Source organism: Puma concolor, chromosome F2 (genome assembly GCF_028749965.1).
Source record: "Puma concolor isolate L17-30 chromosome F2, mPumCon1.1.hap2, whole genome shotgun sequence".
NCBI classification, from domain to species: Eukaryota; Metazoa; Chordata; class Mammalia; order Carnivora; family Felidae; genus Puma; species Puma concolor.
In genome coordinates this window covers 68,784,777-69,938,209 of record NC_141684.1, presented here as the reverse complement: position 1 = coordinate 69,938,209, position 1,153,433 = coordinate 68,784,777, and the positions used below count along the sequence as shown (strand labels likewise).

Genomic DNA, 1,153,433 nt, shown 5'->3' with positions numbered 1-1,153,433 from the left:
AATATTTCTAGAAGAAAACATAGAAGAATATGTCTTGATTTTTGCTTGAATAGGGAGAGATTTCTTAGGACACAAAAAGCACAAGTTGTAAAATAAAAAGATCGATAAATTGCATTAAAGTTAAAAACTTCTGCTCTTTAAAAGGCACTGTTAATACAATTAAAAGATAATCCAAGTGTTTGCAAAATACTGGATAAAAATAATTGCAACACACAGAAGTCCAAAAAGAGCTTGTCTCCAGCATTTACAAAAACTCTTCAAGCTCAATAATATGGAGACAACTTAATTGAAAAATGGGAGAAATATTTGAATAGACACTGTACCAAAGAAGGGCTACCAAATAAGTACATGAAAAGACAATATCATTCGTCATGGGAAATGAAAAGTTAAAATCATAAGATACTTCTCTAAAGTTATTAGCATGACTGAATTTAAAAAGATTGACAATACTAAGTGCTGACGAGGATGTGAAACAACTGGAACTCTCATATGTTATTGTGGAGGGATGCAAAATGGTAAAATAAGTTTAGAAAACAATTTGACAGTTTTTTATAAAGTTAATCACAAATTTAGCATATGTCTCTGCAATCTCATATATATATATATATATGAGATATATATACATATATATATATACATATATATACATATATATACATATATCCCAAATTTAGCATATGTCTCTGCAATCTCATATATATATATATATATATATATATATGAGATATATATACATATATATATATACATATATATACATATATATACATATATCCCCAAGAGAAATGAAAACATATATCCAACAAAAAACCCATATCCAAGTATTTATAGCAGCTTTATTAATAATTGACAAAAATCAACCCACCTGCCCATCACCTAGAATAGATAAATAAATTGTTACATATCTAAGTAATGAGATATTCAGCAACAAAAAGAGCAATTCATGATATATGCGATATCATGGATAAATCTCAAAAGGATTATGCTAAATAGAAAAAAACAAATACCAAAAGGCTGCATACTGAAGATTTCATTTCATATGAATTCTGAAAGGCAAAACTTTAGGGACAGAAATAAGACGACTGATTCCTAGAGCTGGGCCTGGGACTGGGGACGGGTCCACTCCTGGATATGATCAAAATATTCTATATCTTAATTGTGCTGGTAGCTGCATGACTATGTATTTGTCAAATTCATCAAATTTGATAGAAAAAGATGAGTTTTATTTTATATAAATTATACCACAATAAACATGACTTAAAACAACTTTATATATATTTTTCAAAAGGTTTACAGTGATCATGTATTTTTTATTTTTATGTTTTGGTCATTTTTTCCATTTTTATTATACAAGTAATTCCAACATATGGAAAAAATTACCTCAAGATATTCAAAAGGTTATCAATGGCAAGTAAAAATTTCTTATATTCTGTGTCTCCAGTTCTGCTCCCTGAATTTATTTTTTTAAATTATTTTTGTTTTTAGCTTTTCTAATGCTTACCTCTCTAACCCTACTTTCATCTCTAGAAGCTGATTTATTAATTTATACAGTACTCATGTTGTTCCCACCCTGAAAAATGAGGAATTAACTCAGTTTGTCCTTTATAACTCCATTTTTTATGATTTTTTTCATATTAGTTTTAATGCTCATTGATTACCTTTGCACATTTAATGAATAGTTGAGATACCATCTTTAGGCAGGTCCTCTTGAGTCCCACTGTATGAAGTGAGGAAGTCGGCATGTCTACAGGTCCCTAACGTGAGAACTGTCCCTTTTTTTCTTCAACCTCCCAGCTTCAGGGGTACATTGTTTTTCATATAGTCAAGGTTTGTAACACGTATATTCTGTCCCAACTTTCTTCCATGGAAATCAGTTTAAAATCATGAAAAATTTTAGACTTGGTGCTATAATACTCTTGTACAGCTATTTACCACCTTTTTTCCCATCCCACCCCCCACTGATGGCTACGGTTTTCTTATTGATATAGAAGTTTATACTGTATTTATCCATTGATTAAAATCTTCGAGATTTTCTTCATTATTGCAGTATTTTCTCTTTGTATTTGTTTGATTATCTCCCACCCTCATTTTACATATTCTCTGTTACTATATATGATTCAAACTTTCTGCAATAGGCCATGTCTTTAGTGTTTGTTTCTTTATCAAACTTTTATATTCAAGTTCTACATTTTGATAGATTTTGTCACCCAGTACTTGTATGAAACGTGTTTTCCAAATATCTAGTGATCCTCGGTTGTTTGTTTCTATTTATGAATGAAAGGTTAGGTGGATTATGATGGGTGTGGCTTTTCGCTGCTATTGAGTTTCTTGAGTGGGAATTCATGTTTGCTTGCTCATTTATTTATTTACTTATTAATTCAACAAATATGTAATGAATCCTTATTGATTGTTTTGGGAAATATTGAGACTATCATGGCGAGCAAAATAAATCATGATTCTTGTTCTCATGCCCCTTACTGTTTAAAGGAGAAGACACGGGGCGCCTGGGTGGCTCAGTCGGTTAAGCATCTGACTTCGGCTCAGGTCATGATCTCACGGTCCATGAGTTCCAGCCCCATGTTGGGTTCTGTGCTGACGGTTCAGAGCCTGCCTGGAGCCTACTTCTGATTCTGTGTCTCCCTCTCTCTCTGCCCCTCCCCTGCTCACACTCTGTCTCTGTCTCAAAAATAAATAAACATTAAAAAAAATCATAAAAAATAATAAAGGGGAAGACACAATCAAAATACATTCACATAAATGGATAATAACTCACTGATATATGAGGAAATGACCATAGTTATATGAAAACACAAACTAAAACAAACTGACATATTAGGACACTTTAAAAAAATTTTTAATGTTTATTTATTTTGAGAGACACAGAAACAGTATACACAGGGAGAGGCAGAGAGAGAGAGAGGGAGAGAAACAGAGAGAGAGAGAGAATCCCAAGCACTGCACTGGCAACACAAAGCTTGACATGGGGCTCGAACTCACAAAACCGTGAGATCATGACCTGAGTGGAAACCAACAGGCAGATGCTTTAACCGATTAAGCAACCCAGGTGCCCCTGTTTGGTTCAAAATTATATTTGTGAGATTCATCCATGTTGATACATGTAGCTCTAATTCACTGATTTCTACTTTTATGTAATATCCCAATATATGAATACATAGCAATTAATCCATTCTCTTCTGAATATTTGCATTCTTTATATTATTTTTCTATTAGAGATAAGATTGCTTTGAAAATTCTTATGCATGTCTCCATATAAATACACAAGAGTTTTCTCTAGGGCACTTATGTAGTAATGGAATTACTTGGTTTTAATGTGTGGATCTTTTCAGCTTCACTAGATTTTGTCAATTATTTTGGAGGTTGTTTTAATAATTTATACTCCCATGAGCAGTGCTGAAGGATTCCCATTGTTATTGAATATGGGTAGAGGAACTGATGAGACATTTTTCCAAAGAAGACATACAAATTACTAACAGGAAATGAAAAGTTGCTTGACATCAGTAATCACCAGGGAAATGAAAATCAAAAAAAGAGATATCACCTCATACCTCTTAGGATGGCTGTCATCAGACACAACTGATAACAAGTGTCAGTGAGAATGGGAAGAAAGGGAACCCCTGTGTACTGTTGGTGGGAATGTAAACTGGTGCAGCTACTATGAAAAAAAGCATGGAGGTTCCTCAAAAAATAAAAATAGAAGTACCGTATGATCCAGCAGTTCCATTCTGGGCATGTGTCTGAAGAAAAAGAAATCACTATCTTGAAGAGATATCTGCACCTCCATGTTCATGACAGCATTATTTACAACAGCCAAGCCATGGACACAACCTAAGTGTTCACTGATGGACGAATAAAGAAGATCTTTACACACACACACACTGGAATATTGTTCGGCCATAAAAAAGGAAATCCTGCCATTTGTGACAACACGGATGGACCTTGAAGGTGTTATGCTAAGTGTAATAAGTCATATAGAGAAAGACAAGTGCTGTATGATGTGGAGTCTATGCGTAGAGTCTAAAAAAACCAAACTCACAGAAACAGAGAATAGGCTATAGTGGCTGCTAGAGGCAGGGGGTTAGAGGAAATGGATGAAGGTGACCCAAAAGTACAAGCTTCCAGTTATAAGACATATAAGTTCTGGGGATGTAATGTATAGCACGATGACTGCAGTTAACAGTTTGGTATATTTAAAAGTTTCTAAAAGGTAGGTATTAAGAAGTCTCATCAGAAAAAAAATGCGTAACTGTTAAGTGATGGATGTTAACACGACTTATTGTGGTAATTGTATCACAATATATACATATATCAAGTCATTATGTTATACACCTTAAACAAATACAATATTATATGTCAATTATGTATCAATGAAACTGAAAAAATGTAATTCCCATTGTTCCTCATTATGTGAAAACATTTTTACCATTTTAGACTGCTGACAGAAGATAGAAGTGCCAAAAAAAAAAAATAAGATTGTACAATGAAATAAGTGTTTTCAATTTGTATAATGGGAACACAAAAGAAAAGTAATAAGAGATTCTCATTATCTAGAAGCATAAAAAAGTGAAAGGGAAGAAGAGACAATTGGAGCATCTTCGTTTTGAAATCAGGCAGGTGAAATCCCATAGGGTCAAGCTATTAAGTTGAGGCTTGGCAGGCCCTTGGGGTTTCTTCCACAATTCATAAATGCAAAAAGGGCACATTTCTCTCATAAGTTGTCCATTATGTGCCTACTTGGCAGATAAATCACTTTCACATAAATCTTTGTTCACAACACACAAATAAATCCCACCCTTTCCAATGACATGATTCTCTTTGGTATTCTGCATCTCTGCTAACTATGGAATATTATGCAGAGAGGAGAGTTTAAATTATACATTTGGGTATCAGCAACTTGTAATTTAACAGTATGTGATCACTTTTCTCATATACATATATATATGAGTATACACACACACACACATACACACACACATACATACATATACATATCATATAATGTGATTTTAGGACAGTCAAATTTCTTTAGCAGTCTTGGATTTTGACAATGAAGCCGAGACCTATGTTAATGGAAGATGACATGACCGAAACAGAAATTGTCAACCTCAATAAGTTTTAATATTACCCTAAGTCCAAAAAATTTCTTTATCATATTACAGCAGCTGGGAAAGAAATGAATGTTTACTTTTGCTTAAATGTAACTAAAACTGAAGGACAGAAAATGTGACACTAATACATGTTACTGGAGTACGCTTAAGTTCCCATATTTGAAGGAAAAGCCTAAATTAGGATCGCTTGGATATCAAATTAGCTTTTGAAGCAGTTCCCCCCCCCCCCCCCCCCCCCCCGGCTAGGGAGTTTAGGAGTGATTTCTCAAAGAAGCATAAAGAAACATTTGTGATTACTCTCATTAGAGATGTTGTTAGCAAGTTTCTAGAAGGAGACATAGTGAAAAACTGATTTTCCCATGTGACACTTTTCCTCAGTCTCTGAATTGAAATGATGTGCTATCTTACACTGGTACATCTTTTTGCAGTTGCGAAATGTTACATACTTATTTTGGTGATCTACTTCATGCCCCCCAACTCTGAAAAGCAAGTTGAATTTATTTCAAATGGAAAAACCATTTAAGATCAAAGTTGGCACCAAGAGGAACAGTTTGGGTGCAATGATAAGTAAATTGAATTGCAGGCACCGAGTAGTCCATATGGCTGTGTGTAATCTTCTAAGCAAATGACCCTAAAGACACTGTTTCCTATTTTCTAAGTCGGTACTAAGTGAGTTTAAGCTTGTTTGCAAAGTTGCAAGTAGGGAAGTTTAAGGATATATGACAAAAATGGTGTGGTAGGTCACCTGTGGTCAAAATCCTTATCAGGCAAATCAGCTGTCACAGCTGGATTGGAAAATCAATGAGGGGAAGTAGGAGGGAGGAAGAGATGGGAGTAAAGCAAATGGGAGACTGGTACTCATGAGTTGTACAAGTCAGAGAGAGAGAGAGAGAGAGAGAAAATGGGAGAGGGAGACCCTGGGAGAGGGAGGGAGAGAGGGAGGTAGAGGAAGTGAGACTAAGAATGGCAATGAGAACAGGACTGAATTTGCTTCTCTATTTGGGAGTGAATCCTCAGGTGGAGGCCAGGCTTAGCTGTGGAAGGGGAAATGGAAGGTGATGTTGCAGGACGGGAGGGGGGAAGAGCTACCTTAACTTGCTGGAATCCAAAGACACCCTCCTCCCTCCAGAGGAGAGAAAGAATTAGACTTTCCAGACCTCATTTAAGTGATAGTTGGGAAACAACTCTAGTCCTCAAACTGAAGCTCAATCACTGTGCCAGGCACCAAAGGTGGTGAGACAACCAGTTCACGGAGAGAAGCCACCTTCTTAGAGGGGATTTTCCGGATCTGGCCAGACTAGAAGAACTTGGATTCTTCAGGTTGCTGCCACAGCAGTAGCAATGTCAATGCGCTAAGGGAGTTAGGAGAACCCAAGTCAACCCCGCTGGGACGGACAGGGAGGTTCACCCAGTCGTTGTGCGGTTCACCCAATATGGGGTTCACCCAATCTTTGTGCGGCTCGAGGCAAGAGAACGAATAGCGACTTACATGACATTTGCCTAAATATTTAAAAGTTAAGTCAAGGGAAAACACTTTTGGAGTGCCTACGTGGCTCAGTAGGTTAAGAATCTGACTCAGAACCATCAGCTCTACACTGGTGGTTCAGAGCCTGCTTGGGACTCTCTCTCAAAACAAATAAGTAAACTGAAAACAATTAAAAAAAAGAGAAAACACTTTTATCTTCCCGCCATGATAAATATACATTCATAATGATCTAGAAAATCGAGCCTGACTTAGAATTCTTAGACTTCTCAGAGTTTCTTATCAGATCATGGTGGGATGGAGGGCGGACACAGCTCAAAATGCCCCTGTGGCTCGCCCTGCACCCCAGCCCTATCCAGCACCCACGCGCCTTTTCTGTGTGTAGGGGGACCTCTCAGCTTGCAAAACAAACTGTCCACGACCGTCTCCGCACGAATAGCCACCCCTCCCATGACCGTGCTGGGGGAAGCTTCCAGCACCGGCTTATTCTGGAAGTGTGGAGTGAGGTCTAGGGGTGGGCTCAGGCCCCGGGACCCCAGCCTGTCGTGAAGAGGCTTGGCTATGGGAGCCAGAGCACTACTGTGGATAGGAAAGCACTTTGTGAAAAAAGCGCAACACACATGGCAGGGCAGGAACTTGGATGCAGCTCCACTTTTTCCTCGGTTGGGGAACCAAGTGAAATGAGTCGCTACGGGCAGACATGGAGCACTAGCAGTCCCTTGCTCTTGTGACTTGGGGAAAAGACACCCAAATCTTATGGGTTCTCATGATGTTTCCACCATTTGTGTCACGGGTATAAGAGAAGTATTTTACTAAAGTGGAAAATCCTATCGACACCTGCATGCTCTAGTGATTCACCCTACTCCGATTCCTTCTCACATCACCCCGGTCCCCGCAAGCCCTCATTTCCACCTCTTGATTCACGTTCTTGGGAGACTTGTCCCCCACCTCCCTCCCCAGCAGCAGAGAATTTTCGCCTCTGTTTCACACAGAGCTTGAAGATCCCAGGGCCCCCTTCACATTCCCAGCAGCATCCCCACCGTGTACTACATCTTTACCTATTCTTTCCTTCTGTGCGGTGCAGTGAGAACCTCCCCTACCAAAGCTGATCCCAGCATGTAGGCACTGGAACCCCTCTCCTCCTGCCAACTCAGGGCCTCTGTTCTGTTCTTACCTCTCTCTTGTCTCGTCTGTCCCTCCCTTTGGCTCTTTCTTTTTTATTTATTTAGGTATTCATGTATGTATGTATGTACGTATTTAATATTTATTTTTGAGAGACAGAGACAGAGCTCAAGCAGGGGAGGGGCAGAGAGAGAGGGAGACACAGAATCTGAAGCAGGCTCCAGGCTCTGTGCTGTCAGCACAGAGCCCGATGTAGGGCTTGAACTCATGAACCGTGAGACTGTGACCTGAGCTGAAGTTGGACGCTTAACCAACTGAGCCACCCAGACGCCCCCCCCCGCCCCCCGCCACTCCTGTGGCTCTTTCTAGTAGCACTTTGAAGTTTTCACGTCTTCCCCACCATAGGTATCAGCCACTTCTCCTTACTGTCTTCTTCTCTGCTACCTCCTTGTTTTTCTCCTCTATCACAGCCAGACTTTGTCAGAGAACTCAGTTCCTACTCGTCACTCAACTTCCTGCAGTGTGGCTTCCCCATGCCAGCCAACTGAAAGGGCTTTCAATGATGTCGCCAGTCACCATCATTGGGTTACTAAATCCAATGTTTTCACTTCTTTATCTTACTTGAAGTCCCAGCAGCGGCTGATAGTGTTGACTCCATTCTCTGGCAGGAATGTCCTTTTCCCTGGCTTAGGATACAGCACTAAACTCTACTGATGTTAATCCTTTTCTCTCTGGTGGCATTTCCCCAAGCTCCTTTGTTGCCTCCCTCTTTCCTATACATCCCTTAAATAGTGGTTTCCTTTGGGGGTTGTGTTTGGGATTATTCTTTATTCTCACTGTAACTTCTCTTGCTAGGCAATCTTACTTTCTCTCATGATTTCAAGCAACTACATATACTAGAGATCCCCAAATCTGCATCCAGCCCTGACCTTACTCATGAAGTCCAAATCTACGTATCCCATTACCTTTTGGACACCAAGCTAGAATGTCACATGGATTCCTCAACTCATCACATCTAAAGCTGAATTTGCTATTTTTCTCTACACCCTCCTCTCCCTCCCCCATCTCACCACCACCTTGGCAGGTGTCAACTCTGAAATCTGGGCTCATTCTTGAACACTCCTTTTCCTTCAGTCCCAATATCTAATCAATCACCAGTTCCTGTTTTTGTTGTAAATACCTCTACGTTCTGTCCACTTGTCTCCATTTCAATGGTCAGTGCCTTCATCCAGATCAGCAATATCTCTCCTGCCCACTGCCTGGTGCCCTTGTCTCCATCCTTGGTCACCTCTAATCTATGCAGCCAGAGTCTGCTTTTAAACATGCAAATGAGATCATGCCATTCTCTGTTTCAAACCCTCAATGGCTTCCTCCCCTCTGAGGTTAAACACAAACTTCTTACGTGGTACACAAGGCCATAGGAGATCTCAGATCCCTCTCCAGGGTCAATTCTACCCACTCTTTCCTTTGTGCTTTATGTTGTGCCCATGCTAGACTTGTTTCAACTCATGAAGATACCCTGGTCTTTCTCACATCCTGTTCTCTGAACCTGTCCTCACCTTCCTCGTTCATCTAGCTGACAAAGGCTTATATGCCGGCACCTTATTTGGGAACATGTTCCCAGAGGGTAGGAGTGAGGGGCTGGGGAATGCATCAGAAAGAAAACTAATGTAGGGGTCTTCTATTGATTTGACTCCCACTGTGAGCAAATGGTCCCTGATCCTCCCAGGACTTTTGGAGGAACCTTATTTGCCTAGAGAATGAGAGAGGGAACATTTATTCATCTACTTCCATCCTCCTTTACTGCAAAACGTGGTCCCACACCCCCACATGTCCAGACAAGCTTATGTGTGTGTTGAGATGGTTCCCATGGATGTCCCACAACTAGGTGTCAGAGAAACCCCAATGCAGGAAGTGGGAGGCATGGGAAAAAGGGCACTAACAAATTAGACCCATGCCATGAAGAGTAAAATCTGCACTGAACTGGATGTTTTAGCAGTGGCCGGAGTAAGAGGTGTGCTCAGAAGATGTGAAGGGAAGCAAGAGCGTGTTCAGTTCATGGAACTACCTGCTGGTCCACCACATGTCAGGTTCTTCTGTTCTGTCTTCTCACCCGCCGCTCCCTCCCCCTGAAAACTTAACCACTTTTTGTCTATCTGCCAACTTGTTTATCTTTTCTTTAGGAAATGTAATACAGTGCAGTGGTGCTCAAGCTTTAGTGTGCCTTAGAATCACCTGTAGGGTTTGTTAAAACAAACAAAGTGGGGCTCTTTCCCACAATTTCTGATTCAAAAGGTGAAGGGTGGAACCTGAAAAATTTGCATTTGTAACACATTCTCAGATGCTGCTGATGCTGCTGGTCTGGGGACCGCACTTTGAGAACCACAGGTATAATGGTTAAAATACAGTCTGAGGTGGGACTGTCCGGCTTTGAATCCTGGCTTCACCGTCTACGGGGCACGTGACCTTGGGAAGTGAACTTAAACCTATGAGCCTCAGTTTCATCATCTGTAAAATGGGGATAATAGCAGTGCCTACTTCACACAGTTGCCAGAAATAAATGAGTCAATATCTGCAGTGTGTTTGAGGAGGGCCTGGCCTGTAGTAAGTGCTCTGTAATTGTTCACTGTTAGTCTCACTTTAGTAACGACATCTCCCTTACCTCCCCAGGCAGACCTGCTGTTCTTTGTCTGGGTTCATGTAACCACTTCTAGGCCAGCACATCATATTGTGCTGGAAAGTGCTGGCCCTACCTATCTAAAGAGGCTGGTAATGGTTAGATGGCAGAAACTACATTTGTTCAGCTTCTTACTTACAATTAAGCAGTGATTTGCACATAATGAAGTGCTTAATAAATGTACCTTGAACAAATAAATATTATTATTCACAAATATTTGTTGGTCTCTGTGATGGTTAATCTTATGTGCTGACCAGACTAAGGGATGCCTGGAGAGCTGATGCACCATGACCTATGGGTGCATCTGCGTGGGTGTTTCGGATCCATGGACTGAGTAAAAGAAGATGATCCTCACCGTGGTGAGTGGGCATCCTTCATCTGCTGAGGGCCCGAGTAGAACAAGAAAGGCAAAATAAGGGTGAATGTGCTTTCTCCGAGTTGGGACATCCATCTTATCCTGCCCTCAGACCTCGGTGCTCCTGGGTCTCAGGTTCTCAGACTCAGGCTGGGACTTACACCCTGGGCCCCGCTGGTTCTCAAGCTTTCGGGTTTGGACTGGGACCCCACCACCCACTGTGCTGGGCCTCCAGGTTGCAGACAGCGCAGCACGTCTTGGGACTTAGCTTCTGAAATTGTTTGGCCAGTCCCTCATAATGTATCTTGTTCTGCACATCTCTATACACTATTGGTTCTGTATTTCTGGAGGACCCTGACTAATATAGTCTCCATTTAGTACTTGCAAAAGCTCTCTCGGATGCTCTGAGTTATTCAAAGACATTAAAGGCAATGCCACCAATTTAAGACTCCCTTTACTTCCAATACTTCTCAGACCAGTTGTGGCCACTTTCTTAGTCTTCATTTACTCTTCAATCTACTCAGATCTTACTTCCGTCTCTAACCACTCGACTAAAACTTCCTGGGCCAAGGTCCTCGACAACATCCATCCTGCTGAATATGAAGGGCAGGTCTCAGGGTGTAGGTCAGTTGCATTTGATTCCATTACCTATTCCTTAAAATGCTCTCCTCTCCTGGCTTCCCTGACACTGCACTCCTGGTTTTCCTCCTGCTTAATTTCCTTTGTTGATCCCTCTTCCTTCTCATCTTCCACTACCTAGTCTCTAAATGACTCAGTACCCCAGGGCTTGCTCCTGGCCACTCTTTTCTTCTCCATCTACAGTCTGTCTCCAGGTATCTCATTTGCTCTCAAGGTTGGAAATACCACCTATTTGCTGATTACATTAGAACTGATATTTCCAGCCTAGTTTGGTCTCTTGAGCTATAACCTTGAAAATGTCACTGCTAACACCTCCACTTGGATGAGTAATAGGCATCTCAAATTGAACATGTTTTCACTGGAGCTCTCCAGCCTTGCAAGCCATACCCACCCCCAACCCCGTCCTGCTCTGCCCAGAGCCCTGCTCTGCTCGGTCTCAGTAAATGCTCAACCTCCAAGTCTAGGGACCAGCCCTGGGTCCTTATTATTTTTTTTTTTTTCACCATTCTCATTGAACCCTCAAACATATTTTTGAAAACACTCACTCTCCAATTCCACTGCCACAAGTTCTGTCTGAGCCACTAACATTGACACCTGTCCACCTGTGACTACTTCAGTATGGGTCCTGCCAGCTCAAACCCATTTACCACATGGGAACTAGGGGGGTTAAATAATATATAAACCAGGGTTGCCTGGGTGGCTCAGTTGGTTAAGCATCCAGCTTTTGATTTAGGCTCAGGTTGTGATCCCATAGGGTTGTGAGTTCAAGCCCACATAGGGCTCTGTGCTGACAGTGTGCTTGGGATTCTGTCTCCTTTTCTCTCTGTCCCTTCCTTGCTCTATCTTAAAATAAATAAATAAATAAATAAATACTAAAAAAATAAAGTAAATCAGTTTACATCATTTCTATACTTAAATCTAAAATCCCTTCCCTGCCTGTATACATGGTCCTGCAGGATGGGGCCTTTGCCCTCAAGGAGCTTATCTTATATTCACTCTCCTCCACCATCATGTACCAGGCACAGGGTGTCTTTTTCTGTTTCTTAGTCACTCAAACTCTTTTCCACAGAGAGTCCTTGTACTTACCCTTCCTTCTGCCTGGAATACTTTCTTCAGCTCTTTGGAAGTCAAATTCATTCACATTCTTCAGCTCTCAGGTCAAATATCCCCTGCTCAAAAAGGCCTTCTTTAATCACCTGATATAAGCTAAATTCTCAGTTCTTACATAACTGTGTTGATTTCCTTTCCAGCACTGACCACATGTATACTTATATTCTTCATTTGCTTATGTGGTTATTGTCTAGTTCTCCCACTACAGAGTAAGTCCTATCAGGGCAGGATTTTTTTTTTTTTTTTTTTTTTTTTTTTTTTTGCCTTATTCATCACTGTATTCCCGGTGCTTACTGTAGTTTCTGGAATGTAATAGGCATTTCACAAATATGAGATGAGTTTCAAATTTTTTTTAACATATCACTTTCTGAATACCTATTGTTCCTGGAAGGATGTTGTGAGTAGATAACAAAGTGTAATATAAGATTCTGTTACTGCTGCCATATCTGTATTTAGTCACATCAGGGTTAAATCTTTTAGAATGTAAATACTAGAATGTAAGACCCTTACTGTGTATATACACAGTGGTGAGCATAATTGTATCCTTAATGACTGTTTTTCAAGATGATAATAATGTTTTGTAGTTGGTTATTTTGGGTAGCTGTAAATACAAAGTGACCAATGAAACTTTTGAGGGAATTTTTAAGTATGCATGACTGGGATATCTATATCATTAATTTAGGGATTAGATTTACTCTTGAAACATTTCATAATTTGTTTCAAATGGTTGCACTAGTCTAACTCGAGGAAGATATGTGATTGACAGCCAATGGATCGATCATGAAGCATTTTTTGTGACAATTGGTTTTATGTTTGCTTCCTGCATGATCAAAGCTCTCTTAAATATATTGTCTAACCAGAATTAGCTATTTAGATTTCTCTTTTTAAAAATATTTTATTTTTAAGTAATTTCTATTGTGAACATGGGGCTCGAACTCACAATGCTGAGATGAAGAGTTGCATGCTACACTGACTGAGCCAGCCAGGTGCTCCAAGATATTTACGTTTCTAATCTGTAATGTTTCTAATAGATTTTATGGATTCAATTTATGGATTAATGTTATATTCTTAAAGGAAAATAGTGAGAAATGAAAAGCAAAGGCAATGTGGCAGGTAACTTCTGACAGGGTTTGCAATGACCCCACATCCTGGCATACCTGTCCTTGTGGGCAATCTTCCTCTTTGGTATGAGCTGGACTTACAGTAAGTAGAATATGGCAAGGGTTAGTAATGCACTTCCAAAATCAGGTTATAAAAGACTAGCTTCTGTCTTGTTTGCACTCCCTTTGGCTCCTCTCTTGTGCTTGCTCTGATGAAATCAGCTGGAAAGCCCCATGTGGGAAGGACCTGAGCAGACTCAAGCTAATCACCACTGTGGAGTTGAGACCCTCAGTCCAATAGTTCTCGATGAACTGAGTCTTGCCAATAACCATCTCAGTGAACTTGGAAGCAAATCCTTCCCCAGGTAAGCCTTCAGATGAGACTAAAGCCTTAGACGACACCCTGATTGAAATCTTGTGAGAGACTCTGACACAGAGTTCCTAGTAACACTGAGCCTGGATTCCTGATGCACAGAAACTATGAGAAAATAGGTACACATTGTTTTAAGCTGCTAAGTTTTGGCATTAATTTGACACATAGCAAGAGATAACTAATATAGCAAACTTTTATAACAATGTTAAGGAGACTGGGGAAAAATATTAATTGAAAGCATATTTTGTGCTACATCTTTACCTGTGTTGTCTCATTATTATTCAGATCAACCCCGCTGTTCACTTTTGACTGGCAGTGTCACGGACCTGAACAGAATTAGCATAAACAGTTTTGCACCCTGAAATTTCCACTTGGGCTTTGTGCCAGTTATCCATTTATTGCCTGCCAGTTCCAAATTCATCTTTCAATACCTACTATGCAATAATGGACAGGCTAACTGTAAACATTTTTTTCTTGACAGCGAGCATGATATTGAGCTTTCTCATAGAGGGCACCTGGAAGGATGCGGCGGAAGGAAAGGCTTTTCGTGTTGGTTCTGTGGCTGCAATGTCTATCAGTTGTGTGGGCGTGAGGACCTCAGTGGTGCTCTGCCCCAGCCATGAGTCCAGAGCGCAGGGTCCTTTGATGATCTTGCAGCCCGGGTGTGGACTGACGATCACAGACATTGTACCCGCTAGGTCCCTGTCCACCCTGGCACCCCAATCCTGTCTGCTTGGCTCAGGTTTTCTACTATAGCTCTCCCAGTGCAGACGTTGGGTTCCCCAGACTCCTTGCCTACACCTGTGCCCCCACATCCTCTGCACATGTGTACCTGCCCATGTGCCGTAGTTTGCCTGCACACAGAGGGTTGTTTTTTGCCTTCCCTATGACTGGGGGCCAATAAACTTCTCTGCCATCTAGTGGGTTGCAGCTATGCCTTTCCCACTGAGATCTGAACTCCAGCCATGGAAAGGGGACTGCCTCTTATGTTTGTCTTTCCTTGAGTACTCTCCCTTAGCTCCACGGTACCGTATAGACCTTTCTTACATATTAAAGTAACCTTTAAGCCACAGTGTGGTATTTCTTTCTATTAATCTTTCCCTGTTTAAATCGCTGTGTAGATTTTTTTCTCCTGACTGGACCCAGACTGACCTAGTCCACTTAAGAAGCACTGCCCTGTAACATCTTCTAAAAAAAATATTTATTTTTGGAAGAGCATAGGTTGGGAAGGAGCAGAGAGAGGAGGACTGAGGATCCAAAGCAGGCTCTGCACTAACAGACTGACAGCAGCAAGCCCGATGTGGGGCTTGAACTCAAGAACTGTGAGACCATGACATGAACCGGAGGAGGATGCTCGACCAGCTGAAACACCCAGGTGCCCCTGTTCTGTAGCGTCTCGACAGCACATTGTGACCCTCTTCCCAGTGATTCAGAGAAGCAGCATGAGAGAGAGAAAAGCGCCAAAGGCAGAAAATTAGGGGATCTGAGATCTATGGTCCTATGGCTAGTTGACTATAAAAACTCAGGCAGGCCATCCTCTTCTTCAGCACTCATGTCTGGAGAATCCATTTTGTCTTTGCTGTTGCACTAACCATAGGAACTTATACTGTGACTAAGACACCGTCCCTATTCGCCTTCAAGGAACTCAGGGCCCAGAAGGAAAGGGGAAAGATAGATAGTGTAGTGCAGAGTCTGACACAGGGCTCGAACTCATGAACCATGAGATCATGATCTGAGCCGAAATCATGAGTCAGACACTTGACTGTCTGAGCCATCCAGGTGTCCCTCTACAATTATTATATGTACAAAGAAAGCCTAGAGGAGAAGGAAGCCAGTTTCTGTTCCTACAAAAAAGAAGGGGAGGCTTTACAGAGAGATGATATCTTGAGTCTCGACAGTTGAATAAGCTGGGGAAGCAGATAGGGCAGTGTGTACCAAGGTGCAGAGGTGAGATAAGGAAGTAATAAAACTATCAACAGTTAATAAATTTATAGAGAATTTACTATTTAACCCTCACGAGGCTAAGAATTTTATGTAGAGTTTAAACCTCATTAATCAATTCTAATGAATTAACCATCATATAAACCCTATGAGTTTGGCAAGAAAGTTCTCAGTATGGTTGAATCTCAATAAAAAATATGTTGAAAAACTGAAAGTTGAACTGTCCCTATTTGGAAGTGAGGAAACAGAGATACAGCCACGTTAAGCAACTTGTCCATTGCACCTAGCTGCCCTGTGCTGAGTTGTGTGTTATACTGGGGAACATGGGTGATGGCAGAAGGGCATGAAATGAGGTTGAAAGGGGTAGGCAAGGGCTGCATCAGGAAGGACCCCGTGTCACCTCTTTGGGGCCAGTTTCCTCAGCTGTAAAGTTAAAGTGCCGGTCTAGAGACCCGTAGCTCACATAGTCTGGGAGTGCTTTAACCCACAATGTTCTCAGGGATAAGATTCTGAAGCCGTATTTCAATCACCCATTGGCCTTTAATATTCTTTTTCCCAAGAGGTTTTCTGAGCTTAGGAGGAGAAGATGTGTATGCTTCCAACGAAGAAGATGAGGTTTGGGTCATGACTGATTTCCTGAAGTCACTTGCTTATGAATCCCGGGAGTCTGGGATATTGATGGTGGCTGGGTGGGGGTGGGGTGTGCACTGATTGGGGCAGATGGCATGCGCGTCCTCCCACTAGATGAGTGTCTAGAGAGAGGAGCTGATGGGATGGGCAGCTGTGTCTTCTGATGTTGAGTTAACAACAACTATGGCCCAGTATGAATATAGGCACACCGTGACGGTATTGTGTGCTTGGTTCCAGACCATCACAATAAAGTGAATATCGCAATGAAACAAGTCAAATACATTTTTTTTGGTTTCCTCATGCATATAAAATTTATGTTTACACAACCCTGTAGTCTATCACATGTGCAATAGCATTATTTCTAAAAAAATAATGTACGTACTTGAATTAAAAATTATTTTATTGCTAGAAGATACTAACCATCTTCTGATCTTTCAGTGGGTCATAATCACTGATCACAGATCACCATAACAAATGTGGTAATAATAGAAAAGTTTGGAATGCTGTTAGACTTACCAGAATGTGACATAGAGACCTGAAGGGAACAAATACTGTTGAAAAAAATGGTGCCAATAGATTTGCTCGACGCAGGGTTGTCACAAACCTTCGAGTTTCCAAACACGGAATATCTGCAATGCGCAATAAAAGGAGGTATGCCTGTAATACTATCAGGGACTCCAAGCCAGATGGCTGTGGATATGGTGAGTTCTCCGTGTTGGGCTGTCTCCAGGACAGGATGGACTTAAACAGAGACCCATGGCAGTGGAGCAGAAAAAGCTCAGGCTGTGAAGTTAGCCGTGGCTGTGGATCCCTGCTCTGACACTTACTAGCTCCTTGACCTTGGTCATATTCATTGTACCTCTCCAAGCCTCTGTCTTCTCGTCTGAAGTGGTCAAATAAATACCAATTTCATAAAATTGCAATTATGCTTAAATGAGATATGATGGGAAGGGTGCTTCTTACAGAATAGGGGTTCAACAAAAAAGAGCTAGGATTATTATTAATTGAGGTATTTCAGGGTCAGTCCTCTATCCTTGCTAAAGCGGGGAAAAGATGAGGGAGGCTGGTTGAATGAATGACTAGATGAGGGTTGACTATAACATTTTAATGGATATAGATTATTTGAATGATACTAACCTCAATTCAAGTTTTATATTAATTTTACTCTGCAGATTCGATGTCTGTATTAAAACCTCTTTCCCTGGCATTTGTATTCCCCATCCATTGTTCTCTAAACCTATAATATCGTCATCATTCTTAATTCCTTGGTGACACCTTATGCTAACCCATAGCCTCAAAGTATGTCTGTTGTAATTACTTTCCCAAGATATTTGGTGACAAGTTTGATCTCATTATAAATTACTGAATGGTTGCTGAAACCAATTCTATTGACCTTGATCTTTTGAGAAATTGATATCCTTCTTTGCTTTCTGCTTGACTTCATGGTATTCTAACAATTACTGAGATTTATTAAGGTGTTGTAGAAATTGTTTCTTCTGTGTTGAAAATGTAGTCTCTATGGAAGCTCTTGTTTTGCAAAAGCAAGCTTTTCTTAGAATTGGACAGTTTTGCTTTTAGGAGAAGCCTCCCACCAACAGATGATCTGAGACTTCATACATGCTACAAAATGCTTAGAGAATCAGCCTGTAGGACACATCAGCTTAAAAGGTTTGCACACAGCAAGGTAAAATTTCTGAGCCATGTAGTAAATGACATTCAATATTGGCAGTAGGTTGTTCCTGTTTTTAAAAGGGGAAGATGTGGAAAAGGTAGGAAAAAGAAAAGAAAAATGACAAACACTAGAAATACTATCACATTTTGGATTGAAGTTAAAAATCTGATAGCGTTGAAAACTGTCAAGGTCACTAGCAAATGAAGTTGGTAGTTGATGTGACGTAACTGATTCATGACTGCTAATGCGAATTTCTTCTGTTTCTGTCTTTCCCTCTTCCTCTTTCCTCCTCTATCCCTCCACTCTTCTGTCTTCCTCCTTTCCTTTCTCTCTCTTTAAGTTTCTAAATTAAACTTTTTTCTTTATATGTATGCATGCATACACAAATGCTTAAGTGAAGAATAATTTTTTAGGGCTGTAATTTTTTTTCGCTTCTTTGCCTCTTTCCCCTCCCCTTACCTCCTCTTCAAATCAAGAAGAACTCACCCCTTACAGATGTGTTTTACTTCATGCTCTATAGTTATAAGCAAACTATATATATATAGATAGACACAGTCATATATGCAAAAGCATACAAACAGAAGGCAGTTTTCCAGTTGTTTTTAAAAATGGCATTATATTATGCATTATTCCTATTATTCTCCTGCTCTTTTGAAGTTGGCTTGCCTGCTTCTCCCTTCCCCCCTCCCTCCCTTACCCTTCTTCCTTCCTCCCTTCCTTCTTTCTTCCCTTCCTTCCTTCCTTCCTTCCTTCCTTCCTTCCTTCCTTGTTCTTTATTTCTTTATTTCAGATTTTGGATTTTCTCACTTGGTTAATAAATTTCTTCTACATCTAGATCATATATGCAATCTCTTACATTTTCTTCTAACATTTTTATTTATTTTATTTTATTTTACTTATTTATCCAGTTAACTTTCATCTATGCCTGGAGTTTGTTTTGTGTATAGTATAAATAGAGGCCCACCTAACTGTATTTTCACCTTATGGAGCACTGGCTATACCATTATGCTTTTGAAAATAGCCAATTCATTACTCATGAATTTAATGTACCCTTTATCACATATACATTAGGATCTATTTCTGAGTTATCCATTTTATTTCATTGATTTATTCTTTTTAATCTATTTTCATGTCAATACCATGCTGATTTTTATTATATTGGGTTTATAGTATATCTTTCATTGTCATTAGATTTTAAATATTTTTCTTGGCTATTTGGATATTTATCCTTCCACATAAAATTAAAGATAATCTTACTGAAATAAAAGATTCTTTTGGAATGTTAATCAGAATTACATTGATTTACATTATTCTTTCTGGGAGAATTGGCATTTTTTATTGTCTTCTCATCCAAAGAGGGTGCATTTTTGCATTTGTTACTCTTTTGTGTTTTGTCTTTCAGCAATGTTTGCAGTGTTCTTCATATATGTGCTGTGCTTGTATTATGGCTGTTTTATAGTTTTTGGCACTTCTGTGAAAGGAATATTTTTCCATTTGCATTTGTAAGTGCTATGACTACTGCAGAGAGAAGCGATTGATTTCAGAGTATTTACCTTGTACTCAGCAGATGGATTATTTCAGTGACTATTATTGATCATACTTACCATTTATTCAACAACTATTTATTGAGCGCTCTTTCAGCACTAGGGATATAGCACTTGACAAAACATGCAAAATCTCTCCCCTAATGGAATTTACATTCTCACGCTTACATTGATAGAAGGGGAAAATACGGTCCTCACCACTGAGAGTGAGCGGCATGGTAGTTGGAAGGAACAAACTTCACGCATTTACATGACTTCGTGGTGTCTTGCAGGGCATGGCAAAGTGACAGTCAACCAAGATAGTGATTCTTCTTCTCAATCAGAGGTTTCCACAATCTCTCAGCCCCCAAATCTATCTCCCTACATCCGTTCTTTTCTGCCTCCCATGCTTTCAGCCCTTATGTGCTCTGAGACAGATCTTTTAATTTATGAAGATGGAATGCATCAAAAATCTGTGTTGTCATTTGGAACTGAAGAGAAGAGGTAATAGGCAACGGTACTGTTATTTAACAAGCCTTTCTAAAAACCAATTAATTAGTTACTATGTCACCTTCAGCTTCTTTATCCACATATCTACAGACTTTCCATGGATTTTCATCACAAAACAGTGTTGAGTGCTTTGTTAAGTTGTAAATAGATTATCGTCACTAGTTGAGTTATGTCAAAAGACATGATGTGGTCTGATGTCGTTCAGGCTCTTACAAATGTGCACTGATTACTTGGCTACATATACTCCTTTCTGAGATAGACAGAATTAATTTCTTTGTTGTGTTTTCAAATACTTTTTGAGATACCCACATACAAGTCACTTTAGTGATTAACAATTGACTCTGTCTCTTCTGGAATTTGACTCACATCATTTCTATAGCTCTGGAATAATTCCTTTGATGACTATAATAAATCAAAGATATCTTTTCCAATAATTTGCTGCCTCATAATGCTGATAAGATTGTTAATCTTTATTATTGCCTGTCTAGACTCTTGCATCTAGGGGTTGATTATGACAAACTTGAATTGTACATTAATCCCTCTCCAGTTTGTTTTCAAGCGTATTAACTGAAATTTATAAACCAATTTCTGTTTATATGCTCCTAGAACAAGAACATTACACTGGACTGTTTCAGAGGCTCTCTGTACATGGTAATTGGTGACCAATAAAAGATTCTATAAGTAATTTAGCTATTAAGGTTTTTTTTTTTTTTTTTTTTTTTTTTTTTTTTTTTTTTTTGGCGGGGGGCAAGGTAGACTAATGATGAGCTATGTGGAAGAGAGAAGTGTACTGAGTGCATGATAATCAGGCTTACTGTGAGTGAGAGGCACTGAAAGATTAGAATCATGGCAGTGTGCCCTGATTTCTACCTTCTTCATGTTGCAAAGAACCATGTATTCCCTCTGCATTATATTAATTCAATTGCGTAGTATTTTTCTTGTTACCGTTGATATCTCCAAGCTAGACATTATGTTTCTTGAAAATAGGGATACTGTCTTATCCATTTTTTAAAAAGTTTAAAAAAATTCTTTAGTTTTGAGAGTGAGAGAGAATGCAAGCAGGGGAGGGGCAGAGAGAGAGAATCTCCAGGGGGCTCTGCGCTGTCAGTGCAAAGCCCAGTTCAGGGCTCGAGGTCACAAACTGAGAGATCACGACCTGAGCCGAAGTCAAGAGCTGGACGCTCAACCCGCTGAGCCACTCAGGTGCCCCTATTTATCCATTTTTGACTAATCTTCATCACCTAGTACAGTGATCCATGCAAGCACATATCTGACACTTAATGAATGTTACTGGCTTGCAGGTTGGGAGAGTTAAGTCTGGCCAGGCTGTTCTGAGTGGGGTTATGTAGTCACCGGAGCATGCCACGTCAATAAGATAAAACCTCTCATGCTGGTTTTCTGCCACAAAACATACTAATACAGACATAAGCACTTAAGGCTAAACATCTGAGTCAAATCCTTGGAAAAACCAGAGTGTATGAAACAACTCTTGGTGAGTCAGTGTTAACACACGGGTAGCAAATTACCTCTTTTAGGGCATAGTCGGAGGGGGGGGGGCAACTGGCTGTCCAGATGATACCCCCTTCTGTTTTGGAATGCCGAGACATATGGAGAGTGATCAGGATCAGAATTTCCCTCTTAACTCAGTCACTGGGAGGAATATTCTTGGGCTGAGAACTTTGCTCTTTAAGGAAGTTGTTTCAAGGTGTAGGTTAATTCAGTGGACGTTTTTCATTTTCCCCATGTTTTAGTGTGAATTCCTTATGTTCTTGGCTATTTTGAAAATACCAAAAAATATTTTGCCTTTCAAGAGGCAAAACTCATAGTATAAGGAGTAGTTGCAAAGAAACTCTTCCTAAATGTTTCCACGGGAAGGAGAGAAAGTGAGCGATTGATTTGCACTTTTGGTAAAAGCGGACTGAAAATTCAGGCTTACATTCCAAATAAGAACTGTACATTCTCCTTGAGTCTATTATATGTTGCTATTTAGGACAGAAACGATAGTAATTTCTACCATTAAACAACATATGCTTACTATGTGTCAGACACTTTACATACATCCACAGTCAATCCTCACGACAAGTCTGAGAGGTAAGTATAATTATCCCCATTTTTCAGATAAGGAAATAAGGTATAGAGCATATAGAGCAGTTGGGTTATTTACCAAAATTCACTTCACTAATAAGGAATAGTACCTTGTGTGGCCTGCATCGATGGCAATAGAACTGAAAAGCCCACGGATTGTTAAACTCTAAGTATGCTAAGAAAACAGCATGAAGTAGCCTTAGCAAAGACTATTCCTTATTGTTTTGGGGTTGTATTCACAGGCAGGGACCTTGCTCTATACAGTAATTAATAAATCATTATAGAACATGTTCAAGTGAAGAATTTCTTTAGGCATGTTAATATTATGAATGTGCATTTATAAATTCTCTATGTGCACTTACTTTATGGCAATACATTTAAATTTGCAGCAAAATACACATATTGGTAGAGTTCAAATTGTTTTATGTCTATATAGATTGCATTCTAAAATTATAGTAGAGAACCACATTTGGCCACCAGATGGCAGCAATGGAGGATTTTGAAAGCCTTTCACCTAGAATCTTTCCAGAGATTATATACTTAAATTTTATTAATTCAGCTTGTACCTTACTGAAATATACCTTTACATTATCTGGGAAGAAATGTATATTTCATTTTGGCACAAGGAAAATGAGCTTAAACTCTGAATTATTGGAAGCCTGGATTCATGAGGTTTTAATATATAGATATGTTTACAATAATTAACAGGATAAATTCTTTTCTAAGGAATCTAGTGCATTAATTACAGAATGTAAATGTGTAGTGTCAGCTACAGATTTTTTTTATCTTGAAGTAGAACAGATAAAGGCTGTTATTTGGTTGCATTGTGTTAGCAGTAGCTTTAAGGGAGACTATGGACTTCACTGTAGTAACACTACATTTTAATAACAGTGTATGATTTAGACTGTTCTCTCTCAGTTAGTCTGAATTAGTGTTTATTTTGTTACATATTTCAACCTCAAACTCAAATACGGCAATAGTACAAGTAGTGATGATAATGGTGATAACAATAGATCACATTAAAGGAGTTCTGAATAATGGACCAAGCATTTTCCTATATTCGATCTCATTTTGTGATTAATAGCCGTAGGCTGATTTACATATAAATTCAGAATGATGTCACAATATTAGTTCAGGGAATACTTTCCCAACTCTTTCTTACTCTCCTAGATGATTATTTGGGGAAAATGCCGTTGCATTCAATTAAGAAGTTGCTGATTTATGAAGGACAGCATTTTATTATTACTAAACCTGACAGGACAGCCGACAAGATGATGGATTGAGATAATTGTCTCAAGGGGGCTCTTGAATCACAAAGCTGTCCAGTGAGGAGCCAGAATGGGTCCTAAACCAAGATCCATAGGCCCGTGTTTCACCCTAGAGTTGCCACATGCCTATTTCCTTGCCTTTTAAACAAGGGTGTTGGGCTAATAAACTTCCTTTCTGTTTTCAAAAAGCCATGACCTTGCAGTATGACCCTCCTGACAAACAAACAGCTCAGTTTGAAGAACATGTGGGAAAATAGGTGCATAATTGCACGGAAGATCACGTTTGTCCCAAACTCTTAGAAGCCTGATTCTTGAGGGAATCCTTTTGGTAGGAGTTAACATGTCCCTCAAGTGTAACCATTAGTGAGGTTTTGTAAAATGACAGACAGCATTCTTGGATTATATTCAATTTAAAGTTACAATTAAAAAAAATTAAAAATCACTTAACTCCACATCTAGTGTCAAACCCAGGACTTAACAGGTTTCCAACACATCTGAGAATTCATTAGCGTTCTTTTTCCTTTGTTCTTTGACTTCTCTTGACTTCACGCTCGGTGTACTGATTCTTTCTCAGCCATGTAAGAAGATCTAAAACTATCTGTCTGCAATACTTAGTTTTTAATGCAGAACAATTCCTCTCCCCAGGCTAATGTTAATTATACTGTCAGGATGCAGTGGTAGAGTTAGCTCAGTTAAAAAGAAAGAAAGAAAGAAAACGCTATCGGTAACTTGAGGCAAAGTTCTGAGGTTGAGAACACAGCAGAAGCACTCGGTGGACAGGGAATTAAATTTCCATGCGACCCTCTGTATGGATGTGTAGATGTGCAGTGAGTTAAGGGTAATAATTCTTTATTTGCTTGGCTCCATATCTAAGGCTCTTCAACTGCTTTCGATCTCAGAAAAGGTCCCTGTTTGTCCTTAGAGGATAGATAGGGCAGACTTTCCCTTCACTCTCTGTTTGGGGCTCCTATATGCTGTGTCCTGGGATAATCATCAGTTCTCCTTCTCTAAACCCTGTTGCTAATCAGGACATCTTTCTTGTTCCCACTGCTGTGGGGTCCCCACACCACTTACAGTTAGGCCAAGTCCTGGCTGAGTTGTTTTGGGCAACTTCCTTAGGCTCTCTGAACCTGTTTCACCACCAGTAACATCAAGGTGATAACACCTACTGAAGATCTTGTATGCAAATGTATGCAAAGAGCCCTCGTGTATTGCCTGGGATGTTTCTAAACCCCTTTCCTCCTTTCTGTTCTTTTAAATCTCTCCTCAAATTCTTCCAAGACTGATAGCAATCAACCTTTTGCAGACTGATGGTCCCAATGCCTCCTTCCTGTGTTGTGTTTTCTCTGCATATTGTTTTCTTTTTAAAGTTTATTTCTTTGTTTTGAGAGAGAGAGACAGAGAGACAGAGGGGGAGATAGAGAGAGAGAGAGAGAGTGTGTGCGGGAGGGGCAGAGAGAGAAGGAAAGAGAGAGAATCCCAAGCAGGCTCCCTGCTGTCAACGTGGAGCTGATGTGGGGCTGCAAAGCACCAACCAAACTGTGAGATCGTGATTTGAGCCAAAATCGAGTTGGACGCTCAACCAACTGAGCCACATGGGCACCTCTGCATATTAAAAAAAATGTTTTTATTGAAGCATAACTGATATATAAAATTAGATTCAGGCACGCATATTGTCTTATTATAATGTTGCTGAGACTTTGGACTTAGTGGATTTGTAAAACTTAAAAGAAAAATTTTGAGGACTGAAATAAGGTCGCAAACATTTTATTTAGCCAAGTATGTTTTTAAAAAATCCACCACCGACTGTCACCATTGTTTCACAAAGGATGATATTTTAACACCCCAAAAGTAGGGAGAATGTGATTTTGAAATAAAGGACAGTCTGTAAAAGTAATACTTAGTATGACAGGAATGGAAGTAAAGTACCGTCATGGTTCTCTGAAGGACCCTGCGTCATAGGTAGTAAAGGCGACCTTGTGTCCCCTGCGTTGGGGGAGACTGGCAAAGTGTCTCTCCCCCAAAACACAAATATACACCCACAGGCCAGAGGAGCTCGTGAGGGTGTGGGGAGGTATATTGGAAAGGTTAATGGGCCACTGGCAAGAAGAAAGTCGACAGGGTGAAGGAAGAGGAGAGATCAGGAAGTGGGTTGAGTTTAAGAGGCCATGAGGCAGGGGCACCTGGATGGCTCGATGGGTTGAGGAGCCTACTCTTGACCTCAGCTTCAGGTCTTGATCTTAGGGTCATGAGTTCAAGCCTTGCATTGGGCTCCACACTGGGAGTGAACCCTACTTAAAAAAAAAAAAGGCTGTGGGGTAGAAAGATAAGGGAAGGGGAAAGAGGACCTTCCAAAGTTTTGTACTTTTCCCCCCAGAAACTGAAATAAAAAAAGTAAGTTATTTTTCAACTGATTAGAATAATGAGCTCATTATTTTTAAAGAATCTTTGAGTAGAAGCAAGTTTCCTCGCTTTGTGCAATTCACTTTCATCTGATGTAAGTTATTGCTGTATATTGGGGCTCTTCTCCTTTGCCATGGATGGATCTGGGCACCAGTGTGCAGGAAACCTGCCTGGTAGCCTGGCTACCGTAGGGGACACAGAAGTCAGCCCCTCCCCTCAAGCCCCAGCTCTCACCTGCTCTCCTTACTTTCCCAGGCAGACTCTTGGGTGGCTCTCTTGTTCTTGGTGGCTCTTAAGTGACTCTATTGTTGCCACCAGTGCCACTCTTGGGTCTACAGATTTGTGGCCCCACCTAGGTCCAGATGGGGACAGCCTCTGCTTCACTTTTCAGATTTTTCAGATTTTTTTTTTGAGATGTAATTGACATAAGGCATTATATTAGCTTCAGATATACAACATAATGATATATGTATGTATTATGAAATAATCACCACAATAAGCCTACTTAACTTCCATCACCATATATAGTTACAATTTTGTTTCTTGTGATGAGAACGTTTACTCTTTTAGGGGCACCTGAGTGGTTCAGTCGGTTAAACCTCCTATTCTTGATTTCGGCTCAGGTCATGATCTCACTCCACAATGAGATCAAGCCCCGCATTGGGCTCTATACTGACAGTGTGGAGACTGCTTGGGATTCTCTCTCTCCCTCGTTTTCTCTCTCTGCCCCTCCCCTGTTCACTCTCTCTCAAAATAAGTAAACATTAAACAAAAAAAAGATTTACTCCTTTAGCAACTTTCCAATGTAATAAGTGTTGTTAACTTACAGTCATCATGGTGTACATTGCATTCCTAGGCTTTATTTACTTCATTACAACTGCAACTTTGTACCTTTGACCACCTTCCTCCACACAAATTTTGTGTTCGGTTCTACAAAGGGCTGCTGGTTTTTGAGGTTTTAAGTCTCCAGAGGGTGGTCCAGGGTGCACTTGCAAAATGCCACTTGGAGGTTCTTCTTGGTGTTCCTAGATACTGGGGGACAGAGTAGAAGCTAACTCACTCCTAATGCTTGTCAGCCTACCCTTCCTTCTCATCTGCTGTAAACTATTCAAATATTTGGTCACTTCGTTGAGGTTTTCTCCAAAATAGGCTCTGGGTAGAGATTTGGGGTACAAGTGTCCTGGGTAGAACGGTCAGGATCAATCTATGTGGCGGAGTGAGGGCAGCAGGCCTGACCACGGGGCATGAAGTATGGTGCGGTCCCAGCCCGGGCTCCCATTACTGGGGGTCGGCACAGGGATGGCTCTTTAGCCTTTATAACCACCGGTCAGTCATTGAGAGCAGACTGCTGAGGGAGGGTGTGACGCAGGGTTCTCTTTGACTAAGGGCCATTTGGGAGGCTGTGATGGAGCTGAGTGCTAGTTGCCACCCAAGCTCTCAGCAATGGCATGGAAGTATTTCAGTCCTGAAGAGGGCGTCTGGCCAGCACACCCCACAGCACCCACTATAGCGGGAATCTACCCCTCCTTCCTTTCAGGGCTTTAGGGCAATTAGGATCGCTTAAGTTCCCAGAATTGACCACAGATCCCAAAGTCCTTGTCACTAGTTTTGTTTTTGTTTTTGTTTTTGTTTTTCCATAAGGAAGCACAGTTGGACTTAGGCAAAAAGGATTTTAGGAAATCTCAGAAGTCTTGAGAGGTTCCTGGGTGGGTTTACCATCCATCAGTCCATTTTAATACTATCAGGACCTCCACAGGAGGTGTGATATGCCTGTGGCTTGTCATTATAGACCGTCTTTTGTGTGTTTATAGATAAAAAGACTGAGGTCCAGTATCGTTAAACAACTTGCCCAAAGTTGCAGAACTATGTTAGAATCAGAATAATAACTTGGGGCACCTGGGTGGCTCAGTCAGTTAAGGGGCCGACTTTGGCTCAGGTCATGATCTCGCGGTCCGTGAGTTCGAGCCCCGCGTCGGGCTCTGGGCTGACAGCTCGGAGCCTGGAGCCTGTTTCGGATTCTGTGTCTCCCTCTCTCTCTGACCCTCCCCCGTTCATGCTTTGTCTCTCTCTGTCTCAAAAATAAATAAACGTTAAAAAAAATTAAAAAAAAAAAGAATCAGAATAATAACTCTAAAACCATGCTGATTTTTACCATCCTTTTCAGTGTCTTCTCCATCTGTCTTTTTCACCTCTGATGGGGTGAACATTGATTGTATGTCTCTGAAAGTGCTTCTATTCAAGGGAGTGGGAGTCTTAGTTTGACAAATCCAAGGGACAGTTTTCAGTATTGTTATTGTTTAATGTTTATTTATTTATTTTGAGAGAGAGAGAGAGAGAGAGAGAGCACATGTGTGCGCACACACATGTGGGAGCAGGGGAGGGACATAGTGAGAGGATCCCAAGCAGGCTCCACACTGTCAGTGCAGAGCCCCACGCAGGGCTCGATCTCACTATCTCACAAACCGTGAGATCATGTCAGTCTTATTCTTGATTTCTGTTCAGTATTTAACCACCGACCAGTTCCTTTAAAAGTATTTAATTCCTTTGACTTCTGTGATCTGATACTGTCTTGGTTTTTCTCCTTTCTGCTTCACTTCCTCATTTCCTTTCTAGCTCATCTTTCTCTGTCTGTCCATGAAATAGTTCTGACCCCTGAAATTCAGTTTTATGACATCTTATCTTTTCTCTGTATTTTCTTTCTCCAGACGATCTTATTTATGCTCATGGATTTAGTTACTTTTTATAGGCTGACGACTTTTCTAAACCTGTATTTCTAACCAATATTTAATTTTTGAACCTTGTATCCATCCAGTTGCCTGTGAATATCCCCACTTCTATGCCCTTCTGGGCCCATTGGTCAACAGCTACACTGCTTAGCACTTTTTGGTTGCAAATTCATATTGAACAGAAACAGCACTTGAACTTGCTTAGGCAAAAATGAGAAAACTATTAGATCATGTGATCAAGTCCTGGGCACCTGGAATCAGGGGCTCTTACCCCAATCACAGTCACTTGTCCTGGCTTCTCTTGGTTGTTCTATCTAGTATTTCCTGACCTTTTAACAGATAGGCTCCTATCTCAGAGCATCAGATCAGGAGAGGGAAAGCGTGCTTTTCTTCAGCTCCATTTCAGAAATACCTGGGAAGGGCGCTGCTGGCCCACACAAGCCCAACCTAAATCTTGATCACTGTGGCCTAATAATAATGATAATAATAATTATTATTATTCTTTTTAGGATAACACTATTGAATACATTTTATGTGGTAGGCACAGTGCTCAACGTTTTGCATGTATTATTTCCCATAATCCTTGCAATAGCTCCTTATACAGGTGCTATTATCTCCACTTTATAGATGAAGACTGAGTTAGAAATGTGAAGTAATGGGGCACCTGGGTGGCGCAGTCGGTTAAGCGTCCGACTTCAGCCAGGTCACGATCTCGCGGTGCGGGAGTTCGAGCCCCGCGTCGGGCTCTGGGCTGATGGCTCAGAGCCTGGAGCCTGTTTCCGATTCTGTGTCTCCCTCTCTCTCTGCCCCTCCCCCGTTCATGCTCTGTCTCTCTCTGTCCCAAAAATAAATAAAAACGTTGAAAAAAAAATTAAAAAAAAAAAAAAAGAAATGTGAAGTAATTGTGCAGAGTCACACATTAACTAGGGGAAGACGCAAGGATTCAAATCCAGGCAGTTGGACTCCAGAGCTTGTCTGAACCTAAGAGGGCCCCTACTCCCTTCAAAGGTGGGAATATTGCACTTCAAAGAGGGGAGACAATCTACCAGTATTTCACTCCTTTCTCTTCCTTTTTTTAAAAAAGTTGTGATAAATTACATATAAGATAGATTTGCCATTTCAAAGGGTACAATTCAGTGGCAGTAAGTACGTTCATAATATTGTGCTACCACTATAAAGTTCGAAAACTTTCTCATCGCCCCAAGCAGAAACTCTTTACCCATTAAGCAGTCACTCCCCACCCTCAACCCGGCTCTGGCAACCGCACATCTACTTTCTGTCTCTACAGATCAGTCTGTTTGGAGATTTCACATAAATAGAACCATACATGTTTTTTTGTGCCTGGCTTCTTCCACTTAGTGCAATGTTTTCCAGTTTCATCCAAGTTGGAGCATGCACAAGTTATTTCATTACTTTTCATGGCTGAACACTATTCCGTGGTATGGATAGCCCACACATTGTTTGGTCATTTATTAGATGGTGGGCCTGTGGGTCGTTTCCCCTTTTTGGCTATTATAAGCAATGCTGCTAGGAACATTTATGTAAGCCAGACACGGAAGGTCACATATTGGATGTGATTTCATGTATATGAAATATCCAGAATAGGCAAAATCCACAGATTCAGAAAGCGGATCAGTGCTGTCAGGGGCTGAGGGGAAGGGAGAATGGGGAACGCCTGCTGGATGGATAGGGGGTTTCTTTTTGGGATAATGAAAATGATCTGGAATTAGAAAGCGGTGATGGTGGCACAACGTTGTAAATATACTGAAAGCCATTGTCTCGGACAGTTTTAAATGGTTAAAAATGTTGCATGAAAAAGAAAACGGAAAGAGGGAACAGGGAAAAGCAACTGAGAAATGGTCGCTGCCCACCTTAAACAGAAACTGCCCCCCTCTAATAATTCAATGTCTTCTGTGACCCTTTAGCCAGTTCCTTTCCCCATGTCCCCGACATAGTGACTACAACTGTGCGTGTAGCTGCCCAAGTCGGAAAACCCATGTCATCCTCAATCTGTCCTGCTTTCTCATCTCTGATCGCTGACAATCAAGAGGTGGTATGTAGGTGATCATCTTCAATGCATCTCAATCCTTTCTTTCCAACCATTGCGTTACTGTGAGTGCTATTAGTGATATATAACCGTTTATCGACCATCTCCTATGAACCAGTGTGCCAAGGGCTTTAATTCAGACCACTTTTGTTTTCCACATAGATTTTTATGTTTGTCTCCTAACTGCAACAGATCTTCATTTTCACCTTCTTTCTATTCTATTCCATTCTATTCTATTCTATTCTATTCTATTCTATTCTATTCTATTCTTTCTATTCTATTCTATTCTTACTTGCAAAATGATATTTGTAAATCACTAGTCCACTTAGGTGACTCCTTAGAATCTTAGATCTTAGAATCTTAGATCACAACCTGAACTGAAATCAAGAGTCAGACGCTTAACCAACTGAGCCACCCAGGCACCCCAAGAGTTTATAAAAAAAAAAAAATGACTGCAGAGTCCTTGCTCAGTGATTATGGTCAGGCCTTTTTTATAGCCTATCTTTAGTTTTTCAAAAAAAGACATTTCGAAAATACTGCCTCTTCCCCCTCCTCCTCCTCCTCATCGTCCCCACTAATAACCCCACATTGCAGATCTCTATTATTTCCCCTTCACTGAAAGTAAGTCGGTCTGAAGGCATCCATTTCATGGACAATTATTACATATTATACTGATGCAGAGCACATTTAATGACAAGAAATAAAAAGGATTGACTGTTACTGCAGACTTGTCACATTTGATAGTCTAGAGAATTTTATTTCCCTGTTGTGTAGAAAAGACAGAGTAACATCTGAAACGTGAGCCACCACATTCATTATACATCCAATCCTTCCATCCATTAGCTTCCCCAGTTGAGTTTTGAGGGCACATCAAGGTAGAGAAGAGGTCTTTCCAGAAACAAAGACAGCCCACAACTGTTTATTTTTACTCTGGCCCTGGAAATAAAGAATGCTCTAATTGTTACAGATACTTAGGGAAATTTTCTGGCTGGAAGAAGGAGACATAGTGAAGGTTCAAGCCTGCGTATCTCCACAGGCCATCAGATGGAAGGCGAGATAAGACGTTGACAGTTTGCTGCTCATGGCTTCCTGTAGCCCAAGGAAGCAGAAGAGCTTTGATCTCATTAAAACGATAGGTTCTGCCTCATGGAGAGAGGCCACACTTGCCTAGATTATTACTGGTACTTTGCTTGTCCCGGTAACCTTTGAACACTGCAGTCGGAAGTGCCGTCCCACTTTCCAGTAAGGAAAGAGGAGTCTAGCGGGCGGGGCTGGCCAATGGCTACAGCTCCCGAGAATGAGAATTCTTGGGTCATTTCCTGAGGTGCAGTCTGGGATAGTGCAAAGATTCCAGACTTCAGAACCTACCAGACCCCGCCTTGCATTGCCAGCTTTCTCAGCTCTTTGTTGTGTCATAGTTACTAGAAATCTCTGAGTCTCAGTTTCATCACCTGTAAAATGGGCTCAATAACTCTGCCTTGAAGCTTTATTGGGAAGAATCAATAATAATAAAAACCAGCTAACACATACTGAGATCTTGCTCTGGGATAGCTCTGCGCTGGTCTGTTATAAACCCAGCTGACATACACAAATGCACTAGCATGCCAATCTCCCGGCGAACTATGACCCTTGTTATTTTCATGTCACGAGTGGAAAGACAGGTTTAGAGGGGTTGAGTAATTCACTTTACAGCAGTTGTAAGGGCCAGAGCCCAGGGGAACCCAGACTGTCCCAAAGTTGTGGCCATGACGTTGATGCAAGCTTTCCTCAAGTTTAGGGACTGTCTAACCCCTTTCACAGTCAGAGGTGGGGAGAGGGGATTCTTGGATCCCTATTGCAGATGTAAATTATTTTTATTGAGTGTTACTCAATTTCCATAAGCTTAAAAATAGGTATATGTTTGATAATATATAACATTGTTGCTTTGCTCTTTCTGGAGTGAATATGGGCTGATTACAAAAGGTGTGAGAGCTTTTGAAATCAGTGTAACTCTTCTACAGCCTGTCCTGCGATAGTTCAATCCTGCCAGTTTCTCCAGATGAACTGCCAGAAAGCCTTTTGTCTTCTAGCTTTTGATGTCTTTGGTCTTCATTTGGCTGAAAAGCAGGATTTCCATATTAAGTTCGCTTCTGTTGATTTTGCATTAGCCTTTGATGTGGAGCAACTTGGTGCCGACATTCATAAAAACATGCCAAGATAGGCACATTACCAATGTGCTCAAATTTTAGTAATGGACAACTTTTTAAAAGAAAAACGGTGTTTCTTGGCCCTGTTAGGTTATAAGTTTGTTATTCATATGATTCAAAATATTCTTTTGTTACCTTTTGAAAAACTCTTAATTTAATGGAGGTACAACATTGAAATATTTTGCCAGGAATCCTCATACTATCAAGAATACAGCTAAGCAAGGACGTGGGGGAAAGGGAGTCTTTGCGCGCTGTTGGTGGGAATGTAAACTGATTCAGCTTCCATGAAAAACAGTATGGAGGATCCTCGAAAAATTAAAAATAGAGCTACTGTATGTTCCAGCAATCCCACTTCCGGGAATATATCCTAAGGAAATGGAAACATTATCTGGAAGCGGTATTTGCACCCCCATGTTCATTGCAACATTATTCACAACAGCCAAGGTACGGAAACAACCTCAGTGTCAGCTGATATGGGAACGGATAAAGAAAATGTGGTATATTAAAAAAAAAAGAAGGAAATCCTGCCATTTGCAGCAACATGAATGGATCTTGAGGGCACTATGATAAGGAAATAAAATAAGTCAGACAGAGAGAGAGAGAAGGACAAATACTGTGTGATCTCACTTATAAGTGGAATCAAAAACGCAACAACAACAGACTAACGAACTTACAGAAACAGTAGAATGGAGGTTGTCAGGGGCTGTGGAGAGAGGGAGATGGGGGATGCTGGTCAGAGGGAACAAAACTCCAGTTAATGAGGTACATAAGTTCTGAGGATATAATGTACACCCTCGTGACTATAGTTAGCAAAACCCTATCGTATAAAGTTGCTAATAGAGTAAGTCTTAAGTGTCCTCACCACACACAAACAATGGCAACTGTGACGTGATGGATGTATGAATTAACTTGATTGTGGTAATCATCTCACAGTATACACATAAACGAAATCCTCATGTTGCACCCCTTAGCCTTAAATTTACACAATGCTATATGTCAGTTATATCTCAAAAAGGCTGGGGTAAGGGAGAAGAATACAAATGAGGACTACTCCCAGTGGCTTGTGGGCTCCATACTGGGGAACATGTTTTCTCACAACCTTGTCCCGACGGTGAAGGTGCAAAGAAAGTGTTTGCTCCAGCAAATGTGTGGCGAGTGTTGTAAAAACAATTATATATTTATTTCATTACATTTTTAACTAAGTTTTTTGACGAGGCAATATATGGCTCAAAGTTTTAAAAGTATATAAAGGAGATTCAATGTTTAAAGGCACATACTTATACACCATTGTGCAGGAATTGTTTAATATTATTATTTTTCATCTATCCGCCAACCAAGAAAATGAATGATCTTAGAAATGGTATGGAGAGCATACGGATGCCAGTGAAGCAAATTGTTAAAAGCATAGATAAATAGATTTAGTATAATATACACCTATGTGTACTTACCTGGATTCTCCCTTGAGAGCAGCGACTGAGTTTTGGGTAGAAGACTCCCAATATTGATGAGAAAACACATCATGTGTTGGAATGAATTGATCTTCAGTCAGTAATTGGCATATTGCTGTTGTATAGCATAACATTTCAAGATACTGAATCTAGGAGTTAGATTTGTGTTCCTGGGAAGGTCTGAGAGAACAGATGTGAAATGGTAAGCCAAATGAGTGTGTGAGTTTTTCACATCTGTCCCTTTAATTTTCTGTATTTTTGCTTCATTATCTGCATCGTTGGAATGCTGTATCTGTCATATGCCAACAGATGGCAATATTATAAGATCATTTTTTTTTTCAAGATGGTTAAAATGAACGACATTTTCTGCAGCTCCCAGATTAGTCAGATGGAAGAAACAAGATCTTTATTGGTTGTCTCTTTGGTAGTACAAAACCTTGTTTTTCTAAAATTTTCATAAAATATTAGCGAAGTTTTTTCACCTCACTGCTGTCTCTTCCTGACTGGTTTTCTTTTTTCTTTTTGCTTAACTTTTAACTTCATGTCTAAATCCATCATTGCTGTGTTTTATGTGCAAATCTTGATATATCTGCTAATAATGAGAGCAACGTATATAACTAGTTAATTAGGTAGATGAGGCATATAAAATATTTAATCCAAATGAAATTTCTTTGTCTTTTTTGAGAACAAAATATAAATAAACCACACTCACACCGTCCCTCCTTCCTTAATTGAACCAATTTTTAGACCGCCGGAAGTGTTTTTATTCAAGAACCATGTGTTTTTTAAATAACACCCCAAGAAAGTACATGCTGTATTGTGGACACTAACCTTCTCTTCTTAGTAGGTTAAGAATCTTATAAAATCTGACCCCTGTGATAGGAACTCTAAAGACATTTAAGGAACTCTGAGTTCTGGCTGTTGGGATGAACTTCGAACAAAAGGCTTAAGATGGGAGAGAAATGAGCTTGCAGGCATGGAATATGTATTGTTGCCTGGAGAAAGAGCATCATTCGGCATCAACTTTACGCAGACTGAAGCCCTATTATTTCATAACTCTTCTTTATTTGTTACTTTGCTGGTCCCTTTCCATCTGCTCAGTTATCCACCTGGTCCTGGGAGTATCTCACCTGACATCTCTTCTAGAGGATGTAATCCAGGTTTACCCACGGATTTTCAAACATAAACCGTAGGTCAGAGTTCAAAACACATCCCCACTCCTGCTGGCTCTCTCTGAATGCCATTCCTGCATTTCAGCTGCCTCCTGGACTCTGGGTGTCGGATGGATTCACCCACTGGCACCTCAAAGGCAGTATGCCCTAGAGAGTTATTTCCCTCCCCGACCAGTTCCAGTTTCACATAATCCGTTTCTCACAGTGTACCGATTAGAGAACTTTTCCAAAGCGAGTTGCTAAGTATCTGAGTCCTGAGAGATGCTCTACAAGAATAGGTGAGAATTTCTGGATCCTTTTCATCCCTTTGAAGATTCACAGTACTTACTAATGTAGTACAAACTCTGAGAAGACTTGCATATCAGCTTTAACTCAGTTTCGCCCAGAATTTTCCAAGCTTATTTGAACAAGGAGCCCCCTTTTAAATGTAACCTTCGTTAACATCCTGCGAAAGCAGTGTCTGCTGGAAATCTTGAGAAACACAGCCCAAGAGTGTCACTTTGTATTTTTCTCCACCCCCCCCGCTTTAAAACTTGAGGTAGAATGTGCATATAGCATGGCACACGAATATTAAACAAACGTGACTTTATGTATACGCTGACCTGTGTAACAACCACCCAGACACAAATAAAGATTCTACTGTATGGTTTCGCTTATATGAAATTTAAAAATAGGCAAAATGAATCCATGGTGATGACAAGTAGAATAACAGTTACTTTTGGGGACGGGTGCGAGGGGGTGGGGTGGGATGCAATACAGAGTGGGAAAGTGCCTGCCAGGAAGTTACGGGGTTCTGGAAATATTCTATGCCCTCTCACCTGTGCTCATACTCAGAGAATCTAGGATGCTGCCGGTTTTTAAAAAAGATTTACTTACTTATTTAAGTAATCGCTACACCCAATGTGGGGCTCGAACTCAAGACCCTGAGATTAAGAGTCGCACGCTCCACGGACTGAGCCAGCCAGCTGTCCCCTGTGGTGCTGTAGTGTGAATGGCCCTCAGAGCCTTCTGGCATTCTGTTCCCACTGCACATCCTTTCTCCCCTCTGGGACAGCGGCCCTGTTGTTCTAGTACTGTGCTCTTTCCTCTTCCTGGACCACCACGGGCACTGCGGCTGCTTTCTTATCTCTGCCACGTCTTAGGGAAGGTGTTGCTTGCAACTAGAACTGAGCCCAGAACCCCTTTTATTTGCACTCACCACATTCCAGGTCTTCTCCATTTATTGCATTTATTACGCTGTCCTGTGGCAGCCTGTTTACATGTCTGCCTCCCACTGGACTGTCATTTCCTTGGGAGGAAATACCTTGATCATTGCCGTAGCTCAAATGCATGAATGACAGACATATTTTTAAAAAATCAATTCAAAGCATTCTAATGCATTTTCCTGCTTCCTGTCTCATTCTCAACATTTTGTCTCATTTTCAAAACAAGTCCTTTCTAAAATCCATGCCTTACTCTGTTTCATCAATCTCCAGTGGCTCCCTGAGCACTTAGACTGGAGGCCAGAACTCTTCACCTGCTGTTCAAGGACCACGTGCACCTGCTTCTCTCCACCCCACCGGGTGTGTTTCCTCCGCTCTCTCTAAATCACCTCTGTCCAGGGATTCGGGCCCCTCACCACCTTCAAAAATGTCAGGGACTCTTATGCTTCCCAGCCTGTGTCTGTGCATTTTCCTCTGCCTTACATGCATCCACTCAGGTTGTTCAAGGCCCAGTGCAAAGATTCATTCATCCTATGAGTATATTTTCCTTTCTGCTAGTTTCGGGGGACTGAGATAGAGAGGTGAGCAAGACCTATAATCCCCACTCTCATGGAACCTACATTTTAGCAAATGAAAGCAACAGTAATGATTACGTAAGCAAGATAATGAACTATTTCTGAAGAATGTTGTGAAGTAAGTTGTTTTGTGTATTAAAGACTACCTTTGCAGAGTGTTCTTTTAAATGGTGCAGTCATGTCATCAGCACTTTTTTAGTGAAAGGAAACATTTTTTTCGTTACTTTTTAAAAAATTTTTATTTAAATCCAAGTTAGTTAACATATAGTGTAATAATGGTTTCAGGAGTAGAATTTAGTGATTCATCACTTACATATAACTTCCAGTGATAATTAGCACTTGTTTTCATTGAAATCATCTTACCGGCTTTATTGAACTTTTAAGTTAAATTCTGGGACCTTCCATATCAATATTTTTGTATGTTTTACATGTTGATTCTCTCAATGGTTTAGAAAATATCCCATGTACACCTGAAACTAATATCATATTGTATATCAACTATAAGTCAATCAAATATTTTTTAAAAATGTCTCACAGACTTTTTCTTAATAAAACTGTTACAGGGCACCTGGGTGACTCAGTCGGTTAAGCCTCTGACTCTTGATTCTGGCTCAGGTCATGTTCTTGTGGTTTGTGGGATTGAGCCCTACAACAGGCTCTGCACTGACAGTGTGGAGCCTGCTCGGGATTCTCTCTCTCTCTCTCTCTCTTTCTCTCTCTCTCTCTATGCCCCTCCCCTGCTCTTATTCTCTCTCTCTCAAAATAAATAAATAAACTTAAAAAAAACTTTTACAAATTCTTAAATATGAGAAAGCACAAATGAATTAGACTTCAGGTAAGAGTGGTTAATGGTTAATACTGCTATATAGCATTTAGGATTTTTAATCACCACCTTGAAGTAGGAAATCAAAGAAGTTGTGCATCACAGCAGAAAGAGCAGTAGGTCATGACATCTTTAGTCTCATTTTGATTCCTGAGTCCTCTACTAGCCAACTCTGTGACCTTGAGTTGGTTCATTGTGTTCATCTATAATGGAGACATTTGAAGTTGAAAATCCCTGAATTCTTTTCCAGTGTTAAAATATTATGATCAACTCTGGCAAGCAGGAAATACAAATAGTTATATCTTGCTTCAAGGAAACCTCATTTATGAAATTTTGACTATCTTCATTCAAGAAGTTAAGGTTTACATTTTTTTTTTTTGCCCTACTGTTTACATAGTGTTACTGTGGTAATAATCTCAACATTGCTATTTCTAATGACAAATTCTCAGACCTCATCTTATTTGACTTACCAATAGCCCTTGACCAGTTATAATTTCCTCTTCCTTGTTGAATCCTTTGTCATACAGTCCCCTTGTTCCCCTTCCTAGACTACTCAGTCTCCTTGCATTTTCCTCTTCATCTTGCTGACTTCTAAACAGTGGTGTGCCCAGGGCCATCCCCAGTTCTCTCTTCTATCTACATTCATTCTAATAATCTTGTATTAGCTATCTGCTGCTGCATAACAAATTGCCCCCCAAATTAGCGGCCTAAAACAATACACATTTATTATCTGATAGTTTCTGTGGGTCAGTAATCTGGGCACAGCATGGCTGGGTCTTCTAATTTAGGATTTCTCACAAGTCCGCAATAAAGATGTCAGTAGACATCAGGGTCTCATCTGAAGGCTTGACTGGGGAAGGATGGGTATCCAAGGTCACGTAGCCATCGGCAGGTTTCAGTTCCTTCGGACTGTTGTGATCAAGACCTCGGTTCTTAGCTGGCTGTTGGCAGGGGGGTCACGCACAGTTACTGCCACATGAACCTCTCCAACATGGAAGATAACTTACTGTAGTTAATCACAAAATTAATGATATGTAATAGCCACCTCAAATCTAACATGTCCAAAACTGAATTCCTGATTTGCAGTCCACTCTTCCACCCCAAATATGCTCCTTTTGCAGTTTTTGCCATCTCAGTAAATGGTAACTACACTTTTATAGTTTTACATGTCAAAAAACTTTACAGTAACCTATGGCTTCTTTCTCTCTCTCTCATACCCCACATCAAACCATCAGCAAATCCTACTGATTCTACCTTTAAAAACTTAGGTCCAGAAGGCAACCACTTTTTGCTGTGTTTCCTACTACCATCCTGGTCCAGGCCACCAACATCTCTTCCCTAGATTGTTGTCATAAATCCCCAGTCTATCTCCCTGCTTCTGCCATTGCTACCCTTCAGTCTGTTATGAACGGTCCTGTTGAAATATGAGTCCAATCGTGTAATTTTGTTCCAAATCTGTCAGTGGTTCTTTATTTCAGTCAGCAGAAGAGCTAACATTCTTGTCATTGTCCCTAAGGCTTAACAGAAGGTGGCCCTTTGTTTTCCTCTCTCATCTTATCTTCCCATCCTCATTTCCTTGTACCACCCCCATGCCCCCACCACTTGGCTCCAGCTACACTGGCCTTCTTACTGCCCCTTGAACTCACTAGGCATTTGTTTTAAAGTGTACTCTGGATATGTTTTAATCAGGTATAGTAAGACATGCACACACAGAAATGACAGTCATGGAGGAAGAAGTTTTAATTCACAGTTCTCTAGAAGCAGAAAGTTTGGCATGCCATGTGGAACCACACAAGGAAGCACCAGGGCCAGCTAGGAGGCAGAAGGAATTGAGGGGAAAGCATGGGCAAACGCCTTCACTGTGGCTTTTGCAGGAAAAGGCAAGACGAGACAGATTAAATAGGTTTAAGATTAGCTAGTTTAAAAAACTTCAGTGTATCTGGAGTATAGTGGCTCTCTCTAGTTGTCTGATACCTGCTCCTGGGGTAATTAATAAAGGGGAAATTGGCCCTGAGTATAAAATCCCAAGAAAGAAGGTGGCTGGGAGTATGGAATTTGGACTGGTTCATCTGCATGTGAGCTAGATGTGCTCCCGGGATGAATTGCAAGACAAGTTACGTGCTAGCTCTAGGAATTAGCCAATCCTGGGAGGGTCAGTGTCTCCAGGATCAGCCAGGCCATGTATGCCGGAGCATCAGGAATACAGAAAGCAAGAAATACAGTTAATAAGCATGCTCCACATCTAAGTAAAGTGACAGTTTTTGTTCCCTATATGTGTATTGTCATTTCCACAGATATTTGCCGAGATTGGTTCCCATAGAGTCTTTCTTTACTCAATATTACCCCATAGTACCGGCCTTCCCTAATGACTGCCCCATGTACTCTGGCTCTTCTTTGCCTCAGCCCGTCATCTCCTTTCTCCTATCCTGTTTGCTTACTATTTATTTATTTATTTACAAGGGGGGGGGGGTGGGGAGAAGGACGGAGGAAGAGAGAGAGAGTCCCAAGCAGCCTCCATGCTGAGCATGAAGCCTGACATGGGGCTTGATCCCACAACACTGGGATCATGACCTCAGCCAAAATCAAGAGTTGGATGCTCATCTGACTGAGCTACCCAGGTGCCACATTCCTGTCCTGCTTTTTGCTTTTCTGTTCTCTTTAGCACTTAACACTTTTTGACATATACTTACTTACTTCTTTATTGCCTATCTCCCCCAAACAGAATATAGAGACTTTATCTGATGTATATATATGTTATCTAATATATATAATATCTGATATATACAATATATAACACATAATATAATCATCTACCTACATATCTATCTACATAGAGGGATTTTGCTGTGCATATCTGTACCTATATTTATATTTATCTCCATATCTGTATCTATATCTATTGATACATACATATATATGTATATATATATATATATCCACCCTTAGGACCTGAAAAAATGAAATGCTTAGTTTAAGATACTGATTGTATTTTCTTTTGGAAAAAAGAAAGAACCAGAAATAATGTTATACTAGGTAGCATGACATGATTGTTAAACTGTTTTAATTCATACGGCATCTCCAGCAAGAAAAAGTAGTTGGCCTTTTGCCTACATACCATACTCTCATAAACACACACACATAAGAGAGATAAGCCCAGCTCCTGGGCTCTGGGGAGATGATCCAAAGGGGGGCCTCTGCTGCTCTGAAGGTGGGGAGCAAGGGGTGCTTCTGTACAAAGACTGAGTCTCCGTCAAGATGGAGGACTTGTTTGGCCCAGGCTTTCTATTTGGATAATGTCCTGAGGCCACTTCCATGTTTCTTGGAGAGGATCCTTGACAGAAATTCAGCTCAATAATCCAAGTTATGGTCAGAGAGGGACCAATAGTACCATAACTGCCATCACACACATCTGTCCCTGGAGGATGACCATGTGTGACCGGAGAGTATTCTACCCTGCAACCAAGAACGGGAGAACGGAGGAAGTGAATGGCCACACCTTTTTCTTTTTGTTTACTGAACACGAGAGAACCCTCTTTTTCTTTAATAAGAGGTGGAGGTAAGATCAGGTTGGTTAGTACAAGGAGTTGGGTGATATATGATTTAATTAACCTGGCTCATCCAGATGTCATTGTACAATACAATGTGTGCAGTTATAGGCCAAAAATCTGTCCTTGGGGAATTGTAAGAATCAGTTTTCAAATGCATTAAAAATTAAATAAAAAAACTACCTAACATTGTAATAGTGCTTTACATCTTGGAAAATTTCCAAGTGTTCTTACATGTGTAACTTCATTCATTCATTCAATGTATGTTTATTAAATATCAACTGTTTGCTAGGCTCTGCCCTGGCCACCACAAATAAAACGATGAACGAGCGAGAAGCACAGGCATGAGGCTTGTGATCTAGGGAGGAAGATGATAATAGACCGCTACCAACAGAAGGGAGTCTGATGACCTAGAACTGCAGTGGTTGAGGAGGAGAAGGGCATGTGAGAAGGTTGGAGAGAGAGTATGGGCCAGATCCTTCAAGGCCATAGTGAAGTCTGAATCTCAGCAGAAGATCAGTGAAAGGAAGTCATTGAAATGCTCTAAGTGAGAAAGTGACATGATCCCATTTGTGACTCATCCTTCCAGACAAGTCTGCAAGTCTGTCTTTTTTCTTTTTTTCTCTCTTTCTTTCTTTCTTTCTTTCTTTCTTTCTTTCTTTCTTTCTCTTCCTGTTTTTTATTTTTATTTTTTTAATGTTTATTTTTGAGATAGAGAGAGAGCACGAGTGGGGGAGGGGCAGGGAGAGAGGGAGAGAGGGAGACACAGAATCTGAAACAGGTTCTAGGCTCCGAGCTATCAGCACGGAGCCCGATGCGGGGTTCGAACTCACTAACTGCGAGATCATGACCTGAGCCAAATTCTGATGCTTAACTGACTGAGCCACCCAGGCCCCCGAGACAAGTATTCTTTAAAACAACTCCCTGATAATATTTGTTCTTATGATTGGTTTTTTATTTCTTCTTTTCTTTTTATATTTATTTAGCTAGATCATGGCTACCACAGCAAAAAGCAGTTGCTGGATTTAAGGAAAATAAATATTACCAATTCATACTTTCTACTCTTAGCATAATAGCAAAAGAATCCTAGTGTAAGAGATAGATTCGAGTTTGATCCTAGCTCTATCACTGATGATTTGTGAAAATTTGAAAGCAATCACATACCTTCTCTCTCTGTTTCCTTGTCTGTAAAGTAGGAAGAGTAAAGCAGAGTATCTACAAAACACTGCAAGTTTTGCAGCCGTTATCTGGGACACATTGGGATACTCCAAGCAAGTTCTTAACAAATGTTTAGACATTTGCTTAGAATGACACTCATTTTTACTTTATAGTGTCCATTATTGGGTCGGTCTATTCACATGAATTGATCTACGGACACACGTACTTGCACTCTTGACTTTTGCCATACCTCCAAACTACAAAATATTCCTGTGCTCATCCATGAGATTAGAAGCATAAGGGATTGCAAAAGATGTAAAGGAGCTCTTCTGTTACATGATCAAATTTCATATCAATAGAATTGGCTGTTGGCCAAGTCTTATAATTAATCGGCTTGTTGGTAATTAGGAGGAACGCAACAACATGTAATATTAAGTGGTGTCACGTTAGGCTTAATGGCTGCGAGACTGGGGTCACCTCTAAGTTCAATCCTTGCATCTTTGATACCCACAGTCATTACAAGGGTCTGACCTGAGGTAAGCCCAATCTCCTGCCTCTTTGGCTTTGCCTTGACTAGACCTTGAGTAAGAACGCCGACTACTTTCTCCTTGGTATGAAGTTCTTTAAGCAGTTTAGATTTTTGACATGCTGTCTGCTTTTCCTGCTTCTCTCTCCCCAAATAGATGATGTGGACCAATTCAGCTTGGTCATAAATCCATTTTCCTTTTTTAAAAAAAATTTGTGAAAGGTTCTTATGCAAGGTTAAAGCTGAGAATTGGCACTTGGGCACAGCAGGGGACACATTTGCTGCTTTGAATTTAGGTTTTCATTTTACCAAGTAACACACTCCCCCTCTCTCTCCCAAAGCCGTTTGGAAGATGTTCCCTAGAGTCTGTATTTATTGCAAAAATATAGAGCCATGGGCCAGATTTTAATTCTGTTAAACTTCCTGTGCGATGGATGCTCAAAAGAGAAATGTTGATTAAGTTTATATATAAAAGCTGGAAATTTGGAGGCAAATATTTTCTAAGATATAACTGCTTCTCTAGATGTCCTTTCTCTAGGGCTTTAACTATTAATTTAGATCCCAGGCCCACTTTGTATTTTCCATTTGCCCGTGTGGTTTGTTTATAAGCGGTTTGTTTATGGAAGCTAAATGTCTTGTTTTTAAATAAGATTGCGATATTATTACTGCTCATGGCAATCTCCAGCCTAATTTAATAATTCACATGGTACGGTTTCTCTAATTGAATTGTGTGAGTTATAGACGGTGATGGGGGACTCCGAGCCACCTGTTGTCCCAGAGCTCTGCTCCTTCCCTCTGAGCAGGAGTCTGAAGTTTACAGAGGGATCGGTTGGTAAACAAGAATTTACAGAAACACACGCTGAGACCAATGGGGACCGTTAAAAGCTTGGATAATGTAATAATGTCACCCATAGCTCTGGGTGTACAAACTGCAGATTTATGCAAGTAATTAATAGTGTCTTGCCAAGAGAGTCGGTAGGCTTTTCAAAAGGAATCTTTCTTTGTGCCTTTTGATATTTAAAGAGCTGTAATTACAATGGCAGAGCTTTGAATTCTTTTTTTTTTTCCGTTCTCTTATACACATTAATTTATGGACCAATCCAGTATTACAGACAAGCTAATGAAAGAACCACATACCCCCTTTATAATTTTTTTTTACAGTTTCACTTGTGTGGCTGAATGTAAAGTAGTTAATGCTATAAATAAGTATAATGATGTATCTCTTCTCTCAATTGCCAGTTGTTGATGCTGTTGTCTCACACAATAGAAGAAAAGAATTGAATTTAAATCTCTACCCATCTCATTTCTGCTTTTCTCTTGTGCACCAGTTAAGAAATTCAAATGTTTCTGCCATTATGAGGTGTTTAAAAAAAAGACTCAAACTGGATTCCCCGCCCCCCTCCTCTTTATTTTTAGAGTTATGGAAGACTCAAAAAAAAAATTACATAACTTGTGCAGTCAGCTTGGGCTTTGCCAGTTTCAAGGTTTAGCATCTAAGCTCCTTAGGAATCATTTCTTTTTCCTTCCTAGCTTTATGGAGTAGAACTGACAAAGATCGTATATTTTTAAGGTGTGTACATGTACATTGTGGAATGGTTACCACCATCGGGTTAGTTGGCACATGCATCACCTCACAGTTATCTTTTTTTTTTCTTCAGTGTGTGGAGGGAGAATGGTCAAGATCTACTCTCAGCAAATTTCAAGTATAAAACTCAGTATTATTAGCCATGGTTGCCATGCTGTACATGAACTCTCCAGAACTTAGTCATCTCGTAACTGAAAGTTTGTATTCTTTGATGAACATCTCTTTCTCTCCCCATTTCCTGGCCCCTGGTAACCACCATTCTACTCTCTGGTTCTAGGAGTTCGGCTTCTTTAGATTGCACACTTAAGTGAGACCACAGGGCCTTTATCTTTCTCTGCCAGCTTATTCACTTATCATAGTACCCTCTTTCACTCTGGTCAGGGTTGGGAAGGAGCCTCCTGTGCCTAGATCCCTGGTCTTCAGGTCATCTGTGGTACCACGGGGGCTACACTGACGGCGAAACTTCAGATGTTCACAGAAATAGTTTAGTTACGGGAGCACTTTGACCAGAAAATGTGCATGTATTCTCTGAGCTCTTTGAATTTCCCCTTTAAGAGTTTCAAATGATGGGGATGCCTGAGCGGCTCTGTGGGTTAAATGTCAGACTTCAGCTCAGGTCGTGATCTCATGGTTCATGAGTTTGAGCCCCGCGTCGGGCTCTGTACTGACAGTTCGGAGCCTGCAGCCTGCTTCAGGTTCTGTGTCTCCCTCTTTATCTGTTCCTCTCCCACTCGTGCTCTGTCTCTCAAAAATAAGTAAATCTGAAAAAAAAATAAGCATGTTTAAACAAAAAGTTTGAAATGACACTTCCTTTTCCCACAAATAGGACATTTTTGTATGTGACTTACCTAAAGGCATAAAGCTTCTTAGGACATTTTATCTAATTACACTTTTGAGTACAAAGCTAAGGCCAGTACTCACGGAATTCAAGTAACTGGGGACCAAAATATGGGCCCCAATCATATGGTTTTTACAGAAGCATGGGGACCAAGACACTTTGGATCATTTCTGCATGCAGCGTTTCACATGTATTTTCCAAATGAAATGTACATTGTGCTGCAGTCAGCTCTTGGGACTGAATAACGCGTTCCACAGCACCAATTTCGTGAGTGCTAATTCTCTTCATCTACTTATTGTACGTATTTCCTCCGTGAATTTAGACTTTGAAGAAGCCTCTGCATCTTCTAACCCAAACTTCATTTGTTTCATGGATGATAAAACTGAGATCCTGGAGATGGAAGTGTTGTGCTGGGGTCCAACAGATAGTTGATGGCAGAGCCAGGATTTAAGTGCCCATCATTCATGGATGGCATGTCCTTCTGTAGTGTGATCATTCGCTTTAATGACATCTGTCGGTTCAACAGGGTCAGAGGAGGAAGAGTCATTCTGCTGATTTTTCAATTTGTTGACCCTTTTAAACTGCAATTTCCTGGAGGGCAAAGTCCTTATGTGTTTAATTTGCTCCTTATGGTACCTGGGAGAACTTTATAAAAAATAATGAGAGCATATAATGTGCACTGCACTCCAGCGGTAGCACAGCATAATTTTTAAAACTAACTTTGGGTATCATAATCTCGATGCTGCAAATGTTTTGGTGAACCATCTCGTTCAGTTTCACAATTCCAGAAGGGAGTCATTAAATTTGAACCATATTAACAACGACGAGAAGACTTCTTGAGAAAAATAGAACCCACCTAACAGATACAATTTAATAAATATTTAAGCATAGTTTTGTAAACAACAAGTTACAAATAGTATATAGTGGATAGGCTAAGGGCATCAGTTCTGTGTTGGTCCTATAAAAACCATGTGTTTGGTTGTCTTTTGGGAGGTTGTTTACTGATCTGTGATGGTATTTCAAAGTTGCAGTAATTGGCTCTGGAAAGTTCCTCCCTTATAGCAAAACTTTTGTACTAATTGCAAAGAATTGCCAGACACTTTGTCTAGGTTTGTTTAGGGTGAAAACTCTAAGTACCGGGTGATTATTAACTGTATTTCCATAGTAATAGTCACTGCTATTTCTAATCTGCTACTGCACCCATCAGCATGGGGGAGAGAAGGTGGCCTATAATCTAGTTCTCTCCCTTTATGGGGAGATGAAGGTGTGTGCTATTAAAGTAAAAAAATCATTCATGATAGTTGTTAAAGACAGTAAGGATGACTTTATTTGTGGGGACTCCTACCGTGCGGGTTTGCAGAGGAGGAGAGAGATCAGGCTCAACTCTAAATACAAGGAAATGCAGGAATTTATAGCCAAGGAGGATAGAAAATTTATAGCCAAGGTCAGTGGATAGAAAATTGTTAAAAGGAAACATCAGGAGTAAGGAGAGATTCTTCTTAAACTGACCTCACGGGATTCTTGCTGAAAGCCAGTCAGAGTAATCACACATGGATGATGGAGAGGGCAGGGTATGTTTCTGGTTAAACTGACTTAGCAGGATTCTCGCTAAAACTGGACAATTCAGAGACAAATACAGAAGTCCAAAAATCAAGACCTGGTTGTAAAAAGAGCTCAGAAGAGCTGACTAGAATCAGTCAAGGAGAGACTTTGTCAAAACCCAAGAAAGAGAGAAGATGCGTGATGGGGGATATAATACCCCTGATAAGAATACTAAGCACTAACCTAATTAATGGTGTTTTATAGGAGAGGAGTCCTTATCCATGGAATATTTTAGCAAGATGTCTCTGATTTAGAATGCTTATGGCAAACAAACATAGAATCTATAGGTTTATGGGGCGTGCCTTCTTAGAAAATGTCACAGATCTGACTTTTTGAATATTATTCAGAGATATAATCTGGAATGCTCTCTGCCAGGAGGGAAAACAATACTTTACTTGGACAGTACGCTCATCGCATGAACCCAGAGGGTACAACTAGTGCAAAAAGTAAGAACCTAGAGAGTGTACTTGGAATATCAGAACTCACCTTGCTATGCCTGTGGCTATTGTGTTCGTGAAATTATCAGTAAAGCTAGACACTGGGTAAGATCCTTGATTCCTGTGAGTTGACTTGGCTGCCAGATTTTTGGGGTTAGCTCATCTATGATACAGGAAATAAGATTTGCTTTCCTTCAGTGTTCTTTCTCAATGATGCCTGTTTTTCTGAGAATCATTACTCTCTCTGTCTTGCGCCGGAGAAGTCTAGGCTATGTAAATTTCTTCTTTTTTCCAGGTGTACAGGAGACCACCTTCTAGATTGAACACTACCTGAAAAATTCTCTTCAACCCTGAAGAAAATATCAACTCCTTGGGATTCCCACTTTTGAGTTCTCTAAAAATTCTCTCCTGACTGAAGCCACCTGGATTTTTTATTGTTTTACAAATTTATGTCCACTGTGTTTGAGAGCTATGGGTAGATGGCAAACAATCATAGCAGGGTTGAGTTCTCTTTGGCATAACTGACATTAGTCATTCTTCTTAAAAGAACAATGCTTTTTCTAGTCATGGATTGAACAGTAGACTGAAAGTCAAACAGAGGTCTCATGCTACTTCTAATGACCTTTCTGAATTTGAATGGGTAAATTATTTTCTGGTCTTCACTCTCTTCAAAAATACAGTTAAAGGTTTTCCTCTTGTGGCAAAATTTCTTAATCTATTTGTGTTTATGCCTGTGTATACGTGCAAGTGTGTATGTGAGAGACAGTAAAATCTGTTGCTCTTGGTTCCATTATACCAGGCAGTAAATGTAATCAGCAAATATTTTATAACTGGTGTTTAGATAATAGCACAGCATAATTTGTGAGCTTTGATGATCAAATATTCAATACACATTCAATAAAATGACAATAATTCCATTGGACTGATTGGCAGACAGATTTCTGGAGCAAAATTTGTAAGTAAATGAAATCCATGTTAACTGTATCAATCTTTATGACGGTGTCTTATGAAATTATAGTTTTAGAGCAAGTGACTCTATATTTCCGCATCTTTTTGTGCAGTGGGAAATAAACTTTTTAAAGCTGGAAAACACTTGTAACTGATACGTGAAATTCTGTCCAAGGTCAGTAAAGAATCAATTCAGTGACCTCTATAGACATATAAAATTTAATCAAAACGAGTTAAAAATGTATTCACCCTTTATAACTCTAGTCTTTGTCTTTATTTATCTTTTTCTTTAGTGTGCAGCTGAAAGGAGAGTCTTTAGAATATATGTAAATGACAAAAATCAAGGATTTTAACTTTAAAAGTGTCTTCTTTTAAGAAAACAAAACTGCAAGAAAAGTTGTGTAGTATCTTGTCAGCTGCTTAAAGCACATGTTTGAATTCACTCAACAATCATTTACTGAGCACTTCCAAGTACTGTCTTTGGAACTACAGATATACTAGTAAGCAAAGCAGGTAATCCCTGTCCTGGTGGGGCTTGTGTTCTAGTGGGTAAGAAGGAACATAAACAAACTGAATATGCAACTTACAAAATATATTTCAAACTGATAAGTGATGAGAAGAAAAAAAAAGAAAGCATATTTTGAGCAGAGGAAGTGAGGGAGTGCATCTTGTCAATTTGGGGAAAGAGCAGAAGGAACAGTTAGTGAAAAGACTCATGTAAGAGGAGCAAGCTTGAATGTTTGAGACTCAGTCAAGCGGCCAGCAGAGATAAGAGTGGTATAAGAAAGAAGGAGAGCAGTAGGAGATAAGATCAGAGAAGTAATGGGGTGTGTGTATGAATGTGTGAGTGTGTGTGCATTTGTATGGGCATGTGTGCACACACACGTACAGGCAGATCATGTGAGGTCTTATGGACCATTGTAAGGTATAGCTTACTCTGAGTGAGCTGAGAAGTCACTGGCTTAATGATCTGACTTAAGTTTGCAGTATTCAGTCTTGGAGTAGGATAGGAACTTTACAGCTCGATACCCGAGACACAGATTAGCAGGACTGGATAAGATTAAAAGGAGCATTTGGCTTGCAGAGTTGAAAATAGGTAGGGGCAGAGAGACTAGTTTGGAAGATACTGCAATAGTACAGGCAGAAGGCTTGGTAGCTTGGACCAGGATGGGAGTGATGGATGTGGTGAAGCATGGTTGAATTCTGTGTTTATTGAGAAGGAGAACAGAATTTGCAGATGGATGTGGAGTATTAGAAAAAGAGAGGAGTTGGAGTCAATCCGAAGGTCTTTTCTTTTATCTGGAAGAATGGAATTGCCAATAATAGAGGTGGAGGATGATTCCAGAAGAGAAGGTTTTGAGGTCAGTTCTGTATATGTCAAATTTGAGATGTCTATCAGATACTCAAATGGAAATATCAAGTTGGTAGTTAGATTCGTGAGTCAGAGTTCAGGGTTACAGATATGAATGTGGAGTCCCCAATGAGTAGATGTCGTTCAAAGCCATGCGCTTGGATGGGATCACTGGGGGCACAAACGGAGATGAGAAGCAGCGCAGGAGAGTCCCGAGGAACTTCAGTGCTCAGAAGCTGAGAAGATGAAGAAGGATTAGTACAAATCTGTGTGATGGGCCCACCCCGGGGAGCAGGGACAAGTAGCGTCCGGAGGGCAAGTGAAGACATGCTTTTAGGGAAGAGGGTGACCAACTGTGTCCAAACTGTTAACGATTTTGGAATATGATCTCTTGAGATTCTCTCTTGAGCATTTAGAGCTCCTCTAATATTTGTCATTTAAAAGATTAAAAAGGGGAAAATTACTATAACACAAACATTTGAAATCCATCATTTCTCCTCTAAGAAAGGAGAGTGATATTCTTTTTTTTTTTTTTTCCTCCAGGTCCAGAAGATACTGGTTTTTTTTTTTGTTTGTTTGTTTTTGTTTTTTTTTTTAATTACTTTTTGGGAGAAATATCAGAGTGAACTCTCATCAATTTGTGTATTTCTTATGTTGGACTATATGGACTATAGGGTACTACTTGATACATTTGGGGGCAAACAGTACTTCTGTAAGAAACACTGATTTATTTGACTTGGGTCACAATGTGGTATTTAAAATTCAATAATCGACTGTGAACATGCCCTTTAAAATTGGACCAAAAAAAAAAAAACCCCACGTGGTTTCTTTCCATCTACATGCTAGATACAGAAAATACTTGCTATTCATACACATCCAATCACATACTTCTGGTTCTCTGAGGTTATTTTTTGTTCCAGTGGTACATTTGGAAAAAGAACTATTCATTTTCAAGTGCGCGAAATTCAGGAAGCAGATGAACATTGAACATTGTACTAGATGGATCTCTAAAGCCTCACCCAGTTCAAAGATTCTAAGAATAACACTTATACCAGTGGTTTGTATTAAGCCAACTTGGATGGGGGTTGGGAGCTGGCAACCTTGTTCAAATAAGCTGGATTAACCCCACTGCCATTTCTCTTGGGGAAAAGGCAGCTCAGCTTTTTAGAGCATATAGGTCATCGGTAAAAGTTAGATTATGAAAGTCTTCAAGTCACATTCATCTCAGAGAGTAATAGAATTGAATGTGATTTAGGCTTAAGAGTGAGGGAAATGAATTTTTAGTTAAGAGCCATGAAAATCAGCACTATTTCATATAGTTTAAATAGACTGCTATTCTTGGTTCAATATAGGCATTCACTCGGTTCAGTTTCGTGGAGTTCAGAGGTAATAAAAAGATACACATTTTTCTTCAAATTCAATCAGCTTCGGAAGGGCCTATAAGTTTTAAAGCTATTTTTTGTTTAAATTGCATAACTACTAATTTTTCACTGCCAATTTCAAAGAGAAACACTACAATCCAAATTTTTCCATAACTGTTTTAAGACTCCACAAAGAAAGCATGAGATGACATGACCCTGGAGAAATCTTTCACTTTTCAATTCTTTTCTAACGTTTCTAAGAGATCTGAAAATTGGACAGAATCTCCAAGAATTTTAGATCAGAAATTTCCTCCTCAACAACGACTCCTTTATTATTAGTATATTGTAAACTGCAATCGCTTTTGGGAATGTTCCAGAGGTTGCCTCATTAAAGGGGTTTTCTTCACTGTTGAAACTAATCATGGATTAAGGTTTATCAAAACTGTCTGAGAATAAAAGGTGATTTTATGGTTAAAATACAGTAGAGTGAATTTGAAGTGATCACTGTTGAGGAGAAAAGTAACTTTCCAAGTAGATACTTGAGACAGATTAGCAAGATCAGATTAGCTACCATCTGAGTTTCCAGAAGAGAATTTATAGGCTTATTTTCCACCTTTTCTCTACTTTAATAATCTCCACTTTTTCAAGTGGCTCAGGAAACTACGTCGTGTCTGGGCTTGGGCTTGTCTATGTGCATGTTATTATTGAAAAATCGGTTGTTAAATTTTCAGTTATTTGTTTTTGGAGCCTAGGATTTCTTCTGAGAAGGCCAGCCTGGAGGAAGGAGTCTAGGGTCAGGGGTCTGCACATCCCTGGAGGCAGCACAAGTTTCTGGTCTGAGCACAGAAGCCAACAGCCCTTCTCCTGAAAGGCTGCTTTGATATGTAGCCAGAGGCATTGTTCAGACTGGGGTGAGGCCCCAACCAACCAAATACTTCCAGTGGGTTTGTGGGTTTTCTTCCGAAGATCCTCTGCCCAGAATCCAGAGGTGGCCTGGAGCAGAAGTAGGCTCTGGAGCAGGGTGAAGGCCATACCTGTGTCCTCACCGGCCCTCTGGCTTCCAGGACCAGCTCCCTGTTCTAGGATGAGTTGGCAAGTTGGATGTGAAATGAGGGTCTGAGTGAGACCCGTGCCATCACTTTCACATGTCTGCTACATGTCTTTACCTGCCGTCAGGGCAATACTATTTAAAAACGTCAGGAATAGATTTCTTAGAGACCTTAGAAAATGTAGTACAAAGCAGCAATTAAAATACCCTTCAAGTCCACCTGTGTTAGCTATTCGATGTGTTTCTTTCAAATCTCCTTTTTTTAAAACATTTATTTATTTTTCAGGGAGAGAGACAGAGAGAGAGAGAGAGAGAGAGAGAGAAAGAGTGCATGAGAGCAGAGGGGCAGAAAGAGGGAGACAGAGGATCCATAGTGAGCTCCACGCGGAGCACGGAACATGGAGCTCATGTGAGCACAGAGCCTGAGGCGGGGCTCGAACTTACGGATTGTGAGATCATGACCTGCGCTGAAATCAAGAATCGACTGTTCAGCTGACTGAGCCACCCAGGCGCCCCTCAAATCTTTTCTAAATGTCTGTACGTAGGTAACTCTCCCCCTCCCACTCAACTCTCAGAAGATGCCCCTGTCACCGCACTCAGAACACATGATGCAATTAGGCGTTGATTTCTCCCACATCAACCTACATTTGTGTGCATGTCTCTTCCTCCAGTTTCAGCAGACTTAGCTCTTTTTTTCAAGGCTAAATTATTCACTGTACTCCTGATGCCACCCCTCCCCCCTTGGTGATTCCCATGTATTGCCCTGCCATTCCAACTCACCTTCATCTGGCTGTTTAGCCTCCATTGCAGCGTAGCCCTTCATTGTTGGTTAGAAATGTGGGCATCCGTCCTGATGGAGTCTCCTTCATGCTCTGCTCTGCGGTGCTTCCCATAAGCACCCTCTTCCCATCAGAGCAAATCCACGGAGAGTTGTTGACTCTATTTTCTCACCTCCCATTCACTCATGCTTTTTCCTTTTTCAGGGGCTAGTTTTATATATATTTTTTTTTTAAAAAATTTTTTTTTTCAACGTTTATTTATTTTTGGGACAGAGAGAGACAGAGCATGAATGGGGGAGGGGCAGAGAGAGAGGGAGACACAGAATCGGAAACAGGCTCCAGGCTCTGAGCCATCAGCCCAGAGCCTGACGCGGGGCTCGAACCCACGGACCGCGAGATCGTGACCTGGCTGAAGTCGGACGCTTAACCGACTGCGCCACCCAGGCGCCCCTAGTTTTATATTTTTAATTAAAAAAATTTATTTAGAGAGAGAGTGCAAACAGAGGAGAGGAGGAGGAAGAGAGAGAGAGAGAGAGAGAGAGAGAAAATCCCAAGCAGGCTCCACACTCAGTGGGGCCTGATCCTTGATCAAGAGTCCAACGCTCAACTGACTGAGCCACCCAGGTGCCCCACTAGTTTTATATTTATTGATAGATTTATATTTTAAGAATGTTCATTTATTTATTTTGAGAGAGTGGAAGAGAGAGCGCATGTGTGCCTGTACATGCACGAGAGGGGGTGGGGCAGAGAGAGAGGAGAGAGAGAACCCCAAGCAGGCTCCTCCCCGTCAGCGCAGAGTCTCATGCAGGGCTCGATCTCACAAACTGTGAAATCATCACCTGAGTGGTAATCAAGTCAGAAGCTTAACCGACTGGGCCACCCAGGTGCCCCTCTATTTTTTAATTAAAGAGGTTTTAACAACACGGGGGGATAAATAACAACTAATTTTTCCTCTCGTTCTATTTCTCTGGTCTCCTAGTCCCACCCACCAGAGGCAGCTATATTAGGAAGATCTCATTCTTCCAGAAATATTCTGTGTGTTGGCAAGCATATATGTCCCCTCTCCCTCCACCCCCATTATCCATCTGAAGAAAGAAAATAATAGAAACATGCTAAACCCACCCTTCTGCACCTTGTTGTGTCGGGGATTCGGAACCTGGGTTTAGGTGTGTTGCCTTCTCAGCCTTCCTGCCTCCTGGGGGGACTCGGGGCTGCACACTCCCCACCTCAGGCGTCCCCGGTCCTGCCTGGCCTCCACTCCAGTCCTCTGTCCCCAGAGGTTTGGTAAATGTTTCTTCTTGGCTGTGTCCTGTGTGGCCATGTCATGGCTGTCCTTGCCCTAGGCTAGCAGCGCCACAACGTATTTGGCAAGTGATTGGGTGGGTGTGAGCCTCCATCCAGGTACCAGGAACATTCTGAGTGGAGGCTGAACCTCTTGGAGGTCATCAGTCTGCAATAGGTCAGGATGGGCCTGTGGGAAGGGGTGTTGGTCTGGAGGCTGGTGAGAGGTCGTCGGTGGGTCACACACGCACGTGCCTCAAGTCATGGGATGGGGTGCCTGGGCCCCAAGAGATTCTGTACTCTTCCACGGAAGAGTATCCCTTGCCAAGTAATAAATAAGAACACCACGACTGGCCAAGAGGGAGACAGAGTGTGGAAGAAAGGAAATAAGTTGTCTTTAGTATCTTCGGTTGTTGTTTTCTAAGCTTTTTGAACAAAGGGCCTCTCGCTTTCATTTTGCTCTTGGCTCTGCAGACAATGTAGCTCACTTTGATTGCAACCACCATATATATTCATGGTTATCAACCCAGCTGCTTTTTCAACACAGCCAGCCAACCCTATCTGTTTCTCCAGCCAGCTGTCTCCCTTTTGTTCACAACGGCTAACCACTTTCTACTCTTCCCAAAGGTATAGGCTCCTGCCTCCGCTTTCCTCTCGGTAAACAGCATTATCTTTTACTTTAAAGAAAAAGGAATAGAAGTCATTAGATGAAAATTTCATGATCATAACCTGTGTTTTTCCCACCCCTTCTTTACCTCTTGTTACACGGGACAAGGGTGCCTCTTCTTAAATGCTTATCCCTCACCTGCACCCCTACCTGCCTCCCCAGAAGAGAGCCTGATTATTCCCATCTCTCTCAAGAAATGGCATGGAACAGTGGGAGGGCATGAGCTCTGGAGACATCGCCTGGCACTAGATCCCAGCATTGACACTTAGTACTTGTATGACCTTGGACAAACCTCTTACCTTCCTGTGCCTCGGTTTACCCAACTGGAAATTGGGATAATAATAGTACTTATCGCACTTTGTTGTTATGAGGGCTAAATAAGGTAATATTGGTAAAGTGATTACAGGAAGGGTGGCACATAATAAGTGTTATAGAAATGTTTATTTGATGAAATCAAAGAAAGAAGTCCTCTTTTTCATTCCCAAACTTTTCTCTCCCTGACTCCTTTCAGCAGACTTAGTTCTGCCCATCTTAAAAATCCCACTTTTTGACCCCCAAGTTCTTCCCAGCTGTAGCCCCGTTTCCTTCCTCCCTCCATAGCTAAATCTCCTTGGTATTATTATCTGCACACACAGCATCCGCCTCCTCACTTCCCACCTCCTCCTCAGCTCACAACAATATGCTGTCTAGCCTACTCTCCACTGAAATTGACCTTGTCGTGAAAATGCCTGCATTCATGTCGCCAAACCCAATATATACACATACACATGAATTTTCCTCTTATTTGATCTTTCTTTTGTACTTGTGATTTTTGGTCACTTTCTGAAAACCTCTTGTCCCTTGTTTTCCATGATGATGCCTTCTCATAATTCCTCCTTCTTCTGTAGAAGTTCCTTTTCAATCTCTTTTACAGGGTCCTCTTTCTCTGGCTATCACATAAGTGTAGGTTTTCCTCGAGGTGCGCTCCCACTTTCTGCCACTTGACATGTTCCTTAGATGATTCCATACACCCCTATGGCTTTGATGACCATTTATAGGTCGATGATGCTCACATATGTATTGATAACCCAGATTCCTCTCCCAAGTCCCAGATTATTTTGTCCACATTACCACTTGGATGTTCCGGAGATATCTCAAAGTCAGCATGTCTAAAATTGAACTTCTTGGGGCGCCTGGGTGGCGCAGTCGGTTAAGCGTCCGACTTCAGCCAGGTCACGATCTTCCGGTCCGTGAGTTCGAGCCCCGCGTCAGGCTCTGGGCTGATGGCTCAGAGAATGGAGCCTGTTTCTGATTCTGTGTCTCCTCTCTCTCTGCCCCTCCCCCGTTCATGCTCTGTCTCTCTCTGTTCCAAAAAAAAATAAATAAACGTTGAAAAAAAAATTTAAAATTGAACTTCTTATTTCTTCTCCATCTATGCCAGCTTGCTCAACATGCAGAGTTCTGTTCAATTATTTTCTTTGCCTGCAGGATAAACTCCACTGTGTAGCATATCCTCCACGATCAGGCTCTGGGCAGCCTCTCCAATTATTTTTTGAAATGTTTCTTCTGAGAGAGAGAACGCGAGCACGTGAGTGGGGGAGGGGCAGAGAGAGAGGGAGAGAGAGAATTCCAAGCAGGCTCTGTACTTCCCTATAAAGGACCTGATCCACAAACTGTGAGATCACGGCCTGAGCTGAAATTGAGACTTGGCTGCTTAACCAACTGGACCACCCAGGTGACCGGAAACTGGACATTTAAAGCCTTATGTAAAATTGCCAAGTTTGTTTATGTTGGCAACCAATTTTAAATTTATAAAAATATTGTTGGAACCAAACAAATTATGTTTGTAGGCGTTATACACCCCGTGGATCGCAGGTTTGTGATCTCAGTCCTTGAAGCTTAGGCTTTTGAATAACAGAGCCATAACGATTATGAGGTATTTCTTGAACGGGAAAAGGGTGCAAGGGAAATATTAGGGTGCAAAACATCCCCACATATTAATATTTGAAAATGTTATTTTGCCACGCCTTTCCTGACAATCTTTATCCTGACCACCCAAATAGAAGTGATTAACCAGATCCTCTGGGGCGACATACTTCTCTTGGCAGAAAACTACCAGAACATCCAGCAGTATTGCTCTGTGTTTTCATCCTATTTGTTTACATATCTCTCTCACCATGTGTCTTAGTCTATTCAAGCTCCTCCAACAAAAGTACCATGGATGGGTGGCTTGTAAACAACGGAAATTTATTTCTCGTGGCTCTGGAGGCTAGCAGTTCAGTATCAAGGCACCTGCTGATTTGGTGTCGATGAAGGATTAATTTCCTGGTTCACAGATGACCATCTTCTCCCTGTGCCCTCACATGGCAAAGGAGGCAAGGGAGCTCTCTGGAGACTCTTTTATAAGGGCACTAACCCCATTCACGAGGGCTCTACATGCATGACCTAATCACCTCTGAGAGGCCCTGCCTCCAAATACCATCACGTTGGGGATCAGGGTTTAACATTTGAATTTTGAGGGAGACACAAACATTTAATCTGCAACACATGCTAAATCCCTCGAGATGGGAGTTCCATTCATGGTTTTTATTTTTCTAGTGCGTAGCCCATGGATTGGCATGTAATATGTGCTCTGAGCAGGGATCCAAAGGCAGGAAAGGGAAGGACACCCCAGACAAGAGGGAAAAGCACACAGAAGCGCAGAAAGTCAGGCACACAAGTGTCGTGTGTTTTTCAGAAAAAGGCTTCAGAGCTTTAGTTTTCTAGAAATAGAAGTAATAGCAGGATGAATAGAGGGGAGGAAGATGAAGGCATACAAAGGGTTTATATGCTGTATTTTCAGCTTATACTTAATCTTTAGGTGAAGGGGAAACATGAGGTTATTTTTTAGAAAAGGAATAAAGTAATTATATTTCATATTAAAATATGGATTGCAAAGTAGTGTTTGGTGGTCCTTTGCTTCTGTGGCAGCCCCAATGGTTGAATGCTGTCTTAAGTTTTGGCAATTTCCCACATTGTACACTTTACCTTTCAAAATTTCAACTCTACTCCACCGTCCTAGGCTCTCCTGAAGCTACAGTACAGCCATGTGAACTTGGTTCCACTATTCAGAGGTGATTGCGAGATGCTCGGATTTGGATCTGAGCAATACTGAGTTGCTGGCTAAGTGTAGGGAAACCAGTCCTGTGACAGGTAAGGAAACAGACACAGCTGGCTCTTTGGAAGTAGCGATTGTAGAGTCCCTGGCCCTCGGCCTCGATCCTGCCAGGTGCCAGGTGGTGGCACTGGTGCTTTTACTAGAACAGCCCGGGTGTATGTTGGGTGTTGATCCTGGGTGCACAGCTCAGTCTGGATCTCTGGCCCTTCTGGAGATTCTGTGAGCTGCTCAGTAGATGGAGATTCGGTAACTTGGAACTAAGAACACTGATTGACGCAAGATGATACCGATCCATATATTGCCTTGGTTCCAATGAGAGCTGATGAGGGCTTGCAGCAGGGGGAAAGCTTAGAGGTGGATGCACAGCATTGATTTAAAAGATGTTAGCAACATTCTCTTGTAGATGTCATTGATTAGATCTGAAGGATCGAGTTCAGAGAATGAGGGGAACAAGTCAGAATAAACGCTGACGAGAAAAGAAAGGAAACTGAAGAGCTGAATACCGTATGGCTTCAAGTTTCCACAGAACTGTACGGGGTCATTCGCTGTGAACTGCTGGCATAGCAATGGGTTTGGGCGGGAGGGCCACCCAAAACATTGAGACAGTCACAGTGCTTAGTAGCCTGAAAGTGGGACCTGAGGAAGTAAATGACTGGCTGGTCTTGGCTTTCAGGGAGGCAAGTGAATCCAAAAGGGAGTTCGTAGACCGAAGGAATAAGGAGGAGTCCAGTCTTAGTATTCAAGCTCTTGTCTGTACCCCCAGACACTCAATAACTATTTGATAAAGGAATGAACGAATCAGATCTCATCAAGTACAGAACTTAAGATCTTGCATCTAATACTAGACCTTTGCTTTCTCTCATTCGCACACTAACTGTAGAGCTGCAGATGGCTTTGCCGTTATTACAGCTGCCGAATCGACTTACACTGGCTGCAGAATTCTATTGCCCTGGCCATAGAATATGGCCTTGAAGTACTGGAAAAATCTCTGGGCTTGTTTCAGAAGACAATAACAAAAGCAGGATTAATTCAAAGGATGGATTCTATATTTCAAGGTTTCAGATAATTCCAAGGGCAGCAAGAAGTCTTTTTTAAAAATCTGAATTTAGATGGAAAAGCTCAATAGGTCCCTTATTTTCACTTACATGTTGTCATTTTATTACCGAAGTGTTACCAGCTTATTTTCTAGTTTTGATTACGTTGCTCAACATTTTGTAGTCTTTTCTCCTCTGCTTTCCACACTTCCATTTTTAATAAAGAAAGATGAAAGAAAAGAGTGCATTTTCTACTCGTTAAAATAATTTTGCCTTTGCATCAGCATGTTTCGCACTTTTTATAATTTGTGAACATGTAACTATTATAACAGAAGTGCACAGCAGCATGTCTGGAAGTCTGTCTGAGATTACAGAATCCCTCTTCACGTCTAGAAGATCCCAAAAGACCAATGAAAAGTGCTGAATGAATTGAATGAGAGCTTGTGAGGAAAGGTTAAATGGATTGGGATTATTCATCCTGTATAATAAGGGAATTTGCTAAAAATAATATTAATTTGTCTCAGACAATGTGATCTGTTGAAAAGAGAAAAGTGTAACATATTTTAAAAACTTTCCTCTCTGTGAATCTTAAAGAGACATACCTATCTTAGCTGAGTGGAGGGAAGTTCTTCTGAAGTTGTCTGATCTTAGGGTTATATCAGGGTCCAATCAGGAGAGGGAAACCACATAGGAATTTGAACTGGATAAGTGTAAAGAATTAATCATAGATGTTAATTATAACAGGGAATTGGAGTTACAAAGGATTGGCTAATAAGAAAGAGAACTTCAAAGAATACAGAAATGGCAGGTGTAAGGAGCAGCCATGACTCCTAGGGCTGAGGTTGGGTGCCCAGGGAAGAGCCTTCTCCCTGACCCCCAGGTAGATATTTAGTCCTCACTGGAGAAAGCGTGGCTGTGGTTCGGTGATTGGCAGAAAACTCACCGTGGTGTTCCTCTAGTAGAAGTTGCTGGAAACACACCCTCTGGGTCTTGCTAGAAATCTATTCTCTATGATACCAGGGAAATGTTTTGATAGAGAAGTACATGATTGTAGGCACTTGGCTACAGAACCTTCTGCAGAAAGAGGGCCAAGGGGAGCTGCTCGCTGCTGGGTACTCAGGAGCCGGCCACAGGAAAAGCTGTGAGTTCTGTATGAGTTTTCTCTGAAGATGCTGCAGGCACCACAGGACTTGGGTGTGGGAGAAGTCACCTGGAGCCTTCTGAGAAAGCACATCTAAACTGGGAAAGAAAACCCCTTCTTCCTGTAATTGCCCCCAGTGCCATCTACTGGCAAAGCCTACATGCCACTTGGCAGAGAAAAACTACTTAAAGGATCTGTATCAATTTTTGCTAAGCAGGCAATGCAGGGTGATTTTGCAAATAAGGCAGGTAATACATTGATAGCTGGTACAGGGATATTTTTGAGACAGTGACAAGTAAGCTAAGGGAAGAATCCTGGCTTTGGTTCTAGCTGTGTGACCTCTCAGGATGCAGTGAGAAGGCTGGGTTATATCACACAGACCCCATCTAATTCCTAACAGTCTGTCTCTGTTCAGCCAGTTATTCTCTATTAGGCTTACATTGCTTTTGAAATAGCTTGTTAGCTCATTTGACTAGATATTCTTTTTGTTTAGTTTTGAGGTGTGTTGAAAAGGTCTGTTTATCATTGGTATGGTTGCTGATCTGAGAAAAAAACACTTCTTATGGTAGGTTAACTTATATTTTTTTATGATTAAACCACTTCTGAATCTTTTCTTGGGATTTATTGTGTAATAAAAGAAGTTTTGCTCTTTGCTACGTCTAGGTAGATTTTTGGTTATCTGGAGAGACCATTCCAATCTCTGGAACTTGGGTGCTTACATTTAAAAATATTGTTTACATAGTAAGACACAGCTGGGGGAATAAAACACATCTTTCTCCCCAAAATTATTTGTGCCAAAAGTCATTTCCATTATATTTATACATGAAAGAGTAATAGGCCTGGCCAAGTCATTCAATAAGTCTTGTAAATACTTTTTGGTGTAAGTCCCAGAAATTGAGAATAAGGATGATTGAGGAAAGAATCCTATTGCAAGACAGATGGTTTTCAATTCTCTGTTTCCGGCAGAATTGAAGGAGAGCCTCAGTGGCTTTTTGGTTGACGGATCATTAAAAAAAAAAAGGACTTCAAATGATATGTCACTTCATGATATTTTTGGAGAATAACTTAGGAGTTTAAAGAATTCAGTTACATTGCTATGACAAAATTCCTTCCATTTCCACTTACTTATTCATATGGACAAAGTTGCTTAGCACTTGCATATTTGAAAATGAAAAATAGAAATATAATTTTTGTCAAATGTATCTCATCCTACTGGCGAGTGATATTGATCCACAAACACATGGGCTAATTGACAAAGTACAACAGCCGCATGCATCTGGCTAGATGTTTGGCTAATGAGAAGTGACCGTGGTAGACGGTATTCTTAAAATGAGCCCCTAAGATTCCTGACCCCTGGTTAGTTAATCAGGCACTAACCTAGGTACTCTCTGAAGGGACTTTGAGGAATTAAATTTAGTAATCATAGACCTTAAAGTAAAAAAGATTCTCTTGGATTAGCTGGTGGACCCAATATAATCACATGAACCCTTAAAAGCAGAAGAGGAAGGTAGTATCAGAGAGATGTGGCAGAGGAGGAAGCAGAAGAGATGTGGGGAGAGAGAAGGATGTATTACACAGTTGCTATTTCTGAGACAGGTAGCTACCTGCCAGGACCAGAGAGAAGCCGCTAGAAGCTAGGGGTGGTTTTTAGCTGACAGCCAGAAAGGACGTAAGACCTCAACTCTACAGCTGGATAGACCTGAACTCTGCCAACACTCTGAATGAGCCTGGAAATGGATTCTCCCCGAGAGCTTCCAGAAGGGAATTGCTGATTCCTTAATTTCTACCCTGTGAGATTTTGAGCAGTGGGACCAACGGAGCCACACAATACCCGAAGTTTTGACCCACAGAGCAGTGAGATAGCTAACGTGTTGTTTTAAGCTGGTAAAGTTGTAGTAAGTTGTTATGGTGGCAACGGGAAATGGATAGAAGCTTGTTGTGCTTAATAATATTTCAACTGACATATTCAATGCATTTTATGTTTTGATTAATTATAATCAATAATATTTGGTTTTATTCTGTAAGAAAAATATCTTTAACACTTAGAACTATATAGTCACAGAAAATAATTAAGTTTAATTTCAGTTGACATACTTCTTTCACTATTCTTATGATAGAAGAATAAAAATATCATTAAGGGTAAAATATATTACGTTAGGATAAAATTCCATAAAGGCTGTGGAATGGAAATAAGCATATAAGGAGAAAACAATAGAAAATTTTCACTGTTAAAGACAAGCTTTCTCATGTATATTTTAGAAGTGGATGAGTATCAAAATCATATAGTTCCATTGGATATATTTTAAAAAATGATCCTATAGCTTTATTTAAAACAATCATTATTTACACTATGCTGGAAATAATATTTTGCACTCTTTAAATGATGATGAAAAATTTTTGATAATAACTTAAAAATAAGCAAGAGTCTGGGCACCTGGGTGGCTCAGTCGGTTGAGCGTCTGACTTTGGCTCAGGTCATGATCTCACCGTTCCTGAGTTCGAGCCTCACCTTGGGCTCTGTGCTGACAGCTCAGAGCCTGGAGCCTGTTTCGGATTCTGTGTCTCCCTCTCTGTCTCTGCCCCTCCCCAACTCGTGCTCTGTCTCTCTCAAAGATAAATAGACATTAAAAATATTAAAAAGAAATAAGCAAGCGAGCACGTAGCTTTTCAAAATTTGTCAAGGAAGTTTCCCTGGTGGTGTAGTGGTTAGGATACTGCACTCTCAAAATTCCTCCAAGGAGCAGGCAAACAAGAAACTCTGAAGCCCGTTGGCATGTAGGGCTCCATTTTCTCAGTTTACACACAGCATTCCCTTCCAATTGGGGCAAATTTGGGAAAGCAGTTGAAGCTTAGTTTGCCCATTAAAGACCAATTGGACCTCTATCGAGGACTCACATCGTATGTTTAACTTATGTGAATCCGACTGTACTCACCCAGCAAATTAAAAAAGGGAGAAATAGAGGAGAAAAATATCAACCTGAATGGACTGCACATTCTGCCTGCTTTTGGCTCAACGTGGGTACGCCCTGAGTGGGAGTGAGCTCGCGCCTTGTGTACTGGTATCTCTCATGCTATGAGTACTTCTCGACGTTGAATTTGATTCTAGTGTTAAAACATACACACTGTTCTCACATCATGTCCCTAAACACAAGCCACCTTGCTCGTCTGGTGCTCAAATGAAGAAACAGCACCTATTTGAGAACGTAGCACCCATATGGGATACTGGGGGCCAGGCACTGTGCCCAGGGACCAGGGCACAGTAGTCCTGCTCTGGAAAAGCACAGAGTCAGGTTATTTTGGTACGAATGCAACAACAAGTATGTTGGTCCAAGTTTTGGAGTGTTGCCCTATAGTATTTAGCTGGCTAAGTCTTCCCTCGACGGGCTTTGCATTCCTTGATAAAATTCTTCCTTTTCTGCTCACCTCGGAAACCCGGTTCTCCTTCTATCGTATCTCTGTTAACGGCTGGTCCATCTGCTTGGTCATCCATGCTAGCCACACGGGATCCTAGCCTTCTCTCCCTTTAATCTCCCTCAAGGCACAGTCAAATCCTATCAAGTCCGCTCCCCCCAATTTTATATTGTGTCCCTTCTCTCGATTTGTAAGCCCAGCTACAATTCAGGTGTTTACCATGCATATGCATTGTGCCTGGCCTTTGTAATCGTCTCTTCTGAGGCAACCCTTGGAACTCAATGCTCCAGGATAATATTTTTAAAGGTAAATCTGCCTATGTCTCTTCCACTTAAAAAAATTTTTTTTCAGGGTAATTCCAGCCTTTGCTACCTCCTCTCTTTCAGCCGTGTTACTCAAACAAGCCTCCTGTTCTGTGCCATCACAGGCCATATCTTCTGTAAAAATGACCCCTTGCTTGCCTCTTTCTTGTCGATCTGGGCAACTCACCTTACCTTTAAGAATCAGTGCATACACTGACGAGATGCCAACACTACCCCCCCATTAGCACGTTATGGTCATGCGCTAGGCACTTCCCACGTACAGACCTTAAACTACACAACAACCAATGAGGTAGTTATTATCACTTCTCTTTTCCAGATTAGGTAGCTAAACTCAGAGATAGTAAATAACCTGGAATCAAATGGGCCATCAGTTTGCTTCACAGTCCTGCTCCACATTTGTGACGGGGGTGGGGTGGGGAAAGGGGGCAGCTACTCAACCTCTCCACAATACCTCTTCTGTAAAATGAGGATATTAGTGCCTACCAGCACTTGTGAAAACTGGCAAAAATATTGAAATGAAACTGCTGCGTCCTTAATCAATGGCCCCTTCCTCCAAACTGGCCATGAAGGCAGATCTTCAAACTGAGGAAAAGTGCCTCGATTCTGTCACTCCAACTTTTGCCTCCAGGAACCCTCACCTTGGAAGCCCATTGCAGGCCTCCAGCAGGGGGTGCCACTCTCTTGGTTTTCACTAAGGCTCAAGCATCAGTGAGTTTTCCTTTACCACCCCACAATACAGTTACTCTAAGGCTGGAAATCTTCCCTAAAAGCTGAGAACAATGAAAAGAAAGCACACATGAAGAGGAGCACAAAAGTAGACAATCTGGGCTGGGAAATCCAGATTGCCTGGAGTTACACAGACACGTTCCGGGACCACCTACTAGTGTGTGATCAAGGCTGGCTTCTGAGGTTTGAGCTACTCTACTCATCTGTAGGCTTAGAAACTACGCAGAACTATTGTGAGAGTTGAATTTATCCCTTAAGCCTGAATTTATTGAACCCCAAGCTGGGCGTTCGTTGACGACTGATATTTAAACAGTTTTTGCTGTTTGCGTGCAGGCTTCAGAGTGCTCATGTACATTAGCTCGCTTGATCCTCACAGCAAAGGGTGGAGGGTTCTACTTGTATCCCCATCTTACTGATGGCAAGAGTAAGGCCCAGAGAGGTTTAGAAACGTGCCCGGTCACACAGCTGGCGACCAACATATCTAGGATGGAACCCAAGCTACCTGGGTCCAGGAGCTGGCGCTTAGCTCCTATGCCGCATGCCTCACGGTGTGAGAGGAGATTCCATCAGTACGGAGCTTGCAACTTGGTGGAGTCCACATCCAAAGAAACAAAGAGATTCGCAATTAAAATTCACCTAAGTGCTATGAAGGAAATGAATAGAGTCTGGCAGAGAACAATGGGGAAGGGGCTCTGGAGATCCTTCAGAGAGGGTGATCAGAGGAGTTTTCTTTGAGAAAGTGACATTTAAGCTTGGATTAAATGAGATAATGTGTTTGGTAAAAGGAATCTGGGCATCTTGCCAATATGTGTCCCCCTTCCCTTTCTTTTACGTATTAAAATAAAATTTAAAAAATTTTTATTGACCCTGCATGACCTGTTGGCCACCCCAAGGGGTAGACTTTCAGGGAGAGTGTACAGATCTCGTTAGGCAGGTGACTTCGTCTTTCTTGTTCAGGTGAAAGCTATAGAAAGTAACAGGAACTCTAACACTTGAACAATTGGCATATAGATGCTTAAACATTGCTTTGTTTGCACAGGAGCTCTTTTATTAGATAATTGAGAAAACCTAGCTATTTACAGCTGTTGTCACTTTCGTGCCTTTAACAATTTGTTCGATTTCAAAAGCACCAACTTTGTTCTGTTGTTCACAGTGGCTTTGAAAAGGTTTGAGGCTTCTGAAAATTCATGGAGGGTTAGCAGCATCTCTGCCTATGCTTTTTATTTCGAAATAATAGCTGATTTCTTTGGCAAACCCATCATTTCTAATTTAACGGGTAGTACTTCAGTAATTGAACTAGCTTTTTGAAAGCTACAATGGCAGCTAAGGAAATCATAATAGAGTACTAAAAGAAGATAAGTGGGGGAAAAGGACACATTGCCTCTTTTTGCTCATCGGGTTGTTATTATTGTTAATAATAATACTAATACAATTCAAAAAATTGATATAACTATCTTTTTTTATCATCGTTTAAAATATCCTTGGGACTGTCCTGTAAAATAGCGGTTGCAGCAGGGCAATGTAAATTACAGTACAGTAAAAAAAAAAAGAAAAGAAAGAAATTGGCAGTGGTGGGTTCTGCCTGACAATTGCTGCCTGATATTTTGAAAGCAAAATAGTCACTTAAATATTTTTAGGGGATTTCGTGAAAAACAAACAAACAAACAAACAAACAACAACAACAAGGGAAAGTCATGCTTTTAGGTGAGCTTTGCTCCTTGTCCTTTTCTGACAGTGGTTCATTTGTAGGTGGGGAATGATGGTCATAGGGCGGCGGACAGACTCTAACACGGCCCCAGTGATCTCTGCCCGCTGGTGTTCATGCCTTGTGTCAGCTTCTCTGAAGTGCAGGCTACATTTAGTGACTCACTTCTAACAGGATATGGCAGACATAACAGGATGCCACTTCTGTGATTAGGTTGTAAAAGCTTGTGATTTCCATCTTGGGTGCTTTCTCTTGCTCCCTTTTGGATCTCTCACAGGGGGCAAATCAGCTGCCATGTTGTGAACAGTTGTGTGGAGAACCCCAACGGGAGGAGGGACTGAGGCTTTCTAATGACCACATGAATGAACCAGAAGCAGATCGCCTGTGGACAGAGGCCAGACCCTAGGGATAGCAAAGAAAAAACAAACAAAACAAAACTGGAAAGAGCCCGTGTGCTTGTCACTATTGAACTGCCACTCAGGCCTGGGCCACCATTTTGAATGTATAAGTGAGAAATAACTTATATGTTATAGATGTTATGCAAGAAGTAACTTCTATGTTGTATAACTTCTGTTGTATAAGATGCAACCAAAGTGATATAAAGTAGAAACAAACTTCTATCTCGTTTAAACAAATTCTCACTGTAGCAGCTTAGTCTGTGTTCTGAGGCTACAGCCTTTTGGAGGAAAGATGCAGCCCTAAAAAGTAAGCCACCAGGATGGAGAAAGACAAGCTGGGTGTCCAAAATGGCCAATTCCCCCTACATCTAAGGCCACTGCATAGCTTATCAGGTATATACTATTTTGTGAATTAAAGGTTTAATTTTTGATGATGGCACTAATATATTGGCAAATTCCTACTTTGGACCTTTACCCTGGCAACAAGCTTCTAAATATGGACAGCTTTTTATGCAAAAGAACTCTGGCTCATGGGATGTTTGAGCTGTTAGGGACTTTAGTGAGTAAACAGCTAGTCCAGGCGATCGATCCCAAACCAGTCTGTCTTACACAGCCTCCAAAGAAGTTCCTTGAAAATATCAACTTCTGCTCTACCCCACCCATCACACCGGCTCTACTCACTCAGGGTAGTGGGAATTTCAGTATCAGTTGCTCTTTGTGGACACTTTCCAGCTCCTGGGAAGGTAAACAAGTGCTAGTTGCTCATACGTGCTTTGTAAAGGAGTCCTTTAGAGAAGAATGTGCCATTTTCCCTCAGAGTCAATGCTGCTGCTGCTCTCGGGTATTGACTATTTGCTATGTCTTCATATGGATCGTAAGAGCTTGTCATCCTATTTGCTCAGGCCAGTCTGATTCCTTTAGCAGCAAGGAACTCCTGGGGATGACACCACCCTGAGACTTTGTCTAGGCTGGTAAGGCCCTGAGGCTTCTTTGCAGGCTCCACGCCCAGCTGGGGGCTCCACAGAGGGCTCCATCTCACAACCTTGAGATCCTGACCAGATCCGAAATCTGGAGTTGGACGCTTAACCAACTGAGCCACCCAAGTGCACTGGCCCTGAGGCTTATTCTCCCTGATCCCCTAAGGAGGTTTGGGCATTTCGATAGGCTCCCCCAGAGCTGTCTGGATCTCGTAGCCCCGTGGAAGCTGTTCTCTCCCATTCTCCAGTGTTCTACATCTAACGATTGCCAGGGTGGGTTCCCATGCTTTGGTGTTTCCATACCCTCCCCATCCGAGGAGCTCCTTGTTGATTCCCTTTAAAGCCTAAACCACAAAAGCTGGTAGGTAAGGAGATCGGAAAGTACAAATTAGGGGCAACCGGGTGGCTCAGTTAAGCACCAGACTCTTGATTTCAACTCAGGTCGTGATCTCAGGGTTCATGAGTTCGAGCCCCGAGTTGCACTCTGCACTGACCGTGCAGAGCCTGCTTAGGATTCTCTCTCTCCCTCTCTCCTCCCCTGCTGTGCCTGCGCGTGTGCTCTCTCTCTCTCAATATAAATAAATAAACTTAAAAAAAGTGTTAATAAAAAAAGAAACTACAAATTAAAACGACCTCAGGGCCCAGTTAGGTGGTAACATAGAGGTGGACCAAGACAGGGAGTGGCCTGGAAAGCACACTCAGCCTAAAGGGGCAGTTGCTACAGATGTGTTGTTAATCTTGTTTGGACAAAAATGCCCACTTTTGCCCAAGAGAAGCCGAAAAGTCGGATTTTTTTTCAAATGTGAGATATCCCTATTTTAAAATATTGGCAACTAACTCTTATTTTTTATTGTTTCTTTAAAAAAATTTTTTATTTATTTTTGAGGGGGGGAGGGGAAGAGAGAGAGAGAGAGAGAGAGAGAGAGAGACAGAATCCGAAGCAGACTCCAGGCTCTGAGCTGTCAGCCCAGAGCCCGATGTGGGACTTGAACTCACAAATGTGAGATCATGCCCTGAGCCGAAGTCAGACGCTTAACCGACTGAGCCACCCAGGCGCCCCTGACTTTTATTTTTAAAGAGCACAAAATGGGTTTTACATTTGAAAGCCAGATTTGCCCCGTGGGTCACTGGTTTATAACTTCTGGCTAGAATTTAGCAATACAGGTCCTGCTAATTCTCCTGATGGAGAAAAGGGAAAACATTCTTTTGAATTTGTTCCAAAGAGTCTAAAGCAAGTAGAGAAAACAAGTAGCAAGACACCCATCAGTTTCTCGAGAAATCATCCTCTTCCACCAATTATCATGTTGCAGGGATTAAGTGATAAACTGAATAATGATGATCCACACAGCACAGTGCCTGGCACATGTTAAGTGACTAAACGATATTTAGCTTTTAGCTTATGTTCTTCAGTTTACTTCTATGCCTTCTGTTCTATTTTGTTTGCCCGTTTTTAGTGACACTCACACCAAACTCTTTACTACCGTGGCTTTATAAGATATTTGACAGGACAAATCTTAAAAATGGCCCAGGATATTATGGCAGTAAATTACTTTATTCTAAATAGCATATTTTTTTTTAGTCCATTGTCACTGGGTACTTTTGGGGGAATATATTATGTATATGTATATGTATATGTATATGTATATGTATATGTATATGTATGTGTATATGTATATGTATGTGTATATGTATAATATATTCCCCCAAAAGTATATATACACACATTTGTATATCACAATAATCGTATCATCACTATCATAAAATAATAGTTTACAAACTTAGGTGAGGAATAAGTATAAACTCATTTTCCTATGACTAAAACTAAATTTTAATGTTTTGTGCTAATCTTTTGGAGTTTGTTAAAACCTAGTTTCTGCCTATTTAAACTTCCCCTTTTCTCTCTGGTTCCATCATATTTCTTGGAAAGTTAAGTGATGCCAAGGAACTGGAAGGAGGAGAGACATCTGGTCCTCAGCCGTCATCTGTCCACATTTGTATCCACTGAGGCATCTGTTAAACTACCTGGTCCTGGCGGGTGGTTCATGAAGGTCACTGCTGAGTCATCTTTTGTTCTTGCCATATGGGCCTCTTCAAGGTCAGACTCTAGTCGTCACTGTTCCTTCAGCATCACTTTTTTTTTTTTTTTTCCAACGTTTATTTATTTTTGGGACAGAGAGAGACAGAGCATGAACGGGGGAGGGGCAGAGAGAGAGGGAGACACAGAATCGGAAACAGGCTCCAGGCTCTGAGCCATCAGCCCAGAGCCTGACGCGGGGCTCGAACTCACGGACCGCGAGATCGTGACCTGGCTGAAGTCGGACGCTTAACCGACTGCGCCACCCAGGCGCCCCTCAGCATCACTTTTGAGGGCACACAATCATCAACTGCCATGCCATTCAAGAGCTCAGGCAATCATAGTGAGACTAGTCCACCGAGACCCCACCAAATCATATGGGGTTCAAACACTTCCTTGCACACACATAGGAAAAGAGGGTTGCAGTCAGGGGTATGATGTTAACTTCTCTCTGCCTTCTTTGACTCCGGTAAGTCCTTCATCTCTATCATGAGAGACCCTCCTGCAGGAACTGGGAAGTGACACTTGTGAGAGGCCAATACAGAGACTGAGGCCTATCAAGTCAACTTTAGACACTCAAGGGCACATGGTACCTGTGTGCTGGATTAGAGTAACTTTCATTTGTTGGGATACGAAGGGATAAATGTGATAAACTTATATTTTTGAAATATTACTTAATGTCCCCACTTCTTCAATTATTCAGCAGACTATTTCAAAGGGAAATTGGAAAAAGTCAGAAGGAAAAATAGAAAGAAATCAGGTCTTAGTTTCTGAGTGGCCAGAGCTAGACTTGTCCTGTCCGATATGGTAGCCCCTACCTAGCCCATGGCCATGTACTGTTTAAATTTAAGTTAATTAAAATTAAATTAAATGAAAAAGCCTGTTTTTCATTTGCACACTTCAAGTGCTCAATAGTCAGATGTGGCTATGAAGGTTATTATATATACAGTTCAGAATTACAGATCATTTCTACCCTGGCTGAAAATGAATACATCTGGGCTAGCATGATGAGTAAAAGTGAAGCTTTCAGCCTCTGGGACTTGAAAGGTTTCCCTGGATGGAAAAATGGAAAAGGCTGGAGAAGACTTTAGAAAGGAGAGACAATGGTGGGTCATCTGAAAGAGGTGGAGTTCACATCTTGAGATACTCAGTATCCATTGGAGAATGCTGTCTACTGCTGGCATCTTGGAGCTGTGGAGGGGGCTGAGTCAGTGTTCAAAAACCATCTGGTCTCTGTTTAAGATTTCACCATACATAGCCTGCCTTGAGGGGTTGTGCCAGGTGTTTTTCCCTGTGGTATGCATCATAGGAGAATTGTTGGTCCATGTCTGGCTTTAAGGCACTGACAAGATTTGAAGTGTGACGCCGTGGGTCACAGATGATACAGAGGATAAGAGTGTAAATTAAGAGGATGGTAACACAATGCTTAAGGCTTTTCTTTTACTTTTTTAAAGAGCTGAACAAAACCATGCTCAACTCTAGAAGATTGAGCAATATCACCATTGGAGATTCTTCTTCAGCTCTTCCTGGAGAGCCTCATTTTAGTTGATTAACCATTATTGTTTGTGAGGGTTGTGGGAATAGAAAGTAAAGATGCCAAGCAGTAGATGGATGTAATGCTGTGAGGGTATTGTTCTGAAGCTCTGCCCCAGTCAATTTTCCTGAGTTGGAAAGCTCCTGGGTTTCAATATGGGGATTAAAATTTATCTCAGGTTATCCCTGGAAGACTTCTACTCTCCCTAGTTCACATTTATCTGTCTCCCTCTTCCTGTGTTCTAATAGGCTTTAAGATAATCCTCCCATTAAAATATATCTTCACACTCCCTCATGACCTAGATTTAATAAATGTTAGATTATAATCTCCATGAAGCCAGGGCCTGCTTTTTTCCCAGTTGTCCCACTTTCATTTAGTTCACAATATAAAAACATATAAACCTAACAATTTTAGGTTTAGCAATAACCTAAAATCTGAGGGGGAGGAGAAGTAAAATTGTAAACTTTATAAATTCTGTTGAAGCTAAGTTGTCAGTTTAAATAGGGTATTATAAGTTTAAGATATTTTATATCAGGCTCATGGTTATTACAAGGGAAAATACTGTAGTAATTACACAAAAGGACATGTTAAAGAAGTCAAAGCATACTGATACCAAAAGATATCAAAACACAAAAGAGGCAACAGGATAAGAAACAAAGAACAACAGGTCTACCAAACAACAAGAAAGCAATTAGAAAATGGCAATAGTAAGTCCTTACCTATTAATAATTACTTTAAATGTAAATGGATTAAATTCTCTATTTAAAAGACAAAGAATGGCTGAATAGATGAAAAAAATCACGAGATCCAATGATATGCTGCCCACAAGATACTCACTTTAGCTTTACAGACACACATAGACTACGAGGGAAGGGATAAAAAAAAAGACATGTAAAACAAATGATAACCAAAACAAAAAGCAGGGGTAGCGATATCTACATCAGACAAAATAGACATTAAACTAAAAATGGTAAAAAGAGATGAAAGAAGTTATTACATAATGATAAACAGGTCAATACAGTAAGAAGATATAACGATTGTAAATATTCATGCACCCAACATTGAAGCAACTAAATATATAACGCAAAAACAAACAGAGCTAAAAGGAGAAATAAACACTAATACTGTAACAGCTGGGGACGTTAATAACTCCTCCCAACTATGGATAGATAATCCAAACAGAGAATTAATAAGGAAACAGCAGATTTGAACAACACTGCAGACCAAATGGACCTAACAGACATATATAGAATATTCTATCCAACAATAGCAGAAAACATATTCTTCTCAAGTGCATATGGAATATTTTCTAGGATAGACCATATGTTAGACTATGAAACAAGTCTAACAAATTCAAGGAGATTGAAACCATACCAAGTATCTTTTCTGAGCACAAGGACATGAAACTAAAAATCAATAACAAGAGGGAAACTAGAAAATTTATAAACATGTGGCAATTAAACACTCTTATGAACAAGCAGTCGATCAAAGGAGAATTAAAACAAAAACAGAGTTTGTTGAGAGTAACAGAAATAGAAACACAAATATCAGAACTTATGGGGTGCAACAAAAACAGTGCTAAGAGGGAGGGAAGTTCATAGCAATAAACACCTATATTAAGAAGCAAGAAAGATCTACGTAACTCTATTCAATAGGGAACTAGAAGAAGAACAATATGAGCCCAAAATTAGCAGAAGAAAGAAAAGAAAATAGTAAAGATTAGGGCAGAAATAAATGAAATAGAGAAAGGAGAAACAATAGACAAGATAAATTAAACTAAGAGTTGATTCTTTAAAGAGACACACAAATGAAAAACCCTTAGACTAACCAAAGAAAGTTATAATCATCAAAACAGTATGGCATTGACATAAAAATAGACGGGGGCGCCTGGGTGGCGCAGTTGGTTGGGCGTCCGACGTCAGCCAGGTCACGATCTCGCGGTCCGTGAGTTCGAGCCCCGTGTCAGGCTCTGGGCTGATGGCTCAGAGCCTGGAGCCTGTTTCCGAGTCTGTGTCTCCCTCTCTCTCTGCCCCTCCCCCATTCATGCTCTGTCTCTCTCTGTCCCAAAAATAAATAAACGTTGAAAAAAAAAATTAAAAAAAAAAAATAGACAAATAGACCAGTGGAACAGAATTGGGAGTCCAGAAATAAATTGAAGTATGTATGGTCACCTATTATTTGACAAGGGAGTCACAAATACTCACTGAAGAAAATATAGTCTTTTCAATAAATGGTGCTTAGATACTTGGATTTCACATGTAAAAGAATGAAACTAGATCCATATGTTATACTACCTACAAAAATGAACTCAAAATGGAAATCATGAAAATCCTAGAAAAAAAATATAGGAATGAAAAGCCTTGACATGGGTTTTGGTAATGATACTTTGAATACTTTTGGACACTTCAAGAACAAGCAACAGAATAAAAAATAAGCAAGTGGGACTACACCAAACCAAAAAGCTTCTGCATGGCAAAAGAATAAAGTAAAAAGACAATCTATGGAATAGGAAAAAATATTTGCAAACCATATATCTGATAAGGGATTAATAACCAAGATATATAAAGAACTCATACAACTCAATAACAAAAAAATCCCAAATTAGCCAATTAAAAAATGGGCAAAGGACCTGAATAGATATTTCTCCAAAGAAAATATATGAAAGGCCAACTGATATAAATTTTTTTTTTTTTTCAACGTTTATTTATTTTTGGGACAGAGAGAGACAGAGCATGAACGGGGGAGGGGCAGAGAGAGAGGGAGACACAGAATCGGAAACAGGCTCCAGGCTCCGAGCCATCAGCCCAGAGCCTGACGCGGGGCTCGAACTCACGGACCGCGAGATCGTGACCTGGCTGAAGTCGGACGCTTAACCGACTGCGCCACCCAGGCGCCCCGAAAGGCCAACTGATATATGAGGAGAGGCTAAACATCACTAGTCATTAGAGAAATACAAATTAAAACCACAAAGAGATATTACCTCACACCTGGGAGAATGGCCATCACCAAGAAGAGAAGAAATAGGGATGCCTGGGTGGCTCAGTCAGTTAAGTGTCTGACTCTTGATTTCTACTCAGATTATGATTGGGATTCTCTCTCTGCCCTTACCCCCCGTCCCCCTCTCTCAAAAATAAATGAATACACGTTAAAAAAAAAAAAGGAAGAGGTAACAAATGCTGGCATGGATGCAGAGAAAAGGGAAGGAATCCTTGTGCACTGTTGGTGGGACTGACATATAGGAAGACTCTTCACAACCTTATTTGAGTACCTGAATCTGGAAATGCCTCATTAACCCCTTGGATTTGTAGTTGTACTGGTCAGTAAATCCTTTTTCCTGCTTCAGCCAGTTTGAGTTGGGCTTTCTATCATTTGCAGTGGAGAGAATTCTGACCAATATAAAAGGCTAGTAATGGTTACCTCCTTTGTTGAGAGTCTTCAGGGGAAACTTTTGGGGGTCTCAGACCTAGGAATGACTTTCCCCTTCTGAATAAACGTTTTGTTTTATGAACACTTTGTCACATAAGTATTTCTGCTTTGGGCAAAACTTCAGAACCATATTTCGGGTTCACTTCTGGCCGGTGGATAGAGTTTTATCGCAATTTTTAATCTTTTTTTAATGTCCCAAGACTACTCATGGCTCTGTCATATTTTTTCTACTTTTATTATTCCATTGCCCTGATTCTATCACCCATTTTTATGTTATTTTATCTTGTTTTATTTTATCTCTGTAAGCCTGTCTAATTTATTTTTTTGGCAAAGGCAGTATATAAATAAATAAATAGGCCAAATGAGGAGACAATTCTTTAAGTTTTTGTTTACATTTCTATTGTCAACTAAGGACATCTGCTTTTTTTGAGAAGATACATCCTTAGAATATACCAAACATCACTGCCTGCCTATAAGAGATAAATGTGCACAATCTTGCATTTCTTAGTAGGCCATAGCTTTACTTACTCTTTTTTCCAGAAAAAAAAAAATATTGTTTTGAGGGGAGAGAGAGCACAGGGTCTTATTTAGATGGCTATATAATTTCTCCTCACAACAAAAATGTAAATACCCATGGATGCACGGATTTGTTAGAAGTGGGCCACCCTAGAGGGGATGTCAGCCTATGTTACTGGTTTGGGACTTCTTTTCTGTAACATCATAAAGTCTTTTTTTGTTTTTTGTACATGTTTATTTATTTTTGAAAGAGAGAGAGAGAGCGCGCATGAACAGGGGAGGGGCAGAGAGAGAGGGAGACACAGAATCCAAAGCAGGCTCCAGGCTCTGAGCTGTTAGCACAAAGCCCCACGCGGGGCTCAAACTCACAAACCGTGATATCGTGACCTGAGCCAAAATTGGGCGCTTAATCAGCTGAGCCACGCAGGCACCCCTTAAAGTCTTTTTCATATGTTGTTTCATAAACGCGAGATTCTGTGGTCAAGGCATGTTTTCTCCACACTTCATAAGGTTTCTGTAATGCTAGTCCAGTCCAGTCTCTCACCGTCCTGTTCCTTGGTTTCTGTAAAGGTCCACTGAGTTTGCTGCTGTCACTCACTGCACCTTCTGCTCTACGCATTGTCACCAGAACAATATTCTTTAAGAACTTGGACAAGCATGCTGTGTCCGTGTCAGGTCCCCACTGTAGTTGTCTGGGGATGGTTTCAGAATCATCCTGGATGGTACCAGATCTCCATCTCAGTCACACCTGTCTCCTTGCTCTATTCAGAACAGAATTTTGCTCATGCTTTTCACCTCGAATGTCATCTCTAAAAACCCTCCTCTCTTTCCCTTTTTAATTTTTTAAATGTTTATTTATTTTTGAGACAGAAGCAGAGCATGAGTGGGGGAGGGGCAGAGATAGAGGGAGACACAGAATCCGAAGCAGGCTACAGCTGTCAGCACAGAGCACGATGCAGGGCCCGAACTCACAAACGTGAGATCATGACCTGAGCCGAGGTCAGACGCTCAACCGACTGAGCCACCCAGGCGCCCTCCTCCTCTCTTTGTCTAGTCATCAACATCTTACAGTTTTCTTTCTTTCTTTTTTTTTTGTTTTTTATTTAATGTTTTAATGTTTTTTTTCTTTTTTTAAAATGTTTATTTATTCTTGAGACAGAGACAGAGCGTGAGTGGGGAGGGACAGAGAGAGAGGGAGACACAGAATCCAAAACAGGCTCCAGGCTCCGAGCCGTCAGCACAGAGCCCGACAAGAGCCTCACCCACGAACTGCGAGATCATGACCTGAGCCGAAGTTGGACGCCCAACCGACTGAGCCACCCAGGCGCCCCTATCTTACAGTTTTCAAGCTAAAATTCAGTGCAATTCGTCTGAGGTGGTACACTTTGTTCAATTCTTTCTTGCCTACAAATTTTCCTGGAGTGTGGGTTCTGACCCTAGCATCACATTATGTGCAATTGCATACTTATTGTCCTAAATAACAATTACATCTATGTTTTTCTTTTGTGCATACAGTTTGTTTCTTAAGAATAAGTAAAAGCTTATTGAAGGGAAGTATTAGGACTTTAGTTTTTATTCCCCCGATATTTAACATAGTGCTACATTCACAGTACATGTCTAGACTATGAATTAGGAAACCTGAAATTCACTTACAAGTTTGTTCTTGGTTAGCAAACTCATCTCGCGCTAGTCAAGATGTTTCCTTTTGTGTCTTCTGATTTAAAATAGGGGAGGGGCTCCTGGGTGGCTCCAAGAGTAGAGAGGAGTGTGGAGCCACAAGATGGAAGTAGCCTAGATCCCAAGGAACATTATGAAACAGAGCACCCTCACCCCTCCCGCTGTGAGTAAACCAGGAACTGAGATTTCAGGGGTTATTTATTTATTGTAACAGCTAGCGTTATTTACCCTAAGTAATACGTGGTTTATGGGCTAACTGGTAGGATAAGTACCTTGGATAAGTTTCAGCCCCAGCTAGCAGAGACAGGTTTTTCCATCTACATGGTTACTTCCTTGAATTTTTGTTCAGTAATCAGCAGGTTTGGGTCACTCAAAATATGGAATACCACTAGCTGGAACCTTGCTGAATATATGGATGATACCTGTCTCCCTCCCTCCCGCTATATCCTTTGCACTCAGCAAAGTGCATGGCACACAGTAGGTGCTCAGTAAATACTTCTAGAATAAAGCAGTCACCTCAAGTGACTGTGAATTAGGTGTGAATTTTCCTGCTCCACTTTGCCTCTGATCAAATATACTTAGGGACTAAAAATTGACTTAAACACTTCGTTGTGACAAACTGGGAACTCTGTTGACTTCAAGTGAGAAATATTAATGTAAATGGAAAGTTATTTTTTTAATGTCAAATAATTTTGCCAATAATAGCACTCACAACTGCAGTAAGGATTTGTACTATTGCTTGGTTTCCTTGCAATAACCTAGCATGCAAAGGCAAAATACGGTCACACAGAAAGCTACAGCCATTACTTGTTTAGCTGTTGTAAATCCCTTGCTTTGGGGTGCATAGTAACAAACCCATAGGCAGCCATTCCTCAGTAGGGCAAGGGAGGCTGAATTTTATAAAATCTTTACCTACACCTTGGCCACTATATTGGTGATGGGTTTTTAAGTAGCCCTACGACCCTTATTTTGACCATCCAAGATTGAACTTGCAGCGCATTTTTGCTGAGAAGCTTTATAACTGGTTCTTGTTTTACTACGTTATATTACTGGTGGTTTCCATGGAAATGACAGTACAAATGGCTCTATGTGTCTGAGTTAGAGCTGCCAGCTGAGCTCTGAGATACCCTTGAAATTTCCCTCGATACCCAGAGCCAGTCATCAGCATGGAAAGCGCTGCAGGTTGCCACGAATTCTGACCAGGTCCCCCAAAGCTACAGTGACTCAGATGATCGAGGAAATCTGATATTTTGGCTAACAGCGTTGGTAATTCATTGAAAAAAACTTTTACAGAAACTAAATTACTTCGATTGGATATCTTCTTTGGTCTCCAGTCAACTGGATCAAATATTAACACTTCAATTTAATTTAGATTCATGTATCTTTTGTGGTAGTTGATGCGTGACTTTTACAAATATGAATTTGCCCAGATTATTAAAAATTTCGCAATCTTTTATTTAGGGAAAAAGAAAGCCCAAATACTATGTATCTTAAGAGTATTCAGTGGGAAATATGTTCTCAAGTAATTCATGATAAACTGGGAATACGTGTAAGTATTTTTATTAAAGTTTGTAATCACGTATAAACCCTGCTGATAACTTGCTGGAAGAATGGGCCAAGCTGCCTAATCTCCTGTTGCCTTTGTTTGCTAATTTATTATATAAAGTTTCAGTGAAGTGGGGGTAATGAAGACTCAAATCTACTCTGACAAAAATAGTTGTAAACTTCCTGACAGAGTGTATGTCACTGAAGTATATTAGCATGCAAATATAACTAATATTTAGTGAATGACTACTCTAAATGGCCACAAACTGGACTGTTCTGGAAAAATGAACCTTCTGCTTTATTCATGGTCGATATATAGTCCACATAAGGCATGGCAATTTTCAAACAATTTGATACAATACGATAGATTTTGGAGTTATTCGACACATTTTTAGTATTTGATGATTCAGAAGTCCCTAATTGTGCAATGTGCATAGTATATTATGAAAATCAATTTATAGAGTATGAGTGCCATAACGATTCAAAATGGGAGAGATTGGATAGACATCCCTCCTAAATCTTAAAAATTATTATTTTAAATTATTTTAATTTAATTAAAAATTATTATTTGACAACTTTATCTTTACCACAAAAATAGAGCTCAGGAAAATCATTCTGGTTATTTGGCTGCTCCACTGGCTTAGCCCAGGACTAAAATAGAAATTAATGAATTGTAAAAATTAATATGATTATATATAGGTAAATCTGATTAGTGAGAAAAAGACTAAAGACTTACCAGTGTACTTAGAGGGAAAACACTGATCGAATGGTTAAAATGTGTGTATGTGAATCAGAACTGGAAAGTACGTCATCTGTATTCACAGAGGAGTAAACATGTATGTTAATTGAAGCTGGGGAAATCACCTATGCCAGAATGTGATCATATTCATATTATCATCTTTAAAAACAGGAAACAAGGTTTTTGAGTGGATTTAAGGTTTATTATAGACTATAGAAATTCAGACCAGGAACACAGTAAAGTTCACTGATATTTCCAATGTCATCTGATTATCTTACCCTTCATGTGATGCCAGTTTTTTTTTCCCGTGTTAGCAATTATTTTTTATATTCAAGTCACAGTACTCAGGATATTACAGCTTTTGATATTTGAATTTAATATCCTTATAGGACAACTGCTGAATCTATTAGTTAGCCATCTGGTTTGGGGTAGCTTGCCTGCTATTTCTTAAGGCTTTCAAATTCTTGAAATGTTTTGTACTTGTGATCATTTGCATTTTAAATGTGTGCATGCATGTTCATGTATATACTGACATCTTGCTATAATATTTCTCTCTTTTAGAGCTGAATGAAATAAAAAAAATGACTTCCAAGAAGATTTAGTAATTAAAATGCCAAAGTGATCTCATTACAAAGTTTTATCCCCAAGCGTATCAGTTTCTCACGGCTGCTGTAACAAAGTGCCACAAACTTGGTGGCTTACAATTCTGGAGCTCAGAAGTTTGAAATCAGTTTCATTGGACTGAAACCAAGGTGTTGGCTGAGCTATGCTCCCTCTCCAGGCTCTAGGAAAGACTGCTTTTCCTTGCTTTGCTCCTTGAGTTCTTTGCATTACCTGTCTTGTGGCCCTTTCCTCTAACTCCGAAGCCAGTCCCTTAGCATCTTGCTTTAGCCTTCATATTTTCTTCTGTCTCACTGTAGTTAAATATGCCTCTGCTTCCATCTTATAAGGACCCTCATGGTTACATTTAAGACCCACTCAGCTTTCAAGGATATTATCTCCATCTCAAGATAACTTAATCATATCTGCAAAGTGCCTTTTGTCGTACAACATCCACAGATTCCAGGGACTGGGACATGAGTATATTTGGGGGCCGTTATTCAGCCATACAAGAAAGGGTTAACTCAGCAGTCCTGAGTCGTTTAAACCTTGTACATTCCCAAGGTCTTCATAACTGGTTATTGGCCTGGCCCCTGGAAGATGACCTTTGAGTCCTAGGAGTATCCTATTTGATAAATTTCCTCAACAAATGAATGAAAAAGTATTATTATTCTCACTTTACTGATGCTGAGATTCCAGATGGAAAAGCCTGATTTCACACCAAAGCGGGACTAATTTGAATTCTGTGTCCTTCCCAGTATGATAAACTACTCGAAAAACATAGACTTTCAATCAGTGATGACTTATGCTTAATACTCCACAGAATTTTCCACAGATTGCAGCGACCACTGCCTTCAAGGGAGCACTGCACTTTATCCATACTATCCTTTTGGCGTCTAGTCATAGACTTGCCCCATGGCTCCTCTTACACTGTTGCCTGAAGATTTATGTCTGTAGATTTTTCTCTTTAACAAAATAGTACTTTTGTAAAGGGTAGAAATCATGTCTTATGCATTGCCGTCAGTTACACAGTACCTAGCCCAATGTCATCTTCGCAGTGTTCTTACTAAATATTGAATTATTTTTTCTCTCATGGTGTGAGGTGAAACTGTCTCACCTTGTAAGAGATCTTGTTCTCCTGTAAGTTATATGTAGATAGCACACACTTAAAATTTGTATCTTGCATGTGATTTTTCCATTATTCCCTGGGGAGTACTAGCATGTGGTAAACATTTCTCTAATCAAAAGACAGCACATGGACACAAAGATGAAACCTCTGATGTTGGAACTTCCATATCTCTTTTGGTGATACAGTGTTTGGTAAAAGGAGGTAAGTAAAGATAGCAGTGGTTGGTTATTGTCAAGGGAAAACGTTATTTGATTGGCCCTTGAATTTCTAGCTTGTTAGATATCGACAGTCTCAAGGGTACAAGTGAAGGACTTCTAAAGAGAATTCGAGAGTGCTTCCACTGTGTTTGAGACACCATAGTAAAATCATTTGCTAACAGAATCCAATGACATTGAAGGGAAATTCACAGACAAGACGGGAGACTTTCGGCTTTAGCTACTCTTAGTCCTCCTGGCTTCTCAGTTAATAGCATTTACTTATTTTTCTTCTTTTTAAAATATTTTTAAATTTTATTTTTTTGAGACAGAGGGAGAAAAAGAGGAAGAGGAAGAGGGAGAGAGAATCTCAATCAGGCTTCACACCCAGTATAGAGCCCAATGTTGGGCTTGATCCCACGATCATGAGGCCATAACCTAGGCAGAAATCAAGAGTCAGACACTCAACCAACTGAGCCACCCAACACCCCTATTTTTTCTCTTCCTTTGAAAGTGCAATAGTTGGGGCACCTGGGTGGCGCAGTCAGTTAAGCGTCCAACTTCAGCCAGGTCACGATCTCGCGGTCCGTGGGTTCGAGCCCCGCGTCGGGCTCTGGGCTGATGGCTCAGAGCCTGGAGCCTGTTTCCGATTCTGTGTCTCCCTCTCTCTCTGCCCCTCCCCCGTTCATGCTCTGTCTCTCTCTGTCCCAAAAATAAATAAAAAACGTTGAAAAAAAATTAAAAAAAAAAAAAAAAAAAAAGAAAGTGCAATAGTTAACTCCGTCCATAGTTAATAAGTTGGAGGAATTTTCCCTCCTTCTTTTTATTAATTACACCAGGGGACGAGGACAAAAAAGAATGATAATTTTTATATATTAAATACAGCTTCCTTTTTATCATAAAGGAAAGTTGTTTACTTGAAAACATGGACATGAGTAAATGATTTTTCCTCCAACATCAAGTATTGATCATTCCCACTATGACAAATAGAGAACTAAAAAATTCTGCCTTTGAAAATATGTTTTTATGTATTTGACATGAAGGAAAATATTGATCTTGTTTAAACTTTCAGAAGAGTGTTTCACTTGAGAACATTAGTGAAATACTGTGGTAGAAAGGCAGAAGCAGAAAAACTGTGATATCTTTTTTTCTTCCTACCCATCATACTCTTAGCAATTTTATTTTTTTTTTTAACACAGCTCTACACATTTTCACTGTCTCTCATATGGTCCCTCCAGACTTCTTAACACTTACAGAACACTTGCAAGACTACAAATTTTTCTATCTAAACCATGCATTAAAAAATAAAAAAAGATTCTCACAGGTAAAAATAAAAGCATTCTCACTAATTTTAATGAGTTTTTAATATATCATAGAGTTTCGGAGAATATTTTTTCTTTTCAAACAAAGGCTCCTAATAATTGCTAGATGTCAGTCTTAGTATTTTCTCTGCTTTTCCTGGTTTCTTAGAACTGTTTTAGAGAGTGAGAGAAGTCAAACATGTTCTTTTTACCTCTTCATTTTCTAAAAATGGGATGACCAACAGATCAAATAAAAAGGAAATTAAAAAAAGAAAATCTGTGACTAGTCATGCTAAAAAGAAACCCACTAAACCAAATAAAATACCAAAAAAAACCAAAAACCCAACTTAGCAAATTTTGCACTTGCAAAACAAAGAGAGAGAGAAAAAGAATAAAGGAGTCGAAACCAGTAAGAAATGATTCACTTTGTTAAATAGCACCATTGGTCTTACTACCTGGCTTTCTCTTTGTTCCCGAGACTTTGGTTTTATTTTTATTTTATTTTTTAAAGTTTATTTATTCATTTTGAGAGGGAGTGTGAGTGGGGGAGGAGCACAGAGAGAGAGGGAGAGACAATCTTAAGCAGCCTCCATGCCCAGTGAGGAGCCCAATGTGGGGTTCAGTTTCACAACTGTGAGATCATGATCTGAGCTGAAATCAAGAGTTGGCTGCTTACCCAACAGAGCCACCCAGGCACCCCTATTTATTCCATGTTTTAGATTTATACAGCTTTATTACTCTTATGTTTTTAATTTTTTTCCCCAGTAAGGTGTAATTTACATACAATAAAATTCTTCATTGTTTAGGTAAATAATTTTATGAGATTTGACAAAGGTATACAGTCATGTGGCAACCACCAGAATCAGGATATAGAACATTCCATCACCCTAAAATTTATTTATGGCTATTTGTGGTCAGTTCCTTTCCTCTACCAAAGCCCAGGTAACCACTGAGTTTTTTCTTTCTGTTTTCATTTAAATGGAATTTATATGAACTTCATATAAATGGAATCACAAGCGAGGTATTATTTTGTGTTTGGCTTCTTTCACTTAGCATAATGCTTTCAAGAGTCATCCACGTTGTTGAACATATCAGTACTCTTTTACTTTTTCTTCTTTTTAAAAATTTTTTTTAACGTTTATTTATTTTTGAGAGAGAGAGCGGGAGTGGGGTCAGGGCAGAGAGAGAGGGAGACACAGAATCTGAAACAGGCTCCAGGCTCCAAGCTGTCAGCACAGATCCCGATGCGGGGCTCAAACTCATGAACCATGAGATCATGACCTGAGCCGAAGTCGGACGCTTAACCGACTGAGCCACCCGGGCGCCCCACTTTTTATTCTTGATTACTGTTCCATTGTATGATATACTACAGTTTTCCATTTTGTAGCTGAGGGACATTTTGGTCATTTCCAGGTTTTTAGCTATTCTGCATAAAGCTATTATGAACTTTCAGGTACTCATTTTTGTGTGGACAATTTTTCCCCCATTTCTCCAGGCTAACTACTTAGAAGTGAGATCTTGGGATAAATGGTAAGTGTGCATTTAAGTTTATTGAAAATTGTATACCATTTTGCATTCCCACCAGCCCCAAATGAGAGTTTCAGTTGTTCCACATCCTCACCAGTCCTTGATTATATCAATCTTTTAAATTTTAGATATTCTGGAGAGTGTGTTAGTGGTATCTTAATTTGTGGTTTGATGACATAATTAACATCTTTTCACATGCTTATTGTCATTTGTATACTATCATTTGTAAAGTATTTGTTTAAATTTTTGCTCATTAAAAAAATTGAGTTGTCTGACCTCTTACTATTGAGTTTTAAGGGTTCTTTATATAATTCCAGAGATATGTCCCTTATAAGATATGAATTTGGAAATATTTTCTCCCAATCTGTGGCCCATGTTTTCATATTCTTAACTGTGAATTTTGAAGAGCAGAAGTTTTAAATTATGATGAATTCCAAATTATTAATTTGTTTTTATAGTGGATGCTTTCTGATAATAAAGAAATTTTGGCGACAAGATCAGCAAGATTTTTCTCCTTTCATTTTCCATTTCACATTAAGTTATATATATGATATTAGATGAAGATCCAAGAGTTTTAAAAAATTTGCATATGATTATCAAATTGTTCTAGCACTGTTTGTTAAAAAAACATTGATTTATACAGTTATTTTGTTGTCTTTGTTAAAATCAATTCACTACCTGTACATGGGACTATTATGGACTCTCTATTGTGTTTCACTGATTTTTATGAGTGGCCTTTATTCCAGTACTACAATTGTGATTATTGTGGTTTTATAACAAATCTTGAAATAATGTGGAAGCCCTCGCTGTTGTTCTTCCTCTTCAAAATCATTTGGCTACTCTTAAAACAAAATAAATCAAAAACAAACAAACAAGCAGTATCACTTGGCAACTCTTGATCCTTTGCATTTCCATATACGTTTTTAGAATTGCCTGCTCAACTTCTACAAAAAAAAATCTGCTGGTATTTTGATTGGTATTGTGTTGATCAATTTGGATAGACTTGAGATGGTAATAATATTGAAAACTGTTATTCACCAACAGGTCTTCCTTTGAATTTACTTAGGGCTTTTTTAATCTTTTCTTTTGTAATGTTGAGTGGATAGGCATGGCACATACTTTGCTAAATTTATATTTAAATATATCTAAGGTGTATGTCTATATACTGTCAAGTATCCTCGACTTTCTCCTTGGCCTATCTCCTCTGTGGCTATGCTTTATAAGTGTCTGTCTTCTAAAAAAGTAGTCATTGTCATGCTGATAATTTACCATTTATTTGTTTATTTGACTACTGTAAATAGCTCCTGAATTAGAGACAATTAAAAATATCTATTTAGGGATGGAGTTACTAATATGGATTCTGTTGACCTAGTATTCATTTTGTGTTGAATTCCTGAATTACAGAAAGCGACATTTTTATATTATGCAGCTCAAGTCAGTTCCTATGTATTAGATTATATCAAGTTGATTAAATTTTCTTTTATATGTCTCAACGGGCAGTCATTTCCATGGGCAAAATAAAGACCTTTGAATTATCTTCTTACTTGATTAGGACATGCTGTATTTTTTTAACCTCTTTCTCTTTCTTTTCTAAATCAAGATTTAGTCATGTTAATTAGAACTGGTAGACCCTACAGCCAAATTTTAAATCAAGCCAACAGTCTCATTTTTTGAAATGGCAGTGGGCATTTGTATGGGGAAATCTTCCTTTATTACCATTCACTATGGTGGAAGGAAGCAGAGCAATTACTATTGCAGAGTAATTTAATACTGTTTTATTAACATGGTCTTTCATCTTCGTAAGGAGTTCTGGGATTCATGAGGATGTCCGTTTTCTGTGAAATACTATCCCATTTAAATAGATTAATTCACAATCTATAGTTATAAAAACATAAAAGAATAAAGATGAACTAAAATCTGAGTAGAGATTAAAATGTACGAATCAATTAACTTGCATCCTTTTTAAAAAAATTATTATACCATTACCTTTAATAATTAGATACACTTTTCCTATTTCCTACCTGAGCTCTTGTTCCTTTTTATGTCAGGTACTTGACATGTTAGACTAGAGAGGAGGAATTAAAGCTTGACTAATGGTCCCAAATAATTTAGAGTTTAAATCATTGAGATAAAATAAATGGTACAAATGGTTGCTTGTTTTTAAGAAGTGGATGGGTCTTTCAGCAGACATTATTTGGTGTTTAAATTACAGTATACTTTCTCTGTCCAGAAATGGTGTTGTAGGCATTTCAGAGAACTTATGTGAAAGGAATTTTTTTATGTAATGCTTTCTGTGTAAGAGCACCATAGAAATGTAAACTTTTCTCATAATGCTTCTTTTCATAGAAACAATTATTTCTCCCAAAGGGAAGTGAAAAAATTAAATCACACAGAAACGAAAGTATCGTCTTTTAAAATCAGATAGTCTTTAATTCCATTAAATATTTATTTTGTTCTTCATACCTGAGCAGTCCTTTATTCCTCCAGATCAGACATTTGTGTCATATTGTTTTCTGTATGCATTTTGCATGTTTTGTATGTCTGTATTTCCATATGTGTAAAATAAATTTGCTCCATGGAATTTAAGACATGGAAAAAGCCAGATCAATTTATTTACTTTTTGTTTTCAAATAAAATTTGGCCCAGGTCCCATTTAACAGTAATATTTTCAATCCTCAGAATGATATTCCTCTCCTCAGCCTGAGATTTCCACACTGAATCTCAGCTCAGTTTGAGAGTTCCGCTGTGATGTCTTCCTGGCTATCTGCGGTGGATTGTTGTGGTGAAACAATGGCTCTTATGACCATGGCCAATTCTACCTTGATCTGCTGTCCATTAGCAAATGGGCAGTTAGACATTTTTTCCTTTCTCTCCACTCAGGAGTCATAGCTATCTGCGGTAACAATGGAGATGGGTGTTAGGAGACCTTTTCTTGTTGAATCAGGAGAGCCACTTCTCCAGAGCCTTCTTCTCTTTTCAAGACACCCAAACTGTGTTTTAGATTCCACATTACTTCTGGTAGATTGTTTTCATGGATACTAGGATATTGGGACTTATAAGAAATATTATTTGGTCATTATTTTCATTTCTGGCCCAGTGTTCCTAAAATCCTCGGAATTTTCCTAAGTGATAAAAACAGAAAGGTGTCTTTTGCTCTGCTAATGAGGTAACTTTTGGATTGCACCTAAGGTTGGTGGCTGATTGCTGGGAAAGCCAACCACGTGATTAGAGGGTTTGAAATTCGGTCTCATCCCCACCAAATCTATGGAGGGGAGAAGCCCTAGATGTTGAGTTCGGTCACCCACATCCAATGATTTAATCAATTATGCTTATGTGATGAAGCCACCATAAAATCCCAAAAGGACAAGGTTTGGTGAACACACGGAGGTTTGGCGAGAACAGCATTCTCAGAGAGGACGTGGGAATCTGCGCCCTTTCCCATGCGTTGCTCTATGCATCTCTTCCATCTGGCCATTCCTGAATTATATCCTTTTATAATAAACCGGTGATTTAGCGAGTAAACAGGTTTCCTGAGTTCTGTGAGCCACTTTAGCAAATTCGTCAAACCCAAGGAGGGGTTCATGGGAACCTCAAGTTGGTAGCCCGTCAGTTAGAAGTAGAAGTTACAACTTGGACTTGGCAACTGGCATCCTGACTTGGAGGGAGTCACTGGAATCTCATCATTGGAAACATGAGTAGTGATCTGGGCTTGTGATTGGTATCTGAAGTGCAGGGTGGTCTTATGGGACTGAACCCTTTATCTGTGGAATCTGATGCTATTTCTGGGCAGATAGTGTCGGAATTGAATTGAATTGTAGGACACCAACTTGGTGTCCTGAAAAATTGCTCAGTGGTATATGGGGGAAGCCTCCCTGCATTGGAATTTGGTGTAGGATCCCTTTAGGTACCATGAAATGTCTGCCAAGACATGTTCATCTTTTTTACGGCAGAACAAGAAAGAATACTTCTGCTTCTTTAGAATTGGTTGATGTCTGAAATACACCCCTGCAATACCTGGGCAAAGCAAAAATCTTATTCACTTTTCTAGAGACTTCTACCCTTGCTGCCTGGTCATGGTGTCCGCAAGTTGTTGGCCTACCAAGGAACACTCCCAAGGGGCTGGATACAGACGGGGTCCAGTGTCTCCATTCAGTAGCCAGTTCAGAGTATTCTCCCAAGCTGCATAGTAACCGTGATCATTTTCTCAAAATCATTTTACTGCAACTGTAGAAGTTATAATGTTGGGGAAAATTATGCTTAGAAAGACTGTTGGCAATCTGGAGAAACATTCCCATCACACAATATAATACTTTTGCTTCAAATATGTCACACCTTTATTTTAAAAAAGTGCAAATTTGGCTTGATGTTTATTCATCAGGGTTGTCATGAAGTTCAATCTTGGTCATTTGGGGCCCTCTTTTTCCTATTCCTTCAGGATGATATAGGAACCACAGAATGTGCTTAGTCTAGAGCGCAGTTTCTCCATCTTGACACTATTGACATTTTGGAGCAGATACTTCTTTGTTGGCAGGGACTGTCCTGTACACGGTATGGTGTTTAACAGCATCCTCAACCTCCACCCCCCCCAGGTGCCAGATCTGGGTGCTTGTCTGAGAAAAGTGAAACTGTTCCCCAACCCTCCCCTCCCTGCTTCAACTGGGACATCTGAAATCCCTCTAGGCATTGACAAATATCCCACTGAGGGCTAACCACCCTTGATTAAGAACCAGAGGTCTGGAACAATTGGGAAGAAGCCTAGTTTCAGTTCTACTTTTCCTTACTGCTACTTACCTTTGTCTCTGACAAAATCTGCCTGTCATCGTCTGAAAGCTTGTGCATCCACTTCCCTTTTGCTGAATCATGAAGATCTTTGCCAAGTCTCCCAAACTTACCGCACAGGCTTTTTAGGCACACACACAATGACCCTCCTTAGTTATTATAAGACCCAGACGAGCTGTGTACACAGGGTACAGTCCTTCTTGGGAGACCCTGTCCTCCACTCTTTGGGGATTCAGCTATTTCTGAGTTCAGATTTTTTATTTCCTTCATTTCTACACTTCTCATCTTAAAGAATCTCATTCAAGTCAGTTGGAGAAAGACAAATGCCACGTGATTTCACTCATGTGGAATTTCAGAAACAAAACAAAGGAGCAAAGGAAAAAAAAAAAAGACAGAGACAAACCAAGCAACAGATTCTTTACAGAGAACAGATTGAAGGTGACGAGAGGGGAGGTGGGTGGGGGAATGGAAAAATAGGGGATGGGGATTAAGGCGTGCCCTTGTCGCGATGAACACCGGGCGACGTACGGAAGTGTTGAATCACTAGTGAACACCCGAAACTAATATAACACCGCATGTTAACAATACTCGAATTAAAATTAAAAATTTAATAAAAAAGTCTTGTTCAATACTGTTATGAAATTAGTTTTGAGAACAGTTCTTAATTATCTGGGAAATGTAAAAGCACACTTAACAAAAGACAAAGCCCTGGTTTTCTTGTCAGTGCCCAGTAGGGGAAGATGTAATCTACCTAGCCTCTTTCATTGATGTTACTATTCTGCAATAGGGACTTTCCTGTATGCTCTTTCTTTCGTGTTCCTTTTCTGTTTCTGCTCCAAAGAAGGCAATTTTGAGCACAGCAAATCCAGACATGTGAGACAGAATGGGAACCTTAGCTATCCTAGGTATCTGTGGATCCAGAGGAGGCAGAAACTGGGAGTTATGCCCAAGATGGGCAAGAGAAAAAAAAAAAAGTTGTATGTGCTTGGATGGGACCGCCAAACCAGTTACTGTAAAGTATAAAATGTAACATCAAAAAATTTACAATGCCAATACAATGATATGCTTCTTTCTTTCATCTTTTTTTCCTTCCAAATGCATTTTGTTTATATTCTTCAGCTTCTAGGCAAGCATGGCTCAACCCTTGAAGTAAATAAAACTTTGGCTTCTTTCCGTAGTTGAGGGAGCAGTCTGGGACGTAACACATACCTTAGTGGAAATACTTTGCCATGGGAGGGATAACTACTATAATTTCTTAGAACATTAAAAAAAATCTTCCTGAAGCAAAGTGAAGGCTGGGGCAGGATTGAGATTCATCTATAAATTGGGATGGAAAAATTCCTGGCAGGGTTTTCAAGGCTGGAAAATCACTGATTTTCCTTTTCCTTATCCACAAAAGGTCAGGAAGCTTGTTTACCCCTGGATAATATAGTGCCCATCCTCTCACCTGCTTCCCGAGTCTGACTGTCTTCCAGGCCACCCTTTCTGTGCTGGTCCCCCAGTGTCTGTCCCCTAGCTTCCAGGCCTCCAGAGAGTGTTGAGGTCACTCACGACTGCCTTTTGATTCTGTCCTCTCCTCTGTACGGTCATTGAAGGTGACTAAGGACAGTTTAATTTAAATCCCTGAGTATCATTCTCATAGTTGTCTAGACTCATCATAACTGATGCCCAACAGCTGCCAACACTGTAACCTGATTTGCACCCCAGTTCATAAGCCAATAGTATCCCAGATGATGTTGCTATATGTCATAGCATTTTTAACAATAGACTGAACTTTTCAGATCATTTTTAGGTTTATAGAAGAATTGAGTGGAAGGTAGAGATTTCCCTTATGTGCCCCGCTTCACACATGTATGGCCTCCTCCATTATCAACATCCCCACCAGAATGGTCCATTTGTTATAACTGATGAACTATGTTGAAACATCATTACCACCCAGGGTCTGCAATTTATATCAGTATAATAGCATGTCAGGTTAACTCACATTATACCTAGGTATTCAAAGAAAATACAGCTAGCTAACAATTTACAGCAAAGTGCTCCAGATCTATTAAAATAAAGGTATAAATGATTACATCATAAATATCACCAAACCTAAGAAATTCAAACTTCCCTTTTCTCTGGCTTATGTACTCAGCCCCATTGCACTGATCTCTCTGTTTTCACAGGTTAACACTTATTCTGAATTTTGGCTTTATTATTCCATGCATTTCTTTATATTTTTACTTCATATTTATAGAACATGAGAGGCAGTCAAGCATAGTGGTTAACAGCATACACTCTGGAATCAAACTACCTAGGTTTCAATCCAGGGGCCCCCGTTTACTAGCTAAGCAGTGTAAAAGTTATTTAACTTCTTTATATATACACCTTAGTTTTGCTATCTGTCAATGGGGATAAGAGTAACTCATTTAGTATGTGTAAAATCTTAGAACGGTACCTGGTGCCATGAAATGTTTGCAATTGTTATTATGTTAAACCAATAAATTTGCATGTTTTTAACCTTTATATAAATGATGTCTTATGTATATGTATCCTTTTGCAGCATTCATTACTTGCTTGATATTATGTTTGTGACCTAATATTCATCCATATTGATACACATAACTTTCTTTTATGGTATCTCATTGTGTGATTTTATCCCAATTTATTTATCTATTCTTCTCTTGAAAGATATTTGGGTCATTCTCAGGTTTTGTTTTTGTTTTCAATAACAAATAATTCTCCTATGAGTATTTTTGTTATGTGTCTCCCTATACTCTGGAGCAAGATTTTCTTACATACGATAATAGGATTCCTGGGTTTAGGTTTTGCTTGTTTATTAAATAATTGGATAAATGTATTCACAGTTTAGCTTCCCAATCCTTACCCTTCCCTAGAAATACATGAATCTCTCTACATAGTGAAGTTAAGCTTTTTTGATTAAGGGTAACCCTGTCTCTTTGGTTTAAGTGGTCTATCCTGGATGACTCATACTTTGAGTAGATGATAAATTTCCATATTTTGCCTGCTCCCCTTGTTCCTTGCCAAGGTGGCCTCTGGGTTTGTGATCCTGCAGAAGCGGGGGGAGGTGAGGCAGCCAGATCCTTTCGTTTTCCTAAGGAACCTTGCTGACTGCCAAACCTTCTCTCTGGCTGGCATTCACTGCTAGGGACTGTGATCCTGATTCTTTTTACCGGTCTTCAAATCACCACATAATGAAGCCGTTTCATCTTGTTCTCTGTCTTCTGCTGTTTCCCCAGCAGTTGCAGTAACTCTGCAGTACCCGCCCTCGGCGGAGACAAATGGAGACTTCTGGGCTCTTGCATGAACTGGACAGGCTGTGAGGAGGCAAGAGTGCTGCCCACAGCTCGTGGAACTCTCCTGCCTCTGTGCTGTGACATTGCTTCTGCTTTAGGCTAAGTGTGGCTGCACAGTCTCCTGGGCTCCACTCCCCACAACACACAGCTGTCCAGGTCGGTGTACTACCATCCTGCTTCATGTTCAGTGGCTTTCTCTAACCATCTGGATGCTTCTATTATGTCTCCTTTTGGGGTTCCACCTCAGGAGGGGGAAAGTGTGAACGCTTGCACTTGACTTCTCAACTTTATTCTTTTCTCTCATTCAAGATATTCAGGTGGGCAAGGAAGGCCATGATTTCCCATCCCTTTCATCTTTGGAAACTCAGCTGATCTTGATATGCACTGGTCCTGCCCTCTTCTCTGTGGCCGAAAGGGCTGGAAGGGTGTGGGGAGAGAGAGACCCATTGGAGCTTAAGTGCTCCGCAGAGAGGCAGTCACAGCACTGAAGCTGCTCCACAATGCCCGAGTACAACCTTGAACGGTGAAAGTGCTGCTGACACACAACAGGATAGGAAATTTAAATCCCGATTCGGGTGGGAAATCCGAATAGGTCACTGATGCAGTTCGTATTCCTTGTGAGGCAGACAAAAATGGTGTTTGAAGGGGAACTTGGTGGAGCCAGAAATCTGGCCTCGTTGAGTAATTACTATGTGCGACTAGGAGTATGTGCTGCCTAGCAGTGTCAGAGCCTTGCCACGGCAATGGATGAGGGTGCGTCGCCAGATGAGGGAAGCCTAACGCGTGGCAGAGCAGAGGGCACAGGTCCCGTCATCCATGTGGCCAGGGGAGAAGACGTGTCTTCACGATCCCCCCTGAAGCTCTGCCACCCCTCTGTGTGGACAGCCAGTGCTGCCTCGGTGTTGCTTTAGTCGGAACTCCGTTATGATCTCTCTACAAATGATTTATGTGCCTCTCAGAATAAGACCTATCATGTCTTTTGCCTCATAATAACAGGTTTAAAGAATTGAGGGACAGGGGAGAAGTCAAGGTGACCATTTCAGATCGTCATTACCTTGGTCATAAAAGAACCCTATAAACTTGCCAATATTATTACAGGCTAGTTAGTTCGAGCCATCACTGCGTTTCAGGGGTGCGCTGGGTGAAGGGCTCTATTCCCTCTGTCTCATACCCTTACATGGCTGCTCTCACAGGGCGCCAATGAATTAAGTCAGGTATGGTGAAGGGGAAGGACGTGCAAAGTATTCCACGGCAGAAGCAATTTCACTAAAAGAGAGCAGAGGGCTTAGTTAGGAAGCTCTTTGCTTTTGTGAAAATCCTCTCTTTAGCTATTAGTTATGGGAAGAGGGGCTAGAATCTAACATTCACGAATGAAAGAGTCTAGTTGCTTGCAGAAAAGGCGCAGGTTAATTAAAGATTCAACATTTTCACCCCTGAGTGTAGGATAATGTTAGCTAACCAAGTGGCAATTTCATAGCCTGGGCTTACTGATTTGATGATGAGCCATCCTGGGGTTTTACCAGTTATGAGATGACAGGAGAGGGGAAACAAAGTTAGCTGGCAAGGAAGAAAACAAAGGCTATCTCTGGAAGACATTTTAACTCATTTTCACTCTCTGGTAAGATTGTATGAATTTCTGGAAATGGGCAGATGCTGGTAAGAGTCAAAGGTCTTATCAAAGTTTTTATATGTGTGTATGTAAATTTGTGAAATACACAAAAATGCATGTTCACATAAAAGAGCAATAAAAGAAGGAAAGAGAAAAGAAATCATCTAGGATAAAAGGAAAAATAACAGAACAGGAGATCTAAATCTAAACATCTCTCTCTCTCCCTTTCTCTCTTTCTCTCTCTTTCACACACACACACACACACACACACACACACACACACACACACGTGTGCACGCACACCTTCATGCAGTGGTGTTTCTTGTATTAATTGGGCCATGTTTCTTTTTTTTTTCAATATGTGAAATTTATTGTCAAATTTGTTTCCATACAACACCCAGTGCTCATCCCAAAAGGTGCCCTCCTCAGTACCCATCACCCACCCTCCCCTCCCTCCCACCCCCCATCAACCCTCAGTTTGTTCTCAGTAATTGGGCCATGTTTCTTAACCTGTTAGTGTTTCATTTCCATATTTATAAAGCCAGGTTCCTATTGCTGGTTCTTTATCTCATTGTGGGCTAGGTAGGTTAATGGAATCTTGCAGTGGTTCTGAATATCAACCTTCCTCAGTGCAAAACCAAACTCCATTTCCCGTAGCAGACCATGAGAACCTCCTAAATGAAAGAGTGGGTAAGGACTACTGTCTTTTCCTTCTCCTGGACTCTCAGGCTCCACCCAGGACATTCAGCTCTGATCTCACAAGCCTTCTCTCCAGCCAGAACTCTCTTCTGATTGCTAAGATTAAATTGGGCTTTGGAATTGGGCCTGGGGTGTATTCTATTAGTTGGTGTTGACAGATTTTCGTAATATTGAGACCAGAGACTTGAGCGGCCAGCCTCTGAGAGCACAGGCAAGAAAGAGGAAGAAGAATGTGCTGAAGTGTGAGACGGGGACGTATTCCCTGGACTACACAATGTGCAGAAGCGAGATAGGACCCAGGAGTAATGTTGCACAGAAAAATACAAGTCTCCAGTAAGAAATCTGAATCCCTATGATTAGCATCAGTAGGAGTAAGGAAAATGACCTTTAGAAGGGAGGTGTAGCTTGCAATTTCCCATTGTTTTGCTATGAGTTCCCTGCTGGTCCTTTATCAGTTTTCTTTCTCTGGCTCTGGAAGGTTCAGTGCTGGCTGTTCTTAGTGGACAGCTCTCTTTTCTTGCTTTCGTCCCTGCAGTGGTGCTAAAGGGTTACAGTTATTAACAGCAGACTCTTTCTGGGAAGAGCTACATAATTTTCAAGGGGACCTAAAATAATTTAGTTCAGCAAAACACCATTATGATCGGCCGGCTCAAAAAAGTGCTGCTGAGCTGGCAATAATTCATCTGCCTCCTTCAACAGCTACCATTTAAATTGCATCTGAACACTGAAAACAAATATGCTTTCATTGTATGTCTGAAATCTTTAATACGGCTTCAAAGTTCCAGAGGAAAATACTGCATTGCAGCTCTCCTCTTTTTGCAGAGAATCTCTGTTGGCCTGTAGCTGGCGGAGGAGGGGCCACGGCAAAGGCAGCCTGTTTTCAGCTCAACTCAGCAGATCCCTTAGCTCCAGAATATAATGAGAAAAGTGTCCTCAGCTAGCTCAGGGGCAAAGGAGGGGGGTGGGTGGGGAAGAGAAGGTTAGATACACAGGTACTAATTAAATCAGGTTTGTTATTTTCATTTATTCATTTTAAAAAATTGCTGAGGGTTGGGCAGACAATACATTTTCTTCAAATACTCAGACACTTTGGTATTCTGGAGAACTTATGGAAGAGGTCCAAGATGCCAGATATACTTTGGCCATTCCCATAGACCCTGCATCACTACAGCAGATGGCCGCTCTGAGTCTTGGCCATCAGCAGACTGGTCAGAGAAAGGCTGATTGCAAGCTGAGCAAAATTTAGTGGAACCTTCATCAGATAATGGTGTTCATGCATGCACACATTCATGCATTGAATGATGATTTCCGCCATATTCCAGATACTGGAAATGCATATAAACAAGATCCAAAATCATCAACGGCAGCAGTCACATCGTAATCCTTACCAAATTGCAGTTCTCATGTGTGTCTGGAAGTCCCTGCTCCCCAGTACCCAAGGCTGCGTTCTAGCCTGGCCCGTGCTCTCTCGTGACGTTTGTCTTTGAGGTTTTGCTGCTAAATTCCATTTGCTAAGAAGTGGAGCACACACAAGACATACAAACATTTCTTTTGCAAAACCTGACTTGTGATTTAGGTACTATTATTATCCCCATTTGGCAGATGGGGACTTCGAGGTAAAGTGATGTGCCACAGGTCACTCGGCAAGTGAGTGGCAGGGCTGAGATCTGTGGCTTCCCACCAGAGTCCTTAACCACTGCGCCTCCGGTCCCCAGGCGGTCTTAGGATGAGCTGGCTTTGCCTTGGGGAGGGCAGAGCCCAACCAGCCACTGCCAGCACCCTTACAGGCACAGCAGACGCCCGTTGGAGGTGGCTTATTTTACATTTTGACTGTCCTTATGAAAAAAAAAAGGTCCTTCAGTTTTTTCCAGTAAGTTAGACACACAGGGTGTGTATCTTTACTAAAGAACTAGTCTGCCAAAGGTTTGCTTTCTCTTTCCCCTCCGTTCAGTGAATAGTGTTATCTAATACCTTATTAGAGTGTTGTCTACTTAAATCAGTTATGATAGTTTCATCCATCCAAAATTCTGCTTTAGCAACGCTGTGCATTTTCCCTTTAATGGTATAAAGAGAATCACGCACAAAAAAACCTACCGTATGAGACTAGTGCTTTTTCACAACAACATGCAGCTTCTAAAAATCATGTCTTGAGTTTAAACAGAGAAGCCTGGGCTATTACTCCAAAAGCAGGTTTGTCTGGGAAAAAAAAAAATGTCTTGCAGCTGAGAGCAGTTTGAAAGAGGCTTTGGGTGAGCTTTTGTTCTTGCCTGTTTAACAGCTTAAGGTTTAGAGAAGCCTATGTGAGTTCACCTTTTGCATTTGAGTCCAAAAACTGAATTCATTAAAGATCTCTCTTGAGCCTGCCATGAATTTCAGTGCTCCTGGGAGGACGCCCCAGGCTCACTTAACTGGTTTGAAATCGCATGGCCTCAGGCCCCACTGTCTTTATTTGGAGGAGGGTGGAAGCCTGGGAATTAGTTCAAAAGCTGCAACCGCTTTTTCTCTTTTCTCTCTAATTTCTGTTGTTCAGCCTTGGTTCCACACTATTTGCAATATTTTAAGAGCCATTTCAGAGGACGCAGGTCGTAGCAGTTAGAATTAATATCATTCTATCACCTTTTCTATTACTTTTCATGTTTGCTCCTATGTAGTCCACCTGTATGTGGTTTGGGCCTTGGAAATTTGGAGGATGAAAAAAGTACCGCAGACGTTCTCTTCTGCCCCAGATGGAATGTTTATTTGTTTTGGTTTGTGGTATTTGGTGTGTGTGTGTGTGTGTGTGTGTGTGTGTGTGTGTGTGTGTCTGTTGGGAGGTGGAAAGAGGGAAGAGAAGGAGAGAGAAAGAATATAGAAAATAGGGAGGACTTTGATCTCTGGCAGCCAGATGTGCAGAGGATATATGTATTCCCTGCAGGAGGGGTCCAGGAGGTAGGAAGATGGAAGCATCCATGGAAGATGATGTCTATGTTTTCCTAATTGCCCCGAAACCACTTTTTCCTTCAATTTAAATCACAGGCTATCTATCTATCTATCTATCTATCTATCTATCTATTATCTATCTATTATCTATCTGTCTATCATCTATCATACCTGTTCCACGAAGCAAAGCAGGACCAACCGAGTTTCTGAGCATTTAGTGAGGGGCTGTTTATACTAAAAACCTGTTATTGTCATTTGGTGTGAAACAAGGTCTAGCAATGTTCAGCTACATTGGTCAGTAAGAGCAAGAGCAGATGGAAAGAGGTGGCCCAGGAAGTGACGGACTCTGTAGTCATGGGACAGAAATGTGGAACTCTGTAGAGGAGGGCTGGAGCGCAGGTGGCTGAACAACTGGCTGTCTTGACTCTGGATGTAGAACATCACTCCAGAAACACTGTCTGGGCTCCAATCCCATCTTGGCTAATGGTGCGACTTTGGTTAGATTACTTGACTCTTAAGCCCCAGAATCTTCATTTATAAGATAGTAATAATAATGAAGCTTAGTTCTCAGGTATTTTGAGAGGATTAATGAAGTAATGAATTTAAAGTACTTGCTACAGTGACTGGTACAGGGTATGGGATCAATACATATTGAATAAGAATCGGGTTATCATTACTCTGTGGTGACTAGAGATGCCAAAGACTGACGACTGTTTTCCAATTCCGTTTTCCTTTCCTCCTGGGCACACAGCTACTGCATGTCCCAGCCTTCATTACATTAGCCGAGTCCATTCATTGGGCAGTTGGAAATGGCGTGTGGGCAAGAGGACACTGCTTCCATTTCTGTCCCACAGAAGCTTCATGTGCAACCCCCATGTTCTCTCTCTTTTTCCATCAGGTGGACTGAAAGACACAGCAGGAGACCTCAAGGCATCAGACGATTGTGGGGCAAGAAGTAGGAAGGAGCCTGAGTCCCTGGATGACCGTGTGGAGACGAGCACCCTTCCTCTCTACCTCTGTCATCAGCTGGACTGGAGTTAGAAATAAATTTGACTTTTTGAAGCCATTGAGAGTTTCGAGTTACTGTCTTAGTAACTCAGTATTAGTGGGTTTCACCTTATGACACAGAATCTCACCTACCTGTTGGAGCATGTGGTAATAATCTGAAAATCCATATGTGAAAAAGTTCTCACTTTCATTTTGACACAAAATTAGTTAGGCATTAAATAAATTACCACACGGTAAAGTGGATGGAAGAAAAATGATGTAGTATCAGCTGGAAATACCCAGAATCGGAACTAATCTAGGACTAAGACGGAGACACTTACGTAGCTACATTAAGAGTTTTAAAAAGAAATTAGTCCTGCAGTGGGTCAAACTGGTTCATGTTGGTGGTACAAACAGTTGTCATGCAGTTAATGCTCTAAAGGAGTGTGTGAGTTAATCTTTTACTGGCACCAAAAGTGGAAGATGTGGGTTCCCTTTTTTATGACTTCTGAATATAACTCCTCTTGGAAACTGGATCTAGCAAAAGAAAATAAAGCCCTTCCCCCCCAACCCCTTTCACAACGCTGGAGCTAATAGTTTTCCTGAATAGCCGAAGATTTGGCATAATATCTAAAAATCCCATGAATGGACTATCAGGAAAAAAATTAAGGAAGACATAAATAGGAAGCATAATTAGCACATGGAAGGCTTGGCCCCTAGGCTTAGCATGCTGCTGTCCACGGTGGAAGGGCATTATTCCTCCCTATTTTCCTTGCCCTTCAGTGCTTGATGCACGTTGTTAAAATGGAATTCACAGCACCTACTCTTCCAGGCAGGACATGGAACAGGTGAAAGACCAAGGTTTGAAAGTAGAAAGAGAGAAAGGATTCAATGTGAATCATGTGAAGGGTGAAAGGGGTGTTGGGGAAGAAGCAGCCTGTTCTCCTCTAATCTTCAGAGCACCTGCGCTCCAGTTAGGGATTTGAACGAGGCACTTGGAGGCTGCGCTTCCCAGTGCTCTCAGGTCACTTATGTAACTCAAGAGTTTTCAGATCCCAAAGTGCCCGATTTCTATATTGTTGCCAGCGTGACTCAAGCTCTTCACTGACTTTCATGGGCATTTTAAGCACCTTAATTTATTTCCAACCATCAGAATTGTTTTCACACCTCTTGTTTTGTTCAGAGATCACTCCCCCCCTTAAAATTTGCTTTAGATTGAAGGACAGAAAAGTAACAGTGGTTAGCTTGAATCTGATGCTTTGAGGGAGTGAGTCTGAGCTGTGATGGTGAAGAATCTGTGATGTGGCTTTGATGAGAATATTCTGGTTTATACCTCTCGAATCTGGAAAGCCAGTAAGGGCTCTATGCTAGTGGGTCAGACTTAGCAATTACTTCTGAAACCCGGGTGAAGTTGCAGGTTAGACCCAATGCACACAATTCAGCTTTAGAGAGGTGGTTTGTCAACTGATTATGCTGAGCTTTATAAGTTAACTGTAATGTCTATACTCAGGTTCCTTTCATATTTTCTTGCCTAAATTTCTTGGCTGCTTTATCTTTCATTCACTCATCCATCCATCCATCCATCCATCCATTTGCTCAGTGACTTGATTGAGCTTCTATTATGAGCCAGACACTGCCTAGATGCTGGAATATTCGGTATACTGTCATGGAGCCGGCAGCTCCTTGCAGCCATCTCCAGTTTGTGCTTCCTCCATCCTTTTCATTCACGTACCATCCCCTTTCTTGGCCAACTCCTGCACCATCCTCTGTAATTCTAGTCTCCCGGTATCATGTTAGCAATTCCTGTATAGATCCCATAACCACCTTAACATTTGTTATTGCTACATTCCATTCCACCAAGCACTAAACTTTTAGAATGGTGACAGAGTAGAGCTCAACCTGGAGCTCTACTGGGGATGGGGGCGGGGACATTGGGATAGTAGCAGATGATAGAACATAGTTACATATTTGAGGTGGGTGTCAGGGGACCTGAAGATGACTGATGACTTATTCCCATAAGACCTCATGGAATAGGTCTTCCTATTGGGAAGGTCTTCCAGTTGGGAAGAGCTTAACAGGTTATTTCATCCAATTTCCTGAGAATCAAAAATCTCTACTACATCTGCATCAGATCAAGGCCCAGCCCAGTCTCTTCTTTAATGCTTCCAGGGACAGAAAGTTTATTTAGCAATACACTTATGGATTCCTCTATTATAAAGTTCTTCCATGTATTTTCACTGATTGATCAACACATTGATCCTTGTTTTATCTCCATATGGAAACAGGAAGAATCTCATTTCTTTTCCATGTCACAACTGTATTAACGTGGACTTTTTATTTGTGGATAGCCAAAACCCTTAAGCAAAAAAGGGAATGTAAGTAGGATGCAGAGTTTACCTATGGGAACTAAGAACAGAAATGCATAAATGCACTAGGCTTCAAAAATGATCTGGAATCAGAGACTCAAAAACATCAAGATTCTTTCCATGCTCTCATCTATGCCTTAACCTGTGCTCCTCTTGTCCTTGCTCTCGCTCTTCCATAATTCCTGGAGAGCACAGTAATTGCTATGTTGGATCTAGTTCCACCCCTGAACAAATCTACTGTGTTTTGAGGGTTGTGTCACATAGGAACATGGCCTCACCTGCTGCAACCTTGTAGAAAAAAGGAGAAGAATAGGGCCCATTTCTAGAAAAAGAACATGGGGTAGGTAATTCTGTGCATTCTAGGAACACCACATATTTGCAAATATTTCTCCTAATTCTTATCGCCAGACTGTATACCTCTAATTTCTCCAATCTTTTCTCATAAAACTTGGTTTCCATGAAGATACCTTCTTCATCTGGTTTTCTTTACTCTTAAAAATTTTATCACGAAAATATGGCTTCTAGAACTCATTATAACAGATATATTTGATCAGTGTAGAAGTAAAGTCACCTCATGAAAAGTTGGAGGCCTCCTAAGAGATATATTCCCTTAGAATTTACTACTTAACCTGACCTGGAAGTTTCCATTATTGGTAGCAGTTGTGACCCCAAAGAAGTTTTTCTGTATAGTGAATTCAGAATGAAAGACTGAGTAATGACATTGGCCAAGGACGATCTGAATCCAAAGCAAAGTGAAATCCTATTAATAATATAACTGGAAAATTTTGCCCTGAGAACATTGGCCTATTACTTATACCAGGCTTTTAGAGACATATTGTCTCCTTTAGTAGTTAAAATTCATGAGCTACAAATAGTAAATGCATACAGGAAATATTTTGTCTTTGTATACGGTTTATCTCATCTATAATGGTACTTACATGGTACTTTAAAATTACTTTATGTTTTATAATTGGTTTAAGTTTTATTATTTCCTAAAATAACAAAATCATCTTCACCATTGCATTATATAATTAAATTTAATAAATCAGTCATTAAGAACCAACTAAAGGCATATTTAAGAGGTACAATTCTAGGTCCTGGGAATGTGGAAGTGAAAATGGCTCTTGAATATCAGGAGTTCATAATCTAATGATACACGTATATATGCACTCATACAAATGGTAATGAAAGCTGTATTTTAGGTTTACTTTGGGCAGCTACGAAAATCAAAAGACAACAAATACAAATAAAGGGCAAAATGGAGACATGGTGAGCTGTAGTGTTTTGGGGTTGGACAGACTTGCTTTCCAAGCCAGTCTCTGTCAATTATGTCTGTTACCTCCACAGGGTAAATAACCTCTGTGAGTCTTACTTTTTTCCTCCATGGAATAGGAAGAACAATTTACCTGACAGGGTTCTTGAGAGAATTAAATAATATCATAAAACTGTACAAAGTACTGTTTCATTGTTTCATCCCACAAACATTTAGAAGCTTTTAACATGTTAGAGGATTCAGATAAAGGAGCTGCCAGTGACAATGCTGTAGTAAGTGTTGCAAAGAAGACAAGATTTAAAAGTTTGGACTTTACTTTTTTGTTTGGGGATGAGAAGCCATTGACAAGTTTCAAGCAAAGTCCTACGCTTTCCAATGTCCATTTTAGAGAAATAACTCTGGTTGTAATATAATGGGTGGATTCAAGGAAGTGGATTGGAGGGCAAGAGACTTGTTCTCTTCTGCTACTGCAGAAGTCCTAGGTAAGCACTGAGGAACAAAGACAGTAAGATAGGACTAGAGAGGAGGGTCCAGGTGTAGACTTTTTGGCTTCCTGATGGACTGAATGTAGAAAAGGAGAGGAAGAGAGATGAAGCATGGCCCTGAGTCTTAAGTGCTAAAGGAGAAAATAAGTATGTTGGGGTAAAGGATAATCAACTATCTTTTGGACATGCTGAATTTGAGATGGCTGTGGGACATCTAGGTGGAGATTTTAAAATATTTGGATCTTTTTTTAATGTTTAATGTTTATTTCTTTTGAGAGCAAAATCTCATCAAGAATTCCAGGAAATCAAAAGCTTCTGGTAATGTGTGAGTCACAGGGAAGACAGAGAGAGAGAGAGAGTGTGTGTGTGTGCATGAGCTGGGGAGGGGCAGAGAGAGAGAGAATCTGTGGCAGAGAGAGAGAAGTCTGTGCCACCAGCGAGGACCCTGACGTGGGGCTTGATCTCACAAACCATGAGATCGTGACCTGAGCCCAAATTAAGTGCCAGACGTTTAACTGACTAAGTCACCCAGGCGCCCCTTTAAATATTTGGATCTTGAAGAGAATAGCTAAGGAGAGAAGTCTAACCCAGAGACATGGCTTTAGGCTGTGTGAATTAGCTAAGTAACCTCTCAGTGGCTATATGTCAAAATCTACTCCCAGAAGCCACAGTAAGAGGTATGTGCATGGATTGAGCATTGGAAAACCCGCAATTGACAGGATGAGGTGGCATAGCTTGCCTTTTTATTAGTGTGAATATATCCAGAAGTTTTCTTACTTATCAGAAAACCACTCATCCAACCATTCATTCATTGCCATATAGGACACAACGATTGGCAACAGATTGTCCTGAGGTAATAGACTTGCAGACTAATTAGTTACAAGTGGTCACACTGGGTCCATTTCACATCAGGAGTCGGAAAAGGAAGTCTCTGCTTCAAAAGCTATCATAGAGATACTATGACATGAACAAAATGGTAAAAACTGTGGTTTAAAAACTTATTCTTGAGAAGCTTAGAAATCTCATCAAGAATTCCAGGAAATCAAAAGCTTCTGGTAATGTGTGAGTCACAGGGAAGGAATACTTCATCTTCTGGCCAAAGGTTGACTGCCTAATGATGAAAAGTCATCTTTGTCTCCTCTCCACTGATTTCTCATATTCAGTCAATTGCCAAGCTTTAGCAATTTGACCTCACAGATGATTTTCATCTCTCTTTCTTCCTCTCAGTTCCTTGGTCTGGCACTAATTATCTCAACCTGAGCTTTCATTAGATTTCTTCCTACCTTCCAACCCATTACACACTATACCACATATATCTTCTTAAATCATTGGACATGGTCCAGTCTGGCATTCAATTTCCTCAACAATATACATTGAACTTGGCTTTATTCCCTCATTCATTCTACAAACATTACAAGTAGAGTTTGAGAAGCTAGAACTTTTCTAAACACATCTTACATTCTCATCTGTCTGCAATTTCCCCCCTTGCTGCTTCTTCTGCCATGCTATTTTTCCATCTTCGTTCTTATCCATCTACCTCCATCAATGAGTGCTTACCTACCTTCAACAACCAGCCTACATATCTCTTTTCTTCAGATGTACAATCTTATTATGCTAGTTGGAAATCCATCCTTTCCTTATACAGAATTTATCATATGCTACTTTTAGTGATTAAGTAAAAATGTTATTCTCTCCAATCAAAAATAAGCTCTCTTAGGACAGGGAAATGTTATTTTATTTTTGTATTTTGTACAATGCCTTCACACAATAGGTACTTATTAAATGACTCTTGAGTAAATAACTGAGGCCAGAGCTCATGAACCTTCCTTATTTTAAATATTCCCATTGTAGCATTCCTCAGAGCCATCCCTCTTCCTCTCAGAAAGAGTCAAAGTTTGGCCAGGGGATTGCTCTCACAAATGTTCTTACAAGTGTGTCTTAACCTTTGTTTAAGTCATTGAAATTCAGTCAGTCAAAGAACATTTATTGAGAGGCAATTAAATCTCAGAGAGTACTGCGCCAGGCTCTGAGGTTATAGAGCTAAACAAGACAGTCCTTGCCCCAGAGGACTCCATGATTAAAAGTTCTATAAAAGCATGTTTGTAATGCCGAGGGAATCCTGGGGAGGGAGCTCTAACCTTGCCTGGGGAAGTAGGAAAAGAACACCACTATGTAACATTTCATTTCTTTAACAATGCAGGTGTTTGCTTATCCTTCCATCAACAGAATTTATTGTGTGTCCAATGCTGTGTTTAAACACTCTGCCAGTAGTTGAAATACATTAATTTTTACCCAATAGACATTTCCACAAAATTCAAGAATCTTTAGCTTATTGAATTAGGCATTATTCTAAGCATTTCACAGATAATATCTCACTTAATCCTCTTGACAATTTTATGGAATATGTACTATTCTATATCAATATAGTAGGTTAAAAAACACCCGAGGCACAAGAAGCATGATTTAATTGTTTATATTAATTGGCAGGACTGGGATTTAATAGAGTTGCTCTGATTCCATAACCTGTTATCTTAACTATCGTATTACATGTTCAAATAATTTTGGGAGACCATAAATTTGGAAAAATTATAGGAAAATCAGCCAATTATTTGACGTTTTATGATTTAAGATTGATTAAATCAAGCTTAAAAAGACAGCTACTTTTTCTTTAGTATGAAAAATAGGTTCAATGCAGTAAAAAAAAAAAAAAAAGCATTTCAGGTACTATTTTAAAGTACAAACCAATCAGTAAACCAAACCCTCTCCACAAGAATTGTAAAGTTTGTGAAAACATGAGTTTCTTATAAATAAGAGAGATGAGAAGTGTCTTCTGTTTCCATTCTGAAAATGGTCATAATGCTTCACTTTTCTATTGCTATATTCACCTCTTGTATTGTCATTCTTAGTTTTTTAATGTTTATTTTTGAGAGAGAGAGACAGAGTGTGAGTGGGGGAGGGGGAGAGAGAGAGGGAGACTCAGAATCCTAAGCAGGCTCCAGGCACTGGGCTGTCAGCACAGAGCCCGACACGGGGCTCGAACCCACAAACCGTGAGATCACGACCTGGGCTGAAGTCGGACGCTTAACTGACTGAGCCACCCAGACACCCTTTAAAAAATTTTTTTTTTTATATTACAAGGAAAACTTTAAATATCTTCAATTTTTGTATGTCAATTAAACCTCAATAATGTTAAAAAAAACAAGTATGTAGGAGAAAGACTAAAAGTAAATAAAAGGGATTGCTTATACCTAAAAGGAAAGAAAACAAAACAAAACAGTTTCATAACCTACCTCGTATGTGGTTAGGTGTTCAACAAATATATCGAATGAATGACCACAAGGAGTAAACTGACGAACTTTCACGCATCCCTTTTAGCGGGATGCCAGTTATCACACCCATCTCATCATCTGAAAGGTTTAATGACATCAGTTGTTCATATATTTTTATAACTGTTTTTTATGTTTGGAGATACACATGTATTATAGTCTCCAACACTATATTCACTTAATGGAGGGCTGGTCTAGGTACGAATGCAGAAATTTATACACAAGAAGCTTAAGTTGTATGAGGGAGATATGTATGTATAGATGTATAAATGTATATGTCTCTGCCAAAAGCTCCTAAAATCCTTGTAAATTGTCAAGTGAGAAGAGCACTAGGAGCTTCCTTTGTTCCAATGAAGTGACTGAGTGGGCTCCTAGATGGGGGCTGGTCTCCAGAAAGACAAACCCAAGATTAAAACTTTGGGATTTTTAGCCCCATGGTAAACACGGTATCACGATGACATGGAAGGCCAAAGAGAGTAGCAGAGCTGCTAGGTAGAACTTTCTGGTGTTTCTGAGCTCTCTAGTCCACAGCCCAGAAATAAATCCACATGTATCTGGTCAACTGATCTTCAACGGATTGTGTGCCGAGAACACACAATGAGGAAAGGAGAGTCTTTTCAATCAATGGTGTTCAGAAATCTTGATATCACTTGCAACAGAATGAAATTGGATCCTTATCTTACATGCACCATATGCAAAAATCAACTCAAAATGGATTAGAGACTTAAGTGTAAGAGCTGATACTGTGAACCTACTAGAAGAAAACATAGGGTAAAATCTTCTCGACATTGTTCTGGGTACCAAGAATTTGGAAAAGGCACCAAAAGCACAGGCAAGAAAGGCAAAACGAAGTAGGATTGCATCATACTGAAAGCTTGTGCACAGCAAAGGAAAAATCAACAACTGAAAAGGCGGTTTACAAAATGGGAGAGATATTTGCAAACCATCCATCTGATAAGGAGAGAATATCCAAAATATATAAGGAGATCCTATAACTCAATAACAGAAGACAAATAACCTGATTTTAAAATGGACTAAACCTGAGTAGACATTTCTCAAAAGACGTTATACAAATGGCCAATATGAAAAAGTGCTCAGTATCACTAATCAAGGAAATGCAAATCAAAACCACCATAAGATATCACATCACATCTGTTAAAATGCATATGAAAAAAACAATGGATAACAAATGTTTGTGAGGTTACAGAGACAGAGAACACTTGCACCCTGTTAGAGGGAATATAAATTGGTATATTGATTATGGAAAACAGCATGCAAATTCCTCAAATATTACAAATGAACTGCCATACAATACAGCTATCCTATTTCTGGATATAGATCCAAAGGAAATGAAATCACTGTCTCAAAGAGATATCTGCCCCTGCCCCCCCACCCCTGACCCCCCAGCCCTGTTCATTGCAGGACTATTTACGGTAGCCAAGATATGGGAACAACCTAAGTGTTTGTTGATGAATGAATGAAATATGTATATATATATACATATATATATATACACACACACACACACACACACATATATGCACACACACATATACACACACATATACACACACACACAAACAATGTAATATGATTCAACCTTATAAAAGAAGGAAATCTTGCCATTTGTGACAGCATGGATGAACCTGAAGAACGTTGTACTAAGTGAAATAAGCCAGACACAGAAAGACAAATATTTGATGATCTTACTTACAGGTTGGATCCAAAATCAAAATTTTTAACTCCTATAAAGAAAGAGTAGAATGGTGGTTACCGGGGGCTAAGGAGAGGGGTCAATGAGGAGATATTGATCAATGGGTACAACAGATCAGTGATGTGGGATGAATAAGTTCTAGAGATTTAAAGTACAGCATGGTGACTGTTGTTAATAACATTGTATTATATACTTGAAATTGTTTAAGAGATTTGATCTTAAGTGTTCTCACCACTTACACCAAAGGACATAACTATGTGAGGTGACGGATGTGTTAAGTAGCTTGATTGTGGCAATCACGTCACAAGGTTCATACATATCAAAACTTCATGTTGTGTATCTTAGACGTATATAGTTTTATTTGTCAAGTTTGCCTCCGTAAAGCTGGGAAAAAAAGAAAAAGAAAAATGAAAATAAAAAACTTTCACGTGTTGACTGTGATGGGTTTCCTAGAACTTGGGATAGTAATAAAGAATGAACCCCTCCCACCAGGGAAGATGAAAGCATCATTCGAAGTGTGTCAGTAAAATTGAAACTAGAGGTGAGGTTGGAATTCATAAAAGAGGGAGAGGAAGCGGGGAAGGAGGGAGACATGATTACTCCTACCTCAGCGTCCAGAGAGAAGTGTGGCTAACATTTCGGTGTAAGCACAGACACACAAATACACACATGCATAGCAACTTCAGCACTTTTCCCAAAATTGGCAAGTGTGCATAACTGAGACGAGTCAGTCAGTGGTCAGCATGTCAGGTTTGTCATAGTCATGCAGGCTTTTGGAAGCTGTGTTCAAGACAGCAAAATTTAGTTCCCACTATGAAAGACGGGAAGGAAAGCAGATGGGTGAGTGGTATTTCTAGAAGTTGTCAATCTCTCAGGAGTCTTGAAATAGACATCATAGAGGGGAAGGAACTGCCTGAGAAGAGCTGAGAGCACCCATATGGAGAGAGGCAGGAATAAAAACGGCCTCATGAAAGGGAAGGTTGATAGGAGAGAACACTACCATGGGACAAAATAAAGTCAATTGAAACCAGAGGAAAGGAGCTTAAGGTTTTAAAATGCAGTCTGTCCTAACAATTAGGCAGTCTATGTGAAATGTATGCTATTTAGAATTTCTTTTTAATTTTTTAAAAACATTTATTTTTGAGAGAGAGAGAAAGAGAGACAGAGCATGAGCAGGGAAGGGGCAGAGACAGAGGGAGACACAGACTCCAAGGCAGGCTCCAGGCTCTGAGCTGTCAGCACAGAGCCCGACACGGGGCTGGAACTCACAAACTGTGAGATCATGACCTGAGCTGAAGTCAGATGCTTAACCGACTGAGCCACCCAGGTGCCCCTGGAATTTCCTTCTTGATGGCTGAATAATATTGTGTGTATCTCTCTCTCTCTCTATAACACATGTCCTTTATTCATTCGTCCGGTAACAGGCACTTAGGTTGTTTCCATGTCTTGGCTATAATGCTGCAATGAACATAGGGGTGCAGATATCTCTTCGATATCCTGCTTTGGTTTTCTTTGGAGAGATACCCAGAAACAGGATTGCTGGATCATACAGTTGTTCTATTTGTGTTTTTTTGAGAAACCTCCATACTATTTTCCACAGTGGCTGCATCAATTTACGTTCCCGCCAACAATGCACAGGGGTTCCCTTTTCTCCACATCCTCACCAACACTTGTTATCTTTTGTCTTCCTGATGACAGCCACTTTAACAAGTGTGAGGTGATAGCTCATTGTGGTTTTGATGTGCATTTCCCTGATGATTAGTGATGTCGAGAATCTTTTCATGTACCATTTGGCTGTCTTCTTTTTAAAAAAGGTCTATTGAAGCCCTCTGCCCATTTTGTAAGAGGATTGTTTGTTTGTGTTGCTATTGAATTGTACGAGTTCCTTATATATTTTGGATATTAACCCCTGAACAGATAGACGGTTTGCAAACATTTTCTCCATAGGTTGCATTTTGTACATTTCCACTGCCTTCTGTTTGCAAGCTGCATTCTCATTTTGCTCACTGTTTCTTTTGCTGTATACAAATACTATGACAGTATGATAGAATAATAACCACTGCTTATTGTACCCGTCAGGTTTTCTGTGTAATGATTTCAGACTCTTAGTGGTCTCCAAAATAAGCGTTCATTTCTCCCTCATTACATAAAGGCTGAGAGCTGGCTGCCATTCTGCTCAGCGTTGTAGGCCATCTGTAATTCCACTCCCAGTGTCTCCTCATTCCTGGATCCGGGCTGAAGGAGCAGCCCCTGTCTGGGACACGGTGTTCTTGTGGCAGAGGGCAAGGGCACAGAGGCTGTGATGGCATACTGAAAACTTCCTCACTCACTGACGTACGCAGGTCTACTGCTAAGGCAGAGACGCATTCTACCTCCTGCCAGGAGTCATCACAAGGGCAGAAGTGTATATTCTGTTACTATGGCAGGGAAAGAATAATTTGGACAATAGTAGGAAGCATCATGTTAATAATCAGTTAGCCCTTAGTTTTATCATACTGCTCTTTGGCGTCTCTGGGGGTATCGTGGGAAGGAAAAAAGCCTTTGATTGTAGTTGTGACAAAGAAAAGGGTCTGAAACTGTCCCATGTCCGTCCATTCCTAATTATATCATATCATTTTAGCCCTGCAATTAAAAATGAATTCAATACTTAAAATGCAAATATAATTAGAAATGCAAAGGCATGCAAATATAAATTACGTAATTTATCTTTTTGACATATCTTGTCTGCCGAGACTTGTGCTGACATAATTTCATCTTGTTTAGTTTGCAGATAAAAAGATAATCCCTGATACCATGTGAATTACACTGGAGAAAACTCCTCTAAGCCATAATATGGGGAAGGAAATAGCTTGGCTTCTTACTCACACTATCGGCTGGTATTAAAGGAAATGGAAAAAAAAAATACAGTTTGACCTGCCCGGGTCTTTCCTCTCGATTGAGTCGGCATTTTAACCCCCAACCTCTTTTTCCTTGGATTGCTTACTTAACCATTTTAAAGACGAAAGGCAGTGGTTGTACTGCCGGAGCATGCTATCAGTGGTCTCCTTCTTCACCGTAACTACTCTCTGTAACCAACTTCTTGGGATTGAAAAGCCTAAGATATTAAGGTCTGAAAATTGAGGTTTTGAACTGAAAGGAAAACACCTCAATTTTAACCATAGTGCAGGACTTTGGCTTTTTAACATAATTTTATCAGAATCTTTGCAGGGAACGTTTTCAAATTTGAGGCTATTTTTGCCTTAGTTCCGTCAGTAAATGAAATAAGAATACAAAGCTTCAAACGCCATCAGGTTTGATGTGAATAGGGATGCAGATTTTGGAAGTGTAAGAATTTTCATCGGATGTCTTCTACCCGCAATGTGAAATTGATGATACTGCGCTGTGCATTTGTTATTGGTTGCTGTGTACGGGAATTAAGTCACCAAGTGGCATTTTACCAAACTGGGTTGAGGACCAAATGCAAATCTTGCTCTCATTGTAGAGGACTTTTCCAATCATGCTGGTCCTCAATGAGCTCTCTAAACTCTGATATGATTTTTTTTTTACCTTTCTCACCAATTCGGTCACGTGTTCTCCCAGATAGTATGGTTCACCGGGACAGGGCCGGGCCCAACCTGTTTATCGTTTTTCCAGCAACGAGCACAGGTTTGGCAGACATTTGGTGCTTAATCCGTATTTGTTGATGGAATGAATGTGTTGATTTGCGTTATCATCTGATTGCATATGAGAATGAGTATCTTCAGAGCGTGGTAAGTTCCTTGCAGTCAGGGGTCACGCTGTATTCTTGTTTAGGCCCCGCAGTATTTCACAAAGTGCTGGCCGGGCACACAGGGCTATTTCTGTGATATTGTTTGAAATGATTATTATTATTTTTTTTTATGTTTATTTATTTTTGAGACAGAGAGACACAGAACATGAACGGGGGAGGGGCAGAGAGAGAGGGAGACACAGAATCGGAAACAGGCTCCAGGCTCTGAGCGGTCAGCACAGAGCCCTACGCGGGGCTCGAACTCACGGACCGCGAGATCGTGACCTGAGCCGAAGTCGGATGCTTAACCGACTGAGCCACCCAAGAGCCCCTGAAAGGATTCTTAAAGTTTAGTTATGTTTGAGACTTCAGTGGTGCCACCTTTAAAGATGCCAAGTTTAGTCTTTTAACACGACCAACTATGAATACTTTTAGCTGAGGGCTGTAGGGTCCTTATATACATTTGTCCCATGCCTCACACCATACACCTCACCCAGAAGGTAAATGGTAGAAATGAGCTGAACTCTTAATGTTAACCATGATTTAGAACTGCCCAGCTATGTTGACAAAATCTATAGCTACTTGTAACCCACGTGAAATACCAAAGAGTTAATGGGACAAAGGAAAAAATGAGACAATCGATTAGTTAAGTGAATGCAAATATCATTCAGTGATGAAAGAATATTATATTTGAGTCCTGGACTCTTCAAAGTAGAAAAGAGGCCTTTAAGGCCTTTCCAATACATCTCAGGCATCAATGGGAAGGTTCAAGCAGATTATGGACTCTGACACCAGATGACCCTGGTTCCAGCTCTGGCTCCTCCACGTGTGTGGCCATGTTCCGTTTATTTGACCTCTCTTTGCCTCAAATTCCTCTTCTCCGACAGGGTGGTAACAGCAAGTATCTCCCTCACAGGACTGGGGTGAGGATTACACGAGATAATGCAAGGAAAATACTAAGCTTGGTACCACGTGGAGTGAGTGCCTGATAAAATTAAGTTATCATATTGCTGTTGTTACTGTTATTTCTTGAATACCCATGGTATGCTAGGAGCTATGGGGAGGCTGCAATAAATAAGGCCTTGCTACAGGACTTCATGGATAACAATTCCCAATCATTTTTATAAAGGACCATTTACTGAGCACTTACCTAATAGCCGTTATGTAAAATATTGAATCCATTTTGTGAATACTTAACTCTTTTATAAGTCTGGAAATTGAGACTTAGGGAGGCTATGTAACTTACCCAAGGTCACCCAGCCGGCACTTAGAGGCTTCAGACGCAGAGCTCCCGGCTCATTTCTGTGATTTATGCTCTCTCGTAAGGAAACGCCTCCCAAAGTGATGTAACGTGTGCACAACAAGAGTACTAGGCACTGCAGAGCATGTATCTTGAGACAGGGGAGAGCATTTCAGGGCTGGGGTAATTGTGGAAAATTCCAGAAGGAAAATGACATAGGATGAGCTGAATTTTAAGAGAGAGAAATAGGGACAGAGGTCTAATTTAAACCGGTAAGAACTCACCATTTCCTTAGGTAAAAAAGTCAATATTGTAATTTTCATACAGTTCAACCTGGGACAATTTGTGACAGTGGTAGTGGTATGGGCAAAATTTAAAATATGGAGAATTTTAATCCTCTCCCAGTTTTCCAGTGAGGAGTCCTGAATGTCAGAGAGAAAGGGGAAAGTAAAAAATGTGTACAGATTCGTGTACAGGGATTCTGGAAAAAGGAGAAGTAATCTTCAATGGGATGTAGTTCATGAATAAGCTACTGATCCCACGATTGTTAATGTGTGGGAATTTTAAATCATTTTGAACATCTTTTTTATTTTTAGGCGATTTCTACAGGATAAAAGCAAATGATGTAATTAAAGCTGTAGGGAACAAGAAGGGCAATGAAGATACTTTCACTGAGTCGCTTAAGGTTTCCATGAAACATTAGAGGAGTCATCTGGAAACACCGCTTTCATTATTTCAAGAAGGGGCACATATAAGACACAAATAACATTGCAAACATTCCTTCTGCTTCAATTTTCCAAGAATGTTCCTTGGATACAAACGTGTAAGGATTTTCCTCCGCATGTTAAAAGGGCGATTTTGCACTTTGCTGATTGAAAAATAGAGACCAGAGTGGACATTTAAGGACTATAAATATTTCTGTTTCTGGAATGATTTTATGTGCTTTGCTGCCCTAGAGTGATTATTTATCTAGAGAGCTAACACATCTCACTGCACTTTGTTCTGAACTGGCAGAGCCTCTGTTGCAGGAATAATTCTTCAGAAGGAAGCCAGGGTGACATTATTCACAGAGAATCCCAACTATAGGGCTCTTTCCTCCCCACCCAGACTAGTCTCCCAGGACTCTTTTAAACTACTGCCCCAAAAGCTATCTTTTATTTCTAGAAACTTCTGGAGATGAGGAAAGAACACTATCTGCTGACATTGTTAGATACTAGACAATATATGAGAGCCTTTATATACTTTATTTCACCTAACCTCTCAACAATCTGTCATTATATGAATATTGTTGTTAACTTTACATATGTAAAAACTGAGGCTTAGGGGGAGAAAAGAGGCCTAAATTCACATCATCTGATCTGAGACTTGGTCTTACTAACTCCAAACATTTTCTCTATTGGCCTCTATGTGAGGCTCTGCCCCACAGCGCCCTACAGTCAGACATATTCTGTCTCATCTTTGTTCACCCATTGCGATAGTTAACAATTTCGTATGAACATCATCTTCATAAGCCAATGGTTCTCAAGTGGGGGTGGTTTTGCCATCAGAGGACATTCGGCAATGCCTGGGGACATTTTTTTGTTGTCATAAATTGGGGGAGGTGCCACTGGCATCTAGTGGATAAACTCCAGGAATGCTGTTGTGCATTCCACAGTGCACGGGATGCCCCTCCCCCACCACCAGGAGTCAATAACCAAGGTCGTGAAGCCCTGTCTTAAATCCTATGTGCTTCCTGATCCTCTCACTCACCCCTATGTTTCTGTGTTCTGGAAATTTTTGTCTAGCTTCTGAAAACCCATTTTTATTTCTAGACAATTAGAAAAACTGAATAATTAATGTAATCTCCCCCTGATCAAACTTGCATTAATATCTATTTGTGGAGGTGATTAGCTAGACATCGCAGAGTGCGTTAGATCTTGTTTTTCTATTGGGAGCTTATAACCTTTAGCAGATTTTTCTGTCTTAAATCTAGAAGGGGAACAGCAGGAATATAGTACTGCTAAACCTATATGCAGGAAAGGCTTTACATTCTCAGAGGTTAATGGGGCAGAAAGATGATTTTCAGGCGAAGGAGGGCTAAGGGAAGGGCGGTGCCCTATTTCCCAGGGGAGTTGAGGAAAGCTATCACCTCCTCCCTGCTCAAGGCAGCAGAGCCATGTGGAGGATGCTGGACTTCAGAAGCCTACCAACTGGAGGAAGGAATTTGTTCTGGGGCCTGTGCAGGACGCACACTACCTCTGTGTGTCAATACCCATGTACCTACATACATACCTATTTCTTTTATGGTTTGTTTTTGGCTTAACTGGTGAATAATCCTGCAAAGGATAGAAACTCTCTCTTGTACTTGGCTTTGCCCATGTAAACACAGCGACAAGCTGCACAGTTATCCTCTCTGTACTTGCAGCCTCCTTCCTTAACTGTTATACACTCTTTAAATAGAAGAGCTAGTATTCGTTAGCTATTCTCTGCAAAACGGCTTTAGTTGGGACATAGTATCACAATCCTTTCAGGAAGACTAGCTCCATAGATTTCCACAAAGCCCCAAACAAGCATAATTTAGGGTAAGACAAGCTTCCCAAATCCTGAATTCCTAGATTTCTGTCTCTAAGTGTGTCTTTAGTGCAGGAGCAGTCCAAAGCCTTACGGGATTGCATTATCTCAGAGTAGCCACAAGAGGGCGTGTGAAGAACACAATCCTCTGGAACTGGGATTGCAGAAGCCATTTCCTTGATTAGGCAGCCCCAGCGTCTGTAGTTTCCCGTATTCCGAGCAGGTGGAACATATCAGAACAGTCACTTACTCATCTTTTTAACATGCTGTCTACACAGAGGGGGAGAAAGGGAAGATTCTGATGGCGGTGTGAGATATTCAGTCCTGGGTTTCCAAACAATCTGGGAGGGGATCAGCAAAATCGCTCCCGCAGGCATTGTACTTCATTTGATTTAGTTGGAACTTTCCACATGGCAGAAATGGCCAAGGCCACTGGGATGACTTGGGGTTTGAGTAGTATAAATCACTCCAAGCTTGAAAGATTTTCCTACAGTGATTCATTTCTGTCAAAACAAACCAAAAACAACCCAACTTGAGGATTTTGTTTGCCTTTGGCATTTTCAGAAGAAGAGAAATCATCATTCTCTCTTCTTTAAAATAGTAAGAAAAAAGAATAGGAAGTCAGAATCCCAGGACTCGCCCCCACCCAGCCCACTCGGTTTCTGTGTTACTGTCCCAGGTGAGTGTCCCACAGAGTTAGGAGAGCTCTCATTGCTTCCAGGGATACCCAGAAAATAGCTGTCAGGTAAGGTGCTCTGGGGAGAAAGGGCAGGCATCGGATATGGGGGTCCCATAGGGTAGAAGTTCCCAAACTTTGGCATACATCATAATCACCCAGAATATTTGTTCAAACACAGACTTTGGGGCCCCACTATGAGATTCTTTCTGACTTAAGTCGTCCTGGATGGGGCCAGAGAATTTGCATTTCTAACAAATTCTCTGGTGATGCTGATGCCGGTTGGGGACCGCACCCTGCAAATCGCTGCTTTGGGGTGTCTTCTCAGATTCCGAAGATGTCTCGATTATTCCTGAGCTTGGGTCTGGGCATCTGCAGCACACTAGTCCCAGTAAATGGGTGGGGTTAGTTCCTGAGATTCCCAGCCTGGTTACTAAGGTCCTGAAACTATTCCCCACGCTGACCTCCCTGCAGACTCCAGGTCCTGGAAGTCTACTCTTCTGCAAAGGATGAAGGGTCGATTCAGGTTGCTCCCCCTCTTACCCAGAGTACCTCAGACCTCTGACCTCTGACCTGGAACAAATTCCACAGTCCCGCCGATAGCTGTGGCCGGTCTCTACTCTCAGATCCTAACACATGGGGAAAGTACTGTACTGAGTAGACACGGTTTACCAGAGTTTATAGATTGACTCCATGTCTGAGTCACCTCAACCAGTTGCCCACCCTCTGAATACATTCATTTGCTCATCTATGAAGTGGGAACAATAGCTGTGCCCACTTGACCGGGTGGCTGTATGGGTTAAGTGAGTTAATATCTGATCAGTGCTTAGAACGATGACTCACACGTTCTCCTCAGTGAAAATCAGCCACGTCATCTACCCTCATCTTTGCTTTTAGTATCCATTTCCTTATATGGAGAGCTGAACCAAGAAGCCCCCCAGGTCCTGGGAGTGTGCCCCCTGGCTGTGTTATTGGGAGGCCAGAAGATTTATGACGTTAACTTAAAAAAATTTGTTTAAATGTTTTATTTATTTTTGAGACAGAGACAGAGCATGTGCAGGGGAGGGGCAGAGAGAGAGGGAGACACAGAATCGGAAGCAGGCTCCAGGCTCCGAGCCGTCAGCACAGAGCCCGACGCGGGGCTCGAACTCACAGACCGCGAGATCATGACCTGAGCCAAAGTCGGACGGGCAACCGACTGAGCCACCCAGGCACGCCAATGATGTTAACTTTAAACCTCTCACCTGGCTGAATGACATGGCTTAGCCAGAATGTGGAGGCCAGAGGTCAGGTATGAAGGTCAATTAGAATTTCTAAGTGGGAAAGGTATCCAAAGCATATGACTGGTTTCAGGTTTATCAATTGTGAATGATCTGCTGCGCTAACTCGACTGCCTTTGTGATAAATTAGAACTTCCAGTGGCATGGCCATTTTTTGTGCCTTGCAATATGAAGAAGCAGCAAAACAGCAGGAAGAGAAAGAGGAAGCATCTTCCTGGTCAGATAGAAGAGTTCCTGGAACACTGCTGTGTGATTTAGGGCAAAGTACTTCATGTGCCTGTATCTGTCTGTTCCCTATGGAACACACTGTTCACTATGGGTGTAGTGATTCAAAGCTGCCTCAGGATCCCCAACCATGTTTTCCACATACGTCCATGTATGATATATGAGTAAGTACTGTGCAGTTTCTTGTAAACTTCAAATAAATATCATTGGTGTGGATATTTATTTTTACCTCGTTTTTGAAAGAAATTGCTCACTGAATATGTAATACGTTGTCATGATGCAAAATTCGAAAGGCTGAAAAGGATGAGCAAGGAAAGCTAAGCCTCCCTCCCATACCTGTCACCTATCTACACAGTGTCCATCCACCAGGATTTTTTAAAATTAAGAGACTATTTTCTTGGGTTTTGGTTTCACTGCAAAGCTGATATGCACCCATATGCCCCTTCCTCCATACAAGCACTGTCTCCCCACGGTCAACATCCTTCACCAGAGTTACCATTTGTTACAATCCATGAACCAGCACAGACACATCGTTATCATCCAAAGTCCACAGTGGACGTCAAGGTCCACCGCTGGCATTATAAGTTCTTTGAGGTACAACAAATATGTAAAGGCAAGTATACATCATTACAATAACATACAGAATAGTTTCACCACCTTAAAAATTGTGTAAGCTCCAATCTGTCCATCTCTGCCTTCCATCAAACCCCTGGCAACCACTTTTTATTGTCTTCACAGTTTTGCCCTTCTTATAATGTCATCTTCTTGCAGTCATACAGGATGTAGCCTTCTCAGATTCTGGCATCTTCCAGAGGCATCTAGGTGGCCCAGTCGACTGAGTGTCCCACTTAGGTTCAGGTCATGATCTCACCATTCGTGAGTTCGAGCCCCGCGTCAGGCTCTGTGCTGACAGCTAGGAGCCTGGAGCCTGCTTCGGATTCTGTGTCTCCCTCTCTCTCTCTTTGCCCCTCCCCTGCTCGCACTCTCTCTCTCTCTCAAAAATAAATACACATTTAAAAATATTCTGGCTTCTTCCTCTTAGTTATGGGCATCTAAGTTTCTTCCGCGTCTTCATCCACTCACCTTGATATTCATCTTCATCTATTGGTAGTTGTGTCTCGAAGGACATCTTGGCTGCTTCCAGGTTTGGGCAACTGCATATAAAGCTGTTATAAACATTCAAGTGTGTGTTTTTGCATGGACATAAGTTTCCAGGCTGCAAACTTTTAAAGCAGCAACTCTGAGATGTAAAGAAATCTTAACCACTTGAGACTAGGACTGTTTTGTATCTCTTACCTGCATCCTGTATGGATGCTGGTATCAGGCACTTAGAATGATCATGGTCATAGTGCTTCTAATAGAAACATTCCCTGAAATGTATGCCCCCCCCCAACCCCCAACATTGATCAAGCCGCTCTCCCCACCAGGGGGCTGGGGTGAAATTGAAATGTTTCCCTTTGATCACTCTTTTCTTTTGCCTCCATCTGGGCTTCTGTCCCGCCTCCAGATCCAGGCAAGACTTGCTACTGTTGATATGTAGTGTTGATCACTCCAGTGTTCCAATTTGAATCATCTCCAGTCTGGCTTTTTCCATCTCCAGCTCCCACATGGTATATACATTTGTGTCTCTATCCATCTACATCCATATCTGCTTCCTTTACTAGATAATAAGCTACCACCTTTTTTCCCTACCTCCGAAATGTTACATAATGGTTTACCTGTAAGAGATTTTTAGTCAACATTTATTGGTAGCATAAAACATTGTTGATGTGGCAGTTAAGAACTATATGACTGATCAGATTCTGTATCCTGTAGAATGAAAGGTGCAGACTCCTAAGAAGCACTGCTCTGAGAGTAACAATGCTAACATAATCCAATATTTAGTCTATATTAGGTACCGTGGTAAGCATTTTTACGTAAATTATCTCACTTATCCTCATGCAACTCCCCAATTGTTATTATTGGTCCCATTTTACGTATGAGAAAACTGAACCTTAGTGAAATTAAATAACTTGCTTGAGGGCTTATGTAAATGGATCACATACTACAGGAATTCCAAGATTGCATATCAGGGACTATGGCATACAAAACACGAAACAGGGGCACCTGGGTGGCTCTGTCGGTTAAGCATATGACTTTTGATTTTGGCTCAGGTCATGATCTCATGGTTTGTGAGTTCGAGCCCCGTGTCAGGCTCTGTGCTGCCAGTGCAGAGACTGCTTGGGATTCTCTCTCTCCCTCCACCACTCTCTCACTTTCCCTCTCGAAATAAATAAGCTTTAAAATATTAAAAAAAAATTTTTTTTTAATCTGTCACATTGAAGTGAATTATGTAATATGAGTCTTCATCAATATCAGTGGGTAGGTTTGTGTTTATATTAGTGTTTGTCTTCCCCCAAAGACTGTAAGCTCTATGATGATAGGAACCATTTTGTTCCTTCTATTTCCAGTCCCTAACAAATTTCCTGGTCCAATTTAGGTATACCAATCTATAAATGATCTCAGTCTTCTGGTGGGTCGACAAGTTCATCTCCTGATACATCAACTTTGCTGCAAGAACAAGGCATTTTGGAAGCTGAGTGTGAGTAGTCATCATGAGAAATGCATTACCATGTCCCAGAAAAATGGTGCCCATCCTATCTTCCATTCTTTAGATAGATTTCTGGCATAGATCTTTGATGGAGAAAAAGATGAATTACTATGCAAAAGAGGAGTTAACAGGGTCAAGGAAAGTACATTTTCTAAATAATTTGTATATTCCTATCAAGTATATAGTCTTGAAAGCCTAACCACATTCGATGCATGTTTTTTTGTCGGGGTCACATGACTGTGCCGGTCTGAGTTATCAGTTACAACTCAGAAAGGAGGAGTTTATGTCCTCACTGTCCCTCTCTACCCAAAGTGGCTATGAGAGACTTGGGTTCTGTCAGAAAGGACAGCAGAAAGAAAAACACAGGGTATTATCCCATGCTTCTCAAAATTGCTTTTGCTCTTGCTTTCCTATTGCTTAGAGGTTCAGGTTTTAACTTCTCAGCCTGGTGTTCAAGAAATTCCATTTTATGACCCTCACTTACACTTTTACCTTTATAGAATAGGCCTCAATAGGGACTCTGGTCCATGGAATGGATTCTGCTGTTCCTCTCCTATGTCAAGGTCACTTTAATCTTCATTCTGCTTAAACAGTGTGATACTCTTACTTTTCTCTTTATCCGTATTTTCTCGAATTCCTCAAAATCAGAGTTAAATGTGGCTTTCTGCTTTCTCCTGATGACTTCAATGTATACTATGACTGTGATCATAGTTTACTATTGTGGCTAAGGGTTCAGATTCTCAGGCCAGACTTAGGTCAACACAAGGCTTCCTCATTTGCAATCTACGTGATCTTGAAGGAATTATTGACTTCTTCAAGCCCAGTTTCCTCATCTACAAAGTGTGAATAGATGAAACTACCTCATAGAATTGTTGTGTGAATTAATGAACTTATGCATGTAAAATGTTTCATTTTGAAAAATCAAAATCTTAGATGCTTAAGTGCTTTAAACCTGATATAATTGGAGGACAACATGAAGTTAAAGGAAGAAATCACAGCTTTGGTATATGGTTCTTTAGTCAAGTCTGTGTGATGCTTCGAGTCATTGCCATAGTGAACACAAAAGAAAGACTTCCGTTAATGGTGGTGATGGAGTGAGGATTTTGTGTTCAAGTTCAGCAATGTGAAGTTGACAAAAGTTTAGGGCATTCAGGGAGAAGCAAGTGGACAGTGGGATTCACACTGAGTCTGGGAGGTAATTGAAGCCAGGAGTATGTATGGAATCACCTAGGAAAAGGGTACAGAGTGCAAAATAAAGAGGATTCATGATCAAGGATTACAGGCTTGCTTGGAGGCTGCATAGAAGATGATTAGTTTGCAAAGCAAATGGAAAAGTGAGTACAAAGACAAAACAAAACAAAACAAAACAAAACAAAACAAAACAATGGTAGTGCTAAGTTTCCAGTGGAGGAGAATATTTCAAGAAGGCAGGCATGTTTGGTGTTGACAAATGCTTCTGGGGGGCCAAATAAGCTGACGACTGAAATAACCACTGTGTTACCTACAGGAGGCCATTGCTGACCTTTGTGGGAGCTGTTGGAGGGTTTTGGAGTGGATCAAGGGTAGAATGGGAAATAGAGAAATAGAGACATCAGGTAAAGAAACATTTTTTTTTTAAAGTGACTGTTAAGACAAGAACAGATATGGGGGCAGAATATAGAATGAAATATAAGCTGTGTTGAATTTTTTTTAAGAGGAGAAATTTAAGAATATTTGAAAGCCAGTGGGCAGGATGCAAATCTGTTATGGGTTGAATTGGCCCCCGGACATTTCATATATTTAATTTATAACCCCCAGTATCTCAGAATGTGACCTCATTTGGAAATAGCTTCATTGCAAATGTAATTAGTTAAGCTGAGGTCATACTGGAGGAGGGTGTGTCCTAATCCGATATGACTGGTGTCCTTGTTAAAAGTGGAAATTTTGGATACAGAGACACACATAGGAGAATGCCGTATGAAGATGAAGACAGAAATTGGGGTGATGCCTCAACATGCCAAGGAGTGCCAGAGATTGCCAGCAAACCACCAGAAGCTAGGAGAGAGACATGGAACATAATCTACAGTCCTAAGAAGGAACCAACCCTGCTGACACCTTGACCTCAGACTTCTAGCCTCCAGACTGTGAGACAACAAATTTCAGTCGTTGAAGTCACCAGTCGGTAGGACTTTGTTATGGTGGCTTTAGAAAGCTCATATAAGATCATGGAAAGCAGATGAATATACAAAGGATAGTTGATAGTGTAAGTTCCTCAGAAAGTCAATGAGAATGATAGTTGTATGAGGCCTGTGTGTTTGCTATTGGAAAGATGATGAGTTTCCCATATGCTGGCTTCTATTGTCTCTGCACACTAGGAGGAGATATAATATGGTGAAGGTAGAGGAATAAAATGGGAGGTTCGAGGACCCATGTGAAGTTGGCGATGGAATTTAATCACATTAGCTAATTGGCTCGATTGTGTGGCTCTCTTCAGCAATGCTCAGCTGCACAGAGAAGTGGAGAGCTGGGCCACCCAGGGATGGGGCCCAGCAGGACAGGACAACCGAAATATAGAACAGCAAGAAATGTTATTGACCAATCTTCTATGGAAGCTGAGCTGACAGAAGTGAAGAGCTGGGTTTGAAGGATAGAGTTGGTGGTTTGAAGAAAGTAAAAGAGCCTTACTGAGTTTGAAGAGTGTTTGTGGTGGAAAATGTTGAATAAGCCAGGAGAGGAAGAGAGATGTGAGGTCGGGGCAGTTGATTATGGGTGATGACAAGGTTCCAGATGTGACTGTTGGAGTAGCTAGACTGAGACAAAGAACCGAGAGACTATTACACCACGGTGTGGAGTGGATTTGTTTGCTTATTTAACAAATAATAACCGAGTGCCTATTCTGTGCCTGGAACTACTCTAAGTTCTGAGAATAAAAGAGTGGACAAAATAAACACAAATTTCTGCCCTGAAGAGCTTTCAGCTAAAACAATCAATATATATATATATATATATATGTTTGATATGTCAGATTGTAAGGGTGCACTGGAAAAATTAAAGTAATGGCACAGGATGGGTACTATGTGGTCAGGGAAATACTTCTTGGTAAGGTGATATTTAAACAGAGACCCAAAGCCGTTGAGATGAGTTGAGATGTGTCTATCTCGAAGAATATTTCGGAAAAGGAGAACAGTTGAGTGAAAAGGCCCCAAATCCATGTAATTGCCATAAGATCTCCCAGTAATCCCCTTCATATAGATAGGTCTCCTTCAGAGTGTTTCCCAGTATTTCTATGGTTTCCTCTCAGGGGAGGCCACACAAGTGTCCTTACGGAAGTCCTCACAGGTGTCTTCACGAGTTCCCTGATGAATGTGCACCTGCTTCTGCTCTGGCCTTCACATCCTGCTGCAACACCCTCTGCTGCAGAGGACCCAGGTGGTCTGTGTTCTGTTGGGCACAGCTGGCTTTCCTGTGGTGGTATCAGATGTCCCACTGGCCCGCTGGGAGGGGACACTTCCCATCTTAGGTCCAAAGGGTCAGTGCCCTTGCTCTTGCCCTGCTCCTGTGCAAACTCCAGGACCTGATAACCGCCATCCGGTGGTGGCCTCCCCATTGGTGCCCATTTCTCTGCACTGTTGACAGTGCCATCTCTAACTCTGGAAAACAGTAGAAACTCCCATCCCCCCTCCAACTCCCCCCTCCCCCCTCCCCCCTCCAATGGAAGTTAGGGCAGGTGGTGCCCATCAAAGGAAACAAACTATCTTTCCAGAGAGAAGAGAAGCGCCCAGCCAAGTTTCATCTCATTTCCACTCTGGGAACAACCACTTGGCATATTGATTGTCATCACTTTTTCCAGGAGGAAACAGGCTGTGGTTTTGTTATGACTCCAAAGGAAAAAAAAATCAAGATAGTCTGACATCAGATCATTTCTCAAAGTCTAGGTTATTTGGTCATATTCACAGTTACTTTTTCACCTCTTGGTGGGGGGGAATCAAACTTGTTCAACTATTTTTAAAAAAGGACGATCAGTTACATAGGTAATTGAGGCTTCATTGTATATTCCACATCATAAAACGCTTGGTGCTGTGAAGTGGATGCAGTCGAAAGAGCAGTGACATGTTATGTAAATCAATGTTTATGAATTAATAATTTTATAAAAATGCATCAGAAAAACTCAGTATTTGAGGAGCTCCCATAATGGCTAACTTTATGAAATGATTAGACACACCTCAATTTATTCGCTAGGCGAATCTGTTCTTTTCCTATTTTTGCTTACAATAAATCACATCTTTCATGTATATTTCTGCGCACCTGAGCACTTATGTGGGTGCATTTGACTAAGCTTAGTGGGAAACTTGTAAAGAATAAACTGTAGTTACCTCAAATAGTATGAAATAGGGGAATGAATTGAAATTTTTTTCAACTAAAGAGAAAAAAAAATAGGAGCCCGTTTCATTCACTTTCTAGAAGATAAGTTTGAGACTTTATGTTTTTGAAAGGTTAAATATTCCAAAAATATTCTAACCACTATAATCTTTATACCTAAGGTGACATTTTCGAAAATAATCAGGAAAACAGACTAGTTCTATAGTGGCCAAAATGTAAAATGCACAGACTTACACAGTACAAACTGAAATTTCCTCCCAGGGAGGTAGCCGGTGAGGAATGAGGCCAGGCCCGTATTATGACATGGCACCATGGAAGGAGGTAGGGCAGGCTTCTCCCATTGAGGGCATTGATGTTTCTGGTCTAGATCTTTATGTCCTCAGGGCCCTCAGTGCTCAGCTGCACACAAAATACAGTTTTTTATATGCTCTGTTTATCTTGTGATCCATACTAATCTCTCCATGCTCTAGTGACTTACCTCTTACAGGATTTGGGGACCACACAGGCCAGTAAGTTCTTTCCCTTTATAACTTGCCATCCAAAGACATTTTTGATGCTCAGACAATTCCCTGCTGTTTACAACATCAGAGGTGTCCTCCAAATAATTTTCCCCTCTTAACTTCAATAGTACCATTTCTACTTTTCATCTGACTTGGTAGCTAATAAATTGGGACAGGAGAGAGAGGGAGAGAGGGAGAGAGAGAAAACCTCCTTTATTTTCGTCTCTTATTTTATTTTTTGTTTTTCAGGGGTTATTTGCTAAAATATGGTCTTCAATATGTTCTTACTTTCATATTTTCATATTTTTTTTACATTTTGTGAATTTCTTTCATCACTTATTTCTACTTTGAAAGTGAATCTATAATTCCATAGAAAACATTATTGAAAAGTATTTTAATTCTTTGATGGCTTCCTTCTCTCATTAAACTTAGTCACCTTGATTTATAAACTCTTGAGAGAATATACATGTGTCTCAAAAAATAGGTATATTCAGCATTAAAAAACACAGTGGAACCCACAAAAAGTTTTATTTTTTCATGGACTTGAGTGTACAATGATTTGATCATTTCCCCAAGTCATGGGACATGTATATTAGTAAAGACAGATTTAGCATCAGCAAGAGAAAGCCCTTCTCGAACTGGCTTAACAATGAGGAACTTCATTGTCCCATGTAACAGGAAGCTGAGGACTAGCACAGGATCCAGGGAAGGACGAGGGGCTCCTGCTTACCTTGAGTGCTTTCTACTGGATCTGCCTTCATCTGTGTTGGCTTCATTCTTAGGCTGTGAAGCTTTGCGCCGTGGCAGTATCGTAGCCAATGAGGTTTATCGGAGGCGCGATTATTGCTAATTGAAAACATTCTTAGGTTGTGAGCAAGATGCCTGCAGCAGCTCCCGATATGGCAGTGTCCAGGGGACCAAGAAAGGGCTGTCTCGCCTTGTGCCTCCTTCTTAGGACCAAGAAGCACTTTCCCAAAAGCCCTCAGTTTTTCCTTCACTGGAATTGACTAGGGCAGGATCACATGACCATCCCTGACCCAGTGATTGGTAAAGGGAATTTGTATGGCGTGATTGGGTAAGGCTAATCGTTTTGGGGGCCCTGGCCCTGCTTCCAGATTCCTCATTTCACTTATCCTCAGTCAGGCTAATCGTTTGGGGTGGCCACGTACCTCTGAAGACACACCCAAATTTCAGTGTCACATGGTGTTCTAAGATTCATTTCATTTCATGCTCTAATGTCAGGTTGGTTAAAGGTTCAATGGCATTATTAGGCAGCTCACACTAATACCAATAAAGTTCAGGCTGGTAGGAGGGGAGATGGAACTTCTTTGGGATACTATCAACTCTTGGGGTTACTTTGCCAGACACATTTAGTAACGGATGCCTACTATCCAGAGAAGCAAGTGATCCAGGGATGATAGCAATCCTCCCTTACATTTAATTTGGTGTGAGTCAGAGAACATAAAGCAGTCTTCTGGATTATTCATACGAAACTCTATTAGGACCTAACTACTACAAGGTAATTATTTACAAAAGAGTCTCCCTGTGCAAGGCCAAATTAAAAAAAAAAAATGGACAGTTTTTTTTTTTTTCTCACGAAACCAGTTCTTCTCAATCTTTCTCATTCCTGTCCACTTATATGCCTGAGCCACAGACATGGCCATCATCCTTGATTCTCCCCCATTCCTCATCCTGCTGTTCTAATTCATCAGTGACATCACACATTCTATTTGCAAATGAAGCAGAATTCCTCCACTTCTTTTCAACTGCGTTCTACCTTCCTCGTATTAGCTCTGTGGAGTGGGCAGTGGGATGGGCGGCCTGATGATCTCAGTGCACACCCTGGCTCCATCTGTGCTACTGTTCAACCCTCCATTCCTAAAACAGCCTCCAGTGGAAACTTAACACATGTAAATTGCACATCGCTTCTTAAAACCTTTTAATGACTTCGCGCTGCATTAAGAATAACATGCACTCTCTTGGCCATGGCTGGCAATGTTCTGCGGGTTGTGACCCTGTGTACCTCTGCAGTCTCATCTGGTGCCATGTTGCCTTCACTCCAGCCACACTGGGCCGCTTCTGTGGCTTGAACAGAGTTAAATTGTTTCCATCGTGGGGTCTTCACTTATACCGTTCCCTCCACTTTGACCATCGTTTCCTCTGTTCTGCTTACAGCAGCCTCCTGGGCTGGTCTCCTCCTAGTCATTGCTTTTTCATAGTGGCTTTCTCTTCTCACCTTGTTTACACAGAACTGCTCCTTTGGAGGAACAGAGAGGTTGTAATTTTAACCTATTCTTTGCCCACATATGCCTTTCCTCAGTTTGTAATTATGTGCCTTTTTGTTTCCCTATTTGTTATCCTTATCCCTCTTTAGACCTGAAGCTCCATGAAGGCAGAGGCTATGTTGATCCCATTCAGAACTCTACACCAGTCTCAAGAGCAGGGCCTGGGTCCCAGCAGGTATACTCTATGGATAGGAGCGCCATGAACAAATCCCCTGTAAAGCGGTGATTCCCTTGAGTAGAGGCAGTATCCCTGCATTCCTGGCTGCATCTACACCACATACTATGTCCTCAGTACCTGTTAACTGTTAAACAAATGGATATCTCTTATCAGAATAATAAAAGTTAGCGTTTGGCTCTAGATTCATGAAACGTAAGAATGGGTTTCTCATTATTTGAAGAAATTCAATTGTATCATTAGCAAACATTCAGCAGAGCTTGTGATATTTTCAGGTAAGTTTACGACTTACGACTCTGGCAAAATAGTGCAACACTATTTCTTTAATGAGGAAAGAGAACACTTGAAGAGTTAGGAAGTCAGAAGAAAATAATCACAAACAAAGAGAGTGGGAGAATCACTTCATCTAAATTTAACTTGATGTATGAAACATCCTAATAGATTCATGAAAGGTTAAAAGCAACTAGAGATAAACCTCTGGTGAATATAACCAAAGATAGGCCTTGTCTTTTTTAGGGTCCCATTTTGGACTACCTCACGGCTAGTGAACCTGTTTATCCATGCTGATACATGCTAACACATCGTATTTGCCATATGTCAAGCACTATCTTAGTACATTAACTCATTTAAGACTTCTACAGTCCTATCAGAGAGGTTCTATTATTATGCCTATTTTATTGACGCATAGAGAGATCAAGTGACTAACCAAAGATAACATAGCTAGCAAGTGGATTTCAAACACTGGCCTATAATTTTTGTAGAGCAGAAGACTCCCTTAGATCACCACAACCCAAGAAGCTAAATAAGAGTATGAAGGAGAGTTTATAAATGTTAATGATCACTGCCTTTTCTATGGTCCTTGTTCACTGGGTCTTACAGAAAGGAGCACTGTCAACAATTTAAAAATAAGTTTAGGCATGCGCAAAGTAATGTAAACACATGAGTGTACAAAACATAAAATGAAATGATGGTTTGCACAGTTCCTTAGAATAGAATTCTAGTAGTACTATTTGACCGCTGGTCACTAATTGATGAATAAAGTAGGGAGAGATGAAGAGACAGGAGCCTTCAGGGGAGCTGGCCCAAACTGAGGCCAGCTACGCCTGCTCTGCTTAGCTCTGTGACCTTTACTGCCTCGGATATCAGATTCTTCAGCAAATTAGGGCACCAGGTTGGATGACCTCTAAGTCTGGCCAACTATAGCCTTGAATGACTCTATACAAAGGTACCAGTGTGTTAATAGAAGAACAAAAGTTGTATTAACTCTCCTTTTATTTTAGACTGAAGTTTTCAGGAAGCCATCTTAATTCTATCAGTTCTAGCTCTGTAATGTGTCTTGCCTAGACAGTCGTCTTTAGTCTTAATTTCCCCTGAACCCACTTTTTACACTGTCCCCAGAGAGGCTTTTTGGAAATAAAATACTTGGCCTTATCATTCCCCTGCTTAAAAATCTTTAGTAGCTTCCCTCTTCCCAATACAAGATGTTCATGATGAGATAGGAGGAGGTGTTCCTACCTTAAACCCTGTACTCTTGTGCACCAAGCCATATGCATCCTTGGAGTGTTCCAAACGATTTCATATCCTCATGCGTTTTCTCTGGTTGTTCCTTCTGCCCTGAATGCTACCCCTCTATGCCCCTTGGTTGTATGATGAAGATTTTCAACACTTAGGAAAATGTCAGTTCCCCTATGAGACTTTCCTGTCTGGATCTCTCGTGTAACAGGTTCCCTTTCTACCTTACCACAGATAGAATGGACTATTCCTTCTTTGGGGTCTCCACTGCCCCCAGACCCTAATTGTCTATTTGAGACACTTCAATACTTGTCTGTTGACTCCTTCTAACATTGCTGACCGTAAAGAACAATGTTACATCCACTTTTACTTTTTGTTGTGTTTAGCATGGTGCCTGATAACATGGTAATAGCTGATTAATTATAAACGGATGAATAAAAGCATGAATAGAGTGGAATGAGTAAATATCAATTGTCTGAAAAGTCTATCTTGCTTTTAAATTTTAAAGGCTTTGGCTGAATGCATTCCGAGATGGAGACAGATAAGAAAAAAATGTGAGTAAACAGTGGAAAAATTTTGTAGGGAGGAGGTCTTTCATTGCATCGGCCATATTGTTTTCAGCTGCTTCTGCTACTATTATTCTTCTGGCTCTTGTAAATAAAAATTTTAGAATTTTCTGGTGCCTGATATGGCATAAAGGCTCCAATATGTCTTTTGAAAATATTCTTATTTCATTTGGACAGAGAACCTGAAATGCTGGATAAGAGGGCATATGCTACATTGGGAATTAACTGGAGAGAATAGTGGCTCAGAATTCAATAATTACTTTAGGCTGCCTTTTCAACTTCAAGAAACCCAGACACTTATATGATTTTGCAATATTGCAGCAAATGGACCAGAGCACAGATTCCAATATGTGAAAGATAGATTTTACACACATGCTTACATTTCTGATTAATTTATTCATTATTCAACTGACATTCATTGAACATCTTCTTCTGCCAAGCACTACACTAGATGCTTTGGATTAAAAAAGTGGATCAGAGGATAGCACTTTGATTATTCTGGACAAAGTCCTTGATGCTTGGAGAGGCATTATATTCAACGCTGGGCCCATGATTGCCCCTACCTAAACTCCCAGGAATCCCATTTCCTGTTGGACGTCTTGCTGGCTTTATCCCATTTACACAGCCCTCTGCTAATTCCTCAAATACCCCAAAATGCTCCCACACTTGGGCCTCAAAAAGGTCTGTTCCCTGCTTGTATCCTTCTTATCAGAGAACTCCACTCCTCTTTTAGGACTTAGTGTAGATGTCAGTTCCTTAGAGAAGCTTTTCCTGATCCCAGGATCAGCTCAGCCCTTCAGACTGTAGACACAAACCTTATTACAACCACGATTAGTTAATAATGCATGTAGTTGTTTAGCATCTGGTTTCCTGTCGGAATAGGAAGTATAGGAGGGGACCATCTGTGTGTCCCTTTTCCCTCATGTACTTCCAGAGTTCGGCACGGTGCTGGTATACTGGTATATACATTGATGCAAACAGTGGCCTTTGATAACTGTTTGCTGAATGAGTAAATGAAATAATAATGGTAGAATTACTAGCATGGACCGCTTCCACCCTGCCAGCTCACAGCTTGAACCCTGCTGTCCCTTTTTCATATAGAAATGCTTGGTGACGTAAGGACACCCACTCCGAGAGGCTCTCAGGGAACAATTCCTTGTCTTAAAGAGCCTTGTTACATATTTAAGCTTAGTGATAAGGCCCTGTGGCTGCTGGCAATACTCTGGCTCTCTCTGTCTGTGCTAGGTCCTTCTCCGATGAAAGGAATGGAGAGGAGGGAGTAATTGATCACCCTGCCAATCCAACATAATCTTAGAAGCATAGGAAAAGATCAGCTTTTAGTATAACAATAACAATCTCTTTCCCTGCATGGAAGATAGAATTGAGTTACTCATTTGTGGTTAAAACAGGACTTGTAAAATAACCAATCTAGCAAAGGCAGTGAGAATCAGAAGCAGAAACCAAAACATGTAACAATTTATTTTAGAAAAATGTCCTACAAAGCAATCTCACAGTCGAAACTCGAAAGGCCCCAGATATAATCACGTTCTGTAGAGGCCCTTGAAATTGACTCTGGCACTGAAGGGATTCTAAGCAATATTACCCATGGAGGAAGAGGAATGGGGTATCGATCACAGTGTCATGTTCCACCTTCTTCTCAAATTACAAAGTTGGAAGCAGTCCAGAGTTGAGGAATGGTGCCCTTATTCTGCTTGTATCCACCCTGCACGGGTTAGAAGGGTCGGCTAGGCGGTGTCTTCTTAGGGCTTGTTTTCAGACAGCCCATCTCTCATGATTATCTCAGCATCCCTACTCCTGGCCAGAAAGATGGATGCCCGAGAGATCTTTTCCTGGATGCCTTCTCATTTCTCTGTATCACGGTGGCTCTAAATATCAGGTTGCCCTAAAATCTCTAAAGTTTTCTTTTTAGAAGGGGTTTGTTTTGGGAAGTCTCGCCAAGCACAGAGGGCACAGCAGAACACAGCATCTCCTTCCTCCGCGGAGACGCACAAACTCAGTAGGACATAATTTCAGCTGAAGCTTTGTCTGCTTACATGACTTTCAGAAATCCTATTATGATAAATACCCGGGGATACTGTTTCCTATGATTCTAATCAAAATCAAAGTTGTACCCATTCTCTTAAGCCACTGTCTTGTACTCCCTAGTGATTCCAAGGGTCCATATGCTTTAGGTGGAGTTTTACCACCTCTTTGCAAGCTAAGCCCTTTTGGTTTATCTATACCAGCAGCCTCAGTGTCACCTAGGTGAAGTGAAAATTCTTGGATACCATCCCAGACCTACTGAATCATACTGTGGGAGTGGGGCCTGCAGTCTGTATTTTAACAGATGAGCTAGGTCAACTTGTCTGAAGTTTACCTTTGTGTGGACTGAAAGAAAAAAATGGGCTTCCTGATCAAATTAGTAGTTCAAAAAAGATTAGGAGGCAGTGGTTTAAGCTTCCCAGTACAAAACTGAAGAACACAGGTTAAAGCAACATTATTTACCTAATCATAATAAATGACTAATCATAAGTGGTTTTATTAAATGGGTTAATATGTGTAAAATCCTTAGAACAGTGCCTGACACAGGATAATGCCTGGTTCAGAAAACCGTCTACTCTTTCTTTCCAATGCCCCAGGCTAGAGGTTGGCACCTAAGGTGACTTTGCGGGATGTCAGCACCCCTGACAATTTGCAGCACCCTACACGCATGAGGATGACCTTCTTCTCGCCCATCCCCTGCACACTGCCCGTGGGAGTTGACCAGAATAAGACATGGATTTTTGCCAGAGTAAGCCAAAGAGAACTTGAGTTCCTTTACCACGTGATTGAATTCTGCATCTATTTAAATCTCCAGCATGAGTGTTAACAGGAGAGTGGGCTGCTTTAAAGTTTCACCCAAAGACATTTCTGTGGCAAGGGTCAAAGGTAACATGTAAGTAGATGAAAAATTCCATGCTTTTCCAGGGCATCATGAATATCTCCATTGCAGCTACTTCTCTCTGTTACAACTGGTGTAGTGGTTAAATGGATGGATTCTGTATTTGAACAGAGATGCACATAAATTCCACCATTTACTAGTTGCATTACCTCAGCAAAGCCACCGAACATTTCTTCATTAGGAAATGGGGATAGAGTCGTTGTGGAGATAAATGAGATAAATGTGTTGGAAAGTGCTTACCACAATGCCTAGCATGTAGTCAACACTATTGCTGTTACTTTAAATAGATTTGGAATGAAGAGGGGGGAAAAAGATTAACATCCTATTTCAGAAGTGCCTTCCCCCGCTCCCATCCCCAAGTTGGAGAGTCTGTGCCTCGTGCCAGAATCATCTTGCAGGATAGAGGTTATGTGCCAAGCATGAAGGGAGTGCGTTTGTAGGAGAAATAGAAAAAGACGAAGGGAAACTTTGTCTTTCCATATGCAGACACTTGCATAATATTTCCTTCTTGAGTTCTTGAATCCCAACGAGAGAACTGAGCGTGTGTTTGGGAAGAAGACTCATGAATTAATATTTTTCCCAATAGAGAAGCTCACAGAAACTTTGAAGTGTTTATTAAAGAGTTGATAATGAGGAGAAAACTTTTTGAAAATCATATTAAAAAGTACCTCCCAAACTGCTTCAATAATTTAACCTTGGAATCACAAGACTCTACTGGAATAGAAAGAATACATTTTTCTCTCTCCCCGCGGTCCCTGGTGTATCACATGCATGCTGAGAGCAATGATGGCCTCTTTCTAGGAGTTAGTGGTGAAATGATACTCTTTTTGTGACCAATCGAATAATTACTAAAGTTGAAATTTGTAATCCTGATATCGAATATTTCATAATGACATCAATTTCAACTTAATACTGCTCTTATCTTTTGACAAAAATAAGGTTTAATGTGCCTTTTCTCCTAGAGGGGGTGAAATAAGGAAAGACTTTATTATACAAGATAATTAAAATTCTTCCTGAGGTTAAAAGTGATTTAAAAAGAATCACAACATGAGATAATTAGGCCTTATTAGACACTTTATCTGCTTCACTGAAGTCACTTTTTCCAGGATGATAAAATGTGCCTTTGTCTTTTTTTAGAAAGCCGGATACCAAATTTGGGGAAAAAAATGATCTTTCCTCCTCCTCTTAGACTCAGCACATGACTGTGTGAATGGATTTGGGGAAATAATTTAATGACAGGGTTACAGTTTCCAAAAGCTAGACCTTTATAGAATGTGATGGTTTTCCAGTACTTATTCATTTTTCTAGTGGAATTACATTTTATCCTCTATTTTTAGTTGGTTAATAGAAAATGATATGAATTTGTGTTTTCTGACTTTTTTTTTTCCCTGACAGGCAGAATAATAACAGATTAGTTTTGGGATGTTTAACAAAATCCTTTTGTTACTTGACAGACTCGTTTATGCTTTCTTGTGCCATAACAGGTAAGGCAAAGAATGTCAGTGTTTGTATTTTTAATGTCTAATGAACATATAATATAGGTTATTACAATAACCGTGCAGTAGTGGATGGTATTTTTTAGATGAAAAGCGGTTCGGGCATTTAAAGCACATGATGTTTTTGTAAAAGGAAGCAGGTACCCTAGGAGCATGGGAGTTTTGCCAGAGTTCTAAACTGTATCCCTACATGAGGTCTGATATTGCTTTTCTGTTCTGCTTTTAGGCCCAATGACGGGAATGCTGTGACTGCCACCCTCGGCTAATGGCTCTTTGAGCCTCCAATGGATTTTAACAATGTTCAATGCAACTAGCAATAAGTGAGTCAAATAGTGCTTGTTTGTGCCATAAATATCCAACTTATTTTTATCTATTGATCCGTGAATGAAAAGAAATTGTTATACTTTGTCTTTAAGAGAACATCTCAGTTCTATTGACAATGACTAGCTACATAGGTTTATCAAATCGTTCTTTCCTTCTGAGTGACCCTTTCCTTTGGGGAAAGGCTAATGTCTGGATTAGTGCATGAAGTGCCAGGTAAAATATACCGATCATTTTGGTTAAAAGCGAGGTACATAGAATTGTTAAGTAAAAGTCCATTTTAAGGGAAAATATCTAAGGGAAAGTAGTATGCTTTGACGGATAAATAGCTTCTGTCATACTTTTACAGGGTCTATTGTAACTGATATAAAGGAAATTGTTGCTTTAAAAGAAAACTTAAACATTAAAAAAGAATGGGATTAATCCGAACTGTGAGCATCAAGGGTATCCATTAAGGAAGGTTTTAAATGTTTTCCTGTATGTGTGCCTGCTACTTTTCAGAGTACAAGTGTTATATACATTTTCCCTCTCTACTAAGTGGATAGATCCTATTGGGAAGAGTATGACATCTTTAAGGTCCTAGTAATGGGTAAGGGTTAATAAAAAGGTGAACAAAACTTGAATGTGCAGCTTGACAAATTATTACAAAGCAAATGAACATGTAGCAACTACCCAGGTAAAGAAATAGAACACTGCCAGCACAGCTGATTTTTGCGTATTGATTCTGAATTGGTTAAACTTGCTATATCTTTACGAGTCCTAATAATTGGTGGAAACTTTTGGAATTTTCTGTACACACTTACATCATCCGTGAATAATGCAAGTTTGGTTTCTTTCTAATCCTTTTGCCTTTTATTCTGTCTTTGCCATCCTGCACTGGCTAAAATCTCTAGCATAATGCTGATAGAGATGACAATAGCATCCGAATCCTTCCCCAATCTCAGAACAAAATGTTTAATGTTTCACCATTACGTATAATGCTTGATTTTTTTGTCACTTGCTAATATTTACCTTGACAAGATGTTGAATTTTAGCAGGTACCTTCTCTGCCTCTCTGCAAATCATCCTAATATTCAGTAAATACACTGAATTACATTGATTTTCTAATGTTAAAACAACTTTGGATTCCTGGGGCAAATCAAAGTTGGCCATATTGTATTATTTCTATGTATAGCTGGATTGGATTCAATTTGCTAATATTTTATTTAGAATATTTGAATCCCTGTTCATAAGCGAGATTGGCCTGCAATTTTTCTTTCTTGTCCAGTTTTGGGACCAAGGTTATCTTGACCTCCTAAAGTCATTTGAAAAGTGTATCCTCTTTTTCTGATCTCTAGAAGATTTCTTGTAAGATTAGAGTTATTTCTTTCCTAAATATTTAGAATAGCTTGCTGGTGAAACCACCTAGGCTTGAAGTTTTCTTTATGGGAATGTTTGAAATTCTATTTATTTTTATGTCAGCTTTCTAAGTTGTGTTTTTCTGATAATTGGTCAATTTCATCTAAATTTTCAATATTTTTGGTGTAAGTTTGTTTTTTCCTATTATCATTTTTAGTATCTATAGCTTCATCATCTTCTTTCCTGATATCTTTTGTGTTTTCCCCTTTCCCTCATGATCAGTCAGGCTCTCAAGGTGTTTATAAATTGGGCTTTTTTTTTTTGGTCCTTCTCATTTATTGATTTGCTTTCTGTTACAATCATTTATGGTCCTCCCTTCATTATTTCTTTCTTTTTACTTTTTTTGGGGTTTAATTTACGCTTCTTTTTCTACCTATGGATCTGAAACCTTAATTAATTTTCAGGCTTCTCTAATATAAGCATTTAAGCATATGTATTTTCCTTCTGAATCCTGTCATTTCTGAGTTCCATGAGTTTTGATATAGACTACTTGTGTTATCAATGAATTCAAAGATTTTCCAATTATCTTTTGAATTCTTCTTTGACTCATTGATTAAGTAAAAGTATATTTCTTCATTAAACCTTATGGAAGGATTTTTGGAGTGTCTTTTTCTTATTAATTTCTAACATAATTACAGTGTGCTCAGAGAATGTACTTTAAGATTTTGATTCTTTTAAATTTGTTGAGATGGTCTTTCTGGTCTAGTATATTCCAAAGCTGTTTCATACATTTTTTGAAAAGGAAGTGCATTCTGCAGTTACTGAGTTTGGGTTGTTCTGTAGTATCCACTAATTCAGGTATGATCATCTGTTCTTCAAATTTGCTATATTCTTCCTGATTTTTGTCTGCTTCTTCTTTCAAATCCTGAGTTAGGTATATTAAGATTCACTAATATGATTGTGAACTAACCAATATACTTGCATTTCTGCTGCCTTTTGTTTTATTTTGGGGTTATGTTATTAGATGTGTATGATTTAGAATTGTTCTACCTTCCTGCTGAATTGAACATTTTATCATTACAAAGAAACTTCCTTGTCTCTAGCAGTGTCTTTTCCCTTAAGTTTTACTTTGTGTGGTACTTATATGCTACACAAGCTTTCTTTTAGTTCATGTTTGCGTGGTATCTCTTGTTACATCTTTTACTTTAAGCATTTCTGTATCTTTATGCTTTAGATACCTCTTTTAAAAAGTGTAATTTTATATTTTCCTTAATCTAAACTAACAGGTGTTGTCTTTCAATAAAAGCTTTTTAATCCAGTTACATTTAATGCACTTACTTATATATTTGAGTTTAAATCTACCATCTGCCTATGCAGTTTTTTTTATCCTGCCTGTTCTCTCATTTTATTCTTTTTCTTTCACTTGAATATTTTTTAAAACATAATTCAGTTTCTCACCTTTACCTTATAAATTTGGAAGTCTATACTTGTTTTCTATTCTTTTAGTAATTACTCCTAGAAATTACAAGTCTTATTGACTTACCAAAGTCCAATGTTAGTCAAAACTGACTCTTCTCCTAGAAAATACAAGGATCTTAGATCACTTACACTCCATTTATCATGTATGTGACCTTTGTCATATTTTTTGTATACTTCATTCTCCTTCAAAATATACTTTAAATTCTACTAACATTGTGTGTTACTATTATTGTTTTACATCGTCAAAATTAATGCTAATTAAATATCCACATATGTATGTAGGTGTACACACACACACACACACACACACACACACACACACACAGAGAGCACACAGAGAGAGAGAGAGAGAGACAGACAGACAGACAGAAGGAAAGACTTATTTCAAGAAATTGGCTTATGCGGTTATGGGAGTTGTCATGTCTGAAGTCCACAGGGCAGTCTGGCAGGCTGGCAACTCTGAGGTAAGAATGGATAATACAGTCTTGAGACAATTTCTTCTTCAGGGAAGGCTTAGTTTTGATTTAAGGCCTCTCAAATGATTGGTTGATGTCCACCCACATTATTGACAATACTCTTTTTTACCTTCTGTCAACTGATTGAGAGGTCTACCATGTTTACAAAAGACATTCATGGCAATACCTACATTAGTGCTTGGTTGAATAACTGGATATGGTAGCCTAGACAGGTTGACACATAAAACTAATCACCGGAGACTGCAATTAAACATTTATTAGGCACCTTTCACTGTATTCAATGTCTTTTACCATCTCTTTTATAGTTTTTATCCTGTTGTTTTGAGATTAAATTATAGATTTTTTTCCCTGATATATCTTTAAATGTATTAATTCTCTTTTCAACTATGTCTAGTCTGCTATTAAATATATCTTCTGATGAAAATATTCTGTCACTTTTTATGGTTTCCCTTTTCCTGCCAAAAATTTCAAGCGTGTCTCTAACATTTCTTTTTATAATAGAAAACCTATTTATTTTATAGTATGTGCCTGTTATTTCCAATATCTCAATTTCTTTTCTGCCTTTTTGTTTTCTCTTTGTTTCTGTTAGTATTTTGTAGTTTGTCCTGTATCTTTGTATTTATGTTGTCCGTTTAGTTGTTTTTTTGTGCTGGACATTGTGTTTAAAAAATTACTTGTACAAATAATTTGAGGATTAAGATGACATTATCTTGGTTAACAGGTGATTTTATTTGCTTGTCAGGTGCCTGTGTGTGATGGCCTTTCAAGATCATTTTAACCCAAGCTTATGGAATAAAATATCCTGAGATATGCAGATGAAAAAAGACTTCCTGAAGACTTTTCCAATGCTGGTTTTAATACGGTTAACATTCACTATTTGGATATAGTCTTGAAGGGACTTGGCTCACAATGGGTTGGGATTATTTACCAAGTCTTTCCATCCTGGAAGACTAAAACCTTGGGTTTTTCCCTCTAGCCCTGCAAATCCACCCAAAATTCATTTTAATCTCTTGACTAAGAGATTTAATTAGCAAAAGGAGCCTTGAGCACTTTTCTCACCTTACTGTTCTCAATATTCTGGGTCACCAACTGATAACTGCTTAATATTATGTTAGCTTTTGGAAGATTTTTGTATTTTGTTGTAGGGAGGAGTTGTCCATGTCACCCAGTCCATTAGTAAAAACAGAAGTACTTTATTTACCCATTTTTTGATATAAACTATATCTTAGTTGCCTTCTTACCTGGAACTTTAAACAGATAGTGACTTGTTTATAGATAAATTACCTGGGGCGCCTGGGTGGCGCAGTCGGTTAAGCGTCCGACTTCAGCCAGGTCACGATCTCGCGGTCCGTGAGTTCGAGCCCCGCATCAGGCTCTGGGCTGATGGCCTGGAGCCTGTTTCCCATTCTGTGTCTCCCTCTCTCTCTGCCCCTCCCCCGTTCATGCTCTGTCTCTCTTTATCCCAAAAATAAATAAACGTTGAAAAAAAAAAAAGAAAAAAAATAGATAAATTACCTATGAGTAATTATTACAAATTTTATCAGTTTTCATATTTCTTTTAATTAAATCATATGAATGATGAGTTGAAGTAACCAAAAAAAAAAAAACTCATGTAAGAAAAACCTTATGATAAATCTTCACTAGTTACAGAATTTGGTCACTGGCTTAGTCTTAGGTCCTAATTTACTGTTTTTCTTTGACCCAATTTGTTCCTTTTCTGCTTTTTTAAAATTATCTTCAGACTCAGTTGATTCATCCTAACTTATTTTCATTCACTTTCATTTTACATTCTCAGTTTATACTGACCAAGTCTGAAGCAACTGTTGTATCACCGATAAGTAGAGTTCGCAAGCAGTCACTTTTCAGATTATCTTGTTGCTAGTGAACATGGAAGAAGAGCTCTATGAATGTATCTGGGTGTTTGTCTAATGCTGACATCTAGTTGCCCATTCCTTGACTCCTGTCTTATACTCCCTTTTGAAGCTGTTTTCCTGCTTTGAAAACAGGAAGCTCTTGAGTAGCCCTCTTTAGACAGGATTACACCCTGTCCCTTCAACTCTCGCTTGCTACTTGGGGTCACGCAGTAAGTGAACTTAATTCTTGCAACCAGACGTTGCTTCTGCTTGGAACCTGCTATTGCGTGGAATTGCCACAGAGAATGAATTTCTAGAGTCATTGGAGCTCTTCTGAACCAAGCTAAGGTGTACTATACCTCTTGGGACACTGTGGCTTGGAACACTGGATATTTGCCTCTCCCTCACTGGCACTGCATGTCTTGATTTGGTCTATTTCTTACTATCCCGGGCTATTACTATTACTATTAAGGGACCATTAAGATTGAAAAAGTATTATGTTTTCAGTTGTAAGTTACTATGGTTTGTTGTCCCTCCTTGATATTTTTGTACTCTTACATTTCTTTTTCTTTTTCTTCTCTTGCAACCTTTCTGTCTTCTGTGGTTACATTTCTTACCTTTCACTGCACTGTTGCTTTTGATGCTTTTCCTGGAATTTATTCATTGTGAGTTAGTTGTGTTTACATTATTTCTGTTCTTTGCACTTTGCTATTTTCTCTCGCTCTCTGTGCTTTGGCCACCTGTGAGATCAGGTAACTTGGATGACTAAGGTGTTCTACACGAGACACCTAATTACTGGGACTCATTATTTCCCTGTCATCTATTTGTCACTATGACTTTTTTGGGGGAAAAATTGACCACCAAGGGGATTCTCTTCTTTGAAAATGAACAATCCCCTTTATCTGGATATCACTATTGTTCTCCGTTTGAAACATCCACTGTCACTGCTACATCACAGGATTAAAGGAAACACTTGTCACGGGATTGTGAGTATAACAGAAAAGTTTTTTTGTCTTTTTCTTTTGAACATTGTTGAAGACAAGTATACAAATAACCCAAACATTTGTAGAACTCTACAATCACTTTGTGTTATATAAGCAATTATTGAGATAGAACATTTCGAGGTAACTTTTGGAAGGATATGAAGATGTTATGGCAAGAGATTATAATAAAAACATCATTCTGGATTATTAACATCTGCGAGGAGCTTGTGCAATGATGTTGTCACTCATAAAGCATATATCAAAATGGTAAGACAAAAATGAAGGATAGCTAAAAACAATGAAAATATTTTTTATTTAAAAATTTACTTTATTTATATTTTTATTTATATATTTTATTTTTCATAAATTTATATTTTTTATTTTTGTTTATATAGTTATTTGTATATTTTATTTATATTTTTATATTATATTTTATTTATATATTTTCTATTTTTTATTTATAAGTTATTTAAAAATTCCTGCTTCATCTGTGTAATGCAATTTGTCCTCTCAGAAATAGTTACTTCAAGCCATGAGGAGAATTGATTGTTTTCTCCCTCATTTAAATTTGTATGCTCTCTGTCAAACAAGTTGAACAATGATTTAGATGAGAATGATTTTTCTTAGCACTTTATAAACTCCATTCATTCTGACTCATTGAGCAATTGCCTGAAAAGAACACATTTAAACAGAAGTCTCAGCAACCTGTTAGAAAAGGCCCCTAAAAAGTGAAAATTGAGGGGAAAGAAAAGAAATGTCCCCAAAGAACTCTGTAAAATTTTGATATGATCAAGAATTACTGTTGTGGTATAGTTTTCTTCTTAGAAGAGGGAGGATTTGTTAGCAGTCAGAGAGAAAAGTAAATAAGAAAGTCATGATTGGCACTTATGATTATGAGTAGCTGCATACTATTGCATAGAGTAATAACATAACTAAAGATTTCACCACAAATTGATACACGTGTGCCCATAAGAATCAACAATACCATAAGCAGCAATGAAAGTGAAATTAAACATTTACAAGAGAAATACCTAATAGAAATGGCTGGAGAATATCATTGTCTCTCAAGAAGTTTCTTACGAAGAAAGTTAATAAACCTGATTTTGGGAACACAGCTGAGAACATCTGGTTAACGGTAAACTGGAAGGAAACAGATGTGATATCACTACTGTGGATGGCTGGGCAGTTAGAGGAAGGGAATGACGCATTCCTCATACAAATTATAAAACAGGTGCAGGAATATGATCTGGTTGTGATAAGAAACTTGAACTACCCAGACATCTGCTGAAAGCCTTATTCTGCTGAAAGCAGGGCTTTGATAAACTCTTCAATTGCCTTGATGAGACTTTGTTCTCCAAGAAGATGGAAGTTGTAACATGTAGAACTTTGGAACTAATTCTTAACAGGACGGAAGAACTCACTGTGATGCAGAAGTAGTAGAAGACATATTAGATTTCATAATAAGAAAAAATAAGATAATTCCTAGAATAATCTTACAAATAGATTAGCATTGAGGAAATCAAATTTAAAAAAATCAGAGGAAAGTGTAGTTCATTGGCAGGTATTATAAAGAACAATGTGACCTAAGATAGGTAGAAGTCCCCCAAAATGGAAATTCAGAAGACAAAATACATATAGTCTTAACGCACTATAAAAGGTAGCAGTATATAAATAGACTAGTGTGGCTGCATAATAATCTCTTTGCTGGGCCCCAATTTTATAAGCAATTCACTAATGTTGAAGGGAAGCTTACATAATAAAAGACATAAAGGATAAGAGAAAACTAAAATCCAGACTTTCAGAGGCTTCAGATGAACGCTATAGAGACAGAAAGTACCCTAACTGGGTTGAGTCTTTCTGGGGGTAGAAGGTGGTGGTCTCAAGTTGGCCCTGTTTAACATTACTCCCTAAATATAGATGGAAGAACATGTCCTTTGAATACCACTATTCACTAGACGTCAAGGTTCCACCCTCTTTTATTTGGGTTTACCAATATGTTGGAACATTGTAGGGGGTAATTTGGGCAAGGTAAAAAAAAATCCGATTATGGATAAATATTACATTGTACATTCACTGAATAACATGCCGGCTGCAAACCAAGGGGTGCCCTCATAGGCCACTGGTGGTTGTGACAGCTAGTATAGGCCACAGATGGGTTGTGAACACCTTAACGAAGGTTAAGTAGTCTGTGGACCATGGTTTACTTGCCATCTAACTTTTGGTTCCTCAAGCAATATCATTCCTTCTAAGAAAGACCTTTGTTGAAATATCTCTTATTCCTGTCCCAATTGTCTGGTGCTGTCTAAGGACTTTTTGATTTCTCCTTTGCTCTCTTTTCTTTTCTTTGTTCCCCAAATTTCCTCATCCTACTCTAGCTCAATGTGGTCAAATTATTCTTAGACTTGGGGGGGCACTCCTTTCTCCTTAAACCTGATTATTTCCAGGAGCTTGACATAAACCTTTCTTGAATCAAAGAAGCAAATGGAGGAAAGATAAGAATTTTTTTTTCCTAAAGTTATTTTGCCTTAATATTTTAAAAAATTAACTTTTTAAGGATGCCTGGGTGGCTCAGTCGGTTAAGTGTCCAACTTCAGCTCAGGTCATGATCTCACAGCTTGTGAGTTTTAGCTCCAATTTGGGCTCTGTGCTGACAGCTCAGAGCCTGGAGCCTGCTTCAGATTCTATGTCTCCCTCTCTCTCTACCCCTCCCCCACTCTTTCTCTCTCTCAAAAATAAGTAAACCTTAAAAAAATTAACCTTTTTATTTTGAGATAATTGCAGATTCACATGCAATGACAAGAAATGATACAGAGATCCCATATACCCTTTATCAAGTTTCCTGCAATAGTAACATCTTGAAAACTGTAGTACAATATCACAAGCACGATATTGACATTGGTCAATCTAGCAAGTCTTAATTTTAATTTCCCCCATTTCTAAAAAGTTTATTTACTTATTTTGAGGCGGGGGATGGAGGGGCAGAGAGAAAGGGAGGGAGAGAATCCCAAGCAGATGCTGCGCCATCAGTGCAGAGCCCGATACACAGAGCTCATTCCCATGAACAATGGGATCATGATCTGATCTGAAATCAAGAGTGGGACACTCAACCAACTGACCCACCCAGGTGCCCTTCTAATTTCTCCAGTTTTGTGTGTACTGACATGTGTATATGTTTGGTTATATACAATTTTATTGCAAGATACACAATAGTTCCATCACCATGGAACTCCCTCATGTTGCCTTTTTATAGTCACACCCCCTGCCCTCCAGTACCCCCTGCCCAACCCTTGGCAACAATTTATCTGTTCTCCTTCTCTAAAATTTTATCGTTTCTTTTTTTTTTTTCAAAAATGTGATAAAGATGAAATCATTTAGTATGTAATCTTTTGGGACTTTTTCATTCTTAGCAATTTGGTATATTGTAAGGAATTAAAAAAAGAGATAACCTGTATTTGGGAGATCAGAGAAAGAAATAAAGGCACATTATTCTTGGCATGTTTCCTTTATTGGAAGTAATATTCAAAGTGAAAAGGCTAGAATAGACCATATGCTGCCAAATGTATATGACCAGTTCCAATCTCTATTCTGAGCTCTAAACCCAGATTTATACTTCCTTCTGGAAAGTTCCACATGGATCACTTGAAGAAAACTCAAATGCACATGTTCAAAATTACATGTGTCAGATGCCATCCTTTCCTTACAGAAAAATCCTCTGTTCCACCTGTACTTCTTGCCTTAACTACAGGCACCATAGTCCCTAAAATGATCACTTCATGTCATAGCCTCCAACACTTCTGTCACTCATTCCACTCCACTGCATCATCTCATTGTCATCAGCACCTTAATTTTTACCTCCTACAAATACCTGTGGATTGTGCTTCTTTCCATTCCCATCACCTCTCTCTTAGTAAGACTCTCAATATCTTTCATCCAAACTATTGCAAAGCACCTGAACTGTCTCTTTTAGTCCCTTTTCCTTCAATATCCTATTAAATCCCTTGTCCAGAATATCTTTCAAAAACAATGATCTGATTATATTATTCCTCTGACATTGATCACATTTAGTACAATTTGCAAACAACACAGGTTATTTCATAATGTCATATTTCCCACAGAGAGAAATCCTGGAGTAGATGACTTTCAGGTCTCTTTCAGTGGTCATATTCTATAAGCCCACACATTTAAAGTCCTGACCTATATCACACTTTGAAACTGCAGCAACAAAAAAGAGAACGAGATCAATTCTAATGAGTGAGAAGTCCTACCCTAGTGGTAAAAAAATATGCACTCTATTCCTGTTAAGTGTTCCACAATATACTGGGCAGGTCAAAGCTGGGGGTCAAACCTGCTTGTTCTCAGTCTCCTTCAATGGAAAACTTCTATATTGTCCATTGCTGACGGAGAGCATCTTTCTCGGGATGTCTCTAGGCATAGGTGGCCATTTCCTGTACCTACAGTGTCCAATCTTTCTTATCCTCTTATTCTTAGTCACAGTTTATTGGACGGGAACTTTGCCAAGGGCAACAATCATAGGTAGCCAACAGCATTTGAGAAGGTCTGGCTCGAAGGCTCTACTCAAATATGATTTTTATCCTTCAGGAATTTGACCTAGGAATTTTATCCTTCAGGAATATGGGGAGGGAATACAAGAGTTAGTAGTAGAAGTATAAATGGAAAGATATACCCAGAAAAAGAAATGACAAAGAACTGAGCCATGTCAATTGACGAGAGCCAGAGTGAACATCAACAAACTCTAGCTGAAAAGCAATAAGATAAGTTGGGCTTTGGAGTTTCTTGGTTGCTAAATACCCATTTTGTCTTTCCAAGAGGCTTGACTGTATGTCTGTTTCTAGATTCTAAGAGACACTGTCTCCATTATTAGTTAGCATATGTATCATGTTAACTATGCATGAGTTAACTTGAATGAAACCCGTTGCTGTGGCAAACAAAAACATTTTCTTAAAAATTGCTTCTGTATAATTAATATTCCTTTCCAAAAGTGACTGGGTAAAGTTGTAAAGTTAAAAATAAGAATGTGTTAATAAAAGAAAAAAAGAATGTATTGGCTTTTCTGATGCAAAATCAATATAAAGAATTGGTTCAGGGTGTGGGTCTTAGAGCAGATAGAAGTCAATCTCAATGTGTTTTCTTCAGTTACTCACTGTGTGACCTTGAAAATGTACTTCCTATCTCTAAATTGGATTTTTCTTATTTGTAAAGTGAAGGTAAGGATGGTCATCGTCTTAGGGGTCAGTGGTGAGGTGTAAAGAAAACAAACAAAACATCTGGTACAGGGTTTGGTGCATGGGAAGCACTCATTGGATGTTGTGAGTTAGGGACAGGAAGACGTAGAAGATGACTTTCAGTTTTATGTCTTGGTACCAATCACCAAAAAAGAACAAAAAGGAAGATCTGAGATGACCTTCGGGATTGTCCCAAGTTGAAGCAAAGTGGCTGGGTCTTTATACCACCAACATCAATGAGTTATCGAATGCTGGCTACCCTGGGAAGCCCTAAGGCATGTGTGTCTTTTGATTGAGATAGTTCTCCAGTGAAGGCTGACATCTAGGAACTGTTAGCCAAGAACTTTTCCTGAAGCTAGGGTAATAAGTCACAGATGGCTTTCCTGAGAGCGTCTAGAATTAAGTTTCATTTGGTCTGATTCACTTGATTTTGGTGGTGTGGATACAAAATAAAATGGGCTATTTCCTAGGCCTAGACCGCATAATATATCCTGGCCATTGGGATAGTATCAGCAATTCAAGTGGAGGCATATAGGTTGAGAGTGCCTAAGGCTGATTCTCTGAAATCCAAAGTGGACTATATCTAACACAGGAAAATAAGTGATTTTTAAAACAAAACAAGGAAAAAAGTGTCATTTGTTGGCATACAAGTAAAATGCAATGTTAGTGAGCTATTTTTCAATACTGTAAAGAACAAAAGCATTCAATTATTCTCTATGGTCTCAGGAATGGTAGTTTGTAAGGCGCAACCATAAAGTAAGGGGACTGACTTTTTAAGAAACGTAAAACAATTTATATATTCAAGTGAGAATAGTATTTCAAGGTCATTACCTTGGGGATCTATGCACATAATGATAATAACTACCACTAATTGAATATCTGCTTTTCCAGGAATTTTAGGAATGTAGCTAAGAGAAAACAACATTACTTTAACTGCTGACCACCAAATTCTTCTCAGAATTGGCCTCTGTGGACATAACAAGAATGTCCCTGGGAGTGAGAAGAAAAGGTAATTACACTGATTTTCAAAAGAAATATAGCAGTAACTTTTGTGGTTGTGAGTAGAGAAGGAGGTATGAGGAAAATGTTGGGAATAAGTGGAAGAAATTTTAATAGAAAAGTTGGTTGGGAACAGAAAATAGCTCATGATATTTTTAATATTTATTTTTAAGTCTGTTATTATTCTGTTAATGTCTCCTAGGCACAAATGCCTTGTGTGAAGTGTGGTGTTCTGGAGAAATCAGAGGAAAGGGGCTGTGCTTCCCATGGGGTGGCATCGTTAGAGAAAAGACAATGGTACAGGAGGCAGGATGTGAAGGAGATAAAATGTTTAGTAGAAACAAGAATATAGGAGAGATGACCATGGAATTTCAACCTCAGTGAGACTCAGAGCAACTTGGAGACTTGAGTTTCCAGAGGTCAAAGCATAAAAAGGAAACATAACGTTGACTGACAGCTAGATTAGAAATATATCATTGTTAGCCTTCTCAATAATCCTGTGTTACTATCCACATTTGCTGATGAGGAAGCTAGGACTCTGAGGGATCAAGAGACCTGACGAAGGTCACACAGTTTATAAATTGAAACAGGTAGAATTTAACCTCAGTTCTGATTTTGAAGCCTATGCCCTGATTTTCCTTTGTACTACACTACTTGCCTTTATTTCACTTTTGTTCACAACTGTTTTGTGTGCTCACTATTTAGATTTGACCTAAGAATTATTTGCTATTTGTTATAAGACACATAATGCCACTGAACTAAAACATTTATATTTGCATGGTCAGTACCTTCCCTTCCTAAAAGAGGATCAATACAGAAAGCCAATTAAAAATCTAGTGGTCAAGAGTGACTTTAGCATCATGGCAACCTGAAATGTCTCACTTTTTTGTCTCCACCATCCCCTTAATAAAAATTCATGATCTATCTATGGACAAAAATATCTTTCAGAGAGCTGTGGGATGCAGCACCATATGCTAAGAGATCTAAGATGAGTCATGTATTGGGTAATAGGTAAACAGATTTCAGTCCCAGATGTGGAATGTGCAGTGGCCTATAAACTGCTCTAGCCCCTATTGACCATGGTCTGGGATCCCCTAGAGAACACTCTTAGACAGTCACTCACAGATGAGAGAACCTTTGTGTAAGTCCCAGTTTCCAGAGAGATTCCAGCACCCTACTGGAAAAAAAAAAAGATTGGAAGCATTGGAGTGGGTAAGAGGAACAGTTTGACTTTATCTGTGTATCCCTCTCCCAAGATGACACAGCTAAGGCAGACGATATCTCCCATGGGAAAGAGAAAGAGTGGGTGAGCACCAAGCTTTCCAGCTGTATGGAGCCTGCCAAAGGGGTTCATTTCTCTGTCATCCCATCCAGAGTGCTGGATCATGAGCTACATGGTTAGAAGGCAACAAGAGGCAAGGGGAGTGGCAAATAGAATGCTCAGAGGACACTAAAGGGACACACATCCTAACTGCATCAAGGTTCTCGTTAGAGAAACTTGTCCATGTGCCACTGAGAATGCCTCACTACAGATCCTCCCAACTGGCCCATAGGCACACCTAGTGCCCTGTGTGCCTCATCCACCCCTCAACCTCCTCTCCACCCTGTGATCAGTCAGAAGAGTAGAAAGAAAGAAAAAATGAAAAAGAGTGTAGAAAGTCCAGGTGACCTATGGGATACCATTGAAAGGACCAATTTATGAATAATTAGAGCTCCAGAAGGAGAAGAGAAAGAAAAAGGAGATAGAAACCTTATTTAAAGAAATAATTGTTGTACACCTGAAATTAATATAATATTATATGCCAGCTACAAAAAAAAAAGAAAGAAAAAGAAAAGAAAAATAATGGCTTAGAATTCTCCAATCTGGGAAGTGATTTGGATATCCAAGTTGATGAAGCTTAGAAGTCATCAAACAAAATCAACTTGAAGAGGTTCTCTGTAAGGCACGTTATAATAAAACTGATGAAAATCAAAGACGCAGTGAGAATCTGAAAAGCAGCAAAAAGCAAAACAAAAAACCCCCAAGAAAACCAAAACCAAAACCAAAATCAAACCCCCCCCCAAACAAAAAACACTTGTATGTTATAAGCAACCCCCCATACGGCTATCAGTGGATTTCTCAACAGAAATCTTATAGAACAGGACATGTGGAATAATATATTTAAAGTGCTGAAAGAAAATAATTGCCAATCAAGAATACTTTACCCAACAAAGTTGTTCTTCAGAAATGAAGGAGATATGAAGACTTTCCCAGGCAAACAAAAGCTGAAGAAATTGGTTACCATTAAACCTGCCTTACAAGAAATGCTGACGGGAGTCAAGCTGAAATGAAAGGATATTAATTAGTAACATGAAAACATAGAACATATGAAACATACTGGTGAAGGTAAGTATATAGGCAAATTCAGAATTCTTTGATTCTGTATAATATGAAATGTTAACCACTGTAGTATAAAGATGAAAGGACGAGAGTATTAAAAATAACTAGAGCTACAATAACTTGTTAATAAATTCACAATATAGAAAGAGGTAAATAGTGACATCAAAACATTAAATTAAAGGGAAAGATAGAAGGGCAAAGGTTTTGTATGGGATCGTTGTTAAACTGTTATCAGTGCAAAATAGACTACTGTATCTCCAAGATGTTTTATGTAAGCCTTATGGTCATCACAGAGCAAAAACCTACAGTAGATTCTCAAGAGACAAAGAGTAGGGAATCAAAGCATACCACTATGGAAAGTCATTAATTCACAAAGGAAAGCAGCAAGACATGAAGAAACAAGGAACCTACAAAACAACCAGAAAACAATAGGATGACATTAGTAAGTCCTTACCTATTAATATTTACTCTAAGTGTAAATGGATTGAAATCTCCAATCAAAAGACAGTGTGGCTAGATGAATAAAAAAAGATCCAACTATATGTTACCTCCAAGAGACTTGTTTTAGCTTTCAGGACAGACACAGTCTTAAAGTGAAGAAATGGAAGATATTCCATTCAAGTGGAAACAAAAAGAGAATAGGAGTAGTTGTATTTAGACCCAAATAAAATAGACTTTAAGCTAAAAGTGGTAACAAGAGACTTTTTATCATTATATAATGATAACAGGGTTAATTCTTCAAGAAGATATAAGAGCTGTAAATATATATGAACCCAACATCAGAACACTTAAATATAGTATGCAAATACTAACAGGTTAGGTGGGAGAGAAATAAACATCAATACAATAGTAGAAGGAGATTTTAATAACCCACTTCCAACAATAGACAGATCATCCAGACATTAAATTAACAAGGAAATATTGAACTTGAACCTACTTTAGACCAAATGGAACTATCAAATGTATATACAGTGAAACTTCCATCTAAAAGCAGGTAAATACACATTCTTCACATGCACACACAGAATATTCTCCAAGATAGGTCATATGTCAGGCCATAAGACAAGCCATAGCAAATTTGAAAAGATTGAAATAATACCAAGTATTTTTTCTGATCACAATGGTATGAACCTAGAAATCAATTACAGGATAAAAGTTGAAAAATTGACAAATATATGAAAAATTAAGCAGCACACTTTTGAACAAGCAATGAGCTAAAAAAGAAATAAAAAAATAAAAAAATATCTGGAAACAAATGAAAATGGAAATTAAATATAACAAAACCGATGGGATGCTGCAAAAGCAGTTTTTTAAATATTAAATATAATTTCTTGTCAAATTGGTTTCCATATAACACCCAGTGCTCATCCCAACAGGTGCCATCCTCAATGCCCAGCACCCACTTTTCCCTCTCCCCCACCCCCCATATCCCTCAGTTTGTTCTCAGTATTTAAGAGTCTCTTATGGTTTGCATCCCTCCCTCTCTGGAACTTTTTTTTTTTCCCCTTCTGCTCCCCCATGCTCTTCTGTTAAGTTTCTCAGGATCCACATATGTGTGAAAACATATGGTATCGTCTTTCTCTGCCTGACTTATTTCACTTAGCATAATACCCTCCAGTTCCACCCACGCTGCTGCAAATGGCCAGATTTCATTCTTTTTCATTGCCAAGTAGTATTCCATTGTATATATAAACCACATCTCCTTTTTTTTAAATATGAAATTTATTGTCAAATTGATTTACATACAACACCCAGTGCTCATCTCAACAGGTGCCCTCTTCAACACCCATCACCTACCCTCCTCTCCCTCCCACCCTCCATCAACCCTCAGTTTTTTCTCAGTCTTTAAGAGTCTCTTATGGTTTGGCTCCCTCCCTCTCTGTAACTTTTTCCCCCCTTCCCCTCCCTCATGGTCCTCTGTTAAGTTTCTCAGGATCCACATAAGAGTGAAAACATATGGTGTCTGTCTTTCTCTGTATGACTTATTTCACTTAGCATAACACTCTCCAGTTCCATCCACATTGCTACAAAAGGCCATATTTCATTCTTTCTCATTGTCATGGAGTATTCCATTGTGTATACAAACCACAGTTTCTTTATCCATTCATCAGTTGATGGACATTTAGGCTTTTTCCATAATTTGGCTATTGTTGAAAGTGCTGCTATAAACATTGGGGTACAAGTGCCCCTATGCATCAGCACTTCTGTATCCCTTGGGTAAAATAGCAGTGTTATTGCTGGGTCATAGGGTAGATCTATTTGCAATTTTTTGAGGAACCTCCATACTGTTTTCCAGAGTAGCTGCACCAGTTTGCATTCCCACCAACAGTGCAAGAGGGTTCCCGTTTCTCCACATCCTCTCCAGCATCTATAGTCTCCTGATGTGTTCATTTTGGCCACTCTGACTGGTGTGAGGTGATATCTGAGTGTGGTTTTGATTTGTATTTCCCTGATGAGGAGTGACATTGAGCATATTTTCATGTGTCTGTTGGCCATCTGGATGTCTTCTTTAGAAAAGTATCTATTCATGTCTTCTGCCCATTTCTTCATTGGATTATTTGTTTTTCGGGTGTGGAGTTTGGTGAGTTCTTTATAGATTTTGGATACTAGCCCTTTATCTGATATGTCATTTGTGGATATCTTTTTTCATTCCATCAGTTGCCTTTTAGTTTTGTTGATTGTTTCCTTTGCAGTGCAAAAGCTTTTTATCTTGATGAGGTCCCAGTAGTTCATTTTTGTGGAAAAGCATTTTTAAGAGGGAAGTCTGTAGTGATAAATGCCTGTATTAAGAAAAAAGAAAGATTTCAGACAAATAGCCTAGCAACGCCTTGAGAAATTAGAAAAAGAAGAACAAATTGAACTCAAAGTTAGCAGATAGAAATAAAGATCATAGCAGAAAAAATGAAATAGACACCAAGAAAACAATAGAAATAATTGATAAAACTAAGAGATTTTTTAAAATGATAAATAAAATTGACAAACCGTTAGTAAGATTAAGAAAAAAAGAGAGGAGACTCGAATAAAATCAGAAATAATGACACAGAAATACAAAAGATCTTGAGAGACTACTATAAACAATTATACACCAACAAATTGTGTAACAGAAGAAATGGATACTTTTTGAGAAACACACAACTTACCAAGACTGAATCATGAAGAGGTAGAAAATTTGAACAGACTAATAATGAGTAAAGAGAGTGAATTGGCAATCAAAAATCTCCCCAAAAGAAAAGCCCAGGATTAGAATTCACTGGTATATTTTATCAAATATTTAAAGAAGAATTAATTCCCATTTTCTCAAACTCTCTCAAAAAGTTGAAGAGGAATGAATACTCCCAAACTCCCAAATGAATACTACCAAACTCCCAAACTCCCATTTTATAAGGCCAGCATTACTTTGATACCAAAGTCAGATAAGGACACTATAAGAAAATAGATGCAATATGATGATGAATATAGATGCAATAAAATATTAGGAAACTAAAGTTAAAGCATATTAAAAGGATCATACACCAAAATCTAGTGAGATTCATCCCTAGGATGCAAGGATATTTCACTTATGCAAATGAATACATGTGATGTATCCTATTAAAAGAACTAATGATAAAAATCATATGATCATCTCAATAGATGCAAAAAAAAAGGCATTTGACAGAATATGCCCTTTCACAATAAAAAACACTCAACAAATTGAGTGTAGAAGGAACATACTACAACATAATAGAGGCCATATATGACACGTTAGCCCACAGCTAACATCATACTCAGTGGTGGGAAGCAAAAAGGTTCCTCTAAGATCAGGAACAAGGATGCCAACTTTCACCATTTTTATTCAACATAGTATTGGAAATCTTAGCTAGACCAATTCAGCAGGAAAAAGAAATAAAGGCATCCAAATGGGAAAAGAAGAGGTAAAACTGTCATGATTTGCAGATGATATGATGTCATATACAGAAAACCCTAAAGACTCCACCAAAAAACTTAGAACTAATAAATGAATTCAGTAAAGTTTGAGGATACAAAATCAATATACAAAAATCTGTTGCATTTCTATACACTAACAAGGAAAATTCTGAAAAAGAAATAAAGAATATAATTCCCATTTACAATAGCACCAAAACAATAAAATATTCAGAAATAAATTTATCCAAGGAGGAGAACCCCAGGTCTATGATCACTCTTTGTCTATCTGTCTCTCTCTCTTCATAACTTGGTTGTGTGGTTCCAAGTGTGCCCTGTATCCTCCGGGGCTTGTGAGAAATAAATCTTGTTTTTTCAAAGTTCCCTGCTGGTTGTCGCTGAGGTACATCTTGTGATTATGGTAAGAACTGTAGGCTTGGATCAGCCACAACACTAGTTGTGGTCAGGGAAATATCTGTGGGGCTTCTCTACAAGTAGTACAGGCCCAGCAGAACATACCAGGCATTCCCAACTGATAGCATCACTATGGATAGGCTGAGACCGAAACAAAACAGCTCGACTAGTCAGAGTACAGTACTGTTGTAAAAATAGACACAGAGACCAATGAAATAGATTCAGGAGCCCAGAAATGATACTTTACATATATGGTCAATTCATATTTGAGAAAGGAACCAAGAATGCTCAATGGGGAAATGCTAGTTTCCTCAGTAAGTGGTGTTGGGAAAACTGAATAAACATAAGAATAAAATTGGACTCACAGCACTCAAAAAAATTAACTCAAAATGGATTAAAGACTTAATCATAAGACTTGAAAGTATAAAACTCCTAGAAGACGTAGGGAAAAAGCTTCTTGATATTGGTCTTCACGACAACTTTTACTGCATATGACACCAAAAGCACAAACAATAAAAGCAAAATTAATCAGTAAGACTACATCAAACTAAATTAGTGTGAGTACATCATTTGCACAGCAAAAGAAAGAGTCAACAAATGAAGGGGCAATCCACAGGATGGGAGAAAATATTTGCAAATCACATAACTAATAAGTGATTAATATCAAAAATATATAAAGAACTCATACAAGTCAACAACAACAACAACAACAACAACAACAACAAAGCAATCTGATTTAAAAAAATGGGTAGAGGAACTGAATAGACATTTTCCCAAAGAAGACATAAAAATCACCAACAGGTACATGAAAGGTTGCTTGACATCAGTAATCACCAGGGAAATGCAAATGAAAACCACAATGAAATATCACCTCATATTTGTTAGAATGGCTAAAATCAAGAAGACAAGAGATAGCAAGTGTTGGTGAGGATGTGGAGGAAAGGAAACCCTTGTGGACTGTTGGTGGAAATGTAAACTGGTGCAGCCATCATGGAGATTCTTCAAAAAATTAAAAACAGAACTACCATATGACCCAGCAATCCTACTTCTGTGTAGGTATTTAAAGGAAATGAAAATGGGGATCTCCTAAAGAAACTGCACCCTCATGTCCGTTACAGCATTTTCCACAATAGCCAAGATATGGAAACAACCTAAGTTCTTCAACAGATAACTATATAAACAAGACGGGTTATAGATATAAAATGAAATATTATGCAGCCATTAGAAAAAGGAAATCCTACCATTTGCGACAACATGGTTGGACTTTGAGGGGCTAGCAAATAGGGGAAATGGTGAGATGCTGGTTAAAGGGTATGAATGTCCGGATATAAGATGGATAAGTCCTGAGGACCTAAAAGACAGCGTGGTGATTATAGTCAATAAAACTGTGTTTGATACTTGGAAGTTGCTAAGGAAGTTGACCTTAAATATTATTATTACTATAAATGGAATGGAATAAATAGATGAAAATTATGGGAAGATATGGAGATGTTAGCTAATACTATGGAGATGTTAGTAATTATTTCACAATATATAAACATGTTGTACACCTTAAACAATGTTATATGTCAATATCTCAAAGCTGGAAAAAAATCAAATGGGCCATTGGTAAACATAAAGTCATAATAAAAGAAATTAGGTAAAATAAATATTCATTTCTATGAGGTTAAGATAGCTTGACATATTCCTTTAATAATGGGAGACAGACTGGCCTTTAGAATTGGAAATACTGAAAGTCAATTGATATCTAATGTTTTGCATCTATCTATAAATGTAAGGGGCGACTGGGTGGTTCCGTCAGTTAAGCCTCTGACTTCAGCTCAGGTCATGATCTCATGGTTTGTGAGTTCGAGCCCCATGTTGGGCTCTGTGCTGACAGCTCAGAGCCTGGAGCCTGCTTCAGATTCTGTGTCTCCCTCTCTCTCTGTCCCTCCCCTGCTCATGTTCTGTCTCTCTCTCTCTCTCTCTCTCTCTCTCTCTAAAATATACATTAAAAAAATGTAAGATGCCTTTGTTAACTAGGGATAAAGATAATTTTTAAAGGTAAAATTCTGTCATACACATATCAAATGAAGATATATTAAAGAATTTATTGTACTTATACAATGAAACAGCCCAGCCAGTGTTATAACTGGTTTATAAGGAAAGTAAGAAGGTACCAATGTATTTGGAATAAAGGTATTGAATTGCAAATGGAGGCAAAACAGTTTCTCACTGTGGGGGGAAGAGTGAAAGGGGTGGGAGGGCGATGAAATCAATGGAAACTCTACTGGACACGACAGAATTGGAATGTTTATCAAAATACAAAGAGTTGCAAAGCAGCCCAAAGAAAGCGAATGGCTAGAATCTGAAAACGTGGAAGGATGTGCTCTATGTAGACATGTGTGCTTTCCATTTAAGCACAATTTCTGTTTGTATAGAAGTGAAGTACTTAAAACTTTGGCTAAAACTTCCTCCCTCCTGTTGTGTATGCTGGTTGCTCTGTATATCACTCTATGCTTTCATAGGTGACCAACCATCTTTTCATCTTAAGATTCTTAAAATATGTTCATATGGTAAATCAGATTTTAATCGACTCTTGCAGGCCCTGTGACCCATTTTGTTCTTTCCATGCTGCTCTACAATTTTGGTCCAATAAATGTCCCTTGACTCCTAATTTATTCGGTTCCTAGGTTTTGTATGGTAAGAACTCAGTGAAGTCTCATAGCTAGTCTGAATCTATTGTATTCTCAATAGAGAATTTGGATAATGAGCAGTAGTAATGAGAACTTAGGGAAGGTGCCAGCTTTCACTCCAAAATTTTATCTGGTGTATTCAAGATAGTACATGTTTAAAAAGAGAGAGGTGGCATGTTTATCTTTCAGTTTAGTATCAAAGAATAATCCTAATTCCCTTATTTTCAAGCTCTTATACCCTTAAGTAGTATCAGTAGAAGCTTCAGTTGATGGTATGTTGGTAATGGTATGATTAAAGTTAGGTATGGTTTCTGAGGGTCACTGGTAGAGAAAGCTAGGAGGGTTTTTATTTCAAAAATTTTTGTGTTTATTTTCTATTTTTGAGAGAGAGATAGAGATAGAGTACGATCCAGGGAGAGTGCAGAGAGAGAGAGGGAGACACAGAATCCAAAGCAGGCTCCAGGTTCTGAGCTGTCAGCACTGAGCCCAACGTGGGGCTTGAATCCACGAACTGCGAGATCATGACCTGAGGCAAAGTCAGGTGCTCAACCCGCTGAGCCACCTAGGTGCCCCGAAGGCTATGGAGTTTTCAGATTAAGGTGGTAAAATGACTTTGAGGACTGGCAGAAAGGCATACTTTCTGACATGGTTCCTGTAAACTAGAGGCTGAAAGAGTTTGAATTAACACCCTCTTGGTGAGATGGTATACAAAAGAAAAGACTATGTGACTATAGTGTAATGAGGATAATGGATCTGAGTTCTCAAAGACACTGGTGAGGTGTAGTCACGACTCCTACAGATTGTGAGGTAAAAGCACTGAAGTGTAATGAGCGGTCCGGATATGCTTGCTAGATAGAATTAGGATTAGATGAGCCAAAGGGAGGAAGAGGACAGAGCTCTTCTCATGGATTTGAGGGGGATTTAGGGCAATGAATTAAATCACATAGTAGGGGATGATCTTCAATTTAGTCTTTGGGGGAATTAGGTTCCCGGGCTCTGGGAGGCTATTTTGAAGGAATGAAGCCTTTGACATGCAAAAGCCATGGGAGGGGAACCTGTATCCCTACACTTGTGTGACATTGGCGAGTCCTGGTTTGCAGACCCAGGGCATCAGAAAGATTTGAGTTCCATTGGTCTTTGAGAAGCACAAGACTTTTGGCAAGTTGAGTTTGATTTCATTCAACTTAATGACTTTGTCTTGTTTCCAAAGCACAAATTCTATTTTCAAAGGTTAAGGATTTGTCATTATCAAGGACGTATATGCAGAGTACATTTTGAGCATTATTACAATAAGGGCATAGCTTTACAAGGTGACTCCTTTGAAGTGGCTAAAAATCATATATATGATTTGTCAAATTCAGCCATATTACTTTAATACTTTATATCTTTTTATGCTTTATCATTTCTTTATGCATAGTATACTGCATTCTATTTATAATGGTCTGCAGTAAAAATTGGATTATTACATCATTTTAAGATTTATTTGTCATAAAATCCTCTTTTGTCAAAAGGTACCTTTGTATAAATAGCACCTATCTTATTTTAATGTAGTATTAAAAGGTATTGTAACTAAAAGGAAACCCTTTCTCAAATCCCTCTTACCATTTTAAAACAAAGCTTTAAACATAAGCCATTGACCTGCTCTTGTAAAAATTGCCTTGGGGAATCAGGGTACCTGATTCATAGAATTGACTATAATAGCTTCTCCAATGCCATTGTATCCTGTCAGGCAAATTCTTCTTCAGGGACTTCTCCGAATGCACATGACAGATTCAATTGTTTAAATACGTGCTTAGTGAATTTCTCAGATGCCTTTGTTGGATGGAGATTGTGTGTACCTTGACATTAAATCCTGTGTAATATGTTATCAATCTCCTACAAGAATTTATCATGAAGTTACATGATATTCGGGGTATTCATGGTCTTCTGAGCCTGTGAGTTCCCAAACTGAGGAACAATGCTTTACATAGTGTGTTTGAAGATTCATCTGGCATAAGTAGAAGAATTTCTTTTGATCTTTTTCAATTCAATTAAATATACCAAATTTCTTATTCTTTAACAAAAAGTCTTAAAGTGTTGGTTCAGCAGCTCAGTGATACCATCAAAGACCTGACATTTTTCTCTTCTTTTGATCCACTGTTACCTCCGGTTGGTATAGCTCTAAGCATCACAACCTCGTATCAATATACTGAGCAGTAAAGCGACGGGGGTAAAATGTTTTGTCCTTATGAAGCTTTGCCATTTTATTCAGGAATGGAAGTCTCCCACCACCTCGCACAGCCATCCCTTTGCCCTTTTCATGACTTTCTCTTAGACTTCATTGGTCAGAACAGGGCCAAATGCCTACCCTTAGACCATTGGCTGGTATAGACCAATCCTGGAGCAGAAGAGACCCCAAAATCCAGGGCTCTACTAGCAGGAAAGAGATGGAAAGGTGATGAAATTTGTTGGATAGGCCATGGACAGCGTGTGCTGTGCAGCTGAGACAGGTATGTGAGGAGGTCAAGGCGAAAACTAAGCTGAGGGAAGATTTGTTGTTAACAAGTATAGGTGTGCACATTGTAGAGGGATAATTTAGAGGCAGTGAGTGGAATTAGGGTAAGTTTGGGTTTTTAAGGGCAATGCATTAAGTGTCTGTATTAGGCCGTGGTGGTCGGAATCAAGAAAAAGAAAGTCATCCAATCTTTTGAAGGAAGAATTGATAGCACCTCATGAGGAAATCAATAAAAGGATTAAGAGAAGGTGACAAAAGATGTCCCAAAGTTCTCATCCAAGGGTCTAGAAGATAAGTGCTGTCTCTTAACAGCCTGTGGTGGTTGATTTGGGGGAAAGGAGTGAATCCAGGCTTAACACTAAATTCAATACAGCCTCATTTATTGAGGACTTACCATGTGAAAGCACTGCAGACAGATTTCCAGGATATGAAAAAAAGGGTGAAGGTATCTAATTTTCCCACTGGAGAAGAGATCAATCAATCAATGCATGATATTTAAGAAAATTTTTAGCACTTGATTGTGCACTAAGGCAGACTGTAGGTGGGGGCAATCTGTGACTATGTGTTCTCTTAATAGAGTGAGATTTTAGGGGATCTGCAAAGGACTTTAGAGAAAAACAAAACAAAAATGTCTATCATTAAGGTTATATTCCTTTGTGATATGTACACTTTTATGTCTATTTTAGAATGAAAATACTCTATAGAGGGAAGACTATGGAAATCTGAAATAACTAACAACTTGGTGTAATGGGTAGTCAGGGAAGGAGAGGAAGAATTAGGAAGAGCTTGAACAGGAGATAATGAGAAATTTCTAACCATGCTGAGGGTAGCCCCATATTCAGGCCGATAATGCCCTGTGGTATCTTATTTACGTGCTTCAACTGTCTAAATTCAGCAAATTCACCAAATAATTTGCAGCTTTCCACTACATGATAGTGATCCAGCTCAGGGAGAAAGTGCTTGGACAATTTAATGGAAAAGAAGTCTTGATTTAAACGGATATTTTTAAAGACACAGAAAAACAAAAACAAAAACAAAAAACATTGTAATCGGATTTAGCAAAATGGGATTGGAACCTCAGGAGAAAACCAAAGACCGGTTTGGGATGAAAAAAGAAATAGCTTTTTTTTTTTTTTTTTTTTTTTTTTTTTATTGGTGTGGTAAATTTAGTCAACAACCTCTCTGCATCATTTTCAGGAAAATCTACACTAAAAGAAATCTGTTTTGATTTTAGACATTTTTTAGAAGGTTATTTTAATTTAATTAATGAGAAATCATAGGTTAATTGCCTCCAGCTTTAATGTGAGGATATTATGCATGCAGGCATATTTTATTTATATCTCGACTGTTTGATGTACACAATCAATTCAAAAAGGGATAATGAAGAGGTGTTCTGTCCTGTGTGGAATAATAATTAGGGACTCTAGTACAGAATATTTTTTATTAATTGTGCAGCTCAGTAAACATGTTTGACATAATACTGAGAAATACATTTGTCAAATTTTACTAATATTTTTCTTTGCTCTTTTTTTTCTAGCTTTTTTTCAGATTCTTTTGCATACTGATCCCATTTTCCTAAGCTAGGACCCCTCCCCACCCCCACCCCAAAGCCCTAACAGTTTGATTTAGAGACTTAGGACCACCTGCTAAGTTAGTTGCATTTTGAAATTCAGGAAATCATATTGGACATCTGGCTGCTGTTTCAACAAGGTTCATCTAAGTTGTTAGGGAAAGGAAGTCGGATTTTTTTTTACAGATTAGTCAACACTACCTCAGTCTATAATGCAGAATAAATACCATTAGTGAAATCTGTGTGGTCTTTTGATTTTTGTGTAATTTGCTAGGCAATTTACATATGACCCCTAGTTCCTCAGACAATGTATTTTCTTTACCAGGGATTTGGAGGTGTAATCTCAGGTCCATTCCTCCCCATGAAATAGAACCATAGATGGCTCTTTGTTCAAAGTAGAAACTGTTTTCAGAATTGTTAGCTAAGCTACTTTATAACCCTTCTGCCATGCTTGGGGCATCAGCCAATGTAACAGAACATTCCTCTCAGCTTGGGGAAGTGATTTAAACTCCGGAATGTTCTCTCAACCTCTTGGTGCACAGTTGTTGATAAATTTGTATTTGTACCATTGTGTGTGTGTGTGTGTGTGTGTGTGTGTGTGTGTGTGCAATAAGCCTGTCTAAAGTTTTTAAGATATTTTTTCCCCATAAGTATCTGTAGAGCCAGGAGCAATTTTCAAGGGCTTGGGATATGTAGCCAAAAATGTGCATGTCTTGGCTCCTCTTGCTGCTTTGGCACTTCCTCTTCTGATGACTATTTTTCACTTTTTTACCAGCCCTTAACTCCATCACCTCATTTGAGTCTTTTCCTGTAGTTGATTTTTCTACATCTTTCCTCTCCAAACTTTCCATAAGGGCATCTCAGCAGGTATAGTATATCTTGGTTAAGCCAATTTCTCCTAGTTGCCACATGATGTAGAACTTTTGCTGAGCCACCAAAGCCCAGGAATGATTCTTTGACTACATTGTTCTACAAATCAAATGTGGATTTTACAGCCCTGCCTCCTAATGTCCAGTTCAAATAGATCTGAGGTGAAAGCGACTATAGTAATAACATTCAAATGTTGTCACCATCTGTGCCTGTTTGGTGGCCTATGTTATATGAGCAGGTGGTCCTTGTGTATCTTTGAGTGGCCAGCTGTCCACGTCACAAAAGCCACTGTCACGTTCAGTGTTAATTGGCGTCTTGGTTGCAATGATATGTGGAGAGGGCAAAGCTTGAATAGACCTCAGTATATTGTTTCTCTTTGTCTTACGAGCTCTGGGTCAAGGCTGATAAGGATTTCTCTCCTCTTTTCCTTATTTCCTATATGAAAGTCTAAAAGAGTTCTAGAATAAGCAGTATAATTCAGTTTATTGAAAACCAAATGCACATATTGTTATGCTAGTTATTTTTAGCTGAGGTAAGAGATCCACCAAAGAATCTTCCAAGAACCTTCACGGAATTAAGGAAAGGTCAGTTATCTGTTTTAACTGTCCTGGAGACGATTTATCTACCTCTAATTTTAAATATTTTGATTTTAGAAAGAAAAGTAGCCTTTCCTTTATAAGTTTAGTTTGGGTGTGGGGGAACAAGTCTATAGGTAGTGGCTACCAGAAGAACCAGATGGAAAAGTCTCATGCTCTATGGTGAACCATATAAAATTACTCATATTCTGACCTATACAACTGGCAGTTTCTTATGGTTTAAATTAATATTTCTGCTTTTCAGTTTTCCAGGTTTTTAGGAATTATCTCTTTCCTTAAGTGAAATATTCCTGTATCATAAATTCTTGGCCATGGGATTTGTGTTTAAAAATGAACTTACCCAGACTGACTTGAGGTGATGTTTTCTCCATTGCATTAAGGTTGGTCATAAAATGGTATGAACACATCTTCTAAAATGATAATGCCCTTTGAGTTGAAGTTACTTGCAAAGAATAAATAATTTTACTCAACATGAATTTTAGTTAGAATGATAGCTTCTAATCTGGGCACCTGGATGGCTTCATCAGTTAAGCATCCAACTCTCGATATCAGCTCAGGTTAGGATCTGAGGGTCGTGCGATCGATCCCAGTGTCGGGATCCACGCTCAGTGCAGAGATTCTCTCTCTCTCTCTCTCTCTCTCTCTCTCTCTGTCTCTCTCTGTCCCTCTCCCTCGCTTGCACACTCTATTAAAAAAAAAAAGAGAGAGGCTCTATTCAAAGTCAAACACACACACATGTTGACATTCAGAGTCAACTTTCAAAAGCAAGCATTAATCTTTCCATCTTATTCCCATCACACAGAGAGAAAGAAAACATACCCAAGAAGTTAAATAATGTTCCAGATGTAGTAGAAAATTTTCTGTTGCACAGTCAACAAATTGGCTTGAAATGTTTGCGTCAAAATAATCCACAGGTAAACAATACAATCCCATCTCTGTTCATTAAGCCTTCCATGGGTTCTCCGATTCTCATTTCCCTTTTCTTCAGATGTCTTTAAATGCCACCCAGTTCTTTGTGCCACACAATGTAGCTCTTGATTGACCGTTTTGAATGCTTTTTTGTTTCATATTTACATTTCTTCTGTCTCTATCTATATTACCAGATACTCGGAGTGAGGTATTGGTCTTTAATTATTCTGATTCCCTCAAGAACCTAGCACTGTGCCAGGTAAATAGGAGGGAACTTTAAATACTAAACATTTGTTAAATATTCACTGAGCAAAAGTACAACACAGGACCATGAACAAATTAAACTTCCCAGGTCAGATTTTAAAAATGGAAATGAATAAAAGAAGCCATTTGCACATTAAATGACTTCAAGATACTTACCTCTGTGTAAAACGTTAGGATTTGATGTAAACTGAACCTTCATAAGAAATGTTAGACTGTCCATCTCTTACGCTTTCCACTAAGAATCAGCACGAATGGCATTAACAAATTATGTCTGCTGACTTAGTCACGTTACTCAAGTTCTACTCTTTTGCCTCTGCAGAATATTTGTCACACAGATATTTAAATAGAATCGGGGCTGTACATAACCATGACACAATGCTTCGTCAAGAAAAACGTTAATCGCGTTGTGAGTAATCATAGACCTCCTTCCCTACCCTATCTTATAGGCTCACAAGAATTAGACTCTAAAAGAATAGGTCATTATTAAGGAAACTGAATCAGAGCACCTTAGTAAAATATAGGAGAATCTTAGTCATTGGTCCATGGATGATATTTTTAATTCCTTTGACAAATAAGCATGCTTTGCTCTTAAAAAAAGAGATTCTATTTGGTGTCTGTCAAATAGTTCTTGAAAGAAAAATAAAGTGCAACATTTCAATATGACACGGAGTGAATCATAACGGGCATGAATTAAAAACACTAAATTAAAATCAACTTCCAAATTGCCTTATTTGAATCACCAGCTTGGGGAACTTCTCGAAAAGGCAGATTGCTACTCTGGAGGCATGCAAAAGAGGAGTGTGGAGGATGGTATTTAGACTTGTACTATTAATCCTTTTCCTCAAGATTCCCTTGTTGAGCTGAAGAGTGTCTCATTGTGGTTGCTGCAGGGATATGTTGGCCGAGAGCTTCTCCTCCAGTCAAAGGAGCCCTACAGTGGCGGGAATACAACCCAGGACAGCAAAGAAGGGGAAGTTAGGAAGATAATTGGGTTAGCAAGCCTCGACTGCCATACAAATGGCACTACAAATGGAATGCTCTGGGAAGGAAAAGACGGTGGGGAAATATGGCTTGATATTAGAGAGGAGAAATGAATATATTAGGGAAAATCCCGAAGTCTTAAAATTATGAAAACGTTAGATAATGGAAAGAAAATAAAAGAATAATTAGGACCTCTAGGAAAAGTAAAAAGCTATATAAGAAATAAAAGAATCATATTATACTATTATACTATTTGGGTATAGTGAACCATAGTTTTATGGTCATGATTACATACATATTGCCTTGTATTTTCAACATGTAAGATAAGCCTTTTTTTTTAATTTTTTATTTGTTTTTACATTTTTTTCATTTTTGAGAGACAGAGACAGAGCACGGCAGGGGAGGGGCTGAGAGAGAAGGAGACACAGAATCCGAAGCGGGCTCCAGGCTGTGAGCTGTCAGCACAGAGCCTGACACGGGGCTAGAACTCACAAACCGTGAGATCGTGACCTGAGTCCAAATTGGACGCGCTCAACTGACTTAGCCACACAGGTGCCCCAGGATAAGCCTTTTAGGATAAAATGTGACTTATGCATTTGTGATTAAAAATAGAATGTAAATATTATCACCTTGACAGATGACTGAGAGGACCAAAAGTGGAGAGAGAACTAAAATGCAGGGAAAAGACAAGAATGTTCTCATAATACAGAGTGACAAGTCAAGAGATAACTATCAGTTGATAGGATAAGAAATAAATGAAAAACGTATTATTTACAGTTATGAAAAGCCTAAAAAGTCGTGATAAAACTATTTTAAGTGGATGATAGGAGAAGGTTGGGGGTGAACCGTGAGCTTAATCTTCATCCATTATGGCAAGGAGTGTATGGTTAATGCATAAAACTGAATTTATAAATAGGTGTATAAACATGCTATTTGTCAGCATAGACATAATCACAGGAAAATTATTAAAAATGGTTTTTCCTGTGGATCCCTCCTAGGTGGACAGGTGGTGAATTGGGTACTATTTCTTTTTATCATGCTCTACTATATGAAGTGGTTTTAAAATCATGTTTATGTATAATCTTAATGAATATTTTTTAAAACGCTATCAGAAGAATGGAAGTCTCTCATTCACTGATGATACAATCATTGTGCATTTATTTGCTTCTGTGTGTAGATTTAAGCTATTCTAAGCTGGTCGAGGGAGTTCGGCAGCAAGTCTTTCCTGGAAAAGCTTTCTGTGTGTTTAGACCTGCATAAATTCTCCTTTCTTTCCATTCGGCTTCAAGAGGTCACCGGTTTTAGGAAGGGAATTAAAAAATTATTTAATAATAAGTAATGTATTTATCTGATTCAAATTCGAAAGACACAAAAGGAAATACAATGAAGTCTGAGCACTATTGAACTGTTGAACTAATGAGCATTATTTATGCTCCCCATTCTACTCAGTGGTAAAATTCGTACACTTCCAGAGGCATCCAGAATGATTTTATGCACATAGAAGCTAATACTCACACAGGCATGTGTACACATATGAATTCCTGAAAACCTGTGGGAATAAAAAGTTTTGGATAGTTGGAATTTATAATCCATTAGTTTTAAAAGAAAAAAAAAAAAAAAACAATATGTTCCCGGGCAAACAGACACTCAAGTTTATTTCTCCAGTTGTTTATATATTAATTCACCAAAGATAGCACAATAAAATACCAAGGAGCTTAATGGACACGTTAAAGAGTATATTTGTGTTGATAACAACATTTACTCAAAATATGATCCATGAGGTAGAGCATCAACATCAGCTGAGAGCTTATTTGAAATGCCACATTTCAGATCCAAACCCAAATCTTGTCAATTAGAATCTGTTTTGCTAGCGTCCTGTCTCTCAGTTTGCTTTATCAGTCTCTAATGTGTGGGCATTTCTCAGGCTCACCTATTTTCTCCTTTTCCAATTTTAGGAGATGGTTTCACTTAAAATATGGGGAAGATGATGATAATAATGCAGAACTTCTTTGGACATCAACAGAGACTCAGTTTTATCTAGAGAAAACCTGAGAAATGACGGAAGCTTACTCTGGTCTTGTCTGGAATCAGGCACTCTGTTTGTTGGTGTTTTCATGTGGCTTCATTAGAGGCGTTTCAATTTATTTTTTTAAAAATTGTAAAAGTGTTTTATGTATTTTTTAGAGAGAGAGAGTACAAGAGGGGGAGGGACAGAGAGAGAAGAGGACAGAGGACCCAAAGCAGGCTTCGTGACAGTAGTGAGCCTGACGTGGAGCTCGAACTCATGAACTGTGAGATCATGACCTGAGCCAAAGTCAGACGCTCAACCGACTGAATGATCCAGGAACCCCAAGGGGTTTCAGTTTAGATAGGGAATATTGGATAAACATTTTTGGCAGGCATTATAGTGACTTATGAGACTGAGAGATCAGCTAGCTAGAAAAACCAGTGGTCCCCACCCTTTGTTTAAAAAAAAAAATCAAATCGTACAATTATGCTCAGACAGTGCTGTACTTTCATTTGTTTCCTCAGATACCTACAAATGTCAGTACTGAAAGAAACTTCTAGGTCTTATTTTATGGCAACCAAGCACTCCAATGAGTGGATAATCCATAATTTAATAAAACAGACCCCTTTTGATAGACATTTGGGTTATTTTTAAGTGTTTTACTATAACAAACAATGTTGCAAAATAATTGAACATATGTCTCTTCATATGCATGAAAGTGTGTCTATAGAAAAGAAGAGGGCAGTTAGGTCAAATGACAGGACTGCTTGCAATTTTGATGACTTTGCTACTTTGTCCTCCACAGACATGTAATTTACACTCTCCATGAGTAAACAAGGTGGTTCTCCACACCTTGTTCAATAAGAGTGCATTATCAAACTTTGGGATTTTTTCCATTCTGAACTGTGAAAAGACATTTCAGTGTAGTTTTAATTTATGGGTTTTTTTTCTGAAAAATAAAAATATTCGTATGTTTTGTTTATGAGCCATTTCCTAGTCTTGTCCTGTAAGCTATGTATTCTTTTTTTAAAATGTTTATTTATTTTTTAGAGAAAGATACACAGAATTCAAGTTGGGGAGGAGCAGAGAGAGAGGGAGACAGAATCTGAGGCAGGCTCCCTCTGGACATGGGGCCCGAACTCACGAACCCCGAGAGCAAGACTTGAGCGGAAGTCAGGCGCTTAACTGACTGACCCACCCAAGCGCCCACATATATTCTTATTAATTTGTTGGAATACTTTACAGTTGGGAGACCAGATTTTTAGGTGTCATATAAATTAACCTTTTCCCTTCAGTTTGTCAGTTTGTTATCCTTTGACTTTCTTATTCTCTATATATCTATCATCTATCTCAACAGTTTTTATAACAATGTTTAAAATATTTTACATTGCTGAATCAATCTTTTCATAGGTTACAGCTGTTTCAATTCTTAGATGGTAGAGGAATTAGCGCAAAGTTCATTTCTTGTTCATTTGTGGTTATATGAAGACCATTTGACTTCATCCTGTTTCAGTATGTCAGGTATGGACTCAACTCACTTTTTTTCCCTTGGAGTTTCTCAGTTACCCAAATTCTATTTATTGAATGATACACTTACAAAAAGAAATTTTCAATTATACAGATTCCCAGAAGCCACACTCAGCTTTATTATTAATATTATTTAGTACATTTTGGTGGGACAGGCCATTTGGATGTGCAGCCATATTTGTAAGTCATAACAAGGAGGCTCAGTTTGGAGGTGAAGGTGAGAGAATTTTGTTTTTCTTAAGGAACATGATCCAAATAATTGGCTGGAAGCCTACCATTTATTTGGAGGAAGCAGCTGTTCTCCAGAAGAAGCTTAGTAATATATTTGCCTGGATTGGTTTCTATTGGTAAGATATAAAACCAGCAAATTTATGTGCTGACTAGGTACCTCTCAAATGGTTCTTTGAGCTTTCTATGGGTAATATGAGTAGTTTTATCTTTTCGTCTAAAACATTCAAGCATATTATTTTACAAGCTGAGTGATATTTTTGTTCTTTGAAAACAAAAGTGCTTTACTTTTAGGGAAGGAAGAAACTTACTAGACTCTTGTTTCCTAGTAAATTGGAAAAGGTCTAGACCTGTGAGATCATATTTGAGTTCAACTCTGAATACATTGAATGAATAGACCCCATGGCATTTGGATTATCTTTTACTGTCCCTTAGCCTCATTAACTGGCAACAAGAGGCAGTACAGGTGTTTTCTGAATTGGGACCAGTTGCTGGGTAGATGGAATAGCAGATCTGAGAATGTTTACGTGACTCACCAACATGTAGGGAGCTTTCCCAATGACCTGCCATGAAGCACTAACAGTCATCCTTGGGCCACTTATCCCTTAGACTGGGTAGCACAATGAACTTATATTATGGAAAGTAGGTGTTTATTTATTTGCTTGCTATCAGAAGTCCTACGGAGTATTACCACTATCAGTTAACATCAAGCTAATTTTCAACCCTAGCTGCATATCAACATGCTTGTAAAACATTAAAAAATTCTGATGCTTGCAGCCCATTCTTGGTCAAACCACCCAAACTCAGGACCTCTGATCTTAAGTCCAGGGCTTCTCCTCTTCCTCTGTATCATAAGCTCCTGTTGAACAGCAGAATGGGACAAAAGAAAATGTGGGCATGAGGAACATGAGAAAAAAAAGATCTGTTCATAGGGCACCAAAGTAGCTCTAGAGACTCAGAGGTTTCCAAGAGATGGCAGAAGGGTGATAAATGGGGCAGGGGAAGGATGCTGAGGATAAGCCTCATACCTAAGCACATATTCCCCTCTACCTGGAAGGGCAAGTGGAACACTTCTCCCCTGTATGTGATGAAGAAAATTGCTCCTTCACTGGGGAACAAAGTATAGAACATATATCAGACTTTTCAGAATAAATTGCTGTTGTTCTCTATGCCTTGTTCTTTTAAATGGTGTGCTTTCTCAAGGCCTTGACCTTTCTGTATATATAGCCCTAAAAATACTGACAGGCTTTTTAATACGACTGTTCTGAGGACTTGTTTAGGTTTTCTGTAGGACCTGATGCCTCTCATTTTCTTGCAGACAAATAATGAAATCTTGCTAATTCATAACTCACAGGCTGGAATATTTGCTAAGATTTTGGATGCTATAAACAAGGGCTTATCTTGGTTTTCCAGCTTATATTTATAAGGAAGTCTCTAAAACATCTTGTGAACAGTACTTGGGCCCAAGAAACAGTCATTCCTGGCAGGTCATTGGCTTGTCCTGAGGATCAATCCAATGTTGTGTGCTGAGTAAACATTTATATCACACAATTGTAAGCATTTAATGAGGCCGAAGTGCTTTTTGATTTTAAAAGATGGCTAGTCATTAGATCCGTCTCTCATTACAAACTCACTCAGAAAAGCACAGAGTTGAGATTGCAGTAGAACGTCTGGGCTAAGGCCTTAGTCTGGCTGCCACAGAGCTGGAGAAGTCATAGGTGAGATCTCTGACAGGCTCCTTAGACTGTGCTCCAGCCAAGGGGTGACTGACTTCAAACTGGGTTGTGGCTGCAGGGGTCTCTCAGTCCTCTCCTGTATTGACACAGCTAAGCCACTCCCAAATCTTGCCTTCCTAGTTTTGTTCCCTCAGGTATCCTAGTCAGTACTGTGTGTCCTCCACACTCCTGTAGGCTGGTTGAGAAAGTTAACCAAGTGCCCAGTCACTTCAGTGCCCAGTGTCTTTAGTCACTAAAGGGCCTTTAGTCAACAACCTTAGAAAGTAGGTCTTCTCCCTGTTTCACAGAGGATAAAACTGAGACCTAAGGAATAATAACTAAAGGTCATATGATTGTTAGGGGACAGAACCAGAATTCAAAGAAGTTTGAAGGAGAACCCCTGCTTGGCATTACTCCTGCACCTGAGGTTTTAGGAGTAGTCAAAGGCTGTTTTTGTTGTTGTTTGTTTCCCCCCTTGCCCGCCTTGGAGGCCAGGGAAAGGGGTGGGAAGGACCAGGAGAGCTGGGTGAGGGGCCCACAGCGCCCTCTGCTGATACCAGTCATCCCTCACATTGGCTCTTCCTAGCTGGTAGCTGTGACTTTGAGATACCGCTTAGTGAGAATATTTGAGATACTACTTGTAGGGTGATAATCTATAGGATGTGATGTTATTATGGCTCCCTGAAGGGCTGCCCTGAGAAGTGACAGGGCACTTTTGTGAAGCTGTTTGTGAAGGGGACTTGAACGCTATACCAGCTGCCTATCCCTGGCTTTCTCCCAAGAGCTCCTGATGGGATATTCTCCATGATTTCTAAGACCACCTGGAGTTATTAGTCCCTTGAGGATCCCCAGAAGACCCATTATTATCCTTTCCTTTGCTCCCCAGGTGCCTTAACTCAGAACCTTATTCATTGTGAAATGAGAAAATTATGCAGGTGCAGGTCTTGTCTTAGGTAGCAATAAAATGCTATTACTACTGATCCCTAAATGTAAATGACACAGGGAAGCTATTTGCTAAGGTCAGTAAACCTAATACCTGTGTAATCAAGAACCTGAAATCTGAACTCTACCTTTTGGCTAACTCAAAACTGTTGCTGTTGTGATAATTAGAACCTGGTTTTCACGCTTTGTCTTTTTATAGCAAATACTGTTAGTTGTTAAAAAATCTTCCATTCGTTTTTCTTTTTGGAGTTGAGTTTTGAGGCAACTTTAAAAGTTTGTTCCAAAGGAGACAAGAGTTGTGTTTCAAAGAACAACTGAAACTTTGAGTCACAGACCTTCTTTTCCATGTATCTTTTCCAACACTGGAGTATTAGAAATATTTTTGAAAATGTTTGTGTAATAAAAGTCTATTTCTAAAAAACATTGCACCGATGGGAAAGACATGAGGTTTATGTAGAAAGCATTTTCAAATAAATGTGTAAATTTATTTTATTTATTTTCACCAAGGGCACACAAAATAATTGGCTGAGAATGTGGTCATTTTCAGCAATATTACACTAATAATTTCTAACTTACTACACCATGTACGCTTTAAATTTTTTATTAACATGAATTGGTTATAAAACAAATTGCTGCACTTAAACATTAAAAGCCTTTTATTTATTTTTACCAGTTCTCCTTTTTCCATGGAAAATATGCTTGTGAACATAATGAATAAAACCAGAGGAGATTATGCTAATTTCGATGAAGTCTGGGAGTAAATGCCATTTTCAAAGCTGTGATACTTCCTCTCATGGGATAGAGGGCCAGAAGAAGGGGGGAAAGGGGAAGAAAACCATCTTTGCATTTCTACTATGTCTGTAGGCCATGGGCTTTGCATGTATGTCATCCGTAACGTTCCTCAGAGCCATATTTTAGGGCAGGTTTCCTATCTTCCTTTTGCGGGAAAGCTGGAATCCAGGCATCTGTTTGATGCTAAAGCCCATTTATCGTGTTATCCCTCTGTGTGTTTATAGGATGCTGTTCTAAAAAATTTGATGGAGAAAGGGGAGTGATAAGAATTCTAAACGAAAGTAACTGTTAAGTTGAAAATAATATAAATAAAAGAAACCTGAATTTTACGATGGGTTTGATAATAGTTTGCAGATCTATGTTTTAACTGAAAGTTAAAGAAAACAGGTGGTAGAAATATAATATTGCCACATAATGTAAAATGTTGGCAAGCACATAAAGATGAAGGGTTAGGTCTGAGCAAAGAAGAGAAATTAGACAATACCCGAATTAGGTTCTATTTGAATTCTAAGGTCAGTGGTATTTTGGGTCAAATGCAGGGGTTTATCATCTTTTGTGTCTCTCTTCAAATCTGGTGAGAGCCATGGAAGTTTTCTCCAAAGGGTCCATTGGGACGTAATCATTTTTGCAGAAACATTTTTGAGGGGGTCATTGATTCCCTAAAGTTCATCAATGACCCCCTTCTGTCACCTTTTCGTGGGGTCCAAGGGTCAGCATGGAAAACTTGTTTTTTTTAATTTTTTTTAAATTTTTTTTTTTTCAACGTTTATTTATTTTTGGGACAGAGAGAGACAGAGCATGAATGGGAGAGGGGCAGAGAGAGAGGGAGACACAGAATCTGAAGCAGGCTCCAGGCTCTGAACTGTCAGCACAGAGCCCGACGCGGGGCTCGAACTCACGGGCCGCGAGATCATGGCCTGAGCCAAAGTCAGACGCTTAACTGACTGAGCCACCCAGGCGCCCCGGAAAACTTGTTTCAGTGTCCTCACAGATGTCATTCTCTAAAACATTGGTTGAACTTTCTTTTCTGGAATTTTTCAAAGCCTGCGAACATAAACAGATCTTTCGCTAATAGCCCAACTATAGCAGGGTCCGTGTTTAGGGAAATATACAACTGGGGGAGTACAGACATGTGGCAATAGTAACAGCTCACACTCACTGTAGTGCTGGAGGAAGGTTTCTGTGTGTTACACATGTTTACTTGTTAATTATCACAACCTCACCATGTAGGAATGCTCAGAGATTAGTAAGCTGTCCATGGCTCTCTAGCCTGGGAAGGGGGAAGCTGGAATTTGCATCTAAGAAGTCTGGCCCTGGAGCCTATGTTCCTCGTTATACCTTTCAAGGCTGGTTCAAACATATGCTTTGATACACAATTCATGAATTTGCTAATTTATCCACTATGGATGGTTGGAATTTGGCCCTTAGCTGCGGTTCCCAAAAAATGTTGTAAGTGAAGAAAATTAAAATTCAGTTTTCACACCTGAAATTTCAAAATATCTAGATGTTTGGCTGCACATCTGACTGCTTGGATTTATTAGATTTCCATAAGGTGTTGGGTTTTGAGTGCCATAGGTGGTTATATATAATGGGTGTAAAATGCCCAGGTCAACCAACGTGTGGACCAGATGGTATTCTCTTTAACAGTCTCCATATGCTCCTTTATCCTTGCATAATAAACGCTGGAATGGCATTAATAAATTTTAAAATGACAGACAATTTTAATAGGACATTAACAGGTTTTTATTTTTTTATTTTTTATTTTTTTTAAGTTTATTTATTTTGAGAGAGAGAGAAACATGAGCAAGGGAGGGGCAGAAAGAGAGGGAGAGAGAGAACCCCAAGCAGGCTCCGTGCTGTCAGTGCAGAGCCTGATGTGGGTCTCCATCTCACGAACCGTGAGACCATGACCTGAGCTGAAATCATGACCTAGGTGCCTAACCAACTGAGCCACCCAGGCAACCCTGGACAGTAACAGATTTTTAAAGTTAAGTTCAGAATTATGTCCCTTAATAAAAAAAAAATCTTTCATAAATATTTCTACACTCATGACTAGAACCTGAAAGTAAAGCCTTCGCTTCAGCACTGAGAGGTGTACGAAACAATTTTCTGACCACACAGTTCCATGAGCTCATCACCAAGAATTGGTCTGCAAGGTCTTTAGAAGGGCAGGCCATTTGCAACCTTCTTTTGTCTTAGCTGGCAATATGCAAAAAGCCCTTTTCCATGGCTAAATGATATTTGAGAAAAGGAAAAATGCGGTAAATCTGGGTATATCTAGTTGAAATAGAAATGACTTCCTTAATTCTGCCTAAGCTCAATATACCACTTACAGGGGGAAAAAAAAGGAATTTACGAATAGACATGGAATCAGGTCATGGTGCGTTTCCTTATTCCCCACTGGGAGTTATTACTCAGGCACTGTGTTTTTACTTCTCTTATAATACCTGTCATTCTTCTTCATACTTTAGGTAGCAGTTCATCAACCTCTGCTATATTTTTAGCTTCTTTAGGGTGCTTATCACGTCTTTGTTTATCTTCAAACACTCTTCCTATGCCTGCCCCCTTTCCTGCACCAATTTCTGCTCCACTTGGGATTTTGTGCTCACAGGTGCACCATGAATATTTATGAGATTAAATTGAATGGTCCGATATCAACTTGGGAATTTTTTGACCCATTAGTACAAATTCTTCAAAACGTTTCCTTTCCCACTGAGGTGGTAAAGCTTCTAGATTACTGTTCATTTTTTCCGTCTAAGGATGTGAATGCCAAAGCTATTACCTCCTCATAATTCTGTGTGTCTGTCCTTGATTACCACTCTCATGGTGGTCTCTCTCAACTTATTCCTGTTGAACACACCCATTTGGGTGGTCTTTATCACATTTCCTGTGTTGATTCATGTTTTTCCTAAATAGGCATTCATCTAAATAAGAAAGCGTTCATTTCTCTAGTGAGCTAAAGAGACCCGGAATGTGGAGCCTTCTTGCTGGGGAGAGTGGTGATGAACCGATTCATGAGAAGGATGTCCCCACTGCGTTATGTCTTTTCAAACCTATTCTTCTTTCATGTCATGGTGCTTTGCTGTAGCTTGTTTTGCATGCCTCCCTCCTCTCCTTTCTCCCTTCTTTTTTCTCTCTCTCCCTTCCTTTCTCTTTCTTCCCCTTTTCTCTCCTTCTCTTCTTTCCTTCATGGAAAAAACCATTCAAAATCCCTCAAGTTGTGGTTCCATTTTAGAGTCTTTTATTGACGCACATTTTGGTGTGATAGGGGTTATATAAAATCTTTTTTTTTTAGTTTTAAAGTTGTCATATTATGTCCTTATTTCATATGATTTTTATATTAAAATAGTTCTAGATAACTCCAAAATAGAATGTAAATCTCACAGGAAACTTTAAAGAAATGTTTTCTGAAGTATCTTTGGACTGTAGACCAGAAGGACTAGAAGCACAAGACCTTTCTCCCCTCTTTTTCCTTTTCTGTCATTAGAGATACTTCTGTGATATATTTTTGAATGTTTATTTATTTTTGAGAGAGAGAAACCAGAGGGGGGCAGAGAGAGGGAGACAGAGGATCTGAAGCAGGTTCTGAGCTGACAGCGGTGAGCCCGATGAGGGGATCTAACTCACGAACCGTGAGATCATTAACCTGAACCAAAGTCAGACACTCAACCTGCTGAATTGCCCAGGTGCCCCTCTGTGACATTTTTGAGAAGTATTCAAAACCAGGACAAGCTTTTCTTCGCAATCTTACCACCTTTATTTTGTGCGTCTCAGTGGAATCCACTGGTCTCTCAAAGGCCAGCTGATGTCCAGAGACCCATGGGAGTTGGAGGTAGATGGGCTGTGCACACAGAAGCTGTGCTGTGCTGGAACACCATTGGGAGGGCTCTGGAGAACCAACTTCTAGCATTTCTCCTTGACTCCTCCATCAGTGAAATCAAATTGGGAGCTTGAAAGTGACTGTGGTCGGGTTACTTACACCACAGAAATTGGCAAGGGCTACAGATGGGTGGTTTGTTTTTTGCTTTTTGTTTTTCTGAGAGCTAGCTGTAAGTATGTAGCAGCACACGCTATAAGGTTGATGCTTGGCTTGGGCGTCTTTCTTATTATGCTTTGTATGTTACTGCCGCACCCTCAACAGCTATTATGCGTTGGCCTCTGGGGATAAGGGAAGCAATCAACCTTTGCCCCAGGTCTCACAAATGGCTTGGTTATTAATCAAGTGGTCATTTAGCCTCGTTGCCTTTGTTCAATGCCATGCTTGGGAGTATGGAAATGTTAGCTGTAGACAGAACCGTAGATAAGGGAGCTACAGCCCAGAATGATTAATGACTTACAAGGTTACAATTCTAGTTAGAAGTGAAACTGGGACAAGAAATCCAGGTTTTCTAAGTCTCAGGTAGGTTTCACTGCTGTTTCTTCACTCTGTCTCCCATAATTTAGAAAGTCCTAAGTCATAAATGTTCCATTGTAATTAGCTTCAGAAAACATTGCAGGCTACGGAATAAAATACTAGGTCTAATAGCATCAATCTTTGCTTCTTTTTCTAATCTGAAAAATAAGGTACATTCAGAAAAATAGACAATGTAAAAGTATTGGTAAAAAAAAAAACAACAACCCAAAGCTCTAATTAAATTAATGCATATTAAGAGACAGGTACTTTAAACAATGTGCCATCTTCATCTGTGAACATTTTAAAGGCATGTCTAAATCTGGTTCTCGTGCCTTTAAACCCAAATGATATAATTTCCCTTGTTATTTTAATAGTTTCTTGCAAATCACTTGTTTAGCAAGAGACAGAAAGATAGAGGGCAGCACGGGACCAGAGTGCTAGCTGCCCTTCAGGAGAACATGACTGCTTAACTTGCAGGTCTGAAGAGGTAGCCAAGACCGAGAGGGAAGTGGCGGGCATGCCCGCATCCTCTCCCCAACCTCTCCAGAAAGAGATGCAGCGCCTCTTTCTCATTGTTTAAGAAGAAAAGGGGGAACTTGGAGACGCAGCCAATGAAGGATAAATGAGCGCTCTGCTAGTTCAAAGGCAACGTGCAGATTGGACAGAGGAAGCATGCAGAGCTCAGAAGGTATTATTTTTAGAGGGTACAAACAAGAGAACTTGCCTGGCCGAAGGGGTTTCTGCAGGCCCTTGCAGCTCCAGTAATTGGATAGGTTTGGCAGCCTGAAAGAGGGGCTTGTGGTTCCTGATGAATGCTTCCCTTGCACACGGGCGTGATTTAGCGTGCTGCTGAATAAACACACGGCGGGACGGGAAGGTGATAACCACCAGCCTCAGCAGAAAGAGAGAGCCTATAAATATGCCAGGGGGTCAATAGGAGTGATTTCATCCTGCCTTCACAGGACTGCTGATGAGGTCTGACAGGGCAGCTCTCCTTCATTACTGTATCACCATGGTGAAGGGAGTCTGAAGGGCAGAAAGAGCAGTAGCAGCGGCCCCAGCAGCAGGCTGTCACCTGAGCTGCAGCTCCCAGGAAGGGCAGGCGAGAAGACGGGGCGACAATAGGCTGGGGCTTCCCGCATCGGTGCTGTTTTTCTTCCCCCCTCTCCTTCTCTCTGTCTCCAGTCTCTGTTTCTATCGCACTCTGTTCCCACTTCTCTCTCCCTCCATTTCTAGCCCGTTGCCATCCGGCGATTTCTAGAAAGGATGCTTTCTCCTGCTGGCAGAGCATTCGGAACAAAGGAAAGAGAGCAGACCTAGATGCTGGAGCGGAGAGTAGGGAGCTTTTAACTGCTGGAGGGTTAGGATGGGAATACTCCTGTCAGGAGAGAAATGAGAAAATCCTGGGGGGGTGTGTATGCTGAACTGTCCGGAGGGAAGGAAGATCTTTCTAGGGAAATCTCCCATAAAACAAGTCAGGAACGGAAATGAAGCTATTTTCCTACGACTAGTTTTCTCCTGACTTCAGGAAATAAGTAATAAATGTCCCCAGGCACCTCCTAGTCACCCCATTGTTCATGGCCTTTTCTCTGACTCAGGGTGCTTCTCTCTCTGTTTGCTCCCAGACATCCATTTGCCCCTGGATATATCTCCTTTGCCAAGGCCAGAGAGCACAACTCGTGCACCCTCTTCTGCCCTGCTCCTTCAGGCTCCATCCTTTCCTGGCTCAGTCTGACAAACGGAATGGCAGCCGCGCCACCCCGATTGTTCAGCCATCTTAACCACGGGTCCTGATTGCTGCCTTACCAATCTGCCTGTGGACTGTCTAGGAAAACGGAAAGGATGAATGATCGTGAAATAAATTTAGTAGTCCTGCTTGGCACCTTCCTCTTTGTCTATACTCAGTGCACACTACAGCTATTTATTTGGTCTGTGCAATTTTCAGGAACGTGAGGGAATCAAGAAGGGGTTTTAAGGCAAGATGTCCTAGCTTCCCCTGCAAGGTCGGCTTCCTAGCTATATCTGACTCAATACCACAGATTAGGTTGAGATTAATAGAGGCAAGAATTGTGATACTGTTAAAGACGACTGTTCTTTCAAATTATTGTAGAGATAGAAACACACAAGTGTTACCCGGGTTGCTGACAATCAGGTGTAGTTCCAGAATTAGAAACTTCTTGGCTGGGGGTTTGTTCATCTTTCTTGGCCTGCTGACTGATACCAGTTTTTTAAGGTTTGTAGGTTTCATGCAGTGCTAATGAAAGTTTAGTCCTTTGTCTGTGTTTTGGTGTACTATGTTTTTGGTGTATGGTCGCAGAGTTTATATGCAGCAGGGCTAGGTAAGGCTCAAACTCCAGAAACGCTGTCTGAGGACACAGCATACGTGCGTGATTTCAAGAGTCTGGGCCTGCATTCTGTTCCAACCAATGTGGGGTCGTTTTGAAACCAGGATTTTGGAACTTGCATGGCGTGTGTGTGTGTGTTTTGTATCTGAACAAACTATTCAGGATAGCCATTGACAATGAAAACACTTGTCGTTGTTTGCCTTGGATTTTGCTTAGTTTAATCTTGTCTCGTTGTCCCTGTTACAGCCCTCCTGAGGGAAGTGCCGATGTCATTCCTCTCTACACCCTTCAGCAGGCCTAGCTGGGTGTGTGTGTGTGTGAACGACAGGGTAGAGTGATTGTCAGCCGAATAAGATCTAAAACATATTTTCGGTATTTCAACTTCAGTAAAAATCATATTTGGAAGTTGTGGAGTGGGGCACGAAGACTTGTAAAAGTGTGCTCAGCTCAGTACTAAATCTAATTTCAGATTTTTACCAATAGTTCCTTTTATTTATTATCATCTAGAAGGGAACATATATGAAATTGCAAAACAGGCAAACTCAAGCTGGGAAGTTAAAAGACTCTTTAAGAAAAATAAATCAGACTACTCATCCAACAAATAATGAAAAAAAAATCAGCAATTTCAAGTGTTTGACTGGTAAGTGCTGAAGGAGTGCCTGGAGTTTCTACTTCATAAGCGTAAGAAGAGCGGGGTGGCTGGGTGACTCAGTCGGTGAAGCGTCTGACTCTTGATTTCAGTTCAGGCCATGATCTTGCCGTTTGTGAGTTCAAGCCCCATATCTGACAGTGCAGAGCCTGCTTGGGATTCTCTTTCTCTCTCTGCCCCTTCCCTGCTTGCACACACACTCTCTCAAAATAACTAAATAGGCATTAAAAATTGTATATTTATAAGCACAAAAAGAGCAAAAGGAAAGATAATTGATAAAACTTCTTGGTCTTATAAGCTTTGGAGATGATACATATCCCACTTCTCAAGCATTTTTTTTTTTTAGAACAGGAGAAAACCCAGTGCACAGATAAGCAAACAAACATAAAAATCCACGCTGAACGGGGCAGTACTCCCAAGAAGCAGAATACGAAGGCCTGAGAGGAAGAAGGTAGACTGAAGAAACAGGCAACGGAATAAGGAAATGAGAATGTAGACTGTAGCCCTCGGTCCCGGCTTCATACTCAGTGTGGTTGGTAGAGCTCATTGCCTGCAGAGGCGTGGTCTTGTTGACCTTGGCTTAGTGCATGAAGTGTTAATATACTTTTTAAAAGTTCTTTGGCAGCATCCCTACCTTCATGCCTAGGTGGTATTTTTCTTTTTGCTTTCACTTCTGATCTAGTCCTTACCAATCCATATCTATGACTTCCTTAAGATATGTATAAAGTCCACTCACTGTGAATGGACCCCATACTTGTTATATAACCAAGAAAACTAGGTAAATGCTCGGAGCTTTGGTCTCCTTATCATTAGCAATGTGACACTGATATGCCTTGATGAAATATTCTTCTTGTTTCCTCTGCTTGGGTTCCATGCAGTTTCTTGCAAAAGTGGGTGTATAATTTTCATCAAGTATAGAACAATGTTAAACATTATCTCTTCAAAGATATTTTTTCTGTCACCTACTCTCTTTCCTGTCCTTTGAAAGCTCCAATTACACATATAGTAGGCCATTTGAAGGTATTCCACAGCTCACTGGTGCTCTGTCCATATTTTTGTCAGTTTTTTTTCTCTTTGTTTCACTTCGAGTCGTTTCTATTGCCATGTCTTCAAATTCACTGGTGTTTTTCCCTGTGTTTTCAAATCTGTGTTAATCCCATCACTTACATCCTTCATCTCTGTCATTGTCGTTTTAATCTTTAGAACTTTGATTTGGAGCTTTTAATTTCACCCATCCCTCCATTCATCTAACTTTTTGAATTTATGGAATCAAATTGTAACCAAAGCAAGAGAAAAGAAAAACCTGGCAGAGGGAAGTGTCAGTGGGTTTGGAGAGGAGGCGGCAGTGGGGGATTTAGATGAGGAAGGAAAATCCATGACAGTCCCATGCTGACTAATACGCCCAGTGGAGTGGTGGAGAAGCCAAGGAAGGCTCTCAGGAGCCCGTACGAAAGATGGAGGACACTGTGTCACCTCCCATTCCCTTCTCGTCCAATCATGTTTATCTACCAACAACAACATATGCTTCCCAAGATGCACTTGTCTTTTTGTTCACTGTTGGGTCTCCGGTACCTAAAGCTCTCCTGACACATTCAATATATGCTGAATGAATGATTCTAGTTTTGCAAATGTCATCTCCAAGGATGATGGTATTGTCTGGACGCTCCTTACTTTGGTGAAATTCCACTGCTTTGTGTGTGGTCTCTATTCCAGTAGGGAGGACTTCTATGTCCAAAGTTTAATCAATTCTCTGTGTTTGTCCATTCTGCTTATGCTGGTGTTTTGTAGCAAGCTCAGGGGTTTGAAAGACATGTGCCGTAGTAGAAGGTTACAGAAGTAAGAAGTCCGATTATATATTCACAGTGGGGCTTCCATATTGCACTTGAATAGTCATAGAATGTCAGGACGGAAAGAGGCCTTTGATAATGATTTTAATAACTAACATTTATTGAGAGTCTAATACACATTGGAAACTGTGCTTAGCACTTTAGAAGGATTATTCATTTAATCGTCATAACAACTGTTTCATTTAATCTTTGCATCAACCAAATATTATCTTTATTTCTAGTTTACAAATGAGAAACCTGATACTCAGAAGTGTTGTACAACTTAAAAGGTTTCCACAGCTAGGAACCCACCTGCTGGGTTCTAATTACAACTAAGGAGCCGGAGCTAGGGCTGAACATGAGTGTAAAGACCTGATGGTCCAGGGGGCAGTCCAGGGGATGAAGATCTAAGAAAACCCCTTCTCCTGTGATGCTCTTCCCACTTCCATGCTTTTGCACCTGCCCAGTTGCTTGCTGGACACGCAGATGATAGCAGATCTCAGGGCACAGTCACACAGTGAGGTCCCTTCCTTTGATGTTCTAAACCCATCACCCAGAGAAGTATTTCAGTAACAACTCTGAGTGAAAAGTAGACAATGTCTGATCAGTCAGACAACTCATGTCCCTTGGCATGAGAAAGTCAATGTCCTACGACATTCTGGGTTCTCAGACATGAGCCCAAACCATGGATTCCAGATACGTGTGCTCCTAGCGGAGACCAAAATCATGTGTCCAGAGAACAGAAGGTCAGAGCACTAAAATGGATGTATTAGAATTAAGCTGGCTTCCATCATAAAGCTTCATATAAATATTACACCCAGCTCTATAAGACACTCAATGTTTGGTTTCTGAACCTATTAATATATAATGAGGATACGATGTAATTAATATCGTTTGTTTTGATTTTCCGTTAAATCCGCTTTAGTAATAAGAATGCAAGGTAATTATTCAGAAAGGCTTTTCAACAAATGTCAGTTTTCATTGATTAAAAATCAAGTCAGTGCTTTATTTGAAATGATATTTACAAGCATGCTTTAAGCTGAAATGAATACTTATCAGGTTGTTGAAGTCGTCTGCAAAGAATTGTCTACTTTTTTTTTTTTCATTTGGCACTAAGGCTTACTCTCAAATAATAATAGAGGACAAACCAGAGGGTGTGGAGAAGAAATGTCATGCCTTTGCTTTAAGGGATTTAATATTCTTTACATGGTGTTGACACCAATTTCCTTGCTCTGTTGGTCGTAGCATCTCCCAAACTGAAGGTTTGTTGCTTGGGAGGCACTTGAATCTGCCCATCACTCAGCAATCTAACGTTTCTGTTTTCCTGGGCTCCTGCTGGTCGGGCCAAGCCAACTCAGGCATTTCTTTTCACTCCAAAGTGGGTTTTTTTCTCCTACATATTTCTCTTTCATTATTTCACATAAAACAATGGGAACATAGTCTGTCATCTGTTACTCGGAGTTGCACTGAAGGTTATGTGAATTCACAGCCATTTGTTTTTTTAGTGACTGAAGAACGTGCACAGCAACAACCTCAACAATTTAGGCTGCAGTGTATTCATATTTACAAATAGACATGTACATATAAATCAAGTCACCAAAATGATGCACTGCATGGGTTTTAAAATAATGTTCTTTGTGTGACTAACTCTATTCGAAGCATTCCAACAAAATGACAAAAATCCATTACTATATGCTCTCTTCGTTTACTCACTCATTATCATTTGTTCCAAACACTCTTATAGGTACTTGAGATGTGGCAACGAGGAAGCCGCCCTAAGTCCTCACCTTGGGGACCTCACACTTGAGCTAGGGAGATTGACAGCAAAGGAGGAGTGTGTGAAGTATGGAGTGTGCCAGATGGTGGTAGACACCATCCCAGAAGATCAAGCAAAGAAGTAGATGGGGGTACTGGGCAGAGAAGGAGTTTCCGTTTGCAATTCGGTCATGAGAAAAGCCACGTTGCAAAGGTGATAGTTGAGCAAAGCCTTGAAGAATGAGAGGAAGTGAGCCATGTGGAATCTGGGGGAAGAGCATTATAGCATCTGAAAGCAGAAAGTGCAAAGGCCCTACGATGGTAAGTGACTGTGGAAGCAGGAAAAGGAAGCCAGTGTCACTGCCATAGGGTGCAAGGGGAGGATAATAGTAGGAGAGACAGCAGATGTACTTGGGGATGTATATAATGAAAATACCTAGCTCCTGATAGCTCACGTCTATCAAAAGAGAAAAGTGTTATAATAACTTGAGGCTAGGAGGCTGTTGATCTGATGGGCAACTCATCTTCCTTACAGGTTTTTTCTTTGCTATCACTAGGAACTGAGTGGTACTAATTTTGCATCTCTGGGTTCTGGGATCTGGTCAAAGTTTATCCCCACCAATGTCAACTAGGCCCACAAAGGTTGCCTTTTTTTGTTGAAGAAATAGGTTAATAGGGAGAAAAAACATCACAGCTGGGAAGAATGACCATTTTGTTATCATTAAGAGCAGTGTTGGATACAGGTATATGAGTTAGAGATGACTCTTTCAGAATTTATTCTGAGTTTGCTTCTAAATTAAGATATTTTCATAATCGTCTCTGTATGAAAAAATGAACTAAATTTTTAAATGCTATGTCCTTGATTCCTGACACTCTGAATGTTCTATCTCTTCTTTGGCTTTTATTGGGGTCTACTTAAATGGCAGGAGAAAGCCAAGTGACATGTTCAGTTGAATGGTTAGATTAAAGTGGTGGGCTGGGAGAGAATTTGTTTGGTACTCACTTTTGTGAGGCACTTACTAGAGCTCTGCACATCCCTTTCTTTGGTCGTCAGGACTCCGTGGTGGATAGAGAAACCGCTTAATGCTCTAAGAAGTACCCCCTGTGCTTCTGAGTCCATCACTCATCTATGGGAGTGGGATGTCATTCAGTGATAAGCTATAGCGTGTGAAGGTGTCAGAGTCAGGATCTACCTGTATTAATGGTGGCTAACGGGAAACAAAATATTCAAAATATTTCCTCATGTCATCAGAGAGAACACAGTCTCCAAGTTCCCTCAGGGATTGGTGCCATCATATATCTCCAGTGTCAGAGAGTATTGTTTTCTCACGTTACACCGTGTGGTCTGCCAGAAATACAAGTCTTGGAAATATCTAAGAACCCAACCAGTAAATGATCAAAAAGTTTGCGATCAGGGTATATGAAAACCAGGGAAACGTGAAGGCCCTTAGTAATTCTATGGCATCAGAATATTAAATTTCTGTAATAACAAATTATGGTATAATGAGGTCACATTAGTGGAATAAGAGGCCCAGATGCCTCAATGATTTAATCTCTCTCTCCACATAAGCTTGCATCGAATTTTAATGAGTATTTTGATTGATAACATATTTAGTTCAAAATAGGTCTTTGAAGACAGCTGTAAGAGTATTAACATTTAAAAGATGCTATGATACAAATTCATTTCATTAAGTAGCTGATAAGAAAAAAAAATTACTGTATAAACCTGCCAATGTCAGACCTACTGCTATGACCCAACAATTCCTATTGAGTAAAGGGACAGTGAAATATCTTGATTGGATTATTCTTTGAACACTATAGGAGCTCATTTGCCTTATTTAAGAAAAAGCCAAGTTTTAAGACCAACAGGGCTCATACACAAGAGACCCACAGGGCTGTGGCGAAATGAGGAATGTTTCTTAAAGGGCCTATGTGCTGACTCGCCTGCCCCAGGGCCCAGCACAGAAGCAACCCTTTGAAAAGTGCCCAGACTTTATGGGAAAGATACGCATTTCCTAATTTTAAAGCATTGGTCTAAGGGGTGGGGATACTCTTCCTGAAGGGAGCCTGGTGGGCGCCTTCTTCCTGCTCTCCCCTGCCTTGCTAACCCTGGTAGGCACCATCTTCTTTTTTTTTCTTTTATTTCCCTTTTTGCTTTTTCTTACTTTTCTCCCTATTTTCTTTGTTTCTTTTCTTTTTGTTCCGTGTGCGTGTGCGTGTGTGCGTGCGTGTGCACATGCGCCATCTTTCCACTCACCCTCTGCTTCACTCCATGGAGTGGGTGACATCTTCATGTTCTGTCCCTCTCAGTGCTCCTGAATGCCATTATCTCCTGAAGGGAATCCTTTACACACATTTGGGACCCCAGTTTGTATGTCTGGTGATACAGTTTTTGAGGCTGCCACCTAAGGAATGCCCCTTGATCCCCTGGCTCTGGAGGCCAAGAGGGTTTGTGTTCCTGGGTCCCATGGGACTGTAACAACTGGACAGACAGTTGTTAGGGACTATGCAGAGGCTTTCTGGAAGTGGGAGCTGATAATGCCATCTTTGCACTCTTCTCTGCCTCGGTCCAGTCCACCAGTATCTTATAGAGAGGAGCTTATGCTTTTCTCTGGTACCCTGCTTTTGGGGGCTGCTGTTTGGGGACATCTCTGTATCACCTGCCTCTGGTGGCCAGATAGACTTATGTTCATAGGTCCCTCAAGGCTGTAACCAATGGAAAAATAGTTCTTAAGCAGCAAGCTCTTCCTCCCTGCTTTGCCCCTGCCTGGGAGCAAGAGACAATAGACGCAGGAGCTCAATCTTTCTGGAAAAAAGCCTATTAGCTTATTATCATAGCTGCAGCCTGAGGGGCAGGCTTCCAATTAAACACACATCTAAGGGCTGACTGTAAACTCCTGAGACCCTAGAGAGCAGACACTATCTTAATAGATATATACAGAACATTCCATCCCAAAACAACAGAATACACATTCTTCTCAAGTGTACATGGCACATTCTCCAGGGTAGAATATAAATTAGGCCACAGAACAAGTCTTAAGAAATTTAAGATAACTGAAATTACACCAAGCGTCTTTTCACACCACAGTGGTATGAAACTCGAAATCAATTGCAGAAAGAAAACTGGAAAATTCACAAATACGTAGAGACTGAATAACATGCTACTGAAAAACCAACTGGTCAGTGAAGAAATTAAAAGTGAAAGCAAAATACCTTGAGACAAAATGGAAATGTAACATACCAAAATTTATGGGATACAGAAAAAGCAGTTCTCTAAGGGAAGTTCATGGCGATAAACGGTTACCTTGAGAAACAAGAAAAATTTCAAATGACCTAACTTTATACGTCAAGATAAAAAACAAAACAACAACAACAAAAAAAGTTAAAGTTAACAGAAGGACAGAAGGAAGGAAATAGCAAAAATTTAGCAGAAGTAAATAAAATAGAGACTAAAAAGACAATAAAAAAGATCAACAAAACCGAGATCTGGTTCTTTGAAAAGATAAACAAAATTGATAAACCTTTAGCTAGACTCATCAAGAAAAAAAGAGAGAAAACTCAAATAAGTAAAATCAGAAATGAAAGAGGAGACACTGCAATTGATAGCACAGAAATACAAAGGATCATAAGAGACTACTAGAATAATTACACACCAACAAATTGGACAACCTAGAAGAAACAGTTGAATTCCTAGAAACATACAACCTTCCAAGACTGAATCATGAAGAAATAGAAAATCTGCACAGACTGGTTATAAGAAAGGAGATTGAATCAGTAATTAAAACACTCCCTACAAACAGAAGTCCAGGGCTAGTCAGCTTTACTAGTGAATTCTACTAAACATTCAAAGAATTAATACCCATCCTCAAACACTTTCAAAAAATAGAGAGATGGGAGATGGGAACATTTTGAAAGTCATTTTATGAAACCAGAATTACCACAAGGATACCACAAGGAAAGGATATTCTACAAGGATACCACAAGAAAAGAAATTTACAGGCCAATATCTCTGATGAACATAGATGCAAAAATCCTCAAGAAAATAGTAACAAGCCAAATTCAACAATACATTCAAAAGATCATACACCAAGATCAAATGAAATTTATTCCAGGGATGCAAAGGTGATTCAACATCTGAAAATCAGTGTGATACATTACATTAACAAAATGAAGAATAATTATCATATGATCATCTCAATGGATGCAGAAAAAGCATGTGACAAAATTCAACATTTACTTATGATAAAAAAATCTCAACGAAGTGGGTATAGAGGGAATATGCTGCAACAAAATGGAGGCCAGAAATGACAAGTCCAACTTGAGTACGTTGAGAGCTAACGTACTCAATGATGAAAAGCTGAGATCAATGCCTCTAAGACATGGATGCCCACTTTTACCACTCACATTCAAAATAGTACTGGAAATCCTAACCAGAACAAATAGGCAAGAAGAAAAAATAAAAGGTATCTAAGTGAAAAGAAAGAAGTAAAATTGTCACTATTTGCAGATGACATGATAGTATATATTGAAAACTCTGAAGACTCCAAAAAACTCTTAGAACTAATAAACGAATTCAGTAAAGTTGCAGGATACAAAACCAATATACAGAAATTGGTTGTGTTTCTATACACTAACAATAGACTATCAGAAAGAGAAATTAGGAAAATAAATCGCATTTACAATTGCTTTGAAAATAATAAAATGCCGAGGAAAAAATTTAACCAAGGAAGTGAAAGACCTGTACTGGGTAAACTATAAGGCATTGATGAAAGAAATTGAAGACATGAATAAATGAAAAGATAGTCCATGCTCATGGATTGGAAGAATTCATATTTTTAAAATGTCCATGTTTCCCAAAGCAATCTAGAGGTTCAATGCAAACCCTACCAAACTTCCAATGGCATTTTTCACAGAAATAGAAGAAACAATCTTAAAATTTGTATGGGACCACAAAAGACCTTGAATAGCCAAGGCAATCTTGAGGAAGAAGAACAAAGCTTGAGGTATCATGCTCCCTGATTTCAAATTATGTCAGAAAGCTATGGTAATAAAAAACAATATGGTTTTAACATAAAAACAGACACATGGATCAATGGAATAGAACAGAGAGTCAAGAAATAAAACCATGCATATGTGGTTGGTTGGTTTATGACAAAAGATGCAAGAATCTACAAAGTGGAAGAGACAGTCTGTTTAATAAATGATGTTGGAGCAGCTGGACAGCCACCCACAAAAGAATAAAAGTAGACCAGTATCTTACACTGCACACCAAAATTACCTCAAAATGGATTAAAGACTTGAAGTAATATCTGAAAACATAAAACTCCTAGAAGAAAACCTAGGCAGTAAGCTCGTTGAAATAGGCCTTGGGGATGATTTTTTGGACTTGATAACAAAAGTGAAGACAGTAAAAGCAATAATAAACAAATGAAACTAAAAAGCTTCTAGACAACTTCAGTTTTTAGGAAACCATCAACAAAATGAAAAGGCAAACTACTGACTAAAAGAAAATATTTGCAAACCATTTATCTGATAAAGGGTTAATATCCACTATACATAAAGAACTCATGAAACTTGATAGCAAAAAAAAAATTCTAACCAAAAAAATGCCAGAGGATCTGAACGGACATTTTTCTAAAACAAAACAAAACAACTATACAGATAGTCAAGAGGAATATGAAAAGATGCTCAGCATCACTGATCATAAGGGAAATGCAAATCAAAACCTAGTAAGATAAATCTTCACACCTGTTAGTTGACTATTATAAAAATGATAAGAAATAGTAAGTGTTAGCACAGATGTGGAGAAAAGAGAACGCTTGTGCATTATTAGTGAGAATGTAAATTGGTGTAGCCATTGTGGAAAACAGTATGGAGGCTCCTTAAAAAATTAAAAATAGAACTACCACATGATCTAGCAATTCTGTCTGGGTATTCAAAGAAAACAAAGCCATAACTTGAAAATATGTACTCACCTTCATGTTCATTGCAGCATTATTTACAATAATCAAGGTATAGAAAACTTAGTTATCTGTCAGTGGATGAATGGATAAAGAAAATGTGGCATATATACACAATGGAATATTATTTGGCCATGAAAAATAAGGAAATCGTGGTATTTGCAACAACATGGATGGAACTGGAAGACACTATGCTAAGTGAAATAAGTCAGAGAGAGAAAGAGAGACAGAGATAGAGAAAGAGAAAGAGAGAGAAAGACAATTATCATCACATTTATATGTAGAATCTAAAACAAAAATGACAAAAATAAGCTCATAGATACAAAGAACAGATTGGTGGTTGCCCGAGGCAGAGGATGGGGCATGGACAAAATTGGTGAAGCCAGTCAAAATGTACAAACTTGCTGTTATAATATAAATTATTGGGATATAATGTACAGCATGGCTGTTATTAACTATAGTTAATAACACTGTATTGCATATCTGAAAGTTGCTAAGGGAGTAAATCTTAGAAGTCTCATCATAGGAAAAAATTCTATAACTATGTGTAGTGATGGATGTCAACTAGACTTACTGGGGTGATCATTTCACAATATACATAAACCATTATGTTGTACCTGAAAACAATGTAATGTGGTATGTCAGTTATACCTCAATAGAAAAAAAAAAAAAGCCAAGTGACACCAATAAAATGAGTAAATGGATTACATTTTAAAAAGAAGGATTTCAAATAAAAGGTACCTAAATATAGACAATGGTTTGGACGCCTCAGCTCTCGGTACAACTGCAATAGCTTTGAGTGCTTAGGTAGTCTCTTAGGTAGTGGGCTGAAACCTTAGACCGGTGCCAACCACCTGTAATATCTTGTAAGCCACAAATGCAAGCTGTATATATACTTTAAAAATTTCTAGTGGCCAAATCAAAGCAGTAAAAAAAATGTGAAATTAATCCATGTTATGTAACCTCAACTTATCCAAAATATTATCATTTCAACATGTAATCAACATAAACACTATTAATGGTCTATATTTTTTGGTGCTAAATTTTCAAGCCACTCCTAGTCTTTCTTCTGCCCCAAAGAATGTAGGGCAAGTTGAATTCCTCATCCATAGGACAATCCCTCCCACATTTTGCAAAAAGTCTTATTTCCTTCCTAAGTCATCTCTTTGATATTCTAAATACTCAAGTTCTAATAACTATTCTTCTCTTGAGTCTTCTGACTTTCTTGATCACGGTCCCCTAGACTTCCTCTAGTTTTGACAAATGGCCTCATAAAGTTTGATTCTCAAAACCGGTCTTATGACGGGAGTGTCTGCCTTCCTTATTCTGAATTTCTGCCTCTATTAAGTGAAACAGGATATTTGACAAAACTGACACTTTACTGGATGGGATGGTAGACTCAGTTAAAGGGCTCGGGATGAAATTGTCAGTTTCTTCTGCCTGAAAATGCTTTGAAGCCATTGTTTTTACTGTGAGGTAATGAAGCTTTAGCTTCAAGGCCTTCTCTCGCTTGGTCCCCTTCTAGGCGCTGGGAGGGCCTTAACCATACAAGCCCAATGCGGAGCTTGATTCCATGAATCTTGTGATCGTGACCCGAGCTGAAATCAAGAGTTGGATGCTTAACTGACCGAGTCACCCAGTTGCCCCTGTGAGAAGTTCTTTTAACCATCTGTGCACAATTGTAGTAAATGTACAAATATGGTAAGAACAATGTTATCCTTACTGACACAGTTAAAGCTTTCTCTTGGCAGATATATACGTGGTAATACAGTATATAAAATTATTACAATATATATCTATATTTTTCTTTTTTGATGGACTTACACAAAATAGAATTTGTGAGACTTCTTGTGCTTTTAGGATGCAAACTTGTAACAATACTATAGTAAGTAGGTCTTTTATAAGAAAACGACTTGGCAGATATTTCCCCAAATTTGACAATACTACTAAAAATTTATGTGACATTAAGTGTAATGAGTTATGAAATCAAAGGAACCCTCATATACTCCAAGTAATGAAAAACAAATTTTGGTCAGCCAAATCAATAAAAGATGGAAATATCTTTCGATTCTCTGTAGAAAATATTGCAAAATTAGTGTCATATAAATAAGTGATTTAAAGGGTATGTAGCCAAAAAATGTCAGGTAGTAAGTTAATAGAAATATATGTTATTTTTCTGGTTGTTGTGATGTTTTCGGTACTTACCAGTTCTTTAAAGTTCAGTAAGATTTCTTTTTTCATTCTCGTTAAATGATTGCTTAACGAATAATCATTATTATTTAATGAATGGTGAATAGTTAATTTTGTGTTGTCACTTTGCATTCTATAAGAGTCCCTCCTTCTGTCATTTTTACAGGTCTCAGGCCCCACAAAATCTGGATCCACCCTTGCTCTCAGCAATCCTGTTAATAAAAATTATTCATCATTCAAAACCAAGATCAAATGTCACTTCCTTTACAAATTATTTCCTGAATCCCTAATCAGGTAAGAGCTCCTTTAGAATTGTACCGTGATTTGTTTTAACACCTTAACATCATTACTAAAATATGCCTCTTTTTCTTTCTTTCTGAGTGTTCTGCATTATTTGTTTTATTGCCTATCTTGATTGTCAGAGAAATGTGAGTCTTAAGCAGAAAAGGTGGGCATGGAGGGCATGGGGACCTGGAGCGGATGTACCACATTCGGTTTCCAGGGACATGCCCAGGGGCATAGTTTCAGGTAGGAGATGGTCTAGAGGCTGCTGGTATCTAAGAGGTCTAGAAGGTACCCCAAGGCGTAGGTGAAACGCAGGGACACCGAATCTCTTCAGCCTATCGTTAGCAGCAAGGCAAGCAGATGGTCATTATCAAGGCAATTCTTAACACCATTCACGAAGGCTCCAGTAGAAGAATTCAAGTTTAGAGGCAAGAATCTATCTCCTAAAAGACAAAAGTACGCAAGGCCAAACATCAGCCTTGGAGAAATTGCATAACAGGCAGTAATCCTAGGGCCTTAGTTACTGTACCTGGAAGGACCCTAATTCTTAACAGAAGAGCAAAGAGTTCCAGCAGCAGCACCACGTGGGCCAACTTGATTGCCTTCTGGATGCATTGAGTTCTGTCTACACTAGAATGGGTAAGAGCAGAGCCCAGAGAGGCATTGAGTCAGCTAGTGGAGTTTGAGTGGGCAGAGCCCTGAGGAGAGCAGTATGCTTGAGGAATATGCCAGATAATTGTTCGCGATGTTCTTTGAAGGCAGAAACTATGGGTTCACTTGAATATTCCCAGAAAAGTGTTGGCCACAGGGTAGATACTGGTGTTTATAAAATTAAAAAAAGTTTTGTAGCCACGTCTTATCCCGTGGATACTCCAGAGTTTGGCATTGCCTTTCTTGAAATGTGGCTCCCAGAAATCGACAACTGGCATGTAACAGTGAAAATATTTACTTTTCTAGATCTTACTGCAATACTTTATAAGTGCTATGGAAGGTTATATCATTTATTTTATGGCAGATATGGGTTTTATTTGCTTAATGACCATTAGCACCTAATATGCTTGTAGTCAAGTAAGGTTTCTTTGTTTTCAGTGGGGTCTAATTTCAAGCTTATTTCCCCGATCTTAAACATGTAATTGGGTTCTTCAATAAAAATATTGAATTTTATATTTATAAATGTTAAATTTCATGTTAAAACCTTTTGTTTGAGCATTACAGAATATTGAAACACTTGTGAATGTCTTTTATTTATTATATTATATATCCCTTCCAGTTTTCTGCCATGCAAAAAAAAATTTTTACAATTTTTTTATTTTTAACAATGTATTACTTGAGTAAACCTAGATAGATTTTCTATATATGCACACCATCGTGTGTGTGTGTCTGTGCGTGTGTGTGTGTCTGTGCATGTGTGTGTGTGTGTGTGTGTGTTTGCATATCTGTATCCTATACATTTTTTAGACAAAGAACTTTGATCACTGTTAAATCAAGAACTTAGTTAACCAAGACGGTAAATAAAATTTTGAGAAAAAGAGCCAAGGAGAATCTCTCTAAGTTTGTTAGATCATTTGGGTGATGTTGTTGTGTGGATAGATATTTAAAGAATTTTTGGAATGTGAAGACCCTTGATTAATGTTAGTTTCCCCTACAACTATTATAGATTTTGTTTTGATTTTTAATTTTCAACATCCTTTATTTGGAAATAATTTGAAGCCCATGGAAAAGTTATAACAATAGAAATAGTACATAGAATGTCAATATACTCTTTAGTCATATTTACCTATTTTATTGTTTTACCTCATTTGCTTTCATTTGCTTTATCATTTATCATCAGTCTCCCTTTCTCTCTGATGCTGTTATCAACTTTAATAAAATTAACAATATCATCATTAGTTTATCTAAACTACTGTCTATAGTCCAATTTTGTTAAGAGTCTCAATGATGCCCTTTAATGATTTTTTTTCCCCTGTCATTAAAGAATCCAGTCTAGGATCAGGTATTACATTTAGTTGTTATATTTCTTTAATTTACTTTAATCTGAAATTTTTCCCATTGGTTTTATTTATTTTTTTATGACATTTTTGAAGAATTAGTATTTTTTCCTTAAAAATTTTTTTTAATGTTTATTTTTGAGACAGAGAGAGAGACAGAGACAGAGCATAAGCAGGGAGGGAGACACAGGATTGAAGCAGGCTCCAAGATCCAAGCTGTCAGCACAGAGCCCTATATAGGGCTCAAACTCACAAACCATGAGATCACAGTTTGAGCCAAAGTCAGACGCTTAACCGACTGAACCACCAAGGCACCGCATTTATTCCTTTTTTAAAATACAGCTTTCCTTGTTTTGGGAGTGACTGAGGTTTTCTCATGTTAAAATCAGGTTATACATTCCAGGCTGGACCAGAAGAGAGGTTTCAGCCTTCTGAGTGCATCATTTCTAGAGGAAGATTATGTCTATCTGCCCCACATTGGCATATTAATTTTGATTACTGGGTGAAAGTGTTATCCATTTTGTTACTGAATAGCTATTATTTTTTCTTTTGCAACTACTAGAAATCTATTAGGAGTTACTCTAAAGTTATGCAAATACTGTGGTCCTCATCACAAATTTTCTCTGTATTTAGCATCTGTAGATAATTCTTGCCTAAAACAATCTATATGCCAGTGGCGCTAAATGGTCCTTTTCTAACTCTGCCTTTCCCACCATATTTCCTGGTTGCTCTTGAAATTATACTGCGTACCAAAAGCGAGAGCTTTCTCTTCCTATTTATTTATTTATTAATTATCAATAATATGATGAATTCCTATTTTTGCAATATCTATAATTATTTACCATCCTTAATTATTTTGATATTTAAATTTATTCCTGATTTGGCCAGTGGGAGCTCCTTCATATCCTTGTGACAAATGCATACTGATTTGTTGTTGCTGCTAGTTGTTTTAACATTTACTCACTTGGGGGAATAATAGGATATCCAGCGTTCATTTTGTTCCCTCCATGCCGCAGTCTGGGTCCACCATTGCTCTGAAAAGAACTGTTTCCATGTGGTACAGAATGGTATTAGAGACCAAAATGTTACTGATTTTTGATAGAAATCAATATCACCTTTCTAAATGAATTATTCCTGGAATCTACCTTTTTTCCTTTCGAAAACAAGAATATCTCTCTTATTGAGGTCTTCTATAAGTTCTTTATAATCACTGTCATTCTCTTAGGGCTTGTGTTAAAAGGATCCTTTATTACTCTAAGACGTATTTCACTTAGATCCAGTGACTCGAACTCATTTTCCATTGTTGGATACTCTTTATTGGTTCTCTTTCTGAAATTCAATATCTTCATTACAATGTAGTTTTCTGTCTTTCCTGTTTTAAGTGCATTATGTTTAATAATGAGAGTAGAAACAAAGTATGATATGATTTGATTATTTTTGGCATCCTATAAAAATTGAATATAACATACATATAATAAAGAACCCAGATGTTAAGTGTACAGTTCAATGAAATTTTACAAATTAAATACTCTGGTGTAACAACCTTTGTTAATAAGGTATAAAAACTTACAAGCAGCCCAGAAGCTGCCCTAGTGCACTCTATCACTCATTATCTTCCTCAAAATAACCATTTCTTTCAACAGTGTTTTGTAGTTTTCATTGTATAAACCCTGGGCTTCTTTTGTTAAATTTGTTCCTAAGTATATTTTCAATATAATTATAAATGAAATTGTTTTCTTAAATATAATTTTAATGATTCAGTGCCAATGTATAGAAATATAATAGATTTTTTGTATCTTGATCTTGTATCATGAAACCTTGCTGAACTCATTTATTACTTCTGCTGTTTTTTTCCTATAGATTCCTTAGGTTATATATATGTATATATGTGTATATATATACATATATATATATATGTATATATATATATATATATATGCATATTCATGTGTCTGCTGAGATGATCCATCATTTTAGTCTGTTATTCTATTAATATAGTGTAATACATTGCTTGATTTTCATATGTTCAACCAACTTTGCATTCCTGGGATAAATCCCACTTAGTCATGGTGTATAATCCTATTTATGGGTTGCTGGATTTTGATTCTGTAGAGGATTTTTATATTTATATTCATAAAAGATGTTCTGTAGTTCTCTTTTCCTATGATGTCTTTGATTTGAGTGTCAAGGGCATACTGGCCTCACAATATGAGTTAAGAATTATTCGTTCATTTTCTATATTTTAGATTTGTTAAAGAATGGTATTAATGTGTGTGTGTGTGTGTGTGTGTGTGTGTGTGTGTGTGTGTGTGTGTTTGGTAGAATCCACAGGCAAAGACTTATTGCTGTGGGCTTTTCTTTGTGGATTTTTTTTTTTCATTACTGATTTAATGTCTTTACTTGTTATATAGGTCTATGCAGATTTTCTATCCTGTTTTCACTTTCAGAAGTTTGCATTTTTCTAAGGTTATTTACATTTCATCTAGATTATCTAATTTGTTGGCATGCAATTGTTTATAATAGTCCCTTATAGTCCTTTTTATTTCTGTGATTGGTAGTAATGTCCCCTCTTTCACTCCTGATTTAATTATTTTTATCTTCTGTTTTTCTCTTGATCAACATATTTAACGTTTTGTCAATTTTGTTAATCATTTTAATGCATCGACTTTTGGGGGCACCTGGGTGGCTCAGTCAGTTAAGCGTCTGACTCTTGTTGGTGGCTCAGGTTATGATCTCACTGATCCTGGGTTTGAGCCCTGCGTTGGGCTCTGTGCTGATGGAGTAAAGCCTGCTTGTGATTCTGTCTCCTTCTCTCTCTGTCCCTCTCTGGCTCTAAATAAATGCATACATACATACATACATAAACTTAAAAAAAATCAACTTTTGGTTTTCCTAATTATCTCAGTTGTTTTCATATTATTTATTATGTTTCATATTATTCTTTATTATATTTCATATTATTTATTATTTTCATAATATTATTTATTTATTATTATTATTTATTTCTTTATTCTTTGTTTTGCTTGATTTTAGTTTAATTTGCACTTCCTTTTCTAGTTTCTCTAGATGAAAATTAGGTTATTGATTTGAGATAATATTTTTTTATTTTAAAAAATGTTTTATTTATTTATTTTTGACAGAGAGAGAGAGAGAGAGAGAGAGAGAGAGAGAGAACACAAGTGGGGGAGGGACAGAGGGACTCACGGGGTGGAGCTCGAACCCATGAGATCATGGCCTGAACTGAAGTCAGATGCTTAACTGACTGAGCCACCCAGATGCCCTGAGATAATATTTTTTAAAAAATGTAAGCAATCACAGCTATAAATTTTCCTTTAACCACTACTTCACCCACATCCCATAAGTTTTAGCAGGTTGTTTTATTGTTTTCATTCACCTGCAAGTATTTTCTAGTTTTCCTGGTGATTTCTTCTTTGATCCATTGATTAAAGAGTGCACTGTTTAGTTTTGATATATTTGTGAATTTTCCAAATTTAATTTCATTCCATTGTGGTCAGAGACATATTTTGTATGATTTTAATCCTTAAATTTTTTTTTTAATATTAAAAAAGTTTATTTATTTACTTATTTGGAGAGAGTGTGAGGGTGTATGAGCAGGGCAGGGACTGAGAGAGAGGGAGGCTGGATCTCATGAACCATGAGATCATGACCTGAGCAGAAATCAAGAGTTGGATGTTGAAAAGAGTGAGCCACCTAGGCACCCCTTAATCCTTTTATAGTGATTTAAACTTATTGGCCTTATTATAAATCAAGTGACTATATATATGTGGATATAATTTTACATTTTATATTTTTTCTGTTGGTCTATAATATTTTACATACTGTAGTTTTATTTATAGTTATCTATTATTTTTTAAAATTTATTTATTTTTTTATTTTTAAAAGTTTTTTTTTTAACGTTTATTTATTTTTGAGACAGAGAGAGAGACAGAGCATGAACGGGGGAGGGGCAGAGAGAGAGGGAGACATAGAATCTGAAGCAGGCTCCAGGCTCTGAGCCATCAGCCCAGAGCCTGACGCGGGGCTCGAACTCACGGACCGCGAGATCGTGACCCGGGCTGAAGTCGGACGCTTAACCGACTAAGCCACCCAGGAGCCCCTATTTTTTAAAATTTAAATTCAAGTTAGTTAACATACAGTGTAATAATGACTTCAGCAGTAGAATTTAGTGATCCATCACTTACAACACCCAGTGCTCATCCCAACAAGTGCCCTCCTTAATGCCCTTCACCCATTTTTCCCTCTCCCCACCCGACATCCCTCTGGTAACCCTCAGTTTGTTCTCTGTATTTTTAAGAGTCTCTTATGGTTTGCCTCCCTCTCTGTTTTTATCTTATTTTTGCTTCCCTTCTCCTATGTTCATCTGTTTTGTTTCTTAATTTCCACATCTGAGTGAAATCATGTGATATTCATCTTTCTCTGACTGACTTAGCATAATACACTCTAGTTCCATCAGTTAATGTAGCTTTATAATGAGTCTTCATATATAGTAAGCCCTCCAACTTTGTTCTTGTGCAAGATTATTTTTGCTATTGTTAGCTGTTTTGGATTGTGTGGATGTACAGTTTGTCAATTTCCACACAAAGGATTTTTTTTTTGTTTTTTGGCTTTTGACAGATTGCATGATATCTATGGATCAGTTTGAGGAAACTAATAATTCTACCAAAGTGAACTTTTTAATCTATATATGTTCTGCCATTAAGTAGGTCTTTTTAAATTTATCTCAGTAAAGTTTATAGTTTCCTGGGAGGATGATTTACACATATTTTAATAAAATTATTGCTAGGTATTTGATGTTTTTGGTGCTTCTGTTAGTGATATCACTTTTAACATTTAATTTTCTATTATTAATTTTAGAAATACAGTTATGTTCTGTTTATCCAAAACAAACTTTCATCCAGTGACCTTGTTAAATTCACTTATTAATTCTTACAGTTTATCTGAATATTCTTTTGGATATTCCACATATATAATAACTTGTCTTTAAGCAACTAATGTTTTATTATTCCTTTTAAAATCATTATTTGTATATGTATTTTTTGTCATATTGCATTAGCTAATTCTTCCAGCAAATGATTGAAATGAAGTAATAGAAAGTGTCATTGTCTCATTCTTCATTTCATTTTTTGAGAGAGAGAGAGAGAGAGAGAGAGTACACAAGAGGGAGAGAGGCAGAGAGAGAGAGAGAGAGAGAGAGAGAGAGAGAGAATCTTAAGCAGGTTCCACGCCCATGCAGAGCCCAATGCAGTGCTCAGTCTCATGATGGTGACATCATGATCTGAGCCGAAATCAAGTCAGACACTTAACCGACTGAGCCACCTAGGTGCCCCAGCATTGTCTCATTCTTGATTGCATGGAAATGTTTTCAACATTTCATCATTATTATGATTTTTAATTTTTTGGAAATGTATATTCCATGTTATTACATGATCACTAGCTTCTGAGGCTTCTTTTGATTTACTTCAGTTCAATTTTTAAATTTAATACAATTATTGAGAAATTTAATTTTGCCAAATATTTTAATGCATATTTTTAAAGCAATTTTTCTTCTTTAGTCTGTTGAGATGGTCATTTTTACTGATTGATTAATTTTATGGTGTTAAAATAACCTTGCATTCTTGGTATAAACACCAGTTTGCCATGATATATTGTCTTTTTATACATATATAGCTTTGGTTTCTTTGCTAATATAAATGAGTTTTATACTTGTGTTCAGAAGAGAGATTGGTCTGTGGTATTCCTATTTCAAAATGTCTTTGGAAGATCATGGTATTAAATTTAATGCTGGCTTTATAAAATAAGCAGATAGTGCTGTTTCCTCATTTTTTATTTTCTGGATCAGTGTATGATTGGTGGTTTTTTACCTTAATGTTGAAGAATGTACCAATTAATCCATCTAGGCTTGAAATTTTTTTTTGTAGAAAGTTTGAAATTACAGATTTGATTTTTAAAATAAGAAGAGTACTCTTCAGATTTCCCCCATCCCCTTTTTGCTGATAATCTCAATAGGTTGTATTTTCAAGGAATTTGTCTATTTTTTCTTTGACTTGTTTTAATATTTTCAAAATTTTGAGGACTTTAAATTATATTTTACTACCGATTTCTAATATAATTATTTTTTTGTTAGAAGAAACATACTTTATGTCATTTCAATTCTTTAAATTGATACTTCCTAAACTTATTTCTCAAGCCCTTCACTTCCCCAGAGCTTTAGACTTTAACACACACACACACACACACACACACACACACTTTTAGATAAAATTATAGGGGAATAGAGCATAGAGTGAGAAGCCCACTTGTCCATGTCTGCAATCTTAGGAACACAAATGTTTGGGGAGAAGAAAAGGATCCAATTAAAAACACAATGACAACATATGGTATCTGTCTTTCTCTGTATGGCTTATTTCACTTAGCATCACACTCTCCAGTCCCATCCACGTTGCTACAAAGGGCCATATTTCGTTCTTTCTCATTGCCACGTAGTACTCCATTGTGTATATAAACCACAATTTCTTTATTCATTCATCAGTTGATGGACATTTAGGCTCTTTCCATAATTTGGCTATTGTTGAGAGTGCTGCTATAAACATTGGGGTACAAGTGCCCCTATGCATCAGCACTCCTGTATCCCTTGGGTAAATTCCTAGCAGTGCTATTGCTGGGTCATAGGGTAGATCTATTTTTAATTTTCTGAGGAACCTCCACACTGTTTTCCAGAGCGGCTGCTTAACAGAAACCCATGGGGGAGGGGAAGGAAAAAAAAAAGAGGTTAGAGTGGGAGAGAGCCAAAGCATAAGAGACTCTTAAAAACTGAGAACAAACTGAGGGTTGATGGGGGGTGGGAGGGAGGGGAGGGTGGGTGATGGGTATTGAGGAGGGCACCTTTTGGGATGAGCACTGGGTGTTGTATGGAAATCAATTTGACAATAAATTTCATATATTGAAAAAAACATAAAAACACAATGACAGATTACAAGAAAGAACTTTTTATTTCCAAAAAACTAAGAGATTAGGGCTTCAAAAAACAGTGTAGGCCTTTGGGCAAATAGATACTCATTAGCTGTTAGGTTTCACTCTTTCCCATCATAATAGTGATGAAGTTTTGGGGTGATGGGGGGGTTTGTGGGGGCCGGAGCTGATGGCCAAGAAAGAATTCTTGAAGACGTCTTTGGTGCAAAAGGTGATTTTATTTTTTTTATTAAAAAAATTTTTTTTTAAACATGTATTTATTTTTGAGAGACAGAGAGAGACAAAGAGTGAATGGGGGAGGGGCAGAGAGAGAGGGAGACACAGAATCCGAAGCAGGATCCAGGCTCTGAGCTGTCAGCACAGAGCCTGATGCCGGACTCAAACTCACAAAATGTGAGATCATGATCTGAGCCGAAGTCGGATGCTTAACCAACTGAGCCACCCAGGTGCCCCAAAAGGTGATTTTATTAAAACACAGGGACAGGACCCATGAGCAGAAAGAGCTGCACTGGGGTCTTGGCGGGTAACTCATTGTATACCCTCAGGTAGGGAGGGGGTTAGGGCTAGAGTAGGTCTCTAAGATATTTTGGAAACAAGGTTTCCAGGACCTTGAGGGGCTAGCTGTTGCTAGGGAAATGCCACTTATTGCCGTTTAATAAAACCTCAGTCATGAGACCCTACAGATGTATATCGGAGGGCCATACGCTTGGAGTATGATTGCCAATATATATCTTGCGAGAGCTGAGATAAAGGAAGTAGACTTCAGGATCCTTGAGGTTGGGATAATGTTAAGGTAAGATTCACTTTTGCCCCTAGCAAAGGGTCATCATTGAGGCAGCTGAGCTTCTAGAGCGAGGTCGCTCTTCCAGTTTCAAGGACTTGTCTATCGGTCATAGGCAGTAAGGCAACTTAATTTTTCATTTGCCTTAGTTTCCCACATTACCATGGCAAGTACTTAAACCCCTTTCCTTTGCTCCTGGGTAGCCAGGAGTGTCCAAGGAATATCACACATATTTCACCTGGGGGTGGACGGTGGAGCTGTCAGCCTGTATTTTCCCTCAGCTTGCCCTAAGCTCCCTCATCAATAAGATGTTAAAAAATGTGGCTGAAGTGGCAATCTCTCCCCTTATAGAAGCTTTTACAAAATCATATCTTATATCGTAGTTCTCCCCAATCCTAAAGGAGGAGTGCTAGAGTATAAGGGATTCAAGGTGACTATGGAGGTCAATTCTCTCTTTTTCAGAAGACAAAAACAAAATTAAAAAAAAAGCCCAGCAGGGAAGCAAAACAAAGCTTGGTTTACAGGAGAAAATAACAAATTGCAGGGAGAATTCCTGGAGCATATAAGAATAAGACATGGGCAGGGATAAGGAAGGATCTAGTTTTTAGGAAAGACCAAAATGAACTTCTTTCTTAGGCTAAAGGCTTAATGAGTCCCCCCCCCCCCCCCAAGTCTAGAAACTCACACGTTTCCCAGTTGGAAGTCATTAGCATATCACAGGCATGCACCCTTTCTCTTATGCTAAATTGTGATAACATTTCTGTAGAAGAAGGGGGAACCTGACCTGCCTGTTTTCACTTCTTGCCTCATTAACATATTTGAGGGTTCAGGAAATAAATTTAAGAAGCACATGGCTTCTTCATTTCCCTTCCTGGATTTCCAACCTTTTCTGGTAGCTTAGGTATACTTTCTTGTAGAAATTGCACTGGAATGTTTACATAAGATGCTTGTGGAGAATACGTCTCAAGCTTTTTACAAAGACCAACTCTCTCTTTGGTAGACTTTCTCTCCAAGACTACATTCTATTTTAGGGGACAGAATTTGATCTGGAACGAGCTGTATAACCACACAACTGTGGTGTACTGTAATGCTGAAAAGCTATATGTGATGGACATGTTATCTCTACCTTCTCTGCTGCTGAGAGATAGTTGGTCATGTTAGTGTTAGGCCTGGGTTCTGCTAAGAGCCTCCATGAGTCTGGCTAAGCGAGTTTGATAGAAGTTGAGCTCCACCCCTCCTTTCGTGTTAAGATTTCAGAAGAAAGGGAAAGCTACTCTGTCTGGAAGAACATAGAGGGCCAGGGCTGGGGTACAGCAAACGCTTCTGAGCGAGAAGGTAGGAAGCAAGGGCATGTAGGGAGGGGATGGCAGGAGGTTGTGACGTGGCCCGTCCCCACAACCATATGCAGCTTGAACGAATTCTTTTAAAACTTTTGAAGTGCTTGGAGATGAGGATGATGCTGGTAGGATCCCTGGAGATGGGCAGGAATTACGGGGTGATCATCAGACTTCCGGTAGCTGAGGAGTAAACTGGGGTTCAGGCCAAGTAAGCCTCCCTCTCCAAGGGACAAGGGGCTCCATCTGACGCCTCTATTACATTTATGTGGCATCCTCTCTTTCCCATCCCTCCGTGTCCTTTATCCTTTCCATCCTAGTCTTTAAAATGTACGGAAAAAACTCCAGGGCTCTCAAGGTTTGTGAACAATAAGTTATTTTGAGAGAAAGTCAAAGAGGGCAGAGAATTAAACGAGAAATTTTTGGAAATTTTGAAATAAAAAGATTATATACAGCAGGAGCGAGGGAACTATCTAAAGTGTCCTATGTGTTCTACATGATGCAGTAATCTGCATAGACAATTATAGCAGTTCACCTATGCTAAACCATGTTATTTTCCCTTATGTGTACCATGAATTGATCAAAATACAATAAAAAGAATTATTATTTTAGGGGTCATATGTTGGTATCTTAGTAAATCATTTTGAATAGTATAGAACATAATAGCAATAGCTATGATAATAACAGTCTTATTGATATAAAATTATATATTATTTAAATAGTTTTTTTCCTCGCTTATGTTTATTTATTTCCCATAGATATATATTTATGTTTGGTACCTAGGTATATGCCTTGCACCTGTCTTGTATGTATGTATGTATGTATGTATGTATGCATGTATTTTAAGCTGGCCATTTTAAAAAGTTTATTTATTTATTTTGAGAAAGAGAGAGAGAGAGGAAGCAGGGGAGGAGCAGAGAGAGAGAAAATCCCAAGCAGGTTCCGTGCTGACAGCATGGAGTCTGATGTGGGGCTCAAACTCACTAACTGTGAGATCAAGACCTTAACTGAAACCAAGAGTTGGATGCTTAACCAACTGAGCCACCCAGGCACCCCTTAAACTGGCACGAACAGGGGAAAGGGGCAAAGGGAGAGAGAGAGAGAGAGAGAGAGAGAGAGAGAGAGAGAGAGTCCCAAATAAGCTCCATGCTTAGTGTGGCTCTTGTGAGCTATTGTTTCAATTATTAGTAATCATATTCAATAAGGAGTCATCTACGGATATAATGAACACAAATCTAAACTTTATTTAGTCAAATAATACCAGCTGCAGGAGCCTTTTGGAGGACATCATTTTGTATGTCTGTAGATCAGCAGTGGCCTTTTAATTACCAAATTCAGTCATTTCTTTTCTGGTTAAACTATCACATTCCACATTGGTGATTAACTTCTTGAAACACTCTTTTCCTTTGAATTTCCAGATTTCATTTTTCTCATGTTCTCTTCTTTTTTTTTTTTTTAATTTTTTTTTTTTAACCTTTATTTATTTTTGAGACAGAGAGAGACACAGCATGAACGGGGAGGGGCAGAGAGAGAGGGAAACACAGAATCGGAAGCAGGCTCCAGGCTCCGAGCCATCAGCCCAGAGCCCGATGCGGGGCTCGAACTCGCGGACCGCGAGATCGTGACCTGAGCCGAAGTCGGACGCTTAACCGACTGAGCCACCCAGGCGCCCCACTCATGTTCTCTTCTAACTTATCTCATTGTCTTTGTCTATTGCCGTCCTCGCTCCATTTATATGTCCCTACTATGCCAGAACTGGAATTTTGATTTTGTTCTTTTGTCTCTCTACCTACTTGGTCTGGACCATGTTACATTCATATGGCTGTAGCAACCATTTTAAGCTGATTATTTTCAAATCCTGATCTGTAGCTACATTGTGGCCCCTGAATTCCAGGTTCATACCTACAGGAGGTGCATGATCAGATGGGCTGCAGGCGTCTTAAGCTCAAAACTTCAATAGTAAATTTGTCACTTCCGTAACTCTCAAGTTCCAGCTCCTTTCAGTACTCTGTTTTGTGTAGTGGTATCATGGCTGACCCATGATTTAGTGGGCGTACTGGCGTGGAGGATTCCATGCCCTCTGATTTCTGGTTGGATCTGACCAATGAGGGGAGGGCAGGAGAGAAAAGGGCAGGAAGAGAGAAAAGGTTGGGTTACCCTGCTACATCTGTGTCTTGGAACTGCTCTTCTGGCAGTGGCTTCTTCCACGGCTGTACGTCTTGTTGAGAGTGCTCTCTTCCACACCTCTAGCTCTCATCTGGTTTTTGTTAAAAGCGTTTCTTCAAAAGTTCTTTTTTCTTTTAAGAGAGGGAGAGAGAGAGAGAGAGAGAGAAAGTGAGCACAAGTTGGGGAGGGGGAGAGGGAGAGAGAGTATTAAGCTGGCTGTATGCCCAACATGGAGCCTGTCACAGGGCTCGATTCCACAACCAGGAGTTCATGGCTCCTTTGGTTTCACTGCATTTATGGGACAATGTAACGTTCTGTAGACAAAAGGAAAGTGCTCTTGTATTTCATTCTTAACACTTAAATTGATCCTATACTTCTATAAGGACAATAATCTTATTTAATTGGATATTCTCCACAGAAAGCCCTTTATATGTGTTTTAAATTTTAATGACTTCATAACAATGATAAACAGCAGCACAAGGCATGACATTTGATAGAATCATAAGGTAGAGTTTGAACAGTGAGACTAGAGGCGAGGCCAGGGAAAGGGCCAATTCATGTGAGGCCAGGGATGCTCTACTAAAGCCTTGGGCAGTCTTTGGTCGGCGGATGTCGCTGAAGGATTATAAACTAGAGGTAATATCCAGATTCATATCTTGGACGGTTCACTCAAGCAGGGATGTAGAGGCGAGACCTGTCCACACCAGAGTGGATCTTCTCTCTCACCAAATGAGGCACAGAGGACGTTTTTACCCACTATCCAATGTTTCTTTGCAAGGTTTTCACAAAGTAGAATGTGGACTGATGTTCCTCTGGTTCTGGGTCCGCCTGCATCAGAATTACTTAGGGGATGCTTATTTAAGAAGGTAATTGCTAGACCCTATATCATACTTACTGAATTAACATCCTTGTAGATTGTTAATATTAAAAAAATTTTTTTAGAGGGAGAGTGAGAACATGAACAGGGGAGAGGAGCAGAGAAAGAGAGAGAGAGAGAGGAAGAGAGAATCCTAAACAGGCTCCATGCTTAGCGTGGAGCCTAACTTCGGGCTCGATCCCATGACCCTGGGATCATGACCTGAGCTGAAATCGAGTCGGACGGTCAACTGACTGAGCCTCCAGGTATCCTAAAGGTAATTTTTTTTCCCTTTTAGTGAAAGAGTGAGGATAAAGTCAAACATTTTCTAACCACATGTATATTTAATATTAGTGCCTAGTGAGCTAAACTTTGTGAAGATTCAGAGACTAGTTTTTTAAAAATGCATTTGGATTTCAGGATGCTCACTGTGTACTGGGAGAAACAAATGTGTATGTATAAGTATAATGTGGAAGAAATAAAAATTAAATCTCCTAAGAGATACAAATAAAAAGAATCTGGTAGTTGAGGTGTGGAATTTCTCAAGATTTTGCTGTTATCTTGAAGTGCTCAATTCAAATACATTTATCCAAATAAAAAAAAAAAACCTCACCAAAAGGAAAACATTTCCTCTTTCTGTTGCTTCAGGGCTAGCTAAAATCTTCCTCCCATTGTGTGTCCTTGGGTATCTAAGTACCTCCTGTAGTTTCTTTTAAATTTGCCCCTATGACTATATGTGGTCTCTTCATTAATTCTCCCCAAATTCCCTCTGAGTTTGTTTTCTGTTTTCTACCAGACCTTAACTGATCAGTGGTCTCGGAGTCTTTCATACGGAAAACTGAGCCGGTCCCTCCAGCTTCTGCAAACTCTTCTGACTTCAATAGCAATTTGCTGTTCCAGTCCTAACCCCCTTGGAATGCAACTGTGACTTGAGTCCCTTGAGAGTATCCTGGCTTGAGTCTCCCACTTCCAATAAGGTATTCAGGCAGTTTAAAATTTATAAACCTTTAATTCTGAAGGGAGCCGAGAATTTGCAGCCATATCTCTGCAAGGACCTCCCTCCACGCCCCCCCCAACCCCCCCACAGCTGCCTATCACTTTTCTTTCTCTTGCTCCTTCATTTTCTCTTCATACATTCCGCAAGAGCAGGAACTGGTTCCTCCTTGTTGCCACCTCTATTTCCAGAACCAAATCAAGGGCTCGCTACATTGTAGGCTCTTGATATTTGTTAGATGGATGAATGAACGCATAGCTAAACAAAAAAATCTCTGACGACGACCGTGTGGATCTCAGGTTTCTGTTGGTGTGGTAAATTGTTTGCAAGGATGGCTCCAAAGCTTCCCTTATGTCTCGGGGCCTGCCCCCTTGCCAGGTGACTGTGCCCGTCCGCCTACCACAAGGTGGTATCTATTCCCCACCCGCCTCCATGTACCGGGGCTACCTCCTGACTTGCTTTGGCCAATAGAGCTTGGTGGAAGTGGCGGTGTGTGACTGCGGTAGGAGGCTGTCAGGGGCCTTGCGGTGTTGCTCTGAGGCACAGTGTAAGGGAGCAAGTCTAGCCAACCAGAGGACAAGGGGCCATGAGGAAGAGGACAAAGGAAACCCAGCTGACCCGGGGCGCTTCCTGCCAGACCTGTGAGTGAAGCCAGATACTGCCGGCCCCGCCAGCCATTCTAGATGAATGGGACGGCTTGAGTGAGTCCAGGTAGGGGCCGACAGGAACCACCCGCCAGCATGCAGAATCACAGGAAATAATAAATTGTTGCTTTTTCAGGCACAGGACTTAAAAGATGACATGACTTTAAAAATAAACACGTCAGTGTCATTCCCTTTGAGGAACTTATAATCCACTGGGAAAGACGTGTCACGTATACTAATAATTTCTGGCTCTTGTTTGAGTAGATTATGGATACAATTGTAGACTCTTCCTCCTGGAGTTGTGAATAATTCTTGGCAGCTGGGAAAAGGACCTCTCACAAAAATAAAATGAAGACAGAGCGACTTTGAAAAAACTCACATTTGGCCTAATACATGTGAAATATTGGAAATGGGGAGACACACACGCATAAAGCTGGGGAATTGGAGCCATTTATTTTATGCATTATTTGGGAAGGAGGTATGAATTTAGTATTGTCCTAACCATCTCAGCTTTTCTCTGTGGGAGCATGTGGGAAGAATATATTTACACTGGGTTCTATACAGATATTACATATATTTTACATACAAGCTCTGACAGACTCAATTCAGACCGAAGAGTAATCTTTCAGATACTTTTTACTGCATTTATATTATAAATTCCATTTGGTGGGCGAATATCACTGTAAGCCTCGGCATTCATATGCTAATGTTATAAGTTGGAGTTGTCAAGAGAATTATGCGCAGGCTTGAGTACATGTGTGTGTGAGTGAGTGATATTTGTGTTTGCCAAAGCAGCATGTGCTCCTGAAGGGAGAGTGTGTCTTATCTTACTAGCTGTCTGGTCTCAGTTTCTCTCTCTAATGTGCCAGGAAGAAAATGTCTTTATCACTGAATATTTTGGTGATGCACAGATTCCAGGATGCCCTCCAGTGGTATGAGACATCTGTGTGTATGTGTATGTGTGCACGCATATATGTGTGTGTGTGTGTGTACATACATTTGTTAGGATGGGGGATTAGAATACTTTTGGCGACTGTGTTCTTATTTCATGGGATACCTTTTAACCTTCTCTCAGAATTTTGAACTCCTTTGGTTTAACTGCATTTATGAGACAGTTTAACATTCCGTAGACAAAAGGAAAGTGCTCTGGTATTTAATTCTTAACACTTAAATTGATCCTATACTTCTATAAGGATAATAATCTTATTTAATTGGATATTCTCCACAGAAAGCCCTTTATATGTGTTTTAAATTTTAATGACTTCATAACAATGATAAACAACAGCACAAGGCATGACATTTGATAGAATCATAAGGTAGAGTTTGAGCAGTGAGACTAGAGGCGAGGCCAGGGAAAGGGCCAATTCATGTGAGGCCAGGGATGCTCTACTAAAGCCTTGGGCAGTCTTTGGTCGGCGGATGTCGCTGAAGGATTATAAACTAGAGGTAATATCCAGATTCATATCTTGGACGGTTCACTCAAGCAGGGATGTAGAGGCGAGACCTGTCCACACCAGAGTGGATCTTCTCTCTCACCAAATGAGGCACAGAGGACGTTTACCCACTATCAAATATTTCTTAGCAAGTTTTTCAAGAAGTAGGATGTGGACTGATGTTCCTCTGGGTCCATGTATGGTTCTGGGTCCGCCTGCATCAGAATTACCCAGGGGATGCTTGTTTAAGAAGGTAATTGCTAGACCCTATATCATACTTACTGAATTAACATCCTTACAGATTGTTAATATTTTTAAAAAGTTTTTTAGAGGGAGAGAGAAAACGTGAGTGGGACAGAGGGGAAGAGAAAGAAAGAGAGAGAATCTCATGCAGGCCCCATGCTTAGTGTGGAGCCTGACGTTGGGCTCGATCCTACGACCCTGGGATCATGACCTAGGCTGAAATCAAAAGTTGGATGCTCAACTAACTGAGCCAGGTGCCCCAATTGTTAATATTATATCCTGACTTTGTTCAAACTTCTCCCTTTATCCAGAACATTTTCCCTTTCTCCTTCTCCATCTTAGTCATTTTTTCAAAGTCCAGCTAAATCATCGCTTCAATTCCAAGTAAGGTTGGAACTGATCACTCTCTCCACTGTGCTTCTACTGTTCCCTTTAATCATTTCTACACAGAATGTGGCGGCACATTAATGCATTCTTTGTTCACATTTGTATTCTTCCCACTAGATCTTTAGGGAACAGTGATTATGACCTATGTGTGTTTGTTTTCCTGCTGCCTACCACAGGAGTTTAGGGACTTCATAAACATTTTTGGATATATATACGAATAAATGAAAATTTCTTGAGTGTGTCCACATTTCTAATTTTTCTATGGCCACTTGTGTTCAGTTTAAGTGTTTATTGCATGCTTGTTTTTTGCCTAAGTCTGTGCTTACTGTTTGGAGAAGGTCATAGGTTTCTAGTTGGGCAATGGGGCAATATAACACAAACTCATGTGTTGTGGTTCATGCTGTGATGCTATGGACAGTTCCTATGTGACGAGATCAACACTGGTTAGTATCTTAGACACCTAGGTGAAAAATCTGGGATTTGAAATAGACCTTGAGGGTCCAATACAGTTTAAAAAGGTGAGGAGAGACCATGCCATTCACAGTCAATGTTTAAGTAGGCATGTTTATGGAAGAGGCCAAGTTCACAGTAAGAATGGAGGGTGAACAACAACAAAAAAAGATGAGTGAATTGAAAAGAGTGGCTTTCTATAAGTATGGAAGAATACATAGATAATTTTTGGAGGAAACTAAATGAGACCCTTGACAACATCTAAGAAAATAATTTTGTCATATAAAATGGAAAAAATAGGGTGTAAGCAGTGGGAACTACAAAAAACAAACGAAAATATTCAAATTCATGAGTTTGTCTAAATGGTCTGAGAGCATCTTGTCTAAAGAAGGAAGCTATGTATGATGTGACATGTGTGCACAATGAATAAGACCACTTTGCCCATCTTAACTTTTCCCGTGCTTCATCATGATTTAAAAATGAATCTGGTACCTACCATATTCCCTACACTGGACATGTGGGGACTGTCCTTTGGGTTGAACCAGGGCTTCCAATCCCAGGAGTTTCTCCAGAAGAACAACTCTTTGAGGAAGCATGTCTTCAGGATGGGGAGCTGGTGGAGTCTATCTTACAATGTGAAGGGTCTCACTGGTGACACCAGAAACTATTCAAAGGGAGAGAGAGAGAATGATGCCTACCCTAGGTCCCAATCACAAACTATCAGGCATGGTAGAACTCTTGTTCTACCTCAGTTTCCTGACCAATATGCTACTTTTATTATTTGTATCTAGATTTCTCTGTCTGTGAGTAGCATTCTGTGTGGCCTTGGCTGATGAAGCCTTTGACACCAAGAATGAGGTATATGATTTTTTCCTTGGTAGGCTCACTGTAGCTTTGGTCTCTCCAGGCTTGGAGACAGAGCCACCCTATATGTGAAGAAGTCTGGGACTTTCTGCTTTAGGACTTCTGAAGAAGAAACATGAAGTCAATACATAGCAAAGGGCCAGGCGGATTGTGTCAGAAACAAACACTGAGGCGGGTGTGCTTGGCTAGCCAATGCATAAAATTCAGAGGAAGTTGAAGTGTGCATAACTAAGATATCACAAACAAACATGACATATATGAGCTTTGAGGAAGAAGCATTGTACAAACAGCGTTTATGGTTTGTGAATTATGGGGCTAGATAAATGTGAACTAAATCGTCAGGACAACTTGGGAGATTTCTGCCTCATGAGAGTTCCCAAAGATTCATTTATATTTCATTTCTCTGTGATGTATGGCTCCATAAATTTTGGGTAAAACAGAGGGAGAAAGACTTGTACCTGCAGTCTAGAAGTTCCTGCCCACCTTGAAGGGTGCTGATTCTGCCAGTTACAGCTTGGAAGCTCTCATCTGTTTTTGGAAGAGGAAGGGGATTCTTGTGGAGTGGCCACCCGCAGATTTGGGAGAATGGGGGTTCACCTGACACCGCACCTTTTACAGTGGGGACCTCTTCAGATGACCTTGGATAATATTCATTCTTCTCTAAAACTGGGATTTGGCTGACAAACTACATGAGTTACGGCATCTTTTTATTTGTGTGAAGTAGAGACTGGAAATTTATGGAACAGGAAGTGATAAATCAAAGAGATGGGAATGAATAAGAAATGGCTCCCTTAAACTTTTGTATTTGTTGATGCACCAGCAAAAAATAAACAGCCTGGAAAAGTGAAGACAGTAAAATACTTTTGAGTTCCTTCTAGAAATGCATGATATAAATGTGATGCATTATATTCATTTATGCTCCTAGAAGGCACAGTTTTTTTTTTTTTTTTTTTTTTTTTTTTTGGAGTGCTCAAAAGAAAGAATGATTTGATACATGGAGGAAAAGTGCTAAAAGAAACTTTTAAAACATTTGCCACTGGAACATCATTTCAAACCTGTCAGAAATGTGAGCAGGAAATAGAAAACTTCTGCCTTGACAATGTTTTGGGGAAAATGGGCCAACTAAACATCATTTGAAGGCAGCGAGGAGGAAAATGCTCAGAAACACAATTTTATTTCCTTTTACAAATTCTTCCTCCAGAGTTTTTAGTCACTCACAAAACAGATGTCATTTTTGAAAATGCAGAATTGCAAAACACAAAAAAATCAGCCTTCTTCAAGAATGCTGTTGTGCTTTCTCCTTATTTGCTGGTAGGAAACATGTGTGTCTTGAATTCCAATTATCTTTTCAGTTCAGTATTTTCTTCAGAGAACAAAAACTTTCTGGTACAGCTGCAGAAGCACAAACAAAATGGTATCACAGAAGAGCGACTAGCACCTTGGAACCAGCTGTTTATGCTATTTAGTCATCTTCTTTTTAACCCTCCGAGTCCTGAACAAGAGTGGGGAATATTCTGGAATATGATCAGCTCTGCGTGTGTGTGTGTGCGCGCGCGCATGTGTTTAATGCTTTCTCAGCTTGCACTGGAGGGCTGTATGAAGACAGACAGGCCTGTATCCTCGTCTCGGCATTGCCATGTATTAATCTTGTGACTTTAGGAAATTTATTTAGCTTTTCCAAGCTTCGTTTTCTCATCTACAGAATGGCTATAATAATATTTACCTCATAATGTTGCTGTGAGAATTAAGTAAGACAGTGCCTATGAAAATACCCAGCGCGTCACATGGCACATAATAGGTGCTTGATAGATGGTAGTTATCATGAGACTGCGACCTATTTGAAGTCAGTCTTGTGTGGCTATCCAGGTGATAGTTGCTCTGCAGCATTGCATAAATATCTGAGCGCCTACTGTGTGTAGTCGCTTTCACCTGTGCTGTGGTAATTCTTCCAGAAACCTGTATAATTGTGTCATTGTTGCTATTTTCTAGATAGGAGACGAACATGCAGAAAGGCTCAGGAGATTGTTGAAGTTCCAGGCAATTAGTGGTATTCCAGACAATTAGGGCTCAAATTCAAATTTGAAGTCAAGCATGCTTTCCGGAGAGACTTCCTAAAACAAGACAGAATGAAACAAAAACGGAACAACTACACAAAACTAAACCAATAGGGGTGAGGATATGTTGGCGTATCACAGTACGCGTTCAGTGGAAAAGTCAGTCTGCAAAAGCAGGGGAAGGCAGGCAGCCTCTGGGGCTCTGATTCAATCTAGAAGCCTCAGAGGTGCGAGTGTTCAAATGGGAGATTTACTATGATCTGGGGGTATGGAGCCGGAGGCTGCTTCCAATTGAAATTATAATTTCATCTTTCCAATCCACAGAAAGTGCATTAGCTATAATTTATGTTACCTTGAGCCACGATCATCCACACCTTTGGTGTTTTGCAGGCTCCCACTGACTTTCAGAAAAGGAAATTTAAAGGCATCTACATAGCATGGGCTGCACCTTTACTGACACATGGCCAGCAACTACAAACTTTTCTAAGAAAAGCAATTTTCATATAAAAGGCTTGATTCCATACCCAGTAGCTTCATGGAGGCTAAGTAAAAGAGTGTTTTTTTTTTTTTTTTAATGAAGTGAAAAGTAAGATATTGTGGTTTCTTCAGTGTGAATGGAATTGATTCAAAAGACATCCTTTTATTTCACAAGCTCCTTTGAAATGAAATCAAAGGGGACGAAGGGGCAAAGGAAAAACAACCTATCCATCTCCCCAGAGAAGGAAGGTTTTCCTATTAGAGTGTGAATCCAGGGGCAAGGACAACATGCTATTTCTCTTACTGTCTAGCTTCTCACTAGGCATTTCTTTTTCATAAAGTCAGGGCAGCTTAATCGGAAATTAAAATCCCCGATACCTTCCCCATGAAGGTTGGAGGTGGATGTTCAGATCCTTGGAGTTGTCCTGGGATGTGGCTGCCAGGACTGAATCTCTGATGGATGCAGTGACTTTGAGGAAGAGGAGGCTGGGCTGCCTGGGGACAGTGCCCGCCAGCATGACTCATGAGGAAGGACAGGGTCAAATCAAAGGTGACTGGCCTGAAAGACCTTTGGGATGGAAATCACAGTCTTTTGTTTGAAGGCATCTTGTTGCTGGGTTACACAGGACTTCTAGATGTTGCCTGTGTCTTTTCTTTTCTTTTTTTTTTTTTTTTTTAATGTTTATTTACTTTTGAGAGAGACAGAGACAGAATGCGAGTGGGTTAGGGACAGAGAGAGAGGGAGACACAGAATCCGAAGCAGGCTCCAGGCTCCGAGCTGTCAGCACAGAGCCCGATGCGGGGCTCAAATTCATGAGTTGCGAGATCATGACCTGAGCCGAAGTCGGATGCTCAACTGACTGAGCCACCCAGGCGCCCCTGCCTGTCTTTCCTCCCCAACGAAAACCCCAAATGACCTTGCAGTAGGCTCTCCATTTTGCTCCACGTGGAATGTTCAAGAGGGCTTGCTTTTTGCTTCTGGTGACTTTGGAGGGAAGCAGATAGCTTAATTTCTCTAAAGTCTGTATGTCTGTTTGCTTGATGCCGTTTAAGTCAAGTGAAACTGGCAGGTTTCAACTCCCACTCTTCGCCGACCTTCTGGAATATTTTTTAGATTTTAATTGGTGTTGGGAAAAGGAGACCCTCTGCAAATTTTACCAGTGATCTGCTACCCTTAATATAAGTGGGCAAAGGGATGGAGATGGGGTCTGGGTAGCATGACTTGGAACTGATGGTGGAACTGCCATCACAAGTGGGTTTTGGAAAATGAAAGGGTTCTTACTCTTCCCTTCCACTATGTTGACATAAAGACACCACTCCTCAATGTCAAGGCTACCCTTTATTCTGGAGTTGTTTTGCCCAGCCTCTTGGATGATGAATTTTTGCCAAGATGAACCATGAAAACTACTCTCAAAGATTAGGGAAATATGAATAATAACTCATATCTCCATTAGGGTGACTGACTCTCTTGTTTTGCTTGAGGCTGACGGTTTTTCTCCTAGGATATGAGATTTTCCATTTTAAAACTACAATAATCCCAGACAAATATCATCCTATCACAGGAGGACAGCGGAGCGTAGAGTGTTGAACTGAGAATCAGAAACCCTGATATGAAGATTGGGCTATTGAACTGACCAGCTGTGTGGCCTCGAATAACCTTTCTGAATGGCAGTTTCTTCAGCAGCAAAACGAAAGCTCTGGCTGTATGGTCCACGGGGTTCCTTCCTGCTTCAACAGCCCATGATTTCAAGACTGTTTGCAGTGTCTGGAATGGAAGCAAAATAAAAAAGAGTTCGTGGAATGTCTTTAAAAGGTTGTACTGCAGCTGGGATAGGGACTGCCCAGCCTAGAAATCTGGAAAGACCTCCATCTCTGTTGCAAGCAGCCTGTGTTCATGCATACCTTCCTGCAGCCTCCTGGAGTTCCAAGCGAGGACGCTCAGCCTCCTGTACCCTGTGCACCCTGTCCCGTTCACCGGAATTCTCCTCTGCACTCTCCTTCCTCCCACTGCCAGCACAAGGGGTGATGGTTCAGCCGGCCATCACCCCTTGCTGACACCCAGGTCGCTGCCGCTCTCACGTTTCTTGAAATAATACAACTACATTATTTATGTATTTTATGGTTTAAACTCTTCTTTCATTTTCATTGCATTAGCTTTTCTCCACAACTCCCAAATTAATTTGACCTATTGAGGCTTTACCATGCCTGACCATAAATCAAAAATTATAGTTACACGCTGAATTTGGGAAAATATTCTCATGGCGGTAGGAAAATTAGCATACTTCTTTTTTTTTTTTTTTTTTAATTTTTTTTTCAACGTTTATTTATTTTTGGGACAGAGAGAGACAGAGCATGAACGGGGGAGGGGCAGAGAGAGAGGGAGACACAGAATCGGAAACAGGCTCCAGGCTCTGAGCCATCAGCCCAGAGCCTGACGCGGGGCTCGAACTCACGGACCGCGAGATCGTGACCTGGCTGAAGTCGGACGCTTAACCGACTGCGCCACCCAGGCGCCCCGAAAATTAGCATACTTCTTGATCACAGTCTTATTTATACTTCTTTCGTCAGCCCTAATTTGTTAGTTTAAAATAACCCCTCTGCCATTATTGGAAACACAAATACTGTGTTAAAGTCCTACGTGTTTAAAAACCTTTAATTTGAACTTATACTTTTTCTATTTTAAGGTGGCTTATACAAATAACTAATACAAAAGAGGACCATTAAGAATAAAATTAAAAGACACCATCTAAAGCAACAGATCAGAGAGATGTCATTTGACACTTAAAACAAATTGTAATTATTAATAACAGCTAATAATAAGAGTTAGCTGTAACGGAGTGCTTACTGTGGCCAGCAGTGGCACTTTCCATGAAACATGTCTTTGTTTCCTAACAGTTGGGGAACACAGAGAAACACTTGAGGCACATAGCTCTGTTGTCTGATTAAAGAAAATATATACCTTGATGGGTAGAAAGCAACACTTTCTGAGCTAAATTAGAGGGACGGTTTGTTATGTTGTACTTTTCCGAAGCACTGTGATAAACATGCAGAAAACTTTTTTCAGTCATGATTTTGCAAAAGCCACAAACGCTTTTCAAAAGAATGCTTCTTGTTTTGACCTGTAAAAGCTTAACTGGTAACATAAAATTGTAACTTCGCAGAATACTGAATTCATCGTGAAGGGCTGAGTAATTTTTTTAAAAAAATAATCGGTCTTAATATAGGGATAGACTTTAGGGAATGTCGTGTGGAGAACTGGCATGCCCATTTAAGCATTCTCTTTAATACCAGACGTCTTGAGTAAGCCATCTAACTTATAGTGAGATCATGATCTGTTTCTTTAAATGTAGAGCAGGTGTTCTGTGCTTCTGTGGTTAACCCAGGGCCATATATTTTATGTACTAAATGTGTAGGCAGCCAAGTAGATATTCTCATTTGGTTAAAAACCCAATTCTTATTTTCTCCGAGGCAGAAGGCCTACCCACCTGAACACGGGCAGGGACTCCAGGGCCACATGCAGTATAGATAGTGGTTTTGTCAAAGAAGAGCTTTAAATCTTCTCAAGCGCTTGCACCACCACTTGGCAGAGATCCTAGACTTCTGCACCATATAGCATGAAGGAATTCATTTTAGCATGAAACGATTTTAAAGGCATTTGTTACCAGCAGACCATCTTGTCTGAGAAGGAACTACGTCTTGATGAACTAGACAGAATGAAATTAATTGTAAAAGACGTTTCCTTATAGTTGAAAGAATTGATGCATTGTGTGGAGTTACTTAAAATTGGTGCAGTTAATTGAAATGTAATTAATGTTGGGAAATGCCTTTCAATTCAGTGAGTTTGCTTTTATGCTTGATGCTTGATAGTGAGGTGCATTTCCTGAAAGTAGCTAGGAAGTGAATTGATTTCGTATGATAATTAAAACATACCACCAGAATTTTTTTAAAAGAAGTACAGTCTCTTGTGTGTGTGGCAGGGGAGAGGTATGCCATATATTGGGTGTATCTGTTAGCTATAGCAAGGTGTTTGGTGTAAATCAGTAAGACAAGGAGGGAATTAGGCCATAACCATGGTTAACATCATGTACATTGACATTTACATGTACTGTAAAAATATTTTTGTTTATTCTGACTTTCACTTTAAGATGAAGATTATAATAGAGTCTAATATCATGACTATCCTAGATTTGGTACCATTGGCATTATTGTTCACAATATATAATAATTAATATTAGGATAAATATAATATCCTAATATTATAGGATATATAATATCCTAATATTATAGGATATATAATATATTATAATATAAATATATTATATAATATATATATATTATTTATATATATTATATATAAATTTATATATATTATATATTACATATCCTATTATATGTCCTATTATATGTATATTATATTATATATAATATAATATATATAAGTTATATATATATAATATCTATAATCATATATATTATATATATTATATGTAATATATATTATAATATAAATGTATATATAATATAAATATATAAATATCCTAATATAAATTATTAGGATAATTTACTGTTATCCTCATTTTACAGGTGGGAAACTGAAGAACGGAGATATTAACACAGTTGGTAACCGAAGAATCCTGGATTCAAACCAGGGCAGTCTGACTTCCAAATCTCTGCTCATAACCACTAGATAATATTGCTGTAGTCATAGATTGGTGAATTTCATAAATGGTCTTAAATTGCTTTGATCTGATATTTCATGGAGATAAAACACTCTATAAAATTGATCACAGTAAGAAAATTATGGCTAACATTCTCTTATTCCTCATAAAGTCGTTCCGTTTGGAGACAAAAATGTGGTCCTAAAGTTTGTTTAGAATTAATCTGTCATGCTATTTGAAAAGAGTGTCTGGTAGCCCAATAAGCCTATTGTTTGGAACAGATAAAGCATTTTTCTTTTGGGAGACAAGGCAAACTCGATTTCATACTTTTCCTAAGGGGATTGTGCCCACAGAGCTAATTAGGGTACATAATTTTAAAAAATTGGGTTTACTTGAGATAAATTCTTAAGAGATTCCTTGATAAGAGACCTTCTCCTGGGGTCATCTTTTCTAATAGTGAGTGATTGATCAGATATTTTAGAGTAGATGGAGTTCCAGGCTCCCAGCTGGGCCAGTTCCTGGAACCTACGAAACTGAGAGACCATGTTGGCTGAGTGAAGTGACTTGCCCCGTCATCGACAGAGACAGGCATTTCCACGCTCTTTTCACAAAAGTCACGCAATGTCTCAGAACCTGCACTTAATTGCTACTTACAGCTGAGCCCAAAACCTCCCACTGGGGTCTATTGTAATTATTGCACTCCAGGATGCAATTTTTTTTTTTTAACTGAAAGAATTTATTGGTTAAAGGATCTTTTGGCTATACCAAATAAAATCTACATTGGTTAGGTTTTAGACAATCAATATTTATGAAGCCAAGACATACACTGGTAAATTCTCTTTTCCCATTTTCCAAGTAATGGTATAATAAAGCTGATTTAAGCCTATCTATGATCAAGATTATATAGAGAGAAGAAATTTCTCCCCAAAGACAGGATGAGTTAAGTACTATCAAATCAAGTAGAGTAGATTAATTAAAGAGTTGGAAAATTCTCACTTGACTCAGCCTTCATATTTTTGTAATAAATAATAAGATAATTTAAAATGAAAATTATTAGAAATGTATTATGCCATCAATAATTTCATTATCAAAAGCGTATTCTATGTGCCTTCAACTCCCAGATGATTAAACATGTTTGCAAGTTGCTGGAGGCAGGTAAAGGCATTCTGATAGTCCAAGGTGGTCCGGTTTGAGTGATATGTTTCAAACCAAAAGAAAAGTTGTCTCAAGTGTTGGTAACCAGAGACTATGGTATGGTACCATAAGGAAGTTGGACCCTTCTTTCCATTTTTTCTTGGAATGAAATTCACTCATTATTATTTCAACAATATATATTTGAGTCCCTACTGTGTGTGCTAGGCACTTCATATAAGACTCTGTTTCAAAAGTGCCGTGAGTAGAAGCAATTAATAGATAATAATGGTAAGATAACTAAAAATGTAAATTATTAGATCATCTTTCTGATATCAATAATTGATTTACATAATGCACTTTATTTCCTGTCTGTCTTCAGTCATAAAGAGAATAAAACATATTTGGCTACTTGGTTTTTTTTTTTTTTTTTTTTTAATAATTCTCAGAATACTTACTGATGGGAAAATCTAAGACATTAAAATTTTGTGACACAGTTTTTAAAATTCATAACTGAAGACGATAAGTAGCACACGTGAAGAGTTCATAGATGTCATTCTATTCTCTATTGTGAAAGTGCCCAGATACATATACAAATCTGGCCTTTTTTCCTATTTTGCCAAGATGATCTTTTGACCCATTTCCAAAGGTCTCTCAATTAGTAGGTAGCATTTTCTAAATGCTTCACAGAAAGATTAGGGCATATACAATATATTGCTGTTTTTACATTTATTCAATAAAAATGTATTGTCTGTTCATTTTATATTAGCATTGTTTTAGGCAGAGAGCATAACATGATAAAAAGATGCATTCTGATTTTCAAGGAATTCACCACTCATCCAGGCACAATCAAGGTGAGAATCAGACATGAAAATGAACGTGGTCTACAATGATGAAGTGCTGTGATAATAGAATAAATAGTGACATGTCATAGAATCACAGAGGAAGAAGGCATCTACATTTGAAATTATTGATACGGTATAGAAAACAACCCTCACTTTTCCAATTAAGTAGCCCGAACATTTGGAATAAATTATTTGTGCCATAGCACAAAGCAGTTTCATTTTTATTAATCCTGGACTTTTTGAATTTATAATCATCAAGTTTTACTTAGAGTAAGAAAAAAAAGCAATGAAGTAATCTGCTACTGGCTTTTCTATTTTGGTCTCTGACATCAAGGACTTTGTGAGGAGAATGTGTGAATGTGTAATGCAGTGTCCATGTATTATGCTTTTCAATTTTTGAAATCAAAGTACTCAATCAGCATTAATTAGGAGATATTGTGCTGTAATTTCCAAGTGCATGTACAATGGGTAGTCTTCTAAATTGTGTGCAATTTTCCTTTTCTTTCGAATTTCCACATGGAGCTTTCCCTATTATATATTAAATTGAGAGGCAGTTAGTTTCACATTCTGGGCATCCAAACATTATGTGTTTTGTTGTTGTTGTTGTTGTTGTTGTTGTTGTTGTTGTTGTTGTTTTTAAAATTTCTATGTCATGTGCAAAGTATGCCTACTTCTGGAAAACTTGATCTCTGTTGTTCTCCCCACAGCACAGACTTTATGGGCTTCTGGTAACAAACTTGGAACTGCTCCTTTTGGTTTTATAAATCATGTCTAAGGGATTCTAAACCACATTTAATTACACATGACAGAAAAGCTTCATGTGCTAATGTTCTTCTGGTTGACCCACCATGAATTCCTGCTAAAATTTTCATAAGCCTTGGAGACTATTCTCCAGAGTATCCCCCAGAGCATTTCCTGGACACCGATGATGCAAGGGTTTACCATCCCATTGATGGTTGTCCCAGGGCACCCCAGGATGAATGCTCCCATTCCCTGAAAGCTGCTCACGGACCACGATGCTACTATCAATGGCTGAAATGTGATGCAGCTTCCCCGGCAACTTCCTCCGACTCAGCCTAATGGAGATTAAGATCCATTAAGAGCTCTTTGCTGCATGTGCAATTTCTATTGATCAGATTGACTCATTTCATTTTAGCCAATGATCCTATTACAAAAGCTGCCTCATTCCAACGTTTTACTGGCACAGGGAAACCTGCAAATGGTCTGTACTGTAACAGGCAGTACAGAGAAGGGCATTGGCTTGAGTTGTGTTTTCCAGTCCCCACTAAACATCCTTTGCAGCATATAATTCTTGCATGTTTTGGGGAATTATTATCATCCATCCTCTTACTTAGGATGGTTTGGAGGTTAGAAGTCTGTGGGATTCGTTTTTAAACTAAGTGTTATGATCGTGAAACTGTGTTAGCCACACTATAGATGGAGACAAAGTTCAGTATGAGCAACACCGTGGCTTGACAGTGAGGTTTCCCTGAATTGGAAATGTATGAGGAAAGCAGCTAAGAGAAAGGAAATGTTTGCTTATAATGACCCACTCTATTCAATTAATAGTTATCTTTGTTTGCAAGAGGAGGTGTTAAGCTAGGAGGCGGACATTATTGTTTTAGTGGTCAATGCTGAGTGGAATCACGGATTTTTATAAGATGTAAGAAATAGACCTTCTAAAAAGAGTTTATGGGAAAAGATAAAAGTAGAAGCAGATGTAGGAGTACAGCTACCCTGAGTGATGTTCTTTGTCTAATTACATGAATATATGACATGGTATTAATGACTTGCATATAAAAGCCCTTCGTGTTTCCCAAACATTTTCACATAGATGCGTAATAAATTCAACACCATTTATTGAGCACCTATTATGTATTATATCCTTCATATGTATTGGGACATTTAACCACTTTGAGAACCCTCTAAACTTTAAACTACTACGAGCCCCGTTTTTCAGATGAGGAGGTAAAAAATACAGGGAAGTCAAAAGACTTGCCCAGGATCTTGAGCTGAGCTGGAGGTGTCACAGCCTGGTTTTGAACTCAACCAAATCTGACTGTTTCCAAGGGAAGATTTTGTTTTGTCTTTAAATCATCCCACACTTTCTCAACTGGCTGGATTCTCTCAACAGTTTTGCTCGGTGGGTAAGCTATTATTATTAACTCTAAAGCTCAGCAGAGATAAGCAATCTATCCGAGGTATTACAAGTGGTTGATAGTCGGGTCAGGATTAGAACCTGGCCCGACATACCATATCACCCTTTCACGCAATTTTACAATCGCTTTTACATAGAGTTATGGAATATTTATGTGTCTTTTTATGCTATTCAATAATTATGGGAGTGAATTTCTACAGTCGAAATTCATTACCAGTGACTGGAATTCTAGTTTCAATTCTATTACTTTTATCTCTGCCCTATAACCCCTATTCTAGCTGTTTGTCAAGTAAGAGGCTGTAATATTTATTGAGCTTCAGTAAGGTAGGAGAAGAGCATTGTATTAGGGCCCAAGTTAAAGAGAAAGGATGAGGATGGATAGAGCCTTTCAAAAAATAGTGTTTACTTGTTTTGAGGCAGCAGAAATGCCCTGAATTTTTTCATGACCAGATAACTCCCGATGTAGAGTCGGGGTGGGCTCCACAACGTGATAAAGTAGGTTTATCGCGTGTAGTTTGTTAAATCTGCCAAAATCACGCTTTGAGTTTAGGAATAACCGTTTTGTTTTGTTTTGTTTTTTTTAAATTTAATTGGACTGTTTTTGGAAGTCCAAATGGACTGCTTCTCATTGGAAAAGCAGTTATTTTAATTATGAAATTAGACAAACATATGCTATGTTTTGTACAAACGTGTCTTAGTTTGGAGGTGAATTAGCGCTACAATGGGTGCTTTTTGTTAAACATGACAAATAGCATTTGGTTTTTAATGAAAATCTTCTGAGAAACAGATGAAAAAAATGCAGTTCAGAATGTTCTTAAGCAGGAAATAATGCGGTAGGCAATCAGTTCCCAAGAAGATCTTCACTGCCTAAATCCTAGCTTCTCATAGCTTAATCCTTCAGGATACTACCTACACTATGTCACACATGGGCAGGAAAAGTGATTGTAAATCATAAGGAGGATATAAATCTTGCTCTGTATATTGAAAAGTTCAGATGTTTTCTGGCAGATGTGCATCTTCCAGGATTGCGAATAGAAACAAGTAATGATTTGGGCTGGGCAACAAGCCAATAGCAGCAAAGCATTTTCTTGAAAACAGTAGTTGACTGATCTGGACTATGCTAAGTTTCTTAGAGCTTCAAAAAAAAAAAAGAGGGTCTTTTTATATTTATTGACTATAAACAGAACATATTTTGCTTATTTCCTTATGTCTGCATAATATTTCAAATAGCCACTGAAGAATATATATTTTTAAAGACGCTATATTTGGGCTTCTGAGAGCTGCTCTAAATGATCATGTCTCTTTTCTCTGAAAGCGGCATTAAATTAACACATTCCCTCATCTGGTATGTGTTGAGAGGAAGCAAAATCTCAGAACTAAGAAATATGCTTTGGTGACCTGGGATGCATAGGTGTGTGCATGTACGTGGTATATTAAAAGACCGAAACTTTAAGGGTGCGACTTTAAAGCGGCTTGTTTTTCATTCCCATTGCCCAATCAAATGTGCCTTTCCTGCCCCTGGATGAAATTCAGTGAAGATCCATTAGTTTTTCTGGATTCTTTAAAACAATAGCAAGTCCTCTGGCACTTCTAATTATAAGAGAAGTCTTATTTTAGTAGCAAACTTATCTAGCCTATTGTAATCATGACAACTCAGTTTGACTGGAGGTTAAAGCCGTTTCCCCCTCCAGTTTGAGAAGCTGCAGTGAGGAAGAGTGGGTTGGGCGGGTCTTCTCAATTTCTCTGTCCGGCACTCCTCTTCTCTCTCCATGGTGACGAGCCCCTCTTGGGACTGACTCCGGTTCCTCTGGGGTTGGAGATGGTGGAGATGGGGCCCCCAAAGGCCTTCCTTGACTTGTACTGCCGTGATCTGGAGGTGACATTCTCTCATCTTGGTGAATACTTAAATGGGAGCAGTATGTGTATGCCTACCTTCTCACCTAGATTGCTTTGTGGCATCCTCAGAAATTGGATTCTTGATCTTTCAACTCAAGGCTGTTAACACCCTTAAGAAGGTTGATGTGCAGAGTCACCCTGGAAGAATTGCTTGGTCATCTTTACAAGTTATGTGTAGTTAATCCAGGATCCCCTTTTGCAACTGGGTCGGGGTGGGGGAGGCATAGTACTTGGCATTTATCACTCTGTGCTCAGTTTACTAGGCTCGAACCAAAACTGAGAGAGAAAGAACATCCTATTAAAAATATTCTGTTACACACAGACACTGAGGTCAGCATCTTGGTGCACTGGAGCTGTCTGAAATGATCTAGAAGTGGCCACGCTGGGTTCGGGGCTCTGTAACCCTCCCAGGCACGCTGTTAGGTACGGACTGTCTTTATCTCTATCTTACGGACAAGGAAACAAGGCTGAAAGAAGCGGTATAATTCTCACGGGGTCCACCAACTATGGAGTGGAGCTGGATGTGGAGCCATGACCCCAGTGGAGTGTGTGCACTTTTAAAAATACACAGTCTTGGGGCGCCTGGGTGGCGCAGTCGGTTAAGCGTCCGACTTCAGCCAGGTCACGATCTCGCGGTCCGTGAGTTCGAGCCCCGCGTCGGGCTCTGGGCTGATGGCTCGGAGCCTGGAGCCTGTTTCCGATTCTGTGTCTCCCTCTCTCTCTGCCCCTCCCCCGTTCATGCTCTGTCTCTCTCTGTCCCAAAAATAAATAAACGTTGAAAAAAAAAATTAAAAAAAAAATACACAGTCTTGAGTCCCATCCCACGCCTACTGTATCAGAAACCCCAGGGAGGAGGGACCCTACAATGTGAGTTTAACAAGCCTCCCATGTGACTCTACTAACAATCCTCCCCTTTGAGAACCACTGCAGTACAATATGGTCGGGAGAGTGGAGCTCTAATCTTTGCTATGGCATTGATTATATATACAAAGGCACAGCAGTTGTAACAAGCCTGTTTTTTTTGTTTTTTTTTTGTTTTTTGTTTTTTTTTTGTAGGTGCTATTGTTGAAAGATCTTTAGCTTTCTTAATGAGGAAAACTTAATAGAGTGCTACTATGAGGCAGAAACTGCTCTAAGTGGTTTACGTACCTTCATGTGCTGTTGTCTCCATCTTATAGCCTAGGAACAACCGGATGGGTCAGTGAAGATATCTGCTTCATGTGACAGTTCTAGTAAATAGCAGATGAGAGCCACTAAGCAAAACTGTCTTCTCGGAAGGATGAGTCACTGCAGTTCTGATGACCTGGCTGAATTTGGGTCTACACTGAAATAGCAACATAGACCCCAGGTTCTTTTTTGGAAGTAAAACTTTAAAACTCCTTTCTCTCAAGACTTCTGAAAGGTTGGATGAGAAAAAACATTTATGGAGGCTTTGCATAAAGACAGCCATTTATTCATTCTGTTAGATACTCTAAAATCTATTCTGGGGTTAAGCCAAAGCATCATGGGAATTTGCATGCCTGTAGATATACGTTTATAAACTGCATTTTAGCATTATGCCATTGACCTACATTGAAGAATGTTACAAGAAACGGTGTTATGAAATGCACTGTATTTACTGTAAGAATATTGTTAAAGAATTTTCTCACTTTGGTACTCAGTAACCTCTTTTTGAGAATCTGAATGAAGTATTCTTTTTCAGTCATTGGTAGCAGCAATAAGCTTGTTTTTCCTGAGCATCTGATTCATTTCTGTCATGTGGACATAGAGAACCATATAATCAATCATACTTCTGTTTTTGTGTTATGGGCTCAGCTGTGTCTTTCTCCCATCATGATTCATATGTTGAAGTCTTAACTCCCAGTACCTCAGGATGTGACTGTATTTGGAGATAGGGTCTTTAAAGAGATTATTAGGTTAAAATGAGATAATTAGCATGGGCCTTAATCCGTTGTGACTAGTGTCCTTATAAGAAGAGGAAATTAGGACATCGAAAAGCACAGAGGGAATACCATGTGAAGACAGAGAGAGAAGGCAGCCATTTATAAGCCGAAAAAGGAGGCCCCAGAAGAAACTAATCCTGTCGATACCTTGGATGAGACTTCTAGCCACCAAAGTAATGAGAAAATACATGTTAGTTATTTAAGCCACCCAATCTGTGGTACTTTGTTATGATAACCTTAGAAAAATAGTACATTTTGTACTGGTTGTTGCAAGGCTACATTCATGAAGCACGTCTAGCAAATGCAGAAGATCGAATATCATTCTTTTTATGTGTTGCCCTTTCTTCTGACTTTATCTACTGTCTGCTTTTCTAATTTGCTCTTACCTATTTCCTTACTTACTTCTTTTCGTCTCTCAGGCTGCTACCATCCTTGTTGGGTACCATATCGTGTTTGGCATTCCTACGGGCTACCTACTGGCTTTGTTGTACAGCCAGCTTGAAAGATGGGCTGGATCTCTTGTACTCTTCCCAGGACCTGGAGAGAGGCACTGGTTGTGCCTCCAGGCTTCTGATGATCTGGTCACATGTTTCCATTTCTTATGTGGCCATGCCACCCAAACTTTGCCCTGACGCTTGAACACGAGCTACAGCACTCACAGTTTCTTCTTGGAGACAGCCATTCTTGTTGTGGTATGCGTCCTGAAGTTGACTCACATGACTGTTTTCTCTAGAGCAATCCAACAAATCCTCGGTCTGGTACCCTTCCTGCTCTGAATTTTGACCTCTCCCCAAGTGCAGAATACTCTTAGGGTTGCTTCTGTCTCTTTGAAGTAGATTTTGTTTTGTTTTGTTTTGTTTTGTTTTGTTTTGTTTTGTTTGGTGGCATATCCTGGATGACAGCTTTCCTATATGGCCGTGCTTTTTTGCAGCTTTATTTCTTCCTGTTTTTCAAAATTCCTCCCAATTTCTTACTCAGTATCAGCTCCTCTTCTTGTTTCAAACACATAGATTTAATTTGCAAATTATTTAGATATATAAATAAATATATATTTAAGTTTTGGTGTACATAGTTCACTTTTGTTTTAAAATTTCTTCTACTACTTTGAGGGATTTGCCTGGGAGGGAGGGATTGTGGAGTGTAGTTAACCCACCATGATGAAATGGAAATGGACTTATCTTTTATATTGTGACTTCTACATCATTCTGTGAATTTCCTTACTTTCCTTTTGAAAGAAGGCTGTTTATGCATACATTCACATATTACTGATACAACAGACCATACACATGACTTGGATTGGTTTTTTTTTCACCTACCCATACTTGCTTCCTTAAATGTAAAACAGAGATTTCGAAGATCCTGCCAGAGGTAAGTGAAGTCCAGGGAGACCGTGGATTCTTGCATCTGTCTTAAGTCCCGTATCGCTGTGGTGACACACACAAAGGGCACATATTCCACCCTCACGATATGGAAGAACGTGGTAAATTTGTCCTTGAGGGGCTATGAGGTAAATTATACTTCTCAACACAATACGAAAGATTTTTCAATATTCTCTTTAGATGTCTCTACTGCTAAAAACTTGCTCACTGTGTTAATTGTTCTCCCCAAATGTCTCTTCTTCGTATCTCCCTCAAAGCTCTCGGTCACTTCCTGCACCTCCCCTCCTTCTGCTTTCCTCTCCTTCTACATCAGGCCCTTTCTGTTTTAGTGAATCAAATTTCTTTTGTGCCCCCCCCCCCCAACCTATTACACTTATCAGCATAGCAGCATGAACAGGATCTTCTTTTTTTTTTTTTTTTTTTCAACGTTTATTTATTTTTGGGACAGAGAGAGACAGAGCATGAACGGGGGAGGGGCAGAGAGAGAGGGAGACACAGAATCGGAAACAGGCTCCAGGCTCTGAGCCATCAGCCCAGAGCCCGACGCGGGGCTCGAACTCACGGACCGCGAGATCGTGACCTGGCTGAAGTCGGACGCTTAACCGACTGCGCCACCCAGGCGCCCCAGAACAGGATCTTCTTTAAAAGGTGGATAAGGGGAACGGCTTTGGAAGCTTTGCTTTTATATCTTTGTTCCTGTCAGGCAAGATGCTATGGCCCCTCATAGACACAGAATGCAACCCACGGGCTCTGTCAGAGATACCTTTTTCAGTGGGAAATGTACAAGGAGGCAGGAACAAATTGAGCTTCCTCTGCTTCCCTGGGACCCATTTGTACAAAGAGGCATTTAGAGTCTGTCTAACGATCTTGCTTTCAGAATCCAATTGGAAACAAGTGCACAACTAAGACTTACTGATTTATAACTGAAGACCTTAATTCTGGTTCTTGGTGGGATCGGAAATGATGTCCGTGCTGACATGTGAGGATAGTTAACTCACCTGCTTGCCATCACCTTGACATGAATTAAAAGTTTTGGAGTGGAAGTCTACAGTAATAGTTAAGGGCATGGACTTGGTGTCTCAAAGAACTGCATTCTAGTTCTGACTAGCTACTTACTTAATGAGAAAACTTGGACAAGGTAATTTATTTTTTATTTAAAAAATTTTTTTATGTTTATTTATTTTTTGAGAGAGAGAGAGAGAGAGAGAGACAGAGCGTGAGTGGGGGAGGGGCAGAGAGAGGGAGATACAGAATCTGAAGCAGGCTCCAGGCTCCGAGCTGTCAGCACAGAGCCCGATGCGGGGCTCGAACTCACAAACCATGAGATCATGACCTGAGCCGAAGCCGGACACTCAACTGACTGAGCCACCCAGGCGCCCCCAGACAAGGTAATTTTGATGAAGCTCAGCTTCTTCATTGATAACAAAGGGATAATGACGATACCCTCCTTAAAGTGTCACCAAAACATTAAACAAGATGTTGTATGTGAAGAACAGTTGAGATCATTTTCCTTGAGTCCACAAATGCCTTACTGAGCACAGCCTGTAGGGTCCCGCATGACCAGGTTCCCGGTGCAGGTCGACCTCTCATCTCCCATCCCCACCCCCAACTTCCAATATGTGTTCCACACACTAGTTACATTTAATAACCTGTTGTGCACGGGGCAGGTGCTGTTCTCTGGGGATAAGAGATGAAGACACACTGCTCCTGGTCTGGAGGCACTCACATTTTATCAGGGAGCAAAAGACTCACAAACCAATTAATAATCTGGGTTGTTAAGCATTAACCAAACTGTTAGAAAAGGGAAAAGGGGATAGCTGTTAATTTTGCTTAGATAGAAGGGGGATGGGAAGAAATACAGTTGACGTGGGCAACTCACTGTTTGTCACAAGGCCATGAAAACAGTTCCAAAATGAGACGTTTTATTTGGAAGAGGGTTCAGGAACATTGAGGAGTCCTAGAGTCGCAGCCCAGCTGGGAACCCAGGGCGGAGCCATTCCTCTTTCCCCCAGCAAATGAAATTCCCCATGTGTCCCAGGAAGGCAGGGCAGGTGGAAGACAGTCCCCACATCCCAGCTGGGTAATCTCAGCTTTATTTTGTTAAAAATCCAATACTATAGGCGACATAAAGTAGTTCTGTGCATTTAGATCGCGATGACTCAGCTCTGAGCAAGTGCTCTGCGTTCTTTTTATGCGCAATTATCTTGTCACCGTGTAGCCAGGCACCGGCACTAGGCACGGCGGGATGGTCTCAGATACAAGCCAGGTTCCTCTGTCACTGGAGATGGTGTAAGTCCTCACGGCCCATGGTTTGCAAACATGGCCCATCTTTCCTGCTCCTTCACACTCATTAGAGACTCCACAGTGTCAGCATAAACCCTCTAGAGCCTTAAATTCCCAGCTCCGGTGACAAGGATGCCTTCCACCTCTCTGGTGCAGAAAGGTACCCTCATGTGGGGGATGTAGTTCCTGCTCTTGGGGAGGGGGGACAAAGGAGAGTCAGAGTATTCTTGTACCAGTATTCTTGTTCCTTTAATTCAAAATAACCAACATGCCAAAGCGGCGTATTCTGGGGTGGCATACGCGGCTTTCCTTTACTTCAAATGCAGCAACACCTCAGCTAAAGATTCCAAATATTTACTCTGTTGCTAAACCATATTGTCTTTTTTGAATGTTCATAAAGAGTCGTGATTGTTCTAGGGCAGAGAATACGCTACAGTCATACTAATTTGGTATGAGAGAGTCCGGAAGCTTCTAAACAGTTCGGTGGTGACACAGGGATGGGAGATTGGAGGTTTACCTCTCTTCTCTATAGTTTGTAATGTGAGGAGATGGAGTGCAGAGAAGACAAAAATTGTTACGGGGCTGTAAAAAATGCAATGCGTAAAACGTGTACTTAAAATCATTTCAGTGAAGTCTCTGTAATGAGGAAAGGTTTTCGTTGTTTGTTTTTCTTTTTATCTGTACCTACAGTTTTAGTATTAAAACAAGATCAAAAAAGCATAAACCAAGTAAAGGGGGTTTATTCTCAAAAGCAAGTATAGTGTACATTATGGGATTGAAACAAAATCAACCCAAATTTATATTCATTCTGCTGCACAATAAAAGGCAAAAGATGACAGTTTTTAGGAACTGTAAGATTTTCAAACACAAAAGATCTCATTATATTTACAGCATAATTTCCTTAAAGAGATGAAAACAAAGAAAATAAACTAAAATTCAAACCAGGATTATCTCGATAAAGCTTGAAATTAACAGGTTTTGCTGTTTAATCATTGTTAGAAAGACCTTCTGGACACTGTGATATTCTATGCCATGAACGTTTCAGCTAATAGAAGTGCTTTTATTTCCAAGTACCACTAAGTACCAAATGATGATATAACTATACATAAAATGCATATGATGATATAAAAATGTACAAGTATACGTAACATTTATCAAACAAATTGGTGATCAGTGCTTTTCCTTTGGAGACCCTGAACTTCAGCAGACTTGAGATGAGATGTTACACATTCAACACACTTGAGAAATTCTGGTTATACAAATTACTTACTATGTGACCTTTGAAAACCCGTCAAAACCTCAGTTTCCAGACTTATAAAATGGAGGTGACATCTTCCGACTGCTGCATAGAATGAGGAATGTATCTGAAAGCCCTTTGCAAATAGCGACGCCCTATCTATCCACAACGGCGGTTTTTTTTATTAATGGAAGACCAAGTAAGAGGTGTTTTGTGCCTGCTGGCACCTGTTTGTGATTATTACTGTGTTGCATAACGGTGCTCGCAAAAAATGTTTGACTTGGAAGGTGGATATACCAACGGTACCAGTTCGAGAAATATTAATTAATTGATTTGGGAAAGTTTTATTGCCTCCTCTCTGCCAGACAGTGTTCTAGATTCTGGAGACACAACAGTGAACAAAAGACACTACAGTGAACTTGTAGTGTAGAGCATATGCATTCAGGTGTTTGATAAGCCTAACACGAATATTGCTACAGCAGAGGAAGCTAGTCAGGGTAGTGTTCAACCTCCCGAGCCTATACTCTGTTTCACATTTAGAGCCGAAAGTCTGTCTTGCAAAGCATGTGAAGAAACAAGGAGCAATGTTCATGCAGAGTGCGAAGAATGAGGATGTGGATAAATCATCACAACTAGCAATTTGCAGACACAAAACCCTTCCTAATGTTCTTTTTAAAAAGCCACAGCATGGTAACAATCGCGAATAGATGGCAACCGGCAAAAAGTACCTCTTACCATGAACTTCCGTTTATAATAAGACTGGAATTGTGGATAGTTAGGCCTTTACTGCTTACAAAGGGCGTTCAGATACATTCCTCATTCTGTGGAGCAGTTGGACGATGTGTCCTCCACTTTACAAATCTGGAAAGTGAAGTTTCAGTGGGTTTTCAAACGTCACAAAGTAAGTCAGTCATATAACTAAGACTAGGATTCAAATCTTCAAGCAATTAATCCACCTTGATTTCCTGAGCACCTCGATACTACACTCTTCATAGGTTTTGCTGGTGTAGCATGGGACTGTGATCCCTGGAGATTTTACTTTCTCAGATTACTACAGTTAAAGTGGCATGTGCTGATTTGATAGATATTCTCATGTCCTCATGGTGAGAATTCTAGAGGCACAATCCTGAGTAATAGTGTATAGAATATGCTGAGTTACTGGAAGTTGTGGCATTTGGATTTGAGCTAATGCTCAGGTTTTGACCTATTTCATTCATTAACAAAGCAGGTGTCAGATTTCATAAGAACAGGATGATGAATTGTGAAAACCGTTATCCTGGCCCAATTCCAAAGCAAGCATTCATATAATGGCAATTTTCAAATGGACAAAGTTAATTCCTTAGAAAATAAAATCAATACCTGGACAGTGCTTTCTTTGGATCTCCCAACACTTGGATGGAGAATGTCGTTCCCCTGGTGTGGGTTCTACTTCAGATGGTACAAATAGGGCAACGTAATTTTATACCTGAAAGTTCTGCAGAGGGAATTAACGTTCAACTAGAGTCTGCGGTCAACAGCATCAGTTTCTGAGAACATATGGCACAGGCATGCACACGAAGAGCCTTTGGAACACGCCACGGAAATGATCTAGACTGGATTTGCTTGACAATGACGTTTCTCATTCTAATAGGATCATCTGGAGTTGTGTGTGTGTGAAATTAACCCATGTTTAAAGAAGTACATGTACAGTACAGGTATAGACTGATTATTTGTGAAATTATTCTATCCTGTCACATGATTTTATGGGATGAAATTGGAAAACAGAAAGCCCTCAGGAAGTAAGATTGAACCACCCTCGATGGCTCTTCTTCTAAGGTGATGAGATCCATTTGAATCAAATGCCAATAGCCAGGCTAGTTGCACATCTGAAGACTGAAAGGGCAAGAGGCACCATAGCTTTTGGAGAATTGCTCCTGACACCATTTCTTGACTTTATAAAGGCTTCACAATTTCTAAAATGCTTTCACAATTTTTAATTTGTTTATTTTTCACAAAAATCCTCTGTATGAGGGAAGAGGATAATATAATTCTCATTTATTTATTTATTTTATTTATTTATTTAAATATATGAAATTTATTGTCAAATTGGTTTCCATACAACACCCAGTGCTCATCCCAAAAGGTGCCCTCCTCAATACCCATCCCCCACCCTCCCCTCCCTCCCACCCCCCATCAACCCTCAGTTTGTTCTCAGTTTTTAACAGTCTCTTAGGCTTTGGCTCTCTCCCACTCTAACCTTTTTTTTTTTTTTTCCTTCCCCTCCCCCATGGGTTTCTGTTAAGTTTCTCAAGATCCACATAAGAGTGAAACCATATGGTATCTGTCTTTCTCTGTATGGCTTATTTCACTTAGCATAACACTCTCCAGTTTCACCCACGTTGCTACAAAAGGCCATATTTCATTCTTTCTCATTGCCACGTAGTATTCCATTGTGTATATAAACCACAATTTCTTTATCCATTCATCAGTTGATGGACATTTAGGCTCTATAATTCTCATTTAAAGAGGAAACTTCAGGGGTGCCTGGTGGCTCAGTTGGTTAAGCGTCGACTCTTGGTTTTGGCTCAGGTCATGATCTCAGGGTTTGTGAGTTCAAGCCCCACATTGGGCTCTGTGCTGACAGTGCTTGGAATTCTCTCTTGCCTTCTCTCTCTGCCCCTGCCTTGCATGCTCTCTCTGTTTCTCTCTTAAAATAAATAAATAAACTTAAAAAAAAAAAAAGAAAACTTCAACTCGGGGAAAGATAACTATCAGACCCAAGTTCAAAATCAGCTGAAATTCAGGTCTTGGTGTTGTAAATTCAGCTCTTAACCTTCTAGGCCTATTTTCCTTAGAGACAGAAATCTCCCTTTCCCTCCAAATTAGGTACTACCACTTTGAGCTGGTGTAGTTTTAAACTTTCACTGGGAAAGCCAGTAACTGCAAAACAGGAAGTATGAGAACGTGACAAGTCTGACCTCAGCGTTAAATATGGGTTAGATGGTAAGACGCGAGTCAGTGGGAGAGGCGAAAGTATTTGTGTGAGATGCACCACTCACTGCCGTAGCTGACTTTGGGTCCTGGTGGCAACGTCCCCAACTAGAAATTATTTTTATGGGAATTTGGTTCTCAGTTTGACCTCCTCCAGGAAGATGGAAGGCTGTCTGTTTTCCAGAAGCTGACCTAAGATGTTGTGTAGTTCGATGATTCGTACTTAATTCTGGTAGAAGAAGCACAGGGGTCCAAAGGACGTAGGTGCTATCTAGTAATAAAAACACAAACGGATAAATTTGCCAACGATCTCTATGTAATGGCATTGGGACAGCCGCCATTTAAGCAAACTTATCCAATATACAGTTTCGTTTGTAAGCAATCCTGGTTGTAATTCAATATGCTTTTCCCTTTGAGTATAAATCAGGGCAAAAGTATTTCAAGTTGGGCTGTACAAGTAAACATTTATAAGATGTACTAAGTTCTATTAGCCCTAAAGTTTTTCCTCACTGTGATATTTGCCTATGCAGAACCAAAGAAGACATTAAGAAAAAGCAAAAACCAATCATTTGGGAAGATTTGTTTCAGTTTAGAAGATCATCCTCAACAGCAGAAACAAACATTTTGAACCAGAGATGAAGACCAAGATAAAGAAAAAATGATTCCCTGCGACTCATGAAAACACATGCTTAGTCTTTTAGACTAAATTTAAGGAGAGACGTTTTATATATATTTTTTCAACTTGCCAAGATATGCTAAACACATTAAACAAACCCAGTCCTCCTGCTCAAAATGTATGAAATTTCTATTCCATTTTTAGGGTATCTGCACACAGCTGACATATCTGTTTGAACTGAAAAATTGCTTCTTGTAATTTCTTTTTCTTCATGTATTTTATTCCGAGCCAACATGTCAATTTTGATTGTAAGTGTGGTGTGTCCAAACCACGTGTGGTACATACTATAAATGGAAAAAAAATGTTGATAAATTTAATTATGTTTATCTGAACATTTGATAAAACAAAACAAAACAAGAAACCTTCAAGATTATCTTTTAAGGATTTTCCAAACCGATTGGAGCTAAACCTCATTAATATTTTTCCTAATATGGGAATTACGTGATTTATACAATTTTGCCATTTTGAAACATATATTTCGATATCTGATACTTTAGGACAAAGCTACCAGTGGGTTGATTCTGGAATACTGATGCCCTGCATCTAATTATTTAACAGGTGCTATTAATTTTTCTCTAAATAATGACTTTTTAAAATTTTGTTTGGTTCTAAAGCTTATTCATTTGTTTTGGGAAAGAGAGGGCAAGTGGGGGAGGGGCAGAGAGAGGGAGACAGAGAGAATCCCAAGCAGGCTCCACACCATCAGTGCAGAGCCTGATGTGGGGCTGGAACTCACAAACTTGAGATCATGACCTGAGCCGAGTCAGATGCTTAACCAACTGAGCCACCCAGGTGCCCCTCTAGGTAATGACTTTTCAATCTGTTCGCCCACTTCTTAATGCCAAGGTTCGTTTTTCTTTCTCTTCTTTGCCCTGTTTCTCATAGCTCTCTTCTCTGGATCCTCTGTAGCCCTAAGATGAACTCATTTCAGAAACCTTCACATTGCTGTCCGGGGTATCTTTTAAAAAAAACAATTACAGTCATGTCGCATCTCAGCCAAAACCTCTACTGGATCTCTCCTGTCTTCAGAATAAGTCCAAATATAATACAAATAATAACAGAAGCTAAGTATTCCATATAATCATGTGACAAATTTGAATGACAGATATTTGCCATTCTAGTGGATATACAGAGATGTCGTATTTTGTATTAATTTGTATTTCCTTGATGGCTTGTGATGCTGATAATCTTTTTATGTGATTATTTGTCATTCACGTATCTTTGGTGAAATATTTATTCAAATCTTTTTTTTAATGTTTATTTAATTTTGAGAGAGGGAGAGAGAGAGAGACAGAGTGTGAGTGGGGGGAGGGGCAGAGAGAGAGAGAGAGAGAGAGAGAGAGAGAGAGAGACAGAGTCTGAGTTCTAAGGCTCTAAGTTGTCAGCACAGAGTCCGATGTGGGGCTCGAACTCACGGACCTCGCGATCATGACCTGAGCCAAAGTCAGATGCCTAACCCACTGAGCCACCCCGGCACCCCTCAAATCTTCTGTTTTTAAAAATTCTGCTGGCGGACATAGTTTTTGATGGTATGATACTAAAAGCATTCCCTTTAAGATCAGGAACGAGGCAAAGACACCCATTGTCACTGATTCTATTCAACAATGTACTGGAGGAGCTAGATAGGTATCTACATGGATCTTGGACATGTGACAAAAGCATAAATAAAGAAAAGATAGACCGTTTAATAAAGGGTGTGAGATGGTCAGTAATCCATGTGGAAAGAAAAGAACTTGTAGAGTAAGAATGTAATCTGAAAGGCGAAACTAAAACTTTTAGGAAAAAATGTTGGAGACTCTGTTTTGGGGACAAGGAAATATTTCAGAAGCAGACACAAATAGTACTAACCTCAAAAGGAAAGAATCAACTGATTAATTATATTAAAATATGAGACTGTTTACAAAGAGAGCATAAAGAAAGTGATCTGTTTAGGCAACAATTCTGGCAGAAATAGAGAAGTAAAGGAAAAGATACAAATCTCGCTTATAAATATTGATATAAAAGTCTAACATAACATATTAGCAAATAGAATCCAGGGACACAATAGGTCCATGCCCATGATTACTGCTTTTATTTAAAAATTTTCATGAAGTACCAACCAACACAGTTTGAAGTGAAAAACCAGAGGCATAGAAATTGTAAATGGAGACGAGTCACTGTATTTCTGGACAGCCTGGGTTAATCATCTAAAATTCAATTAGAAAAAAGGAGGGAGGGGCACCTGGGTGGCTTGGTCGGTTAAGTGTCCGACTTCGGCTCAGGTCATGATCTCACGGTCCGTGAGTTAGAGCCCGGCGTCGGGCTCTGTGCTGACAGCTCAGAGCCTGGAGCCTGTTTCAGATTCTGTGTCTCCCTCTCTCTCTGCCCCTCCTCTGTTCATGTTCTGTCTCTCTCTGTCTCAAAAATAAATAAACGTTGAAAAAAAAAAAAAAGAAAAAAGGAGGGAAATTGCTAATGTAACCAGTTACCTCTTTAACATAAAAACCAACAGCTTTCCAGAACCACGCCACCAAGTGAGATAATGTAAAGAAAACATTGCACTTATAATAACGTGCGCAAAGCTTAATAAGAAATATGCCGGACCTACATAATTTTTTAAAAAACTCTATTTAGGCATACAAGTGAGAACTTGAATAAACAAAAGCCTGTAATGGTTTCTTGAATAAGAAGATGCAGTATTATACAGATGCAAATTTTCTTGAAATGAATTTATAAATTTAGTAGAATCACATTAATAAAACTTATTAATTTCGGATTCTTTTCAGAGTTAGTAATGCTATTTCTAAGTTCCATTAAAGAAACAAAATAAACATATAGGATTTTCAAATGGAAAATCAAAATTTGTGGGGCTGCACAAAATCTGCTAAACACAAGAATGTATTAATACGTTATTTTTTGTACTGGTGTGCAGAACAATCCTGAAGTCCAGAATAGGTAAAAATAGACGAGGTAATTTCGTCTGAACCAACTGAAATTTCGATTAGTTGCCACTGAGAGGAAAAAAAAATCTGGAAGTTTACTTCATTCTTATTCTTAAAATGAGTTCTGGATTTGTCAACCATACAGATGTTAAAATTAAACCTTTTTTCCCCTCTGCACCCCCTAAGGCAATTCTGTAAAGATGCTAGAAGAAAATGGAGAAATGTTTTTATATTGATGGAATGGAAACGTTTCTCTTTATTTTTTAAGTTTATTTATTTATTTTGAAAGAGAGAGAGAGGGGTGGAAACAGGGGGGGTGGGGAGAGAGAGAGAGAGAGAGAATGAGCGAGAATCCCAAGCAAGCTCCAGGCTGTCAGCACAGAGCCTGACCCCAGGCTGGGTCTCACAACCTGTGAGATCATGACCTGAGCCAAAAGCAAGAGTCAGTTTTTAACCAACTGAGCCACCCAGGTGCCCCTGAAAGGTTTCTCTATTAGTTTAACAAATAAAATAAGAATTACATAAAATTAAAAACAAATTTATTGAACAAATACTGTGAACAAAGAGTAGAAAATATATTTGTAATACATGTGATATAAGATTCTTTTTTTAAAAAAATTGAGGAAATGTTTTATTTATTTTCACAGAGAGAGACAGCGTGAGCTGGGGAGGGGCAGAGAGAGAAGGAGTCAGGGCAGAACCTGCCATGGGGCTCAATCTCACAAACTGTGAGGTCATGACCTGAACCAAAATCAAGAGACAGTTGCTTAAGGGACTAAGCCACCCAGGTGCCCCGTGATATAAGATTCTTAAGCTTAACTTTCTTAATATATAATAATTCCTGCAAATCAATCATACAAATAATACAAGACCTAATTTTAAAATGGGCAGAAAACACCTCACTCATAATAACATAAATCTAGGAGATGCTTTTTGTGCAAAGCATTTTTGCTTTCTCATGCAAAGATCAAACTTGTTGGTACGGCACTGGGTAGACTAAAACTCTCACACAGTTTTAGTGGAATTGCAAACCGCTATAAGATATTTTGCGGGCGATTTGGTACTATGCAAATTTTAGAATGTATCTCTTTTTGACAAGAAAATCCCATTTCTAAGACTTTATTTTATGGGCATAGGTTCATGTGTTCCTAGGAATCTATGTGTAAGTGGCTGTAGTTTTGTAGTAATGAAAGAGTGGGTACAATGTAATGGTTGATCAATAGGCTACTAGTTAAGTATGATAAATGCAATGGAATATGGAGAATTAGAAGAATGGTGTAGATTTAAATATGGTGATGAAGAAAAATTCTCCAAGAAGTATTATCAAATGAGCAAAATAAGATGCGAGGTAATATATCAGTTATATCCTTTCTATAAATACTGGTATGTGCATTCAGATTTTTCTGAAAGGATGCACAAAGATCTATTACTAGTGAGAGATTCTATAGAAAGAGAAATTGGGTTGGAGATGGAAAACTGATTTCCTTTTTATAGAATCTTTAGTGCCTCTTAACCTTTTACACAGTCATATTTTTGTTTTACTCAATTTTCTAGATGAAAAATTAAGTATTTTGGAAGATATTGTGGAAAAACAAAAAGGGAAAGGATTTGAGCATCTGCTTGATGATAGAAGTCTGGAGTTGATTTTATGGGCTGTATACCTCCCTGAGGTTCTCTGGGTCTTTCCTTCAGTCATCAACTGGTAGAGATTTGGGAAGCTGTTCTTTGGTTTACTCATTTTTCTCCGGCCCATAGGACACTGTCCCACATCATCCACCTTCTTTTGCTCTCCAATTTTTGTGACCAAGGCTTCCTGCCTTGATCTTGTCTCTCTCCTGACCTCTTGCGTGGTTCTTGACCAAGTTTTCTTTCTCTTCAGTGGATTTATGGGAGAGTGGTTGCTAGTGTTTTCTTTCTGGCTCTCTCACTCTCCTATTCTCATCTTATTCCTAGGCATAGCATTCTTTATCCTAGGGTTGAACACAGAATTGGAATAATAAACGGAGGCTTCCTGTAAAGACAGCCGAACAGGAAAAGAAAGAGACTTTTAGCTGGTAATAGAAAGTGGAGGCAGAGGGAGTCAATCTATAGAGTATAAAAGTCTGATTGTCTTCCCTGACCCCAGGACCATGGGTTAGATGGGCTTTTCTTCGTTGTTCCCTGAACTTTGCTGGAAGGGTAGAAGTCATACTAGAGTCCCATGGGTGTGGATAGGACAAGGGCTTGTGCAGCAGAATGACTAAAAACCTAGGAAAGAGAGGATAAAAGAGGTGGGTTCTCAGGGAGGGAGGTGGGGGAGGAAGGCAAGACAAAGAGTCCCTGGAGAAGAGAGGTTTACTGAGAAGAAGGATAAGCTAAAGTTGACCTGTGGACAGCACAGAGTCGAGAAAGAAAGGCTACTTCCTGTCAGGAGGAGCAGCAGGAAGAAGACCCATGGATTCTGTCCTCTGCTTGGTTTGCATCAGGTGCTTGAGCTGGATATAAGTGGAACCTACTTTCTTGATTTCCTAGATTCTTCATGTTGGACTGCAATGGACCGTGTAACCCTGCTCTTTGAACAGTAAGTTTATAGTAAGGGATTGCAGATTCTCTGCTACATCTTTTTTCATGGTAAATAATAGTAGTTAAAATTGAGCATTATTTTTGATAATGCTGAACTTTACCTCCTCCCTTGCTCCTGGAAAGCAGTGATAGTTAAGAAGTCCCCATATCCCTTATGACACCAAAAGCACAGGCAATGAAAGTAAAAGTAGATACATTGGACTATCAAAAAAACTTCATGTATCAAAAGATACAATCCACATATTGAAAAGGAAGCCTATGGAATGGGGAGAAATTGCTTGCAAATCATACATCTGATATGGGGTCAATATCTACAATATGTAAAGAACTACAATTTATGAACAACAAAAATACAACCCAATTCAGGAATGGGCTAAGGACTGGAGTAGATATTTCTCCAAAGAAGATATGTAAATGACCAACAAGCACATGGAAATGTGCTCAACATCATTCAACATGAGCAGAATGGAAATCCAAACCACAGTGAGATACCACCTCACAACCATCAGGATGGCTGCTATCGAAAACCAGAACATAATAAGTGCCAGTGAAGATATGGAGAAATTGTGACTGATAGGGACTCTTTCCTTGACTAACCTTTGGTCAGACTCTTCTGAATCTTCAACTAAGCCCAGACCTTTGAGCTTCTGAGTTTGTCTTTGCATTGACCAGTTTTAGCAAGAATCCTGTTCGATCAGTTTAGCTAGAATTCCCCGTCCTTGATATCTGATCACCCTCAGTATCTGATCGAGTTTCTCATCCCTGATGATTCAGGTGACACCTGCTCACCAGTCCTGATTTTCGCAAGAATCTTGCCAAGTCCATTTAGTCAGAACCTCCCTTCGAGGTCTCTTTTCCCTACTGCAATAGTTCCCAAGTAAAACTTGTTTTTACCACTTTAACCACTATCAGGCTCTGGTTTTCTTTGACAGAACCCTTGTGCACACTGTTGGTAGGAATGTAAAATGGCGCAACTGTTGTGGAAAACACATGGCAGTTCCTCAAAAAATTAAAAATAGAATTACCATATGATCCAGGAATTTCACTTCTGGGTATCTAGCCAAAGGAACTGAAGGCAGGGTCTCAAAGAGATATTTGCAGACTCAGGTTCATAGCAGTATTATGCAACCCAAGAGTCCGTTGATGGATGAATGCATAAACAAAGATGGTATATACATGCAATGGAATATTATTTGACCTTACGTAGTAAGGGATTTCTGACACATGCTACAATATGACTAAACCTTGAGGATATTATGCTGAGTGAAATAAGCCGGTTACAAAGACAAATACTACATGATTCCACTTACTAAAGTACCTAGAGTAATCAAATTCCTAGACATAGAATGCAGAATGATGGCTGCCAGGGGCTTGGGGAAATAGGATAATGGAAATTGTTGTTTAATGGGTGTAAAGCTTTAATTTCGCCGGGTGAAAACGTTCTGGAGATTGGTTGTAAGACAATGTGAATATACTTAACACTACTGGACTGTGCACCAAAAATTGGTTAAGATGATAAGTTTTATGTTATGTGTATTTTACCATAATGAAAAATTAACAAAAAATTCTTTTTGTGGTCCTGGGCTATTTCAAAGAAGCCCCCTCCCTCCCCATACGACTTAGGTAAGCTAAGGGATGACACCCGTGTTTACCAATGACGAGGTCAGACATGGATCTTCCAAATTTCCATTCTTTGACCCATAATATATCAGCTAAGTGTTCATCCCCACTCATCAGTCTGGACAAAATACCTGCTAACTTGACTTGACAAAACTTTAGCCAGGCTTCTCCCTTTTCCACAGGTCCCTGACCTCGACTCACCCTTGAATTTAAACAAGCATTGGAAATGGGGAGCATTTAATGACCCTTGCCCCAAATTGACTGACCACAAAGATATTTGCTGCTCAGCTCTGCAATCATGCCACCTTCCCTGCATCCAAGTCTTTCTAGCCTTGTTCATTTCTCCTTTTATAATAAGAAAAACCCTTTTTGCTTTAGCTTTGAGAAACTTATAGATCCTGAGGTAGGAATGCTCTTTCTATTGCAATAGTTCCCCACCCCCTCCCCATCCCTAATTCTGAATTTGTTTTTATGTGACACTCTTGAAGTATGAGAATAACATTTGTCCCATTTAACATATGAAATACAGTGAAAAGATCTTTGATGTATGAATTGTTTCTATACCATAGGTAGTAGACATATAATTGGAATATGTGAGTCTAATTGTTTGGTACATATGTAGACATATTTAAGTGTGCCAGCTAAACTTCATTATAATGTTGTCCTAAGGCGTTATAATTTTTCTTTATAAATCTGTTACTTGGAAAACTGTTATTACTCTGTTTTATGGGCTGTCAGGTAATACTTTTAAATTGGCATTAAGTTCAGGAAAACATTAAATTGCGGACACTTAAACACTTGTATAAAGAATTAAGTTAGGCTTAGCTGCTTTGGTTTCCTATATGAGATTTTCTCTCTGTTCATTCTTCACATGATCTTAGCCAAAAGGCCGAGAAGCGATTCTCTGTTCATTCTTAAGGGGCACTTTTCTCTTTTGACTATTGGAAATTACAATCAAGAGTAGAAACAAGTGTCCTTTGTAGTAAAAATTAACATTTTTTTTTACTATAACTAGTACACATCAGAAGTGTTCTGATTTTAAATTCACAGTGTTTTGAGATGATTTCCTTTTGATTTTTAAATTGCAGTTTTATGTCAGGATTCCACATATAGGTATTATGATAAGTCAGTAACCATATTAATTACCGGAACCAAAGTTCTTACCAAGACACTACCACCAACCTACCTTCAGAAGATATTAACATAGTGTCAGACTTTTCAAGTCAAATCAAAATATTTTACTTTCTTGATGTAAAGATTGGCTCATTCAGGATTCTTCCTTCCTCTTGCGTCTTTTTTCAAACAGCTTCCTACTTTATTTATTTATTAAAAAAATTTTTTTTAACGTTTATTTATTTTTGAGACAGAGAGAGACAGAAAATGAACAGGGGAGGGTCAGAGAGAGAGAGGGAGACACAGAATCTGAAACAGGCTCCAGGCTCTGAGCGGTCAGCACAGAACCCGACGCGGGGCTTGAACTCACGAACCGCAAGATCATGACCTGAGCCGAAGTCAGACGCTTAACCGACTGAGCCACCCAGGCGCCCCAGACAGCTTCCTACTTTAAATGGTAGGTTTTAAGGAAGAGATGATTCTCTGGTATCAAAAATAGAAAAGCTGTGTTTTATATGGTCTTGTATTTTTTATACTAAAATTTTCATAATTCACTACTCATTTATTGAGTCCTATGTGGCAGATAATGAGGACTGCGAGATGGCTCCATGTAGGAATATCCTTTTTATATTAGCACCTCATCGATTTCTTCATTTTACTCCCACTCCAGTCCTATCTCAGCCAGGATGTGACACTTCTACAGCCATCCACTCCCATTGCCCGTGCGTTTGACTAACTCGCCCTGTTTATGAATTTTCAGGAGATTTTATGCTCTTAATGTCTGGTGCCCATGAATCTCAGGGGTGCTTGGCGTCTTTTATTCTTTCCAATATCTTTTGTTCCTAGACCACAAATCACCTAAACTCATTCATGTGTTGAGTTCATTATATGCAGAAGGAGTTGATGGCACTCTCCAGAAAACTAACAAAAACCTTTGTTTTTCTGCGAACTTGGAACTTTTTGGTCTAAATAGAACTAGGGACCTTTGACAGTATCAGATATAATGCTTTCACGCCACAGCTGAGGAAATTAGGCCAGGAGAAATTCAACACTTTCCTGGTATCCCATATGCGATTTAGTGACAGAGGCCTTGGTCACAGCCATAGGCCCCTTGGTCACAGCCATAGGCCCACATGATTGAGGTTCGGCCTCAGGTTTGAGCCAGATAAAAGTCAGGTACCTTGCATGTAAATTAGATCATCAATCTTTCTACTTTGCCCATGTGACAGAAGGGAGAGATTGAAATTTAGACCAAAATATTAAATATTTGGACTCTCCTGATAGTCACAGACTCAGAGACTGTTACAGGTTGGTATCATTCAGGCAGGTGGTACCTAAGTCCAAATAGATGTGGTTTAGAAGACCTTTTACCCAAACCAGATCTTTGTATTTTCTACTAAAAGTGTTCTTCTTCTTTTTTTAATGTTTATTTATTTATTTTTTTTTAATTTTTTTTAACGTTTATTTATTTTTGAGACAGAGAGAGACACAGCATGAATGGGGGAGGGGCAGAGAGAGAGGGAGGCACAGAATCGGAAGCAGGCTCCAGGCTCTGAGCCATCAGCCCAGAGCTCGATGGGGGGCTCGAACTAGCGGACCGCGAGATCGTGACCTGAGCCGAAGTCGGATGCTTAACTGACTGAGCCACCCAGGCGCCCCAATGTTTATTTATTTTTGAGAGAGAGAGAGAGAGAGAGAGAGAGAGAGAGAGAGAGAACAAGTGGGGGAGGGGCAGAGAGAGAGGGAGACACAGAATCTGAAGCAGGCTCCAGGCTCTGAGCTGTCAGCATAGAGCTCAACGCCAGGCTTGAACACTCAAACTGTGACATCATGACCTGAACTGAAGTCAGACACTTAACTGACTGAGCCACTCAGGCGCCCTGTAAAGGTTTTCTTCTTCCTGGCTTGGATTCCTTAACTTAAAGCATCCTATTGGCTGTTATCACTGTAGCGGCTCTGTGATGTCATGCAGACAGGATGCACCGAGGAGAAACATTTTGGGTGGCCAAATTATGCAGAACCAGCTTCAAAATTATGAAACTGCAAACTTGTGCTTACATACACATGCTTTCAAAGAAGTACCAGAGTTAAACAATTGAATGAGAAAAATCAATTTTTCTTTTAATAATAAAAACTGGAGGGGCGCCTGGGTGGCGCAGTCCGTTAAGCGTCCGACTTCAGCCAGGTCACGATCTCGCGCTCCGTGAGTTCGAGCCCCGCGTCGGGCTCTGGGCTGATGGCTCAGAGCCTGGAGCCTGTTTCCGATTCTGTGTCTCCCTCTCTCTCTGCCCCTCCCCCGTTCATGCTCTGTCTCTCTCTGTCCCAAAAATAAATAAACGTTGAAAAAAAAAAATTAAAAAAAAAACCAAAACAAAACAAAAAAAAAACTGGGGGGAGCCCGGGTGGCTCAGTTGGTTTAGGGTCTGACTTTGGCTCAGGTCATGATCTCACGGTTCATGAGTTCAAGCCCTGCATTGGGCTCTGCACTGACAGTGCGGAGCCTGCTTGGGATTCCCTCTCTCTCTCTCTCTCTCTCTCTCTCTCTTTCTCTCTTTATCTCCCCGCCAAATAAATAAACAGACAAATAAATAAAAACTTTAAAAGAAATAATAAAAGCTGAATACTCAAAGAAGCAGCTGGGAAAGGGGTGGCTTTGAAAAGCAGGAGAGAACCAGGGGACCGTGTGGTTATCTCTTCAGCTCCGGGCTTTGATGGCGAATGGAAGTACCTCAGCCTCTCATGATTTTGGTTGCTTCTTCTGGAAAATGAAACAAACGCATGGGCTGCTCCTTGGAATATTTCCAACAAGAAGTTCTATGAAATTAGATCCCCACGTGAAGTGGTTACCTGTCAAAATTATTACCTTAACTTGGCCCCACCCCCTAGGTTTGTCCATGGCCTAAAATAGGTATAGTAATGATGTATTCATATTCCCAAACAATCTTTTTCCTTGAAGTCTGATCAATGTCCAGCCAAAAATTCCAAGAAATATCATTCATTGGTAGGAGTTACCTTAAATATCCCAGAGTTCAGAAGGCTGATTTCAGGCCATTGCCAGGGTTCATGAAATCTGTTTGTTCATTTCTCCATGAGACCCTTTCTGTTCTTGCATCTAACTCAGTGTGTTGTGATAAATAATGCAGTGCCTTCCCAACAGTTGCCTTAGCCATACGAGGGGTACATTTTAAAAAGAGAACAAGCAGACACAGAAATGGAAATTAACCCCAGGCCTGCCAGCCTCCGTCAGGAATAATGGCGTCACATAATTCCGGGGTTAAATGAGAAGTAGGTGCCTTTTTACTGAGTTCGGCTCTTTGTCCTTGCTTTAGCGTGTCATTGTAGCAACTGTCATGTAAGGTTAATGACAGCCCCTCATTACCCTTGTCAAATATGTAATAATGTGGCCCAACAACGGGTCTGAATGGCTTCTGCTTGTCAGACCCCTATGTTTTGCCTAGCAGATGGTCACTGTGTTTGGAGGGGCCCTCGCTCAGATCCATCACACTGATATCCTGAACACGTGTGTGTGCGGGAAGCATTTTCCCCTGATGGGACAGTGTGTGGCTAGAATACTAATTGAGCACAGCAAGACGACTGCAGACTTCACCCTCCCTCCTCCCCCAAATCCCTGTTAGTTTTCTGTTAGGCTCCGGGGAGAAAGGGGGAAGATAGGACCTTTCTTGCCTCTCTCCTTTATTATTTCCGGTGACACACAACACTTTTCAGCTGTGATATGCACCCGTTTTCAAACCCTTTATTTGGATCACTTAGGATGCAGCACCCATGAAATTTAGACACATTCTATTCTCGGAGACATGGAAACAAAGGGGGAAAAAGGCTCAGTGAGGAAAGTGGCAGGGGGCAGGGTTTACTGGAAAAGAGCTACATTCCAGGTGGCAGGAAACTAGGAATCGAGCCTGTGACCTTGTGCAAAGTCACTGCTCCTTCCTCTGCTTACTCGTCCAGCAAGGTGGTCTGGCTGCAGGAAAGACGTGAGAAGGATCCTCTGACCAGCCGCAGGGCTTGTCCAATGGGCTCACATTTCTCACATTTCTCATCCTCAGTGTTTTTTTTTTAATTTTTTTTTACATTTATTTATCTTTTGAGAGACATAGAGAGACAGAGCACAAGTTGGGGAGGGGCAGAGAGAGAGCGAGACACAGAAGCTGAAGCAGGTTCCAGGCTCTTAGCTGTCAGCACAGAGCCCGACGCGGGGCTCGAACTCACAAACCGTGAGATCACGACAGGAGCCAAAGTCGGACGATTAACCAACTGAGCCACCCAGGCGCCCCATGTGTGTGTGTGGTTTTTTTTTTTTTTTACACAAAGTCACTTCCTTTTGCCAAAATGACCAGTGGCTCCCAATTGCTTGAAAAATCAACTTAAACTTTAAGACATCAGTGGAATTAATAATTTCTAGGTAAGTCGCTCTTTTTCTGTTACTACTCTGTCCCCATAATTTTGGAGGCCACATATACCTCTTCAGACACAGATCTTTCTACTTTTTTCTATACATTTTTTTTTTTTTTTTTTTTTTTTTTTTTGCCTCAAGTCTGCTCATGCCTTCTCTCCCACATGAAATTCTCTCGTGCTCTTTCTAATCGGTTCTTATTCTTGGAAATTATGAGTTGAAGATCTCCGCACGGCTTTGATATAACCCCCACTTCTCTAAATATTCCTGATAAGGAAGGAATTTCTCTTAATATATATTCAAAATAACAGAATTTTAGAGCCATAACATAACTTAGAAATCATTCCATGCAACGACTTCATTTTCAAGTCCACACTGGTCAGAACCAAGTTCAAAGAGCTTGTATGGTAGCAAGACCAGCACCCAGGTCTTTTGATTCTGGATTTTGTCTTGTTTTCCACTCTAGCAGATAGCCCACTCCCTTCAGTCTACTAGGTAAGAGCTTGTTGTCGTCATTTGCTCTCTTCCTTGGGGGCAGAGGCAGTACCTTTTGCCTTCAACGCTCTGCACGGGTCTGTGGGCACCAGGATGTGTGGCTGGAGGTTGTGGTGTTGACGCCAGTCCCTTTTGCAATCTCCACGACATTTATCCCTTTGCCAAATTATCAGTTGGCACCTATATTCCTGGTACTAAACAACAAGTGACATTTTCTTTTTCGTCTTTTGCATGATCCATCCCCGAGGCCACCGAGTCATTGTGAAGCAAGCGTCGTCAGCAATATGTTGTGTTAGGTCTTACGGGGCAGAAAAACCTATAGCCTAGCACAGGGAGGCGCTGGCCACATTATAGTCCATTGGGGGTTCAGAACACCCACCTCCACATAAGCCTTCCGAGGATCTGAGAAACGACGCTGACATAAACCAGAGGGAATTGCACCCAGCCTTTCCAGGATGGAAAAGGAAATAAATCCCCAGGTCTTTCCAACTCTGTCTTTTCAGAGGAAGATATGATTTCACTTGATTTTAGATCTGGCATTTGCTGAGTGTCTTTTCTCCCCCTTCTCATCAAATATGTGGAAATTTGAGCATAACTGTGGAATAACTTTGCTTCTGAAATTAGATCTAGATGACCAGACAATACTTCTGTTCTCTTTGATTCTAGATACTTCTTCCTCCCTCAAAAGTTTTTCTCATAATATTTTAGTTAGTTGCATCCTTACTTAAAATCATGCAGTACATGGGGGCGCCTGGGTAGCTCACTAGGTTGGGCATCCGACTTCGGCTCCGGTGATGATCTCATGATTTGTGGGTTTGAGCCCCGTATCGGGCCCTGTGCTGATAGCCCAGAATCTGGAGCCAGCTTCAGATTCTGTGTCTCCCCCTCTCTCCCCGCCCTTCCCCTGCTCACACTCTGTCTTGCTCTCTCTCAAAAAAACAAAGAACAAAAAAACAAAACACATTAAAAAAATCATGCAGTACATGTGTATGACCTCTTTAGCTTCTCTGAGCTATAGTGTGATGTCCCCTGAATAACCCTGAAGGTGTACTCTGTAACTTTTATTTAGTAATCGTTCCTTACTCTCTCAACTAACATTCGCTGAGCACCCAACAATGCAAGTATTGTTCTAAACATAGAAAGAAATAAGACAAGATCCTTGGTCTATAGACAGTCACTGTCTTGTGGGAAAGGACGTAGTATAAACAGATAAACCTTGACATTCAAGGGTATTCTCTGTCTACCCCAGTCTTCTCTTCTCTGTCTTCTCTGTCTTCCCCAGTCTTCTTCCTCTCTGCCTTTATCCCCAAATTTTACCACGTGCCCTTGGGAGTTCTTGTCTACACTCAGCACCTTCCCTATATTCCCAAACTCTTCTCCAAAAGCTGCCTCCACTCCCTGAATCCTTCTTTGATGCCCAGCTGGTCCATAAAGACATTGTTTTCTTAGCAAGTGTTCTTTGCTTATTTTCTCAAATCACGATAACTTACTGCTGAGGTTTGGATCCGTGTCCTTCTCGGTCCCCATTGCCAATTCTGGTTATGATTTATGCTCCACCTTATAAAAAAATCCAACTCCAGCCTACTCCTCTGAACCTTATACCATCTGGCAAAACCACCTGTCTCTCCTCATTGTGCAGCTTGCCAATAATCTCCTGGTAACCAGCTCCTTGTTTGTCGCAAGTTCTGGATCACACGGTGAGCCACAGACGTGACCTCTCCGTTCCTTCATCACTTATCTTTTGCAACTCTTTCATGCTTTCCATCTCAGCCAGCTTCTCCCATAGTCACATTCTGGATGTTGCCATATCAGGAATCACACTCCATTTAAAATCACAAAACAAAATGGCCCATCTCCCCCCATCAACCTCCTCCTAATTCGCTTGTTGAAGTCTATCCTGGTAGCATCATTCCATGCATATCTACCATCTATTTTCCCCTCATTCTCTCCCAGCTCCACTTACATTCTTATCCGGCGAGGACTCAGTGGCAAATCATTGTAATCACTTCCTTGCAAAAGCCCTCAACTGCCTTGCCCCTGTTTTCATCCACCATATTTTCCATCCACAATATTTCTTGGCAAAATCCCAAACCGGGATAAATCCAACCATCTGTCTCCCCCATGGCTACATCTGAGCAGCTGATTGTCACTGGTGAAAATTATAAACTGGGAACACAGGTTTTCCTTCAAATGTATCAATACCATTTCAAATGAGTACTTAGCGTGGCCCAGAAATCTATGTTAGTCTAGTAAGCTTGCCCTAAAAGGCCACTTCTCCCTCCTCCTCTCCCTCCAATCCTGTTTCCAGCTCCTTACCCTGAATATTTCTTGCCCAGGATTCCTGCTTCCCATCTGGACCCCTCCGATTCACTGTTTGTATAGCACTCACAGTGAGTTTTAAAAAAATACAAAATGGATTCCATTCGTGCCTACTGAAACCACCAAACGGTGTCCCATTGCACTGGAACGAAGCACAAACTCTTCAATGTGGTCTGACTCCAGTGAACGTGTCTAGCTGTTTCTCACTTCTCAGCCTGTCTCTGGCCAGGTCCACTGCGGCTGGTATCTCCCTGATCACATCCACCTTTTCCCCCTGCTTCATCTGGCTCACCCAGCCTCCCTTCGGGATCAGGCCAGATGCCACTTTCACAGAGGGTGTCCCCTGAACCCTCCATTCCAGACTGTGTCCCTCTTGGCTTCTCTTATAGCGTGCTCTCCTGTCTTGTTCCTTGGAGTGTCGTCGCAACTTATAAGCTACATTTACACGTGATTCTTCGCTTAATTTTTGTGTCTTCCGCCGGACTCCATGAAAAGAGAAATCCTGTCCGTTGTGTTCATCACTGTCTATTCAACATAAAATAGATTTATCGCCTCGTGGCAGAAGTGTGAGAAATAGTTGTTGACTGAATGAGAGATGGTAAGAATGGGCTACTGTTCAAAGTGGGCTTGCCGGATACCATTGGGGGAAGTTTTCATCGTGGAATTATCAGTTGCAGGGAACTTCGAGGTTGTTTAGGGGAGCTCTGAGGAAGAGGGAAATGGTATCTCAGAAGAGCCAACATCCCTGAATAGCAGCTGTGAAGAACCTAGTGTGTCAGCAGAGATGTCTCTTCGCTGTGGTACAAATGTGTGGGCACTAGGGCAAAGGGTGAATGGTTTTGGTAGGCGGAATGATCCCCCCTCCTCCCAAAAAAGGTTCACATTCTACTCCCTGGAACATTTGGATGGATATGTCAGTTTATGTTGGGAAGAATTCAGGTTGCAGAATTGAGAATTAAGGTTGCTAGTCAGCTGAGAGGCAGAGATCATCCGGGGCCTTCTGGGTGAATCTAATGTAATCTCAAAGGTCTCTGACTGTGGTAGAAGAAGACGGCAGTGTCAGCGTCAGAGTCATGTGATCTGAGACAGATTCGGCGGTTGTCTCTTGCTTTGATGATGGAAGGGGGCCGTGAGCTAAGGAATGCAGGCAGCTTCTAGAAGCTGGAAAAGTCAAGAAGATAGATTCTCCCCTAGAGCCCCCAGAAAAGAATGCAGCCCTGCTGACACCTCGGTTTTATCCCAGGGAGACCTACTGTGGACTTCTGCCCTCCAGAAAGAATGCTGACGTCAGGAGTTTGGGTTGGTTTACTTCACCGCGTATGCTAATTCGTTATGGTGGCAGTGGGAAACGGATGCAGAAATGAGGTTATGGATGTAAAATGAAATCAGAGTGAAGAACTCTATTACGAAGCGCAGAGGTCTGGCCTCCATTCTTCAGGAAGTAGGGGAAGGGCAGGTATTTTAAAGCATGAAAATAGCACGGCCCGATTTGTTTTACGGGATCACCCCTCTGCATCAGTGTGGAGGCATTACGCATCGGAGGCATACTGATGCAGAGGGACCACTGTGGAGACTTCCAAAGTATTGCATGCGAGTGATCAGAAAAGCACGAAAGAAGGCCCTACCGGTATTTTGGGGTTGCACGTTGTTTAGCATTTAAGTTTTCATAAATTTATGTAGTGTTTCCTAATCTAACATAGAAGTTTGTGAAATGCCGTGGCTTCTGCAAATGCTGGTTTGTGCCTTCCTGAATTCCTAATAGTAGCTGCTCAGCAAATATTTATTGATCTTGTAGCGGATTGTGACCAGGCCGATGTCTTCACTTCCCTGGATCTATGCCAGTTTCTTAGAATAAGAAAGGTGTAAGGACCACCAGTTGTCACCGTTCTTCTACTGACTGGCTCCGTCTTCCAGGACCCCAATTTTCTGGTCTGCAAAACAGGCATTAAAGCCATTTCTCCTCTCCAACTTTCAAAAATGAGTAAGATAAACTTGAAAACAACATCGATTATTGGGAGAGGCAGCCCTCATTCTGAGGCTCGAAATTCAAAGCAGAGTCCTCAAAACACATTGATCATGCAACATCTGCCTGTCTAACTCGGGCTCCACTGAAATCACGGGGACCTTAATTTTCGCCTGCTTTTGAAGAGCGTGTGACAGAGGATTATAAAAAGCTGTGGTGGTTTAGTTTGTAACTGCCTTCCTTTTCCCTCATCTAAACTACTTTAAAAAAATAGGACAGCTGTGGAATGAGCCAGTTCAGCAATCTGTTTCTTGCCTCGCATCTTGCCTCACTCTCTGTGTGTTCCTCTGGGAAGGAATCCTGGGGAATAGATGGCAGGAAATCACAGGCAAATTCTAGAACTTCTTACGGGGTGGGAACAGGCAGGGAAAGCACAATATAAACTATAAAATGCAATAGTGGAGCCAGCTACTCCCTCGGGGCTGATTGGAGGAAGCTGGCCTTCCTCCTTGGGGACTGAGGCATTTGAAATTAATTGTTTCCATTTTATACAAATAGTTCATCTGAAATGAGAGGAATAAAATACGCTCACGCAACCACATACCTCCTTGTAAATATGAATGTGAATATACATGCATATGCATATATACCAGAGGAATCAAGCAACATTAGCGTTTTAATGAAATGATCAGGTGTCTGTATGCCAGTCGTTTCTAGGACGTGGCACTGTCCCTTGTGAGTGAACAGGATGATGTTGTGCTTGTCCGGCTCCCAAGGCTGCAGCCCGCGTTTGGGCGCACCCTGCCCTCAGGTGACAGATGGCCTGTAAGCTGACCGTATCCTGTTAACTGTTGGTGACTCTTCTCCAGAAGGGAAGGGACCCTGATGCTTCTTGTCCATAGTAGAGGGACTTAGCTTTTAAAATGCAGACCTGTGTGTATGTGTGTGTGTGAGTCACCGCAGTGCCCCCGAATTCGCCCAGAAAACAGTGGGCCTCTTTCTGCTCGTGGCCGTCTCTGGGCCTATCATATCTTCACCTGCACTTGCTTCTTCCTTCTTGCGCCCTCCATGGATCCTGTGTCCGAGGCCCTTTTTCCTGCTCCCCTGTTTCAGGGACACAAGCTGCACCTTCCGTGTCTCTGTGCCAGCACTTACCTTGCTTCTCAGCCTGACACTGTCCCTGACGCATCTCTTTCCCCACCTGAGAAACCTGCTCATTCTTCAAGTCCCCGCTGAGGTGTCGTCTCTTCCGGGGAGCCTGAGACAAGTCTTAATGCCCTCTCTTCACCCATCCAGTCAGATGAAATTATGACTCTCTTCTGAGCCTCTGTGCTTCTTCACTTATACTTTTATTTTTAGCTTCTGTTCCACACTCTGACTTGTGTGATTTGCGTTTTTGTCCATCTTTCCCACTAGAACCCGAGCGTCCCCTGGGGCTTAGAGTTGCATCACCTTTATTTTTGCAAACTCCATAGAGGCTAATGCGTCGGCAGTCACGTAGTCGGCGTTCAACAAATACGTGGGGCAGTGAAGTGAACCCAAGTCCATTCCTGGGCTGCCAGGCCAACTCTCTCTTCTCCTCCAAGCGTTGCTCTCTGGGTTGGGTTGTCAAAGGGAAAGCAGGGGCAATGCCTTGTAAGACACGGGTATACAGAAGGCGCTCAGATAGGGAATAAGCCGGGACTCACATGAAGCCCCGAGGTGAGGGGATGCCTGGACATTGACTTCTCAGTTTTCCAAATGCTGCTTGAAGAGAGAACAAGGCAGAAGTCAATTCATACAAGACAGAAGGCAGCATTTACCCAAAGCAGAAAGCAAGAGGTATTGCTTCAGGTGTCCTTCATCACTGACGTTGTATCAGCTTTTGAATTTACAAATTGATGTCAAGTTAGTTTCCAGTCTCAATCCGGAGGCATTCGTTTTTATCCACTCTATACTATCTGGAGAGCAGGAAGCATTATGTCAAAGTCATGTGCGTGTGTTCATTTTTGTCTTCCTCCTAAGGAGAGAAGCACTTACCAATTTGGGGATGAGGGTTAAAAAGAGCAAGATAATAACAACAAGCAACAATTGCATAGCAATTTGCAGCCTGCAAGCCCTTCAATCTGCTGTTTCATTTAACCCTCAAGACAATCTCGTGAGGCTGGTATTATTGCCCCCACTTTGCAGAGGAGGAAACTCAGGCTAATGATGTTTAAGTGACTTGTCTAAGGTTATATAAAAGCACTAAGACTGACAGAATGCTATTTATTCAGAGTAACATAGAGTGAATTGAACTCCAGGATGATTATACTGGGATTTTTTTCTATAATAATATGCAACCCTTACTGACTGCTTACAACGGAACAGACACTGTTCTAAGTGCTTTACATGTATTAACTCATTTAATCCTCAAACCACGGCATGAGGTAGGAACGATTATTATTACCCTCATTTTACAGATGGGGAAACTGAATTCCGGAGAGGTTAATTATCCCGGTCTTGCTCACATAACTGATAAATGGCAGAGCGAAGATTTAAACTGAGGCAATCTGGCTCCCAGGTCCATATTCATAACCACTATAGTTGACTGCCCCTTGGGGAATGTGGTGCCAATATGAGGCAGTGACTCTAATGAATAGTAATGGAATGCTTTCATCCTTAAATAAATGTCTCATGTTTTTAATTTAAGACTTTCAAAATCAACAAAAACGTTGTAGAGACGGAATCCACCACCTCTTGGATCTCATCCCCTCCTCTCCCTTCTCTGCACCCCCGCTGCCCAGATTGGTGCCTGGTACAAATAAGGGTCCGGCAAAATATCTGTCGAATGAATGCAAATAATGCCTCTGGTGTTCAATTGCCAGTAGCGGGGGAAAGTAATCCTAGTGGCCAGCTGGAACATCGGAACGTAACTTTATTTCAAACTCCTCCCCTGTACTCAGACTGAAGCACTCTTCTTTTCTTTAGCTATTCCTATTCACCTTTCTGATCTCAGCTTAGATGTCACTTGCTTTGCGAAGTCTGTCGTATCCCCCAGCCCTCCCCCCAATACCTCCCCCAAGGCTGGAGTAGAAGCTCCTTGGCAGGGCTACAGAGTTTCCACGTTGTCCCCTTATGTAGTATTTGTAGTACTTACGTCAGTTTCCTAAGATTCTGTGGTACACACACACACACACACACACACACACACGCACACACACACTGTGATTTCCATGGAGGCGAGGATGGTGTGTTTCATTCATATTGTTTCTCTGGGGACTTGAATTGTAAATGTTCAAATTGTAGATATTTGTTGGAAGAAGAAATGAGTGAGTGAACCAACGTCAGCAGCATCACCCAGACGTGTTCATTGATGAATAGGGATGCGGAAACAAAATGCATTGCCTTAGCTAGACAGCCGGTTATTAAAGTCTCCTCAACACAGTTATCCTCGAGCTGAAGGACTGTCATCAACAGCAGAATCCCTACACATTTTCTTCTTTCATTTAGGAGGGCTCGTAGAGTGGTTACTGCAGTTTCTGATTCTTGCCTGTTAGCTCTTCTTTTGTTTCTTGTTTGTTTGTTTGTTTGTTTTTCTTTGCAGGACCTTGATCTGCTCTGACCTGGATCTGGTCTTGAGGTTGGGTATTTCTGATGCTGCCATGGATTTCGCTTTTTCCTTTGTAGAAAAAGGACAGTATAAAAATTAAAAGTGATCACATACATGCACACAAACATTTTCTCTTCTTGATCAAAACTTCCAGATTAACTCTATTCATGAGCTCTTTTGTTCATATTTCTAAGAGCGTTTGTTTGTCGGATTGAGGACTGGGGGTGTAGAAGGGAGACTGGGAAAGGCCATGTTTCAATGGAATATCTACCAGAGGTACATCACATTAGGGACTACTTAGTAGATGTTTTATGTTGAATGATCCTAACTTTAGATGGTATTAAAATTTCAGCCATACTAGTATCTTAATATTTATTTGCTTTGGTTTATGTGTCTTTGAGTTTTGGCTTTTAAAGTCTGGATTTGAGAATGTACTTGGATTGACAAGGTTAATTTTCTTGATGCTATCAACATTGTGTTCCATTTCACTGCATCACAGGACTTAGAGATTTCTGCTCAAGTGATTCATTTCTGAAGAGTCTTTTCTTTTCTTTTCTTTTCTTTTTTAATGAAAGCCGAACTTGTAAGACTGGAAAAATTACAGTTTTTGGTCCCTGTTTAAATACAATGCTGTTGTCTACTTCAGATCTTAAGTTGATCTCCAAACAGATAAAATTCAAATGCACTTATTTTCACAGAACTGCAATTTCCAACATTAAGCAATAATTCAGTAAAGAGTCTGTAGAAATTTCTTGTTCTCAGTTATAGAATGAGTTGTGCTTGTGGTTGTTTCTAATGGTATGTAATTTATAATTTTCTAGCTGTGTAGTTTTTAGGAATCTATCCTATTCACGCAGTCTCAGTAGAGTTCATTTTACAAAAAGAATTTCTTATTTCTTTAAAGTTTCAGCCATAATAGAATTTTATAGTTTTCTTTGTTTAGTCAAAAATAATTTTACAGTGCAGTGTGTTGCCCAAATGTGAAACTTGAAATGGCTGTACTCAGGATCTTTCTCCACCCTTACATTTTCTAAATTGGCTTTGGCTTTATAATACCTTTAATTTCTTTTTCATTCTAAAGGGTTTTAGGAGAAGAAGGAGATGTGGACTGCTAATCATTCCTCCATATTGCTTCTTTGCTTTCTGTGTAGCCATAGGATCCCCTGAGTTTTTGTTGGCTACCTTCTAAGAGGACTACACTTATTAAGAGTACTTGACAGGTGTGGCCAAATGACTCCGTTGGCCCATAAGATGTAAGCAGAGTGTCACATACGACTTCCATAAAGTATCTTGTCAGTAAGGGTCAAACCTTTTTTTTTTCTTTTTTTCTGTATACTTTCTTGCTTCTTCCAGGTTAGAATGTAGAAAGTGGAGTGGATATTGAATAGCCCTTTCATACAACAGGGTGAAGTCACGTGCTGAAGATAAACAGCAGAGCTATAATAAGATAGAAGGAGAATCCGCCTACCAGCCTTGAACTACCTACCCCTCATTGGACTTTGTTTGCCTCAGCTAGTAATATGCTTTTGCCTTGTGTAAGCCCCATATGCTATATCTTCGGTCATTGGTTAGACCTCATCTTAAACTATACAGAGAGTGAGACTGGACTTAACGAGACTCTCACAGTTCAGAGTTGTTCGGAGCTGGGTCGTGAAACGGCTTGTCCATGTGGAGGTTTCGGATGTGGATTCATGGGCGGCTGGGACCTGTCCCCTGGGACCTGTGTGAGGTCTGTGGATCCGGTGTGTCATTTCAGAAGTCATTGCAGTGTTGCCAGTTGCTCTCCCAGGGCACACAATATACTGGCAGCCTGAGTGAGCCACCGTTTCCGACATGGCACCTTTGGCAGGGACAGTGAGGGTGTTTCGAGGGAGAAGTTCCTCTGTATTTCTAGCCCTCAGCATGGGATATTCATATTTTGAACTTAAATAGGTCTCCATTTGACCCCAAAGCAAAAATAAACCTTCCCTCCAATCCTAATAATTACCTGAGAACATGCAAATGTTCTTAAATGCTTCAGCATATTATTAAAATTCAGTGGAGACTTGAAGATGATTCTGATGGCTAGACTTTCAGAAGAGGATTTAAAAATCATTTTGAAAGGATGCTTCCTAGCATGGAGGAGCAGTTTTTTGACAATTTCTTAAGGGACTTCGCTTCTCTCTTTGATGGGAATATTTTGTACTACCTCTTTAAATCCAACAGGTTATTTCATTTTGTTTTATCTTTTCATACATTTTTATCTTTCTTAAAATATAATTTATTGTCAAGTTAGCTAACATACAGTGTATACAGTGTGCTCTTGGCTTTGGGAGTAGATTCCCAGGATTCATCGTTTACGTACAACACCCGGTGCTCATCCCAACAAATGCCATAGTTTTTTGTCTTAAGGAACAGAGTGAGATAAATAAGCAAAATTATATCTCAAATATTAGTGGGATTGTCATATTGTGTGTCATATCAGACTATAAAATATATGGTGGCATTAAAAAGTGAAAGGGTAACAAAATACTCTCTCTTGAATTTGTGTGAGTGTGTTTTTCATATACAAATAAGCTCCTTAAAGTTCTAGCCCAAATAGTCTTCTTGGTTACAGAGAATGTCCCCATTTTTGATAATGCAATTTATCATGTGAAAATAGTATTATTGGTTTCCAGTAAAAAATGAGTATTTTACACATGACGATGCTTTTGATGCCTCCCTCAAAGTAAATCTACACTTTCTGGTAATTTTTGTGTTGTGGTTGGAAAGGAGAGTTGGGAGTTTAAGGAGTGGTTGTCCCTGGCAGTCACCTTTATCAGGCCAAAGATCTCTTCTTTAGAGTATTGGGAATAAATCAATAGACATAGCTGTAGAGGGACTTAGTAAAATGGCCTCCTTTCCAAACCATGGAGCATCCAGAGACATTTAAAAAAAATACTAATCATTATATAAATATGGTAATTGTACCTCATAATTAAACATTTTGAAGATGTATATCTCTGGTTTTCCTTAGTGTGTCCAACTCTTTAAGGCTATAGCAAACCACAGCCACTATTGGCAATATTGAATTGTGTTCTGATCGTCCTCTTGGTCAATTTACTTAGTGTTGGAGAGTCAGGGGGGTGAGAATGAGTTTATGCAAATTAATTTAATTCTGAAAAACATTTTTTTTTAATGTTGCACTATTTGGTAGAAAAGGCACGGACACAAGCATCATTATTGAATTCCCTTTAAATCTTAAAATGAAGGCTCACAGCCTCCATAAGAGTGTGCTATTTGCAGAGGCTCAGAGAGCATCTGGGTTTTTTTTTTTTCTCCCCCAGATGGTAGATCTCTTCTGAATTACTTGAATACTTGGGTTAATCCAGAGAATTTGTGTGAATCATGTAGGTTCTTTTCTCATTCTTTATTTAGATCTAGCCAACGTCAGATGCTAAAGATTGTTTGTTTAAAAAAAGAAGTTCTGCTTCCTGTGTTTTACTAGGTGGATATCCACATGGTCATTTACCCTGTTTTAAAATTAGTTGTACATGTATCTGAATGTCTGGTAGGAGAAAACAGCACTCATGAGGGATGGGTGTGGATATGGAACCCCAGTTGGAAGCACACTAAAGGCAAAGTTGTGGATGGCATCTCTGTATCTAGCCTAAACATCCCATTACTACAGTTTTCAGTTCTGTTTTCACGTCTTGTTCCTCATTTTCTCTAAAGTCTAATTGAGAATGATAAATCGTGAGAAAACTGAGATGTGAATCATCTAGACAAAAGAAAGTGTGTTTTTAGTTAAAGGCTTCTCGGTAAAAAAAAATTCCATGGTCTCCCTCTTCAGCGTTTAACACCCTTTGTGCTTCATAGCAGACGCTTGAATCCAAATTTTGGGGAAAACGTCTTTCCTCTCATATAAGACGCGGGTTCCTTTTTGGCAGTTGCAAACATCACCTCTTCCTTGCCTTTCCTATCTTTTGGCACAATGTGGGAGGTGTAACAAACGAATGCCATGGAACTCAAGTCACATTTAAGAAATACTCAAGTATTTCTGTCTTTCAGTCTGCCTGTTTGTCCATCTCTCAGTCTCTCCATATGGCTTTTGTGGGTTGTGCTCAAATTCTCAGCCTTTAGACTTCTCTTGGGGGGTGGGTGGATATTAACTTTGGGAAATGTGGGATCACATCTTTACAACTTGGACACCCAAGGGAAAGAGGTGCCGGAGAGAGTTTATGAGTCCGTGCTGCTTTGGGGTGTGGGAGGAAGTGCTGAGATTTGCAGCCAACCAGAACACATAGTGAGGGAGGGTCAGTTCTCCAATGGAGAAGTGCTGTTTCCAGTGTGAGGAAGGGAAGGCTGGAGAGACAAAAATAACAGGTGTCTACTCTGGGCAGAAAACTGGAAATACCTAGTCCATTATATTTTTATGTCCCTATCTCCATGTCTGTACCTATGTCTGTAACTACATATCTATAAATGTGTCTGTATCTATGTCTGTGTATGCCAATTTCTGCATCTACGTTTGTCTATGGATGTCAATATCCCTGACTGTGTCTACAACTTTTGACTATGTCTATATCTGTATCTTCGCCAATGTGTATAGGAGTTTTTTATTCTATAACACTTTAAACTATGTTTCTATTACAGGTGATCAATTACGTGAATGTAGCCACTGGATAAATATTTATTGAACACCTATAGTATACACAGTTCTAAGAATATAAAAAATCAAGTCAAAATGATCCTTGTCCTATATGTCTTATTCTTCTCTCATCTTTTAGAATATATGCTGCCTCAAAGTAGGTGAAATATTTGTACAACATTTTGCGCATACTAGGCACGTATTGTTTGTTAGCTTTTTCTTTATATGACATTGGCAGGAGGAAAACACCTGGAAGAAGATACATTACACTTTATATAATTTGAAGTGCCCTTGTATTGAAGGCATAAAATTTCTCACCTGAAGTCTTTTCGATTTTTTTTAAAGATGGTGTGTGTAGCCATTGATTTTCTTTTCATTACCAAGGAAGATGATATTCCTCTAGAAAACATTGTTGATTTTGCTTGCTAAGATGCAGATTATACAACTAATTTTTAAAGCCTGAGTCTGGCAAATAAGCTCAAGGTTAATGTAGAAAAATATGACTAGGTAATAAAGATGTTTATGTAATGAGCAGTTGTTTTATTGTATTTGGCAACGTGTTCTGAAATTTTTTTATTCCAGAGAATGCAACATAGTTTAATTTAAAATGTTCTATAGAATAGTTTGAATCTCTGGTCTCAAAGATGATTCATAGTGATGAGATGAAAAACGTATCCATTAGTAACAGCAGTTTGATAAGTAGACCACATATTTACTTTTATTCATTTTCACTTTTTCATCTTAAAATGAATTAACCATCTTGATGGTTTGCTCCGGGGGTTATTGTGTGAAATTATAAGTCAAAATGATTGTGGTACAAGTGAAAAACATAGAGGTTATGGCCTTTCCAAACACTTAAACTAGTGTCTGAAATAGGACCGTATGAATTCTACTTCTATAACGTTTCTTCACATCATGGGACCTCATACATTACAAATTCTGTGCTGCAATTGCGTATTTAAGAATGAGACTCAGGACTTATTCACTTCCAACCACTATTGGTGGCAAGTGAATGAAATATGCTTCAGCCTATCTTGAGAATAAAAAAAAGGATCATTAATTGACTCATGTAACCTATCCATGTACAGGCTGGGGTGGATCTAGTCTCAGCGTAAAGAAAACCAGAGCCTGAAGGAGCTTCTGCCCTCAGCCTGTCTGTCTACGTCGGTCTGTTCTGCCCTTTCACCTCCCAGTCTCTTTACTTGGCTTTTGTGTCCAACGCTCATAGTGTTAAATTTCAGCCTTCCCTTTGGGGGAGGGGGATATGAACGCTGGGGCATCTGGGAATCAGAGCTTTCCAACCCTCAGACCCCAGGGGAAGAGGGGCTTGTTGACAGTTTATGAGTCCACCCTGTGTCTGGGGGTGGGAGAAGGTGAGGAGATTTTCAGACCAACCAGGACACGTGATGGAAGAAGGTCAGCTCCGTGATGGAAGGTACCGAGGTGCTATTTCCAGCGGGAGAAAAGGGATGCTGCAGAGACGGAAATTAAAGATGAACGTCTAGTTCCAGAAAGAAAATATTTTGGACACTTTCACCAGTTTAGAGCCTCATGTGAATGGCTGAGGGCCCCAGAAATTAGTGTTGAAAGTTACTTTATGGATCTGTGAATGCAAAGTCGTGTGATGATGAACAGAATATCTCCTGGCATCAGACAAATCTGAATTAGAATCCCCACTTTACCTCTACTGCTCCGTAGACTTCGTTATGGGCTGAATTGTGTCACTTCAAACTGATACATCGAAATCTAACCTCCAGAATTACAGAACATGACCTCATTTGAAGAGAGTGGCTTTATGGCAGTAATCCGGTTAAATTGAGTTCGTGGGGGTGGACCCTAACCCTGGATGACTGGTGTCCTCATAAAAAGGGGAAATTTGGATATAAAGACACACAGAAAAAGATGATGTAAAGACACACAGGGACGGATGGCCATCTCCAAGCCAAGGAGAGAGGCCGGGAACAGATCCTATTGTTTCAGCCCTTAGAAGGAATCATATCTGCCAACACCTTGATTTCAGACTCCTAGCCTCCAGAACTCTGAGACAACGCATTTCTCAGCCTGTGATACATTGTCATGGCAGCCTGAGGAAACCAGATATCTTATTTGTAGAGTCACTCAATAAAGATTAGCATCTGTTTGTTCTCCTCTTCCACCCATTGTCCTATAATCTGGAAAACTGCTGACAAATTTTGTGTCCTTTCACCTTTTTCAAAAGTCAAATAGGTTTTCAAAACATCAGGCTGCCTCACTACAAATCCAGGTGAGAGTTTAAATGACCTATTCGGAAGGAGAAGGGTTAAAATGGTTGATTAAAGGAAGGAACAATAGCTATTATTATCATAGATGAACATACTATTTGTTTAAATCTTTATTTATTTTTGAGAAAGAGAGAGACAGAGAGAGAGAGCGAATGGGGGAGGGACAGAGAGAGAAGGAGACAGAAGATCCGAAGCGGGCTCTGCACTAACAGCAGACAGCCCGATGCTGGCTCCGACCCGTGAACCATGAGATCATGACCTGAGCTAAAGTTGGTCACTTAACTGACTGAGCCACCCAGGTGCCCCCACATACTAGGTTTTAACAGAAGCCCTATTAAGTAGGGAGACATAGTATCTTCAGAGTATAATTGCTAAGAAGGTAGGTTCTAGAGTTAGGCTACCTGCTTTTTAAATCTCAATGCTCCCATTCATTAAGTAATCCTGCATCATTTACATAGTTGTGATGTATCTCAGTTTCATCTTCTGTAAAATGGGAAGATAATAGCTGAATTTGAGCTCAGTGTGTTCATAAATACAAAGTGTTGCAAACAGTGCATAGACCTTAGAAAGCTTTCGTTGCAGGCTGGCTTTTGTTATTGATTTACCTCTCTTACTCTCAAGGCTGTGAAGGAGGGACTATAGTGAATGTTCCGGGGTGGGAACGTGTAGATCATCCTACCTCATAACATCCATCCTATAAGATACATTTCTAAATAGCATCACTGCTGCACTTGGGAAATTAGCATTTTAAAGGGCTCTCCTATATACAGAAGGAGGCAGAACGTTCACGGGGCTCTCATTGTCTCCCAAGGCATAGAAACCCAATGATCTGTTTCTCTCTTGGCTAAAACTTCTATACGAGCATCTCAGGAATTAATGGTAGGATTACCCAAGAAGCACAGTAAAATCATCTTCTCCCGGCCTCGTTTATCCACGAACACAGCTCTGACTGTAATTTGGGTCCTTTATCTTTAATGCCTGGGCAGCGGTGGAATGAATGCCCTTTGTCCAGGTAACACATCTGGGAAATGCTGCCATACGCTCCCTAATGAAAGCACGCCTAGAACAAAAGGCAGGCTATGGGGCCTTCATAGAGACACCAGAAAAGCACCGGCTGGGCTTGTGATGATAATGGCGAGAGGGCCGCTCACACCTGAACGTACCTTTCAGCAACCTGGTCTAACACACGCATTCCTCACTCTAAACCTTCGCTTGATCAGTGGGACAATACTTTCACAGTAACCTCGCAGGAGGACAGACGAAGTCAGTGATATAATTGCCTGTGAAGTAATTTATAGCTTAGGTATTGGCTCAAGTCAGGCTAAAAGTGGTTTATCATCCTCGGAAATGTTGCCTTAGTGTCCTGGCGTAATGGGGATTTGCGTGGTCTGTTGGCAGAAGTCTGAAAATTATTCTTGTGTTGGATTTGCAAATGAGTGGCAGATAAGATGTATTCACTTGCAAGATTTTTACGACTTATCCCAAGCCTGTATATAATGCTGCATGTTGTGTTGACGAATGCTGATCCACCAAAGAAATCAATTTATTTGGTGTGGGACTGCATTTCAGATGTATTTAACTTTTTATTTTTAATTTGTTTTAGACCCAGTCTTTTTCCTCTCCTCCAAAATAGGTCTGTGGATCAAGCAAATTTGAACGGTAGCTTAAAAGAATGATCTCATGCAAGCAAGTATGTAGTTTCCCCCCTAAAGTCACTGGTGTAGAGCTACCTGTAATAACATACATATTTTTTACATATGCATTCTGATGCCGCATGGGGGCTGCTCTAAATCTAACTCCACATGGAGACCACATGATCATGACCAAGATATCAGTCCTAGGTATGCCAGGAAAGGGAGGAGATTTCTATCATGATGCAATTTATTCATTCAATTCTCTGCAATATTGTATATACTTACATATTATATAAGACTATGAATGGCAAATCGCTCTTAAAAATGAAGCTTCTTCTACCTTAAATGTGGCGTTTCTTTAGGCTTCTCATTCGTCACTCGTTTTCTTAAAATTTTCATTTTCTCTTACACATGTATGTTTCACTTGCACGTGAATGTTTTGCAATTTCTATCTCGAGTTTCCCCTCTGCATCCCCAACTGCTTCTTAAACAATCCACGTGCAGCACATCCAGCAACATCAATACCATTTTAGCTTCTCCTGTGCTCCAAGCACGCTGCTAGGCCCTGCTCGGTACAATTAGGAATTAGGCACGGCTCCTGTCTCCGTGAATCTCTAATAACCACATATAAATAGCTTCAATAAAGCCTATTGGAATAAACAGCGAGTGAGTTAAACTAAGTATTCTCAGATTCGGGAGAGAGAGAACTTGACATTCACTAGGAGGATTTGGGAAATACTAGGGGACAAATGGGATGGAATGGGGTCAGACTTCGACAGATACGGGAAAGATGGGGAGGAGCTTCAGCATGAGAACAAGGCTGAAAACCCTGCCCTGTCCAGGGAACAGTGAGAAAGACAAGAGCTGCCTCTGCTGTGGAGACTTGGAGGTTCTCAGGCAGGGTGGGAGGAGACTGGGGCGAGGGTGATGGGAGTAGCAGGCAGGTGGGGCTCACTCTACCTCAGGGGCCTTTGAGTGACAGGTGGAGGAGGTTGGGCTTCATTTGGGATGCACCGGAAAGGCATGGAAGCCGAAGCAGGGGTGTGTGTGTTAGGAAGACACGGCTGAGGACAGAGGATACAATGGATTGGAGACAGATTATAGGCAGAGAGACCCGACAGCAGGTCATTTTAGAGAAAGAGAGACTTGAGTGTAAAGGGCACGCTGCACTTCCTAGCTGTGTGAACAGGGGCAGACCCTCATTGTCCCTGAGTGTCGTCCTTCGGTCTGTGACGTGGGCCCTAGAGAATGGCTGTCAGCTGTCAGTAAGAAGGCAATGGACAGTAGTCATCATGGCGGCCGGCACGTACTTAGCAGGCATCGCAAAATGTCTGCTAAGAGTTTTGTTGTTGTTGGTATAGCTACGGGTTTCGATAGGTTCACTTCAGTACAGGAGATATTTATTCACGCAGGCATCTATTCAATCGATAAATTATTCAGCACCTTCTTTGGATATCATCATGAACAAAAAGTTTCTGGCTTCTTGGAGGTTATGTTCCAGGGGAGAGGGTCAAACAACAAACAGGTGAATGAACAAATACTCTGTGGGTGGGTCCTATTGACTATATATCCCGGTTTGCCTGGAAAACTCTGGTTTGTGTATTGCCTGTCTTGGACATTAATGGTGCCTCCTTTCAAACCAAATAAAACTCATAGGTGCAGAGGATACAGACTTGTGGTTGCCGGAGGGAAGGGAGGTAGGGATAATGTGTAAAATGGGTGAAAGTGATCAAGAGGTTCAAACTTCCATTTACACAATAAATAAGCCATGTGGATGTTATGTACAGCATGGTGACTGTGGTTAATCATACTGTATTGCATATTTGAAAGTTGCTGAGAGGGTAGATCTTGACAGTTCTTATCATACGAAAGACACGTTTTGTAAGGCTTATTGCGGTAAGCATTTTGCAGTATATACACATACCAAGTCATGTCATATGACCCAAACTAATATAATGTTATATGTCAATTATACTTCAATGTGAAAAATTGAAATGGTACCTCATTTCAGCTGCATAAATGTCTCTTTGGATGGTAAATTATATGGTCACTCCAGATAGAATAAATAACTAAGCAGAGCAAGGAGGAGAGGAAACGCTGGCACAGGTCTAGGGGGTAACAATTTTATCATGGTTAGTCATGGTTAGTCACTATTACATTGTCCTTTTAGCAGGGATGCAAAGAGAAAAGTCCAGCTTGCATATATCTAAGAAAAGAAATTTCCAGGCAGAGGCAAAGACTCTGAGGTAAAAGCATGCTTGGCATGATGGAGGACCAGTAAGGAGGCTGGCAAGTCTAGAAATGAGTCAATGTGAAGATAGGGGATGAGGTCAGAGAGGCCCAATCTTACCTATGGCTTTGGCTTTCATCTGAATGAATTGGAAGCCGATAAAAAATTTGACCAGAAGAGTCGCATGAACTAACAAAGTTTTAAAGGATCACCTGTGCTGCGTAGGGTGGTAAGCAGAGAGGCAGAAGGAGAGAGGTGAATTGCGAAAATGTTGCAATAATTGAGAGAAGAGATGATGGTGGCTGGAAGCAGGGCGGTAGCAGTCGAAAGGGTTAGATATGCATGTATTTTGAGAATATTACTGGTAGAATTTGCTAGGGGTTGGCTGTGGGTGGAGAAGGGAGAGGACATTTAGAAAGATTCCACGACCCTGGGCCTGAGCAACTGGAAGAATGGAGTTGCCATTAAAGAGATGGCAAAGAGGTGGAAGGTTAAATTCGGTGACAAGGAGGGAAATTGGGAGCTTGGTTTTATTAGATCTCTTTCTATTAGAGATCCGAGGGGGGGAGATAGGGTTAGGGTATGCAGTGGGATTACTTGAGTTTAGAGTTCAGGAGAAGTCCAGTTGGAAACTTAAACTTGGGAGTCTTCAAAAACCTCAGCGGTATTTAAAGACACAGGGCTGGATGAGAGCAGCTATGGGTGAGTACAGCCAGAGAGGAGAAGCAGTCCAAGGATTGCGTCTGAGTATATCCGTCTCAGAGGTCGGGGTGAAAAGGAGGAACCAGTAAGCAGGAGGGCTAAGATAATGGTGTCCAGTGGCCAAGCGATGGATAGACTTCAAGACACGGATGGGGCAGGCAAGTGGCAACATGGAGCTCACTCACAAGATTGGTTTTGGTGTCGTGAAAGGAGTGCCAAATAGATGCTACATACGGCAGGCCTTCCGATGTAATCCCCCAATAGCATTTCTTTTCTGCCTCCCATTCTCATTTCCTAACCATTCACATAGAATTAGCAATCCGTGCTTACTGGGTAGGTTCTTCGAGACATGCGTATTTCTAGACACCAGGAAGATAATGGCTTACTTTCTTCTGAGGTGCTCTGGAACAAACTTCCTACACTCCTTGACAGCCATTTCTGTGTTTGATCAACCTGAAGTTGAACACATTTTTCTTTACGTTTAACTGGACCCTTTCTTTAAGCCCATTTCGTCCTGTCGGGTCCTCTGTCAATATGGAGAGCAATCAATCACCGTCACTTTCATAAGAATGCCCTTTGTGGACTTGAGACTGGTAATCAGATCACCTCTTAGCCTGGTCTTCTTTAGGATGAACAACGCTGCTGCCTTTCATCTGTACTTAAAGGCCCTATTTTACCCTCTTCACGTGTATGAAGATAGCATATTAAGTAAGTATGGGCTTCTCTAGGCCTTCTTGCTCCCTAGCTCTGGAGACATATATTTTACGATATTTCCAATCCAGGGGCATACCTTGACTTAGAAGAGGCAAAAAAATGATTTTCTCTGGATCTTGGATGCTATCATAGACCTGATCTCGGTGGTGCATACACTCGAGTGTGTGTGTGTATGTGTGTAGGTTGTGTGTGTGTGTGTGTGTGTGCGTGTGTGTGTGTTTGTGTGTGTGTGCGTCCACATGTTCTAGCAGTGAAGAGGGAAGAAGGGAGGGGACAGAAAGAGAAAGATGGTGGGTGGGGGAGAGACAAAGAGAGACAGAGAGAGAAGACAAGAAAAGAAGAAAGCACCTGAGTCACGGTTTAGGTCAAAGAGAATCATTTCACTTCCAGTGGCTGCTGGCCAGCCGGTGTGCTTGGCTGGTTGCTGTCATTTATTAGCAAGATTTCATATTTCAGTACACCTGTATGCCCTTGAAGTGTCTGAAGGATTTGTCTTGCTTCTAAAACAGATAACAAGCTGGAGATTTAATGGGGGAGCTCAGCCTCCTATCACTGCTATTTAGTCTGTCTTACTTCCAGAACATCCTGTGTCCATCCCCTGAGTCTGAACCTTTAGGGCTTCACAAATAGTGACAAGGGGGCAGAAACGCAGCCTTAGAAGAAAAGTACTCCAGATCATAGGTGCTTCGGAAATCCAGTTGTCCTCAGTAGGGATATTGCAGCATTACGGCTGAAAAGGGGTCTCTAGCTCACCAAGATTTTGTCAGTAGAGAAGGTTATTCGTCTGGATGCTGGATAAGATTTCACAGATTTTACGTCGTTTGACATGAATTTTACCTCATGCATTTAATTTGGTTTTGGCCACTCATCTTGGCTGGATCCTGATAGGTTAATCAACATCTAGGGTTTATAAACAATCTGACTTTATTTTTTCCATATGTAAAACGGAAATGCACTTTGATATATGTTAAGAAAAATAAGCTCTGTACAATGAGATGCTTTATTTGTGTGGATATCCACACAGGATAGGAAACTAAGGCACCTCACAAAGAAGATTTATAATTGTTTGGCTGCACCCTAATTGTGTGCCCTAATTGTATCTGTGTCTGCAATCACTGATGTGCTGATCTGATTCGATATTCTGAAGCCTTGATTTTCTCAAAGGTTAAAGCTGAAAATAAAAGCAACACTGCTTTGTAATGTCTATTGATCTTGAGTTTATAATAATGTCTTTGGCATTGTGGGGGAATCATTGCTTATCCTGACAACCACAGTTTGCTTTTAGTCTTAGCTACTGAGGCTATTAAGTGGGCAGGTGAATGTTCTCTGGAATGTTCTTCCAAATGATTCACATTTAACTACACAAAATATGTTAAAATGATAGGTCTCCATGTCAGAAGCCCACAAAAGCAAGAGGGAAAAAATCCAGTCCCTCTATTCTTATCTCACTCATGCTGACTGCAGGGGCCTCTGAACAGCAGGGAGGCATAAATGAAATTTATCACTAGATAAGCCTTCCTAGATAAGGGTGATGGTATATCTAGTAGATGGTATTTTCCACAGGGCAGGGTGAAGCTCCCAGACCCTAGAATCACCACATTTCTCCCTTGCTGAGCTTGGAGCTGAAAAATAGCAAAGCATGCAATGGTGCACAAATGTGCACTGAAATTTTTAAAAATGTTCACTGACCTTTAGGGAGCTTTCATGCTTTTTAAGAATCTACTGACCTACAGGCAATTACTGCACATAAATGCTTACTTTCTGTTGGGAATTCAACTTTGGGCTTTTGCCTGCTGCTTCCCTTCTTTCCTCCTTTTCTTCAACCAACCATGCTGTGAGGCAAGACCCAAAGTGCTTGAGCCGACAGGGAGAGCCGGGGACTAGCCTCTCTTCCTGGGCTGGCTCTGTACCGCTGTTTGCTTGCAAACATTCAGTTACCAGGAAATGTGGAGTCAGCTCTGCTTCTGTTCCACTTAATTTTCTTCACCCCATGCAGTGGGTTTTTCTCTTCTGCTGCCCCAGCTGTTCTTGCTTTTCCCAGGATGGCAGCGTCCGCCCCAGCTGCAATCTGTGCTTCCTACAAAGTTCCTTAGTTGCCTACTTGACCTCAGCTTCCCTGCCTAGATTTTTCATTTCCTGAGCCTTCCAATCCAGCACTGAAAACTCAGTCGTGGCAGCTGTAGCACCAGCAGCAAATGATGACAGCATTAATGGAAGCAATGGCGTGGCGTTGACTCAGGAGTCAGACCTGGGTTCAGATTCTGCCTCGGTTACGTGAACTTGTGCAAGATGCTTAACCCTTCTGAGAACCTTGGTTTCTTCAAAGAGAAGATGATGCTAATCTGTTGTAAGGATGATGCCAGTAACACGTACAACTTCTAGTCCATGGTAAACCCCTCCTAGCACCCGTATTCACCTCTGCTTCCCTTCCTGAGAGTACACTGTGCTCAAGGTAACGTTCTGGGGTCAGTATGCAAATGTACAAGATAAACAACAACCCTGCTAATGGGGTTTATCAACTATTTGAGGGCGTGAGCCCCAGTGTGAGAAAAGTTAAGACCTGATCCAGGTTTTAGATAAAGTTTGAAATGTACCTACGAGAGATAAACTGTAGGGCAGAGACAACTGACGAATTAGTACGAAAGACCATGTACCGTAAGAATTCACTCTGGAACAATCAGGTAAGAGTTTATGGAAATGATGCAGTTTGAACTAGGTCTTCAAGATGAGTAGAGTTTTAATCGATTGGAGGAGGGCATGATGGGCAGAAGCAACACTGAGCAAATATGTGGAGTTGGGGAAGTGCAGGTGTGTGCGGGAACATAGAGTTCCCAGTTTAGCTGGAGTTAGTTCTGCAGCGGTGGGAAAATTAGCTGACAAAAAGTGTTGGAATCGGGGTCTGCGCCAGACTGAGAAAATACAAATTTAGGATGCCCAGTTGAATGTGAATTTCAGATAAACCACAAATAATTTTACTTATTTCCCGAATACTGCACACTTATGAAAAATGCTTGTTTTTTATCTGAAATGCAAATTTATCTAGGCATCCCACATTTGATCTGGCAACCTGATGTTAAACACTGAGCCAAGGATTCTGCCCTTGACCTCACATCAACCGAAGGTTGTAAAGAGAGGAGTGAACGGATAAATAAAGCATTTTAACGGACACATACTTGATAAAATGCCAGAATGGCTTGATGAGAGAGAGAGAGAGAGAGAGAGAGCGAGCTTACAGGCAGAAAGATGGGCCCTGGTGTATTCTTCCCCACTTTAAAAACCTTGCTCTCGTATACATTGACATAATTCTCCTAATAGCTTAATGGCCAAAGATGTATTTGCTTTTTTCTGAAATTTAGAAAATTATGGAATGTGAAGCTGCTGGATGAAAGTTTAGTGCTTAACATGAAGATATTTCTAATTAACATCAATCCAGGCTCCAAGGACTGTTAATACAACCCATAGAGAGCTGGCATCAGGAACCCCTCATATATCATCAGTGGAGGAAGATCATCCCCAGCTTTTTCTAGAATTCTGTTAGTGACTGCTAGTGATGAGCATGTTTCTTGGAACAACTACGGCTTTGTTTTGATTTAGAGTCCACAAAGACAGGGGAGAAATTTAAATTGTAATGCTCTCCTTAGATATTTGTATAGACAAACTTAGAAAACACTAGGACCTAATTTTTATTCATTTTTAGAGATTTATCTGATTGCCATGTAAACTTGGGCTTCCATATTGAATGCCTTTTTACTCATCAGTCAAATAAAAAACAAATCTTCAGAGTGTTTTTTTCCTTAGATGAAGGCATTTCTAGGTTATTATTTTAAGAAAATTTTCAAAATGGATTTTTTGCTTTTTATGTAATTTTATCAATTTTATAAAACTTGATCTATCTAATTTGCTGAAATTCAGCCTATTGAAACTCAGAGTATTATATATCTTGTCGATGGTTTGATTATATGCTCAAATTATTTTACTAAATATTTCCACTGAAAGAGAAGAGGCCCAGGTAATTCTTCCAATCCTGAAATTGATTTTAGAAGATCCTGAAAATATGTGTAAGAAAATCTTTCTCCATTAATTAAATAAGAAGTTAAAATACATATCTGCAGAATCCTATTAATAATAGAGACAATCCAAGTGCTCACCTTTGTCACCGGGTGCAAAGACAGGTAGATATTATTATCAGATACTCCGATACTATAGTCAGTTGAGATTTTATTCTCAAAACATTTTAAGAAAGACACTAGGCACATATGCCTGGCGATCACTTTTTTTTAGAAGGCCTGGTGATTCTCATTTTAGTTATCGATAAGCAGTCTTCGCTCCTCAGTAACAAAAGTTTGAGGTGGTATTAAGCAAATTGTTTTTTTAGCATGTGATGCTTTCTCACATATACACATTTAATGTGTGTCCCAAAAGAGACATTATTCTTCAACTACTTACTTTATCCATCCTCCAAAGGCAGTGTTGATTCTTGAAATGAGCACAGTCAGGTGCAAAGATGCAAATGACAGAAATGCATCTCTATTTGATTCTTAGGCTAAAAGTCAACCAAGGAAACCTAATCAGTAAAAAAAAAAATGCATGCAGAACATGTGGAGACTCACTCTACAGGATTAATCTAGATCCACCAGCTCAGAATATGAGCTGTAGATCACAGTGATAGCCAAGTGTGTGAAGATGCTGAGGCAGGTCTAATTACTGCAGTGGCTTGCCTGTGCTGAATACTGGCCCCGGACACGCTCCTGTCACCACCTGTGAGACAGCAGGGGTGAATCTGCTCACCAGGGAAAGATACCTTTCCTAGTGGCTGTGCTCGGAGTTCAGGAATTTGAGACCAAGTGGCCAGAACCATTTGATGGGTATAAAATAATCCTTTGAGTTTTATTTTGGTTGAAGATTTTGCTCCTTCATTTGGTTAGAATTGTGAGTACCATTCTCTGCATAGCTGGAATCCTTATCTTGCAGTTACTAAAGAAAATTCTTGAGAGTCATGCAAACGAATTCAAGTTTAGGAAAACTGGCCTTCTCTCCAAGGCCCGTTTCTAAGTCTACGGTCTTGGAATTATTTTTGAAATGCTGTTCAACTCTTTTGCCCTTCATGACCCCAATTTAATTGTCTCAAACACCTTGGATTGACCTTACCTGTATTTGTCAATGTTGAATCCTCTTATTCTCCTTCCCTTTATGGAATGAGATAATGTACACAAATGACTGTGGCGAATGCGCACAAGAGTTACTCCATGCGGATTCCCATGAAAGCCAAAGCAAGAAGGATAAAGCAGAGCAGTGGTCTTGATTTTTATGAGCTCATTCCCAAATTCTTCCCAAATTTTGACCGAGGGGAAGTTACTTATTTCATGCCTACCTAGGCTTTGTTCCCTGGGCTTACGTTTCTTCTTTCATTCCCTCAAAATATGCATATGTGTATTATATAAACAGATATGTGTTATATAAACTTTCAAGTAGTTTTATTGGAGACTAGGTATGCTCGGATAAGTATTAGAGAAAAGCTTCATTTTGGCTTAGGGGTAAGAAGATCAGCATTTCCTTTCATGTGGAGAAGGTTTCTAAAGCCTACTTTCTGATATCTTCTTAAATAATTTGGGATAATTGAGTCTTTCAAAAAATAGACCTCATGCCCTTTGCCTGGGGCTAGCAAAAAGCCTTTTTTTGAGATGATAAGTAGTTTGACTTATTTTTGCCTAAATCACAGAAGCTGAGGGTCCTTGGGAGTAGACAAGCTGATGTGCACATACTTTTTAAACATTTTTTAAGATGGACGACCACTAAAACTTTGGCAAAAATAGGACTAAACTGTGCATTTTCATACGATTGAGAATTCTACAAATTGTTGGGTAACCTTTTAGGGTTTTCCAACTCTGGCAGCCTGCCACATGCACTGAGAGGGAAATTTCATGAAGACAATGCATTAAAATATTAGTTACTCGATGCCAACTAAGATGCTTCTTGACCCAGCCAAGAAGTCAGCCACATTAGCCGTGAAAGTCATTCCATTAGCATGTAGAGCACCACTGAGTTTTACAAAAGATGAAGTTGAATGTGTCATGCTCCTGTTAGAGGGAGCAGCGCTGTGTTGCATCAGCGAGGGTAGTTCTCTGAGAAGATGAGGGTGCCGCTCAGGGTAGCAGCCCTAAGCATGGAGGGGAGTGAGAAACTGCCACCGTTGAAGCCAAACAGCAATCTGGATGAGCGGAAGAGACCTACGAGAGGCCCAGAGGGATGTTTGCCACATGCAGGAGCCCAGGGATGTCCAGGAAAGGTGGCAGCCTGGTATGCAGACACCCTTCCTCCTGGATTTGGTCATGAAAAATGGGCTCAACGAAAAGCCTCATATAGTTAAAAAAATAATCCTTAAAAGTTCAGGAATCTTCTCTTTGCATTACGTCTTTTTTAAATGTAGGAAACTATTGTTGTTGCAAATGAATGTATAAATATTTTAATACTTTAAAAGCTCCTAGAACCCATTTAAATGATTACTCGTCAAATGAGTATATCTTTTGTGTCTCGGCCATTCCTACAGGCGAAATCCGAGGATGCCTGTATTCAGTCCCTTTTGTGAAAACAGCATCCAAGTGTTTTACTGACTGATGACTGTAGTGCTGTAGAATCTGCTAGTTTAACATCATTCCCTGAACTAATGCAACGCAGATTGGAGTTTCTGGAACAAAGGTATCATGTGCTTATATTTTATTATCTTGGCACAAAACATTTTTTTTTGTTGTGTTGGGAGGTCACATGTAACCTACTGTCCTATGCCTTCTGAAAAAAAAAAAAATTGTTAGCATAAAATAAAAAAGGTGAACATTCCAAACATTTCCTGTGCTCCAAATAAAGGCAACACAATGCAATCTGAAATCCCTCCAATAGAGGGCTCTATGGGTTTGATTTAGATCAAGAAAGAAAGTGGGAAAACTACTTGGGTTTAGGTTGCTATAGTAAATTCTGTATTATCCTTAAAAATAGAACTGATAAAAATGGAGTCAGTTGAGTTGAACTGGAAGAATCATCCAAAGATTAAATGGAAGGTCTACTATTACAAGACAGAATTTCATAATTCTTTGAATTGATGTTCTTTTCAAAAGGCAAAATACATTTTACCATCTCTAAATAAGCAAGTAGGCAAATTAGAGATATTCCGTGCTTTGAAATACTATTAATATTACCTCATTCAGTTAAAAGAAAAAAAGGGCTACTGCATTCATTCTCTCTTCGGGGACATTTTATATTTGCTGTTGTCAAATAATTTAGTGTTGGCGTAAGGAGATGTATTATGTACGTAAAATGCATTGTAAATATTTAATACACAAAATATGTGTTTGTGTGCACGCGAAATGCAAAATGTTACTAAAATGTTTTACAAAAACAAGTGATACTGTTTAGAAAGGTAAAGTACAAAGGCATAAAAATAAGCTCTCATGAAATACATTTCTTTACTTACGCATCCCATGCAGTTCACTTCTTCACGTTAGGCCTAGCTTTCTGTTCTATTTTCAGATAGGAGAAGCTTACAATATATGCCTTAAAGCAAAGCAAAGAATAAACTAAAACAAGTTACGTTTGGACTATAGATCTTCGTCTTTTGATTTTAGGGAATATTTTATTTTGTCTGATCGCCTTCGGTGTTCTTTGAAATGCACAGGCTCATTATATTCTATGAGCAGACAGCTTTTAGACATTTTAACTCCTCTTATTATGTCTCGTTGCAAATGCTTATTTCATTTGGTGTAAAGATGCTTTGATGGCAAACTAATATTCAATTTAAATAAATAATTTTGAAGTTTAGATACATTTCCTAAAATATATTTACCTCAAATTCCCAAATTACTGTTTTAAAATATCTCTAAATGTCATTTAGAAATACGAGCATTTTAATAAATGTCTATGTTCACCACCAAAATGTTTCCTTCTAGAACTTGAATACATATGCAGATTATAATTTAATATTTTGAGTAAACCATTAGTATATAAACTATGTACAATGAATTTATTTTCTATGTAAGTTCTTATGTAATATTCGATTAATACATTCTGTATTTATAATCTATACTTCTTCAAAAGGAGTATAGTTCTTTTCACTCTAACGGCTTTGACCTGCTAAGATTTTGCTATGTATGATACTTTGATCTGATAATATTATTAAAGAAGTCCTTGTTTATTTTGAATAGCACATTCATAACATATGCCCTTACTATAGTCTGTTAGCAAGCAAATAAAATTTGGTTTGATTTTCTATAAAAGCATTTTCAATGTTTTTTAATTTACAAAACAATTTGCTAAAACAGAGTAAATACAATTGCAAGCTAACTGTTCATATAGAAGAGTTTGATTAGCAATTATATTTCCATTTGTCTTTTTTCCCCCTATGAATTGGGGAAAGAGACTTCTAATAAAATCCAAAGAAGATTCGAACCAAACTGCTTATTGTTATTTTGGATGTATTTTTAAACAATAAAGATTATTTTGGACAATAGTTTTCACTGTGGATAAATATGTTTTCTAATTTTTGCTTTGTTTTGTTTAAAATGAGACTATCGACAGCAGGAATGATGACTTTCAATAGATTTTCTCATAAAGATTCAGTAGTAGCAAACATCTTTGGCTTCATAGGGCTGCTATTTTAATATTGTAAGATTTTACATGTATTTCCAGAATTCTTTCTTACATATAGATTCTTTTGGAATATTTCCCTCTTCCCATATAAAGAGAATTATTTGCTTTGGCTTATTTTTCCTTGTTACGAATGAACTTAACGTCACAGACACTGTGCCTTGAAAGTGTAGAGGACAAGGTGATTATGGAGCACACCTACAAGTATTTGGTAAAATAATTGTCCTTTTTTGCCATGGGGTCCAGATATTTAGTCATGGGGTCTAGGTGGTGGCTAGCCTTCACTAATATTTCAATGTTTTTGGTTAAAAGATGATCATATTGAAAAACCTGAAATGCTGAGTAAGGATAATATGGCTACATTTTAGGCTCAACTTCAACTAAAGATAACAATCACTTATATTTAAGCGTGTTTTATATAATGTCAGTAACATGTATATATAGGTAACATTTAAAAAGGGAGTAGTAAAGTAGTGTACCCCATCGTGTTTACAGCAAGGCATAAATCAGCATTATTTACATCTGTGAGTATTGTTTTGTATGACTAAATAAAAAAAAATAACAAAAAACAATAATATTTTTCTAAAACCTGAATGCACAGCTAATAGTTTGCTTCATGCACCTGCCAGTTTGGGTCGCTATTAAAGTCACCCTGGAAATTCTCCTTTCTTTGTGCAATATTTTATGCTTTTCTTTTCTTCAGGGCAGATTGGTTCTGCCTGCACTTTATTCCTGAACCCACGTTCATTCAGAATGGATTGGCAGACTTAAATGGTCTATCTCGTGCTGCTGCTGCTGACTAATAATGCCCCTCCCCCAACCCGGCTCCCACCCCATCATACGCGGATGATTCTCTCTCTCTCTCTCTCTCTCTCTCTCTCTCTCTCACACACACACACACACACACACACACACAGACACACACATACAGACACACACACACACACACACACACAGGCACCAGTGGCCCTATTGTCAACAAAGAATGCATAATGGTGAAGTACTCAGCAGTAATTTTGGTGATGTTTTGCCTTGCAGGTTTTGAAAGTATTTCTGAAGAGTATAAATAAATGTGCCCTAAACTCTCCCCCTTTCTCTATGTAGAGATTTGGAGCTAAGCTCTCATCCAAAGGGGCAGCCTCAGAACCACAGTGACTGGTATGCTTTCAGGGAACAAATGTGTGGCTCGATGGCTTCATCTCGTTTCAATACTATTAGCACCACATAGATTTAATAACGGGGTGATTGAAATATTTTGATGATGGGGAAGTTTCTCTGATCTGAAGAAAAAAAAAGCATCTGATTTGTTTGTGTATGGGTTAATTATTGAAACAACAAAGTACAGGCTACTATGCTTCCCTCTTGCAAAGAGGCGGAAGTGTGTGTGTGTGTGTGTGTGTGTGCGCGCGTGTGTGTCTGTGCTCTTGGGTTCATGTTTATACATATGTATATATTACTTAGAAGAGAAGGTTGGCCAGAAATTTCTTCATTTTGACCTTGAAAATTATTGGGAGATTTTCTCTGTGTGTGTGTCTGATAGGACAGTATTTTGATGTAATAAGAACACAATCCTTTTTTTTTTCTTTTTCCTTTTAATTTGTTCTTCTTCCACACCACATAAATGGGCCTCTCAGCCAAGCATCACCTTTAATTTTAATTTCTATTTCTAGCTTGTATTTTATTAGCACCTTTTCTGTTTTACAGTCTACTCACTGATATGGCACCAGATCTGTTGTGAGCAAACAATACGGTTTTGTTTCATGTTCCAATAAATATTATTCTACCGTGTAGTGCATTCCTTATATTTTGTGCTTATTTAATTTGGTTAGGTTTGGGGTGAATATTTCATAATACTCAGACCTGAATTCCCTTTTTTTTTCAGAGTCTAGGACTCCCTAAAGTTTTAAGGTAAAGGGGGAACATATTCTTGGGTTATTGTAAAATTTGTTGCTTTGTATTGTGACAATAGTGTTCATATGCCTGACATCCTCATAATAATATTAAGCTCTATTTTTTAGTGTGATGTACTTTATACATTTGTATAAATGTCACAGCCTGTAATCACTTCCTTTGTCATCGACGATTAATCTAAAAAAATCGAATAATTCACTGCCCCTTGCCATTTACATATCGTCTGCTGCCATCTGTTCTTCTCAGCAGCAGTAAATGATGGGTAATTAACTCAGTGCCTTTGTCTTTCCCTTGCTGAATGTCTGACACATATAGATTTTCCTCTGTGTGCGTATGCATGCGTGTGTATGTGCAAGTAGGGGAAGAGGGAGGGAATGAGAGAAGAAAAAGCAAGAAAGAATGAATGATAGTGCAGATATGGAAGTCAGCACAAGATCATTTCAAGAGAAAAAGCCAAACAAAGATACTGGGTCAAAGAAGGGGCCATATCTCATGACCTGAAGCCTTCTCAAGCTGAAAGGAAGAACTGTTGGAACAATGGCTGCCTTACACAAGCAAGAAGCATTTTGTGAAAACCTCAGTGGTCAAGGTCAATATGCAAAATCAAGTAAAGGCTCCATAAGCCATTCCCACCTACCAGAGTGCAAAGAGATCATGTAAATGAGACTAAGCGTAGGATACTCACAACCCACATACATGTTCTAATTGACTTCTGAACCAGTAGCTAGAATCTGTGTTTTGAGAAATGGTCGGAAAAAAAAAATCCGTTGCTCTTGACACACACACGCGCGCACACACACACACACACACACACACACACATACACACACACATTTCAAAATTGAAAGGATCAAGGAAAACTTACAAGGGCTTATAAGACTGGGGGATATATAGATATGGTTGGTTTAAAGGGAAACAATATCACTATTTTGGATTTACCCAAACTTCCTGTTAAATTATTCAGTCCCTCCTGGTACAGCCTAAGAGTGCTTTAGAAAGGAGTCCCATGCTATTCGGAAGACTTTATAGATAACATTATTCTAATAATTCTTGTTGGAAACATAATATACTATGTGAAAATTATTTGAAATATAGCTAATTTTGATAACATTAAAAGAAAAGTAATTAAAAGAGAATTTTAAGGAAGGTCAGAATCTGTCTTACTCAACATAGTTTTCATCTTACATAAAGACAGCCTGAGTATCTTTAAGTTTGCCATCAACATTTTCACATGGAATTAGTAAAGCTTGTTTCAATTAGACATGACACATTTTTGCTGTCCGTAACTTAAGGAAGCTAAATACAATTTTTGTTCTCAAGGAGTTTGTCATTTATATATGTGTATGTGTGTGTGTGTGTGCGTGTGTGTGTATGTGTATGTGTGTATATATATATATATATATATACACATTAATATATATGTAAGTATATATGTATATATATTTAGATAATTGAATCAAAGAATAAGACATATGTAATAAAATCTCTATCTTCTTTAAGATTTTCTGTCACTATGTGTTCTCAAAGTTTGAATAATCTTAGAACTCTTCACTGAAGCGGGGGGAGGGGGAAATCAGCATAGAGTCCAAAGAAACTCTTGGAGCCCATTTTAGTCCTGTGTGAGACTTGCTGTGTTATCCTTCCATCATGCAAACCTAGTTCTGTGCCTCTACTTTTATGTCTGTACAATGGCTATGGCAACATTCTCCTATTTTTCTTTAAAATATATTTTTTTAATGTTTATTTATTTTTTGAGAGAGAAAGAATGCGAGTGGGGGAGGGGCAGAGAGAGGGAGACACAGAATCGGAAGCAGGCTCCAGGCTCCGAGCTGTCAGCACAGAGCCTGACACGGGGCTGGAACCCACGAACTGCAAGATCATGACCTGAGCCCGTGTCAGAAGCTTAACAGACTGAGCCACCCAGGCGCCCTTCATATTCTTCTGAAACAATAGTTTAACAGAAAGCAGTTCTGTCATACATTTAAGCAAACTCTATTCCTAATGAGACTATAATATATATGGTATCTCAATAAGATTATTAATATTTCTGTAAGTTGTGACTGTTTAAAAACATCTTTCTTTTGGCTTAATCTTGGTATTTGTGGTTAATCTTTGCTTCAATATCTAACAGCACTGGACCTCTAAAGTTAAATGATTTGTTTGTAATCATAAAACAACTGGACGTCACTGGAAGGCCATTGAATCATTGAATTCCATTTTCTATATTAGTTTCAAATGACTTGCAGAAACAACTTCATTATGTGATAAAATGGCTAAAAAATATATAATTACTAAGTCACTTAAATGTGAGAAAGGAGCATTATAAATATATAAAAATGGACTCCATATCTCAGAGCTATTGTGTTAACTAGGTGAAGTACATGCACTTTATGAAACTATTTAAATTTCATAAAATTTTTATGACTTACAGGTAAATTTGTCAGCATCTAATTGAGTAAGAGATTCTTGAAAGCTTTCACTGCAATTGTTAATTCAGCATCATTGTTCTCTCAGGCTGTTACGTGACCCAACAGGCTGGGAGAACAATATTGCTGAATATAATTGGCATATGTCAGCAAAATATAATTAGTAACAAGCCTCTTTCTGAAATGCTCTTTTTGTTGGTTTAAAAAAGTTGAATACTTCCTCTTAGATTAAATTATAGCTTGGGTTTCTCTCTCATTTGGTTTTGGTAGGTCTTAAAAAAAGGAGACTTAGTTTAAATCTTGATATGAAAAGTATGTATTTTTTTCTTGTGCTGTGCAAACACTGTGAAGGCTTGTCTTTCCTTCAAAGGGTGTTTAGTTTAATTCTGGGCACGAGAGTTTTGTACAGGAAAAATGGGACAGCATATTATCAAGGGGTATCATGAATCCCTATCCTGTATCAATCCCTTGCCCACTCCCCGGCAGGTTTAGAATAGGTGTGATGACAGGCTATTTCTCAGGGATTGTGGCTGCGCAGTTACTGATGCCGAAGGCACAGAACCAAAAAAAAAAAAAAAAGTGTTTGAATTGTTTATCTCAGCACTTCCTATGTGCTGAACTTCAGGAGTATTATGGCTAATATTGGTAATGGAAGAAAACGTGTTATAACTGTCTTCTACTTCATAGCGTAAAAAGAAGATGGGTATTGTTCATGATTGATGATTTTAGAAGAAAAAAAGAATACTGTCATATATCATAGTTTATTGATAGGAACAGAAAAATATTTGCCAAATTGTTTTTTTTTTTTTTTTGGTCAGAAAAAGAACTTTTCAAAATTTCTCTAGAACCCACTATTGGAATGTAATATCATTTTAACAAAAACTGCCCTAAAGTCACATCTAGAAATGTAAGCCTTTCATCTAAGAATGTCAAGGCTGTGGTCATAGCCGGGTCTTAGGGAATGGTCCTATCTGACCCAGCCCACAGCTTCAGCGGAATGGACCTGGAGGGATAAGGAAGACGAAGATACAAATCCTTGTCCATTCGTAGCATGCAAAACCTTTGCAGGTGACCCACAGAATACTACATGCCATAGACAGTTCTCAATCACTTTCTCATTGGCAAGGTTCTTCTCTCACATCTTTGGCATAATCTGGCCCCATACTCTGTAATCTTCCTCATTTGCTCTCTCCCCAAGGATCGAAGGTTCCTGGACACCTTCCATGCCTCCCAGGAAGTCTGTTCCTAAGCTTCCTGGCCTATTGTTCCCATCTCCTTGTTCTGCTTCTAGGTCCCATGTTCCTGGCATCTTGTTATCTATTCCTCAGTCCTCCATGCAAACCACGACTGTATGACATTTCTGTGCCATATCTTTACTGCACAGGGATCATTTTAAACATAGAAGATCTCTGCATATAAAATGATTTGGGGAGCAGAGGGAATAAGGGGGGAAATATATCTATCTCTGTACACAAACATAATCCACTTCAAGTCTTATAAGCAACTATATTTGATTCAGACGTTTGGTCTTAAAGGCTCATGCAATGGCATACAACCTGTTAGGCAGAATTAGTTGAGTTTACTTAAAGGTCTGGAAAGCTATAAAAAAATCATAATTACAGACTTATTTGTAATATATACAAATACCATATCATTATGTTGTATGTCTGAAACCAGGATAATGTTATATGTTTATGATACCTCAACAACAAAAAAACACAGTTATTCAAAGGAGATTTAGAGGTAAAGGCCAGCAACAAATTCTGCTTTTTCAGAGATACTTATCCATAAGAAGTAATATAGAGGCTAAATGAGCTCATCACAAATAAGCAGGCTGTCACAGAGGGGTGTAACATAGCAGCAAGCTCTAGGTAGATCAAGTGATAATGAAATCTATGACATGGGAAGACTTGATAAGTGCCAACCAAACTTCCAAAACAGATGAATCAAAAGGATGACTATTTGGGTTCACCAAAGAATGATGTGCTTTCCTAAAGGGTTTTAAGCAGTGTCAATAAAAAAAAAAAAGCAAAAAACTAGTTCCCCTTGCTTATGAACATACGATATGAATTCTTCAAAATCATACTTTATATGATAGTTTATCTTTTACGGAGGCAGATTGATGGAGTGGGAAGAGAGCTGAATCACAGGTGGGTAGAGATGGTGACAGGGCAGACATTGAAACTTGACAGAACTTAGTTTGCTCATCTATAAAATGGGTCAGTGATTTGCAAAAAATGTTCTGGCAATGTGAGGATGTCATGAAGAGACTGACAGGCATGAGTCCTAAGTATTTAGGATCAGAATAACTCTAATTTGTGTTTTCCAGTTTTGATTTTCATGTGATTCTTTTTAAACCAAGGATTCCACAGCTAAAACCACAAACAAAGAAACTCTTGTTCTAATTAACTCAGGAAGTGTAGTATGGCAGATAAAGGAAGATAAGCTTTGGAAGAGGCAAACCTGGTTTGAATCCTAACTCTGGCTCTGACAGAGTAGGGGGAGACAAGAAACACATGCTAAAAGTAATATTTTAGAAAGATGATCTTACTGGACTATGAAGTATGGTCTTAAAGAAACAAAGTCTGGAAGCAAGGAAAAACTTTAGGAGGTTTTTGAAATAATCTGGATATGAAATAATGAGCTCAGTTTAGACAATGGCAATAGAGATTGAATTGGGAGGACAGATTTAAAAAACATTTGGAGAAGGGCGCCTGAGTGGCTCAGTCGGTTAAGTGGTCGACTTTTGATTCAGGCTCCAGGCGGAACTGAATATGGAGCCTGCTTGAGATTCTCTCTCCCCTCACCCCCTGCCCCTCCCCCACTCATGCTTGCACTCACGTGGACGCATTCTCTCTCTGTGAAACATAACAAAACAAAACAAAAGAACATGTGTAGAATCTATAGGAATCAGTGTTGTTCAGGTTTGTGGGATGAAGAAGCAGTCTAGAATGACTGCCCATTTTGATAACATTGACTGAAGAGAAAATCCAGGAAAGAGAGCCCTTCTGGGGAAAAGTATGATGACTTAACATTGCACATACACGGGCTGAAAGTCAATTGGATATGTTTACAAGGGCTGCAGTATAGAAACAAGATCTGGGTAATGTAGGGAAAAATGAACTTTTTTTTTTTATGCATGAAAACATAGATGTCATTAGAAACCATAGCAAAAAATTAAGACCTTTTCAAGGGAGAAGGGTCTGTGAGGTAATTAAGCCTGAATGCCCTCAGGCATTCATTGTACGTAATGAATTAATTTTATTCCTCTGCATCTAGAATGATGTTAGTTATATAAAACCTGTATTAGTCAGGGTTCTCCAGAGAAACAGAACCAACAGGATATATATACAGGAAGAGATTTATTATAAGGAATTGGCTCACATCATTATGGAGTCTGTGAAGTCTCATGATCTGCCATCTGTAAGCTGGAGACCCAAGAAAGCCTGTGACGTAACTCAAACTGAGTCCCAAGGCCTGGGAACTAAGAGTGTTAAGGGCAGGAGAAGATTGGCGTCCCAACTAAAGCAGTCAGGCAGGAAGGGATGAATTCTTTCTTCTACCTTGTTGTTCCATTCAAGACCTCAACGGATTGGATGATGCCCATCCACACTAGGAAGGGAAACCTCCTTCACTGAGTCCACTGATTCAAATGTTAATTTCATCCAGAAGCATCCTCACAGATAACATTGAGAAATAATGTTTAGCCAAAGGTCTGAGCACCCCATAATCCAGTCAAATTGACATTTAGAAAATTAATCATCATGCCAACTTTGTGTGAACTGATAAAGGAATCAACTCGTTTTGTGTGTGGGTTTTGTGATTCCTATAAAAAAAAACCCTAGTAAAGGAGGGTGTGAAAGGAAAACCAAATTCAAAGCCCTGATTAGCATCAGTGATACTCGTGAGGAGCTCAAGGTGCAGTGTGTAATGTGGACTGGAAACAAATAACATTAACAATGAAAGTAGGTCAGTGTGACAGTACCAGGGCTGCCGAACAAGTCAGCTTCTGGTCTCTCTTTCTGGCTCACTCACTGTCTGTGTATTTTTCTCTGTGTCTCCTGGTCTCAGTTTGCCTTGGCTTCTTTATCCAGCTGGTACTCTTCATAACATAGTTCCTGGCAGCTCCAGGGTATTATTCTCAATTTAGCAATCCCATTGGAAAATGCACATCTTTCCCACCAGCCCTAATAAAATTTCCTGAAATAATTCACATTGGCCTGGTTTAGATCTCGTGCCCCTTTCTGAAACAATCTCTGAGGCTATGGGGGTAGAATACACCGGCGACCGGGCCCTGGGTCCCAAAGTGCCAAAGGACTGTGATGGGTTCAGAAGAAGCACATAGACTGGAAGCAGAGGGAAGAGGGTGCTCATCCAGGATGCAGTCATCATAAGAAAGAAGCAGGGATATAAAAATGGCCAAACTGACAGATGCGCACCCGAATAGCACAAGGAATCAGTGACCAATATTTCCTTTCAGAGTCAAAGAAACCGTCACGGTGAGACGGACACTAAGATCAGACAGCGGCACTTAGAATTGGGGACATTCCTGATGACAGTGATGTAACTGAACTGTAAGCCTACCGTCTCGTGCTAACCATGGGAAAGAGAGAGAAGGCCATACTTCAAATTTTAGCCATATTTATAAGCACAGTTGATAAATTAATACAATAATAAACAACATTAGCAAACAACCACAATATCTGCAACTACAAAGAATGATACCATACGCCCTGGTCCCCTTCATCTTTGGGCTGTGAAATTTGAAAGTGTAAATTAAAAATGATATGATTTTATAACTAAAACAAAATAGAAGAGTGTGGGCTTGGAGAAATGCACTGATTTTAGAAGAACCAACCAAGGTAAGCTTTCACAGTTGGGAAACAGATCTGGGTTGAGAACAAAGATTTCTCCTAGAAGGCAATCTCACGTTCCAGGCAGATTTGTTTGGCGCGAGCTCCTCATGAACTGAAAAGGATAGAGTGTGGAGGGATTATTAGTGTGCTGTAAATTTATAAGAGACGAAGTTTCTTCATACGAGAGAAAAATCAAAGAGTGGGCAGAAATACCTACCAAACCACAACTTTTCCAAAGTGCAAGGACATCCCCACGAGCAAAATGGAACATTTTACCGAAGAGAACAATGGAATTATTAGAATGTCCTTAAAAGTGTACACAGATAATTGCAAAAACAAACTGGATTGGTTTCCTTTTCATTTCGAATATGACCTAAAGTATTGAGGAAAAAAACAATAGAGAATGCTTTTATCTAACCTCAAAAAGAAAGCACTTCAGTTTGAAAACAAGAAATCATAAGTATTTCATGCTTAATAGGTCGAATGGTTTATAGCAAAAGATACTGAAGAAATGTTTCTGGATTTCAAAGTAAATTGTTGAAATAATAAGGCAGCAATCATGAAAATGTTAATTTTGTATAACAATGGTTAATAATTTTATAGAGAATTTTAGAGAGTCACAAAAAAAGCAAACATAGGTTTGTGCATTTAAGCTGTTTTAAATAAAGGTATTTGTATGTGTGTGTGGGGGGGGTGTCTCTATGTCAATGAGTCATGTACTCACTGTGACAGAAGTGGATGGAGTTGGATCATTTTTACATATATTAATTTAATCTGAAATCACAAATTTGAAAATCAATCTTTATACCCTATAAATACTACAAAAGATTTGTGCCACAGGATGTACTCAACCAATTATTTATTAGTCATCCATTGAACAAATATTTCTAGTAAACCCTTTGTGCCAGGCACTTTCCAGAGTGTTAGGGAAAGAAGAATCAATAAAATACAGTCCCTGACTTGAGGAACTCAGCCAGTTCAGAGTGGGAACTTGTAAATACATAATTAAATCCTTCATCCATGCCTGAGGAGTTCAATTAACTTTGTTTCAAATGACAAACATTAGGATAATTTGATCCTAACAAAATGCTACATTTTGTTTTAAAAGTCCAAAGTACCACCGTTTTAACTATTTGGAAACATTTTGGAATTATTCCTACAGTTAATCCTTCTTTCCTCTCTCCTTTTTTTCTCTTTCTTTGCTTCTTTTCCTTTGCTGCTGCTGCTACTCTCTTGGTTTACTTGTGCTGAATAGATTTATTCAGAGCCACACTTTCTGGAGAGGCATGGGCGGTATAATTGAGCAGGGAGACTGAGCTATCCATTGCCAAGCTTTGTTCAAACCTCGTGTACCTTACTTTTAAGTGGATTCTAGGGCTACCTCACCCATGGCGAACAAGGTCAAATTTCTCTGGGCAAGTCCTAGAGAAGAGTCCCAAACAAAACTTGGGAATGGATGGTTCATTCTCCTCCTGCCCAATTTCATAGCTATGCCGCCTTTCCAGAAGAGCATGGCCCTCATTCTAACACAAGTAAAACAAGACAATAACTTCAGAAAAGGAAAAGAAACAAAGAAAAATAAAAAAAGAAAAAGCAGACAGGAACAAAAGATCAACAGTAGAAAGAGTTCCACAATGTCTTAAAATAGTTCAAAGACAGTAAGCTTAGAGTATGTGTACTGTATACCCAGAGGTAGGAATCTTAAGAAGATGAAATTGTTGGGAGAAAACTGAAGACCAACCAGTTAAAAAAAATCATTTTTCATTTTTTGAGGGCACAATGAAGACACGGACTCCAACTGTAGGCAGCATTAATCGAAATACAATATTCAGGTCATGGGAAATAAAGTCATGTTCATTTCTGAGCACCATTTTTTAACTGGGACATTGACAAATTCCCCTGAATAGAGAAGTATAAGAATCAGGAAAATCTAAGTTTCCTTCCAATTCTAATTGATGCAGTCTAAAGTAATTTAGGGTTTATCTTATACGGTAAATACAGTCCCTAAGTAAAAGAGAAGAAGACAAACACCCCCCACCACCCCACTGTGTCTCTTTGTGTGAAAGATGGATTTAATGCATCTTATTCAAGGAAATATCAAGGTCTGTCTATATGAGTTTGTACCTATATGCCATCCTGCAGGAATCATTTCCACATGAAGATTTAAGCCAACAGACAGTAGAAGTTTGAAAATCTAGAACTGGAATGGAACAGGAATGAGTTTGGAGAAAGGTGAAAACAATTACCTTTCTTTTGATGCATATTTCTTCCAGCAAAAAGTAAGCATTTTGTCTTGGACAGTGTGCATGATTTTTGCCCAGGCTATTCCACTTTTAGAATTGCACTACAAGGAAATCATTAAAGATTTACACAGAGTTTTCTGTGTGAGTGTTCATCTCAGTGTTACTGATAATAGTGAAAAAAAAATCTACATGCCAAATGTTGGAGACTGGGTTAAATAAATCATCCATGCAATGCAATGGATGAGCAGTTTGAGATGGAAAACTATTCACACTATATTGTTAAGTGAAATAAATCAGAATAAAATTTGTATCCATATTATTTTTTTGCATTATTTTGTCCAAAAATATGGTAGGAAAAGATTGAAAGACGAAACAGTACTTATGGCTATTACTCTGGATGTGGAAATTATAGGTCTTTTATTTTACTTTTCTTCTTTTTTGCTTATTTTCTATTTTTTTCTCAGTGAAATTGTATTACCTTTGTAATAATAAAAATCTGTTTTACATTTAAAATTATGTATATAATTATATATATATATATATATATATATATATATATATATATACTGTATTTAAGATGGAAAAGATATGCGTTTTTGTATTAGATGTACATTTTGTGTTATGTATGAATCATATAAAGATATACATATGAAATAAATACAGAGCCTACATTTCCTTCATGCCCCACATGTGATCCAAGACCGGTTGTTGTCAGTCCTATGTTCCAATCAAACTGACTCTTTATTTTTTTTTTTAAATTTTTTTTTTCAACGTTTATTTATTTTTGGGACAGAGAGAGACAGAGCATGAACGGGCGAGGGGCAGAGAGAGAGGGAGACACAGAATAGGAAACAGGCTCCAGGCTCTGAGCCATCAGCCCAGAGCCTGACGCGGGGCTCGAACTCACGGACCGCGAGATCGTGACCTGGCTGAAGTCGGACGCTTAACCGACTGCGCCACCCAGGCGCCCCTCAAACTGACTCTTTAAACGTATCCTGCTTATTCCCATTTTAGGATCATTGCTTAAGCTAATCCCTCTGCCTTGAATGTTTTCCAACATCACCATGGTCGACCTGTTCTCATCTTTCAAGACTTGGCTTCAATGTCACAATCACGAAGAGAAACTCTCTGACCACCCTCCGAGTATCTTTCCCCAGTGTCTCCCTATCTCATTTCTGTTTATTCCCCCTCAGGACACTGATCACAACCTTTAGATCTTTTGCTTGTTCATGTGTGTGCTTGATAAAGGTCTGACTCCTTCTCTAGAATGTAAGCTCCATGAAAGCAGAAAACTTGTCAGTCATCATTCAATCCTCAAAAGCTAGCAGAAGGCCTGACCTATAGGGAATATAGAAGAATTACTCATGAACATTCGGCAAGAATGACAGACATTAAGACTTTCACCAGAAAAAAGCTGGAGAACCAGTATTCAGTGTTAGGTGGAGATAAACTTGCTTCAAGATCTTACTAAGATGAATGTGTATTATCTGAATATAATTTTTTATACATGCATACACTGTATATACATACCTACAAATTTATAAATGTATACACATACATACACATTCATAATTTATCCATATTTAAAACGTGTGTGTAAATAAATTTATACATGCACAATAATACTAAGCAAAATTTCAGACATATTCAAAGAAGAGAGAAGATATAATAAATATCTTCCGTGGGTCCATCAACCACCCTTAACATTTATCAACTCGTGGTTAATCTTGTTTCATAGACAGAACCCCTCATTTCTCTCTCTGTTTGGATTATTTTAAAGCAAATTCCAGACATTATGTTTTTCTGTAGTTTTAATGGGTACTCTAAGAAAATCATTGAAACAACCACAATTCCACTATTGCACCTAAAATTAACAATAATTCCTTAATATTTTAAATATCCAACATTTTCAAAAATATTTATTAAAAATTTTCATTTTCATCTAAAACATTTATTCTTGAACATCCCATTTAAAAAAAATTAACCTTTAATTCTTAGGCTCCCTGTAGTCAGAAATAGAGACTATTTTTTCCCCTTTACTTGGATAAATGTTTAGCTTACAAAAGTAAACTTCAAGTTTTGTCAGGGATAAAATAGCCAGTTTTTTCTTATGTATTATCATTTGGTGTGTGTGTGTGGGGGGAGGGGTTCTCATGAATCTTTTTATCCTTCTCAGTTTCTCATTTTGTTAGTCTGCCATCAGATGATAAATTGCCTTCAAAGAGTAAATGATCCTGAAATTCTGTTCTAATGAATAGTTGGAATTTATAGATATCCAATAAGTATTTGTTGATTTTATTTTATTCTGATATTTGGATATTGTGGATAGTATAGTTTCAGTAACAATTTATGAGTTGCTATACAAAAGTAATTTTGATTTAGCTATATAAGAAAAATCTTGCCTTTCTTTCCAATAAGCTGCTAGAATTGTTGTGATTCCGTGCCCCCCTCCCCCCCCCTTATAACCTTAGGCTGGTCCAATTTCTTAAAGAGTTGTAGATAGTGTTAAGCCAATTGATTGTGTTGCAAGTGGTTAATAAGGGCAAGAAACGTATATTCTGCACAGGTTTGCAATATCCCGGCACAATGTGGTGGCAAAACAGTAAATTCTGGTGAGCTGCTGTAGATATGGCATCTTTGTGCCAGGTTTCTAGTTGTTAATAAACTGCATTGTTGGTCTTCAAGTCAGGATGCTCAGCTGAAACGCCAGTGTGAGAGCTCCCATCTGTGGTTCACTCATTTGGTGAGGAAGAGCACGCTAACCCTTACCGGCTGCAGCCAACAATATATGTTAGATATCAGCCAGTGGAGCACCAAGGCTGGTCTTTTTCTCCACTTCAAATATTGCATTCTATCTATCTAACACTGTCACATATTCATCAGCTAGCCTCAGACTGGAGGATAAAGGAGTGATGGAAACATCCCCGGAGACCTGGAGATTTGCCTCTGGTTTTGATGGGATATTATTCTGAGGATTCACACATGTATTGACCTCAATGCTAGTGAGGTCAACATGACAGTGCGGTGTGTATCGATTTGCTTCCATTCAGAAATTGCTCATTTATCGTTTATATTTATGTAAATAAAGCACCAGTCTTTCATCTTCCAATTATAACATGTTACTGAATTAATGTGATTAGAGATGAAGCTGGACTAATGTTAACAGGGTCTTTCTTTCTGTCACAAAGTGCAAAGGAACAATCATGTAAAATTAATATATTTCTAAGGAGGTGACTAGGCATTCCAGCGTCAGTTATTATAAACTCCCTCCTCTTTTTTCCCCCCTCCTGTTCAAGCCAATTTCATGCTAAAATACCTTGACATAGTTTCTTTTTATTCCAGGCTTTTCTTCCTGTTCTATGCCTGCATCCCCAAATTATATTATGTGGTAGATTTTTCTATAAATGGCAATATGATATCTTTGAGATGAACAAGGTTGGCAGGAATTTAGCATCCGAGGAGTCTTGAATAGGCATGTCTGTTATTTTTATTGAAATATTTTCAGCTATCTATTTTTCTTAACACAATAATAAAAAAGACAGTGTATGGAGTAGGAATTACCAGTTCATACATTTGGCAACTGAGCGGCTTTTTCCCAGGTCATTGCTTTGTTGTCTGAGCTTGAAATCACATTTTGGAACCAATAATATGGAATACTCATAGCTATGACCCAAAAGATAAATCTTTTTTTTTTTCCTTTCTATTGGGGGGAAAAGAAAATTCAGTTGAAGAATGAGAAGGATGGTATGGTTCTTATTCTAACTTATGTAACAGGGCGGCTCTGGCCACTGAAGTATAAACAAATATATATGCTCTTCTTTATAATTGGTTTGATATCTTTTAATATTATTTGATACAGAATCATTTTATGGAGACATTGCAGTAACAAAGGGTCTTCCACATCTGTTTCACCTCATCCCTTATCCATCCGGAATTAAAAAAAAAAGTTGCGAAGTGTATTCTGTAGGACAGAATTTACGGAAAATGCACTATGGTTGATACTCTGGTCTCTTTCTTGAACTTATCAAACTATTCCACTGCTGGAAGACATTTACTGTGGGGACAAGAGATTCATTCCTAAGCATTCCCTTTGGCTGCCAGGGAAGGGTTATCCAAGAACTGACAGCAGCATAGCATTTAAGGGCATCAGTCTGGTACAAAAAAATGAATATAGAAGAGATGGAATCACTAGGTATTGAGCAGCGGGGAAGGAAATGATTTGAGCTGCCTGCTGATGTATAAAGGTATATTATGCACAATAAGAACGGCTTAGCTCTCTCGGCTCCGTGGCTTACCACACTCTAGAACTGAAGGTACATAATGTGCAGGGTAAGTTTATCTTCCAGCATGGCCTGGGCAATTATTTGGTATCGATTTTCTGAAAGTTTGGTCTTACATGTCAGCATTTTGTTGGCAAACTTTGCAACCTAATCCAATCAAGTCGGTGCGGAGATGAGTGTGGTTAGAGATAAACCCTCACGAGCCAGTCCTTTGCGTGGTCGGTAGGTAGCCCCCTGTATTATGAACGCTCTTGCCACTGCGCCGTCTCGTCAGGGGAATTGTAATCTTGGGGAATCCCTGCGCCTGATTGCGGCTCTCCTCCCAATTGTGCACTTTTGACCTGTGTATTGATTCTGTCCTCTCATCAAAAGAGCTGATGTAATTTCATGTGCTAGGATCACGCGGCGATTTGCATTTAGCAGCTGCAACTGTGCGCTGACCCCAAACCATTTCATCAGAACGCAAGTAGCCCAAATGGCAGATGTGTTTCCCCATAATATTAAAGTCTATTGTGCCCTTTGGTAGGTGTTTTTTTTTTTTTTAATCATACATTGAAAAAAGGCCTACATCACCTACTCCAGATTTTCATTGAATCCCATCCAGAAATTGGGAAACTCTTTAAGTCGTAACAGGAATCAAAAGGGATTTTATTGATTTCCACATTCAGACCAATAAATAACATTCCGATTTGTTAAAGTTTGACACAAAATGATAAACGTGAATATATTTTCGGAAATGCTAGCATTTTAAAAAACTATTTTAGTTTTTTTTTTTTTTTTCGGTGTTTTCTTACTAACATATACCCGTAAAGAAGCCTATTCATTGACTATCTACCTAAATATATGTCATAGAAATGCCATTTAATAATTTTCTGAGGACAATAGTAGATATTTCACTAAAAAATCCAATACCATTTCGTTTTCTTTTTTTCCCAATGTAATTTAAATATTGATTATTATATTATTTGTTTTTCCTCCACTCCTTTCCCCTCCTGTCTCTCTTCCTCTCCATCCTCTTCCTTCAAGTAGGGTGGAAAATGGAGAGAAAGCTACTCCTTCTGAACCATAGACACCTAAAGAAAACTTCAGCAGAAATTGATGTAAATCTATAATTACTTGCATTGTATTCTGCTTTCCTATCTCCCTTTTGGTTCTTATTTACTCTTATTTATTAATTTTGATCAACAAATACTTACTGAACACTTAGAGCTCGGTGCTAGAGATTCACTGATGAGAAAAATAGATATGGTGCCTCATGGAGCTGACAGTTCAAATGGAGAAACAGTCAACAAATAATACAAATAGTGTGAATATAAAAAGAAGGGAAAATTTTATGGTTAATAGCTGACATTAGAAATTACCCTATGAATGGAATCTAATTATTTGGAAAAATACTGAAAAGAACTGGCTGTAGAGGAGTAAAGATCCTGAAGATGCTAGGAATGGGTGGAACCATTCACTGGATACTACGGGAAGGATTGACCAGTTATGCTATATAGGGGGACGGAGAAGACACTTCGTGGAGGTAGAACTAAAAAAGAGAAAGAAAGCTATGAGGTGCCCTGAGAGCCTTCAGAGGTGCCCACCTCCGTGAGAGGTTAAATCAAGGTGGCACAGGGGGACAGAAAAGCTATGGCTTATTAAGTTCTAAGATTAGCCAAACGTATGGGAGTGTTCTGCATTCCTACATGCTAGGAATTTGGAGGCGCAAGCCAACAGTTCATAATTTTCTTTCTTTCTTTTTTTTTTTTTTTAAAGAGTCTTCAATAAGTGTTGTAAAGATAAATTATAGGGACTATGAAAGAGCACAATGGGGTTTTAGGTTAGATTGGAGAAGAGAGGGAAGACAAGACCTCTTGATTTTTTCAGATCTTGAGGACACTCAGTTTCATTTTGTAAGAAGAGTGGGATCTCTCTGTGAGAAAATAATTGCAAAAGTATCTGAGTTTATGGAAACATTAAATTAGGAAATATTGATAATAATTTAGATTGTATAGTAAATTCATAGTTTATACTGTGCTTTAATGCAAATTATTTTGATAAACCTGTAAAGCAATCCTGTGAAGAAGTAAGAATGGGACCACGGGCATTCAGACAATGACTTACTAAGGGCTAACAGGTAGTAAGTGGCAAAGGTGGGACTTGAATCCACATCTTCTCCCTATAAACTCTGTGCTCTTTCCATTAACTCTTCAATACAGTATTTGCAGTTGTAAAAGCATTCACCAGTGTTTTTTCTTTAAATTGTTGTTAATACCAATAAATATAAAAGCATTCAATTTAATTTGTAAAAAAACAACACATTTATTTGAATTTCCAGGAATATATATATATATATATATATATATATATATATATAGAATACATTGTGATTTACTACTAGAGACTGTGTGTGTATATATATTTACTACTAGAGACTGTATATATATATATTCAATAGAATATTCAAATATATATATATATATATACATATAGAATACATTGTGATTTACTATTAGAGACTGTACTTGTGGCTGCTAGAGGATCGAAAATGGTTTCAGATGGGCTGTCCCATACGCTTCTCATCGGCCCAGAAGCAGCAAGTGATGGGATGGCTCTTTATTGGCAGGGGATCTCTAAATTTCCACCTTTAGAAGCCAGGCTAAAAATAGCACCAGCGTTATGGGAAAAGTGACAATAGCCTACCCCGGAGATAAGCTCCTACAGAGAAATACTATGGTGTCATTAAATAATCATGTTGTTGACTTTTGTCTTGGGGGAGGGTGGTTTAGAAAGCCTTTGACTAATCCTCTGTCTCTTCTGTCATATTTCTGTGATTAATATTTTATGACAGGGGCTCAGTTCTATGAATCACAATCGACAACATGATTGTACTTATTAATCATTATTTAAATCAATTATTAGATAACAGATAATCGAGTGGACTGCCCTTTATATAAGTAGATGACGCTGATTAGCCAAGTTTATGACATGTGCGTTGCTCACTTGTTATCACTGATAATTTGTAGGTTAGAGGACAAGTCACTGAACTTGGATTCTAAGTTCAAAGTTAAAAACACAGCTTCAGGGGCACCTGGGTGGCTCAGTCGGTTAAGCGTCCGATTTCGGCCCGGGTCATGATCTCACAGTTCATGAGTTCAGCCCGCGTCCGGCTCTGTGCTGACAGCTCGGAGCCTGGAGTCTGCTTCGGATTCTGTGTCTCCCTCTCTCTCTGCCCCTCCCCAGCTCATGCTCGCACTCTGTCTCTGTCAAAAATAAATAAACTTAAAAAAATTTAAAAAAAAATCCACAGCTTCATTACTTTATCGGGGGTCTGACCCCAGGTAAGTTATTTAAACTTTCTATGCTTCAGGTTCATCATCAATAAAATGGGATTAATGATGCTTATAAAATACTTTTCAGGATGAAATTAGATTGCAAATATGAAATAAACTAATGTAGGTTTTTTGTTTTTTTGTTTTTGTTTTGCCTCTTTGATTTATTTATATGGGAGAGGAAAAGACCAGATTAGAGGTGGTATCAGTGACCAGGGAGTAGACCAAGAAAGATTGTTGTCAGCACCTTTGGTTAGCATCTAGATGCCTGGACTTGGATCCAGGGACAAGGGTCACCTGCATATGGATGCCCTAGTCTTTTCCTCATCTGTGAACCTCCACGTTGCCACTTGCAGGACTTAATGTGCAAGTTTCCACATTCCCTTTTGCAGGAGTTAAAAGTTTTGGTCAGAAATGAAAGGTTGAACCTATGATTTCAGGCCCCAGACCTTCTTAATTTATCTTAATGCCACATGTCCCTAAACATTCTTGTTCATTAAATTCACCCAGAGTGTTTTTCAGAAAATCAAAGTCCATGAGTGCAACTTGGCATGTGAGCGTAATGTAACCGCCTCATCATGGTGGGAAATACTTGCACGAAAAAGTTGGTGTTTTTATTAAAGAGAACATATTTCGCCTCCTCTCCCTGGAAGATGATTTGAAGCTACAGATATATTTATTCATTATTTCCACTGACGATAACTTTGGGAAATGTTAAATCACAACCTGCCTCCTCTTATCTCATCTTAAATATTAACAGTAGCAGAGAACAATGGTTATAAGTAGTTTGGGGACTGAAATCAAGGCCATTTAGGCCAAGAAAGGTGGATCTTTTCGAGTTGTGCATGACCATAGTTTACTGCCTTTTTCTTTTTTTTTTTTTTAATTTTTTTAATGTTTATTTATTTTTGATAGAGAGAGACAGAGTGTGAGTGGGGGAGGGGCAGAGAGAGAGGGAGACACAGAATCTGAAGCAGGCTCCAGGCTGTAAACTGTCAGCACAGAGCCCTACGTGGGGGTTGAACTCATGAACTGTGAGATCATGACCTGAGTCGAAGCCAGACGCTTCACTGACTGAGCCACCTAGGTGTCGCCTGCCTTTTTATATCAGTTAATTTGCTTTTTTGTTCAGCTTAGTAGTCTCTTGCATGTTGATTGTCATCTGTCTTTCTTAGATTCATTTACAGAAAAGAGAAAATGTTCTTAAAATTATTTGGTACATCAAAAAACATTGCCTTTGACAACCAGTGTCTGATGAGTGCATTTTGATTTGCTGCTAAGAAGTATGGGTCATGGCTATTTAAATTAGTTCGTTCTGGGGCTGGATATATGTCAGCATTTCATGCATTGATTCTTACTAGGATGAAATACTAAAGATTAGAAGACATACTAAAGACTGAAGCTTTTCTTCAAGATTAAAATCTTTTAGATAATTTTTTTAATGAGAAAAAACATTAGGAGGCAAGTCTAACATTTAAAATAGCATGCGATTATCACAACATGTGATCTGTACTTGGGTATGGTGTCGAAACCTTTTCCGTGGTGGTGGCTGTTATGTGTCATGAACTTGCATGTATATTAAGGAGTTATGTGCTGTGATTAGTTTTTGAGACTAAAAATATAAGTATAATGTAAGACAGGACTATATTTCCTGAATGTCAGTCAGTAATGATTTGCTTTGCTCTCGATAACTTAAACTGTTACCACTTAGTATTTACAAAGCAGATTTTAAAAATTCCACAGGACCGTCTGAGGCATCTCTTTGGTTAGAGTAGTCAGAAAGAAAGCCCGTGATACACTGTAGTGCTGTTTCCATGTCACGGGTGTAGGAGATGAGGTCCACAGATGGTGAGAGGGTAGATGTGCCATGGGGGCCAAAAGGGTGATCACCAAGAGCACTGGCCAACGGGGTTCTTAGGAGACTGTCGGGGGAGTCACTCTTCAGGAGCATAAAGATCTGCCTGCCTATCCCCCATTGTGCTCAGAGCCTTTTCCAGGGTTTGGGCTTAGCCTATGGAACCATGAACATCTGGCTCCTTCTTTCCGTGCTGTGGAAACAGCTCCACTCCATGCTCACCTGAGAGGAGGTTAGCATCGCTAATCCAGCTGCATTTCCCCAAGTATATCTCAAGTGAATCAATATAAAGAATATTTTCTGTAGAAAGACTCTGACCACTTGTCAATGTTACCAATAAGTATTTTCTTTCTGGGTTATCTAATCAAGTTCACTGAGCCTTCAACCCTGTCCTATGTGGCATTCTGGGTACATCCATAAATGATAATTTTTCTACGGGTTGGTTTCTGCTACCTCAGTGTATAGAGAAACTGAACATTTCAACCCTTCCGCGTGACAGGTGATGTGTGTGATTGTTTGCTGATGGTGATTCGGAATATTGATGCCTTAGAAAAAGAACTGCATCGAACAGGCAATCTGCACAGCTCACAAACTACACAAAGAGCATTTGATATAAATAAAGTGTCAACCGGGCGCTGCAGCTTTGTGCAGAATCATTTTCAAATTTTCCTTTTTGAATTATTAAATAGACCATGTCAGAACAACTCTGATTATTACCCAATCCATATGCTTCAACACCAACCTTTTATGTAATATCAAGTGACTGCAGTGATCAATTGGACCAATCGTGGAGGCGCCCTCGTTCTGGAAACGATTCAGGCACTTCGCCACACTGCAGCATCGTATGCAGATATGCAAACACCTGCTGCATCGCTTGCAGAGGAGGCCACAGCAGGCTCTGCCTTGAGGAATGTGTGTAGGCTGTGAAAATACACTTCGTTCCTTATCAAGAACCTTAAGAATTAGTCCATCTTTTTGCTATTGTAAGCCTGTTTAGGTGGGTTGGATATAGCACAATTATCCAGCCACACATCCACACAGCAGAACTATGTACATGACCTACATTGTAAAGAAAATGTGACGATGCATATTTCTGAAAACTGTCCTTTAAAAAATAAGTGTTGTTTTGGGGGCTTTAAGAAATACGGTTTCCACTGGAAGCAGAGACTGTGATGTGCAGGCATGTAGCCACGTGTAATTTATAAAACGTGATAAAATGATAATCTCTCACCTACACTAATACACAGTTTATCTAGATAAATAACTCTTAGAATGAATGCTGTGGATGCCTTTAGGGTTTTAGGCATTTAATTAAAATGGAACAAAAATATTAGCTGTCAGCTTTGGGATTTTTAGCATCCTCTCTTGAAAAGGATATTCTTTCGTCTGAGAACAGATTTGTGACATTCACTGGGAATAGATGTGAAGTGGTATTTTTCTAATCCTCATGAAAAAAAAAAGGCAAAAAATGCATGGTATAGAAATCTCAAGATGAAATGGTTTCCCAAGAATGCCTGTTTCCCACTGCAGCTCCCTCCCAGGGTCTGGGACTGAGGGAGGAATTCAGGGAGCCTCTGAGAATTGCCAGTGATTGGAGGCAGCACTGTGGCTCGGGCACTTTCGCCATCATGCTGGTGCGTTGCCGTCACTCACAATGACTGCCGAAGCAGAGGGCTTTCTTCCCACTGCCTGTGTGTGATTTTGACGTTGGACACAGGGAGGCAGGGCAAAGCAGTGGCAGAGACCAAGCGCAGGGAAGAGCCAATGGAGGCCTTGGAGCAAACTGCCTTCCAGAATGCAGGGATTACAGGAGGTTCCACTCCTGCCCACTTAACCCTAAAAACACATCCTAAGCTGCCGTGCGAGAGAAGTGTTCAGAAATGACTCCTTTTAATTGTTCCATTGTCCACTGAAATTGATTTGGGTTTTCTTCGAGTCTGTTTTTCTAGCAAAACACTGGTAACCTTTATGTGATAAACTCTGTCTCTTCAAATACATAGGTTGCCCACTGTGTATACATATCATGTGTGTTTCTTTTGTTCATTTTTTTCTCTATTTTATAGGGTTCCGAATACAAACAAGAAAAGAAAAGCCTTGTACCGTAAAGCAGTGGTACTATTGTTGAACAAATTAATCTGGGTATTTATCCCCAATTTTGGTAATAGATGACATGCTGACAGAGCATGAAATTATTGCTATAAATGAATGTGCTGTGATATTTCTATTTTTTTCGCATAGGAGATCCAGTGTTTATGTAACATGTAACATGGTTTAAAGGCTTTATTGAACATGTGTAGATTTTCAGCGCTCTTGAGAGAGATAAGAAACGGTCTAAAAACTTGAGAAAAATATCATTTGAGTAAGGAGTTAGAATTTTAAAATCACTTTTGATTCTTGCTTGGAATATTCATTTTTCCCTGTGATTTTACTTTTGGATCCGGAAAGTAGATTATTTTCCAATAAAATAATGCTTGTTATGGGACTCACTATAGTTTGTCAATTTCATGGGTCAGGAACAAAGATGCCGTTCAAATGGGTACCTGTGTCATATGTTGATAATAGCAGACTAAAGGCAGTAGGTCAGGGGTGTGTGTGTGTGTGTGTGTGTGTCTCATCATACCTGGAGACTCATACAAGAGTTACAATCAAAATCAAAATATAACCTTTGTAATTTCAAGCGGAAGAGAAATTTAGATGGCCAGTTGTTAACAATCCATATTAATAAGCACATTGTTTTCTTTCCTCCAGGTATATTTTAGCCATCAGTGTTGACAAACACTAGCCCAAAATGGTGTATTTTGACATTTCAAAGTCGTTTTCGGGGGGGTGGGAATGGGGGTTGGGTTACTATTCTATATATTTTCCTCATGGGCAATGGAAATAAGCTCTTATGACTCCATAGTCTTTTAGCCCTCCTCCCCTCCCCCCTTCATTTGATCACATTATTCACACAAAGAACCAATGAGCCGTGTGCCATTACCTTAAAATCCTATATTAATGAGACAGCTACAGTTTTTAATCATTTGAGTTAAGCCTTGAATATTCTGTTTGTTAATATAGTGCATCCGTTTAAAATGAGGACAAGCATTTTATTATAATATTTTATTTGCAAATAATGAATAAGATACTGATTTTTCTCTTTGTAAAGTTTCAAACATTCTGAAGACAGCATTTTATTTTTGAGGAGTTAATTTTATCTCTAAAAGCATGGGTAAAAAAAAAGTGTCCTACAGAGTCAGGGAGAGAAGGGCCCTGGTACTTTGTCTTTCTTGCAAAATATTTGGGTGGAAAGAAATACATACCCAAACTGTGTAGGAAGCTAACTTCCATTATTTAACAATTGAAAGCATTTGAGACAGCACTTAAATGGCACCTAAGCAACTTATATTTAGTATATTCTGGAGATATAATTGTGTGAACAAAAGGAAGATTTTTGTTTTTGTTTTTGTTTAATCTTTTACATTATGGTAAATTTGCTTTTGTTTATTAAAATGGCTTAGAAAAGCTTTAAATAAAGTTTATACTGTACCATAATTTAACCCTTTTTCGCCCTTTTTAGCTAATAATTGTTCTCTGACTTAAAACATGACCTCCAGACCACCTTACTTCCATAGATGTTAACATCGTATTAGAATATGGTCTCACCTTTTACAATTCTTATATAAAAAGGGAGCAGCATATTTAATCTCTTGAAAGTTACCAAACCATTGATCTGTGAGCTATTACTATTTTTATCTTTTATAATGTTTTTCTTATCAGATAAAAAATCTAATACATGTTGGGATGCTAGTCAAAAAAGAGGTCAAGCTATAGAATTATGAATACCTCTTGTTTAACCAACACATACAGTAAGGTGTAAGATATTAATTTTGAGTAAGAGGAAAGGTGTTTTAAAGCACAATTTGGTACTGTTTCCCTAGTGCAAATCGCATTCACAAATGAAAATCATGAGTAAAATTTAGGAAAAATTAAAAGGCGTAAGTGGGGTTTTAATGGCCAATAAAAAATACCAGAGACTTCACGGGATTTATTGCATCCATATCACTGAACATATACTTTAAAAACAGACATAAAGACACAGAGGGAATTTTCCCTGACTTGTGTTTCTCATATCTCAGCCGCTACTTAATCTTTTATCTAGGATTTTTTTTTTCAGTGTTCATGCTGAAGCATGAACTGGCATTTTTAAGAATGTTTGGGTCTGCCTAAAGCCAAGTCCCAATATCTGGGTGGGATGGCAATGCTACTTCATTTTAAAGTAATTTTTAATCCACCTGAAATTACAGACAACATAGAACTGAGGACCTGGGAAAACGCGGTTCCCATTCTGGCTCTTCACTCTAAAAACTCAGCTCATCGCCCCAGTTTATTCTAACCAGAATGTACACACTCCCCCCGCTCCCCACTCTTGCCTTGACCTTCCCCCTTAGCCACACACAGATGCCCTCTTACTTGGAACCTTTGAGTCGACTTCTTTTTTCTTATCATAATGATGATTTCTGCATAAATAATCAATCAGTCAACCAAGCATTTGATCCCATTAACTGGCCAGGGCCGCCCAAACCACGAAATTTTGCTTAACTCTATCTGATGCATTCTTCTTTAGAAGCAAATATATTTTTCCCCAAGTAGTTATTAGATACTTTATTTTAGATACTGCCTTTTTTTTTTTTTTTTTTTTTTTTTTTAGCAACAAAATCTAAGCAGCCTGATTGGAATTTCAAATGATCGTCACACTGAATTTGAAAGTCTGTCTTACACAGAATGTAACATTTTTCTTATATTTTAACCAAATAGTGGCAAGAAGGTCCTTCTTATCTTTTTCTAGCCAAACATATGTTCATTATTATTAATTCAAATAAAAAAAGAGAACATTCCACATCTTTGACTATTTAATAAGGTTTTTGGTCTTTTGCTAGGTTATTAGTTGCTTCCTCTCTCAATATTAAGTATACCGACTTTCCCCACTTCTGGATTTGGTTTATTCTTAGGGGATATAAAATCCTTGTCGGCACTTGCCAGAGCACAGAAAAGCTAGTTTGTTAGAAAACAAGGCATGGCACTGTTTTATTTATTTATTTATTTATTTGTTTGTTTGCTTATTAGCAAGAAAATGAGTTTGAGTTGTCGCCTGGGTCCTGTTGCCTGTTTGCTTACACTTAGTTTTACTTTCTTTACAAACGAAGAAGCAAACGCTGTCCCTGTCAAAGGATAAATGAGGCAGGATTGGTGACGTGTGTGTTTGTCAACATAAGCAAGATCAAATGATTGCTCAGCAGGAAGAAGCCACGGGAAAGCCAATGATTTTTTGACTAATTAGCAAAATAATAATAATGTCTCCCTAATGATTATCTTGTACTGGGTTGTGGCCTTTTGTCAGACAGATATTCCATCAGTGCAAACTGGTGGTTTGAAGACAAATTAGCGATTTTATTTGGAATGGATGTGGAGCATTTCTGAGAAATCTTTTGAAACATCCTGTCTTTCTGTATCACTTGAGTCATTGAGAACGAGAACTAAGCTATACGTTTTTTGTTCCTCATTGCCATCTGACCAAAGTGCACTTTAGCTCATACTCTAGAAGAAGAAACAATGAGTGTTTCTCAGGGCCGTTTAGAATACAAGTTCCTTCTACACTTTCAGGGAGTTTTGCCAGAGGTGTTCCTGAGGAGTAACTTGATTGAAAATAGCAATATAAAGAAGAGAATTTTTTACAACATGCTAACCAAAGTTATGGTATCCATTACCATGCGTAGCCTTATTTTAAGCAATCTCTTATGAAAGTTCACCAAGATATTAAGGTAGACCTAAATTCTTAGTCCTGGAAAATGCCGCCGGAGCTGACATTTTCTGTAAAGTTCAGTAGTCAACCACTATTTATAGGAAACAGTGACGGCGGGAGCGGGTTGCAGGTCGCAGGGCGTGTGCTGAGCTCTGTGGATTATCTCGCCTGAGACATATTCATGGGATTCCTGGCTCAGGACAAAGCTACAGATTTTTCACTTTCCTATGTGCCAGGTTTACACCTCAAAAATAGAGATCAAGGATGAGTGAGCTTGGAACCAAGGGAACATTGTCTAGGAGAACTTAGCTTGTCATATGGTGTCTAGGTCGGGAAATGCAACATGGACCTTGCCGATTTGGGGACTAAAACTGCTTGAATTATATTAGATCTTCCCAAGAGAGCTGACAAAACTTCCAAATGATCATAGGCAAAAGTATCTCATCAAAATAAGAAGTAGACATGCTGGTAAAGTTAGATCTTTTTAGACTAGCAAGCTACTTGGTGGCTCTTAAAATTTTTTACCTTTGAAAATAACATAAATTGTTATTTTTCAGTTTTTTCCTCCTGTGATCCTTTGACCTATAGACTTTAACAAAATCAACCCTCCCCACCCCGTTTTCTTTCTTTCTATCCAATTCACCAAGAAAGAAGTTTTCTGGTTGGGGAAGTGCTGTTTGTGTTTACAACAGCTAATACATGGCCCATGGTTCTCTTTTCTTTATTTTTATTTTTTTGGTACCTTAAGCCTGTTTAGGAAGTTCTTGTGGCATCCCGCCCTCCACCAAGTTCGCTCCCGGCCCCTTCCTCAGGAGCAGTGATTTCTATGATAGTAACCCGAAAAAAAAAAAAAAAAGCAATAGTAGCATTTTTCCTTTGTCTAACCCCGTACAGACCACTAATAAGGAAAGACAGGAAATGAGGAGGTGACAGCAGTGATGGGGGACATGGTAATGAGAGGGAGGGCAGGGTAGTGGGCTGGCAAAAGACAAGAGCAGTGTTGATAAGATGCTGAGGCGGGGTTGGGGGTGAGAGGATAGCGATCACTTTAATGATCCACATGGCTGCCACAACCAAACAGATGCTGAGAAATTCTCTTAAGTCTCCATCAACCCCAACGAATTCTTCTATGGCTTTCTAGTGCTGCACCGTCCAATAGAGTAGCCACTAACCATGTGTGGCTACTGAGCACTTGAAATGTGGCTAGTCAAAACTGACGCATGCTTTAAGTACAGAATGCATACTGGTTTTCAAAGATTTAATGTTAAAAACTATTAAAAACATAAAATATCATTAATAACTTTTACATCAATTACATGCTAAACTGATAGTGTTTAAGATATTTCTTCCTTATTTTTTTTTACTCTTTTGAAATGGCTACTAGGAAATTTTAAATTACATCTATGGCTTGCTTTAATAATTACACTTTCTAGTGTCTGTATTTGATGCTTGATATCTGCACCTTGCTGACCCTAAAGAGGGTTGCCTCTTCCAGGGCTAGCCAATTTTTAGAGATAGCAAAGGGCTTGCAGATGAGAACACCTTCTGTATACAAGGCAACCAAATCAGAGCCCGTACCCCCAGCCACCTTTTTTATTGGGCTCTCACACTCCGGGACACTATTCGCCTGCCGTCATCTTTCCAGGGCCACGTGCTAGACAACTAGGCATAAGGCCCATGCCCCAGAGCCCAGTGAAATGATTCAAACTAGCCACACTGAAGCCTGCTTCCCCTGCTTCTTCTACTCCTCCCTGTGCAAACCACAGTAGAGTCTCTTGCCCACATTTTGCCCCCTTTGCTGGGCCTCCCGACTCGGTACTTCCACAGGTGGTCCCCCATGGCATGGCATGCCCCATCCTCCTGGGATCTGTGACTATGACAAATGACATTTTCAAGGATGGTCATTTTCCTACTAGTTGGCTTTGCCATACTTGAATAATAATAAAACCTACACACAAAAGCACTTGCATAGGCGAGCCTGGGGGGCTCAGTCGGTTGAGCGTCAGACTCTTGGATTTGGCTCAGGTCATGATCTCACGGTTTGTGAGTTCAAGCGCCGTGTGGGGCTCCACGCTGATAGCACCGAGCCTGCTTGTGATTCTCTCTTTCCTGCTCTCTGCCCCTCCCTCGCTAGTCCTCTCACTCTCTCTCAAAAGTACACAAATAAACTTACAAAAAAATTAAAAAAACAAAAACCAAATCAACAAACAAAAAAACTCTTGCATACTCTCTCTGTGGGACAGTGCTGCTAGAGCTCTATTGCCAAGTGTGACCGACTGATCACTTAAAAAATGTGGAGAATCACTTAAAAAATTAAACACCCTGACTCCTGGGACCCCCCAGAACTAGCTCAGCTTCTGAAACATAGCATTAGTTTAATAATTCTTAGCTATTATTACGTTAACACCATAAAAGAATAATAGCAATAATGATGATGATAAAGTGGTTTGAGAAGACCATTTCTTCTCTCTTTATTGTTAGTTTTATTACTATTTGTTACATAATAAAATTTATATCTGTATATATCTTTATTTGTAAGCTAGCATTTATTGCTCATTACTGGCCAAGCTCACGTTAAATAGTTTACACATCATTTCATTGAATCCTCGTGACAGCCAACGAGTGACAAAGTAATTTGCCCAGAGTCATACTGCTTGCTAGTGTTGGAGCATAGGTTTATTTCTGAATGACACACAATCTGTGTTTTCACTTCACACTATCAGGCACAATACTCATTCAGGAGGATAACAGAACGTACACGCACAATTTAAGGATTGTCATGAGACGAACACACATGTGTGCACCAGCAGGCAAAAGGCATGGCTTCTCTCTCATCTTGTTTCCCTCTTTCTTCATCAGAGACAGTACGCCCTGATTTTTGTGGTCACTGTCTAGTGGATATTAAGGCAAAGTCACTAGAAATGCTCTATTTTTCTCCTGTCCCTGAGCACTTTCAGTAATGTGCGTTCTAATATTAACTAGCATTAGTTAACTAATGTTAACTAATATTTAACTAATATTAGCCAATCCCTAATATTTTTCATAAGCATTAGGCTTACAGGATAATTACAAAAGTCATACAGAGTTCCTGCAGACCTCTCATCTCGCTTCTCACATTAGTATCTTACTTCATCGTACAATTATCAACCGGGAAATTCACATCGGTAAGTTATTACTAACTAATCTGTGGACCTTTTTGATTATCATCAGTTTCTTTATTTATGTTCTTTTCTTGTTCCTGGATCTTATCCAGGATCCCACGGCGTGCACTTAGTTTTTATTTGGGGGGACATACTTTGAACCCATTTCTGTCTTACTCCAAAATTCGCAAGAGCAGTGTTTCGGGGAGGATTCATTTTAAGGCAGCGCGTGGAATAGATTTTAGGGCAGAGAGCTAACGGCAGGAATGTCAGGAGACTCTTGCCGTATTACCATTGCTTAAGGCAGACAGAGGATGTTGTATGGCAGGGAAGGGCCATCGACATGTCTGTTCCTTTATATAGCACACACTACATTGGAATAATGTGTTCATCTGCCTCCCTGAGAAGCCCACAAGTTCCTTGAGGGCAGGGAGCACTAAAGCTAATTCATCTTAGTATCTCCTCCAGGTACTAAGGAGAGTGACTGCCTATAGAAGTGATTTGGTGAAGGTTTGTCAAATAAATTAGTACGAATGAGATGTGCGAGCTGGGGGGAAGCTTTGACACACAGGAGGGAGAAGCAAAGGTGAAGGGAGAAGAGGGAGAGCCAAACTAGAAGAGAGAGAGAGACCTGATCAGCCGACGGCCTGGGGAGACAGACACAGAAGGGAAGGCGTTGACAGCAGAAGACAAAGAAAGCCAGAAGCCAAAGGAGAGGAAGCAAGGAAGTTTGAGGTGTAAGCAGCTAAGGCAGGGCCACTATTTTCCCATCGTGCTGCTCACTTAGATTCTGTACATTATCATCGATCACTTAACTTTAAAACCTTGCCTCCTTTATTTATTGCTGTTCACAGCTCTCAGACCTTTCTTTATCATTCACTCCCTCATCACACTCCTCCTTCACAAGATGCTGCTAAGAATAGTCTCCTGCCTCCGCCCCGGAATGTCACGTGACGCCTAAGCTTCATTGTCACCGGGCCCCTTCTGGTGCTCAGCCCTCCAAGCCGCTTCCTGAATCAAGGCCTTTGCACTTGCTGGTCCCTCCTTCTAAGATTCTCAGCTCCCAGCTTTTCACAGGGTTGCCTTCTTCTCACCCTTGAAATTTAGGCCCACTCGCTTTACCCTCTATCTTATGTTGTTTTATTGTCTTCAAAGTGCTTAAGGCTCTGGGAGTTTTCTTATTTGTTTATTTGCTCACTTTGTTTTCATTTGTCTTCATCCACTAGAATACTAGCTCCAGGAGAGAAGGGGGCTTGCCTGTCTTACTTACTGCGACACGCCAGCACCCAGCAGCAGGTGGAAGGACTCTGACGTGATGGACAAATTGCTCTGCACACGGGCTCAACCTAGTCGTGGGGGGAGACGGCAGCTGGGGGCCACACCCCTTACTTCAAACTTCACTGCTCCAAGTGACCAAAGAGCTCTCAACACTCATTACACGTGTTCTGCTTTGGTTTTCAACGGGGCATCTATTCTTTAAGGATAAAGGAGAGTCATTTTAATGGTTCCAAGGTAAAATTAATTCAACAATAATTCGTGGAATGGGGATAGAGGTGAGGGAGGAGCAGTTTCTGAAGTAAGATAAAATTTCAAGTGAATTTGGTACCTCTCAGGCAATTCACTGCTTCAATTTAACATTTTTTGAATGCCTGTTAAGTGCCAGGTACTGCCGCAGAAATGACAAATATTGAAAACAACAAATTTCCGTCCTTCAGGACCTTTCTGTCAAATGGAACTGTTTGATAAGCAAATAACTGTTCGGAAAGCAATTTCTAACGACTATATAGAGGGCAATGGAGGAGAAGGACAGAAGAGGACCGACCTTAAAGGCAACTTACTATCCACTTCAAATATGCAAATTAACATTTTCTAATAATGCTCTGAATGATGATAACAAATGTTACTGGGGGGGGGGGGATAAATGTGGCAATAATGGGTTAAAATTAACTGGTTGTCTCTAATGCAGGACTTAACAGAGTCTTTAATTCACTGGTCCGTGCTGTTAAGTTATGTGGGGTGGGGAAGCTGGTAAGCAGCCTTGCCTGAACTTGACCACAGTGCCTTTTTCAAACAGGAACTGAACACATTTTGAAATTTCTCCATGATACATTTAGCTTAAAAGCTCTAAAAAGCAGTATCTTGATGTTCAGGGCTGAGGATTTCCCACTTGAAAATTTTAGGAATGGAATTGAAAAAGCTCTTCATTATTTTCTTTTCTCATACTTCTTCCCTCATCATCCTATGACACCTTTAAGACTTGACTTAATTCCCACATACGTGAGAACAAGTTCATGGTCTAACAAGTGGAAGATGCCTGATAGCTTTAGAAAATTTTTAGAAATTCTACATGAAGGAATGATAAAAGATTAAAAATAAAGCCTATCATTCTAGCCTCTTGTCTCTTGAACCATTCCCCATGAAAAAGAATTAACATTCCTTGAAAAAATGACTGATTTCAGGACTGGGGCGCTGTAGTTACAAGATGAATTGGGATTGTTTTGTTATGTACACAATAAGAAAGTGCTCACTCCCTGCTCCAAATAATTAAACTGGTGGAGCATATTGCAAAGACATGGGAACAACTCCAAATGACCTCTGCCAGCCACATCCAAGATAATCTGAGCACCAAAATAATTAGTATAGCAATAAACTATTGAAAAATTAAAAAAATGTATGAGTCCACATCAAAAATAGAGATCAATAAACAAACAGAGGAAAAGACAGGGTTCTTGTTTACAGTAGAATCTCAATGCATTACTGGTAAAAAATGGAGGGAGTACTGGAGTTAGAAAATCACTGTTTTGTACCCATCTTGCAAAAGATTGGATCAGACAAGAATCGTTGATCCAGAGGAAAATTTTGATGAAGCAATATATTTGTATGATATTAAGGGCCCCTGCACAGATTGCTTCTAGTTTTAAGGGGGGAAAACAGTACAAACACAATACTAACTATATTATAGCTATATTTTGAGTATTATATATATATATATATATATATTTTTTTTTAATATGAGATCTATTGTCAAATTGGGTTCCATACAACACCCAGTGCTCATCCCAACAGGTGCCCTCCTCAATGCCCATCACCCACCCTCCCCTCCCTCCCACCCCCCCATCAACCCTCAGTTTATTCTCAGTTTTTAAGAGTCTCTTATGGTTTGGTTCCCTCCCTCTCTGTTTTTTATCTCCTTCCCCTCCCCCATGGTCTTCTGTTAAGTTTCTCAGGATCCACATAAGAGTGAAAACATATGGTATCTGTCTTTCTCTGTATGACTTATTTCATTTAGCATAACACTCTCCAGTTCCATCCATGTTGCTAATATATATATATATATATATATATATATATATATATATATATGCAATTTGGTTTCCATAGATTAAGTAACAACTATATAATAGGAATGTATAATGGTGAAATCAGACAAACCTTGACTGTGTATTCCCAATTAATATCAAGGAAGGGCCTCCAGATGTGATAACTCCATCATGCGCCTCCAGATGTGATGACTTGAGGAGGACACAGTGTCACTTATGTATTATTCCAGCCTGGAATGCATTAGCTGAATTTAGTAATAAGGAAACCTCACATAAACCCAAAAGGAAGAATATCTCCATGTAAAAAAGGACTGTTTTCTTCAAACTTGTCAATGTCATAAAAGACAAAGAATGGTTGTGGAAATGTTTTAGATTGAAGTAGGCTAAAGAGAAATAATAATAAAATGCATTACTTGACTCTATACTGAACCTTGCACTGGAGGGGAGAAAATACTCTGGAGGACATTATTGGGTCACTTGACAAAATTGGAGTACAGACAGAGGATTAGAAAAAAGTATCCTATCAATGTTAATTTTACAGAGGTTCATAACTGTGCTGTAGTTTATGTTAGAAAATAGCCTCTTCTTAAGAATTAGACACTGAAATATATGGTGATAATGGACCCTAATGCATGCTGCTCATCCTCTAGAGTCAGAAAAAATGATATAGATCTGTATCTATAAATTTATATCCATCTATGCATCCATCCACCCATCCATCCACCCACCCACCCATCTATCCATTTACCTACTTAGCTATCTCCTTACCCATTGTATCTATTTTGATCAATCTATAGACCCAATGATCTACTGATACATCAATATGTCATCTATCATATTTCTCTCTCCCTTTCTTTCTTTCTTTCTTTCTTTCTTTCTTTCTTTCTTTCTTTCTTTCTGTCAATTGTGCAAATGACAAAGAAATTGAGTAAAATTATAATAAGTGAATCATATACATGGTATGATGGTGTTCTTTGTACTATTATTATTCTTTCAAGCTTTCTGTAAATCTAATATTATATCCAAATAATGAATTTTTACCAATTAACATAGCACCAGGTACAGTTTCTCTATGGCTTGGGATTAGCCTCATGGGCTCTGGAGTTGCACACACCTGGTTCTAAGTGTGGCCTGGCTACTTATAACTTTTGTGTTCTTGGATAGTCCCTTAACCCCTTTATGCTCCAGTCTCTTTATCTGTGAAATGGTAATAAAAGAGCATCTTTTCAAAGGGTTACTATGCAGATTTAATGAGATCCTCCAAATTAAGTTTAGCACTGTACACGACACATAGCACTGATCACTAAATGTTATTGGTACACAATGAGTATTCAGTATTCTAGTTGATGGAAAGGATTCATGGTTGAACCAGTTCAAACACATTTAGAGAAAAGACGCAGGACTGGATGAGACATGTTTTGAAATCTCTTTCATTGTTATACTCCTTTGGTTCTTTAAACAATTCCTTGTATCTGCTTTAGAAACCAAAAGATTGAATTTTTAATGATCTTTACTCTAGAAGAGTCTGCATTTATTTTAAACAAATATAAGAAGCTGACCCTATGGTCTAACTGAAGATTATCGTTGATTTTCAGAAGTCTTCAAATGAAACAAAATTGAACAGCACATTCTCCTTCCCACCAAACCAAATATGGTCTATTCTTTCCAAATTCAGCCAATAATCCCCATAAAATAGTGAAACCATACTGCCACTTTCTAACAGTGACATTTTCTAAGGTCATACATCTAGTTACATTGGTATAAAATCTGAGCTGCATAGCACTTGTTCCACTATTTCACTCGGTTTTCTCATTTGAGGAACTGAGTCTTAGGTGAGTCGAATGAAAGAGTTCGATGTCATCCACTTATAAGTGGTGGAATTCAGACTCTCTCCCGGGTCTGGTGAGCTGCCTTCAGGTTAACGCTTCCTTTCCTCTTTGGCTCCTGAACACCTTCAGCAAAACTGCCAAAAATCAACCTCAGGTTTTTCCTACCAAAATTTCCCAATCCTCCGACGCCTTTTTGCTCCAATCCTCTGTTTTGGCAACTTTGGAAATACTCTTCTGGATATGGGATGGAGAGAAATTATGTTTTGGAGCCAAGCAGGGTTCGATACAAAATCTGGGCTGTACCACATTCTTACTGCCTGCGCTCAGCATGCAGCAGAAGAATATGCCCATTAAAAGTATCTGTCTGGGGTCAGACTTCCAGGATTAGACTCTTGCTTAGTGCGGCCCCTTTGTCAGACAAGTAATTTTGTTTCTTTCTGTGTCAGTTTTCTTATCTTTAAATGGGGATAATAGAGCTCACCCCTCAGGGCTGCACCGAAGTTTAAACAAGTAATTATGGGAAGTGCTTATAACAGGATATAACACATAACAAGTACCTTTCCAAGTTTCTGTTTTCTTATCAAAAAGAGAAGATAAGCCTATTTCATATGTTTGATATAAAGATTAAATAAGTAAAATAAGCAAGTAAGCAAAAGAATTGTACCTAATTCATTAGTGACCATTCACTCACTCATTGAATATGTGTTTATAGACCTCCTATGTTTTAAGCGCTGGACATTCAAAGAAGACTCTGTTAAACAAGTCTGTGCTCTTTAGATCTGTGGGGGGAAAGAAGTTAGTTGCTGCTGTTGTAGAAGATGAGGATTGAGTAGAGGACCGATCTGTAAATCTTAGTAAAAGCATGTTTGGCTCTTTTCTTATCTTTTCTTAGCCACTTTTAAGGCTATCTAATTTCCCTTTGATTTAGAGTTTAGAATCTCATTTTCTTTCCCACAAACGGTATGTAAGTGTATCTAAGTTGGCATTTAGCTAACAAGGAAAATGAACATTTTGGGGGCATTCTGAAGTTTACAAAGGGCTTTCATGTACGGCTCCTCCTTTCGTCCTCCTCTGACGCTGAGGGACAGATGCAGGCCCATTATCTTCACGAAAGCTCCCACGGAAACATGTCTGCCACGTATTCTTAGTGATTAGCAAAATAAAAGATTTAAAAGTAAAAATATTCCTGTCTCTTTTCTTCAAAAAGAAAACAGATTCAAGGACAAGAGCTGGAGGAGGAAAATTGGCAATTTTTTCTTTGCATAATTTTTCTGACAAAACAAAAAGATTTCTACATCATTTCTTATGACAAACCGTACCCATATCTTTGGAATTTTTGCAAATTTGGCATCAATCATGTACATTTTCCAGTCATTTTCATTGAAATTTCATTCTATTTATCTTGTTGGCAAAGTGAAAGGCAATTTCTGTTTGCTAACGTTGCCTTTTCCCTTGCTGCATAAAAAAAAATGGCAACGCTGACAAGAGGGAGGCTTTTCTTTTCTCCTTCAGGGAAGCCCCCAGTGTGCTCATTTGTATGTACAGTCTATCATTGCTATTTTAGCGTATTTTCATTTTATTTATAGGTTTGAATCATTTATTATTTGCTTGCAAACATTTTGCCAAGGACTCTTAATTGCTACATAGAGCAATTAAAACTTTATTACTTAAATAGTTTTGGGACCAGGAAGGGAAAGGTACCAAAATCAGCATAATCAATTTAGCTGTAAAGCACTACGCCTGACTTTTTATTTTATTTATGACAAGGATTTTGTCCTAATGCTTTGTAAGTAGCATGGCTGCTCTCTCTAGTTCTACGTAAATGAGATTCATGCCTAATGTGCCTCCAATTTTCACAAACAATCCCTCAAATACAGTTTTAACTTCCATTAAGGCTGTGTCTACCCATCATAAAGTGAATGTTTGGGAAGGAATTACTGGTGCATGCAGGGTGTTAGTTTTTTAATAGGAGAATCAGTTTTGGCCCCACAATCGTCTTCATCAAAATTTTCCTTGAGAGAAGTAGCTGTTGCTATTTTTAGGGAAGATTTCCAGACAACAGTCACATCAAGTCCAGTCCCCAGTGATGTAACTTTAGCAGTCTTTCCTGTAGACAAAATCTTACAGATAGACGAGAAAGGATTTTTCATATAAATGTAATGATTTGGAGATGTTTATTCAGTGTAGGCAGAACATCTGTAAGTACCTTCTATCCCTCGGGAAGATTTCTGAAAGACTACAATGAATAAAACGGAGAAAGTTGGAAATTTATGGAAACCCCCAAACTATTCCAAGAATGATGAAAAATACTCTGTTAAGTTCTGATGAGTAAAGTAGTTAGAAAATACACCCAGACACACGCACACACAATGTGTGTATTTGAAGGACTGAAATGAGGCAAGTATTGTGCGAGGCACTTTCACCTACAGTATCTCATTTAATTCCCACATAATTCCCCTGGAAAAGGTATTGCCATTATTATCCTATCTTTACGGCTGAGAGGGCAGATCACATGCGTGAAATCATTATAAAACTGATAAGTTAGATTGGATAGCCGATAAACTCAGAGAAAGAAAGAGATTAGACAAGGGGAGGAGCAACTTCTTTAATGAGGGTTCAAGATGTCAGAAGGGAGAGGTTTTAAGCAAGCCTGGAAGGGCGATTGGAACTCCAGAACCCGCTCACTGTCTTGAGGAAGCTCACTTCTCCTCCCTCATTTCTGCCAACTCAGATATCTGTTTTCATAAGCCTCCAAACTCCGACTCCTGAGAATTAGTGTCTGTTCTCTACTTTCTAGGACTCACGGAAAGATCTCCTGTGTGCACTTAAGACAACGTTGAGAACCAACACTGAAGCCTTGAGGGAGTTTTCCCCAGTACTGGGTTGACTCCCACGCTAGGCTTCACTTTCAAGGGAGAGAGACAGAGGCACAACAGGATGTGTCCCATACATTTGTCTACGTAACCCATCACATCTCTGTGGCTGCCTGTGAGCTAGGAATCGTTATGCTCACGTACAGATGAGGAAAATGAGGTCCAGAAAGAGTGTGTAACTTTCTAAAGCCCCAGTGGCAAGTAAGAGAAAAACCGGGGATGCAAACCCAGGTCTGTCAGATACGATGTCTGTGAACTGTCCCTTAAGCTCTGTCAGCTCAATTTAATAACCATTGGTGATAGTCTGGGTGCCATACAATAAACCAAACGACCTACTCCTTACTGCCTGAGAGAGCAAATGTGGAAAAAATGGAGGCTGAAAACAGATGGGCCGGCGTGAGGCCCTTTCCAAATGATGGTAGGGAAATAAAGAATTTTATCTGTACTTCAGTTAAGTTCTACTGTCACGTAGCCTCAGTTCTAGTGATAGAGATTAAGGACCCTGTGGAAACCAGTAGGAATAATGCTTCTTTCCATACCCAGGTGATGTGATTGACTGTCGCAGTGTGACAAGGACTTTGAGTTTGAAGATCAAAGTTCACATAACATGTCGCAGATTTTGGCAACAGGCAAGAGGACCACTGATTTATATTTATTGGTTAAGGCACACAACGTTATTGCCTGCTTAACATCCGTTTTCCTTCCTTCCTTTCTCCCAGAACTCCACGTTTGTTCAGGATGACGATGGACTTTGCCACCCTGAATCCGATGTAGGCCGTAATGGGTCAAAGCCACTCACCACTGTCATCTTCCTTGGTGTCTCAGTGTCCACAGCATCAGGGCTGGCCAAGAGAGTCAGCTCTGCCAGTGGACTCTGAGAAGTCTGTTCAGACTATTCCTGGGAAGGTTTTCCCTTTCTTATAAAAAGAACAGACAGAGTTGGCCCCACTTTTCACCTCTGCTCCTGTTTTGAATGCAGACGTGCAGGCGTCTTGACCTATAAGAGAAAGGACAGAAACGTCCAGCCTGCCATCATGGAGCTGTTGCGCACACATCAGGAAAAGCCTGCCTTTCAACCTCTCGGTTGTGTTTGTTTGTTTGTCTCGTGGGAAAAAGTCAACACTGTTTTGTTAAGATACTGTATTTCAGCACTTGTAGCTAAGTACGTTCTAAGTCCTAACTGGTAAAAAAGAGATTATACCTAAAATACCAACTACAGCCATTTAAATTAACAAGTGATTAAAAGTACTGCATTCGGGAAATAATATTTGTGCTAATCTAAGTGATCAGTGGAACCTTCTCCGACAACAATCTAAATTGGTTTAATATGGGTCACGTAGTAATAAAAATATAATAAATACATGCAAGTAAATAGAGGCCAACTAGGTGAGTGAAAGCTACTTCCAAGTCTTGGGGAACTTATTTCAAATTTATTCTCTTCTATTTTTTTAAATAAAATATGCTCTGAGCTGACACTGTTCCTTCTCCCTTCTTTTTACCATTGTATCCCATATATATGAAAATTTTTTTCATGCTAATTACCTGCAAACACGAAAGGCACATCATCACAGTGAAATCAAGCCTTTCTTGATCCTGCTCAAATTTAAATGTAGCCTAAATGACACCTGACAGAAACGTGCAGAGGTCATGGAGTTCTTGCTTATGAGAGACATTAATCAAACAAATGGCATTTGTCTAATTCAGTAGTTTTATATCAGAAAATTTATCTTTTAAACCTTATAAAAATGGAAGATTAAGTGAAAATAGATACAATACATTTACCATTAAAAAGGCAGAACTCCAGAGATTAGGGTTACTAAGTTATTATTTCAAAAATCTTGCTCTAAGATTGACAGGTCATTTTTGAGTCTCCTGCTTTTCTTACACTGACATTTTTAGAAAAACTCTTTCCTTGGTTGTCTCTAACTTCACTTTTTAAGCTATCATTACTAATAGGTTAGTAGTTATGGTTTTTCCCACTATGGCTTTTCCCGAATTGTTGGATACTTCTGAGAACACAAAATCACTTTGATAATTCTGAGAAGACAAATCATTCAGCAGCTTTCAAGGGAAAGTGCCTCCAATTTGTTTTTGTTTTTCACTCAGAGAATAAAAAGTTGGTGGATGTGAAAGGCTGCTTTTTCCACAACCACCACTGTTTAGGGAATGATTTGTTATGTTCCCTCTTCAGTAATTTTTATTTTTATATGTTTCTTTTTCCATTTAAATATCTAGAGGAGAGGGGCGCCTGGGTGGCTCAGTCGGTTAAGCGTCCGACTTCGGCTCAGGTCACCATCTCGCGGTCTGTGAGTTCGAGCCTCGCGTCGGGCTCTGTGCTGACCGCTCAGAGCCTGGAGCCTATTTCAGATTCTGCGTCTCCCTCTGTCTCTGCCCCTCCCCCATTCATGCTCTGTCTCTGTCTCAAAAATAAATAAACGTTAAAAAAATTAAAAAAAATATCTAGAGGAGAAAAATAAATGATATTTTAAGAGCAAAGAAAAAGTGAATTTTGCAGAATCCAAAAGCCAGGCCAGGTGTCTAGACAAAGAGCCTGAACGTTTTCATGCAATTTGAGTTCAGGGCATCAGTGAAATCATCCACTTCTCCAAAGAACAGATTTCACCTGGGATGAATTTTGTTACTCAGACTGTGAGTAACTTTTATAAATGCACATTTTAATTTTGCAAGTCCCTTGTTCATGCTAAGGCTTTCGTTGGTCTCTCTATAAGAAGGAGAGACAAGCAGATATCTTCCAAAATTTTGCCTTAGAATATTTCTGTTTTTCAGGATTCAGGTTGGAGTGTGACAAAGTAAGGGGCAGAAAAAATTTCCCAAATTACTCATTTGTATATAGCAGCAGGTGGATGGGTTCGAGTGAACATCAAACGTGCATAGATATCGAGTCAGAAAAGCTCCCTTATTTGGCTAGGTGAATTATCCCGAGGTTCATACATGAAAACGACGCAGAAAAGCACTCCTTTCTATCTTTGCTAGCCTTTAAAGTGTAAAAAAATAGTTTTCCTCATAAAACACGTTTGACACTTCCCACAAAGTCTTCGAGTCCCCACAGTGAGGTCCCCACAGGGGGTTCACAGAGAATGAGGTAACGTAATTAAGTCTTAGGGAAGTGGGGTCATTTCAGACTCAAATAGGATGAACAAACAGAGGTTGGGTTTGAGCAAAAGGAAAACTCCGATTCTTTTCATTTAACTCATTATTAAACCACAAAAGACTTCAATTCTCACTTTTATATACCTGTGGCATGAAAGAGATTGTAGCAATTTTCGGGAAGATAAGAGTGTGCGTGTGCAGGTACCCGTGTGCACATATATGGACATACGCACGGATGTTTGTGCTCTGTGGGGAGGCCTGCTACATTGTCCACCCACTCCAGACCCAAATCTTTATTTTTATCTAAATGTGCTGGAGATTAAATGCATGGTTTAATAATATAGAAGCCATTTCTATATTAAATGTCTTCTGGGATTGGCTCTGGGAGTCAAATTTGAAAATTATTGAAAATTATAAATTTGAAAATTATTCACTAAGGTGAATAGACTACAGATCTTTTTAAATATATGTTTAAGAATGTCCTGATCACCCAAAGAGCCATCTGAAAAAAAAAAAAAAAAGTCTCAAATGTGGTCCTGAGCTGGAGTGTTTGACAACTCATTTTAACTATCCTTCGGATAAAGCATAAATTCAAGGAGTCAGTCGCCTGTGCTTACGGAAGAACATATGGCGCGTTCGGTTGGAGGACGGAGTAACCCTCCACATACCAGCCGAATTTTAGCTCGAGTTGTTACAGCCTCTTTATCCAAGGCTCCCGGGAGTCTTCACTTCCCAAGTGACGGGGCTGGAGGAGGAGAGGAGGGCGCGCAAAGTGGTTTGTGATCTTCCTCGGGGAAGGACTCGACGCAACGTGGGCTCTTCTTAGGACACGGCAGCGAGCCGTGTAGACTACAGCGAAAGCCCTGCTCGCTCGAACGCAGCCGGCCATGAATCACGCACTGTCACATTTCAGCAGGGCGGCGTGGCCAGCAGGGCTGGGCACTCGGGAGGGAAGGAGGCAGTGGAAGGAGGGGCTCTCTCTCCAGGCCTTTTTTGGTTTTTTGGTTTTGTAATCGGGCGTGGTGGAGGTTCACCCCGCAATACGCTTGCAGTTGGAGCTGGAGCTGGGGGGGGGGGGGTTGTCACAATCCAGGTATCATCTCTGCTTTTTATCATTCACCCCAAATGACAATACTACAGTCTGGAGGGAAAAGCTCAGCCCTGCCTGGTCTGGACTCCGTAAGCAGCGTCTCACTCGCGCGTGGGGTTAGAGGCAGGCAAGGGGCTCCGGCCACCGCGGAGAATCACCCTCGGAAGCAAAGGAATCGTAGCCAGGACACAAAGACCCGCCCAGGGCAGCGTATCTCTGAGGGCTGTGTTGAGAAACACTGGCTGGGCGCCCCAGCCACTTGGCAAAAAGGGAAAAAAGAAACGCGTCACGCGTCTCAGGGGGCACATCAGGGTTCTCTTCCCTTCCGGGCGGAGGGAAAGTCGGCAGGCCTCAATTACCTATCTTCCTTTAGGAACACAGAGCCACCTGCCCGATTCAGGAAGTGACTGAGCCTTTAGGAGGCTTGTTCAAGGTCGCACTTTCTGTTTATTCACCCGGCAGGTAACTGTGGAGCACCTGCGGTGTGCCAGGCAGGCTCAGCGCCCCAGAGGGAGAGGGGCACAGAGCTGCCCGCATGGAGGTTCCAGCCCGGGCAGAGTGAGCAGCGACGCGGGGAGAGCGAGACCAGTTTAAGCCACGTGGGGGTGCAGGAACCTGAAGGTGCCCTCCAAGGGCCCTCTGAGGAGGGCGGCTCATGGACCCTGACAGCTCTGTGTAGACACTGCTCTGGTCCCTTGCAGAGTCTCAGGCTTGGTGTCAGCATTTTTGCGAGCTAGCCGGAGCTTGGCAGGAGCCAGCACATCTGCCGCATTGCGGGGAGAGCCGGAGATTTTTAAAGCTATTTCTTTAGGAAGATCACAGTCGTTGAGACTTCTGATTTCCACCTAGGCTTTCAGCAAAATCTTCCCTTTGCGTCAGCAAGCAGTCAGGAAATGAGACGCCCCACTCCTCCCCTAGCATAGGAGCAAGAATGCATCGCGAGTCTCGCTTATAAAAATAAATAAATAAATAAAAGGAAGAAATCAAGATGATGCCGTAGATAATGCAATGTTCCACCATTTGAATGAGATTTGAAATATTCTTTAGGCCTGACTATAGAAGAGTGTGACTGCCTAACAGCACATATTCACGCAACCCACAATAGGAACACGGAGTCATGAAATTCCAATGTTGTTGTTTTTTTAACGTCATGAAATTTTATTAACATGTGTCAGAGTATTTAGCTTTATTGATGTTTGGGATTGAATTCTGGAGAAAGTTCTCATATTGGAGGTTGCCGTTACAGTTTTGTCAGCTAATACTGCATGTGTATGTGTGCGCCTGCATGTTTTAATATATGTGATCGCAATAATGAAAAAGAGGAACGGAATGTTAATACACACCGGCTCCCAAGAGAGCAAGGGAGCACTGCAGATGTAGACAGTGGCATCCAAGCAACATTGCTTTCGAACTAAATAATGCAAATTGGGTTTACCTCTACCCGTCTCCCTTTTCATTGGAATGTATTTTCAAAGAAGTGAAATATGGGTTGTCCTTGTTTTCTTACTAAAAACTAGGCCTCACTAAACAAAACCAAGTTTTTTGAGGCTGTCAACACTTCTTACAAATGATGACATCTTCTGTGAGCATGTTAAATTAGAATAGAGAAGATCCTGGCTAATTTGGGTAGCTCCAGCTTCGGAGGGCTCACATTGCGCCCTTTCTTTGCTGTGGAAGCAAATTCGTATTGACGGTCTTCTCCCCTTTCTCTTCCGGTTTTCATCACCGCATCGGCTGTGGGCCCTGCACTCACACTCACGTTCTCTTTGTTGTGTTGTTCCCTGCAGGTTTGGCCTGTTTTCCCTCCCCTTCTTGTGTCTTCCTGTACATATTCTCCACGAGTTTATTTTCCATTTGGAATCTATTTTATCCCTGCTACGGGAGTATTGATCCTCTGTCATATAGACCACCTGCTTCCTGGTGTCCCCTCTTGACTGTCACACAGGCTATTATTGCATGTAGGTCACTTTTGATTATTCCAATGTTGGCTGCCGTTTTCCCAGCTGATGCCATATAGCCTTCCCGTATATCATCAAGAGCATCCACAAGGCCTCCTGGCCTTTTGCTTTGGCCAGATAATTCACTCAGACGCTTGGGTTGAAAGACAAAAAGCAGTCCAATTTCCCTATTAATGGAAACATAACTTTTTGGATGAGGTGTAGAGAAGAGAATAACAGATAAACATGGCTTTTGCACATTCCCAAAGAAAGAGCAAGAGCCTATATATTTTCAGGCTTTGACACACAGCCATTCTCGTGGACATGGCCGTAGCGAGGACTTTGATGGATAGCTCTCCTCTACCCGTCCAGGTTTGCACGCTGTTGAAGAACTGGATTGCTATCGTTCTTCTAACGGCCCAGAGGCCAGGCAACCACAATTGTCGTTAAAAATGTAGGGTTATTTCAGGAAGGTGTAAAGTATGCTAAATCCTATGAAATATATTTTTAGACAGATCTAATCTGGAGAATGACGCCTTTGATTAAGGAAACTTGGTAAAAAATCATCTTGCTACTCAGAAAAATCATTTTAGGTAAAATAAATCAAGGGCAAAGATACTTAATGGGTTTAATTAGTCACCTTGAAGTCTTGGGAGCAGCTACCACACAAGTGTACCTTCCCGAGCATAGAAGGAGAGAATGTTTCTCCTTCTTCTAGTATCCACGCTTCCATGCTAGGAAGCTCCTGACATAATAAGGGAGGATGAACAAGAGATGTGTACTTGTTAGCTCCTGTTTGGGCTCTTTGGCCCAAGTTTCCTCTTCTAATGGCAGAGCGAATGTATCTCTGGATTATGAAACACCCCTCCCACTCCTGCCCAAGAGCTCATCATACATTACAAAGAGCAGCGACCTTGTCTGTGTGAAGGTAGCGTGCGTCTCCTTCCATGCTATAACCTTGAGAGATGGGGAGAAGGGCAGAGAGTTCTTCATGCCTTCCTTTTATCTGCCTCTTGCTCTCTCACACGTTCAAATGGTGTTGAGATGTCAACCCACAAGCCCTTGAAGTTTCCCTGGCCAGGGAAGTGCATAACACAAAATATGAAAGCTGGTGGGAGGAAGGGTAGGGAGACAACAAACATCTTTCCTTCCTGGGCATATCCTGGGCAGAGCGTCACACGCTGATCTGACGTTGAACACACCTATGTCTTGCTTTATGGCTACCTATTCAGAGAGAATGAGGCAGCAAAGGCAACTATAGCATCACCTTCTTCATTTCAGCCTTTCTGAAAGAGTGTATGTAAGATTTATATACATTAATGTGTTTTTTAATGGTTCAGAGGTTTGGGGACAAGGCAGGTAAACTGAAAGTCGCCTGAAAAAATTAATGATAGCAGCAAAAGTTTTGAGTAGGAGTAGAGCAGACACTGTGCCTTTAAAAGTCTCACAAATGTTTGCATTTAAAATAAGAGCCTTTGAAAACACAGGTTTTATTCCAGTTTATGGAAAGTGTTGATCCAAACTGGTATCTTCTTGATAATTCTCAGACATGAAAAATCGTTTTAAAGCTCAAGTTAAATGGTTTGTATATAATACACTGTCCCTTGAATAACTCTGCTTGAATTAATTTCAACCAAGAGCATTGCCTGTTATAAACAGAACTGATGTTTTCAATACCAAAATTCTCTCAGAAATATAGGTCTTTTGATAAAGCAAGAAATGACATGTCATTTCCCCTTTTAAAGGCTTACATAAATCCCACTTTGTTATTCTGTGGATTTTCCCTTTGTCTAACGTACTTGTAGAAGCTTAGGCAATACCTGCAGCCATGGAGCATAATGATTGCAGTCAAGTGTCTAATAGATGTTTTCCTTTGTTCTGGTTACAAGCTAAGTCTCTGCCATGGTCCCTGTCCTTGTATTTAAATCACTGATTTAGTAGCTGTGGAGCCACAGTATATGCCATTGGGGAGGAGCAAAAGACAAAACACTGTAAAACTTAAAGCTAAAGAGATAAAGTCTTAGTGGGAAGTCTTTGAAATGGTTTAAATGGAGAAGTGATGTGCACAGATTTGATTTTTGAGAAGATAAGATTAGTTGCAGAGTGGGGATTTCAGCTGGGGGGAGGGGACCAGCTTGGGGTCAGGGAGAATGGTTAGGAAAGCCTTGGAGAGCCTGACTGATGGAGGGCTAATGGAAATGCCAGATTAAGGGGTGGCTACGTGGAGAAATTAAGGAGTTGATTAGGAGAACTTAATAACTGATTGGTTGTAGGGGGTGAAGGAAAGAAAGGATTCAAAGATGAGGTCCACGTTCTTGCATATGTAACGAACGGTCATTTACTGGGAAAACCCAACTGGCGATGACACATTCAGTTTGAGGTATTCGGATTTCAAAAGACAGCTGGGACAACCAAATTTATTTAGAGGACGAGGGCGGAGATAAAAATTTGGGAGTCAATACGTGGAAATTAAAAGCAATTGTGGGTGTAAAAGAAAGGTGAGGACTTTTGTGGAGGGCCCACAAAAAGAAGAGAATGCAGCCCGGGATAAAATGAGAGGAGCACCCACACTGAGAAGACAGGATCGAAGGGAACAGAATCCAAGAGATGAGGATATTTTATGAAGGAGGAGGTAGTTAATAGTAAATTCTACTGAGAAGGTAAAGATGGAAAAGAATCCATTTGATTTTGTTGTAAGGGAAAATAGGTTCAGTGCAAGAGAGGGGATGGAAATCGTCTTGCGATGGGTGGGAGGTGAGGAGCATAGACAAATTCTTCCATAATTTTGACAGTTGAATCAAAGGCAGTGAATTCTTCATGCAGACTTTTTAACCCTGCCACATATGAAAATTTCATTTAGGTACAGAGATCATCACAAGTTTGATTTTTAACTCCGACTTCACTTATTACTATGGCAAAAGGCCTGGCTCGAAGAAATAGAGTCTGTTCGAGAAGTGCTATCAGAAAAGAATGGCCAAGTCAGGTGAGGCCGCTATCGTATGACTGTGAGTATTTGCCTTTGTCTCCGTATGTGTTTTGGTTTGCAGCCATTAATAGCTTAGATTCCATGAAGCAGTGGCAAAGGGGAGTGTGTCAGAGCAGCAGGCCAAAATTAAATTACAGCAACCTCGCACTTTGCATTAAAACCTTCACTCAGAGATGGAGGCTGGTAATCACGTCCAGATTTTCCTTAAAGACAATGGCCCTCCATGCAACTGGCCACACTCAGTTAATTCATGCTGTCAGCTGCCTTTATTGGCTGTGGGGAATGCAGTATTGATTCTTGAACTCAGCAGCAGCACAAAGAGCCACTAGTGCATGGTCAAAATGCTGCAATAAAGGGCTGGCAGCTTGAGAAAAGCAGCCATTCCATTGCACAAACAAGGTCAATTAGAGGACAGTGCAGTGTAATATAAATAGCATTAGCATCCCTCTTCAACTCCGATGATATCACGCTGGCAGAATGACAGTAAGGAAAATAAGGTTTAATGCCGAATAAATATAAAGGCATTTAGTGTAATTTAATTTCAGGCTCTCTATCATTTTAAAAGTGCTATGAGTAGCAAAATATTTAGTTCCATCACGGGTAGGAATTTATGTCTACAACAACGATTTTTTGATAAAACTTTGTGTGGACTAGCCAATTAGTCATGTACAGTAAAACTGATGTCATTAATATTATTGAGAAGTAAACAATTTCTCATTCACAGTTGCAGTGTAGTGTGCCTGTGCCTACCTGTTATTTATTATCCACTTTAGTATTAGAAACTCAAAATCTCTAGCATATCATGAAGAAGGGACAGGATATCTTGGTATTTTTAGTTTAAAAGATAGAGCAAATTGTGTTTTATCTTTCTTTTTTTTAAGTTGCTGGAAATTACTAGGGCCTTTTGTTTAAATACTTGCATTCATTACTTTTATTTATGGGAGAAGTTTTCCTACCTTCTTTGTCAGTTCAAAATTAATTACAAATGTAAAACGCATCATGCTGTTAACACATACTCTATGCGGGAAACAAATTATACTCTCAAAATAGATAATGGACAGCTTGGAGAGGTAATTGATAAACCTACACTGCCTACAATAACTGAATAGATTTTAGAAAAATATATAATTGTTAGGAATGGAAAGACTGTGTTTGAATTCTTTTAGTAATGAGTGCGCCCAGGGTTGACTAGGAGCAACTCATTAAAGTGCATAAAAGAGTTTAAAGAAAAGTTTGAAATCATGGTGCCTTTGAAACGTCCATTAACCTCCGAGAGCATATACAGTCTCAGGCTGATGTTGTCCAGTAATTTGGTCAAAACCAGTTTCTAAAAGATGAATGTACCAAGTAGCCTAATGTATTTCCAACAAACCAGCTGTGTTCACTGTGAATTGGACACAAGAGTCCCATGTTGCTTTCATATATTTCCTTGAGCAAATGAGTTAATATATCCCATTTTTTACCCCATAGGTCCTCCTCTTTCAGCTAATTTTTATTACCTCCTAACAGAGATGTTATGAGACCAAATCCACACATTTCTAAGGATGTTAGACTTGAAGGATTACCCAATCTTCAAGACCATCAACTAGAAGAATTTTAGGTTGGAGAAAGATGTTAAGTGGTCAAATCCCACTACCTGCTGTTCATCAAGAAAAGACAGAGGCCAAATAAATTAAGCCATATGCACAATATCCTAGGGCTAGCCAATGGTAAGACTCGAGCTTTCTTTTATGTTCTGATTCTTTGTTGTCTATTATTCTTTTCATTGCAATACAATATTTGAAAAGAAACATATCTATTGTACAATCCCAATAGCTAAAGTAATAATGTTCAAGGGAAAAAGTTTTTAAAAACAGATTTCAAAAAACTTGGAAAGTAAAAGTCCTCCATTTTCCTCTCTCTCAAAAACCATATTATGTATTTTCCCCAGATTTCTACTAAGTATATTATTTCTATTTCTCTATCTGTATCTGTGTATAGCAATTTGCCTTTAAAAAAAACCATATACCGTAGACAACTTTCTGGCCAGTATTTATAAGTCTACCAAACATCCTTTCTAATGGATACAAAACATTCCATCTTCTAGTTATAGCCTCACTTAATTATTCAATCTCCTTTTATACAACATTTGGGTTTTTTCCAATTACAATTAATATATAATGAATATCCTCATATACATTTTTCATACTTGTTAAAACATTTCTAGAGAATACATTTCTCAAAAATGGAATTAACCAGTAGTTTGAATGAATTTTTTTTAACAAGCCTTTTATTTGGAAATTATTTTAGATTTACAGCCAAGTTGCAAAAGTAAGACATCCCTCACCCATTTCCCTCTAAAATTAACGCCTTGTATTACCATAGTAATATCAGAAACCATGTTTAATTGTGAAAACTAAGAAACCATTAGTATTCACTGGACTCCAGATTTCAGGATGTTTGCACTGATGTGTTTCATTGTGGTTCTTCCAGAATCAAATCCAGAATAATTATATTCAGTCATCACGTTTCCTGTTTCTTCAGGGCTGTGACTATTCTCACTCCTCACTTGCTTCCCATCACTCTGACGGTTCTAAAGAGTACTGGCCAGGTATTTTGTAGGAGGGGCTGATTGATATTTGCACTTAAAATTTAATAGTTGTTGCTAATTAACCCCCCAAATGTTTTAATAATCTATGTCTTACAATACTAATGAATGTTAGTGACTATTTTTTTCTAATAACCTTAACATTAGAAGTTATTTATCTCTCATGAAACTTTATCTACCTGGCTGGTGATAAATAGAATTATTTCATGGATTTAATTGACATTTATATTGAGAATATTTTCCAAGAGTTATTCTTCATTTGTTTTTCATTTCTTGTGAGTTGATAACTCATGTCCTCTGTCCATTTTTCTACTAGGATATTTGTTAAATTTTTCACATATTAGAGATCTTGGCCTTATGAATGCTCGAATAATTCTTAATGAATATATCATAGTGGGTTTTTTTTAGTTTCTTTAGTGTTTTTTTTTTCCATAGAGAAGTCGTAAATTATTTTCTCTATAGTGTGTGAATATTTTGTCATGTCTAAAGATGGTACTTTTTTACCCCTAGATTACAAACCATTCATGAAATTAGCTCTTGTATATTTTGGCCTCCTATTTTACATATTAATCTTTGACACATCTGGGATTTATTCTGATTTATTCTGTAGGATTCCAGTTTAGTTATGTTTTCTCTTATGCCTTTTACTGATTTGGTAAAGTGCAACTGACAACATTTGAGAGATAAGTAGTCATAATTTTTGCTTTCAAACACAGTAGAGCCTCACCTAAAGAAGAGTATGAGACGCTATCTTTCACTGCACACCTACCTGCTACCTTAAAAATCCTTCATTACCTTTATTTTGCTTGATCTCTCAACTGCATCTAACACTTGCTCACTACTCCTTTGGACTTTCTGATGCCACACTACTTATCTTTCTTTTCTCCTTGATCTACCTCATGTTCCATTTACACTCTATTCCTTCGGTGTTGGTGTTCCTGCAGTTTGGGTTCTGTACTACATAATTCCTCACCTTGAGTGGTTATGTATATATGCACATATATGGGCATATGTGCATATGTATATATACACACATATATACCCATACATGTGTATATACACACATACATGTACATAGTTGACCTTGCTTGCTGTGACCTGGAAACTATTCTAAGCAAATTAAATATAATTACTTATATAATCCTCATAATAGTGTTATGCAATAGGTACCATAATTAGCATCTTCTTTCTACAGATAAGAAAACTGGCATAGAAAGATTGAGGCGCCTTCCTGAGTTAATCTAAATTTAAAAAAATGGAGAATTTGAACCCAGCCACTCTGGCTCAATAGCTCATGCTCCTCATCAACTTGTTGTAGTTCCGTTCACCGCTATGAGGCTGCTATTGGTTAAGAGAATTACCTTCCACTTCCATCATGTTTGTTGGTGTCATTATTCACTCAAGTGAAGAACCTGACTCATTCTCTACCTTACCTTCCATGTATAATGTATAGCCCAGTCTCGTAGATTTTACTTCCTATATGTTTTTTAAAAAAATGTTTATTTGTTTATTTATTTTGAGAGAGAACGCACAGGGCACAGGCAGAGAGAGAGGGAGAGATAATCTTAAGCAGGCTGTGCACTCAGCCTGGAGCTCGACAAGGGGATTGATATCATGACCATGAGATCATGGCCTGAGCCAAAATCAAGAGTCGGATGTTTCACTAACTGAGCCACCCAGGAACCCCTATATTTTTAGCCCAAGTTCTCTCCTCCAAGCCTACAGCTGCTATCCTAGATTTGACCTTCATTATCCTTTGTCTGGGCCACTGCAATAACCTCCTATCCGCAGTGCCAAATCTGTTTAGATGGATTTCCAGTCATTTATCTACAAGACAAGTTTAACCATAACATTGCCCTGGATGAGCTTCTCAACAGCTCCCTGCCATCCTAGTGTGAGTTCTAAGTTCTTTCACATAATATGTAAGCAAGGTTCTCCATGCTCTGACACTCACTCTGTGACCCCGCTGATTTCCACTGTCTGCTCCAGTCTCGTTCCAGATGCTCCACTCCACTCCAGACTGTTCTGCCGGGCTCATGTCACTAAGTGTCTCCTCATACATCACCTCCTGTAGGCAGCCATCTCTCCAGTCTTTCACCTCCAGGATGGCTGGTGCAGGTGTCCTTTCTCTATCATAACACTTGATTTCCCATGGTACTGAAGTCATCTGCCTATTTGTCTGTCTCACTGAGCTCCCTGAAGGAGGACTCAACCCTGTCTTAGTTATTTATCTTTATTTTCTTAACACCCAGGTGCTTGATACTGTATAGGGCACTTGTTAAACGTTTGCTAACCTAAATTCTGGAGGCAATTTTATAATATCCTAAGTACTATGATTGCATTATAGTCACATCAGAGAGAATCCTTTGAGCTCTTGAACTACTTTAAGCAGACATTCAGTCACTGAAAGAATAATTGTACACAAGTCAACTATGGAAATCATTGCTTTCAAATAACAAGTAAAGGAATGTTTCCTGGATGGATAGATGCTATGTTATTATAGTGTTTGGTACATGTAATTAGCGAACTGCTCTTATACACATTCTTTGACTTGCTATAAAATCTGTGCTCTGAATCTCCATTTCTATTAAATGTAACCGCAGCTGATCTATATCTTATGTCCACAACATTAAGGGCAATGTAGAGGCCACCATCTCTAATGACCCAGTGGTGGGTCTTTCTGACATTGGTTTGTGACGGGAACAAGAGTTTGGCGGGGCAGGGGGGAACTTAGGGCAGCATGTGCATAAAGGAGAAGTCAGGATGATGGAGAAGAGACATGAATAGAAAAACAAAAACCATTTAGCTAGCATTCTTTATGTGCCAGCATTTACCAAATTTAGAAGAATATGGTAAATGCTCCTCGGCAAATCACCTTCTTAATTTATAGACATGACTTTTGCCTTGAAATTCTGCCTCCTGATAAGCAGGAACAGCATTAAAAAAAAAAGCAGTTAGCCCCAGCTTTTCCTTTTCTGAGATGGACTATCTTCACTGGAACCCAATGCCATAGAAAAGCCTCCCCATCCCCTTAACACAATGATCTCAGAAGACTCAGGGGACTCAAGAGTAGAAATTCCTTCCATAAGCCTTTGGAGTTCGAATCTTTCAAGAACACAAACATCTCAAGGGCCCCTTTCGGTTACGTTGAAATTTCTTCACACCTACAGATATTTTATTTTGCAGGAAGTTAAGGTGGAGAAAGAGAATGTTCTAAGACATGCAGGGATATCTGTGACCAGCCCTGCCAGATTTCTACTTCCTTTGTATTTTTTCCTATTAGTTATGTTTGCCACTTATTTTGCTTTTCTCAGCCTTCCTATAGAACTCCGAGTGTGTTGATATTTGGGACTTCTTAGGGTTCCTTCCTGAGGAAGCTGGGTATATAAAGTAGGTTATTTGCCCTTTCTACTTCCTAGAGGAATGTAAAGTCTAACTCTTGCTGTTGAGTAAAGTATCACAACTTTCAGTCTGATTTTCCTTCAAGGTTGTCCCACACTGGGATTGCAGGATTTGGGGCTGAGTTATAAAATGGATAAAACTAGCCCATTATAGAGCATAGGAAAAAAACCCAAAGATATTTTAGATGTGTGGGGGGCAGGAAGAAAGGAGCAATCTGAAGAAGCAGGTCCTTGAAAACAGGGAGAGTCCAGGCAAAAGAATAGCAACACCGAACTGATGAACTGGGGTTGGTGGCTCCTGGAGACACTGCTAGGAAAGGTTCCCAAATGTCTTGGGAGGCAAGTGGAGAGCCCCGGAGAAGGTTTTAGATGATAATCCTGGGCAGGTAGGAGCAGTGAGCAGGATTGTCAGTTGCTTTGGACTATATGCATGTTACATAGTGTTACTTACTCTCCTCTTCCCATGAGACTGCAGTCCAAGACTATCTGCAAATGAATGGCATGGAGACTAGTTTCAGTGAAGCAAAATTTATGGACAGCCCATATTTTAAAATCTCCTTCCTTATTCTCATCGTGAAAATGTTATTTTGTTAAATGTGTGCTATGTAGTATTAAAATTCCCTTTTAAAATAGAGTTCCCCTGGGGGCGCCTGGGTGGCGCAGTCGGTTAAGTGTCCGACTTCAGCCAGGTCACGATCTCGCGGTCCTTGAGTTCGAGCCCCGCGTCAGGCTCTTGGCTGATGGCTCGGAGCCTGGAGCCTGTTTCCGATTCCGTGTCTCCCTCTCTCTCTGCCCCTCCCCCGTTCATGCTCTGTCTCTCTCTGTCCCAAAAATAAATAAACGTTGAAAATAAATAAATAAATAAATAAAATAGAGTTCCCCTGAAACTGTATATCTCTGTGTGTGTGTGTGTGTGTGCGTGTGTGTGTGTGTGTGTGTATTGCTTGCATATTTATTTGATCTTCTTTGTGTTCTTTTTCTTTCTTTTCTTTTTTTTTTTGTTGTTGTTGCTTTTGGTTATTTTAAATGTTGTCATTTGTTCTATATTTTATTGTACTTCTACCTTAAGGCCCTTAAATAAAAATATCTTTTATTAAGCTATATAAAAGTCATTTTAACTATGCACACTTCTCTTAATTATGTCTGTATAGGTAGATACATGTTTATATCTTAAAAAATAAAGCCAAAAACCTTTAACTGTTTTCTCAGGAGCAATCAAACCTAACAAATGAATGAGAATTCATGTTGGTCTTTTTTGGAGGTTTTTGGAATTTGTAATTTGCTTGAAAATGGAAATGAAATGCCATGTTTCTATATGCATTTCCTCTCAGTGTAGTCTGCTCAAATATCAGTGGCAATGTGTCTGTGAAAATATAATTATCAACAGTCTCATCATACAGTAGAATCTTCTCAGTGTCCACTAAAATGATTTCTGTATCTTTCCCATCTCTATTTAAATGTGACTTCATTTCATTTCCTTAGCTGGAAAAACTGACAAAGGAAAAAAAGGAAGGCAAGAAAGAGGGAGAGGAAGAGAGGACTGTTCATTTCTCCTATCAAATAAATGGCCAAGAGAAAAATCTACTAAAAACTAGAATAATGAAAAATATGAAAAATAACATTCGGTTATATGAAAATGACATTTTGCATGAAAAATAACATTTGGCTATAATACAACTCTAGTGTATATCCTTAAGCTAAGATAGTCTCTGGTTCTTTTGATTACTCTATATAATTAGACAATACCAGTAAATTAAAATAGAAATAGGTTAATTGTAGTCAAATTATTTTTCATTATAGAAATGCTAGCTAAAAGGAGATCCGGGACACAGAAAACTGAACATATTGTTCAACATGTCTTACCAAATATCAGTCATTGCCAAATACTGGGGTCACAAAAGGGGATAGGGATTTGTCCTTGAAGAATTCCCATTTACTAGGGAGAACAGGTGGGGAAGACACCTCTAAAACAAAGTAATTCCTGTAACTAAGGCTTTGGAAAAGTTGCATAGGAAACGAATGATTGATACACTTTGGTGGAGTCTTGTACAATGAATAATGAGTAGAATTTGCAAGGTCTAGAAAAAATTGGTGCATTGCCTAGTGAGGATTGGAAAGGTGCTTGGGGAATAAGTGGAATAAGTGTTACTGTTACAGAATGTCATACAAATGGTATCATAAAATATGTAGTGTTTTGTGTCTGACTAGAATAATGCTTTGGACATTTATCCATATTGTCACATGTAGCACTAATTCCTTTATTTTTCTTTTCTTTTCTTTTCTTTTCTTTTCTTTTCTTTTCTTTTCTTTTCTTTTCTTTTCTTTTCTTTTCTTTTCTTTTCTTTCTTTTCTTTTCTTTTCTTTTCTTTTCTTTTCTTTTCTTTTCTTTTCTTTTCTTTTCTTTTCTTTTCTTTTCTTTTCTTTTCTTTTCTTAAGGCTGGGGACTAATCCATTGTATGGATATACCACAATTGCAAATGCATTCACTAATGAATCGACATCTGGCAAGTCTTTTTGTGGACATATGTTTTCATTTCTCTTCTTTAAATTTCTAGCGGTGGAGTTTATGAATTGAATGCTAAGTGTAGGTTTAACTGTAAAAAATTGCCAAACACATTCCTGAAGAGGCTGTAGCATTTTTCATTTCCACCGGCAACATATGAGAGTTTTAGTTGTTCCATGTGATATTTAATGTTACGTGTCAACTTGATTGGGCTAAGGATACCCAGATAGCTGGTAAACTATTATTTTGAAGTGTGTCTGTGAGGGTGTTTCTGGAGGAGATTTACATGTGAATCAGTAGACTAAGTAAGGAAAATCACCCTCACCAAGGCTGGTGGGTATCATCCATTGAGGGCCTGAATAGAAAAAGGGAGGAGAAGGGTAAATTTACCCTCTGAGCTGGGATATCCACCTTCTACTGATATCAGTATTCTTGGTTCTTAGGCCTTCAGACTTGGACCAGAACTACACCAGGTCTTTCCTGAGCCTCCAGCCAGCAGATGACAGATTGTGGAATTTATTCTCCATAATTTAGAGACCCAATGATGCATAATCTCTTTTTCTGTATATCTACATATAACCTACTGGTTATCTTTCTCTGGAGAACTCTGACACGTTCCTCATCCTTTCTAATACTTGGTATTGTCAATCTTTTAAATTTTAGCTATTATAGTGAGTGAGTGTGCAGTGGTATCTCATTATGGCTTGAACTTGTACTTCTCTAATGACTAATACTGTTAAATATCTTTGTCATGTCCTTATTTGCCATTCATATACTGTCTTTAGTGAAGTATCTGTTCGACTGTTTTGCTCATCTTCAATAATTGATCTGTGTCCTTAAATATTCCTTATATATTCTCACATATGTTTTGTATTCTGGTTACAAGTTCTTTATCAGATATATGTTTTTGAAATATTTTCTTCCAGTCTATGGTTTGCCTTTTTTTTTTTTTATTTATTTTTGGGACAGAGAGAGACAGAGCATGAACGGGGGAGGAGCAGAGAGAGAGGGAGACACAGAATCGGAAACAGGCTCCAGGCTCCGAGCCATCAGCCCAGAGCCTGACGCGGGGCTCGAACTCACGGACCGCGAGATCATGACCTGGCTGAAGTCGGACGCTTAACCGACTGCGCCACCCAGGCGCCCCTATGGTTTTCCTTTTTTATCTTTAATATTTATTTGAAGAGCAAACATTTTTAATTTGGATAAATTCATCAATTTTAATGGTTTGTGTTTTTTTGTGCTTTTTGCCCCAAAGTTACAAAGATCTTTTCTATGGTTTTTGCAGTTTGATTTATAATCTATTTGAGTTAATTTCTGGGTTTGATGTTGAATAACAACAAGACTAATTTGTTCCCAAGTGTATATGGAATTGTTTAATATTACTAAAATGATTATTTTATCCTTATTGGATTTCCTTGGCACATTGTAAAAAATCAGTTGGTTATGTGTGGGTCCAAGGCTAGACTCTCTGTTCTAAATTGATCCATATGTCTTTGCCAACACCTTCTTATCTTTTTTATATTAGTTTTATTGTAAATCCTGAAGTCACGCAGTGTAAGTCATCTAATTTTGTTCTTCAAAAATTCTTTTTAAGTAGTCTAAGCCTTTGTAATTTAATAAATTTTAGAATCACTTTATCATTTCTGTTCCAAAAGTCTGCTGATGTTTTGATTTAGATTTTGTTGAATCACAATATGAATTTGAAAGTTTTAACAACGTGGAATCCTCCAATCCATGGGTATGCTACTCTCCCCCCATTTATTCAGATGTTCTCTAGTTTTTCTCAGGAATAACTTGTAATTTTCAGTACAAATCCTTTGTTAAATTTTCCCCTAAATGTCTGATGTCTCTAAATTCTATTTTACATTGTATTCTTATTTATACCTCAATTTTCAGTTGTGTGTGCTAGCAAATAGAAATAGAAGTGATTTTTGTATATCACCCTTTATCTATCCACCTTCTATAAACCTATACATATTCCACTGGTTGTGTTTCTCTAGAGAACTCTACTACATTCTGTATTATTATTATTCCTTATCCACTTGTTTGTCTACTTGCTTTTTTTAGATTCCTGAGGATTTCCTGCGTAGATGGCCATGTCATATGCACATAAAGACAGTTGTGCCCCTTCCTGTCTAATCTTTATGCCTTTTATTTATTTTTCTTTATTGCACTGTCTAGGACCTCCAGGATAATGATTAATAGAGATGGTAAGGATAAACATTTTTGCCTTGCTCTCAATCTTAGCAAAGCTTTCAGGTTTTCACCATTAAATTTGTTGTTGGCAGTAGGTTTTTTTTATAAATACCCTCTGTCAGTTTGAGGAATTTCTTTTCTATTCCTGCTTTGCTGTGAGCTTTTACCATGAATTGTTGCTGAATTCTGTCAAATGCTTTCTAAGCACATATTGAGATTATTATATGATTTGTTTTATCTTGTTTTAGTATATTAATATAATGAGTTACATTGACTGAGTTTGGGATGTAAAACCAACTTTGCATTCCTTGGTTAAACTCAACTAGATCCTAGTATTTTATCGTTTGTATATCTATATTGCTAAGTGTAATTTTTATAATTTTTGTTAAGGGTATTTGCATATGTAACAAGAAGATATGGCCCTGTGTTCGTGTTTTGTTTTGTTTTAATGTTTGGTTTTTGCATCATGGAAATACTGACCTCATAAGATGAGTTGGGATGTGTCTCTTTCTTTTCTATATTTTGGAGGTGTTGGTATAGAATTAATATCATTTCTGCTTTTAATATTTGGTAGAATTCAGTAGTAAAGTCTTCTGAGTATGGAGTTTTTCTTGTGGAAAAGGATTTTTTTAGCTGCAAATTCAATTTCCTTAAAACATAAAAGGCTATTCAGATGATCTATTACTTCCTGAGTTAGCTTCTGTAATTCATGTCTTTCAACAAGTTTGTCCATTTCACCCAAATGCTGAAATCTATTGCGTTATAGTTATTCATAATATTTCCATATTATATCTTTAATGTGTGACTGATATGTACTGCTATCTCCTCCTTCATTCCTGAAATTGCCAATTTGCATGTTCTTTTTTCTTGATCAGTTTCATTAGTTTTATTTTTGTAATTTTTATAATTTATTTAAAAAAAAAGAGAAAACTGAATACAGACATTTAGGGCATCTTGACAAAGTCAATACAGTATGAAGGACAAATAGTATTAAATACAGAGCATGTCCTATACATACAGGATGACTGGATACCCTATAGATTTTATAATGATGTACAGAGGCCATAGCGAAGGGGCAGACCCAAGATCCAGCCACCAGAGACCATGGTACTGAAAACTTCTGACTCATAGCCAGTAACCTACATTTTCTGCTCTGGCAGAAATCTCTTTATTAGAAAGAGCACTGGATGAGGAGTCAAGAGTATTGGATTTACTCTTGGCACAGCATAATTTCATTGCATCTTCCTTCTCCTTCTCTCCCTTTCTTTTCTTTTCTTTTCTTTCTTTCTTTCTTTCTTTCTTTCTTTCTTTCTTTCTTCCCTCTTTCTTTCCTTCCTTTCCTTCCTTAATCTTTCTTTCTTTCTTTCTTTCTTTCTTTCTTTCTTTCTTTCCTCTATTCTCTTTCTTCTCTTTCTTTACTGTGTTCTGTCAATGGCTTAGTTCACTGAAAAGATGATATCAAGTATTTCTGAGGTACTATTGAAGAGAGGAAGGAAAACAGGGAGAGTGGGGAGAGATGTAGCCTGCACCAGGAAGAAGAGAGGCCTCTGTGAGCAAGCTTTCTTATGGGCTCATGAAGTTTCAAGACCCTTGCCTTGGCAGCTTATAGGGAAATGACTAAACTGTGCATTGGGCATGCCTGACCCTGAACACTAGCTCTTGAGCAAAGATTCCTGGACCCCAAGGAAGCAGTAACAGCACATAAATCAAGGGTTTGTGAAATGTTGGACAAGGAGGAGAGAGTGTACTTGGGCTAAACATGAGAGGCCCTTCATTCTCCTACTTCCTGGGTTCCTTTTTCAAATTTATTTTACTCAATTTATCTAAACAAAAAAAAAATAGTTTATCTCCTTCTATTGTCTCCCACCCCACCTCTGGCAACCACCAATCTGTTTTGTTTTTTTTTTTTTTTTGTATCTATGAGTTTTATTATTATTATTATTATTATTAATTCCACATATAAGAAATCATATGGTTTTTGTCTTTCTCTGTATGACTTATTTCACCTAGCATAATTCCCTCAAGGTCCAACTATGTTGCTGCAAATGACAGGATTTCATCCTTTTTTTATGACTGAAAAATATTCCATTTATCCATTTTTCCATCAAACAGACTTAGGTCTCTTTCCATATTGTGGCAATTTTAAGTAGTGCTGAAATAAACATGGGGGTGCATATATCTTTTTGAATTAGGATTTTCATTTTTAACAATAAATACTCAAAAATGGAATTGCTGGGTCATATGGTAGTTCTATTTTTAATTTTTTGAGGGACCTCCATATCGTTTTCCATAGTGGTGGCATCAATTTACATTCCCACCATCACTGCATAAGGGTTCCTTTATTCCGACTACCTTGCCAATACTTGGTATTTTTTGTCTTTTTGATAATAGCAATTCTGAGAGGAGTGAGCCAATGTCTCGTTGTGATTGACTTGATTTTCCCTAATGATTAATGATGTTGAGCATCTTTTCGTGTACCTGCGGGAAATTTGTATGTCTTCTTTAGAAAAATGTTTATTCAGATCTACTTATTTTTTATTCAGACTGGGTTTTTTTTGTTTTTTACTATTGAGTTTTGCTAATTTTGTTGATATTTCCAGTGAAGGGACTTTTGTTTTTGCTATTTTATTTTGATTTCTATTGCATTGATATCTGCCCTGTGTTTATTAGTTTCTCCTACTTACTTTGGGTTTAGTTTATCCTGTTTTCTTAACACCTTAAGGTGGAATCTTAGGTCATCGATTCGAGATATTTTTTCATTTCTAACATGAAAGCTTAATTCTATAAATTAACCAGTAAACAGTGTTTTAAGTACATCTGCAAGAATTTTATAGGTGATATTTTCATTTTCAACCAGTTCAAAATATTTTCTAATTTCTTGTTCTTCAATTTATGTGTTATTTAGATCACGTTGTTTAATTTCCAAATATTTGGAAGTTTATCAGATATCTCATTCTTACTTATTTCTTTCTAGGTTAATTCCGTTATGTTCATGGAAATTCTTTGTATGATTTTAATTCTCTTAAATATATTGTGTCTTGTTTTATGACCTAGACTATGGTCTATCTTGGTGTCTCATATGCATATATAAAGAATATAGGGGCGCCTGGGTGGCGCAGTCGGTTAAGCGTCCGACTTCAGCCAGGTCACGATCTCGCGGTCCATGAGTTCGAGCCCCGCGTCGGGCTCTGGGCTGATGGCTCGGAGCCTGGAGCCTGTTTCCGATTCTGTGTCTCCCTCTCTCTCTGCCCCTCCCCTGTTCATGCTCTGTCTCTCTCTGTCCCAAAAATAAATAAACGTTGAAAAAAAAATTAAAAAAAAAAAAAAAGAATATAATACATTTTTACAATATTGTCTTCTCGCTCAGAACATAGCATGTATCTTCATTTATTCAGATTCAGAAAATGTTAGAATTTCTTTACTTGGGTCTTGAATAATTTTATTAAGTTTATTTATAGCATTTCATTATTAAAATTTTACTGAAACTTTTTTCAAATGCATTTTCTAACTAAAATACATCTATGATAATTTTGTATTTGCCACATTGCTGAATTCCACCAATTGTATTAATGTGTTATCAGTTAATCTTCCTAATTGTCTGAAGATTATAGATGCTCTTTTCTCTATCTTCATTCTTTACTTTCCTGAAAGAATTGTCTAGGACTGCCAAAAAATATTAGAGAGTAGTGGTAATAGATAAACATATTGTCTTATGCCTTTTTTTAAAATGTTTATTTATTATCAAGAGACAGAGCATGAGCATGGGAAGGGCAGAGAGAGGGGGAGACACAGAATCCGAAGCAGGCTCCAGGCTCTGAGCTGTCAGCACAGAGCCCTACATGGGGCTCGAACTTACAAACTGCGAGATCATGGCCTGAGCTGAAGTCGGACACCTAACCAACTGAGCCACCCAGGCACCCCTGTCTTATTCCTATTTTTAGTAAGATTTATTGAACATAATTTTTCTGAAAGTTTCTGAAATAAATCTTTTAAAAAGTTAAGTAAGTTTTTCTAATTTACTTTTACCAAGAACCTTTGAGAAGGGTGAGTATTGATCTTCGTCATCCTTTTTTCTTGGCATCTATCGAGATAATAAATATTTTCTTTTTTCTATGAAGTGAATGCCTTTGACAGGTTTTTTTTTTTTTTTTTGACGCAACACTGGTGTGCTAGTAAACTGAGCCTCTGTAGGAAAAAAAAATGCCTTGACTTGTAGCATTTGCCAATTTCCAAGTTGTACATACTTCCCGGATAGCTGATTTCAAGCTATCAGTTGACTCACAGAATTACTGATTATGTAACATTTTGTTTTCATGTGCTGATATAAGACAGCTCCAGCTAAGCAATTCGTAAAACAACCCTGTGTTCTTAGCTAAATTATACCTGGTCATTATGTAGAAATACATTAGCCACTGTCTTTTTAAAAGTAAAGTGTTATACTAGCTTTCAAAATTGTTCTAATGTCATTGGACTATTCTTTCTCTCTGTCAACTTTATAATAGATAAATAAACAGATATATAAATAAATAAATAAGTGTTTAAGTTTATTTATTTTGAAAGAGACAGAGACAGCATAAGCGGGGCGAGGGGCAGGGAGCCAGGGAGAGAGAGAATCCCAAGCAGGCTCTGTGCTTTTAGCACAGACCCTGATGCAGGGCTCAAATTCACAAAACCATGACATCATGACCTGAGCCGAAACCAAGAGTCAGACACTTAACTGACCAAGCCACCCAGGCGCCCCTTTATATATGTAAATTTATCAATTTTTTTCTACATTTCAAAATTTGGCATATATTTATAGTATTCTTTTATAATTAAAAAAATTCCTGTGTCTCATGTCCTCTTTTAACTTTTTAATGTTGCCTGTTTATATTCTCTTTCCTTTTTTTCTTGATCAGACTTGCAAGAATTTGTATTTTTAACTTTATTTGTTAATTAAACAAAATAGATTCTCAAGTTGTACATGTGGGTCATTTATGTTCACTCTTGCTTGGCTTCTAATGTGGGCATGTAAAGACATAATTGTGTCCAGATCTATTAGATTTTCACAGTGTTTTGAATGTTTCCTAGATTAAGTGATAGTCATGAACCTCTCTACTGCATCCTTCATCCCGATGCAAATTGCATCACACTTCTAAAGTATTTAGCCAAATATAAGTTAACTTAATAGAGGAGAAGGGGCTACATAGAACAAAAACAGATGCCTCAGATGTCAGCCAACTGCCTGGACCACCAGAGTCCCTAATACAGGCACACACTAGATGTGTGCTAGAGAAGCTGAGAAGCTTCTTTTCTTTTCCTGTGAACACGTTCAGTTATACGCCAAAAAGACAGTAAAATGAACCCCCGTAAAGTCATCACCTGGAGGCAATTTTCTGAATAAATTTGCCAAACTTGTCTCATGTATTCCTTTTTCCTTCCTTCCATCCTTCCATTCTGTTTCATCCATTTTTTGCTGAATTTTTTAAAAAGCAAATAATATATGTCATGTTATTTAACTTCCACATTCTTCAGAGATTATCTCTAAAATATACGGATATATATATTTTTTTACATAGCTGCAGTGACACCTCGTTTAACACAATTAATGCTTTGTTCCACTGTGTTATTTTTGTTCCTTTGTCAAAGATGAGTTAACTATATTTATGTAGGTCTATTTCTGGGCCCTGTTCTATTGATTTATTTCTTTATTTTTTAAGTTTATTTATTTTTGAAGAGAGTGTGCATGTGCGTGTGAGCAGCAGGGTAAGGGGCAGAGAGAAAGAGAGAGAGAATGCCAAGCAGGCTCCACATTGTCAGTGTAGAGCCCGAGGTGGGACTCAATCTCACCACCATGAGATCATGACCTGAACTGAAATGAAGAATTGGGTGCTTAACTGACTGAGCCACCCAGGCACCCCTCTATTGATCTATTTCTGTTTCATTGATCTATTCATCTATTTCCTAATTCACAGTCTTGATTACTGTGAATTTAGCTTTATAGCAAGTCTTGAAGTCAGGGAATGTCGGTTCTGTAACTTTGCTCTTCTCCTTCAATATTGTGTTGGCGGGGCACCCGGGTGGCTCCGTCGTTTAAGTGTCTGACTCTTGATTTTGGCCCAGGTCATGATCTCATGGTCTGTGAGTTTGAGCTCCGCATTGGGCTCTACACTGACGGTTCAGAGACTGGTTGGGATTCACTCTCTCTCAAAACAAATAAATAAACTTAAGAAAAACATTGTGTTGGCAAGTCTGGGTATTTTGCCTCTCTATATAAAATTCTTTAGGGGTGCCTGGGTGGCTCAGTCAGTTAAGTGTCTGCTCTTGATTTCAGCTCAAGTCGTGATTTCACTGTTGGTGAGGTCGAGCTCTGCGTTGAGCTCTGTGCTGACAGTGCAAAGCCTGCTTCAGATTCTCTCTTTCTCTTCCCCTTTGCCACTCGTGCTTTATTTCTCTATTTCAAAGTCAATACAATAAACCTAAAAAATTTTAGACTGCTAATACAATGGATTGCATTAATTGCATTCAAATATTGAACCAACCTTGCATACCTTGGGAAATCCCAAGTATGGTGTATAATTTTTTACTATGTATATAGTTTTTTAAAAATAAATTATTAGACTCAATTCAATAATATTTTGTTGAGGAATTTTGCATCTATGTCCATTAGAGATATTGGACTGTAGTATTGTTTCCTTGTAATATCTCTGCCTGAATTTGTTATTAGGGTAATACTGACCTCATAGTCATAGAATGAGTTAGGAAGTATTCTCTCTGCATCCATACTCCACAAAGAAATTGTGGAGAATTCTTATAATTTCTTCCTTAAATACTTAGTAGAATTCACCAATGAACCTATTTGGGCTTGGTGCTTTGTTAATTGTTGACTCAATTTCATTATTAGATACATGCCTGTTCAAATTGCTTATTTCTTCTTATGTCAGTTTTGTCAGAATATATCTTTTAAAGAATTGGTCCATTTTATCTAGGTTATCATATTTGTGGGTATAGAGTTGTTCACGGTATTCTTTTATTTACCTTATAATATCCATTGAAAGGCTCTGTAATGATATTTTTTCTTTAATTTCTGATATTAGTAATTTGTATCCAATCTTTTTTCTTAAGCATCCTGGTTAGAGGTTTACATATTTTAAAGATCTTTTCAAAGAACCAACTTTTGGTTCTGTTGATTCTTCTTTATTAACTACCTGTTTTCAATTTTGTTGATTTCTGACCTAATTCTTATTATTTCTTTTCTTCTGCTTACCTGGGGTTTAATTTGCTCTTCTTTTTATAGTTTTCTAAGGTGGAAACTTAGATAATTGGTATTAGATCTTTCATCTTTTTTTTTTCTAGTTTTACAGAGAAATGATTGGCAATAAAGCATTGTATAAGTCTTTTTTAATGATTATTTTATTTTTGAGAGTGAGAGAGACAGAGTGTGAGCAGGGGAGGGGCAGAGAGAGAGGGAGTCATAGAATCCAAAGCAGGCTCCAGACTCCATGCTGTCAGCACAGAGCCCAATGCGGGGCTCGAACCCATGGACCATGAGATCATGACCTGAGCCAAAGTTGGATGCTTAACTGACTGAGCCACCCAGGCACCCCAAGCATTGTATAAGTTTAAGGTGTACAGCATAACGACTTGACTTACATATATTGTGAAATGATTATCAGAATAAATATAGTAAACATCCAGCCTCACATTCAGAAACAATAAAAATAAATGGAAAAATTAAAAAAAATTTTCTCCTTGTAGTGAGAACTCTTAGGATATACTGTTAACAGTTTCCTGATATGTCACATGCAGCGGTAACTATAGTCATCATATTGTATATCACATCTCCAGTACTAGTTTATCTTATAAGTGGATGTTTGTATCTTTGACCACCTTCTTCCAATTCCCACTCCCCCACCTCCCACGTCTTCCTTTCCAATATATGCATTCAATACTATAAAACTTCCTCTAAGCACTGCTTTCACTGCATCCCATTAATTTTGATATGTCATGTTTTCATTTTCATTTAGTTCAAAGTGGTTTTTTAATTTCTCTTGAGATTTCTTCTTTGATCCATATGTTATTTAAAAGTATGTTATTTAATCTCCACATATTTTGGGATTTTCCAGTTATTTTTCTGTTACTGATTTCTACCTTAATTTCATTGTGGTCTGAGAGCAGACACTGTATGATTTCTTTTTTTTTTTTAATTTGTCAAAGTGTATTTTTTGGCTTATAATGTGGCTCCTCTTGGTGATTGTTCTATATGAACTTGAGAATAATGTGTATTCTGCTGTTGTTGGATGAAGTAGTCAATAGATGTCAATTATATCTAGTTGATTGATGGTGTTGTTGAGTTCAACTAAGTCCTTATTGATTTTTTGCCTGCTAAATCTTTCCATTTGTAATAGAGGGGTGTTGAAGTCTCCAACTATGATAGTAGATTCTTCTATTTCTCCTTGCAGTATGTCTATTTTTCCTCACATACTTGGATGCTCTGCTATTGGGTACATATGCATTAAGGATTGTTATGTCTTCTTGGAGAATCGACCCTTTTATCATTATGTAATGGCCTTCTTTACCCCTTATAACTTTCCTTTCTTTGAAGTTTGCTTTGTTAGAAATTAATATAGATACTCCTGCTTCCTTTCGATTGCTGTTAGCATGGAATATTTTTCTCCATCCATGTACTTTTAATCTATATGTTTCTGTCTATGCACAGGGTGTTCCTTTTAGACAATATTGAATCCTAGTTATTTTATCCATTTTCATAATTTCTGTCTTCTAATTGGTGCCTTTAAACCATTTATGTTCAAAGTGATTCTTGATGTATTTGGATTAATATTTACCATATTTGTTAGTTTTTTATTTGTTGCCTTTATTTTTTGTTTCTATTTTTGTCTTCTATTCTTTTTCTGCCTTTAATTTGAACTGAGCATTCCATTTTCTATCCTTTTTTAGCATGCCAGTTATAATTCATCTTTTCCTATTTTAGTTCTTGGCCTACAGTTTGCAATATACATTGACAACTAATCCAAGTTCACTTTCAAATGACACTATGCCATTTTTCTGGTATTGTTAGACCTTATAATAACAAAAAAACCTTAATTCCTCCTCCCTCTCACCCCCGTTTTATTGTTGTCATTCATTTCACTTACATATAATTATATATGTGTGTGTATATATATAAACATGCATAATTGAATACATCATTGCTGTTATTATTTTGAAAGATGCCATTGATTAGATCAACTAAAAAGAAAAATAAGTGTTTATTTTACCTTCACCTATCCCTTCTTCAGTATTCTTCCTTTTATATGTAGTCTGAATTTTATTGTCTGTACTATTTTCCTTCCTTGTAAAGAACTTCTTTTGACATTTCTTGCAAGGCAGGTCTACTGTCAAAAAATTCTCTATTTTTCATTTGTCTGACCAAGTCTTTATTTCTCTTTAACTTTTGAGAAATAATTTTCCAGGGTACAGAATTCTCGGTTGGTGGGTTTTTTTTTTCTTCTTAACGCTTTAAATATTTCATTTCACTCTCTTCTTGCGTGCATGTGTTCTGAGTAGAAATCTAATATAATTCTTTTCTTTAGTGTTTCTACAGGTAAAGTATTTTTTCCCTCTGGTTTCTTTCATAGTTTTTTCTTTGTCTTTGATTTTGGGCAATTTGATAATGATATATCTAGGTTGAGAGGTTTTTGTTTTTGTTTTTGTTTTTTTGGACATTTATCCTGTTTGGTGTTCTCTGGGCTTCCTGGATCTATGCTTTGGTGTTTGACATTAATTTGGGAAAACTCTCAGTCCTTATGTTTTAAGTGTGTTTTTCTGTTCCTGTTTCTTTCTTCTTCTGGTATTTCCATTGTATGTGTGTTACATCTCTTGTACTTGTCTCACAGTCATTAGATTTACTGTTTTTTTTTTTCTTTTAGTTTTTGTTCGCTTTGATTTTTCAATAATGGGGGTTTCTGTGGAAATATTCTCAAGCTCAGGGATTCTTTCCTTAACTGTGTCCAGTCTATGATAAGCTCATCAAATATATTCTTTATTTCTATCACAGTATTTTTTATCTGTAGCATTTTTTTGTTTTTTTCTTAGGATTTCTAGCTCTCTGTTTTCATTGCCTACCTCTTCCTGCATGCTGTTTACTTTATTCATTAGAACACTTAGTATATTAATTATAATTGTTTTTAAATTCCTGGTTTGATAATTTCAGCATCCCTGTCATGTCTGCTACTAATGCTTGCTTTTATCTTCAATTTTTGTATTTTGTCTTTTAGTATGCCTTATATATATATTTTTTTCTTGATAGCTAGACATGTATTAGGTAAAAGTAACTGCCATAAATAGGTCTTTAGTAATGTGGTGGTAACGTGTGGGAGCAAAGGAAGAGTTTTACAGTCCTATGATTAGGTCTCAGTTTTTAGGTGAGCCTCCTCTAGGCTGTGCACTTCATAAGCGTTTCTCAGTTTTTCTCTCTCCTAAAGCAGGACAGGATGGCTAGAAAATGCTGGATTTGGGTATTTCTCTTCTCCCCCATGGAAGGCTGAGATCACTGGAGGTGATTATTTCCCTTCCCAGGTCATCTAGACTCTGGTAATATCTCAGTAGGTTAAGCTCTGGTTAAGTAGTTTCTCCTGAAAGCAGGCCTTATTAAAAAGAAGAGTTCTATGGTGTATCTTCAATTGGTTTTTTCTTTCTTCTGCCGGCTAGAAGCATGAGGGGATTCTTCTCTGATATTTACTGTGAGACCCTGGTCAAGCTCCTGGGTGTAAAATTCACAGAAGTGTGGGGGTTCCTCGAGGACTGGGCCACTCTGGAGTTTTTAACTCTCACACTTGTTCACACTGAACTTCCCACAAATTGTTAATTACAGCTTACATTTTCCTTCCCTGCCTGGTTCCTGTGGCAGTTTCTGTTCCTGACTTTCTGTTTCAGTACGCTGTGGCTCCCTGTATTCACCTGTCTGCTTCTTCAATATTGAGGGAGTGATTTGTCCTGTGTCCTCACTTCTTGGATAAATTCATGAAGAATTGCTGGTTTTTCGGTCTATTCAGCATTTTGTCTGTTGTTAGGATGGATTTCCAGCTTTGTACATATAAAACTGGAAATGAGAAATCCACTTATTTTTTAAATTCTATCTTCTCTTTCACATTTATTAACTAGTTTTATTTTGTTGTAATAGTTATTTTCAATTTCAAAATTTGACTTTTTTTTAATGTTTATTTATTTTTGAGAGAGACAGAGACAGAATGTGAGTGGGTTAGGGGCAGAGAGAGAGGGAGACACAGAATCTGAAGCAGGCTCCAAGCTGTCAGCACAGAACCCGACACTGGGCTTGCACTCACGAGCTGCGAGATCGTGACCTGAGCCGAAGTTGGACACTCAACCGACTGAGCCACCCAGGCGCCCCTGAATTTGACTTTTTAAAAAATTTTTAGCTTTCTCTTTATTAAATATCATTATAAATTCCTGTTTTCATTTTCTTTTCCTTTTTTTTTTAAACTACTGAGTTTTTCCATTCAATAGATTTCAATAAATTGTAGACTTCATTCTCTTTGGTATTTATGTGTTCTGTTTTTCTGCATGTTGGCTCCTGTCATTTGGACCTAACTCCATTAGTTTGTGATAGGGTCCTTGACTTCTGGAATATGATGTCCCAGGCACATCTATATTTTATGCTTTGGACTTGTAATCAGACATTCTTTAATAAACCTTGGTACTTCTGGACTACAATCTTCATACAAGAGCACTCACTGCTGTTGAGTCCTCATTGATTTTAGGCCCTTTAAGTGGACATAACTGGGAAATCCATATTTTTAGAAGAAAAGGTCATAATTTAGTACTATTCACAATTCCAATTTAACATTACAAGTGTTTGCTGTTACATTTAATTTTTGTACCTTATTTTCATACACTAAAATTCTCAGTTCCTTACAACACCACAATTACATGTTTTAGATTCTATTGTATAAAATGTATATTATTAATTATATAATTCAAATATTTTGTATCCTTACTTGATTTGTTAAGTTTTGAAAGAGGTGCAATAAATCTTTAGTTATGATTGTAGATTTTTTCCATTACTCTTTAAAAACATTTTTTAATGTTTATTTATCTTTGAGAGAGGAGGGAAGGGGCAGAGAGGGACACACAGAATCCAAAGCAGGCTCTACGCTCTGAGCTGTCAGCACAGAGCCCGATGCGGGGCTTGAACCCATGAACCATGAGATCATGACCTGAGCTGAAGTTGGACGCCTAACTGATTGAGCCACCCAGGCACCCCTCTATTACTGTTTTATTTTTTTTTTCTATTTTCTATTTCAGAGTTGGGCTGTTAGGTTCACAAAAGTTCAAAACTGTTATTTATTTATAATGGATGATAAAATTTGGCTTTATGAGATATTCCTTTTTCCTGTTCAATGCTTGTCACCTTGAATTTTATATGACAGGACAGATAATACTATTGTTATACTTGCTTTATTTATAGAATATATATTTATATTTAAACTTTTGGTGTTATGGTTTAGGTGTGCCTTTTTCAAATGGCTTATCATTAAAATTCTGTATGCCACTGTGTGCGTATGTGTTTGTATCCACATAGACATTATTGCATTTTCCTCTCATTGCAACATGCTCAGTCAGTTTTGTTTATTTATTTATTTATTATTTATATTTTAGAGAGAGACAGAGAGCACAAGTGAGGGAGAAGCAGAGGGAGAGAGACAAAATGGCAAAGAGAGAGAGAGAGAGAGAGAGAGAGAGAGAGAGAGAGATTCTTGAGCAAGCTCCATGCTCAGCACAGAGCCTGATGTGGGACTTGATCTCACAACCTTAGGATCATGACCTGAGCCTAAATCAAGAGTCAGATACTTAACCAAATTTGCCTCCCAAGTGTCCTGCTCATTCTTTTAAATAGAGACCCAAGTCTGGTATAAATTTATACTTTAAATACTTATATGTTTTATATGTAGGTATAATTTTGGTTATTAGGGATTTAAAGTGAAAGTAGCAGTGAACAAATGGTCTTTTTGCTTTATTTTGTTTCAAGGTTTTATTTAAATTCTATTCAGTTAACATATAATGTAATATTGGTTTCAGGAGCAGAATTTAATGAGTCATCACTTGCACATGACACCCAGTGGTCATCACAAGTGCCCTTTTAACACCCATCACCCACTTATCCCATCCCCTCCCACTTCTCCTCCATCAACACTTAGTTTGTTCTCTATAGTTAAGAAGCTGATATGGTTTGCCTCCCTCTCTTTCTTTCCCTCCTTCCCCTATGTTCACCTGTTTTGTTTCTTAAGTTCCACATATAAGTGAAATCGTATGGTATTTGTCTTTTTTTGGCTGACTTGTTTTGCTTAGCTTAATACACTCTAGCTCCATCCATGTCGTTGCAAATGGTGAGATTTCATTCTTTGTGATGGCTGAGTAATATTCCATTGTATACATATACCATATCTTCTTTATCTATTCATCAGTTGACGGACATTTGGGATCTTTCTATAATTTGACTATTGTTGATAATGCTACCATAAACATCGGGGTGCATGTGTCCCTTCAAATCAGTATCTTTGTATCCTTTGGTTAAATACCTAGTAGTGCAATTGCTGAGTTGTTGGGTAATTCTGTTTTTAACTTTTTGAGGAAATTCCATGCTGTTTTCCAGAATGCCTGCACCAGTTTGCTTTCTCACCAATAGTGTAAGAGGAGGGAACAAATGGTCTCATGCCATCATGATCCACACCAGTATTAACTTTGATTTTTTTTTTTACAAATACTGAAATGGTTTGAAAAAGAAGATTGAACTATAAGAAATTTTCAAGAATCATAGTTAAGAATTCAATAATCTTAAAAATGGATGTTTATACTAATAATTAGATGCATGGTCATTCATATGCATAAGAAAAATAGGTGTGTAATGAAGTAAATATATATCTAGAAATACCACTCTCTGTCTACAGGAGATGGAAAAAAATAAAAGTGATGCTCAATGTCTCTTCATTAAATTGACAAGTGAAAAGAAATGCCTTCACTTGAGTAGGGAAGATAGGTGGCAGAGAATAGCAGTAAATATTTCTAGTGGTAAATTTTCAATTTGGGGAGGTTCTTGCCCTCCTACCAAAGCCCCAGTGGTTAACCATTTCTCTAATACCTACGCTCTCAATTAGCTGTTGGCCAAGTGCCACGTGGAAACAGCTTAAAGTAGGATATTTCTGAATTAAGTTTAAAGTAGGTAAAGCTTTTTAAACAAGGGTGTGAAATTTTAGACACTATGTCAGAGAAAAGAAGTATTATTAGGTGCTGTGAGATGAGACAGAGAGAGGGAGGAGAGGTTGAGAGGAGAGGGAGAGAGGGACGAAAACTTGATTCTCAACATCTTTGATATTACACCTCACAAGCTCCACCTACTCGGCCAAGCGGTGCAGAGAGGCAGCCTAAGTGAAAGGAGTGACAAAGCAAGAAAGGCTAAAGATGCTAATGGAGGGCAGAACAAAGAGCTGTGAAGACCTCAGCAACTCAACTCCGCAGCTTCATTGTGGTGCAGCGGTAAGAGGCACCTCGGCAGTTTTCTTGTAGAATTGTTGCCGGGAAGAGAAACAGGTCAACGTTTGCTGTAGAGAAGTTGTTAAAACAAAGTTAACTACTTACTCTGAACCACAGAAAAAAATCACCAACTCTTACTCCCGACAACTAGACAACCACTGTTAACTAATATCTAGTAGGATTTTTACTGTGGTTTTTTGATATGTTCCTTTCTAGTCAAGATTGTAAAATTTAAATTATAATCAGTAATAACAGATCCAACTTTTAGTGCTTATCTTTTGCAAAGAAATATTTACAGGAGATCTCAGTTAATCCTTATAACAATTTTATGAAGTAGGTGATATGTTAATCCAACTTTAGAGATGGAGAAAGTGAGTTTTAGGAAGGTTAAGTGACTTATTCAAGATATCATTGTTAATATGACCTTGAAAATGCATAGAATTTTTACAGGCTTACCTTCCAGGGGCATAAATTATTTCGGGCTAATTTTCTGCTATTGTTATGAGAAATCGGTAGAGTTGGCAGAATATTGAAAACTATTTCTTTATTGGTTAAGAGTACGTTGGGGTGCCTGGGTGGCGCAGTCGGTTAAGCGTCCGACTTCAGCCAGGTCACGATCTCGCGGTCCGGGAGTTCGAGCCCTGCGTCAGGCTCTGGGCTGATGGCTCAGAGCCTGGAGCCTGTTTCCGATTCTGTGTCTCCCTCTCTCTCTGCCCCTCCCCCGTTCATGCTCTGTCTCTCTCTGTCCCAAAAATAAATAAACGTTGAAAAAAAAAATTAAAAAAAAAAAAAAAAAAAAAGAGTATGTTTGGCTTCCTTGAGGGCACCTTGAATCTAGGGGGGTTCAGCACATTCAGTTATTGTCCCAGTCTCTCCCCCCACTGAGCTCTATACCAGCGTCATACTTATCACCACATGGTCACAGAATGGCCCTTTCGGCTCACCTTCATTTTGGTGTGTCAGAGTCACAAGACATGGAGAAACAAAGGGGTTGAACTATTAAAAAAAAAAATCAAAGATAGTTCTACAAATCCACAGAAGCCTTCTACTTATATATATCATTATCCAGACAGTGGCCCAAAGCCACCAAAAGTCAAGGTTGGGATATTAAGGGTTTATTTTTCTGGGCACATTGCCACCTTAAACAAAACCTTAAAGAAGAAGAGGGGAATGGATAGGCAACTGGCAAAAGCTACCACCTGGCCAAGACCTAATAACTAATGAATTGCATAAATATATTCTCAATATTATCTCTTGAGGTAGGACAGGATTTCAGCTGTTTGGGAAAATGGGAGTATGGGGAAAAATGCAATGCTATAGCACGTGGAACAAAATCCATTGCTGTTGAAGTTGAAAGAGCAACAAAGTTCCTCCCGTTGCCAAGGAAGTTCCCAGTTGTGTGGTTTGCCCAGAAGATCAGATGCTTTCAGAGCTTAGCACCGATCATCCTGCCTTTTATGGGTCTCTGCAGTGCCATTATTATGGTTCATTATACTGTTTGCAACTGTCTTGGCCAACCTTGAAGATGGGTTCAAAAACCCTCTCATCCTGCCAACGCTTCTCCAGTTCTGCCTATGCTGATTAAGTCAGGTTTACCTCCAAACAGCAACTCATTAGGTGAGGCAGGTTCCAGATGAAATCAGGAATCTGGTTAAATATAGACAGGAATCTCTGGTATGCCTGCTCTCATCCTTGAAGCACTTGTGCACCTCTGAAGCCTCTCATCCAGGTACCTCATCCTTCTTGCCAGTGAGCATTCCTAGATTCTATTAACTTTAAATCCCTAGTCAAGTTCTAGTGCATAAGTGAAACCAGCATTTCTCAGATTTTTTGCCACCACTCCTGATACATGGAACTAAACCCGGGAAGAAGTGTATAGATTTGGGGTGAAGCAGGTAGGCTTTGTTGGGCAGTAGCATGTGTGTTTGTAAAACACATCATCTGGCAACATTCAGTTTTATACTAGGAAACATACCACAATTTACATGGTGAGGAGGGGATTCCTCCATTGTCAGTCTAACTTCTGTTGAAGTTCTTTGGATGGGTGTAAAGTTTGGCCAATCAGAACATTCTATAGCTGGCTACGGTGATTCATTAGTGACATAGCTGTAGCCATCAGACTTTTTTTTCCCGGGACATTTTAGGAAAGAGACTACCTCTCTTTCCCCTGAGATCTGAAATAAAGAGTATATAAAATCTGAAGCTTTGGCACACATCTTTTGGTTATAAGAGTGAAGTCAAAATGCAAGAGAGATTGTAAGATGGCTTAAAAAACAAAGTCTAGGAGATATCTTTTGAGCTTCTGGGCGGTCTATGTGCAAAGCCAGTCCCGCCCATGGTCTTTTCATTTATACAGGCAAATACCTGCCTTTTGTGTTAAAGCCACATGGGGTACTTTCTGCCATTTGAAACAAATAAAAAAAACCCTTACTGATTTACTAACACAAACCCTACTTCCTTAAAATTATTTGAAGTTTTTGGTGTTAGCCTAACGATTCACATGCACTTTGCATTCTATTCCATGATATAAATACATAATTTAAAAATAGAAAACATGTTTAAAGTTTTATTTAAATTACTTAAATTAGTGCCTCAATTTTCAAGTAAAATTTATTTTCCAGGAAGAGATGCCATAGTGGTCAGATAGTTTCTCATTCCCTCGACAAAATTCTGCATGTGCCAGGTGGTACATCTACCACAGTTTTAGAAACACAAGCTTGAGGAGCTGTGTGTCCAAGTATAATAGGGAACTTCTGAATAAGAAAACATTTCAGGACTCAAAGACATGCAACCATAATGGTAGCATAATAGGCACTGGCACAGGAAGACCCATTTGGGACTTTACGAATAGGCAGCGCTCACTCAATCCACAGATAAAGCTCCTTTGTGGAGGAATACATAAATATAAAAATTCCACAAGGTAGTCACTAGTGAGGTTCACAGTCTGAATTTCAACAACTTTATTGAAATAGCTCTGTGTAAGCAGAGATACTCCACATTATAAATTATGACATATGACACCAAGTATAATGCTAATGCCTCGGGAGACTGTCTTTTCTTTTCTTTTCTTTTCTTTCTTTCCCTTTCTCTCTCTCTTACTCTTTCTTTCTTTCTTTCTTTCTTTCTTTCTTTCTTTCTTTCTTTCTTTCATCTTTCTCCTTCTTTCCTTCCTTCCTTTCTTCCTTCTCTTTCTTCCTTTCTGAAGCAAAGGAAAGGAAATTAAGATCATTTTGGTACTACCAGGATAAATGAGCAAGAGAGATATATTTCTGATGTCAGGAAATATTTGCAGAAATCATTTAGGCCCTAGGACCCATTTGGACTTAACTTTTCTCCCGGGGGGGAAGTGTTGTTAGCTATGATAGCTAAGGATAAGCTGCCTATAGCTAAGAAAATAGCTACAATAACTTAATATTTTCAGTAATATACATAACTGAAGATATTGAAAGCTATCTAGAATGTTTTATTAATGTTTGAACCACAAGAGCATATTTTTTTCCTGCATACAGTAAGAACAATCGAATGAAGTTTTGATGAACTCTGAATTCTTACTCTTTATTTTCTCAAATTGTTCCTAAAATGCTGATGGTGACTTTGATTCTTGGTGGATGAAAACTATTTACATGTTCCTCAATCTTGGTATCCACTTAAATACTCCACAAGAACTGTTAAATTCCCTTTCCAGAATCTTATACACTAAAGTGATTTCAACATACTAGTTCTTTCAGGATATATAAATAAAAGTAGCATACTTACTATGTATTAATGAAAATTCTGGAATGACAAATTTCTGTCTTGAGCTGAATTAATAAAAGGACGTCAGTTTGCAGAAAATGGCAGCACTTAATTATAGTCTACAAAATTCAATTTGATCATAATTGCCTCTTTAAATCTTCCATTGAGAAGTAGTGTGTGGGTTCAGGAGCCCAAGCAGAGAGAAGAAAATTTGTATTTCATTGAATGTCTACCATGTTCTGGGTGTTTACATATATTAAGGCATTTATATTTATATTTATCAGTATAAAAGCCAATGAGGGAAGTGTGTGCATTAATCCAAAAAAATTCTAGTAACTCAAGAATCACAAAACAACAGGAGGAAAAGAGATAATGCAAGTGATGACAAAGTCTTGATAGCTATTTTGAAACACAGATGATAGATCTGAACACTGACCAACGTGACGCTTGTGACTATAGATCCTGTTTTTACGGTCAGCCTAGTCCCCACCTACCGGGAAGCAGGCAGCCTGGTGAAGGAGAAAGAAAATAAGATTTCAACTTTCAGTGGTTCTTGACCTGTTCCTTTTCTTGAACATTTGTTATATTCCAACTGCTTATTTTTACTTCTAAACCACACATGTTGCTATTTCGTTTTTGGTAAAACGAACATTTTAATTTATCACGTAGTTACAAGTCCAACAGTTCAAAAATGGTTCTGAAGAAATTTTCCACCCATGAACTTTCTTATTCCCAAAGGTGAGCTTCTTTTGTGTCTGTTGATAATTTTATTGGTTATGTTTATTTTATTTTATTTTATTTTATTTTATTTTATTTTATTTTTTATAAATGTTAGTTTATTTTTGAGAGAGAGAGAGCGAGAACCCAAGTGGGGGAGAGGCAGAGAGATGGGGACAGAGAATCCAAAGCAGACTCTGTGCTGACAGAAGAGAGCCCGATGTGGGGCTCAAACTCAAGGACTGTGAGATCGTGACCTGAACTGAAGTCAGAGCTTAACCGACTGAGCCACCTGGATACCCAAGTTATGTTTATAATCTTAAATAATATTATTCTGCTTTTATATTTTGAGCTTAAATACTACACTGTTCTATGATGCTGCGCTATGCAAGATAAAGATTAAACATAAACTACCTAGATAGCAGTGAGATTGGCAGGTAATTTGCATTTCTATACTGATGTTAGGGTTACACTCACTTCATTAATGGGGTGAGACATATTCCCATTTCCTGTGTTCTGGGAGAACAAACATAATATGAAAGCTATTCACCTTTAAACTTTGGTAGAATTAACTTATAAAACTGTCTTTACTTTTTTGTGTGAAGATTTGAAACATCTATTTCAACTTCTTTAATAGTTATGGGACTTTTCAAATTCTTACAACACAATTAAATCGGTTACACATTATGTATGTCTAGAACTCTGCTCTTTGTACCAAAAGTTTCCAATTTATTGGCAAAAAACAAAAAGTCTGTATTTTCTCTTACGGATTACTAGTTTTGTAATTCCTGCTCTATCTGTACTATTGCAACCCTGATTTAGTTTATTTTTTTCTTTTTTTTCCTCTTAAACAACTTGCTAAAGATTTGTTTACTTGTTTGTTTCGTTTCATTTTTTTGTTTGTTTGTTTTGGTTGATCTTCTCTCTTGGATCTTTGTTTTCTTATATCGATATTTTCAACATTATTTTTTCCTTCTTTTATCTGAGCTTGTTTTATAATACTTAAACTTCTAATATTAGGTACTTATATCAGTCTTTTGTCTTTTCAGTCTTTTGTCTTTTCTAATGTAAGAATTTGAAAACTCTTAACTGCTTTTACTGTATGGCATAATTACAGTATATATACATATATATGTATATATATCTATATGTATATATATATCTATATATATCTATATGTATATGTACATATATACATATGTATATGTATATATGTATATATATATGTAGTATACAAAATATATAAATATATATTTACTATATGTCAAAAGCCACTACCTTTCAGTTATGAAATTTATTATAATTTAATTTGTATTTCATCATTATTTTTTTTGACCCCTGAGCTATTTAATACAGCATTTGTTTTTCTAAATTTCTAAATATATGGCATTTCACAATTTATCTTTTTGTTATTGACTTAATAGAATCAGAATATATGATTAGGGTGTTAACAATTCTTTGATATTTTTTAATATTTGTTTATAGTCTTAATGATAATTGTTGTAAATGTGTCAGATTTTTCTCGAGAAAATTTGAATTACTTACTTGTTGAGTATAGTTAGATCAAAGCTGTTAATTGTGTTGACATATCCCACTACTGCATGCAAAGCAGGGTGATCAGACAGCCTTGGGGTAACAAAACCAGAGATTGAATGGAGGAATAAAGTGGTTCACAGGCAAAGACCAGAGTCAAGTGTTTTTTGTTTTTGAGGTTTTTTTTAGACTTAACTTATTTATTTGAAAGACAGAGAGTGTGAGTAGGGCATGGGCAGAGAGAAGGGGAGAGAGAGAAGCCCAAGCAAGCTGCACACTGTCAGTTCAGAGACTGATGTGGGGCTTGATCCCATGAACCATGAGATCATGACTTGAGCCAAAATCAAGAGTCAGATGCTCAACCAACTGAGCTGCCCAGGTGCCCCTCAAATGTTTATTTTTAAAAATACAATAAAATAGAATTTCTGGTATTTACTTACAAAAAAAAAGGCTTCAGGTTGAGTCCTCTGCTTTCAGATAAGACCATAAATATTTATAGTGTAAATGTAAGTGATAACGTAAGACATATATATTTTAAAATAATAATAGCTTTCTAATATACACCATATTCCAGTGAGCATAAAAATTTCCAAAGATTATTTTATTCGGTCCTCTTAACAAATAAGTGAGGTAGAAATTATAATATCCCTTTTGTAGATGAGACTTAGTAACTTGTGTAATCCAACCTAGCTGGTCGGTGATAAAGGCCTGGAATTGCAGCTAGTCAGAGATGAGAGCCTTGGTCTAAACCATAAGCTTCTGTTAAGTGCTTGTTAGTCTCTGTGGATGACACACACAAAAAAGGTGAGATATGTTCTTGCTTTCAAGGACATTGTAATCTTATTAGGGACACGTGTTTCATGGACTAACTTAATTAGAAAATGGCACTAGTTAGTGAAATAGTAAAATTCTAACATGAAATTCATGTGTCAAAGTATATGGTACAATGCACGTGCTATTACGAGATTATCAAAGAGGAAAAGTCACGGTTGTCTGCAGTTATTAGAAAAAAGTTTTGAGAAAGATGTGGGATTTGAAATAGAACTATACATACTGATAGGATGAAGATAAACAGAGGAAATAATGTTCAGCTGGACTGTCCAACTGAATAAAGCATTGCTTTATGTATCCTATATAACTTTAGCAGGGAGGCTGAAACGTGGCAAGATTTGCTGAAGTAGAGAAAAGAGATGAGGGCCATCCTTCCGCTGAAGGTGTAATAGTAGGAATGACTAGGGCATCCGTGGAGTGGTAGGAAGTGTGGGAGGGGCTGCAAGAGCTGTGGGAGGGACATTGAATGGGTTAGGTGGTGTTATAACCTTGGTTTGGACTTGGTCTGAGGAAAATGGAGAACCACTGTGGTTTCCTTTTACTCCTACAAGAATGGTAGACAAAATCATCTCCCACACCTCTAAATTCTGGTGGGCTGCAAACAATATCACAGAAGAGTGCATTTTCTACAATCTCACCCTAATACATTTGTTTCCTAACCCCCAAAGGCAGGAAGATTTTGTTTTCATTCGACTCCAAGGTTTTTTATTGGAATTTGAGTCCATTTATTTCCTTTCTTGTCTTCCCTCCATGATGGTGGAGAATCAATTACAATATTTTTCAATATAGGCATAGTTTTATTTTTTAATCTGTTCTTAATTTCTGGATGACATCGTTGGAAACTAGTCTTATTTATCTCATAATAGAAATCTTACCATCCTTGTCACCTTACCTCCTTTTCCTTTTTGAAGAAATTGAGCAACCAACATACCACATATCAATGTAATGAAAAAATATCTGTCAAACTGATTACGCTTCCTGTGGATTGATTCAGTTGACTGAATTTTCTACATTTCAGAAACCAGTTATTTTGGTGACATGCAAATGCAGCCTGAATTTTGGTCTCAGAACTGCTGAGTTCGGGAAAGACTTCTGAAAGGCCTAGTCAAGCATTTGCTTTTTGCTGTTGAACTTGTATGAGGATCTGTTTCGATAAAACTAAGTGACAATGTGTTCGGAGTAATCCTGACACACATGAAGATGAAAAAATAATAGTCAATCTTATGATTCCTGCTGTTACCACAGTTCATTATGGGCTTGTGACTGGTCAGCATTAAATGAGCTCTTCCAAAGTGAACTGAGATATAACGCATTCCTCCAACTCCTGACTTCTTAACATCAAGGTGGTCCTTACGAACACAATTCATATACAGATTGGTTTGTGTTACGTGAGGTGTTTGCATGTGAGGAATCGATAAATACATGAATGTGTCAGCTTCTCACCCAGCAAAGGTACTGAAGATTTTCTGTCTTCCTAAATGTTGTTGGGTTTAGGAGAAAATTAATAATAGCATCCGCTTAACATCTAAAATTCTAATGGGGCTCTGATGCCTTGTGTGACTTTGCTCACATTTTGTATGTACTGTTTTCCGATTTGAGAATTTGCATTTTTGTTTTATCTTCTCCAACTTGATAATGAGGCAAGCTATCCAGGTCCTGCAACCAGTGTCATCCGCAGAGGCCAGGTTGAAATGAAACAAAACTAGTAAAGCCTTTCCATTATGCTGCCATAGCAAGTGGTGGTCACTAACATTATTTTTTCTTTAAATGCCAACATTGAACTTCCTTGACATTGAACCTCATATTGCTGTGTATTTTAAGTTGTTTATCTAGAATCTGACACACTTTAACCTACATAGTTCTGGTGATAATTGCTGAATTTCCAAATTAATAGGAAAACTGGCACAATACTAGATAATATCAGAGTTTGTTATTTGTGAAGTGCCAATTTTCTGTAATTAGAGAAAATTGCTAATTATCACTGGAACTATTCATTAATATTTAAAGGAAGATAAAAATTAATAGAAATGCTTTTTTAGTGGCTGAAATTTTTAATGGCTACCTGCTGTCATCTTCTTGATGAATTCTGCTCTTTGCATCCTATCAAACAACTGGGCGGTTGTGAGAAAAGCAGAAGTAGCATCATTTTTGCAAATGTTGTGACGGAATGTTTAAAATGAAAGATTTACGCATCACGTAACCAGTCCTTCCAGGAGGCCAGAGAAAACGGGGAAAGTCTCAAATCAAATCACTTATTACCAGTACCTTTGTATATGAGGTCCAAGTGTCCCTATTTTGCTAAATAAAGGGCGCGGTCCTCAACATTTATTTAGTGTTATAAAAAGAGGCATTTATTTGTGAGCTTTGCATACAGCCACGCTAATTATCGCTATTATATCACATAATTTTAGGAATATTCCAATATGAGCAACAGCTTTGAAAATGAGCTATCGTTTTCAAAGTTTATAAAATGTTTACCACAGCCTCTCAAGCCTTATTTCTAAACAAGTTCTTTGACCAAGAATAAAACTATGTACACACATAAATAATGTTTGAAGGCTCTTAATTTTTAATTTTTAAAAAATTTATTTATTTATTTTGAGAGAGAGAGAGAGAGAGAGAGAGAGAGAGAGAGAGAGAAAGCATGAGTGGGGAAGGGTCAGAGAGAAAGGGAGAGAGAGAGAATCTCAAGACTCCATACTGTCATCACAGAGACCAACACATTGACTTGGGGCTCGATGGGGGCTCAATGAGGGGCTTAAACTCACGAACTGTGAGATCATGACCTGAGCCAAAGTCAGATGTTTAACCAACTGAGCCGCTCAGGTGCTCCATTAAGAGTCTTTTTTTCTTTTTAAAGAAGAGTTTAAAATACGGGCTTACAGGAAATATGACAAACTTTTTTTTTTCTTAAGCCAATGGGTTTTTTAAAAAGTCATTATGACGTAGTGAATTATTCATTTATTCCCTCAAACATTTCCTGAGCCTCTATCCTGAGAAAGGTAATTGGGCAGCCATAGGAGACTACCGGCTTGTTGGAACAGATGGATTGAAAAGGAAGAAAACAAAGTTGGCAAAGACAAAACTGGTGATCTAGGGTCAGAATGAAGCTGAAGTGAGCTTGTCTGCAGGGAACAGAACAAGAAGACTGAGTGATTAAAGCAATGCCAATGAACTTAGGGTTAGGAAGAAGGTGAACACAGTCCCGGATCCAGTGAGGGTGATAAGCTGAGAAATTGGAAAAGGTGTCCTTAGCTGAATGGAGCCGTGGACATAGTTCAGTTCAGTGGAGTGAAGCATTGATTGAGTTCTTACTAGGTGTTGAATGTAGTCCATCCATAACTTTGCAAAACAAAGAAAGAAAAATTGGTGAACGCATATGACGTTTTACCTGTGGTGTCAAAAATATTCTCTGTCAGCGGTACTTTTGATTACAAGTCATTGTTGATGGACAATAGACAGTGTTTTGCAACTTAGGTCTTCCAATGCATGAATAACATCTTATAGAGGGAAGGAATCTTAGATGTAATCTAATCTAAACTGTTGAACCATGCTGAAATCCCCGAGCACAGTTACTTCAGGAAAGGTAGCACTTATGAGGATCATACTGGACTGTGGAAACCTCCAGTTATTTTGTGTTATTTCAGCCTAGAAGCAGCAGTCTGGAGAAGTAGCTTCAGTACCTTGCTTACCTGTAGATTTTCCAGCACTGTTATCCTAGCATTGCCACACTGGGGTCAAGTTCTACTTTGATAATATCTATTCTACTACCTGGTACTCAGAAATTAATGCAATTTCCAGATGTGCCCTGATCAGGAAGAGTCCAGGGAACTTCGTTTAGGTTATTTTACTTCAATCGTACTTTTTAAGATGTATGAAAATGTCTGGTTCATCAAAACCCCAATGTGACCACTGTATCAGTCAGTCAGTGTTCTTAGCCACTGTGCCTGATGTATGGAAAAAAGAAATTTATTAAAAAGATATAAGGCAACTTACAAAATCTTCGGCAGTCAGAGAACTAGGCTTAGAATTTATACAGTCGGGAATGGAGGTCTAAGTCATATTTCAAGGTGGAGATTGGTGGAGAGACCACTGCCACTGGGCACTGGACGCTGAGCTTTACTTCTGATAGCACAGAACTGGGAACGTGGAGCTGCCCCCCAGAAACAGCCACCACTGCTTGGATACTGCATGGCAGCTACCCAATCCCTCCCATTCAAGCTGTGGGTGTGGCCAGTATGCCATGCATTCTGCGGCTTGGAGAATTCCACATTGTGCTAAATAATGGAGGATTCTCTAAACATAAGCAGAGAGCTCAGAAGCCAGGCAGTCAACAAGACTAGCAAAGTGACCACCCATCTTAACTCCTTACTCCTTAACTTCTTACTCTTAGTCTCAAGCAAGGCCCAGAACTCCCAATCTGCTACTTTTCCAAGATGTTCTATGATAGGTAGGGAGGTAAATGGTTTCATTCCTAGGTAATACTTTTTCTCGTATGGGGGAGTAAGACTATCAAGAACATAATTTTCAAAAGAAGTAAGTGACAACAACAGCACAATATTTACAGTGTTTAGCCTCTGTGAATAACCAGAGGTCATCCTTTGGTTTCCAGTGCTCAGAAATCTTGGCATTAACGAAAGAGAATGTGGAATCATGATGGTTTGTACAATATTACATTGCAGAACAGTATTTATTTGGGAGACAAGAGTTCCAGACTTCTTCCCTTCAACCCCTGACCATGCATTATGAGATCCACTGGACAAAATAATCATAAGAAATATGGGATATACTTGGTTTTGCGGTTTCTCTACAATACCATCACGGATTCGTGTTTTTTTTTTTTTTCTTCTCTTTATGTGTATTTAGTTTTGAGAGAAAGACAGAGACAGAGTATTAGCAAGCTGAGGGGCAGAGAGAGAGGGATACACAGAATCCAGAGACGGTTCCAGGCTCTGAGCTTTCAGCACAGAGACAGATGTGGGGCTCGAACCCATGAACCAAGAGACCATGACCTGAGCCAAAGTCAGACGCCTAACTGACTGAGCCACCCAAGAACCCTGAGAGATTATTATTATTATTTTTAAATGTTTATTTATTTTTGAGAGAGAGAGCTTGAGCAAGGGAGGGGCAGGGAGAGAGGGAGAGGGCAGGGAGAGAGAGAGAGATCAAATCCCAAGCAGACTCCATGCTGTCAGCACAGAGCTCAACACGAGGCTTGAGCCCATGAACCATGAGATCATGACCTGAGCAGAAATCAAGAGTTGCTTAATTCTTGATTAAGCCACCCAGGCACCCTGACCATCACGGATTTGCAACGAGGGACCTAGATAATAGCCATATACAGAATTCATCTGGTGCTCCCTGGACTTCAAGGCAACATTCTGGGTGCTTTATCTGAATTAACTCAAGCAATCTGCACCACAGCCTTAGAAGGAGGGCTCACTTTACATATGAGGACATTGAAGCAGGGAGAGTAGCTACCCACCCACGTTTCCATGTTTCAGATGCGGTCAGAACCAGGCTGAAGGCCAGGGAGACTGACCCCAAAGGCCAAAGTCTGACCCACTCAGCCCAGCTGCCTGTGAGAAAATTGGACACAGTGATTCTGTCAGGTTTCTCTATGGCGGGTCAGAAGTAGTTTTCCCGCAGTAAGGGTGCTTGGCTGTGGTGGTTCCCACGTCTTGGCTGAAATGAGAAGCCATTTTACTGCCACGGGTACAGAAAAACACGGTGACCTTTTTTTCTTTTTTTCCCTCTTAGTACAATCCCAATTGCAAAGAGTCACTGGGTGGCTCAGTGACTATCCAGTGTGAAAAATATTCCAAGCATCTCAGTTGATAAATTCTAATGGGGCTCTGATGCCTTTTGTGACTTTGCTCGGATTCGTTTAGTGCACCAAGCATAAACTGCTTAAATCTTTTACATACAACCATTCTATTGCCTATTAATTAGAACCGTCTTTTAATTGCACTGGTGGTTCAGAATTAAGTCAATATAGTTACAGGGATAAGATTCCCTGGGGGAAAAATTTCTTTATAGGAAGCAAGCGATGTTAAAAACAACAGAAGCAACAAACAATAAAACTCCCAATAACATCTACCAAACACCCCCGCAAAAATCTTCCTAAATCATTTGAGGATAAAACTCCATTTTCTTAGCTGCAGATTAAAATACACTTGATGCTAAGCCTCTTTCCACGCCCCCGCTGTGTGTTGCGATGTCGCTGAAGTTTTCTTTCTGTGTCTTCAGCTCCCTCTTCTTTAAAACTTATTTCTTCTTTCCTTCGCCTGAGGTTGCCAGTATCCTCCTTCTGTTTGCAGATTCTCTCCTCAGTCAAAACGGGAAAAGATCACACATCAGTCTTTTCCATTGGATGGATCGGTCTATTTTTTTACTTCACTGATTAACCATTACCTCAGCCAAGCATTTGCATTTTAGGTCATGTTAGTTCTCAGTGGCTAAAGGAATGTCAGCTATTGACAGAGGTTGGGGAAATCTGAGCCAAGGCAGGAAGGACTGAAATCATTCAAAGATCCTGAAGGTAAACCTGACTTAACATTTTTGGGTGATGTCTGCGTTGGGCAGTGGAAAGGTTGATACTCTTTTTCTTCGGGTAGTCTTCCAATTCCCTTGGGGTAAAAGGAGGCAGTAGGCAGAGATTGACAAAGACCTGATCCTCGTCCTAGGTTGCCAGTGGGCGTGGGACCTCAGGTGCTCCTGCCTTCACTGGCCTCCTCCAGGCCCGCTCCCTCTGATGGCCCAGCCTCCTTTCCCTGAACCTGGCTCCCCGCCACCCCTGTCTCAGCCCCCTCCCTCTCGCCAAAAATGCCCGTGAAGTATATATGCTGATTGTCATTAAATGTTATCTTGGTTTATGTTATGAAATTTGACACATATTCATTAGTGGGTGTATAACTATATTCAGTGTTGCTTTGGATAATGCTGCCTTGAAAAATAATCCTACAAGCATCCTAATACTGCAATCTGTGTCCTATATTTCAGTAGTATTAGCTCCTTACTCTCTGGAGCTCTGAGTCAGGCTTTTTATAGTTCACATAACCTAGATTTGTGAGTCACTATGTACAATAAATAGCATTCCCACTGCTACCACGAGTCTCGGAATCAGTGCCAGGTGTCGTGGCTATTGACTCCCTGCCTGCTGACGATAAATGTATTCTAGAATCACCTTCCTCTGAGTTCTCAGTTTCCTCATCTCTAAAATGAGAGGGTCAGATGGCTTGGTAGTTTCCTAGCACTTACTTATAATTTGTGGCATGTCTCTTGCTTATCTTTTATTCCAACTGAAAACTTTTAAGGAACTTAAATATTACTGGACACCACAAAAAATATAGTTTGCTTGATTTTTTGTTTCAGGATGAAGCTCACGCTGGACTGGAAAAGAGGAAACAGCAAAGGATACCAAGCTGGCGGGAAATATTGGACCACGTGCTCTAGCTCATGGTTCCAGATAAAGAGAAAGTGGGTAGAATCAAGGGGCAAATAAAGAAAGATCCATTTGCTCACATTGTACTCTCATCCTCTGAAGCATGTTGATAAAGCCCTAGAGACATCATTAATTTCTCTTGCTAGTTTCCTCAAGCCTCAGTGGCCAGCCTTGAAAAGATGTGGCATTCTGTTACTACTATAGTGCCCATACTGGCCTGGAAACAATTGAAAGTGAAGTTAATACCCAAGGAACAAATGAAAGCTGCCCGTCTGCGGCAGAATGTTCCAGCAGAGCAAGGGTGACTGCTGGGATAGTATGTGGTCCAAGGTTAGAACAGGCTAACATTGAAGAGCCCTTGTTTCTGTGACTCTCTGATAGTCAACAAAGCACAACACATATTTTATAGCTACATTTTGTTGTTTGCTTTGTTTAATGTGGTCTCCCTTGCCTCTCCTTTTCCCTTATCTTGGCTCCGGGCTTTAGGGATCAATTTGTTGTATGTACCTTCTTTCCCATCTCTTCAACTTCCATTCAGCTCATTTGTTTTCCCATTTCTCTTTCTTTCTTCTTCTAGCTATTAAGGAACCTGTCATATGTCAGCCCCCAGGGGCCCAAGTGGCAGCTCCCTCAATTCATGGAATGCCTAATTTTACCCGCCTCTTTGGAGAAGGGGCTAGGTTTCCTTTAAAAAGAAAAAAAAAATCCCTGGTACTGCCTGTTTCTATCCCTAAGGCTCAAATAATTAAAAAGGATATTGTTTGACGAAAGATGGTTTCTAATGCGCAATACACAAGGAAGAAAACCTGATTTTCCCAGGTGAAATTTCTGACAAACCATGAACTCTATGGAAAGAAGAACATCTCTCTGTGATGACCGAGGTACCATGTCCCTAGAAGCTGACACCATAGAAAAGCCTTTGTGCATAAATAAACTGTATGCTAATAAAACAATATTTATGATTCAGCCTCCCGCCCCCCCCCCCCACTTTTTAAGTATCAAGCTATATCCTGGAGGAACAAAAATAAAAGAAGTTGGTGTCTACAGTATAACTATTAAGGGGAAATTTGCTCCACTGTTATTTGGATGTAATTGGTACTGAGCATCACAATGCACTTGTAATTGGGTCTGTACTTGTTCACTTCAAGGGTTCCATGCTATTTCTACTTGAACCCATTTTTTGGATACTGTTCAGCTCAGCAGTGCCAGCTAACTCTTGTTATGCAGTTGAAAAACTGTGGCCATTAAAAATAGGATACGGTGTGATTTTGTTTTGCAGCACTGCATGGAAAATCAGTTGCTGTTCATAACAGCTCTGTGGTTGGTTGATTTAAAGCAGGGGGGTGACTTGGAATTGACAAGCAGACAGTTTGTGAAAAGGGATATTGTATCTTTAAGGCTTTCTGACTGATTGTGTTTAACTGCGCCACGCAGCAGGCAGTAATTAGGCTGTAGCTGCACCGAGAGGCTTAAAGCACTGGCTTGGTTCTCAGTTCTCCAGATTTTTTTTTTAAGCACAAACATTTTTTGGATTTGAATACATGATAATTTTTTTCAAAACTGTGAGTGAGTGTGTGAGTGAGCAAATGAAAATCCGACCCCAGAGGCTTCCTGTGCAGACTGTCACTGAAGACCACCCTGTGCCGAGACGGGCTCTCGGGAGACCAGGCAGCCGCCCCGGGGAGCAGTGAGAACCATGATAGGAGTATATGATGTGACTCCCGGAGAAGGTCAAGGTGCTCTTGAAATGAAAGGAAGGCAGCTCTTAAAATGTGACATGGTTTCTTCTGGCCCAGTTCGCGGTGTTAATGAGACTAGTTGAAGTAGGCTTCTAAGATTAATAGACAAAATGCCTAAAAATTTGTATTTAGGGGAAAGGGGAATTTTTTCTTTACCTAGGCTATTAGGTAGAAAAAAGACTATATTGTGGAAGCAACTCAGACAAGCCATTAGCTTAAGGAATGTTTGCCATTCACTGTTCTGCCTCCCTTACTACCTCCCCGCACCCCTGAAACACCCCATTGCTGTTTGGGGCAGTAGTGAACATTGCCGATTTGTTCTTATTTGGTAAAGGCTGAGTTTTAAGTTTTCCAGGCATTTGTTATCACAGTGGAGCAGTTGACAGATTTTACACTGACCTTATAAAAAAACGGACGTTCAATTACTGTTGGATTGACCACGGTGACTGTCTTCATTATCAATCAGGCCAACAGTGGCCGAGTACCAACTGTGCAAGATGCTATGCTAGGTGCCGTGAGAGATAACAATTGTTCTGGAATAGTAATTGAGATCTTTCCTGACACTACATACAAACTTTTCTTCCTTTTGCTAATTATATGGGTAAGTTATTCCATATAGATTTGTGTACTATTTAGTCCTTAAATTGCTATGGCATTCTTTTTTCTTAGTACATGAATTGCTTTGTTACAAACCTTTCTTACTTTATTTTTGATACCTATAAAATACCTTTACTTGTGCACTTGAATACTTCTGTAGATTGCAAATATGTACAAATTATAGGCATTTTTGGTTTTAAATAGTAACTCCTCATATCTGTGAATCATCTCATGTGTTTTCCCTCATATTATGTCATTTGGGTGTCCCTACCCCATTCTGAGAGTGGTAGGGCCGGTGATATTATCACGTATAGAAGCTCAGGAGTTGGACAGGAAAAGAGGCTGGAATTAGGAATCAGGTTTGTTGGATCTCTACTCTTCTCACTGTAACGCGATTCTATATTCAATCCCAGAATGAAGCATCTTCTAATTTAAGGGTAATGGAAACATTTGGAATAACTTTACCATATTAAAGCATGGATTAAAAGTCAAAGATAAGCTACCAGAAGGGGATTCTGATTTTCAAAAGTTGTTCCTACCAGTTTTAAGCCAATGTCTGTCCTTTCTCTATGGAGTTTCAAGCATTCAGAAGCACTCTGTACTCTTGGTTTACTCTTGTTTTTGTTTTTTTTTGGGGGGTGGGGGAAGACTGCCTTGAAGATAAATTACTTTAATCTGTAGGCTAAGTTGCATCGATGTATTTATTTTTCTCAACATGCTTTGTCCTAAGGTCAGTACTTCTTTGAAAGATTTGATCTAAATAAATTATAAATGTGTATTAAAATCTATTTGATATTAGCGTAAACACATTCAAAATATACTCCATCATTGCTTTGAAAGAAACAAAGATGAATGCCATTCTATAGTTCAAATTCCAAACGTATGTGTGTACTTTTATATATGTCTATGCCTAAATGCCGAGGTCAATATTTCTATAAATTCCTAAGCTTGGTTTATTTTGTGGTGTTGATAAATGCTCCTTGGAATTAGGATGTACAGAAGATCAAAGATTAAATTGCAATTTTTTTTCCAAAGTGACAATGAGCCTAATTCACTGTCAGTTAATGCCAGGTGTTTCTCCCCCTAGTATTAAGTTCTTCAAAACAGTGGCTGCATAGGGCACCATTCACAGAGGCTTAGCGCTAGGGAGAAAATGATTACATTAAATCGAATGATATGAATAATTCATGACATCACATTTTGTAATCCTGGTGTTAAGCATAAAACCAGTGGTTTATTTTTCAGCAAAATGTTTTTGTATCATTTTAGATAGTGCATAATGCAAAACAATAACTGCATACATAATGCAAGAAGGATGGTGGTGAATAGGGTCCTTAATAGTGCTTGCAGCATCATCTGGGGTGTGATCACAATAAACACATTTTGAACCAATGCCCATGGGTGCCCAACGCTTGCTGGAATCTTCTGAGTCCAATAGAATGGCTGCCTTTTAATTTGTTTTTGAATATTACACCTGACCTTTACCATGGATCTGAAAGTCAGTCCTTGTATATTGCTAAAACTACAAATCCTTTTGTCCCCTTCCCTTTCAGTTTACTAGGAGGGCAATTCTACTGGGGGTAAATAACTGATTTTTAAAATGACGTTTGATTTTCCAATATGGAGTTGGAAATACTAGGAAAATCCATGGAGTCTGAACTTGCATCCTTTCATAAAGAACTTTAAAGATTCTTGGATAAAATACCAGTTATTTAGCAATTCAGCCAGGTACCTTTTAGGGATGTCATGTATATCTGTGATACTACATAAATGATTCCTGTCTTATTTGAATTTTCTCCTTATTCTTTGGAGAAATCATCTTTTTAAAAATAATTATCAAAGGAAATTGGAAGTGGCCCTGCAACCTTCATGAGGCGGTTTCCAGGTCATGTACACTGTAGCAATACTCTAACATGAGTGATTATTCTCCTGCATTTCGGGCTGAAATAATTGTGTACCTGGACCATCTGCGGCTGCCTTTTCCAGCACCTTCCTGTGGACAGCTCCAGGGCACTCTCTGGAAGCCAGAATGGACTCCTGCTGATTCGCCCACATATTTGTCTTGAATGAAAGAATGGCGTATGCCAGTGGATTTGAAAGCTTATCACAAAACATCTCCACATCTGAAGTCTGAAGAGTTTATGTCAAACATTTGTATTACTTACAACTAATTAAATATACCATCCGCGTTTTACAACATGAATGCATCTGCTGATAATGCTGTAACTTGTATTATTATTTATGTGAAATAATACATTAGAAATCAGTGATTGGTCAGTACCCTTGAAGTCCTGACTTATTTGTAATAGATGTGAATTATCACATGTATAGAAAATAGTTTGCTTTTAAACATTTCTTCACCTAAAGATAATTTAAAAGCATGTTCAAGTGTTTTATTTCAATACATTTTTTTCTATGATGTCAAGAATGTTGTTTAAATTCCAATTTTAGGATTTTAAGCAGACTGCCAAAATGGGTAGATTAGGATAATGTCAGAGACAAATCAAGAAATGTAACACTTAACAAGTACACTATAGTGTTTTGTTGAGAATGTTAAATGGAAAACAAAAACAAAAACAAGAACAAAACTTGATGACCTAATTAAAAGGAGTGGAAATGAGAATACTACATTGGATCTGAATATAGAAATACTGAGATTCATGATACATGGTAGCTTGAGATCTACTTTTCCCTGAAGGAGATAAATTACCTAGATCTTACTGAAAATGGAAATCAAACTCCATAAAGGAATTGATAATTCTCCCAAGGAGTGCAAATTCGAGGTTAAAGATACAACAAAGAGTCTTATTTAATACTAAGCGATACTTGGCTGGTGACCCAAGTTGGTTCCCCACCTGCCTTCTTATTTCAATAATCCTCACTAACGTTACCAATGTTTTGGTGACTGATTGGCAGAGATGACGTGAACACTTCATCACCAACGACCTGCTCATCATGTTTCTACCTTTCCTGATGCTCTAGTGCAGCTGCTCTGTGAGCAGCCAAAGATCTCAGGGCTCTCGCCTCCCTTCTTTCATCTCTAGTTTAAGGAAACAGTAATTCTTTCTGCTATAGCCTATCAAGAACAAGAGAAGAATTGTGCATAGTATAATTCCAATTCTGAATACAGAGAATGATGAAAAGGATTGCTAACATTAAAGTAAATTAAAGACCTATTTATCAAAGTGGCAACTATTTCTAGTTTTTCCCCTTGATATACATAACCATGATCCACTGGATCAAACAGAACACAAGTTCCAGTGCCTATTTGGCCACTTATTAGCTGTGTGAATTTGGAAAAATCAATGGATGACTCAGGACCTCATCTGTCTCCTCTGTAAAATGGGAATACAGAAGCTGTGTTGGGTTTCCTGTGGAAAAATAAATGAAAATGCACAGGACAATATTTTGTAATAAGTCACCATGAAATTGATAATTATTTTTACCTACTTAAAGAATTCCCTTTCTGTGTCAGTTAGTAGGTAATTAAAGATTACTTTAAAAATTAAATTTGTTGAAAAAGAAAAAAAAAAAAAACAACAAACCCATTAGGAAGTTCATGCATATCTTTAAACAATCTTTTAAGCAAGCCAAATCAGTGATGTGGGCTTTCATGTGTGTCTTGCTTTCCCACACTTAAATGCATAACCTTGAAAGAAATAAAACTTGCTGAGTTGGCTATTTCCCTGCTTCCCCTGAACATATGTCAACTGAGCAACAGAGAATTAGCTGTAGCAAAAAGAAAGATAGTTCAGTGGAAGCTTGTTCAATAATTAATCCGCTGAGTAACTGTATGAATATTTGATAAATATTTAGTCAACTATGTGTATCATGCAGCATTGGTCGCATACCAAAGGATTTGCAAAGGTAAAAACTGCTGGTCATAGGCATCAAAGATCTGGAGATTTCAAGCTCACAAGCCAGAGACTTGCAAATTATTCTACGTAATACAAATCCAGAAATATAAATCCGTGACTATCCACACGATGCTATTCTGGGAAGGTGAGAGGAGGCCATTACCTTGTTCTCCACAGTTCTTTTAAAGTGTATTTGGCAGCATGTTTTAATTTAATAGCTGCTCGCCTGCCCATGTGTGTGAGCTAAAATATTCTGGTGCATACATGAAATGGAATTGTAAAATAACAACTCCGTGTTCCCTTGAAATTCATACTACGGTGCTAGGAAAGCGTTGGTGGGTGACCCACTGCTATATGCTAACTGGAAATAGAATTTGCTTCAGCGTCTAGAGACCAGGCATTTGAATTCAACTTAATAAACATTTATTGGTTCCCTAGGATGTTCAGTGCACTGTGCATAAAGAGAAGAGAAGCTAACGTGTGTGAATCTTTCAAGAGCAGGAAAGGTAAAGATTAAACCTGTGTGGCAAAAATCAGTAAATAAAAATAAGAAGATCTCTGATTTCTGGAAAGATCATATTGTGCAGTGAGAATTAGAAAGTTTCAATTTCCCTATCTAGGTAATCACTCATTAATTTTGTTCTGACACGAATTCTTAGTGAAATCCTCCCAAACTCTTAAAAACCTCTCCTGTGAGTTCACGATCTCTTTAAGTATACGCGCCACCTTTCAGTTAGTCCCGGTTCCTCAGCCTCCTTGGGGGTGGGTGTGGATAGTTACAAATAGAAGGTGGGAGTGGCTGCTCTTCCTGGCACCCCCTGCTGGCCAGAGTAGCACTAATGATGGCTCCAGAGAGGCCTCATCTTTTCTTTTTCAGCCCATATGAACTGTTGCCATGGCAGCCACAGCAATAAAAAGGAAGGGAGCCCAGGGGCTGCAGCATGTGGAAGAAAGAGATGACCCCAAATGAGGCTCTGGGATGGAATGCCTCTAAGATTTCCCCTTAAACACAAAAGATTGACCTTGCAGGGAACTGTTCTACCTGGATATATTCACAGGAACCATGTTCTATTCCTTAATTATGGTTCCTTGTCCATACCAATGTACTTTGATTCTCTATTTCCCTCGTATATGCCCCTTTACACATGACCAATGAAGTGAAAATACACTGAACAAAGGCAAACAAAGCAATAGTAAGAAATGTCTTTTACAGTATTAGAGGCGGCTTGTGGATCAGAAAATTTAATATTGTTAAGATGGCAATGCTCCCTAAATTGATTTATAGATACAGTGCAATCTCTGTTAGAATCCCAACTGGCTTCTTTGTAGAAATTGGCAAGCTGATTCTAAAATGTATGTAGAACTATAAGACATTCAAAGCAGCTATAACAATCTTGAAAATGAGTACAATTAAAGGACTCTCACTTTCTGATTTCAAAACTTGACTACAAAGCAACATTAATCAAGATAGTGCTGTTACGAGGCCAGACACATAAATCAATGGAAGAGTTGAGAGAGTACAGAAATAACCCATGTGTCCATGGTCAACTGATTTTCAACAAAGACACGAAAACCATTGAGTGACCAAAAATAATTTTTTGAACAAATGGATAGCCGCATGAGAAAGAATGAAATTGGACCCTTACCTCACACCATATACAAAAATTAATTCACAATAGATCAAAAAGTCAAATGTAAGAGCCAAAACTATAAAAATCTTAGAATATGCATGACTTTGGATTTGTTGATGAACTCCTAGATATGACACTAAGACCATGAACAACAACAGAAAACAAAAAGATAAATTGGACAACACCCAAGTGAAAAAAATTTGTGCTTCAAAGGACACTATCAACAAAATGCAAAGGCAATCCAAAAAATGGGAGAAAATATTTGCAAATCATACATCTAATACTAGACTTGTATGTAGAATAGATAAACAACTCTACAACTCGGTAAAAAAAAAATAGCCCAATTAATAGTGGGCGAAGGACTTGACTAGATATTTCTCCAAAGAAGGGACAAAAATGGCCAATAAACACATAAAGAGATGCTTGACAGCATTAGTAATAAGGGAATTACAAGTCAAAATGGCAATGAGATATCACTTCACACCCACCAAGATGGTTAAACTTAAAAAAAAAAATGTCAGGTAACAAGTGTTGGTGAGGATGTGTAGAAATCAGAACCTGCATATGTTGTTTATAGAAATTTAAAATGATGCAAACACTTTGGGAGACATTCTGGCAATTCATAAAAGGGTTAATAAAGAGTTATCATATGACCTAGAAATTCTACTCCCAGGTATATTCCTAAGAGAAAAAGAAATATCTGTCTGCACAAAAACTTGTACACAAATGTTTATGGCAACCTTATTCAGTAGTAGCCTAAAGATGGAAACAATCCAGATGTCCATCAACTAATGAACAAATAAACAAAATGTAGTATATCCATGCATTGGAATATTATTCAGTCATAAAAAAAGAAGGGCTACCTGATGTCTTCCACAGCATGGATGAGCCTTGAAACTATTGTGCTAAGTGAAAGAAGGCAGTCACAAAAGGCTACATCTTATGATTCCATTTAAATGAAATGTCCAGAATAACCATCTCTATAGAGATACAAAGTAGATTAGTGTTTGCTTAGGGCTGGAGGGGTTGGAGGATAGACAGGTATTGTTATAGCATTTCTTTGGAGAGGATGGAAGTGTTCCAAAATTGGCTGTGGTGATGTTTGCACATATCTATGAATATACTAAAACCATTGAAATGTACATTTTAAATGTGTGAATTATATGATATTAAAATTATATCTCAATAAAGGAGTTGAAAATGAAATGACTTTTACAATATTAGAATCAGTTTACACCGAGAGAGGGCCAACTCTCACATAAAATAGACCTCTTCTTTGGAGCTCCATTGTTTATGAGCAGCTGTCTTCCCTATTCCCCATCACCAGGGCTGAAATCCTTAGCCCCTTTTGGTGTTTCCAGATGCAGAGAGCTATCATTGGCATTCGACCTCCTCTTGTCTAAAAACACCCGCTTTCCTTGGTTTTGAAGATACATAAATAGTGTGTATAGATACAGAGATATGACTATAAGGAGCGGAAAGAAAACCGAACCCAGAATTGAATGGCTGGATTCAAATCTTGGCTCTACTTATTAACATCTGTTACCTTTTTCTTAGTATATATATTCATCTTACTATATATATACTCATATATATATATATTCATGTCTTTTACATGTCTTTTTCATTTTACACTCATATACATTCATATATATATATTCTCATATATGTATTCATATATACATATATTCATATATATTCATATATATACATATATATTCATATATGTATTCATATATATACATATATATTCACATATATATTCATATATATTCACATATATATTCATATATATATTCATATATACATATATTCATATATATGCATATACATGAACATATATACACTTATATATTCATATATATATGCATATATATGAATATATGTGTTCATATGTATTTATATATATACATATATATTCATATATATCCATATGTATTCATATATATTCACATATATATTCATATTTTCATATAATTCATATATATTCATATATACACCCCTACATATTTTTATATATATATTCATATATATACTCCTACATATATACATATATATTTTCATATATATACATATATATTTATATATGTTTATTCATATATTCATATATATATGAATATGTGTATTCATATATATATTCATATATACACATTCATATATAGATTCATATATAGATTTATATATTATTCATGTATTATTCATATATATTCATATATATGTTCATATGTATTCATATATATATTTATGTATATATATTTATGTATATATATTCATATATATATTCATATGTATATTCATGTGTATATATTCATGTGTTATATTCATGTGTATGTATTCATGTATATATATACACATATATATTCATGTATATATATTCATGTATATATTTTCATATATATTCATATTTATGTTCACATATATACTCATAAATGTTCATATATATTCCTATATATTCATATATATACTCATATATTCAGATATATATTCAGATATATATTCAGAGATATATATTCAGCAGTAACTGAGGTGATGAAGGCCGCGGCAAGGGCAGCTTTTTCCCTCACAGTGGGGGAGACCAAGGTTGTGGTGGTGGAAGGTGAGCAGACTGGCCCCCGCCCCCTGCTGGTTGGATGTGGCAAGGCTGCCGTGGTGCCTGCCTGGCTCCTGACCCCGCGGCTCCCCCTCTGGCTCCTGCTCCCCCACCCCACCCCGGAGATGCCCGGGGCCAGGCCCTGGCCTGGACTTAGACCACTGCTGCAACCGAAGCCGGGGCAGTTGGAAGAGACGGGGTGCCCCATGGGTGGACTGGCCTCCGGGGGGGAACATGGAGCCGGGACTGCCCGTCAATGTGCGCGGTCCAACGGGGCCTTCTACAAGGGCTTTGTGAACGATGTCCACGAAGCTTCTGTCACCATCTTCTTTGAAAACTGGCAGAGTGAGAGACAGATTCCCTTTGGGGATGTCTGGCTACTGCCTCCAACTGACTATAATAAAGAGATCACAGAAGTGGATGAGGTTGAGGTTTATTCTCCACCCAAGGAGCAGGAACCTTGGGGCTGGTGGCTGGCCAGGGTGAGGATGATGAAGGGAGATTTCTATGTCATCGAATATGCTGCCTGTGGTGCCACTTACAATGAGATTGTCACCCTGGAGCGGCTCCGGCCAGTCAATCCCAATCCTCTTGCAACCAAAGGCAGCTTCTTCAAGGTGGCCATGGCCGTGCCTGAGGATCTCAGAGAGGCCTGCTCAAATGAAAACGTCCATAAAGAGTTCAAGACAGCACTGGGATGGAACTGCATCTTTCTCAACATCACAAATAGTGCGCTCTTCATTCTCTCAACCACAGAGGCCCCGGTGAAGCCGTCGTCCCTGCTGGGTGACATGCATTTTCTAAGCCTGCGGACTTAACTGCTACTCATGTCCTGCAACAAAGAAGCTACCAAACACCTGGAGACAAGTAAGCAGCTGGTGGCAGCCTTCCAGTTCACGGTGCGAGAGGACGTAATGGGACTGGTGATGGGGACTCACGGTGCCAACATCCAGCAGGCCTGAAAAGTACCTGGGGTGACGGCCATTGAGTGGGGTGAAGAGACCTGCACTTTCCGCATCTATGGGGAGACTCCTGAGGCGTGCAGCTCGATGGAGAAAAGTGGTTTTCAGAGGTGACAGCTGGTTAGTATCACCCAGGAAGGCTGCGCAGCACACAGACATTCTGATTCAATTCTTACGTGATGAGGCCCAGGCATTGACATGTTCTTGACATCATTGAGTGTCATTAGCAAAGGGGAAAAAAAACAGGCTTTGACAAAAGATGCAGCTATGTTTGAATCAGTGATTGCTCACCTACTCTTTTAGTCTCCTTGGCTTGGCAGTTACATATTGTCTTTTAGCTTTAGTGTCCCTACCTATAAAATGGGATGATAACACCTGCTTCACAAAGATGTGAAGTTTAAATGAGATGACATTCCTCCTAGAGTGGTCATTTAGTATGTAACTATTGTCGGGCATCGTTTCGCTGTGTTCCCTGTTCGTGCCTGGTGCAGATCTCAAGGACACCGACAGCTTTGGAATTGATAAGGGAGGGAAGTTGGGCAATAACGGGCCCACTTGTCTTCTTCTTGGCTTGTAGTGGTGCCACAGTATTATTAGTAGTATCGTCTTAGTTTGTCTAATCCTCAATGTTCAATTTTGTTTCATTTTCTTTGCTGGAAACGCGGACTTCATATCAGCAAATATGGAAAAGAATGGAGGTATCATCTGAATCTAGCTGCATGTCATCCTGAGTCATCCTGGTCAGAGGACGCTCATTTTTACAGTTTTAGGAAACTAGCACACATTTTATTTTCCTTTTTTTTTTTTTTTTTTTTGCAAGCTTCTAGGTCCTAGAACACCATTAAAAATTTTTCCTGCTAATAGTTAATACCATGCCTGGCATGTAATCAATGCTCAAGAAATATATGTCTAATTGAACTGAGATGGTCCTTTTTTGCTGACAGTTTTGTTTGTCTCACTGTTCCCACTTGGTAGGCTTCCAAGAGTTTCAGATGAAAGCTCTGCTTAGCAGTAAAAATCCAGGTGGCTATTGTTCACAATAGCAACACTGGGTCCCTGCCCCTTTGCTCTTCAATATTAATTGTACTTTTTGACCTCATTCAGTTGGTTCTATTAACCCTGCCTGGTTTACCCACCCATTTGTTTCTAGTTTGAGACCATATGGCATATATTTCTTCTTCCCTACTTACATCCCCATGTATATATTCTCTTTAAACCTCAGAATATCCCTGGACCATCACCTATTTTCTCTTCTTTCCTTTTCAGAAGAATACACCCTCTCCCTTGACCCTTCGCCACACACACACACACACACACACACACACACACACACCAGCTTTTCCAGGTCTAAAGTCCTCCTGGGACTCTCTAAACATTGCCTCTTATGCCTTCACTTCTGGGGGCATCGACTAATGCTTCTTGCTGTGGAACATTTAATTTATCCGTTTTCATGAGTGCCCCCTGTTGTGCCTTCAGATATATTTGGTTTTCTCTTATTTTACACACACACACACACACACACACACACACACACACACACACAAATATGATGTCACTAAAACTTCTCCCGGTCTTGACACCACCTTAAGTTCTTGTATTTTTCACTCTTCTTGATGTCTTATTGTCTTTGTTCTCCTTTTTCTTTGTGACTCCTCCTACTTCCTCTCTTCCCTTATTTTATTTCTTTATTTCTTGGTTCACAGATACTGAAATCATAAGATTCAATTCTTATTTATTTACTTGTCTCTCTCCACATCTTCTTATAGCTTTTATTCATTCCTATGATGTTAAATTTTGTATCACATGTGCTGTTCAGTTTCTTCTTTTCATCCATATCAGTTTGCCTACTGGTCTATTTGAAACACAAAACAGTAACTCTATGCATGATCATGAGAGTGAAAATTAATGACCTCTTTCTTACTATAATTTTCTGAACCAAAATCCTACTGCCTGCGGGGCTTCATCATGGCGTCTAACAATGTGTGAACCACCAAGCTGGCTCTCTTACCACTAAACCTATGCTCACCAGTGCATCAACGTTCTTTTGGTTTCTTTGCTTTGGTTGCTTGGACTCACCCTTTATCTCTTCCTCTCCTCACATAATGTGTATATCTTATATCTCTTTCATAATGTTCATTTCTTTTTCATCTTCCAATGAATACTTTTTTGTAAAACTCCTGTTTGTAGAAGGATAAGAGCGTCTAATTGTTTTTTTTTTAGCCAAAACCTTTGCTCATTTTAGTCTTCTGGGACGTGATTTTCAAGTTATTCTTCCTGAGAACACAATCTATTATCTTCCATTCAAAACCATTGTTAATGATTTTCTATTACAACACAAATACTCATACTGATTAACCAATCACTTAATATTCTCTACTCTCTGCTTTTTCTTCACCTTCATAGAGTACCCACTTCAAGAGATCCTATTTTCCAGCTTTGTCAACTATATTTCTGCGTCTCCCATCCATGATCCATAGCCACCCTTCACTGTAGTCCAGGTTCAAGTCCCTGGTAGTCCCAATCCTCACTAACCACCCCAGCCTTACCTGAGTCACAGAGCACTTACTCACTGACATGCTGGTTTTCCGGAGGCACCTGATATATTTAATGGTTTAGTATATGTATCTTGCCCGTGGAATGAAATGTAAATCGCTTGTTGGTGGGGAACACATGTGAGCCCAGATATGCTCTAGGTAGATTATCCAAGGAGTTCTCTCTATTAGCCAGACAGTGAGAATCAAACAAATATTTGTTGATCCTGGTGATTTTTCATTTTTAAACTCCAAGTAGCGTAACAACTAAACATAAATGGTGAGTATTGCTGATTAGCCTCTTGAAATAACTGTTTTCCTGAGTGAATAATAATGAGTGTTCTGCTGGTGCACTGATAAAGTAAAAGAAAGAGTGAGAGAGCTAGAGAGAGGGAGACAGGGAAAGAGAGAAAAACAAGAGAAAATGAGAGAGAGAGAGAGAGAGAGAGAGAACGATATTCTTTCTTTACATGGCTTAAATAGAAGAAGCTAAAGTATTTGAATTTTTTTTGTGTTCCTCAAATATAAGCAATATAGTATTTTACTCAAATAACACACAGGCCCAGAGAAAAATAAACATTAAAATACTTTGATTTTCTCTTCTGTAGAGGTCACATTTTATATACTGTAGGAGAAACTCCCTTATCACTTTATTTTTGTAGCCCAGTCCTGCCTGGAACTGTGGTGCTTCTATAGGCATTATAGGCATTGACAATTATATACCGTAGTGCTTCTGTAGGCAATTGACAGTTACAAGCCACACATTTACCCAAGTTAAGTGCACATAAAAGAAAATCAGCAAAGAAGCGTATTAGACTGAATAAGGTGGGTGAGTACTGTTTGCCTGTGGCAGTTGCTTAGCAGAGTCTCTCCTGTTCTTCTTTCTCTTCCTACACTTTTCTCCCCAGAACGTCTTCCTTCCCTTGGATCAGAATTCATTTTCTTTTATCTAGCCCCACTCTGTTACTCTTCCTGGCTATTTCCTAATCTGGGAGCAAGCCATCTATTTCCTTTTCTGATTTTTCATAATTAAACTGGAAAACGATCCACTGCCCCAGAGCCCCTGAATAAAACCCCACAAAAGCAACGTTATCTTTCTGCTTCACCCTTGACACTTCAAGGAGGGGAGCCTGGCCCGGCCCTCTGTCAAGAGCGTGGCGGGTGCTGTACTGGGGAGCTGACACTTGGGGCTGGGAACAATGCCTGAGGCCCACTGTGTGGGGCTGCGAGCCTCCCTTCACCACTGGCCAGCCTTCTCCAAATGAACCCGTTCTCTGCTGAAGGAAATCACAACCCGCTAATGTCTTTTCACTTTTCTGTTAAGCATCAAAAACTCAAGAATTTATACAATCTCTAGTTGACTAGACATTTTCCTCTGTGGCAAAGTGGTGCAAATAAATATGAATCCTAAAACATTTCAGTTTGATGGATAGTGACGGTACAGCTCCTGGATTTTTGTCACTAGGAGCTGCTTTTATTGGCTCTCTCCTCTGGGATTTTAACATCCAACCGTGAATGATAAGTCATCTTTCTCCCTATCACCCAAAAAGAAAATTTGAGCACTTTATGCTCACTGGGGGTGGGCAGAATATAATTAATTCATGGTTTTACCATGCAGCGACCTAACTCAACTCTATCTCTGGGAAATAAATGACATCCCAGGTGGTAATGTGCTTGCTGCTTGAACGACTTACTTTCTCTGTGTTCTTTGCCTAATCACCCTGGTGACCTCGGTATCTGACCCCCATCTCACCGCCCCCCCCCCCCCCCCCCCCCCAGGATTCACAAACTTAGCAGTGATCTTTAGGTATTCTCAAAAAGCACACACCAGATTATGGTCACTTTCAGAAGTTTTATTGTTGCTCTTAAATCTTATTAATCAAGTATATGAAATCTTGGCCTTTGTATCATGTTTTTCTCATAGATTCCTTTGACTCATCTAGAAAGAGTCACATTATATTTATATATTTTGTTAGATTTTTTCAAGGTATGTATATATTTGTTTAGTTTAAAATGCATGAAAAAGATCTGTAGATTTTGGGAGTGCACTAGTGAATTAGATGGAGTAACTAATTGATTATCATGGGAATGAAAGCATGAACAAAATGAAAAATAAGATATTTATTATTAAAGGTTAGTTTAGTTTCTATGGCAAGTGAAAATATTACTCAGATACAGTTCAATTGTTCTGGATAATCAATATCCAGATGTAGGAGGAGACGTATTTTAATGTGAATTAGATATAATCAATTTCAGACTATATACATACATGTGGTAATATATGCATGTACTGATGAATGGAGTTTTTAAACTATCTGATTTAATTTACTCTTAATCTACTTTAATTTTCTGTTTAGTGGTAAATCTATTATTCTCTGATGCTAATGGCAATGCAAGAATTGGGAACAAAAGGCTTTGGTTGGTTCTCTGTTTTATGAAAAGAGTTCGAACTTCAACATGCAAATGACCATATCTTTTGTTGCTTATACAATCTGATTTATGCCTAATTGGTGAGGAGCTCCTATGGACATTGGTGGTTTGGGCTTGTAATATGAAGAAAATGGTTACCCAACATGTGCTGTTGTTTTTTAATGTGGGCATACATTTAAAATTCTTATGGCTTTCCCTCTCCTCCCCCCACCTCAAAAAGCAAAATGCATTTAGCTCTTAGCTGAAGAAAGCTGCAGCTGAAGCAAGCATCTCCTAGATCACACAAGCATTAACATCCACGGTCATTGTCTCCGCTGCTTCCCACTGCAGCTTTATATAATAAAACAAGCCGCGTCAAATAGGCAAGGCTGTAATATTAGGTAAAATCTAATTTCAGTTTGGTTATCATATAGTGTTCATTTCCCTAAGGGAGGGGAAAAAATTAAATTTGTAAGCTTAGGATTCCAGCTGAAGTAGTAGAAGGTATGAAAGGCTTCCCTCTGCCTTTTATTATTCACTTTATGAATTAGCCTTAGTTTACTTGTTTCGATCGGTGTCGACATATTTCTGAATACTATTAGCATAGCAATCAGGGCTGTTCTCAGGTTATTGAATGGTGTGTTGACTTCTGAAATAAATAGATATGCAGTGTGAAGGGCGAGCTGTCACTTTAGGAGAGCTTTCCTGATCTAAATTAAAAGGCACTTCTAATTGAAAACTATAATAGCAGGAGGGTTAGAGAGACAATGAAACTGCTCAGTCCCTTTCAATTTTCACAGGATTCTGTTAGTGACTATAGAAGAAAAAGTAAAATGAAAATATTAAATTACAAATTGCAATTTAAGTAGCAATATTAAATTATACCTAAATAGCCATATTGCTGGGAAGCAATTTTAGATGCTTGATTTAAAGACTCAGTGCATTTGAGTTTTTGCCATTATATTCTGATTTATCCATGTTATTCCTTAACATATAATTCTATGTTTACACCAACAACTGCGTTCTTTACCTACGAAATAAGAAATCCGACTTGAAAGACTTGATTTTGCACTTTGTGCTACCAGTTCAGTGTTGCATTAGTGTTTTTGTATCTTTTACCACACCTGAAGGTATACATCATGGATAGGGAAACTCAGGACAATTTTATAAAATCTGAGATCATTATTCAAGAGTTGTCTAAGTGAAATATTTTCAGAAATTAATAACGGCAAAACAATTATGAATTTAAGTTATAGATAAAATTGTTAGCTATTCAGTTATGTGAATAGCTACCAGCTGTCTGAGTCTATATATTTTGGTCCTTTAAGGGTTAACAATTGAGGCCTGTCTATAGCTCATTTCTATAGTAACAGCAAGACTGAGACTTTTTATGGGCACCTAATAATTAGAAAGTGCTAGAAGGTATAACAATATAATGAATCAAAACTGATAGACTTGTGGGTTACCATAGAAACATGTATAATTATGATAATCGGTCCCTGGCGTACCCTCAGAATCGTATACATTCAGTTAAATGCAATAAACATTAGGCACTATTTAGTGAGCTGTGATGCAGATTAACAGTGTGAGATACAGGGAAGCTATGAATAAAATTGCTGTACAGTTTATCTCAAACTAATTTCCCAGATTGCTTTAATAGATGTAGTGTGTGGATGTGAAAAATTGGAAGTGTATTTTTGTTAGTGGTAAAGCTAACAAAGATAATATTTCATAAAGTGGCTGGCTGATTGTTAATTTCAGTGCCGATCAAAATGGGCCATGGCACATTATTCAGTGTGGGATCCCAGAGACCTCGGAGCAAATGGCAGATTGGGCCTCCCTTTGCTGATTTATTTCAAAAGTAAATTATAAATCTTTTTATGGTTGTCCATTTTTCTTTAACCTTTTCTTTCCCTTCTCCTACCTCCCCATTTTAGGGGTACTTTTTACAACCCTGGAGCGAGGAAATCACGTAAGTGAATGTTCTCTCTAGGTCCGATCCAGGAAAAGGCAATAATTCCTTCTGGCTCCTCTGCATACCCAGCTTTTATTTTTCCTTCAGCTTCCAGATTCCAAACCTGCTGGGCCTTAGCACCAGCAAAGGCCCATGAAACCGCCTCAATTCCGTTGTAAGGTGGGGCAGATAATTATGTGTGCATTGCGCATGTGCTTGTGCAGGGGCGACAGGGGCGGGGGAGGCAGTGTTAGAGGATGTCTGTATTTTAGCGGATTTTTCCTGTTTGCTCACTGAGAAGGTAACACACCAACTTGGAAGACCTCAGACTATTCTTGGAGGAATAAAAGAGATGGAATAAGGTGATGTAGGATGAGAACAATATCAGAATATTCTGACCCATGAAGCAAATGAAAATGAACAGAGAAGCTTCCAAGCTGTGTGTGTGTGTGTGTGTGTGTGTGTGTGTGTGTGTGTGTATGCGTGTGTGTTTGCATGCGCACACACAGGTCTAGATTATCAATATTGCCTTCCTCTGCCAATGCTCAGGATCACCTCTCAAGCATATTTCACAAGAGAAGCCTGAGAGTTTCCCCTGAAGTGGGTGGGATGAGAAGCCAGACATGCGTGCATGAGATCTGAGAGCCCTTTCCTCAAGAGCCGAGCTTCAGGATGAAATTACACAAATGTGCTGCATTATCTCTTGTACTAACTTTAAAAAATAAAATAAATGAAAGGCGTTTCGGGGGAGAAATGTTTTTCCTCGCCAGCTTCAGAGCTTCTCTTAGACATGACAGTTTAGCTGGGTAGGTCTTTTCTTCTGACTTAGTGCTGCCACAGTCGTCTTCACAGGGGGGCCTTTTAGAGTCCTGGCGTGCACATCAAGCTTTTCTTCTCTCCTTTGTGATTGTGTTACTTTCTGATACTATAATGGTGCTCTACAAAAGATTCCAGTTCCTGCCTGGCAGGAATTGAAGTGTGGAGGGTGTGGGGGAGGGAGGTTGGCCACATTCTCTCTATAAGCTTAACTTTCACCCCCTTATTTCCAGTATCCTCTTCCAAAGACCCCTGGAAAGCATTTTCATTTCTCTCTCTCTCTCACCTATGGCAAAAATATATATACATATTAGTAGGATGGTGAATAAAAACATGCTATATAACCTTTCTTCTCTTAAGTTCATTTCACACCATTTATCTTTTATTTTAATCAAATTTCAACATTCCTCCTCCTTCACAATTCAATCTAGTGACATTTGGCAATTACCATTTATCCCAACATTTATGGTATCATTCCACAATGTCTAAACATTTTTTATAGCTTGTTTTATATACACATATGTGAATATATTAATGAATTATTCAACAAATAGACAGCCAGGATCTACTTACCAAGCACATACACATATGCATACATAACACACCTAAACATTTATGACATTATATTTGTGGGGTTGTGCATGTATGAATGACAACTCAATCTGTTAAAAAAAATTCAATGAAGTAAATTTGAAGACCTAATTGGCTTTATTTAATGATTCATGAATCGGGCAGCATCCCATCGTAGGAGATAGAAAGGAGCTCCAAGAAGCTGTACAGAATGGAAGACTTTTGAAAGTAGTGGGGTGAGGGAGAAAGTTTAAGAAGTTTCAAGTGGAGTGTGGGTTGTTTCAGGCAAAGTCACCTTCTTTTGGAGGAAGTCAGGGGTCTATTAGGCAGATCACCTCACTAGTGCTGACCAAGTAATTCCAGATTGATGGGTTAAAGGTTACATTCCTGAAAAGTGACATTCCTGGGAAAGGTTGAAATTGCAGTTACATTAGGTATTAAGTCTTTGACATAGGGCTTAGCACAAGTGACTCCATTTGGACCTGTTTTATTTTTTTTTTAAACAATCTTTCCCTTTTGATCAGACTCTCAGCTTAACTGAGAGATGTGATCAAAATTTAAGGAATTTGCACCACTCCCAGCTGTAGTTCTTGTAGCTTTTACTGATTCTCTGTGTGATAATCATAGGTTAGGTCATGACATTTTTTGCTGAATATCTGTCATATTCACGGGTCATGACTTCAAGTTTACATTTTTTTTTTTTTTTTGGAGTTAATCATTCTCTTAATTCCTTTTTGACTTAAGGGAATCATTTGCTTAGTGGACAGTTATGGTGAACATCCATTTAAAGCTTATGAAAAACTATAGTGCACCTGGGAGATTACTATGATTATAGGTGAGATAATTCCCAATGTCGGGAGTGCACTTTGAAGTTATGACCTAACGAATCAAAATCATGTAAGTCAAAGAAAAACCATCTTGAAGAACTCACTTTTTTAAGCCAAGTGGCTTGCTCAGTCATCTTATGTAATTCAGTTTCAACTTTCCCAGAAGTGTTATTTTTAAAAGGCCTCTTACCTCCTGCCTTTTTTTTTCTTCCTTAGTAATTGCCTACCTAAAGCTTACTTTTTAAGGAGATGAACTAAATGAGAAGATAAGAGTTCCTTGGGAAGACCAGGTAGAACATTTACATCTTAAAGGCATAGGGAAAGAATACAAATTCCTCCAACAGGGACTTTTGTTCCCTAAGGCCAGAAGTTTTACAATACCACAAGCCTTTTGAGATGAATAAGTGAAGTTAATCGTGAAAAAGGATAGACAGGTTTTGACTTGTTTCTAGAGCTGCATTTGTGTTCTTACAAAGATCTCTAGGATGAAGATAAGTGGTTCTAATTCCTCAAAGAATTGGGTTGTAACCTGGATGATATCAAAGGGCTGACACACCCATATAATTATGTTGGAATACTTTTTCTTTCCCTCTGAGTACATTTAGCTTAGGGGAGAAGGTTTAATAAAATTTCATATTAGGCTCTGAATATCAGCTTCCAATTTGGCCAAATATCTGATTAACCCTTTCAAATATCTTCTTAGGTTTCAGCTGAGAACACAGTAAATATTTCCTTCAGTATTGAACAACCCCATGGACCCAAGACGGATTTGCAAAGAGGGTGGAAAATCTACTGTCTTCATAATATCTAGAGGTCCTCCCAAAGATCAATAACCAATGGCCTGGATTTGGAAAAGAATGGACAATGTGAAATTTTATTTTTCTCTCTCGACCAAGCAGGTACTGTAGACAGAGATCTGGGGAAGCTGACTCTGGTGAGAAGTCACCTTCAGCTAGCTTCTGATGGTTTTTCCTAGGATCTCTCATCTGTAGGTTCCGAGTGAGGTTGAAGTTAAAAAGTGCAGCTGTGGTATCTACCAGAATTTGGCCAGTTTTTATTTTATCATTAGTATCTACTAGAATTTGGTCGATTTTGTTTTATAACTAAGTTTGATTTTAGTTTTTCCTTTGCTGTTTTAAGGGAGTAACTGGTAGCAGTTTCCTGGAGAAGCCTTTAGAGTCCCATCAACTCTGGGCAGGGCCTATACGGGGGCTCTCACTTGGGTGCAGATATGAGGGCATTCATGTTAATGTTGAAAATTTTGTATAAGCCCTTTGAGGACAATATTTTCCAGTGTCCCAGTTTATTATAACTGAGATATCAACCAACAATCAGTGTTTTATGGTGGACCCCTGGGGGGGGGCAGCTGTTATCTTAAGTGCCTAGTCTTTGGAACTATCCAGTTTGACTGACTTTTGTTTACAAGTTTGTGTATTTAAATTTTCGTTAGCCTATTGTAACAAGTTTTTAAATTTAGCTACTTTGGAATTTTGAAAACTTTTGGAAGTTTCTGTATACCAATAAAAGTATGTGTCCCATCTGGTTTGTTTCACTTGGGAACACTTGCTTTCAAATGCAATTCTTTAATAAGTGATCTTGTCTAATTGGAACATTCTCCATAATGGCCATTGTAATTCTAAGTTTTTAGTAAGACTTTGCCATTTTTGTAGATATCTACAGTTTCTGGTACTACAGCTCATAAAATAAGCTGGGGGCTGCCTGAGTGGCTCAGTTGGTTAAGCATCTGATTTCAGTTCAGGTCATGATCTCATGGTTTGTGAGTTCGAGCCTCGCATCGGGCTCTGTGCCAACAGCTCAGAGCCTGGACCCTGCTTCAGATTCTGTGTCTCCCTCTCTCCCTGCCCCTCCCCTGCTCACACTCAGTCTCTTAAAAATGAATAAACATTTAAAACAAATTTTAAAAAGCAGGTGAGCCAGAAGGTGTGGCATATTCAACTTTTTGGGATTTAAGGATATTTATTTATTTGTTTGTATGCTAAGACTTTGGGTTTCTCAGAGCCAAACTAATACCCAAAAGGTATTTGCAACTGGGTTGGGAATTGAGTGATGTTTTACAGTGTATCTCACTGCAAGGAAATTTTCTTGAGCTTGGTCAGTGTGACCTAGTGTCAATCTAATCCATTCTATGACCAGCTTATTCTTATAGGGGAGATTTTGGGTTAGGTGTCAGGCATTCTAACAGCTCTTAAATGCTCAATTCATGCCCAACACCTTTCGTGGCTTTTGGCTTCTGAGATTCCCATTGGCAATAGCCTTTACCTCATGTGTACATTCACAGAAACCAATAGTGAGTAAAGACATGGGATTGTGTATATCAGCAGCAACCAAAGAGACATTATTGGAGACTGGCTAATAGAAGGCTTACATGCATTACCAGCAATTCCTAACACAGAACTGGGGGTTGGGAAAAAGATTGAACCAGGAGACCCCAAAGAATGGGTAGTATGGACTGATTACAAACAAATGAGGATGTGCAAACTAAAGACTGAACCACTAGCTATCTCTAGGGTGAAATCTGGGGACAGGAGGAAGGGGTGGGGTTTCCAATCAAATGGGAGTTGTGGCCTAAACTACCAGCTAGAGGCTTGGGTTCTGTGTGTCAGCTCAAGCTGACCTGCCTGGGACAGGAAAGTCAATCAGATTGGGAGCCTTGACAAAGAGCTCAGGACTGAGAGGGATTTCCTCAAGACCCTCGGAAACAGTGAGAAAAGTTTTGCAGATATCATGCCTGTGTTTTTCGTGATCCCCAAAGCTATTAGAAGTCTCATTTGGTCCTGCTACTGCCACCAAGTTCTGTTAAAAAACAAAAGTCAACTGAGAAAATGTGCGGATCTAATTGTCTTTTTTTTACTGATTCATGAATCAGGCAGCATCCCATTGCTGAGTAGAAAGGAGCTCTGACGGGCTGTAAAAAATGGAAGACTTTTGTAAGCAAAAGTGGGACAGCAAACGGTTTAAGAAGTTTCTAACAGAGAGTGGATTGTTTCAGGCAAGGCCACTTTCCTTTGGAGGAAGGCAAAGGTCTATACGGCAGATCACCTCACTAGTGCTGACCAGGCAATTCCAGGTAGATTGGTTAAAGGTGGCATTCCTCCGAGAGGTTGAAACTGCAGTTAGGTAAGGTGTTAAGTCTTTGTTTGCTCACATGGAGCTTGGCACAAGTGACTCTATTTTGAGACTGTTGCTTCTTTTTTTTAACAAATTCCAGATTATTGTTTTTTTTTTTTTTTGTGGGGTTTTTTTTGTTTGTTTGTTTTCGTTTTTACAAGCCTCCTGAAGTACTTGCAATGGTAAATCATGAATATACATTACTATGAAATATATGATTATGGTATTTTATCTCCGGAAAAACCCCATTAATTTCTCTGTACCAAAATAAGAAATTGTATTTTTCTGCTATCTGAAGACATACTCATGCATATATATGGGCTGAATAAGAAACTCACATTAGCGCACTTAACAAATATTGATTAAATGTTGATTATAGTCAGGGCACTATTAATCTTATGGGGAGCTGCAAAAGTATACATTATGATGCCATCTATTCATGTACATATTAATTTACAAATAGTTTGGTGCACTGTTGCCAACTCTTTCAATAAGAAAAGCTGGAAACAGCTTCAAATAAAGCAAGTTTATAAGTCATTTATTTTTTATTTCACCAAATATGTATGAAATGTCCACTATATAAGGAATACATTTTGGTGGTGGAGATTCACACATGAACAAAACTCCCATCCTTTTGTAGCTGGTATTCTCATAGCAGAAAATAGAAAAAAAATACGCAAATATTTACCAAGTGATGATAAATGCTATAAAGTAAAATAAAACAGGGAAAACTATGGGAAACAGACGAACCAAAGGAAGACTTTGAACTTGCCTTGTAAAACTGAAAATGCCCAGATGCTAAAGTATATTTTAAATAGATACCCTAGTGTTAGTATTTAAAAAAAGGAAGAGGTAAAAACTAACATTTGTTGAATATCTAGCAGGTGCTTGGTACTATCCTAGGTTGTTCTCCCCCCCCCCCAACCCTCCCGCCGTGGGCCATTTTCTGCTTATATCTGCCCTGAAAAGTAGGCAAGTATTACTATCTATAATTTACAAGGAAGGAGGAAGAGGAAATTCAGTTGCTAGCCCAAGGTCACACAGCTGACATGCTGGGATTTAAATCCAGAGCATCTCATCCCAAAGCCCATGCTCTATTAGAAGCACCGTGCCTCTGTATATTAAGAACAAAGAATAATTAGCATTTTCAGCACTGCACAGATATTTATCTAGCTTTCTTTATTCTTTTTATAGCTCAAGAATTCTATTTCTCTGAGAGAAGAAGGGAATAATAACTTCACTGAGTACATTCTAACCCAACCACACACTGTTTCACGAAGGGTTGCTTTCTCCCACCACACCACACACACCTCTTATCCTAAGCTTTCTTATTCAAGCCCTCGAGAATTTGTAAGGTAGAAACTCTTCCACATGGTTGAATCTCTGCAGCTTGTTTTTAGTTGGGTACTGTTGTGGTGAATATACTTTTCATTTTTTGTTACACTGTGTATTACGCTTTTAAAACAAAATTGTTTCCATCCTGTAAAACCGATGAAGACTTCTAGAGTCTTGTCTATTTGAGCATCCTGGCTCCACTGATTCAATTGAACTTACCAATGATTTTGACCAAAGAAAAGGAGTTTGATCTTTCTGAATGTATTTACTATTTGTTTAGTTGAATAGTTGGCTGCTTTAGTTGAATGGTCAGTATTAGCAATATTGTTTAGCAAGATTTTTATGGAGAAGAGCCTGAAGTTTGTTCATAAGGATTCTGGAAAGGAGAGAGGATAGTCTGCTGCAACACTATAGATAGATCAGCATTTTTCTTCCAAGCATGAAGATATATGTGCATTTAAAATGAATAAAGCAATTATACTATATTCATACTGCACATATTCATCTTTGGACACAGTAATCCTCATCCCTGGGGACTTTATCTGATCAACACCTGTGACCTATGATAATACATGAGATTTAACTGATATTTTTGGTTTACATGATTAAAAAACATTGAATGGTTTAATTAAAAAATGCAGTAAAATGTAAAAATTGTGGAGCATTTACCTACATAAACACATATACATCCTCTTTCTTTTGAAGTTTCATCTAATCATCACTAATGGCCAGTATGATGATACACTTAAAATTAACTAATGTTTTGATAAACTTGACTAAATATGCTGTTTAGTTTGATACCCTGGCCATCTAGATGCTTTATAAAAGCATAGACTTTTTTATAAAAATGGGTAGCCTCAGATGTATATAAGGAATAAATAAATCTTATTCAAGAAAACATTCTTAACATGAATTTCCTGCTTTGAGTTTTAATTCTTTTCTAAATGACTAAGCAAGGGAGAAAGTAAGGATTTCTGCCTTGTTTACTTGTTATTTCCTCTGTTGTAGTATGAAAGTCACATTGTCTTATATCTTTTTATATTTCCATTTGCAGAACTTACGAACAAAAAGCTTTTTCATACAGTTGCTGTAAATAGCAATTAATTCCAATGATTACTATGAATTTGCATATGGACATTTCTGAAATGATGTTTGATTATAAAATGCCAAGTATCCCTCATATTATTCTGTTTGGTAAATTAGTAATAACAGCAGTGTTGTGTAGGAAAGAGGATATACAGACCATCCTGTTTTGGCCAAGGTTGGCTACTCTGGGTCAAAACTGCTGCTATTTTGTCACGCTTTTTTCAGTAAGTTCTACTTTCAATAATTCAGTCAATGGCAGCTGGGCTGGTTTAGAATTGTTGATACTGTTAGATGTTAGAAAATGACCATTCATGGGGCGTTGGGTGGCTCAGTCGGTTGAGCGTCCAACTTCAGCTCAGGTCATGATCTCACAGTTTGTGAGTCAGAGCCCCGTGTCGGGCTCTGTGCTGACAGCTCAGAGCCTGGAGCCTGCTTCCGATTCTGTGTATCACTCTCTCTGCCCTCTCCACCTCATGCTCTGTCTCTTTCTCTCAAAAATAAATAAACATTAAAAAAGTTAAAAAAAAAAAGAAAATGACCATTCATATAATTCAAATATCCTATAATACATTAACTAAACACTGATATAGCCATTCAGTGGAATGTTAAGAGACATATTACAGAAACATTGTTTCATGACTTGGCAAGATGTACATGTTCTGTTGTTCAAAGAGTAGATTAAAATAGGATGTAGAGAATTAGCACATATGCATATAAAGAAAAAAATAATAACTTGGACAAACACAAATATATGGAAAGTAGAATTAAGAATTTTTTTGAAATTTCCCATTATAAGCATCTATTAGTTTTTAAATGTTTATTTAGGGGCACCTGGGTGGCTCAGTCGGTTAACCATCCAACTTCAGCTCAGGTCATGATCTCATGGTCCATGGGTTCAAGCCCCACATCAGGCTCTGTGCTGACAGCTCAGAGCCTGGAGCCTGTTTCGGATTCTGTGTCTCCCTCTCTCTCTGACCCTTCCCCGTTCATGCTCTGTCTCTCCCTGTCTCAAAAATAAATAAATGTTAAAAAATAATAAATGTTTATTTATTTTTGAGAGAGAGAGAGAGAGAGAGAGAGAGAGAGAGCAGGGGAGAGGCAGAGAGGGAGACAGAGGATCTGAAGCAGACTCTGTGTTGACAGTAGACAGCCCAATGTGGAGCCTGAACTCACAAACCATGAGACTGTGACCTGATCTGATGTCAGACACTTAACCAACTGAACCACCCAGGTGACCCTTACTATTTTTATATTAAAATACAGTTTTCAAAGCAACCAAAAATGTTTTTCTATATTGTAACATCAACATATGCACACACATACATGTGCGATAAAAAAGTAAAATATTAACAAAGGTTATCTCTGGATTGTGAGATTACGCTTGGTTTCTTTATTCTTTCCTGTCAGCTCTAGGTTTTCTCCAATACCTGACTTTTGTAATGAGAATAAACAAATTATTCAAAAAAAACAAAGGAAAAATGGCATATTGTCTAATGGTCTAAGCAATTTGTCCCACTCTAGGTCCCAGAATATGATGATCCAACTAATGAACCCTCCCCCACCCCCCCGCCCTGTAGAAGACCCTATGATACTCATAGGATATCATGTTCTCCAACACTGTTGGGACTTTCCTCTTCCCTACCACGGGGGGCTTTCTCTTCACTGGTCCCTCTGCTTCTCTTTCCCCTTTGCCGGTGGCATCAGTCATGTTGGCAGGAGATTGCTTCTAATCGTAGCCACTGATGTTAGGCACGGTTACTAATTTGAAACACTTTCTAAACTACAAACTCCAGTTACTCCTTTGTGTCATTGAAATGCTATATGAAAACCATTCCCCCTCTACACACAATAAAGTGTAAAAACTTAAAATTAGCTGACGGAGACGATTGAAAAGTAAAGAAAGGAAAACGGGCCCAGTTGTAGGCCACGCAAGCCAGAGCATAACGATTCATTAACTAACTCCTGTATTCTGAATGTGGTCAGACCATTAGTCACCATTTGGCTTCTGAGTTGGGATACACTAACTCTTTGTATGAGTTCTTGATATGGTATAAAAAAATAAAGATTAAGTAATGAGTTAGTTTTTTTGAATCAGCAATTGTTTTGATACTCGGACCGCCTCTCATAGATCAAAAAGGAAAAAAGAAAGAAAGAAAGAATAAAGAAACCACTTGAGAGAAAAGAACTACCAAATTTAACTTATTGTTTGGTAATAATCACAAAAACAATTAAGTTAGCATACGTATAGACTCTTAGTGTAGACACAACTTAAAAATAATCTTTCTCTAAGAACTGTATGTGTCTCTATCTTATACAAAAGCTAATCTTCTCCCTGTTTTCCCCTTAAATGACAAAACTAATATTTTCGCATGCCCTCTTTTTAACTGTAACTTTTGACACAAGTCATTGTATGGAGAAGGAGAAGGAGTCCAAAGAGGAAGTGAATGGCGAGCCACCAAAACGTCACTGCTGCTTTCGACTTTGCAAGTTATTTCTGTGACTGTAGCTCCCGCTTGTGCGCAGAGCAGAGGCCACGCCTCCTTAATATAATGAGATAGCAAACTGTACTCTGTTTCATGTCTTGGAGGTCTGGTAATTATTACCAATTATCATCTTGCTCAGCCATCAACAACTGGTAGCTATAAGCTATGCTCCTGCCTCCCACCAACCCTGTGGCTGTAGAGGGGGAAGGAGTATGCTATTTGGTGGATATTTCATATTTGGATCCCAAAAAAGACATTTATACACTGGGAGGGGAATCCAATAGAGACAAAATGGATATTAGACTTCTACTTTACAAAGTTTTTGTCTGTTCGTTTGTTTCACGTATTGATTCAGGAATTTATTTTGCATACTGACTAAAACTTTTTGAAAAGGTTTCTCTTCCCAATTGTCTCAAAATAGTATTTTTTTACATTAAAAAAAATTTTTAAGCTTATTTATTTATTGTGAGAACAGAGAGCGCATGAGTGGGGTAGGGGCAGAGAGACAGAGGGAGAGGAAGAATCCCAAGCAAGCTCTCCGCTGTCAGAGCAGAGCCCAATGTGGGGTTCCAACTCACGAACCCTGAGATCATGCCCTGAGCCAAGATCGAGAGTCAGACACTTAACTGACTGAGCCACCCAGGTGCCCCAGTATTTTTTTTACTTTTAACTATTTGTCCCGTTTTGATTTTTTTTTTCCTTTCTCTTTCTTTATTTTCCTTTTAGTTTTCAATGCCTTTTATCCTGGAAGGGTCTAACAGTCCTTCCCATTCAAGTCAAGTAAGATAATACTAGTGCCATTACTACTAGTAATACTGCGACAATAACAACTATAACAAAGTGTGATTATTATGATGTGTCAGGCACTCCTTTAAGAATTTTAAATCACATAGTCATTCAACTCTGACATCCAATCTCTAAGATAGGTCCTATCCCCAACTTTGTACTGTGGGCACCGAGGGTCGGAGAAGTTAAGGCACAAAGCTAGCAGGTGAAAGCTGCAATAGCAACTTGGCAGTCAGACTCTTGAATCAATACTTTTCATGATTCCATACCGTGTCTCAAGGTTAAAGTCTCAAACATAGTGCCTTGTGTAGAATTGCTGCTTAACAGCAGTGGATTGAATCTAATTATCCACATTATTACAAAGAGTATCACTACCTGTAGTGATAAATTCTGAAGGTCCTTCTATGCATAGTTCTGAATCGTCATTTACATATTTGAGTTTGGATGGATTTTTCTAGCCTCTTTTTTTGCTGGCAATATTAAATAAGACTTGCCATTTATGGAAGCATAGGTTAGCTTCTCCTCTTTCCTACGTATCGAGCAAGAAGCAGGATAGGGAAGAGATGACCTTGCACATGTAAACTTATCCAACATCTTGCTTTTCTAGTTCAGTTCATAAACATCCATTTTAACTGTTTTCAATTAGTCACTTGAGCAAGGATATCATATAAGCAGTGAAATCCTGGTTGTTCCTCTTGAATTTCTCCAGCACCAAAGGCCTAAGAATCCCCGTGGGTGGAGCTGGTGGCTCCTTCTGAAGCAGAACCTGTCTTAACTTGAACACCTACCTGGTCTAGGAGGGCCTGAACTGCACCACCGTCATTGTTGTCTGCTGCCACGTGGGGTCATTTTTGTAGACTGCAGTGTCTGAGAGACGCTATTCTACTCAGCCAAGTTGCCTGCCATGCACAGATCTCTGCCAGTGTTGCAAGACTGCCACGTTCCAGCTCTCTCTAATTCACACACAGGCTTGGCCATCGTTCCCCAAGCTCCAATGACCGTGCCAGAGTCACTGGGTCAGTAGAAGCTTCCAGAATCTGGCATTAACAGTAGCAAATGAACAAACATACACAAACTCTGTCTAATGAACACTTAATCCCTTGTTGCGAGAGCAGAACATTAACCTAGATTCTTCCTTGTCTCCCGGTAATTGAATTTTAGGACCATTATTGCTCTTCCTTGCCATTGGACCTTAAATGGAGCATCCACATTCACCCTAGTGATCTCCTTCTATCTGAAGATTCTGAGCATCTTTTGTAAATTGCTCATAGTTTCCATTCTCTGTGTATCAAAGGGGATATGGACATTTTGGTATGGAATTCTAAAAAAAACAAACACATTCTTGAACATTCTTTTTCCATTGTCCTCTCAATACCAGGCGTAGCTATTCACCCCTTATAATTACATAATTGAGAAAAAAACTTTTAAGAAAACTCTAATAGGCCTGTTCCTAGTGATCAGAGATTTCCATGCATAAAACCTGAGAAGACTTAGCATTTCAACTAATAATTCATTTGATTTCTATTTGAATATGACAACCCTCCACCCCCAAGTCTCTTTGATAAAGTAGGAAATAATTACAAGAGCAACAAATAATACAGCCACCCCAAAAGACAAGTGAGCTAACATGTATCTCATACCTAATGATGTGCAGGACATTGTTTTGGGCGACTGACATAGCTAGCAAGATTCCCTACCCAGCTCTGAAGTGTGTATATGCATGCACATAAGAACACATGTAGATATGCTTTTGCTACAGCAAGAGAAGTGCCCCAGAAAGGAGTTGTTGCTACTGTAGGAAAGGCAGGTGTAAATGCCCCAGACATAAATGTAGCCACCCTTCAACTAGTGTGCTCTGATTAAGAGGGGGAAGTCAGACCTTTTGCATTTCAAGGAAGCCAGCAAATCCAGAGTTTGATAAAGGGATGTTGCCAGGACTCTGGATCCATGAGATGACAGGTGCCTGACCCAGCTATGGCTTTACCATCTGAAGGTTTACCTGCCCAAAGAGGGCTGTGCAAAACAAGAAGAAACTTGGGTGCCAGCCTCACTTTTAGTGGTATTAATCACCCTTTTGATTAATAACAAGTTAGTGGCAGCCTTTGTGAATGTAGGCCTTTCTGATCTTAACACCCAGGTTCGGTAATGTAATAAAGGGACAGCAAGTAGGTTCTAACTCAAGGTTTAATTCTGATCGATTGACAGAAAACTGCATTTAACACTGTGTTAAGGATTCTGGTGTCACTCTCAGGGGCCACTTCCAGGATGACCCCGGATGTCTGCCATAGACCAGGGAGGAGAGTAGAAGTACTTGCCCTGGACATCTCCTCAGCAGTGCTGTTGGAGACTCTCCAACCCAAACCAACAGATCAGTAGCAGCAAAATGTTCCCATGCTGGCTGTCTTCCAAACAAATTAACCAGATTATCTCATGTCAGCAAGGTATAAAAAATGCAATCCAAATGTCATTTAGAGCAAAACTTGCTTTTGACAATTTCTATTAAAAATGCACTCACTTCTAGGCAATTAAAAAATAATAAGCCCTATCTAATACATGGACATACATTGCACTTGAAGCTTTCCTGCTTTTTCTTTTCTTGCATTTTTTTGTTGAGAGGAAAATTTGCTAAATGCAGAAAGACCCTGACAGATATTTGTGTGTTTTGGGTAATATCTTGTAATAGGCTGTAAGGGATACAGTCAGATGAATTCCTTTTAGGAAAACGAAGGCAATGGGAACACAGTGAGGTGATCCATTTCAATTTGGGAAATATCCTGAGACAATTCTTATAAAACATGGCGATTATTGTGGGGTTAGGAAGCTGGAAATGCAGCTTCTCTTGCAAGAAGTGCAAACAATTGTCTGGAACCTCACGGCAGAGATGTGCACAAGAAGCTGGGTTGAAGGAGACAACACAATGCAAGTTCTGGAAACAGACAATTGGCAGGAAAGCACAGGAAAAAAAAAAACACCTTTAAACATAATAAAACGTAATTCTTTTTCTGCCTTAGGAATTATAGAACTCAAAATTAAAATTATTGGTGTTTTTCTGCCTTACTTTAAGTAGTGTTAAATAACAGGAAATTCACTGTTGCAGTACATCCTCAAGCTATTTAGACAGTTTGTACATAAACCTTTTACTGTTTAAATCTCAGTGCTAGATTTGTATAGATATTCAGCAGAGGTTCTTAGGAGGTTACAGTCAAAACATTACACATTTGAGTTTACAATATTATTCTAAATAGAATTCAAAACACAAGCAAAGAGATGGTACTGAGGGATGAAAGAAAGGAAAACCAGGAAATAAGGGGTAAGGGAGAATTACAGTCTTCGACCTACTAATCTCCATCAGCCCAAAGAAAAAGTGGGAAGAGAAGAAGGAAGGAAAGAAGTAAAGAAAGAAGGCGGGGAGGTAGGGAAGGAAGGATGGAAGGGAGGGAGAGAAGGAAGGAAGGATGGAAGGGAAGGAAGGAAGGAAGGAAGGAAGGAAGGAAGGAAGGAAGGAAGGACAAGCAAGCCAGGAGGGAGCAAGTGGAGGGAAGAGAAAGAGAAAACAACACAGTTCAAGTTGCTTTCTGTGATTGCTTCTAAAATCATGTTAAAGCAGAATGTAGAGGCCAGTGGAACTTGAGCTTGTATCAGGGAAGGTTAAGTGCTATAAGGAACAATCCCAAATTCTCAATGGCTTAATACCATAAAGATAAATTACTTGCCCACATTATAGCCTATGTGGGTCAGGGAGCCCTGCTATGAACAGGAGACACAGGGACTTGTGTTCTTTTCATTGTGTTTTTCTCATCTCTACAAGCTGTAGGAGGGATGGTACAGTGAGGATCTCACAAGGGGAGTCCTGGAAGTGGCAAATGTCCTCTTGTCCAAAACAGAGTCATATGGCCCCCACCTAATTAAAAACTGTCTTGGAAACATAGTTTAACTCGATGTCCTGAAAATGGAAACAGATTTGGTGAACAGCTAGCCAGTCTGTTACAGTATGATCACTCCAGTGTAAGGACAAATAGAAGCAAATGATGGGGAAGGAGAGCTTTATTGTCTATAGAAGTGGAAGTGTCATTTATTAAAATTTTTTGACTGGCATCCTCATAATAAAAATGTCCACATCCATTAAAGAATGGCTATGGCCAAGAAACTGTTTAGATTTCTTCCTAGGCTCTTTACCATTCAGTGGTATATTGCATTTCTTGATGAATGTCAGCGAGCCCTTTTGGGTCATTGTTCCTTAGAAACCCCTTACCTTTCAGGGGTGATGAGCCCTTGCCCTTGTCTGAGGGCTGGAGTTGCAGGAGAAGTCCAGGTGCATTGGTCCATGTCACCACTCAAGGAAATGGGGGAGAGACTTTCCTTGGAGATGACATAAAATAAAGAGTTTCTTTTTGGCTGAGTTATTTTGGGTTAGTGTGTATTCTATATATTAAGACAACTTTTTTTTATGCCTACAGTTTGGTAATAACTTACCTTTTGATATCTTACTGACTCTTCACTGGTCTCATACAAGTAGATATATTTTTTCTTGGAAACATTTTGTGTTTTTCTTCTTTAAATAATCTTCCCTAATTCCCAATCATCTAATAATGGTAAAAAAAATTTGAAGGTTTCATACTTCAAATCAAAAGTTACACTTTTATATTCTTATAATTATGTGGAAGAGAAAAGAGAATGCAATTACTAGAGTAAATTTAGCTTTTGTATGGAAGAAATCTATGGTAGAACTATAATTATTATAATAGCATAGTAAATATACAGATCGTAACTTGCAGCTACTTTTCAGTATAATTATTATAGTGTTGCTATTACTAGAACCAATTTACTATCGTTTTACTAGGCAAAATATTAGCTACTCTATTTTTCATGTAATAACTACGGTTTGTTATGGTTTTATGACAAAACTAGAATGCTATTATAATGAATTTTATTACGTTGTACTTCTAAGTGGTAGAGAGGGACTTTTAGCTTATTTTCTAGCTTGGCTATGCACTTATGTTATGACTTAGAGTATGTTTACTAGAGTTTCCTTCATATGTGTTTTCCACTGTGGAAAAAGAGATATTCATTAAAAAATCCTATTAGAAAATATAATCTAAAACACAGTCCTCATTAATTGCAGTTAGATTCACTTCATGGATTAACTGAAGTGAAATATTAACCTTCTCCTATTGAGCATATGTTAGGATACTTTCCTTCACTACAAATGAATTAAGTTACTCACAATAAAGAATATATTTGCTCTTGAAAATTAAATACTGAAAACTAGATCAAGTCCCAGGAGTCCTTTATCTTCATTACTCTTTTGCCATAAACTTTTTGCCTCGTGTCATCTCTCTGAGCTCAGTTTCCCCCTCGTGAATATCTGCATTAGTCATCAGGTCATCCAGAGATGTTAAGCTTCTATGCATTCTAAAGAAACACAAAGGTATCCTTGGGATCATTTATGCTATTAGCCACCCATTTCAAGGTACTGCTGCATTACTGGTTATAACCAATGTTAGTTAAATAGCATGATTAAAAACAAAAGTGTCTAGTATCATGCAGTACAAAAAAGCTGTTACTGCTTTAATTGTCTTAGACTTTCCAATGGCCACATGTCCTTCTGGGAGTGTTAGTCACTTTAGGCTCCACTGATTTTTTTCTTTCTTCTGTATTCTAATAAATTACTACTCTAGGAAAACAAATAAAATAGTAGATTATTATAAGACCAGCGACTCTCCATTCTTTCTGACAAATCTGGAGCCATCAGGAAGAAAGGATGGAGATGGAGAAATGTCAAGATAGCAGCTACATCAGTGTAAAGTTTTATTGGGGAAGTGCTTTGGATCCATGGCCAAGTCCCTCTAAGATTCATGTCCTAAATAATCTTCTCTCTGCTCCCCAACACTAGTCTCAGGCAGAGCCTTAAAGTGTCCCTGACTAGGCAGGCACTTTAAATACAGCAGGAAGATGAACAGGAACTTTCTGAAGACAGGGTGCTCTATAGCGATTAGGGGGACTGAGTCGGGCATGCTTGGGTGCTTCTTTCAAATGTATCAATCAAATGCATTACTAAAAAGAATAATGAAGTGAAAATAGGGCAACCACCGCTTCTCCATTATTCTGGAAAGGCCCAAGAAAGGAACAATCAGCCTGAAACAAATTGTAGAAAGATAAGTGGTTTCAGAGTCAGACTACTGAGATATGAATTTTATCTCTCCCTCTTGTTTGGTATGCCATCTTACGTAAGCTACTTAGTACATCCTATCTTCATTTATGAAGTGAGGATAGAAATATTCACTTTCTCACAGAAAAGAAATGTAACAAATATATGCAAATAGGCAAAAGCCCTTTCTTTTTTCTCCTTGGCATCCAGGAAGACTACTATTTCCCAGACCATGTGACTGTGTTCTAGCCAATGAAGTGTTTGGCAGAAATGAAGTTTGCCATTTTCATGCGTGGCCCATCAAACTTTCTGCACAATCCTTCATGCTCTAATTTCCTTGTGCTCTAGCCAGAGCCAAAGGATCCAAGGTAGGAACTCAAAGGTCTATAACTCAGTGTCTTAATGATACCCAACTTTATAGTATGGCTTTTATAGAGTGGAATATGTCCCTTCAGGGGTGCCTTATTTCTCATTACCCAAAAGTAATTTTTAGTAGATATCCATAGGAATGAAAACAGGCAAGAAACAGTTCAATGAATAGGGATCAGAATTAGGCAGAAAGGAGGGAATTGAAACAAGTGAAGTAAAAGAGATCACAGATCGATACTATTATAATTCATAGGCAAAATATAATCAGAAAATGGTATATAACACTCTTGTAAGTTAGAACCGTTCCTCTTCCCTTGAAAGGTTTATATAAAATTTCAGCTTTTGATAAACTAGTGCGCTCATTAGTTACCTAAGAAAAAATAAAGTTTGAATAGCCTTCCAATAATTCTGATGAAACTATATTTTGAAAATGTTGAATCACTAAAGATTTGGAGGGGGAGGGGCTTGTAGTTCTCCTAGTTACATATTTACTAGCTCAGGGAAAACTGGCCATGCGGCATGGGGTCATATTTTTAGAAACTTCCCTTTTGTCCCGGTGGGTATCTCATGGTCACGACACTTGAGCTCTTTGAAAACAGGAAGATAATTTGTCTGGTTTGCTGCTGTATTTCTAATAATTAGTACATACAGAAAATGCAACAAGTGTTTTTTAATAAAAATATAGCCAAAAGAATCTCTATGATATCTTTATTTAAAAGAGCAATGTAATCCAATTTTAATTTTTTAAAAAGTTAATTAAAGGCATATGTGCTCGAGAGACCAGTTTCCCTTCAGTGTAGAGGGTGGATTGAAGTAGTGGGGATTGATGGATGGTAGAGAGACGAGTTAGGAAGTCCTTAATAATCCAGGCACATGATATTTCAGGCTTTGAATGATGTTGAGACATTGAGGAAACAAGAGTGCAAACTCAGGCTGTTTTTGACCTTATACAATGGAAGATGAATGGAGGAAGAGGGAAACATAGAGTATATCCTTCAGATTTCTCATTTGAACAATGACAGGAGTGTGGCTAATGAAGCTATCCACCAAAATAGAGAATCTAAGTAGTGAAGCCATGAAATTAGAAGAAGAGGACAAAAATATTACTGTCAGACATGGTATAGTACGTAGAGCTGGAAATGAATGGCAGCCATTGGAGGTAAGTGTTAGGGGTTTAGGAAAGAGACTGGGAATCAGCAACCATCTTCATATAACTTCATGTGACTACAGAGCATTTGAAATGGAGCAGGTCCAAAGTGCAGGTCCTGTAAGCATAATATCCACAGTGAATTTTGAAGACTTAATGAGGAAAAATATCTCAATAATTTTTATATTGACAATATGTCGAAATGAAAATATTTTGGCTATTTTGGGTTACATAAAATATATTATTAATATGGTCCACTTGTTTGTTTTTAGTTTGTGGGTTTTGTTAATGTAACTACTAGAAGTTAAAATGACATGTGGTCTGCATTATATTTCTGTTCGGAAGCGCTGTGCTATTTTATTGACAGGAAAATAATTGATAGTCTTTTATTCTATTTGATTCTCCTTCACTTCTTATTTTGAGTGAGGTATTTAAAAAAAATCTTAGAAGTGCATTTTGGTTAATTGAAGAGCTGTAAAAACACAATATAAAATTTGCCCTACAGGGTAACAGTTACGTATTTTGTGCCTCTGGGCGGGAGGGATGAGTTCTGTGCTACCCAGAAAATTCTTACGGTGAACAGGTGAGGGTTCTGTGCCATATCTGCACCAAGCACAGGGTATATGCATGTAGATGAGCCCATGCGTGTATGGTACCCATGTATCGACATGAAATCTGCTATCTTCTTCTTATACTTTATATGTACAACGCTGCTTTTTCTTGGTTTTCCCCCAAATTTGTGTGCATTCTTTTAAGAAAAATGAACCCAAATTACTGCAACAAAATTTTCTTCTGGCTTTCGACCAATGGAAGGAGGAAATAATTGTTCCAAGCGTATCGCAGGGAGAAAATTGTTCATTTAATAAGCCTGGGAGTTAAATTATACAACATCTCCAGCACATGATAGAAGTATGATTGTTAGTCTGTTGCCCTTCCTCTCTCCTTTAAATTACATTTATGTAGTAAAATAATCCGATACTTTTTACTCTTTCTCATCAAAACATCCAGAGAAGATTCAGATTGAATGTTACAGCATGGGTAAAATTCATTTCATCTCATATAACTTCTTTACCCTTTCATTCCAGATGTCCTTGACAAAAGCCATTGTTTCATTCTATTGCCTGTATTGCCTTATGTCAGATTGTCTCTTGTTCTAATATGTTCTCACTAGCATAGAGAAGATCATGAAAGAAGGAATTGAAAGCTACTTTATAAATGTCCTATAATATGATCTTTGGGACAGGAATAATTATGATCTTTCTAATTTCACTATAATTTCTTTATGATTTATTTAAAAAGAACAAAGTTAATATTTCTTCTCCCTTTTTTATTCAACATGGAAATTTGCTGTATTGTTGACAGGAAAGGGCACAATTTTAAAGTGTACAACTAGCGGAGATGTTCGACAGTGACTTAACATTTTCAATAATAGATTTGATAGCAATAGGTTTAATTAAACCATAACTCAAACCACATTCATTAGAATCCTTACAGAATTTTAGTATGGAGTTGATCATACTAGTGAAGGATTTCTAAACCTAATTGCTAATGTAGTATCTCTTTTAAATATGAGTTGTATATCTATAACATTGGAGATTGTGGTAAAAAGTACAAATACTTGTTTATCTGCTTTCTGCTCCAGTGAACTTATTTCTCAGGGAGTAATTCACTTATTGTTTTAGTTTATTTCTTAATTTAAACAGATAGAACTTGGTTAGGAAAGATTTATCATCCCTATTCCACCCTTTGTTACCCTCTTTCCTAAATTAAAGACGGTGGTAAAGTGGAAGGAGATTTTTTTTCTAAGAATATACTAAATATTTATGATTATTCTATGTCACAGATAAATGCCTATTAATGCTGAGTTAAGAATCTTAACTCATCCGCTTACAAGCAATTAAATATCAATGGTTTTTGAGATTTTTCCCAACATTGATCAAATCTGAACAGTAGTCAAGTTTGTTTTTTTTTGTTTGGAAGTCCCATGAAAACCCAATCCCCCCATGATTTTTTAAGTTAAACCTTATACGGTCATCCAATAAATATATAACTTCAAACTTTTTAAAGCAAAAAAAAAAAAAAACCAATAAGCAGAAGACAGCAAAATAGAAAATATGATATTTGACCCTATACAAAGAACACTAAATTCAGTTCTACTGAGTAGTCAGAAGTGAGCAGAGGAGAGGCAACCTTAGAAAGTTTAGCTCTGTGGGTTTGTCATATGTTGTTACAAATAGCATTATAATTGAATTCATAATGTTTTAATCCAATATAATTACAAATATTCCCATTAAAATATGGAAAATATATGGCATAACAGGACATTTTAAAACAGCTATTTTGAAGTCCCTGGGTGGCTCAGTTGATTTTGGCTCAGGTCATGATCTCAAGGTCATGCAATGAAGCCCTGTGTGGGACTCCACATTGAGCATGGAACTTGTTTAAGAGTCTCTCTTTTCCTCTGTCTCTGCCCTCCCCTGCTTATGCTCTTTCTCTTTCTCTCCCTTTGTCTCTCTTTCTCAAAGAAATATTTAAAATGACTATTTTATAATTTGAATGAATTTACAAGCAAATCTCATAAAGTCGGTCAAAGTCATGATATTTTTCTATTATTCCTTTTTAAGACTCCATTGTATCAGGTTCTCCTACAAGTATCAGTTGTCCTCTTAGCTCCATAGTTTTTGAAAAAGGAGCATAATAGTAATGAAGAGATTGAGTGCTATTTTTCTAGTCTTTCAAACAGTTAATTTTCTTAAAGATGTCTATAGGACCTGAAATACTGAAAGATATTGTTACCCTAAATGGTCTTTGTTTTCAGTGTTTATTTACTTTTGAGAGAGAGAGAGACAGAGTGTGAGCAGGTGAGGGGCAGAGAAAGAGAGAGAGACGCAGAATCTGAAGCAGGCTCCACGTTCAGAGCTGTCAGCATGGAGCCCGATGCAGGGCTTGAACTCATGAACCTTGAGGTCATGACCTGAGCCAAAGTCCAATACTTAACCGACTGAGCCATGCACACACCCTCTAAATGTTAATCAGTACTCAGTGTGGAACTTTAGCAGGATTTTTTCTTGACCATGCTAGGAATATTCCAAATGCTTTGGAAAAGGCTAACCATTGTGTATTTTGAACCCTCTGGTTGTCTGAACTAATTGCAGGTGAGAAATGTATCTCAAGATGTAATTCATACACTTGTACTACTGATTTAACTCGGACGAGATATTCCTCTCAGTCCCTAAAGGCAGGTAAAAGTCTACTCAGATAATTCTCCACAATGGAATAATATAACCTTTTTAAAGGTTACTCTAAGAGGAAATGTTATACAAGACCCTGTGGATTTGTGTCTGTAAAAATAAAAACATACAAATGACTTCACAGTTCCATCAATTCAAATCTGCAGTCATTCATTACCCTTTAATGCTCTGTGAGATGGTACCTTTGGCCAGGTACGTTTCCAGGGCTTAATGTTAGATAGCACTTGGATCTCCAGTTTGGCACTCTTTCACCTTCTATTGTATGTTTTGGGCACCTATAGGCCAAAGTCTACATCACAATCTTTCTCTTTCTATTCCCAGTCTTGAATGTAGAGTTGACTCGAACAATCCAAGATAGGTGTGCTAACTCCTGTGCAGTCAAAAATCCACATAAAACTTTTAGGTCTCCAAAAACTTAACTACCAATCACCTACTGTTGACCAGAAGACATACTGATAACGTAAATAGTCGATTATGTATATTGTATGTTCTATGTATTATATACTGTATTTTTACAATAAAGTAAGCTAGAGAAAAGAAAATGTTATGAAGAAAATCATAAGGAGAAGAAAATACACTTACAGTACTGTACTGCATTTATGGGGAAAAAATTCATGCGTAAGTGGACCCATGTAGTTTAAACCTGGGTGGTTCAAGAGTCAACTCCATTTCTGCCCCTTCTAAGGTATTCATAGTAAAAACAATTAATGTGATAGAAGTTACACTGAGAAGATATGAGTGAATGGTCTTCTCAGAAAGAAATATATGCATCAGATCATGCCAGTACTGTCATGATTTGAGTCTTAGTGATCATCAGAGCAAGAAGAAGACTTGGAAATCCAAGCTAACGATGATTCTCTCATGATGATTGTGAACAGATATGCCCTGGAGTAGATATGATGATAAAGACATGCTATTGTCTTCGTGTATTTGCATGATAAGTAATAAAAGCCTCAAACTTAACATGTTCAAAATGAAACACTTTTTTTTCCATGTAAGAGAGGGGTTGGAGTGGAGTAGTTGAGAAGGTCAAGAAGATGGATGAAGGCTGGAGAGGGGGTAGGCCTTCAAAGCCACACTGAAGACTATGTTTTTGTTTGCTTGTTTGTTTTTTATATCCATCTGCAAATATTCCCTTGGTGCCATCTCTGTGCCTAGAACTATATGTGGTCCTAGGGCAAATCTAAACTTGGCCATCAGGTGATTACAGGAGAGAGATGTCACGGAGACCTGGGGCTCTGCCATTCATCAGGAACACATTAGTTTAGGTTCAGATCACCAATCTCCAAGATGGTTCCAGCCATACAAATAGAAATACGAAAGAATTATCCCAGGAAAGAACTCTCTTAGATTTCAAAGTATGCAGAATTAACCATTTTCCATATTCCTTCCTCATCATTTTTTTAAGGCTCTTTAGCTAATATTAGCCTTGATTTACAGAATATCAGAGTTGGTGTAATGAACTGAAAAGGTGCATGAGCTTTGGAGCCCCATGGACCTAGCTGCAAATCTACCTCTCCCACTGATATTCGGACAAGTCACTTCGCCTTTCTGTGCCTTTGCCATTTATCCATCCCCTAAAATGGGGTGATTGTGTATTATTCTGAGAATACTACAAGCCAACTCATAGTGAAATAATGCATGGTAAACTTCTATAGAGTTGTGACCTGGTACATAGTAAGTATACAAAATGGCATGTCTCTACCCTTTGTCAACAAACTCAATTGAATTAGCAGGAATTTTAAGCAGAAAAGACAATATTATGACTTCTGGGTGAGTTTTCAAACTTCACAACTGCAGCCAATCCTGCAGCCACCATTTGAATGGTATTCTAGACTTGTGCTCCAGAGGTAGCTTGCAGAGGAAAAGACCGTGTGCTGTCTGTGTGGAAATAAAGTTCTTTATATTTATCCACCCAAAACCTTTTGTCATTCTTATTTATCTCAGTACATTATGCTTGATTGCTCATGTCAGAGACTTAGGGTTATTTTTCATCTCTTCCCTTATCTAAACCACCAGAAAATCCTATTGTCTCAATCTAAAAAAAGATATATTGAAGCTGACCACTATTAACGAATTCTACTGTTATCACCCTTGTCCAAACTACCATTATTTTTTTCTTGAATTATTGCAATATCACCTAGGCTTTCGATTGAAAACCAAAACCAAAGATTAATATTCTAGGAGTAAGGCTAAGCTAGAAATAAATCTGCTCTTACAGGAACCAAAATCCAGCTTTGAACCATCTAATACTCTGATTGTTTTAAGATGATCTGAGTTTGCTAATGTTCCTGGCCACCTACTAGAAATACAGGTGAATCTGCTTTGGTGGATGATAAAATAAGTTTGGGCTTTAAATTATCTCTAGCATGACTGGCACTCAATTAAAAATAACCAAGCAAGTGAAGAAACCAAAACAGTTGATGAAAAAATAAAAGAAAAAAACCCCAAATAACAGGAAAAAAACCCCACAGGACATTCTAATGATAAAATTATTGGACAATGACTTTAAGCTAATTATATGCTCACGGAAATGAATACAACTTTGAGAATTTTACATAGAACTGAAAATGATAAATAGGAAACAAACTGAAATTCTCAAACTGAAAAATTCTGTAATCAAAATTAAGGATTCAAGAGTTAGGAATAACAGCAGAAAAGACGTATCTGAGGAGGGAATTAGTGAGTTAGAAGATAGGACAGAAGAAAATAGGCACAATGTGGGGCTCCTGGGTGGCTCAGTCTGTTAAGCGACCAACTCTTGGTTTTGGCTCAGGTCATGATCTCATGGCTCATGGGTTTGAGCCCCACATTGGGCTCCACACTGACAGCATGGGGCTTGCTTAGGATTTTCTCTCTCTCCTCTCTCTGCCCCTCCCTTGCACACACACGCTCTCTGTCTCAAAATAAATAAATAAATAAATAAACATTAAAAAAACAAAAAGGAACATAGCCACAATGGAATACAGAGTGACAAAAGGATGGAGAACGCACACACACACACAAAACATAAAAGGCATAGACATAGAGAAAAATGACTTACATGCATATAACAGAATCTCCACATGGAAAAGCTATTTCAAGGATAATGACTGAAAATTTTCTAAAGCTAGGGAAAGAAGCTAATTCAGCAGCTGAATTCAAGCTAATAAATTCAAGAAGCACCATGAATTCTACTGATTCAAACTTGATCAAGGCAAAGAGAATTCCAATTAGGTACACAACAGAACAATTTCTGGCAACCAAATACAAGGACACGTACCTTAACAACATCCAAATGTAAAACGATGCATTAATTATAAAAGGAGCCACAATCAGACAGATAGTCCATTTCTCAACATGAAAAAAAAAAGCTAAAGAAAGCAATACCAATGTACTCAAAGACAATAATTTCTAGCATCAAATTCTATACATAATGTATATATGTCCTTAAAATATAAAGGTGATATAAAAACCTTTTCAGATGAAGAAAACCTAAGAGAATTTTTCACCAGTTTATGCAATCTAAAGACAATTCTTCAGGCAAAAGGAAAATAAATTAAGATGAATATTTGGAGATGCAAGAAGAAATAAAGGACAGACTAAAAACTATTTGGACAATATAAATGAATATTTATAGTATAAATAATAATGCCTTATAAACCTTTATGATACCAAGAGATTTGATTCTTTGGAAATATATAACAATTCTAAATTCACACATAGCTAATAATGTGGCTTTAAGTTATATGAGTCCCAAATTAAGAGAACTACAAAAAGAAGTAAACATATTTATAATCACAGAGGGAGATTTTAATATACTTCTTTTTATAACTCATAAAATAATCACACAAATGCTCTATGTATATATATATTTAAATAACATGATTAAAAAAGTTGACATAATATGATATATATAGGATATTGCATCCTAAAACTGAAGCATTTCTTCTTTTCCAAGTGTACATAAAAAGTTTACAAAAATTAACCATATGCTGAACCATAAAGTAAACCTCAATATATTTCAAAGATTGTAATAATATGCTCTGATCACAGTGAAATTAAAAAATAAATAGGATCACTAGAAAATCCCTATAATTTGGAAATTTTAAACACCTCTATATTACTAGCGGGTTAAAAGAGAAAATAGAATGGAAATTAAAAAAATTTTTGAATTATTTCATATCAAAACACACCAGATGCAGCTTAAACCTTAAACTTATTTATAAGAAAAGAAGGGAAGGGACACCTGGGTGGCTCAGTCGGTTGAGCGTCAGACTTCAGCTCAGGTCATGATCTCACAGCTTGTGAGTTTGAGCCCCGCGTGGAGCTGTGTGCTGACAGCTTGGAGCCTGGAGCCTGCCTCCGATTCTGTGTCTCCCTCTCTCTCTGCCCCTCCCCTGCTCATGCTTTGTCTCTCTCAAGAATAAATAAACATTTAAAATTTTTTTAAAAAAAGAAAAGAAGGGAAAAGTAAAAATCAATAATCCAAGCATAATTAATAATGAAATGTTGAACGTTTTCCCTGCAAAATCAGAACCAACATTAAGAATGACCATTATTGGGGCGCCTGGGTGGCTCAGTCGTTAGGCGTCCGACTTCAGCTCAGGTCACGATCTCGCAGTCGGTGAGTTTGAGCCCCGCGTCGGGCTCTGGACTGATGTCTCAGAGCCTGGAGCCTGCTTCGGATTCTGTGTCTCCCTCTCTCTCTCTGCCCCTCCCCCGTTCATGCTCTGTCTCTTCCTGTCTCAAAAATAAATAAAACGTTAAAAAAATTTTTTAAAAAAGAATGACCATTATTGGGGAACCTGGGTGGCTCAGTGGGTTGAACGTCCAACTTCAGCTCAGGTCATGATCTCACGGTTCCTGGGTTGGAGCCCGAGTCAGGCTCGCTGCTGTCTATCCAGAGCCTGCTTCAGATCTTCTGTCTCCCTCACTCTACTCCTCCTCCAGCCTCTCTGTCTCTCAAAAATAACTGAACATAAAAAAATTAAAAACAAACAAACAAAAAGAATGACCATTATCATCCTTCTTTTCAACATTGTGTGGAAGTTTTAGTTTGAAGAAGCAAGAAAAGACTTATTAAGATAAGGATTCGAAACAAAGAAATAATATTCTTCTGATTCTGAAACAACTTGATTTTTATGTAGAAATTTTTAATATACGTAGATAAATTATTAGAATATGTGACATTAGGAAGGTCTTCATTAACAAATAATTAGAAAATAGCATTTGAAAAATCATACAATTTATACGACCATCAAAATACAGTAAATTCCTGGGTAAATCTAGCAAAAACTTTAAAAGAGCTCTACACAGACAACTATAAAACTTCACTGAGAGAAAGCAAAAGAGACCTAAATAGATGGAGAAATGTGTTATGTGTATAAATTGGAAAACTGCATTAAAGAGAGGTGAATTTTCAAACTGATCTATAAATTCTGTGAAATTCTCATCAAAATAATAGCAGGTTTTATTTGTGTATGCCTCATGCATGTGCATGTGTAAATTGACAACCTAGTTCTAAAATTTACATGGATGTTCAATGGCTAAGAATGGTTAAGACATATTTGCAAAAGAAAAGACAGGTGGAAGGCCATACTCCACTAGATATCAAGACTTACTAACAGGATTTTAAGGCACTACCATAAAGGGAAAAAGTTGATAAATTTGACTATGTAAAATCATGATCTTCTGGTCATCGAAAAACACCAAAAAGAAAGTGAAAATGATAGCCTCGGTGGGAGAAAATATTTGAACACATATAACTAAACAGAGGCTACTGTATGAAATATATAAAGGATCTCCTTCAGGTCAACAATAAGCAAATTGGGATCACTCAACAGGAAAAAAGGGGCAAATTTGATTAGATACTTCAACAAAGAGAGGGATATCCAAATGGCCATCGAACATATGAAAAGTGGCCAGCTTTATTAATTATCAAGGAAATGTGAATTGAAGTCATAGTGGGATACCACCACAAACACCAAATAGCTAAAATTAAACACACCATACTAACTGCTATAAGGATACAGAGCAATAGCTCTCGTGTTGATGGCGACAACGTAAAACATAAATATGAATAGTACAACTGCTTTGAACAATGGAATAGCATTTATTAATTTGAGCAATTCCACTCATGGGCATATAACCAACGTGCATATGCACGTAAAAACATATACAAAGTACTTATAGCAACATTATTCACAATTGCCAAAACTGGATATCAAATACATTGTCATTTATCCACACTATACAGCAAAGAAAATGAATGAATGAATGAATGAATGAATAAGTGAATGCTTAAGGTTATACTCTAAGATTCCATTTCTATAAAGTTCACAAAAGGCGACACTAACTTGTGGTGTCAGAGGTCAGGATAGCACTTACTTTTGGTGCTGAAGAAAAAGACAAGATTGAGAGGGCAGAGGGAGGGATTCTGTGTGGCTGGTAATATTCTAATGTTCTGTGTCTAAACCTTGGTGATGGCCACAGAAGTGTGTGCTTTGCGACAATTCACTTAGGATTGGTGCATGTTTCTGTATGTGTATTTCAATAAAAATGTTATCAAAGCAACTTTCTTTGAATCACCTTCCTCTCTTGATATACTATGTTATCTCCCTCCTTAACTTCATCATTAAATATCTGGAAAGAATAATCTACACTTGATATCTCTCCCTCTCCCCCTCCCCTTCCCCCTCTTACCTTAACCCTTTCTCCCTTTCCTTTTCCCTTTCCCCCCTTCCCTCTCTCTCCCTTTCCCTCTCCCTCTTTGAATCCCACTCATTCTCAGCTAATTACAATCTGGTTTCTGCCCTACCACTCTGAAAGTGCTTTCACCAAAGTCACCGATGACCTCCTAATTGTCCATTGTCTGTCATTAGTCTCCTTCCGCTTGGCCTCCCCGTGCCTTGTGACACTGCTCACCAGTCTTCATTTGTAATCCTCTCTTCTCTTGACCTCTTCTTCATTCTTCTCTTTCTCTGTAGACCATTTCAGTTGTGTCTCCCCTTTCCTTACCTGGCCCTCAAATACTAGTTTTCTAGTTTTTTGGCTCTCAAATTGTCTTCTACGCATACTTGTTCAGGCTGCTGCTCAAAAGTAAAAGTTACAAACTGATTATAGACCCACGTTCTGTAGTTCAAAGCATTTTTTAGCAAAATGAGAGTTATTTGCCATTGTATAAAAACCAGCAGATTTTACATAAAAATCCAGGCTTCTAGCATCAAAAAATTTTAAATTTTGTTACCTCTGGATGCACTTTGTTGAGGGGATAACAATTTTCCAGAAGTGTAGAGTAGGAGTTTTTTAGCCTAACGCAGGACCCACACATCATTTTACTTTTTACAGCCTCCTTGTTCCCCCTAGGGCGCTTGAATTTCTGTTTAAATTTCATTACTGTTTACATGTCTTTTTAAAGCAGAGCTTCTCAAATGGTGCAAAAGAATCACCTGGCAATATGAGGGGTACTGGGTCAGATCCAGGAAAGGATATGTTTTTAAAAATCCCAGGTGACTCTAATGCAAGTTGTTCATGGAGGACACTATTTTAGGGTATTTCTTTACCTGCTATGTCTGGAACTCCTTCAAATACATTTTTGGTCTTAGGTGCCTCACTGTTTACTAGATAAGACAGATGTACAAAGAAGTAATCATAATACATATGTCCGATCATCTCTCCCAGGCAAGCGGAGGCCTGAAGTTCCCATCCTTATGAGGGTCTACAGTCTGAGTCAAGTGTGAAATATTGACCTTTTGTTTGTTGGGTCAACCCATTGTCTTACTAAGCAGGAAAGCTGTTCAATGGTTTATCAACAGAATTAAGCAGAAGGAGAGGTACAAAGCCCAAAGGACAAAGATGGGGAAATTAGTGGGCAGTGAGAAGTTTTGGAAGAGGATCATGAAGAGAGGGCTTGTAGCAGCTCTTGGAAGCACATGAAGAGAGCTGCCCTGGAAATGAAGCTTCTGGTAGTAGCACAGGGGGGAATATATAAAAGTGCTATGTTGGTGTGGATCATAATATGACAAATGTTATACCAGACTAATATGCCATGTCCAGAAAATGCGGTTCAATCAACTCCAGCGACTGAACAAAAGCCTTGGCTCATTTGGCGAACTACTTATTAGGTCAATATAATTTATGATATGTGTTGTCCAGCAGCTATATAGGTATAGTGTTGTTCACCTGTAGCTAGAGAACTGCTTTCATCCAACATTAGGAGTTTGCTGGATCATTAAAACAGAAAGAAAAGCAAATGAAAGGATTGAGAACAATGGTGAGTGATTTTGGAGGTCGACCATGGGTTCATTGCTTAATAGCGAAGCAGGAAGAAGCTGATTGACTAGGAATGAAAGCGCCAAGTAACTGGTGGCCTTGGTGACATTAAGAAACAGGTGAGTAGGGATGAAGGGAAGTTATGGTAAAAGAGGAAACTTTTGGAGATTAAGATCTCTGAAACTAAGTTGTTTGGGCGTAATGATGATATTTCAGGAGGTTACCACAAAGGAGTAGTTGAAGGTCTTTAGAATTGAGATTAAGGAATCATAAAGCAAGGGACGCTACATGTGTGACATAAACACATCTCCATCTATAAATATCAGAAACAAGAGATTGTTTCTCCTTTTCTTTTAAATGGAGTCTGTCTGCCATTGATTGCATTAATGCCCCTACACCCTGACTCACGGTCATCCTCAATTTGATGAAAATTCTTCCCGTTTTCTATCCTTCTTTTTGATCAAACTTTTATCCCTTGAAAAGATCACATTGTGCAGAGTAGTTCAGTCTAAATAAATAAATGATAGATATAATAACAACATATCATACCGTGGCATTCCATAGTTTTCAAAATACTTTTTACATAAATCATACCACATATTAAAACAACTCATGAGATAGAAATGGGAAGAGATTATCATCTACTTTTAGTAGATAAAGAGCATGAGGAGACTAGCCTAAGGTAACAAGTTAATAAGTGCCAGAAGTGGCACTAACACGCATGTACCTCTATTTTATTCTTAATATTTTAGACTCTTTATAAATTGATAAAGTTACTGGGGATGCATTTAATGTTGCTTCAGGTTTTTTTTGTTGTTGCTTTATAATTATAATTTTAACTTAGCATGCATTTTCCCATTAATGCTCCCTGGAAAATTTAGTTAGTCGAAGTCATCAAATAGATAATTAAATTTGTTTTGTCATTAGCAAAAAAACCCAGGAAGATTAAGACTTCCTTTTGCTTAGTGTTGCACAGCTTGTTTGCAGTATATAAATAGTTAACTAATAGGATTTATGGGAATCTTGGTGCTTTTCACCTTTTTGGATTTTTGGCAATAATAACATCATACATACTTGGTGCATGTGTGTGTGTATGATTGAATTCTCATCCATACATACACAGGATTCTATTTCTTTATATAAAACACAAATATCAAGAACCAATGCTAAATTTTTCTATCTGTCTTTGATGTCTCAATCCTCATTTTTTCTCTAGAGTTTAATGTAAGAGGGCTTTTCATTAGCTGCTTCTAGAAGAAAGATTTTATGTGTGGGTTCAAGTCTCAAGAATGAATCCCAAAGGGAGAAAAGTCAAAAGGCTTGAGATCTCTGTCCTTGCCTTTTTCTAAGCACACCTTCATGTAATTTCCCAGCTTTATTTTCTATGGGATATATTCCAGAGGAACAAGATATGGGGGAAGGAGGCAAAATCTCTATTATGAAGATGGGTTTCAGTCTGTGTTGAGTATTTCTTAGCCTTATATCTGTAAGGGATGTAAAAGCTTTCTAGCCCTTGTGCTCAGTTTTCACATCTATAAGATGGATCACATAATATGTGTTGAAAGCATTTTGTTAGATATAAAGCGATTTGCAAATAAAGTGATACAAACAAAAGCACATAGACTACATACAGAGTGCGATCATCCTTAACCCACATGTCCTTACTGTGATACCCTTAGCAAATTACTTAATGTCTCTGAATCTTAATTGCTCATCTGCAAGATGCAGAGAACACATTATGTCAGACATTGTCTTAATAAACTGGAGACCGAAATATCAGACCATGTGTAGAATCTATTTTTCCATTTATAAATGATAAATTTTAACCTAGAGAGCAAGGAACAAGATGTCTTACACAGTGCCTTGGGCTTTCTTACAGACTAAAACACATTTTCACTCATATCAAATTGTGCTGGAATGCTATGGCCACTAGGTATTTTTTAAATGTGCAATTATATGCAAATCAATGTACAATATCTGCCTGAATATGCACAAAGTATATAATGACCTTCTTATCAGATTTCTCTCCTTAAGACATTGATGGTTTTTGTCTCTAGTTACAAGTAATTTTTTTAAAGGAAACATATTTCTTCTTGGTAAACATATAAATACTATTAGAATTTGGACACAAGGACATTCAGAAGCCATAACACATTTTAACTTTGAACTAACATTTGACCTGAAGGAAAGATATGACACGAAGTATAATCAGATATGACTAATACATAACTCAGTTATCAAGACTGGTTTGCATGGTTCTAAAAGAGACAGGAAAATCACCTTTCCTCCAGCTTACAAATAATTTTCATGGGCAGGGGTGGAGACTGCCAGTTTCTAATTCCATCATAGCTGTGTCAGTTACTCCTTAATGTGTGAGGTCGCCCTTCTTCCCACCCATTCTCCATGCTGCTTGTCAGAATGATCTTTATCAAATGTATCCCCTTTTTAAAATCCTTCAATGGCTTTCCACTGCCCTCAGGATAAAATTCATATTTCATATCAGGGCTCCTGTCTTCCTTTCTACTTTCATCTTCTCTTGGGATTCTATTAATGTCCCTCCACTCATAATAGCATACCAGCAACTTACCCACAGCTTTGTTCCTTTACACATGCTTCTCTCTCTACCGACCCTTCCTCACCCTTCAAACTACTGGAAGTCCTTCCCTGACCTTTTTCTGTTTGAGTAAGTTTCATTCCTCTACATTCCCATTATGTCATGTGCTTATCTTGATCATGCAATTTATCTCCTCATATCACATTTATTTGTTATTTTATCTAATAGGAAATAAACATCTTATGTGCAGAAGTTTATCCCTTTTATAGATCCTTGATGTCAAACTTAGTGTAGGAAACACTGGGTGCTGGGTAAACATTTGCTGAATGAAGGAATAAAGGCAATAGACATTAACCAAACACATACATTAAGATAGATTCTTTGGGGGGATTGATACTGACCAGGTTGAGTTTGTCAGATCCCTAGTTAGTTATTTGGAGGTTTAGAAAGTGAATACAATATTCCCTTTGTAGAGAGAATTTAGAAAAAATGTCAGGGGGAGAATCACTGGGGATTCTCATTCTACCCCTCTATCTAAGGTTAGAGAGATGCCTTGAGAGTTAGTCAAGGTCATACACTCATAGGGAAAAGAGATAACTCTGGAGTGAAGTCCCTGCCAGTCTTCCCTTTCAGCAAAACATAGATTTAGTTTCCTATCTCTTCCTTCTCCCCAGGGCATTGGCTAGGCCACCCCTGAGATTAAACCAAATACCAGGCGGCCTTGATGAAGCCCGTGAGAAGATAAGCACAGCTTTTCAGGGACAGATGATTCATTTTCTCAAACTTTACCCATTTGTACGCCGAGGATAATAGTATAGCCTGTCTCATAGAGATGATGGGAGGATTAAGGAGCTCAGAGAGATGATAAACATAAAAGAGCACTGAACAGCTGCTTTAGGATTCAGTCTGAGAAGCAGAGGGATATGCTCTGCAAATGCTCCTCTCTCCAGACCACGTTCTGAATGTGCAGACTCTGAAGGGCAGATGGAAGAAGTGGGGTACAGGCTCTGGGACTTTATTTTCAGGCCAAACCTACCATATCATTTTGTATTCCAGCCAATGACTTCCTGAGCCCCAGCTGCCCTAGACCTCAACAGTCGCAGGAGCCAGATAAGCAGCCCCGGAAGCTCCTCTGGAGACACTTCCGTTGCACTGAAGAGGCCATGATAACCCCATAGCAAAGGACATGAAGCTGCTCACTTTTGATGATCTGAGTTAGGATTATCCACTGTGTGAACTGTTAGGGGCACATTTTAGAAATCAGAGAGCTTTGTACAGAATAGATGTTGGAAACAAATCACTGAATCAATTCAAATTGGGGTGCCTGGGTGGCTCAGTCGGTTAAGCATCCGACTTCGGCTCAGGTCGTGATCTGATGGTCCATGAGTTCAAGCCCCTCATAGAGCTCTGTGCTGACGGCTTAGAGCCTGGAGCCTGCTTCGGACTCTGTGTCTCCTTCTCTCTGCCCTTCCTTTGCTCGCTTTCTGTCTCCCTCTCTCTCTCAAAAATAAATAAACATTAAAATTTTTTCAAATAAAACTGAACTGAGGTCTTGTATCTTCTTCAAATATCCAGACATGTTGGGTGCTCTTTTCTCACACTGTATATAGATATGTATTTGGGGGTGTTTGTTAATGTCCATACTGTTATACTGTGTTACTCAATGGTGGCAAACAATGGACATTTATCTAAAGAACAGCAAGGGCATCAAAGAAAAATCTATTGGTTGTAGAAAATGTTTTGGGGGAGGTGAAGTTTAATAGCCCACTAAGTAGTTAGATAAGCTTCCATAGGTATAGTATATGTGAAGTATTCTTATCTAGGTATAAAGACTAATGGATAGAATGAGAATTCTGGTGAGATTTCAGGAAATTACAAAAATAATTTAGAAAATGAAAAAAAATCTCTTAATTTATTGATAAAGATTTGTGTTTGTTTGTTTTTACATCGGAACATATTAATTCAGTCACCTATCTTTTTCCTGAAAGTAAGAAAATACAGTAACTATCTAGGCACAACAAGGGGCTCTTGTGATGGACACTTTTGCTTAGGAAGCTTTTTCTTTTTCTGTGAATCAAAAAGCAATTTTGCTCAATGCTTCTGACCACATAGTAAGACTTTAGGCTTTTCTCTTTGAGACAGAAGTCTTATAAAACTCATATTCTCATTACTGGGAGAACAAATTAAGTAAAATTTGCGATATGTTAAGCCCTCTACTTGAGGCAATGTGTTTGTACTTTGAGTAAGGATTTTCTCAATAAATCCTTGCTTACATAACCGGTAGTCTTGAGGTTAGCAAGATAGCCTTCTTCATGCATGGAGTTAACTGATATTAATTACAATGTAAATCACATAAATATACAGAAATTATATCATTAAATATTTTCACTAAAAAAATGGAAAAACTGATAGTTAATTTGATCCCACTGATTTTCCCATTGCAGTCTGAATTATTTCATTCAGGATTCTGTAGCCCTTGCTCAGAAAATATTTCATTGTATCTTTGTTTCACTGACTATTTGGGTTCAAAATATTTTTACAGCATTCATATTTACATAATTTTCTAAAACAAATTTTGCATTTCTCTTCTCTTTTTCTAATATTTAAACACAAAGTCTCTTTACTTTTCAATTTGTTTCCATAATAATTATTTTACCATTCCTAGAGCTAACTTGATCTTTCAGTTTCATAGAACTTGTGTTGAACTTCAGAGTTATTTGGACCTAGCAAGTGGCCCATTGCAACTCTTTTGGTGTCTTGATTTAAAAACAAGGTGACTTGTGCTCTGTATTTTCTATGAGCAAATGTATACTTACTTTTTATTACAGTAATTCTACTTTTGATTTATAATACTTTCTTTTTTTAGTAATTCTACTCAGTATTTCTCTGCAATTCCATGTTGGGCTAAAGGCTAAATGGATACAATTTTGCAGCAACTACTCAAATGTGTTTCTAATCAGTATGCTACAGCACCTTTCCATTAAACAGATATTTCCAATTTTATATTCTTTACTTGAAAGCTCATTATTTTGCATTTACCTATAGTGAACTATATTTGTCGTGTATTACCACAGACACTTAAATGTTCTCAATCTTGATTTATCCCTCACAATATTATTCTTCCTTGCTTTTTTAGTCATTTAAAAATAATCTGGAAACAAGCAGGGTAAAAGTGTGGTGAATCCTATCTAGTTTCTCTCTCTCTTTCTCTTTATACATGTATATATAAAAATATATATTATAATTTATATATTATATATTTATATATCTATATATACACACACATACACATGTACCCATATATATGTGTACACACACACACACACACACACACACACACACACATATTGCAAAAGCAGATGATTCTGAAGATATTTAATAGAAGGAAAGGATATAATGATAGGACTGACTTGATATCTTGGCCCTGTGGACCTAATGTAAGCACCAATGTTTTATATAATCATGATAATAATGCAGTAAAACAAAACTCATGACAATAACTAGTAGTAGTTGTCCATAGTGATCCTTCCAATAAACATGTGATTATTAATTTACTGCCTCAAAAACCACAGGGGAACTATGTTTATCCATTTCAATAAATGGGTTCAAAGACTTTGATATGACTTTAAAAAGTGTGTGGAGAGAGGTTGCATATAGTAAATTACTGAATCAAATAATTGATTTAATCAAAAGAATGACTGAGATTCTGAAAAATACTACTGAAGCAAAAGTATTTAGTGGGTTTTGAGTTACAAGGAATATTTTATTTTGTATTAATTTGTAAATGTGTTAATAAAATCTATGTAAGAGGTACTATCGTGGTGGGATTTATTGTAATCAGATGCTATTTTAGCCAAGGAATCTGGAATGCCTAAATGTCTCCAGGTCAATATTCCTGGAGAAACAAGAAACAAGAAACAAGAAACACAACAGAATAAGAATCAAGGTAACTTTCCATGGTTTTGTGTGCATACAAAAATTTAACAGAGTTTCCATGAAAATTGGCTTGGAGGGTGTTTCTTGAGCCTGATTTATAGGGGTATTCTTAGAAAAGATATTTTATCTCCATAGTCTGAGTCTTGGAGCTAATCTCTGGAAGCACAGAAGGAGTAAGGGGGAAGAAAAGAAAGAGGAAAAAATACTTTTTGTCTAAAACCCCATCCCACTTACCATATACGGGTAGGAAAAGAGGAATTTTTAAGAGAGGTTAAAAAGAGGGTATCAGGTATATCTTTGTGTGTTTTAAGACATGATGAGACGGTGTGGACCAATGAATGCTCTGGAATTCAGAATAATTAAGTAAAAACTCCTTTTTATCCTTCAAAAGAAGACTGAGAGTCAAAACTTCCCGGTGTGAGTTTGTGATAGAACCTTCCTTATTTGATGGATGTATAGAAAATGGCCACTTACACTCCAGTCTGGGAAAGAAGGGTAAGACAGTCAAAAGAAGTTAGTGCTCGAGTTGTCTTGAAAGAGGAGTAGGACCTAACCCGATGATCCAAATGAGCAGGGATATTTAGGAGCAAAGGGACAGATGTAGAAAATTACCCATTCTTTTTTACTCTGGAATTAGAAGCAGTTTGATTTGGCTTGACCAGATAGTGGAGCAATCATATATCAACTGTGTCCTGGGTGGCCTGGAGTTCCTCCTTTCAGACTGATTTTAGAACCCTCATGACGAGAGAATATACCCCTCTCAGAATTATTTGGATATTCCCCCCAAAACCTCCCTATGCCGCTTTTTTTTTTTTTTTGAGGCATTTTCAACCTGGGTTTAATTTGGGAAAGTTAATGAAACTCTTTGTGTCTCAGTGAAAATATACACAAATAGGGGAAATGTGATACCTACTTCACAGGTTTGTTGGCACAATATGAGATCATAGCTGTGAAAAGTGCCTGTGCTTTGTAACCTGGAAAGTGTAATCCAAAAGCTGTTATTAAGCTGAGATTCCTGTCAGGTCTTATATTTTATACCATATAGCAAAAACAAAATGTAAATATCCTCAAAATGTGATACCCCCAAAACCCAGATCATTTAATCTCACTGTGTGCAACTATCTTTTCATACAGTTCAACTCAATAAAAGTGATTATATTTAAGAAAGCCTTAAAGCACAGATGATGAATACATAGCATATGGGACCTAATTCCTCACTTGTGTTCCCAAGACAGACATCACTAATTGGTAACAGCACTTTTTCCTCTGTGCCTGGATGGAGCCTTAAAATTCTTCTCAACCTTCCAAGCGGCTAAAACCAATACTTAAGAGTTGACCCTTGAAATCTATTATTATTCTGATTGGATGCGAGCTAGAAGAGGGCAGACGGTATTTTTCTTCCTTCAAGGCATCACTGCAAGCAACTATTTTAATTCAGAGAAGAAAAGCTCAGTCTTTACACATTTTTAGGAATGAGAATATGAGATGTATGAATTGTGAAGTGGGTTTTCTTAGCAATACGACAAGAGGAATACTTTGAAAAATTGGGTTACTTTTTAGTATCTCGGATATCGATTGAATAATTTCATGTGTAACATGGCTTCATACCAACTGTGTTAGCTTTAGAATAATGATTATGAAATGACTAAGCTGACACCAAATAATAAATACAAGTTCAAGTAAAAATATCCCTAAGTATATCAGAACGAGTTTGTGAATGGAGTCTAGGAGGCAGGCATATGCATTAAAATGCTATAACCATGTATACACCTAGTTATCAAGTCATTGTCAGATACTATTTTCATGCATCATTTTGATGCTGCTTAATGTAGGATACGCTGAAAAGCTATTATTTGGTCTTTTCGAAAGTCCTCAGTAAATAACCTTCTGCCCAATTACACTTTTCCTAAGATTAAAAAACTAAGCCCTCAAAGGTTTATAATGGTGTTCCTCTGAATGTGTTGCAAAATTAAAAACAAAATCTTTCCTTTAAGCTGGTTGGAATTTGAAAACCGACATTCCTTCAATGGGTAAGTGGTACCACGGCAAAGAGACACAGTGTGAGGGGCAACTTCTTAGCTTTATGCAGAGGTGCTGCGATGGGGGGGATGAGGTGAGGATGGGAATAAAATGGACATGCCGTTCTGACTGGGGGCCACCTTCCTGTAAGACCAACACAAATATGCCAGTGAGCAATCTGTGGTATTAATAGTTTTGAGCGATGGGGAACAACAGCCGTAAGCCACTCCCTCACTCTCTCAGTCCCACTGAGACCTGGCCTCATGGGATTTTCTTTTTCTTCATAATAGAGGTCCATCCCACTCTGCTCTACCTTCCAAGGAATGGTTGCTTGTGCTGCGCCAGGTGGCAGAATTATGGCTCTAGGATGTAAAGAAAGGGGACGATTTTAAGATCAACAGGAAAACAAAATTCTACTTACTGCCATCTTGTGTGTGAATGCAGTTTGCCAGGAAGCTATGTTTGTATGGCTGTGTGGGTGACAAGGACTGTTTTGTCTGTGGTTTCAACCAATACGTGACATAATACTGGATTCAGATACATTCCATAATGAGGGGCGCAGATCAGATATCCCTTCATCTATGGCTTAATAAATGCATACATTTGCTCCAATGACCTAGTTCTTTCGGTTTTGTTTATTTAATACATGCAATTCAGACAGTGAGAGACCCAGCCCAGCAAGATGCCAGTTTTCCCTTGGCTAGACGGAAGGAAACAGACAGAGAACTGATAACTCGGCACACTCAGATGTCCTGGGGGGAGATGTCAGATCACATCAGATCTAAAAGGCAACCTGATAGAAATAGAAGAGAAAAGTACTCTTATCCCAACCTCTGCCCAGGATTCATCAGCTCTTTCAATCTCATAGCAAGTATACCGATGCATCTCACAAATAGCCGTTTATTGTTTTAAGCTGTGTAAATAAATGAATAATAGGCATCTATGGGCTCTGAAAGAAAATTTACAGGTAAACGGCTTTTGGGGATTTAATTTTGACCCTAGATAGTCATCTCCCTATGATAACAGAAAGGGAAATAAGAGAACATTGTAGTAAACGTGTGAGCAGCAGAGTTGAACGGGTAGAGTTGATACAGTCCCCTTTCTTCCACTTACTAGTTACATAGTATCAAATTTTCCCTCTAGCCAAAAAGAATAATAACAAAACCTATCTTACTGGCACTGCTGGGAAACAATTGAGGTAAGTGCTTGCAATGTATTAGGTTTCCATATAGGGACATTTTCTGAAAATACCTTATGGATAGTGTAAAGTATGGTGACTAGCATTCATTTATCTTTCCATCATTCAATCAAACACGCACACTGAGTATATACTATGATCTATTTACTGTGTGGTGCACAGGGATATAAAAAGGGGGAAAACATTTCTAACATCAGCAGACATCTGAACTCAGCCGTCTTCTCTTATCAAGACATTTAGAACACCAGCAGCTTGACTTCAATGAATAAAGAATAATATATATAAACACTGACACGAGACATTGACACCATGAAGATTAGGTAACTAGAGCTCTCAATACACAACCAGTAACGTGTCTAGCGTTCAAGGAGAAAGTAAGTTTTCTAGGTGTCAGCTTCTTGTGGCTGTTGCTCCAAAGGAGGTCACTGCCCAGAGTAATGAGAACAGTTGGGAATCTCTCCCATTCTCTATTGCCTGAAGGTCAACAGCCATCTGGTCTAACTCATGCTGGCTTTCCAATTGAGAGTGAAAACAGATTTTCTATCATGTCCAAGAACAAAGGGCATGGTTGAATCGTGGAAAATGTAGATGACACAGTTGCCTTCATCCATACAGAATGTGCATCTCAATTTTCTGTAAATGCATTCTTGGGCAAAGTGTCCTTTGATTAAGAGACCGAATGTAGGGGGCATGACAAAGAGGGGAAGGATGAGCCATGCAACCAGAATCCCCTTGGAATGATAAAACAATTACAAAACCAAGAAGGTTCTCTTTGGGCAATCCAAGGGCTGTCTTTCAAAAGCAGAGAATAAATCCAACAGTCAGTGAAGTGCCTACGCATTGCAAATCATGAAACAGAAGTTATATATGTCACCACTGTGTGTTACGAACCGTTTCTTTTGCATTTTCATAAAAAAAAAAAAATCTGACATCCTGAATAGGGCACTGACCAACAGATTAAAATCACTTACTATGAATGTCCTTTCATTTTCTTCGCAGGCCACATGCTGATCTAGCGGTCATCCATCTTTTTTCTTTTGTCAGACCCTGGTTAACAAATATTACCTGGTGATAAAACTGTCCAATTTTCTTATAGCAAAAATTACAAACATCAGGAGAAAATGCTGAGCTGCAGTAAGATATCTTATCTGTGTTAAATATTTCAGACTTATTACAGAGCTTCATACAGTTAGTGAAATGTTTAAAATAAATATCCAAGTGCCAAGTACCTTGTTCTTTCAAATTTATTTGAAGGATATTAAATATGTTACAATTAATTTCATATGCTGTATTAAGACATTCCATTTATATGCTCAAAACTACAGGGGTCTCCATAACCGCCCTAAGTAATTCCATTTTGCAGTACAAGGGACATTGTTAATGTTCAAAGATTAGAAAGTGCACCCTCTTTGATCTTTGCTCCTTGCTGAAAGACAGCATTCAGAGACCAGGAATGTATTTTTCTTCAAATAGTTGATTTCTCCTAGAGGAAGGTATGATTGAATAGAATACTCCAGACTTAATAAGGCAACAAAAGACCTGGCAATTTCTCTGTAGCTCTTCTCATTCTAGTATCGCAAAGCTGTTTGCCTTGGGATTTAGAAGCTGAGCGAGAACGAGTCGCCGACCCTAGAATCGAACAACCACATTAGTCATTTTGGTTATGCCAGTGTTGAAACGGAGCATGTGCCAGAGGCAGGCACACTTTGCAGAGTAGGCATTTTGTACACTTTATTTTAATTGATGGCTCAGTATGTGCGTGTACAGATGCTTCAAAATGAAAGAAATTATTGGATTCTTGCGAGGAATGAAACTCGAGGTTTAGAGAGGAAAATGGCTTTCTCTGCTACCTCCAACATGCTTCTTAGAGTCGCTCATTGTTTGTAACCCTTTTCTGTAACCCTTGATTCATGTGGTCACTTGCGCAGCAAATATCTATTAACAGTGCTATCGCCAGGTGTAGTAGGTGGGTGCTAGAGTCTTGCTGATGCTCACAACCTCATTTCATAGGGATTACAGTTCATTGCTGAGACTCTGCTAATAGATATTTAGAGCCCCGGGCAAAAGTCTCAACACGTCCAGTCTATGATTCTCTTTAAAATAAGACTTTGCTAATTTCAAAACACACTCCCAATTATGCTATGAAAAAGAAAGAGCAGATAGCTGAGCTGTAGCCAGGCTCTTCTCCTACAAGCTATGTCAAGTACAGCCGGATCATCACAATAGCTTCACTCCCCTCTGCTTTCCAATCCATCCTCCCCATGCGAGCCAGAGCGATCAGAGCTCGGGAAATATTTGGCAGCTTCCCATTGTACTTAGGACAAGCGCAGATATCTTTACTATGCCCCTCCAAGACGGGCATAATCTGGTCTCTGTGCACCACTGCAGCCTCATAGCAGCTTCAATGTCCTCCAGCTACCCTCACTTTTTCTCAGTTAATCCAGTGTGGCAGGGCTGTTCCAAATGCTGTTCCCTCTACATTGAATTCTCCATTAGAATCAAACCTTCCAAGCTTGTGTATGAGGCCTTCTGAAGTCCATAAAACAGCATTTTTATAATCTATCTTGTATTCATTCCCAAGTGGCTCAGAATCTAAGCATGATGTCAACAACTATAGACGCTCTCTGCCGAATTTCTTCATTCTAGATTTCAGTCCATGGCTTGATGCTCTGAGAGGCATGATAGGATTGCCAAAGACTGATCAATAATGTGAGCTGGTTGTTATTGGAATTTTACTCAATAGAGAAAGGCTGCAAAAGCTTTAATAACATATCAATCCAAAACTTTGGGTTTCAGAACGTAAATCTCCTTTTTTCAGAATGTTTTCTTTGAGGCTATCTGTCATTTTAATTTAACAAATATTTATTGAAAAACTTCCTTAAATAAGGAAGCTCAGAAACTTTTTGGTAATGACCAGACTCTTTTTTTGGATGTTTTATTTTAGCGGTATTTAGTTTAATTTGTGATTTCTCTCCATCAGTGACATCTATTAATAAATGGGAAGGACAGATAATGAATAATACTTGGTCAACAAGTATTTATTGTATACTAACCTGTGTTGGGGCCATTGTCCTGAATTCTAAGAATATAATACTGAGCTAGATGTGGCACCTTGTGGAGTAAAAATCTAGCACAAGAGACATGCACTGAGTATTAATCACACAAATTTGTGATCACACACTGTGGAAAATGCTATAAAGAAAAACACAAATTGTATGAAAAGATATAAGAAGTACTGGGGGTAAGGTTGAAAGGAACATGGAAGGCTTGCTCAGTCCCCTCTTGCCTAACACTCAGAGGAGGTGATGTTTGTACTAAAGAAGAAATAGGGCTGAGCTCGGTGAAGTGGGGTGGGGAGGTAAAGATTTATCCAGAATGAGAGAAACAGCATGGAAAAGTAATGTTTAGCATCACATAGGCTCCAAAAAGTAGTTTTTGCTACATTTTTATTTACTTTTACTAAAATCACTCTCAGTCTCCCTCTTTTTTAATTACTCCCTCATCACCTCCAAATAGTTTCCTTTAACCTATAGCTTTAAGCCAGAGTCATGAGGATAACAGCTCCTATGGGTGGATTAGTGGTCACTTCCACCTAATAAAATTTGAGATGCTGTAGGAAGACCCTCAAAAGTTTTTTTCCTAATGTTTCCCTAATGTGTGGGTTTAACACGTTTACTCTTCTGTTTCAAGCAATATTACCTGAAGAAATGTGAAGTCCTCAAAGAGTAGTAAATATATTAGGCCACAGTGAATCATACGTTACCAGCTAGCTCAAGAAACCACTTATAAACTCAATGATATTAAGCCAGAGGAAGTCATCCTCGTGAGAGATATGTAATAAATTTTTAAGAGGGGCCCTCTGTAAGCAGGTACTTGTTTTTATGTAACTATATTTTGCTCATTTACTCATTCAAAAAAAGTATTTATTGATCACTTGCAATGTGCCAGGCATTATTCTTTCTAATTAGGATATATCAATGAAGAAAACAGTTGTATCAGTTTTCCAATTGCCACAATAACACATTTACAACCACAAAATCAGAGCACCATGAGTTGCAGGGCTCACCTCATCTCAGATAGGCTTGGCTAGTCATGCCTGGGACACTCATGTGTCTGCAGGCAGTTGTGGGTTCATTTGGTGGCTCTGTTGATCTTGGTTGGGTTTTCTCACACAGCGAGGGGGGCAATTGGCTGTGGCCAATCTGAGATGGCCTTAGCTGGTACAACTGGGAAATTAAGTTTTGTTCTATAGGTCTCATTCATTCTTTAACAGGCCAATCTAGGCGTGTTCTCAGAGCCATGGCAGATCAAGGGTGAACAAACCCAGTCATACACGTACTCTCAAACCTTTGTTTGTGTCATATTTCCTAACATGCTGTTGGCCAAAGCAAATCTCAAGGCCAAGCCCAGAGGCAGAGTGGGAGAGCACTACAAAGTCATGTGCAAAGTAAATGGATATATAGTATGTTATGAGCTGAATTGTGTCCCCCACACATATATTGAAGCCCTAACCTCCACTTCCTCAGATGCCACTATATTTGGAGACAGAGCCTTTAGAGAAGTAATGAATTTAAAATAAGACTGTTAGGGGTTCCTGGGTGGCTTAGTTGGTTAAGCATCTGACTTCGACTCAGGTCAGGATTTCATGGTTCATGGGTTCAAGCCCCGCGTAGGGCTCTGTGCAGACAGCTTAGAGCCAAGGGCTTGCTTCAGATTCTCTCTCCCTCTCTCTTGGCCCCTCTCCCACTCATACTCTGTCTCTCTCTGTCTCTCAAAAATTCACGAATGGAAAATAATTTTTTTTAAATGGACTGTTATGGTGGGCCTTAATCCAATCTAACTGGAATCCTCATAAGAAAGGGAAATTTGGACACACAAAGAGACACCGGGGATTCGTGCTTGCAAAGGGAAGACCATGTGAGAACACAGTAATAAGGCCGTCATCTGCAAGCCAAGGAGAAAGGCCTTGAAAGAAACCAAACTTGCCAATACCTTGAGTTTGGACTTCTAGCCTCTAGAACTATAAAAAAATTAATTTCTGTTGCTGAAGCCACCCATTGCATGGCATTTTGTTATGGCAGCCCTAGAAAATTAACACAGGGAAGGATAAAAAATAGAGACCATTTTGGGGGACTCTATGACAACAGGTAACAATCCATGCTCATCCGGACCCTAAGTTTCAGAGTGGAGAAATTTAGATGATATACATGACAAAAACAGTAAGTTCTATAATATAGGAGAAGATGTAAATGCTGTGGAAAACCTTCAAAGTTAAGCAGAGTTAGGAGATCAGTAGTGCTGGAGGTAGAGGGTTTCCCTATTAATTGGACGGTCAGGGTAAGCAGTGAGAAGGTAACAAATGAATGAACGCTTGAGAGATGAGGGAGTTCATCATGAGGATAGCTGGGGAAGGCATTCCAGGCAGAGATGAGAAAAGCCCAAAGGCTCTGAGACAGAACATGCCAGGAACACTGGAGGAGACCCAGCAAAAAGCCAGGTGGCTGAGAATAGTAAGAAATGAGTCAGAGGCATGACAGTCCAGCATACGTGGAGGCTCGTAGACCATGTAAAGACCTGGAACATTGCAAGGTTGTGAAGGACTTCCTCTATGCCTGGCGTTTTCCTCATTTCTCAATATCTATTTCTGCCGTTTGTCCTATAGATCCTCGGTTCCTGAAAACCAGCTACTGACCTGGTCCAAGATCTCAACCTGACCTGGTCCCAACCATAAGGTTGAAATATTTGAATGATACTCCCATACTCCTCAAATTCTACTCTTGATTCTGAAGTTTTTTGTTTGTTGGTTTTTTTTTTTTCTAACATCATCTTCCCCCCACAACTATCTAACCTTTAGTTTTTTTAAGTTGGGAAAATTAATGTGTCTCTTCATTAGGTCCATTATAAAAATGCTTATTTAGATCCATTATAAAAATGCTTATTAATGCTTAGGTCATACTGAAAAAGAGGTTCAAGACATGGGGTCATTGTTTATAAAGTGCTTAGAACGGAGTTCCTGGGATATAGTAATTGCTCAGTAAACATTACCTATTATATCTTTAATTGTCTTGCTTTTTATAGGCCTAGTAAGTTGGCCTTAGCATCCAAGCCTTCTGGCTTTTTGTCTTCTGTTTATTCTTTTTTTTTTTTTTTCAACGTTTATTTATTTTTGGGACAGAGAGAGACAGAGCATGAACGGGGGAGGGGCAGAGAGAGAGGGAGACACAGAATCGGAAACAGGCTCCAGGCTCTGAGCCATCAGCCCAGAGCCCGACGCGGGGCTCGAACTCACGGACCGCGAGATCGTGACCTGGCTGAAGTTGGACGCTTAACCGACTGCGCCACCCAGATGCCCCTGTCTTCTGTTTATTCTATTTGAGTGAGCTTCTGCTGACTGATGTGTCTGTGTGCAAATTTGGTACATATGTTCAAACTGAGTTTTTCTCAGATATGTGTTTAGAGATATATGAATAATTTTTTATATAATCTTGTGCACACTACTATTCAAATATGGATTCTGAGATCATTCCAAGTTAAATCATGTCTCCTGAGTCACAGATTATAATTCAGAAATATTTCTTATTGATTTTTAATTATAACTTATGATGTTTTCAAGGATATCTGTAAGTCATAAGGTAAGACTACTAAGGAAGAGTTTATTTCTCTGGCCATTCACTCTACTTTGTATCAAGTTTCAACTTCACATCATAATTTTTTACTCATGGTTTCTAATGAAAATGTTCACTACAAACCTTTTCCTGTTATAAATAAATAATTGTTAGTTCAGTAGGTAAATAAATTTTATTTGAATCATTTTTCTATACTGTCATTGAGAGCTAAGATTTTATACATTTTGTTAATATTCAGAAGGTATAGCTGAAGTCATCTGAATAAGGATAATTTAGAAATTAAAGGAGAGGTGGGTTTTCATTGTGTTACATCATTCATCAGGTATTTACTGAGTGCTATGTTTCAGATACAAGAGATGTGGCAGGGAAATAGACATATTAGGTTTCTGTTCTCAAAGAACTTACATTTTAGTAGGAGAAACTGATAATAAATGAGTAGCGAAGTAAGTAGATCAGTAAGTTAGACTTTAGGTGGCAAGTACAATGAAGAAAATACTACACAGCAATGAGATCAAGAGTGACCTTCAGAAATGTTAAGTCAGGTGATTGGAAGCCACCTTCAAGGAAGAACATTTGAGCTGAAACCTGAATAAGAAAGAACTTGTCATGCACACATCTAAAGGAAGAAAGCTCTGGGCAGCAAAAAGGGTCAATGCAAAGGAGCTGGAGGTGGGGAAAGTTTTAGGAGTGAACAGTGGAAGGGAGAGCAGAGTTTGAGGGTGGGCGGTAGTTAGGCGGAGATGAAGGTAAAGAGGTGGGCAGGAGCCAGGTCATATGGGACTGAATGGGCCTCAAAAGAATTTGCACAATATTTTGTTTCTTTACGAGAAAAAGCCATTGAAGGGTTTTGAACAAAGAAAAAATGTATACTGATCTAGAGGGCAACACATAGACCTGTTAGGAAGCTAGTGAAGTAGCCTAATTAAGGAATGATGGTTGGACTCAGACGGTGGCAGTAGACCTAAAAGAAGGTGGCTACTTTGGAACATGTTTATAAGGAAGTGCTAATAGGCCTTCCTACTGAATGGGGGGTGGGTAGTGAAGGACATAAGGACAACTCCTATGTTTTTGACTTTGTGTGCAAATGGATGATGGTGCTATTTACTGAAATAGAGAAGGCAGGGAATCCCTATTTACTGGTATAGGGAGCAGACTTGGGAAAAAAGGTAAATCAAGCATCCTGGTTTGGACCTGAAATTATAGATACCTTTGAGATATTGATGGGAGTTGGATTTATCACCTAGTGGCTCAGAGGAGAGGCCAGGGCTGGACACACATGTTTGTGTCATCAAGGGGCCATGGATAAAAGCACAGAAATATCTTGCCTGACAGTACAGTCACTTCGCTTCCTGTGCAATTTGGAAGAACTCCAACTTGAAGACTCTAAAAGTCCAGGACACTGGAAAATTCTAAGGTCTCTCAAGAACTGAATCAAATATCTTTTTATTGTCCTCACTTCCTTTGCCTTCCAAACTCACACAGCAATCCTTAACAGAAATAGTCTTTTCTCTTGGAGTGGTTCATCACTGATTTCTAGTAGTGTTCTACATCCTTCTTTACCCATCTAAAAGCTTGTTGTCGTATTGTATAAAAATAACTGTATAAAATCTGTGGAACATTCTCGGGCTCCAAACCCTCGCTACTACCATATTTGTATGACCAGGTTCCATACTTGAAGTCTTATGCTCTCTCAAGTCATTTTACTCTCTGCTGGTTGTCGCATAATCCGTTCTTGTGTAGGTTGGTGAAGAAATGGTGAGCAGCATAAAACAACATTTGTTTATCTTCTCTCTACATAACAAGTACGAAGAAGCTAGGATGGTCAGAATTGTGTAAACCTAGCTCAACTGATGTCCACAATTATCTGAACTCTGCCTTGGCAAGTAAGGGTCAGGATGCAAGGCCAAGTTCCTAGGGCCAAGTCTGGGTGTGAGGTGAGTGGAGTGATACAATGTGGAATCCATTTCAGCCTCGGATTTCCGACGTTCAGAAACTGAACCAGAGAGCAAGGAGAAAGGTAGTGAAATAACTATTTTGATACAGACTTTGGTATCATGGATATTTCCTGGTTCTAAAAGGAAAATGTAAACTAATAATTACCAAGTAATTATTACCTGTCCCTCACTTATCTCTCATGTACACAAAATGCCCATAGCATCAAAATATCAATAGCCTCTCAAAATATCATCTGACAGATCTAGGAAATAACTTCTAGAGTGAGGTTGGTATTAAAACCTGATAGTTCAAAGAAAGCTTCCATACAAGGTGGGGAATTAGATGGGCCAAGACGAGGCATTTGGTATTAGGCTGGAAACTGGAACCCCAGAACAGAAACGAGGGTTCAGAATTAGGACATACAGGGCTGCCATAGGGACCCAGAAGGGGTCTGTGAACCTGTGAGGCAGGGTCATGAGATCTCTTGTATGGCCCCGGTGGCCTTGGTGCATGGCTGTGTAGTGCTTGGTGAGTGCTGAGCTCAGACAGGATCCAGAATTATTCTCTGGCTTTCTTACCTCAGCCTGCTTTTTCTTCTACCCTTGTCTCTTCAGCCCAGTTGCACGGTTGCCCAGCTGGAGCAGAGTTCCCACCGCAGAGTGAAGAGGCCACAAAAAAACCAGCATCCTAACGTATTGGAGACATGAGACTTTCCTGAAAATAGCATCTTCAAGGATACACGACTTATCCAGAGTCATCAAATCCATTAGCCCCTTCTCATTTCTGCACATACACATAAAGAAATGATACAGATATTTAAAACATAAGCAAAAACAACAACAACAACAACAACAACAACAACAAAAACACTTTTTAAAGGACTTGGGGTTGTAGGTGATGTTATCAGTTCATTCTTACTGAACATCATGACTTTTCAGCAGACTAAAGGGATGATATTTAGTGATAGGATTTGGCTTTATGGACTAAGGGTTATGACACTGAGGCCTGGGGTCTTGATAAGGGGCTGGCAATGTGATGATCAGGAAAAATGCATCTGGCAAGAGATTTTCTTACAACAGTGGAAAGCTTCTGAATAAAGAGAAAAAACGTTCAGATATAACTATTAAAATAGCTTCTATGGGGGCTGGGGCGCCTGGGTGGCTCAGTCAGTTAAGCATCTGACTCTTGGTTTCAGCTCAAGTCATGATTTCACAGTTTGTAAGTTTGAGCCTCACACTGGGTTTTACACTGACAGTGCAGAGCCTGCCTGGGATTTTCTCTCTCCCTCCCTCCCCCCCCCACCCCGCCCCGTGCCTCCCTCCTTCCCCCCACACGCTCTCTCTCTTTCTCAAAATAAACAAATGAACTTAAAAAGATATCTATAGAGGAAGATAACTGTATCATAGAGAAATACTACTAAGAAAAAATGCCCAGTAAAGCTAAGGAATAAACAGAAGCAAAGAATATTGGAAGAAACACAAAGTGTACTGGTCACATCAAATTCATTGCCTTTCTTTCCTTTTTTTTTTTTTTTTTTTTTGATACATACATAAAACAGTAAATGAGAAACAGAGTACTCCTTAATCTCCAGAGGCATCCATGAACTCTTTCATAGTTTGCATCACTAAGTGAAGTTTAGAAATGTGGTCTGATAGCACAGCTAGGTGGATTCACAGTTGATTAAACATCAGAGAACATATATTCTTGTTACTCGAAGAGAAGTCTCTAGCAGAGACTTTCTTTCTTCATGTGGGCCTGTGTAAAATTTTACTGAGGACTTAGATTGAGTCATGAATCACATCCTGTCCAACTTTGTGACTGACTCAAAATCCCAGTTTAACAGCAAATACTAAAATAATAGAGCCAGGATTGAAAATGATATGAACAGGCTTAAAAGGAAGGCTTAACGGGTGAAATAAATTGTAACTGCGATAAACATAATGTTCTGCAGTTAGCCTTGGAAAGTCAGCTGCCCAGTGCAAAATGGGAAGGCCAGACTTCAAGCGCTATAAAGATCTGAGTATAAAGATAACTGTAAGTCCGACGCGAGCTGGCAGCATGACCTGGCTGTGAAAGTGTGGCCGCATCTGATTTTCTATGGCACCAATAAAAGCAAACTGCTAATAAATGAAAACAGTCGACTGCACTCTCGACTATGTAAATAACAACCATATCTAGAATACTGTATCCAGTTTGGGTGCCAAATTGGCTCAAGTAGGTCAACCAAGATAATAGGGTTCCCAAAGCCATATCATGGGAGGAGTAAATGAGGCAAAGGGGAATGTTTAGCTCATGAAGAGGGGAGGGTAACTGTGTTAAACATGTTTGAGGACTGCTAAGTGGTAAGAAAAAAAAAAAAAAACCCTTCTTCTTCTATTTGGTTTCAGAGTACGATACCAGTAGAAATTTTTTAAAGGTAGATATAAGATTATATAAAAGGCACCTTTCTAATATTTTCGGCTGCCTCACGATGCTCTAGCTGCACTCACATAGTAGTGAGTGTCCCTTCCCTGGAATGTGAAAGCCCAAGCTGAATTATCTGCTGCTAAGCTGAATTCAGCGTTACTACAAGGGAACTACCTGCCGCGACCCCCCTTCCCCCTGCATGGGAGATCAGATGCAGAGTTCTCAACCCTTTCTTCCATCTCTGAGGGCCCACCATTCTATTCCTTGTCCCCACTGTAGAAATGCCACTATCAGTTAACATGTAGCCACGTACCCACAAGGCAAAGTGTGTGTGTGTGTGTGTGTGTGTGTGTGTGTGTGTGAGTCCAGGGGGATGTATTTGTGAATGTGCAGATGCACACACAGCAGGCACACATCTCAAGGAGCAATGCCACACCGTGGGGAAGGATCTCAGAGGGAGAGAACATGGTGCTCCCACCCCTGTTCCTTCTCTGACTTATGGCATGTCTTGTCCACAGTTCTGGATCTAAAGCCACTGCCCAGGGTGTCGGTGGAACTATTCTTCTCACCTTGTCTGCCTACGTGTGGGAGAAAACTGAGCTTAATGACAGGGTAACACAGTAACAGAACAGGAGATTAACACTTGGAGCCACGGAGCTAGCAAAATTGCACTTAAACATAAATTGAACCCCCACAAAATCTAAATTTTTCCCATGTAAATTTTTTTGGCCAGTAATATTTTTTTAAGAAGCAAAAAAAGTATTCTTTCAAAATATAAAACTACTAGAAATAGGCATGTTCTGAGATGGAGATTTCTGGCCATTGCTGCATTTTTAGCCAAGCAGTTTCGCTGTGTCTTCCAGAGAGGGGGAGGGGGAAGAAAAAAAAAAAGAAAGAAAACAGCCACTTTTTTTTTCATAAAGCCACAAAATATTTTCACAAAAAGCAGCTCAGAAAGAAAGGATATTTCCACCATTTCCCATTTCTGTAGAATTTGCATGAGGTTTTTATCTTTTCTGATTTTGTCAGAGGTAAGAATTTTTTTTCATATGGCTGCAATTTCAACCTTCTGAACATTAAGCAGATATAAATTATCTACAAGGCTAAAAAGTCTTTGATTAACAAGCTGGGGAATTGCAGGTATTAAAATTGCCCCCCAGAGGGAGGGCATATCATTCCATGAATGCATTAGACATCTACTTTGAATTACAAAGAAAAATTAATTAAAAAGTATATGTTTATGAGTAATGTGTGTTCCCTCGAGTTCATTCTAAAAGCCACATATATGCAGAATCTAATAAAAATTAAATTACATTAGCTGCATATTTTACTTCAGCAACATGAATAAAAAGATAAAAGCAGGTGCTACCTAATGTTTCATTCTAGAGAACTTCCGGAGTGCCCCAAATGGTCTGAATGGATTTCAGTGCTCTACGCCCACTGGAAAATTCTGCGTGTGGCTGGAAAAAGAACTGTAGCTACCTCAGGAAGGGCGATTCGGTGCCCCTGTGAACAGCTCTGCTTTCAGGCTATCTGCTGTACTCGGAATCAGTCCAGCCATGCCCACATGCGTCCTGTAGAGGTGGTGTGGCTAGAAAGATTCAGCAGGCTCCATTTACAAGGTGTCATCTACACTGGCTAATAGCAGGCAGCCCAGCGGGTTGTTGGGCATTTTAACAAGACCATCCTCAGGCACGGTCTACTCTGCCAGACAGTATGGCCTTAGTGTCTCTAGAAGTCTGTGGGTCTAGAAACAATAAAAGTGTCATGACAGCCAACACTTGCCAACAAATATTTTGTTTATTCCATAGATATTTCATTAGCTTTCTGTGCCTTTTTTCCCCCTCCCTGTGCTTTTTCCCTTTCGGTTACCATGGAAACAATTTCCCTGGTAGGGGAGGAGTCTAATGGCATCCAGGAGTGTGAAGAAAAGTCAATTTATATCATGGTTTGTGAAATATTGGGAGTTTGTAATGGTTGTTATCACCACATATGGTAAATCAATCTCTCTCAAGAGCAAATTTCTAAATATTGATATGAGCATGGGAGTGATAGAATTATATAGAATCATGCATCTCAGCAACTTGCATGGCAACCTTTAAGATATACATTTCTATTTTATTTTGTTTATACAAATAAAAAATGAAGTACAAAAGATACAAAATGTACTATTTATATATATATTTAATCTATTTTAAGTTCTCTAAAGGCATTGACTGGTCTCTAACATAAAACTTAAAGTTGTTTTAATTATACAGATTTGAGAAGCCCTATCTGATCACTTATAAAGTTTCTATATATGTGTGTGTATGTAAATGCGTAGTTGTTTTTGTTTTTGTTTTTTTTTACAGAGAGCTTGTATGCACAGCAGAGCACTTATGCCAGCTTCGTTCTCACTTTAAATCAACTGGTATTTAGACAAATATATTAATTCAGAAAATGCAGGCTTTAAAAGTTTGTCCAAATACGTGCACTCCACACAGGCAAAGTAAGGTGATCACATTTTCGGGTTTTAAAATAGACTGATTTGGCCCCCTTGTCAAAACCAAAATTTGTTTATTTGATTTCACTTGTAACTTGTTCTGCTTTCTGTTTTCTTGCAAGAAGACATGAGTGATGGGATGACAAAATATTGGATTATTTGTGCTCTTGAAATGGATGCCACCTGAGTTGTGACAGGTATTTTAAGTATCATCTTCTGCAGTCACTTAACACTGATTTGAAAAAATTTCAAGCCTTGGGTATATTCTTGATCGTTTACCACCAAAATGAGTCACCTCTTGAGTAAAAAGGGAGATCTGGGGACAAAATGGAAACACTGAATGCGGGTGCAAGGGGGAGCCGTGAGAGAGGAGTTAAGATCTTCTCCACAAGTGTGGCTGACTCCAAACACAGATGTAAAACAACCAGGGAGACTGGTTGATTTTTTTTTTTTTTTCCGAAAGAGTGCCCTATGTTAATTCTTATGAACACAGAAATTATGGCTCAGCTGACATTTTTGAAAAACAACCATTCTTAAACTATTTCTGCGTGGTATTCTTGTACCTTGTCCTCTTATGGAACATGGACAGATGCTGACTAGACCTTTGAAATATTGTGTGATCTCATTCCCTTTTTAGATTTAGGGAAATGATTAATATTTTATGATCCTTTGAGATGAAGATTCCGCAGCTCAAAAAGGGAAGAAATTTTAAAGTAAACATTCCCATAGATGGTTGGAGATTTTTTAATAAAATTCACATTAAATAGGAGAATGGGATTTGATGCAATTAAAGACGGCGGGAGAGACGTTGGAGGGAGGGGATGGAAGAAACGCCCAGGACAATTGCTGGACTTACTTTAAAATGTGTTTTTAGTGTTTACTTATTATTGGGAGACAGACAGTGACAGAGCACGAGCGTGGGAGGGGCAGATACAGAATCTGAAGCAGGATCCAGGGTCCAAGCTGTCCGCGCAAAGCCCTACGTGGGGCTCCAACTCACAAACTGCGAGATCATGACCTGAGCTGAAGTCGGATGCCCAACCGACTAAGCCACCCAGGTGCCCCTAGCTGGACTTACTTTATTTTATTTTATTTATTTATTATTTATTTATTTATTTATTTATTTTTTATTTTTTCCGCTGGACTTATTCTAAAAAGTGCCTCTGATTTCAGCAGAAATCCAAACAAGGTATTTTGGACATTGACTATTGGAGTGTCTGCTCTTTTTCCTGACCTTTGAACCTTTCTGCCCAGAGGTGGTTTTCAAAGGAGCTCCGCCGTTTCTCCCATGCTTCGTTTGTACCACATGAGTTGATTTTACAATTGCTTCTTACCAGAGTAAATTCAGTGATGGGTTGGCCGTAGCGGTAGGAAATAAAACATGCCCAAAGAGCAGGCTCAGAACAGCACCTGCATCCCAATCAGGCTGAAGAAGTGAGAGCCTGCCAGGGAAGGCTGGTGGCTTGTGCACAGAGGTGAGGAGCTTGATGGAGCGGGGCTGAGTGGAGGCAACCGCCTCTTCTTCTTCCGAGATCAGCTATCGTGCAATTCAAGGGCTCTGGCATCCAATTCTCCTTCCCGAGAAGCCTGTTCCAGTGCAGCCAAGATGTATAGTGTGTGCAGCTGTTCTCTCTGCAACATCATGGGCCGTCTGGAAAAAAAAAATGACATTCGTTGGGATAACCTCAGTGAGAACCTTTGTTGGTAATGACTGATGTCAGAGCACAGGTACTTTTGCTCTGTATATTTTTATTGTTTTAAATAAAGCCAACGGAATCGGGATGTCTGTGCCTCCCCTCAGTCACAATGAATGTGATGCACATTGGGTCAGAGATCAGGGCGTCAATTTAGGGAGTATCTGTATCTATTACTGAAGGTTAATGAAAGAGAGAATATGGGGTTTATTTGTTTGTGTTTTAAGAGAGGCTTTCACGTTTTTAACAGTATGACACTTAATAGGTTACATTGGAAAATCTCACGTTCTGTCCTTATGCTTATTGTTTGTTTTTTTTAGCTTTGGTTTTGGATGGAGAAGGAACATGGATGATTTGAGGAAAAGGAAACATTGGGTTGCCCGGATCTGGTACAGAGCGTAAGCCACTGTCTTGTTCAAAAATCCTTCTAACCACAGAAATGGGAAGATTCATGAAGAGCAAGCAGGGAGAAAATACCTCACTTTCAAATCTTCGGTTACTGCATCTCAGTCAGTTTCAGTTCTATAGTCCCTCCCCCAGGACACACAGCCTCACCTACGAGCTGGAGCACCGGGGACCTTTCCCTCCCCATGGCCAGGGGGACCCTAATGGCCACAGTTAGGCAACAGGAGAAAGAGCTTGTTTTTCCAGGAAATCAGCGAATGACTAAAGACAGACAAGGGGTTTAATTGGCAGAATAAAGAAACGATTTGAAATTATAAACAGAAAGACAAATCAGAAGGCCAGAAGCTAGGCGGCTCTGGGAAGCATAGGATGAGAGGCTTTGTGACCAGATGTCTGAGTCAAATGCCTGGAGCACCACGAGGGTGTCAGAGATACTTTAGAGAGGTGTTTGCAAGGCATCACCGGGGTGTGGGCTTGGCAGGCTGACAGGACCTGGCAGTGCCTCAGTCCCTGGGTGTCCTCACAATTTGACTATCTTTCTTTTTTTTTTTATTTTTTATTTTTTTTAATCTTTATTTTTGAGAGAGAGAGAGAGACAGAGACAGAGTGCAAGCAGGGGAGGAACAGAGAGAGAGAGGGAGACACAGAATCCAAAGCAGACTTCAGGCTCCGAAATGTCAGCACAGAACCTGACACGGGGTTCAAACTCAGGAACCGAGAGATCACGACCTGAGCTGAAGTCAGACACCCAACCGACCAAGCCACCCAGGCGCCCCATATCTGACTTTCTTTTAAAGAAACTTTGACATTTTGAGATAACTGTAAATGCACACAAAGTTTTACAGAAAGAGCTCATGTGCTTTTTATGCAGCTTCCCCTAGTGATGACATCTTGCAAACCTATAATGCAATACCACAACCAAGATAGCGGCATTGGTGGTCACGATGCAGAAGATGCACCCTCACCAGATGCTTCAGGCTGCCATTCTGTAGCTACACCCAGTCTCCCCTGCTCACTCTTTTTTACCCTTTAGTGACACTAACCTGTCCTCTAAGAGTTTCTATAACTTTGTCATTTCAAGTCTGTTATATAATGGAGTCATACTGTATATAACCTTTGGAGAATGGCTTTTTCCCTCAACATAATTCTCTGGAATTCCATCCAAGTTGCACATGTCAATAGTTTGTTCCTTCTTATTCCCAAATAATATTCATGATATGAACATACCACAGATTCTTTCATCATTCACCCACTGAAGGACATCTGGGTTGTTTACAGTTTTTGGCTATTCTGAATTAAGCTTCTAAACATTCATATACAGGTGTTTGTGTGAACCTAAATCGTTGTTCCTCTAGGATACAAGCCAGGTTGTTAGTAGCTGCATGTTGAGTTTAAGAACCTGATAAATTGTTTTCCAGAGCGGCTGTATCGTGCCTTCCTACCAATAATGTGTGAGTGATCCAGCTTCTGTGCATACTCACCAGCTTTTGGTGTTGTCACTATTTTTTTTTTTTTAGTTTTTTTTTGTTTGTTTTTAGTTTTTGTCATACCAATAGGTGTGTAATGATAACTCATTGTGGTTTTAATTTGCATTTCATTACTGGCTAATGATGTTGATTATCTTTTCATGTGCTTGTTTTCAGTGAAATGTCTGTTCAAGTTTTTTGTTCAGTTTCTAATTGTATTGTTCGTTTTTACCATTGAGTTTTGAGAGGTTTTTTTTTTTTTTAATGTACTCTAGGTGCTAGCCTTTTATCAGATACAGGGCTTGCAAATGTTTTCTCCCAGTATGTAGCTTGTCTTTTCAGCCTCTAAACAAGGTCTTTCATGGAGCAAAATTTTTCAACTTGTCAATTTTTCCTTTTATGGATTTTCAAGGTTACGTAAGCTCCGTGCTTAGTTGTGGATCCTGAGGAGTTTTCTCCTATGTTCTTTCTCAAAAAGTTTATAGTGTTAACATTTTGCATTTTGTTTCAAAAACAATTTTAACGTTTGTTTATTTTTGGAAGACAGAGAGAGACAGAGTACAAACAGGGGAGGGACAGAGACAGAGGGAGACACAGAGTCCGAAGCAGGCTCCAGGCTCCGAGCTGTCAGCACAGAGCCCGACACATGACTCTAACCCACAACTGTGAGATCAGGATCTGAGCAGAAGTCAGATGCTTAAACTGACTGAGCCACCCAGGTGCCCCAACATTTTGCATTTTTTAAAATTAGACCTGAGACTTAGATTGAAGTTTTTCTTTTCTTTTCTTTTCTTTCTTTTCTTTTCTTTTCTTTTCTTTTCTCTTTTTTTCCTTCTTTTCTTTTTCCTTTTCTTTTTCTCTTTTCTTCTCTTTTCTCTCTCCTCCTCTACCCTTCTCTTCTCTCCTCTTCTCTTCTTTCTCTTTGTCTATGGATGTATAATTGCTCTAGCACAATTTGTTAAAACGGCTATCTTCCAAAGAATTACTTTTACACCTTAGTCAAAACTCAGTTGAACATATCTGTGTGGGTCTATTTCTGAGTTCCATTGATCCATATGGCTATCCCTCTACCAATACATTGCAGTTTTGATTATTGTAATTATAAAATAAGTCTTGAAATCAGGTAGACTAATTCCTCCCAATTTTTTCTTCTTCTATAAATTGTTTTGCTTTTCTAGCTTTTTTACCCTTCTATATAAATTTTATAAAAGCTTTGTATCTACAAAAGTCTTGCTGGGGTTTTGATAGGAAGTGATTTATACCGGTATATTGATTTAGGAATTACTGATATATTTACTGTGTTGAATCCTTCAATCCATGATCACCATACGATTCTCCATTTACTTAGATCTTTAAAAATTTTCTTTTGCCAATGTTGTATAGTTTTTAGCATATAAGTTTGAGAATATTTTGTTAGATTTATACTTAAGCGTTCCATTTATTATTTTTTTAGTGGTTGTAAATATTTTTTAATTTTGGTATCTACACATTCATTGTTAGTATATGAGAATACAATTGAATTTTATATTTTATCGTGTGTTCTTTGAACTTGCAAAACTTATTTAGTGGTTCCAGGAGTTTTTTAAAGATTCTTTGGGATTTCTACATAGACAATCATGTCATTTGCAAATAGGGACAATTTTCTTTCATCCTTTTCAACTGTATACCTTTTACTTCCTTTTCTTGCTTTATTGTACTGGCTAAAACTCACAGGACTATGTTGGAAGAGAGTGGTAACAAAGCACATCCTTGCCTTATTCCTGGTCTTAGAAAGCACTGAATATGTCATTACCACTGAGTATAATGTTAGCTGTAGGGATTTTTTATACATGTTCTTTTCAAATTGAGGAAATTTCTCTCTATCTCTATTTTTCTAAGAGTTCTTATCATGGGTATTGTATTTTGTCAAAAATTTTTTTTTCTTTATCGATTGATATGATCATAGCATTTTTCTTCTTCAGTCTGTTAAAATGACTGTTGGATTATATTGACCCATTTTGGTAACCTTGGAATAAACCCCATTTGGTTACGGTGTTTAATTCTTTTCATATATTGATGCATTCTGTTTGATACTATTTTGTTAAGTATTCAATGGAGCATATTGGTTTTCTATGGTTTTCATGAGGTTCTCTATTTTTGTACACTGTTTGCTAACAGTAATATAGCTTCATAAAAAGAGTTGGAAAGTGTTCCCTTCTCTTCTATTTCCTTAAAGAAATTCTGTAAAATTTATGTTTTTTAAATTAAGATATAATTGAACTAGAACATTATATTAGTTTTAGGTATACAACATAATGATTCAATATTTTATACATCGTAAAATGATCATCACAATAAATCTAATTACCATCATTTACCATATAGTTTCAAACTGTTTTTCTTGTGATGAGAACTTTTAAGATGTACTTTTTTCAGCAACTTTCAAATATATAATACAGTATAATTAATTACAGTCACCATACTATATATTACATCCCTGTGACTTATTTATTATATAACTGGAAGTTTGTATCTTTTGATTATCTTCACCATTTTGCCCACCTCCCCATCACCTTCATCTCTGGAGACCATCAATCTGTTTTTTTTTTTTGTGTGTGTGGTGCTGATTCTTCTTTAAGCATTTGGTAGAAATCTCCAGGGGAAACATCAAGTCCTAGAATTATCATTTTTTGTAGTTTTTAAATAATGAATTCAAACTATGTATTTTGTGTTGGGAGAGTTGTGGTAGATTTTTTTTTTTTTTTTTTTGAGAAATTGGTCCATTCCATTTCAGGTATCAAATTTATGTGTATAGAGTTATTGTGGGGTTTCCTTCTTATCGTTTTGCTGTCTGCAAGTCTATAGTGATATCCCCTGTTTCATTTGTGATATTTATAATTTGTCTCTTCTCCTTTTTTTTCTTAGACTTGCTAAATTATCAATTTTATTGATCTTTTAAAATAACTAGCTTTTTGTTTCAGCTATCTTTTCAGTTGTACTTTGGCTTTCAATTTCATCGATTTATCCTTTTGTATTTATTACTTTCTTCCTTCTACTTGCTTCATGTGTATTTTACTCTACTTTTTAAGTTTTTGAGGTGGCTGCTAAGACTATTGATTTGTTTTCTTTTTTTTTTTATCGTATGCATTTGTTTTGATACATTTGTCTCTTGCCACTGCTTTCTCTGCATTGCAACGATTTTGATATGCTGTGTTTTTAGTTTCATCCAGTTTGAAGTTTTTGTTTTGTTTTTATTTCCCCTTAGACCAATTTCTTTTGACCAATGGACCAATTTCTTTTGACCAATGAAAAGGAGTTGTTTAGTTTCCAGATGTTTGGAGAATTTCTTATTATCTTTCTATTACACGTTTCTAGTTTGATTTCATCGGGTCAGAAAACATGCTGTGTATGATTTCAATTTATTTTAAACTGTTGAGGTTTTTTGATAGCATAAGAAGTAGACTTATCTTGGTGTATGTTCTATGGGCACTTGAAAAGAGCAAGTATTCTAATGTTGTTGAATGGAGCGCTCAATAATGTCAATTAGCTCCTGTTGGTAGATACTGGTTTTGAGTTCAGCATCCTTGCTGATTTTCTGCCTAGTTGTCCTAGCACTTTTTGAGTGAGAAATGTTGAAATATCCAATGATGTGTTTATCTCTCCTTTTTATCTCTTTCAAGTGTTTTTGTAATTGTTCATTGAATCAATCCTATCATTGCTGCTTTTAAGTTTTGTCAGATTATTCTAACATCTCTGTCAACTTGATGTTGGCATCTGTTTTACTTACACGTTTTTATTTTTCCAGATTTATTGAAATATAATTGACATATAACATTGTGTAAGTTTAAGGTGTACAATGTGATGATTTGATGCATATATATACACATATATATATTGCAAAATGATTATCACAATAAGGTTAGTTAACAGTTCTATCATCTTACATAATTACCTTTTATGTGTGTGTGGTGAGTACATTTAAGTACTACTCTCTAAGCAATATAAGTATACAATACAGCATATATAATACAAGTTTACCTTACAGAATTGTTAACTATAGTTACTATAACGTATATTAGATGTCCAGAAATTATTGTATAGCTGGAAGTCTGCACCCTTTGACCAACATCTTCACCTTTCCCCTGTCCTCCCACCCCTGGCAACTGCTTGTCTTTTCCTCATTACTATAAGTTCATTTGTTTGTTTTTTAGATTTTACATATAAGTGAGATCATACAGCATTTGTCCTTCTCTGTCTGACGTATGTCACCTAGCATGATGTCCTCAAGGTCCATTTATGTTGCCACAAAAGGGAGAATCTCTATCTTTAAATAATATTCTAATTTCTTTCTATATCACATTTTTCTTATCGTGGACACAGGTTTATTCCATGTGCCAGTTATTGTGAATAATGCTTCAATGAACATGGAGGTGCAGCTGTGTCTTGAAGGGAATCATTATATTTCCTTCAGAAATATACCTGGAAATGGGATTTCTGGGTCATATGGTAGTTCTACTTTTAATTTGGGGGGAACCTCTATACTATTTTCCATAGTGGCTGCACCAGTTTACATCCCCACATTCAGCGAGGGTTCCCTTTTGTCCACATTCTCTCCAACTCTTCTGCTTTTGATAGTTCCATTCTAACAGGTTTAAAGTACTATCTCATCATGGCTTTGATTGACATTTCCCTGATAATTAGTGATGTTGATAATTTTTTCACGTACCTGTTGTTCATTTGTATGTCTTCTTTGGAAAGTGTCTATTCAGGTCCACCAAGTCACCTCAGTCGTAAACATAGGGGAGAGGAAATTCAGTTTCCTTCTGCTTCTGAGAAGGGATGAACGTTTGGCTGAAAGGGAAAGTCTGGATACCAAAGCAAACTTGCTGTCAGGAGAGGAAACATGAGAGCAGAATTTGGCATGAGTTTTGTATGCAAGTGTGTATACAATCAAGTTTGGTCACGGATGGCTCAATAAATGCCTGCATAGAACTCAGCACAAAGACCAAGGTATGGCAACTTAAAAAAATCAGTTCATGGTTAATCGTAACCAAGGAGGGAATTAAAATCGTGCCTTTACTTTGTGTGTGACTTTGGGCAAGTTATTAACTTTGCTTGCCTTGGTTTTCCCATTGATAAAATGCAAATAATGATGTTGCTTATACTAGTATGTAATGATGATTAAATAAGTGTATGGTTCCCAAAACACAGTAAGAATCTTAAAAATATATGATTTTAGGGGCGCCTGGGTGGCGCAGTCGGTTAAGCGTCCGACTTCAGCCAGGTCACGATCTCGCGGTCCGTGAGTTCGAGCCCCGCGTCAGGCTCTGGGCTGATGGCTCAGAGCCTGGAGCCTGTTTCCGATTCTGTGTCTCCCTCTCTCTCTGCCCCTCCCCCGTTCATGCTCTGTCTCTCTCTGTCCCCAAAAAAATAAATAAAAACGTTGAAAAAAAATTAAAAAAAATATATATGATTTTATATGTAAATATATAAAATACATAAAAATATATAATTTTTAAAATATATCTTAAATATAATTGATCTCGGCTCAGGTCATGATCTCATGGTTCATGAGTTTGAGCCATAAGTCAGGCTTTGGTGTGCTCTTCACTGACAGTGTGGAGCCTGCTTGGAACTCTCTCTCTCTTTTGAAATAAATGAATAAACTTAAAAAAATTGTTTTTAAAAAGGAAGGCTAGTTGTGAAGGGCATATAACATCTGTTCCAAGCTCTGTAACTGTGGCATTTGTATTTGGTGAGAATTTAAGATTCAATTACATTTTTATAAAAGAGAAAAAGAGACTACTTAATTATTTCAGTGCTTTCATTGGTGAATTGGTGTCAGAGAAATCTTTCCGCATGATACTTCGCATATTTTCGTTGTTCTCTATAGCCTACCAATGTCCTTTAAGCCAATCATTTCTTTAAACTGTTAGGAAAAATTATTTATTTAAAGAAAAACATATCATTGCTTTAGGGCCTCCAATGATGTGTACAAAATACAAATTCAACAATTAAATTACATTAAATTAAATTAACCCTGGCAGCTGTAATTTCCCATAAAAAGCACAGCAGCGTATTGGGTATGAAAGAATGCTGTGTGAAGCCCATTATATTTTTCTTATGGTTTTAGTTATTTAATCTTTTGATTCCTAAAAGAATTAAAATGCTCAAACATACTTTTTCTATGATTTAAATCTTTATATTAAATACATCTACTTGATTTATCTACAAACTTTTCTATTTGCAGTGTCTTAATAATTTGTTTATTTCAACTGAAGCAGAAAAACATTCACGACATCTAGTTGCTATCACTATGGACTGATAACTACCACAAGAACAAATTGTCATCATAGAATATTGATTATAGCTTGTTTAAAATATGTATATTCCACACCTCTAATTTTATCTAATATCCACTTCATATTAGAAGCCCCTTACAGTCTGGAACAATTTCATTTTCAGTATCTAGAAGTGGCTGATATGTCATATTTTTAGTTTAAGTTAACTTCAATGAGTACATGATAGTAGAGATGGTGATCTCTCCGTTTTTGTTCTCAAATGTGGTTTGAGTGTCATATTCAGGCATCCTTAGGATTCTTCTCTTCTTCCTCCTCTTCATTCTTCCTCTTCTTCTTCCTCTTCTTCTTCTTCTTCTTCAAGTATATTTTATTTGTCTAAATTTCTGAATTTGATTCTTACTCTTAACCAATGTAGGATGCAATTGACCTCAGGAATTAAAGATTGTCTGAAATGATTAAAGTTACAACACAACACAATTCTGACTGGTGTGTGCAGCAGTATGCATACCAAAAGTCTTCACGTAATTTGACGGTATGTTGGGATAATGACGTTGAAAATGGGAGCCCAGGCAACCTGAGCTATAGCCCTAGTGTAGCACTAGCTCCTTTTCTAAATGTAGAAAATTCACCTAATCCCTTTTTGCTTTAATTTGCTCATATATAAAGTGGTGATAATATGATTGGCTAAAAGTAACTTAGGGGTGAGGTTTGAAATGAAATATACACACACACACACACACACACACACATATATATATACATATACATATATAAACATATATATATATATATACACACATACATATATATATATAGTACTTTCAAAGTAAAAACATATATGTTCATTGTTTTAATTGTCAAGATTATATATAAATTGGTTAATAAAACACATGGATAAAATTTATAATTTGAAATATTATATTTTATTATGTAAAGATTATCACTTGTCTTCTAGAAAGCTAAGAACAATGTAAAATATTACATGCATACGCTACTCAATGACTATGATACAAGGTATTGAACGATCTCAATCCTCTGTTTTACCAAATATCTAAACCAACCCAGGTGTTTTCTGCTTCGATATGCTTGCAAAACAGAATTTGTTAGCCTTAGAAGCATTCAGTTCCTCAATCATAAGGAATCTTGAAAGATTTCACTGATCTCTGAGGAAGTTTTCAACCCCTTTCTATTGCCTTAAGACTGGAAGTGAATTTAATCTTGTGAGGAGAAAATAAGTGGTAATTTTTCCTTTCAGTGATGGTCTATGTATGTGAGTGCACGTATGAGTGTGTGTGTGAGTACGTGTGAGAGAGAGACTGTGTGTGTATGTGAGAGAGAAAGAGAAAGGGACAGTGTATTGTGTTTGTGTGTGTGTGTGTGAGAGAGAGAGAGACAGAGAGAACCATTTACACATGTCTTACAGACTCTTTCCTTAAATACTTTCCTTATTATGCATTAGGAGTTTGGTGGCTTGTTTAAAACAGAGTTTTGTTTATCACAGCAGTGAAGTTGAAATATATTTTAAAAGTAGCCTAGGATTATAGTTTTAATACTGGGTAATGGTTTTGGCCTGTCTCTATGCAGGAATCTGCAGGACTTTCTGGAGAATTCTCTATTGTCCCTGTGCTTATTATGCAATACTGCCGTGGCCAAGGGAGAACAATAGCTTTTCGTTTTTCTGACATATATTGTTTTTTTGTTTGTTTGTTTGTTTGTTTTTGGTGACTGAGACATTAGCAGATCTTTTGCTAATTTAGAGGAAAAATGTGATGTGTGCACGATAATTTCTATAAAGCTAAGAGATTTTTCTGAAGATAGCCCAAATTGTATAGGCTCTCAAAACAAACACCATATACAGTCTGGTCCACAAAATGTATTGATTTTTTTTTTTTAATTTTTTTTTCAACATTTTTTATTTATTTTTGGGACAGAGAGAGACAGAGCATGAACGGGGGGAGGGGCAGAGAGAGAGGGAGACACAGAATCGGAAACAGGCTCCAGGCTCCGAGCCATCAGCCCAGAGCCTGACGCGGGGCTCGAACTCACGGACCGCGAGATCGTGACCTGGCTGAAGTCGGATGCTTAACCGACAGCGCCACCCAGGCGCCCCATGTATTGATTTTTTAAGAGACATCTTTGGGGGAAAAAAGGGTGGGGTTCAACCTCGGAAGCCATTATCAAGAATCTTTTCTAAGTAGGAAAAAACTGGAGTCAGAGTGTTGATTCAAACCCCAGATCAGCCACTTACCAGAGTTATTTTTCTTCTCTGAGACCTCTGATTAAATCTCACAAATACGAAGGGAAATCTTTTTTATATCTAAGTGTGTAAACTGATTGTCAGATTCCCTGAAAATAAAGTTTGATTTAATAACATTTACCTGGGTGACAGAATTTGGTGAAGTTCTGGTCCCCTTGGCCTTTGATCACAGGACGTGAAGGCTGGGAAGGATGTAATGAGGTCTATGTCATAGGCCTGTTTGGGTCTCTGATCTTTTAGCTGAGGGAAATATCCTGAGGTCTCCTGTTACCCAAATACTGGGGTAAGAGGTTGGGATCGTGTAGAGCAGTGGTTCTTGGACTTCGATATACATGAGAATCGCTTGGAGAACTTGTTGTACCACATTTTCCTAAGCCCCATCCCCAAAGATCCTAATTCTGTGGTTAGGTTGGGCCCAAGAAATTGCCTTTCCAATAAGCTTGCCATGACATCAGTGCTGCTGGTCTGAGAATCCCACTCTGAGAGAACTCTGTTTCCAGATTGTGAGCACATGTGCCCAGAGCATCAGGGAATCATGTTTAGCAAAAAAAAAAAAAAAAAAAAAAAAGCCTTTCCCCAAAGAAAGGAAAGAATAAATAAAATAAAGAGAAAGCTGCAAACACTGTCCTTCAGGCCCTTCAGTAGGCATCTTATCCTTTGTCTTTGCAGCACTCTGTGAGAAAGGAAGCATTACCAGATTTTGGCAGAATAAGAAACCAGGTTTCAGAGAGAAAGAACAAACACCACCCAAGTGACGTGACTAAGCTGCAGGCCTGAGGTTCACAGTGAAACTCTGACTCTGTTTCTGGCACTTCCCACAGTGGAGGGCACCTTTTGCAGACCTCTTTGTTGGGCTCCTCATATTAAATTTTAAAAACTTCATACCAAGAAAAGGTGTTATTAGAATTCATCCCACTTCTTAGTAGAATCATTATCCAAAGTGACTTTGAGTGGGCTCAGGGAGTCTGGTGAGAATTACCTGCCAAATCAGGGTGGCCAATACGCAGTGGTCATCTTCAGTCAAGAACTGGTTTCCCTTCTATGGCCACTGGTTCTCTCCACTTGTTTTCCCAGCAGCCAGACCCTCCCTCACTTAACTTTTCTGACATATTTCACTCGACGATGACCCTTAGCTCCTGTGACCTGAAGGAAAGAACAATGTGGTTCAGAGAGCAGCCTCACTGTATGACAGTCTGTCAGAAATGGAGAACCTCAGGCCTTACTTCAGACCTTCTGCAAAATCAAGTTTCATCTGAACAAAATTCCCAAGTGATTCATGCACATTAGAGTATCCAAAAGACCTGTGTAAGAAATAACATGAGAAAAGAGTTGAGGGGGAAAAAAGTGGTTTCCCACTTTTCTGGCTTGGCTATCATCTGCATTTCTTGAACTGTAAGTTCCTTGAGGGCAATAGACTGGATCAGGACCATTCAGAAGCATTCTGGCATGTATTTTGATGTACAGTAAGTGACAAATGACCACTTGTTGACTGAATGACTCCCGAAATCTCAACAGCAGGCTCATTTTTCATGAGTGCTAGAATCATGACTCCTACCTAAATATTTCCTGATTTATTTTTTACAGGCATCTCTAATTTGATATAAGCAACTTGATTTCTCACTTATATTTGCTGCACCTCTTGTTATCCTTCTCTCTGAGAATAGTACCCTGTTTCTTAATTTTTTTTAATGTTTATTTTTGAGAGAGAAAGAAAGACACAGACTGGGAGTAGGGGAGGAACAGGGAAGGAGGGAGACACAGAATCTGAAGCAGGCTCCAGGCTCTGAGCTGTCAGCACACAGCCTGACGCAGGTCTTGAACTCATGAACTGTGAAACCATGACCTGAGCCGAAGTTGGACGCTTAACTGACTGAGCCACCCAGGTTCCCTGATAGTATCCTGATTCTTAAGTCAAACATAAGAAACTGCCCAATCAATTATCGTCTCTTGACCCCTCACTAATTATGGAATCTATTCCATTCTTTCTAAGGCCATGGTTATGAATCTATTCCTTTTTTTTGTTTAGGCATTTCTTTCTTTTTTAATTTTTTCTTTAAATTTACAACCAAATTAGTTAGCATTTAGTGCAACAGTGATTTCAGGAGTAGATTCCTTAGTGCGCCTTATCCATTTAGCCCATCCCCCCTCCCACAACCCCTCCAGTAACCCTCTGTTTGTTCTCCATATTTAAGAGTCTCTTATGTTTCGTCCCCCTCCCTGTTTTTATATTATTTTGGTTTCCCTTCCCTTATGTTCATCTGTTTTGTCTCTTAAAGTCCTCATATGAGTGAAGTCATATATTTGTCTTTCCCTGACTGACTAATTTCACTTAGCATAATACCCTCCAGTTCCATCCACGTAGTTGCAAATGGCAAGATTTCATTCTTTTTGATTGCCGAGTAGTACTCCATTGTGTATATATACCACATCTTCTTTATCCATTCATCCATCGATGGACATTTAGGCTCTTTCCATATGTTGACTATTGTTGATAGTGCTGCTATACACATTGGGGTGCATATGTCCCTTTGAAACAGCACACCTGTATCCCTTGGATAAATACCTAGTAGTGCAATTGCTGGGCCATAGGGTAGTTCTATTTTTAGTTTTTTTGAGGAACCTCCATACTGTTTTCCAGAGTGGCTGCACCAACTTCAATTCCCAACAATGCAAAAGAGATACTCTCTCTCCGCATCCTCGCCAACATCTGTTGTTGCCTGAGTTGTTAATGTTAGCCATTCTGACAGGTGTAAGGTGGTAATCTCATTGTGGTTTTGATTTGTATTTCCCTGATGATGAGTGATGTTGAGCATTTTTTCATGTGTCGGTTGGCCCTCTGGATGTCTTCTTTGGAGAAGCGTCTTTTCATGTCTTTTGCCCATTTCTTCACTGGATTATTTGTTTTTTGGGGTATTGAGCTTGATATGTTCTTTATAGATTTTGGATACTAACCCTTTATCTGATATGTGGTTTGCAAATACCTTCTCCCATTCTGTCGGTTGCCTTTTAGTTTTGCTGATTGTTTCCTTTGCTGTGCAGAAGCTTTTTATTTTGATGAGGTCCCAGTAGTTCATTTTTGCTTTTGTTTCCCTTGCCTCCAGAGATGTGTTGAGTAAGAAGTTGCTACGGCCAAGATCAGAGAGGTTTTTGCCTGCTTTCTTCTTGAGGATTTTGATGGCTCCCTGTCTTACATTTAGGTCTTTCATCCATTTTGACTTTATTTTTGTGTATGGTGTAAGAAAGTGGCCCAGGTTCATTCTTCTGCATGTTGCTGTCCTGTTTTCCCAGCATCACTTGCTGAAGAGACTGTCTTTATTCCATTGGATATTCTTTCCTGCTTTGTCAAAGATTAGTTGGCCATATGTTTGTGGGTCCATTTCTGGGTTCTCTATTCTGTTGCATTGATCTGAGTGTCTGCTCTTGTGCCAGTACCATATTGTCTTGATGATTACAGCTTTGTAGTATAGCTTGAAGTCCGGGATTGTGATGCCTCCTGCTTTGGTTTTCCTTTTCAAGATTGCTTTGGCTATTTGGGGTCTTTTCTGGTTCCATACAAATTTTAGGATGGTTTGTTCTAGCTCTGTGAGGAATGCTGGTGCTATTTTGGTAGAGGTTGCATTGAATATGCAGATTGCTTTGGGTAGTATCAACATTTTAATAATATTTGTTCTTCCTATCCAGGAGGGTGGAATCTTTTTCCATTTCTTTGTGTCTTCTTCAATTTCTTTCATAAGCTTTCTATAGTTTTCAGTGTATAGATTTTTCACCTCTTTGGTTAGATTTATTCCTAGGTATTTTATGGTTTTTGGTCCAATTGTAAATGGGATCAATTCCTTGATTTCTCTTTCTGTTGCTTCATTGTTAGTGTATAGGAATGCAACGGATTTCTGTGTATTGATTTTATATCCTGCAACTTTGCTGAATTCATGAATCAGTTCTAGCAGTTTTTTGGTGGAATCTTTAGGGTTTTCCATATAGAGTATCATGTCATCTATGAAGAGTGAAAGTTTGACCTCCTCCTGGATGATTTGGATGCCTTTTATTTCTGTGTGTTGTTTGATTGCAGAAGCTAAGACTTCCAACACTATGTTGAAAAGCAGTGGCGAGAGTGGACATCCCTGTCTTGTTCCTGACCTTAGGGGGAAATCTCTCAGTTGTTCCCCATTGAGGATGTTAGCATTGGGTCATTCACATATGGCTTTTATCATCTCGAGGTATGATCCTTCTATCCCTACTTTCTTGAAGGTTTTTATCAAGAAAGGATGATGTATTTTGTCAAATGCTTTCTCTGCATCTATTGAGAGGATTATATGGTTCTTGTCCTTTCTTTTACTGATGTGATGAATCATGTTAATTGTTTTGCAGATATTGAACCAGCCCTGCATCCCAGGTATAAATGCCACTTGGTCGTGGTGAATAATTTTTTAATGCATTGTTGGATCCAGTTGGCTAATATCTTGTTGAGGTTTTTGCATCCATGTTCATGAGGGAAATTGATCTAGAGTTCTCCTTTTTAGTGGGGTCTCTGTCTGGTTTTGGAATCAAGGTAATGCTGGCTTCATAGAATGAGTTTGGAAGTTTTCCTTCCATTTATATTTTTTGGAACAACTTCAAGAGAATAGGTGTTAACTCTTCCTTGAAAGTTTGGTAGAATTCCCCTGGAAAGCCATCTGGCCCTAGACTCTTGTTTTTTGTTTGTTTGTTTTTTGTTTTGTTTTGTTTTGTTTTTGGCAGATTTTTGATTACTAATTCGATTTCCTTATTGGTTATGGGTCTGTTCAAATTTTCTATTTCTTCTTGTTTAAGTTTTGGTAGTGTATATATTTCTAGGAATTTGTCCATTTCTTCCAGATCACCCATTTTATTTGCATATACTTGTTCGTAATATTCTCTTATTATTGTTTTTATTTCTGCTGTGTTGGTTGTGATCTCTCCTCTTTCATTCTTGATTTTATTTATTTGGGTCCTTTCCTTTTTCTTTTTGATCAAACTGGCTAGTGGTTTATCAATTTTGTTAATTCTTCCAAAGAACCAGCTTCTGATTTCATTGATCTGTTCTACTGTTTATTTTGGTTTTGATAGCACTAATTTCTGCTCTAATCTTTGTTATTTCCTGTCTTCTGCTGGTTTGAGGTTTTATTTGCTGTTTTTTTTTCCAGCTCTTTAAGGCCTAAAGTTAGGTTGTGTATCTGAGATCTTTCTTCCTTCTTTAGGAAGGCCTGGATTGCTATATACTTGTCTCTTATGACTGCCTTTGCTGCGTCCCAGAGGTTTTGGGTTGTGGTATTATCATTTTCATTGGCTTCCATATACTTTATTTAAGCATTTCTTGCCTGATATGCTTATTTTTTAATTTTAAAATATTATTTATTTGTTCTTCATGTATTCCCTGTAGGTACATTAGCACTGTATGTAACTTATTAACTTTTCAGCTTTATTGAGGTATAATGGACAAGTTGTAAAATATTTCAAGTGTACATCATGATGATTTGATACATCATTATATTGTGAAAGGATTTCTCTGCCAATGTAGCTTAGTTAACACATCCACCACTTCATGTATTTAACTTTGTCTTTTTTTAAGTTCTACTCTTTGAGCAAATTTAAATTACATAATGCAGTGTTATCAACCACAGTCACCACGTTATGCATTAGAGCCTCAGACTTCATTTGTTTTATAGCTGAAAGTCTGTACCTTTTTACAAACCTTTTCCTATTTCCCCCACTTTCTAGCCCCTGGAAACCACTTTTTTACTCTCTCTTTCTGAGTTTGGCTTTTTATTTAGATCCCTTATTATAAGTGATACTATGCTGTACTGGTCTTTCTCTGTCTAGCTGATTTCACTTAGCATAATCCCTTAAGGGTCCACCCATGTTGTTACAAATGGCAGGATTTCCTTCCTTTTCATGGCTGAATAACATACAATCAGATATCTATCTATTATCTATCTACCTATCATCTATCTATCTATCTATCTGTCTACCTATCTACCTATCATCTCACATCTTCTTTATTCACTCATCCACTGACAGACCCTTAGGTTGTTTCCATGTCTTGGCCATTGTGAATAATGCTGCAATGAGCATGAGGGTGCAGATATCTCTTCAATATCCTGTTTTCATTTCCTTTGAACATATACCCAGAAGTCTTGCCTGATTTATTTTAATGGCATCCTTTATTACCTCCTTGTCTATTGTTTTACGTCCCTCAAATCTATTCTTTACACTGCTTCCAAAACGATTGCTCAAAATCTAAACCTGATTTAGTCACCTCTTTTGCTTAAATAGCTTCTTGTGGCCTTCAGGATAGAATTTAAACTATAGAATATTTTCCAAGATGCTTTGTTATCTGGTTTCTGCCTGCTTCTCCATTCTCATATTTTACCTCCTTCCTCCTTGAACTTTATAATTCAGTCACACTCTGTGACTTGCATTTCTATACTAAACAAGCTTTACTGCCTCTTGCATCCCAGAATTGCCATCCTCTCGATACCTACTTATCTTGCAAACCTTTGCTTCCCTTCATGACTCAGGCCAGTGCCTTTGCTGTTAAGAAACCTTGACACTTCTGGTCTAAGTTAGGTGCCTCTTCCATTTGTTGCCCCAGACCGTGTGCACTTCTCCAGCGTGCCACTTATCACACCATTATCACAACGGTGTTTAGTTTATCAGATCCACCCATGAACTCTTTTAGAACAAGTACAAAGTCTTTTATCTGTATATCTCCATAGTGTAGCCCAGTGCAGGAATCATTGTAGATCTTCATTACATATATTTTTTCCTTGATGAATGAATAAATTGGAAGCAGCAGCTCTCAAACAGGGGCTTAGCGAGAAGCTGAAGATTACAAATACCTCGTGAGAGCAGGGATCATCGCGTGTTTACCTTTGGGCTCTCAGAGCTTAGCACAATGCTTGGAATATGGTATGCATTCCATAAATATTTATCAAAGAAATGAAGGGATATATAGAATAATGAATATCCATTGGATAGATGCCGTCCATGAAAAGATGGTGGTAAAATGTTGATTTTCTGCCATCTATTTCATTTCTCTTGCCTTTGTCTTCTACTCCCTGCACTGGGTATGTTGGCAGACAGACCTGTAGGCCCAGGCTTGTGCCAGTTCTGAGCTGGGTATGACAGGGACAGAAATTATATCAATACCCTCAGTCCTACACTCCAGGGATTAGTTTTGTTGATTACCAAGCTGTGGTGCATCAGGAATAAGTTCTGTGGCTGTGTCAGCAACTTGTTAATGACAGCCTTGGGTGGGCAAGGTGTATTTGGCAGAGGTGTTCCATCATCCCTCTATCAGTTTCAATTTCCTCTGCTCTATGCCCGTACATCCCACTTCCCAGACTTGACTTCCTTCATAGACAGTTTGTAGGCAATTCTTTTGTTTCTTTCCATTATCACATCCTGCTACCAGTTCTGTTCCTGAACTATTAGAATTATCAGCTACTCAATCATCTCCAATACTAAATCTATACATATATCTGTTTTACTTTTCTTCAACCCTACATTTCATGAGGGAAGATACAGAAATAATGATGCTTTTTTGTTTTAAACCCAATGAGACAAATCTAGTGGCTGTTGGGAAAGTTCTGGCAAGATCCATCACACAATCTTTTCACGCTGAATACCTGTCCAGGCATATTTTTAAGACTTATTTTCTTCTAAATAGGCATTGCCAATGTTTTCACACATAATTAGCAATATATTTTTATGTTGGTGAATTCTTTGGAGACCCTCATGTATATCATCCTTGAAATAAATATCCATGACTTCATATTCATGTAGGTACAAAATCATATAAGTAAATAAATAAATAGAAGAGAAATAAAATCTCTTCCTAACAGAAGAATTCCAGTTAATAAATGTGGAAGAAAAGAGGGAAGTTGAAATCATCAATGGCCAACCACTAGGGTAATAGTTGTTATAAATAAGTTCTACTGATGCAAACTAAAATTAGTGGGCAGAAGTATGAGGGGAAACATGGTATTTTCATAATCTCAAAATATATACCCCCAATATTTATTCATTGCAAAAGGAAAAATAGTAACTTTACTGTAGAGAAGCCTGGCAGACACCATCTTATCAAATGATCAAGGCTAGCATCATCCCCTGATGAAACTCACTGAGAAGGTCACATCATTTCCGTGGTATTATTGCCAAAAAAATGCATAATCTTAAAGTAGTCATAAGAAAACATCAGGAAAAAAAAATAATTAGAGGATATTCTACAAAATACCAGACTAGTACTCTTCAAAAGTGTCAATTATAAGAGATAAGAAAAGATTGTCACAGACCAGACAGGGAGAGGCAAGGAATTGTCACAGATTGAAGAAGACTCCAAAGGCACAATAACTAACCGCAGAAAAAAGGACATGAGTGGACAAACTTGTAAACATGTTCATTGTCTGCAGTTTAGTTAATAGTATTACACCCATGTTAATTTCCAAGTGTCAATGATCGTGCTTAGATTATGCAAGATGCTGAAGCTAGGCAAGCTGGGTCAAAGATATACAAGAATTCTCTGTATTATTTTCACAGTTTTTCTGAAAGTCTGTATTTATTTCAAAATAGTGTTCTTGGGACGCCTGGGTGGCGCAGTCGGTTAAGCGTCCGACTTCAGCCAGGTCATGATCTCGCGGTCCGTGAGTTGGAGCCCCGCGTCGGGCTCTGGGCTGATAGCTCAGAGCCTGGAGCCTGTTTCCGATTCTGTGTCTCCCTCTCTTTCTGCCCCTCCCCCGTTCATGCTCTGTCTCTCTCTGTCCCAAAACTAACTAAAAAAAGTTGAAAAAAAAAATCAAAATAATGTTCTTAAGTTAAAAGAATGTCAATGGTTTAGAACAGAGCATATAGTAAATGTTTAACAAAGTCTAGTCAGTTATTGCCAATGTCACTGTAACATCAGTCTGTCCAGACTGCCTTGGCAGGCCACACCTCGTGTGTGCACAAACCTTCTACACTGCACATCTCTACACTCTGCCCCACATTTGAGCCTGTGAGACAAAGCCCATGTTATCAACGTATAGTAGTCCCTAGAAAAGACAGAAAAATTGGACTTTAGTCTTCTATTTCTAAAAGTTCAAGAAAATAAAACAGAAAAAGCTTATTGCTTGCTTTATCTGTCTTCTTTAAGAGACTGCTTGGATTTCTCTGAATGTAAATGGAGAATCCAAGCAAGATTGCTTCGAGATCGTCAAGATGGACTCACACATGGGAGACCATATTTCTCTAATTGTCCGCAGCTCCTGGACAGCACAACTGCCTCAATAGATAAGGAAAAAATTGTTTTCAAAAAACATCTGACAAGGTTTCACATCAGAGATTTATATCTGAGGCAGACCCAGGGAACAGGAGGTAAAATAGCATATTGCAGCGGAAAACTAATTTAAGAGTAGTAGACGAGAGGCAGTCATAGATGGCAAGTTCAGCTTCGAAGAGGGTTAGAAACAGCAAGCTTTCCAGAGCTCTGGGAATAAGGCCCACATATTTGGGGACATGTTCAGAGGAGAAAAGATCATTGAATTTGCTAGTGATACTAAAATTGAAGTCTTAGCAAATAATAAGGTGCAATATTAGCAGATTGAAAAGGATTTGAATTGTGGGTGATTAAAGCAGGGGATGCTAAATGCAGTTCAGGTACAAAGATACAAACTGAGAAGCACAGGATCAAGGAGCCAATTATGCAGAACATACACCCAGAAAAGGATTTGGAGGATATTGTGGGAAAATCTGCAAAACCATCAGCATAGAGCAGAACTGCATTAGAGAAAGCAACCCGGATTTACTAGGTTATCTCATCAAAGGGGGAGGAGAGGAGAGAGAGACTGCACTTTCCTAAGGCATTTGCTTGATTCCTACTTTCAATAGAGTGTCCACTGCTGGGCTGAACAGAAAATGAAAGAGACGGGGCTGGAGGATGGGGGTGCAGTAAAAGGAAACATTTAATTGGGAACCTATTTCCATTTTAGCCTCATTGGAAACAGGGGATTTAACAGTGGAGGTTTGGAAAATTGAGTATTCTCAGGAAAGTTTTTGAAATACAGAAAATGGTGGACAAATCATTGTTTAAATGCATGCACTGTTCTCATAATAGGCTCAAATCTTATTTAAAGGACTCGACTTTAAGTTTACTATACTAGCGATGTGTTAGCATGTGCGTAAAGGCAAAATTCAGTCCCAGGGTTAATACAGGGGAACCAGAGCAGAATTATTTAATGTTACATACAAGAAAAAGCTGTCAGGAAAAGCTGGGAAAGTAAAAGTGCAAATGAATTGAAGAGACACTTAAACGTATTTTTGGTGAAGGAGGTGATTAAAAATCATTGCTAAAAAAAAAAAAAATCACAGGGAAAAGGAAGTGAGAACAAATTTTAAATGACCAGTTTTGACAAGCCAAGTTTTCCTAATTGCAAGGCTTCATACATATACTAGAACATAGTTACATAAACAAGCCTTGAAGTCTTCCATTTATTTATATTTGTGTGCATTGCTTTTCTGATTCTGCCACAGGGCATGTGGATCCATTTTAATATAAGTACAGGGTATGCCAGTTTCACAGAGCTCCATCTAGCATTCTGTTTAACATGGTCTACCAGACTCTATGTATGAATGAAGCATGGAGTTCTGGCTGCATCAGCACGCAGAGTAAAGTCAAAGCAGAAGCAATTTTACTGGTGACTCAGGATTAAAAAGTTAATTTCATCTGAAATATGCAGACAAGTAAAGCCAAGTATTGAGCCTTGTTTACCCTTTGATACAACTATGTGGTTATCTCAGTTTTCCACTTTACTTTGCATGATAAAGAATCACAGAAATGTCTAGCTAGAAGGGACCTTAAGAATCATCTACCACAATCCTCTTAGGTTCCAGATAAGGCAAATGAGAAACAGAACGATTAAGAAATTTACCCAAACTTTCAAAGGTACTTGGAAGCAAACCCAAAACTAGATTCTTGATTCCTCATCCAGCATTCTAACATTCAAAGTTGTATTCTCTTATGTCGATAAGCCGAAATTGAAAATTTTATCCTGAATTTAGTTACGTTTAATTTACATCTTTTAAAAAAATTATTGTTCTTTCAAAGTAGGAAATCTAGAATTTCTTGTGGCATGACGATATAGGAGCCCAATGGGCAGCAACACAAAAGTCAAGAGGTGCATGTCATCAATAGGACAAGGGTGACCCCTAACTATTAAGCTGGGAGGGGACGTGCCAGCTCTCAAGAAGCCAAAGTCCTTCATGAGCAACTACAGGCCATCTGGTGCAACATTGACTTGGGAGTCAAAACTATTTTGCATCTAGTGACAGCTTTACCATTACCTAAGGCAATGGGAAAATCAAGTGTTCTTCTTATGTCTTGCTTCTCCTTGAATGAGAGATAGGATTAGATGATCTATGAAGTCCCTAAAGATTTAAGATTTTAACACATATGGTTACAGTAAGGATTTTTTTTTTTTAAGTGAGAGAGGGCGCAGAATGGGCAGAGACAGAGAGAGAGAGAGAGAGAGAGAGAGAGAATCCCAAGCAGCTTCCACAGTCATTGTGGAGCGCCATGCAGGGCTCCATGCAAGTCTGGAACTCAAGAACCTTGAGATCTTGCCCTGAGCTGCTTAACCGACTGAGCCACCCAGGTGCCCCAAGGATGCTTCTTAAGTAGAGGATGAAAGGTAAGATGTTGTGAAGGGAAAACGTGTAGAGGTGTAGAAGGTAGAGAAGGTAGTGAAGATGAATTTGAGGTGTGGTCGAATTTGCACTTGAATGTTCTTTGTGGGGGGGGCATTGTGTTGGAAACCAACATTCAGTCTCTCAATAAATCCAGCATAGCAAGTTTTTCTTTCCAAAGCAGACTACATATTGGGGGAGCATCATATAAAAAAAAGATGTTTCTCCGTTAGGGGCCATAATATGTGAGAAATATGTACTAAGGTGTTTAAAATATTTGCATTCCATATAGCAGGATGCTCCCCTTATGAGAAAAATTCATGCTCCTGAGACCAATTGAAGGGACCTATCTCATCCCATTCTCCTAGAACCTAGGAAGTGGAAGTGCAGGATTCGATGTACCTTACAGAGGGTGAAATATTTGTATAACTCTTAATTAGGAAAGGTTTTCTTTATCCTTCAAGAGTGACTTTCTTTGACCCAATGGGTTTACCTTAAGCCTTTATTACCTATTAATTTGCCATTGTTTCCTGCCAAAGAGCCTCTATCTTGTTACAAACTCGAGACGAAGTACTAACGTCACCATAGCATGATATCACATGTGGATTTACACAGATTCTTACAACAGATTCTTACAACAGAAGGACTCTATACCTATGAAAATCTTTTCGTGCATATTCTTTCGTGCATATTCATGTTATGCCAGAATTCTGCTTTTACTAATGAAGATCTGCTAAGGTATTCAAATAATATATTGGGTTACATGTTCAAAGCAGTGTGAGAGGAGTGGAGTCTTGCAAGTGGCATTGCATTATCTGGTACTAGAATGGGAGTGGCCACAAGCTATGCCTGCTTGAATTTCACATTGTTATCGTAAGGTCTCCTGAAGAGTTGAGAGTTCCTTCGATACCTACTGGAGTGTGATCTGAGTGTATGGTGCTATAATATTGAACTATTTTGTGCCCAAACCTTAGTAACAAGCACGTGACAGTGGTTCCACAATTTATTCTGTAACATTCTGAGAGCTGCTAAAGGGTTTTAATAAAATATATGGTTCTTTCTGCTTTCCAATTGGTGTAATCAAAAATTTTTTAAATGATGTGGTAAAGCTCTAAAGAAGCAGCTTTAATTGTGCTGTTATCTAGTTTTAAGAATTCAGAAGTCAAAACTGTTAGAACTAGCTGACATTAATGATAGCATATTGGTTGATATCTCCTTTATTTTCTTGCAATATTTTTCTTTTAGTTTTTTCATAAGGAGCGTTATTCACTTATATGTGGCTGATTTGTATTAGAAAGCTTCTGTTATGAAATGATTTTGGTGATTTAGTTAAATAGTATTTAATAACAAGCAAAGTCAGAAAATATTTTGGTGATGGTATAATTATCATTAGCAATATTCTCATGTGGAACATTAATTTGAAAGAGTAAATTTGACTAAAATCAATAATACTCAGCTATTTAATATTAACTAGAATGCTTTGGTCACCTTTAAACCTTAGTAAAAATACAAAAATCAGTAAAATTTAAAGTAATGCAGTCTATATATTTTCATCACTCTACACATTGAGATAATAGGTTTCCAAGACTATTAGTTGTGGTATTCCACTCAGTTCCAGATTATCTATCTGATCAGGGCTGAAATTAGCCAGAACATGAGACTTAAATGAAAAGTAGAAGTCAAACCTCAGAAATGGTTTTAAAATATGTATTTGAGATATAAAATAGGCACCTAGTGATTAGTGATATTCAGAAGATAAGAGAGAAAGGAAACAAGAAGATTCCAGCAGAAACTTTTCACTTAGCTAGACACCCCCACCCAATTCACTCCATATTATTTTACTAGAAACGGCCAGACCAAATATAACCCACACACACAAAAAATAGTTTTGCTTCACTTGCTTCGCCTACAGTGCCAGGGGGATGGATTTAATGATCTTATAGGCCTTTTCAATCTCTCTAATATTTGTGAAATGGCAACTGTCAATGTTGAACAAGAAATTGCTGAAATAGCACAACTTTTTGAAATGGATAATATCTCATAGGACAAGAGCCCAGAAATGGAAAGAACAACCATAAACCTCACTGAAACTCATCTCAACAGGATGCCAACTTTACTCTTCAGCTAATAAAAACAACCAACTTTAAAAACGCTATCTGTCAGTGAGTCAAAATCCGCCATTTTGAAAATCTCAGTGCCAGGTATTCTGTATGCCAGAGAACATTTCCTCTTTCTTAGTGTGCTTATTTTTCATTTTGAGTTTTGCTATTGCCTGACCATTTGGTTTCTATGTACATCCTATTGAGAAGGTCATTTATGTATATCCTAGATGTAATTAAGTTTAGCGCTAGCTATTACCTAGACTCTGCTAGTTTGTTCATAACCAGAGCGATCCATTTTTTGTGACAACATTGAAGTGGATTTCTGTGGAAACAAAACATTTAAACTAAAGTACTTTCAAGTTCTTCTGGCACATTAGACAATCAAAACTCTCTCATTTTCCAACATGGAGTCTGAATTTTTAAACATTATCAATATTTAACTATAGACAGATAGATGATAGCTAGCTAGCTAGCTAGCTAGATATAGATACAGATGTAGATAGATACAGATCTAGATAGTGGTGGTTCTAGAAGCATAGGGAAAAGATCCTTGAGAGAAAGAATGTACAGAGAAAGGAGTCCAAGATACTTTCATTTCCCCCCAGAGGCATTTGATAAATTCTAATGTTGTGGAAGCTGGTAGGCAAAACAGTCAAGCAAAAGCTATTGCACAGGAGTTGAGTTTTCAGTAGTCCTCAGTAGAGTTTAAGGCCTGCAAATAGTAAGGATCCCAGACAATCAGGATCCAGAAGAACAGAGCCTGAGAACAGGGGAGAACCAGAGGTAGAGAATGTCATCTAAAACTTCGGTTCAGAGGGTCCATTCCTTCATTAGATTAAAGTGATCTGCTCCAACTCAGGCTGCCCACCAGAAGGTGAGGTACACATCCTCGAGAGTCTTCTCCATTTTTATTGTCCAGTATCTGTCATTAAGTGTAAAAATTTATAAGCATACTGAAAGACCAAGAGAAAGAAAACTAATTCAAAATTTCCAGAAACCCAATATTTGGAGTTATCAGACACAAACGTTAAAATAATGGCAATTATCATGTTCAAGAAAATATATGAAAACTTGTTGAATACTTCAATATACTTCATATATTCAAGATGGAATATCACATTAGAAAAATGACATCCATAAAAGAGATCAAATGGAAATGATAAGATCATCAAATGTGATAATGAAAATTATAAACTAGTAAATGGGTTTGACCCAGAGTGGATGCAGCAGAAGAATGGTTTTGTAAACTAGAAGATAGGATAGTAGAAAATATCTGACTCAAATATGAAGATCAAGAAACATGGAAAATTTGTAAAGGAGTATAAGAAAGATCAGAAATGTGAATGGTCTAATAGATGTGCACCTGAAGTCTCAGAAAGTCAGGAAAAAGAAAGCATGACAGATGCAGTATTTGGAAAGATAATGACAAAAATATATCATCAAAACTGGGAAAAGACGTCAACTCACAAATTCAGGAAAAAATGTGAACCCTTAGTAGAATAAACACAAACAAACTACTCCTAGATGCATCAGAATAAGATTTCTGAAAGAGAAAGACAAACCAAAAAGTTAAAAGAAGCCAGACGAGAATAAATCACATTATCATCAAGGAAGAAACAATAGCAAAAATAACTAATTTCTTATCAGAAACAGTAGATGCCAGTGGCAATACACTGACAGTTTTAAAGAGCAGAAAAAATAGATGATAACCTAAAATTTTATACTCTGGAAAATTATCTTTTAACAGTGCCAGTGTAATATAGATATTTCCAGATAAGGAAACACTGACACAATTTAATTTATTGCCAATAAATCTGAATTAAGGGGAAAAAATAAAGAGACTTTTCAGGCAGAAGAAAAATTATTGTAGGCAGAAACATAAAGCTGTAGGAAGCAATGAAGAAACAAGATAAAAGTAAATATGTGGGCAAAAACAAATATTGATTAAATAAAATATAGGAGTAATGTTTTACACCTAAAATACATATAGAATTAAGAGGCATGATAACAGTGTAAAAATGTGCTGGTAAGGGAGAGGTAAATGTGCATATGAATGATTTACCAAAACTGATCATCTATTGTGCATAAAACCAATCCCCCAAATTTTCAAAGAATGAGAATAATTCAGAATATGTTTTCTGATCACAGTAGAATTAATCTTGAAAGTAAAAGCGAACAACTAGTCAAAATAAACCCAAATGAAAATGAGAGGAAATGAAGTAGCAATAGACCAAAGTATCAAAGAAACTATTTTTATTGCATAATAATAAATACAGATGTCAAAACTTGTAAGATACAACTAAGCTGGTATTAGGATACAATATGTAGTTTTAAATTCCTTATATTTGAAGAGTACAAAGGATGAAAATTCACTCATTTCAATTTTGCCTCAAAAAGTTAGAGAAAGGTTTCTAGCGTAGAAACCCAAAGAAAATAGAAGGAAGAAAAAGGTTTGGGTTTCTAGCAGTAGAAACCCAAAGAAAACAGAAGGAAGAAAATAAAGACATTGCAAAACTCAATGAAATAGAGAGCAAATAAATGGAGAGAATTCCCATACCAGTCAGTTTCTTTAAAATATAGCATAATTGAGGGGTGCCCAGGTAGTTCAGTCAGCTAAACATTTGACTCTTAATTTCACCTCAGGTTATGATCTCACAGTTTGTGAGATCGAGCCCTACATTGGGCTCTGCGCTGACAGCATGGAGCCTGCTTGGGATTCTCTCCGTCCTTCTCTCTGTGCCCTTCCTCTGCGTGCGTACACACGTGTGTATGCACTGATGCTATTTCTCTCTCCTTCTCAAAATAAATAAATAAACTTTAAAACACTAAAAGCAAAATTACAATATAGTATAATTGATAAATATATGGCAAGTTTATCAAAAAAAAGATGGTACAAATTCTTGATCTCAGGAATGAAAAAAGAATCAGTGAAGATTCTTCAAATCATAAGACTATATTATAAATATTTTAATTTGGAATTTTATGTTTTATTTATTTTTGCACTGAACCAACCAGTTTATTGATTTATCTTTTTTTAATTTGCATCCAAGTTAGTTAGCATATTGTGCAATAATGATTTCAGGAGTAGATTCCATTGATTCATCCCCTATGTATAACATCCAGTGCTCATCCCAACAAGTGTCTTCCTTAATGCTCCTTGCCCATTTAGCCCATCCTCCCACCCACAACCCCTCCAGCAATCCTGTTTTTTCTCTATATTTAAGAGTTTCTTGGGGTGCCTGGGTGGCTCAGTCGGTTGAGCATCCGACTTCAGCTCAGGTCACGATCTCACGGTTCGTGAGTTCGAGCCCTGTGTCAGGCTCTGGGCTGATGGCTCATAGCCTGGAGCCTGCTTCCGATTCTGTGTCTCCCTCTCTCTCTGCCCCTCCCCCATTCATGCTCTGTCTCTCTCTGTCTCAAAAATAAATAAACATTAAAAAAAATTAAAAAAAAAGAGTCTCTTATGTTTTGTTCCCCTGTGTTTAGATTACTTTTGCTTCCCTTCCATTATGTTCATCTGTTTTGTATCTTAAACTCCATATATGAGTGAAGTCATATGATATTTATCTTTCTCTGACTAATTTCACTTAGCATAGTACCCTCTAGTTCCATCCACATTGTTGCAAATGGCAAGACTTCATTCTTTTTGATCGCTGAGTAATACTCCATTGTGTGTGTGTGTTTGTGTATACCACATCTTCTTTATCCATTCATCTGTCGATGGACAATTGGGCTCTTTCCATACTTTGACTATTGTTGATAGTGCTGCTATAAACATTGGGGTGCATGTGTCCCTTCAAAACAACATGCCTGTATCACTTGGATAAATACCTAGTAGTGTAATTGCTGGGTCATAGGGTAGTTATTTTTTTAACTTTTTGAGGAAACTTCATGCTATTTTCCTGAGTGGCTGCGCCAATTTGCATTCTCACCAGCAGTGCAAAAGAGATCCTCTTTCTCTGCATCCTTGCCAACATCTGTTGCCTGAGTTGTTAGTTTTAGCCACTCTGATCAGTGTGAGGTGGTATCTCAGTGTGGTTTTGATTTGTGTTTTCCTGATGAGGAGTGATGTTGAGTATCTTTTTCTGTAACTGTTAGCCATCTGGATGTCCTTTGGAAAACTGTCTATTCCTGTCTTTTGCCCATTTCTTCCCTGGATTATTTGCTTTTTTGGGTGTCGAGTTTGATAAGTTCTTTATAGATTTGAAATATTAAATATAAGGAAGAAATCTTAAGGAAACAGTGAATTCAAGCACTGTTTTAAGTAAAAGAATCCCACATACCAAAGAGTTTATACTGTTGTATTTAATGTATGTAAAAGTAGCCAGGCAAAACTCAGCTTTTGTTAAAGTCAGAATATTGGTTGCTTTTTACATGGAATAGTGACTTGGGACCTGTTGGAGGATTTAGGGTGTGGCAATATCTGGTTGGTGCTACACAGAAGTGTTTACCTTAAAATGTTTTCATTCTTCAAGCTAGGCATTTATGATTTGTGCATCTTTTTAGACATGGTTTTCTTTACTTAAAACAAGTTTACCAAAAAAAAAAAAAAAGTAAAAAACCAAGACTCAAATGGGATCAGGTATTTGCCAGGATAAAACTGACAAATGATCAGCATGCAGGCTATGTTGATAACTCTTATAAATCAAAAAGCAAATGAAGAAAAAATGAAACAAAAGAGACACACAAAAAATTACTTAAATGTATTTTATAGAGAAGGAAACAGAAAAGACCATTAAATACATGAAAGTCTTGGGGTGCTTGGGGGGCCAGAGTCAAAATACTAGCCCCCTCCAATCTCTTCTAGACACTTGATATCGCTTCTCCTGGGACTTTCCTTTGGTTGAGCATCTGACTCTTGATTTTGGCTCAGGTCAAGATCTCACGGTACGTGAGTTCAAGCCCCGCATGGGGCTCTGCATGACAGTGTGCAGCCTGCTTGAGATTCTCTCTCTCTCTTTCTCTGCCCCTCCCCTGTGCTTGCTCTCTCTGTCTCTCAAAAATAAATAAATAAACAAAAAAATACATTAAAGCCTTCACTAGTAATCTAGGGAAAGAAAATTAAAATCACAATGAGGTATCATTACATTTACCAGACTCACAAAAATTGTAGTCTGACGATATCAAATGTTGTTAAGGATGTGGGTTAATGGTAGCTATTAATGCAAAATAAAAATTAACACAATTACTTTGGAAATAATTTGACATTATTTAATAAAAGTCAGAATGTATGATTTCACACACACACACACATATATATATATATATATATATATATATATACACCTAGAAAAATCAGAACTGAGGGTCTCTCTCTCTCTGTTTCTCTGTCTCACTACCGAGGTGATAAGTGCAAGAAAATTGATGATTGATGATAAGATTCTTTCATAAGAGCATAAAATAATAAATAACTGAAACTTATCCATCAACAGAGAAGTTAATAAACATATTGTGATAGACTTAAAAGACGGCCTACTATAAAAATAAACCCCAGTAATTTGCATTAACATTTGCAAAACATTTTTGAACAAAAATAGCATGTGGAGAAATATACCTACGCTACTATATATATAAAGCTTAAAATCACACAAAAATTATTTTTTATTTAGAGATACTGTACCTAAAAACATCGTAGCACATAAAGAAAACTACAGGAACAATAAACACAGAATTTAGCACCATGATCCCTCAGGGAGAATGGGAAGGTTATACACTTATGCTGGGATACATGGGTTATACACTTATGCAAGGATGTCAAGAGATTTTATATCTTAAGTTGTGAGGTTGGTAAATACTATGCTATGTTGCTATATTTTTGCTATATACAATTTCATATATGCAATGTATGTATGCAACGTTTTATAATAGTTTTTGAAAACAAAGCGTAACAAATCACTGAGTGCCTTGTGTGCACAGGATATAAACTTGCAAATTTACAGCTGAATGAGCAGGCAGGATGGAAAGAAAGGAAGGGGAGAGGTGGGAGGGGGGGGGATGATTATGACTCTCAACTCTGTTTTGCTCTAACTAGTATCTTATTTCTTCCTTTTCCTTGACAATCAAATCCATAGAAGGATAGTCTGTTACTGTGCACCCAGGATGTTGACCACTAGCTCTATGTGGCTACATAGATGTGTGGCTAGGTCTGAGATGTGCTTTACTCATGTAAAATATACACTAGATTTTAAATAATTCATATGAAAAGGATATAAAATTTCTCATAAATACTTTTAATATTGGAATGCTACTATGTAGGATATATTGGGATAAAGAAAATGTGTTATTAAAACCAATTTCACCTGTTTGTTTTTACCTTTAAACATTTTTTTTAATGTTTATTTATTTTTGAGACAGAGAGACAGAGCATGAACGGGGGAGGGTCAGAGAGAGGGAGACACAGAATGTGAAACAGGCACCAGGCTCTGAGCTGTCAGCACAGAGCCCGACGCGAGGCTCGAACTCACAAACTGAGAGATCATGACCTGAGCCGAAGTCAGGCGCTTAACCGACGGAGACACCCAGTCGCCCCTGTTTTTACCTTTTTAATGTGGCTACTAGAACACATAAAATTACATACGTGGTTCACTTTATTGTTCTATCCGACTGTCCTGGTCTAGAAATAAGGGTGGCTTTCTTTAAATTTTTTCCTATTTAATTAATTCTTCAATTGACTTCCATCACATTACTGGAAAAGGTAATGAGTCATCTGTTAATCGTCAGAGTCAAAATACTCCCAGGCTCCAATCTCTTCTAGTACCCCTTCTGATATCCCTTCTCCTGGGACTTTCCTTCTTGACAATGACACCACCCTCCTCTGTCCTCTCTGACAATCTTGACCCTCCTTGATTCCTTCTCATCCGTTTTATCCTCTAGGCTTTCTCCTCCTCTGTTAGACATTTAAGTGTTAGTCCTCTTTTATATTTGCCTCTTCCCTTTTCTGCTTTTATCAGTTTACTTAACTAGTATTTATTGAACACTTATATAATGCCAGTCAAATTCTGGGTGCTTATCTTGTACGGTCATTATACACTGAGAGCTTCCAAATCTGTATCCTTAGTTCCAACCACACTTCTGGGTTCCAGAAAGATACACACAGCTCACACCTGGATATCTTTCCATAATATTCAACAAGTACAGAACAGCTTTTTAGTAAATGCAGGGTTCTCAAAATGTAGTTCTGGTACTAATGAAATCAGCCTCACCTGGGAACTTGTTAGAAATGCACATGCTCAGGTCCCACACCAGACTTTTGAACCAGACACTGGGAAGGGTTGCACAATCTTTGCTTCAACAAGCCCCTTGGGGATTCGGATGCTCACGTAAAGCCTGAGAGCTGTTGACCTAGACAATTCTCTTTTTCCTTCCTTACCCCCAGCTATCGGTTACAAACTCCTATGGATTGATTCACCCCCCGTGGCTTGGATGGGCCTCGTGCTCCTATCCCTGGGGTCCCGGTTCTCTTCATCCCTGAGACACATTGTTGCAACAGCAACCTCGCTGTTCTCTTGGTCTCCATTGTCACTGCTCTAGCCTGACATTCGAAAACAAATTGGATTATATTCCCTTCTCAAAACAAGTCTAATAATTTCTCATTTCTTACAAAGTTCCAACTCTCATATGTGTACCTTGTATCTGGCCTATCTCCAACTTTACCTTGAGTTAAAATTTCTCAGGTAGACATCATTTTCTTCCCCACCGCCCCCCCCCCCAGGCCCATAACACTTTTGAGTTTCTTGTTTGTTTTTTAATATTTATTCATTTGTTTATTTTAAAATTTTTATTAGTGACATATAGTGACATACAATGTTGTAACCATTCCAGGTATACAACATAGTGATTCGACAACTCTATACATTTCTCAACACTCACATAATTTTTAATTTTAGCTATATATATATATATATATATATATATATATTACCACTTATTACCTTGTTCATGTCACTTGACCTCTTTGAGTCTCAGTTTCCTCTTTTATGGAGTAGGAGTTATGATAAATCTATTTCATGGGGCTTTTGTAAACACATTACCCTCTAGGTACAGTGAGTAACACAGTCAGTGGCATATTTAAATCTGGGCCACCTGCTATGACCTGTAATAAAATTATTCTCCAAGTATGCCTTTTGTATTTTTTTTTTTTTTTGCACAATCTGCAAAGAAAATTTCTTGAAGTTACTTCACTTGCTGTTTCTCTCCTTCACACACATTTCTTACTTAAGCTAAGATGACTGCCTCTGTCAGGGAGGGGATCCCCATTCCTTCCCACTCAGAACATCCTATTAATTTCTCAGGACTGAATTTTGAGGGTCACCCTTTCTCTCACGTGTCTCATTCTCTGTGTGAAATACACCACTGCTTCTTCTGTGCATCTGCTGGGTCCTGTACAGACTCCTCTCAGGGCTTCTATTACAATTTACTGAATACCAAAATTGTTAAGAGTAGATATTTCTGGGTAGCCAGATATATGGTAATTTTTGTCTTATTCTTTATTTTTTTCTGAGTTCTTCAATTAAAATATACTGCTTGTAGGGATACCTGGGTGGCTCAGTCAGTTGGCTGTCTAACTTCGTCTCGGGTTGTGATCTCACAGTTTGTGGGTTCAGGCCCTGCATCAGGCTCTGTGCTGACAGCTCAGGATTCTGTGTCTCTGTCCCTTTCTGTCCCTTCTCCACTCATGCTCTCTCTCTCTCAATCCAAAATAAATAAAAACAAAAAAAAATTATAACATACTACTTCTATAACATAAACATTACATTAAAATTCTACATATTGTTAATGTGTCCAAGATGTCCTGTGAAAAAGGATTGCTCCAAAAGTTGGGTTTTACTCATAAAACATCTATTTTAATGTTCATAAAAACCAAATAAATTTGGATTTTAATGGGCAATCATGTACAAGGAACATCTGATGTACTTTAACTAAATATCAAAATGGATTATTATCAATATAACTAAAATAACCAAAGTAATACTGGTATGGCCAAGCGCTGAGATGGACAAATGTGTCCTCACCAAGTTGACTAATGGTGAAGCAGTCTACTTGGAGCTCTTTTACCACAACTTTATCTCATAGCGTATCTTTTTAGCAGGGAAGGTAACCTGTTGCAAACAACGTTTTGGTTTGGTTTGATGAGACTAAGAACCACAACTCCAGAGGCAATCTGATTTTGATGAGCAACTCGATCCTCAGGGAAGTCATAAGAGCACTGAGGTTAAAGAAACTGTCACTTCATCCACCCTGGCCATTACTGAAATAGGGCCATGGTGATCCACTATCCACTAGGACCACAATTCTCAAACAACATGATTCTTATCCATGGTGGTTCCCAGAACCCACCCTCCTTTAAGAAACTCTGAACTTGTGTGACCCAGAAATAATTCTACAACAGACTATATCTTTGCTGGTTAAAACATTGTTAACTAAAGGGAGGAGGTTATTGTTTATGGTAAGATTACTGTAATACGTTCTCATTGGTTTTGTTTCTTTAATCTGAATTCCTAAGGTATTAATGTATTTGTGCTACAGGAAATAGAATATGGATGAATCTGTGGTTCTTAGAGATCCGGAAAGCATCTTAGCCTACACACACACACACACACACACACACACACCCACATTAAAAAAAAAATGATTCCAGGGTAATAAGCAAAGCCATATTATTAAGCTTATTATTTAGGAAAAAGGTGAAATTGTTCCAACAAAGAAGCTTCAGATTGCAGTGACTTGACGAAGATACGTATTTTTTCCCCTCAGAGCCATGAGGTGAGAAATCTAGGTGTGTGGGGCAGCTCTGTTCTAATGAATAATTTAAGAATCCAAGTCCCTTCCATTTTGTCCTCCTCTACATAGTTAATGCTGAGGGTGGTGGTCACTTTTCTCTTTCAGTTTACAAGAAAAGGACAGAGCAGAAGTTTAGTGAAAGATATTTTCTTCTTAGCAAATAAATCTGATAAATTAATTTCAGTCCCAACTCTAGCTGCAAGAAAGGCTGGAAAATACAGCTTCCATCTGGATCATCATCACTGTGCTTTAACTCTATCACTATGGACAAATGCGAGAAGGGAAGCAGATTTTGGTAGACAACTAGAAGACTCTATTACAGGTTTGTGAATAATGTAGTCAGAAGCTCTCTAACAAACTACTGCAAGTAGGGGTGAAAAATTGATAGAGTTAATGGTGGTGATAACAGCCTTCCATTAGCAGTGCCTTTATCTCCCTCTCTCATTCCTCTTCAATGGGAAAAACTTTAAAGAATTTAGTTGTAACTTTCTCTGACAGGTTTCCTCTTCCTTTCCCCAACAGCAGTATCTGTCATGAATTTAATGATATAGGAACTAATATTGAAATACAGTAGACTTTACTTAATAGAATGTTAAAGTAAATCCCTTTGGGATATAAAATCTCTTATAATGTGACTAACCACTCTCTAATATGGAGTACTCACAATGTCAAATTTTTCTACATTGGTATTGCTTAAAATAAAATTGTAAGCCTTTCTGAAATGGGGTGCTATTAACAACACCAGCCTTTGGGGTCAATGGAGTGCAATTAATGAGTTAGCATATAGAGATGGTAATTGGTCAGAGACTAATAAATAATTGAATCTGTCCACCAGTTAGAATTGGGTTCTACTGATTACAACAATGACTTCAAATAATTGTATCTTTAACAAGAAGAATTCTCTACCATATTTCAAGTGTGAGTTCTATTTTCAGAGTCACCTTGTGTTCACTAGATGACCTCTCAAATATCAGCTCTCACATCTTCATTTTAGACAGGAGGAAAGAGAAAAGGGAGAAAAGGCTGTGTCTCCCTCTACAGAAGGTTCCAAAAAGCTCTATCCAATCATTTCTCTTTACACCTCAGTGGCTAATATACCTGCAAGACAGGCATGAAAAAAGTAATTTTATTTTTGGTTGGGTGTAGCATTGCCCTGATATATAATGGATCCGGCTATGACAAAGGAGAATTAGTAGGAATCCAGCCATCTGTGTCCATCCTAGCTTTGATCAACTACCTTTGCTGTTAAAACTGTGATCTACATATGTACACAGAGAACAAAGTAAGGCAAATTAATACTTACTCACTATTTAGGTTATTGGCCCCAGACCATGATCCAGAATTCTAGTGATATAGCACATGGCCCAGTAGAGAGCTCCTTTTTTAATTAAGGCTCAGCTATTCTGAGTTCCTCAGAATGAAAGAAGGATGTGTTAGTTGGGTCTTGTGAAGAGGATCCAAGGCTAGATGTGAAAAGATTTACTGGGAAAAACACATGTGATGGAAAGAGGGGAGGGACCTGGAGGGGGTCAGGAGGACAGTTTCCCCTGTGGAGGAGAAAGAGAAGGTGAGATGGGCAGATTGGCAGATTCCAATACGTTTTAAGTATATTTTATGGGGTGCCTGGGTGGCTCAGTCAGCTGAGTGTCTGACTCGATTTTGGCTCAGGTTGTGATCCCAGGGTCGTGGGATCGAGCCCCACATCAGGCTTTGTGCTGAGTGTGGAACTCACTTAAGATTCTCTTTCTCTCTCTGTCTTTCTATCTCCCCTGCTCTTCTCCCCTGATGTTTCTCTCTCTCTTTCTAAAAATAACATAAATCTTTAATAATTTTTTGGCCAGGCCAATAGGAACCTCTTGAGCCTGAGTTACATGTCAGAGAAATCTCCTGTCAGACAGATTCCTTATTTTGCAGAAATAAAATGGACCCACCTTTGCATCCCTATGGTGTTCTGTCTTTCACAGAGAGTAGCCATGAGAAGTTTGGACTCAGTGATGGATTCAGAACACAACATCTAAGGCTATCCATTAATTACCCTCCCTGAAGTCATAGATATGAGTGGCATATTCTGACGGCCACAACTTCCACTTTGAGTAAAGTGCTGTATATGTCATTCCTTTTTCTAACGTGGGTCAGATATCGGGGAGAAACATTGGGAAAGGTAAGAGGTGCCTGGATGGCTCAGTCAGCCCAGCATCTGACTCTTGATTTCATTTGGGTCATGATCCCAGGGTCGTGGGATCAAGTCCTGAGTCAGAGCTCAGAGTGGAGCCTGCTTAATGAAAGGGCGGGCCTACGCCGGCCGACTCCATCTTGTTCTGTGTCCTTCACCTTGACCACACCTCCTCCCCTTGAGTAACCCCCCCCCCCCACCTGCCTAACAGGACTCAGACCCTTCCCCAGCCAATCGGCTGAGGCCATAGTCATTACCTCACCAACTGCCCCTAGGTCCCAATAAAACCTTTGTCCTTTTGAAACTCGCTCTCTCTCCCTGGTATCTCACCGCTGCGTCGGTGCAGGTAGGGGATTGAGCTCGAGCTAGCTCGAATAAAGGCTCTTTTGCTTTTGCGTCGGACTCAGCTCCCTGGTGGTCTTTGGGGATCACGAATTCTGGGCATAACATTTAAGATTTTTTTTTCTCTCTCTCTCCTTCTGCTTGTGAACTCTCTTTCTTTCTCTAAAATAAAAAAAAGAAGATGAAATATATATATGTATACATATGTGTGTGTGTGTGTGTGTATACACATACATATTCCTCCCCTCTCTCCATTTTAACGGAGTAGAAAAATCCCATTACAGTGTCATCAGGTCTTTTCAGATGTAGGAAAGATCTCTTCCGCCAGGGCCAGGTAACCTATACGCCTGCAAAGCCAAATGCAAGACACATGAGGAGCCAAACAAAGTAACTTGACTGGGCCAGAGAGGTCAGTCTCAGAGCAGTCCTTTACTCTTTAAATTCAGAGAGATTGAAACAGTGGCTGAAAGAAAAGACAGATCACCTCCCCGTTGGGAGCAGTTTCAACGTTGTTACCACTCAAGCACAGTAGAAGCAAGTTAGTCCAAGAGAACACATGCATGTACAGGTCTTCCCATTTCCATTTAATTAATTAACTAACTAATTTGTTTGCTTATATTTTTAGTCTGGTAATTGTATTAGTCATCTATTGCTGCATCACAAATGACTCTGAGATTTCGATTTAGCAGTTTAAACAACAAACATTTATTATTTCAAATTTTCTCCAGGTTTCTCAAGGTTGGGAAACTGGGAGGGGTTAACTGGATGATTCTCACTCAGGTTTTCTTACAAGGTTGGAGTCAAGTTGTTGACCTGGGGCTGGGGCTGCAGTTTTTTGAATCACCTTTTCAGCTCTCTTCACTTCCTGTGTAGAGAAGACGGTTCAGGTGACTCCACGTGGACCTCTTCTCATCCTGCTCACACCTCATGGCATCTGGCTTACTCCCCAGTGAGTGATTCCAGAAAGAGAAAGAGTGCTCAAGACAGAAGCTGCGGGCTTGTTATAACCCAATATTAGAAGTGACATCCCATTCTTCTGTCATATTTTGGTTGATAAAAGCAAATCACTAAGTTCAGCTCACACTCGTGGGGAGGTGAATTAAGCAATGCCTCTTGAGGAGAGGAGTGTCAAAGAATTTGTAGACATATATTTAAAGTCGTGTTGGCCCCTACATTCATGTTACACAATTCAAAACGTATCAAAATCTCTCCGGGAACCCCAGTTCTGTTCCTTGGGGGTTATCAGTCTCTTGTGTGTCCTAGAGACAGGATGTGAAGGTACAAATCCTGCTAACAGGGTAATCCTTTGAAAACTCTAACCTCATTGACTAGAGCCCAATCCATCTTCCTAGCTTTGATCAGTTAGAATCATGGTCCTGTGTGTGCAGGGTGTGAGGGAAGGAAGGAGAATGACCTTCCTCATTCCTTTCTTCTAGAAACTTCTGCCAACTTTGGTTGCTTCAAATTGTAGTATATGCCTTTTAAAACATTAGTTTAACAAAAGCTATTTAATGGTAGTTGTTTTTCCCCCTTCGAACATTCTTTGTGGCTTTCTCTCACCATTAGCCAGTGCCTTAGGCAGTTGCTAGAAAGGGCTAAATTGAGTTGCTTTAGTTATTAGCTGTGGTTTGTGAGTCAGCTTACTGCTTCTAAAACAATTATAGAAGGAAGCTATTATTTTGAATAGAAATTTGAGTATATTTAGAAGAAAATGAACCATGTACTTTCTTGTGGCTGCCTGTGCTTTCCAATCTCATTTCAAAGATGAAAAGACTAAAAAACTGCAAAGAGGGAGGGAGGAAGAGAAGGACAGACTGAAAGTATAAGAACGCAAAGATTGGGAGATAAGAAGAGAAGGACTTGAAAGGAACATGACGATACTCAAAGATTGGGAAAGTGGCGTCCCAAATGTTGCAGAACATGCAGAGAAATTATTTTATTATCTTGAGATTTCCCCAAATGATAGGATTTGTGCTGACAGACTATGCCAATCCATATTAGCCTAAAGAGATCAATTCTGAATAGCTTCATTCTTTGAAAGATATGTAATATGTTATGTGACTATTCCTGAGGAAATAATGCAGTATAACAAAATCATTGTTTGCGTATGTGTCTGTCCCAGATATGTCACACATGGTTTTGATTCCCAGGGTTTGTTTTTTTTTCCGTGAAATCTAAGATGAAACTAAAACATAAAGCATGTTTTCTTTGACCTAATTCATATCCAGCTAATAAGAGATTTTTTTTTTTTTGAGCCTTGTAGATGTGTCCCTTGCATCACAAATAGTTCAGAAAGTTTTCGTGTAAATTCTACTAAGAAAAAACCAGATTCTTCTTGTTCTTTTACTAAACTGTAAGCCCCCTTACATCATTTTTGGAAATAGGTTTATTTAAATTGGTGATTAGTTAGTTTAGAAGTTCATAGATTTTAGCAGATCAACTAAGAAAAATGGTCATCAGTGACATGTTTATGACAGAATTTCACAAATATGTATTTTCTTTTTGGATACATATCCAAAAAGTTTTGAAGGCAAAGAGTGTAGGTGACATTATTTTTGTTTAAGAAAAAAAAAAATGAAATCACTATTTCTTCATCTTTCAACCACATTTTTACTCTGGTTCCTTTTGAAATAATTTTAAAAGTTAAAATATAACTTTATAGAATTAAGTACAATTAAACAATAGCTGCATGGTCAAAATGCAAAATTAAACACCTATACTGAGAATTTTATCAGTGGGCAAATGCCAGTCTATCACCAACATCCATTTTAGATTATTGTTTTCTTAAAACACAGCCTTAGTCATGAATACCCCAAGTTCAAAAACTCTCAAAAGTTTACCATTTACTTAGCTGTGTTTCAGGTTCTGATCTTGACCTATTTCTCCAGCCTCAGTTCCCATGTATCCTGGCACACCATCCCAGAGCCCCCACAGTCCAGGAAAAGTGCACTTCCAGGGTCCCCAGACATTGGTGGCCACAAAGAGCAGAAGTGTCTTGCTGACCTCTTAGATAGCATTGCCCTTTCAGCTTGTCTAATCCTGAATGCAGAGTAAAAATGACCTGCAGATGCTTTATTCTTTTGTTTTCTGGACTTCTATTAGGATCTGTGCCTAACCACAGAGATGAAGACACCTAAGATGTCCTTAAATGAATATTTGACTTGATTCTGATGCTACATATGAGGGACTGGCATGATCTAACTAAGGTGACAAATTATTGAATGATCGCAAATGGAACTAGAGATCTTTCATATGCTAGTAGGTGGGTGATAAATGCCGTAGCTACCTAGAGTTCACCAAAAGATGGTGAAGATTACCTGATGAGAACTCCTGGGAGCCATGTCCAAATTCGAATTGAAGGTCAGATTTTCAGGTTCACACTTTCTGTATCTCATTGAAATTAACTCTTATTATTACAGGAGGCATTTTGGCTGAGAAGATATCATAATACATGGAGAATGGCAGGTTTTAGCCTATATAAACTGTTCCTATAACTTATTTCTTAAAGTGGAAATGAAAAATAACATGATCTACTCCCACCCTGCTATTCTAATAGTCCATAAATCTTTCTAAGACTGCAAGGCTGGAAGGATTTTGCCCTCATTCCATTAACCAGTGTTTCCAGGAGGCATAACTACCAAAAGGTTTTCTTGGGTGCGCTAGGAGCTTGAAGACCCTTTTAAGTTAGGCCTATAGACTGCTTGTCTTCTAGTCATTATTCAGCCTAAGCCCTCAAGGAGCCTAAGGATATTGCCTCTTCTCTTCGGCCCCTCCAGCTAAGGGGATACAGCCTCCTTCTATTGCTACTCTCTGAATTACATATGGATGCCCCCTCCTTGGGCCTGGCTTCTCAGTTGCTATCAACTACATAACTAATTCTTGGCATTAAATTCTGTTTCGGAAAGCGAGAGTGATTTTTGTTTCTTTGATTTAGCTCTGATTGACGCATCATCACTGGTCCCTTTTTTTCTTCAAAAGCTAGTCCACTACTTAATAGTAGAGGCCACTCATTAAGCACATTTTCCTATGTTCATTTAATTATTTTATGGTATCTACAAGCTTTGTCTAAAGTTATCCAGGGTATGAATTTTTTTGTAAAGTTCCCTTCTTTCAACTTTCACGCAGCTAACATTGTAAATCTCCCAATTGCAGGGGAAACAACTAATTCTTTGCTAACTCATCATTGCTTCTAATACAAGGTTTACTGCTCAAAAGTTATTGATTGTTCATTGTTATATACAAATAACATTCACCTTATTTACATCTTTCAAATTATCTCCATATCTGAAGATGCAATGTTAATATCATCAGGTGGCTTTCAATATATTGAGGAACGCACTTCATCATAAAAGTTTAATTGAGAGGCTCCCGGTGGCTCAGTCAGTTAAGCATCCGACTTCAGCTTGGGTCATGATCTCGTGGTTTGTGAGTTTGAGCCCAGCACCGGGCTCCACACTGGCAGTGCGGAGCCTGCGTGGGAATCTCGCTGTCTCCTTGCTTTCTGTCCCCCCCACCCCCCCCACACACCTGCACTTTCTCTCTTTCAAAATAAATACAAAATAAATAAATAAACTTTGAAAAAATAATCAAAATACAGTTAGATAGCATTTGTACTTAATTTTTCTGTGGCCTCCCATTACTATTTGGGAGTCTTAGAGGGATCCGGGAATAGGTTATTGTGGCAAAAAGTAGGGGGTAAATTCTCTTAAGCTTGAATGGTTTAGAATAGTCATAGGCTTTTAGAACTGGAGCTCAAACTATTAGGGCCATCGTTGTCTCCTATCAGATCCAGAGAAGAGTTCTTCCTACTTATTGTTGATAATTCTACTACTCCGTAGTGTAGGAAAAACATTTTTTTCTTGGCTTTGCTTTTATTCTCTTCTCCATCCATTCCTATTGTCTTCCCTTTTCTTCTACATCTCCTTTTCTGCCGATCACTTTAAATATGGATATTTCAAAGCTTCTATCCTAGGGTTCTCCTCTTCCTCTACTTTTCTTATTGCTGCAATGCCCACCTAGGACAGAAATGCATGCGACTACTACCCACGTGCTATGCATTATAGAAGTTACCAAACACAACAACGTCTTTTACGGGATCAAAGTATTTGCAGCATTTATTATTTTAAAAACTGAGAAAGGCGAAGGAGTTTTGAGGATGCCATCTTCTCCCACCCATAAGCCAGTCCCTTCAAGATCAGCATGCTCTTCTCTGCTACTTAACCAAGAAAGTATAAACAGCTCTCCACTAGAACACTGAAGTCGATGTTCCAGTTCAAACAATCACTAAATCTTTTCATTGTTGTGGATGCCACCACACATTATATTTTATGAAAGAGAGTTCAAATTACACAACTTGCATGTAGGAATATATCTCTTCAGAAACATAAATACCTTCTAGTTATATTCAGTAAATATTCTAATAAATATTCAGGTTATACATTTTGTATAACATTATAAATGTATGTTGTATCATTTTAAATTATTTACTGATGATTCCAATAATTTTCAAGGATAAAGAAGGGAAACATCTATGATGTCAATGTTTTTAAAATAGAAAAATGAGGGGCGCCTGAGTGGCTCAGTCAGTTGAGCATCCAACTTCGGCTCAGGTCATGATCTCACAGTTTGTGAGTTTGAGGCCCACGTCAGGCTTTATGCTAACAGCTCAGAGCCTGGAGGCAGCTTAGGATTCTGTCTCCCTCTCTCTGCCCCTCCCCAGCTCGCGCACACGTGTGTGTGCACACGCTTTCTCTCTCTCTCTCTCAAAAATAAATAAAAAAACATTAAAACAATTTTAAACAGAAAAATGACATTAAAAATAAAATAAAACCAGACTGCATATTAAAAGTTATAGAAATGAGTTAAAATAAAATATAACCCACACATTTTATGAAGTGTTCAGAATCATTAAATGCCTTCCCTGAGCACAAGCCAGCTTTTATTTGACGATGAACTATATCCATCATCTGCCAAGGACATAAGGTCTTGGGATACTAGATTATTTGACTAAACCTGTACATTGGTTTGAAATAATTTCAGCTCACACTGGAAGTTTTCTACTACTACAGAGAACTCTTTTAAAGTTCAATTACACCTTCATTTTAATCTCCTACATAATGAAAGCTACTTAGAGGAAACTTTTCTAAGCACGCTTGGAAGCATTAGACTTCCCAATTTATTCACAAAATTATCAAGGAGATATTTATTTATTCTTTCAATAAAAATTGAGTACCTCTGAGGTAAAGACTGTGCCTATGCCTGAAAAGGGGCCATTGTCAAAGAGTGTCAAGCGCGATACCCTTGAAACTTTGATTACCAGATTGGAGCCATTCTTCCCTAAAGTTTATTGTGATGAGGGGAAAGTTCCAGTGTGCGGTAAATCTTGGAGGCTGCAGCCATAACTTCTCTGTCTGTGCACAGCATTGGCACATCCATAATGATATTCATTACATTTGGCTTCAGGCTTTCGGTAGCTGTCTTCCCAGCCAATCGAGAATCCATCATTGCCATTGCCGGCCACCTGGGCATGTGCATCTCCTGTAATTGTTGCAGTGGAGAGAAGCGATCTCCCATTTTATAGCACTGCACAGCCCGTCTCCACGGATTCCGTCTTATGCCATAGAATTATTTTCTCTCACAATCTGAAAGTCATGGGTCAGTTAACTACTTTGTGTCTTGACTAGCAAAGAAGCTGACAATTTGATCGGTGGCTGTTTCAACCAATCTGACCGCTTTCTCCTTAGTCTCCCAAACTTTTCTCAAAGTCTCAAAACTGAACCCCGGGGAGGAAACATGCAACGGACATGCTTTGTGTTGTTGGATATTAGGCAGGTTAGAAATAATTTCAACTCAAATTGAAGGTAGTCAACAGTGAACACAGCAAGAGGTCAAGAGGCCGAAGTCTAGAAAGCTACTTTTCTTTCGTAGTAGTTAGCTTTTCCTTACTGGTTAGAGGATCAAGGGTCCAAGATTTCTGTAGTTGGAAGACACATGCTGTGTAGAATCATTAAAATGAATAAGATAAACAAAGCCTTTCAACAGGTGGCTACACAAGATGAGCAACGGGCTCTATAGCCAAAATATGTTGAAAGGATGGAATCTAATAAATGTGCAATCAATTCTGGTAAATGCTTGATATTAAATGTATTCATTACTCTACTAAATGCAAATGAGATTGGTATCAATCACATGAGTTATTGTAACTTTTATAGGGGAAACTTTTTTTTTTTTAAGTTTTCTAGGAGAAGGGAAGACTGGAAGGGTATTTTGCTCTGCTGAAGCCCATACTGAGTCCTCTGAATTCCCCGACGCCCGGTCACAAGGACAGCCCAGTGCTGGGAGCCACAGTAGCCCCCACGAGGGTGGTTTGCATTATGAGTGATTGAGTCTTAAGTGTGTGACTTTGCTAGGTTTAGGGTAAAATGAGATCCCTCCCCTGTGATTTGAAAGGATACTTGACCACATTGCAAGACAGAGAAACTCAGAGGGCATCACCTAAGCTTGAGTGACAGGTAGAAACAAAACGAAGCCTAAACTCTCAGACAGTAGTGACACAACAAAAGCTCACCTCTCCCCACTTTCTTCAGAAACATGCTCAGCCCCTTGGGTTAGATCTTCTGAAATAGTTCAGGGACTGTGTCAGTCCAGGGTGGTCATAGAGTCATCCAGTTATCTTCCAGACCTCCACTCTTTTCCTCTCCCCCTGTACAAGGGATCAGGGACAAGGCCCATAAATATGTCTTTAGTTCTATGTATTCTAGCTGAACTTTGGCATTGACCACACTGGCAGTAAGTGTGGTTTAAGGAGAAACTAATGGCATCCCCAAACTTCTTTCTCAAACCTGAAATTCCAGTATTTAAGGATTTATTTGAATTAGCAAGTTAGAATTACTATAGTAATTAAAAGGACACACTGTTACAGGAATTCATTGAATCAAATTGCTTACCTCATTGTAGGAGGCAAGAAAGATAGAGTACATTTTAATTTGCCATCTGTAAAATGATATTATATATACCTACCTCGCATGATGGAAAGAGAATTAAATGAGATTATGTGTGAGAAATGCCAGACCCCACTGGGACCTGTGTGCACTCAAAGTATGATAGCTGTTAGCATAACTCGTATTAGCTAATAAAAGGAAGCTGGAGCCGGGAGATGTTGCCAACTATTCCTTAAGGTTGTTATTTAACGTTTTGCTTTTTAATTTTTTAAGTGTTAGATTCAGAGTGTTGTTGTAACTTAAAATTATTAATGTCTTTTTATTTATAGTCAACTTCTTTTCTGGGTACCTTGTTTGGGAATAAATAAAGAGAGATCATATGTGAGGGCTAAAAATGGGAGTCTAGAGTTGAGAAATCAGGCAGATCTCCATAGTGAGAGCAGGCAAAGGAAAACCCAAGTTCATCTGCCACCAGGAAAGATCGGACAGAGTTTGATGATCTGACAGTTTACCTTTAAGAGTCCAGCAAGCCTCAAGCACCATTCTGAGCACCAAGACTCAGACTCAATTCCTCAAATTGGCAAAACCAAAGGGAATTAGGGAAAGAATCTCTGATCTTAGGGTAGAGGTTGTCTATCTTTTGCCTACTTATCATTTCTCGTGAGTATCTGAAATACAGACTAGAGGTGGAATTTGAAGAGATGGTAGCCAACAGGCCACCCTCACCCTGGCAGACCAGAAATAAAAGTAGAAGGAGAAGGCCCTCGTATCGATACAGGTGCATTAGCATTCACCACCTCTCAAACACATCAGATACTTGGGGAAAGTGAACAGTATTTCTAGCCCTGGTGTGTACCACTTACTAATTCAGGAATTCAAGTGATGCACTGGGAGGACCAAACCCCTCATGCGGTGTGTTAACTTCAAGGTGGCAGCTCTTATTATCATAGGCAGTGTAAGGGACCTTATTTAGCATCTTTCATTTTCCTTGTGAATCATTTGTGATAGGAGACCAAAATCAGGTCACTTAAAGAAATGATTTAATCCTAAAAAAGAGGCACTTAACAGGCATATATTATCACCATTTAATGGAATTAATAAAGTGTTAGGGTTTACAACATTTCTCTCAGTACAATAAAAATGGAAGTGATATTCATTTGCACTGAAATTTGCATTGCTTTAGGAATTCCATCCACACCTGAAAAGTATGATCAGAGGGAAACACACACACAGACACACACACACACACACACACACACACACACACACACAGAGTATACTAGTATATAACATATACTATGTATATTTATATTGAGAGAGAGAGAGAGAAGAGAGAATATCCTTAGGCTTTCCATTCCCAGCTGATATGATCAGCAAGGTCATATTAACATAATAACCAAATTTGTCTGGCTATGGCCCCTATGTACATGACTATTGCACATCAGCACTCTTTATTAAATCCACACCAGTTACTTCTGGGAGTATCTAAAAGTATGTCAAATGTTCAGGAATGTCTGCTTTTTTCCTTTCATTGGATGTCTTCACTGAAGCCCATTGTATACAAGTCCTTTGAAGAAATGATTCCATAGTGGCCTTGCTGCCACTGGTTCCCCTCACCTGTTTGCTGTCCTGGGTGGGGTTCCTTGCAGATCCTCTGCAGGAAGCTATTGAATTCCATGTAGAAATAGGAGAATCCCATCCCCCACTTTTGATACTTTTTGAGTCCCTGGGGCTCTGAGACATCATTGCTTGCATCCCAAATCTCACAAGACTCCTCATCCGAATGGTCCTTTTATATCTATATAGGGGTTTAGAGATAGTCTATCAGACTAGATGAGAACTATTTCATAATCCTCTATTTTTTCATAATCTCCTTAAATCTGCCCTAAAGTATCAGGTACTAACTGCTTCCCTTTCCTCTAGCCCCTATCTATTATAACTCAATTGATCTCAGTTTAGGTCCAGCTAAGCTATCCCACTGCAAGATATATATAACTTGGCCTTGTGAATTCATATTAAATGAGCTTTCAAGTCAGTGTGAACACTAGTTCCAGAGACCCACCAAAGACATTCCATGGACAATCAGATAGACCTGAAAGATAGATTATGGTAAAGTCCCTTCTCATTGGAAATGATTAAGCAGGAGTCTATCCATTGCCTAAAAATGTACCTGAGGCTGGGGATTGGGTCTAGGCTCTACTGCTTACTTGCTAAGCTTTTTTTTCCTATCTGTAAAATGGCACATACCTAGGAGAATTGTATTGAAGATAAATTGAGAAGGAAGCCAATGTACACAGTAAGCACTGAGCAAGTAAAAGCTATCATAAGCTTGGAAATCCCTCATTTTATAGGAAAGAATTTGAGGCCATTGGTAACAGTAAATGCCAGACTTAGGTCTTTGAGCAATGTTTCTTTACTCCATCCCCCCATCATCCGTGACATATATATTTAATTTTCTGCCATGTTTATTTTCTCATACATGATAGTAATGAGCAATCATATCTTAATATTTAATAAAATCATAGATGCAGCAACTATAAGCCCTCCCACTGTCTTGAAAACAGGAAAGTAATTCTACAAGTCTGTCCATGCCACGCCATGGGTACCATAGGCTAGACAGGATCTATGGCAGAATGTGTTACATTCAGTCTCAAATATAAAAGTTCTCTCTCTCTCTCTCTCTCTCTCTCTCTCTATATATATATATATATATATATATATATATAAAACACTCAGTGAAGGAGTCCAGGTCAGAAATGAAGGTTGGGACCAAACCAATAGACATGTGAAATGTTCAAGCGCAAGGATGGAGTTGGGTCTGGAAGTCTAGACAGGGCAGGACATTAGAGCAAGGAGGAGTCCATGCATCCAGGCAACAGTAAAAGTTCATGCCTCAATCCAAGCATGTGGCAATAATTAAGAGATGTGGACCAAATCAAAAGTCTAAAAATTTGGTTCACGCGCATGGATTTATGATCACAAATAAAACACTTTATGGTCATACACTTTAATTACAAATCACTGAAAATTAATTAAAAAGGACTTGTATTTAAATCAATCTATATATGTTCACTTTATTTGAAACAGATCATGGGGAAATCTCATGAGTTTTGGAAATCAGACATTGCTACATGCAACAGACTCTATGTTCTAACCAAAACTCACTGGATTGAAACTGGTGTCCTAAATCTATATTAGGAGAAAGATCATTGCTTAAAATGGCTAATTCTTCTTTCCTTCTAAGGTTTCCTTCTCACCTTTAGTCTTTAAAAAGATTAATAATTCATTACAAAGTAAATAACTTTCTAAACCAAAATTCTTCTTACATATTTCACCCAGCCATCTGGACCCCACCTCCCCAAGTCCCATTAATTTTGAGAAGAAAAATGAGAGTATGCTGATCAAAAAATAAAAGCCCATTTGTTTCTACTAGAGCTCTTTTAAGATGTCTCCAAATTATATGGCTTGCTTTCATGCACAAGAGAATGTGCAGCTGAAAACTCCATATATAGCATCATCCGAAACCAAGAACATTTCTCAAAGGAAAATACACTTTAGATTTTGGGAATGTTTCTAATTGCTTATGTGCCTCATCCCTGCCTTAGTGCTTATAAGCACTGAGGGGTAAGTTGCCAATTTGTAATCATGGTTTAACCACAGTTGCCTGTCCCTGATGCAGGTAGACTTTTAATGGCTTTCGAGGTAAAGATAATTGGCTATTTGGATGCTTCTAAATGTATCCGTTAAAAAGGTACTTCAAGAAATAGGGGTGCCTGGGTGGCGCAGTCGGTTAAGCATCCAACTTCAGCCAGGTCACGATCTCACGGTCTGTGAGTTCGAGCCCCGCGTCAGGCTCTGGGCTGATGGCTCAGAGCCTGGAGCCTGTTTCTGATTCTGTGTCTCCCTCTCTCTCTGCCCCTCCCCTGTTCATGCTCTGTCTCTCTCTGTCCCAAAATAAATAAATAAATAAATAAACGTTGGAAAAAAAAAATAAAAATAAAAAAGAAATAAACCCAGTGTATCTTAGAGTGAATATCTTATGGATGCAGATTAACTTTCCTGTAGACCTACACATTAATGAAACCTGGAATGTCTTGACCTGTGAATATACCTAGTGAATACACTATTCCCTCAAATCCTCTAATTAAAAAAAACAAACAAACAAAAAAAACAACAAGTTAGACCTAATTCAGCCAACTTGGAGTCTGAAAAGTTGGAAAAGAGGTACAAGTGAGCCCAACACCTACATTTCCTTACATGGAAGAATGAGAATTTCAAATAAGCTTTGGGTAATGATTTAGAAGGGAGGAAACAAAGGAATTGAACTGGCTATCTCTACATATTGATTAACAGCTTTAAAGCCCATCAGTCATACTTTAATTTCTGTGTGTGGTGTGTTTAACGTGAGCTTGCAATCCACCTGATTGGATTACCTCACCACCCATAAAATAATCAGGAGCTAGTGGTTAAAATTGTAATTAGAATCAGGCAGTAATTTGTGTAGGGAGGGATGGGTGGGGGCAAACCCTTTTGCCCCTTCTGTTTAAATTTTTCAGTAAAGATGATGAATAATAATTATATTTCAGCCAATTACCTCTGAGATAACAGAAAGTGTATATGTGAAGGGACAATCAAAGATTTTAGGTATTTGAAATCTATTTCTTCCTTTTCCATAAAGTGGTCAGTAAAATGCAGAAGGTAAGTTTATTATTCACGGAGTCTCTAATTTCAGCAGAATTGGAGACTGGTCAGAGGTGGGTCCTGTCTTGAATACCCAATATATATCCCATCATATTTCTTGTCTGTAGATTAATAGTCTTAGAGAAAGAAAATAGCACTATCTATACTGGAATAAAAACTAACAAAATTCTATTTTAGAAAAGGTTTGAAAATGTACTTTTTTTGGTATGATATTGCTGAAAAAGGTGTTCTCTGTGAATGTTTCATATCTATCATATTTTTGGTTAGTTTCATTATAAAATTTACTCCCAAGGAAGGGTCATGTTTGAAATCTTTTCTCAAAGCATTCAGCTTATTTATAGGTACAGCCCTTTAAATTATTTTCTAGTTAAAAATACAGCTTCTGTTCCAGGAGTCACATGGCTTGAAAAATTTTAATACCTTTGATTAGCTATCTTGTTATAAAATATGAGTGATACTGTTTTTAAGATGTGATGTGAAAAACTCATTTTTAGAAGCGAAGAAATTGAATCTAAGATGTGTGAAGAAAATGTTGCCGTTATACGAAACAAAACTGGAAAGCAATACAATTGAATGGAATAAGGGGATTATGTAATTTGACATCAGGTACCACCAGTTGAATTAGTTCCACAAAATTCACACACAGACATACCAAGATGGGGAAGCTACATATCTTCCCCTTCAATGACCCTAAACAACTTCACCATCTATCTCAATGCACGCACACATGTGACAACACATGGACTAAACCCAAAACTAAACAAAAAGCATGCACGACAACGCTAATAGCCTTTGGCCATAAATCTCAAAGAAGATAAATGATTAATCATAAATTATTTCATACCCTGCCTCTGCCCCAGCATGGACCTCACCTCCCTTTGAGCAGGTTTCTGTACTGAATCTTCCCTTTTTAACTTCCTTCTGTCACTACATGATGGATTTTTCAAATCACACCCACTCCATACTGACACTTACTTTTAACCATTGCTGAAAGCTATGGCCCCTTTGATTGCCTCTTTTTACCTCTTACCTTTTTTGCTCATTAATATGGATCTTCTGTTTCTAAAAGTCCAGTATAATGGTTTTCTCATTGTCCACCCATATTAATACCTCGGTTCTTGGGGCGCCTGGGTGGCTTAGTTGGTTAAGCCTCCAACTCTTGGTTTCAGCTTAGGTCATGCTCTCATATCTTCCTGGGTTTGAGCCCTGCATTGGGCTCTGTGCTGGCGGCGTGGAGCCTGCTTGGGGTTCTCTCTCTCTCCCTCTCTCTGCCCCTCCCCAACTTGCACTGTCTCTGTCTCTCTCAAAATAAATAAATAGAGGCACCTGGGTGGCCCAGTAGGTTAAGCAACCGACTTCGGCTCAGGTCATGATCTCGCAGTTTGTGGGTTCAAGCCCCATGTCAGGCTCTGTGCTGACAGCTCAGAACCTGGAGCCTGCTTACAATTCTGTGTCTTCCTCTCTCTCTGCCCTTCCTCTCCTCACACTCTGTCTCTATCTCTCACACTCTCTCTCAAAAATGAATAAACATTTAAAAAATTTTAAATAAAAACAAGAACAAATAAATAAACGTGAAAAAAAAAGTACCTTGGTTCTTTAATTCCTTGTGCAATGATTCATGCCAACCTTAGTATACCGGAAAGAGCCCTGGCTTAGACTTTTACGTTTTTATATTTATATCAGATCCCTGCTGTGTACAGTGGGGAGGAGCTTGAGAGGACCTTCAAGCTCCAAACCCTGTATGACCTGTTTCACACAAATAGCTTAGCATTTTCATAATGTTTCTTGCTCAGCAGCAATTTCACGTCTGGATGCTCCATGTCTCTAATTAGACTGTAAGATTTCCAGAAGCGTACACTGGGACTTCTTTTTCTATTGTACCCCGTAGCTTCTAGCAATCTAAGTATACTATAGATATTCAATAAATGTTCATTGATTAGTTTACAGAAGCCCTGTTGGGCAGATTTTCATTTTACGTCATTATTACCAACAATATTGTTAGTGTAAAAAAGGATACATAAAGCAATTAGCCAGGAAATTAATAGAGAAAAAGAAAATAAAAATAAACAACACAACAAAAATGACTCTACAGTATCTGTTACATGATAATTATCTATCTCGGTAATTTGCTCCATGGCCCTCGATAATTGCTACTAATAATTTAAGATGCAATTAGGGGGAAAAACTGGGGAAACGCTTAAAAGAAGTGATTTAAAGAAGGGATTCTTAATTTGGGTGGGGGTAGGGAGAAGAAATGGGGCACTTTGACAATCTGATGACAGTGATGGGCTTTCTGTAAGATGGTCCACATATTCCTGACAGGTGGTTATAGAAACACCATTTTTTCCTAAAACCCATACCTCGGTCCCCATGCTTCATTTTTAAAGGGCTTTCTTTAAGGGGTTATATTTTAGAGGGTCTTCCTTAACAACGATCTCATGTTTCATTTTTAAAAGGTTTTGTTTTAAAGAATTTTCTTCAAAGGGCTCCACACAGGGCCCTTTCAAAATGAGAAACTCTTCTTTAACATGTCTGATGGAAGCAGAGGTAGACATGTCTTAATAACCTATATAAGACCTAGTTTAAGCAAAGATATAAAGATCAGTTGGATTCCTTCCTTGGGAATTTGAAATTGAGGCAAAATTTTAAATTCAAGTCAGTTGGTAGCGTATTCTAGAATTAGAAATCCATTTGGTCTTGAGAGATGGAATGGACAATTTTGGATCATGCATACACTAAAGAGGAAGCAAAAGAAGGTGTTTGGTAGGCAGACTGAAGAATAGAGAAGCACACAGAGAAAAATAATGAGTGACATATGCATAGAAGCAAATTCAAGGCCTGTAAGTGAAAGGGAAGATGACCTAGGTTCCTGGTAGCTTTCCAATGGCCATGGGACCCATTTGTACTGCGTTTGCTTTTCTTGGATGCTGTCCAAAGCCTGAGTCTCTGACAACCACTTCTCATCCCCAGCACACACACACATGCTCACACATGCATGGGCGCACACACACACACACACACACCATTTTCTTGAACTAATTTGAAATTGATCTATTTCTCATAGCCAAAACCTCTTTGACTAAAGTAAGCAGTAATCTAAGTTGTTTTCCTTGATGTTTATGTAAAGTAGAAAAAAATAGGATTCCTTCACAAGGTAGAAATGTTTATGAAGCAGTTACCCTAAGATACTTAGAAGATACTTAGAAGATAAAGGTTCTATATGACTGTTAAAGCTTTTTGTATTTGTAAATTTTTAATATTTAGATAATTCCCTCTGAATAACTTGCAATTTCTTCTTATAGAAATAAAGAAAATTACATAGAGCTAAAATTTTATTAGTGTGGCAAATAATTACATAAAAATAAACTCTATATGCTTCAAAAGTAAAATTTTTGATATAATTCTAAAAACCTTCTAAATAAGCAATTATAGATATAAAGAAGCGAAATAATTTTCTAGCAAACACATTCTACCAAATAAAACATTTATGTAGTAGCAACAATTATGTTTTCTATTTAAAGAGACACAATCTTCATTGAGAAATATTTTGTTGTATTTGAAGGCATTCACTTGTTTATTGTTGTTCATATTTCCTGCTTAGAATATCCTTTCTTTTTCACATATTTTCAGCTATTTGGTTGTGTCTCGAAATTCTATCCCTGTAAGTCTCACAGTCTTGAAGTTAATTAATTCCATGGTACATATAAATTCTGCTAACTGTTAAAGGGCTTTGTAAGGGATGCTCCAATGTTCTACCAGGGATTACACTCAGAAAGATATTCCTTCTTCTTTTTTTTTTTTTTTTATTTTTTTAAACGTTTATTCATTATTGAGAGACAGACACAGAGCATGAGCAGGGGAGGGGTAGAGAGAGGGGAGACACAGAATCTGAAGCAGGCTCCAGGCTCCGAGCTGTCAGCACAGAGCCCGACGTGGGGCTTGAACCCACGAACCGTGAGATCATGACCTGAACCAAAGTCGGTAGCCCAACCAACTGAGCCACCCAGGTGCCCCGATATTCCTTCTTCTTGACACATGAAAAATTGTACAAGGCTTTTAAAATATGGATTTATTTTGAGTCCGATAATTTTCGTTAAATGGAACCCATGTAAATTCAGTGTGGGTTTGCGACTGCTTTCGAGTACTTGGTGTCTGTGAAGAGCTAACTATCAGATACCTGGTCTACTCTTCCATCCTACGTGGTGACATTCTTTCTTTGCCTTCTTTTTTGTTTTTGTTTTGTTTTTGTTTTTGTTTTTGGTGGGGGAGAAGATTAGATTTTCTTTTTTTTTTTTTTTTTTTTAATTTTTTTTTTTTCAACGTTTATTTATTTTTGGGATAGGGAGAGACAGAGCATGAATGGGGGAGGGTCAGAGAGAGAGGGAGACAGAGAGTCGGAAACAGGCTCCAGGCTCTGAGCCATCAGCCCAGAGCCTGACGCGGGGCTCGAACTCACGGACCGCAAGATCGTGACCTGGCTGAAGTCGGACGCTTAACCGACTGCGCCACCCAGGCGCCCCTAGATTTTCTTTCTAAGGTAATGCACAGATATTTGTAGTTGTTGTAGAAAACACCATGGAACTGATAGCAAAGAAGAGAGGAGGCCATGAATGAAGCGAGAGCAGCACGTGGACAGTGGTGCGACAGCTTATATACCTGTAGGCTTGTCAGCATCAAAAAATGGGTTTGTTGTAAAGCAGACATAATAAAGATTCTCAATCTACCAATCTATGGGTTTGGTGACTATTTCAAGATGATGAAGGAAGATTTTGTTTCACTCTTGCAAGCTTGCATTTGGAAATTTCTGGATCATGGGAAGACGAAATGATCTCATCTAGAGCTAATATAAATACTCGATTCTTACTTACCTCTTCTACTGACAAATATTTTGAAAAGTTTGAATGAAAGAAACCTTATTGCTTTGTCTGATTTTTTTATTGTAAGGAATGTTCTTAAATGTGTGCAAGCCAAAATGGCACATCTACTTTTCAAAATATCAATATTTAATTAAAACAGTTACTAGTGTAATATTTAGAAAACAGAAATTAATGAGAATGCATACTCAACCCCACCATGAACTTCCTGTGCATTTTTGGCAAGTCACTGGCCTTCAGTATTCCTTTCTCTGCATTCATACTGACAACAGGAATAATAATTCCTTCTTTCTTCATAGGAAGGTTGGGATAATCACAAAAGATTACTGCTGAAGTCCAGGGAATTAAGTAACTGATTGTTTTCTCCACTCTCCATACATAGCTTGCTCTTTGTACTTTTATTAGAATACTTAAGTCATATGCATTAGTTCACTCCTGTATGTCTCCCTGAATAATCCATATGATCCCTGAGGACAGAGACAGTATCCTATTCATGTTTGCCTTTCATACCAATTTTTCTCATTAAAACTCTTGTTCAACATTCCTTGGAGAGGATTTTCCCGATCCCAAATCCTTACTATGCCCCTTTCGTACATTCTATACTTTCTTGGTAGAACTATCACAGCTGTAATTATGTTTATATATAATAAAATATATTATATATATTATATATGTTGTATATAATATAATATATATAATATAATATGATATATAATATTATATATAGTAATAATATGTATATCATTATTTTAAATATAATTTTTATATATAATTATGTATATTATTGTATACATACATACATTTTTATATAATTATGTATATTATTACCATATATACAACATATATATTGTATGTATACATATTGTATATGTACAATACATATTGTATTGTATATGTATATATATACACTATATATATTACTATATATATAGTAATAATAATGTATATATGGATATGTATGCATATTTGTATATTTTATATATATATTTGTATAATGACTTGCTTAATGTCTCCTCATCTGTAAAATGTGGATAATAGTAGTATCCAATTTACAGAATTATTGTGAAGAATATTTATTAACAACATTGGAAACATAAGAGGAACTCAATGAATTATTATTATTATTGTTACTATTTCTATTACTATTACTATTACTATTTAGTTTCTAGGCAATGTGCTTATCACTGGAGATAGTGATAGAGATTAAAACACCTCTACCTATCAGGCTGGACACAAAGTAATTTCAGGTTTAACAGTAAGGCTATTTCTGTGTGATACCATAGATGGGCCTTCCACAGGATATCTCTTCATCCTAGGGGCAAATATATTATTCAGATATGGTAACCCCAAGATACATAAAGGAAAAACACACAGGGGATCAGGGCCTTTTAACAAAAGGGTAAATCATGTGCTTATCCAATACCTTAAAAAATATCATTGCAATCTGGTGGTATCCTGCTGAGCACATTACATGTCTGCTAGAAATCATTGAGTCACTCCTCCCTTGGGACACCTGGGTGGCTCAGTCGGTTAAGTGTCCGATTTCAGCTCAGGTCATGATCTCATGCTTTCTGGGTTGGAGCCCTGCATCGGGCTCTGTGTTGACAGCTCAGCGCCTGGAGCCTGCTTCGGATTCTGTGTCTCCCTCTCTCTCTGCCCCTCCGCTGCTCATGTGCTCTCGTTCTCTCTCTTTCTCTCTCTCAAAAATAAATAAACATTCAAAAAATAAAAAAAAATAAGTCACTCCTCTCTCAAAAGTATTTGAATTGCTGCTGCATGCCGGAAATACACAGAGAATAAGAGAGACAAAGAAACTTTCCTTTAAGGGGAAGACTTCACTGTAATATTGATACAAGTTAACCCAAAATATAGAAGATTGAACTAAATATTCCTGAGAATCCAGTCATGTCATGTATGCCAGTAAAAAGAATGTAGTAAAGAATTTCAAATCTTTAATAATCTCAGAAAAGAAAACATGTTGTTCTTAGCAACCTCTCAAAGGGAGAGCATTTTAGAGGTGAAAAGATCAGTATCGTTTTGGTTCTATCAATAACACTCACGAAAATTGGGTGCCCCAATTCAAAACAAGCACTCAAAATTGGTCACATCAGAGCTGACCAAGAATGACAGGTTAAGTACCCTGCAAATTTAAAATTTTTGAGTATTTTGTTTCACGAAGGTGCCTACATTTGAGCATTGAAACTACATTCTGTGTGGTTCTCCTTTAAATGAAAATAAAAAGTATTTCCTTTTCAGTGTTCATTGCAAAGTGAAGTACCGTGTATGCATAAATAGACAGATACCTGTGGATTTATGGATGGTAACTTTGAACTGTTGAAGTAAGACTTCACATTATACAGTTTGAAAGGGAGGGGGGAAACGTTGTTATCATGCCCCAGAAGAATTTTGTGACTTTTTCTGGAAAGCAATTTCTGAGTAAAATTTACTCCCTGAATCACTTCACAATGGCCAACTACACTTGCCAACTTCTATCAATCCAGTAAATATTGGTGAATCGAACATTCCCAGTTTTAGGAGACGCATCTGCTGAAGCTGAAGGCACTCATGGAATAAAATCTTTTAACTAGATACTTTTTACTTTTCCTAGAGTGTTAAAAAAAAAATCATATATTTCCCTCATGCTTATAGAGAATCGGTTAATTCATTCCTGAATAAATGATTTCTTCCTGATATCTGATTATTTTTGTACTTTCGTGGCGCAATGTGTACTGTGTTACTTGTTTTATTTTTTAAGTTTATTTATGTATTTTGAAAAAGAGAGAGAGGCGTGAGAGGGAGAGGAGCAGAACAAGAGGGCAAGAGAGAATCCCAAGTACGCTTGACACTCAGCAAGGAGCCGAGGTGTGGCTCAATCCCATGACTGTGAGATCATGATCTGAGCAGAGATCAAGAGTCAGGGGCTTAACCAACTGAGACACCCAGGTGCCCCAATGTGTACTGTTTTAAGTGAGGATAGTAAGACATAAATAAAAGTTAAAACTAGGGAGTGTTATTCACCTCAACCCTACAGATGTCTGAGCAGAGAATGAATAACTGTGCTGAGGGATATTGTCACCTGGAAACTGGTTTCCGATCCTGTGGAAGCTGCCAGCACAGGCAGTGAAAGGATTCACATAAGGCAGAACAAAGGAGATAGAAGTTTATAGGATACAACATAAGCGAGCACTGGGTAGGACAGCAAAGAGAGACTGCAGTGAGGCAGTGAGTGGAGATTGCATTTAAAGGGGGAAGGTGAGGAGGTATGGAATCCTATGGAATTTTCCTTTTTATTGGGTACCTGTGCCTGGTTGTAAATAGCCCATTGGTTAGATAGGGCTTATGGCTCTTTTGGGGGTGGGTCATCTGATGGGCCTCCTTGTATCCAGGCAGGGGGTCACTGTGGACCCTTTTGCTTTCATCAAGTTTCCGTTGCTCAAGTCTGTTACCTAGAAGTGGCCTCTACGGAAATATTAAAATATTCTGGACTCGGCCATTTGACTAAATAATGATAAACATTTATTTACTTAGCCAGTATATGTTATAATTGTCTTCTATGCAGGGCATTGTATTTGGTGCTATAAAGAAACAAAAGTACAATGAGATACATTCCCTCAAAGGAGGGACACAGAGACTCGGAGCACAGTGACGCGAGGTCTTGAATCAAGGTTCTTGCAAGGGCAGGTGTCTGATGGACACACACACCTGGGGCAGTTACAGCAGGCAATTTATCTCCTAGCACACAAATCCCATCTCTGATTCCTCATTGGCTGAGTACTACAGAGGTTACAGCTTACCCGGAAGTCGCCTATGCCCAGGGAGGCAAAAGCAGTCTGATTGGAACAAATGTACCTTCCTTGAGGTGAATCAGAAACTTCAGTTCTTTGGCGCATGCTCATTGCAAAGCCGGAGAAAAATAAGCTCGGGAAACAGAGAGGGGAAGAAGAACCAGGAAGTGAAGTGTCTAAGGGTTTGGGACTCCATTGTGTGTGTGTGTGGGGGGGGGGGGGGGGAGGAGAGAGCTTTGGGGGGGGAGAGGAGGGCTTGGGGGGGTGGGAGCTGTTCTTACATTCTTACATATTTCCAGTAGGTTGTAAACCTATTGTTAACTAGATAGCACAGCTTTTATTTGGTATTTCTGAACATGAATCCTCTCACTTCTCGCAGAAATACAGATAAATTTCATTTAGGAAGGGATAAATACTAGGTAAAGCTTCATGAGAATAGTCACATGTAAGGTCTACCTTGACAACTGAGCAGAATGTTGACCTCAACAACACGCAGGGGGGCTTGCCAGTAGAAGAAGCAGAGAGGACAATGGCTGGAACTGAGGCAGTTCGAAGCATATTAAAGAACTGGCAGAAAACTAATGTTAATGATGTGTTGCTTCCTTGGGTGCCTAATCCTGCTCTGGACACCAAGGAGCTGCTTTGGACTAAATTGAAACAAGCTGGAATTCAACATCCATAAACCAAGAGACATTTACCAACACAAGCATTATTTTGAGACCAGCACAAGTCTATAAATAGAAGGTGTTTAGGACTTCCAGAAATCAGCCTCCCATCTTCCTGCCTTGAGACTGGATAGTACCTAAACTTTACTCTGCTTAAATGACAAATAGGAGAAGAACTTTCTACGACTTTCTTGTGGAGAAAAAAAATTAACATATTTTGCAGGAACAGAAGTGATGGAAAGTTCTTCCCCACATGCCATTTTAAGTATCCTTTGAATTCAGCATGGAATGACTAAAGGCACCATATATGGTATTATTTTTGTCATAATCTGTAATATTTTACTAGCATTAACATGTTGAGAAACCCATAAAAGAGTGCAGTCTTTTATGAGACACTTAAATGCTAATCATAAAATATTTTGATCAAATAAAGAATTTATAAAAGTAAAGTAGCAGAATCCATGAGTCTCGTGATTCGTTTCTTAAAGTGGTAGCTCAGTATCAGTGAACCTGGAATAACGCCTTCAACAGGGAGTTCTGGGCAGAGCAATCACAGGTCCATGGGTCAGGAGGCCTTAACTATGCTACTCGCCGCCTATGTACTTTTGGACAAGGGTCCTCCTAACAACTTTGTACCTCAGTTGGTATAAAATGGCGGTCTCTCAGGTCCTTTCCATTCTTTTGAAATTATATCTTTAAAAAACATTTTCTAACATTTTTATTCATTTTTGAGAGACAGAGAGAGGGCACTAGTGGGGGAGGGGCAGAGAGAGAGGGAGACACAGAATCCGAAGCAGGATCCAGGCTCTGAGCTGTCAGCGCAGAACCTGACGTGGGTCTCGAACCCAGGAGCTGTGAGATCGCGACTTGAGCCAAAGTCAGAAGCTTAGCCGACTGAGCCACACAGGCACCCCTGAAATTATATCTTTTTAAAACAATGAAATGAGCATAAAACTTTTTTTTTTTCAGTTTAAAACTCCTCCAGATTGTCAAGATTAAAACAAAGGAGCAAAGCCATAAATCTGAATGAAGATTTAAAAGTGAAAGGGATGTGTCAAAACAATATTGTTCTCCTAAATCCCTTTCTAAAGGTGTGAATTGCAATCTGACACAACTGCCATTCTGAGTTGCCATACTGAGTTGTTTTGTTTAACAATGGGTTTAATCAGACAAATAGCTCAGTAAAACAGGAAAACAGATGGGCCGTCAACTTTTAAATGTGGAAGCCCAGTAAAATAATCTGTTAGCCTCGGGCCAGGCAATTGTGACCCAATAGCAAGAGAAAATATGGGGGAGAAATGTTTAGAAATCTGTTTATTAGTATGGTGCCATGAACATCATGAACAGAAGTAGATGTTACTACCCTCAAATATTTAGCATCATCCAATTTGCAACAAAACCGACTATTTGGATATTGTCGATAAATGCGGACAATTGGTAGAATTCCTTCAAATTACAATGTCCATTTACTGGCTATAATGTGAACTTCTAAAATTATCCTGTAATATCCATGGATGTGTGGCCATATGAGGACTCATCAGTCTACCCCTATTGTTCTGTTTCAGAGGCCCACTAATTGTAGCTCAGCACTTTTTCTGTTTAGGTCATTTGATTGCATGGGATGCAACAAGGTAGCAGATGAGAAATCGAGATTTAAAATGTTTGTCCACTACAAAGTTAACGTCTTGTCCAGTAATATGGTTTCTAATTTAAGCAGAACTCTTCAATTCCTAATTCACACTTTTTTTTTTTTTTTTTTTGGTACCTAAAATTAATGCTTTATTCCATTCTAATCTCAAATTATCTGTAGGGGGAAAAGTTTATATTTATGATATATGTGAACGTATTACTTTGAACCACACAAATTTTCCATTTGTTAGGTAAAAATCAGTTGAGTGGGGCCAATTACATAGATAATTTTTTGTAACTGGAACATACAAACACATGAATTACTGACAGTAACTTTCTTGTCGGACAGAAGCTTTGTATTTGACTTTTACTTTGCATCTATTTATTTTCCCTACAGCCGAGTCTAGTGCTATTGACAGTTTTGTAAGTGTTTGATGAACACTTGGTGACGAATTGTTGTCATATTGATTAAATAGACTGTGAGACTGACTTCTAAGTGGCTCAGCCAAACATGAAGATAGATACACGAAGCGTTTAGCCATTTCAGACAGAGAATATGTAGACAAAGAAGACCCTGGGTGAGAAACGCAGAAGTGACTACAGTACATATACTATATACTATGTACATAGATAGAGATCTAGTACATGTACATGTCAGGGAAACGTAAATGAAGGGGCAGGATGGTTCTGGGCTGTCTAAAATCAAGAAAGTGCAAACTTTCTATCCAAAGCCATCCTGGGAGAAACGTGATGAAATATTTGTTGTCTTCAGGACGATCGTTGTTCGAGTGCACACCCCTAATTAGTTCTTCCTGAGCTGAAAAAGCTAATTAAAAAATACCTACGCACTGTATGGAACCAATACTGATGTGTGCTCTGTGATGAATGGGCTCCACACCCAGGGTTGTCATCACATCCAAACCCCTAAGGAGGAAAGATTCAAGACTCTGTGTGCTAGGTGCAATCCCAAAATGGCAAAATGGCTAAATTAATATGCACACATATGTGCAAATCGAGATGAAGATGTCAGTTTCAGGTAGCAAGAAGAATTTCCCCGCACTAACTTCTGTTAGGCAGAAGCAATCAGGGAAGAGCAAGTAGATTTTAAATTTAGACATTCATTTAGATACATTTTTTTTCAAGTAAGTTTGCCAGGCTAAGTCCCATGCAAAATCAAGCCTTTTTAAGTGCATGAAATGTGAAAAGAGTGTGCAGACTCTCTTATCTTGGCCAGGGAATATGGAGTTTCTGATAAACTAGGAAAGAAAAATCTCTTTCTCCTCCAGTTCCTTCTAAGAGCTAAGTCGGAATTTTGTGTAGGGAATGAATTGTTCCGGCCTTGGCCTTTATTTTACTTTTTTGTTCTTTGCTGAATGTTAATGTCTTCATACACTTGGGGAAGATGGTTTAGAGTAGAGCCAGTGGGTATCAGTGTGCCCTGGGGGAATGACCACAAAGTGGATCCGAGATTCAGAAGACAGGAGGGAAGCCACGGAGACAAAGAGCAAACTTCCGAGTCAGGTGGATCTAGGTTTGAATCTTGGATTCTCTACTTTCTTTTCTTTCTCTCTTTTTTTTAAGTTTTATTTATTTGAGAGAGACAGAACAGAGAGAGCGCGAGTGGGGGAAGAGCAGAGAAAGAGGGAGAGAGAGAGTCGCAAGTAGGTTCCGTGCTGTCAGGGCAGAGCCCTGCACGGGCCTTGAACTCACAAAACCGTGAGATCATGACCTGAGACAAAACCAAGAGTCAGTCAACTAACTAAGCCACCCAGGCACCCCTTGGATTCTCTACTTTCTGCCTTGTGGCCTTGGGCAACTTACCTAGCTTGTCTGAGACTTAGTTTTCTCATCTGTAAAATGGGAATAATAACCCCTACCTGTTGTGGTGATTAAGTGAGGTAATATACATAAAGCACTTCACACAGTAACACACGCTGACTGCACAATAAGTGGTGACTATTACAAAAAAGCCTTCCAGTCTGTGGTTTTGTTTTGAACTTCAGAGAAACCAACAGCCCACAAAGATCAGGGACTGGGATAGATATATTCCATGCAACGAAAACTTCAGTGAAGGTGAACTGAAAGGGATGTTCTTGGGTGGGAGGGGTGAGAAAATAATCAGGCAGACACTTAATATTTATTCTTAGCTTCTTTTTGGGGGCCCACTGCTAAAACCAACTACCACATCTGGAACCAATTCTCACATTTAAGCTGACAAGCAGTGTTGCTTCTGTTTTCAACTCAGCCTTTCCCTGAAATTTACTCCGTTTAAGATCTCTCCAGTCTTACCCTGGTCACTGAAATTGGGCTATTATTTCCACAAGACTAGATTGCACACTATACCTCTACATAGTTTAGGAACTCGCCTTATGTTTGCCCATATTCATGGCCTTTCCCCCTATCAGTGTTAGTCCTAGGTGCTCACTGAACTACGTAAAACTCTACATTTGCTACTTCCAGAACATTATTGCCATGAACACTACCCAATCAGTGGAACTCTCCTTACATTTATTGTTTGAGAAAAAGGGATTTATTTCACTAATTCTTTGTTTAGAAGTAGAAAATGAGATGAACTTTTATTTTAATTTTATGATTCCTATCCATCCATCCATCCATTCATCCATCCACCCATCCATTCATCTATCCATCTATTCATTTAACAAATATCTATTGATAACCAACTCTGCATCAGGAATTGTCCCAGCCCCTGAAGCTATTGTGGAGGGTCAGGCTGATATCCAATCCTATTTTCATGGAAATTATGAGGTTGACTATAAAATCTGATCTCACTAAACATGTAGACAGATATTTTGATCACTGCATGTCTAGATGTAGTTTATGCTTCCTTGATTTTTCATTCCATTACTTTCCCTTATGTAAGAAGTCAAATGTGTACCAATATAGAATATATCACAACATAAAAGTAAACTTTTCAAAAAATCTATTTTGCTGAAATTTCCTGAGGCATGAATTTGGTAAGCAGTATCCCCATGATAAAATCTATCTGGCATAAAACCTATAAATCTTTCTCTTCATCACTTTGTAAATGTACCTTTACTAAAATGCAAGTTCCTTGAGGGTAGAGACTTCGTTTTATGCGCCCAGGATGTTAATAGTGTCTGATGCATAAAAGTCACTCCATATATTTTGTGGTTCATGAACAAATGAATGCATGAACACACATGTTGCAAAAACAAAATAGCTGTCTTCTAAATTTTCATTCTGAATTATAGAAAATAATATATCCCATATTGTATTTTTTTCTTCTGAAGACAGTTATCTGGAATATTGTTTCTACTGGCAATGTGAATTCACCAGACTTCCTCTCATTTTTTCCTTCCTGACAGACTACCTATATTTTTAGGAAAGCAGTTTTTTGATCTACTGAATTTTTTTTTCTTTGCCAAGATTATACTATCTAACTGGTAGTCTGAGTGTATCAAACATTATGTGCTACTCTATCTCTTTTAAAAAGCTGTTTACAAAAGCATAGAATACTCCAGTTGAAATCCAGCTCCGTAGAGATCATCTATCACAGTCTAATATATTAAATTGTGCTTCAATTTCATCAGCGTCTTTAGCATCTGATTTTCTCTTTGTTTTTCCAGGTGACAAAGTTTTACATCCTTTCAATACCCTGTCGTTTTTCTACCAATCACAACACCAATGGTTCCTGGTAAAGGCCATTTTCACAGAAGGTCATTTTCAGGTAATGTGAGTTCAATACTTTAACCTGAGAAGTAATCCAAGCAGTATAAGAGGATGGTTTGAGAGGCGCATGTGTGGTGTGCCTTCCAGATGGCAGAATTCCAGGGGTCCGAGACGGAGGATGCTTGGCAGAGAAGTGATCACGATGTTCAGCCTCCTGCCCTCTTATTTGCAGTGAATTTGACCCTCTGGCCAAGCATATTCATCTCGGCTTGATATTCCAGGCCTTGGGGTCATGATCTGAGAAAATACTGATGTTTGGGAACGCAGCCTTGTTGACTACTTCACCTCTCCTCTCTTGTTCTGGGAATTTCGGAACCGTGGAAGTCAATACACAAAGGAATGAGTGACAGCAAAGGCTGCTGCTTCAAGTGTTGGGTGACCTGTGGACAACTGGCGATGGGTGTCACCAGGATGTTGTCACTAATGTATCCTGAAGGCAAAAGTATCAAAGACACAGACGTTTTTTCATCATCTGCATTCCCCTTGACTTCAATGGTGATGATCTAGTCTTAAAACCAACAATTGGACAACCCGAGTCCTTACACGCAGAATTCAAGCCAGGTATTTGGAAAGTGTTGTGGGGGTACATACAAGAATATAGAATCTCTCTGTGAAAACGGCATGAAGATATTCTGAGCACTTTTCACTTCCTCCCATAAAACTTGATCAAAAACATAGAGGAAATAAAACTTATGTGGTTCAATTCCAAGTGTTTTTTAAAGGAGCCTCTGAAGATGGTCTAAGAGCCAGATCTATTAGCTCACTTTCAAGCTAATGCTCCCAAAGTGTGATGTGATCTCACTGTGGTTTAAAAAAAAACCTGTTTAAAGGTATAGAAAAGAAGAATAACTATTGAATAGGATATTTAGAATGAAAAACTGGACACAAACTGTGCTGTCCACTTTGAAATCATATAAAAAGCAGTAATGCGGATAGCACTGTATAGCAAAAAACTGACTGATATGCCTTCTCATTGAAGATAATGAAAATCCCACTGTGAGTGCTTGTCAGGGCCTCTTTGAAAATTCTGCATTTCCTCTGCACACCCTCAAGCACACTCGTGTCTCATGGCCTTATCTGACACTGTCCCAATCTTGTAGGAAATGCTGGAGCCTCATCATTTGTATGACATGGCCAACTATCCTTAGTGCCAGTGTTTAGCTCAGCAAGGTGTAACTGGGACTTTTTCTTATTGTTGCTGTTGAAACTATAGAGGATTAAAGATTTCCCAAAGTTCAATCTAGGTAATCCCTTCTGTAGGATTAACTCACTGAATGGCTTTCTGCGTGTATTTGTTTCAGAAAGAAAAAAAGCAGATTTCAAATCCCTAAATCTGGAGGTAACATTTTATTTATTGTTCAGATAGCATCATGGATAACTTCTGTGTGTGTGTGTGTGTGTGTGTGTGTGTGCTTTTTACATGTTCACAGTTTATCCCATGAGAAATCTAAATGAAAATTAAAAAAAAATCTCTAGTTTTTCACAAACTATAATTACTTTAATTACAGGATAATTATATAAATAATGTATTTGAATGTAGGTTTCAGTTTTCTTTGTTTTCTAAATATTATCATCTTTCAGTGTTTTCAGACGTGTAAACAGGAAACATTTAAGTTTAGATGAAGAGCAGGTGAACTGTCTATGATACAAGTGGAGACAATCAAAAGATGATTAGGCTATTGAAAACTGCCTAACTAGGTGCTAATTTTTAAGTGAGCAGGTGTACTTAGTCATTATAACTTTAAAATGAAAATATATTTGAATTAAACCACCACCCCCCAACATTAAAATAACATTAGAGGTCTGGCTGGTACTGACTAAATCCAGCAAAGGCAAAGAGGTGAAAATTCGACAACAAGGCAGTCAGCCTCTTCAGAATGTGGAGGCATTAAAGATGAAACTATAGGCTTCTAAAGAAATGTTGAAATAGTTGCACAACATTTTATCGACTTTCTTAAAATGTGGCCCAAACATCATTAACATGTTACAAAGATTAATATTTTGGTTATTGTTAAAGGATGATTAACTTTTCACAGGAACTGCACAAAGTAAGAAAGATCGGATAATTACTGTGGGCAGAAATCAATTGGTGCCCCCCCCACCCGCCCCATTCAGTTGTTTTTCTTGTTGCGGCTGAAACGCACCAACACGCTCTTAACTGCTCACGAGGAACACACAAAGATCTGGTTCTAAGACAAAAGGAGATGGTAAATTTGTGACAAAGCATGAGCATTAAATTTCAAGGTGGTGCGACATACATAATGCTCATTGAACTCACATAGGGCTGTCCCTGAAACCGAAAGCCCAGTTTTCATCAAAAGTTAATGCAACTAAATAAAATAAACTCATATAGCATTTGGTATGGGACTATTTTAGATCCATTAAACACTATGGAAGAATGTAAACTCTCTCTAAGAATCCGATATTCAGAACGTTTAGCTGTTTAACAAATTTGTCTTCCCTGTGCAAAATCATACCTCATGTGATCGGAAAGAGTCTGAGTTTGTGAAAGAGGAAATATACACTGCTACAAATTCAGATATATATGAAAGGAATCTGATGAGCTCCATGTAAATTACTTGAGTGGGTGATGCAGTTAGCTTCCAGCTCTTGTCCAGTGACCCTTCAAATGTTGCTAATGGTTTCACCCTTTGACTTCCCCAGTGTGTTCCATCATCTGTGATGTATTTTCTTCAAGCACCAGATTACTGATAGGTGCTATTCTGTATGTACCACAGTAGGTTTGGTCTACTGAGTGCTTCATTCATTGCTTCAGAATTTTGTTCTATAATAATAGAGCTAATTTTCTGGAACTTCTTGGTGCCCTGTTCTACTTTTCTTGTGTTATCACAAGAGGAGGAAAGCAGCGTTGCACCTGATCCCATCTGTTTTGTGTTGGTACAACGCATTTGCAGAAAACTGTTCTTGGCAAATATTTCAAAAGCCTAGTGAATTGTGTCCATCGGAAATCCTTAATAGTTTTCCTGTAGCCCGTTATAAGGTATACCAAATCTTTTTTAAAAAAAGAAATGGGAGGTATACAAATGAATTTATTTGTATACCCTGATGTCAACTATCACTCTGTGCAACATGAGATGACTCCATTTTGACCCTGGCATATTCAAAACTAGGTCCTTGTAGAGTTCGTATAAGGCATTTACTTATGATTAGCAGGTGCAAAATTTTATTGGATAAATAGGAAATTTTCAAGAGGAGTTCTACACTGTGCCCAGAAAAACCATCCTCTGCCCTAGAGCAGATTTCTCAAAGCTTCTCACCAGCAAAGACTGGGCACAGGGTGTGCTCTCTCAAAAGGGATTCTCCTACCCACCATTGAGATAGTAACATTACTATTGTTAAATAAAGAAACCAATACCCATATTTTAGGAGCACTCATTTGTGACCAGGATCTATTAAGAAAATTATACAATTTTCTCATGCTTGGGTTTTTGATCACCACTTCTGAAACATAATAAGAATTTCTGTTTATATTCTTTCTTCAAATAATTAACATTAGAGTTCTTATTTATCGAGCTGCACATAAATCCTTCCTTGAATATTTTTCTACCCACACTCAAAATGAAGAAAGTAGAAGTCTGAGTTGGTTGCATAAGTGAAACTATTTTGTTTCCCATTTGAAAACATTTTGGACAATATGTAACTTTACAGAGTAGTTAATAAGATGGAAAAAAATGGTACTTTTAGGGCTCTCTCAGGTTTCAGTGACCCTCCAGAAACCAATGACTCATGGAGGCTTCATGCTGTCTAAATTAAGCCTCAGATACCAGGAGACACCAACATTGGCCAACACGGTATTTGTGAGACATTCCACGCACACTTGTATTTTTTCCTGCTCAGGTGCGCAGTGCCATAAGGCTGTATACACAGACTGACCTGAAACACAGCGCAAAATAAAAAATCAGCAACAACGCAAGTCGACACTTTTTGCTTTTAATTGCTTACTTCCAATCACCCTGCAGAGCAAAGTTGTCAAGATGAAAATCAGTCCAATTCTATTACCACGGAAGACTTACTTTGCAATCACATGCCTAGAGAAGAAAAACGAGAGCTTTTTCCTTTACCGATGAAGCCCTGCCACAAGGCAGCCGATTTTATTTGAATTTCATTTTCCGTGTTGCAACTTACACAACTGTCAAGTCTGTTGCTATGCATTATGACTGTGTTCCTCCCCAAGGAAAAAAAAAAAAAAAAGGGCAGTTGATGTTTTTCGATGTAGGACAAAAAACATTAAAGCTCTAGCAATTCCTTCTTAGTGGGTTTCACAAATAATTCCAGCAATTCCCTACACTTTTAGGTGTTTGTGCTAATAATCAGCATTCATTAATATCTTTTCAAGTATACAATCTACATCTAAGCTCTTTTTCATAGCCAAGCTTTCAAAAGGATTTCTACCCAATTTCTCCCCACCCCCATCATGATTTCACCTGCTCTCAGGCACCATTTTTGAACCACATATCACTTGCTAAGATAAATGATCAAGGCCACGTGGCCAGAAATAAAGCATACATTGTCCTTGATGTCTCAGTAACTTTCCACATGAATGAAACTATCTCTTTGTGCAATTTCTCACTTCATGCCTTCTTCCACACCTTGGGACTTTTCTAGTTTTTTCCTCTCTCACTCTTCCGCCATTCTTTTTTAATCTTCTCTGCTATTTCCTTCTCCTCTATCGCAGTTCTAAGTCTCCCATGTCCAAAGTGGTAGTCAGTAGTCACAGGTGAGTATTAGCCTTTGAAATGATGCTGGTTCAAATTAGTGTAATATACACACCAGAATTTGAACACTTACTGTGAAAAACCCATGTAAATGATCTCATTAATAAACAGTCAACTCGCATTATTTGCCGTGGTTATGTTCCATAATACTCTGGGAACACAAATTAGTGAATACTGAGCCATTGCTCCCAGAAGGAATACAGAGTTACGATCCTGTGATCCTTTGGTCACAACACTTTCATCTACCAATCAATATGTAACCTTGTGTTATGTGTGTTTCTCATTAAAGACATCCTATTAATCTATATTGTTGATTCATAACATTGAGCTCATGGCCAATAGCATTATAACTTGTGCTTGAACAAAGCTTAATCTAACACCTGTGTTTGCTCCATAAGACACACATCCCAACCTTCTTGTACTTAGGAATACTAGACAGAACTTCAACACTATGGTTGGAGACCGTTTTAAATAGCAAAATCACCATCAAAAATCACAAAAAGATGTGGGAAATGTGCCACTGAATACACCTTGAAAAGAACACTTGTTTTAAAGTGTGAGAGCCAAAACCAGGAAGCAGAGCATCATCTTGTTTGACTTCAGCTGGGAACGTGTATGTCCAGTGACTCAAATGTTCAGCACTCTGTGCATGTCTTTGAATGACTGTAAAAGTGCTGAGTGCATGGATTTGGGGGTTACAGTAAATTTTAGCTAGTAGGTAAATTTACAAATACAGAATCCACAAATAATGAAGATCGACTGTGTTTTATATTAATTACATGTTGAGATGATAGCATTTTGGATATATTGAGATAAGCAAAGGGCATACTATAATGTATTTTCTCTTGTTAGTTTAGAAAAAAATTTTTAAACATTTATTTATGTATCGAGAAACAGAGAGTGGGGAGGGAGGGGAAGAGAGAGAGGGAGTCACAGATTCCGAAGCAGCCTCCAGGCTCTGAGCTGTCAGTCATAGAGCTGGATGTGGAACTTGAACTCACCAACAGCGAGATCATGACCTGTGCCCAAGTCAGATGTTTAACCGACTGAGCTACCCAGGAGCCCCTTTTGTTACTTTTGATTTAATGTTGCTACTGGAATATTTAAGAATACATATGTGGATCACATTGGCTCTCATTATATTCCTATTGGTTATAAATGTAGGAGTTTATAAATGCTGTTATAAATGTAGGCATTTCACAGGACTGGCCACTCACCACAGGTTACCTCTCTCATTCTCATGACTTGAGATAACATTTAGAGGCTAAAGACTCCCCACATTTGAGGGTCACCCTCCCATCTGCTCTTTTCTTTCTTGCTTGCTTTCTTGCTTTCCTTCTTTGGAGAGACAGAGACAGCATGAGCAGGGGAGGTGCAGAGAGAGGAGAGAGAGAATACTCTAGTTCCAACCATGTTGTTGCAAATGGCAAGATTTCATTCTTTTTGATCACCAAGTAATATTCCATGGTGTGTGTGTGTGTGTGTGTGTGTGTGTGTGTGTGTGTGTGTGTGTGTATTACACCCCACATCTTCTTTATCCATTCATCAGTTGATGGGCATTTAGGCTCTTTCCATACTTTGGCGATCATCAATAGTGCTGCTATAAACACTGGGGTGCATGTGCCCCTTTGAATCAGCACTCCTGCATCCTTTGGATAAATACCTAGTAGTGCAATTGCTGGGTCATAGGGTAGTTCTATTTTTAATTTTTTTGAGGAACTTCCATACTACTTTCCAGAGTGGTTGTACCAGTTTGCATTCCCACCAGCATTGAAAAAGGGTTCCTCTTTCTCCACATCCTCTCCAATAACTGTTGTTGCCTGAAGTTGTTAATTTTAGACATTCTGACAGGTGTGAAGTGGTATCTCATTGTGGTTTTCATTTGTATTTCCCTGATAATGAGTGACATTGAGCATCTTTTCATGTGTCTGTTAGCCATCCAGATGTCTTCTTTGGAAAAGTGTCCAATCATGTCATTTGCCCATTTATTCACTGGATTTGGTTTTTGGGTGTTGAGTTTGATAAGCTCTTTACAGATTTTGGATACTAACCCTTTATCTGAAATCACACACATTTTTAATAACAATGTTTGGGTGATCAATATTTTTAACTGAAAGTAACATTGGCTTAAGTTGGACAACCTTGGTTCAAATACTATTTTTTTCCAATTATTTTCCCTATGGCCTTGAGCAGGCTATTTACCACTCTAAGTCTTAGTGTTTCAGTGTTAAAGTAGGATTAGGCATCCTTGCCTTATAGACTTGTTCTGAGGATTACGGCAAGTATTATCTCATCCATAAATTCCCTGCAAGGTGACCAGTATATACAAGGTACTCAGTTGTCAATGTTATTTGGCAATCTTGAATTAAAAGCCTACTGTATGTCAAGTGCCATGCCAGGCTCTGGAGATGAAAATTCTATGAGGTGTAAATTTAAAAAAAGAAAAGAAAAAGGCTAATGAGGATGAAGGGAGGTGATTGAGAGTGGGAGGAGCCAGACAGTTACGAATAAGCTTCAAAATGTTAATGCAATAAAAGTACATGTGATGATAATAGTGTCACAATACTTCTATTATGAGCTAAGTGATAATAGAGGGTAAAGCAGGCTCAGGACTCAGGACACAGTTTATAAAGGAAGTAATGCTTTAACTGAGTCTTAAAAGATGCATTGCATTTGGTAAGCAGAAAAATGATGAAGCTACTGCTTGGCAGATAAGCAGTGAGCAAAGGCCCTGAGAGGTGAATAGGAACTGGCCTTCGGGAAATGGCGAGCAGTTTAGCATGGCTGAGCACGATGTCCAAGAGATTCAGCAGAGCCCAGATTTGGATGGAGGGCTTTTAATGCTACGTGAAAGAGCTTGATTTTTTCTTATAAGTAAGTTTATCGGGTTGAATAGCCCTTAAAAGATTATATCCATGTCTTAATTCTCAGAACATACAATTGTTTGGAAAAAAAGGTCTTTGCAGATGTAATTAAAGATGTGTTCTTTGCTCTGTTTAGGTGTATGCACCATACAGCACATGACCAACCCCACGCCAATATCTATTCCCAGGGGTCCTTTGCCTGCAGGATAAGAATGGTTCATGCAGACTATCTCTGCTTCAGCTGCAGGGTGAGATCTGACGGAGCCATTGCATTCTGGAGGGTCCTTGGAACCCGGGAGGGCTCCCCAAGCACCATTTCCTGATCTTATTAACTACTCTGTAAAGTTACATGCTGACCAACATAAGATTCAGATGAAGAACCAAATAGCTGTGGTTGCAACCACTCAGACCTCTCCTTTCTCCATGTTGAGTGTGGGTAGGAAGATATTTCAACCAGAAAATTTCTGATTCTACCACTAAGGTCAGTAAAAGCAACAATGACAAAAAGCATTATTATCTTTAGGAACCATGGCTAAGGAGTTGAACTACTACTTATTGATTCAAATACTATATGTATGAATTTTTTATATGTATGTACGTATGTATGCATTCAAGTTAGTCTAATAAAAGCCTGTGAACTCAGTAACACGATCTGCATTATATAAAAGAGGAAACCGAGACTCAAAGCGTTGGAGTCAACATGCAAAGCTAACCACATTGTTAGTAATAGAACACAATTCGGGCCAACAACGTTCATGTTCTCAAGCCTGTGTTTTTCTTTTTTTTAAATTTTTTTAATGTTTATTTTATTTTTGACAGAGACAGAGCATGAGCAGGGGAGGGTCAGAGAGAGAGGGGGACACAGAATCTGAAGCAGGCTCCAGGCTCTGAGCTGTCAGCACAGAGCCCGACGCGGGGCTCAAACTCACGGACCGCAAGATCATGACCTGAGCCGAAGTCAGACACTCAACCAACTGAGCCACCCAGGCGCCCCAAGCCTGCGTTTTTCGCATACAAAGGCCTTAGGGAACTCAACTATAATCAATCAAAGATTGTTCAAATCGAAATGGCTGCTCACCATACTTCCCTTGAGCCTATCCAGTTTGAATTGTGCCAGTGACGTTTGCAGACACCTTGGCCTATAACAGACTGTGGTGAAGACGTCAAGGCAGTTAAGATAACTGGGGTATGAACCAGTTTCATAGGCAACTTAATTTCAAGGCAGTTAAGATAACTGGGGTATGAACAAAGGCTGTGCGCTGACCCTTGTAGAGCAGTGGTTTCTGTTTGTTTGTTTGTTCTGTTGTGTTTTGTTTTATTATGGACACTGAGTTATGGGCACTATAAGGAATATGACATGTTTCTGGCACAGCTTCTCTGTCCCTTTTCATACACGGCTCTTCTTAGACTCTAAGTCACGCTGAGTAGCAGCACCAAGCAGCACTACTGTAACCCTAAAACAACTCATTCATAATAAATGAAGTTGCTCAACATCTTCCAAGTATAAAAGTAAACGAGAAAAATCTTGGACATACCTACATTAGGCACATTTATGCATTATTGACAAATAAAATTCATTTGGGAGTAACATGAATTCACTGATGAACATTATGTTTTCCACCAAGCATTTTTTTTTAGTTTTAGGTGCTCCGAAAGAGGCCATTTTCCCAGAGTGTTAATGTTGAAAGCTAGGGCAATGACACCACAATAATGCCCATCATTGTGATGTATAATATAGATGTTATTGCACATAATAGAAAGCATTCTTTGGGAGTAATGCATTTTTGTTGCCTACATGCTGACACCGAACAGATATAAATGTGCTTTAATGTGTTTCCTTTTAAAGGGCTAGTGTAGACGCACCCTCGAGTGTGTGTTTTGTATAAGGTTTGGTGAGCAGCTCGCTTTTAGTAGCTGCTTTCTATATTCACTTTCGTACTCTTGATAGCTCTAATTATAAACTGCACAGTTTTCTATTCCTTCCTTGCTGTTCTTTGTCATTGCACTGCTCATAGACATTTAAACAGTGGAAGCTGTTTATAGTTCATTAAACACTTTAAGCTGTTGTTCTAAAGTTTTATACTTTTTTTTTTATATTTTCCAAGTCATTTCCCTCTGCTGTCATATGAAACCATGCAACACAATTCAGTAGAAGACATCAGTTATGCACATTTTGTGGATAACCAGCAGGGTTAACAGCCATAACTGAATCAGAGACTTTGGCGATCTATTTTATACTGCATTTCGTACGGCATTTGGCAATGGAATGTTTAGGTCTTTTTTTGGAAAAAAAAAAATCATTATACTCTCTAATTCTTCTTAAAGTAGTAATTTTGCTTCTTAAATAAAAACACTATCCAAAAGAGAGTATTAGCTCATATTTTGATAGGACACAGCATAGAAAATGTGATTATTGGAAACTAAGTATTTTCCTATAATATCATAGTAGGAGGAGATGGGATAATTACTCCAATAAATGACCCACTAGGATGGTATTACATTTGGAAGAAAGAGAGATTTATTGGCATTAAGATTACCATGGAATGTGCAGGAGACCATAGTGGTATCAGGAGATACCTCTGATTTCTCTTGGACCGGTCACTCTGTGACTGTCACTTGACATTCTTCTAGAACAGGTCATGCATCAACCACTGTGTTGGAAGACTACATAGACCAGGCTAATTTAGATTCCTTCCCCCAAGCATTATAAAATCTTTCTGCGAAAAATGAAAGCGAGAGGTTAGGGATTTACTCTTTGTGTTCAAATCAGATGAAACATTGTTCTGCATAATGTTAATTTATCGAGCAAAGCCTCGTTTACATCATCACACTGAGCAAGCTGAAGACACATGATTCTGTGTTAGAGACAAAAACAACTTACCAAGAACCAGGTTGAAAATATTAGAGCAAAATAGAAGGAATGGTGTAGAGAAAAGGAGGTAGTAGGTTAACACTGAATGATTGATTTGAGATTCTGGCAGGTGCGTCTTCTCTAGGAGGAAGCTAGCTGACTTTGTGTGAGGAGGGGCGGGTTCTAAAATCTATGAGGTGCTTGGGTGGCTCAGTTGGTCAAGCGCCCGACTCTTGATTTCGGCTCAAGTCATGATCCCAGGGTCATAGGATCAAGCCCTGTGTTGGGCTCCATGCTGAGCATGGAGCCTGCTTGAGATTCTCTCTCTCTTGCCCTCTGCCCTTCCTCTGTGCTTGTCCTCTGTCTCGCAAAAAAAGAAAATTCAATGCAACTATGCAGATGACCTGTAGTAAGCAGGCCCCTTTCAACATCTGCTCTTACAATTGCTTGGAAATCGAGTCTATTTCCTCCCCACTTGCCACTTATGCAATATTCTTCCTTATTGACTTTTTTTCACATTTTCCCTCATTATTATGAGTTCAAAATTATTACAGACTCAATCAATAAATAGGCTTACAATAGAAAATTTTAGGTACATGTAAGACAAAACAGCAAATCTCATTTAATAAATTGGACTTTTGTGAACCCTAAGATTTTTTGATTGGATATACATAGCAGGTAACAAATTATAAACTCTTTGTGAGTACTGCTTCCCTTGATTTTAATTCATGTTAATATGCATTTAATTACACAATTTGCTGGCATTATGTGTATGCTGTAGGCTCATGGCTCAAAGCCAAAAATATCATTATATTAAAAATCAACAGAAACTATAAAATGCTACATAAGTGTATGTTGTTGTGATTCTTAAAACTAGTAAACTTATTTTAACATTTATTAGAAAGTTAATATCAGGGATACCTATGAAAAAATGAAAAGAGGGACAGCTGGGAGGCTCAGTCGGTTAAGCCACCAGTTCTTGGTTTCAGCCCAGGCCATGATCTCACAGGGGTAGGATCAAGCACAGGGAAGGGCTTTATGCTGGGCTCGGAGTCTGATTGCGATTCTCTCTCTCCCTGTTTCTCTGCCCTTCCCCCACTCGTACGCACTCGTACTCTCTCCCTCTCTCTCTTAAATAAACTTAAAAAAAAAAAGAAAAAAATGAATTGAAAAGGAACAATGATAAGAAACACAGAAGACTTGTTTTAACGGTCAAGCAAGAATCATTGGTGAAATGGAGCACAGAGCCTCTCTAGCTGCTCCCTGTGAATCTGAATTGCCCTCCAAGTTAGTCCTGTACCTGCCCTTGCCCGTGGCCCCCAGCTCCGAGTCCTCATCCCAGGTGTGTTCCTGGCATCTGCCCATAACTCACCTTGCTAGGGCAGGGTAGCCTACCCTACCATTTACTTTCATTTTATGTTTATTCTTTACTTTCTCTCTTCCTCTGCTGGAATGTAATCTCCTTGTAGGCAGGCATTTTGTTTACTTACTTACTGATATATTTAATACAAGACCCTAAAAGTGTGTCCAATGGATATGAGGTGCTCAGCAAATATCTGTTGGGGAAATCAATGAATGCTACAATATTCACCAGGTTTTATTTTATTTTTTTTTTAAATTTTTTTTTTTTCAACGTTTATTTATTTTTGGGACAGAGAGAGACAGAGCATGAACGGGGGAGGGGCAGAGAGAGAGGGAGACACAGAATCAGAAACAGGCTCCAGGCTCTGAGCCATCAGCCCAGAGCCCGACGCGGGGCTCGAACTCACGGACCGCGAGATAGTGACCTGGCTGAAGTCGGATGCTTAACCGACTGCGCCACCCAGGCGCCCCTTCACCAGGTTTTAAAAGGGTAGACAGTTGTCCGTGGAAAAGGCATCCCAGAAGAAGGAGTGTTTAAGAAAAGCTCTGAAGAACAGAAAACAAGAAGACTCTGTGGCATACTTTCTCTGAGAGGAAGAGACCAAAAGTAGAGAGACAGTAGCAGAAAGGAGAGACCTCTGGCCTGGAAGTCCAGTCAGCTGTGATCTTGGATGTCCAATGAAAGAGCTCATTCAAGAAGTATTTGTGGGACATATTGTTAAGCCCTAGGCTAGATAATATCCAGAATAGAAAGATTATTAGATTGTGACACTAGGTTTCTGGAGGCTCACAACTAATCCTCACCAGCCCTTCCAAATGTTACTACCCCATTTCTGATACATCATAAAGTTTTCACCTAAATTATCGCAATGGCCTCCTACTTAGTGGTGGGGTTTCCATTCTTGCCATGCCCATTCCCCACCTCAACCCCCATGTTCTATTTTCAAAACAACAGCCAGCAATGTCAGTGAATTTCATTCCCTGGCTCAGAATCTTCTCATGTCTTCTCATCTCCATTAGAATGAAAGCCAAAGGCCTTCCAGGGGTTCACACGCTCATTGTCACCAGACCCCAGTCCCTCCCTGACCTCCTCTCCTGTTTCTTCCTCCCATTTAGTCCCAACCATATTGACTTTTTTTGCACTTCCTGAAATGTGCCACTTCTGCTTGAACCTCAAGGTTTTCCCCCCTTGCTTTTCCCTCTGATTAAAATGCCCTTTCTTTAAACAGTCATATAGCTCCTTCCCTCCTTATTTAGTTTTCTGTTCAACTGTCACTTTATCAGGGAAATCTTCTCTATCACTCACCATAAAATAGCATAGACCACTTCACTCTGTCTTTGCTCCACTTTGTCACTTTTGATCACTGCTATGCTAATGCATATAGCTGCTCAATAAATACTCGTTGAATGAATGAAGGAGCTATAAAAAAAATGCCAAAGTTGAAAATTACACAGATAGATTAAAAGAAGAATATGGCCTAGGAAGAGACTCAGTTATTTGAGAGAATATTTTGAGTGAGAACGGACAAAGATAAGGATTATTCAACAGATGGTGTTGTGAAAGCTAAAAAGTAGTTTGGAAAAATAATATGGAAATCCTCTTTACACAGTGTATCATTTAAGGTTCTGGGCATCATGTAATGGAAACCATTCTGGATTTTACTGGGAGCATATTGGTGATCATAATCAATAGGAGGCAGTGGTATCAATGGAGATTGAGAACTGGTCTTTTTAAACGCAGGGGAACACAAAATCTCACTGAGCATGTGACACTTGGTCAAAACTGTTCACTCCAGTCCTTTATTCCTGACCTTGAATGTTTGATAATAATACGTAAAGTGCAATCTTTTCACAAGGAGAAAATACTATCGATGAATTTACAGTAAAATGAGAAATGTGAATATTTGGGGATATTGAGATGTATGGGGAATTTTTATTTAGATTTTTATAATTAGTTTTTAAGTTTTCTACCATAAACATTTATTTTATAAAGCATCATACCTTTTATAAAAGGAAATCTCTGCCCCCCCCCTTTGAAGCAAATTGCTGTTTATTATTAATATGTTGTAAGATGTGGTTCATTACCATTTTCTCTTTGAGGAGTCCTGGAAGAAAATGCAGTCTGACTTTAGTACCCCACAAAAATTTATGGTTTGTTTGGTCAGTTCTATCTCAAAGATAGTGTCTATATGCCTTTGTGTATGTCAGCTATTGAGTCTTGGGTTCCAATGTAACAGCAAAAATCTGGAAACAACATAGATATTCAAAACTAGAAGACTGGTAAACCAGCCATGTGCCCATGTGATGACGCATGTATGTATGTTTGTATCTACATAAAAAGGGATCCTGAGACTGGACAACAAGTTGCTGTAAGCATCTCCCCATGGAGCGTATGGGCAGTGATGACAGAGGGAAAGCTTTTATTAGTTGAATATTTTACAGTGAGCCTGCATTTTATTTTAATTACAAATGTTATACATGGAAATAAAATCAGATACCATACGCAAAGATATGAAGAAATGCAAAGATATTCACAGCGTTTTAAATTTAAAAGTTTCAAAACAGCATATATTGTAAAACATCATTTACAAACATTAAATGAAGCCTACGTGAAAATAGCTCAAATTGGGAACAACAGTTATCTCTGACTGGCATGTTTCTAAAGGAGTTTTACCTTATTTCTTTTACTTCTATGTGTTTAATAAATATATTTCAATGACCATGTCTTTCTTAAGTAATAAAATCATCTTTTCTAAATGAATAGAATTACAATAAAAATGTAATATTGTGTCAAAAAATATAAAAATTAATATGTATAAACCTGGGAAATTTGATTATATAAAGAGCTCATAAAATAGGATAACTACTCAATGATCTCAATAGATAAATACTCAAAGACCACAAAAAGACAATCTCTTTTGAGGACAAGTAGCTAGGGATAACATACGGAAATAAATATTCATTATTAATCAACAAAATGCAAATTAAAATAAGTAACTCTTTATAGATTAAATTAGCTAAAAATGTAAATTATCACACCCAGTACTTCTGAAGGAAGAGTGAAGCTCATGCCTTTCTAGCTGCACTCATTCATTGAATGGGTATTTGTGCAGAGCCCACGCTCCGGAGACAGAATACTTTGGTGCACATCACATCCCACCGCCCTCTTGTTGTGCACCTTGGGCATATGGTTGAATCTCTCCTCAGCTGTAAAATGGGGATAATAATAGCACTTCCTGATTTGTCCTCATAGGAGGATTTATAGCCATAAATCTCTTAGAAGAGTAAACATTTAATAAACTATTCATTATTGACTATATTTATCAACCAGGATTTCAACAGGAAATGGATAACACATACAAATTATCATAACTCAAGGAGGATCTATTTTCAAAAGGACTATTCACAAAAGTGGGTTTGTACATTATAGGGAAAGCCCAAGGAATAGCTGAGGGCCCTGGGGCTAAGAGTAGTGGGATGGTATCACCCGTGGTCCCCAGGGATGGTGTGTGGGAGGACGAATTGCTGAAATGTACAAAAGGAGTACTGGAGAGAAGTGACCTTCCATCAAGAAACCCCATGGGTCTGAGGCAACCTCTTAAGTAGAGAGCCAAGGGAATACGTGCCCTTCCTTCACTCTCTCTCTCCTTCTCTCGCTAAGACTCCCCAGTTACTGGGGAGCCAGTTGATGCAGTTCACTAGGTCCAGCCTCCTGGCACTGAGAGCAGGGTGCAAACGGAAGAAGAAGAGTGGATCTGGTATACATATGGCATGGACTATAGCCTAGGTCCTTTTCGAGGGAGAGGCAAAAAAGCAGATTATGCACATAGTGCTGTAATTCCCCGCCAGACCTTTCTACCTTCTCAAAGACTCTTTGGGGAAGCAAGTACATTATTTCCTTCCTTGCAGAATACCCCCACCAGTTTCCTTCAATCCTAGGGGCAAGTGGAGTGCAGGCTTTGGAGATCCAGTCTCTGTGAAGCATCATATATCCAAATACAGTATCTTTTTAGGTACTAGTCTCATGAATAATGCTACAAGTTAGGCATCATTAGGCTGGGACTGGCACATTTTTTTAGCAAGTAGATGAGGGCAGTCCACAGAGCATCAGAGGAAAATTTGGTGCTATTCTAAACCCCACATGAGATAGAAATGACTATCATAGGGGCTAAGACCTCATTATCAAGGACAAATCAATCCATGGCTCATCCACAGTTATTGACCAATGATCAGTCATGGTTATCAACCAATGGTAACTTCTACCACCTTGAAATATAGTCTCGTCAGAAGCATTTTCTAAGATTTCAGTCTTCAAAACTACAAACAAGAAGTACGGAAAGTGTTTTTAAAAGGTGGTAAATTAGGGGCACCTGGGTAGCTCAGCTGACTGAGCATCCAACTCGATCTCAGTTCAGGTCCTGATCTCACAGTTTGTGAGTTCAAGCCCTGTGTCAGCTCTGTGCTGACAGCATGGAGCCTGCTTGGGATTCTCACTTTCCCTGCCTCTCTCTTTGCCTCTCCTCAGCTCTCACTCTCTCTTTTTTTCAAAATAAATAAATATTTTTTAACGTGGTAAATTAGGTAGATCAGTGAATATTCAATTAAATAATACGTATTTAGGAAAAAGATGAATGCAAATATATAGCTGTCCCATGACGATAATACCTGAACAAATTCACAAAATAACTAGAATTCACCATTTCACGTACAGGGAGCTTTTTTTGTTTGCTTTGCTTTGTCTTGTTTTTGCCTATGAATCTTTTTAGTGCTCAGGAATAAAGAGATTTAAAAATCCGATGAGGAACAGGGACATTAAACTAATGATGGATCTTTTCTAAACTATTATGTAAAAGCACACATACCCCCTCCATCTAAGCTCTCAGATTTACAATATAACAGTGATGACAACGAAAATGACGATTTTTCAATGTCTTCATTTTCATCCCAGGATGCTTTGGGTGACCATTCTTCTCACGTCACTTCCTTTCTCCCATCATCTGTTTTGAGCAGCTCCTCTTCCTCCTCTTCTCTCCAGGTTTTCATTCAGATTGGCTTCAGGAAATGAAAGGAGAGGAGTGGGCTTATAGGATGTGTCCCTCACCCCTGCGCCTTGCCATGTTCCTTCTCACTGGGAAACTGTGATACAGAAAAAGCAGAGGACGCTCACCAACATAGTGATGATGGGAATGCTTTGCCCTCTGAGTGCAGTAAAAGGAGAGGAAATATAGATCGCTTGATAATACCCATAACAATTTCAAGAATAAAGACATGCCATAATCACCCTGAGTCCCAGTTCTTTTCTCTGGACTTCCCCAGAAAGCATTTCTTTTTGTCTTTAATTCCAGATTACCAACAATCTAGAATAACAAAGACAAAAAAAATTAACTTTTATCCTACCAATATGCAGGAAAATATGACTGGCCCCAGCTTTATAAATAATGCCTTTATTTAGATTTACTGTTGCAACTTATATTTCTAAATAATCATCATTATGCAGTTATATTTATTGAAGTAGATTATCAAAATGCATAACACAGTTTTTCCATTAACTCTTTCACATTAATGAGTTGCTATTTAGTAAATTACTATTTCCCAGCACTAAAAGGAAGAAAGCCAGTGGCCTGAATGATTTTCCAAAGTGCCTATTAATAAACACCCAAGGCATATATTAAAATACTAGAACATGAAGGTCTTTGGGAAGTACATAAACATGTGAACTGGGATTTTTAGAAATGTACATTAACACTTTCATGACTGGAGCAGAGTGCTCAATAAATTCCTCTTCTAGGTTTGCTTATCACTCTCATTTTCACTGTATTTTAATTTGTGGCAATTTTGCAATGATTTTGATTGAACCAAAGCTTTCTAGTTTCTTTGCTTTGGTAGGAAATACTAAATAATCATTTGAAATTTTATATCAAGGGGTTTCTGAATCATTTTACTCCAGAGTTTGTTAGAGTCTATTAGAAGCACTTGAAGACAGAAAAGAAAGGTCTTATAAAATATAGGTGGTAAGGTTTTATGTTTTAAAATTCTTGAGATATTAATGAACCTACTTGTTGAAAAGCATAATCTATTTAATGCACTAAGTATGATTTCTTCTTTGATGCTGGTAACTCTAAAATTTAATATATTTTTTTTTTGTTGTTTAAACATTATATGTAGAGGTAATTGAAGAGTTACATGTAACTGTAAGGAACAATACTGAGAGCTCCTCCATAACCATGCCCCTCTTGCTCCCGATAACATTTTGCAATACTATCTCACAATATGACAACCAGAATATTGACATTGACACAATCTAGATACAGAACATTTCCATCACAAGGATCACGCAGATCGCCCTTCTAGAGCCACATTCTCTTCCCTCCAGCCCTTGTCCCTTTCTTAGCTCCAACCAACAATGTTTTTCATTCCTAGCATTTTGTCTTTCAAGAATGTTACATAATTCAAATCATACAGTATTTAACCTTTTGGGACTGGATTTTCTTTTTTTTTTTTTTTCTGTTGGGATAATTGTGTAGAGATTCATCCAATTTGATGCATGTATCAGTACCTCAATCCTTTCTATAGCTAAGTAGTACCCCATGGTATAGATGTACCGAACTTTAACCATTAACCTGTTGAAAGATTATCTGGGTTGTTTCCAGTTTGGGGCTATTATGATAAAACCACTATAACTTTGAGTATGGATTTCTGTGTGTAAGAGTCTTCATTTCTCTGGTATAAAAATCCAGGAGAATAAATCCTGGCGTTGTATTTAGCTACATGTTTAGTTTTTAAAGAACTCACCAAATGGTTTCTGGAGTAACTGTACCATTTTACATTCCCACCAGTAAAATATGAGTAATCCATTTTCTCTGCATCCTTGCCGCCACTATTTCTGATAGATGTGTAATGGTAGCTATTTGTAGTTTTAATTTGCATTTTCCTAATGGTCAATGATGTGAACACTCTTTCGTGCACTTATCCCTGTCCATATGTTTCTCAGAAAATTATCTTTTAAAATGTTTTATCCATGTTTTAATTGTATTGTTTGGTATTTCCTATTGCAGAAATAGAGAGTTCTTTATATATTCTAGATTCTAGCCCTTTATCAGATATGTGATTTGTAATTATTTTCTCCAACTGTGCAGTTTGTCTCTTAATTCTCTTAACAGGGTATTTTGCATGGCAAATGTTTTTAATGTGGATGAAATCTATTTTATCATTTTTTTTTTCTTTTAAGCATCGTGTTCTTGGTGTCAAGTCTAAGAATTCTTTGCCTAGGACCAGATCCCCCAAATTTTCTGTTTCTGTTTTCTAAAACTTTTACTGCTTTGTGTTTTACATGCAAGTCTGCAGTCCATAATGAGAGAATTTTTGCCTAAGATGTGCAAGTTACATTGAGGTTCATTTTTCTCTACTGCTGCCCAGTCACTCCAGTTTCATACATTAAAAAGGCTATCTTTCCTGCACTGAATGGCCTTTCCTCCAAAATTCATTTGGGCACATTTGTTTGGGTATATTTCTGTGCCTTCTCCTCTGTTCCACTGACTCATGTATCTTTCTCTCCACAAAAACCACACAGTCATGATTAGAAGTCTGGAAATCAGATACACTGACTCCTCTCACTTTCTTTCTCCATTCCTGTGCATTACTGATATGTTTATTAGAATTTCATTTTGATTTAGCCTTCCTGTTTTTTATTTTATTTCTGTACATGTAGTTTTAGTATTCTCTAGGTAGTAAATTATATTTACACAATTTACAATCTACTGGTGTTATAATTTTACCAGTTCAAGTGAAACATAGAAACGTTACCTCCCTTTACCCTGTTCTGTTTACAATGTGGTTTCCTTAAATAGTTCCTGTACATATATTTAGAACCATAGTAGACAATATTATAACGGTTATGTCAACTATCAAACATTATTTTATTTTATTTTATTTTATTTTATTTTATTTTATTTTATTTTATTTTTTAATTTTTTTTTAACGTTTATTTATTTTTGAGACAGAGAGAGACAGAGCATGAACAGGGGAGGGTCAGAGAGAGGGAGACACAGAATCGGAAACAGGCTCCAGGCTCTGAGCTGTCAGCACAGAGCCCGATGCGGGGCTTGAACTCACAAACCGCGAGATCATGACCTGAGCCAAAGTCAGCTGCCCAACCGACTGAGCCACCCAGGTGCCCCTCAAACATAATTTTAAAACCTCAAGAGAAGGAAAGCAAATTGAGTTTACTCATAGTTTTGTCATGCTTTTTCTTCCTTCTTGTTTTCTCGAAGTTCACTTTTCTCCCCTTTCTTTTTTTTATCATTTCTCTTCTGTTTAGAGAACTTCCTTCAAGCATTCTTTAGAAGACATCTGCTGGCCACAAATTCTCTTGGTTTTCCTTCATTTCAGAATGGCTTCATTTCCCTTTAATTGCTAAAAGATATTTTCACTGGGTATATGGTTTTAGTTTGACAGTTCTTCTCTTTTCAGCACTTGAAATATACTGTGCCATTTTCTTATGGTGTCCATGGTTTCTGATGAATGATACTGTTATTCAAAACTGATATGTAAGGTGTCCTCTTCTCTAGTTGCTTTTAATTTTTTTCCTTGTTCTTAATTCTCAGAAGTATAAAACTGATGTGTCCTATCATGAATATTGTGGGGTTAATCCTCTTTAGGATCTGTTGGGCTTCTTAAATATGTAGATTTATGTCACTTGCCGATTTCACAAATTTGTGAAATAATTTCAGCTACCATTCCTTTGAGTATTTTTTCTGCCCCACCCTAACTCTTCTTCCCTTATGAGACTCTGATGATATGAATGGCATACCTATTGTTGTAATCCACAAGTTTCTGGAGCTCTGATTATTTTTATCTTTTAGTCTATATTCTCACTGTTGCTTAGATTGGGTAATACGTATTGTTTCATTTTCCATTGCATGGATTTTTTCCTCTGTCCCCTACATACATTCTGCTTTTGGCCCATCTATTGCACTTTTTATCTTGGTTATTATATTTTTCAGTTCTGAAATATCTATTTGGCTTTTCTTTATATCTTCGATTATCTGCTGAAGTTTTCTGTGTCTTTGCTGAGGTTTTGTAGTTTTTTATTTGTTTCAAGCTTGTTTTTAATTCCTCACTGAAACATTTTTATCACAGCTGCTTTAAAATCTTGATGACATCATTCTAAGATGTCTGGTGTCTCAGTGTTGGCATCTATTCATTATCTTTTTGCACGTATTTTTAGATCTTTCTAGTTCTTAGTTTGGCAAGTAAGTCTCTATTGAAAACTGGACATTGTTATATTATAATATGAGACTTTCGATCTTATTTTGATTGTCTGTTTTAGCTGGACTTCTATGACTCTTCTCTTGCAGGAAGGGGGTGCCACCCCATTACTGCCACTTGGCTTATGTTGACACCCAAGGTAGGGGGGCTCATTACTTTTGGGCAATGGTGGGATCCATTGAAGTCCCAAAAGGTTAAATACTGTATGATTTGAATTATGTAACATTCTTGAAAGACAAAATGCTAGGAATGAAAAACATTGTTGGTTGGAGCTAAGAAAGGGACAAGGGCTGGAGGGAAGAGAATGTGGCTCTAGAAGGGCGATCTGCGTGATCCTTGTGATGGAAATGTTCTGTATCTAGATTGTGTCAATGTCAATATTCTGGTTGTCATATTGTGAGATAGTATTGCAAAATGTTATCGGGAGCAAGAGGGGCATGGTTATGGAGGAGCTCTCAGTATTGTTCCTTACAGTTACATGTAACTCTTCAATTAGCTCTACATACAATATTTAAACAAAAAAATATATATTAAATTTTAGAGTTACCAGCATCAAAGAAGAAATCGTACTTAGTGCATGGTTTCCACTGATACTGCAGTGGTATGGTCTCATTACTGCTTAGTGATGGTGAAGGTGAACTTTCACCGGGCTTCCTCTGACACCCCGTCACTGGTGTGGGGTTTGGGTATTTCTTATCAATGTTGGATGAGGGTGGAAGTTCAGGATTCCTATTTTGTCCCCAATGACACTGGAGGTGATAAAGGAGGTGCTACGACCAGATAAATCAAAGTCCTGGCTCCCTACTTAAGCCTTTTCTGATAATGTTCTGGCACAGGTTTGGAGCACCTCATTATAACCTCATGAGCATGGAAGTCTAGAATCCCCACTTAGCCTTTGCTGGCATAGATGGGGGTGGGGGTCACTTTTTGTTTTTCCTGTAATGTTTGGCTGGAGTAGACTAGTTACTGTTTAAAAAGTTTTTATCTTGGCCAGCTGCCCCTTTCTTTTGGCTAGAAAAAGTAAGCTTTACCTGGGACTTTTTTGTGTTTGTACCTGTTGGCATTTCTGGGTTGCCAGATTCTTCAGTTCCTCCTCTGAGGCAAAAAGAAAACCCAGAAAACTTACTGCCATGTCATTCCTCAGGTCCTGAGGTCCCTGGCTGGTCTGCCATCTCATTTGACACCTTTCACAGTCCTCTTTGGTTTGTTTTATATATTCCCATAGTTTTTAGTTGTAATTAGCGAAAGGAATAGAGAAAATTATGTTTACTTCATCTTCCCAGAAGAAGATTTAATTGTTTAAAGATGTCTTTTCTGGTAATGTCAAGCTTTTTTTTCAAAAATTTTCCCCCCAAAGGAAATCTTATACAAAAGACGAGCTTAGAATGAAGATAAAACTGGAATTATTTGAAGAAAAGATGCTTTGAGCTCCATAAATTAGGAGAATCACTTGAATTATTTAAAGAGAATGTGCTTTGAGATCCATAGTTGGACTCCTTAAGAGTATTACTCTCACAATGAAACAAGAGTAAAAGGTGCTAGATGTAGGCATAGTGTGGTCTTGAGTCTTGGTGTTGTGTTTTTGTTTTGTTTCATTTTTCTATAGCTACTACAAGGACAAGAATAAGAACTCTAACAAGTTTCTCTCATCCTCCAAAAATGGGACACTACTATTACTCTCTACTCTTTGTGTGTAACAGAATACATTCTCCTTGAAGGTGAACTCTAAAGTGACCTCTCACTACCTGATAAGTGAAATTGTCAAGACTGAAAGTGACACTCTCTTCAATGAAGGTTGCATTCAACATCCATTGAAGAAATATATTGGGTGCTTGGTCTGTACCTGACACATTAGGCACTAGGCAGGGCTGGTTATATAATATGTGGGTGCCAGTGTAAAATGAAAATGTGGAGCTTCCTCTTCAAAAAGCAGGAACAATGTCAACTCTTTTATTTTCTTTTACTCTGTTTTTTGACCTCTCCTGGTATATTTTATTTGCTATTTAATGTTGTAATCCCTTAGGCAAGAGATACTCCACTTCCTGGGCACCTTCTCTTCCCGCAGTGTCGTGTCAGAGCCCACAATCCACGGCGGTTACAGTTTCTGTATCAGGGCACTCTTGGTATGTCTTCAGCTATGGATAAGGGCTTTGGTGGTCACCCATGAATGTACCAAGGTGCTCCCAGCCGTGGACAGGGACAGCTGCCACCAGGCCCTGTGTTAAGACACAGGAGGCCATATACTTAATCCCCACAGCAGGGGCCCACCAGGTGTGGAAGGCAACAAATATCATTGAGCAGGGGCATCAAGGGACAGGTTAAATAGCACCCAGGGTGCCAGGGATGGGATTCCTGGCAGCTGAGCACCCACGATAGGGAGCCAGGGACGAGGCAGTTCCACACCTGTGGTGCACATTCCATCGTCCTAGAGGACTTTACTTACAAAACACAAATAAATTCAAAGATAAAGTTGTTAGGCATTTTAATATGGCAACTGCAAAGCATTCAACTTCAAGGATAAGACCGGTTTAGCACAGCACCCTGTGTGATTGCCCTGGTCTTGGGCTGTGAAGCTGTCCCTGGCACTAGGGACACAATGGTGCAATGCTTTAAAATTCTTTTTAAGACTTCAAAGAAACTGGTTTAAAACTTAAAACTTTAAGTTCTTTAAACATATATTTCATGTGTTTTGTTAACACACACTCAAGGAATTTGACTCTTTTTTAACTAAATTGTCGTGTTGTTTTGACATTTGGAAGACATTAACACTTTCAAGTGGCTTTGATGAGATGGGTCTGTTGAATTTCTTTACTTCATCATATCTTGGTATTATACTAAAGACACTTATTCTACATCTCATAAATTTCTTAGTGATCCCATTATTATTCTGTAATTATTCCTTCAAGACAGAAACTAAGTTCCATTACTCAATAGGGACTATTTTATTTCATCTAGAACAAAGAAGCTGCAACATATTTACTGTCAGTGGTGAACTGAAAATCCTCAAATGGCTCTTATCAACATCCTTATTCTTTTTTTCCATTTTTTTTTAACTAGGGTTTTTTTTTATTTCTTTTTTTTCACCGTTCATGATACTCAGCAACAATTCTGTGTGCTGAATAGTATGCCCATCTACATGGATGTCTAACAGAATTAGATAAATTGTGTTGGCTTCAAATTTTTCTGATTTTCTTGTAGAAGTTTTTTTTTTTTTTATGATCAGATAACTAAAAATCAAAATGTAGATTTTATAGATGACTTTGAGATTTGGGCATGAATTCTAATAATTGTGAGGATAATGTCAATGGTAATATAACTCTTAATTAAATGCTGTTTCTGTGGCAGAAAATATGTTACCAGATTTATGTGTCCTTGCCACACTTAACGATTTCATTTAAAAGTCTTTCAATTTTGCAAAATAGGTATTATTGTTTCCATTTTCAAGACGAAAAAATTGAGGCACAGTGGAATGAAATAACTTGCCCTAAGAAAGTAAAAAATGTGTAGTACTCAACATTCAAGTTTTTTCGCCCTGCTATGTAGTCTTCAAAAAAATGTCTTCTCTTGCAAAGAAAAATATTCTTATTGCTATAAATTGTTAAAAAAATGTTGTTTGAAAGATGGGTGAGTCTCATGGGTGAGTGGGTAATCTAATGTTCATTATTTGTGTTGTTTGGTGTTTTTATTTATATATTTAACCACTTCAATATATAGAGTATATATATTCATATACAATATATGATTTGTACACACATACAGTACATATACAATATGTGACATATATAATACATGCACATATACTATATATATGTATATACACATGCTAAGTATAGTGTATACACACACACTATATATATATATGTATATATATTAAAAGTATGTGTATCTATGTAAGTATATACGAATACCTTTAATCAAGAATAATGTTAATTTAAAGAAATATTTGGAAAAACTGGTTAAAGATATTCACCCATTTGTGTGATATTTGTTTTAGAAATAATGCAATTTGACCATAACTGTTGAGTTATTACTCTCAGACATACTTGTCCATCTTGGAACTCATGCATAGAGACTTAGGTACTGAGGACAAAGGGTTCTGTGATAACTAGATTCTCTAAAGATGTCCTTTGACATCTGGAAGACAGCATAGCACCAAAGCCACAGGGTAGGTTATCCTTAACATTTACATCACAAGTTGGTTTGGGACTTGCTTATCATTCTCTGTCTTTGTTCCAGTGTTTCTAACAACTCTTACCAATTCCACAACTTTTACATAGAAACCACCTGAAATGTTAGTGTGAATCTCTAGAAATAATAGACTTGGGATTACCACATAGCATCATTCTTTCTAAGTGATTAAAATGTATTTACTTACCCGTTTATTTGATATCATCTAACCTCATAGTTCTTCAATATTTGAAAAATTTGAACCAAATATGATATGCTTAAAGCAGTTTGCTTATGTTGTTCCCCTGTCCTACAAAGATGGGATTTATACAGTTTGAAAAAAGAGGAAAAAAATAATAAAATCTGATAATTTTCAATATTACCTACTTATATTTTCTACATTGAGAAAGCGACTTGACCTATGGTTAAGAGTGCAGATATTGAAATCAGCTTGCTGCATTTTGAATCCCAAGTCTATCCTACTAGCTCTGAAACCTTGAGAAAGTCCTTAAATTCTCTAGGTCTCAGTTTCCTAGGGTTGCCACATGCAAAGAGTTAACAATCGTGCCTGGTAAACTTTATTCAGCATTAACTGTTAATATTGTTTGATTTCATATCATTGTTAAAGCTGAGAACAACTTTCTAGAGCCTCTAGTCCTACAGTTAACTCTCAATAGAGACAGGAAAACTAAGGTTCCAGGGGTTTTCATGACCTAAATCAGAGCCCATCAATAGATACTTTAGGACTAAAATATAATCCCCCAATTCTTAGGCAAGATCTTTTTCTTTCAGTCAACATCTGTGGATATTCCCATTTACCTGAGTACAAGGTTCTTAATAATTTTGGGGCCCTTTTTGAGTTACCTATACTTGCATGTGTATTTAAATCCTTCTGCATGAAGCATTCCTACTCTCAAGATTGTTCTGGCTGCTTCATACTCATCCTCCAGGATTCAGCTTAATTTATGACTCCTTATTTGAAAAAAACCTTTTCTTGAGCAAACTCTCAACTCACAGCTGTTCTAAGACTGGTTTATACCCCCCTCTTAATTGCTTCCTCAGAACCCTGTATTTAACTAAATCATCCCACTGGATGTATTTGCTGAACCTCTTACATTTCTCCATAAATAGGTTAGTAGCTCCTTGGGGGAGGATCTGTATCTTCTACAGTTGAGCACTGGTCATTTACAAGAGATACTACACTGAACAGGCTAGGAGTAGAGGACTGGAATCGTCCATAGGAGCACTCTTTTAAACTTCCCTCCCTATAGTTTTCCTCCTCAGTCTTTACCTTCTCTTTTCACTCACAAAGACTGGTAAAGTCACTGCGCATTTGGCAAAAAAATTTTTTTTTTCTTAATTTTCCTATATTTGAGCCAGAGTCTTGATTACAGCAGAGTAAACTCCAGGATCATACATTGGCATACAATTTATCTGTTGTTCTTTTGCTGATGAGCAGAGTGTTTCCACACTAAAACTCCCAAAGTATTTTTCATGAAAGATTATGAGGCATTGTGTGAAACAAAAATAATACCAAAGAATACTGACAGGTCTATGAAAAAAAAATCCCATGTTTCAATATGGTCAGGAAATGCACTGTCCCCTCTTAGATATGATGATGTGCTATGGCATATTAGGAAAGACTGATGATGACCTATACTTAACAACAAACACACAAAATTTGTTTACATTACATTGTAGATTTAATCTAGATTTGTCTCAAATGATTTGAGCAACAATTCTTAGTTGCAGTGTCTCGTGGCTTTTGTGGTCTTTGGTTCATGCTTGGAAAATCACGTTCTGCGCTAAAGCCACTAAACGCTAGCAACTGCTAGTCTCTACACAGAAGACAAGCTATGCGGATCCTCTAGTGAGCAGGGTTTTTAATTTTTTTTTTTTAGATTCTCTTTTTTTAATTCTTCATTCAATGACTGGAGACACATTCTGATTGATTTTTAATATTATTTTTAAAATACTTTTTATGCAAGCGACACTAAAGAAATGTATGATACTATAAAGAATAGCAATTACTAAGAATATCTTAAGAACATCACTGCTCATTTTTCTGAGTCTTGGCATACCTTCATATGAGCTTATTTATTTACTGTTTTAAATTAACTAGTTAATTACTTTTCATTTGGATATTGTGGAGTGTATAGTCAATTTTGGTTATTTATTATTATGTATTTAATCATTCTTAGTACGTTTTTAAAATTTTTTTTTTTTCAACGTTTATTTATTTTTGGGACAGAGAGAGACAGAGCATGAACGGGGGAGGGGCAGAGAGAGAGGGAGACACAGAATCGGAAACAGGCTCCAGGCTCCGAGCCATCAGCCCAGAGCCCGACGCGGGGCTCGAACTCACGGACCGCGAGATCGTGACCTGGCTGAAGTCGGACGCTTAACCGACTGCGCCACCCAGGCGCCCCTCTTAGTACGTTTTTTACATACAACCAGAACAACTGGGGATACGTACTCCAGCTCATGTAGCCCTTGGACATTTGACTTTGGTAGTCAAGGAACAGTGTACCTGTCACTCAATATGTTTGCAGTGCACGGTACTTTAATGTATTTGTAATTTTTCTTTTGTATTTTTATTAACTCCTCTACTCATTTTCCCATTTTTCCCTGACAGACAGATGGGTTTATTTCTCCTGTACATGTTTCCTTTGCTAATGTATATAATTCAATAGTCAGAGAAACTAGAAATTAGTTTGTACCACATTTTCAAAGGAAAATGTTTTCTTCAAGCTGTTTTCTTATTTCTGAGTTAAAAGAAAACATAATACTTTCTAGGTGACTTATTTACAAAGGGAAACATAAGAACCCAAGTTCCAAAGGTAATAACATTGGTGGTATTTTCCTGATAATCATAGAAGCCTAGATCAACACAAGGTCACTCCAAGATCCCTCTCTTTGACTGCACCCATTTATTCTATCATCCAAACATAGGTCAATTCACTCAAACAAAGAGTTTGTCCAATTGTATTTCTTCCCTCAGCTTGTTGTTGATTTGACAGATGCTTATGTTTTATGAAGACATAACAGAAGGCATAAAATAACATTTTGCAATTACAACTTGAAAGAATTAAGAAATAAAATGTAATATTAATATCTTCAGGGAAAAGTAGCTTTCTGTGCAATTCCCAGTCCAACAGTCCTCCCAATCCAGATAGGCTACCTTGAATCACGGACCTATCCTTCCCTGAACACTGTTGGTTAATCTCACCAAGTCAGAGCTTCATCCTTCTCTAATAGATGTGTTCTCTGTATGTGAGTTTACTAAAGCTCCAGAAGTTGTTGCTGGCTGCTACTTTTCAGGTTAGAATGAACTCTTTCCTTGTCGACTAGGCTTGAACTTGATTGAATGCCTCGGGTCTGGGGGTTCACCCAGGAATTTCTGTGTTTTCTCATCTTTTTAAAAAATATTTTTCACGTTTATTTATTTTAGAGAGAGAGAGACAGAGCATGAGTGGGGGAGGGACAGAGAGAGAGGGAGACACAGAATCTGAAGCAGGCTATAGGCTCCGAGCTTTCAGCACAAAGTCCAATGCAGGACTCAAACCCACGAACCATGAGATCACGACCTGAGCCAAAGTTGGACGCTGAACCCACTGAGACACCCAGACGCCCCTTCTCACCTTTATTCTTAGGGAGACACAGTATTCCATTCATACCTGAGGAAGGAAGTCAGATGAATCAAAGTTCTCTACACCTACAGGTCTCAGCAGGGAGTCACCAGGAAGTTAAAAGCCTCATTTAATCTACACAACAGCTACTGACCTAAGAGCAGAACATTCTATTGGCTTATCCTAAATGCTGGGCCAGAGATGTAAAACTCAGTCTCATGAATGAACTCTCTTCATTGCTTGTTCTTCTACTCCTCACCACCAGTCATATAAAGAAAATATGCTTGGGTATTCAAAATACAGTTTTCTTGTTTCTGCTTGTGCATTTGAACACTCCTTTTTTTTTCTCACCAGATATGATTTCTTTTCTTATGATTCTTGTTTTTCCTCTTCTTCAATTGCTATCCCAAATTTCCTTCTCCCTAAAAATCTTCTTAGTTAGTGTTCCAATATCTGATTGTTGGTTTCCTCCTTAGGTAGATTTTTATACACTGATTAACTTACGCTACGATGTCATTGCAACCTTTACATTTTCATGTCTCCATCCTACCTCTCCCTCCTAACCACTCCCTTCCATCAGATTGCAAAATTTCTTCCATTTTTCTGGAAATTCTTTAAGGTGCTTAGTGGGGCAGAGCCTCTGCCTTTCTTCTCTTTCTTTGTTACAACTTAAAGGATGGAATGCAAATATTTTCCCACCAGGGAGGCTTTGGGAAGGAGAATGAGTTTTTCAGTGGCTAATGATTTGTATTCGGGGTTTAATGGTCCCTTGAAGTCTATTAAGTAATAAAGGGAAGAAAAGAGGGTTCTAAAGAAAGGTAAAAGGGGATCAACTAGAATAAGGAAAGGATTTCCCTGGGACTACAGGGAAGTCCAGGGCAGTGGGCCAGGGAAAGAGAAAGTTTACAGAAAAGAAGCCTGGGAGGATTAGGGGCAGGTAGGAGGGAGGATGGCCAACAAGAGAAAGCTCAGGCACAGCTGAGAGGCTGGACCGAGTAAAGGGCCCTAGAGAGGTCTTGTACTAGGGCCCAGAAGTCTCCAGAACTGAATCAGAGCTCACAGGCCACTTCACATACCAGCCTTCACTGGAGTGGTGGCACTCTTCTTTCCTTTGCTCGGGGACTTGGATGTGGCACGTCTGGTGCCTACAGTTTACCTTGCGATATTCAGCACCTCAGCAACCCTCCTATTGTCTGTGCTTGCCACTCGGTTTGGCTACTGCCATCTAAATGCGTAAGACAGGGTTCTCGCATATAGTATCTATATGTCATCTCTGAAATTCTTTTAGGTTTATTTATTTTGAGAAAGCGAGAGCATGAGCGAGGGAGGGGAAGAGGGAGAGGGAAAGAGAGAATCTCAAGCACTAACAGTGCAGAGCCACGCAAGGGGCTCGATCTCATGAACCAGTAAGATCACAACCTGAGCCAAAATCAAGAGTCAGATGCTTAACGGACTGAGCCACCCAGGCGCTCCTCTGAACTTTTTATCTTCAGCACAGATTTCTCTTCTGATTTCAACTTCCTGTTTGCGTATCAAGTATTATGGACATCAGAAACTTAATACATCCCAAAGTCAACCTCTGGTCTTCTTCATTTTAGGAAATGGTACCTGTATCTATCTAGTTACTTAAGCAATAAATTGGAAGTCATGCTAGCCATACTCGAATTACTCAATTTAAAGAGGGTTTGATAAAGAACTGTTTTCAAAGGTAAGCATGGAGTCTAAAGAAACCACCAAGTAACATTGCAGTATCTCTGAAATAATGACATTGACAACCTAGAACCCATTCCTAGGTCTGAAGGGGCAACAGAAAAGAGTGGTTACTGAAACCTAAGGCAGAGAGGGCTGTGAAAAGGCTCTAATAGGATCTTTTGTCTTTCAGTCAATGGATACAGGCAGCCCTTAGCTCAGTGTGGGGGTGTAGGTTGGAAACAATACCTCAGTGTTACTCTGCTCTGCACCTTAGAACCCCACCACTGTTCCTGAAGCCATAAGTCAAGAAAACAAAACCAAACATAACTGTCCATGTAATCCTAGCGCGTGAGCTTCTCAGGGCACAGGGCATAGTGGTGAATGGTGAGAAGCGAATCAGGATAGACAGAAGAAGTAGAGCATAATCACTAGCGTTTTCTGGACTCTTATCTGATTATTTCATGTCAATAACATACTGAAAGTGCTCCAGCGTGCCCTTAAAGTAAAAACAAACCAATAAACAGAGGTGGAGGGTGAGCACTAGACACAGTGGAACTTGGGGAAGAGACTCCTAGGCTTGTCCAATGTCTGTACACGGGGTGGAGGTGAGGGGTGGGTGGGCGGCAGTAAGTGTTTGTTGACTGCCTCCAACTCTTAACCACTCAGAGCTGACATTCTTTCTGGCTTGTTCAGTTCAGTGAGAGCACGAAGCACCTCTTGAAGATTGGTTCTATTGTGCTCACTCACACACTGACATATAATCAAATGTTTTACTTTGGTTCCATTATCTTTTCATCAAAATGCTTTGAAAAAAATATGATTGACACCCCCCAAGTCGATTCCGTTGAGGACAAACAATCTTCAAAGCACAGTTGTCTCTCCCTGATCTGGCTCAGTAGCTTCCAATATTAAATTCATAAATTGAATTACTTCTGCCTCAGACTGACTTTTCTTGAAAGCAAATGTTACTCTCTTTCTTTTTACGTAATCAGTCATGGATTAAAGTAGGTAACACAGGTCGTTTGCTACAAATCAATTTCTCTACAAAGCCACCAACGAGAAGGTCAGAAAGAAGAGTGTGAAGACTAGGTTGCCAAAATAAAAGCCTTGAAAAGGAAATCTTAAACCACGTCTTCCTTGGACTCCCAGAGAGCTGCATTCTCCTCTTTTTCTAAGCTATTGTGTGGGTTGTAAACCTTGTCTTCACTTCTTTGACACTCATCTCTTCAACAGATGAAATCTAAAACCCCACTCTTTACATATGGGCTGGACTTAGGGACTCACTCCTAACATTAGAGCGAGGCAGATGTGAGACTGCCAATGTGACTGCCAAGTCCAGTCATATAAGGCTGACTCTCTTAGGACACATACCTTTGGAGCCTGAGTTGCCATGAGAGAAGGCTGGCTGTGCTAAAGTTGCTATGTTGGAAAGACCTTCTAGACATAGAGACAAGCCAGGGCAGCCTCAGCTATTACAATCACCAGCTTTGTTGTCTCCATGACAACAGAGATCAAGTCTCATTTGTTCACCAACAAACACCCAGAATTTAGTAGTTTTCAGAGCATAGTAGGTGCTCATTACATCTTTGTTAAATAAATAACATTTATCCTTTGGGTTACCCTTTCTAAGATATTTGACACTTTCGAGAAAACTACTCTACCTTGTGAGTATGTGATCGTGTAGACAGACATCTAAGAGAGAGAAATCTCCCCGAGAAGATATAAGACTTCAAGAAATTCATGCAAAAGCAAGCCAAAGTCTCACGCCAGCCTCTAGAAAAGTCATAGGACCTTAGATTATTTCCTCTTAAGCAATGTCTAAATTAGTTTCTCTATTTTTCCATTATTTCTACACAACACATCTCTTATGATTTTTAAATTCCCCACTCTACAGAGTCAATTAGAGCAAAGGTCAACCAGAATACCGCCCCCCACCACCAATGGCTTCATCATTAGTGGGGATGTTTTTCCTCAGTTTTACTGAGGAGCAAATAATTATTTTCCAAGAGTAGAAATTTAAATTTATTCCTGTTATCTCAAATACTTGTACCCCTGGTTTTAAAACAATCAAGAGCAACAAAGTAAAAACAAAATAAAAACAGTTTATGTAGCTTAGACAGTTTATTGTTACCTTTTGGGATATCTCCTCTGCCAGATGATCAAGAATTCTGAGAGCTTAACAACAAAAATAAATAAATAAACAAAAATTTAAAACAGAACAAACCACGAGAAAATACCTTCAAAGTCTAAGCAGCACAAAGTGACCATTACTTGTCTGTAAAATATAATCACAAGTCTGGGCTTCTGGTTTGCTGCAATCACAACCTTTACAAAAATTCTACAGTGGGATGTGGATAAGAAATCATGTTCTGATTACACACAGTGCAGAATAAAATCCTTTGGTGAATACCTGTCACATGCATGGAGCTCTCTACCACTACTGCTGCATCCATAACAATTCAGAATAAAATAGGTCAGATAAACATCACTCAATCACATTTTCCTTTCCTCCTGGGATCATCAACAACCCAGCTTTCTCCTGCTTCCCTGAGCCTGATATCAGCATCTTTTTTTTTTAACCTGCAAGATTGTGATTAAATATTTTCCCCTCTGTCAATACTTTTAGTAAAGAATGAACTAAATAAATTAAATCAACAGATAAAAGAGCATATGGATGAATTAGGCATTGCTCCCTCTCATCACTGTCCCTTCTGTAAATGACAGATTAGCTGCTCATCTAAAATCTGTCAAGCAAGTGCTTTGAAAATCCAGATAAATTAAAAGAATTATTAGACAGTCTTATTAAGCAGAAGTAGATGACAGCATCCTGTCCTATAGCTGCATTCATTGAACTAAAGCCTGAGGGCAACAATCTTGAATTTTTGAGATGAGTGTTTTTCAAAATTATTGGTTTTTTAAAAATATGTATTTATTCACGGTAATAGGCTCCTTATGTCCTGCTCCCTAATAATGCTTTTTCTTTTCAAAATATTTAATGGAAAAATCCATGATTTATATTTGTATTTCCATATAGCTTTTCTGAAAATGCTATTGCAAGATCTAGTAAATTTTGTGTGTATACAACCATATACACACTTCCTGGGGAAACTCTGCTCTAGGAAAATTTCCACGGGAATGAGGCAGCCCAGAAATCGCTGAGACATTCCTGTTTCCTACTCTCAGCTGTAGAGTTTAGACTTATCAAAGACAAGCAGAGTGAGCCATTTGTTAAAGGTGGCAAGACAGATTTTATTTAGACTACTGCAGTAGGAGAGAGACTCTAGTGTAAACTGAGTCCAAGCCTGATCTGTGTGGAGAGGATGTGATGTTTTAAAAGGAGGATGAGGGACTACGAAGGAGGAGTGAACAGGGCTGGAGCAGTCTGGGAAGTGGAATTTACAAAAATCAGGTAGGGGTGCTGGGTTTTTTAAATGTTTATTTATTTTGAGAGAGAGGAGAGACAGCATCAGTGGGGGAGGGGCAGAGAGAGAGGGAAGGAGAGAGAATTCCAAGCAGGCTCCCCACTGTCATCACAGAGCCCAAACCCATGAACCAATCTCGAAATCATAACCTGAGCCGAAATCAGGAGTCAGCTTAACTGACTGAGCCGTCCAGGTGCCCCTAGTAGCGGGGAGGGGGCTGTTTTTTAAGAACTATCATGAGAGGCAGCTAGTAGATCTAGGTATATCTCAACAGTAAATGCTTTTGGCAGTCTTGAGCTTTCCCAGGAAGGAACTTTAAAGGGGGGTGCTGGATACATCCAGGGATGTTGGAAACTATGAGCCCTTAGCAAGTATACTAGTCCCATCTCTTAGTGTGTGTGGTAGGCGTTGGGAACACAAGGGGTGGTGGTACAGGGGACAGCATGTGGATGAAATCATTTGTGCTGAGAATTTGCAGTTCTATAGACCAAGATTGACTTCTAGTCAAAAAGAAGGGTCAGAGGAGAGAGTCTGTCAGACTTGTAAGTTCTTCGGTGTGGAACGAAGCGAGCAGTCTGAACAATAAATTCAGGCCCTGACTCAGTGACATTAGTGACATTCGTGACTTTGCATTCCAGGACCGTTCTAGGTTGGCTGTGGAATTGCAACTATGGTAGATAAATCAGTAGAGGCAGGAAGAATGGAAAGGTTTCTGATGGTGCTCACCAGAAACCCACACGAGACTGTAGGAACTATTATACTTTTCCTCAGAGCTCAGAACAACAGGACCATGAATCAACCCTTGAAACTTCCGGTTGGTTCTTTTATTCTTTCTTTTTAGTAATGCAGGCAAGGTAAGGATTTGGCTTTTCATTCACATTGATGACTTGAAATTTTAGAGAAAACACAAAGAAATGAAAAGAAAAATCATAGTTTGTTAAAGTTCTCTGAAAGATGTTGAGAAACAGGGAGTCCTCTCACTCTGTTTGATAGGGGAAAATTATGTTCTAAGATGGCCGACAGGACTGATAGGGGACTTCCAGTCCCTGCCCAAAGACTCTCCTTCTGGGCTCTTCTTCCTACCCCACGTGCCATGTGCGCCAAATTACTACTAATGCGGAAGTTACAGAGTATAAATTGTCTCCCATGCTTGCAATCGGAACTCAGACCTCTGGAGAATGATATCTTCTGAGCCCGCTGGTATGATAAACCTCCTGCCTTCCAAGATCTCTGAGTGCTGCTTGGTTCTTCCGCTGGGTGACCCAGACCAGGTTGCCTGACATTTGGTTCCCTGACTGAGTGAAACCCAACCGCATTAGGCCATTGTTGTCACCGGTTTGGAAAAATGGCAAGGCAGTGGACAGAAAGAGGAATTGCAATGGAGAAGGTAAGGAGACTTGGTAGGTGAGGATCTGGACCTCATGTCAGATAACAGTAAGGTCTGGGGCCCCTGGACCCAGTCATACCCACCTGCCAGGGTGGAAGGGGAGCCTGATCACCTCCTGGAGTCCTTTTAGAGGTCTCACAAGTAGGGATTCCTAGGGAGGGAACGTATTAACATCTGGTCTGATTGTGTGTGAATGTGCAGCCCAACCTGGTCCTCCAGTTGGGACTGAATCTGTGGCTCCACCGGTGGGCACCCTTAAGGTCTCCAAAAGCCCATGGAATCTGAGTGGACCTGTCTGTGATTCTGTGGTGAACAGCATACAGTCTATGGCGGCATCAGAATAGTTTTTGATCAGAAGTCACAAAGCTGAGACCACTATGGCTAAGCGTCACCTAAGTTCCTTCAGGACACGGCCAGATGGGCATCTGACTGGTCTTCTCATTAGAGGGGGGCACCCCTATCCCCCTGTCTGTCTTTGTGACTTCGTCTCATGGGGACATTATGGGTTCGGGACAGAACAAACCCACAGTTCTTGAAATTATGATCAAGAACTTCAAAAAGGGGTTTTCGGGAGACTATGGAATTAAGATGATCCCTGGCAAGTTAAGGACCCTATGTGAATTGGAATGGCCCACTTTTAGTGTAGGATGGCTCTTGGTAGGAACTTTAGATGTCCTAACGGTCTGCCGTGTCTGGCTTGTTGTCACCAGAGACCCAGGTCACGCTGATCAGTTCCTGAAAACTTTCCCCCTTGGGTGCAATTTACCTGCAATGAACAGGGACAGGGTAGGGTACAGAAGTCCTGACCTCCACAAATTCTTGCCAGTGATCCAGAAGTAGAACCAATCTTGCCCGTGCCATATGCTCCCCTGAGACTGTCAGCACCTAACCCCCCGGTTTCCGATACTCTGCCACCTTTGGTCTCCCCACCACCTCTGGACTTGGCAAATCCTCTCCCCCGCCCCCGGGCCAGCGGCCAGATTGCACCGTCAGCCAGGCTCAGGCGCTCTCCAGATGCTGGCATGAGAGACATGGGAACCTGAGAGACGGGATGAAAATGGAATCCTCCAGCTTGGCCACTCCATGATGTATTACCAGCTCTTCTCCACACCTAATGGAGACCCTCTTTCAGACCCATCGACCAACTTGGGAAGACTGCCAACAGCTGCTCCACACTTTAACACTGAAGAGCGATGGAGATTCATGAGAGGAGCTTGGCAATACCTTGAGGAACATGCACCAGCTGGGTTGTCAATCCTGGCACCTGGGCTAGGACAGTTGCACCTGAAGAATGTCCTACATGGGACTCCACTACAGAAGAAGGACAAGTCCACATCCAAGTACCAAGTACCAAGTAGCAAGAGGCTCTCTCCTCCGGGGGATCCAGGCAGGGCCTAAGAAGCCCATGAATATGACCAAGATATCCTCAATCACCCAGCAGCAAGAGGAATCTCCCCAGGATTATTATGGGAGGGTATGGGAGGTTTACTGCATTTACATCATTTGATCCCAAGGTACAAGAAAGCCAGAAGATGGTAAACACCTCTTTGGTGGCCCAAGCCTCCACAGATATCAGAAAGAAGCTACAAAAATTGAGGGTTTTTTTTCTGGAATTAACTTCACCCAGTTGATCGAGTTGCTAACAAGCTCTACATATACAGGGAGGTCACTGCTGAGAGGGAAGCCCAGAAAAAGATGAGAAAAAAGGTCAGCCTCCTCACCGCTGCTCTGAAAGAAAAGGACGACAAAAGGGCAGGGAAGGTCCAGCTGCCAAGAGGTGGGGGAAAGCCCAGAACCTCTTTAGCAAGGTATCAATGTGCCTACTGCAAGGACAAAGGACATGAGAAGAATGGATGTCCCAACCAGGGAAAGTCCCAGAAACCCAGCCGATATGTAGAAGAACCCTGTGGAAAAGACCTCATAGGCCTAGCAGGAATAAATTCAGATTGAGGGGGACCAGGCTTACTTCTTCTTGGCCCACATGAGCCCACGGTCAAAATGAAAGTAGGGGGCCAAACTATTACTTTTATGGTCAACACTGGGGCTGAACATTCTGTGGTCACCTCCCCCATAGCCCCTTTTAGTGAGAAGAACTCAACCATCCTTGAGGCCACAGGGAAATGGGCAATGCAACAGCCCTTCTGCCAAGCCCGTCAATGTGAACTAGAGGGCCACATGGTATGGCATGAGTTCCTCTACCTACCTGAGTGCCTTATCCTTCTCTTCAGCTGGGATATACACTCAAAGCTGGGGGCCCAAATAACCTTTGACCCAATGGGATGTACCAGCCTCCGATTGGATCCAAGACAAGAAGAATCAGGCCCCCTTATAATGGCAATCACTACACCAAGAGAGGAAGAATGGAGGCTAATCTATGCCCAGACCCAACTGAGCTGCCTGCCCGAATTCAGGACTGCCTTCCCCACTGTATGTATGGGGAAGGACAAACCCCCAGACTTGCCTGCAACCAGGCCCCTGTCATTGTAGAGTTAATATCAGGGGCTCAAATGCAGAGACAGCAGCAATACCCCCTCCCACAAGAGGCAAGGGCAGGCATCCAAGAACACCTGACCAGACTCAAAGAAGCAGGCATTCTGGTTGAATTCCAGTCACCCTGGAACACCCCACTCTTGCCAGCCAAGAAGCCGGGAGGAGGGTACTGACCAGTTCAAGACCTACAAGCTACCAACAAAGTGACTATCTCCTTGCACCCAGTGGTCCCAAACCTGTACACCCTCCTCAGCCAGATCCCAGGCTCTGCCAGCTGGTTCACCTGCCTAGACTTAAAGGATGCTTTCTTCTGCCTCCGCTTGGCACCCCCCAGAGCCAACCCTTGTTTCCCTTCAAATGGACCAAACCAGACACAGGGCATCAGATGCAAGTGACTTGGACGTGCCTCCAACAGGGGTTTAAAAACTTGCTTGCCCTCTTTGTGAGGCACTGGGCAGAGATATTGCTGGCTTTCCAAGGGAGGCCACATGCCACACCCTCCTCCAGTATGTGGATGACCTCCTCCTTGCCAGCAATACCTGAGAGACTTTTACAGAGGACACAAGGGCCCTCCTCTAATTCCTGTTGGACTCAGGGTATCGGGTCTCATGGAGAAAGGCACAGATATGCCAAAAGCAAGTCTGATACTTAGGCTTCTTCCTCACTGCAGTGGGGAAGACCATCAAAAACAAGGAGGAAATACTAAAGCTCCTCAAGGCCATCTGGCTTCCAAAAGAAGTTGAAGTTCTACACTGCAAAGGACACCAGAAGGGAGACGAACCTGCAACACAAGGGAATCATCTAGCAGACAAAGCAGCCAAGATAGCAGCTAATAAGGAGGTAGACATAGCTCTCTCCCTTACACCCTGACACCCCCAGCAGAAACCCCTCCACCCAGATACACTAAAAAAGAGAACAAATGGGCTGAGGTTGAAGGGTCCACCCAGACCAAGAAAGGATGGTGGAAACTGCCAGATGGACACATCTTCATCCCAGCAATAATGGGAGGGCATCTAGTCAGCGAATACCATCAACTCACCCATCTAGGAAAAACTGCATTAGAGGCCCTCTTCAAAAAACAATATTACATCAGTCTGCTGCCCGTGTTGTGTCAGACAATAAGCAAACGATGTGTCACTTGTGCCAAGAATAATGCCCAGTCCACACTGCGATCCCCACCAGGGGTCCAAAGAATAGGAATTGTTCCCTGGTTCTGCTCACTGGCCACAATCCACAGCGATAATGGGCCTGTGTTCATGGCGGACATTATACAAAGTTTAACCAACTCCCTCAACATCACTTGGAAGCTTCACACTGCTTACTGGCCTCAAAGCTCAGGGAAAGTTGAGCGGATGAATAGCACCCTCAAGGGAACCTTAGCCAAGTTCTATCAGGAAACAGACCTCCCATGGCTGGACCTGTTGCCCCTGGCCCTCCTGCATGTATGTTCCTGCACTGGGAAGTCAAGATTTCTCTTCTTTTGAACTAATATATGGGAGGCCCCCTCCATGTCTAGGGAGCCTCCCAGGGAACCTACACCATATAGGGGATAAGGGAATAAGAGAACAACTTCAAGCTTTAGGGGCCACCCTAAATGAGTTATAACGATATACCATAGAGAGGGCCCCACTCTCTTTAGGATCTCCTGTACACGCCTTCTCACTAGGGGACTCAGTCTGGGTCAAAGATTAGAAAAAAGACCCTGTCAAACCACAGTGGACTGGGCCTCATACCATTATTCTGACCACTCCTGATGCCCTCGAGGTCACAGACATCACTCCACGAGTCCACCACTCCAGAGTCAAGAGGGCCTATCCTGAGGAGCCCCAGACTTGGAAGGTTGACCCGAGTCTGATGAACCCACTCAAAGCGACCTTCCGGAGAGTCCTAGATTCTTAGGATCTTCAGCCCTGCTCCAGCCACACCCCGGAAGCTGCCTGGTCTATACATGGCAGAAGATTGAGGAATCACTGGTCCGATAAAATAAATAGTGTCCTTACTCCTTGCCATCTGATTGGCAGAAATTTCCCCAGAAAGCTGGGGAAAGCACAAGAGGTTCCTGTTCACACTCACCTTCCTCTTATGGGTAGGATGTTTCGTTGGTATTGGTTGCCTCTAATCTGGGCCCCATTTGTAAACCTTCAGCCCTAAGGCCCAGGCTAAATGAGCGGTGCTGCCACCTGTCCTCCTAGGGGCAGGAATAGCCATGGGGACAGGAACTGGCATAGGAGGCACAGGCTCTTCTGTGGGACTATAACATAAACTGTCCTGAGAACTCAATGAAGACATGGAATAAGTGGCCAACTCCCTAGTGTCCTTGCAGAGTCAAATAAGTTCTCTGGCAAGAGTTGACCTCCAGAACGGACGGGCACTTGGCCTCCTCACTTCCGAGAAAGGGGGCACCTGCATCTTCCTCGGAGAAGAATGCTGTTACTGTGTAAACCAGTCGGGAATAGTCACAACCAAAGTCAGGGGACTACGGGAAAGGACCAGCCCATAATAGATGAAGCTGATGCCCTCTAATACAGCCTAGCTCTGTTTAAAGGGGCATAAGAGGAGGCAATTATAGGGAAAAATTATGTTATAAGGTGGCCGACAGGAATGCTAGGGGAGTTCCAGTCCCCGCCCAAAGACTCCCTTTCCGGGCCCTTCTTCCTACCCCACTTGCGGCATGCGCCAAATTACTACTAATGCTGAAGGAACAGACTATAAATTGTCCCCCATGCTTGCAGTCGGAACTCAGACCTCTGGAGAATGATCTCCTCTGAGCCCACCGGTATGAAATAAACCTCCTGCCTTCCAAGATCTCTGAGTGCCGCTTGGTTCTTCCGCCGGGTGATCCAGACCAGGTTACATAACATGTTCACTGGCTGTACAGAATGATTTCCCTTTCATCTACAGCTATTTATATCTCTCATGGATAAGACATTATTCTAGAAACTGGGGGATGTAGATGCAGATAAGTGAGAGGAATGGAAGAGGTAGGTTTCCTCTAAGGAGCTTCCAGTCAAGGAGAGGAGAGAGAGCCTTTACAGAATTGACTATAGTACAGGAAATTTTAAATGTCTTAAGAAAAGAAAATGTACTAACAATTGCCAGGCTTCAATATTTGCCTTTGATAGGAAGAATTTATAACTCCTTTTACTTTGTGATCAAAGACAGTAGAATTTGAACTGATAAGAAGGAGAGGGATATCCCAGAGACAGGTAAGGATGTGTAAGGAACAAAGGAAGCAGAGGAGAAGTAAATTACTTTGTGGCACTGAAGGACTAAGTGCGTGAAAGGGGTAACAGTCAAGATCGCTGCGACTAGATACCACGGGATGCCACGAGAGACCTAACATTTAATGTGAACCTAAAGTCTGCAGGCCCTTTGCATATGCTAGTTCATTTAATCTTCAGAACAACTCTATAGGGAGAATTTTCAGGAGGTTACCAGAGGTGATCGGGAAGAGATGTAGATAATGCTGGGAAGAAGTATGGGCAGTTTGATATAGGGTGATGAGCGCAGCCTCAAAACACGGGAGGTATTTGAGTCAAAACCTGAAGGAGGTGAGTGAGCAAGCCCTGGGGATATCTGTGTGAATTGCACTCCAGACAAAGGAGAAGGCCAGTGCAAAGGCCCTGAGGAAGGGGTAGGTAGAGTCTGCCTTTTAGAAGCTGACAGTGAGCAAGGGAGAAGAGTGGTTTGTAAGCCAGGAAGCTAACAGCCAGGGGCCGGGCAGGTTATCACAAGGACTTTGACTTCCTGTTTGTTAGTGAGAAGCTCAGAGTGAAGGAGAGACTTAGTCTGATTTATGAAATATGTTCCAGAGGCAAAGAAAGGGCAAAAGCAGTGAAGAGGCTGTTGGAATAAACCAGGCTAGAGCTGAAGATCAGCCAGGACCTTGGCTTCACTGACACCGGGCTCTGAGTTACTTCCCTGAGATGCAACCAATAAAGAAGGCCAGATGCAAAGTAAACAGTAGTCAAAATAGCACACGTCATTATTCATAAACAAGGAGCAAGTTCACGGTAGAGTCTGCTGCGTGTGGTGGGGAATGTGTAAACGGAAATTCAAAGACAGAAGGCTAGGTTGATCATTGTCTTCTGTCCACTTTTTATAAGAATTAAATTTATCTACAACTCTTAGTTATCAAATGATAGAAGGAGGAAGAGAAAGCAATGTAGTGTGGAGGGTGTCAGGGCTGAGTTTAAGTGGGAAGGGGAATATGAGAAGGCAGAGGGGACATGACTACTTAATTGCTTAGACTGAGCTTACAGACGAGGTGAAGAATTTGAGGGACCCCAAAAATATACATTGTTACCAGGGAGAGAGCCAACAGAGAGTGTCAATGATGAGGTGAGGACCCTGTAGGGATATGTATGTGAAATTCAATGGAATTCAAATAAATCAGATGCTGTTGATGGATCCCTTTTCTCTGCAAGAGACTGGGCTAGAAGTGTGATGAGAGAGCATAAGGCAAGCTGACAGGCCGCAACTCCCCCCACCTTCCCCACCCCCGGGATATGTGTGATATTCCTCTGGCGCTCCTGGCTGCCCAAGAACAAAGAAAAGGGGAAAACCAAATGGTTAGCTAGAGATCATAGTCCTAGGACCTTAGTCCCATAGGACCTAAGTCTCCATCACCCCTCCATAGTGATGTGGGAAACAAAGGCAGAAAGAAATGACAGATAGAACTAAATTTCCTTATAACCTGCAGCCCATTGACAATTACTTGAGGCTGGCAGAGACAGGAACTCCCTCCTGTCTTAATGCTAAATGCTTTGCTAGAGGGAAAAACCACCTTAGCTTGACAATAGCTAGGCCTCCACTATCCTGGGAGTCTTCTTCAGCATATGAAAGTCTTACTGGAAACTTCCCCAACCCCATAGTATATAACCAGTCTCTCCACAGGGTCCAAGGCAGCTCTTTCCACCCACGGGTCCTGTCTCTGTGCCTTAATAAAACCGCCTTTTTGCACCAAAGACGTCTTCAAGAATTCTTTCTTGGTCGTCAGCTCCGGACCCCACGAACCCCACCAGCACCCCCAAAAAACCTCATCAAGGCATACAAAATTGAACCAGCAACTTTGTTTCCCACCTTCATAGGGATTCCGGCCTAATGGAAAAGGGAGACCTTTAAATGTGCATTTTACAACCATATACCAAGTGCTTTCAGTGGAGAAAGCTACGTGCAAAGGGTATCTGAGCAAGGAGCATAAATGAGTAAGTTGGTCTGGAGGAAAATCATCCTGAGACCTAAAGCACACTAGTACAAGTAACTGGCTCAACACTCCTGGCTGCTCACCTAATCTCTTTGAACTTGACTCATTTACAAAAGAAGAGGGTGGGACTCCATGAACTCAAGGCTCCTTGGCAATTCTAAGTGCCTAAGCTATTTGTCCTGTTTGTCTGCCAAGGCAACGTTTAAGGTATCCAGGCAGCCAAGAGAATTTGCAGCTGATGAGCTTCTTCAACGTTGTTTGGGTTCCCATTTATTTTGTTATGAAATTTACATTAAAACAATTGTAGCAATTGTTCAAAACAAAGGACATTACTCAGGAAGCAACCTTTAAGCACGTCGCCATGAAAAGACTTTGAAAAGCTCAGAAAGAGTTTTCGCCCCTGTTGTTTTTCTTCTTTTCTACAGAAACCTTTTATGCAGGTTCAACTGCAAGATTAGATACTAATTTGATTCTCCACATTATGGAACAGTCTTTAACACAGCATTGAGATATGGGCTTATCTAGAGGGACAGTTTTTGAGAGAAATGCTGATTTGTTTTTCTAACTTATCCAGAACAGAAATAACTGGCTGATTTGCTGATACGCAGATAAATATCGGGTAATATTTAGCCAGCACCAACCTGCCTGAATATCTTTCTGCCATTCTGGGAATTCTGAAGCTAAAAAAAAAAATTGAGGAATTTGGTTTCCTAAAGAATAAATATCAGATATTAGATGGCACCCTTAGGAAATAAGAAAATTAGATAAGCTTCCTTTTCTTCCACAAAAGGAAATTCACCCTCTTCATACACTGATACAAGGTGTTCTCTGGGAGGACAGGTCAGGGTTTGAATGTGGAGGCACTGAAAAAGAAAGAACAAAGGCTGAATGAACTATTCAAATTTAAATGAAAGTTCCAGTCAGATGTATTTGGCTTAGTTTTGGAATATCCTTTCCTCTGACAAAAGTTGGGTGTCCCAGTGTCAAGGCCAGTGTGTTCACTGTCCTCAGTTTCCCAAACTGTCAGTCCTACTGCTTGCTCTTGTTTGGCGACTGGTGCTGCCCTTGCTGGGCCACTCCTCATTCATTCTTCCTTACACTTCCATCTACCTCGTTTATGTTATTGCCAGCCGGAAAGTGAGGCCTCCCTCTTTACAGTTCTGTTCCCAAAGGGATAATTATTATCTTTCCCTCATGGTGATCCATGTAGCTGATACTGGCTAAGGAAACATTCTCTTTTGAATATTTCATGTTAAAGAGTGTAAAACCCTGTCCGTATCAGCCCCGATAGGAAGGGCAAGGCATCTCGGGAGGTTGCTGATCAAAGAGAACATTTTAGCTTTTCACTGCCTCCCTACCCTGTTTGCCCTACTTTCCTCCATGTAAAGAACTAGCCTTTCTGGCCTGTGACAAGGGCAGTCGCTTCTTTTGCCCATCAGCGTGTCCCTGCTGTGTGTTTCTGTTGGCATTGTCAAATTCTAGGCACCAAGTGGAAGTGGCCTGCGGCATCTGCCAGAGAGCCGGCTACAAGAGCCGGACTTGGCAATCTGTCTGGCTGTAGCTCCAGCACCCACAAGTCATGGAAAGGTACACTCCAGAAGCGCTAGACGCATTTCGTACCAACCCAACCCACACCAACGCCCTTCTCACATCCCCCTATCACATTGAGAAACAGAACAGAAGCACAGAATGAGAACAGTTTCAATTACGGGGCTTTGCTGGAGGGAGAATTCCAGGTGGTGAAGGGAGATTTGAGCACCAAATAGACACGGGGTTAACCTTGCAGGTGGTCAGAGCAGGTGCACACCATGTGGTAGATCTTAGGAGTCCCGGAAACATCCACAAACCTAAAAGCACTCTACATGAAATGTTTGAAACGTCACCTATAGAGATCCAAACTTTTGCAGGTCTTCTGCTACCTGATAAAATACAATTACGTCCAGGAAGGGATATATTTTAAAATGTGTTCATTTTAGATGAATGCATGCAAAAGGATGTATGACTCCCTTTGTGAAATTCAGCATGTTTTAATTCGTGGTAGGTCAAAAAGATATTTTTTTCACCCAAAAAAGAGGAGAAAGAATTGAGAAGAGAATGTAGATAAAGAAGAGGAAGGCCATTGAAGAGAACTTTGATGGACAATCTAGCATAAGGATAGTTCCATGCAAGGAATGATCCTATTAGTGATGTGTTCTTCAAGTTCTGGAATCTTAGTCCTGTTCTTACTCTACTTCGGTTGCATTCAGGACAGCCATAGATAAAGAATTTTCCAGAAGATACTAGGTCATTGTAAATCCTAATAAAATACCCACAGTATAGGAAATTCAGTCCCATATAGAAAGACTAAATTTCCATTTTTATTTGAGGTTTTAATTTCTTAAAGGTCTTTAATTTCTTTGAGGTCTTATTTCTTAAGACTGCATAATTATGTCTCAGAGCTCTCTACGTTGCTGGTTATGCAGAGTAATACGATTTATTTTCGAAAAATGGAAACTCTAAGCACATGTCTTCAACAATTAGTATTTACATAAGTTATGTTTTTAAATTATAATCAGAAATAAATGACTCAAACATATAGAGCATACAGCACAGAATGGGGAAAAGAGAAAGAAAAAATAGTAAAATCAAAGAAAGATAACATTCCTTTACATAGTTTTTTCTTCTGAGCTTAGTCTACTTCCCTAGATTATGAGAATGTCTCATCCTCAATGGTTTTTGTTTTGTTTTGTTTTGTTTTGTTTTGTTTAATAATCAGATTCCTGATGTTTAACATTGCAAAAGCAAAAGCTGGTTATTTTTAGAATCATAAAACAACAATCTCACTGAATTTAGCAATCTAATTATTTCTTGTTTTTCAGAATGACCAGATTCTATCAGAGCTAGAAAGTCTTCTAAGGCCATCTTTGCTCTCAGATTCTTCTGTATCAACCCTTGTGGTATGGTTTCTTGTTATATTTTCTCTGTCTAGGTGTCTTTATAAGTTATCATACTTTCTTTTTTAAAAAATAATCTTTATATGACTTTAAGAGAAAAAACAGATGAACATAAGGGAAGGGAAACAAAAATAATATAAAAACAGAGAGGGGGACAAAACAGAAGAGACTCATAAATATGGAGAACAAACTGAGGGTTACTGGAGGGGTTGTGGGAGGGCGGATGGACTAAATGGGTAAGGGGCACTAAGGAATCTACTCCTGAAATAATTGTTGCACTATATGCTAACTAATTTGGATGTAAATTTTAAAAAATAAAAAAGAAAATTATTAAAAAAATAATCTTTATTATCACAATCTTTTTTTTAAAGTTTATTTATGTTTGAGAAAGAATGAGAGCAGAGGAGGGGAAGAAAGAGAGTGAGAGAGAGAATCCCAAGCAGGTTCTGTGTTGTCAGCGCAGAGCCCAATGTGGGGCTTGAACCCATGAACTGTGAGATCGTGACCTGAGCCAAAATCAAGAGTTGGACACTCAACTGACTGACACACCCAGGCACCCATGTTACCATACTTTCTGCCATAGATTAACCCTCCATGAGCAGTTTACAAGTGAACAAGTAGCAAATCAAGTAGCAATTGAAAAAAAAATTTTAATCTAGACTGTATTATAAACAACTAATTTAAAATATAGTGAGGCCAGGCCTCTGATTTAAGCTATATGACCTATGGAAAGCACTTTGGCATATGTAGTCGCCTGTTTTTTCTGGTAGAATATCAAGAGATTGCAATGGGAAAACTGTAGGTCATATTCAGGTCAAAAATTCTAGACTAAAATGTAGGCAATTAATTCCAGGTACAATATACCAGATAGGGAGTCTGAAACACCCTGTATTGCTATTTAACAGCAAGCTACAAAATGAGGAGATGAAAGTAGGACAAAAGTTAATTTTATGGCACAAAAAAAGTTAATTTATTACTTTTCTTATAAACAATGGATTAAATTTTTTTGAAATAAGACAATGAGGCTGGAGGTCCTGGGTGGCTCAGTCGGTTAAGCGTCTGACTTTGGCTCACGCCATGATCTCTCGGTTTGTGAGTTCCAGCCCGACTTCGGGCTCTGTGCTAATAGCTCAGAGCCTGAAGCCTCCTTCAGATTCTGTGTCTTCTCCTCGCTCTGCCCCTCCCATGCTCATGCTCTCTCTGTGTCTCTCAATAATAAATAAACGCTAAAAAATTTTTTTAAAAAAGAAAATGAGGCCATCTCTTCTGAAGAAATTCATATATATATATATATATAATGTATATATATATAAAATGTAAGATATATATATATATTTTCTACTATAAAATATCTACACTAAATATACAATAAAACCCTTATTTTATATTTGAAATAACAGGTATTTTCTGTTAACATGTGATCCTAGGCACTTTATTTATGTACTTTTAGTTCATAAAAAACATCATTAACTTCAACAAAGTATAATTAACAAGTAAAAAATCACTAATTTTAAGTCCACAATTTGATGATTTTTTAACTGAGATAAAATTCATGTAACATAAAATTGATAAATTTAATCATTTTAATGTGTGAAAATCAGTGGTTTTTTTGAATTAGATTCACAATGTTATACAACCATCACTTCTATCTAATTCCAGAACATTTTCATCACTCAAAAAGAACTTATACTGATCAAGCAGTTGGTCCCCATTCACCTCTCCTTCAGTCCCTGGCAACTACTACTCTACTTCCTGTCTCTATAAGTTTGCCTATTCTGGGCATTTCACACAAATGGAATCATACAACATGTGACGTTTTGTGCCTGGTTTTTTTCAAGGATCAGTCATGTTATAGCATGCATTAGTACTTCATTCTTTTTTATGGATGAATAATAGAGCACTGGTGAATATAAAACATGTAACCGTTCTTCAGGTGATGGGTATTTGTATTATTACTACATTTTGGGTGTCATGAATAGTACTGCTATGAACATTTGTGTACAAGTTTTTGTGTGGACAGTTGTTTTCATTTCTCTTGGTTATATTAGGAGGTAGAGTAGAATTGCTAGATCATATGGTAGTTCTATACTCAACTTTTTAAGAAACCACTAAACTGTTTTCCACAGCTATTGCACAGTTTTATATTATCACTGGCAACATATAAGGGGTCTAATTTCTTCACATCCTTCCCAACACTTGCTATTTCCATTTGGTTGAGAATTGCATCCTAGGGGTGTAAAGTGATATCTCATTGTAGTTTTGATTTACATTTCCCAAGTAATGAATGGTTGTGAACATCTTCTCATGTGTGTAATGGCCCTTTCTATCTATCATCTATCATCTATCTATCTATCTATCATCTATCTATCTATCTATCTATCCATCTTTCTATCATCTATTTATCTATCATCTATATTCTATTATCTATCTATCGATCTATCTTCCTATCTATCTTTTTTTTTCGGTTAAATGTCTATTCAAATCCCTTGCCCATTTTTCAATTGGATTGTTTGCATTTTTGTTGTCAAGTTTAAAGATACTTTCTGTATTCTGGATAAAAGACCTTATCAGATATATGACTTGCCAATGTTTTCTCCCAGTCCCATTCTGTGGATTGTCTTTATGTTCTTGATAGTATTTTTTGATGCATGAAAGTTTTTAATTTGATGAAATACATTTTACTTTTCCTTTTGTTGTTTTTAAGAAGCTATTTATATTTATATTTTATTTACGTGACATTTAAAAGACTATTTCCTAACCCCAAATCATGAGGATTTTCATCTACGTTTCCTTCTAAGAGTTTTACAATTTTAGCTCTTACATTAAAGTCTTTGATAAAATTTCAGTTAACTTTTATATATGGCATGAGGTAGGTGTCCAAAATTTTTTTTTGAATGCGATACACAATTATCTCAACACCGTTTGTTAAAAAGATTAAGTTTTTCCCTCATAGAATAGACTTGGCACCTTTGTCAAAAATCAGCTGACCAAAGACCTATGGATTTATTTGTGGATTCTCAATTCACTTGCATTGACCTATGTATCCTTCCCTACAGTAATACCACACTGCTTTGACTATGGTAACTTTGCAGTAAGTTTTGAAGTCAGTAAGTATGAGTTCTGTTTTTTTCTAATTTTTTATTTAAAAACATTATTATTTAGGATGCCTTGCAGTTCAGTATGAATTTTAGAATTAGCTTGTTCATTTTTGAAAAATGGCAGTTGGAATTTTGATAGAGATTGCATTGAATTCATAGATCAATTTTGAGACTGTTGCCATCTTAACAATATTAAGCCTCTCATTTGTGAACACAGGATGTCTTTCCACTTACTTAGGTCTTCTTTCATTTCTCTCCAAAATATTTTGTAGTTTTCTTTTTTTAATTTTTTTTAATGTTTATTTATTTTTGAGACAGAGAGAGACAGAGCATGAACGGGGGAGGGGCAGAGAGAGAGGGAGACACAGAATCCGAAACAGGCTCCAGGCTCTGAGCTATCAGCACAAAGCCTGATGCGGGGCTTGAACCCATGGACCATGAGATCATGATCTGAGCCAAAGTTGGATGCTCAACCGACTGAGCCACCCAGATGCCCCTATTTTGTAGTATTCAATGCACATGTCTTGCACTTCTTTGATCCAATATATTCCTAAGTATTTTGGTTTTAAAGCACTCTAAATGGAATTATTTTCTTACTTTCACTTTCAGATAGATATTAGTATAAACTCATGCAGTAAATTCCTGGGATAAATTCTACTTAGTCATGGTGCATAATCCTTTTAATGTGCTGTTGACTTTAGTTTGTTAATATTTTATTAAGGAGTTTTGCTTCTATACCATAAGAGAGTGTTCTGCATGCAGTTTTCTTGTAATATCTTTCTTTTCTTATTGTTTTGTTTTGTTTTGTTTTTGAGACAGAGAGCACCCATGTGCAAGCAGGGGAGGGGCAGAGAGAGAGGGTGAGAGAGAATCCCAAGTGGGTTGATGTGGGGCTTGATCCTATAAACCTTGAGATCATGACCTGAGCCGAAATTAAGAGTTGGACACTTAACCAACTGAGCCACCCAGGCACCCCAATTTTTTATCTTTTCTTTATTTTTGATAAGAGTTTGAAAAAGATTGGTTTTAATATTTTTTAATGTTTGGCAGAATTCACCAGTGAAGCCATCTCGTCCTAGATTTTCTGTTGCTGTTGGAGATTTTTTCTATATTGATTAGACGTATTTACTTTTTATAGGTCTATTCAGATTTTCTCTTTTTTTTATTGGTAAGTCTCACTAAATGTCAATTTTGTTGATCCTTTCAAAGAACCAACCTTTTGTTTCATCGATTTGTTTCAATTGTTTTTCTTTTTCAAATTTAATTTACCTCTGTTGTAATCTTTATTGCTTCTTTCTGTTGGTTTGCTTTGGTTTTAGCTTGCCTTTCTTCCATGTCTTTAAGATGGAAGTTTAAGTTGTTGATTTGCTATCTCTCTTCTTTGCAAATGTATACATTTACCCTAATAAGTTTCCCTCTGAGCAATGCTCTTATTATATTCCATAAGTTTGGGTATATATATATATATATATATATATATATATATATATATAATATATTATGTATATATATATAATAATATATATAATATATTATATATATAATATATATATGGTATTTATGAGCCATATATTATATTTATATATAATACATATATATATTTGTTGTTGTTCATCTTAAAGTATTTTCTAATATCTCTTATAATTTCTTCTTTGACTAATTGGGTATTTAAACAATCTTAAACTGTTTAATTTCTACCTATTTGTGAATTTTCCAGATTTACTTTTGTGATTGATTTCTAACTGCATTCTACTGTAGTCAGAAAAATTACTTTGTATGACTTGAATCTTTTTTTTAGTTGATTAAGATTTGTTTTGTGGCCTAACAATTCTGATATCCTGGAGAATACTGTGTATACACTTCAGAAGAATGTGTATTGTCCTTTTGGTAAAATCTTTGCTAACCTATAGCTCTGTACACACCCCATTTGTTGTCTTCACAAATTATATCTTTATATATCAAATGATTATCAACATTAATTTATAGTTTTATGCAATTATCTTCTAAATCATGTAGGAAAAAATAAAAGTTATACATCAAAAATACATTAATACTGACTCATATTTACCTTCATAGTAATTTTTACCAATGTTCTTTCTTATTTGTGTAGATTAGAACCAATGTCTGTGCCCTTCCACTTACACCTGAAGTAACATTTATGGGTGTTTTTTGCTGGGCAGGTCTACTAGTAATGAACGCCCTCATTTTTTGTTTAAGAATGTCTTAATTTCTCCCTCACTTATGAAAGATAGATTTGCCAGATATAATATTCTTAGTTGATAGCTTTTTCTTTTGGTGATTTAAGTATATCATCCCACTGCCTTCTGACCTGTATGGTTTGTTAAGAGAAATAAGCCATTAATTTTACTGAGGATCATTCATTTATAGTTAATGAGTGGCTTCTTCCTTGCTTTCAAGATTCTCACTTTGCCTTTCAACAGATTACAATTTGTCTCAGTGTGGATTGCTTCTACTTTATCCTACTTAGAGTGTGTTGAGTTTCTGAATATGTAGCTTAATATTTTTTTATAAATTTGGGAGTTTTTTGTCTATTATTTTTTTTAAGAGAGAGCATAAGTTGGGGAGAGGGACAGAGGGAGAGAGAGAGAATCTCAAGAAGACTCCACGCTCAGTGAAGGGCCTGATGTGGGGCTTGATCCCATGACCCTGGGATCATGACCTGAGCTGAAATCAAGAGTCCAACACTCAACTGACTGAGTCACCTAGGTGCCCCCATTATTTTTTCAAATACTCTCTCTGCCCTTCCTGTCTCTCTCTCCTGTGAATACCATTAAGCATATCATGGTACATTTAATGTTATTCCCCAGATCATTTTTTGTCATCAGTTTTCTTTGACTTCTCAAGGTAGATAATTTTAATAGAACTGTCTTTGAGTTGGCTTCTTCTTTTTTCTTACTTCTCAAGTCTGCTGTTGAGCCCCTCCAGTGAATTTTTCATTATAGTTATTATACTTTTCAACCATATCATTTCAACTTTATTTTTTAAATAATTTCTCTTTGTTGATATTATCTGTTTGGTGGGGTTCTTCTGGTTTCCCTTAGCTCTTGATTCATGGATTAACTGAGCTCTTTGAGTATATTTAAGACAGTTGAATTAATATCTTTCTCTATTAAGTCCAATCTCTGGGCTTCCTCCGGACAGTTTCTGTTAATTTCTTTATTTTTTGTGAATTGGTCATTCTTATTTCTTTGCATGCCTCATAGTTTTGGTGTTGTTGAAAATTGAAAATTGTACACTTTGAATGTTCCAATGTGGCAAGTCTGAAAGTCAGATTTTCCCCTTGCAAGGGTTTCTTATTTCTGTTTGTTATAGTTGTTGTACATTTAAGGATCATTCTGGTCTAATTTTGTAAAGTCTATATTCTTTGTTCTCTGTGGCTGCTGAAGTCTATATTTTATTAGCATAATGGTCAGCTAGTAATTGGACAGGGATTTTAACACCTGTATAAAAAACAAAAGGAAAATGATTCCTTCAGTCTTTGCAGATGACCTCTGTGAATGTGTTGAGACTTCACCTTCACCACTCAACTAGGCAGTTCACCACTGTGCTATAGTTTTACTTTCTGCATTCACTGAGCTTGAAAGGCAGTTGGACGTGAAAGTTAGAGCCTTCTCAGATATTTTCTAGGCATGCACATGGCCTTCTAGATTTCCAGGAATATGTCAGAGCTTTTTGCATCCATTTTCTCTAAGCTTCTCATTATCCAACCTTTCTTCCTAGGCATCTGGCTACTCCATTGTTCATGTCTGTCCAAGGCAGCAGAAACGAATACATTTTCTTTAAATGTTTTCAGCAAATGTTCCACCGCAGCACTGGGAGACCTCACAGTTAGGTGAGATAAAGCAAACCCTTGGAGCCAGTCCTCCAGAGAAACACCAGAGGTCAAAACAAATTATCACAATTCTTTGAGAATTAAGCTCATTCTGCTATTCTCTGGCACAGGCACTTGTGCTGGCTATGGGCTGTTTTTCAAAACCTCTGCCAAGCAGTAGGACAAGGGATGAGACCAGGGTAAGTTAAAATGCCTGAAAGCTGTCTTACCGTGATTCAACTTCTTTGTCTTCCTAATAAAGTGTTTCCCTGGTTCCTTCAAGCATTTGGTTAATTTCCAGAGTTCTAAAAAAGTCTATTCTGATAGTTTTTTTACTACTGTATTCACTGCTTTTGTGGAGGGATAGACTTTATTTAATTCTCTCTTCTGTATTTTTGCTGACATCACTCAATGATGATTTTTGACAAGTGTGTACATTTGTGTACCCATCACCATAAGAAAAATGTGATGAAAAAGAATTAGAATTAGTGTCTCATTCCAACTCATTCCATAATAATCCTAACATGCTCATAAAATGTGAGTAGGAAGAAGTGCATAAATGATAAGTATTAAAGAGAGAAAAAAAGAGCAAACATCATAGTTTGGAAAATAGTGCCCGGGAGAATTATGTAAAGGTCATAGAATATGAATAAATATTAATGCACTTATCATGCAAAATTGGAAAAAACGTGCTGTTACAACTGAAATATTATTCAAAGACAAGCATTGTAATTAAGAGTTTCCTTTTCCCACGGCAGTGGTAGAAAAATGCAGGTTTATTCTTAGCCTTTATCCAGTTCATAATCATTTTAAAAATTCAAATGTAATTCTTATTCCAATAATGCTTAAAGACTGAATGAATAGCTAGTTAATTTCTTGGAAGCATGGCATTCGATTTGCTAAACATTCGTATTTCTGCCTAGCATGTTCAGGAATGCTGTAGTACCAATTAACCCTCAGAAACTCAGAGCCAACTGAAAACATTGTCAGTTCATCTCCTCTTAGGAGATTACACATTTTGGGATGATCTATAGATGACCAGCATCTACATTTGAGTTAAAATGTTCTTCTTTCTCCCCTTCAGCCCTCCATTGCATTATCCTAATTCATGAGAATGATTTTGGGGGGAGTATTTTCCACTCTGAGACCTGGGTACAGTGTGGACCCAACATAGTGACTCTATTCACTAACCTTTCCTCCAAGCTACTACAATATGTAAATGTTGATCAGCATTTAGAGAGGCAATTTGGTTCTGATCCACATGACCAGACAGGTGATTGTCTCAGGTTTAGTGTCCCAAAGAGCTTCTTAAAATAAGATCGGATCCAGAAATCAGATAGATCCTAACTCTAACATGTGTTTTCTCTAGTTTGCATTTTAACTCTTGCTTGTAGCAAAAGTACATATTAAGGGAAATTTATTTGGGTTATAAGGAAAAACATAGGAAAATGAATCTCTAATTTTAAACCAAACAGCAAAAAATTTTAAGGATGATGTAGTTAAACTTGATTTTCCTTAATGACTGAAAAAGTTAAGAATAAATGGGAGAAATTAAGAAAGATCATTAGCTGATTGGGTTAAAGTTAAAGAATTGCTTTGATTTCTACAGATAAATAAGCAGAATAAACATTAAAATAATGCACATGAAGCGTTTTCCAATTTTGCAAGTTGGTTAAGCAAAATGCCAAAGCAAATTAGGTCATGGATAAAAGAGCATTAAGAAATGCACATTAATATTTATATCAAAAATACCTTGCTGTGTAGAAAGTGAACCATAAGAGATATAAATATACAAGGAGTATTTATATGAATTATTTCTTTGCCAATAAAAATGATATGATAAACAGTATGAGCAGATGAACTGACAACCGGAGAGTTTCCTTTGCTTAGACTTACTCTGAGTAAAAACATTTTAACCTTTTAAGGATACAAAGTCTTACTCTCCACAATACCCTCCACACATTTTTTACTTTCTTGGTCAAATAATGGCTTTCAGTAAAGACTGATTGAAATAAACTAAATCCAGATTAAAGTCATATAACTATTATTATTATTATTATTATTATTATTATCACTATCACTATTATTTTGGTCAGTAGGGAAGGGGACAAGGTAGCATTAAGAAATCTCTATGCAGTGAAGATCTTAAAATTTAAACCAGAAAAGATAAGGTTTTAGAGATGTCAATATGTCATACTATTTCTAAGGCAAACATCTGGGATTTTCAAATCGGTATAGCTGCAGACATAAAACTGTTTACCACTGTATACAATGTTTCTTGCTTCTGTGCCTTTCCTCATAGACTTATTTTGACAGGAAACCGTTTCCCTCAATTTTTTTGCCTGGTTAACTGGTATTTCCTATTCGAGACTTAGTTCAATGTTCACCCCTCCTCTAGAAGGTCTTGCCTTTTTGTTCAGGCTGCATTAAGTGGTCCTCTTCTGTACTCTTGAATGAGCTTTTGTCTCTCTTTCCAATAACTTGTAAGTGCTTCAAGAAAACTAATATTTTTTTTTCTTGTGTCTCTTCCAGTCTTTGGAACACAGACATTTTATTATTATTGTTGAATGAATCGAATTATGCTTGAAAAGAAATCACAATTCTATTTTGGAAATAGTTATTCCCTTATTTAAGCCTGATGATATATTTAGTAATAAAGATAATATTGCTTCTTAGACAAAATGTTATTATTTACCCATCAATAGGAAATGAGTTATTGTTTTGAGTTTGTGTTACTTCACCAAATGTCCTAAACCTCCAATCAAAAAAAAAAAAAAAGGTGCTGGGTGGGGCAGTGTAAATTTAACATTCACCTCTCCTCAGCGAAAATATTCTAAAGTTACAAAGAAACCATGAGATAGAAATGCAAGTTCGATCTTCAATAAAACTAGGAGACAGCTAAAATGTGAACCGTAAGATCAGAACAAGGACCCCCAGAGCAGTGAAAGTTACATAAACGCTGAAGAGCATACAGAGAGAAGATACTCACTGCACCAGATCACAGAAAAGCTAGCACAGCATACTTCTCCAGGATGATGCTCAAAACCAGAAATCTCATTAGGACAAAAGAAATGGCCTGCATGAGCTGGTTAGCGTATCTGAATTTGGTTGAGCCCTGAGGAGAAGCTAAGTATTGCCAGACAGGTCATATCTGCAAAAATCTATCAGGCAAAGGCTCTGGGCTGCAGAATCTCCACATTGTGGCCAGCCTAATAATGCCAAAGTGGAGGCTACCAAAGAGTGAAGACGGTAAGAAAAATTACTTACACCATCATTCTGTGCCCTAAGTAGAATCTCTGGTAGGTTGAGAGATGATACTGCTCTTCTCAGACACAAATCTAAAAATAGCTTGTCGGGAAGAAATGTATCCCTCAATAATTAGCAGTATTGTAAAAAGTAATAGAAAATATAGAAAGACACACACATTTACAGAGAGGCAAGGAAGAAAACACAAAAGGCAAACTGAGAAAGTTGAACAGAAAAAATTCTTGCCATAAAACATATGAAACATTTTTTTCAGGAATTAAAAAAACTTATTCATGAGTAGAGTTCAAGAAAGAAGTAAAAGAAAAATTAATACAGAAATCAATAACCTTCATACACAAAGCAGTCACTATGAAGATATGATGGAAGAAAACTCCACAATTTCAGTGGTAACAACATGTATGAAATATTTGGAACAAATGTAAAAAAAAATTCATGATCTGTAAAAAAAAAAACCCCATAAAATGTTACTGTAAGACCCAAAAGATGACTTAAATATAAAATCATATATTTTGAAATATACTCACTATCATATCTCATACTTTCATTGGCTTATAGATGTGAATGCGTCTATTAGTTAATACATAAAGTTAACATGACTCCCTTCCAAAAAATTTAATGAGACAATCTAATTCTTAAATTCATACAGGAGGGGCGCCTGGGTGGCGCAGTCGGTTAAGCGTCCGACTTCAGCCGGGTCACGATCTCGCGGTCCGTGAGTTCGAGCCCCGCATCAGGCTCTGGGCTGATGGCTCGGAGCCTGGAGCCTGTTTCCGATTCTGTGTCTCCCTCTCTCTCTGCCCCTCCCCCATTCATGCTCTGTCTCTCTCTGTCCCAAAAATAAATAAAAACGTTGAAAAAAAAAAATTAAAAAAAAAAAAAATTCATACAGGAAACATAAACTAGCAATAATAACCAAAATTCTCCAGAGTCATGACAAGTGACTTGCCCTACCATATATCAAGGTGCATTATAAAGTAATAACAATTAAAATAGTTTTGCACTGGCAAATGAATGTATAAATCAACAAAACAGAAATAAAATACACCAGAGCATACAAATACATATACATAAATAATAAATAAATGAAGAAAGAAAATGGATACTATCTGTATTTCAATATTTTCAAGAAAGCAATATTATTTTTAAAATACCTATAAGGCAACAGAACAGGATAGTTGTTTGGGAAAACAAACAAAAATACTGGCCTTAAAACTCTACTTTTGGGGCCCCTGGGTGGCTCAGTCGGTTGGGCGTCCGACTTCAGCTCAGGTCATGATCTCACGGTTTATGGGTTTGAGCCCCGCGTCGGGCTCTGTGCTGACAGCTCAGAGCCTGGAGCCTGCTTCAGATTCTGTGTCTCCCTCTCTTTCTGCCCCTCCCCCACTTGTGCTCTGTCTCTCTCTCTCAAAAATAAATAAAATGTAAAACAAAATTTTAAAAGAAGATTAAAAAAACTCTACTTTTTATTCAGAATGAATTCCAGATAAGTCAAAGATATGAGTGTAAAAATAAAAATGCAATCATAAATTATTAGAAAAACTGTTCTTTTTTTTTACTCCAGGAAAGCTATGTGTTTTCTAAGTCTGAAATAAATATTTGAAGTCATTAAAAGAAATAATTGATTTACTCAACTGCATAAAAATCCTTCATGATTCAAAATAAATAATATCAGAAGATAAATGCTGATCAGAAAGAATAATTACAATTTATAGACTATCGTAGACTTTAACATGAAAAAGTTTCCTACAAATCCCCAAGTACAAATCTGGCACTACAGTAGAAAAAAGTGCAAAAGAGATGAAAAACACTTCATGGAAAAGGAAAACAAATAAAAATTCAAACCGAAACTACAATGGAATACTGTTTTCACCTCTTAGATTGGCAAAGACCCAAATGCACACTGGCAAATTCTGATGATGTACTGTGTTGGCCAGGGTATGGGGGAAACAGACATTCTCACACATTGCTGGTGGGAATGTGTATTAATGCAACCCTCTGTAATGGGCAATCTGACAATAATAATTAAAATTACAGATATTTTTAAATTCAGGTATTCCATTTCTAAAAATCTGTCCAATTGAAAACTCACAGATTTGTAGCCTGATGTGTAAGATGTTATGCATAGCAAATGACTTACCATCACTTAACTGTATAACTTAAAGAAGATGGGTCAAATAAACTTGCTACATTAGTATATTAGAAAAATATTCGACCATTTAGAAAGAATGAAGCAGGTTTATAAACTGATATTTAAAATGCTGCAACAGTTAGTGGAAAAAACCTCTAGATGTTAAATGATATATTTACTAAGCTGAAATTTGCATTAAAAAAAGGAAAAGAATGTATATATGCTGTATTTACTCATATTTACACAGAATATTTCTGAAAGAACACTCAACGATACAACAGCAGTGGTTACTTCTGGAGAAACAGGAAGGCTGGGAGGAAGGGTTATGAAAAAGTTTCCTTTCATAGAGTATTTTGTACATTTTGAATTTTAGACCACGAGTTTGTTTGTTGATTTGTTTGTTTGTTTTAAGAAGGTGAAGAATAGTGTTAGAAGCCGCACAGCATATTAGAGTTAACCTAAACTGGAAATTAGGACCCAGAACACCTAGATCCAATCCAAATTGTCACTTCCTGTGTGGGTGACTTTGGACACTTCAACTCTATGTGACCTATTTTTCCTCATCTTTAAAATGTGTATAATAATCCTACCTACCTTATGAAGCTGTTATGAAGACTAAACTAATTAATACATGTATGATAATTAGAGTACTTGACATAGAAAAGTTCTTTATTAGTGTTTTCTCATTAAGATAATAACAGGAAAGCACGCACAGGCATAGACACATCAGGTATTTGTACCAAAACAGAACCAACTGGGCTCAGAGTACATTCTAGAAAGAGATCACAGCCAAGTTGGATTGAAGACCAGAATTTAGTGTCTCGGATAGCCACTGAACTTCTGAGAAAGAGAATTCAGATATTTATCAGCTTAGTTTTGCCAGCTTACACTCCCTGTTCCAAAAGGAGCCAGACACACACCTACACCACCCCCACCAACATTACAAGGTCTGAATACAATACAGGGTTTTAGGGAGAAAAATTTATTGCCTGAGAAGCAGAAAATCACACAAGGTCAGGTAGCTCTGGTTACCTGGGAATGAATAAGCCAGGTGGAGCTGAGCAGAGTGCACCATGGCAGGATTCCAGAAGAGGGACCCACCTTCCCCAGTCCCAGAGGGGCAGAGAACACAGTGGGAACATCCTGGTCTAAGAAATAGCCTCAGAGAACTGAGAACAAACTAAGGGTTGATGGGGGGTGGGAGGGAGGAGAGGGTGGGTGATGGGTACTGAGGAGGGCACCTTTTGGGATGAGCACTGGGTGTTGTATGGAAACCAATTTGACAATAAATTTCATATATAAATAAAAAAAAAAAAAAAAAAAAAAAAAAAAAAAAAAAAAAAAAGAAATAGCCTCAGAAATGGAAGCTTCCTGAGCTCAGCCTCTGGTGTCAGCACTTCTTTACTGAATGAAGTCCCATCCACTGAGCCAGCTCTTGGCTGAGCTACTGAGAAAGGAGAAAATGGGCCCCCAGGGTGATGATTTCATATTCTTTATGTGTCTTCCCTGAAGAAATTACAGAATTAGGTGCTAGTGAAGGTAGGAAGTTCTCTAAGTACAATCTCCTGTCTCTTCCTTAATGTATTTGTCTAAGTGGCGAGCGGCAATGGTGAGGTCATATTGAAAAATTTAGTCAGAATTTAGGATTCATCTCTTTTTTTCTAGATTCTAGATTCTATACAGCAATGGTATATATGCCACTCTTCCCATCCCTTGGAATATTAAATTCAATAGAATCCATTCCTTTCTATTATTATACAATTCAAATTGAAAGCAGATCTTTATCCTTAGGCGAGAAAGAACAGAAACAAAAACTTCTTAATCTTTCATGCACGTACAGATTCAAGTAAGATCTGATGGGTAACTATTACAGACAATATACGCTACAAAAGTATTTTCTCACCGCATGCTCCCTGACTGAAACAGGAATGCGGACGGTAGAGCATAAATTCAACTCCGTGGTCTTGTCTTGAGTTGAGGCTTAGGCTACCTCCGAAATTCTTCTTTCTAGCTTTCTTTGCTATTCTTCAAAAGGATGCACCCCTAACATTTTATTTCTTTATATTCCACAATTTATAATCCTTGACACATTTTCCATACTGCAGTATAGTTAGTTTATTTGTTTTTTTGGTTCTGGGACCTATTTCTTAACAGTTTTTACTCCGTTTTTCTGAAATCAAAAAATATATACATTTGCTTAGGTCTCATTTCTATGCTAGCCTCTTTGGTTTCCTTATTCTAAATTAAAGTTGTCGATCACCCATTGCCTCAAATAATATCCTTTTATTAACATAGAGAGAGGGAAATAGACATTCTTGACAAAGGGAGAAACAGCATTGCTCATAAGAATGAAAAGAGCCATTCAGATGTTCCTAACAGAGTAGTAAGAAAATAAGATTTCATCTCTAACCTTCCAGGCAACTATATGCTCTGCCTCACTCCCCTCCCTTATTTACCATCTAGACTATTCAGCAAATCTGACCTGGCAAATTAAAAATTCTCAGTTTTTAATCAATGTTTTGTTTTTGGTTTTGGTGTTTTGGATTTGTGTGTGTGTGTGTGTGTGTGTGTGTGTGAGAGAGAGAGAGAGAGAGAGAGAGGGAGAGAGAGAGATTTTGGAGATCGGTAAAGCATTCTATAGGATTAATATAGAAATTGCTGTTTGAAGCTTTCTTAATCTGGAAAAAAGTGGTTATGAATAAGGATGTACAGGTCACTATCAATTTTCTTCAAGCTGGTCCGTGCCTGTTTATCCTTTTGTCGAATGTGATCACACATTGCAGTCTATGTGAAAATGTCTCATCCGCCAGTAGGGAAAGCTTAATAATTTATTTGCAGTCCATCTTCCTCTAGACAAGTGCATGCCATGTATTTGCTGAGTTGTGTAACCAGCTCTCAGAGAAGGCACATGGTCGGCTGCAAATTGTTCTTTCTGACATCTGTCCATTTTTCATGGTATTGATATTTAGCCCCTGAATGCCTGTTCTGCATTTTCAAAACAAAACGGAAGTGAGGAATCAATTGTGTGTTGTTGGAGGAAATGTCACGACCTTGATTATAACTGTCGTTTTTGAAGGGGAAATTATAGACGTGAAATTCTTCAGGGTCACGTTCAACGCATAGTACATATAATTCAGAAGGGCATTCTCTGTTCTGTGGGTAAGTTCTTAAGAGTTCTCAGCCTAAATTGAGAGGGAACTCTGAGGTAATTCTTTGTGGTGTGGCCAAAACTCTCTGTTCTTATGCTAGGATCATATACTGGGGAATCCCTGCATTGGATCAGGGGAGGATATATTTGTAAAAAGATCTCAATTAATCTGATCTTGAAGAAAAGTTAAGAAACTTATTGAACTTGCTTAAGTTCCCTCCCTCCCTTCCTTTCTTCCTTCCCTCCTTCCTTTCTTTTTTCCTTCTTTTTTTTCTTTCATGTTTATTTTTTTAATTTTACTAACTTGACTTCCATTTGCAAATATCTTGGAACTTATTAATGTGATTATCTTTTGCTTCATACTGGAATGTAAAATAATCAAATGAAACCCTACCCATTGGACCTCTGTTTGGAAACCACTCACATAACCTCATATAAAGCCTCTTTAGTCTTAGGTCATAGACTCCAAGAACAATATTGTAGAAAAGCCCTGATGTGCATCTATATTCTATAGTCCTATTCACCTCCTTTGTGTCTTCTTTAGTCAATAAATTCCTAAAAGCTAAGAGCATACAACACTTGTCTGTGGGAAATCCAATAGAACCTCTGGAAAATAAAACCAGAAGAAAACCAAAATAAAATTGCCAAAGCATATAAAATTACTCCATGGAGTGTTCTGATTAGTATCACCCTGGTTTTATTCATGGTGATACTAGACTCATGGCTAGTGTTTAGTTCCATGGCTCAGAAAATTATTTGGCAGAATACAATTGCATTCTCTCTCTCACCTATTTTCTGCAGAGATTTCACACATTGACTCAATGTAATATGCCACACTGAGAGGCATGATGTTTGAAACTCCTCTATGATGCCTGTGCAGAATACTAAGAGAATCAGGTGCCGGTGTTTATCTGAGCTGAAACCTATTTCTTGTATTTTCATATTAGTTTTAGAAAAATCTCAAAAATTTCTTTTTGCACACAGAGTCCCATGTCAATTACCTTGGGATGCCATGTTAATGTTCGCTAGAGATAGAAATCCTTTATATGTGGGGTGACATGTGGCTCTTGTGGTTAGCTGTGCAACCCCTATGCAGAGATTTTCCATAAGTGACTTTTCTTCTAATATCTGATGCCATATATTTATATTACACACAATATTTAGTTGTTCTTGGTCACTATATTAAAAGGAAATAAATTAGCTCAAGCATTCCGAGAGACACATGGCCCATCTGTGGCAAGGTACTACCTGTTTGGATGGTTATAATCCCACTCAAAGGTAGAGGTTTTTCTTCCTGTCTTTACCACTTGGGTTCTTGATGGGGGCCCTGCAGAGCATGTTGGGAGAGCACAGAGACATCCTACATCTATTCATGAGAGAAAACTATTCTAATCCAATTGAGTTCCTTACAATTGGTGTTGTGAGAGCACAGGCAGGATGCACATTGTAAAAGCACATGTTGGTCTAGTGCTGCTGTCAGCAAAGGCCTTAATGAGCTTTGAGAGTAATATGGACAGCACAGAAAATGCAATCCATCAGATGTGGAAACTGCAAAGTAAAGAAGAGAAAGAATGGAAAGGTGGAAGAGAAAAAGAATGGGGACAAATTCAAAATACTAAGAGATCACGTAAGTAAACTGTTTCAGGAGGAGAGTGAAAAATTGTACCTGCATAAACCATAAAAAAATTCTACAGGGAAGTATCAAGACTCTGAAGGGTCAGAAATTTTATCCTATCTGTACCTAACAAGTTACTCTGCCATTTTCATAAAATCTAGGACTTTTTTATTAATCTTTTCCTGATTTAATTGATATTTTAGCTAATCACTTGGCTGCTTCTTTCTTCTTCTTCTTCTTCTTCTTCTTCTTCTTCTTCTTCTTCTTCTTTGTCTTCTTCTTCTTCTTCTCCTCCTCCTCCTCCTTCTTCTTTTTTCCACTTGGCTTCTTTTAAACTCACTCCATAACTTCTTGTTCCATGGATGGTGTGGAAATACATGGTAGACTTCTCATTTCAAAGAAATTGTCTCACTATGCATGTATTACGCATCTATATATAAGCATGTTCACAATATATCACTTAGGTTATCATAAAAAATACATTTTCTCCTGGACAATATGTTAAATTCATAATCATAGTAGAAAAATGTTTTAAAGTACCCGGTGACACATCTATGTTTGTTTTTCTCATAAGAAAGACAAATGTCATCCTTCTTTTGAATTTTATATTTGAATAATTGTACAATTGAATCAATTCTATGTTTAATGAAATTGAATTACTGAATGGTGGTGACATCTTGAGGTACCCCATAGGGAGTAAACAAAGGGAGTAAGATAGATGAAGCACTATTTCTCACATTTTTATTTTGTAGCACACTCCATTAGCAGCAAGAGGATTATGAACTGGTTTGACAATAAGACCCAGTAGTTGCATCACTAGAAAGTGTTTAATAAATACTCCATGGTGAGCAGTGCTTTCTGAAACCAGATACTGGCGGTGGGAGTTAGAGGTTAGTTTTCTACCTCACATAGATAAATGTACTATGTCAGTTGAACAGAAAAAACAAATCACACAAAAAATAGTTTCTCAGCCTGGGCTTTGAAAGTCACACCATCATGATCATCACACATGACAAACTAGAGAACTTCCTTCAAAACAAACCTCACTGAAAAACTAAATATAATTGATACATTTCTAGATGAATAAAAAACCTTGATACCTTAGGGCCATTAGGTCTGAAGTTCTCTTCATCATTAACACTGATTCGTTTTGCTTTTACATTTAGTGCTGAAAAAATCTGGGGTTAATTATTAGATTATTCTCATTTACATCAAAGATGTTTCATTGCTCCTAGGGCTTTGGAACTTAAGATATTCATTTGAGAGGAATAGGTAATATGAATTAAAATGAAGAAAATGATGTTTTCAAACATCTTCTTTATGTAGTTCACTAGTTTAAAAATGTACTCTTTGAGTTAAATCAATATGTTGAAATTGAGGAAGAGGAAGGAGATGGATATAAAGTGTAACTACCAAATATTGCAAGAAATGTTAAAGGTTGAAGGGAAATCCGCCCTTCAAAGGTTGACCAATTCCTTTCAATGGCAAGAAACACAACTAGGGCAATTGAAATGTATAATTTGAACGATTGAAATGTTTTCAGGTTTAGGGTTCTTGTTTGTCATCATTCTCACATAAAACTGTAAATATCGATTGTCCTCACTCTCTTACAACCAATCCAGCAAACTGTTATACGTATACAGGTGTCAAAAATGTGTAGCTTGTGCGCTTTCTTAGCATATAATAAGATGAACTTGACTGTTTTTGTCATTCTAAATAAATTTTGAAAATGTATCATTTCAGAGCACCACAACAGTAGAGCCTATGTTTATTGTCTTCACTTCTGTTTTCTCAGTGGGTGACATGTAATGGAAATAAATTTTGTTAAATGAACTACTGTAGTGGCCATTTTGTGGCAATGGGATTCTACTGAGAAGCAGGCATATTTTAAAGGTATCTTTTTTTTTTTTTTTTGAACATCAGACAATTTTTTTTTATTTTTTTTATTTTTTTAAAGGTATCTTTTTTCAAAACTCCATCTCAAACCTTAAGTCTAGTGATCCAAAGAATCTGAACAGTTCCATATTTCTTTTCTACTGGTCCAAATCACTATGGTCTGAATAGCCTTCTTCTTTGTAGTATATTTCAATGCAAACACTGTGAATAGATTATTATCTCACTAGTAATTTGTCTCCTTTGGGGAAATTCAGAAGATCATCTCATCTACACTTTTTAAAAATGCTAGTGTTACCATTCTCTTCTTCTGATAAGTTACTTTGTTTATGCTAGGTAAAAAAGAATCTGGTATATTGCATTGAAACTTAACTTGAAATAATAATTTAATTGATAAAGAGACTATAAGATAACATTTAGTTAAATTTGGCAATGGTTTATTATAATCATAATAAACTTATTTTAGGATAAGACAAAATTAATTTGATTGAATGCATCTACCATAGATTTACAAATTGCTGTGCAACTAGAGAGTCAATATATTTGAATCTGATAGCCACTGAGATAAGCCAAAGGTCTACCGTAATCCTAGATATTTTATTAGACAGAACAGAGAATTAAGTGCTTTAAACACTATCTGCCTTGTGTGTTCTTGCATTTCTGTATTAATAAGTCCATGAATTCCCCTAGGGCACATCCTTTTCACTTTCTAGGCAGCTTGATGTCAAGCATAAATCATATGTATGAATAACATGGGCCATGTGTTCCAACCTTCCTGAATTGTCTTCGTAAAATTGAAAAAGAGTAGAAGAAAATAGATATCCTTCATTATTTGAATTACTTGGCAAAACAGAAGATACCTACGCATACTGTTCATGTTTATTTCTTTTATTCATTAAGATTTCTAATATCAGTTGTGTTTAAATATTTCTTAACTTTGACAGTAGGGTTGTTTCTGTAGCCATAAAAATCTTAGATGAAAATAACAACAGGAAGGTAATCCTATGCATATGGAAATTACCCATTAACTAAAATATTTATTTTCAAAGAAATAACAATATACTATTTTCCAGTGTCATTAGATCCTGCTGGAAATGACATATTTATAAAGATTAGTTATACATCCAGATTCAAGAGGCCAATAGGATCCCAAGCAGGTTGAACCCGAATAGGGTTACATCAAAACACATTATAATTAAATTGTCAAAAATCAGACAAAGAAAGAATTTTAAGAGCAGAGAAAAGAGAGAAGTTACATAAGAGGGACCCTCCCACCCACCATATATACCTGTATAAGATTATCAGCAGATTTCTCAACAGACACTTTTCAGGCCAGAATAGGATGGCATTACATATTCAAATATTGAAAGACTATAACCATCAAGCAAGAATTCTATACCCAAAAGAGGGATACAGCCAAAAGAGGGATAAAACTTTCCCAAACAAAAGCTGAGAGAGTTCATTACCACCAGACCTACTTTAAAAGGAGTGTTAAAGGGGAGTTCTTTCAGTGGAAGTGAATACTAATTAACATTACGAAAACATAGAAAGGCAACGTAAATCTCATTGGTAATGGTAAATATGTAGTCATAGTTAGGTTCTGCAATATGTTAATAGTGGTGACTACTTCATTTACAATTCACCGAAAAATGAAAAAAAAAAAAAAAAGACAAAGAAGAGCCTAGTTAAAAAAAAACATAGTTAAAAAAACTAGTAAAAAAGTCATAGCTGCAATAATCTGTGATTAGTTACACAATATAAAAAAACATATGAGTTGTAATAGCAATAACCTAAAATGTAAGGGGGAGGAGAATTAAAAGAATGAAAACAAATTCTTTTGAAGCAATCAGTTTAAAACAGGGTGCTATATGTTTTAAGATATTTTATGTAAGCCTCATAGTAACTGCAAGGAAAAATCGTGCAGTAATTGCAAAAAAGAATACAATAAAGAAGTCAAAACATACTAATACCAAAAGACATCAAAACCACAAAAAGACAGTAGGATAAGAAATAAGAAACAGCAGATCTACAAAACAACCAGAACACAGTTTACAAAATAGCAATAGGTTCTTACCTTAATAATTACTTCAAACATAAGTGAATTAGGCTCTCAGCTCCTCCTCACTCAATAGACAGCCACACTTAGGTGCATTGCCAGCCAGGTCCCTGAGACAAAATGGTAAAGGTCAGAGTAAATGGATTTGGCCATATTGGGCGCCTGGTTGTCAGGGCTACTTATAACTTTGGCAAAGTGGATATTGCTGCCATCAATGACTGCTCCATTGGCCTTGACTAGATGGTCTGCATGGTCCAGTATGATTTCACCTATGGCAAGTTCAATGGCCTAGTCAAGGGTGAGAATGGGAAACTTGTCATCAGTGGAGAGCCCACCTCCATCTTCCAGGAGTAAGATCCCACCAACATCAAATGGGGCAATGCTGGTGCTGAATATGTTTGTGGATTCCACTGGTGAGAAAGCTGGAGCTCACGTGAAGGGTGAAGCTGAAGAGGGTCATTAGCTCTGCCCCTTCTGCTGAGGCCTCCATGTTTGTAATGGGCATAAACCATGAGAAGTATGACAACTCCCTCAAGATTGGATATTCATATGTAAAAGAATGAAATTGGACCCATATCTTACACCACTCAGACAAAAATAACTCAAAATTGATTAAAAACTTAAATGTAAGACCTAAAACCATGAAACACCTAAAATAAAACAGGAACAAAGCTCCTTGATGTGGGTCTTGGTAATAATTTTTTCAACAGGACATCTGAAGCGCAAGCAATAAAATAATAAATAAACAGGTGGGACTACATCAAACTAAAAAGCTTCTGCACAGCAAAAGAAACCATCAACAAAGTGAAAGGACAACCTATGGAGTGGGAAAAAATTTGCAACCATATATCTGATATGGGGTTAATATCCAAAACATATAAAGAACTTGTACAATACAATAGCAAAAACAAACAAATAACTCAATTTAAAAAATGGGAAAGGGCGGGATAGAAGGAACATACTTAAAGATCATAAAAGCCATTTATGAAAAGCCCACAGCTAACATCATCCTCAACGGGGAAAAACTGAGAGCTTTTTCCCTGAGATCAGGAACACGACAGGGATGCCCACTCTCACCGCTGTTGTTTAACATAGTGCTGGAAGTTCTAGCATCAGCAATCAGACAACAAAAGGAAATCAAAGGCGTCAAAATTGGCAAAGATGAAGTCAAGCTTTCGCTCTTTGCAGATGACATGATATTATACATGGAAAATCCGATAGACTCCACCAAAAGTCTGCTAGAATTGATACATGAATTCAGCAAAGTTGCAGGATACAAAATCAATGTACAGAAATCAGTTGCATTCTTATACACTAACAATGAAGCAACAGAAAGACAAATAAAGAAACTGATCCCATTCACAATTGCACCAAGAAGCATAAAATACCTAGGAATCAATCTAACCAAAGATGTAAAGGATCTGTATGCTGAAAACTATAGAAAGCTTATGAAGGTAATTGAAGAAGATTTAAAGAAATGGAAAGACATTCCCTGCTCATGGATTGGAAGAATAAATATTGTCAAAATGTCAATACTACCCAAAGCTATCTACACATTCAATGCAATCCCAATCAAAATTGCACCAGCATTCTTCTCGAAACTAGAACAAGCAATCCTAAAATTCATATGGAACCACAAAAGGCCCCGAATAGCCAAAGTAATTTTGAAGAAGAAGACCAAAGCAGGAGGCATCACAATCCCAGACTTTAGCCTCTACTACAAAGCTGTCATCATCAAGACAGCATGGTATTGGCACCAAAACAGACACATAGACCAATGGAATAGAATAGAAACCCCGGAACTAGACCCACAAACGTACGGCCAACTCATCTTTGACAAAGCAGGAAAGAACATCCAATGGAAAAAAGACAGTCTCTTTAACAAATGGTGCTGGGAGAACTGGACAGCAACATGCAGAAGGTTGAAACTAGACCACTTTCTCACACCATTCACAAAAATAAACTCAAAATGGATAAAGGACCTGAATGTGAGACAGGAAACCATCAAAACCTTAGAGGAGAAAGCAGGAAAAGACCTCTCTGACCTCAGCCGTAGCAATCTCTTACTCGACACATCCCCAAAGGCAAGGGAATTAAAAGCAAAAGTGAATTACTGGGACCTTATGAAGATAAAAAGCTTCTGCACAGCAAAGGAAACAACCAACAAAACTAAAAGGCAACCAACGGAATGGGAAAAGATCTTTGCAAATGACATATCGGACAAAGGGCTAGTATCCAAAATCTATAAAGAGCTCACCAAACTCCACACCCGAAAAGCAAATAACCCAGTGAAGAAATGGGCAGAAAACATGAATAGACACTTCTCTAAAGAAGATATCCGGATGGCCAACAGGCACATGAAAAGATGTTCAGCGTCGCTCCTTATCAGGGAAATACAAATCAAAACCACACTCAGATATCACCTCACGCCAGTCAGAGTGGCCAAAATGAACAAATCAGGAGACTATAGATGCTGGAGAGGATGTGGAGAAACGGGAACCCTCTTGCACTGTTGGTGGGAATGCAAATTGGTGCAGCCGCTCTGGAAAGCAGTGTGGAGGTTCCTCAGAAAATTAAAAATAGACCTACCCTATGACCCAGCAATAGCACTGCTAGGAATTTATCCAAGGGACACAGGAGTACTGATGCATAGGGGCACTTGTACCCCAATGTTCATAGCAGCACTCTCAACAATAGCCAAATTATGGAAAGAGCCTAAATGTCCATCAACTGATGAATGGATAAAGAAATTGTGGTTTATATACACAATGGAGTACTACGTGGCAATGAGAAAAAATGAAATATGGCCTTTTGTAGCAACGTGGATGGAACTGGAGAGTGTGATGCTAAGTGAAATAAGCCATACAGAGAAAGACAGATACCATATGGTTTCACTCTTATGTGGATCCTGAGAAACTTAAGAGAAACCCATGGGGGAGGGGAACAAAAAAAAAAAAAAAAGAGGTTAGAGTGGGAGAGAGCCAAAGCATAAGAGACTGTTGAGAACTGAGAACAAACTAAGGGTTGATGGGGGGTGGGAGGGAGGAGAGGGTGGGTGATGGGTATTGAGGAGGGCACCTTTTGGGATGAGCACTGGGTGTTGTATGGAAACCAATTTGACAATAAATTTCATATATAAATAAAAAAATAAATAAAAAAATAAAAAAAAATAAAAAATGGGAAAGGGATCTGAATACACATTTCTCCAAAGAAAATACATGAGAGGTCAACAGGTACTCAAATGATGAAAAAAATGCTCAACATCACTAGTCATTAGGGAAATACAAACTAAAACCTCAGTGAGATGTCATCTTATGCCTTTTAGAATAGCCATGATCCAAAAGATAAAAGAAAACAAAAGCTGGCATGGATGTAGAGAAAAAGGAACCCTTGTTAACTGGTGGTGGGAATGGAGATTTCTGCAAAGAAGTTGTGGTGTATTTATACAAAAGAATATTATTCAGCCATAAAAAAAAAATGAAGAAATCTCACCATTTGCCACAACATGGATGGGACACGAAGGCATTATGCTAAGTGGAATAAGTCAGACAGAGAAGGACAAATACGGTATGATCCTACTTATATGTGGAATCTTCAAAACAAAAAGAAACCCAAACTCACAGAAAAGATCAGACTTGTGGTTACCCGAGGTGGAAAGTGGGCAGAGGGGGGATTGGAGAAATGCAGTCAAAGGTACAAACTTCCATTTAGAAGATAAATAAGCACTGGGGATGGAATGTGCCACATGACGAATACAGCTAATGCTGCTGTAGGATATACACAAAAGTTGTTAAGACAGTGAATCCTAACAGTTCTCATCACAAGGAAACTTTGTCCCCTTTTTCTTTCTCTTCTTTTTATTGTAGCTATACGAGAAGATGGATGTTAGCTGAACTTTTTGTAATCATTTCACAATACATGTAAGTCAAATCATCATACTCTTTTCCTTAAACATGTACTGTCATCTATATCAATTATTTCTCAATAAATAAAACTGGAAAAAAGATTGATTATGCAGAATTGCAAATATTTATTCTAAAATACTAGAAGTAAAAAGAAACTGAAATTTCCTTTATTATGATCACAATTATGTGAAACTGGAGAAAAATGACCGAAAGGATGGACATCAAAATACAGATTATTCAGATCAATGAAATAGTATTTTCTGTCTTTTTTACTATTATTTCTTACCAACATTTTCTACAGTTGGCAGTATTATTTTATAGATATATAAAATTTTTATTTAAAAGATCTAGGTTTAATTCTTTAGTTGCCTTTTTTGTACTTTAAATTTCTTCTCAATGTAACACTTTTTCCTCTGTTTTGATTTTTTTTGCTTTTGTGAACAATGTTATTTTCTTTCCTTCCTTCCTTCCTTTCTCCCTTCCTTCCTTTTTCTTTCTTCTTTCTTCTTTCTTTCTTTCTTTCTTTCTTTCTTTCTTTCTTTCTTTCTTTCTTTCTTTCTTTCTTTCTTTCTTTCTTTTTCTTTCTTCTTTCTCATTTGCTTGTCAGAATTTTTCTGAATCTCCACTCCTATCATTGCCTTTGTCTTCACTGCTTGCTTCTTGCTGATTCTTTGTTTCATCTCTGCATTTGATGATGGCTCAGCCAGTTTGCACCCATAATCAACTTGCTATCTCTTTTTCCTGACCCTTCAGACTTCCCTATCTCTAAAGATGGAATGTTAAATTAATAGCAAACAAATAGCTTGTTAATGGTGTGATTTATCGTCTTCTAATCTGCTCTCTCAAAGATCTTTTGCAACAATAGAAATTCTGTTGACTCTGTACCCCTGTAGAATTACCTTCCTTTCATGTACCTCAGAGGATACTGGCTAGCTTGTTTTGTCTCTATGGTGTTTTGAAATTAATATACATTATTTTCCCCTTCCCCCTGTTCTCCTACTTTCTATTTTGCTTACTCCTTCTCCTTCACTCTCTTGTATACTGCTGTCAGCCCCATCATCTCACCCTTCTGCTGTCCAAAAGTTTGAAACTTGTGATAAGTAACTGAGCACAGTGCTAAGGGGACCTCTTGACTGAGAAGCCAAATAATGAACGTTGTGTTTGTAATTGGGGTCTTTAAAGCAGACAAGACTGGGCCTAATTCCCAGCTATGTGACTTTGGTAGACAACCAGACTTCTCTCAACCTTGATCAGTGCTTATTTTCAAATGGCGGTAAGGGTGTTCTCATGAGCTGCTGTGGTCATCAAGTGAAGAACAGTGAGTGGAATTGCTCTGTAAGCCCTAATGTGTTCTCCAGCCTTAGCGTCTGACATCTGATTCATGCCTCTCCCTTCTTCTTTCCTCCACTCTGCCCACTCTCTTTTTTGCCAGGCCCTATGTTCCAGCTGCTGCACTGAAGAATAAAGTGACTACCTGAAAATGCCATGCTCTTTTTTGTTGTTGGGCTTGTCTGGAATATTATCAATCCTCATTCAACCTGGCAAAGTTTTCCTCATCCTCCACATTTCAATGGAAACGTTGGCATGTCTAAAACCCTTCCTCTACTTCTCTCCCAATCTCACCCTTCCCACAACTGGGTTAGAGGTTTCCTCTGTCCTTCCCCCTGCTCTTTGTATTTTCTCTATAATTCTTCTCTTACATGATTCTTTACCTGTTTCATCAGTTCACTGAGGTGAGTTCTTTGAAGGCAGAGTCTTTGTGTCTTATCTTGATACCCCAGTGTCTAATTAGGTACCTGATGTGCTGTAAACATTCTATAAACATTGGGTGAGTGAAAAATGAGTGGCTGCTAATAAAATTGTTTGCAGCAAAAGATTATTTAATCTTACCTTTGAATTGCATTACATTGAAATACAGAAAGAAAGATAAATAAATAGATGCTCCTCCACATGGGTATTGCACATTTGAAATCAAGTGACCGGTTCCTTAGTCGACATAAAGAACATCATACTGTGCGTAGGCCTTTCCTGTCCTGAAATACTGTCCCACTGGTGCCCTGGGAGGAAAGACCTTGGATTTCAGAGATGCCATTAAGTTTGGTGATACGGGAGGCAAAAAAATAAAAATAAAAATAAATTAGACAAATGTTAAATAATTCACATGAAACGTATGTAATTCTGAAATAGACTAATTTGACTAGAAAAGAGTAACCTGCAGAAAGGAAGCCTAAATAATTATTGCTCACTTCCAGACAGTTCCTTGAATTGGATTCATATTGAGCTAAGGCTATCTGAATTAGAGGCAGCTGTATAATCCAAGTGTCGTGCAGCATACAGAATCAGATTGAGTGCTTGAGTGTCTGCACCCTAGGAAATTGATTTGACGACTATGTCAATTACTTCTGGCACCAAGCTTTCTGTGGGTTGCATTACAACTGCTCTTTTGGTCAGCTGTGACTGCTTCCCCATCCACGCCTATTGTTTTAGATTTATTTACTGCACCGGCAATCATAAATCATGGACTTTTTTCTATACCATCTGGAAACTCTGGTGTCATTGTTTGGGTCACTTTTGATTACTCGCTCTTATTCTCAGCTACTGTTAAAGCTGATGTATCTTGAATTATGAAAGACTTCCGCCACAAGCTGACCTATTTGTGAGCACCTTTCAGCATCTACATATGTTTATTTTATCCAACACATAGCCGGGTAGAAGCAAAAGTTCCCTCTAGGGAATTATTCCTTTGCCTGTAAAACTGAATTTTTAAAGCTTACAATTTGCCTATTTGCTTGTTAATCCGCTGAACGTTTCCATTGTTCTCACAGTCACATTTAACACATTGACCGTCACTTGCCCTTGGTGCTGGGAATGTGATTTCCTCGATACTCTCACCCAGTCTCAATCCCGACCAGAGCATTCCATTTTGAGTGAAAATCAGAGTGAAAGTTGTTGGGTTTGTTTTGTTTTGTTGCAAATAATCCTTAAACAGTAGGACAAACATACTTTTTAATCTCTACTCTGGTGTATCCCAATATTCTAAAAACTGGGCTTCACTATTATCATACTTTCTTGACAAGCTCACCAGAAAACATCTTAGCCGTGTTCTTTTTCCAACCAAATGATGCTGATGTCTACCTGTATCGACAGCGTCAGCAGATTACTTTCATTTTACGCAGATGGTTCACTGGCAGTCCAGATCACATCCGAAACTGTGCTATCAAGCAATTTTTATCCAGAGAAGCAATTTAAATATTGGAATTTTGTTGAATTTCCCAGGCCACAGCTGCTTGCATCTGACATCTGCTTCAATTTTTTGAGCAGCCAGTTTTTGGTTTTTTTTTTTAATTTCCTGGCAATCTCAAGGTTGAGTTTTGTAGGGCTGTGTTTCTATCTACTTAGTCCTCATCAAGTATCCCTCTCTAAGTAGTGTAGTAACCCACATCACACCATGTGCTTTAGACTCTTCTTTTCTAGCCCCTTTCTGACATCAAATGCCACTTTAATTGTGATTAGGAGAATCTCCGTTTTCCTACAACTTTTCTCTATACAAGAAACCGCATGAACTACCATTTGCTGGCGTCACTATCAAATGAAAAGGGAGACAAATGAAGAAATATTGTTAAAATTTTCTTAAATAAATAAATCATCCCTGAGTCTCCTGTAGACATAGGAATACTACATGATTTTCTCATTATTCAAATATCCCAGAGAGGTTGGAGATATAAGAGTGGTTTGTTTTCTTCCAAGACAAAGCCCCACTGAATGTGGTCTAATTAACTTTACATCTCGATATACCTAAACTGCCAGTTCACATCTTTGACAGTAGCGTCTACCTGCATAATGTCACGTCATATCACATCTGATCACTTCCTGCTATGTTAGATATGCAATGCGCCAATAAGACATGATATGATCAAGGCAACATGGTCGATATTTGAACAATTTGTATCCTCTTTGTTGCTTTATTGTCACTCCTTCAAAATGCAGAATGACACAACCAATATGTCAAGCAGTAGAGTTGAGGTAGGATGTTTCAGCCACTGCTTGCTTCTAAATGATTTTTAATCTACCTATAAGGCCCAAAGATGCAGAGTGTTAGCTGTTAACATACTGTCATATTTCCAGATCATCTAAGTAAAAGACCTTGCAAGAAAGCAAAGACTAGTGTTACAAGAGCACCTATGATTTGTTATCTAAAAGAAGTTATAAAAAGCACACCATTTTCTCTTTGTTGTTGAAAGGGTGAATATTAGCATGTTGTGCTTTTGCTTTTAAAGAAAAATATAATAAAGGATGCTGTTGGCAAGGTGTGATACTACTCTAGACGTGTGTGCTTGCTGTGTTTCATCCCCTTCTTACTTCCTGACTATTTATACAGCTAAGGGGAAGGATGATGAAAACTTTAACTGACTGGTGTTGGTTTTGTTCAAGAAGCTCCAGAACGAGGGAATTCCTTGACCTGTTCCTATGCACATTTGTGATTCTTTTCAGAGGGGTTTTCAGGGCAAGGTAATCAGAGTATCTATATTTAAGAATTCCGTATCTAAGAGTCTTTAAAATATATGAAGGTGCAAAAAGACGAAAATGCAATACAAAATTGGTATTCCGGTAATAAGACCGTATTTTAGATTTTTCACAATCAAAATAAAATGTGGAAACCCAAAAAACACGATGTGGTAGTACAGAATTCTGAATAGTAAAATAAGAGATTGAAGTCAGAGTATATGCTGCCATTTCTCTAGTCTATTAGCAATACTAGTTGCTGTTGAACAGAAACCAAGGCCAAATGAAAGAAAAATTATTTTTCTGAAATTGAGAAGACTCTGAAAGCAACAACTTTCCTTGTTTGTCCTGTTTTGTGGGAGGCTCACCCAAATAAAGGGAGAACAATTTTGATTATTGATGATCCTCAAAGAGGCAGCAGGGAATGAAAAAGTGAAGTCAGTGAGTCAGAGAGACATCAAAGAAACACATATTATAATGCTGTTTAACCTTTTATTAAGATTGCTATTGTACGGCAATGCATAAAACAGTGGATATTGGGCTCATTACATCAATACTATCTTGGCACTTTCTGAGGTCACACAAGTCATCTTTTATTCATGTTGTCGCCGGGAATGGAAGTGATGCTAATAGAGCTGGGTCAGGCACACCAAGGCAGAAGGAGAGGTTGAACATAAATCCCAGGTGGCAGCTCATCAACAGTCGGGACTGCAGCAGTGAAGCTGCACCGAACAAGGGCAGAAGGGCCCACTTTGAAATCTTTGTCTTCTGTCCCTCAGATGACCAAATGGCAGGCAAATCCCATGTGACCTATTCATTCACCGCCCCCCCCCCCATTCATTCATTCATTTACATCCACGAACAAAACAAAAATGGCAGAGTGGAAACAAGCGTTCTCATGTCAACCCTTTCCAAAAATAAGGTATGGCTATGCCATTTATAGAGTTTCACAAGCCTAGTTTGTGCCAGATTTGTGTTCAGAGAAAGGTGAAAACCATGAAACATTACCATATAGTTAAAACACACACACACACACACTTAAACATACTCATCTTAGAATTTGCCATTATTTTGTTCTCTTTCCAGTTCCTCCTTTCAGTTCAGCAATTTCTAACATCTCAGAACACAAAGCTTGCCTTATTTTGTCTCTGAGCTATTTTTCATTATCTTGTGTTGTGATAAATGACTGAGCTATCATTCAAAAAGGGGACATTTCAATGGGTTTGCGAGGGTGTTATTTTCTGTTAGGTTACATGCTATAGTTAAAAGAACATATTGTCTACAATCAGTTAATATTTTTAAAGAATTTTGAAAATAAATCTTTAAATAATTTAAAGAAATAAAACATTTAGTCTCCCCCCCAAAAAGAGCTCACCATAAATGGATAATCTTTAACATTTATACAAACCATGATCTTATTATGTTTCAGTAAAATATAGACAACAACATTTTATCACCATGTGTGATTGTTACACGTGATTATACTTAACTGATAGGGTAAAGCATGAGTCCTTTTTATTAACAGATTTCTACACCTTCAAAAACAACCAAGTCTTTTTTTTTTCTATTTTGCAAAGTAAAGATTTAATAATTTAATTTTAAAAGACACTTGAAACAGAATAACTGGTCCTTTAAAATATTCTGCACACCATTATGTAATAATAATGTGTGACATGAATTAATGTTAGAGTTGGTGATAAACTTCTATGTATATATTATATTGCTGTTATCATTTAGAGTGTCAATGGGTATGGAATGTATATGGGAGCAAAAGCTGATAATGACAAAACCAAGCTTGTCAACAACAGCGTTAAAACCAATGTGCTTAATTAAAAAAGTGAAGTCAATTAAAATTAAAATAACAGTGCAGCATGTACAAATGCTGGAATAATCATTAGGCCTTGCTGAATAATGGAAGAGTATAGAATTTTTTTAATGGAACAGCAGGGGTGATACATTACACAAAGCAACAATCTACAACAATATGACAATCGAATTACTTCAGCCCCATTAGGCAGGTGCAGAGGAATAATTAACATGAATTTTTCCAATGAAAAGGAAAAAAAACTTATTTTCCTCTAGTAACACTAAAGTTTACACCCCTACTTACCCTGCACTGAAAAGTGATAACCTATGACGGCAAAAACCTATGATTTTTAAAAAGTAAGTCTTAATAGGGTGACTTCTGTTTATTCCTCATATAAGTTGAGTAATATAAGAAAAATATATATGTAACTCTTGTGGTATAATGCTAACTTTTTAAATGTACTTTGCATGCATTGCTTTTGTTTTTTTTTTAGGGCTTAAAAACAAAATAATAAAGGATTTGGAATAGTTTCTGACTGTCTAATCTAATTCAGAGATAAAAGGCATCCCATAAAGCCCTAGGCAATATTTGTTATCTTATTTCCAGCTCAAATTCAAAACAAATTGTGACCTCCAGTTTAGAATGAAGAGAGAGTCTGCTCAGTAAAATGCCAATAGAAATGAAAGCAACTTCACATTTCTTCACGAAGGGCAAGGAGTTTAAGATCTCTTTGCTACTTTCCCTGACAAAAATATCATCCTGTTTTAAAACACTTGTGATAAAAATCTTACGCTTTCATTTACTTCCAATGGGAACTGTTTAATTTATACTGAGATAAATGGCTATGTACTTAAAGGACTTAAACTTTTCATTTCTTTCTTTACCATCAAGAAATTAAAAAATGAAAAACCTTCATCTTCAGATGACCTTTTTAATTTAGATAGATCTGAATCAACCAATAAATGTGGAGGCTTTCACAGGATGGGTAGCTTAGTTTGGAAAGATAATTATTTGCTCTCAAAGATCTTTTATCTTTAGGCTTGAAGTACTTTACTACTGAGATCTCATTAATCCCTACTCAGCTTCTAAGGAAGTTCTACCTTCCTCATTTTGAAAAAGGAGGCACCAAATTTCTCAAGACTCAGTTGGTACGAAGGTTCTCCTGAAGAGCGTCTGTAGAATCAGTGGAAGAAACAGAACAGAACTGCCAATGCTTCTATTGTAAAATTCTGCCACTTGGAGGGTAGACATTCACTGTGTCAATGGGAAGGTAGACATGCCTGATAATGTGAAGTGAAAATCATCACTTTGTGGTAACCATCACTTTTGCAATTCCAAAACAATCTTTAGGCATTCTCTGCCATAGACCTCTATAAGAAATAGAATCGTTGAAGTAGAAAGGGCAAAACTTTGTGAATTTTAGTTTGCCACACCTTCTCCTCTTTTTTTTTTTTTTTTCTAGGAGAAACAAAGAATCTCACAGGAAATCTTCAATTCCCAGTTATTATCAATTTCTCAATTATCCAAAATCAGAGGCTTGAATTGGTATAATATCAAGGGATTTAATACACAACAAAGTTTTACCCTTAATGTGAGAAATGTAATCAAGTATTTTCCCATGTGGTCTGGAACTGAAAATATAGGGTATGGAATTTCTAGTTAGGCTTTTGGTCAAAATATTTCTTTCTTCTCCTAGCAACAACTTGGCAAATGTCAGAATAAAAGTTTTCAGGAAGCTTAAAACGATAGTTGACTATCTCAATTCATGAGAGGGCCATCGCATAAGTGAAATAGAATATTGTTTAAAAAAAATCATCTTAATTGGTAACAGGTCAAGAAGAATGCAGTGGGTTTGACATACAAATAACATATTTTAGATGCAAGGTATTAACATCCATAATTAAATTTATTTTATTAATTAAAAAATTTTTAACACTTTTTTATTTATTTTGAGAGAAAAAGAGATAGAGGGAGAATCCCAAGCAGGCTCTACAGATGCGGGACTCAAACTCACTAACTTTGAGATCATGACCTGAGCCGAAATCAGGAGTTGGAAACTTAACCAATTGAGCCACCCAGGCACCCCTAAATTTATTTTTTAAAAAAGACGTGTAAAAGCAGATGAAAGCATAAATGAGTATTTATAAGAACTCAGATAAGCTGAGGGATTCAGAGTAACTCAGGTCTGTAACTCAGGTCTATGTACAACTAGTATGTCCTAGTGGCTTGTGGTTTGACCGGGTAGGGTGAGAAGAGACATAGAATTCAACTACTTGAAGTCATAAAATTGAATGTGTGTGAGAAGTGTTTTTGGGAGGACAGGTTAATAAGAAATAGCTACACTGTGGTCTTTGCTATGGATATGTTGATGGATTGAAGAACTGGAATTCTAACCCATGTGTGTGTCCTAAAGAAATCTGGCAGTTTCTCTCTTACCAATTATTGATGGTTTTTCAAGAGGGTAATGCTAGTTACAGTATATTATATCATTCAAAAGGCATCAAATAGATATAAACAGAGATGCTACTATGAACAACTAACTTCATTACAATGTTGTACAGTCAAACATCAACCAGAAACTAATAGACACCTTCCCAGGGATTCAAGTATTGCCCACTTTTTTGGGCAGCCTCAAGTTTCTATTAAAAATCCAATGCTCAGTGTAAACTCTGAAATACGGTACTTACTGCCAAATTGTGTTTGTATATGGTCAAATCAATGTGTATTTGAAATATGAAAATCTCTGATTGGCACTGATTTTTTTTCATAGCTTCTAAAATCTTAATGCATTCATTATATGTGAGTAGGTGAAAAGGAAGTATTCATCTGATGAAGAGGAAAGTTTAAGGAAAAAGGAGTCAGAGCATATTAGAGATATTTATGAAAAAGGAATCAACTCAATAGGACATTTATCTATTGAAATTGGTGTACTTTTAATTTTTTTCTCTCAGGGAGAAAAACGTAGATCCGACTGTAGCAAGTCCCATCACTAATTTCAGTGGCCATTCTGCCCAAGATTTCCATGCAAACCTGGGACCAGAATGGTAGGAGCTCGTTGACAAGCAGACCTTGTGGTTTTAATTTTTGTCCCGGCATCTTTTCCACACTAAGGCATTTAATCTTTATAATAAATCTGTAGAAGAGGAGATAATATTAGGAACTAATATTATACTCATTTTACAGGTGAGAAATGAAAGCCAAGTAATGTGTTAAAAGTTGATAGAACAAGTATTAAATAAAGCTGGAATTTCTACTCAGTAAATGACAGAGCTGGGATTTCAATCTATCTCTGGAGATTATCTGAGTATAGAACTCCTACTCTTAATTCAGTGTATATAATGCTTCCTACAGATAGAAAAGGCATCTTATTTTCCCAAAGACCCTTGTTTAAACAAAACACTCGATTCTGGCATTTGTTATAATGAGGTCCCATAATGACTTCTCTCCCACAGTGCCTACCATACATCTTGGTAGGCTCCATAATCCATACCACACTCTTTGATGTTGGATTAGTATTTAAAAATATCCCCATATGTACAATGTTTTCATAGAAAATCCTAAGGTTTACAGTAATAATTTCTACTAGGAGGCAGGAGTTTGGTGATTGATTGACAATGATACATAGTGTTGATTTACAAACTCTCTTTTGTGAGAACTGCCTCAATATACATAATGAATCAGGGCTTTCTGCATCCAGAAATACATATATGCATTTTTGGAGGAATGGTAAGGTGATGGTGCCAAGGGATTAATTGAGAGAGAATCTGGGAAAGAACTTGTCTTAATACGATACACAATGGAAAGACTGCAACTATTGCACAAATTGCTAATGACCTTGCTGTCAGAATAGACATTATGTTTACTATTTAGATTCATTTTATAGTCTAGAATATAAGAATCTGTATTCAAGTACTATGGAATGACACTCTGAAAAACCAACCAACAAACAAACCATAAAGGAATGTCACACATACACACACTTTAGATACTGGGGATTCAGAGAATTCTTTGTGACCAATGTTCTGGAGTACAACACAAAGCCGAAAAAGAGAATTCTCTCCTCCCTGAAAGAGCATAGTGAGGAACAGAATATTGAGGGTCCTTGAACTCGATATATGGCTGACACATCTGGGCTCTCAGCAGGGACAGCCCAACTGCACAGACAATTGTAGCAGCCCTTCTGCAGACACTCCATAAGCAGAATAGTTCTGAGCCTTTACTGGGCTCCCAGGTTATTCTCGGCTGTGGGTAACGATGTTAATCTTTTTTTTTTTAAGTAGGCTCCACAACCAGCATGGAGACCAAAGTGGGGCTTAGACTCACTGAGATCAAGACTTGTGCTGAGATCAAGGGTTAGATGCTTAACCTACTGAGCCACCTAGGTGCCCCAACAATGCTAATCATTTTGACAAAACTGGCGTTCAAGCCCTTGATGGTAGACACTAGTAAAGAGGCAGAGGTGGAGAGCATTCCCGGAGATTCCCAAGCACATAGCCTCAATAGGGCTCATTAGTAAAGAGCTGGACTAGAAGAAGAGGGAAACTACTAACTCTAAATGTCAGGCCCTGGGGTGGAATGAGTTCTTGACAAAGTTCTGACTGGTCTCTTGAAAATGTGAAAAATGCCAAGAGAATGGGTTTTTTACAGAGCAGTCTATACATTTCAAGGTTTCCTTCAGTTTCAGATTCGTTTTCCTGTCTTTCTCTAATTAAAATTTTTTTAATTCATCAAATGTTAATGATTATAGCTAGTGGGCTATTTCACTTTTTAATACACTCAGTATGAGAACATTTTTAAGATCTTAACCATACAATAATAATTGCTCTTTTCAAAAAACATACCAAATATGTTTTCTAGCATATGATTCTAGCATTTAATAAATATAAGATTTTGGTACTTTAATAAACTGTAAATTTTAATAAGTAGATGTTACAGCTGCTTTTCTTAACATTAACTAAATTTCTACTTAAAAATATTTTCAAGTACTTTTCATGTACATATTCTGTTTATTTTTAAAAGATTCATTTCAACAACAGTCAATCAAAATTGGTATTGGAATATTTCAGAACCAATTATCCAGCAAAAGTTACTTATATACGTAATTTAATAACCTTTCTCTAAAAAAGAAAACAAATACCTGAAATTCTTCTAATATAAATCATATAAATTTATAATATAGTTTTACCTTGTTAAAATATCAGCTTATAACTTACTTAGGAAATGCATATTTTTCAAGGCCAAAGTTTGAAAGTAGGCACTAAGAATAGAAAAAGCCATGAAATATGGTAGTCTAGGATTTTTTTTCCCTGAAGACCAACACTTCTGCAAATAGAAATAAATTCCTACCTTCATAAAAATTATTATGTACTGAGACATATTATACATAATTTTTAGTATGATCTTAAAGACATAGTCCCCGAGAGTGATTCTTTGAAAATGTATGAAGATAATGCATCTATTTTGTCTATCTATCAGTAAGTCAATTCTTCTTCACAATTTATTTAAATTTCAACTTACTGATAGTTGAAAAATATATTTTTGGCATTACATTTTAAATATTGTTTTCTTGAATGTACTCCCTTCTTCATTTATGAATCGCCTTTCTCTAAAGCTTATTATTTTTTTTTCATTGTTGGCTACCAGTTTACCATAACTAGATAGAATTGCATAAATTGGAAACGAAAGGTTTCGATATGTTATTGACTTTACCTCCTTGTATAGTTTCTCTATGAACCCACATAATTTCTCCATGGCTGTCATCAAAATTTCTGCAGTATGACAAAGGAAACTTGAAATAATGAGAGACATAGGTATAGAGAAACTTAATAGTTCATTTTCAACCTTCTGTTTTTGGTTTTTCAACTCTTACAGGATGTGGAAGGAAAAGCAGTCTTTGTAGTGACAAAGCTGACCAATGTACCCTTGGGGAAGAGATTCGTTTCCTTCAATACTGAAAAAGGCAGATTTTGACACTTTAACTGTAGGTGTAAAATTTATAATTAACCTCTAGAAATGAGCTTTAATCTCTGATCGGGGATAGTGAGATACACTGTACAATATTGACTATAGCTGAGCTATATATACCAACACATTCATCCATTTTTTAATTTGATATTCAAATCAAAGGGGATTTAAGCAATATGTAAGGGCTAATTACTTAGAGTTGCAAATGTATAAGTCAATAATGACAGAGAATAGTTTTCACTTTTAGCTGAAAACTACAAATAAAATTCTTTCTGCTAATCCACACATTAAAAAAAAAATGCATGTGTGTAATTCTTCAAAAATGTATGTGAAACCACAAAGTTCAGGAAAAAATATAAATTAACCACAGATTTCAGAATATTGTAGAAAGATTATTTTCGTTGAGATCAGATTTATTTCAGTTCAAATTGATGTTTGGAATTCTTATTTACACTAAAAATAAATTCCAATGAATATATAGCTCTTTTTCTTTTTTGAATATATAGTTCTAATGCTTGAAAAAAATCGCCTTATAATGTCAACACTGAACTACTAGGTTCAGTGGATTTCAGTTAGAAATAAAAAATAAATAAAAATAAATAAAAAACTCTATATCTATCTATCTCTATCTATCTCTATCTATCTATCTATCTATCTATCTATCTATCTATCTATCTATCTCAAAACAGAAGGAAGTCAGCAATGCACTGAAAAGCTAATGTAACATGATCAAATGGAAATTCAAGGATGGTTCACTCTTCATTTTTTGAATTTAGCCTATTTATAGCTCCAGCTCATTTTTTATAGTAGCTTGCTATCTCTAATAACTTGATGTGTATTCTCTGAGTATTAGTGCTTAGAAATATTAAATTAGATAAACATTTATCTATTACATATGAATAGCTCATTCCCAAGAGAAAAAATCAATTTGTCTAATAAACACAAAAGAATGATAATCTTCTCCAGGAATAAAAACATGAGGATAATGCAACAATGAGAAGCAACTTTTTACTCACTAGGTTAGGAAAAAATTTAAAAACTGACAATATCAATTGCTCATGAGGATGCATGGAAGCAGTTTTATCATGCACTGCTGATCAGAGTGTGAATTGCTACCCCTTCCCAAGAATTTAGACAATTCTTATTAAAATGTAAAATGCACATGTCCAATCCAATAAAAACTTGAAAAATAAAATTTAAACAATACTTCACAAAGGGGAAGTCTATCAAATAAATGTGTGGGAGAAGTGCGAGGAATATAAATAGGGAAAATACCTTTAGAGAGCAATTTGACAATATCTAGTAAAGTTGAGTGTACATATACAATTTCATTTTTATGTATACACCAGAGAAGTTTGAATCAAATCACCGAGGAAAGTGCGATGGTTAATTTTATGTGTCAACTATACTGAGCCACAGGGTGCTCAGATATTTGGTCAGACATTATTGTTGTGTATTTGTGAGAATGTTTTTGTGTGAAATTAATATTTGAATTAGCAGATTGAGCAAAATACATTATTCTTCCTTATGTAGGTGACCCTTATCAAATCACCTGAATTGAAAGCCTGAATAAAACAAAAGGCTGACCTTCCTATCAGTAATGGGTGGGGGTGAAGGGACTCCTTTCACCCAGCTATATGAGCTATGGCAACGGTCTTTTCTTTCCTTTAGACTCAAACTGAAATGTCAGCTTTTCTTGAGTCTGGAGCCTGATGGCTTTCAAATGAGAACATGCACCATCAACTCTTCTGGTTTTCGGGCTTTCGGATTCAGAGTGGAACTGAATCCTTGGCTCTCCTGGGTCCCTAGCTTGCTGACAGCAGATCTTGGACCTGCTTATCTTCTGTAATTTTGGGAGCCAACTTTTTACAATAAATTTCTTTTTCTCTCTTTTCTCCTCCCATAGATGGAGAGATTAGAGAGATGTATCCATGCATCCGATTTTGTAAATATAAATATAAAAATTGTATACATATACACTATTGACTCTGTTTCCCTGCAGAACTCTAATACAGTGAACATCCATGAAACTTCGTGGTGGTAACTGTTGGTAATGGCAAGAAATTGAAAGCAGCTTAAATGTACATTAACTAAAGAATGGATATATAAATTGTGGAATAAACCTACCATGAAATGCTGCATACTTCTGAAAGTGAAAGAACTAAAGATATATTGTAAAAACATAACATTGAGTGAAACGAGAAGGTTGTGAAGGCTATTTACCATAGCATTTATGTAAAACTTTATATATATTTTAATGTAAAAAATTAATATATTGTTTATGGGAATGTGCACATAGCATAAAGGTGGGAAAACATTCATGGAAATTAAAGACAAATTCAGAATAGGAGTTAGCTCTGGAGAGGCAATGGGGGAAAATGGAATCAATGCAATCAGAGACTATCATCTGTATTTATAATACATCCTTAAACTCTGTGGTCAAGCCATGAGTGCTCATTGTTAATGCTGCCACTTTTTAAAAGGTTTGAAATATTTATTGTGACAAAGAAGAGGGAATTTATATTTCTGGCAACATGCTAGACTAGATGTTTAGACCAACACTTTTAAGTATAGCACACAAGAGCACTGAAAGAATAGGGGTGCCGGGGTGGCTCAGTCAGTTAAGCGTCCGACTTCAGCTCAGGTCATAAACTTGTGGTTCGTGAGTTTGAGCCCCACGTGTGGCTCTGTCCTGGCAGCTCAGAGCCTGGAGACTGTTTCGGATTCTGTCGCTCTCTTTCTCTCTCTCTCTCTCTGCCCCATCCCCACTCACACTGTCTCTGTCTCTTTCAAAAATAAATAAACGTTAAAAAGAATTTTTTTAAAAGCACTGAAAGAATAATATCAGACATTATAAATTTATAGTTGAGCTTGTATTAAAGAAAGAAATTTCCTTAAAGATCAGAAACAGAAAGAAGGCAAGGACCCCCGGGGGCAAAGAAGTACAGCCAGTGTTTTCCTGGGTGGCGTCGGCAGATCCACACAGGTGAAACCAGAAGCTGCACGCAGAAGGTCACTTCCGGGCAGGAGACAGAACTTGGAGTCTGAGCAGGGTGAGAGGGCCCATCACGGCATGAAAGGAAAATTCCTGAAGGGCAACACTCAAGGGAGAATCAAGAGAAAATTATATCCAACAAAGAATGAGAGTACACATCACTCCTTCTCCCAGGTTTGGCCAATAAAGAATAAGAAAACAAAAAAAAGGGAAAAAATTCCTTGAGGTTTTCTAACCACAAATCTTGACTCATGACGATTTGTGGCATAAATTTGTAATGAATGTGGGTCCCGATGACCACAATCCAATGTTTTACATAATGTTGCTTCCATGTTGTCTGTATCATAATATCCTCTCTACAGAAATGCAATTTAAATAAAGACCTCAAATAACCCCTACAAAGAAAACCCCAAGTACCATGAACTCATATTTAAAAGCCGCTGAAATAGATGAAGAAACAAAACAGTGAACAAAGTTATACTGCCCTTCTCCCAACAAGCGTCAAGAAAGAGCTCCCTAGGCCTTTGAGCTGCTTTCCAGGGGGGGTCTAGAGCCGTGATACCTGGATTCCCTGGGCCACATTCACAGGAGTCAAGAGGGAGGCCCCCAAACACACCCCTCATTCCGTCATTCCTGCACGAGGAGGCATGCCATCCCAGCATACTTTAACTGCCCCATGCAGTGATGGGCCCTCTCACCCTGCTCAGACTCCAAGTTCTGTCTCCTGCCCGGAAGTGACCTTCTGCGTGCAGCTTCTGGTTTCACTTGTGCGGATCTGCCGACGCCACTCAGGAAAACACTGGCTGTACTTCTTTGCCCCCGGGGGTCCTTGCCTTCTTTCTGTTTCTGATCTCTAAGGAACCTGTCATCTCAAGTCATCTCAGGCATCTCAAGAAGCCCCAGACTGTCAGGCTCCCTCATCCCCGCTGTAACCTCTTGAGGCTGTGTGCATCCCCTGTGCTGTCCTCTTCCCCATCCTGTTTCAGTTCCGTACGTTTCGCCATGCGTGATCCATCTTTAACAAAATCTGCTCTGTCATCAACCTTTCCTTGACATTTCTCTCCAAAATCTTGCTCCAACAGAAATAATCTTGAGGATACTTCTTCCCCAGAGTCCCTCATGTGGTTGTTTCTGTTTCTTTTTGTCTCCTCAGTAATCACTATACGTTAGAGGCAGTGAGAGTGTCCCCCTTACTCCTCATTGTTCCTTCTGAATCAGGATTTTTCTTCCTTGTTAAATTTCATTTTATCAAACTATTTTATATATATATGTGTGTGTGTGTGTGTGTGTGTGTGTGTGTGTGTGTATTTGTGAATATGCATACATATATATGTATGTACATATATATGTGTGTGTATACATATATGTGCGTGGGTGTGGGTGTGTGTGTATCTCATTTTTTAAAAAATGTTACAACCAAAAGAACTTTTCCAAATGCCCACAGCCACATGCTCTCCCATAACTGTACCTGCATGGATATCCTCTGTCTTAGGTGAACTAACCTTGCTTGTAGTAAAAATTGCCCTTACCCCCTATTACAATAGAATATCTACTCCCTTATCTTTGTGCCTATACAAAGACAGTGCTCCTATAATTCTCCTCCCTCCTACTCCCACAGCTTCCTTTCTGCTCTTTCCCTATTTAGCATCACACAGATGCTCTCATTGATTCCATCTTAAAAATAAAACAAAAATTAAGTTCTCTTGACCCCATTTTCCTTGCCAGACACTGTTCCATTTCTGTGCCCCCTTTAGAAAAAAAAAAACTTTTCTAATGAGTTGTCTATTCTAGTTGTTTTCTTCTCTCTTTACACAGACACACACACACACACACACACACACACACACACACACACACACCCTCAGATTCTCTTTTATATCTGTTTCAATCAGGTTGTCTCCAACTATTCCATGCAAAATGCTCTTGTCAAGTTCCCAATGAGCACTACATCATAAATCCAATGAAAAATCTTTGTCTTTCTTAATACTGACATTTGATAGTTTATCACTCCCTACTTTTAGACACGTTCTCTGCACTTGGCCTAGTAAAAATCTCAAAAGCAACAGGCCCCCAACTTTACTCTGAATAATTTACCTCTCTCCCCACTATCTGTTCTCTAACCACAGTCTTCTCTCACCTTCTCTCCATCCTTCCAGACCAGTGGCTCAGACCAAAAATCTTGGAATTATCTTTCATAATTCTTTCTCTGTTTGGGGTGCCTGGGTGGCTCAGTTGGTTAAGTGTCTGATTTCAGCTCAGGTCATGATCTCACAGTCTGTGAGTTGGAGCCCCGTGTTGGGCTCTGTGCTGACAACTCAGAGCCTGGAGCCTGGAGTCTGCTTCAGATTCTGTGTCTCCCTCTCTCTCTGCCCCTCCCCCACTCACACTCTCTGTCTCTCTCTCTCACAAATAAATAAACATTAAAAAAATTTTTTATAATTCTTGCTCTGTCAGATCCTACATCTATTAGTCCACAAATACCAGAATCCAAAGACTTCCTGGGCCACATGACACTTCCAGTGTCAAACTACTATTAAGTTTTACTTGAATTATTGTAAGACTCCTAATGTGTCTTCCTGATTCCATCCCTGTTCCTCATTAGAAGACTACCTACACATCACCTATAAGACATTTTTAAAATATAAACTTTGTTTTTTAGAGAAGTTTTAGGTTCACAGCAATATTGAGCAGAAGGGACAAGGATTTGCTATATACCTCCTGCCTCCACTCATGCATAGCCTCTTCTATTATCAATAGTCCCCACCAGAGTGGTACATTTGTTACATTTGATGAACCTACATTGGCACATCACTTTATCCAAAGTCCCTTTACATTAGGATTCACTTTTGGTTTTGTACAGTCTATGGGTTTGGGCAAATTTATAATGACATGTATCCATTATTAAAGTATCATACAGAGTATTTTTACTGCCTTAAACAGCCTCTGTGAGGGGCGCCTGGGTGGCGCAGTCAGTTAAGCGTCCGACTTCAGCCAGGTCACGATCTCGCGGTCCGTGAGTTCGAGCCTCGCGTCGGGCTCTGGGCTGATGGCTCAGAGCCTGGAGCCTGTTTCCGATTCTGTGTCTCCCTCTCTCTCTGCCCCTCCCCCGTTCATGCTCTGTCTCTCTCTGTCCCAAAAATAAATAAATGTTTAAAAAAAAAAAAAAAAAAAAAACAGCCTCTGTGCTATGCCTATTCATTCCTCTCCCCACCCCTCTCCCTGACAACCCCTGGCAACCATTAATCTTTTTGCCATCTCCATGTTTTGCCTTTTCCAGAATGTCATAGAGTTGGAATCACAGAGTATGTAGCCTTTTCATATTGGCTTCTTTCAATTAGTAATATTCATTTAAGATTATTCATGTATTTTCATAGCTTGAAAAATAATATCTTTTGATGTCCATGTCTTTTCATTAGTGTTGAATTATAATATTCCATTGTTTGTATGTACCCTAGTATTTTGTTTACTCACCTATGGAATGACATTCTGGTTGTTTCTAAGATTTGACAACTGTGAATTATGACTTGTCTTCTTGTTCTCTTGACAGTGTCTTCTATTGAGCAGCAATTTTTAATTTTAATGAAGTCCAGTTTATTTATTCTTTCTTTAATGAATTGTGTTTTGGGTATTGTGTCTAGAAAATCATCACCAAATTTCAAGATCATCTAGATTTTCTCTCACATTATTTTCAAGGAGTTTTATAGTTTTGCATTTTACATATAGGTGTGTGATCCATTTTGAGTTCATTTTGGGGGAGAGTATAAGATCCGTGTTTGGATTTGTGTTTTTGCATGGAAATGTCCAGTCATTTCAGCACCGTTTGTTGAAAAGACTACTTTGTCTTCATTGTACTGCTTCTGCTCTTTGTTAAAAATCATTTAGGGGCGCCTGGGTGGCGCAGTCGGTTAAGCGTCCAGCTTCAGCCAGGTCACGATCTCGCGGTCCGTGAGTTCGAGCCCCGCGTCAGGCTCTGGGCTGATGGCTCGGAGCCTGGAGCCTGTTTCCGATTCTGTGTCTCTCTCTCTCTGCCCCTCCCCCGTTCATGCTCTGTCTCTCTCTGTCCCCAAAATAAATAAACATTGAAAAAAAAAATTAAAAAAAAAAATCATTTAACTAGTGGTTGAAAGATGGCAGCAGAGTAGGAGGACTCACCCTGACCCATGAATATAACTAGATAGCTATGAAAACATCCTAAATATCCCAGAAATTTGACCTGAAGATTGGCAGAAGAGACTCCAAAACTAAAGGTAGAGAAGAAACCACATTGAATATAGGATGAAGTGCAGAGATGTGGTTTGTGAGAGAAAGGAATTGTGGCCACCACAGTGGGGAGGGAACTTTGGACACAGAGAAGGGCAATGGACAGATGAGCACACAAGGAAACACACAGGGAAAATGAATCCCCATTAGCTTGGAAAATGAGAGGGGCCAAATTTCATGAGTTCTTACAACCAGCAAGGCTTAAAGCCTGGAGTTTTAAAGTTGAGCAGACTTGACTCTTAGAGAGCTCAGAGGACATTGGGTCTACTCTTGGAGAGAAGGCAGGCAAACAACCCATGGACATACATAGCAATCTGAAGAGTGCCTGGGGCACACAGTAGGGAGGTTAGTTGCTCATCTCAAGGTGCATCCCAGCAAGGCAACATTAATGGAGACACTTCTCCTGGAACAAAGGCACTGGACAGCACCATTTCTCTCTCTTGCAACATAAGCTCAGGGCCAGCTGTGGGAACCAGCACAGTGCTGACACTTGCTAATTAACTTGGATACACCAAGTCCTGCACCCCCATGCTCTGGTTGGGACCATCCCTCCTAGTCACACTTACCTAAGTCTCAATGAGGCAGGCCCTTTCCCCAAGAAGACCAGCCCAAACTCCTGCTCACACCCCATCTCCCAATGCCAGAGTTTTGTGGGAGATCAGCCTTGGTCCCATTGGCAATGGTGACTGGTCTCATTTCACAAATAGACCGGAGCACCCCTAGTTAAAATGAGCCACATTCAGTCCAGAGACAAAACACTGCCCATAACAGGCAAAGAGAACCTCAGCAGAGGGCTGGCATGAAGGATAAAGTGGCCAGGACAAAACAGTAGAGAACACTCAGCACATTTAGGAGACATTACTGGAAATGCCACACCCTGGGGAACAGGAGACACAATACACAAGGCACTACAGGAGCTCTTCTTCATCAGGCCATTACCCTCAAGAACAAGAGACATAGCTGACTTTCCTAACACAGAAAAACAGGTGCAGAGACTTAGACAAAATGAGAAGACAGAGAAGTTTATCCCAAATGAAAGAACAGGATGGGGTATCTGGGTAGCTCAGTCGGTTAAGTGTCTGACTTCAGCTCAGGTCATGACCTCACGGTCCATGAGTTTGAGCCCTGCATCAGGCTCTGTGCTGATAGTTCAGAGCATGGAGTCCACTTCAGATTTGTGTGTGTGTCTCTCTCTGTCCCTCCCCCACTCATGCTTTCTCTCTCTCAAAAATAAATAAACATTAAAAAAAATTTTAAAAAAAAAGAAAGAAAGAACAGGAAAAGGTCACAGCCAGAGATCTAAGTGAAACAGATATAAGTAGCATGCCTAATAGAGAATTTAAAGCAATGATCATAAGGATACTCACTGGACTTGAAAACAGTGGAGGGGCAGCTGGGTGGCTCAGATGGTTGAATGTCTAACTTTGACTCAGGTTATGACCTTGAAGTTCATGAGTTTGAGTCCCACATCTGGCTGTGTGCATAGAGCCACTTTGGATTCTCTCTCTCTCAAAAATAAATAAACATTAAGAAAAAAAAGAGTGGAAGGCAAGAGTGAGACCCTTAACAAAGAGATAAGGAATAACATAGCAGAGATAAAAGGACTCAATAAACAAAATGAGAAACACGCTTCATGGAATGCATAGCAGACTGGTAAAAGCAGAGGAATGAATTAGTGTCTAGAATACAGAGTAATGGAAAGTAATCAAGCTGAACAAAAGGGAGAAAAACGAATTATGCAAAATGAGAATAGACTTAGGGAACTTACTGACTCCATCAAACATGATAATATTCATATTATAAAAGTCCCAGAAAACAGGGAAAATGGGGTAGAAAATATATTTGAAGAAATAATAGTTAAAAACTTCCCTAATCTGGTGAAGGAAAGAAATATCTAAATCCAGGAGGCACAGGGAACTCCCATCAAAATCAACAAAAGCAGATCCACACCAAGACATATTGTAATTGTATTGGCAAAATATAGAGATAAAGAAAAAAAAATTAAAGCAGTAAGACAAAAGAAGACTGTAATTTATGAGGGAAACCTGTAAGGCTAGCAGGAGATTTTTCAGCAGAAACTTTCCAAGCCAGAAGGGAGTGGCATGATATATTCAAAGTGCTAAATGGGAAAAATCTGCAGCCAAGAACACGCTATCCAACAAGGCTATCATTCAGAATAGAAGAAGAGATAAAGAGTTTCCCAGAGAAACAAAAACTAAAGGAGTTCATTGCTACTAAACCAGTTCATTACTACTAAACACATATTAAAGGGACTGTTTGAGTGGAAAGGAGGAACCAAAAGTAAAAGTATAAAAGGAGGAAATACAAAAGCAGTAAAAATGTATATTTCTGTAAAAAATCAGTCAAGGAACTCACAAAATAAAAGGATGTAAAATGCAACAACATATACCTAAAATGTGGGGAGATGAGGAGTAAAGAATGGGCTCAAACTTAAATGACCATCAAGTTAATATAAACTGCTATACCAGAATAGGTTATATGCAAACTGAATGGTAACCATATATCAAAAACCACTAACAAATATGCAAAGGATAAAGAGAAAGAAATCAAAATATATCACTAAAGAAAATCAACAAATCATGAAAGAGAAAGCCAAGAAAGGATCAGAGAAAACCTTGAGAAACAATCACAATATAAATAATAAAATACAATAAATACATATCTATCAATGATTAGTTGAATGTAAATGGCCTAAATGCTCTAATAAAAGGACACAGGTGGCAGAATGGATTAAAAAAAAAAACAAGAAAGAAGAATAAAAACACCAGAAGGATTAAAAAAATGATATTCTACCTACAAGAGACACATTTTAGACCTAAAAACACCTGAAGATTAAAAGTGAGGGGATGGAGAAACATCTATCATGCAAAGAGAAGTCAGAAGAAAGCCAGAGTAGCAATACTTATATAGAACAAGATAGACTTTGAAATAAAGATTGTGTAACAAGAGACAGAACACTATATAATAAAAGGGACAATTCAACAAAAGGGTATAATAATTGTAAATATTTATGCACCCAACAAGAAGCACTGAAATACATAAAACAGTTAATAACAAACATAAAAGAACCAATTGATAATAATACCAAAATAGTAGGGGACTTTAACACCCCACTTACATCAATGGACAGATCATCTAAACAGAAAATCAACAAGGAAACAATGGCTTTGAATGACACACTGGAACAGATTGATTTAACAAATATATTCAGAATATTACATCTTAAAAGAGCAGAATACACATTCTTTTCAAGTACATGTGGAACATTCTCCAAAATAGATCACATATTACCCCACAAAACAAGCCTCAACAAATTCAAGACTGAAGTCATACCATGCACCTTTTCTGACTACAATGCTATGAAACTAGAAGTCAACCACAAGAAAAAAATCTAGAAAGACTGAAAACACATGGAGGTTAAGTAACATGCTACTAAACAATGAATAGGTCAACCAGGAAATAAAATAAGAATAAAAATTACATGGAAACAAATGAAAAAGAAAACAAAATAGCTCAGAACCTTTGGGATGCAGGAAATGTGGTTCTAAGAGACAAGTTTAAGAAGCAAGAAAAATTTCAAATAACAACCAAACTTTACATCTAAAAGAGCCAGAAAAAGAACAACAAATGAAACCTAAAAGCAGCAGAAGGAAGAAAATAATAAAGATTAGAGAAGAAATAAATGATATAGACACTAAAAAAAAATCAATGAAACCAGGAGCTGGTTCTTCAAAAAAAATAAACAAAATTAATAAACCTTTAGCCAGACTTATCGAGAGAGAGAGAGAACTCAAATAAATAAAATAACAAATGAGGGAGGAGAAATAACAACAAACACTATAGAAATACAAATATAAGAGAATATAATGAAAAACTATATGCCAAAAAATTGGGCAACCTAGAAGAAATGGATAAATTCCTAAAAACATACAAATTAATAAAACTGAAACAGGAAAAATGGAAAATTTGAACAAATTCATAAAGTAAAGAAATTGAATCAGTAATAAAAAAATAACTCCAAATAAAAAAAAGTCCAGGACCAGATAACTTCTACTACCAAACATTTAAAGAAGAGTTAATACCTATTCTTCTCAAACTACTCTCCAAAACACAATGGGAAGTAAAAGTTCCAAATTCATTCTATGAGGCCAGCATTATCCTGGTACCAGAACTGGATAAAAACATGACTAAAAAAGAGAACTATAGGTCAATATCCCTGATGAACATAGATGTAAAATTCCCCAATAAAAGACTAGCAAACTGAATTCAACAAGATTTTTAAAAAATCTTCAGCATGATCAAGTAGTATTTATTCCTGGGCTCCAAGGGTGGTTCAATATTCACGAAAAATTCAACATGATACATCACATCAATAAGAGAAAGGATAAGAACCATATGATCATTTCAATAGATGCAGAAAAAGCTTTTGACAAAGTACAACATCCATTCATGATAGAAACCCTAAACAAAGTAGGTTTAGAAAGAGCAAACCTCAACATAATTAAGGCCATATATGAAAAACCCACAGCTAGTATCATCCTCAATGGGAAAAACTGAAAGCTTTTCACCTAAGGTCAAGAACAAGACAATGATGTCCACTCTCACCACTTTATTCAACGTAGTACTGGAAGTCTTAGCCACAGCAATTAGACAAGAAAAATTAAAAAAATTCTTCCAAATTGGTAAGGAAGAAGTAAAACTTTCACTATTTGCAGATGACATGATACTACGCATAGAAAATCCAAAGACTCCACCAAAAAATGCTAGAACTGATAGGTGAATTCAGTGAAGTTGCAGGATACAAAATCAATGTACAGAAATCTGTTGCATTTCTATACACCAATAATGAAGCAGCAGAAAGAGAAATTAACAAAAGAATCCCATTTACAGTTGCACCAATGAGAGTAAGGTACCTAGGAATAAACCTACAAAAGAGGTATAAGACCTGTACTCTGAAAACTATCAAACACTGATGAAAGAAATTGAAGATGCCATAAAGAAATGGAAAGAAATCCAGTGCTCACACAGTGGAAGAACAAATATTGTTAACATGTCTATACTACCCAAAGCAATCTACATATTTAATGCAATTCCTATCAAAATACCAATAGCACTTTTCACAGAACTAGACCAAACAATTCTAAAATTTGTATGGAACTACAAAAGACCCCAAATAGCCAAAGCAATCTTGAAAAAGAAAAGCAAGGCTGGAAGCATCCTAATTCCTGACTTCAAGTTCTATTACAAAGCTGTAGTAATTAAAACAGTATGGTACTGGCACAAAAATGCATACATAGATCAATAGAACAGAAAACCCAGATGAACTCACAAATATCTGATCTTTAACAAAGCAGGAAAGAATATGCCATTAGAGAAAGCAGTCTCTTCAACAAATTGTATTGAGAAAACTGGACAGCAACATACAAGAGAATGAAACTGGACCACTTTCTTACACCATACACAAAAATAAATTCAAAATGGATTAAACACCCAAATGTTAAAGACCGGAACCATAAAAATCCTAGAAGAGAGTACAGGCAGTAATTTCTTTAAGATCAGCTGTAGCAACTTTTTTTCTAGCTAGGTCCCCCAAGGCAAGGGAACCTAAAGCAAAAATAAACTATTGGGATTACAGTAAAATAGAAAGCTTGTATACAGCAAAAAACAAACAAACAAACAAACAAACAAAAAACAAAAGCAACAAAAAACAAAAAACAAAAAAACAATTGACAAAACTAAAAGGCAATCTACAGAACGGGAGATGGTATTGGCAAATGACATACTCAATAGAGAGTTAGTATTCAAAATTTATAAAGAACATATACAACTCAACACCCCAAAAAACTATCCAAATAAAAATAGGTAGAATACATGAACACACTTCTCCAAAAAAGACACACAGATGGCCAACAGACATGTGAAAAGATGTTCATCATTACTTACCATCAGGGAAATGCAAACCAAAACTATAATGAGATATCACACCTGTCAGAATGGCTAAAATAAGCAAGATAAGAAACATCAGGTGTTAGTGAGGATGTGGAAGAAAAGGAACCTTCTTGCACTGTTGGTGGGAGTGCAAACTGGTGCTGCTACTCTGGAAAACTGGACGTTTACTCAAAAAATTAAAAGTAGAACTACCCTATGATCCAGCAGTTGCACTACTTAGTATTTCCCCAAAGAATATAAAAACACTAATTCAAAGGGATACATGCACTCCTATGTTTTAGCAGCATTATTTATAATGGCTAAGATAGGGAAGCAGTCCAAGTGTCCATCTATCGATGAATGGATAAAGAAGATGTGGAATACCATGGAATATTATTCAGCCATAAAAAAGAATGAAATCTTTCCATTTGCAATGACATGGATGGAGCTAGAGTATGTTTAATGCTAAGAAAAATAAGTCAGAGAGAGACAAATACCACAGGATTTCACTCATAGGTGGCATTTAAGAAACAAAACAAATGAACAAAGGGGAAAAAAAAAAGAGACCCAAATCAAGAAACAGGCTCTTAATAATGGAGAACATACTGATGGTTACCAGAGGGGAGTGCGTGGGAGTAATGGCAAAATAGGGATTAAGGAATACACTTGTGATGAGCACTGGGTGATGTATAGAATTGTCACCCTAAAACTAGTATAACACTGTATGTTAACTGGAATTAAAATAAAAACTAGAGGTCAATTGACTATGTGGATAGTGTATTTCTGGGCTTTCTTCTGCTCTATCCACCTATTTGCCTATTCTTTCACCAATACTAAAGATATTTTTATTTTTTTTTTTTAAATTTTTTTTTCAACGTTTTTTATTTATTTTTGGGACAGAGAGAGACAGAGCATGAACGGGGGAGGGGCAGAGAGAGAGGGAGACACAGAATCGGAAACAGGCTCCAAGCTCCGAGCCGTCAGCCCAGAGCCTGACGCGGGGCTCGAACTCACAGACCGCGAGATCGTGACCTGGCTGAAGTCGGACGCTCAACCGACTGTGCCACCCAGGCGCCCCTAAAGATATTTTTAAAACGTACATCAGATCATGCTTTTCCAGTGTTCAAAATCCTCCAGTGGCTCCCATTTGACTCAGAATGAAAATTGAAATCATTAAAGTGAATTATAAGGTTCAACATGACATGAATCCTGTTCCTCTTCTGAGGAACTTTATCTCATACTACTGTCTCCCTCGCTTCCTACACTTCAGTCATACTGGCCTTCTGTTTCTCAAACATGACGATTCCTTTCACCTTGAACTGTTTCCCCCCACCCCCGATATCAATTGTATGGTCTCCTCATTTCCTTCCAGTAAGACCTCCCTCACCCCCTTACCTGAAATTACAGCCCAGCCCAGCTCTTACCTGCACTCCTAATCCACTTTACTCTGCCATTTTCTTTCCTTTCTTCCATAGAACTTATTGCTTGCTAATATACAATTATTTGTTGTCTATCTCTCCCCACTGGCTTACAAAATCCTTGAAAACATGGGATTTTTCCCTTTTTATTTCTTGGAAATTATATCTTGAATATGACAAAAATAGCAATGAACAGAATGCTGTACTCATTAAAGCTATCTTTTTAGAATAAAGGCACAATATGAGATAGTAACTGAGATAGTTGGCTAGTGTATTAGTTTTTTATGGCTAGTGTAACAAAGTTCCACAGATGAGGTGATTTAAAGTAACAGACATGCATTGTCTTATAGTTTTGAAGCCTAGAAGTCCAAAACTGGAGTGTCAACAGGACCTTGCTCCCTGTGAAACCTGTAGGAGAGAAGACTTCTTGCCTTTTCCTAGCATCTGATGGTTTCCTGGCAATCCTCGCCATTCTTTGGCTTGTTAGCTGCAGAATTTCTATCTCTCCATCATCTCATGGTGTTTTACTCTCCTGTGTCTGTCAGTGTCTCCTTTTCTTATAATAACACCAGTTACATTGAATAAGGGGCATATCCTACTCCAATATTACTTCATTTAAACTAATTACATCTGTGATGACACTATTTCTCAATAAGATCACATTCTGAGGTACCCTCATTAGATCTTCAGCATCTCTTTGGGGGACACAATGCAATCTGTAACAAATTCCAAATTTTGTCTACATTATGTAACATAGAACGAAGAAAACAATGACAGAATATCTGATATGCAAGAAATGATAGGTAAATAAAAAAAAAATTTGACTGTGTACAAAAACATAATCATACAGAACTGAAATCCTAGGCAATGATGGCATATGGGTCAGGAGAGGAATAACTGTAGTTCAGGTGTTGTTTTGTTTTTATTTTACTTTTGAGAAAGAAAGAGTGCAGGCAGGGAAGGGACAGGACAGTGAGAGGGAAAATCTCAAGCAGGTCCCGTGCTGTCAGCGCAGAGACTGATGTGGGGCTCAAGCTCATGAAACTGTGAGATAATGACCTGAGCCAAAATCAAGAGTTGGATGCTTAACCAACTGAGCTACCCAGGTACCCCTGGAATTCAGGTGTCTAAGTATTATTTGGAAGAAGACAAAAGATAGTAATGAAATTTAGATCTTGTTGAGGTAAATGTGCCCATAGAGATTTGGAGGATGTTCACAGAAAAATATAAACCATATATAACTTTCCATCTAGCAGGAAAAAGAACTAGAATGGAGAGAAAAATATATAAATAAGTGAAAACTAACTAACTAAATCCAAAAGAGGCAAAGAAGGAAAGAAGAAAGAAGTAGAGATAGTGAGGGAAAGTAATAAAAAAATAAAATCACCAGGTTATAATTTAGAAATTCATCCAAATGTGTCCATAGCAACTACTGACGTAAGTGGTCTAAAAGCTTTAGGCAAAAGATAAAAGATTATTGAAAGGTAAAAATGTAAGTAAAAAACAGCCATATTTTTTTTTTAAAAAAAGAAGATATACCTAAGACAAAAGATTTAACTTTATGTTATGAAATTCTGAGTGGTAAATTTAAAATGATAAAAAAGAAAGTACCATTTATATTTCCTTGCATTGGTGGTCGTTGTAACAACCTTTGAAAGGATCACTGGAAGCCTCTGTTCAAGGCTGCAGAACCAACATAGGTAATGATGTTACCAGTACTGGATATCTGGTACCAGGAAACTGCAGACCTAAGAAGATCTATATTGTTTCAATAAACACATGTTCCAAAGGACATAGCATTTCAGATAATAGCAGTGTTTCTACCTTTTTCTCAAAGTGAGAAAGAGGAAATTAGCCAGAGACAGTATCTGTGACAATAGAGAACATGAACAAAATGATGCCTGGGTACCCCCAAAGAATCTTCATGTGCACTGAATGGACAATAAAATACTTAAGTCCCTCTTTTCTACCTATTATTCTAAATCTTCCCCCATAAACTATCATACCTCTCATGGGCCCATCAATTTTGCCATTCAGTTTTTCATTCAAACTGTTTAATAGGCAGGGCCCCAGATCCTATATGTTTTGGGATTCTTCAAAGCTCTATTGAAGAAAGCCTTCGTCCTTTGAATCACATTTGTTCAGACATATCATTTGACTGGAATAGGAGAATTATTCTTTTCATATTCAAAATATAGGAACTGAAGGAGAATATTTAGTAACTTATCCAAAGTCATGGTAGCCAAGATGGCAATGAAATAATTCTAATGTTTCTCCTATTTTCAGATAGTGACATGGCATTAAAGCAACCTTTCATCTTAGGAACAAGTCACAGTAAAGAATATAGTATATTTTAGTGAAGTGGAATAAATTCCTAGTGATTATATATATGTTATATATATGTATATAGATATATAGATATTATATATATATGTATATAGATATATAGATATTATATAGATGTATATATATATATAGATATAGAAATTATATCTATATTATATATAGATATTATATACATAATATTTTATACACATATATAATATATATTATATATATCTATATAATATACATATAAATTTCACCACCTGGCAATCTCATTACATAACTGGGAGTATGTAACCCAGAGTGTATGTGACACTTGAAGGCAAGAGCTCGCAGTGTGGGAAGGACAGGGAGACAGTGTTTTAAGTGCAGCTGTATCATGCTTTCTCCTTTCCTGTATTAGATAAGATGAAGAGGCACCTCTATATTCCATTGATTATAATGGAATCGATATTAAAAATATCCATTGATATTTTCCAGGAAATTTCCATGCCAAGCCTTGAGTAAATTTCCTGGAAAATATCAATGTTTGATAGCTTTCTTCATGTGAACCCCTTAGGCCCTTTAAGATAATTCATTAAAATCAAATTATACCCACAAGAACTCAGATAAAATAACAATATGGCATTAAAAACAAGCAAACAAACAAAAAAACCATTGGACTTAGAGTGAGATAAGCCTAAGTTTGAATCCTAGCTTCAGTCACTTACGATGTGTGAGAGCTTGGATAAGTTACTTAACTTCTGAGCTCCAGGTACTCAGCTATAAATGTGAAAATAATGAATTAACACAAGACAGAAAATACAGGCAGAGTATGCAGCATTAGTGAGTTTCCAATACAACCTATGTATTGCTATAATCTTACTATATTGATTGTTTGCTAACAAAGGTCATTATAATTAATAATAATTCTTTTTAGTGCCATTGAATTTAGACAGCAAAGTGGATGTTTAGTACAGAATTTGCTAAATATTTCATCACTGTTACTCCATGGCGTAAAGGCCTGAAGAAGTTCACATGCTTGCAAAGAGACTAAATTAACTGAGTGGATTGGGGAATGCAAATGAGACAGAGAAATAGATTATATGCTATCTAAGGTTGAAAAGACATCCAACCATTTCTGCATAATGTTAAAAACTATACTTGGATGCTCACAGTCAAATTTTAGTGATAAAAAGGTAGTCAAAACAGATGTTAGATTAAATTGGCTGGTAAATTTGAAGAAACTGATTAATTCATCCAAATCACTTGAATAAGCAGGCAGCCACAAGTACATACATGGAAAATCTTACAATATTCTCTTTATTCCCCTCACTAACATCAATTCTCTGCATTTTCAAACTTTTTTTATGTCTTTTAATCTGAAGTAGCAACCAGCTCAAATCTTATGGTAACCACAGGGTGCCTTCTTACATCATGGGAAGGAAAACTAATAATCACCTCAGCCCTAATATATCTATTATCACAATGCTGACTGATGAGAGTTTATAAAAAACATTAATACTATCTAGAGAATAAGTACATTGCACTCTGGTATTATTGTACATATTATAATTCCCACAGCTTTATTATTTTTCATTTAATGACCATAGTTTTTTGGAATATGAATGTCACATCTTTCAATATTTTTGGTTTTTTACCTGGAAAACATCCTAAAATTATCACTGTATTCATATTATTTCCTTCTGATGCTGGTTATCATTTAGGAATGTAAGAATTGAAGAATATCAAGTGTTTTTGAATATTTGTTGTTCATCCCGCTGTATGTTTCATGTATTTTTATTTATGAGCCCACCTGCCTGGCTGGTGGAAAGTCATAATAGGGCTTACATTTGTGGCTGTGACTAAGTTACTGAAAGCAAACTTGGCTTCCCACTGTGGACAGTTAAAAAACTGGACAAAATGTCCCAAACAACAGTTTTCAGACTGTGATATCAAAGAAAAGAGAATAACAAGAGCTGAGCCCTGAGCTTGCTGCCTTGGGCATCTTAAAGACGGTGGCACAGGGAGGGCAACTGCAAGCAAAACTAAGTTGACGAGACAGACTGAAGTTCAAGGAGCCAGAGGTGGCTGGACATTGAACAGTAGAATGCTGAGAGCATGGAGAGACACAGAAAAAGAGTATCAGACAATGGCACAGGGGGCTTCTAGAATGCATCTTTCGCTGAATAGTAAGCTGCCTGCACATAGTACGGAATTGGAAGATGTCAAGAAAGAAACCTACAAGAGAAAAGAGCTTAAAAGCTGTAACTATAAAACTTATAGGTGAAAAAACATAAGAGAAAAGTCTTTGCAACCTTGGGGTAGGCTGATTTCTTAGGAGGACATAGCACTAGCCATAAAAGAAAAAAAAGGATATATTAAGTGACTTCTTAAAATTAAAAGTGTCTCTTAAGAAAAGTCACCTTTATGAAAATAAAAAAGCATGTTTCAGACAAAAAGAAACTGTTAACAGATATCTGACAAGACTTCTATCCAGAAAAGCTGTGAAGCAGTCTTACAACTCAGTAAGAACATAAACAACTCAAATTTTTAAATGTGGAAAGGATTTGGACACGCTACAAAAAAAGGACATATAAATGGCCCACGAGCACATAACATGATGGTGAATATAATTAGTCACTAGTAGTCATTAAGGAAATGTAAATCAAAACCTCAGCAATTTACCACTGGACACACTAAAGGCTACATTTAAAAAGACCAACAATAACAAGTATTGGCAAGGATGGCGAGCAGCTAGAACTCCATGTATTACTGGTGGTGGTATAAAACAGTCCACACTTTGAAAAACAGATTAGCCGTTTCCTTGCAAGTTAAACACCCACTTAGCATATAACCTAGTAATATGACTCCTAGGTATCTAAAAGAAATAGAGACATTTGTTCACACAAAGATGTATACACAAATGTTCAATGGAATTTTATTTGTAATAGCCCAAATTCAGAAGAACTCAAAAGCCCATCAGCAATGAAATACTGCTCCACAGTAAAAGGGAGCAAACTATTGATATGCAAGTAACCACATGCATGAGTCTCAAAAGCATTATGCTGAACAAAAGGAGTTAAATAGAATACATATTCCATGATCCCATTTATATGAAATTCTAGATCAGGCAAACTAATCAGGAGTGACAGGAAATAGAACAGTGGTTGTTTGGGGTGGGAGGAAGTGTGGTTGACTGCAGATTGGCATAAGATAAATCATGGGGGTAAAAAATGTTCCATGTGTCAATTGTGGGAGTGGTACCAGAGCTGTGTATACGTGTGTAAAAACTCTTTTATCTCTATTCTTAATAACACTGCATTAAAGTTGTATTAAAAAGTAACAAGGAACCATAAAAACTTATAACTGCATTTATAAAACATGACATATAAGAATGTAATGTTTAAACATATCTAAACTCTTCAGTGTATCAATTTCTTTACACACACACACACTCACACACACACATACACACTCTATTCACTCTATTTAATGATATTTAAGGTTTTTTTTCACACTTTCATACGATGCAGGATGGATTTACTTTGTTGCTTGTGCTAAAACTCTTTATCTTGAACAAATGCCCCTTCCCTGTAGGGAAAACAATGTAGTTATCAACTGTACAGACTAATCACTCTGAATTAAACATTTTCTTCTGGATAATACAATTTAAACCATCTTGAATATTACACAGATTATTGGTAAAAGTAATTAAAGGCTAGAAAAAAGGTAATTATAATTTCTGATGGATGAATTGATAGGGATAAAGTAAGAACTGACCTGAACCCTAATCTAAAACTAAAACTAAATTAAACAAAATCCTAAAACTTCAGTTGTGTTTTTAATTGATTTTCACACATCAGTGCACTTCCAAGTGCCCTATTTTCACTGAAGACTGTACGCAGAAGATTCCTCAAGGAAAGATATTATGCTACTTGTGACAAGGCAGGAATCTTCTAGAAATGTCTTCCAAAATATATATGACATGGTTTATTTCTAAGACCTATGTATTCTTAAAGGAATTTATTTCCAAATGAAATTTCTAAAATTGATGATTACATGGATTGGGGAGAAAACACATCCTTCTAGGATACTAAATAGTAATAAAGAATCAATTTCTGAATGGGACTTATTATCATTGGTATAGGCATCTGATGTGCATGGTGCCATGTTAATGAAATGGTTGTTGGAGGTGGGTACTTGCTTTGCTTGACTCCATGGTAACTGAAGTGCTGAACAAGGACATGATTCAGATATGCACACGTTTCACTTAACACAGTACTGTGTCTTTGATATTTCCCTGTTAAAACACATGTCATTAATGGAATATAGGTTTTATTAATTAGAAATGGCTATGTGGGCTTTGATATTAACTTTTTTGTGTTTTTGAAAGTAATACATGTATCTATTTTAATTTTTTTTTCAACGTTTTTTTATTTATTTTTGGGACAGAGAGAGACAGAGCATGAACGGGGGAGGGGCAGAGAGAGAGGGAGACACAGAATCGGAAACAGGCTCCAGGCTCCGAGCCATCAGCCCAGAGCCCGACGCGGGGCTCGAACTCACGGACCGCGAGATCGTGACCTGGCTGAAGTCGGACGCTTAACCGACTGCGCCACCCAGGCTCCCCTACATGTATCTATTTTAAAACACTATAAAATACTGAGGTCTTATAATAAAAAGTAGCATCTGGGCACCTGGGTGTCTCAGTTGGTTGCATCTGACTCTGGATTTTGGTTCGGGTCATGATCCCCGGATAGTGGGATCAAGCTCCCATGTCAGATCCAGCTTAGAGTGGAACCTGCTTAAGATTCTCTCTCTCTGTCCCTCTGCCCCTCACCCCTGCTTGCTCTCTCTCTCTCTCTCAAATAAAAAAATAATTAAAGTAGCATCTTTTCCTCCACTTTGTCCTACTGTAACCCAATAGAGGCAATCATTTCTACCCCTCTAGCCCTATCTTCTGGTATTTATTTCTATAATTCTAAATAATATAACATCATACATAGATATTGTAGCTATTTATAATAGTATAACTTTATTTATAAATAATATCATTTATAACTTTATTTGTTGATTTAATAAATTTTGATCCCATCCCTGCTGGAAGTTTCTGTCCTCTTTTTCATTTAGGATTAGCCACTTTGTCTGTACAACACTCATTCTAGGAGTTCCCTTCCATTTCTTCCCATGTGGGATCCTTTCTTTCCTGGACCTGATGTCTCCCTTGCCCCTGGTTTACTCTCTCATGTTTTAGCTCATGCTGTAGAAGCTTCTTGAGAGTCTGTGGAAATATTCTTTATAGATATCTATTGAAAAGGCTTAATTGTTCTCTGATCACATTTAGTAGTTTGGTTGAGTCCAGAATAACATAAAACACAAATTTCCTTTAGAGTTGTGATGGCATCACTCCAGTCTCTTCTAATTTCCAGTGCTGTAATTAAGAAACACAATGCAATTTTGTTTCTTTATTCTTCCTATGACCTACCCCTCTACTCCTCAAACTTGAAGCATTTTCTTTAATTTCAATTATACTGAAAGTTTTCGGTGCTATGCCTTAGCATGCATGTATGTGTGTGCATTTCATTTATTGCCTTGAACATTTGGCAAACTCAATGAAAAGGCATGTTCTAGAGTTCTGAAAACTTGTGTCTTCTTGATAGAAGTTGAAGTTCTTGATAGAAGTTGATAGAAATATCAACTCTTCTTGATATTTTTACATTTGCTTTGTTCTAGTAAGTCACGTGATACAAACCTAGAGTAATGCTTTAATTACTGCTGTCATTTAGACATTCTTCCTGAGGAACTTCTTTAACTATATCTAGCAACACTTCCATTGATTGTTCCTTATTTCAATTAGCATATTTGCAAGATTTCTTTCTTGCTTTCTGAGTGCTCTTTATTTTTTTTTTCATATTCTTATGGTTTTTCTGGATATCTCTTCAGTTTTCTCTTTGAGAATTCTGACAAATATTTTGAGAAGTTTTCTTTTTCTTCTAGTATCACCCTTATTTCTTCTAAGTTCCTGATTTATTCATTTACTGGTTTAAAATAAGTGGCTCTCGAGGTGGGGAAAGCCTCGATATGTAGGTGTGCTGATTTCTATGGTGTAAATATTCCCAGTCTGGTTGACTTCAGGCTATCAACTGACTTCAAATGGCTGTAAAACTTCTGAAAATTTGGCAGTTGGTTCTCACAAACCAGTGTGAGCTTTGCTAAATTGTCATTGGAAAATACGGTTTGTATTTTGTCTAGTTTTTGTAATTTATGTAATCAAGTTATATAGCACTTAAATAGAAGGCACTTTTTTAGCAGATTACAGAATTGAATATATGCTTATTAGATCAGCATTATTAATTACATACTTTAGATTCCCTATCTTGCGTTTGTTATAATTTAATTAAACTGCCAATGACTGCAAAATGAGTATAAACATCTAGTATTACAATTATTTATCATTCCTTCTCTGTATATTTCCAACAAATTTAGCTTCATTTATTTAAAGTTAAATGATTTGACACAGTGTTATGAAAATTATATTTTATTGTGAATCATGTATTTTAAAGGTTTAAGTAATCATTCAGTCCTATGCAATGCCTTTAATTTATTAAACTATAACCAGCTATTGCTTTTGAGTTCCTCTTTTTAAATTAAATTAAATGTTTTTGTGTAATTACATGTATTTGACATAAAATTACAGTTTTATGCTTTCAAATTTACTTTCTTTGAGAACTATCTCATATATTTCATACTGTTCCATTTCTCCCCCCAATTTGTAAACTCAATTTTTTAACCACATGACTGAGATATATTTGATACAACAAAACTGCGCATGTTTAAATGCACAGTATGAGAAGTTTTCACATAGGTATATATCTGTCAAACAATAACCAAAATCAGGGAATAAGCATATCCACTGTACCCTTTAAGATTCCTCATGTATGCCTCTTGTTGTCTCCCATTGTAATGATGTGCCTTCTGTTATGCTAATTAGTCTGTATTTTCCAGAATTTTGTAAAAATGAATTCATATAATATGTATTTCCTTTTGTCTGGCTTCTTCCATTTAGAATAATTATTTTGAGATTAATAGATTTCCAACACTCATAAATAATCCCATGTTTTTATTTGTGTATCTGTTCTCAAGTTATTTGACGTTTATGTTGTTTTTAGGTTTTGGATAAAGCTTATAAGAACATTTATGTGCAAATCTTTGCATGTATATATGCTTTCATTTCTTTTGTGTAAATACCTAGGAATAAAATGGCTAGATCGTATAGGAAGAGTATGTATGACTTTCAGAAATGGATACACTGTTTTCCAAAGTAGATGCATAATTTTATATTCTCATCAGCATTGTATAAGAGTTCCAGTCACTTCGCTTTGTCACTAACACTTGGTATGATTGGGCTTTTTAGTTTTAGTCATACTGATAGATATATAGTGGTATCTGATTATGTTGGATTTCCCTAATGACTAATTATGTTGAACATCTCTCCATGTATTCTTTGCCATGTATTTTCTTTTGGTGATGTTTTTGTTTATTTTTAATTTTTTTCTTGAGTTTGGAGAGTTTTTTTTTTAATAAATTCCTGATGTAATTCCTTATCAAATACGTCCACATGTATTCTCCCAATCAGTGATTTGTATGTTCATGGTCTATATCTGTCCTTCAAAGAACATAAAATTTTAATTTTTAATCAGTTCAATTTATCGATTTCTTATATTAAGGATTGTAATTTTGGTGTCATAGCTAAGGAAATTTGGCCCAACACAAAATCACAAAAGTTTTCTCCTGTTTTCTTCCACAATTATAATATATTTAGATTTTCTATTTAGATCCATTTTGTATTAATTGCTTATTTTTAACTTTTTAAAAATGTTTATTCAGTTTTGAGAGACAGAGAGAGAAAGAGCATGAGCAGTGTAGGGGCAGAGAGAGAGGGAGACACAGAATCCAAAGCAGGCTCCAGGCTCTGAGCTGCCAGCGCAGAGCCTGATCCTGACACTGGGCTCAAACCCACGAACCATGAGATCATGACCTAAGACAAAGTCAGTTGCTCAACCAACTGAGCCACCCAGGCACCCTTGTATTAATTGTTGTATATATAGTGTGAAGTACAGATAAAAGTCAATATTTTTTTTGCATATGAACATCCAATCATTCCAGCAACATTTGTTGGAAAGATCTATCCTCCACTAAATTGGCTTTGCAGCTTTGTTAAAAGTTATTTGTACATGAATAGGTGGGTATATTTCTGGGCTCTCTATTTCGTTTCATTGATATATTTGTCTGTCTTTGTGCCAATACCATACTGTAGCTTTATAAGCTTGAAATCAGATAGTGTGAGCCCTCCAACTTCTTTTTGAAAGTTGTTTTGGCTATTTTAGGTGCTTTTCATTTCCATATGAATTTTAATGGAAGATTTTTCTTTCTACAAAGGAACCTGAAGGAATTTTGCCTGGGGTTGAATTGAGTTTAAAGATCCACTTGTGGAGAACTGACACCTTAACAATACTGAGTCTTATAATCAATGAACACATAGGTACATCTCTCGATTTAGGTCTTTAACTTCTCTCACAATGATTTTTCAGTGTATGAATCTTGCACAGCTTTTATGATTTATCCCCACTCATATTCTTCAAACTATTGTAAATAGTATTTTAAAAATCAAATTTGTAATTTTTTATTGCTAGTACATAACATGCAATTGATATTTATATATTGATTTTATATCTTGCAAATTTACTGTACTCACTTATTTGATTTAGTAACTTTTTTGTAAATACTGTTGGATTTTTTACGTGGACAGTAATGTCTGTCAATAAAGGCTATTTTATTTCTGCTGCTGCAGTTGAGATGCGCTTATTGTCTTTTCTTGGCTATACTGGCTAGAATGGTTGAATAGAAGTGGTGACAATACACATCTTTATCTTGTTCTTTATCTCAAGGGGAAATCATTCAGTCATTGATCATTAAGTATTAGGTTAGTTGTAGGTTTTTAAGAAATTTTCCTCTATTCCTAGTTTTCTGAGGGTTTTCATTAGTAAGATGTTAGAGTTTTTAAAATTATTTTTCTACATATATTGGGAGGATTGTTTTCTTTATTTTTAATATGGTGGATTACATTGATTGACTTTCAAATGTAAATTCAAGCTTGCATTCCAAGGATAAATGCTAGTTTATCATGAGGTATTATCTTTTTGAGTTATTGTTGGATTTGATATACTAAAATTTTGTTCTATTTTTTTTATACATGTGCATGGGGAAAATTGGTCTTTAGTTATCTTTTTTTTTTTTTTTTTTGTAGTGTCTTTTCTGGTTTTGGAATCAGGATAATGCTGGCTTCTTAGAGTGAGTAGGAAAGTATTTCGTGCTCTTCAATTTTCTAGCAGAGATTTGGTACAATTGATCTGATTTCTTATTTAAATGTGATGGGAGAATTTACTAGTAAAACTGTCTCAGCCTCCAGTTGTCTTTGTGCCAAGGTTTTAAACAATAAACCTGATTTCCTTAATAGATATAGGGCTATTCGGGTTATCTATTTCTTCTCGAGTGAGCTGTGGTGGGTTTGTTTGTTTGTTTCCCAAGAGATTAAGCCATTTCATCTAAGTTATTGAATTTATAGGCAGTAAGTTGTTTATAACCTTTCCTTATCAGCATGCCTTCTGCAGAACCTCAATGATGCCACTTCTATCTTTTCCTGATATTGGTCATTTGTCCCTTTGTCTCTCTCTCTCTCTCTCTCTCTCTGCTTTCCTGCCTTAGTCTGGCTAAAGGTTTATCAATTTTATTGATCTTCTCAAAGAACCAACTTTTGGTTTCATTTATTTTCTCTAGTGCTTTTCTGCTTTTTCACTCATTAATTTCCACTCTTTAATCCATTATTTCCTTTTCACTTCTCATATTATGTCTGTGTTCTTCCTTTTCTGGTTTCTCAAGGTCAATGCTGTGATCATAATTTGATTATTCTTCTTCAATAACATGGGCATTTATTGTTATACATTTCTTTCTAATTATTTCTTTAGTGAAATCCTATAAATTCTGATATAGTTTGTTTTCCTTTTCATTCAGTTCAAAAAATGTTTCAAATTACCATTTTTCTTTCTTGTTGTATCATATGTTGTTTAGAAGTATGCTATTTAATTTCCACATATTTATGAATTTTCAAATTTCCTTCTGCCATTCATGTCTAGTATCACTTCACTATGGAGAACATACGTTGTGTGATTTCAACTTTTTTAATTTATGGAGACTTGTTTTATAGTCCAGGAATTGTTCTTCCTGATGCATACTCTATGTGCACTTGGAAAGAATGTATTTTCTGTTATTGTTTTGTGGATTGTTCTATAAATGTCAATTAGGTTACATTGGTTGATAGTGTCATTAAAATCTATATCCTTACAAATTTCTGTTCACTTGTTCTATAAATTGTTGAGAGGGGGATACTTAAACATTTGACAATAATTGTGGATTCGACTTTCTCCTCTCAATTTTGTCCATTTTGATTTCATGTATTTTAAAACTTTTCTTAGAAATGTAAGTATTTAGATTTTTATGTACTTTTGGTGATTTGACCTATTTAAAGCACCATCATGAGGCATTGTTTATCCCTAACAAATATTCCTTGCTCTGGTGTCTACTTTTTAAAGATATTAATAGCCACCAGAGCTTTCTTTTGAATAGCACTAACATTCTATAATTTTTTTCTATCTTTGTACTTTAAACCTATAAGTATCTTTATACTTAACACTTATTTCTTGTAGGCAGCAGCACATATTTGGGCCTAATAATCCATGCTGACAATCTCTGACTTTAATTATAGAGCTTAGACTATTTACATTTAAAGCGATTGCTCATATGGCTTGATCAAGTATACCAATTTCATATTTTTTTATATTTGTCTCTTCTTTATTTCCTTTTTACTTTTCTCGTTTTTTAAATTGTTTCTTTCTTATGATTCAATTTTGTTATCTTTGCTTGCCAATCACTATAAGTCTGTTATTATTATTGTTATTATTATTAAACTTAGGTTTAAGATCACGGTATACACTTTTAACTGAGAGTCTACCCTCAAGTGATATTATACCACTTTATATATAAATATTATTTCTCTGTTTTTCCTCTACTGTTCTTTATCCCATTTTTTCATACATTTTACTTATTCACATAAGTCCCATAATACATTGCTATCACTATTATTTATAGCCAATTAATTTAATAGAATTTAAATTATCAGAAAAAGTTTTTATTATATTTATATATGCAGGGACCATTTATGATATTCTTTGTTCCTTTGTGTAGATACATATTTCCATCTGATGTCATTTTTCTTCTGCCTGAAGGACTTCCTTTAACATTTTTGGAGGGCAAATCTACTGGTGACAAATACTTTCAACATTTTTATATCTGACAACATCTTCTTTTTATCTTAATTTAAAAGTTATTTTCACTTAGTAAAGAGTTTTAGGTTGAAGCCCAAGCAACAAAAGTAAAATATAGGTAAATTGGAATTCATAAAAATTAAAAACTTTTGTGCATCAAAGGACACTATCAAACAAGTAAAAAGACAACCCACAAATGAAATAATATATTTGTAAATCATATATCTGATAAATGTCTAGTATCAAAAATACACAAAGAGCTCTTACAACTCAACATTGAAAGGCAAACTACCCAACTTAAAAATGGAGAAAAGATTTGAGTAGAAATTTCTCCCAGTAAGATACACATATGGCCAATAAGCATACAAAAAATGTCAAACACCATTAGTTATTAAGGAAATACAACTCAAGACTACAAAGATGTACCACTTCACATACATGAGAATGGTTATAATGAACAAAATAGAAAATAGCAAGAATTGGCAAACTGTGAAGAAATTAGAACCCTCATAAATTCCTGGTTAAGGTGTAACATGGTGTAGCTTCTCCAGAAAATAATTTGGCCATTCCCGAAAAGTTAAACATAGAGGTACCCTATGATCCAGCAGTTCCATTCTTAGATGTGCAACTGAGAGAAGTGAAACTCGTATCACACAAAACTCTGTACACAGGGACTCCTGGGTGGCTCAGTTAGTTAAGCGTCCAACTTCGGCTCAGGTCATGATCTCACTCATGGTCTGTGGGTTCGAGCCCTGCGTCAGGCTCTGTACTGACAGCTTGAAGCCTGGAGCCTGCTTCAAAGTCTATGTCTCCCTCTCTTTCTGCCCCTCCCCTGCTCATGCTCGGTCTCTCTCTTGCTCTCTCAAAAATAAACAGATATTAAATTTGTTTTTTACAAATCTGAACACAAATGTTAACAGCATTATTAATAATCATCAAAAAGTGGAAACGATCCAAATTTCCACCAACTGATAAAAGCATAAACAAATGTGATATATCTGTACAACGGAATATTATTCAGCCACAAAAAGGAATGAAGTAGTAATATATGCTACAAGATTGATGAACCTGAAAAACATTGTGCTAAGTGTATAAAGCCAGATGCAAAAGACCACACATTATATAATTTTATTTATATAAAATGTTCAGAATAGGCAAATCTTCAGAGACAGACAGTAGGTTAGTGGGAAAAGGGGAGGGAGAATTCAAACATATAGGGATCCTCTGGGGTGATAGAAAAGTTTTGAAATTAGACAATGGTGAAGTGTGAATAACATTGTGAATATACTAAAAACTACTAAAAGAGTTAAAATTGTGAATTTTATGTTATGTGGATTTTACCTCAATAAAACCTATGTATATATGTGTATTATATACATACATATATATGTATAATTTCTAGGATGACAGTTTTACCATTTTAGTACCTTAAAGATTTTGCTCCACTGTCTTCTCATTTGCATTGATTCCAAAGAGAAATTTGCTATTATTCTTATTTTTGTTCCTCTGTAGCATTTATTTTGTCTTTGGCTACTTTTTAGATTTTCTGTTCATTATAGGTTTTGAGTCATTTGGTTTTCACGTGCCTTGATATAGTTTTACTTACACTTCCTGTACTTTAAGTTAATGAGTTCCTCGGATAGTTTTATATCCAAGTGGATTTATAGTTTTGATTAAGTTTGGAAGATTTTCAGTCATTTATTCTTCAAATATTTTTTTCTGTCCTCCTCTCTTTTCTTCACTGAAGAAGAAGATGTAACTATACATCTTTTAGTCAGTCTCCTTGAAGTTATCCTACAGCTTACTGGTGTTCTTTCTCTTATTAAAAAATTATTTTGAGGGGCACCAGGGTGGCTCAGGCAGTTGACTGTTCAACTCTTGATTTTGACTCAGGTTATGATCCCAAAGTCATGGGATTGAGCCCCACATTGGGCTCCTGTGAAGTCTGCTTGGAATTCTCTCTCTGTCTCCCTCTGCCCCTCTCCCCCACTCACACACACACACTCTCTCTCTAAGATAGGAAATATATCTATTTTTTTTCTGTTTTCTCTTTCATTTGGAGGGTTTCTTACTACTATGTTTTCAAGTTCACTAATCATTCTTTCTGCAACAGCTACTATGCAGTTAATCCTCCTAGTGTCGATTGCATCTTAGACATAATTGCTTTCTTTAAAATATTTCTTATAGATCCATGTTTCTACATAACTTTTGAACATATGGAATGCAGTTATAATAACTCTTTCAACATACCTGTCTGGTAATTTGAATATCTGTGTCAGTTTGGGGGCAGTTTTAATTCACTGATCATTCTCCTTATTATTGCTTTTGTTTTCCTACTTTTTGCATGCCTGATAATCTTACATCGTGAATTTTACATCGTTGAGTGTTGGGACTTTTCCATATCTTATACATTTTCTTGAGTCTTTTTCCTTAGGATATAGTTATGTTACTTGGAAACAGTTTTATCCTTTTGAGTTTTGCTTTTCTGATTCAGGAAGCACATCCATAGCAGTATTCAGTCTAAGGTAATTATTCCCAAAGAGTTAGGCATAATCATTCTAAGTACTCTACCAAATTCTCTGTGAATTAGGAGCTTCTCCAGCTTAACTTGTGTGAATGAACACCATTCACAGCCCTCTGTGAGTTTTGAGTACTGTTCGGATGATTCTTACCCTGGCCTTCAGTAATAGTTTCTTCTCACACACTATAGTTTGTTTTTATAAGTTTTAGACATTGTATAATTGATATTATATTACACATAGTTTTTTGTGAGATTCACCCATGTTGTTGCATATGACAGCAATTCATCTGTTTCATTACTTTGTCATATTCCATTTTATAAATATACTGTAATTTATTTATCTATTCTACTGTGGAAAAAGGTATTTGGTTGTTTTCTATTACCAAATATACTGCCATGAATATTCTTGTGCATATCTTTTGGTAAAATTTTCACACATTTTTGTTGCATATATAGTAAGGATGACACTTGTTGATACTAGGTTATGCATCTGTTAAACTTTAACAGATAATTTCAAAAGGGCTTCCAGAGTTATCATAGCAGTTAATAGTCCCGCTACCAGTGTATAAGAGCAACAGTTGCCCTACTTATTCAAATAACTCTTTCTAGTGTCATCTTTCTCACTTGAGCTTTTTTGGTAAGTATATAGTGATATTTCGTTTTAGTATTCGTTTGTCGTTCCCTGATGATCACTGTGGTTGAAAACTTTTTGTGTATTAATTAGTTATTTGGATAGCCCTTTTGTGAAGTATGAGTTTAGTTTTTTGCATATTATTCTCTTTTGTGATATTTTATTAATAACTTGAAGAGATACCTTGGATGAGAGCCTCTTAGTAGTTGTATGTGTGAAAATATTTTTTACTTTGTGATTTTTTTTCTCATTCTCTTTTGAAGAACAGTCTTCATTTTAATTTAATTTGATTTATCAAATTTTTCCTTTATAAATAATGTTCTAAGGAATATTTTCCTACTCCAGATTATGACGAGATATACTATATTTAAGAAGCTTAATGTTTTTGACTTTCATGTATAGATCTACAGTCTAGTTGCAATTAAATTTTGTATATGGTGTGAGATAGGGATCAGAATTAATATTATTCCATAGGAAATCTAATCGGCCTAGAAGATTATTCCATTACATGACAGTACTATCTTAGCGCTACCTCCAATAGATTAGACTTATCCCCATGTATTTAAAATACTGATATTTTAAGTGATGTTGTCTCTTAATTTTTTACCTAATTTCTCATTGTATTTAGAAATGCAATTTATTTTTCAATCTGAATAATATCCAGAATCTTTGCAATTATAACAAATGTCAATTCTGGGGAGGTTTCAATTGGCTGATTATTTTTCTTATTATGTTGCTGTGTTTTCCTACTTTGTATGCCTAGTAATCTTTGCTTGAATGACAAACACTGTGAATTTTACATTGTTGCTGGTTTTTCACTTTTACATCATTGCTTATTTTGCTTCTTGTACCTGTATCTAAATTACCACTAAATTTCTCTGATTCTTTCTTTATATTGTCTACTAAATCCTGCTTTTCAATTCTGTTTCTAAATTAGCCTGCTTTTCAATCCTGTGAATTTCCAGTTCACTTATCACTACTTGTTTAGGTTTTTGCAATTTCGGTGTGTTTTTTGCCTCAGTCTCCTTGCCTTTCTAACCACTTTATATGTAGCTAGAACACATGCATGTGTATAATGTGTTTATATACAGCATTCCTAGGAGTAATCAATCATAGTCATAATTAGCAACTATGTACTTGGCACATATTATATGCCAGGTGCTAAAAATGTAGTATTTCTAATATTCACAAAATCTCCTGGAATGGAATAGTTGGGTAATTCTACTCTCATTTCATTGGTGAGAAGACAGAGTCTCAAAAACCTCTCATTTGTGTAAGCTCTCAGGCTTCATATGAGGAAGAATGAATCTAGTCCACATCTGCCTGGCTCCAAAGCTTATACTCTCTAAGGTGCCCTAGCTCACCTTGATAGAATGTGTTTTGTGTTATGAATCTTGTTATTTTTTAAGTCTTTTCAACTGGACTGTAAGCTTTTTGAGGTCTTTTAGTTCTTTTGTATCATTCAAGCACAAATTGCCTCAGCAGACAATAAATATTGATCGATTGATTGAATTTTTGTGACAGAACTTCTCAGAATAAGAATAGGCAGGTAGCAGAGGTGTAAGGCTGTAAGGCTCTTTTGCTCCAAAACTATACTCACTGGACAATGGTCCCCTGATGAGAGAAAATAGCTCTAGAGAAATGAGTTAGTAACAATGAGATCATTTTCTCCTTGAAAAATGTCCTCAGTTCAATAATGCCTGGACATTATATTTTACTGATATCTTCTGAAAACTCAGGAAATAGTAGACCATCTCCGAGGTTGTTTCAAAACTAATTCAGTGAGCTTTCAGTCTTCACTTTACTCAAGGCTGCAGTCACAAAATGGAAGCATCTATCAAATTATTAGACAATGCAGCCTGAAAGAACCTTCCCCTAACCCAATACATACCCCCCAAAAGAAAAAGAATAAAAGAACTTGATTAAAGGAAAAGATTTGTGACCTATTTCATTGTTTCTATTCAATATATTTCCCATATATTCACTCCACAACTGTTCAAACTTTTCCTTTTCTTTCGTCAAGAAAATGTGATATCTTCATTATAAAGTGTAAGATTTTTCATCCCTGGTATGACTAGGTTAAAGAGATTACACAAAAATACAATTGAAATGGACATAAATTCAGAGAAGGAATAGCTATCCTAAGGAAAACTATGTATTTTCTTCATTTTTGCAAGGGAAATTAGGATTTATAGATAATGGTTAAAAAGCTATAAGTGACTGTGTGAGAACACTTGTTTGTATGTTACAGATATGTAGCCACCTGAAATATATAAACAATGACTTTCAAATATAGTCAGATTTTTAGTGAAGACTTTTTACTGATAAGTAAATCTTGTTAAACTATTGCTTTTCTGAACATCCATCCTCTAAATAAAACAGGATTAGCTTTGATATTTAAACTTTAGCTAGCATGGCTAGTTGCATTTAATTGTGTACAATATATTCAAATAAGCAGACTCAAAATGGAACTGAATGATCTCTCAATCTTAACTATGTTTTTTATTGACTCACTTCCCTGTATGATCCTTAAATAGTTTATCATTTTTTTCCTGTTGCGTTTTATGTATATTTTTAAACAATATTCATTTTGCCACACAATCTGTTAAATTAGATCATCATGTGACTGTACCTATCAATATTGTAAGTAAACACTATTATCTTTGTTAATATAAATTGATCAGCATTTCATTTATGCTATAAAATTCTATCACTGTCCATTAAATTCTCTGAAAAGGAAGACCTTAATCTATGAGACATCTTTCTTTTCCACATAGCTAGGAAATACCTCCAAATTCTCTTGGCATTTTAGTGTGTTTAGAACCTATGTGGGATTAAAGGAAAACACTAAATGGATAGGATTTGCCATATCAATTGACAAGCCTTAGAAAACACCCATAAAATTGTACATAATGAGATTTACAAATAAAGGACAGATATACAAAAAGAAATCAAGACTAATGTTAATTATTTTTAAACTACTGTAAAACTAGTTTATAAACCAACAAATTGCCTATTTTATGACTTTTTAGAGGTAAAATCTAAGGATCAATTTTTAAAAACTATGTAGGTATTTTGAGGCATTTGTATAACCTATAAATCAAATTCTTTGAAAGATCCTATTACCTGGACTGCCTCTGATCCCCTACAATACTGATCTCTCTCTCATTATTAAGTTCATTTTATTTTCTCAGACATAAAAGTCATTGGACAGCCTTTGTTATGTGGCTTTGTTCTTGTAAAGAACACGAAATTAAGAGACTCTCTGGATAAACCCAGGTGTGATAGGAAACTGATTTTTGTATCAGAGTGGCTTATTGGATCTGTTTCCCTGTTTGTTTTCTGGATTCAGTGGCTAATTTGGTTTCTAATCATGCTTTTGACCCCATTTCCAGACTGTTTGTGGTAACGGGTAAAAGAAAGGCCCTGCAGTAGGTAATTAAGTCTGCAAAAGCAGGGCTGCTTACTTTTCATTGCAGCAGATAATCAGAGTGCCGTTGCTCAAGTGTAAAATGCAGAAATTAATGATCCTATATAATACAGATTAGGGCTTTCATTTTAAAAACTATCAGTGCAGAAGAACAAAGGTAGGAAGAACAGCATGATATTTGGAATTCCAATATATAGTAAAGCTTGCAAATTTTAAAAGAGGCTTCTAAGCATGAGACTAATCAAAATTCGCCTTGTGTTCTAGGTGATTGATTAGTTCAGAACTCAAATATATTACTGCCCCATTGCATCTTTGAAAAGGCACAATTAGACACATTTGTCCATGTCTTTTCACTTGTAAACATGTCCTATTGTTCATTCAAATCAAATGGGGTAAATGACAGCATTTATTATTCTGAGTACCACATAGTAGGTACTCAATTAATATTACAGTGTTTAAATTTAAAAAAAAAATCTCCATAAGAAGGTAACAAAGCAATATCCAAGAGCCATGACAACAGTATATACAGATGTTTAAAAAAACCACATGATCTCATAAAACTTTCTATATACTATTATTTTAATTAGATGTTTTCTCTGTTAGACCTCAATACCCTTGCTGTAGAAGGCTGTCAATGTACAGTGTATCCTTCATAGAAAGAAAAGTGACTTCCAGTAAAACCCCAATGTTTGTTAATACAAAACTTAACTGTCCAAAAAATGCATACATGTCACAACATGATCCAATGATTCAGTCTTTAGTGTATAATCATACCGATATACTTCAACAAGGTGATCAAGGAAATCAACAATCAAATCAATAGATTTTCAGTGTTCTTTTCTTAATAGTTAGATTATTTTGATTATACATTTCCCCATGTCTGTTCTCTGTTAGTCATGTTTTTCAATTTCTCCTATGAAGCGATTTCTCATTCATTATCAGTAATAAACTGGTTAATCTGGTAAATACTTCATTAAGATAATAAGAATGGCATTATGGTCTTCATATTACACATGGAGAAACTTAGACACAGAGTAAAAATGACAGCCCAGCTGTCACTTTCAGGAATAGTCCACGTCAATAAAAATGTATCATTTTGTCCTCTAATTTATACAAGTTCTCACCAGATCATGTTCACTGACTCTTGGATCAGAAAATACAGTCACAGAACTAACTATATGAGTTACTTTTAAAGGTAAAGTTAAGATAAAGGTTCCAAACTAAGTGATCCAAAATGAGACAGCATCACTCCCTTTGAGCAGTTGGTAAAACATTTGGTGTGTTGATCTGGCACAGTTCTAAGCTTGTATTAGAAAAATCCTGAACACACAAAGAACAGCATTTGTTGCATATTGGTAACCATTCTAATCTATTTATAAAATATGCTATGCAGCATTGTTTTCTAAACAGAGAAAAGTGGATCTTTGGCTTGTCTCTTCCATCAGACTTTAAATGACAAGAACATGGTCTGAAGTAAACCTGGAAGTTACAATAATGAACTCTACTGCCAAGCACTTGTGCTCTCAGTTCAATTTTCACATTGGCCGGGACCCGCTCAAGGGTTTAGTGATTATTCATTGTGACCAAAGAATACAGTACATTTCAATAAAATCTTGCCTTCGTGTTCAGTAACTGCAATGCCATCGCCACCAACATCAGCACAAACCAATGTCTCATCACACGAATACTGTGAGATCGTGCAGCTGTTCACAGACCAATCGATCTATCGCTTCCCCTATAAATTATGCAGGTACGGGTTTCTTCTTATAGCTTTGCTGAAAGCAAATGTAAAATTACTGTTTGGTTATTTTTAACCAAAGTGATATCGGTAAAAGCGGAATGCCATAGCCACTGGACAAGCTAGTTCTGAGCATGTGCCTCTTGACTGGAACTGGGTAGTCCTGCCTCTGACCCATGGAGAGAAGGCGATAGAAGGGACCCAAGGACTGATGATCTGATGATAAAGTGATTATGACCTTCGGGTCCCAACTCTGACCACTCCCAACGATTTTGGAGGCTCACATTCATAGTTTTGACACTCCTGAAAAATTTTTAGTCAGAGAAGCCCCCAACCAATGATTTGCTGAGAAGTTCAAGCATGCAAAACCGTTGCTCTTCCCGGGTCTAGCAAACGATGATCAACTGTCAATGATGGGCAGCAGAGTAGGTCTGTCTGGATTTGGCCATTTTTATCTGAAATATGAGCTTGCAGTAAGAGTGGACATAGGAGAGAACAGAGGATTGCAACCCCAAAGATAGTGGGTTGAGAAAGAAAAATAAATCCTTTCCCTCTTTTTCATGAATTAGGTTACTTTTGCCATTTGGTTTGAGATTCAGGTTCCTTTATCTAGATACAAAAAAAAGGTAATAAAAGCAAAAAGATGAACTATTGTGTTGAAGCTGTTGTTTTGCTGTCTTTTTAATGTCTACTGCCCGGGATGTATGTTGCTTTCATCTAAGCACCCCTACAGGTGGACTTCATTGTCTCTACCTTGTAGACGAGAATACAGAGTTAGAGAGGTAGGTGACTGGGAATGCCATTCAGCCAACAAATGGAAAAGATGAGATTCTAAAGTTCAGTTAGAAAATTAACAGGTACAAATAACACTGAACTTCCTAAAAAGAAGCAGCGTGGTAGAAAGGCAATGTCCAGTTTTATTGGCACTTTTAACTGCTCTTCACTCTCTAATATTAGGCTCTGAAAAGCGTGTTAAGCTACTCTTCTTGACGCTTGTAATTTCTCCTGGATATACCTCTGATTCTTAGTTTTGACTCCTCTCTTTTTCATTTCTATTTACCTGCTTTTCTCCATCTAACCCCATGGGTTTGTGTCAAACTTGAATAGCTTCTCTTGTTTTGTCTTTTTTCCTTTCTCTTTCTTTTAAGCCTCTACACAAGATGAGGCTTCTTGGCTTAATTGTTGGTTACTCCATGTTATTCAACTAAAAGTAGGAGACACCCTACATTCGACCCAGAATTCAGGCCTTCATATCTGTAAGTGAGATCGCATAGAATTTGTCTTGTTTTTTTTTTTTTTTTTTAAATTTTTTTTTTCAACATTTTTTATTTATTTTTGGGACAGAGAGAGACAGAGCATGAACGGGGGAGGGGCAGAGAGAGAGGGAGACACAGAATCGGAAACAGGCTCCAGGCTCCGAGCCATCAGCCCAGAGCCTGACGCGGGGCTCGAACTCACGGACCGCAAGATCGTGACCTGGCTGAAGTCGGACGCTTAACCGACTGCGCCACCCAGGCGCCCCGAATTTGTCTTGTTAAGTAATCAAACATATTATAAAGCTACCGTAATTGAAAAATTTGACCCTGAGGTAAGAATAGACATTTCAACGGATCAGAATAATTAGACCACATAGATGATACTATTTTTGTAAGAATTTAATATTTAATGAAATTAACATAATACATCAATATGAAGAATAATATTCTATAAAGTATTTAAAAGCTCCATACTTGGAAGATTGAGAAAGGGTGGTATTAAAGATTCTAACCTCATCCTAAAATAAACCCTATATATATTAAATAATTAAAAAGGAAAAATCATATTATAGAAAAGATTGAAGGAAGCAGTGAGGTATTCTCAGCAGTGAAACTGCTGAGAAGTTTGTACCAAGCTAAAAATATACTGAAGAAATTAGAAAGTAAGAAAATAAGAATAATAATGCCAAACATTGGCGTATATTGGTGTTTATTTTGGTCCTAAGAAGTTCCCTGTGTTACCTCACTTAATATCCACGTGTCCTATGACAAAAGTAATATTATTACCCTCATTTTACAAATGAGATAACAAATGCTAAGAATGGTTATGTGATGGGTGCAAGGTTACCTAGTTAATATCACAGCCCATGTTCACCCCTGCTGGTTCTAACCCTTTGCACTTAAATACTACATTGTACAGAAATAGTTGAAATCTTAGTGACTTCTGATAAGTAACAAAGTTGAGGAAACACACTAAAAATATGTATTCATACAACAGAAAATATGGGGAAAAGTTAGTATCATTATTTCATGAGAAGCTTATATAAAAGATTTTTCCTAAGAATAAAATTCTTTTAATCTTTTAAATCAGTGGAAGTAAATATAATCATTACTTCTTTGTGAGCATTGTGAAATCAATATTTCTTATATTGCTATGGGAAACTACTTGGTTATGTTCAAAATTCATAACTGTGCACCATAGATTTGAACAGATACCTGTTAAAAAATGGCACTTAGCTCAGTCTCTTTCACTTCATAACTAAAAAATACCCAGGGCATAAGCAAAAAACAAAACAAAAAACAAAATCAACAAACAAACTAAAAAAAAAAAAAAAAAAAAAGAAAAAGAAACCAAAAACTACTGACAGCCAACTGGTGGACACAACCACAAAATTTTTTATGAATTTTATATCCACATCATTTTAGAATGAAACTTGATGACTCATTTATAATACTCCCACCCCAAAAGAAATTAAGTTTAAAGGAAGATGATGAAATCTAGTATCCTTCCTTTCCTGAGATGCCCCCATCCAATCTCTACCCCAGACACTCAATTTTTATGGAAATAAAACATGGCTGACCATATCTCTACTACTATTCGAGATCAGTAGGCTTTTGCCTTTGCCTTTTAGAAACTTTCTTTTCACATATATTTGGAGAGGATAATTCCTACCAAACGATAGGGTTGAGAGCAGGGGTCATAGCAAGGTTTCATGTTTAGAGGCCTAATCCCAAATGAGTAAATTACTAGAAGCCGAATGGCATAGGAGGAGTCCTGGTACTAGGGCATCCCTGGGACTGTAGTTTCTCATAAACTCCATTACATCAGTGCAAGATATCCAGGCAGTGGGAATAGGAGAAAATTATACCTCGGTGCTATAGAATCCACAGGATAAATGTGTGCTGATGCTGGAAATTGGTTTAGGAGCAGAGCATATCAAGCAGCCCTCTGGCCAGCATTATGAAAAGGAGATTTAATGAGCACCCAGATGAACAAAAAAATGAGACTGGGATAAACACTTTGTGGGGAAGAATTCTTTCCCACTTAAGAAAGAAAAAGCACCAAATAACAAACAAACAAACAAAATTAGCAGGTTTTTGAAAGATACACCAAAACGAGACAGCAGTCACATCAACTCAAAAGGGTCTCTGGACTAACAGGACTCGAGCAGGAAACTCAGGTGACAGGAGAAACCAATGTCAAACAACTAGGTACATCTCTCTTCTTGTCTTCTGAAATTTAGACTGGCTGTCGCAGGGCTTGCACTTGAGATCCACATTGTAAAAGAAGTAGAAAACCCTGCCTAGGGAAAGGTAAGCTGGGTGTGGGTTTTCATAGCCTAAAACAAATGCCTGCTTTTGGCATTGTTGAGGTGCAGCTGGCTCCTGCTTGCTGACCAAACATGAAACCTCCAGGTGGACTCGCCCCAGGCAGATACACAGACCTCAGACTCAGCTCTGCTATTCTGAGAAAAGCCCAATTTACCTACATTCGTGCAGAGGAAATCCATGGCAGCTACCATACCATCCAACGTAACTATTCACATCCAAATCTGTGTGGATTATCACGCCTGTTGTTGTTCAAGAGGAAGCCAGCATCGCAGGTTTTGATGTGAAATCTGCTAAGTTTTAAATGTTTGTAATTACATAATTTTTAAAAATCCGTACAACCCAATAACATCTGTACACCAGATCCAGCATTATAATCTAATTTTGCGACTTTTGAAGTAGAGCAAAAAGACAGGGAAATGGAAAATATGATAGAAATTTAAAAACATGTATTTAAGAATATGCATCGATCTAGAATGCCAATATGTCACAAGAAAGAGGAGTTCCAGAAAGAAATTATAGTTTACAATTATGTAGATTGCTAAACGTTTACTACATAGCCGTTAGACATGAGCTCAGAGGAAAAAAATGCAACTACTCTATGATGAAAACAATTCCTAGAATATCAGCTGTACAATAGAAGTGAAAAGCAGTCGATCCAAATAGAGGGAATCGTCAAAGGCTTTACAAGGATTTTCTTTCAAAAAGACAATGGATTTTATTCAAAATGGTGTATGAAAAAAAATGCCAGAAGATCTCCATAAGACGGTGAAGAAAGCATGTATTTCTTCTGCCAATTAAAAAAATAAAGGAAATTAGAAATTCTAGGGAAAAAGTTGTTCAGTAAAGTCATAGTCTAACTATGAAGTGAATGAACATGTGGCAGCACAATGAGCAATTGTTGGTCAGACATAAAAAGATTACACTTGAATCTGATGCTTGGAACACAATTCATTTTCAAGGAACAAAGATATAAAAGCATGGAATCACATTCCTTCTTTACAAGCCCAGCAGGCGCCTTGTTCTGTGAAAAATAATATTTATATAATAATTTTGGTTTATGAAATAAGATAGAAAGCTTTTAAACATCATTTAACACCATGAATGAAAGAATCCATAAACAGCAAAAAATAATTATGTAACTAACAATTGTAGGGATAGTTTCAGTGCATTGAAAGTATAAATGCTTTCAAGTTGAAAAGGTAAGACATAGAGTTAGAACCATATGATTTAGAATTGTGGTGGTGGCCACCAGAGAAACTGAAAACACAAAAATGATTGAGATTGATGGTGTCAGAGGGGGACATTGGAGGTATAGGGATTGAAGCTTTTCTTTCCACTAACACCTTGTGGGTTGTAATTGTTTTCATGGTGCACATGTTTTACTTTTATGATAAAAGTGACTTTTATTAAAAGGCAAGTTAACCACTCAGCGAATTTTAAATGGAATATATAGCTTACAAATCTCAGGAAAGATAAAAGGAAACAAGGTATTTTGAGGAGTGACTTTCCCTACCATGTATTAATATCCCCCAAAATATGAAATAATGTCAGAAAATACAACACAAACTTCATTAAACAAATGACAGAAGAGCAATATATAATATAACCCAATTTTGTACAAAATATTTAGAAAACATATAATTAATTATTACAAAAATAGTGTTAATTTTAAAACATCTGTAATCTCTAATGCAATTTCTAAAAATTTTCCTTCAAAAATTCCAAGCTATAGAAAAAGCTATGCTCATGAAAATATATATTGAATCCTTATTTGAAACAGCAAAGCATTGGAAGCATCCTAAATTTATTGTATACAGAAATAGATAAATTATGTTAAAATATCCTAAACCACTGAGAAAGGATAGAGCTACTGATGGGCCCAGTGGTGAAGGACAGAGATCTTTCTGGAAAGAGCAGATCCGATGGTGCCCTCTGCGTGAGGCTGATGCTTGAATACTAACTCTGTTGGAGCACCTATTTGTTCTTTAGAGACAGCACTTCTAGTTGCTAGAAATACACAGTTCTCTGAGATGCACTATGCCCAGTGGTAGTTTGGTGAAAAGTTTACCAACTGGCTCTCCGGGAGGAAAAATTCTGATTTCCAGGATGCATATACTCCTGTCATGGCTGATTTTAAGATATCAACGTGATGTCACTAACTGCAGGGTACCACAGAATTTTACAGCATTTCCATCATAAACACAAGAGAATAGGTAATAGTAAAAATGTAATGAAATGAAAAGGAAGTAATGAGTTTTGAATATGCGTTAGCTTTCTTTTTAATGAAATTGATTTAATTTAAACCGATCAATATGATTCAAGTTTCTATCATTTTTAATAATAGCCCTATTTAACAACTAACTCACAAAATTCCTGAAAAATTAACAATCGTCTATTACGAGGCCATGTGAGCACGCTTCCACGGCCTCTTCACTTCTTAGTCCTAGCTTCTGCATCTGGGAAGTTCAAATGTATCTTGTGCCATGATCTATTTTTATTGGAAGGGGTTCTTTTTTTTTTTTTTTCTTAGAGAAAGAGAGAGAATGCAAGGGGGGAGGGGGGAGACAGGCAGAGAGAGAGAGAGAGAGAGGGAGAGAGAATCTTAAGCAGGCTCCTTTCATGTCCAGAATTCTTTTCATCTTGCAAAACTGAAACTCCACATTCCTTTTTCTGCAGTGTTTGGCAACCACTATTCTACTTTCTGCCTATATAAAATTTACTACTATGGGTGTTTTGTATAAATGGAATCATTGGCTTATGTCACTTAGCGTAATGTCCTCAGCGTTCATCCATGTTGTAGCATGGGGAGGGGTTCCTTTTAAGATAACCAATGATCCTGCCAGCTAGAGGATCCCTGTCGGACAATGTTCTAGTGAGAATTAAGTACCAGCCACGACTGAAAACACACATGCCAGACCCTCCAAGTTCCTCTTGCTTGGCTTAGGGTTTCCCTCAAAGAAATCCTACGTTGTCTAATCTTCGTATAAAAAATACTTGCTCTTCTATCATAGAGTCTGGAAGTGGTTGATGAATGAACTTGGGAAAACCAGTTTGGAGCCATGTTTTCTGTAGGAGTCTGTGAGCCCTTGAACACCTACTCTTCTCACCTCTGACCCTCAATCCAAACTGTAATCAGGAGGAGCCCAATTTTAACACTCCCCATACATTCTGATGACTTTTACACCATTATCCCTAGCTCAGGTTTCTCCTGAGCTCCAAATGAATATTCAATACCTATCCCACACACTGTAATATCAACCCCACTCCCTTCTTCCTCATATAATTCTCTAGCTTCTTCCATATGAGCACATCCAGCTGCCTCTGTAGTTTCACCGTCATTATCTGAAGCCCAGTATAACCGTAGTTCACTACCAGTCTTCCTCTCGCTGGGCTTCTCTTCAACCACCTGCTTCATTTATACCAGAGTGATGTTACTCAAATTTAAAGGTGATTTGCACCTTTCGGCGACTTCATAAGACCTCCTCATCATGCCCTTGCCTACATTACGCTCACCTCTTTTTCGCAAGCCCTCTCATATCGGAAACTTCTCTGGGAATGACTATAGTTGCCTTGCACATGCCACATGTTCAGTTTCCTTCTTCATGTTATCTCCTTGCATGAAAGTTCAAATTCTCTTCTCCTCCCCAGCATTTCAGCCTAAAGAGCTTGTAACCATCCTTTAAAATTAACTTTTTAAAATAAAGCATTTTATGGCCATTTCTCCAAAAAGAGATTGACCATTTTCCTTTTTTTTTCAGATTGCTTTCTGCATAATCTACCATTGTACCTATGAAATTCTATTGTACTTCCCTGATTATATGTCTATTTTCCTCCAAAAGAAAGCTATAAGTTGAGTTAAAGAACCAACTTTATTAATTTTTGCATTCTTAGACTATCTGGGAAGTATGTGGTATTCGATCTTTAAAAGGAATAAATGAATAAAACCATCAATCATTAATTTTATTTATTTAATTCTATGAATATAGATTTTTAAGATATGAGCCTTAAAACCTGTATGAGCCTGTGTATATGAAAACTTATTAATAAAGCAAGACACAAAACTGCATTTATATTATGCATGTAACTTGGTGACACATATGTACTTAGAATAAAAGCTGGAAGAAAATACACATTGCTAAAGTTTTTTCACTAGGATATTAAAATTTGAAGTGATTCTCATTCTCTCTTTCTTTCTTGTCCTCTCCTCTTCTTTCTTTTCCAAATGTTCTGTCAAGTGTTCAAATTTCTTTTATAACTATATGTATTTATATATATTTATTTTAGGAGACAGATGGTTACATGATTCTCAATGGTGTATCTGGTTTCATGTGTATAATTTCTTTCAAAATCACTTGAATATATAATCCTAAGAAATGCTTCCTCATGAAGACTGATTGAAAAATGGTCAAGGGTTTGGGCCAAACTATACTAACTTAATTACACAAACCCCCAAAGTCAGGAAGTCAGGTTATTGGTAACTCATCTCTGTAGTCTCTAAGCTGTCTCCAAACAGCCCAAGAACTGCCCAAAACTAATCATGTTTTTTAAAGATTCCCCCACCAATAATTCCTATTCGTTTTTCCCTAAATTTTCCTCCAAAGCAGTCCTTTATTGTATAATAATGTACTCTCACAGCATCTATGTGACTTAACCTATACGCAATAAATCAAGTACACATTTGAAAATCATGGTCAAAACGAGATGGAGAGTTTCATACTTCTATTGACTGAGTATCCCCTGTATTAGACAAAACCCCCAAATATCCATGGACAGAATTTCTTTCCTTTCTGTGAAGGCAGTGTCGACTGGGAAGCTTGAGAGTTCTAAATTGTGCCCTCTCACCCCCGGGTCACATCCAATTCAAAGACCAGAACATATACGAGGCGTCTCTACTCTTTGGTGCCTAGCACAAAGAAGTTGCATAGTTAATACATACTCAAGAGTGGTATAAGTAATCAATGCAGAGTCATATCATTGCTTGGTGAGATACAGCAGGAGAGACAGCCATAGCATCAATAAAAGAACAGTGATTAGAAATATAAAATTATTGCTCCCTGTTTTAGTATTAACTTTTTATAGAAGGGAAATGGAAAGGCAGAAGAAGCTAGTTGGAGTCAAATTTATGCTGGGCACTATTTCATATTGGTCTTTATTCATTAGACCAATGATTCACTAGTGAATCTAATGATTCACTAGTGAATCTAATGATTCACTAGTGAATCTAATGATTCACTAGTGAATCTAATGATTCACTAGTGAATCTAATGATTCACTAGTGAATCTAATGATTCACTAGTGAATCTAATGATTCACTAGTGAATCTAATGATTCACTAGTGAATCTAATGATTCACTAGTGAATCTAATGATTCACTAGTGAATCTAATGATTCACTAGTGAATCTAATGATTCACTAGTGAATCTAATGATTCACTAATCATTAGATTAGTGATTTAAAAAGTAAACATCAGCACCCAAACATGTGAATTTGGATCCTGGCTTTGCCCCTGCGTAATTGTGTGACTTTGGACAAGTTACGTGATGTCTCTAACCCTCAATTTTATTAGCTGTAATCTGGGGATGATATTCACAGACCTACTTGAGGACATAGTTGTGAGTATTGAGTTAACACATAAAAAGCCTTAGCACAGGGGCACCTGGGTAGCTCAGTCGGTTAAGTGGCCGACTTCAGTTCAGGTCATGATCTTGCGGTCCGTGAGTTCGAGCCCCGCGTCAGGCTCTGTGCTGACAGCTCAGAGCCTGGAGCCTGTTTCAGATTCTGTGTCTCCCTCTCTCTCTGCCCCTCCCCTGTTCATGCTCTGTCTCTCTCTGTCTCAAAAATAAATAAACATTAAAAAAAATTTAAAAAGCCTTAGCACAGAGACTGGCACATAATAAACACTTTCTAAGTGTGATTTACATTTTTTTATCATCATTAGTTAACTGGTATATCATCCCTTTGAGGGAGGTATTGCTATCACCATTACTCACCTGGGAAGATCTAAACCGAAATACAGAAAGAAAATTGTCATGTGTTACATAGTAAAACTCAACTCCAAACTCAAGGCACAGAGATTTTGCTCATATATCACAAACAATGCTTTCACAGAACAGGAAAAAAGGTATATTATATTTAAACCTTGGCAACCTAAAACCTCAAGGAACTAAGCTTTTCAAAACAGCAGAATTTTCTGGATAGCTGATTCTTAATCCCTGTAAATACAACATTCTTTTGGTTCCAACTCTGTATGTTCATCAATCTAACATGCATTTAACATAATGTATTTTATTCTTTGTAATTCAGGCTCATTATTTCTATCAATTATTGTACAGAGATATAATAGCCCATGTTATCATGCCCTGAAGAGCTAGTGAGTTCTAGACAGAAATTTGCTCCTTCACTTAATGGTCCTGGCTTGCATCGATTCAAGTTTTTGGATCTGTGGCTCTATTGTTTTGCGTCTCCTCCTCTGTCCTGGGCCACAGCCTTCACAGGCCACTGCTGGCAGTGTGCCTACCAACAGCAGCCCCTTTCTCCTGATAATGTTTATTCTACATGTTCTGTGGTGCTGATAGAAATAAGTATATACAAACAGAGTGATTATAATCATGCAATCAGAATAAGCAGAATCTGAGTGAGACCTGAAGGACAATATAGGTAAAATCCATACACTTTATATGTGAGCATCGTAGCATCTCTTTTGGCTCTGTACAGGCCATTTGCACACTCACTTGTGTTCCCTGTTTCAACAGGGTCCGTATTAATGTATTTAGCAAATTCATTCAACTTTACAACAACGTTGACTTGGAATATCTAAATGCCCGAAAGGAGATTATATAAAAACTATTTTGAGGGGCACCTAGGTGGATCAATTGGTTAAACGTCTGACTCTGGATTTCGGCTCAGGTCATGATCTCATGGTTTGTGGGATCGAGCCCCACATCAGGCTCTGTTCTGACAGCATAAGTCTGCTTGGGATTCTCTCTCTCCCTCCATCTCGGCCTCTCTCCTGCTCATGCACGTATGCACATGTTCTTCCCATCTCTCTCTCTCTCTCTCTCTCTCTCTCTCTCTCAAAATAAATAAATTGATTTAAAAAATTATTTTGAAGCAGGAAAACTGTTGTAAACCACAGCACTGGAGTCTGGGCTGTCTGTGCTTGGTGTTGTGCAAATTTATGTGCTGACAAGACATTGAATAAGAAGTTTGTTATTTAGGAATATTTTCAGAAATTTTACCTGTGGTTTTTAAAAAATATTTTTAGGTTTATTTTTTATTTATTTTGAGAGAGAAAGAGAGAGAGTACATGGGAGAGGCAGACAGAGAAGGAGAGAGAGAGAATCCCAAGCAGGCCCTGCACTGCCAGTGCAGAGCCTGATGCAGGGCTTGAACCCATGAATCGTGAGATCATTACCCAAGCCAAAATCAAGAGTCAGACGTTTAACCAACCGAGCCACCCAGGTGCCCCTTATCTGTGGTTTTTTGCATCTACAACAGGTTTACTGGAAAGATGAAATAAGTATTTGAGACAATCACTTATCAGAGAATAATCTCTTAAAGGATGTTCATTCCAACGCATAAAACATAACACATACGATAAAATGTTATTATTTTTCTTGCAATTCAATCTCATCCTTAGTTAGAAGAGAAATGGTGACCTAATTCCTCTAAACCATTTTTAAATATTTTAATGTCAATTTCAACTTATTTCCTCACTGGATGAGATTCTAAAATTTACCAGGTTGTAGAAAATTTGAAACAATATTTCTTCTCTTTAAAGTCATATTGTTTTCATCTCGTCTAAAATCCTTTTCAGACTTTTTTGTCTGTTAGGATTCTAGACAGGAAGAAGAAAACACAATGCGACACACTGAACATTATTAATTACAATAATCAACCTGTATTTGTTTGGTGGTGGACTCCCTGAATTTGCTTTCAGCCTTGATGAATTATTTTCTTTTACACAGACCTTTTTATCATGGCCTGATTCTGTCCCAAAACATTTACTGTCCTTAAATTTTTGATATTTTCACATAAAAACCTCTCTCTGTAATTATTAAGCTTTTTTATCAACACACTTTTACTTCTATAACATCCTTAACTTCTTCATTCCAATATTTTATTAATCTTTTATGCAAAATACTTACTATAATATTGGCAATCTGTTTACTATTCTGCTTATATTACGTGTCCTTTTCAAATTCTTGCCTCCGCATATTAATTATTCCCCGCTATAATACCTTGTTTCCTTACTCTGCCAACCCAAATATCCTCTTTTCTCTGTATCTTCCAAGAAGCCTTCTTGGTTTAACCACACCTGATTTTTTTATGTTTTTTTTTTTTTAATGTGGCTGTGGATTATTCATATTATTTGTCTTGTTGGATATGTTTTAATAAAGTTTTCTTTTGCCTTTTTCTTTTTTTTAAATTTTTTTAACTTTTTTTTTTTTTTTTGAGACAGAGACAGAGCATGAACGGGGGAGGGGCAGAGAGAGAGGGAGACACAGAATCGGAAGCAGGCTCCAGGCTCTGAGCCATCAGCCCAGAGCCCAACGCGGGGCTCGAACTCACGGACCGCGAGATCGTGACCTGAGCTGAAGTCGGACGCTTAACCGACTGAGCCACCCAGGCGCCCCTCTTTTGCCTTTTTCAAGAGTACATGCCCCATCTTTCAAAACGTAATAAGAAATCTATCACCGATAGGCACCATCTTTTTTTTTTTTTTCACTCATATTTATCTCCTTTGGTCAAGACATATTCTCTAAATTTTACATTCTTGGTACATGTTATTGCTCAACTGATAGAAGAACTTGAGATAAAATGAAAATGCTGAAATTTTATTGTACGTTTTATAAGCTCTTCCATTTGATCAATTATTTCTTAGGTATTTGGCTAAAATTCATGAACGTTAGAGTTGCGACAGGTATTAGAGGTCATTAGGTTTGATCTTATTTTACGAATAAGGATTCTTGGGCCTAGAGACATTAGGAACAATATCCAAGGTGAGTGAGCTACGTATCACTCTCGGGACTGAATTCTGGTCACCTGATTCCCAGAACATGACTCTGGGCTCTATGACAGGTTGCCACTCTCCTTCAAGTCCTGTGGAGGTGCTAATTTAGCAATCCATGTATCATGCCTGAGATTTGGGTAGAATAAAGAGCCGTGGCCCCTGTTTCACAGATGTGCCAGAACAAAGAGATGTTAAGTGTGTGGCCAAGGTAGCAGAACAAATCTACAAAGGTGTCAAAATAGAACATGCTTCTATTGTGTTATACTTCTCAGTGTTATCTGGTAAACTACTCTGCCTTTGTGAGAACAAATTCTATCTTCCCCAGAGGCTAAATAACTCCCTAATGGTAAATTAGTCACTTAGGAGGCACATTAACTCTCCCAGGCCACTGGGGTGTCATTACTTTGAAATCGTTTGTTTCTAGACCATTGGCTGCAATGATAGTACGCTACTCCAAATGGTACCCTAGTGGCCCAAAAGACCTAATGCACCTTCCTTAGTGCTAAACTTGCTGCAAAGCTTAGGGATGGCTCCTGAAACCCCTTCGCCTCATAGAACATCTAGACATGTATTAAGCTTTTCTGGCCAAGGTTGGCATCGTATCAAATTGTGTCTTTGAGTTTATTTTTACTTCAGGGGTCTTACTTCTGCTTCCAGTGATTCTCCCTCTGTCCCTTTCCTGTTCACCCAGTATCTAACTCATACACCTTCCTCCAGGTGCTCATTGTGCTGTGCTATCAAGACTTGTAATCACTTTTTACATGTCAAAATATACAAAATTCAGTCCCATTTCCAGAAAAGTCTACACTAGCCAGTTTATATTAATGGATAAAATAACATATTAAGATTTTAATAATGGTTTAATTATTAACCACTAAACCATTCAATAAAATTAAGGCATTTAATAATGCTGTTAATAGCTAATAGTGAATTTATGTATTGCCTCTAAGATATGCTTTAAAACCATGTATCTAAAAAAAAAAAAAAACACATGTATTTTAATCCATTAGACCAAGGAATACATGAATATTATAAGAGAGTCAAAAGGTACAAAAAGTTGTAGAGTAAAACATAAATCTCCCTCCCTGATCTAATCCTGAGTCCGGGTTCCCTATAATCTGGGCCAATTCCTTTTACCAGTTATTCATGTTCAAAAATATATGAACATATGTCTGCATATGTATGTGTATATATACACATATATGTGTATATATGTGTATACACATATATGTATTTTCACAAATGTTACCTTATTATACCTTTTCACAAATGTTTGTGAAAAACATTTCACAAATGTTACCTTATTATAGACATTATTTTATACCTTGCTCTTTCACTTGAAAATATAAATTGGGGATAATTCTATTTTAATACATGCAGAATAGCAGCATTCTTATTTTTTTTAATATAGTTGACACACAATGTTACAATTGTGTGTATTGTATGCAATACAGAGATACAGGTATGCAACTCAGTGATTTGACAAGTTTATACATTATGCTATGCTCACAACAAGTGTAGCTACCATCTGTTCCATGACATTGCTATTGTATCACTGACTATATTCCTCATGCTCTGCCCTTTATTCCCGTGACCTACTCATTGAATAACTAGAGGCCCGTATCTCCCATTCTCCTTCACCCATTTTGCCCAACTTTCCACACTCAACTTTTGGCAACCATCATTTTGTTCTCTGCATTTATAGCTCTGATTCTGATTTTTATTTTTTTTATTTGTTTTTTGTTTTTTTTTTTAAATTCCATTTATGCGTGGAATCATATGATATTTGTCTTTCTCTGGCTGACTTATTTCACTTAGCATAATACACTATAGGTCCATCCATGTTGTTTCAAATGGCACAATCTCATCACTTTTATGGCTATGTAATATTCCATTGTGTATACATACCAGTTTCCTTATCCATTCACCTATTGATGGACATTTAGGTTGCATCAGTGTCTTGACTGTTGTAAATAATGCTGCATTAAACATAGGGGTGCGTGCTTTTTGAATTAATGTTTTCATTTTCCCTGGGTAGATACCCAATAATGGAATTATTGGATCATATGGTATTTCTATTTTTAACTTTTTGAGGAACCTCCATACTGATTTTATTTTTAACGTTTTATTTATTTTTGAGAGAGAGACAGAGCATGAATCAGGGAGGGGCTCCAAAGCAGGCTGGAGGCTCTGAGCTGTCAGCACACAGCCCAATGCAGAACTTGAACTCATGAACTGTGAGATCATGACCCGAGCTGAAGTTGGATGCTTAACTGACTGAGCCACCCAGGTGCCCCCCTCCATACTGTTTTCCACAGTGGCTGTGCTAGTTTGCATTCCCACCCACAGTACATGAGGGTTCCTTTTCTCCACATCCTTGACAAAACTTGTTGTTTCTTATTTTCTTGATTTTAGCCATTCCAACAGGTATGAGGTGATATCTTATTGTGGTTTTTAATTTCATTTCCCTGATGATCAGTGATGTTATTTTTTACAGATGTGTAGTTTTCCATTGTATGGATGTACCATAATTTATCTAAACCTAGTTAGATAATTTCTCTAGTCCCCTACTGAGAGACATTTACAATTTTTTTCCTCCCCAACCTTCTGTTACAAACAAAATGCTACATACAGTATCAGCCTTTATACATATGTGTGAGTATACCTGTATAATAAATTCCTAGAAATGGAATTGCTGAACAAAGGATATGTGCATTTTTAATATTGATCCATATGATTAAATAATTATCCACAGAGTCTGTAACAATTGAAATTATCTCAACAATCTGTTGTGTTCTCACATTTTGGTGTTGGTCAACTTAATAGGTGAAAAATGATTTTCCATTGAAGAGGTTAATACAACTGATTCATGGAGCCAAGATTCAAAATTCTGACCAACTCACACCAATGCCTTTTGCTCCTCTTAGCCTGGTTATGAAGACAAATTTGGGAAGAGTGTTTTCTGTATGACCACACAAGTGACAACACATGTGTAGACATCTATACTGTCTGGCCTGAGAAGTCAGGAGTAAGAGGGAGAGAGGTATAAAGTACTGACAAGCACAGGTCTGAAAGAAAGCCAACATCGATAGAGAACAGGAAGAGACGAGAAATAAAAATCTCAGCTGAAATAACACAGTGAGAGCCTGAGATACTGATATGACTAAAAGAGCATGGTGAGGAGGTGTGGTGTCAGTCTCCCCAACACAGAGCTTCGATTTGGCTCAACAACCATTAATATCTCTCCTTCGTCAGTCCTCAGGATTCGTTATTCTCATCCTCACGGTCACATATTTACAGGTTTTGCTTTTGAAACATTTGTAACAGACTTTTTACCCTATACACTCAGCAGGAAATAGTAAGGATCATGTCTCTCTGAGGTTCTTTTCTTTCTTTCTTTCTTTCTTTCTTTCTTTCTTTCTTTCTTTCTTTCTTTCTTTCTTTCTTTCTCCTACTTCCTCTCTCTCTCCCTCTCTTTCTTTCTTTCTTTCTCTCTTTCTTTCTTTTTCTGTTTACATTATTGGGTTATTATATTTGAATCAACGGGACGAGTGATACGTGAGTAGTGCCCCCAAAGACTCTGCTTTCATTAAAAAAAAAAAAAATTAAATAGGATAAGCCAATCTTTTCCAATAAGAAGAGAAAAAAAAATACCCAACCCAACATAATAGTCTTTATAGCCTCATAAACCACAGTACCACCCAAGATGTTAACAAGCTGGCATGTTTTGAGCATCAAAGATAGAGAGGAAACTGTGTTTACATGTTTGGCACAAAAACTAATGAGGAAAGTCAATTGGCCCTTTGTCTTGAGGGTCTGAAGCGCTGAGCTCTAATGTTTGGTTTCTTCGTTGGCACTTGTTCAAGTAATCACTCGTGGCCTGACAAAGCCGTGCTTGTGTTTTATTAGTGGCCATGCTGAACTCTCCCGCTTGGGCTGTGTTGTCTCTCAATAGAGTGCTGCAACAGAGGGCACACTTATTTGAAAACACTAAATCAGAGCATGATGATCTTTGCCCAACCAGAGCAACCCAGAGAACAACAAAAAATGTTCAGAGTACCGTTCCTTTTGTTTGCAGTGGGAGGGAGGCAACAGCAGGAGGAAGGTAGAGCCCGTGCCTGTGGCTGAGTAATTTGGAAATGGTAGCTGCAAAACCTCATTTATAAAAGAAATCTTTCCCCCTTCTAATCATGGAAGCTACATTAACATCTGAACCTGCTGTAATGCATCACACGGCGCAATCCACGAGGCCCGACTCCAGCCTGCAGTGGCGGGAGACGTCAAGGTGACCCCAGAGGTCTTTTCTTTCTGGAATTCTAAGGTGCCATGAAAGAATAATCATATTACTCTGTGAGGAAGCTGACTCTGTCTTTGAAAATATAGTCTGGTAGAGAGGAAAAGTTCCAAAGTAGGTCAAAGCACAGTGTTTTTGTAACTTTCTTATGAGGTTGCTTTTTTATCTTCCTTCCTGCCCTTCTCCCCTCCCTCCCTTCTCTTTATTATTGCTGTTGTTGTCATTGTTGTTGTTATTATTATTTCCATTTAGAGATAAGAATGCTTTGGACTGTCCTGGAATTTTTATCTCCACAATTGAACAAGTATCCAAACATTTGGCTGCTATTTTCAAAGTTCTGAACCAGAAATGAGGACTCCAAAATCTGGTTGCAAACAACATTTTTTAAGTGACAGTTTTGGCAGTCTTACCTACAGATCCAGTAAAAATAAAACCCAGAACAGTTTGTTCTTAAACTATTTCTAGTACCAGTACTGTGAAGAAAGTACTGAGCTACACATAATTAAATTTATTTTTTTTTAAGTGACTGAAATTTTACATGTTCAAAATGAGAATTCGGGATAGGTTAGGAGATGTCCTCGCCTTTGCCAAATCCTTGAAGTTCTCTCTGGCTGTCTGCCTCCCATCAGATCTTTTTATGAAGGGTGAAAGTATACACTCAATGCATTTGCTGCCGCTGAATTAGTCTAAGTGATGCCTACACTGAGAAAATTAGAAGATGCTCAGTGAGAGTCACTGCTTGGGAAATCACATGCTGGAAAGTTAAGAGTTTAGAATATACAGAATTTATTTGACTAAAGTGTCACCTATCTTTCAATAAGTAGCATTTTCTTTGCTCATTGCTTCTTAAATGTTTTGTTTTTTTTTTTTCTTTAACAAAGAGGATGCTGATCGCAGTGATGCTTAGTGTTACCGTTCTGTAGCACTTTTTATATAAGCCTCTCAAGCTTTCATTGTTCCTGCAGGAAGGAGGGCATTAATTTTACATGTGGGCAAAGTAGTTCCGAATTCCTATTCTTGTCGTTAATAATATTTACTCTTATGTAATGACTATGGTATGCCAGAAACACAAATGACCTGTTGGCGGTGGCAGAATAAGTAAACATGGGAAAGCCTTCTAGAAAACACAATTCTGTAAGGAAAAAAAAATGTTGGAGGGCTGCTGGCCTTTGAAATCCACCTAAGGCGATGATAAGTGGAGTCTGATACCTGAAGCCCAAAGTCCTAGTCGGTGGAGGAGGCAACGTGTTTAAATAGGATTTGCTTTTATTAATAGGCAGTTCTATCCTCCGCCTTGAGATCAGGGGGGATCTAGTGGGAAGAGATCAGCCTCACCCGCGCGCCCCAACTCCTTCCTGCCTGTGCCTCTCTGCCAGCCACCCCATCTCTCCCTCCGATCTCCTGTGCCCTCCCACCCCACACACGCACCCAATATTGTTTCTTCCCGCAGGCTCTGCTGCAGGAATGTCAGACATCACGGCTCACATTCAGAGCTCAGCTTGCTAAGAACGTAGCCAGGGGATGGAGGGTAGGGGGAGGAAAGAGGGCTGTGCGGTCCTCAGCCGTTTCTCCACGGAGGAGCTGTCCACAGCCCGGGCTCAGGATGGATGTGCCAGTGCTGCACAGGGGCCGTTTCTGCAGGTCTGCGCCACACGTCCCTAGGTAGGGCGGCCGGCTGCTCGGCACAGAAAGGGGGGAGGGGAGGGCGTCCTGACCCCTTCCCCTCAGCTCCTACCTTCTGGGGACGAGTCACTCAGAATCTATCAACATGGATGCTAAAAGCTAACAACTATTATGATCTTTGAAGGGAAGATTTTTTTCCCCCGTTGGAAAATGTATACATACTCTGCCTAAAAACCATTAGCAGTTTTAATGCACGTGAGACCTTTTATGAAAAAGCGTGGACTAAATACATTTAGTTCACCTACAGTGGCATATATACACATATAATAATGCAGTCTAAGTATATCATGATATGTATAGATATAGACATATATAGATAGATATAGATGATATAGATATAGATAGATATAGATATAGATATAGATGATATAGATATAGATATAGATAGATATAGATGCCATTGTAACTCATTCTTTGTGTAAACAAGTTAGGCTTCAGAATTAGCTTAGTCACTGGACATATTCAATGCTTTTAACTCATGAGGCCGGGGCTCTGCTCACCAAATGCTGAAGAATCAAGGCCAACAAAATAGAATAATAACAAAAATGTATGAACCCATGTGAATTTCACAGGGCAAATCATATCTCATAGAATAAAGATAATGGTTCTGTGCCTTACCGTTCTTCTGTTGGCATGACCACTATGTTATCAACCTAAGGATTCCCCAGGGATGATAAAACTTAAGGCTGATGTATTAAAATAGTTAGATGAGGGCAATGGATTTAAACAGTGAGTCAGGCGATAATGTATTCACCTATTCAGAAAATTGGAGAGGTAGAGCAAAGGATAAGCAGTGGGGAAGGTGAAGGCAGAGGATCTTGGGTAATTTCCTTCTAGAGGTGAAATAGTTTCAGAAAATTGTTCAGATTTCAAAATGAGAGTTGTTGGGAACCAAGCACCCGAATTTGAGTAGCACTGCAAAAAATTGACCCTAAGCGGTAATGAAAGAAAAGACACTTTATCATCCCCTGAATGTATTTTCAGAGACATAAAGAATTATCTTATTTAAATAACTGTGTGGTGTTTTTGTTTTGGGTTTTTTTTTTTTTTTTTTTTTTTTTGGATTGGGTGTTTATCATAGTTGTAAGAGAATGAAACCAGAAACCATGGATGTATGCAATCAACAAACAGTAGATTGTACACGTCAAAGAAATTCAGACTTAATACACTGGTTTCACGGTCTGTTTTCTTTAAGAACCATTGCTCTTTTGTCTTTCTAGCCCTTTAAAGACATCAAAGTAAATAAATAAACAACTCAAAATATTAAGTGCTAGTTACCCACAGACTGTGGATGTTGGTAGCATCAGTTTTTGCAAGCAAGATTTGTGCATTAATTTGTAAAATAGGATTTTATAAGAATTTCATAATAGCTAATAAATGTTATTCAACACTTTCCAAATATTAACCAAAATATCTATTGTTTAGTTTGCACAAATTGCTCAGAAGTAGAATTACCATCACTTTAGCTAAGAGAGACTAGAATATCACAATTAAATTCGTTGGCTACCTGGTGTGATTGGTACTGGCATTCTGTGAAAGCCTATGGGCTATTTCATCACTGAAAAACATTCAATTTAAAAATTTAACAGGACCAAGTTTTCAAATAACGTCAGCTATTTTAAAATAGTTGTAACATTAATACATTACCCATCCTATAAGAAGTTAGGAATTACACTATGTTCCTAATTACTAAATTTCACATGTTTATGAACTGTCAGTAGCCTCAATAGAAATTCAGAAACTATTACCAGAGATTTTCATTAAAATTTAAAGTCCATAAATAACAAATAATGGCATATTTTACTTTTTAAAATAGAAAAATGATAAAAATATTTATCATTTCCTTTTGATGAATTCTGCCTAAAGTCATCAATATTATTTTATTATGATAACAGTAAATTTCTCTCCACGGTCTCTCTGGTGTTACGTTGCTTCCAACTATATTCTGAACTACATTTCTCAAGTTAAACTTATTTACATGTTGGGGGGGCAGACATGAGGCTACTTTATAATGAATTATACCTTACCACCTAAAGATTATTTTTTAATTAAAGGATATACTGTACTGGGTGTCATCATTTATGTATGTTATGTTTTTCATTCAGACAGAGACGTTTGATTGCTAGGCTGGACACAAAGCAGATCTGCTTGGCAAATGGTTTAGGACTTTCACTTCTTTGATATTATTTTAAAAATGGTCATTTCATCTATCAAAATAATATGAAAGCACAAATATTTCTGAAGCTATTCAAAGAAATGGCTCTCAGAAAATAAAATCATGATTTTAAAGTTGTTGAGTCCTTCCCTTAATTTAAGAACTAACGTTCTTAATACAGACCTTGATGACCTGATGCTGTTATCTCTACATGATACTATTTTTTGACCTTTGGAATTATTCATAAGCCTCAAACATAGTCCTATGTTTTAAGCATGTCTTTGAAGTCTTTGACTAGATTCAATGTTTACAAGGATTCTCTCTGCATGAATTGGGTCATGTTGTTATCATGTCCTCAAACCAAAGAAAAATGTAATATGTATCAACACATATATGATTCATCCTAGTTCTTCAGAATGAAAAAAACAATTTGACTCAGCATGTTAGGAATTGTTGAAATTCAGTCGTAATTTAATTTTTCTAGGTTGACTTTTTGCAAGCATCTAATGTCATGTTATTTTGCAAGCATCTAATGTCACGTTATTTGGAAAATATAAGGCCTTTCCTAAAAATCCAAGAAGTCGGTTGGTCATTTCAATCATGGAAATAGAAGATAGATTTTTCCTGTCTCTAATTTTCAACAATTCCAAGGGTTCTACTGAGAAGTGAGATAATGCAAATGGACCAAAGCTCCAAGCCAGGCATCCTCAGAGAAAATCTGAGTCCTGCAAGTTCGATTAAGCTAGCTAATTTTCAGTCCAACAAGCTAATTTCCAGACAGACTCTTCTGATGTTTTCCCTCTGTTTGTAATTTGCATCATTAAATAGTTCGGTGTTTCAAAGCAGCCACGGTACTAAGGTCACAGGGCTTTGTGTTAAATAGCAACCACCTCGATTTTTTTTTTTTTTAAAGAAGGAACAGAGAGCAGCTGATCCTGCTGTAGTATGATTTTCTTTCTTTCTTAGTAGGAAGAGGCTGAAGTGTCTTGTGGATCACAGAAATGTTGCTTTGGTTTGGAGAACAGCTTTCCTCGGTGCCTTTGTGTTCCAGAAAGCAGTGCAGGATCACAGGTGGCCTTGATTATCAAGATTTTTTTTAATGGTGTCCCCCTCCCTTCCCTAGAACAGCAGGACATCTCCCTGACATGAATATCTCATTTTAAGTGGCACAAAACTCAAAAATCTTAAAGAGATATCCAAAACCTAAAATTAAAAAAAAAAATCTACCATGGAACTTCAAAGGGTAAAATTGATTAACAAACATCACTGGTACTACAAAAGGGTTATACAGGCAGCTAAGTAGAGCTATGACCTCTCCTGGTCAATTGTTCCTAGAAGGTTTCAAAGAAACTGCTCCGGAAATAACATGCCAAATACAGAGAAAGCGAGAAAACACCTCTTGGTTCTTACCTATACCTCTACAGAATAAAATAATTTCTCTTTGTCTCTCTGGTCACAGGAATATGTACTTTGGCTCATTCGCACCCTGGAGCACTGTTTCTACCCTACACGCTGACGTTAGAGCTAGTATTAAAAAATCTTCAATCATAGAACTCCAAGCCATTCATATTAATGTGCCTGAGTCAAATTACCCTTTCTATTCTGCAGGGGGAAGAAAGACCATAAAATGCTCTCTGAATCCATAAGGACAACTCCGTTGGCACAGATGGGAATTTTGCTCTGATTCCCAGAACATGAACTAATAACTGTAAAGGGTTTCTTTGGAAACACCATATTCTGTCACCGACCCATCTTTTACCATAGCACACACTCCTCAACCATTCTCTCGTGATGTTCCCAGGAAGTTAAAGACAGCTCAGAAGAAAAACTGTCGTCTTTAACAAAGAAATGCAATAGATGTTTGTCGTGGGAGAAGGCCTAATTCAATTTGCAGTGTCTCTGGGTTTCTATTTTGACTCAAGTTGTTTTCAGCACATTCTCTCCATGTTACCAAAAGTTAGAAAGTATATTTTAAGAAATGCCACCATTTTTTTTATATTTACTGAGAACAACATGCTCAGGGATTTATTTCCATGAAAATGTAGACTGCAGAATTTAGAAACATGCAATGTAGAAGAATCCAACATGTTTTAGGATACCACTAAGATGTAGGAAAGCTTTTGCCAGACAATAAGAGGTCTTAATGTTGGGAAATATGTACATGACCTTGTCTATGTCTTTTCGTTGACATTAGTTTTGATTGTGATAGGAAAAACTTGGGAATTGTAACACATTCCACTCTTGAAAGGAATACTTTTTTTTTTTTTTTTTAACAATAGTTCACTAATGCCAGTCTCTTTCAAGAAGTAATTCTGTTCCCTCCTCTCTGGTCCCTCAGCAATTGGTTTCTAGATTAAATATAATGCTTACTCCTTTTGCATCATACTATCTCTCCCTCACTAGAGTATGATCAGCTTGTGGGCAGGAACTGATTCTTATATAGCACTGACGCAGTGCCTGGCACATTTGCTGAACCAATTGCGCATGGAATTAAAATGTATTTTGTTTTTCTTAGAACTGTGTCATGGCATCTCATTACATTTCCATTATTTCGAAAAGCTTTGATTTGGGGGGAGAAAAGCAGAAGCCTATTAAAGGCCCCTCCAACAAAGTCAAAATGCAATAAGTTCCATTAGCAGAGTGAGTTATTAAGGAAGCAACAGAGGGGCGCCTGGGTGGCTCAGTCGGTGAAGCCTCCAACTTCGGCTCAGGTCTTGATTTTGTGGTTTGTGAGATCCAGCCCCGTGTCGGGCTCTGTGCTGACAGCTCCAAGCCTGGAGCCTGCTTCCGATTCTGTGTCTTCCTCTCTCCCTGCCCCTCCCTCCCTCTCTCTCTCTCTCAAAAATAAATAAACATTTAAAGAAGCAACAGAAACCAAATACTCATCCGTAGGCCATGTATACAAATGCTCTGGTGCAAACAGCCCTATGCTATTTAAATGGATGGATTCCCACAGGAATTTCCTATGCATCCTACCCTGGGTATGTTCGGAAAATGGGAACAGATTCAGTTATCTATCTCACCTGCCTACTTAGATCCCACGGAAGAATATGAAAATACTTCAATAAAATGAGTGATGCAAGCAAGGGTCTTTGGAGTGCAGTCTGATGTGTGCAAACATGACATATCTCATTAGTATTATATTCCATCTTTTAAAAAGACATGCAAGACTTGAGATATGATAATTACTTTTTAACAACTTGGACCTGCTAAGTTTCTCAGGTAACCATAACTGTTACCGGTCTCAGTACAGACCGCGATGCAGGCCCCACACTCACAAAACTAGAACCAGAACCTTATTCTTTCATACTTCTGCACGGATCTGGGGCTAAAGAGCGGTGCGTCTATGTCAGAAGTTCAGGTGACTAAAAGCAAAGCCAGCTGAACAGCTGCATCGACTAGATCATGGAATGACTTGGGTGGGTAACAGATGTGTTACCAAGGACTTTTGTTTATCCGTTGCACTTAGGGTAAAGAGAATCATCAGGCTTTTAATTTGGTTCAAGAAAACTCATCTTCAAAAAGCAATTTTTTTTGGCCCCACTCTATCGGGCTGCACAGAATTTTCAAAGCAGCACAGTGTTGTAAAAAATGCCCTTTTAATCAGATTACCCTTGGCGAACGTCCCAAACTCAGGCTGAAGTGCAGGCCTTGTAGTTTCTCAACAGCTTACACTAAGCCTGCACCATGGAAATAATCTACTTTTAAAACCCAGGAAACAAATCGACTGCACTAAGGACATAAGTCGCTGTCATTAGGGAGTGATTAGGCTAAACATTTTTATACACTCTCCTAGCCCACTTTCAAATTATATATCTCTGGTTGATAGCAGGGAAGGTACTTCAGGTGAGTGTTCAGAACAGCCACGCAGAAATCCAAATAAATAGAATGGTCAGAGAAAGAATTAAATGGCCTCTTGTTTCAACTTTAACCTGCTAATACCTAAATCAGGATTTTTCTGAACCCAAAATGGAGAGTTTGTCACGTACCACACACACACAAAATATTTTTCTTTTTACCATAGCATATCTTCAGGGCTCAACACATCACACATTCTTTATTTATTTTCGGCTAACACGTTTCCTGTGTTGCATGCTTTGTATAAAAAATTCTGTGGGAATTAAGAACAAGAAAGCGGTGTTTTTATAATTTAATATTACACTATTCATTTATCTTTAACAGTGAGGCTAGTTTTGGGGACTGGTGACTCATCATGATGTTATATTGTAGCATATAATAGGAGGTTACCGCATGGTCCTAAATACGCCACCCCTTCTTGTCCCAATAACCCCCACACATACTTTCCACCCCAGCACACACGTACCCCCACCATAAAGTACTCTGGGAATAGGAGACGTACGATCCCACATTATATTCGCTGTTATTTTACCTGTTAAAATGTTTATACTCTTTAATGAAACTCTTAGCATTGAGTTTCCTGGTTTTAAAGGCACTTCTGAGATTTTTCTTTCTTGTTCCTTCTGTGTTTAGTTTGCTTTTAAGAAATAAAAGCGAAAAATGCCAACATGTTAAAAACATGTACACGACATTTATTTAATGAAAGAAGCTGAAGAGACATTTTCAGCCAGTGGATATGAGAGGTTTATTTTTGCCCCAGGTGATTGAAAAGGGATTGGATTTAAGAATGGACTATTCTACTGGCCCAAAGCTCTTGTCCGAGCAATGTTTGAGTCCTACTTTGGACATTCTGCTGATAGTTTCATTTCTAATTTATGAAACATTTCATTAATCCTCAATCTGTCAGCTTTTTCTTGGCAAAAGAGGCTGACAGACAAAAGATTAAAATTTATTAAATACTCTACACTTCAAAAGTTTTGAAACATTCTGTTCATTTGAGTCCCTATTTCACCTAATTTTAAACAACTGCACTTTTCTGAATTTACTCGGAAAGCAAGTAGACAACACAGCATAACAATTTTTAAATACCAAGATATACAACACCGAATCTAACCATGACATACAGAAAAAAATCAAAATACAGCTATCCTTGAGCAGAATTGCTAGCATGCACATTAAAAGCGTCTCTACCCCAAGTATTTCAAGCATACATTTTTTTGTATGCTCTTCCTCATCCTCTCGCCAACCCCCCCACTTTTCCAATCTCATAAATAATTCATGAACTGATAAATATGCAATTTCAAAAAGTGCAGACAAGGCAGCACTGCATTAAAAAAAAGGGGGCGGGGGACTTGTGCTTTTTACACACAGGTCCTGTGCTGCACTTTACGGATGACAAATTTGCTAGTATTCAAACCCTGTATTGTATATATGGTGGGAGAGTGCCTGCATTTCTGGTCAGATGCCTTGCTAGACATGTTATGAACTGTCTGATGAAGACTGTAATACATAATATATAAACATTTAAAGAAATTAAGTTAGCAGTGATTTAGAGCTTGGCACTATATCATTGGAATTTGTGAGTAAATGGTTTAAATGTTCACTCTATCAAGCAAGAAGAACAGAGATGTGCACGTCTTGCAGGTAGAAGAATTCTCTAGTGATAATACCATAAAGGTCTCAAGCAGCTAAGGTTTCTTCTAAGCAAGAGTCACTTATGTGACATCATAAGAACATTCTTCAGAGGCCAATTTAACAAGATCAACAGTAAACCGTGCTGCCTGAGCTTTCAGACAGGTAAAACCACCCATCTGAGAGCCGGTATATAGAGCAGAGCTGAGAACCTCCATTTTGTGGGCTAATTGCTTGATTACCAGCCTGAAACAAAATGGAGGCGAGACCTTTTAAAGCAGCTCAGGGCTGACGTATCAGAGGGAAATGTCTTAAGGGGGTAAAAACATTCCTTAAAGAACATTAGGTATCTAATCAGATCAGTATTAAAGGTAATATAATAAATACAGATGGCGTTGCACTCACATACTAAGAATATAGATAACAGGTAGAATAAAGTGTTCATTGAAAGAGAGCTATTCTAGTTTAGCAACAGTTAAGTTAAAAAAAAAAAAAACGGATTTCAGTCTGAAATGTAACCTTTCAAATGAACACTTAAATTGGAAAACACCATGGGTAAGAAATAGACCACAGCATTTAATTTGGAGTGGCTAGTTGGAAGCCTATATTTACTGTACTATAATTTCAAATTTAATTAAGTCACACTGCTGACGCCAGTAGCATCAACACAGTAAAGATGATTAATTGCGTGCGTAAATGAAATATAAACAGCCCTAAAAGTAACATTAATGCAGAACCTTGCACACAGAAATGGTGTGATAGATTCAAGTGTAAGCGCCTACCTGCGTCTTTGAGACACACGCCAGAAGTGGGATAAGGGCCTTGCATTTGAATGTAATCACTGTACCAAAAATATAACCTTTTACGGGTCATTATTTTTCTAAGACATGTGTCCAACCTCCCCTTTTCCTCTCCTCCTGTACCTCAACCCCCAACATGATTTGTTATCTTCTAGAAGACTTTTCACACAATTTGCATTGTCATCTTACGGCCTGGCTACCGGTACACAAACATGAGCTGACACTGCAGTGGGGGGACTGGGCTGTCACAACAAGGCAGCTGGACTCTTACATATTCCACTTTGCTTCCATTGTACTTCCATTCACAGCAGCAGTGGGACAAAGGGCCTGACAGAGCTAACCACGGATTGTCACCTTGATTTGTCCAGTCTAGCAGATATGCAGAAATGAATTATATTCTCCTGCTTATGAACACAACACAGAAGCAAATAAGCTCGCAAACAGCATCTTCCAAACCATATTATCTAAGAAACATCAAGCTTCTTCATCGATACTACATGCTGCCTCACTCGGTAGGTGAGGAAAAGCAGAAAGAACCATCCGATTAGTGAAGACACGCAAAGGCTCCCCTCCAATAATATATTCTTGACATTAGAGCCTAAACTCTCTCTGATTGAGAGATATGTAATTTGTATTCTGCTTAGCTTTTATTTTTGATGAACGCTTTCACAGTGCTTCAAGATGCAAACTTAAATCATATTTTGGAGAAGAATGTGCTATGTGAAACCTAGTAAATAAAGCTGTTGTTCTTTGAAGAGAAACTAAGTTAAATTGAAATATTCTTCTTAAAAATGACAAAATGAATGAGTTCACTCAATGTCTGTTATACTTCTCCATAAACCCAAAGCCTGTATTATTTAAATCTCCCCAAATGTTAAAGCTCTAAGCCTGAAAGCACCCAAAATAGTTGGCTGCTAATGAGAAAATTCGCTGGAAGATTTTTTTTTTTAATGCCAGTTGTTTAATTTATTACTTTATTGACAAGGTGTTTGTATGCCTTAGAGATCCGCACAGTCTTAATAGCCACACATGGATAAACGAAGCAGACAGGGTTTTTGCTATTTCTTTACGGAAAGATGCCTTCAAAACCGGAGAAAAAGGGAACATTGTTTTCTACTAGCTTTTTTGAGGGGAAGTACAAGAACATTTCTCCTTGCAGCAAAGAAAAAAATTGTTGCCATCTTAAAAAAAAAAATACTGATGAAGATAAAGATCACCTCACACGCATGCCCTTACAAATTCTTTCCATTTTTGGAGACAATGCAGGTGCTTGCTGATCCCTCAAAAGACACTTTTTCAAAAACACTGGGACCTTGTGTTTAGGAACACTTCGGACAACATAATGTGACCTGCGGTTTGTTTTTATTATTATTTTTGAAATCTACCCACCTTGACGGGGATGTGCAGAGCGCTTGGCTCTGAAGAAAAGCCTTGAGAAGCATTCCTTTTTTTAAAACATATGAGACAGGCTAATCTGAAGATGGAGTGTTGAAGAAGCAAAATACTGCATTTTGTGTCTGAACATATAATGTTTAAAATACTCACACCAAAAATATGTTTCATTCAAAAGACCTATTAATTTTGAATTTTAAACTGCACTTATCCATTGTCTTCTGCTTATACATATGGATTCTGTTCACAAGGCAACACTTGGTACCTAGTGTTTTAAATGGTGACTAGCATAAACCAACAGGATACACGTAGTAGACAATATGTATGAAAAGAACATAAAACCCTACCCCATACAGAAATGCAAATGTTATTTGATCAAAGAGCTGCACGTTGATAGTGAAGGATTCGGTCAAAATAAAACCTTCACTCTAGCAAGATGCAGAAGAAAATCCGGCCTAATTCGCTTCAAAGGTATTTGGGAAAAATCTAAACGTACCAAAAAGTACTGTTTATTATTGTCCAAGGAAAAACTGTACAAATGTGTTTTGCCTCAGAATTCTAGGCAGCCACCCATAAGTGCTCTGCGGCCGTTCACCTGCCTGCAGCAGAATCGGGGCTTGATGGTTACGGTGGGTGACAGAAAGGGGCCGTTGGAAGTGCTATTATGCAGTTTGCACAGGAAGATTTCAGCACATTTCAGCTGTGTCTAGTTATGCCGGGTAGTCGTGGGCTTTTTTCTCTTCTTTTACTAGTTGTGCATGGCTTCCAATACTAAAATCTGACCTGGACGGTGTGACCACCATTTACAGCACCCTGTGCTTTAAGATTTAGCATTATTTGACAGATTTTCAAGTTGCTTTGGCATTTCAATCTGCTTTATAGTAGTAAATAAAATTCACACATTAGTGCCTTCGTGCACATGGTCCCCTTTTAAAAAGATGTAATTCCACTTTATCCCTTTATTTTAATCGTAAGTTCCAAGAACATAATACAGAGTCTTAGGTTTTCTCCTAATTCATAGCAGAAATCCATGCCCACGTTAGGGCTTTTGTGAAAAAATGTGATCTTAAACATCAAAGTGGTTCCTCAAAGCTTGTCTTTTGTGTTTTTAAAATAAAACATGTACATTTTTTCTTTAAAATTGAGCATGTCATATTGCACGTGGCTCTAACATTTGGAGTTTATTTGCAATTATTTTCTAATAAATACAATTAGATCTCTCCCTAAAAGGTGGAAGAACATTCTATAGTCATTGGAGGGGAAAATAAGTGGCTAGGTTGAAAACGTAAAGATTTGAAAGAAACACATACGACCGGCTATTTTTTTTTAATCAGTAATTATGCTTAAGGGAAAAAACATGTTTCAAGGCATTTCATGGAAAACGCAAATGAAATAGTTGGAAACATAAGATTTCGCCTCGGAATCTTAATCGTTCATTCCCTCCCCTCATTACATTGCCACCCCACGCCAGGATGTTCTTTTGAAACATAGGTTAAAAGGGGTGGGGGGCGATCAAATCACTGTTCAGTATTGCCCTAAACTTTCATTACATTTGAGAGCAAGGAAGCAACAGCACTCTACTCCCTGATAGATTGTTGAGGGGGCCGTCTGAGGTTCTATTTTCCACATAGGGTCAAGACTGCTGACATGGGATTAATCAGCTACTCCTCCTAAACCATGAATCAGAACAATTGCTGTCAGTTTCATATGGTACAACTGCCTGGAAACAGAAGAGGTGGAAAGTGAGAGAACAGATCAGGAACGTAGGAGAGGGGATGTTAGTGGATAGTTGTCACTCCAATTTGGCTACTTGTGATTCGGTATAGTAACCAAATTAAAATGATGAAATATGCGCTCAAACCAGTGATTTTGGAACATCATTCCCCACCTTCCCCACACCCCCCACGCCCCGCTTTGAGATCTTGCTCTTATATCAATTGTGACATTTTATAAAAACTTCACACTCGTTTACTTTCTTTTGGTAGACATCATTTATGTTCAAGTCCACATTTAAACATGTCTGTTGACCCAGGGTTAAATTCAACGAAGCCTGTGCAAAATGCGTGCAGCTCTTCTGCTACATATTGCAAAGCCAACATTGTATTTAACCTCTCCGTGAATGTTTGCATTACAGAATTGGAAAATACTAGGTGCAAATGTCTGCATAAAGGGGAACTGAAATCCTTCACTCTTAGGGAGGAGTGTGACAAGCTTCTTTCTATACTAGGATACACTTACATTAAAATGGCCTTGCTCCTAAATGAGATTGCGTCTATTACTAACAATGATATGAAAATGGACACTTATTGATCACATGTTTGGAAAAATAACCATCTCTTGCTTTATAGATGACATTCAGACAAAACCAAGAAGAATTTTTCCTGGGGATAAAGTATTACACTCAAAATCTTTCTCTATTTGTTAGCATTAGAATTGGATATTTGCAGGAAAGCAAGTGTAATATATGATCAGGCTACACAGGCAAAGGTGATTAATTATGGTGCCATAAAAATGAAATAATATTTTATTAGAAAATAGGAAAATGCAGGGAATTTTTCAAAATGAAAATTTATTTTCAATTATTAACTTTAATATTATTCAATAGCAATATTGGGTTCAATTGTAAGATACAGTGCTCTGGAAAATGGTCCTGCCATGATTAAAAAAGTAAATGCATGTTTCTATGTTGATAGATTTTTTAAAAGAATTTGTTATTCAAAATGTTAAAAACAAAAATTATATATAAATATAATAAGTACAGAGTCATGTATAAATATAATTATTCTCTATGTACCCTGAGGTTTGCTTTTACACAACTGATTAAAGGCAATAAACTTATTTTGGTGTTTCATGATGCTACCACAAAAGTGATCATAGCACATGACGTAATAGAAAAATATTCACACTGATAGTAAATAGTGCAAAAATTATAAACCTATAAACTAAATCCATTCAACATATACTCAAATTATATTTTGGTTTTTTTTATTAAAGTATAGTTGACACACAATGCTCCATTAAATTATATTTCACTTTATCTTAACCACATAGTACAGACAGACGAGCAATTAGGGTCTTGTCATTATTAAAACACGCTGCAGAATCAGTGTGTTAAAGGAAATGGAATGACCCCAAAAGAAAGGTATGTAATATAAAAAATACATATTGTCATTCTAGTCAGGCAATAGTAAACTCTCACTTTATACCACAAAAATTCTATAGACATTTGAAATGCAAAATTTAGTGTATCTGTACTAAACTCTTTGAGACAATTGAATCACTGAAGAAATAAATAGAAGCATCTGTAACTATTTGTCACAAGAATGTATTCTTCTCCAAAAGAATTTGCCCTACAACTTTACGACATCACTTGAAAGAAATATATGGCTAGCATCTTAATGTCTTTAAGTTTAGAAAAATATTTAAAGTGTTTTGTAAATACATTTAGTTTATTAAATAGTAGGTAACTTGAAAGTAAAGCTATCAATGCTTCAATAAAAAGATGTTTGTGTAATAGGAAAAAGTGCAAAATTCTGTGAACATAAATTGGCCATGCAAAAGCACCTACAAGAAGCAATGCTTTTGGAAATAGCTCACTTATTTTTACCTAAATGGGATAAAAGATTAATGCATGCTGTAATTGATGAAATATTTGATTATAAAAATAATTGGATATAGTGTAATTCAAAATGACTGTTCAACATTACTCTGACAATGATTTATAAGAGGTTTGATAAAATTAGTGCCAAATTTTCAAACTGTACAAGGCAGTCTAAATAATCAGTAAAAGGCTATTTAGAATAACTTTAATCTTTTTCCCGGTTTTATTAATTTTTTATAAATAAAAACATTTCCAAAAAGGTCCCTACATGTATGGGTTTAACATTTTCCAGGATATATTCTAATTCAGAACACTTAGTGCTATTCCTTTTATTTCAAAAGAAAACCCATAGTGTCAATGTTATTGCCTTAAAACTTGAATGAAAGCATTATAATGAATCACAAATGATATCATACTCTTTTTTTGAGCATGAGAATATTCTGCTTATCCAAAATCAAATAACATGTGCCATATATATATATGCCATATATATATATATTTTTTTTTAAATGATTTGATAAGGGTGGTTGGAGATGAAAACACACAACATGAATCTCAGAGCAAAATTGGGGTAACCGAGAATAAATAAAGAAGAACAGAATTAAGACTTAGTATTATACCTGAATACAACTTCTGCAAGACAAAGTCAAACTGCTACAGAAATGCAGAGGTGTTCACAAAGAGTGGGCAGAGGGAGGAGGCCAGGGAAGGGTGAAGAGGGGATCTCGATAACCTTTAGTAAGGCAACCAATTCATTGATGTGACTCCTCCCATTCTGCCCAGAATGATTTGCACTTAGAAAGGCTGGACACCTAGATCAAAGCCAGACTCAGCCTCTGGACTGTTGCTAACTTGTCTTCAATTACAGATGACCTTTAGGCAAAGGAGGGGAAAGAAATATTTCTTTACCATTAAATGGAACAAAATTAGTATTTTAAAATTGCTGAGTACACACTACACAAATGAACCCCAGAACATTTTCACTTGCCTTTCTCTCTAGGTTTCATCTACTTTCTGCATACAATTTGGGGAGAGAGTATTAAATTATTATGTATGCCTTTAAACAATATAATCAATACTTAACGTTTAGAAATTCCATTTTAGTCTATGTAAAAGAATCAAGAAGCACGTATGAGGAAGATTGATGTAACATTTTTTTTCCTGTAAAAAATTAAATTGGCATAAGACCTTGATTTCTTTTAATGAAAGTGGTATCGAAAGAATTGCTAATCATATAAAAACCCAAAATACTATTATCTCTATTTGAAAAAAGTCCCTTAACAATTTGCTTACCAAATATATGGATGATACCTCAAAATTAGAAAAGTGTAGAATGTAATTCAAGGAAGAGAGAATTCTGCTGGTCAACTAGGAATTTTTTAAGTATATGCCTGGAAAAGGCATAGGTATTTTTAAAATTATCTTTAGCTGTATATAAAATTTTTAAATTGTGACACAAATAGTTTGGTTAAATAACAAAACTATCGCAGGATAATAATGGCATTGTCAAACAAGAATTCTAAAATATCAACACACTCTCCTTTGGTAGTATTTGGTTGATACAATCTTCCATACAATTAGGAATTTGCTCTCAGAGGCTTTAAATCACACAGATGATCTAGCCTCTACTCAAATTGTTTGAATCTGTTAAGAAAACTTTTTTGTGACTTTAAAAAAAGCTTTTATGACTCCCTTGACTTTACAAGAGAAGTAACACTTGAAAAGTTTCTCACTGAGTCCTTTTTGTTCAAAGATAAACACATTAGTAATTATTTTTTTCCTTTTTTAACCCATTGTGTAAAATCTGGAAAAATAGGACCAATGTGTGATAAGAAAATAAATTATCTACAATCCTAACAACCGTAGGCAACTACTGGATATATTTTAAAATATTTCCTTCCAGTCTTTTTTTTCCTCTTAGGATTTTACTTCTTATAAAAATTTATATTAAAAATTTCATATAATTTGGCATTTGGCTCTTTTGTTCCAAAGCATGTTATTAGAACATTCCCACATCACTGTATGCCCTTTGTAAACAAAACTGTAAAGGTTATAGGATAGTCAATCATATGAAAATGTTAGCTAGACCACTTGTATGGAAGCAAGAAAGGAAATTTGTTATTTGAATGATATTATGGTGAATATTTTGGTGAAGATAATAATTACCCCTGGCTTTTTTTTTTTTTCTTTTCTTTGTATAGTTTAGAATTTTGTCAGTTATTTAAAACAAAAGATTAAAATAAAAAAAAAAAACCACTGTATTATAGCGAAAATGTTTATCAGATGAAGAGCTCAGCTTTAACAACACGCCTTGCCAAAAAGCTTTGCAAATCGTTCCTCACTTGGGAGCATGTGAGAAAGGGCTGTAATAAGAATAGCTGAGATTTGCTGGAGCCAAAGCTTACAGAAGGAAGAATCTGCAGGTTTAAAAAGGTAATGCTATCATCTTAAATTTATTTGGAGCAAATCACAGATGTGTAATGTGACCATTTGCAAATATCATTCTAAAAGGACACATAGCTATGAATTCCATATTTGTTTCAGATAACCTTGTTGTTTTGTATGCTGAGATGATATTTGTGTGTGTGATGTATATACATTCACCTTAAAGTGTTGTAGTGAGAATCAAAGTCACAGGAATGGCTAAATGAAATAATGAGGAGAATGTGCAATGAGGTGTGTGAACAAGGTGCCCATTTTAGTATACTTAAGAATATTTCAGGTAACATCAAGATCTCTTTTTCTTGCCAACTTTCTCACTAAAAAAATTCCCCCAAAGAAAGCAAAATGGTCGCATTTATATCAATAGGTTTTTTTTTTTTTTGAGTTATTTAGGAACATCTTGTCGAAAAACCAACACAATCTCTAGTCATTATTACATAGGATTTCTGGCATATGGGCAAACATTTTTTTTTTCCCTTTCACTGATCATTCTAATTGACTGAAATGACTTGATGCTGAAGATATGGTGGAATATCTTGAAATAAGTGTAATGATCAATTTAACAAGTTGATTGATTTTTTTTGTATTTAATTGAACACTTATTTTGCTTAATTGATCATCTTATTTACTTTGGGGGATGCAGTTTGTGTGTGTGTGTGTGTGTGTGTGTGTGTGTGTGTGTGTGTGTGGAGAGAGAGAAAGAGAGAGAGAGAGAGAGAGGGAATGATGGGCAGGAAAGCTTCATGCCTAAGGAGAAGTAGAAATGATCACAGATGCAGAAAGTATTTAAAATAACACACGCAGGCATCTCTGAAGCCTTGATTACAAGTGTCAAATGTTTCTTACATGTTTAAACTATAAAATGATCCTGACTCCATTACTTTAGAAAGCCAAAATATATAGTGTGTGCATGTTAAAGATCTAAATGAGGTATTAATTGTGTTCTTTCTCATTGGAGTTTATTTTGAAAGCAAAGTGTTCAGGATATATTTAGAAATATGGTTTGATATATCCATGCTTGCAAAGGGGAACAGGGTTAATTTAAATGATTCTATAAAAAATAAATCTGTCCTATGCTGTGCCTTCTTAATTGTTGTGCTGGTTTATTTTAATATGAAAAAAATAATCAAATCTCTGCTTGTTAAGAAGATTGTGTAATGTATTAATTTATCTAAAATTAGGATACACTTGATATTGTGTGAGTTCCAGACATGCAAAAGCAGAGAAAAAATTATGAACCCAAACACAAAGGAAGGGTCTAAGCTTGAGTATCCATTTTATTGCAACCCTCATTTTGTAAAGTTACACAGTGTTCATTCTTCAGTTAATGAAAAAAGTAATAGTTTCCATTTTTTCCCCAGCAAATAATCAAACTGAAGAATGTGCACTACTAAATTTGAAGGAAAGTGAAAACTAAAGATGTTTTTTCCTGTTTTCTTTGGGGGTGTAAAAGGAGATTGTTCTTTTCCAATTTGTTTTGTACCAGGAAGTTAAACTTTATTTTGTGGATAATTTAATTACCTTCTATCCCTCATAGATTTAGAACTTTTCAAGGAATGTTTCCACTTCCCACTTTTCCCTGTATCTCACATAGGATATGTGATAGAACTCTTTGAAATGCTAGTGTTTTCACATGAGGCTAATTCCTTGAGAATATAATCTTTGTCTTTTTAAGGGAACATATGTGTGAATTAAAAATTCATGTCTTAATCTAGTAGAACATATCCAATCCTTTAAAAATACTCACTAAATATCTTTTTTTCCATTTAGTTACTTCCTTCTAAGGTGCTATAAGCAATTCCACTGGCAAATTCCATTTGTGCACCATATAATTGCCTCCTGACTTTGGGTACCAAAATGGTATAAAACATATCAGGTTTGAGTATAAAGTTTGAGATCAATCTAACCAACAGACCCAAACTTACATTTTCAAATCAGTATTTTCATTCAAAGGCATCACCTCAAGAGTCTGTATTTACTCCATTTGTGTAGCCATTCTTCCCTTTAAAATTACTCTCTTGATGGACGTCCTATTTACAAATCTGCAATGAAGTCCAATTATTGTGTATTGAGAGGATTTGTATTATCATTCAGTGCCAATACTGGTGAAAAGATACATGACCTGGCTTGTTTTAGGTAAAGAAGAGGAAGAAAAAGAAGAGAAAAATTACAAGAGACTGGGTGATATAACCATGTGGTTAAACTTCTTGTGTGGTTCATGAACGTATTCAGAAGATCATTCTAAAAAGGAGCTTCAAAATAAGTTTTTAACAAAGAGTAGTATTGGTGAACTGGATGTATGGGCTCCAAGATAGCCAGCCCATTTGAAGGACATTACACATTTGGGTCTATCCACACTAATTGGCTACTTTCTAATAGACTATATACTCATTACTTTATGGCAACACTTTTATGTTTTTTTCCTGCATTTGTATCTTGAAAGAGAAAAAAAATTATGAACTCAGTAGTTAGAAACTGGACCAAGACTAGAGTCTGAAGCTTGGGTCCCAGCCAGTTGATTATTTTCTCCCAGGTTTGCCATTTGTATACAGAGAGATTTTACACTTGGTTCCAACTCATTGGGTTTTGCCTACAGAGTCCTTGATTTGGACATTTCTTCTATTAGTCACACAAGAAGGTCAGTCTTTTTATCTTAGCATCATGATTTTAGACCCCCAAAATGGCATTATACGATCCTCAGTTTATACATTAGACTTGACTTGGAATGCATTCTCATTGTTTCTCGAACCAAAATAATTCTCCAAGGAAAAACGTTTTCAGATTTTGATGGCAGTCTGTGTAGTTTAAGGAACATGTCACAGATTGTGAAAAAAATTCCAAAAATTACTTTTAGTACTATTTTGATCAATGCCCACTCATTGGCTTAAGAGCCCTACTATTTGAAGAGGATAGCACTCCGAGTCTCTAATTTTTGATGTGTGCATCTAAAACATTTCCACAAAATTAATTTTCACCATCTATTTATTGCAAAACATACAATTACAAAATTTTAAATGTAGTGACTGTAAATCACATTAGTGCTTCCTATATGAATAATCTCTTACTTAGGGGTTAAAATCAATTCAGAAAAAAAGCTGGATTAAAAGGTACACTAAACTAACTTTAATTGTAAAATAAAATCGTTATAAGATCTAATATTTTATTTTCTCTCCCCCTCTTCCTATTCCAGGATGTGTTGTTGGGAGAAATTGTTATTTTTGACCAGGGAAGTTTGGAATATGAAAGAACTAATATATTTCAATGCATTGTGGAGAAGAAATTTTTAAAAAAACCCTCCAAAAGAAACAAACAAAAAAAAAACTTGGTAACATTAGATTTATCAATATACAATTATGAACATTTTATCTACTGACTAATTTAAATTTGGTAAATGTCCATAGATTATATAGGACATTGTCTGGCAAGGGAGCCATCAAATCGAGTAATATATTCCCCTGGGCCAATTTCTTATGTATAGGTTTGGGTATTTTAAAAAGTAAATATGTGGAATATTTTAATTCTTTTTAATTCTCTATTGCTTTATTTTACTTAAATGGAGGAGTCTACAGATTTCACTTGAGGATAATCTTTATAAATGTGCTGTGAAAATTCTTTATAATTTGTTAAAATGCTATTTCATGTCCTAACCATTAATGCTTAAAAGCCAACTTTAAGAACAACTTCTCTACAACTCAAGAATTTTCTGAACATTTTAGGCAAAGCTTCCCTGTTCCTTCAGATTTCCCATACATTTCCTATAATATCAAACATTATCAGGCAAAGTTATAAAAATATGATTGATTTGTAGTTAATTTTCAGAGTAAGAAGGGATTTAGCAATAATTTCATCTAATGCCATATTCTGTATATGAGGAACCAAGATGCTGAAGGAGAATGAGACTTTGCTCAAGGTCACTTAGTTTATTGGTGCAAATGTGCCACGTGCAATGTGAAGAATTTTTCTAATATGTCTTAGGACACACCCCCTACTCAATGGGTAGTAGAAAGAAAAATATAGTCTCTTTTTCTTGATCTATTTGTATTTAGCTGCTTCAAGGCTATTTAGATTGAGATTTGGAACTCAGGCTGACTTTTTTTTCTAATAATTCAAAGATCCATTTTTCTAGAGGGAATAAAAAGGAAGTCAATACTAAAATAGATCAAGCTTCGAAACTACCAAACTGGAACTGATTCAAAACTTTTCCAAAGCAGTTAGCATCCCCTCACTATCAGCAGTGTCATGAAAGCCAGCAACAGGCTCGTCTTTGGAGCCCTCATCAGCACTAAAGTGATGGCAGTGAGGGACTTGGGCGGCTGTGATGGGGATGGCCCACTGCCACAGGGACAAGGTAAGCAGTGAATCCTTTCAAGAAAGCACAGGGCTTTCAGGATGTTCATTGTGTTCTTCCTTATTTGGAATTCTGTTTATGCTGCTAACATTAGCACATATTTTCCTTAATGAATACTTTCCAGCTGAAAGACGGTGAGAGATAAATTATGTGAATCTTTTTAATATTAGTTCATTAAATTAAAGCAGCTCTGACTTGCAATAAAGCCATTTCTTTTTGATGCTAAGCTCAGGTTTGCAGATACTGTCCGTGGCAATACATGTGTGCCCTGCGAAGATGATTTTTTAAACCAAGTGAGGTAGTGTTAGCACTCTTGTGTAACAATTTTGGGGTTTTTCTGTTGGTGGTATGAAAGTAAACATAAAAATGCAGCTATTTTAGGGGCGCTTGGGTGGCTCATTCAGTTAAGCGTCAGACTTCTCTGCTCATGGTTCTTGGGTTCAAGCCTGGCGTCGGGCTCTCTGCTATTAGCACGGAGCCTGCTTGGGATCCTCTGTCTCCTTCTCTGCCGCTCCTGCACACACACCCTCTCCTTCTTTCTCTCTCAAAAATAAACATTAAATTTTTTTACTGTGGCTATTTCATAATGTGGATCCATGCATTTAGTTGAAACTATTTTCTTCCCTCAAACTTGGTGACCCTAACGCCAAAAATACATATATCTTGCTTTCCATCTCTTTCTTCAAAATACAAGTGTTAAATTAGGCTGTTTTTCTCATTTTCTTACAAATGATTGGGGGGAGGGAGACCTTTTCAAAATTCCCTGTGCAAAACTAAAGGGAAAACATCACCACATTCTCGATGATTGTATTTACTAAATCACTCCCAAATTAGATGCTTCAGAAACAACATGCTACACAAATAGCAAATATTCAATTCATGCATTGCCTGGAGGCTTTGGACTGCATTACCCTCCATATCTATCACAGGAACAATAGAATAAAATGATTCTGCAAGGTTAGAGAAATCAAACCCACTCAGCCACTCTTCACAAGGAATATTTGGATAACCAAGGCTTGGTGCAAATATTTGTTACTAGCCATTATGACAAGCTGGGGACACTCCTTGATCTTATTAGTATCTAGTCATTCACAGTTTGCTTCTTCTGTATCAAAACATGCACACAGATAATAGGAATAAATTGTTTATTTCCCATGTTACTAGGCAATTATAAATATTTCAGCAAAAGGGTTACACTGTGCCAAGGTTAGAATCTAATAGAATAATTCAAGATGCAAATGCCATTGTCTGGTGAGCTAATGCTGATGTTCCCAAATAGTCCTCATTTGATTGGCTTTTAGAGAAAAGACTTAGAATAAAGTATGCAATAGCTTTTAAAAAGCTGCTAGCCTATCACTTATCACTTCTGTAAGATCTCCTTTATTTTTACTTCCCTGGACAGCATTCATAGTAAAACATGTTATATACTGCACATAGATATTAACAGATGGGAGCTGCTTTATTTCAACTCCAGAATATTTTAAACACAAGAATTGTTGAGAGTTACCAAACTACTTGTTTACCTTACCACTTTCATTATATAATGTTTCTGGAGAATTCTGCCTAATTTAACACTGCAGACTTTTCCACGGTTGCTTTTCATAATTTATTTAATGGTTTGCAATAGCCAGTGTGTAGAGGTTTGTCAACAGGTTATATAGTCTCTGAAAAATAAAAATACAGCTACAGAATTATGAAACTGGAATGGACTTGACTTCCTGAGGCCAGCCATCTCACTCAACAGGTGAAAGACCACTGTGCCAGTAAAATAACACAGTTTGGCCCGAACTGAAGTAACTCTTTTGCAGGAGGGCCAAGACCAGAACCAAGGTCACATAACACACTGATTGCTGTAGTGCTCTTTATACTATATTATACTTTCACCTTTCTGGGACTTTTTTTTTCCTTTTTTTTTTTTTTTTTGGCAGGAAGGGGAATGAGAACAGGCCATTTAAGAAGCATACCTACCCTCTTTGCATTCTGCTGAGTCCCTCATAATCCTATATCCCTATGGCAACATGTAACACTTCTATGTTCCACAATCATTGCTTTCATCCCCTACACTTTGCATGACATTTTCTTTGGTGTTCTTTCTATTTCACAGAAGATAAAAAGGATCATCAAAATGCTGTTGTTCTTTTTCTGGGATACACAAGAACAATTTAAGCTATTTCAACCCAAGAACATTTCTTCAACTTCGAACACGTAGAGGAGATAGAAAGGATAGGACATCCTTGTCAGCAGTCACTGAGATTTTCCTGTGGGAAGAAAACCAGGAGTAGAGTTTTCCAGAAGGCCTAGCCTATTTTGTGATTAAACTTCACAAATGAACTTCACAAACTACCTATCTGTTAAAACCAGTCTTACGCCTCTTTGGATAGAAAGGAATCATAAGAGATGCAGGAAAAAAACAAATCCTCCTTTAGCAGCATTTGAAGGAAACAAAATAAAATAGAAAACCAGGCCGGCTGTTCTAAATCTTAAATATAAGAAGGATGGACAGAAACAAAGAGGACATTTGTATGAATTTAGTATTAAATGATGCATTAATTAATAACCAACGCTTACACATATTAGTGCAGTTGGAGTTTTTTGGTATATGTGGTGGTAGTGAATATCTCAAGTGTATATCATTGAATTTACAAAAGTTCAGAGATATTCCAAGAGAGCCGAAGCACTTTTTATTTCTTCCCAAAATATTACTCTGAAATAGGAAGGATGTAACTATTTCACTGATTGTGCAATCATCAAATTGAAAAAAAGTCCAGTTAGCTGATGAAGATCGTTCAGCTCAATATGGATAGATCACAGCATACAACCTTCTGGAACTCATCCTTTAAAGGGATGGCATCCAAAAATTTTAAATATTAATTAAAATATTCCAGCCTTTGAGATTCATATTTTATGCATTTTTCCATGGTTTATTTGTTTGTTAGCATAATACTTTTTTCTGGGTATAGCAGGATACACACACACACTCACGCTACACATACACACATACGCTATTTTATATGTAAACGTAATTGTTAATTGATATAATAAGATGTAAGAGCTAAAAAAAAAAGAGAGAGAGAGAGAGACAGGCGCCTGGGTGACTCAGTCAGTTGAGTGTCTGAGTCTTGATTTCAGCTCAAGTCATTATCTTACCTTTGTGAGTTTGAGCTCCGTGTCGGGCTCTATGCTGACAGTGTGGAGCCTGCTTAGGATTCCCTCTCTCTCCCTCTCTCTCTCTCTGCCCCTCCCTCACTTGCTGGGGTGCGTGTGTGTGTGCGCACACACACACACACATTCTCCCTCTCTCAAAATAAATAAACATAAAAAAAGAAAAAGATTCTTTGTCTAAAGAAAAAGCACAAATAGTAAAAAAAAAAAAAAAAAAAAAAAAAAGGCTACTAGGAGGCACTAAGAAAATGAGCATGAGGCCACTATATTTAACATTTCCCTTTGGAGAGGCAAAAATATTTTAGGAGGGTTATTTCTTCATTTCCAATGGCATACAAGGGTTGGGATACCCAATCTTTAATGCGCAATAAAATGAAACGGCAATTTTCCAAGAGCTGTGAGACTGTTGCTAATTAGCACATTAATTTATATAAATAAAATTCTCTTTGCTGTTCCCCAGTGTTCTGCCTGAGAAATGCAACAAGATGAATGAACATGACAAATCAAAGTGAAATTTACAGGCTTAAAAAAAAAAAGAAAGATACAGAGCTAATTCCTTGACCTAATTCCAACTTTTCTGACCCTCCTTCATCAGTGCCGTTTTTCCACAGAGCCCCTAAATGTGTACTCCCCCTGCTGCCAGATTTAAATTCTAAAGACAAGTTCACAGAGAGGGTACACCTATCTCCTTACTCCTGGAGTTGGACTCCTGTCCAAAGGGGCCAAGATCAGAACTCAAGAGAATGACTTTCATTTATTCTTATATTTACTTTTAGATTTTTGTCGCACATATTTTCTTAGCAAAACTATAAACATTTCCCCTGTTTTTAACAGTTTTCCTTATGTAGAAAATATTGTGTTTAATCATTTTTAGTTTTAACTAATTTTATGGTTAACCCAATTTAAAAAAATGAATATTGTCTCAAAGCTAAGTCAATATTTCAAAAGAAATGGCTAGTTGAATAAAAATCGTAATTTCTGGGAAATGTTTTACTAAATTTATGTTTTATTGTAACTCTGTTATTCTGAAAATAAATTTAATGTAATAATACTTTCAAATATGCGCATATGTTTACACTCTTACTTTCACACAGATAGATGCATGAATATGGCTATAACCTCTTTGGCAGATACTGCCTGCAAAGCCATCAGTAGTAACCCTTTTTATAATCCATTTCTAAGTAGTAAAATCAGTCTTTTTAATAAATTTTTTTAATGTTTATTTATTTTTGAGACAGAGGGAGACAGAGCGTGAGTGGGGGAGGGGCAGAGAGAGAGGGAGACACAGAATCTGAAACAGGCTCCAGGCTCTGAGCTTTCAGCACAGAGCCCGACGTGGGGCTCAAACCCACGAACTGTGAGATCATGACCTGAGCCGAAGTCGGACGCTTAACCGACTGAGCCAGCCAGGTGTCCCAGTAGTAAAATCAGTTTTATGAAAAATAGAATAGAACAGAAAAAAGAGGGGTGACTGGGTGGTTCAGTTGGTTGTGTCCAATTTAGATTCAGGTCATGATCTCACTGCTCATGGGTTCCAGCCCCACGTCGGGCTCTGTGCTGACAGCTTGGATTCGAAGCTCTGCTTCGGATTCTGTGTCTCCATCTCTCTCTCTGCCCCTCCCTGGCTTGCGCTCTGTCTCTCTCTCAAAAATAAACATAAAAAAAAAAAAAGAACAGAAAAAAGAGAATGCATTTCATACAGTAAAGATAAGTACTGTTTTGTGAGACATACTTATCAGTTATGTGTAGGTTTCTGAGTGTATATATTGTGATGTATTATGTATTTCTTCCAGGGAATCATGTTCATAACAGTTGGGAAGATCTTCCAATAAAACAGCATATAAAAAGGATAGAAAAAATAGAACCTAGACTATGAAATGCATCCCTTAATTTATATTTCAGTAAACTTTTATCATTAATACTGCAGTGAACAAGACAAAGCCTGTGGAATCATGGAACCTATATTATGGTGAAAAGTCAGAAGGTATACAAGTAAACAAAATGCATGCATGATGTAGTCTCTAGGGATAAGTGTCATGAAGAAAACAAAGGAAGATAAGAGGATGAGAGAATGAAACTAGGGAGTAGGATGGAGGCTAGAGCAACAGGACCCTTCAAGTTCACTGGGGAGGTAACCTCTGATCAGGAACCTGAATGGTGTGAAGAAGAGTACAACAAATGCAAAGTCCCTGAGGTGAGAACTAGATTAACATGTATTGAGGAACTGTACAAAAATCAGGACAATTAGACAGGAAAGATCAAGGCAGGGAGTGTTTGAAATGACAGAGAGAGAGAGAGAGAGAGAGAGAGAGAGGCAGTTGCCAATTATGTGGAACCTTGTCGGCTTGGCAAAAACTATGAATTTCATCCTAAATATGATGGTAAAGCTGTTTGGAGAACTATGGAATGATTTCCATTTCTAACAGAGCTCTCCAGGTACTATGTAAAGAATAGACTGTGGTGAAATGTTAGAGTTAAAGAAAAGAAAAGAAGGGAAAGGAGAGAAGTTGGGAGGGAGGGAGATAGAGACAGACAGGGGCGCTTGGGTGGCTCAGTTGGTTGAGCATCCGAGTTCGGCTCAGGTCATGATCTCAGGTTCGTGAGTTCGAGCCCCATGTCGGGCTCTGTGCTGACAGCTCAGAGCCTGAAGCCTGCTTTGGATTCTGTGTCTCCCTCTCTCTCTGCGCCTCCCCTGCTCGTGCTCTGTCTTTCTCTCTCCATCAAAAATAAATAAAAACAGGGGCGCCTGGGTGGCGCAGTCGGTTAAGCGTCCGACTTCAGCCAGGTCACGATCTCGCGGTCTGTGAGTTCGAGCCCCGCGTTGGGCTCTGGGCTGATGGCCCAGAGCCTGGAGCCTGTTTCCGATTCTGTGTCTCCCTCTCTCTGCCCCTCCCCCGTTCATGCTCTGTCTCTCTCTGTCCCAAAAATAAATAAACGTTGAAAAAAAAAAAATTAAAAAAAAAAAATAAAAATAAAAAATAAATAAAAACATTTAAAAAGAAAGAAAGAAAGAAAGAAAGAAAGAGACAGAGGGAGACTAGTATGAAGCCAAGACAAGAAGAAATAGCTTGGTGTTGGAAGGATGAGAAATGGTTAGAGTTATGATACATTTGTCCCAACATGGCCTGCTAATGGAGTTTATGAGTTATGATTATGGAGGGAAAAGACATATCAAGGATGATTTTTTGATTTTTGGTCCTAACAATTCTATAAAGGGTGGGTAGCCTCTCTCACTGATGCGTGGAAGGCTTGAGGTGAGAGGGTCAGGGTGGGTGATTGGGTAATTAGGCACTTTCACTTTTTTTTCTGATTGATATATTACCATTATTATAGCATTCAGATAAACATTGACCAAGAAATTGCTAGGATCCAGGCTCTGTGCTAAGTGCTGGGAATATAAAGTCAAAACAAAACCAGTGTTTATGCAAAGAAAAATAAAACAAAACTAGAAATTGTACTATGGTATAATTGGTACTATGATAAGTGTATGAATACAATATTTGAGCAGCAAAAAGGAAGGAATCTATATTAGTTTGAGGAATTATCAAGTATTTCCAATAAAGATGAAGCTGGAGCTTTCGAAAGATGAATGGAAATTAACAAGAATAACAACTGGCATGAGACATGGAAGGATACTTGAGGCATTTAGTGGAACATAGGTAAATGCATAGAGAAATTAAGCACATTTGTTTGGGAAACTAGAAGCTCACTGGAGTAAAGGTCTATTTTGGGTATTGGCCAATGATGTTGCCAACATGCGAGGCAGGGACAAAATCATGAAGGGTCTGGCCTAGCAAGCTAGGAGTTTGATTTTTATTAAAATCTATAAAAAGACACTACAGGATTTGAACAGAGGGAATAATATGATTAGATAAATTAGATAGAGACCAGACCACAATTGAAAAATGCAATGAGGATGCTCTTGCAGTAATAAAAAATACTGAGTTCCAGAGTTGCTGACTCCTTACACTTTGGTCTCCTAGACTAGGTCCTAATTTTTACCATAATAAACTCCCTGATCTTCATTTTTACTTTGACCTGTACACTTCCTACTGCTCCATTACAAGTAATGTGTGTGGTAGAGTCAAGAGCAGTGGCAGAGGAAAGAACAGTGGCATGGACGTCACAACTGGTGCAGGATTAGCCACCAACAAGTTTCCAGAATAGAAGAGTTTTCATGACAGGGCTATTTGGCATTGGGAGAAATCTGAAACATTCAGAATGCCCCATAATATGTAATTGATTAAATACAAAGTTTTGAAAAATCATAAAATATAATACTGCTTTAAAAGTCATGCTCTTAGAATATTTAATAATACAGAAAATGTGTGTGATATAGTCTCGCATAAATAGAAAGCAGTTTATAAAAGTGCACATAGGGGCGCCTGGGTGGCGCAGTCGGTTGAGTGTCCGACTTCAACCAGGTCACGATCTCGCGGTCCGTGAGTTCGAGCCCCGCGTCGGGCTCTGGGCTGATGGCTCAGAGCCTGGAGCCTGTTTCCGATTCTGTGTCTCCCTCTCTCTCTGCCCCTCCCCCATTCATGCTCTGTCTCTCTCTGTCCCAAAAATAAATAAACGTTGAAAAAAAAAAATTAAAAAAAAAATAAATAAAAAAATAAAAGTGCACATATGCTTTAAACTATGGATAAATAGATATATATTACAAAAAGTTGAAAAAATATACAACAAAATGATATTAATGCTTATATCTATGAAAAGTGACTATGGGTAATTTTAATTTTCCTCTGTGGTTTTTCTGTATTTTTTATATTTTCTATATCAAAAATAGGTTAATTTTAGTTTAGTTTAGCTTGCTTTTTTTTTTTGACAGAGAGCAAGAGTGCAAGTGGGGAGGGACAGAGGAAGAAGGTGAGAGATAATCTTAAGCAGGCTCCACACCCAGCATGGAGCCCCATGTGGGATTTGAGCCCATGGCCCTGGGATTGTGACCAGAGTTGAAATCAAGAGTAGGATTCTTAACCAGCTGAGCCACCCAGGCATCCCACAAAAATAGATTAATTTTATAATGAGGAAAAAAGTAATTTAAATGATCTATGGTTTTCTCATCCTGAAGAACAATTTCAAATATAGTATAGATCTGATTAGGCTAAATTCAGCAGCAAGTAACAGAAAACTCAATTAAAAGTGTCTTAAAGAGACTTCTGCTTTCAATTAGGTTAAAGACAGTTACAGGATAATGTCCTTCCATCCTAACAATGAGAATAACCCAGATAATCTATACAGTCATAACTTTGTGTGTGTGTGTGTGTGTGTGTGTGTGTGTTAATCATGATGCAAAGAATGAGGATGCAAAGAAACCCAAGTAACTGAAATGTAGAGAGTGACAAGCTCTTCCCACAACCACTGTCATTCTTGGAGGAGCAGTGAAGGAAGAAGGACAAAGGTAAAGAGAAATCACTGTAATTTTTAGAAACTTTTAAGGTCAATATGGACAGGCATGACAGGTTAGAATTCAGTGGGTAACAGTCACATACAGAATCTGCACCCACCCACAAACTCTTTCCTGTAGGCCTTTCCTAAGTACACATATAAGACTGAGTAGAGCCAAAAGCCTGAAGGAGGTTAAGAGCAGGGTTAGCAATCCCATCCCCCACAGAGTATGAATCAGTGGCTGCCCAAGGCTGGGGGACAGCAGAAGAGCTGAGAGGGACCACTTCCTGGTAACCAGGCAGGCAGAGCCAGCAAAGTTGGGAGCAGAGCTAAAGAACTGAGGAAAAATTCCTGAAAGGTAATTCAGGCCTTCCTAGAATCTACCCCTTTAGTCCTCCAAAACCTGGGTTCATGAGAGCAGGAGGGGGAGGTGTGGGGGGGCAGTGTCCTAAGGCACAAAAAGCTGGGATCAACAATGGAGAGCTAGGAATACAAACAATAACCCAACCAAGTAGTAACCTGCTGTGAACATGAGATGTCACATGGCTTGAAAACTTGGGGTGGACTATAAAGCACAAGATGTATCAAGAGTCTCCTGGTGCTTAGATCTCCAGTCCTGCTAAAAGAAATGTTTTGATCTCCATCTCAAATCATGTGAAGCCAATGTTGAATTGGATCCAACTATAGTAACAACAATCTCAGCTCATCTGGAGATTAGATTGACTCAACCCCTCACCCTAGTGGCCTGAAAGAAAAATGAATCTTCATGCTTCTGAGTCTTACTATTATTCACTTTAGTCTCTACCATTTTTTAGATGCAATTCCTTGCATGCAATAAAAAAGGTGACACATAAAAAGAGGCAAGGAAATGTGACCCATCAATAGAAGCAGATACAGAAATGGAATAGATATTGGAATGATCAGATAAGGACTTTGAAATAATTATGATAAATATGTTAATGAAAGTAGAAAAGTGGACAATATAAGTAAATAGAGAATAAATTTCATCAGAGCTGTGGAAACCATTTTTTAAAAGAGCCAAATGGGCAAAATAGAAATAAAAACCATGATATCAGATACCAGAAATCAGGGATCATTTGATGAGTTTATCAGAAGATGGGTCACAGAATAGAAAGAATAAGTGAACTTGAAGACACTTCCAACAGAAACAATCCAAACTAAAACAAAGAGGGAAAAAAATAGAACAGAGCATCTAAGATCTGTGAAACAACAGCAAACAATGTAATGTATGAATAATTGGAGTTGCAGAAAGAGAGAAGAGAGAAATCAAGCTGGAAAGAATATTTGAAGAGGTAATAGACAAGAATTTGCCAAAATTGTTGAAATACGTCACCCAAAAATCCCAACCAAATAGGATAAATACCAAGAAAACCACACCTAGGCATTTTATAATGGAACTACTAAGAGCCAATAATTAGAAAAAAAAAATCAAGTAACATATGCAGAAAAGAAAATGTATCATCATGTCATAAAATGTCTGGAAATGGAATAGATCCAGAATTGACTAGTTCAGCATCTAACACAGGACAACAACCCATACCCTTTCCATCTTTCCTTTCTGTAATATTTAGCAGAGTCTATTCCCCTTGTGATCAAAGATGCTGACAGGAGTACCAGGAAACACATCACTGCACACATCCAAATGCCAAAAGTGAGGATCTCTTTCTTATATCCCCTATTAAGAGTAATAAAATCTTCCCAGAAACTTCCTGGAACATTAGTTCTTCCAGCTAGAATGGTATCACATGCTCACTCCTAAAGTAATCACCAGCAAAGAAGAAATAATTGATTGGCTTAGACTAATTAGTATTGACTCTTGAAGTCTCTCCTAAACTATATAGTCCTTCACACCTTTGCCCAAACAAGACTTCTTTTAGCAAAGAAGTAAAGGCAAGGTATAATGGTTGGATAGAAAACCAGATGTGTAGGGGCGCCTGGGTGGCGCAGTCGGTTAAGCGTCCGACTTCAGCCAGGTCACGATCTCGCGGTCCGTGAGTTCGAGCCCCGCGTCGGGCTCTGGGCTGATGGCCCAGAGCCTGGAGCCTGTTTCCGATTCTGTGTCTCCCTCTCTCTCTGCCCCTCCCCCGTTCATGCTCTGTCTCTCTCTGTCCCAAAAATAAATAAAGGTTGAAAAAAAAAAAAAAAAAAAAAAAAAGAAAACCAGATGTGGCGTTTGTTAAAATAAAATGTTACAAATGTAGTAGGAAACCAAGGATGACCATAATCATAAATCTTACAATCACATTACTAATGATTTCAGTACATCTTTGAATTGTTCCTGTCACAATTTAATTATTGTTATATTCTTATATTTCATTCTACAATGTCTACTGGGTGTGGAAAATACTGGAGCGGCATTGTTTCTTTTCTCCGAGTTTGCTTTAGGATGCAGAGGTAGACCTAAAACAAATGAATACCATTGGCAGTATGATAGCAGTGCATGGATCTGACTTCAGCTCCTTCACTTACTAACTAAATTACCTTGAACAAATTACCTAAATTCTCTAAGCCTTAGGATCTGCATCAGTGACAGGAGCTAATATGGATCATTCTCATATAATTGTGGTGAGTTTTAAATCGATAATCCATGAAGTGACTGGTGAAAGCGTTCCATAAACATTGCTATCATTATTATTTACCAATGTGTTTACAAAGTTCAAGAGGCATGCATAAAAACAATGGTTGAGAAAGTCAACACAGAAATGGTAAAGCTTGAATGTATCTGGATACATGAACTCTTCACCTATTTGTAGAAAAGACCAGGATAGCAACCAAAGGCATGTCTAGAAGAATAACCAGTTTGAAAAAAGAAGAAAAGAAAAGAAAGAAAAGAAAATGAAGCATGAAAAATGAAGGGGTAGGGATCCAGGAAAAGCAAATAACCCTCAGTGTAAGCTCTGTGAATGGAGTCTGTGGCTAGCAGATGAAAATGTAAAAGAACACTTGGGTGAGGCATGGAGCCTTATGCATGACATGATGATGGTGTCAAACTATTCTCTAGGCAAAAGGGAATCATTAAAGAACTTTTTAAGGTAGTAATAATGGCTGCCGTTTCCAAATATTACGGCAACAGTGTATTGAGATGAACACTGAGAGAGAGACCAGTGAGATACAGTGTCTGTGCCAGAGAAACTATGACATACAGAAGGCTTGCAGTAATCTACTTGAGTAATCAAGAGGTCTAAACCGAGCCCGTTAGGAAAAGCTGGGAGAGAAGCAGAGGGTATGAGACTTGTTATGGAAAAGCTGGATTCTCAGGAGACTGGTCAGTTTGAACACTAGAAAGCTTGAAGTTTATGATTAAAAATTGAAAGGCAATTGAATGACTTTCAATTACAGGTACTAACATAAAAATACTAGGAAATAAAGTGTTGAGAAGCAGACATTCTACAAAATGTTTGGGTTGTTAGAAAGAACATTTGAAGAATTATTATTTGTAGCCAGTAGGTACTATTAAGCTACTTAAAACCAGCCTGAATGTTTAAGTAAGATAAATATTTCTCTTCAGAAGAACAGAACAATTTTGTTTATTAACTTAATTAGGAAGTGTCTTTAAAAAAAAGAAAAAAAAGGATAAGTGTTACATTAAAGCTCAATCCATTCCTGGTTGAGCTATAACAAATTATAAATTAGCAGATTGTGAAGTAATGAGATTTAAAAATATCTAGTCTTAATCTCTATTGCTTGAATTTAAATTTCTCTCTTATTTGTTTCTCTTTGGAGATGAAATAAAACTGCTTTAACCTTATATTTAGGATGTGGTTCTAATGGAGAGTACACATGAGTGTCTTCTGGATTTACTACTTAAATTATAAATAAATTAACATTTCCTCTTGGACAAAATCTCTTTCCCCATTAATCCTAGTGTTTTGACAATACCCTGAATCCCTCTTTCAAGTCTTTTCCAATCATTTTAGAGCAGTCTGTCAGGGTTATTCATTAATCCTCACTCTATATAAAGCAAAGCAGTCATAGGCTTTATTCCCATTTCACAGATAATTTATTTATTTAGGCAAAATTCTCTAACACATAATGCCATTCAAAAGTAATTTTTATACAAAACTTATTACATGTATTCTTGGTTGTCAGTTATAAAATTGGAAAACTTTTCTGCTTGCTATGCTTTTCTGCAACTCAGTTAAAGATACTTGAGGCTATAACCTGAAATTTAGTATATTGTTGGTGATGTAGTGACATTTATCAAGTATAGAGCAATCCCATATTACAATTTCTATGATATTCTAATAGTCCAGTCTGCTTTATAAAAGAATTATATTCCAGTGACCATTTAGGCTTTAACAATCTAAGGAGGGAGCGCCTGGGTGGCTCAGTCGGTTAAGCAACCAACTCTTGATTTTGGCTCGGGTCGTGATCTCACGTTTTGTAGTGTGGAGCCCCACCTTGGGCTCTGTGCTGTCAGCACAGAGGAATTCTTTCTACTTGGAATTCTTTCTCTCTCTTTCTACCCCTCCCCCGCTCATGCACTCTCACTCTCTCTTTTTCTCTCAAATAAATAAACATTAAAAAAATATATCTTAAGGAGTATAAAGGAATGAGGGCCAGTTTTAAGAACATTTAAATCGGTAGCAGGGCTCTAGTCTCAGCTCTGCCACTGGCTGGACTTCTTTGGGCAGTTCACAGAGAGCTTTCTGCACCCACTTGCACATCTCTAAATTAGAGGTCATGGTCCCTAGATCTACTTCATCCAAAAGATGTTGTGTGAATGGATGCAATCATTTGTCTTCCAACAATGAAGAAAAGAAAAACACTTCCTATTTTATACCGATGATGCATAGGACTTGCTCTGCTGTTGATCCTCTACTGGTTTTTAATAATAAGTAAAAAGTAATTTCTGAATGTCTACTTTTTATAATATGTACAACTCTAATTCATTGGATTAACTGGTTTCTGATCCTTGCAAAATGCTTGGGTGGCAATAGAAATTTCCTCCAGCTGCTACAATTTCCTCTTTGTGTTCATAAACAGTGAAACTAATGCTACCCATTAGAGGTGAAGTAATTCACTGTGTCTGCTAGATACTCTGATCTAAGGCACAAATAAATTCCAAGTTACTTCCCTCTGCCAATTGCAATCTTTTTTAATCCCTCCTCAACTCCACCAGAAAGGCCACTCTACTATACAAAAACAACTATATAAAACACCAAAATAAATGACTCGGAGGTGGGATTGCTTGCGTTAATTTGTAAACTCCATTATAACATCCAAATCAAAATAAAAGCAAAGTATGTGTGAAATATATGTATTTACAGAGTTTACAAATAGTGAATTAACATTGGAACTTTGGTAGGAGCTCTTAGATATTTCGAGATGCTGATATTTACATTCCGATCTGAGAATGGGCCTATACTGTCGGTACTTTAGAGCTTCCAGCTAGCCTGCAGCATGAACCCAATATCTGTCTACTAGAACTTATACTAAAAGGTGGAAACTCTTGTTATTGCCTAGGCTATGAATCCATGGATATCTTTATTTGAAGGACATGAATAGCTTATTAACTTACAGTCTGCTTTTCTTTCATCTGTGAACACTGCATCTTCCTTCATTCAGGCTGGACCCCAGGAGCCTGGCACGTTTTTTATACAAGAGAGTAAATTCCCATTTGGCCAATGCAAAGTTGTCCTTGGAATCCACATCTCTGGCCACAGTTGTGTTTATTCTTAGTATCTAGTTTCAGTGATCTTTTTTTGTGCCATTTTGGACTCTGATCTGTTTGTTTCATTTACTAAGTTTCCCATTACGGAATGGTGAACAGGGCCACGAAAAGGTGGCATAATGCGGTGAGGCTCAGCACTTCCTGGCCCTATGGCACTTAATTACTACACTTTGCTTGCCAACTATTTCTTGGCATCTAATTTAATTTGGGGACTTGCCTAAGCATTTAATTGAACTTGAAGAACTCCTTTCAAATATTTATACCCCCTTTCTCTTTCTCCTCCTGCCATATCATCAATAATTCTGCATCACATTTTAGATCAGGTCCACTTTTATTTTTTTCCAAAATGCTTGCCATTCCCCCTTTTCTATTAAGTATATTGCTCATGCACCAAATCCTAATACGAGTTCGTTTGTAAAAACATATAGTTTGCCCTCCTTTTCTTCTAAACCTTTTCCTGCCTATTATAGCAGAAGAATTCTATACTTTCTCTGTCCATAAAGCTTTTATTCTCCCATTTTATCCAAGCTGCATCTCACCCCTCTGATAGGTTTCTTGTATAAAAATCGGCAGCACGAAGGAAAGAACAATGGATTCCTTATTCTGGTCACAGCCGCATAAGCTTCAATATTCTTGTCTCTGACCACGACTCTACCCACTCAGTTCTGTTACTCTCAGTTATGTTGAACATGTTCTTGAATTTTGTCAACACCTACAATGTCATGATGAGACTCTTCTCTTCCCAACATGTTAGTATTCTCCTGGTTTTCTGTCCTTCTGAAACTAGCATCAGCCCCATAGGTCATGATTTTACTTAGCCTTTTGTAGGTGTCTTTGAGCCCATATCAGTGCTGGAACAATTCAATCATATCCCTTCCTCACACTCATACAAATATACACAGTGCTGTATGGGAACGTACAAGTCAGTACCTCAATATACATGTGGTTTCCAACTGCCTTTGGAATGGCAACGCTATTCGTCTATATTTTTCTTCAGCTCCCCCTCCTTTTTTACTTTTCTCAGTGCTCTTACCTACCTTTTCCAGACACTATTCAAAGTCCTGAAATCACAGAACCAGTATTTCCAGTCACAACTTTAGCTGGGAATTTTCCCTATGAAATCCTTATGTTAATAATTGATAAATAATGATTTTATTCACAACACCTGCAGTATTTTGAAAAGTGTAGTGCCAATGCAAACAGCAGCAAAACAAATGAATATAATAGACAATCCAGAAATAAGTGCAATTGTATATAAGAAAATATTCAAATTAGTGGGAAAATAGATTATTCAGTAATGATATTGGAACAACTGGTTAGCCATTTGGAAAAAAAAAATAAAGTGGGATCTCTTCCTCATTTCTTCCACCTAACAATAATAATGAGAATATACATAGTAATAATTCATTTTGCATCAACGCAATCATGAATTTACCCATAGAAAGTGATGTCTAAAATATTTATAAACTGGCTTTAGGGAAAGCCTTCTAACGATGTCATAAAACCTGCAAAGAAAAATTAAAATGTGGACAAATTTGATTACATAAAAACTGTGTTTTGAAAAACAAGACAAACATAAGCAAATAAAATGGAAAACGGGGATGGCATGATTATGTCATTGCAGCATTATTTGTAATAATAAGAAATTAAGAACAGTCTATACATTCACCCGTATGGGAACAATTAATTAAATCCCAGTGTATACCTATAATGAAATACTATACTAAAATTAAAACTGAAGTTGTATTACAGCCACAACATATTATTGTCAAGGAAACAAAAGGAAGGTACAGTATACAGTATTATAATATTAAATCAGGATGTTTGTGTGTATGTACATGTATATGTGAAAATATATATGTGAATTTTTATAAGAAAAAGGTTGAAAGGGCCTGGATTATTGAGTTAATATAATATCTCACTGTCCATTTATAACATATTTTATGCGAGAGGCAGTATTCCGGGCAATTAAAAATACTATTTTAACCCAATTTATAGGCTGGGAACAGTCTCCGAAAGTGTGAGCAACTTGCCTTGAATGAGAAGGTAAGGCCGTGATGATACCAGACCCCAAGAACCTTACACTTAGTCCGCTGTTTGACCTACCACATGACAGCAGATCCTAAAGAGAAGATAATCATTTCAATCCAACCAGTTACTCTCTATCTTTACTACAGCAAAGAAGGAAAATAATGTAGATTAATATACCAGTGTACACACTATAAAAGTTCTTTCTTTCTGACTATACAGAAACTGATCGTGAAGTACTAAAATAGGTACCAAATAAAGTACCTTCCACTGATTTATCTGCAGCCTTGCCAAGGAGTTAACACTGCTGGTGCGCTTCCTGACGCTGACATCTGTTGGTTTAATATAGGCATATAGGATGGATGGAGCATAGCCGAGGACATATGAAACAGGTAACATCTACCTCAGCTGTCTGAGAACAGCTACTGAAAAGGTGTTTCCTCCTCAGCTCATCATTCAGTTCCATGAATCTGATCTCAGCCTCCTGCCCCCGCCCCCAAAGATAAACTTGATTCACACAGGGTATCTAGGTAGAGTGGGAGTAATATGGGGAGTGGGGATGGTTGCTGCTCACATCCCAAGTGGAGAGGAAGAGAAGGATCACTCATGAGTCTTTATCCAGATGACCCCTATTTAGGAAAGAGGCAGTTTACTGAGAGCTTTAGTGAGAAGTTTACAAGTCAAAGCTTCATTAGAATAAAAGGGGAATTCACACAAAATCTAGTACTGTTGAATTAAATCTAAGGATTACAGGTGTCACAATTACAAGATTCCAGATAAATCCAAAGTGGTGAAGGGGGGATTGAATGTATTATTTATTAAAAAATCTCTGTGTTGTATGCAACTAGGTCCTTTATATACCTTATATGACATTTTAATCCTCACAACAGTGTTTACCTGACCCAAAATCTGTGCAGTAAGAAGCCAGCTTTGAAATATCTGAGAACAAAATGTACGAAACACAGAACTACCTCCCTATATTTCATTAGTTATTTCTCAGGTGATTATATAGAAAATCTCTGGCAAAAATATGGTATCTAGGTCAACCTTCTCATCCCCATGATATTTCATTCTATTAAGTAATGACACTGACGCTCCTATTTCTGATAAAAGTCTTTATTGGCGTTTGCTACCCTCCTTCAACTAAAGTGGTGTACAACGTCAAACTAAAGTTGATAAATGGCACTTTTATATTGCAGTTCAGGTAAACAGTGAAAGTCAGAAGAAGGTAAATGCAGCTGTTCCACTGGGCGTGAATCTCCAAGCACATAAGTCGGCTGTGCTATTTTGCAGACTGTGTGAAGGCTTCACTGCAGCACAGCTAGCCGGGACTGCTGTGCAGAAAGTCTTTTTACAACACCTTTTATATTACCGGAGTAGGTCTATTAAAGTAATATGCTTACTTTTTAGCAGGTGACATTTGGAATAAAAGTACATGATAGGTGATAGAGCCAGGGGTCGAGGTTAAAGTCACCACTGCGGATGCTTAAACCAATTATTTTAATAAACTGATTATCAGTTGTTAAAAAATATGCAAGAATCTCCAGAGCCTGGTTTTTCTTCATATTTGACAATTGGCTTTAATGTATGTGTTAGAAAACTACTGTACTGGTTATAGATACTTAGATTAATAGATTTAAACCTTTCAGATTAAACATCAAGTGGGTACTGTCACAGTATTGCAAATATAAATATTCAACGTATGTTTTGATCATCTAGGCTGGAATTATCTTCAGAAGAAACAGAACACGAAGGATATTCATAAGGATAAATTCCTAAAATTGCAATATATATGTATATATGTATATGTGTTTGTGTGTATATATACATATATAAACAAAGTATGTATATATATTCATTGCTGTTGTTAAGCTACCAGTTTAACGGTTCTCTAAATTTCTTATTTCTTTTTTCTTCTAGTTCGTGTGAGATCGTCCATAGCTCACACTATCTGTGTATAATGAAATATGAAGACATTTCTTACTGCACTGTTAACTGGGGTCATTTTTTTTAAGAAATTGAGGGACAACATATGCTTGTCTAAGCATGTTATGCAAATTATTGGCATAAAAGGATTTTTAACATGTAGGTAGTGTAAAACATGTCATAGTGACAATTCTTACATTCGGTATTCATTTATCCCGACAATTACCATGGTTATAACGCCTTTCTACATGTAGCCATTTTATATGCATGTTGAAAAGCAAGGCATGCGCATGTACCTGCAAGATATTGGAATTATATCCTCAACACTTTATCTTCAAGTTGGGGCTTGGACTCTGTAATTTTCCTCTGTTTATAAAATCGCATACATGAGATACCCCAGCAAGGTGAGTTTGTCTATTCAGAATGTTTGAAGCGGAAATATGTTAACACAGAAGGAATTTTCCCTCTGCTGATTTTAGACTCAGTCACATGGTCAGAGGCTGGAATTTATACCAGACGGTCTCAGAAATCTTCTAGTAGCCATATTATTGCTTTCTTCAAAAGACAACTGCACATTGCCTATTTTCTAGCTACCTTTGCAACACTGTTCTGCTCCCAACACACAATCCCCATTTTTAAAATGTACGTTACTAACAAGTTTTCTGTTATAAAGCAGAACAGTATGAACACCATCTATGCAATCTGCTATTCTGTGTTGTCAGATATGTCTTTTAAAGGAAAACTCTACAGCAATCAATCACGTGACACAGTAAGGTCTCTCTCTTTTTTCTAAGAAAAGAATACCATATTTCATCTATGAAGGAGGCAGCATAAAATGCTACCAGCATATCAGTATGATTTTTTAGTCATTTGCAAATGCACAATTTTCCACATTTGCTGAAATGAAGTCTCAGAATAAATGCTTGTCAGTTGGAACAATTGTGTGGGGATGGGACAGATGGGCAGCTGTTTCTGTTTTAATCCCAGATTTTGTTCTTTTACTTTAAATAATGTTGAAAATGTTTTTTTAATTGTGAAAAAATAAACATAGGCCGTTTTTTAAAAAGAAAATAAAGTGGTAGTTACTGAACTATAATGAAAGAAAGATAGTTCTTATAATGTGGATTAAAAATCTCTAGCTCTCTTAACTGAAAACAATGGATTTCACTGGCTGTACTCAGCTGATACTGATCATTATTCGTACTATAATTGATATGACCAACTGTCTTTTTAGTTTTATAGGAATACACAAAAGTTCCGGTGAAGTCAAATTTGCATGATCAACTGGGCATCATAATTTCACTGTTAGTGCTTATGGATTTCTCACATTTTAATCACAAACATGAACTCTTTTCTTAGCTGTACACTGCATTATGAATTAATCTAAACTAAAACTATTTTAAAACCCTTTTGTTCCCATAAAAAAACCACGTAAGAATGCCTCTATTTTTAAATCAGCATTTCTTTCTTCTATCATAATTACTTCCTCATAATATGAAAGAATAAAGATTTAACTAATGCCCTAACTAAATAGGCCAAAGATTATAAATAATGACTTTTCACTAGGTACAAATCTTCTGTAATTAGAAAGGGAGGCAAATAATCTGTAATGAATGAACTGTATTTAATATGTAAGTACCGAATATTGAACACAGATGCCCCGACATTGGGCTCAAGTGAAAAAACAAACAAACAAACAAACAAAAAACCCAAAAAGCAAAAACAAAACAAAACAAACAAACAACAAAAAACCCCACATTTATCTCCTTTTCTGGACAGAAACTCCATGTTCCAGGAAGGTAAAACACTCAACTCAGAAAAGTACCACCACCAAAAAAAAAAAAAAAAAAAAAAAGGGAATTTTTATTAGTTGAAAACCAAACTGCCTTTAATAGAAAGATTTTAAATAGCAAATAGGTCATTATCCCACTATGTTACTTGAGATTACTCCAGATATTATAGCTGACCAGAAACTATTTCTGTATCCTACTCAAAAATCCGAATTATTCTGACCTTCAGTTAAGTAAAACTCATTTCATTGGTCAATTCCATACCATGCAGCAATGCTGATGTGGGATAATTTTATGTAGGAAATATAGTTCTATTGAATGCTTTTAATGGATTGAATCTGTTAATACAACAGTGGTTGATTAAAGAACCTATTTTAATATCTTAACTTTAAACAGACGACAATGCTTTACACTCTAAATTGTTAGAACCCATTTTTAATTTCTTTAAAACTGATAAGCCTCCCTGCCCTTCCCTAATTTCAAATTTAATTAAATCCACGACACCACCACACTGAAGAGAAAGGCCAGTTTTATTTACATAACATAACAATAGTAATAACAATGAATGGACTGCACTAAACCAACATCAGTCTTCACCACAAAATATTATTCTTGACCCCCTCAAAGACCAGCCTTTTTTTCTACCCAGCCAGGAATAGCATTCAATTTTGTATTAAAATAACTACTGCGACAGAACTCACAAACGAACAAATGTATTTTTGGAAGTAAATCAGCATATTCAACATCACAATCATCACTAGGATTTTTTTTTCATAAACTGAGTAATCTTCCATCTTAACCCACATCAGCAGTGCTTAAATTTTATGTTTTTTAGATACTATAAAAACTACCCACTTATTAAGCTCTCAGGATGGGCAATGAGGAAGGTAAGGTACAGATTACAAAAACCTGGGGCATCAGCAGGTTAGGGGGGCAAGATCAGAGAAATAAAAGTGGTGGAACCAGGGCTTTCAAGCAGTTCCTTTCCTCCCAGGTTATATTCAGACCTGAGGCCTGCCTCAGGCAGAGTCAAAGGAGGAGTTTGCCTGGAGCAGACAGTCCAGAGGGAGAACCCCACTACTTTATTAACCAAGCAAGCACCGATTGTGGTTGCCTCAGACTAACATCTACTCACAGCCTGAGAGCTTTCGGACTCTTTGGATCATGTGTGCACGGACCACAAAATCTCTCTACATGCTTGCAGAGTTATGCACACGTATTGGTTACTTGAGAGTCAGAGTTACTGACTTCATGAGAGGCCCCCACCAAAGTGAAAGGCAACTCACAATGTCAGTTTAATATTAGACACTTAAAACTATGTTTTCCCTATACTGAATTTTCTAATCAATATCTAAGAGTACTTTTGGCCGTTAGTTCACTGTTTTCACTTTCACACAGCAATTCCCTTCCCATGATGCCCTTTACACACACACACACACACACACACACACACACACACACACACACACACCCTTCTCAGAGTAAAACCTGACCTCCTTTGTCTTGGATGGGATCCATCCTTCAAAGAGACCACATCCCTACTAGTGCTCACTCTATTTTAGTTTTTTTTTTCTTTAACTCTTATTTCTCCTTGAAATATGTTTGAATTTCCAAAACCTTGAAAATTCTTCCCATTTGAAACTACTGATCCATTTTAATCACTGTCCTATTATTTGACATTATTTTACAGCTAAGATCCTTAAACAAGCAACCTACCTCCAGACCCCACTGCTCTTACAAGCATCCCTTACTTCCTTAATCTTCTGTCATCTGATTTATGGACCCATCAATATCCTGACACTGTTCAATTAAATCATTTTTCTAATGGAATTGAATTTCTTTATTCTGACCCTCTTCAAATTCTCCACTACACTTTATACAGTTTATCTCATTTTTAGTTTCCATGATATTGTCTGTGATTTTTTTTCTCTGTATGTCTCACAAACTGGGCTTTTTCTTCCTTCTATGCTCCAATTTAGTGATTCTCTTTGTTGTCTATCTGCTGACTTTCCTCTACGCTTACATATTTTTTCCATTCAAGTGTTTTAATTATCTCCTCTATACCAAAATTCTTGCCTCCTGGACATCTTATTTCCTCCTTTCTCTCCTGTTCCATTCTCCAAAATTTATTATAGAGCCCTTCATTATTTATTTAAAAAGAAAAAAAAAAGAACTGTTCACACTTCTACCTATATGCCAGGCATTCCTAAAGGCACTGAAAATAGAGTAGTGAAAAAGATAAAAATAAAAATTACCTGCCCTCATGCAGTATGTCTGGTATTGAGGGAGAGAGATAATAAACAGATAACAGTAAAACATTAAAATCATGGAAATGAGTGTTAACGGGAAAACATAAAGCAAAGAAGGGATATGTGAAATCTCAGGGGTGGACTTAAAATTTTAAAGGCTGTCAACTATACACTACAGAGACCAATGCAGAAGCTAAGGCATCAATTTTAAAAATGCTGTAATGATTCAGGAGAGAGATGATGAAACCATGGACCAGACATAAGAAGAAGGAATCAAGATTAATACCAAAGTTTTTGATCCAATGCCTGGAAATATGTCACCACCACTAACCAATATAGGTAAGTGAGCAGAAACTGCATGCTAGTGGTAGGGTTTGAAGCATTTTCTGTGGGAGTTGTCTGATAGATAAATGTTATGTTGACTGGGCAGTTGGATGGATAGATTTGAAGTTAAGAGGAAGATCCCAGCTGCAGAATACAAATTTTGTTGTCATAAATATAAAAATGGTATTTAAATCCCATGAGAGGAAAATCATATGACTTTGGAAGTGAATAAAGGCAGGAAAAGAAGGTCAAAGAATTAGAGTTTAGAACAGAATTCAGAAAAATAAGGAGGAACCGGCAAAGTAACTGAGAAGTAGTCAGATATGTCAGAGAAGTGATGGACATTATGAGAAAAAAGTGATTCTAGGAGAAGGATATAAGTTGTGTCTAATGCTACAGATAGTACAAATATGAAAACTGGCAATTAAAATTACCAATATGAATGTCTTTGGTGACCTTGACAAAAGCAATTCCTATGGACTAGGAGAGAAAAACCTGATTACAGTAAGTACAAAAGAGAATGGCAAGAAGGAAACTGGTAACAGCAGACAGAGAAACTCCTCGAGAAGTTTTGTTTATAAAGGTAAAACTTGGGAACATAGCTGTAGAACTAAGTGTTATCAAGTGATGATGTTATGATGAGTGAATTAGTAGTATGCCAATATGGCAATGAGACAGAAAAAACATGATGTTGTTGGAAGTATGGAGAAATCCAGAACAGGCAAAAGAGTATGGTCTTTATGCACAGATGGAGACAGAGCCTGGGTAGAAACATAAATGAACACGGTAAAGGAGGTACTTCGGAATATAATAGTATAGGTACTCTTAGGTGGGTGATGCATTACTAGGAACTTAAAGAAATTCTCTTTAAAATGCTCCAACAATAGCATTTGTTGGGGAATGCTAAGACATCAGCTGGAAATAAGAATGAAGGAGGAGGTATTGGCAGGTTGAAGAAATAGAAGAAATCATGAAAAATCATCCAGGAGAGTGGAAGGGAGAGTGGATGAAGAAAATATAGTATGCTTACATTAAGAAAGTCCCTTGAAGCTATTGATAATTAATTTAAAGTGAGATCAGTTACCATAGCCGTGTATTCCATGTCATCGAACTGTATAGCTATAAGTGCATCACAGAAAGTTTTACTTTACTAGAGTTATAGTTTCATCAGGATAATATGATGAAACAAGAGAGCCATGAGGGTTGATGATATATGCAAAGGAGAGACTACAATGATTGAATACAAAATCTAAGGTCGGTATGGAGGAAATGAAAGATTATTAGGAGATGAGGGAAAGTATAAAGCTGGCCGGGTTGATGCTAACAAGGTCTCAGTGGCACTGAGAAATGCTGTAGTTGGGATTTTAAGGGTAGTGACTCAAAGATAGGAGTTGAGAATCAGAGAGTTGGATATTTAAAATAGAGTTGATGGAGAGTCATTGTGATTGGGAAAAAAGGGTCAAAGGAATAATCATGGAGGTAAGGTTCAGGTAGGGAAGGAAACACCATCATTTGGTGGGGGAAAGTCAAGGAACTGAGGAGCCAAAGCATTAAAAAGTTTATCTGTGTGGACATTGAAATCATTAAGAACTATGAAAGAAGGCGTATTAGAGAGCATGACAGTGACCCAGTGTGGTGTAGAGATGATTACTACAAACAGTGACATTGGCATAATCTAATGATAAAAATTGCAAAGTGGTGATCATTAGGGAAGAAGGAGGGAACATGACCTGTGAGCAGGACTGATTAATAAGGAAGACACCTATTCCATTCCAAATGTTTATTCATTCAGTTGCTCAACCACATTTTTTAGGTATGTGGGGTGTGATAGGCACTATGCTAAATGTTTATATTCACTGTCTAATTTTGATTCATGAAATAACATTATGATGTAGGAACTCTTATTATGTGCATTTTTACAGGTGACCAAACTGAGGTTCAATAATTTACTCAAGGTTATTCAACTATTGTTTCTTCTCTCTCATATTGTGCTTCCTTCATTCCAAAGTAATACCAGTGCAAGTTTCTTAACACTGAGGGTTGACCACTTTGGCGATGGTGGCGAGAGATGCTCTGCAGACCCCCTCCGTAGTGAAACAACTGATGGAAATTATACACATACACGAAAGAACTTTAAATATCTAGAAGCTGTCCCAGGGATTACAACAAATCCAAAAACATATCTTTTCAAGAAAATGTACTGCAACAGTAGATTTGACCAAAAAAAGGGGGGGGGTTTCCTGGGTGGCTCAGTTGGTTAAGCGTCCTGCTTTGGCTCAGGTCATGATCTCACAATTGGTGAGTTTGAGCCCCACGTCAGGCTCTGTACTGACAGCTCAGAGCCTGGAGCCTGCTTTGGATTTTGGGTCTCCCTCTCTCTCTGTTCCTCCCGGGCTCACACTCTGTTTCTCTCGCTCTCAAAAACAAATAAAGATTTTTAAAATTAAAAAAGAATAAAGACAAAAAAAAATAACAAGAGTCTGTGGCTATTGAGCCTTTACTGTCTCCCTCCTTCTCGCACTCCCAGCTCAGCATGACAGAAGGTCTACTTGGGCAGGGATGGCCAAGAAGATAGGACTCCCACTCCCCCATGCTCCTAGTCAAGGGTTATGATAGCTCCTTGGAAGGGGCAGGCCACCAGCATTTCTCACTTCCCCTAGCTCCATTTTATAGAAACTAAATTCCAAATGACTGCATCTAAGAGTTCAAGGACTCCCTTTCTTGTAGGTCAGATGTTTTACCCCAGATATAACAGACTGACAATGATATCCTTTTAACACCCCAGGTTGCTTATATGGGGGAGATTTCACATGGGGAAAGGCGAGTGGGAAAGACAAGAGGCTACTTCTCCTCCTTAGTACCCCACCAATGAAGCAGGGATGTCAGTCTGAAGAAGTGGGCCACTGTCTCCACTTCCAGTTCTCGAGCAGTGGCTCAGAGATTTTTTCCAAGGGGAGAGGTAGGCCATGACAGAGAGCTCCAAGGATCTCTCTTAAAGGAACTAAAGCTCAAGCCTAAGATTGCTCTCAAAACTAATGGAGATTTTGGTAGTAATCAGTAAGAAGAGGCTACGAAATCCATGAGAGCAACAAGCAAGACCTAACACCAGCTAGTCTATAAAAGAGAATCAGGGTAAGAGAAAAATAGGAAGAACTCTCCTGGGATTAGAATAAACCTTAAAGGTTGGTCTCAAAACTATCCCTGTAAAGGGACTCAAATTTAATTGGCCTGTGTGGGCACTTTGATTCCAGAGTATCATAAAAAAACAGTAGCACAATTAGTTGGCAATTAGAGTAACCTAGTATTGGAGTGACGAGAGAAAAATAAGAAAAGTCTAAGACAGCCTGATAAAACCACTGTCATCTCAGGGTGACTGTGCATGCCCAACTTTGTACCCACTAAAGAGTGACACCAGAGACTTCATATTATGGGGAAACAGACTTTACTAAAATAGCTCAGGAACGTCCACAAACAAGCAAGCAAACAGCAACAATAAAAAGCCCTTAAGAGGAGGGCAGATAGGATCTCGAGTTGCTACAGCATACTACTGAAAATTATGAGACAAGCAAAGAAATGGGGAAGTGTGACCTACACATGGAAACAAAAGCAGGCAATAGAAACTAATTGTGAGAGGGTCTAGTTGTCAGACTTAACAAAGACTTCAAAGCAGTCATCATAAATACGTTCAAAGAACTGAAGGAAATCACCCTTAAGTAAATGAAGGCATCATTACAAGGTCTCATCAAATAGAGAATATCAACAAAGTGAAAGAAACTTAAAAAGAACCAAATGGAAATTCTGGAGTTGACAAGATCACTGAAACAAAAAATTCTCTAAAAATTCTCAACAATAGATTTAAACAGACAAAAGAATCAATTAGCTTGAAAATGCTCCCTCGAAGGACATTATGTTAAGTGAAATAAGTCAGACAGAGAAAAACAAATACTGTGTGATCTTATATGTGGAATCTGGGGGAAAAATAAAAATCTCATAGATACAGAGATTAATTGCTGGTTGCCGGAGGTGGGTGTTGGGAGTGGGAGAGATGGGTGAAGGTGATCAAAAGGTACAAAGTTCCACTTATAAAATAAAAAAGCCCTGGGGAGATACTGTACAGCATGATAACTACAGCAAATACTGTATTGTGTGTTTGAAAGTTGCTAAAACAGATCTTAAAAGTTCTCATCAATAAGGAAAAAAAATTGTTAACTATGTATACTGATGGATGTTAACTAGACTTATTGTGGTAGTCATTTCACAATAAATATGTATATAGAATCATTATGTTATTCACTTAAAAATAATATATGTCAATTATATCTCCTTTAAAAAAATAGCATGGCAGGGCTTGAGTGTTGGTAACTGGTAAGATAACTAATTTAAGAGATATTTTATTGCTGCTGTGTACAGGACTTGGCATCTGATAGGAATAGAAATATTAACTTATAGTTATCCAATTATAATATATAAAGACCTTTTCATAATGAAAATAACAATGAAATAAGAAAGTTCTCAAATCAGTGAGCTAACTTTCTATCTTAAAATACTAGAAAAAGAAGAAAAAAAATTAAACCTAAAGCAAGCAGAAGGGAAGAAATAATAAAAATTAGAGTGTTAATTAATGAAATGGAGAATAGAAGTATAATAGAGAAAATCAATGAAATTAAAAAGTGGTTCTTTGAAAAGATCCACAAAATTGACCACCTTTAGTTGGACTCAACGGAGGCATGAAAGAGGGGACATTACTACTAACCTTATAGAAAGAAAAGGATTATAAAGTAATACTATGAATAATTATATGCCAATAAATTAGTTAACTTTGATGAAATAGAAAAATTCCTGAAAAATAAAAACAAAATATTGAAGTTTAAAGAAATAAGAAACCTGAATTAGCCTTCAACAGGTAAAGAGATTGAATAAAAATTGGGGATCTCCAAGACCACTTTAAGGATTAGTGATTCACTAAGAGGACTTACAGGACTCAGCATAGGATTGTATCCGTGGCTATGAGGATACGATGGCTAGTGAGAGGATACCAAACATAATCAGCAAAGGGAAAAAGTACATGTGGCAAAGTCCAGGGAAAACAAGGCATAAGTTTCCAAGGGTCATCTCTCACGGAAGTCACAAAGTGCATGCTTAATTCTCCCAATAAAAAGTTGTGACAACGCACGTGAAATGTTGATTAATGAAAGCTCACAAGAGACTCTACATCCTGGGACTGGCCATTTAGACAGCATCTGCCTAGTACATATCAAAATTCTAGACTCCCAGAAGAAATGCAGGTGTTCAGCATAAACTACATTGTGTGCACAAATAGGTAAAGCAGCGTGAGCCACTCTTTATCAATTCTGGGAATGGTGGGAACCCTCCCCAAATCCAAGTTCCCAGATATCAGCCAAAGGCTATAAATTAGCCTTTCTAAGGATCTTAATTCTGCTATGTTAACTTTTTTCTGAACAATTGGAAATTTTCTAATTTCTGCACAATTAAAAATTTTAAAACTTTCTACAAAGTGAAGTCAATATCCAGTCTCCCCCCACCAACTGGTGAATTCTACCAAGCACTAAAAATAAATAGATAGATAGATAAAACATTAATAACGAATTTTCATAAACTCTTCCAAAAAAGAGGAGACAACATGTCCCAGTACATTAGGTTAGGACCTAATAAGGTTACTTTGATATCAAACCTATAAAAACACATCACAAGAACAGAAATCACCAATTAACTCTCTAGTGAATAAACATGCAAAAATTCTCCAAAAAATCCTTTGAGTTGAGTCTTACTATTTGCAGAAGTTATGTTCTATAGAGTCACTGAGAACCCTGAATAAGTGAATAGTGAGCCATTGCTCATAAGAGAAATACAGGGTTAGGTTCTCAAGAGCCTCTGGTCACAACATTTTCATCAATTGATCAATAATAGCTTTGTTTTATGTGTGTTTGTGTTTAAAGGCACTTTATTTAATATATATTGCTGACTCATTAACGCTGAACTCGTGGCCAACAGCACTATAACTCATGCCTGAATAAACCTTATCTAACAAACATTTTCTATGTAAGCCACATCACAACCTTCCTGCACTTAGAAGCTTTAGATAGCATTTGAGAACTAATATTGGAAGCCATTTTAAACACCAAATCATCAACAAATGGCACAAATGCATGGAAAATATGACACTAAATAGGCCACAAAAGGATACTTGTTTAAAATATGAAAGATGAAATAGAAAGCAGAATATTGTCTTTTTCGGGGTGCCTGGGTGACTCAGTCCATTGAGCATCTGACTTTGGCTTAGGTCATGATCTCACAGTTGGTGGGTTTGAGCCCCACATTGGGATCTGTGCTGACAGCTCGGAGCCTGGAGCCTGTTTTGGATTCTGTGTGTCCTTCTCTTTCTACCCCTCCCCCACTTGCTTGTAAGCATTCTCTCTCTCTCTCTCTCTCTCTCTCTCTCTCTCTCTCTCTCTCTCAAAAATAAATTTAAAAAAAGAAAACAATATTGTCTTTTTCAACTTCAACTTGAAATGTGCACATTGGTCAACAAAATTTTCAGTGTTCTGTGTATGTTCACAAATGACCACAAAAGTGCCACAAACATTGATTTGGGGGTTACAAGTAGATTTTAGTGAGTAAGTGAATTTGCAAATATGGAAACTGCAAATAATGAGGATTGATTGTACCAGCAAATAGATTCTAGCAACATATAAAAAGGATTATACAACATGAGTAAGTGGGCTTTATCTCAGGAATGCAAGTTGGTTTAACATCTGAAAATCAATTAATATAATACATCATATTAATAGAAAATAGTACAAAAGCCAGATAATCATCTCAATAGTTTCAGAAAAATCATTTGACAAAACCCACATCCTTTCATGATAAAAACACTCAATGCACTGAAAATGGGAGGGAGTTTATTCAACCTTACAAAAGCACCTACAAAAAGCTACCATTATACTTAATAATAAAATACTGAAGAATTCTCCCTAAGGTTGGAAGCAAGAATATGTCCTGTCTCAGCCCATTTATTCAACATTGTACTGAAGTTTCTAGCCAGGTCAATTAGGCAAGAAAATGAAATAAAAGGCATCCAGATTAGAAAAGAAAACTAAGATTAACTCTTTAATCTTACAGGTGACATGATCTTATATATGGAAAATCATAAGGAAGCAGCTAAAAATATTATTAGAACTAATAAGTGAATTCTAGATACTTTCAGAATTCACATCATATACAAAATCACTTATGCTTCCATACACTAGAAATGAACAATCAAAAAATGAAATTAAGAAAAAACAATTCCATTTATCATGTCATCAAAATGAATGAAATATTTAGAAATATTTTTTTTTAATTTTTTACCATTTATTTATTTTCAAGAGACAGGGAAAGACAGAACATCAGCAGGGGATGGTCAGAGAGAGAGGGAGACACAGAATCTGAAGCAGGCTCCAGGCTCTGAGCTGTCAGCATAGAGCCTGATGCAAGGGAAAAACCCACAAACCGTGAGATCATGACCTGAGCTGAAATCAGATGCTTAACCAACTGAGCCACCCAGGCACCCCAGGAATAAAATTTTAAAATAAAGACAGAACATATACTCTGAAAGCAAAAAACACTGTTGAAAGAAACTAAGATCTTTATTTAGATTTGAATTTATTTATTCAAAGACATTCTGAGTTCCTGGATCAGAAAACTTAATATTGGTAAAATGGCAATATTCCCCAAATTGTTCTACAGATTCAATGTACTCCACTGAAAACCTCAGCAGTATTCTTTTTTAGAAATTGACAAGCTGTTCTTAAAATTCATGTAAAAATTCATGGTACCCAAAATAGGCAAAAGTCGTGAAATGGAAGAACAAAGTTGGAAGATACACTTCACAATTTCAACAAAGCTATAGTTATCAAGAGGGTGAGGTACTGGAATAAGGGTGGACACAAAAACCAATGCAACAGAATTGAGAATCCAGAGATAAACTCTCACATGAACAGTTTAGTTAATTTTGGACGAAGGTACCAAGACAATCCAATCATGAAAGAATAGTCTTGTTGGCAAATGGTGTTGGGATAACCGAGTATTCATGTGCAAAATAATAAAGCTGGAGCACTGCCTCACACCATACAAATGTATCATAAACCTCAATGTAAGAGTTACAACTTAGAAGAAAATACAGGAGTAAACTTCAGGAACGTTGGCTAGCCAAAGTCTTCCTAAATATGACATGAAAGCAAAAGTGAGAAGAGAAAAATAGATAAATTAGACTTCATTCAATTAAATCGCTTTTGTATTTCAAAGAATAGCACCAAGAAAAATAAAAGGCCGTTCACAGAACAAGAGAACATATTTCCATAATACATTTGATAAGGGATTTGTATCCAGAGTATGTAAAGAAATGTACAACTCAGTAGTAGAAAAATAAATAACCCACAATTTTGAAATGGGCAAAAGATCTGAATAGCTGTTTCTCCAAAGAAGATATACAAATGACCAAATAAACACAATGATAGTCCTTCAACACCATTAGTCATTAGGAAAATACAGATCAAGGCCATAATGAGATACCAATTCACACACACTAAGATGGCTAAAATTAAAAAGACATATTTTGACAAATTTGGCAAGGGAATGAAACATTGGAACTCTCATACACTGCTGGTTGGAATGCATAATGTTGCATCCAACTCTGGGAATTAGGCTGGCAGTTCCTCAAAATGTTCCTCTAAACATAGTCACCATAAGACCTAGTATTTCAACTCTTAGGTATATACCAAGAGAAATGAAAACATATGTCCATGCAAAAACTTGTACACAAACATTCCTAAAAGCATTACTCATTTTAGCACAAAAATGGAAACAACCCAAAGGTCTATCAACTGATGAGTGGATAAATAAATATGGCATTTCTATATAATGGAATATTACTTGGCAATAAAAGACCAAAAAACTGATTCATGCTACAGGACGGATGAACATTAAAAACAAGCCTAATGAAGGACATCAGTCACTAAAGACCACATATTGTATGATTTCTGTAAAATGCCCAAATCTGTAGAGATAGAGAGGTCAGCAGTTGTGTCCAACTGAGGTATTAGAGAGAAACGAGAAGCTGCTGTTAATGAGAACAGGTGTTTATTTAGGGGTGATGAAATGTTTTACAGTTGGTTTTGGTGATGGTTGTAAAATTCTGTGAATATACTAAAAACCATCGAATGATGTACTTCAAATGCACTAGGTGTATGAGATATGAGTTCTGTCTCAAAAAAGCTGTTACATATATATTAGAAAAAGCAGATAACTTTTTTTATATCCATCTACGCCAAAGTCCTAACAATAGTGCTAGCCCCTAGTGCACGCTCTAATCACCCTTACATAGATTACTATGAATAATCTACTACAGAAACTGTTTCCAGTTTTGATGAGCCAGCTGTCGCAATATTAATTTTATTAAAATACTATTTCACTAAATCACTCCCTTGCTCTATATCAATAAATCTCTAATCTCTGCAGTCTGCCATGTAAGACCCATAATCAACTGGCCAGTGTTACCCATTGTGTTAGGCAAAATAACAAGCCTCTCAAAGATAGATGTCCATAGCCTAAATCCCAAAACCTTTAAATATGTTACTTTACATGGCAAAAGAGACTGTGTGGACATGATTAAATTAAAGTTCTTGAGATGTAGAGATTATCCAGGATTATCCAGTTGGGCCCAATGTAATCACAAGCGTCCTTCTAAGTGAAAGAAGGAAGCAGGAGAGTCAGAGAAAAGGTGCCACAAAGGGAACAGAGGTCAAAGTGATGTGTGCCACAATCTAAGGAATGTGGGCAGCCTCTAGAAGCAAAGGTTGCAAGGAAACAGTTCTCCCCTAGGGCCTCCAGAAGGAATGCAACCCTGCTGACCCATGTTTTTTTACTATGACATTCAGAGCAGTAAGATAATAAATTTGTATTGTTTTAAGCCAATTGGTGGCAATTTGTTACAACTGTGATAGGAAATGAAATGAATACACCCATGCAGTCATATCACTATGATTTTTTTGCTCTTTTCACATCTCTGATTTGAATAATACTTCTCTACTTATCTGGAAATCCCTTTCTTTCCCTCAGTGCTGACACAGGAAGCCCTGCCTGCATACGAATACCCTCAAGAAGTTCCCCCCCCCCCCCCCACCACTAACTCCATCCTCAGGTCATTTTAATTCTGACTGGAGATTTCTTTAGAATGTACTTACGCCATCTACATATTACTAGCATCTGAATTACCTATGCACAATCATTTGATTTTAAGTTAGACATGGAAGGCACGTGGCACATTATATGGAAACAAAGCAGTGAAGTGTTAGGGTGCTGACGGCTCAACTTTTTCCAAAAAAAGCCCTGATTTATAGTGTTTGCTGATTACTCCCAACAAGACTGATTTCTATCATCATATTATACACCTTAAAACTTACATAATGTTATATGTCAGTTATATCTTGATAGAGCTGGAAAAAAAGTAAAAGACTGATTTGAAGCCACCAATGGCTTGACCACTAGATCACAAAATCCCTGACTATTTAATAATGTCTTTAGTGAGCTAGTTCATGCCTCTGGTATAAGGCATCAGATATTTCTCTTAGTTCTTTCTTTCCAATCTATGGTTATAAATGTATTCTCAAGTACACAAATATGCCTATTTTTTTTTTTTTGCTATATGTCTAATAGTATTTAACAAATATTTCTGAGTCTTTGAATTTAATTTACTTTCTTACTAGGTGAGGACTCCCTTACCAGTGGGGAGGTCTTTTCCCTACCATTAACATGCATTGGTATTCAGGATAATACCTACTGGAGAGGGGATTTCTCTCCTCATCCCAGTCCCTGTCACATCTTTTACACAGTTGCAGAAATGTTTTTAGTCAATAAAGAAAACTTTTAACAGTCATTAAGTTTAAAAGTAAAAAAAAAATGAGGTTAAAAGTCTCGAGCTCCCAATTATCAGCTTCATGAATAGAACCTTGTCATTTATCATCAGTTGAGAGGAAATCAGGGGTTCTGTAGCTGTGCAGAGCCTTGGTACCACCCACTGCAGGCCATAGTTCTTTCCCAGTGTGTGTCTTCTTTATTATGTCCCCCACTGATGTGATTCTTGTTCATTCACCGGACAAATACTTATGGACTCTCAAGAATTCTCAAAATAGGAACCAGAGATATTTTTCAGGGACAACTGGGCACTTATTCTGCTTTTCCACTCCTGCTCCTCACCTCCACTGTATTAGTTTTCTAGTGTGTCACAATAACCACAAAATTATTAGCTTAAGACAACATCCATTTATCACTGTATAAATCTGTTGGCTGAGCTTTATGATATCACAAGGCTAGAATCAAGGTGTTGGATAAACTGAGTTCTCATGGAGGAGGCTTAAAGAAAAATCCAGTCCCAATATCATTTCTGTTATTAGTACAATATAGTTCTTGCAGTTATAGGACTGAGTTTCTGTCTTCTTGCTGGCTCCCAGCTGTCTGGGGCTGATCTAAGATGCTAGACATCATCAAAATTCCTCGTCACATGGTTTCTCCATCTTTAAGTAAGTAATGGTGTGTCAACTCCTTAAACATCCAATCTCTGACTTCCTCTTCTACAACCAGATGGAGACAACTCTTGGCTTTTAAAGGACTTGTGATTAGCTAAGTCTCACACAGATAATCTCTTTAAGGTCAACTGTGGCATTTAAGGCAAGCTCATCACAAAAATAAAATTCATCATATTCACAGTCCTAGGGATTATTCAGGACTCATACACATGAGAAAGGAAGACAGAAAGTTTTGAAAGCCATCCCCACCATGGTCTTTCTGATGCTGACTTTGGTTCAAGAACAGGAGAAACTGATGCGGTAAATATAAAGACAAACATGTAGATTATTAGCATAAATTCTTACGGAACGGAGCCTCCCAAATCCAAGATCCTACTCTGGGCCAGAAACTATGTGCTGCTTTTAGAGTCTCAATAAGCCATGGGAAGCTACACTGGTAAGTGAGATATACACAACATAACCACACCAATTTTTATAAAATCTCATTTATATGGATAATTAAATCAGGATCTTAATTTGTTTCAGGACAGCAGGGGATTTCTGGTCTGGAACACCAGAAGCATTACTTCCATTGGTGTCAAAAGTGAGATGAGACACCCTGTAAAGACATAAATAGATGTTTTCATGACGCTTGCAGTCTAGTAAGAAATATACATAAGAAAATAGATGATGAAGAGAAAGCATGCTGACTATGTCCTAGACAAAGGGAGCAATTTATGCAAGTGCCCAAAGAAGAAAAAAAGGGTATAGTGCATTGGAGGAACTGCAAGTTATCTCAGTAAGATTGGAAGGTGAAGGAGGAATGGAAGCAGCGGCTCAGAGGTGAAACTGGAGAAGCAGGTAAGTGAAAGTTCATGGAGAGCCAAATATACCACGTAAAGGTAATTGATCCTAAAATTAATTGGGAGTTCAGCAATTCCATGAATAGAAATTTATTCTAAGGAGATAATAAATCAATAAAGATTCATGGATCAGGATATTTACTACAGCATAATATAATGGCCACCCATGCTCCTGTGCCCATGGAAATAAACTCAGTGTTCATTAAAAGGGGATTGATAAAAAATAATGGATGGAGTTGGCCGCCTTAAAAATGATGATACACACTCCATCTCACTGACATGGAATAACACTGTATTAAGAATAAGAATATGAAGGAGTAAGAGAATAGCATAAGTACTCATTATGCCCCAGGCAGCGAGATCAGCTTTTATCAAGTATTATGTCCAATCCCCTCAACAATCCAATGAGGTAAAAACTGCAATTGTTCCTATTTTACAAAAGAGGTAACTGAAGTACCAGTGGTTAGATAACCTGCCTAAGTCCATACATTTATTAAGAAGCAGAACCAGGCGTAAAACACAGGCAGGGGCAGTATTTTTCTGTTTCTACCTTGAATTCTGAAAAATAATAAAATACAAGGGAAAAAGGTAGAGAAGGAGTGGGAGAGGATAAGGAAAAGGATAGAGAGACACAGAGAGACAGAAATAGACAATGAATAATGATGACCAGAAAATCGTAAGGGGCGCCTGGGTGGCTCAGTCCGTGAACTGTCAGATTCTTGATTTTAGCTTGGGTCATGATCTCATCATGGTTGGTGAGATTGAGCCCTGAGTCGGGCTCTGTGCTAAGAGATTTTCTCCTCAGATTTTCTCTTTTTGTTTCTGCCCCACTCATGCTCTTTCTCTCTCAAAATTAATAAACTTAAATAGGAAGAAAATCTTAAGAGCAGTTATCTCTGAGTTGTAAGATTTTAGGTAATTTTTTCCTTCCTTACAATTTTTTGAGTTTGCATTCTCACAGAGAGTGATTTGATTTTTTTTAATTAATAGACTCTTTAAAAAGCTCAATTTTCAGTTTACACATAAACTGAACAAAAAGTATGGAGTTCCAATATGCCTCTCTCCTCCCTCACACATTTTTCTCTATTATTAAAACCTTGCATTAGTATGGTACATTTCTTATAATTGATGAGCCAATATTGACACACTATTATTAACTAAATTCTAGAGTTTACATTAGTGTTCACTCTTTGTGTTGTACATTCTGTGGGTTTTGACAAATGAATAATGTCATGTATCATCATTACATTATCACACAGAATAATTTTTCTTCCCTAAAAATTCAAAATAAACTCTGAAAGGCAAATAATCATCACATATATAAAGGATTTACGGTGAGTGTGAGACAAGTTTAGTCCAATTTCCCTGAGTCTAGTCCTCTCTCTCATACGGGGATACGCTCTCATGTTGCAGGGAAAGGTCCTATATAAGTTGTTTCTCTCTTTGCATTGTTCTTTAGACTCAAGCTCGGGTTTTACTTCTATGGTATCATTTGTCTTCCTCCTACATTCCATGGTAGTGTCAGCCCATGGAAGCCTGGATGACTGAGTTCAAGAAGTTGTATTCTTTATGATGGCCAAATCAAGCACAGGAAGAGCAAAGCTCTGCAATGCCTCAAATCTTCTTGATATGGATGCCCACACAAATCAACAGACTTTATATAGGTCTTAAGAAAGAATTAAAACTCAACATCCGTCACCAGTTTTAGGTTTCTGTACTTTCTCTTTGGTTTGTCTGTAAACCTAAAACTGCTCTTTTACTGAAGGATAAATGTTACTGTGTAACATTTTGATTCATGGCTGAAAGAAGTGACACATGTAAGAATCACTGAAGTGTTTCCTTGTTTGTCTGATTTATTAGGTAGTTTTAGAGAAGGAGAAATATAGTTTCCTCTATTTACACTTATATATCTTATGTTGTGGGTTCTTTGTATTTGGATACTATGTTTATAATGTTATTATTTATGACGTTGTCTTTGTGAAAATATTAGAATATTTATCAGAATTTTATCTTTACAAAAAATGTTCATGTTGCTCTTCACTGAATGCCAGTGAGATTTGAATTTTTGTCTACATCTCCTGAGAGCAATTTACCAAAGTTTTAGATTTTATGAATGAGAATTTGATGTGTAGTTACCTATTTTTTAAAATCAGCTTTAGCTTAATCCCTTGGAATTGTTTTCTCTTTTTACACTGTGGGTGATTTAGGGCGTTCAAGTAAATGAACTGAAGTAGTTGTGGAATTGGGTCAAATAGAGACTAATACGTGGTAGTGAACATTAAGGGGATGAACAAAGAATAAATCTATAGTAACAATAAATACATACCATAATTCAGGCATATTATCAAAGTAAAAACTATATGCATTTGAAGCAAATTTCTCACTTTAAGTAGTGAAGACTTGAGGGCTACAATGTGTTGAAGGTGTGTTTTGTAAAATTAGTACACCTTCAATGAATGCTGCAACTCAAATGGAAAAGGTCATCATAAGATGGGTTCTTAATTAATTAAACAAGAGACAAAAACATGCTATCACTTTTAAAAGTTATGATAATAATCTTACAATAATAACCTTATGATAATAACCTTATCCTAACAATTTGTTTTAACCCGATAGCTGTAAACTTCATTGATACATCATGTAGCAGCTGCAATATATTTGCTAGTGGAGAATGTGTCTAAAAGGAAAAGTGAGCAAATTCATTGAGGACTTTATAAACAGAAAAAGGAGAGAAAATTAGGAGCAAATAAAGGGTGCACCAAATTTACCTATAAATCGGATCTGGAAAAAAAAATTGTCTTGAATATGGCTTCTGAACTATCACTGGCCACTTTTTGCCCCTTTTCAGCTGCTTCCCAGTGATTCCCAGAGCAATAGTTAAGTTCATAATTATCTCCTGAACTAGAGGCATCTCTACCCAGTAACATATGGTACAACATTTCCACTCACATCCCCAGTGGGACTTCAGACTCAACAGGATCCAAACCAATCTTTTTATCTCTTCTCTGCCTTACTTTGATCCAGATTTCCTCCTGGTTCTGCATTCTCTTTCTTGGAATGTTATAGCAGCATTGACCCATTTGCACAAGCTGGAAACAGAGCTTGTGCTCTGTTGCACAACATCTTGCATTCCTCCTTTTCCCTCTCCTCATCATGAAATTATGACAATGCTGCTTTTATTACATTACACTGGTCTGCCCTGCCTTTATATCCTATCAGCTGACACCTTCTAGCTCAACTACCTGCTCTCCTCTGCACAGATCCTCATTTCATTCTGTATATTCTCCTTTGTTCTATTTCCCCACAGACAATCTTTCATGTACCTTTTCAAAAACCGTTTACTGATTCCTTCCATAGATTGATAAAGACCACATCCCTTTGAACAGAAAGCTACTTGTCATTCCCTCCAACATCCTACCTGTCCAAGGCTCTCCTGAAACCCTACCCACCAGTGTATGTATGGAACTATTTGCCTTTCTTGGAGCACATTATGTTTGGTAATGCCTTTGCGATTTTGTGTAAGTGATTTGCCTTTTCCAGAAGATCCTTTCATTTCTTTTCCTTCTGATGAACATTAAACAAGTCTTGGACACCATTCCAATTTGAGCTGATCTTTACATATGCACAAGTATAAAGCACTGACCATACTGGATTGTAACTGCTTGTTCACGATGTACTACATGGGGGCAGAGACCAGTCTTCCCCTCCCCTGTCCCCAGAAACCCTGATGCCACACAGTTTCCAGCATGAGTAAGGGTGTAGTAATTATTTTTTGAGAGAATAAAATGGTTGCCAAAGCCAGATTCTGAAGGGCTTTGAATATCACAAAAAGGAATTTTATCCTATAGACATCTTTGAAGCATAGGAGGGATATAATCAAATCCATGTGTTAGAGAGAAAACTTGGGTAAAGTAATTAATTGATGGACTAAAGATGGGATATATTTGTTGTAGGGTTGGCAGAAATGTCTGGAGGCACAATTATGGATTTACTGGGATATTAGGCTGAAGAGTGGGGATGATTCATGCAATGTTGTATGCCAGGGCTGAATTACATTTTGAATATACAGTAAGAAAAAAAATAAGAACTCTTAATCTGCTTCATATCCTACCCAGTACTACAATTCAGATATTAGGTAGGAAAGCATGATTAACACATTTTATAGTAATTAAACACATAAAAAACTTAGGCATTTATTTAAAAAAATACTTCTAACTTCTTATAATACCCTACTATGGCTGGATCAATCACAAATTTATGAAACCAAGTTGTACTTGTTTATATTTAAACTCTTGGAGCAATACTTTCCACAGCTTGACACTGTATGTAGAAATTTTCTTAAATTCTTCTACCTAGAGCCTTATGATAATAACATGTTATTCTAGGAGTTGGTGAAACTGTCTATGAAAATAAATAATACATATTAAAAACATTTTTTATAAATTTGTGAAAGAAGACCACCAAGTTTTCAATAATGAATTATATTAATGCCCAGAATTTCTGTCAGAAATTCTTTTAACTTCATCTCAATTTTCTTAGAAATGAATTGTTGGATATAATCTAAGAAGGTCTTCTGTAAAAATTTAATCTAAACAAATCTCAGATAATCCCATGATGTTTTCCAATATTTTATAACACAACCAAATTAAGAGACCATCCTGTGCTGTTTTACAGAATTCAAACTTCTGAAATATTAAGGCAGAGGTATGGCACATACTTCCATTAGAAAATGGATGGAAATAAGTAAAAGTTGGGCAGAGTCATAAAAATTTTGCTGCTTCATAATATCCAAGTTATTTGTCAGAAAATATTTAAAATCCATAAGATTTTTTTCTGTGAAGCAAGTATAATTAGATATATTTCACCTATTTTATACATTTAATGTAAAAGAATGAAAGGCTTTCATATAATTCTAAACTTTAATATGAAATTATTATTATCACCACTATCCTCATTTAAGAGAAAAATAGATTGTGGTAAGAAAAGAAAGGTTAAGGTAACACATTAAAAGTAAAGTATGGCCAAAAAAGAAATAATTCTCCTAAATTATATAACCTATGAGTAAATATACTAGAAATAGGGTAACTGCATTTCAAGGGGTCAGCACTGAATCTATTTTATTCCATGAAGGGTTGTTTATGACAATCAATACTGTCACTCATTTTTGATGATCTTTTGTGTCCTCTGTGCCTCACATTAAATGCATCAACATGTTTGATTTTTAATTTAGCCCTGTTAAAGTAATTTAGTTCAACCTTCACTGAGGAAATGCTGTTATTTGCAATGACAGTGAATGCTATTTGGCCTCTTAGGGCAAATGGGACTGTCAGCCACATTGTCAAATTTTGAGTTGACACAGTCAAGGAGCTAGTGAAGAGGGAAAATGGTAGGTTCCAGCTTTTAACAACATTGGGTGGTGGGATGCCAGGGGTACACACTGGTTTTTAGTTAGTTGTTGTCGTTGTTGTTTTAAGTTCATCATCTATCTTTGATTCTGTGAAAGTTTCCACTCTTTATCACTGAGGGTCAAAATATCAGTCATTTTTTATTCTTCTGTCTTCCATAGCACCCATCCCAAATCATGTCAACCCACATTTTATGTCTAATCCAAATGTCCTCATCCTAATTCAAACTTTTGTCACTTAACAATTGTGTAGTTTCAATGGCATCATAATTGATCCCTCACCTTTACTTTCTATGTGAGCCAAGCCACCAAATAGATTACCACTATGTTAATTTCTTAAGAAGTCTCATTCCCAACCATGTCTCCCCCAGATTTTTAGTGTCTTATATGATCTACAAACTAATGTCAAAAATTCTTTGCCTAATACCTATGTTTTTTTCATAATTTGCTCAAGCTTTTTGTCTTCCTTAACCTGTGTTCCTTGAGACACATGGGACTTATTGGTTATATCTATCACTAACTTCCATTGGCTATTGATAATACAGGATACATAGAAAAAATAACTCCTCATGCTAGAAAAATCAATCTATATTTTCTAGTAACTAAAAGAACAAGTGTGTGTGTGTGTGTGTGTGTGTGTGCACTAGTCTATAAAAGTAATTTAAAAATTCAAACAATTCAGGAATCTCTAAATATTGCTAAACTTTATAAAAGTTGGACATTATTTAGTTGTTTATTGTCTGTCTACTGCTTCTCATTCCACTAAAATATAAACTCCACAAGAACCAATGTCTTGGCTCTCTTGTTTACCACTGTATCCTTAATCTCTAGAATAGAGCTCAGAGTCTAGTAAACATTCAATAAATAGCTGTTGCATAAATGAATGTATCCCCAGTACTTGGCAGAATGCATGGTGTTTAGTAAGCAATCAAGAAATATTGATTAAATGTAAAAAACAATAAATGACAAACATTAAGAATTAGCATGGTAAGGTCAAAGGTAGGAATATGCGTGAATATTTCCAATACACTTTTAAGGACCCCTTAGAACTACTACTATAAATTTTGGAGTTAGCATTTGACTCAAGGCACTGTTTCTTAGGGAACAAATACTCAGGCACCATTAGGGCATGCACAGTCACAGGGCAATGTAGCTGCACATGACCCTCAGCAGATCAGCTCTCTCTGGCTAGGATTCAAAGTAACCGGTTGGGTTGAAAGAGAGAACAGGGAGGGAAGGTGAATGGAAGATTCAGAGAACAAACCAAAAGGTAGGACCTATTATGTAATTTCAGCTCAGTGAAAAATGAAAATCTCTTGTTCAAAAAAAAAAAAAAAAATATATATATATATATATATATATATATATATATGTCATTAAAGGTAATAAAAATATAAAACGTGTCCCTTTCTTTGTGGTTTCTTTCTTGACCTCTCACGTTGCTTTTATTTGCTATTTAATGTCACACTCATTTGCCATAGAAATACTCACCCACAAAGTACAGACCCTTGCAGGAGCCCAGGGACCCCACCTGAACCTGATAGGCATGCAGGCCACCACTCCCAGGATGCCTACCTAAAGCCATCTGACAGACCTGCAGACCTGACTGCACAGGGAAGTCAACCTCCCCTTCTCACCACTGATACCCAACATAGACAGGACCTACCGGCATCCTTAGAGATTGGAACTCCTACATCTGTACACACTGTGCCCCTGGACCCTGGACCATGAGTGGCAGGATCAGCACCACTGAGTCACCTACTGGAGCAGGGATGCTGCTGCCATTGCCTGCCCTGAAACATCGGTGGGCACCCTTTATCTCAACCCACTCCAAGTCCTTGCCCAGGCCCCATGGAGCTCAAAGCAAGAAAGAGAAATGAGAGTCTCATATGAGTGGCTGCCCCAGGCAGAGGGCAACAGCAGTCATGGGAGAGGGGCAGGAGGAGGGCCCAGGGCCTGAGGAAGCAGAAGACAAGGAGTTGGGAGCTGGCCTGAGAACCCATCCTGAGGAAGAGCAGAGTGTGTGAGCCAGGCTCTAAGTTCTGGCCATATGCTCCAATGTCCCATATCACTTCACTTACAAGCTGTAAATTTACAGTTAAAATTCTCAAGAATTTCAAGACTGGAGAGCAAAGCATTAAACCCCAACAATGGGACCTTCCTGCATGTGTGTGACCATTCCCATGAAGATGGCCTCCAAAGGGAAACCTCCAAAGGGAAACAAAGCCAGGGGCTAGGTCTTTTAGCTCCTGACAGGACAGTGAGGGGTAGAGCACAAAGGTTTATTCTTGTGGGTGACCCACATCACTACAACACATCCAACTGCACTATCTAATCTCCCTGCAGACTTAACATGTGCTGTGGTTCCTGTTTTCTATTGCAGATTAACTTGCTATAGTGCTATGAGACAATGATTTATAAAAAAAAAAAAAAAAAAAGGAAAAGAAGCTGGAAAGATAGCAAAGCGTTTGGTTCAGACACTTAAAAATAAAAATAAAAACTAATGAGGGGGCACCTGGGCAGCTCAGTTGGTTAAGTATCCAACTTCAGTTCAGGTCATGATATCATGGTTCATGAGTTCGAACCCCACCTGGGGCTCTGGACTGACAGTGTGCATCCTGCTTGGGATTCTCTCTCTCCCTCTCTCTGACACTCTCCCCGCTCCCCACTCATGTGTGCACGTGGGCATTCTCTCTCTCTCTCTGCCTCAATATAAATAAATAAACCTAAAAAGAAAATAAATAAAAATAATGAAGGTAAGGAAAAAGGAGAACAAAGGCAATCTTCCCTGGAAAAGGTAATAACTTATTTAAATCATGGTTTTCTGGCTTTGCAAAAGATGCCACATTATATCCATTTAACTATCAAACTAGGTTATGTGATATGAACGAAGCTACTTAAAAGATGGGAAATCTCTCAAATGAGAAGGCATCCTTAATATTTGTTAAGTGCAGTCTATATACTAGGAACTTGAAAAACATTATATTTAGTTTACACACAACATGATATGTAAAGCAGACATTATCTTCACTTGTCAGTTAAAGATGTGGAATTCAGCAGTTACTCTAGGTCAATTATTATTCTGGTCAAGAACAAGTAACTAGTAAGTAGAATGGCAGGAGAGGAGACAGGACAAAAAAAAATTCATTTTGTACTTAGATTTTTCCTCCATAAACACATAAGTTGCTAGCCCGAAAAAATGTAAAGAAAATTTAGAATGAATACTAATCATCTATTTGTACTGGGCAAGTTACATTTATGAAGACACAAAGCAGGTAATGCACAAATTCATTAGACCACTCTTATATTACTCATCATTCTTTTTTTCCCTCACAAATCACTAAAGAGAATGTTATGGAAAGAAAGTAAATCTCTTTTAGATCAATATATTGTACCTTATATAGTCATATATGCATAATATAAACACATTGCCCATAGCAGGAAGTAAGGGTACAGCTGGTCATTATACTTTTCTTTGCAAATGTATTCCACACATATATTTTACCAAACATTCTAAAAAGCTCATAATCGAGAATTCTGAAAGTGCTTTAATTTATAATTTTCCTATATTTGTACGTTCGCCAGGGAATTTGTCCCATTTTTAAATATTTAATTAGCACTCCTTGACTCCTGGCTTTTTCTACCTAAATTTATTTAAAGATCTTTAGAATCTGTGTGTGTGTAATACAGGAATATTACATTAATAATTCTAGTCAAATTGAGAATATTTTAATTCTTTTTTTTCAAGAAATGGTCCATTTTCAAAAACTCTTCCTCAGTTACAGTTCTGAAGAGATGACATATTGGTTCAATTACAGCAAAATTTGTTAAAGATATATGAGTATATATATCAAGTATATAATATTTTAGCTGAAATTGCAAGTCATATAACTCTATTGAAGAGATTTTTATTAATTCGAAAATATTTAAAAATCTATAGTTTGCCTAAAATTCCAAATGGAATATTTTGAAGAAGAATGCATTTTTACAAATAAAATCTCAGTATATTTTCAAAAACTCTGAAAGAAAGTTTGTCTTGAAAAGATGTTAAGGCTTCTGGGGCAAATGGTCAAAACATTACCTTATGTAAGACATATTAATCACAGGGGAGCCTGGGTGGCTCAGCTGATTAAGCATCCAAGAGACTCTTGGTTTCAGCCCAGGTCATGATCTCATGGTTTGTGGGTTTGAGCCCTGCATCAGGATCTGTGTTGACAGCACGGAGCCTGCTGGGGATTCTCTCTTTCCCCTCTCTCTACCCTTCTCCCGCTCACTCTCTCTTTCTCTGTCTCTCTCAAAATAAATAAATAAGCTTAAAAAAAAACTTAAGATATAACCCTAAAAAATCCTAATTCTAAAATGACAAGTCAAATCTCTATTATGCACTGATTGCCAAATTTGAGTTAATAGATTTCTATTATCAATACTAGGAAATTCAACACTCTTCATTTTAGTGAGAAAAAGCAAATCATCATCGATATGTTAGTATCTATCTATAACATCCTTAATTAACTAAATCTGAGGGGGTGTTTGCCACCATTGTTACCTTTTTGCCAGAATAATCCAAGGTATGGTGCTATCTGGTTTCAGTATCAATTCTAAAAGCACTAATTTGATTCATTTCTGAGACATAATAATAAAAAAGACATATAAGAAATTGGAGTTGTGTTCATGTAACAGCTCTTAATTACAGCCCCTGTAATTTGATATCTAAGGAATATTGAATGATAGTTCTAAACCAACTATCTGTTGTCTCTTACTCAAAGCATATCATCAGGGTTCCTGAATAAATAGCCATGATAGAAAGGGAATCCCTGTGGCAGAAATTAAGAAATAAAGTACAGGAAGGATTAACCTCCAGCCTCCCATGCTTTTATCTCTAGCATGCCTCAAAACCAAAGAGAGAATGCCTAACCATTAAAAAAGATTAAAGGTGTTAATTAGACTAAGAGATAGAAACCTATCACCCTTATGTCAGGCAGACCAGACTAAATCTTCTAATGGATTAAAACACTCATACACCCACCCCCCCCCCCACCACACACACAGAGGTTTTTTTTTTTTTGTCTTTACTGAAATTCTGCTGATGATGGTCTGATGTACATTTGTGAATAATTTTTGTCGAAGGTGATTAAAAATTGTCGACGATATTTTTATAGAAAAAAGTCATTTCAATTATTCTAATCAAAATTCTTTGTAACATTCAATAGTGAAATTTAACTCTATGGGGCTGAGAAGAGTAAGCAAACTTCATAACAATGAAATTCAGAATTGCCAATTCTCACATTTCCTTCACTTGAGCCCATTATGAAGTTAGTATCAGATTATGTAGAGATTCTTTCATTTTTCTTTCAGGAGAAACACAGAATATGTTAGTCACATATATAACTTATGTGACATCGAGATGGATTTGAAGTCTTTTTTTAATGTTTATTTATTTATTTTGAGAGAGAGAGAGAGAGAGAGCAGGGGAGGGGCAGAGAGAGAGAGGAAGAGAGAGTCCCCAGCAGGCTCTGTGCTGTCAGTACAGAGCCCAACACAGGGCTCAAAGTCACAAACCTCAGATCATGATCTGAGCCAAAATCAAGAGTCAGATGCTTAACTGCTAACTGACTGAGCAACCCAGGCATCCCGGATTTGAAGTCTTTTAGTGTTAGTTGTCAGAAGAAGATAAAATTATTGTCCAAGATAATAATTACTTTTAAGTAAGTCATTTTGTCTTTTTATGTTTTACCATTTTAAAATTTATACATTTCCATTGTTAAAATATAAGGGAAAACCTCTATTTCACGCAGCATAAAATATGCCTATAACGTTAATTTACTTACACACATATATACATGCATACATATGTATGCACATACATAAATGTGTATATGTCTGTATGCATGTGCATATATATATATATATATATACAACCCACGTGTATATGTCTATATGTATGTGTGTTTGTCTACACACATACATAAATATACACACATGTATTTTAGTTTCTATAGCAGAAGATGAAATATTCTCTATTTTCTCTCTCTCTCAAATGTTAAATATTTTCACTTCACTATACTTTAAAGGTAACGTGAAAGATAATGAGGCTAGAAATCAAAATAAGTTATATGAACGCACAACATTTTTTAGATGATTATTTAAAAAGTCATTGAAAGCATTATTTTAAAAGAACTCTTTGAGCATATCGTAAGGGCCAATAAAACCCAAAACAACAATTGTTGGTAAAGATACTATCTTTATATAAAATGAGCTCCACTAGCTCATCCCAGAGATGGTTTCCAATCCACCAATCCCCAAAAATCAGAGGGACTTCAGCTTTATTTTCAGCAGAGTGTGGACAGTGCAGTGCAATGCTGCCTAAACTGGCCACAGGTCTGGATGGCAATGTGTGATTCACAGGAGTCTCAGATTTTGAGTAGGCATCGGAGTGCAGGACCTTTGACTTGCTAGGCATATCTATACCACGGCTAGCTTGTTGATCCCCGGACTTCTGAGGCTGTGAGTGCACTTTGGAAAGTGCGTTATAACCAGCTGGTAGAGAAGATCTTCACCTGCAAGTACGCCAGCGACACCAACCTCCTAACAGAAAGCCTGATTGCGGAGAGTTCCTGGAGACCGCTGAGACACAGCGAGGACTTCCAATAGTCTCTGTGAGCTAATGGCAGCTGCCCAGGAAAGTGAACTTAGTGTCTTTTTCTAAACTTTGACTAAACATGAAAGTCGCTTGTACCGAATGGTCACCGATCAGGTCTTTGCATAGGAGGAGCAAGTAGTGTGGGAAAGTTGCACAATGCGGATGGTGACAGCTGCTTTTGTGACTCTGACTTGAACTTAAGTCATTCCCTGGGCAAGTTGGCCGGAAGCAAAAAGTGGGAGCAGCCACCTGGCTCGTTGGGCCTTAGCGACTTGGAGCTGGCCCGGCAACTTCAGCAAGAGGAGTACATACAGCAACAAGCAATCCAGCCTGTGCCAATGTGAGCCCCGTCACTGCAGGAGAGAGGAGCCCCATCTGCACGCACAGCTGGGGAGAGTTGGCAGCAGCTGAAGCAAGAGGCAGACCGTGTCCTCCTGTGCGCCTGCCCAGTGTGAAGCTGCCCTGCTCCTTCGTTCAGAGGCTATGGCTATTTTGCTTGCTCCCCCAGCTCAACCTGTGAGATATGCAAGGTAACTTATTTATGAACTGTTGGGAATCAGAGCATGCAGCAAATACCAAAGTCAGACTCAGTGACACTTACTGAATGCTTATTACATCGAGGTTTGAGTCACCTCATTCAGTCCCCGCAATATCCCAAGGCAAGAACTGCCATTCCTATCATCTTTTCATAGATGAGGATACTGAGGCACAGAGGAAAGCAGCAGTTCACTCAAGATTGCCCAGCTAGTCAATACTAGAACAGAAATTCTCCAAAGCTTGTCTGATTCTAGATCCCAACCTCCTAACTCCTATAGTGCAGCCTCATTCCCCATAACTTGGGAAGGAAATTGCTAGCTAAATAGAGACGAGTAAATGCCATTATAATGATGTATATTAGATGACTTAGCAAATTTAGATACTAATTCAACCAAGTATATTGAAAATAGTTTTTCAAATGTTTTAGATCACTTCCCTTATTTCAACTCAAATGATCAAAGAATTTTCACCTAATTATCTTATCAGTACATTGCTGTCATGGCATGGTATGGCACTCTCAACAAGGTGACCAATGAATCAGAATCACTACATGCTTAAAAATAATTATCGTGAGCCTGACAAATTTCTTAACTTATCAACTTACACGTTTACGGCATCAGGTCAACATTGGATGCAAAATTCAGTCCATTGTTCCCCTCACAAAGATGAAAGACCTACGATCAGAATCCTCGTGCTGTGGAAATTTGATATGCAATATCTCTGCACACTAAGCTAATGGTGGGTTCTACAGAAATGCACTGGCACCCAGATTCTGCTGAACTTTCTCGGGGACAGCTCTCTACCATGGCAGCTACCATGGCTCTGATCGCTAGAATCCAATAGAACAGGGAGATTTCATCACACTCGAACTTACTTTCTTACCCTGTGCCTTTTGACTGCTTCAAGGGCTAATGCTCAGCTAGTCAGGCCTTCAAGCCAGTGATCTGACATTTTGAAATAATAATTAAAAGGGAACAGGCACTTTCATTTTAATAAGCTTCCTTCCTTCCTTCAGGGAGAACCTCAGCTGATCCAAACCCAAGAGAAATATGCTTGGGTTTCTCTTCTTTTTATCTGTCTCTGACTCTTATACCCATACTTGACATTACACATGAAAATAAAAGCCAAATAGTATTCACAGTGATTGCAAACATCCTGATTTTCCTGACGGAGGAAGGAAAATAAAATATACCAAGCCTAATAAATCTCTAACCTATGCTTAGTGGATTAATTCTGGTTTAACAATAATACATAGCTGGTAGAATTTTGTTTAACATATATGAAAAAGTGCAGCTCATATGAGCAAAATAGGAGATTTTTTTAAGTGAGCATTGTCTAATGGTATCTGCCCTCCAACTAGCAGCCATCTACTTGAGAGAATAGCTTCCATTCACTGCTTTCACTTCCTCATTTCCTATTTCTCAAACTGCAACATTTCAGCTTATACATTTACCTTTATTGAGTTTCTTCTCGGAAGCTCATGTTTGTCGGGACGTTCATGACATTTGTCAAGAAATCCAGTGACTCATTTTCATTTGTACTTTAATTGGGATTTGACACCTCTGTAGGATCTGACACTGCTGGTAATTCTTGCCTTCTTGATGAACTCTTTTCCCTGGCAGCCGGGCAACCAGGTAGATTTGTTTACATTTGCTTGCTGCCTCTTCCAAGCCTTCATTTTCTCCACCATCCCTTACAGACTTGGCATCTGAGGAATTCTGTCCTCAAATCTGATTGCATCTCATCTCTTCCCTTACGTTCCCTGCTTTCTCTCAATCCCAATCGCTGTCTCTGTTTCTCCATCTCCATTCTCCCTAGTTGATCTCATCCTCTCTACACCATAATTTGCTTGTGTCTATATGAATAATATCCACACCTACATACATAGCCTAAGTCAAGTCCACATAGCTACCTACTAACTGGACATTCTGTGGATTTTCCATATTCAACTACAATGCAACATACTTCAAACTGAACTCATCTTCTTTCCTTCCAAAACCTCCTCTGCCACTCACTGTAAATTTTTCTACCATTTACATAAAAACAGAAGTTAAAACTACCAAGTTACATAAAACAGAAGTGAGGGAGTCATTTTTTACTCTTTGCTCCCCCTCCCCCACAATTGTTCCCATGTTAATTTTGATGAATCTTTTAATACTCCATTCCTGTCCATTAGCTACCTTTACTGAGGTCACCAATATCTTTTACCTACAATTTTTCAGTGGCATCCAACTTTCCAACTATTTTCTACTACAGAGTGATGTTTCTAAATTTCAAAATAGTGTATGTCATTCTTCTGCTTAAAATTCCCTACTAGTTTCACATTGCTTTTGGAATCAAAATCCTTAGCTTTCTGTACTCTAAACTTGTTATATCTTCTTCTTAGGTCCCAAAGTCACTTTCCCATTCTACCTTCATTTTTCCAAATACCTCTGTGTTGCTCATCCTATGTTCTACTCATCTTTATGTCTAAATTTAGACATGCTCAGGATCAATAAATCTTCTATAACGACTAAGTGTGAGAACCTAGATTGCCCCATATTGCCCCATGATAACATTTATCACACTAAATCCTAGTTGCTTCTTCAGTAGACCACAGCTTTTTAAGATAACAATTGTATGCTGTACTTCAATACCTAGCACATAGTGGGCACTCAATCAATTTTTAATGACTGGCTGTCCAATGATAACAGGGGTGGGGCAAGAGTTCATTTTATACACGGATGGCAGGTAAGACTGTTCATTCAGAAAAAAATGTCCTTTCTTCAGAGCTCTTTTCATTGAATATTTGAATTTAAATGTTGGAACAACCTGCCAAATGACAGAAACTTGGCAAAGATATAAGCTGGCTCAGTTGAGACATATTATTTAGTATGAGCACCAACATTTAGAAAATTGAAATCTCCTTCTGAAATCTTTTAATTAGGTAGTCTTTTGTTGTTGTTGTTTACATATGATATTGCACATCCTGTCACTAATAGAAATTAACTTGGACTCTATTTGGAATGCACACTGGTAATTATTCTCACTTCTCAAATAAATGCGGCATAGGACAGCAGTGAAGTTTCACTTTAAAACTGAAGTGGTGAAACTCCAAAAACCCTGAACATTCATTACAGGCTAGCTAATAAACTCAATCATTTCTAAAGATTACAACCAGGATTGTGTGCCTTGTCAGCTGTTTTTACTTCTTTCACCAACAAAACTTTTTTCAGTCATGATAAGCTGTCAACTAACCTGAAATCTTATCTTATTCTAATGTAGGGCTTCTTACACATTCATGGATGAACTTCAAGCATTTTGTAAAGGCCATAAATTTGTTCCTAAGATTGTATGAGTATGTAAGCATTTATCTGGGGCAGGGTCCAAACCTTTCGTTGAGCTGCTCAAATTGATTCACAATGCTAAAGAAATTAACAATTGGTAACCAATTTATACGTAAAAGAAAAATTATAATCTATTTAAATATTTCCATATATAAAAAGATAATCTTTTAGGAGAGAGAAAGACATTTTTGGAATATCTGTAAAATAGTTAAAATTAGATAGTTATATTTTAATTTATCTCCCAGCCTACTTATAGTCTAGAAATAATAAAAATAAGGTAGGTTATCTCTGGAATTTTAATTTTTATGTGCGAGTAAGGCCACAGAAGTGACTCTGCCATATAGACTCTTATTTTCCTACTAGAACAAAAGCACTTCTAGAATACTGCAAAAATGCTTCTACTGACCCCACAATGGTAATTTTCTAGTACCTTCTCCAGATAGTGCCTAAATCCATTCTTCATCTTTTCTGATGAGTGAGTTCCTCATATCTTCTTAATCGGTCTCTCCATTCCTCTCTGTCTGTGCAGATTTAATATTCCATTTGTTCTTTTGGCCTAAGGCTCATTGATTAAACTAGAGTCTATTTAGGGTCTAGAATCAAATGAGCATGAAAGTGATTAAGCATAATAAAAAATTCTCCTGAAATACCCAAATGCTTTACTTGAAAACAAAGAGAAGCATCTGCTATAAAAAATTATGCCTCAAATCTTAGAAAATTTCCTAAACTGAAGGGAAAATGACATAGATCAGCTAAAATGTCCAAAATACCAAAATATTCTCAAAAAAGAAATAACAATTTAAAATGATATTTTTAACAACTTATTAGAATATTTCTTTTTCATTCCAAATAAATGCCTAGAAATTACTTTGCAATAAAATTCCATTCTAGACATGATTGTGTTTGAGGCTTCTTACTAAGCAGCTAGCACATTATTTTGTTTGGCACTCAAACAACAGTGTGGCTATACCTTAGCCAATATCAGAAAGTAATGAGTCTTAAGATAAAGATGAAAGTAAGTGTAGACACCCTTCACTTGGAGACAATTTCATTTTTGCTAATCCTATTCTGGATGCCTATCACAGAGCTCCAGTGCCAAACCATGAAAGAATCATGGAATGCTTCCTTCAGACTACCTCACGCCTTTCACAAACTTTTACATAGACGACTTTGATCATGTCCCTGAACTCCAATGACATATTTTAGACTGCCCTTCAGAATGCTATGGTATAACTGATTCTAAGAAGGGAGAAAACACACACTCTCTCTCTCTCTCTCTCTCTCTCTCTGTCTCTCTGTCTGTCTGTCTGTCTCTCTCTCTCTCTCTCTCTCTCACACACACACACACACACACACACTACTGAGAATATGGAAAGTTTTGAGAAGAACTGGGGGATGGGATGACAGAAACAAAAACAAAACAAACATACAAAACAGGGTACCATGATGGAGGATTGATCTTGAAGTTTCTAAGTTAGATCACAGAATGTCTTTGTTTATAGAAGACTCATTTTGTGCTATTTCCTTTTGCTTAACTTAGCAAGGAGATTCCTATCAGCAGTGGCTTTGGGATGATCCTCTATAACCGTGATTATTTTTTTTTTTCCGCTGGAATCACTATGTTACTTTTGTGATGACCATGGGAAAAAGTACGTTACTTTTAACACAGAAACAAGATTGACTGACTGAGTGCATAACAGAAACCAAGGTTCTGGGGGTGCTTAAACAAAGGTAGTGAGTAATACTGCTACTACTTAAATTCCTAGAACTTCATGGAAACTCAAAAAAAAATGAGAGAGAGAGAGAGAGAAAGAAAAGAAAAGAAAAGTGGGGTATGAATACTTCTAAAGAAATGTTTTGAAGAAACTTAGAACTTTATTTACATTGTTCCAATAGATTACTTTAGCCTGCAATCTGGAAATAAATGAATTGTTTTGAATATGGGAATTGTTCAGCCCAGAAACTAAAGAGTAAGGCTCTGAAATTAATGATTCTGCTTTAAGCATCAGGCAAGCTGCATGTGTGATGATGGAGGCGATGACTAGGAATTGATTATGCATCAGATTTCATAGGGACTCTTGTGCACTCAGATAATAACACTCACAGGTGTGTCATTTTTAAATATGTAGGGCAATGAGTGAGGAACACATACTCAGGCATTCCAACAGACCAATAGCCTGGCTGTCTGAGTGATCCAGAATCTGTTGACCTCCATACAGTGCCAGGTCCTTCAAATATTGATTCAGTTCAGTCTTTCCTTACTGAAATGAAATATATACTCTATGTTACACTGAGGTCTGGGCTGTGGATGCACTTCTGTAAATTGAAATAGTAAATTAAATACATTTTCTTTTAGTTACAATTGGATAGAAAGGTGGCTACTTTCCAGTGGAAGAAGTTATTAGCTCTCTGTATAGCTTCACATTTCTTTCTTAAGCTGAAAAAGGCTGTAGGACATTTGAAAAATACTGACTACATTCTGCCATTCTTACGACCATTCATCTAGAGTTTGCTAACTCTGACATATAAATTATGGCCTATCATTATAGTTCATGATATTTGAAACCAGTCGGCCCATCAAAAGAATGAAGAGAAAATGAGGAAGCAGAAAAGTCCATTTCACTAATCAATTTGCACCAACATCTAAATAGAGCCTAATGCAAAGAGAAGAAATAGCCAGATGCATTTTAGAGGGCTCTACGCAAGTGAAGACTTTTTTTTTTTTTTAACCCTATCTTTCTCTTCCATTTCTAGAAGGATTAATATTTTGTTTAGCCATTAATAAAAGATAAAATATGTTTTCATACTCTAAAGTAACTTTCAAATATTTGATTTAAAACTACTACCAATAGTTGTCTTTTGCCCTTGCATTGAATTCACAGAATTGAGGCCAATGTCTCCCAAAATTAGTCTTTAGATCAGGGCCAACCATGATGTTTTTATTGGCCCATGACAAATTGAGAGAAATAAGAAGAATGCCCTGAGTTTTTCTTAAAGTTAAAGTTATTCATATTAACAGAATATCCTCTACTATGAGATTATGTCTGTTCTACTTTAGCGTGAATACATTGTTACATTTATAAAATGGTAATAGCAGAAGGAATTATGTATTTATTTTTATTTAACTACTAAAAATATTGAAAAATCAAAATTTCCTTCTTAGATACAACTAAATGTGCTTCTCTCTAACTGTAGCTACTCATTTAATTCTTTCCTCTGGAGCCACAAAACATTATATAATCATGTCTCATAAGAAACTGACAAAATTAAAAGAAAGAAAACGCCCCCAGAAGGCTTCTCCAGGTTGAACTTTTCCAGTTTCCTCGAACCTTTCTCCAACTACATCGTACACAAGTGACCTTCCAAAATGCATGATTGAGAAATAGATGCATTCCTCCAAATGTGGTCTTCCCAGAACAGGTATACCATTACATTTCATTGTTATGTATTGATTAATGCAGACCATAGTTACCCTAATAGTTTAAAGGATGTCCATGCCTCTCTTAAGCTGCTACTGAAGTTGCATAACCTTCCCTTTGAGAAACCATCTTGGTGGTATTTCTTGAGCATATGGACAGCACTCAGTTCAATTCAATAAAAAATACTTAATCCCCAAACACTGCGCACAGGCATTAGTGATACTAAAAAGAGACACAAGGCACACAGTGAGATATGATTTTCACCTCCTTTGTTCTCAAATAGCACAAGGAGTTTATCTTGTTAATAAACCATCTTAGAAGAAGAAGGAGACACAATGTAAAGAAATGAGCAAAGTCTATAATTGACTACCTAGCTGGATTTTGTTAAATGACATGTAACTGATGACTGTTTTAAACCATGGCAAAAATATTCTTCATTCATTAATCTTTCTCACATTGACAGTCTCATACTATCTGCATATCTTTCTCACTCTGTCTAGAAAGTTTATAAGTTTGTAAAATGGAATTTAAAAAAATCACAAACTGTACCTGTCTCTCACATGTGTATGTATTTGGCATTTATGGAGCTATCTATCTATAGATATACTTATTAATTTGTATAGTTGCCCACACTTGCCTTGGTGGCTTTTATTATAACCCACTAGAAAAAATTGGTCCACATATATGGGATTCTACAACAAAAAATTCATGAGGAGCTACAGAACACAGCTTGGGACTTTTGTCTTCAAAGCTGTCTTTGACCTTTATGAAATTCACTGAAGTTATTCTTACCCTGCTCATTTACCACAGCTCAATACAATTTCTTTCTTGGATCAACCATTTTGAACTACTTCTGGCTTTTTGCCTCCTGTCATAATATGAGTTTTCTTAACTTTTTCTCCTGAAATTTAAGAAAAGAGTAAACCAAAGATTTTCTTAGATGTAGTATATTTAAGTCCTGGCAGTGACTGCCACTTGAATTCATATGCAGCTTTTCTTCTAGGGAGCTCAAAGTCTTTACAAATCTCTCTTACGACCTCAGGATATCACTATCAGAAGGTGGAGCCTGACACCATTAGTCCTGTGAGCATCGTCATCCCAAACATTGAAAGCTAAGTGATTTTCATAAGTGCCAAGACCAGGCAAAAAAATATATATATATTAAAGCAAAACCTATATTAATTATATTCACATTCATAAGAGGAATAATCTTTTTTTTCTATAATTTGTAGAAGGACCCTGGAATTCTTCTATTTGTTCTTATGCATTAATTCATTGATTTACTTATTCATATTTTCTCTGCATTATCTGAAAATACGCCAGAGTAGTAACAATTCTTTATTTAAAGGTTTTGGTCTCAGAATAATAACAATAACAATAACAATAACAATAATAATAGGAAAATTGAACCACTAAAGTCATTAAAGATGTCTTGATTTTCCTAAGGAACAATCTTAATTTATTCTTACTCTATTTTAGACAAAGGCAAATTGAAAAGTCTCTGGCCTCTAAAATATCAACACAAAATTGTGAAAACCATTCAGGTCTTTCCTGGAGAGTAGATTCTAAAATAATAGAATACAAACCTCTACAACCCTATCACCCTCTTGTCAAAAAATAATCATGTCAGCTGTATTCAATTGCCAATGTCTTCTACTAAAGATAACGTCTACTACTTTTATTTCATTTTCTTTTATTGCCTAAATATTTTTTAGCAAATGATTTTGCTTTCTTCTCAGATGTGTTGAAAAATACTCTTTAAGTAATGTATATCCTGACTATGATCCCATTTATAGCAAAACAATGAAAGCAGTTGGTGCTGTGATGGTGTTAATATATTCATGCAATACATTGTTAGACATATGGGCATCCAGGTTTTTTCCGCGCTTGTGGAGTTTAAAAGCAACCTTCTAGACATGCATTTTAGGTACATAAAATATAGTGTTCAAATAGGGACAATGTATGAGAACACCAGGACTTGTCAGCTATATGCTGTCAGCAAAGATGAGTTTTCAGTGTATGGTATTTTAGACTTCATTATATTTTCCCATGGTGCATTCCCAAAAAAGTAGCAGGTAAAAAATCAGGAGCATTCAAATGAAATGATACTCAAGGGGGTGAAGAATGTTTTTTCCCCCTCAAATTGTCTCTATTGACAGAGTTGACTTCACTTTGCCATTGAACTGTGACAAGGTGATTATTTTTAAAAACCAAAATATGGTGCATAATACATTTTAGCCTGAAGCTAAAAGTTAAGTGTGAATATTCATTCGTTTTTTGCTCTTCTATGGGAAAAAATGTGGCTGGAGTAGCAAATAAAGTGTTAAACTCTATCAATTGCATAGAGTTAATGTATGATGTTTAAATGGAATCATTCGTAACATAGGGCAATTCTTTTTATCTTAACACAGATTTTGTTGAAATTAAGCTACAGCTTTTATTTGCAGTAACCTGAGTATAAACGTCTCAGGAAAAATAAATAAATAATGAATTTAAATATAGTGAAATATATTGTATCCATAAACACAAAATGGACAAAGTTACATGGATCCCGTCAGCAGATACATGACTGTATAAACAAAAATTTGTGCAAAAGAATTTTTGACTAACTTAAACTAATTGTAAAGTCTGGCTCTATAAAATCCTCCCTGACATGGAATGTGTCCCTTTGTGTGGATTCTGCAAGTGGCCAGAATTATAGTCAGTAGAGTGACTTGGCCAAGGTCAGGCAATAAGTCAGTGAACCAGCTCACCCTCTTCTGCCAGACACTGTAATGTGTTACACATCAGGACAGGCTTCCAAAACCACATAGAGTTTTAAATACCTTTTACAACAAAAGCATTGATCTGCTCAAACCTCTAGTGAATTAAACCCACAGAGACCTAATGAACTTGTTTGTCTGGAATTTATGCTTCGCCTTGTATCTAACCCTTTTTTTTAAAGCCTTGTTTTTTTTTAATAACTCTTCCAATCAAGTCTACAAGCAGGAGCACACAAGTATAAGATAATATAAATTCTGGTCATTTGTCCTCTTCCCTTTTATCTGCCTGGGACAAATTTAGCAAAATCCACCTCTCTTTAAATATTATCAAAGAGGAGTCCAGTGGACAGTAAGGGATTCTTCACCTCCATCCAGATAAAAAAAATCACATTATCAGATATCATTTGCAAAACTCTCCCTTTAAGCATCAAGATACATCTTTCCTCCTGGACCCACCAAATATCAGTTCTACTTGCCTCATTCTCAGTCACAGGACAATTGTTCTGCTTCTAGGGTTAATCTTTCACTTCTGACTTTGGTCAGCATATAAATGTGCTTCCTGAAATCATTTTTCTTTTATAACGAGTACATGTTACAACAAAGTTCTTTTAATATGAACAGGATGGAGTGAACTGTTAAGCAATCCTATCCTGGGTTTTTCTTGTTAATATTACTTATTTTACAATATGTTTTAAATAGAATGTCAGAAAAAACAAGAAAACACACAAAAATATACTTTGATTCTGTATCAGAATTCAAATTTAATGATAATTTAAAGGACTTCTTCATGGAATCCTTTGTAAAATTTTACTTCTGAAGAGATTTGTTTATCTTTTCATAATACCACCAAAAAAAAAATTGGCTGGCTACATGTAATTTAATATACACCAGAGGAAAAGAAGAAAAAAAATCAACACTTGGAATGCTAGCTATGCCTAACAAATATGTTTCAAGATTTTATTTATTTCATCCCCATTAAGTTCAATTTTATTTAAGTAATATCAGAATTAAATTACAGTTTCCACTTTCTTTCCTTTTTCAAACCATCTTTAAGACTAAAGTAAGATTGGAGAAAAATCTTAAATGACTTAAGGAATCATAGTGATTTCTTAGAACTTCTATGGCATATATTAACAAGCATTTAATATCCCAACTCTGTGCAGTTAATATCATAGTATGATTTGAGGTTAAGGCAAGAGCAGTTTACACCATAGTCTAAAGTGTGCCCAATGGATAGAAAAGCAGGGCCTGCCTACAAAGGAAAAGGTTGATGAATTTGACCTTGTAAAAATCAACAGTCCGTGGGGGGTGGAGGGAACTATAAGCAAAGTAAAAAAAAAAAAAAGACAACTTTGGAAAATTTTGCAATTCACATCATAGAAAAAGAACCAATTTCCCTAATATATAATTTTCTCTTTACAAAATTATAAGAAATACTAACCACCCAATAGAAAAAAAATGGGCAAATGGTTCAACAGAAAAAAGATGTTCAGTTTTACTCAGAATTAGAAAAATGCAAATTCAAACTATCCTAACATGACATTTTTGACCAATTTGACAAGCATTAAGAATTTGGTAACAACCGCACTGGTAAGAGTATAGGAAACACAGATTCTTTCTTACTTGGATGGTGTAAATTCAAATTGGTGAAACCCATACACAATGCGATTTTACACTAGCCATCAAAATTAAAACCTCATCATCTTTTGACCTGGCGATTCCACTATTAGGAATTTATCCTACAGATAAACTTGATCACATTCAAATAATATACAAGAATATTCACAACAGAATACTGTTCATCCACTGAGGGACTGATTAGAAAAATTATATTCAGAAGTTGGAACGTAATTCAACCATACAAAAGAATAAGGCAGTTCTTTGTATACTAGTAAGGAAAGAACTTGGAAATCTATTAGTGATGTAGAAATGGTGGGGTTCAGAGCAAATGGTCAGGAAAGAACTGAGACATCTTTGGTGTAAAGTGGTGCTTTTATTAGGGCACAGGGACAGGACCCATGGGCAGAAAGAACTGCTCTGGGATTATGAGAAGCAACTGATTATATACTTTCAAGTTGGGAGGGAGTTAGGTAAAGCAGAAGTCTGTAAGGAATTTTGGAAGCAAGTTTTCCAGGACCTTGAGGGGCTCACTATTGTTAGAAATTTATTACTGTCTAGTAAAACCTTAGTCACGAGACGCTTCTGATGTATATCAGTGGGCCATAGGCTTGGAGGATGACTGCTACCATCTATCTTGGGGATGTAGAGAAAAAGGAAGTTTCCAAAGGAATTTATTTATTTATTTACTCATTCATTCATTCATTCATTCATTCATTCATGTTTATTTATTTTTGAGAAAGAGAGAGAGAGAGAGCAGTTGAGTTCCTAGAGGAAGGTCATTCTGCCTATCTCAAGGACTTCTCAATGGTTAAGTTGTAAGGAAATTTAATTTTTTTTCTCTTGCCTTTGTTCCCCACATCACTATCAAGGGAAAAAGTAAGACACAGAACTATGCTTATAACATGCCACTTTTTGTATTACAAAGAAGGGAGAATATATATGTTCACATTTTTTTATAAATACTTGTATACGCCTAAGGTATCTCAGGAAGCATACAAAATAAAATGGTAGCACAGGTACCATTTTGGAGGGAAACTGGATGACTCGGGGAAGGATAAGAAGGGGACTTTTCACTTTTTAGTTTTGAACCAAATTACTAGATTATTGTGCTATTGTGATTCATGGTAAAGAATATATAGTTGGTCTTTATCCCCATTTCTGTCACAGAGCTCCTAGAATCCCTGGAATTTCCTAAGAGATTAGAGCAGAAAAGGTATCTTTTGTTATGTTAATAAGGTCATTTTTGGAAAGCCCCTAGGTAACCTAATGATGGGAACTGGTTGCCAAAGAAGCCAAACTTGTGTCAGAGGGTTGGAACTTTCAGCACCATCCTCCAGAGAGGGAGTGAGGGGGAGGGGGGCTGGGGATGGAGCTCAATCACCAGCAGGCAATGATGTAATCAAGCATGCCTATGTCATGAAGCTTCTACAAAAACCCTAAAGCAAGACTTTTGGAGAGCTTCAAGGTTTGGGGAGGGTGGTGTCTTCAGAGAGCCTGGACACTCTGTACCCCACCCCCACACCTTGCCCTGTGCATTTCTTCCAAATGGCTGCCCGTGATTATATTCTTTTTTTTTTTATTTTTTTTAACGTTTATTTATTTTGAGACAGAGAGACAGAGCATGAACGGGGGAGGGGCAGAGAGAGAGGGAGACACAGAACCGGAAGCAGGCTCCAGCCTCTGAGCCATCAGCCCAGAGCCCGACGCGGGGCTCGAACTCACGGACCGCGAGATCCGTGACCTGAGCTGAAGTCGGATGCTTAACCCACTGAGCCACCCAGGCGCCCCGATTATATTCTTTTATAATGAACTGGTAATCGGGTAAGTAAAATGTTTCTCAGAGTTTGTAAACTGCTATAGCGAATTAAATGACTCCAACAGACAATTGGTCAGAAGCACTCAACTTGCAATTGTCATCTGATGTGGGAGACAGTCTTGTGGGACTGAGGTGAGCCCTTACCCTGTGGGATCAGAGGCTTTCTACAGGTAAATAGGGTCAGAATCGAGTTGCCTTGTAGCCCTGCTGTGTCAAAGAATCACTTGGTGGTATTGGAAAACCCACACGTTGGAATTGGTGTCAGAATTAGAGTTATCTACCGATAAAATTTTGAAAACATCATTCAGGGTCTCTAGAGAAGATAGATTAGCTCTGAGCCAAACAGACACCCTGTGATCTTGCTCTTAGGACTATAACTTATAAACAAACAAACAAAAAAAAATGAGTTTATTCTTCCTTGATCAACCTCTACCCTAAAGCAAATAATAGAATCATAGCATTTTATTTATTTTTTTTTAAGTTTATTTATTTATTTTGGGAGAGAGAGAGAGAGCATGAGCTGGGGAGGAGAAGAGAGAGGAGAGAGAGAGAGAGAGAGAGGGAGAGAGAGAACCCCAAGCAGGCTCTGCACTGTCAGTGCGGAGCCCAGTGAGGGGCTCAAACTCATTAATCATGACATCATGAACTGAGCTGAAACCAAGAGTTGGACGCTTAACTGACTGAGCCACCCAGCTGCCCCATAGAATCGTAGCATTTTAGAACCAAATACCACGTTAAAGACACAGTGCCTGTCTGTTAGTAATATGCAGGAGAGTTGACCAATCCATCCTTGAGACTTGCTCCTTATTCTTGGCTTTCATGACATCACACCATTGTAATTCTTCCTAATTCTCTCACCTCTCAATTTCAGCCTCATTTAGGGGTTTTTCTTCTCTCTATATATCAGAGCACAGCAGGGCTCAGTTTTGAAATATTTTATATTCTCATTGAACATGCATTCTGTATTAGTTTGCTAGGGCTGCAAGAGTATCACAAACTGGGTGGTTTCTCTCATGATTCTGGAGGTCAGAAGTCAAATGTCCTCATGAGGGCCATGAAGGAGAATCTGTTCTCTTCTCACTTCTGGTGGCTTGCTGGCGATCTTTGGCATTCCTTGGCTTGAGAAACATCACCCCGATCTCTGCCTTAATCTTCACATGACCATCTCTCTTAGCACATGTCTGTGTTGAAATGTCCCATTTTTATAAGGGCATCAGTCATATTGGATTAGAATCCTAATAGCCTCATTTTAACTTGATGATCTCTATAAAGACTCTATCTCCAAATAAGTCCACATTGTAAGAAACTGAAAGTTAAGCTTCCACAATTCTTTTTAGAGGGAAATGGGAAGGGAGAGGATTGGAGACTTGTGAATCTGGAGGCTTGACAATCCAACCCATAGCATATTTTCTAGATTATGTCATCACTCTTATGCCTTGAAATGCTATCCATTTGCCAACAAATCCTCAATATATATATCCAGCTGAGATATATTCTCAATGTTTAATCCAACTGCCAAACTGAGATCTCCTCTTACATGTCTCACAAGATCTCAAACTTATATCAAAAACAGTGTTGATCTATCACTGCCCAGTTCCAGTGTTCCACATCTCAGTTAACAGCAACTCCATCCATGCTCTTACTTAGACAGAATCCTGGGGGATCATCCTTGACGCTGTGACATTCAGTCACTTACTAAGTCCTCTGTCTATTCAGACTCCAGCATGAATCCCATATTTTCCCACTCCTTGGCATACTATTGCTATCACTCTTGCTGTCCAAAAATTTGTTTCCATGAAATATCAAAAACTCACATGTGGTATATTAAAAATATTGGGAGAAGGTTATGTTTCTTTCAAGATTTTAGGAATGAAGGCTGTTAAGTGGTTGATTCTCTCCTTTTCTGAGCTTTCAACATTAGCCTTTAAACAAAGGCTATTTTAAAGCAGTCCCCCTCTTTCTTTTTTTGTGTTGTTTATAACTGAGTTATTTTCTTCTCCATCCAGTTTAAGAGCACAATGGTTTGTTACTATGGTATGGTGAGATTACTAAAAGTACTGCCACTCTTTTTAATTTGTTAAAGCATGAAGTGATTAAAAAACACAAGAAGTATGATGTGCAACCTCAGAGACATGAATTAGACATCCACTACATTCTAAAAAAGCATTTAGGTATACATATTAAGGAATGCATATGAGGATAATGGATTTTCTAAGTTTTAAATCCACTAACATACTGTAAAACTCAGGACCTGTGAATTCTAAAGTAAACAGGCCATAGCATTTCTCAAGAGACAAAGTTTGCACAATAGTTTTTAACTATAGTCTTAAATAGAACACAGAAGTGTCGTCAGCTGAGCTGTGGGTCACCCAGATAAGCTTCACATTACCGGGTGCCCACGAAGAGATGCCACATGAAGAGGCAGACAGGTAACTAGATGAAATTAACACGTGAAGATTACATGACTGAGTCGGCATCAATCAAGCAAAGCACATTTATTATTTGAAAAAAGTTTACAGATTTCACTAATACATCCACATTTCCTTGTTAAGACATCCTTGTGTAAAAATGTCCTACAATTTCAAAATGGCCACTGGGGTGCAATTTGGGATAGAAAACAAAGCAAAGCTACCTAGTTTATATGGGGGAACAAACTAATTAGATTGGCATCATTAGCACAAACCTCTAACCAAATGTGCTAATTTAACTCCAAATTACACAGGAAAAAGAAGCCACATTGACCATTTTGTAAGACAAAATATAAATGAATATTCTGGAAATTCACAATAAAGAATTGTTTTACATACTTTTCAAAAATAGTATTTCAATTATTGATGTCTTTGCCAGAAACTATGTCATAATTACCATTATCATTAAAATTAATTCATTATATTTTAATATATTTGAGTGACTAAGCAATTCTTTCCTCTTATTGGTATCTCTCTTTAAATGTTATATTCTTAAAATCCAGAAATCAAATATCTTCAAAGCTTCAGTTAGCTAGAACTGAAATACTAAATTCACTTGTATTACATGAGTCTTTTATAATCTTACCAAGCAGAAGTAATCCCAGACACTTCATATTTCTAGTTAACTTTTCATGTCCATAGCATTTAATCTCCTCAATTAGATTGCAGTCTACTTGAGGACAAAGACTTACCTTCTCCTTTCATATTTTATATTACAACTAACATAACACTTCGCCCATAGTAGATTTTTAATATGTGTATATCATCAGAAGGAGGCATATAAGAAAACAGCCTAACATTAAAGAACAATGACAACAACAATAAAAAAAAAAAAAAAGAGAAATAGTTCTCAAAATTAAAAATCAAATCAATACCTTTTAAAAATTCTATTGCTCAGGGGCACCTGACTTTGGCTCAGGTCAAAATCTTGTAGTGCATGAGTTTGAGCCCCACATTGAGCTCGCTCTTATCAGGGCACAGCCCACTTGGGACCCTCTGTTCCCCTCTCTCTGCCCCTGCCCCACTTGTGCGCTCTCTCTCTCTCTCTCTTAAAAATAAATCAATATTAAAAAAACAAGTTCTATTGCTCAGAACATTCTCCAGAACCAATCAACACCTTTGGTGTAAGACCCAGGCGTCTATAGTTTTTGTTGTTGTTGTTTTGTTTTGTTTTTTTTGAGACAGAGTAGGTGCAAGTGAGCAAGAGTCAGAGAGAGAAGTGGGGCTCGGACTCACCCAAAGGGGTGCTCACAGTTGAGTCTAACGTGCAGCCAGGTTTGAGAACCACTGCTTTAAGTCCACACCAGTGGTTCTAACTGTGTGGTCTCTAAACCAGTTTCAGCATCATTACCTGGGAATGTGTTAGGAACAAAAATTTGTGCTTTCCATTCCCCACCTACAGAATTAGAAACTCTCGTGTGGGATCCAGGAATGTTTTATCAAATCATCCAGGTAATTCTGATGCATGCTAGAGTGTGGGGACCACTGAGCTACTCTACCACAATACACTCATGGGCTTTGTGCTGGAATACTAAAAACAAAAAATTATGACATTTTATTTTAAAATGACAAAAAAATTATATGATGAATAGGATGTTCTAGATTTTAAGTTTTGTTGACCTTAATGCTTATCTTAACTTTTTGGTACCTGTTCCTGCTTACATGTTAGTGTCATTAACAGGCAACAAAACAGATGAAAAATATTTTTAAAAGTATGAGCCACAAACTCCAAATACCTGGCCCTATTAAAGTCAGAAGCTTGCTTTCTTAAATGGAAATGTTGCTTTTGATTTTTTATTGTGCTTCAGTTTACAAAGTTAATCATATTAACATGTTAAAGAAATTTAAATTTTAAGCAATAAATAACTAAATATGTATGCCAGGTCAAAATTTGAATGATAAAACTATATCAGAATTTAATGCTCATTCAAAATGAGTGATACATGTGAACACCAATTAATGAGTTTTTATTATGTGCCAGAAACTTTGTTTTACATGTAATATCTAACTTTATTCTCTTAATAGCTCTATGCAGAAAGCCTATAGAAAGCCTATGGGGACTGAGGTTCAGAGAATTAAAACCCACATTTAAGAAGACAGAATTGGGATTCCATCATAAATTGTTCTGGTTCCAAGCCTTGAAGTTGTCCCATCCCAAATGAGTTTGAGAACCGTGGCTTTCCTATGCTGACTATCCTTGTCTCAGCTGGTGACACTGAAGGAACAATTATGGGTTTAAACTTTGGCCAGTTCACAAGGGGAAGAGCATTCACACACACACACACACACACACACACACACACACACACACACACCCCTCAAGGCCAGCAGAGATAAACAAGCAGCTCCAGTAGGAAGACTGACAAGAGTTAGATATTAAAATTGCAGGCTCCATTGCTCTAACTTATGTGGAAATTCCCCCTTCATTTGGAAACTTTGGAAACTTAAGGATTTCATCTGATTTTATTAAGAGAACTTCCTGGATTCTTTGACTAAACATGCTTAAATCTCTTCTATAGCTAAAATAATGAGCACTGAAGTCTTCCTTTGCCACCAAATCCCCAAGTGGCTTCCATTTTACCCAGATACTCCCTTCAAACAAGCCTCCTTGAGAAGTACTATTATTTACTAGCCATCCTTTCCTCTACTGCCTTGTCACCCTATAACCCATAGCAATCTGATCTCTGCCCTCAGAGTTGAAATAATTCTCATTATCAGGCCATTCATTGCAGGATTTATTGAGTGCCAACTACAAAATGCAAGCACTGTTATAATTCCAGCAGTGAACAAAACAAAGTTCTTTCCTTAAGAGCTTCTGGTGGAAGTGACAAGAAATGGAAAAATAGTCAAATAAATATAGAGAATGCGAGGCCGTGGAACAAAATCAAGTGAGGGTATGGAGTCAGGAAGTAGAGGAGGAGAAGAGGAGAAGGCTGTACTTTATATGCTATAGTCAGAGAAGGCCTCCTAGAAAGTGAGCATCTCTACTGTGTGAATACAGGCAGGAGGGTCGAGGAAAAAGAGCAAGTCTCTTAGGTGGAAGAGTGTTTGGTATATTTAAATAAGAGCAAGAAAGCCACTATGCTTCATGCAGGAAGGACAAGGAACCAGTAGAGTAGCAAAGGCAAGATTATATGGGGCTAAATCCTTTAGTTCACTGAAGGAATTTAACTCTTATTATGTGAACTCAGAAACTATTAAAAGTTTTGGAGCAGAGGAGTAACACAGTCTGATCAAAGTTTTCTAAATCCAGTGGCATGAGACAACAGAATTTTTTTTAATACCATTTATGGGGCACTTGGGTGGCTCAGTAGGTTAAGCATCTGAATCTTGGTTTGGGCTCAGGTCATGATCTCATGGTTGGTGAGTTCGAGCCCCATGTCAGGCTATGCGCTGACAATGCAGAACCTGGTTGGGATTCTCTCTCTCTCCCTCTCTCTCTCTCTCTCTACCCCCTCCCCGCTTCTCTCTCTCTCTCGCTTTCTAACTCTCTCTCAAATTAAATAAATAAATAATCTTAAAAAAATGTTAATAACATTTACAATAGCATTAAAAGTATAAAATATTTAATGGCTAATTTGACCCCCCAAATGCACTGAAAACTACAAAACAGTGTCATGTAAAATTAAAAAAGCCTAAATAAAAGGAGAAATATACTTTTTTGTAGTTTGGAAGACTAACATTTTAAGGTGTCAATTTTCCCCAAACTGACATATAAATTCAGTGTAATCCCAATTAAAATGCCACAGGTTCTTTGTAGAACTGATTCTACAAAGCTGATTCTGTAAAAGCTGATTCTAAAAATATATGGAAATACAAAAGTCCTTGGATAGCTAAAATAATTTTGAAAAAGAATGAATAATTTGTTAGACTTGCAATATTTAATATAAAACTAAAATTATCAAGACAATGTGAAATTGGCATAAAAATAGCATATATATCAATACAACAGAATGAAAAGACAAAACTAGACCCACACATATAAGTCCATTGATTTCAAGGCAATACAATGAGTAAAGAATTAATCTTTTCAAGAATGTTTCTGGAACAACTGGAATCAAATATCCAATAAGATCAAACCTGTCTCACACCATACACAAAATTAAACTCAAAACAGATCATAGAATAAAACATAAAACTAAAGAGTTAAAATTTCTAAGAAGAAAACAGGAGATAATCTTTGCACCCTTGAGATAAGCAAGGACTTCTCTAACAGAACATAAAAAAACAAAAAAAACAAAAAACAAACAAAAAAACCCACACACAAACCACAAAAGAAACAAATGATAAACTGGAAACCTGTTCTTCAAAAGACACTATTGAGGGGGCGCCTGGGTGGCGCAGTCGGTTAAGCGTCCAACTTCAGCCAGGTCACCATCTCGCGGTCCGTGAGTTCGAGCCCCGCGTCGGGCTCTGGGCTGATGGCTCGGAGCCTGGAGCCTGTTTCCGATTCTGTGTCTCCCTCTCTCTCTGCCCCTCCCCCGTTCATGCTCTGTCTCTCTCTGTCCCAAAAATAAATAAACGTTGAAAAAAAAAATTTTAAAAAAAAATAATAAATAAATAAATAAAAAAAAACCAAAAGACACTATTGAGAAAATGTAAAAGTGAAACACAACTTGAAAGAATATATTAATAATACATATACCTAACAAAAACCTTGTGTCCAGAATACATGTAGAACACAACTCAATAATAAGAAGATAACAATTTAAGGGGAGCCTGGGTGGCTCAGTTGGTTAAGAATCTGTCTTCTGCTCAGGTCATGATCTCACAGTTCATGTGTTCAAGCCCCACAGTTGAGTTCTGTGCTGACAGCTGGAAGCCTGGAGCCTGCTTCCCATTCTGTGTGTCCCTCTCTCTCTGTCCCTCCCCCACTTGAATGCTCTCTCTCAAAAATAAACTTTTTTTTAAAAATAAAAAGAAAATAAAAAGATAATTTAATAAAAATGGGCAAAAATATAAAACAGATACTTCACAAAAGAGATAAAAACTATCAATATGCTTATGAGAAAGGGTTCAATGTCATTAAAAATCAATTAAAAAAACACAAAAAACATCTAAACCTGCAGTGACTTATCTTTACTTAACACTAGAATGCCTAAATGTTTTGAATTGATAGCACCAAGAGTTGGTGAGGAGCAGGACTTCTGTTGGGGAAATTTGCTCCTTAGATTTTTACTAGGTTTTAATCTCCTTAGAAAACAGTTTGACAGTTTCTTACACAATTAAATATACACTTGCTACAGGACTCCACAAAATCACACCTCTTTGTGTTTATTCAAGAGAGCAAAACCTAACCACAAAAAGACTAGAACATGAATGTTCACAGAGCTTTATTAGCAATCATCACAAAATGGAAACTAAATGTCCAAATTGTGACACATTCGTACAGTAAGATGCTAGTCAGCAGTATAAAGAAATAAGCTATTTATACATAAACAACATGGATGAATCTTAAAACAAAATGCTGGGTGAAAGAAGCTGAGCCTTAAAGCATAGATATTCCATTTATATGAAAAGTTCTAAAAAAGCAATACTAATATATAGAGATAGAAATCAGATCAAAATTACCTGAGGGAGTGGGGTGCTGGAGGGACCACCCAGAAAGGGGCATCAGAGACATGAAAAGTTTTTGGATAATCATATGTACTGTATCTTGATTCGGGTGGTAGTTATATGGGTATATGCATGTATCAAAACTCCCCAAAGTATTAACTTTAAAATGGGTGTGTTCAGTTTATTTTATGTGAATTACAGTACAATAACATTGATTTAAAGAATCTCATAAGTGCTTTATTAATATTTTATAATATTAACCCTTGACAATGACTAGATAAAATGATACTGTGGCTTCTTTAAGACTGCACAAAAACAAGTGCACACATAAAGGAAAATGTAAATTTATAGCCTTCTGCAATGAGACATAAATTAGTGTGCTTATTTAGAAAAGAATATTGATATTTTAAAGGCCTTACATAGAGTATAAAGATTTTTATTAAGTTTTAAAAAAATAACAATTATGAATGGGCCCTCCATGGAATTTTTTTTTGACAGTTTTATATTTCTTCATGTTAAATGAAGTGAAACCACTGAGACCCTGGGCAGCTAACCATCATCAGAAAAGGGTTGAATTAGTAATTTCCTTTTTTAACTGGACTGTAAAAATATCACTCTGCCACCATAATTTCCAGCTTGTGATAAGGCAAGACTGTATGACAGATGCATTTAAAGTGGGTAGAACAGGGGTGCTTGGGTGGCTCAGTCAGTTAAGCGTCTGACTTTGGCTCAGGTCATAATTTTGCAGTTTGTGAGTTTGAGCCCCGTGTCGGGCTCTGCGCTGACAGTGTGGAGCCTGCTTGGGATTCTCTCTCTCCCTCTCTCTCTCTCTCTCTCTTGCTCTTGCTCTCTGCTCCTCCCCTACTCACAAACAATGCCTCTCTCTCTCAAAATAAATAAAACTTAAAAATTTTTTAATTAATTGAAAAAAAGTGGGTAGGACAATTAAAAAATATATCCCATATCACACTGAATTTTTTAAAAATATGATCAAGTTGAAGCTTCCATACCATTGGATTAATATGTAGCTTATCTTTATGACCTGATATACTCCAAGTATCTAAGTTAATTTAGAATATATATTGTGTGTTTCCTAAGCCTAGCACCATTCTACTGCTAGTTTATTGTATGACCTCTTATAAAGACCTTTAAAAAACATTTTTTTTAATGTTTACTTATTTAGAGAGAGAGAGACAGACAGACCATGAGCAGGGGAGGGGTGGAGAGAGGGAGACACAGAATCTGAAGCAGGCTCCAGGCTCTGAGCTGTCAGCACAGAGCCTGACACAGGGATCAAACCCACAAACCATGAGATCTTGACCTGAGCCAAAGACGGACACTTAACCAACTGAGCCACCCAGGCACCTCATGTATGACCTCTTATGAAAAGTAAAACTGGGTTGATGATATCAGCCTACATTCTTACAAGTATACACTCTTCAAAGCACTTTCAAATCTAATCTGAGATATATCAATCTCATATTGTGGCTATCAACAATCTTTATTATTTACTACAGGTTCATTTAAACTCAGGTAGCTTAAAGCCCGACACAACTGTTTATCTACAACAATAGAGTGTAATCTCTGTTTTAACGATTACTTTTAAGATCCATAAGAAATAAATGTTTTCATCATAGGAAATAAGCAATCAAAAGACCTCAAATACCAACTCTTCCTCATCCATTTTCACATGCCCTTTTTTCTTTCTCAGTAACCTCACAATCTGTTTTCCTCCACATCCTGTCCTCAGATCTCTTCACTTTTTCTGTGGTACTTCACCTACCCGTTGGGTTTTGACAACTCACAAGATGCCATTCTCTCTTAAAACTTTTCTTAAATCTTCCTCCCTCTCCATTTAAGTGGCCACCAATGCCTATAAATCCACTTTCAAATATTTCTCAATTAAAATTTGTCTTCACTCCAATTTCTACCTTTTCCAGCCCTTATTATCTCCTACCTCAAATATCACTTACATATCAAAATTGATGACTGACAACCATCTTTCAATTCAGTGCATCTCATACAAACATCAGAATATCAGCTGAAATACACTAATCTGATTGCATTGTCTCTGTTTCCAACTGTAATGCTTTCTCAATGCTTTTAATGTTGAGCCCACATTCCTTGCATAGTATTCAGTGCCTCTGACAACCAGATGTCAGAGTATCTTTTGAGACTTGACCTCCAATACTCCCTCTCCATCATTCCCTCCATGGATATAGACTCTCCACTTGCTATTTATTTATTTACTTATTCATTTATTATGAATTGGTAATACCTGAATTCACAAGTGTTCATTATAGTATTATTCTTGGAAAAGTATGCCTATATAAATATATATATAACACAAATCTATATAAACATGAATAGATATTAAATATATTATTCTGCATTTATCAAGTATTATATAATATGTTTATTTAAAAGATATTTTCACATTCAACTAACAACATCTAGTTTTATATACAAAAAGATGAACCAAAAGCACATTGTCATCAGGAATTTCTGAGTGAAAGGATGAAAACAGCATAGTTGGCAATTACTACCAAGAGAACGCTCACGTGTATTTACATATACGTATCAAATAAAGTAGACTTAAATGCCAAAGACATTTATTAGGGATTAAAAGAGTCACTACTAACTAGAATAATCCATCTGAAAAGCATAACAATTATGAATGTGTAGGAACATAAGTAGTAAGCACACATTTTGAAAGATTTACCCGATATAACATTATACAACCATTAAAATGAATTTTACAATGAGCATATAAAAAGTTACATTTTTAACTTCATTTTTTTTATTTTGAGAGAGAGAGAGAGAGAGAGAGAGAACAAAAGAGAGAGAGGGTATGAGGGAGGGGCAGAGAGAGGGCGAGAGAGAGAAACCCAAGCAGGCTCCGCATAGTCAGTACAGGGCCCGATGGGGGGCTTGCACTCATGAACCGTGAGATCATGACCTGAGCTGAAGTTGGATGCTTACCAAACTGAGTCATCTGGGTACCCTAAAAAGTCATAGTTTTAAATAATTCAGCCTAAGCATGAAATTTCATATTTTCTGTGTATTATACTTTTTTTGTCTAGATTTTAATCATTATATGTCATCAACTTTTTAAACTACCTTTTTTTGGGCTCTTAAATTTTTTATTGGTATCTTTCAATTAAGCACTAATTATCAACATTCTTTATAAACTTACAATCAGCCATTTGAGGAAGATGAAGTATGAAATCGTTACCTAAAAAAGCAAGCATGTCATATGATCACTTTGTGTATAGTAAAATTTAGCATAAATATACCTCCATACAAAGAGTTTATTGACAATACATTTGTGTATCTTGCACAAGCAGCGCTTTTTAAATATGGCTGATCGTTAGCTCCAAAAGGACTGCCTACCACTTATATTCCAACCAGCTGCTATGAAAGAAAGAAGTATTAATGGACCTACCACACCTTCAGCCTCTTGTCTCCAGTCACTGTGCTTAGCTGCAGGACTCCCATTAACATTAATGGGAGTTCCATGCACACATCACCTGGAGAACAGACCCCTCGATGTTTGATCATTATCTTCCTAGACAGGTAGGAATGGCATCAATCAGGTATCCAGCTTAGTTTCACAGTATGTACTATTAAAGGCATCAAGGCAATAAAAACACAGCTTTCCAACACTTTCTTTATAAAACAGTAAAAACGTGCAGAACAACCAAAGGAGAAGATTTTAAAAGCATCCGAAGAGTACATAGCTTTCCTGTATATCTTTTTATAATTACAAATGACCCCAAACTGAAGCATACACATGATTTCTTTTCTAAGGCAGCTATAATGGGATAATAAAGACAGGCTTCATTATATAAAATGGATTTGATTTACTATAAAGCAGCCAAATAGTGAAGAGACAGTGGAGTTTATATAGAAACTGCTTGACCTCTGTTTTTTTTTTTTCCTTTTAACATTTCCCCACTATACCATTAAATCAAATACCTGTATGTGGTTAGAAAGAAAACAACATGAGTGATTAATACTAGTAAGTAGGCTCCATCGTGTTGGAAGGAACATTAAGAAAAAAAACATGTTTTCAGTTCAGATCTACACTACAGTTAGTATATTAGGAGCAGCAGCATAGTGGAAAGGAAAAAAAAAAATGAAAAAGAAAGCCTGGTTAAGACTTGGGATAAGAAAGAACATGGTTTGGCTTTGAGAGTGTGATTTTTACCAGCTATGCAATCTTGGATAAACTTTTCAAAGTCATTTTTTCATTTGTAAAGTGAACCTCAAAATACCTATATTGTAAACTAATTAGAAGGCTTATATGACACAGCATAAGCATAAGCACATGACAGTGAGAAAATGCTGAAAAAAGAGTGACTATAACTCTATGTATATGTGGAATTATAAACTACAAATGGTAGTATAATATTCTAGAACAAGAATTAGAGGCAGACAGACACAGATTACAATCCCATGCCTGCCACAAACTAACTTTATGATCCTGGGAAAGTTCATTTTTTTTTCTCTTAATTCTATTTTTTCTAAATATGTGGGCACATGTATGCTGATATGTACATGCATATATATATATATATATATATATATATATATATACACACACACACACACATACATATATAATATCATACATATATATACATATTTATTCAGATATATAAATATGTTTAAGCTGTATACATTTTATCACCAACTGAGCTCTAATGTCTCAGTTTAACTTTCTGAGTTCTGCACTATTGCTCAGTTGCTAAATTTATAGCCATAATCTCAATACATAAGACATTAGGAAATCTGAGCCAGAGGCAAGAGGCCCTAAGGGCCTCATTCTTGTCTATTGCTGCCTGGCTCCCTCTGGCCTTTCATGTATGCTGTCTACCAGTTCATGGATACCAGTCATGCACAGAGTCTAGAAGTTCTATTCTCAAGGAAATCTCTCCATGGTGGGAAGCTTTCACCTTGTCTTAACTCCCCATTTTTCTCATGAATGGTCAACTCCAGGTAGGACTCATTCAGAGCTTGCAGTTCTTTATATTTAGAAATATCTAACCCAGCTGAATCTTTCCTACCATCTTAGCTGGGTTTTATAATAGGATTGTAACCAGGAGTGAGCTGTCTGGAAACTGAGCAAATTCCAATGATATCATGAAGGGAACAGGGTGAAAAGTAGAGGAATCAAAACATTGGAAGAATACCCATTTTTTTCTGCACAGCAATTTGTCCTTGAGGATGAAGTCCTGTGCCCCTGTCTAGCCAATCTTCAGGAAAGCCCCAAGTGGGAGGTATTAATATTTTATTTTTACAGATGAAGAAACTAAGATAGTAAAATTAAGTTGCTTGTCCAAGATTATACTACTATTCAGTAGAAAAATCATTATTCAATGTTTTGAACCTTATAGAGTTCTTTTTCTTTAATAAAAATGCAGATATAAGTGGGGTTAACAGTGGTATCTACTAATAGAGTTGTTCTTACAATGAAATGAAATTGTACATAACAAAAGGCTCAGAACGATGTCGAACACATAATACTTAATACATATACAGTAAAACCTTAGATTGAGAGTAATTTGTTCTGTGAGTATTCTGCAAGATGAGCAAACATTTTTAATAAATTCTGATTTGATAAAGGAGTGATGCCTTGCCACATGAGTAGCACACAATGACAAACATCACATGATCACAACCGAGTCAATGGTTCTTGAAATTTGCTTTGATATACAAGTGCTTTGGATTACAAGCATATTTCAGGAACAAATTATGCTCACAAACCAAGGTTTTACTGCAATGCATATTCAGCAATTATTAATTATCATATAGCAAAATAATAAAAAAAAGTCTGTTAGTCCAAATCTGTACACATTTTTATTCAACAATTTAAAACAATTTTTTTTCACATTTATTTCTTTACTTTGTGAAAGAGAGGAGAGAAAAAAAAACGCAAACAGGAGAGGGGCAGAGAGAGAGAGGGAGAAAGAGAGAGAATCCCAAGCAGGCCCCACACTGTCAGCACAGCCTGACGCAGGGCTCAAACCCACAAACCTTGAGATCGTGACCTGAGCTGAAATCAAGAGCCAGACACTTAACCGAGTCACCCAGGTGCCCCTCAACAATTTTTTTAAATACCTACCTAGTTTCCAGGGGAAGAAAAGAGTGCTTGGTATGGAAACAAACAAACAAATAACCAATAAGTAAACATGTAATCAGTAAGTAAAGCCTAGAAGGGATCAGGGGAGCAGAACAGAGAGGGTAGTCAAGGAAACCCCTTCTGAAGTGTTGACATTTGAGCCAAGACTAAAAAAGGAGCAGGGAAAGCCTCCAGGGGAGATATCAGTGTTCTCAGGAATGGGAACAAGCATATAGGCTCTGAGGAGGAAAATTCTGATAACATTGTCCATTTCTAATTGTATGGATGTTTAATCTACTCTTGTGAAGATATACATTTTTAACTTGTGTATGACATCTAAACAAAAAAATAAAACTGAGAATCCACTTCTATGGGACTGTTAACAAGTCTCACATTCTCTCTCCCATGTGCATTTTATGTCCTTGGAGCCAAGTTTGCATCTCCCTATTCATGGGAGTGTGAAGAAAGATGGGAATCTGGAGCAGCAAAGGAGGCTCTTCCCTTCACAGTTTACAACAAATATTACTAATGAAGGGTGCATTCTGTGTTTCCCCATAGACTAATGGGAAACAAATACAATCAAGTCTAAATATAAATATAAAAGCACATAATACATGGTATCACATGATATCTAAGTGATTGATTTAATAGCATTTATTCATCTTCCTTAGTCTTTTGGTGAAGTCATACAAGCAACACAGGGAACTTTGAAAGAATGAATGAGATAGAGCTTTTCTCTCAAATAATTGCATAAGACTTAAATCCTCTCAGATAGGAATATTTGGCCATTTTCAGAGCATTTTACCAGGTGGTTAATAGCGTTTAAGGTTATTTTGATGACTCCCATTTATGCTACTTCTTTATTTCCTTACTTCTAAAATCTTAGTTCCTTATTCAGGCCCTATTACTTTTTTGAATGTTCTTTCATAAATGCAGTAGGGCTAAAGTCTCGAAGCCTGATAAGAAGGAACTTTAAGCATCTTCTCGGAGGGTCCCAGGAGTTGTCAGGCCCAAAAGAATATTTCTCAGCAAGAAACCTTAATAGAATTGTGTGTATCACATTTGCATGATGTTAGCTTTGAAACATAATGTTCATCTGGCTTTCTCAACAGCTTCTGATGGAGACATGATTATGCCCATTTTATGGGTGATGAAATTTAGACTCAAAGAGATCATACAACTTGCCCAAGTTTACACCTGTTGATAACTGCAAAACTGGATCACAAACTTACGAAGTTAAATCCTGTGCTTTTTTGCACTCTATGACTGCATCCAGCAATAATAATTTAAATTGGTATTAGTGCTTTGCTATTTTTTACAGTGCTTGTGTGAACATAATTTACTCTTTATAACTGTAAATAAAGCCTGACAGAGTTAGCTGATCTCACAGCTAAGACTGCTCAAGTGACTAGGTATTAAGTGGGTACCTACTTTGGGGCTTCTTATCTGACAAACACATGTTGATTCTGTGTGCATGATGTTCCTTTAGCAAACGCAGTCAGACTAGGTTTTCAGACCAGGACTGAGATGAAGCTTGTCTCCACCCTTCTCTTTTAAGCTCCCCTCCCTTATTCAGGCACTTCTGTTGTATAACTTCAGGGGACTATGACACAAGTCAGAATTTCCCCCAAAGTGTCCCTGGACCAGAATTCCAGTGAGCTGTTTCCAGAATGGGGTCAAGTATCTCTCGATGGCCAATTAAGTTGGAAACACTCTACAGAGTATAGCCTCAGTTTTGCCATTCACAATCTACTTCAACACATAAGAGTTCTGAGAAGTATCGTATGTGAGAAACCTATTTATATTTATCTAAATAGCACACTTCAACTTTAGCAAATTTCATAACAGTTTTAACATATTAAAACTGATGGCATATGGAACAATGTACTACGTTTTGGATACAGAAGGTTGGACAATGACGGGAAAGATAAGAAGACCACTGAAAATGGGATGGGAGTGAGCTACAGACAGTAAGGTGAGCTTTAGCAGAGCTTTGAGCTCCCAGTCCTTTTTTGTCACCTGAGCACACTTCTCCATGCAGGGAAAAGACATGAGGTGACCATTTCTGAAGACAATTTTTAGGCTTTTTGGGAGACAGTTTCACAATTTTTATATATATTGCAAGTGGCCACACTAGATATAGAGGAGAATGGCTAATTTAGAATTCCTATACGTTAAAGTGGAATTCAGGATGCCTGGGTGGCTCAGTCAGTTAAGCGTCCGACTCTTGTTTTTGGTTCAGGTCATAATCTCACCACTGCTGAGTTTGAGCCCCACATCAAGCCTTGCATCGGGCTCCATGCTGATAGTGCTGAGACTGTTTGGGATTCTCTCTCTCTTTCCTTCTTCTCTCTCTCTGCCACTCCCACATGCTCATGTGCTCTTTATCTCTTAAAATCAGTAAATAAATAGCTTCAAACATTGTTTAAAAAATTAAAGTGGTACTGGCCATATCTGTATGGAAGCCTTTGAATTTCTTCCTTTTCTTCCCTTTCCTCTCATCCCTCTCTTCTTCTTTCTTTTTTTTTTCCTATTTCCTTGCCTTTCCTTACATTTTCATAACATAGCTGTCAGTCAAAGGCAAGTCCCCCAAATTTAGTCATGTTTACATTCCCTAAAAATAAGATAGTAAACTACAAAATACAGCTAAACTCCATCCATACCTCAAGAATCATAATCCTGATAGTGAACCACAGGAGGCTTCACTTATCATGGGGATTTACAGCAGAAGTAACTGATGGACAAAGAATGTATTTTATAAAATTGGCCAGTCTGGGATATGTGGGGAAGGCACTCACCCCCATTAACAATGCACCTCCCTTAGTAACTGCTACTGTCTCATATTTTATAGAAAGAAAACCAATACCTTCCTTACACAAAGCTTAAAGCAAAATCTCATTTAAGAACATAAACCAACAATTTAATGAATTGATCTCAATATTGTTTTAATTTTCAGTCTTCTAATTTTAACAAAGTTGCTAAAGGAACACACAAATAATTAAGTCAAAAAATAATGAACTATTGATTTTTTTTGTTGTGAACTTGTTCTGCTCCTTCACATAGACTTTGAGATCGCCTGGTATTATGTGAACAAATTATGGTACATGAAGGAGAAGGTGAAGCAGAGATGACAGCTATGATTTTTTTCATTAAAACCAACCTAAAACAATGTTTGCATTCAGAATTAACCAAGCCTTTTTAATATATCTTAATTTTGTGATGCTGAGCATCATTGGAAATCTATAGAGTGTATAAGCTAGAAAGCCCTCACTGTCGTTCAGAATTTTAGCAATATTTCCTTGATGATTTTGAACAAACACACATAATTTAAAAAATTTAAAAGATGTACAGGAACTACAAAACTGCTGCTAAAGTTATAGCATTCTTTCCCCATTTTCATCTTCCTTTGTAGAGTTAGTGAGAACAAAAGGAGAAAGGAGAAAGATTTTTTTAATCTTCCAACCATATACTGATAATAACTTTTGAAGCAAGCCGCTTGAAGCAGTTTATTGCTTAATTTTGTACTATACATCTGGCCTGGGATGTAACTGGGAAATCTCCCTAAAGACTGTCTTTCATCCAAAATGGAGACTATATGGTTAACCGACTTAGTATACCAAACCAAACAATATATGCACTTAAAAGGTCGAATCTGAAAAGGTATTGATTATATTTTATTTTTCTTTTTGCCATTTATTACTTTGTGTGTAGAGGAACGGCCCTTTGAACTGACACATTTACCTTCTTTCTTTTTTCTTCATCATACACATCTAAGCTTTCTTAAATATCAAAAACCCAGAACTGTATCTGAAATAAAAATTGTTTCCCTTTATGTAATTTTCAAGAGGCTTTTAGAGTATCCTTCCCCAATGATTACAGGGTATTTCCACATAGGCTGTCATTTTAAGGTGAAAAATTTGCAAGGACAGTCACACCATCTGTCATCAGCCGGGTTCCCTGACACCCAGAGCTGCTCTGAAATGGCCAGCAGCCTCCTGCATAACAAAGACCTTGCCCCTTGGCATTGTTTGTTCCTTGACCGGTGCTGAGAGTCCTTCAAAAGGGGCTTTACTGTGACCATTTCAGGGCTTCTTTTCAGGGGCAAGGTTTTCAAAAGAAAAAAATTATTATGCATATAGGAAATTTGAGATGCTCCGGTCTTATATCTAAGCCAATAGAATAAACCCTAGAAGTTTGTTCCAGCTTTGTTTCTGTGATCCCTGAAGGAAAACCTACTTGGCATTATTTTTTCCCCTTTCTGCTTTTGAAAATTTCTTAAAGATACAATTTAGGTGTTAAGTAATCCATATATACAGCCAGAGTGTGTAGGTTAAACGTAGCTAGACCATTCAAATACAGGAGCTGTGTCATAATAACTGAAAAATACACCCTCTGACCAACAAAACCCCAGCGCCTCTCACAGTGGAAGTCACAGACAAGCTATTCTTACTGCCATGTCAAGCACCACTTATGACTTATAAATACAATACGGTACAATCACACTGTAGGTCACTTGTGCCCAAAGAAGGATTACAGCTGTAGCTCACAATATTTACGAAAGAAATGCACGAAAAAAAGAGAAAATGTCAACTATTGTAAAACATTTTTACTGAGAAATGTATACTCTCATATGCCTGACATATAAAGACATAAAGCTGAGTCTTCCCTTTTTGTTAATTTCCCACTCCTGTAAAATACGTGTTCCTCAATTTAGGGATATCTAAGCGAGGGCTCTCTATTAAGAGACTGAGCTTTAAAACTTAGACAGATCATTGTTAAGAGAAGCTCCAGCCATTTCTAGGAATGAATGAATAAACACAAAAGGATATTCTCTCCGTCAACATAATTAATGGGAAGATTTTATGAACTTCATTTAGTCCCCAAGACATAGTTATATACAATACACGGAGTGTGTGTTTATGTGCACCATAGTATAAATATGTAAAAGTCAGATCATTAAATCTTTTATATGTCTGTATTCATAATACACAAAGCTGTTTTTAAATTATTTAAAGATCTATTCTCTCTTCCATATACATTAATACTAATAAGAGTTGCCGTCAACATCAAAGGGAAACTAGACCCCTAATTGGAGTCCCAATCTGCCCTGAGAGTCGCATTGGAGAGAGAACAAATATGGAGTAAGTTGAGCATTAGAGAAACTAATAATCAGTCCTCATTTTCAACTTCTGATTATTGCAAGAACCCAATGATTTCTTAATAAAATGCAATCATTTTCCATCACAATTTGAAAACATAAAATTTCATATGAACGAGTCCCAAAGAAAAAGATGATAGAACAGATAAAGTTGTCCTGTGGGACAGTTACAATAGCTCCAGAAATTTTAAATACATCTAAATTTTAGAATTTACAATATTACCTAATTTTCTTTTGCTTTAGCCTTTTTGATGATCGTTTTGACCGTATGCATGTGGTCTTTCAAATGGCAAATTCTCTATTAGAATTCTGATTACATATGAGGCTGGTAACGAAAACATTAGCCGTTTCTCCAAACAAACATTTGGTAAGAACTCTATGTATCAGAAATTTTGCTAGATGCTGAAAATATAAAACAACAACAAAAAAGTATCTGCCTTCTTGTCACTAAATAGTTAAATAATGAAACAACTAAACAGATAGAATTAAGTATATGATAAGAGCTATTTCTGAATATCAAGATAATATATGCAAATGTTTAAGGCTCTCAAATTAAAAAGAAAATGTACCCCGTGACTTTAATTTGCCTGCTACTTTAGTTTTCCTGCCCTGGGTAGGCTGTCAAAATTATCATTATGATAAATTTCATACATATACAAAAAAGACAGAAGAATATAACGGATTCACATGTTTACACCACCACCTTAACCAATTATCAGCTCATGGACAATCTTGTTTATTCATATCCTCTTTCATGTTATCCCATATTCTTTTATATAAATATTAAACCATATTATTCCATTCATAAATATTTAGTATGTATCTTTAAAGATAAACACAAATTATTATCATGCTTAAAATTAGCAATACTGTATTAATATCAGATATTTCATCAGGATCCATATTAAATTGATTTTTAGATGTCATATTTAAAACTTATTTTAAAAAGGGCCAAATAGAACTCACCACACTGAATGTGGTAGGTAAGCACCTAGATTCTTTTAATCTATAGGTTCATTACTCCTCTATCTTCTTACTTTACCTCTTTCAATTTGAAGTTGCAGAAACTGAGAATTTCATTCTACAGATTTTCCCCATAATCTGAATTTGGTAATTGAATCTCTGTGGTCACTCTTGGAAATTGCTAGGGTACCAATCACTATTCTGAAAATGGTTAGTAAGTATGAAAATCATCTATTTGTCTTGCCTTTCTGGCATGAAACATCTGATCACAAAAAATTCTTCTGTATGGAAGAATTGCAGTTAATAAATACAAAAGAAATGTCAGGGGAAAAAATGCCATTTTTAACCACTGTTGGAATAATGTATCTAAATTGCAATCATCAATGCTGTTAAAATCATTACATGAGAAGTTAATAGGGAACTTTAAATGGATAGAAGAGGCTGGCAACACCTGAACCCACAATTAATATTAACATCACCAAACTAGGACAAGAAATTTCATGCCCTGTGATATGATGCAAAGAATTACACAGCACCATCCATGAAGTATTCTAGTCAATAAATAATTAAACAGATTGAATCGGGTCTCTAGATCCACTATCATTTTACAGGAAATAAGAGGGATAGTGGAGCATGTTAAATAACATCATATAAAGATGCCATGAGCATGTCTAGAATATGGGAGATGATACAGAAAATAAAATAATCCAGTTTAATCAACAAATAAATGCCTTAAAAGATTAAGGGGAAGGAGTAGCTGTTCTGTATTAAAATATACATAAGAGATAAGTCTAGAAAAATGAATGTAAGAACCTTGTGGGATTGTAATTCAAAAGAATTGACTATGAAAATACATTTTGAGACAATGAACAATTCTGACTTGAATCATGGCATTCTTTGGTTTTAATTCTTAGTTGTTAGAGATACACATTGAAATATTTATGAACAAAATGATAGATGCATGAGATTTTCTTTAAAATACTCCAGTGGTAGAGGCAAAGTGAGGGGGTGGTGGTAATTATCCAAATTGGCTGATGAGGGTTTCATCAATAAGTTTGAACATTTTCATATTAAAACATGTTTTAAGGGGCGCCTGGGTGGCGCAGTCGGTTAAGCGTCCGACTTCAGCCAGGTCACCATCTCGCGGTCCGTGAGTTCGAGCCCCGCGTCGGGCTCTGGGCTGATGGCTCAGAGCCTGGAGCCTGTTTCCGATTCTGTGTCTCCCTCTCTCTCTGCCCCTCCCCCGTTCATGCTCTGTCTCTCTCTGTCCCAAAAATAAAAACAAAAAACAAAAAACAAAAAAAAAACATGTTTTAAAAATAGCAATTCATTTTCCAACTAGAAGTACCTTTGAATCTTATTTACCATGAAATTGAGAGTGAATTTGACGATATTTTAAGCATGATTCTTGCTTGAAGCAATGCCTTCACATTTTAGAGAAAGAGATGTACATATTCCGTTGAAAAGCCCTGCAACAGTGACCTAATCCTTGTGACACAACAGCACTACCAATACCTGAGCTCTTGTTAGAAGTGCAGAATCTCAGGTTCCTCCTTGTTCTAACGAATCAGAATCCAAATTTTAGAAATCCTCAGGTAATTCCTATGCACATTAAACTCTGAGAAGCACTGTTCTTTACCCCATTCTTCTCATGGATCTTTCTCCATTAATTATGTATTAACTTATATTCAATCTTTCCTTTCACTGGCTCCTTCTTAACTTCATATAAACATATAAAACTTCACATATTTCTTATCTTGAAAAATAACGTAAATGAAAAAAACAAAAACAAAAACAAAAACAAATAAACCTGCATCTAGTTCATTGCTGACTTAGAACCCTTGGCTTCCATGAAAAACATATAACCTTAAAATAAATCCCCCTCTTTTTACTTAAGCTTATTCTAATAAGTTTTCATTGCCTAAAACCAAAAGAACACTACCATATCAAAGGTCCGTCTTTGTTCCTATCTCACTCTCTTTCAGTGAAGTTTTGTCCATGTCCATACAGATCTTACTGTTATCTATAAGCTGAGAACTCCCAAATCTCTCTGTCCATCATAGTCTCTTCTCCCTGAAGTAGATCCCGGACTCTCAATCCACAGGCACATCCTACCCAATATGTTCACAACTGAATTCACGAAGCTTTTCTTCTTTAGGCAGGGTCATCTTTAGTTTGTGATAGCACCAACTACTCAGTTACCCTCGCCTGAAAACTAAAAGTTATTGTTGACTCCACATTCATAGTACTGCTGTAGTTCAAATATTAACAATCTCTTAATCAGATTAATCAACACATTCCTGGGGTGGTTAATTTTATGTGTCAACCTGAAGGGTGTTTTTAGATGAGATGAACATTCAAATAGGTGAACTTTGAGTAAAGCAGATTGCTCTCCATAGTGTGAATGGGCCTCACCTAATTAGTAGAAGTCCTGAGTAGGACAAAAGACTAGCAGGTTGCCTTTGGATTTCATCTGCATCATCAGTCCTGAGTCTTGAAAACTGCTGGTCCATACCATAGATTTGGACTTGCCAACTTCCATAATCACATGAACCAATTCCTTATAATCTCTCTCCCTCTCTTTCTCTCTCTCAAAACTATCCATATAGTTGGTTCTATTTCTCTGAAAAGCCCTGACTAGCATAGATTTTAGTACCAAAAAACAAAGTGCTGCAGTAACAAATATCTGAAAATGTAGAAGCAGCTTTGTAATTAGATATTGAGTAGAGGCTGGATGAGTTTGGGAAAACATGTAAAAAAAAATGTTTAGATTGCCTTGAAGAGACTATTGGTAGGCATATGGACATAAAGTTGATTCTGGTGAGATTTCAGACAGAAATGAGGAACAAGCAGTTGGAAATTGGAGGAAAGCTGATCTTGATTATAAAGATACTTAATATTATTAAGTCAAAAAGTTTTTGACTTAGGTATTATCCAGTGTTTTGTGGAAAGAAAAGTTAAAAGTGATGAACTTGGAGTGTGGAAGTTCCTCAAAATGTAAAAATAGAATTACCAGGGGTGCCTAGGTGGCTTAGTTGGTTAAGCATCTGACTCTTGATTTTTGGCCCAGGTAATAATCACACAATTTGTGAGACTGAGTCCCACATCAGGTTCTGTGCTGATGGTGTGGAGCCTGCCTGAGATTCTCTCTCTCTCTCTCTCTCTCTCTCTCTCTTTCTCTCTCTCTCTCTGCCCCTCCCCCATGCTTGCATGCACTCTCTCTATCTATCTCAAAATAAATAAATAAAATTTAAAAAATAGAATTACTATATGATCCAGTAATTCCACTACTGGGTATTTACCCAAAGAAAACACTAATTCAAAAAGATATATACACCCTCTATGTTTATTGGCAGCATTATTTACAATAGCCAAGATGTGGAAGTAATCCACGTATCCATCAATAGATGAGCTGATAAAGAAGATGCAGCATACATACATTATATATAAATGTCTCCATTTTCAAGAAATGACTATCCTATTATAGATATATAATTATTATTAAATGTTATCCAGCCATTAAAAAGAATGAAATGTTGCCATTTGCAATGACATGAATGAACCAAAAGGGTATAATGCTAAGTCAACTAAGTCAGTCAGAGAAAGACAAATGCCGTATGATTTCACTTATATGTGGAATTTAAGAAACAAAACAAATGAGAAAACAATGAAAAAGAAGTGACAAAAAAAGACTCTTAAATACAAAAAAGAAACTGGTGGTTGCCAGAGGGAAGGTATGTTGAAGTGTGGGGGTTAGATAGATAAAGGGGATTAAGAGTACATTTATCGTGATGAGCACTGAGAAATGTATAGAATTGCTGAATCGTTACATTGTACATCTGAAACTATTACTATATGTTATTTATACTAGAATTTAAAAAATAAAATAAATAAACAATTTTGTTAATATTCACCAAGTTAAAAAAAAAGTGATGAATTTGGATGTTTAGTTGAGGAGATTTCTAGCAAAATGTTAAAAGGCATGGCTTTGTTTCTCCTTGCTGCAAATAGTAAAACACTAGAGGTGAGATTAGTTAAGAAATTGTTAAGCAAAAAGGAACCAGAATTTGAAGATCTATAATAGTCTCAGCCTATCTATCTTGCAAAAAATGAGAAAGTGTGTTCCAAAGAGAATGCCAAGGGTATGGCTGTACAATCACCCCATAAAGAGATTACCCATGGACTTAAGCAAGCGTCTCAGCAGAAGCTAGGACTAGAGATAGAATTATACAAGAAAAGATATTTCTAGTCTGGACTAAAGGAGGCAGAGATGAAACAAAATAAAGGAAGGCTTTTAGACTTCTGAGGTTATTGAAGACAGGACATTAGAGTTATCCAGATGCAAACATTTCTTATCCTTCAAGAAAAGGAAAGAATGACCCTGAGGGTGCCCATGCCTACAGGCAAGGCTATCTTTTCCCACATTTCAAGGGGCCAGGATGCAGCTGCCCTAAGCCTCAGAAACAGGGCTGCCACTCACAGCCATTGAAGCAGGGCCACTTTCTGGGACTGTGGAGGCATCACTGCTTCCCTAGTATGTCAAGAGAACAGAACAGCAAGCAGAAAATTCTAAAAACTTAAAATCTAATGGATTTTGCCATACTAGGTTTTGGAGTTGCTTAGATCCCATGATCTCTTTCTAATTTCTCCATTTGCAAGAAATGACTATCCTATACCTTCCCCACCATTGTATTTTTGAAGCACATAAATTTGATTTCATAGGCTCACAGCTGAAGAGGAATTTTGCTTTAGGAGTAAGCATACCTCCAGGCTCTTTCTTCCATACCTGATTCAGATGAGATTTAGATAAGTGTTTGGACTTAGAGTTGATGCTGAAATGAGTTAAGACTTTGGATATGTTTGGGACAGGGTGAGTATATTTTGCATGGGAGAAAGACATTAATTTGGAGATCCACAGAGTGGAATGTTATAGAATGAATTGTATCTGTCCACAACTCATATGTTGAAGGCCTAATCCCCAATGTGACCATATTTGGAATAGGGTCTTTAAAGAGATAAGTAAGTTTACATGAGATCACCAGGGTGGGGCCCTAATCCAATAGGATTGATGTCATAATAAGAAGAGGAAGAGACAGGAATGTGCATGCACAATGAAAAAGCCATGTGAGGGCACAGAGTGAAGACAGCCATCTGCAAACCACAGAGAAAGGCCTCAACAGAAACCAAACCTGCTGACATCTTGATCTTGGACTTCCCACTTTTAGAACTATGAAAAAGTCAATATATGTTGTTTAAGCTACCAAGTCTGTGCTCTTCTGTTATATCAGACAAAGCAGACAAATAGGACTCCCAAAGAAACTCCCTGATTTTCATCCTACCCCTAAGAGCTTATCCATAGTTCTTACAGGCCTTATTTTCCTGATAAATTCTCTCCTGAGCTCAAAACACTTCTCATATTGTTTACTGTATAACATTCAGAGTATCTGGCATGACACACAAGACAGTAGGATCCCTGCTTGACTCTCCGATGTCATTTTCTGCCAAACACAGGCAAACAGCCAATACTCTAGAAAGACAAACCCAACCACCTGCAGTTCTCCTAAATTGTCATGCTGATCCACAGAACATAAGGTTGCCCTTCACAGATGACCTCTTCCCCAGACCAACCAGCAAACTGCTACTCATCCTCAGTAATTCAGAGAAGAGTCTTCCCCTCAATGAGACATTTGGACTTCCTGGACTATCCTGATCATATCCTTGCTTGTACTATTGCTATATAAGTCTCATTTATACTCTAGAATAACACTTTAATTACTTGTTTATAACCATTTCTTTTGGTGTCTGCACACCTTTTATCTGTATATCCTCTGTACTTGTCATATAGACTGCTCAATTACTAACTGGAAGAAAAAAGAGTTAATTGATTAAATGGTTGATTAATGAAGCATATGAAGTATTCTTTACTGGATTGAGATCATCTCTAATCTAGAAGATCTACAGAAGATCAAATTGGAAAAATATCTAAAAATGGAAGAATATTAAGATTAACATGATTCAAGAAGCCAAGAGCAAGGAACAAATTATTGGTTATTATAATTCTACATTGTCTTCCCAGACCCTCAATTTCTGTGTTACTTACAACAATCACAATCCATTCATACCAGTGTTCACTTTATTGTATGTTTAATTTATTTCTCTATTATCTTAACAATCATTTTGCGGATTCCTGAAAAGAGTAATGTGTAATGGAAGCATTAAATTAGAAATCGGAGTACTTGAGTCCCTGGCCCTGTAACTTGGGACAAATCACAATCTCTTAAATGTCAGTTTTCTCACCTGCAAAATGGGATTTCTATTTACACACTGGTTTTGAAAATCAAATGGGTGATCTACAAATAGTTTTTAGCTGTCATTCAATAAATGTGTTTTTCCTAATGAATTGGCAACGTTTTTGCACATCACCAACAGTGCTCTGCACTTGGCCCCAGCTAATGGTGGCCCTTCTAATGGATTAACATTGAACAGATCATTTAAGTTTTCTGAACCTTAATTTCTTTAAATCTAGAAGTAGGGTAATATCATAAAATTCTTCTAAAACAAAATACGAATCTAAAGTATTTTGTACTTTATATTACCTAATTTAAGTTTTTTTATATTATCCTAATTATGTGACCCTTGGGTAAATCATATAACTACACTACTTTCCTCATATACAATAGAGATATAATAGGCTTGTTGGAGGATTAAGACAACATGTGTAAAGTATTTAATATAGCACATAATTGGTTAGTATTCACAAGTATAATAATTATTATATTAATGTTAGTAACACATAGCATTATTATATTATTATAATTACAGGAGTCCCTTGAGACCTGAATCTGTAAGTTTTACATGACTTACAACACTTTTGACATAGCTTAAATACTTTTGTTGACTAACACCTAATATTTGTTTTATTTCAAAGTATGATAGATAACTGTATAAAATAGTAGAATTGGTCATTAATAGACAAAATAGATAAAACTCATAATAAATATTCACTTAGTAAAAACATCTGTAATATCTGGTGCTTGTGTGTGGTGCCCTCTGCATAACACTGGTCTTTGGTCTTTGCTCCCTGATCAATTCATCAAGTTTGATTGACTCACTCCTCTGTGTTAGCTATTCTACATATTTTGGTGCCACTTACCAAACTGTAAAACATCGTTTTTCTACATAAACTCACATCAACAAAACTATTACTATTAAAGCTGTCATTGCAATACCTATTTCTATATATGAACCATATTTGTGAAGATTACATAAAAAATATATATGTATATATATTTCTAAGTATGTATACTATAAATATGTACTCCATATGTATTTCTAGTATACATTTCTTTATAAGTATGTAAACACTTATAAAACAAGATGGAAGGAAAAACAAGGGACAATAACATCTAAACTGATTTCCCAGCTTTAAGAAAAAAAAAAATACCCCCAAACAACCTGCAGCTATATGAGTGTAATGCTGAATATGAAAAAGATAAAAAAAGATAAAACATCTATTTCATTTTATTGTTTTAAAATACTATTTACATAGCATAATGGAGGTGCAGATCACATGCTTTCTGAAAGACTCGTTTTCAGAGAATAGTTTGCTCACTAGATATATCAGCTTTAATTTTTCATCTTGATTTCTCACCAATTTATAATTCTGAATATTTAGGACTCACAGATGGCCTCCATCTGAGGAAAAACAAAAACAAATATTCAAGAATCAAGATGCTCTTGAAACCCCACAAGAACTTGTCTCCAAGTGGAGGAAATTTATATGAGAACGCTTCCTTTAGCAGGAAGGTACCGGTACTAGACATCGGTAAGGGTATTTGAAGGTTTTCTTTTATTTAAGAGCTGATAGAAAGCATACCAGTCATCACTGTTCATGCAACATATTCTAATATAGTAAACATAAATTCTAGTGGAAATCAATGTTTCCAATTTAATAAAATAAATTAGTCTAATGTTAGTAGAGACAGTGAAATGGGTAGGGGATTGCCTTTGTCAGAAGGATGATGGCCTTTGCTTAAGTAAATAACTCACTATATGACAAATAGATAAATAAGAGATACTTATGTGTACTACTAAATATTTTCTGTAAGGTACAATTCCCTCAGTATAGCAGGGTTCTAGTAAATGGTGGTGCATTTAAGTGTTGTTTTGATAGATTATTTATTATGCGTAGAGACTATGTGACTGGGAGCACTTTAAAACCCACCAAAGCTCACTTCCAAATGAGCTAATACTTTCCTTTTCCGTGGATGGCTTCGACGAGACTTCTAATACACACGTGGAGTCCAGGTTCTGTCTGATGCCTGCCTTTACAGCAAGGGAGGCTTGGGAACTGTCAAGTTTCCTGATGACCAGAAAAATTTCCTTGTTCTTAAAAATGAAGTAGTTACAGCTACCACTTATATTCTTAGGCGTTCTGATGTGATCCAAAATTATTTGGTCACAAGTAATTTGCAAATTTAGAAGACAATGAAAATGTCAAGTGAGGTAATAGAGAACCCAAATAACTCTGAATAACTCTGTACCTGGCACAATGGAAGTTCCACAGTAAATGGTATCCATGATTATTATTGATGGCTCAATTACTGGCTCAATATAATATTCTAAGAAGAATAAACTCCTAAAATTATCAAATATAGCATACTCACTATGTTGCTTTTCAACAATTCTAAAATTAAAATAATTTGAAATGTTTTTCTAGCTTCTAAGATATGAGTTAAAAAAAAAAAGGAAAAATCCACTCAAACATCCATTAACAGATTTTTAAAGAAATTTGGATAAATATTAAAACTATTTCCTAAAGTATCTTCCAAATTTTAAGATAAGCAAAATGGCTATATTCTGTTGTTTCTGTTTATTAATATGTTTACTAGTTATTTTATCAGTATTATTAGTTATGGGTCAAATTATCAAACACTAGAGTTTTTCATTTTTTAAAATCTCATACATACATTTTATTGGACATTGGGGCCCATTTTATAAATAATGTGTACTGGATATTTATGCTCTTTTTATAGAACTAGTAGTTCATTTTATGATTACATTATTATAGATGTTTATAGTTGTTTTACAGTTGCTTTTATGACATATTATATATAAAATCTATGATTTGTTTGGTGCTGAGAACTTGATTAGGGATTAAAGCTATGCTTACAACATTCTGATGAGGAAATAGTATCCAGTTTATCAAGAAGCATGGCTTCCTGGTATGTATTACTGAGTGAGTGAAAAGGGTTCAGTGTCTTTATTAAGTGAGTTGCAAATGATCCCCAAAATCACATTGTACAGTACTTTCCCTAGTACAAAAAAATATTTCATATAAAGACATGGCAACTCATAATGAACAATGACTTTTTCATGAATCAAAACTGAACAAGATTGGGGTGCCTGGGTGGCTCAGTTGGTTGAGCATCCAAATTTAGCTCAGCTCATGATCTCACAGCTTGTGGGTTCAAGCCCTGCATCAGGCTCTGTGCTGATGGCTCAGAGCCTGGAGCCTGCTTCAGATTCTGTGTCTCCCTCTCTCTCTGCCCTTCCCTCACTTACACTCTCTCTCTGTCTCAAAAATAAATAAACATTAAAAAATTATAAAATAAACAAATAAATAAATAAACATTATTAATAAAAAAAAACTGAACAAGATTATTTGGAGTTTTGTTCTCTTCATGTATTTTATATGGTTTCATATTGGCATGAGTTTTCCTTCTCAATCCTCACCCCTCACCACAGCCACCTCCCCCATGAAAGCACACACAAACACATTCATACTTTTTGGGGCTGATGCAACACAAAGGAGCCTTATGTAATAAAATTCTACACTGAGAAGGAGATAGAGAATCTTTACCCTAATCAGGTAGAGGAACTTTACTCTCAGAAGGATAACTGAAGTTTGCTAGGTTTGCTTTTTTTCTTATTTTTTTAAATGTTTATTTTGACAGGATGGGGAGGGACAAAGAGAGGGACAGAGGATCCCAAGCAGATTCTACTCTGTCAGCACAGAGCCTGACCAGGCGCTTGATCTCACAAACCCTGAGATCTTGACCTGAGCCAAAATCAAGAGTCAGTCACTTGACTGACTGAGCCACCCAGGTGTCCCTGGCTTGCTTATTTTTACCATCCCCTAACCTTGCTTATTTTACTCACCCCCTCCCAGGATTGAGAAGGCTCATCTTCCTGGACCCTCAACCTCAGGACTGCAAGCTTCTCTTCTGTTCTTATTCAGCAGTGCAACTAGCTAGAGCCTAGAATCACTCAGAGGGAAATGAAAGGGGCTAAGGTAGAAGAGAAGGCCTGAGGAAGACCCCCTGAAAGGAACATGTGATACACCCTTGGGATCTAGCAGAAAAGCTTTGTCCATGCATTGAACTTGGACACAGGTAGAATTAAAACTGAAGCCACCCCAGATCATGTCTACCCTGGGAATTCTCTCTAAACTGGACTACATTATTGAAGCTAAAATTAAAAAACCAAAACAACAAACAGACCAACAAAAAAAACCTGATGGCCAAAGCTTCAGAATTTTCTGTGGCTATTAGTCAGACAAAGGTAGGCCACTCTTTCATTCTTCCCTTGCTCTGTTCTCTCCAAGTTGCCAATGGACCTCTAATTTTCTACATTACAGATGGCAGCAAGAAAACAAAAATCACAGGTTAGACCGATAAATCAAGGAACATGTTATTGACCATCCATCTCCTTTCTAAATAATAGTGGTACATTTAAATGTATTAACCACCTAAAAATTGGACCTTACCAGGCCCTAGGACACAATTTCTGCCATTCAGTACTTAAATTGTTTAGTAACATTCTTAAGAGTTTTGTCATAGATTTAGTATCTGTTTGGAATTTTTCTCAAATTTTTAAAATTTCTATATATTTAATAACTTTTTGAGGCTTAGTAAATTAAAGATTTTGCATTCTTGCTGGCAATTTCTTAAATCAAGGAGCAGATTAAATGTGCTAATGTCCAGGAAGACATACAAGCAAATGCAAAATATTACTAGCACTGATTCAAGTTAAAGGATTTATCTGGCACCCTTTGAGCATATTATGATATATGGGAGAGAACTGTCATAGGCCAAGTTTGAGATAAGTGCAGGTCAAATTATAAAGCAGCTTTTTGAACAGAAATAACTCATTAGCCAAAGTTAGAGCTACTTAATACTACCTTTCCAAGCATCCCCTCAGACCCAGCTGTTGCCTTAATTACATAATCAGGTCGATTGTGATGCTCATTTGTAACTTTGCTATCAGGTATGGCCAGATGTTTCATTTAACCTCTAATATAAATAAAACATCTGATAAAGTTTTGCAATGCTTTTGTAAACAGCTGTTTGATCTGGAAACTTACTGCTGAAGCAGCTATACTGATCTGGTCCTTCTCTTTACATAATGTCAGAGTAATTGTCTTGATCCTTGGGAAAATTGCTGCTGTAGGTGTTATAAAGTCTTTCATTACAGCATATTAGATCTCTTTCAAATGGCTAATGTCTAGTCAACACATGTTTAGTCTACCCAACAAGAATTTATTAAGTACATTTAAAATGTACGAAGAAATTGCTGGTCTATTTCTTTGAGAATGTAAATGTAAGTTGGGTGCATTGTTAAAGCAATTTTATTATATGCCTAATGTTATAAAGCAATGTTTGAGCAGCTCTTATACTATGGGCTCTGGGTTAACAGCACATTTTTATTTTCCAGGTTTATTAAATACACCTAAGAACGATATTCCTCATGTCTTCATATTTTTTATTCCTTGGTTAACACAGGCATGTGTCTAAAATTAGTAATTGTGTCATGTGATTAAAATAATTATAGAATGGTAAAAAGTTGATGTTTGAATTGCTTAAACTAAATTAAAGTAATATTTTAGACGTATATAAAATATTCAGCATTTCTAGGACAAATATCTAATCTAAAATAAAGAATCTGGCATATTTTAAAATGTTAGTAAATGAGCATTTATGGTCCATTCTAATGAATATTGACCAAGCTTCCTTATTTTAGATTTTTTTGTTTAATAACGGTAAGAATGGGGTGTTATACAAAATTAGCTGCATGCAAATAAGGAATAATTATTATAATATGAAATAATTCAGAGACTTCCACTCAATATTTGAAAGATCAATGTATTTTATTTAGATAGTATATTTATGTTTTAATAGCCTTTAAGGTTATTAGGAACTTAAACATTTGTCAGTTTAATGAATAACCAATATTTTTACTGATTTACATTATTTTATGGGTTTTCCAAATACACATTCTGACCAATTTTCATATTTTTGGTTCTATAACTTATTTTTTAATTCAATTTTCTTAGTTTTTGTGCCCACATTTATTACCACCTACATGCAAAACTAAACAAAAGTACCCACTCGTGTAAAATGCTTTACAATATATAATGTTTACATATACATCACTTTCTGTTTTAAAAGCTGTCGAACCATTTTTCCCCCCAAAGAAAGTTCCTCCATGCACGCTGTAAGAAAGCAGAATCTTATCTTCTAGGGGGTGGCATGGCTCAGCTTCCTGACAAACTTTCATAGCTATCTCTGGATTTACAAGAGTTCTATATTGCAGCTTAAAGCCAAGGGACTTCTGGATTGTAATATTGAGTCATATTGCTACCTAAGTCATTAGTTTACATTAAACTAAGCTAAGTGATTTAAGAGATTTAAAGGCAATGGAGAAAAGCATCACTGTCCTCTAGCAAAGATTTATAGTGAAGGCAACCTCTAAAATGCACATTTAGCCACGATGACACGGGACATGAATTGGATAAAGAGCAACATTCCTGAGCAGGGGAAGCCAAGAGGAATGCTTGGTGTATTAGACAAAAAGTTTGGTGGCAGGCATTAAACCTCTTATACATGTATGCATGCATGCATATGTGTGTGTGTGCTGTATTCTCCCAATGGGGAAAATCCATTTTCAGCTTAGATTCTATTTAGCAACTTACTTTTCCTACTGAAGGAAGTAGATTAAAAACATTCCTTTCATCACCATCACAGAGGCTGACCACAGCCCACAGGGGTGAACACAGATACAGAGATTAAAGCTGCAGGGCCACACAAATGTAAACAGAAGCCGTTGCGCAGTAATAGGCATACAGGAGCAAGCATTTTGAAGAGTGGAGTAAAGGTAAGCAAAGCCTCCACAACAATCCTATTGATGACATCCTGCACTTGAGATGAGCTTTGAAGAAGACCATAATTAGAAAAGAACAGCTCAGTGATGAAAGGAAGGAAGCAGGCCAAAACAGGATGGTTAGAAACAGTCACCCAGAACTCTTTTCACAGGATGTAAACAATTGAAGAAGAGAAGTGTGAAACAGGCAGGGATATTTCTCCTAGCTGTGCATGGCTGAGGAATATTTTGCACCAACTTCTAATGAGGGAATACTGGAAATGACCTCAGAACCCTCACTATCACGTATGGCTTGTTGTACGTTATATTTAAATCAACTGTACTTAGTCATCATTGCAGACTGTGGCTACGCTCATTCAAAACTAATCATTCTGTTAATGTATTGAGATAAGAATTCCTCCAGGTAAGATTGTAAATAGACCACAGCAGTCAAGATTTTGATACCCATTGTGTGGAGATCAAATAAGTAGCAGCCCTGACAGCCAAACCAATTGTGACAACATGCTACCCATTACACAAGCAGCTGTGTGACTTGTCTTCAGAGTAGTCACCTGGGGAGGACATGCATTGCTTTGAGGAACTAGGGCAGTGAGTGCCCAAGCCACTGCCTAAAGATTGCTTCTGGATTTGCTTTCATAGTCCCTGATGCGTGTTTTTCACTTCTCTAAATAGACAGTAATTTCTTTTGATGGTAAACTGAATTTGAGAAGATAATACCTAAATGGCATCCTGAACCAATGCAAATGAACAAACTGTGTGATCATACTTGGAAAGGTACTAATTTGAATAGATAAGCTCTACTATGTTTGCTAAAAATCAGTCATGTTACCTTGCAGACACACTTGTGACCATGTTATGTTGGATTACAAAGAATGTAGCCTAGAAAAGAAAGTTTAACATTATAAATACTCATTTCCATTTGATTAATGACTTTTTTAGAACACAGGGGGTAAAGATATATACCTAAAGAGTAAATCAAGGACTGTTCCCAAAACAAAGCTTGGTAACAGAAAAGTCACTTAAAATTCAGAATGAGCACTTCACAATAAAAGCACTGGCAGGTGCCCTCAACCCTCTGTCCCATTATCATTCCAACTGTATATTAAGAATAAATGCATTTGCATCTTCCTAAAGGACTCTGGCTCTAAAATATTTTGGGGGGCTGCCCAGATAGTAAGCCTGGACTCTGGAGTCAGAGGGTCTGAGTTCAAATCCTATCCCTGCCTCTTTCTAGCTCTGTGATTCGGAGCAAGTTATTTAACCCCTGTGCCTCAGTTCCCTCATCTTAAAATGGAGAGAATAATAGCATCTAACTCATTGTGTTGTTATAAGAATTTAAGGAATGAATATATATATATATATATAGGCCCTTAGGAAATGGCCTTGTACTTAGTAAGTGACAGTGATAATGACACATATTACTATTATTACATAATAAAAATCAGCCTCATTTCTTTGTAGCAGTAGTTATTTGTTTTGTTTGATTAGAACCCAAAATATCCACTGGATGCAACAATTTTATTCATCAGTTTTAGGCTCCATATATCATAAATATCACGTAAATAAATTTTACTTTCAGAAGGTGAAGACCTGTCAAGATTATGTTCTAGACTCAAATAGCAGTCGCCAAGAAGACATCTTAGAAATTGTTTGAGCCAAGGTGGCCATATTATCATAACTGTAACATTAATTAGTATAATTATTTTTAAACTATAGTATTGTTTTAAGGACATACATCCTGCATAGTAGAAATTCTCTATGTATTTTTATTGTTTTGGGTTTTGTTGTTGTTATTGTTTCTGTTTTCTTTTGTTTTTGTTTTTGTTTTTAAAAAAGCCCAATGTGAGGGGAGTGGCAGGGTGGGTAGCTCAGTTGGTTAAGTGTCCGACTTCGGCTCAGGTCATGATCTCACGGTTTGTGAGTTCAAGCCCTGCATCAGGCTCTGTGCTGACAGCTTGCTCAGAGCCAGGAGGCTGCTCTGGATTCTGTCTCCCTTTCTCTCTGCCCCTTCCCTGCTCACACTCCATCTCTGTCTCTCTCAAAAAAAAAAAAAATAAACATTAAAAAAAATTTTTTTAAAGCCCAGTGCAGGGCTTGAACTCATGACCCTGAGATCAAGACCTGAACTGAGATCAAGACCTGAGCTGAGATCAAGAGTCGGATGCTTAACCGACTGAGCCACCCAGGTACCCCTTTTTACTGTTAATCTATAAATTTCCAAAAAATTTTTGGTAGGCAGAATAATGGCTCCCCAAAATGTCCAAGTCCTAATCCCCAGAACCTGTGAATATGTTATGTCACATGGCAAAGGGACTTTGAAGATGCAATTAAGCTAAGGATCTTGAGATGGAGAAATTATCCTGGATTTATCAGGATGAGCCCAATGTAATCACATGGATCCTTATGAGAAGGAGGTAGGTATGTCAAGCTCAGAGAAGATGTGATGACAAAGCAGAGGGTGGAGTGACGTGGCCATAAGCCAAGCCAAGAAATTCAAGCAGCTTCTATAAATTGGAAAGGGCAAGGAAATGAATTTTCCTCTCACACCTCTGGAAGGAATGCACCCCATTTCAGCCTTTGATACTGAAGTTAAGACCATTAAGTTTGAATCTCACTTCTGAGCATTTGTTTCTGCTAGTTTCTACGGACATAAGCGACTCTCCAAATTCCCAAAAATCAAAAAGCAGCTTGATACTTACGGTCTGTTATTTTCCCTGCATGTATCCACTTAGCACAGTGCTTTGCACATAACAGCCAATGAATAAGCATTTGTTGAATGAATAAATATATTTTATACATGTGAAATGTCTACCATAAAAATGTGATGAACTCAATCCACCATTTTATCCTACTAGGTAGTCAATAAATACATGAATGTGTTGTTGACGTATTTATAAAAGCTACTACAACACAAGACAGAAGTAATAAAATCATTCAGCATAAAATTGTGTTAAAATGATTAAAACTTATCTAATTCCATTTCTTTCTTCCACAGATGCTGTAACTGAGGTCAAGGCCTTCGAGAGGGAATATTTTCAGAAGATCTGTGTATCTGAGAAGGTCATGAATTCCGAACTCCAGGTCTTTTTCATGCATCTCGTATACAAAAAAGAAGTCTTTAAGGATCTTATGTTTTGTTGACTAAGTAATACTTAAAGAATTAGAAAACACAAGGAGAACTTGGAAGTCATCAGACTCTCCGAAATAAACTGCCTACCTTAGGGTCACTGAGCAGAATTCTGGGTAGAAATCAGTATTTCATGTAAATGCATCCTCACCTCTCAGGAAGTAATAAAATTGGAATAGGTGGACCACACCTCCAATGTATTGGCTGATAGTAGAATCAGTGATATAGCCCAGTATCATCTCAAACTAAAATTGGGAGCCTTTCACAAAAAGAATTATTTAAACCACTGTAAACAACTAGGAATCAGAGTAAGGATAGAAATCACATTTTGCTCTCCTTTCACAAAGCAGCTGAAGAATATTATGTTGCTATTTCAATAAGAATAACACTACACTGATAACAGACTCTATTCAAAATTTAATAAAACGTTAGTCCCTTAATCAAAACATGACTATGAGGCTTGGACGGTCGCTGGAAAGCAGAATAATGTGAACAAAAGAGAAATGGAACTGTGTCTGAATATCAACTCTACAAACAAATAACATCTCATTACACATGCAGCAATTAAAGGCAGGAACTTCAAAGCCATTCTCAATTTATCTTTGTCAAGCTCCTGACCAGGGAAAAGTTGGACTCATGAAATCAAAGCAGGTATGTGGTAAATATCGATCAATCAATCAATCAATCAAATGTCATTAACACATATATAAGTATATATGCATTTTTTTTGCTTCTGCTGAAGACACTATCTATATAAAATTTTCCCCAAAGCACATGGATTATAAATATGTATATACAAGACAGCCACCAAAATGCATAATTATAAATAAAGTACAAATAAAATAAATATAAAAGAAATTACAAATAAAGAAAATAAGCTGTGATTTTAAATTTTTTTTTTCCAACGTTTTTTATTTTATTTTTGGGACAGAGAGAGACAGAGCATGAACGGGGGAGGGGCAGAGAGAGAGGGAGACACAGAATCGGAAACAGGCTCCAGGCTCTGAGCCATCAGCCCAGAGCCTGACGCGGGGCTCGAACTCACGGACCGCGAGATCGTGACCTGGCTGAAGTCGGACGCTTAACCGACTGCGCCACCCAGGCGCCCCTAAGCTGTGATTTTAAATTGTATGTGCAATTAGTAGAAGACAAAAGTTTTCTAATTCAGCATATGTAGTAAAGAAATCTTTTCTGGAATTGGACTGCCTGGGTCTAATTCCTGACTTTGTTTCTTAAGGAGTTAGGGCAGGATAGTAAAAGAGTTTTCTCATGGGTAAAGTTAAGATAATAATAATGCGTGCTTCACATAGTTGTAAAAATTTAATGAGCCAATGCTTAAAACTTATTCATTCATTATCATTCTTCAGAAAACAGAATTCATTGAAAAGTTTTAGAAGTAGTACCTGCCTGAGAAAGCTTGAATTACATAGATGAATATGTCACGATGTGCACAGCCTTGCTTCCCCTTCCTACCCAGTCCCGAAGCTAGCAGCCTGCCTCTTTCACTGCTATCTCACAGGAGGACAACTGCACTGTATTTCTAACTCTATAGTCATAGTGACTGTAGCTATTCTGTCTCCACTTCACCTGCCATGCATTCTCTACTAGCTTCCCCTAACCCTTTGACCTAAAACCATCCCGTTGCTACAATCTCATTATTCTTTTCTAGGCAAAGCCCTATAAAGTTCCTTTTTTCAAACTTTGCTAATTCCATGTCCTACTTCTTCTGGGTTTGTTGTCTGTAAGATGGTGCATCCACTCACCTGTTCAGGTAGTCTCTCATCTATACATTGAATCAATCAACGGAGCATAATACAATGAGCCAGTCTCCTCTCCTCGTGCTAAAGACCTACAGAGAACAACACAGCTAGATCCGTGTTGTCATGGGTTACCTTCCAGTGACACAAAAATAGGATAGAGATAGAAAAGGTCTGCCTAGCTTGAGGGCTCAGGAAAGGCCTTGTAGAGGTGGTTTAGTAGTTTGCTAGGGCACCATACCAAAGTACCACAGATTGGGGGCAAAAATATCAGGAATGTATTTTCTCATAATTCTGGAGGCTAGAAGTCCAAGAGCAAGACGTTGGCAGAATTGGTTTCTTTTGTGGTTTCTCTCCTTGGCTTGCATTTCCATTGTCTTCCCTCTGTATATGTCTGTGTCCTAATCTTCTCATCTTATAAAAACAACAGTCCTATTAGATTAGTGCCCACCCTCTCACCTCCTTTAAAAAATTTTTTTTCAACGTTTTCTATCTATTTTTGGGACAGAGAGAGACAGAGCATGAATGGGGGAGGGGCAGAGAGAGAGGGAGACACAGAATCGGAAACAGGCTCCAGGCTCCCAGCCATCAGCCCAGAGCCCGACGTGGGGCTCGAACTCACAGACTGCGAGATCGTGACCTGGCTGAAGTCGGACGCTTAACCGACTGCGCCATCCAGGCGCCCCTGACCTCCTTTTAACTTAATTACCTCTTTAAGGACCTCATCTACAAATGCAGTCGATGTTAAGGATTCAATTGTGTCCCTTCAAAAATTCATATGTTGAAGCCCTAACCCACAATGTAACTATATTTGGAGATAGGGCTTTAAGGAGATAATTAAGGTTAAATGAAATCATAAGGGTGAAGCCCTAATCTAACAAAATTGGTGTCCTTAATAGAAAAGGGACACTAAGGAGGTGCACACAGAGGAAACATGTGAAAACACAGCAAGAAGATGGCCATGTGCAGGCCAAGGAGAGATGCCTTAGGATAAATCACACCTACCGACACCTTGATCTTGGACTTCCAGCTCTCAGAACTGTGAGAAAATAAATCTACATTGTGTAAGCCACTCAACCTGTGGCATTTTGTTATGGCAGCCCTAGAAAACCAATAGGATCACATTCTAAGCTATAGGGAGTTAGGACTTCAACATATGAACTTGGGGGAAACAAAATTCAGAACATGACAGGTAGTTACATATGGGCTATCGAGGAGGCAAAGGCAGCCTGGCAAAGAATTCCAAAGCAAGTGCACCAAGCGGTATACAAAGGCTCTGCAGGCACAAGTGAGTTTCCTTCCACCTAGAAGTCCAGTGTGCCTAGAGAAAATTAGGTCAAGGGAGAGAGCTAGGTAACAAAGTCCAATTGGGAGGCACGCCAAATCATGCAGGACCATGCAGGATATGGCAAGAAGTTTGCATCTCATTGAAGTGGGGCAACCTCAGATGGCTTTCAACAGATGAGTGACATGATCTGATATTTACTTTTAAAAGATCACTTTCTTCTTGATGCATAGAATGGATTGTAGATAAGCTAAAATGGAAGTGCGAAGAACAGTTAGGAAATGATGGGAAGAATCTAGATGACAGATAATGGACTGGGAGGAAGGACAGAGATAAGAAGAAATGGATGGATTTAAGATATCTTGAGGAAGAAGAGCCCTGAGAACTTGCTGATGGATCTGATATTAGGGATGGAGGAAAGGGTATATTCACAGATTGTACATAGGTTTTTGTCCTGAGCATCTGGGTGGATAATAGGAGTATTTTACTGTGATGAAGAGGACAAAGGAGGAATAGATTTGATGGAAAGGGTGAAAGAATAGCATTTGTGTTAAAATTCTTAGGGAAAGTAGTGTAAATATTCCTCAGTGACTCAGCTTCTTAAATCCCATGGGGTTTTGTTGTTGCTTTGTTTTGTTTTTAGCAAATATCTAGTCCTTGAACAATGAGATGCATCACTGATGTTTGTCTTCGATAAACGTTATTTCAGTCCAAGTCTCATGTTAGCCGTTCTTCCCTATTTCTTTTGTTCCATGATATGCACAATCTTCTGGTGGTTTTCCAGAAGCATAATTCCCATATGTAACTTTGTTCCTGTGGAAAAGTCAGTTTTAGATCACACTGTTCAAAATAAATCTCCAGGAATAGAAACTAAGTTTGTTTAGATAACTGTATCACATATGATTCTAATTGTATAAGAAAAAATTAAATATACAACGATCTTCTTCTATAGAACTCAGTAGGTTTTAATAAAATCTGGTGCAAAATAGCCATCTAGGTTCCATCCAAGTTTTAAAAGTTTAGGCCATGAAAACATTATGTAAGGCTGTTCCACATTTAAGAACTAGATGGTAGTGCTCATAGACGTTTTCCTTACTAGCATCTCATTTCCATTTTCTCTTGAATTCTGAATAAGTTTTAATTTGAAGGAAAGTGATTATAGGTCCATGGAAGGAATAGTAATTCTTTACGTTGCCAGGGACAGGGAGACTCTAAACCCAGGTGAATGATGTGGTCAGATTCACATTTTCTGTGGACTTTTCTGGGGGCTGTGGAGGAGTGAGAGGGAAATGGAAATACTGCCAGCTAGGAGATCAAGTGAAAGAGCTGTGCCAGCAGAGAGGGACAGGGAGACACAACCAAGAAGGGCCTGAACTAAGGCAGGCAGTATAGGTAAAGAGGAAAAACAACATTGAAACACTATTTCTCATATAGAGTTAGAAGCACCAGATGACTAGTAGCTAGGCTTTTAGTTTGAGTGATGGAAAACTGGATAATGCCACCAACTGAAGTAGAAAGAAAAGAAAAAAGAGAATAAGAACACATGTGAGGGTGGATATGTGTGATGGTTAATTTTATGTTTCGACTGCGCTGGACACAGTGCCCAGATTAAACTTTATTTCTGTGTCTGTGAGGGTGTTACTGGGCAAGATTAGCATTTGAATCAGTGGACTCTGTGTAATAGCTTGCCCTCTCCAGTGTGGTGGGCACCAGCCAATCTACTGAGGGCCTTTCTAGAACAGATAGAACAAAAGGGGGAGGAAGGAGGAATTTAAGGAATTCACCCCTTTCTTCCTGCTCCACTGAAATAACTGGGACATCTCATCTCTTCTCCTGTCCTTGGATTAAGATTTATACCATCAGCTCCTCTGGTTTTCAGCCCTTCACATTCAGTCTGGATTACACCACTGGCTTTCTTGGGTCTTCAGCTTGCAGGTGGCAGATTGTGGGACTTCTCAGTCTCCGTTTTATATGTAGACACGCAAGCTCCTATTGGTCCTGTTTCTCTAGAGAAAGCTGACTAATAGATGGGAGTGAAAGTAACTGGTTTTGAAATAAGATGAGTTTGAGGCATGTATAAATGTCCAAGAGGAGATGTTGTTAGAATCTGATGAAAGAAGTCAAGACTAGAAATACACATTTGAGGGGGCGCCTGGGTGGCGCAGTCGGTTAAGCGTCCGACTTCAACCAGGTCACGATCTCACGGTCCGTGAGTTCGAGCCCCGCGTCAGGCTCTGGGCTGATGGCTCGGAGCCTGGAGCCTGTTTCCGATTCTGTGTCTCCCTCTCTCTCTGCCCCTCGCCCGTTCAAGCTCTGTCTCTCTCTGTCCCAAAACTAAATAAACGTTGAAAAAAAAAAAAAAAAAAAGAAATACACATTTGAGATTCAGAGGCTGTAGTCCACATCCCTATAATGTTAGATTCTCCAGGGAAATAGAGTTAAAGAAACACAGGGCCAAAGGCAGAGCCTGTGAGAACATTGGCAATTAAGTTGTAGGGAGGAGACAGCAAAATATCGGGTAACTGTTGTTTTGATATGTAATATAGAAATTCAAATTAATAAACTTCCACAATTAGAGATTTTATAAACCTGGGAGGGGAGAAGCTTTGTAGTATGAAACTTGAAGATTCTTAAAGATGATGTGATAGACATTTTTATTATTCTCAAGAAAACTTTATTTTATCTTAGTTCTAATATCAACCCTAATATCTGTACTACTCTAATGTAGCTGAAGTAAAAGTAAAACAAAATATGCACACACACACACACACACACACACACACACACAGTGCTTAAGGCACTGCCGGTAAGTATCCAAAACTCTACAGCAGAGGCTTACCCCTTAATTAAGATCATTATAGTCATTTTTAAAATGTGGTTCAGGGCAAAATTCCTTAGGGTGAAGTACATAGACCACTAGCAATCACATAGAGTACAAAAGAATCTACCAGTAGTTTGCAAGTTTATGGACAAGAAACAATGAAACAATTTTGGTAACATATATTTAACAAATCTGAAATGTAAAACAATGATGTTTGCAAAAATTGCCAAGAGCATTTAATAATCATCTACTAAATATTGTGCTGGTATTTTTTATCTCGAAAAACATGTACATTCTCATCATTTGTATGACATATTTTTTTAACTTTTTATTTTCCTTGTTATCATGAAGTTCTTTAAATTCTTGATACCCTAAACTAGATTAATGGTTCAAAATTGAATCATCAAAGCATTAAAATGTATTGATGAAATAGCAATACAAATATAGTTACTCAGATTAATGTTTATAATAGTAAACAGAATTCCAGGGAAAATATAAAATGTGAATCTGAAAACATGATTTTTTCATACATGCACCCCAAAAAATAATACTGCAGTGTGGAAAATAAAATAATAAATACCTGAGAATTATTGTTTTCCTTTGGTAGCTAGACCATTGTCTGTTATAAAACTGACAATTAGTGACATGCTTACTTCATGCAATTATATATACATATATATATTTATAAATATAAAGCACTGTTACTCTTCTAGTAAATAAAATTTTTCACAAAGGAACATAAAATAATGTTCATTATTTGAAAATATTGTTTGAAAACACAAAGTATGACACTAATTTTGAAAAATTTATAAGACCAGTCATTAAGTTAGTAACAAATGATGTGCAGTCAATGTGATACACCACATTAATACAACAAAGGAAAAAATGCATTATCATCTCAAATGACACAAAAGAAGCATTTGACAAAATCTAATACTCTCCCATGATTAAAAAAAGAAACACCCAGAAAACTAGAAATGGAAAGGAACTTCTTCAACATGATAAAGAGTATCTATGAAAAATCCATAGTTAACATTATGCTTAGTGATGAAAGACTGAATTCTTTCCCTCATTGATCAAGAGTAAGACAGTGTGTCCTTTCTTGCCACCTCCATTCAACAGTACACTGGAAGGACTAGCCAGGAAAAATAGGCAAGAAAAAGAAATAAAAGTCATCCAGGTGGGAAAGACAGAAGTACAACTATCTTTATTTGCTGATGACATGATCTTATTTAGAGAAAATCTTAAAGAGTTCACAAAAATATGATTAGAGTGAACAAAAAAATTAATCAATCTGGCAGGATACGAAATCAATTATATTTCTATACAATAGTAATGAACAATCTAACAGTGAAATTAAGAAAATTATTCCATTTATGATGGCATCAAAGAGAATAAAATATTTAGGAATAAATTTAGCCAAGGATGTGTAATGTTTATACACTGAAAGCTATAAAAGTTATTGAAAGAAATTAGAGAAGATCTAACTAAATTGAAAGATATCTCATCTTCACTGATTGAAAGTCTTAATGTTGTTTACATAGCAATATGACTCAAAATTATCTACAAATTCAATTCAATCCTTATCAATATCCCAATGGCTTTTTTTTTGCAGAAATAGAAAAATTTATTCACATTCATACAGAAGCTCAAGGAACTCCAAAGAACCAAAGCAATCATAAAAAAGAAGAGATTGGGCAACTCACACTTCCCAATTTCAAAAATTACTATAAAGCTACAATATCAATATAATCAGATACTGGCACAAACATAGACATATAGATCAATAGAATAGAATCCAGAATCCAGAAATAAACCCATATACCTATTGTCAATTGGTTATCAAAAAAGGTGCTAAGACCATTCAATGCGGAAATAATAGTCTTTTCAACAAATGGTGCTGGGACAATGGGATAACCACATGCAAAAGATTGAAGCTGGACACACCATATACAAAAATTAACTCTCAATAGATCAAAAGCCTACATATGAGATCTAAAACTATAAAATTCTTAAAAGAAAACAGGTACAAATCTTTATTATGGATTCTGGCAATGGATTTTTAGGATTGATATTAAAAGCACAAGAAATAAAAAGTTTGATAAGTTATATTCTATCAGAATCAAAAACTCAAAATTAAAAACATCAAAAGACACAATCAAGGAAGTTAAAAGGCATTCCACAGAATAGGGAAACATATTTCTAATTCACGTATGTGGTAAGGATCTAGTATTCAGAATATATAAATATCTCTACATACTCAACAAAAAGGCAAACAACTGTATTTTTTTTTAGTTTTATTTCATTTATTTATTTTGAGAGAGTACACATAGGGGTAGGGGAAGGGAAGAGAGAGAGAGAGAGAGAGAGAGAGAGAGAGAGAGAGAGAATCCCAAGTAGGCTCCATGCTGTCAGCACAGAGCCCAACATGGGGCTTGATGCCATGAACCACGAGATTATTACCTGAGCCAAAATCAAGAGTTGGATGCTTAACCGAGTGAGCCACACAGGCACCTTGCAAACAACTCAATTTAAAAATGGGCAAAGGACTTGAATAAATATAATTCCAAAGATGGCGTAAAATGAGCAGTAAGTAAATGAAAGGCTGTTCAACATCATTAGTCATTAGGGAAATACACATCAAAACCACAATGATATAACACTGCACATGCCTAGGATATCTATCATTAAACACAAAACAAACAAAATTAAAGAAAACAAGTATTGGTAAGGATGTGGAGAAACTAGAACCTGCATACATTATTGGTGGGAACATAAATGAGGCAGTTACTTTGGAAACCATTTGGAAACCAGTTACTTTGGTAACTCACAAAGTTAAATATGGAATTTCCGTATGACCCTGCAACATACCCAAGAGAAATGAAAAAAAAATGTCCACACTAAATGTGCACCCACTGTTATAATGTGTTATTCAAATAGCCAAAAAATGGACCAACCCAAATGTCTATTAACTGATGAATGGATTAAAAAACACGGTGTATATATAAAATGAAATATTATGCAGCCATAAAAATGATGTACTGATATACACTACAATACAGATGAACCTTGAAAATATTACATTAAGTGAAAGAAGCCAAACACAAAATCACATATCATATAATGTGATATGTGATATCACATATCATATAATGCTATTTTTATGAAATGTTCAGAATAAGAAAATAAGTAAAGACAAAGAGATTAGTGGTTGCCACAGGCTAGGGGAAGAGAGAATGGTGAGTGACAGCTTAGTGAGTACACTAAGCATTTCTTTCTGGGGTGATAAAAATTTTCTGGAATAAGATAGTTGTGATAGTTGCACAACACTGTTAATGCACTTAATTGTACATTTTTAAATGGTGAAAAAACGAACTTTATGTTATGTGAATTTTACCCCAATATAAAAAAGGAAGTGAAAACACAGTGAAGGTATTGCCAACATCTCTGTCAAATTAACACTGTCAATGTTAATGTACTGCAGGGGCACAAAAGGCAAAAGGATCTTTTTCTTGTGTGTAGCATACATGCTACTTTACAGTAGATAAAATCATATATGCACACTGTATCTATCAGGTTTCAGCATATGTATGAAATGTAAACGATGCAGAAGTGCTTGTTCATTTTTATTTTGTCATTGAAAATCCATGCTTCAGGAAAACAGAAGGAATTTTATGGTTAGCTAATGCCAACTTTGCGAGCGTTGATAAGAACACTGAATTTGAACTCTACTTCTTGTCCACTGTGTGATAAAATGCAAATAAATGGAATATTCTTCCTAATCAAGGTGTGGTCCATGGCAGAGCAACACCAAGCACCACTAGGAGACTCCTGGGCCACTCATTGGACCTGATGAATCATAATCTGCATTTTAACAAGACTTCCAGATGATTCACGTGCATATAAGACTGAGAAACTCTGCTCTAAATCAATGCTCCTCATTGTTAAACTGTAAATGCTAGATTTTATTTATTTTTTATTATTTATTTATTTTTCACTTGTTTTGAGAGCGAGAGAGAGAGAGAAAGAGAGAGCATGCATGAGCTGAGGAGGAGCAGAGGAGAGGGAGAGAGAGAATCCCAAGGAGGATCCGCGCCCAGTGCAGCGCTCAGTGTGGGGCTCTATGTCGTGATGGTGAGATCACGACCTGAGCTGACATCAAGAATTGGATGTTTAATGCACTGAGCCACCCAGGCACCCCCTAAATGCTGGGTTTTAAAACCCACACTTTTAAATTTTAAAGTCAGTGTCTTTGACTACATCAAGTACTCTTGTGAAAGGTTAAAATGCAACAACATACCCTCATACTTTTCTCCTCATCCACCAACTTTCCCAAATACAGTTTAGTAGAAGAAAATAATGGTTAAGAAGGATTAAGGAATTATCACTTACCCTAATCAATGTATTTGCTCATTTCACACATGCACTAGAGCTATAACTTCAAAATGAAATTAGAGTTCAGGTTAAAGCTTTCATTTTAGAGTAAAGCTTATTTACTCTCCTGTGTGTTAGATGTGTCATCAATTTGCTACTAACTCCTCTATTCATATCTGCCCCATCTATCATCTCTTCTACAATCTTTTCATAGTTAAGAAATATTCATTAAAATTACATATATAAATCTCTTCTCTGTTTTTTGTGATGAATTTTGTCATCACAGACTGTACAACTGAGTAACTTCCAAATTCTTTTTTCTTTCCTAGATGCTGTCTCAAATTGTACTATTCACCTTTTTTTCCTCCATATTTGGAGTTTTTAGATTTTTTTCTTCTTCTTTTCCCCCCTTTTCCATCAAATGCTATCATCACTAAACTTTTTGGTATTTTTAAAAGCTGAAATTTGATTAAGATATACATCTTTTTTTTTTTTCAGGCAATAGTAACCCTTTACTTTTGCACAATGCTTTACAGTTAGCAAAAGGTTATCACACATTGTACCAGTTAAGACTCAAAACAAACTTATGAAATAGATAGAAAAGCCATTTTACTTCAGTAACAGCTCAGAAGTCAAGATACAGTTTATAGTATCAGAGAAAGGAGAAAATCCAGATCATCAGCCATATAAAGAGAAATACAACTGCCAGTCACCTGCTTTGTAAACTCTACAAACAGTGCCAATTAAGGAAAGGGCAATACCATTATTAATAATTTTATTTTTTTAATTTAACCTCAGTGAAAAGTATTCAAATATAATATGTTGGAAACTCTGCATTGAGCCATCAAGATAAAACCTTTACTTGAAGGCTAGAAAATCAAAACGTCAAAGAGAACACAGATAGCAAACAATAAAAGGAACGCTAACACAAAAATATATCATCCAACGTAAGTGAAGATTTGTCCCAAGATGAAGGCACTGTAAATCAATAAAAATTCCATGAGATTCAACAAAGCAGTACATTTTCACAAAGGGATGACTTTATAAAATCCTTGCAAAATAATGCAAAGGGATCTAAAAGTCAGAAACTAGATAAAAGCACTAGAAAAAAAGAAAGAAGCTCAAATACTCTGAACTAATAGCTCAATTTATGCCCTTCAAAACAATCCCTAACAATTGGTAACTGTCAGTGCTATGGACTGATGGCATTCAATAGATACTTCTTGACTAAGTCATATTCTGATTATTTTTAATTAAAAAATTGTTTTTGATGTTTATTTTCGAGAGAGAGAGAGAGAGAGAGAGAGAGCATGAGCAGGGGAAGGGTAGAGAGAGAGGGAGACACAGAATCTGAAGCAGGCTCCAGTCTCTGAGCTGTCAGTACAGAGCCCAACACGGGGCTCAAACCCATGAATTGCGAGATCATGACCTGAGCTGAAGTTGGACGCTTAACCGACAGAGCCACCCAGGCGCCCCTGATTAGTTTTTAAATTTTTATTTATTCTTTAGAGAGAAAGAGTGAGAGCACGAGCAGGGGAGGGGCAGAGAGAGAGGAAGACAGGATCTGAAGCAGGCTCCATACTCGATGCCAAGCTCAAACTCGTGAACCATGAAATCATGACCTGAGCTGAAGCAGGATGCTTAACTCTGCAACCAACCCAGACGCCCTAGTCATATTGTGATTATGACAAGAAATTATAATTAAGAAGAAAGAGAAACAGGGATGGAAGAATGGGGAGTAAATGAAAGGAAAAGGAAGGAGGGAAGGAAGGAAGGATGGGTGAAGCGAGGAAGGGAAGGAGAGAAGGATAGAGGGAGAAGGGGAGGAGAAGGGAGAGTTAGGGAAGGAGAAGGAACTAACCTATGGCAAAAAAGGAAACAGTTTAGTGATTAGGAAATCAAATGGCACCAAACCAATTATTCTTGAAAATGAGTAAGGCTAAAGTAGATCACAAAGATAAGGATTTATGTGAGGAAAAGGAGTGGAAACAGTAAAGGGCTTTCATAATGACATCAAAACCAGAAATCACTCTTGGCAAAAGGATGTCTAAGTAACTCCACTTTTAGTCTCATGGTGTCCTGTTAAGACCACTTAAAGAGTACATTACAATAAATGCCCTCAGTAGTTTAAATGGCCCTTAGCCTTGTGGGAATCAATCACGGGTACTCCTTAGAACCCCCATAATCAAAGTAATTCCAGGCCGTGTGTCTTGACAGTGGCCATTATGATATACCACTGGCATGTTGAGATAGTTAAGATCTGTTCACAACACAAACAGGTGTCTAAGAGCTAGTACACTTATATTCAATCCAAGTGAACCTTGGTGACTTAGGAAAAGGATCCAATAACACTCAACCAAGACACTAAAAGCAACTTCTACAAGCAATCTATCATTTATAGATGAATTTGTACTTGACAAATCAAAGCATTCTCATTTTAAGTAAAGCTAAATAAATAATATGTTATAACCAGGATTCCACATGTCAAAGAAAATGTGAATTGAAGGAATGAGTCAAAAATACAAAATTGTTTTTGTGTCTATTTTCCAGCTTTATTTGGTTATGAAACTGATTTAAGGCAATAATTATGCTGCTATTTCAGAAAAAAAATGAATAGAACACTATTTTTTCAGGAAATTCATAAACTTTGTCAAGAGAAATTATTCTGTTTGTAAGTAAAACTTTGATCAAATTGTAACATTAAGTAAAATTTTAACTCTTTAAGAATCCGGATTAAAATAAACTCATATTAATACAAAGATATCAAAAAGCTAAATTTTACCCAAGTGATATTTGAATTATAATGCTATCCTCAGATTTTCAAGGTTTATCTGATGCCATTTCTATTTTTCTGAGAATGATTCACATTTCTACCTAAAAATCTTCTTTACTCATACACATTTTATGAATTTATTATGTTGAACCATGCAAAACATTCAGTTACCCTTCAACAGTCAATACTTAATAATTGCAGATCCTAAGCACTCACTTTTGTTTTTGTTGTTATCATTCTTTTTTTTTTTTTTTAATAAACAACTGTGGTACAGGCTCCATTTTTGTGCTTGATTGGAACCAAGGCATTAAAGTATAGTTTGCAACCCTGGTGCACACCAGAATCATCTGGGAACTTTAAAATACACTATACTAAGGTCCCATGCCAAAGATTCTGTAACTATAATTGGTTTCCAATAAAATCTGGGCATCAATAGTTCTTGAATTTCTTCAAATGATTTTAGATTGCATCTAGATTGAGAAACACTGGCTAAATAAAATGAGGCTTGGGAGTCGCTTTTTTCCTCAATGATAATAATCACCATAAAAAGTATTCCAGTCTAGAAAAATTAGAACTCAGGTGACTAAATTGCATAAGCCTTAACGAACCCACAACTGAAAAGAAGCACGCCACTATAAAAAGAGAAATATTCATATATTATTACGGTTTTCAATATGGAAAGCAACTCTTGGTAGATTCAGAAGTAATTTGCATAGAAGTAATATGTAAAGACTGATCACAGCGAGCTCCAGAAAAAAAAAAAAAAAACTGTGAAACTGACAAGTGAGTCTTTAGTGCCCTGCTCTGCCCTGTCTTCACTCTACATTTACCTTCCCTCCGAATTTTCAATACTAGGCTTTTCAATTTTCAATACTAGAATTTTCAACACAAGGCTCCTCTAGAGAGCTAAGGTGCTAGGAAAGATTTCCAGAAGAAAACAAAAATGACTCCTTTGGAGTCAAATATTTATTGTTTAATGCACACCTGATAACATTATGGCAATAACAGTGCAAACAAATAGGAGTATGATGAATAAAACACATTATGAGATTAAATATTTGTGCTTACTTTTAAATGCGGACATACGTCTCTCTATGGCACCACATCCAGAAGTTTCCTTGAAAAGTATCCTAGGTATGAAAGAAAAAAAAACTCTTTAGTTTTTCAATAAGGCAATAAAATGTGGTGTTTGAAATTTGGCTGTGCCACTTCATGACCCTGGGAAAGATACTTAACCTTTCTAAGCTTCAACTGTATGGTGGAAAAAATAAAATATAAATATTAGACAGGATAATACATACAATATAAATAGCATATGGAAAGCTTTGATAGATATTAGCTGTTATTATAAAAAAATCACTGTTTTTATTTTTACCATTTTCTTAAGAAACCATTTTTGCATCTAAAATTATGTTTAAAGTTATTTTATATGCATCTTTGATTTTCCAAAGCACTTTTTACTCATATATTTTCATATTATATTTGGTGAAGACAGTCATTGAAGAACCAATAGCATTAAATCATAATGGACTTATTCTATCTACTACTTAGTGATCAAAATAAAACATGTGTGTAAAGTTTTAGTGTAATGTTTATTAAAGAATCTCCTCATCAGAAACACTTGAAAACTCTTTAAAACATACATTCCTTTGCTCCCCACGGATCAACCCAATACTAATCTCAGATTCTCTCCACTTGCCTGTTTCTTGTTAATAATCCCATCTGCTAAGTTTCAAAGACACCTGTTGTTATCCAGCACTTCTTGGAGATACATCACTGGTGCCCTTTCCTCAGCCTTATTTTTAGTCAGTTGTAATATCCTATTGATTTGACTTCCAAAATCGTTCTTTCATATTTCCTTCTCTTTTGCCTTCCAAGTACCATGACTCCAGACCAAGTTCTATTAACTCCTACATGAGCCTTCCCCCAGCCAACCCATTTGATTCATAGCCACCAAATTAACCTTCATAATGAAAAATCTAGAGTATGTTACTGTCTTGATTAAATATATTAAATACTTTCCCATTCCTTACAAAAAAGCTAGCCTGACATTTTTAGCTAAATGAGCATTCAAGGATTTCATGAGAGGACTTCCATCTGTTTTCAGGGATTTATTTCACACTACTCCTTTTCACCTACCATCATTTTCAACCAAAATGGAACAGAAGTTCTCCTATAAACACAGCTCTCATTTTCTGGCCTCGTTCTGGTTCCTCAAGTTGATGCTCACCTGTCTGATTATACCCCCAGGCAAATGGGAGTTGGGAAATCGGATGTTTCAGGCATTTAGAAGCAGAGGTAGAAGCAGGGCAGAGTAGGGTAGGCAACATTTTGAGAAAAAAAGGTTACCAGAAGTTTGGAGGAGCTGTTATCAATTTAAATGGCTTAGGTAGAAACAGAAAATCCTTATAGAGACAAATGGGATAGCAATTAGGTGAGAAGAGAATGAAAAACTGAAGTGGAGGGTGGAGGGTAAAACCTGGGAGAATTTCCCAAATCACATCCTAGGACTTTCATAGGTTCCTTTGATCTCAAGTTGGGTGGGAAGAAAGATGTTAATACTGCCTTCTTTAGTCTGAACTTTTCCTTTTTTAATCATTCCGATTTCTTGCCACTGACATCATGCCTATTAGTCATAACTTTAGCACATGTTACCACCAAGAAGCCTTCCCAAACTCTTCCACAGAGCTATCATTCCTTCCTCTGAATTGTCAGAGCATGCTATTCTCACTTTTGTGTCACATCTGATTCTTCCTATTTTATTGTAATGTTTGAGAAGAGGAATCATGTAATTTTCATCTCTGCCCCAGCAGGGTCTAGCTGTTAATTACCTAAGAACCTTTCTCTGTGTATGTGTGTATTGTATCTCTTCCTTCCTCTTCAGCATCCCCATTCACAAACAAAGAAAATTAGGTCGATGGATACTAGATGATTTATCCTGGGGAATAATCACCATGACATCTCACTCGCCTAATCATTCTATACTAAAGAACTCTCTTTCACTCAGTCTTTTATAAATCTGTAATATCTCTCAATAAATGACATAACTTTAGAGTAATTTTCCAAGTGATTAAGATAGTCAATCAGCCTATCTGTATATGTGGAATTTCTACCAACCTTAAGAATAATTAAAGAAATATTTCTTTTGAAATCAAATAGCTATAATAACATGAACTTTAAAAAATTTTTAAAACATACCTAATACATTTTCAGTCCCACATACTGTCAGCGGCATCTAGAACCCAATGCTTTGCCCTTTCTTACTAATTCTTGCCTTATGGTTTCTAAAACCCCATGACAGATCTAGTGGTCTCTCTCTCCCAAGAACAAAAGCAGACCCAATTCCTTTCTCTCTTGGTTTAGCCATCCACCAGCTACAGATTTCCTCTTCTCTCCCACTCATCTGTATGAACAGTCCTACCATCCAATAAAGCCATTTGTGCTGACAGGTGCTGCTTACCTAAGGAATGAATCATCAGTTGGTTTCTGAGGTTCTGAATCAGCAGAGCCTCAGCTCTAGCCAGTGTCATTAGTTGTAGATGAAGTGATGGTACCAGAGGCAGACTAAGTGGACCAAGAAGGCAGGAAGGACTGCTCTAGCCTTGCTACGATTAATAAAAGCATTGCTACTGAGAAAAGCTGTAGTTAAAAATGAAGAACAACAATGCTAATATTTTGCAAGTTGCAATACTGTGATTTATAAAAAATATATATTGTCATCATTCAGATGACCAAAATATATTCCTCAAATATATTTGTTCTACCCCCATGTTCCTGGCTCACAGCTCCTAAAACGTTTGGAATTTCCTGTGATAAGGGTGATGAAAGTCTTTTGTTATGTAAATGATGATGGGTTTTGGATCCCAACCAATGGCAGGGTTGCTTGCTGTGAGGACCAACCCTGTGATTAGAGGGCTGGAACTTTCAGTCCCACCCCTACCTCTCCTCTGGGGAGAAACAGAGATGCTGGAGGTTGAATCAGTCCTTGGCCCATGACTCAGTCAATTGTGCATATGTAATAAAACCTCTATAAAAACCCAAAAGGGGAACTTGCAGCTTGGTGAAGGTGAGGAGATGCAGGAGGGGCACTCCTGGAGAGAATGTGGAAGATCTGAGCCCTTTCCCCTACTTGCTTAGCGTATCATTTCATCTGGTTGTGGATGCGTATCCTTTATATCCTTTAATAAACTGGTAAATGGGTTTCTCTGAGTTCTGTGAGCTGCTCTAGCAAATTACTCAAACTGAAAGAGGAGCCCATTGGAACTTCCAATCTGCAGCCAGTTAGCCAAAAGCACAGATCACAGCCTGGGGCTTGCCAGTGACATCTGCAGTTAGGGGTGGAGGGCAGTCTTATAGGACTGAACCCTTAACCTGTAGAATTTGATGCTATCTCCTGGAAGACAGTGTCAAAATTGAGTTCAATTCTCAGAACTGAAAACTGGTGCCCTATAATGGGTGTTTGGGGACTGAGAACCCCCCAGATTGGAATTGGGTCTAGGACCCCAGAAGAGAAGTGGATAATTTGATGTAGGTCAGCTTTCCTAAGGTATACATTAGGAATTCCTAATAATTTAGGAATTATTTGTGAAATAATTTTAGCAACCTGTGAAGTGCTACTACGTATGTGAGAAAATTCACAATGCACAATGTTTACATATTAAAAGCTCTCAGTAATTAACATTGTTTAATGCAGGGTACTTCCAATATAATCTATATATTGACTATAGAGCCCCCTTTCTGATAACACCTCTGATGTATATACTCCAAGGAACACACCTTGGTAAAGGCTAATCTAGTTTGTTCATACTTTTACATTATTGAATAAAAACAAATGCTGGAGGGGCACCTGGGTGGCTCAGTCAGTTAAGCACCCGACTTCAGCTCAGGTCATGATCTCATGGTTCGTGAGTTTGAGCCCCACGTTGGGCTCTGTGCTGACAGCTCAGAGCCTGGAGCCTGTTTTGGATTCTGTGTCTATAAATAAACATTAAAAAGTTTAAAAAAAAATGTTGGAACTGATAGAATCAAGACCATGATTTGCATTACTTATAGTATTAAAAGGGAGAGAAAGAATTCTCTCTTTTTCTACCCAAACTGTCCCAACACAAAGATAATTGATTTCATCTTTGCATTTTAAAAAGCCATATTTACTTTTGTGTGTCTATTTTCATATACAATTTAAAGTATACATTCTGCTCTGAGCCATGAAACATTTTGCAAAATCACATGTTTCATTACACCAAAGCCATAATGAATATTGGCAAAATAAATAAGATTTTCTTGTAGTACAAAAAATTACTGACAGTTTAAAACTAAAATCTTCCTTTTTTAATGTTTATTTATTTGAGAGAGACAGAGAGAGAGAGAGAGAGAGAGAGAGAGAGAGAGAGAGAAAGAAAGAATCCCAAGTAGGCTCACACTGTCAGAGCACAGCCTGATGCAGGGCTCAATCCCATGAACCATGAGATCATGGCCTGAGCCAATATCAAGAGTGGGTTGCTTAACTGACTGAACCACCCAGGTGCCCCTAAAATCTTTCTTTTTAATGCACATTTTTTTGTTTGTTTTTCACACCTGACTCTTACTTATACCATAAAATGAATTTTTCTGTAAATTGTATCCTAAGATTCATCCAAAACAAAACAAAATAAAACAAAGCCAAACTAATAGAATTAATGTTTCTGGAATTGGTAGCACTGTGACTAATAATACATATATTTTTATGCACACACATTAGATATAGATGGAGCCATAATACAATAGTCATAGTTCCTTTTTATAAAAGTGAATAAAAGTAAAAGTAAATAAATTTTGGTGACCCAAAGATAGAAATATAACCAGCAAAGCTTGTCATAAATGTTACATACTATCTGAGAATTCTGTTTGAAAGTAACCCCTTAAATCAAATGAAATGTCTCATTTTATACATGAATCTATTGTGCATAATCATCATGCCATACTGGACTGTTTCACTTGAAGCCATTAATACCTTTAAAATCAGTCAATGCTGCCAATTGACCATAAAATACTATTGTCCCAAACACAAAGAGATACTGAATCAAAGTTGAGTCTTATGTTTTACACATCTAACAATTAATTATAGGTGTGCAACCATAGTTAATCCAGATAAAGCTATCAAATACTACATTTTTTCATTTAATCATTGCTTCAGTCCTCTGAAATTGAAACATAATTCTCATTTGACAGTTGAGAAAACTAAAAGAGATAAGGTAACCATATAGCTAGTCAGAAGCAGATCCAATCAAGATATGGGATCCAACCAGGCTATATGAGTGCCTAACCTCTCTTCTTTAATTCAATTCAGTTTAAGAATAGATGAGGCCAAATAAGTCATTTGATGTAGAGTCGTTCTAAGTAAACTGCTTCTGGAGCCCAAGGGATACAGCAGGTCCTGTATAGTTAAAGAGTCATGCAACTCTGGGAAACTTCCTCTAAGCCTTCTCTTCCTGCTTAAACATTAAATGAGATACTACATATAAATTACTCAGTTTTGACAGCGCATCTAACTGATAAACAAATGTTTACTGCTGCTATTGTTGGACCTCCTCTTGGGTGAAAGGATTATTATTCTGGAATTCCAGAATAATTAAAATTTGCTTCATTTTAAAAAGCTTCAGTGTATCTTGCCCCATTTGATTTCTACCTGTTCTGATGATGAACAACACAAAAATATCCATTTCCCCTAGACTTTTGTATTTATTTTGAATGCTCTTAAGTTAATACATGATTATATGCCATATATGTCATTTCACATACTGCACAATCTGCTACTATCATCCATTTGCTCTATTTGTTACAGTCCGGCACATCCTTGTGGGCCTGATTTTTCCTGAGGCTTTCTTAACTTCCCCCAGTTATTATGAAGTATTTATCTCTTTCATTAAATTCTGAGCTTGCATCACCCTAAAGACAGAAACTACAAACTGTTGCTCCCTTACAGTACTTACTATATGTCAAAAAGCGGGTATGTTAAAAAAAAAGTTGAATTGCATATAAATTGCATATAATTTGTATATAAAAATAGTATTAAGATGTTGTACATATCTCATTTTCACAAATGAATAATCATTTCCCTGTAAGCAAGAACCATATTCTGTAACTTCTTTGTGTCTGATAGTAGCTGGCATCATGAGAAGAAGTAAATTTCAACTGGATGATTTAATGATTTGTTTTTTATTATGTCCATGAGAACTTAATAGACACTTATGGCTGGCCAGGAATTATACATTATTTCCCAAGTTTCTTCTGCTCCCCCAGATATTAATTTCATGCTTTCTCCTATCCAATTTTCAGCAGCTACTGCCTCCACTCTTCTCACACTCAGTATCTGTCCTTGATCCTTATTTCAACTGAGAAAACCGAGGCATTCCACATTTCCATTATATATCCTCCATCTACGTATAATTGCACCCTCAATTCTGCCTTCTTTCCTGTTGCTATGGATAAGCTATCTGCACTGCCAAACAATCCACTTCACCATGAATTAGATCCTACTTCTTTTGCCTATCCAAGAACATTGTTCCAGAATTCTCCTCTCTCGTGTTAACATCTTTCCCTCTCTACTGAATTATTCCCATCAGCACATAAATATGCTGCACTTCTTCCCTTTTCAAAAATCCTACTTAGTCCCATTTCTCCAAACACCTAAGACCTACTTTTCTACCCCCCTAAATAGCAAAATTCTTTGAAAGATTTTTATATATCAACCATCACAATCTCCTCTCTTTCCATTCTCACTTGAACCCACTCCATGAAGTTTTGTCTCCAACCCTCTTCTGTAGCTCCATAATGTGATACCATATTTGATCTCTCTTCCTTGAAACACTTTATTCGCTTGGGTTCCTGGGCTCCAACCTCACTTCCTAACTCATTTTCAGTTCTTTTCCACCTCTTTTTCTGATTCCTTCATCTCCCAAACTCTGGACATTGGGGTGGATCAAGGCACCATTCTGGGTTGTTCTTTCTTCTCTATCCAGACTCACACCATAGCTTATCCCATCCAATGCCCTAATAACTAACAAATTTATATATCCAGTCCAAACTCCCCTGAATTCTAGACTCTTCTATCAAAACTGCTCATATATTTTCTCTTGATGGATAAATGGCATTTCATACTAAACATGTTAGAGACAAACTCCCTCCACTCCCAAACCTGATTTTCCTAGTCTTTTCTATATCAGTTGATGGAAATCCAATATTATTAGTTGCCAAATCTGGACATCTTGGAGAGTTATCTTAGATGTGTTGTTTTCCCCTGTTTACTACATCCAATTCATTAGCAAGCAGCACATTCAAAACGTATCAATGTGCCAGCAGCACATTCAAAACATATCAATTTCTTACCAGCTACACTGCTACCACTCTTTTCCATGCTACCATCATTTCACACTTGGATTATTCCAATGGCTACTGAATAGATCTTTTTGTTTCCATCGCATCCCAGAAAGTCTATCCTTGACACAGCACCAGACCAATCTTGCTAGAACATAAGTTAAATTGTGTCACTCCTCTGTTCAAAGCCCTCCAATGACTTACCCCTTGGATGCCCATAAAAACCACAGATCATTCAACAGGCCTATAAGGCCTACATGATCTTTGCCATACTCCCCCACTTCTGTCCTCTGACGTGATCATGTACCTCCCACCCTGATCCACTTCAATCCTGATCTTATGCTTCTCCTTCCCCAGAGCTTCACCTGTCATCTTCTCTATCTGAAGCACCTATATAACCCACTTGCCAGCTGGGCCAACAACTTCACATTTAAAAAATCTTTATTCAAACAACATGTTATAAGTGAGGCCTTCTTTGATGACCCTCTTTATTCTGCAGCCTATCCCAGGGCACCCCTCCTATATCCCTACAGCTTACTTCCCCACAGTACTTAACACCTGCTAACATATTGCATCATTGACTTAGCATGTTTATTGACACTCTCTCCCTCTACATTATAAGATTCAAAAGGGCAGAGTTTGTGCCTGTTTTGTTAAGTTATGCCTGCCTCATACAAAGTAGATACCAAATAAATGTTTATTGAAGGTTTATTTACCTAAGTTTTAGTCAAATGAGTATTTCTACAAATTTGAAACATATTTGACAGTGAGCTTGATTTTGCAATAATGTTTAGAATAGAAAATAACAGGCAAAATGGTATAATAATCTCTTACTAATTAAATATGTACAGCAAATAGGACTAGTTTGGTGATAAGTTTATCTTGGTTTTTTGACTCAGTTCTGCCAGTAAAAGCTCCGTGGCTTCTGAACTTCCATTTCCTTTTGAAATATAAAAATAATAAAACTGAATTTTTCAGGGTAGTTGTGAGAATAAAATCAGATGATGAATTCATTCATACTTTCATTCAAGTGCAACAGGCATTGTTCAAGGTATTGATGTGAAAGCATTTTGTAAATGTAGGAAGCCCAATGTAAATATAAAGAAATATTATTTTCAATAGAAAAAAAGTTTTCAGTTGAGTAATTTTGAATAGCAATACATATTAAAAAATGATCACAAATGTATACATATAGTCACTCCAAACTGTAAAAGTTGTAATCAAAAGCTTTTATTAGTGAAATCTTACTAACCTTTTAAATATTCTGGAAAACTAAGAACCTAAAACTACAAAAACAAGTGATTTGGAGATGTTTTACTCATCAAAATAAAGTTCCAATAAATTAGCAGCTTTCCTTTTTAATGAGCTAAGCTTCAAACTAAACTTAAAATCCAGCATGTGTAACTAATGCAAAACGCAACAAGAAAATAAACTCATGGAGCTCTTCACCTGAAAAATTTGAATTTTCCATAGATTTTTTTTAAAGCATCGTATTTATGCCCTAAATCATATAACTATGAGATGATTTCCCTGGATGTAAATCTGGCCTATTATTTTCAGACCCCAAACTCAATCAAGAAGACTTGTAAATGTCACAAAATGAGACCATCTTGAATCCCTTCCCCCACTCTTATATTATTTGGGTCAAATAGGATGGATGTCAGAAGGACACACAACCTTTTGAGTTTGTCTAAACATCAACTCAAGTGAACACATTTTGCTTTACTAGTTTCCATTATTGTTATGACTAGAAATAACTAATGAGATGTGAAACAATTAAGTGATTATATTAAAATTGATCTTGTCGATCCTTTTTAAATTATAATGGCATTTTAAACACTAGTGATATGTCTGTCTACAACACTCATTATTTTATTATTTACATAAAAAACAGAACATGTTAAGGTCTTTGACAAAAATATTAAGTTCCAAAATTGAATGCAAAAAAACCCATGAAATTCACACTTGAATTAAAATAAAAATTTTCAGCAATTTTTATATTTATACAGCATGAAGACATTGGTTCCTTTTTTTTTTTTTACAAATTATAATACTTGAGGTCACTGACAAATCTTTAAAAAATCATTTATGAATGTTGCTACTCATTTTATTAAACAAAAAAAGGAAAAGTGAGTATCCTCAAAAATACTTTCAAAAATGGCAAATTTGGGGTAAGGGGCATTAAGGAATATACTTGTTGGGATAAGCCCTGCGTGTTATACATAGGGGATGAATCACTGGAATCTACTCCTGAAATCATTATTGCACTATATGCTAACTAACTTGGATGTAAGTTAAAAATAAATAAATTTGAAAAAAAGGGACAAATGGCAAATTAGCTAACTAAATTTTCATTAAAGAAGCCACTTACAAACAAATGTAGAGAGATTTTAAGTACCTTATAATGTAGCTAGAAAAACGATGAAAAAATCTGTAAAGAAAGGATTGATTTTATTTTTTAGGCTCCTGTTTATACTCTAAATACTAAGAAGGTTTAAAATAGGGCAGCAATAGTTTGCCACCTTCCTTAGATTTAGGGTATTTGATAGTAACTACTATAGTGCTACCTTACCCTGTAGGTACTCAATAAAAGGTAATTCAATTGAGTTGAATTTTGTAGCTTCTTGGAAAATAGCTGTTTGGTTGTAGACTATGAAGTGCTATTTTCTGAACAGGACAGATTTCTGGCTCCTTCCTCCATTTCGGTAACTGTGCTTTGAAAAAGTAAATACATAAATACATACCAGTACTTCTGCCTAATATAGGCATTCTTCTTATCACCAGAAGGAATGACAAGCTACCCAGCCTGTACAATAAAGTTACTGGAATAAATTCAGGAGCCAGATTTACTGACACTCTTGAAAAGACAATAAAATTAGGCACTGATTTTTCTGGAAGTTCATTAACTCTAATGACTAGACCAAGAGCAGAATTTGACTATCATTAGATTAGACAACAAAAGTGTGTGTGTGTGTGTGTGTGTGTGTGTGTGTGTGTGTGTGTGTGTGTGTGAATAAATAAAGCAATCCAAAGACAACAGACCCATGTAAACCCATGTGATACTATTTTTTAAGATCTTCTTCTACAGGGTTTAAAATCAATTCTAGCAACAAAGAGTATCATAACTGACATTATGAGATCCAAAGTAATTGAAATAAGTGTACTTTTCCTTTAACTTTGAACTTTCTTTCACCATCCATTGGAGTCTGACCACATTCCTGGATATCCAGTAGGAAATGTTAATTCCTCTAGCATAGGCTAATAATTTTTCTATATACCAAGGGCTTAGTTCATGTTAAACAGAAGATGATAGGAAAATCTTAAAAAGGGATTAATCCCTCCCCCCTCTCACTATCCATCTATACAAATTCATGTCTCCCCAGACACTGTAGAAGCAACACAGTCAGTCTGTTCATAGATTTTTCTTGTTATGAATGAGAAAATCAGACATTGCTGTGTGAGAAAAATGAATGAATTCCTAGAGTTGCAGATTAAAGCAGGTATAAAAAGGCCTTTGCTCCCTTGTGGTAAGTGCCACCAGTTGACAGGAAGCTTCTCATTCGGTGGCATTCGAAATGATTTGGTCTGTGGCAGAAAAAAACAGCTGCTACAACCCAACTGTATCCTTCAGTATCTGATGAGCACCCGTATACAACTAATTTCCATTCACTTTACAACTTGCATAGTTCCAGAAGGTGAACATTAGCAAGAATGGGCTAGCAGACATTTCATAAATGTAAAGCTAGATGCTTCAATATATTGAAAGGTGCTTTGTCAGGTACCCACATATCGATGAACTCTATATGTATATAAATTCACATACATGTCTATCTACATGCATACATATACACATGTCAGATCTTATTCTAGAAATGGCTTAAGGTAGCTAAATGAGCAATGAATTCTTCTTCTTACTTTCGTAGTCTAATTCACCTTCAGACAAAGCCCAGACATATTTCTGCAGGAAAGTTCCTATGAATCCACAGAAGTAGAAAATATGATTATTCTTTTATCTGTTTTCTCTCTCAAGTAAGGAAAATAGTGTTTCTGTCATCAAATCTTTACCTTAATTAACAAGAAAGGTTTTTTGTTTTTGTTTTTATTATTAGCATAAATAAATACTAAGAAGGTTTAAAATAGGGCAGCAAAAGTTTGTCACCTTCCTTAGATTTAGGGTATTTGGTAGTAACTACTATAGTGCTATATTACCCTGTAGGTACTCAGTAAAAGGTAATTCAATTGAGCTGAATTTTGCAGCTTCTTGGAAAATAGCTGTTTGGTTATAGACTATGAAGCCTAGACCAAGACCAAATCCTTTCCAGCAGCTGGCTCCTGGATTTCTTCGCCAAACAATCCTAAATTCAAATTATTCCTTCATAAGACCACAAACATTCTTTGCTTGGTCCAGATTCCTTCTCTTTTCTTTCATGTGCAGGGCAGTGAAATGTTATCCCTGCTGAACATCAAGCTAACCTGCTGATTGATATTACTGCCACTGACAAACATCTTGTAGAAGGAAGGTCCTGAGTCGCTGTGCCGGACACAGTTATCCCCACCAGTGCTGTGCTGTGCTTGTGCTCAGGATTCTGCTAACTGGATGATATCACATTGGCACCCTGAAGTCAACCACAGTGGGAGTATTTTTACCATGAAGATCAACAAACACACAACTCAGACTTTCATTTCTCTTTTCAGGTGGTTCACTAGAACATTGGTAACTGACAAATTTTACCCAAGTTATGACAATACCATGTTATACTGCCATGTTCTTATATCAGATTACCTAGATCCCAAGACCCAAATTATTATGTGACATGAACCAAATTACTTAACTTTCCCAAACACTGATCTCATCATAATGGGGCTAACATCGGCTCCTATGTCATAGGGGTCTTTTGAGGATTAAATGAGGTGATTTTTATAAATATATGAAGGTACATAGTATTCAACAAATGCCAATTGATATTATTGTTGGTATTATTACTTTAATTTTTAACAAAATATGCTTTTGCATTCCATCTACTGTTTGCAGTCAAATTCCTATAATTTTTATTCAGTAAGTATAAAAATAATACATCTTATGCAATCTAATGATAAATAAATCTGACAGCATGGAATCAGTTAATGAACAACAGTAAAATGACACATTTTAAGAAGCAAAAGGCTATTCATATGTGTATCTCACCTTGCTCTTCCATACCAGGAAAGAGTCTTGAATGCCGAATAGATATATATCAGTTCTCTAGTCCTTAACAGGAGTAAAAAAAAAATCTCACAGAATGCTGTCCTACATAGAAGAAAGTGTTTGCCATGCACTCATTCCTTTAAATGTTAAGCATTTATTACATTTGGCAACAGGCTCACAATCTCAGGGAAATAAAAGCATAACGGCTAAAATTAATTGAGAACTGACAGTGTCCCAGGTACAATTTTAAGTATTTTGCAATGTATGTGAGGTATGTGCAATTATCATTCTCATTTTGCAAATAAGAAAACCAAGGTACAGAGAAGTAAAGTAACTTACTAAAATCTATAGAACTAATAAACAGTGGAGTCGGCAGTTAAACCTAGATATTCTGCTTTGCTAGCAAGAATCATACCATCAGTTGTACACCCACCAAAAAGAATCCCAACCCATTTCTCAAACAATTAGCCTGTTTCTGTGTCCAGAATCTGGCACCAGCCTTATCCACATCCTTTGTGAGAAAGAAAATAAATACAGAGTAATTTCTTCCCAAATATACCAGGGAAGAAGGAAAGCAATCTACACAATATGCAATATGCATGAGAGCACCTTTCCAACAATTTCAACTAAAATTCTGAAGAGCTATGTGTAGAAGAAAAGGTCATGATTATATGCTGATAAACTCATCCACATTCATCCCTTCAACAATTGTTTGTGATGTATGGGGGCGCAACAAATTATGTGCCAGGCATAGAGTCATGTACTTGGTGATGGGATACCAGCGTTGGACCAGAAGGATTCAATTCCTGCCCTCATAGAGCTTATGAGTTGAGCATTTAAGTAACTACACAAGTAAATAACCAAATATTATTTAGATGAGTCAGAGCCTTGTTACTTAAAGCATCGTCTCAGGATAATTAAAATCAACAAGCGTGCTTTGCGTATGAGTCACAAAAATTAATGAAAGATATTGATTTTGTAAAGAAGGCCATGCAATATAATGGAATTAGAAGCACAGAAAACCAATAAAGCATGTGGTAATTGGACAGAGATAGATTTTAGCAAGAAGATAGAAACACCAAAGTTCAAGAAGACATTTAGAAGTTATTTGAGGAGCCATCTAGGAAGAGGTATCACTGACATTTGATTGCATCTGACCACAAATGGGCAATTTACTTCTGGGTTACCAAAAAAAAAAATTCCTAGAAATCTAACAATCTAAATGTCTATTTAGTCAAAGTCCTGGAGATACTCAACATGTTCTCTTAAATCTATTCCCCAACTTCACTCTACAGTGAAGCAAGCACCTGTGTTAAATCAAACTTGCCTGAACCAAGCAAAGGCAGGCTAAAACCAAATTCATTTGGGAGCATACAAGCCTTCTTGCAAGGTTTCCAAACTTTAAATAGGCATCATAAAACATAATGGAACAGGGATTATCCATCTCTTCCACTAACTATGTGGGAGGTACATTCAAATTTTGGACCCAGTTCCAGTACATTCCAGCTGTATCATTGACTACAGGCTGAAATTAAATAGATCCTAAAGTTCTTGGACTCTAGGATTTTTAGCACCATTGCCAAGTACAAAAAAAAATGCTAAATAGATAAACGAACAAGCAAATGAATGAATGTATGCGTGACTCACATATTTCTGAGATGAGGCAAAGTTCTGAATGCCTTTTCCAAGATCCATTTCAAGGGTCAACTCTAAAATGGGCATACCTGTTGTTCTCTCTCCCTATGCTTTCTCGGCTACATCTATGCTTTCTTACTCTTTCCTTTCCCTGACCATAGGCTAAAATGTATTTAGATTGTAAGGATTATCTTCATTTTGACCTAAACTACTAGAAACTCCTGAAACTAAATGAATTACCAGGAAGTTAGTTACCCAGTTTAAATTATTTGGTTTATCTTTAGCACTCCCAGACTTTTCCCATCCATTCTCTGTTAGAGAAGGGAAGGGATATGGGATTCTATCACTTAGAGATGTGTGTGTGTGTTTAGTTTCTATTTGTGTTCCCTAATTATAATTTTATGCCCTGAGGGTGGGGATCTTGTCTTTTTATAGCTTTTTATAATGCTAACTGCAGTATCTAGGACATTGTATAGTATATAGTAAATATTCAATAAATATTTACAGAAAAAAAGTGTCAATTTCTACCAAACCCATTCATAATATCAACAAAGTGCCCCTAGGTATCTCTGATTCAAAAGAAAAAGGAAGAGATAAAGAAAAATATGTCAACATTAAATGGACAATAAAACAAAACATAGCTCCGGCTAGAATATAACTCTTCAAAATAGCTGTTGGGATTCTATATGCTATCTTGGAATCCTGTAGTGTGGGGCTAAGATTAGAAGTTTCCAAAACAGTGCTATCCATAAAACATTCTGCAATGATGGAAATGTTCAATACCTCCACTGTTCAGTAGGGTAGACACTAAGGACATGTGGATATTGATCACTTGACATGTGACTAGTTCAATTAAGGAGCTGAATTCATTTTATTTTCATTCATTTAAATTAGGATTAAAATTGCCACATGTGACCAGTGACTACTATTTTGTATGAAATAGCTATAGGGTAAAAATTGGTACTAGTTCCCATGCTGACATTTGGGGATACCTTGATGCCAAAGAACACCCTACAGTCATCCCAATCAAATACTTGGGAATAAGACTAATGGAAAACCATATGCTAGCATGTTAACACAATTACTTTTATTCTGTTGTGACTGGAAGAAAAATACTATCTTCTGAAAAATAATTCTTATTGAACTCAAGCCTTTAACTAATTAACAATAACCTTCAAGCTAAATCATTCAAACCTCTTTAATTTCTTAAGGCCAGTAGAATCTTACCTGGTTGTCATGTCAGTAATGCGGCTCAGAACATGCTTTCCCAAAATACGATGCCCTGACATGCTTTGTATTTTAAGCTGAAGGAATTGAAAAGTGGCAGGTGCAGGAATGGCTCTGATCTCTCTCTACTCCCCTGAATCAGGTGGAAAGACCTTCCTGTGAGAAGTGCCTTCCCTAAACTTGAAGAAAAGAAGCATCCTTATCTCTCTGAAGGCAGAATGATGCCTAGAGGAATCTATAACAGGGCTTGCCAATTTTCCCCCTACTTTACTACCCATAGCTCATGCCATTTTGTCCTATCACATTCTTTCATGGCTTTTCACTCTTATCAAGCTTCATACAAAAACAAGCTTAACCATTTGGGGGGAGAGGGGGGTCTTCATTTCCTTATGAAGTTTCCCATGTCATGTAAAGCTTATATTAAGTAAATGTGTATGCTTTTCTCCTATTAATCTGTCTTGTCAGTTTAATTTTCAGCCCAGTCAGGGACCATAAAAAGGTCAAGGAAAACTTCTCCTGTACTACACCAGTCTTACAGGAGGCACGGAGAAGGAAGGGTGCTGTTGCCGATGACAATGATATGGCAGAGATAGCCAGAGTTGTGGATGACCAAGTGTTACTTACGTCAGTATCCTGCCAATTCCATTGTATGAATGGACAGAGAATGTTGAGAGGAAGTGAGAAAATACAAGTGATAAATGGGAACAGGGCAGGGGAAGGTATACAAAACAAAGGTGCGGGTGGGCGTAACACAACCAACGTGTATGCAGTGTTGACAACTCTATCAGAAATAAAATGTTGCAACTTCTCATCAACTTAGAGAAGTTTGTTCACATTAAGCCCTAAGATTGCCACGCTTGTTCTTTTAACATCGTTATGCAGTGCTGGAGAGAGGTCAATATTAATAGTAGGGATAGAATATTAATAGAGGTCAATATTAATAGTAGGGATTATGATCTTCACTGAGGTAAAAAGAACCTTAGGGCTTCCAGCGAGCCTGACCAGAAAGAGAAGGCAGACCCCACAGCCCGTGTGCAGCATGCTAAGAGGTGTGGGTGTTTGTGTGTGAAGTAATCACTTTAATTTCAAACCGCAGTGCTCCCTATTTCCTGCTCTTTAGCAGGAGGTCTCCAGCCTGTTCAGAGGTAACAATACTCTAAACACAAAGAGGTATTTCCGAGTCTCTCCTAAAAGTGGCAGAGCCAGAGCCCTCCCGCTGGGCTGGGCTCCCCTCGCCTACCATTATTCATGGGCAGGCAGCTCGGAACCACTTCCGCCATCTGCCTCCAGCTGTGTTGGCATAACAGAAAGTCAAATGTGCTGCAACAAGCTCCCACCCGGAATTTGTTGTAAAAGCCACCATTTCTATTTCATTTGGCTAGTAAACAATCTCACACTATTAGGATGGTTAATTATAAATAACAGTCTAGCCTCTTTTAATTGAAATCTACATTTATTTAGAGCCTTTTCATGAGACTAGAATTAAGAAACAAAAAGCATTAGGAATGAATAGAAATGGACCACACTGTTCAAGTAGAAAAACCTCAAAAGCTAAGCATTAAGTGCTTCTAAAAAGTAACAATACTTTCCACTTTAGCAGAAACGTTCCTCTCCTGTTCTCAAATCGCATTGTCAATGTTAAGTCTTCCCACATTCCTGAACTGAATCGGTATTATTTTGACATTAAAGTCTACCTGGAGAAATACGTATAACTGAATGGCTCATAGGAGTGTTTTAAAGCAAATGAAAAAATCCATGAAAAAATCCATTCTTTCATTAGAAAATACTTACTGATTGCCTATTATGTATAAGTAACTGAGCTAAAAGCTGTTGGGCAGTGATTTGGGAAATTTTGGTTGTAAGAGATAGTAACAAACATTTTATATTATGACACAGCATACACTTAATATATTTATATGACAATATTTCTGAAACAATATTTAACCTTAATATATGTCTGATACATCCTGATGTTTTAATTCTGTCCTAATTAATAAATTATTGTTATAATTTATTTAATAAAAATGATAAACCCACTAAATTAATTTAAAAACCCACTCAGGGTATTGAAATCTGCAGTTTGAAAACAATATTAAGGGGGCGCCTGGGTGGCTCAGTCGGTTAAGCGTCCGACTTCGGCTCAGGTCATGATCTCACAGTTCATGGGTTTGAGCCCCACATCGGGCTCTGTGCTGACAGCTTGGAGCCTGGATCCTGCTTCAGATTCTGTGTCTCCCTCTCTCTCTGCCCTCCCCTACTCATGCTCTGTCTCTTTCTGTCTCAGAAATAAATAAACATTAAAAAAAATTGTTTTTGAAAACAATATTAAGAGCTAGCACGACAAATAATACTCGATTTCCTGCCCTTAAGGAGTTTATGGTCAAATAGCAAAAATAAAACAAAAAATAAAAAGAGATAAGAAGAAAAAGAAGGAGGAGGAAAAGAGAAAGAGAAGCAGCCTGAGAGTTTAATTAAAGGAGACATTATAAAAAAAGAGACTATTGCAGGCATCATGAACGTTGAAAAAAGAGATAGATCACACATAGTCAAGAGGAAGGTTTAACAAAGAAGCTGATGTTTATGATGGAACTTGAAAACAGGTAGGATTTTGAGAAGCAGATAAAGAGAAGGGTAGAAATGATATTCCAGATGGAATTCACAGCATGAGCCAAGGCACACAGACGAAAGGGAAAGGAGGGGTGGATTTAGGAAACAGTGGGCCATCCATTTTGGCTGGAAAATAGTGCATAGTCTAAAGCAACAGAGAAGAATTTTGGAAAGATAAAGGGCCCTTTGATGTCAGAGTGAGTATTATTTTAAAGTTTAGTAGGCAATGAAGAAAACTTTAAAACTGTACGTCCATCCATCCACCATCCAACAATAATCTATTAAGCAGCAACAGGCAAGACCCCTTACAAGCTACTGGAGAAAATGAGTGAGAAACAACTCCTGCCCCTTTAGTGTTTATATTCTTGCAAGAGCTATAAAACTATTAAACAATTAGTAATAACACAAGAGGAACCATTTAAGAAAATTAATCTGGCAACCTCTTGGAGAAGAACTTTGAGCTATGTTAGAGATTGAAAGCAGGAAGCCAATTATGAAATGGAAAAGGCTAATTGTCTAATAAGTTCAAAGGTGAAATGTAACTATTGCTATAGGTTTGCATGTTTTAGGTCTGCTGGTCAGACTTTCTTTGTACTCCTTTTACTGAGAAAAGTGTACGAGTTTGGCAGCGAACCATATTCAAAGCCGGTTCAGCCTTTTCTGGCCATGATGTACTTACAGAACCATCCACCTACCCTCTACCACTCATTGATTTATGCAGTATAATACATTGTCATATATCTCTTTTGTCTGAAAGGTTTCATGTTAATACATTATTGTGTCATTTTGGCCAGTCATGAGTTAAGTCTCAGCTAGAGATACATACACTCCCTCTTGTCGGTTATTTTCCTTGTTTCAGCTTTTCTGTCATGGTGGGTTTTAATAACACAAAAGGCAGGGTAGGATATTGTTATTAAACATATTTTTTTTTAGTTCACTTCATCATTATGTCCAGTCAACCCTTGCTTCTAAATGCTATAGACATTACCGTAACCCAAGTCTCTTTAGCACTAGGAAAAAGGTAAGCTTCTTTTTTAGCTGCATGATTTATGTTTGGGTTGATTATTATCTACTTTTCTCTTTTTTCAAATCTATTGTATGATTTTTCTCTTTTACTTTAAAACAAATACTTTAATCCTTTTTACTTAGGGTAGTTGTAGTCCGTCATAAAAGGGGCCACTTGGTATCAGAACACCCTCACATATTTGCCTAATAATCCCTTTTAAGTAATCTGGCCCGTTGTTAATGGCTTTTTTTAAGCCAGTCATACACTTAGAATCAAAATTAGCATCTAAATGAGGATGTTTTAAAACGCATGCCTAGGGGTTGCTAGTTTCACCTTTTTTATAGTTTGCCATGTTAAATTATGTAAAATAGAAATGGTATTTTAGTATTTAATGAGCTAATGCAGAACCTATTGAGACTGCCTCCCATCCCCCCTTCTCTCTTGTACAGCCCACAAAATGCTTTTTAAGGTATGAGAAATGGCCATGAATTTTAAAGCTTGTGTCAGAATGCACAGAACCCTTTCCTTCTCAACAACTACCCTGTAACAAAAGCAAGGTATTACTAGGGAAAACGCTAGGTGTTGGAAATCTGGCTTTATAATCAGACATTTTTGTCTGATGTTGTTTTGCAAAATAAAATTAACTAATTCAGCATTTAATTTTTTCTAGAAAAATTTATTATGGTTTACATAATGTTACAGTCTCAATTCAATTAGCAAAAAATACTTCATTAGTTAAATCAAGAAATTATGGCACAAGCAGAAGAAAACTGAAATACCCATTCAAAAAATGTCCAAAGAGCATGAACAAAATTATGGTCAAAGAAGTTACAAATATTATGAAGAAAAGTAGAATGAGTCAGACCTGTGTAATTTTAGCCGGACATCATGAACATTTCCAGCAAATTAGACCTATTATCTGGTAGTTTGTTCCTTCAAGAGAAATAGGAGCTCCATTGTTTAAGTTATTTAGAAACAGAGGACCCCCAAATGATAAAGACTGTGGTATAGAAGAGGAAAGAAAAAAATGATTAGATGAATTGGTAAATTGGTTCTATATGTAATTCTAAACATTCTCCTTTGTAGTGCAGAAAAATCAAGGCTGAAGAATTTCTATGTGAGATTTGATAAAGATAAGATTATATTTGCTTAAATATTAAAACAATCTTTGGTGGAATAGATCCTAGAAAAAAAATACATAGATCAAAACCACAAGAGATTTGCAAGTGATGAAGGCTTAAACCATGCAATTTCAAAGCCCTGGGACCTAAGGTGATTGTTTTCGTCTATTTTGTTTCTGTTTCCTGGGCGGTTTTTGTTCTTCATCATCCACTCTCAGGACACAATCTCTCCATTTCTATCTTAAAACCAACTCCTCATTCACTTTGCAAGATCGACTCCTCTTTTATTTAATGACTGTTTTTTGCTGTAAGAAAGCCAAAGTGACATCATCTTCATGGAAAATCATATTTTGCCTCCTTTTGGGAAGAGTTTTTATTTAAGATATTTTATAGCTTTTTCAGTACAAAATATGCCACTGTGTTTAAGTAGAAATTAAGATTTTCCATTCTGCCTATATCACCAACCAGTCCTTAGAAGTGGCTACTAACAGGAGGTGCCTGGGTGGCTCAGTTGGTTAGGTGTCAGACTCTTGGTCATGATCTCACAGTTCATGGGACTGAGTCCCATGTCAGGCTCCATGCTGACAGCACAGAGCCTGCTTGGGATTCTCTCTCTCCCTCTCTTTCTCTCTACACCTCCCCTTTCTCTCTCTCTCCGTCTCTGTCTCTCTCTCTTTCAAAATAAATAAGCTTTAAAAAATATAAAAAAGAAAAGAAGAGGCTATTAACAACATTTCTGTACATATTTGTTGTTCGTGCAAACATTCCCATGTACCTGTGAGTGCGTGTATACTCCTTTTTACACAGCATTTATTAATTCTGGCATTGCAGAATTTACTATTACTTATGGCATTGCAATTATCATCTTTGAATTTAAATATATTCTGTGTCAAATATAAAATATTTGCTGTGTTGAAGCTCTAAGTTTAATATTTTTTCCAAATTAACCTCCAAATAAGCTTGAATTAATGGCCCAAATTACATGAAACTTTCTGTTTCACATTCATATCTTTACCAAGAGAGCATCATCAGTATTATCAATGTGAAATGCTGTGGTTTGGAAATGAATGGTCAAGAAAGAATTCTTGAAGACATCTTAGGTGCCAAAAAAAAAAAAAAGTGGTTTTATTAAAGCACAAAAACAGGACCCGTGGTCAGAAAGAGCTCACTGGGGTTGTGAAAGTGACTGATTATATACTTTCAAGGTGGGAAGGGGTTAGTAATAGCATAAGTCTCTAAGGAATTTGGAAGCAAGGTTTCCAGGACCTTTGAGGGCCTAGCTGTTGTTAGGATAAAATCATTTACTACTGTCTAGTAAAACCTTAGAACCTTAGTCCTGAGACACTTTAGATGTATATCAGTGGGTCATATACTTGGAGGATGACTGCTAACATATATCTTGGTGGGGGGGGGGGGGAGAAGGGGGGAGGGGAGGTAGAAATAAAGGAAGTTTCCAAAGGGATTTTTATAGGATCCTTGGGGTCAGGCTAATGTCAAGCAAGGTTGCCTTTTGCCTCTAGCAAAGTATTAACATCAAGACAGTTGAGTTCCTGGAGGAAAGTCACCCTGTCTGTCTCAAGGACTTGTCAATGGGCTGTAAGTTGTAAGGAAATTTAATTTTTTCTTTTGCCTTTGTGCCCTACATTATTATCAATCTTTTTAATCTTTGGGAATCTAATATTTGAAAATTATTTATTGTTGTCTTAATTTGTATTTGTCTGTTATGTATAACATTAGACTTTTTGAGTGTGTTTACTGGCATTTATATTTCTTTTTCTTTGGAAAGGCTTATTTAGACATTTTGCCTATTTTATTGTTAGTTTCTTATCAGCATATGAGAATTCTTCGTATGTTATGTAAACTAGCCATTTGCATGGTAAACATTTTTTTCAGAATGTTGTCTGTCTTCAACTCCATTTTTATAGAGTCAAATTAATTAACCCTCTTTGCATTTAAGATTTGTATTTTTCGTGTCATGCTCACAATGGTAACACTTGACATGGTGTTTCAATTTTCTAGCAGAAAAACCAAAATATCATGACATATAAATACTAGCTGGTAAATGAATATTTATATATTTACATATACATAAATAAATGTAAGTAAATGAATGCATGAATTAATAAATGAATAAATAAAATTTGAAGCTTACGATCAGCATATTCACCAGGAAATGAACTCATAACCTTGTTAGGAATTAATCACATCCATTTAAAAACTGATGCAGTTTTAATTCCTAAAATTCACCATTGTCTACAGTAAAGTTTAAAATTTTTCTTTAAATCTTTTCTATGTCTCTAATTTTAATGTCTTTTTCATTGTTTCTTTTTTATTATAATTATTTTTCTCATTTTATTAGATAGTCTTACTCTGCTTGTCCTTACTTTAGCAGGCAGAGTATTTTATTAGTCAAAATGCTTTGCGAACAAGTTGAACTAGCTTTTAAAAACTGCTGAATGCTGTGTCTAACCAAATTTAATCTTACCCAAAGTAGTTACAAGTGCACACAGTTACCTTAGGAAAAACAGAAACCAGGTATATGAAACTATTAGGACACCCTTCCTCACTTTGCTCTACTTCCTCTGCTGTCAGTTCATTCTCTGGTTTATCCTCAATACTAGAAACATAGCATTTACAGCTTTTGGGTTGAATATCCTCAAAGCTTAGTATCCAGAGAAATAAGGACTGTTGCCTTCTAGATCTATGTTAAAAAATGAATGGGGGGTGGGAGGGAGGGGAGGGTGGGGGATGGGTATTGAGGAGGGCACCTTTTGGGATGAGCACTGGGTGTTGTATGGAAACCAATTTGACAATAAATTTCATATATTGAAAAAAAAAATAAATAAATAAATAAAACAAAAAAAATAAATAAATAAAAAATAAAAAAATTTAAAATGTTAAAAAAATAAAAATAAATAAAAAATGAATGAGTGAATAAATAAATAATAAAACAAGAGAATAATTAATTTGTGAGCACAGGTCATATACACATCTCTTGGAATAATCTCTGTAGCTGTGGCAATGTTTATACAGTGATTGAACGATTATGGGCCTCATGGGGAATAGATTCCATTAACAAAAAGGGCAAAGGAAGTGTCTCAGCAAGTGTTCTGGTTAAAACCTATGGATTGGGGGGCGTCTGGGTGGCTCAGTCAGTTAAGCATCTGACTTCAGCTCAGGTCATGATGTCACAGTTTGTGAGTTCGAGCCCCACATCGGGCTCTGTGCTGACAGCTCAGAGCCTGGAGCCTACTTCGGATTCCGTGTCTCCCCCTCTCTCTGTCCCTCCCATGCTCATGCTCTCTCTCTCTCTCTCTCTCTCTCTCTCTCTCAAAAATAAATAAAATGTTGGGGTGCCTGGGTGGCTCAGTCAGTTGAGCGGCCGACTGCGGCTCAGGTCATGATCTCACCGTTTGTGAGTGAGTTCAAGCCCCACATTGGGCTCTGTGCTGACAGCTCAGAGCCTGGAGCCTGCTTCTGATTCTGTGTCTCCCTCTCTCTCTGCCCCTTCGCCATTCATGCTCTGTCTCTCTCTGTCTCAGAAATAAATAAACACTAAAAAAAAATTTTCTAAATAAATAAAATGTAACCTATGGATTTAAACCTATGGATTGGAAGACAGACAGACCTGGGTCTTGCAATGCTTTGTGACCTAGTCTTCCTGAGGCTAAGTTTCCTCATCTGTAAATGAGAGTAATAAACGTGTGTACCATAAGGTGATGTTATAAAAATTCAGTGATATAATATAGGTGCTTAGCAAATTACTTTTCAATAAATCTTAGCTATCATCATCATCCTCAACTTCATCCTTATTATCATTATTGGTGAATAATCTGAAAGTTTTAGAAATGGGAGAACAGTTTTTAAAGGAAAATAATTGAGAAACAAAAAGAAGAGCATTGGGGACAAGTTTTGCAAAAAATAAAATAAATTATAAGGTGCAAATGCTCAAATACTTCAGATACCACAGAACCTAATAACAATGCTTATAATTTCTTTTTTTTTTAATGTTTATTTCTTTTTGAGAGAGACAGAGACAGAATGCCAGTGGGTTAGGGGCAGAAAGAGAGGGAGACACAGAATCCAAAGCAGGGCTCCAGCACAGATCCCGACGCAGGGCTCGAAGTCACGAGCCATGAGATCATGACCTGAGCCGAAGTCGGATGCTCAACTGACTGAGCCACCCAGGCATCCCGTAATAACAATACTTATAAATCATTAGCCCCTTACTAGTGTGCTAACAGCTTTACATATATTGTGTCATTTCATCTGGTAACAACCCTAAAAGGCTTCTATTTTACAAATAAAGGAACTGAAGTTCATAAAGATAAATAACTTTTTAAAGTTATTTACGACACTAAGTTAAACCAAGCTAAATTTGCATAAGATAATTTTTCTTAGTAATGTAGTTATATGACCATTGGATGGGTATAAGATTCAGGAAAACTGTGCTCTGCCTCCAGTAGCAGCATGGATATAAACTAGTCATGCGACTTTACTGAGATTTCATTTCTATACTTGTCATATCAAAATAATACCAGGCCCTACTGGGGGAGGGGAGTGCAATGCTCTAAGTGTAGACACAGTGGTAGACACATCCACAGCCCCATTCTGCACAAGGAACTAGAAAACAGTTTCTTTGTCATTGAGTCTCTGTGTCAGAGATCCATGACTGACATGAAATCAACACGAAAAGACTAGGACTAGTCCAACATTCATGGACTCAAAGAAACACACAGGTAATAGGACTGACTGATGTTAACAGAAACACAGAGAAAAGCCAGAAAGCAAAACCCGTGGATCAGTAAAAATCATGAGTCAGCAGGAATCATGAAGTTTAAAGCAGAAAAGAGGATACATTGAGCAGCAGAGACATTGAGATAAGCATGAATAGATGTCTACTAACCCCCATCACTACTATCAAGTAGGGGCAAAAAAAAAAAACAGAAAAAAAAATCTTCCTTTTAATGTATGGTCAAAAATACGTTAAATCAACTATGTAAATTTTGAAATCTAAGGTCTCTGACTTCTGTCTACAAGATTGTTAAGATGGTTTCTTTTTCATTTCCCTATTGATCCCTACAATTCCCATTAGTTGAAGTAACCTGATCATGCTTCTGTGAATTGAAACCAGAAAGACTGACAAGCAGCCCTATGAGCCTCAAATGAGGATAAGATAAAATATGAAAATGCTTTAAAATATTAGAAACTACACAAAACAAGGTATTTTGATAGTAAAGAGATATAACAACTGTATGTGTCTAAAGAGACCTAACTTTAGTAAAGGTAAAGACTTAGAATGAATAGGAAAAAAAAACTAATTATACTATTTACATTTATCAAAAGGATAATATGAAATGTATCTGACAGTCATTTTTAAGTTTCTGATTTCCTTCAGAGTTCCAATGAGGACAACTGTCAGGATATGCTTTCCACCTCCAAAAAAAAAAAAAAAAGGAGTCAGAACAGTTTTTCCATTAAAATATCTTAATTTCTCCATACTATTCCTTGGGAAATAATTGAAGCTCCTTCAGCTGGAATACTGGTATGGAAAATCATTAAAATATGCTTGAGGGAACTAGCCTTTCCTATCCTGGGGATGGAAGAGTTGAATGTAAGTCCTTTCATCTTTATTTAGACTCTTCTGTAATATATTTCCTTTCTGAGAAAGAATTTATCTCCATCCAACAACATGCTGGGGAAAATGGCAATACCAAACTATATCATAATGCAATAATCTATGTAATTAAATTATTTCATGGATCAATAGGAATGTGCAAATTGTGAAAAACTGTGAAATGTAATAATGTGTCTGACATTATAATTTCTGATGGCTTATTTATTCTTCAAGGGCTTTATACATTGATGCTCATTTGATTTCCCCGAACAAAGAAATGTTTCCTGGTTTGCTTTGGTTCTTCATTCCTTAGACAAATATATGTAGAGAGCATGTTCTGTGTAAGGCATTGTGTTAAGTGCTGTAGGGGCTAAGAGGAAAAATAAGGTCTCTCTCCCTAAGGAATCTATGTTCTAATACAGAGAGGCTCTGTGGTACACTGGAGACAGAAGGACTCTGGGAACACACAGACTGGGTTCAGATTCCATATCTGCCCCTTGACAGCTGGGTCTCTGGCTTTATGTGGGTAAAATCAGAATAAAAACCCCTCTCTGAGGTGACTGTCATGAGAAACGAAAGATAACGTAAATAAAATGCCTAGAGAATATTGGTATTCAGTCAATCAGTGTGACTTTCCTTACTCCTTAAAGAAGCAAAAAAAACTACCATCAGTGTAATATGCACTAAATATGTAAATCAATTACATAGAGAATAATATGGGAGCTTGACTATGAATTTTTAATATAGTGGTTGTCAGCTAGGAGAATGAACTATAAGAAACATCTGGGAAGATTTTTTTTAAGTTTATTTTTATTTATTTTCAGAGAGAGAGAGAGAGAGAGAGCATGTCAGGGAGGGGCAGAGAGAGAAGAAGAGACAGAATCCCAAGCAGGCTCTGTGTTCTTAGCACAGAGCCTGACATAGGGCTTGAACTCATGAACCTTGAGATCATGATGTGAGCCCAAACCAAGAGTTGGATGCTTAACCGACTGAGTCATCCAGGAGCCCCTGGAAAGCTTTTCAACTCCTTCAACCATCCCAACTACCCCTCAGCATCCACCTATCCCTACCACATGCATACATTTTTAAATGTAACAGAATCAGAGAGAGAGAAGATCAAGCAAGTAGAGAAATGCTGAGTTCTGACACTTGGTGATTTTGGCCAAGCCATTCATTCAATCTCTCTGAGTTTTAGTTTAGGGCAAATACCATGATTGCAAAAGTTTTCTATTCCCGTAACTAATATCGTGAGTGCCCTATATTAGGTACCCAGCAAATGTTTCCCCGTTGGCTAAAGAAACTGAAATTAGCAAAGTTGTAAAAACTATATTACAGTATTATTATGAGAATTAAAATAATTTCTGGTAAAACACATTCTCAATGTTGCAGGCACTTGATATTTAATAGCAATTACCATGGATAGGAAGGACATCCAAGAAAAACATCTCAGAAAAAACAATATTGAACACAGTACGATTCTGATAAGCCAGAGAGTAGACAGGGCTAACTTCACAAGCACTTGGTGGCAGGGTCATGCATATGTGAAAACAGTGGAGAAGCTAGTTTAGCTGGTGTTTTAAGCTCCATACAAGCAGAGTGGCAGATGACGTTGCAAAGTAGTTTGTGGTCAGTCTGTGAAAGTCCCCAAAGATGCTATTGAGGAGATTTTATTATGTCCACCATGCAAGGAGAAGTAAATGAAGGTTGCAGCACAAAAAGAAAGAGTGACATGATCAGAACTTCACTTTCAGAGAATTAATGTGGCACTTCTGTTCAGGCTGGGAAGAAACCTGATGAGAGGTGTGCACAATAACCCAGGAAGCTAGTAGCAACAGTCTTTAAATAATGGTAGAAGCATTAATGGAAGGAACAGGTCAAGACATGTTTCAGGAGAGGAATCAATAAGTCTTGGTAATATGGTGAGGTGAGGAAAGGAGAACAAAATGTTCCAGAATTAATTCAAAGTTTGGCAACTATGAGAATAATTATTCCATTTACAAAAGCAGAGATGTCAACAGGAGAATCTTCTTGTAAAGGGAGAATATTTGTTTAAGAAAAAAGTATTAAACATTTTCATTCAGTTTTGAACTTGCTGCATTTGAGGTATCGAAGAGTTACCCAGGAAAACTCAGAGATTGGGGTCAAAGATGCTTTTGATCATCATTTAAATAGAAATTTTAAAAAGACCTCATGAAGAAATGTTAAGGATAGAGCATCAGGAAATATTCATCCTTTAGGGGCAAGAAAAGAAGAAAACTTGTCTATTTTACTAAAATAAAATTGTTCTAGTGCCATAATTAGTTAATACTATGCCTCAGATTTTATTTAAATGTATGTTTATGGCAAAAAAAAATGTGTATTCATGGCATCACATTTGTATTATGGCAGATTAAAAAATACTGATTACCTTTATTTTCAATATAACTATTAATTGTCTATAACTTATAGAAGCCTTATTTAATTCATATAGGAATGAGTCCCCAAATGGTCCTATACAAGTCTTCCAGTTTACATAACTCCAGGAATCCTGCATTTATTTTCTTTATGCTTTTAGTTCTTTTTGCCACCACGAGTTATTGCAAGAGGAATGATTCATAACAATTAAAACTCAGTTTGCAATAAATATGTAGACCTTGCAGATAGAAAGGGACCTGCAAAATCATAAAGCAGGCCCTCTTCCATTCCCTAGAATTTTGACTTCGATATTAAAGCTACTATTCAGTTAATGAAAATTGCCTCACATGGAATTATATGTAAATGAGACATATTATTCCCACCATTTGAAGAAATTATGATGATAGATACTTTATGATATATTTAAAAGTACAACCATGCCTGGTGGTGACTCAATCCAATTTTTCCAGATATTTCATTTCAGTGATAAACTGAAAAAGAGCATTCAAGGAATTTTCAGGATGAAGGTTGAAATAAAAGACACTGGTGTGTGATTTTATTTAATTAATGAAGCAAATATCTGTTAAGTCCTAGAGTGACAACAGTGAGCAATATTTCTGCCTTCACAGAGCTTTCAGAGGAGCAAAAAAACTGACATACCCAAAATTAATTCCAGTGAAGGAGACGGACTTATGGAGGGGAAAGGACAAAGGTGCTACAGGCCCAGAGCAGGGGCAGCTACTTAGCTTAGAGGTATGCTGGAACGCTGCCAGTGGCAAAGTGACATTTAAATTGAGGCCAAAAGAATGAATAGGAGTTGTCCAGGGGAAAGAGGAGAGAGGAAGTGGAGCAGAGCACTTTGCCTCTCTCTCACCGTCAGTTTCATCATCTGTGAATTAGAGAACACAGAACTCACTATCTGTAAGGCTTTTTCCAGGTCTAAAACCCAATGCCCTATTTTAATAGGCTCTTCTCCATAGCCAAAATGCCCTTGCCTCTTTGACCCTCCTTCACCTGAACTGCCTGGTTAATTCCTATACGCCCTTAAAGACAACTCAAGCCATCTTACAGCTCCTTCTTGAAGCTCTTTTTGAACTCCCCCATTATTCCAGGTAGAGCTGGTCTCTCCTCCCTTACTGTCACCTCTGTCACTTCACAGTTCTTTTGTCTGCCTCTCCAACTAGATAGTGAGCACACTGGGGCAATGACAGAGTTATATTTATCTAGACGCTCCTAGCATCTGTCAACATCTGGCATGTAGTAGGGGTTCCATAAATCTTGAATAAATAAATGCATGATTTTAAGATTTAAATCTTGAAAGATTTAAATATCTTTTTTATACCCCTATATACAACAAGAACACAGTGGAAGGTGATAACATTGCTATTCTTTTGAAAATTGGGAACTCTATCAAAAGAGTTTTCCAATATTATGGCAAAATTTAAAGTTAGATAAGAATCCTTGGAACTTTGGTGATCCAAAGCCTTATCAGACACCACAATGGTCACTTTTTGAAGATTACTATGCTTAAAAGTATAAGTATCTGTTTGGGATAAATTACTTTTTCTTATCTTCATACTTCACCTTCATTTTTATCATGAAACTGCCTTATTATTCACAGTGGTTTTAAAAATCAATCATGCTGATATAAAAATAATCAATCATTAATTAAAAAGGCAAACAAAGCTGATTTATACACTACATAACTAGAAACAAACATGTGATTATGATGTTGAATGCACATTTTGATAGTAAAATTAACATGCCAATGTTTTATGTGAGTATGAAGGATTAAAACTTTGGTTACCTAATTCACTTTTTGAAGATTAAAAATGTTATCTCTTATATTATGAAGGTCAAGAGTTTTATGAACTGAATTAGCAGGTGATTTTTATTAAGCATTGATTTAATATACTGTTTTTCCTTTTTTCAGCCCCATGACATGCCTAATATGATTTCTGAAATTCCTTTGTCAACAATAGGCAAGTTTTAACATTTGCAGGAGTCCTTTGAATACCTTGTCAGACTAACTTTCCCATAAAGGCCAATGAAAACTACAGTTGTAAAGAAAATCACAACCCCTCACTTTTAGTTCATTTAGAGGCCCTTGAGTGTTCAATGATGTGAAAAGTGACATATACCTGTGAATTAAGGAACTTTAATTACACCAAGAGTGCACTTCATTATATAATACATAACTCAGGAGACAATTTTCTATGTTGAAAATTCAATCCACCTTCTGTATTCAAATTTATCCCCCACTTTCAGGCATATTCAAAATATTATAAAACATGGACAAAAAGTGTTGAGGCCCTATGGTGGACAGAGTCAGAATAAAAGAAGGAGGTCCATTGTAATGGCGTCAGCTAGAATGATTTAAGATTCATCAGACACAAATTTAGGAGTATCTTTTCCTTTAACACCACAAGTGAACCCAAGAAATAGTGCCTTACAGGGATGCAGATTTCTGAGCCAAAATTTAATGGAGCCTTTCCCTCTATTAAACTACCTTCTGCCATTTTTCCTTCATGATAAGTATTTCATCAGAAAATATTTCCCCCTTTCTCCATCTTAGAAGCAAAGGAATCGTTAACACTGATAATTGGCTAAGTAGAAAATTACTAGTGTTAATGATTTATGGAGTTAGTGGTTAGCATTCACTGCTCAAGCCTCATCACAGAAACCATCATGGAACAGGATGGGAAATGACTGATAATTGAGAAAGAACTAGGAACTTTGTTCCTTCTAGCTTAACTTCTACAGGTTTGGACAAATCACTTAGCTTTTGGGAAACCTGTTCAGTGCACATGCTTCATCTTCATTCATTCTTTTACTTTTACATTCATTCATTCATTCATTCATTCATTCATTCAGTTTATATGAGTGTTTGTGAAATCAATCCCTGAGAAAGGAGTTTACTATAAATAACAGTCTTTCCTGTGTTTCTGCCTCAAAAAGCTGTGAGAGGCCATCTTATTCCTGCCACGTTTCTGAGGGAGCCAGGTGCCTGCCCTCCACAGATTGAGTTTTCTTGTTATTTAGTAAGAAGGCATCTAACTGTTCTCTTTTAATTAAAGACAGAAAGTCCCACTGGAGTACACTTTAAGGGGTCCCTCTCAGTTATGCAACTGTGTACAGTTGTGGTCCTCTAGAGGGACATAGAAAAAGCAGTCTTCTTGAAATGTAATTCAGATCAAGTCCTCCCTCAACTCAGAACCTTCCAGTATCTCCATCTCTCTCAGAGAAGAGCCACAGTTTGGAAGACAACAAACCGGGCACTGTGGATGGTTGACACCCCTCATTTGTCTTTCCCTTACACCTTACAGTTCCCTCAGCGACTTTCTTTTCCTCTGACACCACAGGTACCCTCCTGCCTCCAGGCCTGTGCACCTGCTCCCTTTCCTCTGCCTAAAATGCTTTCTCCTCTGATGGACACATGGTCGGCTGGCTCCAACATTTCTTTCAAGTCTTTATTCAAAAGTTACCTTTATAAAGAGTCCTCTTCTGGCTACCTTTTGTAATACTTAACCCTTTACTTTTAACACTTTACTTTTTCTTGCATCTTTCTTCTCTTTAGCACTTACTACTATCTAGCAAACTGCACATTTTTAAAATGTATTTGTCTTGTCTACTTCCTTTCTTTCCTAGGAGAACATGAGTTCCATAAAGGCAAGATTTTTATCTGTTGTGTTCACTCCTACACCCCCAACATCTGGAATGGCTGGCTCAGCATATAAAGGGAGCTTAGTAAATATTTGTTGAAAAATGTTTTTGAGTTGGGTATGTCTTTTTAGGTCAGGCTTGCTAAGGGGGAAAATAAGCCATTTCTTCTAAGAAGCCTAAGAAATCTTTTTGAGAAGAGATTGATACCAAACCTTTCAATAAGAGCTGCAAAGCTGGGCACACTAAGGCCCTTGTTTAATGAACAACTTGGTTTGAGTGTTAGTAATTTGCAAGTACGTGCTCGTTCTGCATTCGCCTCTTCCATTTCAACAAGTACCTTCTACCACAGGACTTGTGTGTAGCTGCTCCATCCTCTGAAAAGGTGCTTCCTGTCCAATCAAACCTTACCTAGTTTCCTCCCTCACCCCTCAGATTTCAGCTCTAACATCCCCAGGGAAACTTCCTCTAGTTCTGCTCATAGGACAGTACCTCTTTCCTTAGCAGTGCTTTTCACTTATAATAATCCATGTATCTGTGTGATTATTTGATTAAACTCTCCTCTTCATAGATTGTAAGCACCACAAGGACAGAGATGGGGTTTACTTTTATTCGATATTCTCTGCCCAACACAGATCATGGGCCACAGCACTGAGAGAAGCTCAACAAATATTTGATGGAAGGATTTTGAGTAATTGGAGCGAGCTGACTGACTTTGAATAAGAGAGTGAGACATTTTTGCATCACTTCTTGGACAATCAGGGTGTAAGGAATGAAAATGGCAATGGGAAGAAGAGAGAGAAGAGCAATGGGTAAAGTGGTTAAGATCTGGGTACGAAGTGATGACACTCTTAAAAAACTTGAATTAGGCTCATGAAACTTGTGAACACTTGGTCTGAAGAAAATTTGATCATGAATAGGTAGGAAAGTCAAGGAAAGATAAGACTCCTTTCTATTTGTATCTCTCCCCCCACCCCCCATTGAAGTCTTGGGGAAGGATATGGCCTTCCACGAGGGATAAAAAGGGGATTGTGTTGTGGAACAGGATAATTTCCACTAAACTCTAAGCAAAAGGACTGCAGATAAAATCGGGGTTATATAGCTCCCAAGACCCCTCTCTCTGCTGTCCCTAATTCAGACTCTACCTTACACCATTTAGATCACAACCATAGGTCACCACTGTCTGCTCATTTTAGTCCTCTGCATCCTGTAGAGAATGAGTGCAACCCAAACCCTAAATGGTATCCACAGCTCTTCATAATCTAGCCCTTGCCTCTGACCTATAGACTCACGTTTCACACCATCCTCCCAGATACAGCCCACTCTCCAGCCCAGTTCAACTTCTCCAAACATAGCAGTCTGCTCTATGACCTCAAACCTTGGCATACCTTGTTTCCAATGCTTGGAATGTCCTATCACACATATTTACATTGAATATTTCCATTAATCCTTCAGCTCAAGCTCCATGGAATTTTCCCTAAGGAAAGTTAGTGGCTTCAACCTTTGGGATTCCTTAATACCTTGTTAACCCTTTATTATTGGGATGACTATGTGATTTTGCAATATTTCTACTAACATGATTGTTTCACTAGGCTATGAGCCACTTGAGAGCACAAATGGGGAGAGTATTCACATCAATACATTCCTAAGGTTGAATATAGGACATGACATATAATGATTGCTTCACAAGTAATTGCTCAATTAATAACAAGCTTGTGTTTAAATAATGTGCAACAAATTTTGTGGTTGGAAAGGAGTTATAGCTGAGACGGAGTAAATATCATGCCCAAATTGTGATCCAGTGCTGTACAATGATTCAATAATTTACGATTATGTTGTTCAAGTGTAATAAAAAAGGGAGGAAGTAAGAAAGGATGATTGTCCTAAATAGCATTGGCTTCCTTTCTTAATTTCAGGGTACATTTATTAAACCCCTCTAATGCACAGAGACTTAAGACTTCAACATCAGCCCTTTCTTTACAATGGCTGCATTTTTTCAGTGTGCCATGGAGTGACATGCTCTGCAGTATTTCTTGGGACCTCTGCAGTAATGCTGTTCAGTCCACAGGCCCATCAGTGTAAGAATACTTGAAATTTCACTCAAAGTTGGTGTAAATACCTTAGATTCCTCTCAGTGACAGATAACAGTTACAGATTCGAAGGCAGACATGTTATCATTCAAGGCCTTCGTAGACATATTTCTCCATGATGACACCTCAGTCCTGTGACAAATGTCCAGCATCTTGCTCGTGTAAGTGTTAACTGCATGAAGGAATTCATAAGTTTGGTTGTGGTATAGGTAGGCTATGTACATAATGAATTGTTTTGAATGAGGAAACTTTTTTGATTTCATATCAGTCTAGGGTTTCTGGATACTAACTAAATTTTGAGTGGTAAACATTTCATGGGTGATCTTTATACCATAGTTGACTGTCATTAGGAATCCCAGCAAGTTATCCAACAGAACAATAAGAAAAGGGAAAGAAAATCAATATGTAGACTCTAAATTTAATTAATATTCACTAAGAATACAAAATGTACTAGGTTTTTTGAAGGTACTTTCACACACATTATTTCACTTAATCCTCATGACTCAGATTTTTGTTATCTCCATTTTTACCAATGAAGAGGTTTAAGTAACTAAAAGCTTTCCTTAGCCCTCAGAAGTAAGGTGCCTATAGCACCTCCTTCATATTTGGTTAAAACTCTTAGCCCAGGGCACCACAGTTTTTTGTCATTATCAACATTTTCCTCCTCACCACCATGACGTAAGCATGCACTATGAGTTAAGTACATAATCTTATTTACTCTATATTCACAATAGCACTTTCTGATACATATTATTATTCTGATATAAACACATAAGAAAACATATTTGAGGATTTAAGTGACTTTTCCAAGTCTACACAGCTAGAAGATCTTAAGTCCTCTGTCTCCAGAGACCATGCTCTTAAACCCTGGACTACAATGCCTCTTGTGAATTTCTTTTTCTGCATGTTTCATTAAACCGTCAATTGTTTGACGGCATGAAGCATATATCATTCAATTTTAAAACTTCATAATAGCCACTCGATACGGGTTTGTTGAACTATCAGAAACTGGCTTCCAAGCTTACCTTCTTTGCTGGATTTACTATCCAATCTTGAGAAGCTCTTTTGATTGTTATGAGCTTTTCAAGAAGATCATATAAACTGAAATTTTAAATATGATCCAGAGTTAAGTAAAAAAAGGAAGAGGATAAGCATGTCTAGAAGAGAGTGTGGTGTGATACATTCAGAGGACAGTCCATACACAGGTAAGACTAAAGTAAAGAAAGGGTGTGGGGGGTGGAAGAAAATGAGATCAGAAGACAGAGTATTCACTATCTAGTGTTCTAAGCCAAAATGTCTTAATTTTTGTTTTTTTCGTGAATGGTCAAGAAAACAGATGAAGGATTTAAGCAGAGAGTACCATGATACTATCTTGCATGTTAGAAAGATTACTCTTGCAGTAACATAATGAATGGATCAGAGGAAACTAGTGAAATGACTTAGGTAAGAAATTAATTATTTGAGCCAGAACTAAGGCAGTGGAGGTGGGCATAGAAAATAAAAGGGGGCAGATATTATGAAGGTGGAATCTGAAGAACACCATGACTGGTCAGATGTGGAAGAGGGGAGAGTTAAAGATACCTCCTAGGTTTCTACCTTGAGTGATGAGGCAGTTGTTGGGGGATATCCACAAAAAGAAGCCTTATAGGAAAAGCAAGTTTCAGAGCAAAATAATTAACTTTAAGTTCTGGATACTAAGCAGGTAGATAGATAAATAGATCTTAGCTGAACAGAGAGATTTGGGCTAGATGCATAGCCTACCTTACTAGGGTATGGAAAAGGTCACCAGAGAAAGCATAAAGTATGTAAAAAGAGCAGAAGGCCAGAGGACACAGTCCTTTTGGGTAAAACATGTAATTCAGAGTTAAGTGCAAGAAAAGAAGCCCGAAGAGCAGACTGGGTGGCCTGGAAATAACTGAGGAGGAGAAACTTTCAAAAGGAGGCATGATTAGGAGTGTTGGATACTGCAAAAGGATAAAAATTAGACCCAGTCTCCCTGACTGCTGTTCTACGTTAATCTGGCCTCCAAGAAGATCTGACACTACCTTAGCACGTGACTTCTTTTCTACTGAATCAGACAAGGGGAAGCTAATTATTTGCTGTGGACCAAGATAATCTTATAGGTAGGTAGCGCATGAAGCAAATCATACTCTGCTTTTTTCCTTACTTCCCTTCCCCAAGGGCTACACTTTTTTATACAAATGGAATCTTGTCAAAATGAACTGAAAGAGTATCTTGATGGGGAAAAGAATCACACACACACACAAAAAAATGTATCTTAGGGCCTAAAGCTGCAGGAGTGGGGATTTTCTTTCATATACATGAGACGATTATGAACAACTATGAATATATGTACATGTGAACTTCAAAGCCTTTTAGCATTTCCTGACAACTTCTCTATTGGCTTTCCATATAATTACATCCCCCCAAAATGGAATGATAACCCTGATATATCAAACATGACTACCAGCTCAGCTCTCTTCTCTTCTTCCTTTCTTCCCTTTTCAAATATTTACATGCAGCTGAAAGTCTGAATGTCCATTAAGCACATAATTAGTCTCAAGAGTTAACATTAACAAAATGCAAAATACATGTAGGAGAAAATACTAATTCTACTAGATTTGCACTGAGATCTATTTGTTATTCTCCTGCAAAAAGTCCTGCTAGTGCAGATGTCATCCCAGATGACTTATCACTTAAAAATGACAGCTGGGCAGGAGTAGACTATTTCGCATCTGTTTACAATGTATTTATATGTAATTAACACCTTACAAATAATTCATGAAAATAATAAATTTGACAAAATATACTGCATTATCCTTAAACTTTAAATCAAAAGATTTCAGCAGGTATAGGAAAACTATAGTATAATTGCATGCTTCCACTCAGGAAAGGTTAAATAATTTGGTCAAGGCCATACAGACAATAAGTGGGAGGGTTCGAATTAGAACCAACAGTCATGCCCTTAACCAGTACTGTCAGTTCTTGCACAAGCTATTTGTTTGTGCCCACATCCCTAAGATGAAAAGACCCAGATAAAGGAAGGGATCCATACACAAACATGCTTGAAAAGTATATGAACTACCTCCTTAACTAATTCTCAATACAGACACATGTGTGTAATACCTGAAACCAGCAATAGGACTGAGGGGTACAAGCAGGGAAGGGAAATATGTATTAAAATATCCACAGAGTATCTGGGTTCACCTTCTTTTTGGAAGGACATTAGGTTAGAGAATTGGGAACATATGGAGAATGGGAAGCTGGCAAACCTAAACACTTAGGAACTTGGAAAGAATGAGGCATATAAGTACCCTGGAAAAAATTTTCAGCTCATAATGGGCTCCAGTGACGCAAAGTGTGTGTGTAGTTGCACTTGCATGCACATTCAAGCATGAGTGCAGGCTCAAATTAATATTTTACCCTTCTTTTCCAGTTAGAAACACAGGCATCTTCTCAGTAGTAAGATGGAGGGAAATATGACTTGAAGTCATTTCAAGAATTTCCAGGTAAGCCCCAGTAAGAACTGCCATTTTTCTGATGAAGATGTAAAAGTGACAGAAGAAAAACACAGAGTGATTGCTAAGACCCAAGATCCAGGTTCAGTTCCGTACTCGGTAAAAATCTGTCCACCTCAAATTTTGACTTGAGTTCATATAATTTATTGCATAAACTGTACTTTCTTATTAGTACAGCTGGATTTGACATTAGCAAGCTCTGACACCTTTGGCTGGTTGTTTCTTCCTTCTGGGTGTCAGTCTCTCCATCTGTAAAATAGGGTTAATAATAGTACAGACTGTGTTGCTGGAGAGGGCATCTAAGCTACCTTGAAATTACTCAATGAATGTTAAGTGCATTATCATCCCTATTATACCTGCTGTTATTGCCATCCTTAACTCTTATTGAATCTTACCATCAGAAATTTCTGTCAAAAACTAAAGGTGCAGCACAAAACAGAAAAATATTTTCTGAAATTGCGAAGTTTAAATTGTTACTATTTATGTTTCCCAAATTGGAAATACTGGCATACTCTTTAGTTACTTCTTTATTCCCATCCACATGCAAAGAGGTCATCAAATCTTATTAGTCTATCTTCAAATGACTTGTGAATCTTACTACACTATTTTATCTCCTCTCTGGATGAATATTCCTAGTCTTTTAAAAAAAACAAGCAAGTAAACAACAAAAAACCTCACCCCTGACCTTCCAACTGTCAAACCATATCTGTGCTTCTCTTTACAATAAATGTCCTCAAAATGCCATGGATAATCACAATCTCCACTATCAACCTTCAAATTTGGCTTGAATAAATGGCTCTCATACAGTTCTTATTGAGGTCACCTTTCTGATACTAAATCTAATGGCCAGTTTTCAGTCTTAATCCTTATCAACCCATATGTAGCTGCATCATAAGTGATTACCCTGTTTCTCTGAACACTGTCTGCACTTGGCTTCTGAGACACCACACTCTCAGGATACTCCTTCTCAATCCCTCCTATACTCATCACTACTAATCTCTCCAATTTCTGACACTTTGATTCCTCCAAATCTGTGCCTTTGAACCTTCTTGCCACCCTACACCACTAACCAGGTAACACTGTCTAATTTTTTTTAATGTTTATTTTTGAAAGAGGGAGAGAACAAGTCCAGGAGAGACAGAGGGACAAGGAGAGAGAGAATCCCAAGCAGCCTCCACACTGTCATGCAGATCCCAATGTGGGGCTTGATCCCATGAACCATGAGATCATGACCTGAGCTGAAATCAAGAGTCGTACATTTAACCTACTGAGCCACCCAGACACCCCAACACTAGCTAGTCTCCTCTTTTAAAATACTATCTATATACTAATGACTTCTAAATTTCCATTTCCTCACCTTTCCCTCACCTCCAGACTTTTATATCCAACTGCTTATTTAACATCTCCATTTGGGCATCCAATAGGCATGTCAAACTTGGTATGTCTAAAGTAGAATTCCTGATTTTGCTGTAGACCTGCTTTTCCATAGTCTCCATCAAGGAAATTCCATTCTTCAAATGGAAATTCTAATTTCTCAAGGCCCAAAACCTTGCAGCTACCCTTAATTCCTTCGTTTCCTTCATACTCACATCAAATCCATCAGTACGGTGGGTCTGCTTTACATCCAGTCATATCAGACTACACCCAGAATCTGACCACCTGGCCCAAGCCACCACCATCTTTCCCTGGGATTGCACTGGACTCTTCATTGTTTCCCTGCTTCTATATTCTACTGTATATTGTGCATCCAGGAAAGTTTTAAGACATCTGCTAAAAATATCTCCAATGGCTTCCTTCCCCACTCTGACCAAAAGCCAAAGTCCTTACAGTGAGCCAAACACAATTTACCTGTCCACTACCACCCTATCCATCACTCACTTCCCCCTAGCCACAGTAATCTACTTGCTATTCTTCAGAACTGCCAGGCATACGTCCATCTCATGGCTTTTGCCTTTTATGCTTCCTTTATTTGGCATGCTCAGTCCAGATACCTCTACAAATTATTTCAGGTCTCTGCTAAAAAGTCACCTTATCAGTAAGCTTTCCCTTTCTCTTCTTATGAAATAATGACTAATACCTTATCCCAACCCTGATATTCCTTATACTCCCTATCCTGCTTTATCACTTTCCTATCACAGTCTGACAAATTATACATTTCCTTATTTATCTTCATTTCTTTATGTTATTCTCTCTCAACTAGAATGTAAGCCCCTGAAGGGCAAGGAATGTGTTTTAGTCACTGCTAGATTCCCACTACCTAGAAGAGTGCCAAGTCTTGGATGAATATTTGCTGAATGAAAAGAGGTTGTTTTTTTTTTTTTTAATTTTTAAATATAATGTATTGTCAAATTGGCTACCATACAGTGTATACAGTGTGTTCTTCGTTTTGGGGGTAGATTCCCGTGATTTGCTGCTTATATACAACACCCAGTGCTCACTCATCACAACAAGTGCCCTCCTCAATGCCCATCACCCATTTTCCCCTCTCCCCCGTCCCCCCATCAATCCTCAGTTTGTTCTCTGTATTTAAGAGTCTCTTATGGTTTGCCTCCCTCCCTCTACGTTTGTAACTTATTTTTCCTTTTTCGTATGAGTGAAAAGATATGATATCTGTCTTTCTCTGACTTACTTATTTCACTTAGCACAATACCCTCCGGTTCTATCCACTCTGCTGCAAATGGCAGGATTTCATTCTTTCTCATTGCCAAATAGTATTCCATTGTATATATAAACCACATCTTCTTTATCCATTCATCAGTTGATGAAAATTTAGGCTCTTTCCATAATTTGGCTACTGTTGAAAGTGCTGTTATAAACATTGGGGTACATGTGCCTTTATGAATCAGCACTCCTGTATCCTTTGCATAAATTCCTAGTCGTGCTATTGCTGGGTCATAGGGTTGTTCTATTTTTAATTTTTTGAGGAAATTCCACACTGCTTTCCAGAGCAGCTGCACCAGTTTGCATTCCCACAAATAGTGCAAGAGAGTTCCTGTTTCTCCACATCCTCGCTAACATTTGTTGTTTTCCGAGTTATTAATTTTAGCCACTCTGACTGGTGTGAGGTGATATTTCAGTGTGGTTTTGATTTGTATTTCCCTGATGATGAGGGACGTTGAGTATATTTTCATGTGTCTGTTGGCCATCTGGATGTCTTCTTTGGAGAAGTGTCTATTCATGTCTTCTGCCCATTTATTTACTGGATTATTTGTTTTTTGAGTATTGAGTTTGGTAAATTCTTTAGAGACTTTGGATACTAACTCTTTATCCAGTATATCATTTGCAAATATCTTTTCCCATTCCGTTGGCTGCCTTTTAGTTTTGTTGATTTTTTCCTTTGCAGTTCAGAAGTTTTTTATCTTAATGAGTTCCCAAATAGTTCATTTTTGCTTTTAATTTCCTTGCCTTTGGAGACGTGTTGAGCAAGAAATTGCTGCAGCTGAGGTCAAAGAGGTTGTTGCCTGTTTTCTCCTCTAGGGTTTTGATGGGTTCCTGTCTCACATTTAGGTCTGTCATCCATTTTGAGTTTATTTTTGTGTATGGTGTAAGAAATGCATGGAATCAGTATTACCACTGCTCTATTTCAAGCTCTCATCTCTCCCCTTGGGCCAGTGCCTTAACTCCCACCAGACTTTCCTCCATCCTCAATTTATTTTTTGTACTGCCAGAGTTACCTTCCTAAGGGTAAATCTTGGTGCCTTAGTTCCCATATTCAGCCTTCTACAGCCTTACAACATCTATAGAATACAATTCAAATTCCTTTGTCAGGTAAGGGTCAGGATCTATCTGGTCCACATTTTCTATATTCCAGCCACACCAAGTTCTTCTGTGAATTCCTCTAGTAAACCATAAGCTCCTAAAAGTAACTATTACATCTTGCTCAACTATAGTTGAGTTCTCTAGTCATCACCAAGCTCACAGATTCTTGTATATGGTAGATATTCAATAAATGTTGTTGAAAAATGAACAAATGAATGAATGAAGTCATACTATTTGAAACATGATGATTACTACCCCACCTGGGATGACTCTTCCCCACTTCTCTACATGGAAATTCTTTCAAATTCTTTAAGATCCAGGTCATATGTCACCTTCTATCTATGGGTAGCCTGCTTGGATTCCCCCAAGTAGTTGTAGTCACTCTCTCCTTTGAGCTCTTTGTTAGTATTTCTTATACAGCCTTCTGGAATATTAGCTTCATGAGAGCAGGATCTTTATCACTTCTCTATCCTCAAGGCCTAGGCCAGTGCCTGACACATAGCAGATGCTCAATAAATTTCAGCTGAATAAGTAATTTTCACCATCTGCTTTATAATTTTTCTGCTAACAAATATGATGCCTCCATTATACCATGAATAACCAGAGGGCAGGGACTCTGACTTATTTCACTGCAACAGAATGTTTGTCACAAGTATACATTCCATAAATATTGCCTCAATAAATAGTATTTTTAAATAAAGTTTCATTTCATTCATATGTTAAGGTGCCATATTATTTCTACACACACTTGCTGTCAAATGTGCTTTCTCTGTCTTTCGAAGTTACTCATTAAGGTGCTTGAAAATGAGTCGTTGGTCTTCAGGGACCATCAGCATTCCGTCCAATGATACCTCCAATAGCTTAGTCTCCCCTGGCACCTAGCCCAGGGCAACTTCACACATGCCACATGCATGGCTTATACCTCTTACTAGATTCACAAACCAACCTGATCACATTCCAGATACACTTAATCTTGTCTTCTTGCTACACTGCCTTTTCCACTCTGGCTTAACTGCCAGGAAATACAAAGAAAAGTATATGAGGTTGAGAGTGGGGGAGACCAGGGAGCTGGCCTTCTATCCTGCAATGTCCACATTTTTCATCTATATATTCCAAGCTGGGCTAAAGAAAAGCAAGCAAGAAAACAAACAACAACAAAAACAGTCTGTTGACACCTATGATCGATCCACCCTGTCTCCATTTATCTCCTGTGACTGAGAAGAAGAGAAGGGAACAATCTTCTGAGCTATCATGAGTAAAATAGAATCCAGGATCCTAGCTAGGAATATAAAATGCAAGGGATATGAGAATCATAAACTGGAACAGGACAAGGGAAGAAAAAGCCAGTACTTGATGGATCCCCTTTTTTCCCCCCTATAAACAATAGTCTCTGAAACTGGGGTCTATAATCGTGCTAGAAACCCTTTAATTTAAAACAAACTAGTGAGGAAAAGCAAAGAAAACTCTAGTGATAATTAAAGGATTCAGGCATACCAAGAGAATCTTTCCTTCTACAATACTCACATTTTCTGAAATAAATCTGTATTCACAGAGTTGCTCTAAAGTATTTCAGCATTTAATTTCATTTTAAATTACTGAACAAAGATTTGGGGGCAGTAGAAACCCAGCCACATAGCCACAGGAAAACAATAGTTAAAGATGAATATGAAAAACACATGTGGGACACAACCTTCTTCTTTCTCTTTCTTTCTGGCACCGAGGATGGAGACTGAAAGGCCAGATACTCACTTTCTCAGTCTACTTTGCGTTTAGGGCCTGGCTATGTGGCCCATTCTGGCCCAAACAATCTGCAGGGAGCTCTGCTGGGTGAGGGGTTGGGAGATAGAATGCAAAGTTCTGAGAGAAGCTTAACTCCATATCTGACATGGCTGTGAGGACGTGATGCAACTCTGGGTGGTAACATCTCTGTCACACTGAGGATAGTGGGCCTGAAGGATGGCAACAGCCTTAGTCCTCACTGACTTCAATGAGCCATCCATCCACTCCACAACCCATTTCTTATAATGCAGACAGTAATACATCCTTCCTATTTAAGTCCCTTGAAATTCAGATATTTTGTTACACTAAGTAGCCAAAGTAGCCTACCTATTAGTCAAAATATGCACGTAGGGCCAGATCCTCAAAATGTCCAATTCTAATAAGCAAGAACATCTTATTTGTTATTACTGTCTTTATTTTTGTCTCAAGATAAGCAATGATTTCTATTTATCTTGGATTAAATATTTAATGTATTGAAAGTTGTTAGAGACATAAAACTAAGTGATAGTGCAATAAATAAATTCATCATGGCTCCTGTTAGGACATAGTGATTGGAATAGATTAGGGTTTCCTAAAGTGTTCCTTGGAAGATGAATTCCTAAAAATGCTCCCAAAGAAAGTTCGCTTCATGGCCATGTACGTTTAGCAAATGTTTCTTACTATAGTCTGTTATAAAGTTTCATGTACATACTGGCCTGAAAGATACTGAGAAGCCCAGCAGTTTAAAAACAACAACAACAACAACAACAACAACAACCACAACAACAAAGTAATGGTATTTCCATGACAACTTCCTCAAAATTTTCAGATCCCCAAATCCTGGCTAATAGAATTTATCTAGATGCTCATTGATGACCCTTCGTTCCAAAGCTCAACAACTGTAGATGCTCACTAGTTGTGGTTGTTAGTGATACTATTGTTACTAAAATAAAAGGCCCAGGCACACACCAGTGGTCTACTGGAAGGTTTTTGAAGGCAGATTTTGAACAAGTGGATGCCCCATAACATTTACTACCAACACAGAAACATACATGTACACATTTCTCCCGGGACAATGGCCCTCTAAATTTTTCTTTATCTTTGTATATGAGGATGTAGAAAATCACAGATGAATCAGGTTCCACTGATGAGTAGGTTACTTTGTAAAGGCACTTCTTACACTTTCAATCATCCAGGTTCTGTCCCCAACACGATAATTTGTAAGTTGTGCCCACCTATTTTTTTTTTTTTTAGCTTTGCATGCTAGCTCTAGATATGAGTTTTTGTTGTGCTGCTCAACTATCAAATTTAGGGTAGTCTCTCCAGCTCACTTTTTTCTATTCCTACAAAATCAAACTCTGATGTTCAACATTCATTATCTAGCATTGTCAAAATTATCAGTTTGTGGCTACTTCATTCAACTGATTAATTTGCACTTCCAATGAGGCCAAGTTTGAGAATTAAGTTCAATTTATCAGATGGCCCAAAAGTTAATAATATTTCAATAATAAACTTTTTCTCTCCTCTTTTTTATTAAAAGACAAACTCTATCAAATTTGTTAGTAATGACATGCTAAATGGTTGCCTGGGAAATACTGAAACAGAATTTAAATGCTTCCAAATGTGCTTTTCTTTAAAAATAAATAGATAAATGGATACAGAATTTCAGTTTGGGAAGATAATAAAGTTCTAGATATGGATGGTGGTGATGATTGCACAACAATGTGAATGTACTTAATACCATTGAACTGCATACTTAAAAATGGTCAAAATGGCAAATTCATGTTATGTACATTTTACCAAAATTTAATAAAGCAGGTGGAACATAATTATGTTTTTCTCCTCGCAGTCTCTTAATGACACAAAAAATTTTCTAAATTCAAAATTTTAGTGTAATTCCTTTCATTAAAAAAAATGCATCCACATGAATTCATTCAATAAATACTTACTAAGTACATTAAGAAAATGAGGGAGGTTCTACCTTAGCAGAAATAAAATGTGTTTCATTTGTTCATAACCTGGATAGCTTTACATGAAGACCTTCAAATATTTGAGAAGAAAAATACTCACTAAATCTCAAATAGTATCTTCACTGAGAAAGTAGAATAGAGTAGTAATCAACTGCATGGACTCTAGAGTCAAAAAGATTTGGGAACCAATATTAGTTGTGCCATCTTGACCATGTTACATAACCAAAAGCCAGCTTTCTCATTGGATACCATGAAATCTTCCATGAATGCTGTTATAAGATTATATGAGACACCCAATGAAAAGCACAACATATAGTGTGTGTTTGATACTCGGTAAACATTCAATAAATGTTACTTGTGAGTATTATTTATATACTGTATTTGAAACTTTTTAATTTTAATTTAATTTAATTTAATTTTTTTGTTTACAAAATTTTTTTAACGTGTATTTATTATTGAGAGACAGAGAGAGACAGAGAATGAGCATGGGAGGGACAGAGAGAGGGAGAGACACAGAATCTGAAGAGGCTCCAGGCTCTGAGCTGTCAGCACAGAGCCTGACATGGGGCTTGAACTCACAAACCACGAGATCATGACCTGAGCCGAAGTCGGACACTTAACCAACTGAGCCACCCAGGCACCCCTGATTTTTATTTTATTGTGGTAAAGACACTTTTTTTTTTTACCTATTAATCCACTGATGGACATTTAGATTATCTCCAAATGTTGGCTATTGTGAATAGTGCTACAGTGAACATGAGACAGCTGATATCTCTTTGAGATCCTGATTTTGATTATTTTGCAAAAATACCCAGAAGTGGGTTTCATAGATCATAGGGTGGTTTTGGTTTTTTAAACTTTTTGAGAAACCTCCTTACTGCTTTCTATAGCAGTCACACCATTTTGTAATCCCGTCAATAGCATACAAGAGTTTCAATTTCTCTACACTCTTGCTGATGCTTGTCGTTTTGGTTTTTTTTTCCTTCTAATAATAGCCATCCTAACAGGTCTGAGGTGATATCTCATTGTGGTTTTGATATGCATTTCTCTGATGATGAGTGATGCTGAGCACCTTTTAATATACTTATTCACCATTTGTATATATTCTTTGGAAAAAAAAGTCTATTCAAGCATTTTATTTATTTTTTAATTGAGTTGTTAGGTTTTATTTTGGGCTTTGGTTTTGCTATGAATTGTAGGAGTTCCATTTGCATTTTGGAAATTTATCCCTTATCTGATACATGGTGTGCAATACTTTGTCCCATTGCTTAGGTTGTCTTTTCATTCTGTTGATTATTTCCTTTGCTATACAGAAAGTTTTTAGTTTGAAGTAGTTCTACTTGTCTACTTTGCTTTTGTTGCCTATGGCTTTGGTGTTATACCCATGAATTCGTTGCCAAGACCAATGTCATGAAGCTTTTCTTCTAGGCTTTCTTCCAGGAATTTTATAGTTTTGAGTCTTACATTGAAGTCTTTAATCCATTTTGAGCTGATGTTTGTGTATAATATCACAAAGAGCTCCAAATAGCCAAAATAACCTTGAGAAGGAAGAACAAAACTGGATGCATAATATTTCTTGATTTAAAAATATATCACAAAACTACAGTAATTAAGACAATGTGGTATTGGCATAAAGACACACACAGAGACCAATGGAACAGAATAGAGAGCCCAGAATAAACCTTTCTGTATATGGTCAAATGATCTCTAATAAGGGTACCAAGACCATGCAATGGGGAAAGAACAGTCTCTTCAAAAAATGGGGTTGGGAAAACTGAATATCCACATCCAAAATTAAATTTGATCATTATCTCTTACCAGACATATACAAAAGCAACTCAAAATGGATTAAATATTTAAACATAAGGCATGAAAATGTAAAACTCCTAGAAAAATTGATTGCTTTAAAAACAATCTACAGAGATTGCTGAATGGGTCATTAGTTCCTTGAGGATAGGGGCCATATTTATTATCTCTGTCCTTCACAAACTCAGAGGAGTGCCACTAGCATCCTAGGAATTCCTAGAAAATTAATTGCTAAAAAATTCGTAAAAAATTGATCTGGGTTTAAACTGAACCACCAGACTTCAAGGCAGCAACATCTATGAGACTTCTAATTCATGCATCCAGTTACAGGAACATTGTGGCAAAGCTGGTATCTCCTTCTTTTTATATTTAATGTACTGTCTAATTCACATCCACAAACGCTACATAAAACTGGTGTTTGTACTTCATGGTAATTTTCAAAAGAAAATCCCTCCACACTTCAGGTCCAGAGGTTTTAAGAATGGTAGTACCAGGTCATCGCTCTCACATTACATGTGAATGTAATTCTTTTTCAAATGTCCAAGAAAAAATGTTATGTGGGCCCTGTAAAAAGAATGATCACTGGGCAAGCCAGCCGTTTAAAAGTCATTAGCTGTTTGTCAGAGTACCCAGGAAATCTTTAATTAATGTGTTACACCCTATAGCAGCAGTAAATACCAATTAAGAAAGAGTAAAGAGTATGGTTTGGGAGTTTTTTCCTGTCATTGAGATATTTCAGGATTCCTATAAGGCATCAGGAACATCTACTTTATCACAACATCTACATCATCATAACATCTACTTCATCATCCTCTCTCCTTGGCTGACACTTGTAACAGCAAAATTTATAAAAATGCCCTGGCTTCACTGACACATATGTAAGACAACAGGAGAACAAGGCTATTCAAATGGAGTAAAATACAAATTGTTAACAAGTCTGACATCCTCAATTACAGGTATAATAAAACAGGTAGCAGCCATGGCCTTCTCCTGAACTTTTGCCCCACTCACCACTGGAAATATGTTTTCTGGTTAATTTGTCAGTATTGTCCTCAAACAAAGAGCCCCTTTTTATTGACAGGTGCAGACAAAGCTTGCAAAACCTACACAAAAAAGGACTCAATAAAAATAGAGAGATGGCCTTGCTGAGAAGGTAGTTCTTTCTGATTTTCTGTAATAGACTTCACTTCGCTATGAAATTAAATTTATAGTATATCTGCTAGACACTGGGACTCCAGCAAAGCTTCGCTATTCCCTGACTTGACATTAAAGCAGGCATTTTCATGGGGAGGCCATTTCAAGCCAAATAACTGGTTATGTGAACCGTTTACAGAAAGCCTTTATTTAAAAAGAAAATGGATAGGCACTGCCATTTCCAGAAACTGTTAGTATACAGGCACACATTCAAATTTTGTTTTCCTTTGAGGATACTGCTAAAAAGAAAGATGTAACATTAGACAATGGGAAGCATTCTGGCCTACTACAACACCTCTGTGTTTATTATTCTGACTCATAATCTAGCATTTATCAGGTGGTGGACTACAAATGGAACAACAAAATCCTATTTCAATAGCGGGTGATCCCATCATAATAAAAATCTAGCCTATGATTTCAGCTCTGGAGTGGTTATTGCCTCAGGTGGCGTGGGATGCTGAACACAATCCATGAAGGGATCTATATCACGGAAGTAGTCACTTCTGAGTCTGGGAAAACTACCCAGTCTACACATGAGTCCTGTGGTAAAATGAGCTGATATAGATACACTGTGTTTTGGCCTTACACTGTGGTTTCAACTCCATTTATGCAACCAATTTCAAAGTTAAAAGAAATAAGAATGAAAAGTCAAACAAATCAAGAGAAAAACTTTTGGAGGTCAGGTTGGGGAAAGGTGGAGAGGAATACTTATCATATACTTGATATCATATAATTATTAGCTAAAACTTTAAGTCTTATTTAAAGCTCTAAAGTGACATCAGAAGATTCAATCATATTACAAAGTATAAGAAGAATGGGAAAAATAGCTTATTAAGGATCATTAATTGAAATATTCAAAGAGCAGTCAATTCCCTAGTTGGCATAGCTCTTTTGAGATGATCTGATCCAATTTCTCATTGATAAATGGCAAAGCTGAGACTCAAATGAGTGACCAGTCATGCAACAAATGTATACCATGGATCTTCAACCAGGATACGCAGCTTCTAAAACATATCTGGCAATAAGAATACTCAGACTCAAGCCTTCTAAGGATCTGGGACTTTAATCAATTTAATTTCTGATATTGTTTCTTAAATAAATTTCTTTTGTCCTGAAGCTACTGTCACCCAAGCACTACGCTCTAAACATTGATTTACCTACTCTACATCACCTGATATACAGGGAAACTAAAACATCTTAGAACATAGCCAGCAAACCGATGACTAACACAGTTCCTCTAGGCAAGAACTGGTTGAAGAAAAGGCAAATGAAAGTCAGCCACGACACTGTCTTTGTAGGATTTACCAAGAAAACTTCCTCACAACAGGAAGAAACTCATTAATGGTCCCCATTGTTCAGCCTGGACCCTGGGACTGGTGATGAAACTGCATTTGGTGGGCAACAGGCCAACTCACCTGGCATGCAAATATAATGGATAGACCTGCTCTCCTGAGAAGCAGCTTTGGGCCCAACTTTGACAAAGGCACATGGAATATAGGAGCTGGAAGTTACCTGCATGTGGCTTGGGTTTATTACCTCATGTAACATGTGAGAAAACTGAGGCCCAAGACTTGGCCTTGTTTCCTTGAGTTCATAGTTCACTGTGCAGATAATCCCCTTTAACAGAGTAAGTGGAAGGCCTAAACACTATCTATTTAAATAGAGAACACATAAACTAATCAAAAGGAAAATTTTGATAAATGTTTGATGTGGAAAGAGTATTTCACTCTGAATAACTGATCTGAGTTCCTGCTCTGTGAGTTCTGAGCTTTGTGTATTTGAATCTCCATTCCTCTTTCTGTAAAATGGGGATAATATGTTTTCATAAACTTTAAGGATTAAATGATACATTACATTTGAAAGTATTTTGAAACCATAAATTGATACACAAACACAACCTTTATTACCTAATCCCTTCTTGGAGAATCCATTTTTAAAGTAATATATAATGCTATTTATGGCAAAGATGACAGGTCATAATGAAGGACATAAGGCATAAAGCATGTTGATCGTCATTTGGTATGGCAGCATGAATATCTAGCCAGAAGGATCCACTGAAAATATTTACAGTACATAGCCTCTCTTGAGTGTTTGATCAACCCCCTGGATAAACATTTCCAGAAAAATGCACATAACATGCACATAAACACAAGACTTTACAAAAAATTCCAAACATTTTTTAAAAATCAAGTTAAGAACATTGTACAAAGAAAAATTCTCTATGAAAATAGAATCACCTGCACAAATTGGAAGTCCTTTCTTTTTTTATTTTGTTTATAAGGTACTCCACACCATAAACCAAGCAGCATTCGAAAAGTCACATTGATTTAGGTCCCAAATACTAAGTCACTTCCACCTACTTAAAATGAAAGGAATAATGGAATGTATATGATTATTCCAGATCAATGTAATAAAACAAAAGAAGCAAAATTTAACAAAACAGACAATATAAATCCTTGTAAACTTCTGAACTAGAAATCAAAGATCAAAGAATAAAGAGAAGTCATTGTAATTAAAAGGAATCAATGTAACTAGAGGCATTTTGAAAATTCTGCATCAGAGCATGAGTGATGCATTAATTAATTTTAATACAAGTTAAAATTTGGAAATTTCTTCTATTGAATAGACAAACATCATTATTAACTTAATTCTGAAAGCCAATGAATCACATTACTGTTTACAAATTACATTTATACATTCAAATATGTATTCTGATTTGTGCATGGATAATTCATGATTGACTGAAACTTTACTACTTATTTCTATCTAAAACCACCTTGTAGCCGAGTCCTAATTATTGCCATACTTACTATAACTGAATGCTTCAGAACAGTCACCTCACATAAGAAGGCAATTTGTAAGATCTCTTCAACCTTTGCTTGAAGAGTCTTTTATTATGATGATAAAGGGCCTGGAAACCACATCATATGATGAACAGCTCAAAGAACTCTACTCACATAATGCTATTGTGAGTACCTCTGTTAGCACTTCTTCCTCTACTCTAATTATTTGTTTATATGTCTGTCTCCCCATCTAGACTGTGAGATTTTTCAGAAAATGAGCTGTGTTTTATTCATTTTCGTATCTATATGCCTGAACATACAACCTAATATATGTTGCTGTTCAATAAATCTTATAACAGAAGGAAGAAATTTAGTAAAATTGTAGATTAGTTCCAAGGAGGCTGATTTTGACTTAACATAGGGCATAACACTAAAAATTTGTTGTGTTGTAAGAGCAGAAGTCCAGCAAATCCTGTATTTGGTCTGTAGCTACACAGCAAGAAGGTACAGATAGGAAGTCCTGGTTTACGTACAGGGTTATTGTGCAAGGAAACTTTACTGGAATGCACAACTCTGAAGTTTTATCAGTTTTGCAAACACTGTGTGTTGACAGTGTGTTACATTTCCCTCCCTGCTACACACACTGAAATTTTCTAAATGTTTTTTAGACATTATTCTTTATATCTTCCCAAATTGTTTATTCTTCCACAAAAGAAAAAGATAAAAGGGTAAAGCATTCCAGAACTACCTAAAGATAAAATCATATGATTATGATTTTAATCATAAAATCTCATATCTGATTATGAGAAATGAACAACTGTTAAATACATAATTGTGAAAAAATTGTTGCCCTCAATGCCCAAATGTGATTTCTTGATCATATGAGCAACTTAAATGAGCTTGATAACAATTTAAAAACCTCAACAGATATAAATCTACAGTTTGGAAGCTTGATTTCGTCAGGACAAATTGTCTTCTAGGAAGGATTTTTTTAAACTGTGCCTTTTGTTCCTTATACTCAACAAAGAAATAGAAACTTTGAGAAGTTTAGATAAATGAAGAATTATCTCACTGATGCAGTACATAAAACACTGGGCTATAAGTTGAAAGACAGACTTTCTCTTAAAAAAAAATCTGTCCACTTGGATTCTAAACTAGACATATTCTTTTTTTTTTTTTAATGTTTATTTTTAAGAGACAGAGTGAGACAGAGCATGAGCAGGGGAGTGGCAGAGAGAGGGAAACACAGAATCTGAAGCAGGCTCCAGGCTCTGAGCTGTCAGCACAGAACCTGATGCGGGGCTTGAACCCTCAAACCGCAAGATCATGACCCGAGCCGAAATCGGCCACTTAACTAAGTCACGCAGGTTCCCCTAAACTAGACATATTCTTAACTCAGATCTTTTCACTTCAATTCTTAGTATATGAACAAACAGAGAATAAATACAGCAGTTAAATCTGGAGCAGGGTGAAAAAAGATGACCTAAATAAAAGCATACATTTTAAAACAAAGTTGGAGGGCAAAGCAAACACATTGTTTCAAAAAACAGAGTCCAAAATCTGCAAACAGAAGGATGTGTACGGATTTTTTTTTTTTTTTGACTCTCCAAGGTAAGGAGAGCAATGGCTAAGGGACTGTCACCATGAAGCACCTGAATAAGAACAGTGGAGAGCCGCATCATGCACATGTGTGGGTCAATCCCAAGAGGTGAATTAAAACACAGAGGACCAGACCGACAGTAAGTCTAAATCAGATTTAGAAGCCTGGAGGTAAGCTAGCTTTACAAAAGGACACACTTATAAATAAGACTCTCTGCTCTGTTTCCTACAGCAACCTAGATGTTGAGCATAACCTGTTTCAGGCCTATCAGTGAATCCTGCTCTTTACCAAAAGGGAAGGGAAGATACTATGATCACCTCAAATGTTGACATGCTATACAGGCTCTGCACTTGAGCAGGGAAGAGTAGAGTGTGCTCTCTCCTGCTGATTGGGGGCTCTAAGGGTAGCTGGTGTGGTATAAGCGGGCATTCAAAAGGATCTCAGATTCACACAATCAGTCAGAGATGATACTCAAAATACTCAACAGCTAGAACAGCATAGGCATGTACCAATTAGAACAGATACTCCAAGGACACAGGATACCACCTATGAAGACAGTATCAGGGTACAATGCATATCTCCTGAATATCAGCCCTGCAATCAACTCTTAGGATGAAAAGGACCTCCCTTACTTTAACTCAGTCTCTCACCACCAAAGGGCCTATTATGTCCTGGACTTCTTTTATATTTCCAGAGTCTCCTTAAAGCTTATTTTTTCCTGTTTTAGGGAAGGGAGGAAGGGATCCTACATGGTAGGTGGAAAATAAGATATTATTTGTCCCAACTTCTGGAAATGTATGGAATTATACATATGATAGGAGAATAAATATGAAAAAGAGTAATTGTAACACAAAGAGGAATGTAGAAGTTTTATCAGAATAACCAGTGGAAATGGGGAGAAGCAAACTGACAATTATTTGTTTGGTTGTTTGATTGATCTATTTTTCTCGCTGGACTCACCTTTAAAGTTAATGAATCTGTAAGGATAAGAATCATATCTATTTTATTTAAGAAACACTGTATCCCTAGTGCTTGAAACATAGCAAAACTCAATGTTTTTTTATTCTCCCAGTTTTTAACCAGTAAGCACACACACATATGCGCACAGACACACACACACACACACACACACACACACACACACACACACACACCACATTTTGAAGAATTTCTATTTCTGGCAGTATAATCAATTAAATAATTTGTTTAACTCTTTTACTGGAAAAAACAACAATAAATTCTGAATAGAATGTAGTTTAAACACTCATTGAATGCATCTGTGAGTTAGTAAGAAAATAATGCATAATCAGAAGTGAAAGCAGGAGCCCAAAGACTAAAGACAGTTTTGCAAAACCTAGTGAATGTGAACTTTGGTTTGTATTTCTCAGGGCTTGTGCAAAAGGGAACAAAGCACAGGATCTGTTCAAGTGCCAGAATCAAATGGGAGCACTTCCTTCTCCTTTTTAAAGTTGGTCTTCAAAGGTTGCAACCTCAAGATAAAGGTAACCTAGAAATATTCCTCCACTGTCACCCACTAGAAAATCATGTCTTAACAGTTGAAACTCCAGTCTACGTGTAGGAAAAAAAATTTCCCCAGGAATTAATAGTCACTAATAGCCATCTTGATTCTGCAATCATAACTCTCAATAATTACGAATTAAAATAAAAACAACCAACAAGCCAAGAATGAAGTTTAAAGCAATGCTGGGCTGAGAGTACCCACAAATAACTAGTAAGAGAAAAAGTAGACTTTCTTTTAAGAAATTAACCTTCAATTCAGGTTTCAAAGAATTCTTACAGTATCCTGGAATATGAGCATTTCGTTTTTTAAAAAATCATAATAATTACAAGTACACAAAGAAACAAGTCATCAAGGAAAAAAAGAGAGAAAGCAGAGTTATACACATAAATATCTTAAATTTTATACTTATCAGACAAAAAAAAACCACCACACAAGACCTAGAAATAAGTTTATCAATTGAAATTGGAAACACAATGGAAAGTTATAAGAACAAATTAGACATAGGCAAAGAGGGGAATATTTCTTGGAATATAAAGCAGAAAATATTAGAATGAATCACAGAGAAATTCTGAGATAAAGAATATAAAAGAGAGGTTAAGAGTCAGGGAGGATAAAAAGATAGGTCTTAAATGCTTCATACATTTAAGAAGACAGGAAAGGGAATGAGGGAGAGGTAATATTTGAAACGATAATGCCCAAGCATTTTCAACGGCTGGAAAGACCAAGTTACAGATCCAGGAAATCCAACCAATTCTAAACTGTACATAAGACAAGAAACTCAGTTCTAGACAAGGAGTATGCCAAAGCAAAAATAAGATCTTAACAATAGTCAGAAAATAAACACAGAGCACCTTCAAAGAAACAAGAATTGGACTGCACATCAGAAGACAAAAGTCTGTGTAATGATATGGTAGCCAGAATTCTAATATTCCCTGTCCCAGGTAGAAACACACCTTCTCCCAGTTAATCAAACACTGCTGTGAAGTGCGACTTTCATTTTGCAAATGTAACTAAGATCACAAATCAGTGGACCTTAGATAGGGAGGTTATCTAAGGTTTGCCTCATGTAATGATATGAGACTTTAAATGTGGTATAGAGGTTAGAAAGAGGAGAAGTTAAAGATTTGAAGCAAGGGACTCCACATACTATAGCTGGTTTAAAGATGTTGGAGGCCACAGGGACTGGGGGTGAGAAGGAAAGCTAGTAAAACCAAGATAATAGTGGCCAGCCAGATGCCCGAGGCTGGCTACTCCCCTTGCATACTTTTGGCTTCTATAATCTTGTTTGCCTCCTGTGTCCACCAAGTGCCCAGACAATACCATGGTTAAGGGCCCCCTCCCTTTTTTCTTTTGTTTGCCTCCTGCATCCACCAACTACCCATGTAGCACCACTGATAAGCGCCCCCTCCCCTTTTTCTTTTGTCTCTCAGCCCCCTTCCCTCCCAGCCATAAAAGGAGGCCGATGCCAGGGTTCAGGCCTCAGCCTTTGGAGGTGATTCCACTGGGCCAGCACCAGTGTGCAATAAACAGTCTTTTCTGATTCTCTGAGTGTGTGTGGCTTGTCTCTTCCTGGGTGCCAAGTATTTGCTATAACATTTGGTGCATTGGTTGGGAAACTCAACAGCCGTGCTGGCCCCTTGAGCCACCATTGTTGGAGGATAGTGGAGAGGCCACTCTTCAAGGACCCTATGATGGAAAGCAAGGCATGCCACCGGTGATTTCACTGGACCCCGACCCTCACCGGCCTGGCAATTGTCAGTGCCCACTGTGCTCGGATGGACTCCAGAGGGAATCAGAAAACTCTGCCAGGACGGGACATTGGATTGGGTAAGTGTCCGTGGGGACCCAAGCAGAGTTCAGGCCTGTGAAAGGGAAGTCTGATCACCTCCCAGGGGACACGGTCGCCATATAGGAGGGAAGTCCTGGGTGGAAATCTGCAATCTGTCTAAATGTGTGTGTGAGTGCCCCTGTTCCACAGTCTGGCTCCAGAGCCTGAGTGGGTCCTACCCTGAGATTCCGTGAGGACCTCATATAGCTCAAGGCAGAATTAGGTCTGCAGAGGCCTGATCCAAGTCAGGGGTTTATACTGACCTGCCGATGCTAAGAGGTGTTTAAGTCCCCACGAGGGGAGCAGCCAGGCGAATGAAGCGACCTCTTCCCTTGTGTTTGTCCTGGGACACCATACACTGGGAGGGATCTAGGATACCAAGATGGGGGGAAATTCCTCAAAACCAACAGTTTTGGAATGTGTGATTCAGAATTTTAAAGAGGGGGGCACCTGGGTGGCTCATGGGTTGAGTGTCTGACTTCAGCTCAGGCCACGATCTCGCAGTTTGTGGGTTCAAGCCCTCAATCAGGCTCTGTGCTAATAGCTCGGAGCCTGGAGCCTATTTCAGATTCTGTGTCTCCGTCTCTCTCTGCCCCTCCCCTGCTTGCACTCTGCCTCTCTTTCAAAAATAAATACATAAACATTAAAAATTTTAAAAAGAAAAGAATTTTAAAGAGGGATTTTCAGGTCACTATGGAGTCCTATTGATCCCCAGGAAATTACACACCCTCTGTGAATTAGAATGGCCCACGTTTGGTGTAGGATGGCCCTCTGAGGGCATCCTAGATGTTCCCACAGTCTGAGCTGTTTATAAAGTAATTAGTGGAGACCCTGGCCACCCAGATCAATTCCTATACATTAATCAATGGCTGCAAATAGCCCAAATCGAGCCTTCTTGGGTCTGGTTCTGTGTTAATAGTAAGGGACAATGTAGGGTCTTAGTGGCACAGGCTGAGAAGACTTCACAGCAGAAAAAACTGCCCCCTATCCTCCAAGAAAATTCAGAAGTCCCTCCATTTCTGCCACCATATGCCCCCAGCACCCCATCAATCGAGGGAGGGGAACCTCGCCTGTCTGATAGTCCACCTCCGTCAGTCACACCTCCACCAGCAGCCAGCCTGCCCCAACCAGAGACACCTGAAACCAGTAGGAAGACACCTTAGGTCCACAGCTCAATATCCAAGGCTCCCAACGGCAATGTAGATGCCAATACGGGAGACTAGGGGTCCCCAAAGAATAGGCCCCGATGGGACCCTACAAGAGGGGGTAATCAGTTCTCTACTACCAACCATTCTCCACTACTGACCTCCTCAAATAGAAACACCACATGCCACCCTACTCTGAGAAGCCACAGGTGATGATAGATCTCCTAAAATCCATAATCCAGACCCAGTGCCCTCCTTGGGTTGACTATAAGAGGCTTCTTACCTTTTTCAACACAGAAAATTGCCAACGATTGTCACCAAAGCCAGAAACTGCCTCCAGACTCAGACACCAGATGGGAATCTAGATGTTGAGGCCTAGGTATGGGAGGCTATGCCCGAAGAGAACCTCTGCTGGGACCCCACTACAGAGGTGGGAAGGGCCAGGTTAGAAAGATATGACTCACCTCCCTTCAGGGGACAAAAAGCCTACCAAGGTGGCAAAGGTATCTGAGGTTCTACAAAAGCCAGAAGAGAGTCTGGCTGATTCCTTTGAAAGATTATGTGAAGCCTTCAGAGTTTACACTCCATTCAACCCAGAAGCCCCACAAAATCAGTGAATGGTCAATGCTACCTTTGTGGGACAGGCCCAAAGTGACATTAAACAGAAGCTCCAAAAATTGGAAGAATTCGCTGGAAAAAACGCCACCAAATTATTGGAAGTCACCAACAAGGTTTTTGTAAACTGGGATCAAGCTGCCAGAAAGGAGGCAGACTCAAGAATGAAACAAAAGGCAGCTCTCCTGGCCACTGCCTTGGGATGACCACCCCCCTCCAGATGGGCCCCCATGGAAACCACGAGGTATGCAAGAACAAAAAAGAGAAGCGCCATTGGGACAGGATCAATGTGCCTATTGCAAGGAATTTGGACCCTGGAAAAATGAATGCCCCAATGGCCAAAAAAGGAAACCAAAAACCTCTGCTCCACCCAGCCACTACCAGCCAGAACCACCTGAGGCTGACCTGATCAGACTGGCAGGAGTGAACTCTGACTAGGAAAGACCGGGCTGTATCCAATTAGGCCCCCATGATCAAAATGAAGGTGGGGGGCCAAACAATAGACTTCATGGTCAACACTGGGTCCAAACAGTCTGTGGTGACTCTGTCTGGTGGCACCTCTGTCTGGTCGAGATGTCACCATCATAGGAGCAACAGGGGTGCAAACCCAAGGATCATTTTGCAGTCCCCAACGGTGCCGGCTAGGGGATCACCAAGTAGTTCATGAATTGCTGTATCTACGCGACTACCTGGAAACACACACACACAAACACACACACACACACACACACACACACACACACACACACACACTCCGATATTATTTGACCTAAAGCCTGGACCCCAACCTGTCAAAACATGCCAATATATGGTCCCACAGGAGGCATGCCTGGGGATTCAGACACACTTGGACAGGCTACTCAAATGGGGACTTCTAAAATGAGGCCAGTCCCCATGGAATACTCCCCTGCTGCCCGTGAAAAAGCCTGGGACAAATGATTACCACCTTATGCAGGACCTAAGAGCCGTGAATGAAGCAGTCATCATGCTGCATTCAGCATTGCCTAACCCATACATTCTACTAGGACTCATACCCTCGGAAGTAGGATGGTTCAATGCTTAGATTTAAAAGATGCCTTTTCCGTCTCCAGCTAGTGCCTAATAGCCAACCTCTATTTGCTTTTGAATGGGAAAACCCTACCACCACAGGGGCAAAGGAACAGTTCACTTGGACTAGACTGCCCCAATGCAGTGAATTAAAAAATTCACCAACCTTATTCAGTGGGGTGCTGGCATCTGATTTAGCCAGGTTTTCAGGACAGCACCTAGGATATGTCCTCCTCCAATATATGGACGATCTTCTGCTAGCCAGTCCCATGAGGATCCAGTGCTTGGAGGGAACCAGGGCCCTACTCAGGCTACTAGCAGAAGCAGGATACCAGGTGTCAAACAAAAGGCAGAGATTTGCCAACAGGAAGTTAAATATTTGGACTTCAAAATTACCCAAGGCAAACGGATGATGGGAGCTGAAAGGAAACAGGCATTCCAGTTCCCACTACCCACCAGCAGGTCTGAGAGTTCCTGGGAGCAGCAGGATTCTGTCAAATATGGATCCCAGGGTTCTCAGAGTTGGCCAGACCATTACACAAGGAACTAAAGGGGGAAGAGAGAGCACCCCTTTTCTGGGGCCCTAAACAAGAAAAGGCATTCAAAACTATAAAAACAAAACTCATGGAGGCACCAGCCTTGGGACTCTCAGATGTATCAGGAGATTTCCACCTGTTCATACATGAGAAGAAGAGGGTGGCCCTGGGGGTTCTCACCCAGGAATTTGGACATTGGCAAAGACCAGTGACATACCTTTCAAAGCAGATTGACTCAGTTGTGGCAGGATGGCCACCCTGTCTGAGGACACTAGCAGCCACCACACTTTTCATCAAGGATGCAGACAAACTCATGCTGAGGCAAAACCTAAATGTTAAGGTTCCCCATTCTGTTATTACTTTGATGGATGCCAGAGGGCAACACTGGCTAATGCATGCTCAGATGATACAATATCAGGGACTGCTATGTGAGAATCCACAAATAAGACTGGAAGCTGTAAAAACTCTAAACCCTGCCACTTTCTTGCCCGCAGAGGCAGGGCCCCCAGAACATGATTGTCTACAGGTACTTGATGAAGGCTATTCTAGCTGACCCGACCCATCAGACAGGCTGTTACAAAATCCTGACCTCATCCTGTACGCCGACAGAAGCAGCTTAGTGAACGAAGGCAAAAGATATACTCATGCAGTAGTATCTGATTTTGATGTCATAGAATCAAAAGCCCTTCCATAAGGATGGTCAGCCCAAAGAGCAGAACTGTGGGCCTTTAATAAGAGCACTAGAACTCAGTAAAGACAAATGGGCCAACATACACACTGATTCATGCTATGCCATTCTACATATACATGGGGATCTATACAATGAGAGAGGACTTTTGACCACAGGAGGAAGAGAAATAAACAATCAGGAAGAAATCCTAAAACTATTAAGAGCAGTCTGGGAACCGAGGGAGGTAGCAGTCATCCACTGCAAGGGACACCAAAGAGGAAAGGACTCAGTGTCAGAAGGTAACCGACAAGCTGACACCACAGCTAAACAAGCAGCAAAAATAACACCCTCAAATATCATGCTGGCCCTGGAACTGTGAATTTCCCCCAAAGTACCCAATCCAAGAAACAAAATGGACACAACAGGAAAAAGGAGGCCAGACAAAAAAAGGATGGTGGGTACTTTCAGACCAAAGAGTCTATATACCAAAGCAGCTAGCCAACCAGGTGGTTCTCCAACAGCCTGAACTCACCCACCTAGGAAAAACCGCCCTTGAAACCTTATTAAACTGTTACTAGTAATTGCTCGACTCCCATCCGTCTGTGCCTTGATCTCTCAATGTTGCCTCCTCTGTGCTCAAAATAATGCCAAACAAGGCCCCACTGGGCCCATGGGAATCCAACATTGTAGTCAGGCATCCTTCGAAGATTTAGAGGTAGACTTGACCAAAATAAGACCTAGTATAAGACACATATACCTTTTGGTATTCATCTGCACATTTTTGGGCTGGGTTGAAGCCTATCCCACACACTCCAAAAGAGGCAAGAGAAGTAACCAAGGCCTTGCTAAGGGATATCATTCCCAGACACGAAATTCTGTCAACCATAGGTTCAGACAATGGCCCAGCTTTTCTGGCCGAGGTGGTGCAACAAGTAGCCAAAGCCCTAGGTATCCAGTGGAACTTACATGAAGCCGACCAGTACCAGAGTTCAGGGAAAATGGGACATATGAACCAGACCCTTTAATCAGCCATGGCAAAACTATGTCAGGAAACTAACTTGTTCTGTCCAGATAAAATACCCCTAGCTCTTCTCTAAACACACTGTACACCCCGGGAAAAAATAGGATTCTCCCCATTCGAGATCCTATATGGAAGATCCCCTCCACTAGTCAAATTCAAGGGGGACCTGACAGAGCTAGGAAATTGAGAAATACAAAAACAACTACAAGGACTAGGGAAAACTGTATTTGAGATACATAAATGGGTGACAAACAGAATACCTATTTCCCTAGGAATAACAGTACACTGCCACAAACCTGGAGATCAGGTTTGGATAAAAGATTGGAAAAAGGAACCACTTAAACCTACCTAGAAGGGACCTTATTTAGTTGTGCTAACCATACCCACAGCTCTCAAGGTTGCAGGACTAACCGTCTGGATCCACCATTCTCCAGTAAAGGCAGACCACCTGTCACCTGACAACCACTTGAAATGGAAAGGAACTGCTAACCAGAATAATCTTCTACAGACCACCCTTAAGAAGATAGCAGATGATAAGCAGCATGCAGCCAATACCTGAGAACCCTTTGTAACCAGAAGCTTGAGGAAAATCACCAAGCAACTTAAATGAACTAAATCGTTCTCTCTCATATATCATTGTCATTCCCTACCTATTTCTCTTTCCATACTTGTTGCTATACTCTTTGTTGTAGGGCTGGACCTGCTCACTGCCAAATGGGGAGGGCTATGTCTCTTTCTAAATGAAGAATGTTTCGGGGCTGGGTTGAAGCCTATCCCACACACTCCAAAAGACGCAAGAGAAGTAACCAAGGCCTTGCTAAGGGATATCATTCCCAGACATGAAATTCTGTTAACCATAGGTTCAGACAATGGCCCAGCTTCTATGTCAACCAATCAGCGATAGTCCGAGATATGGTCCAGCAGTTAAGGGAGTGAATCAACAAATGAAGACAGGAATTAGCAGATTCATGGAACTCCTGGAGCAACTTATGGAATGGGGCATCTTAGCTCCTCCCTTTAGCTGTTCCTCTCCTAATGCTTTTCATAGCCTTCCTATTTGGTCCTTGTATTCTTAATATGCTAACCAGGTTTTTTCTTCTCATCTAGAAGCTATAAAATTCCAGATGATGCTCCAGTTGGACCATTCTAGCTGTCACTACTCTCCTTTGGATGACAAAGAACCCTAGCTGCCTCACCCCTCCCTTCGACATCCCTGTCCAGCAGGAAGAAGCCAGAGTGGTCTTTGCCCCTCTTCCCATGGCAGCAAAGTGTTCCCTGTCCCCCAACAAATTGATTTTCTCTAAGTCTGCTACAGCAGCTTGAGAATCAAGAGGGGGAAGTGAGAAGAAAAGCTAGTAAAAACAAGATAATAGTGGCCAGCCACATGCCTGAGGCTGGATACTCCCCTTTCATACTTTTGGCTTCTATAATCTTGTTTGCCTCCTGTGTCCACCAACTGCCCAGACAGCACCACTGATAAGGACCCCTTCCCTTTTTTCTTTTGTTTGCCTCCTGCCTCCACCAACTACCCATGTAGCACCACTGATAAGCTCCCCCTCCCCTTTTTCTTTTGTCTTTCAACCCTCTACCCTCCCAGCCATAAAAGGAGACCGATGCCAAGGTTCAGGGCTCAGCTTTTAGAGGTGACTCCGCTGAGCTGGCACCAGTGTGCAATAAACAGTCTTTTCTGATTCCCTGAGTGTGTGTGGTTTGTCACTTCCTGGGTGCTGAGTATTTGTTCTGACAGGGGCAGCCTCTAAGCACTGAAAGCAGCCCCTAACAGCTTACAAGGAATCAGAGAGAACTTCAGTCCTACAACCACAAGGAACTGAATTATGCCAACAGCAAGAATAAGCTTGGAAGTAGAATTTTCCCCAGAGCATCCAAAAGAAAAGTCAAACCAGTCTACACCTTGATTTCAGCCTTTACATATCCTGACTGAAGAGTCAGCCATACCATGCCATACTTCTGACTTACAGAACAGGAGTTAATAAATGGTGTTGTCTAAGCTGCTATGTTTGTGGTAATTTGTTACAACAACAATAGAAAAATAATACAAATGATATTTGCTACAGTAAAATTACTGTAAACTTCATCCAGCAAAAATATATTTCAAACATTAGGGCAAAAGAGTCATTTTTAAACAGAAAAAGATATCCCTTGCTAATAAAATTATAAAAGATATACTTTCCATCTGTTGATGGAAAAGGATCGATCCAAATGGCACTATGAGATACAAAAAAAGAATAAAAGACAAAGAAAGTGGTAAATTTGCAAATATAATAACCTGATATTAACTGTAGAAAATAAAATGAAATTGAAAATTATAGAATTAAAACATTAGTATATGTCAGAAAAGTGATGATAACAGTTAAGCCAGTATTTTTATAATTTGATTTAAAAATTGGGGCGCCTGGGTGGCGCAGTCGGTTGAGCGTCCGACTTCAGCCAGGTCACGATCTCGCGGTCCGTGAGTTCGAGCCCCGCGTCAGGCTCTGGGCTGATGGCTCAGAGCCTGGAGCCTGTTTCCGATTCTGTGTCTCCCTCTCTCTCTGTCCCTTGCCCGTTCATGCTCTGTCTCTCTCTGTCCCAAAAATAAATAAATGTTGAAAAAAAAAAATTTTAAATAAAAATAATAAATGTAAAATTCCTAGGGGAATATCTAAAAACTACAAATAGAATGTATAAATTATAATTAATAGCAGAGGAGAAATTTTAGATGAGAAATGAGGAATAAATTTAAAAGGAGGCAAAATCAGAGGGAAAGGAACATAAAGGAGAATCAAATTGAAAGCAAAAAAATGATAGAAATAAAACCAAATAAATTAATCCAGGAAAACAAATTAAATATCTTGGTAAAAAGCTGAAGATGGTCAGACTGAGTCCAGTGACATGTCATTTTCAAGACATATACTGAAAACATGAGGATGCAGAAAGATGGAAAATAAATTGTTGATAAAATAATCACTTATCAAAAGAAAGCTTGTAAGCCTGTTTTAGTAACAATGAAATAGGGTTAAAATCAGAAAATATTATCAGAGATTAAAAAGATCCATAAGTAAGGATAAAAATTTTATTTTATAAGAAAATATAATTCTGAACTTATATGCCCCTACTAAAATAACCCTAAAATAATAAAGTACAAATGATGATAATTTCACCACGAAGTGAACAAATTCAGCATCATTTTGAAAGTTTTTTTTTAAGCTTATTTATTTTGAGAGAGACAGCACGAGTGGGGGAGGGGCAGAGATAGGGAGAGAGAGAATCCCAAGCAGGCTCCACACTGTCAGCACAGAGCCCAAGGTGGGGTTTGAACCCACAAACTGTGACATCACTATCTGAGGCAAAATCAAGAGTCTGTTGCCTAACTGACTAAGCCACCCAGGCACCCCTCATTAAGAGGTTTTAACACAAGTTTATAAATAGCTACTTGACTGAATGGAGAAAACATCAAGAAGGATATAGGAGTTCTGAATGAAATAATTAACAATCTTTATCTAATGACCAAGATATTATACAAACCATCTTCTCCTAATACTGCCAAATAAGCTAGAAACCAATTAACAAAAGATAAGTATTAAAAGTTTTTTTAAAGAGCTTGGAAATTAAGAAACATAGTTCTAATTAAGGAATAGATGAAATAAATAAGTACAAATTTAAAAGTGGCTTTAAATGATAATGAAAATCTCCTTAATACCTGTGGGATACTACTAAAAGTGGTACCTCAAGGCAGATCTATACCTTCAAATATTTATTGAAAAACTGAAAACAAATGAGCTAAAATCTCCAGGTTATAGAAAGAAAAAACAAATAAAATCAAAGAAAAAATAGGAAGGGAATAATGCAGATAAATGCAAAAATAACAAAATGGAAAGCAAGCATAGAGCAGAACTTTTTAAAAAAGATCATGCATCATTAATATTTTAGGTTTATCCAGCAATGCAAAAATTATTTAATATTAGAAATGTCAATTGATAGTCTATCCTATTAACCAATTAATAGAAATAATTTATATGTTCACTTAATAGATGCAGAAAAAGCATTTGATAAAATTCAACATCCATTTCATGATAAAAACACTTACAAAAAATACTTGAGAAGAAAATTTCCTTAGCTTGATAAATATTACCTACCCAAAATTTGCATCAAATATCATACTTAATTGTAAAATTTGAGTGGTGAAGATTAGCAACAGGTAAAACATTCCCACTTCTGCCATTTCTACCATTTCTATTCAACAACATCCTGGCTCTTCTAAACAGTGTGTTAAGGTAAGAAAAGAAATATATAAGAATTAGAAAGGAAGGATCAAAACTGTTTTTCTTTAACATACAGATGATATACTCCTCTAGATAAACATTTAGAATCAATGGAAAGGATTATCAGCCTCACTAGGTTAATAAAAGAAAATCAACACACAAAAGTCAATTGCATTTCTGTATGTCAGAATCATACAGTTAGAAAATGTAATCTTAAAAATGCATCAGTTACAATTGCACCCAAACTATGAAGTATCAAGAAATAAATGTAACAAAATCTGTGTAATAAATTCTTAGAGAATTTTTAAAAATATTGTGTAAGTCTTAAATAAGACTTAAATATACATGATATACATCATGTTCATTTATTGGAGGACTATATAATCTAAGGATTCTCTTTAAATTGGTTTATATAGCTAATGCCACTTTCAATAATTTTTTTAAATGCTTATTTATTTATTTAGAGAGAGAAGGAGACAGAGAGAGAGAGAGCACAACCAGATGATGGATGGAGAGAGAGGGTGAGAGACGGACAGAGAGAGAATCTTAAGCAAGTTCCATGCCCAGTGTGGAGCCCAAGGCAATGCTTGATCTCACTACCACAAGATCATGACCTGACCCAAATCAGGAGTTGGACACTTAACCACTGAGCCATCCAAGAGCGCCTCAATATTTTTTAAATATTTTTTAATTAAAATTGACCTTTAGCTCATATCTCACACAAAAAGCAATTCCAGACAAATTAAAGTTTTAAATGTAATAAACAAGGTAACAAAAACTATAGAAAATAGTATAAGAAAATAACTTCATGATCTCACAGTAAAGAAGAATTTCTTAAACAAGAGGAAGAAGTGCAAGCCATAAATGGAATGATCAATCAATTTGACTACATTAAAACTGAGAACTACCGTCTTTAAGACAAAGTAAAAAAAAAAGAGGTTAGAGTGGAAGAGAGCCAAAGCATAAGAGACTCTTAAAAACTGAGAACAAACTGAGGGTTGATGGGGGGTGGGAGGGAGGGGGGAGGTGGGGGGAGGGTATTGAGGAGGGCACCTTTTGGGATGAGCACTGGGTGTTGTATGGAAACCAATTTGACAATAAATTTCATATATTGAAAAAAAAAAAAGACAAAGTAAAAAAGTCAACATATAAGCCACAACGTGAACTATGGCTACATAAATAATCTTGGTCAGCCAGTAAGCAGTTCTCTTGGCACATTTGGACAAATTAGTAAAGGCATTACTTAACTATTTTGTAAGTGTAATTTCATACGACCTGAACAACCTCCTGAGGCTGTGTCACAATTAGAGCATCACTGTAGCATTATAAATTGGTTTATCTACTCTGGAAAACAGTTTTGCATTATCAGGTAAAGCCAAAGATGTTCATACCTTAAGATTTAGCAATTCCAGTGTTAGGAATAAACCCCTGCACAGGAGAATCGAGACAGATGTTCACGAATGTTCATTGCAACACAAATTACAGTACCAAATAACTAAAAATTGGAAAATGCCATTGAACAGTATGCAAATTAGATGCCGCCAAGTGCCATCCTTCTATCTGGACAAGTTTTAGAAGGCCCCGTTCTAACTGTCTTTACAGGGTGACAAATCATCAAGCTAGAGAATGTATTCCATTTCTGTATTATGTTCCAGGACATGTTCCACAATATCCCCATGCCTGATTCCACTGCCTGAACTAGTATTTTTCTGAATCAAGGCAAACCATGCTACTTAAAAGCCTATGGAATGGTCAAGGAATGGCCGTTGGTAAAGGCCTGTAGAGTGGGCATGAACAGACCTTGGAAGTTCAGACTGGTGTGTACACACACCTGGATGTGAGACACAATGAGAATACTAAGGGGTCAGGCTATAGTGAACTAAGGGCCAATTTCTCCATGTTTTGGTGCACAGAGTTGAGGGAGTCTGGAAATTCTAAATTTAAGCCTGACCTTCTAGGTTCCTATGAAGGTATATTTTCCCAGAACATAGGACAAAAAGTTTGTATTACAGAGAGTTTATTAGCTTGATTTATAAATTTCAAACATTAAATCCTATGGTACATAGGGCTCCATCGGTACCCTTGCTCCGGGCTGTGCAAAGACAGCAACAGGCCTGATGGTGGAAACCAAAAAGAGATATTTCAATGGAGAATTAAAAGAAAGTTCATTTTAAACATTCTGTATGATATAAAATACATAGTGACCACATTAATGAAATGAATAGAAATATAGAGATAATACAAACTAATAATAGAAGGAATAAGTCCTCACAGTATTATCATCCTGAGAAATCTAAATGTTTTCATCTCTCTGGGTATCTCTCCAAACTTTTTTATCAAAAACATTAATAAAACAGACATAGCTGAATAATTACATATGAAAATAAGTGCTGAAAATTATCTGTGTTTTATTGAGTATTAGACATTGTATTGAAATCTCTCTGTATTCAGTTTTACAGGATAAAAATATGAGCAATTAACTTAAGTACTGTGGAATAGAATTACAAAAGAAATCCAGGCTCCGTGTCATAAATTTTCAAAAATTTTCAAAATCTTACAGTCTACAAAAATTCTTTTTGTCTTAGAAAGGGTGACCATTTCTATCTATTTATCATCCCCATTACCTTTTGCAGACAAACAAGGCTCTTTCTCCTATAGATTTTTGATTCAGGAGGCAATTTTTTGAACACAGGATGACTGTGTTCAGTGTGAATTTGTTTGATCATCCCCAGTGTCCATTCTAAATCTTGGATTATATGACAGAAAAATAATACTGCACAATGGTGCTCCAAGTTCTAAGAATATGAAAAGTCATCAATCAATCTAAAAGCCAGGAGATCCAAGTACAAATGAATGGAAAAATGTGGCGAAGATGGCTGAGCTTCTGCCAAAAAAAAAAAAAAAAAAAAAAAAAGAGAGAGAGAGAGAAAACAAAGGGGAAATCATCATCGGTATTTCAGCATTGGACAGGATTTATAAAAGTCACCTAAAAAAACCAGTATCCTACATCCACTGATCACCCAGCTCCTCACCTACAAGAATAGAAGTTTGTTGTAGAGACCCACATAAACAGCAGTCCTGACACGTGCTAGGTGCTCAGTGGCAAACATGTGTTGAATGAATGAGCAAACAAACTTTTATTTCTTAACAGGTTCTCTTTCTGGTCTTTATTTGTCATTCACTTATTTATTTTAGGGTATGAGCACATTAATCTTTCTTAAATCTTAATTTTCTTCCTTAATTCTTGTTTTGGAGTGTCCTTCCCCCCCTCCCCCCCACCCAGGGCACTTTGGTATATAAAATTTTAGAATGCTTAAAAAAGTTAAATATCGAGGGGCACCTGGTGGCTCAGTTGGTTGAGTGACCAACTTCGGCTCAGGTCATGATCTCATAGTTTGTGAGTTCGAGCCCCGCGTCGGGGTCTGTGCTGACAGCTTGGAGCCTGGAGCCTGCTTTGGATTCTGTGTCTCCCCCTCTCTGTGCCCCTCCCCTGTCCATGCTCTGTGTCTATCTCTCTCTCAATAATAAACAAACGTTAAAAGATTTAAAAAATAAAAAATAAAGTTAAATATAGATCCAAACACCATAGTCATGCCACCACCACATTTCTCTTTTTTAAAATAAAACTAGTATAATTTAATAGATCATGTTTCATTAATAGCATCTTAAATAAATCTCTCTTTTAGAATTACCTTGCTTGATCTCTTGTTCCCAACGGTTTTACTTCGTAGGCCAAGTCTGTACCAAGTTTCTTCTTGGAAAGACAAATCACAATTTTTAAATACTTTTAATGGAGCAATGTACTAGTGTATCTGGAAGTGGACCACATAACATCTAGTGTGCTTTATTTTTTAATTGCTCTTATTCTGAGCTAAGTGTTCTTCTGAAGTGTTATGCTGTTTGCCAAGAGCTGAAGGTGAAGAGGAAAAATAGCAAGAGCCTCCTTGAGAAAGAACAGAGGAGAAAATTAACTAAAAGGGAAATCGAAAGTAAGAATTACATAGGAAAAAAACCAATTATGAAGTCATTAGTGTGGCATTACTATGAGCAACGTTTAAAAAAAAAAAACAGCGAATACTTCAAACTTCTGTAAATAAATGCATAGCAGTATCCTATTCTGGCAGACCCGAAATATGGGGTAAGTAATTAACCTTCAGGTTGTCAGAATTGATACTCAGTCATCATCATTGTGTCTCCAATGGTATAAACCCCAAAGGGAAACATAATTCTTGTTGCTGTCACTCTCATTTGTGGCCCCAAATCACACAGAGAAAGTTTTTTCTGCTTCTTTTTCAATGCAGAATGCTGCCTATGAAATTGATTTTTGTAGAATAATAAGCCAGCTGAAATGTCTTCTGAATGATAACATTTCAGAGTCCAGATTTAGGTATCACATCATTGCATATTGAAATCCAATTCGTACGTTTTACTGATCACATGAGACATTTTCTAAATTCTTCTGGTTCGTTGACATATATTCAAAATAATCATCATGGGATTCTTAAGAATAGCAGACTGATAACTGACCTCCAGCACAGAGGAGTTATGAGTTTTAAGCATCAGCTCTCACCATATGTATTTCTCAGATTCAAATGATTAAAAAAAACCTCCAAATTATCTTTATAAACTTGTTCTCCACCCTGGGTATAGAAAAGCTTGAATAAAATGAAATCTCACTACTTGCTGGAAATAAATCATCAGTTATTTGGGCAAGAAATATGAGATGTTTGTGTTATTTTCTTAATATATACAATCAAACTATGAGATGAACATTTTCCTCTACAGACTTCATGAATTTTCTTGGTACTCATTTTATTCATTTTAGAACTTTTTGATCCATTGTGATCCTAACATATACATGCATAGAAACACACTACTCTTCGTTACATTAAGATTAGTAGTACAATCCTTATGGCTTTGTCTTACCGTTAATATATTCATAGTGATTAAGCTAAAATAAATCAGCACGAAAAAGCTTTACTTCTTAGGACAGATGTGTCTATCTCGCAGAATCAATAATGCATTATTCCTATTTCTAACAGACTTTCTACCTAAATACTGGTTCTACTACCTCTTTTCAAAAGAAGCATATAAAAGGTTTGTTTGTTCATTTTTTATTAAAATATCTAAGTTTAGAATTGCTTCTTTTATTAAGTTACATTCATATTTTAAGACACTTATGACACAAGGACCCCACCAAAGTATATAGAACAACAATATAAAGTGAAAGTTTAGTAATAAATGCAATATGGAAATTTTTTTAAGATTTAAGATAACAGCCAACATTTAAAATTTTTATTTCTTCTTTGGAAGATAACTAGAGCCACATATTCGATACAAAAAAAAAAATGATTTGAGGGTAAAAAAAGGCTTGTTTTATCTTGCCTAGTAATAGATTTTTTTTTCTTTTGCTGAATTCTCTGCGTGAATAACAAGAGTGGCAGCCATTTTCTCCCAGCTCAACATCAAAACCCCTTTCATCTGCTGTCTAAATGCAAACAAAGCAAACCTTCCACCAGGCCTTTCTTTCCAGATAAATTAAAACTCTCATGTCCTGGGGCCTAAATCAAGCCTACAGGCCTTCCCTAGATAAATCCGCTCTCAACCTGAAATCTTCTTGCCACACGTGCTCCTTGTAAGATAATTTTGCAGTAGCTAATCAATAATGCAACAGTAAATTGCATTTAAATAAACATTAGCAGCCCCTCTTAATGAATAAAACCTCATCTGCAATTTGTCAAAGTCAGAAATACTGGACTCTTTTGATATTCATTGGAATATTGGAAATTGGAGCTTTGACAGGTTTTATGTACATTGCAATTACCATTGTGTGTGTGTGTGTGTGTGTGTGTGTGTGTGTGTGTGTGTTCACGCGTGCGCGTGCGCGCGTGTGTGTGCGCGCGCACTAAAAAAAGGCTTATTTTTATACATTCTGGGCTGAATATAGTGGAATGTACAGCAGGTTTCTAGACTGGAATTCATATGTCTGCTACCACCCTGGTTAAAAATATATCAAGATAATCCTGCTTTCCATTGCAAATTATGAGGCAACCAAGTTGTATGTAGCTCATTTGAATTTTCTGACTTTAGATGAAAAAAGTAGAAATCTTTATTCTGAAATGATGATGAAGAGGAAAACTACTTGATTTGATATTACGTATATCATTATTTTTGTGTCTCACTGAAGAAAGCTATTATTTAAGGAATTCTGAGATAATTATAAAAATTAAGAAGAATCCTTGACTTTCAGACTTCATATCTTAAATTTGTAAAACTCCTTGTCTACAAATATGTATTTTTATGTAGATTATGAATGCTATAACAGGCTTGAAAATTCCCTGACCTTCACTTCTATTATTCTACAGAATGCTTACTTTAGAAAAGTAAATGGCTGTTATTTTTAAAGTGCTTTAAAAAGACTAAACAAAATATTAAGACATATCTTTGGCTAACTCTGTGAGAAAGAATGTAAGACTATATCCGTGTATTGTCGTACTTTAAGGTGCTCTGTGATATTTTTCCTAAATCCAAATTTAATACCATTTTCTGGATCCTAAATGAATTATGTTTTAGAGATGCAGACTAGAACACTACTTAGGGTCAAAATTAATGCCATTTTAACACTATAAAAATAAAAAATACTATTTTCTAGAAATTTCAAAGTGGTTAGTGGGATCAAAATGGAATAATACTATGATATAAAGATTTGCTTGAAGAAGGAAGCTATTCTTTAGGAATATCATCAGAACTGAAGCCATTTTTAATTTGTATATTCTCTATATAACATCGTTGGAATGGAAAAAGCAATAATCGTGTTTTACAGATGGAAAATTTGGATGTCAAAGGACTACTAGTTGATCAGCCAGAGCTGCATCGAAGAACCAGTGTTCACAAAGTACCCAGTCAGTTCCTATGCCATTTCCCCAGGTCACATACCAAATGGACAGTCAAAGATGTGAACAAAATAGCCTGACATACATCCATCCATCCATACGTAAACAAGGCTGAGAATGCATAGATAAATCCATAGGGTCATTTTGACCCTTTGAAATTTGACACTTCATACAGCTGATCATTTGTAAGGACTTCTCTAAATGACATTTTCAGAAAAACTTACACATGAGAAAATGATTACTGTTCTAACATCTTAACCTTTCTGTCTGCCTCAACTTACAGTGACAGATATCCTGATGTACACCACAGAGAGCCCAGTAGCATTCGGTGTCTATTGCAAGCCCCAGGCAGCAGAGGCACATCTACCACTGTTTATCTCACTCAACGTTGAGGAGTAAATGGAGATGCAGAACAAAGACCCTAAAATGCAAAAGGGCTACAAGCCAATCAAAAGTTTAGATCTTGCTCCAGTTAGTTGTGTCCGTCTTCTTTTTAGAGAAGGAAAATGGATGCAACAATACTCAGCATAACATAAAAGTTTGAAGCACCATTCCAAATAACATTATGATAACCCAGAAAGCCTTAATAAGGGAAAAAATAATGTTGCCTGGGTGGCTCAGTCAGTTAAGCATCTGACTGCAGCTCAGATCATGATTTTGTGGTCCGTGAGCTGGAGCCCCACATCGGGCTCCGTGCTGACAGCTCAGAGCCTGGAGCCTGCTTCGGATTCTGTGTCTCCCTCTCTTTCTGCCTTCCCCTGCTTGCTCTCTCTCTCTCTCTCTCTCTCTTCTCTCTCCCTCTTTCTCAAAAAAAGAAATATTTTAAAAATATTTTTTAATAAGGGAAAAAAATAGTTGTTAGCAATATCCTGACCCCTCATTATTGAGAATGAAAGTGACCTAAAAGACTTGTGTTTCTGTCAAAAGTTTTCAAACTTAACATTGTCTAAAACAACAAACAAACTTAAAAACATAAAATTTTGGTGACCTTCAGTTAGGTGACTGTTTCTTAGATATGACAACAAAAGCACGAGCAAGAAAAAACTAAATTTTGCTTCATCAAATTAAAAACCTTTGAGTTGTCAAAGGGCACCATTAAGAAAATGCGAAGACCAGGGGCTCCTGGGTGGGTCAGTCAGTAAAGCATCCAGCTTAGGTTCAGGTCATGATCTCGCAGTGTGTGTGTTTGAGCCCCACGTCCGGCTCTGTGCTGACAGCTCAGAGCCTGGAGCCTCCTTCAGATCCTTTGTCTCCCTCTCTCTGCCCCTCCCCTGTTTGCACTCTGTCTCTCTCAAAAATAAATAAACATTAAAAAAAATTTTTTTAAGAAAATGAAAAGACCAGACCATAGAATGGAAGAAAATATTTACAAATCGTATATGTGATAAGGGACTTGTAACCAGAATATATAAATAATTCTTACAACTCAACAATAAAAAAGCAAATAACCCAGTTAAAACATGGGTAAAAAAAAATGTGAATGTGAATAGACACTTCTCCAAAGAAGATACACAAATGGCTGATAAGCACATGATAGGATCCTCAACATCATTTGGTATCAGGAAAGTGCACGGAAACGTATTGCAATGCTCCTTCATTTTTACTCATTTGGCTAAATTCAAAAAGACAAATGACAAGTGCAAGAACGTAAAGAAAGTGTAATACTCAGATGCTGCTAGTGGGAATGCAAAATGGTGCAGATTCTGTGGACTTTTTGAAAAGTCAAACACAGAATACCCATATGATCTAGAAATTCTACTTCTAGGTATATTACTAAGAGAAATGAAAACATGTGTCCACAAAAAAATGTATACACAAATGTTCACACCCACATTACTCCAAACTGCCAAAAAGTGGAAACAATCTAAATGTTCATCAACTGATGAATGGATACAAAAAAAATCCTTTTTATCTATATTATGGAATATTACTTAACAAATAATAAGGAATGAAGTCCTGATGCTTGCTACACATATCAACCTTCAATACATTTTGCTAAAATGAATACAGGGGCGCCTGGGTGGCTCAGTCAGTTAAGCGTCCAACTCTTGATTTCGTTCAGGTCATGATCACATGGTTCGTGGATTTGAGCCCTGTTTGGGGCTCTGAGCTGACAGTGTGAAGCCTGCTTGGGATTTCTCTCTCTCCCACTCTCTCTCTCTGCGCCTCCCCCAGCTCTCATTCTCTCTCTCTTCTCTCAAAACCAATAAACATTTTTAAATAATAATAATAATAATAATAATAATAAATAAAATGAATGTAGCAGTCACACGCACACACACACACACAAAACCACATATTGTATTCCATTTAGATGAAACTTGCAGAATAGGCAAATCCATATAAGCACAAAGTAGATTAGTGCTTTCCAGGGGCTAGATGAAGGGAGAAATAGAAGTGACTTCTTTTTTTTTTTTTAATTTTTTTTTTTTTCTCAACGTTTTTATTTATTTTTGGGACAGAGAGAGACAGAGCATGAACGGGGGAGGGGCAGAGAGAGAGGGAGACACAGAATCGGAAACAGGCTCCAGGCTCTGAGCCATCAGCCCAGAGCCCGACGCGGGGCTCGAACTCACGGACCGCGAGATCGTGACCTGGCTGAAGTCGGACGCTTAACCGACTGCGCCACCCAGGCGCCCCTAGAAGTGACTTCTAATGCGTACAAGGTTCTTTTGGGGGTGATAAAAAATACCCTAAAATTACATTGCTGTAATGATTGAACGGTGAATATACTAAAAATCACTGAATTGTAGATTTATAAAAGGGTGGATTTTATGGTATGTGAAGGATATCTCAATAAAGCTGTTATTAAACACATACACACAAACAGAGGCTTAATCGAACTTAGACAGGAATTGATTAGACTCAGCTCTTTCCCTCATCAGCTGGGTTACTTTGGGGATTGTGGCTTTTTATCAGTAATGAATTTAGAGCCCCCAGGATCTGGCCGATTGTAAGTATTCAATAAGGCAGAACATGACAAATTAAGAGAACAGATTCGGCAACCAAACAGCGAAATTCTGCCTGTACCACTTAGAAGCTGCCTTGACCAAATTATTAATCTCTGTGTGGTAATGTTTTCTCACCTGTAAGATAGGGGAAAATAATAGCGTCCACCTTATCTGAGTTTTCATGAGTTCTAGTTGTGTTAATATAAGTTAAGTGCTGGGAGCATTTGAGTTATTTAAGACCTCAGTATCTGAATGCGAAAGGAGTAATAGTTTCTCAAATTTTTACACAAATTGTCCCAGCACTGTGAATTCCAGACAGGAATTGTCAGATTACCGTGCTTATACTCAGCCTTGAAGACTTTTAAATGGATTAGAAACTCGTATTTACTGAACATATACATATGTAAACGAGTGACATTTATGTTAAGATTTTAGTCCTTTACAAAGTCTGGCACCATCTATGGATGATATGGTCACATGGAAAATAGCACGACTCTTCTGGACAAGGCTAGTGAAAAGTTTGATGCAGGCATTAAAAATCCATTTGAATTGAAAATTTTATTTTGTAATTTTGTTTAAAATACCAGAATTTTCTTCAAGTAACAATTTAGTCTTTGATGTTAACTGCCACCTGGCTCATCGCTGAGTACTCAATAAAAATGTCTTTGAAATGTTAAAGAGTAACTACAAATATTTTTTGTAGTTTCACTTAACTTGTTCAATTTTCAGTCCCAAATAAAGCTATGTGGGTAAGACTGCTTTGATAACTTGCTTATTACAAAATATTCTCATATACTATAAATACTAATGATATGAATAAAAAGCTTTTATTTAGCTATTTTCCCTCATGAGGAAAAAAAAATACAGGAAGGAAAAGAAAGTTGATGAAGGTCATGTGGTGTGGAAGTGGCGGGGCCAGGACTCAAACCAGCATCTCTAAAATTCTAGGCCAAAGTTCTCTCTGCTATACCAGTAGATCCCACACTTCTTCAATAAAAGAAGCAGAAGCAAAACCATATAACAAAACCATGAAAGTCCCATGGATCACCCACCACATGACAGTAATTGTGCTTCTAGTATCTGTTGAGATAAAGACAAAATGCTGTGTAAATTTAGCAGCACTTTTAAATTAATTACATGTATTAAGCCCAATAGTATCTACAGAAATTTGAAAAAACCATAACCTCATGAACTTGATTGCGTAGAGTAGGCTAGCATGGCTGCAACTCATTCAAAACCCTCTTCAGAATTCTCTCATGATTTTCACCATCAACTTACTCTTCATGTCACGGAATTCATAATCTGACTACTGTTTGAGGTTTGGTCTACTTTACTTGGGACACTATAAGCAATTACCCTGAAACAGCACAAGCAGAAAGGTATCTTGGGATGCTGGTTTTAATCACCAAATATTCTTAATGCACCAGGAGAGGATTTAGGAGTTCATAAGGCCAGCTAGGCTAGCAGAGTGAAGCCTAAAATAAGGCCAGAGTATGGTACTTACCCTGGGATTTGGGGTAAACATTTTCATTTGTGTCCCCAAATGACTCACATCCTAGAGGATACCTTAGGATTGACCAAGCAGATCAATCAGGAAGGGAAGAAACATTTCAGTTAAACATTCACCATAGCAGGTGGATCATGTACCTTTTATGATATAAATTAGACATGGCTATGGGGAAACAATCTTAGTGGATTTCAGTCTTTCTTCCTCAGCCACTGCAAGTCATAAAAACACAGAACCAGGATCCTAACCAACTCAGCTCGACCTGACTCTAAATCCTATGGTCTTTCTACTCTACCATGCTGCTCTTCAACAAATCCCTCCATAAGGCTCTTTGGGGGAACTAATGGGGTGACTTTCTAAGCTTACCCACAGTTCTCCAAAATCAAAGCCAACCTGAAGTCACAGTTGGGTGACTTCAATAAAGGTATATAACTAAGTCTTCCTAGAGCAAGGGAAAGAATCCCCTGAGGATTGTCAAGGCTAGATTACAGAATTCTTAGGAGAGTTAAAGACTGGGCCTCCTCTACCAAGTTCAGTAACTGAATGTCTTAGATGAACTCACTTAACTTTTGGGTGCTCCCGTTTTCCCAACTATGAAATGAGAATTACCAAATGAAAAATTTGGACCTCCGAACCTTCACTAGATAATATAGAGAAGCTTCTCTCCATGAAATTTCATAAATATCTGTAAGAAGTATGAAGAGAAATACAAGACACCAAAAAGCAAATTAAAATGACCTTAATATTGGAGAACGACAGCATTTTAAAATTTGGTAAGGACTTTCTGTTCCAGAGTGTTATAACTAACGTCTCAACTGGACTAAGCTGCTTGCTCCTCCAACTCAAATTAAAACAATGATTTGTTTTATATAGTTAAATTACCAAGAAAAAAATAAAAATTTTAACAATAGTACACATTTATCACTCTTTGACTAATAATTATGTCTTCAAATGTTATACCATACCTAAAGATATGTTTCAAAGTTTAGAATCTGTAATAGAAGCAACTTTAAACATAAGGTATAAAAAATAATGGTAAGTACTATTCAATTTCTGACAGACTCAGCACTTTATAATATTGGTTCCTGTAGAAACTGAATCAATAATAAATAATTTCAGAGCTAACAAAAGGACTGCTAATGTGTAGGTGTCCCAGTAGAGCAGTGTACCTATATCTACCTTTAATAAACTAACTTTATCATCCTTCCAAGTCCTTTTATGGGAAAGAAGGGAGATTTTCTCCTATCTGATGCCCCCCACCCCCGCCGCCATTGGCATATTCACCAATTGCTTTAGTCTAGAAATTACTAGATCTAGTAATTTTAGTTTTACTTGGGGCTACGTACTAACAAATCATCATTGCTTACTGAATGACAAGACAAGTGAGTTATCAGCAGAAATGTTCCATTCTCAAATAGAATATTTTCAAATGTAATATTTGTATATTTCTTGTAAAACGGTACTATGCACAATAATGAGAAATGGTTGAGATTCAGATAATTTTCCAAACATACAGAACTTCCAAGGGCACTGGGTATGTCACACAGTTCTCAGTTCATTTCAATCTCCCAAACATCTCGGTGAATCTACATAAATCCCACCTGAAGTGCAAGCTATGTCTTCTTGCCTGAGTTTCCTTCTAATTGTTATCCCTTCTGGGGGAAAACAGGCACTTGGTGATGGGAGTCCTTGGAAAAGAGCAAAACAGTATCTAGGGATTCTCATCAGAGCCTTCAGGGAACAGCTGTGGAGCCTCTCCATGAAATGGAGCTGGGCAGCTGGCAGGCTCTCTCTTCCCCTTTGTTGATTTTTTTTTTTTTTTTTTTTTTTCTGTGCAGGGTGACATTCCCCTCCCCCACATCACCCTTTTCTTGAAATCCTTTCTAATCCTCTTCATAATACCCGCCTCTTTGGTGGCACAGAACTTTTCTACCCTACCATAAGCACCAATGGGAGCCAGGAATTCTGTGCTGCTACCTTGTTAAAGAAATGTAAGCACTTGAAGTTTATGCACCCAAATTGCCATGTACTATCCTGATGGTTCTAATGGCCTTTCTCTAGGGTCCATAGGCTGTTCCTAACTATCCCTTCCTCCATTTCACTTTCCCTTAAAATTTCCAGATAGATAAAAATGGAATTTGGAAAACAAAAATGATGAATAAAAGCATGTGCTTTTAAAGAAATCAAACACTTTTCTTTTGGGGACACTTTCTAAATTAATTCAGTAATCAATTAAAAAAGAAAAGGGATACCACTTACAGAGGCTCATTTGAAAATAATTGCTCTTTTTTCTATTTTCCAATACAAAACACTGAAAACTTTTTGAAAACAAAGTTTTGTGAATCATTCTTATTTAACATGAGGCAGGGTCATACTTCATCATTGGTCTTGCTAGTAAATCATTTAATAGCCAAATATTTTAAGAAATTGGTGTCTATTAAATATATCTTTGTAATATATGCATTATCCTTTAGAGTTAGGGCTGTTATTTATTTATACAGGGTGTCTCAGTGCAGATGGGGGACATCCCTTTTCAAGTGTTCTCTTGCATAGCAATGATAAAAAAACAAAACTGAAAACAGCCTTTCACAAAATGATAGCCTTTCTTTAACCAATACTAGGCAAAGCTTCTTATACCTTTTTTTTTTTTGCTATTCTTATTTTCTAAAAACAGTATCGGGAGTCCAAGAAAAACTACAAATGAAGAGAATATCCAATAAGAAAAGCCTGACCTCTGATTAAATTATTTCACCTCGCTGGACCTCAGTTTCCTCATATGAGAAATAAGAAGATTGACTGAAATGATTTCTAACATCCATTTCTGATTAGGAGACAGGTCTCATTGTAAGCATCAGAAAGATTCCTTTTGTTATTTGGCCTTGATTCAATATGAATAAGGAAACGCATCTCCTTATGTAATTAATATAGCATTTGAAATGGTCTTTTGCAACTCTTGAAGGATAGTATAATAAACTTATAAAGACATTTGCAATTTAGGAGAGTTTGGATAAGTTTGCACCTTCAAGGAAGCTTCTGCAGAGTATTGCCAAGAGGAAATTGGGGTAGGGGATTCGTTGCTTTCTCTGGCTATTAAAGGGATGGGCCTGCACTCATCTGTAGCAGTGGAGGCTCACGTCTATGTGAGATATAGATCTGCAGATCTGCATTACAATGCCTTACACATGACCTATGACACTCTATTAGGATGTCTTTGGAATTAGGCTCTTAGAACAAAGATATGGTTTCTAATTTATTCATTGCTTTTTCAAAGAAAGAAGGAAAGAAAGAAAGAAAGAAAGAAAGAAAGAAAGAAAGAAAGAAAGAAAGGGAGAGAAAGAAAGAAAGAAAGAAAGAAAGAAAGAAAGAAAGAAAGAAAGAAAAAGAAAGAAAAGAAAAAGTCATTTGGATAGTAAAGAGGTCTAGGAATTATTTCAAATCAGATACTCCTTTTTATCTTTAATAATGGTTTCTCCTTGAACCATAAGCTTTAGTGTATCTAGGATGTCCTGAGGTTACCAGGATACAAAATTTCCTCTAAGCCAATTAGAACTCCCAATCCTGATTAAGAGAAAGAGGTCAGATACTAACAGCCTTCTTTACCTAGTTCTACAAACACCTTAAGATTAACAAATATATGTGTTTACTCTTACAGAACCATAAATTTACTTGTTTTATTAAGTAAATTTATGAAGATCCCTATAAGAAAAGGACTGAAAAAAAGAGGTTTTCCTTTATCGAAATGTAGAATACAAATGCAAAGTACCTGAAAAAATGTTTCTTTGTTCCTCTAAGATTTAATGTGTTTGTTCTTAATATAATATAAATGGGAAATGTTCTTTTACAAGGTTTAAAGAGGTTCTTAAATTATCTGTGAATATAAATATTATGATATACTTGCATTGTTTTGCATACTTGTCAAAAATAATATATTTCGTACAGTAAACAATATAAAGAGAAGTTATTAATATAGTTTTAAAAATTAATATAGTTAAAAATATAATTGTCAAAAATAGCATATTTCATACAGCAAACAATATAAACATAAGTTATTAATATAGTTAAAAACCCACCATGCTTTCAAGGACACCTGCAGAAGCACACAAGCAAGATGATGCAAGCAGCAACAGGCATTTTAGCTGCATCCACCGACCGACCAGCCCGCATCGAGAGCCTTACACAGAAGGATCTAGGTAACTTAACCTAAAGGTTTCCCCAAAGTGCATCAGCTTCTTGGCCAAATGCAAATGCTTCTTGTTTTGTTTGTTTGTTTGTTTGTTTTTTCGTTTGTTTGTTTTTTGTCTCTTCCACTTCACAGTTCCCCAGAGAATGAGCCAGCTCTGATTGAGCACTGGGAATTCTATTGGTACCAGCATTAGGCAGGACCTGGGAATGTATCGTGAAGGACCAAAAAAAAAAGGCTAAAATATACAAACTGAACTTTTTAAAATAAGGCAGCTATACTCTTTCTGTGAATCAACTGAGAAGAACGTGAATAGTGTTGTGGATGACACATTTAGGCCAATAAACAAAAACAAGGTGGTGAAATCCATTCCGTATCTCTGTTAACTGCAGTGATGTCACACAGCAGGAAAAGAATCTCATCAGCTCTCCTGTCGGCTCTGTGTTGGTGACGTCAGCAGAAGGCTTCAAGTAATTTATAGCATTTTGTTTACTCTGGAGCCATTTGATATGTATTAATACATGCAGCAGCAGCTGTCTCTTTTACAAGAGAAGTGTGCTCACATGAGCTCTCTCACCCAAACTGAGAACATAAGCACACTCTAATAGCAAGAGAGGCAGCTGCTGTTGCATGAATTAATATATTATAAGTTACTCTCTCATTTGTTATTCTTTTTAAAATCCCACTATATTTTAAAAATAAAAATACTCAAGATTTTAAAAGAAATGAAACTTCTATGGAGAAGTCATATATTGGTAGATACCAGGAAGAAAATTATGTCCATTTCATTATATTTTTAGGGATGAATTCACTCGTATATCAAAATAAAAAATTTAAGTATTATTTTCAGAATCGAGGCATCTGGTGTCTTTGAAATGCTCAAAGTAGTAAAAGAAAGGAAAAGGGGTTTCCTACTTCTAGTTCTGATACAAGGCTAAGAATGGAATGTATTCAGTAGTCCATAAAACATATTTTATGGACTCCAATCACTTTGTCAACAGAAAAGAACTATTTTGCAGAATTTAAACCTGATTTTTAATCCACCCATGAGTTGCATATAGTTAAATTTAATATCCATCCTTTTAAATACTCTAAGAACTTAAGTAACTTAGGAATCTTGACGCAGAATACAGTAGTCTCCCCTTATCCACCAGGGACACCTTCCAAGAACCCCAGCAGATGCCGGAAACCACAGGGAGTACTGAACCATACACATACTATGTTTTTCCTGTATGTACCTATCTATGATAAAGCTGAATTTATAAATAAGACACAGTAAAGGTTAAAAACCACAATAATATAGAATAATTATCACAATGTGTTGTAATAAAGGTTAAGTGAATGTGCTCGCTCTCTCTCAAAATAGCTTATTGTGTATTGTACTCACTCCTTACTGTATTGCACATCTCGCGTGATGACGCGAGATGATAAAATGCCTACGTGATGACATGAAGGGAGGGGAACGCCGTAAGCATTGCAACGTAGCGTTAGCCTACCACTGAATCATCTCCTTCTGGACCTTGGTTGGCCACAGGTAACTGAAACCATGGAGAGCAAAACTACAGATAAGAGGGGCCTACCTTTATAACAGTTACCCATACTGCAGCCAAAAGGTTGATGAGTTGTTTTTATATTATCTGTCCTGCAGCCAAAATATAGCTCAGCTATATCTATACAGATATTTATACACATACATATATATTTATGTACTACATATACACCTATATACCTATATATCTGCTTTATGGACTGCAAAACTAATAGCAAAAGTAATTAATGCAATGAAACAAATATTTCTAAATAATAGAGATACTCAGGATGATAGAGGTTTTTATATTGTTTGGGGTTGCGTAAGTTTAGTTGTCTGTGTACTTGTTGTTTTAAGAATTTTTTTTTTTTTTTAGAAAGCCGAAAGAGAAATTCTTTTTAGACAAATGGAGAGTTGGTTCCATTTCCCTGAGTCCTTTCAGTTCCATTTATAATTTCCTGTTCTCCTCAGCACTAAGGTTACATTTCCATTTTGTAAATATTGTACTGTGTAAATCTTATAATTTTATGCATTATTTTATCATTGTAAAATATCTGCAAATGAGTTTTCTGTTTATCTAGGAATCTTAAGTATTTAATATCTTTTTTTTATGTTATGCTAGCTCTGTTAACAATATGGCTCATTATTTAATTCAGAAAGAATTTAAAAGGTGTGAGGTTTGTAACAGAAAGTGCTACAGTGATTTGCATTGACCTAATTAGTTCATTTACATGTTGACCTTTAAAACCAGTGAAGTTTTGTAAACCCAACTTGTGGTTGCAACTACTCCACAAAAGAGATCTGAGAGATGAGATAAAAAATGGAGTAAGATTCATAAATAAATACTGATAAACTAAGGGAAAATAAAATTAAAATAATGTACTATCATTTCAATGAATTGTATAAAATCACCTTAGAAATTGGTGTATTTCCCTGCAAAATTTTCAGAGCAGCCATTTAGCCAACTGGATCTTTCTAATTGCTTCTTTTTCATAATGGAAAAATAAGTAAACATCCAAGTTAGAATAGAATCCCATGTCTCTAAGATCACATTTAAAATTCTTGAGTTCCAAACAAGTACTCTGAATCCACTACATTCTCAGATTTGACAATGACATTCCACAAAACTCAAAATCGTAAAGAAAATTTAAATATGCACTTTTAAAAAATGATGTAATCTTGTATCCTTTGAAAAACACAAAATAAATAATGTTGTGCATCTAGCAGAAAAATAGAATGGACAGGTGATTTTAAATAAATTCCCATGTCGGGGAGCCTTGGTGGCTCAGTCAGTTAAGTGTCTGACTTTGGCTCAGGTCATGATCTCACGGCCTGCATTTGGCTCTGTGCTGACAGCTGAGAGCCTGGAGCCTGCTTCAGATTCGGTGTCTCTCTCTCTCTCTGCCCCTCCCCTGCTTGCACTCTGTCTCTCTCTGTCTCTCAAAAATAAATAAATGTTTTAAAAAAATTTTTTAGATAAATAAATAAGTAAATAAATAAATAAATTTCCATGTCTGAATTACCAGGAAAGGTTATATTGGGCCACCCTCAAAATGCATGCCTCTCCACTCACCTGTTCTCTACCAATCATTCAAGTACTGTATTCACCCTTCCTAACTCATGCTCCCAGCCCTGCCCTTTTTGCCCACCCTTTCACTGAAACCCTGGTCTCAGGATATCTTCCCCTAAACCTCTAGCCATGGATTTTTCACAAAATGCCTTTCCAGCATTCCTAGGTTGTTGGATCATCCACATGGACTCTCAATCTTACTCCCCATTTGGTCCTTTCAAATAAGAGCCACTTTTTCTCCTGCTCCCCATGTTTCACAGCATTTGAGGAATGAGGGGTAGCTTGGGAGGGAATAGTCAGAATTTTTCTGGTTGCCTTCAGCCCTGCCTCCCTCTTAAACGTACTTATACCTTAGGTGATGCCCACACTCCTGTAAATATACGATACTCTATTCCTCCATGTCGCTCCATATGTTGTTTTCCTGGTCACGTTCCAGAATTCACTGAACTCTTGAACAATTCACTGAATCTCTCTTCAGCTCTCTTCCTGGACAAGTTTAGCATCTATTCGATGACCCAAAAACCTAATTTGAATTCCTTGACCTCCTCAAGTTAAATGTCTTTTTGTCTTGTTCCATTTCAGCCTCCATTCCACACTTCCATGGCCTTCTCCTAAAACTTGTCAACACCTAGACTGCTTTATGCCTGAAATCTTAAGCTGTGTAGTATTTAACTCCATAGCCCACAATACTTTAAGCTCTTCAAGTTCTGGTGAGCATCATTCCTATGGCTTTAACTATGAGCCAGGCTTAATTTCTCTCTTTGGTTCCACTGCCTTGGGGACATTTTAACCTGGATGCCTCACAAGTACTTCAAATTTAGCAGGTCCCTAATGAAATGCTATGTGATATAATAGTTCAAAGAACGACTTCTCTCCAGAAGTTACCTCCCCCTTGTGATGTTCACGTTTCTCTTAATGGCATAGCCATTCTCTCAGTTACAAAACTTTACATTCATCATTGGTTCATCCATTCTTCCTTCAGAATAACCCTTGGTAGGTGGGGGGGGGGGGATGGGTGAAACAGATGGTGGGGATTAAGGAGTGCACTTGTTGTGATGTGCATCTAGTGATGTATGGAATTGTTGAGTCACTATATTGTACATCTGAAACTAATATAACACTGTATGTTAACCATACTGAAATTAAAATAAAAACTAAAAAAAGAAGCAATGGCTAATATCTAGTTATTCTGTAGAAGCCCATTGAATAAATTATTTTTATTTAAAAAAATAACTCTTGAACCCATCTTATTATTTTCTTACGGTTTCTGTTACCATTGACCTAGAGAGAAACTATTGTAATAAACTCCTAAAAATTCTCCCTATCTGGCACCATGATTTCCACATGATTCAGTAAATATTTGTATTTACATTTAATGCATGCATGAATGAATGAATCCTTCCTAGAACTAAAAAATGAAGCCCCTAAGAGTAAAACTTGAATCATGTTATTGTCCAAAGGAACTTTGTAATTTCCTAAGAACTTTGTAATTTCTGAGAAACAGAACTGGCCTTTAGTCAAATATTCAAGCTCTTCTTTCATTTGACCCCAAACTTTCTTCTAACTTCTTCTCTTGCTATTCCTTTATGCATAATTCATTTCCATTCAGAGTGGTTCTCAAAGTATGGTCTACAGATCAGCAACAACTGTATCACCTTGGAAACTTGTTAGAAATGAAATTTCTGAGGCTCCACCCCAGACCTGCTGAGGTAGCTGGCTATGTTCTAACAAGATTTCCAGGTGATTTGGCTGCAAGCCAAAGTTTGAGATTATGTTTTCACGTGCACATTAATGTCATTTTTTTCCACTTGAAAAATCTCCTCTACTTTCCTTTCTGTAAAAATCTTACTCCTCTATTTCAAAGCTTAAATCAAATGTTATCTTCTCCCTGAAATCTTCCTTGCTCTTCTAGTAGCATCTAACTAGATGCTCATTATTTCCTAGATGCTAATTCTGCTCATTAGTCATTCTTCTGAATTCCCATATAAGGCGAACTTCTTTATAAGGTGTTAATGTAACTCATAGCATACTATCAGTAATTGTACTTCCTTAACTCCCTTCTCAGTCATCCCATGTCTCATTAAAACCTTGATTCAGTACCTATTACCTCACTGAAATTATTTCTTCAAGGTCACCAGTGATTACCCAGTTTCACCAAATTCCATGGGTATCTTCCCCCCACCCACCCACCCCCCACCCCCCCCACCACCCCCCCACCCCTCACCCCCCCCACCCCACCCCACCCCCGCTTAAATCCCTAACTTCTCTAGGGGCATTGTGCATTGTTGACCACACCCTCCTTTGTGGAACTCTGCTTCCTTAACTTCTGTGGCATCATCCTCTGATGGCTTTCCTGTTGTATCAACAGCCATTCCTTCCTGTTTTCCTTTCTTCCTACTCCACTTTCCTCTGAAATGTGGTTGCTTCCAATGAATTCATTCTTAAACATTTCCCTTTATCACCCAGTGCACTGTCTCACTTGCAGACTCTTACTTTAAAAACTATTTGAGACTCCTAAATCTGTATCTCCAACTTAATACTCTTAGATGCCTGATACAAACACCTACCCAGCTACTAGAAATCTCCATCTTGAAACCCCACAGGATCTCAAATATATGAAATTCATAGTTTTCATCTTTCCCTCCTATATTCCAGAAGCCTTGTATTTATCATAAGCTCCTCCCTCTAACTCACCCCACACTTCCAATTTGAAATCCCTTTAAATGCAAGAAATAAAAATTTCATATCTCTATGTGTATTTTTTCCAATAATTCAATTTCCAGTGTCTCATTCAAGCTTCAATACTATTTGCCACCTGGAGGGTCCATCTTCAGCCCCTTCCCCTCTCACAATGTTTCAAAATGATGTTTCAAAACTACTAGACTGATCATGACATTTCCTTTCTGAAAGCCCATTAGGAGCTTCCCATATCTTTCAGAATACAATCCTTAGCTTATCACCGTAGATCCAAAATGGATACCTCCCACTGACCTGTCTAGCTTTACCATCTGCAAAGATTTACCCAAAGATGTCATTCTTTTTCAAATATCCATTTGTCCCTTTGTCCTGTTATATGTCTAATCAATATGTATTCACTTGAGAAGTCATCCTGGGTATCCCTCCAATACCTTATTTCACTGCCCTTCTTCTATATGCTTCTATAGCACTTTAGGTACAATTTTACCACAGTAATCCAGGTTCTCTAATTTCCTTCCTCTACTCCTAGACTGAGATCTCCTCAGGGCAGTAAATGTGTTGCATTAGAAATTGTAGCACCATCTCCTAACAGAGAAACTGCTTCCTGGAAAAGCCTCACCAAATGTTATTGAATGAACGAAGACATGATCACAGCTATGCTATCTTAAGATATAGATATAAAGCTCTCTAAAAACTCAGTAACTCTATCTACATTCACCAAGGTAATTAATTAGTACCCATATCAATGATTGACATCCAATTCATTAAACAAATCTGTGATTCTAAATATTTCAAAATTACACTGTGCTGATCATCTTTACTTTGAGATGTGGGTTACAAGAAGATACTGTAAGACTTGTCTAAGAAGCTTAAGGTTAATATTTCTTCATGCTGCTTCAACAAAAGTATACCACAGGCTATGGTAATAGGTAACAGTACATATCTATAAATAGGTGATCAACACTGAGGCCAAAGCTTTAATGTATCAAGGTTAAGGCAAGCTTCAATCTGGAAAAAAATCATGATTTTGTTTTTCTGTTATAATAAAGCTGAAACTTATCAAGTGTCCCCCCCAAAAACTTATCTAAAATAAGATGGAGATTGACCTTGATGAAATGCTGGTGGTGGCCACTCAGTAATGGAGTTTGTGAAAGCCTAACAGGGCCCTACTTCCCTCACTATGCTGCCTAGAAAAGAAGATGAGACGTAAGAAAAGTCTCATGATTAAAGTCTGTCCCCCATCCAACTGCCAGCAATAAGTACATTTACATTTCTCACTTGTACTTGGAACAGGGCTATAGATTAAATAGATACAATTCAGCCAATATTTACAAAGCACATACTATGTGCCAGGCACTTTTTGGCTACTGAGAATTTAACAGGGAAAAAATCCGTTAAGAACACAACCCTCATTGTAACAGGGAAAATAGGATTTAATCAAATAATGGAGGCTTACATCATATACTTGATCATTTTCCTAGAGCTAGTATATTACTAGGATCACTCTTTCATTACCTACCAATACTCTAGGATCATTTCAGCCACATCAACATAGAGGTGGTCAAATAACCCTCAGCCATTTAAGTTGTAATGAAATTTTGCTATATTCCATGTTTTTTTTATTGGTATTTAGCCACAATTTCTACAAACTCAGGAAGAACTAAACTTTACTTTCTTATTTTATTAAAGAAATAATAAATTAGTAGACATTCCCTTACAATTTGATGCAATCACTTTAATCGATTTAGAGGTAAATCCCAAAAAGCAGTAATCCCAGTACTGAGAACTAGGAAATATCAAAAGATGAAGAGATTCAGTAAAGCTAATATGCATTGACATTAACCTCTTCTTACTTAACAAAATGTGGTGTTCCTGTGTCCAGTGTGCGTAACTCATCCCTGACATGGGTCTGCTTGCTTTTCTGAGTTCATGGGTCCCAGAAACCACTTGAGTTCAGAGAAGCATCTTGTATAGGTGTCCCATTGGGTCTCCAAAAGGTAGAAGTCTCTGCATGAGTGATTATAGAAACTCAAATAGAATTTTCAAAAAGTGAGCCCTTCACTAGGCTGTCTCAAAGGTCAATTAATATTTCCTCATGTTCACATTTGTAAAGACCTCCTCATTACAGTTTCTGGATATATTTAGCACTTTTATGATCTAATATTAAACCGACACATGACAAAACAAAATTTCAAATGTAAGACCTTTACAGGTAGGATTGTCAACTTTATACTAAAGGTGATAAAACAAACCCAGCTATTATTTTGACTCTCAAATTCCTAGACCATGAAGACTAAATAAAAGCAAAAAGTGGATGTGACATACTATGGCACTGACTCAAAATAAATGCTTTCATGAAAAACAAATATTTACATACTAACAATTGATACATTAGAACTCTTTCTAGTGTCCTTCAATAGTGTCTGACCACTATAAATGGGAGACTATTTCAACAGTTATGGTGACTGCTGAATTCCTTCATAACACACACCATCAACACAACAACCAGTCCTCAAGGAAAACAAATCCTTGGAAAACAGATTCCACAACTGGAAGGGTCCAGATTTCTTGGGGTTTTAACTCTAAACCTAATACATGGCATTTTTCTCTGTCAGATAAAGGCAGAAAGGGTTACATGCGTTTGAGATATGAAGGGAAATAAACCAACAAAAATTCATTTGGGAACAACCTGGTCAAATTAGATATAGGAAAAGATCAATCTCCGCCATTCCTTGTGAACCCGGAGAACTGTTTCTTCACTCTTCCACGTATCCATTTTTCTTTCACAGACTTTTTATGACTACTGTCTCTTTGTTTGGACACTACTTCAGAGGGTACACAAAAAAAGTAATAGAAATGAAATTAAACCCAGTCAGATTTGCAATTGGTTAGTAGCTCTGGATTTCAATTGTGGGGTGGCAGGGTGGGGCGGGATGAGGTTAAAATTACTTGCCTTAAAATGAGTCTTAGTAATTAGTTGTAAAACTTAATTGTCCATGCTTTTCCCACTCCCTGTTACCAAGGCTATGCATTTTTTTTCTTTGATTATCCATTTCTTCCAATTGGGGGAGGAGAAGAGAAAAGCACTTAAACTTTAAAAAAAGTTAGTAACCTTCTAAAACCTTTTAAATATCTTTTGTAAATATCTTTTAAAATATGGCATTTTGGCAGCTATCAACTCAAAATAAAGTGGGGGAAAGAACTCTCTCTATTACCCCGAGAAATGCTTTTTACCCCACAACCATCATTCTACTTATAATTTTTCATTCATGTATAGTAACCACAGTCTTTAGTTATTCTAAATTGTTAAAATGTTAACCTACTAAAGTCTTATTTGGCCCAGAAAAAAAATCAATTTATTCAGTTACCAATTTTATCTCTAGAAATACTATATAATTCTTAAAATATCACAATTAATTTTTGAGGAAACATTATTAAATAAATAAAATGAATTTAAAATACTTGTTCAGTGACCTTGTGTAAGTAAGCTATTGACAAATTCTTTTACGTCTGAGAACCCTTTACCCTGTATTTTATTAATATACTTGTTTATTTTTGTTAAATACCATCAAACAAGTATTTGTATACAAATAGAGCCAAATAAAAATTAAACCTCTTGTCATCTGGGACTCAAATATGTACCTCTCCTAACATCATGCAAATGAGACCAAACAAGCAATTGAATTTTGTCTTACAAACTGCTAGAAGCCAGGTGAATATAGAAACCAAAGAATATTCCGTGCTGTTCTTATAGAGGCTAGTTAGGAGGAATACTGGAGACACTGAATGGTGTTAGCTTAATTCAATTCAATTGTTTAGTTTAATTCAACACACATTCAAAACCTCCTATTTGTGGGGCTAAACATGGTGGACTACATCTGATGTTTAGAAATATAAATTTGGAAAATACTTTGGAAACCATCTAGTCCACCAGGCTTCAAGCTGTATTCCAAGACAGTACCAGAAGAGACCCAGGAGAAGTGACAGGGAGGGGGGGCCCAAAGGTTCTGACTGAGCTCCCTTCTCTTTCCAGCAGGGGATGCTTTCTTTTTCACTGTTTTATACATTGTGGTACCAAAAACACACTTTAATTCTAAAATGTTTTTGTTACTTAAAAAAAAAGTTGGAAATATATCAAATTTAGCTCATTCCTCAAAATTTACACATGAGGAAACTGAGACTGACAAAGTTAAGTCACACCTTAGGTACTCATAAATACTTTATGACAAAATTCGAAAAACTGTTTCAATACAGTTTTTAAGTCACCATGGCAATTGGAGTCACAGAACCTACATCAGTGCCTTGTAAGTTTTAGGGAGTTTTAAAAAGGTTTGCAGTGATGATACAGGGATATTTTTTCAATATTGTAATCTCTAGGGTATAACCAAGAGATTCTATCTTCTACTTCCTTATGATACATTGCCAGGGTCTCATTTATGGAAAACACATCATGGAAACCTATCATACCAACTTCATATATTCTTAGATTCACTCTAAGTCCTAGGAGAGGTAACAAGAAAAAATGAATACAACAAATGTAGAATATGAGGTCCAGTTTCAATTTAATAGGAAAGCAAAAAGAAAGCCTCCAGAAGAAATATTGGGAGAATCACTTGCATTGCAAATTGAATGGAAAATAATGAAATGAAGTCTGAAAAGCAAGCTGAAAGTGGAGATGGGGATTACAATGAGAGAAAGAATTTATCTTTAGGAAGCAAATAATAGTATCAATCATCATCATCAAAACGTAAGCAAATATCAGATGTACACATATCAACACATTATCTTAAACATTTCCTTCTAATTGGGCAACTTTTAACCAGAAGTTTGATTTAATTCAACAACTATTTAGCATCTACTATTTTACTGTTTCCTTTGTTAGGATAATAAATAAATAGGAAACTCACTTCCCAAATTACTTGTCTTGTCATCTAAGGCCATACCACCCTGAACGTGCCTGATCTCATCCAAATTACTTCTCTTTATATATTATTATATGTTTCAGATTTCCTATAACAGATTACTTTCCTGAACTGCTGTCTGAAACATGCACAATTCTGTTGTTTTCCTGTTTGAAAATGGATGTGCACAATCTCATCTCTGTTTCATCACCTGACTCACCTAGTGATGGACTTTCGTAATGTATTTGGCTGGATTAACAGATGCACTTGGTGTCCCTGGAATAAAGAAAAGCTATATGACTCATGCTGAGGTATTGGACCTTGGACTTGAATCTCATTAGTCTAAGCTAAACAACTTCACTTCCCTAAGTAAAGAAGACCTACCAAGGAACTAAAAATTCACCCTAAATTTTTTTTTGCATGCTTCAAAGAACAAGAACATCATCATAAAAATGCATAATTCAAATCAACCTAAAGAAAATTAGATATACTATTCACAGTTAGCACATCTCAGGCTTCAAAATAATATAAATAACAAATAAGATAAATAAATGTGGTTTATTATCTATCCCTACCCATTTTTCTTAACTGGAATCAACTATAACTTACATCTAACCAGTCTGTATCTTTTAGGTAAATGCTCTATGATTGCTAAAAGAACGATTCTGTCCTTTTAGCCACCCACCTCTCACCTTGAGACGGTCTTGTTCTGAAATACACAGATGAAGTAAATAAGATGGCAACATAACATTCCAAACACTAGACGCGGTGCCAGAACAACGATGTGAAATACAAGAAAAAAAATTTTTTAGATAAAAATAAGTGATAGCTCTAATTCTAGATTTATATAATCCAAAATTATAGGGGAACATTAAAATGAAATGTTACACCTAATGAACATTATGTAGCAAAGGGAATTCAAATACACACTGCAATATATTAGTTTGCACTATAGCAGAAAAAAGCAAAAGAAAAATTATGAGCATCACAAAGGCACAAAGCTCACTTTAAGTAACTGAAAACAATTGACAAAAGTTATTCATAATTATTGTAACTCTATTTCTCAGTTGGTGAGCATGCCTTGGTGGCCTATTTTGTTTAATGCCAGATTGATATTTAACACCCCTATAGTGACACATCTTGTTAAAATGAAGTATAATGGAATTGTCCAAAAAGTTTCTCCAAATTACAAACCTTGGTTTTTATCTGAGGCATTCTATTAGGCTACACATTCTCCAGAGGAATAGTGTGATTTAAATATATGATGTTGTATCACATCAACATGATCCTTTGTTGTGAAGAAACATGTATTGAGTCTATTGGAGAGGAATTCTTTATGAAAATATTTGGAATTTCCACACCCATCCCTACATCAAACTTTTAAATCAGAGTTTTGATCAATCCTCTTTTGAATCAAGAAACATTTTTCCGATATTTTTCAGGAAACTTTTAATTTCCTATATTTTCACAGTTCTCTAGCCAAGAGCCCTGGTAATAAAATGCACATTCATTAAATTCATGGTGCCAAGTTGGGCATACTATCTAAACTTTGAGAGACAGTATTATCATTTCAAGTGATCTCAACATCTTGTAGAAATGAAAAACAAAACCAAAAAAAGCAAAAGGAGAAAGTCAACCTCAAAAGGCAAACACAGTGCCACAGAACTAAGTGTGGGCATAAGGTTTAAGCAAACAAGAAAGGATTACGGTAGAACTTCATGTATGGCACTGGAGAATTAGAAATTAAAGGATCAGAATAATGAATGAACCCTTGAGTAGTTATCTTATCGCACCTGCTCAGGGTTAGCCTATCTAATATCAAGATGTTTCTCCTCCTTTAGAAGGAGAAATGTTCTAGACCAAGGGTTGGCAAACTATAGGCCAAATCCCTTGTACTTCTTTCTTTTGTAAGTAAATAAAGTTTTATTGGAATACAGTCATGCTCACTTATTTCTGTATTGTCTTTGGTTACTTTCAAGTCAAAACAGCAGTTGTTTTGAGCAATTGTCACTGATTGTATGGTTTCCAAAGCATTTTCAATGATGGCCTTATATAGTAAAAGTTTACTGACCCCCGGTGTAGACACTACATACACACCAACATTACTTTAGAAATTACAGGATTGGTAAATCTTCCAAATTATTCCAATGACAAGATTCTGTCTCAGAAGCACTTTCCTATTTGTTTTGCTACTTCATTCTTCTTTTTTACTTCATGAGTTTCAGATTATCTCTTCCTTCATACCTCACACAAAAAAAATGTCTTACTGAGCCAAAAGCATTACCTTTGTAGTGAGTTCTGTTACTTACTAGTTGAATGATCTTTGGTTGGATTCTCTCTTCTCTAATTCTGGTCTTTATCTTGGTCAACGCCAGCCTTTATGTCAATGACATATTAGACATTATAGCTTCTAAATTCCATGGCTACTTATCTCTAAAACTGTTGCTCACCTTCTCTGAGGCCTTTTTCCTCATTTACAAAATAAAGATAATAGTGTATGTTACCTAAGATTGTGGTGAGAATCAATGAGATATTATAATAGATTTTGTTACATGGTGATTTAAAAACTTTAAATCTGGGGAGGGCCCCAGGTGCCAGGGTGTGGCATATTGTCTCCTTTGGCTATTTCCCTTACTATTCTACTGTGTCTTTGTACCCCACTGAGTCTTGGTACCCATTGTAGGCCTCTGTGCATCTGTTAACTGTTTCCAACACATGGTTTTGTAAACTAGTTTCTTTCCAACCTCCATCTCAGTCCCCATTTAGTTCTTAAATTTCTTTCTGACATGGAGCTGTCATTCAACCCTCCTTTTACCATTTTTCCAACCCCAGCCCCCACCAAAAAATAAAGATAAATAAATACTTAAATGTGTAAGTAAATACATGTACATGAAACAGGAAGTTATACTGGAATTTCCCAAATTCCATTTCCATTTTCAGGTTTCTACTTTTCTACTCTTACCCAAATTCTCTCCTCTTTTAAGGCTAATGCCATCTTGCTATACTGTATTCTATTCTTCTGTCTCACCATAATCTACCAATTACCAAACCACATCTTCAAATGGCTCACGTTCTTTTTTTTTAAGAGATTTTATTTTTTTTAAGTTTATTTATTTATTTTGAGAGAGAGAGAGAGAGAAAGCATGAATCAGGGAGTGGCGGGGGGGGGGGGGGTGGTGGTGAGAGAATCCCAAGCAGGCTCCTCACTGTCAGTACAGAGCCTGATATGGGGCTTGAACTCAGGAACTGTGAGATCATGACCTAAGCCAAAGTGAGATGCTTAACCAACTGAGCCACCCAGGTGCCCCCTGGATCATCTTTATATATTATGTCCAATATCAACCTACTAGATTTTATCATCTATGCAAATAATATATTCAATAGACTATGATCAAAATTTCTCAAATGGCCTTCTTCCACCATCTCAATTCAGCCATACACTTCCGTGGTAACTTTAGAATTTATTATCACTTGTGTTTGTGCCACCTCTGAAATATTTCACTCCAATATCCCACACTCTGATCACAACATATATCTTCCCATTTTCTCAATCCCTCACTTTCACTTCATCTGCTCACAATTCACTAAGACATAAAGTAAATTTAGATCCTCTATCTTTTTCTCAGTCTCTCACCCTTCTCAACCTCTAGTTTTATGTCTTTTCCTATCTAGCACAGACATCACACTCCATCATAAAATCTTTATCACCAAATGTCATTTTGCCACATTCACCACAAATCCTCACTCAGGAATCAATCTAAATATCTACCTACTGGGGATGGGCACTAAAGTCAGTCTCTGTAAGAAGGGACCCAGTAAAAAGAGGCAGTAGATTTAGGGAACAAATGACATAGTGGGCATATTATTATTTTCTCTAACCAACTAATCCAGCTGTGTCCTAAGTTTGTCAATGGTAGCACCATTCTGCTAATAACATAGATGGTAAATTCATATTTGTTGTTGACTCCATACTCTCACCTGTTAAAATAAGTGGTTGCCTTGTGAAATTTCTGCCTTGTGAAATCCTTCCTCTTATTCAAGGGCCCTTCAAAATGTCACCTTTTTTACGGTACTCCCCACACCTGGACTCTTCCTCTCACCTCTTATATCCCTATCTCATCTTGCTACTCAAAGTATGGTCCTTAAACCAGTGGCATCAGCATCACCATGGGGCTTGTTAGAATTGTATATAAGGGAAGGGAAAGAAAAAGAAAAGAAAAGAAAAACAGAGAGGGAGGCAAACCATAAGAGACTCTTAACTATAGAGAACAAACTGAGGGTTGCTGGAGGGGAGGTGGGTGGCGGGATGGGCTCAATGGGTGATGGGCATTAAGAAGGGCATTTCTAATGAGCACTGGGTGCTAAATGTAAGCAATGAGTCTAAATTCTGCCCCTGAAACCAGTACTACATTATATGCTAACTAACTTGAATTTAAATAAAATCTTGGAATGAAAAAAAAAAAAGGAATTGCAATTTCCGGAAGGCCTTATCCCAAACCTTCTGGGTCAGATTCTGAATTTTTAAGAAATGAAAAAAATTTCTAGGTACTTCATAAGGACACTAACATTTGAGAGATGCTGTTATAGTACAAGTCCTATGTGGCAACCATTACAGTAGCACCTTGTATTACTTTGTGTACATAATTAAAAAAAAAAAAAAAGTTTAGGGCCTTGGAGTCCACAAAAAACTAGTTCCAGTTCCAACTCCACCTACCTGTGTTATATCGGGAAGTTACTTAATTCCACTGAACCTCAGCCTTGTCTGCAAAAATCAAGAGATGACACATAACTTGAAGGGGTATTTGAGGATTAAATGACATTTGTTTGTGAAAGTGCCTTGCACAGGACCTGGTACATAAGTTTAACAAAAATTAATCTTAGGTTTTCCTTCCCTTTCTGTTGAGGTGAAATTTCTTAGGTGGAGGAATTATGCTGTACACGTCTTTTAGGTTCCCCAGTGCTTTGAGTAGTGTAAAAGCCCTATTGGAAGGCAAGCACCAGGAAGTCAGGAAGCTCGGCTGCTTGTTGACTACTCTATGCCCACCTAGAATGTACTCGATAAGAATATATTGTGAGGGAAAGACTCAAAGTGAATGATTATTGTTAGAAAAAGTCATTGCAATATAACATATTAAAAAAGTGTAGAAATTACAGATTACTTAGTCTGAAAAAGAAGAGCCTGGGACAAGGTGTGTAAATGAATTCTAACATGGACTTATTAAAAAGCAAGGAATTACTATTTATCAAAATGTCCATGAGAGAACTATTCAAATATTTTGGACTACTGTATCCATCATACCACCATTTCTTTTATTTTCATTTCTTTTTTTCTCTTACCATTTATTTTAAAGTAAAGAAGAGACACACAAAACTATAGTCACAGCAGCCTATATGATGCTGTGATAAGTATGATAACTGCTTATCGTCGCATCGTCAGTCAGCCAAATGTAACCATGAGAGATGGAGCTAAGTCGAAGTTAACTGGGAGGTCAAGAGAAGATGGGAGAGATTTGTTTTTCTCCAGTAGGAATTCTCTTAGGAGAATAACAATGTCTTGCAAACGAAGACTGCCATGCCTAACTCAATGGGAGAAAGAATTTTAAAATGTCTCCTCATCTTTGCCATGTAATTCTTCAGATTGAACTCAGAATAGTTGAATGATGATAAATCCATGTTATACGTAACAATTTTTTTTCTAATAAGAGTTGTTTTGAAAAAATAAGTCAGTGTGAAAGTTGTAATATTTTCTTTCTTCAGGATCTTTGCTAAAGGGACTCACTTTGACAGATCCAGATTTGCTGAGAAGAGATAAATTATTTCTTCTGGCCTTTCAACCCTAGCATCCTGTGATTCTGTATTCTAGCATGACTGAGCTGTAGACACTTTAAAGCATATAAGTAAGACTCCTTAAAACAAGTAAATAAGCTGGCTTCCTTTGTTTCCGTATCATTCAACTGACATCAGCAATTAACTTCATATTATTCTCTAAGAGTTTACAGGATTCCATGAACTGTTCACATCGCGTCCATTTTCCTAAGTACATCCTTAACCCCAAATCAGGATACCTTCCCTTTAGCCCATCAGGGCTTCATATGTCATTTCACACAATGTAATTTCCCATAAACCGTAAATGACCTTTAATGAGCCAGTGACTGCATCAAATGTTATGGTAAGTTTTTTTAATGACTGAATAATTTGAGGACCATTGTAGAAATATAAAATAACGAAAGGATGTGAGGGGGGAAATAAAGTAATTGCTTAACAAAAAGGGTTAAAAAGATTTTTCTCCTTGTGCCTATGAAGCCTGTCTTCACCTTCCTAACCTCTATTTTCCCTCTTCTTGTCAGCATTTAATACTACATGATCCACAAGAAACAGACTGTCTTGGGGCCTATATCTTCCCACTGTCAACCACTCCCCAAATCCCACAAATTCAATTCTAGAAACCTGAGGAATAATGTAGACCTCTATTGTAAATTTTCCTGAAGGGGAAAGCAGGGTTTACATAACGCAATGAGCTGTGCTAAGCCAAACATTCTGATTGCTTCCTCAGTCCAACCCCAAAAGTCCTCACAAAGGCTGCACAGAAATCACTCTACCTCCATAAGCACACCCTCTCAACACAGCCTCAACACTGCCTTGTCTCTCTTCGTTGTCCATTATGACCTTGCACATGATCCTGTCCACCAGTACTACCTTCTGCAAAGTGGAGCCATGTCTTATACTTTAACTCTTCCCTGTGAAGGACCAGCCTCCTGAAGAGTTGGAAAATAAACTTTTTGGCACATTTTAATTTAATTAAAAAACAAGAAATATTTATAAAGTACATATAATCTGTGTTCCAATCTGTGTGTAAGTGCTAGGAAAAATCAGTTGAAGAAAAAAGAACGTGCATAATTTAGGCCCTCTACAAGTATTATGGACTACATGTTTGTGTTCCCCCAAAATTCATATGTCAAAACCCTAACCTCCAATAGGATGGTTTTAGGACGTGGGACCTTTGGGGGGTGAATAAATTTATGTGAGGTCATAAGGGTACAGCCCCAATGATAAAATTAGTGTCCTTGTAAGGAGAGAAAGACACTAGAGCTCTGTCTCAGACATGTAAAGATACAGTGAAAAAGCAGCCATCTGTAAGCCAGGAAGAGGGCCTTCACCAAGACCCCAGCCATGCTGGCATCCTGACTGCAGACTTCCGGCCTCCAGAACTGTGAGAAATAAATGTTTGTTGTTTAAGCAACCCACTCAATGCTGTTTTGTTAGAGCAGCCCAGATTGACTAAGGGAAGAGTACTAAAGGTGTAATTAAATGTTGTAGAAGTGCTGAGAAAAAAAAAAAAAAGAAAGAAAGAAATTTGGGGGGCGGGGACTAGGATATGAATATCTGAGAACAAGACATTTAAGCTAGGAGCATAATTTCAATAAGCATAAAATGCATTTCTGACTGGAGAGAGATGATAAATGTAGGCAGATAAATGTGAAAGCACATTATGTGTTTGGGGAGTATCATATTGACATTAAGATAACTGTGTAATAAAGAGCACAGGCAAATGGGAGGATGGTGGGAAATGAAATTGGAAAGTGACTTTGAGTCTATCCAGTCATTCAACAAATGATAATTAGGTGTCTACAGTATGCCAGGCATACTATGTTAGGTGCCGGGGTATATGGTGGGTGAGTAAAGGTACACACGTAATTCCTGCTTTCATGTGATTGTCTCATAACATAACGCCATAAATAAATAAGAATTGTACATTGTGACGAGCAAATAAAAGAGAGGTTTGCAAGATGGAAGCATATTACATGGGAATCTGGTATGGAGACTGGTCCACTTGAAGATTCATGGAAGACTTCCTTGAAGAGGAATGCTAGGGTGAAGATAACAAGGATTATATTTTACTACGAAAAGAGGCGAGAAGACACAAACATGTTAGATGCAAGGAATGGCACATTCAAAAGGGCACAACGTGAGGATGAAAATTGAGAGCTAAATCTGGAGAGGTAAATAGGAAACAAACTGCCCAAACACAGCCCCAAGTCTGTCAGTGGAGGATTGGGGAACCATCGAAGGTGATGTGTAGTACTGATCTGAAAAAGAAACTTTTTCCTGGATCAGAGAAGTCTCTTATTCTAAGAACTTGGCATATAAAGGGTATCCCATTTAACATAGTAGATGCATTTCTAGAAAGAGGGAGATGGAATCAGCAATAGCTCAACCGTCCTTACCAAGGCGATGCCCTTACAGCATCATCTGAATAGAGGGATAAAGCCCCTCTTTCATCGTCTTCAAATCCCTGAAATCTAGCCATACAGGCCTGCAACCACAGTTCATATAATGGTTGGTCAGTACTTCCATGCTGCACTAATGTTTTTGATGCCCTTTATAAAGTCAAAGCACTAGTCCCTAATTGCCTGTGATCTTTATCTGGCTCTGCGTACCATTTCATTAAGCTCCTTCAGCCACTTGCAAAATTAATCTTTATGTTTGGTAATGTATTCTCTGCTTGATTTGGGGGGGATGGGCAGGTCCATTACATTTTCTGTCAGCCATCCTGAGTCAAAATTACTCACAGGAACATATAACAATGACAAAAAGAGACTGAAATTGAGAGCACTTGCATTATGTTACACTGACACTCATTGGCTGAGAGGGCAAGTCTAGCACAGACTGTCACACTAGCTCTTATTGGCTGAGAGACTGTGCTAGCACACAAAGCATAAGAGCTACATCCAGACAGCTTATGGTTGGTATATTATAAATGACTAGGTATGCATATCGTTTATTCTTAGAAGAAAAGATTCAGAGACAAATAGCATTATAGCATGCCAGGTCCTTATAACAAACTGGGACACTAAATTGAGCCTACATATATTTAGATGAATAGTTCGTAAGATACAATTATATGTTTTTATTTTATGATTGGCAATATTTTTATAGAATGTTAATGGAACTATAATAACAAATTTAGTGCATTTAGGAGAACATGTTTTAGTGCATAAAATACATGAAGGCATTATTAAAGTACTCTTAAAATGGAAGATACTGTTTTATTGCGATCAAAGAAATGACAGCTCCAAGTTGAGAAAAGGTCCTCACTAAAAAGAACTGCACAGTGTCACTCCTGATAACTTCTGTTGCAAGATCTGCTTCTCGAGCTAATAACATTATAATGAGCAAACACAATATGCAAATGTAGTAACTAATAATCAGAGGCAGAGTAACATGTGGTCTTGTGAGATTCACATTGTTGGGGGAAGGGGGTTAAGATATAAGGGCTTTGAATTACGAGAGGACAAAAAGTAAGATTACAAAACAGGGAATGATTTGAGTGATAAATATAAATGAATCTACAGAACCTGAGATGTAGAGGACTTTGTTTTTTATTCAGAACACCAGCTTGTTCATTTTCACTAAATGAACAAACTGTAGACAGGAAGACAATGGAATTCATTTACTTGGCGGGTTTTGTTAACTGGCTTAGACTATAGCAATTGTGGCATTTTCTCCTTTGAATGTTCCCCTTACCCACTGATACCTCCATAGAAGTCCAAACTAGGCAAGGAGAATTAGGATAAGAGAGTCAAGGGAAGGATATATGTTTTGGCCGGGGTCGTGGGGGGGGGGGAGCGCGGAATTGGGGCCTCAGTATGGAAAAGGGATTTAAGAGAGGGCGAGAGTAGACAAAAGGAGACGAAGGAAGAGATTGGGTGGCAGCCTAAACAAGAGAAAATGGTTTCTTGGACTAGGTCATTCCATGTCATGATAAATACTTATAGGTTTATTCTTTTGTCCTGATCCACTGCACAACAAAACTGGGAAATTTCTTCTTGACTCAGCTCCAGATCAAGAAAACATCTCCAGGGCACCAGGGTGTCTCCGTGGGTTGAGTGCCTGACTTTGGCTCAGGTCATGATCTCAGGGTTCACGGGTTGGAGCCCCACACTGGGCTCTCTGGCATCAGTGTGGAGCCCGCTTTCGACCCTCTGTCTCCCTCTCACTCTCTGCCCCTCCCCACTCTCTCTCTCTCTCACACACACACACACACACACACACTCTCTCTCTCTCTCTCTCTCTCTCTCTCTCTCTCTCTCTCTCAAAAATAAACATTAAGAAGAAACATCTGCTTCTTTCCCTGCTCCACACTAGTCCTGTCTGTTGCCCTCTGTGGGCCCACATTCTCTACGGACATTTCATTACACTCTTTCCGAGCCGCCTAGCGCTCTCCAGCTCCGCTGCGGGTCCACGGGGCTTCAGCTTCGCCCGCAGCCCTCACACAGGTGGCAAGCAACGAGCAATCCTAAACTGCCTCGTGGGCACCTTGCATCGTACATTGCTACTTCACACATCCTCACAGGAACTCTCCAAAGATAGCCTTCTGCCCGCCGCCTGGATGAAGGCAAGGAGACCCAGGGAAGGCAAGAGGTTTGCTTCAAGTCACACACAGCTGGTCTGTGACTGAGCTGATTTGAACCCAGGTCTTCACGGACCTCAAAGCCCTGGACCTTCTCACAACGTTGTGCTGCCTCCTAGTGGAATATCGGCCCTTGGCCTACTTTTGTAGCTCATAATACCAGATGAGTCAATATTATGTTTGAACTCCTTTGAAAATAAAAAGAATATTGATATCCAGCTCCCTGTATAGGGCATACTGTGGAGCTTAAAAGAGGATTTACCCTTTTCTTAGATTTTCAGTTATTTACCATTGCCAAGGGAGGGTCGATCAATAAGCTGTCTACATCAAGTCTTATGGTTAGTTTTTGTGGGAAATAAGGCTGCTTTTTTTTTTTTTTTTTTTTTTTTTTTTTTAATTCTAAAGGACTCTATTACCTCTGGTGATATCATATGGAGATCACTGGACATGGCTTAATAAAATGAGCATGGGTTGGTAGATATGCAATAAATACAGGATGGAGGAATAAACAGGAGCGCAAAATAGCATATAACTGAAATAACAGTAATAATACCACCTATTACATGCCAGCAATGTTCAACTTACTTTTCAAATATTAAGTCCTTTAATCTCCTGTGAGGCAGTAACTCATCTATTTTGTACCTGAGGCTTAGAGAAGTCAAGAAACCTGTCCAAGGACACACAGTTCATGAGTCGAGAAGTTGTACTTACAGCTCAGGATGGACTTACTTCAAAACCCCTGCTTTGCCTACTATGCAATTCTATCTCCCCACTGAGAAATCTCTATGCAGTAAATTAAATAATTTTTTAAATGTATTTATTTAAAGTACTATGAGACATACAGTGAAGAAAACAAAGACGGACAAGTCAAAAATGAATTATGGTGTCTCCCCTCCGAAAGCTCACCATCCAGTAAAAGACCTCTACAATATTTATTAAGCCTTTCTGATATTTTAGTGGTCTAACCATACCTTTAAAAATCTATTTCCCATACGCCAATGAAGGCTGTTTTTCTCATTATGTGCTTTTTCCATTTGAAGCTGAACAAGTCATCAGTTCAAAATAAAGTCAGCAATATTTCCAACTTGACCTTTCTATCCATATATCTATGTAGAGATACAGAGACATTTATGTTTGTCCAAATGTATAGATACATATCTACATGCCTATAAGTCCTACATGTAAATATAGATACATGGATCAGAAACTAATTAATTTTCAAGGAATTCATATTTGAAGATAATAACCTTCTTTAAAAATATTTATTATTTAAACAAATTGGGAAACCGAGGTACACAGGTGCTTTTGTTTTATATAATCAGCTGAATGGATTCAATGTCATTAACAAATAAGGCATTTTCAGTGTTTTTACTTTTCATTGAATTCTCTAGTCACTGCATCATATTTCACTCAGAAATATGCACAAGTCAATTTGGTATATTCTATTTTTTCTTAATTAAGTGCCAGAACAGTCTCATACACGATTCCATCACACTTAGACTTTGTCCTTTTTACCAAAATGACTATGCAGAAAACAAAAATAACATGTCCTATGTCCAGATATAGATAGTAATTTTAATTACTGATGACATATGTCAACTAAAAATAAGACCAAGATAATTCATTTTATCTTGACCACCAGTTATCACCCAAAAGACAATGCCTGCCACTCCTTGGTGCCTAGTCCTGGATTTGAACTGGTACCCTGAAAGCAACGGGCTTTTTACTTCCCGCTCCTCAAACCAATCTCTTAAATCACACATTTCCCCTAGTCTGACATCCCCAGATTAGTAATTGGACACATAACAAAGCAACAGATGGCCTTTAGATAGTTAAAGATGAAATGTTGAAATGTTTGGTGTTTTCATTTTGGTCTTCCTTTGCCTTGCCTTTTTAGTTGACAGGTGGGTTTTTTTTTTTTTTTTTTTTTTTTTAAGTTTATTCTATAGCATTCTGTTTAGATGCTCTAAGTTGAATTTTTGCACAACCGACCATCAAATATGTTTCAAATGGAGGAGAAATGAATCCTTGCAGGAGAGCCTTTGCCGAGTAATGCAATCCCCAGAGAGCCAGAGCAGCACTCAGAGACAGATGCTCAGTGAACTAACTGTCTCCTAACTGCAGGGGTGGCCTACCTCCTGTATAAGTGTAAAGCCCCATGAAAGCTAAAAATAAAGGGAACATAGAAAAGTAATGTAATGTGCTCACCATTTTGGGCTTCAGAAGTGCACGGCAAGATTTCCCCTTGGGATCACTCTACTTTGTAGTTTGTTTCTCTGTATGTCCTACATCATTACCTTCTTTCAGACACCTGAACTATTCATGTTTCCTTAACTGGAGCTATGCTCTTAAGAGCAAACCCCAAAATCCTTCATTGCAAAGAAGGTCATTATATAGTAGTGAGAAGTCTTAAGAGGAAAAATCCTATATCAACTGGTGGTATAATCCCCAAGGGGAAACAGACTTTAGTTGAACAATCAGAAACCTGGCTTGCTTTATGGTGTTTACACTGCTGCGTGCTAATGGATCACCATAAAGGAAGCAAAAGGGCTCTTACACCATTGAGTAGGCTATCATGGGAGTCTTCTGAGTGTGCCTTTTTTATTTGCTGCAGTCAGGTTAATGAGCTCACCAGCCCACTTGATGTTGAGGACTTTGTAACAAAGCAATCTCTCATTAAATGCTGCCTGGCACCACTCTCTTGAAGCAAAGGGACATTCAGATTATTGAATGCCTTTGTACTCCTCATTCCTACCAGGCTATGGAGTCCAGCAGTGGCATCAGTCCCACACACTTCCTGGCAGGCATCCAGTCCTCCGCCTGCCCTCTTCAAACTGCATGGGCATTTGCCAATCTAAGCAGCACTGGTAGGCAAACAAGCATGGCACACGACTCCGTTGGCTGAAAGCCAAATGTGCAGCTGAACAATCTAATTTGTTTCGACTGTGGAGGGAAACATTCTTCCCCATTCTTTCCTATTCAGTTGAATTTACATGTAAAAGTTTTGTTGTGGTACAAAGGAATGTGCATTTATCTACATTTCCTTTCTGCTTTTACACCTTTTTAGTCTCAACAGTGCAGGTCATGATTTTGTCTGTGGCTTTATTTTAAGTACCTCCTGGCTGACGGTTTCTTCAATGAAATGACCCCAGAGTGTTATCAGCTAGCTAGCAGGTGTGTCTCTATTCAGAATCTTGCAGACAGAAGTGCATCCTGGGTAAAGAGCAATCTATGCACAATCCAGCTTTTTTTTTCAACATTACTCATGAGATTTAATGGTTCACTGTCATAAAAAAAGAGCTAAAAAGATTTTTTCTTCATTTTCAATTTTTGTGTAGGATGTTGGTAATGCCCTGAGACATACTAACCTAAAATAGGATCACATGATTATTGTTAAGTATATTTGATTATATTTTAATAAACAAGTATCTTTTTGATATTAATACGTTCTCTTTCCAAGCTATTAAATGCTTACTTAAAATATTTGTGAGGGGCTCCTGGGTGGGTCAGTCAGTTGGGCATCCGACTTCGGCTCAGGTGGTGATCTGGCGGCTTGTGAGTTCGAGCCCTGCAGCTCAGAGCCTGGAGCCTGCTTCTGATTCTGCGTCTCCCCCTCTCTCTGCCCTTCCCCCACTCACACTCTGTCTCTCCTTCAAAAATAAATAAACATTAAAATTTTTTTTTAAATTTTGAGAGCATATAGAACAGTTGCTCAAAAATTAGTGTACTTTTGGCCCAGTATTACATTTAGGCATAGATGAACAGGTAGGGGCATTTTGAGATAAATAGAATTATAACCAAAGTTATAAATTCTTAATTACATTTTCAAATAATATCTGCACAAAATTTTTCTCATGTTTTAATATGGCTGTTAGAAAAAAAATTTTTAATTACAATATTTTTTTTTTTTAATTTTTTTTTCAACGTTTTTTATTTATTTTTGGGACAGAGAGAGACAGAGCATGAACGGGCGAGGGGCAGAGAGAGAGGGAGACACAGAATCGGAAACAGGCTCCAGGCTCCGAGCCATCAGCCCAGAGCCTGACGCGGGGCTCGAACTCCCGGACCGCGAGATCGTGACCTGGCTGAAGTCGGACGCTTAACCGACTGCGCCACCCAGGCGCCCCATAAATTACAATAATCTTAAGAAGCCAGAACATTTTGGGAATTTGCATATATTTGGAAGGAGGTTTGTCTATCAAATCAAGTGACAACAGTCCACCTATATTCTTAAATTTGTTTGAGAAAAAAAAAAACGAGGCATTGGAATGCAAAATGCAAATTAAAATTAAAACTGCTCCCTGAAAAAGATTCAAATTTAAAGCCAAACTAGAGTAAAATGAAGCATAAATGTATAGTTGGCATACACAACAAAAAGCTGTAAGAAAGAAAATGGTCTTAAAATGAGCACAGTTTTCTCTCATGCTTTTAAATACTAGGATGGGAGAGATAGTGATGTAATAAAACTAATTTATTTTTTTCCAGCTTGCATGCTATGTCATATTTCCTTTTATACCGTAAGATATTCAGTTTAAGAAATAGCAGCAGTGTGGGGTATAAACCTGAAACCCTGTTCTTGAGATCATTTATACAGCTTATTGCATAGTTTATGTGTACGTTTATGGTTTGCTTAAGTGATGTCAATTCAACTACTTCCAAATTTTTACAAGTACCAGCTATGTTCAGGTAACTTGGTATCCAACTACTAGTTATTAAATTTTTTACATGTTTAATTTTGTAATGATTTCCAAAAAAAACAATTTTCATTTCAGATCACTGTACTACAGGTTAATTTTATGCCTGGTCCTAGCTGTTATCAGCTTACATAATAAAGTAAATATTTATTGTAAAAAATCTAGATCTCATCTCAATTCAGTCATTAATTTAACATCATGTGTTATATAGCCTTTACAAATTGTCAGTTAAAAAGGAATACGAACACAAAAAGCATGTTAATAGTCTAAGATGTCTGTGTTCATTATTTTAAGAAAAGAGTAGATTTGGATAAAACTTATATTGCCTACCATAATCTTTTCTACAGGAGAGGATGAAGGTATTATAAAAACAGACTGCTGGCAGAAGAGCAAAAGAAAAAAACCTAAAAACAGGAGGAAACGAGCTGGTGCATAGATCGAGCTTTCTTTCTAGATGAATGTTCTTTATTGTTCTCGAGGATGCTCCAAACTCACAGAAGTTTATTCTGGTGTTCAGGTATACCTATGTATTCATATCTCAGACCATTCTGGATATTTGAAGTCTTGGAAACTAAGTGTTCATTTGATCCTTTAACTAGATTGAGGAGATAACCACATATTTTGGTAAACTATGGACAAAGACTTTCCACAAGGTTTCAAGGAAGTCTGTCTTGCCGATTTGAAATAGTGAAATTCCCTATTACTGTGACCCAGGTAACTTGTTATCGTATTTCCTGGTGCAAAATCTATGAAAAATTGAGAAATGCCTCTTCACAAAACATGGCAATGTTAACCTGATACAAACAGTCTGCAATTTCAGAGTATTTGCAGAGAAACTAATTCATTTAAAAATATAGCCATGTAACTATCTTGAGAAAATTGCACAGAAAAATGTTAGAATATGACTGATTAATATGAAATATGATAAATGAAAATGCATATAAGTTCCTTATCATTTGCAAATATTCATCTTTGTTATTACCTCAGCTGATTTTTAAAAACCTTACCATATTATAATTTGATGATAGTCATCTTGTGTGATATATTATTTGTTCACTAAATTTCTGTAAATAAAATAATAAGTTAAATTTAAAAATCTATATGTACATGACCGTATATGATCAAATGTTAGGGTATAGCCTACCCCATTAGATGCTGGCCAATATCTACTCAGGTTTTTTTTTTTAAAAGTCATCTTTTTGAAAAGTCAAGTTATAATAAAGATATATATGCACAAGCATATTTTATATGTATGCCAGAAAGATTCTGCTATTAAAATAACAATTTACAATGAAAAATATGGCCAATAACAAGATTTTAAAAACCAGAATCATAACGTATCTTAAATGATTCGGATAAGCAGATTGGTTGACTAAATGCTCCACAACTAGTCTCCAATTTTTTATCTAGCTATTTATAGAAAGCTGCAGAAACAGCTGAGCTGACTGAAATGATGTCACATTTGCTGGCGGAATGGTTTGTTCCAGAGCACGCTCAGAGGCTGCATTAGTCTACTTCAGGTTTGGTGCGCAACCCTCAGCAGTGAGAAGGTGTAAACATGGGCATTTTTCAGCCCCACCAATCAATATTGCATTGATGACTTTCTACTGACCTTTAACCCCATGACGAATACCAATAGCACCATACTGAATCTTCCCATCTTCAAGGGCTGCCTAGCATAAGCTACCAATTTTACAATCGATCAAAAGTCATCTCTGTGAATAAAGCTTGAGATTTCAGGCAACAGCAAGCAATTTTTGAAAGGTCAGGGCTGGGTTTTTATTTGCTTGACCTGTGCTTTCAACTTGTATCATAGTTCTTTATAACCACTAAAAGTAGTAAGAAAATTTCAGATTTTTTTTCCCCATGTATTTTTAGTAAGCCTTTGGGCATTTTCACTGTCCCTAAAAGAATATGGTTGCATGGCAACCTTCACAGTTGCTATGGAGACTCCATGTGTAAGCAGCTGCTGCAATCAGCATTAACTCCAGGCTTGCAGGTTTGTCATTCCAATACATAGGGAGGGGGAAACAAATAGGACAGCACATTGCCGTAAAGGGGAAGTCACCTAGATAATGTCACTCACAAACATATGTTCCACAATTATTCTTTCCACTGTTTTATTGCTGCAATTATAGCTAAACTAAGATTACAAAATTATATGGTTTTAATTTGCCTCTATTGACTATGTTTCACTTCCATTAAAATTAAGTCTGAACCCATTTACGTAGAAAACTGTTGGCTTTCTGGAAAAAAATTTTTTTTGCTTTCTCATTTAATGTCAACAGGAAAAAAAAAAATCAATGCCCATAGGAACCCTCGTAGGAAACAAGCAACTTAGCCAAAATATAAATTAACCTAACATGTAAAATACGGTCCCAAAGTTCCATTTGTATTTCTAATACTTTCAGTTGTGTAGGGAGAGACCACAAAGATGCCTCCGATGACACTGATCCGAGTCTTTAAAATGTAAGCAGAAATGCCAGCTAAGCCATCTTAAGTCTCCATCCTTAACCCATCCCATCAGGCTTAAAAATTGCAGCGTGTGATCCCAGTGTCAGTCCCTAAAAAGAAAACTCAATGGCAGAGATGGTAGGAAAACCATCACTGATACTTCTTTCAAACTAATTTTTAACCTAACCCTGGTAAACCTGGGTATTACAAGAATCTTTGATACCACAGGATCTGAGAAATTTATACATAAAAGACACAAGCACAACATTATTAACTTAGAAATCATTTACAACATAGCATTAGTTGACCATATTTTTACAACCATAGGTTTAGCAACACGAACAAATAATCATTTGCTACTCCTATTCTAATATTTCAATGTCTTATTTGGAGATACGATGTCTCTTCATAGAAAGCTAAGAATTATCACTAAAATCAATACTTTACTTAAGGGCAATTTAACTATTTGCTTTCTAATTTACATGAGGTAATACTCACTAGTAGACAAGAAAGTACGTAGTTTTTATTGTATTTAACTAGATTTTAGTGGCAGCACAGAATTTTTGCTCTACAACGTATTATGGCCACCTTTTTATTTTCAGCTTTTGGATTTGTTTAAATAGTCATGAATCCACAAAATAAAAGATTTATCAAAGATATCTCTGTCCTTATATATAAATTGCTGAAATGCAGCTGTGTTAAAATGAAGCCCTTCGTAAAACTTTTAGATATAGGTGGTACCAAGTACTAAAGGCAGCTTTCCAGTTGTAATATTTATGCAGAAAACAACCGTTACTATTTTTTATTGTATATCACTTAGAAACCTACATCCCAGACATGTCAGAGAAGATATTTCTTGAACGAAATAGAAGTATATAAAAATCTTTCCGTATGTATGTATGTATAGAGGTATATACCTACATATACATACGTACATATAAAGTATTAGTGGCATTATCTTTATATTAGTAGAATAGTGCATGATAATAAAGCATAATTGCCCGTTCTAGAAAGCTTTCTTAGACACATTTAAAAGGTGAAATTTAACAATAGCTAAAAGGCAGCACATTAATATGTTCGTGATTAAAATATAACACACACAAATTTCAGAAACTTATAATTACCATTTTAATGGATCTTTAAGTAGATATCTAATTGCACAATTCATAGACCTTTTCAAAAAAGAACCAAATGTTGAGTTATCCAGCGTTAGGACGATTTTGTTAATCTGATGTTTTCATTTTTCATCTCTTAGTGTATATTAAAGCAAAGATTCGTTTTTTAATTGCACTATACTATAAAAATATGCATCCTCCCACAGACCTTATTCACTACCACTTGGATGGAAGTTTATTTAGGTTTAGAGAATCAAAATGCAGTCTACAAACCCTGAAAAGGAAAACACTGAGAGACCCTTAAGCACAGCAGCGTTAGCAGGTGCTGCTGTAATACACAAATCCAGATAACATTAAGTGACCTATTTTTAAAGCCTGTCCAAGAAAAGCGACATCAAGAAATTGAATTCTTTGCCCTTTACTTTAATAGTTCCTTGTCATGCAATCTTCAAATCAGAGAGGGTGATCACCACAAAACAAATCCCCAACCTGATACATACAAAAGGGGTATCTTTTGCAGTTTTGTAGACCGGTACTCATGGCCTAGTCATTACAGGTTGCGTTTTGTTAGAATACAGGGCAGAGAACTCACACTCAAGTAAATGCCAACTTACCAACCAGGATATCAAACCAGGTCTATCAGATGGTAAGAAAGATAAAATCATATTGAATTTTTAAAAATGTTGATCATTTCTCAACACATTTTACATTAATCTGTGAGATATTACATTTCCATTTGTATAACAAAGACAATTTAGCAACAAAAATTTTAGTTTGCACAATTCCAAACTAAGATTAGGATTTAAGTTTGCCATCCCTAAACTAATCAGAATATTGGAGTCTTTAAGTTTTATAATAATAGAATACACCCCAATTAGTATAGTAAAGGATACACCTATAGTTGGAGATACAAAATACATTTCAGAGTGGTTTTCTGATGGACAAGCGATAGAGTGCTATTTTCTGTAAAAGTGACATGAATCCATGAAGCAATTATTTGGATAATTTGAATACTACTCCTCGTGACTGAGATGGGAAGGTTTTATTTGGCTTGAATAATAGGAATTAGCTGTGTACATTGACTAAAGGATGCCAGTTTCAACTAAATTGTGTTTTTATGGCTCACTAAAATAAGACAAAAATGTAATTTTTTTTCTAACTTATATGAAAAGTTTTATAGCTACAGAAGATTTGAATAGTATAACAAATACCCGTATATCCTTTAGTTAATTCAACAATTGTTAACATTTTTGCCATATTTGCTTTCTCTTAGTCAAAAGTTGTTGAATATTGGCAATGTCATGTTTCAACCTGAAACATATCTTCTTATGCTGAACCACTTGAACTTAGCTACCAACATCATGACATTTCTCCTCTAAACACTTTAGTGTATGCCTCCAAAGAGCAACGGCATTCTGCTACATAAACCACAATACCATGATCACACCTAATCAATTTAACATGTTACTAGTAGTATCTATTATAAAATCCATACGTAAAATTTCTCCAGTTCTCTGGATAATGTCCTTTATAACTTATTTGGTGGTGGGGAGAGGAATCTGGAATTCAATCAAGAATTATAGACTATAGATAGCACTTAGTTTTAGGTCTCTGTAGCCACCTTTAATTTAGAATATTTCCCCCGCATCTGTCTTGCATGCATTAAAATTTTTAAAGAACCCATTTTAGTCATTTAAATGTCCCATAATTCTTTTTGTTTTAACAATTAGGTTTGGGTTAAATGTGTTGGCCAAAAATGCTACCAAGGTAATGTGATGTCTGGATAAAAAGATTACCTGCTGTTAAAGTACTATACCTAACCCCTATGCTGGGTGTATTCATTTTTCTATTACTAATTTGAGTGGATTACTAAAAAAGCACAATCATTTGCTACGGTCACTAAAAGTATGAAATCCTACAATTCATTTAAAATCATTTAGTTTATCATGCCTTGGACCTGAATCCCTCAGCCACTTTACTCATGTGACTTATCATGAAAATTTGGGATGCCTGAACACTTTGTGATTAAATTCCTTTCTCCCAACCCACCCACCTCCTGACAGCTGATAGAATGACCAGATTGGAAGTAAAGGAGTTTCATATCAATTTTGTGTTCTAAGGCTAGCACAATGAGTTTTTCTCCCAATATTGTTAAATATATATTTATTATATCAGCATTACATCTTTGGGATACATAGGAAAACAGCAAAAAATGAAAGTTAACTGCAAAAACAATATTGTTTCCCCACTCTATCCCAGAGAGCATATGAAAAGACTAAACATAATTGTTCACATTTAAAAATTTTAAATAACTCTATAATTTAATAACAGTATCAAAAAGCCAAAAAAAAATAGGCTTTTCTATCAAATAGATAGAATATAAAAGAACTCTGAAAAAATGTCAACAACATCCAGTATCTGCCTGCTTTCAATCCACCTGGCAATTAACATGTATAAATAAAGTTTTATCATTTTTTTAGAGCAAAAAATCAAGTAGGGATCTTTCATATCTCTTTTCTAATTCAATTCATTTGCACATTATCTAGTGCTTGGTTCTGACTTGCAAATAGAAGACTATGTTTGAAACACTTATGCCCAATAGGCCACTCATATTGGATAAAGTACGTAGATCCTACAGCCTCTTTCAAGCCTTTCTATGAAATGTAAAATCATATATATTTATCCCTGTCAACTTATCAACTACGGAGCTTCCCCAAATGCCACCAAATTCATTTGCCTTTTTTTTTTTTTTAATTTTTTTTTCAACATTTATTTATTTTTGGGACAGAGAGAGACAGAGCATGAACGGGGGAGGGGCAGAGAGAGAGAGGGAGACACAGAATCGGAAACAGGCTCCAGGCTCTGAGCCATCAGCCCAGAGCCCGACGCGGGGCTCGAACTCGCGGACCGCGAGATCGTGACCTGGCTGAAGTCGGACGCTTAACCGACTGCGCCACCCAGGCGCCCCCATTTGCCTTGTAAGCTTTTTAGAGTTGTTCTGTTTGGTTTTAGTAGAACTTGTGAGATTGGAATCCTTTATGTCAGGATGCTTTGTAAACTTTAAATCTTTTACAGATGCTGGGATAAAAAGGCCAAGTAGATTCAAATGGACAAGGATAAAAATTCACATGTATTGGTGGCATCACATTTGGCAAGTCACTTAACCTCTCCGATCTTTAATTTTCCTTATAAAATTAGAATGATAATAGCTACCATTTAGGAGTAAACTTATGAAAAACACATGACATGGAGTTGGTGCTTAGTAAATTGTAACTATTTGTAGTCTTGTAAAATCATGATCATAGCCCTAATTTCATATACTATACTACTAATAACAGTTAGACTTGTTTAAACAGGTATGTAACATACATTTACTGTCACCTTTCTTTAGGTAAAGGTCCTCCTCTCTGGAAATCTATGGCTAATTTAGACACACAAATGCACATATACATACACACACATTCACACTCACGTCATTACACATATATCAACAGTAAAATTTGGTGTAACTCAAGTACTGCAGTGATATAAGGAATGTAATCTACCTCAGGGGGAGAAAATAGCCATATACCTTGTTTTCCAGAATCCCAGCATACCTGAGTTTGATGATCCATAAAAGAAATATAAGCTGGAAAGCTGGAAAATTGAAGCTCTGCTTATGTCCCTACAGCCAAGAATTTTGCCCAAAAACATATTATGTATGCTTTTAACATGCTTATAAAACCAAAAGAGATGAGTTATCTAGAACGTAGCAATGCCCACCATGAATTCTGCATAAGTGATGCAAAGCTACAACCAATACTAATGTTTCAGAAGGGCTTTGTTGAATTCAGTGAAGTTTTTGCTTTGTTGCTCTGTATCCTCGTTTTTAATTCAATTTTTACTTTTATTTGCATCATTCAGAACAGTCAGGCAGTATTCTGTTTTGCCATCTAATCTGTTTTGATATTTCTCTTTTAAGTGGAAACCATAAGATTTTCTACTAAAGAGGAAAAAAGTGTGTTTAAATGCTTCCCTTCCTAACAGATCTACATTGGAATAAATAAAAATAGTGGCACTAAGTAGAGTATGTAAACTATACCTAGTGCACCCTGTATAATAAATATATGTGTCCTAAAAGTAACAGAAAGAAAAGAAAATCATAGCTAGCTAGTTTAAAACAAAAACAAAAGAAAACACTCTGTAGGCATTTGTGAGTCTTCTCATGATTCCCATACTAATGTATAATAAAATTTAGATGTACAGTATTCTTGCACAGAAAAGACTCAAAAATTCATCTTATATAATAATCTTTAATAAAAAGCTAAATCACTTATAAGATTTAGCTCTCTGAATATAAACTTATGAATCTCACGGCTTTAGTTTATATTTGGAAAGAAAATTACTCAACTGATACCCCCTTTTACAGTCTTCAATGTCAGATCTGCTAAAGTTACTGCTAAAAGTGCAATGTTATAAATTAAATAATGTTAGTATGATTCTTAGCAATAGGAAAATATAAGCCAATATACAATAGCATGAAATTATAATAGCACAAAGGTTTTATATTTTGAGGCAAAATATAGTGTTATAAATTATATTGCTAACTCAAAATAAATGTTTATTTATAGCTGTAAAGCAGCAAGCATTGAAAAGCTGCAATTTTTTTCTAAGACAAAATCGCAAAATCTCTGACTACAGTCAATGTCATCTCTGAGGTCTAAGCAAGCTTATCAGGACTCAAAGTCTATATTCCAACCCAACATTATTGTAATTAAGTGTGAATAATTATATACAATATGATTTGTTACTTACAAATCTACAGTTATGGCAGTGAAACACAATAGTAATTGCATTTTTAAAATTATTACTTATTTATTCTGGTCTTCAACTTAAAGGCCCCAATCACATCATAGCTTCTTTCTTAATAGGACAAATAGGTTTGGGCCAGAGATAATTCAAATGATGTAACAAATTTTAAAATCAAACAGCTTAAAATAAGCACTTGGAAAGGTTTTTGTGTTTTTTTTTTTTTTCCCAAAAGACACTTTTTCTCCTCTACCCTCTCCAGCAACCAAATTTTTTCCAAGATGGAGAGGGAAAATGTTTACATTATCATCTACTATAACCACAAAAATTTACCAAAGTCTCATATGCTTTTCTAATTGCATGGTTTCCTGTTACTGTCATTTTGGTGCTTTTGTGTTTTACAGAGGAAATCCTCTCTGGTCTTAAAGGCTATAATGCCAACTCTCATTCATGAACAATTCCCTTATTAGAGAGACTGGTGCAAAGTAAATCAGTGAACAGAAATGTAATACTGACCCAAACCCATCAAAATTTTCATGGAAAGAGGATAATCACATTCCAGGCTACTTTTGTGGGCTTTCATGGGAAATTCCTTTTAACAAAAAGTGATATAAAAATGATATTCACACAGCAAGGATAAGAACAGCAACTAAAGGTTTGAAAAGCCCACCAGGAGAGAAAATTCAACCCACTTACAATAAATCAACTGCTATATATTTCTCTAGGTTTAGTACGCAAAAAGAACATGATATGAATCCATTTTTCTGTTCAGATTCTTTTTAATCCTACAGATAAAAAATACCCTACTGTTTCCAAATGCTTTTTCATTTTAATGGTAAAAATAGCTACCCAGAAGATGGGATTTCACTGTGAATCTCTTCCCCAGTACACACTATTGCAAAGTATAAAATATATACACATATTTTGTTAAAGTCACTAATTGCTAACTTGTATTTTTTAAACGTAAAATATTTTAATAATGTCATTAGATTATCAATATTCTCACAATAGTAAAACTTCAAAAAACCAAAATGTCATCAAAGAATTGCACTGTTAAATAGATTCTATGCACATGATACTCTTAAAGCAATATAGTTCTCACAACAAGTACCAGCAAACTGCATTTGTTTGGTAAACTCTTAACCTGCCTAATTTCAAATTCTTACTTCTTGAAAGCATGATATAGATTATTCATACACTTGATAAAATGCAACAGAGAAAGAGGCTTTTGACAGACTAATCAAATTGACTTATAATAATCCCTCTATTTGGGAGGATGAGAAAATTATGATAAAAGATTTTAAAACAAAGTTCTGATATTAAATGCTATATTCTAGTGGTATTAATTGCTCTAAACAGGAACTTTTAAAAGAAGTGAAATTATATCATCCACCCAATAGCCCATAACTGTCAAAGTATTACTCTATTTTATAGCTCCCATTTTTTCTTGAACATACTTGATTTTTAAATATTTGTTCAAAAAATTTAACTAACACAATTTATTCCCTTAATGGGCTTATTTTATTTATTCTTGTGGGAAAGAGTGACTCATGCTGACACTTTTAAAAGGTAATTATTTTGACAAATATAATATTCATAGAAATCTTACAAAATATATTTTTACTGGAGGTGTTGAATGTAACGCTTGCAAAGCTAGTCCTCTAATATGTACTTCTCTCACCTAGACTCATACAGCCATTTTGTTTTTACGGTCTCACAAGCACATTTAGCATTTCTGAATGATGATGTGCTTTTGAAATTTTGCATAATTGCAATGAAAATTAAAAGCTATAATGCAGAAGTAAAATTCTTTATATTTTAAAAGACTTCATGATAATCTAAACTGCCAACTCCTAATATTGACTGTTGCTTACATTTTAACGATTAACTCAACCAACAACTATAGACTTTAAGAGTGCAACGATTACGTCACTATTTTTGATTACCCTAAATCATAATTATTAATAGTCAGGTATTACTTTATTCACATAATAGACCTTATCAGCTAGCTGCAGCTGTTTTTCTAAATTGGAAGACAATACTGATTATTAATTATGCCATTGTGTATCACTTACATACATGATCTTTCTGACTATACATCATTCTGAACCAGTTAAAATAGGTGATGGTTTTCAATCAATATTGAATTTCAAAATTCAATAATTTTAAATGTATGCACTCTAAAAAGTTAAAATGAGAAGAATGCTATGAAACTATGGTATTTTAATCATTCTCTAAGTTTAAAGCCAAATATTCCTTCATAATTAGCCAATGTTTGTAACTCAATTTTTATTAAGGAGTAGGAGAAAATTTGGCTAATTGGAAATATGGCACAAAACGTTCCAGTAAGTTACAAAAAAAAAAAAAAAACTTGGACATAATGAACTATGTCACTTACTGCCCATGAACATTAGGTATCTTTCTCTCCTGGTGTGTCAGCAAAGCCACACACATTCTTTCTTGCTACAAATCTGTAAATCTGAAAAGGAGTAAAGAACATGAATAGAAAATCTCTTTATAGAATAAAAAAGCATGGGGTGTTATTAAGCAGAACTGTAAGCCCTATTCTATTCATAGTAATTACAGGATCAGATCAGGTTAATGTGCGGACCTAGGTCAATAAAGTACTGTAGGTTCACAGCTTTAATCTCTTTCAATCCTATAGTCTGTGGTGCTGACTGCTCTGCTTGACTCAACAAATCACTATAGGTAACATGGATGTCATGGGAATTTTTGGCAGAGTGGAAATATATATATGCAGTCAGTCTCAAGTTTCAGAAGATGGAAAAAAACCACTAATGTCTCAGAATAATTTGACAAGTTTTTCTCTCTCTCAACTCAAATAATAAAGGCCAAATTTCATTTCTAGGTAATGCCATTTTTAGCCCTCTTTTCTCAATAAAATCTCTTTCCTTATTAAATTTTTCACCCACCCATCATTCACAGAAGATATTACACAATCTTGATAAACATATAAATGAGAACTAAAATAGATTAGAATTTGGCCTATGCACCTTGAGATAATCCCTTTCGATTTCCTACAATTTTCTTTAAAATTTCTGTGGAGGATGAATAACTAAAAATTCAAAACTTTATATGCCCAGAGATAATTTGTTTTTTTCTTTGAAAAGTGTTTTCCAGGTTCTAGTTCACCACTAATAGTGTGAAATTTTCTGCCAATAAAAGATACAAAGTCCTTTTTGTGATTTGTTAAAGTTATGATGATGGATACTTTTTTCTTTTTTCTTTTTTAGTTTCTTTGAAGTTAGCACCAAGAACATGTACCCCCGGAAAAAATTTAAAGACTATGCTAAATGTACAAGTCTTTAAACACTTGTGTCACTCTACAGTAATCCATGTAATATAATTTAAAAATGAAGACACTAAAATTTTCAAAATGAAATTTCTCCTTTAAGTTTAATGCATTTGAGTGAAATATACATGGCATTAATTACTCAACCAGGTCAGTAGTCCTTTAGTGATTCTTTTCTTCCTTCAGGGTTTTGGTGACTGCTTTCGCTACTATTTGCTTGTTAAATTATCAGTCAGTAAACAACAGCTTGTATTCATGCTAGACCCTGGAAGTAGCCTACAGAGAAGAGAACAGTAAATGAAAGAGGACTGGCACATATGTGATTGCATCACTCCTGCACTCCAGTGTTTGAAGATCTCCCTTTCCCTTCAGATATGTAGAGTATTAATGAACAAAACAGAGAATAATCACAATAAATGAGGAATTGTCAAAATACCCCAAAAGGCTATTAAGGTGTTGTTACAATGGAATAGCCTATGGTCATGGTCATGTGTATATGGACCCTGGCCATGTATATTTTCATTTTTAATCCTTAGCTTTTCTACAGGTAGCTAGATAATTATGTCTAATACAGGTGCATAAGTATTTATAACATCAATATTAAAATAGATATGACGTTTGTCTTCTCCTCCCTGTTAGTATGCAAGCACCTTGAAGGTAGGAACCGTGTCTCCATATTCCTTTAAAGTTATTGTGGGCTTACTAATTTGAATCATAATTATTAGTCACTATAGATGTATTCCCAACATTAAACAGGTCAGTATTTGTATTTATTCTAACTGCTTATCACTCAATATAACTAATTTATCCAGTGAGCACAAAAGAATATGTTGAAAGTTAAATTTAAGAAACAATTTAGCATAACTGGCCATTTGACATGACAAAGAAAAAGATGTGTTTAAAACCAGAGGTCATCATAAGAAAGTTTTTAGAAATGGTTAAAAAGCCCAACCTACCAAATATGTTACTACTTGAATGATGTGAGTGGTGGTAAACGCCAGCATGCAATATGGCAAAAACGAATCAATCAGTTCAGCTTAGTTCAGCCTCTGCAACTGGCCATCTGGCACAAAATCAACCGAATGTATCCCTGCATATTCATCTTCATTTTCACAAATACTCAAGAGAATGTCATTCTAGGGCAAAATAAAATTAAATCACCATAATTTTTAAGACATCTTTCCTTTCATACTCTCTGGAGAATACTGTGTTTATATGAGAATACCTATTGCTATAGGGTTGTGGTATAATTCTCATCTGAATGCATTCCCTTGTTTCTAAAGGTTGAAGATGAAACATTTAATTATGAAACTTTTAATTTTTCAAAAAATATTTTTCTGGAAGAGAGAAACTTCTATAAATAGGTCAGTTTACTTTGAGTCGAGTCAATCAATAGTAGATCAAGTGACCAAAGCCACTTGCATAGAACTTAATAATTTCATAATTGCACTAATCTTGAATGAAGTTGGCCTAACATATGATTAGTTATGTTCAACATGGGCAAAATAATACAACATTGGTTCACATTTCAATTTCTATTTGCATGAAATCAAAAACTAAAATTTCATTTGATCAAATGAAAGCTTTACATAACATTATTATACAAAATTAGCCAAACACGTTATCAAATCCTGAAGAGATAAGGCTAGATGTTATTGCATTATTCTGTAATAGATTTGAAATTCTATCAAGTATTTGTTTTTCAGGAGGAAACTATAGTTTATATTTACACTCGTTGGCTCATTTTGAATTAAAATAGACAAATAGTTTCCTTTACTATTTTTAAGATTAGTATCAAAAAGAGGACTGAATAAGGTTTACTGTTTATTTTATCCATTCGTTTTTGTCCTAGAGCTGAAGCACTAGATTTTAAGCTTTGACTCTTTAAAAAAAGTAAATGAATGTTAATTAAGACACATCAAAACATACTAAATAAACCAGTTTTAAGCAACCTTGTTTCCTAAGTTATGATTATAAGACATATAAAATATTTAATTAAAGAAATGGTAATAATTAAATTCCACTCACTATGATTTTGTTCATTAAAAAGATACTTTGTTAGAAGTTTTTAATTTTAAATGGACGGGAGATAATAACTTAGATTTCTTTTTTTACATTGCTCTTTTTTCATTACTTGAAAGGTTAAATTGCAAATAATAGTTCATTCCGTATTTGAGAAAAGAAGCTTATCAGCAAATAATTTCTGAGCCCAAAGTATTGTTACAAAATGTCTCTTTTGAGAATTATATACTGATCTATATCAATCATAGTAATTTTTCCCATTATTTATCCTGCAGCCTTTTCTGTTTTAAAGTTACACTGTACCTCTGGCAATGTTTCCTGAAACAATTTCAGCCCAGGGCCAGCTAATGGCTTAGGATCATTTCTATAGATCTTGGTTTGCCTTTTTGTGTGTGTGTGGCCTTCAGGGATGTTACAGTTTGCTGTTTAGTAAATTGACTCACAGTTTGAAAGCATTCTTTTGTCATTAAACACACATGAAAAGAGGGACTCTCTCCAGGCAGAATGCACCATCAGATTGAATGGACAAAAACTTGGAACCACCATCAGTATTAAGAATTCCTGGACTCATCATCTTCAATCTGCTCAACTTGAAAAAAAATCCAAGTCAGGTTTACTGTGGCTCATCTCTCTGTTGCATCATTGATTGAGAAATGTTGCCAAGTGCATGTAAATATAAAATAAAATGAATTTGGCTATAAAAGATTTTTGTATTTATGCGTCTACTTTGTGAATCACTGTACCCATATTTATGGAGTCTTTTTAAGGCTTAGAACTTTTTGTTTGTAAATCCTACAGCTTTTAATTTCTGAACATTAAGTTTTTATCCTAGCTCTTGATGAATAGCGTACATTCATGTATTTTTAATATTTCTTTTAACTAACACACACATACATTATCTCACTTGATCCTTACAATAACTTGCAAAAGAATATAAGTGCTTTCCCCCTTATTTAAAAAGCAAAGAAAGACAGGCACAGAAGTTATACAGCCTGCTCAAGTTTGCCTTCTAATTAGTGGGGGAGGTAGATTTACGACTGACAAACCTGGACTGCTGGGATTTCAGTCCTTACTTCTTTTAAAAGGCCAACCCCAGGGGCACCTGGGTGGCTCAGTCGGTTGAGCGTCCGACTTCAGTTCAGGTCATAATCTCACAGCTTGTGAGTTCGAGCCCCGCGTCGGGCTCTGTGCTGACAACTCAGAGCCTGGAGCCTCTTCAGATTCTGTGTCTTTCTCTCTCTCTCTCTGCCCCTCCCCGACTCACACTCTGTCTCTCTCGGTCTCTCAAAAATAAATAAACATTAAATTTAAAAGGCCAACCCCAGAAAAGAGCTTCTTTAATTCCAGTGTCTTCAGTTATGCACCTGCTTCTTCTGAAACATCTCTAAACTGGCTACAAAATGAGTGAATGGATAGCATCCAGAGCCCTCTTCCCACTCAAGAGCTGTAACAACTACTTCCTGCCTTTTATAACTCAAATTTGGAAAACGAAGTTCAAGCATACTACCCCCATTCTCTGGTCCGATCGCTCGTCAAGCTCCCTCAGTCTGACGCCAGTCTGCAATTCTAGACTGGAGTAGCCATGTCATCTCTGTGCTCCCTCAGTACCGTGCACATCTCCATACATGGCACATCTTTTTTCCCCACAAGACTGAGTTCTTTAAGATGAAGGACCCCATCCTCTTAACCTCTGTGTTCACCATACCTGGCCTAGAGGTTAGCACAGCACACACCTCAATAAATATTTGCTGAATGAAAGTGAATAAAAGAATCATAATAAGATTTAAAAAGGCATTATTTCATAAAAGGAACCGTCTTTGATTAGAAAAGTATCTCAATAAGCTATCTGGGGTAGACGATGAGAACTGAAGGCATGGATTAGAAAGCAAGCATGCAGGGTGCAAAGGAATAGAATAGCTAAATTGTTTTGCACAAGATGAAGAAGAATTTGGTCTTCGCTAGAGAGTTGAGAAAGAACAAATGAAAAAAAAGAGCACATAAAGACAGTGAAAGGCATCCCTGAAGTGGACCAGTTGGAGACCCCTGGTGGTGGTAGGATCCATCCGAAGTTGCCTGCAGTGCTGAACTTGCCTGCCTGCACTCTCTTATCATCCCTCCCCTTGTTTGAGTAAAATTTCCCACACTCACAATTATTATAGGTAAGGCTCTTTGAAAATTGTGAAAATACCTGAGCTTCATATCTGGACTGACAATGAGGAAAACAAATCATAGTCACAAGAGTTTGAGGATTCAGTATTCACGACAGCAAAAGCCTATCAGAAATGTGACAACGTTTGGAGGTGAGCTTTGAATTTCTAGAAACACAGAAATGTGGGCTCAAGCCAATCTTACATAGATAGATCTTAAGGAGATGAGACACCTGAGCTGATGAAAATTCCCTAATAAAAGAATGAATGAAATCAAGCAATATAAATTTAAAAGGAAAAATTGAATTCATTTATTCATTTAGCTTTCATTAAGCACAAATATATTTCAGTTGCTAGAACTAAACCTATAAAACAGGTATGGCTCGGGGCGCCTGGGTGGCGCAGTCGGTTAAGCGTCCGACTTCAGCCAGGTCACGATCTCACGGTCCGTGAGTTCGAGCCCCGCGTCGGGCTCTGGGCTGATGGCTCGGAGCCTGGAGCCTGTTTCCGATTCTGTGTCTCCCTCTCTCTCTGCCCCTCCGCCGTTCATGCTCTGTCTCTCTCTGTCCCAAAAATAAATAAAAAACGTTGAGAAAAAAAAAAAAAAAAAAAAAAAACAGGTATGGCTCACTCCTTATAAAACTTACACTATGGGGGAAATAAAGATGAGCTCTGACAGATGCTATGATAGATGAAGGTGTGGAATATTATGGAAGTATGTAGAAGTGGTGCCTAAACCTGACTCAAGTTATTAGAAAAGACTTTCAGTAACTAATGTCTAAGCTGAAAACGAAAAGCTCCAGTTGAGAAATTGGTAAGATTATTCCAGGCACAGGAAACAGCATATGTGAAGTCCCAGAAATGAGAGGGAGCCTGGCATGTTGAGCACTTGGAAGTACTGCTGGAAGGCTGGAGCCTCGAGAGAGAGCTTAAATTGGCGAAGGATGAGAAGGGAGTGATAAACAGGGGACAAATCGTGAAGGACTTGTAAGCCATGTTAAGGAGCTTGTGCTTTACGCTGAAGCAACGTGGAGTCACTAAACAGTTTTTAGTGCGAGTATTATATGGTTAGATCCTCAAGAATGATCATTCTGGCTGCAGCGTAGAGATGGGATTACAGCAAGGCAGCCTGGAGGTGGAGAAACCAGTTGGATGAATTAGTATTCCCAGTGAGAGAGTGATGACTGAAGTAGGAAAGGGATCGTGTGCATAGAGAGGATTTAAACTACTTAGGGATATTTAGAGATAATATTCACTACATGGGGTGGTTAACTGAATATGTACATGGAAAGAGAGAGAGATGTCCAGGAAGACATGCAAGGTTGGGCAACTGGGCGCTGCCCCATCACTGTTATATACAAATCATAGGAAAAGAAACACATTTGGAAAGAAAAATAATAGCTTTTGTGGAGACATGTAGAGTTGGATGTTTTTATGAGACTCTAAGTGGAGGTCTCTAGAAAATCATTGGGTGGGCACCAAGGGAAGCTCAGGAGAGAGGTCTGGGATACAGAGGTGAAAGTTATTAACAAATAGACAGACAGTACTTTAGGGCCAAAGAGTGAATGAGACCACCCAGGGTACATGTGCCAGTCAGTATAGAAGATGGGCCTCTAGCCTGACCTTCAAGGAAAACCACCTCTTATCAGTAAGATACACCCTGAAAAGTATTCACAGAATTTTTCTATAAAAAAAGCACTTCTGACTTTCCTGAAGGAGTTTCAGTGGCAAAGTTTGTAAGGCTGGAAACCAACCCAGCATATGAAGGAGTGAAAGGAAGATGAAGATGTAAAAAATAACAGGAGTACGTACATTTTAAAAGATGTATAGCTCTGATAAGGACTGTCTAAGTTAAGGGAAATATGATGATTTTTTAATATATATGAAATTTAAGTCTGCCTCATTGTTGATAGGAAGGGGCCAGAAGGAAGATGGAAGAGAGAGATGGTCGGTACTACAAATATCCTCTTATTAGGCAGGAAAAGATGCAAGAACTCTTCTAGGCAAAGAAGAAATCTTTTATACCGTAGCAGGATGAGGGCAGGAGAGATGGGGCTTTCCTGCCCAATGACTTCTAACCTTTCTATGGACCAGGAGCCAGGGGTCCTCTGCTTACACAAGGGACAGCAAGGGAGCGAGAACATGGGTTTTGGCGGCATGAAACATTTTTTTAAATGCTGAGGCTTGAAATAACGTTTGCGGAGAATGAGTAAGAACTGACTGGAGGAAGACAGGAGAGCTAGAGCAACGTCAAAAGCACAGGTGAGGCTAAGAACATAAATTTGTGTGTGACTCTATCCAATTTATTTTTAGGATCTTGGCAAGAAAATACGGTGATGAGCGGCGATGTCTCGGTGGAACGAGACATCCAAGCACCTGGCCTTCAAGAGGCTTCAAGGAGAGAGGGAAGGGCTGATGCCAAGATATCCCTGATGCCACACACTCTACTCACTTGGAAACAGCTTTAAATGTGCAAGGGCATTTATTTTTAAGGGGAAAAAACTGCCTCTGGGACACATTACCTAAATAAATGACATCTCTATGACTGTAGAATTTAGTTCAATTTTTTAGGAAATGGACAAAAAAAAAAAAAAAAAAAACCTCAGGGATCAATTTTCTCTTAACTGGTGCACGGAACCAGTTAATCAAATGCACTTCCATAGGCCCTTCATGCACTTGCTTATCACTGTTAAAGGTAAAATAAACAAAAAACTGGGCAGTGTTATAGAAACAAAATTACATTTTAAAAGCATTTATTAGACCTATCACTAGTGATGCCAGTTAATACTGAAGACCTTGAGGAACATTATAATTGCTGGATTCCATGATCCCAATTTTATTTATTCATTAACTAAACAAAAGTGTGTGTCTTGTTGCTGGGGACACAAAGGTGAAAAGTACAGCAGCTCCTGGTCTCAAAAAGCTCACAGAAGGGACAAAGCTAAACCAAGAGTTCCAACAAGTGCAATAATGCTATGAATGAAGTACAAGTAGGACAAAGGAAGAGAGCCTGACTCTGCCTCATTGATAGAATCCAAGAAGGCTTTCACTGTGGTTTTAAATGCAATGTATGCTTAAACTTACTTATTTTTAGTTATACACATAGATATGGACACATCACAAGGATGAGTTGACATCCTATTCTGAGATCCTTACAACAGTAAATACTTGGCAAATCTAGACCTGTAATTCCAGTATCCCCATATTCTACATTTTTATACATCTATGATACTATAAATCAATCACCTGAGCCTAACCTGAAATAGGTTTGCAAAGGCTTAGCATTATATTCAAAAATAAGGATTAATCTTTCTCTGTTACATTATTGTTTGATTACAGTCAGCCATCTGGTATTTTGAGTTATAGTCGATAGGAGTGTTGCCAGGAGCGGCAGAATCCATAGCAAATCTACCCTTGCAGAACACTATATGCTAGGATTGCAAGGTGCAATACACATGAACAATGCAAACAGCAGAACTAAGAACAATTAAATAGGATTTTTTTTTGCAATCTTTATTTGAAAGCTTATGTTCTAACGCTGTAGGTCAAGGAAGGTACTAAATATATAATTTTCTGTCCATTGTTATTCAGTGCTTTTAAGCTCATCTATAACCAGATTATTAAAAAGTACACGGGAGATATGAAATGAGCTGGTAGAGCAAATATTATATTGGGAAACATTTATTAAATACAGCATGTTATCAAGATAGTTGAAAATACATTGTCAGATTCTCTTGAGTGCTTAAGCACCAGGAGAATATTTGACACTTGATGTAATACATTAACCCTTTCATGGTAATATTTAGTGAGTTATTTCCTCAGCCCTCGTGCATTAGTGAACACACATCATAAAACTGGCTTCATCCTGAGAGACTAAAATCCTCTCACCTTGTAGTAGATGCTACTATTTTGGCAGTGGGTTACGATTTCTGGAAAATAACTAACCCAGTTCCTTGAAGATTTCACATTCTCATTCCTATAACTCAACTTCTAACATTGATGGGAAAATATCATGCAGTTGTATACATTTGGGCACAAAAAAATTCAGAGTATACAACCTCAGTCAGGTTTCCACCCTTCCTAATGATAGTTCTACCTGCTTAATCAGCTTTCCTGATCATTCGTCACAATAACTATTTTTATTAGACATATAATAAGGGATGCATATTTAAAGGTTGGAATCTCATAACTTTTGACATATGTAAACACATATGAAACCATCAACACAAGCAAGATATAGGACATATCCTGCACCCCCAAAGGTCTCCTTGTGACCCTTCGGCATCCCTCTCTCCTAACCAGTCATCCCCAGGCAAACACTGACCTGCTTTGCTTCATTACAGATATCTTTACATTTTCAAATTTTATATAAAGAGATTCATATAGTATGTATACTTTTATGTCTGGCTTCTTTCACTCAGCATAATTATTATGAAATTCAATTATGCTGTTCTTTGTATCAGCGGTTTATTCCCTTTTATTGCTGAGCAGTATTTAATTGTGTGAATAAACCGCAACTTATTTATCTCTTAACCTACCAATGGACATTTGGATTTTTTCGAGGTTTTGGCTATTGCAAATATAGCTGCTATGAATATTCATGTACAAGTCTTTGTATAGGCATATGCTTTCATTCTCTTGCATAAATACCTAGGAGTGGAATGTCTGGATCATATGGTAAGTGTATATTTAGATTTTTAAGAAACTGTCAAACTGTTTTCCAAAGTAGTTGTATCATTTTAAATTCCCACCAGCTTCCTTTTGATTAGTGTTAGCATAGGATATCTTTTTCGATCTTTTTTTTATTTTTAAACTATTTATGTCTGTACACTTAAAGTGGGTTTATTGTAGACAGCTTATAGTTGACGCTTTCCTTTTTATCTAGTCTGAGAACCTCTGCCTTTTAGTTGGGGGTGCTTAAACAATTTACATTTAACGTGATTATTGACATGGTGATGTTAAAATACACCATCTTGTTACAGGTTTTCTAATCTATCTCATCTGTTCTTTGTTTATTTTTCCTCTTTTTTCTGCATCTTTTAGATGAATGCAATATTTTTCTGATTACACTTTATTCCCTTTGTTGGCTATAATTCAGTGTGTGTGTGTGTGTGTGTGTGTGTGTGTGTGTGTGTGTGTAGCAATTGCTTTGGTTTTTAGTTTACATCCTTAGCTAATCACAGTCTACCTTCAACTAATATAAAACTTTACATATGGTAGAAGAACCTTAAAATAATACACTTTCATTTCTGCCTTCACAACCACTGTGCTATTATTTCAGACACTCGTAACTGTGTTAAAAAGCTCACACTATTTTGTCACTGCTTTTGCCTTCAATAGTTAATTGTCTTTTAGTGAGATTTTTAAAATGAGATTTATATTGACTCACGTTTTTACCATTTCTGCTGCTCTACATTCCTCTGTGTAAATCTAGATTTCCATCTGCTATCATCTGCCTTCAAACTGAATGACTTTTAACAATTCTTGTCAGGCAGGTCTACTGGTTCTTAACTCTTCCAGTGTTTATTTCTCTGAAAAAGGCTTTATTTAACCTTAATTCTGAAAGATATTTTGGTGATGGTTTTTCTTTCTTTCTTCAGTACTTTAAAGATGCTGTTCCACTGATTTGCAGTGGAATGTTCCACAGCATTGTGTTCAGCGAGATGTCTGTCATTCTTTGTTCTTCTGTACTTAATATGTCATTTTTCTCTGAAGTCCTTAAAGATTTTTCCTTTTCTTTTTCTTTTTCTTTTTTTTTTTTATTTTAGAGAAAGAGAGACCATGAGTGGGGGAGAGGGGCAAAGGGAGAGAAAGAGAATCTTAAACAAGCTCCATGCTAAGCACAAAGCCTGACATGGGGCTCAATCCCATGACCTAAGCCTAAATCAAGGTCATGATGGCCTGAGCCATCCAGGTGCCCCAAGATTTTTCTTTAACACTGATTTCTTTAACACTTTCTGAGCACTTTATTATGATGTGCTTTGCTGAAGCTTGCTTCAGGTGCCTTGTACCTGGATTGATATAAATTTTCTCAAATTTTGAAAAAATTTAGCCATGGATTCTTCAAATATTTTTATAACCCCCCCTTCAGAAATTCCAATTTCACATATATTAAGCAGTTTTACATTGTTCCACTTCTCATTAATGATTTATTTATCTTTCAGTCATTTTTCTTTTTGTGTATCATCTTGGAGAGTCAATTTTGCTTTGTCTTCAAGTTCATTGTTCTTTTCTTTTGTAATTTCTAACTTGTTATTAATACCATCCAGTGTGTTTTTCATGTCAGGCAGTTTTTTTCTTTTATCTCTAGAAGTTTTATGGAGTCTTTTTCATATATATATATATATATATATATATATATATATATATATATATTCCATGTCTCTACTTAACATGTTCAATCCTTCCTCTACCTTCTTGAACACATAGAAAATAGTTAAAATGAGGGTTGTAATGTATTTGTCTAGAAAATCTATCATTTGTATAATTTCTGTGTATGTTTCTGTTGATTGACTTTCCTCTTTATGTGTCATATTTTCCTGCCTCTCTGCATGCCTGGCAATTTCTGATTGGATGCCACACATTGTAAATTTTACCCTCTTGGGTACAGGATATTTTGTAATCCTATAAATGTTCCTGAGTGCCGAATATTTTTGTATCCCTATAAATAGTCTTAAACATTTTTCTGAGCCTTAGTCAAGTTAGTTAAAAACAATGATCCTTTTGAAGCTTGATATTTTAAGCAAGACTAGAACAGCCTTTAGTCTAGAGTAAATTTTGCCTTACTACTATAGCAACACCCTTTTGAGTACTGTATCTGATGCTCCATCAGTTACAAGTTTTTCCACTAAGGCTTGCAGAAAGAGATACTTTTCCCGATCCTTGATGAATTGCAGTGATTGTTCCCTCTGTTACTTTTAAAGTGGATAGTTCCTTCACATGCATTGTGATGATCAGTACTCAGCTGAAGAACTAAAAGCACTCTGAGGATCTCCACAGCTTCTTCTTTCTCTTTCTCTTTCTCTCCCTCTCTGTCTCTCTCTGTCTCTATCTTTGTCTCTCTGTCTCTCTCTCTCTCTCTCTCTACTCTGCAAACTTAAATTACTTTGGCCTCCCTGAAGTCTCACTTTTGTTTCTTCAAATCAAAGACTTTAAGATCCATATGGATTCCCCTTTCCTGTACTATGGCTGGAACATCTCCAGGTAGCCAGCTGGGGCAACCTAGGGTCACCTCATTCTTCCCCCTCTCTCAGGAAAGAGATTACTATCCTTCCTTAACTGATATCCAGTATCTGAACACCATATTTCTTATATTTATTCCAAATTTCTAATTTTTAAAAGCAGAAGTTCAATCAAGTCCCTATTATCTCTTTTTTTATTTTATTTTTTTTATTGTTTATTTATTTTTGAGAGAGAGAGAAACAGTGCGACAGGGGAGGGCTGGAGAGAGATGGAGACACAGAATCTGAAGCAGGCACCAGGCTCTGAGCAATCAGCACAGAGCCCTATGTGGGGCTCGAGCTCATGAACCACAAGATCATGACCCAAGCCGAAGTCAGATGCTTAACCAACTGAGCCATCCAGGCACCCCCCCCCCATTATCTCTTCTTAATCAGAAGAGTACACAACAAATGTATTAACTCTGTAGCATTTTGAAGTTTCCTATCCACCTTCTTCCTTCCAGTGCCTATTTCAAAAAACAACCTTACTCAAAGCCTTGAGTATAACTTGTTAATTTCCTGTCTCAATACTCTACAATTTACCTAAATCTATAACCACTTTTTAATTTCTTCCTTCCATCCCTTTAAACCTAACTTCTCAGCTCCATCAGGAACATGTTTCCACTTGTCTTCTCTTCACTCTGTATTGTCAGCATCTCCCTCTGTCCTCACTCCTTTTCCTTGGCTGCCCTTTTTCAAATGCAGTCTATCTTCTTTAATTGATATTAGTTTCCCAGAGTTTTGTCTTTATTCATCTTTTCTTCTATCCCTATAGAATCTTCCTGACTATGTTATTCTACTTAGGTTGCTATAACAATACCACAGACTGGACGGATTCATAACACGAATTTATTTTCTCACAGTTCTGGAGGCTGGAAGTCTAAGATCAAGGTGCTTGCAGTAACTTCTGGTAAGGCCTTTCTTCCTGGCTTTTAGATGGACACCTTACCACTGTGTCCTAACATGCACCTTTCCTTTTTGCACACATTTCTGTGTCTCTTCCTCTTCTTATAAGAACACTACTACTACTGGATTAAGTCTCCTCCTTTAGAACATCATTTAACCTCAATTTAACTCCTTAAAGACCCTATCTCCAAACAGTCACATACATTAGAGGTTATGGTTTCCAAATGTGAATTTGGCAGAAATACATTTCAAACCATAACACAAACTTAATTTATCATTTCCCATTATGTCAACTGTTGACTGCTACCAAATCCAAATCTCCACCCCAATGTCTCTACTGACCCCCAACCCATTTATCTAAATCTCCACTGAACATTCCTACTTCGATTTCGTTACCTACACTTTAGTTATTATGTTCAAAATTAAACTTCACTATCTATCGCCTCCATATCAGGTTTCTGAGTTCACATTCCCAGTAAATAACATCACAATTTATCTAATCTATCTACCAGAAACTGTAGGAGTCATTCTTTACCCTCATGCCTCTCAGTTGCCAACTACATCCAGTTGTTTGCCAAGTCTTACCAAGTTTGTCTCCTTAACATCCTTAGAATATGCTTCCATCTCTTTATCTCTACAGCCATTGCCTTATTTTAAAAGCTCCAGTTGGGTTGCAATGTATCTTTCCCAGGCACACCTCCTTCTAACCATGTTCCACTCTATTGTCATGATAATACTTTTAAAAGACAAGCCTGGAAATATTACTTGCATGTTAACATTCTTCGAAGATTTCAGATTATCACTGACATCAGGATAAACCAAAAGTCCTTAATGTGATCTATAACTCTTCTGTGACTTATTTACTACATGCCTCTCTAACTTTTCTCTACACCTCCTCTTTTCCCCAACATTTTGCCCCTAAACCCTGTACTCTGTAGTGAATTATTTGTAATTTGTCAAATGCAGCTTTCTGTATTAGAGCTTTATGATTTTGTGTTACTCTCTGGAGCGTTCTTCTCTTGGCTAATAGTTTTCTTCTTTAAAACTCAAAACAGAGGTTATTGTCTCTCAATTGTTACTAAACTGAAACCCATTCTTCTTAGTCTAGATTAGGTGTTCCCTTACAAGCTTCCATGGCATTCCTCTATTATATCTTTTATGATATTTAGCATTTACTTGCCTGGTACCCTATTAGTCATAGTCTCCTAGAGAGTATAGATTCCATCCTTTATTTCTCCATAAGCAGCACGCTAGAATGATAGCAGTGACATATAAAAGTTTGAGGAAAGAAAGACTTAAGAAACAGAGGTATATAATTGATCTCATTGACCACAGACTTGTTCTATAAAACTATAGGATATCTAGAATATATTTTGACATATTATAAACAAATATATATTTTACATTTTCATATTAGAAAAATGGCTACATCAGAAAATTATTGCTGAAAAACACCACACAAACTTTAGTCAGATACAAATACGCACAACAGTACTCTCATGCAGGAAATTTATTTTTTTATTTTTTTTATCTGAAACCATAGGCTGGAGAGTTATTTACAGAAGCAGATAGTTATAAAGACGTTCATGTTAACCTGATGCAGGTTGACATAATATTCAAGCATTAAAAAGGCTATTCATCCAGGTTTCATTTTTCATTCAGCTGGCTCACTACTTGCTCCCTACTCGTAAAGTTACAGTGTTCTTTGCAAGCCCTTAAGCTCCCCTAGAATCTTAGCTCCAGATTAGACTTTCACTGTCACTCAATCCCACTTAGTGATACTTTTCCTACCACTCATTTTCTACTCAAGTAACTATTTCTTCTTCCCAAAATTCTGCCCAGATGCTTCCAGACTCAATATTCTCTCCTCTTCCATAGCTTTCCAGATAGTCACAGCCAACATGGGCATTTCTTTACCCATCCAAGCTGTTCTTGTTTGGAGCCTCCTCACTCATTTTGAATTCCTTCCTCCAGCTACTCCAATTCCTCATATCACCTGCCAACTCCAAAGGTAAAGTTACGGCACTCCAGGTAAAACCATCACTATCACATAGGCTGGATGGCACAGGAGTCCCAAACTGGGAAAGGACACTGACATTCTGAAACCAAAAGAAAACCATGAATATTCCTGATGAGAGAAACTCTCAATCTCTATTCAAATTTTGCAGAAGGACATTTTCAATACACATTTCAATTTGAATGCGTGAGTCACAGTAAAAGTCAGTTGACATCAATTATGCCCTAGTCCTCTGCAATCAGCCTCACTCTGATAAGTCAGAACCACATAGAGACTTACATTAACTGTGGCATATCTGGCCTTGCAGCCTTTCTTTTGCCCCTGGCTTCTAAGATAAGTCCTATTACTCAATTTGCCCCTACTTGTCTCTAGTCTCTAAGACCAAACCAGGCCTTCACCTTCAATGGGAAGTTACCTTTGTTGCTTCTCTGACCTGTTCCCTGGGTCTCAGTTTTGATATTTGAATCTGTGGTCTGTCTGACTCATAGCTTGCTGTGATAGTTAAATGTATGTGTCAACTAGGCCATGGGGTGCCCAGATAGTTGGTTAGACGTTATTTCCAAATATGTCTGTGAGGGTATTTCTAGATGGTGTTTCCATCAAAATGGATACTCTCCCAGACCTGCAGCTCTGCCAAAGTCTAACTCATTGTCTGCCCCTTCTAGTCTGTAATGAACGTAAAACATAATTTGGGAGCCTGTATCTATCCAGTCCTCAAGAGTTAAGTAACCTATTTTAACACAAAATGTAAGACCAAACCTTTTAAATGAGCATATCTTCAGGAACTTTAAGAGATGTCAGTATAATTTAGTTCTTGAGAATAAAGTACAAGGTATAACAGTTTGCTGAGTATAGTCCACAGTTCAAAAAGTAAATCAAATATTTGACTTTTTCTATTTATAAACCTATTTAATTCTTCCTAATTATTATTTAGTGCTTTATTTTGTGTATTTTTAAGGAATATAAAATAACAAGTCCTAAAATAGGGATAGTTGTTCATCCATGGTAAAGAGTGCTATTTAAAACAATTTTACTTGGGGCACCTGGGTGGCTCAGTCGGTTAAACATCCAACTTTGGCTCAGGTCATGATTCCATGGTCCGTGAGTTCGAGCCCCATGTCAGGCTCTGTGCTAACAGCTCAGAGCCTGGAGCCTGCTTCAGATTCTGTCTCCCTCTCTCTCTGACCCTCCCCCATTCATGCTTTGTCTGTCTCTATCTCAAAAATAAATTTTAAAAAGTTAAAAAAAAAAATTTTACTTAACTGTATGAATACATATAAATGAAGTGGTTACACGTGTATACATAACTAATCTAACATTTCTGACATGTTATTCTCTATTTCAATAATATAGTATTTTATTTATGAATAAAAATATATATCTATATAACACTTAATTAACAATGAATTTTCCATCAAATGATATGTTGGACTTCATTAAACACAAAAGTTCTGACCTGATTTCAAAAAAATCACAGAATAACATAAATAATAGAAAAAGTAAACTTCATTAAATATTTTAGTGTAAATTATTTTCTATGATATATACGGTAAATTATGATATGCAAGGACAATGACAAAACAGCAGTTTCCCTGACTGTACTTCTTACCTTCAAATATTTGAAACTCTTTCCTGAATTCTAGTATCAGAGATAAACAGTCCTCTATCACTTTGTACAACCTTTCTCAAAAGAACTCACCAACTGCCAGAAACACTGATGCCAAGTTTCTCGAGTACTTAATTGTAGGAATAAGTGAAAAAAAGGCAGCATGAGAATGTTAGTGAAGGAGAGGAAAGGGAAAAGAAAAGAAACAGGAAAGAATTGCCATTTGTTAAAAGCCTGCCAGAAGTCAGGCTGTATGTTGATTCAGTTATTTTATTAACACACAAAGCTATCAGCATTTATTATCTCCATTTTACAGATAAGGAAACTGAAGCCTAGAGAAATAAACGAACTTCCCACAAATGACATGGCTAGAGAGTCACAGATGCCAAAGTGCAACCCCAGCTCTCTCTGATTGTACTGTCCATGCTGTTTCCATAAAACTGTGTTTTATGTACATACACATATGATTCCAGTGTATATCCAATATACTTATGTATAGTCATATGGATATCCAATAAATAGAGATAAACATCTTTATTAGAAAATAAATTATCTAGGATTGTCAAAATAGTAGATGAGTCTTCCTTACTGATACAGTCCTTTATTCAATACCTGTATGTTTGGCAGCTACCATTACACTGTGCTAGTCTCTGGAAATAAAGAACTGAAAGTGGTCATAGAACTCAAAAAGCTTATAGTCTACAGGGGTAGAAGGCTAACAAACACATAATTTCAATGCAGTTTGATAAGTATTAAGGTGGAGGTGCATATAGAACACTATGGGAATGTCAGTCAGATGACTTGGAAATGAGGATGGAGACAAGGAACGACATAAAATCTTAGAAGATTTCCTAGAGGTGGTGTTCAGATTCACAAAGGACCTGTAGAGATTACCCAAGTGGAGAAAGAATGGAAGGGTGTTCAGAATGCAGGCACAACATCCACAAAGACACTGAGGAGAGGAGTCTGACCATTTGCACAAATGCAAGTTGGTGGATATAGCAGATGTGAAAGCTAAAGGAAATGTAGAAGTATAGGAGGACTCCCACTTTGTTGGTTTGGCTGACTGGCTAGATTATGGTACCATCTTTTTAGAATGAAAAATTGACTTTATGATTCCTCCACTGAAAACTCTTTAATGATGTTGTGTTGCCATTAGAATAAAGCCTAAGTCCTAAATGTTGACCTATAAAATGTCTGCCAACATCACCAGTCTCCTCCTCCATCATGTTCCTGTCATTACTATGCGCCCCATTTCTGCTCAGGCCAGGATCTAACACCTATTAGTCTTTCTTGGAACAATCTCTCCCTACCTCTTCACACCCACCCCCTCAGCCTAAATGTTACTTACTCAGAAAAACTGTCTCTGGGCTCCAGATTGGATTATGTTACCAGAGAACATCTTCTCATGACATCTTCAACTTTAGTTTCAGAGTTCTTACTACAACTAAAATTACATAGTTACTCTGATTAGTACATACTCAATACCTGTCTCTGTCAAAATAATGTGTCTATTTTGGTCACTCTTTATCCATATTGCTTAACCCAATAGCACTCATTTATGAGGACACTACAAATATATGGAGTGGTGAATTCTAAAAATAATATGAAAGGTGTTTCATGGTAGGAAGGAAGAGAGTTTTTGACCAAACAAGTGTAAGATATCTGTGAAACACCCATGTGGAAATGCTCATAAGGTAATTTTCTTTTTAAAATTTTTGTTTTAGTATTCAGGTGTGAGTTCTGAGAGAACACAAATCTAAGAGTAATTGGTAAATAGATAGTACTTAGAGCATAGGGGAATCAATAAAGTAAGCCAAAGAGAGGAATAAATGGGAAGAGAAAATATAGAAAAATGAGACCTAACTAGAGCAGCCATAGAGGTGGGAAGAAAACTGGAAAAAATGGCAATAGGTAGTCAAAGTAAGAAAAATTTCTAATAAAATATTGGGATACGAATTACTTTTTTAATTTATTTATTTATTTTGAGAGAGAGAGAGACATCTGGTACTGAGTGGGGGAGGGGCAGAGAGAGAGGAAAGAGAGAGAACCCCAAGCAGGCTCCGTGCTGTCAGTGAAGAGCCCAACTTGGAGCTTGAACTCATGAAACTATGAGATCATGACCCGAGCCAAAACCAAGAGTCAGATGCTTAGCTGACTGAGCCACCCAGGCGCTCCAACGAAATACTTTTATTACCTTTAAAAAAGTTAAGTAATAATGTCCAAATATACAGTGTTGGATTTATGATATTATACTGTTTGCAGTTCTAAGGGTCACTGACCACCTAAAAAGGAGACACACACTTTCACAGAGGGATAGGAGGAACTCTCAGAATGTGTAAACTCATGTATTCAAACATTTGACCCATCTCACTGAGAGTCTACTCTGTCTCACTGGCACCTGCCCTTGTTCATGGAGACACAGTAGTAAATAAAATAGAAATGCTTCCTATCATTGTGGAACTTAATGCACTAAAACCAGGGGATAAATTTAGCTTTTTTGCAATACAAGCAATTTAATCTTTATTTTCTTAGCCCAAAATCTTCAGACACTCATGTTACCTATCTGGCCTTTTTAAGCATGAGTATTGACTCCAAAAAATACTGTAAAAATGTTATAATCTGTTTAAATTGGATATGTACCCTAATAGTACATATAAGAAGAACTATTCCAATCATGAAGGTCAGGGAGGGCTCCCCCAAAAATGTAGCAAGTCAAGAAAATTAGAGATGACAACAGCCAAAACAAAGTAATATTTTCTATAATTAAATGGCAAAATCTCAAAACTGAATGGGTTTTAACAAGTGAAAACAGCAGAAGAAAAAGTAAGTGAATACTAACACTCACTTCTGTCTATGTGGTTTAAGGATAAAAGAAGGAACAGCTTCCACTTTAGTATTATAGCAATATTGGATAGTAAAGCCTAATATCTCTTAGTACATAAATAAAGAGACTGTTTTTCCCCCAACCACCTCCATCCATCTCTGGATTCCTAATGGGGGGCACTGTTTTCCATTTGCTGAGAACTGAATGGGCTTTTGTGAGGTCAGTTGCTAGACCAAGGTCATAGGTACTCCAATGAAGGAACAACAGAGCTGAGCGGACCACCCATGGCCCTGATCTCTGACTCTGCTTCTATCTATTATTTCTAACTCCTATCTTAAAGAGTTATAGAATGCAAATAAATCTATCATACTTTCTCACCAGTGACCAAATTTTTGCCACCTGGCCCTGAGATACTATGAACACCAAACAGGATTTTCTTGAGATTCCTTTCCAAAATTCAATCCTTGGCAATAAATTGGTATGTTTTAAAACTCGTCATTATGAAATAAAGAATTCCTTTTGCCTATAGTTTTGTTTTATTTCTACATGTTTTATTGATTATTTGAAATAAAAATTTTTGTTTGAGACGATAAACCAGAATATTTATTTAAGGAATCCCATCTGGTACCAAGTTACTTGCCAATAGAAAGGTGACACAGTTATTTGAAAGTTTTAATTCAGTGTATTACTTATTGTGCTTTTAGCAGCAGGCAAAAAAAGTTACTTTTACTTTATCATGTAGTTACTTTTTAAGCCATTAAAAATGGGATTACCCAACTTCTGAATTATTAGATTCTGTAACGGGTTAGAGTTTGATGTGAAAAATAACAATATTTAAATTAAGAGCAAGAAATACTATTAAATAAAAGCAGAGGACAAGCCAGAGGTCATGGCTTCTTTTTGTCTGGTGCAAAATACTCAAAAGGAAAAAAATATCATCACTTTTTCTTTCAGTGCATTTGCACTTTTGTCTTTCCTTTCTTATCTTTCTTCATTCCTCTGAGTGATCTTCCCTAATCATTCTTAATATCCTCCTTTTCCTCCTATTTTCCCCCTAACCTTCAAAATAAGATTAATTGATATAACAAGAAAATTAAAATTTTGGGATATGTACAAAACATTTTGTTTCATTTCACATATATCTGTCATCACAGAGCTTTCTTACAGATTTGTTTCCTCCTTACATCATTGTTGAAGATTGGAAACAAGTCCTCTTCTCCAATAATATTGATATTGGACAAGTCAATGCTAAGCCCAGTCTCTGCAGATAAAAGAAAGGACCTTCCCAGGGAAACACAGTCAGCACAGGCTTTTCCTAAGGAAAGGTGAAAGGACATATGAGATTCTTTTTTTTTTAGAATGAAAGAAAAAAGTAAAAGTCTAGAGTAGCTTCTAGTAACTATCTCAGTAGCACAGTCAAAATCAGCAAGCATGCTAAGACACACTCAACATTTTCTAAACTAATCCCCAAGAAATTATGTTTGCACTTGAGGAAGAATCAGATGTAGAAAAGTAGCTGGTAAAAGTTCAAATACTTGTTACATGAGCTCTCAATCACACAGTAAGAGCATGAGGCAGCATTACAAAGTAGCCTATGTCAGAGAGGATCCCACAAATGGGGACAGGACTGTTTCTCCATTTGTAGCCAAGGTTAAGCCCAGAATGGAAACAGTGGTGAAACCAGGAGCCAAACCATCCCAGAACCCTCCCCCTCTCTCTACTGGGGAAGGCAGCAGGTCCCAGTAAGAGCAAGACATCAGGAGCAACGATGGCAGCAGGTACAGGAGAAGCCATGGGAAGAGCTATGCCCACACTGAGCCAGAGAGGGTGTGCCCAAGAGGGCTGGTCTTCCAGGGCACAATGGGTGTTCTTGAGCCAGGTGGGAGGAATGGGTGAATGATGTTGTTTTCACAGAGTAAAAGGAGGTAGATCCAGAGAAATCAGTTTGTTTGAACATGACTATTTTTTTTTTAATTTTTTTTTTTTTTTATTTTCAACGATTATTTATTTTTGGGACAGAGAGAGACTGAGCATGAACGGGGGAGGGGCAGAGAGAGAGAGGGAGACACAGAATCGGAAACAGGCTCCAGGCTCTGAGCCATCAGCCCAGAGCCCGACGCGGGGCTCGAACTCCCGGACCGCGAGATCGTGACCTGGCTGAAGTCGGACGCTTAACCGACTGCGCCACCCAGGCGCCCCGCGAACATGACTATTTTTGATTCTGTGCTATGACCATTGGAAACATAGGTTACATGATTAGTTAAGGTTTGTTGTTTTGATTAATCCTGCTGAGGATTGATAATTACAACAGCCAACATTTACAGAGTACCTACCGAAGAGTTGTTTTCAGTCATTGAAAACATTCATTGAGGTATATCAAGAACTTATCATTGTACTTTGGGTGTTATACTAAGTTCATATGCATTATTTCATTTGTCCTTTACAACAGCCCTATGAGGTAAGCAGTAGTACTATCTTTGGCTTACAAATTAAAAAGGAAAAACAGGTTTAGAGAGCTTAAGAAACTTTTCCAAGTTTACAGAACTAATAATAAATCACAGAATCAAAATTCAAATCTGGTCATTCTGGCCAAACTCATAAGCACCTTTTTGCCAGGTGGGTTCCAGAAACTGGGAACTGGAAGAATTGTCATGTATTCGGAAGCCATTTCTATAGTAGAAGAAATCCAAGACATAAAGTAGAAAGAGGAAAGGAACATAGGCTCACTCCTTAAAGCCTGTAATGGAAAAGAAAAATAGAACTTGAGAAAAGGAGCTAGTCCTAAAAATGAACTTCCAAGCTTCTCAGTAGTCAGGCCAAACACTGTCCCCTGCTGGCTCCTACCACAATTTCTTTCTGAACGACGTAAACACAAATCCCAACACCCTTAATATGATAACTCAGCAAAGACATCAGCTTCATCAAGGCTTCATTAATAATTAACTATGCTCACAATCTGTCACATCAAATATAAGGCTAGTATGTCAACTGGCAGGCACATGACTGGTAAAACTCTCTTTCTGGATGGAAAGCTCCTTGAGGGTAAGAATAAGTCTCCTGAGCTCAGCTTCCAAGGTTTTCACAGCTGTTTCCAGTCTACATCTCCAACCACAATTCTTACCATTCCTCCATACTATTCCTGAACATTTGGCTTTTTTCTCTCCCTAGAAAACACCCCCCTCCCTCATTTGCACTTGACAAAGTTCTCTCTCACTTTAAAGGGCCAGCATAGATGTTGTCTTTGAGGTAGTGACAATGCCATGAGAACGTGGGGTCCCCAAAATCGCCCTCAGCCTCCCTCTTGAACACAGTAGTAAGACAAGGTCACAGGGCCCTCTGCCCTAACCCCAGACCCCCTACAAGCCTCAGCCCCTCGCATTTAGGAATGCTGGAATAATCACTGTTTCCAGATGCCCTTGCCCCATCTTCAGGGGTGACTATGTCTCCCGCTCTCTGTTTCCATAATACTTTATATACGCCTCCATTACAGCATTCATCACATCAGGTTTTAATTGCTTTTGGCATGCCTGGAGATCAAGAATTAAGAATATGATGGACTTAACATAGTGTTTAGAACAGAACAGAACAGTGCCTCAATAAAATATGATTGACTCAAAAATTATCTGTTCTATTTTAGCATATAGCACTTAACAGAACTTTGCAATAGAACTTAATAGAACTGGGCAAATCATTATATTTGTTTAATACAACATACACAAAACACATAAAGAAAAAGTAACCACCATGACCCCATGACTTGTCACAAGTTTTCTTCTTTTACACTTACTTTCCCTTTATATATTTCCATTATTCCTTATTTTTCAGCAAATTATACTCAGTTGTTCATGCCAAAAATCAATAAATCATCCTTTGTTTCTCTATTTCCCTTATCCCGTACAGCTAATCCATCATCAAAATATATCAAATATATCTCAGATATCTACAATTCATCTCCATCACTACTGATCCCATCTAGTCCTATCCACCATCATCTCCTAGGTGGATACTAAGGACACTGAAACAGATTCCTAATGTGTTTCCTTGTTTTGACTCTTGTCTTTATAACTTAGTCTCCATATAGCAGGTAGAAACATCTTGTTTAAAGTCTAATAAGACACCATCCTTCCTAAAATGCTTCAATGACTTTCCACTGCCTTTAAAATAAAATCCAACCTGGCCTCCACAAACTGACTCTTGTTTTCAAAACCAACCTCACCTTCCACATCTCTCTCATTCATTCACTGTGCTCCAATCACTCTAACCTTGCTCTTCCCCAAAAGGTCAAGCTTGTTGGGCCTTTGCACCTGCTCTCATTCTGCCTCTGTGCTTCTCCATCACCAGCTCCTTCCCATCCTTCAGAACTCAGATGAAATTGTGTCTTTACTGAGAGCTCAGAAGTATCCTCTGCTGAGCTATCACTTCGTTTTCTCCACTGCACTTGCTATAATCTGTAATTATCTTATTTGTTGGTTGGTTTTCTTGGCACTATCTGTCCTTTTCCATCCCAGTCCTCCACAAACAATACAATGAAGGTCTGAGAGGAGGACTTTGTATATTCTTATATACTGACTGTCTCTCCAGAGTCTAGAAAATATTAGGTACCCTGTACGGATTTGAAAAAAAGTATGAATATATATATATACACATATATATTCAATATTTATTGTATGACTTTACATTCATAGCAAACTCCTTCTGGGCAAAGACCATGTCTTATTTGGGAAAAATTTGATATGGTATCTGGAAAGTACCATGTGACTATTGCTGCACTAAATGTTATTATGTATTTTGAAAACTCCATCAGGACCATCATATTTATTTATTTACTTACTTACTTATTTACTTATGTATTTAGAGAGCACAAGTGGGCAGGGGCAGAGAGAGAGTGAGAGACAATCCTAAGCAGGCTCTGCACCGTCAACACAGAGCTCAACACAGGCTTGATCTCGCAAACTGTGAGATCATGACCTGAACCAAAACCAAGAGTCAGACACTTAACCAACTGAGCCACCCAGGCGCCTCTTTCAGAGCATCTTTAAAGTGACTCCAGAGTTTCAGTTTTCAGGGTAGAAGATAGAGTCAAAGAAGCAACAACAAAAACTTCAGACAAATCTGTGCATAAGTCTAGGAACTTACAAAATACATGGCTCCAAATGTTATTAATAAGATGTGAGGATTTTTTCCTGAGAATGCTTCAAAAATCTGAAAAGTTTTAATGCTATTTGCAAAGAGCAGGTCTCTGCTGCATTAATCTTCCTGTGTGCTCTAAGCACCCATGGAGTTTAGTAGTTCTCTTCTTAAGAGGCTCTTGATGCCTGAAGAATCACATGATCAAGAGAACTGAGCTTAGTAATTCCACAAGAAGAAAGTCCAACTGAGGTAATATATCTGAATTTAGTACCTAAATTAAAAGTTGGAGACTCAGCTTTCCCAGAAGTAATTTCTTCTCTCACCGGGGAATGTATATGCTATAAATAAGATCATGTGGCTCGAAAGCTAATTGTTTGAGAACACCTAATTGAAAGTAATAGCTAATGAGAGGGTCGCATTAGTGACTTAATGTTAGTGGTCACATTAGAATCCTGCATTTATACAAACCTGGTTGACTTCCTCTTTCATAGATGGCATTAGGGGATAAGTAAATTATTCTAAGATCACTGCAGCAGCTGATGCATGCTGGACCTGCATCGAAGGACATTAAAGAATATGACAAAAATGCTCCACTCCTAACTCACAGATTCTTAGAACCAGGGTGGAATTATGCCTGAACTAAAGGGAATAAAGTATCTCTGAAAGCAACCAATGAATATGAAGAGTAAATAGTGAGAGTCCATTGTTTTAAACTTAATGTTTAGGAAAACACAGACAAATAAGAAAGCTAGAAAACAAATTAAAATGGCATCTTCTCCCATGGAAGTCTCTGCATGATACCACTGTGTTCTACACAGGGTGGGATTCAGGATTAAAAATGAGAAAGTGTTTCCCTCCATCAACAAACCTGGCCTTGGATAGAGGCATACAAAACAGATTCACACATCACTGTCTGACAAGATGTTCACTGATAATTTTAGCAGTGCTGAGGAACTTATTGATACACTTCTCCCTCTTAGAAAAACATCTTAAACTCATGGAAAAAAAAAGAAATTGAGTACAAAAAAGCAAATGGTGAATTTGAAACTTTGCAAGAAAGTGGGTGTCTGAAGTAGGACAACTAGTAAAAAGGTCAGATGATATGGTGATGTTTATGAATTGCCTTGTTACCAGCAAATTTCTATCCAAACTTTTGAACATAAAAACTGTTAAATAAAAATAAACTATTTTCAATGTGTTAAGAACACGCTGACCTTCTTTAGTTTACAAATCACAGAATAAAATGACAAATGTTACAGCTTTAGGTATATAGACACACAGGGATCTCTCACTAGAGACCTTCCCACTCCCTTTACAACGACTATTGAAAAGAAAGTGGAGCCATCAGTGATTGGTTGGGGTGAACTGCATGAGTCACAAAAAGCAGTTTTCATTATTTGTTAAATATTTATTACATATAATAACAAAAGAAAAGATCTAAACATCTAATTCTTGTGGGCACTGGGATTTGGACTACCTAGAAAAAATATTCCTCTTTTTACAAGAATTTTTAAAATATCTCAATATAGGAGCACCTCAGTGGATCAGTCAGTTAAGCGTCCAACTCTTAATTTTAGCTCAGGTCATAACCTCACAATTCCTAAGACTGAACCCTGTATCGGGCTTTGTACTGTCAGCACAGAGCCTGCTTGGGATCCTCTCTCTCCTTCTCTCTCTGCCCCTCCCCACTCACTCGCTCTCTCTCTCAAAATAAATAAACATTTAAAATAAAATAAAATATCTCAATATGGTTGGTTTATTCACTAATGCACTCATTTATTTAACAAATATTTATGGACTGAAACTATGCAAAAGGACAGAGATAGCCATAAAAGATGATCGGGTATTATATTCATTATATTATTCCTTTCTGTTCAAAAAAAATTTATTTTCTCTCCCAAAATGAGGTTAACTAACATCTCTCTCTCTCTCTTTCTCTCTCTCTCTCTCTCTCTTTGTTTTGTTGTTGTCGTTTTTGGTTTTTGTTTTGTTTTCTTTCGTTTTGGTGAGAAAAGAGAGAACTTAGCCCAAACCATTTAAAAGGAAAGAATTATCAACAACAGAACTAAATCTTAATCCATTAGGAAAGTCAAGCTGGGAAAGAAGACTGATGGGTTTGCATGGTATCTTTAGCAAGCAAAAAAGCTGAAACATTAGACACCATATTTAGCACAACAAAATTATTTCCAGATCTCACTTACTTGTGAGGATAAGGCTTCCAATCTATCATTGGACATCTTTAGGACTCTGGTAAAAGTGGGCCTGAGAGAAAATGTTCTCAGTGATGAAAAAAGCTAAGTGGGACCAAGTAAATTAGAGACTGAAACATAAGTTACTCTTGGACCATGGTTACCTGAGACCTTGAAAGCCACTTCCATTTCCACATAAAAGCTACTAGTGGTGTCCATTATCACCTTGGCAGTACTCACATAAGAGCCTAAAAGTCATAATGTTCAGGAAATGTTGAGGAGATTAAAGCTGATCCTTCTTTTTCACATCTAAAAAATTATATGCAAAGTACATTAAATAAACAAATACCTGTGTCTGACCACATCCCAAGAATTTTTTTTATGCCTTTAAATATTTATGCTGGACTCTTATCACTTAGGCAGAGAAGTCATGCTCTCTAGATATTTTGAAAAATATCTTAAAAATTGTATATACTCTAAATTGTATCATTGATTTACTTGACTGAGTAAATTAAAGTACTGTTTAAGTTTGAAATTTTATACTGAATTATGACAGTATAGTACAGATAAATTTAAGAAGTTTCATTATTAAAGAGATATTAACATGAGGCATAGCTTTTAAAAGTTAAAAATCTTAGTTTATATCAAAATGTATTCATGATTCTACATGAAATATTGAAAGCTACAAATACTTGATGAAGAAGAACAGTCCATAAACATTATCACAATAACAAAGCTCTAGGAACAATTAAAAACTAAACAAATAAAAATTTTAAAAAACTATCCTGCAGATTCCAAGATAGTTCCCATAAATAAGTATGGCCCCAAAACCTGTCACCAAGTTTCGTATGCTCCTAAATACCAATCTGCGACTGGGGAGAGGATTAGACTTCCATCATGTAGGCCAATAATACTAAGAGAACATCAACTCCCAAGATCTTGGATGGGAGTATTCTCTTTCTTAAAATGTAAGAAAATGCAGACCTACATTTTAGTAAACTGGATGATTAATAAAAACCATGTACCTAAGAGAATGTAAAACTAAGTACAACATGACTATTTAGGTCAGCTATTTTTCTAACTATTTCACAATTAAAATCAGTAACATGACCACAGTTATTTCATATTAAAGCAGGCCAGCCCCTTCATCATCAAGCAAATTTAAAACTGGCACATAGTATTTATATATACCATTATACAAGACAATATTTTCTCCACTAGCTGTAGACTGAATGTTTGTATACCCCACAAAAGTCATAAATTGAAGACTAATCCCCAAAGTGATGGTATTCAACTCGGAGTCTTTGGAAGGTAATCAGGTTATAAGGATAGAGACCTCATGATGGGATTAGTATCTTTATATGAAGAGACATGAGACAGAGGATCTCCCTCCTTGTGAGGATCCTGCAAGAAGATGAGAAGATGGCTGTCTGCGAACCACAAAAGTATCCTCATCAGTCACTGGATTTGCTGACACCTTGATCTTGGATTTCCCATCCTCTGAAACTATATGAAATAATGTTTATTGTTAAGGCCACTCATTCTATGGTATTTTGGATATAGCAACCCAAACTGAGATGCCACCATACCAATATATTTCAATAAAGAAGGTTAATTTGAGAAAATAGTTAAACATCTCTATTTCAAAGAACTGCCACAGACCATACTTATAATGTAACTAATAAGAGTATAGTAAATTTAGATTGCATAAGGAGGAGAGACCAGTATCAAACATAGCTAAATATCTAGAATCTAAAGTCACATTTTTTCTTGTGAAAATAATGGATTCAATTCTCTTTACTGTTCATGAAAAAGAAGATTTTACAGGAAAAATAAGCATAACTTACTCTACTGTGTAGGCCTCCAGTACTATGTTGCTTAGCACCTCCCTACCTTACAATTTCAGAGTATATGGCTAGCTACTACCTTTATTCATACTTAAATTCAGGAAATGTTTCCTGGCTCCTGCCTATGGGCCAAGTACCATTCAAGAAGCTAAGGAATATAGGAGTACAAGTTTCACTCCTTGTGGAGCTTACATAGCAAGGGGAGAGGTGACATTACACATGTAAAAAAAATTAAGAGGTAATTAGACTGCAATAAATTTTATGAAAGAAAAGAGGAAATAATTAAAATTATAAATAATGCCTTTAAATAAATAATTCCAAAAAGCTTCTTTTGGAAAATAAGGAATGAGAAGGAGGTAGCTTGTAGACATGCCTGGGAAGACTTTTCTAAGCAGAAAGAATAAGTGCAATAGTTTTAAGGCAAATACTAACTCGATTATGTTTTCTTTTAAAGAACTGAAAAGAAAGGCCAACATGGCTGATGGAAAATTCTGCTCCTGATTTGTGCTTTCAGCAAGCTACTTGATCTCCCATGGTAAACAATTCGAATATTGGACAAAATATATGAGAAAAACTTGTTTTCAGTCATTTAAAAACAAGCAGTGCAAGATTGTTACCCCTAAGAGAAGAGAAACACATAAAGTGATTTCTACCATTGTCACAGCTTTCTGTTTAAAGTTCATAGACCGTTTTTCAGAGAAAGAAAGAACAAAAGCTAAGCAAGGTTGAAGTAGCTGGACTTGGCATAAAAGAGTGCCAGACAGGATGGAGCTATATGTAAAAAGAACTCCAAAAACCTGAAGAGGGGCCTCCTTGTGTCCTTGTTTGAATACAAAAATTGCATTATGTTCAAGTTAAAACTTCCCAAATGCCAAACAATAGTACTTGGGGGGGGGGGGAACTCAATGATTTCCAGAGTTCATGCAGAGCAGGGAGACATTTGAATTCCCACAAGCCAAGCAGAGAGAGTTTGTTGAATACCTGGGGCATTCAGCAGAATGGTTCAGTAGAGAAGTGCCATGCATTTGAAATAGGGCTAATAATTAGGCATGTCTTAGAAATAGTCCGAGAATAAAGGTTTCTTTAGATCCAAAAGGATTAAGTTGCACTGCAAATAAATTAACTACCTGGCAAAGAAAGAAAATTGTTAAAGAAAAATAACAATATCCAGGCACTCAAGATAAATGAAGAAGCAGCAAATTGTAAGCCATAGCCAGAAGAAAAATCAGTCAATAGAAGCAGGCCCACAAATATCATAGACAAAGGACTTACTAACCAAGAATTTCTAAACAGCTATTATAAATATGCTTATAATCTTAAAGAAATAGAAAAGCATAGTGAGGAGAGGGATATAAACTATTCTTGAACTTCAAAACTGAAAAACACTATCTGAAATAAATAGATGGGTACATTAGACACTGAAGAAGAAAAGATCAGTACATTTGAAACCATAACATTAAAAATTATCAAATCCAAAGCACACAGCAATAAAATTCTAAGAACAATTCACAGAGAATAAAAGTAAAACTCTCATTGATCTCTATGAAAATATCAAATGGTCTAAAATTCATGTAATTACACTGGAGCCACCTCTGCCAGCAACATGTTCAAGGTAATTCAGAGGTCTGTGGGGCTGGCCAGCCTGAGTCTGCTCACTTTCAAAGTCTATGCATCACCTAAAAATGACTCACCTCACAAAACTTCCATGAAGGTTAGTGAGCTTTCACTCTACTCCATTCCTGAGGGTCAATCTAAATATGTGGAGGAGCCAAGGACCCAACGTGAAGAAAGCATCTCACATCTCTGACATTATTGTAAGCCATATATAAGTTGGTGTCAGAAAATATATTCACAAACTAAGCCCATCATACAGAACCTGGTTCAATGGGGGTTAGACAGTTATGAATATCTCCAAAATTGCCTCCTGGATTTTTTCCAAGACTTGGTGTCATTGGTTTTGCTGACATTGCTGGACTTCTTTTGGCTAGTGATTCAAAAATAACGAAGCTGATGTATCCACCTGGGTTCATGGGATTAACTGCCTCTCTTTATTATCCACAATAAGCCATCATATTTGTACGTCAGTGGGGAGAAATTATATGACTGAGGTTTACGAGGATACATAGTTGGAGAAGATTTGTGGAAAGAGAAATTTCAAAAGGCAGTAAATGCTAAGACTTCACCTGGAAACAAGTAAAATTCTCCAGGCTCTGCTCATTTTAATCTGCTATAGGAAAACATTGAAAACTCTATGCAGTAAACCAGTATTTCTGCAGAAAAAAACATGCTATAGAAGTCAGTACTGAATGTAGTAAATTGGTTTTCTTCTTCAGGAAAAACAATACAGGACTTCTTAATTATCTTGGGTGATGCCAAACTACAAGTGGACTAATTGGAAATCCTTGCATCTAGAGATCATGTCCAGCCATAGGACTCCTTGTTCTCATGTTGTTTTTTATGTACACAATTAAAATTCCAAGTTAAAAAAAATCTATGTGATTAGGGACACATAAAGAGGGAAACAGAAAAATACCTCAAAAAATCTGTTGAAAACTTTCTAAATATGATGAAAACTAAAAATACAGATTCAATAAGCTCATCAAACTCCAAAATAACACAAAATAACCCACAAGAAAAAAAACATCATAAAGACATTTGTCTTTATTAAACAAAATTTTAAAAGCAAGTGGAGAAAGAGTAAACACTGCATAGAAGAGAACAAAGATATGAATAGTTGCCAATTTTTACCAAGAAACATTTCAAGGAAGAAGACTACACAGTGACATCTTTAATGTGCTGAAAGAAAATATGGCAATTTAGAATTCTATAACTAGCCAAAATATCTTGCAAAATGGAAAGGAAATAAAGACATTTTCAGACAAACAAAAGCTAAGAGAGTTTGGAGTTAGCAGACCCACTCTAAAATAAATGATTAAAAAAATGTTTGGAATGAAGTAAAAATAATACCAGATGGAAATTGACACAAATGAATGCGAAAGCAAGGGTAATATATTGGGATATAAAAAGTCAGTTTTTCTTATTTCTAAAAATTTCTTTAAAAGACAATTGACTATTTAAAGCAACAATATACTGTTAGGTATATAGCATGTGTCAAAGTAAAATATATGTAAAAAATACATAAAGTCAACATGTAGAAAATGAATGTTATCATAACATTATACATGAAGTAGTATAATATTAGATGAATATAAGCTGTAATAGGTTACACACATATTGTAAACCACAGAACAACCACTAAAAGAATAAAGGATATAACTAATAAACAAATACAATGGGTAAAATTGAATACTAAAAATTGCTCCATTAATTCAAAATTACATAAGAAGAAAGAACAAGTGAAATAAATAGAAAATAAGTAATAAGATAGCAGACTTAAACCTAACCATATCAATATTTACATTATTAAATAGTCTAAACATATAATGAAAAGCAGATTTTGAGACTGGGTGAAAAAGCAAGACCCAACTATATGCTGACTATAAGAAATCCATTTTAAATTATAAAGACAGAGATGGGCTAAAAGTAAAAGGCTAGAAAGAATATACCATGTAAACACTAAACATAAAAAAGCTGGAGTAGCTATATTAATATCAGACAAAGACTATTAGCATGCTTTAAGACAGTGATATTATTAGAGATAAAGAACATTTCATAATGATAAAAAGATCCATTAACCAAGAATACATACTAATCTTATATGTGACTAATAACACCTTAAAATACATGAAGGTAAAATTGACAAAACTTAAAGGAGAAAGACAAATCCATACCTATAGGTGAAGATTTCAATCCCCCTCTTAATGACTTATAGAACATGCATACAGAAAATCAGCAAGGATAAGGAAAATTTAAGCAGCGTTATCAACCAACTACCTAATTGGCATTTATAGCACAACACACTCAAAAACTACAGAATACACATTCTCCTCAGATGCACACAGGACATTTACCAAGATAAGTCACATGCTGAGTCATAAAATAAGTCTCAATAAATTTAAAAGTGTTAAAATCAGGGGCACCTGGGTGACTCAGTCAATTAAGCGTCTGACTTTGGCTCAGGTCATGATCTTGCGGTTTGAGGGTTCAAGCCCCGCATCAGATTCTGTGCTGACAGCTCAGAGCCTGGAGCCTGCTTCAGATTCTGTGTCTCCCTCTCTCTCTGCCCCTCCCCTGCTCGTGCTCTGTCTCTCTGTGTCTCTCAACAATAAATAAATGTTAAAAAAAAATTTCTTTTAAAAAATTAAAATCATACATAGTGTATCCTCTGCAAATAGAATTAAAATATAAATTAATTTTGGAAATATATCTGGATAACCCTACAAATGTTTGGAAATTAAATAAAATACTTATAAATAACCCATGAGTCAAAGAAGAAATCAAAAAGAATATTTTAAAGTATTTTTAACTAAAATAAACAATGACAAAAACAAAATATGTGAAAATTTGTGGAATATAGCTAAGGTAGTGCTTAGAGGGATAGTTATAGCTTTCAATAATTAGGTTAGAAAAGAAAAAAATCTTTAAATTTCCATTTAAGGGGTGCCTGGGTGGCTCAGTCAGTTAAGCATCTGACTCTTGATTTTGGCTCAGGTTGTGATTTCATGGTGGTGAGATGGTGCCCCACATTGGGCTCTATGCTGATCATGGAGTCTGCTTAGGGCTTAGGATTCTCTCTCTCTCTCTCTCTCTCTCTCTCTCTCTCTCTCTCTCTATCCTTTCAGCCCTTCTCCTGCTCACACACATGCCTGCGTCTCTCTCTCTCTCAAAATAAAAAATATAAAATAAAAATAAATTTCCCTTTAAGAACATTAGAAAAAGCAAATTAAACTGAAAATATGTAGAAAGAAGTAAATAATAAAAATAAAACAGGGAATCTTTAAAAAAATGGGGGTGGGAGAAGAACCTATGAAACATGGAATGGAAACACAATAGAGAAAATCCATAAAATATTTTTTTTTTCAACGTTTATTTATTTTGGGGACAGAGACAGAGCAGGGGGAGGGGCAGAGAGAGAGGGAGACACAGAATCGGAAACAGGCTCCAGGCTCTGAGCCATCAGCCCAGAGCCCGACGCGGGGCTCGAACTCACGGAGCGCGAGATCATGACCTGGCTGAAGTCGGACGCCCAACCGACTGCGCCACCCAGGCGCCCCAAGAAAATCCATAAAATAAAAGCTGGTTTTGGGGTGGGGGGAACAAAAAAATAATAAATTTCTAATTACATTGATAAAAAAAAAAAAAAAAACAGAAATCACTTATACCAGGAATGAAAATGGACACATCACTACAGATCCTACAAACATTTGAGGAAGAGTAGGGAAATATGAATTTTATGCCAATAAGTTCAACAACTAAAATAAAAAGGGGAAAATTCCTTGAAATATACAAATTATAAAAATGGACACAGAAGTTGGAGATCTGAATGGATTGAAGGCAGTGAATAAAGGAGAGAGTAGCATCAAATGTAGTCAGAGAAGAGGATAGGGATCGGGTAATGTAGTTCTGTTTGACAAGGTCAGAGTTTGGATTTAATTCTCAGTTAAAAGGCCACTGACAGATTTTAAAGAGCAGTGGTACAATCTTATTTCAGTTTTTAAATATCACCACTGCTGTGAACATAATGATTAAAGAAGTACAAGATTGAAAGAAAAACAATTGAAGAAAAAAGAAAGTTAGGAAATTATTTCAGTACTTCAGGCAAGAGATAATGTTGAACTAGAACAACATTAGTGGAGAGGGAAAGAAGTGAACAGATACAAGATATATCCCCAGCATGTGTCACATATCATAGAACCAAATTTATATATATATATATATATATAAACATTACTCAACATAAGAAAAGTCTTCCAGAAAATGTTTCATTAAAGCAAATAGTATTTTCCCATTGATTTCCAGGGATGTTTGTTCTCTGAGAAAAATTATTCCCATATATGTAATAAAATTGCAATGAAGAGTGAAGCAATTAAAATATTCAATTTCTCTGATAAGAAAAAAATGGAAATACAAGAAAATATTAATAGTGACTATCTCTAGATTATGGTCTTAATGTCAATTTTGCTTTCTCACATGATGCTTATGATTTTCAAAATGCTATTATATTTAAAAGACTGGACAACATTTTGGGTCATATATTTTTAAATACTGGACTTATTTTTTTAAGTTTATTTATTTATTTTGAGAGAGCATGAGAGAGAGAGAGTGAGTGTGCAAGCAGGAGAGGGGCAAAGAGTCGGGGAGAGGGAACCCCAAGAAGGCTCTGCAGTGTCAGTGCAGAAACCTAAGTGGGGCTAGAACTCACAAACTGTGAGACCATGACCTGAGCAGAGAACAAGAGTTGGATGCTCAACCGACAGAGCCACCGAGGCACCCCTGGAGTTAATTTCTAAAATATAATAGTAAACTACTAAAACATTAGCAATAGTGCTAGTTCTAGGGGAATTATCACTTGATTTGTTCTTCTGAGGTTATACTTCCCATTGAAGATGTGATTAACCTTAATGCTTTAGCATTTGACTATCTTTTAAGCAGCATTAAGCCATCATAAATTGTGTACATTTTCATAATTTTACCACCACTTGAACTTTTTGGCTTCTGTCCAGTAAGAAATCTTACCAAAGAAATACCTATGCTATTTATTTTAGTATCTTTAGGATGAGTTGAGAGATAAGTAAAGACTAAAATAGCCAGCTATTATTTCCCAATCTATAGCACTAAACAGCCAAAAAAGTCTGTCCCTTTCCTAACATAAATATGAAATTCATCTGAAGGCAGGCTACTAGCTATGAACCTACATAATGCCCTCAGGAAAAAAAAAAGGCCTTATAGAAATTCTTGACAGCCTAGAATTAAATAAAAGCTAATGTCTCAGTTCATTTCAACCCAATGTTCTTTTTCCTTTTCCTCTACCTCAAACATGCATATTCTCATTTATAGCCTAGAATCAAGCTATAATTGAACCAGCTATTAGGAATAAGTTTCATTTCAACTTGAACAAATTCCTACGAACATGTACAAATGGAGTGGATAGAATCCTTTACCTCTATTTTGTGCATGGTAAGAATTTATACACTTTTTTATTCTATAGTTTAAAAATGAATTTTTGGAGTAGGGGATATTCAATTTTGCTCTACTGCCTACTTATGGACTATAATCTTAACCAAGTTATAGTAATACTTATATATATATTTATTGCCAGGATCAGTACCATTCCTGTCACATAATTCAGTTGCTATTTTTATAGATGTTTGTGTGTTTGTTTAGCCAAAAATCAAAAATACCATCCTCGAAAATGAAAATACATATACTTTAGATTCATACAGATGTTACATCTGAGTTTATGAATATAATCACCATACATTCGGTTTTTGAATTGACTCTGTTCCTACCGTAACCATCATGTTTTTCCTCACATCCTGTAAGATACTGCAACTGGTTGATGATCATATTGTAAAGCTATTATGCAATTATAATTAACTTTACAAAACAGCTGATTTGTGTGGTGTATATCCTGTTGACACTGACATTGTCCACATCACACTGCTTTCCTTGTTGACCATATCTATCCTTATTCCTTTCAGTGCTTTTCATTCCTGCTCCCAGCAGGTGTATTCTTCTTCCATAACATTTTCTGCCTTCTTGCTCTAATCACCAATGCCTTTAGCACAATATATCTTCCATCAGGCCAAAATCAATCCCAAGAGAAGAAAAGTTATGTGGATTTGATAAATTTGAGGACCTATAGCGCTTTACAGTACATCTATAGATATGAGTTTCTATAAAATAAGCTCAAGTTTTTCCTTCTCAAATCCAAGTATTTACAACATCAGGCTTTTCTCCAAGTCAACTTGTATCACTGGTTTGCAATTTACTGTGGAATCCCCTAAGAAACCTCTACTTTGGGTTGTTAGTGTATTCTGCATAGGAAAACAAAATCTTATGTAGTAAGTGTGCCACCAAGATTAAACAGGGCTCTTAAGCATGATACAAACAATACTGTGACATTTGCCTAACTAAAAATAGTCTTTAACTTTGTATCAGAAAAATAATGTCAAGAAGTAATATTTCTGCTCAACTACAGCACTTCCAAATTCAACTCTGCATATCTTTATCTTCAATTTTGATTCCTTTTAATTTTCCTTAATTAATCATTTCCCACTGATATCCCACCAAAGAGATTCAACATGCAAAAACTTAATAGACCTACCCACTCAAGTGTTATACCAGGTTTTGACAGTCTCAACCAAAGTAACGATGCTACTTTTTTTTTAACCGAAGAAATTAAACTTGTTTTTCTCTGAAACATTGATGAAATAAACTCATAAAGATGACAATCTTACTTTAGATTACTTATTACCTTGTGTTGTAACTAATGTAAAAAAAAGATGCAAGTTATGTAGCTGAAAAATTATATTTAATAATGAGGCATTGTAGACGACAATAATTTTGTGGCCATAAACTATTTAAATTATTTTTCACAAAGCATATAGCACTCACAAATAGCATTAGCTATTAAATAATGAAACAATTTAATTTAATAAAACAATAGTAAAAATGAATAACCTAAATAAGATTACCCTAATTGTCCCCTAAATCCTTACTACTCAAAGTATGATCCATGCATTTTTCTCACTGGGTAGTCTATTAGAATCTCAGGCCACACCACAGAACTACAGATCAGAATCTTTAATTTGACAAGATCCCCAAGTGATTTATGTGCATATTAAAGTTTGAAAAACATTACGTGAAATGAAAATCCATTTAACTTAGTTGAAATTGTGGTACCAACTCAAAATATCAGAGTACCAATACCACTGAGTTTCAAAATGTATTCAAAGGCATCAGCTAACTGATATTTTAATTCTTAAACATCAAAAAGCAAACAAGTTTTGATTAATACTGAATAAAGTTCTGCTTTACTTATTAGGATAAGTTTCCGAGAATCTATGGCTTCTATGGTTTGTAAAACTTACATCTCTTTATATTCCAGTATCTTCTGCTGTACAATGTGAATTTCTACTGTTTTGTTAAGAAAAAGATAAAAATCATGAACTACATTAGAGAGTTTATTTTTTTTAATTTTTTTAATGTTTATTTTTGAGAGAGAGAGAGAGAGTGAACAGGGGAGAGGCAAAGAGAGAGGGAGACACAGAATCTGAAGCAGGCTCCAGGCTCTGAGCTGTCAGCACAGAGCCCAATGCAGGGCTCAAACCCACGAACCACGAAACCAAGATCATGACCTGAGGTGAAGTCGGGCGCCTAACCAACTGAGGTTCCCCAAAAGACTTTATATTTTATCATTAGTAATTAGTTTTCCTCTTCAAAATCTAAAAATTGATATTTATCTCCAAAACACGAGCAAATATCTATATTGGATTTTAGAAAACGAAAATATTGTTTTACTTTATATTTTATCATTAGTAATTCGTTTTCCTCTTCAAAATCTAGAAATCTATATCTATATCTAAATATCTATCTATATCTAAAAATCTATATCTAAAAATCTATAGTGGATTTTAGAAAACGAAAATATTGTGTTACTTTATATATTATCATTAGTAATTCATTTTCCTCTTCAAAATCTAAAAATTGATATTTATCTCCAAAACACAAGCAAATATCTATATTGGATTTTAGAAAACAAAAATATTGTTTTACTTTATTTTTTAGAGCACGAGATGTTAATATCTAGAACCTACAATATGGTTATGTCCTAAAATGTTCACAGGAGCCATCACAGGGCTTCAAGAACACTGAGGACTTTCTCCCTCACCCTAAGAGAAGGTGATGGCTTAAACTGAATCAAAACAATAAAAGAGTCAAGATAAGAGCAGTTAGCCAGACATTGTTCTCTCATGAAACTTTTCCAAATCAATTTAGTTACTTTTGAGAGTAACTAGAACCAAAAAACTAGAAAATTATGCTTCTCACCCAAAATCTTTGCCTCCTCTGAGATTGTGGAGGTAGACCAGTAAAGACAGGCTGATTTGGGGCCCATCATGGCAGATTGACTCAGGATCGGATTCGTTTACATTGATATATAATGTTACCATCACCACACCAATCCCTAGACAATATGCAAGGGGGCCAAGTCAGAATTATGCTACCTGCAAGAATACTTTTAAAGAGGAATTTTCAAGGAAGCACAGCATTAAAAAACAAAATACACTGCTTTGATGAAAACCTTTCATTAAAAAGTCATTAAAACTATCAGGTCAGTACCACCAACTGAAATAAAAACCACTAGTTGAATATATGGTGCCTTGTGCTCAAATACAAAGGTTCAGTGGCTCTGAGATAAAATCTAATTGAAATTTATTTAAAATATGGACAAACACATATGTGCATTGCAATATAATGCATTATGTACACATTAAAATACGTTGGTAATTAAATATGTTTCATTTTATAGAACTTAATGCAATAACATGCTAACCTTAAGGAGGTCAAGGTTCAAAAGGCCATTTCACGGTAAAAAGTCTCACCAAAAATGACCTTGCAGGATTTGAGACTGACTGGCTCTGTGGAGCTTGCTATTAACTTGTTTTTACCTTTGCTACCTAAATTGGCTATAACTTTCTGTTTTTCAGTGTCAAAAGTGATCAGCATACTTCTGGGCTTAGAGAATTATATTTATATACTAATAGGGTTTAATAAAAAAATATCCACAGCCTGTTGAATACAGTATCATAATGGGAGCAGGGCTATTATTTTAGACACAGGTGTTTTCATAATTCAATGTAAACATCTCACCAAATGGGTGTCCTCTCTCTAATCTGTTTTCTTCGCATCCTTATTCATTCTTGTGACTTCAACTTTGTGTTAAATAAACTACATAGTTACCCTAAAGTGTCATTATAATTTCCTATTGAAAATGTCCACATGTTTACCCATGGCCACATCTGACTTACTGCCCAAAACAGAACTCATTCTTCATTCTTCCATACAACAATTTTTACTGTGTTCTAGGAACTCTTCTAGACACCGGAGATACATCAGTGAATAAAACAGACAAGATCCCCTGAGCCCATGGGGCTTCCATTACCAAGGGGTGGTAAGGTGATACCCATAATACATAATCACAATATATACTATGTGAGATGCTGGCAAGCAAAATGAAGAAATTAGTGAATCTTGGGAAGAGACTAAATAATATAAAGTGGAGTGAAATTTTAAAGAAGGTTGTCAGTGAAGGACTCACTGATAGTAACTTTTGAGCAAAAACCTGAGTCAGGAAGAGTGGATGAAATCTGGTACACAGGTGGAGGGCTTGGCTATAAACTGGCTATAAACTGGAGCACAAATAGCTCATTTTCAGCAATAAGCTAGAAGGCTGAGTATATGGAGGACAAGTGTGGGTAGGTGGGAAGATGGGTAGTAGGAATATGGATATTCTCTTCCATATGCCACTATTTCCTCAGTGTATTGGAGTAGTCACTACTAAGAGTGAGAATACAAAAGGATGTCTTGGAAACATGAGGATAGAGGGAAGGAAATAAAATTAGGACTAGGATCACATTTGATGTTAGAGTGCACTAATTGTGCATTTTTCTTTGGCCCATTCAGTTTTGCGGATACAAGCATGGGATAGGTAGATATTTGGATGTGACTAGATTTGAGCTTTTGTCAGGCAAGCACACAAAGTGAGACGGTAGCAAAGGAGTTTAGGGAATGCCCAAGGGACTGATGATAATGATTATTATGAGAAATTATCATGGGTAAGAAAGAAAGTGAGATCCTGAGGGGAGGGAGCTGTGAAAAAAGGGTAGAAGGATCATATGATATAGGTTCCCATAAAACCAATAAATTGTTGGAGTTGGGTATGTGAGGGAGAAAGCTAAAAATTAGAGCTGAGACTTACAGATTAGAATTCCTGAAACTGAGATTATAGACAGGTGCCAGGTGTTGGCAAATACAAGGTATAGAATATAACCATGTGAGCTAGTGACTGAGATGGGCTGGAGGACAAAATCCTTGGAGAGAAGAAGCTTAAGGAGCTAAAAAACAAAACCAAACAAAACCCAGGATATTAGAGGGATCATTACAGGGTTATTAACATCACCAAGAATTATGAAATAGTGTTGGGAATAGTGTCAGTGAACCTGGAGCTAAGCACTTCAATGAATGAGGAAAGATGACTTTAGAGTTTGCTGAAGACAGTGGCAAGGACTGGTGGATGGTTTGGTGACATGGGATGTGAAGCTAGTAGGAGTAGGAGAGAGGGAGAATGGGCTGGAAGTGGCATTGAGCAGTAAGGAGAATGCTCTCCTTACCTCCATGCCTCGTGGTAAGAGGTTATAGGAGAAAAATAACCAGAACTTGAGAGGGCTCATGAAGAAGCAGTGTCTGAGGGAGAAGCCAGGGCCAAACAAAGCAAGAGGGTGAAGGAAAGAGGTTGCTCAAATGGACTGTGAGTTCCACTGAAAAGCGTTCAGGAACTGGGGGTGGGTGACAGATATAGTCAGAAAAGAGGATGCACAGAGAAATAGAGAAGTGAGAGACGTGATCCCATGAGGGATGAGATCTGTGGGATCAGATGACCTCAGAGTCTGGATTTTCCTAGAGTGACCTATGTAAACAGGATTGAAGTCCACAATGAAACTGGTTGTGATCCTCTCAAGGTGGTGGCCAGTGGTGACAGGGGAGGGGAGGGGAGTGCTGAGCGAGAAAGGAAGATCCTTAATAGGGCCAAACATGTATCCAACCCGCTTTTTCCCTCCGGGGCAGCAGGTGTCTAAACATGGAAAACCCAAACTCCAGCTTCCTCTTGCTTCTGGAACACAAAGTGGTGCTGTAAGAAATTCAGTCTTGCAAACCCACACCTCAGAATCTGCATTCACAGATAAAAGATATTCTAGAGATCAAGAAGCCCTACCCCTTTCATAGAAAGATGAAGATATCAAGAGGGGATAAAGAACTTTAGTAAGGTTAAGCAGCCTCAGTCGGTTAAGCAGCCGGCTCTTGGTTTTGGCTCAGGTCAGGATCTCAGGGCTCCTGAGTTTGAGCCCCAAGTGGGCTCTGGCAGTACAGGAGCCTGCTTGGAATTCTCTCACTCTCTCTCTCTCTCTCTCTCTCTCTCTCTCTCTCTCTCTCTCTCTCAAAATAAATAAATAAACTTAAAAAAAAAAAAAAAAGAACTGTGCCTGGGTGGCTAGCTGTTAAGCATCTGACTCTTGACTTTGGCTCAGGACATGATCTCACAGTTCGTGGTTTCGAGCCCTGCATGGGGCTCTGCACTGACAGTATGAAGACTGCTTGGGATTCTCTCTCTCTCTCCTTCTCTGTCTCCCCCTCTCTCTCCCTCGCTCTCTGCCCTTCCCTCACTCATGCTCTCTCACTCAAGATAAATAAATAAACTTAAAAAAGAGAGAGAGAACTTGAGTAAGATCACAAAGTTGGTTACAAGCAGCTGACACTAGGAATCTGAGGCTTTATCCCTGGTCAAATGTTCTTTGTCTTATACAATATTATGATTTGGGAAGGTTACAATTTTAACAAGGAAAGTGATGAGCTATTTTGGAAGATAGTTTTGAATGTTTACATAGTATAAGGAACAATGAGTTTATCTGTCATCTGATAATATCATACAGTATTAATAAGTATTTATGGCTTGCTTACCTCTTCTAGGCAGTGTGATGCTTCTTACGTACATTTTCCTTTTATTGACACAACAATCCACGAAGGCAGGCACAGTGTTATCCTTCTCTCACAGATAAGCAAGCACAGTCTGTGTTCCTGCCTGACTAAATGTGCTCAATTCTCTCTGACTTTGTAGACCTACATAGAGTTAAATCCTCACCAACATGATATTTTGATTGTTCACTGCTCACTTCTCAGCCCTTTCCACACCAGTGGACTCTGCACAACACTTATGGGACTTTTCCCCACTCTTCCATATCACATGGTTCCTTCTCTGCTCCCACTCTTGCCTGCTTGATTGGCAGTGTCTGCTGGACCTGGGGACAGCCAGGGGTCTGACTGGGGCCCTTTTACAGAGTCAAATAGAGGTTCATAGTTGCATTTTCAAATGCCCGCTGATCATATATTCCACACATACTCTTGGTTACTTGTTGCGAAGCAACTCATTGTCTTTCTCCAATCTCAGCAAACTACTCTTTTTTGCAACCTTTGTTTCTAGCACGGCCATTCTTCTAGAGCTGAAACGTGAAACACTAGGGTCATCTTTTCTTTCTTGCTTTCCCTTGTTTTCTTTCCTCCTCTCCTCAACCTACTAAATTAGTTTCAAATTTGTTTCAAAGTTCTATACGTTGTACTCCATATCCATCTCCTCCCCATTCCAACTTCTGTCACACATTCAGGCCTTCATAGCCTGCTCACTACACTTTTGTAAGAGAATAGTCCTTGATCCTATTTTTCTGCATTTCCATCAATCCTGTTAGTTCTACGGTCAATTGATTCCCAGAGCTCAGACCCTACTTCTAAAACCTTTAATAATTGCTTGTGCGCAAGCCTTTTCATAATGCTTTTTCCCAGTTTCCTTCTCAGAGTTCACACTTCTATGCATCAGCCAAACTGAACTGTTTCTGGGACATATTCTTGCTTTACTCCATGTTTCCACTTTTTCAGTCCACTCTCCTTGGAAAATCCACCACTCACTTCAGTCTATCTTAATTGTCACATACTCTTGAATTCCCTAAACTGATTTGATCTCTACACACTTTGAAGCACCTCAATCAATAAATCTCTATACCACAATTATGGAATTTCTTCTGTGCTTTGCATTGTAGTTTTTTGTTCATGAGCTGGTTTCAAATATTTGAAGGCCTGTCATGTGGAAGAGAGACTGAACTTGTTCCACAAATCTCTAGAGTAAAACCAAGACTAATGACTAAGTGATACCAACAACAGCAACAACAAAAAACTAACAAACAAACCAAAACAGCTTTTAACTCTATACAGAAAAGAATTTTCTAACATTCAGAGTTGTCCTAGGATTTGGATGCCTCTGAAAGAGGACATTCCCTTTCACTGTAATGTTCAAGCATAGTTTCAAATACTACTTTTAGCAGATGTAGTAGAAAAGACACATAAATTGGACCAGATGGTCAGTAATAGTGCCTTACAAGCCGGTGATTTTGTTTTTAATCTTATGTTTCTAAAGGCACTTCAGAAGCCCAAGGTAGATAGAATCTTGTCATATGTTGGTATGTTGGGTCTACTACTACTTTTTAAAAATCTACTATTTCTCAACTCTCCAACATCAGAGTAAAAAGAATTCATCTAGACAGTAAACTTAGAAAGTTGGGAGTGCAACTAAGAGAGGAGAGATCAATCTTCACTCTTTAAAAAATTTTAACAATACTGTTTTATAAGTAATATCTTGCCCCTTGAATATAAATAAGCATACACATAATAGCCTTTCTATTCCTTGAATAGCCACTTTAAAAATCACTTCTTAAGTGCTTTATAAAATCTATGAAAGGCTCTTTCTTCTATAAAATCTATGAAAGTTTCTCGTATTATTGTCTTTCATAATATGACGACAGAATGCTAAGGACTACAAATATCAACTGTAAAGTAGTTTTACCTCACTTGACTCTTTGCATATCACATACTTAGGACCTGAAATAAATATAGTGCATATGCATACTTTTGACACATAAAGGGATTTTCTAGTATTTCTTTTTATGTAAGTTGATTTGACAACAGTGACAGATGATTATGATAGTCTTGGAACTTTACAGTGAATTCTTTATCAGAAATGTGAATTTCCTTTTAAAATAGAAAGTTAAAAATAAATTAAACCATTGAAGGAAACACTTCTTAGAAAGTAACGGTTTTAATCTTAATAGATAAACAATTTCTAGGAAGAGTCAATGGACACAAGAAAAAACCTAACATGTAAGTAAACACATAGAAAAAATGTTCAGCCACACTAATTATTGAATAAATTTACATTAAAATGATGAGGTACCCTTTCACACCTATTAAATTAGCAAATATTTTAAAAACAGTACTCATTATTGGTGTGGCTACAGCGAATCTAATGTACATTGTTGGTGCTATTATAAATTAGCATAATATTTTTGGTAGTTATTTGGCAATACATATTAAGATCCATTAAATTTCCTTACTCTTTGACCTAAGAATGTGAAATTTCAGTATGTATCTAATGGAATGATAAAGAAAAGACTGTTTGCCTTGATATCCATTGCTGTATAGGTAGCAACAGAAAATTTTCAATTGTCAGCAAATGTTTTCAGATAATACTTCCATCGAGTTAAATATTATACAGCCATTAAAAAGTATAATTTTAAAAATGATATAACAATACTGAAAAAAATGATAGGCATGTGATTAACTATAAAAAGCAACATTCAAAATAATACCTAAATGATTACAATTCTGTGTAATTTATTCTATAGGGACAAGAATTAGACAATTTTTTAAAAAAATTGTTTACCTGAACTTCACATTTATTTTTATTTTTTTAAGGTTTATTTATTTATTTTGAGAGAGAGGAGAGTGCAAGCAGGGGAGGGACAGAGAAAGAATCCCAAGCAGACTCCACATTCTCAATGTACAGCCAGATGCAGGGCTTGAACTCACAAAGCTTGAGATCATGACCTGATCCAAAACCAAGAGTCAGATGCTTAACTGACTGAGCCACCCAGGCATCCCAATAAAGAAAATTTTATTCTTGTAAGGGTGATATTAAAAAAAGAAAAACAAAACAAAAAAAAACTGTACCTTTTATGTTTGCTACATTGTCATGCTATTTCTCCGTTAAAGTAAAGTAAGGTCATGCTTAGTCTTACTATGTGGAAGGGATCAGTACCAAGTAGGTTCCTCAGCTGGTCATATCAAACCCCTTGGTGTCAGATTTTTTAGTGTGCATTATAAAGCTTTGGAAATAGGTTCTCTCCAAGCTCTTTCTAGTTTTATTATTCCAAGACTGCAAATGATACGACAGAAGAAGTATATAGGGAAGCCTCTGTTAATTGAGGACACTCAGCTTTTCCTAACAGTGAGGCTAAAGTATCAGATCCTGAAAGTACCAGGAAGTGGAAGATAAACTTCATTTCAGGCCACAGTAACAGTTACCCAGTATTAGGTGCCAACAATGTTCCAGACACCAAACTTGTATTTTAGTTTTATTGCCTCATTAATGGAAGCAATCCTATGAGTTTATTTCTCCATTTTCCAGAGGAATAGGTGGAAGCAAAAGAGAAGATAAGAAATGTGCTTAAAGTCACACATATCTTATTGGCAGGTTTGGAATTTGATTTAGACCTAGCTCCTGCCCATGCTCTTTGCATTATAATAGACTACTTTCCAGAATCATTATCATTGAAGAGGAAATATTCCAACTTCAGTCATTTCCAAGTCAGTTCCTACACCAAGCAACCACTTACAAACCAACAAGGGTATCTGGAGTCACTGTAGCCTAACTGCTGAGTACTGGCCTAACATGCTGTTAAAGCCAACATTTCTGGTGTCCCATGGAATAGACCACTATCTCATGCCCTTGATTATCCACTGATGGAAACCGTTGACAAATTTCTCACTTTTCTAAGCACAGATGCAAAGTTTGAGGACACTTATTTTCTCTATTCTCACTCTCTTCATTCTGTATGTACCTCCCTGTGTAGTAAAATGTAAACAGTAGTCAAACAATCATGTCAAAGGAGGAAGTATTTAACAGTGTTTAAGAAAATATAGTTCAATTGAGTAAATTTAAACACTTTATTGGCTTTATTCAACAATCCATGAATCTGTCTAGTAATTAGAAGCTTTGAAGAACTATACAAAATGGAAGACTTTTATCAGCAGAAGGAGGCAACAAGACAATTAGTAACAAAAGTGGATTGTTTGGGGCAAGGTCACCTTCCTTTGGGGGACAGCAGGAGCCTATCAGGCAGATTACCTCACTAGGGCTGACCAGGAAATTTCAGTCTGACTGGTTAAAATTACATTCCCAGAGAGACTGAAATTGCAATTAGGTTAGGTATTAAGTCTCCTTTTGGTGATGCAGGCTTAGCGCAAGTAACTCCATTTTGCGGCTGTTGTCTCTTTTTTAACAATATCCCCTTGTTGATCAGACTCAGTTAACCAAGAGATGTGATCAAAATTTAAGACATGAGCATCATTCCCAGATACTGCTCTGAAGTTCTCAAACTTTTTGTTTGACCCTCTGTGTGGTATTCACAGATAAAATTTGTTGGTTGTTGAATCTCTGTGTTATTCACAGGTCAAAAGTTCAAGTTCACTTTTTTTTTTTTTTTTTTTTTAGTCAGTCATTCTCTACATTCCTTTTTTGATGTTCCAGTTCTAACAGGATCATTTGCATGGTGGTCAGTGGCCACAAACATGCATTTAAAGCTTTTGAGAAAATACAGTGCATTGGAGAGATTACCATGATTATTATAAGCAGGGTAATTCCCAATGTCTGGAGTGTACTTCAGAGCCATGGTCCCCAAGATCCAAACCAATCAAAATCAAATCAGTCAAAGAAAGACTGCATTGAAGGAGTCACTTCCTTAAGCCACTTGGCTTGTTCAACGATCTCATGTAGCTGAGTTTACACTTCTCCAGAAATGTTAATTCAGGTGCAATAAATGGTGTTGGTCACAGCATAGACACCTCCTTGTTCAACTAAAAGATAATCAAGGGCTGTCCTATTATCAAGACGGACCTTGGCCAGAAAGCCTACGAATCTTTTGGGGCAGCTATCACTTTCGTAAAGGATTCTTCCATATTTTCTAGAGTTAAGGAGAAATTCCTGATCATAGCCTCATTTGTACTCATCCCCAAACAGGGAAGTAGGGACTTGCCAAAGGAAGTAAATTCTGAATTATAAATATCTCCTTGTATGACCTTTCTAACTCAGTGATATAAATCCAAGGGAGTTGACCACTGAGGCATCTCAGTTTGTTTTCAAACAGGCACAAAGTTAGATAACCTAAGAGGCATTGTCTAGTTTTACAGCAGCCAACTAGGCATTCATAGCCCCAAGGAGAATGATAACCACCACGACAAACATATATTCTATTGTGGCACAAACCATTCCTGCTAAAGGCGGCACTGTTAACAGATTCTAGCATTGCCGACAGGTCAGTTTTTGATGACAAATCCAGCAGTCCGAAAGGTTATCCCCTTGGCAATGGCCTGAGATATCATTATTTATCTAGGCCAGAGAGAGGCAAAAATGGACAAAAGAGGCATAAAGACTTCCACAGTGTAAGAATTAGGAAAATGATTGGTCAGAAAGAGAAGGAAGAATGAAAAGAAAAATGTTCTTGATATGACATCCAGGGAGGAAGCAGTCTACGTCGATGTCAGCTACATCTCTTCTTTGTCAGTTTGATTTTGAAGCCTATGACGGCACTCCCTTTTTAATTGGTAGATGTGGTCCCAACATTCAAGGCTCTGAAGTCTGTGGGCTATGTGGGTAGTGAGGAGGACCCAGTATAGTCCCTTTCAAGGAGATTTGGGGGCAGTCCGTGTTCTTAATGATTCCAAAACAGAAGGATGGGAGAAAATTCTAAAAGTTTGGAGAGACGTAGCCAGACACTTGAGAAAACAAGAAGAATTCAGGATCCATCCTACTTTATAGGTCTATAAAAACCCCTCAAAAACAATCAACAGGACTAGAACCTAATGTCTACAAAAGTGCCAATATAGTTTTTCTCTCTATAATCACCCCCATTTTTTTAACCAAGATAATTACACTAAAACTAAATTCTTTGAATTAAACTTGGCCTAATTATTTACATAAGTGCAGCCAAAATTGTGATTGACCATATGAGCTCTTTTTATAGACTATTTTGCTAGAACTCTTCATAAGGAATCTCCGATTGAATTCTTAAAGGTCCCAGAGGCCAAGAGGACAAACCAGGACTCATCATTGGATTTTAACTGTAATACCTATAGTTTGGGTGAATTCTCTCTTCTGGTAGTCCCCCCAAATATCCTGAGTTTCCTGGGCATGCCAGGAAGTGACCTTCATTACTCATCTGGTAAGGCTACTGGGAACCTTATAAACAAGATACAAGCAAGGCCAATTTTTCCAAGCAGTTCCTTAAAGCTGTCTGGTCATAGGTGAGTCTACATACATGTCTATCAAACATGATATTCTGACCAAAGCCTTGGTACTATATAGCCAAAGTTTCCACTTGTATCCTGTTACAAGGAGAACAGATTCTTATTGAACGTATGCAAATAAATAACTGTGTTTTCATGAAATTAAAATAGGTATCCTATCCTCTCTGTTTAATTCAGGAACCTTCCTTTCAAATACACTTCTTAAATGAACAATCTTTTCTAATTAGAATGTTCCCCATAATGGCCATTATAATTCTAAGCTTATTTTATTTAGATTTTGCCATTTTTGTAGCTATTTATAGCTTCTGGGACCACAGTTCTTAGACATAAAATAAGTGGGTGTGCTGGAAGGTGACACACTCAACTCTTTGGAATTTAAGGATGTCATCCTTTTTTTTAGCTAAGCCTTTTGGGTATCTCAGAGCTAAACTAATATCTAAGGGGGATGTACTGCTGAGTTAGAGGCTGTGTGGTGCTCACAGTGTACCTCACTGCACAGAAATTTTCTTGAGGTTGGAAGGTGACCCAGTATCAATCTAACCTGTTTCATGAGCAACTTATCTTGACACAGGAATCTCAGAGTTAAGTGGAGAGCACTCTAACAGCTTTTAACTTCTTGACCCATATCCACCAATTTTGCAGCTTTTGGCCTCAAAGATTCCCATTAACAATAACTTTATCTACACAAAACAAGGGAAACAAACATGTGCACCTTGACACACAACAGTAACCAAGAAAAGCTACTGCAGCCTGGCCAAGAGAAGGCCCTTTGTGTACCACCAACAGTCCCAACGTTGTCTCTGGGATTATGGAAAGGGCTGACAACAGACCCAACAAATGGGGACCACAGACTGAGATTCCAAACTAATGAGAAACAGTGGACTAAACCACCAACAGTTCCCAACATGGAATCTGGGGACTGAACCAAGGGCTGGGCTTTTCCTATCACATAGGGAATTGCAGTCTGAACTATCACAGTTTCCAACATGAACATTAGATCAGGAGCTCAACTCGAAAAGAGCAGAGCTCAGAACTAAGAGGAACTTACCCATGGCCTTCAGAAATGGCAAGGAAGACAGAACACTCAAAGAGTTCACAGGTATCATGTCTCTGCTTCTTGTTGTCCCCAAAGCCATCAGAAGTTTTCCTTCAGATCAGGACACTGCCATCAAATCTGTTAAAAAAAAAAACAAGCCTTAACTGAGTAAATTTAAAAATCTAGGGGACTTTATGCAACAATTCATGAATTGGCAGCATCCAATCCAGTAAACAGAAAGAAGCTCTGAAGAGCTATACAAAATGGAAGATGTTTATAGACAGAAGGTAGGACAAGGAAGTTAGAAGCAAAGAGTAGATTGTTTCAGACAAGGTCACCTTCCTTTGGGGAATGGTGAAGTGGAGGATATCAGGCAGATTAACTTGCTATCTGTTTACCAGGCAATTCCAATCTGACTGGTTAAGATTATATTATTGAGAGGTGGAAACTACAATTAGGTTAAGTATTAAGTCTCAGTTTGGTGATGTCGGCTTAGCACAAGTGAGTCTATTTTGGGTCTCTTTTTTAACACAGTGAAATCTCAGGCAGCAACCAATTAATTGGCAAGGTACTAAAGGAAGTAAACTATTAAAATTCCTGAACTCACATAATTTAAGTAGCCTCATACTCTTCCTTGGAGGAACATGGGATGTCAAAGTTCCCTTTTCAAAAGATAAGAAAATATCTTATAATTGTGTGATCATGGGAAAAATATTACCTGAGATATCTCTTTTTAAATTTTTAAAATCAGGGAGGATTAGAGAAAAATGAGAACACATTAATTTGCCAGACCACTAGAATAATGGATTATCCCTGGGAAAATTTTAAGGGATAGCTTTAAGTCATAAAACTGTTAATAAGTGTAAATGTTTAGAACTTGTTACCTATTTGGAAAAGAATCAAATATAAACAGGCTCAAGAAGATCTATGATAAGATAGTAGATAATTATACAGCAGGTTAAGGGTAAAATAAGAAAACTTTGGAGGAATTTTGGATCTCAAAAATTAAGGCAGCCACATCTTTCCACAAAACATAGTCTGATGCTACTGCTAGAAACATGACTGGTGAGCGTAGCGTGGGCCCAGTGCTGCAATTCTCATGCTCGTTTATGCCTATGAGTATGCAGATACTAGCAGTTCATATATATGTAGGAATTTACTTTTATGTGTATATTTAAGTCAGCATAAATATGTTGTTTGAAATGCGTGTGCAACCAGGTAACCAGAATGCTTTACTTGTAACCTATAAACTTTTAACACATTCTGTTCCTTTCTATTGCTTGACATAGCATTCTTTGTAAATGTCGACTGTTTCTTTTAGCTGTGAATCTTCATCTCCTCTTTGGAAGCCCACGTAATGTTTTAATTAATAGGCATTATTTTTTTAGGGTAGTTTTATGAAACTTGAGCAGAAAGTACAGAGTTCCGGTATATCTTCTCACCCTTCCCACCTCCACACACACTTTTCTCCTATTATTAACATCTTGCATGAGTGTGGCATATTTGTTACAACTGATAAGCCAATATTGTTACATTATCATTAACTAAGATCCATAGTTTAAATTAGGGTTCATGTTTTTTATTGTGCATACCATAAATTTTGACAAATATATAATGACATGTATCCACCATTACAGTATCATGCAAAATAGCTTCAAAGCCCTAAATACCCTTAAGCCCACATGTTTTAATGGAAGAATTTGCCTCTCACAGCTGGCTATTGGTTCAGCACGAATGATGACATTGCATCCAAGCAGATAGCATGTTGAACCTTTATAAAGTAATGAAGAAAAGCCAATAGAATTCAAAATATTGGAAAGGTCAATCTCTATTCCATGTCTTGCTGGAACAAGTTGGAAAAGATGATGAATGAACCTAAGATCTTCAGATATCTCACTGTTAGAAATGAGAGATTTTTCCTGCTAAAGCTAAGCATGATACCAAGAATTGAACATATCATTTGATAGACTCCAAAGTTCTAAAACATGGTTAGCACCACTCAATGTATAATACAATGTTGCCAAGGGATAGCTATTGTTCAGAATCAGTCTCCTAAGAGATGAAGAAAAATTTTAAATGACCTATTTCAATATTATAGCAACATATACAGGAAAGGCTATCTGAAAAGACTAGAGTAAAATAAAAAGTGAATAGGCATGTTCCATATAGTAGGTAGCCATTAAAAAGTATGATTAGTAAATTTATTTTTATGAAAAATTTTATGTTAAAAATTCTTTGCAAAAGAATATGGGACCAATTGTTGCACTTCATTGTGGTTAGTACCCAACAAAAGAATGCTAAGGAGTTGGAAGGAAACAAAATCACATCAGATTAAGCAAAAGAAGGAAAACTTCTTTCCCTATGGAAAAACAGTCCTCCTAACTTGAGAGACTGGTATTATGATTCAATTCCATCGTTTTTTGTTTATACCCCGAGGCTACTTAACATCACCAGAGAAAGCCACAAAATCATGCCGCTTGGACTCACTACAAATTATGATAGCTAGCATCAACCATACATCCTCCACTCTGCTCAGAAGTCATTTTACTTTTTGTCTCCCTATCTTATAGTACATTACAGCTGTATTAAGCTCTTTCCAATCATTTCAAGACTCCATTCCTGGGATGGTGACATTGTCACTTTACTGAAAAGGTGGACATTATCCAATTGAAGGTTCCCCATAACCTCATCATCCATTTTACCTAGTCCCTATCCCAAAGAAACATGTTTACTCTTCCACCCCAGTGCCCTCTATCTTTGCCCATCTCTCCTTCTCTGAGATTTGTTCCATCTGCCATCACCCCTTTACTGTGTTTTCATTCTCTCCGTCCCCATGTACTTTTTTCATCCTATGCCTAGACATGTAATTGAGTTTCTTTAGCCCCTCAAAAAGATTCTGTTTTTTCATCTTTCAGCTTTCACTGTCGGTTCTATATACCAGATCCTTAAAGAAGCCCATAAGTACTAGTTCAGGCTAACTATACACTACATATAACAAATTACATATTATATATAATATATAAACTTATTGTAGAAGTTTCCTGAAAATAGGCTGGAAATCCCTTTGCCAAACAGAAGAGGAGATGAAGAGAGAGAACTCTAAGGATGTTAAACTGATATAAAACCTCCCATTTTTACTAAGGTCAACTAAATTGAAATGGGTATGCCAATGATTTTCTGAGTTATCTCAGAGCATATAGATAATTCCCCCAGGCTATCTCCATGACCTTGAAATGGAAATCCCAGATCCAGTTCTGACCTCACACCTTATAGTGACAGTTTCTTGAAAGCCTGTTCCAGGTCTCCAGATTAGTGTTTGAGACTCAGGAGAGATTATGTCTCGTACCTACCCACTAGTTAAATCAATATAGAAATTAATTATAGTAAAAGTAAGTTCTCCCATTCCAGATATACCTAAGCATCTTTCCGAGGCAAGTATATTGGCCTGCCACATCCTACAGTACAGACTCAGAGCTGAGATTACAGCCCAGAGGCTGATATAGAAGGTAACAAATTATATAAATGCTCTTTTCATACGTTGAATTTCTCTGCCACTTTGTATTACTCAGAGTAACCCACTGATTATGAGCCTTGCAATGCAGAAAGCCATAAATCAGAGTTATTCTCATCAGTGCCACACACTAAGTAAGGTCTCATCCCAGAAAGGAGAAAATGTGTCCCTACCATCTATACTGGATGCTCACAGCTGGCTTTATCATCTTGGAAATTGAACCAAAAGCAGCAATAACAGTTTGCTATAAGCCACATGCATTATCTCATTTTTAGCTTACAGCCCTACAACATAATTTTTACCCCTACTTTATGGATGAGAAAGGGAAGTTCGACAATAAAGTTGCATAACGAAGGTTCAAATGCAGTCACCTCATACTTGGGCATGCTAAAGCCCAAACGTTTTCAGCAACACATCACTGTTACCATACTATATAAAAATGAGAATGACTAATGAATATTGACTGCTTACTCCATACCAAACACTGAAACTTAATCTTCATAACAACCAAATTTTTATTAAAAATAATTTTAAAAAATAGCAGGTACTATTTTTATTTCCATTTATAGTTGCATAACTTGCTTGAAGTCTGTGTTAGAAGCAAAGCTGTCTGACACCAGAACCCATGCATCTAGCCACTGTTAAATACTTTGATGATCTACAGAATATACATCTTGGGAACATCTTGGGAAAGGTCATCTGTCTGACATGGTTTCTTGAGTATTCAGTACAAACACTGGAAAATGTAAAACCCAGCACAGCAAGTTTTTTTCCCCCAAACCCAAGTATTCCCCTAGAAGACTCGGGATGGCCTAAAAGAGGTTTCATAATATGGACTCTGTCTTGCCTTACTCCTAAACAGGCTCCACCTCAGGCACTATTTCCTGCTTCATGAAGAAGCTCATTTGGTAAAGAGAGCTGTCAAATCACACCTGAACCTACTAACCCTCTTCCCCTTTAGGCCTTGGACTTCCCATTTCCCCTCACTAGAGCTAAATTCTATATTTGATTTGATTTCTCCCCAAACCCAACTTAAACCACACCTTCATGAGTGAGTCAACACAAATCGAAACTAAGCTCCTCCTCCACACCAGTGACACTTTGTTATGAAGCCTAGAATACTTCACCACTGGACCTGGTAGTAATTATTCAATACATATTGGTGAACAAATGTAAGGACTTCTTTAACTGCTTAAATATTCAGTTTACATCCTTCCCCAGGGTTGATAATTAAATGAAATAAGATGTATTGAAGTATTCCCAATTACCATTCAACATGATTCTAAAACTTACCTATTCTTTGTTTACTATCCCAAACTTCCATATTTCTATGGAATATTTCCTCTGTTCTTCCTGAGTCTCCTAACATGCCCCAGTTTAAACTTACGGTTTCAGAGTAGCGCTAGGGCCTCATAGACTCTAGAGAACTTTAGTACTGAGGGATGCACGGAATATAAAAACTTCCCATCATTCTGATGGTGCCAATAGCCCTTGATCTCTCTGCTTCTGCCCATGCCTCAGTGGAAACTGGTGGGGTATGAGCACATCTAATAGAGGGAGCCACTTTGGCAACTCATATTACAGGCAAAGTTGCTGCCAAAGTTCTCTGTACGTAACTACTCTGCAGTATCATCCCATACTACACCTGTCTAGGTTACTATTAAGAATCACCCAAGATCATGATGTCGGAATATAATCTAAAGCAACAGCCATAATTTTGCAGTGAGAAAAGTACTAAGAAAATCGAAGGACCACAACCACTATCTTCACATTATGGTGCCTGGCAGATATTAAAGAGGTTTAGTTCATGAAGTAAGTTTTTGAAGAACATAAGGATGTTCCAAAAATATTACAGCTGATTATAATGAATAAAAATAGTGCTATGAGCCACTCGTTCCTTATTGCCAATGCAATAAAATACCAATATATATTATATATGTGTGTGTGTGTGTGTGTGTGTGTGTGTGTGTTGAAGTTAGCTTAGGCAGCCACACTTTGAGGTATACTAATAGACCTGAAAGTCGGTCAAAAATATGCTTTAAATATTTTATAACTCTCAATTCAAAAGGCTACTGGGGGAAATATTTGTTTATTTAAATACCATACTCAATATATATGTTTACTATGTGCCATGTAAATTCTAAAAGCTTTACAAAGGTTAACTTATTTAATCCTCATAACAACCTTTTGAGATATGTAATAATATTATCTCCACTTAACAGATGCAGAAAACTGAGGCAGAGCAGTTCAATAACTCACCCGAAGTCATAGAGCTAGTAAATGTTAGAGCAAGCTTTCAAACACTGGCTCATAGGCTCAGAGTCTGAACCTTCTACCACTGCACTATGCACTCCCTTCATTATTCATGCTTCTGCTGGTTTAAAACGACAAATGATTGAAGTCTCTGAGGACACAAAAAAAGAAAAAAAAATATCATTTTTTTAGTCACCAAGTGTTTATTCTACAATTATAAAATGACAGGCACTATACTATACCTTGAGGATATCATGGAGAGCAAGATATATAAAGTCTTTAACTTTAAGGATCTTATCTTCTAGTGGGAAATAAAGCCACTTGAGACAAATATAGACAAATTTTGTGAAAGGGGTAGAATGGGAAGGACATGTCACCAAGACTAAAACTAGTATGAGGCTTCCTGGAGAAATTCCAATAGAAGAGGAAATCCAAAAATTGAGTAAAAACTATTTGGGTAAACAAGGAGCAAGAAAGAGCAAAGATGGTAAGGAAAGGGGAAAAGGAGTTAGCGTGTTCCAAGAGATGAAGGAGACTTTTTTTTTTAAACAAATAAATTCATTGTTGTTGGATTATAGGATGTGTGGTGGGGTATGGAGGGAAATAAGGCTGACTAGCCATGAAGGAAAAAAATAGTACAGTGAGTTTTGGGCCTTATAAAGGAATACCAATATTTTTTAGCCTGAGAGCAATGGGGTGTCTTTAAATTTTTTAAATCAAGTGAATAACATAATCTGATTTGCATTTTAGAAAGATACTTTGGATGCGATAAACAGATAAAATTTACAACAACTCTGAAAACTAGGAGCAATGGCCTGACCATTAATGTGGAGGCCAATGAAACTTGACTAAAAAGCACAAACATAGGCCAAACCATGCTGGGCCGCTGTGAGAGAGCTTAGGAAGGTGTCTATCTCATCCCACTGCCCATCCCTGGTTGCAAAGGTGAATAATGGTGCAGATGGACTTCAACTGCATGCCCGCCATCTTTTGTAGCAGCTGGAGTGTTGTTTTCCCCCTTCCCTGACCATCATCAGTACCTCTCCATTTATACCCACACATTCCATACAGCTATCAGGAAGCAAATGGCAATAAGAGGGGCCCCAGGAGGTGCCACATTATACCTTGGGAAGTTAACCCGCCATTAGTAAAAGACGGATGTGACTGAGACAAGGCAATCACTAAAAATAGGTTCTTCAGTATCTTTTAGTTTTTCAGCAAGTCAGAAGATTAGATAGCATAAGACACCTCTTGGTCCAGCCAAGTCATATATGTGTATGTATGTATATATATATATATATATATATATATATATATATATCCATCCCACTTTTAAATATGTGCATAACATTTTAATCTATGGTTGTAATATATCAGTGTGATTTGCCTGGACTAAGAAGTATACATAAATAAATAGACAAAGAGAGAGATTCTGATGTGAGATAGATCTATATACTGATATATAGGTATCATATATGTATACTGATATATAGATATACTATGTGTAAAGAAATTCAAGATATATATTTGCAGTACAGTACATTGAACATGATCGGAGGGAGAAGTATTAGTGATACAGGAAAATCTTTCTAAAGCAGTGTTAAACCAAAACAAACAAACAAAAGGCAGATACTCCATTATGTAAAAATACAGAAATAATTCTGTACAAAAATTACATATATTAAGCAAATGTTACGAGCGTCTGCCTTGCGTAAGGCACTGCTCGAGTGCTAGCAATCTAACAGCGAACAAAACAGAAAGCATAAGGATTTATAACCTCTGAGAGCACACATTCTATTAGAAGAAGACAAACAAGAAACATAATAAATAAATTATTTACTATGTTAGATTATGATAAATACTACAAGGAAAAAAACAGAGTAACAGGAAACAGAGTTTGGGAGGTACAACAGAAAAGGGGTGCTTAAGGTAGGCCTTACTGAGAAACTGACCATTCAGGAGGCTGGTGGATGTAACTGCTCTATTTCAATCACCAGTAAAATGTTGACGGTGGTTCGTTCTTTCTTTTTTTTTTTTTTTAATGGGTAATTTATAAGTGATTGTTTTTTTTTTAATGCTTTTCTTTATTTTCGACAAAGAAGATATACTATATTTACAATTGGGAAAAAATGTAAAAAAAAATCTATAGGGTTGACTATAAAATTAGAAATTCTATGCGAGGTCCAAATGGTTTGCTGGGCAAATTTTGGCAACATTTGAAAGAAAAAAATGTCATACCGACTGTATACAAATTTTCAGGAAAATGGAAAAAGAGAAAATTCTTCCCAACTAATTTTATAAAACCAATAAATATTGATTCCAAACTAGGAAAAGAATTTTTTTAATTATAGGCCCATTCATTCATTAACACATGTAGAGACTCTAACTAAAATATTAGCAAACTAAAACAGAGTATATAAAATGATAATATAACAGGACCAAGTTCAGTAAATCCCAGCCATCCAAAGATGATTAGATCTCTGAAAATTTAGAAATATAATTCACCACATTAACAGATTAAAGGGAAAAAAACATTTGATTTTCACAATTAATGCAAAGTTATCATTTGATAAAATCAAGATAACATAGGAATACAAAAAATCTGAGTAAAGTAGAAACAGAAAGGATAGCTTTAGCCTGATAAGGGTATCAATAAAAAACCTACAAAACCTACAATAATGGGTAATCATCCTCAAGAAGGAAAGTTAAAGGGGTGCCTGGATGGCTCAATTGGTTAAGCATCTGACTCTTGATTTTGGCTCAGGTCATGATCTCACAGTAGTGAGATCGATTCCCACTCCAGGGCCTGTGCTGGGCGTGGAGTCTGCTTTAAATTCTCTCTCTCTCTCCCTCTGCCCCTCTCATGTTCTCACTCATGCTCTCTCTCTTTCTCTCTCTCTCAACAACAAAAAAGGAAAAGTTAAAAGAATGTGTGTTAATGCCAGAAACGAGACAAAAATGCCCTCCATCTCCACTTCTACACAATATTGTACTGAAGGTCTCAGCCAGCACAATAAGAAAACCACAAGAAAGTAAAGGCATAAAAATCTTAAGGGAGATAACACATTTTTATTATTTATATGACAGCATTATCTATATGAAAATCCCCAAAAATCTTATGTACAAATTGATTATTTAACATATGGGATAGTTTAAAAAGATGGCTGGATATAAAATCAAAATATAGAAGTCAACTGCATTTCCATATACCAGCAATATACAGTCAGAAAACATAAATTAAAAGACATTGTTCTTTCTCGTCCACCTAGGACTCTATGAGAAGGCAGCAGTTCTCAAGCGAGGAAGAGAGTTCTCACCAGAATTTGACCCTACTGGCTCCCTGATCTCAGACTTCTAGCCTCCAGAACTCAGGAGTCAAATGATTTACTTGCAACAACCAGGCTCTTGTCACCCAGGGCTTGTGAGATGTCACCCTCATTCCCACTCGACATGACAGTCTTGGGGATTCCAGAGCAGGGGCTGCAAAGCTGAAGGAAAATTCTGGGAGTCCCTATCTCAGAGAATGTAGAAAGTTCCATCTCTTTTCAAGAAGTTGCATTCATCATCTGTGATTCATGCTAAGCTTAAAATAATGGACTTCTAGGCTTTGTAATAACAACTTAACAGTGTGCAAATATGTTCCAAACATCCTCAGAAACACCTCAGAAGAATCCTACGAGGATGGCATTATCTCCCCTTCACAAAAGAGGAAATTCTGCCTCAAAGAGGTTAAATAATTCATCTTAAACCCCATAGCCTATAAGCAATACAATCAGAATCAGAATCCAGATCTCCTGAATCCAAATCACACATTCATAACTGAAAAACTAAATGGGAGACTTAGCCCCAAGAAGTAGCTTCTACATGACCCCAGGAGAGATCCAAAATGTCCTGCAGTACACCACCTATACCACTGTTCTTAAATTTCCTGGGATTCTGGACTCCAGGAAGACAAAGGAAGCAGCCAAAGACTGCCTGGATGTCACTCTTTTTCCTAACACAGAAAATAAGGCCACTGGTTCATTTTCATGCAAGCAAACAGCTGGTAGAGGTGTTCCTCTTCTGGCTACATTTTTTTTTAAACCAACGCTGTGACTGATTGATTGACTGATTGATTATGAGAGAATATGGGGGAGGGGCAGAGGAAGAGCAAGAGAAAGAATCCTAAACAGGCTCCACACCCAGCGCAGTGTCTCAACCCAGGGCTCCATCTCATGCCTCTGAGATCATGACTTGAGCTGAAATCAAGAGTCGGACACTTAACAAACCGAGCCGCCCAGGAGCCCCTGGCTACATTTCTTAACATAAAATACAGCAACTGGTTACCCTTGTACATAGGAAAATGATGATATTTGTATAATTATTTTGCAATTAGCCACCATACTGTCTTCACTATCTCTAATAATTTTTCAGTTTGTCTACCTTAAAAACCTAAGATAACCATTGTATCCATTTCAAAACATGAATTTTGCGACCTCCTGTCAGACTTTTATTCCTAGCCTAATCATTGGCTTGAATTTCAAAAGTAATAATGATGAGAGGACGTGCTGGTCTTACAACTGACTTAAAGGAACTATTGGGGCACCTGGGTGGCTCAGTCGGTTAAGCGTCCGACTTCGGCTCAGGTCATGATCTCACGGGTCGTGGGTTTGAGCCCACATCGGGCTCTGTGCTGACAGCGCGGAGCCTGGAGCCTGCTTCAGATTCTGTGTCTCCCTCTCTCTCTGCCCCTCCCCTGCTCATGCTGTCTCTCTCCGTCTCTCAAAAAAATAAATAAATGTAAAAAAAAAAATTTTTTTAAGGAACTGTCTCTTAAAGCATTGTTTTCTAGACATTATTTGGCCCCAAAATTCTTTTTTGCACAATATCAAATAGGTTTCTGTGTTCCTCAAACATACTCTGGGAAATGCTGCTTCACTATTAGGGATGAAGTCACTACTGACTGAAGATCTTTATCACAAGGAGATCTGTGGCTATCCTTTAGTATCTATGTTTTTAAGAGTAATGGATTTTGAACTTTATCAAATGCTTTTCTGGCATCTACCAAAAGCATCGAAGTCTAAAAACAAGAAAAAAGAAGAGTACACCATTACAACAACATCAAATAATACCAAGTACATATAAATGAGTTGTACATAAGATGTTAAAGAACGTCTGTTCAACCAAAGGTACCTTAAGGAAAGAGACAAGACAGTGACAACTGAGAGATTTGCAACCTGTATAATCACCAAATGATTAGCATCAAGAATATATAAAGAAATTTTGCACATCAGTAAGAAGGGAACACTTGATAGAAAATGGGCAAAAGACATAAGCAGACATTTCACAAAAGAGAAAACACATATAGCCAATAAAGAAATGTTCAATCTTACTGGTTATTAGGGAAAGACACATCAAAACCATAACGACATATCATTTCACATCCAAGCAATTCCAAAAACTAAGAAATCTAACATTACCAGCTGTTGACAGGGTATAGCACATTGCCATTGACATTGCTTGTGGAATTACAAATTGACATAATTACTTTGGAAGAACAGTTAAACATTGCCTTGTAATATTAAGCAAGACATGGCCCCAAACCTAGCAATTCTACTTTCGCACATGTACATGAGAGACATGTATAAGAATGTTCACTATAAAAGCGATAAGTAGAAACTACACAAATGTTTATCCACAAGAAAATGTATGAAAAAAGACCATAGTAGATTCACAAAATGTAATATTATACAAAAGTCAGAACAAATAAGCTATAGTTAAAGCAACAAAAATGAATCTTAGCAATACATAATTGACTGAAAAATGAAAGTACAAAGTTACATGAAGGATAAGCATAATACATCATTATAAAGTAATTTATAAAAAAAAATTTATAAAAAAATTTATAAAAAAAATTGTGTGTATTTAGGGATACAGATGTAAAATAAAATTATATTTTAAAATGGGCAAGAGCGCAAATGATAAACACAGGATTTCGGATAGTAATTGTGTCCAAGAAGAGAAGCAGGAGGAGGGAGGATCACACATGTAACTCATGCCAGTGTGTTCGATGATAGAGTAAATACTGTGTTTACTGTATTAATTTACATTTTTAAAAATTACATATTAGTTAAAAATATAACACCAGCTATAGGATCAATGATTAGAACCAAGGTTATGATTAAACCTATTTGTTTGCATGTTTTTTGGTGTGATTGTTTGTTTAAATTAAACCTCTTTAGAATTATCTAGGGGAGCAAGTCTGACCATTAGTTTGGAGATAAGGTGGGGGGCAGTTATGAAGTTGACTATATATCTAACAGTTGTCACAACAAAAGATAACTACCATTTGTTAGTTTACTGGAGTTCACAAAGATATTTCACCAATCACTAATCCATTGACTTATACTGCTACAAACTTACTACACAAAATCATACAACTATATGACCTTTACATCTTGAAACTTATATATTAAAACATATATTCTGTATAGCCTAAATTGCCAATCTGTTTTGCTTTTTAGAGCTCTGCTGCAGTTACAGCCTCAGCACCATGTTCCCCAGGCTTTGACTACAAAAGAATCATCTGGTGAAGAGAAGCACAGTATCTCAGCCTCTCTCAGTCTTATGGGAGATTTCAAAGGTGTTATTGTCTTTGGATCAGTCAGGTCTGATAAGATAATAAGGTTCACATTTATATAGCACATATCAGCTTTCAGCAACTGTATCATCTCGTTTGCTTCTCAAAACAATTCTGTGAGAATATCAACCTACCATTATTATTATTCTCATGTTATAGAGAAGGAAACTCAGACTAAAATTAGGTATGTGACTTGCCCAAATTCACACATCCTGTAAGTAATAGAGCTAAGAGCCAGACCCAAGTATTCAGATTCCAGGTCTTTACTTCTACTGTAATGCCTGTATTTCAGAAACTTTCGTCACTCTCTTTCCTGAGAAAAGGGAAAGATTAAAAAAAAAGAAGAAGAAGAAGCCATATGAGTTTTGGAGAAATACCACTTGGCAGGACCATCGGCTGGAGTGATGACATTGAGATTATGACAACAGCATTGTCTCAGCGGTGTGGAGGAACCCTGTATCTCAGTATAGGAGATGTTCAACCAGCACTAGGAGGAAGTGTCTCATCCTTCTACACAGAACAATAACGATATGCATTTGACAAGCAGTGGGGACCTTGTTAACATGTTACAATGCCAAGACTTCACAACTTGCCTGCCAATCTGAAACTCTGAAATCTCTGAAAGTAATTGGATAGTGCCTACCCCTCCCATGGTTATGAGCACTCTGGGCTCTATAGGAGTGTCTACAATAGATTGGCTATATTGGGAAAGGGTAAAAAACAAAAAGGGCATTGTCCCCTTATTAAACACCTGCCACGTGTTTTATTCATGTGGCACTCATGATAAGGAAATGTAGGTTCAGGGAGATGAATATCTTGCCTAAGGTCATTCTTCTGGCAAGTGGCAAACCCAGAATTCAAAGCAAAGCCTTTCAGACTCCCAAGTCCATTTGTCTACTATAGCTGTCTCCCAAACTCATGGAGTAACAATTTGATCACTAACTCTGGAAACTCCCTTGAGGCCCTTCTCTATAGATTCATTATAAACCCAGAGATCAGGCATATGAGTCATAAAAATGGCAATTGATTATCAGCTACTTTGTGTATTTTATTTCTAATCCCTTCAACAACCTTCGGTATCAGGTGTTATAACCTACCCATTCCATTTTTTGTTGTGAAGAAACCAAGGGCCAGAGGCAGAGTGCGCTATGTTTCACTACACCACACCTCTGAGTTTCAACATGCTGACCTCTCATCCCCCATAATTTATTTGAATGGCTCTTTCTTCCTTTGCACTTGCCCATTTGTCATATCAACAGCAAACTAAAAGGAATAAATTTGTCATTTTAAAATACAGTATTCTTCATAGATTCCATTTTTAGTTCAGCTGGCTCTTTAGCTTTTCATTAATAAAATGTTTTACTTTTGAACTGTACTTTCAGCTAATTTTATAAAAGCAAAGATTTTACTGTTATGAAATGAAAATAAGCTAATATGTATTTAAGACCATGTTTTTGACAATTACAAACCAAAGGAGAGATCCTAACTCTTACTAGAAAAATGTAACAGCTGAAGGTATCAATAGTTCAGACAATAAAGGGTTGGATTCCCCAAAGGAAAAAATATATATAATTAGGTATTCTCTTTTGTATGTGTTCCTGCTGTAACAAATTACTTCTTCGGATTACTACCAAAAACCTACATAATTAAATAAGTGTAGTAGTTTCTTACTGATCTATGTAGCTTTGTAAATTATGTTCAGGTTGATTTTTGCTTTGCTTTGTTTTATTGGGATTAGGTGGAAGTGGTTTATTGCAAGCAAGCTACAAATTCTGAATTAAGAAGGAATGGATAAAAAAAAATACTGATATTATGTCCAAAGCTTTTCATACAGAAGAAGTTTTTAATAATTTGAGTACTCTAAAAATGGAAGAGCCTTAATAAGTACATTCAATCTTCAAAATACATTCAGATAGAGGATAGATGGTCACTTGGATATTCTAAAGGGTGTTTAAGCATCTGATGGAGAAGAAAAATCTCTTTCCAAATCCAACAATCCATGAAATACTGTGAAATAAGTAAGATTTCAATTTGTAAAGATTTGCATCCCATAATTTTACTAACATTATTAATTGTCTATCTTTAGACAAACAGTTTGTTTGATTTAAAATAACCATACTGAGGACCTCACAGCTGTGGCTGCATATGGGACCAAGACAGGATTTAAAGTAGCTGAGAATTATAGGCTTATTATATCTCAAGAGGATCAATTCGATCCTAGGTTGCATATATGTACAGCCATCCTGTAAAGCATCATATTTAGAAACATGGAACTTTTCTGGAATCATGCCCCAAACCTTCCTTTTATTTATTTATGTATTTATTTATTTGTTTGTGTGTGTGTGTGTGTGTGTGTGTGTGTGTGTGTGTGTGTGTGTGTTGTCAACATATTCACTCTTGCCAGCATTAGAGACAATTTAGCAGCAGGTTCAATACTGCAGCATTTCTGACAGTGAAAGTTGGTCAATACTGGAAGAGAGACTAGGAAAGGTGATGGAATCTTCTAATTTAGAAAGGTCATCTATGTATAGTATGGGTGGCCTAAAGTAAGAGAAGTGGCCTGAGTGACTTTCCAAGACCCCCTCCAGTCCTATTTCCCTGTGATGCTGTCTCTGCTTTTAACTGGCAGAAGCAGCTTATGGTAGAGAGACCTGTATTCATGCATTTGCTCATTCTTTTCTAAAAAGGCAATGGACTTTATGTGAAAGGAAAGACAAGACAAAAAGAAGAGAGAAAAAGAAAAAGGAAGAAGAGAGTGAGAGGCAAAATAAGAAGAGAGAGAGAAGAGATATAAGTATATGATCAAATGGACAAAGATTTTTGATTCCTGAATATCAGAGCAGCACGAAAAGTCTGCACTCCCCTGATCCTGCTTCATTTTTGCCTGAGTATATACTTATGTGAGCCCTGTTGAGATGTCAAGGTCTGCTACTCAGCATACGTGGCACACTAAAAGATATTTGGCGTGAAGACGATGAATTTTCAAACTAGTTCAAGAGTAATTGAAAATGGAATTCTGAGAAAAGCTAACGTGTATCCTTATCTCCACATAAACACATCAATACTCATTTTAAGCCTGCCAGCTATCTATCTGCTAGGAAACACTCAATACTGCTCCTTGTACACTCAGCAGATCATTGAGTTTTCTCTCAAAAACTAATAGTACAATCATTTGCAACAAGAAATTCTTCTTTGTCTGATGAAATAGTACCATCCCCGAGCTGCTGCCTTATATTTCAAGAGACACGGGAGTTTGGTCTATGAATTTCAGACCCATAAGCAGAGCTCAGGACCATAATATCACAGATCCCTGAAGCTGCAAGGAACCTTAGAGATCACCCAGTCAAACCTCACGATTTTGTAGGTAAAACAGCTAAGCTCTTAAAGCCATGTTAATACCCAAGTTGCCTGTTAATTTTATTTTCAAAACCGGATGTTCTCATTTTTCTTAACAAGTGAGTCTCCACAATTCTAAGGGGAAAAATCCCCTTGGGATACCCACATATTTCTAGTTTTAGCCTGATTTTTTTAATCAAAAATATGTTTATACATTCTACAGTTAGAGCATACTGTCTGCTGTTATTCCGGTCCTACTTAGAGCAAAGGTTAATGATTTAGGAGGCAAAATATAACAATTCCATCGCAAATAGCTAAGGCTATGTCACCACAAAGAAGTGGTTGGCAAGACACATATGCACTCCAGTTGGAAATTATAATTTTCTATTTTACAGATGAGAAAACTGAGCCACAAAGTCAAATGACCAAAAAACACAAAAAGTGGTAGATCTGGGAACTGGAACTTGCAAAATGTAAACAGATTCCTAGAGGGATCAGGCAGCAATAAGGTCAAGCACAAGTTGCTGTTATGCTTTTATGACCTTCTACAACTCGCAGGTTGAAAGCAGGGAATGCAGGTAGTTGGGTTGCGTTCAATCCCAGAATTGACACACCAGATCCACAGTAAGATGAAGACAAGGCAAGATTATTGCACCCTCAAAATGTCAAGGTTTAGTCACTGATCGTGGGACTCAGAGGAGATAGGGATTCAAAATAATTGCAAAGTGAAATGATAGCCCTGGGGGAAAGGAGCTTTAAATAACAAATAAGTAAATATTGGGTTACTTGTTTGGTGTGAGGAAATGTTCAAGTTACAATTTATAAAGATTGATGAGAAAAGGAAATACTGAAAATGTTACTGATACCGACCTTAACATATTAGAAGTAAACCCCTCTAGGTGGGATAAGATCCCATGGGAATAATCATACTGATAAAGTGAAGGTGAAGAAATGACGAAGTTAAGAAAAAAATCAAGTATTCAATAATCAAGTAAAGTTTTTGAAGGACGTTCATAGGAGGTAAAGTAGAAAGGCAAACAATAAACTGAAATTTATTTGAGATGAATGAGAGTCATAGAAATTGGTCAGTGAGTAACACTGAGGATAGAAAGAAGAGAATAAAATGCATAAAAGGTGTTCAAAATATAGTAAAAGGTTATTTATATACAAATTGTGTGACAAAGCAACATCTCTTCCTATTTCAATAAGTAAGTAAAAAGGGAATATGATGGTATCAGGCAAATTTTGATTAAGATTAGATTTTGATTACAGCCTGGTGAGAGGGATGGGGTGCACTCAGAGGAATTACAGTCTATTTCACGACTTCAGTTCTACAACATAATTGGACCAGGCTCTAAGAGCACAGTAGATGCAGTTTCCATTACACTTTTGCATCATCTTCTTCCTTCCTTCATATTAAATATTCCTTAAAAACACTGTACTAGGTGCATGGTATGCCATGGTAATCAAAACAGATATGGTTCTATTTCCCAGCAGCCTAAAGTCTTCACTGTAAAATGTAAAGGTCTGGATGATATTTTATAGCATCAAATTTAAGGATAAACTAATCAGTGTCTCATTTATAAATTAGGAAACTAAAGTACAAATAATTGGCACCAGAGCCACAGCTAGAAGCCAGGTTTCTGGGTTACTAGTCCAGAGCTTTTAGATTAAATTATGTCAAATCACTCTAGTACTGCACCAACCTTAGAAGACATGCTAACAACAACAACAACAAAGGTGTTGTTTTCATAATTCTGAGACACCTTCTTTACATTTATTGCTTTACAATCTCTTCCAAGCTCTGCTTTTCCCTATATGCCACTTCATTTGGAAAAGACAAAGAGTGGACTGATTGGAGATGTCCATATTCTCTTCTTCAATTGTTTTCCTACAGTGCAAAATGATCACTCAGTAGATGGTAAAAATAGAAAGTAGGTAAAACAAGTTAAGAATCGGACAAATTCTGGGCATTCTTTTTATTCCTCCATAGTGCCTAACATAGTGTCCTTTGAAGAGCAGTAAATCAATAAGAATTAATGATATTTTAAAATCACTAGTATCCTTTCAGTAATATGTTAATCTGTAAATTAAAATATTAAATGCTAAAAATTTAGTTCATGAAAAATTATAGTAATCAATTTTTAACTTTTACATTAAAGAATTGTTTTGTGACTTTTAGGTTTCATAAATATTTAAGGCCCATATGGTGCATATGCAGTATGTGTTTCTGAATCACCACTATTGGAATTAATATATCAGCATAGCACATGCTGACATTTCCACAGTTTTGGGTACACACTGTGCCTGACTTTTCCCACCACAGGGCAGCTGTTAAGAAGCAATGGTAAACCACCTATACATGTTATACACTATATCTCAAGACCAGGGAAAATAATTTGAAGGCTAGAAACTGATCTCTGGAAGAAGAGAGTGTCTCATTTAAGTTCCTTGCAATGGGAGACAGAATAGAAGCACATACAAAACATGGTCTTTTAATGATGAGAGGCGGACCTGGCTGAGGCCAGATCACTGCAAATGCCATCAGCTAAATGCCAGGACAGCACAGCATTCCTACAGGGACCCAAACAGAAGATGGCTAACGAAGCCCAAATGCAGGGAGAGTTGTGCAGGGTCTGCCTCCTACACACACGCCACCCCTTATGCAGAGTCACGTGTTCACACACACCATGTTTGACTCTCTCATCTGCACAGACATACAGAATTCTCTCCAACAGCCACTGCAGAAGCTAGAACTCCAGTGGTCTCCCTCTATGCTTTATCTGCAGACATAGACACCTACAACAAAACACACTTCCACAACAAAGAAACTCATCATTTTATCAGCTTAACCATCACAGAAGCTAGGCAACTGCTTACATTGGATCATTTTAATGATAATTGAAAGAGAAGGATATGGTTTACAGTTTGAGTGCCTCTTCCTGGTTGATTGAACAGATTATAGTTCTATCCCTAGAATCTTTCTGTGAAAGAAGAGTACAGAAACCTCCTTCTTGTTCTTGGCAGTTAATTTCATTCTCTGCCTGGAGAAAATCTCATCCTTCAAGATCTCTCAAATATACCCTGTTCAATGAAGTTTTCCTTAAAGCCACTAAGGAAGAATTAATTTTTCTGTAACTGTGCTAGTAAACAGTACCTTGCTCATGACACAAAAACACTTATGAGTTTACATAATAGTTTCTGTGTGTTTTTATTCAGTTAGTCATGACTCTTCCTGCACTTCCAAAGTGCCTTCTATTTATATGTAGATATTATATAACCCACTCTACTGTCTGATTTATCTGCTTACACATCTGTCTCTTTCTCTCCCTTCTCCATCTCGCCTCACAGGGTAATCTTCTTGAAACCAGGACACAGATTGCAGCCAATTTATCTTGGAGTCTGCCATTTGGTCAGCAAACCTTCCAAGAGACTAAATGTCATCATTGCAAGGCCAGTAGATGGGGGCCCCAGCCTCTGTCTCCCACCTGACTTCTGCTAACCAGTCCTAGATCAAACTTCAGTTATCTATTGCCTTTGTTCTTTTCCCTATGGTTTTTGGAGGAAAATGCCTCTTGTTTCTGGTATGGAGCAGAATCTATAAACACTCTGTAAGCATCATTCTTCATATCTCCTTCTTAAACATCATGATTGGCATATGTTTTCTGACTTGGGGTCACACTCTCCCGATCAAAGCTTTCAGTGCTCTTTGTTGCTTCTCCATCTTGTGTCCTTTGACTGTTCCACTAGGGTCTATTTCCAAGCCTGTCTGGGGGCTCTGTCCTCCAGGATACACAAGTTTTTGCTTCCTGTCCTTCTCTGTCTCCTAAATTAACCACAGGACTTAAGGGATCTATGGTTCACTCTCACTTCTTTCCTTCCAACTCCTTTTTTATTATTGTTACAAACTTCTGCTCAAAGAGTCAATGAGCATTTCACAACTTTATCCCACTTTATTCTTTCTAGAGCACCTGCCCTCACTTCCAAGAGAACTTTCTCCTCCCTTCACAATAGCCTCATTCACGGATTTATAATGTAAATTTGCATGTCAGAGAAAAAAATAAATCTCTGCTTCCTTTAAGCATTTTAAAATACTTTAGATCCTACACTGACAAATCTACCACTCTTCCAAGATCCTTGTCATGGTAGGTGCAGGGACTTTTGTGTCATGGAAATCCAAGTGGACCCCAGCTTTGCAATCTTGGTTGAGTTATTTACTCTTGCTGCCCCTTCATTTACTCCTCAGTAAATTGTGAGTAAAAACACCCAACTATCATCTTGTGCTGAAGGTTCAAGATTATATGACATCTGGTAGGCATTCAATAAATGGTAACTATTCAGAGTAAGGAAAAAGAAAGCAATTCACTACTTATTGGATGGGATACTCAACTTGTGTCCATAGGAAGTCCAACTGAGGAAAAATATGACGTTTAACATCAGTTTCATCATAGTGACTTCCAAATCCAATACCCTGGGTGTTATTTGCCTAAATGTTATCTACTTTCTTTTTCATTTTTATAAAAAACATCTGCATATGAAGAGACAATGTGGACAATGTTATTAAAGACCAGGAAGTCTAGGACAAACTATTTACTGGAACATTCCACGTTTCCCATCCCTGAGCATTGCTGTGTCTCTGTAAATAGTGGTGCTGCCATCACTTCTGCCTAGAGCAAAGATTTAACTGCTCCATAAAGATGGCAGGACCAAATGAAAGCTATTTCATTAATTCAGAAAATAGATTACTTTTGAGCCAAATCTCTGCCATCCTGATGAGAGACTGAGCTTGAAAATATAGCCACAAATCTGCTGCAAGCTCACAGTGCTTGCTACCAGCTATAGAAACACACACACACACACACACACACACACACACACACACACACCCCATCGATCTTATAAATCAATAAAATGAATACTGCAAGTCAATAAAATTAGAATGAAGACAAAGGTCACATTCTGATTCTCCAACTTTTTGTTTAATTCTATCATGTTTCAGCATTCAAACTCAGTCATTTCTGCAAGTAGCACTAAGGGGCAGATGACTGAGGAGATCCCTTACAAGAGGAAGAACTTTGGCAGTCTTGAGTCTTATTGGGTGTACTCCAAGAGAAAGTATTCTGACAATATTACTCCCTAAGGTGCACCTGTTCAAAGTGTTTTATAATTTACACATACTCCCTGCCCACCTCTCATAATTTATTGGTTGTACTAAGTAAACTCCGGACAGATACTTTCAAAAACCTTCTCCCAGCAAGAGCCTCTCATCATTCATTTATTCACTCACTCCTCACTATTCGTTAGGAATTTTCTAGTTAACTGTATTTTAATTTAAAATTTAAAAGAGGGGCGCCTGGGTGGCGCAGTCGGTTAAGCGTCCGACTTCAGCCAGGTCACGATCTCGCGGTCCGTGAGTTCGAGCCCCGCGTCAGGCTCTGGGCTGATGGCTCGGAGCCTGGAGCCTGTTTCCGATTCTGTGTCTCCCTCTCTCTCTGCCCCTCCCCCGTTCATGCTCTGTCTCTCTCTGTCCCAAAAATAAATAAACGTTGAAAAAAAATTAAAAAAAAATAAAATTTAAAAGAAAGAGTTCGCTGTGGGTCAGATAGTAAGCTAAAGCTGTGGAAACAATGAAGAATAAGGAAAACACTGTCCCTGGCTTCCAATAGGGGCAATGCTATTGCCTACAATAGAGTGCTGGGATTCAGTGAGGACAGAGGGGTCACCAATGAGATACCTGAGAAAAACCTTCTGACATTTCTACTGAAATCTGAAGAATGAACACCAGGTAGCCAAGTGAAGAGGAAGAGCGGAGAAACCGGAATTTTTAACTTATGCTAAGGTGTTTAAACTTTACAATAAAAGTGATGGGAAGTCACTGGAGAATTGGGATTGGAGACAATATGGTAAAAATATTCTACTTTTTTATTGTATTTTCTGATTTTCCTGTTGTAAACACCTATGTTGATTTTATAATAAGAAAGATGTAAGGAGTATATTTAATTTCTAATTAATAAAGGTAAGAGAAAGAAAAATAATAGCAAGAAAGTAAAGCTGAGCCAGAAGTGAGGGTAGTATATTTTTTAATGTGTATTGTTATAGTCTTACTAGAGATAGACCAGAAATTTAGCTCTAAACCTATTAGAAATCAATTAAAAGAGGGAAACTCCATTAGTTTCATAATACACAGGTCCATGAGAAAAAAAGGCCAGAATGACTGGAAAGTAATGAGTGGGGAGAAAATAGAAGGAAAAGAACTAGAGTGGGCAGGTGGTAGGTAGATCAATGTTGGGCCTTGTGGGTCATTGCAAGGACTCTGGATTTTATTCTGAGTGTGACAGAAAGCTTTGTGTGGTTTTGAGCAGTGGGGCAAAGTGATTTGATTTACATTTTAATAGCTCACGCTGGCAGTTCTGTGGAGGATGGGCTATGGTTGGGGAGCAGGAGGGTCAAGAGCAAAGGAGGGAGACCAGTTTGAAAGCTATTGCAGTAGCTCAGGAGGGAAGTGATGGTGGCTCAGTGTTAAGTAGGTAGGGGTAAAGACAGAGAAATGTGATCAGACTCTGGAAATATTTGAAGATAGAGCTGGTAAGGTTTGCTGACGGATGGGTAGGTGGTGAGCGAGAAAGAGGAATCCAGAATGCTTCCTGGAAGTTTTTCCCTTGCTTGGGTGTGTCATTTATTGAAATGGGGAAACTGGGAATATCCGACAGGGAGCAGGTTTGGGAGAGGGTAGAAAACAAAGAGCTCTGGTTTGGACATGTTAAATTTGAGATGTCTTTTTTTTTTTTTTTTTTTTCTTTCAGGTAAGTCACATCTCTAAACTGAGATGCCTTTTGCACATTTGTCTATTAAAGAGGCTTATTAACAAAGACAAGTCCCTTTTTCATGGGATGTCAGGAAGCATGGCAAGGTGAAGGAATTTAGCAAGAAAGCTGAATATCTTGATGCTAAAAGGCCTCTGGCTGAGGCGACCAGGTGGCTGTTAAGCAACAGACTCCTACTTTCAGCTCAGGTCATGATGTCATGGTTCATGGGATCAAGCCCCACATCGGGCTCCATGCTGACAGGGAGGAGTCTGCTTGGGATCCTCTTTGGCTCTCTCTTCTCCTAAGTATAAAAGGCTCTTGAATACCCTATCCATTAGCTGCATTTGCCAGAACAGGGCAGAGTGCTGGGTTTTACAGATCTAAACTTCTGCAGGGTCCCAAGTAAGGTTCCTTCTCTGCAACCTTCTCCACTCATCTTCATTCCAGTCATTCTAAAATGTGTTAGCTACCTTACTGCCTCTTCCTGTAGCCCTCCTACACTCTCCTGGGCTAAGAACTGGAAACATTTCCTTTTTGGAAACTGGATTCAGCTTTGGCTATCAAGGTAACCTTGGCCCTAAAACTTTAGGGCCTACTATCAGAATGGAGGATCAGATCTCTGAGAAATAATCCTAAAATAGTTATCTCTAGGCCCCGCCCACTTGTCACATGACCAAATAGATCGCCCATCAGAAATTCTAAGGCGAGGAACCCAAGCCCTTTTCATGGATCAAAATTTCAGAGCTTACAGAGTTGGGTTTTTTGTGAGAATCACACAAGATAATGAATTAGAAAAACAATTTTAATGAACTGTTACATTATATCTCCTTTACTGAACCCTGAATAGCTCAGGTCCCCAAATTCTTTATGTCCTCAACAATTATGAACAATGTGCCAATCTCTGACATGAGACAAAGATGTTGTATTATAGAAAGCTCAGAAACCAACAAGAAAGACATTCATAAAATACACTTGCACAAAGAAGTATATATCTCAGTGCACAGAAACCCAGGAAATGGGGCAGCTCCCTCCTCCTGGAGAGACAACAAAGAAGCAAGGATGTCAAGAACTGTTGAAGAATTTAAACTATGAAAAGTCTGAGTGTTAGGAAACACTGGGGCAACAAGAGAACAGATTAGAAACCAGTGAGAAGGCAGACCAGTGAGGAGGCTACCATAACATTCCACAAGAGAAATGATGATGTCTGAACTGAAACAACTATCCCAGGGATGAAGAGCAGAAGATGGATTCTCAAGATATTTACACAGTAAAATAAAAGTTAAAAAAAAATTTTAAAAATCCTGCCTATTTACACATTCAGGATATGGGAGGAACCATGGGTGATGAGGAAGATTCTGGCTTGAACGTGATCTTGGCTATAGCCTTCAAGATGCGCCTTAGTTTGAGTTTTCTATGAATATCTTGTCCTGCTTGCTTCCAGTGCAAACCCATTTGCCTTTATTGAATTTCTTCAAAGGACATCAAGAGGGAGGCTCCAAACAAGTCCAGCAGAAAAGACTTTTCCTGAAAAGAATGGCCAATAATACCATAATGTCAAAACTCTCCAGGAAGATTTAGATGTGTTTCCTGGATGATTGCTTAAATGAGATATCATATGCATACTGCAAATAGAGTGCCTGACACATTAGAGGTACTCAATAAGTTTTAACTATTTTGCCATTAAGGCTTAGTCATCAACATTGATCACAGGCTTTCCCTAGATGGTTAATTAATCATCAAGTATTTCAAGCAATATGTATTTATTGAATATGTGCACAGCTCTCTGCAGGCAATACTCCCTGCCATGTAGTTTGCTTGGAGTTGACTCCCAGCCTACAGAAACACTCTTTGGAAAGATAGTATAGAACAAGAGGAAGGCTATCAGTGTAGGAATCAAGAGATTAGGGTTGTAGCACTAGAGGAGTATGAGGTTAACCTAGTGCACTCATTCACATTTGAGGAAACTGGCTCACTGCCACATTAGTTGGATAGAGGTAGAGCCAGGCTTAGAAATGGGGGATCCCCCAGTCAGAAATGGGGGATCCTGACTCCTTGTCCAGTGACTTTTCCATGACATCTCACACACATGAGACCCATTCACCCTGGAAGGCCATCATGTGGTCTAACTTACTTCCCTGCATGGATGATACTATTATGATAGGTTAATTCCTGAAAACATAAAACAATGCCTTAAAATTAAGTTAAGCATGTCGGATACAAACAGCTCAACCTACACCCATGTTGCCAGGCCTTGGACACAGCATACATATTAGTAACTAGAAATAAGCACTAGTTTGGATTCTTTGTGATTTGGTGGCTTATTTTCCTAAATATATTTTTTCTACACTTCCATCTGAAAGGCAAAAGAAACTGCATATATTTAAATATATAAAGCACGTGCGCACACACACGCACACAGACACACATGTAAATCTTAAGTTTCATAGGTGAAACCGGTAGAATTTGGTGTTTTCTACCAAAAGTTTGACTGTGATTTGGTTAGTTTAAAGCCAACTTTAAGTTCTCCAAGAAACTCATCCGTGTTTTGAGTCTGCCAGGTACACATTTGAACAACCCAAACATTGAGCTACATTATATTTGAACATAGAACTTCTGCATCGTCAGCATGTCTGAGTTTGTAGCCTTGGAAACCGCATTAAGAAAGGGGAATTTATTAGCAATGTTCAAACTCATTAATTAATTAGTATTCACTCTCTCTTTGGCAAGTAAGCAATTTTATCTCCATTTTGGGGATGAAGAAATTAAATCAAAGTCAAAGAGCTCTACTGGCTCACCTGAGATTTGACTCCAAATAAAACTCAGGATTGAATGATTTGGGGGCCAGTATTTTGGTCACTGACATTGCAGTACTATTCTGAAAGAATCCAAATGAGTATGGGCTCTTACTGCTTCTTTCCCTGTAGTAACTGTCAAAATTTGATTTTGAGCAGTACTACGACAAATAGTATTTCATATCCAAAGGCGTAACTTCAAGGTTATTTGCATCTTTGAAGCAAACACTTGCTGTGATCTCCAATGTCTAGTTCTTATCCAAAAACCACTATATTAAATGTTAATATGCTATCTTTCATATTTCCATCATTATTTACTGTCATTTTAATCAACAAAATATTGTAATTTAAAAAGTACTACTCTATCTTTCTTGACCTATTTTTTCCGACATTGTTAGCCAAATGAAAAGAATTCTTATTTATGTTAGGGTTTTTGTTTTTTCAGAAATAGTCTTTACGGACAAGTAATAGTCCTTTAAAGATTTTTAACATGAGTCTTGAAAGAAAATTCATGTTTCAACAAAAAAACCCTAAGAAAATAAAAGCATTAATTTAACTTGAAGTTAAAATTTTTCTAGCAGCACTTATATTGTCACTTTTAAACTTGATATTATTTATCATTTTTAAGGTGTTCTGCCAATATTGATAAATTTTTTAAGTTCCCACTAAAATAGGGATTATTACTCTCATGATAAGAAAACTGAGGCAGAGAATGATATTCAATATGCTGAAAGTATCCTCATATCTAGAAAAATTCATGCAATATAGGCATATTACTAACACATTTTTTAAATGTTTATTATTGAGAGACAGAGCAGGGTAAGGGCAGAGACAGAGGGAGACAGAGGATCAAAGTGGACTCTGCATGGAGAGTGGAGAGCCCCCAGCGGGGCTCAAACTCACAAACCATGAAATCATGACCTGAGCAGAAGTCAGACGCTTAACTGACTGAGCCACCCAAGCGGCCCATTATTAATAACACATTTTATATTTCCTTCCAATATGGGCATATTACTAACACAATATTTTCATATTCCCTTCCTTTGGGAATTGAAAATAAAATATCAGGGGTGCCTGGGTGGCTTAGTTGGTTAAGTGTCCAACTCTTGGTTTCAGCTCAGGTTAAGATCTCACAGTTGAGTCCCCCATATTGGGCTCTGTGCTGCCAGTAGGGAGCCTGCTTGGGATTCTCCCTCTCCCTCTCACTCTTTCTGTCCCTCTCCTACTCACGCCCAAGCTCTCTCTCTTAAAATAAATAAATAAACTTAAAAAGAATACAATATGAAACATTTAATAAGTGCAAAAAGAACTGCAACCAAGGGCTTGAAATAGTTAATTTTGCTACTAAATAATGCCTAAGCTCAATAAAGAACTAACTCAAGCCCTCGAAGTTTGACTCATGATTTAATTGGCTAGATTGTGCACTAGGATGTGAAATAGAATGCGGGAAAAATCCTTTCTTAAAATAAATATTAAAGAACTGGAAAAAGAAAGAAAAACAATCTTCACATCCTAAAATTAAATTTCTGAAAAGCAACGTTGCTATTGCCGAATTTCTGTTTCACAATATAATGCAACATAAAACACCAATTCATGTATACCTATGTATATGTATCAGTTCAGTCCAAATTTACCGGTTCACACATCTATGTGGACAAAAGACAGCCCAAATCAATGTCCCAGTGAAGGCACTCTAGGCAAACTGAACAGGGTTGAGTCAAGAATACAACTTTGGGTTAGGGCTGTATGGAAAAGCATAAGGCGTCTGCCCCTATGACAGAAGTATAATATAACCACAGGGAGGAGAGTATCGAGAAAGATCAGTCTGGAAAGATACATGGTGATTAAATACTTACTTCTGTCATGAATGATTATGAGGAAAATAAATCATGTGAGATATTTCTGGTTTAAGAAAAAGAATCTGGATTCTAGAGACAAGCTTCTCTGAATTCTAATCTGGATTCCAAAACATGTTAGCTGTGTGACCCTGGTCAAGTTATATAACCCTCCAGAGCTTCTGTTTTCTCCTCTCTAAAATGAATAAAAATTAATTCTTACTTTGAAGGGTTTTTGGTGAGAATACATAAAATAACATGCTGTGAAAGAGGCTGGTAGAACATTTGACATCTAGTAAACCCAACCACATGTCAGTTCTCTTTTCTTCCCACATTCCCTCAGTCTTACTTAAAGATCAAGGGATACAAGGGCCAGCTTCTCTTACAGCCCACCAATTCTACTGGTTCCCAGGCTATTCAGAGTTTTGAGTCCCCTTAATCTTTTGATCTATAGAAGTACTCTTCCACTCTTCCACACTAGAGACACTGTAAAACTGTACAATTATTTGTCCTAGTTTGTTTGACTTATTTTGATGTTCTAAAAGGTCCTTGATAACCATGTTTATATACGTTTGCTTTCCAACTTTAAACTAAGGCCATTCCCATATCTCAACTACTACACCTAGCATCAGCTGTCACCCCTCTCTTTCTCCTTACATGCACACACACACATACACACACACACACACACACACACACACACACACACACTCCAGAGGGAATGTGAACATACAATTATCCAGAAAGGGTAACCCATTCCTTTTCTTTTCAGATCGAGAAGAGCTTCAAAAACCAGGAGAGTTCCTAAAAGTTTGAGACTGCTTGGGTAGTCTCAGAGATAGGCCTTAGATCTGCAAACCTCAGGCCACCTGAAGCCCACCATAGAAGAAAACCACACCCGTAGTTTGCTCTTCTCCATACCTCTGGCCTGACCTCCAGACTCTGCAGTGAGGCTCATGCTCAGCAAGTACACTAATCTAAGATATTTAGCTTCTTTGAAGAGTGGAACACTCAGAAGAAAGAAAGAGAAAAAAATTAAGTACAGACATTTCATTTACGCTCTCACCAGACCAGTTTTAAAGCATAACTAACAAAGCAAGCAAACCCATGGTAGAGTATACATCTGTCCATGGGACTGATTCCGTGTCACTGTAGTCTGAGAAGAGAGGAAGGGAAGGGAAGGGAAGGGAAGGGAAGGGAAGGGAAGGGAAGGGAAGGGAAGGGAAGGGAAGGGAAGGGAAGGGAAGGGAAGGGAAGGGAAGGGAAGGGAAGGGAAGGGAAGGGAAGGGAAGGGAAGGGAAGGGAAGGGAAGGGAAGGGAAGGGAAGGGAAGGGAAGGGAAGGGAAGGGAAGGGAAGGGAAGGGAAGGGAAGGGAAGGGAAGGGAAGGGAAGGGAAGGGAAGGGAAGGGAAGGGAAGGGAGAAGGAAGAGTAGAGAAAGTAGACAAGGGAAAGGAAGAGAAAAGGAAAGCTTCCTTATGAAGCTCATTTTCTTCAAAGCTGTGGGAATCATTAGGATTGATGCTAACAAAGCCAGGTCCTCACCAAAACATGAATTGGTATTACTCTTCCACCTTGGAGAAACCGTGCCCCTGCTCCTGAGTGCAAGGCCCTTCGCAAAATCCCAGGAAGCCTGTCATGTCAAAGTTAACAGTCTTCCCGAACCAGGCTCATAGCCCCAACCTCAGTTCCTCCCTGGTGACCCCAGAATGACTTGTCCTGACTAGGCTCTGTGGACATGTATATGTACAAACAAACCGTGTTTATTTCTAGGTCTCTGGGGGTCATTGAATGACCTTGAGATAAAAAGCAGTTGAGATAGAGTGGAGTCTCAGCCAGCTGGTTTTATAAAAGCTCCCTTTCCTAAAGAAGGAAAAACTAGAGTACCTAGAAAAACTCTTGGGATATTCATAATCTTCAGTTAACTGTGGTCTTCAGAAAACTGGAATCTGATTAAAGCTAGCTCCAATACAATGTAATTATATATTTTCATGGCCATGTGTTTTTTCCTTTCCCATAACTAAGACATTTTCCCCTCTAGGCTCTTTTCCCTACAAAATATGTTCAAGTAAATGTTCTCATTTTTAGGGTTTTAATTTTAAATATGGTATCCATGCATCTACAATGTACGTGTAACTACTGGGAAATAAAACACTGTACACATACATAAAACGTAACATTATATTGCTGCAGACTAGCTCAAACTCCAACGGGCCAGTCCTGACGTGAAACCTGAGTCATTCCCCTGCCTCTTGATACCTTTGTCATCAGGTGCAGAACAAATGATTTTTACCAGAGTTTAATTTTCATGGGATCGCCTACTCACTTTGAGTGGAGAGGCAGGAGAATGACAAAGAATGAAAAGCTTGAAAAATGGATCCTTTCCTGGCACAGGGAGACTGGTTCAGCATTCATTAGCATTACCACACAAACTCTACTGGATCCAGAGATTCCACTGTCCATCCCTTCTCCTCTCTAACACGCCTGGCCCCGGTAGTATTCCCACAAAAAAGTAACAAAATGAGTAAGGGACACTATAGGAGTCCAAGAACTTTGAGCTACACTCTATTCCATAAAAACACAAAAACCAAGCCGACCCAAACCAAAACACCTTAGTTCTTTGCCATAAGTTTGACATGGCTAACTTCCTACAGTACCTCCAAATAGCCTCCTTAATTGAAAACAAAAAAAAAGCTGCATCTTTATCGACTCAGTCTCTGATTACCAAAGTAAAAAATCCAAATACAGAAGTGTTCCACTTTATATATTTTATTTTTTAAGCATTTCTAAAACTTAGATTTCATTTTAAAAAAATACCATAAAGCAAAGGACTACTGAATAATTCCTTTTAAACTTATAATAAATATCTACAAACCACTGAAATTTAAAGCGTTTAAATACACATACAGACATGTCTTTCCAGACTTTTGTGAAATTCTCTAGAACACTCTGCTCTCTCACAAATGGTTACATAAGCAGATAGATTTCTGGGTGAAAAATTGTTGTGTAGGCCAAAATGGAGTTTACAGTGTATTTATCAAAATGCAATGAGTTGAAGGAAATAGTAAACTAAGAAGAACTCTGGAAATTTGGGGAGGGAGTAGTTTCATTCAGAAGCTTCATTTTCTTTTGTTTCCAAAAACTGAGATGCCGTGTCATGGTATATATAGAAATACATCAGGGTTCTTTAGATGTAATGCATGTAATCCTAATGAAAATTTTCCATTAAAAATTACTTTTGGTGTACTCATGAAGTATTTAAATCGAAGAATCAAATAAACACATATCGTGTGAGGTTCTAGTTTCCTAAATATAACTTTGAATCTCTAGTGAGGCGGAAGTTTATAAATAAGTAAGTACCAGGTTGAGTCTCTTCACAGAAGTCTCAGATCTATACAACTAACCAGAATTCTCTGGCAACAGGGTAAATCATAGGGGGCAAAGTCAAATTTCTATCAGTTCCTCTGTACCTTCTCTCTATTATGAAAAACTACATTGATTTATTTTTAGATAAAAGAAAAAGTAGTAAGTATTAAAGCAACATTTGCTAGAGTTTACATTTGTACTTCATGATAACCTATTGATATTATACTTCGTCAGATCACGTTGATGTAAATTTGAACTGAATTTGACAAATTCTGTCAAGGTGGAACAATGTCTGAATTATATGCATCTGCTAGGAAGAAAAACAAATGCAAAAATTGAAATATGTTTTAAAATAAACTCACCAGACTACAAATACTTTTCATTTGATAGCCAGAGGCTTTGCCATCTAACTTTCATTTGGATAAAGATGCACGAGGTCTACCAAGATATTTGTTTCCTTTTGTAACTGAGATTTATTTAAATGTGTCATTTTAAAAAAATTGTCCAGATGGATTTTTTAAGGCAAAAAAAACAATTCTCCAGGATATAGAGGACTAGCTACCTATAAAGTAATTTTTATGTTATGCTAAATTTATCATGTGATTTTTAGGTTTTTGTTACAGATGTAAGTACTTTCTTTTAAAAAAATGCAACAGTATGTATATAGTACAGAATAAATGTACTTTGGAATAACAATGATTTCATAAAGATATGCCAAATTTAATAACTATTGCATCCATGGTAAATAATATAAACAAATAGCATTTCTCTATTTTAAACATTTGCTGAATATACGTTTATGTATTATTCTTTTCTCCTTTGACAAATGTGAAAGCTATTCCAATTTCCATACAAATTCACTGGTATGTTTAAGGGAATGTCATTACCATGCTATTTACTTAATTTCTCAGGAAAAAAGAAAGAAAAAGAAAGAAGAAAGAAAGAAAGAAAGAAAGAAAGAAAGAAAGAAAGAAAGAAAAGAAAGAAAGAGAAAGTATTTGAAGTCTATAAACATGTGTTAAGATGATGTGCTATGTGATGATACATACACACATTCAATGTATTATATATTATGATAAAAGCTTTTCTTGACTCTTTGCTTATTCAGTAGAATTCAGAAGATAATCTGTGAATGATTAGTCCCATTTAGTACATACCTTCATTTTACAAGTAAAAATACACAAAGAGATTATCGTTTCCTTTAAGCAAATTAGGAAGCTAACCAAGATACTAAAAGGAAAAACATGACATAAAATTGTCATGTCCTACAAATGGATTTGTTGAATGAATATATTCTGTGTATCCACACCCCAAACACTTTTCTGAAACAGTAGGGATTTCTAGAGCAAACATTTTCTTTTTTAAAGAATAGTCCTTTAAAAACAATGAATTTTAGGTGACACACTATAATGTATGAAACAGATTCCTACTCTTTTCCTGAATATCTTATTTGCTCATTTGGAAAACGATTTGTAAAAGAATTATTCATTGCTCCCATGCATAAATTTTAACAATAATTCACCACACTTGACCAAATTATTTTCAAAGTATATACAGAAAGAAAAGAATACTAAACTTTCCCCTGCCTACATGTGAGAGCTTGTCAGCATCAACTCCAAGGCCTTTAATCCCAGGCTTTAAATAATTCAGATAACAGTTGATTACTCCATTGCAAGAAGCGTTGAGCTCTGCAAAATCTGAGTAACACAATATTTTCGACATAAAAAAGCCATTCTGAAATAGTAGGCATCTAAGTAAAACACTTCCTGAGACCAAACCATGCAACCCATTTTTGCGTTTCCTACATAAACTCTGGTAAATACCAATGTAGTTTACTACCAAGTAAGTCTGCCTTCTTGCTTTCATTACCAAGCCAGCTAGTTCTACAGCTCAATTTGCTGAAGTCACAATCGCCATCCATACACCATCCATACGTTTTCTGGGGCTTAAAAGGCTTCTTTGAATCATAACAAGGGAAATGGTTAGTTACGTTACACAGGAATCCAAAAGTGCACACAAACGAAATTCTAAACTTAAAAGACTACTGCTTTGACATTCACTTCTATTTCTTTAGGAAAATAATTGTTTTATAGCTTTTGACAACCAAGATTCAATATGTGCTGCCTCTGTTCACTTGTACACATCAGCCATTACAAAAGAGTTTTGCTCACTTGGCTAAATTACAACCTGAGTAATGTAAAACAGACAGAATAACCAAGAAATATTGGCTCCCAACCCCAAATCAAAAAGCAACAAGATTTTGCCATCAAAAATATCTAGCTGAGTTCCAAATGGATTAACTTCATCCATAAAGCTGATATATGTAGCATTTCACTTTGATGTATAGGAGTGTCCATATATGTCTGAGCATGTGTTCACAATTATCATGTAACCAGATAAATGAAAGAAACACAATTAGGTTCCATACATCCAATAAGCCCTTTAAAAATCATCAAAGTTGAGCAAAGAACCCACTGACTTTAGTGGCATGGAACATTTTGAACCGCTTTCTTCTCTAAAACTATTCATCACATTCTTTTCCTGAAATCCTTGTCAAAGCATTAAGAACCAGCAGCGTCCTCTTCGTCCTAGCAAACAAGTTTAGTCCTTTCATGTATCCAGACTGAAACATCATGAAGTAGAAAATCTACAGATTGCATTCAGCATCACCCAGAAGTACCCCATTTGACTACTGCTCATACCATTTGGAAACCAGTCCTCACATGACTACTGGCCTGACACCTCATCCATCAGCAGGGTGCCCAGAGCAGAACTGGACACAGTCTTCCTCGCTCCATTTCCAGAGTGGAGGCCCAGCTGGGAAACAGGCTTCTCTTCCAATAGCAATCAGATCTTTAAGATCAGGCCTTAGCAATTTGACCTAAAGCCATCCTTCCTCGCAACAAAGTCTCCAACATCTTCAGAGTAAGAGAAGGGGAGTGAGGCGAATGAGGAGAAATCCAGGTCCCGGTGGCCTGATTAGAAACTTTGTTGTGTCAAATAAACTTGGGCCACTGGAGGAAGGTACCCTATGGTTGCTCTGGCTTTAGAAAGCTCTGTCCAGGGCTTCTCAATCTTCTTTTCACCTCTCTCCCCCTCTCTCCCCTCTTCTCTTGTTTCAAAAGGGGCCTCTGGTCAGCGCTGATTAATAAGTGTTTTTTGTTGTGAAGTGTTGAATAATAGAGGATGGCCGGTGACCCAGTAAAGACTAAACCTTGCTCTGGTTTATTGTGGCAAGCTGAGAAAGGGGCTTTAGGCCCGGGACCCCAAGCACTGACCCGCACACATCCCGCGGATCGCCTATTCATTCTCTCAGCCCCACAGTCGCCCAGGCTCCCATTGTTTGCCAAGCAACAATGGAGATTTCGCAGGGAAAGTAAAGCTCTTTTCAGATTCCTCTCTGATGTTTTGCATTTAGGGAAACACCGACCTCCACTTTTTTCCCCGACATTTTTCCTCGCGGCAGTAAAAGCAGTTCGTTTTCGGGGAAACTTGTGTGAGTTTGGTGCTTGGTCACCAAACATCAGTGCTATAGAAGGAGGCGAGACGTTGGGAAAAGGAGAGCCCCGGAGATTTCCTTTTTTTGAAACGCATTTAGAGGACGGAAGCGGCCTCCAGGGAGAGAGGGGAAAGGGGGGGGGGGGAGGGGAGAAGAAAAAGAAAAGAAAACGGGTCCTCGTGGGGGTGGCAGGGTCCGCGGGGGCTTCGGGGCGGAGGGGCGAGCTGCCCGGCCCGCGGCTCCTCCAGGCCGGCCGGAGAGTGGCGGGTCCGGCTCGGCCGCGGGCGAGCGAAGCGCGCCGTCGCTGCTAGCCTTCCCCCTTCGCCTTCCTTCCCGCGCCTGTCTCTGCGCCTCCTCCCCCAAGCCCGAGGCGGGCCGTCAGGCCCCGGCGCCCCGGCCCCGGCGCGCTCCGGGCCCGACCCAGCCGGGCGCGGGGTGGCGGTTGGGGGGGTGGGGGGTGCGGGGGGAGAAGGGGCGGACGGAGCGGGAGCCAGGGCCCCGCAGGCCTGGGCCGCGTCTCCCTCTCCGAGAGACTTACTTCTGCTGTGCTTTACTGCACCCGGGCGGGGAAGGCTTTCCAATTTTCCCGTCGGCCCGGGGAGCCGGCTCCCTCGGGGCCAGCTTGGGGCGGGCGGAAGGCGGGCGAGGGCGGCGGGGCCAGGCGAGGTCTCGCCGGAGACGTGGCCGGGCCTCCTGAGGCCTGGGCCGCTCGACCGCCTCGCCGAAGCCACCACCGAGCGGGCAGTTGGTGGGCATCTCGCCCCGGGACCAGCCCGGCGGACCCGCCGCCCCCGGGGACACGGCTGCCTCCAGACCCAAGGGCTCGCTTGGCCCCCAAACGCTTGCTGGCCGCCCGACGCGTGCACGTGAGGGTCGGAGGTCAGCGGGTCGGCCGAGAGAGGCCGGAGCAGGGTGGGGAGCCGGCGGCTCCCCACTGCCAGAGTGCAGAATCCGCTGGGGGTTCGCACGGCCCAGGAGGGGCCAAGGGCGCGGTTTTGCGGGGCCCGAGCCGCGGGCGCTGGAACGGGGCGCCGCGTGGGGCCGCCCGAGGCCACCCTCCCCGGACAGGCCAGGTCCCCGCCCTCGAGGCCGCCCGTCACGCGATACTCGGGTTCCGCATCCCCGCACGCCCTGCCGCGCGCCTCCACCTTCCCCCAGCGCGCGCCTGGACGCGGGGCGAGGACTAGGACGAGGGCGAGGGCGAGGGCGAGGGCGCCGCGCAGGCCGCGCGGCCTGGTGGGCGGCGGGAAGCTTGCACTGCGCCTGCCCGCGCGGCCCCGGCCCGCCGCCCTGCAGCCTCCAACCGCTCCTTGACAGCTCTCGGAGCCGGGAGAGGAAGAAGAGGAGGAGGAAGGGCAGAGAGAGTAGGAGGAGGTGGCGGCGGCGGGCGGCACACTAAGGGCAGAGAAGGGGGAGGAGGGCTCATTGTCCGGTCCCCCCAGTCCAATTGATATGCTAATCCCTTTTCTGATGCCATAACAAAGAACACCTTTGCACTTTTAAAAGACTTTTGTGCCCTGGCTACAGAAGTTTATTATCCACTAATTAGCAACAACTTCTGGCAATGAGTTGGGTTACATTTTCATAAGCTCCAAGCCCGGGTGCTGAGGTGCGCAGGACAGGAGATTTGCGCGCTTGGCAAACCCGAAAAAACCCGAGGCTGGAAAGCGGTCGCCCGCTCGGGTGCCTGGGCCAAGGGTGGGAGGCGGAGATCGGAAGCTCTGTTCTCTGAAAGGACTGAAAGGTGTCCAGAGGAAGGTTTTTTTTGGGCGGGGAAATGAGCGAACTGGGCCCAGGGTGTTAGGTGACCTTATTTGATCCGACACTGTGGCCCCTGTCCGGAGAACTGCGCGGAGGCGGCGGCTGCCGGCTGCCTTGCAGGTGTCCTGGCCCGGCCATCTGTTGGGGGGTTGGGGAGGAGGGGTAAAAAGGCCCAGGAGAACGTTCCAGCTTTCGCCTCTGACCTCTCTAGCGTTTTTCTTTGCAGCTTGGACCTAGAATAAACCTCGGGCGAGTAAGCGGCCCATACGTAGAACAGGCACCCGCCGCCTAGGTTTCTTCCTAAGGCCTCCCCGTTATTAAGGCTGAAATTCCAGGACCAGGAAGAAGAGGCAAAGCTGGCATCACCAGAGCCAGGGTGGGGGTGGGGAATTTTCTGTGTTAAGGGCCCACCTGGGGTCGTCTGAAGTCGTCACCCAACAGAGCAGACCCTTCTGGCTAATCAGAGCACAGAGCCGCAGCTTCCCGGCTGCGCGACCAGTGCGCACCGCGTGACCCTGCCTCCCTCAGGCTTTGGCAAGACGTTGCCGATCTTTAACAGTCCCACATCCCAGGTCAATACACTGGAAACAGATAGAATGAGCATCATCTGGTGAAAGATAAAGGGCAGGGGGACAATGCGCATTCCTTCTAGTGCTTCCTAACAGAACGTTTTCTCTCGCCGCTAATAAAACACCGGTTCAGTGAGGCCTTCGGTCTGGGCGTAACTGCAAAGCTGTTGTTTTATTTTAAGTCATTCGAGACCCCAAACCCAGCATTTTGGCGAACAAGCACACGTATGCATATGTATGTATACCTTTTATTTTTTAAAAAAAAAACCCTCTTTCATTTTTGGTTTTCACTTTTTGCAAACGACCCCACTGAAGGTATTGTTGGATTTTTCAAGCAGATGTCAGCTGGGTGCTGGCGGCCTGTTCGTCCTCCTGCGGCAGCAGAGGCGGCAGAGTCCGGTTTGATAAATGTTCAAGGTGAAACATGGCCTTACTCAGAACCCCAGGGTGCTTTACGGTATAAGAGCGAATATTCAGCGACGGGAGGTGGCCAGTGATATTGTTTCATTCCCTTTCGATAGAACTAAATGTGGTTGTCTATAGTCCTAACCTCTCTGACATCTGAATGCAGTGTTTCTGAACAAGCCCTGTTAGAACCAGAAAATGGGGAGTGGGGGTGCTGATGACTTAACGGAATATTGCTGATGAAAATACAAGGAAGATACTGAAGATATTAATGGGGTATCGGGTCCCATGATTTCCCAGACAGGAGTTTCAGAAGCAAGAAAATATTCCCAAATCCACCCCCCCCCCAAGCAGTGGTCTTGGGTGGGGTGAGGGAGGAGGTGGGTGATGAGGAGGAGGAGGTCTTTCTGTTATCACCCTAGCCCCCTTCATTGAGGAAGAACAATGGCCAGGCCTGGATTTTTTTCTGAAAGAGAAACTGCAGGAAGGCAGAATTGCTCTTTGTGCCCCAGGCCTTTTAGAGGAGGGGGAACCATACACACGGACGCCCCCCCCCCCCCACACACACACCATTGGGCGGTGTCTTGGAGATCTGGACCCCTCAGAGACTGAGAGCTTTAAAAAAAAAAATAGTCGCAAGCTCTGTCGCCCAGTAAGGCCCACTCAGCCGCGGGAAGAAACCCTAGCAAAACCAGAGACCTCAGATTTCGCCTGGCAAGAAGGGGTGGGGGGAGGAGGTGAAAACCACACACTCTCACATGGTATGTCAGCCTTCCCACACCCCCTACCACCATATCCTCTGATCACGGTTGATTCTGCTTACGTGTGTATTTCAGATTAAGGATGTTATTTATTTATTTATTTAATCTTTCAGATCTTCCCATACCACAAAAAGGCTTAATTCCTTTCCAAGGTGAAGAGTTGAGAAAAGGGCTCCGTTTTAAAGGGGTGGGGGAATCATATGACTGTGACCTTGACGTGTAAAGGGGGAGGGGCGGGTAGATTTGGGCCCAAACCTTTGGCCTCACCGTTTCTGGGGCATCCTAGGCCCTTTCTAAGGACACCCACAAGAAAGCAAGTATATTTTCAAAGGTTTCCATTAGCGGTTCATTCGCTAAAGTTGGGAACTTGGTATTTTCATATTATGTGAAATACATGATTTAATTATACTCCAAAAACAAATTAAGGACAGGCCTTCTACACAAATTGGAGGCAGCTAAATGCTCTTTTGTGCCTGCAGCCCTCGGGTTGTTATAGAGGCTGCTGATGCATGAGAAGTAAGTGACTGATTTAACTCATTGGGATGCAGGAAGCGACCTGCCCTCTTTTGAAAAAAAGCGAGGGAGAGAGAGGGAGAGAGAGAGAGCGAGAGAGAGACTTCGAGCTGCAGAAGAGAGAGGGAGGGGACAGGAGAGAAAAGAAGGAGAGAGAGAGAGGAGGGAGAGGGAGGGAGAGAGAGAGAGAGAGAAGAGAGAACGCAGAGGGTGGGAGGCAGGGAGGGCGACCAAAGCCCCGCTTTACTGCGTTGAACGCTTCTGAATTTCAAGCAGAAAGTAGAAGGAGCCCCACACGGCGATGAGCGTCTTTCCTTGGGCTGCGTGTGCAGAGCTTAGACAATGAAAATCTCCATCCCCCTCCCCCACCCCCGCTAGGCTACAAGATTTCTGTTGTCTTTCCTTCTCAACGGTGGAAGATGTGCAAAATCAAACCTATAGAGATGTGTATGTATTTTTTTCACAAACAAACCAAACGGGCTGAGACGCGGATTACCCAAACGCGCACCGGCTGTAAGTACTAGCTTTTCCTACGTTAGCCGTGCTCTGCGTCGCTGGCTGGGTCGGGAGTGTTCGCTTTGTGAGTCCGAGCGCGCGGGTTGTGTTTTGGTGTTTTTATTCACAGGGGCTTCCTCGAAGCTTGCACTTTCTGCACGTGAGCGGGTGAAGCGTTTCGCCCGTGGTGGGCGTGCAGAACAAGGCACGGGCAGTCTTGGATGCGGCGACTTGGAGCAGCGGGCGGGGGGCGTCGGGAGGCGCGGAGCGCAGGGGTTCCCGCGTTGCGAGCATCCTTGGGAGCCTCCCGCCGGGCTCCGGGCTGCAAGGCTGGTTCCTGGCACTGGATGGAAATCAGGTCATGGAGATCCCTAAGTTCCAGCATTACCAGACGTGCATGGGAGACAGGATGGAACTGGAAGGAGAAATCTGAGGAGGAGGGAGGGGATGCGAGCACCCTCGGCCTAGAATGGAGTCCTGGGCCGCCGCGGGCCGGGCCCCTCGGCTTGCGGAACTTAGTCTGGCCGGGTTTGGCTGCTATCTAGCATCGCGCCTTTGGTGGGTCTTGTAGCTACACCTCATACAAAGGCTCTTCTTGTGACAAGGGCTGAGTGAGGGTGGCAGAGTGTGTCTCAGGGCGCCCAAGCGGGGGAAATTGTGGTTCTGGGGGAGGTATTTTTTTGGGCCTCTTGAAAATGTGCAAGAATTCCGCGGGCCCACGCTTTCTTTGTGTGCCGGGCAGCGCCAAGCGCTTTGTGCTTCACAAGGAGAAAATGGCGAGTCCTATTGTGTTTAGGCCATTTTCTTCCGGTACAAGGATTTTCCCAAGTTCTAAACACTTCTTCGGAAAGTATATGGTCTTATCCTTCCCCGGGAAAGTGTGAATCGCTGAAGTTCGGCCCCGTGGCCTGGCGTGGGTACCGGCCTCAGTTTAGGCGAGAGCCTGTTTTCTTGCCGTTGGGTCACTTGCATCAAAACAAAAATATGACCAGTTTGTGAAGGTCGGTGTCCTTCAAACATTCGCAGCGGATTTTGGGGATTCGGAAGATAAGCGTCTGTGTTTATGTGTTTAGGTACATGTATATAAATAACATACTTTTCCTGATAATCTGAAGAGGAAAATAAAAGACGAAAGACAATGAAATGTTTGGAGAGAGGGGGAAAAGTTTTTTGTTTTTTTTTTTCATTATTCTTTCACCCCCCTGGAAGAAACCCCAGGGGAGGTTAAATGTTACTTTGGCAGGTCAGTCTTTTGTTTTTTCAAACGAAGGTGAAACGTTATTTTGGACAGAGGGAATTACTAGATAGATTTAACTACTAGAGCGTATGCTTTCTTTGCTTCACTAGAAAAAAAATATATATATAGCATGTTAGATAAGGGATTTAATTTAATGCTCTTAGTGCTGTGTGTGTGTGTGTGTGTGTGTGTGTGTGTGTGTGTGTGTGTGATATCTATAGCTATTTACAAAGAGAGAGTTGAGGTTTTGTTTTGGCTCTTTTTTTTTTCTTCTCAATTTGTCATTTTGTAAAAATTTCTGCACTTGTTAAGCCATTTGTAAAAGTAGATGAGGATGCCCAGACAAGGATGTCTATGTCACTTTTCTTTTAAGAAAAAAAAAAGAAGAAGGTTGAAAAAAATACTGTTTTCTACTCACTACAATTCTTTGGACCCCTAGATGGGGTGGTGATTTTGTCAGCTCAAAAATAATGAAATGCAAACTCTTCCCATCTGTTTCCTCTACTCACAATTTGGTGACAAATATGGAAAAATTAAAACAACTGGATTGGGGAAGAGAATTCAAAGCCTAGAGATGTTACCCCTTTGACATTATCTTAAGATGTTATGGCATTAAATTGGTGCAGGAGCATTGTGATTTACATTTTTCAAAATGCATCACTAGCGTCTCCCTTCCTGTGGATCAAGACCATGGACAGCGAACTAATATTAAATCACTGAGCAAAAAGGACTCTAGTAAAATTTTGTGAGAGCAGAATGGAAGTTTATATTCAAAATGTGTTAGGAGGCAAAAGCAATTTTTTTTTCTTTTTAGAAAGAATTAAGACTTTTAAAGTTTGGAATTTCAAACTTTTTCTACCAAGTCTCAAGAAAAGAATGATTTATATATGCTGTCTCAAATAGTGTATGTTCTTTACCCAATGAAAATGAGATGAGGTCTACCTTTTGTTACTGGTAAATAACAAATTTAAATCCATCCCTCTAACATGTGGGCTGTTTCTTATAAGGCCCTGAAACAAAGTGAGTATAGAAAAATTTTACTATTTTAGGCTGGTATTACCTGAATGACACTAAAGCAAATTAAGTTGATTTTTATCAGTGACTGAATTTCTAAATGCATAGAATTGGAAAAATTAAATGCCACTTTGATAGACAGGAATAATATGAATGGATATATAACCCAGCTACACCTTCTAGTCCTGTTTAGGCATTGTAGTCTATAACCAACAGGGCAATGTTGTGGGCAAACATTTTTTTTCCAAGAGTCACAGATTTCATGTGTGTGTGTGTGTGTGTGTGTGTGTGTGTATCTGTGTATATATATCTATATAGATATATATACACAGATATATATATATATATACTGATTTGATTTGGGGGCACAGGATTGATTCACTGAGGCTCTGTGTCAGAGATCAATTTACTTAGTTTCATATGGTATTTGAATTCCCTTTATTCCTTTACAAAATTGAACTTGACTTGAAACCATTTCATTCGTGAATTACATAACACATTCAAAATTGCTCATTTAAATTCCCAATTTTATGTGATCTTTTGGCTTATTTCATAACCTGACTTCAGTGTGACCTGTAAAGGACTGGGAAATCATATAAGCAGAAATAATAGGCAGGTTTGAGAAATGGAAATAGTTTCTATTTAAATTTAAATTTTAAAATGATATCAAATTAAACAGAGTTTAGGGTCTATGGATTAATTATTGATCTTTGATTTGGCTGTAAAATAAAAGTGCAGTCACCTGAATGTACAAAATCAGATGATATAAACGTTTTAGACACACACACACACACACACACACACACACACACCTTTTTGTTTAGTTGTTTTTGGAAACCTTTTTCAAAGTATTTGCAAAGAACGTGCAATGATCAGGACCATGGTGAGGTCCCCGTGGCTCACCGAGAGGTGACTCGGGGCTCTGGTTGGTACACAGAGTTCGGTTGAGAATAGGTCATTGTTTAGAAACGTACATTCGTCCGGGATGGCACTCGTGATAAGATTAAGCATAAACCTAAACCTTGGCCTGGGGAAAGGATGGCGGCAGGGGCGAGGAGGAGAGATGCGGATAAACCCTGCTCTGTTGCTTGCGCACATAATTAAAAGGCCGCCCCTCATCTGGAGCGTGGGCTCTGTCCGGCCTAAGGTGCTTATTCTATAGTTACTTGGCCAACCATGTGTGAGTGAACAAGAGCCCAAGAGCTTAGAATTAAGGATCTAGATGAAATGTCCAGGAGGTGTCGACTCTTGTCTCCATTTTAGGGAGAGGCAACCGAAAATGGTGACTTTGGCTTGCCTTGAGCAAGCCTGAGCATTGACTGGAGGGCTGTGAGGAAGGGCCAGAGAGACTGGGGGCGCGACGTCTTAGGGGGCTGTCTTTGGACCTCTGTGTTGGTGACAGGGGGGTATAGGCAAGGGCACGGCACTCGCCCTTTGCTGTACCCAGGCGCAGTTCTTGGGGGCTGAGCGCCTTCTGCGGCTCTTTGGTTTCAAGGACACAGCGAGCTGCTCAGGACTTTGGGAGCCAACATCTGTCTGACTGGTGACGTCAGCAGCCCGTGTAATCCTCTTGTGCTGAAGGCAGATGCCTTATTTGTTTGGCTGGAGCGAGCCATTAATCCCTAATTCTGGATCAGCAAGCGAGGGGGAAAGACCGGACCGCTCCGACCCACCCCCACCCACCCCCACCTCCCACCCTAAAGCACCTTATACCACGGAAGCCTCTCAGCCTCCTCTTTCCTCCGCGAAGGCGCTCAACAGCAATTGAAAACGCTTTGGTCCTCTCCAGGTTTGATCAGAGCCAGTAGGTCTTTCTCCTTCGGATTTCTAGGGCTATGTGTATATGTAATTCTTTCATCGATCGTTTCGATTTTCTTGCTGGGACGCGCGGGTCTTGCAGTTTGCGGGGTCCTAAGCCAAGAAGGGGTGGGGATTGGAGAGTGCGGATGTAGAGTGTGGTCTGAGGGAAGGGGTGAGGCTGGGGCAAGGGAGCACAGAATGCGGGAACTGCTGGACTGCGCCGGATGATCTTCTGCGGACGCGTATTGACAGTTCCAGCTCCCGACGTCTCTTCTCCGGCAGCTGCGGTGCCGCAGCGTCTGGCCCCCACCTCGCGGCTTCCGCAGCCAGGACCTGCGTGCTCCGCCACCGCGCCGCCCCCCGGGCTGCGCCCCGCGGGCTCCGCGCGCCGCGGGCCCCTCTGCGCCGGGCTGAAGCCTGAGGACAGAGGTCGCAGCCCGCCGTCTGGGGTCCCGTCTCCCCGTCACCTTACCTCCCTCGTCTGCTCCCTCCCGCCTCCTGTTCCTCTGTCCCCAAACTCCCCCTCCCCCCACCTCTCTCCCTCTCTAATGCTGCACTGTGATTCTGTTTTTCAGAAGCGCGTGCTGGGGAATCTGCGCTGGACTGGCTCTCGGCGCTCCCTCCAGCCGCAGCCGGTATCTACGCCGCCCAGGGACTGCGGTGGCTGAGGATCCTCGCTTCCTCGGACGCAGGAGTCGGAGCGGGCCTTTCCCTTGGGCCGACCGCGCTGTAGGGGACGCCGCGAAAAGAGCCGCTGCGCCCGCCAGCTCCTGCCCGCTGCGCAGAGGGCTCCGCCCGTAGAGGTCAACTCCCCTCACCCCTTCCTCTCTCCTGCTCGCCCTCCCTCCGCCCGGCCCAGGTTCCTCCAGCCTCCAGACTCTTGCCGCAGTCTGAGGAGAGCGCGTCGGCTGCGCTGTTCTGAGCCGTAACCCCCAGTCGGGCCCAGACCCGAGGTCCGCGCTCCCAGGCAGTGGGGAAGCCTTAGCGAGCTGCCTTTTCTCTCTGCACCAAAGCTGTAGCCAGACCAGATGGGCCGCCCAGCTCTCTCGGGACTAGGCAGGTGCGGTTGAGTTAATTTTTCCGCATTACAAAGAAAGACGACCCAGCCCGCCCTTGGCCTCTCATCTCTTCCCCAAACCTCCCAACCGAAACCACGGTGACGTTATCAGAGGACACAGAGCCTAGGCATATCTGCGTGTTTATCTTACACACACACACACACACACACACACACACACACACACACACATGCATGATTACTTTCCCTTCTATACGCTAGATCTCATTCCCGCTAGCAAGAAGTGACTGACAAAGCTTTCTGCACCAGAACATGCAATGGCGCGGTCCTTAAAACCGGCCATCCCTTACAAGTGACTTAGAAGGGATGCAGGGCGAACCAACTCGGTTAATTGCCTTCAGGAAAATAACACGATTACGAAATTAGATCTGTACCAGGGGAGTAATTAACTTCGATCCACGCTGTCATTTGAAAACTAGATTTATAGGGTATGTATGTTTTTAGGTGTGCTGTAAATGGCATGCAGATATATGCATATGTATACGCAGACACATGCATCGTCTACACTTCCACCGAACAGACTAATTAGCAGCGGCTCTGGCAGCTGTGGCAGGAGGCGAGCTGAGACAGGAGCCCGGCTTATGAGTTACGACTCTGGGGGAGTTGTAGGGACTCAGAGCTCGGCGTAGGGGGAAGGGCAGGAGAAGTGATGTGTTCGCAGTGGGTCAGTTACTTTCCGGATCAAGATCAGACTCTGCCCTCCGTGTTCACAGCGGACCTTGATTTAATGTCATACAATTAAGGCACGCGGTGAATGCCAAGAGCGGAGCCTATGGCTGCACTTGAAGGACACCAGAGCGTCTCAGGACGAGAAAAGGGAAAAGGCAATCACAAGGGGGTTTGAGGGGTAGTAGAACAAACCCATCATTTGCCGCATACGGACCCTCAGAGTGATTCCAGAACCAACCTAGTGTTTCCAAAGCAAACCGGTCATAGTTTTTGGTAAAAGCCTCGGAAATCTGCTGGCGGATTTTAGGAGAGTTCCGGTGACAGGAGCTTCAGCTGTCAGGAAAGCAGGAGTTCCAGTTTGTGCAGATATTCTAGAGTTGAACTGTTTAGAAAGCAGTGGATCTTTAAGAAGCAAGTAGTGTGATTGTTTGCGATTCTGGGCCAAGCTGCCGAAACAAACAGAACAGAGAGGACAATAATGTTAAATGGCGCCCTCATCATATTGCGCAAGAAACCTCGAATGGCTCAACTCCTTCGGGAAGCCCTCTACAACCACCACCACTGCCCTCTACCCGCCCCACCCCTTCTCCCTTTCTCTTCCTAGTATCCAGTCGGCCTTGCCTGACTTTGAAAAGCCAAGATAATTTCCTTGTATCGACATAGTCTCAATGGTCAAATCAGTCAAAGGAGTAGGACAAGGGGAAAAGGCCAAGCCTGAAACTTTAGAAGGACTCTGCAAATTAATTTATTTGGAAGCCAATGAAGTGGACTTTGTTAAGGTAGTAGTTCCGCACCACGGCCTTGGAGCCAAAAACAAACCCAGATTAAGAAAGCGAGCCTTGATAGATGTCTTTGTTCTGCCTTGGCCTGCAGGGGCTGGGAACAAAGGAGAGGAACTGAGAGAGGATTCACCAAAGTGGCCGCGCCCTTAGCGCCTGGCGCTGTCCGCGGTGCTGACCTCGGCCCTCTTCTCTCTCCGTAATTTAACCAAAAAGCAATAGGACCCTCCCGCCCCCATCCCGAAAAATAACAGAATATTAGGTAATTTGAGAAAGAAAAAAAATTAAAGGCAGAGAAATGCCGCACATGGCAAAACCTAATATTTTACCAAAATAGTCCACTCTAGCTGTTGCCACACTTGACTTGCCCTTTACAGTCTTGGCGTAGTTACGTAGTTAGTGTATGTACATTGGGAAACAATTCCACTTTATTTAGACTGAAACCTGAATCTAGCAATGGGCGAGACTTGCAAGGAGAATGAGGAGAATGAAGGCTCTATTTTTTCTTTCTTTCTTTCTTTCTTTCTTTCTTTCTTTCTTTCTTTCTTGTCATCTTCCTTAAAACATACAAACTTATGGTCTTCAGCTGCATACCTAAATAGTGCTAGTGTGGTCAGTAAAGGGACTCACAACGGACTCAAGTGTGGGCCTTGAGACTTACCAGAAAAGGACAGAATGGGGACTCACTAGATGAGACCAAGCAGGAGTCCACCGAGCCCCATCCCCTCAGGCAGAAAGGGCAGCCTTCCTAGGTGGGTCCAGAGCCCCAAGCTCTGCAGACCTCTCTGATGCGCGGAGCAAGCTCCGCGCTTCCTGGCCGGCGGGAGGCACTGCAGGCCAGAAAACGTGAAACCCGCACTGCGGAAAAACCAACTACAGCATCCTTTTCCTCCTCAAAGCTCTGTCAGTTGCGATTGGAAAAGGGCAGGGTGGCTTACCAAATAGCAGACAATGAAGATTTCCTTTAGGAGTCGAGGGGCGTATGGGTCAGTATTCATACATTCAATAAATCTTTTATATTGAGAACATTAAATATAAATAATAAGAATTTAAATATCTTAACTAAATAATCAAAGAGAGATAGAGAAACAGGAAATCAGCCAATGTGTAACCAGCCTGAGGTCGCAAAAGAAATTGCTACATGCTTGTTTGTGTTTATAAATCCACAAACATAAAAGATGTTAAAACTAGAAATAGATAATAGTAACAATAGATTATAGAATAATAGATCTATAAAAATAGAAATAGATAACAATCCAGACTGGGCAACAGAGGTGGCAACACCAATTTTGATCCAGATATAGAAATGGGCCAAAATGGGTCATACATTTCATCGGATTCATTCTTTTACACCTGAATGATGGAGATATATCAAATGATTCCAAAAATAAAGTGGTAAAGCACCTATTCTCAGGAGATAGTCATACTGCCTTCTCTCAGGGTGGATTTTATTTGTCCTCCGATTTTAGAATTCTGCGAATTAGGCCTTTCATGTCCATTGATGACTTAAATTTCTATCTCATTTTATATAATTTGAGAGGGAATAGGTAAAACACACTAAAAAAGGGGGGATTACTTGAATAATAAAAGGAAAGTGTTTGGAAACATTCCTCTTATGCCTGTTAAGAGTAGTCATTGGAAATTGAAATGAATTTAAAGCATCACATGTTATCATGGAAGCTTGATTTCATTCCAGGATTCATGCAATTGTGCCGATCTGCACCCACATTCCCTCGGATATTTCATGAAGCAACAAGGGTCCAAGGTTGCAAAATATTTCTGCCTGAGTTGTGTTATAATTCACATTACATAATAGAAACCCACCTAATTCCCCTCACTCTAATCCTTCCTGTTTAGGAAATCTAAATTCATCCTCCAGAAAACTAAGTTTTTAAATTACTTTCTAAACAGAGATGAGAAACACGGTGTGAAAGAGAGAAGGTAAAATACTGTTTAAATAAGGGAACATTTAGTATTCTGGTTACAGCGATTAAACCCAGAATGGTTACTGATCCGTAATATTTCTAGATTTTTAAGACTATTTTATTTTCTACTTCTTTTAAAAGTAATCATCTGGTTTAATGTCATCGCCAATTTGACTGCTATGAAATTCAGTGCTCAGCATTTTTTGCAATAAAACAATTTAAGCTTCGCAATTGGAGAATTTCGGCCTGGAGTGCCACGGGGGTCCTTTGACAATCACAACTTTCATTTAGTGGTCTGAAATTAAAGCTTTTTAGAATAAGTTGGGAGCAGCTTGACCCTTTGAAATACTCAATGACAACCCTCCAGGGAAATAGCATGTTTTCTTCCTGGGAAGGAGATGCTAGCGCAGTGCACCAGGGAGTAATACGCTGTCAACAATGCCAGAGCGCCCTCTGCTGCCAGAAAGAGGCAAGACACTAGCTAAAATATCCAGATGGCACTGAGTTGCTGGGTAAGCAGTGAAAACGTTAAGCTCTTAGAAACATTTAATCTGTGAAATTTAAAATCTCTGATCATATTGTATTTTTGAAGGGGCCACCTGATTTTGATTTTGAGAACTCCTTGAATAATTTTCTTATATTTCTTCAAGGTAGTGAAAGGTCAAATGTTATGAAGTTTCAGTCTGTCAAATTATTTCTGTAGTTACATTTCTGCACTTTCTCTAATTTTATATGAAAATATGAAATTGCAGTTCGGAGTTAAAAAATCTTTGTGCTGAATATATGAGCAAATAATTCTTTTCCTAGTTTCTCTAGATAACTAAGATCTAATAAAAAAATTAGCTAAAGATAACAATCATAGATTGTTAACATTTTTAAAAATTAAGGACTGAGGTAAAGAATCATTTTCTTATTTTGGTAATTAACCCAGATTTTTCTCGAGCTTTAAGTCTAGGAAAATAAAGTGAGTTATGTTTGAGGAAGAAGTTGAAAATTTTGCTTCACCCTAATATATATATTCTTTTTACCCTTGAAATTTTTGAAATGAACTTATATCCATGCTTAGCTTAGAAAGATTTCATTAGAAAAGAATGCACTCTGACTGTAAACAATCTGATGTGGCTGCAGCACAGGCAAACTCATAAAGAAGCAATACCTGAATTAAAATTGAGTTTTTCAGTATGGAGCAATCTCTTTTCAAATGAAATTGGAGAGCATTTTCTAAAAGGTTAAAAATTCTTTTTGATTTTTATGTATTACAGGGTTTGTATTGAGTTTTAAAATGTACAGCTGTATTAATTAAATGTTGTGAATCTCAAAATTACAGCCTATTTCTAAACACACACACACCTTTGCCATGAAGACTATGTTGAATATATCAGTGCTAATGTAATAAAATGCTTCTATTAATTATGTGGTTGTTAAATAAATCTTGGAAAATAAAGTTCTATTTATTTTATGGTGTCAGAATGAAATAGATATCCAATATCACTTATTTAATCCTACTTTAAGTGAAAATTCTTACAAGAATTTGTAAGCTATAAAATTGCTGACAATATTAAACCAAAATTTAAAAAATTACATAATTTTATAATTTGCTATAAGAGAAAAACTGTTGATTAAATATTAAACTAAGTTAAATATTTGGCCAGTTATGTAAAATTCCATAAAACTACAGGTACATTTGTCTTCTGAAGCTATTTCTCCAAAGAATGTATTTATAAGTTTATGGCATAATAATAAAAATAAAGAAAATTTTTAGAGTTTTTATACTTTCATTCTAAGCATTCTTTAAAAAATTAAATATTAAATTTATTTTTGTTTAGTTTCCATTTCTTTCTAAACAAATCCATATTTAACTTAGGAGAGAATTTACACAGTGATGTAATTTTTCTGTATTCCTAACAGTTATTATAATAAGTTTAAAACCAAATTTTAAGTAAATAAAATGCATAATACATATCAAAACATTTTCTTTCTACCTTAAAAACCATTTGTTTTATTAAAAAAAAAATACAAGAGAACAAACTAAAAGAGCTTTTCAGATGTGCAGAAGACACTGCCCAATGGTTGCTGTTCAAATCTGTATGTAAGGATTTTTAACCTCTTCTTGTTTTTTATGCCTACAAGGGGTAACATTATAACTAAAACGCTCCTCTTCTGGATGTTTAGAATCCATGGAAATGTTCACTTCCATAGGCGTGCTATTCATCTAAACGATGTATTTATGAAAAGCATTAATATAGTAAAAGCAACAAATTACTGATACTTTTATTCAAGAATTAAGTACAACAATACTTGTGCCCTTTTTGCACCCACTCTTAGCTGAAATTAGTATACAATTTAATACTTGCTGACCACAAAAATCAAAGTCCTAATCACAGATTTCAGATTAAAAAGAACAGGCATTAGCAAATTTGGTATTTTTTTACCCACTGTTCAGACTCAGGTGTCACTGCAGTTTCCAACAGCTGCTATTAAGAGACTGGTACGATATAGAAATGTGGCTGAGTAGGAATTGAAAATATGATGCCTTACTTATTTAAGATGGAATAGAATTGGAACGTCCAGAAATTGGAATTGATTATCTTTCAGAATATCAGTAGTTGCAAAGTGCAGGACAAATATTTACACTGAAGACCAAATAGCCAGGAAAGTAAAAAAGCCCCATATTGGAAACAGAAGATACAGAAGGCCAAATAGGGTGAAATGGGAAGAAATGAAGTCTTTGAGATATATGTTGAAAGCACTAAAAATAATTTGACTTCAATTTTGTTTTTAATATTTTCGTGGAAAAAATTATTTTAGATATATATTTATTTAGAAAGAATTATTGGATATTATCTTAGATTTCTTCATTGGAATGTGTTGTAATTTTGATCTTATTGTGTTAAAAATATTAGAAATCAAATTAGCAATATTACTGTATTGTTTAACTCTTATCCCATGGATTGAAAAGCAGAATTGTGTTCCTCCTCTTCTAGTTGTTGGTCAAACTCTTTTAATTATAAAGAAGATATTAATTTAAATGTAATTGTATGCATGGTATAAATAATAGTATTATTATAGCATATGTTGGGCAAAAATATCTTCCTCTGTCAATTTAAGTACAAAACACACATACATGAAAAAGAAACTTGGTTTAACAAATTGCTCCTTACTGATATCAATGTTCTAAGCAGTAGTCGTCATATATTTAAACAGACATCTTACTTAATTGGAACCTTCTCAGGAGTTCCCAGTAGGCGATGTTAGTATGAGGAGTGAGTGCCAGGCTGATTGCTAAATACTGAGAACGTTGGTCAAGGTCAACTCAAAGTTTACAAAGTTTGAACTATTCTAAAAACATTAAGTGGAGAAAGGAGTTGTCTTGCCCAGGGAAGTACAGTGTCAATTTTCTAGTTCAAAAGAATTTCTCCCTTCCCTGAATGTCTTGACTTTACTTTCTCAATTCCCAGAACTAGGCTACAGTGGTTGTCCATTTTAATTGTCCTGACAATATCAGATAATCAAATAGAGATTGGCTGTATGCGCTCCATGGATACATTTTTTTTTAAGTTTTTTTTTTTTTTTTTGAGACAGAGAGAGAGAAAGGCGGGGGAGGGAGGGGCAGAGAGAGAGGGAGACACAGAATCAAGCAGGTCCAGGCTCTGACCTGTCAGTGCAGAGCCCAACATGGAGTTTGAACTCACGAATCATGAGATCATGACCTGAGCAGAAGCTGGACGCTTAACTGACTGAGCCACCCAGGCACCCCTCCGTGAATACATTCTTTAATAAATGATTTTTACAACGTGAATATCCTTAAAAGAGATTCTGATTCTATGATAGATTCTGATTCTATGATATACCTAAAAGAAAGAGATTCTGATTCTATGATATGATTCCTGAATATACTTAAAAGAAAGAGATTCTGATCCTATGTTTAAATTCAAAAAACACAATTATTTATAAATGCCCAGTAAACATCAGGCAGTTGTGCCAGTTGAATTGGAGAAGGAGGGTTGGGCTGAGTGTATATATACATATGTATATATGGAGAGAAAAGCTAGTAATTATGAATATCTGTGTTAGAGATTACAACTAACATTTAAAACATGGTTGAGGAAAAAAAAATCAATTTTAGTTGTGGCCTGGACACATCTCTCCTGCAGTAATGCTTTTACTGTCAGCTAATCAACATGGTAACACCCCATGATACAAGATAATTATTAATAAAGAAACATTAAAAAAATTGGCTGGTTCTTCAAACTATTCTCCATACTCCTGCTGTTGTTATTGCAGTAACTTTCTGCAGTAATTATCATTTTCTCAATCTACAATGCCCTTTCAATAAATAAAATTTTTCTACATTATCTTCCCTCCTCTCTCTGCTTCCTCTTATCTAAATTGACTGATAGAACCCAGCAAAGTAAGTTTTTAGGCCAATAACATTGAACACACACATCAATCATAGACATAAAACCCAAATTTATATCAAAGAATCATACACATGAAAAGACTAGCTGATTTTTCCTTTAACTTCTCCTTGTCATGGTAAATACCTAAACTCTCTTAGATGGCCAACTATAAAAACATATGTGTTCATTCATTTCATCACTGTTTCAATGCTTACTACGCACCAGGCCCTGCTGTCTGTGTTCTATCCAATTGGGAGGGAAACAGATATGGTCTACCCTGACAGAGCTTATGGTCTTATCCAGAAACTTTGTCCAGTGTTAAAATTTATATTCCCATAAACCAATGTAGTCTCTATAATTTAAATCCCTTTAAGCTTTTGTATTCCAACAATTATTCTTCATGATAAAAACAGATTTGTATTTTACTTTTCCATGATAAATGAAAACAATATTTTTACACTGGTAAATACATTTACTCTCCCCTGGTAACAATGGATGCTTTTACTATCCCCTTTCAAATTTGCTGATAAATTGAGCAGAATATTAATATAAGCTGACCTAATGTTGATGATAAACTATTAACTTCTATCATACTTGTGGTTTATTAGCCACACTTGACCTGTGTGTTTATTGATTATATTTATTTCCAGTTTGTCACAGATTTTGATTTCTCATGTATTTTTTTGTCATATATGTCTGTCTGAACTCTGTGCTGTGGTCCTTATCTGTCACTAATGCATGTTTCTGATAAGTTGTAGCTTTGTTCCTGTTCATTTTTTTTCCTTTTTCTGTTTGTTTTCTTTCTTTTATTTTAATGAGCTATTTCTTCAATTATCAGGGTTCTTTTCAATTTAGATGCTGTTTTTCTACAGGGTTTGTAAATGTATCTAACTCAAATCAACCAAATTGTTGATCAGTTTTATTGCATTGATTAAAAGGGCACACCAAATCTAATTTAGTTATTAACTGGTCATAATAACTAGACCAATTTCTTCATGAACTCATTATTTCAAATGTTTAAAGTAAACATCAAATCAACTCGTCATTCAAAATATTCCCACAAATGTAATTTTTAAACTCTTCTTTATTCCATCTGATTAGCTGTGAAGTTTTTAGATTTATGGCTCCAGGAAAAATGGTCATGATTAACTCTCCAATTTGTTGTTCAAAACTGTTGGCTATCACCCTGTCTAAGTCTTTGAAAATCAGATGTTTGTCAGATTTTTTGATAATGACAGGTATCATGTGTGCCAAAAGGGTCAAAGATATTTTCCTCTAAGTTGTGATCACTGAACTCATCAAAAGATCTGAGGTTATGAATTCTCCAGCTTTGAAATGTAGTTGCTATAATATGGTATACCATGTAAGTAATTAATGTGCGGACATTAGAACGTGGAGACCTATATTTTAGACTGAATGCTTTCTGTAATTGGTTGAGAAATTTGAATTTCTTTCTTTCACTGGATCTTGGTTTTATGTGAACTTGACCAGTGACTTTCCATAATATGCAAATAAGAACTACCTTGGGAGCTAGTATAAATTTAGTTTTCTAGGTCCCATCCTCAGAGATTCAGCTTCAGCAGGTCTGGGATACATTAAAAACTTTTTTTAATGTTTTATTTTATTTTTGAGAGAGAGAGAGAGACAAAGTGTGACACTGGGGGAGGGGCAGAGAGAGAGGGAAACACAGAATCTGAAGCAGGCTCCAGGTTCCGAGCTGTCAGCACAGAGCCCAACACAGGGCCAAACCCACAAACTGTGAGATCATGACCTGAAACGAAGAAGATGGATGCTTAACCAATGGAGTCACCCAGGCACCCCAAGTCTGGGATACATTTAAACAAGCACTGCAGCTGGTTCTGATGCAACTGGTCTACATTTTGAGAAACTCTAGACCAGTTCTCCAAGTGTCTCTCTAGCTCAAAACTTTCTAGCTATTTTTAAATTAAAGAAAACTAATAATTCTAACATAGTGAATCTGATCAGTGGGTAAGCAGGCCCAGAAAGAATTAGTGTTTTGGAGAAATCTTAGTTATAACACGGAGAGTATGCAAGTCTGAGTTCTTCAAGAAGCAAATTCCCAGACGGAATTAAGTGTGCAATGTCTTTATTAGGGGAAATAAATGCCTGTGTGAGAGAAAACAGGAGGGGAGCAGGTAAGCTGGTTGACCTATCAGACTGCAGTACAGGTCTGATCTTCCTGAGTGAGGAAGGGTAAGTGGGGTACAGGTATCTGAAAATAACATGCAGTCTGAGGAACATTTGGCAGAATCATCAGGAAGTCCTTGAGCCAAAGTTAGCTCTCAGAGGAAGGCCAGGTTTTCCAAGAACATGCTACCCTAGTATCCTTACCATAGTGAGAGCAGTCTATAGGAAACACGGCCTCCCCCTGCATAATGATGGATTTCAGAGCACAGTGTCTGGGGCTTTTTGTTAATTACATTCCCTATAGTTGGAGATCTGTGAGGTACATCCTTGTGGCTGCCACAAAGAGGCAAATCATTGTTAATAAAAATCAGTATTAATAAAAAAGAATCAGTTCCTAGGAAATTTAACATTTTTCTATCATCACATTAAAGAAAACCCAGATGGGATATGAACAGGATCAACAATCAGTAAAAGATGAGGGTGATTTAAGAAATATAGAATAATTACCTTGTTCCCCAAATGTATTAGTTAGTATGGCCTAGGTTATGTATGCTATTATAATGAACAACCCCCAAATCTCACTAGTTTAAAATAACAAAGACTGGTATATTGCTTATACTACATGCCCACATAGATTGTAAAAGAGATTGTTCATATTGGTGTCTCAAGAAGTTCAGTCGATGGAAACTTCACTATCTAAAGATGCCATCATCTCAAACACATGACCTTCCTCAACAATATTTTGAGGGCAGAGAAGTCTAAAGATTCAAGTACAGACAAATATTTTGACCCAGAAGTCACAGATATACCTTCCATTCACATATTATTGGTAGAACCGGTCATAGGGCCATGCAGAGGATTCTGTATCTGGAACTTGAAGATAACAGATTATTAGTGAATAGTAATGCCTACCAAAGTAAGACTTCTTGCAAATCGTACTATCACTCATATATAGTGGCTGACTACCACATCCCTAAGGGTCCTACAATTCAGCAATCTAATTTGGCTGAAATAGAACCTGTGTTCAGTTGCTTTTTGCATTTTCAAAGGCAGTGAGGTGTGGTGGATAAGGCTTAAATGGGTAGTCAAGTAATCTCTTAACATAAAAGTAGGCTCTTTGTCTGAATTGCTGTGTGATTTCAGATATTCATCTTACCTTTCTGGCTCCTTGTTTCCTCGTTTGAAAAGTGAAAGGATGGAATTAGTTATCTAAGTCTATTCCAGAATTCAATTAGTTCCGATAAGAACAGCAACATAAATAGCAACAGAAATGTGATATAATCTAATATACGTATAACAAACTGCTGAGAAAAGCCCTTCATTTTGACTTTACATGTGGGAAAACAGCATTGCTCTAAGACTGGCTACTGAGGGTCATCAATTTCTCTCCAGGTATTCCTCTGTGTTTGCCTAGGGGAATATGCCAACCACTCATGCATTGCAGCCTCTCTGTTTTATGGATAATACTCAACCACATTTTGCACAGCTCTTTCACAGGGTTCTAGCATGATCATATCTCACACACACACTGTTGGGTGGACATTTTCTCTTTCCCTTTTTTGTCCCCACCTCCACTTCATTTCCTGTTTTTATTCTCAAAATAAGTTAACTGCCTACAAAAGCCCTTGCCTTAGTGTGTGCTTCCTGAGAAGAATCTAGTCTAATGCTACACAATAATCCTAACCAGATAAGTACATATGGGATCAAAGATGGCAAGGGACTTAAATGCTTTTAGGGCCAACTTTATCCAGTCAGTGACTTCTCTGTTGAGACCATCTCTGCTTCTTGAAAATTAGAAAGGACTCTTCATCGAAATATCTGGACTTTCTCTAGCTACAGCATAGGTGACACAAGAAGGTAGTTTCATGAGAATGTGGAGATTCAAGTAGTGAGGAAGACTCCAATTAAGTACTCTCAGAAACTACAAAGCTCTGATCCAGTTGGTAGAGGACAGTGTGTGTGTGGGGGGGGGGGGGGGCATGGGGGTCCAGGGGGCAAGTACCAAAAGGCATCCAGGTTCCTGCAATTCTGCACTTTTCATGTGTTAATTTGAGAACTGGTAATGTGCACCAGTGAGGAAAAGAATAAAACAGATCCTAAAAAATATAGGCACCTCTAGGGGTGCCTGGGTGGCTCAGTCAGTGAAACTGTCCAACTTCTGCTCAGGTGATGATCTCATGGCTCATGGGTTGGGGCCCCATGTCAGGCTCTGTGATGACAGCTCAGAGCCTGGAGCCTGCTTTGGATTCTGTGTTTCCCTCTCTCTCTCTGCCCCTCCCCACTCATGCTCTGTCCCTCTTTCTCTCCCTCTCTCTCTCTCTCTCAAAAATAAATAAATATTAAAAAAATATGAGCACCTCTAAACTCCAATGTTAGTAAAAAGAGAAATAACTAATAGTCCTAACGTATAGCATATATATAGTTTATGGTGCTTCCTGAGCAAGCAGGGGTGCTGTCAAAAACGGAGGTGATGGTCTTCTTCTCCCCTGTTTTCTCTGACCAATCACCCTGATACAGAAACTGGTTACAAACTGCTTCTGTACCAATACCTCAGGAGAGAGTATTTGGACTACACTGAGCACATGCAAGCTATACTGAGGACTAAGAAAAACTCAAACACATTCAGATGGCACACAAAGAAACCTATCACCCGCAAAAGGCTGAGAAAGGGTAGGAAATCTGACACTGACTCCAAGTACATTAGCTTCCATTTAGATAGATGTGCATGAAACTTCATAAATGATTTTTGATCTATCTGGGGAGACATTCTTTAACAATGCGTTTATTAATGCAGTGGGAATATGTTCTTAATAAATGAGGCTATGATCAGCATATTTAAGATTAATTGGATCTTGTTGGAATGGTATATATCCTTCTTTAGCATTTGATTTACATTTAATTATGAAGCATGGTATAAATGTTATATCACTTAATGCATAATAAAATGTCTATATATAGCAAACTCTCACAATGTGCTTCTAGTTTCAGGAAAAGGTTTATTAGCCTTTGTTGTAAAGGGTTAGTACACAGTAATTTCTTACCGAAAGAGATGCATTTTATTTAAAATTTTCAGCAATTGCTCAGAGTTAATTAACACAACATAGAGTATGGGCCCCAAGTAAGCTGTGGATTCTTCAGAAGGCTGTTCAATCTCTGTTGTGTGTGCGTTTCTCATTATTCTCCCACATACAACAGCAACAACAACAAAAACCCACTGCCCAATGATACTTTATTGTTTTATAAAATAATCTTTCCTGCTATTCATTTTCCTACTTCCACTAAGATATGAGACTAAGGGAGAAAATGATCCAAATCCATTAACATATTTAATTCAATGATACATGGTAATTAATTCGACAACTAGGAAACCAGCTTCCAAGTGACTGATAACTGTATATTCTTACATGTTTCTGCCTTTTGGAATCATCGCTTTTTCGCAAAGCTCAAAAGCATAAAGAGATGGTGACAACTCACATATGCTTTTGTGACACTTTCTCTGAGTAGTCCCAAGGTCTAAGCAATGTGGGTATGAGCATATTATCTCTCAGACTGAAAATCATTCATATCAATAACTACTGTATGTTTCCCAAATCAATTAATAATGATATGATATAGTTATTGATAAGCTGTGACCTCTAACAAGTATCATTTTAAAAACTCTACAAAACAGCAAAATCCATTAACAGTTTTCAACCCTGCTGTTTCAGATACTCAGCCCTCAGCAGTCTGTCCATCAAACAGAGGCTAAAGAGGCTAGAAATTTTATAGTTGCCAGGATTGCTGTAAGTGCTAAGTTGAGTACAGGTCACTTGAGTCCCTTTTAATCACAATGACATTAAACTTCAATTGTCTAGCACTTAATAGTTTCCACAGCATTTTCACACATATGATTTAGAAGCCTCACAACAGAGCTGTGAGGAAAGTATTGTACAAAGTAGGAAATGGTGGCTCAGAGAAGTGGTAAGAAGCCTAAGGACAGGACAGTGGCAGAGTTGGAACTGGGGCCCATGGTCTTCTGATGCAAAACCCAAGGCTCTTTCCTCTCCTGGGACCATGCAATTTGGAGTTTCTCACTGGCTGGTATCCAGGCTGCACACGAACTTCGACTTGCCAATGAACAGCAAGTGCCTTGTTATTATCTGTCCTCGCATCATGGCTTTTGTGTTTGAGGGGCAAGATATCACCCTTAGGTCTGATCAAAGGCTGGATACTAGTTTGATACGGAAACTAACCTCCATAAGAAGTTCTCAAAAATATAATTGAGTTCCTTTGGAGCACAATTATATTTTATTTTTTTACCTTTTTTGATTTTTGTTTTTTTTAATATAATTTATCATCAAGTTGGCTAACCTACAGTGTATACAGTGTGCTCTTGGTGTTGGGGGTACATTCCCATGATTCATCGCTTACATACAATACCCAGGGAACACAATTATATTTTAGAAACCTCTCAATATTTCTCCTGAAGGAATATTAACACGTAGCATAAGAATAGCTTTCAGCCAGAGCATAGGTTTCCTTTGCTTATTTAAGGACCAGTGTTGGGTCATAGGAAACTGAGATGAAGCAAAAGAGAGACTCAGAAACAACAGATAATAAGTACTTAGAGTCTTCATTTGATTTCATTGTGGAGCCATCAGACAGTAGCAAAATAAACACCCAACCACTGTCTTTCGATAGTCATGCCCCTTGGTTTTAATGGATAAGGTGATACTCAACTTTACTCACAGGAAGTTCACAGCTTGACCCATGACTTACTACCCTCTGCTTTAGAGTGGTACTTTTTCTATAAAGAGCAAATAAAAAATTACATATACTGGGTTCACTATCATGGAGTCACATTAAGAGAATAATAATAAGTGTTGCTGTCTGTGTCTGAGACTTGATATATTTTTTTTAAGTTTTTATTTAAATTCCAGTTAGTTGGGACGCCTCCCTGGCTTAGTCGGTTGAGCTTCTGACTTTGGCTCAGGTCATGATCTCGTGGTTCATGAGTTTGAGCCCTGCATTTGGGCTTGCTGCTGGCAGCATGGAGCCTGCTTCAGATCCTCTGTCCCCCTGTCTCTTTGCCCCTCCCCTGCTCACACTCTCTCTGTCACAAATAGATAAACATTAAAAAAAAACTCCAGTAAGTTAACATACTGTAACCTAGTGTAATATTAGTTTCAGGTGTACAATATAGTGATTCAACACTTGCATGCAACACCCGGTGCGCATCACTGCACGTCTTAGCCCCATCAACCTATTTCACCCATCCCCAAACCTCCTCTCCTCTGGTAACCATAAGTTTGTTCCCTATAGTTAAGAGTCTGTTTCTTGGTTTGCCTCTCTCTTGGTCTTTTCTCCCTTTGCTCACTTGCTTTGTTTCTTAAATTCCACATATGAATGAAATCATATGGTATTTATCTTTCCCTGACAGACTTATTTCACTTAGCATAATAGCTCTAGCTCTATCCATGTCATCGCAAATGGCAAGAGTTCAGTCTTTTTTGTTGCTGAGTAATATTCCGTTGTACATATATATAAACCATATCTTCTTTATCGATTCATCAGTTGATGAATACTTGGGCTATCCATAATTTGGCTAGTGCATGTAAGGCTGCTATAAACATGGAAATGCATGTATCCCTTTCAATTCATATTTTTGTATTCTTTAGGTAAATACCTAGTAGTGCAATTGCTGGACATAGGGTAGTTCTATTTTTACCTTTTTGAGGAATCTCCATACTGTTTTACACAGTGGCTGCACCAGTTTGCATTCTCACCAACAGTGCAGGAGTGTTCCCCTTTTCCCACATCCTTGCCAACAGCTGCCGTTTTTTGTGCTGCTGATTTTAGCCATTCTGACGAGGATGAGGTGATATTTCACTGTGAATGCTTTCACTCTTTCTCTTTCTCTCCAGCTACCTTAGGGTGAGTGCTTTTCTTGCATGATCCTGATGCACTGCACCCTGCCCCTTTCTCTTTCTTTGTCTGCTGTCTGCAAAAACAGCTCCTGACCCTCCACAGCTTTTTGCTCCCCCAGTTCACCCCCCCGCACCATGTACCTGCCAAGTTCTGTGGCTCAAATTATGCAGATTATTGTGTTAATCCTCAGATCAATTTCCTAGGTGTTCAAAGTGGTTTGGTGCTGATCTAGCTGCATTTGAGGGACGAGACAAGCTCAGGGTCTCCATGCTGCTCCCCTATCTTTTGAGATTACCGAGAGAGAGAGAATCTTAAGCAAGCTCCACACTCAGTTAAGAGCCCAACATGGGTCTCGATCCCACAGCCCTGGGAACATGACCTGAGCCAAAATCAAGAGTCTGAGGCTCAACCAACTGAGCCACCCAGGTGGCTCTGATACATTTTCAAACATAGATTATACAGAGCCATCCTTCCCAAGAGATTCCTAACTAGCCTCTCCAAGGCATGCTCCACTGACTTCAATATTGAGTTTTTTCTATGTCTACCTGGAATGCCTTTCTTCTCTCTTCTCAGCCTTCCTATATTCTACCGTCAATGCCCAGATCAAATTTCATCTCCTCAATGCTGCACTTCCCACACTACATACCTTACTTTCAGAACTACAGAATTTAGGATGAGTAAAATGGATTCTGGCACTTATGCAGATCATAACTGGGTGTACCTACAGCAGTGTCTACCACACTTTTTCCCACACCGTAGCACTCAGTGAATTCTTTCAGAGACTAACACTGAGTTAATGAATGTGGACAATTCTCAGTCCCTTTTTTACTTGTGGTTCAGTCTGAACTGGAAACAAATATCTATTATTGTTGTTGTTATTGTTATTAGAAAACAAATATTTTAGGATCCAAGAGTTTTATTAAATGTTCCTACCATCAACTGGAAACAATGTCACAAAATATCTGTGTGTAAGTGAATCTTCCCCACCTCCAAAATATCTATTTACTTTCCAAAAAGAGTCACTAGAGTACTCACGCTGCAGCTCAGTTCCTCCCCAACATATACATGCATACCCTCATAGAATGAATGATATCAGATGTCTGAGTCATTTATCATAGTGCCTGGCATGTAACAAATCCTAAATAAATGTTGGGTTTTTTTTCCCCTCTCAGTCCTTCCTTTCCCCATCATTCTTCGTCCTAAGTCTTTCCCTTCTTATTTCACAGTTTACTCTTGTGTTGTCTTCCCTTACCCAACAGCCCCCTCACATAGGGAAATGGCATGCCTAGGAAGGGGAAAGAGTAGGGAGGATTACAGAAAGATTGCACAGAAGCTCTGCCAGTGGCCGTTTCACTCACGTGCCAGCATGGTCTGGGATTGATAAAAGCACAGAGAAGGCTTTACAAAAAGCCTACTGCTGGCAACTGCCACAAGGTCGAGGCTCTCAAGACTTCCACATGAAAGGGAAGTAGAGATTCTATATTTATCTCCTTCATCCTCCCAATCATGGCATTCAAACCAAAGAAGCCAGTGTGAAGACATTAAGTTTTTAGAACAGTTAGACACACAGCTTCAACAGGGATATTGAAAAGGAAAGAGAGAAAATGCTGTTCCCAGAGGCAGAGGGAGATTTAAAAGCCTCAGAAAGTAGAGCAGAGATTAAAGCATCTATGATGCACAGTGGACAAATGTTCTGACATCCTATAAAAGGAACAAAATTAGAAGTTTAATGTGGCTTGAGATCTGATTTAAGTATGCAGTGGAAACCAGTCTTAAATAGATACCCAAAAAACCCATGGAGTGTGAAAGTTACTGAATCCATGATTTTGTAGGTGATATTTGTTTCCAGATTATTCAGATCAAATTAGGAAATATAGAGGTAAGTCCTCACATTGGAAATGAAGGGAAACTTTGCTGCATAAAATATTATTTAGTAACTAATATTTATTAAATGCTACATGAATGCCCATGAACTCTTTCAGCATTTTATATATATCAATATTATATTTATTTACAACAACCCCAAGAAGTATATACAGTATTTTTTTCCTCTATTTTGTTAGCTAGGAAACTGAGGCTTAGGGAATATACTTAACTTGTTGAAGGTCACATGTCTAGTAAATGGTGGGGCTGGGATTTAAACTGAGGCATCTAGTTAGCTACAAGATATTACACTTGATGGACAGTCTTGGCTTTTATTTTGTTCCTGACTTCGCTTCATCTTTCATTTGAGCATGGTGTAAAATCGTTTTGTGCATCAGTCAGTATTTTGTTTCTCCATTTCTTTGTCTATCTTGTAGTTTCTTTCTTTCTTTTTCTTTCTTTCTTTCTTGCTTTCTTTCTTTCTTTTTATACATCATCTCCTTTGTAAAGATTTATGGCATCAAAATTATTTGTTTGCATATCTCTCTGTCCCACTAGGTTGGAAATACCACAAGTAACTTGTATGGGTTTAATTCAAAAAACTTATTGAATACATGTCTGATCAGACTAGGTGATATTTTACATCTCTAATCCCACTTAAAATAAAAGCTACACTTATATTTAAAGTTGCCTTAGTTGCAGCAAATTACAAAAAAAATCCTATTTATATCTATTCTTTCAAAGAAAGGATCTGATTTAATGTGCAAAAATATATTTACATCCTTCTAACCCTTACTAGAAATGGGCACATGACTTGCCCAATGTAGGTGGAAAAGAAGCAGTAACAGCATCCAAACATCCTTGGTACCACTGTGTGGTAAATCTAACATCATCTAGAATGCTCTAGGATGACCGTGCAACCCCTCCTCCTATCCCTGCTCCCAAGGTTTGAGGACTGGGACTTGGGGGTGGAGACAGAGTTGTAAAAATGACAGATATGTTATCTTAAGGTTTTTTGGTTTCTCTAGGATCAGCCTTTAGTGTATCAAAGAAATATTGATAACTCATGGTTAGAGAATATGTGTGACAATCACAAATATGCCAAAATTATCATTACTTGTAGACTCTCACACAACATAGTCCACATGTTTTGAACATCTAATGTGTACAATAAAATTCCTTCACCATCAGATTTGTGAAATTTACTAAGTCTTACAGTAAAAATGTTTTCAAGAATGTTAAGAAAAGAGAACTGCTAATCCACAATCTAAGAAATAGAAATTGCTGGAACCACTGAAGAGAACATGTTGCCAATTTCTAATAATGGTGAAGATGTACATACCTGTGAATGGTTTCAGGCTTAAGTCCTATTCTCTCATATGTGCATGAAGAAACATATATAAAAATGTTCATATGGCATTGTTTGTGTGAGAAAAGTTGGAAAAATTGCCTAAATGTCCATCAACAGGAGCACAGATAAACTGTGAAGTACTTATACAATACTGAAAACAAATAAACTATAGCTACACATATCAACACTCATGCATCTCAAAAACATAATACTGTGTGAAAAGCAAGTTGCAGAAGAGTACATACAATATTTATTTGAAAGTGAAAATGTTGTGACACTATATTATATTGTTTATGAATACATAGTAAAAGTATAAATAAATCCATGAGGATTACAGAAAGCAATTCAGGAGAATGGACATCTTTAGTGAAGGAAGGAAAGATGTAATTTAGAAAGGGGCACAAACACTATGCTTTTTGTTTAAGCCACGTGGTGGGTACACTGGCATTCATTGGATTCACTTTTTATATATCTTTGGGCACCTTGAACAAACATTCTAAACGTAAAAGGCACTAAAAGGGTAGAGTTCTCAACATTAAAAGTATCAACCAAAGATACTAAGGTTTTAAATAAACAGCAATGGGCATCGCATATCATAGAAGAAAAGAAACCTCAGCAAAGGAGCATGGAATACATATTGCAATAAACAATATATTCAACCAGAAGCTGAATTTTATATTTGGGTCCAGAAAATGCCCTTGACAAGATAGTGTGAAGATTGTGGGCCACAGGCATGCAGTTGTTGAGATGGCCTTTCCTTTGACTCTAGACATTCTCATACAATGGCAACTTAAGATTTGGGAGGAGCTCACAAAAAGAAGCATGAAACCAAATTGTCTAGAGAAACAGAAAAGCACTCCTCTTGCATGAAAATTAGCTGTAGCTAATTTTAGTCTTCTCAATGCCAGTATGCATTGTGGCAAGAAAATTAGCTCAGAGTTTTATTTTGCTTTTTGTTTATATTCTCTTTTCAAAACAAGTCTTTGGTCCCAAGCTAACTGGAGGAGTATTTTTCTAATTTGAGTGCAGGGAGAATGCTTCGCTCTTGGTCTATCTAAATACCAGTAGCAATGAGTAACAGCTTACACTCTGTTAGAAATCTAAGGCATATTAGATTATAGCATTCATTTAGAGTGAAACACTTGTCACCTTTCTGATGAGTTGTAATTATAGAAATTCTATGGAGGACTTGAGATGAGCTTTCAAATAACTTTATTACTTAATATCTTAACAATGTCTTTTTCAGCAAGAAGTCCACAATGAACACCTTTGTTAGAATAGATTATTCTCATATTACATTGTCTTCGGCTCTCTGTCCTCCAGATTAGGAAACAGAGTTAGCATGCTATTACACACTTTCTCTCAGTAAGGGGTTACTTTATGGCAATGTGGCAAAACATTTTAATCAAAATAGAAATTTGTGAAATATTTACACTCCCTAGCCCTGGAATATTCTTGAAGTCCTGTGAGAAATATTTTCCTAATTTAACAAGTATGGGACTTGAATGAGTCCAGCAAGCAGACCAATAAATCCTGATTTCTCAACAGAGATGTGGAACCCCATCTTCTCACAATTCTCCAGGCTACATTAGCCCTTCAATATTCAACCTAATCATTTAATAATGTCTCTTGTGTCTCTCCTGTTTCACAGGTCATCAGTTTAATCGAGGTTCTCCCACAGTCTCTATAGACTCTTTCAGTTCCCACTATATAGGGAAGAGTGCTGGAGACATCTCTGAGTCTGACCAACCAATATAGACGTTCTGGGGGAAAAAATGTTATGGGGAGTTACAAATGGAGGTTTTATCATCTGAAACATCAAGTAGCTTGATCAATTAAGATTAAATTACTATGTTGTGTGTTTATAGTCGGAAAATAACTGACAGCCTCTGAAAGAAGTAAAGGTATTCTTGAATATTTATCATTTGAAATAAAATTACAAATCTTTAGGAGCTTTGGAATGTTGCAAGTCAATGTATTTGAGAATAAAATGTCTGAAACCTGATCTGTAGAGATCCTGCTAATCACGGCATCAACATCTATGCAAGCCCATAGGGTATCTGGAAAGATGAGAACCAGAACATTTTTCATCTTAGTTCTCAAAGCAGAATACATTTGCCATAGGATGTGTTGTTAATTGTAAAATGTATACGTAAAAGGAGCACACGCGTACAATTTATACAATATATAAAATGTGCTACTATGTATCTCCTATCTAGATTAAGTAATAAAACATCACCCTACCTTAAGCATTCTGCATATCCCTCTGTTAGCATTCTTTTCCCTTTCTCTCAAAGGTAGCCATGATCCTGACTTTTGCAGTACCCATTTTTCTGATTGATTTTAATAATTCTACCAGTTACACATGTAACAGCCACAAACCGTTAGGTTTTGAAAAAGTGAGTAGCAAACTCAAATCTAGCTGTGTAAGGAAAAGGTAAATATTGCCAGTGTCAGAAAGAAGTTTCCAGAAAATGAGAAACTGTCCTGAGTCTGTGAATCTGGTTTCAGTTTTTCACAGTTTATAAGAACCTCTTCTGAGAAAGTGGGGATACTGGCAGGGCTGAAGTGCAGACCAAATTTAGGTATCAGGCAAGCCTCTAGTCAGAGAAAACAAGCAGCTCTGTATTTTGTGTTTCTATGCTCACCAGAGCCTATCTCTCAGGAGATGCTCAAAGGACTTTTTTGTTGTTGTTTCAATCTTGGCCAAGCTCATTAGGTATTCCGTCCTCGTGATAAGAAGAGAGTACTTTGGGGGCGCCTGGGTGGCCCAGTCGGTTGAGCATCCAACTGCAGCGCAGGTCCTGATCTGGCAGTTTGTGGGTCTGAGCCCCGCATAGGGCTCTGTGCTGACAGCTCAGAGCCTGGAGCCTGTTTCAGATTCTGTGTTCTCCCTCTCTCTCTGACCCTCCCCTGTTCAGGCTCTGTCTTTCTCTGTCTCAAAAATAAATAAACGTTAAAAATTTTTTTTTTAAAGAAGAGAGTACTTTATGACCTTGTGGTTCTCACATGCACCTTGTCTGGCTCTCCCTATCTGGTGCACACCTGAAGTCCTGGGTCTTCCTTTCTCCATTCTCCTTGTGTTTGCCTTTCCACTGTCATATCTTCAATATCCTGTTTTCTGTATCCCTCTTCCTCCTTTCTTCATTTCTCTCTTACCTAGTGGGACATATCCTCCAATTGTTTTTTGGGAGATGGCTGATGGGAGTTTTTAATCAGATCTTGCATGGTTGAAAATGTCTATAATTTATTTTCAGGCTGACTGTCTAACTGGGTATAGATTCTAGGTTGGAATTAAGGCTGCTACAGAATTCTATAGGTATTGTTCCATTGTTTTCTTGCTTCCAATGTTGTCGAGAAGTCCAAGGTCATTTTTATCCCAGATCCTTTGTTTTACATACAGGTTTTCTTTTCTCTCTAAAAACTTATAAACTTGCTTCTTTCCTTTGGCATTCTGAAATTTCATAATGACGATCCTTGGTGTAGGTTTATTTTTATTCACATTTCATGTGGGAACTTGGTAGACCCTTCCAAAATGTCAGCTCATGTCTAAGTTGTCTTCTTGAATCATTAATGATTTTATCCCCTCTGTTTTCTATATTATTTTTCTGGGATTCCTACCATCAGGGTATTAGAATTCCTAGAAATCCTTTTAATTATCTAATTTTTTTCTCTCCTGTTTTCTGTTCCATTATTTCTTGTCAAATTTTCTGGGAAATTTCAACTTTATTTTTCCATTTTGACTTTTTTTTTTTTTAATTTTTTTTTCAACGTTTTTATTTATTTTTGGGACAGAGAGAGACAGAGCATGAACGGGGGAGGGGCAGAGAGAGAGAGGGAGACACAGAATCGGAAACAGGCTCCAGGCTCTGAGCCATCAGCCCAGAGCCTGACGCGGGGCTCGAACTCACGGACCGCGAGATCGTGACCTGGCTGAAGTCGGACGCTTAACCGACTGTGCCACCCAGGCGCCCCCATCTTGACTTTTTAATTTCAAAGGTTTTTTTTTTTTTCTCTAAGTGCCTCTCTTCCACTTTTATATAGTATCTAGTTCTTGTTTCACGGATGCAATAACATATTCTTTAGGATGTTGGTTATTAATATCAGAGATTTTGAAAATCAACTTTTTTGAAGTATAATTTACATACAGTAAACGTGCCCATTTTACGTATACGTTAAATGAATGTAAACACCAGTGTCACCACCACCGTAATCAAAATATAGAATTCTATCATCCTCCAAAAGTTCCCTTGTGGTTTATTTCACTTCGGTCAATTTCTTACCCAACCCCCACTCTCAGGCAACCGCTGATCTGTTTTCTCTTACTATAGAGTAGATGGATATTTCTATAATAACAGTTTTACTTTTTTATTCTAAAATAATTTTTTTCTTCTGGATTAATCTCACTTTGTTTTTCTTCAGGGAGTGTTACTTGGTCTCTTTCGTGTAAGGGATTTTCTGAAATGTCTGGTCATCCATGGTCGTCTGCTCACTATCAAGAGTGAGGGATTAAAAAGGTGACTGGAATATCTGAGCACATGGAGTGTGCTTCCTTTGAGGTTAGGTACAGTGTGATCAATGCGGGCTGCTTTTGGAAAACCTCTTGATTTTAGAGCTTTAGGTCTTTTTCTTAGGCTGGTGACCAGAGAAGAGTTATTCAATCTCTTGCATAGATAAAAGGCTGCTAGTGTCCTGGTGCCTGAGTGGAGCAAAAGGATTGTGTCTGTGTTGGGTTACATTTGTGTTTGACATACATACATGACCATTTATTCATTTTTGATAGGGCATGCAGCCCTAAAGTCTCAAGTGCAGTGACCTCTCCAACCACCCTTCACTGCTCCACAGAATCAATTTGTAAACACGTGCTGGGATGCAGGACAAGCAGTTTCTCAGTGGTTTGGAGTGTGGATGGGCTTTCAGGAACCTACTGATCTTTTACTCCATCTTCTGTGTAAGCCTCTCCTTTCATGGTCTCTAAATACCTGGAATTGACAAGTTCACAGCTTTTGAGAATTCTACGATACAGATTATGTTGGTCCCCAGTTTTCTCTACTGTCAGGTTCAGAGTCAGCTTTCTGGTCTCTGTTGAGTCAGTTGCCACTTTTCTTTCTATTTTCTAGCTCCCAATAGTTTGTTGTTACTGCATTGTCTCCTGTTTTTCTCATTCTCATGGGTTTGTTTTTAAAAATCCCTTCACTCTATTGCTACAGATGTTTACAAAGAGCCAAAGTAGCTCAGTCTGTTTATCGTCATCCAAAAACTTCCCACTATAAGATATTTCATACTTTACTATACAGAAAAAAGAACCAGTGTGCAGACTAATCAAGTATACAAACTCTGACAGAATAAAGGATTTACCTTCTTTCAGTTGTTAAAAGTAATTAGGCCAATAGAAAATTTTCATAAAATTGTATGTTACCTCTATGCTATTTTCCTAATATAGAGTCATTCACTAGGCATAACTTTGCAGAATCCTATATTCATTATGCCATTAATCCACTATTAAAACCAAGAGGAGAATTTTAAAGCAACATATTAAGATATGAATTAGGTAAGAACCTGCAGTTAGGATTTTGAAATAATGAATTAAGTCCTCTGATGTTATTACTTTTAGGTTAAAGATCATGACGCTATTTAGACTTTGAATTTATTTCTATAGAGATGATTCCAGACTAAGAACATTAGTTTCATTGAATTAAAACACAGGTGAAGTTATCTGGAAAGGCAGGAGGAATAGGACGTTTGGGGTTCTGCTTCCATGCCAGATGACTGGTATACTTACAGGGAAGGCTGTTTGCCAATGACAAAGGCCTCAGAAGCAATATGAGAGTAAAGACCATGCCTTAACCCACAAATACTGCACCTGATAAGAATATACTCCCCCAGAAATGCAGGTTGAGAATGTTCCTTGGGGGAACAGCTGGGGTGTTGGGGCCAGGATTGCTCAGCTCCATTTCAATTTCGGATAAACAAGAAATAACCTCTTAGTAAAGTATGTCCCATGCAATATTTGGGGGGATACTTGCACTATAAACATTATTCATTGTTTATCTGAAATGTATCTTTAACTGGGCATCCTGTATTTTTATTCGTTAAATCTGGCAACTGAGATCATAGCACTCAATCTAGAATCAGAGTCTCCAATAAACTCTAGGTCAAAGAAATAAAAAATTAAAACGCTTTATAACAGGCAAGTTAAAGCTCAAGGCAGGGAACATTGTATCAGAAGGGAAAGAGAGAATAATACATTGCATAAGGCAGATGCAGAAAGCTTCATGCTGTTAATGTTGCAGCGGGGTGGGAGGACAGAGTAGAAGAAACCCGTTAAGTCCCCTTAACCAGACTGGAGGGGGTGAAAGGAGAGAAGGTTCTTGGAAGAGCAAGAGGTGACAAATCTTTGCCATTAACAATGGCCTCACTGTGCTCTAAACCAGTGAGACCTGGAGGCCTGAGGTGAAAGTTTAGTGTAACGAGCACAGAGAAATGTTTATACTCGGGCATTCTAAATTTAGAGAAGGCAGCAGAAGGGATTTACTAAAAGGGCATTAGACTAGAGTTAAATTATTGCATTTTAAATAGCATCTTTTTTGATAGGGTCAGACCATTGTTAAGTATCTTTCTTTTTTCCCCAACCCCATACCCTGCACCTATTATGTCTATAAATAAGATTCTAATATAGATTTTCAGAACAGTTTTATGCGTTTATATTTTAAAGGTCTTTACTGTTTCTTTTTAGGAACACACATGATGGGAGCTTACTGCCCGTGAGCATTCTTCCCCCTGCCCTTCTTCTTTCCCATTCCAGGAAGACAGGGATTTCTAAAACCAGAGAGCTCTGCTTGACCATTTCCCTTTCACCAGGCAGGCCCCCCACTCATATCATCTTTGAAAGCTGCTCATCTGCCCTGCCCTAAAGACCTTTAGGGACAGAAATCATAGAATGTCTCTCTGTGGGATTAATATTTTTTTTTCGCTTCTTTATTTGTTATTTTCAGACACCTTTTGACACAGGATTGAAACTCTGATTTCAATTTATTCAAAAGCCATGATTCTTTTCAAAAAGAAGCAATTACTAAATGAAAATATGGCTTCTTCTTCCATGCCTGAGTAGTATAGCCACCCAGCTACCCAAGCCCTGCCTGGTAGCACTTGCCCATCAGGTGGAGGTGTCTAATGGCCAGAGTTTTCCTCATCTTTCCATGCCTGGCTCTCTGTAACTGCCTTTTCCTTACTGACATGTTGAGAGGATTATCATGATCAGTAATAGAGAAAAGGAAAATAAAGGCACAATAATTTTATCTGTTAGTAGCCAGTGTTTTCAGTAGTAACTTGTTAAGTTAAAACATTACTGCATGTAAAATTAAATACATATATGCATTTTTGAAATATAGTAGATCCCTTCCCAATACTTTTGAAATCCTGTCATTGGACATTTTGATTAAAAAAAAAAAAAAGCCTACAGTTTTTTCATCCTTTATTTTGAGCTAAACAGCCACAGCTTTGGGATGGTTGCCCATTATATTATAAGATATAATGTGCAATAACCGATACTGTATCTATCTATAAATTCTCTAGGGATTTATTTTCTTTCAAGAATAAACCTTATAAGTGGGAGCGTAAAACACATGTGGGTCTTAGCGATGGGCTGGGCTTTTGCCTTTTAAGTCCTAGCCCTGCTCTTGGTGTAAGAGCAAAACTTCTCTGGGGTTGCTCTCTCTCCATCATTTATATAAAAGAAGAAATACCCAATGAGTATTCAATTGTCTCCAAGATGTCCTTTACAGTTTAGGGTTCACGATGCCTCTGAGTCTTTACTTTTCTTTTATCACAAGTAGGGACTAGAGAGAACCAGTCCTCTTGACCACTGCCTTTATTTTATTTATTTATTTTTTTATTCCGGGTCACTCAGTAAGGGACCAGACAAGTCACAAGATGACAAGTACCCAGTGACACTTCAGTGAAGCCAGTTATTCCCAAATGGGGGCAATTTTACCTCCCTCCCCCACCCCAACCCCCCCACCAGGGGACATTTGGTAACGTTTGGAAACATTTGAGTGTCCTGATTGGAGAAAGAATTTAATGCAAAGGAGACAGGATGCTGCTAAACATCCCACAATGGGTGGGACAGTGGCACTCCCACTTTTCTCCGACAGCAAAGGAGTATCCAAGCCAAATGGTAATAGAGCCACTCTTGAGAAGTCCTGAATTAAACCAGGGAAGGGGGATAATCTGGCTTCTCTTCCTCATTTTTCTCAAGGGAACCTCTTCTATTTCCATGTTCATTCCTCAAACTCAGAATGGTAAGTCCTCAGTTTCTCCAGCCATATGGCAAACTGCTAGCCCCTAGTAGCCCTCTGAGCACGGAGGCCAGTGCTTAGGAAGTGGTGGTCTCTTCTCTGTCCTTTACTAACTGACCTCGCTTAAGGGAAGGCCAGTCTAATGTACACAGCCCAGCAAAGGTGACAACATCTGCTCGTTCACCATTCTTGCCTGGAACCCTCTACATTGCCATAGCAGAGGGCACCGGGCAGAGTTGGGAATTTGTTTCATGACTTGAAAGATAATAAGACGAGAAGCACAGAGAAGAAAGCTGGATGAAACAGTACTTCCTGACCACTGTTCAGAATGCTCTCTCATACACCAAATACTGTATTACTGGGGTAATGTGATGCTGAATGGATGGAATACAGGGGTTAATGGTTAGTTTTATCTTGCTATCGTTCTTATATTCCTCCGGTGAGTAAAATCATAGGGGTATTTCTTATACATGTAACATACTATTTAAATTAGCGAATGCAAAAAGAGCAGGCATTGAGGCACCTGATCAGTGAAACTGTTCTCAGCAAAGTGGGAACCCAGGACTGGAATGTCGAGAAAAGACAGAGGTTTTTTGGAGTTTTTCAAGGGAAAGGAGGCAGAGTCTGCCACAGACAGGCTGTTGAGGTTACACGGCCAGTTCAAAGTTCTCTTTTTAAAAAGATGCTCCTAACTCACAACTTCACAAAAGAGACTAAAAATTTACTTGGACACTATAAATAATGACAATAGTAATAGCTAATATTTACTGAACTCTTAGTATGTGATAAGTACCATGACAATTGCTTTGTAGCACTATTTCATTTGCTAGAATTCATTCAATTTAACATTTACCAGAAGACTACAATGTGGTAAGTATAATGATAGATGCTAGACGTTTTCAGTCATGTGAAATTATCAGCAGTCAACTTAAACAAAATTACATGCGTCAAATAAAAAATAATATAAAGTGCAGTTCCGGATGGTTAACTGGATCATTGGTGAAAGTTTTAGCCAAGAGAACCTTGTGTAGTTTTCTTGTTTTGGTATTCGTTAAGATGTGTATCCTCCAAAACACTATTACTGGCCCTTTGTGGTTATTTAAATTTAAATTAATTCAGTCAACATTTTAAATTCTAGTTTCTTGGTCACACTAGCCACTTTCAAATTATTCCATAGCTATATGAGGCTAGTGGCAATTGTATTGGACAATGCCAATATAAAATATTTCCATCTTCAGAGAAAGTTCTATTAGATAGCACTGAGTCTAGAATCCTTATGTTCAGCTGTCTTTAAGTTCTGAATCATTCATTTTTATGTAACACATTCGTCATTTTCCCATTCTAGTTCACACAAGGCTAATTGACCCCTGGTAGCTAGATTACTCCACAAATTGCAGAGTTCTGAGTCATTCAACAATATTCTCAAAACCTGTTTTAAGAATTACTGGGTTTCCCTTTAAGAATCCCTCAAATGGAAATTTATTGCTATAGTGATTTCCATTCTGTTTAGTATCATACACATCTATACCACATAGGAAATGCTGGGGTATGGCTGCATTCCAATGGAAGAACATTCCATAATGTGTCTACAAACTCGTAGGCAAAATGCCCACTATGAATGCCATCCGTCATCGGGGTGGAATAGTTTGTATAAATCTTCCTGGTTTTGAATGGATAATTCATATGTACTAAGCTGACTGTTACCACAAAACTCTCCACATTTCCTTACATTGTTTCCCATCTCCTCTTAATGCTAAGACATCTCTCAAATTGTTTTCTTCTTTCTTTCCCTCCCTAGTTCTCTGTCTCACACCAGCATCATCTACCGTGGACTGCTACAGCCTCCTCGCTGGGCTCTGCACTGCTTTCAATCCATTCTCCACACAGGGTAAAGTGTTGTGTTTGTTTTTTTTTAAGTTTATTTATTTTGAGAGAGAGAGAGAGTATGTGCGAGCAAGGGAGTGCCAGAGAGAGAGGGACTGAGAGAATCCCAAGCACTCTCCGTGCAGAGCCCGACGCGGGGCTCAATCTCATGAACCATGAGATCGTGACCTGAGCCAAGATCAAGAGTTGGATACTTAACTGACTGACCCACCAGGCATCCCTACACAGGCACGGTGAACTTTTAAAATGGACGTCTGGTGCTGGACCTCCAGATCTTATCGTCTCCCTGCTTTTCACTCTTCCGTCCTTTAATTCAGCCCTACGTCACTAAGGTGCTGGCTGCCTCCTCGCTGTTCAGTCCCATCTTGGACCACACGCTCTGCCTGAGTGAAGGAGCTACCATGGCTGTCTTTCACTCTGGTAGCTATAAACTCTTTGCAATGTTGCTTTCTCTGACAGGGAGGCTCTGGCCCCTCTTCCCTTTCACCAGTTAATGCCAATTCCCCAATCTGCGACTAGTCAACTCAAAGTCTCTTTTTCAGGTAGCCCTTCCTCAGACTGAATCCAATCCTCCTGCCAGAGGCTTTGAGAACACAGTGCTTCTCTTTCATAGCAGTCATCACATTGTGACTTTATATTTATTTACAAGATTATTGTGATTGATGTCTGCTTCTCTCCCTACACTATAAAATACTAAGAGGGAAACACTTTATCTGTTTGGAATGGCCATCTGATCCCTAGAGGTGGGAACATAGCAGGCTTTCTATAAATATTTGTTGGATGAATGACTGATTGAATGAATGAATGAATGAATGAATGAATTATAAGCCAGTATCCTCAGGGAACTAGAACAAAAGCTTGTCTGAGAACTGGGGTAAAATTTTAACATAAATCTCAAAGGAAGCCAAGTAGAAGAACCTTGTACACTCTAGAAACAATGGTGGTTAGCATGCCAGGCCTAGGTAACAAGTATCACTGGGTTGACAAGCACCACTCTGAACAATACTATATAGTGTGGTGGTTACAATGCAGAATCTGGGGATTATCTGGGTTCAAATCCTGGCTCCCTAGTTTCCTCTCCCTTGAACTCCCTTTACTTTTCCCAGTCATCTGACTACCTTCTCCTCTTCTTTCAAGTGCCCACGTAGTATGCCTTCCCCAGAGAGGCCTTTTAAATTCTCTAGGCTAGATTAGCTATGGCAGCCTTGATTTCTCCTAACATCTTTCATGCAAATTACTTTAAAAACTTTATTTTTAGAGCAGTTATAGGTTTACAACAAAACTGAGAGGAAGATATAGGGATTTCCCATATATTCTGTACCTCCACATTGGACAGCTTCCCCCATTACCAATATCATTGATCAGCATGGTACATTTCTTACCAAGAATAAACCTACATTGATACATCATAATCATCTGAAGTCCATAGTTTAAATTAGGGTTCTGTCTTGGTGTTGTACATTGTTTGGGTTTGGGCAAAAGTATAGTGACATGTATCTATTATTATTATTATTATTATTATTATTATTATATAAAGAGTACTTTCACTGCCCTACAAATCCTCTGTGCTCTGCCCATGCATCCCCCACCCCTGGCAACCACTCATCTTTTTATTGTCTCCAATTTGCCTTATCCAGAACGTCATATAATTGGAATCATACAGTGTGTAGCCTTTTCAGATTGACTTCTTTCACTTAGTAATATGCATTTAAGTTTCCTCCATGTCTTTTCATGGCTTCATAGCTCATTTCTTTTCTGTGCCAAATACTATTACAATGTCTAAAAGTACCAGACTCTTTTTATCCATTCACCTTCTGAAGAACATCTTGGTTGTTTCCAAATTTTAGCATTTATGAATACAGCTTCTATAAACATCTTTGTGAAGGCTGTTGTGTAGACAGAAGTTTGCAACTTCTTTGGGTAAATACTGAGGAGTGTGATTACTGGATCCTATGGCAAAACTATTGTAGTTTTGTTTGTAAGAAACTGTCAAGCTGTCTTCCAAAGTGGCTGCACCATTTTGCATTGCCACTAGCAATAAACAAGAGTTCCTGTTTCTCCACATCCTCACCAGCATTCGGTGTTGCCAGTGTTATAAAGTCTGGCAACACTAATACGTGGGTAGTGGTATCTCGTTGTTATTTTAGCCAGTATTTCCCAGATGATATAGGATATGGAACATCTTTTCATCTGTTTACTTGTCATCTGTATATCTTCTTTGGTGAGATGTCTGTTAAGGTCTTCGGCTCATTTTTTAATCAGGTTGTTTGCTCTCTTATTGTTGAATTTTAAGAGTTCTTTATGTATTTTAGGTAACAGTGCTTTTTTCGAATGTGTATTTTGCAAATATGTTCTTCCAGTCTGTGTGGCTTGTCTTCTCATTCTCTAGATATTGTCTTTCTCAGAGCAGGAAACTTCTATCTTAATCAAGTCCAGCTATTGTATTTCACTCATGAAGTTGTTTCTTAAAAAGACATCACCATACAAGATCATCACAGTTTTTTCTTATGTTACCTTCTAAAAGTTTTATAGTTTTGCATTTTACATTAAATCTATGATCCATTTGTGTTGACTTTTGGGAAGTGTGTAAGGTCTGTGCCTAGATTCATTGTTCTTCATGTGGATGTTCAGCTCTTCCAGTCCCATTTTTTAGAGACGATCTTTGCTCCATTACATTGCCTTTTCACCTTGTGAAAGACAAGCTGACTATAGTAGTATATTTCCAGCCTTTCTGTTCTGTTCCATGGAAATTACATGTTTTATGATCTGCTTTCTCATTAGATAGACCCTCAGCCTTGCGAGGATGGAGGTATTTCTCTTGTAAACTGCTCTGTCCTCATAACTAAGCATGGTTCCTAGAAATAGTAGGTATGGTAAAATGTGTTGAATTTTGGGGCAAAGTACTAGATTTTATATTCTACTACAGAATATACATCCTATGGGAATCAAGACAAAGGGAAAAAATATCAGCAAGTCTCATGGAAGAAGTAGATCTGGAAGAAATAGCTGCTGAAACAATGCCGCATTGGTGAAGAGAAGAGATGAGGTATCAGGGAGAGGGAAGAGCTCAAGCAAAGGCAAAAAGAGAAGAGGAAAGATGGAGTATGGTATTACAAGGATATCAGAGTAACTGAATTAAAATGCTCACAAAGGAGACTAGTGGGAAATAATGGTAAACTATATTCTCTGGGTATGAATAGTGCATGGGTGATTAACCTATGGACACAGTTCCCTAAGAGAGAAATCTTAGATGACAATTACAGGAACTCTTGGGGAAATGGTAACTCATTTATGAATATGTAAAAACTTGGCCTTATATAGATTTCTAGAAGTAATTAATTCTAGCCTAAGGTTCTTAGATGAATCAGATTCCTTTTGTCCACAGTGAGGAAAGACTGTATGGAATCAATTCAGGTCACAGTATATGCACACAGGGCTATCATCTAAATGTGCATGTCAACACAGCCTGCCAATTTCAGTGCCTCTTCCACAATCAACCAGATGATTGCAGAGAAAGTAAAATTCAAATAATCTCCAGGATTGAGGAATCAATTCGGGAGGAAGGGAAAGACTGAGCTACCTGACAAATTCAACACATAAGAATACTTTTTGGCTTGAATTCTTTTGGCCACTTGCAAATACTATTTTTTCAGGCATTATAGAGTCTTTTATAGCTGGAGAGTCAGCTGATCATTTTCAAATTGCCTCAAAGCGATAGAAACTACCTAAATGAAATGAATGTTAAAACCGGGCAATATCTTGTTTTAAAATATATGCCTATAATTGCGACAAATTCAGATAGCAAAATTGTCTTTCTACCTATTGGCTTTTCTTGAAAAATAAAAACATCAAAGTAATGATCATGACAATCCTTGCCAGGGGTTGGCAGTGCAGATTTTAACAAAGAGATTTTTTTTTTTTTTTTTTTTCCAATTCACCAGCTTAGCTGCTGGCGCCATCTAGTGACCAATCCAATTGATAAACAAAGAGGGGTTGAGAAAATGTACTCAGATGATACAATCTCTTCTTTAGTATCTCTAGTTAATAATATCACAAAGAAAGAAAATGAGATATTCATAATATTTATGCTGTCATTCTAAAGTTATCAAAGATAAGAGAGGAAAAAATGCCTAATGTATGTCATGCCAAATACATTTTTTAAAAAAATTTTTAACGTTTATTCATTTTTGAGAGATAGAGACAGAGCATGAGTGGGGAAGGGGCAGAGAGAGAGAGTCACAGAATCTGAAGCAGGCTCCAGGCTCTGAGCTGTCAGCACAGAGCCTGATGTGGGGCTCGAACTCACGAACTGTGAGATCATGACCTGAGCCGGTCAGATGCTCAACCGACTGAGCCACCCAGGGACCCCAATGCCAAATACATTTAAAGGAAAAACTTCACATTGAGATTGGATAGTGATTTCTAAAACAAGCAAGCAAAGATTTCGGACCAACCCTTCTTATACTAAAGACTAAACCTAGAAATAATGACAAATTGTTAAAAGTCCTCACTTTTCTGGGAATATTATGTAAAATGAAGTACTAGTATATTTTTACATCAAGAGGCGTGGCGGGATGGGAAACCCAAGCCTTATCTGACACACAAAATATTTCTTCATCATCATCATCATCATCTGGTACGAGAATGGTTCAAGTCCCAAATTTGACACCCCATGACTTTCTTCTTTGCAGACATCTCCCTCCTAGGCCTTTGAGTGAACACATGCCTGTATTTACATAAAGATTTCTCTGAAGAAGTTTTCCTCACCATATCTTGCTACTTCGTATTAGTGTTAATCCCACATCAGCACAGTCTGTCTGGTTGGCATTAAGTGCTACAAAGAACAAGGATAAAGTGCAAAGTGTTGCTGTTTAAGCATACCTTGGGTTTCTGTGGGAAGACAGATGTAATAATCCGCAATGGCCCTGAGAGACCCCGAGGCTTTGTGAGAGGGCCCACCTTCCACAAAAGGCCCACAGCTGAAGATGCTGTCTAACCTCTAGCCTCCTATAAGGGAACACAAGGGTCTTGACCAAGTAGGTTTTAAGTCACTCAATTGCTTTTATGGTTGTTGCTGCTGCTTCTTTCCTAAGAAAGAAAGTGAGGGAATAACATAGTCTAACAGAGAACCTGGTGAGGTTTTGATGAGCTTCTCTAACGTGAGAGGATTGTGCTCCTGAAAAGTTTTCAGTAAAAAAAAAAATGTTTGGTTCCTCTGTTTCTGTGGGTGAGCTTGTCCTGAGTCACTGCCACCTTCCTGTCCCATTCATCTTATGAGCAATGGCTTTCCCCAATATCTAATTAATGGTTGGAGTCATCCATGGAAAGGAGGGAGCCCCTACCACACTATACTCCTTTTTCATGATATTTTTATAAAGGTTATTCATAGTTAAAATTATCTGCATATTTGTTTGCTTACTTAGTGATTAGTTTCCTAAACATTTATCAATTAATGTACATAGGCCATTATACTCAGGATGATTAAATCATTGTCCTTGTTCTCAAGGAACTTCCTGTGAGAGAAAGCAAGAATAATTTGGTCCAAAAGGGACAGCCAGGTTCTGGTCACCCCAGTTCTAGGCTCTCTCTTTTGTTACCCATCCTGCTCACCAGACGGGTACATGTGGCCACTCTGTTAGCTCTCCTAAAACACTGCTCTTGCAAACTCTCTTATTCCCAATTTTCATTGACTCCATTGACTAGCAAACGAAGTCTTTCTTTTAGAGCCTGATATCCCCCTGGTACCCAACAATTTTTCATGAGACAGGTAAACTGGTCATTTGGTAGTACACCATATTGACAATTTCACCATGGAATGCCTTTATGTCTCATTGTTCTCTATTGTAATCTTTTACCCCTTCTTCAACATGTAGGTTAGTGGCCGTGATTTAAAATGTCCCCACTCCTTTCCTGACTTCTCAGCTCGCTGAGATTTTTGCCTCTGAATTCTAGAATCCTTATGTATATTTCTACTCCTTAGCCTTCTATTGGGTTATTGCAGAGCCCTGAGTTTACACAGAGTTAGAAAAGGCCATCTTTAGAAGTCATCCACAGTCATCCTGGTGTGAGGGAGAAAATCCCTATTACTCGAAGCCAAGAAACTTCACACAGAATCGTAGCTCTACCACTATTTAGGAGTGAGGACTTTGAGTTTCAGTTTCTTCTTTTCTAAAATGAAGATAATTATACCCCGGTCTCATGACCATATACGTATCAAAATCAAAATAGAACAATGAAGTAAACTGCGTGCTACACAACTGTACGAGCCAATATTGGAGATGAGGGAACTGAGACACGGATTCCCCCAGATTAGAGAGATGTCTCTGTGCACTGTTAGAACCAGAGAGTGTGTGCTGGAGTGGGGCGGAGAGAGCATCCTCCAGTCACTCCACTAAAGAAAATGAGAGTGTAACTGGGCCATGCTCACCTTTTCCCTACCACTGCCAGTCACTAAAACCTATTGCTTCTACCTCTCCCCCCCACAAAAATAGCTCTCTAATCCCCTATTATAATTGCCTTCATTCACTTCTTCAAATTCCATCTGCTGGTTCACTCAACCATTAAATAAACGGACTTCTTACCATGCCCCAGGCATAATACTAGCCATTGAAAATGTAAAGATGGATAAAATTTTATTCCAATTTTCCAAAAGGTCACAGTTTGTTTGTTTTTTTAAGTATGTCTTACATCCATCAGGATAAGTGGAGTCAAAAAGCCAGATTATACAAGTGTTAGCAAAGATGTAGAGAGATTGGAAGATTTCTACACTACTGGTGGGAATTCAAATGCTGCAGCCACTTTGGAAAACTGCCTGGAAGTTTCTCAAATGATGAAACATAGAGTTACCATATGACCCAGCAATTCCACCCCTAAGTGAATGCTCAAGAGAATTAAAAATACATGTTCATGAGCACTTGGATGGCTCAGTTGGTTAAGCATCTGATTCTTGATTTTGGCTCAGGTCATGATCTCATTGTTCATTAGATCGAGCCCACGTCGGGCTCTGTGCTGACAACACGGAGCCTGTTTGGGATTCTCTCTCTCTCTCTCTCTCTCTCTCTCTCTCTCTCCCTGCCCCTCCCTCATTCTCTGTCTCTCATGCATGTGTGTGCTCTCTCTCTCTCTCAAAATAAATAAATACATGTCCACACAAAACTTGTACATGAATTCTTCTGTAAATGGAAGAAGAATTCATAATAGCCAAAAGGTGGAAACAACCCAAATGCCCATGGATGAGCTAATGGACAAACAGAATGTGTTATGTCCATTCAATGGAATATTTTTCAGCCATTAAAAGAAAGGAAGTAGTGATACATGCTATAACAGGGATGAACTTTGAATACATACCATGTGAAAGAAGCCATTCACAGAAGTCCATACATTATACGATCTCCTTCATAAAAGTCCAGAAAAGGGAAATCAATAGAGACATACGCACTAGTAGACTAGTGCTTGCTCGGGGTTGAGAGTAAGGATGGGGTCAGGGAGATAGGAAGGGGGCAATAGCTAAAGGCCATGCTGCTTCTTTTTAAGGTGATGAAAGTATTCTAAAACTGATTGTGGTGAGGGTTGCACAACTCTGTGAATATACTGAAAGACACTGAAATTGCATACTTCCAGTGGGTGAATTGTATAGTATGTGAATTATATCTCAATAAAATTGTTTTGTTTTGTTTTGTTTTTTAAAAAAGCAGAGTCACATAAGTGCCACAGAGGATTTTAATTGCCAACTCTGGAGTCCCTAGAGATTATTAAGGAGGAACTTCACCCTGAAGATCAAGAAAGGCTTTATAGAAAAGTGATGATACGGCCAAGACTTGAAATATGAGTGAGTGTTTGTTGTTCCAACGGTCCTCCTCCCTTATGTTAGTTATGCAGCCATCACAGTGATCTTTTACAAATTAAAATCTGATCATGCTAGAGAGGGGTACACAAGGGTCTTTGAGGCACTGCTGATGCTCTATTTCTTTCTGTGGGTAGAGGGTATGTGAGTTTATTTCTCTGTATATAAAGATCATATACATTCATTGGAATGGATGATACATTGTAAAATGAAGAAATATCATTGTATTATCCTACCTAAAATCACTCATCAATACAATATCACCAACATAGTAGAGATTCATTTGCTTGGTACAACATGGCTTTGTCTCGCATTACATCCTCAGTTATTTGCACAGTATCTAAACACACCAGACCTGTTGATTTAGGTTGTCTCAGAGCCTGGGGCCATGACTTGGGTGCAGGCAGTTTATTTAAGAGGTGATCCCCAGAAGCAAGAGTGAGGGAGGGGCCAGCTAGCAGGGAAAGCCAAGAGAAGGATGCATTACTAAGGTTGCCTCTGTAGACAGTGAGGCTTTCCCTCCACCAACACCTGTGAGAAGCATACGGAATGCCTCCCAGAGTATGCTGGGGCACACCTGCTCCTATGCCCCATGGCAGCTAATTTAAGAACGGGCCAAACAGATTTCTTAAGGGATCAGAAAGGGCCCTGAGTCAGAAATGTGTATATACTACCTAGATGTGTAGCTGGAAAAGGGAGGTGTATTTTAATAGCCTTTTTAGGTACTTTAAATATTCTTTGAAGCTTTACTGAAACCCATTGAAAAGCTACAATGTGGAATCAGAACCCGTTTTAACATCATGCTTTGGTCATTTAGAAAGTATTGCTTCACTGGGTCATGAAAATTTTCCAGATGTTCACAGATTTTATTATACAACACCAAAAAAAATCTTATTTGTTGATATCACCACCTATCTCATCAGAAATGTCTTTAAGTATTAGAAAGCCTTAACGCCCACTGTGGTAGGTTCAAGTTTTCAAAATTTCTAATTTCCATCTGAAAATTCAAATTTTACCACCGGCAACAAATACTGTGAGTCGTTTTCCTTCCAGTGATAGATTCATTTTCTTTCATTTTTTTTTTTTTTAAGAAATTGTCTGCCAAATGTCAAAGTCTGAATAACCATAGTTTGTCAGTCATTCTTTTAAGTAAAACTGGTGTTTCATGTACTCAAAAGTCTAGATTTAATAAAACTAATACTTTTTTCTGAGTCTTTAATGGCATTGTTAAGTGAAACGTTTTCTTTTTCTTTTTCTTTTTCTTTTTACTGTCAGTGTATGGTGTTGAAGAATACAAATAAAAAATAGTTAGATACCACTATCTTGATTCACACAGTTTTGCCCACTATTGCTTTTGCACAATTAGTGCAAATGTCAACCCAGTAGAAAAGGTCCCATAATATCTTGGCATTATTATGACAGTTGTTTTTGCCTCAGGGAAACCCAGAGTCTCAGGGACCCCCAGAGATGCCTAAACCATGCTTTGGGGACTGCTGAATTAGAGTCCTAGTGTGCCATAAATTATTTGCAACCTTGAAAAGAATTTCAGGAGTTTATTAAACTCGACACATTCAAACAGGCTCAAAAGCATGTTCTAACACCGGCTAATTACTTAGCTCATCCTAACAGTGTCTCTTCATTAATTCTGGCCTATTTAGTTTTACCCCAGACCTGTGCCCCAATTCATTCTCTGACATACACAGCATCCAACCAGAGAGACCCAGCACAACACATGAAAACAATCAGGAAAGAGAAACAGAAGTGCTTTTGCCATTCTGAAACACCTAGTTTCATTGTCAATGGGTTCCAGAATCATCAGTTTGCAGTCAAGTTTTTCTTGAATAGCTCAGCTACTTTTAGGTGTCCAAAGAGAAATTAAAGAAAGGGGCCATTGTCCATAGTCAGATTTGAGTTCTAATACATTCCTATGGACCAGATTAAAATGCAGGCAGCAGGAATGAAAATGACTCTACAGAATGGTAAAGTCAAAGACTAGAGGTGAACTTTCTCCTTTAACACTTTCCTTGGAATGTACCATGTTTTAAATTTTTTTTTAACGTTTTTATTTATTTTTGAGACAGAGGGAGACAGAGCATGAATGGGGGGAGGGGCAGAGAGAGAGAGGGAGACACAGAATCTGAAACAGGCTCCAGGCTCTGAGCTATCAGCACAGAGCCCGACGCGGGGCTCGAACTCACGGACTGCGAGATCATGACCTGAGCCAAAGTCGGAGGCTTAACCGACCAAGCCACCCAGGCACCCCTGGATGTACCATGTTTTAAAGAAGAAAGGTCATATCTTTCAGCAAGGACAACAACAGAGGAAATACTTGATAAAAATTCAAATGAAAAATACCCAAGGATTTTTGTTGACCGGTGCTTAGGCTGATTTTTCAAGACCTAGCAGGTCATATGCTTGGGAAAGCCATCTGCTGTGTGCCCTAATTTTCCTTTTGACTCATCTCTTACTGGACCATGACTGAACTGAATGCTTCATCACTAAGACAAGCGCTAAAAATACTGAGATCTTACGTTTGAATAGTGCTCCATAATTTATAAATATTCTCCTAACATTTGTTAATCACCTAAGCTGGACTAGCCATATGTATATCTGTGAGTTCATTTAGTGATAGTAGTATTTAAATTTATTGAGCATTTACTAGGTTAGACTTTGTGCTAAGCACTATATATATACTAACACTATACTATATATATATATTATATACATATATACATATATTCATAAATACATATATTTAATATATTTAGTATTTATTTAAATATTCCCAACAACCTCACAGGTAGAGCTATTAGTATTTCGACTTCATGATGAGAAATCTGGTCTCGGGGAATTTAAATAGCTTGCTCAACATCATGCAATTAGAAAAGAGTCCATCTGATTGAAGCTGAGGCTCTTAACCACTGGACTATTCTAGTCTAGTCTAGAATGTGCACAAAAAAGAGAAGATTGCGTTGTTTGAAGTGTGCGAGGCTGTGGGAGAGAAGGAGACATCTATTAAGTGACAAGCAAAGGCATTTTTTTCTCACCGCCAGTTTTATTTTTGGTGGTTATTGCTCTAATAATTAGAAGGAGAAAAGCATGCCTCCTCTTATGAGGCTCTGTGGCAAGTCAGGCACCTGAGAAGGGTGCAAACTCCCTGGGCCCCAAGTTCATCACTGTCATGCAAATGCTGCTACTGGGAAGTATATGGCAGTCAAGTCAATTTTAGGTTTTAGGTGGTGGAGACTTTGTCAATATGAAGCAGGCCTCTGGGTTTGTCATCCACTCCTTGCAGGCTCTAAATGAATGGTGACAGTATCCTTGCTGCTCCTGGAATGGTCCTGGACCTAAGACGGTGGCTGCCATTAAGGTCTTCCCCTACAGGTAATCGGGGTCCCTGACGCATGCACGGTCAGATCTCTCAGGCCATGAGAGAACCACTTCCCTCAGTGGAGCACCAATGTCGGAACGCCCAGTTGGCTGTTATTCCCAGGCCTGTGCTAATGAGCATGGCATCAGATTTCAATTCCTTTAGGAACCAATTGTCTCTACTTAGAGAAAAGTCTGTGCTGCTGATTCTAAGCTCCCATAATCAGAACCTTTCCTGTGGGATGGTTTGTAGGCAAGTCTTTCCTGGTGCCGGGTGCTGTTCAGAGAAGCAGTGAGGACTGAAGACAGAGGGGTCTCTGTGGAAGTAAAGGACATGCTCTAAAAACTGGTTGTAGAAATGACTTGAGGTCTCCATTCACCTATTTATTTAGCTTAACCAATATTTGTTTCATAAGTGGATAAATTCACTGTTTTCCCCTAAAGATCTTACAGCCATGATCTCTGTCTCTGATGAGAAGAGAAGAGAGGAAAGCCTCAGAGTTAAAGGTGTCATTTTTTTTGCAGATGCTCACACAGGATGGAGAATAGAACAGGATCCATTTTAATAGAGTTAGCAAAAGATCAAGTAACTCTATAAGGTTTCTGACTCAGACTTCCTATGTTTCCTCTTGGGATTTCCTGTCTTTGTTATGTTTCACTATCAGTAGATAATTAAATCTGTCTTTAAAATTTTACTCTGTTTTACATGTAGTGAGAAAAACTAAGGACAGGAGTGTGGCTGTGCTCCACTCAAGCATTTAAATTGGCTTCATTCACTCCTGGGGACCAGATTTGGCGTGGACAGTACAAATCAGAATGACTCCAAGGACAAACTGAAAGTCACAGGACAGAGGGAACGGTCCCTTCCTCCTGTTCCCTGTCAGGGTGTTCTCTTTGAAGAAGGAAGGACCATGCAAGGCTACATGACAGGAAGTGCTTGATAGCAATTCAAATGAAAGATCAGGTAGGGTTTTGGTTAACGAATTCAATTAAGCTCACAATGTAATGTGGCTACTAATATTCCCGGGCTGCGTGCGTCCAAAGAAATGCAATGTCCAAATTAGAGATTACAAAAGCAGGTAGTCTCACTGTGCTTTCTGCTGGTCACTAGAAACGGCTGGAGCTTACCTGGGCTCTGCCTTTCATTAACTACATGTGCTCGGGCAAGTTTCTTCATTTCTTTCAACTTTACTTGTGTTGTCTTTAAATGGGGATTTATAGTAATAGTTCAAAGGAGGTGGTGATGAGTAAATAAAGAGTACATGGCAGAAATGTAGCCTGGCACATGGCCTATAAGTAAGAGCAATGAATAACAATGCAGATATTACTGTAGCTGCTTTGTATGCTCTGCCTCTTAATATAAGTGAAGGCCCCTAGGTTTCAAAGAACAAAATATCTGCCTCCCATACATACAATGAAGACTTTAATAAAAATATATGGAGGCTTTATGGGGCACCTGGGTGGCTCAGTCAGTTAAGTGTCTGACTTCAGCTCAGTTCATGATCTCACAATTTGTGAGTTCAAGACCCACATCAGGCTTGTGCAGCACAGAGCCTGGAGCCCACTTTGAATTCTGTGTCTCTGTCTCTCTGCCCCTCCCCTGCTCACACACTCTCTCTCAAAAATAAATAAACATTACAAAATATATATGGAGGCTTTAAAAACTTCATGGGGAAACTGGAGGGTCAAATGAGGCAAATGAGAAGGGACAGGTAGTGTTGGAGGTCCAAGCAGTAGGGGCAATTTGGGCAGGCAATATCGCAGTCATTCTGTTTAAGATCCACCTGCTAGCTTGGATCACATTTGCAGTGGGGAAAAATATTCCCCCCAAAGAAATCTTGCACTGTTACTTGTAAGAAGGCTGACTACCTAAGAAGCCAACAAATACTTCTAATATCTCTAATAAGATACTTCTCCTTTAAAATGTAAATTAAATAATTTAATTCAGAATTTCATTTACTGGTGTGGGGAACTGATTGAAAAGCATACTTGAATCCCATTTGTGAGGGATTTCAAGAGCCCAGGTGAAAAAATGCATCATGTAATTATTATAGTGTCCACTAGATGGCAGTCATTAGGGTTAGGCATTATTTAAAAACAAGTCCACAGCAAAATCTCCTAAAATGTTAAGCACTTTAACATTTGTTTTCTAATTAGCTTCACACAATAGTCCAGCAATCGTGAAATTATTATCCCAAGAGTTTATATTTGAGAAAACTAATTTTCAGAAAAATTCACCAACTTGCCCTATGCCTGGAGTTTAATAATTAATCTAGTCTGTTTTCTGTGCCTTTTCTACTAACTAACCTTACTTCTACTAACCTTAAATTCTTCACACTTAAAAAGTTTCAAGAACTCTAAAATTTTCAAGCTTAAAAATTGGAAGGGACCTTTAAAATCATCTATCTAATCTGTTCATTTTCAAGGTGAGGAAACAGGGTTCCAGAGAATTTAAGTAACTTACTCAAGGTCATAGCCAAGTCTGGGCTAAACCGAGTCCCACCCAGACCCGGGGTCTTTTTAACAAAACATACTTATTTCAGGGTGCCTGGGTGGCTCAGTCAGTTTAACGACCTGATTTCGATCATGATCTCATGGTCGTGGGATCAAGCCTAGCATCAGGCTCTGTGCTGACAGCATGGAGACTGCTTAGGATTTCCTCTCTCTCTCTCTCTCTCTCTCTCTCTCTCTCTGCCCCTCCCTACCTCTCTCTCAAAAATAAGTAAATAAACATTAAAAAAACACATATTTCTTTCTCATACACCACGTTGCACCACAAGTATACTCCCTTACCAAACTTCACTAATAATACCTGCAGAATTGAACCAATGTCTTTTTTTAAATTTTTTTACTGTTTGTTTGTTTGTTTGTTTCAGAGAGAAAGAGAGAGAGAGACAGATTGCTAGTGTGGAGGGGCAGAGAGAGGGACACACAGAATCTGAAGCAGGCTCCAGGCTCAGAGCAAGCTGTCAGCACAGAGCTCGTCGTGGGGCTCAAACCCGACTGTGAGATCATGAGCTGAGCCAAAGTCGGATACTCAGCTGACTGAGCCACCCAGATGCCCCCGAACCAAAGTCTTCAGTAAAGCTTTGTAGAGCACAGGTATGCAATTTGGCTAAAATGTCCATCCTCAGGATGCCCATAAACCCTACAGCCATCTTCAGTGACAAACAAAACCAGAGTCTACCTGTGTCAAGAGTATCCTATCTGGCATTGCACCTCACCTCTTCTGGCTGTAGGAGAGCTGCTACAATGAAATGTGTGTTTTGTGGCTTGTCTGCTAAATGTTATGCTCTCAAGTAGTGAATTAGGCAGTATATTGTGTAAGATAGCCCAGACACATAAAAGAAACATCTATGCTGCCAAAGAGGAGCTAAGACCTACAGCATCCACAGAAGATCTATGGTCACCCCAGGAGCAATTGGCAATATTGTCACCATTCATTACGGAAATGGCCTTGAGCTAATGGCCAACTCAGAGGATATTGTTCACACTGACAAAGAGCTCTGCTCATGCTGTTCTCTTCACCCCCTCCACCTCTGTCCAACACATACAAACCCTGAGAATTACAACCCCTTCACCTTGGTCAGTTTTTTTAGTTCAATGTATAATGAAACTTTTCAACATTCCTACGTGTCATTCTTCCATATGTACTGGTTCTGCATTGAAAGCATTCTTTCTAAGCTTATCATGCTGCACCATGAAACCTTTAGCCAAATATAACATCCAGCTAGTTCTGGAAAACTTCTGTTCTTACATAGTAAAAGGAAAGATCATGTAATAGAAAGGGCTCATCAGGTAGACAACTGATGGACAGTGGACAACTACCTTGACTACTAATCAGTAGAGGGCCTTTGATTTTGCTGTCGTGTGTGTGTGTGTGTGTGTATGTGTGTGTGTGTGAGGTCCCCCAGTCTTTCAATGTTCAATGAGATTTAACATTGTTGCTATCAAAACTGGGTAAATAATATCTGCCACGGTTGGGGCTATTTATGTGCAAGTAATAGTAACCACCTTAAGCTAGATTAACCAAAAATTAGAAGAATTTATTCAGAAAACAAGGATGTATTACAACCCAGAAAAGAAGTAAAACCTTAAGAAGAGCTAAAACCAGAAACTGAAAATGAAAAATGTTTCCTCATTCTCTATCTCTTGTCTCTGCATCTTCTTCAATCTTCATCGTGGCAGGCCAACTTCTTTGCCTCTCTGTTGAGACACCAGAAGGCAGTGGAGAATGGTGGCTACAAGGTGACCAGCTGAAGGCATTTTACAAAGCTCTCTAAGAGCAGTTTTCAACGTAGGTAGAATGGGTCTGTTAATAGTTGCCTTTCTCCCTCAAAGATTAGATAAGCTAATACACGTAAAGTGCTTAGTAAAGCCCTAACATACAGTAAGCATTGAACACAGCTATTATTACTACAGGTGCAGAAGCTCTTACCCTTAATTTAAATCCAAAAGTTGTAAAAATCAAAGAGCTTTTGTAAGTTTTTAGCAAAATTATTTGGTGTCAAAACATGACCTGAATTGAGTTGACGCAATCGAATTCTTTATTCCACTTAGTGTGCGTGTGTGTGTTTTCAGACAGAAATAATAGTATGTTTGGTTATGGTGTGCTGCTGGGTGCCCACTGGGGACACTAGGAAGTATAGGGTATATGCACCTAATCTTCCTAAAATTCAAAAATTCCAAATTGTGAAACAGATCTGGTTTTGGAAAAGGGATGATGGGCTTGTTTTACTACTACTAACAAGTTTACTTTAAGGCCCAATGCTTTGGATCGTGATGTGTACTGAATGTTAGAGTCAATATTTGAACATCACTGGCATAGCAAACTTCTTCACTGCATCTCAGTCTCAAAATAATTCTGTCCCATTTGGCAACTGAAAGTCATTTTATTTCTTTAACAACAGCAACAAAAACAACGCAACTCTAGCCAGTGTATTAGTCAGCTTGAGGTGCCATAACAAAATACCATAGACTGGGTGGCTCACCCAACAGCAACTTATCTGGAGGCTGGAAGTCTGAGATCAGGCTGCCACCATGGGCAGGTTCCGGTGAGACTCCTCCTGGCTTGCAGAGAAGTCACCTTCTCACTGCATGACCTCTTCTTTGTGTATGCATGATGAGAGAGAGCAAAGCAAACCCTTTGCTGTCACTTTTCATAAGGACACTGATCCCTTCATGTGAGTCTCACCCTCGCAATCTCATCTCATCCTAATTATCTCCTAAAGATCCTATCTCCAAACACCATCACATTGGGGGTTAGGGGTTCAACATATGAATTTAGAGAGGACACAAACATTCAGTCCCTAAGAGCTAGTTATCCAAATGGCTCACACAAGGTACGTGATATTTTTTCATTCACTCCTTCCTTCATTTATTCATTAACACTTTCAATTGAGCATCTTCTATATCCACAAACTAGTACTTATTCAAGGTCAAGAGAGGCTGATATGGGGACTACTACCACACTGCTAGTGAGATCCAGCTTGCTTCCTTTTTCTCCAAGTTACCACTAGCAGGCACACAGAGGAAAGTAGTTAGAAAGAAGTGTCGGTGTGTGGCTTACTGTAGGGAGCGCTCTCCTGTCATTTGGACACTAGACTCTTCAGTTTTTCATGTCTCTACTTCGGCAATGAAGTGGAGTGAACATCACAATTGCATCTTACATGCCTGCCATCTGACCCACCCCTGGAAATCTGGTCTCCAAGGCCAGCTCTCTGGTGAAGGAAGCCATGCAGAATGGATCGTGGCCTAATTGTGTCTGCTTGTTACAACGCACTGTCCTTAGTCTCCCAAGGGCTCTGCCCCAGAGCATTCCCTACACAGCCAAGTCCATTTGGCAAGCAATGCCTCTAACAAAGCAATGAGCTTGGCCTCATTAATGTGTTTGCCTCAAGGTCTGTAGTGCTCCTCCTTCCACTCTGTGGGCTCAAATTCTTTGATTTTCCAGGGTTTAGTATACTCAAGGTAACAGATGGAGTAGAGAGACCTGGACTTCTTTGTCATAAATGAACACCGCTCCAACAGGCTTACAGTGAACTTGGGCAATCCTTTTACTAGATTTATCCTTTATCCTTTACTAGATTTATCCTTTACTAGTTATTATGTTCCCAACCTATACAGTGAGGAGTTTGGCTAAGACAGTGATTTCAAATGTTGTAATAGCAGCAGAATCACTTGTACCAAACAAAGCTTATATGGGAGCCCAATATGCTTCATGCTCCAGTAATAAGTATTACTGGCCAAATCCTAGCAGAAGGCAGTACAGTTCATCGGGATTGCCCATAAAAGTCAGCCTCCCCTGACCCAGGCGATTTATTTTACAGATGAAGAAACTAAGGCACCGAGATGTTAAGCACTTGGCCAAGATGCCCCAGCCGGTAAGTCCTGAAGGCAGAATATGAACCCAGGCAGCCTCAGACTAGAGGTCACCATCTTGTCCTTGAAGCGATGCTCTGCCTTGTGATAGAGTAAGAGTATAATCACAGTACAAAGAAGGTAATGAGGTCTGCTGGAGTGGGCCTTGAAGGATATGTAGAACTTTGCCAGACATAATAAGGATAGGGCTGGGGAGGAAGAGGATGGAAGTGGATTCATAGCCAGAACAGGATGTGCAAACCATGTGTTTCCAACAACATTGGTGAGCCTGAGAATCATTTTGACCAACTTTAGAGAACAGTTTGGATGTGTGTGGGAAATGAACCTGAAGAAGTGACTCGAGGTCAGATCATGGAGGGTCTTGTATGTTATTCAGGGTGGTGTGGACTGAAGCCTATATACAAAGTGATAAGCTTGAAGGTTTTTAAGCAGTGGAATAACATAAGCAGATTTGCCCTTTAGAAACTTGGCAATGTGGTGAATGAATTGGAGTAGGCAAGATGTTGGGGGTGGGGGGGGGTCAGTTAGGAGACTATTACAGCAGCCCAGGAAAAAAGATGATCAGCATATTACTTAAGGCAGTAGCAGTGGAGAAAAACAGAAAAGCAGAGATTCTTGAGAGATTTAGAAGGGAGAATCATCACAGCCTCGTGGACAGGTGGATGTGGGAGTTGGAGAAAGGGAGGAGTCCATCACAATTCTCAGGTTTCTAAATTACAGAATTTCTATGCCATATATGCCTCTGTTTCTATTATTTTACTTCTGGTTCAATTATTTTTATAGGGCATTTATTGAGTGCCTTCTCTGAGCCAAAATCTATGCTAGATGCTGTGGAGAGAAGGATGAGTGAGACAGAATGTTTTCCCTAGTTAAGGAGACAGACACATATGCAGACAATTTCAACACAATGTAATAACTGTTATCATAAAGATATGCACAGGAATCGCATTCTAGTGTAATTATTCATTTATACCACCTACAGCATTTCTTCTTCACTTTTGGGTCCTCAGGTGTCATGGCCATTGCCTCTCAAAGATTAAGCATTGGATGGGGTTAGATCCTCAGGACAGTTCCATTAGGATCAAAATCAGTTCCCCATGAGTCTTATAGGGCTCATATCTGTCAGAGAATGAACAGTATATCCTAACCCCAAGACTGCATACATTCTTGGCCTACCATAGTTCATTAGCTTATGTCTATAAAAATGCCCAGTGAAACACAACAAGGAAGGAAAAGCAGAGCCTACCTGACTCAGGAGCCCCCTCCCTACTATTAGAATCAGAATATAAAGTTTCCAGGCTCTTGTTGGAGAGCAAGCTCCACCCAGGTTAAGATAAAGCCCTTCCTTCCACAATTACCCCTTTAAAATACATGGTTTCAGTGTAATCAAAACATTAGTCAAATCTTCATTCAATTTACTTTGCCTTCTCTACCCCAAATGAATGGAATGAAACATTATTCTGTAAATGTTGCAGTCCCCATTATAAGCTTCATAATATGGAATTATTTCTAATAATTTCTGAAAATCTTTACTTGAGACAAAAAAATACATGTTATTTGTAGTCTCCCTTCCCCCACCAAGTATCATCTAGTATTAGTTATTGTAGAAAACTTTACTTGAGTTATCCCAAAACTAAATTGTCCAAAATTCTATATAATGTCCCTGCACCAAACTTCCATTTATGCACTTCACAGAAACACAAGGTGTTTCCTGCCTTCCTCAACAGATGAAACATAATTCAGAGATTCATGCTCACATTTGGGTATTGGATTCAACAAATAGAGTCTGATTCCTAAGTCCCTGACTGAGACAGTTTGGAAAACATGCAAATATGCAAACATATAATTTAAGTCACTGTTCCAGTTACTAATGCTACCTAAAATGTTATCCAATATTTGGTTGTTTAAAACAACGATTTTTTTATGCTCACAGATTTTTGTGCATCAGGAATTAGGATGGGAACAGTGAAGATAGTTTGGGGAGCAGGTGGACCCAAAGACTGGGGTTGACCTAATGTCTTACGGTGAGAATTACATGAGGGCATGTTCACCACAAGGCTGGTGCCTGACCTGGGATGACTGAGACAAGGGCTGTCGACCAGAGCCCCTCCCCTAGAAGCTCCGTGTTGACTTCCATATAGTATGGCAGCCAAAGGCTACTTAGATGTCATACATGGCACTCAGGAAATGTGAGTGATGCAGCCAGAAAGGCAGAAGATACATGACCTCTTATGCCCTGGTCTGAGAAGTCCCGTACTGTTCCTTCCACTGTACCCCATTGGTTGAAGCAATCACCACCCTCCCAGACTCAAGAGCAGGAGAATTAGACTTCTCTTCTTGATGGGGAGAGACAGTGTCATGTTGAAGAGCACGTATGATAGGAGATGTCTTTGGAAATTATGATGTGACATAGTTATTATAATTTAATATAACTGGAATAAAATTTCCTTTCTCAAACATTGCAATTTTTAATAATGCTAAAAGTTGTAATATTCAAATTCTCGGACTATGCAGCTGAAGTCATTGGGCCTCTGGAGATGACAGTGTGCTTTCTAATTATTTGGGGTGGGGGGAAAGTTGAAAAGTCGCTAGTAATAGTAAATGGTTTCAGTTCCCACTATCCTCAAATGCCACTTTGGGGCAGAAATCAGGGATGGAAGAGTTTATTTTCAGAGTTGTTAGGGTATCTGCCTCAAAAAGTCTGATACATCACAGCACTGTTGTAGAGGCCATATCTAAAAAAAATAAAAGAAAAAGAAAAAAAAAACAATTTCCTAATGTATTTTGTTGCTTTATAATTTGGTACTTTTGTTTGTTTGCCTTGTAACCATTCCAACATGTTGCCTCATGGAGATACCATCTAAGTAAGGATCCAGCAGAAGAGGAGTTCGTGGGGCGCCTGGGTTGCTCAGTTGGCTAAACTTCCAACTCTTGATCTCTGCTCAGCTCATGGCCTCATGGTTCTTGTGAGTTTGAGCTTAGCTGACAATGCCAGGGCGGGGCCTGCTTGGAATTCTGTCTCTCCCTCTCTCCACCCCCTCCCCAACTCGTGCAAGTAAGGGCATATATTCTCTCTCTCTCTCTCTCTCTCTCTCTCTCTCTCTCTCTCTCAAAATAAATAAACTTTAAAAAAGAAGAAGAACAAGAGGAGGAGTTCCTACCCTACAGTTGAAAACCCTTCCATGACAGGGAGGAAAGGGCAATAACTGGTAGATGGGAGCTTTCCCTAGCTTTGGTGCTGAATCTCTGGAGGTGTATAGTTAAAAATAACCAGAGAGTTTTGGGGAAATCCACAGAAGAGATGTTTTTCCTTTCGTTACGGAAGGCTAGAAGAATTTCAAGCCTCTTAGGGAATTCCTGTGTTGAGAGAGAGCTGGTGCTGCATAGGAGGTAGTTCAAGGCACCTACTCAAGAGGGCCTGGGGCAAACTCAGCCTCATTCACATTCATACTTCTAGCACCCCTACAGGGAATGCCAAAATGCTGAGACCCTGGGGACTGGAAAAGACCCATGATGAGACTCGGAAACTTAGGAACTCTAGTCTTCAGCCACAGCCATGTCTGTCACGTATGTCCAAAGGGGTGATCACTCAGTGATTGTGGATAGGACACTCAGTGACCAGTAGAACATCGTTTGTAGAGACATCACAAGTAGGCATCAAGTATGTCTCCTCCCACAGAACAAAACGTTACTTGAATACTACCTCTCCCAACTACCTGCCTCTTCCCCGCTTTAAAATTATCAGTTCCCTGGAAAGGAACACAGACAGGAGGGCCAGGTGTATGCGACAGGGAATCTAGAGCTCACAATATTTAGGTTCTGCTATGGTCTGAATGTTGATGTCCCCTCAAAAGTCATATGTTGAAACCTAACATTCAAGATGATGGTATTAGGAGGTAGGGGCTTCGGGGACTGATTAGGCCGTGAGGGCAGAACCCTCACAAAAGCCCTACTGAAAACACTCTGGGAAAGCTCCCTAGTCCCTTTCCACCATGTGAGGACACAGAGAACCAATAAGAGGGCTTTCACAGAAGCCAACCATACTGGTAACTTGATCTTGGATTTCCCAGCTTCCAGAGCTGTGAGAAATAAATTTCTGTTGGTAACAAACAACTCCGTCTGGGGTATTTTGTCTTAGCAGCCCAAATGGACCAGGACAACTACCCTGAATTGATATTTATCTAGAGAAGACTGGGTTTATCCTAAAGACATTGTTTGTTCCAAAAGATAATGAGATTGCCTTGAATGGACAGATGCAGTTTCTTTATTCCACCACCATGTAGGAGCTGGGGTAGAACGGAAGAGGGGAGGCAAGAACTGTGTGAGGCCAGCTGAAAAATAGAAAGCATTCCTCTTTTTATACATTGGAATTGTAGTGGATACTTGAGGTCATGCTTCAAGTAGTACACTGTAATAATCTGTTCATAAAACTCTTTCTCTCCTAGACTTCAAGCTCCCTGGGGGCAGGAATCTTTCCTGTGCATCTTTCTATCTCCAGGCCTGGCACAAAGGAGGGCAATCTATAACTTTCTGCTGAAAGAATAAACGTCCCATCAGGGTACCAACCTACAGAAAGGGGCTCAGCTGTAGGTTACTCTGGGTTTGTATAACCATTGGATAAACAGGCCAGGTTTATTTAGACAAATAGCAAAAGTCCCAAAGTTTGAAAACTCATTTCCCCGTACTCTTCTAGCCTTGCTGTGTGACTTCACCTTGAGTTATGAAACAGTTATATAATAGAAATCCCCAGCAGAGCACTGCACTTGAAGCTGATTCTGTTTTGTTCAAATGAAACCCAGATTCCAGGTACATAATGATGGCACCCCAGAGCTATTATCAGTGTATATTGTGGCTTTGGTGTTGATAATGAGCATGTTCAAGTACATTCCATTCCTCTTTCTGTTTTAATCTCAACATCCCTCTGGTTACAAAGCAGTGAGCCGGCCTTATCTCTTCCTCTTCTGTCTGCTTTGGTTCTTTTCAGCATATTCTTGGGTCAAGGGTGAGATTCCATTCCTGGCTCTCAGCTGTAACTCACCTGGAACAAACCCTTCTTTGCTCTTACTGTCCCCAATTGTGCTTTCAAAAAAAGACAGGCATGGGGACTACTCCATGTTCTGTCCTAGAAAATTTCTTTTCACTCAAGTCTGTAAAAGGAATGTTCAAAACGTGATAACTATATTCCTTTTGGTCACACCCCACCCAGCCATATGTTGTTGTTTTTCCAGCACACTTGGATTTTTTTGCAGGATGGCAATATGTTGTTTTTTTGGGTTGCTGCTTGTTTTGGAGTGCTTTTTTTTAGTCCTGTGGTCGTGAGAAATATGCCACATTTCTGGGATCAGCCCCCTTGACTAGACCCCACATTTCATTGGAGTCAGTGAGTCTCTGACTAAAGAATTTGAAGACAGGGGAACATACTTCTTTTTCTTGTCCTGGTAGGTCTCCAGATATGGAAAAGAAGGCAGTTAGCAAAGCAACCATCATTTTTATTCCTAAAAGTGAAAATGGTCTCCAGCCCCACCAACTTCAAAGACACCGGTGGAATATTCCTGTGTTTTTGTTATGTGTCTGAGTTCCTGTTCACACACTCACACGTGTGTATTCGTACAGACAAATTTTTCTTTTTTGTTTAACTATTTCATTTTTTTCCCTCTGTTACTTCTATTCTTGAGCATGCCCTTAACTAGGGCACTTATTTTTCTTCTTTGTGCCTCTAACCCTGAGCTACCTGGAGAAATCATAATAATAGCATTGTTGATTGAGGCACTGGGCATGTCTGCCCCTGATTTTCACAACCCCTGAGAGCCAGAAAGGCTGAGATCAAAAACTTGCTGGTAACAGAGCCACCAAGCGGCAGCGCGGGGAAAACACAGGTTTCACTGGCTTCTGGCCTGGCATTCTGTTTGCCTCGCCCCAAAAAGCTGTCTCTCTCTCCATCTCCTGCCCTTAGCTCTGCCCAGGAAAATTCAATATCCCTTCTAGAACTGGCTCACCGTAAAGCTTATCCTGATCCCCATCCCCATGTGACTTCTCTCCCTTGAACCTCTCTCCTTTGAACCTCTGAAAGCAGGAACTTCCTCCATTTATAATCAGACTCCCGACCCCAAAACGTTTCCATTTTTGTCTCAACTTCCACCATTTCCATAGTTGTCCTAACTTCCAAAGTGACACTGATAAGCACTTTACATGCAAGGGCCTTGGTCTTGCTCATGGTTTTATCCTGCTAAGTGGGTAGTTATATGGATTCTGGAATCAGACAAGCCTGAATTTGAGTTCAGAGCAATTTGCCTTTACACACTAAGGTATGCTTTCTTCACACGTAAACATGTAACAATGCCAATCTCTAGTTAACTACAAGGATCAAACAGAATAACTGCCTATAGATTAGTAGCTCTAAATCCTCCATTTTTTAGGAAAGTTCTATGGTTCTCTGGGACTTTCATGTACAGAACTGTTGGTCTTTATCAATGCATTGCCTCCCCAACATCAATAGACATATTTATTCTCCAACGCAAATCCTGGAGCAGCACAGTGTACCTGTTTTTCTGGCATTTGACACATTACTGTGTAAATGGAAACTTGATGTGAGTACACTTCATTCTGGCTGGAATACCCAAGGGAAAAAAAGAAGCATTTTGCTGGAAGTGACTAGTTGGCAAATTTAGTTTATCCACTATTATTTCCTGGGCACCTTCTGTCTGCATGCCAAGCCCTATACTAAATATTTATAACAATTATTTAATTAACCAATAATTAAAACAACTATTGTTACAATGATGATAATATGCATTGACTTTATGCAAGCTTATTCTAAGCACTTCTTCGTGGATTCTTTTAATCTTTATGACAACTCTGTGAAGATGTCACTATTATCCCCATTTTGCAAAGGAGAAAACTGAGTTTTACAGGTTTTAAACAACTTGCAGAATGTTCACATACTTAGCTTGAGGCCGTCTGACATGTCCCCTATTCAACATTGACCCTTTTTAACATTTATGATAAAACTGGATTCTTATTACAAGCCTTGGAGGCAGGTGAGGTCAGTAGTATTTGAGAAGAGGAACTGGGCTGGGAGAGGCTAGGGGCTTGTACAAGTTCAGTTCCCTTGAAAGTAAAAATGCAGGGCTGTGAGCCAATCCATGTGCTTTGTTGCACTCCAGTCTAGTGTTAAAAAAAAATTAAATAGAGTAAATGTGAAGATCAAATTGGCTGTATTAAGCAATTCAGGAATCGGGCAGCATCCCACCTAGCAAGCAGAAGGGAGCTCTGAGGAACTGTACAAGATAGGTTTCTATTAGGAAAAGGGTGGGGCAGGAAATTACCAGCAAAAGAAAAGAAAGCATTGCTTCAGGCAAGGTCACCTTCCCTTGGTGGGGGGGGGGGGGGAAGTGGGGTTCTGGTTAGGGGGAGGTGGATTACCTCATCTTCCTTTGGGAGATGGAGGAAGCCCATTGACATGGGTGCCAACCCTGAAAATTCCTAGCTGATTGGTTTAAAATTCCACTCCTAGAGAGGTTGCAACTGCAATTGAGTCTTGGTTTGCTGTCGTGGGAGCTGGTGACTCCACCTTGGCACTGTGGTTTGCTTTTTATGTTTCCCCTCCTACCATAATTAGATTCTTCTTCATAGGGTAAAATGGAGGGACACGAGGGCAGAAAGGACTCAGTTCATTATTCTCCAATCCACATGGTCAAGGAGAGTTAATGGTCTCTTTCCAAATCCTTATTAGAGATGGCAGAAACTCATTTATTTTCATTTTAACTGTCAGCCTTAAATTTCCTGTCAAAGTCTTAACAATAACATTTTGAATTTCACAGACATTTGATACACACAACACTCCCCTCTTTGACTAAGACTTGATTTTGTTTTACCATATCTATACTCCATGTCTTAAAAATATTTTTCGTTTTCCTCTCTTTGAGCAAGCAGTGAATCCTGCAATACTGGCCCCCATGTTGCACTTGCAGCCACAGGCGGGTGTGACAGTTGACCTTGCGGCAGGCGGGCAGGCAGAATCCCATCAGTATTCCTTGAGACCAACTTCCTGTTTACATCAGAATATCTTAGGCGGCTACTCTGTGATTATCTTGCTGATACACTTTATCTCTTCCTTGTAAATTAAAACAAAAGAAAGAAAACTTCTCAAATCATTATTTATGTCTCATTCAGAGGTGCCATTTTGATATTTCCCTTCTCCCACTGATGCTCTGGTTTGGAGGCAGCCAGAGCAGGGCCCAGAGGGTTCCACCTGACTGGCTTCTGAAGGAAGCAACGCCCTGGCCACGGGCAGCACACATCCTGTGACATAGAAACTTTAAAGTGCACAGTTGGTCTTTTATGTTGGCTCCAGGACAACCCCCGGCTTTTATTCTCCCATTCCTTTGTTGGTGATGTTTTCATGGATAAAACTGTCCTTTCTTCTCATTTTTAAGGTTACCTTTTGTAGTCTCACTCATCCTTCGGGGATCAGTAGAATGCATGGCGATATGGAGGAAAATAAAGCAGGAGAGCAAAACACAATGGGTAGTGGGGGGAGTGAGGGGGGGTCAGATTTAATTCTAATTAGATGGGGTTGAGGTGGACCTCACCGGAAAGGTGATAGGGAAGCACGGGAGCTGGCAATAAGGATAACTGGAGGGTGGTAGTTCAGGCTGAGGGTAGACAAGTGTTTGAGGAGAGCCCATCTAGCCGGCGTGGGGCAGCAGCACTTTAAGAGAGATGGTTAGAGCTTGGGGCAACGGAGAGTTGCAGAGGTTGAGGTGAGAGAGGAGAGCCTGCAGTAGAAGGTGGGGCCAGATATTGTGGACCATTATTAAGAATCTGACTTTCACTCTAAGTGAGATGGGGATTACTTTCATAATGTTGGTAGAGTTAGTTATTAGGTAGCTAGCAGCTCTGCAAGTAACCAGCATAGACAGTTACCTCTTTGTCATGATTTGAGAAGCGTTCATAGGTTACTGTGTTCAGGCTATCTCTCCATCAGTCATTTGACAACGAGAAGAGGAGTATCCTTTGAACCAAAGACTTGGTTTCCAGTCTTACCTGTAGTATTACTGTTTGGGTGTCCTGGGGTAAGTCACTTATTGTTGCTCTATTGTCCTACTGTTGCTCAGTTTCCTCATATGCAAAATGGGGATGATGAGACCTCTAATTTGTTTAACGGGACATGTTGGAGAAATGAGAAAATGTTCCTGAAAAGACTTTGACGTACAAAGTATTATACAAATCCTATATTACTTTCATCCAGGCAGAAAAATCTCTAGAGAAATCAATGCAAGTGCGATCCACAATTATCAAGACATGCAGATAAACCTTGGTTGATCAGATGACATGGCTGTTCACGTAGCCAGATCCCTTTGAAATAGCACCACATCACCAGTGAGTTGAACTTTGGTGAGGTACAGTGAAGAATGATTCTAGAATGCAAGAACATCACAGGACGCGTATTAGTTTCCCAAGCCTGCTGTAACAAATTACCACAAACTGGCGTGGCTTAAAGCAACACAAACATACTCTCTCTCGCAGATTTGAAGGTCAGAAGCCCAAAATTAAAGTGACAGCGTAGCCACTATCTCAGCGTAGCCACTAGATGACAGCTATCTCCCAAGACTCTTATGGGAGGATTCTCCCTCACCGATTCCAACCTCTTGTGACCCCATGCATTCGTTGGGGTGTGGCTGCAGAACTCTACTCTCATCTGTCTTCACATGGCCTTCTTCTGCTTTGCCAGTGTAGCTTTCTAAGGACACTTGTCCTTCGATTTAGGGCCCACCTAAACAATCTCGAGTTCCTTAATTAAATTATATCTGCAAAGACTCCCTTTCTAAATAAGTCCATATTCACAAGTTCTGGGGATTAGGATGTGGACCTATCATTTGGGGGGCATCATTCAACTCACTACAAGGGGGTTCCTGACAATAAAAGACAGCTTGAGGACAAGAGCCAGTCACTAGAGAAAAGCCATGAGAAATAACGGGACAGATTGGCATTTGGCTGTAACATACTCAGAATTGAAAAGTAAGTTCTCAAAGCCTCTTTCTCCTAGGAAACTCAAGCTCTCTCTCTCCCAAAATGAAAAAGCTCAGTATTTTATTCTGTCTCATCTAATCTAGTTTAGAGTACCTGTTGATATGAATTTTTCCTTACCTAAACTAGATTATGGATATTAGAGCTTGAAAGGTCCATTGAAATTATCTAAGTTAACTTTGTCCTTTTAAACCATAGTGAATTTTTCAAGTTCTACAGTGAGTAATGAGATGAGACCCCAAGTGCCCTCCTTAATGTCCATCACCCATTTACCTCACTCCCATCAAACCTCAGTTTGTTCTCTGTATTTAAGAGTCCCATGGGGCGCCTGGGTGGCGCAGTCGGTTAAGTGTCCGACTTCAGCCAGGTCATGATCTCGAGGTCCGTGAGTTCGAGCCCCGCGTCAGGCTCTGGGCTGATGGCTCGGAGCCTGGAGCCTGTTTCCGATTCTGTGTCTCCCTCTCTCTCTGCCCCTTCCCCGTTCATGCTCTGTCTCTCTCTGTCCCAAAAATAAATAAAAAACGTTGAAAAAAAATTAAAAAAAAAAAAGAGTCCCTTATGACTTGCCTCCCTCTCTGTTTTTATCTTATTTTTCCTTCCCTTCTCCTATGATCATCTGTCAAGTTTTTCAAAAGCCACATATGGGTGAAATCATAGATCTGTCCTTCTCTGACTTATTTCACTTAGCATACTACCCTCCAGTTCCATCCACATTGTTGCAAATGGCAAGATTTCATTCTTTGTCATTGCCGTGTGCCATTCTATTATATATACCTACACCATATCTTCTTAATCCATTCATCAGTTGGTGGATATTCGGGCTCCTTTCATAATTTGGAAATAAGAGTCCTGGGTTAGATGGCTTCCCAAGGGAATTCTACCATACATTTAAAGCAGAGTTAATACCTACTGTTCTCAAACTGTTCCAAAAAATAGGAATGGAAGGAAAGCTTCCAGACTCATTCTATGAAGCCAGTCATTACCTTGATTCCAAAACCAAAGACCCCACTAAAAAGGAGAATTACAGGCTAATATCCCTGATGAACCTGGATGCAAAAGTTCTCAACAAGACACTAGCAAATCGAATTAAATAGTACCTTAAAAGAATTATCCACCATGATCAAGTGGAATCCATTTTCTGTTTTGTATTTAATAGAGGTACCCCCAACTAACTTCTTAGTGGGGGACGTGGTAGAGATTCTCTAGGAACTTACTAGAGACACATTTTTAAGCGTGAAGCCTTACTGAGAAGCACCAAAAAAAATTGTTTTAAGTGTTTCCTCTTCTTTACTAATGTTCTTTCAGTGTGTGTGTGTGTGTGTGTGTGTGTGTGTGTGTGTGTGTGTGTGTCTGGCTCCAGCATGTATGGCACATGAGGTAAACCAATAATGGGTAATGTCAATAATAGTCATAATAATAGCAACATATTTCCACTTATGGAGACAGAACCTCTGAATACGACTAGGTCTTCTGAGGGTCTAGGTGACCTAGGTAACTTACCCTATATTCAATTTTAAAAAAGGTTTTTTTGAGGGCATGCCATTGACTTCACAGACGTTTATTAATCTCCTGGTATGGGCCGAGCTCTGAGCTAGCCGACCCGTCTCCAGCAGCAAGTCCCTCATAAGCCAAACTCAGTGGGCTGGGGAAGAGTCAGGGCAGGGCAATTAAAAATATTCAGCCAAGTGTGGCTACCTCCAGCTGCTCCTTTGCATCTTAACATTCCCTTCTATCTCATGCCATCCCCAACTCACTGTTGTCACCTAGTGACCTATTTATCATTATATAAAATGCAGAATAAGTATAAGTGGAAGATTAAAGTAACACCTTTACTTCTCTCTCCCTAGACAACTAAAACAAAACAACAAAACAAAACAAAAATACCTCGGGTTAAGCATTTAGTTGAATCCCTAAGAGGGGCCATTGTGAACCAAAGGAAACGGATGCTAACAAGTTCAGTTATGGGACCCTTGAACTCATCTGAGTTTTGGATACTTACGTCCAACCACCTGCATTATATCCCTCACCTACAGCAGCTTATGAGTAGACAGACATCTCAAACTTAACAACCTAACCGGAGTTCTTGAATTTCATACCCCCCGCCCCCTCACCACTACCACCATCACACGTCAGTGGGGCAACATTTAACAGAGAGCACTGTGGTGAGGGGTTCCAGACAATTACCAGGAGCAAAACAGCTGTTGATCCAAGGCCACGCCGGGAGTAACTGAGAGGAGTCCAGGGCGGTGAGGCTGAGCACCAGCCACCCCACACAGAGGGCCCTGGCTCCAACCTCCCGGTTCCCACTGCCTCTGAGAGGACACCAATACCGAGGACAAAGTGAGGGGAAAGACTGCGGCTACCCTCGGCCCTCCTGTTCCTCAAGTTTGACCTGTGAGTCTCAACCTTCCTTCTCAAGCTCCGTTTGGGTTTGCTAATATTTGTTTGTATTTGTCTTCAGCAGGACAAGCTATGTAATTTACAAAGCCCAGGGCAAAATAAAAATGTGGGCACTCTGTTTAAAAATGACTACTAACTTCAAAAAAAATAAAATAAAATAAAATAAAATAAAAATAATTAATAACTTCAAGGTGGCGACAGCAAGGCATTCAACCTCGCTCAGGACGCTTCTTAGGATGGGCCCTTGTGGGACTGCATAGGTCACCTGAAACCTTCCGTGGTCCTCTGTAGTCCTCCTCTGGGTTCAGAGCACCAGCTCTGTGCCGTCCGAACGCCACTAGCTGCACTCAGCATTTTAGTTGCTTTTCTGAGACCCCTTCACCATCTGTGTCTTAGAATCCTTACTGTCTTAGTTGTATAAAAATTTCATTTATATTCAGGGTTTTATCGTATTATTGTTTCGAAGACTGAGAATAGATTCTGATAAGTTTTAAGTCGTTCTATTCATGCTGACATGGAACACAAAGACATATGTCACCCGACACCCTCAAATGGGGTTACTAATGAAGCGAGGATCCGTCTTCACCTGACGCAGTCCCAGAACATCCCACAGGCAGTCATGGGTTCAGGTAGCTTCTCTAATCCACATCAGGTCTGCAGGGCTGTGCTCTAAGAGCAGTTTCTTTCCCCATTTATTTTGGGGACCTTACTCGAACATGCTTATTGACCAGGTTGGTACCTGGCATAATAAACAGAACTCCAGTCACAACCTCTCAGAAACATTACTGACACAATGCTGTCCTCCTTAAAAATACTCTTCTTTAGAACTCAGAGAATATCTGAGGCTGTAATCATAGAATGTTCCAAAAGATAGGGAAGACCCACAGAGTAGCATGTATTCCCCCTCTCTCTCTCTCTCTCTCTCTCGCTCTCTCTCTCCCCGATTCAAAGCTTCTTGAGATAGGGACTCCTATAATCTCATTCACAGATTAAAAATCAATCTTCTTAAAGACATACTGCTTTACTCCATGCAACACCCTTGGAAAGAAAATTTCTCTACGGCCTTCCACTTCTTGACAAATCACATGCATCTCAGACTTTCCTTCAGTCATAGCAAGGCCACCCTGTCACTGGGCGTGAGGTGATTTCCTCCCTGTCTCTCTCTTCCTTATGTGTGTTCCAATTTACCCCTGGGCATTAAGGCAACATGACATAAGAATATATTTTCTAAATTTGCATAAAATGAAAACTTCACAGATGGGGAGCACATGCTTCCCATAAGTCCAGTGTGAAAATGGCTCGATAGCACTTGTCGCTACACACATTCTTTCCACATTTCTGGCACACATACATCTTAAACAAACAGGAATTGCGACAAGCAAAACAGATGGGCAACAAAAAAAAAAAAGTTTCCAAGGCACGCATCCCAAAATTCTTCCTTGAACATGGTACCGGATCACTTGTCACAATAAATCTGAAAGTACCCGGGGTATTAACAGACAGTCTTTGCTGGAGGGAAAGGCTCAAGATACTCATTTTCTTAACGCAGGAAGAAACATTGGGAACACTTTTGCCTGCCCTAATTACAGGGGGACAGGCTCCAAACCACCCTCCTGGATATTATGTGTAGGAAGCTTCCTCTGGCGTCCTCTGCTTGTGTCAGTACACAGAAATGGAAGTGGTGTAACCAGAGATCAGGAGTGGACCAAAGCATATTTCACATTCCACACATTGTCAAGCACAGCTCTTGATCTGTTTATCTGAAGCTACTCTCTCCCAGGTAGTTTCTCCCCAGACACATGCACATCCCCTTCAAGAGTGAGACACAGTACACTGACAGGGTTTGCAACATTAGCATCTAAGAGTTACAGGCACCATTATACTCTAACCAAATATGTAAGTTGCTAAAAGGCCTTGGAAGGAAGTTAAAAGAGGATTTGATGAGAAGTTAAGAAATCACAGCTTTCATGCTACCTTTATCCCAGGCTACCGGAGAAAACTTAGCTTCTCAACCTCCCTGGACTTGTGTTGCCACCTGTTGGTCAAGTTGGTCTGCCAAAGGCTTTCATTCCCCACTGCTATCTCTTCAGGTTGTTACCTTGAACCTGAGGGCTCAGGGAAATCTTGAACCGATGTCTAATCAAAGTCATTACCACTGTTCCAGGCCCTGATTTCCCCGGGTGCCAAGTCGAGAGACTAGCACTGTGTCAGCACTGAAGTTCTCACCTTGTTAGCCCTGTGCCTTAACACTGTCCTTTCCCCAGAACCACTCTTCTGCTGTCTGAAGGCAGCCGGAACAGTCTATGGAAGGCAACAATGGGGGCACCTGGGTGGCTCAGTCAGTTAAGCATTCGACTCTTGATTTGGTTCAGGTCATGATCTCATGGTTCAAGCCCGGTGTTGGGCTCCACACTGACAGTGAGGAACCTGCTTGGGATTCTCTCTCCCCCGCCCCTCTCTCTGACCCTCCTCTGCTCCCTCTATCTCTGGCACACTGGTAAACTTAAAAAAAAAAAGTCAGGGTGCCTGGGTGGCTCAGTCCGGTTGAGCATCCGACTTTCGGCTCAGGTTGTGATCTCGCGGTTTGTGACTTCAAGCCCCGCATCGGGCTCTGTGCTGACAGCTCAGAGCCTGGAGCCTGCTTTGGATTCTGTGTCTTCCTCTCTTTCTGCCTCTCCCCTGCTCGTGCTTTGTCTCCTCTCTCTCTCTCTCTCTCTCAAAAATAAACATTAAAAAAATAAAAAAATAATAAAATATAAAGGCAACAATAATAGTCCCATTTTCTAGATCTAGGATTTTTAGCTTGTGTGGGGCACCACAACTTTAAATCTTAAATTTTTCAGGACATTTTTCTTCTGTCTTGAAAACTAAAGGCAATGATGCATACCATTTACCTCTCTAAGCGCAGCACATGTCCACCTAGGCTACAGCTTCTCCGTGTGTTCCAGGAAGTGTAACATGTTTCACTAAAGGCTCATCTTAGAGAGTTTATCAACATGAATTCGTATCGTTTTTCACTTCTAGAAACCGAAACTGCCAACAACCTTCTAAAGGGTAACTTCTCTAAAAAGAGTGTTTTTAACTAAAAAAAATGTCTTATTTAAGTACAGTTGACATGCAATGTTATAATAGTTTCAGGTGCACAACATAGTGACTAAACTTCTCTATACGTCGTGCTAGCCACACTGCAAGTGCACCTACCATCCGTCAGCATAACCACACCACACTGTTGCAGTATCATTGACTATATTCTCTATGCTGTGCCTTTTATTCTTATGACTTGTTCATCCCATAACTGGAAGCCCGTATCTCCCACTCCCCTTCACCCATTTTGCCCATCCCCCCCTCCCCTCCCCTCCCCTCCAGCAACCTTCAGTTTGTTCTCTGTGTTTGTAAGTCTGATTCTGCTTTTTGTGTATGCTTCACCTGTTTTGTTTTTTAGATTCCATAAACGAGAAAAATCATATGGTGTTTGTCTCTCAGTCTGACTTATTTCGCTTACAGAATACACTCTAGGTCCATCCATGTTGTGACGAATGGCAAGATCTCATCCTTTTTTTATGGGTGTGTAATATTTTGTCTTTATTATTTCTACTGAATTATTATATATGTATAGTCACATATTCCTCACCTATTCATCCATTGATGGACACTTAGATTGCTTCCGTATCTTGGCTATTATAAATAACCCTGCAATAAACATAGGGGTACATATATTTTTTTGAAATATGTATTTACTTATTTATTTATATTTTTTAAAAATGTTTATTTATTTTGAGAGGGAGGGAGAGGCACAGAGCGACATAGTGTGCACATAAGTGGGGGAGGGGCAGCACAAGGGCAAGAGAGAGAGAGAATCCCTAGCAGCTTCTGTCCTGTCAACATACAGCCCAATGCAAGGCTCCACGTCACGAACTGGGATCATGACCTGAGCTGAAATCAAGAGTCAGATGCTTAACCAACTGAGCTACCCAGGTGCCTTTGGCAAATTTTTTCAAATTAAAGTTACTTTAGGGTGGGCAACTTGCTATACATATTATGCTCAAAACTTAAATGAATATTGATGAGCACTGAGTCATATATGAAACAGTTGAATCACTATATTCTACGCCTGACACTAAGATAACACTGTTGTTAACTACAGTCGAATTAAAATTTTTAAAAATATACATATTGGGGCGCGTGAGTGGCTGAATTGGTTAAGCCTCCGACCCTTGATTTCAGGCTCAGGTGGTGATCTCATGGTTCATGAGTTCAAGCCCTGCGTTGGGCTCTGTGCTGACAACATGGAGGCTGCTTGGGATTCTCTCTTTTCCCCTCTCTCCCTCTCTGCCCCTCCCCCTTGCTGCATATGCACACAAGCTCTCTCAAAATAAACTTAAATTATATACGTAAATATATATATATGTATATATATGTATATAATGATCTCAGTTATTTCAAATAAAATAACTACAAAACAACAAATCAAAACTAACTTGAAAATTCCAAATTAATAATAGCTGGCATTTATTAATCTTAACATATATGATGTATCAAGCACTGCACCAAGTTCTTTGTATTAACTGATTCATTTAATCCTCTTAACAGCCCTATGAGATAGGTATAATTATTATCATCCCCATTTTACAGATGAGGCTATTATTGCACAGAAGGCTTAAGTCATTGCTCTTGAGCACAAAGCCAGGAAGTGGAAGAGCCATTTTCAATCCCGGGAAGTCAGGCTTAAGAATTAATATTCTATCTAGGTTTTGTTGGTATAGTTGTTTTGCTTTTGTTGTTGGTCTTCCTTTGTTTCTTTTTTTTTTTTTTTTAATGTTTATCTATTTAATTTTGAGAGAGCGCGCGAGCATGAGAAGGGGAGGGGCAGAGAGAGAGGGAGAAAGGGAGAGATCAAGCCCTGAGCTGAAATCAAGATTTGGACATTTAACTGAATGAGCCACCCAGGCACCCCTAGTCTTATTTTCATTTTGTATGTTTTATGACACGGAAAAAACTTTCAAAGATTGAAACTGGTATACATTTGAGCTAATTTGTCTTCTAACACAGTTGTGGTAGTCTATGATGAAATTGATGTTGAAATTTAAACCTCTGGGATTCAATAAGATTCTGGGTCATCAAAGTAAGATGTTCACTATACTTTCCTTAAAACAAAATATATGTTTTTAAAGGTAATCTATAATAAGAACTAAAAGCAAAAGAAATTTCTAACTCTTGTAAAATGTTTACGTATGCGCAACGCGTTTTGTATTTTGTCTAAAACTTTCCCTTTCACAGTGCGATTTTGTTGTGCTGATGTCAAATGAGTTTATATTGCTGATGAGGGTGGGCTATGATATAGGAAGGCATCAGAAGTACATTGGGTGGCAAAGGAAGCCAGTGTAGACAAACAACTTGTCATGGACAACCCACTTAGTGGGCAGTCTACCAAGGGATTGTCCGTAGTTAACCATGGAAATAATTAAATTTCCTGAAAACATTTTCCCCAAACCTGCATTTCTAAAGTCTTCATCACAATTAGAGCATTCGGGTTACTGTCCTTTCAACACTCAATCACTTATTTAATCCATTAGGTTAATTTTCTAAACTCCAAATTCACCTCAAAAATTTCTTGTGAGAAAATGTCAGTGTGACATCATTGTAGGCCACAGGGGACAAATTCCAATAATTCAGAACACTATGGTGGAATCTTTTCCTCCTGTTTGCAGGAAAAGGCAAGCTCAGGGAGCCAAATCCTTCATCCAGATAATTAGCAACTATCCAATCTGTTAATTGAGGACATGTGTGCCAAACCTTCTTGGCAACCTCAGACAAACAGTTGTGGGGTGGTCAGTCAGTCAGTCATAGCTATCGAGTGCCAAAGTGTGCCCGGCCCTACATTAAGAACTTTGCGTTAAAGACAGTTCAGATGTGCTCTTTGACTTGGAAGAATAAATGTGCTAAATTGTTAGGAAATTGGCTCTTCTTAGTACTAAATTTGGTGATGCTAAGAACAAAATGATTTCATTAACCTACCTCTTTTTATGATCTTCAATGAAAAAGAAATGATCCCTTTCTGTAACTTCACTCTAAGTTAAAGGAAAATTTTAAGAATCGGGTGCTGCTTTGTTGAAACACAGGCAAATAAGTACAAGTGGAATGCTAATGGAAACGGGACACATCCGAGAAAGGGATAACGGTCCCATTAACAATTGGGATTTTCCAGGAAGACTCAGCCAGATTTCTGGAGTATTTCTGCAGACTTACACACAATTACCTGGGTCTCTTCCTACTGACCATGTATGACCATCCCATTACTGATGCAGATATCTCCAACTAGAACAATACCTTAGAAAGGAGAAAGACATCAGACCTAGGGAAAGAAGAGGGCCTGGGTGAAGTGTCTGGCAAACAAATTATGGACTAACGTCAGTTTAGAAAACAAAAACTATCAAATTTTTGGTATGCCAATAAAAATGCCCGTATGTCTTGGGTGAAACAAAAACCTTCTTTCGTTCTTTGGAGAGTCATGTTGCTCCCAGGAACAAAATGCACATTGCTTGGTTTGAAATGTTTTTCTGAGAGTAGGAGATCAACTTGCTCAGTTTAACTTGAACTCATAATGCGAAAGAAAGCACAAGAATTGAAATTGTGATGGGAAATTTAGGGCTAAAAGTAAACTAAGCAAGAGCAGAACTCCTGCCTGCCAGTTGTGAAAAAAAGGTCAATTACCTAACTTCGTGTACAGTGGACGAAGACCCACTTGTGAAAAACGTGCAAGGGAGCCCTTTGATATTAAGGTCCATTTCAGTGAGTTGCAGCTTGGTAGTAAAACCATGTTTGTCAAACATGTGAAAAGTGAGTAAGCCGCAGCCACGACTTATGTGCATGTGAATACCTCAACTGAAACACATTTAAAGGATTTTTAGTGTGTTGTTAACTACTTTACAGTTTAAAAAAAATAGTACTTGACATTTGGAAGTGAAATGATATGTGCAAAACATTAGTCAGATGGTGCTTCTTGCTTTGTGAATGAACTGTTGTAGTCTGAACGAGTTAGATCCAAGGTTTGGTGCCGTCGACTTCTCTGTCAGGGACCCACAAACAATTACACTCCCCAAGCACCTGATATTTTCACTGCATAAACAGCCAAAATCGGTATAATGGCTGATGGTGCACTGGTAATGGGAGGCAGCTTACTGAACAAGGGAAAGAAAAGAAGCCCTGGAGAAGAAAATGACAGTCTATACTGTAATGGTCAGGCTTGCTAGACCGTCAGCTCCAGCTCCCCACGTGTCCTCTGCCTTGTTTGCTCTGGTACCTCCAGCACGTAGTAGGTGTGCTACAAGTGCTCACAGGCTTTGAGGCCAGAATTCCTGCTCACATCCCCGCCACAGCATTTACTGTCAGACCCCACTGAGTGACTAACTCACTTTGCTTTTCATATCAGCACCTTTCCCACGGGGCTGCGGTGAGTAGGTGAGTAAGAAACTCTAATCCACCTTAGTGCTTGGGACATGTGAGCGCTTGATAAACGATTTTCTGACTAGGGTAATAATTTGGATTTGCATGGGTCCTTCATTTGAAAGATTTCCAGAGAGTTCACATATACAACCTTCCCACTAGGGGAAAAATTCAGAGTTTTATTTCATTTTCACAGCATAGAGTTAAGGATATACTTTTTTGTTGTTGTTAAGAAATAGCCAATTTTGGGGCGCCTGGGTGGCTTAGTCGGTTAGGCGTCCGACTTCGGCTCAGGTGGTGATCTCACGGTCTGTGAGTTCAAGCCCCGCGTCGGGCTCTGCGCTGACAGCTCAGAGCCTGAAGCCTGTTTCAGATTCTGTGTCTCCCTCTCTCTGACCCTCCCCCATTCATGCTCTGTCTCTCTCTGTCTCAAAAATAAATAAAAACGTTAAAAATTTTTTAAAAAAAGAAACAGCCAATTTGGGGTTCAGAAAATGAAGTCTGAGGAATTTATCTTGAACATCAACACTCTGAAAACTCACACACAACCATGATATTAAATGATGCCGTATCAGTAATTTCCATTCACCTAAAATAATGGTGCTAACTCATCCTTAAATTATACTTCACAACTAAGTTTAGGGAGCAAATCATCAATTATTTATGGAGCAAATGTGGCCTTTACTGACAAAGAGGATGAGTTACAAAGTGTGGCTGGTCTGCATTCCCTCCTGCTCTCCATTTTTTTGTTGTTCTAAAATAGTGTCATGCTTTTTTTTTTTTTGCGAAAACATTATCATAGTACTCAATAAATACAGAATGAATGAATTAATAAACATGTTTTACCTCAGTGAAATATTTTTCTAATTAGCTCCTTTTTATTTTTTAAATGTTTATTTATTTTTGAGAGAGAAAGAGAGCAAGCAGGGAGGGATAGAGAGAAGAAGACAGAGAATCCCAAGAAGGCTTCGTGCTGTCAGCACAGAGCCTGATGTGGGACTTGAACTCACAAACTGTGAGATCATGACCTGAGCTGAAATCAAGAGTCAAACACTCAACTGACTGAGCTACCCAGGCACCCCTAATTAGCTGCTTTTTAAATTGCTGTCAACAAACATTTATGGGCCATCTTGGAAGTCTAAATTGCAACTTGAGACATTGTGTATGAATAGCATGATCCCGGCAACACACTCGGTCTAGGCTCTTCTTACAAGTCTTTAAAGTTGGTCTTGAAAGACATTCTGTAGGACCGTTGTCCTCAGAGACACGTTAGTATGTGGACAAGCAAATCCAAAGAGACACCAATGGATGGCCCACCATTTGAGAGCATGCTATAAGGTTATTGATTCCCACCACCATCAGATGGCAGTCCATGAGAGCACAAAGTTTATCATTACAAAACAAATTCATTAACAAATTGAGAACATCCTTTAATACTATTTGTAAAATGCTTGCTATACATGGTTAATCATTAACTCTAGTAAATTGTTGAACTAGTTCCCTAACTCATAAATGAATCCAATTTAAAAAAAATTTTTTTTTCAACGTTTTTATTTATTTATGGGACAGAGACAGAGCATGAACGGGGGAGGGGCAGAGAGAGAGGGAGACACAGAATCGGAAACAGGCTCCAGGCTCCGAGCCATCAGCCCAGAGCCTGACGCGGGGCTCGAACTCACGGACCGTGAGATCGTGACCTGGCTGAAGTTGGACGCTTAACCGACTGCGCCACCCAGGCGCCCCATGAATCCAATTTTAAGCAGTTTTAATGAATTTGTATTGTTCTAAAGATAGTTTTATTAGTTTCCGAGGGCTGCCTTAACAAAGCACCACAAACTGGGTAGCTTAAAACAACAGAAATGTATTATATCACAGTTCTGGGGGCTTAAAGTCCAAAATCAAGGTGCTGACAGGTTCAAGCTCCCTCTGCGACTTGTAGCAGAATCCTTTTGGGGGGGGAAGAATCTGCAAGGAAATCATTGGTATTCCTTGACTTGCAACTGTACAATTCCAGTTTCTTCCTTCATCATCACGTGGCATTCTCTCTCGTTTTTTTTTTTTTAAGTTTTTATGTATTTATTTGGAGAGTGAGAGAAAGAGAATATGTAGAGGAGGGGCATAGAGAGAGGGGGACAGAGAATCTGAAGCAGGCTCCGTGCTGACAGCAACAAGCCAATGCAGGGCTTGAACTCACAAACCGTAAGATTATGACCTGAGCCGAAGTCTGGCACTTAACTGACTGAGCCGCTCAGGCACCTCTGCTTCTGTCTTCATAAAGTCATCTTATAAGGACACCAGTCACACCAAAAGATGGGACCCATTCGTATTCCAATGTGACCTCATCTTAAATAATTATAGTTACAATGACTCTCTTTTCAAATAAGGTCACATTCTGAGGTACTGGGGACTGGGACTTAACAGATCTTTTTTGGGTGGACAATCCAACTTATAACAAAAGTGAACCTTGAAACTAGATATAAACGTGTTGTAAAATCACACAAAAATAATACAATGCTTTTATCCCAATAGTCTGTTTGACTATTTGATCAAAGTGTTTAAATTTCTCTGGGTGTTTGTTAAAGTATGAATTTTCTTTTTTAAATTTTTTTTTCAACGTTTATTTATTTTTGGGACAGAGAGAGACAGAGCATGAACGGGGGAGGGGCAGAGAGAGAGGGAGACACAGAATCGGAAACAGGCTCCAGGCTCTGAGCCATCAGCCCAGAGCCCGACGCGGGGCTCGAACTCCCGGACTGCGAGATCGTGACCTGGCTGAAGTCGGACACTTAACCGACTGCGCCACCCAGGCGCCCCAAGTATGAATTTTCTACAACAATTGTCAGTGTCTCCAAACTGGAATCAGGAGTTGATCTGGGTAAAAAATATTTCTAAGCAGCAGGAAATAACTTTGGGACTCTCACATCTCCTAGAAAAAGTTATTTATGAAATTGTTGACTACATTGATATGTTGAGCCATATGTTTTTTTTTTTTTCTTTGAATCATGGCTTTTTTTATGGACCACCTGACAAGACTATCTTTTTGATATATCTGGTAGGAAAACCCTTAGTGGTAATGAGGGGGATGAATTAGTTTCCTTTCAAATCTATAGTTGGAGTTGAATAAGTATTTTTTTTAATTTTTTAAATGTTTTATTTATTTTTTAGAGAGACAGAGTGACAGCAGCGGAGGGGCAGAGAGAGAGGGAGACACAGAATCCAAAGCAGGCTCCTGGCTCTGAGCTGTCAGACAGAGCCCGATGCAGGGCTTGAACTCACTAACTGTGAGATCATGACCTGAGCTGAAGTTGGACACTTAACCAACTGAGCCACCCAGGTGTCCCAAGTATTTAATTTTTACAGAGTTTATTAATTTGATGTGTTTGGGCTTGATTCGCATTTGGCCAGGAATCCTTTGTGGTGCATTTCTTACAAATATAAACACGACAATGAAGATTTATCGCTGAAAAATGTTTAAAATATCAAGTAACTGAACAAGGGAGGGGGGGAAGCTCAAGAAAGGTATTTTTGTGAATAGACAGATGATTTTTTTTAATTTTGAGAGAAAAGCACCAGATTATTATTTTCTTCTCAGCATCTAAAGAGAAGTGAATGAGAAAGTTCACTGTGTGCTTATACAATGTGCTTTCTCATTGAACATGTCCACGTGAAAGAGGCTGCAAGTCTGAAGAAATCATCAAAACATGTGCGATTGACTATTCCCTGCCTGACACTTAGTGGTAAATTGGGAGAACTGCAGCTTTTGACCTATAGGAGATCTGCCGGAAAAACACCAGAAGGGAAAGTTAGTCTTTGGAAGTTATTGTTCTCTGCATTCACATGAGCCCTCAGATATTTCCAGAACCATAATAAATTACTAAGAACTGACCCTAGAAAGATAAAAGGCAGACTGTGGTGACTGAGCTTGCAAAATGTCCGATTCCCTCTAACACTTCACAGAGGCGTCCACAAGTAGAAAAATATGTTTTCATATTTGCTCTTTTCAGTATCATTTTACTTTTCTCATCTAATTATTTTATAGAGAAAACAATGAAAATTAAGGTAGAGCTTCGCAATGAGAAAAAAAAAAAACAGGGGAAGAATTTAAAAAACAGACAAACAGACAAAAAAAACTTGATGGGATTGTAAATTGGTGCTACCTTCCTGGAGGCCTATTTGGCAATCTGTATAAAATTTTTTTAAAAGAATTGCCTCTTTGTTTGTTATAGACTGAATGTTTGCATCCTACTCCATTCCCTGTGGCCTCGAAGTCATATGTTGAGTCAGAATCCCCAATGTGATAGTTTTATGGTGGCAGTCGGGGGGTTGGGGGGCGGAGGGGAAGGTGATTAGGTCATGAGAGAGGACCCCTCAGGAATGGGATTAGTGCCCCAGAGTAAGAGGCCAGAGAGCTAGCTCACAGTGTTCCTGCCAAGTAAGGATACAGTAGGAAATTGGTAGTCTGTAACCTCTAAGAGGGTTCTCAGCAGAACTCTGATCTCAGACTTCCACCTCCAGAACTATGAGAAATAAATTTCTGAAGTTTATCATCCACTCAGTTTGTGGTACTTTGTTAGAGCAGCCCGTGCTAAGGTATAGCTCACTCAGAAATTCCACTTCTGTGAATTTATCCTGATGAAGTAATTCTTCGTCTATTTAAAGCTTTAAATATCTGTATATAACGATATTCATTACTTCACTATTTATTAGCAAAACTTGGGGGGGGGAATCAAATATGTCCAATAATAGAGATAAGAGAAATTGAGGCAATTTTCTTTATGATTAATACTATTGAAATAATATTGCATGGGAATACTTAATGACATAAGAAAATGCTCACATATTTTTAACAAAAAAGGTGGTTACAAAAGCTATGATCAAAATTTTGTAAGAAAAAGTATAGTGTAATACAGAGAGAAAAAAAGACACTATTGTTTTAAATGGTCACTCTTTATTCATATTTCTCTACATACTCACTCTTTGAGTGTCCTTCATTCCTTCCTGCACACCCCTGTTTCCATACGGGATTACATTCCTCCACTTGGAAAAAGTTGTTTAAATATTTCTTTTAGTGTGGGTTTACTGGCAGTCTTTGTGTGTCGAAAATGTCTGTATTTCACTTAAATTTACTAGGGGTATTTTCTCTTAATACAGATATTCCACTGGGGGTGCCTGGGTGGCTCAGTCGGTTGAGCGACCGACTTCGGCTCAGGTCATGATCTCGCAGTTTGTGAGTTCGAGCCCCACGTCGGGCTCTGTGCTGACAGCTCAGAGCCTGGAGCCTGCTTCCGATTCTGTGTCTCCCTCCCTGTCTTTCTGCCCCTCCCCTACTCACGCTCTGTGTCTCTCTGTCTCTCAATAATAAATAAATGTTAAAGAAAAAAAATTTAGATATTCCACTGTCTTTTAGCCTCCACCCACTTCCCCAGAAAAATTGGCTGTGAGTTTTATTGTTGCCCCCTTGAAAATAATATTTTTTCCCCCATTCTCTGTCTGATTTTAAGATGTTCTCTCTTTGTGGTCAGTTTCTGGTAGTTTCTGATACAATTAAGTGTGTGAAGTTTTTTGGTATTTTTTTTTTTCTTTTTGTGTTTTGTTTGTTGGTTGCTTTTTATGTTTCTTCAACTATTACTTCTAGACAATTCTCTGTCTTTGCTTATGGGATTCCAATTACATGCATGGTGACCTGCCCCAACTCGTGTGCTATTTTCTGCTCTGTGCTGTGTTTTCCATCCCTTCTCCGTCTAATGACCTGATTTCTCGTTTTCTAATCCTCAGTTCTGCTCTAATTTTCTAATTAGACTCATTTATTAGATTCTTAATTTCAGTTATTGGACATTTTAATTCTAGAATTTCCATGTCACCTTCAGAGGCTCCATGTGTCTTCTGTAATTTTTTTTATCTTTTATTCTATTTTCTTGGTCATGTTAATCTGTTATTTTAAAGTTTCTATACGATAACTCTACCATCTGAATCACCCATGGTATTATTTTTGCTTTACATTTTTTTAATGTGTATTTATTTTTGAGAGACTGCACGTGGGGGAGGGGCAGAGAGGGGAGGACACAGGATCTGAAGTGGCTCTGTGCTGACAGCAGCGAGCCTGATGTGGGGCTCAAACTCATGAACACCAAGATCATGACCTGAGCCAAAGTTGGACACTCAACTGACTCAGCCATCCAGGTGCCCCACTTTCTTTCTTTTAATATACAGTCACTTGGTCCTGTTGTTTTATTAGCATAACAAATAATTTTGTATTGCATGTTGTACATTCCATATGAAAAAGTGTGGGGTTGCTAAGTGATGTCCTCTTCCTACAAAGGGAGTTACATTTTCTTTGGCAGGTATGTGTGGAACCAGATCACTTTGATCTCACCAGAGGTTGTTTGTGGCTTTGTTAGCAGCTAGTCTGTTTCAAATTTGCCCTTATTCCAGTGGCAGGGCCTACATGAGACTTTCTGCAGACATTTGATATTTGCCAGATCCCATCCACCAGGGCAGGGATTGGACACCAACCTCTGTCTCTCTAGAACTACATGGCTACTGAAATATCTACTCAGCAGTTCAGGCTTTCAGTGGCTGTTTCTGCTGGCTGGCTTGGTGTCTCCCTCCACAAAGTTCAAGGGGAAACAGTGAACAGATTTTTTTTTTAGCTCAATTCTCTATAGTTTTCTGCCCTCAAAGATTTTGCTCTTCCAGTCTTACTTGCTTTAAAAATTATGAGTTCACACTTCTGTTGCTCAGCCCAGCGTTTTCTGCTGAGACTTAACTACCCCCGCCCCCGTGCTGAAACTACAAAATGCTTTGCGGGGTGGGGGGGAACCATGGTGTGAATGCGGCACTGACCCGAATGCTTCCCCCTTGCAGGAATCACAGCCTCATGTGCTTTCTGTGTTGGTTACTCCCCCGTGCCTTCAAATATGTGCTTTATTTATCTTCCCTGGCTTTTATAATTGTTTCCAGTGGGAAGATTAGACCAATCTCGCCACTTAGTTATGGCTGGAAGCCAATGGCTTGAAGCACATTAAGACAGAAAAAGGAAGTCTATGAGGAATCTCTAGGGGAAGAAACCAATTTCCAGCTGGCAAGAAGATAGTAGCAACTCCCACCAGTGTCATGGGACCCTAATATTTGGTGAATAATAGGTAAATAATAATAATAGGTGAAGCCAAAAGCTTCGGTAAGGTTGGAGCCAGGTTGTTAATGCATACATTGAATATGCACTACAAGAGATGAAATGAATCAGATCCGGAAGGACAAAAGGACTTTGGAGGAATAAGGTGTGGGGAAGGATGTGATAATGGGAAATGCAGTACTCTCCCTTTTTGGGAGAAACACGGATTAAGAAAGCTTCCCAGGGAGAAGTCAGAATCTCACCAAGAAGAGCAAGAAATGTGGTTTCAGTGTTAACACTTCAGAGAGCAACTTAATCAAATCTCACTTGGTTGCAAGTAACAAAAACCTCTAACTAGTTTAAGTAAATCGTGAAATGATCTAAAGGATGTGAGAGTATGGAACCAAGAACTTGAATGCTGATAGAAACCCAAGGGGCTTCTATGCATGCACGTGTGTGTGTGTGTGTGTGTGTGTGTGTGTGTGTGTGTGCGGGCGGTATGTGGGCACCAAATTTTGGGAGGCCAAATGAATGCTCCTTCTTCACTAAAAGAACTGACTTAGAAGACAAGAGGATATATCCATATATGTAAAGAGATTTTTCAGGATATACCAGAAGCACTGCCAAACCCCAAAAAAACAGACCGAGCCTACTCTGGGCAGCTGAATACGGCACCTAATGCAAACAGGGTTGAGTCCACTGACTTGCGAGAAGAGAAATAAAGCCCCTTTTCCTAAAGGAAGATTTATAGCAGAGATTTCCCAAACTGTAAAGAGTGTTGCCCTGCAAGAAAGCCAGAAAGGAGAGAGCTTTTGTTTTCCCACCTGCCACAAGTCTTGTCACCTGGAGGCAGAAATGCCTTGAACCATAACACTTAGGTGTAATCCTGCAGACACTCCTAGGAGATTGAAGTAAATGCACCAGGAATGAGATTCGGAAACAAATTGCTATGTTTGTATCAGATTCATTGTTACCTACACTTTCAGTTTATTCAGTCATCCATTAAGCAAACATTTCCTGAGTATCTACTATGTGCCAGACTCTGCGCTAGGTGTTAAGGGCAGTTATGAAGACAGTGTCTGTACTCACAAAACTTACCATATGGTTGGGAATCACAGTGTTAGTGATTTTCTCCCAACCCTGGTCAATTTGCCTAGTTTACCCACTGGGATTTCTACCTCTGTTCCCTGACCAATGTATCGGTCCCCCCCACTGGGACTAGACTCTGACCTTGAGGAACTGTTCCTCCTCTTCCCACACCCCTCTCCTAGCAGACTGTATGGTAATACAGTAACTGCCCAAAGGTTATATTGATACGCTATGTGCCATGCATTGTTTTTTTAATATATGAAATTTATTGTCAAATTGGTTTCCATACAACACCCAGTGCTCATCCCAAAAGATGCCTTCATGTGCCATGCATTGTTAAAAGCATTTCGCATATATAAATTCATTTGTCAGCACAATATTACAAGGTAGTACTATTATTACCTCTGATTAGTCATTCATTTACAAAGGAAGGGTTAATTAAACTGTTAATATACACAGAAAGAACATTGTTGCTTACTGGAGTTCAGTTTCAAAGTGCATGTACTGCCTGGATCCACATGGGTATTCTTAGCAGCGTTCCCACTTTCTACAAATTCTTGTTACTCTGCCCTACCCATGAGATCACACTCCCTTAGACACTGGTTTGGATTGCTGGCCTCCTTCAATACTTGAGTCTTTATCCCTAAACATGCTTGCACCTCACTGACCCACTGGAGAGGTTTCAGAATTTCTATAACTAGACCATCTACATAATGACATACACACTACATAAAGTGTGTTAATTCTGGAAATTCTGTGTGAGCTATGTTTCCAAGTTTTCTAGGATTACAGAGTTACCTATCCCAAAGGAAAATAACCATAGCCCCCTCTTATATAGTGAAGAAAGTTTAGAGTCCTTCTCCAAATACTTTTAAGAATTCCTAAAAATAGGTGTCTGCAAATCCTAGTTGTCAGTTACCACCCCTTACTCTGGACCATTGCTACATTTTCTTTCCTAACCTCTTCCTCCCACTTTCTCACTTAACCATACATTTAGATCCCAAGTAATTAATAAAATTTTACTTAGTATTTTGAGAACACAAGAGAAACTGAAGCACATGAAAGAAAAGCCTTTGTGTCCAGAGAGAGCCTTCAGGCAGACTTACAGATACAGTAAAACCTTGGTTTGCAGGCATAATTTGTTCTAGACACATGCTTGTAATCCAAAGCACTTGTATATCAAAGCGAATTTCAAGAACCATTGGCTCAGTTGTGATCATGTGATGTTTGGTGTCACATACTACGCATATTGCAAGACATCGCTCGTTTATCAAGCTAAAATTTATTAGAAATGTTTGCTCATCTTGTGGAACACTCGCAGAGCAAGTTACTCGCAATCCAAGGCTTTACTGTACTTGCAACAGGAAGCTGTTGGCATGCACGGGAACATGAGTACCAGTGGGATACAGGTGGGTTGCCTACAGCCTCTGCCCCACCAGGCATTAAGCATGCATTGCCTTTATTTTACTGGTGAGGGTATCAGAAGATACCGACATATACCCAAGGGTCACAAAGCAAGTAAGTGGGAGAGCCAGAAATTGAATTCTTATCCACCTCTAAAGTTCATTGTCTTTTTCCTTTTGCCATGCCTCCTTCCCCGCTCAAATGGAATATGCTGAGGGAGTAAATCCCATGTTGTGGTTGATCTGGATGGAAGCAAAGTTAGGAGAGGAAATGGTTGATAGCACAGAGGGAAGAATATCACTGTCTGAGTTCCAGAATCTGAAGGAGGAAAAGAAAGAGCATTCTGTTCATGCTTATACCTGGCATTAACTCCTTTTGGGTTTGCCGAATAAATGAACAAATGACAAATGGTTACTAAATGTCTGGAGAAGCAAACATCGATAGCACTAAAGTGCATCAGACAAAGTAACATTTATTTATCAATTAATTCATTTGGCAGGAACAACTGAAGAAATCAAGTGCCTCGCTGGGTTTCACATTAACAAGCATTGAGAATCAGTGTCCGCACATTTTTTTTTAACTTTTTAATTTGAAATTTTAAAAACAGAAGTAACAATGGAGTGAATGGTAGAGTTAGTCTCCATAAACTGCTGATCTACACTGAGCAATGATCAACATTTTTCCATTTTGCATCCTTTTATCTGCTGAGATTAAAGTAATTCCTAAACATGACATTTTATTTATAAGTACCCCTATAAACATCTCTTAAAAAGTTATTTTCTTGTATAAACACAGTATCATTATTATAACGAATAAAATCAATAACTCCTTAATGTCACCTAATACTAAGCCATATTCCAACTACTGACTGTGTTTTTTAAAGCCATTTTAAATTTATAACTGCTCTCCTTTTCATGTCATTGCTTTATTGAGAAGACAAGATCAGTTGTCCTCTAGAATGTGTAGAATATCCCAAATTCTGAATATGGTGTATGTTAGGGTGACCCGTGACATGGGTGGCAAAGAATTGCACCAAGAGTGGAGCACCAAGCAGGACAGAGGTTATTCACTCCAAGGGAAGAGAGGCACCAGACATCTAGAGAAGTGTCAGCCCTGAGGTTCTGTCAGGCTGGGGTTTTTAAGGGGCTTTGAAGAATGTGAGAGGGTTGCAGATGTACCCATGAAGGGGGAGGCGGGGAGAGGGCGTTGATTCTTGGTCAGATAGAGCAGGAAGTGGCAGGCTTCTCGAGTGGCAATTGGCAATTCCCAGGGCTTGTCCAGGATGTGGGTTGTGGTCAGGCTAGAGAAGAATGTGTTTTGTAGTTGGATTCCACTTTCCGGGGGCACCTTGACCCAGAAGAACAAAGAGTTAGGGCCAAGTGCAGACACCCGAGTAAGTGTGGTGGGGGTTCTGTGCTTTGAATAGATTCCCTTCAGTGTATCAGTGATTTTTCACCTCTTATTATTCACAGGGATGTCCACTGACCTATGCTCACCATTTTGGCTACTTGATAAAGCCAAAGGACACTCAGTCAGGTGTTTCTCAGAGGTCTATACAATCTCACGTTCTCTGTTTCTGCTGCACGTCAAGAAAGCTAATAAATGATGGTACAACGAAGCTGTCAATGGTGCAAGTCTCAGGCAAATCCCAGGTTGATGAGTGGTGAAAGGAAGGTCAAGAACATCAGTAGATGGAGCTACAAGTCAAACCAGGGCTGTTTTGTTTATGCCTGTGTCTCCATTCCCTAGTTCTCCCTTTTTAGTGTAGATGCTCAAAAGGGGTTTGCACAAAGAGTCAGAGCTGGAGATTTGGGAGAAAGCCTGCCTCACTGATACGCCATAATGAGATTCTCATCTTTATTCATTGTTTCAGAAATGCCACTTTTTTCAGGTCTAGAGAGTCTGTGCATTTAAGAGATATCAAAGTGACTTACAGAAGCTGTCAGTACCTATCTCAGGCTTTTTGAGACCCTATCAGAGTGAGGGTTCCTCTGCTTTGGGTGGGATGTCACTGACCACACTTCCGACTGAGGAGGTCTAAGCTCGTTCAGCTCAGCCTCTCCAAAGCCAAAGGGAAAGGCTTCTGAACCTTCCAGACTCCATCCTGACTCCCCTAGGTGTCCAGCATCGAACCAACTCTGCTTGGGCTTGGCACCCAAGTCACACAAAGTCCTCTGGTAAAACCCTGGGTGTTGATGAGCTGAACTTCTCGTTGGCCCCTGAGAAAAGGGAGCGCTAGTAAAGACCCTGGTGCAGACAGTGGGGACTCTGCTGAATGCTTTGCAAGCCTCTGCACTTTCTCATCACTTGAGCCTCTAAGAATCTGCAAAGACTCCGTCCTGATCAACCCAGCTGTACCTTGCAACCCTCCTTCTCCCTCAGAAGTCCTCGCCTCTGGAAGGGTGCTACTGGGAAGCAGGGCCTGGGTGCTCCCAGGACCACAGACTCACCTGGGTGCTCCCAGGACCACCTTCTCCCAAGTCCGGGGAGAGCTCATTCATCCAGGAGGTGAGGCGGAAAGTCTGTTCTCCTCACTGCTTACCTTAGACATCATCTCCGTGCCACTTAATTCCCCTTCCTTCCCAGTCACCTCCTCCTCAGCACACCACCCCCTTATTCTTGCCCAACAGCCTCTGATGGCCCTTTATTTTTTTAATGTTTATTCATTTTTGACAGAGAGAGGGAGAGAGAGAGAGAGAGAGAGAGAGAGAGAGTGTGTGTGTAAGCAGGGGAGGGGCAGAGAGCGAGGGAGACACAGAATCCTAAGCAGACTCCAGGCTCTGAGCTGTCAGCACAGAGCCCGATGCTGGGCTCGAACTCACAAACTGTGAGATCATGACCTGAGCCAAAGTTGGATCCTTAACCTACTGAGCCACCTGGGCACCCCTCTGATGGCCCTTTAATCTTAAGGCCCCGAATCAGCCTGAAACTGGTTCTCTTTTCCTCAAAGGTTGGGGAGGATTTAAACTTCAATTCCCTTTAATGAAACAAAGAAAAGAGAAAAGCTTTTTGCCTGAAAGTAAGTCTGAACATTCATATCTGGCTACATGCTTACAGACTTCCCTTCCACTTTGCTTTCTGGAAATATGATTCCTGTCCCTTGAGTCAAGGATACAAACCTTTCCCTAGTGGTTTGAACAGAGGCTATCACAGCTTTGGAGAACATGAAATTTGATGGGCTTGAAATTAGTCTAAACAACTCTTACTAGAAAGAGTTTTACCATGGTTCCTTTATTTTTCTTTTTAATTTTACTAAAAAAGATCAGAAGCTGTGATCTTACTGACTCTTCCTACATGTGGTGAACTATCCTGTTTTTCCATTTACACTTAGTTACACATGTGGTGTGATTTTGGAGTAGTCTTCAAATTCTTTGTAGCTGTTTTTCTACTTGTAAAATGAAAGCATTGACTCTGCTGATCTAAAACTTATCCCTTCCTACTCAAAATGCTCTAACCTGCATTTCACCAGAATAGCCTCAGGCCACATTGCCTGGAGTGTTCCTGCCCTGCCACCCAAACAATGGCCTCTCCACCACACACACACACACACACACACACACACACACACACTCTCGAATGCAGCCCCTGACAATATAGGCTATGCTTAATCATCATAATTGCCCTATTTATCATCACTTGGGTGTCTAAGAATCTTTGCAAAGACTCTGGCCTAATCAACCCCCTTGCAACCTTCCTCCCCCAATACTCCCCATTTCCGGAAGGGTGCTACTGGGAAGCAGGGCCTTGATGCTCCAGGGCTCACAGAACTTTTTTTTCTATTTTCCTAACGGTTTGATTCATTTTTAGAAAAGTGGCAATTTGGTGCACCTGGGTTGAGCATCCAACTCTTGATTTTGGCTCAGGTCAAGATCTTACAGTTTGTGAGATCGAGCCCTGCATCAGGCTCTGCACTGTCAGCATGGAGCCTGCTTGGGATTCTCTCTCTCTCTCTCTCTCTCTCTCTGTACCCCTCCCCTCCCTCTCTCAAAATAAATAAATAAATAAATGAACTTAAAAAAATATTAGAAAAAGTGTCAAGTCTTTAAAACCTAAAGAATAAATAGACCTACCCTATGACCCAGCAATAGCACTGCTAGGAATTTACCCAAGGGATACAGGAGTACTGATGCAGGGGCACTTGTACCCCAATGTTTATAGCAGCACTCTCAACAATAGCCAAATTATGGAAAGAGCCTAAATTTCCATCAACTGATGAATGGATAAAAAAAATGTGGTTTATATACACAATGGAGTACTACGTGGCAATGAGAAAGAATGAAATATGGCCCTTTGTAGCAACGTGTATGGAACTGGAGGAGTGTTATGCTAAGTGAAATAAGCCATACAGAGAAAGACAGATGCCATATGGTTTCACTCTTGTGTGGATCCTGAGAAACTTAACAGAAACCCATGGGGGAGGGGAAGGAAAAAAAAGAGGTTAGAGTGGAAGAGAGCCAAAGCATAAGAGACTCTTAAAAACTGAGAACAAACTGAGGGTTGATGGGAGGTGGGAGGGAGGGGAGGGGGAGGGTGGGTGATGGGTATTGAGGAGGGCACCTTTTGGGATGAGCACAGGATGTTGTATGGAAACCAATTTGACAATAAACTTCATATATTGAAAAAATAAAAATAAAAAAAATAAAACCTAAAGAATGATACCAGAACCCTGCAAGAGCTTAAGACTGTTGTAAAGAAACTTGCCAGGGGCACCTGGGTAGCTTAGTCAGTTAAGCAGCCTACTTCGGCTCAGGTCATGATCTCACAGTTCATGGGTTTGAGCCCTGAATTGGGCTCTGTGCCAACAGCTCAGAGCCTAGAGCCTGCTTCAAATTCTGTGTCTCCCTCTCTCTCTGCCGTCTCCCGATTGCACTCTGCTTCTCTCTCAAAAATAAACAAAGATCACAAAAAATTTTTTAATTAAAAAAAAAAAAGGAAAGAAACTTGCCAAAAGTTAGACAAAAATCACTCCTGGTGAACGAGGCTGTGTTAAAAGCATGGACCAAGGTCATCCCTCAGTATTAATTTGCAATTACACGTGCCCTTTAGTTTGACTAATGTCACAGACTTATCATTGATGACACATTTTATAATTTGACTCAAACTTCTCCTGTGATCCTGCTAATCCCAAACAAATGTTTCTTCAAAAGATTACACCTTTATAAATCCCAGGCTGTTTCCATAACTGAATGAGAGAATGTCCATCTTTACGGAAGCCCCTATAATCATCTCCACAGTACAAACTGTTTAGTTTGTTACTGATTTTCTTGAAACACAACAAGACTTCATTATTTGAATTACTGCCTAAATATCAATCTCAGAAACAAACTCCACTGGGCATTATTTGTGAATGTTGAGGTCTTAAATGATTCAAACTCAGCTTCACTCACATCCACAGTAATTATCACCACCAAAGAGAACATATTTTAGAGAACAAGATGTTAAATTAATGTTCTGAAGGATTTATCAAATGAAATCTGGGCTGTTTTCTCCCACAAAGTTCTCAGTGAATCACTACAGACTCCTAATGACCTCAGTGAGAAACTTCCGTCTGAGGTAGGGATGAACTTAGGGACAGATGACGGTGATATGTGGCACCATGTTTGGAAAATGTAGAAAACAAAACCCTATGCTTCACTCTGAGGCCTGATGAACGTCAAGAAAGTGCTTCAAATCACAACTTATGTTTTTCTCTGGAAGTACAGAGAAGTAACCCCCCTGGAAGTAATCCCCTCCTCAATATTGTGTATACTTGAGCCCCCCCATTCCATCTAGACAGAAGTTGAACAGCATATATTCAGGGGACACGCACATATTGTAAAGTTTGGTTGGGTAAGTGCCCGGATGGAATGTTAGCTACCACATGGACAATGGAGTGCATCCAGGCAAGAGTGGATAAAGTGATGAACGAGTTGTTGATGAAATAGTACATGTTGAAAGTCCCTTACATTCTGGTCCCTATTTCAAGTGCCTTTTATATGATATTTCATTGTTTCTCTCAGCATCTCTTTTTTTTAATTTTTTTAATGTTTTTATTTATTTTTGAGACAGAGAGAGACAGAGCGTGAGCAAGGGAGGGGCAGAGAGAGAGGGAGACACAGAATCTGAAGCAGGCTCCAGGCTCTGAGCTGTCAGCACAGAGCCCGACGCGGGGCTCAAACTCACGGACCGTGAGATCATGACCTGAGCCGAAGTCAGACACTTAACTGACTGAGCCACCCAGGCACCCCTCTTAGCATCTCTTTAAGCAGGTGCCATTACTAGTGATGCCTCCACAGAGCAGATGAGGAAACAGAGGAAAAGGGAGGCCAAACAGCTTTCCAACGACCACTGCAGATCCAGGATTCATTCTTAAGCGTTCTGGTTCTAGCCTACACAGAACCACTGTGCTGTACCCAAGTCATGCATGTGAGGGATAGTGGTCGCTTGGACTAGGGGGCGGTAGTGTGGAGGGAGGGAAGCTGGCAGACTGGAGAAATACTTATGTTTATACTCATCTACCAGAGCAGGAAGTTGGAAACAATGTTAACGTCCAACATTATGGGTTTGACAATAAATGCTAATGTATTTATATAAAGTACCACCATGTAGTTATTCAAAACCACTTCTTTCCAATCATATTTAATAATAAGCATGAAAGGTACCATTCATTCTTAACTGAGAACATCAGGCGAAATGAAAAGCATAGGCATATAAAATAAACAGTCTAGATGATCCCATTTCTAATAAATGTGTGTGTGTGTGTTTGTGTGTGTGTGTCCGTGCACACGCATGCATGTGCATGTATGTACAACACTGAAAGGTCTAGAAAATAGCACAAAATGGTCTGGGAGTTGGGACTCTTAGGAATTATATTTTCCATTTTGTACCCTCTATTTTTCAATTATTTGTGCAAGAGCATGTATTGTTTCTGTAATGAGAGCGAAACTGTTTGGGGGGAATAAAAAGACAACCAAACCACATTTTAACCAGGAGGACTAGAAGATCAATGGGGATTTGAGACAGGGGCTAACAGGGGGGATGGCAAGAATGTTGGCCTAATGCTATGTCAGCCCTGCAGCCACAAGTTCTTCTGCAAGTGCCCAAGGCTTGGTCAGCCTTGGCCCAGGCACCACAGGAAGCCGGGCTTGCAGAGAGATGATCTTCAGCATCTGCTCCCAAAGAACACATTGACAAGACCAGAGATGATAAGAATAATGCACCCAGAGTCCCATATAGAACCTAGCAGCTTGTGCACTGGAAGTAGGGACTGAAGAAGACAAGGAGAAGAGGCGGGGAGGTCAGGGAAGAAAGGGGGCTGGAATAGAGCAGGTGCGGTGTTTTGTAGTTATTCACCTGCTGGTAGGGAGCCTTGATGTAATTTGCACAAAGTACTACATGTGCTAGCTGCAGTCAAGATCAGCAAGATGAGCTGTGGCCAGACACAGAGGCCCCTTTGGAGTCCAAAGTCATCAGAGATAAAGACCATAGTTGGGATAGTTTGGAAAAACTACAAGAGGAAGGGGATTTGATGATAGAGTGGGATTTGTATTGGAGAAGTGAGCAAAAGAGGAAGCAATTTTGTACGGGGATAGAAAGAAATTTAAACATCAAAGTTCAAGGTGGGGACATTAGCTGGATTTTTTTTAAAAAAACTATTGAGGTAACAGTCTTTTCAATCTGAGAAACTCTGGGCTTTAGCCTCCAAAGCACAGACATACTAGCACAAGGATGAATACATTAAAAAAAAGATGCATATGACCAGATGCTCTCTCATTCAAAGGCCTCCTTTCTCCTGTTCCTTCCCTGACTATCTGCTCCCAGGCTCTACATCGACTTTTTGGAACTTGCATTTCAGTTCAGACTCTTCTTTTGCAGCAGAATTAGAACTCCAATAAGCACATATACCACATAAGGGACCACAGTCTTCAATTCCAGCCATGCTGAAATCCACCCCTAGTCAGCCCATTCTGTCCAATGAGCTGGGCAGAGCCAGTAAAACCTTTGCTCATCATTTTAAAGGTGTTCTGCCAAGAATATGTTCAAGTCCCCTCATGCAAATTTGAGCAAAGCTTACTTTTCCCAGATAAATGCAATTTCTACTCCATTTGCATGCTGTTAGTCTTTTGCTTTTCTGCAGAGCATTTTATTGCCAAGCACGTTCTAATGATTTATTAGCCAGTCTTCCACTAAAGGCTGAAAAGTTGTTATTTCCTCCATGTTTATGGATGATAAAAAAAAAAAAAAAGAGCTACAGATCAGTTAAGTGTCTTCCATAAGGTCATCCCACGAGTTGGAAGGACAGAGCTGAGGTTAGAACTTGTACTCTCTGACTCGCCCCGCCCCGAGAGGTCCGCTGGACCACACTGCCTTCTCTGCAGGACAACATAACATGCCGTCAGGGGCAGATGTTGCCTGTCACCCTGACCATCCATCATGCCTATAAGAAGGTGCGATTACAAAGAGAGATTTAAAAAAATAGCTCTTATCCAGGTGGCTGAAATCACTCTACTAAAACAAAGCCTTAGGAACCAATGTCTGAGTCGTGGTCACATTTTAATCCTCACCTAGCTTCTTGCTGCTGGCCACCCAGCATGACTCAGAGTCACCTTCCCCTGACATTAGTGACAGGTACTCAAAGAATGAAAAATATGATCTTTTAAACATTTTTATAAGCAATTAGAAAAAGGAAAACTTAGGGAGGGGGCAGAGTCATCTGCTGAATTATGAAAGCAAGGAATAGGATTTGGGGATTGTCTATTGCCCCAGATTTATCGGAGCCTCTTCTCAGCCCTACCTCCTCCCACCTGTCCTTTTTCTCTGTTAAAGAGTCATTTATCATAGGTGATGGAGAAGGACCTTAAATGTCAGTAAGAAAAATAGGCCGTAGAAGAGCTCTAGAAGAGAATAGCTACTTCAACTCCTTTATTATACCAGTGAGGAAACTGATGAGAGAAGTTAAGTAAATTCCTGAGGAGTCTACAGCTAGTTACTGGCAGCATCGAAAATATAGCATAGATTCCTTGCTTCCCGGCCTAAGGTCTATTGTGTCACATGTCCAGAGCGCAAATGCATTAACAATATTCATTCATTTGTTTAGTAAACTCTTATTAAGAGCTTAGGATGTACCAGGAGTTTGACAAAACACAGCCTTTACCTCCAAAATGCCTACAGCCTAAAGGAACCACAGCAATATATGATCTCACTAATAACTGTAATAAACCTTAGAGTGCTTCCAAAAATAATAGAGGAGGGGATAAATCAGCTTTTGATTGGCTTAAAATGTATCTGCTATTACTAATTATTTAAAAATTAAGACAAATGTCTCTTAAGAGACACAAAGGAAAAGGGGCTTGGTATAGTTTAGAGAAAGCCTAGACTTCCCCAAATCCTCTCAAATCGTCACTAGTGCTCCACACCTAGATGCTAAGACCCTTTCAATTCCAAGACTGATTATAAATAGGGCTGGGAGTAAAATTTAGACAGTGCAGGGCTGGTATGTGGAAATGTGTTATTTTAAACTGATGTCATTCATGGTTGAAAGAATTGATTATCCACATAGCTTTTTTCAAATGCAAAAATGTTCTTGAGTATTGAAGCAAAAAACACATTTAGCTTTTCTCCTCTCTATATTCTGATTATGAGAATCATAGACCTTGGATGGATGTAGTGGGGGAGCACAGAATGTAAAGGTGGTACCATTATACAGATAGGATCAGGGATATGTGGGTCGGGGGTGTAACTTACACATACAAAGAAGATTCTACCTCTTCTGTTCTCATCTGTTCTGTAGATTTCCTCCACGGTGAAGTCCAAGGAGAGCCATGCTGAGCGTCTGAGCTTCAGCAGAGCCCTAGGAAGTAAACATTCCAAAAGGCTTTCCAATTCTGAAAACCTAGAGGGAACTAGGATAGACACTAAGACCATTAACCCCTTCATTGCAGTATCTTGAGAAGACTAGCTCAGAAAGCATCATCTTTCTAAAGAGAGGAAAGGGCAGAGAGGAAATGAGTACATGCACAGGGAGACAACCAATAGAGTAATCTAAAAAAATTTTTAATCTTTATTCTTGAGAGAGAGAGAGAGAGAGAGAGAGAGCATGAGTAGGGAAGGGGCAGAGAGAGAGGAAGATCCAGAATCTGAAGCAGGCTTCAGGCACTGAGCTGTCATCACAGAGCCTGATGCGGGGCCCAAACTCACAAGCCGTGAGACCATGACCTGAGCCAAAGTTGGACACTTAACCAATTGAGCCACTCAGGCGCTCTGACCAATAGAATAATTAATAAAGGCTGTTAGACAAGTATTGACAAAGGACCACATCAAAAGCTGTTACAAAAATTGATTGACTTGGTGCCAGAGAGAATGCTGCAGTAGGATAGTCAAGTTAAGTGGTTAGAATTTCCACGAAATAGCACTCAAAAGAAAAATCTAGAAGAAGCAGAATTCATTACAATTGTAAAAATGTCTACACTTTCTTCAACCAAACTACAAAAGGACATACACAGCTAAGTAAGTGGCTATATAAGGAGTAGGCACGCTTCAAGGCAGGTCAACATAATAAGGTAACATGTTTAGAGGAAACAGAGTAGAAATATGAACTTATTAGAGACTGAGGGAAGCAGTCCAGCTGCCACAGGGACAAGACCCACTATACTTTTTAATATGATATGATATAATATAATATAATATTAATTGAGGCACCTGGGTGGCTCAGTTGGTTGAGCGCCTGACTTCAGGCCAGGTCATGATTTCATGGTTCGTGGGTTCAAGCCCCACATTGGGCTCTGTGCTGACAGCTCAGAGCCTGGAGCCTGCTTCAGATTCTAGATCTTCCTCTCTCTCTGCCCCTCCCTAGCTCATGCTCGCTCTCTCTCTCTCTCTCTCTGTGTGTCAAAAATAAATAAACTTTAAAAAATAAATATAATATAATATAATATAATATAATATAATATAATATAATGATTATATCCTAAGGGCATTGGGAAGATGTACAATAGAATTAAATTGCTCTCCATTGCCCTGCTGCTTAACCAGATATTTGGTTGTGTTCCTTGATTCTTATACTCGTCTCCATTCTGGAATAGAGTTTTGAAAACTCCATGGAGAGATTTTGGGTTCCACTTTGTAAGTTTCAAATACCATTGGCTGGCCCTCCTGGTGCTAACTTTGCCCCATAGTTCACCTATTGTTGGTCATTCCTTTCAGATAATGCTGACCCGATGCATTGCTGAATTCAACTTTTGTCCAACTCATTTGGATTTTGTTTCTGTTTTTGTTTTGTCTGCAAATTTTTAAAAATTGGGGGGGGGGGGGGAGAAAACCATACTATGATAAATGGATAAATGAGTCAGACAGATAGTATCTTATCAACACTAAAGAATGTTGATGTAGATGTAAGGAGAAAATAAAATGTAAAACTTGTTGTATTTGAGGAAATAAAAATAAGCGTAGACCCCTTTTATATCCATTCTATGACGGAGAAATGACTATATGGTATTCATAAAATATTGCCAGTAAACCATAGAACCTTAATCTGGACAGAACTTTAGTTGTAATCTAGAACAATCCCTCCCCAAATGCAGAAATATTCTCCACAATCTCTCAGAGAACAAAATTTCAATAAGTACAGTGGCAACTAATTCACTACCCCATAGTCAATAGATGCCATTTTCAGAATGCTGCAGATGTTTAAAAGTTATTTAATTTACAAGGAAATATGGTGACATATGGCATTTTTGATATCACTCCTCATCAAGACAAGAACAAGAACTATTCAAGACACCATGGAAAGAATCCTAGAACATGGGGGTGAGGCTGAAGCACCGCCCCCCCCCCCCCAGCACTTCAGACCAAGACAGACTGCTTTAGAAATGTCAGAGAGGGGCACTTGGGTGGCTCAGTCGGTTAAGCTTCCAGCTCTTGACTTTGCCTCAGGTCATGATCTCGCAGTTCATAGGTTTGAGCCCCGTGCAGTGCACAGCCTGCTTGGGATTCTCTCTTTTTCCCTCTCTCTCTGCCCTCCCCCTGCTCCCATGCTCGCTCGCTGGCTCTCTCTCTCAAAATAAATAAATAAACTTAAAATAAAAAGTGTTAAGAGAAGTACCTAAACATTGGCTGCATTGCCTCTCCCCAAGGGCAACACAGCACCGAGTGGAAAGGTCTTCCCTGAGTCTCTGTTTCCTCAGGTGGGAAAAGAGAACCCGGGGTGACAACCAGCACCTCCCAGCATTGTGGGTCACTTTGCAGGAGACCCTACTCTGATGTCACACCATAGGGATTGCAGGGGCATCAGTGGGGCTCAACCGCTGGGAATCTGTGGGAAAAGGGGAGAGGGAATTGCAACAACCAGCACGCGTTTCTTGGCAGACAGAGTTCATACCTGCAGCGTCCAAGCAGTAATCCCAACCAACAGCTTTGCTCATCTGCGGAGCTAAGTTGGGGGGCATCTGACCAGGCAGGGTGCAGATCTGCCTGATTCAGAACCTCAAAGAGTTCTGCCAACCCTTGAGCCTGGTTTGCCCACACCCAGGCAACGTGCAGTCACAGCCCCAACTGCTGTAGAGAGTGTCTCCAGGCCTATCTAAACAGCAGGGCTGGTTACAACTTCTGGAAGCTATGTAGCCCAGTGGTGCTCGAGCCAAGAGATGGGCAGGCAGAGCTGATCACCCCCAAAGCAAAACCAGTACCAGGTATGGAGGCTTCCTATGCTAAGCACAGGCAGGGGCAGTCATTCAGAGCCCATGCTGAGGGAAGCTCCCGGCCCCTCCCAACTGGAGAGCCCCCTCAGGCCTAGGCAAAGGGGCTGAGGGTAGCCTCACCCTCTGTGGGGAGAGTGTTTAGGCCCTGTCTAACTGGAACGGCTGGTGAGAACACCCAGTGTGTTTGAACCAAGAAACTGTTGGCACACAGAGCCAACAGTTTTCAGACCAAAGCTAGGAGCCCTGTTCGGTCAGGGAACTTGGGGTGTAAGCCAGCTTGAGATAAGACAGCAAACACGGGGTTTTGCTCATTTTAGAGCTGCTTCTCTTACTGCACAGGGGCAGGGAGTCTAATCTGTAGCCCCACCCATCACTGAATACAGCCTTCAGCTTATCCAACCAGGCACCTAACCGGTGCACACGGGAAGCTAGGTGGCCCAGTCAGCAGCTCTGCGTACCGTGGCACTTGAGCACAGGACGTGGCCTCGCCCATCTGTAGAGCAAAACTGGGCCTCACCAGGGAATTCAGTACAACTCAGGTTTGATACGGGCCCCCAAACAACAAGCTGTACAGACCCTGCTAGGACAGGGAAGCTAATTCATGGCCCCATGCACTACTCAATATAGTACCTACTCCCGACCATCTAGTAAGCCTGACCATAGAATTCAAATTGCAGAGCCCATCCTATAACCTCACTTGGGTAAGGAAGCAAGCTGGCAGTCCTGTCCAATCTAAAGTGTGAGGGGGAGAAGGAGCAGAAAGTGTAAAGTATATGAATTCCATTGAGGTCAACTTGTTATCAGTTTAGATGGAGGGTTATAAGTTTCAGATAATTTACGTCAGCCTAATGGTAACCACAGGGGAAAATCTTATGGTGATTAGAACACATTCAAGAACTCAAAAGCATACTGATACCGGAAGACATCAAAACACACCAAAAAAAAAAAAAAACAGAATAAGAAACAAGTAAAAATGGATCTCCAAACCCATGAGAAAACACTGAACAATTATTTAAAATTAAGAAAAAATAATTTCTCTATAGTCGGCCTCTTAGCAATTGTTAACGATGTGAATGTTAAGATTATTAATTTTTTGATGACTACTTTCTCAAGCTATCTCAGCTGCTGGGAATATAAATTGCCTAAAGCTGGGTTGTAACTGAATCAAAGTGTGTGTGTGTGTGTGTGTGTGTGTGTGTGTGTGTTATTTATTTCTGTTGTGCCCAATACAGGATTTAGCTCTTCTCTTCCACACCGTTCCTTCATGTCCCTGCCACACATGTGCATCTACATCTTCAGGTGTGTGTAGTGAGAAAAAGGACAGCCACATTCCTTCGAGGAACGACCCCCTGTGGTATTCCTAGCATGAAGAGTATCGGCTTGGACCAAGGCTGTTGCTTCAGAGCAAGGGCACTGGGCACTGTTGCTACCAGAGTCAAGTGCCTGTGTGGTAGCACTTCCCAGGGCTTACAGATCAGAACAGGAAACCCATTTTTCTGTAATTTTTCAATAAACATGGAAACTACTCTTTTTAAATGTTTATTTTGAGAGAAAGAGAGAGAGAGAGCAGGGGAGGTGCAGAGAGAGGGAGAGAGAGAGAACCCCAAGCAGGTTCATGCTGCCACCAGAACCCAACCTGGGGCTCGAACCCACAAACTGTGAGATCATGACCTGAGCTAAACCAAGAGTCAGATGCTCAACTGCCACCCAAGCACCCTGGAAACTGCTTTTTAAGGTGCATATCCTTTGACCCAGAGCTTTCATTTAAAGACATTTATTCTGAAGAATTGGTTGGACAAGTAGTAAATGATAGTTATATAAAAACACAAACTCTACCTTATAGAAAAGTATCAGAAATTTTCAAACAGCCGAAAATTTCAATAACTGATTCAATGAAGTATGATATTTCCATACTGTGGAATGTCATGTTGAATTTTTTATGTGGAAATATATTTCTTCACACCAGAGACGTGCACGTATATAGTTAAGGGGTGAAAAAAGTTTACAAAAAAAAAGAACTTCGTGTTACTGTCTCACTCTGTTTACATAGGTGTGTGGGGAAGAATATATATGAATAGAAATAGTAAGAGAGGACTACATAACACATTTTAACAACTTTCATAATGATTATCACTAGAAGAGTAATTATGGTCAAATAGTTTTCTTTTTACTTGTTTATATTTTTTTTCTACAATGAATATGGGTTTTGTACCCAAAAACTGATTTCATTTTAACAAAAGGAGCGACAGACAAAAACCCTAACATATCATAATGGGTAATTTCATGCAGAAGAAAAAAAAAGTTCGATCATTGACACAGAGGCAGCATCTCTCTTCTGGCCCTTTCCCTCCCCTAAGCCTGCCATCTCCCCGACCCATGTGTGGGTTGCTTGGGCAGATTCCATAAGCAAATGAGAAAAATAAATAGTGGCTTGAACATGGTTCCGAAGGCTCTGTCATGGTAGCATTTTGTTATGAAGGCTAACCCTGTGACACCCCTGAGCAGAGTCAGCACGAGCCACACTGAGAAATCAGCCACCTTACTGTCATTAGAAATACTTCCTCAGATGATATATGTCACAGACGTAAAGAAACCACTAACTGCTTCCCATGGCTCAGTCTTTCTGAGGTTTGCAGATGAGACCCAGCTCATGTCTTAGGGGATAATCCATGCAGAGGGTGGGTCCACTTCCAAAGTCTCCACGGGAGCCCTCATTTCCTTCATCTGTCATTCCTGAGAGAAGCCTTCAGCTTGCCTGTGATTTCACCAGCGTGTGTGTGTGTGTGTGTGTGTGTGTGTGTGTGTGTGCACGTGCACATGCATGCTGAGGGAGAAGCTGTGCAGGTAGAGAGAATAAAGGCCATGGTATAGGCTTTCCCCTCTTCAGAAGGCAAGGAAACTCTCATGCAGACATCAGTAGCATCAGATAAGAACATTGTCTTCAGTTGCTTAAGAACCCATTAACCTGCCTCTGACCTAGACGAGGTGCCACTGACACTGCCAATATCAATATACTAATGTCTTATCACACTACTTTGAAAACACTGTATATTTCTCCAAAAAAGTTAATTAAGAAACAGAAACATTCTTCTCATGTCCTCAAGACATTGATTCTGTTTTTATGCGTTATACCTTTCATCCCTTCCCATGTATTTATCTCTTTTTGAAAAATCACCTATTAGCCTCAAGACGCAGTGAAAAGGACAGGAACTTTGTCAATAAAAAGACAAAAGATAACATACTAACCATCGGATTCTAGAGAGTTTTCATAATTTCTGTGAGCCCTCAGTTTCTCATCAATAAACAGAGCTAATTGAGAATTGTGACCGAGGGCTGGAGGGAAGTTAAATGACACTCTGTATACAGTCACCTGGTGAATGTCAACCTATTGAAAGTTACCAGCAAGGGGTTCCTTCTCCAGTGACCCGGGCACCAATTCTGCAACTGCAAACAAAATAGGAGGTATCCAAAAACTCCCCTGTCGATGGGCACTCAAATCTTCATGAGGATTGCACGGTCATCTCCAGGAGGCATGTAATAACTTCCAGCACAGCAGAGAAAGACTAAAGCAGTGATTAATTAAAAGTGTCAGGTGCATGTTAAAATTCCTGTTGAACGTTAAAACTGCTAGTGACAAGATTTGTAAAGGAGAATGATTTAAGGAACTCACTAGGCACGGCACACCATATTCAAACACTATCCTTCTAGTAGAGTTGATCAGGAAATGGCATGGTCAACATGTGCAGGGATTTCATTATTGCCTTCAACCTCGGCACTCCCCTTACAAAGTAAACAACACCAAAATGATTCAGGTGTTGCTTTTGTATTTTTTATGCTCAGACTTATGTTGCTGTCTGACCTAAAAGACAATTTTATCTAACTAAGTTATAGATCATTAAGCTGAAAAAAAAAAAGTTTGCCTGTTACTGCTGTTTTACCATCTTGCCCCATCTTGTCTCATTAGCAGGAACTGATTGAGCATGAAGGTGTTCTCTGGCTGTCAGTAGATAAAGTAGGTGCTCTTGGCTTTCATCTGTTCTGAATTCTCCTTGTCTCATTATCTTCCCAAGGTCAGATTCTCTGACACTGCGGCTGCTTGCTTAGCACTCCATCCTGGCAATTACTTGCCAGGCAACCTTAGCCAGAATGAGATTTCTTGTCTGTGGCACCAAGGCAGGCACAGGCACCAGAAACTCTGTGCTTGGCTTCCACCCCATGTTCACTCCCAACCCCCTTCTCCGGTACTGTGGTTTCAAGGATCAGTGTGGCTTGTTCAGAGTTGCATCCTGGCACCTCCAAGATGCCATCCCACTGCGATATTCCGATCCAGCTACAGTCCCAGAGAGATTATAGAGTGATGCCCAGTCTGATTTTATACTGGGACAAGTTGTTTCATCACAGACCTCACACTTTGGACTCCATCCTTAAACCTCCTTGCTCTGCTTCAGTGAAAGGCATAGAACCACAAAGCTACACTATCTTGGTTCTTAAATCCATCGTCTTTTCCCCATCAGTAATTCCTGCCGGACTACCTGGTCCTTGAGAGGCTGTCATGAGCGGCTGAGCAAAGAGAGAATGTTCCAGGCTTACTTCCTGGGAGCACACTTACAACCAGAGCAGTTTGGGAAGGTGAATTTGGTCACAGTGGCTTTGTCTGAATCGAGTTCTATGCTGCATTGGGCGGGCGATACCTTTAGGGTATTGTTTTACTTTATAGAGAATCTGTAGGGAAAAGGAGGAAACGAATGTCTGCTATGATTAATTTAAAGGGGAGTATGGTTTGGTTAGCAGTCACATGTTCTTTTGAAAATGTTGGAGAAGAATCTTGGCCATTTGGATTGTAGAAAGAAGTACACACACCTGCTCAGTAGCATTTTGCTCAAAGAATCTGATTTCTCCTCAGATTAGACACAAATCCATTAGAAGTATCCACATCCTTTTCCAGACTGAAAAGACAGTGCACAAATGCACACCCATCTTTGTGAAGCAGGAGTGACCAAGTCATCCAAGAGACTTCCAGATAGCCAGACAGCAGGGCAACCAGGTGCAAGCCTTTGCAGGGTGAGCAATCTGCTCGCCGGGAAAAATCTAGCCATCTGCCCTCTTTCTAACACAACCCACTGACCCTTACTTCCCAGACTTAACATGTGCAAACAGAACGATTGTTGGCCCAAGAATGGATATGTAATCATTATACTTGTTGCACTCTCCAAACACAAATTTCAGGCCACTCTCCTAAAATGTGGCTGTGTCCTACAGTGGCATCTATTCTGTGCTCACCACAAAAATAAACAAAACAAAGGAATTTGAAATGATATGTGTCCAAAATCTTCAGACCAGAACAATAATTCTCAAGAATGCTGAAGCAGTAACCACATGTAAGTAACCATGTAAGCACGGGGAGTGAGCCAGTAGATTGGGTATCTACATAGAAGTGGTGTGGGTCACAGACTTGTGGTTTTCTAAAATTCTGAAAGTTTGTGGGGCGCCTGGATGGCTCAGTCGGTTGAGTGTCTGACTTCAGCTAGGGTCATGATCTCGTGGCTCGTGGGTTCGAGCCCCATGTTGGGCTCTGTGCTGACAGCTCAGAGCCTGGAGCCTGCTTCGGATTCTGTGTCTCCCTCTCTCTCTCTCTGCCCCTCCCCTGCTCACGCTCTCTCTCTCTCTCTCTCATTCTCTCTCTCCCTCAAAATAAATAAACATTAAAATTCTGTAAGTTTATAAAGCCTTAGGCCTTTTTTTGTGTGTCTTTTGCATCTTCAACATATGGGTCTATAAAAATGTGCAAGGCTATTTGACCCAATATACAAAAATGTAACAATATAACTTTAGGACTAAACCCTTTGATGGCTATTCTCTGCCTCCAAATCTGTCATCAGTTAATAACCCTATAGATGGGGTGCCCATGTGGTTCAGTTGGTTAAGCATCCGACTCTTGATTTCAGCTCAGGTCATGATCTCACGGTTTATGGGATCCAGACCCACATTGGGCTCTGGACTGACAGAACAGAGCCTGCTTGAGATGCTCTCTCTCTCCCTCTTTCTCTGCTCCTCCCTTGCTTGTGCTCTCTCTCTCTCTCTTAAAATAAATAAAAAAACTTAAAAAAATTAATATTCCTAACAATCCAATAGAGTAGATGCTCTTATTATTCCCATTACTATTCCCAAACTAAATAACTGAACTTTTGTAACTTGCAACATATCACACAGATCATAAGTGCTTAAGCCAAGTTTTAAGCTGGTGCCTGGAATAAGGAACAAATTTAGAAAGTCCATAGCCTAGCCAGGTAGCTAGGAATCTTTTCAAGGCTCGCTATTCTAATACTTTTTACATTTCTTCACATCCTTTGTGCATTGGTTTCCTTATTTTTCGCCTTTGAAAATTCTGTCTGCCTTAAACCAGGTAAGAGAAACCAAGGAAGAGTTTTATACTACTTCTCATACTAAGGAGTTAAAGAGGTTCATAGGAATATGACCATAGTAACTATGCTAAGCAACCCCATGGGAAGGTTAAGGTTGGAGAGCTGGACAATATTATGATTCATTTTATATGCCTCATCTCCTTACATAGAGATTCTTTTTCTAAAAGGATTTTTTGTGTGTGTTTTGTTTTAACAAAACATCAGTTTTTTGTTTGGGGATTTTTGTTTGTTGATTTTTTGGGTTTGTTTTTTTTTTTTTTTTTCCGTTGTTACTGTTGTCATTTTTCTGAGCTGGGAATGAAAATACAATGGAGACACACTTGCCATCGATTGCCTTCTGCAGTGGCTTCCACACTCTCTATTTGCCCTTTAAGGGATGAGGCACCGTCTCACAAAGCCCAAAGAGAATCTATTACCATAAAACATCACCCAGCAGTCTTATCATATCACTTGACAATATCACTTTGGTTAACGTTGAGTTAGTGTTTCTATTACAAACCCAATTTGCTGAAGGGGTGGGGGGGAGAGGACATGAAGGAAAGATGGGCTCATATGTCAACCGATTGAAATGACATGAGGCTGAAAGCAGGTTGCCAACCAGGCTAGGACTCTCAAACCATGACATCTAAAGGAGAAAGAATTTATTTATGTTCCATACTTACACTATTCAAAATAGTGTAACACGCACATTGTCCAAACAGCACAGCGCCAGGAACTTGCCTATCCCGCCGGCAATAGGATATGCCTATTATCCTATTAGGATAGGTGAGGAGGGGAAGCGAGGTCCAGAGCAAGGTGTAGGAGGAAAAGTCAGAAACTAAGAGACAGAACAACTACGCTCTGATCCTGTTTCCGGCATTTATTAGCCGCTTCATGACAAGCCAGTTTACAAGTCACGTAAGGAGGCACTGCTTTCCCCTTCTTTAAAATAGAGCCAATCATGCCTCTAATGGTGTCTTAGCAGATCCCTCGGAGGAGCAAATGAGGTCAAGTCAGAAGAGCCCGCTGAAGTGTGGTGCAAGGATCAGGAGCCACGACATGCATGAGTAACGCTCCCACAGCCCTCGAGGAGTGAGACGATGCCAAATCATGTAGACTCGGCCTGGCATGCCAACAGGAGACTCACCAAGTACCTACGTGGCTGTGCCCAGACCTCACCACCCTGAGCCCACTCTGAACTGCTTCTGCTTCCACTCTTGGTTTAGCGGCCAGAGATCTCCCCAGGCACCGTTAGGAGAGAAGACCACAGAGATGATTCCTTCAGAGATGAGACTTCCAGGCTACAAGGGAACCCTAGGCTTTATTTAAAATGTTAAAATCACGGGGCGCCTGGGTGGCGCAGTCGGTTAAGCGTCCGACTTCGGCCAGGTCACGATCTCGCGGTCCGTGAGTTCGAGCCCCGCGTCAGGCTCTGGGCTGATGGCTCAGAGCCTGGAGCCTGTTTCCGATTCTGTGTCTCCCTCTCTCTCTGCCCCTCCCCCGTTCATGCTCTGTCTCTCTCTGTCCCAAAAATAAATAAACGTTTGAAAAAAAAAAATTTAAAAAAAAATAAAATAAAATGTTAAAATCACATGTATATATAAAATCATATATAGGAGAGACACATGGATTTTATATGTGCATGATTATATATGTGTTTCTCTCCTATACATGATTTTATGTATATGCGTGACACATAGATATGTCCTATTTATTACCTTATACATATATTATTTTATACAGGATTGATTTATCTTATGTATTTTTTATATACATGCTTTATATGTTAATATTTATTTTATTTCAAAAATTTTATATAATTGTACATAATTTACATGTAAAATCATATATAAATTTTGTCATATATACTAGCCTTACCAGTTAATCAATAAGTTTGGGTTTTATAAGGAAAATGTTTTCATAAAAAATTCTAGCTACCTATTTATGACCTCACCATTTAGCAATCTGTGATGTACCTAAAATGTGATAGGTGGTAGACAAAAAAAATGTAGATATATGGCCCGAAGAGAGAGCAAAGCTCAAAAAATGTATTTTGTCACTGAGATCAGGAATTTTGATTAGGGGCTGGCATAAAAATCACTAACCATTGCTTAATTGTTTGAGGAATAATTCTGCCTTTGGTTGCATGTTTTGTGTTATTTCCACCGAGTCCTGTGTTAATTTAAGGATACTATAGAGATTGACTCAAGAAATACACAACAATAGGTTGCTATCGGCTTGGAATTCCATTCTAAGAGAAGTGGTATTTGTGAATTTCAGAGGAAAAGTAGGGATGTGGCAGAAGCAAGGAGAAATTTAAGGACAGAATGAATTATAACTAGGAACATGTGGAGCAAAGGCAGACAAATTATGATGTAAATGCCTATGTAGGGAAACAGCATTGATTGAAGAAAAGGACTCCATTATAGAAGGAGAAATCACCCTGTTGGCTGATGGCAACAAAGGTAACAGACAAGGAATGTAGGTATCCTCTGCCTGGTATACTCATGGTATTCTCTTATATGACAGTTATGTCAATCACTCAGGTGGAGTGGAAGCAGTGTCCAAGTGACCCAAGGTCTTCAGTGAGGGAGACAGAACTATCCAGGTGCTCAAGAGTTGGGGCTGTGGAGACAGACTGATTTGGGTCTGCCTCCTGGCTCTGCTGAATCAACCCCACGACCTTGGGCAGCTGAGTTAATATCCTAAGCTCTAAGTCTCTCAACTATGAAATGGGACAATGATATCACCAATATCCTAATATGTGTGTGAAGATTAAATACAATAAAACAGGGAAAAAGCTTAGCCAAGTGCTTGGCACCTTGTGTGGACTGCTGTCATCATCGTGAGAGGACAGAGGACGAGGCTGACCCTGGAGGTCAGAGGTCCTCACGAAATGCACCCACGGGGATAGTTAGGACACCTGGTATTCCAGGTGAGCCTGAGGCAATGAGGGGTGCTTTCTGAACCCAGTGGAAAGTGTTTTGAGTTCTCACTTTCAGGACTGTTGAGCAGCAGGATTGTGCCTTGCAGTTAAGAATCAGGAAGATAAAACAGAGAGAAAACAAAAGGACATGGGCACAGATAATTGAGTCCTTCTAATTTTCTTATGTTATAATCTGTGCCACACTTGGGTGCAGCCCACTTCAGTCTTGAGTTTCAAAGACTGAGTGAAGTCAGGAAAAACCCAATTCTTCCTCTGAAACTTACTGGCTGGGAGTCAGTAAGTCATTTGAACTCTTTAGACCTCAGCTTCTTTTCTATAAAGTGGGAACAGTAATCATAAAAATAAGGAAACGAGATATGGAGAAGATCAAAAGAGAAACATATGTGAAGGTAGTACATGGCCAGCTTTAAGCTCTATAGAAATGTCATTTTTTAAATTGCCATTTTCTGGGATCCACACAGTTTTATTATGAGGTCAGATCTCCCAGCTTATAATAAACAATAATCCCTCTTGAAAAGCTCACCCTGCAATTTGCCCAAGGTCAAGTGAGATGTGTTAGAACATAGCTCTACACTGCCCAGAGCATTCCGGGCCCCTCATGGGGGCCAGGGAGGTGAGGGGGCGGGAGGAATGAGGAGGGTTACTGCCTTCCCCTCTATCCCAAGGTGGCTTCTTCCTTCTGCGTCTGCTCTGGTGCTACAGAGCCTCTGTGTTGCAGTCCACATGCAGCTCCCGTGCAAAAACCCACAGCATCTTCTTCCCCAGAGGGAAGGTGATATCCCCCATCAAGTGTGAGAGCCCTCCAGGAATCTGAGCAATGGCAGGCTTTATATTGATTTGAAACACTCCCAATGGAGGAACCTAAGCCCGGCCCGGAAGCTTTGCCTGTGACTCACCACAAGCCACACTCTGTTTTCCCTGATGGCCATCAACCTAAAACCAGCAGATGCTTAGAATGTGGACCCTTGACTCAAATCCCAGCTCTGCCACTTATTGAAAGTCACTAGTTTTCCAGGTACACAGAGAATTTCAAAGAAAATCACTGTCACAATATTAAGGATTAGTCAATTCACAGCACACAGATACGTTGGGCATAGATGTAGGTGTACACGTAGATACAGATATGGATACATTTTGTACACTTAGGAAGATGGCACTCATCCTTGATTCCACTCGACTTCTCTTTCCAACAGTCACCAATAGCATCCTCATGTCCAGTTTACTGAGTGAGAGTTTGAACTTACAAGTAAAGAATTTTTTTCAAAGTTTGAAGGAGGCCTAGACAACCTTTCAATCAACTGTAGAAGATTATTCCATCTTGAGAAACGAAGATGGAAATGCCCCCTTTTTGGAAGTATGGCAAAGCAGGAGAAATGGAAAACTGGCAAAAAGAGAAATCTGGCTAATTAGGTATGCCAACTGAGGCAGATAGAAAGAAGTCAAAAGGAGAAAGTCTAATTGTAACACTTTAAAGAAAGGAAACAAAGTGTCATCAGGGTCAATTTTATTATCCTGCTGGCTAATTACATGAAGGTATCTAAGAGTGTGTGTGTGTGTGTGTGTGTGTGTGTGTGTGTGTGTGTGTGAGAGAGAGAGAGAGAGAGAGAGAAGGAAGGGTTATACATCCAGTTTCTCATCCTTTGCTGGAGAACTGAGGAGGATTCCCTCATGGCTTTCCAAAGATTCTTCAGACCCACCTAGCCCTAACAGTCCAGCAGTAACCTGCCGGTTAACACATGGTTTATTTCACTCTTCCTTTCCCTGTGTTGCTTTCTCCATTCTTTCCCTCGCACTTCCTGTGAACTCCTCCCAAATGTAGCCAGATACTCATTTCAGGATCTGCTTTTGGCAGCTCTCCAAGCCAAAAGATCCCTATTCTCTTTATTCTCTCACTTCCAAGATCTCTGAAAGTGGTTAGAAAGGAGAGTAACAATTCACACACACACACACACACACACACACACACACACACACACACACAACATTGGAAATAACTACATGAGTTTATTACCTTCAGGTTGTTTGTAAGAAAAGTTTCTTACTTTCTATGTCCCAGAAGATACTGGATTTTCCTAGTATGTAAGAATGTCAAACATAACTTTGCTCGTAAAATTAAAATCGTACTAAAATTTTCTGTTATAGGAAGTAAACATCCCGAACACATCTGTAACATAATGATCTACTTCATGCAAAGATCTGGGGGCCAAAAATGTTCAGTCAGCCAACAAACCAAATGAACATACAATGCTTCCCAAGGGCCTTCCTATTCCATCCCATTGCACATTTACCACATGACATTACTTCCATTTCACTTTCCTGAAATGTATCAGACCTGTTACATCAAGAATCAATACATCAATACATCAAGGAACTCCTTCCCCTGTTTGCCTAAACTCACTATTGAAATACCATATACAAAAGTCCAATTCCTGGCTTTGGTTTTCCTGCATTCAGAAGAACTTCTTGTGTATACATTTGAAAGTTTATGCGTTGCAGTATCCAACATAGTTTACTGGTGGATAATAGCTTTCTGCTTCCTTTGACTGTTAGTAAAAACATAATTCTTATTAATAAGGGAATTCAGCAAGTATAAAACTGAAGGAAGAAAAGTTTCAAAGCTTTTCATTTCTAAAATGTTTTATTCATATTGCTTTATATTTGTATACACTTAATTTACTGATCTGACTCACCCTTCATTTTGAGAACTATAAACTATTGGAAGCATAACTGTCACCATAACAGAGGCTGCATTATCTTTCACTTGTCATCTTCCCAATTAGATAATAGATGTACAGAGACTAATCTTAATGCAACACTGCTCTGTGTGTATTAAACTTCATAATAACAAATCTTTTTATTTTAAAATACAGGCCTTGAAAAAACACAGAAGCCAAAAATTCAACCCAGCTAACTCCAGGAGGGTTTGCTGCTTCAAAATGCAATTCTTGCCATGAAGTAATGGATGACTAACTAGCACATTTAATGCTTTCTTTTTAAAAAAAATTTTTTCGTGTTTATTTATTTTTGAGACAGAGAGAGACACAGCATGAACGGGGGAGGGTCAGAGAGAGAGGGAGACACAGAATCTGAAGCAGGCTCCAGGCTCTGAGCTGTCAGCACAGAGCCCGATGCGGGACTCGAACTCACGGACCGTGAGAACATGACCTGAGCCGAAGTCGGAGGCTCAACTGACTGAGCCACCCAGGCGCCCCTAATGCTTTCCTTTTAAAGAAAAGCAGTCCAACGGCCAAGACAATGAGTATGTGCAGACTGACCCCTTTAAAAAGAGATACATTTGTTCATCACACTGCATCAAGTGGGACCAAATGGCATAGGTCAACCCCATGAGGTGCTCTTACCGCCCTACTTATTAGGCCTTTGATCATGTTTGGTGTCTCATCGTTTCCTGCTTTCTAGAACTTGGGGTCAGATCAGTGCTTTTCTTGCCAACTTTACACAGGGCAGTGCCATATAGAACCATAGATGGGGTGGATTTCACCAGCTTGTGGATCCAATTAAGGTTGCCTTTATGTTAGTGCTGAAATTGAAAAGACTTGGAGCTGTATCTTTCCTGACAGGTGCTTAACCATCTTCAGGGGGTCTTGGGTTACTTTTGAGGGCACCCAGGTGTGTTGTCTCAAGCCTATTTGTATCCACTGCTGCTGCCAGAACTTTCTATAGGCACACAACTCCATCACGCACACCTACCTAAGGCTCTCTACCTAGTTTCCTCCGCTTTCATTCCTAGCAGTCCCAGATTCTCCCAGGGTCCCATGCCTTGGTCTGAAGAACTGGCCTCTCCTCAAAGTATCACCCCTGGGTTGTTGAAGAATGTGGCCAGAGCTAGTATCTCACCAAGTGTCTCAAGAAGGCAGTTCCTTCAACATCTGGCTCCAGTACCCGATCCAACAAAACAGGAATCTCACGCAGGGGAAAAAGGAAAACATTCCCCCTGAATCTTTAAGGAAGAAACAAGACAGTTTTTCTCAGGGGACTCAAACGCAGAAGAAATACAATTCTGCTTACCACACATACAAAATTTTGGATTATTCAGGAACACTCAAGCATGATTACCAAGCTTTATACCCTACCCCTCCTCAAATTCTCTACTGATCAGCCTAGAAATAGAAGTTCAATTCTGAGATACAAGCTGTAGGACCCACCACATTGTGCTTCACAGATGCTGCTTACATTTAATTGGGCCTGTTTTTCAGAGAAACTTTAAGATTATTGCTAAAATAATGTCTATCTGAAAGAAAATGTTAAATAAAATAAGCAACATTATGACTACATATATGATCTCCAGAGCGATTTCTGTTGCTTAAATTTAGAATTTAAATTTCAGATCCTTACACAATTAAAATTAAACATAAAATACATAAATATATGTAACATAAAAATACATAGAATATATAAATATAAAATAAGTAAGTACTGGGGATGTAATACACAATATGATGACTATAGTTAATAATACTGTGTTGCAAATTTGAAAGCTAAGAGAGTAGATCTTAAACGTTCTCATCACAAGAAAAAAAATTATAACTGTATGATGAAGGATGTTAACTAGACTTATTGTGGCGATAATTTTACAATATATACAAATGTCAAATCATTATGTTGTACACCTGAAACTAATATAACTTATATGTCAATTATATCTCAATTAAAATATTTCTAAATTAAGTAATAAAAATACTAAAGATTACAAAAAGAATTTATCTCAATGCCATCATCTTGATATGAACTTTTGAACATAAAAATGATGTACACTCATAATCAAAGCCTGGAATATTAAAGAAATTGAAGAGAATATAATACCAATCTACAGTTACACACTGTTAATATTTTGGGGCATTTTAACCCTTCTCTACAAACTCTTGTGTATAGAAAGATCTAACATTTTCTAATTCCACAATCTACTTTTGTCACCTCAAATATATAAGAATATAACTATGATTCAAAAGTTTCTCAAATGTTCTTTTTTAATGACTCCATAATATTCCATCAATGGATAAACTAGTTTATTTAAGCATTACCCTATTTTTAAACATTTAGATTGTTTTGTTTTTAGCTGTTATAGAAAATGTTGTAATGCATAGCATAGCTTTATGCATACATCTTTATCAGTGTTCTGAATTATTTCCTTAGAACATATGCTGTGAAATGGAATTGGAGAACATAAAATATTTTGATATACATATATTGCCAAACTGCATTTTAATAAACAGTAACAACTTATAATCCCATAGTTATATGAGAGCTCATCTTACTACATCCTTATCAACTTTGAATGCTATCATTACAAAGTCTCCCATTTCCAGTCAAGATGGGGTAACATGAGGCTTAATTTACATTCGGACCTAAAACAACTAAACTACCAGACAAAATAGATGAAACAATGACACTCAGGACATTGGGCATCAGGCAGCAAAGGACAGTGCTCCTTGAGAGATGGGAAACAAATGAGGTGAGCACTACGATTGCCCAGCTAACTGTCTGATGGAAGTCTCTGGGTGGCAGCACAGGGAGAAGGAGCCCAAGCAAAGCTCAGAAGTCTCCCTGAGCTGAAGAGAAGGAGCTAGAAGTCTGGGAAGCCAAGGAAGCCAGAGTTCACAAGGCAGAGTACCAGAGAAGCAAACACTACATAGAAAGAAAGCTCCAGAGATCTGCATATGGTCTCTTCAAGTCTTGAACTGAGTACACACATGAGGGGAAAAGCATGGAGATCAGGGCATACATGAGGGGAAAGCCCAGGGAAAGAGAATCATGATAAGGGAATAGAAGGAAAAGTGTTCAGACCTAAGACAAGTATGGAAATTGGGCTTATATCCAACAACTAGAATGGAAAACCTTATCTTTTGGGAGTTATTTGTCAGAGAACTTAGAGTCTTGGGTCAGTAGAGGGGATAATTAACCCTAGGCTAAATACGGCTCTAGTCCCACCCAACAAAGCTTAAAAGCAAAACCTGCTTGCAACTGAAAAGTTGCAAAGTAATCTAATCACACCCAGAACAAAGCTGAACAAAAACTGCAAGAATAAAAAAAAATCTAATACCTAACAAAGTGAAATTCACAATGTCTGTCATCCAATCAAAATTTTTGACACTGAAAAGAAACAAAAATACAACCTATAATGAGGAGAAAATTAATTAATTAAAACTGGCTCAGAAATGACACAAACATTAGAAATAATAAACAAGGACATTGAAACAGTAGACATAGCTTCATTCCATGTGTTCAAGAAATATTGAATATATTAAAAACTCAAATTGAACTAGACATGAAAACTAAAACGTCTGGGATGAAAAATATAATGGTTGGGATTTATTGAAGATAAGATTATAAAAGAAAGAATTAGTGAACTTGAAGACATAGCAAGTTCTATTCAAAGTAAAACTCAGGGAGAAAAAAGAACTAACAAAAAATGAGCATCAGCAAACTGTAGGATAACTTCAAGTAGTCAAATATACATGCAATTGGAACCCCTGAAGGAGACATGAGAAAGAGAAAGAAATGCTGGAGAAATAAAATGGTCAAATTTATTCCAAATTTGAAGAAAACTGTAATCACACAGATCCCAGAAACTCAACAAACTCCAAGCACGAAAGATACAACAAACCTAGAAAACTATGCTGAACCACATAATAATCAAATCAACCTGCTACAAACTTAATGTCAACTCTACGCACACCACAGCAGCATTTTTTTTACAGAATATGACAAGCTGAATCTAAAATTTATATGGAAATAGAAAAGACAGAATAATTAAAGTCTAAAAAAGAACAACATTTGAGAACTTTTAGGACCTGATTTCAAGTCTTACTCTACAGCTACATTAACCAAGACAATACGGTATTGATATAAAGATTGACATATACATTATAAGAATAGAATAAACATATCAGAAAGAGACTCACACATACGTCGTGAATTAATTTTTGACAACAGCGCTTAAGGTATTAAATGGAAAAAGAATTGCTTTCTTTTTTAAACCAATGGCATTGGAAAAACTGCATTATCCATGTTTTACAAAAGAAGGAATTTTAACTTTACCAACTTTATCTCACATCATAAAAAAAGTTAATTCAAAATGAATCATAGACCCAAATATAAAAGCTAAAGATATAAAACACATAAGAAAACATAGGAGAAAATATTTGAGAGCTTCGGGCAAATATTTCTTAGTGTTCAAAAGAAAAACTACTCTTAAAGGAAAAATTGAATTTGACTTCATCAAAACTAACATCTTTTCTTGAAAGGACATTGCAAAAAAAAATTAAAAAACAATGTACAGGCAAAAGAAACCATTAGAAACACATGTGACACAGGGATGCCTGATTGGCTCAGTCGGTAGAGCTTGTGACTCTTGATCTCAGGGTTGTAAGTATGAGGCCCACACTGGGTGTAGAGATTACTTTAAAAAAAATAAAATCTTTAAACATAAATACATACATACATACATAACACAATATATAAAGAACTGTTACAACTCAATAGTAAAAAGGCAATTCGATTTTTAAAGAGTGAGAAAAGTCAAGCAGACACTTCACTAAAGAGGTATAAAAATGGCCAATAAGCCCTTGAAAAATCTTAGCTTTACTAGTCATCAGGAAAATAAAAATAGGAATCACAACGAGACACCATCTCATTCACATCTACTAGAATAGCTACAATTAAAAAGACTACAAACAGTCAGTTTTAGAGAAGACGCAAAGCAACTAGATCTCTCATGTATGGCTTGTAGGATTATAAAATGAGTCAGTGACTTTGGAAAACTAGCAGTTACCTATGAAGAAACTATGACCCAACATTTCCACTCCTAGGTATTTATCCCAAAGAAATGAAAACACACATAATAAGTCTGACAACATTTTGATGTTTTACCATGAGGTTTGATGTTTTGACAGCTTTCAAGCTTCCCCTTCTCCCTCTCCCTTTTTCCCATATCTGGACGAGCCAATAAGAAAGCCTGGACACCCATTCCTTTGGCACTGGAGGGAAGGTTCAAAGCATGCAAACTCCAACTCATGGAATACTCGCCTTGGCTCCACCCCCGACCACAATAAAAACTGAAGCCTTTCTTTAGTCCATTTCTTGCTCATGTCATCCTGGACCAGCTTGGGTGCTTGCCTTGCTCTTCAAAGAAAGTCTCATTCTGCGAATAATAAATATTTTCATGTCCTTTTGCTGAGTATGTGGCATCATCAGTCCAAACACTCAAACCAAATTGTCATGTAGGGTTGACCAAGTCCTCCACGAGACAACCCTCCCCATCCACCAATTCAATGCATACTCTTTTTATTCACCTGTCTGAGCAAACTTTTGCCAGTTTTGGTATCCTAAGTTTTCCTTGGGATCTCATTTAATAGATATTACCAATAAAATTTCCACTTACAGCTATGCATACTGAAGTTTTGTACAAATAGTCATGAAAGGAGGCATTTTATTCACAAAATACCCTAATAGTCATGTATGCATGCACAAATGCAAGCCATCCCCTCATACAATTCCTATTGTGCCCCCGGCGTGCACCAACTTCTGTCTCTTCATGCTTCTCAGTTGGCTTACCTCCAAGAGAGAGACAAGTAGGAGTTGGAATGTGGCACAAGCAGTCATTTCAGCAAGGATAATGACCCCACCACCTTATGCCACCACCATTCAACCTTCATCAGAAACTTTGGCCATCAATGGTTGACAGGAAAAGAAACTGGAAACACAATAAGGCTCTCTTCACATCACCATCTGCCCTCTGTTCAGAAATAGAAGACAAAGACCTAGGACTAAGATAGGACTAAGCACCAAGATCTAGGACTAGATACTAAGAGGATCTCCTGATGTGGCCTATGCATCTTTCAGGACATCCAGTTCTTGATCTGCCCCATGTGCATTCTTCAACCTGTAGACTTCACTGAAAACCTAAGAAAACTTCCCTAGTGCAAGGCAGAGATTACACTGCTAATGTTGGACCAATTTTAGTCGTGCTAATTACTAACAAGAAAGGGTGTGAAACCCTGAAGTATACAAATGAACAGAAGTAATGCCTATTTGCATCAAACCTACCTTTCGAGTGTTATTCCTCTTGAAGGAGCATGATGTTATTCTACAACAACAAGTGAGAAACTCGTATGCAGCGTTGTCTATTTGTAAGATGAGGCACATTTGGAGTTTTCTTTTTGAGTAACAACTCTATAAGGCCCTCACCAGAGCTTATAATACACACCAATGAAGATCCGGGGCTCTGGATGCAGCCTGCCAGAAGCTGAGTAGTATTCGTTTTAAATACAATAATAACTTTGTGGACTAGACAGCATTCATCCAACTGAAAACAACATATGGTCTTCAATAAAATGAAAGGTACACTAGGAAAGGCCAGCTCTGAAGAGTATTTTTAAGAAGCAGGGATAGAATTAAATTTAACATTCCCTTTCCTAATAAAAAAAAAAAAAAACTAGAAAATTTTACCTGCTTTTTTTATTCCAACAAATTCACGAGGGGAAAATTTATGTGACTCTCCATTTTCTCACTCAAAAAGAGAATGCTCAGAGCATTTTTAAACCGCATAGATAAAAGAGAAGTGGAATATTTAAGGGCTGTTAGGAGGTACGAGAATCCAAGTGCCTACATACAAGTGCATCGTCACCAGCCCTTGTCTGCCCCTGGAAGTTTTGTGTCTCTGACATTTCTAGCCTGTCACACCATCCATCTTTAAAACTTGAGAAATCATGCTTTAAAAATGTACTTCTCATTTGTGTTGTACCCAATCCCAGAGTTGTGGAAATCAGCACATACCATTTGCCTGGAAGAGTAAACCTCTCTCACTTTCTTCCGTCTGAAAATTCTATATAGTGTTTTTCAGTAGAAATCATTTACATTTAAGATGTAACACAGGGCTGTGAAATGTAGTCATGGAAACCATGACAGTAGAGGAAGAAAAAAGGGAGATTTGGGAATTTAGTGAATGTTTTTGATTTTTCAAATACAATAGTCCCCTTAGCAAACTTGGTTACGCCATATGGTGAACTGTGTGTGGTAATTTTCTAAACTTGCAAATAGAATTCTGCAAAACATGATCAACTAAGTCACTGCACTCCATGTGAGCCCAAATTCCACTCCTGCTCACTGTCCCCGGGGATACCCGATGCCAACACTTCACATACTGCAAACAAACAAGCAACACCTAGGATTTAATTTTAAGAACCCTCAAAGAACGATGCATGGGAGAAATTCATTCAAGCCAATTTGGAAAAATAGAAAAATGGATAATTTTAGAAGGCCATAGACCTCTTTCAAATCATCTGTCTGGAATTCTCCCCTGGCCTGAGATTCAGTACTTGTCCTCCCTCCACCACCTACAATCCATAACATTGCTTCTATTCTCTTCTAAAAGTGAGCATTTTCTGTGACTTTAGATGTAAGTCAGCTTTTGTGTAAAGAAAATGATCACAGAATCTCAGTGGCGCAACAAGGAACATGTATAATTTCCTCATGCAGCCACAGGTTGGCTGAGGCATGTCTGCTTTAGACTGCGGGTCTGTGGGCTGGGGACAGCTCTGCTCTAAGCACCTAACACTGGAGCCAGGCTGGAGGGCCAGCAGCTTCTCTGGCATGACTATCATGGCAATAGCCTGGAGAGTAAGCCCAACCATGCAAACACATCTTTTAAGTCTCTTCTTGCATCACATCTGCTAATATCTCATGGCCAAGTAAATTAAAAAGTAAAGCCCAATGTCAAGGAGAAGGAGGATATGATTTCCCATGGAGGTAGGGTGAGAAAATGCATGTTTACTTAACAATCAATCAACTTACCACGATTCACCCTTTGGTTCTCAAGTAGTCTCTATGTTCCCACATGCAAAATACACTCATCCCATTGCACTCCTAAAAATCACAATATCCCAGTCAAAATCTGGTCTGATTGAAGGGTCAAAATCCAAAATTTATATCCGGTCTGAATGCAACTCCTTTTGACCTACTGACCTGAGGACCAAAAACACAAGTTGTCTGTCCTCAAATACCCAATATACAAGGGTAAAACTTGGATAGGATATTCACAACAAATAATCCTATTTTTCAAAGGAATATGTAACAGTCACTGGTCCATAGCCATTCTGGACTCTTGCAGAGCAAATGTCCAGTCTTCAAACTGGGTAGGGAACTAAAATCATTGCTTGCTAACTGCCCTTGCCCTAAAGAGGGACCAAAATCAGATACATACTGTAATGTAACTAGAAGGAATAAGAGAAATAATGAGGGATACCTGTGCACTCCCCATAAGAGGAGAATGAGCTTTCCAGCACAAGAATACTCAATGGAAACCTTTATCCGTACAATCATGTGCACTAAGAAAAGGTGATTTGCTTCATCCTCAGCTAATATGGAACCCATTAATAATAGAATGGTCCTTAATAAGACCCTGGTTCTGCTCCCTGGTAGTGACTCTCAGTCCACTGTTCTCCACAGACTTTGAGTTGGCTCTGGGGGTCCTTCCTCTGCCATCATCCTGCTTGAGTTATTCAAAGAGGGCATTTGAAAATAAGCTTTTCTTGGTGGCCAAGCAGGGTTGTCATTTCGCGGGGATGTGGGAGAGAGAGTTGGTTTTGTTTTGTTTCATCTTCGCTCAATTCCTGACTGTATAAAGCTGGGAAGCAAAGGATCTTTTTACATCTGTAACAGTCTCAGTGTCCTTCAGTCGAGGCTGGTTGTCGCCAGCACAGGTCTCTCAAAAGTTTGGTTTATTTTCTATGCACTTAATTTAAATTGAATCCAAGTACCAAGAGCCACACCCCAAATTATTTCCAAGGCACATCTCTCTCTAGGCTGACTTAATTACAGGTACTTTGAATATATTAGCATTCTGTGAGACCTTAATTTTTCTAGAAGCCCTTTCGTCCAGCTGAGAAGATCCACTGAGCCACACTTGAATCTGTTCATATGTCTTAACAAAGGATATCAGGTCCGTTGTTGATTTGGTCTTTGTAATAACTACATCTCTGTTTTGATTCAAAAAAATAACTTTTATTTTCTAAACCTGAGATTTCTGGGCTCTCTAAATTTCTTCCAAACACTCCTTGCAAACTAACAAGTTTTTACTAAGTTTACCTTTTTCCTGTAGCACTTTATAAATTATGATTCGTAGTTATCAGTTCATGCTTTTGAAATCTGCGAACCATTGGGGCACCTGGGTGGCTCAGCTGGTTAAATGTCTGACTTTGGCTCAGGTCATGATCTCACAGTTTGTGGGTTCAAACCCCCGCAGTGGGCTCTGTGCTGACAGCTCAGAGCCTGAAGCCTGCTTCGGATTCTGTGTCTACCTCTCTCTCTGTCCCTCCCCGCTCACGTTCTGTCTTTCTCTCTCTCTCAAAAATAAATACATGTTAATATATATATATGTGTGTGTGTGTGTGTGTGTGTGTGTGTGTGTGTGTGTATAAATTAAAAAGAAAAGAAATCTGCTAACCAGATGCTACAAGTTTATGAGGTACATTTTCTGTCTTCTGACTGCAAGCAATAGTTTTATATCATGGTTTGTCATTTTATAACACAGATTACCATTTTTCAACATCCTATAACAGTTTCCTCATCACTTACGGTGTGGTCCCAAAACCAAAGCCATGCCAAATATCTGAGGTTTTGATACAGCAGGACCTCATTTCCCTGACCGATTTATATATCATTCAATTATTGCTACAACGATGCTACATAACAACCCATCCCAGCCATAAACATTTATTCCCATGTTTATGTATTTTCATGCTGACTACTGTTGAACTGATTCAAGATGAGTTTGGAGTGGTGGCTCTATGTCAGGCTGTAACTTGACTGGGCTTGGTCCCACATGGCAATAGATCTATAGGAAATGGCAGAGGCTGGTGTTGGGAGACAATACTCCATGGATCGCTCACATTTCTGTGCATCTTGTGCACAGAGGCACGGACTGCCTTTATTATGCACTATTATTTTAAAGGTAGATAGCAAGCAGCCTTCAAAAGGAGAAGTAGGGTCTCCCTCCAGAATATGAGCAGACATACTCACTGTCCTGGATAAAAGATTTGGGTCCCTTAAGCTCGGGGCTTCTCTCCTGCAGTGCAACCCACTGTGAATGCAGATGTCAGCTGGCCCTCTTCATATCATCCTGTGGGAACAGGGCTTGGGGAACCAACCCAGCAAAATGTTGATACACTTGTTACTGTTAATGGCATAATAAAGTTCTTTGTCTCTGACATCGGAGTCTCATGTCTCCTGCCAGCATCCATGAAACTTTGGCAAAATAATTTGTTAGCTTGCAAATAAGGTAAAATAACAGACCTTTTTATGGTTCCTGAGCATTAGGAGCAAAGCAAGCCACATAGCCAAGCCCAAAATCAATGGGGGGAAAATTATAATTCTCCCATGGAGATGGAGCAAAAGGGAAGGTAGGAAGTGAATATTTGCTGAATAAAACTGAATGTATCATGTCTACCATTGTATCAAACAGCATGTCTTCTCATTCCAAATACATGGATTTTATTGGGAAAATTATAACACACAAGTCCTGAGTCTTAGAAGGATCAAGAAGCAAGTAAAAATGTCAATGGCTCTAACCTCTGTAGTATTTGTCCTTTTCTATTTCTTATGGACACATAACTTCTCCTTCCCAATTTTAAAGATTTTTCTTGTTACTTCCCCCTTTTCCCACCAAAGTCTTTCCTTAGATCTTAACACCAGCTGGAGTTTTTAATATAGGCAGTATTTACGAACGCCTTAAAAATAAAGAGAAAATTCTTAAAATGGCATTTTAGGGTTGGATCTGAGTATAAAGAAGCCAGTGGGACCTCCGGGGTTTCTCTAAAACCAAACTAGAGAGGTAGTAAATGTCATTCTTCTTATCACATCTGCCACCATTTGGACTATACTACAGCAGCAGGTATTATTAAAGACAGCATGGTGAAGAATGAGTTTAATTTAGTTTGTAGAGTATGCTGTGATCTTACTTGCTCAAACCATGATTGTTAAGTCAACAGCTTTTGTAACAAATTAAGACTATTTCCTCGAACCCGTATGACTACAAGGGATTCATAAAACACTAGAAGCAAACTCATCCCTCACGGACAAGCTGTTCTACAATAGGTACTGGATAAGGACCTCCTACTAGGTTTCTGTAACATAGGACACAAGGCTTGCAAACACATGACAGATCAGATTCTGGAGCTAAAGTTGGGTGACTATTTCCAATTAACAGAGAAGGTAATTGAAACTCCAAGAGTTTAAGCATTTGAATAAAATAAATTCCTTGCAAAATTAGGATTGAAATCAAAATTTGCCTACTAGTATTGTTTTCAACCTACCTACCAATCGCACATATCCGTATGCAAGAAACGCCAAAAATGAAACCCACAAATCAAATCCTCAGCTCTTGCACAATATTTAATTTTTTTTTTTTAAATGTGTAGAGTTGGGGCGCCTGGGTGGCGCAGTCGGTTAAGCGTCCGACTTCAACCAGGTCACGATCTCACGGTCCGTGAGTTCGAGCCCCGCGTCGGGCTCTGGGCTGATGGCTCAGAGCCTGGAGCCTGTTTCCGATTCTGTGTCTCCCTCTCTCTCTGCCCCTCGCCCGTTCATGCTCTGTCTCTCTCTGTCCCAAAAATAAATAAACGTTGAAAAAAAAAAATTTAAATGTGTAGAGTTATTGTCACAATCTCAATATGTGCTTTACATCTCATTCTTACTGAACAGGTATTATGTTGAAAACATGATATTTTTAGAGGCGCCTGGGTGGCTCAGTCAGTTGGACGGCCAACTTCAGATCTCACGGTCCCTGAGTTCGAGCCCTGCGCCAGGCTCTGTGCTGACAGCTCAGAGCCTGGAGCCTGCTTCAGATTCTTTGTCCCCCTTCTCTCTCTCTCTGAGCCTCCCCCACTTGTGCTCTGTCTCACTCTGTCTCTCAGAAATAAACATTAAAAAAAAATTTTTTTTAAGAAAACTGATGAGGTTTTAAAGGAAATGGACTTTTGTAGGCACTGTGGACACCAATATACACCCAATACCTAGTTACTGAAATGTCTAAAATTAGTCTCCTACTTACCTAAGACTTTCAGATACCCAGAGCTTCTATTTATTTCAAGGCATCTTCCCAAACCGAACAAGAAAAGTAAAGTCATCTGGATTTGCACTCATCTTTACAAGTGTAATGGACAGAGTAAACAATGATGAAAGCACGCTAGGTGGGCTGGGGACAGGTGGCCTGCAGTGACTGAAACACAGTGGCCTATAGCAGGAAACCAACCAGAGAGGTAAACAGCACCTGAGCTGTGGGATTCTTTCAGTGCTAGGTTGGCAAGTTTAGACTTTGCCTTGCAAACTGTTTTGAAGCAGAAAAATGACATGATCTACATTTTACAAAGACCTCTTTGGAGCAGAGTCAGGAATGGCTTGGAGAGAGCCAAGCCTGGAGGCCAGAACAGTTAGAGAATAATCACTGAGCCCTTGAGAAGAGTTTACCAATGACCTGAATAGGTGTGTCTAAGTGTTGAAGGGCGGTACTGAGGTCAACCTGACTAAACTTAGTGACTGGTGTTATAATTCTACAAATTTGTAATAAAATTATTTTTAAAAACCTCGAAGCAATCAAGCATCAATAATGAACATTTTATTTTTTTAATAAAATACAAAAAATATAGAGAAAATGTGTATCCATTCACTTACTACCCAGCTTAAGAAATAAAATGCTACAAATATAAATAAAGCCCACTATATGCTCTTCCAAAAGACCAACACTTTGCTTCTGCCAAGAGGCTAACTCTATCCCAAATTTAGTTTTATCGAAGCCAGTACTCAATTTAGTATTCTCTTTTTTCTACTCCTTTTATCCCTTCCTTGTCTACTGTTACCACTATCTTTGTTCAATGAAGCAATATTCACTTGCTAAACCACAACTTTATTTGCTTATACTATGTCTACACTCCAGAGGAATTTTGTAACTAGCCTCCTTCTCTGTACATTGGGCTCTCCCACTATGGTCATAGCAATCCCCTCCTCCACATGTTGTAAAGCTACATGCATTTTCCACTTTACTCTTTGAACGTTAGTTGCAAACCAATTATGTACCAGCTATTGTGCTAGGGATTGGAAATGCAATAGATGCTTAGTAAATATTTGTTGAATAAGTGAAAAATGGATTCTATTCCTGCTCTTAAAAGCATAGATAATATGAAGGAGAAAGACACAACAGCTATTTGGTAAGTGATACTGGACAGATAAATAAAGGGCTATGGGAATACAAGCCAGATACCTGATCAAAGTACTCCTGTCGTTGCTCCTACGGTATATCAGAATCTTATCACTTCACCTGATGATTTATCACTCAAACATTTGCAGACTACTCATGTAATCTTTACAGCCTCTCTATTAAACTCCCAATATTTCTGGAAAAGTCTCCCACTGGCCTTCAAGGGTGCTAAGTAAACATCCAAGAATACAGAACCAGAAAAGGCCGAGGGAGGCCCATCTGAGAGCTACCAAACCTTTAGGAAAATATTATGATATTAAAAGTAAGTTTTGGTGTCATTAGTAACCAATTATTGGCAAAACAGTAGTAATAACAACAATAACAGCATGGTGCCTGAAAATGGGACAGCTTGGGCAGAAAGAGGAGTGATCTTTGATGGAGGAGGCACTTTGTCAAAGGCAAGTGCAGGGACTGTATTGCTAGCATTCTTCATTTGTTTAGCAGACTACTAAGTATAGGAAAGGATTCACCTTCTGCATACTTGTCACACCATGCTGTGGTTTCATATCGCCTGAGGCAGCAGGCCCTCGGTTGCTGTTTGTGTTAGTAACAGAAGAGTCATTTCCATGGTTCCCTTATGGTTTCTAGAGACAATTATATATATTTTTAAAGCTTGGCTGATTTTATTCATGGAATCCACCCAATAGTTGACTCACTACAAGTGGCATAAGTCCATATTTTGTAACATATATCAACATCTCACAGTTATGAAGTATTACATTTCAGAGTAGAAAGGTCTTTTAAAAATGATATGCATCTACAACATTCTTGCTCAGAGCACCCATCCGTAGGCTCCTGTTATGGACGGGAACCAGGATAGCTTCATTGGCCCCTGCCAGCCACGGCCTCACGGAGGCCCCCTGGGACAGCACAGAGGCAGAATGGCAAATGATCTCACCTCAGGTGCCGATGCCAGTGGATGGTGTTTTTCTGCAGAGAAAAACACACCGATGGAGGAGAGGGACTTAGAGATCCTCAGGAAATACAATCTGTCCTTTAGTATTCTTCAGGACAGAACGATCAACCCCTTTTATGCACCACCTTCCCCCAAAACATTTCCACAAAAGGTATAATATGTAAGCTGAATTTTTAAGGAAAACTAAGAATTCACCAGGTGGGAAAGTGGGTGAGGGCTTAGCAAATGCAAAAACATTAAGGCATTGGAATGTTCTCAGCCTGTACCAACATGAGTCATGAGGTACACATGCATTTTTATGTGAGATCATGCCATTTACCAGTCTGTGTAGGGCTTTTTCTTAAATGTTATATCTGAGTTGTATTTAAAATCCTTTAAAAGGCTATTTTTGGAAATGGTATTTTGTTATATACATAGGTCCCAATTTATTTAACCATTCATTTATTGTTGGGCATTTAGTTTTCTTCCAACCTTTCTATATTACCAACAAGGCTGCAAAGGATATCATTGTATAATTTCTGATAATTTCAGCTGATTTTTTCATAATTTATTTAGGATATATTTCCAGAAGTGGAAATATCCAGCGAAAGGGAATGGAAATACATGAACTTCTAGATGTATATGGACAAACTATTTTCCAGAAAGGCTGTGTCATCTGACTTTGCGTCCAGCTAGGTAAGAGAGTGCTTGTTTCTCTCACCCATTTCCACTTTGGGGCATTAATTTTATCAAGGCTTGCTAATGTAGTTGAGGTAAAATAGAGTCATTTTTTTGAATTTTTATTTCTTTGAACAATTTCATCCCCAAGCAAAATTATCATGTGTTCACTGTGTATAGTAACACCCCTCCTCTTTTGAAAAAGTTGCTCTGACAGGGAGAATATCAATTTCTATATTGCTTTTATCTGCTTAATCTAGGGAGTAGGAGTACTGCCTAACACTTTGACCTGGTGGGAGGAAGGAGGTAGGCCTTTAATTCTTCCGACTAATGCTGGAATAACTAAAGGTTGTTGTTGTTTGGTATGTAAGTCCCTGTGAATTGCTCTTGCGTAATAATGTAATGCTTCATGTTGCCTGTAGGAAAAATCTCCTCTCTCTTGTTTTCTGGCAGGTACTATCTGTCTTTGGGGGATGTGTGTGTGTGTGTGTGTGTGTGTGTGAGAGAGAGAGAGAGAGAGAGAGAGAGAAAGAGAGAGAGAGAGAAAGAGAGAGAGAAGGAGAAAGTGTATTCTCTTCATAATTATATAAGTCAAAATTTACATGGTTGCATAGGACAGAAACTGAACTAAAAAAGCTTAAACAATAATAGGCATTTGTTGGCATCAGTCACCAAAACTTAGGGGCTCCATGCAGCAATTAAAATGACCAGCACAAGCCCTGTGATTTTCTCACTCCTTGTTTAGGCTTTATTTTCCTCTGTGCTGGCTTTATTCTCAAGCAGGCTATTTCTACATACTGGTCCACATGACCTTCACCAGCTCCAGACAGTAAGGGAAATTAGCATCCAAAGTATCAAAAATAAAGGGTGCCTTTTCCCCACTCATTTCAGCAAAGTCAGAGAAGACTTTGATTGGCCCATCTCCTAATATTTACCCATTTTTACACTGATCATCAAAGCCAGGAAGGATGTGATACCCTGCCTACCTTTAGAGCTAGAGAACAGGGTCAGCCCCACCTGAACGACCGAGGTTAAGAATGGAAGAACTGTGGTCCGCCCAAAGATGCTGTGAAAGTGGTGTGCTAGTAAATGTTTAACAACTGGCTCTCTGGAGTAGGAAAAAAAGCCTATTTGTAGTGATTCTCGCCTTCCATGGTGTAAACACTCCCACTATGACTGGTTACAAGCTACCCACAAGACATCTCTGAAGGAATGGTGGGAAGAGGCGCACACAGTTGGCTCTCTCACATCTCTGCCGCTGGTCCAAAAAAGAAGTCTCCAGCAAAAGCACTAGATCCCATCTGAATTGTCCTGCTGAGTCTCCAACCCCACTCCATAGACACTTCATATATTACATACACAACAATTTATTATCAGACTGATAAATTAGACTTTGGGAACTTTCATCCCAGGAGCTTCCCTGATATGAAGAGTCAGAATCAGAAAATAACTAAACCCTATGACAGAGAACAGAATTTTCCTAAACTGGGTGGAGGTTCACAATAGGATCTGAAGGAGAGATCCTCTCAAGGAGAAAGGGCAGAGTGTAAGGTGAACTTCAATATCATGAAGTTATTGACTGTGATGACTAATAAAGATTTTTAACTTTTCCCTCTTAGATTTCAGAAACAGTCATTTTTAGTCTTTTGATTTAATGATTTTTTTTCCACAGTGAAATATTTTCTACCTACCCCTGAACCCCAAGTACACCATCCCCCAACCACAGCAGCCAATGTCACAGCATAAGCATCAAATTGAAGGACAAAAGTAGGCCCAGGGTTTTCAGGGGCAGCAGCAAAGTAAAAGGATGTTCACAGCAGAGCGGAGAGGAACTGGGGGACGGGGACGGAGGGGTTGGAAGCGTTGTAGACACAGTAAGGAACCATGGATGGACTAGGGAGCAAATGAGGCCAAACTCTGCTTTTCCCCCAAATACACGAAAGAAAAATTACCCTTGAAACAGATGTGTTTTCATTTTGTATGTGAATTCCTATGTTATAGTCTATGTTATAGTCTATGTAGTTCATTTTTTTCCCCTATTTTACTCTTAGTATTTTTACTTTGATTTATGCCATGGTTCAGTTCCCTAGAGGTCTCTGTGATGAGGAGTTGTACCAAAGTGACTTCTTAGAGATTGTTCCTAGGAAAAAGTAGTTGGGAATGGAGAGGTGGAACAGGAAGGGGGGGCAAAGAATTCTGTGGTATCAAAGTCTCATGGAGGATAACTTCGGCATAAGCCCCCAGGGAAGCTCTGGAGACAACAGAGGTCATGCCTCTAAATTGTTCTGATCAGGGGACAGGAGAAATCTTACTCTCAGTCCTTGGTTAAGGACTATCTTGGGGGTGGGGGGAAGAAGGCAGGTGGGCTAAGAGAACTCTCCAAGCAAGAGATGCAAGTACCAGTATTTAGAAGGGAAACATACCAGAAGCCAGTGTGATAGGAATAGCAAAGGATCCTCGGGAATATGAGTGAAACACTGATGGTGTTTGCTATAAATTACTGCATGTGTTCTTTATACATTAACGATATTAACTTGTGTCATACTCATTGAATATATTTTCCCGAGATCACTGTTGGATTTTTAATTCTGGTTATTTTCTGATGTACACATCTTTTCCGTATTTATGTAGAAGAATTTTAATTATAATCTCTTTGCAAAGAAGGGACCATATCAATCTTGCTTATCAGTATTTACCAAAAGGCCTAACACATATTAGGAGGTGAATTAATGTTGGAATTATATTGCATATAGAGCTTTGTATATTCAGTATTTTCCAGTTTGGGAACCTGTTGTTAAAATCCTATCATTTTTCTCACATTTTATACCATTATTCTCAGGAGTCCCATTTCGGTGCAGGATGTAGAAAGACCCAAGAGAACCATCAGAAGGGGAAGAAATACATCTGAGCAGAGGGCCTTGCTCTGATACAAAGCTGTGCTACAATTGGTTAAGAGTGATGCAAGACCCTTCTCCGGGATGCTTACCACGAGCCTCACACTGGGTTACCAGCATTCAGTTTCCATGAAGGAAGAGCAAAAACATGAAAAGAGAGCCCCTGTGTGCTCCAGACATACACCGTCTGCTGAACGTTAAGGGTAAGGTAGGAATACTGAAAAAAACACCAAACCCACACCACGTACAACATATCTATAGCCCACTGATGGAAGAAATGAAAGACTGTGCCACGCTGAGCGCAGCGGTAGCAACGGCATACCTCAAATCCAACTCAAATACAAACTAGAGTGACTCAAATACCCACACTAACAACTTGGGAGAAGAAGAGGCTTTCCCCTTTCCAGGCAAGAACAGTATTTAGTTTACTCTCTTTTCTTCAATATGCAGTGTCCAGCATTCCATAACAGTTTATGAGATACACATAAAATCAAGGGGGAAAAATCAGTACACTGTCAGAAGATAAAACAAATAGAAGAACCAAACCCAGAGATGCCCCAGATATCATACATGGATTTTTATGTAACTATGATGTGTTCAAGGGTCAAATGGAAAATACGGATGACATGTATGAACGCCCGGGGAATTGAGCAAGGAGATGGAAACAATTAAGTCCAAAGGAATTGCTAGATATCAAGATTATCCTACAATAGAATTTTGGCATATGTACACAAAAAACTGATAGAATTGAAAAGAGAAATAGACAAATCTATAATTAAAAATTCGAGATTTCAATACTTCCCTCTCTGTAATCAACAAATAGAACAAGCAAAAAATCAGTAAAGATATTGGAGACCAGAACATTACCAAACAAATTGATTCCACATTTATGGAATACTCTATTCATCCCCAAACAATACATTCTTTTCAAGGGCACATGAAACATTTATCTAGACAGACCATGTTCTCAGAAAAAACAAACCTCAATAATATAAAAGGAATGAAATCATAAAAGATGTGTTCTCTGACCACAATGGAATTCACTAGAAATCTGTAACAGATACAGCTGAGAAATCTCCTCATATATTTAAAAAGTAAACAATGCATTTCTAAATAAACCACAGCTTAAGAGGAAAAAAAGCAAAATAAAATTGTAAAATATTTTGACTTGAATGCAAGGAAAACAGAACATATCAATATTTATTGGATGCAGGTAAATTAGTGCTTACAGGAAAAATTATATCATTAAATATGTGCATTAAAAAAGAAGGAAATCAATGGTCTGAGGTTCCACCTTAAGAAATTAGAAAAAGAAGAAAAAAATTAAAATGAAACCTACAGCAAGCAGATAGAAAAAAATGATAAAGTTCTAATGCAATGGAAAGCTGAAAAAACAATAAAGATCAATGTATTCAAAGGCTAATTCTTTGAAAAGATCAATAAAATTGAGAAATCTCCAAGCCGACTGGATCAGAAATAAAGAATATTGGAAAACGGGGGAAGACTGGGTTGTTGGGCTGGGGAGGAGATTTGAATTACCAATGTCAGAAAGAAAAAGGGGGACATCACTATATAACCTACATTTTAAAGGATAAGGAATATCACAATTAATGCTATGCCAGAAACTTTAATAATTTAGATGAAATGGACAAGTTCCAAAAGATACACAAATAAGCAAAGCTTTTTCAATAAGAAATAAACTGAAGAGTTCTATATCTATTAAAGAAATTGGATTGGTAGTTCAAAACTTTCCCACAAATAAATGCCAAGGCAATTTGACTTGACTGGTGAATTCTACCAAACATTTAAGGGAGAAATACTACCAATCATACCAAGTTTTTACAGAAACTAGGTGAGGAGAAATACGTCTCAACTCAACTTATGAAGCATTTATACTTTGACTTCAAAATCAAATAAATACATTATAGAAACAAAGCTCAGGCGGTGCCCTGGGCGGTCTGGCAGATCTCTATCTTGTTCAACAGCGGACAGAACAGGCCCAGGGACGCCCCTTCTACCAGCCTCTGACCACCCTCCAAACTTTTTAACAGTGACAACCTTGGGAGCCATCATCCCGGCCACCCTCTGCCTCCAGGGCCAGCCAACACCCTGTTCTCAGTTTAACTCCTTATTAGCGGTTAATCATGACCTCCCAGATTCGTCAGAATTAATCCACCGAGGTGGAGGTTGCCGTCAGCAACCTGGTCCACAGCATCTGCGGGGCTCCTACCTGTCTAGGCTTCTATTTCTACCGCAAGGATGTGGCTCTGGAGTGCGTGGGCCGCTTCTTCCCGGAGTCGGCCGAGAAGCACAAGGGCCCTGAGCATCTCTTGAAGATGCAAGACCCGCGCAGCGTTGGCACCCTTTTCGGGACGTGCAGAAGCCCTCCCGGGATGAGTGGAATAAAACCCTGGACGCCATGACAGCTGCCGCGCTCTGGAGAACAATCTAAACCCGCCCCTTTGGGATGGGCAGGCTCTGGGTTCTGTCTCGCAGACCGCCAGCTCTGAGACTTCCTGGAGATCCACTTCCTGGATGAGGAGGTGAAACTCATCAAGAAGACGGACGACCACTTAACTCATCTCCCCGAGGTCCGCGCAGGACGAGCATCTCTTGGAAAGGCTCACCCCGAAGCACAACTAGGAGCCTCTGAAGTCCAGCAGCCTTTGAGCGGCCCCTCTGGGGTCCCCCTGGTGCCAGGTTCTGCCCGAGCCTCTCCCTGCTGTGGCTGGGCAGCTGTTTAACCACCTGGAGCCCTCCCAAGCTGTGGACCACATGGAAACAGTAAAGCTTTTTGTAGCAAAAACAGAAACCGCAAAACAAAAGAAAACAAAAAAAGGAGGGTGCCTGACTGGCTCAGTCGGTAGAGCATGAGAGTCTTGACCTCAGGGTAGTGAGTTCAAGCCCACATTGGATGTGGAGGCTACTTAAAATAAAAATTAAAAAACAAAAACGGGCACCTGGGTGGCTCAGTCAGTTAAGCATCTGACTTTGGCTCAGGTCATGGTCTCCCAGTTTGTGAGTTCCAGCTCTGCACCTATAGCTCAGAGCCTGGAGCCCGCCTTGGATTCTGTGTCTCCCTCTCTCTACCCCTCCCCACTCATTCTCTCTCTCTCTCTCTCTCTCTCTCTCGAAAATGAATAAACATTAAAAACAAACACAACAAACAAAAAGCTCAGATGAAAATCCTTAATGAACACAGATACAAAAATCCTTAACAAAACATTAGCAAACTTAATTTAGTAATGCACACACACACACACACACACACACAAAGTATAATATATCACAACCATAATTTATCCTGGAACTACAGTTTGTTTAACATTTGGAAGCCAATCAATATAACTCACTGTATCAAAAGACTATGATCAAAAACATGATCATCTCAATAGATGCAGAAAGAGAATTTGCCAAAACTTAACCATTCACGAAAAAACCTTTTACCAAACTAGTAATAGAAGAGAACTTTTTCAACTTGATAAAAGGCATAATTATGGGTTGAAATATGAACCCACTCCCCCCCAAAATATGTTGAAGTCTTAACCCCTAGTACCTCAGAACATGACCTCATTTGAAAACAGGGTCTTTGTACAAGTCGTCAAGTTAAGATGAGGTCTTTAGAGTGGCCCTAATCCAGTAAGACTGGTATCTTCATGAAACTGGAAAATTTAGACACAAAGACAGACATACACAGAGAGAAGACTGTGTGAAGAGAAAAGAGATGCCGCAGGAAGGTGGAGGGCTGAAAAAATGTACTTACAACCCAAGAGATACCAAAGACTGCTGGGAGACCATCAGAGGCTAAGAGAGGGTCATGCAACAGATTCTCATTCACCGTTGTCAGAAAGAACCTTACCTACACCTTGATTTCAGACTTCTACTCTTCAGAGCAGTGAGACCATAAGTTTCCGTCATTTGAAGCCACCCAGTCTGTGGTCCGCTGTTATGGCAGCCTAGGAGGCTAAGACAGGCAGGTAGCTATAAAAACAACAGCTACAACAAAAATACCTGACATCACACTTATGGTGAACAACTGAATGCCTCCCTACGAAGACCAGAAAGAAGACAAGGACAAAACTTCTATCTAATAGTGGACTGCGGTTCTGACCACTTGCAGAAAAAAATAAGCAAAACACATAGAGAACGGAAATGAAGGAACAAAGCTGCCTTTATTTGCATATAACTTCATCATCTACAGAAACAATCCCAAAGAATCTAAAAAAAGAAAAAAACAGACTAGACCTAATAAGTAAATTTAGCAAATGCTGCAAGACACAAAAAGTCAATACACAAAAAAATTGTATTTCTATATATTAGCAGTAAACAATTGGAAAGTGAAAAAAATCTGTCATTTTCCAAAAGAGCCAAAAAACATAAAATATTCAGGCATAAACCTAGCAGAATATGTTCAAAGTTTGTGTGCTAAAAATAATAAAACATTATTGAAGGAAACTAAAGATCTAAACAAACGGAGAAATATTCTGTGCTCACAGATCAGATGTTGCTAAGATGCCAGTTTTAATTAGATGACATGCTAATTAAAAGATTTTTTTAATTTATTTGTTTTGAGAGATAGAGAGCAAGCGGGGGAGGGGGTAGAGAGAGAGGGAGCAACAGAATCCCAAGCAGGCTCCATCCTATCAGTGCAGAGCCCAACGTGTACTCCATCCCACAAACCATGAGATCATGACCTGAGCCGAAATTAAGTGTCAGACACTTAACCAACTGAGCCACCCAGGCACCCCGCTAATTTTAAAAGTTATGTGGAAAAGCAAAGGACCTAGAATAGACAAAACTGTTTTGAAAAAGATAACATTGGAGGAGTGATATCACTTGATTTCAAGACTTAGTATAAAGCTACAGTAATCAAACAATTATGGCATTGGTATAAAGACAGGCATATAGATCAATGGGATAGAATACAGAGTTTAAAAGTAGACTCACATGTGATTTATCAAAGGACTTTTGACAAATGTACCAAGATAATTTAATGGGGGAAAAGATCATCTTTTTAAGAAATAGTTCTGAAAGAACTGTACATTATACTAAAAACAGAAAAAAACTTCAACTCTTCCACTGCATTATATATCTAAATTAACTTAAAATGGATCATAGACCTACATAAAATGTTAAAACTATAAAACTTCTAGGAAAAAATATGTAAGAGAAAGTCTGTGACCTTGGCATAGGAAAGATTTCTTTAATAAGATACAAAAAGCACAAATCATAAAAGAAAATATAAATAATTTGAACTTTATCAAAATTAAGAACTTTTGCTTTTTTAAAGCACTGTTAAGTAACATAAAAGACAAATCACAGACTGGGAGAATCCATTTGCTAAATATCTGATAAGTTATTTTTATCCAGAATATACAAAGAACCCTTACAACTCAACAAAAAGAAAACAACCAAATTGTGAAAAAAGTGACAACAAATATGGACACTTTACAGAAGAAAATATATGAATAAGCACATCTAAGAAGCTCAACATTAATAGTCATCTGGGAGGGCTGCCTGGTGGCTCAGTCTGTTAAGTGCCCAACTTCAGCTCAAGTCGTGGTCTCAAGGTTCATGAGTTCGAGCCCCACAGCCGGCTCTGTGCTGACAGGTCAGAGCCTGGAGTCTACTTCGGATTCTGTGTCTCCCTCTCTCTCTGCTCCTCCCCTGCTTGTGCTCTTCTCTCTCTCTCAAAAATAAATAAACATTAAAAAAAAAATAGTCATTTTGGAAAGCAAATTAAGATCACAAGTAGTCAGGAAAGGGTTAACTCTCTAGGTCTGGGTTGCCGAAACCCTGCATATTCCAAAGAAAGGCCTGTGTTTAGAACTGACTTTTGGAATATTCTATGGGATATTCTGCCTTACTAGTAAGAGTGTTTTTATATGTCTGAGCCCTTGAGTCATGCTACATTTATGTTGAAAACCTGTTTTTGTATGCCTAAGGCCTTGGAACATGCTATACCAATTTGACCCAGTAAATTTATCCTGACAAAGTGATTTGTAGGGAACACTTGGCTTTGCTTGAGGCAGAGGGGGATCTGGGTGAAAGTAGCTAAGGTCAGTCACACAGGTGCTGCATGCCTACATTATTGACCCCTGGTAAAACTCTAGGCACTGAGTTTTCAGTAAGCTTCCTTAGTTGGCAACATTTTGCACATGTCATACATCATTGCTGGGAAAATTAAGCATATTCCCTGGAATATGCACTTGGAAGCTTGCACTCGGTATCCCCCAGGGACTTCAGGTACACAAAGTACTTTTTCCATTTGCTAATTTTAGTGTAAGTTCTTTCAAAGTAATACATTGTAACCATAAACATAACAGCTTTTTTGAGTCCTATGAGTTCCTCTTGCAAAACACTGAACCTGAGGATGGTATTGGGGTCCCCCAATACAATGAAATCATATTTATTACACACCAACTTGAATGACTAAAATTAAAAAGATTGACATGCCAATTGACAATTGCCATTTTTGCAAGGATTGAAAGCCCCTGGAACTTTCTAGATTGTTGGTGGGGACGCAAAATGTTACAGACAGCTTCTTCAGAAACAGTTTGGCAGTTTTTTTTTTTATAAAGATAAATACACTTATCATATGACTCAGCAATCCCGTTCCTGGATATATAACAAAGACAGGAAAGTATATGTCCACACAAAGACATGCATGCCAATGTTTTTGTCAGCTTTATCCATAGTAGCCAAAAATTTCAAATGTTCAATGCCTGGTAGATGGATAAACAGATTGTACAACATACATAAAATAGAATATAGAACATACAGTCTACATGGAATATAGAATATAGCGATAAAAAGGAACAAATTACCAATATATGCAACAACATGGATAAGTCTCAAACACATTGTATTTGGTGAAAGGAGCAAGACACAGAAAACTACATACTCATATGACTCAGCTTATGTGACTATTTGGTTAAAAGCAAAACTATACAGACAGAAATCAGATCAGTGGTTGCTGGGGGCTGGATTGAAAGAGGGGAGATTGCAAAGGGGAATGAAGGAAAATGGGGGTAATTATTACATAAATGTATAATTTGCCAAAACCAAAAGCATCTTTTGGGCCTAAAATTAATCTATGGGAAATATGACAAAATACATATTCTGATAAAAGAAATTAAACAATCATACATGAGACTTAATCACATATTCAAGTAAGATGTTCAAGGATAGAAACTATTGCCTAAGTTCTGTAGGCCTAGCACGGTGTACTTAATAAATGCTAATAACTTGAAAAGAAAAGTCTCTCCTAAAATATGCATAATATTTACCATAAAAATTTGTCTTGTGTAATTTAATCATTTTCCTATTGTGGGACATGTCAGTAGTTTCTAATAATTTACTATTATAAATGGTGTCATAAGAATAGATACATGGCTTTTTTTTACTTTTTTTTAATTTTTTTTATTTTTTCATCTTTTTTAATTATTTTTTATTTTTTTTATTATTTATTTATTTATTTATTTTTTCATCTTTTATAGTTTTTATTTTTTCATCTTTTTTTATTTCATTTTTTGTACTATAGAGATTAGAGAATCTCTTAAATTTATTATTTTTTCCTAGTTATCTAATTTCCTTGAAATTCTCTGAGACTTATAAAGTTGAAATCCACTTTTTCCTCTATCACTGCTTTTAACTCAGAAAGCCATCTTCATCCAGATACTTGAGTTAAAAGTACTTGAGTTCCTCCTTCTTGTTTTCTTTTGTGACCTTTAAGGACTGGGTTCAAATGTTCAAATTACACTGTTACCACTGTTATTTCCATTGTAACATTTACATATTGCCTTGTAATTATCTGTTTGTCTGACTTTCCCCTGGTAACGTGAGATTCTCATGAGAACAAACTAGTTTCTATTCATCTTCCATTGTTCCCATCTCTAGAGCGGGCACATGGTAGGGGCCTCAGAAGGGGACCTTCGGTATATAAACGAGTGATAGGGGTCTGGACAGCTGGGCCCTATTCCTAGCTGGCCCTCCACCCCACTGCCACCGTGTGAATGCAGGCCTGCATTCACAGGAAAGAGGATCATTCCTCTGCATTCACAGGAAAGAGTTCATTCCTCTTTACTATAGAAGATAAATCCCTGTTTTTCAATGTCTTGTGGCATAACCCTAGAAGAAGACAGCGAATCTCACCAGAGAAGCATTTGAGTGAGTTGCACACATTTCTCTCTTCTTTGCCTCTCTTGACATTGGAGGGCTTCATTAAATTATCTGTGGTGAAGGAGTTTGCTCTGCTGTGAAATAGCAGAGCTAGACAATATAGATCACTGACTCTAAAAACAGAATTGTTGAGATTAGAGGTGAGTTCTGCCACTTACTAGTTAGTAGTAAGTTACTTATACTCACAGGTTTTGGAAAGTATCTTTCCCAGTAAAGTGGGGAAAGAGCCGTTCTGATCGGGTCACTTTGAGGACCGCGGAGACATAAGGTACGTAAAGAACCTGGCACAGCTCCAAGCATAGAGGAAAGCACAGTAAAAATAAGGTCTCTTTTACTAGCTAAGTTCTCTATTAGCACTATCCCACCTTTACTACTAAAGTAGTCAGCAGGCTCTGTCATACCAGCTAGCACTTTGGGAAAGGGGGCCAGTGGCAATGTGGAAATGTGTGCCCAGTGCTCACTGGTCTTTCTGGCGGGGCAGATACAACTCCCTTGTGGCTCTGGCCACGATCTGGATGTAGGGCTGCCCTGAATCCCCTCTACGTCCTGCAGGCCTGGGATTATCCCGTTGGGTGTCCATGATTGATGGAAGAGACTTCACAGCTCTTGTGATCGGTTTATGCAGGTGAACCACTATTTTTCATCTCAGTTCTGTCATCAGCGTCCCTCGGTCATCACTTGGTGCTTCCTTCCTCTTATGTATGTGATGAAAGGTCTGAAAGCCTGGAGACCACCCTTGTTCTGGCTTCATTCATGCTGTGATTTCTCACCTATTCAAAACTGTTTGGGTGTCGTTTCAGCATCTGGCTTGTTCCTGCTCTTTTTCTTTCTCTTGTTTGCTTTACAAATTAGGGAGAAAAATTCTTTCCTTGTTTTTTGTTTTGTTTTGTTTTGTTTTGTTTTTTATCACTGTCATGGGACTGGGGGGCCGAAAGGAAGTTGGTTTTCAAATGTATCTGGGTGCCCAGAAAACAGGAATTCTAAGGGAACTAGAGAGTTTGCTTTTAAGATTAAGTACACCTGGAGCTGTACCTGCAGGGTTTCTGGGCTGTAAATAAATACTAAACTAGGAGCTCTTTCACCAGGATTTTAACTACAGGCTCATTTGCTTCTGTGAAATACTAAGTGAGACTCATTTCTGAAATGACTGGTGAAGACAGACTGCAAACCCTGTATTCTAAGCAAATGGTATAGCCTCCCAAGGCCATCCACCATCTGCCAGCCAAGTGTCTAAATTGCTACAGCTCAAATCCCTCTTCAGTAAACAACATTAACCAAAAGGTTCACTTTGCTGAATCAATTTCAACTCCCGAAAAGTGGTCCATGCTGACAATTCAGTGTGGCATAGGGAGAGAAACATCATTTTAGAAAAAGGATCACCTGAGTGAGACATTTGAAGGAAAGTATGAAGATTAGTAATAATGAAATCATCGTAGATAATGTTTGTTGGGAACTTACTCTTTCCTAAACCCCGGGCTTAGCGCTTTACCAATATCATGTTGAATCAGTTCAACCCTTTAAGGTGATTACTAACATTGCTCGGTTTTGCAGATGACAAGAGTAAGACTTAAAGGACTTCAATGACGTATCCCAACTCACACACATGGTAAATGGCAGAACCAGGATTCAAACCCTGTCCTGCCTAAACCCCAAAACTATGCTCTGAAGTGGTCATCCTCCAACCTAGGGCCGGACCATGGCACCTGAGTTACACAAACATCCCCTGAGGAGGTTGTGAAAAACTATCGGCTTCATGCTGAGAGATGTGACGCAGAGGGTCTCAGATGTGAGCCGAGGAATTCCAATAGGACCACAACTTAGCCTCTACTCTGTAATGACCCCAACATTCTAAAGTTGTATCAGAAGATTACAGAAATGCCCTGTAGATTGTGGTTACGGAAGACAGAAATACTGCTGGTTTGGAGTTTTTATCATTTGAGTACGTTGCTTGATTGATGGTATACGTCAACTTTGCATATCTGAGACAGGTGTCATTACATACCCTGATATATTCTAGTCTCTTCCAGGGTTGTAATGGCGATCAGAAAAGAGAATGCGGCAAGGCGAGTGCTATGTACACACATATCGTACATTTATTGCTATAGTATTATATTTCTTATTCCCTGGCTGAAACAGACTTCAACGCTCTATTGAGAATAACTTAGATCCTGTTTTTTCTATTTCTGCAAACCTCACTCCCCATACCAACAACCAGTACCTGTAGCCCTTCGGAGGCCTGCCCTGGGAAAGCTGAGGCTGCCTTTCCCTCAGACGTTTATGTGCATGAAGGGAGGCCCTGGTCCAAAGGCTGACACTGTGTGGAAGTGAGAAAGGACAGCTCACTGGCACAGGTCAGAACAACTGAGGCGTAACTTACCACGCAGAGCATCTCTGCAGGATGAGGACTCTAGACTTTAGCCTGAGATTGCACTTTTGCATAGCTTTCTGCCCTTTTCTACCCCATCATGCTCACTTCCCTACTGGTCTCTCCCAGGAGCCCTTCCTTAATAAAGTACTTGCACAATAATCTTCCACTTAAAATCTGCTCCTGAGGAATCTAAACTCTGAGTTTTTGCCCCAAAGTCTACGAGCAGTGCCCCTCTGTTCATGACCCACCAACACGGACACGCTCATGGCTTCCCTTCATCTTTCCTTCTACCCAAGCTGTGTCACTTTCTAGTTGGAGGTTGTGAAGGTTCTAGACTCTCAACCTGCTCTTCAACGCTTTCATCCCTGCCTTTCCATTGATTAAAAGGCCCTAGGCATTGGGGATGTTGCCGGTAGAGGCAGGTGAGGGGTAGACAGTGGACCATTTGCTTGGTACCTTTCCACATCTCTTCCCCGAGGCAACAAATGAAATAGCGGCTCAAATGGGAGGAAGGGGGAAAGAGGAGAAATTGATAGAGGTGATCCTAATGAACATTTCCAATATATTACTTTACGGTACTACTCAATATCAAACTGACTTTTTAGTTTCGCCTATTGCCGGTTTGTTTTGTCCCCTTGTTCTCACTGGCCAACATTTTGGGAACGAAGATTCCCAAAAGCCACTTCTGCTACTTGTCTCATTTGTCCGCTCCTATTCTCTTTGAGTAGCAAATAGGGGCTAGATATTTGATTCTCATAATACTTGATCCTTCTCTTTGACTCTCATATCATGGGTTGGACAGGAGTGGTAGGGTGTGAGGGAAGTGAAATCTGAATTTTCTAGATGAAAAACAAAATCTCTAAACACTAGGAAGACTAATTTTTTGCACAAATATTTTTCACAATATGGCTATTTCAGTTTGGCTTATATATCCAAGCCACAGTAAGGAAAAACATAAATAAAAATCTGAACTCTTAGAGTCAGTGCATCCTTCTGCCTGAGTATCTATAGGCCCAAAATAGCTGGAAGAAACTATTTTAGGGAAAGCATTGACACAGTGATCCTAAAATGAATGTTCCCAACTGCTTCATATTATATATTTAGAAGGAATGTGTTTATGTTGTTTTGCTGTTCTAATGAATTGAATCTGAATGGTTTAGTCATCTTTCAAGTATCAAATGATCTCTATGTTGACGGATGTCCTTCTTGGCCCAGGATTTCAAACCCAAGTACCTAGAGTAAGACAACACAGTCATTTTTCTACCAGCAAAAGAAGCAACTCTGGGGCCTTGCAGATAACAAAATCATGGTACAGCCCAGCCTACTTCCTGGTGCAAGCTGTGTGATGCTGAAACGGCCAGAACTTTCCACCTCTCCAACATCTATCAGCTGCACATTGACAAGTAGTTGGATTGATTATATTTTACTTCTGGCTGATAGATTTAAGTTTTGAATTAATGACTGAGACGGCCAGATTAAAAAAATAACTGGGGTACCTGGGTGGCTCAGTCGGTTAAGCGTCAGACTTTGGCTCAGGTCATGATCTCGCGGTATGTGAGTTCGAGCCCCGCGTCGGGCTCTGTGCTGACGGCTCGGAGCCCGGAGCCTGTTTCAGATTCTGTGTCTCCCTCTCTCTCTGACCCTCCCCCGTTCATGCTCTGTCTCTGTCTCTCAATAATAAATAAACGTTAAAAAAAATTAAAAAAATAACTAAGACTGAGATGACTTGAAAAGGGGATCAATTTCTAACCAGTTTGGGGGAAAAAGATGACTAAGAACTCCATAAATAATGCTAAGTTGGGGTGCATGGTGATGATTACATCAATGTTAGGGGAAGGAGGAAACACAAAGCCCAAGAAAATGCATCAGTGCTTTTAGGTACGTTGGATGGAAGAGACTGTATCCCATTTCAGAATTTCTTTAGTAAAATTTTAAATGATGGCTTTAAACATATTACAGCAACTCAAAAAAATAATAAAACTATTATTAGATAATTTATGACTCAATGTCACATACATGAGGAAGTCCGTGTATGCCATTTCATGCAGTCAGTGACCATGTCCGTGTGTATGTTAAGACACACGTGAAACTGCCAATAGTCCAGCTAGACTTGGCATATTTTCTTTTCCTTTTCTCTGTCTTCAAAACTTTTTGTAACGTGGTTAAATTACTCATAAAAATATGAAAATATACGTCCATTTAAAACTCCATCAATTTTTAAATGAGCACTTAGGCACACTTTACTGAGCTCTGAAATCGAGTCGGTTAGCAGTCATGCTGCAATTGGCAAGGCCCCTCTATTCCCTGAAACTTGCAGAACAGAGTTCAGTAGCTTGAGGAAAATTCCAGAAACAACAGCAAAAGTACCCTCAAACTGCTGCATCGTCAACAATCATGGATGACTTGGACTTAGTAATACAGAAGAGTTAGACTCTATAGTGTGACAATATTTTAGCGATACTTGGCCAATTTATCCTGCTTATGGTTTCCTTTTTATGTATGCATATAAAGTGAGACATGATAAAAGATATCTAATCAAAGTCTAATCAAGGCTAAAAGAATTCTTTTCAACAAGTATAAAATGAATATTCTAAGCGATAAGGAGTTATTATGCTACGGTTTATTTGGCAGGCAGCAGTTTTTCTTCTTTATTTAGTGCCAAAATAATGGCAAAAAAAATCTTGCAATCAGTGATGTCTTAGACTGAGTAAAACACAGCCTTCCCAGTGGTGATCAACCACAGGCAGAGTTTGTAGCCATGCATTATTTTGGAACTACTGTCTCCTCCTGGATCGTTTACCATCATACCCATTATTTAGGGGGATATAATTCACCAAACTAACAGGTAGTTATACATGAATAGAGGTCTCAGAAAAATGTGAAAGCCAGTAACATGACACAGAGACTGAGGATGGTGATAGATAATTTCAGGGAAAACAGGTATAAAGGACTTTCTATGCCTTCTAATAATCTGAGAGAAATAATGATCTTTAGGGATAGGAAGAATTCCAAGTTGCAGAGAAATCTAGCCCTGGGGAATAAGTCAGATAAAAAGCCCACCCTCAGTCAGTGAAGAGTTCTGTCTCCAGGCAAAAGGATTGTGCCCCGGGGAGAGCCTATGCAGAAGGGGAAAGAGAAGATGTCAGGAACAAATGCAGTAGAGAGAGAAAGAAAAAAGAAGAGAGCAGAGGGTCCACTTTATAGAGGAATATAACAGCACTGCAACTGTACTAGTCATTCATTTAGTAACTATTATGGAGCATCACTATGTACCAGGAACTGTGTTGTGACGAAGGGATTCAAAACTGACGAACAGCCAGTCCCTACCCTCCTTGTCTAGTGGGAAGAGAGACTATAAATAATTTTCCAACTATGTATTGAAGGCAAGATGTACAGAGAGCTACTGGAGTTCAGGGAGAATGAAGGGCCATTTGCAGACAGTACCCAACATTTCTTCTCCTGGCTGGTGGCACATAACTATGTATAGTTTGTCCTCCAAAGTAGGGGATGACAGAGGGACAGGGAGTGTGGACATGCACAGGTGGGCAGCTATAGGGTTGAGGGCTGTATTTTCACCATCTCCATAGAAATAAAACCCAGGAAACAGAATGTCTGAGCACAGTTGACTCTTGAATAACACAAGTTTGAATTTCATGGGCCCACTTATGTGGGGATTTTTTTTCCATCAATATGGCACAGTACTGTAAATGTATTTTGCTTCCTTGTGATTTTCTTAATAACATTTTCTTCTCTCCAGCTTACTTTATTGTAAGAATACAGAATAAAGTACATGTAACATACACAATATGGACTCATCAACTGTTTAATTGGGAAGGCTTCTGGTCAACAGTAGGCTGTTAGTAGCTAAGTTTTTGTAAAGTCAAAAGTTATACCTCGCTTTTCAACTGTATGGAGGGGTTGGCATCAAACCACTGCCCTGTTCAAGGGTCAACTCCTTGCCTTCACCTAATAAGTGGATTAATAAACCTGATTTGACGGGAGGTTACCACTTACTGGAGTATAATAGAATTAACATGTTTATCCTTTACCAAGATGTGAATTAAGCCCATAAGACTCCTTATTTCAAAAGAAGAAGAAGAAGAAGAAGAAGAAGAAGAAGAAGAAGAAGAAGAAGGACAAGGAGAAGGAGAAGAAGAAGATATTTGGTGACAGTTTTCCCTAATGTATGACCATTTCGAAGTCCAAACTTTTTGGTAAGATCTCTTTTCTAAATGTTTACTTAAAAAAAAAAACTTAACAGAATGTCCTAAGGTAAAGCTGAATTTCAAGATTTTTTTCTTACCCTCCACAGAAAGTTAAAAAAAAAACTGGACTGTGATTGAGCTATGCTATGGGCATTCTACATGTTCTTTTTTTTTAAGTTTTATTTATTTTTGAGAAAGAGAGTGAATGAGCAGAGGAGGGACAGAGAGGATCTGAAGTGGCCTCTGTGCTGCCAGCACAGAGCCCGACATGGGGCTCAAACTCACACTCTGTGAGATCATGACCTTAGCTGAAGTTGGACGCTTAACCTACTAAACCACCAAGGTGCCCCTCTACATATTCTTCTTGAGCCCCAAAACCTTAGCTTTCAGAAGCTTGTAATGTCAGACATTCATACAACTACCTCCTTGGTTTTATAGAACCAGTGTCTCCCTGGCATGGAGAAAGGTTTCCCTAGAGAGAATTAGCTTTTCTAAGGTCAATGGTCCTAGGAAATGATGAATTCTGGATCAGGAAATGAAGGCTCTGGGGAAAGGTATTAGCTTAGGGGTTGCAGAGTTTTAGCTGGGCCTGAGCCGTGCGGTGTGGAGACACCTGACACATTAGAAGAGGTGGGCAGGTCACTGCTGCTGTTGCCTATAGGAAGGTGAGCTGGGACAAGGCAGAACTAACTCCCCTGGACCTCTAGGGCATGGGCTCTGACCTGTTGCAGTTTCCTCTCTGTTATATTTTCCTTATGTGTTGGGAATAAGAGTTTTAAACCTCCTAATGTAACTTTCTTTTTACTAATAGTTTTCTTCCCTGCTTCCTTTCTTCGATGGCATTTATCACTACAGAAAAAAGGAAAAGCAGCACATGCCAGATTCTGTTTATGCACCAGCCCAGATCCATGCAGGCTCGGCTTTCCGGACTATCAAGTTCTTGGTAGGATTTACCCTCTTCCATAGGTCATGGAGCCAGTTGTCTCTGTGACTACAGACAATGCCTCTCCTTCTCCCTCCTGTTGCACTGGGGTGGGGGTCACCCTAGGACTCCTTGGCAACCATGTCTCCCCATTAGAGCTCCATGGGGTTGACTGTGACCTATAGAGTGTGGGAGCCAGTGGTCAAAAATTTCTCACTTCCTCTCCCCTAGACAGACTATTAGATATACTATCCCTTCATGTATCCTCCCTAAAAATATCCTGGGAGACCAAGAAATGGATTTGCCACAAAGCTCAATAACACATTCCCTTGTATTTTCTCCCCTTCTTACCCTGCTTTACTTGCCCTTCCCTTACTTCTGCTTCTTTGGGATGCCATTTCTAACATCCGTCTGGTCTCAGGCTCTGTTTTCTGGGAAGACTAGACTGATACAGTAACCCCAAAAGTCCATCCTAGGAAGGAGGAGACCAACTAAGAGATCTGGCCAGATGGGAAGGAGAAATGAAAGAGAAAACCAAATGATGAAATCATGGATTCTGAGCCAACCTTCCTGGATTCAAATTCTGGCTCCACTCCTTACTAGCCATGTGAACTTGGGCAAGTTTTTCAGCTCTTAAGGCACACATTTCTGATCTGTAGAACCGGAGTAATAATAAATGGAACTTGCCTCAGGGTAAGGTGAGGACTAAATGAGTTAATAATAGAACATGCCAGATACATGGTAAGGTCTATATTAGTATAAGCAGCCATCACCATCATTGTAAGGCCACATTGGTGCTGGGAGAATGAGGAAGAAGGGGAAAAAGAAAAACAAGGCAGTAGCTGCCAGCATTCTTAACTCTGACCCCCATCGAATGAAGTAATGGGGGACTGGGGTTTGGGGAGGTGGTATAGCCCCAAAATGGAATGGGCCAAATGAGTTTGAAGGGGATCTAAGATATCAGGGCCAGTGCCCCAATTCCTGGAGGCATAGCACAGGTAAGTTGAAAGCCTCTCCAAGAAGCACTCAGTTCAGCCCCATGCACAATGTGGCTCCAGCGGGTGAGCACAGTACTGGTGGAGAGAGAAGTGAGATGCAATGTGCTGGCTCCACATGGCTTGCCTGTGTTAGTCCAGGAATCCAGAAGCACCAGCATTAGCAGGGGTGGAGGGCAGGGAGTAGATGTATGAGTGGAGAGGTGAAGAATTCTGAGAGGATGGGGAGAATCCAGATTCTTGGAGATAAGAATGTGCAATGACACAGGACATTGATAGCTGAGCTATGGCAGAGACAATAGCCTGCATCTGGGGCTGTCAGCAGAAAGACCAGGATAGAACCAGACCTCAGTAGACACCAGCACCAAATACCCACTGGGAATGAGGAATGAGGAGATTTCAAAGGAAGTCAGCCAAAACTTGGAAAATAGCACACAGACCAGAGCCACCATCCCCAATCACCCTCCCGCCCCCAACAAATTAGCTATGATTTTCTCCGCACACAGATACCAACTTGGGAAAGTCTCAAGAAAGGAGTATGTAAGAAAAAGGACTCACTCCCAAAAGGGAATGGATCTTTTAGTTGGTTAAATATTTACCAAGAGGTATATTGTAAACTAGAAGACAATGAGTTACATTTTTATGGGAAATTTTAGCTTACCCCTCCCCTCTCCCTACTTCATCAAAGAGAAGGAAAGCTCTGGTACCAGATAACATCAGTTACAAACCACAAAGGAAGTTACATTATCTTTGCACATGAGAAGAATTCTTAGAGGGACTCCTGGGTGGCTCAGTCGTTTAAGAGCCTGGCTCTTGGTTTAGACTCAGGTCATGATCTCACAGTTTGTGAGTTTGAACCCTACATCGGGCTATGCATTGTCAGTGTGGAGCCTGCTTGGGATTTTCTCTCTCCCTCTCTTTCTCTGCCTTGCCCCATGCTCGCTTGCTCTCTTTCTCTCAAAATAAATAAGTAAACTTAAGAAAACATTTTTTTAAGCTATTTTTTTTTTTTAAAAAGAAGAGGGGCTCCTGGGTGGCTCCGTCAGTTAAGTGTCTGACTTCAGCTCAAGTCATGATCTCACGGCTCATGAATTTAAGCCCCACATCGGGCTCTGTGATGACAGCTCAGAGCCTGGAGCCTGCTTCAGATTCTGTGTCTCCCTCTTTCTGCCCCTCCCCCACTCTCCCACTTGTGCTCTCTCTCTCTCTGTCTCTCAATAATAAATATTGAAAATTAAAAAAAATAAAATAAAATTTTAAAAAAGGAAGAGGAATTCTTTGAAATAATTGGGGGTTTAAAAAACATCATTGCAGAACTCAGGTGCGTAGTGATTATTTCCTACGACAAAACTCTTCGGGACTTGTAACATTGAATTTTCAGATCTTTATAGCTTTAAAAATTCCCTGGATGTTTTTATCATTCCCTTAAGGCTACTCACACTTATTGGTATCTGTTTTTCCTCCAAAGGAAGGACTGGGGTGAGGGGAGGTGGGTACCAGATATTCAATGTATCTGAAACCACAAAAGGGGATGGGGAGGGAGTCAGCTATGTTCATTCAGAATGGGCAGAGTATTCTATTCCATTCTCATTGGAGTAAACAGCACATATTCCTTAAGGTCAAGCAAGTACAGAGTCTCAAGCATGAATAATTAATAAGGATGTACAAGATGTCAGAACTCACATTCCCCGGATTTGCTAAGATACAGATAAATTGGAATCTGACAAAAACAAATTGTGTTTAATAACCCTTACAGACGTGATCTGTGAAGCATTCTGTGCTGCTCTAGTTGTCCGTTGTCCAACTTCTTCTGTCTTAATTTGTAGTTGACAAAGACTAGTAAGAAAAAAGTGTTTGAACTTAAGTAATAAAATCAGTTACAAAACCACTTACTTTATCACATATTTAATGTGCTCTCCTACCACTTTTATATATATATAACTTTCTAATCTCTCTATTTAGGATAGACACATAAAGTATCATTTAGTTTCAGCTGAGAAAGCATCTTCCAGAGCCAGCTCTGGGCTCAGCATCATGGAATGAATCATCCTTGTGAACTTTCTTGATTAAGTGAAAGAGATGGGTGGTAGAAACTTGCTTCGCTTACAGCAGGAAAATAAAATGCCCTCTGGTACCTCAAAAGCAGAACTTTCCAAGACTGGACATAGTTCTACTCTGGCAAAATTATGAAGAGAAATTATGTTGCTACAAGATTCTGTATGCCTCCAAATTTTTATTTTTCATTTCTCCTTGGGTGGTCCTCAAACCTGTCCACTAGTACTTTGCAAATGTTATTCATTTGCCTTTCTTAGATTATGCAAATATTTCCTTCCTTCAAGGAAAGATGAGCTCAGTTAGAGATCAACTGTACATGTCTCACAACTAAAGGACAAACAGCGTGAGTGCTCCAAGTTACTCCCAAAGGAATCTAATACAAATAACTCCCTCTCCCTCCAAAAGAAAAGCATTCATTACTAAAACTCAAGGTAGCATTCAAGCTTAAGTGGGTCCAAGCTTTTCAGCAATTCTATAACTCTAGGTAGAGTTAAATTATGTCTACAGTAGTGTCTTTCATGGCTCTATGTGTGACATACAGTATTAGTTATACAACTCTTCTTCAGAGCCTTGACATAACACCCCCCCCCACTCCAAATTAATATCCTGTTTTTCCATCTCATGTTGCCAAAAATTATGGGACTAAATGTGGGGATAGGAAGGCCACATTTTTATAAATTATCAACTATTGAGTATAAACACTGCATTAAAAAATAATACTTTCTGATAAAGCCGGAACTTTCAGTCACTGAGGAAATGATGTATTATTCACTAAATGATGTTGAAACACATTACCAGTCATTTGTATGACAAATTACAGTAGTTCATATATTATACAGCACCAAAATAAACTCCACATGGATTCCAGATTTAAATATAAAAATAAAACCATAAAATATTAAAGAAAGTAGGAGTTATGATTTATATAACCATGGTGTGGAGAAGGCTCTATAAGGATTGTGCCAAAAGCAAAAATCATTTTTTTTAATGATTTAAAAAAGGATATCCTTTAAAAAAAGGATACCATTAAATTTGATCATATAAAAATTAGGACTTACGTATACATAAAGATAAGAAAAAAATCAAAGCAACATGAACAGTTCAGAAAAAATATTTGCAACATACGATGAGAAAAGAATTGATGTATTAAAAGTTTCTCACAAATCAGAAAAATGAAAACCCAATAGAAAAAAATTACAGATGAAATGAAAAAGCTCTTTACAGGATGAAATCAACCAGTTTGTAAGCATATGAAGAAATGTACAAAGTACTAGTAATCAAGGAAACGCGCATTAAAACAATAATGAGACGCTATTTTTCATCCACCCAATTGCCAAGATTTTTTAAAGCTAAAATTCAGGAAATTTGCGAGTGTTTGGAAAAATGGTCCTTCTGAGAAGGATAAATTAATATACATCTTCTGAAGTCAGTCAAGAAATATGTATGAAAAGACCTAAAATTGTTCTTGCGCCTTGTCCCAAGGCTCTTACTCCGGGAAATACTCCTTCAGTAGTAAGCGCAAATGGCAACTGAATTAAAAATTCTGATAATAACAAGGCAGATTGGCTCGTTCACCTCTATCCCACCTCCCGTATAGCCTATTTCTGTCAATAAATGTAGATCTACATAAGAGATTTAAATGGCTTCATAATATTGCATTGTGTGAGCGTATAATAACTTATGCATCCATTCCATGCTGATAGACATTGAGTATATTTCAAGATTTTGTTTTCATTAAATATGTTTCAGAGAGCATACTACGAATTACATCTTTGTACATGTCTCCAACTATTTCCTTAAGATGGATTCCCACATGTAGAATTACTAAGTCAAAGTGTACCCATTTAAAAAGCTGTAGCAATTTATTCCCACCAGTAATTTATAGATGCTATTTTTTCTATACCCTTGCTTAAAAGAATGTCAAAAATCTTTAACACTGTGTTTCTTATAGGTAAAAAAAAAAAAAATGTCTCATTGCTGTATTTGATAATTCTTTTTTAACACATGGAACATAAATTTGCCTATTTTTCTATTCTAATTTTTCTATTTTTTACTCTTCTATTTAAAAAAAAGCTTTGTTATATTAAAAAATATTAACTTTGTTTGCATATGTGTTGCAAATAGTTTCTCCAAATATAGTTGTTTTGACCTTTTTTATGTTAATTTTTTCATTAAAAAAATTTTAATTTCTACATGGTTATACCTGTATGCCATGTACCATGGTTATACCTTGTAAATTATAGTTTCTATAGTTCGTGTCATTTTCAAAAAGTCCTTCCCACCTGGCACAAGTAATGTAAGTATTCATTACATTTACTTTTTTTTTTTTTTAATTTTTTTTTCAACGTTTTTATTTATTTTTGGGACAGAGAGAGACAGAATATGAACGGGGGAGGGGCAGAGAGAGAGGGAGACACAGAATCGGAAACAGGCTCCAGGCTCCGAGCCATCAGCCCAGAGCCTGACGCGGGGCTCGAACTCACGGACCGCGAGATCGTTACCTGGCTGAAGTCGGACGCTTAACCGACTGCGCCACCCAGGCGCCCTCATTACATTTACTTTTTAAAAAATGATTCATTATGAAAAATTTCAAACATATATAAAAATGGACAGAATACCACATAGACGCATCATAAAGTCAAAAATTATCAAGCCTTGGCAATTCTTGCTGTATTCATCCTTATTTCTGTTTTACCAGGTTTTTGTGTGTTTTTTTTTCTAACTTTTTTTTTTTTTTTTTTTTGCCATAGTATTGCAAAACTGATTTCTGGTAGTCAATCACCCCTATATCATTCACTATACATCTCTAAAAACATTTTTGTTACATGTCCACAGTAAGATTTCCTATCTAACAAAATTAACAATTATGCCTTTGGAATCATATATTTCAACCATTATCATATTTCCTCAATTGACCAAAAAGTATCTTTTTATAGCTGGTTGGTTTACACTGTACCTAAATAAGGCCCAACACTACTTCGGATTTCTCATCTTTTAGATCTCTTTTAACCTAGGGAATTTTTGCCTATTTTTTTTTCTTTCTTTTTTCTTGCTGAAAAAAAGTGGATGCCACTGAATTGTGGCAGACACCAGATCGATCATCCTAAATTAAGTTTCCACTTTTCAGTAGTTGGCTACTTTCTCATGGTGTCATTTAACTTATTCCTTTAATTCTTAATTCATAATTCCATTTATGTAACTAATTCCTTTATTCCTATAATTTCTGTAAATAGAAGTTAGCTCTAGAGACTTCATTAAACTTGGGGTTGGCTTTTTTTTTTCAGGAATATTTAATGGATGGTTACTATAAGCTTCATACAACACACACAAATCTAATTGCCTCACTGATGTTAAGTTTGACCAATGGATTAATTTCCTTTTCTCATCAACTAGAGCTCTGTAGTTGCCCTGAATTCTGTTCTTGTAAATTCATCACGGACCTATGAGTTTTTGTGTATTCAATGTGTGCCAGTCATCTGTAGTTACAAATTACCTCATTTTCACCAATGGGAGCCCTTTTATCTTGGCTTCTATGTATCCAGTATACCATATTACATTTAGTCATCATGGGCCCTTAAATTCCTCTTGGCCAAGAACTTAAGGCAGTTTCTCAGACTTGTCTTGACTATTAATAGTTTTAATATCTGAGGTCATCTCGTACATTTCCCGTCCCAGACCTGTAATCACCCCTGCCTCAAAGTACTTTGTTTCCCAGAAGGGGGAATCATGTTTAAAGATCACAAACTAGGGGTGCCTGGGTGGCTCAGTTGGTTAGGCGTCCTACTTCAGCTCAGGTCATGATCTCACTACTAGTGAGTTGGGGCTCCGCGTTGGGCTCTGTGCTAACAGCTGGGACGGAGCCTGGAGCCTGCTTCAGATTCTGTGTCTCCCTCTCTCTCTGTCCCTCCCCTGCTCGTGCTCTGTCTGTCTGTCTCTCTCTCTCAAATATAAAAAATAAAACATTAAAAATTTTTAAAAAACCATAAAAGATCACAAAATGAGGAGTGGGTATGCTCAGTGCTATCACATTGTCATGGCTCTTAGGCTTTTTCATTAAATACAGCTAGAAAATACATATTTTTTTGGAGAAAAATAAATTCATATGGCTATTTCCCCCCCAAAAGTTAACATTATAGGATTTTTACTTAAATTATGTTATTTTATACTTTCATCTCTTTTCTTACACTGAAAATCTTGACTCTTATACCAAAGTCATAGTTACTTATTAGTAATGTTTTACAGTGTATAAAAAATAATTTCAAAATAATAATACCAATAACTTTACTGATAATTAGACTACTAAATACAGTTTAAGATTTCCTGGGAGATTTTTTATCCTTTGAAGATGTATAATCAAAATACTTTATTGCAAACTCATTTGAAATAATGCCTCTCTCTCTGTAATCTGATGTAGTTAGGTACATTTATTTCCTTTTACTCCGTTTTCATGGATTGCTGGTTTTATATATAAGTTCATTTTTGATTATGTAAAACGTTTATGTTTCCAAAGCCATTTGCAAAATCTATGTTTAATTATTTTAAAATATTTATAGGTAAAATATATTTAAATACATCGAATGCAGAATATTTTCTATATTTATTAATAGATAAAAGATGTTACTCAGAAGAGTCTCATGCCCCTTACTGCTCCCTCTACTCTATTCATTTCTCCCCCACCTCAGGAAACTATTTAAACTTAATTTTGTTAATTATTCTAAGTGATCCTTTTAGCCAATATAAACGATGTATATTTGTGTGTGTGTTTTTGTGCATGTATGTATACATATATACATACATGTGTATATTGCAGGATAATATATTGCAAGATAATATGAATATATATTGCAGACTAATAAGTCTATGGTAGTGATAAGAATGAAGAACTTTTGGGGAGCCTGGGAGGCTCAGTCTGATGAGTGCCCAACTTCAGCTCAGGTTGTGATCTCAGGGTTCGTGAGTTTGAGCCCCACCTCAGGCTCACTACTGTCAGCTCAGAGCCCACTTTTCATCCTCTGTCCCCTTCTCTCTCTGCACCTCCCCCACTCACTCTCTCTCTGTCTCTCAAAAATAAATAAACATTTTAAAAAATGAAGAACTTTGGTGTACAGTAAAAGAGATAAAAGTGCAAAATAAAACAATATTTTATTAACTGTTTAATGAAATAAATTCTGTAATATTAAAGTTGCATTAGAAATATCGTTGTGGGGGTGCCTGGGTGGCTCACTCGGTTAAGTGTCTGACTCTCAGTTTCGGTTCAGGTCATGATCTCATGGTTCGTGGGATCAAGCCCTGCGTTGGGCTCTGTGCTGACAGCATGGAGCCTGCCTGGGATTCTCTCTCTCCCTCTCTTTCTGCCCCTCCCTACTCATGCCCTCTCTGTTTCTCAAAAATAACTAAATAAGCATTTGAGAAAATAAATATCATTGTGAATTCAGGATTGTTTTCCTATTTCAAAAGTATGTATTTCCTGGCTTTGTTCACTAAAAATATGTGAAGCAACGAAAACTTATGTACTTTATATACGCTTCTATATCTTGCTTTTTTCACTTAACAATGTATGCAAGAGGTCACTGTATCTTAGCCCATGAATATATTATTAAGATATAATTTGCATGCCAGTAACTTTAGCCAGCTTTTAGTATACTATTGAGTGATTTTCAGTGAATTTACTGAGTTGTGCAGCCATCGCCATAACCCGGTTTGGGGATACTTTCATCAGTCCAATAAAATCCTTTTTACAGTTAATCCACATTGCTATCCCCAACCCCAGGTAACCACCTGGGGTTTAGTATCCACTTTTTACCTTTATTGATTTGCCTTTTACATCTGCATAGTATTCAACTGTACAGATGGACAATAATGTATTCAACCTGTCCCCTCTTGGTAGACATTAGGATTGTTTCTCATATTTTGTTATTTCAAATAATGCCAGGGTGAATAATATTATGCATTAAATCAGTCCATATTTTTACCTGTGTGTGTTGAGTTAGATGCTTAGAAGTGTAATTGCGGAGTCAACGGTAAATGTATACGTCATGATTTTAATTCCTTTCCTTGTAAGTTGTTTCATTTTGGATTCCCACCAGAAATTCGTGAGAGTGTTCGTTTCCTCACACCCTCGTTAAAGGAGAATTTACTGAACTTTGGATTTTGTCATTCTGTAATGGAAGAGTGTATCTAGGATAATTTTAATGTGCTTTGCTTTTATATTGGGAATATTTGAGCCCTTTTTTGTGTGTGTTTAGGAATGACTTTCATACTTCTGTAATATTTGTTCATACCTTTTTTCTCCCTTGGTTATAAGATGGTTGATTTTTTTTTCTGTTTTAGGGAACATTTTTATATTTATACATCATTGTTATAAAAATTATAAATATGTATTTCCTTTCTGTTATTTGTCTTTGATTTGTTTGCCATGCAAAGGATTTTTAACATATCATATCATATATTTAAAATTTTTCTTGTATTGCTTATGAATTTTGAATCATAGTTCAGGTTTTTCCCACTTCCAGATTATGAAATTATTCATTTGTTTTTTCTTCTTGAACTGTAATACCATGGCAATACCTGACTTTAGTGGAACTTAATTCATTTAGTGAGAAGCTTTCACAGTGAGGAATATATATTTCATATTAAGGATTCATCCATTCCCATTTTATTTTGAGGAATGAGTTTTCAATGTTGTCTTTTTAGTATCCATAGAGATGATTATATTGAACATCTTTTCATTTATTTCTTCGATGAACTCCACTTAAATATTATGTTGCTTTTTAATATGCTGGTGGATATCATTTGCTACTATTTTGAGATTTTTTAATCAATAATAAGTGTGATTTTAAAATAAGTGTGATCGGTTCATTAATTTACTTTTTGTGCAATCATCAGTTTGAAATGAATGTCATATTTACATAATAAAAAAAAGTGGAGGGGTGCCTGGGTGACTCAGTCAGTTAAGCATCCTACTATTAGTTTCACCTCAGGTCATGACCTCAGGTTTGTGAATTCAAACCCAGCATCAGGTTCCACACTGACAGTACAGTGTCTACTTAGGATTCTCTCTCTTCCCCTCTCTGTCTGCCCTTCCCCTGCCATGCTCTGTCTGTCTCTCTCTCTCAAAAATAAATAAACATTAAAAAAAAGATTTAAAAAATTTAGCTAAAAAACAAGTAGGATCAAGCAAGGCAAGATTTAAGGGAGGAGCCCCTCTGAATGGGTCTATGTGTGTGGCAAGTCCCCCAAAGTTCTCAGAAGGCATTGGTATAATTGGAAGTCACCTTACTTGGCTGGAAGTTGTTTAATCCCATCTCTAGTCCAATAGGACAAGAACAGTGAACACATTCAGAAAAGGGATGCTCTCAGTGGGATGGGCTCACCATCGGGGAAAAGAGCACATAAAAGAACGAGCAGAAAGATGGCATTAAATGTCAAACTTTTGCACAAGTTTGACTTCATTAATTAGGGATTTCTTACTAAGGTTTCCTTAAGATACCCAAAGCAAACAGTCTATGATCCAGTTTGACAATGCCCCTTGGATAGTCTAACCGGCTAGCTTGCCAAGTTCTAAACCCTAATTATTCTTGGGAATAGAAAATGCAGTTAGGATTAAATTCTACTGAAGTTGTCCTTATGCCACTGAGAAACTTATCAACAGAGAGGCCTTTTCCACAGAAAATCCTGGTAAGGAAGTTTTGGGTAACTGATGAAGAGTTATAAAACATGTTGTCATGTTTTATGATGTCTCAGATCTCAATACTGTGACATCACAGTCACTACTGTCACAGTACCTTAGGTACTCCCCAGGTGCTACACTAGATTATCAGCTTCAGACAATGTGAATGGGGCAACACAGGTTGTGAGGTGGGGCATCTAAGGCATAATAACCTCAAGTACCTAATTGGGATACTGTGGAGATGTGAGGATTTCACCTGCAGACAGTATTTACCATGGATTCTGATGCATTCAAGACCTCTAGAAACCTTTGCTAGCATTTCTATCACTATACATTTCCACTGGAATTAGACCAAGGAAAGCTATTTGCTATAGATATATCCATGAAGCTAAGTATACTCCTTGATGGAGGTGGGCTATTTCTCAAAAGAAAAAAAAAAAAGACATATTTAATTTAGCTCCCTGGAATGTTGTGACAATTTTCTAATTAATATTATAAAGAGCTCTGGAAACATCAAGTGAAATAAAAATGCTAAATATCGTATAACAGCTTTCTTTGAATAGCATCTTCAATACTCAATAATGTAACCTAACTTAATTAAACTATACAGAGTTAAATAATAAAGAGCAGAGGAAGAAATAAATCAAGAGGCATAGTCCAGGGAGAAGGGCATGTTTCCAGACAAGTTTTGAAAAGAGAGGGTGAATCAATGAGGCAGAGAGACACTAGAAAGCTGTTTTACTTGAGAGAAGATACAGACAAGGTCTCGCCTTAGACAATCTGCTACATTCCCTGGGACCTCGTTATAACATTAAATGCATCAGCATCTCAAATAACAGTGAATGTTAATGGCGATCATTGGTGAGACACAAAAGAGCACTTAATTACCCTTCGGGAGAGTAAATGCAATCATTACTGAGAATTGTCCAAGTCATATAAAAGTTGAAAAATGTAATAAATTGTGGCTGGCTAACATTGAAGATCTGTGCTCACTTCTATAGCTTGAGTTGCCACTGGGTTGCCTCGCGTCTAAGGGAAGCCATGTGGCTAGTCTGGCAGTGTGAACGCAAATGATGTGTGTCGTTTCCAGACAGATACAGATAATTAGTAGTTGTGCTCTTGCCATTCTTGTTTTCCTTCCCACAGTACCCTGGGAGCCTATATGTTGAAGATAATAGCAGCAAAAAAAATGGAAAGATCCAGAATCCCAGAATCCCCACTTGTGGGAAAGCAACTTAAGAGAGTTCCCCAAATAAGAACAGACACCTTGGACCAAGAATGGATCAGAAATAAAGTTGTATTTGCTACACTACTGGTATTTTGCAGTCATCTGTTACCATATATCACCAGTCCTGGTAATAAATTTTTATTTCTAAAGTTGGATATTTTATGTAAAGACCTACGTATTAGAAGAGACACATCACAGAGTAGACCAAGAATGGAGCGAAAAGGCAAGGAAGCAAACAAAGGATCTGCTTGGAATAATACCCACTCCACATAGAGAAGCACAAGACACTGAAGCAAGTGCGTCAGCATGGCTGGAACCAAGAGCTGGGCATTGTCCACTCTTACATACAATGCAGAAGTCAAGTAAGATAAGAAAATTTTCTTTAAAGTGAATTAGAGATCAGAAACATGATATCAAAAACACTTTGAGTGGGGGTGCCTGGGTGGCTCAGTCGGTTAAGCTTCCGACTTCAGCTCAGGTCATGATCTCACGGTTCATGGGTTCGAGCTCTACTTCGGGCTCTGTGATGACAGCTCGGAGCCTGGAGCCTGCCTTGGATTATGTGTCTCCCTCTTTCTCTGCCTCTCTCTCTCTCTCTCTCTCTCTCTCAAAATCAAAAATAAACATTAAAAAAAAGCCTTGAGTGAAAACAATTTTTGCTGAGTATGGATAGGACAAGTTAGACTGTAGTGGACTGAGCACTGGGGGAGAACATAAGTAGAGAAAAGGAATGCAAAATGCTTTTTCAAGAAACTTGACATTGAAGGGAAAGGAAAGGAGAGAAGGTAGCTAGAGGAAGCTGTAAGGATGAGGACAATCTTGTTTTGTTTTCAGATTGGAGTGACAGGTGGCTACTACTAGAAATACTACAGCAGAAAGGAGGTGGTATGAGATACAGAAGCATTCTCTGAGAAAATGGAAGAGTGTGATACCAAGTCCTTGGGGAGGGATGCGCCCTACGTGGCAGGAGAGGTGCCTCTTCGTCTAAGAGCAAGAGGCAAGGACAGGGGCTGCTGCATATTCGGGGAGTATAACAGGGAGAGATTTGGCATATCTGACTCCATATTGCTTTGATCTCCCTTGTTGGTCTGACGTACAGCTTAGAAACCTCTTCTTAATTTTGTGCATAGACATGGTAACATTTATGCAAACCGCCCCTATAGGAAGCCATACTCCACTGAGGAGAGAAGGCAGTATGTACAGGAATAACATTTGCCATGGTTAGATTTCTAGGAGCATCGTGACTGGAATACTGTACGCAAAGATCAGCCCACCAAAGTCAGGAAAGTATCATAACCTTCCTCCGATCTTTGCAGGTGCCCGAGAGTCTACAGATGTCTACAGACTTCAGTCACTTCTGGATTCCAACCCCCTCCTGCTTTCCCCTTTTCCTAACATAAAAGAAGCTCAAATTTCAAGTTGGGTGAAGATGATTCTTTAGGAAAATAGTCCCTCATCTTCTGGGTGTGCTGGCTTTCTGAATAAAGTCGCTTTCCTTACCCCAACTTCTTGCTTCATGACTTATTGGTAGGGAGAACAGAACAGGCTCAGACATGGTTACAGGAGGAATGGTTGTCTGCTTTCACTATGGGGATTGCAAAGAATTGAGAGATATGGGCAATGTTTTGATCAATAACAATGAAAAAAATGGGAATAATGTCAAGACAATATACAATCAAATAAGAATGAAAACATAAAGCCAAGTAAGGTGGACAATTGCAAGGATATAGAGATAGAGATAGATGCAGGGATAGATTCACATATAAGGACACAGGTGTAAAATATAGTAAAACAAAACATAGAAGGAAAAGATAGCTTTTTCATAGATATTGGGAATATAGTTGATAGTTACATTGCAATTTGAATTAAGTGAGAAAGAAAAAATTATTATCAAGGGACCACAATGTGCCACAGAGTGGATTAGTTTTTTATTTTTTTAAGTTTATTTATTTTGGGGGCTGGAGGAAGGAAAGAGAGAGGAGAGGGAGAGAATCCCAGGCAGATTCTGTGTTGTCAGCATGGAACCCAATGCCGGGCTCAAACCCACAAACCAAGAGATTATGAATTGAGCTGAAATCAAGAGTTGGACACGTAACCAACGGAGCCATTCAGGCGCCCCCAAAGTGGCCTAGTTTTACAAATATTTTTTTTCATTTATTCCACATTATAACTGCATGAGGTATCATTTCCTTTTTTAAAAAAATTTTTTTAATATTTTATTTATTCTTGAGAGAAAGAGAGACAGAGCATGAGTAAGGGAGGGGCACAGTGAGAGAGGGACACAGAATCTGAAGCAGACTCCAGGCTCTGAGCTGTCAGCAGAGAGACTGACGCGGGGCTCGAACTCACGAGCTGTGAGATCATGACCTGAGCTGAAGTCAGACGCTCAACCGACTGAGCCACCCAGGCATCCCTCATTTCCTTTTTTAATTTTAACTTGAGTAAACTGGAGTTCAACCCACAGTTACTAAGTACAGAGCTAAGGTTCAAACTTGTGTCAGTTGGTGCGACTTAAAAACTCATGTTCTCATTATACTTCAAAACTGTGATTGCTTTATGGAATGAAAGAATATCCACTTTGGCAACAAATAAACCACAGTCACTATATTATTTCCACATCTTACTTGCTATATGGTCAACTTTCTGATAACAGGATCCATATCTTTTTTACCTTAGGATCAGTTAGGCATTGCACAGTGTTTAAGTGTATCAAACGTGTCCAACAGTGATTGTAGTACTATCTAATTTCCTTATGGCTATTTCAATATTCACAGCAGGATGAGATGAAAATATTACAAAGGAAGACAAATGAAAGAAAGAACATAACTTTAAAGGACAACTTATGATGAGATAATCAAGAAATAACCAAGATGGAAGAGCAATCGATGGTGTAGATTGCATATGATCATTGCAAGGGTTATCTGAGTGATTTGCATATGCTGATGATGGTGGAGTCATGTCACTGTCAGTGGACAAGGACAGAACATTCCTGCTCTGGGCCACATCCTCATATTTTCATGTGGGTGCACTCAAAAAGTCTAAACATCGTATTGTCAATTAATCACTATCAAATATGTCAAAAATGCTTTGTTTTTTCTCAAAACCTATATTGAATTTTGAAATACATTTCCATGTTCACACTACAAATAATGACTTTTGCTTTACTTGGTTTTTAACCCTTTTTCAGACTCCATTGGAGAAGCCCAAAGAGCCCTTCTTTTACAAATCACATTTTAACATATACAATTTTAACAACATAGAGTTAAGAGTTTGAAAGCAAAATAATGCATATTCTAACAAAAGTTCACAGTTTTAGGTATCGAAGGAAATCATGATATGCATAATGCACAATAAGCAACATTTGCCAACTACCCGTACGGAGCGTGGGTACATCTGGTATAATATTTAATTTGAGTACTATCTTTGTGTTACGCACTCAGCATGTCAAATAGTAGCAGTTATTTCAGTCACTTAAATTAAGAAAACATTTAGATGCTTCATTCCAAGTCTATGGCCAAAAAAGCCCAAAAAACAGAAATCATAGGAAAAAGGAATTGTAGGAGCTAAAGGTAAGACACTGGATTATATTCTTTTATTTAAAACTGACTTTCATAAATGATACATGTATTTTTATGAGATTCAAGCCAAAAACCAAAGAAATTAATGACTTTAAATGATTTTTCTTCTTAAACATAAGTGAGCATACACCTGGACATCTCCATATGCATATATTGATAAATGATACATAGACAGATACATGAATGGTTATAAAATAGGGATTGCTCTGTGCATATTTCAAAATTATTCAACTTTTTTGCACTTAACAGAAAAACAGAAGGGAAACATCAAACATTCTAATTTCAGATGAATCCTTGCCACTAAAATTAGTCAAAGTCACAGAAAAATTGAGTAGTTAGACTTATTAAGGCTATTTTTAAACTATATTTCACTTTTAAACAGTATCGATTAATAATACTGAGAGATGAGGATATTGCGACACTAACACTTCTCCTACCTTTCATTTCATTTTTTGTTCATTAAATATTTCCTTTGGGCCATCAAGGTGCACATGCTGTCCTAATTCTAATAATCCCCATAGATGTTTTGTCTTCATTTTAATTGGAATAAAATGCTCACCTCCATTCCTTTTCTCAAGCCTTCTGAATTCCTGAGTTCTTTAATTAATTGCATGTCTGGCTGAATTTCAGCATCAAGTGGTTCTTCCAGGATGGACTCAACAATGTTGAGTTTGTTCCTGTTTGGGAATAGTTGCCAACTTGCCTTCAGGTTTATTGACAGCTTTGATGGAGGTACCATTCTTGGGCCATACCTTGCCTCAGACTTCACCTTTACTCCATTGTCTTCGGTCATTGAATATTGCTATGAGGAAATCCGAAGCCGGCCCAATCTTCCCCCTGATAGATGCCAAATAGGAAAACACTACACTCATTATATAGACTAAGACACTGAGGATCAGGAAAAAAAAGACTTATTAATGGTCATACAATTTAATTAACAAAAAAAACTCCAGGTCCCAAGACTTCCTAAAGTTCATAATAGAGAGTCAAGGAAATGCTTGGTTAGCTAACCATGCACCTTGTTTTCTTTCTCCCCCATGAACATCAGGTTTGAATGTGTTTCAGAATACGGCTGTTCCCTACATATTTCCCCGGGGCTGTGGGATGTGAAAGAGGAAGTAATGAAGCCATCTGCATTCCTGTATATAAAAGCTATAGAATATGGCTGCAAGCATTTTTTTTTCGAAGACATAAAATAAAGTGTGTAATTATTCACAGTCACAAATTAAAGTAAAATCATAATAAAAATAAGATGAAGCCTGAATATGATGAATATAAAATATCAAATATGTGTTTACAGATGTGTTGAAAACAAATAAAGATGAGAATCAGTGAAAGAGAGACAGCGAAGATATATGAAGGCATTCACGAGCCACTCTTAAAAACCTTAAATAATTACAAGGATGTGAAGTGTTGAAATTATGTTGTGCATTTGAGCAAATGTAAAATCCATAAAATCCATTTTTATATTATAAAATGAGATTTTAAGAGGTATCTGTTTGTCTATCTAATGGTCCATTTTGCAATAAGTGCCTTTGTAACCTCCAAATAAATTTACACGCCTTGCAGACTGTGATTATTTTCTATCTCTTTCCTGAAGTAAACTGTATATGCAATTATAAGGGCAATGGAGTGTATATAGAGTTAAGAAGAAGGGGAGATTGTGATAAAAGGGGGTGTCTTTCCTGGAGGTAAAGAAAAAGCTACAATTTGATATTTTGAATCACTAGTAGAAATTTCTTTTTATGATCTCTAGTAAAATGGTTGTGCTATTGAAATTATATTGAATTAACTAACAAGATACTTCGTGTACTGCCTGCATCATGTATATAAATTCATGCCACTAGGTGGCAGTGGTACCATCTAGGGTAGCAATGACCTCATAAAATAGCTTCATCTTTATATATATATATATATATATATATATATATATATATATATACATATATATATACACACACACATATATTTTTTTTTTTTGAGAGAGAGAGAGAGAGAGAGAGAGGAGCGGAGGAGGGGCAGAGAGAGAGGGAGACACAGAATCCGAAGCAGGCTCTGCACTGTCAGTCAGTGTAGAGCCCAATATCAGGCTCGAATTCATGACCTGTGAGATCATGACCTGAGCCGAGATCAAATCGGAAGCTTAACTGACTGAACCACCCCGGCACCCCCAAAACAGCTTCGTCTTAATTGTGCAACACCTTCTCTCCTCTACAGCACCTGGAGCTTCCCAACGGTTAACACATTGGAATATTTTCATTGTTACTAACATACAACTACACTAATAAATAAAAGATTAATTAGATATCTGCCTCCAAAAGCAGAAATCGTAGAATCAAGATTTTACAAAAGCTCTGTACATAACGGGTGGATATTTGCTGCCTTGCCCTCTGCCTCCAGTTGAGTTGAAGTGCACTGCACGAACTATATCAAGTTCATACAGATAGACGCATTGCTGGAGTGTTTAAATAGGTTTTGTCACCACTTACCTTAATTTAGGTTACAAAATTACTGTGACATGCTTCGGAGAGGCAGGAGCTCTCCTGATTCTGCTCCTTCAGGTGAGTTTTAAGCTGGCTGCTTACTCTCCTCAAGATGAAGATCACATTTTATCCTGCTAATGAGTTTTGAAGCATAGTTTCTCCTCGCAGGACAGTTACTCTTCAAAAATAGGCTGAAGAAATTCTTCCTGGAGCCCTCTGCATTTTCTCTTACATCTCACTCCTACCCATGGTTCAAAACTGTCACCTCTGTTATGAGTCACACTCACTAAGAATCAATGCTTTCTTGGATATATTGTCATCGGTAAGCTTCTCTGATACATTTCCTCTTCTGAAGCTTCTTATCATGTGAGAAGTTCTTTTTTTTCTGAACATTCATTTAAGATATTCTATTAAGTAAGTTAGCAGTTTTCAGATCTCTCTGTCACTCCTTAAAATTTGGTTCTCCTGTCTGTCATTACTTCTCAATGTAATTTGAAGTAGATGAAAGAGACTGATGTTAAAGCCCCTGTAGATCACAATGATGTCTTCATACCCTACCCTGCATCAGGTTCTACCAAAGATGCCTGTATTCATTATATATTCTCTTGACTGTAGGCGGAGATTGTTTTCAACATGTCTATTTCTGTATCATAGTATCTTTTTTAAATTAACAAAGAAGCCCATGCATTTGAAAGAAAACAAGCTGTAACATCAGCCTGGGTAACTAGAAAATGTAAGGAGTTTGAGAGTACCAAAAAAACCCGCACGGTGAAGAGCCGTTCTGACCTTCAGTAGTATGCAAATGGCTTTCTTTTAAATGGTAGCATGATCAACACAAATGATATTTCTGGGTCTTGGCACATCAAACTACCCACAGATGAAAGATGACTTAATTGCTTTGACCACAGTCCGAGTCAGAAGAGCTCAGTTGGCAAATATAAAAATAGCTTGGTGCTATTTGCATTTGCATTTGAGTAAGGAGTGATTTTATTTTAACGTTTAAAGTCTAAGTAACAAAGCAACCCACAGGTAGCTAAACACACCTCAGCAAACAATGGATACAATCCCTAACCAGAGAGTGTAAGGGGTGCAGAGGACACATTGATCTTGTCAGCCACATCCGCGTGCATAGGAAATACTGCTGTCAGCACAGCACCTTTAAATTCAGATCACAATATATTGAGAGTTTATGTCTTTAGAGGTTAAGCAGTTAAGCATTCATAGAGATTTGTTGCCTATCCCATCACCTTTAAATAACCTCCTAAAAATCTTTTAATAATTAATTATTATTCTGAATGTCTAATATCCCTGTTAATAGCTCACATTGCTGCTCATAATTTTATCTAACAAAGTATTTCCAATAAATAGTCATAGGGAGTGAGGCTTGCTGTATTTTAGACTTTACCATGTAGCAGCCCAAGTAAAGCAAAAATATATAGAAGAGAAAAAACATGACACAAAGAATAGGAAATTTCTCCAGGCCTTGTATGAAATGTGATTCCAAAGCAAGTCATGGTAAAATGGGGACTATGGACTCTTCATTTCTTCTAACTGGTTATCTTTGCGACGACTTTATTTTCATACCTTCTAACTTTGTGATATGAACAGCAAACTTAATGCAGAAAAAAAAAATCTGCCATCACTGATTACCATAGCCAGGCTCACAGACATTTAAATCAAAAGTCACCTGAGTTGGATAAGGTTTAAGTTTTTTCAATAAATTATTTTTTATAATGACTATAAAAGTTATATAGTACACAGAGGCTAGCTGGAGCTAGATACTTTACTGTACCTGAATTGCAAGGAATACTTTCTGAGACATAAAGCTGACAATCAGACATCTGAGTGGGGCTGGAAAATAGCAGTCCCTGAAAGATGAGAGTGTGAATTTTAGTAACCTCGAAGGCAAAGACCATTGTTCTTTCCCTCTTGAACCAGTAGACAGAATGAGCAAATGATGAGACAAACACACGTGAAGAGATCAAAAGAGTAAACCTGTACCCCAGAATCCCTTAGTCAGAGCTGAAAGTGAGAATTCTTGTTCCAGAAAAATCTCTATTTCTTTTGGCATTTAAAAACCAGTTCTGTGACCATGCTAACATCATAAAATGGCTCAATTTACAAAGTAAACTGGAGTGATTCTTTACTGAAATGCAATAAAGTCACTGATGTTGCAGTACAATCACTGTGTACTTATAATGCCATCAATTTTCTTCAAAAATTTAATTATGAGTAAAAAAGGGCAGATAACTGTGGGCAAGTGAAAATACATACTGTTCACAATATCACTATTATTTCAAAATACATTCTTGATCCAAACAACATAAAAGAAAATGGCTTTGGTAATGAAACTTGGAGGGCAAAAAATATGGACAGCGAGTGGTTAAAATTAAGAAAACTATTGTTAATATTTTTTAAAAGAAAGGGGAATAAATAACGATGCAAAGAACCTAGAGAAAATATTAGCACTTTATTTAATCTTTTATTCTTAAGATTTTTTTTTAATTGTAAAAAAATCTATACACATAACAAATATCTGTCACCCATAATCTTTATCAAAGGATTTAAAGTAACTCATAAGAAACCTCACCCCTGGGTCTCCAATTTGAGCTCCCAGGGGGAACAGGATTAACCGTCAGTAAACTTCATACAGATTTTTTTCCTGCATGTATCTATCCACATACGTTTTTTGATACCAAAAATGACCATGTTATATTCTACATCTTTTTTTTTGAACATAATTATGTATCAGAAATGTCACTCCAAGTCAGTTCATTTACTTTTTATAATAGCCTACTATTTTATGGAATAGAGGCATCATCATTTTCATAATCATTTGTTTACTGAAGAACATTTAGGTTATTTCAAAATTTTCTGCCATTTTAGAAAATCTTTATACTTATATGTATAATGCTCACTCCATTATTTCTGTAGGACAGATTCTTAGGTGTAGACTCCAAATCACCTTCTCAAAAAGATTGTACTGATTTTGACTACAACTGTACTCCTCACAATTCTGAACATTGTTAATTTTAAAAATTTTTGGCCTATTTTAAAATTTGTTTTAATTTATATTTTCTTTTTATTAATGATCCTGAACATTTTTTATATCATGCTTTGGACATTTATATTTCTTCTAATTGCCAGATTAAATTACTTTCCTATTTTTCCATTAGATAAGCTTCTTATTGTTTTGGAGAAGCTCTTTGTATATTGTATGTGTTTATTTTCTCTTCCTAGTCTGCCATTTGTCTTTTAACTTTGTTTACGGTCTCTTTCTTTGCAGAACAGGAATTTTAAGTTTTTCATGTGTAATTAAATGTGTCAAACTTTTCCTGTGTGAGTCCTTGGATTTTTGCCTTGCCTAGGAAAGCCTTTCTACTCTAAGTCTATAAAAACCATCCATCTCTATAAATGTAGTATGTTATCATTGCATTACCTTAAATGTATTTCTCAATCCACATGTAATTGATTTTACTCTGATTCTAATAAAATAATAAAACAAATTTTAAGAAGAAATTTTCCTCAGATACTTACACAATATTGAAACATGGGGGCAATAAAAAGCTGAGGTTTAAAAAGAAAAAATAATTGAGACAAACCTGATTTCCTTTCTTGATAAAAACAACTAAATTAGTGGGCAAGGGGAGGCAAGGTGTGCAATAAATTTAGACCTTTGATATACATTGTCTCCATAAATCTTTCATAAAAAATTAATTCAAATTGGCTTTGAGATGAACACTGTCAATTGAACTGAAAACTGTCTGATGGACCATAAACAACAGAAATAATAATAGCATTGATGTATCCACCCAAAGGGAGGAAGAAACAAAGACCACGCTAGGATCAGTGATAGATCTGGATTCACAAAGCTTTTATGTTAATGATCTAGAAGGAAGAAAGAAAAATGATATAATCATTAATTTAACAAATGTTACTAAACTGAAAAGCATGCTTCACACATCTGGAAGCATTATAATAGAAGATTGTGAAGGATAGAAACACAGTCGCTATCTGAGTGAGAATTGACTTTGAGCCAAATCCACAGCCATTTCTCTATCCATATACCAGTTAGTTGAGTCCAATCACACTATGGTGACCACTTTGTAACTAACTAGAGACAAATTCATTCAGTTCAAGATAACAGCCAGCACACCACAAGCAGAGCAGTTAGGGATATTCGGGAAAAGGGAGAGAGAGTGGAGATACGGACATTGAAGCCATTGAAGTGAATATAAAGAATCCAACCGCCATGGCTCCTACTCTCCTTGACCCTCCAGCGTGGCCCAAGCAGTGAAAGATGCTCTAAAATCTGCCAGCATCTGAATGTTGTGATGGAAAAAGTACACAAAATACAAACCAATAATGATAATCAAAGGTCACTGAACTGGTTTAAATGGAACAGTTAAAGAAGCATAATAAAGTGTTAACATTAAATTCACATTGCATTTTAATGTTTACAAAATGCTTCCACATGGTTTCATTTGATTAATACCCTGAGACAGTCAGGAAAAGGATGATTAATAGATCCATGTTCCTCCTGAACCTAAGTAGGATCAAGCAAATTGCCAAAGAGAGGATCTGCTTTTTCTACTATACCTACTCATACCTTTTAAAGCAACTCACAGAGAAGTGCAACCAGGTTTGGACACAGATAAAAATCATAACTCAAAAACTTCTTTTTAAAAGAAAAGCAGACTGTATCTTCATAAGACAAGGACTTTCCACAAACACTGAATATACTAAATGTATTCTTTGGCCTCAAATCTGCATACCTTTTTTCCTTGCCTTTTTCTTCCTTTTTTTTTTTTTTTAATACTTGTTCTCAAAAACAACGGGAATATGGGAAGCAACTCAAGGGAGTAAAAACGTTTAGGTACATGGATTACAAAACAATCTTTCTGGGGAAATCTCAAGTTCTCATGCATAAAAGCAATGGAAGCTTCTTAAAAAAATTTTTCAGAAGTCTCTAAGGCCAGGAGGCTCTTAAATCACCTATTTTTTTTTTTTTTTTGAGAGCGTGAGAGAGAGAGAGAGAGAGAGAGAGCAGGGGAGGGGTAGAGAGAGAGATTCCCAAGCGGGCTCCTAACTGTTAGCGCAGAGCCCTATACAGGGCTGGATCCCACGACCCCAGAATCGTAACCTGAGATGAAATCAAGAGTGGGTCGCTCAACTGACTGAGCTACCCAGATGCGCCCTCAAATCACTTTTGGTGTTAACTTTAATGTCTCCATGCCACCCACATAGTAACATCCATTCTCCACTGGGGCATTGCTCTACCATACACAGACATACAGCCTGGTTAGTCTGCCAACGCGATTGTTTGCAAATGATGGCCCCTTTCAGGTAGTCTGAATGAAACATTTCATCAGAAGAATGTTATTTTTATGTTAAGGCACTTTTGTCATGATGCCTTGCAGCTGTTGGCTTCCTTTTTATAATACTTGCTTACCAAGGTGTAAATATAGCACAAATGTGCATGTGCGTATGTGTGTGCGTGTGAGCGTATTTTTCCAAGTGGACAACTCAATCAGTATAGTTTTCAGCCAAACACATTAATAGAAAAGCCCAGTTAATGTCTCTTAAACATAAGTTAAAATGATTATGTACAACAATACTGCATTGCTAGAGTAGATCAAATGACCTCATCAAAGATGTTTGAGAAGGTGTCAAACTTCTCCATTTAAATTTCAAAACTTAACTGTGAAAAGCTCTCTAGCTAACCATCTGTTTATCTAGTTCCTCCTATATATAATCAAATTTCTTTCTAACAGGAACTCTTACATTGACAGAGTAAATGAGTCCAAATATTTGGCTTAATAGATTTTCACTTTAATGAATCAAATAAAATTAATCTTTCAACTGAAGTAAAGTTTACATTTGTCTGTTTGATCTACAATATTTTTGAAGGATATTCATAATATTTTGTACACTATCGAAAGCATATCTACTTTTATTTGTATTACAAGCAGCTGGCCTGTGTATATAATCAAAGATGAGAAATGTTTTCAATTAGGATATCATCTCAAAGTTTTACTGGATTTTAACTGTATTTATAAAAAGGATCAAAGCTTGTGAAAATATACTTCAGAAACGCTTTAATTCATAAAAGTGTTAGGTATCCATAATTCTATTATATGCATTAAATTTAGGGAAATGATTTGGCTACAGACAATATTGCAAGCTCAGAAAGCCTAAATAAGACATTCTGAAAGATTATGTGATGAGAAGATTTATTAAATAAAGAAAGCAAAGGGCTACTGAGGAGAATGGGGAAGATTATTTACTAATGTTGATTGCTAAAAATTGATGAATAATTAGGAGAATTAATATTTCAACACACCACCATCTCACATTAGTCTCCTTTCTACCATAAATGCTAAGTATTTCTACCATATATGGAAAGCAAAGGAAGGGAACTATTTTTACTGAAAATACCTACACTTCAAAAAGAAATCTTTTGGTGATTAAAGTATCTAAATAGTACTCAGCACTGGGTTTTCACTAGTTAATTAATTCCTGAGAGCACTGAGGTATTTATAAAGTTACAGTATCTTTTGCATAAAATGACTAATTAAAATCCTGATTTAGAAATTAATCTGTGGATATTTTCTTCCTTAAAATTATGTATATATGATAAGGAATCATACTTTATTACCAATCCTCAGAATAAGAACTATATCTGCACCTATAAAAACTACGTATATGTAAATATAACATGCAAACTTCTATTTACAAATAATTAGCTTCCAGGATTGTTTAAATGATCACAAATTTCCAGCTCACGCCTTGCAATCGTAATCAATTTATCACAGAAATAGTTTTGGAGGCGTAAAATCAAGTGACTCATAGTTGAATATTTCATATTCAGCGTTTAAATAGTATTGTCATCCACCTCTTTATTCTCCTCATTGCCAGGAGATGGCGCTGTGGGTTTTAAATCGCAGCGCTAAAATCCCACAGCCAAACTGAACTCTCGGCAGTGTTTCTTAATTGATGGACACAAGGCAAGCCTTAAAATTGTTCACCTTTTTTCGTGCGAACAATTTGTCTTTTAAAAATGCTTTCCAACATTCGATGAAGATAAGGTTCCAGGGAGGAAACAAATAAGTGTATCAGCCCTAAGGGAGTGCAACCGAATGCAGGAATGCAGGAATGCAGCTAACCAAGGAGGGAATGAACTCTTCCAGAAACTTCACTAGTCTTCCTCTATCTCCATCTCCTTCTCTGGGGTCTCTGAAGTGACAGGCAAGCGTGAAGTTTTTCTGCTTGCCTTCCTGCGCCCCTCCCCTTAAGAGTCCCCACAATCGGAAAGCCCTCGCGGAAGCCAAGTGGGCCCTTGGTGGCGAGCTAGGAAACCCACCAGCGCGCCCTTGTGGGTCTCACAGTCGTGCTGAAAAAGCTGTTTCTCCGGGGCCGAGGGTTTCCCTTCTATGTCTGTTCAAACAGTCGTGAGGATGACCCTCTTTTCTTTAAAATAAAGGAAGATCTTCCTGAAAGAACTTTATTTTTAGATCAACAGGTTTCAACTTTTTCCTGGGCGAAGTCCTTGGAATTGCCAAGCGCTTCTGAGCAATTGCAGTGCTGGGGCCCTTGGCGCGCTGCCAGGAATGTTGCAGCTCCGGTAGCCCCAGCACTCTCGCTGCCCTCTTCATTAGCCCCGCGAATCCCAGGACACACGTGGAACCACGGCACGTCTCTGCAAGTGAGCTGTGTAGGAAGCACCTGGCGAAGAGGGTGAGAAAATACTGATGACAGAATGACACAGGAAGGCTTGACTTCAGGCGCTTGATGGGCTTGAGTCTTTCCGCCACCGAATGGATCGTGCTTTCCCAAACGCAGCGAGGATCGGGACGATGAACCCCAGCGGTACAGGCTTCAAGCTGACCCAAGTGCCACCAGACAGCACTGGGCTGGCGAGGGGCAAATGAAACTTCAAGGTCAGCGCGCCTCTGATTGGCGCTGGGGGCACGCCCTGCTTGCGCGCTTTGGACACGGTCCGGGAGGGCTCGGAGACAGCACTCCTGGGGCGGTTTCCCCAGATGGAGCCGCGCTGGGTTCTCCGCGGTTGTGGCCACCTGCGACCCTCCAGGCTGGGCTCCTCCAGGAAGGGGCAACCCGGAGAGGGTTCCCATCACTCTCAGGAAATTTGGTCTTTCAGAACAGCTCCCAAGCGAAAGTTCATGTCATTTTTGGCAAACTTTGCTTTTCCTTTTTAGAATGTTCCCTCTCACACACACACAAGACAATTTTCCCTTTCAGAAAACACAGACTGACACCCAAATCCCAGTGTTGGGGGTTCTCCTAACTTTTTTAATCTAGATAAGTAAACTGTTCAGTAGAGCTATAGAAACAACAAAGAACAACTCCTGGGTTTGCTCTTTCAAAGTACGTTGGATTGTGTTCTGTTCTTACTTTATTTAGGTTCCTATTTCAAATTTCAAGCAAATATTAATAAAGATGACCACTAAGAAATTTAATTATGACCTAAAAAATTAGTTTGAAGTTCAGTGCTGTAATTTCACTGGGGTGCTGGTTGCTGAATATTTTAGAATCCTTTCAAAGCGGTAGGTATGTTCCCTCCTGCTGTAACAAAACTGTATTCATCTTTGCACAACATGTTCCGGCGTCTGTACATTTGGTGTTCAACACGCAGCAGAGAAAGCTCCCTGGCCGGATGTGTGTCAGGCTATGAGCCTGGCGGCATCAACCCAGGTAGCACCAAGGGCACCCTGCTGGACGTTGGTGCCTGATGTCCACCCGCCCTTGCGGCCCTCGGAAGGGCTTGATACTCCTCCACCCTGCTGGGGACGGAGGAGACGTCCCCCGTGTTTCTTGTCCCCCAATTGCTTAGGTAACTCACAGTGACCTTCTCTCAAACTGCTGAGTCCGAGTATTTAACTTCCTATGCATCATTCTCAAGGGGTCATCTGTGGGTCAGGAGTTTTCGCCGAGGTCTCATTTCCTACCCTTTCTTCCCGGGCAGACACTGGAGGTGTTTATTTTGGTTTGTTCACTGCTACCTTCCTAATTTTCTAGTTGCATCGGGAGCCCGGGTCCTTTCTCAGCTTCTTGGCAGAATAAAATTCAAGCACAGTTATCCAGAGTTCCTGCGGCCAGAGCAGCTGACGCCAGTCCTCCACTGGTAGAAACCAGGCGGTGGGATCCCACTCAAGTGAGGAGAGGGAGTCTAGGCCATGACTGAGGGTGGTGACGATTAAACCAGGTAACGAGACACCAGGCAGATGTGTTTTCATTGCCTTGTAAGATAAATGCAGTGTTAAGTGCCTGACAACTTCCCAGAAGCAATCAGCAAAAGTTTACGAGTGCATAAACCTCAAAGAGCATTCCCCAACGGTTGTTATAAGGCCCACATTCAGAGCTTCTATAAATTCTCCGGCAGTTTCCCAAAGCTAAGTTTCCAGTGACTATTAAGCAACCACCTCCTCCGGGGAGACCGGGGGGATTTTCTTGAACCGTCTAAGAGAGAGCTTTTTGGCTCCTACTAAGTGAAATAAAGTTGCGCAAAAGTTTGTTCCAGAAGTTTGGGTGGCCAGGGAAGAAGAGTAGGGAGGTGGAAGAGGGGAAGGAATGGAGGTGAGGTCTGGGAAGGGCCACGAGGTGCTCTCCTCGGTGCTGAGTTATACAATAGCGCCGATGGACCGGGGTCCGGCCAGGGCCCCAGGTCTAGCCAGGACGGGCGGTGCCTTTGCCACCTTGCGTGGTGCTCCAGCTCGGCCATTTCGGCCCTGCGGGGCATGGCCCTGTGTGGCGGCCAGCAGCCAAACACGAACTCTACCGGACTCGGGCATGGTCGATCCTTCGCCCGTCTAGTGCCCACAGAGGGGCCATCAGGAACGCAGGCGTAGCGCAGACAGTGCGGGCCCACAAGATGGACAGGCTGGATGGAGAACCACGTCAGACATCCGGGGACGTGTCGCCACTCCGGCCAGAGACGCGACGGCGCCAGTCTCAGTCCTTCGGTAAGTGGCCAGAGGACTTTGGGGAGTTACTGTCACGCACACACCAGGCTCACCTATGTTTACAGAGAACCTTTGTTTATGATCCCGGTGAAAACAAAGCTGCTAATTGAGAAGCAGCACCAGGAGCGTGTCTTCAGCTTCCTAAAGGGAGAGGTTAACAGCTGCAAGCGCCGGGGGAGGGAAAGTGGGAGGGAAGCGGGGAGCGAGAGGCCGCCCTGCACGTAAACGTGCTCTTAAGCCCCCAGCGAGACACGTGGGCCGGCTCAAGCCTTCCAGAACCCCCGGCCTGGGTCCTCGGCTGGATAGCTTCCCACAGCCCGATAGCATTTTCTCAGTCTTCGGATTCCAGTAAATCCGAAGGCGCGAAAGTAACCGACGACAGCGTAGTAGTTCTGTCCCCTTGAGACTGACTCTCAGGCAATTATTTTGGAAAGATGCCGCAGAGCCCCTTTTCATTCTTTCCAGGTGAAAATGCAGACGCCTCGGTGTCGTCCTCACCCCTCCTTTATGAAATAAGGCGCCCAACTGTTCTGATATTACCATTCAAAAACAGGTTCTGTGGCGAACCTCATTTGTGAATCTATTACAGAGATTAATAGATTATTTCTCCTTTTTCAACTAATTCTCAGTGGGGAAATTTAACCATATGGTAAGGAGAGAATTAGAATTTCATCACATTAGAGCAAAATGTAATGAAAAGAGTCCAACACCTGGGGCCAACTCTGAAAGCCACAATTAAAAGGTTTTTAATGAAACCAGAGAAACCAAAAATTTCATAGGCTTCAGTAATTCTGCCACATAAGAAAGATTTATCGGAGGCGTTGGGAAATATTGTTTTTACTTATGTCATAAGGATGAAAACCAGCCGCTAAATACCATGTGCTCCCAGATCGAACTCAGGAGCTAGAGGACCGCGTGTACCATTTCCCATCCGGAAAGGAGCACTCGTTTTCACAGCTCTCCCTTCCCAGCCCTCCAAGAACAACCGAGGCACATCCAGATGTCCCTGAATGGCTTCCTGGCTGTCGGTTATGTCTCCGGGTAAATAAATACGCTCAAGTGCCCCACTTGGTGTGTGAGAGGATTTGACTCCTGGTGGAGTTGACTATTCTGAAACAACTGGATTTTAATCTTGAGGAAAGTTTGAGAAATCAGTTTTCTCCCGCGTAGGAAATCATATGCTTCGTGATCACCATCACTGTCACAGTCATTTGGAGACCGCTGAAAAAGCACCCCTTCCTTCTTTCTTTTCTTCCTTTTTTTTTTTTTAATCTAATGGGCTGCATAATCAAGTTGTTCTCCATTTTCTTTTTTTTTCTTTTCTTTCTTTCGTTTCTTTTTTCTTTTCTTTTTTCTTTTTTCTTTCTTTTTTTTTTTTTTTTTTTTTTTTGGTCATCCGGATAGGAAATGGGATAGGAAATGGGCAATGGGCGTGCGGGGTGGAAATAAGGCAGTGTGTTCCAGGGATACGACTGCTTTGCTCCCTTACTAGCTGAGAATCTTGGGTGAATTTTCGGCAAACCAGCGGGACACTACTTCGCCCCCTCCCCCCGGAAAGTCCCGTCACCAAATCCAGATCATTCCACGAACAGGGGTGGAGTATAATTCTCTCCCGGAAGGGTAATTTAGCACAAGATGAGACAGCAGTGGCGAGGGAAGGGCAGTGGGGGTGGGGTGCGGCGGATGGGGGCGTTTGCTCTCCCCGGGACTCCCAGGCTTTGCCGCCGAGCCACAATTTGCTGAAGGAGCAAAGAACATCCTCGGCTCTAAGTAGGGCTTTTAGTGTGCTCATTGATGAGTGAAAGTCGCCACACATGTCAAGCTAAAGGCAGTTGTTGGGTTACTAACAGGACCCAGCGCCTTGCAAACATATGCGCTAAGCTGTGTATACAGATGGCACGCAGAATAATGGAGCAGGCGCCTTTTATAAAGCTCTAGCTGCTGCCTGTCTTCAGACCTGGGAAATGAAACTATTCAGACTCGCGGCCAGATAGCGCCTGCGATTGTTTGTTACCGTTTTAATCCTATTAATTAAAACGTTAACCTGATTGGGTAGAAAGCGCTGTCCCAACAGGCGAGTCTTCTTCATAATAACCTACTCAGAGATAATGATGTAAAAGACTCCCCCGTCTGTGGCGGCGGCTGGTTGATGGGTCCGGAAATCTCTTGAAGGTGAATCCAAGCAAGATAAACGGTGCGGAGAGGCGGCGCGGGGCTGGGCTCAGATCGGCGGCGGCAGCGGCGGCGGCTCCACTCCCTCCGCGCCCACCCTCCCACCATGCGGGGCCGCGGCCCATGGTGAGCCCCAGCAGCCAGCACCATCGGCTGGAGACGAAGAAGAAGAAGAAGAGGAGGCGGAGAGCGCGGGGGAAGGCGAAAAAGAAAAAGAAGGGGAGAGGGCTGCCAGCAGCACCGGGACCGACGCGCGCACCAGCCCAGGAGCCCGGCTCGGGCGCGTCTGCGGCGCCGCCTGACTCCCCAGCCGAGGCGGCGGCGGCCGGCGCGGCCGGCCGGGGCTGTGCGCCGGCGCCGGACCATGGAGCGCGGGCTGCACCTCGGCGCAGCCGCCTCGGGCGAAGACGACCTCTTTCTGCACAAGAGCCTGAGCGCCTCCACCGCAAAGCGCTTGGAGGCGGCTTTCCGCTCCACGCCCCCGGGCATGGACCTGTCCCTGGCGCCGCCGCCCCGGGAGCGCCCGGCGTCGTCCTCCTCCTCGCCCCTGGGCTGCTTCGAGCCGGCTGACCCCGAGGGGGCAGGGCTGCTGCTGCCACCGCCTGGGGGAGGCGGCGGCGGCGCGGGAGGCGGCGGCGGCGGCGGGGTGGGCGTCCCCGGGCTGCTCGTGGGCTCTACCGGCGTTGGGGGCGACCCTAGCCTGAGCAGTCTGCCGGCTGGGGCCGCCCTGTGCCTCAAATACGGCGAGAGTGCGAGCCGCGGCTCGGTGGCCGAGAGCAGCGGCGGCGAGCAGAGCCCCGACGACGACAGCGACGGCCGCTGCGAGCTGGTGCTGCGGGCCGGAGGCGCCGACCCGCGGGCCTCTCCGGGTGCGGGAGGCGGTGGCGCCAAGGCGGCCGAAGGCTGCTCCAACGCCCACCTCCACGGCGGCGCCAGCGCCCCCTCGGGGGGCCCCGGCGGCGGCGGCGGCGGCGGCAGCGGCGGGGGTAGCAGCGGCGGCGGCGGCGGCAGCGGCGGCAGCGGCGGCGGCAGCAGCAGCAGCAAGAAATCCAAAGAGCAAAAGGCGCTGCGGCTCAACATCAACGCCCGGGAGCGCCGGCGGATGCACGACCTGAACGACGCGCTGGACGAGCTGCGCGCGGTCATCCCCTACGCGCACAGCCCCTCGGTGCGGAAGCTCTCCAAGATCGCCACGCTGCTGCTCGCCAAGAACTACATCCTCATGCAGGCGCAGGCCCTGGAGGAGATGCGGCGCCTCGTCGCCTACCTCAACCAGGGCCAGGCCATCTCGGCCGCCTCGCTGCCCAGCTCCGCGGCGGCGGCGGCGGCCGCCGCTGCCCTGCACCCGGCGCTCGGCGCCTACGAGCAGGCTGCCGGCTACCCGTTCAGCGCCGGGCTGCCCCCGGCCGCCTCCTGTCCGGAGAAGTGCGCCCTGTTTAACAGCGTCTCCTCCAGCCTCTGCAAACAGTGCACGGAGAAGCCTTAAACACACCCCCGGAAAACACTAGACCGACCCCAAAGCTAGAGGAAAGTGAAAAGCTGCCCCCCCACCCCTTTTACTTTGGTCCTCTCGTAGTTGTGAAACACTTGCAAACAAAACAGAGGCGAAAACTGAGAAGTATCAGAGACAAACGGGACTTTTAGCCTCGACATCCCCAGAATCTCGGTCTTTGGGGTGGGGAGGGAGGGAGGAGGGAGGTGGAGTTGGGATGAAGTATGGATGTTTTTTTTTTCTCAGAAAAGTGGCAACTTTGGTGGCAGCCTAGACCGCAAGGAAGCTTAAAATATAAGTTGGGAAGTAGTCGCTTGGTCATTAAGCGTGGAGGTATTTATTAAATGGCAAAATACTAATCCTACTAATAATTGTGAATTTGGCTAGTGCTGAGGGGCAGAGGAGGAGCCCGGGGTTGGGTGGCTTGTGGGATGAATATTCATTCAGACAAATCAGAAAGGGCACTTGAAAATAAATTTTGATTCTGAGCCAGGAGAAAAACTTGAAATGTAGACTTATTTAAGTGGGGGAAGAAAACCAGAAAGAGACACATTGCTATGAAAGACTTGTATTTTTTATTGTCTCTGAACTTTAATCCTGTGAAAATGCTCAAAAGTTTTGGCAAGAGTGATATAAAAAAAAAAAAAAAACTGACTGTGGCTGAAAGAATTGCATTTAAAAATATTTATGTGCACCTTGTTACTTTTCACTCTGCAATGATGTATTAACAATTCATGGTATTTATTTGTTATTCTTCAATGACCCTTCCACATCAACAATATTTATCATGTGTTAAGGTCATGGGTCTTTTGTGCAGATTTTTTTTAATGCCTCTAAAATTCTGTTTTATAGATTAACTTATACTGTGTGCCAAGTGTTTAAAAGGTTTATTTGCCAACAAGTATGAAGAGACATATTGATGTATCTGAGCTGCTTAGGTTTATCAAAGGTCACCTGGATATTTTCAGTTGCATCATCCCTGTATTTAAATTGAGCTTTAATAAATTGCTTCAGTCCAAAAATTACAGGAAGGTGTATTCTTAATTGATGAATGAATTGATCTCTTTTTTTGAAAGGGGACTCCTTTGCATTCTAAAAGGGAAGGACATCACAGCAATAGATCCTATAAGTAAGAACATGCTAAGCAAATATTTTTCCAGGCTGTGCTGTGCATTTTTAAAAGGTCTAATTTAATTGCTTTTAATATATATGTACATATATAAGTTATTTTAACTGTGGAGAATTATTTAAGTTAAAAGACTGGTTTGATTTGCCTATGGTGTGAAATCCTTTGTTATTTTTCTAAAAAAAAAAAATAAAATTTAAAAAGAAATAAAATAAAACTAAGGAAGAGCAAGAAGCTATTTACCCAAAGTGAGCTTTCAGTTTTAGTTTGCATGGCTGTTTGCCTGCCTTTCTATCCTATGAAAATCAAGAAAACCTTTTTTAAAAATGGAGTCCTGCTATTTTCCACTCCTTGCAGATGATACAAATTCAGCTTGTCAGGTTGGACGGCGAGTTGGGAGCTATGATGGATTTACTGGCGGGTTTTGGATGTGTAAAGAATGATATATATATCAAATAGGTCAATCAGACTATGACAGCTATGTACGACCATTTGTATGTGTATCTATGTCAGAAAGAATCTTTATTAAAATATTTTGATCAAACATTTTATTATGCTGTGCTTTGTGCAAGGAGCAGTCCCCTCTCTTCTGTGCTACTTTGCTTGAAAGGTAACAAAAAAGAAAGGAGTTTCAGAGAAGGTGGAACTAGGGTTTGGGCAGGGATACCCACTCAGGAGTAGCCCCACTTCACTTGTTTACTTGTCTGTAGGATGATGGCTGGGCCTGGTCATGGGAGGAGAGAGCAGTGGGGTCACTGGTGAGACCCAGAGGAGATCCAGAGTTCCTATCTGCTGGCATGAACTTTGAAGGCCATGCTGCCTCTGGAACTCTTCCCACTTGTATGGCACTGTTAACCATGCCAGAGCCCATCAAAGAGGGTAAAGTTTCTTAAAGAATTTAATCAAAATTTCTATCTCCAACTGCCTGAAAGCCCAGGAAAAGAGATGGGTTTGGATTCTCTGAGAATGGATTTTGTTGTGGCTTTCCACTTTTTTCTCTTTTGTAACAGGAAAATCAACCAGGCTTAATTATAAGTGTAAACAATGCCCATAGAGATTTTCCAAACTTACTAGTGTGGCTTGTTAATGAGATTTTTAGGGACTATATTGGGATCGGGTTGAGAATTGATTCTTTTAAAGAATGTCTGTGTAGGCTTGTACTTGGATCTTAATAATGTCCTCAAATGTAGAAGGCTTGATTTTTGCTGTGGTGGAGGTTATGGAGATGGTGGTGGTGGTGATGGGTTGTTAGAGTGTTTCCTCTGTAGGCAGTAGGCTACATGCATTTTTGTCTGCATAGCCTCTGCTCATAATGATATCCCTAAATGACATCAAACTTAGTGGGGGGTGAGGGAGGATATTTTCTGCTCCACTTGCCATCAAAAAAGATTAATCAGAACCTGTAACTTTTCAGAAAACATAACAGCAAAAGGCCTTGAAGCTGGAGCCCTCCCAGTCAGGGAGTGGGGGTAGAGGGAGGGAACAGACCAGGGCAGCCCCCAGGCAGGAAGAGACCGTCTCTCAGCATTTACCAGACAAAGCCTGGGTGCGTCTAATTATGATTATTAAAACAATTTCCATGACGATGTCTAATATTATGTTAATTTGAAAACAACTGTGTATGAAAACTGTCGACTATAATACCTAAATTCATTTAATGAAACACATCGTTAAGGCAATTAAACCTCCTGGATGTGATTAAGAAACATAATTACGACACTGTTCTGCGCCATAATTGGGTGTCTTTAATCAAGGGGTAAAGTGATCAGCAACACAGCCATTAGTTTGTATTGTTCTGGCCCTGCTGTCCATCATTCTGATTAGGAATTAACCGCAGCCACCATCAGTAGGTTTTTTTTCTTTTTGCATATTAACATTATAGGACATACATTTGCTGCAAGATTTACTGCTTGATATTTCTCATTATTAAGAAGGCCTCCTTGAAATACTCTGTAACCTCTGTGTTGTTTAGCTATTGTTAGAAATTGTACAAATAACAAATCTTGAACTTCAGGAGAAAAAGAAATGCTCATACTTCTTTTATTCTTTGATCATTCATTCAATCTCCAGTCTTACTCTTGGAAGAGACTTGAAACGGATGGGGAAAGGAGAGGATGTTGAGGATAAGTTGAAATGTCAGACGAATATGTACAATTATTAAAAATGGCGAGGTTAACAATATTTATTTTCATGTTGGTAATTACAGACAAATCAATTCTCTTTCCAAATCCAGGGGTTGGCCAGCGTTTGGTTCTAGGAGTAAAGGTAGGACGCCTGAAAGGACCAGGAGACGGGTTTCCCGTGATTTCTTAGGTGGCTCTCCAGATGGCCTGAAACTTTTCAGTTTCTTCAGCAGCAACTTTCAAAGAAGGAAACTGATGGCCGGAGAAGCAATTCTTCTCCATCCCGGCAACCAGCACACCCCGCCCCCCGCCCCCGGGGGCTGCTTCCTTTCTGAGGTTTGAGTCCTGAATTGCGCGACCCAGTCTGGAAAGTTGGCCCACACGCTTGTGGGCCGCAGATGTATTTCCAGTATGTACCATCCACGTCGGGACCGAGTGGCTGAGCACCAGGGGCATCAGTGTGGTCTTGGGGAAGTGTTCTCTGGCCGGAGCAGACAGGCTGGCCCCTGAGGCTGTGGCTCACCAGACGGCCAGAGCACCTCGCCCGCCTCTGAGCCTGCTCCACCGGAACCGCGCCTTAGGTAGGGCGCTTCTTCAGAGAAACCCCGCAGGATGGATCCTGCTACTTGTTTGTTAGAGCACAGACAGTAGGCAAATGCGGTTGAGCGAGGACCCTGGGTCCCACTTGGCTTTCTATTCCACCGGTTTCCTTCTCTAATTTCTAATTTCAATTGTCTTCTCTAAATTCTAATTCCTACTTAATCTCATCTCCAGCTTGACACTAGGCACCTACAGAAGCGTCGGGGTTATTCGTGGACTCCTACAGGACCAGCAAATGATCATCTTCGAAGAGCTTGCTAGTACCCCTCCTTCCCCTCCCCGTCTTGTGTGTGAGTGTGTGTGAGTGTGTGTGCGTGTGCGCGCGCGCGCATTCTGTGCTGCCTTCTCCACTCTCCGCAGCTGGGCATCCCCCCAAGATCCTGTGTTGAGCTTAAATTCTACTCCCTCCTATCCCACCCACCACCCATCCTTACTGTCTACAGCTCACCCAGGAGAGCCCAGGCTCACAGGTTTCCCTTCTCCACGAACTCTGGGACCCGGACGCTGGAACCGAACCTTTCCACGCGCCCTAGACCCTGAGATTGCCCCAGCATGAGTGGCATTGACTTTCCAATATAATGACTTATGAAAGATATAATCATGTGTTAAATTGAATCCTCCGTTTAACTGTTAATGGTGTGCTCTGGGCACATTTACGTATTAGATGCTATGGTAACTAATTACCACTAGGAAAAAGGATAATACACTTCCCAGACTTTGAAAAATAATGATGAGAGTTCACTTCCCGGCTCGCAGCACACTGTGGCGGCTCTGCCGCGTGGAGCGACAGAGCGAGAGGAGACCCGAAAGTGTGCTCATAGAAGGCAGGAGGTAATGAATCCTGGTCAGGCGAGGCTCCTTAGCAAAACCTTTAATGAAACTGTGATTCAGTTGGGCAAGTGATGGTAGGGGGAGGTTACCAAGTGCACAACAGTGCCTCCAAACAAAATTAAATTGCTCAACGTAAACATCGGAAACATAAATAAGTTTTCTTTTAATTAAAATGCAGGTCCGATTAAATTATCCTCGTGCCAAGCAACTTTACATCAATTAACAGTTTTTTTTGTGTGTGTGGGCAAAATAAATGAGCCCCGCTCCTGCGCGCTCCGCGTTGGCACTTCCAACTCGGATGCTCCCGGCTTTGCCAATGTGGTGCAGGTTGATTTCAATTTGGCCTTTTAAATCAGACATTGGGCACGGTAGATGGAAGGAGGGGAGCGGGGGGGGGGGGGGGGTGGGAAACAGGAGACAATAACTTAAGTTTAAGAGCAAAAACAACTCTCAGGGTAAGAGCCCTTTTCTTCCTGCTGGATCTCTGGCTCTTCTGATGTGTGGTTACTAGAACCAGGATACTGTAGGTTGTGCTGCATAACCAGGTGTCTGTTTCACCCCAAGCCAGGGCAAATGTTCGTACTGGGGACCCTGGAGGGCAGAAGAAGGGGGGGGAGGGGGGAGAGTCAGTTTTCCAGGCAGCCCAAGGTTGTAGACCGAAAGTCCACAATACACGTGCCCACCGCGCCGCTCTGCTCGCGCTGCGCCCTAGGAGGGACTCTATGTCCGCAGCCACAGGGCACCCCTTCTCCCAGTGTCCCCCATGGACTGAGTGCCCAGCCCCTCCCGATCCCGCAAAAACAACCAACCAGCCTCCAAGTTTCTTGGCACAAAAAGCGAAGTTCAGGGTTCTGCCTCAAACTCTTTTTTCAGAGTTGGCACTTGGATCCAGTTGTCCCCTGTGCCCCCTGGCAGGTGGGTTCACGGGCAGATCCCAGGCTTTTCTCAGGAACACCCCACAGCCTTGCTAACCCCAGGAATTCTGTGGAAGCGCCCCAGTTTTAAACCTCAAAGAGCTCTTTGCTCCCTAGCAAGGCAGGGGAAACTGTTTGCTCGCTTTTTCTGAGGTTTAATTTGGGTTAAATTCTACCACTTTTTACTCGTCTTAACAGGATCCAGGAGATTTCTGGATAATTACAAAATTATCAGGTACCCCTGAATGCGTGTGGATGTGTATGTGTGTGACTTTTCTTTCTTTCCTTCCCCTATGTTCTCTAATTCGAGCAATATAGAAATACAGATTAGAAACTTTAAGAGAAATGACTGGGCTGGGAAGGTTAGATTGCAAAGGGGAAAGAGGATTTTGCAGTTTCCAACCCCCGCCCCAACCATATATAATAAAACAGACAAGCCTATCTTACAAGTAAGTCACCAGGATGCTTCGATAGGGAGTTGCCTTTAATTATGCACCCTGTGATATCATTCTCCTTTCCGGCTTGAGAAAGAGTTAATTCTTTCCCAAAGACCATAGTTGCCCTTGTCTTCTCAACCTGATTCAGAGATGCAATAAAATATGAAGCAAATTTATGATCTGTTTCAAGCATTTTATTGCTGTATTTTTAAATTCATATATGCACATATAAGAACTATGATCTGTGAATAATTTGAAATGCTATAGTAGAATGATACATTTTAGATAAAACATAACCATATCTTTATATAATTGTCTCAGATTAAAATAAAAAAGAAAAATAGATTTCTAATGTGGACCAAACTGGAAAACTAATGACAGCCATAAACTGCTAACCAACCATAAATTAACATCTTCATCAAATGCTAAAATGGTATCAGTGGTTATATAAAGCAATTATTATTTCTCCTTATAAGTTTTAGAATAAAGTTCAGGGATATTTAAAGGATCCATTATTTACAAATGCTTCACAATCTTAAAGATTTCACATTTTATTAGGAGGATGGTTGCAACTCAAATCTGCTGTGTTAATAGAGATGTTTAGAGATGAGAATTTAGATTTAAACATAAAAATGCTTCATGGCCTAAGCTCATTTTATGCATTTATTCTGCTCTGGCAATTACTGAAGAACTTGGTATAAGGATTTCTTTGTTAAATATCCTCACCTACTCTTTGAGAAGAGAAGACAAATAATACCTTATTATAATGGGAGACACCTGGATTATATACCTAACTGGTTAAGACATTAAATCATGCACTGTCTGTTCAAGTAAGGACAGCTACCTTTGCCATGTACAGTTTCTCTGCAGAGCTATGGTCAGAATCCTGGTATCAGGCTGAGCCATGAGACGTCCACGAAAGGAAATGATTTTCCAAACCAGGCCTCCACAGAAACATACAGCGCCTGGAGGGGGAAAGGAAATCTATCTATTGAATGCTCCACATATCAGGAAGCAGGGTCAGGGAGTAACTTACTTTAATTTTCTTTTGGAGAAGCATCAGGCATATAGATCTTTGAAGTGTACATTTTTTTAAGAAAGCGAAATTAAGTAAAATCTAGAATTATTGAAGTAAGATCTTTTTAAAATTTAGAAAAAAATGTTTTATGAAAACCATACTTAATTGGACAATAGAGGATCTGTTCACAATACATACTCAAATTCTCTCTGCCACTCTGTTATTTATAGCAGGTTGTCCTAGAGGGTAGTTATTATGGATAAACATCTCCAAAGTTCAAGGATTAACTAAGGTCTCCAACTGGCTAAGTGTTGGGACCACTCTCTAGTTTAACATTTTGCAAACATTGTTTAGTCTGAGGACTTTCTTCTGTCGAAATGAATACTATTTTACAGATTTCGTGTAAATCTAAAATTAATTCAAAATAAAAACTTAAAAAATGGATACCTAACTTGAAAACACAGAGACAGTACTTTCTGTAGACTTCAAGACTCATTAAAAAAATTCAAAACTGATTTAAAATACTTTTAAAAAGTCCATTTAACAAAACAAAGACATTTGTAAAACTTTAAATATACCGGACAGTTCTTAGAAGTTGTGGAATAAAAGTATATTTCATTTAAACACTAAACAGAAAAGATGAAAGAATTTACTAAAAAATCTGGGGTATTTATCAGGTAATAATGACATAAGTTCTTAGAAATAAATGTTATATGGAGGAAATGTTCTCTTGTAAACAAATGAAAATCTTAAATTAACACATGCTTTATATTGAGGAGTGACTCATGGATGAATCATTAGATATTAGTACCTTTACCGATTATTTATTATTAGATTATAGTTCTCTTTACCTCTAGTTTCTTCTATAGGCACCAAATGTTGTAAGGGAAATAAAATGCTTCATGAGTGTATCACTAAACACTTACTTCCTGTATATTTAGCAATATATCCCACTTTTCCTCAAATAATTGACAACAAACTATATCAAACCCAGTTAAAATTATCCAGCATAACCACTGACTATTTTTTCTATCCAGCTATATCCTGAATAGAAAATGTATATTATGATTCACATGGTCATGGCTGCTTCCAGACAGTTAAAAAAATAAAATTTTTATTTACTTGATAAATG

At 38.3% G+C, this 1,153,433-nt stretch overlaps 2 protein-coding genes, 7 long non-coding RNA genes and 3 pseudogenes across 9 annotated transcripts; 8 read left to right on the top strand and 4 right to left on the bottom strand.

Annotated features, from left to right (window-relative positions):
- The first annotated feature begins 125,848 nt into the window (after nt 1-125,848).
- LOC112859810 (U4 spliceosomal RNA) lies at nt 125,849-125,925 on the top strand (annotated as a pseudogene).
- A 49,870-nt stretch (nt 125,926-175,795) lies between these two features.
- On the top strand, nt 175,796-210,410 carry LOC147572090 (uncharacterized). Its single transcript, XR_015246774.1, has 6 exons — nt 175,796-176,072; nt 178,725-178,910; nt 181,949-182,280; nt 189,445-189,620; nt 190,276-190,403; nt 209,568-210,410. It is a non-coding gene; the product is annotated as an uncharacterized LOC147572090 (long non-coding RNA).
- Nucleotides 210,411-360,294: 149,884 nt separating this feature from the next.
- On the top strand, nt 360,295-365,976 carry LOC147572089 (uncharacterized). Its single transcript, XR_015246718.1, has 2 exons — nt 360,295-360,519; nt 361,353-365,976. It is a non-coding gene; the product is annotated as an uncharacterized LOC147572089 (long non-coding RNA).
- A 13,088-nt stretch (nt 365,977-379,064) lies between these two features.
- LOC147572088 (uncharacterized) lies at nt 379,065-395,308 on the bottom strand. Its single transcript, XR_015246824.1, has 5 exons — nt 395,198-395,308; nt 394,977-395,083; nt 391,513-391,761; nt 385,625-385,682; nt 379,065-380,794 (listed from the first exon to the last, which is right to left on the bottom strand). It is a non-coding gene; the product is annotated as an uncharacterized LOC147572088 (long non-coding RNA).
- A 651-nt stretch (nt 395,309-395,959) lies between these two features.
- On the bottom strand, nt 395,960-441,557 carry LOC147572087 (uncharacterized). Its single transcript, XR_015246799.1, has 4 exons — nt 441,319-441,557; nt 434,383-434,699; nt 428,739-428,943; nt 395,960-396,136 (listed from the first exon to the last, which is right to left on the bottom strand). It is a non-coding gene; the product is annotated as an uncharacterized LOC147572087 (long non-coding RNA).
- Nucleotides 441,558-445,924: 4,367 nt separating this feature from the next.
- LOC147572084 (uncharacterized) lies at nt 445,925-971,996 on the bottom strand. Its single transcript, XM_086695169.1, has 8 exons — nt 971,931-971,996; nt 971,050-971,139; nt 970,819-970,968; nt 969,779-970,557; nt 935,238-935,363; nt 768,332-768,393; nt 565,588-565,679; nt 445,925-446,294 (listed from the first exon to the last, which is right to left on the bottom strand). Exons 1-5 carry the CDS (start codon nt 971,994-971,996, stop codon nt 935,339-935,341), a joined length of 1,110 nt encoding a protein of 369 aa, XP_086551295.1. The 3' UTR covers nt 445,925-446,294; nt 565,588-565,679; nt 768,332-768,393; nt 935,238-935,338.
- On the bottom strand, nt 480,596-530,618 carry LOC147572086 (uncharacterized). The gene is made up of 2 exons (XR_015246875.1): nt 530,466-530,618; nt 480,596-480,959 (listed from the first exon to the last, which is right to left on the bottom strand). It is a non-coding gene; the product is annotated as an uncharacterized LOC147572086 (long non-coding RNA).
- On the top strand, nt 652,729-681,959 carry LOC147572085 (uncharacterized). The gene is made up of 3 exons (XR_015246645.1): nt 652,729-652,826; nt 679,603-679,763; nt 681,757-681,959. It is a non-coding gene; the product is annotated as an uncharacterized LOC147572085 (long non-coding RNA).
- Nucleotides 699,502-704,671, top strand: LOC112859344 (ubiquitin carboxyl-terminal hydrolase MINDY-1 pseudogene; annotated as a pseudogene).
- LOC112859763 (MICOS complex subunit MIC26-like) lies at nt 915,690-916,594 on the top strand (annotated as a pseudogene).
- Nucleotides 971,997-977,675: 5,679 nt separating the features above from the next.
- Nucleotides 977,676-984,014, top strand: LOC147572083 (uncharacterized). The gene is made up of 2 exons (XR_015246482.1): nt 977,676-977,799; nt 978,371-984,014. It is a non-coding gene; the product is annotated as an uncharacterized LOC147572083 (long non-coding RNA).
- Nucleotides 984,015-1,143,259: 159,245 nt separating this feature from the next.
- BHLHE22 (basic helix-loop-helix family member e22) lies at nt 1,143,260-1,146,922 on the top strand. Its single transcript, XM_086695000.1, has one exon. It carries the CDS (start codon nt 1,144,125-1,144,127, stop codon nt 1,145,244-1,145,246), a length of 1,122 nt encoding a protein of 373 aa, XP_086551126.1. The 5' UTR covers nt 1,143,260-1,144,124; the 3' UTR covers nt 1,145,247-1,146,922.
- Nucleotides 1,146,923-1,153,433: the final 6,511 nt, after the last annotated feature.

Excerpts from the sequence above, each read along its gene's own strand:
- LOC147572084 (XM_086695169.1), bottom strand. The coding sequence starts at position 971,996 with ATGTTTCACCTTGAACATTTATCAAACCGGACTCTGCCGCCTCTGCTG. Across the intron at positions 970,558-970,818 it reads GGCTTGGAGCTTATGAAAAT|CTGTCAAGGAGCGGTTGGAG; the intron begins GTAACCCAACTC and ends CGGCTCCGAGAG. Across the intron at positions 935,364-969,778 it reads TGCAGTAAAGCACAGCAGAA|ATTTGATGGCAGTGTCCTGA; the intron begins GTAAGTCTCTCG and ends TTTTTTTAACAG.
- BHLHE22 (XM_086695000.1), top strand. The coding sequence starts at position 1,144,125 with ATGGAGCGCGGGCTGCACCTCGGCGCAGCCGCCTCGGGCGAAGACGAC.